The sequence below is a fragment of the Peromyscus leucopus genome, chromosome 1, assembly GCF_004664715.2.
Source record: "Peromyscus leucopus breed LL Stock chromosome 1, UCI_PerLeu_2.1, whole genome shotgun sequence".
NCBI lineage: Eukaryota > Metazoa > Chordata > Mammalia > Rodentia > Cricetidae > Peromyscus > Peromyscus leucopus.
The window spans coordinates 88,267,162-89,206,474 of record NC_051063.1 but is presented as its reverse complement, the minus strand read 5'-3'; the positions used below and the strand labels follow the sequence as shown (position 1 = coordinate 89,206,474).

At 42.1% G+C, this 939,313-nt stretch overlaps 4 protein-coding genes and 1 non-coding gene across 21 annotated transcripts; 2 read left to right on the top strand and 3 right to left on the bottom strand.

Annotated features, from left to right (window-relative positions):
• Window positions 1–85,447: 85,447 nt before the first annotated feature.
• On the bottom strand, window positions 85,448–645,944 carry Sox6 (SRY-box transcription factor 6). Of its 15 annotated transcripts, none has more exons than XM_028884562.2 (18): window positions 645,788–645,944; window positions 645,064–645,246; window positions 538,087–538,156; window positions 407,874–408,114; window positions 382,733–382,940; window positions 307,449–307,538; window positions 269,999–270,171; window positions 267,224–267,292; window positions 205,463–205,586; window positions 195,280–195,359; window positions 193,733–193,855; window positions 163,778–163,927; window positions 158,218–158,401; window positions 155,189–155,373; window positions 128,452–128,560; window positions 104,126–104,359; window positions 101,200–101,416; window positions 85,448–91,786 (listed from the first exon to the last, which is right to left on the bottom strand). In XM_028884562.2, exons 4-18 carry the CDS (start codon window positions 408,108–408,110, stop codon window positions 91,483–91,485), a joined length of 2,487 nt encoding a protein of 828 aa, XP_028740395.1. In that variant the 5' UTR covers window positions 408,111–408,114; window positions 538,087–538,156; window positions 645,064–645,246; window positions 645,788–645,944; the 3' UTR covers window positions 85,448–91,482. The 15 variants fall into 15 exon arrangements, with proteins under 15 accessions (XP_028740395.1, XP_037067128.1, XP_028740400.1 ...); XM_037211233.1 differs by lacking the exons at window positions 645,064–645,246; window positions 645,788–645,944 and adding exons at window positions 631,822–631,863; window positions 637,408–637,922; XM_028884567.2 differs by lacking the exons at window positions 645,064–645,246; window positions 645,788–645,944 and adding an exon at window positions 640,659–641,169.
• Window positions 645,945–645,980: 36 nt separating this feature from the next.
• On the top strand, window positions 645,981–705,103 carry C1H11orf58 (chromosome 1 C11orf58 homolog). Of its 3 annotated transcripts, none has more exons than XM_028884571.2 (5): window positions 645,981–646,163; window positions 699,665–699,748; window positions 701,867–701,927; window positions 703,151–703,260; window positions 704,055–705,103. In XM_028884571.2, exons 1-5 carry the CDS (start codon window positions 645,996–645,998, stop codon window positions 704,280–704,282), a joined length of 651 nt encoding a protein of 216 aa, XP_028740404.1. In that variant the 5' UTR covers window positions 645,981–645,995; the 3' UTR covers window positions 704,283–705,103. The 3 variants fall into 3 exon arrangements, with proteins under 3 accessions (XP_028740404.1, XP_028740405.1, XP_037067176.1); XM_028884572.2 differs by lacking the exon at window positions 645,981–646,163 and adding an exon at window positions 693,845–694,041; XM_037211281.1 differs by lacking the exon at window positions 645,981–646,163 and adding an exon at window positions 697,857–698,152.
• On the bottom strand, window positions 657,018–657,783 carry LOC114703704 (ferritin light chain 1-like). Its single transcript, XM_037211285.1, has one exon. It carries the CDS (start codon window positions 657,686–657,688, stop codon window positions 657,119–657,121), a length of 570 nt encoding a protein of 189 aa, XP_037067180.1. The 5' UTR covers window positions 657,689–657,783; the 3' UTR covers window positions 657,018–657,118.
• Window positions 705,104–729,994: 24,891 nt separating the features above from the next.
• On the bottom strand, window positions 729,995–917,923 carry Plekha7 (pleckstrin homology domain containing A7). The gene is given in 30 exon segments (XM_028884573.2): window positions 729,995–731,274; window positions 733,265–733,375; window positions 735,043–735,182; window positions 736,027–736,160; window positions 738,970–739,125; window positions 741,587–741,787; window positions 742,407–742,510; window positions 743,536–743,653; window positions 743,740–743,928; window positions 747,101–747,327; window positions 747,466–747,574; window positions 749,264–749,365; window positions 749,876–750,025; window positions 750,969–751,049; window positions 751,224–751,292; window positions 761,610–761,663; window positions 764,520–764,606; window positions 764,915–765,440; window positions 772,510–772,974; window positions 780,505–780,616; window positions 780,619–780,679; window positions 784,477–784,577; window positions 785,673–785,745; window positions 789,096–789,200; window positions 789,899–790,010; window positions 799,430–799,516; window positions 917,506–917,563; window positions 917,659–917,735; window positions 917,840–917,868; window positions 917,870–917,923. Coding segments are annotated over 29 exon segments (3,882 nt in total). The 3' UTR covers window positions 729,995–731,274; window positions 733,265–733,274.
• LOC114703720 lies at window positions 826,568–826,679 on the top strand. The gene has a single exon (XR_003736173.1). It is a non-coding gene; the product is annotated as a U6 spliceosomal RNA (small nuclear RNA).
• Window positions 917,924–939,313: the final 21,390 nt, after the last annotated feature.

Genomic DNA, 939,313 nt, shown 5'->3' with positions numbered 1-939,313 from the left:
TCTCCAGTGCACCTTGAGACTATCACTGCCCTAGTCTGCAGCCTCCAGGAGACGTGAAGCAAAAAGATACAGCTAAATCTCATTGCAGACAATGAGACAAATGCTTTATTGTATAGCCAAATATTGTCTACCAAACTTTAGCTATCATTAACTTTGATCATCAACTTCAAACTTTTTAATTTCCTCAACTACATACATTATCTATGTCTTTTAAAAATCTGTGCCTTGCTTTAAAAGACTTTTTTTTTTAAACTACAGAGTCACTTACATGGTAATTATGCACCCACTTCATTTGGCCTTATGGACTGAATTCTATGAGGATTGGGGGGGCATGCTCCGAGGCTTGTTTGTCTCTGGACTTAAGAGTCCCAGCCCTGAGCATAGAGAATGGTTCCTCATGCAGAGCTGGCATTCAGAGAAGGCATTCTGCAGACAGACTTTACAAGTCCACATTCCTCCCTCTGTATCTAATCTGTTACCTGAGTTTCAGGCTGAGCGGTATGTGTATCTCTGCTTCCTCTTTGCTAAGATAAAGAAAGATCCCCTCCAGCTCCTCCCAGCCCTTCCATCCCTGACCCTAGTCAAGCACATGAATGCTGTCTTTCTCTGTAACTGCCCAGTGGGACTCCTCAAATCGCTACAATGGCAAATACCTTACACTCTAAAAGAGAGAAAACAGACTAAAGTAACCTGAGGATTTCACTTCAAGTGCCAGAAAGGATTCACTGTCAAGGGATGTAAGAATTTACAGCGAGAATTAAATTGACCAGAAGATGCACTCGAGGAGAATGTGAACCTAACTGAGCCTGACTCTCTCCAGGCCTCGAAGACGAAGTTAGAGGCTAACAGGGACAACAGCCAGCACGGAGAGACTTCAAAGTCAGATGACTGAGGCCAGGCCAGGGGCTTTTGACATGTGCCACAGGACAAAGAGTTAAAGCTTGGGGATGAAAGAACCAGGCACATGGCTGTCATTTCATGCAGAGGAGGATGGCTAAGGATCACACACTGTACTGCACCATCAGTATGAAACCAAGTCCAGAGAAGTGAGCTGAACTGTCCACACAATCATTTCCGGTTGACATGGTCAGGGGCTTTTCCATGGAAATAGACACAGGATCCAGGAGGGGTCCAGACTCCAAGTAGAGGAGTGCCTGTCTCTCCATATGTCTAGTAGACTCAGTGTGAAAAATCCTTTTCCTGGGAAGCTGAGCAGCGAGCTAGCAGCTGACATTCCATCCCCACACTGTGCTGGGAGAAGGCAAGGTTTTGAGATCTTACAGCTGGGAATTTAACTTGGGCTGTTTGGCCTCCAGGGAGACAGTCATTGGCCAGGGACATAGAGGCCTGGTGGATCAAAGTCAGGCATTGCCTTTTGGGGAAGAGTGTTCACCCATCAGACTCAGAACTGGAGTACAGAATGGATTCCCTAGCTGGAGTTGAGAGGAAATGTCAAAAGCAGTTCCGGCAGCAGCCTCCAGGACTCTGATTCAGATAGAGAGAGGCCACTTTCACCAAGACAGCTAACCAGCTAGCTTGTTGGCTGTACATGATGGGAAAGTACAAATAGGGCTGGAAAGATGGCGGAAACAGTAAAGTGCTTGCTGTATAAAGACTTCAGTTCGTTCCTCAGGCCTCAATATAGTGGTACCTGCTGTGATCCCAGCAATGGGGTGAGATAGACAGAGTCCAGGGATTCACTGGCCAGTCAGTCTAGTTGAATTCATGAGCTCAGGCCAGTGAGAAATCATGTTTTAGAAATAAAATGGAGAGCAATTGAAGTAGACACTTGAGTTTTCTGATCTCCATGTACACATACATGCACACACATGCATGTGCATGTGCATACACATACAAATAGGGTGTACAGCAACACATAAGAATACCTCTAGCCTCCACACAAATGCACATTCACACACGTGTGTGTACACAGAAACACACACACATAAAAAACCAATCTACAATGAGAGGGTAATAATGGCACCTTGGTATAATATGGTAATAATGACCTTGGAGTCCCACAAGGCATATCCAGACTAATGATAAATCAGCCCAAGCCACCCGTATTCACCCTGACATAGCTGTGTGTTATTTCTGGAGCCAGACCAGTCAAAGCTACTCCAGTCCCAGGACAAGCTTCATGCTACTTCTGGCCTTAGGCTCCTCTCTGTACATGTACATTGTACTTCTTCATTGTTTTTCCTCTACTTTATCAAGTCCTATGCCAACATTCACTACATTACCACTCATGATAACTTGTTTAGACTTGAAAATATTCTTCTTTCAGATATTTATCAGGAAGAAAACAGAAGTAAAAGAAAATATTTCAATAATCTATAAACCAGAAAGTCACATTTAAAAAACAAAAAACAAAAACCCAACCCATAAGTTTGCTCATAAAAATTACTAAAATAAGACATCAGTGGTAGATGTTGCTGAGGATGCAGAGCAACTGGAATACCCAGGCTTTGCTGAGAGTGATGATGAGTTGGTACAAACACTTTGGAATATCAGAAGAATTGACCAAAGATAACCAAATCTATTCCCTGTGACCCAGAAATTATATGCTTGAGTTTATACCTAAGAGAAATGCATCCTCATGCCTTCCAAAAGACTTTATTAGTCATAGCCCCCAAATGCCTCAATAATAAGCACAGGGGAAATATCTAAACTTTTAAATGGGATGAAAACAGAATATATAAGCAACAGGATACAGCACCATCATGAGGAAGAATAGACTATTACATTACATGGAAGAATCTCACGCCTTAAAAAATATGCAAGAGAATCAGCACACAAACTACAACTACATTCTAATCAATAAACATTCAAGGAAAGCAAGCCACAAGTGATGGAGTACTAGGAAACCATTATAGTTGTTTGGTCAATTGGCAAGGAAAGGGAGCTTCTGAAGTGTTTGGCTGAGAGTGGTGCTTACATGTGTGTGTATACACATTGATTCAATCATGGATCTATATACACACTAAGTGAGCACCTGTTTAGACCTCAAAGCTCAAAGAGAAACTAAATGGTGCTAAGCAAGGATTCTTTTATAGTTTCCAGATTCACCAATTGGAATAATCAAAATTTCTGGAACTCCGTACTGACCTTTCTAAATGTAAAGAGGAGAGTCTAGAAGTCTTTTTTAGAGCCAGAGAGATTCCAAAGCATCTAAACTGTAAGGCAGCTCTGTCACAAAAGGAAGGTATTAAGATGAGGCCTTCTTACACATATATGGAAAAATAATATTCAATAGAGAGACAAAGTAATGGGTCCATGTATAATTTGAAGCATATCAAGCATATATATTCCTTATATCCTTTTAATCAACTTTTGTCATTCATCCCTGTGAGGACATGACTTACCCACACAGAGTATGATGGGAAACTCTTAATATGTCTATGTTTTCCATTCATGGGGAGAGGATGTCTAGGTCTGGTACTTGTGCTTCAGAACAAGACAGAGAGGTGAAAATTTAGTATCTATACTAGAGTCTTTGCCAAAGGAGAGAAGCACACTGAGAACCATCTCTTTCTTTCCCTACTACTGGCTCTGGCTGGAAGAGTTGCTGGAAGAGTGAAATAAGATGGAGAAAGTGATGGATGGAGCAGGAGGTTTTGAATCTAAGCTTAGAATGAACTTTGACATGGGACAAATGTCACTATGAACTGCCTCTTTTCCTCCCTCCTAGGAGCATGCTCAGGAAGGTGAGTGCCATGCCTTTCATTCACCAGTACATTACATACTACCCATGTTAGGCTTGGTTAGAGACTAAATCAAGATGTATTAAACCCATTGGGTTATTTCACTGGCTCTGTTTGTAATGCACCTCGTGGTGAAAGGGTGAGAGTTAAATCTGAAGACGATTAAATAGAGGCAATGAAGACTGGTCAGAAGATCCAGTCCTAGCCAAAGCAGCAGAGATCCAGGCTCTCTGTCCTGGAAGGGTGGAGAGGAAAACCACTCCACTGAGCTCTAGAGAATCTCAAATACTCAGTTGAGTGACAGCTGGCCAAGGCTCATAGCCTTGGAAGTCTTTCCTATATGGGGATAAAAGAGCCTGAATTAATAAGATGAGGGTCGATCGGAGATTATCTGACGCAAAGCTAGGAGGACTCAAAGAATAGTCTTTTCCATGAGTGAGCAGCCAGGTTGAGGCAGGCCATCAAGGCTGATGAATTCGAGTTTGATCCCCAGACCTACATTGTGAAGAAAGAGAACACGCAAGTTGTCCATGACCAGCATGCCCACAACAACACTGAATATTTATCAGTACACACACACCACACATACAACAAACAAATATCATAAAAAATAAGTAACGCCAAGGCTAAGAAAAATATCACAATATTGCCATTGTTATTAGATGTTGGAAGGTGCCCTGATTGGCATTCATGACCCTCACTGTGGTCACTGAGTTTGAACAAGTAGCACTGGCCCTATCAGTAAAACCAGGATCAACCATCTGACTGGGTGCTGAGTGCTATGATTCCTTGAGCGTTTACCATCAGACTCAGATTGAAGCACATGTCAGGGAGGAAGCGAGACAGAGTACCCCCCCAGCACATAAGATTTATGTCTAAGCTCATAGAGAACCCTGTGTTGATCGAATAGACAGACAAATTGTGAGGACCAAGAATGTTAAAGTTGTCTTCAAGGCTCTTATTAGTGGGACCATTAGTGGTGTAGGGGGAGGCACATCATTTCTCCACATTCTGAATATCTGATTCTATCTGTCGGGATATCACAACACAGCTAATGCAGCATTCAACTTTCATGTTCTGCTCACACGTTAATTATACACTGCCAGGCCATTCTGAACACAACACTGGCCAAAAGACCCGTAAACTCTGCTCAGTGTAAGAAGAAATAATTTTCCCACCAGGATGACCACGTACACTCTTGTAATTATACCATGGAAACTCTGTTTCCTTGACTTGTGCTTGCTAAAGAAATGACTTGTGGAGCTCAGACCTTGAAGGATCTCCAGATCCCCAAGTTGTTTCTTTCCGCGAGAATATCCTTGTCATGAATCTCAGAAGGTAGAAGTTCTAGGTGGGGAGGTTTTCCAAAGATATTGACTTCCAGTGATGTGTCAGGAGTTGCTGCAGAGCACTGAGTGGACCTCTCCATCGCAGTTTGCTTGGAGATACCAAAGAGGTGGACTTATGTCAGCTTAAATGGCTCGTGCTACATGGGAGTGTGTGAAACGTCAGGTCATGGAACTTGCTCCGTGAGGGATAACACACGGATTTTACACTGTGTTTCGGGGAGACTGAGCACCCAGCCAGAGCCAGCCCCGATGACTCTAGACATAATTCTGTTATTCAAATGGGAGAAGAGTTTGATGTGCTATGCTAATGACTTTTTATCTGTGAAAACATACTAATAGCTTGGTTTACATTTGCGTACATTTATGAGCATAATTTTAGCACAATAATTTTATTGCACAATAAAACATAATGCAGCATTAGTCTGCTTTGCCAAAAAAAAAAGAAAGAAAGAAAGAAAAAGAAAGACGATACCCCGAGTGATCTGAACGTAAACCTTCACATCGCAATTTGACAAGTATCATTTCAAAACATTGCTGTTTGAATTAATGAAGTTTCTGGTTAAAATTAGCTACAAAGGCCATTTTCTGCAGGCATAATATTGGAGGCAATGCTTATGATTTGTTACTAGTTCACATTACCACGCATCACAAATTTATACTGATTGAAAGTGGTTGGTTTCTCTGAGCACTCCTATAATAATTCTGAAGGCTAAATTGGAGTGTTGTATTGGAGGTGGAACATCCATGTGTCGACATCAAAGACAACTTCTCCTCAAGCATTAGGTTCGATGGTGGTTGCACAATTGAAGAGGAGAAAGATCAGCCAACTACAGATCAAAAGGTCTAGGTTTGAGGACACAAACTCTGGGGTGGGACCCCAGCAAAAGAGATGCAAATGATGGAATTACCAAAAACTGAGGTTCTGGGGGACAAGAAAGGATGAGCAAGCCTAGAACAGGTGAGGGACACAAATAGCCAAGGCCAACAAGGACACATGATGCTTAGGAGGTCATAAAGGAAGGACTCTATGTGATTCTTGGCTGAAGGGAGAGTCAGAAAGAAGCAAGGTTGGTGATGTTGGGGCAAGCACAAGCTGTCATTCCTAGGTGCCCTAAGGAGTGCCTGTTTCAGTGCTTCTCAACCTGTGGGTCATGACCAGGGTGGGGGGGGTGGGGTGGGGTGGTGGGGGGGTAAAAGCAACCCTTTCACAGGGGTCACCTAAGACCATCAGAAAATACAGATATTTATATTACAATTTTAAAAGTAGCAAAATTACAGTTATGAAGTATCAATGAAAAATAATTTTATAGTTGGAGTCACCATAACATGAGGAATTGTATTAAAGGGTCACACAGCATTAGGAAGGTTGAGAACCATTGTGCTAACTCTTGTTTGTGTGTATGCACATGTATGTCTGTATACATACGTGTACATGTGTGTAGGATGTATACTTGCATGTGGAAGCCACAGGTCAACCATGGGTATCGTTTCTCAGGACATTGTCCATTTTGGTTTTTGAGACCAATTTTCTCATTGGCCTAGAACTCAGGGAACTAGGCTGTTTCCTGAGCCCCAGGGGTCAGCCTGTCTCTGCCTTCCCAGCACTAGGACACGGGTGTGCACCACCATCCATGGGAGAGAAGGGTCGCTAAGAAGGGGCTCCATGAGAATCTGCCTCAAAACAACAACAAACAAGCAAATGGCCTGGAAGACTGGGTGAGAAGACAGACCTGAACAGGGAGAAGAACACCTTTCTGAGTGAGCAGGAATATTGATGAAATCATAGACCGAGAAGCAGCTGCCAAGGGCTTCAGGAACTAGGCTGTTTCCCTTCAAGTAGGACCACGGGTGTACACCACCATCCATGGGAGAGAAGGGTGCGCTAAGAAGGGGCTCCATGAGAATCTGCCTCAAAAACAAACCAACAAACAAGCAAATGGCCTGGAAGACTGGGTGAGACACAGACCTGAACAGGGAGAAGAACACCTTTCTGAGTGAAGCAGGAATATTGAAAGCAAGCAGCAGAGAGGATGGGGGAAATCAGGGCCTGTGGGAAGCAGCCCAGGTCCCTCTGCCAACTTCCTGTTGCTATTTAACAAGTGCTTTTTGGACCAAGTGGCTTTAAACACTGTGCTTTAATTTCTTTCTCTACAATATACACCAGGAGGCCAGAGGTAAAGAGGGACAGGACCACCTTCTCCTGGTCCCACCAAAAAGGGCTTCCTGCCTTTCTGGTCCTGATAGCCATGGGCATTCTGTGGCTGCATTGCCCAGATTCTGTCTCCCTGTCTCCCACAGGACATCTGTCATTGGAGTTTGGGTCCACCCAGGAAATCGAGAGTGTCTCATCTCCAGATTTTAACTTGGTGACACCTGCAAACACCCCTTTCTAAATAAAGTCATATTTGCAGATGACTTGCTGTACAACTCTAGCAAGAGAGGGAATTCTGACAGGTGTAGTCTTGTGGGAGGCTACCATATAACCGCTGCAACCAGCAATCAGTCAGGCTTGAAGGCATCACAGGTATCTCTCGTGATGGAAGAGAAGCTGACCTCAGGCAGAGCTGGCATCAATCTCAAGCCCCCAGTGAAGTTCATGATCTGCATCCAAGATGAGGGGAAAGAAAGTTGTATCTTTTGTGTATCTGGACACCTCTTAGGAAAAAGAGACAAAATTTCCCCAGTGGGCTGCAAACAAAATTTGAATCCTAGAGTTTATCTCTGAATGAATCTTGTTATGTAGATATCCATTTCCTTGTTTAGTAAATGACCCTAACGTGTCTGTTAGTATTTTAGATTTTTTCAAGAAATAAAGTGACCTACATTTATAAATAACAGACGCCAAGAAATCAATTGTCTAGCCAAGCCGTGAGACATCTCAAGATAGACACCCATCACAAAAACACTAATCAGTGAGCATGTGGATGGTCACATTCACTGGATGCTTGGAGGTGGGTGACTGCTCCAAGACATTGTGTTAATCAATCCACCCTGTCTGACAGCTGGCTCTGTCAAGTTCCCTGAAGTGTGACTTAACTTCCTGGGAGGCTAAAGCTGAGCATGTGGCCATGCTCCTGCTTACAGAGGACACTCTTAGCACCATCAGCAATGAGCTTCACCAGGAGGAGCACAGTGGAGCTCCTGAAGGCAGGAGCTGAAACAAGGTGCCCTTTCCTCCCGCTCCACTGTCTTCTGCTTGTCCCATTTTTGCAGAGGGGAAAATGGAGTGTCTTGGAGAGAAGGATGCACCCTCCGTCTCACAGATCTTAAGTGGCCAAGTTGACGTTTCAAATACAAGTTCCTTTAACTTTGATATTGTTTGGGGAACAGGATCTTCCTCACGTAGCCCAGGTTAGCCATCAACTGTTTCATCGTCCCAACTCTGCCTCTGTGAGAGTGTGGGCTTGCAAGTGTGTACTACTATGTCCAGCTAATAGGCTACTAATAATGGTACCTGACTTCACCTGTTGGCACAGCTCTTAGGCTGCTCTGTCCTGCTTGCCTGTTTGAAGTAATTGTTAAGACAAGTCCATATCACAAATGTCACATGTGACTAAGCCAGGAGAGGCAACACTGTTAGCGACTCTCCTTAAGTTGGCTGATTTTGAAGGATAAGAAAGTTACATTTTCCTTAAACGTAGGAGATAAAAGTGTGCAGGATATATGAAGAGAGCTTGGCACCGAAGTCCAGGGGAATCCCTTTCTTTCTCCGTCAGGCTCTGCAAGATTTAGAAGCAGTCATGGTTTGAAGATTCATATCTTAATGGTATTCTGAAAGCCTTTCCCTTTTATCTTTGCCTCCACAGTCGCAGAGGGAAACTGACTTGAGTTTCTTGTTTGAGGAATAGTCCTCTGGTCCCAACTCACTTTTTCTTTGCCTTTAAAAAAAAAATAACATTTTTCCCTTAGTTCCTTTGTCCAGCCAGCTCACCCTGGAGAAGGCAGTCACCCTTTACAAGCTCTAATGACACCTACTTGGTCCTTGAGGAGATAATGGTTTAGAAAGCTTTCTCTGTGGGACTGGAGGCCCGCCCAGCCATATGTCCCAACCCCAGCATGAGGCAAGTTTTGTGCAAGTGGAGACAACTCCATTTAGAAAAAGACAGAGAGACCTGGCTGGGCCTGTTGTATCTAAAAGACACAGGCCTTTGGAATGTTTTTTCTGTCTTTGAAACCAAATATCCAGCAAATTCTGGGATGTCTTTCTTAGAACCCCTGAGAAAAACAAGTCGACCCCATAAACAGACATGTCCAGGAAGGGGAGCACAAAGATTATAGGTAAATGGGCAATTCCAGCCTCCTGCTAGTTAACCAAAAGATAGGTCTTGGTTTTGCTTTCCCTACCTGACCATAGTTCCTAGTTCTCTTTGGGTGATCTGAGAAACCCAGCCATTCCCTCCTTAGCTGTTTTAGGAAGTTCAAGTGTCCCGGGACTCTCGGGCCCTGGGTTCAGTTCTGAGGGCACTTGGCTGAGGGTTACTCATGATTCTCAGTAAGCTCTATCTCTCTTGTCTCTGGCCCAGAGAATAGGAGGGCCAGCTATTCCCATTTGTTGAGGAAAAGAACAGCATTCAGGCCAGGATATTGCACCCCAAATTTTGTCTTCCCACTTACAAACAGCTGGGCAGTGGCAGAGAATGCACAGTGGGCGGGCAAGAGATGGGAAGGGCAACAACTTGGACTGGGCTCCAGAGATTGTGCCTGTGGAGAGGAGCAGTTCTAGAAGCTCCAGCAGAGTGCTCTCAGCTTCCCTTAAATGGGGAGTTAGCAGTAAATATTTGCTATGAAGTCTTTGCCACCTTTATTTATTACTTTAAGACAATGTTTCTAGATGTAGCCCAGGGTAGCCTGAAACTCTTGTTAATTCTCCTGCTCAGCCTCCCATCACGGGGATAAAGGTTTGAGCCACACATTTGCCCTCACCCCCACGTCCTAATGTTATCTGTAAAACTAATTACATAAATGGAGTGAACAATAGATACAAATAGATGTGGGGGGGAGGTTGCTAGGGTTGGAACTTGGTATTGTACAAAGGCCTGGGTTCAAATCTCAGTACTCTAAGAAATAGTTTAGATAAATACAATTTAACCAGGAAAGGTTAAACTTCTTAGAATAAAAACCTTCTCAGATGGCTGGTGATGCAAAAGGTTCATGGCACCCAACATTAAGGCACCTGGCAAACTGAAACAAATGTGATAGACAAATGTCATTCTCTGCCGTGGAATACAATATTTGTTTAACTAAGTAAAGATGTGATGCTTTTGTTCATGCTGCATTTGTTTAACTATGTAGAGATGTGTTGCTGTTTTACCTTGCCTGCATAAGGCACCTGACCGGTCTAATAAAAAGCTAAAAGAGGAGGGACAGGCAGGGCTGACAGGCAGAGAGAAAAGGGGAGCCAGCCAGCCAGCTGGCAGCCAGCCTGACACAGAGAAAGCAGGAAATCAGGATGGACAGTATGTAGATGAGTTAAACAAGCCTCAGGGAACACCTAAATGAACAGAAATGGGTTAATTTAAGTTAAAAAATAAAAAGCTAGCTAGAAACAAGCCTAAGCTAAGGCCGAGCATCCATATTTAATAATAAGTCTCCATGTCATGATTTGAGGGCTGGCAGTCCAAGGAAGCATGCTACATTATCCTCCTGTTTTCTCAAAGTCTTGTCTGAGCCTTTGTGTGGTAAAAGACTAGGCTCAATGCCCTGTGTCTCAAAATTGGTTGGGGGACAGAAATTTCCAAGATGCTGTACTATTAGGTTTTTTACCACTAGGCACAAACTAGAGGCACCTGGAAAGAGGCAACTGAGTAGGTGCCTCATCAGATCGGTCTGAGGAGCATTTTTTTTTTTTTTTGATTAATGATAGATGTTGGTGTGGGAGGGTCCAGCCCACTCTGAGCAGCATCAACCCTAGGCAAGTGGTAGTTCTGGGTGTATAAGAAAACAGGCTGGGCAAGGTACAGGGAGCAAGTAAACAGTATTCCCCATGGTCTCTGCTTCAGTTCCTGCCTCCGGGTTCTTTCCTCAGTTCCTGCCCTGACTTCCCTTAGCAATGGACTGTGACTAGAAGTATCACTTTCCTCTCCAGGTTGTTTTTGATCACGGTGTTTATCATAGAAGCAGAAAGCAACCTAGGCAGTTCCTGGACAGTCAGAGTGTCATCTGTCCTCAGCAGTACCCTCAAAGTACTGAGCGGCAGTAGAGGGAGAGTGAAGGCAGGAACTACAGGTGGCTGGAGGTGGACTGCGGCAACTGCCCTGATTTCCAGGAAGTTACAGCACGCAACGTATCTCCATCTCCCGAGGGACCCAGAAGATGAGGTGTGGAAGCTACTGCCTGGTAACAGCCTCAGCCATAAAAGTAACACTGTGAAAACTCCATTTGGTGGGTAACAATGAGAAGTTTAATGCAGGAGCCATTACCCTTTCGTTAGCACAAACTTTGGCAGCGACTTTTTCCAGCTCCAGACAAGCCTCTGGAGAGCAGCGGCATAACCAAAAGCACTCCATCACTTATATGAATGAAAATGAGTGCAAACAGATTGTCGAGATGTCTGCTCACATCACCTCTTTTTTCTTGCAAGGGATCCCCTCTGTAATTACATTTTGACTGTCAGTTCATAAATTTTTCTTATTACAACTGGCCATTATTGATTGCTTTTTAAAAGTACTAAACCGAGCCAAAGCTGTAGATCTCTCTGTAAATTCAAAACATGCTGTGTCAGGTCCCAGTCACTGGCCAGCGAGGAGAAGGGGAAAGTCTCTGAGCTCCTTTGTGGCCTCTGAGCAGAAGCATGGCCTCCTAGCACACATGCCTCACTTTACAGGCCGAGCTTCGAGGCCTTGGTGTTCTAAGCTGCAATGAAAATAATAAATAAAGATAAACCAGCTTGGCAAACACTGGCACTTTGTCAGCCAAGACCTCATTGTTCTTCCATTGGGTCTGACTGCTCAAAGGGTTCTATTTGGACTTTGGGATTTGTGAGCAGATGCCACCAGCCGAAGAAGAGAAAGACAGTGGGGTGGAAAGACAAGAAACACTTCCATCTGAAGCTTCTGGATGGGGCTTTCTCAAATGTTCCATCTTGTGTTTTCATCCTGTGGTGGTTGTATATTTAAGTCTATCTGTTTTGTTTTGTTTTTGTATTTTGTTTTGTTTAAAGTCTCAGGTGAAGTCTGTGTTCTGGGATAAGAATGGGGTTTAATCATTGTTCAAGATTGGAGGGAAGTTTCTGGAATCTTCACTAGTTAAAGGAAGGGAATATATCATCAAAAGACACTTCTGATTCCAACCCTCAGCTTTGGCTGAGAAGTTTGAGCAAGAGGAGGCCCCAGGGTAGGAACTCCCCGATGCCTCTAGCCCAGCCCCTTCATGCAGTCTCAGGAAACCCCAGGGCAGGCTGCCAGCTTCAGCTCTGTAACCACAACTATACAGCCTGCGCTAGGCAGAAAGGGGAGGGAAGAAGCTGCCTGTGGATGATGGTTTGCTGATTGGGACTGGATGGAGCCCAGCAACCTGAGGGCCCTGGAGTGGTTTGCATGGCCCCCTGTCTTAGGGAGCTGGCTCAGGCAGGCAGAGCTACCAAGCTGGCCTGGAAACAAAGACCCTTTCAGGTTTGAATCTGTCCTTATTATCAAGATACCAGCTGGGGTCTCCAGCAGGGAAAGCTAAGCCAGGCCAGGATGGCAATCACACCTGAGTCAACCAAGGGCACAGATGGGAGACAGAGTGTCTGAAAAGTGGAAATGCTTAGGGTCCTCGTAATTGTCTGAACAATGCACCAGCCACACTTGGGAGTAGGAAGCCATATCACTCAGAGGGTGGCTCTGGATAGGTCTCAGCCTCTACTGAATGTCAGAAATACAAGTTCACTGGTCCCCTTCTGGCCTCCAGGCTTCAACCATTCCGTGCGTTCTTGAGAACTTCTCAAGTGTAGAAGACTCCGAGTTGGAAGTCAGTCCTAAAATGCCTCCTGGGGATGACTGAGGGGCCAGCAAAGGCCACAAGGAAGCACAGAGCTCAGCATCATTATGCCTTTGCTACAGGACCAGCTCAGCCTGTGACTTCTCTCCATACTGCACAGAGTTTGATGACAGGTGGGAGGGAGTCACTGTCCTGCTTCCCACTTCTCTCAGAGCTGACTTCCCATTCCGGAGGAGACCAGCCTCCTCTTCCACCCCAGGTCAGGAAGGAGGTGGATAGGAACCACCTCCAAACCTTATTCCCAGACTTCAGTGTCGTCCCCTGCCCCTGACTACATCTGCGGTGGGATCCGGATGTGCCAGTAAAACAAGCCACACACATCAGGCCAATGGTACAGAGGGAACCACCAGACAAGCAGAAAAGCCTGAGCACAATCTTCTGCTCCTAACTGGAACTGGCAGCCCCAGAGCCTCTGTGCTTCATCATGCACACAGCATTAGAGGCCCATTGCCTATATTCAGGTCAGCACAGTGGGAAGGAACCATGGGAAACTGTAGGATCCCACTGAGCACAACCCTGCCTTCTGTCCCAGAACAAGTACCCCACAGAAGCATCCCATGTAGTACCCTCTGCCAGATCCAGAACAGGAAGCTGTGGCCTTCCGGGACAAGGACCCAGCCTCAGCCACTGCCTGAGTGCTGCATGGAGTGCTTCAGGCATTTTTGTAGTCCTTCCTACTTTGTCAGGAGCAGAAAGTTCCCAGGGTCTGCAGCCTAGCTCCCTCTTCATTCAGCTATGGGGATCACACTGATTTCATTGGGTATGACCTATGCGGAGGTAGGAAGGTCTGGCTCCTCCTTCACTCAGCAGGGTCTGCCTTATACTGAGACAACCTAGAAGGGCCCTCCAGGCTCCCTTCCTCCACTGCCATCAAGGACTAAGCTAATACTCCTAGGAGCATGTAAATGTTTTTGTTTTTTTCCACTGTCACCGTTTTCCAAGGGGACCAGAAATGGGCTTGCCAGCATTTAGACGGCACATCAGAGCAGCCTCTGGAATCTTCTCTGCCAATCCAGGCTGTCCCCACTGTTCTCCTTATGCCCTGAGCCCACACACTCCACGCTCCTCATTAACAGCAGAGTCAATAATTGCACTTCTTTGACAAGCAAGAGTCAGACCCATCCCCAGGCACCCCAGATGCCCCAGTCCTGTGTACTTTTCCAGAATTTATATTTAAGAAAATATGATAATGATGGCTTGCTCCAAATGGCAGCTTCCTCCTGACCTGTGGCTTTGGCTTTTGCTCCTGAGCTCAATTCTAAGGCCTGAAGCTCAGGGGCCTTCATGTGCAGGCAGAAGGGCCCCAGCAGGCCTTGGGGCACCCCTCTCCCCCCTCCCAGTAAGTGATGGAACGGTCTCCTTAATTAGACTTTCTCTTTAAGTTCTGTAGCCTGCTAATGAATGCCAGCACCAAGGCACTTGGGAGCCCTGAAGAAATTATTTGAGAGCAAACCAAGTGGCCTCCATAAAATCTCTCACTAGTTTAGTCAAAGGAGTGCCCCCCCCCACGCCACACACAGGACCACCTGACACAGCTCAGCTGGGGTATGGTGAGAAATTAGACACACTGGCTTTCCTAGGGAAACAGGCCTCTCTTTGTATTCCCCTGTCCTCTGTCCTAGGCAAATTGTTTCCCTATCAGCTGACCTCTGCTTGACCCTGATTGTCACTCACCAAGTCAGGAACCAGGCTCTCCTTTTGTTCTGCCAAGGCCCAGAGAGGGTTTATGAATTGTCTGAGGTTGCACAGTAAGGATACACGGGGCAATACTACCACTTCAGGCTACAGATTGAAGGTCATCCCGTTGAATAGCTAATAATTCTGAGTGTTCCTGAGTGGCAGGCATTGACTCCTATGTTTCTTTGTCAGATAATTATTCAATTATAGGTCTACTGGGCCAAATTCCCGGTGTCCTGGATCTTACATTTCCACCAGGATAGCAGCAGGATGCAAACATACAAGATAGTCCCCTACGGCCCACAGCATCACAAAGAAAAATGCACAAGATAAGCAAATAGAGAGGGGCTGGATACTTGAGAGGGAAGTCAGGATGGCCTACCCTGAGGACGGGCAGCTGAGCAGAGCTAAGTATAGGGGTTTCCTGTGTAGTTTTTGTGGGGAAAGCGTTCTAGACAGAAGAACAGTGGGGACAAAGGTCCTGAGGCAGGAGCCTGGTCAGCAATATATAATCAGGGGTCCAGCAAAGGTGAGAACAATGGGGTACCAAGGAGCAGATGATTTATGGTCTGTGTGTGTGTGTGTGTGTGTGTGTGTGTGTGTGTGTGTGTGTGTGTGTGTGAGAGAGAGAGAGAGAGAGAGAGAGAGAGAGAGAGAGAGAGAGAGAGAGAGAGAGAGAAGCTGGGCTTGAGGAAGGGCAGATGGGTGGTAAAATCATCAGCGACTGTATCGGGTGGGTCCAGTTACAGTAAAGTCACTGGAGCAGGAGAGATTAAGGAGCTGGCTCTATTCCAGTTACTGCAGTCAGGCTGTACACGAGTGGCCAAACCTGGAGCCCCCCAAAGACCAAAAGACACTAAAGGCTAAGGAAGGAGCCACCGCTTAAGAAGCTCTCCTCTTTCACTGGCTTCTGCCCAACCCTCAGCCCAGCCTCAGTTTACTTACAAGCCAGCATTTGGGGGCCTCCCTATGTCCAGCACCGGCAGCCAGGGCTTTGATGGTCAGGATCACGTCCTAATCCGCCCAGCAGCCCAGGGCTTGGTATATTATCCAGAGTTAGCATATGACAAGGATCCCATTCTCTCAGCAGAGAGAGCGAACACATTCCAAAGCCGATTTGGGTTTAACTCACAGAAACCTCAGCATTTAATCGACCAAACCAGAAAGTAATCCTCCTCTTGGCTGGCCTGGGAGCTTGGGTTTGCCTGCAGTCATGGGATCCATGACTTGAATTCACCCATGTGCCCACTGACACATATCCCAGGATCCAGTGCCCAGCAGGTCCCTGAGACACTCATCTCACTGAGTAGGGATCTCAGGGCTCCCTATGTAGCCGTGCTGTCCCTGGAGCCCCCCTGTCTCCTCTTCAGACACTGCGCTCTCCTCAGGCCATGTGGCCTGTGGACTATGCCGCTCACACTGACAGACAACAGCGGTGGCTTCTCACTGCCCTTGTCTGCCTTACTCTGGCACCAGATCCACCAGGTCTGTGCGGCTTGGTGCTGAATTCCCCTGTATGACTAGTGACAAATTGGGCTGGCTTACTTCTAAAGGCTTCCTGGTACTTACTGACACTAAGTCGCCTTCTGCCTTTCAAAAGAGGCCTTCTTAGACCTCTGACGGTTCCCCAGTGGCAAGGATAATTGACAGTGTCTTTGAAGGCAGGAAGAGGGCGAAGCCTCTTCTTTTCTAGGACCCTTGACAGACACTGGAGGGAAAGTCATTCTGACAATGGCTAAATTTTAAAGCACCTACTGTGTGCTAGCTCTGCCTTAGCTGTTCCAGGTAGGGAGTTAAGTAACATTCTAGTAACTCAATGTATAACTCGAGCATGGCATGCATGAAAGAGAAAAGGATGAAATCGATCCTGTAAGGTTCTTCACACTACCGATGAGAAGGGAAGAACTTTCTGGCAGACTGCACTGTGAGAAACAAAGGCCAGTAAAGTGGCATGGTGTAATGGACTGGCTTCTAAGTGGGAATAGGGAAAAATAAGATGTCTTTACCTCCTAATGTCTTATAGACTTATTTTCTTCCTGGACTCCTCAGCAAAACAAAACAAAACAATCAAAACTTCCATCCCAAGCATGCCCTGGGGTGAGTAAAATGTCCTACACTGGTTTTAGCAAGGGCGACAGCTTTGTATTAGTGTTCATAATCTCCCATCGATTTCCAGGACCTAAGGAACCAGGAGGACATAAACACACAAAGCCCAGGGGCTCCTGCTGAGTTCCACAGCCTCTCCCATTTCCACCCTCACCCCTAAGGGTATTCTCCTTCTCCAAAGTCCCAACCTGGAGCCTGGTTCCTGTCTTATGACACCATCATGGTCCACCCTGTGTCAGAGAGCTCCATGGGAGAGTAGGCTGATACTATTATGCCTGACTCCACCCTGTGGAGACAAGGAAGTTCTCGGGGCCTTCAAGACACACAGATGCTTTCCAGAGATGCAATGGATTAACCCCATAGGCTCTAAAGACAAGGGTCTCCACCCAGGCTGAACGCAGTTTTGGTTTCAGTATCCAATGATGCTTGACCTTACCTTCCCCCTTAGAGACTTTTAGCTAATTGATAGACAGTGTCATCAGGACACAGGGGTTTTCAAAAGCTCTACAGATGATGTTCACAGCAACCAAGGTCAAACCACTGATCTGAGAGCCTGACTGTAGAGTTCAATTCTCTGGGCCACCAGCATAGTTGGTTACCTCAGGTGGCCCAAACTCCAAGCTCCACGGCTTGAAGGGTAAAAAAGGATAAGGAAGTGCTGACTTCTGGGAAGGCCTGAAAGGGGCGAGCAGGTAACGAACACCAGGCTTTCAGCAAGAGGGGTACACATGCAGGCACATCCCCCAAGCTGCTGAAACATGGTGCATGTGCTATCCTTGTATTCCCAGAGGCTGGGTGTGCTAGACTAGGGTGTATGACTCTTGTAGTATGACTATTGTACTTGAAATCCTTTAGCTGAACCCCTTAGGTTCCTCCTGGAACTTCCCTGAGAACTTGGCCTCCTTCATCAGGTTGGTCATTTTGGCCCTCTCTGGGACCCTTTCCAAACCAGTTCTATGAAGCAACTGAAGGTTCAATGAAACATGGGCCCTGACATCTCCTACCTCCCTTCCATCTCCTCAGAGGTTTGGTTTCATGGTCCTCCTGCCCAATCCCAAAGGATTCCAGCCAAGGCCCTCAGCACTTCCATCCTCAGAACCTAGAGAATTTCATCACATGGGTTCATAAAGACCAGAGGCTCCTACCAAACTCTCAGCTGCCTCTCAGATTTCCCACACTCCCTTTCCCTCTCTTGCCTTTTCCTCTTCCCCTTGACTGTCTATGCAGCAAAGGCTAGATCCAACCAGGGAAGGCAGCATTCCTCATGCCTCTGGGGCATCTTGACAATCAAGAGCAAGATGCTGACCAGCTGAACACCTGGTCTTAGCCTGCTTCCTTAGCTTTCTCAGGCTCCCACCAGTCCCAAGCTTGCAGGCAGATATGCAGAAGTCCACAGCTCAGTTTTAGGGAAGGGTGTGGGTGCCTCGGATATGTGTGTGTGTGTGGGGGGGGGCTCTGCTGTTTCACGAATCAAGAGCTACTAACTCAGAAATAAGTGAGGATCATACTCCCCAGAGACGCCACTTGGAGTTGTGGCTAACCCTCCAGAGCCCAAGCAAGGAGACTTTCTGTGGGGAAAAGAGTTAACCTGAACTAGCTTTCTCCTCACAGAGAAAGCCATCCTCACCTGGCTGGTGAGGGGCTGGTGCTTGAGCTGCTGAGTCACCTTGTGGAATCCTAACCCCATGGCTCCCCTGCAGGCCCCAGGGCTACTTGGTATGAGGAGGTTGGTAGAGCATCAGTGTTGCCCTGCGTATTCACTACTTTTCATATTCCTGTGATCAAATACCCAACAAGAAGCAACTTGAGGGGAGGAGGCTCATGGTTTAAGAAGGGTAGAGTCCATTTTGGCAGAAAAGAATGGCATAGGAGCTTGAGGCTGTTTTGTCCAGTCAGAAAGCAGAGAAAGATGAATTCCTCTACTCAGCTCAATTTCTGCTTTATATTCAGTATGGGACTCTAGCCTGTGAGATGATGCCTCCCATATTCAGAGTGAGTCTTCCCTCCTTAAATACCATTTCCGAGGTAAAGTCTGAATCTAGTCAATTGACAAATGAAAAGTAACCATCACAGACTCCCAGTCGCCTCTCTTCACCTGACAGGCAGGCTACATCCATGCTGCTGACAGTGTGGTCCATGTCTCAGTCAGGCTGTGGGCTACTTAGTCCTGGCCTATGATAAGCAAAGAATTTGTACCAAAGTAGAAACTGTGCCACCATGCATACAGTTTGGCTCTGTTAACATTTTTTTTTTCTAGCAAAACTTTCTTGTTGAAAGACCTCATGACAATTATCCTGTAACAGTGGAATGGTAGGCTGTGGAAGGCTCATGTCAGATCTCTCTGTGCTCTGGCCCATCCTTCATACACACACACACCACACACACACACACACACACACACACACACACACACGCAATATATATATATATATATATATATATATATATATATATTATATATATATATATCACAACTTTCTGTTCCTAAAGCAATCGATGCTCCTCATCAGGTAGCCCATCCTGTACCATTTACAAGGGGCTGAGGAGAAAGTTACTGTGATAAGGAACCAAGCAGATCAGCCTGCTGACTCTAGCCACCTTGCCCAGGATTGGCCTTGGTGTCGGACACCAGGATGCTGTTAGTCTGTTTCTTGCCTTGACCTTTTGTCTGACTTCCCAGTTGATGCAGAATATGGGAGCAGACAGTAGTGTTTATCATGTTCTCTTGCACCCTCACACACAAGGTAGGTGCCTGTTGCCATACTGACATATAACATCACAGTATCACATGTGGAAGTGCACAGTGCAAGCCAGAGGAGGTCCAGCTATGCCTTTCTCATTTTCTTCTACCCGTAGCTGTCCCTCTAAGCCCTGCAAATCAGGATGGCACCACAGCTGGCATGGAAGCCACCTGGTTTCTGGGCCCCTGAGCCCATTGGATCCCAGAGCCAAATGCCCAAGCCTCAGCCACTGTCGGCTCCCAAGTGGGTGGTAATCAGAGATTCTAGCACAGGCTTTGATGCGGCAGCCGGCGAGGCAAGCCGGCACTGTTTGAAGTGCCTGCCTGTGTAATAAGGATTCCTAATTCGCTCGAACCAAAGCAACATTTGCAGTAAAGATCATTTTTGGAATGAAAAATAAATTGTGACTGGAGGGTCTGGGTTTGTTTCAAAAAAGGAGATCACCCACAAGCATCGCGTCTCAAGAAGCCACCCGCCCGTGTGCGCTCAGATGGAGAGCACACCACTTGGAATTTCAAAGTGCTGCTAATTAAGAGCAGTTTATTAAAATGTCAATCTTTTCAACCAAAACAACTCTCTTCCCCTGCTTGCTGAGTGGCTTTCCCTGCCACTTTTCCCACCTCAGATAATCCAGTGGGCAGCTTCACCTGGGAACCCTGAAGTAACTGTTGCCCCGACCAGCTGGAGGAGAGCTCCTAAGTATTGCCATTCTGCTAAGGAGATTCTCACAGAACCTGTCTTTCAAGAGTCAGGGAGGCCAGCCAGGCTTGCTGGCACAGGCCTGTAATTTTAGCACTCAGAAGGCTGAGACAGGAGAATTGAAGTGAGTTTGAGGCTATACCCTGGATGAGTTAGAAACCCAAATCAGAGACGTGGTGAGACTGTATCTCAAAATAACGCGTGAGCCTGAGCGTGGAGGCACATACCTATACTAGCACTCAGAAGGCAGAGACATGGGGATAAGGAGTTCAAACATGAAGAGTTTGAAGCCAGCCTGGGACTCATGAAACACTGTCTCAGGGGACAAGGGCAAAAACCAGGCACATGGACACTAAAGCTATGTGACAGTGAGCAAATAATAGTTAAGCTTTTTGTGTCCTAGTTGTTTCTCTGTAAGTGGAGTGACAGTGCTCCAGTCTACTGGAGGTGACGGTGAGGATCGGGAGCAACAATGTGTGGAAAGCTGCCAAATTCTAATGTCTGATGGGCGTTAACACTATTGTTTCCTGAATGTGCCATGAGAAGGCACTCTTACGTCTCACATCTTTCCAGATGTCTCTTGCAAGGTAGAAATGAGCTTTTTCAGTTTTTCCAGCTTCAGCAGTTGAGACCCAGTAAATGTTGGTTGATAAATGTCAATTAGTCTGCACACGAATGAACATGTGCAATGTGCAACCCATCCTTACATTCAGTAAACACAGCAATGCTAGCATGGGTCGGTGAGCTGATAGCTGTCCACACAGGATCAGGCTGTGAGGAGGGTGGCTCCCTGCCTGCTCACTGCTCCCTGGTGTCAGCACCTCCCTGCGTATACTCCAGACCTAGGGAATGGAATGTAGCAAAAGCAAAGGGAGGCAACAAAGAAACCCTGCCTCAAAAAAAGCCAAATAAACAAACAAATAAATGCAAAGGGAGGCAATTCCATGTAGCATGCTTAAGCCTCAGCGTCTGTCTCTTGGCACTCTCTCGCCTCTCAGCTTGCTGGCTTTGATAAAGCAGGCTGCCACACTAGGTAATCCTGTCAGATACCATGTAGTTAGTGACTAGATTGACCATTATCCCGTTGAGTTTGGACACGACAATGCCACCAGTTAGGACCCAACAACAGCCTGTATGTGACCTGAAGCTGAGGACCCAGTCAAACTGCATGAGAACCTCTTACCTACAGAAACCACGACATAAGACATGGGTCATTTCAAACCACCGAGTCTGGGGCTCCTTTGTTATTCAGCAGTACAGACTGTAAGGGAAAGGAACTCTCACTGGGAACAGGAATGCTGTCTTTCACCTATCTGGGTCACCCATCCTTCACCTTGCTCTACCTGCACACAAGAGTCATATTCCAGTCCAAGGGACCCTAGGAAGAAAGTGCATCTAACTATGGTGGGCTGAGTTTAGGTCCAATTCGTGTTACTCTCCACTTCTCTATGCTAGAGGGAGATTAGTCAGCTGACCACTGGTTGCATTGGAAGTTGCCATCATATATGAGAAACTGGTTGGCAAAATTCCAGAGCTTGTAGAGTGGAAGCGGCTAGGGAGATGTACACCCTCACTCACTTGGATGGCTGAATGAGACCCAGCTGTCTCTCACAGGAATCAGCACATAATTATGGGGCATTTATACTGTGTTCCAGGTATGGTGCCAAGCAGCAAGAACACAGCAGTAAACAGAAGTTCAGTCCCAAACACTCCCTACAGAGGCCTTCTCTTGTCGGGGCAGAGGCATTGAAAGAGTATGAAATGTAGTCATACAAGTCCGGGGGCCGTGGGAGGGAAGAAATGAGCAGCATGACTTAGTAGAGGTCTTTTAAAAGACATAGCCTTTGAGCTCCAACTGAAAGGGGCAGAGGAATTCCTTCGTTGAAAATGTGGATGGATCAAAGGCCCAGTGTACATTAATAACAGGACCAGTTCCCTCTGGACTGTGGATTCAGCACACCCAGTATGCCAGACACTATTCTAGGCAACTGGGTCACAGCACTGAGCAGAAGAGACCACTTCCTTCCTATGGAAGTGTATGCTCAGGTAGGGTTATCGTTCCCAAGGGAAATATAGAAAATAATATAGAGGAGACCTCCAGGGCTGCATTTGACCTGGAACCTTGGTCATGTGAATAAATGCAACTTCTGAAGGTACATTGGAGAGGAGGGACATATTTCCCATGGGGCAGGTGGAATGGTCCTATGGCAGGAATGACTTGATATTCAGAACCACAGGGCTGCCTGGGCAGATTTAAGCTCAGTGCTAGAGCCCTGGCACATAGAGCACTCACCTCTATCACTGTTGAGTGGCTACAGGATTAAAGAGCCCATCCCAAAGGCTGTGTTTATGTCTCTCTGATCACCAAGGCCTGACTTCCTCCTCCACAAGCTTCAAATCCCTGGTTAGAAAAACAAGTGACAGATGGTGTCTTGTTACTCCTAGCACAGCCACCCAATCAATCTTGACTTGATAGGTCCCATGGAACCCAAGGATTTCTTGCTGTGGTGATATTTTATTTGTGCTCTAACAAATAAAGCTTGCCTGGGGATCTGAGGACAAAGCCAGCCACTATATTAAACATAGAGGTCAGGCAGTGGTAGCACATACCTTTAATCCTAGCATTCAGGAGGCAGAGATTCACCTGATCTCTGTGAGTTCAAGGCCACACTGGGAAAAGAGGCAGACATGGTAGCACATGCCTTTAATCCCAGTGCTAGTTAACCATAGAGGTCTGGAGGTCTGGACAGACAAACAGGAAGTGATAAAGCTGGGCTGAAAGAGGAAATGATGAAGCTGGGTGGAGAGAGGAAGTAAGATGGCAGGGCACAGAAAGGCATATAAGGCATGAGTAAACAGGAAGTAGCTCTCTTTTTTGGGCTGAGCATTTCCTAGCAGTAAGAATGTGGCTGACTTCTTTCTGTTTCTCTGATCTTTCAGCTTTCACCTCAATATCTGGCTCTGGGGCTTTTTATTATTATTATTATTAATAAGACCATTTAGCAATTCATCTTACATCTTGCTAGTCTCTCCCTCCCTTAAATTGATATGCTCTCATAGGTAGCTCCACAGGTTACCCCCATAGTACCAAGGAGGTAACTGGCCAGGGATATCCTGGTCTAGCAGCTCTGAGTCTTGAAATCTCTCCTTGGTGTCTATTTTGTGGGGCAGGGTTTGAGGGGACAGAGGGCTGAGACAATCTTATCCATCATGGAATCATTCAACACCTACTTAGTGCTCAATAGTCATGCTATGAACAAACAAATGAATGGCAATTATGGGGAAAGACACACAAATGAATGGACAAATGAATACCTTTATAATATGTCAGCTATTTTGAGTCATTCATCCATCCATTGCATAGATATTTGTTGTGTGTAGCTCTTTCCCATCTGGGCCTCCAGGTTTTGCCAACCCCTCACCAGGAAGGTCCCTTCAGGGGTCATAGTACACAGGTGCCTAAGAGACCAGAGTGTAAGAAAAATAGGCTCTGCCCTGCTCCATCTGATGAACCTTGACTGCAGTCCAGCTCTGCCTACACACTAGGGGAACCCTCTCTATAGCCATTCCTGGAGGGTTTCCCTCCCCATGCACAGAGTGTATAAGCTAAAGCATTTTCTCTAAACATACCCTCTTCCACCCTTCCCTCATCTTGCAGTTGGGGCCATACATCCCTTGTTCTCACCTTACCCACTGGGCCTGGCCACTCTTGTAGGTATGGAAGGGAGCAAGGAAATCTCTACTGTTATGGAACATTACTTTAACTAGTCAAAGATGTGTTACATTTGTTTATGTTGAATTTGTTTTAACAATGTGAAAATGTGTTGCTTCGCCTGCCTAAGGTACCTAGTTGGTCTAATAAAATGCTGAATGGCCAATAGCTAAGCAGTAGAGGGATAGGTGGGGCTGGTGGGCAGAGAGAGTAAATAGGAGAAGAACTCTAGGCTCAGGAGAATGGAGATAGAATGAGAGAGAAAAAGAGGGAGACACCTGGGACCAGCCATCTAGGTAGCTGCCAGACAGACAGATGGAGTAGGACATACAGAATAAAAGAAAGGTAAAAAGCCCCAAAGCAAAACATAGATGAAGAGAAACAGGTTAAGTTATAAGAGCTAATGGGAAGAGCATAAGATAAGGCTGATCATTCATGACTAGTAAGTCTCTGTGTCATGATTTGGGAGCTGGTTGGTGGCCCAAAAGAAGACTGTTACAGTTGGTACCCAACATGGGTGCTGACCACACAGACAGAGAGATCATGCCAGCTTGGTCTGCTGCAGTTGCTATCTGAGACTCTCCACGTGAGCATCTACAGCAGGCAGCTGCCACTTGCTGAGACTCCAAAAAGCAGGCTCACATTTGGAAAGTATGGGAGGGGCTTGACTTTGCTGCTGACAATTTAGACAAACAGAGAAGTCAGCAGATTTGGTGAGATACCTGGGAAATCCTTTAGGAGTGTATTTCCCACAGTAAGAATGGGAATATCACAATGTAGGGTGTTAGGACCCTGTATAGTGCTACTATGGATAGTTTGATGGAAAATATAAATGAGAGGATAAATGACCTAGCTGGGATTGGCGTGATGTTGATTGTAATTACTATCAGTTTGGCAATTAATATATTCTCCTTAAAAAATGTTTTTATAACTGTGCTAAATATGGTAACTTGATTAATAAGATACACGCTTTAGAAAGATTTACTACTGATAAGACACAAGCCTTAGAAAGACCTACTAATGAAAATAAGAGAAATACTCACACATAACAGAAGAATTTGGAGTAGAACCCACTGCACCATTGCATTATGAAACTGAAGAGGAGAAGCATAAGGGTATTAGAACACCAACCTTAATTTGTCTAGTTACCATATAAGAACAACCACTGGATGATAGGAACCCCCAAGGTTTTCCAAACATTAACTAGAATCATGTAGAAGTGTTAGCTTTAAGAAGAATGGTATGAATTCACCCTTTGTAAAACAGATGTTAAATTCATGGGCAACTAGGAACAGAACTATTCCACAGAGTGGAAGGATTTAGTTACAATAGTATTGGAAGCTAGTCCTCAGTTACAATGGAAAACATGGTAGAGAGAGAAAGCTGGGGCCATGGAACAGCAAGGTAGGGCTAGAGGTCATGAGATTTCCTAAGACCCAGTTCTCAGTGAGGGTCAGTGTACTGATTTGCAAAGACAGGCTGTATTTGGTGATCATAGCTTGGTTCTATGCCATGTAGCAGCTTTGAATGCTTGGGATAGGGTTGAAGACTCAGAAAAGAGGACTGAGCCATTTACTGAAATTATATAAGGTCCAAAAGAAGCCTTCACTGACTAATCCTAACTCTAAACTTTTTACAAAGATTGACATTAGTTGTAAATAGAATATCAGATCTAGATGTTAGACAAATATTAATTGAATCTTTGACTTTTGAAAATGCTAATTCAGAATGCAAAATGGTCATTAGGCCTTTAAAGGCAAGAACAGCACCCATAGGAAAATGGATCTGAAAAACAGTTGATATTGAACCCCATACTTCTAATGATACTTGCATAGGAGCACTGCTTTCTGAAAATATTAAGAAAAATAAAAATGTTAAGATATTCTAATTTGGGTAGATAAAGTCATCTGAAAAAGGACTGTAGTCTAAGTGCTCCTAGAAACAATGTTTACTCTAGAAATAATCCAAACAGCAGCCCCAGGCTTCTGGAGTATGCAGGAGGTGTGGCAAAGGCCAACATTGGACTAATGAATGCAGATTAACAAGGGACAGACAAGGTAACCCTTTGCCATTGGGAAATGCCCTGAGGGGCCTACCATAGTCTTCAATATCAAATTTGATTTAATCATTCCTTAAAGAATTGGGGAAACCTCTTCACAGAGCAATTAAAAGATTTCATGTCTGTTGTTAAAAACCACACTGCTCTGGATGATAGAATAGCATCAGTAGATAAAACAAGATTTTCAGAAAAAACCATAAAGCAAGTATTTTGCCAAACTTCTATAAATGATCAAAACCAAAACTAAAAATATAAATAAATGGCATAGAAATTGAGGGTCAATAGACACAGGTGAAGATGTAGCATTAATTTCACCAAAATTGTGGCATCCAGATTGGCCTCTTCAGGAGGTAAATGTTCATCTTCTAGGGATTGGAACTTTATCTTAGATAAAACAAAGTGCAGGATGGGTCAAGTGTATAGAGCCAGAAGGATATATAGGAAAATTGAAAACCATGTGTGGCTAACATAGCAATGAATTTATGGGGATGTTATTTGTTGCAGTAATGGAAAATACAGATTAGCATTCCCCCAGTTTCAGAAACAAACTATAAAATAAGGAATGCTTCTGAGAGAAATATTAGGAGGTATTACCAATGACAGACATAGACCATTTAAGTTGTACATAAGCAGGGCACAATAGCTGTTGGTCTTTCAAAGGTACCAAGAGCCCTACTGACAAACCATATGGGTGGAACAATGGCCTTTGACATCAGAAAAATTATAGGCACTAGAACACTTGGTACAGGAGCAGTGAAATGCTCAACATATTGGAGAAGTCCTTGGAATTCTCCTATATTTGTTATTAAAAAGAAATCTGGAAAAAGGAGAATGTTAACAGATTTAAGAGCCATAAATACGGTAATTCAGCCAATGGTCTCTTTATGGCCTGGAATTCTTTTGCCTATTTTTTTTATTACCTAAGTGCTAGTATATTGTACTGATTGATTTAAAAGACTGCTTTATTACTATACCTTTACAAGAACAGGATACAGAAAAATTTGCCTTCAGAGTGTCTACTTATAATAATTCCTAGCATGTTAAAAGACACCATTGGAAGATTATTTCACAAGTAATGTTAAACAGCCCCACCTCATGTCACTATTTTGTACAACAGCCATTAGAACTAATTCATAATCAGTTTCTTCAATCTATAATTTACCATTACATGGATGATATCTTATTGAATGATTCAGACATGGATACTTTAGAAAAAAATGTTTGATGGAGTAAAGAGAATTTTGCCTTGTTGGAGATTACAAATTGCTCCTGAAAAAAAAAAAACCAAACACAAAGAGGAGATTCTATTGACTATTTAGGATATAAGACAGATTTACAGAAAATTCAACCACATAAAGTACAAATCAGGAGAGATCAATTATGAACTTTTCATAATTTTCAAAATTGCTGGGAGATGTTAACTGGCTATGGCCTATAATTAGGTTAATAACTCAAGAACTAAGTATTTTATTTCAAAACTTACTATGTGATAAGAACTTAAATAGTCCAAGAAAATTATCAGCTGAGACAGAGAATTGGCTCTAGTAGAAAAGAAATTACAGGATATACATATGAATCACTTGAATCCAAAGTTTGATTATATTCTGGTTATATTACCTTTTACTCATTCTCTCACAGGGATTCTTATGCAGAGAGAAGATAATATCTTAGAATGTGTATTTTTACCACAAAAGCAGAGTAAAAAATCAACGACCTATGTAGAAAAGGTTTCTGAGTTGATTCTAAAAGGAAAATTTGTCAATTAACAGGAATAGACCCAGCAGAAATTTTGGTCTCTTTGATTAACACTGAAATTGCATTGTTATGGGCAGAAAATGAACATTGGCAAAGAGCCTGCAGTAATTTTTAGGGGGAGGTTAGTAACAAATATCCCAAAAGCAAGAGACTTCATTTTATAAAAAGAGCTAATTGGATTCTCCCTCATATAATAAAAGATACCAATTTCTGGAGCCCCTATATTCTACACTGACGCAAATAAATCAGGAAAGGAAGTTATAAGTCAGGAAAAATAAGTAAAGTGGCTCAAAGCCCTTATGATTCATTTCAGAAATCAGAATTATATGCTATTCTCATGGTATTCAATTTTTCAGAAGCTCTTAATATAGTTACAGATTTTCAATACACAGAAAGTTGTTTTACATATTGAAACTGCTGAACTTATTCTTGATGATTCAGAATTAAATTTGATATTTATTAAAATACAACAAATAATCAGAAATAGTAATCATCCCTTGTACACAACACATATCAGATCCCATATGGGTCTACCAGGCCTTCTAGTACAAGGTAATGATGAAGTTGATCAGCTATTGGTAGGAAATGTGCTAGAAGCCTCATAAAAAACACCATGTTAACAAAGGTTTTAAGAAAGATTTTTCTACACTTGGCAACAAGCCAAGGAAATTATAAGAAAATGTCCTACTTTTTCTTTGTATAACCAGACTCTACTACCTGCAGGAAGTAAACCAAAAGGTACTCAAGAAAATGAAATTTGGCAAATGGATGTGCTTCATTTTGTAGAGTTTGGAAAATTAAAATATGTGCACCAAACAAGAATACATATTCATAATTTCAATCAAACACTGCTTTAAGTTCTGAAAAGTCTGATTCTGTAATTATGATTTATTAGAAGTCATAGACATTATAGAGATACTTGTACAAATTAAGACTGATAATGCTCCAGTATATGTCTCTGGTAAAATGAAACAGTTTTGTGCATATTACAATGAAAAACATTACAGTTATACCACACAATCCTACAGGACAAGCAGTTATAGAAAGATCTAATTATACTTTAAAATATATGCTTAATAAGCAGAAAGGGGTAATAAAGACCCCCCAGAGATAGATCATACAATGCTTTATTGACTTTAAATTTTTTAATTCTAATAAAAAGGAACAACAGCTGCAGAAAGACATTGGATAATAGAAAAAACTGCTAAATTAAATCAGCCTATATATTTTAAAGATATATTAATCTCAGAATGGAAATCAGGATATGTGTTACATTAGGGAAGAGGTTTTGATTTTCTTTCTACAGGAAAAGAAAAGCTATGGATACCATCAAGAATGATAAAGATTAGTTTTGAACAGGAGAGCTTTCCTGATGAGGAGAGGACATAGTTCATCAAACAGCTTGGTCATTCAATCTAAACTAATTTATAAGACTAACAAATGCTTTTCATTTGATCAGGTATAAAAAAGTCATAATTTTTATTAGTAAAAGATAATGCTTTTTCTGTTGCCACAAAATGTTTTATCTTGACAAAGATATAATCTGACAGAAAAAGAACTCCCCAAAGTTAGGGTTGGGGCAGGGATTGATTTTTGTCTTTCCAGGAGAATGAAAGCATCCATTTAAAGAATCTGAAGACCACTGGACAAATGAGACATATGAATAAGAAGGACAAATTATCTCAAGAAAAATGTCTGAAGAAAAAGAATAAAACTGACCTAATGTTATTGTACATTTCCTATAGGATAAAATTTCATAAATTTTCTCAAATTGTTGTTTCTGTTGCTCCTTACAAACATAAAAGGCAAATGGTCTTTTTGTGGTCCCAATTCAATTAAAAATCAAAGCTGACTTTGGAGTTGGATTGTGACTCTTTCCCTCTCTAAACTCAAGCATACTTGTTAAAGAAAAACCCAAAATCTCTGTCTCATGTCAGAAGAGTTACATGGTATAGGACAGAAGAAAACCAAAATTAGGGACTATTCTATTGTCACTGACCTCTAAGGTATAAATATTAGTTCTAAAATTATAATATATATACATATATATTAAACTTCCCTTTGTGATATTAATGGTCATTCTAATTAATTCTAGAAATGGGCTTCATCTAGCTTCTTGTATATCATTTTGAATTTGATTTTGAAGCAGGTAATGAGGAATTAGGTTTGAGTACCCTGGATACACTTAATAGATTGTGGTCCTTTAACCTCTCTGAGATCTGCTGCATATGACACTGACAATAAGTTTTCTGCAATGAACCATAGTCATTCCTAACAGTGATCTTTGAAGTCTCTAAAAAGGTGATGGGGCCCCACAAAGACATTTCCACCTAGATTGTAGTAATGTCATTAAGGTGACAAATACCACCCAAGATCATTTTCAGACTACAAACTGCTCAGAACAACTTCAAAGCTGCTAGCTGAGAGGGTCCAGCCTTACAAACTACTCTAGTCAGGACTTGAGGTAAGTCCTGCATTTTCCCTTTATACAGAAACTGAACAACAAATGTTGCAGCTAGTTTTCTCAGAACTTGACCATTATCACAATTTTCTTAGGGTTCCCTAGAGATATGTTGCCCCCAGACAACAGGAAGTAATTTTAAGAAGATGACACCCACATTTCCAAGAGATGGGTTGGGTGGTTTTTGGTTATTCAATGGGTTATGGATATTTGTCATCATTTAGGGAGGTTGGTTGCAAATTCTCATTGGTCATGGTAAGGGAAGAAAATAAGCAAGAGAGATTATATTCAAGGATCATTTCCTGCAAAGAAATAGGTGTATTTAGGAATGATAGGATAAAAGAGTAGATTATTGAATCTATTTTAACCAAAAGGCAACTATTAATCTCAAATATTTTAGTTTGGTAAGGATTTTTGAATATTGATGCAAATTTAAGGTTATTTTTGTTGTTCTGTGTATATGTTCTACTCTTATTTAAGGGATTTTTTTGTATATTGATACAAATTTAAGGTTATTTTTGTTACAACATATTGTACATATGTTTATACTCGTGTTTAAGGTATTGTCCCTAAACAGTTTATTTAAAAATGTATGGGAACATTCTGTCTTTATCTATTATTATAAACCTATTTAGGATAATTAAGAAACTCAGGTTAGTAGTTATCTATAACAATATAACTTATGCTAGGTATGTTTTCAAGATCATACAGAGATGTATTTTAGATAGATGGTCTTCAAACACTCCAAATACATACAGAATATGGTATTAAAATTTAATATAAAGCTTTTCATGACAGTGAGACACATCTGCTCCTGGCAGCACCAATTTACTTCAGAAAGGATGATGGGCCTTGAAGAACCTCCATATGGAGTTTGCTTTCAGTGTAGCAAAGCTAGCCATTTGGGCAAGAAACTGCTCTTGCCTTGAGTGTTAGTATGCTGTACAAACTGGACAAGCAGGACATAAAGGAAAAAGACTGATGAACTACTATGGAATAATCCTTTTGTACACTATGAATATGTATTATTGATTAACAAAGAAGCTAATTGACCTATAGCACAGCAGGATAAAGTTAGGCAGGACAATCAAACCACGGATACTGGGATGAAGAAGGATGGAGTCAGGGGAGATGCCAGCCAACTACCAAGGAAGCAAGACATGCAGCAAATGAGGTAACAAGCCATGAGCCACATAGTAAAGCATAGATAAGAAATTTGGGCTAATTTAAATGTAAGAGTTATCTAATAACAAGCCTGAGCTATTGACCAAGCATTTATATCTGCCATGAGACATCTCAGGGAACTGAGAGGGAGGAGCCAGCAACAGCATGCCATGATCTAAGTTACACAGCAGGTTTTTTTTGTTGTTGTTGTTGCTGTTGTTGTTTTTTGTTTTGTTTATATAGATACACTGTAAGGACAGATTCAGATGAAAAGAGACTCTAAGTAGGTTATAATGTTAAAAATATGCTTAGGCTTGGGAGAGAAAAGAGAAAGGATATATACAAATTCTGAGAAATAAATATATTAGAGAAAGAAAAAAGAGAAAAGAGAAAGAAAAAATGAAAGAATATATTAGATTAAAATACAGTTTTAAAATAAAATTAAGTCCTTAAAATAGAGTAATAAAAATATAATAAGCCACATAATGATGGAAAATACACAGAAAGTCTGGATGCTGTATGTTATTGTATTGTCTTTGAATTTTTTGTCTGCTGAAGGAGTGATAGCTGATAAGACATACTGTATTATAAATGCTGTTAGATTAAGCCCATATATATATATATATATATATATATATATATATATATATATGTCAGAATTTAAGTCAAAGAATATGTTACTTTGGAGTAATATGTTGCTTTGTTTTCACAAGAAATGAAAGGCTATGAATTTATTCTAGGTTAAAGAAAATTTGGTTTAATCAATGAAGTCCCCCTGAAATCCTGACTACAGACATAAAAATAAACCTAAAAGAACTACAAGACATATGATGCATATTTTACCTGCTCAAACACATACCAAAAAAAAATCTTTGGCTGACTTGTGTATAATGTACAGCATATACTTATATTAATACAAATATGTATGTTACATTTAAAAGTTTATGTATTTTCAGAGCAAGGGGACCAGACACTGATGGGAATGGATGGCTCAGGTGATCCAGCATCCAGAACAACTTCAAGGCTGCTGACTGAGATGATCCAGACTCACAAAATACTCTAGCCAAGACCTAATAATTATGCTTATTTTTTTCAAGCTTCCTCAAAGATTTCCAACACCCCCAGACAACAGGAAGCAGTCTAGAGAAAATGATATCCATATTCCCAAAATATTGGTTATGGATATTTGTTATCATTTAAAGGAGGTTGGTTACAAATTGTTATTGGTAATGTTCAGAAAAAGCTATGCAAATGAGATTAGATTTAGGGCTCTCATTCTAAAAAGAAAAGGGGGATATATAAATGATAGAAGGGTAAATTATTAAGTCTACTTTTAAACAAAAAAGCAACTACTGGTCTTTAATATTTTACATTGGTATGGATTTTTGTATATTGATACAAATTTGAGATTGTTTTTCTGTTATGCTGTAAATATGTTTCTACTCTTGTTTAAGATATTTTTGTGTATTGATACAAATTTAAGGTTTTTGTTACATTGTGTATGTGTTTCTACTTCTGTTTAACATATAAAAATATCTTAAATATTTTAATAATAAAATAAATAATATCTTAAATAATAAGATATAACATATCTTATTGTTACAAATTGGAGGTTATTGTCCTTATACTGCACATTTGTTTCTATTTTTGCTTAAGGTATTACCTATACAGCTTGTAGCTATACAGCTTATTTAATTACACAATATGAAATTTTAGTCCTTAAATGCTATTTAGGATAATGAAGAGGCTAGAAGTCACCCATAACTATCAAACTTATAGTCATGTTGATTAGGTTTTCTAGGTATACAGAGATATATTTAGATAGATACATGGTCTTCAAACTCTTTAGAGACCTACAGAATATGACATTTTAAATGTTTTAATAACTTAAGGCTTTTTATGACAGTGAGACACATCTGCTCCTGGCAACACTGATCTACTTCAAAGAAGATGTCGGGCATTGAAGAAACTCCATATGGAGTTTGCTCTCTTTATGGCAAAAGCTAGTCATACGGGCAAAGAAACTGCCCTTGCCTCAATTGCTGACAGTTACTGTCCAAACTTGACCAGCAGGATGCAAGAAAGGCAACTATCAAACTTTGCCAAGACAAGGTAAGATAGTTCTTAAAATTCTCTGCTTCACAGGAAAGTCTATCAGATATGCTAGGCCTGTAGGCCAGAGCTGGATACCCCAATGCTACAGAAAAACTTTGAGTGACTGTCTAGGCAGCCAGGTGTCCATATTTTTAGGTAATATTTCTCCTTTCTGAGGTCTTTGATATAGGTGAAGACTAGATAATTATAGGTATAATTTTCCTTGGCTATGATAAAAGGTAAATTAGATACAAAACTTTAAACTCACAAAGATAAGATAAATGGTAGAATATTTCTTTAATTTTGCCAAATACAAATGAACTAGATATTGTAACTGTAATTCTTTTGTTTGTTTGTTTTTTGAGACAGGGTTTCTCTGTGTAACTTTGTGCCTTTCCTGGAACTCGCTTTGTAGACCAGGCTGGCCTTGAACTCACAGAGATCTGCCTGCCTCTGCCTCCTGAGTGCTGGGATTAAAGGCATGCGCCACCACCACCTGGCATAACTGTAATTGTTACTTAATAACTGTTTTGTTACATATAGTTTTACTATGTTAAGGTTAAAAACTTCTTTTTTAATTAGACAAAAAGGGAGAATGCTGAGGAATAATTCTTCTGTACAATGTGAATATGTATTACTTTCATTGGTTAATAAAGAAGCTGATTGGCTGATAGCAAGGCCAATAAAAGTTAGGATAAAGTTAGGTGGGACAATCAAACTGAAGATGCTGGGATGAAGAAGGGTGGAGTCAGAGAGTCACCAGCCAGCCACCAAGAGAGCAGGGCATGTAGAAAATGAGGTAACAAGCCATGAGCCATGTGGCAAAGCATAGATAAAATTAATTTAAATGTAAGAGTTATCTAGTAACAAGCCTGACATATTGATCAAGCATTTATAAGTAATATTAACCCTCTGTCTTAGTTATTTGGGAGCAGGTGGTTGAGACAGGAAAACACCTACACTAAACTTTGCCAAGGCAAGGCAGAAAAGTCCTTCAAAATTCCTGCTTCATAGAAAAGTCTGCCAAATATTCTAGGCCTATAGGCCAAAGATGGGTGCCCCAGTATTGCAGAGGAAACTTGGGTTTTGAAAGTTGCTTGCTCTGTATTTTCTGTTTACTCAGGTAGTAGTATATTCTTCTAGGGTGTTTGATGGAGTTGAAGACTAGATAGTTATAGTTTTCCTTTGTTATGATAGAAGGTAAATTATGTACAAAACTTTAGACTCACTAAGATAAGATAAATAAATAATGGAATATTTTCTCTGAATTTGTTAAAAAACAAATGGGCTAGATATTATAATGTAACTCTTGATAACTGTTCTTTTTTTTCTCTTTTTTTCTTTTTTTGGTTTTTTTTACTTTCTTTTCTTTTGATAACTGTTCTTATTGTATATAATTTTACTAAAGTTAAAACTCTTCCTTTTTATTTATTCAAAAAGGGTGAAATGTTGTGGAATACTACCTTAACTATGCATAGATATGTTACATTGTGCTGAATTTGTTTAACGATGTGTAGAGATGTGTTGCTTTGCCTGCCCAATGTACCAGATTGAGCTAATAAAAAGCTGAAAGGCCAATAGCTAGACAGTAGATGGATTGTGGGGCTGGTGGACAAAGAGAATAAGTAGAAGGAGAACTCTAGGCTCAGGAGAATGGAGAGAAAACGAGGGAGAAAGAAAAGGAGACACCCGGGGACAGCCAACTAGGCAGCTGTCAGACAGAGAGACACAGCAGAGTAGGATGTACAGGATGAAAGAAAGGCAAAAAGCCCCAAGGCAAAACACAGATGAAGAGAAACAGGTTAAATTAAGTTATAAGAGCTAGTGGGACAAGCATAAGATAAGGTTGAGCATTCATAACTAGTAATAAGTCTCCATTTCATGATTTGGGAACTGGTTGGTGGCCCAAAAGAAATCCTACTATACCCTGCCCTTGGGAATCTTACCTTTTAGTAGAAAGGGGACCTACCAGAGTGTTTTAAGTTTTTAGAAAATAATCACCTGTTAAGGAGTAGTATAGACTTCTTTGACTTAGGATATTTTGATTGATTGGTTTTCTACTTTAAAGTGGTGCATGAAGCCAGATACAGGAAACCAAGCCAACAATCCCAACACTTGGAAAGTGGGGGCAGATGGTCAGAGGTCAGGGCTAGGCTAGGCTGCATGAAATCCTATCTTAATTAAAAAAAAATCTATGCATGGTAACACATGACTTTAATAGTCACTTTGAAGGCAGAGGCAGGTTGATCTCTATGAGTTTTATGTCAGTCTGGTCTACACAGCAAGTTCCAGACCACATAGCATTACACAGTGGAGCCATGTCTCAAATAAAAGTGTGTTCTTTTTTTTTTTTTTTTTCCAGAGCTGAGGATCAAACCCAGGGCCCTGTGCTTGCTAGGCAAGTACTCTACCACTGAGCTAAATCTCCAACCCCTAAAAGTTTGTTGTTAAACATGACACAGCCAGCAGAAACTATACTTTGGCTTTTGAATTTTGATCACCTCCCAAGCTAGTCCAAAGCTGAACAGGCAATAAGCCACAGCTTTAAACCAGCCCCATGCTCAGGACCCAAGACAGCTGAAGCTGCAGAGGGCGGGGCTAAGCTGCAATCTTAGTAGGTCCAGTGCGTGGTCTGCATGTAGGACTTCTGATATGTCCTCTTTGCGATGAGTTCCTGTGGACCTGGAGGCTTGCTAAGCGGAACAGCATCTGTCCATGCTAAAGGAGAAGAGAATGTGACAGGAAGTGACAGGAAGTAAACAAGGGGCACCCACAAAGGCTCTGAAGTTTGTCCTCCTTGACAAGGGACTGGAGAGAAGGCCCAGCCTGACCTGACCTCTCACAGGTGCCAAGTGGGCTTCAGAGACTGTCCACAAAGGGCAAGAGGAGGGAGGGCAGGAAGAAAGGGCAGGGACGCTGTAAGGGCGCGTGGGGTGTCCCACCCCACTAGCCAATGGAGCCACCCTCAAACCCTGACTGATGCAGTCTCAGGCTCTGCCTTGGATAGTTCACTCCTTAATTCAGGTTAAGGCTCAATCCCACTGCTCATTCATGTCCATGACAGCCCTGTCTTCTAAGGACTCCCCTTGGGAACTGACCACCACCCAGACTACAACTCACAGCCAGAACTAGTCCCCAAAGTTTCCCGTGACCCCAGCAGCCCTAGGCAGAGAAAAGCTCAGCACTAAGAAGGAGCTGCACCCACAATGTGACCTGCCTCCCTCCCCAGGCCCAGAGGCCACATCAGAGAAGCCATGGGGGGTAAGGGGTGGGGCATGAGGGAGGTAAGGGCCAGCAGAGGGCAGCCCTGCCTGTGCCAGGGCCTAGGACATCTGTCCCTGGGGACTCTCCCCCTTTGGTGATTGTTTCCCAGGCTCCCTGGAGCCAGAGGAGGATGGAATGTTCTTATCGCTTCCCAGAGGGAAGGCTTTCTTCTTCACAAAAATGTTAAGCTTCATAATCCGATGGAGAACCTGGACAGGCTGCAGCTGGCGGCCTGGGTCCTACTTCTGGGAACTGCAAGGAGAGGGAGAGACGTGGGGGTGGGCCTGGGTGAACTATTCCAGGGAAGAGGGACTATGGACGATCATGTTCTGTCTGTAGGGAGCTTTCATCTAGAAATGCGGTCCGCACTCAGGGATGGGAGCTGCCGGCCTGTGCTCCCAGTGCTGGAGAGGATGAGATAGGAGACCAGTTCAGGCTGCACAGTGAGACTCTGTCGGTAAATAAATCAACACACAAAGATTAAAATGTCCCTACTCACAGACTTGATATTGTCACTGCCACCATTGTGGGGGAGAGGCCTGTAGGGGAGAGAGTGAGACTGGTAGCCCAGTGAGGCCCCATTCCCCTGAGACTCCCTGAGTCCCGGAGACTCAGAAGTCCTGTTCGAGCACACGCTGATCATGTCACCGAGGTGACTTGGCATTGTTCAGTCAGCTGACCATTTTGTAAATGTTTGTTCAGTATGTCTGGGTAAAAGCCAGCTACAGAGCTACCAGGGTCTTGTGAATCCCTCTAGAACCCTCACTGCCATGGGGACCACAGCTCTGGGAGGCCTTCCATCATCACCAGGCCGTCAGTGTGAGGGAAGAGGCGTGCCAGGGCACCCAGGGCCGGACCTGGAAGAGCAGGCCAGCCTTCTCTCTCCTCTTTTATACTCTGTTCCGAAGGGGTGGCCTCGGCTAAGTGCTGAGCTCCAGTTTACAGCTATGTGTCTGACTGCTCAGGCTAGGCCAGCACCCCTCTTTTCTCAGAGCTTACTACCCACCGGGTGGCTTCTGTGTAAAATCCAGGGTGAGCATTCATGAGTGGAAACTGGCTTCTTAACGTCAACGTGATAGGGTGGACATCTTTCTCCAAATGGATTAATTGCATCTTTATATATGCAAGTACACATATACATGTAGATTAAGAAGTAGCACTGTGTCTAAGTGGGGTTCCATATAAAATGTATATGCTGCTTGAATTTTTATAAAGCATACATTACTTTATAATAAAAACAAGAACATTTATATTCTAAAATTACATTGTTTAGTTTTTAAAAAGCCCTTATTTTGGAGCACTAAGATAAATTACAGGAAAAAATGTTAACATTTAAGGAGTTGGGAAGATATGAAGGTAGAATTGATCAACTTGGTGCCCAAAGGCCACCCCTCCCCGTGACCCCTCCTCTGCCCAAACACCAGCATTTCTGAGATAAGTTTGGCCCAGGAAAGGACTCAGCCTGGTTCCAGAGCACTCCCAAGCCAACAAAATCTAAGTCCAGCCACCAGTCTAAGAGCTGTGCCCTGTAACACCAGGCCATCATCTTTGGGAAAGATGAATATTCCCCTGAGACCAGTGCACTGCTGTTCTGTGGACCAGAGACAGAACCAGCTGCAATATGGAAGGCTCTAAAAGGGTCACCTCTCCACTGCTCAGGGGACAGACTCCATCCCCTTCGAGTCTCAGCAGCTGCAGGCTGCACCTCTTCAAAGCTGGCCGCAGTCCATGATCTCAAATTGAAGAAAACCAGAAAAAATATTCCAAGAGAACTATAGTGAAAGATGGCACCTCCCTTCTCCTGGGGAGATGGCTTCCAAGGGACAGGAGATAGGCACAACTGCCGTTCTCTCCAGAGGACATGGTGAGAACACCAGGGGAAAGTTGAGACCAGAGGGACCTCTGGGCACCCCAGCTCATTCATCCTTACTCTTAGGAAATCAAAACCAAACTAAACTAAATTTGTGGGCTGCCCACCTGCGTAAACCTGAATTTGTGGATTCTGTCCACCTCTCTGCTAGTCCTTTGTCACCTATGAACAGTCCTCTGCATCAGAGGCTCTTTCCCAGAAGTCCTGTCTGTAGGCAACCCACCTTTTTCTTTTTTCTTTCTTTCTTCTTCTTCTTCTTCTTCTTCTTCTTTTTTTTTTTTTTTTTTTTTTTTTTTTTTTTTTTTTTTTTTTTTTACAGAGGCCAGAACTTAACCACCCACATTCTCTTATGGTGAAAACTCAGGCCCAGCCTATGGCCTCACTCAGGGTTGTTCCTCACCCAGGGGCTCCACTCACCCAGAGGCTCCTGTCACCCAGAAGTTCCCCTTACCCATAGGCTCCCCTCACCCAGGGGCTTCCCTCACCCAGAGGCTCCCCCCTAACTCCAGGTCCAGTGAAGGCAGCTACAACCACCACACTTGATTCCAGGAGACCCAGAGCTGAGTTTCTATACCATCTAACCACCAGGGTAACTGACTACAATGTCAGGCCCCACGGTGACAGCTGAGGCACTCTCCTGGGACTAGCCAGTTTTAGGAGGGGGTTTTGGATATCTCTTCAGAGATACCAACAGGTTCCGTACACATTTTAATAAAGCTTTTGGCCCACATTAGCCAGAATTAGTTGCTATGCTTGTGAGAGAAAGCCAGGCCTGTATCAGAGACCTGTGAGAACCAGGGGGAAAAAAGCACCATGGAAAGTATAAAGGTGAAGAAGAGACAGTAGCTGCTTCCAGCCCACCCTCCCCAGGGGCCCATGGTCCACGGAGAACTAAGCACTATCTCAATGGAGAAGGCTCACCCCTACCCACCTCCACCCACACCCTGAGACCCTCCACCCAGCCCTGGCCTGTTCCTAGCCCAGCACAAGAAGAAACAAACTCACTCCAGAGTTATGTCTGTGTCTGTCACAGATCTTAAGTGTAGAGGCCTAGGGGTGAGTTAAGGTCCCCTTTCCCAGAACCATGTGTCTGAACCACTCAATGCAATCAATACAGCCTTGCTCCATACCCAAAGTGATGCCCTCACCCTGTACCCCATGAGAGCAACACCTTCACTGGCAGCAGAGAGAAGTATTTGGGGGTGAGCCTCTGGTGAGCATGGGTTGGCAGAGTGGGGCATTGTTTGCCTCATCCAGCATTCCGGCCCTCACAGCTTCCCACTGAAGCATGCACTCTTAGGGCTGTGCAAGATGTCACAGTCCACCCCTTCTCTACTTCCCTTGGTCTAGATACACCCTCCTCTTGTGCCCCTTTTGATGACTTCACTACTGAGTGTCTGCCTGTGAGCCTCCCTTCAAGGCCAGTGCAGGAAGGACTCGGGGAGCAGCTATGAGGCCCTGCACTCGGAGATGGCCCGGCCCCATCGCTGGAGGCCCAAAACGCCAGTGGCAGCTCTTCACACTTGCTCTTCCGGATAACACAGCCAGAGCCGCAGCTCCATCTGGGTCTGTGTCCTATGCCATGCCCTGGAACCAGAAGCCAGGTATCTGGCTTTAGCTGGCCAAGCTCTCGGCAGCACCTGAGACCTGTGCTAGGCCAGCAGTTCAGCTAGCCCACTGGCCACCAGTCAGTGGCCTCTGAGCCTATCCCATTAACACCCAGCCATCACTCCCTCCCCTCAGCCCAGGCAGGCCTTGCAGAGGTGTAGAGTGAGTGAGCTGGATAGGATGCCCTGGCTCACTGAGCTCCCAGGACCTTTCCATGAAGCAAAGCGAAACCCAAGCTGGGGCCAGAAACAGAACATCTTGAATGACTTGAAGGAAAAAGTTACTCGGACCAATTTTAAGCCATCTGAGAGCTCAAAGGGAAACCCACAGCCCCCTCTTTGGAGGCTGGTGTGTGTTCTCGCCAAACCCAGGCAGCTTGGATGGAAGCAGCTTAAAGGTGGAGGACTGGCCTGACCCCTGGGCGCTGCTCTCAGGGCTACTGGGCACTTCCTCTCCGCTGAAGTCCACCCAGTCCCGTTTTCAGGACTCCTGTGCCAGGCCCAGGCTCAGTGGCATACTACCAGCCAGAGTCATCTCATTGTCCCTAAAGCCCAGCTCACATGGTTTCCCGGGCCCCTACAGGACACCTGGCCGTGTACATATTCCTGACTGAGTCCCACAAGCCCTAGGCTCTGTGCAGGGTGTTTCAGATGAGTCATCCTGTGTGGGAGGCGTGCCAAGCAGGGCAAGAGGGATCAGTCTAGAGTCTGTCCAGTCTTTGCCACCCTGCTGACCTGACCTACATAGCTACGCAGATACACACAATGCATACACATACACACAGTGGACAATAGACAGATGTTCTACACACATCCCATACAACACATACGCCATAGCATAACACTCATATAACAGAAAACAAATACATAAAACATGAGCATCCCACATATACACTATCCCCAACATACCATACAAACATATACCACAACACACACAATACATGCACCACACATCACACATACTACATAAACCACACACCACACTCCCGCATGCCACACCACATATATGCAGCCTACCAAACATATACCAGCCACACATTCCATACATGAACATTTCATACATATTAACTTATCACATCCCACACATACATACAACATGAACATATTATATACACATTACACATGCTACACATCAAAATACATTATATATACATACATACCAGATACATCACAACCAACATGCATCACACATGCAAATACCACACACTGCATATACGTACATGTACAACATCACACATACTATACATAATGTACAAACATATATACACCTCATACGCTGTACACCCCACACACCATACACATGTACTGCTCACCATATACCACACAAATACATATGCCACATGCACCACACATACCACAATTCATATATATACACAGTGTGCTCACATAGCACATGACACATAACATTAACACCTTTGCTACATGTGCTACACATGCATATACTACACAAACACATACACCACTCATTGCATCCAAACAATACATATAGATGCCATACATATCACATACACCACCATATCATATCTACATACATCACACACACCGCACAAATCACAGGCAATACAAACATATATGCCTTATTCATGACATACTACACAAACACACACTAAAGGAGTATATCCTCCACACATACAATTAAATACACCATGTACACCATACACATGAGCATACACACACACACACACACACACACACACACACACACACACACACACACGTATGCGCACACACCCCCACTCACACATAAACTTAGCTCTGTGAGTCCCATGGTGGGCACACCTGAGGGAGTGGAGGCATCAGACCTGACATGTGAGGCCTCTTTCCTAACCAGTCCCAGTGGGGCCTGCTCACAAGCAGCCTCAGGACAACCATGGTGCCATTGGAGGCTGTGGACCAGCAACAATAGAGGGACCACATCTGGGAGGTTTTCAGTCAGATAGCTTTAAAACAAAGTGTTGTCTACTCTCTGTGGCATTTGATCATATTTAATAACAAAAGTATTTTGTTTAGTTTTTATTTTACCCATTTAAAAAGTTATGGGTGCTTATAACAAATGGAATTTTAGCAGCTAGAGTCCAGACACCACAAAAGATTTGTCACCTTCCTTTTGCTCTTGCTCACTCTCCTTCCCAGAGATATTACTTCAACACACCTGACCCCTCCTCAGCTTGCTATTTGTGTGTGTGTGTGTGTGTGTGTGTGTGTGTGCGCGTGTGTGCGTGTGTGTGTGTGGGGGGGGGGGTAGTCAGAGTGATGCAGTGCAGGCCTAGGCTTTGAGAAGGAATACAGAGGCTTCTAGAACCCCAAAGAGGCAAGGAACTAACTTCCTAATAGCGTGCCCATGATTAATGAAACCCTGCTGACACTGTTTCGCCTTGTGAGACTATTATCAACTTTAGAACTATAGAATTACAAGATAGAAAAATGATGTTGGCTTAAGCCCCTACATCTTTATAGAGGTAAACAGAAGCTAACTCAGAGACTGAGAGGTCCTGGGGTGTGGACCAATGAGGTGATAAAGATAGGTCATAATGAGAAAGAGAGAACTCGAGAGAGGGTCATGGTGGGGGGTGGGGATCTATGGACTGCTGTTCTCCAGCAACAGGAGAGACTCCTGCATGGTGTTGGGATGGGGAAGACAGACAGGTGTACACTTTGCAAGCCCCATGAGGGCAGGGACCTTCTATCTTCCACTGCTGTGTCCCGGCATCCATCAGGATTCTGGGAACACAGCACATGCTCAGTAACTGCTTGCTAGATGCTTATCAATTAAATAAAAGAGAATCAGAAGCTCCAGTTTGAGAACGAAAGCCATGAGTTCAAAACTTGGTACCACTTCTTCCAAACTGCTAAGTATTCCCTCACACCATCAGACGTATCCTCAGACGGAACACCCTGCTGGGTAGAAAAGATGAGGTGCTGAAGAAGAGCCCCCAGCTATACTGACTCTCTGGGAGGGGAAGCTGAACTCAGTGTGGCTGGCCATCCTCCCAGCTAGAGGCAGCTTGGTGCTGACATTACCTACTAATAGAAGGTCCTTAGCACCTGGGATGGAGCCGGACGCTCCACTTAATTCAGGGGAAAGCTACTCTCTGGGAAACAGGTGCCAATTTGTAGCAATCACAATGAGAAACATCCTCTCTCTGGCTGATGCAAGCCAACAAGGTAATAGGGCATTGTGCAGTGGGAAGAGATCAAAAGGATCCCCCCCCACCAGCCCACAGTGCGCGCTTAATACATCTTTCGCTCTCTCTCTCCCTCCCTCCCTCCATTATGGCCTGTGGACACACTATTTATGGTACCTGCATTAGCAGAGCCACAAAACCACTTTGGAAGGAAAGTGAATTAGAAATGAATTTGAGATATACAGGGCGGCCCTCACCACTGCCTCCCTACCCTGGCCAACAGCACCTTCCTGTCCTATGAAGCCATAACTCCCAGCACCAGTGGCATCCATCCAGAGACTATGGACACAATGGCTACAACCCATGAGGCTGGTGTGGGGGGATGAACCATGGGTATACCATGGTTAGAGTGTGTCAACTGATCTGAGCCAGGAAGTACTAGTATGGGAAGAGAGACTGAAAGAAGTACTTCCAGAAATGGCTTTTGGAGAACAGGTCCCTTTGGACAGGGTCCCTTGTGTGAACCATCACAGCTCTGTACGGTCTCCTGTCAGGGCCAGAGGCCCAGCTTTCCTTAGGGCCTTTCTACTTTTAACTGAGGTAGCCTCATGATTGACAAGGAGCCTCCTCCATAGAAAGGCCAGGACCATGGCTAGTAGACAGCCACTGCTCAGCTCCCCGATCCCACCCTTCTCTCCTTGGCTCTCTCCCAGAATGCACCACTCTCCCCGATACATAGATACATTCCAGGTCTAAGATGATTCCATGAGGGCAGAAAGGCAGGGGTGAGAGTTTGCCCTCTCCTGAGCAGAACCCCAGGTCTGGGTCCTTCCTTGTGCATGAGAAAATTTGTGAATGAGGAGACTTGCCTGCAGTCCCTAAAACTGGGACAAGGGCCTGACTTTGCTGACCTACAGCCAATGCCTTTGTCTTCATTTGAGGAGTTTAAAATCTGAGGTCTACAACTGGGAAGAAACGTGGACTTTAGGGAAACCTCTGCTTTTGAATTGGAGCTAGAGAGGAAGAGATTCCATTCCAGCTCCATTTAAATTGTCCTATTTGGGGGCTGTCCCTTAAAAGTTTCAAAGTCAACAATTACCCAATGAGGGTAGAAATGAGGACACATGGTGCACACAGCTGCTGCCCCTGATGTCTCACTGGTGTGACATACTCAAGGGCGTTGGGTGACTGACTTCTAAGACTTAGGCTTGTGATTCCTTCTCTTGGAGCTAGCTGGGCCCAGAAACTGACTTGCACACATGATATACGACAAGAGGGTCTAGAGATCCGACTTCTGTCTTGCCCAATCAGATTCATGAGTCCACTCTCTGGTCCTGGCCCTGTGACAGCTGCCACAAGCCACATGGTAAGCTTTCCTTCAAGGAGACCTGCTTGACAAGCACATGGGGACCATGGCCCACCACCAGGGACACCCTACCAGGCCTAGTTCCTGAACTCAAGAATGAGAGTAAATGTTGAAGCAGGGTAACTTATCCTGGTACAGAACATAGCAGATGCAGGACACTTTCTGGAAGGTCCAAGCTGAGGAAGCAGGGGTTGCCATGGGAACGCCACATTATGGTGACCAGTGAGAAGACCCAGGCATCATTCCTGCCACTGTTCCACTCTGTGATCTTGGAACACAGCTCCTGACTATACAGCTTCCTCTGTTTTCGCCAGTGTTCTGCTGTGGGGGTGGGCGGGTGTCTGCTATGTCTTGTATGTGTCCCAGGACTGGGAAAGGGAGGCTAGCTGCTGGAGGCGACAGCTAAGGTCATGAGAAAGGAGATAAACTATCTATTCTGCTCTTCTCTCCAGACCTGACCCCCACGACACAAGACCTGGTCTCAGCCTTCAGTAACTCTGTGATCTCAGAAGGCTGGGAGGTCTCCAGAGCCTGTAGAGGAAGACTCTAAACACAGGGATTTCTTGGTGCTGTCTTCCTGTCCCATGCTCAACATGTACCCTGCTCAGTGTGGATCCACTTTCTGTCTCAGGGAATTCTAAGTTCTAGTCCTCTGTCCCCTCCAGTACTTACTGAAGACTCCTAGCTCAGTCCCTGGCCCCAGGTAGAAGACATCTTAGGGCCTTGGTGTTAAGAGGAGACCTTAGACACCACAAACACCACACCCTTTCTTTCCCCATCAGCAGTATAGGCCCCCAAGAAGGGACAAGCTTCCCCAGGCCTTCTCTTCTGTGCCCAGGAGGGGGATGGGTACCCTTCCCTCCACACCAGGCTGGCATGGTCCCCAAGGTCCCACTTCCCTCCCTGGAGTAGCAGGAAAGCCTGGGAAAATCCAAACAGCCTTACAGCTTCTGGGACAAAAACAAGCCCAAATAAGGGTCCATTTCTGAAACATTCCTGTAGTCTGAAGGGAATGCCAGGCCAGGGCAGGCTCCCATTGCTGCCAGCCCCATGGCAAGGCCAGGCCAGGCTTGCAGAACCCACTCTGGGAAGAGCTATCCTACAGTGGTCCTCTCTGCAGCCCAGGTGACAGGGTGGATGGGAACCAACTCTACCCTCCATCACAGCCCTGGGAGGCCAGGACTTGTCTGGGGCTCTTGCAGCCATAGTGGGGCAAGGCACAAGGTGCTCCGATTCCCCCCTCCCCCAGGGCTCCTGGAGCCTTCTAGGCTCTGGCCAACCCTCTCTCCCTCTGGTTTCTAGAGTCTAAAAGTCTAGAGACTAGAAGCTACTCAGTCCTCTTAAACTCAGGGCTTCTCGGCTATTCTACATTGCTATCAGGACTAGTTAGTTGTTGAGGTGGGGACCAGGAGACCTGGCTCTGACCACTTTAGAATGTTCATAAGCATCCCTGGTTTCTACCCACTAGATGTCAGCAGCACACCCCCACCCTGACAATTGTACCAGCCCAAAATATCTCCAGGCCTGCCAGCTAGCAGCCCCAGTGGAGAACCACTGTCCTAAATGGGTGGTGGGACATTTTTGCTGGCCACAGGCCATGTGCCCTGGCTGCAAGGCTTAGCGAGAAGGCAGGAAGGAGCAGAGGGGAAGGAAATCAGCTGGTTCCCTGTCTTCATTCCTCCACCACTCTTCTCTTTCCCAGTAGACGCACTGGGTCCAGAGCAGATTAATCCAATGCCCTTGATGTGTGAGGCTGGTACAACATTTGCATTGTTAATGACGTGTCTGAGGGTCAGGTGGCTCTTCCTAGGCCACACAGCTAAGCAGAAGCGGGGCTGGGACTGAAGTCAGGCCTGTAGCCCCGCCCTTTAACCCATGTATAATGCCAGGTTGACACGCAACCGTTCTACACTGACCACTGACAACCCTCAGCATCCTCAGGGCCCAAGAATAGAAGGCATTTCCTTCATGGTACTGCTGGGGGTACCACAGTGCGCTCACACATACACCCTGCTGTTCCCACCTCTGCCATATTCCTTAGGCTTCCTTGATTGACTGTGTCTTCCAGTTGCTCAGTTGTCCTGATGTCTGGTAATCGATTTGCATACCATATCGATCTCAAGGGCTGTGTAATATGTTTGATTTGTGGCACTTTGCATAATTTTCTGATTAAGTTACTTATTTAACCTATTGACCTTTTCTCTTAATTAGAGTACCTGGGTATGGCAAATGTTGAGTAGTAATTAAGTTGTATATTTCCATGAGTGAAATTCACGTCTTCCCCACCTCCCTGCTTCTTCAAGCTCTGCCTTCCTCTGGAGTGGGTTATGTTGAGCCAGCTGGCCCTCCACCTACCCAGGAGGAATGAGCAGGGTACAAAGGGGCCAGGCCTTCTCTGTCCCCTGCTGCAGAAGAGTGATTATGAACCGAGACAGGAAACAATGTTGGCCCAAGTAAGTGTTCACAGCTGAGTGGACATAGTGAGACTAGTGTGACTCAGAGCTTTGGACGCTATGTCAATTAGCTCTGTGTGCATCACCCAAATGTAGTTGCCTAAAACATCAATTCTTTGTAATAATAGCCATTGCTGTTTTTCAAGAGGCTCCTGGGTTGTCTAGACAGTCCTGACACTCTGGCATGACGTAGGTTGAGTTCAGTTTCTTTGCAGTCAGTTGGTACTGAGTGGGTTGCGGAAGGGCTGATCTAGTGTGGCTTCAACTAGGGTCATCATTTTCTTCTCTACTGTATCTCATAATGCCTCAGCGTACTGATTTTCTACCAGACAAGAAACCCATGTTCTCATGAAGCAAAGAAAAAGAATAAGTGACCAGAAGGAAGTAGTATGAATGATCAGAGAGCAATGCCTGGTGCATGAAGATCTATGGGCATCAAATTTATTCCCATCCTAAGGGCCAAAGCAAGCTGACCCAAGTTAAGGGCTTAGTCCACAATAGGAAGAGTTAAGAGTTGGAGCCCACAAGAGCTTCTTCTACTTCACAGGAAGATATGCACAACTTAATGATGGCAGTCTTCACAAATGTGTGAGACCAAGGTGGACCTCCTCTTCCTAACACACCTACCCCTGAGTACCCATTTCAAACTTAAAAGCTGCACGCCATAAACTTGGCGCTCAGGGAAGTGAGAATTCTAGGTGCACAGTCAACCCAATGTCTCTTGCTGGACACCTGCTTCTTGGAGGACTTGAATAAGCTCCTTTTATAATCCGTTTATCTCCTAGCCACACTGAAGATGAGAAAGGCTGTCACAACCCCTCTAGTCTCTCCTTCCACGAAGCCCTGTATTTTCCTCCAGTCAAACAAGGGACAGCTAGTTTCCAGCTCTCCAGACTTCCCAGGTTTGGGGTGGGGGGGCTTCCTTCTACTTGAAGCTCATCACACCTGCCTAAAATGGGAAAAGCTAGAGAGAGCACTAGACTAGAGAGACTGCCAGTGTGTCAAAGTCCACTCTCTGTTCCACCAACAAAGGGCTTGAATGAGCATGCTTAGCCCTTTTGACCTTCCACCACAGGAGGACAGTGTTCAACGCCTTCTGCCCTGGGAAAACCCAGCAAGAGGGATCATCTCTGAAGCAGGAAGCCTTTACCAAACACTGAATCTGCTTGTATGTTGGCCTTAAGGTTCCCGATCTCTAGAACTAGAAGCATTGTTCATCCAATGCTCAGTCTAGTGAAGTTTGTTGTAGCAGGTAGAATGAACTAAGACAGGATGGTTCCCGAGAAAGTTGTTACAGTTGTGTACAAGTCTACATGTTTTCATTCTCTTGTAGAATCTGTAGAAGTAGATTGTGTATGTTGTGTGAAAGATATGTTTACTCTTTTAAGAAACTGTCAGGCTGAGTTGGGTTTAATGACAATTTTTTTTTTTTTTTTTTTTTTTGCTTATGAGAAGATGTGTGTGTGTGTGTGTGTGTGTGTGCAGTGCCTACAGAGACCAGAAGAGGGCAACATATCAATTGGAACTTGAGTTACAGACATGAATTTGGAAAATCCTGTGGAAAAGCAGAAAGTATTCTTATTCACTGAGCCATCTATTCAGCCACAAGTTGAGCTGACTTTTTGTTTTGTTTTGCTTTAGAGACAGGGTTTCTTTGTATTTTCTTTCTTGGCTGTCCTGAAACTAGACTGACCTCAAACTCAGAGATCTGCCCACCTCTGCCCCACAAGTGCTGGGATTAAAGGTATATACCACCACCACCCAGCTGAGCTGATTTTTTAAAGTGGCAACACAAATATTGTATGAGAATTCTAGTTTCACATTCTTTCCAATGTGTTGTATGATCAACCTTTTAGCCACTCTAGTGGTAGTTTAAAAGGGTCTCATTGGTTTAATTTATCTTTCTTCAGTGACTAGTGAGTTTACATTAATTTGCTTATCTGCCATCCATTCTCCTTCTTTTAAATGGGGGAATTTGATTATCTAACTAGAAAATATTCTTTCCAGCCTCTCTTGCAGCTATGTGGACACACTCTTTTTTTTTAAATTAAGTGTCTACCTTTCATTTTTTTTTATTTAATTGCTTAAAAGATTGCTTGCCCTCAACTTGTGTGCTGCATCTGTCAGCTTTCTCTGATGTACAAGATGACTTCCAAATTCAGATGCAAATAAGTCTAAGTTTCTTGCTCACTTTGTAGGTTTCAAACCAGCTGATCTCTTCCAGGCCAGTGTAGAATCCAGGTCAGTTCCACATGTTTTAGTCTTGCACCAAGCTCTACAGGTGACAGCTACCTCATGCAAACCCCACACGTAGCCCAGGTCAAAAGCTGTCAGGAGCACATACTCATGTCACTTCTTACAGCTTTGATATGGTAGTAAGGCAGGAACCAAGTAAAACTGGGTCCAAAGAAACAGATTTGCTGAGCAACGTCTTTACCAGTGCATTCTTCCTTTTCTACCAGGTGGATGTGAGTGTGTCTGGAACCCATGCTTGATCCTGAAGCTGACAGTGGAACAGGTGGAGGTATCTAAATCCCTAATAGTCCTTGTGGTGCATGACTGCCACTGTGGCCTACTGCATGAGAACAAAGTATTTTCCTCCTTATTCATGACATTTATAACCCATTGCATGTGTATGATACATGTTTCATGTATGTCCAACGTATTGTCCATGTCAAACACCAAGGCCAGAAAAGGGATGCCATATGTCTTACGCTATTACTCTCTACCCTATTCCTTTGAGACAAGGTCTCTCACTTAACCTGGAGCTCTAGGCTGGCAGCCAACTAGCCCCCAGACGTTTTCCCATCTTTGTTCCTAACAGTGCTGGTGCTGTAGGTATCCATGCTAGGCTTTTTGCATAGGTAAGCTCATGCTTGCACAGCAGGCTGTTTAACTGACTAAGCCATCATCTCTCTAACCCCCTTGAACACACCTTATTTCAGCAGCCCAGACTTAAGTTCACGTTCCAGATTTTTCTTTTCAAGCACAGGGTAAGTTTCTGGTTTTGCTTTGCTTTAATCTCTTCTCAGGTAGGTGGGGGGAAATTCCACATATCCCACAGGCATTCTTTCATGTCTGTCAATCCAGATGAGGGGAGGTACAGAGATCAAAATGCAGATGTTATCGCCTCACATTTCCACCCACGACCTGAGCTTCTGTCCTGATATTTCCAAGCATCCCAGGAACCAATCTTGTCCTGGTGAGACTGTATCCTTCTGAGCACCTCCTTACTCTCAAAATAGGAACTCCTTCCCTCATACCCAGGGCCAGTCTAGCAAAGTCAGGTGTTAGCCCTGGCAGGGCCTTCAGGCAGCCTTGTGGCTCCACTCCACAAACACTAAATGACAGGCTGAGCATCACCTGAAGCTCTGTGCTCATTAGCACACTAGGAGGCGAGTGTAGGCAACTGGGGAGAATTTACCCTGCAGCAACAGGCTTCCCCAGTGGAGGCTAAACACACCCCAGCAGGTAGCAAGTGCAGAGATGGGGTACCTCAAAATGTGCATTTTTACCTCCCAAATCACCATTCCACTCGTGCCCACATCTCTTGTAGCTCTTGTCCATTCTCAGAGTTTCTTTAGCAACCATGGCTGACAGGCTTTTCTCCAGGGTTGTTTCCTGGGAGCCTGCATTGTTACAACTTCATCTGGTACCTCTCCTGCCTGGACACACTCTCTGTCCACCTCCAGTTCCACACCAGTCCCTTGAGCCCCAAACCCTACTGTCTACTCATGTCTGCCTGTCATATCCAAGCCTTCTTCTCACTTGGCAAACTGCCACCCTCCTGTCTCCAAGTCCTGATCAAATTGTACCTTCTTGAGGCCTCCCAAGCACAGTGGTTAATTTGTCTCCTGGCTTCACTCTGTATCCCTGTTCCAATGGCAAAGAAATACCTATTTCTCCCATGTACCAGCCCCTACAAACTCTGAGGACAAGGTCAAGATGGTCTGCATATTTGAGTCCCCAGTGCCTGGATTAGTGGCTAATGACAGCATTTGTGCCTGATCAGAGGGAAGGGCAATATACAAAAGCAGACAAATGAGTAAGCCAATGGCCGGATGGATGAACGGAAAGCTACTTGGATGCACTTTCCTGGTCTAACACTTGGAACCCATCTTAGGCATTTGTTTGGCATCTCCTCTCTTACCCTCTTGGCAGCTTTAGAAATTCATGGACCATGTCTGTTTTATTGACAGCTCTAGCCTCAGTAACCAGTTTGGCTGGGATCTCTTTCAGAGGGTGCACGATAAATATCCTCCATGTAAGTTAAGAAGGAAGAGCTTGCCAGATTGTGGGTGAGGGACTGGTACTTGAATAAAGCAAGATGGCTCCAGGTATTTTGTCATCTAGAGAGACTTGGAGCTTTCTCTTGGGGAAAGATAGCATTGTAACTGATCTCCTGTGTACGTTGTAAAGTCCAGGCTGTAGTATAGGAAGAAGCAGGGCTAATTACTTTTTAAAGAAAAATAATTCTTTCTGAGTCTTTTCTGTGTACAAGAGCAGGTAGCTGTACTTTCACATTTTTCTTTTTTAATTTAATTTAATTTTAGATATCAGCCATGGATTCCCTTGTTCTCCCCCCTCCCACCCCCTACCTTCCCTCCAACCCACCCCTCATTCCTATCTCCTTCAGGGCAAAGACTCCCCTGAGGATTGAGTTCAACCTGGTAGATTCAGTCCAGCACTTTTTTTTTTTTTAATGTTAAGAAAGATAGATTTCCACTGGGCTGTTTTGTTACTCCTGGTGAGGAGACAGACAGAGCATTCGTGGCTCTTTGTCCAGACAGAGAAAAGAAATAAGAGAAGCCCCTGGGCTGAGTGGACATAGCAATAGGCCTCCTTAGCTCCTGTAGCAGGCTGAAGAGAAAGTACCAGTGTCATGCTGGGCCATGCATGACAGGCCTTAGTGTATGAGGTTGAACTATTCCTCGTCTCTGTCATAATTCCCTTAGAATAGCCTCAGGACTACCTGGGACTCATGACAACTTATGTTCACGGGGCTCATGAGACCAAAGAAGACTGTTGCATTTGTGCTTGAACATGGTTGCCATAGCAGAAGAGTCCAGAGGAGCAAGAGCAGAGAAGCCAATGTGCAGCTCAGTGAGGGTCTAATGTGTCATAGCTTGTGCATGTAGACACTGCCCAAAAACCCTCAGAAAACTTCAGGTGGAGCCGAGACTTCTCCAGTTAGGCAGGATCAGGCTCAGAACTAATACCAAAGGGAAGAAAAATCACAGGCCCTGGAAAAGGGGAGGATACAGATGATGAGTGGATGGATGGATGGATGGATGGATGGACACATGATTAAGAGATGGATTGATGAATGGATGAATAGTTGGATGGATAGATGGATGGACACATGATTAAGAGATAGATTGATGAATGGGTGAATGAATAGAGATGGATGATAAATGGATGGATGGGTAGGTAATTGAAGGATGGATGAATGATAGATCGATGGGTGGATGCATACATTCGTAAGAGGTAGGTAAATAGATAAGCAGATGATAGAGGGGTGACAGATGTATGAATAGGATGGGTGATACATGGACAGACACACAATGGATGAATTGATTTATGGGCAAATAAATGGATAAATGGATATATAATGATAGATCAATGAATGGATGTGTACGCCCATGGGATGGTAGATAGATAGGTAAGCAGGGGATAAGTTCATGGAAAGATGGGTAAATTCATTGATAAAGAGGGACAAATTATGGGTAACTAGCTATAATTGCCACCTCTACCTTCAGGTTATTGGCCAAACATAGTGAGTGGCTCCCCAGATATAAGCATTATAAAGGAACTGAATGCCTATATGACTTATCTGGAAAGCACTTCCTTTTCTAGAGTTTACAGTGAAAACTTCACTGTCTCTTTTGTTTCCTAGCCCTCTGCCCTGGAAGCCCCTGTCACAGGCAGACAGTCCTTGCACCTCAGTCAGCCCAGGGGAAGAAAGTCCTAGTTAAACACATTCAGCTGAGCACCAAGTATGTGCCCCGCTTAGTGAAGGGCAACCTGCTTCCAGCAACTCCATGCAGCAGCAGGCTTTGCAGGCATAGGGGGCAGGCAGAGGGACCATCAGCCTCACCCCCAGCCACACACTGGCCTCTGAGAGTAAGACCTGCCCTCATCAGTTGCCAGGTTGGGTCACATTGCTAAGCATCCCATGTAATCAATAAATGACCGTGTTGGGAAAGAGCTTATTGCTCAGCCTAGGTTCAAGTTTCTTCAGTGTAAAAACAGTTTTGTGGCCCTTGTAACAAGACAGTGGAGAGCCTCCTCTAACTCACCGGAGAGCCACATTGGTACCACTGTGGGTTCTAGAATTTTCTATCATTTTACACTTAGTTGAACTGTTTCTGCTCATGTCCAGTCAGAGAACACAAGAAGAGAGCCAATGCCTGAAGCCCATGACATGGCTAGGAAAGCAGCTACCTCTGGACACCTAGCCATCCACAAGTCACTCAAGTATCTTGGGATCTGGGACCCTTCATCCATCAACCAACCCACAGGTGTGAGGCCAAGGTTGGAGAAGGACAAAGCATCTCTACAACCAGCACAGGGGTCCCTTGGTGAGTTCTCCTTCTGGGAATAATTAGAGACTGGTTTGATTCCGTTTTCGTGCGCAGCCCCTGACTGCCAGCAAGAGTGCCTCTGTGGAGCACTAGAGTTCTGTTGTGTTTCCTCAGGGACATGGTCAGAATGTCCTCAAAGACTTGTTATCAATATTCTAAGTATGTCTTTATCGTCATCTTATTTTTTCATAGATTCGGATGGAAATAATTTGGGGTGAAGCAGAATGTGAGATGGCATTATGTTACTCTGGTTTCTCTTTGTTCATCTCCCTCCTCGTCTTCCCTAGTTCCTCTTCCTTTCTCTTACCCCCCCCCCACACACACACACATTTTATTAAGTAGCACTGTACAATTTCTTCTTTGGTCCTTCCACCTAAGATCTAATAAAAACAACAATTTCAATTTATCCTCTAGCCCAGGAAATCTCCTTTTGCTACTTCGAAAGCTGAAAGTGTCTTTACAAAGATGTTCACCACAGTGCTTTGTATATTAACAAGATGTTGTGTACATAGAAGTAACATAGAACCTAAAATTGAAAAACAAGGAAAGGGTTAAACAATTCTAGTGCAATAGCCCCGTGAGATATGATATAGTCTAGAGCAGTGAGGTCCAGCACTGTGCAGGATGCCGAGCCTGAAGAAGAGCCCATTACTTCAGAACCCCGACTCATCCATTTGAGGCATACTAACCACCTGTAACATGCTGCTCCCTTCTTTCCCAACCATTTGCCCTGCCCCTCAGTACTGATCACATCAAGACTGTTCCTCTGTGCATTCAGATAAGATCATGCAAGAAGACTTCAGGATGTTACCCTGCCCTGCCCAGTGCCTAGCTAGAACTCTTAATGTCCTGGCAGCTTCATCCTGCTCAGAGCCCATGGTGGAGGCCCAACCAGAGCATGGAATCAGTTCTCTGCTTCTCTGCCTGGATAATCAGCTTCAATAACCTCTCAAAGTCCCACCACTGGACACCACACTGATTACAGCAAGTGGAATTCTAATAACTAGGCACAATCTTAAGACAGACCATCTCCCCCACAGATGAAGATAACTCAGAAAGAGCCCACAACAGACATGACCAGACTCATCTGGAATGAGTGAGGGTCAGAAGGTTGGCAAACATTTAACCCTCCAGACTTTTGCACATTGAAATTTTAATGTGTAGACTACAAATATAATCCTATGCTAAACAAGAGATGCCTAAAACATGGAGCTAAAAAGTATGCAAGGAACAGGAAACTATCAAAATTGGCCAAACAGATATGAAGATAAATAAGATGACTTTTTAAAAAATGAAATGACATTTTTTTAGACATTGACTTTGGGTGAATATGTTAAAACAGCAGATCAGACACAATTGAATGGAGGGTCAGTGATTCAGAAGACAGAGCTGAAGGAATGTTAAGACTGCCGGTCAGACAGGGAGATGGAAAACACACACGGGGTGGAGCAATGTGAAGAGGAAGAGATGAGCAGTGGCCAGTGGGCAGAAAAACAGCTAGTGGACCTGGGTGTGGTCACACACACTGGGGAGACTGAGGTATCCTAGACTACACAAGACTACTTCAAGGGGAAAGGAGGAGGGAATGGGGGAGGGAGAGGAAAGAGAAGGGACAGTATTAAAAGAGGATTGCTTACTAGGTTAAGGCACCTGCTACCAAGCCTAATAACCTGAGTTTGATTCCCAGAACCCCCAGGGAGGAAAAAGAGAACCAGTTTCAAAAGCTGTCCTCTGACCTCCACATACGTGGCTTGGCATGCATATATGCACACACATACAGTTAGGTTTTATTTAGATGTAATAAAAACTGTTAAAAAGAGGTAATGGTAGAGAATTTTTTTTTCAGAGCAAAAGATACGAATCTACAAATACAGAAGCACAAATGTGCCAAGCAAGGAGACTGAACAAACAAATAAATCCAGACTTATAATGAAATCAACACAAAGAAAAGGCCATGACAACAACCCGTATAAGCAGCCAGAGAACAAAAGCAGCTCATTAGCGAGGACCAGCAGCCGGAACCACAGCTCTGTGGGGAGAGTGGTGGAGGCCAGCCATGGTAGAACAAAGCTACCAGTCTACTGAGGAAAGCGCTAGCTCCAGAACTCCAGAAAGCCAAAGATGCCACAGGGTGGCTGACTGGGGACGTGGCTCAGTGCTTGCCTAGCGTGCACAAGGCCCTGGGTTCAACAGAAAACAAGCAAGGGTGACAACAACAAGCCAGGTGAGGAGAAGATAAAGTCACGTGACATAAACAAAAGCCAAGTTTACGATTTCTAAATAATCAACCTCAGAAGGGCAAAAGTTGATCTCACAAGTATCACAGTCAAAAACAAAGAAGTTGGGAAACACATAAACACAACCCAGGCCTTTGCTACGACTCATGATCGTGACATAGACTATGTAATGAATGCGTTAAAGCAAACTGACCCCAAACACTCAATGACAGTGTCACAGGAGAAAGTGACTGCAGTAGAAGGGACTAACTGAAGCCCTGGAACACTCTTGTGTTCCTTCTTGTGTTAAGAAGAGACATTTAGACATTATTTTTGGTGTCAAGTGTATAAGATGAAGATCAACACAGTAACTAAAACAATGGAAACTAAATTTGTAACTTATAAAATTGTAGAAGTGGAAAAAAAAAAGTTAAACCAATGAGCAAAAACCCACAAGGGAGAAACAGTACAGAAGGGGAAAAGCAAAGAGAAAGAACAGAGAGATGTCCAAGAAACAGAAACAAGTGTGTCAACAATCAGGACACAGACAACGAAAAGGACTAAAGCCACAAATTGATATGCAGAGCTTATTTGACTTGGCTTTTTTAATGTTTCAAATTTGTCGTGTGCGCATGTGTGCATGTGTGTGCAGTGCCCTTGGAGACCAAAAGAGGCACCAGATCCCCTGGAGCTGGAACCACAGGTAGTTGTGGGCAAACTGACATGGGAGCTGGGAGCTGAACTCGGGTCCCCTGGAAGAGCAGCCAGTGCTCTTAACTGCTGAGCCATCTCTCCAGCCCCCGACTTCTTTCTTTTTAAAACTATACACTGCTGAAAAGAGAAAGGTCTAAACCATAAGGACATAAAAGGGTTAGAAGTAAAATCATGGATGAAATATAGCCAGCTAAGTTTACTTAAGTAAATCCAGGTTGGCTGTATTGTTTTAAACATACACTTTAAAAAAACATGAGTGTCAACATGTTATAATAACTGTCCTACTCTCCAGAAAGTTGTAGAGCCTATTAGTTTACATTAAACTAATAAAATAACTTTAAAGATTGTTATAAATAGAGACATAATTGAAAAAGAAAAAAAACTTAACTCCATAGTTAAGGAAAACTCAACACAGTTCTCTAATTTTACAAGAAAAACAAATTAAACAACAGAACCAACTCCCTGAATTAATACTCCCTAACCCTCATTGCTGGACATGTCCTCCACATAGATGGGAAATTTATAAGTCACATTTTCGAAAGCAAGAAAAACTATCAATCAATCAATCAATCAATTGAAAAGCCTAAAAAACAATGGATCACACACTGGGCCCCCAAATAGTTTTCAAACAGTTCTGACCATGCTGACTAGTTACTAAAAGATCACTTTTAAACTTCTCCTCTTACTCATTTCAAGTGTCAAGATGGCCTTGGACATTTCACAGAACACCTGACATGCAGGATCTAAATCTTGGGAAATCCCAGTGAAGCAGGAGAGGTTATCACCACTATACAGATAAAAAAGCCCCAACTGGCCTCTTGGGTTAAAGTGCCCACGTCCACACACACAGAGCAGCCACTGATGGGCCCCTAAACATGTTCACTGTAAAACCGCACCACACATCTCTGTCAAAAGACTTCCCGTTCCAGAAAGCATCCCCAGGGCCCTGGGGCAGTTTGGTTCTGAGAAGCCCCAGAAGGCAAAGCTTCCATGCCAGAGGGCAAAGGGCAGCAGGCTGGGTTTAGCAAGCCGGATTCCTCCAGCTGTCCCTGGAAGGGGCCCCATGCCAACTTCTTTGATGTCTCCACTTGAGGATTGGGATGGGATTAGTGTTCCCCCCACACCCCACATACTTACAGATGGACAGGAAGCTCTGCAAAGGAAAGAAGGATGGATTAACATTCACACACTCGGAGTTCTGGCTTTGGGGCTGTCATGTGCCATGTGACCTGCAGAGCCTCATCTATAATGCACACATTGAGGCTTCTGGGAGCGGGAGTGGCTAGCTTTGGAGGGATGTGTTGGCAAGAGGGAAAGCCATGTTTCTGACAGCATTGCTATTCTTTGTCAGTCTGGCTATTGTGACCTAGTCTGTCGTGAGCAACAGTTCTCTGGGGGATGCTCAGGAGACCCACACATCCCACATGTGTCTAAGTAGTCCACTGCCGTCTCCAAACTCAAAGTGGCAGTGATCCAAGTAAGGTAGAGCTGCTTCCCTCTCACAGCATAGGCAGCCTGGGGTGGATGCTTGACTCCAGGAAGGCTATGGTGTAGGATTCTCACAGCTGCCACTGTGCTGCCCCTCTTACCATATGATCTAAATGCTGCTCAGCTTGTTTCTGTTTTGGGAAGCAGGTGGAAGGAATGAGAGCTGCCTTCCTGAGCCGTCCACAAAATCCCATTGGATGGAATTCAGTCATGTGGCCATCTCACTGCCCTGGAAGCTGGGTTATACAGCTGTTGGTTATGCTCTAGCCAGTTCTTTTTTTTACTAATAAAAAGGAGGCAAAGACACTAAAGGGGCAAAACTTAGCCTTTTCCATCCACGTGAAGGGAGAATAAAGAATTTCTAGGGTTGAAAATGAACGATCTAACAGTTTGGGGTTTGGCAAACATTTTCCATTAGCTGTGATTTATTGAGTTCTTATTCAGCAGTCAGTAACTCAGAAACCTCAGCAAATTAGCACCACTCCATCCAATCAATGCAGGAATACAATGAGGGAAGCCCCTGTGATGGTTAACCTTGATTGCCAGCTGTTTGGATCTGGAATCAGCTAGGATGCTCTGGGCCAGTCTGAGGTGCCTTTTCTAAGAGACATGAACTTGGGAGGAGACGCTCTCCAGAACGGGCAGCACTGTCCAGGTGGCCCAGATATAAAAGGGTCCACTGAAAGAGGGTGCTGCTTGATTACCCGTCTTTGCTTCCTGCTGCTAAATCCATCTACCCTGAGGCTATTGTTACCACCATCAGTCATCCTTCACTGCCATCAGAACCCAGCTGCTTCTGCTTTCCAGTGGTGGACAGATCCTAGAGGCTCTCTGGGAACCCTCCAGGAGCATCCTGCCTGGGCCAATGCAGGTTCTCAGACTCTCTGGTGTATAGCCAGCCATTGTACTACCCAGTCCAAATGAAGTAAACCAATCCAATACAACCCTTTTGTAATATATATAGTCATTCCATTGACTCTGTTTCTCTAAAGAATCTTAATATAGCTCCTTAACCCCCCCCCCTACTCTCAAGGGAGGATTCTGCCACAGTTGCTGAAACACAATATTAGAATGTTCCAGAAGAGGCTTCCTAATAATCAGAGTAGTGTTCACACACTAGGCCTCCCTCCAGCCCATGGAATGCCTGGAACCTGGTCACCACACTTCATATCCTCAGGGCAGAAATGAGTGACATGAGCATCCAGAGAGCCCATGCATCCATCACCTTGAGCTTGTCATCTGCAGAAAGCAGGGGTTGGGAGCAGAGCCCAAAGCTTGAAGCTGAAGCTCAGGGAACATCTTGCCTTTAGCTGAAAGGCTGTACCCTCACTGTCAGCAGCAGGCACCAGTTTGAGGCCACTAAGACTGGCAAGGTAGGTAACCAGGCAGATGTAGCTGGAAGCTCAGGTGTCCCTCACTGAGTTGTGGAGCCCGATTGTAGACTTAGAGCCAAAAGACAAGGGTTAACAGAACCTTGTGCACAGGGCAGGAAAGGTGATGACCACATTTCCCTGGAGCACAGCCCTGGAACATAGAAGAAAATCAGAATACCAGTGTTAATTCAGCAGTTTATAGAGGCTTGTTTGTGTAGCATGAATCTTAAAAAGTTTTATTAATAAAACAAACCTGGAGCCAGGTATTGGGGTGAATACTGGAAGATCAGAGAAGCAGAATAAGCAATAGCCACCTCACCTCACCAACTTCTCAACCGATTCGTGTTTCCTTGGACTGGAAGCCTCTGAGTCCTCATCCAAATAGATCTCAGCTGAACTGCTGCTCAAAAGCTTAAAAGCTTACCTAGCTCTAGTTCCTGGTTTTCACACCTTATATACCTTTTTGCTTTCTGCCATCACTTCCTGGGATTAAAGGCATGAATCACCATGCCTGGCTGTTTCCAGTGTGGCTTTGAACTCACAGAGATCCAGATGGATCTCTGCCTCCAGAATGCTAGGATTAAAGGCATGAGTGCCATCATTTTCTGGCCTCTATGTCTGCCTACTGGCTGTTCTGTTCTCTGACGCCAGATAAATTTATTAGGGTGCACGATATATTGGGGAACACAATATCACCACATGTTTGTGCCAGGCATCATGATATGGACTTCATGTGTATATTTTAATAGAGATAAATTATTTATTCTTCACTGAAAACTCTGTGGGGAATGAGGAAGGTGAAAGTTAAAGAGATCGTATAACTAGGGAAGAAGAAGGGCAGAATCTGAGGAGTTGCCTGCCATTGTAGAGAAAGCAGGACATGTAGAAAATGAAGTAACCAGATATCAGCTACATGGTAGAACTTATATAAGAAATATGTGTTAATTTAAGATATAAGAGCTAGTTAGTAATAAGCCTAAGCTATTTTTGGAGCACTTATAATTAATAAAAAGTCTCTGTGTAGTTATGTGGGAGTTGGAAAACTCTGCCTACAAATGCCCAAACATTCAGCACCTATATCCACATAAAATCTGAGAAAGCTTTAAAAAAAAAGTTTCCAAACAAACAAAAAAAATAAAAAAATTAAAAAAAAAATGAAGCCAAATGCAGCTTCCAAGTCTTGTGTCTCTCATGCTGGCTGTGGTACAGAGAAATATCTCCCAGCTGATGCCTGTGGGCTTGAGCCACCAGTGAGAGCCCCACCAACATGTCACGAGCTAAAAAGCTTGGCAGGTTCCCAGTCTCTCACTTGGGCCATGGTATGCAGAGGTGTCTCCTGAATGCTGCCTGTGGGATGGAGCCAACCACCAAACACCAGGCACTACTGTCATACACTAACTAAGCAGAACCAGCAGCTGACATAGCAATTTATGGTTCATCTCATGTAATCAGAGAACAATACAGATACTCAGTAAAGACAGATCCAGATGAAAGAAACCTCTAAATGGGTTACAATGTGATTAAAATATACATAGGCTAGGAGAGAAAAGTGCAAGAGTATATATAGTCATAGATAAAAATAGTTTAAAAAAATAATATGGTCCTTTAAAAGGGACTAAACTAATAAAAAATATAATAAGCCATGTAAAGTGGGAAATACACAGAGACTCTGGATCCTGTATGTTATTGTGTTGTCTTTGAATTTTTTTGACTGATGAAGGAGCAATAGCTGCTAAGAGACATTGGATTATGAAAGCTGCTAGATTAAATCAACCTATGTATCTTAAAAATTTCTTGACTTTAAAATGGAAGTCAAAAGGTGTGTTGCTTTGGGGAAGGTGTTATGCTTTTATTTTTATAGGAAATGAGAGGCTATGAATTTATTCCAAGTTGATATGGATCAGGTTTGATCAGGGAAGACACCCTGAAAATCCTGGCTACAGACATAAAAAAATAAACCTAGAAAAACTACAAAATATGTAATGTATATTTTACCTGCTCAAACATAAAACATAAATCATCTTTGGCTAACTTGTAATCAACACATAGTTTATACTTATATTAATCCAGATATGTATGTTACCTTTAAAAGTTTATGTATTTTTAGAGCAAGGGGACCATACACCAATGAATGGCTCAGCATCTCAAAATGCCTCTGTTGCAGTTTCCTCAGAGTTTTGCATCCCTAACAGCTTCAAGACCGCTGGCTGAAATGGTCCAGCCTCACAGACTACTCCAGGCAGAGGTTAACAGTTATCATGATTTTCTCAAGTTTTTCCCAAAGATGCCAGCACCCCAAGACAACAGGAAGCAATCTAGAAAAAAAGAATGCCCACATTCCCAAAAGATGGGTTATGGCTGTTTATTGTTATTTAAGGGAGGTTGGTTATAAGCTGTTATTGGTAATAGTCAGGAAAAAAGCTAAACAAAGGAGTTAAATTCAAAGATCTCTTTCTAAAGAAAAAATGTGGGGGGTTGTGATATAGGAATGACAGGAAAAAAGGGCAGATTATTGAATCTGTTTTAATAAAAAAAAACATTAATCTCAAAATATTTTGTTGGTATGAATCTTGGTTTATTGATACAAATTTAAAGTTATTTTTGCTATACTATATGTATGTTTCTATTCTTGTTTGAGGTATTGTGTTTATGCAGCTCATTTAAAAATGTAATGTATAATTAAAAAATACAGGTTAGTAGTTAGTCATCTATAATAATCAAACTTGTAGTCATATTAGTCATATGTTTTCAAGGTTAAACAGATATATTTAGATAGATAGATGGTCCTCAAACACTTCAAAGACTCACAGAATATGGTATTTAATATGTTTAATAGTCTAAGGCTTTTCATGACAGTGAGACATGTCTACTCCTGACAGCACCAATTTGCTTTAAAAGTGGATTATGGGCATCGAAGAAACTCTGTATGGAGTTTGCTTTCTTTATGGCAAAAGCTAGCCAATGTGCAAAGAAACTGCTCTTGCCTCAATTCCTGACAGTATATTGTCCAAATTAAACCAGCAGGATGCAAAAAAGAGACTGCCAAACTTTGCCAAGACAAGATAGGACAATTCTTCAAAATTCCCTGCTTCTAAGAAAAGTCTGTCAGATATACTAGGCCCGTAGGACAAAGATAGATGCCTATTTCAATGTTCAGAAGAACTTTGGGTGACTTTCCAGGCAGCCAGATGTCCTGTTGCTAAGGTAACATTATACCCTTCTGGAGTCTTTGATGAAGTTAAAGACTAATTAAATTTAAAGCTTTTGATTACAATAAAAGGTAAGTTAGGTATAAAACCTTAGACTCACAAAGATAAAATAAATAATAAAATATTTTCTCTAAATTTGCCAAATACAAATGGACTAGATATTGTAACTATAATTCTTACTTGATAACTCTTTTTGTTGTACATAATTTTACTATGTTAAAGCTAAAAACTTTCCTTTTTTAGGAAATGCTGTGAACAGACATTGTACACTGTAAATATGTATTACTCTCATTGATTAATGAAGAGCTGACTGGCTTATAGCTGGGCAGGAAGAGATTGGTTGGGAGAGCCAGACTAGGAGGATGCTGGGAAGCAGAAGGGCGGAGTCAGGGGAGTTGTGAGGAGACTCAGAGAGAAGCAAGATAAACGTGCTAGGCTGAAAGAAGGTACTGTCACATGGCAAAGCAAAGATAAGAAATATGGGTTAATTTAAACTGTAAGAGCTAGTTAGTAACAAGTCTAAGCTATCAGGCAAGCATTGATAATTAATAACATGACTCTGTGTGGTTATTTGGGAGCTGGCTGACAAGACAGAGCTGACAAAAAATTCCACCTATAGAGGGGTTCAAACAAATGAAATGGGGATAGGGTATTCACATTCAAATCAAATCACAGGTCTATTTTCATTGCTCCTTTACCCTTCTTAGCATATTTCATCCCCTGATGTATTGATTTTTTATTATTTGCCTGTGCTTGAGAATGTAGGCTTAATTAGGATAGAACGTTTTATTGTTTCTAGCTAACTTCTGTACCTTTAATGTCCAGGTAATAACAACAAGGTGTGCATACTAGTAACTTTTTGTTTTCTGTGTTTTATTGTGTGGGGAGAGCTTAAGAGCCTTTGCAGAGGACCCAGGTTTGATTCCCAGCCCCTACACAGGGTCTCACATTAGTCTATAACTTCAGTACTAGGTGATCCATTGCCCTCTTCTGGCCTACTATGCACACACATGGTGCATAGACAATATGCATGCAAAATACCTATACACATAAAGTAAAAAGTATTTTTATTTACATTTATATGGTGGGGGGTACCTGCAGAGGAGAGAAGAAGGTACTGGATCCTCTGGAGCTGGAGTCACAGGTGCTTGTGAGCTAGGTAGCAGGCTTTCTTTTGTGCCACCAACCAGCTCCCAAATAAAGACATGGAGACTTCTTAATAATCATGAACATTTATTTAGCCTTATCTTATGTTTGTCCCACTAGCTCTTATAATTTAATTTAAGCTGTTTCTCTTTATGTACATGTTTGCCTCGGGGCTTTTTACCTTTCTTTCATTCTGTATGTCCTACTTTCCTGTTTCCTCCATGTCTGGCTGGCTGGCTGGCTGGCCTCAGGCATCTCCTCTCTCTCTCTCTCTCTCTCTCTCTCTCTCTCTCTCTCTCTCTCTCTCTCTCTCTCTCTTTCTCTTCTTCTCTTCTCTTGAGCCTAGATTCTTCTTCCTACTTGTTCTCTCTACCTGCCAATCTTGCCTATCCCTCCTCTGCCTAGCTATTGGCCATTCAGCTTTTTATTAGACCAGTCAGGTGCCTTAGGCAGCAAGGTAAAACAGCAACAGAGCTTTACATAATTAAATGCAGCATGAACAAATGTAGCATGTCTTTACACAGCTAAAATACTATTCCACAACAGAGCTGCCCTCTGTAAAAGCAGCCAGTGAGCTTTACTGAGCTGTTACCCTGTGGGTTGTTAACTGCTCAGCCATCTCTCCAGTCAGGGGCACCAGTAACACTTAATAAATGGATCTCTCTACCCATCAGATAGACAATGGTGATTGGTTTCTACCTATCTTGGGACTAGAAACTTCCATAGAAGAACCCTTACCAAAGGAAGTTGATCACTTGGGGGTAGGGAGGATGGAGGTAGGGTGTAGTTGGTGGGGGATAGGTATGGTGTGATGGGTAAGGGGTTGGGGGTATAGGGTGTGAGGGATCATGGGTAGGCCTTGAGGTTTTATGGCCTTGCTTCACTTCCTTTCTGTTTGAAGGTACAGTGCAATCAGCCTCCTCACACCCATGCCCTTCCCTTCATGGTGGATGATCTCCTCAAACTGTATGACAAAATGAGCCAAAGTCTAATAGATTAAATAAATGCTAGTAGATTTAATACAAATGAATGAATGAACTTCTAACAGATTATACAAATGCCTTCATATATGGGTTAAAGAAAACTTGTGCCTAGGTGAGCACATGTGCACACACGCACATACATACACATACACACATGATGTAGGAGGTGAGAATGTTTAGGTCTTTAGGACTTTCAGACTAAGCCAGATAGGGTGGTACATGTCTGCAATCCCAGTACTCAGAAAGTTGAGGCAGGAGGATCTGAAATTGGAGGTGAATCTGAACTACATAGTGGGATCCTGCTTTGATCTAAAAATAAAATAATGACAAAAAAAAAAAAATCCCCATATTGCCGTGAGTTGGCTTATGCCCTCCTTGGGAAACGGAGACACGGCATAGCCCCAGGCCATCAGTTTCCCTGCCTAGACTCACTCCCTTCCAGCTGCCCACACAAGGCGATGAAGAGTTTCTTCCAGCAGCTTCTAAACCACCTTCCCCTCCCCCAATTGCCTTCCCTGAGGCCACAAGCCTCTTTAGAAGACAGCTTCTTTGGGTTCCCCAAAGCAGGACACCCTGTCACTTGGCATCCCAAACAAGCTACTATTTGCTTCCACCACACACAGAGGGTTCTGGAACGTCCTGAGGAATGGGCTTTTCTGGCCAGCAAAGTCAAACCCCAAGAATCAGATAAACGGCAGCAGCCGGGCCTCCACCCCTCTTGGGGCTGATTCATGAGGCACAGGCGTGCCCTTTAGCTGCCAGCTCAGGGCCCTGTGTGCTCAGAAAACTCCTGCCTAGGGTCTGGGGCGGCAGCGGCGGCTCCCGAGAAGAGCGCCGCCTTCATAAGCAGGCGTCCGCCTCTGCCCGGGAGCCCATCCGTTATTCTCCGCAGCACAAACACCTTCCACTTTGTACTAACATTTTGGCAGTTCCCTACAAACAAGCACTTAGCACCGCTCCATAACTCTGCGTTGTTGCTGGGCCCCGGCTGGCACAGGCAGCCGAGTGGGCAGTAAAAACAACAAAAAAGGTCGAAAAGCAAATGAACCATTTGTGCCTTTTTTTTTTCTTGGATAGGCTTCTGCAGCCCCCGCTGCTCCCCCTGCCCTGTGGCATATACACAAGTATGAGTTCAGACCTTGCACCACACATTTTTGGACAGGCCCTAAAGGATGCCAGCTCCACAGGTTTCAAAAGGATGGATTGCAAGGCCCCCGGGGTGCCACTTTGTGTCCTGGGCCAGTGACCTCCTGTATTGTTGTCCTGGACCTACAGATTCCATGCTCACCCACCACTCACTCACGGTTTGGACTTCACTTATCATCCGGGTACCCATGTCACAGGCTGTTCTGAAAGGGAGGATGGAGAGTCTTCAACGCTGTTGCTGGTTACCCAAAAGTCTGTCTCCACAGGCCTGTCCCAGACAGACCTTAGGCCTAACAGATCAAAAACTCCAAGCTTTGCCTGGCAGAGGTAGAGTGTCTCCACCACAAGAAACAGGTCCAGGAGCCTGCTGAGGGCCACCAAAGGGCTTGTCTAGCCAGGAACTAGCAATGGGACTCCAGGGCTAGGTAACAAACTGGCTGCCTCATGGCCCTCTCTGGACTCCCACATGCTGGTTCATCCACTTAGCTATTACCTCTTTGTATATTCCCTGACTCCTCCACAAGCTCAAAATATTTCCAGGTTACCTGGGAGGCCCTGTCAGATGCTATATGCTTCCCTGGACACTTGACCAGTCATTTCTCTATTAAATCCTGTTTCCAGAATTCTGGGAGGGAGTATTTCTTCCATTGGAAGGCAAAAATGCTTGGGCTCAAAGTGACCTGCCCCGGGTTATACAGGAATGAATGAGGAGTCTGGGATAGAAAGGAGGGCCAGGAGTACATCATTCTTAGGTACATCGTGAATTCAGGGCTAGCTTGAGCTACATGAGAACCTAATTAAGCTGGGTGTAGTGCTATATGTTTTTAAACCAAGCACTCATAGAGGTGGATCTCTATGAGTCTGAAGCCCAGCTTGGTCTGTGTAGTGAGTTCCTGGTCTCCCAGGGCTACATAAGAAAATGTCTAAAAACAAACAGTAAACAAAAACACCCTAAATTAATTAAATTAAATAATTACTTCTGTGCCATACCTTTACCACCAAACCATCTTGAACATTTTTGCCAACTTTTAGGGATAGGATCCTGTGGGCATGTGCTGTGCACACAAAGAACTGTGTCTGCTCCTTTCTGTCCTAGGACATCTGCACAGTGAAGGACCCAGGCCTGGTCTTCTGTCTATTATCATTAACTGTTGTAGGCTCTGGTCTTCAAACCTGCCCATCCTTCTACTCAGGAGCTCTTCTCTTTCCCGTCCATTCACAGTTGGGGCATTGGCCTCCAGCCGCCGCTTCCCCAACAGGAACCAACAGTGCACCAACAGGAACCGACAGTGCACCAACAGGAACCGACAGTGCACCAACAGGAACCGACAGTGCACCAACAGGAACCGACACTGCACCAACAGGAACCAACAGTGCACCAACAGGAACCGACAGTGCACCAACAGGAACCAACAGTGCACCAACAGGAACCGACATTGCACCAACAGGAACCAACAGTGCACCAACAGGAACCAACTGTGCACCAACAGGAACCAACAGTGCACCAACAGGAACTGACAGTGCACCAACAGGAACCGACAGTGCACCAACAGGAACCGACAGTGCACCAACAGGAACCGACAGTGCACCAACAGGAACCAACTGTGCACCAACAGGAACCGACATTGCACCAACAGGAACCAACAGTGCACCAACAGGAACCAACTGTGCACCAACAGGAACCAACAGTGCACCAACAGGAACCAACTGTGCACCAACAGGAACCAACAGTGATCCAAAAGGAACCAACAATGCACCAACAGGAACCAACATTGCACCAACAGGAACCAACAGTACACCAACAGGAACCAACTGTGCACCAACAGAAAACAACTGTGTACCAACAGGAACCAACAGTGCACCAACAGGAGCCCCTGTGGATAGTGCAATCAACTACAACAAAATGTGGGCACTCCAGCTCACTGGTCAAACTCTTAAGTTCTGGCATCTACACCCAGGGACAAAGCAAGTGGGAACAGCAGAGGGCTAGGGAAGAAGTGAGGTCCAGGTAGAGCAAGGAGATGTGGCTGACCTAGGTCCAACCCAGCTTGGCTGAGGATATAAGCACTGGAGTGGGTGGTATGAGTTTGGGTGGTTGGGGTGGGTGAAAGACCAGCCTCACATATAACTGGAGGCAGGGCACAGGTTAACCAGAGCTTGGTAAGTCAGCCGGCTGGAGAGATGGCTCAGAAGGAAAGCATGCACTGCACAAGTGTTCAGGACCAGAGCTCAGATCCCTAGCATCTAGATAAATGTCAGAAGGGTGTGGCAGCCTGCCTGTAATCTGGACTTGGGGCAGGCAGAGACAGGGAATACTCAAAGCAAGCTGGGTAGCTAGAGTAGCCAAATGTAGCTAGAGTTTTTCTGGTCCTTCCTGGCCTATGGTCAGGACAAATCTCTCTCACCCACCAGTCCCGTAGCTGCTCAGACCCAACCAAGTAAACACACAGAGACTTATATTGCTTACAAACTATATGGCCATGGCAGACTTTTTGTTATCTAGTTCTTTTATCTTAAATGAACCCATTTCTACTAATCTATAAGTTGCCACGTGACTTGTGGCTCACCAGTATCGTCACATCTTCTCATGGTGGTGGCTGGCAGTGTCTCCCTGACTCAGCCTTCCACCTCCCAGAATTCTTCTCCTCCTGCTCCCGCCTACCCTATCCTTCCTGTCTGGCGACTGGCCAATCAGAGTTTTATTTATCAGTCAATCATCCACAGCAGCCAAATGTGGGAATGCTGGGTTCAAATGACAGATCTTGCCTCAAAATAGAAGGTGGGGAAGTGATGAGCTCACCCACTCAACCTCTGAGCTCCACACACATGCACATGGGCATCCACACAGCCTCCCCACTTATGCATGAGCACACACACACACACACACACACACACACACACACACACACACAGACATTACACAAAAAGAGTAGGGGGAGGGGCCTACTGTCACTGCCTCAGCCTCTGGCAGATGAGCTGGTGCTAAGGGCTTTGTCCCAGGGTGACTGGGAGCCATGGGAAGTGTGGGCCATCTGATCAGAGGTCAGGCCTGGTAGAAAATCTCAAAACCCTGAACACCTCACTACCTTGGTGATGAGCCTTGCTATTACTTCAACGTGGAAGAGGGAGCCAGCCAGTAAGAGCTCTGCCCTCCTAGGCTCAGCCTTGCGTCCCACCAGAAAGGCTTAGACAGAGGGAGTCTCAGGGAGATCAGCCTGCCTAGTCATCTTTCCTAGGGGAAACCCCAGCCTCAGACTAGCCGCAGGGTTCTACCTGCCCTGCCATTCAGGCCTGGGAATTGACAGGCCAAGCCCACCCAAATCACCCTCTCTGGGCATCTGCCTTTGGTTAAAGGCACAGCTCTTCTCTGTAGCTCAGAACATCAACCATAAACAGTGCATCTGCATGGCGCATGGTGTCGTTTAAAAATAGCTCAGGCTTGGGAACCACATTTTCCTGCCCTGGGAGTTCTTGGAATAGAAGAAGAAGTCTCTTTGGCGGATTTAGCCCTTTAGCTCGCCTCTCCAGGAGGCCATCCTTGGTCTCAGGGCCCTGGACAAGAGTGGACTGCCATGCTTGCGCAGTTCCCAAAATAGCCACAAGATGGCGCCAGGGCTGCCTTCTGGGGTCCTATGGGCCCTGGGGCCCCAGCACTGCAGTCTTGGCTCGCCCACCCCTGGGCCAGGGAGCTGGCTGCGGGCAGCGGCTTGGCAGCCTAGAGCTGGGGGCGGAAGGCGGGTGGTGTGGGGTTTCAACCTCCCAGAGGGCCCTCACTGCTGTGTGCTGAGCAAACGTTCGGGCCTGATGTCGGTAACATGCGGAACCAATTTGCAAGGGAACTCAGCAGCCAAACCAGCCACCTTTGGGCAGGAGGCAGGATCCCTGTCGCCCCCAGGGGGCTCGGGGTCTCCTGTTTGGGAAACCAGAGGCCTCCTTATGCTGAGGCACAAGTCCAGCCCAGCTGAAAGTATGGAGCCCAGGGGTGGGGTGGGTGAGCCTACCTGCCCTGGGCAGGGCAATTTAATTCAGGGCTCAAGGGTCATGTTTCATAAACTACCTAGTATTCAGGCCATCATCCCGAGTCCCAATTTTAAGGAGTGCTAAGACATCGCTAAAATAAACTAGAAAGGCGACCTGGGGTCAGGGGTCAGGACACCCACACAAAGTAACCTGACTGCTCAGCTACTCCAGGGCACTTACACATAGAACCCTCAAAAGCAAGGCCATGGGGTGGACACTTGAGCTTCTCCTGGTGCGGGCAGCAAAAGCAAAGGGAGCTGAAAGAGTTTCTTTTGGCTCACAGTTCCAGGCTCCATCATTACAGAGTAGTCACGGCACCAGAAGCTTGAGGGATCTGGTCACTCGGTGTCCACAATCAAGAAGCAAAGAGCAGTGATCGAATGCTCACTTATCTCCATTTTCTACAATCTCCGAGCCTCACACAGGGAATAGCTCTGGCCGCAGTGGGTAAGTATGTGCATCTCAATGAACACAAGCAAAATAATTTCCCACAGGCCTGCCCAGAGGCCTGTCTTCCAGGTGATTCTAGGTTCTGTCAAGATGAGAACGCTAACCGCCATGCCCTGTGGTTGGTGGGTAGCTACGTTGACTTAACTACCAGCCCAAGTGCAACACCCTACTCTTCAAACTTCTAAAGAAGTCCATTTTCAACTTGCTAAAGACAAAGCCTAATCTCAACTTTCCAGGAGACGGGTGTAGAATGATTCCAAGTTCAAGGCCAGCTTGGACAACTTAAGCTCTTGTCTCAAAGAAGGAAATGAAAAGCAGTGGGGAGTGTAGCTCAGTGGTAGAGCACAAGGCCATGGATTCTACCTGCAGTTCCACAACAAAGCAAAACAAACCAACAAAAGACATTAAGTCCTCATTTCCTTCCAAGCCAGCCAGGTGGCAGTCCCACTGGTCCTTGTCCCAGAGCCAGCTAGACTCAACTTTCCCTTTCACTTGCTGCTGCCTGCTTTGGCCACCTCCCATGCCTGCTACCGCCTTCCCCGCTCCGCCCCCCCCCCCAACCCATTGCCTCCTTGGGCGACTTGATACAGGGAGTGGTGAGGCCTGCTCATCTGGCCCTAACCAGCAGGTGTGGCCAACATTGAGGACTGTTTACTCCTGGTACTGGGATAGATGAGCAAGGCAGGGGCTGCTGTCGGAGACACAGGCATATGGAGACTGGGAGAGCTGGGGACCAGTATCATTGGGATGGAAGTTCCAGCCCCCAAGGAGGCCAGAGGAAGAGAGGCAGCATGGCTGACTGGCTGCAGCAGGGAGTTCATTTGGACAAACCAGGATTAGTGCTGAATTGTGAGGCATGCGACCTTGAACAAGGCAAGGCCTGTCACCTCTTTTCCTCAGCTATAATACATGGGCAATAATTTGTCCTGTCAAGCAGATCATGGAGGTGGTGGCACTCCATAATGTGTAGACTGTAGGGAATGAGAGGCCTTAGTATTTTCCCACGGGGACTCTGAACTCAGGTCCAGGGTAACAATGTAGGAGCCTTCCCCAGAGCTCAGGAAGCAAGAGGCACTTGCCATTTCCTCCCTCCACACCAGGCTGTCCCTGGGTCCTGTAACAGATCTGACCCATGAGTGATGAGTTCCTGCATGCCCTCACCATCTGCCACCGGGGTTCAAATGTCTAGTGGAATTCGAGCAATGTCTGCACGGCTTTGCCCTCTTGTTTGTATGTCCTCCAAATGCTCTTCCTTTATTACTGTTCTTTTGTTGTGGGGGAGGAGGGTAAGCTAACCTTGGACTAGCTATGTAGCTGCAGATGACCTTGAACTTCTGACTTCCTGCCTCTACCTTACACATGCCCAGTTTTATGCACTGTGTGGACCACCAGAAGAAATAAAAGGATAGTATATTAAACTAACCTTGAATTCCTAAAATAAACCTCCCTTGGTCATAATTTTTCTTTTAATATATTATGGAATTTCATTTGCTAATGTCAAAATTCTTACATCTGTTGTTTGTTTTTTACTCTTTTGAGGGACCCACCACCCATCTCCCAAATAAATCACACACAGAGGCTTATTATTAATTATGAATGCCTGGCTTGGTATGTTTCTAGCCATCTTTCCTTAACTTTAAATTAGCCTGTCTGTCTTTTGCCTCTGGGCTTTTCCCTTTCTTACTTCTATATATCTTACTTTTGCTCTTACCCCATGGTTTGCTGTGTAGCTGGGTGGCTGGACCCTGGAGTCCTCTGTCTTCTCTGGCTATTTCTTCATTTTTCCTCTTTCTATTTATCCTCTGCCTGCCAACCCCACCTATTTCTTTCTCCTGCCTCACTATTGGCTGTTCAGTTCTTATTCAGGCCATTAGGTGTTTTAGACAAAGTAACACAGCTTCACAGAGTTAAACAAATGCAACATTTTCAAAAAAGGTAACACACCTTAAAATAATATTCTATAACATCCATCTGTGCACCAAAGATGCTGCTCAGGTTTCATTCTTTCCTTTGTCTGTCCATCCCTCCACCCCTCCCTCCCACCCATTCATCCCTCCCCCTCCTCCACCCATTCATCCCTCTGCCCCTTCCTTCCATCCATCCCTCCCACTCATCCACCCCCCCTCCTACACATCCCTCCACCCCTCCCTCCTACCCATTCATCCCTCCACTCCTCCTTCCCATCCATTCACCCCTCCCTCCCACCCATCCCTTCCATCTATCCATCCCTCCCTCCTACACATCCCTCCCATTCATCCATCCCTCCCATCCATCCATCCACCCCTCCTATTCCTCCTTTTCATCCACCTATCTTTCCTATCCACCTCTTTCCTTCCTTCCTTCCTTCCTTCCTTCCTTCCTTCCTTCCTTCCTTCCTCTCATTCTTTCTTCCTTCCTTCTTTCCTTTCTTCCTTCCTTCCTCTCATTCTTTCTTCCTTCCTTCTTTCCTCTCATTCTTTCTTCCTTCCTTCCTTCCTCCCTCCCTCCCTTCCCACCACCCTTCCTTGTGAAGTATCTGTTTAGTTCTAACATCGGAGCAATACTAAAATCAGAGAAGGAACTAGCTGAGCCTGGCATTGTTTGTTTCCTTAAATATTTGAGTTTACTAAAAACACCTCCAAACTTGGAATTTTCTTTGTGGGAAGAATTTTAACCACAAAACCTCAACTTATTTTAAAAACTAGGAAATTATTCATCTTTTGTACTGCTTTTGAATCTCCTTGCTAATTTTTAAATTGCCCTTCAAATTTATTGGCCAAAGCACAAGGAAATTTTCACAGGGTTCCCTATTATCTGATGTCCTCTCATTCCTGTTGTCCATGGGGTTTGTACTCCTTCTTTTCCTCTGGCTCACTGTCTGTAGAGGTTTATCCATTGTATTGACCTCCTAAAGGAAGCAGCTGATGGTTTCTTTGATTTTCCCATTGCTTTCTGTTTTCTAGCTCATTGATTTCTACTTTTTACTGTTTCCGCCTTCTGCATACTTTGAGCTAAAAGAGACTTTCAAGCACTTGGGTCCACCTTCCTAAGATGACAACTGCATTTGCAAATAGTAACTCTGCTCCCTCCCAACCTGCTCCCTACCCCACCTCCTCCGGGTCCATCAGTCAGTAACTTCCCCAGAGTCAGCCTGCCCTGTCAACTATCCAACAGCAAGTCATAAAAGCAGCTGCAAATGACATGTTTTTAGGCGAACATGGCTGTGCTGCAAACCTGTCTTCTCACACTGGGCAGGGGGCTGGAATTGCAGACCCTCCCCGGGTCTAATGGGTCAGGCCCCTTCCCTGTGCGGTCCAGACACACCTGCTCAGAGTAGCTTTCCAAACAAGTGTAACTCACACTGTAAGCTACACTTCACACTTCCACACTTCCGATGCTGCCAAGCACTTACAGTTATTCGTTGCGATCAGGTTCTACTTTTTTATTATCCACCCCCACCCCAAGCCACCACTTCAGCAAGTGGTCTGTTAAAACTGATGCTGGTTCTCCTTGCTAACTCGGGGCTCCCACCACCACTGCATCTCTCCCTAAACAAGCCTGTTGTCAGCTCTTGGCTTGGGCCTGCTGGACACTCAGCCCCCAAGTCCCCTAACCTCCAGCTGTGTCTCCCCAGTCCCCTTTCTGTACCTGATTGTTCTGGTTTTGCCTTCCGGGTTCACTTCCACTGGGCTCATTCCTTTGCATCCAGAAGGTGAGCCTCTTCTGGAGACCCCACGCTCCAGAGGATGGCCATCCCAAAGGAGCTGGACCATTCCAGCGTGGGCCTCTGCTTGTGTGGATAGCTGGAGGCCTTGATGGGAACGGTTCTTCCCAATGTCTCCTCCTTGCTCTCTGTATCACATGTTCTCTGGCATCCCAGCAAAGAGACTCAGACTGGATAGCTTCTTGTCCAACACCTTGAAGGAGCCCCATGTCACATTCATACCTAAGGACCCTCACCTCACACAGGCCCTTCCTGAACTATATGCCTCTGTAGGTCCCCAGGTTCCCACACAGCCAATAAAAAATAGAATTAAATTAAAAACAAAGAACATTACCCAGAATAATGTTTTAGGACATTTGTAGTCTATGGACCCAACTGAATCCTCATGGGACAGAACAGGTTCTTAGGGGAGACATTGAAAATATGACGCCTGATGAAAGAGTCCCTCATGTTCATACAGCCCCACTAGGGATCTCTGGGATTAACTATTGGGATCCAGCTTTCCATCAGTGGCTTTTCTCTCTCGGATTTAATTCAGACTGTTTCATGGATGTGGGGTAGATCCCTGAGCAGAACCCCCTTAAGGCTGTGGAGGTTTTAGCAAGACCTGTTTGAGGTTTCCCAAGCATGCTTTTGTATTTACTACTTCTTCCTAAATGACCGCTACAGTTCAAGATAGTCCATGGGGTCCATGATGGCCAATGTGTGCTGCTGGTCTCCTGATAGTTTATGCCTAGACTCTCAGCAGTTGGGAGCTAGAGGTAGGAGGATCAGGAATTTGAAGTCGTTCTATGCTACATGGTGAATTTGAGGCCAGTTTGGGATACATGAGACACTGCTCCTCCAAAAAGTCAAATTAAATGAAACAAAAAATTCAGTTCTCCGTATTTCTGGCCACATTGCATCAGCACGTGTGGCCAGAGGCCCCTCTGGGCCAATGCAGGTTTTTTTCTTCTTTTAGAAAGTCTTTCTAGACAGTGTTGTTCTGTCTGGATCATCTCTGATTCACTGTGTGAACATGAAGCTGGCTGTCTCCAGGGCACAATGGGGCTAGCAGCCTCCACCCTGCTTAGTGCTGGGTGGGGCATTGGCCTTCTGCATCTGCTTGGAGAAGAAGCAAACCTGTCTTTGGATTTGATGAACATCTGCACTGTGTCAGACCCTCTGCCAGGTGTTTCAAGAAAGAGATGAGGGCTGTGCCTTGGGAAGCTGATGTCCAAGGTGCAGGCAGATCGTGGAATCTTATTACAGCCCCCCCCCCCCGCCCCCTCCCCCCCCCCCCAGGCTTAGCACCCACTGGAAGATGAGCAACAGGGCTTGAGAAAACCATTCAACCTTCTGAGTGATTACTGGGGATTCCTCTGGTAGTCCCAGCCAAGAAGGGAGCTCCAAAAATGAGGAAGAGATGTGCTTGACTGAAGAGCAGGATGTGGCCCAAAGGGCTGGGTACTGTAGTGAAGTTGATTTATGTATAGACAGGTCAACCCAACGCTTCCCCCACATCCACACAAAACACCATATGGGTCAGCTGCTCAGTAAAAATGCAGACAACTGAACACTGGTTCTAAAACCCCAGTGTGCAAGAACTGTAAGTCTGCTATTCTAATCTTCAATTGAATTTCTCTTTGTAGTTCTCATCATGTCTGGATGCTAGGAACTCAGGTTAAGGATTACGGAAACTCTTGCTGTGAATGGTCTGTATGTCAAATTGCTCTGATTGGTCAATAAATAAAACACTGATTGGCCAGTGGCCAGGCAGGAAGTAGGTGGGACAAGGAGAGAGGAGAATTCTGGAAGTGGAAGGCTGAGCAGAGACATTGCCAGCGCACATGACAGCAGCATGTGAAGACGCCAGTAAGCACCAGCACGTGCAAGGTATAGATTTATGAAATGGATTAATTTAAGCTATAAGAACAGTTAGCAAGAAGCCTGCCATGGCCATACAGTTTGTAAGCAATATAAGTCTCTGTGTTTACTTGGTTGGGTCTGAGCGGCTGTGGGACTGGCGGGTGACAAAGATTTGTCCTGACTGTGGGCAAGGCAGGAAAACTCTAGCTACAAACTCTCTCTGGATAATGGATCAGATCTCTTCAGAAGGTTGATCTACTCTGGAATTTGCTTTATGATTTCCTCCCCCCCCCCTTGGTTTTTTGAGACAGGATTTCTCTCTGTAGCCCTGGCTGTCCTGGAACTTGCTCTGTAGACCAGGCTGGTCTCGAACTGGCTGGTCTTGAACTCAGAGATCCATCTGCCTCTGCCTCCTGAGTGCTGGGATTAGAGGCATGCACCACCATATGCAGCTAATTCTCGTGCTTTTAAGCTGCATAGGGTTCAGGTTTTCTATCATAAAGAGCTCATTTACAAGAAGGAAATTGGGACTTTTGAGAATTTGAGTGAGTAGATCGCATTCTTGAAAAAGTGAGAATCACCGGGAAGACATGCTAGAACAAGGATTTCCCAATCCCATCCTCAGATACAGAGTTGCAACCTTGAACTTGAATTTGCAACAATCCTTGGCTGCTGCTATGTAGCAGCTTCATTTTGACAGGTTCAGCCTCTACTCAATCAACCCAGAATCACTCTGTTGTCAGTAAGTGGCAAAGTGCAGTCTGCAATCTGTCCTCTTGGATTCCAAGCTCGGAACTTTCCCTACCCCTTTGTATTGGTAGAAAGTCTGACAAGGCATTTTAGCAGGAGAATGCCGTCATGACTACTTCTTGTCAGCTTGACACAAACTTAAACCTACTTGGGACAAGAGAATCTCAGCTCAGGCGCTGCCTCCTTCAGCTCGGCCTATGGGCATGTCCATGGGGGCCCTGTCTTGATCGCTGATCGGTGCAGAAGAGCCCAGCGTACTGGTGGCAGTGCCAGCCCTGAGCAGGTGGGCTTGGATTGTGTAAGAAAGGTAGCTGAGCAAGCCAGGGGAAACAAGCCAGTAAGTAGCACTCCTCCCTGGCCTCTGCTTCAGTTCCTGCCTCCAGGTCCCTGTCTTAAGTCTCTGCCCTGACTTCCCTCAGCGATGAAGTGTAACCTGGGAGATTGAATAAACCCTTTTCTCCTCACTTCAGTTTTGGTTAGTGTTTTATCATAACAACAGAAAACTAAACTAGATCAGATCCTATGCATTTGTTTTATCGACAACCCGAAAAAATGGTTTTATAAAGGGCTAGGGGTAGAGGGCTTGGGTAAGTCGTTTGTAGCTGCTCTTGTTTGAGGACTATGCTTTTAAACTGCCCGTCATGTTCCCTGTCTGGCTGTCTTTTACCCACAAAGACCTCTGCCTCTTTCTACACACAGTGCTTCATTATGTGGGCCACTTCATTACATGAACAAGGTGGAATGAAATTTCATATGTCCACGTGGAGCTGCACTAGGCGATATTTTCATGTTACTTCCAGTCACTGTGTGAAAGTCATAACCTCACCACCACCACGTCATTTCTTAGAAATTCACACCTAATACTGTACAAGTAATGCTAAAACCAAAGAAACTTGCTTCACACCCCCCCCCCCCACCCCCGTCCCTGGACCCTTCCCTCAAAAGACCAACTACTGCTGTAGGGAATGCTAAATGCATAGGAAACTCTGAAAGACTGAAGATTCTTAACATAAAACTGAACTGTGTCTCCAAAACTAAGAAGGCTGGGGACCTGGTGTCCTCTTTGGGCCAAGTAGTTGGGGTGTGTGTGTGCGTGTGAGGGGTGATGTGCCTTTCCCCCTGAATAATTTAGCTTAAAAATTAGGTTTTGCTTGACTCTGTAGATTGCAAACGAGAACAGGAGAATGCTAGTGGAGAAAGACCAGGAGGAAGGGGTGAGAACACACCTAGCAAACTCAAAGCCATGAGAAAGTAATGTCGTCTGGAGGCCTGGAATTACCCACATGTGGGTAGCGTTCTGGCGGATTGCAACCCGCTTACGTGGTGGAATGTAAGCCCGTGAGAGCTTGGGCTGTGTTTATTTAAGTCCAGTAAACATTTACTGCACTAAAGAGGAGGCTGGTCCTGTGCTAAGTGCTGGGGACCTGGAGATGAAGTGAGCACTTCCCCGTGTGTGAATGATGGCTGGGGATTTAGGTCAGACACTGGTGTGGGGAGGTGGCCTCAATCCCACAGAGATCTTCAGCAAGGACATGATTACAGTTACCATTTGGGGAAGGCCATTTTAGCCAGAGGCCATTGTTATCAGCCAGAGGCCATGTGTTTTTGTTTCTCTGTCACTGTAATAAAATAGTATGACTAAGGAAACTTACAGAAGAAGAATGCATCTACCAGGGCTTACCATCCCAAAGGGGTGAGAGTGCATCAAGGTGGGAAGGTATGACAGCGGCTGGAGTTGGGAGCCGAGACTCCTATTATCAGTCCCAAGCAGGGAGCAGAGACAGCAAATTTGAAGTAGAGCAAAGCTTTTATCTCAGATTCTGCCCCCCCAACCCCACCCCCGTGACGTACTTGCTCCAGCAGGGCCAGCCACCTAAACCTCCTCACTCGGCACCAGCAACTGGGCACCAAGTCTTCAAAGGCCCAAGAGTATGGGGGACACTTCCCACTGAAAGCAGCAAAGATGGAGTGCTGCACTTGGATGCAGAAGTCCAGGCAGTGGTACTACCACATGTTCAGGAAAGAACTCTTGAAGTCTGGAGATCCTGCAGAACTATCAGGAAAGCAGGCGAGTTGGGGAAGGCCAGGGAGGCTAGGCTGCACAAGCCTCAGGTTCAGATGACTGAGAGTTGACATCAACTTATTCAGAGGACAGTAGCTTAATCAACTACTTCCAAAACTGATTCAATTAGTCATCCTCAAACTCATTATCAGCCTTTGGAGATTTCAGGTAGTTACCTCTGCTTGGTAGGGAAGGATTTAAGCATCCTATGTGATTCTGAAACACTGCTTTGGCTGACAAGAGTTGATCTGAGGCTTCTCTAGAGGTGGAGCCAGCTTAGTTCAAGTGAGCCATGGGACTTTCTACCGTTCCCCAGGATTGCGCCTCCCCGTCCTGTGTATTTTGGTGTGTGGCCTGATTTCTCCCAGACCTGGCCCATTTCAGAATCTTCATACCCATTCACTTATCATACTTTGAAGACCAAGAGGGAGAGGGATTTTGTATATCCTGGGGAGACACTGGAGCCAGGGGCTGGCCCATTACCCACAGTGCTAGAGATGTGCTGTACCTGCAGCTCTGAGACAGATATGTCAGGTACCTTTTGGTTGCTGTGGCCAAAACACTTGAAAGAAGCAGCTGTCTGAGGCCGTTGAGCAGTTGGTCCCCAGTTGGTGGTGCTGTTTGGGGAAGTCTAAGAGGTGTGGTCTTGCTGGGGGAAGGATGTCACTGCGGATGGGCTTTGAAAGTTTAAGACCTGGCCCTACCTATCCTTAGTCATCTCTCTCAGTTTGTGACTGAAATTCAAACTGATTTTTTGGCATCAGTACTTGCTGCCATGACAGACTCTTCTCCCTCTGGAACTCGATAAACACTTTCTGCTCTAGGTTGCCTTGGTCATGGTGGTTTTCACAGCAACCTGACTCATACACGTGCTCTAGATGCAGATTTTAAGCTTCCCTCCAGAATGGGGCCTGTGGAAGCAAGTCCAGGCTCTAAAGGAATCATTTTTATGTAAGAACTCTCAAGGTCTAATTCTGTGAACTTTAGTCTTGGACTTAGCAGCAGAGGCTCTAGAACCATCCTTGCATGGCTGTTCAGAATCAGGCGTGTGTCCAAGTCCAGCCCTCTACTGCTGCCTTAGTGAGATGGGCAAGACCTTGCTCTCACATCTGCGTTTGCTCCCTCATGAGAAGACAGGAATGTGGGAGACAGCTAGTGCTGTGTGACAACTATCATGAGCCACACTGAAGACCAGCTGCTGCCAGAGACTGCACAGGTGGTGACAGCAGCATCAAGCTGCCAACAATGCAGGTGATCCGTGCTCACACGTCCATGCTCACACGTCCATGCTCACACGTCCATGCTCACACGTCCATGCTCACACGTCCATGCTCACACAGGATCATGGGGCCATTTCTGGGTCTCTTGAAAAGATTTCTGGAGGTTCCACCTGCTCTTCACAAAGCTCTGACTGTGCAAGGGACCAGGGACGTCCAGTACCTTCCTCTGGGCACCAACTTTCATCTACTCAGTCCATCTGATGATGGGAGGGGCTGCTTCTGTCTCTTCCTTTCCAGGGCCATGGTGACCAGCTCTGCCACAGTCCTGTGATGAAAGCCAGTCTAAGGAGACCAAATTCCAGAAAATGTGAAATTCCAGAAATTCTATATTGGAGAAAGAAAAGTTTTTCCTACTGTTGAGCTCAAAGCTGAGTTTATAGAAGTCTGGAACCAGGAAATACTGCCCCATGGGAAGAGAATTCTGAGAACATGCTCTCCTCAGTGGCAGTGAGAGATGGAGACAGCGTCTCCATGTGTGTATGTGTGTATATGTGTGGTATATGTGTGTGTTATATGTGCATATATCTGTGTCTGTATGTTTGTATATATGTGTGTATATATACTTGTATGTGTACATGTATGTATAAATATGTATATTTTGTGTATACATGTATGTATTTATGCATGCATATGTGTGTTTATGTGTAGGTATGTATGCATGTGTATGTGTATACATGTATGTGTGTGTGTTTGTGTTTGTGTGTATGTGTCTGTTTCAGTTATAAGTCACTGATTCTATTTCTTTCTTTAAACCACTTAAGCTGGTTTCTAGTCACTTGTAGTCAATAACTGACAACCCAAATATAAGTGATATTTGACTTCACCAATATTTTATGGTGTTTGTGTTCTTTTGTTTCTGAGGTCTCGGGTGCTTTAACTCTGAACCAAGCACTCCACAAATGGCTAATCAGAAGACTGACTGCAATTTACAAGTCTGATTTTTCAGATCTTAATATTGCAGAAATCAATCAATCAATCAGTCATCAATCAACCTTCAGCCTTGTCTAGCAAGTCCTCCCTTTAGTCTGTCAGCATTTAGGAGCTGAACCGACACACACAGGGTTCCATTTAAGCTCCAAGCAGCCTATTAAAATTTGCGAAGTTAATTTCAGCTCCAAGTTTTGATGGACCCATTTACCTCTTCTATTCGTCATTTCCCCAGATTTTCTTGTTTAAATTAACTGGACTTTTACCACCCCTTGCAGCAGAATTGCAAAAATAGAGAGCCCCAGATATCACACTCAGTTTGGCAGGCATTTGAAATTCAACAGCCCGCAAGCCGATTCAGTTTCTGGGCTGTATTTATAGCTGCAGATTTATCCCCCTTGGTGCGTCTTATCTGACACAGTTTAAGGTCCAAAGTCACTATGTTTTCCACAGCATTGTCCAGGGCAGGCGTGCTTGGCTCATACCCCCAGCACGTCCACAACCTGCCTTCCTGGGTTATAGACATGCAGTCCTGGTTACCTCTGCATGTAGAGACTCTGAGGTGCTAGGGCCTAGGCATAGGGAACTGTGACTGTGTGGGGATTTACTTACTTCTCCAGTGGCCCAAGTCCAGACATTCAGCAGGTGTTATTCTTTTCAACATTCACAAACAAGTATCTTTCCCAAGCGAATTAACTTCTGTAAGATGGACAGTAACTGCACGTGGTTTTATGAGGGTATTTATCCAAATGTAGAATATGATTACTTTTTGCCATTAAATGCATTCTAATTTCCCTGCGTGCCATGACAGCAGGACGGTGTATCATGGCTGAACAGCTGGCTTACTCTTGGCTCAGGATTCTGACTGTTCTTGGGTGATCATACAACTCTTTGGATGTTGTTTCTCTGTCTTAATTTTCCCACCTGTCTGTGTAATCCATTAATAATGACATCAGTACTTCTTTAATTTCCAGAGTACCTGCATTCGTCACTAGTTGGGATAGAAAGAATCTCAACTCACCATTTCCTATGATACTATGATACGATGTACATCTTCCTATCTCATCGTTTACAAAGGGAGTACTGAGGGATCACAAAAATTAATGTGTACTGTTACTTTAAATAGAACTATAAATAGGATTCAAAGAGACGAATGCACTAGCAACCATCCTTGCTTGAGTGTGCGTGACAATGCTGATTAGCCTACCAGCCTCGATCCAAGATCAGAAACTCTGAAGAGTTTGTTAAGATTGACAGTTTTCCTCAACCTAACCTTTTAAGTATAGTTGATGATACAGGTCTTTTAAGGACTGTTAGAACACAGCACTAGTATTTTCTGAGCCAGAAAACTATTAAATTATTTTTTATGACTCTGTGGCTTCTCTGCTGATTATTGCTAGTTTAAGGCATCTTTTGTTGTCGTGCTGACAGAAACATCAATACAGGCACTGTGTGGTCATTGGTATTTTGCTGAGTGACATTACTTTCCTTGATGGACTTGTATTGAAATGAATATTAGTCAAATTCTATTGCAAATACTCCAGGGAACTCACCCTAATATGCACACTGGCATAGACTGGTTTGAACATTTCTTTAAGTATCTGGACTGAGAGGGAGCCCAAATCCCTTCTCAGTAAGGCTGTAACTGTAATGCCCGTTACTCACGTTTGTTTGCGAGTGTTTGGTGCTCCATGAGCTACTTGCTTCTGGCTGTACTCTTCTGGGATCCTTGGGGCCTGTGAACTACATACTGGCTTTGGCAGGGTTGGACCACAGCTTGATTTAAGACATTGATGTCAGTTTCAGCCATTGGTGTCCACAATGGCCCCATGCAAGGCCCTGGGGAGATAAGCTGTAGTTGGGTGTGGGGTACCAGGGTCAGAGGCAACAGGCACCCAGGGTAGCACACTTATGCTTGCCAGAGTGTCAGGGCAATATCCAGACCCTACCATAACTCCCCCAACAGAGGTGGAGTTCGTTTCCTCTACTCTCAAACTGGGCGAGAATCCTGACATGCAGTTTGGGTTATAAAAAAAGACACAACTCGGCCTGTCCCCCTCTCTCTCACATGCTGCTCACTCTTTACACCACCACCCTGGTGTCAGGCAAATACGGCCACACTCTGGCCTGGGTGTGGGAGCAGTTAAGACAGGAGCGAGCACAGGAGGAGGGCGACTGGAGGGGGTGTCTGTGACAATTAGTCTTGTTGACTTGACTGCATCCGGAACCACCTAGAAGACACATTTCTGGTGAGGTGAGTTTCCAGAGATGTTTAACAGGAGGGAAGACCCACCCTAAATGTGGGAATCCCCATTGGATGGGCTAGGGGTCCTAAACTGAATAAAGGGAGAAAGCTGAACGCCAGCATTCACTCTCTGTTGCTTCCTGACTATGGGTTCAATGTGACTGGCTGGCTGTTAGGCTCCTGCAGACACTTTCTCCACCATGAGGGCTTGAACCCTCAAACTGTGAGCCAAGATAAAGCCTTCCTCCCATAAGAGACTTTTGTCAAGAATTAGTCAGATCTGTGGGGGGAAGTAATGCAATGTCTAAAAAGGTAGGGGTAATTAAAAACCAAAACAGGTGAAGAAACTCTGAACTAGAAAGTACTGGAAGAGTCAGAGGTAGCCTGTCCAAAGAAAGAGTCACACTCTGATTGGCCAGAAACCCTAGAAATGGACTTGACTTCTATAAATTTGATTCTCATCCTAAGAAAAATATGGAATAACAGTGGTCACAACATGGAAACTGAGGCACATATGTCCCAAGTTTTGTATGTGAGTCCAGAAACTGGGGCCTGAGGAAGCCCCCAGAAACTGGTGACAAAGGCAAGTGGGAATTTCCCAGAGAAGGAGGAGATTTCCCTCAGAAGAAGGGAAACTGCATGACTCAAGAGGAGTGTAAGAGATGCAGAAAGGAATTGTGGGTACATTAGACCTGGGCAAGGTGAGACTGTGAGCATGTGGAGGTTTGGCTGTCAAGGGAGAAAGTGAGTCTGACCTGCTCATCATGAACAGCCAAAGACTACAGGAAAGCATGGGAGGGAAGACCAGTGGCAGAGGATGTCCTGGGAGAGAGTGCAGCTTGGAAGAGGGAGAGAGGCCTCTGATAGGCCTTTTCCTTTACCCGCCTCATAGGTGACAGCTCCAACAGTCTCTCTGGCCCAGCCACCCGGCAGAGGTGGCCGGGAGTCTCCTGGGCAGGCTCTTTTTGCTGGCCCACTGCCGTGCACCTTACACCTGCCATCTATCTCCACGCCGCTCCCGCCACCAGCTCCCCCACACCGAGGAGTCGAGGCGCAGATCCCATTTAACAGAAGGGAACACTGACGCAGCTGGCAGAGCGAGGCTCCCATGATTCCAAAGTCCATTCTTTAATGCCAGGGCTTGTTTAAGATGTTCAAGCCCTATGGACAACTGGGAGTGGTGGTATACCAGTGCAAACCCAGCACTCGGGGACTCAAGGCTAGCCTTGGCTACATAGTAAGTTCCAGGTCACTCTGGCCTACATAAGACCCGAGCAAACAAAGAAACAAACAACAACTCATAAAAGCAGAAAACAAACCAACAAAAGCCTTTAGGGCTGGAGAGAGGCCTGGTGATGCAAGGTTCTAGATTGAAATCAGCTTGTGTCAACTTGCTTCAGATAAAGTCCCATAAATTCTTGTCTTCTCCCTAAAGAGGACATTCTATAGGGAACACCGAGAAAAGAAGTCACCCCACCTTCATCACTCTGGCCTGGCCTAGCTTTGATTTGACAAATCTACTTTAAGGGGACCCCACCCACTCTGTCCCCTCAGACTCTGAGCCCCATTGAATTGATCTGCAAACACATTAAAAGGCACCATTGCTGGGAGCAGAAGCTCCCTCTGCAGGGCCTGGACTGTAGAAGGAGCTGGGAGCTTCCTGCAGGAGGCAGAAGTCACACTTCCATGCACAGTAAGCTGCTATGCTTGGAAAGGCTGGGTAGAGGAGGAGAGAGGTGAGGGGGACTGGGGGGGAGGAGGTGCTGGGTGGGGGAGGGTCTTCACATTTACTCCAGATCATTCACTCTCAAAAAGAAGCCAGGAGAGGTAGTGACCTTCCCTCTCATCTTTGAAGAATCCATGTCTGCTCCTGCCTCCTATCAAAATCCACAAACACTTCTTGCTGCAGCAATGTGTGGCCATGAGCAGCAGTCTTGTCTTGCTGGGTGAAGGAAACTCTCAAGCCAGCCTCCCTCCACCTTGCAGTGGGTTCAGGCAGACACCACCATAGGAAGCTTGGGACCTCCAGGCTCTGGCAGCAGGTGTCTGTAAGTTTGGGTCTTACTGTTCTCTGTGAAGGAAGGGTTTGGGGGCATAGACTAAGCCAAACACAGATGTCATAAAACAAAATTTATCTTTAATTGGTAAGTGTCAACAGCAGTACAAAAGATGGAGTGATGACAGCTAGTTCAGGGTAGAGGACAGTCTTGAGGTAAATGAGCATAAATAGGCAGTTCCTATCGACACTCCCCCGCGGGCCTGAGCCCCATCGTGGCATATACATTATCACCCAAGGATGGCATGTCTAACACATATCAGGAAAGCACCTTGTGCAAAGAGGGGGAAAAGTAGCTCAGGTGCCAACATATTCCAGGATGGACAAAGACGGCACGCCTTTCTCTCTCATCTTTTCCCTTAACGGTGAGGCAGAGCAGGGAAGCCCTGGAGAAGTTCCACTGGAGGGTGTTCCATGCTGAGGTTGTCTCATGCCAATACTGTCCAGCAAGATCCAAGAGGTCTGTGTATGCGACAAAGCTAAGGGCAGTGAGCCGCTCCTTTCCATTCCGATTTCCCCTCTCTTTAAGTCCTTAGCCAACTTCTTTTTTTCACTATCCAGAGGAGAGTGTTCGAAAGCTGTGATGGTAACCCTTCAGGTCATTTAAAAACTTTACACTGGACTGTACAAGATTTTTTTTTGATAAACTATTTACATTTTCAGACTTTCAAACATATTCAAAGCAGCAATAGACACTAGTTTTTTAATGCTTGTTTGTTTTTCTAATTGCCCAAAATAGTTACCAGCCATGGGCCAAGTAGGTACCTGTGGTATTCATAGAATTTCAATAAAGAAAATCTGCACTTAAAATTTGCTGGAGGGTGTGCTGAATATCCCTAGAGTCTAAAGGGTCACACCCACAGTGTTGCTATGGGAACCAATGCACAGTACCTTGACAACAGAGTTGGAGTTGTCCGGACAGCCCTACACAAGCTTTACACTTCAAAACAGCAGCCAGCATGTCAGTCCAGCATGTCAGTGAGTTGTGCTGATTAAATTAACATAGAATACAATCTCACAATATACATCACAAACAAATTACAATGTAGGCAAAGAAAAGAGTTACAGAAAGATAAGTTATGCAGTAACAGCTTAGAGGCTTGTATAGGGTAATTCAAAATTGTACGTGGCAAATACAAGAATGAGCCAGAACAAGCCCTAAACATCCTGATGTCTACAAGCTGGAGGACACAATGAAGATCGCATTAGAGAGCTAGCTAGCAAGTGAGTGAGCGAGCAAGCGAGCGAGCAAGCACACATATGGCGAAGGAAGGAAGACAATGGAGGGTACTCACCAGCAGACCTGCCATGTGCAGCAATGACTGTAGCATTTGCACATTCCTCAGACTCCAAGGGTGCCCACACTGAAGCCCTGCTCTATGCCTGCACTTCCATGGAACTAAGACACCAGCAAGAAACATCCCCTACCGCCTGCCTCCAACTCCTTTGCCAATAGAAGGGAATCTGCAGGCAGGAAGCCTTACTTTTTCAGCCCTTCCCCAGTCACTCCATCTCTGCCCTCGGGCATCCCCAGTGCCAGGTTATAAGTGTTTGGAAATGATGGGATGGGGACAAAAAAGAACTTTGCTTACATATCATGATTTTCAATCTATTTTTGATGTGCATAGCCCTGATCAAGAGCATGTGGCATCAGAAGCAATGTGATTGGCAGGAGGAATAGCTGCTTACAAAGAAGCCGTGTCAGGGGTAGAGGACCTAAAAAAATGCAGTGCAAGTGAGACCAGTAAGGTCACCACTGTCATTCTACTTTCAGAATGAGCCAAGAGCCAGCCCAGTCCTTGGAGGAAATGTGGACAGCAGGTAAGGCTTTCTTAGGTAAGAGGCAGACCCTGCCATCATGTCAGTCTGTTCCTCTAGACACGTCTCTTTGCAGTTGTTGGCACTTGGTACAGAACTTCTATGGCTCAAAACGATGAAGGAATTCTCGTTTCCTTTCCCTAAGGAATTGGTAAAGTCAATTTACTGAAAATGAATGACGAGAGAACAGCAACCTCCTGGGTGGCATCAGTGTGGCCAGGCCATGTTTCAGCTGAGGAAGGTGCTCATCCCTAATTGCTGAGCTCCAGGCTCGGGAGGTTGTATACTAGAGATACAGCCTGGCTTTACTGAAGCCTGGTTTCAGCTCTAGAGGGATCAGCCCCTTCTTTAGCACTGCTGGCTCCCATAGAGCTACTGGCCAGAGGAGGCCAGCATTTGACGAGCAGAATAGCTCTGTGAGCCCACACCTGAATTTAGAACATGGCCTGGGAGTCTGTGTCAGGCCTTGGCGAAGGAATTCAGGCCCAGGACAGGCTAGAAGGTATCAAATACCAAATGAGGCAAACCCGAAAGGCTGAGAGAGTGTTTGTGAAAACAACAACATGGCCTGGAATTTGCCAGTGAGGAAGAGAAATTGCCAACCAGGCTTCACATGTCCATGGAAGGACCTTCTCTCTCTCTGTCCCCTTAGTCCTTCCTCTCTTCCTTCTCTCCTATTCCATAGGGCCCATTCACTAATAAGAGGACTGTCTAACAATAGCACTATTTCCAGTTGACAAAGAAAAGCCTGATCCTATGAGTTCTCTCATGGAGACAAACTTGGGTTTTGATTTAAAGCTAGTGTAAAAGAGGGAATGTTGCAGGAAGGTGACTTCAGAACCCCCTTGACTGTACTGTGAGGTTAACTAATCTTGTTGGCAGATCTTTACCTCTAAAATGAAACTCGCGCTTCTTGCCATTACAGGGCCACAGAACTATCTGGGGAGATGGATCTGGATTCACAAGCAAACTGACTTTCTCCTCGCTCTGCTGGAAACTGAGTGTGTGCAACTCCTCAGCTTTCTATAAGGAAAGAGGGGGGAGTCTGAGCTGGGGGACCAGTGGGTTCTGGACCACATGAGAACAGGTAGGAGTCCTGCTGTCTTGGCTGAGGATGAACACTGCCTCACTGGAGCTGATAGCTCTCTGTCCACACTAAATGTGACTGGTCAGCTTTTAGTGTGGAGCAACACATATGGATAGAGAACAGAAAGAAGACACATAACTTATATGTCACTAGGAATTCATGAACCAAAAATAAATTCTATTTCTATGTTATATTTACACAATTAGAAAACTCTAAAAATGAGATGGTGAAGTCATAAAAACTTTGTTTAAGCCCCACTGATGTAAGTGATCTCTGTGATTGTCATTCTCCATTCCCATGGATATTTAGAGCCAAATGTGGCTAATAAATAGAATAAACTGTGTATGCACAAAATTTAGATTAGAATACAGCATCACTGCCTGGAACCAATGAGAGGCATTCACACCGATCATTCCCAGACAGCCTTTGTGTTTGAGAACATGGCTAGAAGTTCCTGGACCCAGTGCCGAGGCAGAGCTGGAGCTGACAAGAAGTTCCTATACACGTGCATTTTGCATAAATAAATGAAATAACAAGACATAAAAATGACTCAGATCCGGCAACTGTGAGGCAAGCCCACACGAGTCGAAACAGATGACTTTTGTTCATGTAGTTTCCATACCAGTTTCACATTAGTCAGTGATAAAAATACCATTTATATCCAGTGCTTGTAACACTTACGAAACCAGCATCTGTGAGTGTGTGTGGTTTTTTTGTTTGTTTGTTTTTCTTTCTTATTTCTTTCTTTCTTTCTTTTTTTTTTTTTTACTACAAGCAAATCAAGTTTCAATCTTAAAGAACAGTCCTTTGTTCTCCACCAGCCCAGAATATTATTTTGGCATGGTCATAAAAACAAACAAAATTAACTACTATGCTAAATGTTTGCCTTTGTGCAAAATTAATTTACATACAATACAACACTAGCCATATAACGTTCTACCTATGCAGCACAATTTAAAAAAGCAAAACAAAACGAAAACGAACATACCAGTGAGAGCAGAAGCCAAAGAGGAGGGAGAAACATGAGGAGGAGTGGAGGAGGAGACAGAGAGTCCAAGCAATCAGTAAGACATAATAAATACTCATTTTGTTTTTGAAAAGTGACCTCCCCCTCATATGAAATCAATGTACAAGAACAAAGTTCCAATCCCCAAATCAATATTAATAACAAATATTCCTATCAGTACCTTAAACAGCTTCTGGAGAGCGCTCACAGCTAATGACACAGCCGGTCATCTCTTGGCTAGACCTAGTTATTGCCATTAGGTATGGCCTGGAGCACTCCTGAAATAAATATGAAGTTTTACTACTTTCTCTCAAGTGACAAAATGGCTCAAAAAATTTGATGGAGCTCTTCTTTGCCCTGATGCTCAGATTCTGGGCTGTCCTGTTCACTGACTTGCTCCCACTGAGGGGCTCTGGGTAAGGCTCCCTGTAAGCAACCAGGCCTGGGTTCAGGAAGGTTAAAGTTACAACATAGTAGAACTGCCTATAGTTAGGAGATGGCAGAGGAAGCCTCAATACATGCAGCCCTGTGGCATGTCTCCAGAGCTCCCCTTGAGAGACAAGAGCATATCACCCTACTTACAAGCAGCCACTGAGAAATGAAGTCGCCAGAGGAGCTGGTGGGCTGCCCCAGAAGCCATCTGTCTACTAGCTAGCAGCACCCTCATACTTCCCCTCCCTGTGGTTTCCTTTTAGCCTTGTCTTTGTGTTGAGGCTTCTAACATCCTGGAAATTTTGCAAAGATCTCCATGGATGGAGCCGGAACCAGGTTGCTCAGTAAAGGGGACAGCATGCCAGCTCCACTGTAGACCCCTCGTGTGGCCCATGGCTCTTGGGCTTCAGAGTGGCTGCCAGAGGCTCCTTGGCTGGCAGTGACCACTGCTGACCTTCACTGCTGAATGGAACTCAGGTCCTGCTGTTCGCTGAGAACGGAGTGAGGGAGAAACTGAGGTCACAGTGACTCACAGGGGCATACATGTTTCCATGTAAGACTCCTTGACCCAGATGCACAAGCCTGCAGCCAGATATGCACTCATATTTAAGAACAACAATATTTACTAGAATCACTTCAGAAATGTTTCCAGGGCTCTGGGGACATGAGATTGCTATGTACATCTTTTGTATCCAGCAGGAAAAGTAGGTGAAAGGGCAAGGAGGGCAAAAAGAAAAATTATTAAATTAATGCCACCAATAATTTTTAAAATAAATAGTAAGTGGACCCTTGACATTCTGGAATGAATAAATTATTTAAGAGAACAATGTGTTAAGATTGAATGTCAGGGTGAAAGGCAAGGGGAGAATGGATGTAGTGAAAGGTGGTCTCAGGCAGGGGAGACCACCGTGTCGGTGTCTGGTGTGGTGATCAATCTGGTGCATGTCATCCCACACCACACACTGATGGCACGTCAAGAGGCAAACACAATTGGGGTCATGCACTGTGGCAGCCTTGCTCATTCCTTACAATATCTTGTCTCCAGATTCCTGAGTACTTCACCATTTTCTGGAAAAAAAAAAATGTGGTTTGCTATTTTATTTTAAGATGCCAAAGATTGTCTAAGACTTTGCAGTGTCTCCTGTAAGACTTTCAAAATAGTTAAGATTCAAAAGTTATGAAAAAGGTTTGGCACATTCAAAGTTGAATTCTACACATGGAAAAAAAAAATGGAATTCCGAGGCCTTTTGAACATGTTCTATACGTAGCCGCACACGCCGTGGACTTGTCCGGTTTCACAATATGAAATCCTCAGTTGTTTTCTAAAGTAATTCAGAATAAAAACACATTCACAACCTGTAGCCGGCACAGCATACCTGAGTGAGAATGTTTAACCCCATCTAAAACAGTAACTTAAACCCTTTGTCAACATCCCAAAGAAAAATAGTAAGACAGAAATGTAAGACTTGAAAGACGGCGATGGGCGGAGATAAGTTTCCAAGTCCCGGTGTCTCATATTTAATACGTCTTCACCTAAATAAACAACAACAGTAACGGTAACGACAAAAACTCAAGTTTATGAAAACTCAGGAAAACGTAATTTTCTGTCTCACACGTTACGAAGCGATTAAGACCACTCTGCTGATGTACGGTGGAGCCACAAATGCATGCGGGCTCTTTAAGAACTTGGTTGTTGTTGTTGGGGAAAGGGAGTGAAATGTCAGAGTGTTTTAATTCAGCAAACAAAAGCTCCTCAGTTGGCACTGACAGGCTCTGGGGCCTCATTTTCGCTGCTATAGTCTGATTTGGGATCATCTTCGTAGTCGTCATAGGCTTCCATTTCATCCTCTCCATTAATCATGTCGTTCCCAGCCAGGCTTGCGCCGTCCATCTTCATACCATACGTGCTCTGGATGACAGGGAGGCTGGGCTCTGGGCTGGCAGAGGTGCTAGAGCAGTCAGATGTCATCTGAGGTGATGGTGTGGTCGTTGCCATAGTAATAGCACCAGGATACACAACACCTGTTCCTGTGGTGATGGGAATCTGAGGCTGTTGCCTGTATAGATTTAGAAACAAAATGAAAGAGAGGGGAGATCTCTATAGGTTCTCACATGAGACCCAGGACTTCCTAACCCACCTTTTCCAAACCAAGCCCTCTGTAACATGTTAAGTGTCCAGAAGTGACAAAAAACGTTCCTTGGAAGAATCCCTGGACTGTCCCTGATGCTGTGGCTGGTGGTTAAATAATACAACGCAGCAATTTGCTGACAGTTTCACAACATAAAGGCAGAACTTTCAACTTGGCAAATATCACTGAGCTCAGATCACACTTGGCATTGGGTTGGGCACAAATGCTGCAGTTAAGACCACAACGGTTCATGTGAGACCATTTTAAAAGAGACCAGAGAGCGGCTTTTATTTTTTTACTAGTCAAGAGGCATGGGCATATTGTAATGATACTCTTAAGTGGGTTGGTGTCATCTTCAACTAGGTTTGAGAATTTGAGAACTACGGATGAAAGAGGAAAATGGGAAAAGATCTGGCAAGTGGAAAATCATCAGATCTGGCAAAGGCTTCATCCCCCTCTGTACCAATGTGTGCTTGTTGCTGTAGCTGGACTTGCCAGGCTAGGATCCTTCCAGGATAGTCATCTTAGACGTCACTGCTCCTGAGGCTGAGGATGGAGCTGGGGCTGGAGGACTTGGTAATAAAAAGTAGGGAGCTTTGCACCCTAATAATAAGATACACCAGGCATGCTACTCCTGCTACATCCCAGAAGATGCCAAGTCAAGTCACACCAGATCACTTCTTCATACTGTGTTCCCAGTTCAAACAAAACAGCAGATCTCGTGAAGGTCGAGGTCTCCTGTGCAGGAAGAGCTACCACTGTGTGTCTCCTTTCACCCAGAACATAAGAATTAAAGCTCCAGCCAGCTCAGACACTGTGTCTGAGGTGACCTTTTCAACTATGTAACATTTATCAAGTGGTCCTCAGTGGTTATGGGCAGCAGATTATAGCCAACACACACCTCAGACTTCATTGTGATGGCTCTTGCAGAGCCTTGGTATTTGTGTTTGTAAAAATGGGGTCAGAGTGTTCTAGAAGGTCCTCCCACCTGTTGTAATCAAGGCTTCTAGTCAATTGTCATTTGAGTAATTCTTATTGGCCTTCTACATCAGTAAGACTTTCTGCCCACCTCATTCTCAGGAAAGACATGCATATTTATGAAGCAGCTTTGTTGTAGGCTGGTCAGAGATACCTCAGAATGGTCTCATTTCCTCACAGAGGCATCCAGCCCTGTTTGTAGAAGGAGAAAGGCCAAGATGCCTGGAGATGTGTGCTCACACTGCCTTTAGGGACCTTCAGTCACCACAGGACATTCCCCTGATTCTTTAGCCCTTTACTCACATAACACGTGTTTGTGTGATTATAACATGTAAATATAAATATATACATACAAAGACATAACAATGTTAACTGCATAAACAAACATAATCACCCCTTCATTCTTATTAGTCTTGAGATGACATAAGCTGAGGACTCAACAGTACCTAGCTGAGCTGGTACTGACACTGGATCTGAGACTAATCCAGTTCCGATGACTCCTTTGTTGAATCTGACCTCCTGAAGAAGCAAGTGACAAGAGAAGCTACTGTATCTGTAGATACACCCCATGAAATCCTGCTCCTCTCAAATTCTAAAATCATATGCTTCTAAAAATTGGGGTAAATTGGCACAAATTTAATTTCATGCTAACATTCTCAGGAGTTACTGCATTACATCTATAACTGATTTTGGATAATTACAGTAGAATTATTTTGCCTTAATTTACAAGTATTGATAGACCATTCTCCTGCAATATTGACCCATTTTACAGATTTCCTAATGTGACAGTTATTCTAAACTTCACAGACCAACAAAACTATCAAACGGTACATTTTCTTTAAATACAGAAAACATGTGCTTTTCATGAGAACAGAGGGTTGCTTTTTGAAATATTGTAATTAAAATATCTGTATGTTATGTATATCTGTTACTTTTATGTCTTAAATAAATGTAAGTTGAGTCCAAAGCCTAGCTTTTGGTTCGGTAGAGCCCTCTCCTAAGCTAACTTTCTTCCCATTCCTGGGATTCTTCCCTGGTTCATTGCTAAGCTCCCCTGCAGGCCTCAGCTCCACCTACCACCTTTCTAAAAGTTGCTTCACTAGTGGGTCTGGAGGTGGGGTCACTCCCTCCCTGCTCTGCCAGGCACTCAGATGAACTTGGGTGGAGGAAGTACACTGCCCTGCTTCTGCTCCTACATTGAAAATGTGAGCTTTGCAGCGGTCTCTGGTACTGTCTAGACAGCATACGGCACATTCTCCCAGCCCACTCTTTCTCTCTCCTAGACAGTCTGTAGTACTTTCAACACTCATCAGATATCTGACTCCTCACTCTAAGATGACAGCCTGGCTTTTCATTTCACGTGGCAACTAGACACAACTAGAAGAGACTTTCTGCAAGCCCACCACCACACGGACTCACTCGTGTCTCTGAGCCCAGCCCTCTGCTTGCATTGTGTGTTTAATGAGTTCAGAATCTGATGTAGAGGCCTCTTGCTTGTCCACAGAACCCATTTTCCATGGCATACTACCTTTCCTCTCCTCTCTAGCTACTGCTCTACTTCTCTGACGTTCTAAAACAGAACTCAGGAAGGTTGTCTCTCTCCATTTCTTCCTCTCAGTTCTTCCTTAGACTCATTTTAATTACTCCTAATATTGTACTGAAATGACTCAGGAGGAGATCACCAATAATTTCCAACATACTAAATCCAAAGTCAGCTTGGTCCACATCCAATATGCGGCTTTAAATAGTAGCTACGTGCTTATAACATCAAAGTTTGTATCTCTAACAAGTATCTTCCTCCTAAATTCTCTCACTGCCCACCCCCCTCCCCCAAACTCACACTAGTGTGTGCTTTTATTTGGATGCTAAAGACTATCTTAGTCTTACAGGTACAAAATCAAACTCCTAGTCACTCTGGATTTCCAGTCTTTAGTGGCCTTTCTGATCTTGGCTAGTGAGTACTTCTAATCTTTCCAGTTGCTCAAGCCAATCCTTTGTAAGAGTTCTTTCAATTACTGCAGTTAATCCATAAGCAAACCATGCTGGTTGTCCATCAGGGAAATCTCTAGAATCTACCTACTTCTTGGCTCCCCACTCTTCTACACCTGGTCCAACCACCATCAATTCAAGTGTGATTTATCCTAGGAGCCTCTTTCAAACAGGCTGTTCCTCCTCAGACAAGTTTCAACATAGTGACTCAGGTGATCCTCTCAAAGCCCAGCATCTTTTGTCTGGCTTTGTTTCCAATTCTTCAAAGCCTTTCCTCTGGGCCGAGTCAAACTCAACTTCCCAATGGCAAATATGGTCATTCACAGTTTGGCTCTCTGTCATCTCTTTGACATTTCTAATTCTTCCTACCTCTTGCTCTGGCCTCTGTCTTCTCGAAGGAGCCAGCATAGCTATGTCTGCAGCCATTGTGGAGTGTCTCCTCTGCCTGCCACCTGAACAGCTCGCCTCCTCACCCGCTCAGTTCTCATACTCTCAGGAAAATACTGGGGCTGCCCTAACCACTGGAGCAGCCTCCACAACACTCCACCACTGTCCCTTCCCTATTTACTTTCTCCGAAGGTGTTTGTAGCTATTTTACACTTGTTTATTCATTGATTGTCTGACTTCTTCCACAACTAGAATGCAAGCTTTATAAAAATAAGATTCTTCACTAATATAGCTCCAGAGTCCAGACAATGCCTGACCACCAATGCCTGACCACAGAGCACACTCAGTAAATACCAGTTGATTACAATGAGTTAGTGGATGAGGGAACAGAGTAGAAAATGGGAGGGAAAAAATGGAAAAATATAAGTGACATGTCAGACAAGAAAAGATATGAGATTAGAAATCTGGGAGGGACAATGACAAAGAAAAGATAAGGATGTGACAATCTTCAGAGGCTGAATGATTGTCCTCATAAACAAGAGACAAGCTGGAGGACCAGGACCAGCTTGCAAACCAACAGGCAGACTTGAGAGCAGTGAAGGAGAAATAACCTTCTGGTATTGGAGAGTTTTCCAAAGGAAACAGCTCCCTTAGGAGGTGGCAAGTCAGCCCTCACAGAGCCTTAGTGGAGGTGCTAAGGACCACAAGGGTGGCGGGTGACAGGAGGCACAGAAGATCTAAGAGCCCTCAGAGGCTACACCAGATTGTGGGGATGAAGTCCACAGTTATACACCATTCTGGTTCTGTCTTCTTATTAAAGTGAGCGCAGTCTCAGCTGAAGCATTGTGGCTCTCACTGTTGCTATAGCCAGCCTATCTTATCCTTTCATCACTACCTCCTTTGTATTTTTGAACATTTGACATTTTCTACCTCACACATCCACCCCCTCCTTTATTCTTAGTTAGGAATCTACTTTCTACTAGTCAGACCTTCTCAAACCTCAAGTGCCTCCCTCCAAGGTACCTGTGGCTGGTCTGGTCTTGCAGCATAGCAAACTTCCTTCCTGGGCTTCTATGTGTCTAGATAAGCACTTCATCATGCCATACTGTGAACACCATCTGTACTGTGGGTGGTGTACAAACCATTATCAGCTAACCCAGTGTGGTAGTTTGAATGCAATTGGCTCCCATAATCTCACAGGGAGTGGTACTATTAGGAGGTGTGGCTTTGTTAGAGTGGGTATGGCCTTGTTGGAGGAAGCGTGTCACTGTGGGGGTGGGCTTTGAGGATTCCTATGCTCAGGATACAGCCCAGTGTCACAGTTGACTTTCTGTTGCCTGCAAGATGTATCTCAGCTACCTCTCCAGTATCATGTCTGCCTGCATGCTGCCATACTCCCCACCATAATGATAATGGACTAAACCTCTGAAACTATAAGCAAACCCACTCGATGAAATGTTTTCCTTATAAGAGCTGCTATGGTCATGGTGTCTTTCACAGCAATAGGAACCCTAACTAAGACACCCAGTTGTGCATGTGTCTGTCTTATTTAACTACTGAATGCCCCGAAAACTCTTGTCTATAGGAACAATGCTTTGGTGATTTAGTACAGAACTGGGCATCTTGCTGGTTTCTAATAGGTTCTTAACAATTGACTGGTTGATCAATAAACAAACTGAAAAAAAAATCAGCCAGCAGCATCAAGGGTTGTCTATCAGGAATCACTTTCCTAGAAAGCACTTTTCCTTCCTTTACAGATCAATTTCAAAGTCAAAATTCAAACACTGCAGATTTCACAGACAGGAATAGCTGGCTTTACAAATAATGAATGTGCACACCAAAACAGAAGCTGAAGATGTCTTGGAAGTATTTGCATGCAGGGACAGGAACAGAGTTGGTCAAGAACAGAGTAGTACCTGGGCTGGATAGAGATCAGCACCAAGACATGGTTTTTAAATCATAAGAGTAGTTCTGGAACAGTCTGGCTTTGTCAAATATAAAAGGATTGCATGTTTATACTGGCGAACCCCTATGGCTTGCTCACCCTTAGACCCCATCAAGGTCTGTAAGTGGAGGCAGCAGGGTGACGTGAGTTGCATGGTTCTCTGGCTGATGCTGTAGAAAGGGGTGGAGTATGAGCAATCTTCTTGCATGATCTACTGGTGGTTCTAAGCTGCTTCCTTACTGGACAGTCAGTGTCCTACAGGTTTCACTTGACTCCTTTAGATTTAAATTAAAATGGCAGGGTCCCAGATCACCTAGGGCATGATTATCTAGGAAAATAATACTTCTAATATAGTAGGAAATAAATGTCTGACACATAGGTTTTTCTAACTGCGTGTTAGACAGTGTTCTTGGCACTTTCCATTTGCTAAGCCATTTCATCTTCTGAGGAATTCATGTTATTGGTGCCATGGTCATCCTTATTCTACACATAGGGCAAGTGGGGGCTTCTGAGGAAAAAAGATCCATACATGCCAGCACAGTGACAAAAACAGTTCAGCATCGGAGCCTGAACAGGCTGGCTCTGGAGTCAATGCCCTCACTACTGTCCTACATGGGCTCTAATTGTGAGATGCACACAACATTAAGGCAAACATACATTATACCCATAACAGCCTGACTTGAATCTCAGCAATGCGCCTGACTATGTGCTTTGTACAAGTGACGTCATGTCTGCCAACACAGCGCTTGTCAGTTCTCAAATAGTGATGGTGTCTATCTAATACATTTGATGTATTTTCAATAACCTACATTCTTCACTCAGCACAGCACATTGCACACTATGAGTATTCAATACTTTTCCACCATTGCTGCTTAAAAAGACATATCCCACTTGGATACTCGGCAGTATCTTTATAATTTCAGGGGTAAATTACTAAATGTGTTCCAAATGAAAAGCAGATTTAGCAATGATTCATGGGAAAAATATAACATTGTAGCTACATAGGCCTCAGCAAATATCAGTTCTATATTTATAGAATGCTCACAAAATCTTGATACTTAATCTGCCATTTGAAGGAGTTAAATCTCAGGTAAGAGAATACTCTATTACATATTATTGACAGAATTTTTTGGTAATAGCTAAGTTTTCTAACTCATCAGCTACAGTTGTATAGTCATTGAAATGTACAAAAATGTCAAGTAATGTATGTGGTATGACTGGCTGAAAGGGATGCATGTCTCTTCGAAATCAGCTATAAAAATCGATCTTGCCCCATCAAGATGTCAATAGTAATCTTTGAGTTTTTGTTTGTGTTGCTTTTTGCTCCTCTGGTTGTAACCTTACAGCTAATGAAGATCAATTTCCAAAGATGACCCTCGGGGAGTTACCACTCTATCAGGTCTAACTATTTAAAAGAAAATACAAATCTGTAATAAGTAGGGATACTACCTAGCTTTATGTAGCAGATATTCCTGGAACTGGGCAGAAGGAAGCAGTCAGCACTGGAGATTAAGAACAGGCCTGATGGTGGTGGCACATGCCTTTAGTCCCAGCACTCAGACAGCCAAGGCTACACAGAGAAACCCTATCTTAAAAAACAAACAAACAAAAACACACAAACAAAACAAAACAAAAACAAATCAAATACAAAAAAGAAAAAAGCCCAAAACCAGAATGGATGTTCTGGTCATTGCCTGCCCTTTGGCAGCACTGTTTGCTCCAGAGAGTGAAGCCACCCTTCCTGTAACAGGTCTTCCTGCAAGGTCAGGAGCAGCCCAGCCCCTGCAGCTCCCCTCAGCACATCCCACAGTTGCATACTGCACTGATCACAGGGTCTATGAGTCCTTCACAAACTGCACAGCTATATTCATGTCTGTTCCAGAAGAGTTTGTGAGGCACCTTGTGGGGAAACATGGTAAGGAGAGTTTCTTTGCTGTTTGGGATGACAGGTGAAGACCGGGATTGAGCTTTCCTGTCTCGTCACCATTGGGATCCATGGAGACTCTCGAAACCTTAGCTTCTGTATCTTATTTAGAGGATTATGGGTTGTGTGACTTGGGGATACAAAACACCTAGTGCCGTGTAGGTACCCAATAAACCAAAGATGTCACTAAGTCATCTGAGTTTCAGGGAATTATCAGTTTATTATGTTTCAAAGAAACTACCAGTCTGTACCAGTATGTGTTGGGGCATTTGGATACAGACTCATTTTAAAGTATGCTGTAGCAATGACTAAGTTAAATATCACGGGTACAACTCATCTATTCAAGTAAGTATCAGGAAACAAACAGTACTTCTGGTAACCCTTTAGATTGTGGTCAAAGAGACCCAGCAAGTATCACTCAATACACAGGGGCAGAAGAAGGCCAGGAATCACAAAAGCTCTCAAATTTAAACTTTTTCAAAGATAAACACAGTCTCATGGATGCAGTACCAGGTTAAACACACAAGATGTTTATCATGCAGTCTTAAATCCATATTGTGTTAAAATGACTAGCCTACTGAAAGGGCACTATGAACCTGCATTTTTCATAAATTGTCTCATTATCATGTGAATGATCCAATTATATTGCATTGTACTTTCTGTGTTAAAAGCATTATTTTAAAAAGTGCAAACACTCACAGCACAGAGGTAGTTGATAAGCCTATTTTGTCACATCTTCATTTGTTAACATGTTGGAATCGTCAATTAATAAGGAGGGACAATTCTCTTTATCCCTAACGGGTCCATTTGCCAGAGTCTAGAGAAACTCATAGGTGAACTAGGGCGATATATGGTTTTGCTGGGATAGTGGATACCTAGTAAGTCCAAACACTAATACTGGGTTTGCAGCTACTGTCCTAAGTACTGTCTTCTACAAGTTCTGCTTTCTTGAATTGTCTCAATAGCTATACAGGATGTCTGCAATCATTCCTCCCATTTCCCATGTGAGGAAATGGAAGCTGGGAAAAGGGAAGGCCCCTGCCTAAGTAGGTGACAGGGTCAGCATTTGTTGCTCAGTCATCAATCCCCAAAGCCCCGGTTCTCCCCAAGACCCTGGTGCACCACACATAGAAAGCTCTTTTACTGACTTCCCGGTTGTGCTCTGTTTGTTATTTGAATTCATTTCACCCTTTTAAATACATGCTTCTAAGACCAGCATGTCACATTGTGGTTTCCCCTGGAGCATCCTTAAACACAAAGAGTGCCCCGCTTCCCCATAAGGCCTCTCTCTCTGCACCTTTACTTGGCCAGGGCACAGCTACCCTTTCTCCTTCACATGTCCAGCTAATATGGCTTCCTTTCTGCTTCCTCCATTCCTCTTTCATCCCTCCCTGAGGATTCTCCCTCTGCCTGCAGCTGCAGCCTCTGTCTCCAGAGTGCCCCCCGCCCCCATAGGCTGCTAAGGTCTGTGTGCTGGAATCTCCAGGCATCTGCCCCACTTATCCTGACTACTGTGGTTAGGAGGGGCTGCTTTTGAATGCAGACAGCCCGTCAGCCAAGTCGAAATTTATACCAGAAATCTATTACCTAATTTTTAAACAAAATGACATGAAATCAGACTTGAAGATATCAAAAACATGCCCAGTTTCTGATTTAAGCAAGAAAATCCACATTGTTACTGCTTCCACCACAGAATAATTTACTGCAACAGGAGTTCTGGATATGATGCCAAAAATGAGGTCTTCTAACCACTGTCAAGGCCAATTATCTTGTGGTCGATCCCACAACAAAAGCAGACCATTGTGACTACAGTCAGAAGCACCACCAGAGAAGCCGGGAAGCTGTGGGGATTTCTAAGAGTCAGTTTTTACTTTTTCTCCCTGTGTGTCTGTCTAAATAAACTACCAAAATCTCTGTGTGTGGGCACTGGCTATATAGGGTGAGCACGGGAGACATGCAGAGTGGGGGCAGGAGACAAGCTGTAGGCTTGTGTTGAGGCGAAGTCCCGTGTTACCATGCCCTCCCTTCACTAATCTCTTTCCCAAACACACATGCCAGGAGCATCCTACGGTTCTTTCCTGGGAAGGGGAGGATGGGGCTCCATTCAGGATCACGTACCCCACAGTGAAGAACTGTCGCATCTCCTGCCTCCGGGAGCGCATCAGTTGCTTGTACTCCCCAATCCGGAGCTTCTTGCCATCCACGATGCATGTGCGCTTCGGCCGGGGTTTGTACTTGTAATTTGGGTACTTCTCTAGGTGGATTTTGCTTAGCCGGGCCTGTTCTTCATAGTAAGGTTGCTTCTCCTGGTTGGACATGGATTTCCAGCGAGATCCTAAACATGAAAGTAGCCTTAAGTATATAAGAGGTCATGACGATGGTGACATGTTCCAGATCTAAATGACTGGTCATATCTCCCATTACTTCACTGCCTTTGCTCAGGAGATCCTGTTACCACACACCACTGAGACTTGTCCTTTAAACCACAGAGCCAAACAACAACAATAACAAAAAACTACAATGTATTTATTGTATTTTTCTCTCAATATTTTATGGCTGATGATCTTATGGGTTTTTTTTTAAAATTATCATCATTATTGTGAGTGGACATGGGTGTTCAGGTGTGTCAGGGGACGTCTTTGGGAAATTCTCTCCTTCCACTTTTATATCAACTCTGAGGATTGAATTTATGTCGCCTCGCCAGGCTTGTGAGACAAGCATCTTCACCTTCTGAGCCAGGCCACTGTGCAACTGTAAAATGGTTTTGCTGCCATAACCAAGAGCTTCCCTACTTAGCTCTCTCTCAGCTTCCACCTCTCTTTCTCCTTCCATTCCCTCTTCTCTCTCTCTCCCCCAAGGGTTAACAACACAAACCTTCAAGGCATACTTCCGAGATGGGCAGGATTCTCAGGGAGCAGGAGCCTTTCTTGGTCTCTGAACTGGGAGTCTCTCCCACACTCCAAGCATCTTTAGGCAGATGCTAGCATTCTTACATACATAGAAAGCTGCCCTGTGCACTGTCACCTCTAGGATGACACACCTCTACTTAAGAGGTGGTAGCTATGGAAGGGGAGATGCAGCTGAAGTCATATGCACCATTCTCAAATTCTATAAATGATCATTCAAAGATGAACTAATAAAAGCACAGCATCTTTAAAAGTATGGTTTATACAGGAAGGAGAAGTATTCCCTTCTCTAATATTGTTTACAAAGAATTATCTAAACACTTGACGGAGAAGGGATGGTTTTTTTTTTTCACATGTATTGAATTGCATTTTTGTGTCTGGTGGATAAAGTGGTCACAGCTGTGCAGACTGGATGCTAGCAGTTCTTCAGTGGCGATTTTTCACACGTAAACAAATGGCAAAGTTGTACAAATAGTCTCAGTAGCCAGCAATACCCTGGTTTGCTCTCCCAGCATCCCTGTCCTTCCCTGGTGGTTGCATGAAATTGTGCAGATCCCTTGGCTGTGCCAATCAGCTTGTTATGCCGGCTGCCAGCAATGTAGGGCCCCAGGTTAGGATTCCTGGCACCCTTGAAATGGGAAATGCTCGTGCATAACAGTTTACATTTTAATGAATATACTTTTTATGTTCCTCATAATGTTTTTACAGGATGCATATCAATAATAGAGATTCTTCAAGGCTGCCAAGATGGAAACAGAGGGCGTCTGTGCCCATCTGAAAGCTTACAAATGCTGCTACCGAAATGGCAAGAAACAAACATGAAGTTATCAGCAGCTGTGAGGCTGGAGTAACACTGATTTCTTTTATATGTCTTTGAATTTAGACTATATATATATATATAATATATATATATTATATATATATTCTGCCCATTAGGAACATTTTTAGCTTGTATTTAAATTAAAAAGAATATCATCCCTCTGCCTATCTCTGAAACCCTAAAATTGAAATTTCTCTAAATGGAAGTGATATTTAGCATTTGCTTTAAAATTCAAAAGGAACAAACAAAAAGCAAAAAGCCTGTGTTTCCATGTTCTACCTCTATTTGGTCCAAAGTATGTTTTAAATTTTCTTAGAGACTCCTGCCTCGTAATGTCTCAGAATCAAGTTAAATCATTTATTTTGTGACAAAACATGTGTATTTGTGTGTGCCCAGACCACTGGTATTTACTCAGGTTAAATATTTATTGCTCTTGAAGAAAACATTTAAAGAATTAAAGCCACAGTTTAAGCCTGGTGCTTTCCAGCATCTTACGCAGCTCCTTTGGGTTCTGTTCTACAATGGCAGCTTAAACAGAACAGGGCCGTCTGTGTTTCTTCTCTCAGAAGAGGAAACATGTTGACTGTAATGCTGCATGTTGAATAAAATATGTTCAATATGTTGAGCACAACAGTTCCAAACTGTGTAATCTATGCTAGGCAAGCTTACCCTGATGGAATATGGCTTGAGTTTAAGCCTGGGAACCCGGAGGACAGTGCTGGCAAGGCAAGGCTCTGCCCTGAGTTGCAGCTCAGCTCACGGCTATGAAATTTGAACTAGGCATACAGTGTCAGATTAAATGTAGCTTTATTTTACAAGTCTTCAAGTTGTCATTAGAGACATTATTCTGCACCCCATGAATTTCACACCATTTGGGGTGTACCCCTAGTACTTGGTGAATTCTCCCAGTGGACCATGTGAACCTGGGCTGTCAGGTCTGTGTTTCAGGGCTGCCTGGCCCTGTGAGTCCTGTGACATCACTCAATAGTTGCTACATTTACAATGTAAGCACATTACTCTAAGAAGTTCAGCTCTAAATTAAAGTTTTTAGCCAGGCTTACCCTGATAATTCTGTCCAAGAAGAAAGTTTACAGGCCTTGTCTTAGTAGACGCAACAACATCCCTCCACCTGAACTATGGTGTGGTGGCACTCTGAGAGAAAATGTCCAAGGCTGCTGTGGGCACTTGCTTGAATTTCATTTGCCCCTGTCAATCGGTTTCCCTTAGGGAGTCACTTCCGCCCCTGCTTCCCGCCCTGCACCCACCCCACCCTCCTTGTAGGGTAAGATATCAGCGCCAGCTGGGCTGCAGCACTCGCCTAAGATTTTGCTAATGTTGGAGTTATGCATGTCAGGGAAAGCCTGAAGAATTTTCCTCCTTTCGTCCTTCGCCCAAACCATGAACGCATTCATTGGTCGCTTGATGTGAGGCTCGCTGCTGGCACGGCCGCGGGCATCCCTGTAGACGCGTGCTTCAGCCACAGTGGCGCCTCCTGTTGGCCAACAATAATACTGCTGTAGTTTAGCTGCAGAGCCATTCACTGCTTTGCTTCCTGTAATGTTAGGGCAGGAAGAACAAGATGGGGAAAGCATGATTACGAGGCCATTTCACGCTTTTCTGCCTGACTCCGCTGCTGCCCCCAGGCCTTCTGTTCTAAGAGACCTTTCGGAAGCAGACAGTTTTAGACGATGCTTCCATAAGCCTTCTTGACACAGGGTCAGAGACAGTAGGCCGAAGTGATTTTGCACGTTGTTCCGTCTCTACGCCACATACTACACTAAGTTGTAGGTGGTAAGAAAGTAAGATTTGGGCTGTGGTCTGGTGGACTCTCCTGATGTAATACCTTCCTTCAAAAGCAAACTCTTACCAGTCATTTCCCCAAATCTGCCACTTCAAACTATGTGTGCCCCCAAATGTCTGTCCCAGAGGCCTCTACTCTTCCATGCTAATACCACTATCTTTCAAGTCCTATTCAATTGCTGCTGTTTCAGGAATGAATTAATTCAATGAAATGTATTCACTGAGCAATCACTTATAAGGGAAGTTTTATGCACTAGGCACAGAAAGGTGAATAAAGCCTTCAAGAAGCTCATAGTCCAGGGAGGCACGACCAGATATGTGGAAAATTCTGCAAGACTGGAATTAGCAGGGCACCAAGAGACACACAAGGCAGGATAGTCAGTCAGCCCGTGCATCCTGGGAGACATGACATCTCAGCTGACTCTGGAAGGATGAACTGGAATCTGCCGGTAAGTGGGAAAGGGGATGAAAGGAAACCAGGAAGGGCATTCAGGCTACAAGATGATGATGAGGATCTCCACTTAGGATGCACTGGCTCCTCCAGCCTCCAGGCTCGTGGCCTGAAGTCATCACTGCTTATGGGACTGCCTCCTTCTGACAGTACCCCTCTATCCCTGGAATGGGAAATCCCTAAAGTTAGTAACTCTCCTATTCTCATACTCGTATATGAGTAACTCCCAAACAGCATAGTAAATATTCATTACATAAAAAGTAACTGGTCTTCAATTCAAAAATAGTAGACTAAGAAATACTGTCTCAAGGGTCCTGATATATATTTCTGTTGATTAAAAGGACTTCTTTATTGTTTATGAGACGCTGACACTTTCTGAAGACCTAACTTATTAGCACACAGGACGGATAACTCCTCCAGGCCAGGGTGGAGGCTGAGGCCCTCTTGCAGATTCCTGGGATCTGGTGATGTATCTGGCACACGTAATTCTAATTACTAAAGTGTGTTAAATGAATGAGTGAATGAGGCTCTCCCATTTTCATACACCCCACAAGTGTGACACACTGATGTATGCTTTGCCTTATCTTAACTACTGAGCATCTCTATGTAGATTGAGAAGTTCTATGGTAAAATGTGAAGTAGGTACAATTGGTGGCCTCAGCCAGTGTTTCTACTACACAAACTAGAAATCCTGCCCCCAAATTCAGTGTGTATTAAAACCACCTCCTCCTTTTTTTTTTTTTTTTTAAAGAAAAATTCATTCAGTGCAGGCAGTGGAGTTCTGCAGGAGCAACACGCCCCATCAATCTCTGGCCCTTCGGTCCTACTTCCAGATACCTTGCTTAAGGAGTAATTTGTTTGTGTCAAAGCCAGTAATAAATTAGGACATTAAGGGGTGCTATTATTTGGAAGATATGGTCATCATTTACTACAGACAAAAGACAGGATAAAAGGATAGAATTTGGGTAATGTTGTGAATTTTTCCCTCAACATGGGGGGGGGCAGTAAGACCACTTTCTGAAGATTATGAAAAAAATAGCACACATTTTATAAACAGCCCTTTCTCAAGCCCACTAGACAGAATGATGCGTTACTCAGAAAGGCTCAGATCCCAAGATGCATAACTAATATGCTACCTTTTTGCCACCATACCCACAGTACATTAATTTCATTTAAAATGCACTGACCATACAGGATAAATTGATTTCACTTTATGTGGATTTGACAGCCATGTTTATTGTGCAGTGAAATGCAGTGTAGCTTCCAGCTGACAATATCCATCAACATGGGGCAATATGCTGACTGCTGGGCCAGATGAAGGCATGCATTACTCTGGAAGCGAAACACTCATTCAGATACGACAGTGTCTTCTCCTGAGGATCACTGAGGTAATTTATGACACCCTTGGTGCCATTACTTTACAACTGACATGGATGCAGCAATTTATATACTGGCATGTGTACACATAAAAGGAGACAGGTTTGTGGAGAATGTCAGATGCGGAAGCATTTCAGTATTATTCTAAGTTAACTATTATGCCACAGGTGAATAACACTCAGGACCTGCCTCACTGCTGGAGTTTCCTCTCTACTAGCAAAGCCCAATAGCCAGTGTCTCACTTCTACCTTTGCGGTGTTATTTCATGGTGACATGGGATGCTTTACCCTACCACAGAATGAAAGAAATCATGGTGGGATTTTAGAATTTAGTCCAGAGACCTTCCATATATTCCACACCACACTACTGATACTGATATCGATTCTTCTAGAGTTGTGCCCAGTTCTCTCTCCTCTCTGTCTACCCTCCACCCCTCCCAACCCTCAACCCCACCCCACTTAAGGCTGCTACTCAGCCTTCATTTATTTCTCTCTTCAGGAGCTCCAGTGACACTCGGCATCCTGCAAGGGACATAGATCAGCTTCTTCCTCCACCCAAGGCTTCCCTTGTCTTCCCCAGTGTGCACCACCTACACCATCAGTCCCGGAGAGGAGCTTTAGGGCTCCAAGGATGAATCCAAACTGAAAAACTCAAGCACAGTGCACACCACTACACAATACAAAGTAAGAAGGAGACAGTCAGTACTTGAGGACACTGTGTCCCCCTCCCTATACGCTCCCCGCCTCCTTTCCTTGTCACCTCTTTTCTCTTCCAGAAGGAATGAGCTGAAAAATGGAGGGGACATCTTAAACTGGGAATACTACTAGGAAAAACCAAGATTTGGAAGAAGAGATTTATCCAAGGAGACCAAAGCTTAAAATCATCAACTGGACATGATACCTAACCAGCTATTACTGCAGTGTGACTTTGAATATGGTACAAATCTGCTGTGTCCAGGCCCCGCTGCAAACCACAGCTGGACATATGTGTTTGCCTGGCTTCCCTCCTCTTCCTCCTCCTTTTCCTTCCCCTCCTCATGTTCATATCCTTTCTCTCCTGTTTTCCACATCTAAGGTAGCTCATGACTATATAAATGGTATCTGAGGTGTCACTCTCCTTCTTAACTAGACAGTCAATCAATGACAAGCGACAACAAGCTTACAATTGCACATGACAGTTGGCCCCTCCCTCAGGACTCACTACAGCTAATATCCTAGAAAGGGGAAGTCCTTTCCCGGACCTTACAATACCCAGATTAGTGTTCAGGTTGGTAGGGAAAACGCAGTACTAAACTAGAGATGCTCCACAGGGATGTGCTGAGGGCATCTTCTATTTCCACATTGTACAGTGGCTGCACCTAACACAGCTCTATGAAGCTATCTAGAGTTCTCTATGCAGATGTTTTCTAACAAAGACTTCTTGGGTCAAACATTTTGATAGGAAACATCTCTTGGTATCACTTTCTTTTTTATTGAAAGATGGCAACTCATCTATCACCTGAGCTTTGGCTCTATATTTGAAAAAAGTAGGGAAAGAATTTCACAAAGATGTGAGAGGTAGGGGTGTTACTAAACTTTCCTAAAATCTCCTTTATGATACAAGAGGGTTGGGGACTACTGTAGCCCTAGAAATAAATACATACACTATACATGTATAAATTCAGAGATTAAAAATGGAAATTACATTTTAAAAATCTCTTTTAAAATATATATAATGTTTTACAGGACACTATACATTATTTTCAAAAGATATTCTATCAATCTATATACTAGAAATCCAAAATTGACCTCTGTTTTAAGTAACTTTTAAATTCTATATATCAGGTATGTCATGGCCTATTCATTTTTGAAAATATCAATAAGTGCATAAGGAAAAGTATTTTCTTCTTAAATAATCAATTCTTACATCAGAATCCAGCACCAGATTCTGATAGGGATCACTCAGTGTTAGATGAAGGACTTTTAACAGCAGAGGAAAGATTTGTGAAGTCAAGAGGATCTCATAGAAAATGGCTGGAAGGAGTTTAGACCCACAGCAATTCATCCAGGACCACAGCTTCCCTGCTGACCTTTGAGTCTTTACTGACCAGCATCAGCAGCCCCAAGGACAGCTACTGAAGGCCAGTTGGACAGCAGCACCTACCAGGAGGCTGAAGACCCTGTTTGCTAGGACCTCCTGCTCTGTACAGTGTCCCTGCACTGGGGCGGGGCAGCAGGGGGTGTCTTGTGTTGGTTAACTCATCCTTCATCTCCAGAGAAGGCTGTGTAAATACAAAATTTCAGGTAAACAAAGGAATCTGCAGGGAGAGGATGGAAGCTGCCAAGACAAAGATTTCTTTAGGAAGCTGTGAAGTGAGTGATTTAGAGAAGACAGAAAACTGAGTTTTTCCAGGTGGGTTGTTAAGAAGGCCCAGTTCCCCATCACAGCCTATGGCAATGGTCCTGAACTAATCTTACAACGGGGCCTTCCTGGGTAAATCCCAGGGGCTGTCTGGGTGAGTGAGTGTTCAGTGTGGGTTTGTGTATACACAAAGTTTTTCTCTAGGAAGACATTCTGGATATTTCTATACTATGCTTGATACTCAGCCTTACACACTAATTTAGCAAACTCATGACAAATTTTCAGTGTACTGGAAGCACCAGGATGGGTCTCCACAGAGGTAAATAGCACAGAATTTCTCAGGGGTTGTTTGGATGGGGAAGCACACCTAGTAGAAAGTTATATAGTAGTGCTAACAAAGGTGATTTCCGAACACTACTTTCAGCATCCTTAGGGTGGCCAGAGGTGCATCACCAGGAGACTTCAGAGACAAAGCACTGCTTGAACCCTTAAAGAAGGGCAGGATTCGGTGAGCATGGTGTCACAGTGCTCCAGGGAATCAGGAGGAAGAAAGACACAGACTTGCAGCTGGAGCACAGTAAGACACTGGCATTGGCTAGGGTTTGTGGTGAGGGGAGGGGAGCACTAACAGATGAAATTAGAAAAATAAACAGCACTGGATTGCTAAGCACCTTGAATGCCAACCTCAGAAGCCTTTAAGGTATTTAAGCTGAGGAGAACAAATGTATTCTAGAGCAGATCAAAGCAGAAGCTAAATGAGCGAATACCACCAAACAGTCTCAGTGATTAACTGTGAACTCACACAGGGAACAGAGAAGGAAGGTGCCTAAATACTTTCTAAAAGGCTTTTAAAACTTACATTTTGTCAGACTGAATGAAAAAGACTGGAGTAAAAAAAAAAAATCTACCTTGGCATCTAGTAGTAGCAGATAGCTTTTATCAGACCAAACCTGAAAGAGATAAACACTTGAAACTCTGGGCAGCAAGCTGAAGACACCAGAGAGTTATCAAAATCAAGCAGAAACTATAGAGGCCTTTATCCTAGAAGGAAGGGAAGTTCATGTAATGAAATGCTGTTTTTGCAAACTTTCCACATGAAGATGCTTCTTCCCAGGCTGCATTACAGAGTGGCTAGACGCAAACAGAAAGTCTATCACTGCTGCTTGTTGTGTCAGAAGGCAGACTGTGGCTTCCAGTTCTGAACCCTGAATCCCACAGGTAAAGGGGGCATAGCTTGGGTTTTCAACATATGAATGATAAAGAGATTAAATGTGGGTCAGCAATAGCACAGTGGCTCAGCAAACGGAACTAAGTCACTAAAGTGGCAAAAATTAAACTGTAAGAACAACTGAGGATTCGGACGCACCCCCAGAAAATCATTAGAAATACAGCTGACCAATCAGCAGAGAGCAGAGGGAGGCTTTCAACACAAGGGAGGCGGGCATGAAGAAGCAACATGGAAGCAGAGAGGATATTTTTAAAATGCAGATTGTACAACCTAAGCTCATTACATTCAAAGTCAGGTTAGATAAAAATGTGCTAAATAACTCAATTTTAATTCAGAGATTTTAATAGAAGACACAATAAAATAATTTTTAAAAAGCAAAGGCTTAGTAATTTGAAAAAAAATCAATAAAATTGGCATACCTATCAACAGACAGAAAGAAAAAAACAAAACATTAATATTTACATTGAAAGAGGGAATTTCACCATGGATCCAAATTAAAAAGACAATAAAGGGATATTATCAATGACTTAATTTTCCTAAATCTGACAACTTAGATGAAATGAGCAAATTGCTTGAAAGACACAGTTACTGAACTTTACTCAGTAAGTAGAAAGCATGAATTCTCTGAGAGCTGAGGAAGAAATTTGAATTTATAAGCCAGAAACCTCCCTGAAAAATCTAATCCTATTTTTTCCTAGTGCCATGGAATCACAAGGAAATTTCCAACATGTAAGAAGAGGATGATTACCATCATCACAAACAAGACTTCCCTTATTCTATTAGAACAAGGAGGAGAGCATGCCTAACACAGATTCTGAAATGGGCACAGACAAAACTCACTCTTCTTTCCTGATAAAGGGACTCAAGAAGGCAGGAGAGCAGAGAACTGTCCCATTCTGTTCAATGCATTTAAGAAACCTACAACTCACACCACACTGAACGGCTGCTCTTCACCATTGTTAGTCAACAGGCAGCAGAAACACAGTTTAGAGAAGAGCACATGCCAAAATCTGTTCAAAATAATTGTTTGCAAAGAAAATTGAAGGCATCTATAAAGACAATTACTAGAATAAGTGAATTTTTCAGTATTATGACATCAAATAACACAGAAATCAATCGTATTTCTATGCACTGACAGTAAACAATCAAAATCATTAAAAAAAATGAACTAGGCATGATGACACACATCTTTAATCCCAGAATTTAGGAGACAAAGGAAGGTGGATCTGTGATTTTGAGGCTAACTTGGTCTATATGGTGATTTCCAGGCTAGCTAGGGCTACACAGTGAGACCCTGTCAAAGACAATTTACATGTATAATAATATCTGACAGTAAAATACTAGATTCAACCAAAACGTGTTCAAGACATCTATACTGAAAACAAAACATGTGGACTATCAGAAGGCCTAAATAAATCAAGAATGCACCATAGTTGTGAAGCAGAGAAGTCAACATTATTAAGCTATCTGTACTTGCCAAATTTACTCATTCCTCAAAGAGTTTCTTGTAGATATTGACACATGATTTCAAAACTCACATAAAAAGGAAAGCAAGGAGAGGAGCAAGGCAGGCTTCAGCAAAGCTGGAAGACTTAGCAGACCTTAGTAGAGAGACCACGGCAGCCACAACAAGAACTAATAGTCTTCAACAACTAGCACTAAGCCAGGGAATAAATACAGTGAAAAGAGTGACCTTTGACCTCTCATCCCACACTCAACAATTCATTTGAGATGAATTATGACTTAAAATCAAAAGTAAAATTATAAGACTCCACAAAAAATAAAGAGCAATATTGTAGAGTGACTTTGAGTTAAAGGAAATCTTTCCATGGCACATATAGCTCTAAGCTTGTAAGAAAAGCAACCAATTGAACTGCGTCAAAATAAAAGCTCCTATATTTTTGGTTGTGAGCCTAGCCTTTAATGGCTGAGCCATCTCTCCAGCAGGGAGGAGGGTCTTGGACCTGCCTCAACTGAATGTACCAGGCTCTGCTGACGCCCCATGGGAGACCTTGCATTGGAGGAGGTGGGAAATGGGGCTGGGTTGTCGGGGAAGGCTGGGGGGTGGGAGGAGGGAGGACAGGAATCTGTGGTTGATATGTAAAATGAATAGAAAATCTCTTAATTAAAAAAAAAAGGGAAAAAAGCTCCATTTGTCAAGAGTCACCGTTGAATATGAGGCTAGCTATGTGTGAATGCCTGTCATCCTACTACTCTACTGGCTGAGGAAGGAGGGTCATCAGGAGTGCCAGGCCTGCATGGCCACAAAATGCATTCCATGTCAGTCTGGGCAACAGAGAGATCCTGTCTCAGAAGACAGAAAATAAACAGATAAATACCCAAATGTAAAGAGCAGGCTGGGGAAAATTATTCCATGCATTTGTCTGGTAAGACTTTCCATCTAGAACATACACACAACAGCCACAGAAACAACACACTGAGAGCAGCTGTCTCTCTCTGCTTCCTGACTGCAGACAGTGAGCAGCCACCTCACACCCTTGCCATGCCTTCCCCACCATCCACTCTACCCTCCGACTGTGAGCCAAGAGTAACCATCCATTCCTTAAAACAAATGGATAAATGCAAACATCTCATTTTAAAAAGGGCAAAAGACAGCAGTTCATAAGAGAATATAGAGCCGATGAAGGAGGGAAAGCTGTTCTGTATAATTAATCATCAAGAAAATGCAAATTAAAACCACAATGAGCTCTCATTCCACATTTGTTACAAAGGCTTAGAAACGAAACGTCAGCAAGCATAGGGCCAACTAGCAGAGGTGTGGAACAGTAAATAGTTTCCTGGCAGTTTGTCCTCTAATATAGCAGTTTCACTCCCAAGCGCCTCTCCAAACTAAACGAAATTTTCTGTCTAAAAATATCATAGAAGTTCTAGTAATAATAGACAAAATTGGAAATAATTGGAAAATGAGTAAAGTATATATACAATAGGACACTGCCCAAAGAAAAATGTTTTAAAATCTGTTTAATAAAAAATAAAAAGCAGCTGGGCGGTGGTGGCGCACGCCTTTAATCCCAGCACTCGGGAGGCAGAGTCAGGTGGATCTCTGTGAGTTTGAGGCCAGCCTGGGCTACCAAGTGAGTTCCAGGAAAGGCGCAAAGCTACACAGAGAAACCCTGTCTCGAAAAACCAAAAATAAATAGATAAATAAATAAATAAAAAATTAAAAAATAAAAAGCAATAAATTTGTAAAATGGAAAGCCAACCAACTCACAGAACCATTTTTTCTGAACATTTTTCCTAGGAGCCCTGAGAAATGTATGTTATTTTCAGGTCATGGTTAACTCAAAGACATTCTTGTTCACCGAAACAACGTCATTAGGAAGGGCCAAAAAGCTATCATTGGTTGCTTATGAGTAAATGGCAGTGGGACCAGCGTTAGGTGGCTCCATAGCACAGTGCACAATCACAGCATTTCAGACTGCTTCATTGTCAACAAAATGATGGTTTCTCTCTCTGGGATTTTTGAGTTACCTGATGCATGTGATAGCGTCTTATATGGTTAGTAGGGGTAATGTGGATGAGAAAGGAATTCTGGGGTAGGGAGGGGGGGAGATGGACTATTGGGAAGAGGGGTTAAAAATCACATTTGGTTTGTTCACCACACCTATCCCACCAAATCCAAATGGCTGTGGGAGAGATGCAGCTGTTGACAGTGCACTGTTGACAAGTGTCTGTCTCCAATCAGAAGAGCCCTTTGCTAACTTCTGTTCCTGCTGACCGCCAGAATGGTAACTTACTTTCATTACAAGAATGCTTATTAAAATGAAAATTTCACTTCTTCTTGTTTAAAAGAAAAGAAAGGAAGTAAAATTGGGGAAAGGAGTTGGCTATCCTAGTGATTAACTTAGTAGGAAACACATTCTGTGGCTGAGAAAGCCTTCATCATGAAGGAAGCAATTGCTTGTCATGTTTGAGAAATAGACTGCCAAGCCTGCAGGGCATGGCTTGTCCCTCTGTCTTAGAGATCATCGGCCAGGTGTGTTCGTTTGTTTATTTTGCTGGAGACCAACCCAGTGCCTTGCACATGCTAGGTAAGTGCCTCGCTGCTGAGCTACAGGCCAGGCCCTTGCTGGGCAGATGAATGACACTGGCCTGCTGTAGGGGAACTGACTTAAGGAAGACATATACAGTTGATAGATGATTGGTTCTTCTGAGCTAGAGACTGGTGAAAAACTAAAAGCCAACAGTGCAGGAGTGAAAGATGGGGTGCCTGTGGTCCTTTGACTAAGGCATTAATTCTTCACTTGCCAATGTAGGGTAGATCATAGATGCATTTTCATCCCAGGATTCTACAACTCTGTTATGACAAATACCCTACATTTTCTTCAACTATAGAACTTGTTTATACCAAGAAACTTAGTAGATAAACTATAAAGGTGGACAGATAGTCACATGCAGTATACAAATGAAGCAAAAGCCCCCTTGAATACAGAAATAATTAGTCAGTCTTCATTCCAAAATGGTCCTTTAGGAAGCAATTTAGCTTTTTGATAGACTAAGCAAGAAGTCACTTTCCAGGAGAGCATACTAGGTATGCTATGTAATTGTGCACAAAACAATATTTACACAGTGCTTTCATAAAATACACGACCTCAGTTCTCCTCATAATACTTTGAAATGGGTATGAAGGTAGACAGCATTTGGACCAAGGCTCCCAGATTATGGGACCATTCTCTGTTGTAATCAGTGTCCATCATACTAATAAGGAACAGCCATACCTAGAACTCAGGTCTGCCAGCTTTCAGTCTAGCACATCTCCTCTAGGGCAAAGTTCCCAAATCAGCATGGGGAGACTTGAGAAAACTGAATTGTAGAACCACATTCTCCAACTGGAATGTAAGTTTCTTCCTGCAACGATACTATTCCTTGCACAGCTAAGTTACACCCAAGAAGCCCGTGCAGGGTTTGAAGTTCACACCCTTAATTAAGGCATTCTGAAATGCTGCCCCAAAGATGCACAAACACTTGCAGAAAGCACTGAGGACTGAGATTATAGCAGGGATTGGAAGGGTGCTAAATGAAGGCATCCCCTGATTTCAGGGTTAGGGCAGCGTTACTGTAGACAGCGCTTCTCTGTTTTTCTATTAGAAACTCCCTTCTTTTTAAAAGATTAACAAGAAGAACCAAAAGGGAATTCCCTAAGGTCAGTTCTGAGGAAACATAGACTCTAATTCAATAACTCGGCTACTGCCCTGAAAAAGGCTTTATTATTGCAACATCCATATGGAGCCAATTGGACATTAATGGCTAATCAATCCCTCTGCTTTCTATTCTACTTAAAGTGTCACAAACCATGTTTAGATTAGCCCGTTTCCTGCTAAGGATTGCTCAAGATGTCTTTTGTTCTTTCAGGCCCAGCCTGATGGAGGCAGCTTAAACAAACACACGAGCAGAGTGGCGCAGGAGTTATAAAGTGCCATATGTGAATGAACAAAGGGGGCTATACTAAAGCCTTTTGTGGTATTTGTTAATGTTTTTCATCTGAGCTTAAAAAGGCTTAATGACTTTGTGGTGAGCTGGTGCATGTGGCCCGTGGCTTTGCAAAATGAAGGGAATTCTCACCAGTGGCTCAGCAGTCTCCTGCTCTAGGTTTTGGTTTAATTTTTCCTTAATTCTCAAGTTATATTTGCTTTATACAGATAGCTGAATGGAGTCCTTTAGCGTGTTTCAGCTACAGACCCCATGGCAGCCGGGATGACTTCTGAGCTTCTGTATTTTAATGACCTGAAAGAGGCACAGAGCACAGGATATTCCACTTATCTGTATGCCATGTGTAGCTCAGGAGGGCTTATATGCCAGTGAGCCCAGGTGAAAAGCAACATTCAGTTTGAACTAGAGATCACTGGGGATGAAATAAGACAATAGCCAGTTTGGGCTTCCTAGGACTTCAGGGCAACCAGGCTCTGGTAAAAGCAGAGGCCCATGGAGGACACAGAGGCTGCTGAAAGCTGGTGAACTAAATAATTCACACAGCTCAGCAGCTTCTGGCTTCACCCAGTCCTGTTCCTACCACAGACTATATGAAATGAAGCACGAACCAAGGCAAAGAAAAGCTTATAAACAAGACATTACTTGATCTATCTTCCCGATTCTCCCCTTGCTGATTGCCCCGCCCTCCAGGTCTCTGCCACACTACTTTAAAATCTAGCCTTCTGGTTCGTGTTCTTTCTTTTCAGGTTTGGATGTTTTAACCTCCACAGAAATACCATTTTCTGACTTCAGACAGAGAGGAACGTCACACATTCACTTCGGACCAGGCCACTCCTATATCTAAACCTCTCCAATGACCCACCCATCTCCATGCCCATAGATGAACCTCACCCCCCAGAGCAGCAGGTAAGTTTGTTTCTCTGTATGGCTCCAGTGCCATTTCTTGCTGCTCTACTCAAAGCACGTTTTTGTTTTTTAGTAGTGTACTTCTTCTAGTTCCTACACACTGTTTTCATGCTATGAATCCCAGCTCTCTATTTTCCTGCAATGGCATGTCCATCTTGCAATCACTCCCTGAAGACACATTTTAAGGACTGTCTGTCCTATGAAAGTCTGACATGTTTGCCAGGTTTGACTAAGCATTCTAGGTTCCAATAGGAGATGCCCGGTGCCTTATGCCTATCTCTAACCTGTGTTTACCCTAATTTATCCGTATCACCAGTAACATGTGCCTACCTTCTCCAAATGCAGTGAGTGCATGATGTCCTATCCATAGCTCACACCAGGGACTAGCAAATCAGCCATCAAGTAAATGCTGAAGCATACCGAGGCAGCTGGACACCGCAACTATCTGCCACAGTAGGGATTTTAGAGACATGTCTGTTGTTTCCTGGTATCTGGGAGTTTCTGCACTTGGACTGTAACTAAGTACCCATTTGATTTATGATATAAGAAATGTCAAGTGTCTGGTAAGAATAGCTGTGATGGAAAAACAAAACAAAACAAAACAAAAAGATATGCCTATGGTTTTTTGAGAGCCAAACAATGTCATTTCTCCTTTTGCTATTTCTGTTGACTTGCCACACTGAGCAGTTCTCATCTGCTACCTCACCACTTCCTGGACAACCCTGGCAAAACAGTAAGAGGGCCTGAACTTCTTGAGAGTCTTAAGTCTCAGTGCTGCTGCCAGTACCATAGGGTGTGTGTAAACATGTAAACGGATGCATGCATGAACTCATAAAACCACACAATGGAACCTTCCTTGAATAGCATAAAATTAGGGTAAGACAAGCTCATAAAATCGGAGAACTTGTACATAAAAGGGATAAAAGGAACACTTAATACACATCCATTGTTCCACGGGAAGTAATGAGAAGTCAAATGACGCCTGAGCCTCAGTTAGTAAATAACAAAGGCACACTGGCAGCTCTGATGTTACTGCCCCAAGATCACATGCTTTTCATCAGCAAAAGGTTGAAAATGGCACAGTGAATTGTCTCAGCCACCTCTATACTTAGCTCCACCAACTCCCAGCAATGAACTTCACGGGGCCCCTCTCTCTTCTGTGTTTCACTTTATTTCGTTTGTTCTAGGGAGTCTTTCTCTTTGACATTAGAATGGGAGAATGCCATGTATGGGTCCAGGAAAAACTAACTTTGTTTTCAAAGCTGGCATATGTAAAGGGTATGAGAAAGAGGTGGCCCAAGGCTCACAGTAGTGACTCCAACTACAAAAGCCAGCAAATATCTCTATCCTAAAACCTCAACAGAATAATTAATGGTATCTGATATCTGTATAGTTCAAAGTGTTAAAAAAAATAAAGCTTTCACACATGTTTTTCCCCCTTGATTTTTAATGGAAAGCATAGGAAAAGCTATTCCAACAAAGGTCATTGGTTCAATCAGCTCTTTTTGGAGAAAACTGGGAAACAGTATGGCTAAGATGCTATTGTGCATTTCTATAGATCTGACAGTGAATTATACAGTTAATCTTTCTTAGATAAGTGAATTATTTCTCCAGTCTATAATTTCATCTGCCTATATAAGAGGGTTAATAGTTTCTACTTTGCAGCATTTTAGTTGAGGGGGAATGGGAATGCTTGCAAATTCCCAGAACAGGGACTGGAACCCCAAGAACCTCCAGCCATGGTGTGTGTGTGTGTGTGTGTGTGTGTGTGTGTGTGTGTGTGTGTGTGTGTGTGTGTGTGTGTGTGTGTGTGTGTGTGTGTGTGTGTGTGTGTGTGTGTGTGTGTCAGAGCGTGGGGCTGTGTTCATTCTAGTCCTGCAAGGGCAGGATAGGTGACCTCAGTGGCATCTATCTTCTTTCTGGACTCTCTTCATATCTGCCTGATGCTTCCTAGATTTCATGTTCTGTTCTTTAGATGGTTAAAAATAAACACACAGGTTAGCTGGAGCGGGGTGGGCACAATTGACTCCTTCACAGAATAAAGTTCCAAAGCCAAATGTTTCCAAAGGGTCTGTGTGATGCAAACTAAAAGGAAGTAAATGTTCATAAAGTCCACCCAAGGTCATTCCATACCCCCTGCTTCCCTGACACCATGTTCCTAGTATGAGACCCACCACCAAACCTGGCTGCCGGGCCAAATAAAGAGAGACTTTTCCCCCCTCCCTCTCTTCCTTTGAGACAATGTCTCAGGTCATCTGGCTTTAAACAAATTAAGTAGCTGAGGATGGCCTTAAAGAGCCAATCCTCCTGCTTTTCCCTCCTAAGTCCTGGGGTCACAGGCATGTACCACCACCACCTACAGTGCATGAAGTTGGAGGGACTGGAGCCTGGGTTTCCATGTTCTAGGTGGGCACTCAACCAACTGAGCTCTGCCCCCAATGCTGGAAGACAGTGCTATCATATGAACTGAGACATCAGGGTTTTCATGAAGGACTCAATGGAGTGACAAAGGGTTGGGGTCATTGGCTATAAAACTAACAAACAGATGAGAAGGTCCTAGGGCTCCTTCAGGCTTGCTTTTCCACCTTATACTCTAAGTGGCTGTGACCACCAATGCAGAGCACTCTCACCCTGCTTTACTTCTCAAGCAGGACCCACCTTCCTGCAGAACGTGGGATGGACACTGTGATTTCTCTGCCATGAAAGTAAGCCTATATTATATTTCCTTGAGACACTACATTGTAGTTCAGTTACTTTTTATGAGCGAATCCTAAGTGTACCTGCAGACAACATAAGTACACACTGATGTGTTACTGTGCAATCTCTCTGGCACCATGGTCTAACATGAGGCAGCATATGTAGGATGTTTTAAGTGTATACTAGACAAAAGCAACTGGAACATTCACTCTTCTGAGTGAGGGGTCCAAGTCCAAAACTGACTTGTCACTCAGGCAGATAGGCTTGTCCACATCTCAGAAGAGAGAAGAACAATAGTTGTTTTCAGTAGATTCCCATGAAAACCCACCTACACCTGCTGGGCTTCCTCATGGCTCAGCACGGACAGAGGAGGAATTCAGGGGCTAGCTGAGTTCTAAGCCCCCTTGTTGCTTTCCCTTACTCTCTCTCAGCCTCTTAGATCTATGTTGTTCTTTAACAATGACAGGTTAATGCCTGTCTATTTGATGACAAAGTCCAAATGCCTCACCCTGGCACTCAAGGCCCTCTGCTACTTCTAGAAGGTATTCAAATCAGCAAATGTGAATGGAGTATAAATGTGAGGCTTAGCATTGGAACAGAGGAGGACATAGGTGAGAAGGATGACTGTTCTCCTGGAGCTTCCCACCTGCTTTATTGTCTGGGTCTGTTTTTATTACTATCTGCCAAGTGTCCCCACCCTTTCTGTCTGTCTACCCTAGGCTTATGTCCAGCAATACCCTCAGGTCTTCCAGAATTCGTGCTGTCCGCAAGCACGGCAGCTTCCTCCTCTAATGGGCACTTCCTCTCTTTCCCCAAGATATGCTTGAATATGAAATATGGTAGACTGCTTTGCCTCCTGTGTGTGCTAGCCATGGAACCCCCGCTCTATGAGTGACTCTTCGAAAAACAATGTGGCATATATTTTTAAATCCTTTCCTACACATGAGGAGTGGAGAAAGCCCCAAGTGAGTAAAATCCTGAATGAATGTGTATTCTATGGCATGGCATAGCCATGTCAAGGATCATAGTCTCAGATGATAGTAAAATATAGGATGAAGAAAAAAACGAGGAAGTCAATAACAGAAAAATGGTGAGGTCTTTATAGGTGCTAGTTCTTTAAAACAATGCCAAAACAAAACAGAGTTGCAACTTTGAAGGGAAGAAAAGAGCCAATTGGGCTAAAAGGTTAGTTTCAAGTTCAATCCTGATTGTAAGCAAAGAAAATCTCAAGAGCATTCAGAACTGGCCTCATGCATTTTGAATCCCACTAACCTAAGCTTGACCTGAATGTTACAAACTCATATAGAAAGCCAAATGGCTCTTGTTGCCAGAAGAGGAGGATTCTGGGATAGGGACCTAGACAAAGATCACAGCTTAGGAGCTCTGTAGTCCATGCATACATGCTAGATAGACCTCTGTGAGCATGCTCACTCTAGTAGACTGGTTTACATGAAGCTGACAGGCCCATGGCTGAGGAATCAGTCCCATGGGAGCTTGTGCTGGCTATTCTTGTCTTGGGTCTGATTTTCACAGTAGGAGGTATTAGTCCTTGTCATTTGTTTGCTGTACTATGCTATTTGCTACTCTGTGATGTAGCAATAGCATAGACAGGCATCTCCACCTTGGGATAAGAGCATTCTGTCTGAAGAGTATCAGTGTGTGTGTGTGTGTGTGTGTGTGTGTGTGTGTGTGTGTGTGTTGACTATACACATTGTCACTGATAGATCTTTGCAGTGCAGTCCACAGAGAAACCACCCATTGGGTGGGGCTCATGTCCTCACAGGTATTTGAGCTCTTCAAACCCAGCAGCTAAGGAAGCAGGCTGAGTTCCCCTTATGAAGTGTCGGGACGCAGCTACACAAAACCCTTGACATTTCACTCTCTTGCCCCACCAGGCCTATCTATCACTTGAAGAGTTCAATGGAAATTGTTTTCTCCCAACATTAAAAGTTATTTGGGAGCTTTTAAGACACAGCAAATATATGTCTGTAAGAGAAGTTTATTTGCTTGTTTAAGAGCCCTGCACTTTATATATAGAGCTGATATAAAGTGGTGCACAGGAACCTCTAAAACGGTTTATATCCACAGTAAAATACATTTTTGTGATACTCATACAACAGTTAGCCCGGAGCTGAGGGCTTTGTGAACTCTGCTGATCCCCTGCCTCTGCAGCTATTACTCATCTCTCCATATCTCAGGCCTCCCTCACTGCCCAGCCTGCCTCAGACACCTGCCTACTAGTTCCTCACAGTTCTTTTGCCTAGGGTCTCTAAGATGCCTCAACATGTTGCTTCAGGCAGCCATAGAGGGCCTGCCATATGATAGGCCTGAAGCACAGCCCTGGCTAATAAACCTGCTGATTCACTGAAGTCTTTTCTGCTTCTGGTATATTTCTTCACCCTTTACTCCTGGTACATGTTCTAGCAGCTGGATACCCTTCTGAGAAAAGACACACCAGCTCTGGCATATGCCCCCCCAAACACACACAAAAGAAATCACTGGGCTGGGGGTATAGCTCAGTGGTAGGTCACTTGCCTAGCATGGACAAGGCTCCATGTTCAATTCTCACTACTACAAAAACAGAGCAACAAACAAATGTCAAGATCACATGGTCCCTAATTGATACTTGCTATATTCTAGCTGTGTTAAGGGTAAATGAGTCCAATTACAAGGCAGTAAAATTAGAGAGTTAAAGAAACCAACAGCCCTGTCACTAGAAACCATCTAAATGATATCACTACTTCTTAATCTCTGAGTCACTACCCGCAGAGGACCATTTAGCCAAGCACAGAGCTTGTGAAGAGGGTGGTAACAGGAAAAGGCTCCTGAACACACAGTGACCTCAAACTAATTCAAATCCAAGCACATAATGGACCTGAAAGTGTTTCTGGAAGCATCCACCTGTGTTGTAGCGGGTAGGCTCACTGCAGCCTGCGCTCTGAACACGGGCTGTCTGCCTGACACTGTACTGGACATACGGCACCCACAGCTGAGAGCTGCCTTGCCTCCTCTGCTCAGGTCTGAGATCACAGCATGCTGTGAATCAGTGTTTTCACTGTACTCGTGGTTTTATGTTCTTACAGAGATATAATGGCTTTATCATAGAAAACAAAGATTTTTATTATCTTTCTATCATCATCTGTCAACATGTTAGCATCAAACACTGTGTCTATGGATTGTATTGCATTAGAATGCTCAGTTTTAAAAATTGCCAATTGAGATGCTGACTTGGGTTTCATAAAAATCACTAAATTAAATTTTAGCTTGGGATTAGGACAATTTCCAACAATTTCTGAAATGAGCCTAAACACACTTCTGCTATTTTGTACTGCCTATTTAGATAGAGGGGATTTCTCAACATTGATAATTATAAAATCAAAGTGTCAATCAACCCTGAAAAATGCTGAAGGTGCCCCGCCTCTTGTAGCATCAAATATACAGCCAAGATCTAATTCCTCCTGCACAAACAAATAAGCACAGCTATGTCAGTAGCTGCAAGTGTGCTTTTGTTTTTGATAAATTATAAAATTAGATTTATACCAAAGAATTGTTTTAAAGCATATTTATTATTTATTATGAGTAAATGTTTGATTCATATACCTCTTTTATATACCTATATGGGTATTTAAAACACACAAGGTCTTGTCAACTTTCTCAAGTGAAAGTGAGTAATGAGGAAAGTTTAGAGCCCTGCTCTTCATCAACCTCCTGACTCCGGGGTTAGAAAAACTGTGGAGAGAAAATGACTGCCTAGTAGGAAACAATGGGATACAAGTCCTCTAGCTCTTGAGCAGACATGTGATGGGTGGAGGGGAGGGTGGCATCTAGCATGGTTCCAAGTCTTATTCTGTCGGAGTCTAGAAATCAGGCTAGCCCCTTTGGGTAGAAGCTAAAGGGAGCAGACATACATTGATCTATAAATTATTAACAGAGAAGTAAGAACATTACAGTGAGCCTTTCAGGAACAAGCCAGTTCATCATTCTGGATCATCTGAACAAAGTGACCAGGGACCAGAGAAGGAACTGCTCAGCTGAAGCCGCAGGGCAGCAGGGGGCAGGGGTTCTCCCCTTTGTCCCAGATCTAAGGATCTGGTGTTGAAAGGTAAAGCAGAATACTCTGGTGTACTTGAACCAGTGACCCTCACACTCCAAGACACAAGTAGCGATAGCATTTGAATCCCACTTCAGATGAGGCCACAGTTTCTTCTGCTGCCTCCAATGAGTCCTGCCTGTATCATGGGTCTTTTCCCTGCAGGAAGAAGGATTCAGAGAGAGCAAGAGAAAGGAGAAAATGTCAGAGGCTTCAGAGTATGGGCCCAGGGGGAAGTGTGACCACCAAGAGAGGACAGGCACACAAGGTAACTGACACATTTTGAAGGAAAAGAAGGAAACACTACAGTCTTCTGATTCTACAAGCAGAGAGCTTTAAGCTGGGGATAATAAAACTGACCTAAGATATAAGACTCTGGAACAACCAGAGGTTCAAAGAAGAAGAGGAGGAGGAAGAGAAGGAGGATGGGGAGAAAGAGGGAGAAGAGGAGGGGGAGGAGGAGGAGGATGGAGAGGAAGAGGAGTTGCTTTAAGAAAGGCAACCTTTGTTGTGATCCATTTCACCACTTAGGAAGCTGAGGAGAACTTCTGAGAGCTATACACCTACACAGGGAGTCCCTGGAATGGAATATCTGTTCCCATCAAATCTACTTGAGAGGGTTGGGGATTTAACTCAGTGGTAGAGCACTTTCCTATCAGGCACAAGGCCCTGGGTTCGGTCCTCAGCTCTGGAAACAAAAACAAAAAACGAAAACAAAATAACAAATCTACCTGAGTGCCTAACACACAGAGGACAACACACTGGTCCAATTCCAATCCAGATTAGAAAACTCAGCCAAAGGCAATCATCTTCAGAGCTTGTCCTTAAATGATAGGAGCATATTCCATTGCTCCTCACATCAAAACGAGGGACAGATCCCTCCAAGGCTAGACAGCTAGTAGCTGAAGGTGAAGGTGAAAACGGGCGAAAGCAATGTTTTCTTACACAAAATGTGCTGCAAATAGTGTAAAACCACAGGTTCAGAAGGGGAACTGAGTGAGAAGGAAGGGAGAAAAGAGGAGAGAAACAGATGGGGAGGGAGAGAAGAAGGAAGGGAGGGGAGGGGAGGGAGGGAGGAAAGGGGAGAGAGAAGGATGGAGAGAGAGGGAAATGGGGAGAGAGCTTGTGCAGGGGAAGGTCCTCTGTGATAAGTAACAAATACTGCTGAAGTGCTGTTTTCATTAATAAACAGTAAAGCACAAAGAACATGAAAACTCACTTCAGCAAGTGGCAGAAATATATCCTCGAAGGCATTGTTCTCTTATTTCTCTGAAAATGAAAACCTAAATGGAACTGACTGAGCTTCCTGTGGATATATCATTTTCCTCACTAGAAACAGACTGTGTTTTCTGAAGACCCTTACAACAGCCATGGGATTGGAAGGAAAGGCCGAGATAATCAAATCCAACATGCCTCTTCTAAAAGAGAAAGGTACTTATGCTGGGGCATCAGTTGCTTGTCTCCAGCTACTGAGCAAAGGAGCTATTTTAGAAACCTCCCAATAACCAAGCCAGAGCCCTTTCCATTGTAAATTCAACTTTGAAATCACAGGATTAGGGTAGGAAGTGAACTCTTGTCTATGAAGAGCTGAGAGAGGGGAAACACCACACGCAAAGTCTGTGGACAGTTCAACAGCTGTTTGTCATTTTTAATACAAGGTCACAAACCCAACTAATCAACTCTTCCCATTCTTACAAATCCTAGAGGGAAGTTAAAATGTTGTGTGGACTCCATACAAGTTAAGTCTTCATCAGCTTCTAAACATAACAGGACCTTAACCATGCTTCCTAAGTCCCCAGCGCCAGTGAAGTCGTAGCTTTATAAATATCGCGGTGAACAAGAAATGCTGTCTTGTCACATTCAAGCCAAATAACAGCTGGACTTTAAAAATAAAATTTTGAAGACATTTGCCTTTTATATTTCTAATTTCTGTTTTCCTTGCTTATGGTTTTGTCATTTGATTTTGATGAGTGGTTAATACACGTGCACAGCTGCCTCTTTGGGTGACCTTTTCTCTGCCTCCATGCCCAGGGCTGTGAAGCAGGCCTTCAAGCTGCTTACTGAGAAATAGCATCCTTGGCATAGTGCCAGACACAGACCTGGGAAGGATGGCTGGGACAGGACCTGCCTTCTGGTTGACTTACTTTTGTACTTAAGAAGCTGCACAGGACAGACCAGAAGTGTAAGGAGGGCAGAGATGACTGTTGCAAGGATGGAAGGAATTTGGAGATGAAGACACATGGATGGAAAGAGGTGACCTCCCAAGCTGGAGGCATAGCTCACCTTTCAGCTCAGGCTCCCTAAAGAGCTTGCTTTCTGGGTGCTTCGTAGAGGATCACAAAATTTTACTCTTAGAGTTTTGTTCTCAGTGATGAGAAGGTACCATTCATGCACAGATTTCCCTTTGAATCTTATATCCTCCCCCCCCCTCATCAGACCATAAGCTCTGGCTACTGAAGGGCATCACTATTTTAACTTCACAGGGTTTACCCAAGGTCTAGTGCAGGGGATTGGCACACCATAGGCACTCAAGAAATGTTGGCCGAGTGTTTGTTCTGTTGGACCACACGGGCTTAGTAGGGAGTAAATATACTTGATTGTTGTTACCCTGACCCTCCAGCCCTTTTCCAATCTTCATGCTGAGGGGAAAATGAACAAGCAGAGTAGAAAGACTATTATGTGTACCTGCTAACTATCCTGACTTTAACATGAACTGTAACTCCAGCAGGATTTGCAATCAGCTCAGGCTTGAACAGATGCCAAGAACTAGCCTGGAGTCAGCAAAAGGCTGCTCCCCATCCCAGAAGTCCTCACAAAGGCACTGCACTGCTGTCCATATTAGTGCAGGTAACTCGACTCCATTCATGAACTCACAGTCCCCCAGAGGCACATGAGGTCTCAATGGCAACTTTGGGCAAGCTTCTGAAGGGAGGTTTTCACACGCTCCGTAAGCTCCTAGGCCACTACAGCCTGTCTACTGTTACACTCATCAGCATGCTGCTCTGTGTGATGGGGTAACATGAGAACTGATGTATGGCATGACTAGCTATATTTAGGGGAGAGGAAATGGGTCTTACTGAGGAAGGTCACAAGAAGTTTGTTCAAAAAAATAAAAATAAAGGCATTACAATTATCCAACTATACAGATACATAATATGGAAGCTAGGACCTGCATCTTCCATCTACTTTTAGCTCTATCATTACTGGCATTGTCAACTACACCATATTATTAATTTTTTTCAGCCTCAATCTTTTAACCTGTAAAATAGGGAAAAATAATACCAGCCAGGTGTTATGGAATATAGCTAGCATTTGGGAGACTGACGTAGGAGTATCAAGTGTTTAAGGTCAGCCTGGGCTACATAATAAGACCCTATATAATAATAATAATAATAATAATAATAATAATAATAATTTATTCAAAGAGTATTTAAATATTTATGAGAAGAGGCTGTAAAAATAACAGATTCTCTGGCAATATAAACACTAGATAGATGTTTGCTAAAAAAATGTAATTAGGAAACTGTATTTGAAGCTATACAATGTGGGTACTGAGTGGAATTTCTACAATCCTTCTGTAGATTTTTCTCTGCTGTTAAGGCTTTTATCTTTTTATAATGGCCAACAGTTCCATTCACACAATCTCATCAACTTGATTAGCAGCATTACTGGGAGGCAACTCATTATATTTATAGCTAATATATAGTTAAGAAATCAAACGAAAGTGCTGGCAGAGCAAGGGTCAGGTACAGAGCTCTGCAACTCCTGGTTCATGGCCAAATGAACAGACTGGATTCCCCCAAAGTGATAGAGACTGCTTGCCTCACTCTATCTAGCCAAAGATTTAGGCACTCCACAGTACAACTTTGCAAGGAGACTGAGACGGGCCTGATTTCAAACGCTCTTTTTGCAGATGGCCAGGCCACCTACTATGTCTGTGTCATAGTCAAACTATTAGCCATGTCAAGTATTTGGAATTCACAGCTGGCCAGACGGAAGACTCTCAACCCTTACCAGTGGAAGCCTGCTGGCAATGACAGTGTGCCTCTGACAGTGTCGCTGTGCCCCTGGCACACACTCTTCATGGAGGGGAGCAGGTAGAGTCCTGTTCTTAAATCCCTTGTCCCTCACTTCCACTCACCTTCCTTTTTCTCTCCCCTCCCCTTCTGTCTCTTTCTTTGCACTCTGCTGCATTCTCTCTTTCCATCACACAAGCACACAAAAATACATACCCACAGCATTCAGCATGTATCCTGACCCTTCACACCTTTGCAGGACTACCCTCAAGAATGAGCATCTCCAACTGACATGGGAGTCATGCCTTCTGGAGACTCGGAGGCCTTGCTGCCGTCCACCACCACCCAGCTCTCAGGGGTCAGACCAGGGATTTCCAAACTGTCTGGGGAGGCCCTGTTCAGATGCTGCTGAGAACTAACTATCTTTGTGTGTGTTTAAGGGTCCTGTAAGAAACTCTGCCAGTAAAAGGGTAACCAGCAAGATTCTCCCCTTCAAGCTAAATAGGACTTGCACTAGGATCTGAGATGGGTAAAGGATCCTGTTACTCTTAGGAGAGCAAATTAATCTTCCCTGACTGGTGGGATGGATTCTGCCAAAGAAACAGCTAACGGGAAAGCCAGTCCCCACTCTGTGATGACACAGTAAATAACCAGGCCACATTACTAGCAAAGTGCTGACCTAACCTATAAATTGTTCCCAGCCTCTGGGGAACAATTTCTGCTGACGGCTGCTTGGTGCATTTAAGACAAACAAACAAAAAGGAAGCAGGAGACAGGCATCGACACAGCTGCAGGTAGACATCCTGAGAGTGAGGCTGCTCTTTCCAGCAAACACTGAGCAGGCCTCAGCCACGGTTAGTGCGCAGGCCCAGAGCTGGGTCTTCCCTAAGCAACCAGGGGGCTTCTACTGAACCTGTCCGTTAGTTCCACCTGGTTTACTGTGCCTAGGAATTACTTAATCTAGATTTTTCAAAGAAGTCCTCGTTGTATGTGTCTTCTTTTTCTCAATCTAGTGAGGTAGGTGATACTCTGAGATCTGTTCATGGGAATGTAGGGGATTTTCCACTAAAACTTTTAAATAGTATTGTGAGGGACTTGGATTGCTGTGTGTTCAGTAATAGAGAATCCAGCAGTGTCTCAAAGTCCTCAACTACAATACATACTGAGTATCAACATTTCTTTTTTTTGCCTAGAGAATCCAGCTAGTGACTCCCAAGGATGGCCATGAGGATCCCATGTCTAACTCAGACTCACCTTCAGAAACTCAAGCCAGGGAAAAGGTACTCACCCTCTGCATCTTCAGGCCGAGTAAGATCGATGACGCCTGGGCCCAGTTTCCCATCTTCACCTGACTTCCCTGTTAACTGGGGTCCCAAGTTCTCAAAACGAGTTCTTTCCTAGGAGAGAGAATACGCAGAGGCTTACCCTAGCTTCACAGCAGCCGCTGGCTTCCTTCCTGTTTCAATTTTGCTTAATTGGCAAAGCATGGCCTTCTGAACATGTCTGACCCACTCTAGAGACTGACTGCTGCAGGCTGAGCATGTCACTAACAAAACCAGCAGTGTCTAAAAGGCCAAACCTGCAAGGAAGGGGAGGCCATGACAGGGACCTGCCAGCACTGCTCTGCCTGGTCGGTCCCTATGTGTCAGGTTTGCTTCTGGAATTTACACAAGGAAAGCAACGGAGAGAGAGGGACCAGATGTGCAAAACTGAAGAATGTTCTTACTAAAGCCTGCTGCTAAACTGAATGAGAGAACAACCTTCCCAGTTAGAGATCAGGCTTTTGGTCAGTATTTCTGAGAAAAGTACAGGGTAGAACTTTCTGTGCCAGCATTCCAAAGGCAAACGTGTCAACCATTGTGGGGTGGACATCAACATTGCTCTTTTCTTGGACCAAGTCTTTCAACTGTGAGTTCCTGGGAACTGAAGTGTGTATGACTCTCACCCTGTAAAGAAGCCAAAAAGGTTCAATACCCCTGCTGTTTTAGAAGGGAACCCCAAAGGTGTTTGCTTATTTACCAGTTCTTCTAAGAGCAGGAGTCTGAGGCAACACGATGGAATGAGCCCTGTGCCTCTCAGATCAGTGGCAAGGGCTCAATGGCCATTGTTAATATGGTGGTATGATCTGCATAAACCCAGCACTGGTACCCTATGCTCACTTCCCATCTCCATGCTTAGTCTCCAGACTCACACTTGGCTTTGTGTTATCCTTATGAATGAATGAAGCCTTGTTGTTCGTTACTATGAAACGATATTAAATGTCATGTCAGCTTGAATGTACAGACGTGAAATAGCAGCTTGCAGCTCCGGGAATGGTTTCTGCATGTTATACTAATGCATTATGCAGCAGTAGAGTGCTGATTGCTGCACAGTCTATTGTTCAATGACCTAGTTCTGCACCAAGCATGTTCGGCATCTGATGGAAACACGCCGAGCATTCTGTTCTGTAAAATGTTTAGAAACTTGGAAATATTCGGAAGGAGCAAACATACAATTACTTGATAGAGGATGTGCCTCATTTGTACAGCCTCACTGCGTTTGTGCTTTCTAATACGATTATTTTTGAATATCATTATATTTCTATAATTAATTCCCATCAGTCAAATTGTTGCAGTAAATCTTCCAGTTCCCCTTCATCAGAGACCACGTTGAAATCTTCATTGGAAGAAAACACAGCATAAGATGTGCTTTTTAATCTAGCACTGCTTCTAGGAAAGCTTTGCAACAAAACCGATTATCTAGTCATCATTGCTCCAACTAGGTAACACTAACTAACTAGTTTCAACAGCAGAGTGTAGGGAAACCTCTGTAATAGAACACATATACAAGACAGACTGATAATCAAAACTGAAGTGAATGTGGTTCCTAATACCTCCTCATGTGAAAACACGGCTGCACGGGAACAAATTAACCCAGATGCAGTACAGAACACAAAGCCACCACTGCCATGAACTGTGTGGGAGCTTCACACATGGTCAGGGAAGGACAGCTGCTTTCTATCAGTCCAGTTCTATTTTTGAGTAGCACTTCGGGTTGTGGTGATGTAAAGAGAGTCAAAGTGAAGCACACTGGAAAGCCATGTCCAACCTTTGTTTCTGGCACTGTTTCTCTGGCATATTTGCATGCGAATGCCTCTGTTATAGGCCAAGAGTCCTTCTCTCTCCTTGGAAGAACAACCTTTCACTGCATTTTCAGGGCACATGGGGGCGGGACAACTTTCTCTGAAAGACAACACTACGCAACCTATCAATATGCATATTCCAAGGATCTTCCTAGTCATTCATTCTCTTTGATTTTACTGAAAAATATTCTCAGTTAAAAAAAGACTTCCTGAAAGAATATCAGTATTTTTTACAGGGAAGGAGAAGAGGAAAGATTACATGCCATGCTTTGTAAGAACTCCAAGACAACAAAGCTTACATGATGATAATATTTTTTTCTTTTCTAAAAGTGAAGTGCGCTCACAATGCAGCAGTATCAGCTTGTTTTTAATCATAACAAAAAACATCAGGATGATCCACAACACATTCACAGTGTCTTTGAAGTCAGACAATTTTTCTGACTTCATTGAAAAAAAAAGATTCTTCTGGAAAGACACTTCCCCTGTAAAATATCAATATTTTGACAGCACAGGAGACAAGGAAGAGTATCCTATGAAATACTGGTTAAATAGGCAGAAAATAAATCAATGATAAAAAGTGTTGGGGACAGTGGGTTGCGTTTTCAATTTGATAATATTAAGCACTGTGTTTGAGATTAAAGCAGGACCCTGCAAAGCCAAGCCCTTTCATATAAATTTCCACCCAGTCTCCCAGAAGATTTCCTTCTTTTCTTCAAAGAATAGCTCAGAATATTTATTTGCCAGCCACAGAACCCTAAGACAGGAAGGCATGGGTGTCTACAAGTTAGGTCTGTGCAGCTGAGCTAGGCACAGCTTTACCAGTGCAGTGGACATGAGCCTCATAAACACAGGACGTGAATATGGGCACAGATAAAGTATGGAGATGCTTCAGTGTAAGGAGCTGAGTTAAACACCAATGGGTTTGTTACTGTAAGGAACATAGAGAGTGGAGAGAATGTCCTTAGGTCCCAAATAACCCATCCCCATCCCTTGAAACATCCCTCTCAATGTACACAGCTCCCAAGCAGGGTGACTTAGAGATAAGAGCAAAATTCCTCAGTGTGAACTTGACCCTGCCCTACTCTTGCAGTCTTCCCTGGTTTTCATGTTGATAGTGGAATGCACGTTCTCATTGCTGCCCCAATGACAGACTCTCACTTATGCATTGTCAGTCACAAACATGCAGGCAACATGAAAGTTACTGGAAAAAAATTAAAAGTCAGCTCTGCCGTGTTGTAGGGACTGTTGGCTCTCTAAGTGTTTTGAAATTATGATGTATGAGGTAGATGTTGCATATTAAATAAAGATATTTAAATGATAAAGCCCCCGTTAGTGAGAGCTGATGAATGTTAAATGTTACAAGCCACAAGATGGTAGTATCCATCATCTCCATGTGTTATCGGAATCAATGATAGGGTGGGCTCACTGCTGACAGACAGACTCCGATTATTATCCCTTATTTCCAGAGCCAGTGAACAAACCACTCAGATCCTCCGGCATTATTTTTAACTTTGCATTAAATTAGCAACTTTCCCCTCCCTACCGTGGCAAGATTGATCAGTTACATCTTGGTACCACTGGAGAGAAAATGAATTTGGGGGTAAATAAAAGACCAGGGGTTTGTTCTCATTTAAGCAAGGAAATCAGCTGCCTCTTCCCAGCAACAAATGTGAAACTGTGATCTGGGGAAGGAACAGTGATGAAACAGTAAGCACACAATAATGGCTTTTCTTTGCACTTAGATAAAAGCTGAATTTTTGATGTGCACGGTATATTTTAATAAAATTTTATATACTGTGTTTTATACACTTATTGGCTATTCCATAATAATGTGTGTGCTCACAGTAAAATTGCTCTTAAATTTATGTGTGTTATTTATACGTTCCCACGTAACAATGCTTTTTGTTGTAAAAAATATTCTGTTTATTAATGTAACTTTACAACCACTGCATCCAAGATCCGTGGTAAATTAATGACATTTTTATTATTTTATAGTGTCATTAAATTTTTACTGATCACTCCATCAAACAGAGGCAGTAAAGGCCATAATGTAAACTGGGACACTTAGATCAGGCAGCAGGAAGACATTCCATGGAGTCTGAAGAAAACTGCTGGCAATAAATGATATTTATACTATCTTTAAGCATGTGAGACTACTTGGATAAGTTTGGCAAAACCGTTTCAGTAGTAGAGTGGATGGTGTACTTAAATAACAGTTTGCTTGCCAGTGAGACAAGCCACTTTCAAACCATATGCAAGATGACGGATTGTAGCCGTCTCCAGAAAACTAACACACGAAATGTAATTCTGTTCCTCACTTTCCCTCTGGGTCACTGAGGGTAGCCAGCCTGTACTATGCCTCAAGTCCTTTCAAGGTGGTCCCATTACTACAGCTGGAAGAGGAAAGTGGCACATGCTAGAGGAGTCTTTGTTTGTTCCTTTACAATGGACATATTCCATTCTAGACCTGTCTAGATAATGGTACCATGTACTTTACTCTTGTGGTCTAAAAGAGAGGCACTTTACAACCTTTATTCAAAAGCCCCTTTGTACAGATTGTCTGAGTGTGGTGTCATTCATAGCAGCCACAAAGCAAACAGCTGGGCAGAGGGAGGGTTAACCTATATTGTAGTTTAAAAAGGTGAAAATTATCTTGGGTTATTTTACACGTAAAATACATTATAATTGGGATGTGCTCAACACCGACTTTCTTAAATAAACTTAAATGTGTGTTATTAACTAATTGCCAAATATTCTATTTATGTACATATGAGGTAGTAAATAGAAAATTCTGTGCCCATATAATTGTGAAATTAGTAGCACCAATCTCTCACATGGGGAATCTGACATGATTCTTTTTTATGTAAATAAGAATTTTGTTGTTACATAGCCAAATGAGCATTTAAATATTTAAAACATTTTAAAACCTTTCAGATTTGTAATAAAGGTTAACATCCCAGCTCATCAATCACGTGTTTGTGCCTTCCCAAAGCACAGGTATTGCAGAATTCTGAAATACTGTCTACCCTTGAAGTTCCAGCTACATCTAATTATTGAGCACTGCCTGGATGAAGTCTTTTTATCTTCATACCAGCTCTAAGCTTCAATCTTTTCAATCTTTTCTGGATATTTGATTTCACTTCTATATTGGACTGGTTCTTCAGTCCAGGAGAACACTGTCCTAAAATAAATAGAACAACCGCCCTTTACCCATTGGAGCAGCACCAATTGACTAATAGTTCTTGTCTCACTTCCTTCCTTCCCCTTGTCTATCCAACCACCTGGGATGGCTGATTTTCCATCCACAGAGCTTTCTGTCCTCCCCTCAGGACCTCCTGTCATCTTTAACCTGGCAGAAGCCTTGTGGCCTGTAGCCTTCACTGGATGCTATAGCCTCCTGGCTGGTGCTGGCACTGGTCACTGTCTCCTCTGGTCTATCTGTTCATACTGCTTCCTCAACTTGTGCAATTCCAAGTGTCTAGGTAAGAACGTTCTATCACTTCCTGTTTTCCAGTGCATTTTAGTCAAACCCTGGCTTGCTAGGCACTTCATTCACTGCTGCCTATACACCTTTTCACATCAAATGCTGCACAATTCTCTCATCAGACATCTTCTACTAGTTTTCCTAGAGGTGAACAATGGTTCATCTTCTGACAGCTCCACAATCCTGCCTTTCTCCTAGCCTCTGGGACATGCTTTCTTCTCTGTCTTGTCAGGTCCTATTCATATTAAAAAACCCACATTGTTTCTGAATTCTGTATCCTGTCTAATTGACCCACTTTCTAATAGGCCCAAATTCTAAGTCTTGACTGTATAACTAACCCCTGGTTTTCATGGTACTGTGTTAAACAATCAGGGTTTGGTTCAGGTACATTGCTAGATCTCTGGCATCAAGATTGAAAGATTTTATAAGTCAGGGATTATATCTTAGGCCTTGCTATAGATCTTACACAACAGCTCATGTCTGTGTCCACAAGGACCTATGGTCTCACAAGGCCACACAAGGGAGTGTCTAGAAGGAACAAGAACCACTAGCTTTGCAACATTCCATATTTGTGAATGAGATGCTTAGATTCAACACACTCCCCACTATATTGGTGCAAGTTCCTTGAACAAAAGAACCTAAACAAACAAAGCTGATAAGAACCTCAAATATCCCTACAGGAGGAAGAGAAACTATTTTTAAAGAAAAGAAAAGAAAAATTCATTTGATTATATAGCTTAATATAAATCTAACTTGGAATTTCTGCAGGTAAACTAGGCATTTTTGCAAAATCTTTGTCAAATTTTGACAAGAGAAGACATTCTCTACCAAAGATACTTGGCTTATAAAACAGTATACATTTTAAAATAAACAGTTTTATTTTGTTTCATTTTGTAAGTAAGACAAAGACAGCATAAAGTGATTCTCTGGCCCATTATGGCCTACTTTGGACATACCTTTCTATGATTTGATTCCAACAAGACATTCTCAACCATACAAACAGTCCTATTATTGAGTTGCCATACATATACTTTTATTTTATATCATGTAGTTTATAATCAGTAATTTAATGATCAAAAATGTTTCTTAATGATCAATAAACATGCTCAGTGAGTAAGAACATTCACTGCTCTTACAGAGGATTTGAATTTGGTTCCCAGCACCCACATAGAGCAGCTCACAACCATCTGTAACTCCAGTTCCAGGGGATCTGCCATCCTCTGGCCTCTGTGTGCACCTGCACTCATATAGTGCATATAAGCTCACACAGAAACTCATACATACATGCATATAAATAAAAGATAAATAAATAAAATAAAAGGGTGACTTTCTGGAGGAAGTTGCCCTAGAAGCATGGGTATTTCCAGACTCAGTATTGATGATAATAAAACTACTGGCTGGAAGAAATGAAGCTCATCATAGAACCATCTAGTCCAGTAATATTTTGTTAGCTAATATTCTTACTTTTTCTACTCCTAATTCATCCTTAACATCAATATTGTACTAGTTAGTATTCATGAATGAGTTAAGCCCTGAGTTTTCTGACTGTATTTGCCCCAGAACTATTGGAGGAGAAGAGGGAAGAGAGCTGCATGTTGTCTATCTTAATAGAACAGAGTCTTTCCAGTGAGACTTTTCACCAAGCTGGTCAGTATGTGGCCCTCTGTCCTCTCATTTCTAAAAAGAAATTAAACTGAGATTAAAATGGCTTTGCTTAAATGTTATTCTACTACCTTTCATCAGAAATGGACATTGTTTTGTTTTGTTTTTCCAGACAGGGTTTCTCTGTGTAGTCCTGGCTGTCTTGGAACTTGCTCTGTACCAGGCTGGCCTCAAATTCTGAAATCCACCTGCCTCTGCCTCCTCTCAGTGCTGGGATTAAGATGTGTGTGCCAAGCTACTTGGCAGAAATGGACATTTTTTTTTTAATCAAAGAGAATTGCTAATAGACTGCTAAGTAGTGTAAGAGGAATGTTTGGGGGAAGAGTTGAGGTTGTAAGGAAAACTGTTCACATAAAGTCCTGCCAGATAAATTAGAGTAAGGTGGATTTCCCATTTCCCAACAGGGGCCCAGACTGACTAGAAGGTCTTCTATTGCTCAACTGATTTACATACCTTAATTTTCATTTATTTGTCTTTTAATAATTAAATATATCTATATAAAAATAATTAAATTAGATTTCATTGCTTTTGTAAAAAATTGAAAAATAATTATTTTGTTTAATAGTAAAACTAAAATAGAAGGAGAAAGGGGGATTATTTTGGCAGGATTTAGCTACTGGAGTGTTTAATCTGTTATAAAGCCAATAAGACAGACATTGTATCTTTAGAGCAAGCTGGGGAGCCACATAAACAGACCCATGAGCCAATTATCATATGTATTCTCTATGGTCTCCGTGACAGGAAAAAAGGGAATGTGACAGATTCCACTTGGGACTGGTAAAAAGAAGTCAACAGCTGGGTGGTGGTGGTACACACCTTTAATCTCAGCACTTGGGAAGCAGAGCCAGGTGGATCTCTGTGAGTTCAAGGCCAGCCTGGTCTACAGAGCGAGTTCCAGGACAGGTTCCAAAGTTACACAGAGAAACCCTGTCTTGAAATGCCCCCCCCCCAAAAAAAAACCAAATAAACCAAAAAAGGAAGTCAACACAAGATTTTGCCAAGAAGAAATGCTTTAGTTGAGCTAATTAGAATGTCATCAGGAAAAGAATGGCATTTTAGGGAAAAGTATAATATATGAAAATCCAAAGGGCTTTGGAACTCTACATTCAGAAAACTCAAAAAAGTTGTATAGTATCTGAACAGAAAGTCTGAACTGAGCAGGACATGAAGCTAAGCAGAAGAGGGAGAATCGCTTCACAGAAAGCCAGGCAAGCCATGTAGTCACTTGCTCCTCACCATGCAAGCGGCAGGGAGCCTTTGAGTGCTTAGAAATGGACCTAAGACCTGACATGATTACTAGAACAAAGGCCTAAATTTAGTTAAAGCAAAAGGAATGCATCTCTGGTTACGTAGGTCAACAACTGGTGCAGGAGAATGGGTAGTTTTAGATCGGGATACTGTTAATGTTTAACTTGGAATATTTAGCAATAATGTCTTTAACTGTTATATTTTATTAATTTCTTTTCCCTTCTTTCTTCTTCCTTGCCTTTCTGCAAAGCATCCATACATATGGTCTCCCATTTAGTCATTTATCTGACAAGTTATTTGACTAATCTACTCCTTCCTCCATCTCTGTCTCTTTCTCTTTCTGGAAAGCACTCATACATATAACCTTTTATTTAATTACTGCAATCCCATAGCACCAGCATTTCCTTTCCAATTTAAGGATGGGGAAGAGACACACAATAACCAAATTTTAGTTTTAATGATCCTAAATTTACCTCAGCACAAATAGCTACCTAAATTGTAATTTAGTGGTTAAAAACATTTTAAAAATCTTATATCTCACCATTGTTTTTTAAGGATGGCCATAAATGTAACCTAGTCCAATGAGGCTGTTACAGTCAGTGCTACCACATTCTAACAAGGTATGTTAAGAGGGAGTTTGGACACAAATGTGTATACACTGAAGAGAGACCATGTAAGAACAAGAAGGGCAAATATAGAAGCCAATGACAGAGGCCTCAGAAGAAAACAACCCTGTTGGCATCTAGACTGAGGGCTTCTAGCTCCTAAGACCGAGAAAATAAATTTCAGTTGTTTGGGCCACCCAATCTGTGGTACTTTGTGATATATAAAAACTGTTACAATGACAACTTTTGCTTCTTACCTCACAGACGTTTTCTTGTCACTGCTCAAACTATATCACAAAGTCAAAAAGTAAAGTTTAGAGAGATCATTAGCTTCAGCAATGATCCTTCAAAAGCATTTGCAATCAGAACTGAGAAACAGTTCTGTGTTGATAGTTCTATTATCTGTCTGTCTGTCTGTCTGTCCATCCATCTGTCTGTCTGTCCACCCACCCATCCATCCATCCATCCATCCATCCATCCATCCATCTACCTACCTACCTATCTATCTATCATCTATCACCTAATTATCATCTACCTACCCTTTCTACCATCTAGCTATCTATGATATATCTATCAGTCACCTACCTATCACTTGTCAGCAATCTACCTACCTACTTACCTATTATCAATCACTTAACTATCATCTCTATCTATGAATAATTCTTCAAAGAAGAACATTTCCCCTTAAAGAGAAGAAAAGCTTAGAATCACTCATCAAAAGTTGCCAAAGACCAGAAGGGTGAATCTTGAAAAGAGTGTCATGAGCTGTTCGGATTTCTTCTTGAGTGTCGGGTTAGTGTTTTTTAACCCCTGGACTGTAGGCTCCTTGGGAAGGAAAAGTGTATCACGTCCCTCTCTCCCTCACTAGCACTGGGCCCTGTAAGCAGAGAAGTGCCATGCAACACATGCCTGCTGAAATGAACTACTGTCAGCAGAGTGTCTTGTGGATGTGTTTTATGGGGCTTTCAAAGACATTCTCAAATGATGTATGACAAGCTTTGCCCAGGATGTGAAGGGTGCACCAAGCCAGAAGAGTTCTGTTTCTACAATCCTGGCAACAACAGAGTCCCATGCTTCTCCTGCAACATGCTTAGACTCATGTCACCAACCATCACTTGACAAGTGACATGGCAGCATTAGTCCTGAAGACAGGAGACCATTTTAGCCTTGGGAGCCGCTGAATTCAATTATGTTTCTCTGGGTGATAGTGCTTACTGAAGCCCTGTAGTTAAACGCTTTCTGTTTTGCTCATATGGTTTTAATATGGTTTTAACCAATTGCAAGGTTATTTATAAGTTTGCAACTCCCAAGTAGACTTATAAAGCACCCAGATTTAAGCAGATCCAGTTGTGTGGCAGCCAGAGTCCTGCTTGCATGTGGTTTCAACTTTTCATTCCTACACAGAGGCATGTGGCAGATTTGTTCCTGAATATTCTCTGATTATTTGGTAACAAGTTCACAAAAGGTTCCATTGTAAAATTATAGAAGCTACTTTGAAGGCTAACACATGATTTAAGAAAGGAATTCTATCTCACTTAAACCACCAATAAGACTCTGTTAGTCTAACATTCCCCATATGAGCAATGGACTTCAAAACAAAACTAATGGTGAGCTAGCAAATATCTTTGTCCAAAACAGTATCTTGGGGATCATATGAATTTGATTTCAGATATCTATGTAATTTGCAGTGTGTATTTTCAACATTGTTTGTGGGAACACAGGTACAATTTATTCAAACTAAAGACATCAAAACTATGCAAACCAAGAGTGAATATTTTCTTCAAAATTATGCATTCTACTTCAGTTTTAGCAGGCCAACTGATAATTTTGAAGATGTTTCCCCCACAGAAATATAAACACACAAAAATGGAAAAGCATAAGATATTACCACAATGTATCTGTTTTAATTTATGAGCTGTATAAATACATCGTATCCCATAAGAGGTTTTCCTGTAATTTAAAGAAAATGTGTGTGCTGCAAAAATAGTATATATTCTTAAGAGAAAAATAGGGGTATGGAGAAGCTGTCACTTGGAGAGCACTGAGGCCAGAGAGGTCAGTAGGCTTGCTTGAAGCCTGCAGCCCCGACCAACACATCCAGAGTCCACCCCTGGACCTCCAGGCTCTCAGTCTCCCGCTCCCTCCACTCGGCCACTCCTCCAGTCATGCTAGTCTCTGCTTCCTTCACCTGCAGAATCAGGGAGGTAGCTCATCTCTGTGAATTCTTCCAGCTCTGAAACTTTCTGACCCAGCGATATCCACCTCCCTCGCTCTCCTAGCTCTCAGGCACACACTGAAATCACTTCACTGTGTCTCAAAAAGTTCTTAGCAATTACTCATATTCTCAAGAAAAGCACTCAAAATTAATCCCTTTGTCGAACAAGCCTACCAAGCTGTGGTCCTTTTGGTCCCAAAGTGCTGCTTGCTGCTTCAGAAACTCTTTGGCCTCCACAGGCAATGGAAGGGAGAGGGTGACAGAGGAAGGCAAAGAAAGGAGGTAGTGAAAGTCAGAGGGAAGCCTTTTTCATCTAATTGGCTTTAAATCTGCCTCTGTCTACAGGCTGCTGTCCACTGTGGGGGCATCGGGGTACCAGGTACAGCGCCTCCCTCCCACCTGCAAGCAAAGTTAAGCAGAACGGCTGCTACTCATTTTCAAAGATAGAGACTCCTCAATGTCAAGATTTTGTGAAAGGAAGCCCTGTAGAGCCAAAGGACACCTCCAATGAATCTGTAATAAAAATCATGTATAACTTGGAATTACATCTGATTAGAAAAGAAACTTCCTTGAGTAAAATTAGATTTAGGAACTGTTCTAGTTTAGTAGTAATCTTTAGAAGTAATTCTAAAAATCGATGATTTTTAATAGGCATTTAAAAGAAGAAGAAAATATTTAGGAACCCTGTTAAAATAATACTCAAAAATGACATGTCACAAAGGACAAAAGAAAGTGCCCAACTGTGGCAATATGTGTTAATTGTATGGCTTTCCAAGCTGTGGGAGAACTGGTGTCAATGACAGTATAATTACCATTACTTCCAACAGAGTTAACGTGTAGTTACTACAAAGTGGCGCACAATTAACTGGTGTCACTAAATAAGATACAAATTAAAAATTCCCAAATGGGATCACAATATTCTAAAAAATAAAAATAAACCTAAAAATAAAATTAAACAAGTTTTCCCTGGTAACGTCACACACAGCCTTTTCACATAATTACTTCAGATGGGGGGGTGTTCAAGAGATTTAAGTGAGCACACACTGTTTCTAGGTATTAAATAAAAAAAAATAAAAAAAAAAAAACAACCGGCACTAAGACATAAATGTACACATTAACAAAGACTTGAAATTTCTTAAGCTAAATCTATTGCAAATAAAATCAGAGTTTTCTCACTTCTTTCAATCCTTGAACACTGAACAACCCTTTTTGAAATCAAATTCAAGAGGGCTTTCAGTTTTTACTGATGGTCAATATATTTTGCTTTATTTAATCAACACTGGACCAGAGACTGCCTGAGTCGTGCTACAGAGGCACACAGAGATGAGTAAGGCTGAGTCCAGGGGCAGGGAAGGGAGCTTGTAGACTAACCGTAGATTATTTGCTATGTGTGTCAGTAAATTCTGTCAATTCTTTATCAGGAGGTGAAGGAAAGAGGAAGAATGCTACAGCTCAGTCCACAGGAGTCAAGTTCCTCGTTGGGATGTCTCAAGTCAGCAATAACAACACAGGAGACAAGGGGGGGTGTGGGAACATGAACAAGCTAAACACACATCTAGGTTTAATTGGAAGGGAACTGTGAAGTTGATGAGAGAACAAAGGGAAAGTAGCTGTCTTTAAAACACAGCTACACTGTGTCTGCTGTATCCTTTTCAAACATCTGGGCTTCTGATTGAATTCCTGTGTAAGCGTTCTTCAGAAATACTGCTCAGGACTAGAGAAAGCTGATGGCTTTGTAACAAACTTCCAGGATAGAACTCTTGCTACAGTCTTAAATAATCTGAGTGGAAACTGCTAGGGGATTGTCATCTTCTCGTTAGCATGCTAAGAATAAACTTTGTAAATAACATGTTAATTAGTGTAGCAGACAATATTTTATTAGCAACTTGTGTTTTGCATATTTTTGAACTTTTTTCTTTTAATTTCCCATGCCTGACTTTTCTTTCTTCCTTTTTTTTTTCCTTGTGGTATCCAATGTCTGCTTGAAATTAACTGCAGCTAGGCACATTTGTAAAAGGCTGTGCATCTCCTTTGAAAACGACATAAGCACATTACAGATCCACAAAGCTTTGGGGCCATTTGTTCTCCCTGAAGTCACTGTTTCCCTCTTTTTAGTGAATACGAATCCTAGGAATAGACATTTATTCTTGTTCCTGTTTCTGTAATTTATACTACTAGATTTCTGACTATTTGTCAGACACCAAGGGAAACCAAACTGGTTCAGAGGGGTGACAGGGAACAATGATGGGTGTGTGATGATGCCAGACCACTTCCTCTTGTTCCCAAGGTGCTGCTACATTCCTCTGATTATTGCAGTCCCAGAAAATGTGCTGATCACGGTGTGTGCCAGCAATTCCACCAAACCGGAGGAGCTAACATCCCAGCTAGAGTACATTATGCATGGGATGTAGATGAGCTAGGGGCGCTCCAGATATCTACAGTTTGTCATCAGAGAACCCACAGACAAAGAGAAGTATGTTAGTAATTACTGCCACCGTCCTCTGTGTGAGTAAACAATGAAACAGATAAAGATCAACTGATTTTGGAGTATTTTATTTATTGTCATTCTATGAGTGGGGAGGTTGTCATCTCCATATTCAGAAATGGGAGACTCAAATGCTTTGTATTATAGCTGAGACAATGAAGTTTGGAACTGCACCAACTATGTTTTTTGTTAAGTCAGAAGTCAGTCTTCAGATTTGTTGTTTTAACAATTTCAATGCCAAGATGATGGCAGCATTGGAACTGAATTTAATTTGTTCAAAACTTTGAGTTTCGGTTGATCAGTTTGGGCCAGGCACTAAATAGCAAGGTGTTTTAAAATGCTGGATTTTAATTCTTGTGTCCAAGTTTCTATATATTTGGACAGTCATTTCTTCAAAGTTAGAAATAATGCTTCATCCACATGAACTGTTTTCTAAGTGAAACAAGAGCAACCCCTCCAAGGGCTTGAGCCTCAATAAATAAGTATGTGTGGCCTATCTGCCCCTGCCTTCTCCAGGAGAGACCTGAAAAACCAGCAGGAGCAAAGAAATTGTTCACTCAGCCCTACGACTGGCTAAGGAGAGTTCCTTAAAATGGATCTACACAGTCTCAAGGAAAACAACAACAGTTATTCATAGAACAAATAACTTCCCATGTGGATATTATAATTAGCAGAGGTTTGAAATGTTTGCAGAAATTTTAATAGTAATTTCAGACCAATTAATGACTTAAGAAGACCATGAGAATAACAAGTACAAACAATTGAAGTTTTAAGAATATAGTTCCTTGTTTTTTTGTGGACAAGGGTTCTTCCCTTGCATTACCAACAACAGTGAGTCCCAGCAGGGCAGGAAGACATAGAGCACAGGAAAAGTGCCGGCTTTGAGTCCTCAGGGCCCCCTTGAAAGGGGACAGCAGAAAATAAGAGCTCTGACAGGGTTTCCTGAGAGGAGAGTAAGACTCCTGACCAGAGAACTTCTTAGTCACAAATGGCCGTGAACTAAGCTAATTACTTCAGTTTTTCATTTGTGTCTATAGCCCCACGTCCCTACCTTTGTCTTGCTTGGAGGGAATAACTTATTAGTTGCTATGTAACAAGTTCATTGTCAGGAAGTTTATCTGGGAAAATACTCTGTTTCCCTCAGCCACTACTCTCCCTTCTCCTCCTTCTTTCTTTCCTCCATCTCTCTCTGTTTCCTTCACACCTCCCTCTCTTAATCACAACCATTCACTCACTCTTTCTCCAGATATTCAAGACTCCTGTCACTGAAACCTTGCTACACTCTACCTTGGAGCACGGTGCTTATTACAGCCTCCATGAGAAGATGAATACCAGTGTGCCCGAAATATGCTTGCTTGGGGATCTCATCTGGATGTTTCTCAGCAGTCTTTCTATGGGGCACTGCTAGTGCTTCCTGTTGTCCAGACCCCCCAGCCCGCAGTCAGCAGGGCCTCCTCTATCTTCAAGTGCCTCAAGCCCCTTGCTAATGGGTGTCCCACAAGTGGAACATGGATCTGACCTAACTTGTCTCCTAGATGAGACTGGACTGCATTTTCCATTAGGGCAGAGAGTGACTGGCCAAGCCTATGCACAAACTTGCCCATCAGATCCTGCCCAGCTCTTTGCAATGCCCTAGTGCTGGAAACCATGAGGAAGCCAGATTTGCCCATATCTGCCTTACTTCACATATACTGCGTGATTGGCTCTTGCACACAGGCTTGTATATTTACCATTTCTACCTTTCCAGTGAGTAAACAAAGGCACTCAAAAGTAGCAGGCCACAGGTGTCACAGCTGTAAGGCCATGTGGTTAAAGTGAATGGAGCATTCATTAGACTGAAGCTGAAACTCTAAACTCACTGTGACTTATTTAAAAGAGTTTGTTCATTATTCCACTGATGATGTTTGCCTAAACCCAAGGATGTTATGTTATGGCAGCTACATCAGTGGTCTAGAATACAAAAGACTAAACCTGCTTCCGCTTCCTCTGCAGGGGTGTTACTAATTTAGGGAATGCATACTCTTAAAAGAACAAAAGGGTCCTGTCCCCTTCTTTCTATAATGGTAGGGATCAAAACCAGGGTCCAATGTATGGCAGGCAAGTCTGTACCATGGAGCTTCATCTCCAACCCTAGGAAGTTCTTGATATGCCAATGTGACTTTTTAAACTGTGAGTTCATGACATTATTTCTTTAAAATTGTTTCTGTTTTGGAGGTGGAAACACAGAAACTGATTTTAATGTTGAGAGCGTACTAGCAACATATATAAGAGGATCCCAAACTTAATGTTTCACTTTTTTTTATTAAAAACTACGTTGATTCTCCCTAATAGAACAAATTCAAATGGTCTTCTTGAGAGTTACTAGGGACTGGCAGCCAAGAAGATATAAGAATGAGGGCTAGTGGGCAATGCACGTCACAAGACACTCTTTGTGTTTCTTCAAAGCCAGTGCAGTTGACTTCATTTATAAAAAGACATAAAGGGCAAATCAGGGTTGTACCAAAAATAAAAGCAAGCATTTTTCTCCATAGCAGGAAGACAGTACTTTGGGAAATTCTAATCTTAGTTGCAAATGTCAAGATTACAAACTGGATCTTAGCTAAAAGTGAACCTCTGCCAGAATGCTCCTGAAGGTACATTTGGGACAAGCAGATTCAAGACAATGCTGAGGGGATCCAGGAAGGCAAGAAGGTCAGATCCATATACTCTAAAGAGGCAGAACTGAGACCTACCAACTGAAATTGAAAACAATCAAACATAGTAATAGTCACCACCATCAAGAGAGTAGAACAGAATCAGAGATAAACACAGAGAGACATAGGTATTCCATCATAAAGCAGCTATATATGCACATCCAGGTCAACACACAGACAGAGAGAGACAGAGACAGAGAGAGACAGAGAGACAGAGACAGAGACAGACAGAGAGAGTGAGCACCACTGTTTAGGGTTCCCTAGGACTCATGTCAGAGACTGACACTGTGGGAGAAGATGAAGTCTGCTACAGGGAAAAGATGTGGACTATGAAACCATGAGTGTGAAGAACTTCACTTCAGTGCTCCTGTATGCATGCCATCCAATGATTTGAACTCTTGGAACCTCACCTTTACCTGCAAAGGGGAATGATAGAAAAAGTCTATCTGTAAGGAGTGCTGTGAGGGCCAAATGTAATAGATAAACAAGAAAAAAAGTGTTTTGCAAAGAAAACACTGACATCCCCATTATTCTCAAAAGTACAACTGCTAGAGGAGTCTCCTGAGTAAGGAAAGAAGTTAGTGTTACTCACCTGACTATTGCTAGAAAGGCTTATGTAAACCTTTGACAAGTGTGAACTACTGAGAACTAAAATGTCATATAAAATGTATGCACAAAAATTCTGTTATTGGCATCAACTTAAATCATTTCATATGTTACCAAGTGCTTACTGTGTACTGAACATACCCAGAAAACAAATGTCTCCTTTGACCTTAACTCTAATAAGGCATTATATACCTATATATTATGTATGTGTGTGTACCATATATCATATATACATGGCTCACTATCGCAAGGATTATGCACTAAAGTGTAAACTTCTTACCTTAGGACATGGATGCTGTCCTGGAATCTGGAATGCACACTGGCCGAATGCCAGGGAGGTGGGGTCTTGTACGCTTCTCTAATACCTTGTATTTTACAGCAGGCAATTGCTCCAGTTGTCTCTGCCTCAGTTTCCTCATCTATAAAGTGAGAGTCTGTACTGTCTGGTCTGTTAAAGCTTTCATTGCCAAGTCAAGTATCCTTACAGAGTGATGGATTAAAGTGCCAGGTAGTGCTAGTTTGGTTAGGAGAATACAAAATGTGAATTTTTACTTCTGTAAAAAATGAAAAGGTTCTTAATTTAAACTGCTGCAGAGAAAAGCTGTCATCAGTGGGGGAATGAAAACATGGTGCACATCCAACTCTGTAGAGCTAGAAAATGATTAGGATATTTGTGAGAGGTCTCTAAAGACAAAGCAGACCCAAGGTCCCTAGTTCTCAGGGTGATGATCCCTGAAGAAGCCAGCATCATGAACTGAGACAGCTAGGTCTCAAGAAAGGCCCACAGCTTACAAACAGAGAGCCTTCCTCCTAGAGCTGAGAATGCAGGTTCCAGGGCCCAGAGGCACCTAGGCAAGAGCACAGTTATTTTAAGTGCTAGGTGGTGCTTCCCTGACAAGGCTGTGATCCTCAGGGGCCCTCTGTATTCCCCCCAGGTGCTTGGTTAAAACAGGGAAACGGGTTAGAGATTTGTCAGCATTCCTAAGGTTGTGTTTTAAACAGAATCTCACTTTATGTTTAAAGTGTTATTAAGTTTTTAAAAACATGACAATCATTTCTCCTGAGAAGCAATTTGACTTATATAGTAGACATACTGGGGATCTTATAACACATTTTCATGTTGCGTGTTTACCAGGAAGCTCACAATTAGGTTTCAACACCCATTAGCAATTTAGCAAATATGAACATCACAAATCACTGTGTACTTATTTTCCCACACTGTCATGTGACTTCATCTCACTTTACCTGTGAGTCTTAGTTTCTTACCAGTTGTTTCTTTTTCATACTATCTCCTTTCCCTGTAGTTCTTATTCCTTACTTTATAATATGTATCACTGAAAATCACTCCTAATGATTTTTATGCATTAAGCAAGGTATAAATACAAGTTACACAGTTCTTTTAATAGTCTTTGCCCCCTAACTCCAAGGGAATTAAACCTCAAAACTCTATTTCTAAACACTTACAATGTTTGAGTGGAAAATGTTGTAAAATTAAGATGCTTGCAATTCAAACATTAATGCAAATACGTATGAGGTGCTATCTAGAATCGCATATAACCCCTGCCCTGAAACTTTACAGGCCCTTTAGAGGGTCCAATAAGTCAAAATTCTTTCCACGGTAATACTATGACATTATTTGTCCATTTAAGTTCCTTCCTCTATTGTGCAAACAATGGCACTCAAAATATTACATGTCTAGGATAAAATTTTAATGACAAAGCAGAAAAGAGAGCCTGGCTATTTTCAAAAGGAATCAGGTACTACAGGAGTCTATACAAATTAAAACAAAGCCATCCATGTTATAATTTTACTTTAAAAAGTATGTGAACGCTCAAAATGTTGTTTACATTGATATCTAATTGATCTGTTATTATTTTAAGTAAATTAGTATCCTAATGTTTCAGTTTTATATGTAATATGACAGGTATTGGTTGTTATCATCCATGTAAGATAGCTCATACAAATTCGAAGTCTTTGAGGTCTTTAATAATTTTCAGAAGTGTAGAAGGGCCTTGAGACCTCAAGAGATGAAAATAGCTACTAGAAAGACTAGACCTAGAAGGATGAAGGCTTGGAAAGTGCCTGCTCTGGTGAGGTTCTTAATTAATAAGTGTGCTCTACACATTGTGCAGGTGATAGCTCTTCCAGAAAATGAGTACAAAGCTATGACCTGACTGCATGGAATCTTAACATGTTCACTGGGAGAAGTGGTAATTGAATTTGGCATTTTGACCTAAATACTTGTAAACAAAACTAAAAGCTTCATACCTGCTCCAAACCCTCACCTCTGTCCTTAAAAAGCACCTTGGTTCTTAAGTCCATACCAATTCTCACCAGTCTTCCCAGTGAGAGTACAGAGGAAACAAGAACCAGAACCAAGGAGTTGTTATTGGCTATTTCTCTTCTCTTCTTTCCTTCTTCTTTCTTTCTTCTTTCTTTCTTTCTTTCTTTCTTTCTTTCTTTCTTTCTTTCTTTCTTTCTTTCTTTCTTTCTTTCTTTCTTTCCTCTCTCTCTCTCTCTCTCTCTCTCTCTCTCTCTTCCTTTTCTTTTCTTTTCTTTCTTTTTTTTATGAATTAAGCTTTAAGCCAGTATCTAGGCAACCAATGAAGCAGCCCTGACAACAGGGAAGAAAGAAGGTAATGGTTGTATTCAGCCAGAGCCTACACACAGCACCTCGGACCTGCCCAGTGCTGCTGGTTCAAATGAAAAATGCAGCATTAACAAATCCTCACTGCTCTCTTCTAATTTTATACCACTTTTGATTTGTGCATATTCTTTTAGGAAAACACCAATGCAAGTATAACTATAGCTGTGCATATCAAAGAGACTGCAGGAACACATGTGTTTATGTAGCGGCCTGCAGCTAACAATAGTGGGGTGTTCATTAAAATGGATGTTTGAAACTAGGATATATACCTTGATTTAAAGTCTAAGTAAAATTGCTCCATCCATCTCTGGAGATATGGGGAACAAATGGGATGATGGAGAGAAAGCATGCTGGGGAAGAGTGGTCTTAGCTTCCTCACCTGTGAAACAGGAACAGCAAAGCCCATATCCTTGAACAGATAAAGAGAGACACAGCGTATAATAAATAGTATTTTTGGAGCATAAGGCACTATTTAAGCATTGTTTGTCATGTTGTGAAAAGTACTGTCTTTTGAACTGACTGCTGTTTTTCTTTGCAAACAATGATGATCACAGAATCTGTCCTTTCCTGTGAAATCTCCACTGTGCTCCACATTCCTCCATAGTATATTTTCTTGGGAGCAGATTGACAGAGGAAACATTGCAACTGAATGTGCCAGTCAACTGCAAAAACAATAATCCCAATTAACTGGTTCTGTGTACACTTGATTTGAAAACAGTAAGCACCCATTGGTCTGTGTAAGGAGTTCAGTCTTTCCACAGTTTGCCAAATAGCTTCCTCTCAGCCCCCTTCACTTATTGTACAGCTGTATTGATCTTCTGATTACATTTACCCTGTCATGCAGCAGTAAATATCTGAATCAGCCGTAGAAATAACAAGAAGCTGTGGCAATTGACCATGAGAAGCAGAGTCTCCATCACATATTCCTTTCCCAATTAGAGGGAGAGCTTTATATCACTGTAGTGAGGATGTTCTGAGTTTGCAAAGTCGGGTGAGGAGTAAGGATCCACACTTGTAAAAATGCAACAGTGGCTTTTAAGTAACTAGCAACACATTCACAATGTGCCTCAGTGAGGGGCTTATCATTGTCCTATCTTATTTGACTGGGAAAAAATACCATTTGGGCATGAGTAATGATTGTTACTATCATACCAGGCAGAGTATTTTTTAAAAAGAAAGTATTATTAAAATACATTAAATTGGAAAATAACAAAGCTCCCTACTAACAAAAAATCATATTTGAATGTTATCTTGTTGGCTACACCCAGATACTAGCAGGTAACTAGTACATGAAAGTTCCCTGAGGGTCAGAGAGATGGCTTTGAGGGTAAAGACACTTGGCAGCAAGCCTGAGATCTGAGCTCAATCTCCAGAACCCACATTAAGGGGGGGGAGAAGTGACTCCACAGAGTGTCCTCTGACCTCCACACATGACATACATGCCCACACTATCATGCACCCACATCAAATAGGAATAATAAATACAACTTAAAACTTTAAAGTTCCTTTGAAAACAAAAATGCAAAATGCACAGATGTCTTTGTGAGCAGCTGCCTGTTAGGGTCTTCCTAACCTTCACTCTGTTCTTAGACACTGTGGCCCCCAGGGCACAGTAGTCTCACCCTTGACCACTGGAGTATATCAAAGAAAGGAAACTAGAGGAGCACACAGTTGCCACATGGTGTCGAAGTGAGGAGGACGCCCATACCAATAGAGCATTCTCTATGTGAGATGACTGTTACACTCTTCCTCAAAGAACCCTTCAAGGAAAAGAGTGCATCGTCATCTCACAGCTCCAGTCACTGAGACTCAGAAAGGTAGTGACATACTTAGGTAAGCTCATCAGAAAACATCACAGGGAGAACCAAGACCCATGGTCAATCTACACCAAGACCCAGGCTCTCTCTCATTTATTTGTGGCCTCAAATTCTATTCTGCTCCTCACCTACCCTCTTCTGTATCTGTGTCTGCAGCACTCAGTCTTCTGTTAAGGTCTCAGAGCTAAAAAACAGAGTAGCAGGAACAAGGCACTATGGAGACAGAAAGGGTCATCTACACAGAGTTCATGCCTCTCTACACCGTAGCTTTCCTTTACTCCATCCTCAAAGGGTTGAGACAGGCAGTGTAAAGGTTCTTTTATATGCCCAAGGCTTGCACTACCATAGAAAGTTGCTAACTAACTCTAATGCTATTCTCTCTGTGGAAATAGTAACCTGGGTAAGGAACACCAAGCCTTTATTCCATTTTGCTGTAATGTCCAGCTGTTGGTAAGCGCCTTCCTTTCACTGGGTTTATTTCTCCTTTGTAACCAGTAGTCACTATACCAGATGGATGTAATGCTCCCTCCAATTCCCTCATGCCAGCAGGTTTTGAATAGTTTGGTTTGCTCTGATTTTGGCAAACCCAGGACTGTGAATAAATAGGCTGAGTAAGCTCTCTGGCACTAAGCTCCACCTGCCAGCACTATAGTTCCAGTTGCAGCCATGTACTCCAGACATAGGTAAGTGTGGTCCTTTGCCACTGTGCTGTTCATTTGGATATCTCTTGAGGGTCAGAATCTTTCTCAAGCAATTCCCAGAGGGAGTGACTCAGGCCACATGTGTATACCTGCCCATTTCTGAGGGTCACCCAGCATGATGCCTACACAAGAAAATTTTCTATCCAGTCACTGAGTACACACACACACACACACACACACACACACACACACACACACGTACGCACATCAAACATGCCACCACCCCACCTCACCTCTCTCTTAGCCAGATGCCCTGAGTTTAGCTCCAGGACATTTATAAGCAGTGTGACTGAAATTCTGCAGTGGATTGTCCTGACAAAAATACTTAGACTTGTCAGGACAATGAAATGTGTGTGGTAAAGAATTCACCATAATATGATTGTATGATTGAATTGCACTGGTGCTCCAGTAGAGATGAGCCGGCTGGGATTCTTGGTGGGAAAAGCTAACTTGGGGCCGAGACTCAGCCTTCTGCTGGCAGGATACTCACAGTGTGTGTGCAGAGGAGGTGATGGCGCAGAAGAGCTCCTGAGGTGCCGTTCCAGTCTACTGTCCCCACAATCTACGTATTTAGCAGACCCTGCACACCCTGCACCAGCCACCCAGAGTAACTCCACTGGTGCCGTTCTGGCCGATCAAGTCAGTGATGTTTCATACTAAAGTGGCAAAATAAAGATTTGCTCAGGAAAGTGAAACAGATCGTGGGTGACTATGTATTCATATGGACACACATATGAGCCTGTGTATGTGATAAAAACACAGCTTTCCTGTGCCTGGGCCATAAATGTTAGCGCACACTCGTTATACTACAGTCTGTTTAGTCACACCTAGTGTGATAGAATGTAACAGGCAACGGTTGGCACTGGGAGGTGCTGCCCCATCCCCTTCAGTACTGAAAGGTTCTGTCTATCCCATTCGGCCTTGTTTCAGCTAAAGACAGTCACCTCAGCCAAGATCAAGTCCTCTTCTCAGGGTAGCATTTATCCAGGGACCGATTGGCACAAGTATACAAAACTAATTTCCCTCTCTAAATTTGGAGCAATTCTCAATAACTTTGGGGTCCTGAAGCCTGTGGAGGAGTTGCTGGTGGAGGCACAGTGCAACCATTTCCTTACCCAGTCCTGCTTTGTTCCTGTCCCTCCTGCAGATGGCGGTTTGGAGAGTACCCCCCACCACACACACACACCTGCCACTAACATCCAGCTAATGGCCTGCTTCCCAGGGAACACAGGTGTGTGCTATGTTCTTTTGTAAAGAATGTTCAAGTAAAAGAGAGAAGTGTCCTTAATAAATGATAAGGTTTGGGACAGCCATGCTGTAAAACTTACCTAAAACTTAGACATGGGTCCAAGGAACAAATTATCAAGTCTAATTTACAGGTCTTTATATTTAAAGAAAACTGGCCAATAATTCAAAGCTGGGCAATTTTGAAGACAGATAGCAAACTGGATTTGTCCCAATCTCCTTCCTAGTCTTATTGTACATTATATGCTTAACCCCTTTGACGTAGGAAAAAAAGTGAAAAGAAATGGTGGTGTTCCTATGGAAGGAAAACCACAACTTTAGGATGGAGATCTGAATCATAAGAGAACTGAAGCTGCCTCCCTCACAGGGCTCTGGTGCTCCTGATGCATTCCTCTAACTCAACTAGCCTAATTAGTCTGGCAAGTACAGAAATCCCCAAATAAGGCCCATACACTCACACCAATCACCTTAAACCAGTGCTCTTTTTCAGAAGAGCCAATGCACACATAAAGCCTTTCTATGGGCTTTCCCAGTGTCCCAAATCAACCCCAGCGAAGTTGATGCAATGACTCCCTTCAACTAGGAAACCACAGCTTCCTGGTTCTGTAGAAACTGCTTTGCAGCTTATCTTTAGGTACTCAGTTCTCTCTTCAGCATGTTGTATATAATTAGGATATAATTTATTAGTGTGTTCAAAGTCAACCCCACTTCTCATTTTTGTCTCTCATGAAAAATAGAGTTGGGTTTTTTTTCCATTTTTCACTTCAGATTTCTTCCTCACAAATGAATTAAGAAAAGTCAATGGGAAGTAAAAATTAATCTTTGGAATTTAAAGTGTATAGTGTCCACATTTGACCTTCAGCTCCAACTGATCATGGTAAATAACTACATATGGTGCAAGGTATTAATTTTTTATTTATTATTTTATAGGTGTTTGTGTGTGCCTAAGTTTATATGTGATGTGCCAGTTTATATATGATGTGTCACAGTACAGGGGCACCTGAGGGAAAATCACATCTTTACTAGGCTTTGAGAAGTCAGCTCTCTCTGGAGCTAAGCTTCCTAGTCCATGTGAGGCTTGGAGTATCCCCTCCTATTACCAACCCCATCCTACCCTGCACCCAGATGTCTCCAAGTATGGCCCAAGAGTACAGCAGTAAGGGCCAGAGGTGGGAATGAGCTACACTTCTGCACACCTTATAATGGATCACATCGTTTCCTTAACAGAAAAGTTAACTTTATGCAAGTGTGAATGTGATCTTGTTAGGAAATAGAGGTTTTAATAGACGTCATCAAATGAGAGTAAGGTCACAATGGATTAGATGGGTTAGGTTGTAGATACACAGACAGAAGGCAAGCAGGCAAGTAGGAAAGACAGGAGGAAATTGGGATAATGCAGATGTAAGCCAGGGTTCTTACAACAATTAGAAGCCAGGAAGAGGAGGGGATGACACTCGTTGAGATCTGCAGAGAGCACAGCTGGGAACACCTTGCCTGGGAACTGGCCTCCAGAGCCACACACTCAAGTCCAGACTCTTTCTATAAGCCAGTGTGTGGTCCCTTAGGAAAGGATTGCACCTGTGCATCCACACAGTCTTCTCACACAGGAACACAAATAGCGCCACACACTTCCAGCTTCTTCAAGAGCAAACAGGAAAACACTTTGAGGAACTGGGGAAACCACAGGCTTTTATCTTACTGTGCAAATTCTGTCCTTAGTACAGTTAGCAAGGACTGAAACAAAGGGGAGACTCCTGGCCTGGGCCAGCAGCCTACAGTTCTAGTTCACAGAATAAACACATGTAACTGTTTTAACATTTCCTGAACAACTATGACTGTTGTCTATCACAGTAGTCATCTGTCCCTCTACAGTAGTCCCACATTTGAAAGTAAACAAATAAACATTTTCCCACAGTTTAATGCTGGGCAGTACTTGTGTATGAAAGGACTGAATGACTTGTCCTCCCAGGCACACTCCTCCCAGTCACCCATTTCCACTCTTGTTAATAAATAAAGTTGCCTGGGGGTCAGAGCTATTAGCAAGCCATAGGAAAGCAGGGCAGTGGTGGTGTACGCTTGTAATCCCATCACTTGGTAGGCAGAGCTAGGTAAGTCTCTGTGTGTTCAGGGATACAGCCAGCATTGGATACACATGCCTTTAATCTCAATACCAACCATAGAAAACCTGGAGGTCTATACAGACAGGCCGTGACGAGGCGGTCATATGGTTGGGTTTAAAACCAATGATAAGGCAGAACAGAAACTCTATATAAAGACTTTAACACAGGAAGTAGCTCTGGTTCGAAGAGGTAGGACCACCGCAGAAGGAAGGGTAAGGTTTTAGCTCTTAGCTCTGACCTCTTGGCTTTCTTCTTTGCATTGGTTCTGTGTTTCTTATTTAATAAGACAGTTGGTTACATCTACACACTCTTCTTCAGGAAGCCAAAGGTCTTTCTGTATGTCAGATCTCACTCACACACTGGACAGATCCAGTGTGGGATGAAATGAAGAAGTTTCCCAGAGCTCACCAGCTCGAACGTGCTTGGCCCAGGCTATGACTTCTAACTCACGTCCTCAGCTGTCCCCTCTCTTACGATCTGGCCACATTGGCCTGTACATACATAACTCTACCTGTCTGGAGTGCCTTCCATCCTGCTCCTCCTGTGGCCACACTATGGCTTCATTCAGGTCTCTATCCTGAGTCATATCCTCAGACAGTCCTTACTGCCACTTCTAAAATAATTGCCCTAAGCTGGCTTCTTACCTTTAACGTGCTTTTATTTCCCCTTGGTTCCCAGCCATGTAATCAAAAGAGCCTTCTTCACAGTCTCTGCCCCCTACTAGTGTGTACTCTGTTTAGTCCAGGCATTTACTCCACACTCCCTTACTTCTGTATGAGTCTATCCCAAAACAGGTACTGATTTGCTGAATCAAGATGACGAAAACTGAATGCAGTTTGAAATTTGCTTGTTTTGTTTTTTACTTTTTGGTAGGAAGCATAGCATTAAGTTTAAAGGTGAGCAACAATTCACTTAACCATTACTGTGAGCTCAGGTGTATCCACTCTTGTTAATAAATAAAGTTGCCCGGGGGTCAGAGCTATTAGCAAGCCATAGGAAAGCAGGGCAGTGGTGGTGTACGCTTGTAATCCCATGGTGTGTATCCTTGTATTAACAAGGGTGTATCCTTTGAAATAGTCTTGCACTCTATTCTCACTCTAATTACATAATTTATAGTCTTTATAAGAACGATCCTAAATATTGCAGGATGGGACAGAGAGACACCAATAGCAGGTAGGTTGAGTACCTGAGAGGCAACCTAAGTGCCAACCAGCAGTAATGTGGTTACACGGGGCAGATCTGAATAAGTGACTGGGCGGCTCTCAAGCTGGCAGCCCAGATCATTGGTAACAGGTAAGGACCTGGAAGCCTAAAGAAAGAGAGATGACAGAGTGAGCGATGGGCCTGTCATGCAGTAGAGAGGGATTCGGGGTTACCTTCTCATTCCTGCAGTTGCTCAGCCCCATGTTGTTCATGGAGGACAGTTTCCCATCAACCCCGTGTGGCTGCTGTTGCTGCTCCCGCTGGATCTGTTCTCGCATCTTCCGAGCCTCCTGAATGGCTTTCATCACTGTGTCCTGGTCCCCAAACAGGGCAGGAGAGTTGAGACTGGACAGGATATCTGCATACACAGGGTGGGTGCGTTATTAGATGCTTGTGGGGACACAGTCTCTCAAGCATTGGCTATGATCCACTCCCCAGGAAAACACTGTATTCTTTGAACAAGGAAGGGGCACATTTGTTATTAAGAAAACTACAAGACTAGTTTGAGCACAGAAAGCCAAGTCAAGCAAGCTGTACTGGGTCAGGGTTCAGTTAGGCTGTGGAGGATACCCTGGCATTCCAGGCTGGTAGGTTGTCCCTTACCCTCTCACAGATGATTGGTCCTAGGTTCTAATTTTGTATATACAGGAGGGATGTATTTGCTTTGTTTGTGCCTACAGTATCAATGCTCCTACATTCTATTCCTAGCTGTATTGGGAGAAAGTAACTGCTTTGCATGTGTCTATACTTTGTGTACAATTTTTCCTGATCAGTGGGGGAGGGACAAGGCTGGGGATAGGCAGAGAGGTGGCTAGAATTTCTGTCCAGGGACTCTGTTGTATTTGGTGTGTTATGTGTAGGAGAACAGTTTGAGGCTTAACAGGATGAGACCTGTGAGGGTACATGGCTACTACAGTGGCATCTGTATGTGGGTGTTTATGTATCCATTGCAGGAGCGAGGGGGTGGGAAGAACACACCACACTCTCCATTCTCCAAGAGCTTGCTGGTTAATGAAGCATTCTTCTTATCATGCTGCCTCAGTTATTTACCAAGAGAATGACAACCCTGCCCCATCCTCAGCTTGGACACCCACTGCTCCCAGCCCTCTCCCCACACCCCCGATCCTGATGTACAGTGAAACAGTATGTGTGGCAATGGCTTTCACACGAGCACAAATCCTCAAATCAAGTAAGAATAAACAGTTTTCTTCCATTATATTCCATGTAACCCAGAAGGGAAAAAAGAAATAGAAACTAATTTTCCTCTACACCTTGAATTTTACTAAGCTTAAATGAATACTTTGGATCATTTTTTCCATTTTTAGACAAAGAAGGGCAATTATTTGATTACTGATAGATTTTGTCTGTTGTTGTGTATTTGACATGATCTACTTGTGTAAGGTCCTTTGTATTTAATCACACATGTGTGTGAGAGGCATGTATGCATGTATGCATACTCCTGACACAGAGAAACAGGGAAACCAGACTATAATTAAGCTCATACTACACACCTTGTATGTACAACACATGTGCATATCCATGTGAGTTGTGGGATTCTGGAAACTGTCTATGGAAATGTTTTTTAAAGTCAGTTACTTTATAGAATATTAAACAATTGTTTTGTTTTGAAGTTTTTCTGATAAAAAGACGACTTTTGTGCAATATTTTAGATGACTTTTGTGCAATATTTTGTGTGTAAGATTGCTGTCTAGGAGCAGATACTTTGACTCTGGCCCATCTGACCCAGACCTAAGAAGCACACTCTGCTGCTGACAGGAGCAGAGCCTGTGACGTACCAGCTCTCTCCCCGTTCCTTTGGTTGAGCAGCCGAGGGAACAAGTGAGATGTGGAAGTGGGCTGCATAAGGGCCACTTCAAGAAGCAGGCTGCTTTCCTTACACTGCCTTTCTTTGTTCTCATCTCCTACTGCCAAACGCCAGCCCGAACAAACAGCTGACAGTGATGTTCCAGGTGGGTATCACTTCTCTCTTCCAACTGAGCACCCCTGACACAGAGTGAAAACTGTGGCTCCTATGAGACAAAGCTGACTGGGAATCAGAAGAGGCTGCTGTCCACATCCTTCCTACCCTAAGTCCCAAGTGTCAGCAAGGACACTGCATCTCACACTCAGCCCAGCTGAGCACACCTCTAACTGTGAGCTTCCGGAGAGCATCAGGTTATGGGTGAGGAACTGGGTATCAGCCTTGGTTCTGCTAGTTCACAGCACAGGTCTGGGGCTCAGTCGTTCTACCAGGAAGAACTGAACTTCCTAACTTGTAAAGTCAAGTGAAATTAAACAAAGCGGCAAAACTAGACCTAAAATTGTAATTAGTCTACCCACATGTTACCATATCCAATTATAATAAGCAATAGGCTCCACGACTCAATAACGCAAGGAAGGGAATGTGGCAAAGAAACGGCAGTCTAATTCCTAACCCCTTTGAATCTTACTGTCTTTATTTGGCAAGCAAGAGACAAGAAGAGTCCAGTAACAATATCCTTCATGCTTTTGGTTTGTCCCCGCTGACAAATGCTTCCTTGCCGATTGCTCCAGTCTACCCAAGAACATGAATGTGTTGGGATTCACCTATGATAGTCTTTCAAAATAGAGAGCTTTGATGTCCAGGACACTGTAAGACCCTTGTCAGGTGGACTATTCTCTTTTGGCCTCACAGCAGCCCATGAACTATACAATACTATTCCTCATTCAGGATTTAGGAAATACTAAAGTCCAGAGTCACAACATTAACCAGCGAAGGGTTTTGGTTTAGGCATGTCCCATTGTAAAGCCCATGCTTTTGCTCCTCCATACTTTCAAATAGGGGTGTGGAAATCCCTAGAGAGCCTTGAAACTGCACATCAGAAAGCAAGAAGGAAAGGGCATACTGTGGCATGGCTTCCTGAATGAAGCCAGTTCTTGATACCCTTACAGGATTATTTTAAGGCAAAATCTTGACAAAATCCAGACATCCATAAGTGTCTGATGGCCAGCTCCACTATCATCTAAAAATAGATTGTAGAGGATTAGAGACATTTTTCAAAAGTTCTAGTCACCTAAGATACTAAGTTGTGTTCTGTTTCAGTAGAAAGAGTATCACTATCCTTCCCAGAGAACACACAGGACCCAAGGCAAGCCATCACAAGCCCATTTTGTTTCTATTCTAGGTCACAGGTCTCTTCCTGAAGTGGACTTTTCCTTTTACCTAAAGAGGATCCTCTCCCCAGGCTTCCTCCAATGGGGCTGGGGATGCTGCTCTTGTTTGGCAGGTTGACAGGGCTGGTTTTGCTGGCTGGGAAGAGGCTCTGGGTGGGAGATGTTGGGGACTTCACAGGCTCTGCTGTCTTGGGCCTGGATGAGAGATTCAGCGGCTGGGCTGTTGTTTCATCCTACAAGAGTTTAACATAAATAATTATTTTAAAAAAGACAAATGAAGCACATTATCACTTAGTAAGCCACAGTTATTTTACACCTCCGAGACAATGCCATGTTCTCCTACAACAATAACAAAAGAAGCTAATTATCTACCTCCTTGAAGATTCATCGGAAGGAACCTCATTAATTTCCCTGTGTTATGCTTCTATTTACATTAACTGTGTAGTTGGATCATTCTTTTTGCCAAATTAAAATCTGAATTAGCTCACATTACAGCTTAATTTCCTAATGTGTTTTCAGGGATCTAAATTAACCTAGGGCATTTACAAAGAATTATTTAAAATTTCAGTAGCTCTGTAGTGCTTTTGTGTTAGTCTCTCAGAAAAGTTCCTGTGACTATAAATAGTCCCTGCAGCTAATTTTTTAATATATATTTTAAATCAAACAATCGCAAGTACTTTAGAATGGAAACATGGAGAGTCTTCTTCTGCTCTCCAGGGCCTCTGCCCTCAGAGTCCCATGCCACACCACAAGCTTCTATGTGGCTTTCTGGGTGTGGGTGCTCTTGTGGTTTATATTCTGGTCTCTATTCATGTTTAAAATTAATTTTTGTGAAGAGCAAGCATACATTATAATTATGTTTTACATGCTATACTATATGCAATTTATTTTTCATGTTTAAAGTGATGTCTTGTTACAATCTTTGCTACATATATTTATGGAATGTCTATTTTAAGACCATATCCCTCCACACTGAGCCCAGTATTTCCATCTCTGGCTTGGAACTCTAGGTTAGCCAGTGACTTGAAAGTTAAGCAACTTGTTTTCATTTTGTTTCATTTATCCTACTGTCAAAGAGCTGTAGACAATATTTTTATCATTTCAGAAATATAGATATGAGTATGTGATTTAAAGGTTCAGTGTTAAGATCTGCATTATTGCATTCTGAAGCAAAATCATCAGCAAATGTCAGATCCTGTTTCATCTCTGGGAGGGCCCAGAGAACTTGCTTTCAATGACATTATTGAAAACACACAACGGAATCTGGTAACAGAACATTCTCTCCTATGGTAAACATGTGATCTCACGGAGCCTTTATTTCTCCATCTATAAAAAGATGGCTATATACTACAGATGTCAATCAACAGACATTCCAGAAAACAACACTGGAGGAAGAAGGGCGAGAGGAAGAACAGGAGCCTGTGCAGGAGTGACCATGTACCAAGCACTACACTAGGCACCTGCAGTGTATTAGCCTACTCAACCACTGATGCCATTAGGAGGATGGGCCATACTACACAAACTTTACAAATGGGGCAATGAGCATCAAAATAATAAAAGGCACCTTCTCAAGGCCATCTAAGGAGGGAAGAATTTGAATCTAATTTACTGGATTACAAATCTCCACCTTCTTTTCTACCAAATGACTGGGGAAAAACCATTTGTATATTATGTAGTGATGTCCTACGTTTTGGTTTTTGTTGTTTGTTTGGTATTAGTAGGAAACAAGTGCTCTGCCCCATCTGTGTTGCGATGCACTTTATATTTAGAATAGGACATGTTCTGGGGAAACAAGATTACATTCACTATGAATGTCAAAATTATCTAATGTACTTAACTAAATTGCTTCTTTTTGCCCTTAATTCAAAGAATATTTAAACTAGTCACTTCCTTCACTCATGTTGGAATCATAGCACTTTATATGCTAACTATTTGGTTCATGTTCTCTACACTTCTTTCATTTGGGGTTTGCTGAACTTCTAAAATGTCTGAGTTTAGAGGTTTTGTCGAGTTAAAGAAATGTTCAGCCATTATTTTTTCAACCAAATTCCCTTCTTTTCTCTAGTTGTGTGTGTTAGACAGATCATTTGACAGTGCCCGGGACTGAAGGTCTTTCCTGTGTTCTAGTTTGCACAGTTTTCTTCTGTGTCTTCACTATCGCTGTTTTTTTTTTTTTCTTCTGCAGGTGTTGAAATTGCCATTAATCTCCTCCACTTACTGTTCATCTAAAGTATTGCACTTAGCACTTGTAGGCAACTAATTAGGTTTTCTGTGCCTTGCCTTATTATATTCATGTTTTTCTTTAATTTTCATGAAAATGCAGAGTTTATTACATCTTTTCCAGTTTTAATATTCCCTAACTTAGTATTTATAACTCACAATTAATGTCAAGATGCTCTCCATTGTAATCATGATAGAGGGACAGGATCAGGTTTACTTTTGAGATTAAGGACCCTCCCTCAGGACACAGGACATGACTATTAGACAGTGCTCTTCAGACATTGATGCTAAGAGCCTGAGATGGCAATTTCTGAAATAAGTGAATTCTAGACTGGTCCTTTACTATCTAGAAGGAGTTTTGGGGAAATGGCACAGGGAACTTAGCAGCCTCCCTAAGTAGAGAGTTCAGAGTTTTGAATGTTAATGTAGACAGAACTTTTGAGGCAGGGTACCAGCAAGGAGGGAGAGGGAGAGAGAGAGAGAGAGAGAGAGAGAGAGAGAGAGAGAGAGAGAGAGAGAGAGAGAGAGAGAGAGAGAGAAGCAGAGACAAGGGAGACAGAGACAAAAATAATGCCAAGGAGCTTCAAACGATTGGACTGTGTGTTTTGTTAGTTGAGTAGTGGTCAGAAAGTGCCTATAAGAAGGCAACTTGAGTCTGGGGAGAGGGAAGAAGGGAGCAGGCAAAATGAATGCATGTTCACCAAGGACTGGGAATGGCTTCCTCTCCCAGTAACACAGTGAAAGGTCCCTTGATGTCCATACAGGGCATTCAGTCTCCAGGAAGTTGCTGCCTCATAATGGGGCTAAACTCCCTGAGATTGTTGCCTGTTTTGAACCTGACTAACAAATATGAAAAGTATATCCAGAGAGGATCCAGGGGTGCTGTGTCTCAGAATAGATTTCAGATATTTAAAGAGATACAAACACTTTAACAGCCAACACTGTGAAATTCAAAATGTGTAGCATCTATTTAATAACTATGGGCTTATATAGAAACATGAAAATATGAATAAAGAAGAAAAATCCCACAGATTCTAAGCAAACCTCAGAATGACATAGATGGTAGAACCATCAGGTAAGATAAGGAAAAAAAACACAGGAGGCTCGGATGCAGGCAAATCCACTCTCTCAAAAGCTGGAAAAATTGACAATGACCATGTCACCAGTCTGGAATATATAATCTGAGATAACATTTATGTTATTTCTATGTAATAATTATGAAATTTTGAGACATTTTTGATAGGGCTAATTATATGCCCCCTCCACCCAGTCTAAGATAGCACAAGATGTTTGTCAGGGGACAGGCTGCAGGAACTTAGAGTGCCTTGCCAGGTTGAGAAGGCTTTTGCTGTATATAGAACTGATAGGTGATACTCATAGCCCAGCTCAATGATTCTGGATCTTTCTCAATATGGAACTCTGTAACCAGACACTTCCATCCCCATACTGAAACTACTTTCATCTCCTTCCTGACCACCATGAGCATCCTCAGTACTACCACCACCATTAACAGAATGCTTATTACATGCTAGAGAACACATGGCTTCATGGAAAGCCCATAATATCATCAACGCCCAGATTACAGTGGCAGACTTAACAGATGAAAACCCTGTGTTTATCTCAGCTACCTTCTGCAAACATTGCCCTGTCATATTTCACTATATAATGCACGATTGTGCTCTATAAAGGGAAAATGACTGTAGTGAGGACCACGAGGAAGCTGGGTGATCAAATCTCCTCAGTTAGAAGACTGAGCTTACTCTCAGAAGTTCTTCAGTAATAGGAACATTCAATTTAAATGCTCACTTTGTATCTTGGTTTATATATTTCTGCTCACATACATAATATATGATCTAAGAAGTATAAGAAATGGGTCCTTTGTTGCTAACATAAAATATAGGCAAGTCAAACCATACAGAACTCTTATGCCTAAGAATTTGCATGTGGTCAAATGAGTAATAAAATCTGTTGGCCCACAAAGTTGGAATGGTAAAAGCAGATAGAAACTTGAATTTAGCCAGGGAACATTTACTCATCCAGTAAAGGCTTGGTTTGGTACAGTTCCAGTTGGCCAACTTAAATTACAAAATGACTTTTTCATGTTAAAATATTTAATACCCAAATAACCCAAGTTGCTGGCGTTTCACAATACTCTTTCTCTAACAACTATGAAGAGACTTATTCCTTGGGTTGAGCTGCTGTGCTGATTCAGATTCACAAATAAGCTTTTGGAACTTAAAATAATCTATTTCCACAAACTTACAATTCCTGTGCTAACTGTTTTAGCTCAAGACCTCTAACAATTAAGTGTAATTTCGCTCTATTTCTCTAGAGAATCATTAAGTTAATATTTGGGAATGGAACTCAGACAGGCTGTCGTGAGGATGCTCATGTTTTGGTCTTCAATACTTGGAGTCCATTATTTTTGCAGACTTTCTGAAATCTCAACATTGCTATCTGAAAATTTACCAAAATAAGGTAGCTTCTGTGACTATAGAGCACCCAGTAGTGATGTTGGTTGCTCTCAACAGTTTGCTATGTGAAGATTCAATAATTGCCAAACTCCCTACATACAGTACTTCTGCCAAATTACAACCATGCATCCACACTTAGCACACCTCCCCAAGTTCATAGTCAATTACATACAACAACTGTTTCTCCAAACTGTGTGAATTTATTAATTCAATATAGGAAGTAGAAACAGTCCCCACAACCAACTTGTACTATGTAGGGACCAGATGCAGCACAGATTTGAAGCACCTGATCATTTCCCTTGTCACCAGGTACCCCCAGGTGACCAGTTTGAGGACACTGAAAATCAGTTAAGAAAACCATGTGTCAACACTCCACCCATAACTGTGAAAACCCAGTTATCCTCTCATAATGACATGGTATCAAAAGCACCATCAGCCATTGACACCCTATTCCTCAGCACCTCTTTGTAGCCAGTTTTGAAGGACAGAGCTCCACAAACTATGCCAAGTCCAGCATTAGATTCCCTTTGATCCTCTTCTAACACCGAGGATTCTAGGCCCTACTTTGGTACTCTGAGTGGGCTCCCCACCTGTTGGAGGAATGCGGAGAGAAGTGTTGCAAGTCTGTGACAAAGTCTGACAATAAAAGCACAGCCATTACTGCCAGAGAACATTAAAAAATGAAACCCAGACTCTGAAGGGAGAGATTTTTTTTTTTGAGGAGTGAGGTTTTGGAGTGAGGGAAGGATCTCACAATATAGCACTATTGTTATCAAAAGGGAAGCACCTGTTTCGCAATGCTCACTCATGACATTCCCCATAAAGAGGGCTGCTTATTCCCAGCATAGCCTGCTTCACCACCTTTCTTACAAAGCTATTTTCCAAACCATTTCCATGATCCTGCAAAGCAAGTACCTTAACTTGAGTTACAGGGCTGGTCCCTCTCTTTTCATTTTTTATCCCAGTAGGTGAGACCGTCCCTGCTGTGTTTGGTGGCTGTGGAGTTGATGGCATCTTTGCTCCAGGTGACACCTGCATGCTGGCCAGCTGAGCGGCATAGAGCTGCTGCAAAACAGAGAAGGCGAACGTCGGTCTCGTTAAATGCAGCTGAAACGGGTTCAAAAAACTTACCGTATTGTCAGATAACATCTCTCACTACCCTGCAATTTCTCTCACTTTCTTTTAAAAATAGGAAAATAAGAAAAATCAAGTGACTCAGAAAGGAAGAGGACTAGAAGGAGAAACATGGTGCTTTAGGTGTTCCAGCAATGACACCATAGGCTGGGCCAGCACTGGTCTCTCGAGACTAAGTTCCTTCAGTTGTACTAAAAGGAGTTTGGCGGAGCAGTCTCTTAGGTTCCTTCTAAGAGCCTGAAATCACTGTACAATGTTGTTTAGTGTCAGGCATGTCCACCTGTGGACTGAGAAACTAACCTGAACTTCCCTAGCAGACCTCGGTCTTCCCATACTTCTCTGGGGATGCAGACCCTTCTTGAAGATCAGTGCTGCCTCTGAGCCCCTAGAGTCTGCCAGTAGTCACTTCCCTCTCCACTCTTACCTCTAGGCACCATAGAACAACCTTTGGCAGGGTTAGCCAGATTGGTAGCCATAGAAACAAAAAGGCAAACTTCCTTTCCTGGCCCAAGTGCTGGAGGAGACAACCCAGTTTCCCCTTTATGGCCAGAACAGCTCTGCTGGTGTTTCCACAGGGTCCCCTTTGGCTTGGGACTCTAGGCTTATTTCCCTATATTCCCACTGCTGTCTCCTGGCCTTTTCTAAGTATTTGCTATCTTACTATCTTATTCATCCTCTGCTCCCTCTTACAAGCGCTCCTCTTCCTGAGACAAGGTAAACAGACAATCTGATCCCATTCATCTTAAAATGATTAACATTAAGTACATTGATTTAACTGAATGCAGACTCTAGATTGGGATATGGGCCAATCTCCCTTTTAGATAATTTTAACTTTTATCAAAATAATGTTATACATGGTTTCATAAATTCAATATTACTTTAAGGCTTTTAAATAAAAAGAAAATCATAACAACATAGCCACCTTAAATAAGGTAAAGCCCCTACAGCCACACGTGATGGCCTTGGCCTCCCCAACTGGCCTTCCACCTCACTCCTACTCTGTGGAGGCCATCCCTTTTCAACTTGGTTGATGGTTCTTACTTATCACCTCATTTGCATATTTTTCTATGCTGTCTGTCTTTATCTGCTGATCTCACACAGGAGGATGAAAGTGTAGCTTTCTCACATCACCAGCCACATGTGCCTTCATGTGTCCCTCCAATTGCTTCAGGCTAACATCACAGATTTTAAGTTAGTCTTACTGTTTCATTCTACTTTGGCACTCTTCATAGCTGAGCTATAGCGAGAGCTAAAGTTCATTCTCTCTCTTCTTCCCACCCACCTCTCTCTGGTACTAGGATTGAATCCAGGTCCTCAGGCTTGCTAGGTAAATACCACTCAGCTATATCCCCAGACTTCTTTAACTTTTTTTATTTTGAGACAGGCTATCACTAAGTTGTCCAGGCTAGACTTGAACTCACTCTGAAAGCCAGACATACCCTGGACTTACGTTCTGCCTGTCTCAGCCTCCCAAGTAGTTGGGACTACATGGATTAGATACAGCAGTAACTTTTCTCTTTAGCTTTTTTGTTAGATTTAATATTTGTATTGTTTATCATTTTATCTTTCATTTCGCTTTCTGGTTTCTGTAACTATCACTGGGTAATTCCCAGACTCTCCAAAAGATCAAGAAAACTCAACACAATACAGTTGAATATATGGCTAATCTCTGTATCCATTTTCCCCCTTAGAGATACTCTTTACAATTCTCTACCCTCTTGCTCCAGTTTTTCAATAGGCCAGTGTTACACAGAAGTCCCCTTTGTCTCTGCTATGTTGGATTCCATTTTCTGTCTCTCATGGCTTCCTGTCTCTTAGTTAATTGTCATATTTTCGATAGTACATACACTCCAGGAAATACTTCAGAAAAGTGCCTGTGAGGTTAGTTTTTTTAGGAACTAATGATTCAGGAAACTGTTATTATTATAATCCCTTGATACAGAATTCTAAGTTAAAAATGATTCCCAGAATTCCAAAGACAACGACTTACTGTCCTTTTACCTTTCTTGCCAAGTAAGTCTGATGTCATTCTGATTTCAGATTCTTTGCATGAAATCAGTTTTCACTTGAGAAAGCATTGACTTCTTCCCTTTATACCATGTGTAGATTTCCTCCTGAGGGCTGTCTGCCTACTGACTTTACACTCACTGGTCTGGAGCCTAGCCCTTCTAATGTATAAAACCATGTGCTTCAACTCTAAGAAACACTCTGAAGTTTTCCCATCAACCCACACTAGTAATGCTAAACATCCTCTTGAACCCTTTGGTTTTAGTTTTTCCTTCTGTCTCACACTCTTAAACATTTTATCTACTCTATAATAGATTATTTTCATCAACTTCTTCTAAGACTTCTATGAACTTTCCACTGTCACAATTTTAAGAATCCTTTTTTTCTCTGTTTGCTTCTTTTTAGAGCATCTTGATCACTATTCTGCTCAGTGATTAATGATGGTTTTGAATTTGTTTTTGTTTTCTGTTCTCTGCACTGTTCTCTCTCTTTTCTTTTAATCTTTTGAGCTCTTTCTCTTATATCTTTGGGTTGTGAGCCTAGCCTTTAATGGCTGAGCCATCTCTCCAGCCTTGAGCTCTTTCTCATTGGAGGATTTCTAAAGTCTCTGGTAAACATTGACTAACATAAGGGACATCACCAGAAGCTGACTGGGAAATCTAAGTGTAAGGGGAGAATTATTGAATGACAGGCTTCAGTATAAAATTATAATGCAGAAAGTAGATTTTTCCTTGGAGAATCCAAAGTGTCAACACTCATAAATTGTTTATCTTACACTGATCCATCTTCTTAGAGGGATACCCTAAAATTCTTGTCTTGGCTTGAATATTCACTTGAATGCCATTATTGGGTCTGTTGTTCCAAGATAAAAACCTATGAACACACAGCTTCTCAAGAGACCAAACTTTCAGTCTCTTGCTAGGCTGTGTGCTGCTCTTGAATGGTGGGAGGAGTCAGTAGCCATTACCATGCATCAGCCATCTTGTTGACCATTCTCCTCCTACCTCTGCCTTCTATGGCACATCACCTTTTTCTTTTCTGATGACAGCTATAACTCAACTATCCCTTCCTCATGCCCCCCAAACGTTTACCAGCTCTCTTTCTACTTGTACTCAAATGTTGCCACTTCTAATCCTTAACTGTCCCTGTATTGGGACTTGTGTGAAACTGGTAATAAATGAATGTGTTAGTTTGCCATGGTTGACCCACCATCAGATATCCCAGACTTAACACTGTTGGAGCTTAAAAATGTCATTCAAATATTATCTTTTCCTCTTAGAATCAAGAGTACCTTGGTGGTCAGATTTCTATCATAATAGAAAGTTTCCTAGTTCATCAACTATGAAGAAAATAGCTCAAACTGAGGCATATTAGTAGAGAAAGAAAAACAGGTGGTTTGTATATAATTTCCAGCATTACTATCATTCAGATGGACAAATAAAAAAAATTACAGTAATCAAAAACAGACCTTTCAGCACATATAATTAAATGAAAGCTTAATAAAGAATAATTTGCAAGAGCCAGATGTGCCTATGTCATGATTGTTGCTTTCTTTGGAACAATTTTTCTAATATAACAAGCCTCTAAAGAAATTAAAGTTTCTTAATTCTGCATGCAATGACTCAGTGGCAAGAAAAATGCACAAGTAAGAGTCAAACTGCTATAATTTAGGCAAAGGAAAGGCTGTGGTTTTGTTTCTTTTTTACTTTGATGAATCTTTTTCTTTTGAAATTTAGCAAGGCTGAGCATGCAGCTCAGTTGGTAGAGTGCTTGCCTCGCAAGCACAAAGCCTGGGGTTCCTATCCAACAAACACTGCCTGAACCAGGCGTGTTAGCACAATGTTTGTAATCCCAGGACTTGGGAAGTGGAAGCAGAAGGATCAGGAATTCAAGGTTCAAGATCCATATTCATCAAGTTTGAGGTCACTCTGGACTACATGAGACCTTAGCTCAAATTAAAATAAACAAAAAGTTGGTAAAACACAGGAAACATCTTCTCTGGAACTTCTGCTTGGACTAGGCCAGCAAAGCAAAGTTTGATAATGAATGACATGTATAGAGGAAGCTACAAATAGAAAATGCAGTGGCTAATTTTGGATATTAAAGAGTCATTAAGTCTTAGAGATATGAGTCCTTACAAATAATATATTTTCCATCAAAAGAAATTTCACTTTTTTTTACTCAATTTTGAATCTTTCAGAGAGCCGCAACTAATAATGCAAGGGAAAAAAAACCTTTAGAAATAAGTCTATACTTTAAATATCTGACTCAATTCAATGATGCTTCAGATTTACTGGACAACAGTTAATTTTTAGATACAAGGTAGTCTTAATTGTTTTCTCTAAAGTTCTAATAATCATTTCATACTCATATCCAATAAGTTCTACATAAACATGACAAGACCCCAGAAACTCATCATGCTCAGAACTGGTTCTTGTGAGTTGTGATTCCTGGGGCATTGGAGGCAGGGAGAAGAGCCATTGAGTGAAGTGGACAGTAGGACACAATATACAACTCAGTACAAGCTTTGAGATAAGAATCAGAAAACAGAATGCAACAAGAAGAAAGAGGGCACCCGTGAAAATCAATTTATCACATTCTACCTAATGAAGCATAGTCATTTAGCTGTAATTATCATCCTCAAATTGGAGATTTTAGATTTGATTTAGATAATAAGAATGCCATTCATCAAATAGGCATACATTTACAAAGCAATTTCATAGTTAACTTTCTAAGCTACTATCAGCTGAATGCATTCTATGTGCAAAGCTCTGCACCAGGAGTGGAGGAACCAAAGGCTTGGGCCAACAGTCAGCCCTAGAGGTGTAAACTGGAGATCTGCAGCCCTTGACTGGCAGCTCTCCTATGGTGTCCATCACTTTTGACCCTTGTGTTGGTCATGTATGTGTTGCTTCCTATCCTTGACAGACTGTAAACTGCATGAAGACACAGAAGACACAGGATTCTAATTTTTGTTGAATGCCTGCCACTAATGACAGCAGCTTAGGAGTAACAAGTACCCAAGGAGTATTTCTGAATTGATATACTACAGATCACTGCACAGTAGAAGAGGTTCTGCAAATGAGACAGTCACACTCAGCTATATTTATTATATGTCATGAGAAATTTCATTATGTTGAATTCTAAAAAAATTAAAACCAAATGAATATATACTCAGTCTTTGCTAAGTTACATTGTTTCATATGAGTAGTGAGGGAGGAGAGGACAAAGGAGGTAAACAAAGTGTAAGTCACATAGATACTAACAGGTCTCAAAGAGTCTTATTATTTTATATACTAACCTAAAAATTAATTAAAACATAAAATTTTAAAATTATTTTGTTTAACCAAAAAATGGATCTTTTAAAGTGGTTTGATGGAAAACAACAACAAAACAAACAAACAAACAAATAAATAAAAAAATAAAGTGATTTGATAACACATTTGCCAGGTGTTGAACTACTAGCTTTACTGATCTGCTGAAATTTGTCACACAAATAGCATTTGGAGCATAACTAAGGAATAGTGCCAGGCTTTTCTTTTTAGCGTATTTACAAAGAGCTCTAACAGTTTTCTGATATTGCATCTTTTTTGGGAGAATTAAAAATATTATTTATTCTAACGACATAGCTTTAGTTGGAAAATCTCTTAGCAGACTAGAGGGTTAGGAAGGAAAAGGGTCAAACTCTGATTATGTATCTCGTAAGGTTTATAAAAGCTTCATTCCATCGAGGATTCTTGGACCAAAGTTCACAGTCTAGGAATAATCACGAACAGCAATTCCTAACCACAGTTGAGGTCTGAGAAATTAGCAATATAGAAAAGTGGACAACAGGCGGAGTAAAGGTCCCATAAGTAGTTCAATTTGGTGAAAATTTTTGTAAACACAGATTTCTTTCCACTTCAATTTTGTAAAATGCATAGTGATTTTTTTTGGGGGGTATTGAACTGCTTTTTTTAAAAAATCCACAATATATACAAAAGACATGCACATAAAATTGAGCCTACTTGAATTTTTCAAAATTGTAAAAGCACTTATATTTTATATTTTATAGTGTATTAAGAAATTATTTTTTTAACTTCATTGCTAAAACTGCTCCATCCTTACTAGCAGAGGTTTAACAATGCACTTAGGACTGGAACTTGGGTATGTGGAGCAATGGCACACAGAACCGAGGGGCCCTAGCGTGTTGTTTAAGCTAGCCTGCCATCTTCATTGTGCTGGTAAACGTGTCCAGGACCATATTGTTTAGTACTGGAACTGGAGGAACCTTCTAGCTCACTTCATTACCAGATGCCACTGGAACTAGAAACTGGTTATTCGATCAGTCTTTGCACCTTCCAAACACATTTCCCGCAATGATTAATTGTTCATTGACTAAACTTTACTCCATACTTACTAAGCCTTGTACTAAACACCGGAAATGCATCAACAAGACCCTCAGAAACAACATCCTTTTGAAGGAGAAGCTGAAACTACATGGCAGCCTAGACAGTGCTTGTAAAATTACTCTTAGAAACCACTGAGAAGCACAAGCAGAGGATTCCAAGAAACTTCCTACCAGAGACATTTGATACTGTCTGGGGATCAGCACAGTCTCTCCGAGGAAGATATATTTTATGTCAGTAAAAAAGTTTTCCAGGTGAGAAGATTGACAGGAAGCCCTCTAGAATGAAAAACATTGAGCACTCTAGCTCTGAGTTGGAACCCAAGGCAAGGCTTTGAGGAACTTAAATGCCAGTGCATCAGGGCTGCCCAATACAGGTAGGGTGACAGATGAGGAGGCTGGTGGCAAGGTAGGGACAGGCCTGTCTCAGCCCATTTGTAACTGCCACCACCACCACAAAACATGAGTAGGGTGATGAAGGAACAAAGGAAATGTATTTCTCACTGCTCTGAAGGTGGGGGCGACCAAGGCCAAAGCACTGCAAGATTCCACAGATGGCAGGGACCTGCTTACTCCTAAAAGACTGTCTTCTCACTCTGCTTTCCATGGCAGAAAAAGTAAATGTCCTCTCTGGGGATCCTTTTATGAGAACTCCATACTCAGGGGCCAATCACCTCCTGTAGGCTTGTTTTCTGATATCATCATGTGAGGATTAAGGCTTTCAGCATACGACTTTTGGTGGGAACATAAATATCCAGTCCAATGCCAGGTTACATTAATAATCCTAGAATTTATCCCTAAAGACAGGTACTGAGAAAGAGAAGTTAGCTAAAATCAGGAAGCACTGCATCTTTTCCATGTTATTACTAACCATTCAACAACCTTTAAAATAAATGGATTAAGAAAATCCTCTGAGATGTGCACAGAGCTACAAATTACATGCCTCTAACAAAGCTCTCAGGAGTTCTGGATCTCGGGACCAGCCTGAATACAGCCTTTCTCATCTTTGTATCCTAGCGACACTCTCAGAAGCAGGTCTGCACAGACTCAGCACAAGGCACTGGGTTCTACCAGTCTAACTCAGTTTTAGGGCAAAATTCTTGCGAGTCTTCTGGGACACACACTGACTAATACAATATGTCACAGTCATGCCACACCCACCCTTGTATTTGGGAAGAGACCCATGCTTTGTGCCCAAACAGCTAAAGTGATGCCAAATTATAATGAGTGGCAACATGATGAGTCTACATTTATCATATTGTAAAGAACACATTTTATACTTGTATTCTCCAGCAGAGAATACCACTGAGAAAGGACACATGACTTTTTTCATTCATAGTCATATCATTTTCACATAACTATTCTGCTCATCACCTAGTTACCACTCCCATTCATTCACAATGTAATTCAACAACTACATACTGAATGTTAAACTAGGGTAAGGTGCTGCTGAATATTTGGATTTACTGTTTTATTTAATCTTCATCAAATTATATAGGAAAAATAGTTACCTACATTAGCAAGTCTCACCTTTAAACCCATTTCTTCTTTTAAAATCAAATTGTTTTAAGTAACTAAACAGTGACTCACAGTGAAACCCATATCTGGTTCCTAGCCAACAGACAAGGATCATTGTCTAAGGAGAAGAAAGATTCTGATGTGCCCACTGTTCTGAGTTCTCAAACATCAAACTATACCTCCAGATAACTGATACTACTCCTTTAAAAATGGCATTTCATAATGCACAAGTAGTGAAAGAAAAACAACAATACCACCAGCCATTATTTATTTACTCTAGACAAGTCCCTCTTCAACCAATCCAAGCCTCGGTAAAAGACCTAGACCACCCTTGTTCAACCATCCAACAGATGAGGGAGTAGAACCATGCAGAATGTGGTTAGAAACCAGGAGACTCAATAGACAGGGGTAAAAGACCCCCAAGTATGTTCCAGAAGATGGAAAATCAACACAAAAATCACAGCATAATTTTATATATTCTGGATTCTCTTTGGAATAGACTCTCCTTGCATGTTATTTCACCTAATAAGGACATGGAGTGGCCTGCGCACGTCTGTCTCAAAAGAAAAGGAAAATTCTCCTTCAAGCCTACTGGTAGCTTAAAAAAGGAAAGGACAGCAACATATTGTTCAACAAACCAGATGCCACCATTACTACCAACAGACTCAACTCTTACTTGTGTATTTATCCCCATTAGCACCTGAGAGGCCAGGCCTAGTGCAGTCCCACACTGCTTGAGAGATCAGCAGAAGTAGGAGGTAACAAGTGGGGTAGGAAAGGGAAGCATCCTGAAGGAAGTGACATTATTTACCTGGCTCATGCCCCAAGCCAAGCCTAGCTCAGTTCTCCAGGCATCCCCTGGGTTCCTCTGCCTACCCAAGAAGCCATGCTGTAAAACTGGACAAGTTCAGCTGTGAAGAGGTGGAAACAGAGGCAGGTAATTAAGAAGCCTGATTTAGTGCTTATTTAGCAGAGAGGAAAATATGTCAGTACCAGCCATTCCAGACTGAAGGAGAGGTGAGGGGAGAGTTTAAAAATAATTACTTGAAAGGTTTACAAATACTTTTACTTCTCATAAAGCTTCAATGTCAACAGAATGATCCAGGAAATACAGCTGTGGTTTTCTGGAAGGACAGAACTGAAGTCCTGTTTTCAACACAGAAGGTACTTGTGTGGCTAGTCCATTAATATTTGAGGCCAAAGAAGCCTGCCTGTGGGGATAAAAGGTGAGAGAAGGAATAGAGGAGGTTGGGCAGCTTTCATTCTATATACTGACTTCACTACCAAGTCAGTCTTGCCCTCCTGCATATTTTTATCCTACGCTCTTTCCCTCTCTTTTTTTTCCATTTTTTTTTTTTTATTAAACTACAGTTACATCATTTCCTCCCTTACTGCCTCCAACCCATTCCATGACCTCCTCTAGCTCCCTTTCAAATTCATGGCCTCTTTTTCTTTAATCATTATTGGTGTGTGTGTGTGTGTGTGTGTGTGTGTGTGTGTGTGTGTGTAAATGTAAACATACAACGGCTGAGTCTGTTTAGTGTTTTTTGTCTGTATATGTTTTTCAGGGCTGATCACTTGGTATTGAGTAATCATTTAAGGGGCTCATCCCTGTAGGGTGTGGCTAATTTTCCTTCTCTCAGTAGTCACTAACTGCCTGCAACTCTTCGTCAAGGAGTGGGGCCCATGAGATCTCCTCCATCTGCATTGATATTTCACATTCTACCTACCTTTGAATCTCAAACTAAGTGCAGTTCTCTGTGAAACCTTCCCTCCCCTCTGGCCTACCACAATCACCCCTCTAGCCTCGTGTACTTTATGGACTTCCCTTTATTCTCTCCATGTCTTTCTCTTCCACAAAATTTCCAGCTTATCAAGAAGTGAACAACTGGGTCTTCTTTAATCTACCTTCCGAGTATATAAGACAATGTCTAATATTTAATAGCAGTCCTGCTCACACTTGGCCATTAAACACCTTTCATTTCCATTTGATGTCATCTTCTTGGAACTGCTACCATTTCTGCCAAAAGCCTTTTCTCCATTTCATTTTTCCTTCATGTACCGGCTGGTTTTGTGTGTCAACTTGACACAAAGTCATCAGAGGAATGAGCCTCAGTTAAGGAAATGCCTCCTTCAAATCTACCTGTAAGGCATTTTCTCATTTAGTGATCAATGGGAGAGGGTCCAACCCATTGTGGGTGGTGCCATCCCTGGCCCGGTGGTCTCAGTTCTATAAAAAGGTAGGTTGAGCAAGCCATGGGGAGCAAGTCAATAAGCAGCACCCCTTCATGGCCTCTGTACCAACTCCTGCCTTCAGGATCCTGCCCTGTTTGAGTTCCTTTCCTGACTTCCTTCAGTGATGAACAGCAATGTTAAAGTATAATAAACCTTTCCATCCACAATTTGCTTTGGCAGTGGTGTTTTGTCACAGCAATAGAAACACCAAGACACTCCCCAAAAGGAACATCAAAGACAGAGGTCATCTTTGCTTCTGTCTTACTGAAGCTCTGGACATGCAGGTTCATTCTTACACAAAAATACTGGGCAGTGTGACATTAGCAGCATCACTGAGAATATCGTCCTCCAGTCTCTCCTCTGTATTCTTAGGAAACATCAAGTCCAGAGGATAACAGTGGTCTGCTTAAAAACATTAGTTGGCAAGCAGCAGGAAGAGTGAATCCAGCGCTCAGCTCTATGGCCTTCCCCAACCACCTTCGGAAGTACTTGTGCTTTCCTGTCCTCTCTTCCCTGAGGGAATGGGCTGCAAATAGAGTTTGTACATTTTATCAGAGATAAATTTATCCTAAAAATGCTTGAGAGCTAATCTGCTGGTACCCAAGAATGGTTTATTTTGGAGAACTTTTCTTAATATTTGTTTTTAAATGTACATATTTAAAAGTGCCACCACAGTAATTAGGTTAAGGTAATTATAATCATGTTGAGATATTCCCAGATTTTTAAAACTAAAGCTTATGCAATTATAGATAAAGGGGTGAAAATGTGTCTCTGGTAGGAGTAGACCTGAGAGTTTGCTTGGTCTCTCTATAGTAGTCCAAAGCAAACTAGAACAAGTAAGCCACTGTAAGCCACTGAACGCCAGGACTTGTTGCATTTGATTCACCACTTCTTGCAGCCAACTCAAGAAGGTCAACAAAGGTAAAAGAATGCAAAGGGTAGCCCCCTGGAGGTCTTCTTGCCTAGTTCTCAAGCATGCAGGAACTGGCTTCTGTGACTTCACTTGCTGCAAATAGGGCAGGCAATGTGTTGGGTGTGGAGGAGAGGAGGATACAAGAGAGGCTCAGGACACCTTTTTAAAAGCCAGAATCCATCGGATGTCAGAACTTCCAATCCTCTGCTATAAAAATAATCAATTGAGATTCATTCTCCCATTACACCGGTTACCTTGGGCTACATTTTAAAAAGAGTAATTTCTCACGTGACTATGCTGTGTGGTACAATTTGCTAAGAATAAGCAAAGCATCTCTCTCTTTGTTTCTACTCTTTTCTTTTATGATGCTAAAGAAAATACATCAATATATAATGCCTTTTTACAGAAAAAAGAAGCAGGCCCTGAAACAATTGGTGACTCCACTCATGAAGCAAGATATCCAAAGAGGTGATAAGGAGGACAGACAGAAAGCAGCATCACAGAAGCAAGCAGCTCCATGCCCATTTCCAAGAGCTGAGCAGGCGCTGCTGAGAGCTCCATTTCTCCGAATGCAGTGATGTTCCTGTGACTTTGTAATCACAAAGCCAGAGTTCATGAGCAAAACCCTAGACTAGTGCATCTCGACTCTATCAAGAGGATAGAAATACTCAGTTGTGAGTCCAGAGTTTGGGTTTGAAACTTAAGCATTAATTCTCTCACAGATCTGTATTTTTCAGCACATGTGTTCTTTTGTGAGTTTGTCAATATTTGAGAGTACGGTTTCTTTGCAGACGTACAATAAATTCATTCATCCTATCATCAATTCATTCAAAAAAATATCTGTTGTGTGTGTGGCTCTATGGGTACTAGTAGATTTTAGAAAAACACAAGTGAGGAGTGCTTTGGTAGGGAGGGATAGGGAATAGACAAATAAGCATCCATTTGCACAATTCTGTTGTGATGTTTACTATGAAATATGAAACAACTGGGTGTGTCAGCATGATTGGTGGTTATGGTATTGAGTAGAAAGGTCAGGAAAATTCAAGAGAAGAGGATTAAATGAAGTGAGGGGTGCTGGTGGCACAGAACTCAGTCAGAGACAATATGTGGATGGCAGTCCTGTGACAAAGTTACCCTTAGAAATCAAAGAACCTGTGTGTTAGGAGTAAGTTGCACCAGGCACCAGAGAAAGAATAATGTGTTGAACAGATAGAAGATCACATCCTGTAAGCCTTATATATTATGACATGGACTTTAGATCCCACACTGAATTTCTGGGTTTCTAGAAAATACCATGTTAAAACAACATGACTGACCTGGAAATTCTCAGCAGTACCAACATGGGAATCTGGAGACAGGCCAGGCTGCCTTGCCGGGGCCCAAAATGATTGCCAAGGAACCAGCTGTTGTTGCTTGAAAAATATTCTACAACTGCCTGGCTTCAATCCCTTTCAAATTCTGTCTATAATGAAGCTTCCAGGCCAGTACTGAATGAAGACAAATATGGGTTACTATGTAACTAAATAAAATATTTAAATTGTTAAAAATATATATGGGAAAACAAAAATTGCATGAAAATACAATATTTTCTAAGTGGTACCTTTCTGCTTTTGTTATTGAACAGAACAAATGTTGCTAATTGGAAACGAGTGTTTAGTATGTAAAACATCATGCTAGTTTCTTAACGAACTTGCTTTTTATTCCTCAGCAGACTTTGGAAGACTGAGCAGACTCATGCTACTAAACACAATTCACACCTATAATAAAATCCATAGATTTATTAAAAATCTACTTTATTTTAATACTAAAGTAAAATTTGCATTTTTAGAACTATTGAAGGAGAAAGGGATGTAGTCTGAACTCACCTGTAAGTAATCAGGTAAATGATAAGGAATAATGTAAAATATTCTCTTAATTTCCTCATATTTTCTTCTGTACTTTCTTCAAATTCGAGTGAATGTTTTGCCCTATTTCAGGGCCAATTCTGCTGTCACTGTTTAAACAGCAAATTATTACTATTGCTAACTGGAGAACTTCGTCATATTTTGTAGTATGTAAATATGCCATCTGCACCTTGCAGCGATACCCATGGTTTGCTCTCTAATTAGCAGAAAGGGAATACCTTGCATGTGGTGGACATAGTGAAAAACCATTCAAATGGTGGATAACAGCAAAGGGCATGCTTTATTGTCAGTAGATACTGATGGACAGCTCAACAATTTACCTTGAACATGGCTTACAGCAGACTAACCAGGGGATAACTACACAAAGGGCTGAATATGAAATTTAGACAAATAAGATTGCATAAGTTGCTCTAAGAAGCAGTATGGCATCATGACCAGAGTGCACCTCCTTCAGCCATAGCTGCACACTAACTGGGATCTTCACTAACTGGGATCTTCACTAAGCCATTTAGTCTCTCACAGGTGGGAAGTGGAGACAGGCAGGCACAACATTCTCCACAGATTATGTGTGCAGTAAACTGAACTCAAGCATTGGAACTTCTTGTTCTTATACCACACTCTCCTTAAGGGAAGGCCACTCTTAGAGCTGAGGCAGGGGCTTGACATGTAGGAAGCCAGAGGTGAGGGGGAGGGAGCAGGGTAGGAAAAAAGGGAGGGAGAGAGGAAGAGAGGGAAAGAGGACATTATTGGTTGGGGATGTAGCTCAGTGGTAGTAGAGTACTAACTAGCATGTGCAAAGACCTGGATTCAATCCCTAACACCCTAACACAGCAGGTGGGGTTGGGGGGTATATTAGAAATGAAAACAAGCAAACAACAAACCAGGACAACAAGGACTAGTCTAACTAGTCATTTACAAATGTCAGAAACACCACAGCTGCAAAGGCTTTGCTTCATGAAGCCCCAGAAATAGGCCCTTTGTTAGCTGAAAGGTAAAAAAATCACCATGAACAGAATGGGTCCAATCCCTGCACCACGCTTTGGCTGTGGTTAGCAATATCTCCTCCCTGCCCGTTCCTATGGGCCAGGATTGGGAGGCTGCACACTACAGAAATAAGATGTTCATGCTAAGGGTCAATGTGTCAAGTCTATAGCAGTTCCCCTCCCCTCTGGTGACAGGGGGAGCACCTTGCTATTCTCTGGAGAAAAGGAACTTTGTTCAGTGTTTGCTGTTACTGTTGATTCTTAGAAAGAGAGAAGACTTTAAACGTTCAGAACCCCAGGATTTTGGAGGGCTTTCTGACTCTCACCATCTCTTCTAAGCCTACTGTAATATGTCCAGAAAACTCTTACTCCTGATGTCAGATCACAGCTTTGGTTTGTTAAGAAGGCATCTTTCCAGTGGAATATTTATGTCTCTGCACAGCTCTTTGAAGGAATAAGCTTATGGTTTCGTGCCTGTCTTGGGTCAGGGGTTCAAATCAGCATTTCTTCCTGTCATTCCTTATATGCTGTGTGATAATCTACAGCACAGGAAGATGAGTCACAAAACAAAGTGACATTTGACTTCAGCAACTAGTTCTAGTTAATCAAAGATTTCCAGCCTCATCGCAGCATGAAATGCTGTGTGGAAAGTGGGAGAAGAACAAAGCGTTTTGTCAAGCAACACACCTCGTGACATAAACACATATGTCTCTTAAAGGGAATTTTATCGTTTCCACATTATCGGCACACAAAAGGCACATTCTTGTCACAGACCTGGTGTGACTGTGGAGTCATCGCTGTTGGAAACAAGAGCCTGATTAGGTTCCCACACAGATATGAATAGATTTTCCCTTTTTTTTTTTTGTGAAATAGATGCTTTTATTCCTTTTCAAACAGACGGCTAATTGTCACCCTAAAAACACTGAATTGTGCTCAGGCAACATTTGTTTCTGCTCTCTCTTCCTGTCTTTTTTAGAATCGGCCAATAACATGATTGTCCTTCTGGTTGGTCTTCTGGTGAGTCTGAGTTAATCCACAGCTGTGTGGATGTGGAAAAGGTACACAGCAGGCTGCGGCTGCTGGGTCTCTTGTCTGCTAATAAACTGTGCAGTCTGTGGGACAGATGTTAGGGGGATCTGTTAAATAAGTCAGTGACAGAGATCCTGACCTCTGCCAGCGAACATTTTATTATTCCAGAAAGGGGCATAATTACAGCATGTTAACAATAAGAAGAACCGTAGCCTTTCTTTACAGATTTAACTTCTTGTTATATATTCTGGGTGGAATAAAATTTTCCGGCCCCTTCACTGAGAAGCAGTTTGATTGGGTTGAGCACAAACTGCAGATTATGGGATTTCCCCAAATCCCCAGGAAATGGTTGGACCTTGGCTTTGTGTCAATCTTCCACAGTGTTGTTTATTCAGCGTGTATCGTTACACTATTTGTACAGTGTCACTTGCCACAGGGCACCATTGTTCTGAAGGGACTATCAATCTTACCCAACACAGTTCCCTAACTATTAAATCCAGTATAATGGGAAATGTAAACCAGAGATCAAATTAATAGAAGAATATCACACACTATACCTTATATTGCTTTACTATTTCTGGTGTGAGTAAAACCACGTCTACTACAGGCAGTGAAGATCCCCTCATGTTGAGTAAAAGGCCTGCTGCTCTCTGACCCCATGCTGACCTCTCCAGTCTCACCTCTGATTGCTCCTGCACACTTAGCCTGGACCAAGTACTTCTAAAGGTGCCACACTGCCTGCTGCTATTGTCTCTGTGTCTGCATGCTGCTCTGTCTGTCTGGGGATCTTCTCTAGGTCTCTGCCACTGTGCGTCCCTCCCATACTCTCTTTCCAGGAGCCAATATTGCCAGCATCTCACCCAGGAAGTTTGCTAGAACTCCCCCCAGAAAGAGCTAAGTACTTCTTCTTCCCACAGTGTTTTCAAACTGGGAACACATCTATTTTAACAATTATTATATTGTTAAAATATATTAAATTTATTTATGTTAAAATATATAAAATAAAAAATTGCTTGCTAGATCATAGGCCCTCAGAGGGCAAGAGGTGAGTCTTACTGATCTTACTATATCCCAAACAGAAAAAAGTACTTACTATGTAGTAGACATTTAATAAACAATTAGGAAATTAATGTATAAGTGAACTAAATAATCATTTGTCATGCCTACCAGCACTATAACAGGGTCTTTTTTTTTTTATTTTACAATACTATTCAGTTCTACATAACAGTCACAGATTCCCTTGTTCTCTCCCTTCCTGCCCCCTCCCCTTCCCCCCAGCCTACTCCCCATTCCCATCTCCTCCAGATCAAGGTCTCCCCCCGAGGACTGGGATCGACCTGATAGACTCAGTCCAGGCAGGTCAGTCCCCTCCTCCCAGACTGAGCCAAGCGTCCCTGCATACGTCCCAGGTTTCAAACAGCTAACTCATGCAATGAGCCCAGGACCTGGTACCACTGCCTAGATGCCTCCCAAACAGATCAAGCCAATCGACTGTCTCACCTATTCAGAGGGCCTGATCCAGTTGGGGGCCCCTCAGCCTTTGGTTCATAGTTCATGCGTTTCCATTCGTATAACAGGGTCTAATTTTGTTTTTGTTTTTTTTTTTTAATGGATAATCTTAATTAGGTTGTTACAACCAAATGCAAATTCTCCTCCACAACACACACACACACACACACACACACACACACCTAGTATTTATATCACCCCAAATAGGTAACAATACAATGCATACTGTCTTTTTGGCTATCTTTCTCAATTCAACCAACACTTGTTTACATGGAGCAATGGGATTTGCTCTTTGCAATGGTACCTGCACTTCTCTGTACCTACACCCAGACCACTGATCAGCACTGCAGCTTTAGGTAAGTTAATCTATCTCTTTGAACTTCAATTTCTTCAACTATAAAATCAAAGATTCATATAGCACTTGGCGATATGCAAGCAATTTCCACAGGAAATTTCTTATCCCCATTGGCATCATCCCTAAAGCCACTTAACAGAAGGATTTGGGGGTTGGGAAGGTTAATTTGCCCAAGTTCAAGTAACAGGCTAGAAGTAGGACTTGGCAATTGAGACTACTGGAGGCCTTTTTATCTTCCCAGCAATGGAAATCTGTGGCTTTCATGATCTTACTGTTGACTTGTAAATTTTTTTCTTTCTGTATGTTGGGTTTTTGTTTTTCTGTTTGTTTGTTTGTTTTATCAGCAGGAAATAAAAAATAAAGTACTCTAATTGTCAACTGGCTGTGATTCATACTAGAGTGCACTGTATGAAAACTTCATGATTTTTGAAGTCAAGAGCAGGAGCATCAGATACAGATATGAGGTCAAAATATTTCTCAGTGCCTAGATTCAAACAGTTTTGTAAATAAGTAAACACCCATAACAAATGAACACCCCTCTGCTATCTGTTCCCATCACTTTGAACCACTGTTCATTACTTGATTTCCTGTCTGGAGTATAAGAGGGCAGAAAATTGTTTAGTTTCCTTGTTTAATTAAAGGACATCGGACATGACTTAAAAATGTTTGGTAAATGAATAAATGGGTTAGAATATAAGCACAAAGATCCAGAGGCAAAGGATACTGAGCATCTAACCATGTGTTCTAACCTTGTGCTCCTATGGTTTTAATTCTCATAACTACCAATGGAGATGGGAGTCCCACTTCACAGGTGGGAAGATGAGATTTAGAAGATGTTAGGAAGTGGTAACTTGGTTCTTTTAGGGATCTTGTAGAACTAGACGTGCTGCTTTCACAAAACCTCCAAGCCACCCACTAAATTACAGATCAGAAAGGAAGAGAAGAGAGGGAGCCAGGGCTATCAAGTTGGCCGAGGGGTACAGCAACGGCTCCACAGGCCTGGCAGTCTGGGTCAGATCAATCTTCAGGAGCCACAGCGGAAGGGTGAAAAGAAAGAACTCTCCAAACCTTCCTATGAGCTTCGCGCATAGGACACAGCATGTGGATACGGCTCCTGCTTCATGCACTTTTGTGGACTACAAGTGAATGATTTTTTTTTTTTTAAGAGAGAGCAAGCCAGCTGCTACACAAAGGCTGACTTGCAATCTCAGTCACTGGTCTTCTCCTAGTGAGGTCAGGAAAACCCTGTAGACAGAGGTGCAGAAGTAGTAGGTTGTGGCTTCATGGAGGGAAATTCTAGAGGGCTGTTTTTTCTGGCAACTCCTAAATGTTGTTTTCTGAAGACCACGGGTAAATGGATGGGAAACTGAGGCCCCTACTTCAAAGGAGTCACATGTAGGTGTCTGAATAAAGCTTCTCTATTTTGTGTTCCCCCTCCTGCTCTGCTGCTATGTCTGAGCCCATCCCATAACTACACACTGTGTGGGACTGTTCCCTGGGGTGTGGAGGCAGTGCATTTTGTATGTAAGGAAGGTGTCTTAAGCAGGTGACCAGCATCCCCACCACAAGGGGTGTCTTCTTGTTCTGCGGTGTGGAGTTGAGCTCCTGAGAGTGGAATCAGTAAGAATGCCCTACACAGCATGTCTCCTTTATTTTAAAGTTTTATTTTTTATTTATTTGCTTTTCTCTTCAAGCAGACCAAGTGATAATCCGCTAGGGATGCCACGCTAAAGCACTTTTCCTACTGAGTTTTGAAATGGGGCCTCAGAGAAGGAGTTTGATACAATTCAATGACTGAAGCAATACCTCTGTCCATTTGAGCATTCAATGGCCCATTGCAATACAGCTTAGTTGGAGGGAAATTCCGGAAAGAGGACTTTGTATTTTTTTTTTTTTTAATTTCTTTCCCAGTTGACTAGAGTGGGGCTTGGAAAACGGAGCTCCCTCACTTCCCCAGCCTCTCACCAGTGTTAATTAAATACAAATCATTTAGAATGGGAGCGGTTAACCGAGAGCAACACAATGTTTCTCTCCAACTCATTCCTGTGAGCACAGATGTGGTGATCTGTTATAAGAAGGCTCTCAAGCCCAGAGGTCTCACTGATGAAAAATTATAAGAGGCAAAGCAACATAATGTGACAACTGTTCATAGAAAAACACATTTTAAACTACCCATTTCCATATCCATTGTGCTTAAGTAACACATATCATAAAGGAAATTGGCGTAACAGATGGTTTTGACGTTAGGGAGCCAATGCAGAGCCGTTTTCACATGGCTGCAGTAAAAGCTCCATGCAAGCCAGCTGGCTTCTTACCTACAAAGTCTACTTTCCCCTCAAGTTAGAGAAATTCCCCAGCACTACGAGGATCAGCGTATTTTTCCTTGTGTCAGACGCCGCCGCCGTGTCGTCTAACAGCGTCAACTGGACAAGTTGCCCAAACTCTAAAAATGGAGCTTGCTGAACCGGCGCTTCTGTCCCGGCCACTTTAAATTAGAAAACTCTTCAGCTGCTCCACTAATGGTTCTGGAAGTTTCATACACTGTCTGGGTCTATTTGTAAATTAAATCGTTTAAAATAAAGCTCTTTAATACTCCATAATCAGTCCTGTCTCTCGGAACATGACTTTACTGTGAATGCTCCTTCCTGACTCTCCTATTGTCCCGAGGTTCCCGGGAAGGAGGCACCCAAGCGATAATTCAGCATTATCACTGCTCCAGTGCACTCATCGCTTAAAGAGCAGCGGTGCTCTCTGCCCCTGGCTCCCGAGGCCCCCCGGCCCCAGGCAGGCATGGCGACCCAGCCACAGCCAGATGTCAGGAGGCATCTCAGCTCCACATGCAGCAGGCGCTCACTCCAGTATGGTCAAACATCTGCTTCCTCTGCAGGCGAGCAACCTGCTGAACACAATCTGAGGGCTGTGCGGTTGGGGGGGGGGCGATGCCCAAGGACACAGTCCCCAGCTCCTCTAGGAGTCTCATCAAAACTCTGAAACTGTAAGACAGCCCCAGAAACTCTCCAAAGGATAGAGCCGCACACAGCAGAAGCATTCAAAGCATTTCCTCAGAGGAAAGAAAGCTAAGGAGTAAGATGGGTTTCCTCACAGTCATTCTCAGTTTTGTTCAATTATTTTCGGCTTGAAGTTTCTTTTAGAGAGCTGGAAATTTGAAAAGTATATAAACTCCTTGGGGTGTGCAGAAGACCACACTGACTTTCAAAAATTCCCCCCTTTATGATTTAATTGGATCACCTTCCATCCACTTACATGCTACCGTAAGAGGGACTATGTTGTGTACAGAGTTCCTAAATGGCTGTCGCACCACCAGTCACCTGGGTTTAAAGCAAATAAGCCTCTCTGAGAAATGCATTCTAAAATACACTCAGCACTTACTAGAGCCCCACCTAGTCACATGGTAAGGAACCTGGTCCAAATCACTTAATTCACCTGAGCTTTCATTTCTTCTTTAAACCTATGGGGATAACATTAAAAACATTCCTTACAAAGGCTAAATATGAATTGCTTTTAAACCAGAAAATGGGTGCAATGTAAGTATATGTATGTATACATGTGTACACGTATACAATGTCACAATATTCTGTCAGTATACAATTAGCATGTGAGTGGTAGGTTTCATTTTGACATTTTTTTATGCACATACATCATTACACCTAGTTCTTATTTAATGATTCTCACAGTTAGCTTTTATTTTGCTTTGTATCAGAAAGGAATTCAGGTTTCCTTCGTATCACTTATTTAATACACCAGATACAGGCCCTCTGCCAAGAATGGCCTCATTCATACTATTGGTTCTAAGGAAAAGTGCACCCTATAAAAGCTAATGACCAGCTCCCATATCCTTACCAAATTTCACATTCATATCACTCTCATAGATTTGTATGCTGTTAAAGTAAAAATTAATACTCTCTTATTGAAAGCTAAGCACATACTGTGCTTAATTCCGTTGGGAGAGCTGTGGCTGCCCTCAGCAGAACTGGCTAGCTAGTATAAAACTTTCAGTTTTAATGATCAGAGAAAAGCAAACAGGACAGAACAATCAAATGGGTCTTGATTTGTAGCAATCTGCCCCTGTCTGGATGGACAGATAGGTTATTTCTGCCACGGTGAGTGGTTGCTAGGTCCTATTCTTCCCTATGTTTTCTCTTTCTCCCACCAGAATGCAAGCTCAGTGAGGGCAGGGCTTTGTGGCATCCACTGGTACCCCCTGGTATCTAGATGCTTTTTTTCAAGCTCAGCTGAAAAGGGTAGGCAGGGTGTGCCTCCATTGCCAATGGTTGTCTAATGTATTGATTGCAGTATCTTAAGGATTACCTGTCTGGTGATCTCTTCCTACCTGATGCCACAGTAATCTCATTGCCCTCTGTCAATCAAAGCAAAGTGTCTCCAGACACTGGCAATCAAGCCTTCAGGAGAAAACTGCCCTCAGTTCAAGACTGCTAAACTGCTATCTAAAACAACATGTGGTAAGCAACAGGTACGGAGTAAATGGTGGCAAATAACCAAATCACTAAATTTTTTATGTTTGGACTTCCTTACCATCTTTTTTTTTTTTTTTAAAGACATTAGCTTTATAGCAGTTTGAGTCTGACTGTGAAATTAAGAAGGTACAGAAATTTTCCACATCCCAGCCCTTATATAGACATAGTCTCCCCATTATCAATATCCCCACCAGACTGGAACAGGTGGTAGGGATGAGCCTATACAGGTTCATAGAGGACAAGTCTACATCAACTTGCACGCTCAGTTATAGGAAGCTCATTCAGTGTTCCACATTCTCTACAGTTCCACAAATCCTGAAATTACAATCTTGAGAGTATTTTCACAGTTTCTAAAATCTGTCCTATCTAGTTCTGGCCCTCTTTACCCTAAACCTTAGAAACCACTGCTTTGACACATACATTTCATATTTCAAATTTGTTAAGCATAAATCACTTATAAACTCTCTTAAAGATACATTTTGATACAATCCTAATAATACAATATGTGGGGTTTTATTTTTTATTTTTTAGATAGGGTTCATGCAGCCCTGGCAGGGCTAAAATTAGCTTTGTGGGCAAGGTTGGCCTTGAACTCCTATTCCTGCAAAGGGCTGAGATTGTAAGCATATGTCTCTGTGACAAGTTTAATAAGTATTGATTTTAATTGTCATATCCAAGCACATTTTAAAATTTTAATTCTTATTGGTTCTTTAAGACTTTTAGGTTGGGTGGTAGTGGCACATGTCTTTAATTCCAGCACTCAGAAGGCAGAGGCAGGTGGATCTCTGTGAGTTTGAGGCCAGACTGGTCTGTAGAGTGAGTTCCAGGACAGCCAGGGCTACACAAAGAAACTCTGTTGAATTTTATTCAACATGTTTTCATCATATTCACCCCTCCCCCAACTCCTCCCAGATCCATCTTTCCCTACTCACTAGTAAGATGCAGTAAGATGGATTTTTAAAATATGTATTATTTCGTTATTTAACTTAAATGGACAGGTAAATTAGCAGACAGTTGATAGATAACCCAGTAGGATTTCTAGACAACAAAGAGTTCTGTCTTGAACTGGATTGAAGAAAGTACACTACACTAGCACCTTGCAGGAGGTGAAATAGTCAATCACACCATGTGTCTTAAGCAATGTTCTCCATACACATCCTTTACTTTTGTTTTCCTTCATGCTGCTCAATGTCAGCACCTCCAGGAAAACACTGACAAGGTACCAATGGGCAAAGTCTAGGTTAAGTTACATGTCCCGATCATCAAGCGTTGGGACAAGGTATTATGGCTAGTGTAAAGGAAATAGAACAGTGGACTCTTCCACAGTCTACCAGAATTTGAGATTTCTAGCTTATAATGCTTGCCTCACCAATTGAGGATGATGGAAATCACGGAAAATGTATTTAGTTCTCGGCTTTCATTCTTTTTAGTCTAGTAAACAGGAATGCAATTCTTAGATATATCTGCATTTATTGCTTATTGATATAATGGAATTGTATCTGTTTATAAAACTAGGGGAAGGAAGTGTTTGTTCCTCTCAAAATTATGATTTAAAATAACTACTACTGTCACCAATTATGAAGATTAGAATATACAGTGGCTCTTTTTATACATGTATCATTCAGCACAGAATAGTTGTTTATAATAAACATAAAAATGAATACACTGTTAGTATCTATCTATCTATCTATCATATAACAGTATAACTCATTATCAAAATCCTTATAATCTAGAAGAGCCAAAAATTGAGACAGTCTCAAACAATCACATAGAGGGTGAACTATTACAAAACTTCCCTCAAGTGACAGTTGGGTAGACTCTTACCAACCTGCAGGCTAGTAGCATCTGAACGCTCCCATGAGCAAAATAGACAGATCTGGAAGGGCTAACCACAACATGCCAGCCCTCAGTGAGAAGTTTTTCAGTGCACTTGGGTTATGTCTAGGAGGGAAATCTCTGAGCCTCCTTCAGCTTCTCAGTCTCTTTTATTAAAATATCACTAAGAAATGTTTTAATCTTGATCAGTCTTATCTGTTACTTGACAGATAAGCTTGTGATACCATTTTCCAATACAAATTTCCTAACTACTGACTGTACTTACTCATCTTGAAAACTGAGGAAAGCCTCTTATGACACAGAATGTTTTGCTTTCAAACTTTCTGACACATTCTCAGCCATGTGGTATCTCTAACTCCAGTATAGACATATATAGATAATACCAATCCAAAATGCTACAAAGCTCATTTGGTGAAACAATGATAGCAATGCTATTATAGAAAATCTGTCACTGTCTATTTAAATGCAAGGACAATTGTCCTTAGGTATCAGTGGGAGATTTGTTCTCACTAACCCTTGATACCCAAATCTCTGGATGCTCAAGACCCTTACACTCAACCTTTATATATCTTTCTGTGTTCTTCGGCTCATCTCTAAATCTTGTATAATACATAATGCAATGTAAATGCTATGCAAACACTTGCTATACTGTATTATTTAGGGAGTCATGACAAAAATAGCCTGTACACATTCATTAGAGATACAGTTTTCACAACATTTTCTCCCCAAGGACAGCTGAATTCATGGATTGTAGAACCCACAAAAAATAAAGGCTGACCATAGTACGAGTTTCTTGACTGTGGAGTGACTGGTGGGGTTGGAGCTGAATGACTCCTGGTGGGGGTGGAGAGCTCTTCACCTTAGTGGAGATGAAAACTGCACAGGTTTTCACTTCCAATGTATTGGCTTCTACTAACTATAACTATAGTCCAACACCCCCAGAACCAAATAACAAACAAAAGATAACAGGGTCTATGAGAGAAGAGCCGACTCTCTCAACTTCAGGGCACGTATTAAAACTAAGTGAAAATCAATAATCCAAAGGAAAACTCTTTCATTCAATGTTTGATTACTCATCCATGGGGAAGAGTACAAATTCCAACTTTGCCAACCTCAGTAACCAGTTAGATTTCCAAGAACTGGGAATGCTTCTGCATTTAGCAACTTACTTTAACTTGTTTGTATTTCCTTCAGCCTCCATCAGGATTTCCCAAGAACATATATGTTTTCTAAAAGAGCCATCTGGAAATAAAGGCTTGTTTACATGCTCCCTACAGACAGAGCAAAAGACCAAACCTTTTAAGAAAAGTTTTAAAGAAGGTTAGACCTGACAGCCAACCAGAGACGAAATTCATTCATTCATTCATTCATTCATTCATTCATTCATTCATACATTTGTTTTATTAAATGCAAATGCCAGAAAATAGAAATAGTGCTGGGCAAACAGCAAATAAGCCATGGTAGGGACCAGAGCTCAGGGTCTGATTCCTTAGCTCAAGGCACATTGGATGCAGCTGCTATATTCTCTCAAGTTTTAGTACCTTCTGAAAGTCAAGAAAACAAGCTGAGGAGGTGAATGCAGGATGATTAATAAGAGGCAAGCATTGCTCCTCAAAGCATAACTCCTTGGTTGGTATCTTTAAAAGATCTTGAGTCAACAACTCCCCTTCTCCCCCTTCTCTCCACTGGGTGGGAGTTCTCTCTCTCCCTCTCCCTCTCTCTCTAATAACTATATTAATTTCCAAGCCCATGCAACAAAGCTAACTTGTTCTCCCACCCCCATCCCCAGCATGAGACATGTTTACAATTGTCAAAAAGAAGACAGGGTCCCAGCAGCTAGAGAGCCCCTAAACACAACAGCCAACAGACGAAGCTGGAGCTAAATTAGCAATGGAGCCTTTCCACACAAATGGACATTGCTTCTCTTTCCACATGAAGCATCGAATTTAACAGTGTTGTTTAAATAAAAAATATGCTCCTTTACATGTTAGCAAAACCTTCAATGTGCTCTTCCATCTTTCTAAACTTGGCAAGACTTTTCCTCTAAGCCATTTAGAGTAACCAACAAATGTGAAAACCTAATTCTATTGATATTTTTTGAATTTGCACACTCAATTCCTTCATTTAGGCTACTACCCATGCTACCACTATATGAACCAGTTTGTTAAAATGTGTTGCAACTAAAGCTTGGTGGGCTTTGAATGCTGGAAAATCTTTCTCGAGGGCTAATGAAGACAGAAACTCTGCCCGTTACAATATTAAGTTTGTTTCCTCTGGTGATTCAGAGAAGTGAGCAATCTGTCAGCAGTGCATTGAGGGAAATTACTTGTCTTGGAGGAATAACTGCTGACAGTCACTTTATCTCAGGGCTGACCCAAACATCTCCCCACTGACAAACAAATTACTGTCTAACTTTGCAAAGGTAGCTAGCTAGTTTTAATTTTGATTGCTCTTTCAGAATCTCTTATATAAATACCCACTCCCACCATTTATTGTATTTTTAAAGGGTAGCAGATGTATGCAGCAGTGTATGTGGGAGGGCGAGAAAAAAGGAAGACAAATGATAAGAAAAGGAACTGTGAGGCTTCAAGACTGTGCATGAGGAAGCTGGGGAGCGACTCGACATTAAGACTGGCAGCATTACCAGTGACTGACTGGGTGAGTGAACACATTACCCACACAGTACTGTAGGAATTAATTTTCTTCAATAAAATGATTTTTAAGGATCATATATTTCACAATCTAAACATATGTCACTGTTTCATAAACAAAATAAATGGATTAAAATAATACATTACCAATATGCTGACATGTGGAGATATTTTAATTAGAAATTCTTAAGCTGTGTGGTATTTAACTGCTGGATTTGCCAAAGAGAAGCACGCATCATTTAATAAGAAGGCAAGAGGCAGGTGTATCACTTTGCATATGGTACCAGATTGTGTTTAATATAAGCTACAACTACGAGACAACATTGCTCCCAATTAAAAACAAAACAAAGCAAAATTACCGTAGGATCTATCATAATGATAGTAACTACATGAAATGAATCAATACACTGAAAACACTTTTAAATAAAAAAAAATCCAGAAGTCAGGTTCTGAGACAGTATTTTCTTCAGACAGAATCTAACATAGTATCTATTTAAAGGCCATATTTACATGACCACCTCATTATTCTAGTCCCCTTTCTTGAACGTTCTTTTTGACTTACTTAAGGACCAATGCTAACACAGCTACAGAAAGCAAATGGCAAGTGGTCCAGAAATGTATACGGTGAGAGCCTCGGAGTAAGTAGCAATATAATATATTGTTTACTGTGGAAAGTGCCCTCTGTTCTGGAAAGGTCAAAAGCATTGTAACCTTAGAGTTACAGTTTCCGATTGTTCCCAGGGTTAAATACATTATCAAAATTAATGATTCGAGCCCCTCAGCCTTCAGATATATGAGTATTCGTCCCTCCATCTGCTCAACTGTTTAACTAAAAATAGCACCTTTGGCCTCCTCTCTCCTGATACTGTGCCCCTGAGGCAGGGACAACCAGGCCTTAGATCAGAACAGCTTTCAGTGTCTTCCTTAGTTTAAAGACAAACTGGAATATGCTAATGTCAGAAGGGTCATTCAATTTTTAATACCTTTTCTCCACTTGATGCAAACTTTCAGTCTTTAGGGTATAACTAATGCTGCTAAGGTTGCAGATTTATTTACATTAGAAGTGACACCTTCTGAGGAAAGAGGTAGAGAAAGTAAGTCCCGAGCAATGCATTGGATAAGGGCCAGTATGTTACAGAGTACTCCTCCTAGGAAGCTCTATTTGTAACGAAAGCCAGGCACTTTCACAGTTTATCCTGACCCCAATTATTAACAGAACCATGACATTTTAGCTTGCCAAAGAGAGGAAGAAAGCCCCAGCTTACAGAGGAGGTAATTTAATAGCAGTAAAGCAAGTTATTATTAAGTTTTTGCTCTAAATATTCTAATATTGTTCTAATATTCTAATATTGTTGCCCAGCAGTTTAGATCCAGGTCTCTACTGTGTTGTTTAAAGATGTCACAATAAATATGACATACTTAGGCCAGGAAGTCTGGAAACCTGCCTTTCACACAAGTGTAACCAGTGTAGCACAGAAATAAACATCAAAGGCTTGTTGACATGCAGGAAAATAATCTTTTTGATGCAAAGAAAAAAAAAAACACATATCCTTCCTCAGATACAGATCTAACCTATGAGCTCTACACCTCCTCTCTATGTAGACAGTTGTAAGAAAGGAAACTAAGAGAGAGAGAAAGAGAGAAAGAGAGAGAGAGAGAGAGAGAGAGGGAGAGAGAGAGAGAGAGAGAGAGAGAGAGAGAGAGAGAGAGATTAGGTAACAAGGAAAGACTGAATGTAGGCAAAAGGACACATGAGTTGTGAAAGAGAATAGAAAACTAGTTGTTTTTCTACTTTCAACTCTGTTGGCGTTTTTTTTTTTTTTTTTTTTTTCTTTTTTGTACAGTGAAAGTGTAAAACCCTAATCGAAGCTCCAATGGCCAATACAACTATGCAGAAGTTCACTGAGTTTCAGGGGGTTGGGAGTAGCTTCCTTAATCCAGCTGCTTGATGTTTTTATTTGTGAGTTCATTACAATAAAGAGGTTTCTTTATAATAAATTTTCTTTTTTTTTTTTTTTTTTGAGACAGGGTTTCTCTGTATAGCCCTGGCTGTCCTAGAATTCACTCTGTAGACCAGACTGTCCTCGAAATCAAGAGATCCACCTGCCTCTGCCTCCTGAGTGCTAGAATTAAAGGTGTACACCATCACCATCCAGCTTATAATGAAATTTTTTAATTAAATAATACAATTTTAAAATGGAGGCAAGAGAACATAGTACAAATAAACCCCAGGATGCTCTCAGACCAGATACACTTAGACTACAAAGCTAGAAAAGTTCTTGCTAGTATGGGTTTGTGATTTGGCCCAATTAAAGTGACAGACATGTGACATCTGCCTAGCTTCTAAGCCAGCACCTTTGTGACTCTGGGAAGCTATGGCACGTCTGTGGTGACACCTTGGGCTCCAGAAGCCAGGTCTGACACCGCAAGCACTCATGCCTATGAGGGAGGATGTCAGGGGTGAAGCATGAGGTCAAGAGAGAGGTCTGGTGGAAACCTAGCTAAAGGAGGGAGGAAGGGACAGAACATACATCCCTGTAGACAACCCAGACGAAGAGCTTGAGCCAAGGTCACCTGCTTTCCAGTCTCCTAGGCACATTGTAGCTCCTTGGGCTGCATGTCTTGAGTGGGTCAGCTTGCTACCTACCATCACACAGAAAGGCTACCCCCATCTCCACACACCTCTCTTTATTCCCTCTGGATCGAGCTGATTTTCACACTGCCCAGGAACATGGTGCATTTCTATAGCCAATAAAAGGCCTCTGAAAGAAATCTCCTCTGGCATTGTGTGGTCTGTGTCTAGTCATGTCAGAGGGGAAACCCCAGTTCCCCTTCCCCCATCACTGGAGAGTGACAGAGAGTACTGCAGACCATTCTCAGGCCATTTCAGGGTGGCCTTTTGTCTTGTCCTCCTCCTCCCTAGATGTGATCACCCCATCATTTACCATCATTTTCCAAACAAGTGGATTGAAAAGTGGCAGAGGAGAGCATTCAAAGGGTCAGAGGTTACTGATGTGTCCACATGGATAGGACCAAAGGGCTGAACATAGATACAATGAGAGTTTTGATAGGAGAGGAATGTGTAAAGTTTCCCATCTGGGTTAGAATATAAAGTTTGGTATATGGTCTCACCCAGAAAATGAATCTTTTGGTAAAATCAGTAGCCACCTGGCAACCATTCAATATTTGCCAGTCCCAGAGAGGGACGCTCATGGTTGACACAGGACAGGGATACAGCATGACACCACAGAGAAGGCTGAGTTCCTGTTGCAGAGAAGGACTTCATCTTCTAAAGGAACACATACAGAGAGGCATGAAGTCCCCATAACACAGAGGAGTGTTTTTCTGGGTGGTTAAATACTTTAAGGACACCCAAGAAACTTGTGGGTCCAGCCAGGCCTAGACACCCAACTTCAGCCAATGAAAATTGAGTTAGGAAAGCAGTTCAGACAGGGTTAGCAAGTATGGGTTGTCACCCCGACGCCTAGAGTATTTAGCAGTTGTGGCAGGCTCTCTGGACCTCTCTGCCCCTCAGCTGTAGAACTATACAGTATGAATCATAGGTAATCAAGCTTCCAGGGGAGGATAAGGTCAAACAGAAATGATCTTTAGTTTAAGTATTTGTTACACATAATACAAGATTCTACATGAGAATGGGTAAGAGAGTGTGGCAAAACAGCTTTGAAGCTACTCACAAGAACACAGCAGTATATAACCTAGTTTTATTCTTCAGGTTAGGTTTTGCTTTTTTCTCTGAAGGAAAAGGAAAAAGAGAAAAGCCTCCTTAGGACTGAGGAGAAAAAAGATAGGCTTTAGCATTCAGGCTGTTTGCCACTTTTCAAAAGGCCTAGAATATTCTGGAACCATCCAGTCCCCCACCCAAAGAAGCACCGATGGACAGAAGCATTCATACCTCAATCTGTTTGTGGTTGTAAGAGTGGCCACCACCATGTTCAAAGGTGTCCAAATTCCTGCCAAAACGGTCACTTATGCCCTTTAGCCTTGGGTTAATTTGTGGGTGGGAGACATGACCCTTCTGTTTAATGGCATATTCAGAAAAAAAAAAAGACAAAACATACTGTCAGAACTCATGAAACAACACGGAATTCAATGCAGGGTATAGACCACATCAAAGAACAGAATGCAGTCCTAGACCTGGCCTCTCTGTTTTACAGAAACTGGTCACAGGACCAACCAGTGAGTACTTGCTCCTGCCTCTAAGTCAAGAGAGCACCCACAGCACAGCCACATAGCTGGGCAAGAACTAGAGTAGGGTTACCAACAGGAGGGCTCCTTTTAGAGCTTCCTCTGATGCTTGGAGTCAGCCTAGTGTGGGGAGTGTATAAGGCAAGTGTCTGTGAAGAGAAGTAGCTGGCCATCCTGCTGCCAAGATGTCCCTGTTCCAGGTATGTCTAGTGGGGACAATTTTGTGCTGCCCAGGTGAGGCTTGTGATAGAAACTTCTCCAGTGTTGCAAACATTCTCCTTACTGACCCAACTGAAAATGTTTAATGTTGTGGGGTTTTGTTTGTTTATTTGTCATTGTTAAACAGTGGCACACTTTTTATGGTCAAGTCTCACAGGCAATTGCAACACAAAAATACTATCTATTCAGAAGCTCTTCCTAGATTCAAAAGGAAATCTCAAATAAAATCAAACAAAAACTGTCTTTAAGGAACTTTGAAGTGTATGGAAATTTAACTTATCATGTATTTCTAAGTAATCTAATGCTAAAACTTTGACTCTCTGTTTTTACCACTGAAATATATTCATATTTAAAGTTAATTTATGGCTTTTCTGGGGGGTGTTAGAAGTGTGTAAAGGCCACCCAGGCCTCTTCTAAATACCTCATTTTGCTATGAGGAACATAAAGTGCAAATACTTTTTCAGTCAGCCTCCAAGCATGATAAACAAGGGACACTGACCCTTGTCAGAACTGAGTTGGGTACCATGCCTAGACCTTTAACCCTGTGAGAACAAGGTCACACTACACACTTGGGAACAGGGTTTCTATACTTTGCTAAATAATCAAAGTAACTAGGAATAATGGCTCCTTGTTCCATGAGCTACAAGGAGGAAAAGGCCCAGCGTAGTCTCTGGTCTAAAGCTGATAGTAGAAAAGCTAATCTGTATATTTGTGTCTAATGGAAATGCAGATGAAATGTTGATAAGGAAAAGGGTAACACGTTCAACAACTAGCTTTAAACATTGTAAAACTGTTAACTTTCCAAAAGAGAGCACACAATTCCAAATTGTGACATCAGGTTTCCTTTTGAAAAAGCCGCAACTGGCATTTTTCTCTTCCATTTCCAGTATGCTAAGTACAGAAGGTGTTAATTCTCTGGACTATGATTAAAAAATGATTTACCATTCAGGCCATTATTTAGAATACAGCTGGCTTGCAGGTTTTCACTAAAGCACTGGCCCTTCTCCCACATTCTTTTTACCTCCTGGCACTTACCTGGAGCTGTAAAGGGCTGAGTCCAGAAGCAGCAGCAGCTGCCATTGTTGACGGAATGAACTGTACGGGGTAGTTATCACCTGTCGGGAAGAACAATGCGTACAGGTTTAGACAATGCACAGGGAATCGCAGCAGACAAGTATAAACATGGTCCTTGGCTCGCCCCAGCTTTACAACATTGCCCTAAGCCCAAACATCTGCAGAAACAAAAGGCTTAGCTGGGCACAGGCTTGCGCTGCTGCCTTGGAACTTTTTGTTAACAGATAGCTGGTAGGCAAACTGGCAAAACATGAATGTGATGTTGAAAAAAATTAAATGTGCAATTCAAGCATGTTCGCTCCTCTACGAATCTTGTAATACATCATTTTTTTTTAAGAGTCAGAAAAAAAATCTTAAAGCCAGGCTGATGCTCGGCACACTGTGAAAAGAGGTTTTGCTCTTAGAGAAACTAAGTTTGCGCTTGGTAGGTAAAGTGTAGTCTTAGAATCCAAAGAAGACTATTTACTAATGGCTGGACATAATGCTAGGTTTTATCTCATGAAAAGTTAACAACATGATAAAAAAAAATCCCCTTTAATATGGCTCATCTTACCTGCTGGCACCCTGAAATGCTGGCACTTTAGTGACTGTAGAAATCTGTCTCTTTTGGTTTTACCTCTAGTACTAGAGTAGTGGAGCTTAGTGCAGAATCACACACACACACACACACACACACACACACACACAAGGCACTGATTGAACCATTTTTGGTGATGATAAATAAATAACTACACATTTTGCATGGGCTGTCTGCACTGAAAACCTGGGCGTGAGTGCTCTCTATGCTGCTGTAAGGTATTTGAAGGCCAAGCCAACACCTACCCAGGAGATGGAAGAACACCTTCTATGACCTGAGACACAGGCCATGGCCAAAGACCCAAAGAGCCAAGAGAAGGGATGAGGACATAGTAGAGTGGCAGCAAGTGAACTAAAAATTAATATCTGTGGATGAATCACACAATATCAATGACTTAACGTAGTAGCACTCTGGCTCTAGCTACTTATTTAAAGTCAGTGTTATGTACTATCTCTAGGCTATATTTTAATAGGCTGTTCCCCCACACATTTTTGACATTTATAATAATCATGCTGTTTTGCATGAACTTTTCCACACTGAACACAGAATTTAATAATGAAGAGACGTTGCAGGAAGAATTCCAGGCACTGAGATTGTCAACTAGAAAACAAGAGAATGTCTTGTTTTTGTGTCTGCATGGGCGCTAACACCTGCAGCTTGCCTGGTACCCCTGCTTGCCATGTAAAGTGCTACTCAGCCAGCCCAATGTAAATGTTAAGTCGCTTTCACTTTTAACAAATTGTTAGCTTCTGATCTGCAGAGTCTCTTTGCGTCATATCCATAATACCTCATCAGACCATTGAGCACAGTGTGTGCCTGTACACAGTTCAGTAACAATTGGCTTCTGATTGCAAACGGGGTGCTGCTGCCGTGCATCACTCACGCCATATTGTGCCGGTCTCCTATGGAGTCATGTTCAGAATATCTGACCTTGTTTTTCCCCTTCCATGAGGTTGATTTGAGTCTGCCCTATGCTATGAGCTTTTTAAAAAAGATAATGAGGCAAAATTATTTTTATAGTAAATGACTATCACTTTATGCTTAAATAAGTCTACTGATCTTCTTGATATTTAAACTAAATTATCTGAAGAAAGACTATCTTGATCTAAGGCAAATGGTATTTTTTTCTTTTGGTGGATATCTTATCAGCTTTAAAAAAAACCCACAAATGATACTGAATTAATGATGTTTCAAAAATAGAGGGAAAAAATAACCATTCCACCCATCAACACAGACCTCCTCCCCAAACATTCTAAAGCTGTTCTTTCTTTAAATGTCATGCATTATTCATGCAACTCTACACCACAACCCCCTCCCTAGAAGTTTAATACCAGTGGCTTTATTTGTACTAAAACATTTTTCATGTCAAACATATTTTAAAAAATCAAACTCTGAAAGAATTCCCCAGGGCACTCCTTCTCCATAGCTGTCATGCCACTGTGCCGTGAAATAGTCGGCTTTTTACATGGTTTCTGGCTTGCCAGTTAATTTATGACTATCTCTACCACACCCTGTAGTACTCTCCAGCTCACCTGCTGGCTACAAACAGCTTTCTTTCCACTGTTGACAAGCATATTTTCAAAATATTTTTAACCTTTCTGCGGGTTTGAATCTGCATATCTGAATAGATCTTCAGAAAGCTATTTCTCCAGAACCCATCATTGTATCAGTACTAAAAGTCAAAATGAATACATTAGAGCAATGGAGTATATCACCAAGGATGGTTACAAGAAGGAGGGGAGTGGAAAGGCAGGGGAGGAGGGATAAGAGTTACCATAGGAAAAAATGTAAGACAGAGAGAGATTTCAGGGCAACATGAGTTTAGCTTATGGTAACAAAGTTACACACTTCCTTCTACCCACTCTAATTTTCTAATTTGTAACAGTTGATCAAGAAAAGTTTGCAGAAGCTGACTTGGCAGGGAATCAACCAACATGTCACAGCAGTTTTTTGTTTTTTGGTTTTTTTTTTTTTTTTTTTTCCGAATTTGTTTCTGGATGTGAAATGTTTGCATGAGGACCATTCTTTTTAAATTTGTACAAAGGAAGCAGCAGCCTGTTATAACAGGTTTGCTTTAGACATGACTGTAATCTGGCCCTTCTCAGACTAGAAGTCTGAGAAGAGAGTCCCCAAACATCAATCTGAGAAGCAATGGTCATTCTCTAAGTCCATCTTCTAACTATCTAGCTATTATTGTAGAGCGAGCACAAAACAGAATTGAGACCCACATAAATGTGGCTAACGCTGAAATCCATCAAAGCAGGCAACATTCCTTTGGCATCCCCTCCACATCAAGAGTCCCAAATGAAAGAGAAAGAATAAATGCTTAACTTTCCAGAGACACTGAGATAAACCCAAACCTTAGTGCATTTAATTAATCACTAGAGGTAGAGAACTTATCTACCTTATCAAGACCCTGGAACACACTAGACACCCCTCAGAATATTTTGAGTGGATGCATTTTATATATAAATCCTACTTTCTAAAAGGAATCATTTAAAAAATCAGAAAAACACACTCAAAATCTCATGGTAAAATTCTGATCAACTATTTTCATTCTTTAGAGAGGCAAGGGATTGGGAGAGTTGTAGATCCTAAGATTTTTTTAATTATAGATATTAATACACTGTAAAAGTCATTTTGAGAGTTGGGAAGAGTAGAAGGGAGAAAGAAAAATCAGAATTAGGAGTGAGGACTCAGATTCTTCAGTAATGGAATAAAGTCTCTCATTTCATTTTCCACCCTCCAAAATAAAAGACCAATATGTTACACATCCCTAACTTCACAAATTATTATGGTGGCACTATAGGAAGTTGACAAATCCAAGGGCCATACTTTCATGAGGTATCATTAGAATAATGTCACTATACAAAAGTTTTTAATTCAGAATTGAAGGTGTCACTTTTTCCCATTTTTTCTTGGTCCTCTGAGAAGATAAAGTAAGTTCAGACTTACCCCTGTAGTAAAGGTTTGCAGGTAATATGTGATATATTTAAAACTTTAACACACTACTTTCAATTTGCTCAGGGCACATAAAAAATAGAAAGCATTATGATATACATTTCTGAAACCAGCACACATTCTCATGTCTCCTTCTAAATTTGCCTTCTATTCATCAAATACTATTCAGGTGAAAAGATTTTAGCTTGGTTTTATTTATTTATTTAACTATCACATATATTGCTCTACATGCTTCTTAAAAAGCTAAAAATCATGGGCCATATTTATCCCTTCACTTATTTTGTGGATGCATCTTAGATTCTTGGCCAATCATCTGAAAATCATGGCATTTGCATGATGGTAATTAAGTAAGTGAATATGAATGAACAGATACAAACCGTCCTCATAAGAAATCAACACAAATGACAACTCAAAGCTCATGTCTAACTACAGCTCATTTGTGACAGAATCTCCACACATGAGAAGACACAGGAAATAAACCTTGATGTTCATAACAAAGGTTGGGTTACACCAATGAGGGTATCTTCTTGCTGGACCTCAGCACTCACACTGAAAATAGAGGCACTGATGGGAGCATTGCAGAAATGCTTCCATTCTAGATATGTGGATTGAATTAATCCCTGTTCCAATGTTGGTGATACACCTCTACTTTGAAATATTCTGAAAGAGCAATGGCTGGCTTTGTAAGATGTTGCTTGGATAAGCTCAAACAAAATTATTTTTTTAAACAAAAAGTTTAAGAATTCTTTAAGTTTATGCCCATCTCGACTATGTTCCCAAGAGTATAAAATATCCATATGGAGAACCTTAGCCTGAATTCTAAAACCATTGTTTTTGATATGTAAAGCCCCAGAAAACTTAACGCTTAAAAATTTTAGTTTATTCTTTTCATTTAATAGAATTCTTTTCATTTAAAATAGAATACCATTTATCCCTACTTATATCTTAGGGTTGTTATAAAAATTAATGAGATTACTCACACACATGGGGTTATCTTGGCAAACAAATGGTATGCAATAAAAGAAAAATCAGCTAACAACTGTAAGCATTGTATGCCAACCAATTAAACAACTCAGCAGAAACAGAAAACACAAAAATTACCTAACTACTCAAGCTCAAATAGGACATCTCAACAGACCTATAACAAACAGAGATTGAATTAGAGATCAAAACCCCCAACAAAGAAACAACTCTACTAGAAGGGTTTCCCAGCACTCTGTCAAATGCTGAAGCAGCATTTATGCCACCTTTACGAGCTCTTCCAAAAAACAGAACAGTTCTCTCTATTCTATGAGGTCTCAAATACCTTGACAACAGGTAAGTATGTCACAGGAAAAGAAAATTTAAAACCAATATTCTTCATAAATGTAAATGAAATATCTTTAATAAAACATGAGCAAATTCAATCCAACAGAATATTAGAAGCATTATTTGCCATAATAAGCAGGATTTATCCAGAAATTATAAGGTGGTTCCATCTAAGCAAATCAATTAAATGCATTACGTAATTTAAAAATAGAACAAAGGTGCATGGGGGATCTTGCATGATCATATCAAAATTATACAAAAAGCATATTCAATTATTCCATGAGAAGAACTCCCAGAACTATGAGTAAAAGAAAAACTCAGAATGACCAAGAGGTAAAGATTTCCAGTCAACATTGTACTCAATGGCAAAAATTAAAAGCATAGCCTCTAACATCAGGAACAAGATAACAATACTCATTTCACTGATGTCATTCATTGCTGTCTTGAAAGCTCCATCCAGTACTACTACACAAGAAAAAGATGGGAAAACATCCAAATTGGTAAGAAAAGTGAAAAAATAATCTATTTTGGAATACACACACACACACACACACACACACACACACACACACACATATATATTATATATATATGTATGTGTGTATTTATATATATGTGTGTGTATGTGTATATATATATCATATACACATATATTAACACACAAATGCTCAATTTAATTATTTGTGCCAAGAATAAATATAAATAACCCAAAAGGAAATTAAGAAAGAAATTCCATTTATAATCCTGCCTAAAAGAATTTAACACCTGGGAATAAATCAAACCAAAGATTACATGGAAAAAGTTACACCCTGAAAACTATAAAACACTGTTGAAATAAATAATGAAGCCATGAAATTGCCTAAGTGTCCACCAACTGAAAAAATGGGGGAAAATGTGGACACACACATGGAACACTATTTAACCATAAGAGGATCAAAGTGTGTCATCTGTGTCAACACGCATGAAACTGGCCATCATTGTGTTAAGTGAAACAAGCCAAAGCACAGAAGGACAAGTATTGCATGCTCCTGTTCATATTTAGAAATCTAAAGTCAGTAGTGCTCATAGAAATTGAAGGTAGAATAGCAATTGCCAGAGGTTTGGGGAAACTTGAAGGGGAGAAAGCATGAGACAGTTTGATCAATAGGTACTAAGATACAATTAGACCTGGCATCCCCACTGCCCAGCATGATGACTACAGGTCATGATAATGAGGTAGTATATATTTCAGGAATGAAGAAAAGATTTTAAGTGTTTTAGCATTAAAATATTACAAATGTTTGAGGATCTTGATAGGCTTACCTTGATTGAACATTATATCATCTATCTATGTATCAAAACATACACCATAAATATTAACAATCTTCATTTGTCAGTGGATATTTTTTAATTCAATAAAAGAAATAAAGACAGATACACAGATAAAGAAGTATCTGTATTGACAAGACGACAACATTATTATGATGTCAATACTATTCAAAGAATATACATATTCAAGAAAATACCTATCAACAATCCTTTACACAAAATGGAGAAGAGCTGTTCTTAAGCTCATATGTAATTGCAAGGGTCCCTCAAAACTGCAACAATCTTTAAAAAGATGAATAAAGTTAGAAGACTAACACCACCTCAAGACTGACTACAAAGCTACAGTCACTTACACAGTGTTGCACTGACATAGAGACAGGCTGGCCAGCACAGCAGAATGAACAGCCAGAAATAAACCCTCATGCATACATTCAATTTATTTTTGAGAAGGTATCACAACCATTAGAAGGAAGAGGGTGGTCTTTTCAACAAATGCTGTGAGAAAAACTGGATGCCCACTTGCAAAACACATGGATAACCAATTTGTATATTTTGTGTATGACTTTCTCTTGTACAGAAGCCATATATTAAGCTTTAGCTACTAGCATAGAATAAGGAGTACATTGAGGGTCCAGGTACAAGTATACATCCTGTTCTTAGAATCTCTGAGGAAAAGTCAAGGGTGTTGGTCAGGCATAATAGTTTTAAAATCCCAACTACATATGGCAGTGGTCAGTTGCCTCATCCTTGGAATACAAAGCAGGCTAGACATGGTTTTATTTTTCATGCAAGTCAACCCTGTTCTGATGTACACACACACCGGCAAGTGTGGAGGGGTTTTCTCCTTTGATTTCAAGCATCCATACTCAAGTGTGTTTACTATCTTCCTGACTGTTGCATTTAGGTCTCACAATGGGAGCAAGCAGAGCAACTAATATCTGGGACTTATGTTCTGGGCCCTCGTGGATCCCTATCTAGAAAGATGTCCTAATTATGGGACCAAATAAGAATTAAGATTGAGGGACTAGAACTTAGTAAAGTTACTTCTAGAAAAGCCAGCCTTGAGATGCCCCCTGAAGATGCCTTCTTTATAGGCATCTGGCAGCATCCTGGTAGCAAGCCTCCTCAGCTACTTAGAGGTGGAAAATCTCATATGGTGTGCACCATAGCTGGCACCCTACAATTTCCAGAGACACAAATCACACAAGTCAGATCACCTGGAAAGGAGTGAAGACTCAGAGCCCTAAATGTGTCTGTGATGCTATTCTAACATAGGATCCTAAACAGCCAACTTCAACAAGTAGTGAGTGACACCCCACAAAGGTCCTTGCTTCTGGCAACCAGGACAGTTGTTCAGTCAGCTGAATTGATTTACTTAGCTCACAAACACCAGGAAAATATGGCTGTTCTGGGAGAGGTGGAGGAAGCTAAAGGAAAGGAATTTATGTTCCATTTTATGAGGACCAAGGAAGCACTTGCTCCTCTTCTCACTCAGGGGACCCAGATATGGATATGTGCCACTGTCTTTCAGGCTTGTGTATCTCTCTCCTAATATAGTAGTTGCTCATGGACATTTCAAGAGAACTGATCATAATTCAGTTTGGGGCAAAGTGTTTGCTTGTCTGGATTCCAGTTCAATAGTGCTCTCCTCATCTCCTGTGATGGCCAAAGACTGCATGGTTCATTTTCATCAATGTGTAAATTCTCTACTCATAGCCTAATTGTGTTTAATCCATTTCAAACATAGCTTTACTTTATAATAAAGTTTAGATTAACCAAAGGACTTAAAATTCAGGTTAAATTATTTGATATAAGATTGGAGTTAATAGAAAATACCTTGAGATAGCAGCTTGCCTGTGATTGAGACTCTTCCTATAAGCCTGACCCCACTGTGCTGTTCTCAACAGGATTAGCCAGTCCAACCAAACACAGTTTTGCCACCCAAGGACACATCTCTGAGTTCACTGAAAGTCACTAAGTCCTATACAAAATTGTTCCTGTCCGTATCTTCTCACTTACATGGTACAACCTCATCAATGCCTGTGGAAAAGAAGCAACCTTAATTCACTGAACACATAGCCATATCTGCCCCCTGAGAAAGGACGCCATTGCTGTAATAAAATTAGGCAACATACAGTAAGATATCTATAGTAGCAGAGAATAAGGCCCATGTGTGGTTTTGAGCTGTAGAGAATATTGGTGGTAAGAATATTAAACCAACAGACAATATCTGTGCATAATTTACTGACTAGCTCAGCGATGCCAGCTCTGAATCAAGATGAAACAATAAACTTAGTTTACATCAATAGTCGAAATGAAGTTGGCATAAAGAACTAACTCAGAGTGAGAGTTATGGACATATGCTCCCTTATACTGAATGCAGAGGCCAACTTTATAGACAGGGGTAACTTGCTGTGAGAATTCTGTTGTAGGAAATTGAATGTTTAACAATTTGAATGATGTAATTTCTTCCACTAAGGTTTCTAGAAACCTCATGGGAATACAGGCCCAGGAGCCATAATCTAAGATGTGGAAAACAACAGTACCTCAGATTTTAGAATATTTACATAGACTTACTGATGAAGAAAAAAAATAATACAAAATGTTTTAAAAACCAAAACTTTTCAATATCATTGTACACCTACCATTTCCTATCTCAGAGCACTTTCTCCCTTTTTTGAACCTGAGATGCCCACCATTGACTTATTTATGTTTGAAGATTTTTTAATCAGCCCTCTATTAGATGGACCAGTCCCTCGGCACCAGTATCCTCCTCACAGATTCCTTCCTCACAGGAAAGGGAGTTCCCTACCAAACACAAGTAAGACATTCATGGTCAGAGCTCAGGGCTGTCTCATCAGCTCCTTTGGAATCTCAGGGAGGTGGTTTCTATCTGTGGCTTAAGCATATTCAAATGCCTTTGTTCACATGCGAAGGCACATATGCAAGAAACTGCTGCCCTCAGACTGGCTGGTTCGCATAATCAGGTTAATGTGTTAAAAAGAACTTGACACAGAAATTATTAATGAGCAGAACAAGGTCACTACTTCTGAGCTGGGGTCACTTACAAAGAACGCACAAATGAAATTGAGGTTGGCTTCTGTGTACTTGGCTATTTTCTGACACTGGATTCCTTTGGCAACCTATCTTTAAACATTTAATGCCATGTTTACAAGGAGGCTCTGAAAGGGCTTCAAACCATTATGCCCCTAATTGAATTCCCCAGGAGTCCAGTAAACTCAGAGGAAAAAAGAAAAATCATAACATTTGCTAAATCATCTCAAAGCATATTTCACTACAAGGTTATGTGACCTGCTTTTTTTTTTTTTTTTTTTTTTTTTGAGGTTCAAGGATGAATGAAGAATATTACTGAATGCTTCATTATTTAGACCAAAATCAAAAAGAACTTTACCCATTAGTGGTGAGCTAATTATATCAGCAGTTTTAACTTTTTTTTTTCTAAGAGAAATCTTACAAAAAAAAAAAAAAAAAAAAAAAAAAAAAAAAAAAAAAAAAAAACAGCAGCAGCATTTTCTACAGTGTGTGACCAGTTTCCTGGTGTGTGAAAGCTCAGTGGAGAAAGAAAAGACCTGTGGACAACCAAAGACACAGCTAACAGTAAAGGTGTGTGTGTGTGTGTGTGTGTGTGTGTATGTGTGTGTGTGTGTGTGTGTGAGAGAGAGAGAGAGAGAGAGAGAGAGAGAGAGAGAGAGAGAGAGAGAAGCAAGAACAGCGCAGGACTTCATCTGTGAGTTCAGAACAAAGTCAAACAGGAGACAAGAAAGTAAAAGTTCTAGAGACCAATTAGTTATTACAATGCCCTGCCTCACCAGCTCTGCTTTTACTTTAAAATAGACTTTTTTTTTTTTTTTTTTTTTTTTTTTTTTTTTAGCCATAGCTCCCTTGTCTGCTCCTGTGTTTGTTGTGACTACTGAGCAAAAACATATGGGCCTGAGCATTTCCAAAACTGTGTCGCGGCTCTCCACTTACCTGGCTTGTATGTTATTCCAGGGGGGAAGAGGAATCCCTGTTGGGCGGCAGCAGCTGCTGCCAGGGTCCGCTGGTCATGTGGAAAAATTGGGATCATGAGCGGAGGCATGTGCCCCTGAACCTGCTAAACAGAAGAGAGCCTGTGATCAGAGAGGGAGCAGATGTCGCCAAGACGCATTTGTTTTCCACTGCTGGAGGTGCTCTGGTACCCACACAGCCACCCACCTCTAACCTCTTTCCAGATCTGAAGCTGAGAAAATTCAGGCAAATTTCACCTAACCCCTCCTGGAATGCCATTAGGACCTCGGTGCCACCATTTCACCATAGACCGACCACATCCCTGCTTTGACTACAAAGTGGTTAATAGCCTTCTCTCTTGACTTGTTTTTCTCACCTTCTTTCTTAAAAGAAAGAAGAGGAAAACTAAATGTTCTTTTCTCTCCCCCTGTGGGTGAGTGGTTTTGCCCTCTCCCCTGCATTGCATTCTAAGCATCATTGTGAAAAAGTATTCCGTGTCCTTGTCCAGAAAATAATGTCTAATTGTTATATATTCCAGAAGCTGTGTCTCCCTCATTGAGGAGCTTCTTCCAAAGCTTCACTGCATTATATTAAACACACAGAGCTTCAGATTTAAGGCTACTATATCTTGGCGCCCAATTAAACTAATATCCTTTGCCATACACACCTCGATGTAACATATAAATTGCTTGTCAGCTTTATGCACTGCCATGTAGCTCAGTAATTATGGAGTTGTATCCACTGAGCAACTCATAATAAATCCTACTATATCAGATTTCATTTGACCTCAATAAACGTATCAAAGACCACAAAAATGCAAAAGAGAAAAATATTCACTCTACATCAGTATTTGTACTCCATATAAAGGAAATCAGAGCTATGACAGAATCATGCTCCTGAAAATCACATTTTAATTTCCTAGCTCCCTTCTTCACTAGCATGCTGCCCTGGTTCCAGCAGAGCAGAGCTGGAAGGCTTTGTCCTGGCTTTGGGGGCCTCATTCCATAGGCTAGCTATGGGAATTTCCTCATTTAAAGACCAGAACAGAAATGTGTCAAAAGGCATGGTCTTTTGGTTCAGACAGATCTATGACTTTTTACTAGCATGAAAGGGCTATGTGATATACTATTTAAGATATAAATGTTTGCCAGCAATTCTACAAACCCAAGCACTTCCTCTGTCTAAATTTCTAAATCTCTTCTTTAGGCAGAGTACCACATATGAGCTGATGCTCCTATCTAAAGGGTACCAGCTTGCCTTCTCTTGGTCCTGACCCTGCACAGCCAGAGACATCGTGCAAATGCTTCTGTATGGGTCTGAGAGGTTTCATTTGCCAATCGTCTTTCTCTGGGGAATGCCCTAAGATGTAGGTTAATAAAGGGCAAGCAAAAAATAAACACTTTACAGTATTTTTTCTGAATTCATTTCTCAGGAAAATCAACTTACAATAAAAAGGTCTTTGTGCAATTACTACCTTGCCAGTGGGGCGTGAAAGAAACTAGCTTTGAGCAGCTATTTCTTCTCTTTTAGCTGAGGTAAGCCCAAGCTTTGTACATGGGAGAACAAACTTTCCCTGCTTAAATTGGTACTGAACCTCTCTCTAGTGCCCGTGTCTCCCCTTTAGCCTGGGAGAAAGGCACCAGATTTGCTGTCCAACCCCAGTTTTCTGTGACCCTGTACACATGTGCAATGTTCAAGATGAAAGCGATGTATTACATGCCAGAAAACAAAGCACAATATCATTATGAGTGACCACTGCTCATCAAAGAACATCCTTTCATGGTCCTCCAGAAGTGTGGTACTCACATGTGCCTAGAGTACCATACAGATGCTTTACCCTAAAGAGGAGGCAACATGTTGTTTCTTCTTTTTCTTTTTTTCACCTAGCAGTGAAATAAATTGCTACTGTGTGTTAGGGATTTGAGAAGCAGCTGAAAAAAAATCACCCCACTCAGCTTGAGAGAGAGAGAGAGAGAGAGAGAGAGAGAGAGAGAGAGAGAGAGAGAGAGAGAGAGAGAGAATAACATGTGATGTGTCATGTATGGAAGATGATGCTGAGACTGAGCAGTTACAGGGACAGAACTAGTCTCAAAATGGCTTTTAGGGAAGCATTGTACAAAGATGAATTTTCTGATAAATTTTTCCAAAAATAGCTCTGAGATGTGACAGCACCTGCCCTTTCCCTAGAAGTGCTGTATATTTCTACATAAATGTGTGTGTGTGTGTGTGTGTGCATGTGTCTGTGTGTGTGTATGAAAATACATATACAAAACATATGAAGCCATTCCAACTTTATAATTCTATGATTACTAAAAAGCTGCCATTAAGAAGATAGCGGCAGAGGAGTGCCACAAATGGGACATCTACATCACCCCAGCTTCCCAAGGCTCAGAAACCATCACAGAAGAGGGAGCAGAAAGGTTCTAAGAGGTAGGGGTCAGTGAAGATGGGACAAAAATAGTGTGTTCAGATGTGACAGGATTGAGCCCTCAGGAGTTCACAGCAGCTGTGGCTGCCTGCACAAGATGAAGTCAGTCACCATTCTAGCATAGAAGGGGAAGTTCATGAGCCTCTACCTCTAACTGAGGAGCTCTAGACAGGTGATCGCTTCTGGGGCACAGAGAATCAGTTTTCTTTAAGGATCTGGTCCCTGTAGATTGACCGTGCTCCAGGTGATGGTCTCACACTCAGGAAGTATGGGCAGTACAAATTGTACTTGAAGAGTTATTTTTAAAGTGATGGGGTGGGAGAGGCTGTGGAGATGGCTCAGCAGTTAAGGGCACTTGCTGCTCTTGTGGAAGACAAAGTTTGGTTTCTAGCACCCACATGGAGTCTTGCAACCATCTGCTACCACAGATCCAGGGGACTCGATGCCTTCTTTTAGTCTCAGTGGGCACAAGGCATACATGTGGTACACATACGTATGTCCAGGCAAAATGTTCACATGCAGTAGGTATAGAGAAGTAGGGATAGATCTGGGGGGCTGAGAGAAGACTGGAAGAACAGGGTGAACATGACCAAAATTCATTGTGCTACAAGAATTAACAAAAATACTTTTAAAAGAAGATAGTGTGATACATTACCTTCATTTATTCAACATGTATTTATCGAAAACTTACAATGTCTTTGTTAGTGAACAAGCCCAAGTCTGTACCCTACATTTCCTGAGCTGTGTAGTCTTGAAAGACTTAGCTCTCCTGACCCTATTTGTCAAATCTGTGAATGCTGACTAGGAACTTGACACAGTCATTGTAAGGATATGACAGACAACCAAAGCCAAGACTGAGCACATTCTCTAACGTAATAGTGTGGTTATATTATAGTCAACATTAGCTCTTTGGATTTTTTGTATACTTACCAACAGGAAATTATCAAATGGATAAGCAGAAAAAAGTGGATCTTCCCATAACTCTACTTCAAGAAGGAAAACATGAACTAAGTCCTTCATTTGAGAGAGCAGAGACTTGTCATGCACTTAGCAGACAATGTGCCTCAATGAGTGTAACCCAGTCCTAAGCTTCTAGAAAACCATGAGAAAGAAGAGGTGGAATAACAAGGACTGTCTGGAGATGAGACATGGGGGTCTCTACTGTTCCTTGTTAAGTAGCATCTTAGAATGAAATCGAATTTAATTTTCCATTAGTCGGGTTCAGGGGAGCAGACAACACAAGGAACAGTTGGCAGGGGCCAGGCCTTAGCTCTTGACTGGGATTGTCCATCTGAAAGTACTGCTCTTGCAGTAAATGGATGTGGTTGTTTTCATTTTTGTTATGTATATGATGTATTTTTTATGGTGTCTGTAGTATGAATATGTATGTTCATGTATGTGAAGCCTGTGTGTCTGGATAAGTGCACCTATGAAGGTCAGAGGACAACCCTGGGTGCTAGTCCTCAACTTTCACCTTCTTTAAGACCATCTTTGTTGTTGAACACTGCAAATGCTGTAAACTTCCAGAGAGTCTCCTGTTTCTGCCTCCCAGCTCCTTCTGAGAGTACTGGGATGACAGATGTGTGCTATCACACCCAGCTTTATGTAAGTTCTGGGAATTCTAACTCAGATCCTCAGATTTGCACAACAAATGCTTTGCCCACTGAGTGATCCCTCCACTCCCTAGGATTGTTTTTAATACTAAATACGTAAGTGTAGGTGTTTCATTCTGTAAGAATTTGGGGTCATTCCTTTCTATTATACTCTACAAATTAAGAAGTTTAAAAAAACAAAACCCTCATTGACAACTATTATCCAGAGGTTGTTTCCTCAAAGAGGAGGGAATAGAGATAATTTGAGAGCAGTAGTGCTAACAGAACTAGAGTTGGACTGGAACGCAGAGAAGATCTAGGCTGGTAGTTGACAAAGTGAAGTGTCTGGCCAACAGCATCAGCAGTGTTTTCATAGAGCATTTCTCCAGACCCACAGCACATCTTCTGAGTCATATGCTATGAGGTGAGGTCCAATGATCCAAGAATTAAAACCAAAATTTCATGGAGAATAGTAATGTTTTGGTGTGCATCCAAACACACCAGAGGGTTCTTTAAAACAGACAATGCTCTACTCCAGGCTCATGGACTTGGGGATTCTTTGTATTGGAGTCAAAGCTGGAGAATGGACATTTCTGAGCAGCTCCCAAATAAAGCTGCTACTGCTGACCCAGGGACCAGTCCTTGAGAATCCACATTTTAGTCCAATCCTCAAATTCAACACACAAGGAAACAGACCACTAGAACACTTAAGATACAAGCATCTGACAGCTGAACCTAGAGTCCAGAACTGCCAATCACTCCACTCAGTATGTTTGTTATTACATGGTGACTTCAGTAATAGTAAAAAGAGAGATCAGTTTTAGTCAAGGGACCTAGAGGTCTCCCATTGATAGTAATTCTGCATGTCAGGACCATATTCTTGGAGACAGTTTTTGAGTTCGGATAATGTAAACATTGTCAAATTTTAAATAAAGTTTCCTCTGTTCTCTTGTTGTTACCTTGAATTTATTTGCTCTTGATATTTACTGTCATGAATTCCAATCACTGATTACAACACATTCATTAGCTATGATCATTTAGCTCCACAAAATGAAATTGTCCTTAACATTTTATTCCAAGTGATGGGGATCAAACACAGGTCTTTGTATTTGTAGGCAGGAGTTTTACCACTGAGCTACATCCACAGCACCTTGCCTTTCATTTATTTTAAATAAAGCAATAATGTGATGGGGCAAAGTGCCCTTTATTAAAGCCAGGATCGACACCCACTGGTGAGAATGTAGTCTGAGTGCAGACATGACATTTCCTCCTAGAGCTTTAATTAGCGAAGTGGTGACGCTATCTAATATCTCTCATTGTTCCCTTTATGTCTCCCTTGAAAAAGTGATGTGTTTACCCTATCTCATTTAATCCTCACAAGCCCACGAGACACTCATTTTATCTTCATTCATTTAATGAGAAAGACAAAGCTGGATGAAGTTAAATACCTCCATCAACTAAAGTGTGGTATGTCCAAGATCCAAGGTCAGATCAAGATCTAAGTTTGTGCTAGTCAGGTCTAGAGCTTCTATTATGAATTATCATGCTATATTAAGCATGAAGTTGTGTCTTGCAAAGCAGATCTAAATGGCATTAGGGATACAGTGCTCTGTAATAAGAAAGAACTGGCAGTTTTCCAGACAAAGTTGCAGGTTTCCATGCAGTTGTAGCAAACAATACAGGAGATCATAGGAAGCCTTTATCCAGTGTCTTTCAATGGGAAGATGCTAGAATTTATACTACAATAGCACAAGAAGACTGACAGCATCCCCACAACTTACTCAGATCTGCCCAGCATGTTGAAAACATTGTCTTAAAAGCTTAGCAAGGGTAATACAGTTCACTGATACTTCTACTGTCCTCTACAGCCTGCTCACCAGCAGTTTCTCCACGTGTACATTGTAGTCTGTTGAACATGGGAACGAAATGGAAAGAAGAGTTGAGTAATGAGTAAAGACTGGGGAAGAGGACTTGGTGGCCACACAAAAACCACATAGCAGACACAATACTTTCTTCTTCTACAGGCTGTGAACTAAGGTCACTGCTCTCAGTGTCACTGGTAGGGTAGATGAAGCATTATGAACACATAAAAGTTCTATGTATTCTGAAAAATTTGATCCATTCTGATTTTTCTCTCTCTCTCTCCCCATTCACGACTCACCCACTTGGTGACATGCTGGGAAGGATAGTCACATGGGAGAAGACAACTTTCCAAAGAATTTTACTAAAAAAATAAAAGTAATCAAATTCCCCACACTCCATCAAAGAGCAACTAGTCTCCACATGTCTTGTCATGTGGACATATCAAAATTTCAGATAGCATCTTTCTTTCTTGAAACTGTAACTTTCCTTGTATATATTGAGATATTGTTTAATTATTCTATAGATAAAGAGAAGAAAATGATTTTATTAATACAAGAATAAAGCTTGATGTAGCCAAAATAAATCTCAGCATGAAAATGTCATTATTTTTACTGCTTTGGAAGAAAGCACTAATTGGCAGGGTATTGAGTGAGTTAATGAGAAAGAAGGATCTCATCATGGGTCAAGCTTAGTGCATCCTGGAAAAACAAACGACCCCCAAGCACAACTGTGTCCCTATCCTACCGTTCTGCAACCCCTGACTAACGCATTTCCCTTTTAGAGAGGGTGGGGAAAACATTCTCCATCCAACAGTCTACATGCCTAGAAATTTTAATTGGTAGGGTGTTCCTTGCATCTTTCAGGAAGGAAGACAGCAGCAGATGCATGTGAAACACTTGGGTCCGCTCCCTTCCAAATTCATGAAATAGCATTGCTGTGTCAAGACTCATGCCTTTGTTTTCCCTGTGCTAAGTTGTTGACGATGCCATTTCTTGCCATCTGCCCCCAGCTTCATTAAAGATACATGAATGGGCTAACTCTTGCCTGATAGCTTGTGAGGGACAGGTGCTATTGTTTGTCCCTGAAGACTTGCACTAAAGATCTGACTCAGAATACTTGAGAAAGAGCATCTGTAGCAGTCAGTCAGAGAGCAACTTGGCAGAGACCTGGCTGTGTGCTAATATGCAAACAGAGTGACACTCAGGGGGCCTCATTTTCTCCTTCATGGAGATGATTTCACTTTTTTAGTGATATGCAATAAGTATTTGTATTGAAAAATCATGTGAAAATTAATGTCTATGTCTGAGCTAAAGACTGAGAAAGTGACATTTATTTTGTTTTGTTTTTTAATGATTTATTTCTAGAAAATAATTCCTGGTGTGGTTTAACTGGAGAAAGTTTTTTGAAATGTTGGAAAGAAAATCTCCAATGTATGTGTACACCATAAGAGAAAGAAAGAGAAAGATGAGAGAGAGAGAGAGAGAGAGAGAGAGAGAGAGAAGAACACAGACAGACACAGTGGAAAAGGGTCAGTGTCTCTAATTGCCTCACTTTCCACTGGAAAGAACAGCTGAGTCATTTGCATAATGTATTATCACCCCTGCAAAAACTATAGCATCTAGAACAATGAATAAAAGGCCCAGGGAACTTATATGAAGAGTTTTCAAATGTAGACAGGTGTCCCCTCTCTGCCAAAAACTGCATGTCAAACCATAGTGCTTGAGCAGTCCATTTTGGAGGATTATGAAGGGAAAGATCTCATTTGGTAGCATATATTCTTGCTTCAATAGAAACCTTTTTAGTGGAATATGTTCTGCTAAGAATGTGGAACACTAGAAGACTCTGTTCTGCTCTTTCTTAGAAGGTCCATACACTGAGTTATGTTGACCATAGTTTCCAGTATCCACTATGCTCTTCAATTCACTAGCCATGTCTTTGTAGGTACACACAAAGATGCTGAATGGCCAGTGTCATTTTTATTTTAATCTGCCCCACTGCGTTCAACATAGGGATAAGAGCATAACAGACATTGTGAAATGACTGACCCATGGTTCAGAACAAGACCAGGAATTTCCACATTGTGGTGACATTGTGCCTACAGCTGCAGAATAAGCACAGTATTCTTATTCCAGAAGAAAGTGTCAACACACATCTTCATATAACATTGTTTGCATTTGCTTGTCTTATCTAGCAAATGTCTAGCTGACTGCAGTTGAAGAATAATCAAAGGGAAATCCTGGCAGAAGCAAATCTGGAACAACACATCTCCTAGAGAATTTGCACTCAGAATCCTACCAATAGTCAATGCATGCACACTGGGTAGATGATGCAGTCCACCCACAAAAGGATGCTTGGTTTCTGTCTGTTGTTAGGAGAGATTTTAATCTCACCATCTCTTTTCCTTCTGGCCCTCTCTCCTTTTCATCTACTGTCTCTCTCCTTTATTCTCATCTTTCTTGGGTGCCAGTATGATAATAGACAAAACAGTCTGTTGTCATTGTTAATTATTCAATTTTAATATAATTTAGTGTCCTCCAGAATTTTTGAAATTCTTACTAATTGGTGCAGAAAATCCTCCAAAGGTAGTATAATTTAAAAGCGTCCTTCACAAAGCCTAGCCTCTTACTTCGGTCATCTTTGGTGGGCAAATTAACAAAGAGCTAGCATTATGGTGCACATATACCATTTGACCTAGTTTGATTCCTGATTCTGGGATAAGCACCATGACAAAAAGGAACCTGGGGAGGGATGGGCTTATTTGGCTTACTCTTCCCAATCATAGTCCAACAGTGAGGGATGTCAGGACAAGAACTCAAGCAGAAACCTAGAGGCAGGAACTGACGTGCTCCTTGCAACTCACTCCTCTTGCTTTCTTCTACCATCCAGGACCACCTGCTTAGGATGGCATCACCCACAGTGAGCTGGGCCCTCCTCTACCAATCAATAATCAAGAAAATCCCCCCCAGACTCACCTACAGGTCAGTCCAATGAAGGTAGTCCCTCCCTGGTTTTCTCTCTCTCCAGATGACCCTAGCTTGTGTCAAGGTGACAAACCAAGCCACACATGACTCTATGCACTCCATGCCAACAAGTTAATCTAAGAGAGCAGCTACAGCACTTGTTTCTCTTCACTAATCAGACCTTTCAGTAATGAAACATGAAATATTTACAGAAGAAATGAAAGAGACACAGCTTGTCCCCAGCTTCTCATTATGCCCACAACCTTGCCAAGAGTGAGTGAGTAGGCAAAATCAAATCAATTTGTTTGGTTGTCCTTACAACTGTTATTCACCCCTCTTCCAGCCTCGCTCTCTTTGCTTTCTTCTTTGGTTACTGAGGAGAGAAGTGGTCTGTGAGAGGACAAGCATAGCAGCTGTCAGTCAATGGGCACATGCCCTACAACACTTCTCCAGATACACCCCAAAGAGCAAGGCCAGTCCTGATGGAGACGTGCATCCTTCTCAATATCTCTTCATACCCACAGCATATGCTATGCACCAGCCCTATTTGCCTGACATCTTATTCATCTACCAGATCCCAATAATGAAGATTATTGCTTTAGTTCTCACTTATCTGTATATGTTTTATCTAGGCATGAAACTTTTCAGAGAAAAGAACATGGATTTGACATTAACCAACTTACTTTCTACCATTGTCTCTTCCTGTCTTGTCCCTTATTCCTTATTCCAGGAAATGAAGAGCTTGACACATAGCAACCTCTGACACTCTTGGGAGGCATGTTACCTCCTGAGGAAGGAGGCAGTGCCAATTTTAACTCTTCAAAAATATATATCACATGCTTATCACTGGATAGTTGGTAGCCCGGTATTAGAAATATAAAGATGTCCCTGGTCTCATTTCATCACAAAGTACTATTAAGTTAGTCCTCACTATACCCTATTATAGGTCCTCTTGTCCAACAGATTGTTTGAAATAATGTCAACTAAGCAAGGAAGAATTTGCTTAAGGAGAAAATCAAATTATGGCCAAAAAATTCCATTAAGTATTGCTCCATGGTATTTCCACGGTGCATACACCAGAAAAAATTCAAGAATATTTATGAGGACATAAGTCAGATCACTTTCTAAAAAAGATGATAAATGTTAATTAAATGTGCTTAAGTTTCCTTACTATGTTTTAAGAAACTCTCACCAGGAGGGAAATAGAATATCCCAGCCATAAAGAAATTAATAAAACATGTTATGCAAAAGTAAAATTTATGATTCATTTGGAATTAGATATCTACCACCTTTTCAATCCATACAAATGCATAATCTTGTCAATTAAATATTATTGTTAAGGTCTAGTAGTATGTTAAAATCACTTTAAAGTGCGACTAAGGAAAATTCATGTGTGTTTATTACTCCTTAAGGGTCTATTAGTGGGCATTTTATTCAGATCTGTGCTGTAAAATCTGCATAAACTCAGCATATTGTTATCCCCATGTGTGCATTTGTTTGGTTAAAGCAGAACAGCAAATCTCAATTTTTGCAACTTCTGGAAAAGTCAAGAGAACTAAAGCAGTCTTAATTTTAATCAGATACAAACAGTTATCACTACAGAAGTGAAGAGTTGACTATTATGCAAATAGTCACAGTTAGTGGTCACCGGGCCATCACAGAAGACCGAGCTAGTCAATTACTCTGGATATTTCCAAAGACTAGTGAAGATGAATGTCTTATGCTAGCCTGTCTTCTGTCCAGAGAAGTATGAAGCATTTTAGAGACTGATGATTGTTGTTCTTAAGTGGAAACCTCATTAAATACACAATGATCAAAGTATTTTGCCAAGATGAAAATGATTTCTTTTTCATATTTTGTACAAATGCTGTGTGAGTGCATTCCCATTTGTAAAGAATGTGTGTTCCCGCCTCTACAGCAGCCATATCCAGATATAAAGCTTTCATAAACTTTTGACCTGTAATGAAGGCAAACTGGCTTTGACTCATGAACTATTTTATACAAGCTTATTCTGTTAGTAATACCATAGTTCAATTATTAAATTCCTCATCTAGACATGCAGGTTTACATTTGAAACTGCAGGTCTTGTTAAAGTTCTGTTCCAGCAGCTACAAGGCATGGGCTTTGTACTCGCCAGGGCTCAGTGAGGGGCCTTGTACCAAGTAGGCTCGCAGGAATTTGTGACAGATGCATCCAAAACTTGTATTGACTGAAAAACCAAGCTGAGGCCATGATGAAGACGTTTATCTGCTTGATCAAGTTGAAGTCTGCAAGTCTCACATAAAGGTGACAGGAGTCGAAACCTCCAAGCACAGTTCACCATGGTGATCTTGCATCTGCCTATGTCAAAGTCTATCCTCTAGGGTTACTATTTAGTAAGAAAAATTTTAAATTGATTTCATTTGTTTATCAAGATTTTTTTCTAATTTTATCAGTTGACATTTCCCTTTACTATAATTTTAGATGATGCTAAGAGCCTTCACCCATTGCATCATTCCTGCCTAAAAGAATGAAATGTTCTCAACAGAACTAGGAGTATAATTTTCTAAAATAATGATTAAAAAAGTAAAGTTTGTTATTCCATCTTGGACTGATTATATGATACGTATTCTAGAAAAACATTTAAGCTCCAACTATCACAGAGAAAAAAAGCTGTTTCCTTTCAAGCAAGAAGGCCCAAGAAAGACACAGTGCAAGATATAAAGAGAAGACTCCCATGTTGTTAAGGGCTGGTGTGTAGACAGTCTTAGGAGGCATCATTGGGAGATGGCTCTGTAGAGTGTGTGGTTGGAGGACAAGCAGGTGATACTCAGAAAGGTACTGAGGACAGGCATAAACAGTGACTGTCACCACAAGACAGATGGCCTTCAGGTCCGTCATCTACATTACACATCAGGCCTTTGAACAAAAAAAAACCCATGCACTGTGATGTCATTCTGGAGCACTATGTCCCACCCCTACTCTACTTTTAGAATGTACACCACACACATATACATATTCACAACACATACAACATACACACAAAACACTCTCATACAACACACACAATACACACACAAAAGAGCCACACTCGAACAACTCATACTAAATACAAGCCATATGCATGCAAAACACACATATACAAACCCCACATACAACACACACATATACACATAGGCCACACACACAACACAATGTAACACACATATAAAAACTGCATATATATATGTACATATATATACTATACACTCACATACAACATACACATGTTCACCCACATGTCATATACACACTCAAAAACACACACAACATACTTTCATATACCACACACATACACACACAACATATACATGCTCATACACACGCAACACATACAATATATTCTCATATACCACACACAAACTCACACACAACATATACATGCTCACCCACACACTATATACACATAGGAAACATACATACAACATACTTTCATACACCACACACTCACACACACAACATGCATATGCTCACACATAAAGCACACATACAACATATTCTCATCTAGCATGCACATACACCGTACACACACTCACACATGCGCATACTCATAGAATATATACAAACTCACACATACAATCCTACACCTGCAACCCAAACTTGGTGAACAAGTCAGTCACTGGGTGACAGGAAGTTGGTGTGGGAGGCAGGAAGGACTGAGGACTTTTTGGATGTGGATGATCAAAAACGTCTCTAAAGGAAGACAGACAATAATGGTGGGAAAATATGCACTGAGGTTAGCTGAGAGGAGAGAGACTCTGGCAGTGGGCTGTGAGTGCAAAGATGCTAAGGCAGCAATGCTATCCCAGAGGGGCAGTGACACCAGGAGTGAGTGGAGAGTGGGAAGGAGGGACTAGAAAGTCAGAGGCACACCAGGTCCTCCAGGGCAGTAAGGAGCTCGGGAAATTGGGTTGTGTTCTGAGAGTGATGCAGAGTCACTGAGAGGGCTGAACAGAGTGGTGGCTTGAGACCTAATTCAAGCTTAGCACAGGGGAAATAAAAATAGAGAACAATTTAGACTTCCTCAGTGGTCCACAAGCAGAGGCAATGTGGGCGATGTCCCTCTTCCACATCTCCTTTGTTCAACAGAAGGAAACATGTGGCCAACACAATCACAAGAGGCTGCCAAGAGAGTGTCTGCAAATGCACCAGGAGAAGAGGGAATATGATATTGGTTGACCCGTGGTCTGCCAAGGGCCTCCTTGGAGATGAAAGCACACCCCTTCAACCCAGGTTCTCCTCCATGCTGCTAGTGGAAATGAGGAGGTCCTCCAAAATGCATGAAGTCTGCTGTGCCACCGCAATGTCCTCCTACCCACTATGTCCCTAAACGAAATTCCAGGCAGTGGAGAAAGTTACAGACAGAAACTAGACGCAAATTCTTAACTCAGTCTCTGTGTAAGAAATAAATATTCAAAACACAGGCTTGCACAACATGCCTAATGGGAAAATATCAATAATAAAGATCACAAAGCCAGAATTTAATAAATGCAAACTGGCCCAAATATTGGTTACATAAAACTTCTCTTTTATTTATTTATTTATTTTGGTAATTAAGGCTAATGCCTCATTTGCCAAATGAAGGCAGATTCTGCAGTATAGAATTAGATGTGACAGTCATTCACCTCTCACGACACCCTGCTGTTAAGATGACCAGCCAATAGTGTTGTTCAATGTAGATTGGCACTAACTCAATGCAGTCAATAACCCAACAATATAATCACAACTAAAAAAGCAGAAGCCAGTGGTGAAGAGAAAGGGAAGAGGCTGGTGAGCCACAAGGATAAAGGGGAAAACAGAGCTCATGGTGGTAAACAAAACCAGTGACTCTTCAGTATGATTGCACGAGCTACAACATCTTACTAAGAACTGGCAAGAAGGGGTGAAAACGCATGAGGGCACTTGGGAGACAGGGGCAAGAGGATTGCCACAGGACACGGCTTGTACTAGTTACATCATAAGACTGTCTAAAGAGGAAAAAAGAACAAAACAAGCTAAGTATGGTAATTCCGGTACCTCTGAGGCAGAAAGAGGATAGCCTACAAGTCTGAGGCCAACCTGGCTTACACAGCAAGTTCTAAACCAGCCATGGCTACTTAAAAAGACTTTACCTCTAAAAAAAAGAACACTGAGAGGAGAGAGAGTGAGAGACAGAGAAAGATAGACAGACAGACAGACAAAGACATAGAGACAGAGAGATGGATTTTAAGACTCCTTTCTCCTTTATTTTGATGCATTCATTTTTACCTTAGCACAATATTGCATTCCCTTTGATGACAATTCTTGAAGGAAACTAAGAATGCACATCTCAGATTTAAAAGTATGCCCATATAAAGTCATCCCTAAACTTCTGGACCAATAGAAGAAGAACATTGCGATCTGGGTTTGTTCTAATCATGAGATGTTAAAGAAAGGGCATGACTATAACAGGTATGGCAGGAGCACTGAGGGGAAGAGCAGAGGAGAGCAAAGGCACCATCTCTGCAGCAAAGGACATTGGGACATGTAGTTTGACCCCCTGCTGCCATTCTGTTCCCTGTTTCACAAAAGGAAACTCTAAAGCTGAAACTTCCTACCTTAGGAGTATTATGTCAAGATCAGAATGACAAAATGCTCCTTGCAAAATGAAATTTCTATAAAAACTTTCAAATTTTAATATACAAAAAAATGTGTGTGTGAATGTGTGCATCTCTGCATCTATATGTATTTCTTGGGCTTTTCTTTGGCTCTTCTGTTTCTTTGTTTTTTGGTGGGAGGGGAGGTGGGGAGGAGCTGGGTGGAGCTGAGGAAGGAAAGCCATAATCAGAAAATATTGTGTGAAAAATTTATTTTCAATACAAGAAACCTTTCCAAACATATATTCATTTTCATTCTTCTTTTGTGTAGATACATGTGTTCATGTGTATGGACATGTGTGAGAGTACATTTACATAAAGTGCATGCATGCATGTAGGAGTCAGAGGTCACCTTCAGGTGTCTTCCTATTACCCTTCACATATTTTTTGAGGCAAGTTCTCTCCCCAAACCTGGAGCTCACTAACTTGGCAAGAACAGCTGACTGGCAAGCACCCAGTGGCCCACCTATCTCTGCTCACAGTGCCCCAGGCCCTGAGCTAGAGTGACAGGCATATACTACACCTGGAATTTTTGGTGGATTCTGGGGATCTAAACTCAGGTTATTATGCTTTGAGTTATACATTCAGGCCCATATGTTCACTTGCATGAATTACTTTAAATTGAAATTTCAGGTGAACATTGAAAAGTTGTGTATTTAGATTGCTAACCAAGTCAGGATAAATACATGGGCTGATCCCCCAGTGTCCCAATCATCAGCAGCTACTCCTTGTGTAGGAGGTGGTGCCTATTGTACCATACAACCATTTAGAGAGAGGTTATTTCTGAATCAAGTCTTCCAGGCTTATACAAGTCATTTTAGGCCATATAAATGTCTATAGGTACAAAAGTGAAATGAAGAGAGAGCGAACCTTGCTCTCCTACTGCACCCCTTCATTCAACACATGGGCAGGAAAAAGAAAGCAAAGATGTTTATCTCTTATTTCCACTGCTCTCTGCCCACTGCTTCTCCAGTAACTAGAGGCAATCATGCTTTTTGTTAAAAATTGGAATACAGGAGAAGTGCACACAGACATGCCCATGTGGCTATTACAGATTTAACACAAGGATCCAGCAGATCCGTGTCTCCAGCTGCAGTGCTCATGATAAAGGAGTCACATGGCAAAGCCCCAATCCTCAGATTTAAGTTTTGACATTGCATAGTTTTTTGTTACTATTTGAACTCCTAAATATTTAGCTGTCAATTTGTGAGCAGACACTGCCCATAGTCTTATTACCAGGTCCACGATGATCTGGAAGCATGATCAAAGCCATGGGCAGTTTTTTTTGTTTTTTGTTTTTTTTAGATGCACATTAAAATTTCCCCAAATCAATGACACAAAGCCAAGCTTTGATTCTCTTTAGCTCTTTTTTATTTAAGTTTAAAAAATAAGCCCTTGTTAGGTCCTTCAATGCTACACTATGGCTGCAGTCTCCACAGTAGAATGAGGGTTGAATGTACATGGAAATTATCGGCCAATAACAATAGGTCTTTGTCCAGCTGTGACTACTTCCCTCCTCTACGACTAGTCCTTATCTGGCTCAGGAAATGCCTGCTTTAACTGACAGGTAGGAGATTAAATCCACAGCTGCTGCAGCACAATCTCAGCTCTGTTAGATGGGCTTTCACTGAAAAGCACTACAAACACGTAATTTGTTTATGTTGTACCAGCAATCTCTGACAAAGCAGACTGTCTAGCTGAGACAAATGTGGTTAAACCCATTTATTGTATTATTTCTGCTACACAGAACAAGCTCTTAAAACGCAGGAACTAGACAAGGCACAAGGCTCACGCTGTCTAAAGAAATCAGGAATAGACGACTTCTTGCTACACCGGCTTTTTACACAGAAAGCGCAGTCTCCCCTGAAAAGCTCCGATCCCAGTTTCTCTTTTAAGGGGGTGGCTCGATTATGTTTATGCTTTCAGTTTCTAAGTTACTTTTGTTCCTTACCCGCATAAACATGCATGGAATCCTGGATCCAAACATCTTTAAACTCAGGGACATGATGAATATTTACAGCGAGTACTGTGTCATGTCCTCCAAAAATACCCATAATGATAGATGCTGATGACAAATATTTATTGCAAATTCTGATCATGTTATTTGATTTCTTTATTTTGTTTAATGAAAAAGATAAGTTCATAACTCATAAAGGCTATGAATAGTATTTCTTACAAGTTAAATAGTCATGCAAAGAGATATCTAACTTTGTAAAATGTTAAAGGAGGATCTTCACAATAGTAGTGGAAAGGGGCAGTCATCGTCATACTGTGATTACTGCTCTCTATTACAAATGATTAGTAACTAGAGTAATAATAAAGCTTAAGTAGAAATGGAAAATAATTTTGCTTTCATATCTAAAGTTTCTACTCTATATTTTCACTTTTATATCTAAAGTATAGTTACTCAGCTCAATCTAGTACTCTGAATATTTTTATGTATAAACTGTAACATTAGTAATAGCTACAGGTTAAAACTTTACATACACATATACATACATGTGTGTGTGTCTTAGGGGTGATAATCAGTGTAACCAGATAGCAGATGGTATATGATTTAATTTTAAAACAGGAAAACAGATGTTATCATTCAAACTAGCTTAAAGAATTAGGGAGAGTAGTGTAAGAGACAGAAGGATTGTAGAACTGCACATGAAACAGTCAAGGGCCTCACACTTGAACACGTCATCACTCTTTAAAATCTTACTCTATTTTACCTTAATCATCACCATAAACCAGGAGAGTGAAAGAAGAATCTTCCAAGTTAGAATGCTCAGAACCCGGAGTTAGTCTTAAAATACAGCAAGTATGCAATAAACTAGCTGAATCCATGGGGTCTCCCTCAAATAGTATGGATAATGAGGGGAATCCATAACAGACATAAACAAACCCAGAAAGATGTCTAGACCCCGCATCATTACGTATGATATATGCCCAAGATAGATGGGCAGACATTTGAATGTTCAAGTTCAAACTTGGCTTCTATTAGACTGATTCAGTCACAGCATGGGGCTTTTTTAATAAACAAACCTCAGTGTTAGAAAATATTGGGGACTCAAATCATGTATTATGCCACAGCTAGTTAAAGGTACGGTGTTCTAATGCCTTGTATTCCTTGAAGCTTTCTTACAACAGACTATAAATAATAATAAAGGAAAACCATAGCATGTAAAACATACAGAAGTCTTAAGATTCTTATGTTGCCTGTTCAGAACAACATATGCAATGCTAGCAATTCAACACATGGGCAAGAGAGAATTTGTATAGCCCATTAAAATTAGAAATGGTCTTAACTATGTGGGCATTGGTTTTATTTTCCATTATTAAAGATGTGGAATACATCCACATAAAATATGTAACGGTAATTATTTATCTTACTTCAGTAAGTTACTTGCGAGGCTAACATACATAATATATATATATATATAAAGAATCACTAGAATCATATAATCTTAAAAAGCTAGAAAGGGTTTTAGAAAAACATTTTCCAATGTACTCATTTTAAACATAAAGACAATAAAGCCCAGAGGGAATTGATTTGCCAAAATCTCAAAACTCATGGACAAAGCCCAAACTGAAAGCCAGGTCTGTCTCTGTTACTACTCAAAACTTCATAAAATCCAATTTCTAGGGATGAAAAAGATTTACAAACTATAATCCAGTCATTCTCACATAGACAAGGTAGCTCTCCTGTGCTTTTCCAGAACTGCATTTGCTCCCACCTGCCTTCTCAATGACCGCAGGTGACAAAGAACCAGAAGCTCACAGGGAAGCTGTGACTTGTTGGTGGCATTACCAGGTAGAGAACATATGTGTTATTAAATATGGTGAAATCCTATTTCAGGGATTTTCATTTCTATTGGCAGTTTTCTTTTTGTCTTTTCACTTAGAACTTAAAAACATGCCCTCTTTTCTTCTCCCAATTTTACTCTAAATGAGTTACCACAAGTCCGCACCATTGGAAGAGAATGAAGACAAATCTCACTTTGTCTGAAGAGATGCTTGGCAAATGGCTATCAGGTAACACTGGTAACTGTCCCACCAATTTTTATGCCTGTGATATACATTCAAATTAGTCATGCAATATCTTTTTTAAAAAAATACATGAAACCATTAATTCTGCAAGCAGAATGATAACCTTTACCTTCACATTGCTGATAATATACAGAGCTTTCCAAAAACACCTTAGTAATATGTAATTGAGTGTATGTGTGTGTGTGTGTGCATGTGCGTGTGCGTGAGTGTGTGTGTGTGTGTGTGTGTGTGTGTGTGTATGTGTGTGTATGTTGTTCATAATCCTGAAATTAAGTTTTAAAAGCCTACACATGGGCAGGCTAAGTAGAATATAATATATGAAAAGAACAATATATCATACCGAAGTGGGGGTTGTTTGGAGAATAAAAACTTGGTTTAGCATTTGAAAACCAATCAATGTAATTAATTATAATAAAACTAAAAGAGCAACAATTATGTTAACAATACAAAAGAATTTTTAAAATTAAAATTAATTTATGATTTAATAAAGAAAAATTTCAACAAATTCAATTGGATGGGAAGTTCCCCACTACCAGTAAGGTTATTTGATTAACCAGTAGTTGCTGAAAATAAATGAAATTTACACAGTATGGAAAGAAAGAATAATTTTTATCTGTGGAAAACATGATCATGATCATAGATAACCAGAAAGAACCAAAATATTGTAAAAAGCAAAGAACTAACAAGTGAATTAACAATCAACTTGTTAATAACAAAAAATCAGTTTCCTTTCTATATATTGGCAATAAACAAGTAGAAAAGACATTTTGAAAATTCCACTTGTGCTAACACAAAAAGGACTAAGAAAACCTTAACCAAAATATAGAAGACTTCTGTGCTGAAAGAACATAGACACCGAAAGCACAGTATACAGCCTGAGAACCAGGCAAACAACACTGTGCTGCTATTCACCACTGGCGAAGAATGAGGACTTCTGACATTCTTACCGCTCAAAGGAAATACTTGTGTAAGATAATGGAGACACTGTGATCATTTCATTACAAGGAACACATAAAAGTAAGCATTATAAAGGAAAGATCTAACACCATAGTAAGAAAAATATATATTCATGGAATGGAAGAGTTATATTGTTAAGACAGCAGTTCTCTTCAAATTGATCCATAGAATACAGTATAAATAAAAATTCCAGCAGTGTGTGAGTATGTAGCTTAACAGTAGAGTGCTTGCCTAATGTGCCTTCAGTCCTAGATCAATCTCAGCACTGCAAAAACTGATAGACAGACAGACAGACAGACAAGACAGATGGAAAGAATAGGTACACAGAGATGATAGATACAAATAATTGATACATAGATGGTAGATGGTATGTGATAGCTAGATAAAATACCATTAAACAATGATGCCAAGGTATAAGGAGGAAAGGATAGTCTCTTAAAAAGATGTTTTGTTAGAAATAAGCACATCATGGAAAAGTAAGAATTTTTATTTATCTTACATTATACATAAAATTTAATTCAAATGGACCAATATATAACATAGGAAGAAGGCTTTGTGACATTATATTACACAAATAATTAAAATCTGAGTACATAATGAAGCTAAAAAGAGAAAAAAATGCACATCAACCAAATTATGAACTTTGCTCTCAAAAACACACAACTAAAAACACAAGTCACAAGCTGGGAGAAAAGATTGTGTGTGTGTGAATATATGTATGTACAAGTGGATCAGTGTTTGTGAGTATATTATACACTGTGTGTAGATGCTATGTTTGTGATGTGCATGCATGTTTAAGTATACATGTATGTGTGAGTGCATCTGTGTGTGTGTTCTATGGTGGGGAGGCAGATCTATGTGATTTGAGAATCACAGAAGCATGGTTTAAAGAGCAGCAGGAGGTCAGATCCCAAGGAAGCACACTGCATATATCCCAGCACCCTTTAAAGATTTCCTATGAGAATGAGCAGAGGAGGGATTCACGAAACCAAGACCAATGTTTTCAGCGAAATGTCTGCAGAAGGCTAGCAATAGAGATTCTAAATTACTTTATCAGATACAAAAGTAAGAGAGGCAAACTGAAGACGTAATGACAGATGCTAATCTGAATCTTACGACATTATAATGATATTATGGTGTTATTACCCTGCTTTAAGCCACTGTAGTAATTACATGGGTGATGATAATAACGCTAATGTAATAATAGTAATGAAGGCCACACCAAGCCAGCATCTGCAACACGTCAGGCACTTTTCTATGAGCTTCATATGAACTAACACATGTAATTCTCAAAACATGTAGGCGAGGTAGGTTCTGCTGTTTCCTCACTTTATAGATGAGCACTAAAAAGCTTACTAGCTCCCTTGAGGTCAGGCAGCTCACAGGTAGAGGGCTCAGGATTTGAATTCAGCTCTGGGGTCCTACTCTTAATTAGTGTGCCTTAAGGAGGTACATATGCTTCAAGGCTGGAGCTCTGGGCTACACTGTAGGGGTAGAGTGGGGAAGCAAGGAGAAAGTAGGGGGAGAAGGGGGTGCTGCACGGAGAGGATGTGTATGGTGCCCATCACATCATGGAAGTGTATAGGCACCTCATGTAAAAAATGAGGTCCAACACACAGCCACCATGCTGGCTTTGCCAAGGTTACATGGTTATAGGCATGTGTTAAGAGTAACTGGCTCTCTGCTCTCACCTCCCACTGTTTATGGAAAACTCACAAATATTGAAAAGCATGTATCTTGGAAGATAAAAAATAATTCTGTTGCCATTATTAAACTAAATTTAAACTTGAACTAAAATTTCTATAATATTAAAGGATTGAACAAGGTGTTTTTGCTTATCTGGGGACATGTGGCTCCGAGAAAGGTCAGCAAGAAATGGCTGTGAAGAGACCAATGTTCCCATCTGTAAAAGTTACTTTGCACTCCTGGATTTTCCTACCATCTTAGTTTTGAATGAGTATATCTTGGTTTCCTTAGAAATAAATGAGAAAATGATATTTTTGCTGACCTTGAGGGATCAGGGTAAAATTACCAAGGAGATGGGGGAACTCACATGAAAACGAAATCTCATGAAGCACTGCATAGTGTGCCAGACTCTGCACTAGTATTGACAGCACCCATCTGTCATGGATTTTCAACAGTGTTTCACCATTGTGCCACACACAGCAATGTCTAGGGAGAACAAAGCTCAGGAATTGAGATATTAATTCCTGAAGTCCCCAGACTCTCCAGGAAATGCACTCAATCTTCACACTTTATCTCCGCCAATCCACAGAACAGTATAATGCACTCAATCAACCTCAGAAGGGTAAAGAACAGAGTTATCAGATTGTCAAAGCCAGGATCCAAAACCAAGCAACCCTGATGCTCATCCACAGACACTAACAGTCCTGAAACATCCCCTACAGCCTGAGCTATGTCTCCATCTCTTCTGAACTAGAAGTGAGCCAGGTCCTTCTTGACCTTACAACCATAGCAACTTAGAGAACTCCAAGCCAGCTAATTTGTAGACTGTCCCTAAGTTGTTTTGTTTTTCACTGGGATATTCTTTATAGTTCAATTTGGATTATATGTTTTGGCAGGCATCTGAAGAAAAGGGGTGCCCTGTTTCCCTCAACACAAGCCATCAGTCACTGTATGACACTAGTTCTTCCTCCACTATTAGTCATCCGACAGTGTAGTGTTGGCCAGGCTTCCCCACCACACTGAAGACCTTTCCCTTTGGCTCCCTGTATGTGGTCTGGACAAAGCTTTAAGACTAGGTAGACACCCTTCTCTGGCCAACTCCCTCCAGCAGCTTCAGCATCCCTTCACATTCCTTTTCTGAATTCATCATGACTATCTAGGTTGGATGCCAAGTGGCTTCCCTAAGCTCTTGCCCATTTTGTAGTTGGCACTCTTCTACAGAAAAGTGCTGCCTCTACCTATTGTTTTCATTTTTAATATACATTCACACATACACATATAAAATAGTTTTGTCATGCCTCTATAATTCTTCAGGCACTTATTCACTTTCTAGAATATTCATTATTTTCTGTTTCCCAAAAAAGACTCAGGAGAAGGTATTTGAGGACATGATGTGCAGTGTGTAGACAACCACTAGGGGATACTTTATTCCAGTGGTCCTCAACCTGTAGGTGGGGATCCCTTTGGGTGTCAAATGGCCCTTTCACAGGAGTTGCCTACAGCCATCAGAAAACACAGATATTTGCATTATGCTTCACTAACAGCAGAAAAATAAGAAAAATTTATTATAGTTATAAAGTAGTAACAAAACTAATTTTATGGCTGGGGTCACCACAACATGAGGAACTATATTAAAGGGTTGCATCACAGCATTGGGAAGGCTAAGAACAACTGCTTTATTCCTAGGCCATTTCATTCACAGAACTGAGAAATGTAGCATGAATCTTAAAAGTTCTTATTAATAAGATCAAACCTGAGGCCAGTTATTGGGGTGAACACTGGAAGATCATAGAGCCAGAACAAGCCACAGCTACCTCACCTCACCGGATCCTCAGCTGGTCTTGCTTCCTCAGACTGGAGGCCTCTGAGTCCTCATCCAGAATGGGTCTCAGCTGAATTGCTGCTCAAAAGCCTGAATGCTTAACCAGGACAAATGCTTAACCAGCCAAATGCTTAACCAGCCAAATGCTTCTAGTTTCTGGTCCTCCCGCCTTATATACCTTTCTGCTTTCTACCACCACTCCCTGGGATTAAAGGCTTGCTTTCTGGGATTAAAGGCATGATGAGTCACCATGCCTGTCTGTATCCTTGAACTCATGGATTTCTGCCTCTGGAATGCTAGGATTAAAGGCGTGTGCTACCACTGCCTATCCTTTATGTTTAATATTGTGGCTGCTCTGTCTCTGACCCCAGATAAGTTTATCAGCATGCACAACATTTGGGGGAATACAATACCACAGAGAAATATTCTTATACATATATTATGTATGCACACATGTACTGACAACTATATTCATATATATAAATAAGTCTCCATATTACCATAGTTTTGATACATGAGATCATGAAATTATATTAGTATTTTGAATTCTAATATAGCACTTGAATTTATTCTTGTCTTGCTCCAATCCATACTTGGAACTCTATTTTTAAAGTAGTGAAAGGCCTGGAAATCATTACATAAAACCAATATGTATACATATATATGCTTATGCATAATACTTATCTATGTATTCTACACACACACATTTTGTGTATCTCTTCCACGTTGCTAACATATGTCCTCATCCTTGAGTCATTTCTGAATGCAATAGCTTTTATTTAGTGGGCCCTAAGTCTTACCATCACCATGCTAAGCCACTTGCCTTACAGGGCTGCTTACAGCCTAGCCACCTTCCTCAGAGGGTCCTAACCAACATTTTCAACTGAATAAGAAAAGGAAGGATGATAAGTAGGACATGCTCTAGCTTCTCATGTGGGTTCCCAATTCCTAGTCATTAACTGCTCTACCACCCCACCCTCTTCATTTTACTGGGAGTAGCATGGTATAGTAGAGTGAACGCAGGTTTTGGAACCAAATGAAACTAAGCTCAAGCCCTGGCTATCACAGTCAGGTAGTTACCTTAGTTTTCTCCTCTGCTAGTTAGTAAAAGTTAAAATTCATATGGTGGCATATTATTAAAATTAAAGAAAATGAACATGAAAAGAACTGGATTGATGCTTGGTAGATAGAACCACAAATGGTAACTACAATTCCCTTGTTAAACTTAGATGGTAAGCATTAACATGAAGGCCTGTGTGGTTTATCTGTCCTGGGTTTGGGGTGTAGCAACTTGAGAGGTCAGCAGAGCATTGACTTCTATACTGGGTTTTGACACACAAGGGCTTGGCTCCTGGGCCTCCACTGCTGCCTTCTGCCCAGGATAAGTGAGGAGTGTGTTGCATGAAGTATAATAATGAAGCAAGGAAAACAAACTTTAAGAAAGAACTCAATAGATGCTCTGTAAATAGAATCTTTCAGATGCCTCTTCATGCTCAGAGTACAAGATACAAGACAATGAGGACCACCCCACGCCCCCAGCAGCAGCTGGTTGGATTTCTCCATTAGGCCTCCTACGGAAGTGCCCTCATGAGGGTTAATATTTCCCTACTAAGATTGGAAATGAACCAGATTATTCTTACTCAGACACGAGATTCTAAGGAGGGGCTAAGTTGGGCCCAGCCTGGACAGCTTCATCTTTTCCAGTAAAAATATCAGCAAAGCCATTATGTCTTAGAGACAGAACACTTCATGTCACCTGGGTATCTTTAAAGAGCCTACAAGAAATCCTATCACAGCATATTTCCTCGAAAAGGAAAGGCCAGTAGATTTGATATTGTAAGCACAGCAGGACAAAGTTTGCTTTCTAAGTAGTTTCCTTCCCAGGGCTCTGTGCGATCCCTTCTCCCTCCAAAGCAAGGTGTGAAGGAAAAGAGGCGCCTCCTCATTCATTGTACTCACACTTATCTCCTGTTCTCCAGGTAGAATGCATGTGACTTTCCTGAGGACACAGGGAGGGTACTGCTTCCTGCACTCTAGGACAGATCTCAACTTTTCAGTCCCTCTCTTCTTCCCCAAACTCTGTTACTCACTGTGGGAGTTAAAGCCTGTTAGTGAATCACACCAGAAACCTGATGAAGCTGGGAATTGCTATGAGCCTCAAGTGAGTCTTCTACACACCTTTCAAAGAGTACTCTGTCCATCACTTCAGAACTACTTAGCTCAATGTCTTCTCATATAAACACGCTGCTTTTTAGCAGCTCAGAAGTAGCAAATGACCACTGAGACAGGCTTGGGTACATTTGCCTGATCGTGCTTGCTAGCAGTTAGCAAACACAGGAAAAGTAATGCCTAACATTTACCATTCTACAAAAATCCAAAGTATGTTCTGCCAATCAGTTACTGAGCTAGACCACCCATGGCCACCTTTTAATTCTTCCACGTTGGAATAATATGGGAGGAAATTTCGTGTGTGCTGTCTTCTCTCTGCATTTTCCAGCTAGATTAAGCTGTTGTCTACGCAATTGCCTCCCAGCTGCCGTGACTTATGAAAACAACAGACCCTGCTCTGTTGTCTGGAGAAAAGCGGGATTGTTATGAGTAACTTTATTGCAGGCACATGAGTGTGTTAAGACTTTAAAACACGCTCAAATGTCATGTGCACACCCAATGACGGGCAAGAATAATGATGAAAAAACAAGAGATCTATGTCTATGAAACCGTGTTGGACAAAATGGGCCATTCATTGTGTTCCCCTGGGAATGCCTAGACTCTGCAGTCAGAAAACAAAAAAGGCACTTTTTTCCTGCCGTAGGCTGAATGCTTAGCTTTGCCATCTGAGCCGTAAGAAAACACGGGCCCCTCTGCTGCTGGTGCACCCACACACGCTAAAAAATATTAATGCCTCTCTCTCCTGGTGGTTTTTTTTTTTTCCTTTCCAGGCAATCCCCTCTGTGTAGGCTGTAGCCAATATAATGTCAACACAAAGACAAAATAGTTTATCTAACAGCAGTCCCCAACAATTTCCCTCTTGTCCTCAGCTAATTTCCCTTCCCCCAACATTCAAAAGGAAAAGCAAATAAAAAGATAACCTTTACTCCAGTGGAGAGCCTGGTACTGGCACAGATTTCATACACAGCAATGTCCCCTTGTACTCCCTTGCCTGTGGCTACTGTGAACATTTTACTGTCTACAGAAGCAAGCTCCTTCCCTCGGGAAGCTTTCCTGAGGCTTTTTGTTAAGTTTGCCAGATTCTCGAAAGTACCCGTCCTCTCCACATCAACTACCAGGGATCCTTGCTGCCAATGTGGACACACATATTATAGGACAGAGTGACAAATGAACCTCCAGATCATTGTAGCCCCAACACATCTTAATGTGCTTGTTTCACTGGAAGTTCAAAGCATTTGTGCTTTATTGCAGTTTTCAAGCATAGTCATTTTATATAAACAGACAAGGTAAGTTATTCAGTGATTTTCCTAGATGGATACACTTGCACGTTGATGCTCCACTCTAGATGCTACAGTAATTTCCTTGGCAGCTGAATCAGCAGAAAGAATAAACAAATTTCCAAAAGAGTAAGCTTTAGCTCAGGATCTTCAATCTTGAACCCTTATGGCCCACCCAAGGAAAGCAATGGAGGATTCTTGTTCCACCACAAGGTGGGGAAGAAGGTGTCAGAGAGCCAGTGGAAGGCCATCAGTCCCCTTTCATCTTCCTTTCCAGAACTCAGCTCCTTGTTCTTATATTCCCACCCAGCAACCACTGACATCAGAGCCTGTTAATAAGCTGGGGGCAAACTGAGAAGATGAACCCTTTCATCAGCTGTTTCTAAGAGTTGAGCATAGCACACATATGCCAATCCAGTGACTGGAGGAAGTATTTGAAAACTCTTCAAGTTGAGGCAAGAGTTGAAGAAGTGAGATACAAATTTTGCCCAACAATAAAATGTGGTTGTCTTTTATTTAGCTCACTGGCGTTAATGTAGCAGGCAACCCAAAAGACAGGCAAATATGGGTGTGTGTATACACCCCAGAAGATACAGGGTATGTTTAACCAGCCTACTGATTGTTTGGAGTGTGTTCCCAAAGCAGTTGATTTCATGGACTAAGCAATTAAGTTTGAATCTATGAAATTCAAATTCATTTGAATCTATGACTGAATTAAAGAAGTCAGAAAGCATTTTAGAAACCATTTAGTTGCTTAATGTTGGGTCAGTTTACTCACTTTTTAATTTAAGTCTATTGGGGGCACCAACACTGACAGAAAAAACATTCAGGCCAAGGTCAAAGGCAAAGTATCAGAGAAGTTGGTGACGTCCAATAATCCTAATGAGAGAAGCTTACATCTCTGAATTGGGATGAACTATGTGACCAACAGTCACCCTCCAGTGGGAGGGAAATACACCTTCCCAAGGAAGGAATCATACCAGGCCCAAGTCCAGACCTAGAGTTCAGCTCCAATATTTTCCAGAAAAGGCCTAGTGCTAGTTCCGCCTGTGCCATTCTTCAGAGAGGCCTAGCCACCAGAGCACTGAGAGAAGACCTCATTGAGGCCACTAGATATGGCCATGAACAGTACTTCTGGAGCCACTCATGAAATGTGAGGTTCATCTCAGAAGTTTGCTAGCCTATAGATCCAAACCTACGTCCCAAATCAGCATATTAACCCAATACTAAAGTCACACTGACATGGGGCCTAGAATTAGTACTGTCTCCCTAGCTGAAAGATAACCACTTACAACCTTGCCAAGCCATCAGAGCAGCTCTGAATTTGTTTTAACAATTCAACAACATCACCATTCCTCATTCATCCACTTAGCTTAATTTTCCTAGCATCACTTGCAATGCTGAGGTTGTCTCTATTAAGCCATTTTTCTTGCATCATTAACTTTTAACCAGGCATCGATAGCTTTATTGTTTAAATTGCGTATGACTTTATTTAACGTCAGCATTTCTTCTAGCTCCTGACAAGAAGTCACATTTTATAACTAATTAAATTGATCCCTGGGAAGCAAAAGCCACTAAACGGAATTATTCGAACCCAAGTGTCAATATATTAAATCAAAGGGCTAATGAGTTGGGTCACTGCTTCTTTTATTGGGAGGCTACGGCAGAATAGGACTCATATTATCCTCTATTTTCTGCCTTAACAATCAATTTTATTTAAACCAAAGGCAGCTAATTAATACTTTTGGATCTTATAGTAAATAGTGCCTCTTTTCATAATACACAAATGGGGTGGGAACCTTCCTCTGATGGCACAAGCGAGGTGTTCTTTGCATCTTTTACAGATACAAGCAAGGTGATGCGTACGGTATTCAGCAGGCAGCTGATTTTAAGAAGTTCTAGGTTTCAATGCCTAGCATCCTGGGTAGAAATCACAATGAAAATTTGCCTTTTGGAGCTGACAATAGGGCCTAATGAATGTGATTAGGGAATAGCTACATTTGTCACATCTGTTTTTCCTCTTCTGCAGCCTCTGAGTAACTCTGCCGATGAGTTCATTACTTCTGTCTGGACATTACATTTCAATACATTGCCTTATCACTCACTCAGTTCAGTCTTTCTGACCTAACTTTGTATCTTCTGACAATAGTCCTGGTGTCACCTCTGCTCCTTGGCACAGATTCTGTGGGGAGCAATAGCCCCTTGTTTTCCCTGGCATTGGCTACTGTGAACATTCTCCCGTGTATTGAAGGAGTTCACAATACATTCTCCCGTGTTCACCTCTATGCTTCTGCTCCTCTCCTTAGGAAACTATTCAGTCACCTTGTTAAGTCTGCCCGCTTCTCAAGAGTGCCCTCCTCTTCTCTCCACTCCATGTGACTTCCCAGGCCTCCCTCCTTCCAGTGTGGGCACACATATTATAGGATGGAATGGCAAATGAACCTCCAAATGGTTTAAGCCCCAACACCTTCATGTGGTTATTTCTCTGGGATCTCCCAGGGTATTCAGAGATAAAATTCCCATTTAACATTTTATATTTTTACATTTTCTTTGGGACAATATCACCAAATTTATCATTTTTTTATATTTGGAAAAGAATAGAAAAAATCTAATATAAAATCAGCACAGAAATCTCTCACCATCTCCAAAACCATAAATGAAACAATCTTTAAATTACAACTACCATACAAGCACTTAACAAACATGGAAGTCAAGAAATTGAGTCCTACACAATCAGACCTTGTGGCAACCAACCTTACAGCAGTGTGTAGACCACCTCTAGGAAAGAAGGTGTGAAGGCCAAAGTAAAAAATGAGCACATAGTGAACACATACACAGCCAACTGCAGTTGCTAGATACAATTCAGGCAACACCTTTAATGTGGGTAAAAGAATTTCATTGTGTGTATCTGGCAAAGAGCCAGCATCACCACAATTTAAAGGTGGCCTTGAGATCCTTTGAGTTGAATGAATATTATTTATCACATAATAAGCTGTCAAAAGTCAATTCTGTCTCTAATACTCAACTTCATTGACTTACTACCAGGATCACATGCAGCATGGAGGGATGCCACCAATGTTTTTGACAAAAACATGTTCTTTCACCCACACATAGTTTGCTTTTGCAAATATTGAATTATGGTTGCCTACTCTGTAGACACAGTAGTTCTTTCTTGAAGCAACCTTCAATAGTCTCTTTTCTCCATTTACAGACGTGTACGCTTTAGAGGTCCAGCAAGTACTATTGCTGCTTGTCACAAATGTTTTGCTCTGTTTCCAATGGTCACAAGTCACAGGCATATTTGACCCCACCCACAGACAGCTCTGTTCCTTATCTGGAGAAGTAATGGCTGGCTTCAAAAAACAGATGGGAATCCTATCAGTAAGTTACAGAAACAAAACAAAATAATAATTGCTGCTTTCCATGGAGCAGATACATATTTAAAGCCAGAAAACACCCTTTGCCATTAGTACAGATTACTGACATAAGTGAAATACTAAGATATTCTTGATAAATACTTCATTCTGATTAAGAATTATATTTCCCTCAGCTTCCTAGCTTCATGTTAATTTATACACGTACACACACATGTATACACATGCATACCAAGGCTGGCAGATCTACTACTTTTAAGGGAAGAAAATAATAGCCTTAGAAAAGGGAAGATTTTGTGAACTGATGGGTTCACCTAATTTGTTTTGTGGTCTATGACCTTATAAAGCAGTTTTGCACAAAAACCCTACCCCAAACAGAACAAACAGCCTCTAATAGGACAAGTTATTCAAATAAATTAAATCTCTTATCCATTAACCCCATCTTCCCCACAATAGAATAATAGTAAGGGTTCATTTCACCATCACACAGTGAGCAACTGAATATACCCGGGACAGACACCCACTGAACCCATCCAAACTCCATCTGTTTCACTGTCTCAAGAGCTCTTTGGCTTCTGTAACTACTGGTCTCTGATCTCCCTGCACACAACACACTCGAATTTTCCAGTTGCTACTTCTCAAATGCCAGGAAAACTAAAGAGGCTAGAATAGTAATTGATCTCAACTTGAGGTTTCTAGCTCCTATACTACTGGCAAGATGTGGAGGATAACTGAGTTACTTTTAATGCTAGAAATGCAAAACCCCAAGTGGAGACATAATAAGCCATACTTTCCCCTCAGAGTGTCATGCTCATTGATCCTGACGAGCATCATTCTAAGAACAGACCACGGCATAACAAACATAGACTTGGCCATCCTGTCCAGTAACACAAAAGGAGTAAGTGAAGTATAAAAATAGCAATTCATTCTCCCTTGCTCAGCACATTCTCGCCCTTACTACAGGGGCTGGCCACCACCTGGATAACTTTGTGTTCTGGTTGGGAGTTTTTGTTTGTTTGCTGTGTGTGTGTGTGTGTGTGTGTGTGTGTGTGTGTGTGTGTGTACATGCACATGTGTGTTGATATTGGACAAATATGAGCCATAACAAAACTATATAATGAGCTCAAAATCACCCAGGGGCAGAACTATAAACCTTAATAGAGTTGAAGAACTGTTATGATCAGGATTCTAAGTTTGTCTTACAAACACACAAAAACAGTTGAAGATAATGCACCACTGAACAGTGTAAAGGGGATAGGAAGGGAGTATCGGCAGACAATTATCTCAATAGGCTAATTTGTACATGTACACAAGCACATGTGTACTTGTGCATACACACACACAAACATAATTTTTTAAATGTCTCTCATTTTGTGCAACTGTGAGTTCAGCCACACATCTCTGTTCACTACCCTTTCCACTCATACACAATAATCAACCCTTCCTCTATGGTGTGTGGGAGCTGAGAAATGCTACTGATGCTTCTTTCCACACACCAATGCTTCCGTGTTGTCTTAGTGACAACTTTACACAACTAAACCTGACCTTTCTACTCACCAGCTCTGGAATAAATCAAGTGCAACAGCCTTCTGAAACATTCTACCACAGCTTGAGTATTTTAAAGCCACTTAATATAAGTCCATGAGAGGTACGCAAGGTGGGTTTTTTAAAAGATAAAATAATAGAATTCTAGTAATACTCACAGCAATTTTTCCCATCTCCATTAACCCATCTTATGGACAGTCACAAAATAGTAAGCAGGATTTTGGCTACCTTGAAAATAAGTTACACCTTTAGTTTATAGCCAGGCATTGCTAGGGCAGCCAGTCCTCCAGGGAGTGTTCAAATATTTGTATGGGACAGTTTGGCTTGCACATATTTGACTTCTTACTCATGCATTCCTCATTTACAAGTTGTGAACCTGGTAAATTTCCCATTTTTGAAACTATATTGCTCCCTTCCTGATTTTTTCTGTACATGTTTCTTGAATTATACTCTTTGCTTGACCATAAAGTATAAGCAAAGCTAATTGTCAGAAGAAATAAATACATAAAAAAATTTCACATGTGAATTGCTTTATTCTAACTTAATTCTAATTTCCACTTTGAAAAAGGAATCTAAAGGTCTGTCAATCAAAGCCTCTGTGCAGGAAGACAGCACAAGTGTGGTTGTTATGGAGTAGTTGGCCCTGGAGACACAGACAGAGAAGGGAGAAGCGCTGGATGCGGCCATCAAGATGTGGATTCCAGGCTTGACTCTCAGCTCTGCTGCAGATTAACCTAGGACAGATTGCTTGGGTTCTCTATACCTCATTTTTCTCATCTGTGAATGGGGATAATATTTCATACCTTGTAAGGCTGTCTTAAAAGAATGAATGAGTTCATGTATCTAGAGCCTTAAAGCAGTGTCCAAACTATGAAATACTGTATGCCTGCTATTGTTTGTTAGAATTCTGATGAGGCCTCTTAACGTGATACTTGGCCTGAGTTCCTGACGTCTTACACCTCTGTAATGTGTGACCTCTCAATGGTCAATAAATAATTACTTTGTTAATCAAACATAAAACATATGGACATTTATTATGGTGCATGGGCACAGAGACCAGTAAACCAACATTAGCCATTATATTGACATATACATACAGCCTACCTTGTTTATCTACCTTTCTCTTCCATAGTGATTTCCTATTGTTTCCTCTCTGTCAAGCACTGTCCTTACTCTGACGGAGTTTCTGAGTGTACCTCCCTGTTCCCAAGGAGGAGCTGTACGAACCCAAGACAGGAAGGGCAGTTCCATATGTGTCACGATGACAAGCCCTCTCTTCCTTGCCTCAGTGTTCCCACTCATAGCCCCTCCTCTGTTAGTAACCCATTCCTACCTCCTTTGTAAGACAAAGTTATACAAAATTCTTTGTAGTTCTTCTCATCCAGTGTCCTTTCTGTTTCTCAGAGGAACAGAAACATAATGGGTCCAAAGGCTCAAATTCCAGATCTGTCATTGTCACTATCAAACTATATAGCCTGAGGGTGTCACTCTGTCTCTGGTCACAATTCTCTCAAAACAAAGTAAGCGGCTTTAAACAGGTGATTTCTTCTCTAAGCTAGTATGTATTAATTGTACAAAATAATGGGTTCTAATATGACACTTACATGTGTACATATGTTGATCACAGTCAACCTGCTATTGTCACTCTGCCATCCCCATTGATCAGTCCCTTCCCTTTCCCCAAAACTCCCTGTTCTAACTTCCTTTTCTATTGCTGTGACAAAAACATAGTGGGAAGATGGGTGTATTTCAGCCTACAGCCTACAGCCCATCACTAAGGGAAATCAAAACAGGAACTCAAGCAGGCACTTGAAGCAGGAACCATGGAGGATCACTCTCTGGCTCCCTCACAAGTCCATGCTTAGCTAGTTTACTTAGTTAAGGCAGGACCTAGACCTGGTGCTGCCCAGAGTGCGCTGTGCCTTCCTGTATCAATTAACAGTGAAGATCACCCCCCACACACACACACACATACCACAGGCCAACCTGATCTAGACAACTCCTTTAGAGGCTTTCCTCTCAGATGACTTTATCAAGTTGATAAAGCTGATCACTACATTTCCCTTTTTATTTTCACACTGTTCTTGGGGTTCTTTCGTTTGCTTGCTTTTTTTAAAAATCTAGGTTCAGCATATGAGAAAACATTTATTTGTTTTCTTGCTTTTTGTTTGTTTGTTTGGTTTGATTTGGTTTGGTTTGACAGGGCCTCACTCTGTAGCCCAGGCTGACCTTATATTCACATCAGTCCTCCTGCCTCAGTCTCCCAAGTGCTAGGCTTTGTCAAGCATGACCGAGTAAAGCATGAGTCACCATTCATATTTGGCTTTCCTAATCTGTCTTAACGCTAGCATGATGATTCCCATTTCCATGCATTTTCCTGAAAGTGATTTAAGTTTGCTAGTGTTTGTGACTAAATAAAACTTTCCATGTCCAAGTTTTGCATTTTTAATGAATCCATCTGCTTATAACCATTGGCCATTATGACTAGTACTATCAGTACAGAGACACTAGTGTCCTCCAGTACACTTAGAGTCCATGAGACATATATGTAGGACTAGTTTATCACTGGATCTCACCATAGCTCTATTTTTTTTTTTTTTAGGTTTTGAGGAGTGGCATTACATAGTGACCAGACTAGTTTACATTTATACCAGCAAATGTACAAGGGTTTCTTTTCCCCTGTGCCCTTACTAATATTTGATGTTTGTTTTCTTGATGACCAACATGGCTACTGGTGTGCTGGTGTAATAAAGAATCACAGAACAGCTTTGACTTACATATTCCTGATGATTAAGGATTTTAAAGACTTTCATCATTTAATGACTTTTTAAAAAAACTTTTTTTGAGGACCATTCAGTTCATTGCCTCTTTATTGGGCTAATTGTTCTTTTGGCATTTAATTTTTAGATTCCTTGTATATTGTTCATATTTATCTCTGGTCAGACATATGGATAGCAATGATCTTCTCCCATCCTGCAGGCTATCTCTTCACTGTGGTAATGGTTTCCTCTGTGGAGCATAAGGTTTTTAATTTGAGACAATATTCTTTGTTCTTTCTTGCTATTATTCCTGTGTTATTCAGAAGGTTGTTGCTTGTGCCTGTATCTTGAAATAGTTTTCCCCAGAATTTCAGATTTTTGGGTCTTACCTTCAGATCATTTATCCATTTTGAAATGATTTTTTGTGCAGGGTAAAAATTTTTATAGGACTGTCCAATTTTTCAGTGCCAATTATAGAAGAGGCTATAATTTCTTCAGTTTATGTTTTTGCCATCATCACAAAATCCAGATATCTGTAGTCATGTAGGTTTATTTATCAGCTTTATGTTTTTTTTTTTCACTGAGCCACATGTCTGTTTTATGCTCAGTGTGTTGTTTCTGTCTTTTGGTTGTACAGTGTAATTTGAAATCAGATGTGTTACATTCAGGATTATTTTTGAACACTTTGGGATTTTTTTGTGCTTCCATGTGAATTTTAGATTTTATTTTTAATTCTTATAAAGAATGGCATGGAAATTTTAATAGGATTTAATCCGTGGATAGTATTCAGCAATAATCTTTTTCTCAATATAAATTCTGCCAATCCATGAACATGGGATGCCTTTCTATCTCCTAGTGCATTTAATTTCTTTCTTCAGTTGTTTAAAGTTTCAATTGAAGAGGTCTGTGCTGGCTAGTTTTATGTTGACTTGATTGTTTAATCTCTTGTGACCCTATGGTTTGTCAACCTTTGTTTTCTATTATACTATCAATACTTAAAATGGCTCTTATCATACAGTAGGTACCTGGAAAACATTTGTGGAGTCACACAATATCCACCTTTTTTGGTGTCAACTCTGGAGACCCATGCAGAAATGTGAGGACTAGCTTAGATCTCTTCTTACACCCAGCCATTCGCTCATCCTAGATTTATTTCCTGAGCATCCTTCAAGTCAGTTTCCATCTCTAGACCCATTGTAGCTTGAATCCTGTATTTCTTCTCTTTTGGATTGCTTCAATGGGATATTAAATGCCCTCTGACTCTACTTGTCCTCTCTATTCTGTTCTCCACAATGTTTATCAAAATGGTCCTTCAGAATTGCAAATAACATCTCATTCTCTTCCTTCAATTCTTTAGAGAACTGGTTATAGTTTGTCATATGAGATTCACCAAATCAATCATTTCTGCTTCATTCTGTCACACCTGTACTTGTGTACTCATTTGCAGCTTTACTGAGACTAATTTAGTCACAGCTCATCAACTGTATTAGGTAGCAGTGGTTTTCTACCTGTGGGCCATGACCCCTTTGGGGCTGCATCTCAGATATCCTGCATATCAGATATTTACATATTTATTAATAACAGTAGCAAAATTAGTTATTAAGTAGCAATGAAATAATTTTATGATTGGGGGTCACCACAACATGAGGAACTGTATTAAAGGGTCACAGCATTAGGAAGGTTGAGAACCACTGCAAAGAAACAGAACTGTTAGACTGAATATATATGGGATTTATGATATTGGCTTACAAGATACATTCCAGAAAGACAAAAATTGACTGTCACATACTAGAGAATCTAAAAGCACAGAAAGTGTTCAGTCCATGATGCTGGATGTCTCAGCAGTTCTAATCTGACACTAGAGGCCTGAAGAGCTGCTGATCTTCAGTCTAAATTGGAAAGTCAAAGAAGCTGATTCTAATATTGGTGAAGAAATGCTTCAGCAACAGAATAGAGGGATTTTTAGTAGAAGTGAGAGCAACCAGGTAACAGCAAAGACTCCTTCTTCTGTATCCTTTTACCTAGGCTGTTACCAAAAGGTGCTGCCCGCATTTAGGGTTAGTTTCCTGCTTCAATAATCTGACCAAGAAAGCCCTCCACAGGAGTGCACAGCAGCTTGGGTTATAGTTGACTGCAAATGTTGGCCAGCTAACAAGTGAGATGAGCCATTCTATCAGCAAACACTTCTGCATCCCTGAGGCCCTTTGTCCAGAGTCCTCGTGTGTTCTAGTTTACATTCCAATTCTCACTTTAAACTTCAGATTTGGTTCAAATTGCACTCAGATCATCACTATGACTTGTCAATTGGGAATAAGTGTCACTCTCTGCCTTGTGGTGATAGCGGGTGAATGCATACAGCATGCTGTTTAGCATACCACAGTGTTGACCATAATGAATGGAACTTTCTTTTGTCTCAGTGCAGTACTCAAAGAGTAGTCCAAGTTAGTTTTAAGGAAAATGTGTTTTTCCTTAGAAATCATTTAGGCAAGGAATTAATCAAGGCTAGGTGAACATGTTCCAACATTAACTCAAAACTATATGTAAAACTATTCTTCTGCCCCTATTGTAAGAAAATGAGCATAATAGAAAGGAGATGGAGAGAACTGGAAAGATAGAAAAGAAAGAAAAGGAATTAAATATTCTGGATATTCTGGAAAAGGTTTCTTTAAATATTTAAATTTCTTTAAGTCAGTGTAACTGGTGTACTGGAACACAGGGTATCCTATGGTCTTTGTTGGGGCGGGGGGGTCGCTACATCTCACATCATCTGACTGAAAACCATTTTATATTGTGCATTTTAGAAAGTGAGCAGAATATAAAATAAATGTGTCATTTATAGGAAAAAGATAATGTCTATAATCCACAGAGGACTCCATGTCTAAATTGTACCTATCTATAACATCAAGGAAATAAAAACATACCATTCAAAGAACACCTTCATCAAACACATCATCAGTGCTTCTGGTGTTGGCTAGAAATCTGACATGAGTTCCTTGTCTAAAATCATTTCAGGTCAGCGGTGACTGGTGCCTGAACTCGCTCCTACTCCAGTTGAGAGAATGCACATCACCTCTCAGATGGGAATGAGTAACTTCATTAAATATTAACAACATCGGAGTGATTAGTGTTGCTCACATTTCTGGCATACCCATCTATTTTATTTCTCAACATTTTCCTTCAGCTCTCCAAAATTGTTATGTGAAGGAATTGCTGCTCATTAAAGAAAAGACATGGTTCCTGTTTTGAATTTTTTGATTTGGCCTCACAGGATCAAAAGGTAATTTGATAGAAAAAATATTAGGTGATGTGAACTTGTGAACCAATAGGGAAAAAAATGAGCACAAAAGACTGTTATGCAGTGCTCTGAGTAATATAAGATTTAAACTATAAACTCATGGATTTTAGTAACCAAGTAACTATATACACAACTGTGGAATCTTTTACATTTTTGACCAAGTGGAATTTTAGGTTAAATTTAAAATGTAATAAAGTTTGTAACATATACAGTTACTACTATTAAATAGTCTCCTTTCTATTGACTTTTACTGGCACACAGAACAATCAGACTTTTGATAAGTCTGTTTCTACCTATAAAACTCTAGTTAATGCAACAGAATGTTGGGCTAGGTGAAACTTCATTACCAAATGTGTACAAGTGGCAGGGGTGGAGAACAGGTACTGAGATGTGAGCTAAACCTCTTATGCACAGAGATTTTGTCTTGAGTTTCTCATGGAGTAGGGGTGGGACTCCGTAAAAGGACCACCTTACTAGGAGTTCAGGGCTCAACTGCACTGGGCAGACCTGACAAAACTGCCTTGGCATAATACTAGTGGCTGTGTTCAAGGCTGCAGCAGGGTAAGTTCTCTCTAAAAGCAGAAAGGGATACTTAATAAAGAACCACACTTGAAAGCTGAGGAGAAGGACCTAAGATAGGGCAGGGGGAAGGGAACGACCAGCGGGGCTTAACAAAAGGTCATCCAACAGGCAGAAAGCTCTGAATTCAATGCCTGTCTGGCTTCTGGGCAAAAACATGCCCGATCTCCAGATCTATATCCTCTTCCCATGGAGCATCCTGGGGAAGGGCAGGGTCTGAGCTGTGCAGCTCAGACATAGCTGAGACTGGTACTACATAACCGGACTCAATAGTCTGCCAGCTGTCTTCCTATGCTGGGCATTGAGGCTTCCTTAGGGAGTGCTTTGGATACCACTTGCCTATTTCTCCCAGTCACTTTTCTTAAACACCACTTGAGCCATCACACACAGTATGGCAAATTGCTTAACAGAGATAGAATGGTGTGGCTCCATTTTAGAAATCAGCATCATAAGAATACTCTTTGTGTTAAAGTAGATTGGTTCTGACAGACCACTGCAAGGTACTGATGATACACTGTTCAGAAAAATCATGGACTAAGGATAAAAATTAATTGTTGAATGTTTCATTTTCTTAGGCTATATTTTATTCGAATTTCTAAAATGTCCTTTTTCTAGAGTCTACAGAAGCAGCACAGTTAGCCCAGGGGCTAATTATTATTTCTGGCTGTGAATAACTTTAACATATTTTTAAATTAGTGAATGTTTGGAGCTGAGCTCTCTTAATTTTTTTTTTTATTAAATACAAATTCTTACCAAAGCTTTAAGAAGTATTCCAATCCCGATGCTATACTAGTGATTCTGGCTCCTCAAGTGGTATCAATGCACTTAGTTTAAAAGTCGATTAGTTTGTTGTTCTCTGTGATACTTCCCCCCAACGCATGCTGGTGAGCCAAATCTCAAAGAAAATGCTCTGCGTCACTTGTCAGTTCCCATTGGTGTACACAGATTCAATCAACCACATGATTTCACTGGACTGAAATTTGGTACTGATGTGACTGGTTCACATGAAGCACTGGGTTGGTGTGAACCAAGCTACACCACTTGTACCTTACAATGCATCTGTTAGAATTACCATATATTTCAAATATGGTAAACATAGGGATGATTTTACATAATAGCTATCCATCTAAATTAAAATATTATATTGATTTTATTTGTATTGTATGAAAGCTCCATGGTTGCAAACTGATGTCTTCTTCCAAAAGGAAAATGGTGAGAACTAAATGATGAAACACATGCAGGTGCATACTCCACACAGCTTCTCTAAGGGAGGAAAATTCCTGAGAAAGGAAAGAAGAACAGAAAGAAAATAGAGCCTTGGGTTCCTGTAGCACCACAAAACTCCTGGCACATAAAAGCTGCTGGGTGGACAGCAGACATAGCTCACACTGGTGGTACAGTCAGATCACTACCTGTAGCACTCATGGTACACAGGCTTCTCATTCAACCTTCCTGCCCCGCCAAGTGCCATAGTACCTGGCACATACTTCAAACACGACCTTCAGCCTCCTCCATATTATCACTGGCCTAAATTAGTATCTTTTTCTGGGATTCACTGTTCAAATATGCCAACCTCTGACAGGGACTACACTGAGGCCATTCTGTCAGAGTGGTTACTCATAATCTTCTCCCTCATCCCTCTCCTGAAACTAAAACAATAAATTAATAGATTCTTCTAATTTCTTCCATGTACATCATATGATGTAAGAATTCTGTATATTATATATGCTGGAGCTTTTGGCCCTCCATTTTCTATCCATAACTCTTATAATTCTCCCTTGCTGATAAACATGGCTTTAAATTCATCATGATGGAGACCAATTGTGTTAAATCAAAAAGCTGTGAGAATTTCCAAATTTTACATAGATATTCTGCTTAAAGTTTCAACTAGTTATATCCTGTATCCTTCAACACAGGAAGAATTGGGTTTAGAGTTTTACTAAGATGGCCATTTGGTTCTGGATGGATTGTCTTCTTTAAAGAGCCCCAGAAGCCTACATTCTCTATCAGCCTTGGCCTGAGTCCACAGTGATTGGTTTGACCTGGGTCAATATTTCCAAATCATTTTGGTTGTGACAAGTCAATGGGAACAGAAATGGTTTAAAACAAAGAACTGAAGAGACCAGAGCAGAGTAGAAGGGAATGTACCAGAATAGAGCAGGGGAAAGTGAGAGAAATTGAGATCTTAAGAAAATGAGTGAGGGAAAGAAGAGTTGGAGGATAAGAACAAGAAGAAAAAGGAAGACAGAAAAGATGAGTGAAGAATCAAAGAAGACATAGAAGGATAGCAGAAAGACTGGGAGGAAAATGTGGGGAGAGGAGAGAAAAGAGAAGAGGACCTGAAAGAGGAAAGCAAGGAAAAGAGCTCCACAGGGCAAGGCAGAGTCCATGTTGTGAAGGGAGTTGTCATTACAGCTCCTCTGCTTCTGCCTCACACATGCATAAACCTTCTCTGTGGCCAGCAGCATTCAAGTGAGTGATCCAGATCACCCACCAGCCAGGTTCCTTCCAGCCAAAATAAGCTAAGACCATGTATATATCTTGATTATATCTTCATAAAAGAAATAATTAAATGAGCAGGGCCATGATAAGAAAGAAAAATGATACAAAGATTCCTAATGACAGAACATGTGATCTTAACCTTACTGACCATTAAGTACCATTCATTGTTCATAAAACAAACAAAAAAAACAAAACAGCTAAAGCACAAGTCAGGAACAGCAAAATTGAAAAAAGAAAGAAACTTTCTACACATACTTTCCAGCTCCTTGTCTCTTCAAGATGGGAAAAAAAATGTGGCTAGAGAGATGGCTCAGGAGTTGAGTGCTTGTTGCTCTTCCAGAGGACCTGAGTTTGGTCCCCGGAACCCATACTGGTTTTTGTTTCTGTTTTTTCTTAATTCATTTACAACTACCATTTTCCCCATAGTTGATTACAAAATAATAGATAGTAAAATGGTGTTTGAAAAATCTACTTGTGGACAAAGAATTCTCAGTGTGTTTTCTTGGGAATTCCAAAAGTGCTATTGTTCCAGTTGGTGTGATAACTTTTATACCACAAATAGTTACCTCGCTTTTGAGGTTGCATTTTAATGAACACTGGGGTCCAACAAAACAGATTTGTACAATTATTTTTAATATACTAACTGTAGACTATTTCATCCATATTACTAACTTTATCAAGTTGATGTTAACAGCCAGTTAGCAAATTAATGGCCAAATTGAACAGACCTTACCCTGATGAAATCAGCACCAAGAGAACACAACGAATCCCTGCATGCCCACTCTCCTACTCATTGATGGAGCCATAAGCTAAATATTTTAGTGTAATTTGTTTCAAACATGTGCTTTTAAAATATTTGCTTCAGTAACTAATGGACATACAAAAGAGATAAACTGAGTAATTATGGGTGTTTTCTGATAAAATGATTGAAGATAACACTTATCCAACAATATCCACCAAACATTCATCGTATGCAATGAATGCACCAACCAGGCATGTTCAGACTGTGAAAATGCATTTACTTTGTCTTCAAGTGGACACTTATCTTCTAGGAGGGTAAGACATGTACAAGTAGCTAAAATCCAGTGCCCATAATAAGTAGTATGAAAAGTCTCAAGGGCTGTGGAAAGTCAGAAGAGAAAGAGAGAACTATGCTAAAAGGTGCAGATCACTGGTGATCAGTGAAGGCTTCATTGAACCAGCCCTTAATAGAATTCCAAGGCTTTAGGAGGTAAACACGAATGTGAGAACATGGATGAGTGTCTTAGTTCTTTCATATTGTTACTGTGATAAGACACATGACTAAGGAAACTTATAGAAGAGTTTATTTGGGGCTTACAGTTTTAGAGGATGAGTCCGTGACCATCATGGCAGGGAGCATTGTGGCAAGTAGGCAGGCATGGCACTGGAGCGGTAGCTAAGAGTTTATATCTTAAGACACACACAAACACCAGGTAGAGGCATCTAATGCAATGGTGTGGGTTCCTGAAACCTAAGTTTGCCCCCCAGTTGCACACCTCCTCCAACAAGGCTATAATTCCTAATCCTTCCCAAACAGTTCTACCAATTAGAGACCAAGTGTTCAAATATATGACCCTAAGGGGACCATTCTCATTCAAACAACTGCAATGGGTATTCCAAGTAAAAAAATAATGTGACAGCTGGATGGCACATTGGAAAGCACAAGCATGTTCAGGAGATTATACACAGGCAATTAGCAGTGTAAGAAAATATAAAGGAAGCGTTAGATAGTGAACCATTTAGAGAGCTTTAAACTTGAGGCTTAGACCTCTGAAAGGTCATCATATGCTGACACACTTTACATTTACACTCCCAGTCTCCTTTGAATCCCAAGTTGTATGTCTTCTTGCCTGCTCAGCACAACTACCTGTTGCTATAATGCTACTTCAACTTCTTAGCTCCACTCTTGAGTTTCAGATGCTCTGCTCTCCTTCCCTTTGCCCATCCTTGTTGCTTGTTCTTACTAGTTCCCAATGAACTACACAACCTTAGTGGCAGCTCCATTTGGCCACTTGTTTAGGTCCAAATCTTTGAAGTCACACCTGACTTGTCCCGCATTCTCTCATGTCTCTGTTTTCACCTTCTCATCATATATCTAGTCACTTTTCACTACTCCCATGGCTCTTTTCAAAGTAGACTGCAGGTTTTGCCAGATTAACTTTCTTGTAGTTTCCCTGCATTCACTTTTGACTCCTTTGCATCTTTTACAACACTCCAAATCTTGATCAAGCCAGAATATGTTTGTTTGACACAACTTGACACAAGCTAGAGTCATCAAAGAGAAAGGAGCTTCAGTTAAGAAAATGTCTCCATAAGACCCAGCTGTAAGGCATTTTTCCAAATATTGATCAATGAGGGAGGGACAAGTCCATTGTGGGTGGTGTCATCCCTAGGCTGGTGGTCCTGGGTTCTAGAAGAAAACAGGCTGAGCAAGCCATGTGAAGCAAGTCAGGAGGCAACACCCCTCATGAGCATCAGCTCACTGCCTCCAGGTTCTTGCCCTATTTGAGTTCCTGTCCTGACTTTCCTTTGATGATGAACAGGAATGTAGAAGTGTAAGCCAAATAAACCCTTTCCTCTCCCACTTGCTTTTTGGTCATGGTGTTTTGTCACAGCAATAGTAACCCTAACTAAGACAGTTTGTTAAAACCCCAGTCAGGGAGCTGGAGATATGGATTAGAGCTTAAGAGCACTAATTGATCTTTCAAGGGTCCTAAGTTTAATTCCCAGCAACCACATGGTGGCTCCCAACCATCTATAATGAGATCTGGTACCCCATGTCTGGCGTACATGCAGGCAGAACACTGCATATAGTTAATAAATAAATCTTAAAAAAAAAAAACAAGTCAGAATTCACATCCTTCTTTTCAATGGCTGCCAATCTCACTAAAACACCAGAGATACTGCTGTCTGTCAGTCACACCAGCTCCTGGTACTTCTTACCTACAGCTTGACTTGCTTTCTGAGTTCTGCATATGTTCTTCCCTCATCCTAAAAATGTCTTCCTCCATATCCACAGGACTAGCTCTCTCAATTCTTAGGGTCTCTGTACAGATACCTTTTTTGATCAGTGCTTGCTAATCCTATTTACAATTCCAGTTCCTCTTCCCACACTTCCTCCAGCTCCTGTCTGTCCACCATGCAGCTTGTTCTAGTGTGCTGTGCTACTCACCCTGTGTACTGTCTGCCTGTCCCAGGTGCAATGGAAACTTAATGGGGCAGAGGTTACTGCAGACCATCAAACCTCAAAGACTAGAATGATGTCAGAAGTACCAGCATACAATTAAAAACTGGTGACTGATTCAAAATCATAAGCTAGAAGTCCCACTGGATACATCTAAGCAGAGGAGGAACAAAGAGAAATGACTTTATGAAGACTACTTTTGAGCATACAAAGTGGAGCAGAGACAGAGGCCATAAGATGAGGAAGCAGTTTAAAACCATACCAGCAATTTGTTGATGAGGTATAGCCAAAGTACTGCTAATAACTGTAAGACTGAAAAAAAACAGAGAATAGACCAGGGATACTTGAGGTGAAATGGACTAGAAACAGTAATTCTATGATGTGCAAGAGAAAGCAATTAACACACATGACATGGGACTAGAATGGTGTTGTACATAAGAATAGGAGACCTAAGAATGGAGGTGGGCTTACCACTGACTATAGACTGTTAATTTGGTATACTCTCCTAAATAAAAATGGGGAGCAAGCTTAGCCTAATTGACTCATGCTAATAATAAGAGTGCTAGAATTTTTTGACTCATATCTGAACACAGTAATATTTTTTTCATCATCTTATGCATTCCAATTTCGAGCAAATGTAGCTTAAGCAGCTTAAGTGGCTTGCAGCATTTCACTTCTAGAGCATTCTTTGTGATGTAAACCATAGTACTTCTAGGTAGAAAGCAAGGTGCCTAAGGAAAAGCATGTGGTAAGAAAGGGCTTCATAAAATGAATTTGGTAATGTTCCTTCTGTTTCTATTTTGTGGAATAATTTGAGGAGTATTGGAATTAGCTCTTCTTTGAAAGTCTGGTAGAATTCTGCACTAAAACCATCTGGTCCTGGCCTTTATTGGTTAGGAGACTTTTAATGACTGCTTCTATTTAATTAGAGATTATAGGTCTATTTACATTGTTTATCTGATCTTGATTTAACTTCAGTAAGTGGTATTTATTGATAATATTGTCCATTCCTTTTAGAATTTTCCATTTTGTGGACTACAGGTATTTTATGATATTCTGCTTTACTCATAGACTAGAGCCTAACCCAATCATCATCAGAGAGGATTCATCAAGCAACTGACCAAGCAGATGCAGAGAGCCATAGCCAAATAGTAGGCAGCACTCAGGGAACCTACAGAAGAGAGGGAAGAATTGTAGGAGCCAGAGGGGTCAAGGACACCAGGAGAACATCACCCACAAAATCAACTAAGCAGGGCTCATAGATGCTCACAGAGACTAAAGCAACAATCAGAGAGCCTGTATGGGTCTACACTAGGTTGTCTGCATATATGTTATAGTTGTTGGCTTGGTGCTTTTGTTGAACTCCTAACAGTGGGAGTGAGGGTGTCTCTGACTCTTTTGCCTACTCCTAGGACTCTTTTCCTCTTACAGAGTTGCCTCGTCCAACCTTGATATGAGGGTTTGTGTCTAGTCTTATTGTAACTTGTTAATCCATGTTCAGTTAATATCTCTGGGAGGCCTGCTCCTTTCTGAAGGGAAATGGAGGAGGAGTGGATCTGGGGGAGAGGGGAGGAGTGGAGAGGGGAAATTGCAGTTGGGATATACTGTTAGAAGGAAGAATAAATAGATTTTAAAAACTAGTCATCTGAAAAAAAGAAAGAAAAGCTTCTACTTTTTTTCTTCCCTGAGTCAAAGTAGTCAACATTTTTCACACTCTTAGTAAGGTCATCTCCCCATTTCCGTTGGAGTTACCAATACTCTAGTTGAAATAGTCATGGGGTGAAATTGTAGTTTTCCTGTCACACCTGCTAATGATACATTCATGAAGACCACTTTACTAGTCAAATGCCATCAAATAAGTTGTCTGTCTGCTGTCCATCTCTACAACTGTAATGAATGGTTTCCACTTTCCTATTATGTTAGATAGAGTCTACCATGTGCAGTATAATACTGCTCCATGAAATTTGTTTGTGCCAAAACTCCACATATGAAGACTTTCTGATTTTATGTTAAACATCTTAAATGTAGACTTAATAGTATTTTGGGGAGACTTGTAAGCAAATCTATTGTGAGTACTCTGTAATTTATTTCTGTAATAAAATAAAGCCATACTTTATTCTTGAGACTTAAGTTCAGAGTTTGAAGAGATCTCCAGTTACAGTACAGTAACCTAAAGTTTACAGTTCACAATAACCAGAATAACAGCTATTTCCAATGATGAATCAGAAGATGCCATTTCCACTAAGTAGCCCTACCTTCATAATCTCCTATGTTCCCATACAAACACATTTAAACTAAACAGACACTGATGGTGTCTGCTGGAAGGTTCTGATCCTGAAAAGAACACTCTTCAGCATTAAGGATCAGTCATCAAAAAACAAGATGAAGGGCAAAAAAAAAAATGTATTTTTTCATCTTTTCCTATCTATTGAGGCACATGTAGAGTTTATCTATCCTTGCATAAAGCATCTGTCCCCATTGTACAACTGATATATAAGTAGGGGAACATAATATAACTCTAATGAAAATAAAAATGGCCTAGAGTAGAATCCTGATGATGACAAGAACAGTGCAAAGGGAAATACACATCTAACTTCCCACTTGCACCCTTTAGCAATATGAATTGCTTTGAGACAAATGAAAGATTCAAAGCCTGAACTCCCACAGAAAATGTTGCTATAAAGACCTCCCCACATTTGAGGGCAGTGCTGTCAAAAGAAAAGGTTCCCAGTGTTTCCAGGGGTGCCACTCAGTAAATAGTTTAAATTCCTTCCACTTGAGATAGAAATCCCAAGTATATTGGCCTCTCCCCTCCCCCCTCTATTGAATTAATATTCCATGATATACACCAGGACTGCTGAGGGGCACACCTCTCTTCAAACAGCAGAGATCAGCAAATGGCTACTTCACAGAGAATAAAAATATACCCTTGTAATTTTAATGTGTGTTTATGCTAAAAAAAAAAAAAAAAACTTGTGGCAGACCCATGTTAATAAACCTTGAGGAGTGAAAAAATATGAAATAGTGGCTAAGCAGAGAGAGTAATTAGCCTTTAGCATCCTCTTCCTTCGAGAATGCTTCCTCCTGTGTCAGTTCTTTTGAACAGCTCCAGCCCTGGCTGCCTTTGTTGGGCTTGGAAATTGTTCACATATGAGAGAAATTAAGCCCTCATTTAACAGAGGCACATGCCTGTCAAGACCAGAGGAACAAAGACTAGTCCCTGGGGTCTGTTCAGCTCCCAGAGGCTGCCACTCATTCTGTTAGCAATGCTAACCCTTTACAGAATGTGCATAAAACCCAATGAATCATTTCATCTGCTCTGCCTAGTGCATAAGAGCCTGACCAGTTTTCGGTGTTTTTCTTGTACAACTTCACAGCTAGTTGGAAAAAAAAAGCCTCCTATTGTTTGTTTTCAAAATGTAATAAGACTTTTTTTTGTAATGAAAATGTCCCAACATAAGTGGCCCACATTAGTGAAGAGGCGGTGTCTCCTCAGATTTCCTCCCACAGATCTTTCCCACGTGGATGGTTAATCTTGGCTCACTCATCCTGTAAAATGCCATTGCCTCTCACAGCTGGGTTTAAGCCCAGCTACAGGAGCCATTCCTGGCAACACTAAAATGGAAAGGCCTAGAACACCACAGACTTGCCATCCTATTCAAATTCAATACCTCACCCCTCTGGATACAAAGGCAATACATTCTCTCCAGGCAGAGATCGCAAGGACTGCTTACTGCCAGCTCTTTCCACAAGGAAAGCTCAACAGCCTTCTTAGAAACCCAAGCAAGTGCCCTTCCTGAATTCTCATTTCCAAGATACACAATGCTCCTCTGGGGAGATAGTGAGGAGGCAATCTTCAGAGGGTTGCCTCTCACCCCATCCCTACTTACTCCTTCCCTGAGGATAAACATGGAGGCTATGCAGAAAAAGTATCACCCGTGCTTTAAAGGTCTCCAGGTTACTGAGAGCAGTGAAGGGATGGGCTCTAGGAAAATGAAGGTGCGTCCATAATTACTAAAAGGACCACCACATTAAAAGTAAATCTCTCCTCTCACCTGTGTTGCCAAGGGGTCACTACAGTGGTGTTAATCTTTCCGGGGCTGTCAGCTTCAATCCTTAAGATTCCCAGAACTCTGGAAGCATAAGAATCTGGTAGCACAAGGACTTCACCCTAAGCAGCAGGGGACAAAAGCATGCCTGGATCTCTGATAAGTAAAACCAGATCTAGCCAATGGATATATGGCAAAGCTCTGCAATTAATGGGGACCATAAACAACCCATGGGGGCAGCGAGGCAGCAGTTTCCCAAGAATCTGCCTCATTCATATCTACTTAGATAGCAGCCAGTTGTACAACAGGCACACATGCCTTATGCAAGAACAGATAAACTCTAAATGTGCCACGGTAGAAAAGAAAGGATGAAGCAGAAGTGCATCAGACTCTTTCTCATTCATGTTTATGTATCCTCCCCAGATGGTTTATCAATTTTCAGATAACAAATTGGTTTCATGATTAAACCACAATCACATACTGCAGGCCTTGGAAGAGGCAGGCATCAGAATGTGGTATCACAACAAAAATTAAATAACCCTTGAAAAAAAGAAAACAAAGTTTATTTATTAAAAAAATAACATTAAGGTGAACTGCCTAATAAGAACTTGGATTTGCTTAAATAGAACATTATATGGTTCTGTTTTAGATTCATCCCTAAAGCCCTGAAATATATTAGAATTTTAGTGAGTAATTACCCTATTTACTTCAAACAAAATGGGAAGAAATCAGAAAACCATATTAAGCACTACCACACATCAGAAATGAAATTCTCTCATATTTTCATCATACAACCCAACAAATAAATTGTAGTTGGAAAATTCATTGGTACCAGAAGCTGAAACATAACTAGCTGCAAATGAAGAAATGGCTCCAAGGATCCTTATCCACATTATCTACACAGGAAACCTACTTCCAGGAAGCATGTTGGGAAATCTGCCCTTCACTGATTGACTGAAGCACACGCCACCCACCCCAAGGGTGAGATGAAGTTCCAATCACTTAACATCTTTCTCCAAATGAAAATGCAACTGAGGGTAAAAACAGGAGAGACTGAGAACTGCTGTTGTACATTCTGTAAGCCATTGACGTAACACTTTAGTGGGATGTGTTGTAATTTCCTGCAATTAATACCTTGGAAAGCTATGAATTTTTCCCAAAAATTGTAATATTTTACTTGTAACACTAAAATTAAGTTTGAGTCACCCTTTCCATTATGGATCCCTAGTGCCAGAAATTTGTCATTAGCTGCAAGATGTGTTTGCTGTCCCCTGAAAGGAGGCATTTATAGTCCTCTTCCTAAATGGAGTTTTCTAAAAATCCCAATAGACAGCATCTAGGCAGCAAGAATTACAAGCTATCACAATGTCCTACAAAGGGACCTCATGATTCCAAGCTCTTCCATGGTTTACAACAGAGGCATCCTCCTTGTGAACATGGCCAGTGCTATGGTCAACTGGCATGTGTCCTGAAGTTTTATTGGCAAGAATGCCCACGCCCTCTCCTTTTCCCCTAAGGACCCATGTCCATCCTTTCACCCAGAATCAAAGCTCCTCCTCAAAACTTCAGGGGCAGGGTTTGGCACCCTTTCTCTAACCATGGGAAAGCAGACCATCTGAAAGACATGCAGTGGTGCAGAGCAAAGACCAGACACCAAGGGGTGAGTCCAAGTCTGGGCTTCCTTCTGTCACTGAGCAAATCTTTTGTCTCTGCCCTGATTCTATTTTGTCTCCAACTTGGGTATACAATCCCCCCCCCCAAAAAAAAAAAAACCCACAGAGAGCAGCTCAGTCATTGTCATGAATCCTCTTCTATGGGCTAGAAAGTTATGTCTTCCCCAAGCCAATGAGAATATTCAAGTGAATAGAATGAATCCATTGTCACAGGCAAAGTTAGGGGAATTGGTCAGAAACAGGTGTAGGTAAAACAGGCTTCAAACACTGGGAAAACTTGACCTGCATATGTTTGCAAGCTACCTGGAGACTTAGGTGTTTGCAACTGAAAGTTCTGTGGAAGCAACCAGCAATCGCAGGCAGTTGTCCAGTCCTAAGAGTTGGGAATTACATATGATGAGGGCAGACACAAAATTACAAGATTGACAACCAGCCTTTCCTGACAAAGGAATAATGACATTAACCAGGCAAATACTGCATTCTCTTCCAGTCTCTCTCTCTCTTGAGCCTTATTTTTATGTAACCTTATAAGATCTTACAGTTTTTGCATTGTCGTATCTTTGGTTTCTTTCCATGTAATCTTATAAACATTACCTAAAATCATTAAAAACTAAATAGACAATCAATTTAATTTAATACTAAATATTTTTCAATATACACTTAAATGTTTAACTAACTTTTTTATATAAAATCACTTAGAAAAAAATTAATCCTAAACTTAAAAAAAGCTTAATTTTAAGTCTACTATTCAAACACATTTGCCTTACTGAGTGTATATAGGACTGGGTATACAGAGGACATCACAAATCAGGGTCCCTAGTTAGGGACTCATCTCACTATGAATAATGTCATCAATATGGAGGTCAAATCTTAGTCACAGAGTTCAGACTACCTGCTCTACAAACTACCACAATCTGAACTCTCTCCCACAAGAGATCATCCAGGGCTTATAAATTCCAAGGATATCTCCCATCCTAAAATGGGGTCTGTGTGAGGACCGCTCAGAACCTAGTGAATCTAACAATCCAATCAGAATTAAGTCAGAAAATCTCAGCAGAAACACAGCTGCGGTGTGGATGCCCCACTGCAGAGGCTACTTTCTGCTCTTGCATTACAGATGGTCAGCAAGGAGCTGGAACTTCTCACATGGTAAAGTGCATGCTAGAATACAGATTTTCCTTTTCTCAAGCCACCACTACTCACAAAGTAATCATCACAGAAAACCAAATGTTCTGTTCCTGGGCACTGGTACTCTGATACCTGCCACTACACTGTATTTACTCTTTTGAGTCCCAGCCCCCAATGTACAAGCTGCTGAGAGCTCACAGTTTGCAGTGAAGTGCAAGTCAGGAGAAGGGATGGCAGACAATGAATGAGGAAAGAAGGACCGACTGCCCTGGCAGCTGGGGTCCCTTCTCTCGTGGAAGTTCCCCATTTCCAACGGCCTCCCCAGGCTCCACTCAAGTATAATAACACCATAGTACCCTGTATTTAACTTATTCTTCAATGTTTACAAACAACTTTTGCCAAATCCAGTTTAAGAAACACCAGTATACTGGTAACAGTATATAAGAAATGTTTTGTTCACTTGGGACACTGTTTCCTGAAGTGACTACTGTTGGAAAAAGAAAACCGACATCAGTTTTAAATCTTTTTCCCCTGAAATGAATATATATTCACTTACATATTTATATATATAAAAGACATATCAATAAACATACTTATATGTTTCTATATACAAAGAAGATACATATAAAGAGTCAATGCATGAGACAATTCTAGCACATAATGGGCCTGGCCTGCTCCCCAGCAGCCCGTTCCAGCAGCATTCAAACCAGCCCGTGGCAAGCCTTCCACCACGTTCATCTCAGCTACTGCAGCAGACACTCAGAGGAAATCCTTTCACTGAAATACAGGTAGCAAAAGTCAAGGCTGCCAAAGAATCATTCTGATTTGAGAACTACTGAAATTTCCTCCTTGAAGGGTCCAACTTTGCATTTTCTTAAGGGATTGGGTGGTGGATAAAATGAACATAGTAACTGCCAGGAGACATTACAGGTTTTGCATCATTTATTTTCTTTTATTTTTGAATGGGTAAAAATATTGGACTCTGACCCTAAAAACTTTGAGTGGGAATTACTATATGTGAATTAAAAATGGTTACGTCAGGACATCTCTCAGATTTCAGAGGGTATTCCCTTGTGCTCCATCAAGTGCCACACAATATATCAATTTTTATTCCCCTCTCTCAAGCCTGGTATGCATACTGTTTAACTTCTTAAATTCTAAGTGTAGATATAACTCACAGAGTCAGGCAAGTGCTTGACTTATGGGAGATGGCACATGTAAGATTTAGATCAACAACTTTATGTTAGACAGGTCTTCTGTATTTGTGTAGTCGTACTGCACAACTTCATCTGTGTTTAAAAAGCTATAAAATAAATTGGAAAGGTTCATTTACTATCTTTCTAATTTCTCAAGCACTATCGAGCTAATAACAAGGCCTGTGTTAGTGTGAGAGCAGAGAATTGAACCCTGTTTTTCCAGAATAAAATGCCCTGCTCCCTCTTGATCATCTCCAGGCAGTACTGTCTAATTCTAAGTTGATTTCTACACGCCTGATAAGCCTTACTCCCTGACAATGGAAACTGCTCTCATTTGGCAGCCAGAGGAAGTAGTTGCTCTTTCTTTGAGTCTAGTTAATATGGAGATGATAACTGATTACAACATTACATAATGATTATCTTATATCCCCATCACCAATTTGTGGGCTCTGAACACACATGTGTATCTACATAGAATAACATATGTACACTGAGAAAATATGCCCACACCTGCTTCCCTAGGAGCTCTGAAAGTATTCCTGCACCCCATCATCCAGGAGCAGCACTAATGATAGTGTGGTAACAAACATTAGGCATGGGCTACTATGAGGTACCATAATCATCCATTTTAGGAATTAGGAAACACAGGCTCCGGGATCTAAAGTAACTCACTTCTCTGCTCGTAAATAGTAAAACAGACTACAAAGCTAGTTATTGGAATCTACATCCTGCTTTGCTCATCTCTAGCACCTGTGCCAGATGCCTGTGCACTAATATAGCATGCCTGATTGTTAGGTTTATGGACAGGAATCTAGATTTAAACATTTGTCCTGAATATTGAGGTGCAGTTGATTTTACAATTTTAAACACTTTAAGAAAACAACAGGTTATGAGTTGAGGATGTAGCACAGTTGATAATGTCCTTGCCTAGCATATATGAAGCCCTAGGTTGATTAGCAGTATCAAATAAACAAAGCATGGTGACTCGTGCCTGTAATCCCAGCACTCAGGAGATGAAAGCAAGAGAATCAGAACATCACTGGCATCCTCAGCTATATTGGGAGTTCTAGGGTAGCCTGGGATATGTGAGACCCCACCTCACAATCAATTAACTAATTAAATAGACAGAATTTGGAACAAGTATATATGTGAGTGTAGTATGTGTGGTACACAAGCATATGTGGGATGCATCTATCTGTGAATATATGTACCAGAGGGGGACAGTGTCCTGCTCCATCACTCTGTGTGACCTATTCCCTTGAGACAGGGCATCTCACTGAACCTAGTATTTAGCTGGTGACAAGCAAGCCCCAGCAATCTTCCTTCTCCACCACTTACAAAGCTAGGTTTCAGGCATGAGTATGAGTATGGCCACACTCAGCTTATAATGTAGGTGCTGGGATTCAAACTCAGATTCTTATGCTTGTCCAGCAAGCACTGTTATCTGCTAAGCCATCTATCCAGCCCAAAAAGAATATGTCAGGGTGAGGAATAGTTAATGTTGCTGGTTAAAAAAAAATCTGTTCAGAATAATACTGAAATTAAGTCAGATAGTTCCGAAATATCACTAAGTGTTTTTTGGTTTTTTTTTTTTTTTGTCTCTTTTTATAAAACCATATTTCATTTTTAAATGTTCCATCACCTAAAAACATACATCTAACACGATCACTTTTTTGTGTTCCTCATATACCCCTACAAAAATTAAAAGTCAAACTATTGTAAAAGCTAGCCACAGTTATTTGCTTCATATACAGTCCATTTGAGGTTGCTAGGAAGTTAAGTGTCTGTGACCAAAGATGAAAGTATACTTTAACTACTCATTTGGTTTTTAAGCTATGTCCCAATTCCCTGAACTAGTAGATGATGGATGGATGGATGGATGGATGATGGATGGATGGATGGATGGATGGATGGATGGATGGATGGACGAAAGAACCAGATGATGGGTGGGTCAGTAAGAGGGTGGACAGATGGCTGGATGGATAGGCAAAGCCAATCTAAACAACCTAGAATTCACATTCAAGTGTATATGTAAACCATGTTACCATGTAAAGGTCAACATTTCTCAATTCAAGAACTTTTAGCCTTGCCCATGCTTAGATTGTACACCAACTAATTAAATAATTAAATCAAGGTATTTGACATGGGCATTAGATGTCAGTACTTTTAGAAGTCTTCCATGTAATGACAAAGTGCAAACAAGGTTAAGAATCACTAATATGTAATCTATATTGAAATGAGCGGGAAACTGTCCCTGCTGGCTAGCTTCCATAGTGCCAGAGGGTACTACTCAGGCTCCTGCAAAAGCCACCAATCGTCTGACCCAGCACTGGACCCGCATGCTACAATACTGACCTGCTAGGCAAGATGCATTGACTAGTGAAATAGTGGCATGATTGTTATGGGGTAATAAACTTATATCTGATTGATTCTGGGACTGTTATTATAAAAGTGGTCAAAAGTCCTTGACAAGGAAGGTCATCAAACCTAGTGCAGGAACATAGTGTTGTTTTGTTAAATAGTCATGTTGTTAAACTGCCTTCTAAATACTTATTTATATTCATATATTTTTACTGCTCTCAACCTTGGCCAAAGAAGCTTCTTTTTACAGTATGAAGTCCCTCATAACTGGTCTAAGTATTGAATATCAAGGACTGAGTGCTCAGTATTAGTTTTTAAAGTATTTATTCTAGAAGAAAATAACCAAATAACCAGAGGCCACATGTGGTGGCCCATGTTTTTAATGGTAGCACTGAGAAGTGAGGCAGAAGAACCACTGCAAGTACAAGGCCAGTGTGGGCTATGTAGTGAAACTTCATCTCAAAAAGAAGAAAATGATGAAAAGAAAAAATACTATTCCATTGTTGTCATATTCCCCTCTCTCTGACACATACACACACACACACACACACACACACACACACACACCACACCACACGCACACGCACACACACACACACACACGCACACGCACACGCACACACACACGAAAGGGGGTGATGAGATTAACTCAAGACTTATACAAACCTGCACCCTCAGTGTAAAGAGGACCAAGAAACCAATGGGAGAAAGTAACTTTCTCTTTAGAGGACTGAGTCAGCCTTATGGGATGTTGCCTGCTGATACCACCAGGATTGTCTTGCCCACTGGGAAGCTTCGTGCCCTGCCTAGGAGGTGAGGAGACTTTCTACCACTTTATACCAAGCAAGAAGCAGAGCCTCTGGCTTCCAGGAATTTTCAGAATCTCTGACTTAGGAATCTGGGGATACCATCTGAGAGGTGAGCAGGTCTGATAAGCTAGGTAAGTGTAGACTAGACAGGGTAGAAGAGGAGAGGTTCACAGGCAGGAAAAGCACTGATCTACAATCACCAGTTTTCTCCTGCCTAGCATCTGCCCATAAGCCACATTTGAAAAGCAGGTAGCTAGTGGATTAACTCTGCAGAGCGTCTTAGAGGATCTTGTCTATGCTTTTCTTATTTTTAGACCCATTCCAAACTAAACAATCTAGAATGATTAATGTGCAGTGTTAAACCACTGTAAGAGTTTGTCATTTTAGCTTTTATGGCCCTTGCAATTCATAAATTACAGCAGCTTTACCTATTCTTTATAATCTAGAAACTTCATTATTAAAATGTTTGAAGCAGGCTATACAGCATCTATCATTACTTTAAAAGTTAATTATATTACAGAAAAGAAATAATTAGATTTGCATTTTTATCTTGGTTTTAAACTTCCAAAGAAGATCACCACAGCTTGCCTGTGGGCAACTGAAAACAGCACAGAGCAGAGAAATAGAGAGGAGAGAGGGTCTGTTTTTCTTGGCTAATTCATGATTGAAGATAGAATTACAAGATATTTGAAGGGCTTGCTGAAGCTGGGGACTAATCCTAGACTTCTAAGCTTTGTTTATTTCATTGCATGGCAAGAGACTACCAGACACATGTACAATGCCAATAGAAGTATCAAATTGCTTTCGAAGGATTTATTTGCTTCTTTCCAAGGCTTTTGCAAGGAGGTCCATTACGTGATCAATACCACACAGAACCAGACAGTTTGCTAGAGCCCAACCAGGAGCCATGTAATTGCCTTCTGTTTCTCAACCCTACCTGCAGTTAGGAAAGAGATGCAACCTAAGCTGGAGAGTGGAAGCCAGCTTTGACTGTGCACTGCTCTAGCCATCTTGGAAAGACAATAAATGGAAGGGCCAGCTCTTAAAATTAGAGGTCAATTAGATACTTAACGATGAAGCATATCCTCAAATATATATCTATTATTTTATGCTAGCAAAAAATTAATTAACCAGGTCAAGCAGGCCATGAAGGCTAATGTACAAAGTAATTATTTCTGATCTTTAGACAACTACTTCACATAAAAAGGTAGTCCTTTATTCTGCTCAGCAGATACCTGAAATATCTGTAGTTAATCATACTGAAGGAAGCCACAGGCAAAGCATAGCCGAAAGACAGAGGACATCTCAAACCATCCTGTTTGATTGTTTAAGATAATCATTTTCTTGCTTGGCATATTTGTGTATCTCTGATTTTCTCACAGGGGAAGGAAAACACACATTTATTGGTACTCAGCCACACAAGTAATGCAGACACACATGAAATACACCAGAAGTGTGTAGGAATATATCATAACTAAACTAGAAAATGCTACATATGAAAACATTCATATGCTCTTAAGAAAAGAAAAAATCTTCCACAAAATAAAACCGAAAAACAATTTGGGGGAAAGTCAATAAATAGCATGTCCTATAGCAATGAAAAGAGAGGAATTCCGGCAAGACACGGCCCTGTAAAGAAATAGCATGGCATTTGTTTCTGGCTCACTACAGACTGAGTTTCCCACCTAACATGTGTCTGAATGATGGACAGGGGCAAGGAATATCTGGATAGTAATCATAAAATAGTGAGATAATGATTCCAAGTTTCCCAGTTTTACTCAAGAAGATATGCTGCCTGAACTGACCACATCAGCTCTTGTCCCGAAAGCCAACTGCCTGTGGAAATCCCCAGTCGCCAGTTCATCTGTAGGAGACTATTCTTTAGTCAGTCCTGAAGACAGGCCACTTGAATGACTCTAAACCCTGGTCTGAGAAGACTTTGATAATTGGATCACTCCATTCATTTCTGAAAAAATAAGGTTTTTTTTTTTTTTCACAAAGATATTTTAATGAGCTGAATTCTCTTGTAAAGACTAAGTTGCAGCATGAGAAGCCATCATTAAATGTATTCCTAATGACAGGTTACAGGTGCCACAGTATGGGATATTGGATCAGGAATGGCTCATCTGATTCAAATCTATGATACAGCCAAATGAGAGTAGATAAAGAAATACATAAGAAAATCAAAGTATCTGGATTTATAAAATATTTTTCATCTAACATAGCCCTCCCTTGACTAGCTGATTAAAACACTGTAACAACTATCAGACACATCAAAAGTGGGTTTTGTATGTAAGTTCACATAACTCATGAATAAAGTGCCCAGAACCCTGGCTGAGGTACTACAGTGCATCTGGTCGGGAAGGTAGGTTGAAATGACTGAAGCCATTATCTTCCTTTGGAATTACAGCATTAAGAAGCAACATTGCCAAGTAGGAAGAGCCACATTCCTTGAGCTTGTAGTTTTACATTCCATGGTCTTACTGTCTCGGGATATAAATAATGCCTGATTTTTCCTGGGTTCCATTGAAAAGATTCATTTAATATGTAACAACTTAGAGGAATCACCATTTCCCCCCAAAACACAAACAGGGATTTGAGTTCACCAGGCAAACAGCATCTGTTAATATTAAACTGTGTTAATAATCATTTAAATTATTATCCTGATTTTTTAAAAATGGTAAACATTAGCTCATCAAAACCATTTAAAAAGTTCACAAAATCATTCATTATATTTTTCAACTCTACTTACACAGTCTTAGAAGAATTCCTTAGAAAGTATAGTTAGGATTCACCAAAGCAAAATTGTGTTTATATATACATAAATATAATATATATATATAATCCTCATGGGAACCTTTATAATACTATCTCAATCATGTCTTTTCCTAATTCTAATGAAAGACCATGGTTTTCATTTGGGCAAATCATCGAAGTTTATATTCATTGCTCTTAAAATAGATCCAGATGTGCTTGCATGCAGTTGTTAAGATAGTTTAGACACTTCCCCCTTTCTACTAAAGTTTGGAAAACTGGAAAACCAACCAGCATACTGAACTAGAATAACATCTTGAATATAGCTACGTAATACCTACAGCTGATTGTGAAGGTAATTCTTGCCGAACATATGTGCTAACAGGTTATAGGACTCAAGATGGGAGAAGGTTAAAAGTGCTAAACTTTTCAAATTGCCTTTGTAGTCATTGGGAACTTTAAGAAAAGCAGTTAAATTGGCCTTTAATCCCAGAGCTAGGGACGCAGAACAAACAGCAGGTCTCTCTGAGTTCCAGGCCAGCCTGGTCTACACAGTGAGACTCTGTCTCAGAAAAAAAAAAAAGTTAAGAGGCTAGATTTAATTTTTAATCATCCTGTTAGTTCTGTTTCAGATGGAAGCATGTTTTTCTTTGTGTGATTTAAAAAAAGCATTATTGAACTAGCCTTTAATCTCACATTTTTCCTCTAAAAGTACATTAAAATTAACTCAACTTTCTTATAAATTAGACTATGTTTATGGTTAGTGAGAAACTATCTTTAAAAATACAGCTAACTCTTTTGCCAATCTTTCCTATCACCTTGTCCTTAATGTTCATGATCATAGCTACACTCAGCAGGTAGAAAGCATTTGCCACACAGGCCTGAGGAGCTGAGCTTGAGCTCAGAGCAGAGTAGCAGGAGAGAAACAACTGCTCAGAGTTATCCTCTGATCTCCACACAGGCACCACGGCACACAAATGCTAAGGACTGAGGAATCTGGATGGAGACATCCACGGCTAGGCCCCTGGTGGAGCGCTGGGAGTCTAATTAGTGAGAAAGAGAAGGGTTTATATGAGCAAGAATTGTTGAAACCAAGGTTGGATAAAGCACAGGGACAAATAACCAAATGAATGGAAACACATGAACTATGAACCAAAGGCTGAGGGGCCCCCAACTGGATCAGGCCCTCTGAATAGGTGAGACAGTCGATTGACTTGATCTGTTTGGGAGGCATCTAGGCAGTGGTACCAGGTCCTGGGCTCGTTGCATGAGTTACCTGTTTGAAACCTGGGACTTATGCAGGGACGCTTGGCTCAATCTGGGAGGAGGGGACTGGCCTGCATGGACTGAGTCTATCAGGTCGATCCCAGTCCTTGGGGGAGACCTTGATCTGGAGGAGGTGGGAATGCTGGGGGGAAGGGGAGGGGGGCAGGAAGGGAGAGAACAAGGAAATCTGTGGCTATTATGTAGAACTGAATAGTATTGTAAAATAAATAAAAAAAAATACAGTTAACTCATATACTCTCCCAAAGAACTAACCAAAAGGCTGAACATAAAAACTTGCTTTGTAAGTGTCAGAGATAAATATGTTTTGTGTAAGGAGTATTTTCAGCATTTGAAATATTCTTAGAATGGTCTCCCACTGATAAGATAAGTGCTGACAAGACAGGTCATGAAGCAGGAGCCCAGGACAGAAGGAACAGTAAACAGAAGCCTTGCTGCTCTCTTATTTTGAAAAGCATAGATTCTTGTAGAAAAAAACCTAAATCTCTAAAGTGAGCCTAAAACTGGCATTGTGTACCTCTGTTGTTTTATAACTTTGATTTCTGAGTTCAATTGCTGATTAGCTAAATTTTAAAAAATTTAACCAATGAAAAATGTGCCAAAAATCAGGTAATTAAAAAATCTCTTAAAAAACAGTTTATATTCTCTCTCTCTCTCTCTCTCTCTCTCTCTCTCTCTCTGTGTGTGTGTGTATGTGTGTGTGCGTGTGCACATGCACATGAATGTTTGAGTAGACACACGCGGGGAGGCCTGCATATACATGTATGTATGTGCCTATGGAGGCCAGAAGTCAACCTTGCATGCTATTTCTCCTGTGCTGACTATCTTATTTTATTAAGACAGTGTCTCTCATTTGCCTGGAGCTTATCACTGAGGCTAATCTAGTTAACCAGCAAACCCCAGGAATACATTTGTCTCTGCTTCCCAAGTGCTGGGATTACAAGTAGGGTTCTGGGAATGGAACTTGGGGCTTCATGCTGCATGCCAAGCACTTTACCAGCTGAGCTATCCCCCAGGCCCATACTTATCTTCTCAAAGTGAGTATTCAGATTAATATTTTAAGGTTGTGTTCCACATTTACTTAAAACACATCAATTTCATGTTACAATGATAAAACCATATGTAATCAATAACTATAATATTTCATAAAAATACTATGAACTGACTGCTATTCATCTGAGATTTTCAATAGCAGGGGAGATGTCAATGAAGGCAGTCAGTTGATATAAATAGCATTGGAGGAGAAGCAGAATATATTAGAAATACATAAATACATACCCTTATAGGAGTGTCCACAAAGGGAACTAACTGATTGTGTTATTTAACACCCCTGAGTTCTTGGAGAAAACTAGAGAAACATGTAAGAAACCACAGACTAAAAATCTTACCCCCAGGAGTAGGAAACACACTGGAAACTTTAATAAGTGCAGACAAGGGGACACCTGGATAGCTATGTAATTAAGAACCTCAGCATGAGGCATGAAAGAGATATCAAGATGAGAAATTATTCCCAGATTGAATTGTGAGGTCTGACCATCAAAAATGCAAAAGACATTCTACCTTGATTTTGAAACATAGATTTGAATACAGAATACAAAATCAGAACAAACCAGACGACACATTCCAGCTAAATCCTCCCTCCCAGTGAAGTTGCCGAAACAAAAAACTAAATTGAGGAGAGGTACCTCTCTAGACACGATCGGAATTTTTAGTGTAGTCACAGTGCCCAGAACACTAAGAATGAGTAACAAAATGAAGCAAAGATCTAAGTTAAAATCACTGGGATTCATCAATACAGTTGAACATTAGAGGAAGCTATGAGTTTATGTTACTGGTGCTTTGGGGAGGGCGAGAAGGCAGGATATCAACCTCAGCAAAGGTGCTAAGAAACTCCAGAAGACACTGGCTCAGCTGTGGTGGGCTAGATCCCAACAGACTAGAAAATACAACAAGCAAGAGACAGAATTCTACGGTTGGCTAAGCATTGCTCTGGGATTAGTGTTCTGAAGGTAAATCTAGACAGCCAGTGTTTTATTCTAGCACTTTCTACAATTCACACACAGGTTTCTATTCAGAAATAGAAGCCATTCTCCCTATGTATCTGAAACAGCTGTCGAGTTAATCATCAGGTGTCTAAAGGAACAACATAAATCAGACCATGACCTTCCCTGTAATGAACTGCACATTTTTATACTGCTGCTAGAAAAATAAATAAGTAGAAATAATGACTTGACTTCTCTAAAATAGGTTACAATTATTCAGAACCATTTTTCTTGCTGCCTAGATTGTAAGCTCCTTGAAGACAGGCCACTGTCCATTGCTCTATCAGTTTTCCTTAGAGTCCAAAGACAATGCAGTTAGTACTTGCAAAGAAAGAAGTTAATTATTAAAAGGCTTTTCCCAGATTCTTCTCAGAATTGACCCAACCAGTCCTAAAGAGTAAATAAAAGTAATCTTCTCTCTGTGGCCCTATTACATAATAAAACACAAAGCAGAAAGCGGCTTTTAGCAGTGAAAACAGCATCTATGTATGCTGCCTTGGAAACCAGGAGCTTGGTGGCTTTAGGGCAAATGGAAGAAGGCAAGGCTGAGAAGGGTGTGTAGGTGTATTCTACTCACACGTCACACCATGCTATGACCACCACAGGGCTGTCTCCTAGGACAACAACTGTGTACAGCATCGATCGCCCTTGAGTAACAGCCACATTGGCACTGTTGATAAGACAGGCGTGCATTTACAATGCCTTAAATTCCATTTTCAAGGAGGAGCACATTGGGTAATCAGATGAGATAATAAAACACACTGACCTGGATCTGTTGCTGCAGGAGATTAATCTTGTGCTGCTGCTGAAGAAGTTGCTGCTGTTGTCTTGCGATCTATCAGAAATAAAGTTCCATTAGGTTAAAATGAAATGCTTGCACCTTTGCCATTATCTCCACATCTCTCCTGCTACTGCCCAAATGCTTTACTGGGCCTCAATGTGAAAGACTCCCTTTGAATGGAGTCAGTGGGACCAGCGAGGAAAGGAGAAGCATCTGAGCCAGCGGCATGTCTCTACTTTATCCAGAGATGCAAACTACAGTCTTGTGTTCTTGTATTCTAGCTGAGAGCAAACTCCTCAGTCTGCATTGACTGGTCCACTACAGAACTTTGGAAACTAGATCCTTGCAGAATAAACAGGAAAACTCTAGCCACATTTGTCCAAAGAGGCTTGTCTGGCTATGAAACGCAAAATCTGCAAGCAAAGGGCTTTCTAATGTGCCACAGATCTATTTCTGTCATTTACACTTACAAATATTATCAAGGAGACATAAAAACAAGGTAAACAGCAAAAATCTTTAGCTTTTTGGATGGCATTCTCTGATCTACAGAGCAGTTCTAAGATGGCAATGGACTTGTTCTATAGTACAGGATTTGCATACAGGTATTATAGTCCCTTTCTTTGCACAGCAATCGAACGAAGTATCTTAAAAAGTTATCTGGTCTATGAAAAGAAATACTAGCCATGAAATCCAAATCCTACTGGAGACCACCTCTGTCCCTTAGGAGGGCAAAAGACCTTTGTAAGAAGGTGGAGCTTGCTGCCTAACTAACCAGGGTCAGCATTCCCTATCTGCTCACTCACTGCCCACCTCACAGATGACCATAGCCTTAGGCTCTAAATAGGGTTCTTTCAGAGTATTCCATGTGAAACAAAGAAGCATGGAGAGCCCAAGAGCAACCAGGAGGACAAAATTCCATAGTGCTGTGTGATTAAGAGTCCTCCGTCTGCTTATTTCCAAAAGCCAAGGATTCTAGAATGAGCTGTGTGCGGAGTAAAAATGGGTGCAGATGACTCCAATCTACCTACATGCATCTTAGGTCTTCCTGTCACTTTCCCTTACCTAGAACCTGGTAAAAACCAATCATGTCATCCAGTTTATGACAACACAATGGGAGACTTCGATGCTGCTCCATAGTTTCTGCTGACAACTGGTTCATACTGGAAGTGTAATGCTGGGGCCTCTAAGTGACTCCAGTTTGAGAACTAGGATTGCTCTTTCCAAGAGCTTCCAGTCCACACAGAAACAGGATTTAATCAGGTTAGGACACTCTACTCTGCTTGCTGTCACTCAAATCAGAAATGAACCACTCACTCTGCAGCTCTAGGTGTGGACACTGGAACCTCTGCATATTTATTTCCTCTTAGTAAACTGGTGAAATACCACCAGGCATCTAATATTGATGGTCCCTCGTAAATGATAAAGTGCTGCCTGGAAATGCATCGGAAACACCACGGTGCAATTACCATCATCCACTCTACATACATGGGTTTGACACAGTGAAGTATGGTACATAAGCACCATGTGGCTCAAACTCTGAATTTTATTTGCCAATCGGTTGAGCTACATGCTCGCTTCATTGAGCATGACAACCTAGTTTTAAGTGTCATTTAATTTTCATTTTGAAATATAATTACAAAGTGTTCACTGTAAGATATCACTCGTCTGCAAATGTGTCAAGATTAATTTGTGCTAGCTTATTCACAAGTGTCAATAGTTAATTACTGTGTCATCTCTGGATGGCTAAATGACATTCTAACTTCTGATTTTTTACAGTGTTCCTTTATGTTATTTTCCATTAGAGGCTGAGTCCATATTCCTACATGTGGGCAAATACTCAAGCATATAAAATACCAGACGTCACAACTCATTAAAATCAACAGAGCATATACTTCTCTATATATCCCTGTAAAATACATTTAACTGAAAAGATAATTCCAGTAATAATGTCAGATTTCTAAAAACTGCACATTAATTTGGATCTGTCTGATCTAGGGTGTGAGAGACTATGCTATAGGATCATTGTTATATTAATGCACTCTGGGAGACAAGAAAATCATTTGTAAAAGTGCTTCATTTTCTAAAAGACACGCATTTAAATTCGGATATTTCTTCTGCATTCTCATTTCTGAGTCAATCACATCTAGTCCTTGAGGAGCCAGGTATTCATTTGCTCTCAATGACTTGTCTGCACTCAAGAAAGTGACTGTAACTCACCATCCAACCCAGCACAACCTTACATGGATGAGGGATGGAATATTAGGAATTACCTTCGAAAGTAATCATAAGCCAGGCAGGGCTATTTGGAGGGAACAAACTGCATGGGGTTCTCATTTTAAAGTCAAAGGGGAAAAAAATCACTGGGCCAGTGAGCTGAAGGGTCCCAAATTTTTTCTGGAAGATAATCCCTTCTTTCTAGAGAAGGCCTGGAGAGAAGGCCTACGGTCAGCACTGGGATTAGCTGGGCACCTCTGTAGATGGCTATACCAAAGTAATTCAAACCACATCTTCTAAAAGTCATGCCTGCCCTCAGTCTCGCTAGCTAGGATGCATTTCTTTGCCCTCAGTTTTCTTGAACCCTGGATTTCTAGAAGTCTCCCTCCTCCCTTCTTTCTTTTCCTCCTCTTCTTCTTTTGAATTTTCCTGATTCTATTTTCTGAAGAAAGCCTACAACAAATAGACCAATCAGTGTGATTGCCCGCTGCGCTTGGCGCCCACCCCACCACATCTCCATTCCCTGGCTCCTTTTGCAAGCCTCACCTGTTCTTGTTGTTGGCGAGCAAGGTCCATTTGCTGCCGCTGTTTCTCGATCTGTGAGGCTGCCAGCTTTTTCTGTTCATCGTGCGCTGCCAGGAGCTGCTCCCGCAAGCTGATGAGCTGGGTAATCATGGTGGAGAGTTGTCGTTCCTTCTCCGCTAGGCTCTCGGGTGTACCTAAGAGGGAAACGAGAAGAAATCTCACAAGCTTGAGGAATGTCTAAAGGAATCAGAGAAAGGCAGGCAGAGTTTAGAAAGAGAACCTCTTAGATAAGGGTCTAGGATAGTGACTATGCCACTGGGAACGCATGCGTGCTGTGATATAATTAGTGCTCCCCATGCCCAGAACCATATTGTCACCTAGAATCTCCTTCCACCACTAAAACCAAAACCAAACCAGAACAGTCTACTCCTTCTCACAAAATGCCTATCTTTTGATCAAACAAGGAATCTGAGGTTCTATAGGTATTTAATGGTACCTGTGTGAGGGAGAGAGATTTTCTTCAGTGGTGTAGCTATGAATAAGGAGCCCCAGCTCCTGTAAATGATGCCTTACCCATGTCCCTGTAAGTAACCCTAGTTAAACTCTTCGGATTACAAAAAAAAAAAATCAAACAAAAAACTAAATTCAAAACAAACAACAACAAAAGACAAGAAAGCACATGGGGGACTAGTTGAGAAGAGGAAGGACATCAACAAGAGTGAAAGGGGACAGCAGAGTGTAATGAGAGGTGAGTATCATCAAAATGCACTATATACATGTATGAAAATGTTGTGACAACCATACTATTATGTATAACTAATATGTGCTAATAAAAAACTTTTAAAAAGAAAGCAAAGTTCTATAGTTATGACCGAAGTTCAGAAACTTTTAGTATTTTAATATTTTATAACTTCCCTCCCCTCGATGACTCAGTATCAATAGCAAGGATACGGTGGGTGTTCACTAAACACTAGCTAAGGAGTTTCCTAGTTACTGTCTTCAAAGGCTTTCTATTGTCAAAGATCTGTCTGAAGTTCAGAGGTAAGAGGTCACTCTCTTGGCCATAGAACAAGTTTTTCCCAAGAGAATAAAAACTGCTTTAGGTAAGAAAGTATTGAGGTTTTGTTATTGTTTGTTTTGTTTTGTTTTGTTTTGTTTTGTTTTGTTTTGCTAGAAATCAAGGTTTTCACGTTCCTCAAAGGTAACAATGTTGCTTGGGGGCCCCTCACCCTTTTGCCGTTTGTCACTCTTCAAAGGAAGAAAACAGGCTCAGAGGCTGGGAAGGTTATGCATAAGGATGTGCAGTTTAATGAACGCAAAGACGCTGAGCACTTATGGTATGCGTTAATGGCACTGCACAGTCTTTTATGGACAAATTGCACAGCTCTCCTAAGTAAAGGGGACAGAATCCTTTTGTGAATCTAAATTAGAGCATTTTACCGCAGCGTAAGATAAGGATTGCAGCCACTGCATTGGAGCCTCACTGGTTTCATTATAAAGAGGAGACCTATGCTTTGAAAGCTTTTCAGGAAGATGCCAGCAGCTGTCAAGGGAATGAAGAGTGCTGATTTTTGTGAATGTGGAAGGGGAGACTTCCAGCCCTGTAAAGCCCTACCCACGCCTTCTAAGAAAGCATCAGAACAACCCAAGAAGCTAAAAATATCTTAATTATGTATGTCCCTATTTTCTCAGTGGCCCCTAGGAGAAAGGTGTCTCCAGAGGATGCTGGCTAGCCCTTGCTGGCATGTGATTCCTTCAGGGTAAGACATGTCTGCGAAAGAGCAACCCAACTAAAGCACCTTTGGATTTTAAATACCAACTCAGATCCTTAAAAAAAAAAAGACCTCCCTGTGTCCCTGAAAACATGACTGATCTGAAAGAGTATCTATAATCGAAATGAAAAGACAAGAGTGAGGCACAAGAAAGGAGAGACACTGATTATGATTTGAAATAGACAGCGAATCAGGAACAGCTCTTGGAAATCATTAAAGAAGAAAAATGGATTTTTATTTCATCAGTAGGATTTTAGATTTGGTTTAAAAAAGTTCTTAACCCAGAAATATTAAATAAGAAACCTATAAATGTAGGCTGCCAAAGGAGATCAAGCAGTATCTTTAAAAGCACAAAAAGATCCAGCTATGTTTTCATTACTATGAGAAGACATAGTAATGAAATTGATTTCATTCTTTTTTTTTAATTCAGTACATATCTTTTGGATGGGAACAATGTGCCAGGTACTATATCCAATAATCACCATGTGAATATAAACTATTGCTGACAAATTTGCAAGCAAATCAAGTATTTTAAGGAAGGTTGGCCCACATTTGGATCCAAGGAAGGAATCCTAGAAGAGCAACAATTGAACAAGAGGAACATGAATTAGCTAGGTAAAGAGTGGGAATGCCTTTTGATCAAAAAACTTTGTAGAAAATATGAAAAATTGTCATGGCAAAGGAACTATAGTTAAGGGGAGGGTTGTGAGTAGTGGGTAATCAAAAGCTTTCCAGAATGAAAAAAAAAAAAAAACAATATAGGCTTAGGCTCTGCACGTGTATGCTGGGGGTATATGGGCTTTGGTGTGTTTCAGAGATTAAATAAAGGTGATTAAATATGAACAAGGAAAATAAAGGAAAGAAGGGTACCAGATGAGGCTAAAGAGGCAGGAAAATGTCACTCCATTCAGCCTATGTAGACCATGTTTTATGAGTTCTCTCTTCATTCTGAGAATAATGCAACATTGCTAATATTTTAAGCATAGGTAGCTTTGGCTGTGTTGAAATCAATGGAGAGTGTGCACGCTTTATTGCCTATTGTTTCTGTCCTATCCTTAATTCACTAATTTTCTTCTTATACTTGACTAGATGAGGTGAGTGAATAGGCTTGCTGAAAACTGGGACAGCTGTCCTACTACTGTTCTTGACTAAAAAAGCACCCCTTGGTGTGTTTTGGGTAAGGACCACAGGCACACAAGTTTGATTCATGTTTTTATTTTTCAGTGAAGGTGAAATTTTCCTCTCTCTGGTTTTAAAGCCTTTTCAACAATCTTTCATTTATTTCCCTTTCTCTTCTGCTTGGTAAACAGAGAAGCTGAGTACAGTGTAAAAATGACAGCTTCTTGTTCAAGGAGAGGCCAACAGTGCTATCTCTAAATACTTTGGTGACTCCTGATGCAGACCTAAGTTTACAGAATAATACCACTTAGCTGAACCATTTTACAGAGCATGAAGATAGTGAAACTGATTGTAAACATTGTCTCCTAAAAACTCTTCCATTGGACTTAGACAGATGTTTAAGGAAAATAAAACAAGAGACAGTAGTATTTGTAATTTAAGGATTTAGGTACTCATATAATAATATCAATATTTTTTCCTTAAACTTAAATAAAATTTATCCAATAAACTGATGGATAGATGATAGATAATTCATAGATGATTGATATAAATGATAAAAAAGGTAGATTATAGACAGATAATAGGTGATTTATAGACAGATGTGGAAGATGGTAGATAATAAATGATACATAGCCAGATAGATATAGATGACAGGTAATAGATAGCTAGATAATAGATGATAGATGTGTGATAGGTGATTGATAGATGACAAATAGAAAATAGACAAATGTTTGTATAGCTATGAGCCACAACAAATGGCCCTAGGTGAAATGCATATTTCAATTTTAGCATAGCATATCTAAAATTCCTTTAGAATGAGATATCCTATGTATAGCCATGTTGCTAGCTCTTGAGTTCAGATCAGGGAGTAATGCTATGTTCTCTAAATGCATAGGTGTGGCAGGGGGAGTGACCTGTTTCATACCCATTGTATAAGTTTGGCATAATTAACTTAAAAATCACTATTTGAACCTATACTAATAGATAGTTCTGTTTTAACTGATGAAGTATTTATCTACCCTGCTATAATAAAAATAATATCAAGTGTGAATCATAGTGACCAAACCAACCTGAGAACACAAGTTATTTCATTCCTATAGTTGAACTGAGAGGCCACTATTACAGAGAAACTAGAATAGCCAAAGTGACTGAAAGAAGAGTCAGTCAATGGTGCATATGGAACTCCTAAATACAGTCAGGGTATGTTAGGGTAAGCAAAAAGGATTGTAAGATGCTTCTTCAATTAATGTAAGGATATGTGGAAGAATCTTATCCTAAATCATGTTTTAAGATTTGACAAAACCAACTTAGATAGATGATAGATAGATGATAGATAGATAGATAGATAGATAGATAGATAGATAGATAGATAGATAGATAGACAGACAACAGACAGACAGATAAATAGATAAATATCAGAGACGAAGGATGCACTGAGCCAGCAGAGGTCATGGGTAGCCTAACGCCATCTGTTTCACATCTTTAGACTATCTTAAAATAACTCTCTCAAACGCATTGCCAGAAAACAGCTTCTTCTGACTCCCACACAAAGCCAGAGGTGTTTCATAAACCACAAAAAGGGAGCCAGCAAAAAAGCTTCTGTACACAGATTTTTCTCCAAGTCGGTGTGCCTGCTTTTATTCTATGTCACACACAGGGTGTGCCTGACACTCCACCATAAACTGTATCTATTCTCCAACTGCAGAGACAGAGTTGCAAGCTGCGGGGCTGTTTTTTCTTTCTTCCCTTTTTTCTTCCATGGGGTCATCTTTATCCCCAAACCACATCTGTCTTGAGTTTCTTTCGGATTAGTAAGGTGGATCAGTGCTCCCCAGGGCCTGCTCCAGCTGAAGTATTTTAATTTGACTAAACACCTGATTTATTTTATCTCTCCGATGAGAAAGGCAGTTTGTCTTAATAGAGCCTGTCAGCCCACAGCCCCATTCACAGCAATTTACAGGCAGCCGGGGACGCGGTGAGAGAAGAGTGCTGTGGTTCTGTATTTTACCCTCCTCTGGAAAGCACCTAAAAGCAGCTATTCACTGCTACTGCATGTGGCATTTTAGAACTGAATTAGCTTTTTATTCAAGTAACTACACTTGTTGTGAATAGCTTATCTGTAAAATTGCTACATTCACTACTGATTTTATTAACCTTTGGCTCGATCACAAAATGGTCTTCAGTTAGGAAAGACCTTTAAAATTGACACATTTTTTTTTCTGAGGGCCTTTATTCCAGTGACTTCAGATTTACTGAATTTGATCTATTGAATTCTTTACCAGTTGTAGTTAAAATTTTGAGTCTCAATAGGAAGTCAATAGTGTGTAAATAAGGAAACACTTTTCAAAATGTAAATATGGTGGCAATTTCCCTTGTCAGAAGTTTTCAAATACCATCTTTTATTATAACAGTTTCAGAATCAGCCCTCTAGCCTTTTTTGGTGAGAATCTGAAGAACCTGGAAAAATTACCTAAAATAGGTAATTTATTTTTTAACTTTTACAAACCTGTCTTCAGGCTCAACATCAAAGGAAAAAACACAAAATTATATGAGAATTTACATGAAATGAAGAATTTCTTTCTTGGTATAAAATAAAAGATTAAAATATAAATCAGAAGTCACATTTAAGATTAATTTAAAGGCCTTATCCCCCACAAACATGAGTTCATAAAACTTAGCACCATAATCTGCTAGCTAATTTTGGCCACATGAAACTCATATCATTATAATTGGTGGCACTAGAAAAATGTTGGGCTCTGGAAGTGGCCTTGCCTCACTTCTTTTCAAATAATCCCATGCCTGTAACTTCAGGAGCACAGAGATGTTTCATAGGTCACCCCTCAATACTTGCTCTCTCAAAGCAGATCACTATTGTCCCGAGAGCTAAATTTTTGTAAGAAGAAAACACAGAAGACAGAAAGAGATAGAGATACTTAAAGAGAAGAGGGAGGGAGGGCAGAAGGGAGAAAAGGTGGGGGAAAGGTCAAAGGGGTGGCAGGAGAGGGAGGAAGGCAGGGAAAGAGAAAAGGGAGAACAGCTAAATTAAATTCTGTGTGTTCCCTGTATGCTTTTTATTTCTAATGAAATGAGGGGCTGTGTTGTCAAAGCAGAACTGACCAAGCCAAATACCACCAACAGCAAGCAGCAGTATCTGAAGCGTGTCCAAGGGGCTTCAATGAGAAACAGCACCTAACCAGCCTGCTTCATTGAATCCCTGTACAAGTTACTTCAACAGACTTGATAGAATGTTAGAATGAAATTACAAGAAAATGCCTGTGCTTGGACTGATGGAGAGGGCGGGCAGAGACGCTGGAGTGAGGTTCCGATGAGGATAGACTTTTCCACATCAGTCCTAGAAAGATTAAAGCACTTAACAGTAATTCCAAAGTGACATCAATCCAGGATCTCAGCCAACAATCCAGAAAGATTTTAAATTAAGTTGAAAAGAAAGGCTTTTACGAATCAATTCCCCCGGTCAGGACTGATTGTTTTTAACCGGACATTGTTTGAGAAAAAAGCTTAAAAAAAAAAAAAAAACAATGCCAATCATAAAAGAAAGCCACATTTGATCTTTCCTGCCCTCAAATAACCTGGTCAAACCGCGGCTTCTCCCCCTGCAGCCCTGCACACATCAGATGGGCTGTGATGTCGCTACTTCACAAGCCCAGGACATCATTTAGCCCTGGCCTTTTTTGATGGAATCTTCCTTTAAATGTCACAAAATAGGGCATCAAAAAGTCAGCAAAAAAAATAAACGGGGTGAGCTGAGGAGACCCACAGCACACCAGAAGGTTCCTTGATAAAAGTTACTTTGTGGTGACGGCCTGAGAAAGGAACCCTGTCACATGGTACCAGCAGATAATTGAGTCCTGAATCCAATAGCAATTTTAAAAGCTTTCTACTCTAAGGGCCCCAGTGCATCATAAAGATAAAGGATTTCAGAAAAGAAAAAAAAAACCCACAAAGCCCTCTATTATCTTATCAGGCTTTGGTTACAACAGCTGAACCAATAGGACCAAATCCTGAATGACTTTTTTCAAAACAGCAGAACACTGGAATTGCTTTGTTTTCTCCTCAGTCGGCTATTGTCATGGCTCCCATATGCTCCCATCCACTCCTCGGGAAATAAAAAGTTTAATAAAGGCAGCAGTTGTGCTCGTAGGAATGACGACTTCAGGAGTGCCACACAGGAAACTGGCCTCATGGATGAAGACAGAGGCTTTTTTTTTTTAACTAAATATATGAGAATTTCCTTTTCAAAATGTAAAGAAATCTCACTGAAAATGTCTTTCAAATTGTTAAACTGGAGACAAGAAGAACCCGGTCCTCCCTCAATGAAGAGCAGTCTCCTGTCTATGCCAGGCACACTCACCTCTCCTTAGCTTCCCTTCTTCCTAGCTGTAAAAGGAAGTGTGTTTCCTGGATCGACTGAGGTCTATTCATGTTGCAGATCCTAACTGAGCAAGAACAATCCATGGAACTCTGCCATCTGGGCTCCCAACCTCACAGCTGGGCATCAGCCCATTGTGCTTTATTATCCAATCATTTTAGGGTCCGGAAATGAAGGCATCCTGACACATCTCGTCTTCAGCAGGACACGGGCTACCATGACAGTACTGCTAGGTGTTTGTGATGGGCAGTAATGGCTATGTCTCCATAACACACACATAAAAAATAATAACTCTGCCTTTCAGAAACATGGAAGACTCTGCTCCTCTATGGAAAAGAACAATGACACATTTTGTTTCAATCACCAAGTTTTGCAGACTTGGCTTCTTTGGACAGTCCATCATATCTAGAGGCTGGGAACGGAGAAGACAGACAGACAGACCTTACTAAGGGTACTTTGTCTAACATGGCTTATGTGTTACATTACTAAGTCTGCACCCTAAACACGGCATTGCTGTGTCCAATTCACAGGTGAACAGCTACACCATAGCTAGATGAACAGCTAAGTAATGTGACCAACTCACAAAGCAGTTGACTGGATCTGAATCCAAGTCTTTTTATTTCTAATCCACATATTCCAGAGTACAGGCTATCATCCCTCAGCACAGACTGAGAATATAATCAGGGAATATGTAGAAGTGAGAAACAATGTTGTGAGGGACCCACCAGATATTTTTAATGCCAGGTAAGTGTTAGAAATAGACAACTGATGTGTTATATATTTTTTTATCTTTTTAAGATTTTTTTAAATTATGTATATGTGTTTGTATGTGTGCATGAGTACGAATGCTCACTCAAACACACACATATGCCCCACCCCTCACCCCCCATCCCCCACCCCCAGCACTGGAGCTGGAGTTATAGGCAGTTGTGAGACGCCCAACACGAATGTCAGGAACTAAACTCGGGTCCCCTGCAAGAGCAGTGTATATTCTTAACCACTGAGCTGTTTCTCTGGTCCCAAAGAAAAGAAATATGCAGTTTCTCTTTAAAGTTTTATTTACAAAATAAGTTTAAAAGCTGGACAAGGAAATCAAATAGCTAGAGGTCAGCAAACTGGACTTTGACAGGTTATAGATGTGAAAACAGATCTTGACATTGAGTGACAGGTCTAGAGTTCCTCAAGAATCTAGCAGCCTGGCTCACAGAGAAGACCCTCTATGTACTTATTTCCTAAGCCTACCCTCCTCTCCCCAAACAACATATGGCCTCCTGGTTCCAAGCCCAGACACAATGATTATGCAGGCCACGGCATTCTACGACATTCTCTAACATTCCAGATACAATATTTACAACACCCATGAAAGTCTGAGAACTCAAATATTTGCATGTGTCAAGTGTCAAGTGTGCTGCTGCCCTGAATGCAGTGCATCTGTAGACCAAGATAAGTGCTGGCCAAGAGGAAGTTACATGGGAAAACCTTGCAAAGTCATAGAAAACTCCTAGGTACCACTAAGGCTGGAATAATTTCTGTCAGCATACCACACAAACACACAGACACAGACACACACATACACACAAAATGTCCATTTCCCAGGTGTTTTCATTTATTCTTCTGAACAGTTCTTGGTAGAAGACTTTTATTTTTATTCTAGTTTATGTTTTGTTTACCTGATTCATTAACATATATATGTATATATATATTATATAAATTGTGTAGTTATTGCATATTGCATGCACATGAAAAAGAAAGTCTATGTTCTTATGTAACCATATGTTGTTGGTAGTTTACAGATTTACATGGCTGAGCACCTGACCAAGTAACAGGCCATTTGTGCATCCCACCCATTGCAAACTCAGATGATGGATCTGTAAAGGCTCATAAAGTTGTGAAAGTTTGCATTTTCTTCAATTGTTATTCACAGTTAAACACAGATGCATATGTTCTTTTCATTCTCAGCTTTGATACTGTCTGCTGGTTAAAACAAATGTTGTCAAATTTATCTCATCACATTTTATGGAGATACACTATGCTGAGAATGATGCTTTGAAGGCTTTCTATTAGTTTCCATTCATAGTTCACAATATTCAGAATAAAGGAATTAATAAATGTCAGAGGCAGAGAAAAAGACAATTAAGCCTGGGTCCAGAAATGATCAGGAGTCTTCTATCACAGGATGGTTTGTTCTACCTCTGTTTAGGATATTTTATATATTGATACATATTAAGGATATTGTTATTACATTACACTATACATTTCTATCTCTGATTGAGATGTTCTGTATATTGTCACAAATTCGAGGTCATTGTTTTTATAACATGCATCTGTTTACAGATTATTTATTTTTATAATGTGAAGCTTTAGTCTTTAGGCTATTTAGGTTGATAATAACTATAGGTTAATCAATAATCACCCATGCTTGTCATAGTTATAGTTATGTTAGTTAGGTTCCCTAGACATACAGAAACATATGTCAGATGGATGGATAATCTTCAAACACTTCATAGACCTGGAGAATATGGCATTTAAATGTTTTAATAAGTTAGAACTCTGTGGATGTGAGACATTATTGCTCCTGGCAGCACCGATCTAGTCCCGAGAGGATGTTGGGCATTGAAGACACTCTATATGGAATTTGTCATCTTCTTGGCAAATATGGCCTGTTGGGCACAGAACTGCCCTTGCCTTGACTGCTGACAGTAAGCACACTGTCCAATCTGGACGACTAGGACACAAGGGAAAATGACTGCTGAACCTTGCCACACAAGGTAGGACAGTCTTTCAAAATTTTCCTGCTTCTGAAAATAGTCTATCAGATGTTCTAGACCTTTATCCAATAGGGGATGCCCCAACATCGCAGAGAAACCTTGGGTGACTGTCCAGGCAGCCAACTGTCTCTGTCATTCCTTGTATTTTTTGGAAGTCGCTTGCTTGCACTTTCTGCTTACTCAGGTAATTATTTTCCTCTCAGGTCTTTGATGTGGTGGAAGACTAGACGGTCATAGTTACAATCCTCCCGTATCTTAGCTAAGAACATATCAGGTACTAGATTTAGATTCTTCAGGATGAGACAGCTATTAGAGTAATCTCTGTATTTTCCCATTTACATATATTCTGAACATCTAGTATGTGTTTCTTGCTTGATGTTGTTCTTGTTGGTTGTATTTCCATTTTTGTTTATGACATTACCCTTTCTTCCTCCTGGACAATACTTGATAATTATTCTTATTATATATAGTTTAATAATGGGTTTAGAACCTTCTTATTTAGACAAAATAGGGGAAGTATAGTGGGTGTTCACTCTGCCTATGACCTTGGGCTACCTGGCCTGATAGAGGTGGTGCTTCTTGTCTGCCTGCATGAACTCTTAAGAGGGGAGAGAGGGGATTGCAATCTCTTGGGTTGTGGAGACTGAGTCGGGTGTGTAAAGTGGCATGTGTCAATCCTCATCTTTCCTGGACATAGCAGAAGGACTTTGTGACTGGATCTACCTTATCCCATACCAGTGAGTGTGTAGACCCATAGCACCCATTAATAAATTCATATATATTCTTATATACACCTTTTGGCTCACAATTCAAATGAATGTCAAAGGCAGAAAAAAAGACAATCAAACCTGGACTCAGAAGTGATCAGGGGTTTTCTATCACAGAATTGTGTTGAACATGCTAAACTACAATATGAGGAAAATATCCAGAATATTCTCTAGCCTTTTCTTATAAAACTTAAATTAAAAGTTAATGTATGTTTGTTCAACTTATAAAAAATAATTTCTTTATACTCTCATAATAATACATCCATAAGTAAATAGAAAGAAAATTCAATTGAAGGTCTTCAAAGGATTATTTTATATGATTGTGGAGTCCAATGAAAACTTGGAAATAATTTCATAAACTCACTTTTAACTTTAAAATATTTCTGATTTTACAATTGTCCTATCAATTTAATATGAGAGATTTTTAACTAATATTTTAACATAATGGCAAAATCTGAGTATGCAATATAGAAGTGAGGTAGAACTACTTTAAACTTACAGAACAGAATAGAACAGCACAACTGACATAATGGGAGAGAAATACAACTCAGCGGTGATGGGCATCACAGTTTGAAGAGACAGAAGTCAGAAAGGTAAGATTATTTAAAGAAGTTGAATTTAAGTGTAAAACTTTTCTAAAGATGGCAATTTGAGGACATGTAAACTTCAGGCACAACCACAGACAGTCACAGACAGACCTTGATTCCAGGCCCAGATAAACGGCTCTGAATCCCAGGGATCCTTGTGACCTATGTGACTTTCTTCCAGTGTGGGGACAGCTATAACCAAAAGACCCTACTGGCCAGCTCCATCACTATGTATTTAGCAACAAATAAAATTCAGAAAAATGAGAGAGGTAATTTAAGGATGTTAAATATTAAAGAAGTTCATGTTTAGATTAATAAACATTTTCAAGCACTTATGATGATCTCAATCCCTACTACGTGCTAGGATTAGTCATATTTTTATCTGTATTTCAACAAACTTGGGAAAGTGAGGATGAGAAAGGTTAAAACTATGTCCAAGACCACATGGCTTGTAATTGATTGAGGCAAGACTCTAAACCAGTTGGTCTGATATCCAAGTCTCTATTCAGCAAATCACAGGTTTTTTTTTAAGAAAGAAAACCACAGATAAATCTAGTTACCAGCCACTTTATACATAGTTCTCAATAAGTACTCCTGAGTTTTTTAATTTTTAAATACCTTATTGGTAGCTACAATATTAATAGGTAAGGTATACTTAGGAAAATTATAATTTAATATTAAGATCTTGTAAACATAAATGGAGGGGACTGAATGTACATGAACTAATTTGAAAATACTCAAGAAAATGTTATAACTAGAAATTTAATTTCAAACTGTTTGAAATGTTTTGTCAAATAATTCTATGAATTTAAACTGTAAGTTAGAAGGAAGAATTAAGTGGAGGACTGTATGAATTAAGTAGTCTAAGCATTTAAGAGAAATATTTTAAAGAGGTTTATATTATTAAAGAAACCATTTCTAAAATCATTTCTTTCAATAAAATTGGCTTATGTACCATTACCCTACAGCTGGAGAATAGGTTATGAATCTTAATTGCTCAGAGGAAAAAATGTCAAAAGAGTTAAAGTTGAATGATAAGCTAAAATCACCAAAAACTTTTTTAGGAAGCTTTAAAAAAATATAGCTAACATGAGTAAATTATTTTTTTAATTTCAAAAACTGGAGAATGACCTTTATTGTGATTCAGATCTAACCAGACTTTGACAGTGATCCATAACTATGTTTCCTAACATTTTAAAATCAATGTATCTATTGCTTTATTAAACAAACTATAGAAGGTCAATCAGTTGAACAAAATTTCCTTGGCTAATGGAAGAATACAGAGCACAGGAAGAAAGCTGACACATTGAATAAGCTTTTATATGCTATTAGCAACCCCATTTGAGACTCCAACTCTACTAATCAAGAAGAATTTTAATTAATGGAGCATTGGCAGTTTGTTTCCAGTTCAAACAATCTCAAGCACTCTTTGACTTTATGAAGACAATGCAATTTTCCCTCACACTGATGCACACACAGAGCATCTGTGGATCTCCTTTAAAGTAGGTTCTTTCTATCTAAATAATGTGCTGGGATCCTAAAAGGACTAAGTTGTCATGCAGAGTTAATGTTTATTTTTTATGTTCCATGACAAAGAAAACTGTCCTAATCTCATTTTTGGCAACCATAATATATAAAACCTTGTTTGTCTCATAACTTGCTCACTCTTAGCTTCCTAACATCTACAACAGATCCAGGCACATAAGTGAGTAGACCTTTAACAACTATTTGAATTCTGTCATGTGAAGTCATTTGGACAATATATCATCCATGCTAGGCAATTCCTTCCATGAAAAGAGATGCTATTAATATTATATCAACAACATGAGTGTGACTTCCAGGACACCTGGTAAACCTGGACATCTAGGAACTCCGGTCATAACTTACCCTCAGTGCCAGTCTCTAAGTAACATCAAGACATAGAAGATAGAGCCCATGATTGATAAATAAATCTCCCAAGAGTCCTGTGACATAGGTCTACATAGTTTGTAAACCTGAGATATAGATGATGAAATTTTATAAAGTAAGTGGATCCAAATAGTTTAAATATGTAGAAATTTGCAACACAGATTGCAATACCAGAGCTATACAGAGAAATCCTGTCTCAAAAAAAAAATCGTTGAAAACAAATGGCTGAATCACTGCAACCCAATGTCACGAAATATAAGCTCACACCTTTGAAGTTTCTTTTCTTTTCCTTCCCTTTCTCTCTAGAACAAATTCAATTGTAATTATTACATCTGGAGAAAATTTGGTCTTCTGATGTCCTTTTTAAAGCTAAGAACTAGTCAAGTCAAAGTAGAAGAGGGCACAAACTGAAAATGAGCACTCATGTTTTCTGTGTGGCAGGGAGATAAACAGGACAAACACTGGCCCAAGAAACTCACAATGCAGAAGATTGGGGCCAAATATATTCTAGATGATAAAGTATACTTTGGATCCAGGCAAAAGCACTTCCAAGTTTTAATTATCTTTGCATCAAACCAAACATACGGGCAAGCAAAGTATCAGCCATGGTTATGGTCATGTGTAAGCATGCAAGCCCATTCCTGAGCTAAAAACAGCATCTGTGAAGCGGCTGACCTGAGTTTTTCATGCAAATGAGAGCACAGTGAGCAAGCTGAGCACCACTACCCCATACCACCATCCCTTCAAATCAGCTGGACAATTGCTGTAGCTTACAGCCCTTGGGAAAAATTAAGACAAGTTTTTCTTGATATCTCAGGAAATTTAAAGCAGAGGTCATCAGCAAGGTGAGGTAATACAGTCATTTATCTCACCTTTAAAAATCAAAGCCACAGCCGGGCGGTGGTGGTGCACGCCTTTAATCCCAGCACTCGGGAGGCAGAGCCAGGTGGATCTCTGTGAGTTCGAGGCCAGCCTGGTCTACAAAGCGAGTTCCAGGAAAGGTGCAAAGCTACATAGAGAAACCCTGTCTCGAAAAAAAAAAAAAAAAAAAAAAAAATCAAAGCCACAATAGTCTACCAGGATACTATCTCTTCCAATTAAAAAAAATACACAGCAATAATTTTGAGTATGAAGTGACTTATTTTAGCCTACTTTCCTGCTCTGTTAATAAAATGATAAAACAATCTATTAGCAAATGGACTTGCTAAACAGGTGTCAGATGAGATCATATGAAAACTTTAGCTTGCAATACAGTAAGATAGGAAGGATACACTGTCTTGGCTAATTTTTTTGTGAGAATCAACCAGACACAATAATAATCCAAAGACTGAAAAAGGCTGGGATGTGCTTTGAAAGCTCTTGGGCTATGAAATGCATCATAGATACAACAAAAATGGTAACATGTGTTATAATACTAGCTAAATGTAGTTAATCCATAATGCATATTATCACAAATATAAAATAATACACAATACTACATACAATTTTGACATTTAAAAAACTATCTTTAATAGTTGATACTGTCATCCCCACCAGTTTACCAATGATAGGCCACACAGGGAGTACATATGCAACACTCACAGAGCACATAGCCAGACCTTGAACTCTAATTCAAACCTATTTGCCTTTCTCATTCAAAACATGCAAGTTATATAGGCACACACACTGATAGTATATGCTGAAGAGGCAAAGGCAGAAAAGTTATGAATTCTAATTCAAAACACACTGTTCTTTCTTTTTTCCCCATACTTCATGTTAGTTTGTGGGTTCGCTTGTGTGGGGCACACATGTATGTGCAGGAGTGCACACTCCGTACAAAATAAATGGAGGTTTGAGTAGTATCGAGGGTCTTTCTCAATCGCTCTCTACCTCACTCATTGAGGCAGGTGTCTCAAATGAATCCAGAGCTCACAGATATCACTAGTCTGATGAGCCAGTTTGCTCAGGGGACCACCAGTCTCTGCCTTTCAAATGTTAGGATCACAAGATGGGCACCACACTGCCCAGCATTTATGTGGGCTCTGTGGATACAAACTCTAGTCCCAACTCTCATGCAATGAGCACTTAACCATTGAGGCATTTCTCTAGTCCCCAAACATATTCTTTTAGACTGGTATCTGAGAATATTTCCCTCATCTTGAAATTTTTGGAGTGCTCATTAGCATCAACACACCATCAGACTGATTTTTTTTTTCCCAAGTCCCAGATAGGCCCCATAGACAGCAGCGTGGAGAGCTGCAGAAGGAAGTGTGAGTGCGGCTGTGTGCATGGTAGCATGTGTCCGTGTGTCTCCACTGCAGCTCAGGCTATCAGATACCTGAGTGTACAGTACAGGGAAGGAACTTTATGCAAAGAAAAGTACTTCCCCCAACACTCCCTACTGCTCCTCAAACTAGTTCTATCACCAGATGGAGATAATTTTTAAAATCAATCTTATCTATTCAAAAGTAATTGCAAAGTCTTTTTTGAAAAGCATGCTTATCCAGTCAAAGACTCATAAAATCACTGTTGTAAAGAACCAAGGGATCATTAAACCCCACATTTTATAAGTAAGGAAGCTAAAAGCAAGAAAGGGAGGGAGGCATAGCTGACGTCATGTAGTTAATTAGCTAGTGGCAGAGTTAGGAATGGAACCAGAAGTCATGTGTGTGCTGCTGGGAATTGAACCCAGAGCCTTGTGCATGCCAGTAAACTTACACCAAGTTTGTTCCCAGCCCTAGGAATCAATCACCATGAGTCTCAGAACAGAATTTTCCCCACTGTAACATGTCTCTTAAGTTAAATAATTCACTTTAATTTCTCATTAGTTGACTTTGTTAACCATTTTCCTGTCTTAAGTAACATGGATTCTTTTATTATAAATACTTATACTTATTTTAGCAGATTTGAATTTCCCAAGGATACCATCGAATCTATCAATGAAATGCCAATCAAATGACGAAAGCAATCATGGGGAAAAATGTCAATGATACCCTGACTTTCCCTCTAGACTCCAGAGTCTAGAGCCAGCATGAAAGTCTTCCCATTATGCTGGTTTGGCGAGATCAATAATAGTTTGAGTGAAATGAATATAACAGAGTCAGATACCTACAATACATTCATAAAACTTTTTAAAATAAAATTAATGATTTCTTTTTTGTTTTTCACTGTATTGACATTTGCCTTGATGGTGAAGAAGTAATGACAGGTGAACGTGCTGTGGCCTTAACATGAATAAGGCAACAGCATGGCTCTCTGCTAGTGTCCACTGATGCCTGTGGGAGCATACACTCACATTCTATTAATAGTTGGCTTCACTCAAAACCTCTTGATGAAGCAGTAAAATAAGTAAATTTTTTAAAGTTCAATCTGGGGTAGACTTTATAAAATAATGTGCATAACCAAATGAGAAATAATAACTATTTCTGCTACATGCTAAAAATATAGCAGTTGTCTTGAGGAAAAGCACTTGTGTGATGCTGAGACCTGAACTGGGTGCTTTTTCTAGAGAAAACAACATTCTCTTGAGAAAATGAATGATAGACACAGGATGATTATTCAGATTTACATTTTTAACATAAATTTTGAAAAAATAAACTAAGTAAACTTTTGAAAAAAAAGGTTTTAAAAAATTAGCTCCACATTTCTTGGTCTTTGTGGTTTAGAACAGGTTATTTGTATGTTTCTAGACCCTTTGCTTTCCTACATATGAGATTTAGAATACCCACCAAGAGGAACTGCTGTGAAACAATGCTAGAGGTTTTCTATGTTCAATAAAAAATGAACATGCAGCTCTTCATCTAGGACTAGGAGGAGCTACAGGTGGTTGCTGGCTGCCAAGAGAGAGATATTCCATCTCCTCCAGGATGAGGTCCTGCACAGGTTGTCCAATCCCAAGTGGTCAGCCCTGGGCATGCATTCACATGAACACTAAGCAGACTCAAAGAGTTGTGTATATGTGTATACAGATGCAACAGTCATATTAAAGAAGAGGCCAAGACTTTGGGAGTAGAGAGACTTGGGAGGAGTTACAGAATAAAGAAAGTTACAGGAGTGATCTAGATGCAGTGCTCGGGTATTCTCCAAAAAATACTTTGAAAGCATGAGTGCGTGGAGAGCCTACAAGACATGCACACTGTTAGTAAGAAGGCAAAGTGGCAGCTATCAACTGACAGCTGGATGAATAAAATGTGGTCTATATCTGAATCACAAAACAGTATTTGAAGACCAAGAATAAAATGCAGTCACAGAAGGTTAAGTCAAAGAGGCAAAAGTATTCAGGACTTAGAGAGAACAACAGGGACAGCACTGAACTCTGAAGCTGGCTGCAGTGTAAACTGACCTGAAGGACAAGAAGATGGGCCCTGGAATGTAAGGTCATGAAAAGGTCAAAATCCGCCCCAGCAATCAAATAAGAGAGCTGAGAGAGGGAGTCCACACAACTCCCCGGACCTCTGCTTCTTCTCCTTGTCTCTCATTGCCCCAACCCGGAATCCAGTCACTACTGAAGTCCATACTGCCGGGACTTGCATTGCAAAACCAGGCTCAGAAGGGTTAGGGCAGAGGTGCTGGAGCTTCCGGGACAGCCTGGTAAATCTGGGAAACAATGTTAGCAGTACCTTTTAATCCATGCTGACTGTGACGTTTTCAGCACGAAATGGATGACAGAAAGCTGCCTCTGTGCTGTTGAAAAACTCAGAGACCAGGTCTGTGCTGGATAAATAAGAACTCTAGCTGTCTAGAGTTGGAGACACTGAAGAAGACATGATGGTGCTCTGCAAACCCAAGTGACTCTTTAATACACAATCCTTCTATTATCTTGAAGAAAAAATAAATCATCATTGGACCAATTCCTCTTTAACATCCTCCGAAGCATGAACTAAAATCAGTTGTCACCTGGATGTTACTGGAGATGGTGGGGGCTCTTACAGGAAGGCCTACTACATTTTAGCCATCCTTATATTCCTAACACCTAGCACATGAGGACTTCTTAATAAGTGTTTGTCATAGAACTGGAGAGATGGCATGGTGGGTAAGAACACTTGCTGTACATGCCTAAAAACTTGAATTGGGATCCCAGCACCCATGTAAAAGCCCAGGGCATGGCCAGGTTTATGCACCTGTAACCCCTCACGGTCAGAGACAGAAACAGGAGAATCACTGAGTCCCCAGCCTAGCTCCAGTTCAATTACATACCTTGTCTCAAGGAAAGAAAGTGGAGAGAAGGATAGCCAATAGCCTACTCTGGCCTCTACATGTGTACCCACACACACGTGCACACATACCCACTTACTCACACACACATGTGCACACATATACACACACACACACACACACACACACACACACATATGCATGCACACACTGAAAGGAATGTGGAGCAGATTAGTGGATCTGGTGAAAATATAAAGGGAGAAAACGGCACGGGGAATTGCAGGCAGTCCCTAAAGTGCTGTCTGCAATGCAGCACTAATGAGAATTGCTTGCTTCTACAAAAAGAACCTCCTCAACTGACAGGAGACTCCAGTGTCCTCACTCTTCCTGGGGCAGGAAGTCAGGGGAAGGACAATAGCCACACTTCTAAGGGACAGTGTGAGGAGGCTAGGCAACTCTCAGAGCTGCTATGAAGCGGACACCATGACAGTGGGTGGTGACAAATCACATTTCTCTGGTTGTTTTCTCTGCTCTGGAAGCACAGCCTCCTTCTATTTAAAACAACAACAAGAACTATTTAACGAACTCGGTGTATAGGAAATGTTTATCAATTCAACACATTTCATACTGTGGTCACATGAGTTTATATGAAAAATCTACAGGGTTGTTTTCTGTTTTCATTTTATATAAATTATATACTAGATATGTAATTTTGCAGTTTTCATTTAATGTTTCCAAACTTGTACCTGTTGGTTTCTGTAGCTCTTTCCTTGTGTCTGTGGTTTGATTAAAAGCTACACTAGAAGAACGTTCTCATGTGTATATGGGAGTTTCTTCAGCACAGAAATGTACCAGCACAGAAATCCCTCCTTGGTTTGGCTAGGTGCCCAGCAACTGGGCTGCAAGTAGCTTGCCGCCGGGTCTTACTTCCTACACTGACCACTAGCCTGAGATGGGATAGCGTATGTCTGTCACTTTCATTTGCCTTTGCCTTTTCTTCAGATAATTCTTTCCATGAAGTTATTTCATGTTGAACCAGTTTGGATCTAGCAAGAGATGTTGGTCACATTTATTCTGGTTCCATGATCTTAGTGTTCAGTTCTGTGAGGAATTTTCACCAAAGACAAAAAGCAGTACTCTGAGCAAAGGAATTTTGAGGGTTTCCTTGTAGAAATCAGAGTGTGCAGTGGTGGCTCTCTGGACATCCTCTGTTATAAATCTCCTCAGTGCAGTCCTGGGCTTCGGCAGCCTGCGCTCGTTTCGTTACTAGACCCAAATCTAGGATGAGCGACTGCATATCAGCATGGAAGAGGGGTAGGAAGAGGACCGTGTGTCAAAATGTCTCCATTCCGTGTCATGAAGGAAAGCTCACACATACAAATGCAAATGCTCTCTGCCTCCGAGTTTCATTCACTTTGAAGGGAAACACTAATACTCTGTGCACTTCCATTCCTCATCAGTGTTTTCCTTGGCCTTGTAATCTCTCTCTTTCACTATGGACATTTTCACATCTAACACATACTTAAACACACAAAGTTAGAATTAGATACAATCAACAATGCATGCATTAAAGCCACACCGGAAACTGGAAGCTGTCTAGTTGACACTTTGGTTTTTTTTAAAAATAAGATGCTAGAATGGACTTTCCCACCAGGTATTAGTAGAAATAACTTAGAATTGTAAAGTGTGTTACCACGTACACTCACACATGTGAAGAAAAGATGTTACTTCACGATCACAGCCTTGTGTCTGGTTATAATCCATTCTGATGGGAATGAAGTACATCTTCATCATGAACAAAACCAGTATTGTAATAATATGCAAATAGATAAATACAAATTAGAAATACCAATTTCAAAACTAGCCTCACATAATAGAACTCTTCTAGCAAAATTCTCTTCCAGAAACTTCACTAAATTAGACAGAATATTATTTATTGGCATCTTTAAAGTATATTATCACAGAGATGACTTGCTGAGGATATTTATACCTACATTTTGATAATACTAGAAGATCTTATGACTTTCATACCTTACAACAATACTGTCCAACAGAACTTTCTAGATAGAAAAGATTTGCTACCTCTTTGCTGGTTAATATAATAGCCACTAAACAGACATGATAATTAAGCAGTTGAAATGTGGCAAAGGAACTAAATTTTAATTCTGGTGACTTTCCATTAACTTGAATTTATTAAATAGCCACATACTGCTAGTAGTCCACATTGGGTAGCAGATCTAGAGTTATCTAGAAAACCTCTCCATTTATCCAGGCATAAACATTGGTTTCCAACTATACAAAATAGGTAGCCAGAACTGGAAAATCTCATCACAAGATCAGGGACCCACTACTCAAACACTATAAGCAATGAGTAATTTTTCTCCTTATAGTGTTGAAATTCTACACGTTTGTTGTACTGTAACCCTGTGTCTTGTGGTCTGGATCCCATTTTCACCCCTGTTATCCAACCTATAGCTTCCTAGGCAACTTAGCTCTGTGTTCTGAATTCTCCTGTCTTGTTTCCTCAGGCATCTCTGCTTGGTCATGCAGAATGACTCAGCTGCAATAAGCATGAGTCCAGGCTCCCAAGCTCTCTTTCTCCATAAGGAGATGCAGTTTCCACTTCCAGATCATGACTAGTCATGGAATCCATGGTTCTAAATTCATGCCTCATTCTGCTTTCTCATCTCCTCAAAGCTGGAACTCTTTTCATGGAAACTGTTGCAGACAATTTAATGATATGATCTTCAAAATAATACTGTTATATTTAAATACAACAATCTTCTGTAGCCTCTCAAATCCAAAACAATGGTCACTCCAAGAGTAGCAGCAATACTGTTGTTTTGGTGAATGAAAAAGGCTAAAACTGACTTCTAATATATCTTCACAGGTAGCAGAAAATTACATATGAATATGAAGAGTCAAAGAACCAAATGATTAGCAGCACCTGGTGTGATGGCGGATCTTTGAGCAGAACCACACAGGGTCGTTGTTGCAGAGAGATGGCAATCTTCTCTAACTGCTTCTCATAGTTTTAACTTAATAATTAACCATAGTACAATCTGTTATTAAAATTCTATTCATGGTTCATAGGGTTTTTCAGTAAACACAGAAGTCTGCATGCCATTGTGCTAGAAGTGTAAAAGGCCCGAAGCCAGAGTGTCTGTAGCTTGTGTTCTACTGTTTTTCAGGTGACATCCCTACATCTTTCATGGCAGAACTGTAGATCAGACATCCCATAAAGCCAGAGCATACTAGAGAACAACAGCAGGCAAGGAGACAGTGCAGGTCTACACTGCAGTTAATAGCGAACTAGAGAACCCAAGGTGCAGGTACACTAAAGGACAACTAAGAACCTCGAACCTGGAGAATTTAAACTAGCAGGAAAGAGGAGATTTGTACCCACAGGATTTTAAATGAAACATATTACAGATATAAAAGAACAGAAACAATGAGCAAATTCTCTAAACAAGAAAATGTACAGTTCCTATTGTGATGTCACAGCCAGGGTGGAAGTAATTGGTGCCTGTTGTTTTGCTTGCCCATCTCTGTTCTCATCTGTCCAACTGGTTCAAACACCAGTTTGCAAGAGTTGAGAAACACATGAAGTGTGGCCCAGTGGTATCTGGGTGGCCCAGTGAGTGCCAGACTGCAGCAGCTGCAATCCCAGCAGCCCAGGCAGAAAAGACAGCAGCTTAGCAGCATACAATCCTTGATTCAAATATTGGCACGGCCACTATTATCTTGGTGTCTGGAGAAAACTGTTCTTTCTTCCTGAACCCTTCTTCCTTTTTAGTAAATGAAGAATGATGATGCCCACCTCATAGCCTTAGCTTGAGGATTGTGTGAGATAAAATACACTAAACACTATGACACACAGCATTTCTCAAGCGTTATTTCTTTTTATTGTCATACTCTCTGTTCTTGGTTCTAAGAAAGTCTTTAAAATAAAAAATTCTTGGGACTGGAGAGGTGACTCAGCAGTTAAGAGCACTTGCTGCATTTGCAGAAGACCTGGTCTTATTCCCAGCACCCACCTAGCAGCTGACAGCCATCTGCCACTCCAGTTTCAGGGGATCCAGTACCCTCTTCTGGCCTCCTTGGGGACTGCACAAGTGTAATGCACAAACATATACATGCAGGTAAAGCATTCATACACATAAGTAATCTTCATGTTTGAGCGATGGGAAATATGAAATAATATAAACCCCACAATAAGCAGTCAAGATGGGTCTGTACGTTGACAGAAATTCTACAAACACATCCCTTCTTGAAAGACAGAAGAATGAGTGAGATGAATTCTAAAGATTTCATCTTGGCTCTGAGATTTATGTCCAATAGAAAAGTTTTGCTCTAGTTGGCAAGATGGCTCAGCAGATAAAGATGCTTGCCATCCAGCCTGACAATACAAGTTCAACCCCATGGACCCACATGGTAGAAGGACAAAACAGACTCTCACAAGTTGTCCTGTGCCCTGCTCAAGGGCAGCATGGTCAGTGCCCACACACATACACACCTCTAGTTTTCTTCATGGAACAGAATACATAATACAGAAGATCTCCTCAGAATCCTTCCTGATGTTTGACAAGAAAAAATGTGTTATTTCCTTGAGTATTTTATTTAAGCTCACCGGTCACTTCTTATGCATTAATTCTGATGCTATGTCAGATGAGAGTCTATAAAGAATGCCCCTACAGGTCACAGAGTTCTCTTCCCTGCTTTCCTGACATCCAAACTGAATGTACACAGATACCTGGGACAAGCAACAAGCTTGGAATAGAATGCATTTCCACATCCACCTGGGAGGGTACCTAAAACCTGATAGCCACAGCAGAGCGACACAGCACACAGTGAGGGCTAGACAACAGCCACCATGCTTCCAAGCTAAGGCCCACTGGCACAGATTGTGCCTGGAAAAATAAAATGGCTCCTTTCAGTAAGCAGGAGAAAAGAAACCCAGGGCTCTCGGTGGAGCCAAAAGCCTGTGTTTAAGCACAACCACAGCATGGCTGTGCCTATTTTGTTTTCTTTAGCTTTCTTAATAAACTTCTATTTATGCTCTCCTGATGTTACCGACTTCAACGCTGGCTCTCAGGAGGTTCCCTGTGTTCAGCCCTACAAACATGTAAAGCACTCTTTGTGAGCCTCACTGACTTGCACCCTCTGCACCAGGGTTGGAACAGTAGAGGTGGCCTCACTGACTGGGTCCAGATAAAACAAGATGCTTCGGAAAAAGAAGCTGAAAGTTACTGTAAATTCAAGTCAAAGTAGTAAACACCTACTTCTTCACATGACAGCCAAAAGTTTATCTCCATGCACTCCTGGACTAGAACATAAGCCACAATTTCTAGTCAAGACTGTTGATGAGCCAGTACTGAAAACATCCTAGGTTAATAACAATATGCAGGATTCTTTTATAATCTCTCTCCTATTGGTAACCACACTGCTTCTAACAGACCTTAAAATGAGTCTACTCCCAATAGAAAACTGAGATTTCTCTCCAATCATCTCAACTTATGACTTGATTTGAAAAATGTGGTCAAAGCCGGGAGCCATGCACACGTGTGGATTTGATTCCATCTGCACTCCTGCCCTAATTCTTGTGGCTTGGACCTGCTCCAGACGCTCTGCCTTACTCTGTGGTTTGTGTTTGAGATCCCTTCTCCTGATTCATTGCGTTCTCCTGATTGACAAACAGATTTAGATAGGAAAACAAACAGTTACCTGCCTGTAATTGGTTTCTAACAGCTGTGCTGTTGTAGTGCTTTGAAACCACAGTGAGGTTGCCACCCAGATACACTTCCTGCTCAGTTCAGGGATGGGGGGCGGGGCTGGGTTTTTACTTGTATTCTATTATTTAGGGCCGTTGACTGTTCACCAAGATAATCCATGACTTAGATGTATCTATGATCTATTTATTTTATAAACTGAAATATATGTATAATTTTATATTCCACAAATTAAATTTAAGTGGGCATACACTGGGTTTTAATTTTCTAGACTAGTGGGCCTTCTGACTAAATGCAGAATAATCTTCAAGGGGAAAGAGTTACCTGCTGTGATATGCACCACTTTACTGACAGGTTAAAATATTAGACCTAAATTATTATCTAATAATGGTTTGCCTTATAATACCAACTGAATTACACAAAACACATCAGACTAGTTTCAAGACAACTTACACACTACCAACAATTGTAACTCCCTCTGAATTCCAGAGTAAGAGAGTGGGGCTTAGCATTTTAAAATTCCTGTGGAAATCAAATGTATTTTAAGTATCAGCTTTGATTATTTAATCAGACAACTTGCATTTTGCCCTGGCTAATTTTGAAGGCTGATAATATTTTACTCATAAAAATAATTGTGCACCTGTTGTGATGGGAGCCTGGTTAAACAAATGTGAACAGGAATGCAACTCTTGCTTTAACTGCAAAAACACAAATCTCTTATTATTACATGAAGAAACCTATTTTTAAAAGCATGGAATGGATCTCATTTAGACCCGATCTCTTCTACAGAGAGATGTTTAAGAATATCATAAGAGCACACACAACAAATAGCTGAGAGAAAACACTGGATGAGTCCACTGAAGCAGATGTCTATGGAATCCCACCTCTTCATCAAAAACCTGCCTTCATCTGCCTCACTCCCTCTCCTGGCCAAACCATCTTAATGACGTTTTGAGCCATTTCTGTGAAATGTGTACTTTCCTTTCCAGTTTATGATCAAAGGAGAAAATAAAATGTGGGTCGACAGAAACTCTACCCCTCTCGCACTTTTCTTATTTTCAGACCCTTTCAGCATTAGAGGTCTTTTTCAGTACCCAAATTTTCTGAGCTTTAAAAAAAAAAAAGTCTGGGCAATCATGAAGAGAGTCAAACTTGGACCTTTTTCTGCGGTTTCTGTCATTTTGAACAAACTTCCTAAAAGCTACCAACTTGTGTCTATTTAGTCCGTTTCTGGGTGTAATCAATACCTAAGTGCTGGAAAGAGGCTCAAGGAAAAATAATTTACCTGAAGTTAAACTAGCTAAAATGTGCATTCAGTTATAGCGTCTCCCACTGACTCTGAAGACAGGTTGTGTGGCCGATGGTCCACCCTTTTGAAGGCTGTATTCAAAGAGGAGTGATTTTATGTCACCAAACTTGGAGACTATATTCTTTACAATGTAGAGCCTATGCTAATTTCATCCTGGTTAATGCAACATATGTTTACCACTAGGGTTCAGAAAGTGAGTGAATTTTTAAAAGTGACCTAAATTCTACAGAGTTTTCTTTTTCAATAGTTTAATGTAGACATTTGGATTGAAGGGGAATCACAAATAAATGAATAATTGCATCAAATTTCCACAGTGCATTAAATATGCACTCAGTGGTAATTACCAACATTGGTAACAAATTTAAAATGTAGAGAATAATGTACAATTTATGCTCGGTGCAAAGTCCTTATTCATAAGAACAGCATTTGGACAAAAATACACACATTTTATTAAGTGGTCTGCCTGTTCTTGCTTTTTTTTTTTTTCATTCAGATAAATGAGCTAAATACTAGGATTGTGGGAGGTCCAGAACCACGTGCCAGTTTTTATGGGATGTAACCATGACCCCCCTGAGAATGTGCTCAAGAGCTAACTCTAAACTAAGGCAATACCTAGGGTGCACCTAGTACTTACTTTGCTAAATACAGAGCATTGGTATGGCCCAACAGAACAAGAGACTAAATAATGTCCTATGAATTTTTCTTCCAAGAATTACTCATGTATAAATATTACCACAAATGTATATTTTAAATCCTTATAATTTACTCAAATGAAGAAGGCTGAGGTAAAATACAGCAAATGAATGCTAGTATATTTAAAAATGTTTTTCTCTAGTTTGTATTTACTAAAATCTCTGTATAAGTGCTAAGATCAATGTATACATAGTAAATTTCAACTACCACAGTTACTTTCGAAACAAATTAAGCCAAGCCAGGAGAGGTAGCTCAAACAATAATCTCAGCACTCAAGAGGCTGAGGCAGGAGGATTGCCATGAGTTCTAGGCTAGCCTGAACTACAGAATAATATTTTTCCCAAAAAAACCCAACCCCTCCCCAAACAAAACAAAACAAAAAAACTTACGTCAACTATGTGTCAGAAATGTTAAATGTAGACACCCTATTTTAACAAAAAAGAACCAGCTACATTGAAAATCACTTAAATTTTTGAGTATGACAATTTGACCTTGACCTCGTTCCTTAAACACAATAGTTTAATAATACTACAGAAGGCTTGAGAGGTCTGTGGTAGCTAACCACCTATTGTAACAAGACAGAAATAAAGCTGGACTAATATGTACCAGTCCTAACTTATCTGAAAATGTTTTAATTATCAACAACTTATTTTTGGTTGAGCAAACATTAACAACATACTCTGTGTTGTAAACTTGACAGATTTGTATGATAATGGCAGGTTTTTGGCCTATGAGATCTCTCAGACTTATACATGCTGGTTCATTTCCTATAAAATCATTTGTGATATGAAAGGTGGCTACCAAATACCCTTCTTCCTGTTCTCACTGGCAACCAACCAGAAACTTCTTTTTTTATACTACTATATGAACTAATGAATACATATACTTGCCTCTATGTCCCTGCCTCCACTAAAGGTTCCAGACATCCCAACCCACTTGAAGCCAACCAATCGTTTCAGATAAGCTGCAAATCTCTACATGGCTGATTCCACCTCCATGGAATCATCAAAACACAGAGTAAGTAAAACTTCAATTGATGTCTTGGAAAACATTTTATACTCAATTCTTCTCACTTTTATGGAGATGGAAAAATGAGACTGAATTTGTCACCCAGTGTTGTGAAATTATCATGCCAACCTCTGAGCGCAGTTTCTTTCTGCTTGGCTCAATGTGTCGTTCCACTTGCAGAAACAACAAAGGTGTCCCTCTTTTTACAATGATCCCGGTCAGTGAGTCCTATGTGCTACAGGTGTGAATTAAAGTATAGGTGAATGTATGAATGTTAATGGCTATGTTCTGGGTTTATATACTAATTTTGAAATTTAAAAAAAAAATGTTTCTGTTCCAAGAACATTACCTACTGTGGTAGGGAACTCCACCCCCTCCTGCCCCCCATCAGCCTACATCTGATACACATGATTAAAACTCCAGTGTGTTTTCACTAATTCTGCCAGGAGAACTACAGATGTCCTGCTAGCCACCATTTCCTGGTCAGCCATCTGAAGGGCTTCCAGGAAATTGCTAATGACCTTCATTTGACTTAAAATCTAGGCTGCCATTAGTAAAGGTTTTCTTCTCCATACTGGCTGTGATGTTTATTTTCATCATAGCAATCAGAAAGGAAAAAGGTAAGGTGTGCTGTTTTCATGTTATATCAAAATGTATCCCTTTTAATTTTGCTATATCCCCAATAGACTAATGCATATTAATGTAATCATAATTGCACAAGAATACTTTAGTTCTTTTTACTTCTACCCAATTTTGCCTTCTTTCTGACTCTGGTATATAGCTCTTGCTAAAATTAGCCTTTTAAAAATGGAATCACTGGGAATATTTTATAATTGGAGACTATTTTTACATTTAAGAATCTTTCATAATTAAAACTTTTGAAACCAGATATGATTTTAAAGTTTTGTGTTTTAATTATAATAATTAACTACAAGAAAGAAGTTCCCGATTCTTATTCATTGAATTTAAAATATGATTATGTGGTCAATGCAGTAACAATAAAGAACAATTTTAGCCAGTGTTATATTTATAAGCAGAACCTGCTATTAAACTTTAGTATTTTCTTTTATGTAAACATTGATTTCGCTAATTAGATTCAGCTGATCTCACCCCAACATATCGATTTCTTTTAATCCCAACAGTTAACAATGAGTCTAATGTATCATAATACTTTAGACCTTAATCATATAGTAGGAATTTTTGCCGGTAGCTTTTGTTAGAATTTTAATTAAGAAGACCTTGCATCTCCAACCTCCAGTGGAGGGGGGAGGTTTTAATTGCTTGCATGTATATCACACAGACTTCAAAAGAAGGAAAAGATGTCTATAGCAGAGAGTACAAAGGAAAGCTCTGAGATGTCTACACTCATGCAAAGCGGTGTAATTAGAAACCGTGGGTGCTGGTGGATTCAAATGCGTGTATGTGTTCAGAAGGGACTGCTTTGTGCATTTGGTGCTGGCTAAAAGAATCCAGGAGTTCTCCTGTAATTACTTGCTATTGATTACAAGACGACCAAAAGACTTTGTGAAATTGGCTAAACATGTTATTTGGAGCAGAATACTAAGTTTCTGCCTTAGTAATTTACCATGTGGTTTAGAGCAGTGACATTCTGGACTGCTCTGGAGAAAAGCAAGTCGGATTGTATAGCAGACAAAAAGCCTCCAGCCCTAATTTTTGGAGCGTCTGTGATTTTCAATGTGACTCTGAAGTTCTACACTACAGGGACATTTACAAAAGGCACTGGATTAATCAACTGTACCATCTCATAAGACCAGGAGGTAAGAAGATAGCATCCCTGAGTTCACAAGCTAGTATCTAAAACAACTTAGTGCATTAAAAAAATTCAATTTAGAAGTTTCAAATGCATTAAATCTAAACAAACCCAGGCACATTATTATTTGAACCAGTTTTTTTTTTTTTAAATCACCAGATGAATAAACTTTGCTGATTTTATTGGCAAGGTGGCACAAGATTCACCCTTAAGTGTTCTTGTTTTGTTTGTAGAATTTATTTATTTTTATATGTATATGTGAGAGCCTGCTTATATGTATGGGTACCATGTGCATGCCTGGTATCTGTAGAGGTCTGGAGAGGACATCAGGTGTCTTGGAGCAGGCAGTTGTAAGCCACCATCTAGGTGCTAGGAATTGAACCTGGGTCCCCTGCAAGAGTACCAAGTGTTTTTAGCTACTGAGCAGAACCCTGATTCTGACCTTGGAGATAATAACCCTGCCTAATCTACTTCTAGAACGCCCTGCTGTTTGATCTCTAAGACCCATTGTGCCCTGAAATTAAGCCTTGACTTAAGCCATACCTGCCCTTCCTTTGAGGGTTCCTCCTAGCAGTCAAACTGAAATGAACCAGGCCCTCAGAAGCACTTCACAGGGCTGTCAGAATGAAGTTCCCTTGTGGTCTCCACTGTGTGTTACTTGTGTGCTGTCTCTTTGGTTTTGGAGATAGTCTCACTGTGTAGTTCTGGCTCACCTTGAATTCACAATGTAATCTAAACTGGCCTCAAACCCACAATCATCCTGCCTCAGCCTCCTTAGTTCTAGGATTACAGTCTTGACCACCACACCCAGCTTATGTTTATGATTTTACTTCAGTATTTGCTACAAGCATAGTTGTGATAGCTTGGGTTATGTGATGTACAGTTCCTAACTTTAACTCTTCTTTTTTTTTATTTTTTGTTTTGTTTTGTTTGTTTGTTTTTCAAGACAGGGTTTCTCTGTGTAGTTTTGGTGCCTGTCCTGGATCTCGCTTTGTAGACCAGGCTGGCCTTGAACTCACAGAGATCTGCCTGGCTCTGCCTCCCGAGTGCTGGGATTAAAGGTGAGCACCACCACCACCCAGCTAACTTTCGCTCTCCTAGGAACGACCCTGACGGAAGAGTAGTGCAGCACTCTGCTCTTCAGGGTGAATGTTAAGAACTAAAGCTAAGGTCAAAGCCCTCAGACACAGTGGTGAATACTACACATGACTACTGTACTTCAGTAATAGCTTTGAAAAACACTAGGACCATTTGCAGAAATGCCACTGGAAAATGTATTTTCAGTCATTTTTCCATCAGAAAAAAAAAACTTCATTTTTCTAAGCTGTAGGAGGCCAGCCTCACCTTTACTGCATCTACCTTATACCTAAATATTAATTGTGAAACATTTGATCACAAATAACACTAGAAAGGAATCATTCTTTTCCTTATTTCCTTCATTGCACATCATCTTTTTGTGTCTCTCATCAGCTGAGTGTTTGACAAACACAAGTGAACTCAAACCAATGTCACTGTTTCCCTGGCACAGTGCCCAAAGAAGTGCCTTCACATGAAGCATGAGATGCCAGCCACCATATCCCAGGGAAGATATGCAAAGCAGGGAGACTGGCTCAAACCTTTCCTATAAACTGGAAAAGGTAAACCTCTGCACAGCATAGAGCACAAATCCTCATGTTGCAGGCATGGCTCAGGGTCACCTCTGCATTCAGAAATGTGTCAAACCATGGCTCTCCTGGAATTCCCCTCCACGTGGCACAACTCAAACCTGCCCACGCTTGGATCTTGTACTCTGTCTTCTTGCCACGTGTCTCCACCCTTCTCTCAGTTATTTAAGCACAGATGGCAACAAGTACTGTATAGTGAGGCCATGTTGTTGTGTCATTCCACGTGTCAAAACCAGTGTGTACCGTGGGAGAGGCTAGGAGCCTGGCCCAACTTCTCCCTCTGACAGTGTAAGGACTCAGAGAATTTAAAACCACTCTATTACATCGAGCAGAGACTTCTGAGACCAAGTTCAGACCCCACCTCTAAAACTTTCTGCATCATTCTGAACAGCTTATTTTCTGTTTTTTTTTTTTAACTGAGTTGTAAGAATCAACTATCATAAACAAAATATTTTAGATTTTTTTGTTATTTTCTGTTTGGTTGGTTGGCTAGTGTTTTGAGACAGTCTCATTATGCCCTGGCTGGCCTGGGAACTTGTAGCCTAGGCTAGCCTCAAACCCACAGAGATCAACTTGCCTCTGCCTCCCTAGTGCTAGGATTAAAGGAGAAAGTCAGCATACCTGGAATCTTTTGCTTTGTTTTGTTTTTTTGAAAGAGGGACTCATTATGCAGCCTTGGCTGCCCTGAAATTCACTATATAGACCAGGCTGGCCTCCAACACACAGAGATCTACCTGTCTCTGCTTCCAAGTGCTGGGATTAAAGGTTTATACCATCATGCCTGGATTCCTTTTTTTTTTTTTTTTTTAACTCATGGTAATCCTCCTGCCTTAGCCTTCCAAGTCTAGGATACAAGATGTAAGTCAGTACTCACAAGTTTAGGTACTTTTACATTTCTATTTTGTGAACAATAAAGAATCTCACAATATTTATTACCATGTTTTCTGTTGACATGGGATGAAAACAGATCTATGTTCCAGGCAACCTGAGTTAACACATACAAATCCAACTGTATCCATGTCAGATGCCCCAACTTCTTCAAATGGTTGTTTTGTGTTTTAAGAACAAGTTCCCTGTTATCCCAACTCCCTAAAACAGCACAAAACAGACATTTGCTCTTCTACCTAACACAACTTCAAGTCAGAGAGCATGTGTCAGGCTGATTGCCTCCTGCCTGTCACAATAAATATTCTGGGCTCTTCACCATAAGACTGCTGCTATTAAACTCATGAAAGTCACCATATTTTATCCCCAAGTAATATGGTGACTGAAAAGGAGATGACCTGCAGAAATATGGCAGTGCACAATGTTGTAGAGTTTTCTCCTGGTGCTAGGGGATATTTTAGGTGTTCTTATAATACTGAGAAAAACAGAATTCTTTGAGGTAATGTACCTATCAATTGGCCTGGGTGCAACCACCCATTCAGAATGTATGTGTAATACAAACACACTGTTTTCTGCCTTAAATATAAACATTAAAAAACAGTGGTTGGAGAGTTTTAAGAACACTTGCTGCTCTTCCAGAGGACTCAAGTGTGGTTCTCAGCATCCATGCCTAACAGCTCCCAAATCCCTGTAACTCCAGCCCAATGAGATCTGACCCCTCTAGCTTCCTCAGATACCTGCATTCCTATGAACTTATCCACACACAGGCAATTACATACACATAACTAAAAATAATAAAATACACTCTTAAAGAAGCAATACAAACACAAGTGAAGACAGACTCCATGACAACTCAGACTGACTCTTAAACTTCAGCTGTACTTTGGCCGCTATCCACTGGTCTCAGCAGTTTCGGTGTGCTTCCTTTGGATAGCATTACATGAAGCAGCTTTTAAAGTGAAATCTTTTAAAGACATTACTGCTTCTTAGTTGTGTGGGAATATTAAGGTCTCTGGATTGAAGGTTCATTTTTCAATATTCTCTTATCTATTCTATGGCCCCCACTTTTTTGCTCTGCTCTCTAGTTCTTGAATATCCCACTAGAATTGATGTGGCTATTCCTCCCTTTCAAAAACTTTGTTATACTGTATGACTTTAAAATAAAATATAAAGTTACAGAAAATATATAAATACAGATTAGTTAGCAAATCAGGTAATTATTAAATAGTCATAAAACGACAAAAATTCTAAAAGCACGCAGTGGGGGGGTACATAAAGGTATTTATAGAAACATACTCACAACCAAGTCCCTTTATTATTAAGTTTAAAAGTTTTTAAATGAAGCATTGAATTTGGGGAGTTAGAGTATATAAAAACAAACAAAAATATGACTAAAATAATGAAGAAACAGTGAAAACAGAATCAAGGCGATGTGAGTGGTGTGCTGAAAAGGGGTGGCATCAAGACACAAGCCCTGACGCCACGTCTTCAAGGGTCATGGGTAAATGTAGAAAACTACTGCCAGGGAACGGGAAAGACAAAAGGAAAAAACAAATTTGCAAAAGTGAAATTCAGATATGTAACAGAAAATACCCAGAAGACCTGAAATGACAGATGCTGAACAATAAATGAATGATAACACATTTGAAAATCTCACAATCAATATGATTTTAGAAAAAAAATATGACAAAACTGACCTTACAAAGTAGAAAAAGGTTTTAGGCTTTGGTGTTTTTCTGAATATATTATTCAGAATCTCAAGAAAGAAATAGTATATGTATAATTTACTTGCTATTTTATATTATCTTAAAAAGGGAAGAAAAGGCCCATTCTACTTTGAATTCCAGAAGTAATGTTATATAATATGTACATCTGTACATTATATATGCCATCTTACACACACACACACACACACACACACACACACACACACACACATATTATATTACAAATAAATAAGTCACAAATCAGCCCAATTTATGAGAAATACATCCTGCAGGACATTTGGAGGAGACTACTCCACAATTAAACTGAGTTTATTTCACAACAAATTCAAAACCCCCAAACCAGCAAGGTGTGCCATGAAGCATAACATAATTCCTCATAGTGAGTTCTAAGGAACTAGAAGTATATTGTTAATGGGAAAGATAACTGGTGTAGACGTGGTGGTACATGCTTGTCATTGGCATAAGGAAGGTAGAGGCAGGGGAGGCAAGGGTTCAGGGTCATCCTTGAGTATTATAAATTCAAGGTCAGTCTGGGCTACATGAGATGGTATATCAATAATAAATTAGGTTATCTCAATACAAAGGATGGAATACTAAAAACAACACTATAAATTAAAAATTATGTCAAAATATTTGCTACTGACTCCATTGCTCAATAATGTTCTTAGCAGCCTAGGTAATGTGATATAAAGTAATGAGACAAAGAGTCATTCTTATCATCTACAACATGATTAGACGTAGTAAGCCCAATAAAAAGGGAAACATACACTGAACCAGCAAAATTAATTTGTAAAACTTAGTATAATCTTTAAATATAGTAACAAAAAAATAAGATTAATTATATCTCAAATATGGATAAAACACAAAAGGAAATGTGCAGAATTTAAACCAAACCTTTCCTGAGGAACACACAAGAATTAATTAAGGAGATGGAGAGATAGCTCGGTGGCTAAGAGCATTATAGTAGATGATCTAAGTTCTGTTCCTAGCATCCTCATGGTGGACGGTAGTTCACAACTATCTGTAACTCTAGTTCCAGGGGAGTCTAGTGTTCTCTTTGGGCCACAATGTGCACTGCATGCACATACATGCAGGCAACACATGCACACGCACACACACACGCACACGCACACACACACTATAAATAATCTTCAAAAAAGAATTAAATAAATCGTTCTTAATGAAAATATACAATTTTATAAAGATTTCTGTTCACCCAAAATTTTATTTAAATATAATTTTAAAACATTTTGGAATGTTAATTAACACACTGATATAAAACAATCCAAAATAAACTTTAGAAAAGTATGAAAATACCTTTGATAAAAGTTATGGTAAATGTGAAATATACTATATTAATAATTATTAAAGTACTAGTCAAAGTTTATATAAATGGCTCTAAGTGCATAATTAAGGAAAGATACTATTCCCAGTCAAAAGAGATCTGTGAATTCAGTCATAGTGTATAATGTTATTTTTTAACTGCTTAAAAAAACTATAACTCTAGTTGACATAATACATCAAATATATTCAGAAGGGAAGAAAAGGTTAAACACTTCAACACAGAACCAACTAACTGGGAGAAAATATGGCAAAATAGTATCTAATCTCAAGAGTAGGAGAAGCCTGCACAACAAACTGCAACAGAGTCAAGCAGTTAAGGGAAAGAAAGACAGACTTGTGTGCGCCAAGATGTCGTGCTATTAAATACACCCAAGGGCTCTCTAGCTCTGACAGTCCGGCCAGCTCTGGACAAATCCTCTAGAAGGAAATGAGCAACTTGGTGTTGAATCAAAGACCTGGTTGACTCAAGGAAGCTTCACTTTATGCCACATGTTTGCCAATAATGATTTTTAAAGGTTGCCTATCCAGACGAAACCCACACTAAGGAGAAGCAGCTCACAGGGGATGTACTAACTTTATACAAAACTTAGGGTATAGATGAAAACTAAAACAGAAGACTGCACCACAGGATTTATGCAGAATTAAAGAAGGCTTCTGTTTTTATTGTGTGTTATACTCTGTTTCTTACAAATATGTACAAATTTTGGAATCAGGGGAAAATAGGACCTACTGAGACATAATGCTTGAGATAGGAAATATTGATAACCCACAACAGTATATAAGAGATATATTGTAGATAATCTTTAAATCCCAGAGAAATAGTACCAAGTGAAGGACTACAGCTGGCCAAGTCACACACAGAACAACAACAACAAAAAGGTGTGTTCTCTCAGCAACAGCTAAATCAAACCACTTTAGCTAAGATTTTTAATGTCTAAATTAATGTATAATTGCTATATTTTCTGTAGGTAATATGTATAGTGACAACATGGTAAAAATGTATGAAAATTTACATTTATAAAATGTACAACAAGTTAAATGGAAAATTCAGTAATAATATTATCATTTATGTCTATAAAATTCAAACTAGCTCACCATCGGAAGCTCACATAACCTACAAGACCTCCAGAGAAATGGGGTGCAAAGGCTTGATTCTGCGTGTTTCACTTTTGAGAATTACACATTTTGAGCATCTAAAACTTATGCTTTTTTTATTTTAAACTCATAATTAGAATTAAGTATAAGTAAAAGTGAAAGGTATGGGAAAACATACCCTGAAGTGTATAAAAAGCCAGGGTTTATTATCAAGGAGATAATAAAGTGTTAGCTTCCATGCTGCTAGGAGAAAGCAAGACCCCCATCACTCATGTTGGCAAACGCTTGCCTTTGCATAAGCCATTCCTGTCCTCACTGTTATAAAACCAATGGCTCTGGAAAGAGAAGAAAACACAAAATGACGTGTGAAGTCACACAGCCTGTGTTGTTGCAGCTGGATGGAGAATATGTCACTAATGACTTTTCTTTCTACCCATCAGTTATGTTGAGATTCCTTTTTTCCAAAATAGCAAATGGCCTTTATGAGTACAAAGCAGAAGCAGTAAAGTTCAAAATAACGTTCCATTTCCACTTGATTTTGACACTCTGTTAGTTAATGGAATGAATTATTAATTACTCATCATGAAAGGACAACTGTTCTCTGCATTCAAGTTGAATGGGACAGAGATCTACCAACTTTCTGTGATAAATTAAAAATAAATACCTACTACCAAATGGCTGTCTGAAGCTAAACAACCCAAATATGTTTGGTAAATCCAGAGAACTAGTGGGATTAAGTCCCTGAAGTGTTTGTACCTGAAAACTGAGTGTGGAAATCTGTGAGAGATGACTGGCAGCATTACTAGGTGGCCTGGCTTCCTCTCACAGCACAGAACTGAAAGACTGTAACACTTCTTCTCCAGGAGTCCACAAGAAGAGCTGGAGTAGGCCAGAAGCACAGATGTTTTTACTCACAGGCTAATGCAATGCTGAAATACACTGTACTCCTCCATGTCTTAATATTTTAGAAGAATGACATACAGGCAGGGGGTGAAGCTATAGGGCTTCCTAGCACCTTACCTAGTTCCTGTTTAGTTCAGTTCCTGGAACCACAACAATAAATAAATTAGAAAACAAAGATATTCTAGGAGTCCAAGAGCAAGAAGTGCCAAGTCCCAGAACTCTCTTTGCTCCGAATCGATTCCCAATCCTCTGGGCACATCAACAGTAACCATCACTGTAACCTGCACTCCCCAGTACTCTGCTGAGTGCTACAGGTGTGGGTCCTTCCCATGTGTCAACTCTCCCAAGGAGCTTAGGAGTAGATGCTCTTATCACCTCCGTAGGGACAGGGAGTACAAAACAGAAAAACCCAGTGCTTTGACAAAACTACTCATAATGATAGAGGTGGGATAGGAACCAAGGTAAATAGGTCTCAGAAATCAGCCATAAAATGTGATGCAGGGCATGCATATTCCATCTGCTTTTGTTGGTATTTCATGGATATCTTCTTTCCAGCAAGAGAAATTCACACAAATAACTTCAATCTATAAATTGAGGTACTATTAGGATTCTAAGAGAAAAGATGGGATATCTTTAAACTGCTCTGCACTGTTTACAAAACTTTGCCTCCATCATTTTTAATCAAGCAAATTCACAAGGTAATTTGTATAGTTATATGAGAGACCGCAAATGTCCATAGTGTACACCTTACAGAGAAGACATTCAGGAATGTGTCACACCTACTTTTCCAAGAATAACCTAGTTTAGAAGTAAGAGTTGAGAGTCCTGGCACAAAGAATAGCAGCTGCGTGGGGTATGTGAAATAACATCTGACACATATGATACTTTTTATATTTTACCTTTGATTTCTCCAAGAAGTTCACTGGTATTTAGTCTTTCCATTTTTTCCTTCCAATCTTTTGAAAGTAGTTTTTCCATGCAGGAGGAATCTATTAAAATATAAAAGTAAGTATTAAAAATGTATATTACAGAGCCAGAGAGCTAGATGATGGAGCAATTGGCCCTTGGGAAACAAACAAAAGCTGTTGTTTTAATTCTACCATTACTCTATTACAAAACACCTTGACTGAGGTAAACTACTGCTCCAGATGGTAGTGTTCCATAACCCACACTTAGCAGCTGAAATCTAGGGATATTTAATCAATGTTTATCACTATCAGACTGATCAGACAGAATAAAGGTTCTCCCCTACAGCTTTAAATTTATATGATAGTTCTTTTAGCCCAGGTTATATTTTAAAAGTCTAAGCAAATTTTATATGCCATACAAGGAACAATGATAAATTGTTAAGGGAGAAGAGGCCAATTGACCTCTAACCACTTGGCCCTTAAAAAAAGAAATACAACTTTCGAAAAACTAAATAATAGACAAGTAAATAAAATCAAGACGCTCTTTGTACCCTCATAGTGAAATCTACTAAAACTTTTATATAAAAACAACACACATGTTTATTAAGGAAAACACTTGTTTAAATAGCATCATCTGTCCTAGCATATGTTAAAATAATGTTCTAGACTACAGGGAGCAATTACATTTGTTTTATAAAGATTCATAAGATTACAGAAATATAAACATGAGAACACCATAATAATGATCTATTTTTTCCTACATGCACTGTTTTCTTCTCTGGCTTCAGATGGATTTGCAAGCAGGCCTCCTGCTTACAACTGTCTGCATGTACCTTTTCCAGAGTCAACTCTTAACAAATAGGCTATGTTTCCAGGGAATGCAGATTTTAAAACTCCCATTAAACTTTAGCATTCCAAGTGTCAAAGTTTTGATAATTTTCTTTTAAAATTATACCTAAAATGGTTTCTCCAGTTCCAAATGCTTTTTCTCCCCCATATCAGCACCTATCTCTTAAGCATTTTCTCTTTCTGTTTTTCTCCTCTAGCTTCCAAATCGGCCTTGAATTTTTCAGATTGACAGTTAGGTCAAGATGTCTCTAAAGGGCTTTAGAGGCTAAATAAGCTTTGGGAAAGCAGTGATCCTTGCTTAAGAGATGAGAAGACCTTCACATGATTAGAAAGTATTGCTGAAAACAATTAACATTTGTTTGTGACAAGATCAATCAATCAGAGAATGGATGGAAGCCAGATCCTAGTGTCCTGAATGGACTGACATTGTCACAGAACCCTGTGACATTTCTACATAGAAATTCCATTAAGTGAAAGCCATCTGCCTCTTTCCTGACTTCTTTCCACTTCACATTCATAAATGGGGTATGTAGTTTGCTCGATGCCTATATTTTTTCCAATATTAAAACTGAATTTATAGGGCTAAGGAGGCTTCAAATATTCAAAGGCATGTCTGTTAGACATTTTTGTTTCTCTAATCAGTTTGGGATTTCTGAGCAAGATGGTGCTAACATTAGATAACAGATGAGAAAGATCAATAAAAGATCTTAAATTTTATACTCTACTAAAGCTTACTATACTTTCACCCATTCTTGTATGTTCTATCATTGCACTATACTGATACCCACTGGCACAGATGCTGGAGTCCAAAATGTCTGGTTAAGCTGGAGTTGAGATGATATACCCATAAGACAAAACCCCAATACATCAAGGATGGCTATAAAGTCAGGTCAAGTGCACAAATATACACTAGATGTAAAGCACGTCTCTAATTTCTATAAATAGACTCAAAATACCCCAGAGATCCAAGGAAAGAATGCTGAAGCTCCATAAGAGACAAACATAGCTCTGTGGACAACAAGAATGTATGCTGCAGCATAAACACAGTCAGCTTCACACAGGAGCTACACATAGGCAGGCTCCAAGGCATTTGACATCTACTAAAACATCCATCCTTGCTAATGCTGAGATCCAGCTACACTAGCACCTGCTTCAGTAGAAAGAGCTGAAGGAAAAAAGAAAACAGATTTGTATGTCTACATTAATAGGCAAGAAGATATTTAATAACAACCACTGATAATATTTATCTAAGGTCACTAGCAGTCACTACATGCAACTTTATCATCCTTTGATCTTAATTATAGAGGCCTTTAAATTAACACAGTCTCTTGACTCCTCATCTGACTCTCAAGCCATCAAGGACCACATTGGTGCTGTAGAACAGAGCAAGTGAGATGAGTACAAAGGGTCAGAAGCTGGTTGTTACTGGAAGTTTCTGATCAGAGATACAGAAACACGTTAAAGGTCCAAAGCTGCATATGAAAAGTTGTGTTTTCAAAGGTCAAAATACTGGACCAGTGCACACTCAGTATTTTGGTAGGGATGCTGGTTTAATGTGAGGCTCCCTCCCCATTCTACTACAACCTTCCTACACATCAACAGGATGGTAGCTTTGAAGAGTCAGCTGGTCAGAGCAGACATTATCCCATTGTGATTTAGCACAACCTCAGAGATCAAAGAGGAAAAACTATACAAATGAGCCCTTATAATGTACATAGAAAGAACAAAACAGTGTCTCCATACAACAGTCACAGTGATTCTGATGGGATAAAAAACCCAAATGTCCCCTGGATAGTTTATGGTCTGTCACGGAACAAATATTTTTTTTTTTTGATTAATTTGAAAACAACTTTCCACTCAAGGAGACAATGACAATAAGTTTTATTATTTAAGTTTGACTGTTCCAACTTCTGTGATTAAACTGTCTGAAGCTACAGAACCAAATGACTCTTCAAGATTGAGAGAAAGAATCATAATACTACAGTACACATTATAGTATCCCTACAATATAGAAACACTAAAAATGGGCATAACTTACAGTGCCTCAAATTTGTGTAGCATGTCATCAGAGACTAGAGTTCACCCCTCTCACCCTGAGAGAGTTTAATTCCATCAGCTAATACCTGCTCAATGAAACACAGAGCCTCGGGTTATTTTGCCTATTACTTTATGAATGACGGGGTTTTTATTCTAGCTAGTTTCTATTTGAAGCAAAGATGTGACAGTTCCACAGCTCTAGACAAGTACTCAGGTATACAGTTTTGGGCAGGCTGGTTTTGGGGATGAGGGTAGGGGTTTTGTCTGTTTGCTTATTATTTCAAATTTAACTTTTTATCTTTCAGAAAACTTATTTTAAACTTTTTCTAACAAAAGAAAGATACATTTCAGGACTGTTTTTATTTAAAATGTGCTGTGCAATAGATTGCCAACATGGTTCTGCTTCTTAGAAATTGAGACTTTAGGCTAAGTAAAGGAAATGCTTACCATGGTGTGCTAATGCACTGGCTTATAACAAATTTTATGGAAGAAGAAATGCTCAAGGTGGGATTAACTCCTAATCTGTAGACTGATATTTTAGGAATGATTTTCAGCTTGGAGCATACATATGTACATATATATGTATTCAGGAGTTCTAACTATGGTAAAGGTGATAAAGGTATATCTTCTGTGTTAAAGAGAATAAATAAATAATCAAAGTCAAGGAAGAGGACAGAATAATGAGAAATGCTTCATAATACTTTGAAACAGTTTGTCTTTGAGTAAACACTTATTATTCCTTTCACTTCCATGTGATATTGAAAGTCAGAGGGCTAAAATGTCACAAACATGACACAAAAAATAACTTTCAAATATTTTAGTGAAGAAACAAATGCTTCAGTCCCTGTATACACATTTCTTCTTGCTTTAGTGGTGCTTAAGACAATAGTAAAGGCATCCCTTTATTTTACCATCAGAAACATAAGTTACAAATGCAGTCACTTTCTCTGTATTCACAAACACTGATAATTTATCTGAAGTGCTCATGGCTTTCGTTTCCAGCGAAACCTGACAATGTACATTTATTCACCCTTCAGCAGCCCCAAGCATTTTCATTAAGGACATACAGATACAGTTATCAGCTACTGTACAGTTTTTTTGCACAGTGGCAAGAGCTCCACAATACAGTGGGATAAAATTGGAGCTTGGAGAGCTTGAAGAGCACTCTTAAATTTTAATTAAAACCCTCCAAGCTCACTAAAAATAATTAGACACTAAAATGTGCCAGTTTTATTTTGAAGTCACTATAACATACAAAGCAATGCTCTATGATGACTGCCCCTACACACACACACACACACACACACACACACACACACAAAATGAAACAACTGACTTTCCAAATAAGAACAAGGGGTATAAATAGAGTCTGTTTTCAACCAAGCTCTTCATGCCGGGAGCTGACAGAAAAGCCCACAGAGTGTGTTTTTCAGACTGAACCAAACAAACCTAGAAATAACTTCCCTAGCCCAGTGTGCAGATCACCAACCAGCTCCACAGAAAATCCAGTGTGGAAAGAACAGTGCACACTATATCACTGAGCTTTTCTGATCCAAGAGCCAAACCTTTAACCTCTTAAATGTTTCTGCTAACTTAAAATATCTCATACAATGCTATACCCCGTCCTATTTTTAGGCAAGTAGCAAGAGAAAGCATGCCTTTCCCATACAGCAGGGCAGTGGTCTAAACATCAACACCGGTGCTCTGCCAGGAAGAACTGGACTTCTCAAGCACTTGATCATTAAGGAATGCACCAACTGTTTTGGATAATCTCGTGCCAGTCCCCTTGTGCTCCACACTCCCCTGTGGGAGTGGCCAATCTTGTCCTACTCCTAATTCTTCATTTTCCTCCTCCACAGCATGCCCTGTCTCCAAAAAGATGAGAAGTAAGGCATTTATGCCTAGCAATGAGAAAGCAGGCTCACTTCCCCAAACAGACCAAAACTTTAAAACAATTAACCCTCCCCTCTTCTTTCAGATAAATTGCTAAGTATAAAATGCAATCTGTTCCCTTTGTTTACTCAATAAGAACAATTTGTAAATGACTCAAGGATAAAATTCAGAAAATGTTGTGCTAAATTAGAACCATTATAAACATGCTAATGACTCAATACTCAAGTAAAACATGCATGATCGGTGTGAAGGGAGAGATTTCATTCCTGTAAAATTCTGTTGTGCTGCCTTAAAATGATTTGGTCATTAAATCAGATACAGCTCTTGCAGGAAAAATGTGAATTCCACAGCCACTTTACTGAACAATATGCTGTAAGTGTGGGGGTGTTTGCAGGAGGGGCATGTGGGGGAAGCCACTGAGGTGTCGGAAATGTTGTTAGAAATGTTAGATGTGAGACTCTGGGGTGTTCGGAAGGAAGCAGAGGCCCCACATCTAAAACCTGCCAGACACACAGGCAGGCGTTTTCATGTCGGGCAATCTTTTCTCCAGGTGCTATTTTTATCTACCAAACCTTTTCTTAGGCCACCCTAACAACTGGCATGAAGCATACATTCATGAAAGTCACACTGCTCTATATGAGCAGGCAAGAGGCATCTCTCTCATCTGCTTGCCTAGGCTCCTGCCACCAAAAACACGAACACAGGAATCATCAACAACCCAATTCCTCTCACCTGCTCATCAAAGCATAACCACTCAGGTGCCAATACAGGGAAGAAAGGACACACTCCACCGGTGACATCCGGCTCGCAGCCTGGTGCTAGAGCTAAAGCACTCTCATTTTGGAAATGAGGAGAAACGGAGTGGAGATGAGGGCTGGCATTGCGGACTTTAGATGGTGAGAGCTCCGGCGCGCTTCAGAGCTTGCTTTACTGAAGACTATTTAAATCACTGTTTAAACATCAGCTTTATGGTCTGTACAACACAGCAGCCAGTCATGGAAAGCGAACACTTTTATACTTCAGATGTGGACAGAAACACACTCTTTGGACAGGGGTATGAGCGATATAGGACAAAGCAGTGGTGTCTGTCCAGCAGCCCAGTCTCCTACACGTGTTGCTTGGCTAGTCTTTCAGACCCTCCATTTTGCTTTTTCCATAATGCTTCATATGGTTTGAACTAAAAGCTTTCCTTTCTTGAATCCCATCCATTAAGCACTCAGTACAAAGTTCATTAAAAACTGCCCTGAACTCAACAGGTCATTTCTTCTAAGACAGGTTTCGTTTTCCTGAGAAAGGCATGTGCAGCCTTGGGCCTTTGTTCTCCACTGTTTACCCTTGCACATGAGACCTTCAGATGTCCACAGATTCACCATGATAGAAGTGTTAGAAACTGTAGGCACCCATATTTACTAAGCTACAGCCTACCAATGGCATTTCACCTCAGCTCCTGCTGCCCCTGCTGCTTACAATTATCAACTACTTGTTTTACTAGGTCAGATTCAATAGAACTGATTTTAAAAAACAACATTGGATTATGGATATAATTTATTTTTGTATGTCTAGTGTGTCCTATATTCCATTTGTTTGTTTACTTTTTTTTTAACACAGGATCTGGTGGATCTCGGCCTGGCCTGGCCTAGAACTCCTGGTGTAGCCCAAAATGATCCTCCAGCTGTATATAAAATGCTAGGGGTCTAACCCAAGTACCTGCTAGCCAAGCACTCTACCAACTGAGTCACAACCCCAGAAGCCTATAGTCCTACTTCTAAGAAATGTTTTTTAATTCTATGATTCTGGGCATACATGTATCCCTGTGTATGGGGGTTCCATATAGAAGCCAAAGGGAGACAGCTGGCCTCCACATATTTTTAAGGCAGAGTCTCTCATTGAACTTAGAGCTCACAATTCCTTTAGAGTGGCTGGCACTGGAGTCCCAGGAATCCTCTTGCCTCGGCCTCTCTGCTATCTATGCTTTGCTCTGGATGGTTTTCATTGGGTTCTGAGGATCCAGCTGAGGTCCTCGCCTACGGAGCTATCTCTCTAGCACACTGAATGCTCCTGCTATCTTGGAGCTGCCAACTACAGACCTGTGTCCTCTGCTTTCTGCTTCTCCTCCTGACCACACAAAGAATTGGACTCACAGAATTTTCTGCTGGGACTATTGAAAGCCTTTCTCATGCTCAGGTCAGAAACTAGAAGTGTGTGGACCTGGGATTACTGTGGACAACACAGACAGACACCAATGGCTCTAAGAGAAAATACGAAGAACAGAAGCAAAGAGTAGAGAGAACAGATAGAGGATGAAGCCTTGCATCATTTTAGCTCACTTATACCCTCCAATAGAAACCAAACGTTATTCCTGGTCTTCTTGGTGAAATAAGACAATATATTATATTCGCTTAAGTGTCTGCAAATTGGAGCTTAAAATGCTAACCAATGTGAAAAACCATAACAAAAGAGTATGGAGTATATAATATATGTGCAAATATGTTATGTTCGAAGTTTGAGTCACATGGAAACCATCATCCATTTGCAATACTACATCAACTTGTAAACCTTGGAATGAGTTTCTAACTTGATTGAAAGCCCATAAGCAGCAGTGCTGACCACAGCTAGTCCTCTATAGAAGTCAGTATTTCTGAGTATGATGCCACCCACTGGAAACACAGCAGAAACAAAGTGAAAAATGGAGGCTCAGTATACAACAGAGTGGGAAACAAAAGACATATCTGAGCTCAACAGACTTCCAGTTTCTAAGTTTCATACAAACAACTTCTGGTGAACTATTATCAAGTTAAAGTGTAACATAACCTTCAATCAATGACACCCCTTTTGTCTATTTTATTGTGTATTGGCAACCCATGAAAGGACAACATAATAGGAGTATGTAATATCCAGTGGGTTTCAGGTCCCTTCATTATGGGCCCTAGTGATGCCTCCTATTTGGAATTCTTGGTTTTTCCATGTTTAGACAAGTCCTCAAAACATTGTCTCACTCTCTTCTGCATGCCTGGTGCTTTCTCAACCATCCTTTCATGTGTCCTCCTGACCAAAATGTCTCCCTCTTCTTGATAAACACACACACACACACACACACACACACACACACACACACACCTACTATTCTTGATGGCCTACATTAACTTACCACTTTAAATATCAAAGCTCACTCTCTAGACAGGAGAATAACACTTGTCAAGCTTCTATTATCTCATTAATCTCCCATTTAACTCTGAGCTTTACAATTCCTATATCTGTTGCTACTACTATTTATCAATTTCGCCATTGTATAGACTAATATATGGTCAAGTTCACTCTATTTTACATAACATTAAGTTGTTTGAGGACAAGAAATAACTCTAATACCACTTGGTATTTCTCCAAATTTGATTAACTCCAAACTCTGAAAATTCCTTGATGTGGTTGAAAAAATCATTTTTATTGCATAATTACAGAAATAGTTTTACTGGCCGGGCGGTGGTGGCGCACGCCTTTAATCCCAGCACTTGGGAGGCAGAGGCAGGTGGATCTCTGTGAGTTCGAGGCCAGCCTGGGCTACCAAGTGAGTCCCAGGAAAGGCGCAAAGCTACACAGAGAAACCCTGTCTCGAAAAACCAAAAAAAAAAGGAAGAAATAGTTTTACTGACATTTGTATTATTTTTCTTGGGTTTTTATGTTTCTATATGTTTATATTAACTGGTATCATATATTATACCTATATACTTAAGAACAATTTATACATGTCAAGTATTTCAGAATATATATCATAAACATTTTATCTTCTCTACAATGTGCCTAACTTACACTATAAAGTGCTTTTTGATGAGGTACAGATTCTATTATTAACTTTTCTCTTTATGATTAGTATTTCTAAGTCCAATGAAATGTTGTCTACACTAAGATCCGAAGGATTTTTCTCCTATTTTCTTGTAAAAGTTTTATAGTTCTGCTGACCTATATGCTTCTCCTTGAGGACTAGATTTCATGGTACTGGAGAACTCTGTGCAAACTTACAAAGGAAAGAAGCAACCAACAGTATTATTCAGCAATGACATCTATGAACCTCATCAATCACCAGCATGGTATGATAACCCTAAGGGTGCAGTAGTGGTACATATATCTTAGCAGTAACCAACAGCTCCTCTAATTGAACTTAAGACCTGCTCAACAAGAGGGAACTCATACTTGATACTGGCAACCTAGCCAGCTACCCAGAGATAGAAAAGTCACAGATTTTGGAGGAGAACCCACAATACCATGTTACTAAACCAGCATAATACCTAACATTATAATTATTGGTCCTTATACCCACAGATAAGTGTAGCCCACACCCCTCATCAAGGAAACTTTTCTTTTCAACAGACAGAGATCATTACATAAAACCACAACCAATCAAAATGCAGGGTTCTGGAGCCCAGTTCCAGTGAATATATCTCCAAAACAACTTCCATCCTAAGGTTCAGGGAACATTGCAGAAGAGGCAGCAGAAAGATAAGAGCTGGAGGATCAGGGAGTTTACAGTGTCTCCTGGTGCTGTCAAAAGCTACACCCATAAAGTCTCACCAACAGGACTGCCTAAACATGAGCTAAACAAGTATAACATTAGACATGCTGAGTGGATGGGGAAAAACCATTAGGCCTCAACCCTACACAAAGAACTATAGGCACCTAAGGAATGCTGAGAGTGGAAAAAACAGTCTTCTCCCAGGAAGAGCATACCAATCGATTATCCAATACCAAATGGTCAGCCCTGAAAATACACACGCACACACAGAGTGATATATATTGTGATATATATATATATGTATGTATGTATATATATATATATATATATAGAGAGAGAGAGAGAGAGAGAGAGAGAGAGATACATCACAATTAAAAGAAAAAAAGAAGCCATGGATTTTAAAAAGAACAATTTGGGTTATTTGGGAAGATGTAGAGGAAGGAAAGAGAAAGGGGAAATGATGTAATTATAATCTGGAAAATAAAAGAAATAAAAAAGGTTTACAGTTCTGGTTTTATATTTAGAATGAAGTTCATTTTGTTTTGTGTGTTCTGTGAGTGAAAAAACAAACAAAACTTTGTTTCATGTGTGTGTCCAGTTGTTTCAACATTACTTGTTTAACGATGTTTTTTCCTTCTTAACTGAGCTGAGCAGGGCTTTGAGAGTCTGTGGTGACTGCTGCTGGATTTCTGCCTGTTCTGCTGATGGTTCTAGCTCTGTGACACCTTGAACTCACGTAGAATGAGAGCATGCTCTTGGCTGTACTTGGTCCTTAGCAGTTTTAAATGTGTCTTGCCTTACTTACAGAACAAAAGGTTTGGTGGGATTTTTCTGAAATTTATATGGCCAATTTTAAATCGTACTTACTGCTTAACATGTGCACACAAAGTTTCAAATTTCTCTCCAGCATTCTTAGCTGGTCTGATACATTCTTGTTAGAGTAATTTTCCATTATCATCTAGTTAAATATATTTTGTAGCTGTATTTTTTTTTCTCTAATCCATGGTTGATTTAGAACATGTGGTTTAATTCCTATTTGGGAAATTTTTAATTGTCCTTTTGTTATCAATTTCTAATATTTTTCCATGTAACCAGAGAATCTACTCCTAATAAATTTACAGAGACTTGCTTACAGCACAACCTAAACTTTATGCGAAATGCTCCAAATTCACTTAAAATGAACAATTATGCAGAAGTTTGCATGTGCCATGTGCTGTCACCATCAGTGAAGTCCTGGGAATTCACAGTTTTGTTCAGATCCTCTGAATTCCCAGATTTTCCAACAATAAGTGAATTTTGGGTGTGCCTTTTGTTTCAACTCTTCTCTTTATTTTGAACCTACATTATTAGGAGCACACAGAGGTTGGAGCAGAAATACTAACTGACACTTGTTTCTGCTTCATGGGACTGGAGGCTAACGTTCTTAAACAAATTTAGATTTTCAGTAATTACTTCTTCAAAACTTCCTCAGCTGTGTCTTTCAGGCACTCTGCCACCTGCAGGGCTCAGCATCAGCTCCACTGGCTCTGCAGCGCTTTCATTGTCATGCTTTTTCCCCTTGTTCTTGTTCTCTGGTTTGGAGTTTCTACTGTAGAGTCTTCAGTTTTACTCCTTTCTTAACCTGCACTGACTGTTGCAGTTACATTCTCTAAGGACTGCTTTTCTCAGCTCTTGGGTAAGTAAATGTTCTGGTTACCTGTTTTCTACTTTCTCAAGACACTTGAAGGGGGTTCTGACTGCTTGTATCTTGTATCAGACGGGGTCAACCAAGGACCAGTTATTCCTGTGTAGTCCAAAGCAAGAGTAGAATATATTTTTTAAAATGGCATTGTAATACAGAAAGAAAACAAAATAATGTTGATAATGACAGATTAGTATAACAATTCATGGTTGATATAAAGAACTTCATGCTAATAAATTAAAATTTTTAGATAAAATACAAAATTTTCTGGAAAATGCATATACCAAGATAGAAAATTGATCACTGAAATGACCAGGCACAAATTCCCAGACTGGTGAATTTTTCTAAACAGTCAAGGAAGAAACGTTAATAATCTCATACAAACATTTCCCAAGCATGTAAAACCAAATACATACATACACACACATAATAAATATTTTATAGATAATTTATAAATAAGTAAAATGGTAATAAACATTTTAAGTTATTTATACCCACAAAAACATGTTGCCAAGTATAACTGCTGAAAAAAGAACAAGAAGAGTTTATTCTGGGACTGTAAAGTTCCATAAAGATTCAGATGCCATGCAGTTTAATGACTCTTATTGTAAGAAAGATAGAGAACCATTGGATCATTCTGTTGGGTATAGATAAAGCACTTTATATGCTAATCCCATTCACAGTGTAACAAATACTTAGCCATCTAAGAACAGGAGGGACTTCTAGCAGGTGTGATTATTAAAGGCAAAACATGGAATGTTGTCCTATGAAAGGAGGAATAAGACAGGAATATCTATACTTACTCTTCAGTTTTCTGTTATTCTGGGGATTCTAGTCAGAAAGATGGGGTGATACGGTATATGTAAATAATATGTATAGTCAACTTCCATCTTCCAATCCAGCTCAACAGAGCAAAAGTCAACAACTCTCCCTAGATACTTTAGAGAAATGGATCATGCAACAAATTGCTGTCCCTAAATGAGAGATGCAGAAGTCAGACACAAAGAATCACAGCTCACACACAGACAAACACACAGAACCACAACTCAAACACAGACAGCCACACCAAGAACCACAATTCACCACACAGACAGATATACACAGAAGCACAACTCACAACACAAGAGGAAACAAACACAGCTCACAACATAGATGGGCCCATAATGAACAACTCACAACACAGGTGAACATAAACAAAACTCACAAGAGATGCAAAGAACGCCTAGAAAGATTCATGTGTATTTGCCATTTTATGTTTTTACATGTATGCTTTAGTGTTTTCTGCATCTCCTCTTTCTATGGCTTGGTCTTTGACATTAAATTATCAATAATTACTGTTTGGATATTCTGTTTTTCAGTATTATTTCCCCCTTGCTATTCTGTTTTGGAGATTTCTGCCAATATGCCCTCAAGCTCAGAGATACTCCGGGTACCTATGTCATCTGCTAAAGAGTCACCAAATGCACTGCGCTCTACTGTCTTCATCTCTAGTCTTTTTTTCAATTCTTGGAATTTCTGTCTTCTTCCTTATCTTGCTGGTCTACTTCTGCATGCTGCTTACTTTCTCCATTAAAACTTTTAACACATTAAGCATACTTTAAAAACACATTGGTTTTCCAATTCTAAACAACTCTTTCTTTAAACTGCTCTTGGCCATGCTGTCTTAATCCAGCAACAGGAAGGAACTGGCATGTCATCCTGCCCCCATGGAGGAATCGCTCCTCCGTGCTCTAATCTCATGATAAAGACCCCACTTCACCACCACTGTACTGAAGCTAAAGCTGAGGAATACATTCAAACCACACCACCAAGTGAGCAAAAAATAAGAAAAATCATTTAAAATTCTATACCCTGTGAAGTTATCGTTCAAAAAAGAGGTGGAAAAGAAACATTTCCTCAGACAAAAGCTGCCTTACAAGAAAAGTGAAAGCCACTCTTCAGAAAGAAGCAAATGGGGCTGATCAGCATCTCAAATGTAGGAAAGAGATCAGTGCAGGACACTGGAAACAAAAGTGACACCTGTCCTGATCCAAGGCTCAGTTGACCCACTTAGTTCAAAACAGCCGCCAACAGTGAGTTCAACCACATGCATATAAATGATGTACGAACTTCAACACGCACTGCATCTCTAAGGGTGGTTGTGTCTGATTAAAAGGTGTGATGGCAACAGTAGGGAGCTTGGACAGAAAGACTTCAAGACAAAGGTTGCTATTATAAGGTTCTTGTCCTATGTGTGAACTCGGGCAGTTGCTTGAAAGTTGACATTGTAAATCCATTGCAAACTCCAGGCAATGATAGAGAACTGTTTTCTTAAGCAGCTGTAGCTGACAGGTTAAGAGAAAAGAGTAAATGGAATCATGTAAAGTTCTAGATTCAAACCACAAAAGGAGTAGGCAGAGAAATACACAAGAAGGCAGGGTAATGACACATATGTGTGAAGATGTCATGATAAAACCCATAACTGTGTTTGCAAACCTACAAAATTAATTCAAATAGACCCACAACTGGTAGAAAAATTATAGAAGACAAAACTAGGAATAAAAACAAAGGCAAAGTATAGACAATAGCACCATATAGATATATATCAATCCAACTATACAGAAACCATATACAATCAAGGGTCTAAATACAACAAGTTAAAAGGGTAGAGTGGCCATCACAGAATACCCAATTTATTTTATCTAAAAGAAATCACTATTGATACACAGATACACAGATCAAGTAATGAGGTAGAGGAAGCTTTGCCATACTAACACTGTGCAGAAGAAATGGGGGTAGCTGTAGCGAGTTCAGAATGATCACACTTGAGAGCAGAGGATGTTATCAGAGTTAAGGAGGTCACTGTCCCTAGCAACCCCACAAGACATGACAATCATTGATGTGCATACACCAGCAATAGAACATCCCAACACACTGAACAAGATTTGCTTGGAGAAATAGATGGATCCATTTCTCACAGCTGGAGACTTTAACATCCTTTTGTCATAAAGTGGACAGAGCCAACGAGCATAAAATCAGTAAGAACATGGGTGACCTTAACATCATCAATCAACTGGACATAATTGACACCTACACACTACCTCCCACACAGCAGAATAGTTTTTAAACTCACAGTAAATGCCCACAAAATCTGAGCATGCTGTGAGCTGTTAAAACACAGCAGGCAAGTTTAAAAGAAGAGAATTTGTACATTTCTCTTAGACAAAAGTGGAATTAAGACAGTAGTCAATAATAGGAAAATAGCAAATAAATAGATATTAAACAACATGCTTCTGAATACTACTGGGCCTAATGAAGAAATCTCAAGGGAAATGAAAATAAAAATACAGGTTATCAAAATTCTTCAGACGTAGCAAAAGCCATGCTTAGAGGGAAATGTATAGCATTTATCTAAAATTAGCAAGCCTAGCCTCTGCTTTATGACATTAAAAGGAAGACAAATTAATCTCCAAGTAGGTGAAGAAAATAAATAAGAATAATTAATATAAATGACACTGAAAACAGACATCTCAGGTGTGGTAACCGAACTCGTATTGTTGTCCCCAAATTTGGGATGCTGAGGCAGGAGAACTGCCATGAATTTAAGGAGTTTGAGACCAGTTTGGGCTACATAATATGATTCTTCTCAAAAACAAGAGAGGGGAGGGAAGGAGAGGGGAGAGGAAGAAAAGAAAAAATGAAGCTAAGGAAAGGAAACAGGAAATCAACAGACTGAAACTACTCCTTTGAAAATATTAGTTAAGTTTCTAGCCAGGCTGAGAGAGAGAGAGAGAGAAGAGAGAGAGAGAGAGAGAGAGAGAGAGAGAGAGAGAGAGAGAGAGAGACAGAGAGAGAGAGAAGAGAGAGAGAGAGAGAGAGAGAGACAGAGAGAGAGAGAGAGAGAGAGAGACAAAGAGTAAGAGAGAACTTACTAAATCACTAAGATCAGAAAGGAAGAAGAAAGACATTGTTGTAGATCCTGCAATGAATGAAGGGAGAATAGAGGAATGTCATTAAACTTCCTTAGCCACACATGTATTACCTGTCCTAGCTGAACCAGGACGCAATAAGTAAACAGACACAATCTGCTAAAACTTCAGAAAGCAATGAGAGGACTTGAAGGCCTATATCTATATCCATTGAAGAAACCGAACGGGATGCACCAGATGTGGGTGAATTCTACCACGGATTTCAGGAAGAAATGATACCAATTCTACATCATTCCTTTCAGAAGGTAGAAACAGAAAGTCTCCTAGCTCATTGTATAGGACAGCATTTCCCAAATGCCAAAACCAAACCAAGGTATTCTAAGAAAATTATAACCCCAAACGCTATCAATTCAAATCCAACAATGCTTGAAAGGAATCATATACAATAATCAAGTGAGATTTGTCCAAGGTAAGCAAAGGGTGATTCAAGATTCAGAAACAATCATTTAAAATCACATCAGCAAGTTAAAGCAGGAAAAGCCACCTGATCATATCAATAAACAAAGAAAAGTAACCTGAAAAAGAGTTACATACCAATTCCTGCTAAAATTGACAAGAATCAACTTCATAAAGAGCATCTAAAAAAGAAAGACAGCTAATACCATACTTAAGAGCTGTGGGACTCAAGTCTGTCCCAGGGAGACTAGGAACAAGTTACAGATGCCCCTTCTCATTGCTGCTCTTCAGTGCCAGACTGCAGGTCCCAGTCAATGAATGTGACAAAAAAGAAAATAAAAGATAGACAAGAGTTTGAATAATGAAATAAATTGATCATCTGTGTAGAAAATACCAAAATACTGACCAAAGCATAAAATCAGCATGAATTTTCATTAAGTGGCTACAGCAAAGCTGATACAAGATAAATACACAAAAAAATCAAGTATGTTCCTATCAGTAGCAAGTGGGATCTGACATTTAAAACACATTGCAGTTTGCATTAGTATCACCATAAAATGCAGTATCTAGGTATGAATCTAATAAAGTATGTCCAAAATTTATATAAGAAAAACTCTAAGACTCCAATAAAAGATATCAAAAAGTAATTAAATAAATTAGAATTAAATAAATTAAAATAAAAATTCCATTTTTAGAGACTGAAGGACTCAATATCACCAACATGTTGAGTTCTTCCAATCTGGTCTGTAGATTGAGTGCAGTCCCAATTAAAATTCCAACCAACTGTCTAAACAACATCAAGTTAAGTTTAAAGTTTGCATGGAGACAGAGAAGAGCCTATAACCAACTTGTAATTGAAGGAGAGCTCAGTCAGAGGTGTGATGGTATTGTGTTCCCCCAAATATTGTGCACCCTAATAAACTTAACTGGGGTCAGAGAACAGGACAGCCACAATATTAAACACAGAGGTTAGGCAGTGGTAGCACACACCTTTAATCGTAACATTCCAGAGGCAGAAATCCAGGTGTTCAAGGATACAGACAGGCATGGTGACTTTAATCCCAGGAAGCAAGCCTTTAATCCCAGGAGTGGTGGTAGAAAGCAGAAAGGTATATAAGGCATGAGGACCAGAAACTAGAAGCATTTGGCTGGTTAAGCATTTGGCCTGGTTAAGCATTCAGGCTTTTGAGCAGCAATTCAGCTGAGACCCATTCTGGATGAGGACTCAGAGGCCTCCAGTCTGAGGAAACAAGACCAGCTGAGGATCCGGCAAGATGAGGTAGCTGTGGATTGTTCTGGTTCTCTGATCTTCCAGTTCACCCCAATACCTGGCTCAGGTTTGATTTTATTAATAAGAACTTTTAAGATTCCTGCTACACAGAGGACTGACACTAAGTCAACTTCTGGTCTTATTAAATTACAGTAAACAGGCTGGGCGGTGGTGGCGCACGCCTTTAATCCCAGCACTTGGGAGGCAGAGGCAGGAGGATCTCTGTGAGTTCGAGGCCAGCCTGGGCTACCAAGTGAGTTCCAGGAAAGGCGCAAAGCTACATAGAGAAACCCTGTCTCGAAAAACCAAAAAAAAAAAAAATTACAGTAAACAAGACCATTTGATAGCAGAAAAAAATGTCCATGAATGGAGCAGAATAGAGAACAAAAATTGACCCATCTATTTTGTTGTTGTTGCTGTTGTTGTTGCTTGTTTTGAGACAGAGTTTCTTTGTGTAGCTTTGGAGCCTTTCCTGGAACTCACTCTGTAGCCCAGGCTGGCCTCAAACTCACAGAGATCAGCCTGCCTCTGCCTCCCAAGAGTTGGGATTGAAGGCATGCACCACCACTGCCTGGCTCGACCCTTCCAAATTTGACCACTGATCTTTGATAGAGTCATAATAGAAGGGAGGAAAGATAAAACTTCTCAATAAATGGAGCTGGAACTATTGGACATCTACACACAAATAAATCTAAACACAAACCTCACACCCATGATAAAACGTAACTAGGATTAGATGGCAGTCCTCAGTGCAACACACAAAACAACTAAGTTCACAGAAGCCAGCATGGGAACCGTAGGCCTAAATGACTGTGTTATGATGACTTTGTGGTCAGGATACCAAAGACACAATCCAAAGTCAATGACAAGTTGAACTTTGGAAAGCTCAATTTTCGTCTTCAAGACTGAAAGAATGCTGCTCCGTCAAAAGCACTTAAGAGAAACTGAGAATAAGTTACAGAGTGGGAGAAATATTTGCTAAATACTTTTGATACAGGAATGTTACTGGAAACACACAAAGAACTTTAAGGTGACAATAAGAAAACATACAATACAATTTCAAGTGCCAAAGTTAGTTACCTGAAAAGACCCCACAGAAAGACACAGATGGTAAGCATATGGAAGGATGTGCAGTATCTTTGCCACGGGGGCTTGAGATGGGCACTTCACACCTATCAGAACGGCCAAAACTGAGGCCATAACACCAAATGCCAGCAGGGTGTGGCACAGGATATATAGTAGTATAGCCAGTGTAGGTAACATGAGACAGTTTGTGCCCACACCAAACATTCTCTAATAACATGGTTTAGGTTTTTTCCCCCACAAACTGAAAACTTAGATATGCTACAAAACCTACACATAAATGTTTACAGCAGCATTATTCAAATGCCCAGACTGGGCACCAGTAAAGCTGTCATTTGACATGTGGATGGATAATCTGTGGTAGATCCAGACAGTGGAATATTATTGAACACTAAAAATAACTTTGTCATCAATTCACAAAGATACATAGAGGGAACTTAATTGTATACCATAATACCAAGTAAAAGAAGCCAACTGGAAAAGGTTGCACACTATTTCTTAATACAAGACATTCTAGAAAAGGGAAAACTGTGCTGATTAGTGGCTGCTAGGGGCTGCTTGAGAAGGGAGAATGAGTGAGCATGACTGAGGACTGTCAGGACAGTAAAATCAGCCACAGTGACAGAAACACCATCGAACCCCCAGAATGTACAGAAGGAACTTTTGTGGACTGTGGACTTTGGGGAGTCCATGATGTTGACAGGTCCACTAGCTATAATAGATACGTGGTAGGTTAACAGCTGAAAAAGCTGCATACATGACAGGAAAGAAGGCTAAATGAGCATGTCCCATCCTGCCCACCCAACTGCTGTGAAAAGTATTTATCAGCTTAAGAATGCACAGGAGAAAATAAGTAAAATATATTCCCATTTTATCCTCTACAAGGAAATAAATGTAAGCCTAAAATAAGCTATGAGAATCAATGAGTATATTAACAAGATCATTGACTATGTGGTTAATATAAAATACATTTCTACATATTTGAAAAATAAAAACAATGAATTTACAAAATATGCAGAATTTTTACTTATGCATATAGTAAAAACCCAATAAAATAAAATTCTTAAACTCCAAACAAATGGAAGGATGTGCTCAGATTTTGACAGTTATAATATGTTAAGATGTCCTGCCCAAACTGATCTAAAGATGCTAATTTAAATTCTAAAACCTTTTTCTAGAAATTGACAATTATAAAAAATTATATATTATCAGACGGGACTGCAAAGAATCAAGAATATTTTGAATAAGAAGAAAATTATCAGAGTGGACTATCACATTGGTATATCACAAATCTAATTATTAAATGTTGGGTTCCATCAATGATAACCAACACATATGGAATGTCAGTGAGAAAATGGAACAAGCTCCCTACAGCCAAGACTCATCACAGAGACATACTGTCCAGCGACAAGAAGATCCAGGGAGGCCAGCACCATCTGCATGGAGGCTAAGAACAGGCACATGCATCTATGGACCAACTGTCTGGCAGAGGTTATGGTGGGGAGGAAGAATGAGGGAACCTCTGGAATATTACAATGTTCCAGATATTGCTACAGGTAGTATGTGCATACATATGAGAGAATGCAGGTATGCAAAAGCTTATTGAAAGGCAAACTTAAGATGAAGCACATACATTTCTTTTTTTTGGGGGGGGGGTTTGAGACAGGGTTTCTCTGTGTAGCTGTGCGCCTTTCCTGGGACTCACATGGTAGCCCAGGCTGGCCTTGAACTCATAGAGATCCGCCTGCCTCTGCCTCCCAAGTGCTGGGATTAAAGGCGTGTGCCACCACCGCCCGGCGCACGTACATTTATTTAAACCAAGCAATTATTACTGTATTTGGGTAAATTCTTATGGAATGTGTGCTTATATTATGAATGGCAATAAATAGCATTTTGAAAAGTTACTTATGAGGTGAAATGTTTAACTTAGCAGTTGTCTGAGAATACCCAACAGCCAGATATGACTATTGTCCATTGCAAAAAGAGGTTTTCTGGCATCTGGCTATAGACAAATACAATTCCTCAGAATAAGATGAGAAAAATCATAGTGAGCTGGCAAAATGGCTCAGCTGGTAGATGCACTTGCCAACCTAACTACTGGAGTTTGGTCCCTGAAGAAATGCCCATAAGTAGTCTTCCACACATACAGTGGCACACGCACATATCTACACGCACGTATGCACACACATGCACATTCACATAGACACACATTAACTGTATAAATTAATAAATAAATGCTTTACATTTATATCAGAATAAACTTGTACTATAATAGGCCAGAGTACTTGAACAGAATGTATTCTTTCCTTGGTTTAGAGAGGGACTAGTGTCAAGCCACTGTGAGCTTATTCTGCTTCTAGGGGAGGGGAATGGAGCAATCCAGGGAAAGTACAAGCTTCTCCAGCCTTTGATTTCAAATCCTCAAACATTTACCTTGGAGTAAGGTCCAAAATCTTTAACATTGCTTCAGAGACTTCCATGTTCCAGAAGGCGTTCTTCTCTCCACCCATTCTCAGCACTCCCGGCTCCATCCATTCCACTATATAAGTCTCTCACACAAATGTTCTTTCAGCACCCCAAAGACCAGCTGCTACCAGCTGAGTGTCCTCTTGCCTTGGACTTCATGTTTATTCTCCTCAGCATACTCTTTCACCCAACTAGACTGCTGATTTAGTGACAATTTAACATTCATGTCTGAGCCAATGAGATGGCTCAGTGGCTCAAGGCACTTGCCACTAGCCTGATGACCATGCCCCAGATGATGAAACAGAGAACTGATTCCTGTAAGTTACCCTCTGACCAGATGCACACTGTGACATGCACATGCACACACACAATAAGTTTAATTTTTAAAAAATCAAAATCACTTCCTCAGGGGTGTCTGATATATTCCACTAGAGCATGCCTACATTATGACCTCCAATGCACTATTATAATTACTCATCATTAAGCTCCTCTGACAGTCAGTAACCTCTGTCAGACTAACAAGACCATCCAGCTGTTCTCAAGCATACCCTTACTGTTCAGCATAACAAATAGGAGATAACTAAAGCCTCACACCTAGAGTAGTGAAAATGAATGAATGACAGGGGGCTTTGGGGTCCAGATCTTCCAGGGGATCCACTGAATGGGCAGACAGTATTCCATAGACTTTAGTTTTGCTTGCTGTTGATGTCTTGAGCCAGACTCATGCTATGGAGCCCAGACTGAGCTTGTGACTTGCCTGCCTCTGTCTCCCTAGGGCTGGGATTACAGTCATGTACAACCATACCTAATTGTAGACTTTCTGAAATTGCTTGCCTTTTGCTCTCATAGACTTCAGTTGTTTGGTTCTACGTGGAAAGGGTGCCACAGATCCCAAATGCTCAGCCCCTGCAGGAGAGACCCAGGGAAGAACCTGGGATGGGGAGCCACAATCTGAGGAGCAAATGCATGACATTGCATCTCAGAAGGGATGCTTTCTACAACATACCCTCCAGCCTAAAGTTTTCTGCATTTTTTTTCTAAATAACCAAATGCACCCTATTTATATGAGAATGACCTACACATGAATGGAAACTTACAATTCATGGCAGGATGAAGCTGTCCATTAGTTCTTCAAAGAATCCCTTCCTCGGAGCTAAGACAATAAATTAAGTAATCATTGCGATTATAAAACTTCTATCTGAACATGATTTTTTTTTTCAATTTTAACCTGGCTTGGCTTTCAACGTTTACATTTTGAGTGAAAGGAGAATCCAAGCTAAAATTATGTTTTTGAAAAAGAAGAATGCTAAAGCCTCAGAAAGCCTGACTGAACACTAAATAAATCCCCCTCTCTCTTTCTTTGAGAGAGAACAGGAAGAAGGACAACAAATTCTCCACTGACTATTGTCCTGTAAGGATTCCAAACACTGACCAGTTCTCTTGATCACACAGAGCACAAAGGCTCTTTCAACAGTTCCCTGCACAGCTTGACGATGGACTACATGTGCCTCTTAATCCCCTATTCAAACTTGGCAACAGTTAGTGGTGTCAAAGGGAATCCAGCTACAGGCTAAGTTAGATGCTGGTAAATCTGTATGGCTGTGAATCTGGGTGTGCATGAGATAAAGTACTAAGCAATTTCTAACCACAGAAACCACACATCCAGCACATGAACAAATGAACCACTAAGTCACGCAACTGTCAAGATTCAAATGCTGGTCTAAATGTATATAAGAAAACACAGTAAAATATACAGGCTCAAGCTACATAGTCACCATCAGAATGGGGAGAGAACACTCTTCTGCTGTCAATGGTAGAAGCCTAGGCTAAAATGTGATATCACTGAAGAAACAAAACCCTGAAGAATAAGTCTCAACATGCACTCCAAAAGCAAAGAGGATGACTCAGAGTACAAGCTCTGTAAACTGTTGACCACAGCCACAAACTAGTGAAATGTGTACAGAACAGAACAGCAACCCATGGGCCACAGGACCCGTTCTGCCATGGATTTCACAGGCTCTGGTATCTATAGATGGACAGTCATTATAGCAGGTCTGTTAGCAGATAACACCATGCTTTTTACATATAAAGCCCTGTTCCATGTAAGTTCTTAGAGAAAAATATGCAGGCATTGCCTTAGCTGCAGTCAATGACCCTTGTCAATCAGCACAGGAAGAGAAACTGCAGTAGCTTCCCAGGATAGGAACAATGGTGCGTGAGGATCAAAGTACTGAGAGGAGTTCAGAGGTAGGAATCATAAATGACAGAATAATTAGCTGTGGACAAAGACATTTCTGGGGGCTGTGTGATGCTTCCATACCTGGAAAACTGCAAACCTCACTCACATCTCACCTGTACACACAAGTCCTGTCAATAGATCTGCTGAGAGGTGACTTTACTCCCTTGAAGTCACCTAACACACTCTTTGTAAAAAGTTCTCAGACTCCAAAGCTTATGCATTTGCAGGTAAACTGAGAATTCTATGATCAGGTTTTATTTCAAGTGGCTTCTGTGGAGAATAACAACAGTAAGAAAATATTAACAATAATAGTCAAGGTGATGACAAACTTCAAGGAGCCTTAGACAAGAGTTAAAAGACTGAATAACAGTCTTGATTTCACCTCAATTTATAGTTTCCAGAGAGCCCTAAGGTTCTTCTCAATATAACTTCTGTAGCACAATACTGAGTCCCAGTCACTCCTACTGCCTTCCTGACCAAAACAAAATTCCAGGAGTAATTGCACTCAGCTTATTATGGTTTCACTGTGCGAAGGAAAGAGGACACATTCTGTGCCTCTTATTCCAAACTTTCATGAGGGATGATTGGGAGACCTGAGCAGATGCTTGATATGCCTTCAAGTAAACCATTCATCAGATAGGGAAGAAGTAATGGTCCATGAGTGCCCGGTGGTTTATCAATTTGTGTTCTTAAAGTTCTCAGTTACCATCTCCTGGACACTTGGCCTTTCCAACAATTACTGGATATCAGAAGTACAGGTCTAAGTAACTGCCAACAGTCTTAAAATCTTTTTAACACTCATCAGGAAAACATGTTTTTCAATATCAAAACTATGGCCAAGGTTTCTTGGATGTTTGTTTGTTTGTTTGTTTACCTTGAACACACACATGCAGAAGGTGTTAAGGAGAGCCTCTATTCATCCTTTACCTAGACTCAAATGTTAAGCTGTCCATAGTTGCATTATAGTTGTGTGTCTCTTGAGAGTGTGTTCTTACATGGTTCTTCTCTTTAGATTTGGGCTCTCTAGTGCAAATGCTCACTAACCCATGGTTACTGAGGTCAGTTCAACCGCCCCACACTCCCACCATGCTTTCACTGCAGCTATGGCATTTGCAGCACAGTCACATTCTGTGCTGATAGTTTATTTGTGCTCTAACAAAGAAAGCTTGCTTGGGGATCAGAGGGAAAAGCCAGCCACTATATTAAACACAGAGATCAGGCAGTGGTAGCACATGCTTTAATCCTAGCATTCGGGAGGCAGATTCATCCAGATCTCTGTGAGTTCAAGGCCACACTGGGAACAGAGCCAGGCGTGGTGGCACATGCCTTTAATCCCAGCACTAGTCAACATGGAGGTCTGGAGGTCTGTACAAACAGACAGGAGGTGATAGAGCTGGGCAGAAAGAGGAAGTGATATAGCTGGGTGGAGAGAGAAAGTAAAAAGGCGGGGCACAGAAAGGTGTACAGGCGTGAGGATACAGGAAGTAGCTCTCTTGGGCTGAGGATTTCCTAGTGGTAAGAACTTGTGGCTGGCTTGTTCTATCCCTCTGATCTTTCAGCTTTCACCCCAATATCTGTCTCCGGGGTTTTTATTAATAAGACCTTTTAGGATTCATGCCACAACATTCTTCATTGTTCTTTCCATCCATTCAGCTTCTTCATGACTATTTGTGTTCCGAATGAGTAACATAGTTCCAGCAGGCACAGTGATACGAAACTGTGCTAAGCTACAGACAGAGAAGACACCCATAACTTGCCTTCCCAGTGGCCTCACCCCCTGCCCATCTCCTCTCACCTGTTCCACCATATCCACCTGTCCTATTCCACTTATACCTGTTGTCTCCATGAAACCACTCACAGCACTTTCTATCTTACATCCTCTGTTTCTCTCCATGTGATTGGGAGCTGATGTGTACAAACAGCTAACCCTTGTTTGTACACAATACAGTGTTTCTTAAATCTCCGTGTGTGTGTCAGGATATATTTATATTATGCTAGTAATAACTCCAAGTCAATTTAGTCTCTTCAACCTTTTATACAGCTGCATGGTATTCCATTCCATATAACATGGTTGTTGCCTCATATATCCAATCATTCTGATGTGTGAATATTTAGGCTTCTTTACTTGACATAATGTCACAGTGACTCACTTTATGTATATCCTTAAGTCATTTCAGGGGTATCTCTAGAGTCAGTTATATGGAGGGCACTGATAGATCACAAGAAAATGTATATGTAACATTGAGATACACTGTTGCTGGGTTGCTGGTTAGATATTAGCTGTCTTGAGTGTCTTTGGGGATGAAGTTCTCCCTCATAACCAGCAGCTTAGAAAAGCAGGAACTGGAACCATAGGATTCAGGTTACTGATTAGGACCAGATCTGAGGCTGTCTCTGGCTCTAGTTGAGGAGAAGACATTCTGAATTGCACCAAGGGTTCTAAAGCTGCTATATATCTGGAAGCTTTCTGGTAGAGAACAAAGATACACCACTGCCCCATCCTTTAAGAGTTGATCTAAACAGGCCTGTCAATCACCTGGTCAGGGAAGTATCCCTTAGAGAAAGTTGCCATTTCTAGGTTTTAGAGTCTGTGTGAGGTTCCCTTGGCTATTGCTGCTTTCAGCCTTGAGAGAGCTTCATATTACTCAATAGACTCTTGTCTCCTACACCATGCTCTCTGTCTCATCTGAACTCTCACAGGGACTAGGGAGCCAGGGGGAGGCCAGAGCCAGATGCTAGAAACACTGTGCATTTCAATTCCAAATAACTGTGCCAATTTTCATTCTCCTCAAAAGACATCCTTCTCTTCACTTTTCTTCATAGGCTTACCAAAAGAATGTGTTTCACGGTTTTAATTTTAAATAACTTGATACATTAGAGTAGCATTCCATTTTGTATGGGTGCCTCACCCACTTCACTTTTGAGTATGGTAGACACTGAAGTTACTTTGTTTCCTAAATTTTGTTCAAAGGGGAAAAACCTTTATGAATAAGATTTCACAGATAAACTACCTGATGACAAGAGAAAAGTATTCCCTAAGAGATGCAAAACAAACGAGTGAGCCCTAAAGTTGGTCTAACTCACTACCTAGCAGAGAAAAGAAGAGCCCAGGTGAAGGCTACCTACATTCCTGAGAGATAGTACTGCAGGTTCCTGGAGATTGAGGTGGCTGGAATTTGCAGGACAAAGAACGGGAGAAGGGGAACCATACAGAGAGAAAAAGCTAGCTACTAACCATCTGCAGTATTATACTGAATACAAACAGAAGCATGCACAAAGGAACATTAGAGAAGACAGAAAAAAACTACCTGAAAGGATGAGACGAAACAATCATAATTAATAAACTGGAATAGCCCTCAGTATCCAAAGTGGAAATCATCAGCACTTATAGACATCTTATAACGTACTTGAGGAGGTTTGCTGCTGTAGTGGGGTAAATCTATTCTAGGACAGATAAATGCTACCTAGTCCTATTGCAAAAACTTAAAAACAAAACCTAAAAGGAAAACAAGACATAAAAGGATCAAAGTGTTTCCAAGTGATTTAACAGCATACTGGAATGAGGCCTGAGAATATTGATAGTAATACCTGTAAGGCAAAATTATATCTAGATAAAAACCACATGATAATGCAGTGAGAATCCCAGTGAAATCCACATCTGATGAATAGAGGAATATTGTTCCCTTACTACACAAGATAACCCCTAATCACACTGCATATATCTTGAAAGGGAGAAGCCTGGCAAGCTAGCAGCACTCCCTGGAAACACATAGGAGTACCAATTCTCCACTGAAAATAAGGGAGGTCCAAAGACTAGCATGCAACATTTTTTACATTCTAAAAGAAAAAGATAAAACAACCTACCTAAAATCTTATACCCAGCAAAAATGTCTTATAGAAGCAAAAATGAAATAAGATGTTTTTGACCATACAAAACTGATAGAATTAGTCGCAGTAGATATCCAAGCCAAGAAATGTTCAAGAGAATTCTTCAAGTAGGAGAAAATTATACTGGGGGCTTTGGATCTACCCAGTGGAACTTACGATGCCAGGACTAGGAGTAACAGGGCTATGTGTGAATGCTCTCTTACTATTTAGTCATTATTTTAAGATAATTTACTACACACACACACACACACACACACACACACACACACACACACCAAAGAGTGATGGTTCATCTTGTGGGCCTAATTGGATGAAGAATCACCTAGAAAACACACTGTTGACACTAGGCACATCAGTGGTGTTATTTCCAGAAAGGTTCATCTGAGAAGGAGAAGTCCATCCAGCATGTGGGTAGGACCATCCCACAGGCTAGGAGACTAGACTGAATAAAGGCAGAGGAGGGAGGCCTGATGAGCAGCGGTACCTACTGCTCTTCACTTCTGATGTAAAGATGCCCCTCTCATCTTGATGGGCTGAATCCTCAAACTGGAGACACAATAAACCTTCTTCAAGTTTCTCCTCATCAGGCATTTCTTCACAGCAAGAAGAAAAGTAGTGAATACAACATGTATTGTAGGACTTCTACAATTGGCACAATTAAAATGTACAGTATAGCCGGGCGTTGGTGGTGCACGCCTTTAATCCCAGCACTCGGGAGGCAGAGCCAGGTGGATCTATGTGAGTTCGAGGCCAGCCTGGGCTACCAAGTGAGTTCCAGGAAAGGCGCAAAGCTACACAGAGAAACCCTGTCTCGAAAAAAAAAAAAAAAGTACAGTATCAGGGCAAACTCTAGAAAAGGAAATGGAAGGATGCTGTGTAGTTCCTGCACTAATGTGTGAATAGTTTGACAGCTTGGGGGTAACCTATGATTAAATTAAACACCTGCATGTTCATTACAACACAAAGACATAATTAATAATCCGACAAAGGAGAGAAATGGAATTATTTTTAAAGCCTGTTAAAAGAAATAGAAAAGGAAAGATAAAATAGTGAGTGTGCATTTAGAAAATAAATGTCAAAATGGGTGATTCCATCTGACCACAAACCTTCATACAACACCAACATTAAAAAGAGGGAAGGAGATGGCTCAGCAAGTAAATGTGCCTGCTGCACAAGCCTAAAGACCTGAGTTCTGTTCCAGAATCCATGTAAAAGAGCCAGATGTGGTGGTGTGATCACAGTACTCCTATAAAAGAAGAGAAATAGAATCACCCAGAATCTTGAGGACAGTAACCTGGAAGTCAGGATGGCAGAAGCAAGAGGTTCAATAAGGTGGAGAGAGAACTTGCTTAAAAAAAAAAAAGAAAGAAAAAGAAAGAAAGAGAGAAAGAAAGAAAGAAAGAAAGAAAGAAAGAAAGAAGAAAGAAAGAAAGAAAGAAAGAAAGAAAGAAAGAAAGAAAGAAAGAAAGAAGAAAGAAAGAAAACTGTCTGGACTTTTTGCTGGCCATAAGATATCCACATAAAAAATGTAAAAGACAAAAAATAGGTTAAAAGTAGGATTATGGAAATATCTACACATCTTTACAAAGACCAATTTATCAGATAAAGTCGAGTTTAGAGGAAAGGCTACTGGTAGATAAGGATAAGGACGGGCATTTCCTGACAAATGTATGAAAGATACAGGATATAACAAACAATGTGTCAATGATAGGATGGAGAACTGATACTTTTAAATGTTTGCACACCTAATAACACAGCCTCAACACATGCAGTATTAACTGAAAAATGCTGTGGGATGCCTTTCTGTATGCTGTGAATATGTGTTGCTCTGATTGGTTGATAAATAAAGCTGTATTGGCCTATGGCAAGGAAGCTTGGAGTCAGGCAGAAAATACAAGCAGATAGGAAGAAGAAAGGGGAAATAGAAGCAACACTGTGACCCACTGGAAGTAGAAGCAAGATGTGAAAATACTGGTAAGCCACAACCACGTGGAAACTTATAGATTAATAGAAATGGGCTGAGTTTAGTTGTAAGAGTTAGCTAGCAAGAAGCTTGAGCCATCAGTTCATAATTAATATAAGTCTCTGTATGTTTATTTGGGTCTGAGCAGCTGCAGGACCAGGCAGGACACAGGAAAATTTCCAGCTAAAGACCAATGTGTAAGAGGAAAGGAAAAACCCACAATTAAAAGTCAGAGATATCAGCCTTGTTTCTCAAGAACAGATAGTAGGAGCTCTTCACTGCCTTTGTTTTTACATTATATATGTATGTGCATGAAGATAGGACACATGTGTGCCATGGCTTGTGAAGGTGACAGGCTCAAGTCAACTTGCAGGAAGTTGTCACCTTCCACCATGTGGATCCCAGGGATCAAACTCAGACTTGGCAACAAGCATCTTTACACATTGAGCTATCTCATGGGCCTTCTGCATAGTTTTAAGAGGTATTTTTATATTTGTGTTTGAATAATATATCCTGTCTGTCTTGCTCTATCATATTGTTATACCTTTTTATTATCATGTTTTTCTTTAACAACAAAAAATGTTAGACACATATACTGCATTATATTCTCCTAACACAAAGAGGGTGGATTTATGATTACCAAGACATAGCAAAACTACATCACACACTCCAGTGGATGGTTCAACATACAGAAGTATAAGGGCAGCACAAATTGGAGTCAACAAGTTATTTTTAAAAAGATACAAAGTTAGGGAGCAGAGAGATAAGGGTGCATCTAGAAGTTAGAGGTAAATGTGATCAAAATACATTGTATGACATCCTCAAAGAATTAATAAAAAATATTTAACAAAAACTAGGTCACACATTTTGTTTCCCCAGTTACTAATTAAATAAACAAGGGTTTGGGGTTTTTTGTTTGTTTGTCTATTTTTTTTTGTTTTCCCACCAAGAATATGCAAACAAGCAAAGTAAAACAACTAAACATAACATGTTAAAAACTTACAGCCAAGAAAGAAACAGGAGTGATGTAGATGAATCAGTAAAATGTTAAGAACTATCGTTAATCATCACAAATCTGGAAAGCAAACAAGCGAGCTTTGGTGGCCTTTTCATCTTCAGCCCAAACTAAAGCATCAAGCAAACTAGCAGAGAACAGAGAAGAGAAAGCCAACAGATCTTTTGGCTTACAGACATGACCGTTTGGGTCTACAGAATAAATGTGGAAAAGGATACTAAGAATGTCCACCTCAAGGAATGGTGGACCCTGATCTGTTCTTCCTGGGACAGATGGAACTATGATGTTAGGCACAAAATCTCAGAGAAGACAACTCAGCCCAAATAAGAGCCAGGTTGCTTCAGCTGAGATCTCCTGACCTCACTCTGCTCTCACTCATGGGGAGTAATTTTTTTTCTGACTTCCAAGAAAGAAAAACAAAGAAACAGCAAAGAAGAAATATACACAGAAATCCAGGAAGAAAGCAACCCTGAGCAAGAATATAATGCTAAAGAGATGTGTCATTCATATATGAAGAGAGAAGGTAGACAGATGCAAATGTGAGTAAAAAAAAACCCAAGCTTTTTGTCGGGGGACAGTTCCCTTAAGCTTCTGCAAGGAAAATTAATTGTTCTCAATTCAGGCAATTAAAATGAAGCAAAGTCAGAAGAAATGAGGTGTGTTCAAAGGAGTAGTGATGGGTATTATAGCCGTGTAGCTATGGAATAACGCTAATGTGTGACCACCACAGGCGATAGTGTGAAAGGTGTCAGCACAGACAAGGCAGGAGTAGAGCAAACATAAAATGCAGCATGGAAAGTAGCAGGAAAGCCAGCTAGTTCTATCAAACACCTAATTGTTCACAATGCTCCCTCTTGGTTTTAAAGAGGAAGGGGAATCTGACCAAATATTATTTCTGGTGATTGAAATAAACATTTATTTAGAATTCAGCAACTCCTTTCACTCAAGTTTGCTTTCTTTTCTATGAAAGTTAAAGAAAAATATTTCTGTGCACAATCACATCTACAATATGACACCACATTTACAAGCCTTCCCATCTTACCTCAGTGTCTATCTACCCATACCTATTCTTTTATGAATGCATAAGAATCATGTCTACCTGGTATTGAATACAGTTTCTAAATGGTTCCTTTGACTCTTCTATCTTCAAAGTTTTCTATTTTGAATTTTTACTCCAAAAGATACATATATCTAATTAAATTATACTTATTTTTCTATCAAAATAAACTAAAACAAATATGCCTAAAGACTGACTATGTTTAATTCTGGGTGGGATGAACACAATTGACTATCCCTCTTCTTTGTATTTTTTAATTTGTTAAAGATAAACTAAAAATTGTAAGATTCAAGGGGCTACACTCATCATGTTGCCCCAAATCAAAAGCCAATCCCTAGAGACCTAATACAAAGCCCACAGCCATGCCTTTGTTCTCAAGTGCTTTTACACAGTTACCCAAGTTAGCTGAGTCTCTGCTGAGTCACTCATTACCTACAGAACATGCATGAGACTTCCAGCTCTTAGAAACAAATAAGCACCTAGCCTGGCATGAGAACACAATGGTACAAACGTCGTGTAAGGCAGGGGATTGGAAAGCTGAGGCTTACTTTTTAAACTTGCCTATTATTTTGTGGGAAAGAGGAAATAAGTGCTAAAATGAATATAGAGTGGCAAAATCTTTAAGTGTTTAGAACCTAAGTAACAGTCCATAAGAGTTTATTATAACATTTTCTATTTTGTATGATCAAGATTATTTTATTACACATTTTCTTGAATCCCCTTTATATGTTACACAAACTATAGATTCATCTCAGAAGAAAACCACCTCTTCCTTTGAAGAGTTAATGAACCAATTGGTCATTAACATCTTGTGAGTTATTTCAATCAAATATTTAATCAACTCTCTTTCTCCTCCTATCACCTCAGATCACTTATACAAAGTGTCAGTTTGAAAAATGGAAAGGAAGTGAGCGTGATTATAGAGAAGTGGGTGCTAAAGAACGCACAGCCAGGACAGGAAGAGACCAGGAGAAGGGTTGTTAACTACAAGGAAGCCAAGCATGCCTTCTGCTTTCTTTAAAACAGCCCAGTTTTTAAATCTTGCTCATGTACTGTCTAAAGTTTGCTTGGAATATTCAATATCGTCTTAGATCTTGTCCTTCAAACACTGATAAATATAAATGTATTCACGCTGTACTTCACAATTCTTGAACTCTGGGAAACTTCTTTCTGCTCATACTGTTAATTATTATTTACAGTTGTTAAATCCTTGTGTGATTGCACTTGCATTTACTACAGAGAAGTCAAGAAACTTCCTGGATAACAAACAGCTAATGTGTGGTAGAAACAACATTTAAGCCTGGTCTGAGTCCAGAACCTTTGTTCTCAGGCCCTCACTGAGGTTCACCAAGTGTGTTTCTGCTATTTTCCATAAATGTACCAAAATTCTTCCTGAAAACATACTAAAATACAACTGCTCATATTTTTTAAAAAATTATAAGTAATACCTGCTTCGGCAAAGCTTAAGACTTTGATAGAGAGCAAATGAAATCAAAGGACTGAACCTATGATTTCATCCTGTAAGAGACTTCTAGCCCATTCATAACCTCTTTCCTTCTCAACTGCCTCCCATTAGAAAAGCTGGACAAACAAGCCATTTGCTTTTGTCTCCTTCATAGCTGCGGTAATCGGCCATATTACCTAATTCTAGACTTAACAGGGGAAACGTCTGTGTGGTAGTATTCTAATTGTACTGAAATGTGATTTTGATTGTATGTTAATAAATAAAGTTGCTCGGGGGTCAGAGCTATTAGAGCCATAGAAAGAGCATGGCGGTGGTGGCACATGCCTTTAATCCCATAGATCTCTGTGTGTTCGGGGATACAGCTAGCATTGGAGACATACGCCTTTAAGACCTAGAGGGCTGTACATACAGACAGTGACGAGGCAGTCACGTGTTTGGGTTTACAACCAATGAGAAGGCAGAATGACTTTGAAACGACTGACACACAAGGAAATAGCTCTTTTTCGGGAAGCTGGGACACAGCAGGAGGAAGGGTGAGATTTTAGCTCTGAGCTCTGACCTCTTGGCTTTCTCTTTTACATTGTTTCTGTGTTTCTTATTTAATAAGATGGTTGGTTACATCAACACGTCTGCAATGAGGCTATTGAACAGGCTCCCTTGTCTTGATTCCCTCTACCCTTCCCTTGCAAAGAAAGAGGAACACATAGAATAATTCATTCATGCACTGTTTTCTGTTCCCACTCCTAGACTGTGGGGCTACTGGAGCTAACGGAAGGCTATAAGATTTGTAAGTATGCAGACCATGTCCCTACATTATTAGCCTCCCCTACTAACAGTAGTGTCTCTCCTCTCCAGACAGACTGTTATGTGAAAAAGTTAAATAGCCATTTGTTTTTAACAATGTTTTTATTTGTTCTTTGGGAGTTTCATATATTTATGCAGCATATTTTGACCATATCCATCTACCACCTCCTCCCTCCAATTCCCCCTCTGACCTACCCCTTGTCTCCTCTTGTTGTTGTTAATAATACCTCTGAGCTACAGTGTGTTGGAATTTGTATAGTTTGTTTTCTCTTCTTTTTTGGTTTATTCATACTTGTAGCCTAACACATTCCCAACACACACGTTTTATCACTTAATTATGCCATGTGAAATATGGCTAAGCCATATTTTCCTCAGGTGCCATTCAAATTAAATGAAATACATCTGAGGAACACTAAGGTCTTATATACCATGAACTGTATGGTTGAAAACAGTTTCATCTAAGAGATAAATGTCTTATCTGTCATTATACACTCTAGGAGGAAATGAAACTAAATACTGTTTTCACCAAACAATCCATGCTCAAGGACAGGAGGACTGTGAACTAGGACTGTTTGTGTCCCCAATACTGCACAGCTTAAAGCCTTGACACCCACATTCATGGAACACACAGAAGGATTTTGGGGAAGAGTTAGGTGAGGATGAGATCCTGAAGATGGGGCCCTCAAATGGGATGAGTGCCCACAAAAGAAGAGACACCAGTGACCTCTTCTTGTCCCCATCCCCCTATTCCTCTCACCCTTTGCCATATGAAGACTCAGGCGAGCATGAGCACCTGCCAGCCAGGAAGAACCTCACTAGGAACCTTAATCTTGGACATGTTAGTCTCTGGAACTAAAGAAAAAAAAAACACTTCTTATTGTTTAAGCCATCCAGACTATAGGATTTTGTGCTAGACAGTGACCCAAACTGACAGAAACTAGGGGATCGGCTCCTCTTAGAAGCAGACAAGGGGGCTGTAGAGATGGCTCGGCAGTGAAGAGCACTGATTGCTCTTCCAAAGGGCCTAGGTTCATTTCTCAGCACCTACATGGTGGCTTATAAAACCATCTATAACTCCAGCCCTAGAGGATCTGACACCCTCCTCTGTGGACACTGTACATACAAGGTACACAGTCATATAGGCAGGCAAAACATCCATACACATATAAATAAATATTTGAAAGAAAGAAAGAAAGAAAGAAAGAAAGAAAGAAAGAAAGAAAGAAAGAAAGAAAGAAAGAAAGAAAAAGAAAGAAGCAGACAAGCCAGGAATAGAGGTACACAGATTTAATCCCAGCACTAGGGAGGCAGAGGCAGGCAGATCATATGAATTTGGTCTACACAGTGAGTTCCAGGACAGCCAGAACAACAAGTGAGAACCTGCTTGGAAAAAAAAAAAAAAAAAAGAGGAGGAGAATCACATTGCTTAATGAAGTTTTCCTTCTCCCACAAGTATTTAACAAAAGATAAATCTTCTTAGTAGACTATCTACCTTCCATTTATCCTCAACCTGTAACTGCTCCAAAGGCTCCAACATTGCCTGGATCAGAGGTGGGGAAAAAAGAATGCTAGTTCATTTGTTTTCCTGTCCTCCCAGCTGGGAGAGGGAGCTGGAAAACTCCCTGGGCAGTCAGTTTCAGCAGTCGGTTTTACTACATAGCACACAGGGATTCACACTGGGTTTGCAAGGACTCATGTGGTTTGACACTTGAGTTCTACCAATGTCTAACTTTGTGGTCTTAATTAGGGCACACACACGGAGATCATCCGTGCTAAAAGCACATTAGCCCAGTTGTTGTGTCTGGCATTGTGAACTTGTTTGATAAGTATCACAAAACACCAAAGTATCAGTGAAAGAATTAATTTATGAGCCGCCCAGAAAACTCTCTCCCCAAATCTGATTAAATGTTTAGGCACCCCACCTCAGGCATTAACAAAGATAGATTTCTCTGTGTCTGATACTGCTTAAGCTAGCTTATTTCCAAAATGTCAAAAGATTTTTTAAAAAAATGTTTTAAGCAAAGAAAATGTGCAGTTTACTCCAAGTACTTTTCATTTAAATAAAATATCCCAAATGGGATCTAATTATTACCTACCAGAAAGCTTTCAAGTTAAAAACAAATATGTTTCAAATATCTCAACAAGATATAATTGCCTAATGAGTGTGTCCTATAAACACTAATAATTATGACCTACAGTACAACTCAGAATAATACAATCTACTTTCCCCACAACTGAACTCTCCATCTGATCAACACTGTATGTATGGTAGAATCGGTTCCTCAGAGCCCAGAGCTGGGATGCCAAGGTTTCCAGCAGGCTTTAACTTGCACCTGCAAAAGGATTGGTTAATGTTCTTCTTCCAGGTAAAACTCAAACGAACTTGGAGATCTGAGGATCTGAGGCCTTGGAGCCTCAATATCAAGTTTAGAGAATGAAGTGAGAAGGAAAACAAAGGAGATGAAAGAGGAGGAGGGGAAGGGATCATGGTGAAGGGGAAGGAAGGTGAGGAAAAAGAGAGAAAAAGACTAGAAAATAAAAACAATATTCACCCATTTGAGCTTGGATAAAGATAAAAATTACAAACAACCTTATCAATAAAGAGCTAAGACCTAAATGATAACATTTTTACAGATGAACAACTGAGGGTGTAATACAGGTTTAGAATTAACAGGAAAGGGAAGTTCAGAGGTCTCCAAAGATGGAAACCTAGACAGAAAATCCTAGTGATCTAAGATTTCACATTCCTGGTCTTAGGCATGAGATCAAGTTTGAATGGTAAATGATGAGTCAGTACCAGGAGGGAAAGAAAGGCAGCTGTGAGCTAAACCCAAGCTTACAGAACTTTTCACCCATTGGTTCTGTAGATGATGCAATGTAGGATTCCGGAACTAGATTGCTACAGTGGCTACACCCGCTCCTTTCACTGTGGAAGAATTCATTTCAGTCACAATGCAAGGTCACTACCGAAATACTAGAGATGGCACACCCTAAACCATACAAAGCAACTTGGAGAGTAACAAGTCCGAAGGATAGAGGCTTGCTACTGTAAAACTGAAAACTGAAAGAATTTAAATTCTTAAGAAATTTATTTGGGATTATGTCAGTTCTATAGAATGCTAATTAGCCTCTCTGAAGTATGATAATATACCTTAGGAAATTTGGGGTAAATGAATGATAACTCTTCCCTTTTTTACCATGACCTTTGGAAATTGTAGTGTTCAAGCCTTACTTGTATTCTGATTTTGTGACAAGGTTAATTAATTAATTATTCTGCTATGTTCACTCAAATGGTAAATACTGCATTTAGTGAAATTTCATCAGTGTTGCTTTCTTAACATTCTTAATAGAGACTCCTTCTTAACCTCAAGAAGATCATGCTTTGAGCTTCTCAGAGAATCAAATCGAAACTTACTTTCTTCAAAATAAGTAACAAATTTCACAATTTAAGTATTTAAAAAAAAACCTGTATCTCAACTTAATTTTATATTTTTACTTGACTTAGTTTTTGAAAATCCATCAACTTTTTCTTAATCCGTGGGGGAAATAACTGCTGATTTAATTGGTACATATTTTAAACATAGTATCACTGAGTAATAGAACTCCATACCAATAAGTATATTAACTCTAGAAAAATCTACACTAGAAGCCATATTCAGATTTGACTTAAGATAATAAAATCAAAAAAGAGTGGAGATGATCAGAATGATCCAAAAATTGGTTTTCCCACATCATTTGAACACAGTATCTTCAATGAAATACAAATAGCAAAACTTATTGAAAAGTTAGTTGGTCTAAAGAGGCAACTTCTTTTTAAATGCTAGACTCAAAAGTCTTATGGAGCACACCAAGGAACATATATGCATTTTAAAAGTGTATGTGAGAGGTAAAGATTTCCTTGGACATGTCAGTTTTGTTAAAAGTGCAGATAAAGTATTCCTGGTGCCAAAAAAGGTATCAAATTCTTTTCCACCCGCGTGTGCGCGCGTGTGTGTGTGTGTGCGCGCGCGCACACACACACACACACACACACACACACACACACACACACAAATTGGATTTCATCCTTGCTTTATCAAAAACAGAGACTTCTGTGGAAGAAGGAATGTGCAAATTGGTTAGCCCACCAAAATGCTAAAACAAAATAGAAAGTTACCATACTTTATTTGAGCTGATTTTTATAGGAACCGTATGTATGACTTTCACTCTCTAGAAAGTGGTTTTCTCTTGAACACACATCAGAACCATTCATCATAACATAATTGCAAGCTGTCAGTCAGGGCCGCACCCTTAGCTTGTGGCAAACCGCCAACACATCTGTCAGAAGCCCGCATAAGCTTCCGTGTGTCACTGTAATCCTTTACAAAGGGAACAAGCCCAGTCACCGATTTTACATTCTCCAAATGAAACAATGACTCGCTTAAAACCACAAATGAAATTGTCCTGCTTCTCTAGAGACCATGAGCTACTTTCTCACCAAGTGACTGACTGCACCAGTACTTCAAGGGGATCGTGGATCTGTACTATAGTAGAATTCTTTATGTATTTGATATGCTTCTCTAAAAACAAAAAGATGTGCACATTTTATCTGGCTATATGTAGGAACATTCAAATGCCGTTCTTAACTGGCTGGAAGACCAGTCGGTCTTAATATTCTGTTTTAATATCATCATTCTCTGGTCCAAAGGCAATGCATGAAGAGAAATCAAACCCGTTTCAGAAAGAACAAAATTCATTCTAGAGTTAACAGTAGTTAGTTCAATTATAATTTATTTAAATCATCCTTACAGTCTGAAAAATTAGCTCCTAAAGAGTAGCAAAGAAGAAAGAGTACAAGATTCCTCGTAGCCACCATCAAACAAGAGTTAAGTGATGGCCCTTTCATTCATTCTGAAGAAGTTTCAGTGTCAGACACATAAATGCTGTAATGAGACTACAGAACTATTGATAAAAATCTGGATCTGAGGTGTCAAATCCTTATAGGGCCTAACTTTTCCTTTGGTTTTGGCTGTGTACATATACAAGCAAGAGGGGAGGGAGGAGGAACAATGCGAGGAGGCGGAGGGAGAGAGAAGGAGGATTGCCACATCACAGGGCCACTTTTCCTGAATCTATCTCTCCTCTCTCTCTCTCTCTCTCTCTCCTCTCTCTCTCTCTCTCTTTCTCCTCTCTCTCTCTCTCTCTCTCTCTCTCTTCTCTCTCTCTCCTCTCTCTCTCTCTCTCTCCATGTAACTGCTCCATGTAACTGCTACATCAGAAAGGGTTTTTTTGTATCTATTATTTGAATGATCTATGTGAGTGCTGTATCAAAGAAATGAGAATCTACATGTGATATAGAAATCCTCACATATCCATGTGTTTTTTTACATTATCAACACAAATATACATAGTTTGCCTAGTAGGTTTCTCCAGTGATACTAAACCTTACCAGAATTATATGGACAAAATCTCTAAATACAGTAAAACTTTATTGGTTCTCAACCGTTAATAACATACATATTTTTACTAGATCTTTTGATGATCACACCAAATACAGACTCCATGCTAATACCTGTAACAGAGTATTTAGGTGTGATAATGCTCATCTGTAATCTCGAGTTCAAGGCTGGACCGGGGTACATAGGGAATTCCAGTCCAGCCTGGCCTACAGAAAGAGACTCTTAAAACAATTAACAACAAAAATATCAACAATAATACATGAGTCAGATTTCAGTGTATTATACTATTAAACTTTGTTAAATAGTACTTAAATGTATCAATTACATAATAATATCCCAATGTTACAAGAAGATTCAGAGATTAAGTAGCTTTCCCAATTACACACAGCAACCACAAATACCTGCTCCAGATCCTAAGAAATCCATGTGTGTCTCCACTGAGTTATATTCGAATATAAAAATAAACATTAACACTCAAGCAAGTTACACTATCTGAAATGCAAGCATGTCATATGTACTGTTACTACCTGTATAAGCTGCACATATTACAACACACAGTGTACTTTAAAATACACAACATATATTAACTTCTACACACAGCTTATCTATATGTCATATATGAACTTCCATTTATATCAATGTTTATATATTGACTCATAAAACATGCATGTACCTTCATATTGAAAATGAAACTATTGATTTGAGCAATGCAGGTATATAATAATTGCACAATAATTACAAGAAAAAAATTTAAGTGGCAGTATCTCATAATTCAACTAATACTTTAGCTGCAATATACCAATAGACGTCTTTCACAATAAAATACAGGCACGAAGCACAGAACTACTCATATCCATTTCTTCTATGAAGCTGAGGAGACAATTTATACCTCATTGAATTCTCTAAAAGTTGTGCTGCGAGTCTTTACTGAAGAAAAAAAAAAAAAAGGACAGCTAGCTACTCATGGGCTTTACTTGTTCAATAAACTGGTAAAATTCTAGAATAACAGTGAAGTTTGTTTAAATACATTTACAAGTTTAACTCTTGGGAAATTGCCAGTGGAGTAGCCATTATCCAGGGTTAGTAGGAGATTCTCATGCATATAGCAGCTAGCTATATCAGACTGACTGACTACCCCTACTTTTTGATGCTCTTATTTTAAACCGGCTCCCTCCCAACAGATTAGTTTCTCAGGACACAAATTACCTGTTCATATATAAACACAAAATCTTTCTTTTGTCCAAGTCAATCCCAATGCAGTCATTTTCTTAGAGACTGCTCTGGATCAATTGCTTCCCACAATGAAATTTTAAGAAAGTCAGTGCAGCAATGCGAACCATCCCAAACCCAATCAACGCTAATTAGTGTTTGCGGTTGAAATATTATGGAGCACAGACTGTGTTAAAGATGATTATAACAGTTATTGGTTTTAGTATAAAATTCAATTCTGAAAATAAAATGTGTATAATTACTCCAATTTCCTCACATAAAGTCCAAAATAAAATATATAAAGTATTTTAGCTAAAATGACCACATACCTTTTTCCTTTTTAAAAAAACAGATATGGAAAAAGTATATTTCCATAATAAGAATCTTTGAGTTTGAGCAGTTTTTTAAGTCTATTTTTAATTTTAAAGATATATAATTTATTATTGTTGAAACATTAATTTTTATTTTTAGTTATCCTAAAAATGTAAATTTTGAATGTATAGAAATTATGGAATTTATGGAAATTACAAGATAAATAAAAATGCAAATATATTTATACAACTAAGAAACTATACATTTAACAATTAAAATCTACTTTGTCAGATATGAAAATTATAGGTATTTTAAGCCCACTTTATTAAAATTAATACTTTCAATACTTGAAATCTGATTATGCATGTGTGTGTATATATGTGTGTATGTGTGTGTGTGTGGTATTTTGGTATAATATCAAATATAAATCTATCAATTATGACAGAATTAGTAGGGTGTGCTGTTCTAAGTCTATAATCTCAAAACTCAGAAGGCTGAGGCAGGAGGAACCTGAGCTACATAGGGAATTATGTCTAACCTAGGCTACAAAGTAAGATCTTGTCTCAAAAAAAAATAAATAAATAAAAATAAGCAAGACCTAGGCTACAAAGTAAGATCTTGTCTCAAAAAATAAATAAATAAATAAAAATAAGCAAGACAAAACAAAGAGGTAGAATTAAAATGTATTTAATGTTTACATACAAGAATGAGAATCATGAAATAATGACAAAGAGGAGACACACACACAAAGGCCTGCATGGCCACTTGAGTTTCAGGTCAAGATATCAGGTAGTAGGTAATTAAAACAGAACCCTTGCAAGTAATCAGCAATGTGATTATGTATAAACAATCATAAACAAGAAAATATGCCAACTTTTTTTTTTTTTTTCCGAGACAGGGTTTCTCTGTGTAGCTTTGCGCCTTTCCTGGAACTCGCTTTGTAGCTCAGGCTGGCCTCAAACTCACGGAGATCCGCCTGCCTCTGCCTCCCGAGTGCTGGGATTAAAGGTGTGTGCCACCACCGCCCGGCTCTGCGCCACCACTGCCCGGCTCAAAAATATGCCAACTTTTAAAGGTAAGTTTGATTCAAAATTTTAAAACAGAAATATAACACCAAAGTCATTGCATGAAATCCTTAAGGTGTTTTGCAACAACAACAAATGAGTTTGTATTACAAAATAGAAATGCCCAACATATCATCATACTTTAAAAAAAAATTGTTATAGTGTACTTATAGAGAGTTTAGTAGTGAATTGTTATCTTTTTCTTAGTTAAGGAATTTTTTATTCATTTTACATACCAACCACAGATCCCCTCTCTTCCCCTCCTCCCACACAAGGTAAGGCCTCCCAGGAGGAATAAGAAGAGCCTGGTACTTTCAGTAGAGGCAGATCCAAGCCCCTCCCCTTATATCAAGGCTGTACAAGGTATCATCACCATAGGCACTGGGCTCCAAAAAGCCTGTTCATGTACCAGGGATGGATCCTGATCCTACTGTCAGGGGTTATCTTTAACCATAGCTTATAAAGGAGAACAGAAACATACGTACACACACACCAGCATGGGACCTTCCTAAAAACACTAAAAACTGATTGGTTTTGATTTTATTTTCATTGAAGCTAATAAAACTTGCTTAAAATCTTTGAAAATGTTGGCTATATTGTGATTGTGCACAAAGCAACAGGACATTCAGTCTCTCAAATAATGGTAAGAACCAATAAAGGAACAAATAAATGGAAATAAACCACAAACGAACCTACAACAAGAATAACTGTATTTGCCTAATGTTCTTGTTTTGCAAAAAGGAAACACAATTCAATGGCAATGTGCAGAATCTCCATTTTTTTTTACAAAGTCCCCTAGGTCCATGACATCCTTTTAAATGGCTATAATTTAAAGTCACTAAAAGTAGCCCTGATGCAATAAAAGAAAAATCTACTGCAAAATGCAACTATGGCCAAGTTTAGATCACAATCACAATTTATAATGCTGGTATGTAAACACTGAGCTCATATTTAATAGGATGAAATGTTCTTGTTTTATGCTAATGTTTAACAATAAGAGGTATTATTTCCCACCCTAAAATGTTAAATCCAAATACCTTTAAAAAACACCTCTCTATCAAGTGTACCAATTTGTATCTGGTATCTACTGAAATCAAAACTGGGATGTTCTTATTAACCCAACAATCTAATTAAGCAGCTACTATATTTACAGCATTTAGACCACTATTTTTCATAGAATTTCGATGATCTGCTACATAACTTAGTAACTTATAAAAACATAACTTAGTTTTTATTGCTTTAGGAATTACTTCATAATTTGAATATACCATTTTCATTTGTCAGTAGGCCAAAATGTCTACTGAAAGAGAATCCTCACAGAATACAAACTAAATGAGTTTTAACTGCATCCAGGTATAATATTTCCAAACTTACTCATTTCAAAGAAATGGCTTTGAGGACTGAAGGGTTTGAGGCTGGGTTGGAAACAAGGCCTTCCAAATAGAGCAAGCCTGACACACATATGAACTCAGAGACTGTGGCAACATGCACAGGGCCTGCACAGATCAGGATCAGATGGGATACCAGTGTTGAGAGGGGAAGTAGGAAAAAGCCTCAATTCCTAAGCCCCAGGGTATCTCCAATTGACAAGTGCTCACAAATAGAAAAAGCAGTTTTCTCCAATGGAGTCTCACTAGGTACATAAACGACTTTTATTTTTGTTTTTGTTTTGTTTGTTTGTTTGGTTGGTTGGTCTGTTGGTTTTTTGAGACAAGGTTTCTCTTTCTGTGTAACAACCCATGCTGTAATTGATTTTGTAGACCAGACTGGCCTCTAATTCACACACATCCACCAGCCTCTGCCTCCCAAGTCTTGGGATTAAAAACATGTGCCACCACTGTCCAGCTTACAAATCACTCTTAAAGACACACTCTATGCCCAGAAGTAGAAGGCTGATACAAAATAAATTTAATTGCAGTTTTAAAGATTCTTTGTCTCATATGCTTTGTCTGGGCATTGCCTTAATTTTTTTTCTTTAATTTTTTTCCTCCTCCTCTCCCTTATTTGTCTTTTGGGTAAGTATTATAGTTTCCAGTGTTGTGTTTCATGGGATTTCTGTGTGGGAACATGTGTCCCTGTGTCTATATATGTTTCTGATTCTTTTTCTTTGGATCTTTTTCTTCTGTCAGTTTGTTTCTTTCATCTTACTTTGGTTTATTAGCATTTTATCATTATGTTTTAGATGCCTGTTTGTATTCTAATGAAAGATAGAAAGGAGGTGTGTGGACTTGAGGAGAGGGGGAGGATCTGGAAGGAGTTGGGGGAGAGAAAATCATAATTAGAAGGTATTGTATGAAAAATCTCTTTTCAGCTGGAAAAGAAGGTGACAGCTTTCCTCTCCTGTGCTCTTTAGTCCGCATCATCGTCCCTTTACCAATGCCTCTTCCTTTAAATCCGTCCTATGACTCAGGTACTAAACCAGGTTATGGGAAGAAAAGGGCAAATTTTAAAAGTGGGGTGTTGTCTGGTTGAGCTTCAGTCTTGAAGGAAACACTAGACACATAACCAGCAAATTTCAAAAGCCCATGGAAGTGCTATGGTAGGGTGGTAGTGTAGCTATAGAAACCAGGTGACACAGTCTGGCCTACCTCCTCCCATGAATCCCACCCCCACTACTACTTTCCTTCCTCTTAGAAAAGTTACGTTTTGCCCAAACTTTTGTCACATGTACCTATATCTATGGTCATTTGAATTTTTAAATTTTCTGAATTACTTTTTAAAAAATGACAAAATATGTTGTAAACTCTAAACACTCTTATCTCTTGTTATTTATAATCATTAATAATAGCACTTATAACTAAAAAAGCATATAGCATATACTGTAACTACAAATTAGATAATAAGTTATACATTGTTGATGTTTTTAAAAGGTATTTTCTACCTTTAAGAAATATGAAATCTCTACATTTTGACATAAGTATATTCAAATAATGTCTAATGTAATTGTTTATTAAACTGTCTTTTCTCTTACACCAATTCCTTCTCTTTTTTCTTATAAAGTTAAAACAACCTACAAAAGAGTTGATAGGATTACTATTTTAGAATTTTATCATATTAGTCAATCAAAGGGTAACCTTATAAAAGATTATAACGTATGCTTTGTTAATAATAATAATAATAAGCAGGTTATTACTAGGTTTATTTGGTGAAGTTGTGCAGGCAAGTAATGTTGACTGTCAGATACACCTGCCAGTCCACTTTTAGTGAATACCAGAATCAAAGGAAATCACATTAAATTTCAGTTAATAGATTACAACAAACATAATGCTAACTTGCTAACTAGACTTTTATACTGAACTGATAGAGAAGAATAATTGTTTTAACAGAGAGGGATAGAGTGTGCTGGTTAGGAACTGGGTTAGGTCCCCAAATCCATGTAACAAAGCTAAGTGTAGAGCAGATTTGTAATCCCAACACTGAGGGGCAGAGCCATGCCACTCCCTGGCAGCCACACTAGCCACTAGGTGAGAACCAGACCAGTGAGAGATCCTGATTCAAAGAACAAGAAAAGAGTGGCACCTGACGAATGACAGCCAAGCTGCCCTTTCTACAAATATGTGTGCACACATGTGAGCACATATTCTCACATACAAGCACCTGCATGCATATGCATGAAGGAGCACATGTAAAGTGTGGGCACACATATACATAGTCACAAATCATAAGAAGAAAAAAATTAGTGTTAGAATAGTTTTAATGGCTGCCACTGTGCTGTGGCATACATCAGGAGCTCAGCAAGTGTTTCTGAACAAATGAATAATTCCATGTTCTATATTTCTGTCACTCAAAGACTCATTGTTATCCCTGTGATATTGCCTGAGCCTAAATCAATAAAAACTTACTCAAATTATGTTACCTATAATGAACTGCTAGGGGAAGAAACCTACCAAAAGCTTTTATAAATATTTTCAATAAGTGTGGGAAAAAAATGATTTGTCTAATGAATCCTTAAAAATTATCTCATAGATTTTTAAAAATTAAGTAACACAATGCCAGTCATTGCTGCAATTAGTATGTCTAGAGAAGATTTCTCCAACAAAAGTGTGCTCTAGACTTAAGGGCTGAAGATGATTCTCAGAAGGTGCGAGATGGAGGTAGCTCAGTGGAACTGCGATCAACTCAGCAGTACCTGACGCCAGAGCAGAGACACAGCAATCTAAGGGAGCTGGAACAGATGGTGGTGACTTCCCAATGGGCGCACCTAACAGCAAGAAACTGTGAGTATACACCAAGGCAGACAGAGTGCTCCAGCAACACCTATGATCCAACAGCAGACCCAAGTGCCATTAAAGTACTGTCACCTAACATATGACTGTCACTGTGTTCAGGAAGGCATTTAGGAGTCACACCAATTGTTATGCAGAATTCTATTTTTAAAGACATGATAGCAGGCATATTCTGGTAAATTACAAAATGCTCTTATTACACCCTTCTTAGTTTGTGTGCTCTGTGTCTATTTTCAATCTTTCAATTATTGCAGCTCATTATCATGTTTAACACACAAAAATAATGTATGCTGACTAATAGTGTCAGAAATTTAAGTGCATGTACTATTATTTTCTAGATGCCTGGCATATTTTGTAATTTACATTTTAAATTAAACTTTAATCAAATAAAAATAGTAAGTTAGGTGAAATATTGATAATGTTTAAGCTAGATAAAGGGTTCATAAGGAATCATACCATCCTCTGATTTTTTTTATTTTCCTGAAATTTTTCTTAAGAAAATTGGGGGCGCTATTTTGTTTAAAAACAGATTATGATTATTGTGAAAATTTCAAGAAAAAAAAACCCATAAAACTTACAGTTCTTTAAGCAACGTGAAAACACACATGTCCTCTCCTTTTTATTGTAGTTCATGCAGTTGTGCAGGTGGATCACTGAGGTGTAAACATGTTCTGATGGAACCAATCATTCATTCAAGAAAGGACAATAGTGGGAGGCTGAGGGCAAAGAGACACACTTTTCTGTCCATGCCACTCTTTCAGCTCTCCTCCCCCTTCTCTCTCTCCTCTCTCTCTCTCTCTCTCTCTCTCTCTCTCTCTCTCTCTTCTCTCTCTCTCTCTCTCTCTCTCTCTCTCCCTCTCTCTTCTCTCTCTCTCCTCTCTCTCTCTCTCTCTCTCTCTCTCTCTCTCTCCCCTCTCTTTCTCTCTCTCTCCTTCTCTCTCTCTCTCTCTCTCTCTCTCTCTCTCTCTCTCTCTCTCTCTCTCTCTCACACACACACACACACACACACACACTCTTTACAAACTGACTATCCCTGCAGGAACCACCTCCTCCGCTGAAGGCAAATCAACTGCACAGAGAGGCTCCTAAGCAGCTGAGCCTGTTGCTCCTTACCTGGGGTTTCATCACATCTAGCTCCTCCATGTGACACCATGCTTATCATGTGTAACATAACACAGGAGACTAAAAAGGGTCCTGAAGCCACAAGTGACCTGAATTTTTATACCAGCTCCTTGTTTCCTGGGTAATCTATATGTTAATCATTAATCCCCTCCTTCTAGAACAGCATAAGAATAATATCCTGTCCATCTTCCCACTCCAAACTTGTATGGGATTCAAATGATGCACAAGAAAGATCTTTGCAAACTCTAAAGACCTATATACAATTAAAGCATTATCAACCTAACAACCTAGAACACAGAGATTTCCTGACACACCCAGTTATGCAAAGTAAGGTTTCTATCTGAGCCTACACATGGAAGTGTGTAGGGATCCCAAGTACCAATACTGGGTTCCTAAGTTTCTCACAAACTTTAAAATAGTGGGTAAGAAAGAAACCATATTTTCTGAGTTGAATTTAGAACATCTTTAAGCTTTCATACATTGATTCTGCAGAGCCTGCCTCCTAGCACTTTGTTATCCACACTCTGGCTTCAGGCTGCCATTCATTCTTTATGGGAACACTGACTATTCATTAACCAGATTTTACTTGAACAGAAATAAATAAGTAAATAAAAAGGCTTGGTCAAGGGACTGAGGTAGGAGTACAGTATGATTTCCCAATTGTCCAATATCTTTAGAAAAAGTCCGTGGATGCAGAAGCAAGCCTTCAAATCACAACCAATTTCTTCAAGTCTTTGTTCAAGTACTGATCATGCCAAAGTATTTGAATTTTTAATGTTCTTACTGTAATAGCCACCTAAACAGCTTGCTCAGTTTCTACTCATGTGACCTCATGCATCTATTCTGTTGTTTGTTTGATGGTTGGTTTTTTAAATCTTCCTTCAACCTCATTCTTATCATTTGCAACTTTACAACATAATAGCTCATAAGCTTTTTGTTCATTTACTTGAACATTAGATATATTAAGTACAAAGGAAAGCAGGTATCAGTGTAGAGAAAGCATAGACATTTGAAAACCAGAGTTTACTTAAAATAATTCCCTCATTTAAAAGCACCCCAAACAACTCTTATGGATGCCTGGGATATGAAAGCCTACATGGGTTTGTCAATGGTATGGCAGGCAGGGAACTTCATAATGACATATTGGTCAACAGGTGCACCCTAGTTTCCTCAGTATCACTGTGTGATGGCTTCATAGAGAAACTTAGCATATGACAAAGGGAAGGTATTGTGTGGAAGGCCTTGTTTTCCAGAACAAATCCAAAGATCTATGGTTCTATTGTATCACGTTTCTCATTTCTATTAAACAATTCATATTTGACATAAATACATTTAGTGAATAATTTCTTACAAATTAAAATTAAACCATTTTTGACCATTGCTAATAAATATTCCAATCAATAAACTGATGGGTATAAAATTCAGATAAAGTACTATAAAGAATTCTTTCTCTTTTTACAAAGAATTCTGAGTGCTAAATATCTTCATTTGGTGGACTTAACTGAGGGGGGAAAAACTTTAAGTAATAGTATCAAAATGAACTACAAAAATAATGACCAATAAATTTCTATCAACTATACAGCTAAAAGCAATGATTTGTCTCACTAAAATCAGGCAAATAAAGCTAGGTAAAGATTGCTCTTGCTGGGCTGTGATGGTCCACGCCTTTAATCACAGCACTCAAGAGGCAGAGACAGGTGGATCTCTGTCAAGACCAGCCTGGTCCCAAAGCAAGTTCCAACAGCCAAGGATGTCACACAGAAAAACCCTATCTCAAAAAACCAAAAAATAAAAAGATTGTTCTCAACCTTTTTAAACAAGGTCACCTAACAATTATTGGAATACAAAATAATTTAATTACAAAGAACTAGGGTTGTGTGAATAAAAACTGAGGCTCAGAGCATGTGTCTAAACCTGCATTTTGAAGTACCTGAAGAGTTTGACCTGTGGAGGAATCTGACTTCTATTCTTAAGACCAGCATGGGGTAGGTGCTTCTATTTTCTGTTTTTGAGTTTAGGGGTATCTATCTTCTATTTGTTAGTTTTAGTGTGGAGATCTTTTATTTTGTACTTCTTGAGCAAAGCTACATTGGAATTTTCATCATCCAAATAGCTAAGTTTTCAACAGTACAGTAAATAATGTGTTTGAAAAGAACTGGGGTATCTCACTTTTATCATTTTAATCAAGAGTCAGATTGCAATGCCTAAAGACATTTTCCCTCTTCAACTTAAAGAAATGAACATGTCAGATTAGATAAATCACTAGACAGCTGTTAACAAAAACCCTAGGTGTGCCTCTTAACTTCCTTGGGCCCTAGATGCAGCCAAATCAAAGAATGAAAGAGCCCATAAATGACAAGCACAGAAAACTTTCTGGATACAGTGGGACTTTATTCAGAACCTATCAATTCTCTGTCTGACAAACTAGTATTATATTAAATTCATGTAAGAAATAAAGGCAAGAATTTGATTGTCCCAAAAGGAAAATGGATTTATCAGAAACCTGAAGTCCAGCTGAATATGCTATGATGTCTATGTCCCAAAGAACACCATCTTCAAGGAAAGAATACAATGATTGAAATGGACTTCATACACTGCCACAGTGGTACTTCTGTGAGCTGAAGTCTAATTAGGGTGATTGGATATAAAGTCTTTTAACAAGCATCATTTTAATAAAGCATAAAACCTGAAATTTTCTCCACCTGCAATGATTTTCTGGGTTCCAGCTTCAGTTGCCACACGTACTGGGCTTGTCTCAGCTACTACCTGCAGAATGCAGTGAGTCAACCTGGAAGTACTGCCTCTTACAGTGGCAGGAAGACCTCCCCTAGGCCATGAATCTCCCCTCCTGACAAACACAAGCCAAGTGCAAGATCTCTCAAAATTGGCATGAAAATAAACAGCCCAGAGTCGAAGAGAAAATAAAATTGCTTTCAAGTTTCCTCAGTGGGTGAACTATCTGCATCTGAAACTTGGGAAATCATCCATTTTTATGACACTTTTAATAGTAATATTTGGAATTATTAGCATGATAAACTTCTCACCTATTCATCTTTTACTTTAAAAATCCGCTCATCTTATGACTAACACCTTGGCATTCAAACAAATGTGATGCTGAGACAGAAAAAAAATAAAACCTGTATAAATGACAGAGTGTTCAACCATGAACACATTGTCTTTTATGAATATTATAATCACAGAATCAATAAGCCTACAAAGAAAAAACAGGACACAAAACGTGTTTTGTCATTTCTGACGAAGTTATAAAAACAACAGACATTCAATATGCCAAGTGTTCTTCAATCCCTCATAATCATAGCCTTATTGAAGTGAGGACAAAAAGGGTCTAATTGCATAGGAGCAATCTCAATGTAATAGGTTATACACCCAGGCACTGCTGCACAATACAACAAAAACAGCGTTCCCTGTGTATAGCAGAATGTCATCTCTCATTTTCAGGCAATTACCTTCTTTCTTGTCAACAGTTTTAATAACCTCCATCATCTCTAAAAGACTTTTGCTTCAGTTAAATAATTTTCAGCTTTTTAATATGCAAATGTGCTTGTTCATATGCATGGGTGAAGTGGCACTGCTACTTGAAATGTGTCAGTACATTGTGGAGCACCTGCACCTCGGGGAAGCTTGATTTAATTGACACCTAATACTATTCATTATTCCACTTAGTGAGCAACTCCTATTAGTCACCTGTAGGTTTGCCTATAAGCACTGCTTTGGCCACCAATAAAAATATGATATTTCTATAAATAGAATGTCCATATTTAGCAAATGGGGTTCACTACTGTTGAAGCTTTGGGGGGACATAGAGAGATGGTATGGAATCAATAGGTTTTTCAGTGGACAGTTTATAAACTCATTTCTCTGTAGATTTCTATACATGTGAAGACTTCCACTGCTTTGGTAGACACAAAATGCTATGTTTTCTTTTACATGGTTCAATAAGTAGCATCTTGCTCTATGGAATGAATGACTGGCTGGAGGGATGGATAGATAGATAGATGAATATATGGATGATGGATAGACAAATGAAAGAATAAATAAATAAAACTACCCTCCAAAACATACTCCTATTTTGTTGGTTTGTTTGTTTGTTTGTTTTAATCTGAAGTGTGTTCTTAATTCTAATGGTCTCAGCTTATGGTGTTTTTTAGATTGAATTATTTACCATAGTTAACAGCCTCAATGTGTCACAAAGTTAAAAGACAAAAGTAGAATTTTTAGATAAAGAGCCATTTGTTGGTAGCTTTTCTGAAGTACATTCATGGTGAAAAGAGTGCTACTGTGAGGCATGTGGAGTATTTTAAACAACTTCCAAATATCAGCTCACAGAATTATAACACATATGGGATTTTGTGTATTTGTTGGTATTAATGTAATAAACATGTACTGTAAATGATTACAACGTAAGTCTATTAATCTTCTTGCCTTTATGGAAATGGAAGGATTAGTGCTGAAAAGAATGTGCGGACCTAGTAATATTGGGGATGCTGCCTTGCCACATGGTCTGTGACCTTATTGTCCAGGCTACTTTTCTTTCTGGCATTAATGCATTTGTTAGTCCCAGAGGCTTAAACTACAGATGTTTAACATCCTGCTTATGGACAGATCATCTGGAATACAAAGTGAGAAATCTATACTACTTATTAGTATATATTATGAGTGTAACAGAGATTTAATAGCCCATTCAAATAAGATTAGTGGAACCATAGCTCAGGAAAAAAGGGGGGATCATCTCAACCAGACACTCTCAAACCTCAGATGGGGGAGAGAAAGAAAGAATGAAAAGCATATTTTCATCTGGAATATGTTTTAGAACACCAAAGAAATTGTCACTAATTAATGTTGTTTATATAGTAGCATAAGAAACATTAATTATATCCTTCAATGTAAACTTAAAACCTTTTTATGGAAGGGATTTATAAATAAGGTGGTAACCTGCACTGTGGAAGCTTATCTGTGGCACGCTCTGAGTGATCATAAATCATGTTTATGTCTAGAAGCCAAAAAAAAAAAAAAAAAAAAAAAAACAGTGAGGTCACAGTGGGAAAATACTGAATCCTCCTTCCCCCAGGTCCAGTCATTTCTAAGGAATACAGGAGAAAAAGGGAAAGAGAAAGCAGTGGTCAGCCAGACCTTTGTTGGTATCCTCCAAAATGTAATCTCCAAACTGAAGAATGGCAGCTGGCAGAACAGCTGGTGAATAGGATTAATGTCAGAAGAAAGAAATAAAACTCAACATATGTCCAAGCCTGCGGTGCTGGGACCAAGCATGATTATACCCCGACGGATAGGCTGAGTACAGCTGGAAAGGGCCACTGTGCCATGCTTCTCTAGCCCACAAGGTCATTGCTGAGAAGCACGGGAACGTCTGAGCTAAACTCAACTTTGCCTGAAGAATTCTGTAACTGGGAAGGAGAGGGCGGGATTTTTAACAGTGCCGGTGTGCTGGGCACTTCAACCCTTGTGCCTGCTTCGCTGTAAAGCAAACCAAATGGCAGATTACCACTGAATCTAACAGATTGCACTAAAGTAAATATAATTTTTAAATCATTTAAACCCCTTAATCTCATCTCAATCATATCAAATATTTAGAGCAAACATATTTCCATCTTTCATTTAGAGTTTAAATAGGTACCAAGGGGGGAAAATCTAATTAAACAGATGACAGTAGGTAGGGGTTTTGTAAATTGTCAATGTTTTCAAAATGAACTTTTTTTCTTTTTTACAGTTATGGCAGCACAATTGGCAAAAGAATAATGTGAATAATATGTGGGCTGTTTTTCATTGTGAGATTCTTGTGTTCTCATATCATGTAACATCAGCAAGTGCCATCTCCCTGTGCTACTCCCTGCTGGACTGGGCCGATTTTAGCTTTCTGTAATAGTAGATGAAAGACGACTTCGGACGTAAGCATCCTCGCTGCAGCACAAAACAGCAACCACGTGGATATGATGGATGGATGAGAAAGGGCTTTGTTATTTATGGAAACTTAGGCAGAGCTCAAACTATCCAATTGTCTCTCTCCTCTTAAGAGAGCGGTAAGCACTGCTGTGGTTCCTGTGTCCTTCTTGTCCCATGATGACTGTTCCCATCAGAAACTCAGCTAGCTTGAGCCCAACATGCAGATTATCGGAGGCCAGAGACTACTTGCTCATGTCAAAGCAGCTAGCATGCCCACTGTCTTTCTTAAGTAAGGGTGGCCATGTTGGAGTCCACAGAGAATTGTGGCATGGAGAAGGGAGAGGCCGTTCTTGAGAGCCCAAAGGTATGCTCCCAGACCTCAAAAGAAACCCACACAGAATCCACCCAACCAACAGAAGCCTAACTAAGCAGCCACACCCCTAAGAAGTTACATTTCACTGCTCATATTCAGGATTGGTCACAGGGGTCCTCAAGATGAGAAAAAGCCAGCCATACAGCATGGCGTTGCTCTGAGGCTGTGGAAACCCCAGTAAACCCACACTCTGAACTCAAAGGTAAACTAAGTCCTCTCCAATTCACTTGCTGATTTTTACCCCTTTACACATAAACTAGTGACCAGCGACATGAATCACAACAGCCTCAGTTAAAAAAATAAAGACAGAAAGAAAGTTTAGAAACTAGCAAACACAACCTCAGGTGTTTTAAAGTATAGCCATAGTTTAAAATTCAAAGGGCCGATCTAATTCTTAAAGGGATTTCAAATAAGCAAGGCCATGTTTGTAAACCCAGGCTCAGTCCCAGATGGAAATACCCAGTGGGCTTTTCAAGTGATATTTTGAGAAATATATCAGGATAGAAAAATGGCCTATGATATTGCTGGTTTTGCACAGGAATTATTTGTAAGTATCTGATCATTTTGTGGACATGTTAGGCTCTACCGACATCTGGGGGCAGCAGCCTTCAATGCCTGCAGACATTCAAACATCCTCATTTTATATGTGGATTTTACTAATTCACATTTTAAGAGCCTCCTTAGTATTTGGTGTTTTTTAAATGTTAATGTGGTACTGTCTATAACTCCATGAAAACTCAAATTTTCATATGTTAAATGTTTAAAAGTAAGATAATAGTCATTTCTGCAAAATACAAATGTTAGAAAAGTCTAAATCAAGTCCAAATAAGGATTTAAATAGTTACCAAGTTCGATGCTCTTATAATGACTGCTACCATTTTATAAAATCCCAAAATTGCAAGTTGAAGCGGCATGCAACATTTCCTAGAATCTTTACATGTTGAAAAAAAATGTTTCTATTTGTCATTGTAGAGTATGGAGAGAAACCCACATAGCTTATTAATGTCTTCTGAATTGTTTAAGAGGATTTTAAGATATGAGTTAAAAGAATTTCATAATCTTAATTTCAATTTCTCCTTTTCATTTAATAGTAGACATTCATTAGGACCCACACACTGTAATAAATTATAATAATTTCAAACAAGAATTAAATTACTAGGTACCTAGTGAAAGAGCCATTTTTTCTTAGGTACCCTGTAATCTAACTGTCAGATTTAAAATCTATTCCCAATCAACTCTTCACAACACTCACATTTATTCATCTATGTTAAATTAATAAAAGGTGTGAATAATACTGACAAAATTGATCATTATTGTTCATGTAGATTTAGAAAATTATAAGGTAATCTAAAATGTAAAAGGAATTGAGAGAAACTATTAAGGTTCTTATAAATAAATTCATCCTATGCTATTTTTTCAAATCAAGACTGAAACTTCTATGAGACTTATTTAAATTGACTACACATGCTATTTGATAAATTGTACATTTTTAGAGCATAAACCATTTTCATTATTTTTGACAAATACCAGTACTAAGAATCTACTATAACCTTAGAGTGTAACAAATACTTTAGGAGCATATGCCAAGAGGATTCCAAAAGTAACAACCTAATAGGCAGGGACAATGTAGCTTGCTAAAGAAAAGATACACTCTCGGGGAAGATCAGAGAGCCTTCCAGAAATAAGTATCACCCTTTTTCTTTTTCTCTAGGTGTAGCAATGTATGTGAGTTCTTACACAGCCACCAAAGACAAGGACAAATCTGCGCACTAACATGCCGGATAGGACTCCCTGTGTAGACCCTGTTTGCACACTCCGGTGTGCCTCCCACCCTCTAGCCTCGCTGACCCTCTCCTTTCTAATGGGCATCCCTGAAGACAGTGGGAATCATGGCGACATCTGTTCCCATTCACACCGATTTTAATTTACCAAAAGAGTTCCGCTATTTTCAGAGCAGACTGCAGAGCACAATGACAGATTTAGGGCCTTGGCTGAGGTTGCATTTCCAGTGTGTCAGCATTTCCTCCTCACTGAGAGTAAATTCCAGGGGGTCACAACAGAGGAATTGCTGAAATCCTAGCTTCAGTGGAGACACGTTTCCCACCCTTACTTATTTCATCATAACTGGAACCGCCACCATGCTGTCCTATCTGGTGGCACCAGTGGTGCACGGCACAGTAACTGGACGGAAGTTACTTCATCTTAAGCAAAAGTGGAGGTCCTTTGGTCCCTTCCTGTGAGGTTCTCCACACAAATACCTCTTCCAGAGGTGGTTAAAATTTAGTAGCTATAATATGACAATTTTATAACTACATATTTGTAAAGCACTCATTTTTTAAAACATATCCACACACCCTGTTTCACAATTTGATCATGAGAACAGTGTTAAGTTACAAATATTCTTCCTAACCTAAGAGTTCCAGTTACATGATTTTTTTTTTATGGTGTACTTTTTTTGCAGACAATTTAAATACAAGCAAGGAAAGTCACTCTCACCCACACCACGGCAGTTTCCCTGGATAATTCAGAGTTTTCAAGGCACAATATGAACAGCAACTTGGGAGAAACAATGCCCAAGTTGTGTTGTGATTACTCAGATCTGAGCAGCTGAGCAGGGAAGCCGGGCACTGGAATGCTGTGCAGCAATCAGCACTGTTGACTAATCAGAATCTGAGACACTGGAAGGTAATAAGGGTATTATAAAGAATGGCTTATTGAAGGAGCAGCTGTTTATGTGCCGCTCACTAGACTGCCATGGTATGTTTTGGTGAAAATGTTTAACTCCTTTTAAAATGATCATTAGAGAAGAGGCGACAGCAAGTACCAAGTGGCAAGTTTGGAGGAATCAAAACACCGAGATCTAACAGCTTTGGGATGGTTATCTGGGTGCTTGGAAATGGTCAGAATGCCTATTCCAAGGAGCTTTTTAAATGAAAAGTACTTATTCATTCTTGTTTTTAAAAGCTTAGCAGTTAGGCCATCATCATTAGTAGGTTGGTAGGGGTGCCAAGTGAGGCAGCAATGTAGTGGGAAAATCCTCAGGGCAGGACAAGAAGAAAGAGGCAGCTGAAAACAGCCACGGGGCAAACACAGACCAGAGTCTGCCTTGGAATTCAGAAATGGGCCCATCGTCTCAATAAACAGAAAGAAGGAGATGCCCATGTCAGTCACAACTTCAAGTTTCTAATGCTATTTTTGCTCAAGATATAACTACTAACACCCTCTCCTATTTTGGCATCAGAGAAGTAAACGATTTTTAAGACGTGAGGGGCGAATGTAAAACAATATTTCATTCACTAATGTTATTTCCACAAAATGACAACCGCCCCAGCTGAACTGCCAGTCATAGCGTGTGTTAGCTTCATACTCAGGGCTGATTCACTGTTTATCTTCTTAACTTTCACCCCAGAAGCAACTGTCTGCTCTTTTTTCTGCCCCAACCACAATAGGAAAAACAACAAAAATCCATAAAGTATACTATAAAGATAACAAGCATTTAATTTGTTTATTACAATATAGCATTATAAATATTTCATTCTGACAAGCGTTCAGTAATATTTGAAAGCAGTCAGCAAGTGGTCAAAACTCTGCTATCTTTTGTAACAGTTCACACGTCAAACTGGCAAAGTGCCCACAGTGTAAGGCTGGAAAAAAATCTATTTAATGTCTGCCCCACAAGGCGACATGAGGTTTGATTGGCAGAAAGCAGAGAGTGGCTTTTGATCATGTGTCCTAACAAGCAGTTCCAGCTTCTGTCTTCTCAGCTGATGGGCTCCGCATTACCCATTCAAACAGAAGTGACAGACCACTGTACCACTCCCTAGCTGCAGTCACACGCAGTGGGAGCTAGGCTGGGGACAGCGCCACTGATTAAATATATCACTTTTTCAAGACAAGCAGGTTGTCTGAATCAAAGTTGGACAGAATAGACTCAACATTATTAAAAGGGGATATAAAACCAGGACTGAGTGATGTGCAGCCAGTTTGCACAGCCTCGGGGATTCCCGGGCTGACAGAGGGAATAAGGAAGAGCAGAACTCATAAAACAGGGCCAGAAATTAGCTGTGACACCTTGCCTATTTTCCCATCACTTCAGAACCAGTGAGTTTCAAAATCCTGGAGTCTCCTTTCCCTCTTTAACTTTCATTTAAAAAAAAATGAATTCAGTAGAGGAAGAAAAACACACAAGAGCATGATGCCTGCAGTTTGTCAATTACTGTCTTAACCGGAATAAAATCCAGATGCAGGCTTCTGCATCTCATTTCAAAATACACTAATACAGGTTCTTCTAACGAGGATCCTTATTTTAGAATTTTATTGCATTTATTCACTTGGCATTATAATGTAACTTTCAAATCTAGAAATATTAATCCTAGAAATCTTGCAGTTTAAGATTTTACAAGTTCTCTGACTACTAGAGGGCTATGGGAGTGCTAGTTATCATATTTAGCCCTCCTATCTTCTCTGTTATAGTATATACGGTAGTTAAACATTTTCCTAAAATGTGTTTATATACATAAACATCCAAAATGAGGACATACTCAATACAAAATTTTATTGTCTCCATTTTATGTTTTTTTTTTAAATTACTGAATGTAGCTTCTTATAATCTGCAGAGCATTAACAGCTACCTATGGAATGTGAAGAAATAAAATCTAAAGTCATTTTCTATTTGGTAAAGTAAAAATAAATGTCCAAAGAAATAAAAATTATAACCAGCTATCTGGCAATAGGAACTAAAGAAATAGACTAAAATATAAACAATTGCATGAAACAAATTACTTGAAATCAAAATACATGGGCCAGTAAATGGTCAGTCCAGGTGTGATTTTAAAGCACTCAGGAGAGTTTCATTTCTTCACATCTCTGCTCTGAGGACCAGCTTTTATTTATTTACTGCTGTTAGTGGCACACGCCAGCTATTTCTTGGAACACCTATGCTCTTGTTATTCACTTTGGCATCACTGTGCGTATTTAACAGCAACCTGCTTGTTAGATATTTAAGATATCATTAAAGGATTATCTATTCCTACCAAGGTGAAGACAGCTTTAATAGAGGAGGGTAAGGTGCTCAGGAGCACCCTCAAACAAGATACAGAAGTAATTGAGGGTGGACAGGACCAGCAGAAGCAACTACTGACAATGAAAAATTAAAGAGAAAAAATGCTGGGGTTGAATTTATAGAGTCACATGTTGCTTATTGTATAATTCAGCTAAATTAGTTTAAATTTCAAAGTTAATTTAATGCTTGCTGGTATATATTGGTGAAGTCATGTACTATTTCTCAGAATAATCTTAAGACAGTCAGTGTTTAATTTATGGTCCATCTACCATAGAATGTACTACTTATAATTGATAAATTACTCCATATTAATCAAATATACATTCTATTGAATGAGAAATAAGTTACATGTTGTGTGGCATCTGTACTTTGTGTAGTGAAAGGTCTTTGAGGATGATGAAAACGATGATGACAAATTTTATCCAAGTCCTCAAAGGTGCAACCAAGCAATCACGTTGAAATCTGGGGGTTTGATGTTAGAAAATTACCATGAAGAGGATAATTTGACTTCCTGTGTGAACCCAGATTTTTCTTGAAAAGGGAGGGGTGGGGAAGTCTTCATAGGCAAATGCTTCTGAAAACCTGAAGTGCAGCAAAATCGTACTCTCTTTTCTCCTCCCATTTATAGATTCTATTACCCCCTTCCACCACCGCCACGTGCACTCTCTAAAGCCTAGGGGAAGGAGAGGACATCACTATGATGAGCTGTCACCTGGACCAGGTCCGAGGAAACTAGACTGGCCACAGTACTGCCAATGAAAACACATTAGGCCAAGTAAACCTGAAGCTCTCCAAAGCACACTCAAGCTGTTCTATAATCCAATTGTGAAAGAAGGAAAGAAAATCCATTGTTCAGAATAAAATTTTATATTACTCCTGCTTTTCCAGTTGAGTCTTTCCTATCCTATGCCAGGAAATCCAAAGAAAGAGAGAATAAATCCACAAAATGTTTTGCAACAACATTATAAAAATAGAGAAGGAATTCTTTCTTTTTAAAAAAAATCAAAATAATTAATTATTTTAGCCACTATATTATTGCTTACAGTAATACACGGCAATAACATTTACATTGATTGAATTCTGTTTCCTTAATGTGAAATTTGTTTGGGGTTAATTAGCACGGCTGAGGAATAAGCTTAATAATTTTATCTTGTTTACACTGGAGGCAGTTCTCCGAGAGCTCTGCTCAGGGAGGAAGTGACATCTAATTCCAGACAAAACATGGCGGTGAGGGCGGCTGCTCACTGTGGGGTGGCAAGCCAGACCTTCCTCCTTGAGTAAGACCCCCACTACTTGGGGAGTCTAATGGGAGCCGCAGAAAGTTGTCAAATTATTTCTCAGACATGGCAAGTTTTTAAAACAAATATGGAGCTGAAAAGGGAAGAAAGAAAAGGACATATACAAATGGAGAAAGTCTACGATATTAGACATTTTTACTGTCCCTTTCTAAAGAAAAAGCAGGCCTAATTAGTTGTCTTCCTAAAATGCGTACCTAGCATTTTTATTATGTATTATAACATTTTGCTCAGAGCTGACATTTTTATTCTGACAAGCACTGTCTGGAGAGCTCTCAATAAATAATACATTGACAATTTTCAGTAAATAAGCAGTGGACACAAATCGTTATCCTTACTTACAGCTGCCCTACTCTAATAGTGCTTTTACAAGTGAGGTGACTATTCAGTCTAATGCAATCCTCTCAGTGCTAGAAAGACATTTTCATTCATTACCACGGTCACAAGCACTTAAAGCACTTTTAAACCCTGTTGCAAAACAGCAGGGATGGCAGAGCAAGTGGGGCTGACGAAAACTCAAGTTCATCACCAAAGAAACCTGAGGTTGTTCACCTAAACACTGCGAAATTCACTTCTGCCCAGGCCACCTCCACACCTCTAGAGCTGCATGTCTAAGAATACAGGATTTCCTTTAGTAATTAAATGTCTGTCTTCTTAATGCTCAGTTCTGTGGTGGTGGGCTTTGTTTTCTGTAGTAAGAATAGTTTCATCAATCAGTGCTGTTTTTTAAGCACCATAGAGGTCGTGTTGCAAACTGTGGTTATGTCTTCGAGGAAGATACAGAAACTTCAATAAAACTGGAATCCAGATGAATATATTTGAAATCACACAGCTTTTCTTCTTTGCTTTGTCAGTGTGTTTTCACTGACAAGCCTCTGACACCAGTACCCTAACCAGTCATTAGACCATTGAGGCAGACTTAGATTCCATTGTCTTGAAGCAATGACATCATCACTTTGACTGTTAAGCTATGTAAAAATGCAAACCCACAGAATAAGTAATCAAATTGGAAATTCATGTCTATACATCTTGACCTAGCTCCCCCACAGCTACTATTTTCACCCAACTACTTAAATCTTTGAGCAATTATTTGAAGATTTTGATCCCGGAATTGTATTACCCTGTTTGAAGGTAGTTCTATAGTGTGTCACTGTCATAGGCTATGTCATGATGTTTTGGTCAAATCCAGAATACATACCACAGAGGTACAAGATGATAATGAAATTAAAACTCAAATCACTATACTGACCAGGCCATAATAATGTAGCTCCCTTATCAGGCACTGTAGTGATCCTGGCATAAACAAACCCACTGTCCCACAAGTTCCCAAGAGTCTGTCATTGCCACGTGCAGTTGTAACACTTGGAAGTGATAGTAAGCCACTGTGTCATTAGTATACTGGGTTTTTCCTCAAGAGTGTATTTTGACTTATAAAAAGCTTAATATAAAGCAGCTTGCCAGCTACACAGGCAGCACCCATGTTCATCTTGTGTCTACTGCATCTTTTGATGTCACTAAAGGGCTAGGTGTAGTGATTGCCCTGTATCATCAAGGACTGTGACCCATCCAAATGGGTACACTATGAAAAAAGGGGTTCTGTCCATGGCAATGAGAGGCAAGGGACTCCAGAGGGTATTCTTCTTTTAATTTCTTAGATAGTCCCTTGTACATCTGCATGCTGGCTGCATTTTCTGTCCACAGAGAGAATACTCAAACTCAGAACATCTAAAGCCAAACCTTTCTATGAAACTTCTCATCCATAGTAGATGGATCATCTCACTAGCCTCACATCTCCTTTCCAGTTGTCTCTCTAACCTCAAACACCACAGCCAATTAGCAACTTCAACAGTATCTGTAAAAGCTAGTTCCCGTATGTCCTCTGCTGGTGCTTTAGTGTTATCAGTACATGACGAGGCCATTACAACAGCTTGCGACAGACCGCGCCTCACTGCCCACTGCCTTTTTGCAATGGATGTCATCATGAAAACAAATCCTCTTACTTAAAAGTTCTCATCTGCTTTCCATCACTAAATGACCGAATTCAATCTTTTTAGCATGACTTCAACCTATTTTTTCTTACATTCATATCACCTGAATTAGCTACAACAAACTTCTTGAGAAGCTCATGCATACCACTGACATTTTATGTACATTTTTCCTCTACCTTGGGTCCCAATCTGTCTCTTGTTCAAGATAATGATCTCATGGTTACTCAAAATACAGCTCAAATCATGTAAGTCCTTTACTAGCCTGAGACAAAACAACTGTTTCCTTCTGTCCGGCCAGGCAGTGATAGCACCCTTTTATCGCAGCATATACAGCCTTTAGCACCCTCCTATTACAGCACACACAGCCTTTACTCCCTTCATGTTTTCCCTCCAAACTACAAGCTACTTAAAATATCTGTCCTTATATTTGTTTTCTTTTCCTCCTTTCCTGCTTTTCCTCCCCCACCTCAATCCACTACAATGTCATTCGAAAGAACTTAATAAATGCCTTATAGAATTACATGATCATAGCCCCATGCAGTCAAAGATAGCTATGTATTTGGTCCAACACAAAATCATAAATTTCCTTTTAAAATTATAAGATTTTAATGATCTATTTCATAACTTGATTGCACAGTTCTCAAGAAGGAACCTTAAGAATATTGCAATGTTGAAAGGTTGGATGTGCCTGCAAGTCTGTCTATAAAAAATTCAAATATGATTATGTACTATTACTTACTAGATCTTACCAGATTTTAATAGGAACTATATTTAATATGTAGGTCATTTGAGGGAGAACTGACATCTTCAACACAGTAAATTTTCAAGTATATGAATATCATGGTCTGCTTTTAAATTTATGTTGTTGGTTTTTTATGAACATTTTGCAATTTCCACATCCAGATTCTGCACAATGTGATAAGTGCATACCAAAAATCTTCACTTTATTGGGAGAAATTGTAATAATATTGTTTTTAATTTGAGTTCTAGTGTTTCTGCAGTCCAAATATTTCTGTCCTCCCAACCCCACATGCTAAAATTGAATCCCCAGTGTAGGGTGTTAAGAGATAAGGATTTGGTGAGTGGGTCATGAGTGAAGTTAGTGCCCTATTAAAGAGGCTCATGAGTGCTTACTTGTCCCTAATGATATATGAAGACACAGCAATAAGGCATCAAACTAAGAAGAAGGGAGCATCTGAGACACCAGTTCACCTAGCACCTTGGTCTTGGGATTCCTGGACTCTGGGCATGTGAGCAATGGGTCTCTGGTTTTTGTAAGTTTCCTAGTTTGCAACACTTTGCTATAGCAGCCTCTATGAACTAAGACATGTCCCTACTGCTATGGAGAATTGTGGTTGATTTCTGTTGATCTTATCCTGTAACTGGTGAGTCATCAGCTCCAGATGACTTCTGTCCTAGCCATCCCTACAGCTGCTGTTGTTTTACTGTGTTCTTTTGTTCATGACTCCTACGGGCTTCCTATGTAGCCAATCCTGTCATTCACAGTATGAATCAATACAGGCAGACAAGCCTTATCAGCAGAGGCAGTTTAACTATCCATTAGCTAAAAACATAAAAATGAATTCTGACTTAAATTTCACACACCTTATACAAAAGTTACCTCCAAATTATATGTGGACTTAAATGTACAGTGTGCTCTATACATCCTTTAGGGAAAAAAGTAGGAGACAATGCTTAAAGTCCAGGACTTGGCAAGTTGTTCTAACAATTTATATCAAAAGTATGATTCAAAAAACAAAGAATTGTTCATATAGACCTCATTAAGACTTGCAGCTATGTGGGCACATGGAGAGACAAGCTAAAGACTGGGAGAATATACTTCTAACTCATATCTCTAAATGTAGGCCTGCTACTTAGAACAACAAAGAACAGCCAAATATAAGAGAAAAGGAATATCTGATTTTGTACAAATGGGCCAAAGGTCTGGAAAAACGTTTCACCAACAAAGAAGTTTCACAACAACAGATGGCAAACAGCATGTACAATGAGTGTCACTAGCCATAAAAGAAATGCACATTAACTCACCATGAAATGTAACAACATGTCCATTAGAATGGCTAAAAGGAAAGCGAGGAGGCTGACTATTTTGACTAAGATGCAGAGAAACTGAGTCACTCTACTGTGACTAGTGGGAAAGCAAAGTGGCACTGTGATTCTAAGCACAGCACAGCACAGCAACTTTTTGTCAAACTAAACCTAAGACCCCTATCTAGCTCAGCAATCATTCCGGGTATTGATGCTAGAGAAATAGAAACTTCTTTTCAGCCAAAATGTGATGTTTTATAAGAGTTAATAAAATTTATTTGTGATATCACCACACTGAAACCTATGCAGACTTACTTGATCTGGGAAATGTGTTGTGGATTCATACTATGGAATAAAGGAAATAGGAACTACTCATATTCACAGCAACATTGAGGAAGTATTAGAAAAAAAATCTAGTTTGGAAAACAATATCACCGAAGCTATTTCTACCAGGTAAAAAGAGCACACCTTATCCCTGGTGCCACAGCAGACAAAGGGTGGAACACCCACAATTAGGGAGCTAGTGAATTCAGATGTTGTCATGATGTGACTGCATGCAAAGACATGTGAATTCATACACCTGTGGTGAACTTAACTCTGCACAAGGCTGAACTGAGTACTAATGGGCTATGGATTCAGAACAAAGAGTGCATCTCCAATCCAATGGATGATGGAAAATGACATCATACCAAAATCACATTCCCATTGACATGTGACCTTTAAACATGTCTTCTAGACCTAAAAAGAAGGGGAAATAATGTCATTAACAAAGAAAATGATTGGTTTTTTTCTCTACTGAGCTGCATGCAGTAACATTAATGTTATACATAGAAACCTAATTGTAAGGGTGGGATAAATGCAAAAGTAGGGGAGGCAGAAGTAAAAACTAAAAGCAATATTCAAGATAATTTAACAAGTGTCACTTGCTTTTTTCAATTAATAAACATTTATTAAGAGTTGCAAGTACTAGGAAACAACCTTGGACCAGCCCTGGTTGACTCTCCACCTAAATGAAATGAGAGACAATACAGAAGAAAATAAGGAAGTCACAAGGCAGTAAAGCTTTGAAAATGAAGTACATAAATACGTCCAAGAGAGATTGTGGGGCTGGGAATGGAGCCCAGCTGGCAGAGTTTTTACATGGCACCCATGAAGCCTGCATCCAGAGACCCACCAACACACACACAACATAAAGCCAGATGTTATGGTAGACAACTTTAATCCTAGTACTTGGGAAGTGAAGGCAGAAGAATCAGAAGTTCAAGGTAAGTTTGAGGCCAGCCTGGGCTAAATGAGACCCTATCCCCACCCCACCCCACCATAAATGAAAGAAAAGAAAGGAAAAGCAGTGTGATGCAATCTCCTTTAGACATGGATGCTGTGGGATGTTCTGTATGTCCTGTGGGAGCCCGTTCTCGGGTTCCTCATGGCTTTACCCAGCAGGTCCACATAGAGGATGATTAGGACTATGGGCCTGAGTGCAGGTGTCTGAGATGGTCTGCACTTGACTGTGCTGTGGGATGGTCTGTATGTCAAGTTGCTCTGATTGGTCAATAAATAAAACACTGATTGGCCCGTGGCTAGGCAGGAAGTATAGGCGGGACTAACAGAGAGGAGAAATAAAAGAACAGGAAGGCAGAAGGAGTCACTGCCAGCCGCCACCCTGACAAGCAGCATGAAAATATGCTGGTAAGCCACGAACTGCATGGCAAGGTATAGATTTATGGAAATGGATTAATTTAAGATATAAGAACAGTTAGCAAGAAGCCTGCCACGGCCATACAGTTTGTAAGCAATATAAGTCTCTGTGTTTACTTGGTTGGGTCTGAGCGACTGTGGGACTGGCAGGTGACAAAGATTTGTCCTGACTGTGGGCAAGGCAGGAAAACTCTAGCTACATCTGGATATTAGGATTACAGGCATATAAGAATTCTCCAAGGAAGTGGCATTTTTTTTTGTTTTGGTATTTCCTGTTCTATTTATTTAGTTGTGTGTGGGTATGGGTAGCACACATGCCATAATGTACGTGGAGGTTAAGGGACACTCCCCAGGAGTCAGTTCTCTCCCTCTACCACATTGGTCCTGGGGATTGAACTCAGATCATCAGGTTTGGCAGTGGGCTCCTTTATCACAAGCCATCCAGGCCTGCCTGGAATTGAAGTCTGATAAATAGGAGCCAGACACAGGGATCTATAGGATCATCCTTTAAAGAGGCCAGAGTGAGAGAGATGACTCAAGCGTAAAAGTGTTTGCTGGACACACTTGATGAAGTGAGACCCACATAAAAAGCCAGATGTGGATATGGTGGCATGCATCTGTAATCCTAGCACTCCTAGAGAGATGGAAGGCAGAGACAGCAGAACCAGCTGGAAGCCTGCTAGCCACTTAGTCTGGAATATGCTGTGCAGAAACAAAAGGAGAAACCAGCGCCTCAGAAATAAGGTGGAAGGAGAGATAGGACTCCTGAAAGAAGTTGTCCTCTGACTTTCACACATACACTAACACACACACACACACACACACACACACACACACACACAAACTAATTAATTCATTAACCAGAAATAAATGAATAAATAAAAGCATTTAAATGAATTCCAGTTAGCCCAGTGATTGCAATCTGGAGTGTGATGGAATTTCAGTACACACAGTTTATTGGGCCTCTCTTAAAACTTCCCTTGACTCGTGTTTGCATTCATTAAAAAACATAAACTGGCCGGGCGGTGGTGGCGCATGCCTTTAATCCCAGCACTCGGGAGGCAGAGGCAGGCGGATCTCTGTGAGTTCGAGGCCAGCCTGGGCTACCAAGTGAGTTCCAGGAAAGGCGCAAAGCTACACAGAGAAACCCTGTCTCGAAAAACCAAAAAAAAAAAAAAAAATACAAACTGGTGTGACTGACTTTGCTGTTGCTGATGCTATGGCATTTCTCAGCACAATTCAATGCTTTGTCATAGTTTCATAACTATTCAGTATACCTTCATCATTTTTTATAACCATCTATCTGTATTTACTTGTTTTTAACATATTTATTATCTGTGAGCAGTTGTGTAAATCCACAAGCCACTTTGGCACTCTTGGTGGTAGTGGACAGTCTGCATCCTCTGACTTCATTGTGGAGGTCTTGTCTGGACTTGTGTGGGGCCCCTCACACATAAACTCTCAAGACATCAACTGAGAAAGTGCATTCATCTCGGTGCCACAGATAATTCAGCGCTAAGCTAGGGCCTTGAAGCCATGGCTTTGTAAGTACTTCATTGGACAATGTCTTCTTCAGACATCAAAACTGCATAGCTGCTTTTATCTCTCACTTCATAAATATTCCAGGATCAAAAAGAAGAGATAATAATGAACACTTTCAAGAATAAAGGAAAAGGAGTCATGAGATTGGTTGAAATGAGTGATTTATTCCAAAAACAATTTGGGAGAGAGGCACCCTGATTAGTGGACTCTGAAGTTTAGATATGAAATTTAAAAAAAAAATCAAAATAGCATAGAATTTTAGAATTTATTCTTCAGTAAATATCTAAGCCAACATCATTTTATAAATTTGAAAAATAGAATTTAAATCAATTAGTCAATTACTTGATAGCATGAAGTAAATTACCAGGGATCATGAAAGAATGCATATCAAGTCCAGGCCAACATCTGAAAGAATTTCTCTTTTTTATTTTTACCAGAGGTTTGTGTGCATGCCTAGTAAGTACATACTCACATGTATGAGTAGGTATATGGACTTGTGGTGATCAGAGGTTAACTCCAAGTCTCTTTCTCTGTCAGTCTCCATCATAAATATTGAAGAAAAGTCTTACTTGAGCCCAAAGTTCATAGATTTTGTTAGTCTAGCTAACCAGTATGCTCCACGGAACCTGTCTCCACCTCCAGAGTGCTAGGAGTATAGGCAGACCTCCAACCCATCTGGTGCTGAATCACTGAGCCACCTTCCCAACCTCCTGGAAGGATTCTCAAACCTTCTTAAACTGATGTGGAAGGAACCTAGACTCTGCATGCATGCAGTGCAAGCACACAAATGCTGAGTTATATGCCTGGCTCTCTTCTTCCTTTGCTTATTTTGAGACAGGGTTGTCCAGGGTGGTTTTGAACTTACTATGTAGCTCAGAATGGCCTTGTACTTGTGACCTTCCTGCCTCAGCCTCATGAGTTGCTGGAATTACAGGCCTATGACATTCTAAGAGAGAGGCAAAGATTTCCATTGAACAAGTCAATTGGCTAGAAAAATGTCTATGTCAATAGAAATGATAGGATAGAACAATAATCAAAAGGCTTGTAATTTTGAATTTAAAGTATTTCAGAAAAATATGAAGATTGTGAACCCAAGATAATTAGAGGTCAGGAATTACTCTAATCCTAAAACCACATCACAAGATGGAAACATCAATAAAGAAGATCAAAAGGGGAACAGTGTGTTTCCTAAAAAATCCAGTAGTCCCAGTCCAGCAGGAGAACAAGGCACCTGTGTTTGGCCATTGTTGAAAGGGCTGAAGACATTCTATTATGATACAACAAAAAGAACATTGCAGCAAAGGACCCACTGGCGACTCTGAAAATGTTAGTGATTAAGGGAAAACATGAAAAAAAAAAAAAACTGAACATTTGAGGAAGACAGACCAAAGAGTTCTAGACAGTTAAAGCTTTCAGAGAACACATGCATGAGGCAGGGGAGAGAGAGAAAAAGAGAGACAGAGACAGAGAAAGCAAATTCTTCTTTGAAAGCAAGGGGGAAAACAGTACACATATTTGTCACTATCAATACTTCCCCTGAAGGGAATCCCAGGGAAGATATGTGCATCATGTCAAGCACAGGAACCTCCCTGACATTACTGTCTGCACTACTGAAAACTATGAAAAAGTCAAGTATCTAGAGACAGAAAACAGTAGAACAGACTGTTACATGCCACACCACAGAGTAGTGTGTGGAATATTACATATACAAAAGCAAAAATGCACTATACTACACAGCACAATAGTCATATAGTACCATCATGAGTATACACAGCAGGTCTCAGAAAACTAAACGGGGGCATCATTTATATAAAATCATAAAGCAAACAAAATTAAACACATTATTTAGAAACCAATTCAAAATTATTTGAGAAGAAAACCAGAAGATAGCCGAGCAAAGTCCTAGCATGTCTAAAGCAAAGACTGCACGGGTGAAGAGCACACGGGAGTCTCGAAGACTGCTGTTTACAGCAAGCTAGACCCACGAGCTCTGTCCCCTGTTCATGGGCTAAGCAGCAGCTGCCATGTCGAAATGACCCACAGTCTTATCTGTTCATTTCCCTTTTCAAGTATAAAGAAAATACTAAAGATCCAAACTGTCCCCTACTTATGTCTTGAAACTTGCAGAATAAATTCTGAAGAAATTGTAATGGATTTTCAAGGGAAAATTCAAAGGGGAGAGGAAGGAGACTAGCTCCAATAAGCCATTAGGAAGCTGCCTCTTTCCAAACAACAAAATGCCTAAAGCACCGTCAACACCCTTTCACTTAGCAACAAACCTGAAACAATTGCCTATGTCTGCTAACATTATTAGTGAAAAGAGCCAGGAAAAAAAAAAAAAACTTTTAAATTTGAGGGGCTAGAAACAGGCCAAGAAATCTATAGCATCTTTTCAAAGCAGAGGCCGAGCAAAGAGAAGTTAAGGAGAGGACTCAACTGGATAGTAAGTTACCTGAACAGTAAAGGGGCCACAAAAGAGCTGCAGATAGAGCTAGCCACCATTTGTCCCAAAGGCCTGAGACCTCAGAACACTTGCTCATTCTGTGAGCCCTAGAGTTACATGAGAGGATGACCAGTTTCCAAACACTGGAAAGCAAATACACCTAACTCACAAATACACTAAGCATGATTCCCAAAAGCAGCAGCAAGAACACAAACATTATCTGGGGAGAATATATTATAGAAGAAGAAAAACTGAATTTAAATGCAGTTCTGACTACCCAACTCCTTCCTCACCAAATGGTGAGCAGCTAGTGGAACCTTAATGTTCACTTGAGATGTTAGAGATGATATCCTGCAAGGGCTGGAGTGAATAATCAAAGCATTTCTGTGTGCATGTGTTCATATGTATGTGTGTAATATGTATGTATGTATACATGTTTGTGTGGGGGTGCACACATATATATGCGAGGAGGTCTGAGGTCTGGGAGTGTCTTCCTCAATCACTCTCCACTTATTTTTGAGATTGTACCTGGAGCTCAGCAATTTTGCAAGCCCCCAGGATCCTCCTGTGCCTACCTCCCCAGTACTGGAGAGGTCTTTTAAGTGGGTTCTGGGAATCAAACCCATGCCCTCATGCTCAAGAGGCAAGCACTTCCTGACGAAGCCGTATCTCTCAGTCTTCTTAATTTGTTTTTATGCATAAATCTCACAAATGAAAACCAGAAAAGGTTTAGAGATGCTAAGACTTCAACAACCAATCAAAATAATGGTAAAACCCTAATCTTCATACATTCTGCCTTAAAATTGTTTTGATGCTACAGCATGGGCTGAATGTCAAGGTGTTCTTTCTTATTATTACGCCACAGGATTTCATTGCAACAGGAACACATTGTTCCTGACAGGAGTCTGAAACCTCATCCAAGGCTCCAGCAACCTCGGTGGCTGACAACACTGCATTCCACATTTCACAGCAGGGAAGACTGGCTTCCAGTGGGGAAACTTTAGTATCAGCTTTTCCAGAAGGCCTGAAAGGCCAGCAAAACTGAATTGCTCTTCCAGAACACAAGAACACCATTGCCGCCAAATATTAAATCCCTTAACACCCTGGGACATTTCCTACAGTCTGCGGCATGCAACGAGATTTTTATAATATTTCCCTTCGAAAGTTTTTTCAAATAACAACCACTGTAATAGTAGTTACAATAACAATAGCAATAATAGATGTAATGAGAAAAGTGATATCCAGTCCTCACAATCCAGCTTCACAGATGAAGGAACTGAAGAATGGAAGGGTTAAGTCACATACACACAAGTTCTCATGGTGAGGAGATAACTTTGGCTCCATTTGAATGCTATCCTGTGTACCCACAGTGTTCCATGTGCCTTAGTGACTCACTAATGCTTGATTTTCACAGCAACACTATAATTTTGGAGGTTTGAAAGAGGATGATCCCCATAGGCTCATATATTTGAATACTTGCCCCCCAGGCGGTGGAACTGTTTAGGAAGGATTAGGAGGTGTGGCTTTGTTGGAGGAGGTGTGTCACTGGGGGCAGGCTAATGCTCTCTCTCTCTCTGCCTCCTGGTTGTAGATCAAGACTTAAGCTCTCAACTGCTCCCTCACTTCACTATCATTGACTCTAATCATCTGAAACTGCAAAATAAATTAAATGCTTGCTTTTATCACATTGGTCATGGTGTTTTATCACAGCAATGGAAAAGTAACTAAGACAATAATGATGCACATTTAGTGTTTTAAAAAAAAAGCACAGAGAAATTCAGTAATGTGTGCTTTGGAGTTCATGTGATAAATGCCGAGTGACCATAAACTCCAGCACCCTGCTTTAGCTCCAGCTCTATCTCTGCATGGCAGTTTGTAGTGCTTTTGTTAGTATTGAAACTTGGGCTCAAATCCATATCTACCTCAATCTAACATATGACTTTCAAAAATGAGTTTTCACATCTTTTTAACTACACTAGACAACGCCTTTAGTACACTGAAACACACCACATACACCCTATACCTCAGTTGGAACACAGGCCAGATGACTGTTTAGAGATGTAAATAATGATACCAGTGTACCTGCTATACACAGAAACACACAGTCATTCTGGTACTCCCAACAGCTACAGCATCCTTTGAGAAGCTTGCCTTGCCAGAAAACCAAGCTTACCGCCTTTTGTGTGTGAGCACAATAAAATGTATCTGTATGTTCGCATCACCCTGATGGCCTAAGGTACACTGTTCAGTGGGGAAAATTCATACTCTTGTCTCTGACCCAGGCACGTCTCCACAACCCTGCCTAAGCTGTGTACTCTCCATGCTCTCCAAAAAGACTTCATCTACTCTGATATTTCTGCCTAATTCCAAGCAACATTGCTTTCTCATGATGACAGTAATTATTACCCAAAGGAGAGTCTTGAAAAGTGCAGGGAGTCGGGAAGTCTTGTCAGACACTTGATGGTTTTCCTGTTGTGTCCCTGTCCCTCACATGACTCCCAATCCTGACTGCAACCCATCCCAGCGGCCTGGGATCATACACTTAGTAGTATGATACACAAGCCATGACAGTGGCTGGAGCACTATTATTAAAGAGAGATTAAAACAGCTGTACATTATGCTGAAGCACTCGCTCTTCCCTCCACAAACAGACGGTCCTGGATTACAAGCAGCACTTGACCGTTTAAATCACGACAGCCACCACATTTAACCAGCTGGGCCATATTCTCCTAGCGCTGCCTGTTGACCTCCTCAGTCGCAGCTGCTCAAATGAAATTCTCATTAGACAACTTATTTTCAGAAGCCAAAGGACTCTCTGATTAAATATATGTATTTAGATATAGAAGTCCTTTTTAAAGTCTTCATTTTCTGACAACTTATGTTAGGACCCAGCTATGCTGGCAACAAGCTGGGTAACACAGGGATAACTGGAAGTCATCATCAATCGCAGCTGAAGGATTCTTACCCTGGAAGCATTCTAACCTGACTCTATGAATCAATGCCTTTCTAAGTGCTCTACCCACCAGTATCAACTGGGTTTTAGAAAGAAGATTCTGAGATGCTGTCATTCACTCCACCCCTGTGTCTATCTATTTACCCATCACTTCCCTACCTGCCATCTACCTATTCATCTACTGAGGACACAAAATCAAAGTCAAAATTCACAGACGCAGAACCCCCGTTCATCTTCCCACAAGCTTCACTGTTAGAGGAGGGGTGCTTCTGATAGAATGCTGTTGTTCACCAGCTTCACTGTTAGAGGAGGGTGCTTCTGATAGAATGCTGTTGTTCACCAGCTTCTCAGCAAGCTAGTCAGAGCAATGTTCAGGAAAACAGCAATACAATGGACTGAGGCATCTGCCTGGAACGTTGCTGTTTTATCATGTAAGCAACACTTTAAAATGGACAGTGATAAACTTCATATAAATAAGTTTCTGCACTAAGAGGAATGAGAAAGAAGGTGTTCTTAATTGGATAAAGAGTGGAAACATTCTCTAGGAATAACTACAAAAAGGTCTTCATTTATCGTGTAATCCATACAGGCTTATCAATCAACTAATCCTAAAATATGACCCTCAAACCATGAAGTAGAAGTTAAGGAGGGATGATATATGTGAAAAGCTCTTACATGCACCATGAGTTGGCATGGCCCACCTGAGGGGCCAGACCAGAGTCTTTAAGGCGCCAAAGCCAAGCAGGTGCTGGAGAACTGTTTGACCTCCTGAGACCTACACTATAATCATTTTAGAATCAGAAATCTACCCTAAACTTTAATGATCTTTCTATATTTCTTTGTTCTCCCACTATATTGTTCTATTCTATTACCAGAAGATGATTGAAATCAGTGTTCAGGGCTGAGAAGTGATGGAGTGGGTATAGCACTGGCTGTAAGAGTGCCAAGACCTGAGTTCACGATCCTAGGACTCATGTAATGCTGGACACACGATGAACATCTGTAATCCCGGCATGCCTATGTAGCCAGAGAGGACTCCATAGGAGGAGATGGGACAGTCCTTTCAAGTTTGTAGGGCAGTTAGACTGATATACACAGTGACAAGCAACAAGAAACACTATCTGCAACAGGGTGCAGAGTGAGGGTTAACACCTGAATTTGTCCTCTGAACTTCACACAGTCACTAAGGTGGGTGTGCTGTGTACACACACACACACACACACACACACACACACACTTAAAATGGGATTCAAAATTAAAATATTATAAAAGTCAGAATGAAAATTAGAAACCACATCTTGCTCCCATTTGCAAACCATATTTGTTAATTTTCTTTTTTTACGGACTGTATTACCACCGAGTTACATCCTCTTGGATGTTGGACATCCTTTTGATTTCCACACTCATGTATCATCTTCTGAATGCCTCTCCTAATTCCATCTCCATTCCCATTTCTAATAATAAGTTCAGGCACTTATTATCTCTAGCCTAGAACAATGTCCTTAATGTTTGTCCCGGCTCCCATCCACCCTACACCAAACTGCCAGATTCACATTCTTGGAAAAAAGTTCCAATCCATTGCCTTATTGGGGTAAGACAGTCAGCACCACCTCCATCCCTTTCAATACAGCATTAGAATTCCTTAGCTGAAACTGCAAGGCCTGTCACGATCTGAACACAGCCTGTCTTTTCATCTTTATGTCCCATATGCAACTTCACCTCAACTTAGAACCTGAAGGTTGGCTGTTTTAAGTGCAATGCCTGTTCTTCAGCCTGAAATGCCTCTCCCCTACATTCTACCTATAGAAACCCTTTCATTCTCCATGACTAGTTAGAACTTATTCCCCACAACCTTATAAGCACCCCAAACATTTTATCTGTACTGCTTTCATGGAACCTGCCACTGTTAGACTTCAAACTACATTTCATTCAATCTATGTCTTATACCTTTTACTAGAATATGAATTGCTGAAAGTTAGAGATTACTGTCTTATGTATTATGAGCACAGCATATCACTAGCATCAGAGACCTCAACCTTGAGTCCATAGACTCCAAGAGATATGGGTAGACAGAACTCAGATGGAAAAGCAACCTTTCCCCAACTAAGCTCAGATGGAAATTTTGCATTTCCTTAAGCGATGGGTGAAAGCAGTCGTCTATTGTGGCTATAATGTCATCACACTAACCACAGGCAGCAACTCTCTATCCCACTGTACTCGTTAGAACTGCACATGTCAGGTACAGCACCACTAAACTAGAATGGCATTGCGGAGGCCTACCTTAAGCTTTATTTTACTGCACTAGTAAAGGATCACATTCTGCCTTATCACATTTTAAAAATTATTTGGTAGTTTAATATAACTCATTTCTCTGTAAGTCTATGTATTTTATTTTCTGAGTTTACCATACCTCTAAGAAAGGAGATATAGGTTTCAGTAGACTGTTGAAGGGAGTCATAGAGAAAATAAAACTCTGAAAGAGCAGAAGGGTCAGCATAGAGTTCACACACTAATGATCACATGTGTTCCCCTCTAGAGCATATTTGTTCATGTTTTAAATATAGACCAGAATGTACCAATCATCTTATTTCGCAATCTAAAGACAAATGGGAGAAACAGATTACAAACTACTGACAACTGGGAAAGAAACAAACAGCTTGCAACCCAATATTGAAGAAGTAATCAATATGTACATGAGCACACATCCACACACACACACACACACACACACACACACACACAGGTGACAAAAAGACACACTCGTACATGGATGTGTAAAAAGATGCATATGGATGTAGGCATCAAGCAAACACAAAAACTCTAAAGGTCTGTATCTGAAGAGAAATAACTGTAAAGTTGAACATCCTGATGACCTCAGTGGTCTCCAGAGGCATCATTACATTAAAGCATAGTGGAACAATGGACATTTATAATGTGATTAATTATAAGGAACATCTCAAATCCACATAGTTTGCAGCTTATAAGAGACTTTTATATTCACTGTTTGAGTTAATTCTCAAAATGTTTGAGTTACCATGTCAAACACAAGGACCACAGCAACATTTGAATTCTGTGGCTTAGAGACACTGAAGAACTTGGGGTCCAGTGGGTGTTAGATAGGGCTGCAGTTCATAAGCTATTGCATGGTAACTCCGGGTTGTCAAAAGCATCTATGTACATGCCAAAATCTGACTGGCATGACAAGGATGTGAGAAAGACCTTTTAGAAAGAGTTCCACAAAAATCAATTAAAAGCAAACTTTAAGTCTTCACAAGAATAAAATTAAGTTAGGTGGGTACTACCTGTTTGTCAAATCCTAGTTACCCTATAGTGCCATGGAGGTCTAAATTTCACTTACAAGTGATGAATCCAGGGCTATGTTAGGCCTGGAGCACACAGATAAGAACACATGTACACACCCATCGTGATAACCACACAGAGCATTTTGTTTAAACACGTAGTCCACTGGGGATTCCTGCAGAGAAACTGAGTGCAGGACATCCATGGCAGGTGCACTTCAAAGCTCCCACCCTTGGAGGTCATTAGCAGCTTTCCATTCTATTCCAACACTCAGGGCTGAACGTAAAATTTGAAATGTATAACAGTCATAAAATGGAAGAAAAAACACATTAGAAAAAAGTTTTCTTGGATTTTAAATGGGACATATGATCATAAAAGCTATCTGCCAAAAGGAAATAGGAGAAAAAGCACTAAAATTGTTGTTAGGAAAAAAATTCCCTTGCTGTCTTTTTCCAGGGTGATGGGTAAGGTTAGTTCAAATCCAGGAGGAGGGTAGGGGGGCTGTTGTAAGAAATAAACAAAATGTACAGGTAGGTTTTGAGAAACCCGGGGCTATCTGCTTAGCACTCCTAATGGACTTCAGTCAGCTGTCACCATAGTAACCTCTGAATGACTGTTCCTAGCTTGTGGCACTTAGGCATTTCGGACCCTTGGGATTCTGGTCATTTTGCTATGGCCGGAAGAAGCCCAGAGGGGAATCCACATACCCTCTTGTTCGGACCGAGTCATCTCCTCTAGCTTCTTCTGCTTCAGCGTATCCACCACATCCGCAAGGCTCCCTTTGCGGCGTTCCGGGGTTCCAAAAGTAACACTGTTCATTATCTCGCGCTCCCGACTCCCTTCGTCAGGCTTATGTGGTGAGGTAGACGTATTTCGGAAGGAATATAGGGAACATAACTTATTATTCTCTGACTCCTAGAAAAATGAAATGAGAGTGTAAGAAAAAAAAGTCATTAGTGTATAGGTTTCTTTCAAAACTACTCAAAAAAAAAAAAAACCCTCACTAAAGGATAACATGTGATGGTCACTAGATCAAATAAATTATATTAGTAAAATAAAGTGACCCACTCAGCAAAGCAAACAAACCTGCCTTTCTGATAAGCAGTGCTGAACTCTAAAGTAGTTAATTACCAAAGGAACTCAACTCAAATCCCAGACTCAAATTGTTTCGTTTTTGAGGTAATAAACAACAAAACTGGAATTAGGCTTTTCATTCACTCATGCTTTGAATTTATGAATGTTCAGGTTCAATGAACCAGTAATAGAACTAGTAAAGTTTTTCTCCCCAACTGGGTATTTTTATCAGCAATACTCTTCCCACAGACCAAAATATGTATATAACACAGAAATGTTTTTCTCTCATTTTGAAAGATTGGAAGTTGGTTTCAGTGCCCAGCATTCACTGCTCAGTAGAAATTACATAAAATGTCTAAACTTCTGCCAGAGAGTCAGCAATCTGAATATTTTGCCATGCTGGGTTTTGTAGGAATTGCTTGTTTTAAGCTACACATGTGTCCATAGTCACTGAAGCTCCCGTCCACTCCTCAGCCTTGCTCCTGATGCTCCAGCATGCTGTAGCATGCTTCCCATGTGATGTTTTAGAGCTGTGTCTAACAATAAAATGCTCATTGCTCATTGCATAAATGTTTGCACAGGAGTTACTTCACAGTATACTAAAGTTTGCTAACGGCTAGTTGGTTCCATCTATCAGCTGCAGGGGAGGGAGCAAATTTTAGGTTAAAAAATAAACACCGCATGGAAGATTTTTGAAAAGGAAATAGTTTTGTCGCTCTGAATCAGAACTGAGAACTCCAGGATAGAGAGATGGTTAGCAGCTATTAAGAGTGCATGCTGCTTTTGCAGAGGACCAGTGTTCAGTTCCCAGCACTCACATGGCTCATTTCACAATCCTATAATTCCAGCTCCAGGGTACTCAATGTCTCTGGCCTCTGTGTGCAACTGTATTTACAAAGTCAAATATTCACATTCACAAACCCACACATACACATAATTTAAAATAAAAATTTTAAGAACCAAGGATTAGAGGTAACTGTTACATGGCTATAGTCCTCCAGTAGTCCTCCATACACCTTATCTGAACAAAAATATTCTTTTCCTGATTAAAAACAATAACATCTGTGAGTGTCTGTTCTTTAGAAGCTGCAAAATCCTAATGGCTCCCAACTTCTTTCCTTCCAAAGCAGCCCAGCCAGCTTGAGTGAAGGAGGGCTGGGGCTGGGTCAGAAGCAGAGCACTGGGCTGGTTTGCAGAGTGACAGGTTTGTTCTCCAAGAACAAGTAATGGAACTAAACTAGCTCAGGAAAAAATCAGAGGCTAATGCGACAGAGTCCATGCAAAGTGGTGGGTCTCTATGTGCATTAAATGGGACAATAGCTATGCATCCCAGAGGCTGGGATTTGGGTACTCCTGATCATAGGGTGGAAAGGGCTCTGTTTTCAAGGTTGTTGGGACCATAGGATAAGGTAGCATTTTAAAAGCCTCTGGGCATGGTGCTGAGCCCCCTGAGCTGAGGTGATGTCCTGAAGGAAGGGATAGATATAGGACTGGAATTAGAGAGATTGTGAAGTAAAGGCATTGATATGACCTTGAAATTAACTTAAATACCATGAGTCCCTGAAAATCTACTAAACTGTCTGTGTTAAATGGATAAAGTGCATGGTATGCATTTCAATAAAGCTATTTAAAATACTGTGAGATGAGTCTTCAGCTCCCTGCCTTCATGTTATTGCAAGCACAATGCCAGAGGGGATGTGTGCAATGGCTTCAATCTGAAACAACTTGGAAAGGACAAAGTAAATAGGTGAGGCCTGAGCTTTATCTTGCACCTAGACCACCTCAGTCACCCACGAAAGACTCACTATCTCAGCTAACACATACAAACATTCTGTGGAGGGAGGCAGAGAAGCCCTCTTTGAGATGCCTGCTGTGCTTAGGTCTTGACTCCTTAGGATGGTCTGTTCATTCTCCACATTATGCAAACAAAACCCCAACAGACATAATTGTTGGTGCCACTGTGACTGTGGTATTGATGGATCAATAATCATCGCTAGATTGTTTATCCTTCACTTTTCTTCAGATGCAAAGTATGCTCATATAGCCTGAAAATAAAAACTTAAGCCCTGGCACAAGCTAAGAAAGAGCTGAATGACAAAACAGTGGTAGAGTCCTGCTCACCTACAGGTGGTCCCATGACCAGAATGAAGGTCTTCCCATTGGTGTCAGAGGGAGGCTGAAAGGCTCTGAAGAGGCACTCCAGACTAGCACTCCATGCATTGGGTGCCATTTGTCCCTCCGGCTCAAGTTCAATCAGCCCTATGAGCTGGATGTCACTTCCCTGTTAGACTGTGTTCTTTCTTTTCTGGTCATGGGAATGCAGTTATAGCCATCCTATACCAAAGACTATAACCATGGGCTCTTTTGTTTCAGTGATGACCCATGCTGTCCTCTGTCCCATAATCTGGTCAAGGTGCCTCTATACTACCAAGGACAGAATGTGACGCTGTGAAGTCATGATCTCTCCCATGAAAGCCACAAGAACTATTTGTAATACGTTGCCAAGGCATCAACATGGGGAGTAAGTAATGTCATCAGAGGCTGAAGTTGTATACATTTATAGTGGCCTTTGGACACATGGGGAGGGAGTGTGCCTATCACTTCTAAACTTTATGAAACAGTAAACACTGGGTTTTTCATGAACTCCTAATTCATTTGAGTAAAACTGACAAGTAAGTCAATATAGCTTTAAAAATTTGTCCAAATGAGAGAGGAACAAAGAGGGGAGCAGGAGCCCTTCCCACAAAGACTCAAAAAACATCATGGAAGAGAGGATAGAAGGATTCTAAGAGCCAGAGGCTGGGGAGGACTGCTTCAAAATAGTGCTTTCTAGATAGGACAGGGCCATTGTACTCATGAACTCACATCAGCTGTGGCACCTGCACAGGGTCTGTTCAAGATCAAGATCATGTACTCTCACATGGATAGGGGAGGGGCTCATGTAACTTCACCTGTAGTGGAGAGCTCTTGACAAGTGATCAGGGCTGAAGGAAGGAGGGTCAACTTTCTTCGGCAGCATGGACTGCCAAGTAAAATAAACATTAAAAAATTTTGAAATATCAGATATGAATTTGGAAGGAGGATGGTCAAGGGAGGCATTTGGGGAGTAGGATGCTACAATCTAAAAACATTGTATCTTTGTGTGAACTTACCAAAGAAAATATCATTAAAATGGATGGGAAATGTATACTTAGAGTAGCAAACACACTTTGACAAAGCATTTCTAACCATCCCAGAGAGTTACATTATTTTGTGGAATTTTTCTTAAGGAATTAGTTTATTTTGTAATTTTCTAGGGCCAGACAGGTCCTATGCCAGACCAACTGAGGTAAGTGTGCAAAGACTCTTGCATTCCCGGCATGAGCTCAAGAACATGAATATAGCAGCTCAGAGACATAGGTATGGACTTGCCGGCAGGAAATATTGCTCCCTAAGAAGAAGGTAAAATAGATGTAGGTGGGAACTGGAGAGCTGGCCCCATCTGTAAAGTGCTTGCTATGCAAGCATGAAGACCTGAGTTCAGATCCTCAACCCTGATGCAAAGCTGGGCATGGTTTCATACACTTACAAATCAACTGCTAGGAAAACAGACAAGTCGACTCCTGAAACTGATTAGCCAGCCACTTTACACAAATGGGTGAACTATAGATCCAAGGAGGGACCCTATCTGGAAATAAAGGTGGAGAGAGAAGACACCCAGTATCAACTCTGGCATTCAAAAGGACGGACACACACACACACACACACACACACACACACACACACACACTACAAAAGCAGTTTTGTAAAGTTTTAAATTGTGTTTGGCCTTAACATTGCAATGTGAACATAAAAAAGACAAAAATCAATAACTCTAGTGAGATGTGACTTTTTGTAAATAACAAGACAGGAGATGACTCCCCTTCTTTTGATCTTTCTTTGGAAAACAATTACTAAGTCACAGAGTGATCACAGGAACATCACAAAAGCCAGAAACGAGGAACTCAGTGAGTTCCTGAGCTACTGTTGCATTCAATAGAAATTTACAATAGACTTGTTTCCTCTTGTCCCCTCAATGGTTCCACCAAAAGTAGCTGTGAAGAAAAATCTTAATATCTTTTAAAAGAATTCCTGTGCCAATACAAGACTAAGATGATGCAGATTCAGATTGTGTTAAAAAAAAAAAAACACATCAGTGTGTGTGAATCAATTAAACACATGAAATGTATGCAGATGACTGAGCTAGCCAGAGCAGTGCAAAACCATCAGTAGTTCCAGAAAAGAAAAAGCCGTTTTCACAAATCAAGAATTTCAATGAAAATGTTTCCCAGTGGCTGAGGGGACAGATAAGTAAATATTTTTAAACACAGATTTTTTTCAATCGCTCAGATTTTCCATAATTCTTACCAAAAGTGAGTGCTGAGCAGTAGTATTCAGAGGAATTTGAATTACCCCAGTCTACGCCTCTGCATGCTTATCACCTCTCATAGAATGGCCTGCATCCTCCTTGACTGGGAAAGCCATGTGTCAAGTTCAGAGCAAACTGCACTTCATCCCTGAAGCCCTCCCTTCCTGATAGCACAGATCTCACCAGTCAGCTGCTGCCCAGATAACACAGCGAAGAACTTAACGCATGTAATCTAGCAGTTATTAGCATGCTATAGTAGATGGTTCTTTATTATTTTGGATGCCATGGAAACATTTACAACTGAATTTACAATTTTAACTCTTGAAGTTACATACTAGAAACTATGGACTGAAGAACTTCCAACAAAGCTCTCCAAATATATCCAAAGAACTAAAAATTAAAGCCAAGGGAAGATTTCTTTAACCATGTGAATGTATAAACAAAATCCTTAGAATGTATATATTTAAAAATAAGTGATTGATGATATAGATAGAACATAGAGTACCACAAAACCACCAAAATTCTTCTAACATAGTCAAGTATAGTATTTATAACGGTGAATGCTTAAAAGCCATCTCTCTGCCCAATTGTAGTAACTGTTTGAGAGCACTGTGACTGTATACACATAATGGAGTATTTGAAAGCCATAGTTTGGAAGAATGTTTAATCACATGCAAATATGCACAATGTACTATGAATGAGAAAATAGGTTGGTAAAAATCTTTAATATACCTATTTTGAGAAAAATATACACATTTAGCAACCAAAATATCTAACAAACAAAATACTGATGGTGCCAATTGTTGTAATATTATTTTCTTTTTGAAGTTCTTTATTGAAAATATTTAATATAAATAGTATTTTTAATCAAAACAAATATTTTAAAAGTTGAATGCGGCCATTTAAAAAGTTGTAGGAAAAAAAAACCCTATTCATAAGGAAGGTACTAATCAATAGAAAAAGAATATATATCATAGCATCTAAAATATATAAATGATTCCTTCTACTTATGCATAAAGGTTAGTGTCTGCCCCTCCATCCTTCCACTAGGAAAATATATTCGAAAAAAACATTTAGGATGAGTTCTAAATGATGGTAAGATTATTGGGAGTCTTATTTTTATATTTTTGCTCATTTGGTCTTCTAATTTTTCATCAATGAAGAGATTACTTTTGTAATACAGAAAGACAAAAGTTATTTTGTAGTTGAACACTCAGGAGAAATTGAAAAAATTAATTGATGAGCCTAAGCCTAAAAGCCTGGCCTGCTTGAGGACCTTCAGAGCTCCTTTGCATGGCTGGTCTCCCTGAACTAAGCCAGAGAGCAGCTGCTTCCACCTGCAATTGAAGGATTTCAAGTAGTATCTACCACTAAATGTAATTATTTACAAGAGAATCCTTATGAGCTAAAAATCTAGATCCTCACTTCTGTGGTTTAAATATATATCCCCTCCTTTGGAGAGAGAGAGAGACAGAGAGAGAGAGAGAGAGAGAGAAGAGAGAGAGAGATAGGACTCCCACCAGACTGAGACCACTAGTTCCTTGATGTTAAGACTTTCTGACCACCTTAGTTTTCTATTACTGTACAAATACCTGAGATAAATGAACTTATAAGGAAGAAAGCTTCATTTTTGCCTTATAGCTTCAGTGATTGTGATCTCTGACCTATGTACCCCAATCCTCCTTTGGGATGGTGGTACAAATCATGATGAAAATATATTAAGGGGAAAAGTTTAATCATGGAGAGAATGAGAATGACCAGTATTAGCACCCCACAATCCCCTTCAAGGATACAATTCCAATAGCTAAAATCTCCCACTAGGTTCTACTTCCCAACACCTCACAATATCACCCTGTGCTAAAAGCCAAACCTTAAAACATGCACATTGGGTACACTCATCCAAACCATGGCACTTGCCTTCAGAAGAACTGTGTGGTATTAACAAATTTCTGTTTATGAGTTATTTAGTCAGGGGATATTTTGTAGCAGCAAAAAGTACTAAGACTCTATTACATCATTTCCTGTTCACCCTCCAAAAGTATGCAACATCAGTCTAAATCCTCTTCAGTATTAAATCTGTTGAAATAGCTTAAGAGATCAAATTAATAGTCATTATCTAAGTGAGACCTTTTTACCTTTCCCCTCTCATTTCTCATTTAACATAATTCCCAGGCCCCTTATACACTCCATTCTCTATATATCTTTAAAAATACTCCACCAGCATTAAATACTGAATTCCCAATCTTCATTTTGAGTGGGAAACAAGCCAGCCCTCAGCAAGGGCTCCACCATGCCAGTTGGGTGGAGCTGGAAGGCTAATATCTAAATGTGGGTTTTCTGATTCTGAATCCAAAGTTCTTCCTACTCCACGTACCTGTAAAATATTCACCTCAACAGTTAGATGCTGTAATTATAAATAAGCCCACCTTGTAAATTTTTCTGTTCCCATACATCTATCTCCAGGAAGATTTCCTTACTAAAAGGCTGAAATTGTATTTTTGTTATTAATATAACCTGAGAACTAGCCAAAGAAAGTTGTAGTACTTGAGTGCTGTCATGAAACAAATCCTTCCAAACTTAAGTACATATAACAACAATCAGAACTGCCCAGGTTCTGTCTCAAAATCTCCTGTGAAGTCTGTGCAATGGCTGAATCACACCAAAGACTTTCCTACTCTTAGAAATTTGGTACCTGACTAGGAACACTTCAAGGGCTCTAGGTTGGAATGGCTAGGTTTTCATGGATGCCTTCCTCTATTTCTGTGGGACTGCTCTCTATCATGACCACTCAGGAAGAGTCAGATGAAGGCTATTGTCGCCACTGTTTAAGTTAGTCACAGCTTTCTATTCAATACTTGCTTGAGTCATTGGAGCTTGCCCACAGTCCAGAAGATGGAAATTAGACTCTACCTTTCTATAGGATGGAGTTATAATTATATCCTCAAATAGTTGTTATGAGAAATGAATCACTTAGAAAGCATTTCATAAGGTACCCACTATTAACTATTCAGGAACTCTTATTACTGACTCCGTATGTCCTTTGTCCTTGTGCTTTGTGCCACTTGTCACTTCTGCATACTGTCATGATAGCCACTGACACATTTTTAGGGTTTCGTTCATACTAATTCATCTGCATGGAGTAGCGAGCCTAAACTACATTATGCCCTTTGTTCCCAAGCTGAATCCACTAAGTACTGGCTCCTCACAAAACTCCAGAAACCTTAGCAATTAGATTTTTTTTTCTAGGAATGTTATCAGTGAGCACTTATCCTACGTGCAAGTGAGCTATCTCCTCCCTTATACAATGCTCTGAGTCAGCTGGGCTGCCACCACACCTAGGTGAGGAATGTAGATGGGCAGCCATCATAGGCAAGTGGAGGAGTGAAGTAGACTCATGTTGCAAACATCAGAAATGTGCTCAGAGCTGGGAGCTGGAGAGCATAGGTTAGGAATGGGATTTTGCCTATATACTGGAGTTGGGACCCATAGACATGTGGAAGTCATTGCTGCTGAGAGAAAGGCTTGAGAAATGATCTAAATAGCTGTATGAATCCACTCTGTGACTAGCTGCCCAATCTGACCATTGAGACAAAGTATTGGCCTCTCTTACCCTTCCTTGAGCCCATAAGCAAAACTGAATGAAATGCATCCATTTTTGCTGCATTGCATATTGTCAATTTGATGTGCTTTCCTGTTTATTTTTTTATTTTGAAATATTGCTGTATGGATTCAAGACTGTCCTGTAACTTACTAAGTAGTCAAAGATGACCTTGATCTTCTGATTCTCCTGCTTACCTCCTGAGTGCTGATGTGCATCACCATGCCTGGTTTATGTGGTACTGGACCCAGGCTCTGTGCACTTTAGACAAGCACTCCACCACCAAAGTGACATCCCCAGACCCTGATGCCCATGTTAGGCCCAGCTTTTCTAGTCACAGCTTTATCCTCACTCTAGCCCACCCTCCTTAAGGATAGGATTATTTAAATGAAAAATGTGTGTTTATTCATCATCAATGATATAATTTAGAATTACATAGTGAAAAAAGCTAAACAAGTTTCTCAATGTTTTCAGATTCATAGAGTGTTATTCTTTGAGATTCAACAAAAATAAATCAGAATTCCAGGGTACTCTCAGAGTTTTTAAACTTCAGATATTTTAAACTTATTTCTAACAATCTTCACACTCTATAATTTGAATAGTAGAAACTCTTGTTGAAAGAGTAAAAGACACTAGTTTAGTTCCATGGAGAACAAGAGCCTATAGGAGTCAATGAAAACAGTTCAGGTCTCACAATAAGGTAACTCTCCTCACAGGATCACAGGTACATACTGTCCATTCCAGGGCTGCCCATTACTTTGCACTGAAAATGTGATGTATATAGAGAGATAATTAAAAGGATTTATAGGAACTATACTATATATATATGAACTCTCTGGTGAGCATTTTGTCTTTTTTCATTATCCTTCTTGTTCTCCTTTCTAAATGTTATACTATATCACACATACATTTGTTTACTTGTATATATGCATGTACTATAGGCTGAGATCCACATATGAGGGAGAACATGCATTTTTTTCCTTATGAGATTGGGTGGTCTCACTTAATGTTATATATTCTAAGTCCATCTTTTTTCCTGAAAATTTTTTGATTTCATTTTTTAAAGTTGAATAACATTCTGTTTTATATATGTACCAGATTTCATTATCTGTTCATCTATGGATAGACAACTAGATTGGTTCCAATACCCTACTATAGAGTGAAGAGACCTGCAGTAAATATGGAGGTGCGAATATCTCTATCACAAGCACAGAGTTCTTTGGGTGCATGTTCAGAAGTGAGATATTGTGGTCATATGGTAGTTCTAGTTTTAGTTTTTTGAGTAGCCTCCAAAACTGATTCCCACAATGGTTGTAACAATTTGCAATCCCAGCAACAGTGAGTCCTCTTTTTCAGCATCCTCTGTAACATTTGTTGTTAGATTTGTTGAAGCCATTATCACTGGGTGAGTGCTACCCCATTAAATATAATGTTTTCTGAGATTCTAAATCACAGATTCGTTCTTGAGTTCTGATACCACTCAATATATAGTGACTATCCTCAGCCAATACCCAGAGTCATTTGAAGAAGTCCCAAATCAATAACCAATCCAACTTATTCAATTACAGTATGTTCTTAAAAATTCTAGAGAAAATTACAGAGGTGCAGTATCTACAAAGATGTTAAAAGCAATAACATATAAACAATACTTGATATAATAAAAGTAAACTAAAAGTTGTGTTTGCCTAAAACAAAACATGTCAAATGGTTAATTTCCTCTGCCAAGGTGGAGAGTTCCCACTATGACTGCAAGCCTCTTTGTGGACACTGCTTGTATCTATGTTAGCTCAAGTTGTATTAGATAAGTTGCATGTATCTTCATTTCCCATATGCCTTTAGTGGCATTATGTACATACTATATATGCACCATGTTTAGTTGCAGCTTTTCCAGTCACAGCTTTATCCTCACTGTAGCCCACCCTCACTAAAGATGAAGTTAACATAAAAAATGTTTATTCATCAATGATACAGTGTAGAATTATAACACACAGTGGGTGGGAAAAAAGTTTATCATTGTTTTCAGATTATCACTTTAAAATGTTTTCTGATGAACCAAAACTCACCTGCTGGTTGCCCTGTGGCCTTCTACTGTCTTGGTGTCAGGAAAGAGCTACCTGCTCTAGGTTCTAATATCTTCTGGCTACAAGGAAATTTAACTTCTTTAACATGTGGAAGACTAAATGTCTAATACACAAATTGAAAACTGAAAAGTTTTTTAAATTGTCTCATTATCATGATATGTAACAAATGGAAGTTAGTATATTGACCAAATTATACACAGAAATAGAAGGGAGGAGGGAGGGTGGAAGGAGGGAGGGAGGGAGGGAGGAAGGGAGGGAAGGAGGGCCTTAAAGCCCAAACTGTGGAGACAAGTTCGTAAGAGCACCTTGTGTTGTCGCCGTACAATCACACTTTCATGCTAATGTCAGTAAAATCATAGTTCTCCAGTCACAGCCAGTGCTTGGATCCCTGTGCAGAACACGGAATGATAAACTCCTTAACTAGGGACAGGCAGTAGGGCCTGGTTTTCCTAGTCTAACCCCAGCTTTTCCATCTGTCATCCATTTAAGCTTAGACAACTTAATTAAACTCTTTTAGCTTTAATTTCCTTCCCTTTAAAATGGAAGCAACAGCACCACCAATAAAGAACAGACCTCACTGGGTTGTTCTGAAGTGCATGACTAAACAGACGGCTCTCAGACCTGTGCCAATTATATAAGCAGTAACTGAGTGATGGTGGTACCAGTGGTGGAAAGAATCAGCTGTGGGGCTTCTCTGCAAATACCTCCCCCTTCATGGAGGATTCACTACCTCCCAAAGCAGTCTAGTCTATCTTTGGGAAGTTGGCAAAAATTCCTCTTTATACGAATATAAAATCTATTTCAATCTATAAATCTGTCCCATGGAAACATTCAGATTGAAGCACTTTCCTTCAGTACAAACACACGGCTACTGTAGCACCTTTGTACCTTATTTTTCTCAAACTGGGATAACATTCCAGTTTCCCTCATTTCTTCTCCATAAAGATATGGTTTAGAGGCAGATATGAGGAGGCACACACCTTTACTCCAGCACTCAGGAGGCAGAGGCAGGTGGATCTCCATTAGTTTAAAGCCAGACTGATTTACATAGTTAGTTACAAGCCAGCTAGGGCTACAAAGTAAGACCCTCTCTCAAAAAAATAAAAATAAATACATTTAAATTTTAAAAAGACAGTTCAATTATTCTGATCAGTCTCCCTGAAGTATGTGCCAGCTTGCTTTCTCTCTCCCCTGAAGAATAATGAGCTGAGCAAACTCATTATTGACTGTACAAGAATCAAGTCACCCTATCAACGCTGCCTTAGAGGTACTGTTGTAGCCAGGAAGCCTCAGAGATGGAAACACTCAGTAGCGCTGTAGTGTTTGTTTTTTGTTTTTGTTGTTGTTTGGTTTTTTGTTTTTGTTTTAGAGGGTGGTGAATTTGTTTATTTGTTTGGTTTGATATTCTCTTTGTTGTTGTTGTTGTTTTGGTAGTGGACCATAAGTATTTTTAGTCAGGAAGGCCTAATGTTGAATTCCTCAGAGGCCAAGCCAACAGCTTATATATAATTCCAAGGTTCAGCTCTTGGCATACTCATGGCCTACCATCACAGGCAGTCACTCACCTGGAACATTACTGGATGCTAACAATGCTGCTGGTTGAACCAGCTCAAACAGCTTTAACTCTAAAACAGGGAAGTTACAAGTAGTTTGAGATCTGGCAATTACAGTTCAAAACTTTCCTTTCTAAGATGAGGAAATTCAAGTCAGGAGTTAAGAGTGGCTTTCCTGAGGTCACATGATGAATCAGTGGTAGAGATGAGCATAGGCTTTTTGTAAGGTAACAAACTTCTTCTGACATGTCCCCTCACAGTCACCAGGGAAAACAACTCCACTGAAAAGAAAGGAATCCCTTGTTCCCTTTCTTGACAGTCTGAGGCAATGGGTGTGGGGGATTATGCAGAAGTTGGAGATGCTGCCCTCATTCTTACAGACCAAAGATCCTCTGTGTGAAGAGGCCCAAGATTCCACAGTTTTTATCAAAGCTGTTTGTTCTAATGTCAACTCCATTGCCTCCTGCTATGTTCTATGCAGATGTTTTCCTCTCTTCTTATCTGAGAGACACTGGGGTGCTTACAAAAAAACAACCATGTGTTATCATTATTGTTGTTATAACCAGCAAGGGAACTGTTGTGGTTGAAATTAGACAAACCACTCAGGCCATGTTCTTCAGACTTTACCCCTCTTGACATTAAAAAGTACCAGATCCCAATTAGGGCTTGTCAGATCCATTTGTGCCTTAGTAGAGATGCTTCTCTACAGGCAGTGAAGTCCTTTCAAGGCTAAGCTAGTCTAGGGAAGAGAGACAGGACAGATTACACACTGAGTCAGCCTTCAAGGCCTCTCTCAGCCCTAAAATCTTTCCTCATTGGATTCTGTCCAGTACATGTTCCAATCTGAGGACTTCACTGCAAAAGTCTTCAAATGTCTTTCTAAAATCAAATACTTAAGATGGGCTTAACAGGCAACTCATGGTAATCTAGGGAACGTATGTAACTTTGCTAGCATTCTGATTTCAGTTTCTACAATTAGAACCAATTATGAGCAGACTAAAAATTATTTCCAGATGCTATAGTGTTGCAAAACTACCATCCATCCATCCATCCATCCATCCATCAATTCATCCATCCATCCATCCATGTGTCTACCTACTTATCTCTACATTTGCAGAAAAGGGAAAAACTAGGCCCTTAATGTCCCAACATTGACACAAAGCAGCAGGAAGTCTAACCTACCATCAGGTCCCCTAGTGCCTAAGTGCTGCCTTTCCCCATCTCAGGCAATAAACCTTCAACTGATGTTACTGGACAATCACATGACCAGCCAGCCAGTGCTTTCCCTCTGAGATGGAACTTTCAAATGCCAAAAACTAAGATGCATTCCTTAACCTATTTTGTCATTTCAAAAAGAACAAAAATCAAAACCATTATATTCAAATTATAAACAAAATACAATAGTGTTTGTGCAAAGATGTGTTATCAAAAACTAAAACTAAAGTTAAAACAACTGAAGGTCAAACATTACGATAAATTCAAGTGCAAAGTTCTCTCAATTTCTTAATGGAGATAAGAACTAATTACCTGAAGAATTCTGTACAAGAAAATATGCATAAATCCAAACCTGTGGACTGAAAGCATGCCTGTAGAGTTCTTCATTAAGCAGAAAAGTACTGGTGTCCTCAATTTGTTTAATCCTAGCTACTTCCCAGTAATTACAGAGACACAGACAAACCAACAGACAGACAACACACACACACACACACTCCAAAATAAAAATGATTGTCATCTAAGTGTTGTAATTCTTCCTTTTCCATTTCATCTGTGTTTAAAAGGGCACAATTTCTATTAGAAATCTGATGGACTTAAGAATATTGTATTCAAGGTACTCTCAGCATACTGTTGGTGGAAATAACTTAGAGTAAAATTATAATGAAAGCAAAAGTTTATGAAATAATTTCAAAACATTTTGTTAAACAAGGCTTTCCATTTTCTAGAGTGCTAATGAAATATAAAGAAGATAAATGAAATGCATAAATATTAACTTCTAATTTCAACATAATTGTAAAATTTTATTAGTGAAAGTTTGTAATTTATACTTTGAATTTAAGAATGCAGTTTACACAAAGATACATTATTGAACTCAATTTGCATCACCTAGAAAAAATAATGCCTAGGGGTCATGGGAATGTAGTAGCACCAAAATAATAGTTAGAAGGTTAATATTACAAAAAATAAATGTTATCTCATGGAAAGCTATGTTAACAAAAGGGATAGTAGCTTAGTGTCGTTCTTTTAAAAGGTTACATTTCTCTTGGGAAGCAATGAAAACTTTTAATAGAAGGACAATCAAACAGTGGGATAATTAACATATTAAAGTGCTTGAGGCACATTGATTGGAGATGTGTTTGTAGAGAGAACAGGGTGGGGCCTCTCCTGTTTGATGCAAGAGGTTGGAGTCCTCATCAGAGCCTTTCAGTCTCTCCTCTGACAGTGCAGGTGGGATTCAATTGCCTTTTTGGAAAACAGCTTCCTTGGAATTAGAGATGACAGACCCTCAGGAGAGCAAACAGCCCATGCAGAGTGCTACCACCACTGTCCTCTCCATCTCATCCCATCAGTCTAGAGGGCCTGGAGAGTGAGTTCCTGCTCCCCTAAAAGTCCAAAGGAGTCCTGAAAACCACTACATGTCACTCAATCTACAACCCCTCTATAGAATGTTGTGTAGACCACCACAAATGAGCAGGCTTCATTATTCCAGTTACTGTTTTCATGCTGGTGATGTACCCAAATGTACCCTGAGGTACCCAGGCAAGAAGGAATGACATGAAATATTTTGAAGAAATGCATTCATGGCCACAAACCACCTGTAGACTTAAAGCAACCTGTGGAGTTCTACTTTAAGCAGAAAATCATTGTTGTCCTGAAGTAATCTTCCACTGATTAATGATGACAAATCCTTTTTTTTTCCTTAAGAAAATATTTTTATTCATTTTACATACCAATCACAGATGCCCCTCTTCCCACCTCCTGCCCCTCCAGCCTCCCCTCCCCCAATTCACCCCCTATTCCCTCCTACAACAAGGCAAGGTCTCCCATGGGGCATCAGCAAAGCCTGATACTTTCAGTAGAGGCAGGTCCAAGCCCCTTCCCCTGCCTCAAGGCTGTGCAAGGTGTCCCACCATAGGCTCCAAAAAGCCTGCCCATGCACCAGGGATGGATTCTGATCCTACGGCCAGGGGGCCCCGAATGATGACAAATTCTAATAGGATTGTTTTAAAAGTAAAAGTCTTCTTCATTCATATATGTTAATCCATCAGAAAAAAAATAAAACCTGAGAATCATTCTTTTCAAGCTGTTTGTTCTGTGCCAAATTACACCAGAGTTTCTGCTGCAATCAAATCTTCCTTTAAATCATTATCATAGTACAATGTCTGCTCTCTAGAAATGCTGTGGACCCCAAGATACACTCTACAGTAGACCAGCAACACAGGGAAGAGCAGCATGTATACTTTTGTCATTCAGGAAAAGAAAGGAAAATTATTCATGGGAAAAAATCGATAAAACTGAAGAAAATTAGGAAAAGATGGCTGAATCCCCCACAAGACAATACTCATAATTGGGCAGAAATGTGTAAATGAAAAGTGACATTAGTGATGGAGTTGAGATGAGATTCAAGCTCTAGTCAGTGTTCTGTATACACAGTCACTGGAGGTTTACACAGCCTAGAAGAGCAAAGTGAGTTGAGCATGGCATAGCCTAGTTCCTTGAAGATACTCTGTACATTGTTTTATTATATTGGCAGAAAAGATGTCAGGGTCTGATTTTCCTCAAACTGTCAAATTACAGAAGAAATGCAAGTCTTTGCATGGATAGAGCAAAGTATAGTATTCTTAGATTTTGGCAGGTGTTCAATATGCAGCCCACATAATCACATGTTAATGACTGGATTGTGCTAATCAGCATGCATACCTGATCCCTTCGTGCCCAAGGGGAAGTCAACCATTGCAGAGCAGTTAGTGTTTCTGCTTCTGATAAAGATTTGATGATATGCCAGGTAAGAAGAAAAACTTTTCCAGAAAGTGTCTTTACAAAGACCTATGACATCACTACTAGGACAAAGTAAGACAAGGCCACTCAGACTTCTATAAGCATCAAACCTTTCCTAAGGAACATTTCAGCAACCCTTTTCTTTTTTATTTAAACAGTCTAGGTTTGAGAAACTCTTTCAGAGTACACTGGGAGAAAAATAACAGAAAAGAAACACAGGACATGATCCAGGCATGAAAGTTATAGCAGAGTATCAGTATGTTAAACATACAGAGAAGTTTCCTATTTCACTGCCACAGCAAGGTTTAACAAATTACACACAGTGAACATGCTTTTACTCTGTAGCATGAATTGTAAATAACTTTGTGATTAAATTTCTGAGATAGTTTTTTTTTTTAAGAAACAGTACTGTGTGCTAATTTCAAAGTTATGAGACAAGGGAACCTTTCCTAGAGAATACTGTTTGGTGGCTTCTGGGTCACAGTTGGACATCTTCATTTAATCAACACCTAAGTTTGAACTCAAAGTTGAATGAATTTCCAAAATCAGCAAACAAGAATAGTAGTATGGTAGTTTGAAAAAGAATGACCCCTAGGCTCATATGTTTGAATGTTTGGTCCCCAGTTGGTAGAACTGTTTGGGAAAGAATATGAAGTGTAGCTTTGTTGGAAGAGGTGTGTCACTTGGGGTGGGTGTCTAAGTAATCTATTGCTATGAAGAGACCTTATGACCAAGGCAACTCTTGTGAAAATATTTAATTGGGGCTTGCTTATAGTTTCAAAGGCTTAGTCCATCATCATCATGGCAGTAGGCCTGGCAGCATGCAGGCAGGCATGGTACTGGAGAATTAGCTGAGAGCTTTACATCCAGATCTTCAGGTAACAGACAAAGAGTGACACTGAGCCTAGTGAGGGCTTTTGAAACCTCCTACAACAAAGCCAACCTCCAACAAGGCCTCAACTACTCCAGCAAGGCCACACCTCCTAATCCTTCCAAACCTGGGAACTATATATTCAAATATATGAGCTTATGGGGGCCATTCAACATTCAAACCACCACAGAGGGCATCGAGATTTTAAAAGCCTATGCCATTCCTAGTTATCTCTCTCTCTCTCTGCCTTGTGCTTATGGATCAGATGTAAGCTCTCACTGCTGCTCTCTCTCTCTCTCTGCCTTGTGCTTATGTCGATTCTTACTGTCTCTCTCTCTGCCTTGTGCTTATGGATCAGATGTAAGCTCTCACTGCTGCTCGAGCACCATGTCTTCCTGCCTGCTGCTATGGTTTTTACCATGATGGTCATGGACCCACCCTTTGAAACTCCCATTAAACTCTTCTATAAGTTGCTTTGGTCATGGTGATTTGTCACAGCAGAAGAAAAGCAATTAAGACAAGTAGTGACCAGCTTTCTCAAGAAGCCTAAATCTTGCCAGTTTCTGAATTTTTTTTCCAAGGGGCTCAGAGATTGGTCAGGTACCACACAGTAGACATAGAGCAACTTGACCCTTGGGCATGAGGACTACATGATAGTCAGACCAGGAGAGCCACACTTTCTGAATTATAGTCCCAACAAAAGTATTGAAATTAAATTCATCTGCGTGGTGTCTACTATCTTAAATTACTAAATCTCTTTCTCTCACACATACATACAAAAAACCTTGGCAACAACTCAACGTTCTTAAATCTTTCAAAAAGAAGCAAGAGGGGAAATCTTCTAAAGGTCTGTCACAACATGAAGTGTGGCTGAAGATTAAATCCCCAGTAAGAATTCCTGGACTATGCTATCACACAGAGACAACAGCCCTGTTCCCAGAAATGGTACAAAGTCCACACCAGAAATTTTATGACTCCAAGTGAACTACATAAAGCACTCCAGAGCTGACTAGCAACTTCTCTGAGCTGAAGCAGGAAAGTCAAAGAGGAGCAACAGCTTGCAAACAAGGAAGCATTGTTCCTGGTCACTGTTGATTAAGTGGTCCGACGTGACTACTGTTATTTTCTTTTGATTATAACAAATCTTTTATTGATGTGGACCTTACTTTAAAACTTTTCAAAAAGAATGAAAATTGGCATCTAAATCTTGCTCATTTCTGTATTTTTTGAGGGTTTCATAGATTGATCAGGTACTACATCAGTCCTAGTGTAGGCTGCATGTAATCAGCACCAGACATACTACACTTACTCATCTATAGTCCTAATACAAGCAAGGAAAGCTATCTCATTTGCATTTCTAAAATAACGGATTTAGACATTCTGGGCTGAGGTTATAACACAGTTCTTTCTACTTAATTAAATAGGGTAGTTCAAATTCAGATATAGATAAAAAAAACGTTTTGCCTAAAATAAATATCAATATAATTGTGAATATAAATACACAAGGGCATATGTACATGCATTATACTTTAAATCTTATTGTAACATTTTGCATTTTTTTAAGAAAAACCTTTTGTGGACTGGGGATAATGCTCAGTGGATAAAGCACTTCCCAGCAAGCCAAGTTTTAATCCCTAGGACTCACATAAAATCCAGGCAGCTAAGGTGGCCAGCTTGTAATCACAGAATTCCGGAGTTAGAGACCAAAACTCTGGGGAAAGTTAGCCAGAGTAGGCAAATTAGCAAGCCCTTGGTTCAACAAGAGACCCTATCTCAGTAAATAAAATGAGAAGTAATCAAGGAAGACAACCAGTGCCATCCTCTATCCTCCATAAACACATATGCACATGTGTACTCCCAAACATATAGCTGCATACATTGATCCCACACACATGCATATGCACATGCACTCTACACATAAATTCAGAAAGAGAGACAGAGGCAGACCATTGGTGCTTCACCCACATTTTCATGTTCTACCACAGAAGTCACCATAGTTTGATCAGGAGTATGCCTGTTTCCTTGTCACTTTTTTCACTCAATTTTGACTAAGCTCATGCCTTCATGTTCTCCATGGATAACCTCCCTAATTGGCCACTCTTCTAGCCCCATCCCAATCACACTTACACACAGATCAATGTGATCTATCAGAAAGCTAAATAAAGCATTATTACTGTCTTGCTTAAAATCTCCCAACGGCTTCTTCTTGCACTTGAAATAAAGTCCAAACATTTCATTAGAGGCTTTGCGTCTCTATAATATCTATCATCTGTCTGCCTCCTTGATTTCATTCCAGATCATTCTTTCCTCCCCAGCCACTCTTACTGTGTTCTGTTGTTCAAATACACTAATCAAAAGATATTTGTACTAACTGCTAAAGACGCTACCCACTTTGATTGCAAGACATTAAGAAATCACAAACTGACCAGGAAAGTCTCTCCCTGATGGCTAGCATTTGAAATGACAGAAGGTGATATTCAGGCTACTAGAGCAGGAAAGACATTTCCCAGTACTAGACCCTGCATGCTGCAACATCACTCTGCCAAGAAAGATGTTTCCACTGGTGTAATCATGCTATGACTATTATGATAGTAACCAATTATTTCTGATTAGGTTTGAGTCTTTCTCTATAAGAGGCTGATACTAGCATAAAAGTCCATGACTTAGAAGATCATAGGCACTATTGGGGGATAGACTGAGGCTGTTTCACTAAATGGACAATTGTCAAAACTCTCCTAATATTTATTTTTATGCCTGTATCATTGTGCTGTTCTCAACATTGGTCAGAGGAGCTTCTTATTGCATTTGATAGTAGTTAACACAGAGACTCATAACTTGTCAAAGTGTTGACTTTAGGTACTTAGCAATAGATGAGTCATTTCTATTAACCTCTCCATATCCAGGGTTCAGGGACCATCATGAAAGTGTGGGAATAAAGGCTATCAGAGCTGGAATATGGGGAGGTGTAGCTAGAGTTTTCCTGCCTTGCCCACAGTCAGGACAAATCTTTGTCACCCACCAGTCCTACAGCCGCTCAGACCCAACCAAGTAAACACAGAGGCTTATATTGCTTACAAACTGTATGGCCGTGACAGGCTTCTTGCTAACTGTTCTTATATCTTAAATTAACCCATTTCCATAAATCTATACCTTGCCACGTAGCTCATGGCTTACCAGCATCTTCACATGCGGCTTGTCCTGGCAGCGGCTGGCTGGCAGTGACTCCTTCTGCCTTCCTGTTCTTTCTTTTCTTCTCTCTGTTAGTCCCACCTATACTTCTTGCCTAGCTACTGGCCAATCGGTATTTTATATATTGACCAATCGGAGCAACACATTTGCCATACAGAATATCCCACAGCAGGGAGGAGAGATGTGAAATGCTGCCTTCTGGACATGGCATAGCTGGTGCACACATCAACTCACAGGGTGGCAACTGCATGAGTCCTGAACAAGATCAAACCAGTAAAAACTCCAGCACGGATGAGGAGGGAATGCTTAGGCTCCATCCCTACCAAAGGATGTGCCTACTGGAAAGTTGTCTGTGCCCCAGTGGATGACCTTACATCCTTTTACATGTGTTTAGCACTAATTGGACTCAGGAAACTATTAATATAACGTATTGATATAATAACAAATTTTTAAGAGGATATGAAGTCAGGAAGGAGTTGGATTGGTAGTTCCCAGAGAAAGTTGAAGAGAGGTGGTAGTCAGGAAGTGGATAAATATAAATATATCCTATATATGTATGAAATTTACAAAGAATAAAAACATGTTTTAAATTCAAAAATATAAAAAATAATAAATTTTAAGAAGACTTTTATACTTATTACACACTTGCTAGGTACCCACCCACAAATCTCTGCACAGTTGACTTGTTCCAGATTCCAACTCAAGCTTCTCATCTCCAGTAAGCTCTCCCTTCTGCTCTGCTCTTCTCCCTTACTGGATTTCTCCCACTATATGAATTATCTTACTCTGAGACTGTGTGCTGTGCAAATTCCATTAGAACAGAGGTTTGATATTATCACAAGGCAGTCTTGGTATCTGGAACCGAGCTGTCATTCCATACTTCTGTAGCCAGTGATGATGATGATGATGATGATGATGATAGCTCTTAAAATTATACTTTAAAGAAAAAAAAAAAAACCCTTGCCAGGCGGTGGTGGCGCACGCCTTTAATCCCAGCACTCAGGAGGCAGAGGCAGGCGGATCTCTGTGAGTTCGAGGCCAGCCTGGGCTACCAAGTGAGTTCCAGGAAAGGCGCAAAGCTACACTGAGAAACCCTGTCTCAAAAGAACAAAAAAAAGAAAAAAAGAAAGAAAAACCCAGATTGTATTGAAAGGAGAACTCATGCACCTCTCAATTCATTCATTTGATACAAGTAGTTACATATAAATACCTTCACAACATCCCCCCCCAAAAAAAATCTGTGTATTTGCAGAGAAATTTATTAGCAATACCTAGCCTCATATGTCCTTTCTACACTTGGAACGTTCATGGAAAGTAACTACATATAAGAACAGATACAGGTCACTGCAAACTATCACAGTGATGTTCCTTTACTGACATAAGAAAGAATGATGCCCTGTACATTTTCACATGAAGAAATTATGTGGGTACATTCCTTACTGATGGCACAAGGCCAGTGAGAACAATAATACATGTCACTGGACAGTGCCAATGTTCCTGTGCCAAAAATGTATTGGTACCCTGAAGCCATGAAAATAACAGAGTGGTTGTACACAGAAGCAGAGAGCGATTTTTATGTGTACTAACATTTCAACCATCAAAAAAAAGTCACCAATTTATATAAGATACAAAATTTAAAGATGGATGTTCTGGTTTCTATAATTGTGTAAAATGTGTCTAAATGTTTTATATTGCATTGGTCTGTGAATTCCCTTCCCTAAAATCTTGATATTCCTTCTGTGCTTAGAATACTACACATTGTCCTACTTGTTGGAAACTGTGTGTAGCATCTTATTTTGTTGAATTTCTACTTCAAAATAACCAGAATTCTAACATGTAACTTTTTTTCTAGTCAAGTCATGGAGATTGGCAGAATTTCATGCTTTTTCTGCCTTTGCCTAGAGAAAGCCACCTCTCAGGTCTTCCCATTGAAACCCTTCTGAACTCAGTAGACAAAATGCTGTCAGGGAGATAAGGACCATCGTGGAAACTAAATGACAGAAATGGAAGAGGTCCTAACAATGTTGTGGTCTGTAGACTCATTCTTAGCTTTTACTTCTCCACAGTAGTTTATGGGACTCAGCTGACTAAATGGGAAAACTACAAACAACAAAAGAAGCACTCGAGATCCAGTGAAGAGAAGTACAAACTTCAGGTCTCTTCATCAGTGCTCCTTTGGATTCATAGTTAACGAAATAATTTGAATTTTACTTCAGTCACAGTCTTCCTACTCAAACACACACACACACACACACACACACACACACACACACACACACACACACACACACACTTGCAGGTCTGGTAGGAACCTAAAATCCTTCCGTTGTTTTTTCTTTACAAAAAACAGAACCTGATTGGTGACCTGATCTGCATCCTAGGTCATTGCAGGTCCAAGGTTACAGTTGCCACATTGTTGAATCTATCTGGTGAAGAGGGAACACAAAGAGAGTTTCCACATGCAGCTGCTATTTCCCATTTGTTAAATCCTTTTATTGCACCATATAAGCACACAGCTGGGAAATGCTATAGAGTGGGAGTTAAACAAATATTTTGGCTTCCCAGCATTCAGAGAACAAAAGCTCTAGCAAAAGTTTGGAAACATTTCTATGAGAATGGTCCCTCTCACACTAATCTATAACATGTTTGCAACCTTAAGCTATTTTATACTACCATGAATCGTATGTAACATAAGTTATTACATACACATTAGCATCTATTTTTTGACAAATTCTGCATAACGAAAGTTTCAGACTAACTCAGAAAAGGAACTTGCCAAAAATAAAGTTTTTCTGGGAAAAACAAGAAAGTGCCCTCTGAAGAAACAGAACTTGAACTGTATTGTCCCTGCCTCTACCCATACATTTTCCATTCCAGTTACTTTAGTTGGTCAGGCCTGCACATGGCATCAAAGGAAGACTATCGTGAACCAATCCCTCTCTGCATGCCTTCTTTGTCTACACTAATCCACGCCACTGCAATCTTCCATCTACATTTCTGACACAGAAATCCCCGTGGCTCCTTCCTTTCACTCTTGCCGCATGCCCATCCATTCACCGAACCACAGCTGGACTTATCTGTGAGAAACGTTCTTCCGCCCTTCAAAGGCTGTTCGTTCCCACTGCACTCAGATGAAATCTCACCTCCACAATGCCATCTCCGAGGCCTCTATGATATGGCCTCTATCTGTTCTTCCAACCACATCTGATGTATCTTCATTCATTATCCTCTGACCACAAAGACCATCTTTCATTTCCTTAAATTCATTAATTTATGGTTTTATCACCTCAGATACTCCACACACACTGCTCTCTCAATGGATTTCCTCTGCCCTACCCTGACTACTTCTTGTCACCCTTAACTTGGAGATGGCATCCTAACCATCTATTCAAAGTTAGACTCACTTCATTGTGCTTTCAGACAACATTCTGATCTTCACAGCACATGTCACAACTTTAACTATATATGTTATTTGCATTTCTATCCCCTGTCCAACAATACAAACTCCAGGATGGCATAGATCACATCTGCTTCACCATAATAGAAATGTATTAGTAGAATGCCTGGTATCCAGGAGGTGCCCAATAAATATTTGTTTAAATAAAGACCAAGCAGAGTCTTGTTATCCTGCTGATAAGTAAGGAGCAGAGCCTGGCTACCCATCTTAGCCATGCCACCTTGGAGACAAGGAATGAACGAGTTGAATTCAATCAGAAAATGCACTTCTTCCTTCCCTCACTATATACTTGCCTTCACTCCTATCTGGAGAGATAAATCTCCAGCCAGAAAACTATACATCGTTGATTCCCCACATATAGAAGAACAAAATGACACCATGGGGAAGAAAATCTGGAGATCACCATGTTAAGTGAAATAAATCGAATGCACAAAAACAAATATCCTCCCATATACGCAATTTAAGTCAAGTATGGTGGGAGAGGGGAACATTGACCTGAAAGGACTATTAGGAATGTAGAATAGAAAAGGAAAGAAAGAGGGTGCTTGAGAAATGGTAGTAGAGCAGGAAACCATAATAAAAATACTTTATGCATGTATGGAAATGTCATAATGAAATTTGTTAATCTGTATAATTAAGATGTATGAAAAATAAATAAAAGTCTTTGGATCCTGGAGTAAAGCTAAAATTATTCAAGACATGCTTCATTCATCTTTTGATTCCCCACCCCCTTCCCACCTATTTCAACAAAATCATTTGAAAACTTTCTCCCTATTCAAGTTATTCATCTCCACATGTGCTTTTGTTAGTAAAGGCATTTTGAATGATATTTTTGTTTTTGTTAAGGAAGAAAACTCTCATTGTCTACTTAAGATTTTTTCCATTAACTTAATTTTTGGTTATGTACAAGTTAAGAAATACAAGCCAAAGTTGAAACTTCTAATTTCATAAGACATATTAAGGTTCTGGTTTCTTCCATATGATAAAAATAAATAAAGATTTTTGTTTGGACTAGATAATTAAGTCACTCCTAAGGTTTATGTTTTGATGGTTAGAAGATAGAATTTACCATTGGAAAGCTGCCTACTCTCCTGTATCACCTGACATGTCATTTCTGCTTGTAGTGAAAACCATGCAGTCTGATTGGAGCCTTGTATGTTCCTTTGAAATTAACATATAGGAAAGTCTTTATTATAAATCAAAACTTGTCATTAAAAATGGTAGATACTGACATTTTGTTATTTGAAGATGTAGTCACACTATGATCTCATTCACATGGACATATTTGCTTAATTTCTCAACATTAATACACAACTGCATTTCATTTTACTACCTATTTATGACATTACTAAATTCATCACATTAAATTGGAATAGAAAAAAATAAAATAACTGACTTCCTCTTGTTTAAGAAGCAAATCAATATTCTTTTGTCAAGTGGATCTGATGATGGACATAGCCTAGATCACAAACTGCTTTCCAAGTTTTCCCAGTTACTAAAATAATGCAAATGTATGTCCCATGTTTGCTTTATGACCTGGCCAGGAATAACACTGAAGCCGCGTATTTTAGCTTTCCTTAAAGCATCTACTGGTAATGAGGATAGAGACACAGTTGGTAGCCATCACCAGGCTTTCAGTGCTCACCATTCTTTGCTGAGATGACAGAACGCTGTCCCAGTCAGCATCTTGTTGAATGGTATTGACAAGCGTTGGTAGCTCCTCGGAGTGAGGTTTGTTGTGCATTATGGGGTGCAGAGGCAGATGGGAGGCCGCATGTTGATCACTGCCCTCTTCCTTTTCCCTTGAGGTCAAATCCTGGGTCATTGTTTCCTCTCCATCGGCTGTACAGGCAAATGGAGAGGTGGCTTGCTTGGAAGACATTCTTCTGCAGAAGAAGGAAAACACCATGGATTAAAGGGGACTCTCAACAACAAAATTAGATGCCATCCATTGTATTTGACTAATTTGAGCATAAAATAAAATAAAAATCCTTGAAATTGAGAGATTTTAACAGTCTAAACTGCAGACAAAGAACTGATGGCCTATCTGTTCATTCCCCTCTTGTTTTCACTCTCTAAACATCTTCCCACTAACTGCTGCCTACTTTCTCTTACATAATTCCCAAATATGATCTTTATAAGTTTTCGTGATGTACAATATTTGTATTTGTACATCCTTCCTCCTAGCCTTCCCAACCAGATTATGAGTTTGGGGAGAGTAATTAGGTTGGTGGTTGGCAATGAAAGGAACGGGTGAATGAACTGACTGATGAGCCAGTTTGAAGAATGACTTCAGAGCAAAAATATCTAACTTTCTCCCATAGCACTGAAGGAAAGGAATAAACATATGTAAAAAATAGAAACTGAGTAAGCAATTTGTCCTTAATATGCTAAATAAATTGGTTATGACTTCCTCGCTTACACCTTGATTGTGAATGTCAGACCTCACACCAAGGGCCAATGTGAAGCTTTTCTGAAGACCTCCAAGATGCTAAAATGCTTTAAGTATTGCTTTTTAATTTTTTAAGTGATAAGTTGACTGAGTAGCTTCTAGAGTTAGATAAATCTTATAACAACTTTGTGGCATTTGAGTTGAGTTTCTGAAGTAATTATGCCTCTATTTCATGACAGAAAGTATGTACATGATTTATAGCATTTACTATGAAAAAATTAAATGCTTATTGTGCATACCAAAAGTTCTAAAACAATATCATTTGTTGAAGTCTCTACAAACAATCAAGAGACTGTGTGATGAGGTCTTCATTTTGTGTTTCATACGAGATCAGAAATCACAATGTTATACAAAATTACAAAACTTTGAAAACATCACTTTAGAAAGATGAATTTCTTAGGAAAGTGGTTAGTGACAAAACCAATAAAAGTTTACGAATTAAGAGAATAAACCATTTTTTTTTTTTACTAAAACTTCAGGTTGATTTTCATTTATTGTATTTCCTTTGAAACTGCTATGTAATGAATGGAATACAATCGCCACCTTAATTGCTCTTTAACATTAATTGATTTCATACCATTTTTTAAATGCACAAATCAGTTAACATAGGGAACCACATGAGCATTTTTCAAATTAGCAAATCATTAACTTGCCTGTACTGTTTCTACAGACAAATAAATACTGATTAAAGGGTCTAGAAATCTGAGATTAACAGTTAAATTTACAAATCTGTCACATGCTTTCATGAATATTGCAGTGAAGGAAATATCAAGTGCAAGGAAAAATAATTAAGTTAATTCCAATTTAAACAGTAGTTTTTATGTAGCAGCCCATGTTTCACATAGGATTTAACAGCTAATGCTAAATTTCTCACAATTAATGAGGGGGCTCAGAGTTAGTATCCTACAGTGAAAAACATTAATAGAAGATCAGCTAATCTAATTATGCACAGTTCTAAATAAAAGTATTACAGGCTTTTGAAGTGCTTTGAAACATATTAAAATGCTGATACCTATTTATAATAATCATTGTACAAATACTAAAACTTTCATCTATTTAGATGAGAATGGAGGATAAAATAGGGGAAGTGTACAGAAGAACAGTTCTATTTCCCTAGAAAGAGAGAAACTGAATGTTCTAAAGAGTACTATTTCAAAGACTCAGACACATTCATGAGTGACTTATTTTGATACTAACAAATGTACAACTACATGCACACATGGAAAATCATAACCAAAGGATGAGTCTCCGTATTCAAAGTCACTACAGAACCTACTACTAGCCCCACAAATACTATAGCAAAACCAGGCAATTCTAATTGTCCTGCAAGTTATCAAGGGGTGGTAACAGACAGCAAGAGTGTTTACATTGTTCAGATAATGGGCAGTTAGCTCTAATGTAATCACACACATTAGAAATGAATGAATGAGTAGACTGTCACCTTTTAGAAACAGTTAAATACAAGTGAAAGTCATAATCCAAAACTCAAAGTGACTTTGGTCCTCCCAACAAACAGCCTCTTATTACAAAGTTGTCTGGTGCCTTCTAACAGCAGTATCTGTGATTATTGCTTTAGTAAAAATTAATCATGATACAAAACCCAAAAATGCAAACCATCTCTTAAAGAATCATTTTGACGACAGACTATACTGGTTAACAATAGTGTATGATCCTCATTAAACAACCCTGCAGCTGTAAAAATAGACTCAATCGGTCCAAAGCTATGAGTTTTTAAAGGCTGGCTGGTGAGAGTGTTTTTCTTAAGGAAGGCTGGGTCCTCAGTCTTAATCAGCCAATAAATTATTTCCTGCAATTACATTAAATAGAAAATTATCTTCAAATGGGGAGTGTTAATTGAAAATCAAAATTCAGAGGGAAGTTTAGAAATTACACGCTGAATACAATTAGTGGGGAAGGCTTCACCTCTCCTTCATCGGCAGTCTTCTGGTGAGCCCTCCAGTGACCCATCAGAGCCGATTGACAGTGGCACACAAGCTGTCTTTTATTTTACACCCACAAACACAAATGTGTATCAAGGTTGCAAATACCAGATAGGCTGCAATATATTAAAGCCAACTGTTCATCCTCAGCTCACACCACAACTGAGACAGAGAAGTAGGTGAGGTGGGAGAACCAGGGAAGAAGGCATGCCTGGCTCCCCAGTCCATCCCTTCATCAAGAGGTCAACATGCTGTGTCCCAAGAGCACTTTTCAGGTCATACTTTACTTACTCCTCTATGCTTATTGTATTAGCATTGTTAACTATGCTGTCCACAGAGGAAAAGAAGACTCTTGTTCTCTCACCAAGGTATTTCCTTTTGATAAAAATGTTGGGCTGTTTCAGTTTGTTCTCAACAGTAGCTTTGATACTGTATTGTATTATTCTAGGCCAGTGGTTCTCAGCCTTCCTAATGCTGCAACCCTTTAACACAGTTCCTCACGTTGGTAACTCCCAACCATAAAATTATGTTGTATCTATTTCATAACTGTAATTCTGTTACTGTTATGAATCATAATGTAAATATCTAATATGCAGGATATCTGATTGATATGTGAGCCTCATAGGTGTTACAACCCACAGGCTGAGAACCACTGTTCTAAGTGGTGGTTTTGTTTGTTTTATAGGAAAACGCACACAACGTATTTTTAATACATATTTTTTAATATTATATTCATTGTGTGCATGTGCACATGCATAGGCTGCATGTGTGGAGGCCAGACAGCAACTTGCAAGAATGGGTTCTCTCCTTCCACTATATAGGTCCTAGGGATTGAACTCAGTTTGTCACTGCCTTTAGCTGCAAGCACCTTTATCTGCTGAGCCATCTTCCTATCATATAATTTAGAAAATAAATCATAGATTTACTGCTACTGGATCTGGTTCCCTAATTTTTACACGTAAATTGTTATACAATCTTTCAATTTAACTGATTACATCCTCATTCATTTCCTCTCTTTAGTATTACCCCTTTTCTGTTGTTTTTAATATTTGGGTGTGGAGGATAAAGGAGGAGGTGTAAACATGCACTTGCCAAGTAGTGCACGTAGGGCTCAGAGGACAACTTTCAGGAGCGGGTTCTGGGAATTAAACTCACACCAGCCGTGCACCTCAAGCACTCGTAAGTAACCTCACCTTGGCACTCTAGAATTTCCCCTTTCACACATTTTCCTCGAGCAACTGAATTATACTCCAGAAAGCACAGACACTAGAGACTTTGGTGATACCCTTACTCCCACCACCATACCCAGTCAACTGCTTTATGAATCCATGAATCAATGCACCTAGTTAATTAAGATTCTTCAGCTTTGTGTGGAATTCTTGCACTTATTTTGAATGCACTCATGGTTGATACTATCCATCACAAAAATAGTCCCACCACCCCCCTCTGTATGTTGGCTAGTAGTACCTTACCTAGCTATGCCCCACACAACTAATGAGCAAAGAAAAATTAAAATCCTTGTGAAAATGGTCAATTTCTATGTGACTTTACTTTGTTTTATTTTTGCTCTATTATAACTTAAAATCATTCAAATGAATTGTTTTTTTAATTTGTATTAAAAAAAAAATCTTCCTAGTTAGAGCCCCTGAAAACAGGGGTTTATAATGGAAGTGCTGACACAACCCTACTAAAGCAGCGCAAATGTTGCCGCTATAATACACAAAATCAAGTTCTATTATTCTCAACTCTCCTCGCTCATGGGATTTTTCTTTGCTGTGCTCCCAGCCAAACTGCTGAAGCATGAAAAATTTAAATGCAATCAAATGTGCCCAATTCTACTTTACTAGAACAAGTGTCTACAGTGGTACAATCTTAAAAGGAAATGCAACAGATTTGTTTGGTGTTTTTTTTAACTGTTTATTTATAATACAGTGCATTGGAGATCAAATAAAAGAGGAAATTACACTCACATGGTACCAGTGTATTGACTACACAGAGCACATTATAATCAGAGAGGAAAACTACATTGTCAACTTATCACACTGGTTAAACAAGATGGTTTTCTGGGGCATAGCTATTATCAAGGAAAACCTCCAAAAAGATTTTTATTATATGTCTTTGGGACATGTAAAACTCAGTTCCCGTCATGTGTTCCCTACACTAGAACTGTCTCTGCCCAACAGATCAAGTGAATTTCCCTGAATGCTAGATCATTGGGAATAACTTCCAGCTTAAGATTTGGGGGAATGAGGTGGATGGAGATAATGCCCCCATAATTAATAATATTCTCCAGAATGCCAACAGGAACAGCTCCATCTCTACAAAAGTGACCTCCACCTCAAGCCCTGGAGTAAGGTATGAATGTTTAAGTCACTACAAAGTAACTCACATGGTAAGGGTACTTCCTGCTCTTAAACAAGAAAAGTGAAGTAGTCTGAGCTACATGGAAGAATGAGGATGGTGAGCATTCATACATACATTAAGTCGTCTGCTTCAGAAGTTTGTTATGCATAACCATTCCAATATTATGGCATAGAATTATTTTCTAATATTTCATTACTTTTTTATTATTATCAAATAACACTCACTTTAGGGGTATGTTACACTTATTCAGAAGAATTCTGTGCATATACATACATGTGTGTGACAACAATAAAAAAGAGGCCATTTGAAAGAGCGCAAGGAGGGGTATATGGGAGGGTTCAGAGTGAGGAAAGGGAAGAGGAAATGATGTAATTATATTATAATCTCAAGAATAAAAGAAGCAATAAAACTAAAAATAAAAAAGACATGCTGTTCTAACATAAAGCAGCACTTTAATAGTTCATTTACTTATAAGATACATTTTAAAGTTCAGTCCAACACTTACATTTTTTTTCTGAAGATCAGTTCTGGACAACCCATGTGGACTCATCCCAGTTAGATAATTCATTACTACTAGAACACAACACTTGATCTGATACTGAGAAATAAACTGGTTTTCCAAAAATATAACATAGTGCCTCTCACTCTAAGGATCATGAGTAACAGTTATGTTCAGCTGCCAAAATGCACAATACCCAGGAACCTCACAAAGGATTCCAGTCCACCCAGCCCAGAGCAAAGAATGACTTCCAAACCTCTTCCTGTGCCTCTAATTCCCACGTTCAAGGACTTAAGAGGGTTACAAAGAAAAGCCTAACTCTAAAGTAAAGAATGTGCTGGGGGGCTGGAGAGATGGCCCATTTGGTGAAGAACACCTGTTGCTTTTGCAGAGGACTTGGGTTCGATTCCCACCACCCACATGGTAGCTAACAACTCTCTGTAACTCTAGTTCCAGGGGATCCAATGTCCCCTTCTGACATCTGAGATCACCAGGCACCTGTGTGGTACTCAGATGTACATGTAGGCAGAACACCCATTCACATAAAATAAATAGATCTTTAAATGTTTAATTAAAAAATAATAATAAATGAAGACACTCCTGTAGGACCTTCCCCTGGCGAGGTCACAGCTGCTGCTGGGTCTCAGTGTTCTTTGAAGCCACAATCCCATGTCCTCTCTAATCCACCTCCAAATGCCTGTGGGCTTTTACAAGTTTTTTCTTCCTTGTCCAAGTTTAATAAGCAACTGAGAGAATGCAAGAGTAGTGCTCTCAGGGCTACTGGAAAACTTACAGTCCTGTCTTCCTTCTAGCATTTCAGCCCCTCTTTCAGAGTTTCTTTAGAGCCACCAAGAGCTGATACCTGTTAGGAAACTCACTGATCTGAACAAGCTGTCAAGTTGACAGAGATGAGGCAAATGAAATACACTTGACATGTGAATAAGAAGGGGCTTAAATTAATGGGACTTGAATTTCCCAAGGCCTCTAATTTTCCATACCAATGCACCAAAATTGTCACCAAAGGCCCTCTGAGGTTCTTACAGAACAGGAACTACCTGGAACAGATTCCTCTCAAGTCATCAAAGTTTGTCTCTGGAGTCTATATTTAGCTGACAATGTTGCTGTCACTTTATATAGCTTAAGACTGTTCTTTGGACTAGAGCTCATATGTCTTGGAATGCTTTGACTCATGAATTGTTTCTCCTGATAGTGTTACATCACGTAACCACCTCTGTCTGTCTAATTGGTCAGTGTCTGCTAGAAGGCACAGGCAACCTGCCCAGCGGCTGGCCTCTGATTGACTGCCTATGGAAAACCTACAGTTATCACATTTTCCCCTTCATATACAGTTCCTTACTAAAATCAAAACAACTTGATATCATGGAGCCACTACACTTTTTGCTTGATAGAAATAAAACTGAATTTTCTCACAGTTTATCTACCAGTAGCTGTTGGGAATTTTGCTTTGGAAAGCCACTACCAGAGAGTATAAATAAAATCAGTGGCTTGACAGTCAGATCAAAACCAAACAATGGCTACTATAAATACACACTCTAACTCAGAGGGTTTTAATCAAGCTCAGCCACTGTACAGCTCAACTGAAAGACCTCTTCGTGGCTTGCGTGAAAGAAGGCTGTCTAAAATAACAGCATAATGAATTAATTTCCACATGCTCACTTAGAATATCCTCTTCACATAGGATGAGAACCCTAATTTTTCAAGGGGAGTCCCCACTAAGCTGAAATTGATCCACTAATAGAGATGTCCAATTTTGGGACATCTCATCTGCTTATTAAGAAAAGTCACAGACCAGAGCCACATCTCAGACAGAAAGTATAGGAAGCTATCCCTGGGTCCCCCACTCTTCCTCCATTGTCACTCATTGACTAATATTTTCAGAAAAGAAGAGAGAGAAAGAAAGATGAAAACTTGATATCTCAAGCATGGCAATGCTGGACAAAAATTATGTAAAGAGGCTGATTTTCTAGGTTCTCTTCAGTTACATAAAGCTATGGGGCAATTCTCTCTGGTAAGGAAACATCAGACACATTTCAGATTCCTATCTAAGAAGGATGGGAAAGAGAAGGTGGGGAGAAGGAAGGGAGAGGGGAAAGAAAGGAAGAAGGAAGTGGCAGAAGAAAGGAGGGGAACAGAAGCCTGGCCTTGCAGTTCATTTTCAGTCTGTCTACTTAATGAAAACCTCATTGCACAGTCCTGAAAACCGTCTCTGAAGCATTTCTGATTCAGCAGAGGTTACACAAGCATCAAAGCAGTTAAATATAGGTGCCAAACCACATTGCCAGGAGCTCTCAGTACTGTGAGTTAGTGTTACCTGACAGCTTGGTGAATATAAAATTACTTGTTTCTCCAATTGAAGACAATCAAATTGTCACCTTCCATTGTAATAATGCACAAGTAGTGATCAGCAAAGTGCAAACATAATTACCACAAAGAAAACAAAAAATCAAATCTAACCCTCTCTACAGAGTAAACACATCTATCGGGCTCCCCAAGAAGGAGTGTGTTTTCATCCTGAGTGTGCGATATGAGCTCCATGTTATGTAACAGTATGCTTTATTAGTCTGACATCAAATAAAAATGGAAAACAACAAGAAAGGCCAATCTATGGAAAATGAAAACAAATATGAACAGGATCCCTGCACCCTTGCTGACAGGATAAAAGGCCTACGGGTGACATCACAGCGGCTTACACCCATTACACTCAGCAGCATGTCCATCACAAAAGATTCTCACCTCTAGAAATTTCCTTCTAGCCTAGAATCCTTCCTGAGAGTGGAAAAGCAAGCAGAATTCAACCTCACTAGATTTTACTTAACTTTTCCTTAAAAGAGAAAGAAACTGTATGTTTTATCTTGGTCTTCTAAATTGGCCTAAATTTTTGAATTTGGAAATTTATCTTCAAACTTGATTATTTCTATCCAAATTTAGAAAAATGACCATGAATAAGATACATTTCTACAATTATTTTTGAGACTTTCAGCATCTCAAATACTTGCCCAAATCTGGTGACCAAATTGATTCACTCTCCTGAGGACCCCAATAAATCCAAACTGGTTTGGTTTGAAAGCTCTAAAAAAAAAACTTGACCTGGTTGTCCCACATGCTGAAGATACTATGGTCCAGGTAAAAACTATTATTAGTTTTTATTATTATTAACTATCATTAGTAATCTGACACATCAAAAGGAAACCTACTTCGTAAAGCTCTTTCATATCTAACTCAAAATGTAAAATACTCAGAGTCAGCTCAGTCCCTCCAATATGGAAAAACAAAGACCCTTCCCTTTCCCCAAACACTCCCACTTTAGAGGACTTTCCCTTTCTTCCATCAATACTGTCTTTCCTTTACTAGGAAGGTGTGTAAGGTTGCTGAAGTCTGGTACTCCACTTCTGCCTCTCACCTCTGCTCTACAAAGTACCAGTTCTAATCATTCACCCCCCGGGAGCAAGTCTAGCAGAGGAACAGAGAGACCCGCACCAGGTGAAGGAACAAACTGGGCACCACCAACAGCTCAGGACTGCCTGAGCCAGAATCTGAGAATTCAAATCAGAAGGTGACAATCTGGTATCTCACTCCCTGTCTGGACATTTCCTTGAGACCAGTCTGAACTGGACATTCAGTCTCCTTGTCTTCCACTTTCTCCATTTTCCTGTGTCATAAGGGAAGGGCAAAAGATGCTCTCACACACAGACTGCTCACACAGTGCACAGTCAGAATCTTTAAGTGGGGAGAACCATGAGAGAAGTCAGGTCTCTGGAGCAAGTTTTGACTATATGTGATCATTCCCTGTCATCCAGTGAAACGTTTGAATGAGGAAAAAAATAAAAAGACTTTTAGGAAAACATTTTTCTCAATCTTAAAATTTTCAAGTAATATAACAATTTTTTTCTTCTAGAAGATCCTACACATGACCTTACACAGTAAAACCTCCTAGCTGAGGAGATGTGATCAGGAGTTTTGAACTTCAGAGAAGGCTATTTTAAGAAATTCCTTGAAGTAATGCACCCACATGGTATTCCTTACAATAGAGAGATAATAAAGAATACCCACAAGAAAAGGCACACCTTGTCAGAGAAATATTTCCAGGGTTCCAGCAGACATTGTCACAAGCTTCCATTAAGTGGAAGAAAAGAGTAATCATTCAAAGGTTTTTATCCCGTGTGGCCCACAGACAGGCTCACACCTGTCCCGTTCATTACTGGATCTTAGTGCTTGGCAGCATGCACCACACCTTACAGCTACTCAATGGTACTAGAAAGAAAGGCAGAAGGGAGGGCAGAGAGGGGTGATGAGCAAACAGATCATTCTCTTTCACTTAAGTGAACAGTTACTGACACACGACTCCAGGGCTGAGGCTGCCCCCCTCACCTCTATTCTGCCCCTGTACTCTCGGTCAAGCATCTCCCTGTTTTATTTCTAAACGCCATGACTATTTTTCTAGTTCCAATATTGAGAGCTCTCTTTCTTCCAGAAAGGCCCCAAACAACCACAAGTTATTAATAGCAAGATAAACTCCACAATGCCATAGCAAGGAAACTTAAAACCTACTTCATCAGAATTTCCCACAGCACCTTCCCTTGTTCACTTGGGTCCAGAAGAGCATAATTCTCAGAAGGGTCAAGGCTCCTTACTGCCAGCCTACCTCAGCTGCATCAAACTCCCCTGGTGATGTCTCTCAGGCCCTCCTTGCTCACCATACTTATAATTACCTCAGGAGAGGGTTTGCTGTGCATCAGGCTCAAACTCCAGTAGCCTAAACTAGCTTATCTCTTTCATTGCCTTCCTCTTTCAAGTGAACTGCGGCCATTCCAACTGCCTCCATTTTCCTAATCAAAACACATCAGTAGCTCTCCCCTGGAGACACAATGAAATCGAAACTCCTGGCCCAGGCATTCAGGCCCTGCACCCAGATCCACCCAACTTTTCTAAACCCGCCTTCCCCAGGCTACACCTTCACTTTCTGCTCTGTGTGCACTGGTACTCTTAAGCTTTGCTCACTTTGGCTGCCTCTGTTCTACCTGCCCCTGTCATTTCCCTCACCTCTTGGGAAGTCATTCTTGAAACATTTATTCAATATCTGATGCACACACCCTACACAACCTTTTTTTAATGAAAAATGATAAATATAAACAATTGTGTAAATTATTCCAACAGGCTATAGAGTTTCCAAGAAAGAGAACAATATTCATGTTTCTCTGCATCCCGTGGTGTCAACCTAGTACAATATTTAGTGCAAGGACAACATCAGTAAGTATTACCCAATTGTTTAAATGCTATTAAATGAGTAAGGAGAAACAGGTAGGGTATTAAACTAAGCAGAAACACAGCTGTGACAGAGGTTCAAAATGAAGCTTCTATACCTCCATACATGATTGTCTTCTCTTTCCACATGCTCTGACCCATTAAATACATTTCAAATTTTAAACATATCTGCAATTAAAAGGTCAAACCAATCATTAATTTATGTTTCCAGGAACGTTAAAAAGATGAACAAATAGGGTAATAAATGGATAGGTGATGGTTAGACAGATGGACATTGGAGAAATCACTGAAAAATGCATGGTTTCCACTAGAAGCTTAGAAAAGCCCTGCCCTGTGCTCTGTGCTACTACATACAATGTAAGCTCATGTTCTCAGGCAACTGTAGGAGTTAAGTGATGTCACTGCCATGTTTAATGATGAGGAAATAAAGAAAAAATGCTTATTAAAAAAATAAAACCTAAGGCCAAGTGAGATGACACATTCCTATAATCCTAGCACTCAGGAGGCAGAGACAGGAGGATAGCTTCAGCTACAAGGCTTTCTCTGTCTACATAGTAACTCTGAGGCCAGCCAGGACCACACAGCAAAAACCCTGTCTCCTAAAGACAAAGAGAAAATAAAACAGCACTCACACATGGCCATACCAAGCAAACAGAGGGCAGAGTGGGAACGCTGATGATCTAACTCCTAGGTTAAAGATTTGTGAAAAAGTTATTAACCATTTCTAATTATCACATGAATCCTTCATTACTAATATATTCCCTTCATATAATATTTTATTATGAATGTTCTCTCTCTCTCTCTCTCTGTGTGTGTGTGTGTGTGTGTGTGTGTGTGTGTGTGTGTGTGTTCTAAATTGCTCACTTAATTAAGCTTTAGTGAAAAGATCCCTTCTCTTTTGTTTTCTTTTAGGCCTGAGGTATAGCTCCATGGCAGAGTGCTTTCCTAGCACTGGATTTGATCCCTAGTACTTCAAAAATAAAAGATAATTCCTAATCCTGGAGTTGGAGGTATCAGATTACTAGATAACACCTGGGAGTAGGGAGGGGTAAAGACAGGCAAAGAGAGATGAGAAAGGAGAAGGAGAAAGAAGAGATGGGAGAGAGCAGGGAAAGAAGAGGAGCAGTGTGGGAGTTGAATGAGAATGGCCCCCACAGGCTCCTATATTTGGATGTTTGGGCAGTTAGTGGTATTGTTTGGGAAGAATTAGGGTCTTGTTGGAGATATGTCACCAGGGGTGGGCTGAAGTCATTCCCAGTTAACTTTCTCTCTGTGCCTCATGTTGTTGTCTCACATGTAAGCCCTTAGCTGCTGCTCTGGCATCAATGCCTACTGCCTGTTGCCATGCTCCCTACCATGATGGTCATGAACTCTAACTCTCTGGAACTGTGATCTCCCAAATTAAAAGCTTTCTTTTATAAGTTGCCTTAGTCATAGTGTTTTTGTCATGGCAATAAAAAAGTAAGACAAGCAGGAAGAAGAGGAGGAGAAAAAGAAGGAAGAAGAGGAGGTTGTTGAACAGGCCACCTGACTCTCATTCCAGACACTTTGACAGCAAAATCAATTGAGTAAGTAACTACAGCTTCTAGTACAGGAGACTGAGAGGTGCGCTGTAGTTTCTAAGAACTGTTTCTTAACGTAAAACATGCTTTTCTAGCTTACATTTTTGGTCAGCATTGATTACCCACATACAACTATATCCTTAAATGGTCAATAGTGAAATCCGAAGATATCACTGTTCATTCATTTCAAGGCCTAGAGGATGGGACCACAGAAGCTACCCTGGCACAGGTCAGATCTGGAACCACTTCAAGAGGTATGACTCCTACTGCTACACCAGCTATAAAAGAAGGTGTTGGAGCCAGGTGGTGGTAGTGCATGCCTTTTATCCCAGCACTCAGGAGGCAGAAGCAGGTGGATCTCTGTGAGTTCAAGGCCAGCCTGGTCTACAAAGCAAGATCCAGGACAGGCACAAAGCTACACAGAGAAACTCTGTCTCGAAAAACCAAAAAAAAAAAAAAAAAAAAAAAGGTGTTGGGAGAGCCCTGATGAAAGGGAAATGGAAGCTCTAGCAATATTCATTTAGATACAACTGTCTCTTCTGATCCCAGTAAGGGCACAGGACTCAAATAGTCTCTTAAAACCTGACTGCATAGGATATTAAATATACCCTAACTTCTAGGGAAAGAGGCAGAAAAGCTTCATACACAAGGGCATGAATTGTTCTAAACTATCAATGTCTGTAAAAGCTGAAGAAAGGTTTTCATCAGCAATACAGACTTCTGCATTTTTTTAATATACACAAAACACTCTGTTTCCACAGATAGCTAAAGTACCACTACCTTGTGTTTTTCTCTCCACACCTCTGTACCTCTTTACCTTCCTTATAGCTATTTGCTTTAAATTTCTCACTTGCAGTTGCTGGTAACGTATTATCATAAACAGCTCCAAGGAGAACATGAGAATCCAATTGTCTCCATGAATCACTGCACAGAATTATTTAGCTTATCATTATGAAAGTCAAATGTGGCTGCCCACAGCCTTGCATATTAAGAGACTCTTTACTGAGTATCTAACTGCATCTATCAAGCTAAGAACCCCTGGCTTTCTCCAGCTCTGGTGTTTGCTGTAGGAAAGAACTGGATGGTATTCATAGTCATGGGCCCAGATCATCAAAGTATGCCTTTCAACTTCCCAAAACTGACTGAGACAGTTCTCTGGATAACTTTTAGTACTGCCATGCCTAGTCTATTATCTACTTAGATTTCTTTAAAAATAAATATTTATTTGTATCTATGGTGCCTAAAACTGGGAAAACTCTACTTGTCTTAACAGAATCTATTGCCAGATAGACTGTGGTATGGCAGGAAGGTTTTGAAAGGGGATTTAAATCTTGGATCTCTAACTTCATAGACCTGTGGACTTGAGAAATCACTCAACTCTCTGAGCCTCCATATCGCCATCCGTACAACTGAGTCAACTCATGTACCTTTATGCTGACGTGAAGATTAAACTAATGACTGTGAAAGTACCTAGCATTTAGTAGAAATAGAAAGAATGCTAAATTACTTCAAATAAAACTTAAAGGAAAAGTATTTTGGTCCAAACAAAACCAATAAAAATCCTTAAAGAAAGAAATTCTGAATTTTTAGAAATCACATTTAAAGTTCCATTCAATGAAAGTTTCCTAGTCTCAGTCTGCCTGTGACCCAATGATAAGTGGACCAGTGACAAAGGACATTTTATACATAGAGACTCATACATACCATCCCTACAAAGAGCTACAAAAAAAGACACTCTTTACACTGGAAAGACCAGATCCTACTACCCACACTACTGAGAGCCATTTCCCAAGGCTAGAGGAGAGGACAGGCTGAGACTCTGGTTATCCATTTGTGCCTCCCTCTGTTCATCTCTTTCCTTGATTTTCAATAGCAAAAAAAAAAAGAAAAACAACAGTTCAGGAATTTGGATACAGTAAGCCATTTGTTTTGAATTGATTTTTAAACAAGAGCAACCTTATTGTAAACCATACTTATATCAGTACTTACATTAACTTGACAGTGCAACGTCTAAGCCACCCATGTTCCCTGAAATGCATGAATGCTTTTCAGAGTACACACTCAATTTTCTTTCGGAGAAACCAATGTCCTGAGCACCAGTGATCCCTGGGCCCCACATGAGAGGCTCCAAAATGTTTCTCGTTTGACACCAGTTTCTCTGTTTCTAAATCAAGTCGAGGATCCAGTTCCTATCAATGTGCTAAAGAACCACAATGCAGCTTCAGGGGCTGATTGAAGACACATGACATTTATCCTTCACCGCCATTTACTTTAAAGAAGTAAAGTGGCCTGTTTGGCGTTTTAGTGACTTCATTATTGCAAAATAGATGTTCTTCGCTGAGGCTCAGTCAAAAACACTATTCACTGCAGCTTGGGGTGCCTATTTGCATTACTTGAAGCTGAATGTCCCAACAGGATAAACTCGCCTGAGGACGGAGCTCATAAACAGTGAGGTTTCTAGGGCAGCTGGATGAGAAAAGAAACAAATAAATATTTTGAACTTTGCCAAGCACTACAGGGAACAAACTCAGGGTGTGTGCTGCCCAGAAAAATATGTAGAAGAAACAAATGACAGAATAAAGAGGGTTGAAGTGAGGAATTAATGAAGCACTCTTGTAACGCATTTCTCAGAAGTCAATTCAATTCACTAGTTTCATAGAAAAATACCTTTATCGAATATAGGGATGATGTTCAACACTGTAAATCCTGGTAGGATAGCAGTTTTTCTCAGCTAGAATTATGTGTGAGCATTGACCACTTTAAGTTCTTTAGTTAAAACACATCAGTAATTACCCAGTGGCCTGCTTCTCAGTTGTGCCTATTTGAAATGTTTGTTATGATGAAATATTTTCATTAGAGAAGGTATCTTTACCACAGGACATAAGGTACATAATGTACATAAGTACATAAGGTCAGATGCAGCATGCCTTAGAAAACAGCAAGGAATGGGAGACAGGCTAAGCTTGCGAAAGAGTTCATGTATGAAGTCTGAGAGTCTTCCTACATAGTAATATACCAGGACCTTACACTACACAGGAAAAAAAGGAAGTGCATGTTTTAAAAATCTAATAAATATTACTCAAAAAAGTGTGTGTGTATTAAACACACAGGAAAATCAAATCTTTTTTTAAAAATCCATTACAATTCCCTAGCAGAATTACAAATGTCATACAAAAACGTCTTTCAAGTTATTAGTTCATTACTGTGACATCAGCGACTCCTCACACACCATCACCCCACCCAATCAGGTAGGCTTTGAAGTTTAGAAAATTAGAAGGGAAAGTAACACAGTTAAGACCTGTGACAGCTGAAAGAGGCACAAATCACTCACACAAAGTGGCTGCTCCTCCACTCTTCAATCCGGCTCTCTCTTGCCACATCAGCCAGAACTTCAGAACTCGAGGGCATAGCCCCTTTGACACCTTCCCAAATCACAAAAAAACACTAACTGCCAACCAAAAAAAATTACTAAAAAAAAAAAGCGCTAATCATTCTCTCCTGAGTCCCAGGCTACCAACTGGGCCATGGCTTCAAACAGCATCTAGTCTGCTTAAACAAAGCAGTGTCGGTTCTGTTCGACAATTAAAGGAGTTCAAAGCATAAAAGTCGATGGAAGAAGTGAAGACTCCTGGCCTGTGGGGAGATACAGTACCCACATGCCTTCTGCCACTGCTGCTACAGTTAAGCAAACTTTACAAGCTAGTCAAGCCATCATGCAATAGAGCCTATTTGCTGAGCAACAGTGGAGCTTTGTGGTCGGCCTCACAGTTGACAGTAAGTTATGAGCCCTTTGTGAGCACAGGGGAAGGAAAACAGAGATCGGAATTTGGCAGGAAAATATAATACAGAATTCTCCTGTCTGTGGAACCTGAATTTTTGTGAAAACAATCAAGCATTGTTGAAAGAAAGAAAAGCAACTTTGACAGATGAAATATAGAGGGGCCCCTTTTAGGAAAACAGTAAACAAAGCGCCATTCAGGCCAGGTCCATTCTGTCATTTATAAAGATAGCTCCTTCTGTGTGTGAGAGTTTACAGCAAAGAGTTCAGATTCAACAAATCAAGTGTAAAATCTCCCACAGTCCCCACTCAAAAAGGCTGCTAGGAAAAGACAGGAATGCCAAAGAGAAAAATATCACAGTTTTTTCTGTGTGGTAGAGAGGACACAATGAGGAGATGGGGTGAAAGGGACTCTAAGAGAAGTCTGAGAGACAAGCCAAAACTCTAACAATTGTTCATTATAAAGGGCTAATTTTGTCAGAGACAGGAAAAGAGAAGGACACTGGAGATCACTCAATAGAAATATGAAAGGAAGAAGCCATTCTTCATCATTGTTGGAGAACTATGTCTCTCTTTCTCCAGGCTGGACCTCATGAGGTCATCATTGGCACGAAAGCCTTCAAACCCTGGGCTTGGTCCTACTCTAGCTTGGCCATCTGGGATGCCAGCGCACAGAGCAGTACTTTCTCCAAAGTATCTTAATTCCTCTTTCCAAAAATAGGCACCCTGGCCAGCTTTAGTCACCCAAACTGGAAAATGTACAGCAGAGAATGAAATGAAAAGCATTTTTGTTTCCTCACCCTCCTCAACTAGAACTGAGATTTCAGGGTGGGGGAGTCAGGAAAAGGAGCTCAAAACACTGAAGCTCTCACTAACAGAGCCTGTTTCTGCTAAGCACATGGACACAAATTGTCTGGCAAGTATTACCAACCTGAGTTTGAGACATCCAAGAGATTCTTAAACACACGTCTTTGCCGCCAACACAGTTATTGTTTAGGCTTTAAGGAATTTTTTAAGAGCAGAAGCCAATAAAGTCACAGTTAGAATCAAATGACACACGACTTGCACATCATTTGGAAAACATGTATAAAACTTCTTGGTTTTTGCTACACCCAGCTGAAGTGACAGCCTCTGCTGTGTGCTAATCTGGAATCAAACCAAGCCACACCTAAGCAAACAATGCTTAGGAGATGCAAAATAATACAGATTCCTTTATTTAGACTACCCAAACAGTTTATTTCACCAATGAAATCCCATAATAACTAGCTACATTTTAAACATTCCTTTTAAAACAAAGCCCACAAAATGCTCAAGTGTGCCCATAGGTCAAGAATAATAAAAGCAAGCATGCATATGGATTCAATGCTGCAGATTTATTCAGCATTGGTTAATGGTTTCTATAGAGATTGATGTCAATCTCCCTGGCCTTTCTTGTGTCAACAGTAAGTTACAACAAGAAAGACCGTGGCTTTTGCCTCTGATTAGAAGAGGTGTCTTTCTCTGGTTGGCTGAAGGTCACCGCGCTGCAGTGTGCACTCACTTATTACAGCGCCCAAGCAGAGTGTATACAGAAAAAAGCTTATTTCCTCCCCAAAATGGCCAGAGCCAAAGGGAACAAAAGATGTCTCTGACCACATTAGCCAGCTTTCTTCTCAAAGAAATTTGATCCTGATAAACCATTAAATACAACACAGAGCTAATAAACCATGAGTGGGAGACCAACATCCCTGCCATTTTCTTTCCATCCATCACTTTCAAATCATACATTATCGGGTGAATTGTTATCCTATTTTATTGTAAAAAGCATATGCCACAGGAAAATTCAGTTTGATTGTGAACATGCAGACGACTCTGCCCCTAGGGAATTCCCTTGACACACAGTGCTGAAGAACAAAGGGTGGTCCAGGTTAACCTGTCTCCAAGCTGGAGGAGAACCAGAGATGAGGCACTGCTGATATATAACCTAGACTAGATGATCTGGGAAACAGTCCATCAGAGGAAAGACAACTAGCGGACTTTAAATTAAGTTTCTTTTTTAATGTTGGAGAATTTGCCAGGAAAAGACTGTGTTCTGAAGGAAAGGGACCATTGTTTGACCCGATGGAGGAAAAAAAATAAGGTTTTCCTTGTTGTTCTAAATTCTTCATCTACAAAATGAGACCTATGAGGCAGTGACTTTGTGATAATCTTCAAATTTTGGCTAGCAAGACTTAGAACTCATCAGACCTGAGCCCACTACCTCTTTAATTTAGCACGGAAATATTTACTACCTGCTCCATATCACGTACTGTCATGACTACCAAACTCATAGAGGTAGACAATACTGTGACATCTGACACACATGTGCCTTATCTCATGACAGGGTTTAACCTGATGAAACCATGACTTGAAAACTTACAAGTCAAAACTGCATTTCACACACCTCACCTACCAAGTAGCAGAGCTTAGCAACTGAGTACCCTGTGCAGTACTGGCTGCTGAACCTCATGACCAGGTAACTGAGGAGGAGCTGTGGCCTGCTGCTTTGCCAGCAATGGCTGAGTAAGCCACACCTCAGGCTGCTAGCCTGGGATAAGAAGAACTGCATGCAACAGTTGACGTACAGCTTCTACTAAGAGTGTATCACTTTTGTAATAACGGCATCAAACTGTAAGTCGAACAAATGTAAGTTGGGGACCATTTGCTTTACACTATAGCAAGACATACAAATAGAGCATAAATCATTGTAAGACAATATACATAGGCAGGTACTCTCTAGATACATTTCGGAAACCCCAAAGTGCAAATAACTCATTCTGGAGAGATCAGAGGAGGCACAAAAGTCCCATTCAGTGGGTTCCTGAAGGATGAGTAGAAATTTGTCTGGTGGGAAGAGGAGATTCCATAATGTGTAAAGGCACCCTGAGAATAAGAACTTCAAAGCAGCAGAGATACGGAGTACCTTGGGAAAGTATCAGGGAAAAGTCTGGAAAGACAGGCAGCCAGCAAAGCAGAAAGGATTTCAAGCAGTTAGGATTTATCCTCTAGAAGATAAAATGTTGATGAAGAAATTTAACCAAGGGAGCAGTATGGTCGAAATTCCTCTTAAGCAGAAAATCCCTCAGTGGCCTTAATAAGGCTGACTCGGTCAAAGGGGTGCATGTGTGTTTATGCTCCGGCCCGTACTTCTGTGTGCTTAGCTGCCCTCTCCTTATCTGCTCCATGCTGTTCTGCTGGGCATGTGGTGCCGACCAGTTACTCTACCTCCACATTCTTCCAAGCCTCTCTTTTCAGTCTCTGCAGCCGCAGCTGATAAATGCTGTTGAAAGAAGACAGATGAAGAGAAGAACATAGGGAAGCGAGACTAGACTAACTGCCATGACAGTATCTTCGAGAAAACAGAGCTGCAGAACAAACAGTGCAATGACTGGGCTTTGAGAGCATTCTATGTGCTAAGCTCCCTAGTTATCCTTCACAGTACCTCACTGTCTCAAAACAACTCTGCAAGAAACCTACTAATCAATCCCCATTTTCAGGTCCATTGAGGTAGTGCACATCTTTCATCCCAGAACTTAGAAGGCTAGGCAGGAGGTTCCAGAATCCAAGACCAGCCTGAGCTATATAGTCTCAAAACAACAATAAAGACAAAATTGATCTCATTTTCAAATGATCCACCTTAAGCGCTGAAGTAGTTCAGTAGCTTGGCTGTGGTTATGTGGCTCAGTTCCTACTCCCGTGCTTTGGGCTGTTACAGTGTATATCAAATGATGCTGTTTCCCAAATATTAACTGTATCAAAGCCACACTAACTGCTTTACATGGGCAAATATCCCTATCCCCACTTTACAGAAGAGAAAACTGAAGTTTGGGAACTTAAGTAACTTCACTCCGACAACACAGGAAGTGAGTGACGTGCAGCACCCTATCCTTGCTTTGTTTGGCAGCAGCTGTCTGTACATTTAGGTATTTTCATTCCCAACTCCCTCATCTTTTCACCCACCTCCCTGTTCCCAGATCCAACCAACTTCCAGGCTCAGCTAGTAGCTCAACTCCTTCAGAAGCTTTTCAGGAAAGCATCAATTTTTCATGACTTTCCTATTGCAACTATTTATACAGTATTCATTTAACTTGATCAAGATAGACTTGTATTTATTTCCTCTTCTGTTTATGTGCTGTGTTCACCCCAGACAGCTAACATGAGACATATCCCTTGCAGGTTACTTGGGCAGTCTATACCATCCAAACACACTTCACACTCAGCTTTCAGGATGGCATAGGAATTGTACCTCGATGCTGTGTGACCCCCAAGACAACCGGCAGGCTCCCAGCTACATAAACAAGGTGTGGAATGACTTCAGCATTTTAATAGTAGGAAGATTTTCAGAATGATAGCAGGAGAGCTCACTTTCTATATATGAATATATGTATATCTACAAATTCAACTGTCATATAACACAGTGATATAGGTTCTCCAATCCTATTTTACAAAGGAAACTGAAGGAAATTAAAAAAAAAAATTACAGTTAAGTGATCTGTCCAAGTTCCGCACCAACAAACCCACACATCTCACTCCGGAGTCAGCATGTCCTTAACTACTTTTCAACACTATCTCCTTGTATTGTAGCTCCATGTCACTGGAACATATTGTTCCAACATTAAGCAATTCTTCTACCTTAGAAGAGAATGGTAAAAACATTCTTTACTCCTGCTGCAAACAGTGTGGAGATGCAAAGGGAAGAGAAAGATCTCCCGATCTGAACAGCAGCCATCAAAAGGAACTGCTAGGAAAATAAGACTAAAGAAAATCGAGGTGTATTTCTCTTTAAAAAAAAAAAAAAGACTAGTGTGCCCAGTATATCATTTTTTACACGTTTCTGTTAATTATAAAGCATCCACGTCATGCCCTCAGTAATACACCAAATTACATAGCATACCTCAGGATGAGCAGCCATTGTTCACTAAGAACTGAAATTCTATACCAGATTCTGCAATCCTAAACCAGCACAAGGCACCCTCTTCAGAACTGACACACGACAGCTGTGAGGGGTCAGAGCAGTGGCTGGTGAAGACACCAAGGAAAGCCTGGAGCAGTGCTGAGCACCGTGCAGATTCAGCTTGAGGAGGCTGTCAAAAGTCAGGAGAAAGCTCTCTTTCCCTCGACCCTCACCAGAGCTTGGGGGAGCAGGAGATCCCAGCTGGATCAAGAACAGAGAGGGAGAACAAGGAATAGGAAGGAGGCCATGGTAAATGAAGACCACATGAGAATAGGAAGAAGCAAAGTGCTAGAGAGGCCCACAGAAATCCACCAAGATACCCCCACAATAGACTGCTGGCAATGGTCAAGAGACAGCCTGAACTGACCACCTACTCTGGTGATGGGATGGCCAAACACCCTAATTGTCATGCTAGAAACCCCATCCAAGGACTGAGGAATCTGAATGCAGAGATGCACGGCTAGGCCCCGGGTGGAGCTCCAGGAGTCTAATTAGCGAGAAAGAGGAGGGTTTATATGAGCAAGAATTGTTAAGACCAAGGTTGAATAAAGCACAGGGACAAATAGCCAAACGAATGGAAACACATGAACTATGAACCAATGGCTGAGGGGCCCCCAACTGGATCAGGCTCTCTGAATGGGTAAGACAGTTAATTTGCTTGATCTGTTTGGGAGGCATCCAGGCAGTGGTACCAGGTCCTGTGCTCATTGCATGAGTTGGCTGTTTGTAACCTGGGGCTTATGCAGGATCTCTTGGCTCGGCCTGGGAGGAGAGGACTGGACCTGCCTGGACTGAGTCTACCAGGTTGATCTCAGTCCTCGGGAAAGGCTTTGCCCTGGAGGAGGAGGGAATGGGGGGTGGCTGGGGGAAGGGAGAGGGGTGGGGGGGAGGGAGAACAAGGGAACCCGTGGCTGATATGTAGAACTGAATTGTATTGTAAAATAAAATAAAATAAAATAAAATAAAATAAAATAAAAAGTCAGGAGAAAACCACAGTTACAGTCTCACTCCAGCCAAAACCCCCTAAGAATTCAGATGTTGGAAAACAAAATACGACTGTTATTTGCTTTTAGATAAATTTATAATTGATAATTCTCCAAGCCTACACATGATTTCCTCTGTTTCACACAGTAATTTGGTGAGAGGGACAGTCTTCTATCTATGCAATCATCCTCTACAAAGTTCAGAAAAGATAACATCCCACATCTATCCAGCTTGAAGGGTGACACTGAGAGGGAAACCCAGGCTCCCTTTTAAAAACGGAAAACAACAAAATTACACAGCCCTCCCCTTTACTGTGGCTTCCTTTTGAAAAGAGAAATGCAAGCCCTGTGCTGCTTATGGAGGGGAAAGTAAAAGGGACTGGAAAAATACATAGTGACCCAACCATGAGGACAGTACTCCTCTGTCTCCACTCTTTCAAGCAAAGTCCACACCTTCTACTTTGAAAGAAGGATAGCAAGTAATGAACAACACCCTCCTGGCTTTGTACCCCCACTATTCCCAACACTCACTCCTCCCATCCCTTCACCTTATGGAACAGCAGGGCAACATGACCATAGCAGTGTCCCACACAAGTCCCACCACTCTGCTCGGAGAAAACTAGAATAGTGAAAATACAGCAACTTCCCAGTGTGGAACCACATGCTAATTCTCCAGAAGAATGAAAACTATAGCAAGAGTGTACAGAAACACTGTGAGGAGGGTCTAATGTCTACTTAAGGAAAGGGGAGGTCTAAAGTCCGAGAGTACAGGCAGAGAAAGGTACCCAGAGCTGAGGAATTGTATACCACAGAAGTTCTCTGTCAAACAGAGATCAATAGACACATTGACTCTTTCTCAGAACACGGAACATTTTCACATTCATGTAAGGAGTAACTCATCATCTATCTTATTCACAAGTTGCCAAAGTGATAATGGCCACACAGAACACCTCTCTGGTCATAGAGCTGTCCATAAGCCTGGGAGCCATGCTCAACTAACATGTAAGCACATGGTTCTAGATAAGAAAAGTGCCACCTAAATCCAATTATCCTCTCTTTCACTATCCCCCCCTTATTAATTAGTGGGTAACTATGGATACATATGTACATGGCACAATTCTAGAGTCTAGAGATAAAGCAGTGAACAAGATAAAGTCCCTTCCTTAACAAGCTTTCTAAGTCTAAGTGACACCATCTCCCAGATTTCCTCCAACTCTGTGGTCCTACAGGTTCACTGTCAATGGAAAGAGAGCTTATGAACTACACAGGTCCACAGCTGAGAGGCACCCTCCACAGCTGAGGAAGGAGTTCCTTCTAGCCTCTGGACCTGACGTACTACCTAGTGATCAAAAAAAGTGTTTAAGCAAATAGAGATAAACTTTGTTTGGGATGTAGAGACAGATTCTCATTGTTAAATAAATGACCTAAACAGATGGTGAATAAAAGAGCTAAGGTCTGAAGACTGGCCTAGTATTTTTTTTACAAGCTAATAATCTGTGGGGGCGGGGATTGTCTTAAAAACATGTTAAGATCTTATTTTTAAGGAATTCTGTTAATAGAAATTATTTTTAATAGCAAGTCTCTTTATCTCTGCTTATTCTTATCAGAAACATGGTTTAACATTTACTGTTTCAATAATTGGCACCAAGAGATAATATTTGCAAGAGTTGGATGATAAAAGTACACATAAAATTTACCAAAAACACCCTGGAGACATAGGTAGAAGGAAGAATCCAGCCTCAGCTACACAGCCAACTTGTGGCCAATCTCCTTGAGTCCCTGTCTCAAAAAAAACAACAACAAAACAAGTCATCTAGCTCTACCATCTTGCTTGTCGAGTAAGGGCTGATCAGAGAAGGGAAGCAGGTTGTGCCAAGTCTACAGCTACTTCATGGCCAACCCATCACCAACAGCCAAGAGTTCCCAGACCTAGCTAGTACAGCACCAGGCTTCAGGAAGTATTCATAGATGGTTGAATTGTTTTCCTTACTCCACAGTTTGAGAGAATATAATGCTACTACCATACAATATTCATAATCTATTACCTATAAGAAAAGTTTCATTTTCAAACCTAATTCTTCTTTATCCCCAAACTTCTCTATTCAATTAAGCTCAAGAATTTTTTTTAATTTTTTTATTTATTTTACATGCCAACCACAGATCGCCCTCTCATCCCTCCTCCCATCCCCCTGCACCCCCTCCCCCATCTTCCCCTACCTCCCAGTTCTCCCATGGGGGGACAGCTAAGTCTAGTACATTCAGTTGAGGCAGGACCAAGCCCCTCCCCATTGCATCAAAGATGTAAGCTCATAAATTTTTTAAAAAGCTCCTAAACCAAGGCCCCAGCCTAACAGACCCATCAGGAACCTGCTATGCTTAATTCATAACAATAATAACCCTATCAGAATATCCTTTCCCTGGATACAGCATCAGGACTCGAAGGATAAGCCCCAACCCTACTCCCAAGGGAATTTTCCAGAAAATGAGTGGCCAAAGATTTGAATTTTCAGGGAAAGAAAGACCCTCCTTCTTAGACTGGATAATGGAATATTCTGGCACTTGTACAATCACCGTTCTCTGTGCTGAATCAGCCTCCCTGGGTACACACCACAGAGGTTGGACAGTATTGCCAAACTAAGGACAAAATGTTTGTAGCTTTATCGCTGAGAACTGTCTGACATGGAAAATTAACGTGCTCTCTGGGCTTGTTTCACTCATCAGTAAACAGGGAGAACAGTTTTATGGCAGTCAGGTAGAGCCCACCGCTTTGCAGACATAAGATCAGTGTGGAAGATATCATATACACACATGAAAGCAGTGAAATTGTCATGAGTATTATCTCAGAACTATTATGAAGTTTAGAGACCAGGAAGTCATCTTGCAGAGAAACTTAGGAAAGACTTAAGCAGTGAGGCACAAAAGAATATCAACACACAGACATTAGATAACCCTAGTAAGAAAGCAGTCTTTTTCAGCCTTAAAAGTTTATTTAAATTCCTTAAGCCTCAGGCTCCTTGTCTATAGAATGGGGATGGTTTTGTTTGAGAACTGCTATAAAGAATAAGCAATAAATACAGACAGACACCTTGTATCATCTAGAATGCCAATTGAAATTTTCATAAATAAAATTTTCCTTCTAGAGAACTTCAAATCCCAAGGCTTCCTTTAGCATTCCCATTACATAAACATTTGAAACATCTGTAATGTAAAATAGTATCAGCACAAACACCATTCTAGGGCTTGAAGAGAAGGCTCAGTGGGTAAAGTGTTGGCTGTACAAGCTTAAGAATCTGAGTTAGAGTTCTCAGAACACACATAGAGCCAGACATGGCAATGCATGCATCAGTGATCCCAGGCCTCCTGTGGTGAAATGGGAGATGGAGACAATTGAATCCCCAGGAGCTGGTAAGCTAGCGAGCTAGCTTAGTGCATGCAGCAGCTGAATATACTAGATCCTGTCTTAAACAATACAGAAGCTATAGTGCTGATACTCAAGCTTGTCACTACCCAGCACACACAGATGCAAACATATGCACAAACAATAGCATTCCTGATCAATTCAGAACAACAAAAATTAGAACACAATTAATCAACATACTAACAACTGGGCCAAAGTTTAGGAATCAGTACTGAAGATGGGTGTTTTCTGTCACTCATCCCAGTGCTGTGCACATTTCAGATCCTGGGCTCTGCAGCCTTCTTTATGGCCATGGACTACAAGGATATTGTCTTCTGAGAAAATGCCAGATGTACAGATGCCTCAGTCCTGAGGTAAAATGTTAGTCCTAGCATATATCATCTGTTTGGTGTCATGTTGACACCTATTGGTGATGTTCATGACTTTTTATGCCTCTATTTCATTGTTTGTTTTCAATAAAAACATGAGCAAAAAGCCCTCAGGCTAATGAATTCAGACATTTTCAGACACAGCCTTACTTCCCTTCCATGAGACCAGGAGCAGGGACATTTCTGGTTGCAGACATATGTGGCACAGACATGAGATCACCCTCTGGACTTAATAGGAGAACATAACAATCTACTCATTGTTTACACTTTAACCCACAGGGCAGCTGGGAATCACATCCAGCCATATGCAGTGCTGAACAAGTGGTCATGACTTCATTAAAGCCAAGCCTTAATGCATACAGCTTGGACGGTGTGCTGAGGGGCAGGACTCTTGCCCTGGGCTGCTCTGAGTCTAGCCAAAGGGCCTAGGCAGTTGTTACAAATGTCCTCTGGGATTAGACTGTTCTCTTTGCCAGGATTTCATCTGCCATCCTTCCCTCTTCCCAGTTCTCCCACACAGTGTTTAATCAGCTGCTAGGGTGGCTAGAGAGGTCTCTCCATTCTTACCTCCTGACATCCTGAAAAGGCAACCAATTATAAAATGATCTACATACAATTGCATCAACCTACACATATATTAGTGCTTTTTGTGTCATAAAGAATGAATTCAAGTAGAGAAAGAAATGAAAGGGATTTCTTACTTAATCTTTCCAAGTCTATGACAGGTATAGGGAATATTATATCCAATTTACAGACAAGAGACTGATATTGAGAAAGAACACTGCAGGCAAATTGCAAGATGGAGATTTATATGTGGGTCTAAATTTGCTGTTTTTATTATTCAGTGGCTCAGAGAACAAATTACTTCATAAGCTGTGGCCTATCACAGTCCCTTTCTACATGGGGCTCGGTACAAATTGACCGGGAAAATGTGCTCCTCCAGATGAATCACTGTTTAACAGGGCAGGGGTTCTTTTGTACAACAAGTTCTCCATCTGGGTTTTGTTGCTATTGCTTTGGTTTGGGTGTTCATTAGTTTGCAATGCTAGGGCTTAAACACAGGTAAGTGCTCTGCCTCTGAGCTGCATCCACAGCCCTGCTTCTCCCATTTCTTTTTCACACCTAACCCACTATCAAGATAAAATATAACAAAAGTAAAAAATTTTCAGGACAAGTATGAGAGAACAGACCATGAAAGCACTTCCAATCCTTCATCAAAGTGAATGAGCCTTCTTAGACCTTCTTAGAGCCTTGGGCAGTAATAAAACATTCAAGCAGGTCATGGTGGTACATGTCTATAATCCCAGCAAAATTGGAAGGCTGAGGCAGGAAGATTACCACAAATCAAGGCTACCTGAATTACATAGTGAGGCTTTGTCTCAAAATAAGTAAATGAATAAACAAACAAATAAATAAATAAATAAATAAATAAATGTTCTTAGTAGGATGCCTACCATCAGATGGCTGCTAGAATAAATCAACTTTCACAGTGAGGTTTATCAGGTGTGAGAGAAGGGAACTCTAGATTTGTGATCCACTTCCTCAGGAATTAGCCCACACTATGGACCCTCTGAGGAACACTTTAAACCCATGCGTTCTGCTTGGGGTTTTGCTTTTTAATTTTGTTTCTGAAACAGGAGTAAAACTTATTGCAACCGCATTTTTGTTGGAATTTTCACTATCAGGATAATTAAACCTTTGGGTCTCCATTGGACACAAGATAGAACTAGGAAAAGAAAGCAAAGGAAAGCATCATGTTCCGAATGTGCTCACTCTTGCACCGTGTCAGGCTTGTGCTTCTTCTCAGAAACCTTGTGATGTCACTGGTGCCCAAGTCGTCCACAAATTTATAATATGGGATGCAGCCATACTTTTCCCTTGAGGCTTCCAGGGAGGAGGGGCAAGACAGGCAGAGTGTGCTTGCTCTCACAGATGGAATCCAGATATGACTATGTGTATATGCATACATAGCAAATGTATCCATGTGTGTGTATATGTGTTCATGTATGTTCCTGAGATATGTCTACAAAAGCAGAGAACAGAAGAGGAACTATCCGGAGGGTGAGGGAACCAACAGGAAGGGAAGAGGAGAACAGAGGGCAAAGTACAGTGATACGCATATCTGAATGTATCACAGTGAAATCCAATATAAGGTATGCTAAATTAAAAAATAACTTAAAATTCCTCATGGCGTGTTACAATTTCTACTTCTTCTGGTTCCTGTTACTTCACTTATTGGGCTCCAGTCACTCTGGCCCTCACTCCTGTTCTGGAATATGCTGGGTTCCCTTCCTCCCCTCCTGAGATAGGGGTCTTTGCACCGACAGCTCCCTCTACCTGGAATCCTGTTCCCCAGATACCTAAACACTTCCTTTCTCTGACTCCAGTTCTTGTTTTTATTCTGCCCCAAAAAATTCACTTCTAACTTAGAAGGTATTACTTTACTTGCTGGGGTTGCCTTTCTGTTACTGTCTGTTTCTCTCTGCTAGAGGGTAAGCTCCTGAGGACTGGGTTTTCTCTTTTGCTCACAGATGTGTCACAGTAGACACCTAGTATGTGTTCAGTGAACACCTGTTAAGAAACCCTAACTTCCAAAGAATGAGTGGATATATGCACAGATGGAAATATTGTACAACACACATCATAAATTCATCTACATATGGTCTTGACTTCATTCTGAAGAGTGAAGCTTTATTATAAACTCTGCTATGGACCAGCATTACACATCCTTTCCTACCAAAATCTCAACATTTACAATCTGACATGATTGAGCCTCTCTAGTATCACGTTCAAAACAGGCTGCCTGCCATGACTCATTCTTATGCTATTAGTTTTGTGGTCCCAGGCAAGTTACTTGACCTCTGTACTTCATATTCTTTATCATAATATCAACATAATAAAGCATAGCCCATGTAAATTACATAAGAGATTAAACTATGCAACATACCTACAAGTCTTCAGCACAGTATCTTGCCCATAGATAATCATGGATCTCAACTATCATTATTATAAAAGTATTTGTTAAAAGACATGAAACTCCAAATTCAGTATTTTATACTACTTTAACAGGTTTATACTGCTTCCTTGATTGGTCTATCTATATTAAAAACTTACTAAAGATAAGAATCTCTTTAATTCAATAACATTTGATTGAATAGTTGATTGACCTATGTTATTTGTGTGGTGTATATGTGTGTGTATATAAATGTGTGTACCTGTTCTTCTGTGCAGGTGCATGAGGAGGTCAGAGGATAACCTCTGCTGTGATTCCTCAGGCATTATTGACCTTCTTTTAACATTCTATCTGTTTAGTGTGTGTGTTCAGATGCATTTACCATGGCACAAATACAGTGGAGGAGGACAACACCAATGTGGATCAATCTCAGGTCATCAGGCTTGGTAACATCTAACTATCTCATCTAACTACCTGACTTTTGCTTTTTAAAACAGGCTTTCTGACCAACCTAGAACTGTCAAATAGGCCAGACTGTCCAACCAGCCCAGAGATCCACCTGTCTCAATCTTTCCAACCTAGGATTGCAAATAGGTGGCATCATGCCTGACTTTGTTTTGCTTTGTTTTTTGTTGGTTTTTTTTTTTTTTTTTTGGACTTTGTTTGATTTTTTAACATGGGTTCTGAAAATTAATCAGGTTCTCATGCTAACACAGCAAGCATTTTGTCAACAGATCTATCCCTCAGCCTCCAATCTATATTATTAAATCTAGTAAAGATACAGATTGTAAATTCCAGACTACTCAAAATGACCATAATAAATAACACAGGACTTAAGAAAAAGCAAGTATATATCCAGCTACCTTATCTAATTATACCATGTGGGGCACTAAACTATACCAAAGTATATTAAAGATTTTTTTAATTATATAATAGTGTGTGTTTTCTAGAAGAGAAGAAATAACCATACAGGAGTGGCACAGGAAGAAAGAAGCAAAAAGAATGGGAAAGTGGAGTCAGAAGGCAGGCTTTGCAACTGAAGAACCAATCAGCACTGTACGGAAGAAGAAAGCACTATCAAAGACGGGCTGACAGCTAAGAGTAAACTCTGTTGGAAAGACTACTTCTCCAAGATCACTGAACAATGCGCCTGGTGCAGAGAGACAGTAGCTGGCTCCAAGGAAGCAACAGTGAGTCCTGGTCCCAGAGAGCTGGGCACTGCACTTTCAATGAAGGACAAGTGCAGAGGACAATGACAGGAGAGTTAAATATTCCTCAGTTGCTTTGAAATGGCAATTTCAATTTTTAAAAAGGACTGTTCAGCTTAGATTAGTAGTAGCAAATAGGGTATCACCTGCCAAAAACCTAGATAGAATAATTCAGATTCTAACATTCCCTTACCATGAACCCTGTCCATAACTCTGAAGATATTACATTGTATACTTCATTTGATGCTATAAAAACTCCCATTACTATTGTGAATGACATTTGGAATTTGCCATGCTGGTATATATGACATAAACACTTTCTTAAAACTCTTCACAGATGTAGTTCATAATGGGGGTGATAGGATGACAGTAGGCAGAATGCTGTTAATAGCAATGTGACAACAGGTGTGCCATCTACAGGCACCAGTACACAAAAATATAATCTCACCACAAAACATTAGCAATGACACCAAACATTTGAACCACATGGCTATCCAGTCTCTGTATTCAGTGACAGTCACTAAGGACAAGTTGTGATGCTCATTTCCATATACAAAAAATGGATTTTAGACATGAGTCCAAAACAGAGACAGCCTACTCTTCCTCTCATGCTTTGTTCTTACCCCTTGGGTCTAACTTCCTCCTCTGTATTATTCTCTCAGTCCCAAATAAATTAAGAATCCACTTAAGTAACTCTTGTCATCTGTAAATTTCTCTTCCTGCTAGGGAACAGTGAACCTTACAAGTAATTATGCATCTTTGCACCTTTAATTGATGAGTTTCTACCATTTCCAGAGGCACAATGCCATCCAGTAACTAACCAATTTTTACCTCAAGAGTTTGTGGTTGTATGGTTTAAATATGCTTAATTCTGAAATTTTTAAGTCCAATGGTATACAATAAATATAGTAAATAAGCACATACGTACCAATAGGGAGATGACTCAGCAGATTAAGGCACTTCCTCCCAAGCCTGACTACATGGGTTCTATCCCAGGAACCAACATAGTGGAAAGAGAGAACTGATAACTTCTGTAAGTTGTTCTCTGACTACACACACACACACACACACACACACACACACACACACACACACTTACTTTTCAAAATATGTAACATCCTAGGTGCTATAATAATTGTGCTGGAAAGAAGGAAGGGGAAGGGGAACAGGGGAGGAAAAAGAAGAAGAGACAAAATGAAAAGAGGGTAAGGAGAGGTAGAGGGAAAGTGGAAGAGAGAAGAAAGGGAAGGAAAATACAGGAATAAAGAAGGGGTAAGAAGGGAAAGAAAAGAAAAGGAAGAAAGAAAGCAAAGAATGGAGGGGGAAGGCAGGGGAGGAATGGAGGGAGAGAGAAACAGGGGAGAAGAGGGATGAGTCGGGGAGAAAAGGGAATAGCAGGAGCAGAAAAGGGAGGGTAGAGAGAGAAGAGGAAGGTACTCACCTTGACAACTAATGTAGAAACCATGCCTTTGGTCCATGTTTAACTCAATCAACTCCCCAAGCATCTATTCCCAAATTCTCTCACAACACCAGACTGTCATACTAGCTTAAACGACAGAAGGCAGTTCTTTTTCTCTGAGCTCTTCATGGGCCTCTTCATCCTTCAGTGTCTTAAGAAGGCTATGCAAACATCTGGGACCTAACACTTATGAAACGTTGAAATCCCATAGAAGTCTACCAAGAACATAAGAAACCTATTCAACAGCTGCATCACCAGGGACTTGGTCTGACTTCTCATTCTTTAGCATCTTTACTCCTAACAGCAGGAACTCTGTCTTACACTGTCACCTATTCCCAGGTCTGCAGCTTTCCTTTTTAAAACTTTTTCAGTCTTAGTGATTTGTCAGATAAAATTATGACTATGCAAGTCAAACTAATTTTAAAAATTAACTTTATAGCAGCTCAATATATGGTACCTCAAATAACATGTGGGATACATTTTTAAAAAAGAAAAATTATAATTCAGTATTAATGATCTTATGTTTTTCATACCCAGCACTTTGACTTATTTCTCAGCCTTTGCTTAAATGTGTCACAACGTGATTCAAATACTTTACATAGTTATAATGTGGGGACCAAGAAAAAAACCGGCTCAGCAGTTAAGAGCACTTGCTGCTCCTGCAGAGGACCTGGGTTCAGGTCCCAGGACCCACATAGTGGCTCACAACAGCCTGTAACTCCAATCTCAAGGGATCTGACACCCTTTCCTGGCATCTACAGGCAATGCAGACACATGGTACACATACATACATACATGTAGCCAAACATTCAGACACATTAAATACAAAAAAAATCAACCTTTTAAAATTCAATTTAAAGACAGATTGGAAGATGATATTTGTGTAATATGAAACAAACAAACTCTAATGTGGCAAAAACAATTATTTAATTTCAAAATTTAAGAAACAGCAGACTAAAATTGTGTTCGGGGGTGAACAGAGAAGTATGGAGAAAGAGGAAAGAGGAACCATCTGTACTGTAATTTCTCTGATCACACCTCTCCCCTTTCCTTCTCCACATTTCTCTCAGCTCTCTATTTCTGTAATGACTGCTATTGCCACTTGTGTATCATTGGTTTTAGAAAGGGAGACAATCATGGTCAAACATATGGGATGAGTGTGGCATGCTAACGCACATCTACAATCCCAGGACCTGAGAAGATGAGGCAGGAGGATCACAAGTTCAAGGCAGCCTATGCTACATCAATTAAAAAAAAATATTATAGGCTAAAAGCCAGTCAGTGCAACATCATGACTACATGAGATTTTAAGAGTGAAGTTTGAAAACATAATTGGAACTTCAAACAATTACTGCTATCATTAGCTTCAATGAGAAAAAATTCTATCAATTTATTTGAAAAAGAAACCTCAAATTTATATGAAAAAGAAACCTATTAGTAACAAACAACTTTCAAAACCTCTTCAAGTTTGCTAGTTCACATCAATGAATACTCTAGCTCCCCACACATGCAGAACTTATGCAAGTCACCAGACAGGGTAATGGCGCTCTGTTTTCATCAAAACTTATCTCATGAAAGTAGAAAGGACACTCTAAAAGGGGAGAAGGAACTCAGAAAAAGGGGGAGGAGGCTTCAGAACAGATGTGTCATAAAAGCAGACAGCCAAAGTATTTGGGGAAAAGGGATACACTAGAGGGAGGAGAGAAACTCCATAAGCAAGCAACATCTGTTCTTATCAAAAGATCACAAGCATCTTCACAAGTATAAAGCAACTTAAGATAGGGAAAAATGCCCCTAGAAGACCTGATCCTAAAATAACAATTGTTGGGGTTCTTGATTACTGTCCTTATCTGCTGTAGTGCACACGTGACTCCACCCAAGTGCACAGGCACCCGGTTCTACTGGCTCTTTCAGGGCTGGAGCAAGGGAGTCAGGGTTTCACTGTCCATGTGGCACGTTCGACATGCTGTTTATCTCCTCCACACTAAGAAAGTATTAGCACACTCTAAAAGTAAAAATATTTCTCTTCCACAAAACATCCATTCCAAACTCATTAGAGTGACTTGCAGCTTAGGAGAGACAGAGAAGAAGCTGACTGAAGCCCCTTGGTTTCCAGCTGTTGGTAAGAGTCTAACTCTACACACCCGCTCAGGGAATCAGCTCCATAGTCCATATCAAAATCCAGGCCTTGTCTAGAAATCTAGAACTAATGCCCTCAAGAGACCCTTTACCCCATCCTACAGGAGGGAACTAGATCTGAGATGTCAAAGAATTCGTTTTATTTAAATTAAAAGATTACCATCAGCATGCTTTATAAATGAAATACAATTAATTAAAATTGAAATCTAAGCAAATTTTTAAAGGGAACCAGAAGAAGAGATATAATAAAATGACCCAGACACAGATGCAGGAATGTAGCCCAGTGGTTTAGTGGCTTCTTAGTACACACGAAGCCCTAGGTTGAGTCTCCAGTACTGAAAAACTATAAATAATAGTAATTCAGTTCAAATAATATGAAAGCTCATTAATTAAAGTTTGTCAAAATAATAGGCATATTAATCAAAATAAATTGAAAACCAGATCCCAAATGTCTCTAAGAACTTTATAGTAATTGTAACATTAAAAGATGGATAATGCTAGCAATGGTGGTACATGCTTTTAATCCCAGCACTCAGGAGGATCTCCATGAGTTCAAGGTCAGCCTGGCCCACATAGTGAGTTTCAAGCCAGACAGGGTATATAGAGAGACCTTGTCTCAAAAAGGGGAGCAGGGAATTGTAGTAATATTATGGTTGGAACAGTTAGTTCTAGCTTGGCAAAGATGTATGCACTACAGTCCATCTATTCAGAAGGCTGTCATGGGAGCATCATCCCTTTAGCCCAGGGATCCCAGGCTGTCTGGGAATGCAGTGAGCCCTGCCTTTAAAAGAAAGACATCAAAGCAGAAAAGTCCTCACCATCTATGACAAAGGATTAAGATTTTTAACATATAAATAAATATTTCTTAAAAAATATCCAATATCAAATATCCATTTGAATAACATATACTTCTTTGTGTTCAGCTGTTCAAAAATATTTATATACATATATATATATATATTTATTCATTTGATACCTGCAACAATCTGATGACATAGTTATGAGCAAGAAATGTATTCTTTAAAAGAAAGACATGCAGACAGTCCAAAAAAATGAAGAAGTACTCCATTTAACTACTAATCAAATAAATGTAAATTATACTAAAAACAAGCTGTCATTTTCTATATGTCACACTGACAGTGGTTAAAAACAATGACAATTTGTTGGTAGAGACGTGGTAAAGTGATCTCATATGCTAGGGTTAAGAATGAACTAAATGAGCCTTTCTGTAGGGCATTTTGGCAATATGTACCAAACATCTTTAAAGAGAATCAGCCCGCAATGCATTTCTGAGAATTTAAACTTCAGAAATAGTTGCAGAAGATGGGCAAAGACTGAGCTGTAGTGGGGCTTAACAAGATGTTGCTAATAACAACAGAAAATTGGAAGTAACCATAACTATAGCTATCAGCCAACCTGTGCATTGTCCACAATAGGACAGTATGGAATTTAGAAAAACAATCAAGTAGGGCTGGTGAGAAGGCTCAGCTGGGAAAGGCACTTGCCTCTGAGCCTGAGGACCTGAGCTCAATTCCCTGAACCCACAAGGTGGAAGGAGAGAACCAGTTTCCTGCAGGTTGTTCTCTAACCTCCACACATGTACACACACACACACACACACACACACACACACACACACACACAAAATGATGCTTTTCTCAAGGTATAATTTTATTTAATAAAAGGAAAATTATCATGCTAATGAACATGTAGCAATATGGAAACCATAGATTGTTAAACAAAAAAGAAAATGAAATATTTGCTACTATTTGATCCCATTATTATTTTAAAAGCAAACATATACACTATATAGGTTATAGATAAATGTAAATGATTGATATATGGTCAATAGACCAAGGATAAATAGATGGGTTTTATAGGTGGACAAACAGTAGGACATTTTCCTAATGGAGATGGTTAGAGCAGAAGAAAGGAAGCAGGCTGTTCAACTTGACTATCTATGTCTTCTCCGAACTTCTCAGACGCAGTACCTGTTACTCTTATCAGATGATGCAGTCATTTTAAAAAGAAAACATTGGTAAGAATGAGTATTTAGTAATATGTGGGGAAGTGCTAATGAGATGCTAATATTCAAAAAGTAGCTCACACCTGGGGGCCATACGTGCTGCTGCCAACATTCTATTCCTTGGACATGGTAGTGGGCTTGTGGATGCATTCTTATTTACAAAGATAAATTAGAAAGTAATTAACAAAAAAGAACCATGACTTGGCTAGTTATAAAATAGTGTCAATGCATTCATGTGGACTTATGATAAAGTCATATAAATTTTATAATGTAAATTTTGCAAGGGGAAGAAATAAAGCATGATAACCATTAACAACTCTGGGTAGTTAAGATAAGATTTCAAAACTGTTTTCATTTTTGCTATATTTTATAATTCCTTCACAGTAACTACATATAACAATGTTTTTAATTTTTTCAAATTGAAGAAACTTACAAAATAGCATATTCAATAGTATTTCATTTTCTTCTAGAAATAGGAACACCTAAGGTATAAAATCTTTTGAAACATATTCTATTAAACACTTTGCACTATTTCTCAGCACCACCCTAGGAGTTTCCTCATTTTCAGTTTCCTTTTTATATTTTCTGATTTTCTCCAGTAATTGTAGAGTGTTTTTAAGTAGAAAAAAATCAATGGAAAAGATTGTATTTTATCCTTTTCTTCAAATCCATTTTATCAACTAACTTTTAAAAGCCCATAATAATGCTTATTAATAAAAATAAATAATAGACTGACTTATTACCAAAATGATACCAACAAAATGACAGTTCTTCTAAGCAAAGCAAATCTCAGAAATGTATTAGTGTATTCTGTTGGGGAAGGAGATCCATGGTAACAAAATGTGCATGCAAGTGTCATAGTGAAGCACATTAGTTTGTATGGTAATGAAAAACACAAAGAAAAAAAGAAATTTTCAAAAGCATCGCATTTCAAGTGTGGCACACCTGCTTACACATTGTGAGTGAGGCCTGAAGTCAGGGCAGACAACCTCACCCTTGTCAACTGCCTGCAGCAAGGCAGAGACAAGTACCACTCTGGTGCAACAGATGACAGAGCAAGCTGACAAAAGGTCCTGCCCGGTACAGAGAGACAGGAAGCAAACCAAGGCCAGGGTCAGTTATTTGACAGGAAGGCCTTGCTTTGTAAAGTCCTGGCCCGACCCCTATGCATGCCTTCCTGAACACCAGGTAGGTCCTCCGGGTCTTAGATCCTTGGCTTGAAACCGAAAGTAACACGTTAGATGGTTCAGTTTTTAAATTACTGCACAAATTTGTACAAATACGAAACATTTTTATATGGCAAGGCTATTTGTGACCCTGGAGTGTCTTTGAAAGTAATATTAATTTAATCAACCATACATGAAGATGTCCATGATGGCAAAACCACCAAAGACTTGGAAGTAAATGAGGAAAAAAAGCAGCTTCTGCTCTGGCTATCAGAATCTCTTCTGCAGGGAGGGAAGGTCCAGCAATGGCAACTCTCTCCTATTTCAGAAAGCCTGGGACGCAGGGTTTCTCTTCTGGCTGCCAGCCCCAAGCCTAAGTAATCATCCGAGAGCATTCTCCACATGGAGAAATTGATACGGCATCAACAAATTCTTTATCAACATCAACACTTTGTAACCCTGACAAAACTAAAAGTGCTGTCATCTATAAATGGCCCAGCCTGTTCGGTTAAAACTTTGTCCCAGCTGGACAGTATGCTTCAAATTAGGTTCAAAAGTGTTTTCTTCACCCCTGCCTCATTTTTTTTCAGTAAATATTTTTCTTCCATTTCTAGAAAGTTTGCTTGCTCTTATAATTTCCACATTATATTCATAAACATTCTTCATGGAAATATATATCATTCAGTCAGTTCTTTTTTTTTTTTTTTTTTTTTTTTGGTTTTTCGAGACAGGGTTTCTCTGTGTAGCTTTGCGCCTTTCCTGAAACTCACTTAGTAGCCCAGGCTGGCCTTGAACTCACAGAGATCCACCTGTCTCTGCCTCCAGAGTGCTGGGATTAAAGGCATGTGCCACCACCGCCCGGCTTTTTTTTTTTTTTTTTTTTTTTTTCCAGTCAGTTCATTTTTCTCACTAAGGGAGAAAACATTCAAAACCTTTTATTTTTCAGTTTAAATTTCCAGTCCTCTGCATCAAATATCACTGACTTTTCATTCCCTTAAAATTTCACTCTCTCCACTCCTCCCCCAGTCCAAACATACACCCACACAGGTGCACACAGGCACACTCACAGGCATGTACACACTGTGTCAAACTCCTGGAAATATATGTTTAAACACCACCCAAAGGTGACAGTAAGATTGAACACTGCTTCATAGCAGGGGGGTGGGGGGGAGTTGGTTCGGGTCCTAAAACAGTACTGTACATGTTCATGAGCATCTGGTAACTTTTCCTCTGAGTTGATGTTACTAGTCAAAAATGATAAGTCACTATGATAATAAGCCACTCTCACAATTAATTGGTATAACAGAGAAGCAACAGACCTAAGAAGCGAAAGTCTTTGTCTATCAAAACATTGGAATTTTACACTGCTAATTACAGGTGTCCTGGATACCTCAGGCTGCTCCTCTCCAAGCCACATCACCAAAACATGCAGACAGCATCTCTGTCAAACAGTCACATCAGTTCATTGACAGCAGCGTCCCAGGCACCTACACATACAAGACAGTCTAAATGTTGAATCAAATACCTCTCTTTCAGGAATGACCTCCTTTCCTTCTTCCTTTGGTGGCCACGGTGTCCTCATTGGAAGCCTCAATTGCTGTCATTATTTCTATTTGAGTTGCCATCTACCTCCACACCCTTCCACGAAGGAAACATAGCTTTTATCTTTGTTTTGCACATGCATGCCACAGAGGAGGGAGTAGTTCAGTGCTCTTTGCTATTTTCTTCCAATAGTAAAGCAGCAGATGAACAAGCGATGCTGGTCCCATACTCAAGTCGGCTCTGAACAGAACTGCACTGTCACCCAATTTGTCCAATGGACACTCACACTTTCAAACAGCACAGGAAATGCTCACACTGTGTGGGATAGTATCCCAAGGTGAAGGGATGCCCTTTATGACCTTTCATCTGGAACTTGGGTCCATTCTAAACAAAACCTTGCAACTTTAGGTTGTTCTGTGTTTAGGTCCAAGAAATAAGCCCAAAAGCAATTACAGAGTTCACAATGAGGTCACTCTCAACTTGAGAGTAGACTTTAAGAAAACAGAAATAATGAGACATGGCATTAGTTATTTGTGAGATAAAAAATTAAATAGGTTGATTGGTGAAGGCTTCTACTTTTCAGACTGTTAACAGTTTTCACAAACATGGAATTTTAAAAAAAATGTTTAAAATTCAAATTAGAACCGTAATAGCTAACATTTGTAACTCAATTATTATACAAGTTTTATGCTAATTTTTTACATACATTATCTTCTTTGGTTCTAAAGACAAATCATGTAAAAGTAGGTCCTATGAGCAGGTGTATTGTCACAATCTCCATTATTCATTCATAAGGGAAACCAGATGCATTCCTGAACTTGCCTGGGTATACCATTCACAGTGAGTTAGGATTTGAAAGAGGAACTTTAAAGGCTACACTCTGTACCCGTCTCATTTAGATGCATACAAAGAGGTTAACATCTGCTTCCCGGAGAAGCATAATCGTTAGGATCACTGCCATGCTGGTAGAGGTTATCTGCTTCATCCTAAATCATGAATCATATGACCTCATAGAAGAAACATAGTAAAAAGGGCACTCAGGATTCTGCAAGTCCTAAAAAGCATCCCGCTGTAGGAGAAGGATTACCCGCTCCTGGCTGAGGGCTTTGAAGGTCCTTTCAGTATCTGTTTGTCCTGAACACCAAGCTTCTTAGACCTTTCCACACTTATACCCTTCCACAGTGTTCCAGCAGCAATGCTGTAGTGATGGTGAAAATCAGAATGGATGCAGATCCCAAAGAAATGTCTCAAGGTCATGTGTTAGAGCTTCTTAAAGGAGAGTCCTCAGTACAGAATCTACTTACTGTACTTAAATGTCACTGTATTCTTTCTAATTCCTTGAGAACCACACCTGCGTTCAAATTCTGCTTCTAACATTTAACAGTAATACAGTCAGGTTATTCAGCCTCTATGAGTCTATGCACTTTTATCTGTACAAATGGTATGCCTTGCTGGACTATTTCAGGAATAAGCCCAATGGGCAGATATAAGGGTCTTGGCACAATGCTGAGTGCTTAATTCTACTTCTTTGATACCTGAACAAAAAAAAAAAAAAAAAAGGAGTAACTGTTTAAGAATTAAAAAATAGGGCTGCAGAGATGGTCGAGGAGTTAAGAGCACTTGTTTTTTCCCAGAAGATCACAGTTCAATTCTCAGTGGTCATGTCATGTGGCTCACAACAGTCTGTAACTCCAGCTCCAGGAGCCAGGGTATCTGACACCTTTGGCCTGTGCAGGCACCTGCATTCACATAGACATATCCACATGCAAACATACACACATAATTAAGAATAATGAAAGTAAATTTTTTTAAGTATTGAAAAATAAATGGTAAATTTCTGTGCAAGAATCTATGTCATGTTTGACAATAGAAGAAGCTCATTTAAATGTTATTTTCCCATTTTACCTAATTTAGCAGTTCACAGACAAATGTAAGAAGCAGCTTAAAGTGTAAGAGAACTGATCTTGCTAAAGGCCAAAATACTAGTTGAAGAGAAATAACAGTCTCAAGTGTGGAGACAAAGGTAAAGACAGGAAGCCCGACTACAGATACAGAAGTTCAGAAGGCACAGCAGTCTTACAGAGGTAAGAGATCAACCGACCCTCCTCAGCTCAGGGGACAGCTCAGGATTAGATGTTCATAGTGACTTTTCTGAGCCATCATGATAAACTAGCAAGAAATGAAACTGAAAAAAAAAGCAGAAAATAAAACTATGATATGACATCAGCTACACACACATCACACCAAAACAGTAACAGGACTGCTTACTCTTAAACATTATGTATTGCCATTATTGTGTAAGTAAGTGCACTCCCGTGTATGCACCACAGTGTATGCCTGAGCCAACTTTCAGGAGTTGATTCTCTCTTTCCATTGTGAGTTCTAGGATCTGAACTCAAGTGCACAGGCATGTGCAGTGAGAGCTCTTACCTGCTGAGCCATCTCACCCAGCCAGGAGCTGTATTTAATACTAGAGTTGCAGATCACTGCAATTACCTTCATTAACTTTCTGTATTTACTAACTTCTGCATTTACTGCTTAGGAAATCAGCATGCATAGTTAAACTGTAAAAAAAAAAAAAAAAACCAGAGCTGACTCTCAAAGAGGAAGCCTAGAACTCGAGGAGTACACACATATATGACAGAGAGTACTCACTGCCTTTTAGAATCCTTCTCACATAAGCTGCACTGTTCCTAGAAGAACAAAGGTTAACCAAAGTGTAACATAAAAAAAGAAAGAACTGTTATCCAACAAAGTCACCTGAAAAGAATGGTAAAAGAGCAGTTCACATAGGCGTAGAGCTTTAAATTATGGCCCATGTGTGAGTGCCTCTGTCTTTGCATAAGACAGTTCTGACACACCCTCATTCTAAGAGTTAAAAAAAAAAAATATTTAAACAACCCTGGGGAAAGAACAAAACACATGGATAAGATGGAGGAAGTTCAGAATGCATCATCATAAAAGACATGTTTTTTACCTTCTATAAGAATCTATACTGCTTTAGCAAATTTCAGGATTACCATTACTTGCTGATTGCACAGATGACAGAGAAAGGAGCAGATCAAAAAGCAAACTGGACCATAAGAAGAGAACCCCTGGCAACAGTACTCATTTCTGCCCTACGGCAGCTCTCTTTTGGAATTGTCCCACCACAGAGATCATGCCAGAGGAACACATAGCAGACACCAGAGGATGATTCCATTCCAAAATGTGAATCTTCTGGAAGTCCAAAACATTTTTCCACTTCTTCATGAATCAGAGCTTTTACTTAAGAAGAATGAAAAGATACAAAGCCCTGGGACACTGTACAATCTCAATTATTTTAAATACTGACATATTACCAGCATTGTGGTATATATAGTACTGATACAGACTAGAGATGGACTGAAGGAAACACCCATCATGAGACTGACCTCTGGTAGAATCAGGACTAGAATTTAGAATGTATATATCCCATTCCAATTAATATTCAATTCATTCTTTTATAAGTTTCCTAAAATTTGACATTCCCAGATATGATGCTTTGGCTGACTCAGCGAACATGGACAGATATTTCTTTTTTTCCTCTGCTGGGGATTAAAGGTAATGGTACTATCTCTGAACACATTTTATAGTGCAAAGAGGATGACCCCAATCTATCCTATAAGGTATATTCAGAGGTGCTCTACCCTTGGCAGGGTTACTATTTTCAAGTCTTATTTCTGTCACTTAAAGGAAAAAAAGTTTCCATTAAAATAATAGTTTAAAAAAATTAATGAAAACAAATATCTTCCCTTACTATTATGTCTGGGAGAATATTTTAATCCATTTTAAATTGGATATACCCAAGTCTTAGAAATGCAAACTTCTGTGATCACAGGAGACCCTGAGAATTTTGAGATCTTAAAGGAAAGAAGGGCATAATAAATAAATTTCTGGTTCTGATTCATTTTTTCCCTTGTTTGAATTAATTAATGCTGTGGAAATCCCAGGCAACTGCTATTTCATTTGTGACTGAATTGAGTCCAAAGGAGAAAAATATGTAAAACATTATTTAATTAAATTTTCGCAGTTTTTTTCCTTTCCCACTTCCTCTCCTACCAGCTAATATACATTCAAACTCAGAGGAGAGTTTCATGTTGGCAGCTGTGGAGTTGCCTTGGGCAGCTTTCCTGTGTTCAGAGCTCTGTGGTATCTGGAGTCATATTGTTCTTCAGCTCAAACCCTTGAGTGCGAGTCTCATGCTCCTGGCCTAACTTCAAAGCTGACTTTAGCAAAATTCAAATCTCATAGGAAGATTGCATGTATTGGCATGTGTAAAACTCTTGAGGGGTGACGTGGTTTTCTTACTTTTTATTATTATTTTTATTTATTTATTTGGTCCTCATATATATGGATTTGCCTTTACCTTGGGAAGTTGCATAATAATGAGAACTGAAGAAATCTGTAAGTCCATTCATCTTTAATAATTTTTATTGCAAAGAAAAATACAAAATGAAAATTTCCTTTTCCAAGTTGAGAATTCTTGGAGGGGTGGTGTTGGGAGGTAGAAGAGGTGGTAGGCTGGGAACATTTTTTTCTATATCCACAGTGTGACCTCCCCCAAACAATATTTAAGTATGTTAATCTACTGCTTTAAGAGCTTTGTTATCCCCCATCACCTACCATACATGGACTTCTTGGTATATCTATGTCTCAAGTATGATCTGATTGTGTGCTGTCTTTCTGTTCTCACTTCCTGGCACCTGTGCTCATATTAAGCAATGTCTTTGTATCTTAGATCATCACTACTCAGTGATTTCAAATGTGGGTGCATCTTAAAATAAGATAAAGACCTTGAAAAAATATTGATACCTGTATCTCATTTCCAAATATTGATTTCCTTGGTTAATGGATAGCCTAATTGTGAGGCTACTTTTTTAAAAATTCCAAGTATTTGGAGTCATGGAACATTATTTGCCTACCATGTGTGCTCTCCACCTTATTTTTTCAGGAAAGATCTCTTATTGAACCAGGAGCTCATCAATTCAGATTTTCAGACCAACAATCAAAACTAACCATTCCTCCCAGGAAGGGATAACTAAAACTACAGGCCTTTTGAAAATCCATGTGGAAACCTACTACTCTAGAAGCTCCCTAAAAATATATACATAAATAAAAGGAATTTAAATGGAGTTACTATATAATGTGGGAGACAATGTCTCAACTAGATCTACATCATATGCTACCAAGTAAAGCTTCTAGTCACAGGAATGGGTTATATCTTGTTGAGTTGTTGGTCAAAGGAGTCCCATAGACTCCACAGACATTACACACAATTGCCAATTGGCTATACTATTGAATGCTATTGCTATTGCTATTGCTATTGCTATTGCTATTGCTATTGCTATTGCTATTGCTATTGATTACACTCCACAATAAGATATAGTAAGGCACTATTGATGAAGACACCACTTACTAATGCCATCAAACATTAAGAAATTTAGCTGGTGACAAACTAGAAGTTTCACCCCTACTAACTAGTGTTCATAATGGTGGAAGTCTCTACACACACAACCAGAGGTGAAAAGTAATCATCAGACCCACCCAATTACAAACTCTGTGCCCTGTAACAGCCACCTACCCACAGTATAACTGGTGCAATAGTGGCACAAATTTTATGCAAGTACCCAACCACTTTTGGCTAGGATGTAAGGCTCACTTTAAGAGCTGGGACCCACACATGATACTCATGAGGCCAAGAACCTGAGACTACATAAGTCCCTAAGGGAAAACCTATTTTCTAAATGAACACAGCAATAAAATAATTCCCAATGACATATTGCTATATTTTTAGATCACTCCATCACTCAGCCTTCACCCAAGAAGCTTCTTCTTTCAGTCAACAGTAATTAACATATTGACCCACAATTGGACAATGAGCAGACAGTGAGGGATCTTGAAGCACTCATCCTTTAATAGAATGTCTATATCAAATCCTTCCACTCAAAGCTTAGGGATCTACGTAGAAGAAGAGGTGGAAAGATTGTTAAGGACCAGAGGCAGTAAATGATTCCAAGGAAACAGCATTCTCCAGACACAACAGGGCTAATGCACACATGAACTCACAGATACTGTAAAAGAATACACAAGACCTGAACAAATTTAAGCCAGACAAAAGTCTGGCACAGAGAATGTGAAATGGACACCAAATCTCACCCCTAGCCAAGAAGCTCTTTGCCATTGATACTTTCCGGAGGAAGGAAAATGAGTTTCCTCCAACAGAGTGATGCTGGAGAAATATATCAACCACACTTCAGAGCAGGTCTCATGCTCAGGAGTACTTGGCAATACAAACAAACTCCATGGTTTGTGTGTGTGTGTATGTGTGTGTGTGTGTGTGTGTGTGTGTAGTCCTCTGTAATGGTTTGTTGTTGTTTGTTTTTTGCCTTTTTAGGTTTTGGTTTGCTTTTCTTGGGCATTTTTGTTGTTTTGTTCATTTGGTTGTTTTTGTTTTAGAGAGAGGGGACATAAACATGTGGGGGGAGGGGCTAGGAGTACTTAAGGAAGAAGAATACAATCAAAGTATACTGTATGAAATTTTTTAAATGAAAAAAAAAATTAACATTCAGAATTGACCTCACAAAATAAATTAAGAATTGTGCCCTTTCTACTTTTTGAAATATTTTTTGTAAGGCCGGAGGGGTTTTTTTTCCTTAAATATTTTATAGAATTTACACAGTGAAGCCATTGGGTCTGAAGTTTTCTTTGTAGAATCTTTTAGTTTGAATTAACATTAAAATTTCTTTAACACCCAAATTTTAATTAACATTCAAATTTCTTTCATAAAAGTACTATTTAGATTTTCTGATTTATCTTTTATTACTTCTGGTAAGCTGCATTTCATGCAATTTATTTACTTCATCTAAGTTGTACAATTTTTTTTTATCTAAAGATGCTCATAAGCCAAGGAAGTAGCTATGTTGCCTAGGCTGGAGCTGGTGATCCTCCTGCCTCTGCCTCCCAATTGAACTTGTTATAACTGTGAACCATCATGAAAAAAAAATTGTTTAACTTTAATTGTTCTTGTTTCTATCACCTGTGATGTACATAAATATGCTTTTCCTTGTACTTATGTGGCTTTCTTAAATCTGGACATTGGGATCATCACGTCTTCAGAAACTTTCCCTCTGGGTTCTATGAGCAACAACACAGACTGAAGACTGGCCTCACATCTGAAATCTTAAAACAACAAACTTGCTCAGCCTCTTTGCTTCTTCTAAATGTCTTCCAAGATTTAGCTTGCTTTAAATGGCCTCTCAGCCCTTTAAATAGTTACTTTTTGTGCTTTTTTTTTTTTTTTTTTTTTTTTTTTTTTTTTTTTTTTTTTTTTTTTGTGCATGTGTATGCCTATACAAGTAGAGGCTAGGAGCTTTCCTCACATGTCCCTTTGGTATATATATATATATATATATATATATATATATATATATATATATATATATATGCATTAGTGTCTGTATACACATGTATGCCTTTATATGTAGAGGCTAGGAGCTTTCTTCAAGTGGTTTTCTCTATGTCTCTGCATTTTGAGACAGGCACCTACTGAACCCAGAGCTTACCAATTTTGCTGGATTGACTTGTAGTAAGCTCCAAGGAATCTTCCTATCTCTGCTCTCCTCCCCCCACACTCAGCTCTGCTGGGGTTACAGAAGCACTCTGCAACTAGCTTTTTAATGAGCAATGGGGATCTGAACTCTGGTCTTCATGGTTTCACAGCAAGCACTTTACCCACTGAGCCATCTCCTAACCCTCTTAACCAATTTTCACTGGACTCAAGTGGCCTTTTCTCACTCCAACCACTCTCTATAAAGTTACATAAAGACATCTTATATTTTCTCAGTGACAAATTAAAGGGCACCTTGCTTTGCTCACTTCTCCAAGCCCCTATTGTACCTTCATTCCTGCCTGCCATGTCCTTTGTATTGTCTGCTCAATGAAATGATAGCAAATCTTTAATCTCTACCACAACTGTCCCCTACCCTGTAAAAGCCTTCCTTGACTACCTCATCCTTGATTTATCAGTCTTCTATCACACTGCTCTGCATAGTTTACTAGTTCATGTGTCTGTCTTGCCCACAGAGGTGTGAGAGTCTTATAAACTAAAGACATCTAGACCCTGCATGTGTGTATAAGGACGTGGATTTCTTTCTCCTAGAATGAAAGACAAAGACAAAAGAGAGAGAGAGAGAAAGTTTTGATAGTCTCCTTGACGCCTAAAGTAGAGTAACTACAAACTGATGTCTAGTCAGTGAGTAAATGAATGGATTCATGAGACAAGGACAACCTGAGTCATCACCTTAAACAACTGTTAGACCAAGGATCAAACATTCAATAAGACACACAAATAAACCGATATCGTATTGGAAAAGACATAAACGAGACTGTGAGCAATGGCATATCCATAGTCTTCCTATGTAGATGATTTAAGGAAAGATGGGTGGGAGAGAAAGATTGATCTTTGCTGTGTATATAAGTACCAGGTGCCCTTATCTACCCATAGGATTGTCTTATTTTTTCCAACTGCCTTACTTACATATATATTAAAAATAACTTATGTTTTACCATTTCCCAACTTTTAAACATCTAAAATTTCACTTGAGGATCTTTAAGCTGGATAACTCAGAAGTCTATGATGTAGCAAAGCTCTGTAAACCAACACAGCATAATTTTAAATGAAAAAAAAAGAATAGGTAAAGAATAAACCAATAGGTTTGAAAAAGGGAGTGTTGCCTAACCACAAATAAAACTGCATATTTCTAAACAATTATATATATTTACATATGACTATATAGGAAGAAGTCTGGAGGGAAAAGATAAATTGAAAAGAGCAGTTAGGAGAAAGTAGTTGATTTTGGAAGTAGAAATAGAATTTAAGCTGAAGAAAGACATTAAGGAAATTTTGCTTACTTTTTTCAATAATTATTCATTTGAGAAGTGTTTGATGGTTCTTTGGGAAGTATCCAATGCTATTCTATGACAGAACTCACTGGACTATGTTTAGTTTCATATTTAAATGTTTTTTACTTTGTCAATAGTCCCTCAGTGAAGGGAATCTAGAATAACAGAATAACGTAAGGACTTAAAAATGTGATCCAAAGTCTTCTTAACACACCAAACAGAGACCTTGAAAGAGGGATAAGTGGGTCTGTTTTTGAATCTTCTCTTGCTAACTCAGATTGAAACACACTCTTCTTTGTTTTCAGCCCCGTGCTGAGGCCTGAGCTCCAGACCTTGCACCTTCATTGTACACCACTGAGCTACAGCCCAGCCCCGAAATCCCTACCCTCCTGTTTCCCCTCTTCAAACGACACTTCTCTGACATCCATTCTTTTGTGGTTTGGAGACAGTTGATGGATTCTAAAATCCTCACTTGGGCTAATGGCAGATATCACTTGCCTAACTGCATGTAAAAATGCACACCACATTTTTATTCCTAGTTTGAACAACACAGAAAGCAAACTTGGACTTCATGAAGTTCATATACTAGAGGAATACATAAATGTATGTTCCTTGGGTCAAGTCATTTTTCTTCTTGAACTAAGAGAGTTGTAGAAGACAGTTTCTTTTAAGAATTAACATGAACTCATTTGACACAGCTCAGCATTTTAACCATTGTCTGCCTAGTGGCAAGGCCTTCACTAAGAAGCCTCCTGTATTTTCAGCAACTTTGGCTTACAAACATCCTTATGCATGCTTTGACCATGGTTCATTGTGACTCAAACACTGGTGCACCGTGGTATAAATTCTTTCTCATATGGCCACATCCTTGCTGTCTAGGGATTGTATTCCCACTTTCTCTCTGAGTATGGACTAGGGACTGAACCTGGACTTCATGTATGCTAGGCATATTTGCTGGGCAAGTGCTCTATCACTGAACTTCATCCTCATCCCTCTTTTCTGCTTTTATTTTGCATCAGAGTCTGGCTAGGTTTACCTAAGCTGGCCCTGAACACAGGATCATGCTGCAGCTTCCGGAGTAGCTGTGGTTAAAGGCCTGTAGCATCAGGCCTGAGCAGACTCTTACATTCTCTTAAATTCTCTTTTTGAGGGTTAGCATTAATGGTTCTTTAAACATCAAGAAGTGTCTGCCACCTAGCCCAAGCAAGCATGAACAGACATATTCTCAGCCTTTGTCCAACTGAAACAAAGAAGTTTGTCCCTCTTTATGCACAACAGCTTTCTCAAGTAATCATTACAAATATCTTCTGGAATTCATCTCAAAATAAAAAAAAAAAAAAAAATCCCTCTACTTGCTACTTGCCACTTCTCTGACCATGTGTGTATATGTAACATAAACACATATACCCTTCACTTCCTCTTTAAGATAATCTAAATGGACAGCTTCCTTTGAACAATTAAATATGCACCCAAGAGTCCTAAGCCAGCTGCTATTACATGGTTTCATTGTCTCATTCTTTTCCACACTTGTGCCTTATTTTGAATCTCTAAGATATCAGGCAAGGACCTAGCTCATTAAAGTTCACTTAGTAATCCTTAGCAGACAGTGAGTTCAGTAGTGTATCTCTATTGATTACAAGCATCTAGACAATTTGGTTCCATTTGTTGGAAATCACTAACCACTTTGCATTTTCAAGAAATGAGGGGAGGGAAAGAAATTTTCAAGTCAAAACAACATCTAGAGGACATCTTCCAGAGCCACTAAACACATTCTTTGCCTTTGACTTGAGCCTTCAGAGTGGTCAGGGTGAGTGAATATTCATTTTTCCTGGAAAGCTATATCTAGTAATTTCTTTTAAAATAGGTTTTAGTCCTGGCTCCCATTTGAGCTCATGTGAAGCAATGATAGCAAAAAGCCTTGTTGTCATTATTTTACAGGTTCCCATAAGAATTGTATAAGAGCAGCTGGTGAGACAGCTATGTAGATAAAGGTGCTTGCTGCCAAACCCGACAACCTAAGGAGGAAGAGTCCAGGGAACCAAAGGATGGAAGGTAAGAACCAACATCCGGAAGCTATCCTCTGACCTCCAAGTGCTTGCTGTGGCAGAAGCACACACACAAAGTAAGTAAATAAATAATCATAAGGGGAGGATCTTGGAGGAGTTAGGGGAAGGGAAATCATAATCAGAATACACTGTATGGAAATATACATATTTTAATAAAGGAAAATAATAAGTAAATAGTAAATGGAATAAAAAATTTAAGTATATAAAATGATATGTAAAACTTTACTTAAAAGTATGAACTAAATTTTTCTTATCATCTTCTTCATTTTATCTTTTTTCCCTGCCACCACCACCACCAAAAACATTTGAGTATAATCTCATAGCCTTAGACTTTAACATAAATGTCAGCAAAGACATTTGATAAGTTCCACCTACTTCACAGACTGACTTCCTTTTCTTTATTCAAAACCAAAAAAACAAAAGCAAAAACCCTTACCTCCCATTCTCCTGAAAACAAAGCTGTGTAACAGTATCATGATAACTGTCTGCACCATAGAATCTGTAACTCTTGTTACCTGCTGCAAAACTCCTGCAAGTGATCTCATGACTTTTTAGTTCCTCAGTTAAGTGTTAAGGACTTCCAGATTTTAGGAGTCCCTTGGAGCACTCCTACAATAGTATTATAGTCACTGGGCTACGCTATAGACCTGTAATGTGGAAGCTGAGTCCCTGTGTCTCTACAAAAGAGCTGCTGAGAATCCTAAAGTCAGGCAGAGCCAAGGGGGTCCCTACCACCTCCTCATCTCATTCTTTGCTGACATCAAAATGCAGAATTCTGTCTACATTGCATATCCAAACAGAACAATAGACTACAGACCTCATTTTCAGAGATTTGTCTTCCTTCATATCAATCTCCCCTTTTTCTTTCTTCTTGCTCACTACTTCCTCTCTCCCATAGTAACAGATGCTTATTAAATGCCTGTGATGTGAAAGACCACATGTGCTACATCCTAAGAAAAATCCAATAACAAAATAGGCCATTCCAAAGTAAAGAGATGCTATCAAGCAAAAAGTTATGCCTATCAATAGATCATTTAAAAATGGCAAGATCTGCTATGAGATAAATTAAATGGGGTGGCAGGCAAGATTTTTGTAGGCAAACAGTTTTTTAATTGTAAAGATCAAGGAAGTTTTCTCTGAAGAAATTACTCTGAAATAAGGACCTGGGCTGATGAGATGGCTCAGCAGCTAAGAATACTTGCCTCATATGCCCACAACTTGAGCCCCATTCCTGGAACCAACAGGAAGAAAGGACAGAACTCTGAAAAGTGTCCTCTGACCTCCAGATGTACACTGTGGCACATATAGGCCCATATCTACTCCCTCTCTGCAAAAATGAATCAATAATCAATTAATGAGTTAAATTAAAACCTGAAATAGAAACATGAAGGACTAGTCAAAACTGTGCTGTTAAAGACTGGAAAGACACTAGCCTTCTGTGAAGATCTTGGGACAGGAAATAAGTTGGAGGATGCAAGAAACTAATGGGAAACTGGCCCAGCAGCTGGGTCAGAAAAGATGAAGACAAAAGCAAGATTGGCTGCCAAGTGGAAAGTAAGATCCTGTGTGAGGGGGCCTTGACCCTTGGTGGTAGTTGTTTAGTCTGTTTTAATCAAAGTATTGTGGGAAGCCAAGGACCCAAAGAGTGGTAAGTAGGGGTCTTCCTACTATACATGAATGTGAAATTTGAATCGTTAGATGGAAAACAAAAGAAATGAAACACCAACTCAAGAAAGTCATTGCCTCTGGCGAGAAGAGGGGAGGGTAAAAGACTGAGTGAGGCTTGGACTTCGTGGTGACATTTTACTTCTTATAAATGTGTACATATTTAATATGCTATGCTATATGGTTGATCTCATTTGTGTAACTGAAATTCCACAGTAACATTTGTTAAAGAATTAATGAATACAAAGAATCCGCTGCTTCATTCCCTACCTTTCCATCCTAGTCTTACGTCAAAGTCTCTGAATTTTAAGACAAGCATACCAAATTCAGGTATTTTCCCTCTTACACATTCTGGTTCCTGAGCCTTGACTCTGTAGACTTTTAATATCAGATGCTAAAGGATCTTTAATTAGCCTAACTTTTGTTGTAGCATATACCTTAATCCTCACAGGTTTCCAAGAGCCAGAGAGCTAATGTGAGGATTAAATGAGCTAAGACACACACTTAGCTCTAAGAGCTACATAAATTTAACTAATATTCTCATTATTTCATTTACTATGCTCTGCTGTTTCCAGTCCTAAATACAGGCCAGGACATGAGAAATAAAACAGGAGCTAAGTATGTAGGCCCTGATGTCCTGGTGCTCTGAAAATACACTTCTTATCTACATTCAAATACACACACACACACACACACACACACACACACACACACACAGCATATTCTTCCAATTTTGGATTCATTGTTTTTAAAAAAGACATCTGCACTCATTTAAGCATTAACTAATAAACTATTAATTTGAAGTGACATTATCTCTAAAAACATATATTTTCAAAAGTGTTCATTTGTTGTACACAACTGCAACTTGAGGAAAGTATCACTGACTTCTAAGAATAATAGCATCATATTCAAATTATTTATTAACAAGGTTTTGCTGGTACTCATTATGCTCCACGTTACATTTTAAAGGCTTATTTCTGTACTATTGGGCAAAATTTCAACCTTACAGAATTGAATATTGACATCATTTTTTTTTCAATAGGAGTAGTCTTTGGTGGGAGAACATTATTAAAATCCTACCTTTTCACTTAATTTTCGTTGTACAAATAGCACAGATCTTCTCATTTCTCTTCCTTTCCAATTCACAAATACAATAAAAGCTGTCTTTAGAAAAGGACTTTAAATTAAACAAGACAAGGAAATGAGTCCTGGGACCCTGAAAATATCAAAACCTATGACAGTTTTTGTTGCCTCAATGTCTGGAAAGAATCTCAGCGAATCTTTATATGAATGTTACACTTCAAATTACATTTAATACCAAAAATTCCAGCATGTGCTCTTGTGGAGGGGGGCATGAAGCCAGGGCAGAGAGAGAGAGAGAGAGAGAGAGAGAGAGAGAGAGAGAGAGAGAGAGAGAGAGAGAGAGAGAGAGAAACAGAAAAAGAGAGAGCAAGAGACAGAAAAGAAAGTAAGTTTGTCACTGGAGATTCTTCAGTTTATATTACTTGAGGTTTGGACTTAGATTATCTTACTAATCACTCCTCCATGCCCACTTCCGTGTTCTTAATCAGCAATCTAATCCTGTGTTTTCAAAATTAAATACATTTATCCACTCATGCAAACACGTTCTGTGAACTTGTACCGATAGAGTGTACAGGGATCTCATCAACAAGAACATTTGAAACTTTTTAGAATGTTCTAGCAGCTCGTGAATTCATATTAGATTTAATTATTTACATACATCAACATTTTACTCATTCAAAAGTGAATATAAAATACTAATGCCAAGTTTTGTTTTACTTACCAAGCTCTGCCATTCCACCCCACCGCCTGAGCAATATTATCCACTCTTTGGATACTCATTCTTGCTAAGTAAAAGGATATTTCTTCTCTAGCTGGATTAATAATCAACTTTCTAGATAGTTCATTTGTAATTCTCTTCTGGTTAACCCTTAGCACGACAGCAGTATGCCTAGCTCAAGCTAATCAACTTATGAAGTGGGAAGGAAAAGAGAGAAATTAATCATGCAGATGACAAATGGGAAGTAAAATAAAAAACTGGGTTAGGCTAAAAGAACCATCTGCCTCACAGTTTTACACAAAAGGTATAAATGTTTGTTAGACATTACAAAGCACTTGGGTCATAAACACAGGAAGCAAGAGACATGAGGAGAAAACCCAGCAGGTTTACAGCACCCTGGGCCAGTGCATACCAGTCCATGTTTACTGCTTTCTTGCATGCAGAGAAACACAACTGGACTCTGAGCATAAGAGATCTGTTTCTTTCAGCAGAAAGGTCTGACTTTCAAATTCTAAATGCCTCCTTCCTCTCCCAACAGCAGTAGCCACTAGGTCCCCTATCCCACAATAAGTGCTTCCTGACAATTTAGGGCAATTTTCTCCAAATGTGGTCTGCAAACACTTGAATCTGAATGATCTGGCATGCTCATGGAAATGTAGAGACCTGGCTGGCCCCCATGTCACCAGTCCTACGCACCCAAGGCAGTTCTCCTCTGCTTTTAAAAGACCCTTCTAGAATAATCATTTCTGACCTCCTACCAGAGACTCCAGTATAAATTCTGGGGATTAAGAATGAAATTATTTACTCTTGCTGCTGGTAGTTTGACCTTGACCTTTTCAAGGTTTATTTTTATGTTTTTTTAATTACATGCATGTTGGTGCCATGGGAGCCAAAGGCATAGGATGGTCACTTAAACCAGAGTTACAAGCAGTTGTGAGCTGCTGGGAACCAATTCTGGTCATCTACAAGAACAGTACAGACACTTAGCCACTGAGCCAGCTCTTCAGCCGTATGACCTTGACTTTTTGCCTTGATTTTAGACCCTAAGATACTGCCTTGCATTTTACTATGTGCAAATGGGCTGGTCCGTGGAAGACTGTGGCCCTTCCTTCTAGGGTGCTGCTAATCCTCCATATGCAGACCACCCAGTCTATCCTCTAACTCTGTTTGGTGCTGGGGTCAGACTGTAGGCTAAGCTCCAGAGAGGCTTTTTTCTTAGTCTGCTTTGTGGGAGACTTTAGCTCCTCTTTTGTGCCTCATTTCCATATGGTCCACACACCTGCTAATATCTAATGGCCAATCTCTTAGCTGACACACTGTGTTTACTGTTAACTTAAAGACTGTTCTCAGCCTAGTTTGTCCTTCCCAGTGTTCTGTACCTGCTCTGATGTATAGTCATACTCGGAGACTAACAACCAGTGCTCTCAGGTGCCACATGAAAGCCCCTGTGTGCAGTAAGAATGATGAAAAATAGATGACAGTCAAGAACAGCTGAAGTCCTTGAGAAATGAAGTAGCAGCCCAGGACTGTGATCTTGGCTAGAATAGAAGCTGAGGCAGCAAGATTGAGGGTTCAAAGCCAGTTCAAATGAATGACATAGCAAGATCATGTCTCAGAAAAAAAAAAAAAAAAGCAAATAAGATTTTAAACTTGCTTCATTCTAAGCATTTATTTTTATTTTCATGGAGTCCATTAAGGATGGTCAACAAAAAGATGATAATTTAATCCAGAGAAAAGGTTATAAAGTATCTCAAACCATGCCAGTATCTTCACCTGTGGGAGCATGCCTAAGTGTATATGGCAGTCAGAGGTCCATGTCAGGTGTCTTTATCATTCTTTCTCTACCTTTATTTTTTAAGACAGTGTCTCTCATTGAACCTGAAATTCACCTGTTAGGGTAGGTTGTCTGGCAAATGAGCTTCAGGAGTCTACCTATTTCTGCCCACTCCCCTGGAGTTGAGACTACAGATGCCACCACATCTGGTTTGGGATGTGGGTCTGAGGCTCTGACCTCAGGCCCTCTTGCTTGTGCAGCAGGCACTTTACCAACTGAACCATCTTCCCCGCTGCTGTACATCATTTTAAGGAAATGTATAAAATTAACCCAATGATATTAATCAATATCACTTGGGAGCAGGATATGGTAAAATCATGCCAAATTTTAATCAGATAATCTGAGATTGCAAATCAGACCAAAACCTTAGGAGTCTTATCAGAAGAACTTGAGGATGAAAAAAAGGGATGAACTGCTGTGACAGTGGTGACATTTGAGGTATAGAAACATCTACCTAAAGCCAGAGTTCAGATGACTTCATATAGAAAACCTCAGGAAAACCCAATTAGCAACACCGCTGAATATTATGACTTTACCCAAATAAACAATAAGGATATACCAAAACTGGAAAAGTGGGGTCTGGAGCGATGGTTCAGCAGTTAAGAGTGCTTGCTATCCTTGTAAAGAACTGGGGTTAGGATCCCAGCCCCACACAGCAGCTTACAACTGTCTGTGACTCTAGCTCATGAGGAAGTCCTGCATACATATGGTACACATACACTCACACAGACAGGTTCACATGCATACATACACATAAATTTGAAAATATGCCTAAAAACTAGGAAAATGGAAGTCCTTGGCAATTGTACTAATTGGTTAATAAGTTTTCCTCATATATGTAAAAATCCTTGACTTGAAATTCTTAAAATAAGCATTTCTATTTTCCAGTATCAGTTCATTTATTCAGTATTACTGTGGAGACACTGAAATGGTGTGAACGTTGTTCTAAGCATGAGGAGTGGACAACCACAGCTACCCATAACTCTCTGTCACCACAGAGCTGGTATTCTGATAGGAGAGAATACCAATGTCAGAAGATTTTGAAAACTGGTAAAATGAGAGAGGTCAGGGATACAATGCAAACAGTTGGACCTCCTAGGGAGGTGATAGCTAAATAAAGACATGAAAAAGTGATGGCATTGCATGGGCTAATGCAATCAAGAGGGGCTTGTTTTTATTAATAAAAAAGCACTAGTTTAGTAATAAATAGACAATACTTTACTAAATTAACTTATGTGTACCAATGAAAATTACAGAATGATTAATTAAATGGTAAAACACAGTATGGTGGATCATGTGCAGGCACATGATACAGTCATTTTAAAATGTTCTTTAAAAAATGAGCAAATATAATAAATGATTCCAAAATAAAAATGTGCCTTTGGGGGCCTGGAGAGATGGCTCAGTGGTTAAGAGCACTTGACTCCTCTTGCAGAGGTCCTGAGTTCAATTCTCAGCAACCACATGGTGGCTCACAGCCTCTGCAATGGGTGGGATCTGATTCCTTCTTCTGGTGTATATGTAAAATACATTAATAAATAAGTCTTTTAAAAAATGTGCCTATGCTATCATCCATGTGCTGTGGGATGATCTGTATGTCCTGTGGGAGCCCTTCTTGGGTTCTTTGTGGCGTTACCCAGCAGGTCCGTATAGAGGATGATTAGGACCATGGGCCTGAGTGCAGGTGTTTGAGATGGTCTGCACTTGGCTGTGCTGGGAGATGGTCTGTATGTCAAGTTGTTCTGATTGGTCAATCAATAAAACCTGATCGGCTGTGGCTAGGCAGGAAGGATAGGCGGGACTAACAGAGAGGAGAAATAAAAGGACAGGAAGGCAGAAGGACTGGCTGCAGCCGCCGCCATGACCAGCAGCATGTGAAGACGCCGATAAGCCATCAGCCACGTGGCGAGGTATAGATTTGTAGAAATGCGTTACTTTAAGATATAAGAATAGTTAACAAGAAGCCTGCCATGGCCACACAGTTTGTAAGCAATATAAGTCTCTGTGTTTACTTGGTTGGGTCTGAGCGGCTGTGGGACTGGCGGGTGACAGAGATTTGTCCTGACTGTGGGCAAGGCAGGAAAACTCAAGCTACATCCATGTGTATGAATTTGTTTCCACATACTCAGTAACTATTTGTTAAGTGCCTAGTATAAGACAAACACCATCCTGGGCATAGAGAGAGAACATAAACAAATTAGCCACATTCTTTCTTCTCACACACAGATGAAAGAAAGGCTGAAATAAAGTATACTGAGTGTCAGGGAGGGGCAAATTTTCTTTAATATGAAATAATAAGGTAAGAGCATGGGTCATTCCCTTTGGTGTCTAAACAGTCTAAAATTTCTAAATACTTTCTAAGTGATTCAAAACTTAAACTATGGCATTTATATTGATCTTATTAAATATCATGATCTATATTTGTTTTTGAGTGTCTGTTTGAATATAGCAAAAATTTATGGTCTAACCATAGTCTCCCAACTGTAAATTGCATTTTCAAATCATGTAACAAATCTAATGTCCCAAAACATCCAATAAAATTGAATAACCTCAGTTCCCTTTCTACAGACAGAAAAACAAGAAACAAAGTAACAAATCTGCCACTATTAAAAGAAAGTGTTAAAACCATCAATTTTAATAATATACTTGAAAGCATATCAGAAAAAGGCAAGATGCAGAAAGTCTGAGGACTCTGGTCACCAGGCTTCCTACCCAAAGCTCATCCTTCCAGGGTTATCCAGATGCAATCTTAAACTGTACTGCCATATTTGTTTTGTTCCTGGTATGAGAAGTTCCATTTATGTAAAACAGAGCTTCAATTGTTATCAAAAATGTTTATCTGAATCCCATTGCCATTATCAGATATTAGCTTTATCCTACCTCTCCTAGCCACTTAGAGAACCAGTGAGCAAGTTATCCGTGTGGAGAATGCTTTCTCATTCTAATCAATATAGCAAATAGAAGCTGTTTAGCTCTAATGAGCAGGATTTCCTTGGGCAAGTCATTTCCATGTAATCTCTTCATTTTTCAAATTTAGGAATGTGACTAGCTGCTGACAAAAGTCCTGCAGCTTTGAACTTTCAGGACTGCTATGTCAAGTCTATGAGATCCTACAGTGAACTAAAGGAACACAGCTTCTCCAAAGAACAAAGGTAACCACAATGAGGATGGTTTGCTGGTTGGCGGGAGACCTGGGATAAAAAAAATCTGAAATCTCCCCAACCTCTGGACCAAGTTCAGCTTCAACCACAGAATCATGGTGGGACAGCAGAGAAGAAAGACCATGAAGGTTTCTGAGATCATCAAAGACAGTCTTTTTTGTTTATAAAATGCAACAGTCCCTTCCTTCATTTCTTTTAGCTCTATACACACACACACACACACACACACACACACACACACACACACACACAGGGTGGGGGAGTAAAACTAAATGTTTTAATATTGATATGGAGGGAAAGAAAAGTCTGTCATTTTGCTGAACTAAAAGTATTTTAAACCTGGGGAGGGTGATTTGGTTTTGAGGATTTTAAAGAAATGGCTCTGTATTCAGTCTTTTTCTATCACCATCCCCATATACAAAGCCCCTAGTAGATCCTAAAATTGTAGCATTTTCTTACGTACATAAAAAAATTGTGCTGTTATTGCAGCAACATCTAAACAGTTTCCTGTAAACTTTCTGTGATGGAAGTCATAGAATTTATGGTAAAACCCTCTGGAGTGCTGAGACAAATTTCTTTCATATTTATCATTCATTTTATTCCATGTGCATTTTAAGGAAAACCTTTTAAGGGTACCAATAATGGGAGAAAGCGACAACAACTAAATTTATTGTTAAGTATCACATCACTGATCCTCTGGGGAGCCCGAAGAGAAAGCTTAAATCAGGTTTCTCACATGCTGGAGAGGTTCCCAGAGATGTGCTGACCAGAGGCAAGCCATCCAGAGCACACTGGAATCTCGGATGGTGACAAAGAAATACCACTCTAACAGAAGCAGATTGGAGTCACCCGCTTCTTTCTTCTTCTTCTTCTTTTTTTTAAAGCATAGTACAGATTCTTCCCCCACACTTCCCCCCACCCCGCCCCCACCTCCTGTTTCACCTGACTAAACTGTAGGTATTTGTCCCATCACCTGACTTAGGGGCTGGCTTGAAATATTAGAGAGGGGGAAAAAAAAAAAAGACCCACAATCTACCATTGTCTCACCAGACAGCGACCTTTCGTGTCCTTGAGGCTCACCGTGACCTTTTCATCTTTCCTATCCCAATGGTCTTTCCTAACAACTACACTGCACTCAGTTGGGCTAAATTCCAGACTGTCATAAAAAGAACCCTGTCCTTTCAAAACAAAACCAATTTTTACACCAAGGTGGGGGAGAAACACAAGTCCATTGTTCCCTCCCAGATGGAAGTTGGAGTTACTAAGGCAACTGCCCTAATCCTCCTTTTTACCACCTTTTTCACATCGCTGGCCTATCAAGTACGCTACCTTTTAACTCATAAGCTCAAAAGCTGGTAGTCTAACTGGCTGCCCTAATTAGCTACGATTTTCACACTACAGACAACATGATGAGCTAATCGAAATTTGCAAAATAATGACGTACCTCCAGCAAATATTCCTCCTCCTGAGGCCCAGTCTTAGAATAACAATAATGAGACCATTATTAGAGAAGGGCATTAAAATGCTGCACTGCTGCTAAACAGAGAACTTAATTGTTCTGGTCTTGTCCATTGAATCAACAACCTATTGTTGTGGACTTGAAAAATAAAGGACTTGAGAATGGGTGCCATGATGATTGGTCTGTGGCCATACCGGCACTCTGTAGAATTGTTTTCTTTTCAAACTCTTGATGGACTAGTAGTTTTGTTTAAAAGTAACATAAAAGGCGATTGTCTGGATTTGAAAAAAAAAAAAGTCCTATTTATTGAAATCCTTAGAAGCAGTTGCATGGATTCGTTCCTGACCCCTGAGATAAAAACACAGTGATCATAATAGCACCATTTGTGGAGCCTGTCACCACTGCCTACAGTAACACGAGATAAGAGACTGTCTTTTCTAGCTACAGGAGGAAGGAAGGAAGTACTTCTGAGCAGAAAGCAAGAATGATGAAAGGTCAAATGCTGGAGAAAGCTCATTAATCTCTGAAAGGGAGACTTTAAAAATAATGCTAATTTAAGAATTCTGTGTAATTGCATGTAAAAAGCACGCAGCTTTTCCTCTCTGCCCACCCCACCCCCAGCCCTTGAGATTCCTTCCTTTGGTGAAAGACAATTAAAATAAAATGATTATTAAATAACCTAGGCAACATGTCTCAGGCAACCTGGAGAACAAGAAACCTAAAAGCTTTCAGGTCGCTATTCTTGTGGTCACCTCTTGTCTGTGGCAGGAATAATAAAACACTGAAGTTAAAGGTTAACTACTGTAGGATTCTTACAGGAGAAAAGCCCTGTTTACACATTGGTGAAGTGTCTTCCATATGGAGCCATGGATTGTTTTCTGTGAGGTCAGGCCAGGAGCTCCATGTGGAAATGTTGGCTGGGGGATGTATTTTGTTGTTAGTATTTGGGTCTGTTTGTTTTTTAAACCAAGTGAAATCTGTATTATAAAAAAAATGTATTAAATTGTAAATAAGACCTCTTGCTTCATTCAGTCTGTGTGTTGCTTCATTCATCTTCATCTTGTTAGGCTAAATTAATTAACAATCTCACTGCTGCACACTTTCTCTTTTCATTACATCAAATAATGGCGGGCATGTGGAGAATGCCCTCACCACGGGAATTCTGCAACTGCAGGGCCAGGAAGAGTTTCTAGGTATCAGTGCAGGAAGATTTTCTGGTAAGTATTTATTCAGTGTGCCTTTCACAGTTAACAATCAATTAAGCACCTAATTCCTGAATGTATTATCATAATAAAAAAATTTTCAAATAAAAGAAAAACTAAACTAAAAGTTGCAAGATACTTTAAACACACACACACACACACACACACACACACACACACACGCACATGCACATGCACACACACACGCACACGCACACATATTCCACAACCAAGTCTCACTGTCCATTTCAGCTAAAATAAACTTTCCAAATTTGGCAGGTGTGTTTTCACAACCGCAACATGAGGCTGCATGGAAGGCTGAAAAGACACACCCCACACTGTTCCGCCCCTTGCTTTGGAATGTCTAGCATGTGATAAATTGCATGATTAGAATCGAACTGGTCAGTCCCATTATTTTAAATCTATGAGTGCAACGTGATCAGGACTTTTGTAAGTTTCCTTTTCATCCTGAAACCCTGTGGCATCTGGGGCTATGCAAATGGACAAAAAAACGTAAAGCCCTTTTTAATCTTTTCCCTCATCAACCGGTGCTTCTTTCTCCAATCACAGCTTTGTGCGTGATATCTTTCTGCTAGCATTTCTTATTTAATTAAAACAGACACTGACAGAAGGACATGGATTAGTACTGTAATGATGCATTTACTCAGATTAATCGGAGGCTCCTTTTAGAGTAATGGCTTAAACAAAGAACAAAAGGAAATTGTTATGAAACAGCCTTTTATCCCAGGCAAAGGTCGCATTATGAGGTTTTTAATTTTGTCAGCTTCTGTTATGCTCTGCCTTGATAGTGGAACATGAGAAGTGCTTTTACCCCCAATAAAGCCAGTTATTATAAAAACAGCCATTAAAGCTGCAAATTAAAATGTCTGATTTTAAAACAGGTTACTTAGCTTTCAGAACCCTCTAATTAGCATGTTGTGCATTGTTGTGAGGAAAAGAAGACTAAAAATGCTAATGACCTACCGCCAGGTGACCGCACTGCTGCACAAAGTAACAAGGACCTTCCCAAGGAACTGAATGAGTTAACCTAGGACAAAATATAAGGCCCTTCCCAAGGAACTAGATAAGTTAACCAAGGGCAGGAGCTGGACAATGCCCCTCAAGTACAGCTCCAGAAACAGAAGGCCACAGCTTCCCGGAAGCAATCTGCAAGGCTCTGCCAATGTTCAGAGGACTCTCAACCAGCTCCTTTTTATATCAGCACTAAAATGAAAGCAGACTTCTTTCTCCCACAAAAGGAAAGGAAAGGAAATAGCAGTGCTTTACAAAACACTTACATTAGGAAAAACAACAGTCTTCTGACTTCCAAGGTCAAAGTGCAAAGCAAAGAATCATGCACCCAATAAAACTTGCTTTGCCTCTTGTCAACCAACCTTACCTCTCTTGGGTAAAGCTAGACCTGTCATGTCTGGAGTTAAGTTTTAATAGCTCAGTCTATATTCATAGCGTTCATCTATACTGTTCTACCTTTAAATGGCCTGGAGGTAAAGTAGGTTTTACTTCTCTGAGCCTCAATTTTCCTCATGTTATTGACTCTACTCAAGACAGGTTCTTGGTTAAAAGTTGCTTTTGACTAAAAATACTCAGTCATGTGTCACACAATGATAGGGATATGGATTTCTATAGCTGTGAATCATAGATGGAAACACTCAGCAAAATAATCTTATGGAATTACATACCACACTATCATACACAGGGTCTCCCACTAACCAAACTGCCATTGTAAGCCTATAACTCTTGTCATGTTTCCTACTCAATGACTTGCCTGTATCATTCTTTATAGACTATATGACTCCACATTCTAGAAGGCTACTATACACTGGGTCAATGCATAGACTGGGGAAGCAGTACTTTTAAAGTTCCACAAAAAGAATTCCTACTTTACCCACACAAGTACCACTGAATGCTTTGCTCTCTGAACTTCCTGAGGCCAGCAGTGGTCAAGGTTCCCTCTTTCCTCATCCCAGCCAATGTGAAACAAACTGTGAGTGGGACAGCAAGAAATGAGTAACTCAGGATCATTAATGACCTTAGTTGAGTTATATCCTTGGGAGGTGGGATTATCTGGGATTATATGAAATATTTATGACTACAAGAACACTGGAAAGCTTGACCACTGCAAAACTTAATGGCTTAACACAATTTATTCACTCACATGTTTGCAAGTCATTTGATTTTAGGTGAGTTCATGAACTTACCTTGAATGGCTGGCTTTTTGGTGATCTAGGATGGCATGGTAGGGACAGATGGTGTCACAAAACCTCCTACATCTATACTAAACTATACCTTGCACATCTTGTCCTTCATTAGGAGAGCTCAATCTGAACAGAAGATGGAAGCCTTGTCTGTGACACATTTGCTCAATGACTACTACTTCTCAGGAGGGATAGGACACTGAAATTTCATGGCAAAGGCTATGAATATGAAGAAGAATGGAGAATAATCAGGTCTTTAAAATGTCATCCCTAGCAAAGAAGCCAAGATTATTTAGATGATGACCAAGTCTCTGCAGAAGTTTCCAACTCCTTCCATGTAACTAATGTTGTCTAAACAACTACTCAGAGTTGATAGAATTCTCATTTTGATAGTGAGAAAAGTTCTTCACAAACAATGAACAAACAGCCCTCTCACCTTTTCTCCCCACTGACCCCCAGTGAGAAAACTCAAGTTTGAAGGCAGTCTTCAAATGTGGCCAATACAAATTCAATGTGTATTTTATGTTCTGATGTATGTGAGCTAGCTATACATTAATAAAAGAAGATTTCAAAACTTCAAACTTCTGTGAACCAGTCTCCCATGCCACACATAGGATCGGCTAAGTTTGAGGAAACATCAAGTGGTTCTTAATCTGAGGGTTGTATTCCTTTGTGGGACCTAACAACCCTTTCACAGGGGTCACCTAAGACCATCAGAAAACACAGATATTTACATTAGGACTCCTAACAGTAACAGAATTAATTATGAAGTAGCAAAAAAAAAAATAATTTTATGGTTGGGGGTCACCACAACATGAGGAACCGTATCAAAGGGTCACAGCATTAGGAAGGTTGAGAACCACTGATCTAAGGGATGAAGAACCTATATTTTCTCTGTATCTCAGGAAATGTACTTCCCTTCCATAAAAAGACAGGAAAAACCAAATTGTAGCCCTTTACTATAACAGTGTTTCAATACTATAAGAGCAAAATTATATAGTATTTCTTTAAAATTATTTTTAAAATCCTCAGTCCATAGCACTCCCAAAATTACTGTTCCACTTGCATCTTCAACTATGATAAAGGAGAGCAAAGGAAACTGACCTGAAGGTATTCCACAAGAAAGCATACTTGAAGACAATTAAGAAGCTAATTTAGCACTCTATAAATTCTGTGTTTGATCTTAGAGGTGAAATAACACTGTGAAAGCCATCCACAGTGACTGTACCTACTTCCTCAAGTTGATCTGGCAGAGACACTACATAACTCTAGGGGTTTAGCTAAAGCGATCACCAGTCAGTCTACTCACAAATGCCTACCCAGTAAAAGTAGGGACTGTAACTGTGCAAGATTACTAAACCCTGTGGCAAGGGAAATCCAATCCTATAGCATTACTGATCATTTTCTCCTGTGAGCAACTAAAATAGACAGCAGAGTGAGTCTCCAGCATCTTCAGACACTGATCCCTCTGAGCCAACACAAATAAAGGCTGCCAAAGCCAGCGATGATACTCAAGGAACAAAAACACAAAAGCCAATTGGAAAGAAGAGTAGAGATAAGAATACAGAGGTGGGATAACTATTGCTTAAGGCATTTTGAAAAATCTATATGGAAACCTATACCAGTAGAAGGTTCCTCAAGAGTATACATATATAAAAAAGTATAAATGAAGTTACCCTAAAGTGGGAGAGCAAAGCCCCAACTAGACACCACACACTACCAAGTAAAAGTACCAATACCAGAAATAGATTATCTCTTTGAGCTGTTGGCCCATGGGGTCCCAGAGTCCTCCAAACATTACAGGCTATTGCCAGTGCTTTTGATTACCCTCCAGATGTTAACAGTAAGATTCTATTGCTGAAGACACCACATATTTGAGTCATAAATATGGAACAATAAAGTGGGTAATGTCCAGTAAGCTTCATCACTACTAGCTAGCCTTCACAGTGCTAGGAGGAACTAAGAACACTACTAAAGGATAAAAGTTATCATCAGTCTCACCCAGCTATGAACCCTGTGACCTGTCTGGCAAGATATGGCTACTGGTGTAATAGTAGCATAAATCTTATGGAGGTAGCCAACCATTTTCTGCATAGATTTAAAGCCTTCTCCATAATATGGAACCCATAGCTCACACTGATAAAAGGGAAACAAAACAAAAACAAAATCCTGTGGCCAGATAAGTCATAGGCTTTAGGGGAGATGTACTATTACTCTGCTAAGGAAACATAGCATTAAAATGACTCCTAATGACTTGTTGTTAAATCCAGAGATCAATACATTATTCAATCCACATCAGCAAAGCTTCTTCTTTAAGTAGAACTACAAAGAACCAAAATTGGAGAACATGTAGAGAATAAAAGACTTTAGAATCTTGGCCCTAAATGGGACATCTGTATCACTCTCCTCTCCTCAAAACTCAAGACATTTACAGAAAAGGGGGCAGAAAGATTTTAAGAGCCAGATTCAACAGACACTTCAAGGAAACTGCATTTTCCAGACACAACAGGCAGATGCACATTTGAACTCACAGAAATTGTACCAGCATGCACAAGACTTCCACAAGCTCAAGCCAGGCAAAATCCTAGCATAGGTTCAGGGAGAGGTGGACAAGTGGGCCCATCTTTACCTGAGGAGCATTACATTTTGACAGCTTCTGCGCAGGACAGGGAGGTGGTCTGAATGAAAATGGTCCCCATAGGCTCATATGTTTAAACACTCAGTTGGTAGAACTATTTGGGAAGGATTAGGAGGTGTGGGCTTGCTGGAGGAGATGTGTCATGGAGTAAAGTTTGAGGCCCAGCTCAAGAGGTTTTAGAGGAGAACAATACTAGTAACTGGGCTAGAGGCAATTCTTGTGATGCAGTGGCAAATAATGGGGCTGTCTTCTGCCCCTTATCCTAAGGATTTTCCAGAGGCTAAATTGAAAAGCAACAAACTAATTTCTTTGGTGGAGATTTCAAGACAGTTTAATATTGACTTTGTTGTATGGTTATTAGTAATCATTCTCACCCAGGCTTACAATTAAAAAGAACTAGCAGGGCAAAAAGAAATACAAAATGTACAAAAAAAAATACAAAGAAAAAGAGCACCAAGAAAATTTGATGATGGAGCCAAGGCTTGTGCTAAACAAGATAAGGAGATTAAGGACAGACCTGATTGCCTCTGAATAGAGGTAGGGGCACCTTCAGGGCAAGACCTCATCCAGCCAAGCTTCCAACTTGTGAAAAGAAGAAGCTTAAAGAGTTGTCTGCTCCAGAAAGCAGGGACAAACAAAAGCTGCTGCAAACATGATTTAAGGGGTGTAGGCTCATCACCCCAAGTGGGAAGCCGAACTTGACAATGCTGTCCATGTGGTTCTGGCTTTGGAGTCATGAGGACACATGAGTAATGGGGTTGTGGACTCTTTCTCTGAAGTTAAGGAAAGCTGCTGAGGCCAGGAATGTGGCAAAGGAGTTGCTGCATGGAGGCCTTAAGAGACCATTTTGTGAAACAGTGAAAGTGAAACCTGGATTGTGTTGGAGATTCTAAGATGTTAGAGGTGACAGAGCTATGGGATGTCTGTCAAAGACAGCTACAGGCAGGAAATGAAACCAGACCAAGAGAGAGAAGTGTGTTGCAGGCAGCAAAACTGAAGGGCAGAGCCACCTAAGCCCTCTGACATCAGACATGGAGCTATAGGATGTGGAGTTTGCCTTGCTGGGTTTGATCTTGGATTGATCACATATTTCCACGCTATGCTCTGTTGTGTTAACAGTTTCCTCTGAGATTAAAACATTCCATACTTCAGGGAAGCTACTTAAGTAGGAAGGTAAACTACCCAAAATAGCTTCAGGAAGTTCCTGAAACTGACCAGATTCACTAAGTCCGTTCCTATCAGAATAAGCAATAAAAGCTTAGAGTACCTCTGAGCTTAGCCCAAAAAAAGAGCTGCAAAGAAGATTCAGAGACCAGACCAGCTGCCTGGAAGCAGCAGAAATCAGCCAAACTGCCTGGAAGAGAATTAGATCAACTGAGCGACCTTGAAAGGACATTCTCCAACCTGTTGAGCTGCCTGCAGAGTGTGCTTCAAGTTCCTGCCCTGTAAGCTGTCACCCATGCTGGGATAGGATTTGGTGAAACAGCTGTCTTTTAGCCATTTCTGCTCACATAAGTAACCCCTTACTCATATTCCTGTAAGGAACCCCAATAAAACAAGCTGTACTTTGGTAGTATCTGTACTTTGGTCTGTCATGGGCTCCCTATCTGGAATGAGTAGAAATGTGTTGTGTCTCCCCAGGAAAAGTTTTATCCACAACATACCCCAATCCATCCCTTTTGGAATGACAATTCATAGTCTGTGCCATTGTATGTTGAAATTATATAATTTGCCTTTTGATTTTTCAGGAAGTTACAATTAAGAGATTGTCTTGAGTCTTGGAAGAGACACTGGACTTTTAAACAGTGTTAAAATGATAAACGACTATGAGGAATTTTGAAGTTGATCTAAGTGCATTTTGCACGATATTGGCCATGAGCCTATGGGGGCCATTGAGTGGAATGTGATAGTGTGAATGAGAATGGCCCACATAGGCTCATATGTTTGAATATTTAGTGCCTGGTTGGTAGAACTATTTAGAAAAGATTAGAAGGTGTGGCCTTGTCGGAGATGTGTCAGTGGGAAGAGTTTACAGCTTCAAAAGCCTGGCACCATGCCCAGTGCACTTTTTGTTTCCTGTTTGTGGATGGAATGTGAGCTCTCAGCTGCTGCCTGCCTGCTGCTAAGCTCCCACCATGATGGTCATATACTACTATTCCTCTAGAACAATAAGCCCCAAATAAACCCCTTCTTTTATAAACTGCCTTGGTCATAATGTCTTATCACAGCAATAGAAAAGTAACTAACCCAAGCAGATTCAGTTTTGTTTAGTGGTTGACTACACTCCAGGATAAGACTCATTCCTAAGAGAAGCTGGCCACCACAAACTATACTTGATAGGGAGTAGGAGAGGGAAGGGAAAAGGAAGGAGGTAGGGAAAGAGAGGTTCCACAACTTCTCTGGGTATGGAGGCAGGGGTAGATCTGGGAGGAGTAGGGGAAGGGAAGGTGAATATGATCAAAATACATTGTATAAAATTCTCAAATAAATAATTAAAATACTGTTTTAAAAACAGACCATCAAAGTCCACCACTGCATCTAAAAACTTAAAAGGGAAGTGCTTGGAGAATGCTATCTTGAAATTTACCTAACTGGAGAAAAAAAATAGCATAATAAAGTCCATTTAAGTGTCTCTTACTCTTACAAGATTTATAACTTATCTTAATAATGATTTTGTTTTAAATCAAAGCCCTAAATTATGGTTTGCATTTTGTCAACAAGCACAGCATCAGGCAAGCATGCAGTTTGCACTGGCTCTCCATGGTCTGATCCTCTATCCTCTCACCTTCATGGAGTCTCTGTCATTTGGGCAGCAATCCAAGAGCACAGAACAGAAGAAAGGAACAAGTCTCTGCGAGAGTCAGTTTAGCATTGTGCCTTCACTGACACTGGGTTCTAAACAAACAAGTAAGCCACATTCACAGAACTGGGTCAATTGTTCTCAGGAAGGAACTTGATTTTAACTTGAAATTTCCATTTAAAGGCTTTTTGCTTTGACAGAGAGGCAAAGTGAAAGAGAAACATGTGGGTATCATAAAGGGAGAGCACCACAGAGGAAAAGATAGAAAATGGAAGAACAATTGCCTGAGAATCCAGTACCTGGCATGTAACACAAGCCCAAACACTGATTAAAACTGTCACACATTTAGAACAAACAAGGATTCAAGACAATGAGCTCATTTGTAAGAAACCACCTCACCGGCCACAGCACACATTCAAGAAGCCCAAACCTGAGCGTTCCTAACATTGCCATATGTCTGCCTTTTCACAGGAGCAGAAGAACCACAGCTACTTCTCCAGATGTAGAAGACCATTTCAGCCCCAAGAAGAGACTTGGAGAGATACTGGCTCAACATGACCAGGAGCTGGGAGGGGAGGGCCTGAAAAAAGGAGCTCTACCATTTCCCAGGTGTATGGGGCTTGAATGGGCTTGGAGCTTGGGAAGAGCTGAAGTCTCAGGTTAACTCTCATTGGGTGCATGAACCTTCTTTTTAGTTAATGCCTTTGCTGATATTCTCCCTGAGCCTGCTGTTCTCTTACTCCCAAATGACTGTTTCAAAAGCCACTCAAGAAATAATCAAGGACAGAAGCAAAATAGTCACTCTGCTACTGCAGAGCCAATGGAGCCATCCAGACTTCTCCATCTTCTCTATCTCAACTTCTCCCATACCTGTGTCCCCCAACAATAACAACAACATTGACTATCTTAAGTCAATGTTTCCAAATTCTTTAAGGATAAAATAATCTCTCTCCTAGTTACAGTGTATATTTAAATTGCCTCCAAGTAAAGGCAATGTCAGGAGTTCTTTGCAGACTGACAGGTATATCATCCTCAACTCAGTTTACAAGGCTAGAGTGTTTTTAATTCCAAAGCAAAATGCAGACACCATAAGAAGAGAAAAATAAGATTAATCTCATTTATGAACACTGATGCAAAACGTTTTTCAACTTTAACCAATTCTAAAACTGAAAGAGGGTAGGTTCTATGCCATTTCGCCTACATGGTTCAGAAAATATGCCAATAATAGCATATTTACAAATAAAAAAAAAAATTCTAAGAAAAAAGAAAAAGTCTTCATAAAAGTTCATAGCTATCAGAAAAATGTCAGCATGCATCCCACAGAAGACAGGAACTATGTCTTCCCTCGGGAAAAGAAACCTTCAGACTCATGTGGGAAGGAATACCACAAGGCCTTTGGGAAGATGAAGGCCTAATTGCAAAGTCAAAATCCACATGTTCTCCCTTGTAGGAAATCTAAAACAATCATAGTCAAAGAAACAGGATAGTATGTGTACGGACTAGGGAGGGAACCCAGAAGTAGCTCTGGGTCAAAAGACAAAGTTGCACTTAGGTAGAAGTTATAGGTGACAAGAATGGAAGGGGGCAGTTAATTAGCTTATGTCTAGCATTTCATTTAATATACATTAATATACACTGTATCCCCCCATTACAAACAATTATTAACTTGTCAAACTAAATGAATTTTAAAAAATAAACTATAAACTTTAACTAGTTTTTAAATAGAAAATAAAGTAGTACCCTCATCCAAAGCAGGTAGGATCCACTTGGGGTCCCATGTACATCTGTATGACATGCTGAGCAATGTGGTAGACAATGCTTAGTGTACAGCATTAAGCAAAAAATCACTTGGAACTGGATGATTTGTATAAAAACACAAACTGGAGCAAGGAATAGTGGCTCACATCTGTAATCCCAGCACTTGAAAGCTGAGGGGGGAAGATTGCCAAGAACCTGAGAGCAGTCTGGGTGAGGAGCATGAGACAGTGTCTCAAGAAACAAAACAACAGCAACAAGGACATGAAGGCAGGCTGGACACTTGTGGCATGGCATGTGAGGGCTCTCCTTTTCCCTCATTCTTGCAATGCAAATGCTTAAACAGAAACAATAGGAAAGTTGTGAGGTCCGTTCTGAGTCTCTCCTGTCAGCAATGGGAATGAGAAAGAGATAGTGAGATGAATAAGGAAGACAATAATAGAAGACTTCAAGAACTTCTGTCAGAGCAGGCCAGGCCTCAGAATTATGTCCATTTTGAGTGTGATTTACCCTTGGTTAAAATTCTGGGTCTGTTGAGGAAAGGGTAAAGTCTTCTTAATGACTAGAAATAAAACTTCAAACACTATCTCTAAGAAATTCTACCATATGGCTCAGAGACAATGTCTTCCAAACATGCTATTAGAGGAGGTGGAGGGTGAACAGGTTTGGCTTAATCCTAAATGGCTCCAAGGTGAATGCTATTCTTCTAAACTAGTAGTCAGCACCCCAAATATGAGCAAGAGCTTTTCCTAGTGAAAGTCCCCACATCTGAGAAGGTCCTGTCTGAGACTGTCAGGTCTGAATGCTTGTGCCTTTCAGGACCAGGAGAAAATGGCCAACTTAGAGCAGTGGCACTCAAGGCTTGCAAGTTTAAAAAAAAAAAAAAAAAAAAAAGAGCAAATTTGATTAAGAATGTACTCATGAAAAAAAAAAAAAAAAAAAAACGCATGAAAACCAGGATGTCATTTCTGATGATGTTTTTAACTTTTAAGCAATAAAATCCTACAACACAAAGGTCCAGTATATGTTTAAGAGAAGCACAATTAGCCTAGTCTTTTCATGTTTATTTCAGATCATATTAAAACAGGCAAATGGAGGACTCCTATATGGCTATGTACATGCCCTTTAAATGTAATTTATAAGAAACAAATAGATTCCCCATTGCTACATTTGGAGAGTAATTTTCCTATCAAATGCAGATTATTTTTTCAAGGCAACAACAAAATCTGTACTATAGCACTATTCCTATTTTGTTTTGTAAACTAGTGAGAAAATCTCCAATTTGAAGCAAATCCATTACAGTTGATCTTAAGTAGAATTATATACTAATGAATAGGATTAGCATCTGAAAATGTCACACATAGGCAGATGAAGTAAGGGAAGGCAGACATCTAACAAAAATGTCAAACTGAAACAGAGAGAAGTTAATATTAAAAACATAAGCAAATTTCAACTTCTTTTATTTAAAGAAAGGGAAAACTATACTTTTAACTCAAGAGGAAAAGAAATCTATAAACTTTTCTATTTTCAAAATAACATAAACTGAAAGTCTGAAATTTATCTAGCTATATCACCTTGTTTGCATTCTATTCTTTGACAGTGCTAATAAAATCATCTGGTAGTGGCTGTTTAAACAGTAATGACTTTCATTACATCACCCACACTCCTTCATGCTCCTGGAAAATGAAGCATAGTGAATAAACCACACTATTGGGTGCGTCCGTGGACACCAAAACACTGTTCCATGTGGTCACCCCACACCAGGAGTGCCAGCTCTGGGTACATTTATTACAACACTTTTAGTTGTAAGTGATAAGAACCAATTCAAAATGGCTTTAATAAAAGTAATCTATATGTTCATAGATATGAGAAATCCTGGCTTCTGACAGTGGGACTCCATCCCAAGATGATTTACATAGGAACCAGTCTTCTTCCCTCCTTCTCTCAAGCTCATTCCCCCTTATGAAAGGGGCAATGACCACCTGCAACTCCATTAGTAAACTCAGTAGAAAGATGATGTTTCATTTCCACTAATGGGAGAAAATACCCCAATATTGAGTCCTCTGTCATGACTTAGACAACAAGTTTATTTCTGTGCCAATTTCTGTGTCTAGGCACATGGAATGTCTGCTCACTAGAATTTGGGTGGGTCAGGACCTCTCTACCTTAGCACCTGAAACACATGAAAATCTTTTTCCTAGGAGAAAGCTGGAGAATGCTGAATATGAAAATCAGAAGACAACATAATGCATAGGGTTTGTTTTTCTAATAATTATTATAATCCAGAAATAGGGTAGAAGTGAAATTCCAAACTATTTATCATATGGAAGCTGCAGATCAAAGGTTTCTTTGGGTTGTTTCTAGAAGTCCTTAGGATAAAAACTATGAATGAGCAATTCTTATTTTGATAACCTCAGTTCTATGCCATAGATTCAAAGATGGACACTCCAAAACACTACTTCTGTCCTCCTAAATTTAAATTCATATAATGCAGAGATCTACAGAGGCCCATTCATCATTTGGGGGGTTTGGGGGAGGTTGGGTTTTGTTTTGGTTTTTTGTTTGTTTGTTTTTCTGTGTGTGTGTGTGTGTGTGTGTGTGTGTGTGTGTGTGTGTGTGTGTGTGTGTTTGAGATAGTCTATAGCTTAGTCTGGCATTGAAATCCTGATCATCCTCCCTCAGCTAGAATTACAGCCTTGGACCACCACACCACACTGGCATCTTGAAATGTTTGTATTCAAAACCTCTCTCTGATGGCAAGCAAACCTTTGTGAATGAAGAGTCCATGCAACTTAACCATTTATCTTAATTTTTTGTTGCTGGTGGTGTTGTGGTGGTGATGGTTGTTCTTTGAGACAGGGTTTCACTATGTAGCTTTGGCTGACCTGGAACTCACTATATAAACCAGGCTGGCCTCAAACTCTTACCTTAATTTTAACTGAATATATATGCCACAAAAGAACAGTATACCAAGTTAGAATGTAGGGCCAGTGAGGTGGCTCAACAAATAAAGGTACTTGCCTCCAAGCCAGGCCACCTAAGTTCAATCCCCAGGACTCACATGGTAGAAGGAGAGAACTGACTCCAGCAAGTTGTCCTCTGGCATACACAAAAAATAAAAATGTAATTTAAAATGCTAAACTACTATTGACTATTTATACCTTGAGTTGGAGCAGTCATCCAGTCCATACATAAGGATGCTGTGTTATGGAATGGCACAATGCAAGAAATTCGAAGGAGAGTAGAAAGTCATTGAAGGATGGAATTGCTAAGAGACCAGAGATGATTTTCATTAACATCACCATGGTTCACACATTTATTTTATGCATGTATTTAAAGCACTATGTGCAAACTGTGGTGTTAAGAGGATATGAACAACATGACCTATGGTGCAGCCCCTGATCCTGTAGTAAGATAAAAAGAGTGTAATGATGATAGTGAGGCTGGCATGACAATTCTTTCTCCTTCCCCACTCCATCACAAGCCCCAGATTTTCCTCAGCATCTCATGGCATATAAAGCACTTTACATTTTTAAATGTTTTGTTCAATTCATCTGCAAATGATTTCTTTGCTTCTTCCTAATTCCCAGGATAACATGGAAAAGCAAGCAGTGCAAATAAGCAAAACTGAATGTAAGAAGACCAATGTAAATTTGGTGCATTAGGGAAAGGATTATGATGAGTATAGTTATTTTAGAATAATGCTTAATTAATTTGATCAATAATTCTAAACTGTGTGCTTATTGGATAGTAGGAATTATATAACTATGTTATTTAAGGTGGATTAGACACCTGCCTGATAGAAAAAAAAAATTCCAATTAGAAACTAAAAGAAAGGACTGTTTGCAAAAACCACTAAAAAGACCCATTCTGACAAGCACAATAAGAGAGATAGAAAACACAATGGGAGTTCAGGTAAAGTGAGATCACCAGACTACCAGGAACTGGCCTCTGATGACACAGGCCAGGATCCTACAAGTGAACATGTTTGTCAGAAACAGGCAAGAAGAGCTGGTGTGACACACACTGCAAACATAGAAGAGGGGTCCTTATACTAGTGGGTTCTATATATCAAGATAATTTTGGATGAAGATACCATATATGTAAAAGCTATTTAATGCCCTAAATTTTTAATACATTGTATTATTCAAAACTAGAATATTTTGAGAGCTATAAATGATATATGCTAGAATACTGTGGCAGGCAAAATATTTGCAATGTATAAAGAATGGGACTTTTCATATACAATCTGTGGCCAGCATTACATGCCAAAGATACTCAAGATATATGTTCTTCTTTATTATTTACATTTTAGCAAATGAATAATAAAATATGAGAAAAGCCTCCCACATATAAATGGGAAGTACTTTTAATATTTGAGAGGCCATATAAATTATCTGCTTAACTGGGCAGGTAAAATCTATATCGCTTCACTATAAAAATAACTGGGCATCCAGGAAGATTTCTGTTCCCCTGTGGCCAGTAAATAAAACATCTACCATTTGCACAAATACACCATGGACTATGTAAGCAGAATAAATGATCAATCATGAGGGACTTCAGCAAAACTCGAAGTTTTCTGGTGGACTAAATGGTATTGCGCTGAGCAAAATAATAGGAAAAGAATCTAAAAAGAAAAGCTGCCTCTTAAGTACACCAGTTGTTGCATTAAAACAGTTGAGACATGAGGAACACTGAAGAGATTGGATTTGGGGCAGTTATTTGATTTTTAAATATTCAAAGGAAAGCTTAGCAGGCACCTTCACTGTGTATTTGTCCTAACATGTGGCTCTATGAATAAAATGGAAAATGGCTTCCTTTCCATGTGCAATGGACAAGGTCACAGAACTTACCCATGAGCATTGGAAATAGGTCAATGTAATGATGGCACTCTGGCTGACCCATTACATTGTTTAGCCTGCATAAAACCCACCTGTCTGTTTAGAGTTACATGTAGACAAGTAATTAACTCACCACCAAACTTCTGCTAAGCTTCCTGTAAAGTCACAGGAATGGTGACTTTCTTACTGGACAATATCATGTCTCTAACACTTCTTAAAAAGCAAAGTAGCAGATACAGAATTTTCCAAAATGTCTCTGGTACTGCCTATGACATCCTAGAGGATCCCACTGATTCTAAAACAGACTTGTAAAACTGAATGCCACCTGAAAAACACTTGGGGACAACAGGTGGCTAATTTGTGCTATCTAGAAAAGTCTAAAAATTTGTTCAAATTACAGAAATCTACAACTGGTCAAAATGCAGAAATATCTCTATACTAGAACCCCTATACCTAAAACTCAAGGAACAGCATGAAAGAAGAGGTGGAAAAACTGTAAAAGCCAGAAGACCAGGAATTCCACTATGAGATTGTGCCTGTGAACGAGAAACTACACCCATGAAATATCAACAACATGGCTGCCTAAACAAGACTGGAACCATGACAACACCAATTGACTTCACATTGTGGATGGGGAAAATCTCACAGGGCCTCACCACTAGATGACGAGCAATTAATGACTGCTAAGAGAGGGAGAAACAGTCTTCCTCAGTGATGAACCCTCTAATTGATTATTTAATACCAAGTAGTCAACCCTAAAAACATATACACACAAGCAATACTAAATGGGCTCAGCAGGATATATTTACATATGTATAAATACATATTTGTGTATGTGTATATAACAATAACAAATAAAAAGAAGTCTGAATTTCAGAGGGAGTATGGTGGGACAGAGATAGAAGAGAGGTAGGGCAGTGATATAAATATAGTACATATATATGAAATTTTAAAAATAAAATAATTTAAGATATGAAAAAAGAAAGGGCTGCCTCATTTCAATGAGTGACAGTTAATTGTGGAATCTAGGCTTCAAGTAAGAATAGCACTAGATGCTTCTGTAACTTGCCACTCCTCTCATGTCAACATTTCCCACACTTTACTCATTCATTGGACAAGTATTTATTGAATGCTTACTATAGCAGTCCAAGCCATGAAGAGTCAGAGGCTTGGGGTTTGTTCTGGATTGTTACTCTCTTTGAGGGGCTATGTAATCTGCAACAGAAAATGATAATAATGCAAAGACACTGCCAAATAACCGAACACTTTCTATCTCAGTTAGGAGTGAGGTGTGCAGGATAGAGGACAAGGAGACTAGAAGAATATAGGAACAACACTGTCTGCCTTAACCTGAACCATAGAGTAAAGAGTTGAAACTCCCCCATGTAATTTTGGTAACTCTTCATAATGAACAAACTCACCTACACCAGTGTAGGACTTGCTCAAGAATTCTCCTGTTTGAAGAGAAAAGGTGAGCTGATCTGTCTGTCTGTCTACCTATCCATCTACCCATCTATCATCTATCTATCCATGTGGTCCTGGGGAATCAAGGCCAGACATGTGCTTGATCACTAAGCTACATCCCCCATTCATAGCTGCTTCTGATGACAAGGAGCTAGGCAAAACACAGAACACAGAATATCATAGTGATGCAAAGACATCACCAAAAAAGCAAACACTTTAAATCCAAAGGTACTTGAAAAAAATCTGGGTATTGGCACTCTAAGACTAACTTTGATGATGTAATTAACAGGAAAGGTGATGGCAAAATGTTTACTTGGCTTTGCATCCAGACTATACCTGCATTACCTCCCAGACATCTACATCCTGCCCTATCCCATCAAAGGGCAATATATTATGTTTTCTATCTGAAAGGCTCAGACACAGGGCTAGAATACTTTTTCAGCAAAATTACACCTCCCCTGAGGAGGTAGGGTAAACAGTTCAGTTCAGGCTCTTGACTGGTCTTCAGGGATCTCTAAGAGGATCAATACAAAAACAAAGAGTAGGACCAGCAGTGATGGTGCACGCCCTTAATCCCAGCACTCCGGAGACAGAGGCAGAAGGATCTTTGTGAGTTCAAGGACAGCCTGGTCTGAAGAGAAAGTTCCAAGACAGCCAGGGCTATTACACAAAGAAGCCCTGTCTCAAAAAAGAGAGAAAAAAGAGTAATAGAATGAGATAAGATCAGGATGCACTTGAGGGGAAAAAGATCAGGAACAGATTTTACTGAAAATTTGCAATAACGTAATTTGGAAAAGGGAAAATTAGAATAAGCTAATTCTCACATCTGAATATATTTTTCTTTAAAATGTTAAGCATCTCAACGACTTTCATAAAAGAAATGCTAATATAGTAGTGGAGCACAACACCCTAAACCTTGTATAGATATAGATATTAGTTCACAGAAATTGCCAACAATGTGAATTTATTTTCCATTTCTTCAGGCAGAGATCTTCACTTAACTCTCTGGGCATGCAATTTTAAAGTGCCTTGCCCATTACAAATTGCTCCTCATAGTTTATTCTGCATCCAGCCTATTCTCATTTTACTCACAAAAGGGTGAAGTATCTTAAAGGCTCTTTAAACAAACTCTAATGTTCCTGATGCCACGTTAAAAGGCTGGTTTAATTAAAGGAGAAAATCATGCATTTCACAGACTGCTGGTCTAGGTGGTCCTTGTACTTTACTCTAGCTTTTGATGCCTAGAGTCTTCAATCCCTACATCACAGACACTGACCTTTCAAATGTCCTCCTCTCATTCCTCCATGTCCTGATGGAGCCACTGATGGGGAATATACACAGATGATCATCGTGCCCCACAGGATATACACGGTCCTTCATCTCAGCACACCTGAGGCAGAGCACACAGCTTTGCCTAGTTTAAGTCAAAATGTGTAAAGCAGATCATGTTAATGAGTCACGGTGTCCTCACTGTGTCAGTTCTGTTCTCCTGAAGAAGGAGAGGGAAAGAAAGGGGCCTGAGAGCCGAACGCATTGTGACAGACAGGCGAGTTAAAGGTCAGATTTGGGAACGTGGGACTCAGGCAAAGGTAGCCCCCACAGGGTGCTTGTCATCTTAAAGCAGATGCCTCCAATGTCTCCACTGTCAAGCAGAACATAGCAAGGAGCCCTAAGAAGAGGGCATCAAGGACAAGAGAATTGGGAAGAAGAGGGAAGTGTGTGACTCAAGCCTGACCTCTAACTGACAAACATCTCCACATATTCTTAGCAGAGGTTAGTGGGCCAGCTATCCTTGGTTTCATTTCCTTTTATTTCTGTGAATTTTATAAAAAAAAAAAAAAAATGGTGGATAAAATTGTGAGAGGGGCCAAGAGAAGACTCAGGGAGAAATGGAAGCTGGACATGCAGCTTTGGGCAGTTTAACTAAGTACATACACCTTCAACTAATATGGAAAGTTCGACAGAATTCTTTTTACAAGCTGGCACCCACCTCCATAATGAGAGGCATTGTCAGTCCTCACTAAGTGAACTATTTGTGTTGCCATGCAGCTAAACAAATGCCCTTTTACACTTTCACTTAACACAGCCTCCCACTCCAATGTCTCTAAACAGCAGAGGCAAGCCTGGCCCATAACACGTGTAGTCTAAGAGCGTGCTTCCCACCCTACAAAAGGAGTATTTATATTAACATTCCAGATTCACAGGAAATTCTAGAAACTCCATGCATTAAGACAACATAAATCTCTGCTATTTTAATATCTTCACTTATCAACCAGTGCAACTTCACATGAAGTGAAACCATCCAGTGTGTTAACTCACCAAATGTTCCAGAGTAGGGCTGCTTTCTACTAGGTCATTTGCATATTACCATGTGTGAGACTGTGGCTTTTCCCTGCATAAAATGTGATGAACTCACAAGGATGATTATCCAATTCATAGCATGTGCTCACCACACCACACATTATGGGTTTGTAGCTTGTTTGCCCTAAAGTAACAAAGATTTGCATAGCATCCAAATGAGTGGTCTACACACACCATACTTAAGATATTATTGTACTTCTATGTGTTTCCATATAAACCAGTAAAAACAAAACATATTTCTTTCTTCTCTAGGGCAGCATTTTATTACAATTAAATGAAAAGCTGAGCTCGGCTACTTCTCTGAAGACAAAATCAAGATCAAAAAAGAATAGTTGAAGAATTAGAGCCAATTATAGCACAGAGTTTTAAAAAAACAAACACTTTTCAACCCAAAGGTTAACCAAATAGCTTGTTTTATGTCTAAAACGAAAGTATTATTCCCTTGAAAATAAGAGAGCCCTGAAAACCCTCCGAGTCATCTGACATGCAGGTATCATGAGGAAAAGCTGGGCCTCTCTAGTCTTTGCCCTGTGTTTGGGCAAGACGGCATCTCAGCACCCTGCCCCATTACTACTGCGCCATGCATGATGTGGCTGATTTTCCAAGCTGCCCAACTCAGTGGAGGCTTCCTGGACCTGGGAAGTTATTTTTCACAGACTTCAAAGTTAGAAAACATTCCAGTGAGCAATTCCCTTTGAATTTAAGAAATATTCCTCCACAGGGGCAAAAGAAAAGGGGAGGGGCAGAATGGGTCTTGAAAACATTTCTGGGATTTCTCAAGGTGAATCTAACTCAAAAGTACCTCTCCATCTCTGCTTTAACCATTATTGGGGAATGCACCGTATGCGGCATGAGACTTGGCTATCTGACAGCTGTCACGGGCAACTGTTCTTCTGTCACTGTGACTTCTCAAGCTCTAGAGCCAGCAAAAGTTAAACCATGTTTGAAACCAACAAGAGAAGAAAGAAGAGTAGAGGAAATCCTTCAGAGTAAATATAAATTTAGGGAAAGGTAAAAAGCAAAATGACTAAGATTGTTGAGCTACTGTTAAGATGTTAAAAGGGAGAAGTCTACAGCTTTACCTTGTCTAGTTTGGGATGGCATTTGCTTTCCATGAGCAATGAAAGAAAACTTAGCAAAATCTTCCAACTCGAGACAATGGTGACAGACTATATTTTTCAAAGGGAAGTCTTTATTAAAAAAAAAAGTGAAAATGTACATTCCTTTCCATTCTCATAAAATTTCAACATTGACTCTGACATTTATTTAAGGTGACAGTTTCTGTGGTAATGGGGCGTGCTCGGCACAGCTCCCCACACACACTCATTGGACTTCAGAGCAGACACTATCTGGCCTGTCTAGAGAAAGGCAGCTGAGGGGAAGAGGTAGATGAAAGTCAAGAGTATGACTCTAGAATATTTCTGACACACTTGTTTCTTGGGGGTGGCATATTTTCTAACAGATTTCTCTTCAGTGTCCAGATCCTCTGTACAAGATAAGCAAGTTAAGCAAGAAATTACTTTAAATTTGTATTGCACCTCAATCTCTTTGTTAATATAAGCGGTTATTTCTGATTAAGACTTATCCTTTGGGCTATATACTGATTAAAACATAGTAATCCTTGGCCTATTCCATGCCTACATCAGGGCTATTTACCAAGGGTATCCATAAGAAGAGACAACAGACCAAGGACATCATGACTTTCAAGCTCAGTGGCACTTAACAGATTCCAGGGCCTCCAAGGCCTAACAGATTCAACGAAGACTTTTCACACAATCAGGTAAAGAGGCCCTGCTGGTCAGCAGATGTCTAATTCAGATAACAAAGAGAATATCTTAGTGACAATGTGAGAAAAAGAAAAAAGAAAAGAAAAAAACAGCAAAAATGGATGTAAACCCATTGGACCATGTCTTCCCTTTTGCTCTGCAGAATCAGCCTCAAGTCTGACAAGGGCATTATCTATATTCTTGAGTAAATATGAAGATAATTGTGCACTTTTAGTTATAAGCAACCCAAAATAAAATACTCAGAGAATACCAGCTTATCAGTGTTAAGCAAAATAACACATCTTAACTCCCTCTAATACAAACATAGTAACTACATATTGATATTCTTGTCTTTAAAAAAAGAAAGAAAAAGATTTTTGTAGTATTGCTGGGCAGTTTATCCTTAATTTCATCTCTGACTTAATATTAGCATTCAATAAGTCTATTTTTATTGCATAAGATATCGAAAATGTACAGTAGCTAGAGAGATGTCTCAGTGGTTAAGAGCACTGACTGCTCTTCCAGAGGACTGGGATTCAATTCCCAGCACCCAAGTGGCAATTAACAATTGTCTGTAACTCCAATTCCAGGAGAACCAATGTTCTCTTCTGGTCTCCATGGACATCAGGCATACAGGTGGTATGAAGACATATACAAAAAATACACATAAAATAATATACATAAAAGTAAATAATATTTTTAAAAGAAAATGTATAATTGTTGTTTATAACCTACACTTGCTCTGCTTTATAAAAAAATGTAGCTGTAAAAAAAATGTAGCTGTGTTTTCATGTGAACAACACTAATTGCCACATTTGTTACTGTTGTTTCCATGCCTGCAGGTAATCTTTTTGTTGTTGTTGGTTTGTTTTTAAGGTAGTGTCTAAACTATGTAACCCTGGCTGGTCTTTACTCTCCATGTAGACCAGACTGGCCTTGAACTCATAGAGATCTGCCTGACTCTGCCTCCCAAGTGCTGGGATTAAAGATGTGCATTAGCATATCCAGCATGTGTGGATAATCTTTTAAAATGCCTATCACCTCAACTAAGCATAACTTGAAAAAAACCATAATAATGATGCAGAGACCCCACGGAACAAAATAACTTTAGTTGAAGTACATTTTTGGCCTAGAATAAGGAGGAATATGATTATCCTTTTAGAAACCAAACTTAAATAAAGAAGAAATTTTTTGGTTAACTTGGGCCACATTTCAACTTTTAAAAAGAAGCTGTGAATGAAGACACTTTACAGAGGCATTTGGTGCTGGGGTGGAAGCATGGTAGGGATCAGTCAGAGCAGTTTAGACATCGCCCGGCTTCCTTTCCAACCATCTGTATCAAATATGCTTCATTAAAACAGAACCATATGGAAAACAAGCTGGCAATTAGCACAGCTTCTGCATGTGCTCATAGCACAGTGGACTGCAGACTGTGAGCGGAACTCGTGACCTCCTACCTCCATACTGCTGCTGTGGAGGACCTGGCAGCAGTCCCTCAATCCACAGCACTACACCATTTCAAGATATCACTGGGGTATTGAAAGAAGCACAAATGAAATAGTAAAGGTTTGTTAAGTTTTCCTTGTAGTCAGGTTAGCTACTCAAGCACAGGCATATTGCAGCAGTTGGCCTTTCAGATGACACTAATACTGTACAAAGTCCCCCAAATCCACTTTCAAGTTATGTAAATCACTCAGTGGCTTTACATTCATTAGCTCAGGTCTCCTAACCATAGAGATAAGTTGCAATGACTAGGTCTTGTTGGCATGATGAACTGTTAGGCCTCAGGAATTTAATATAATGGCATGTGTAAAAAGATTGCCATGAAATAATCTAGTCTTTGTCTCCATCAAGAAGTACCAAATGACAGGTGTATCAAGTCAGACACTACTGAAGCAAAGGAGAAGTCATCCTGGTCTAAAAATGTAGCTAGAGATACTCAACATGTATGAAGAGATAAGGGCCTGGATGAGAATAATGATTATAGAAAATCAATTGAATTGGGGTATGGTGTAGATTGAGACAGGTAAGTAGGGAGAATGTTTGCCAAGTAAGCATAAGGACATGAGTTCAGTCCAGAACCCATGTCAAAAGCCAGTTATGATGGTATAAACTTACAATCTCAGAGCTGAGGAGGTAGAAACAGGTGGATCCTGGGGCTCACTGGGCAGCAAGACCTCAGTGAGAGACTCCCCCTCAAAAATCAAGGTGTATACCACCTTAGGAAGGACACATAGGTCATCTTCTGCCCTACACACACACACACACACACACACACACACACACACACACACACACACTTTTTTTTATGTGAGTGTCTTATCACTCACTTTCCTCCTATTCAGGATGGCTACACATCATAATTTCACTTAACTACTATACCAGGATGTTCCAATAAAGAAGGGAGTAGGCTGCAAATCTAGCCAGCACCCTGCTCCCTAAACAATGAGCACTGGACTGTAGCTACTAAAGGAGAAGACACTTGGAAGGGAAGAATTTGCCAACTCACTAAGCCCCACGAGGAGAAGACTGTATACCAGCAGAAGGGTTTCTCTTCCCCTGGTCTATGCACACACAGCACACTCTGTTTCCTATTACTTCTGTTCTAATCCAAGTCTGGTGTTTCATCTAAACACTGTGTATCTGCCTGCTGGCTGAGTCCAGGGTTATACTTACTTTTCTGTAGCCTATTCTTCCTATAGAAGAACAATTCTTTTTAAAAATATAAATCACATCTGTTTCTCTCCTGGCTCCCCCAGTGACTTCCCAGGTCACTTAAAATAAAACCCAGTTTTAGTCATGCTTTGAGGGCACTCCTTGAGAAGGAGCAGCAGTTCTCTCTTGGATATTACTTCCAACTTCCCTTTTACTATCTCCTCTCTTTGACTTTCTCACTTGGCAGGCAGAACTAAAGCTTAGGATGGAGCTGGAGGAGGAGGTGTGAGATTCATTCATGTAGCATTAAAAGGCACAGTAACAAACCCGAGATCCAAGAAAGACCATAGAAAAAACAGCAGAGAAAAAAAAGCTGAACTTGGAAAATCTATATTTAACAAGAAATGAATTCATCTAAAACAACAAACGGCAGCCCCATTTACTTACTAAAACCTTTGAGTATCTAACTACATGTTAAGGACTATGCTGAGCCACTTTTAGTCAATGATATCAAGGAACACTGAGTAAAAAGGATGAGAACTGGGAAAAAACAATAAATATGGAATTTAGGAATATTCAGTAGTCTCAAAGTCAGCAGATTCACTAGAATTGGACTTTGATGGACAGAGATTAAGGAAATCAGATAGAATGTAAAGATGGTTTCTAAGAGTTTCTAGTCATGGACAAAAGAAAAACACTCTGAAGGTTGGCATGGGTAAGGATAATGTCTTAAAAATATTAATGATTTGTTCATATAGGTTTTAGTGATCACATCTAAATAGGAATGTTTGCCCTGCTTATAAATTCTACTCATGAACACTGTTATAACTTATTTACTACAAAAGTAAGTTAAGCAGGAAAATTGTACGTTAAAGGGCCAGCAGGATGGCTCAGGAGACACAGGTACTTTCAGCCAAGACTGATGACCTGAGCTTGATTCCCAGAACCCACATGACAGACAGTAAGAACTGACTCCTGCAAGTTGTCTTCTGACCTCTATACTTACCAAGACAAGAGCAGCAAGAAGCAGATAGGGAGAGAGAGGGGGAGAGGGAGAGAGACTTTTAAAAATAAAATAATAAAATAAATGTTTATTTATGAAAGGAAATTGTCCAGAGGACCAGGAAGTGTGCTGTCAAGTTTTATCTTCTTGATATGACAGACAAGCTAAACTCATGAAATCTCACTACATGTTGCCTAAAGGAGACCTGAACAATTCCAACACCAGTTGACATCCCAATGTGGATGGGGAAATCTCGCCCCACAACCTAGATGAAAATCTACAAGCAATTAATAACTGCAAGGAGAGGAAAAAGTAGTCTTCCCAAAGGATGAGCCCCTAATTGGTTATCTAATACCAAGTAGTCAGTCCTATAAACATATACACAGCAACACTGAGTGAACTCAGCAGGTCACACTTATATATTAGTCATATATACATAACAATAATAATTAAAGAAAAAGAAGCCATGGATTTGAAAGAAAGTGAGGGAATTGGGAGGGGTTGGAGGAAGGGAAGGGAGGGAGAAATGATGTAATTATATTTTAATTAAAAAAGAAAAAAAAGAAATCAAGACTTTAAAAAGACAAATAACTTGACCAAAGCCAAAAAAAAAAAAAAAAAAAAAAAGGCAAAACAGGGATTTTGGAATTACAGACACACACACACACACACACACACACACACACACACACAAGACAGCAACTCTGGTGGGGATGGAATTTTTAAAAAGTGTACAGGTATCTCCTCATAAAAAACAGAGGTTACAGTTTTTCTTTTGAGAGAAAAGGTAAAAGAAAATGGTTGAGACAGTGAAAGGACTGTGCTGTGTGAGATTAAGTGAAGGAGATTAGAAGGCTTGCAGCCTGAATCCCAAGAGTAGGATATTTGGCAGTGCTGAGAAAAGCTTGTGTTGGGCAGAAGTAAAGCCCACACTTCGGTTGCAGGCTCAGAACCACATGTCAAAAGTTCTGTGCATCTCAAGATATCAGAGAACCGGATGGAAAAAAGTATTTGGGAGAGAGGAGAAGAACCAACAGAAACCCATGAGAAAATCCACACAGAACATGGGACAGACTGTGAAAGCATGGGTGGCTGTTCCGCAGTGCAGCAGAAAGTTCCCCAGGAAGCCCTCTTGAGCTGAACCTTCTCACCCTCTACCTCTGCCCTAGCTCCTAGGAAGCTGCTGTGCAAGTGCTCATCCCTCAGAGCACTTACCCCCCTTTACCCTCCTCCAACAAGGTCTTTGTTTCACCCTGTTGGACTGTGCTGGCCTCAGGCACTGGCCCCTTTCAAAACAGACAGAAGAGACAGCCTGCAGCTCAGCTTTATACCTGTACTTACAGGTCTGCACCAGACATGGTTAGCTCGGACCCTGACCGTGGACTTCGGAGGGAATACACCTTGATTCCAATTTATTCTCTCACAATTCATCTAGAAAATATTGAGCACCTGTCAAAAGTTCTTGTTTCTAAGGACATGGCATCAAATGAAAAAGGTCTCTGCTCCCATTTAATTGGCACTCTGACCAAGAGAGCAAGGGTTTGGCTCTTCTAATTCTTAGCCATCAGACCCTGAGCAACATTCTTTATTCCTGAAAACTTCAATTCCTTCAAGTTTGAAATTGAAAATAAACAGGAACTAACTCCCTCAAACTACATAGTAGGGAAAAAAGGAGCATGGCAAGTAATTAGTATTTAGATGTCAGCACTCTGAGCTTTGTCTCACCAGAAATCTGCCTGCTCTCAAAACACAACTTATGCTCTCTCACCACAGGACCTTTGTATATGCCATTTCTTTTGTGTAAAGTAGCGTGTACCTCTGCTACCCCTACCCTAACTCTTTTATCTTATTTCTTTCCTATTCTTGGGATCACAGCTTAATCATTACTTCTTCAGGGAAGACTTACCTAATTCAATCAATTCATGTTCAGTTTGTTCACAATGAGAGATGAACTACTGTCTTTTTTTAGTGGTTCATTCATTCAGGGATATAAGACACCACTGTTATCTGGGTTACTCACAAGTCCTCCCTTATCCCTAGGATGATTGTATTCAGGGACGGGCATCTCTGGGAGGTGATTCAGTCCTAAGGACAGAGTTGTTATTAGAGGTCTGGAGAGAGATCCCTTACATTTTGCGCTGTGTAAGGCGGGGGTAACAAGACAACTGTGTGTGAGAAAGCAGGCTCTCGCTACACATGGCATTGGCTGGGCCTGGGTTTGGTCTCCCCAGGTTACAGAACTATGAGATGTAAGTTCTTCTCGTTTATAAGCCCTTTGGGCTATGGCATTTTCTTGTCTCCATTATGGAGTCCACACTCAGCACAGCAGACATGCACACTTTTTGAAACAGAAGATCACTTTCTGCTGAAAACCATCCTTCTCTGGTTTCCCTTCATCCTTGGGGCACACCATTCTTCATAATGGCTCAAGTCATGTGCATCCTTGCCTTTCACAATACACAACAATGCTGGCCTCCTCGACTCTGCTCCAGTACCTCTTGAGTTCACATCTGCATCTTCCTGACCATCTCCCCTCAGAGACCTCAATATAAACCTCACCCTCTCTGTGAGGCAGTATTGTTTCCATGTACTAAACTAGGAAGGGCTGCACTTGGCCTCCTGACCTCTTTCATCCATTTGGTGTTTCCTTTTAGCACTCACCTCTTTTGCAGACTGCAATTCCATTTTTGTTATTTGGAATGCCTTTCCTTCCTCAACCACTAGAACATAAAAAGTGAGAGCAAAGACTGTTTCATTTGCTGATGCAGGGAGCCTGCTTCAAACAGTACCTCGCACACCATAGACCCTACACCTACCATGATAATGTCTGTGGAATAAACCTGGTAAATCCCAAAAATAAATAATTTATACATGGGGGGGGCATTCAGTTATTTCATAATAGCTAGGCAAAATTCCAATACCCTTCAAGAATTTCATTTCACAAAAGAATTAAGATACGTGTCCTAAAAAAGAAAGAAATCCACATATATGAACTAGATAAAAAAGAAACCCAAGGAAGAACAATATGGAGCAAGAGGTTATAAATGAAAAGGAGAGTGTGCTTTGGGTGTGTCTGAGGCTAGCTCAAGGCCTTGCGTGAGCTGAGCAAGCACGCTGCCACTAAGCTATAGCTACAGCTCTGTGCATGCGCCTTTTCCACGACTGTGAAACATGTTGATGCTAACAGCTGTTAGTTGCTTAAATTTACTAAAGTTCCTACTGTTTTAATTGCCTCATTATGACTCATATTTTATGTTTAAGTATTCATCAGAGACAACTTTTCAATTTCTACTTTCTTTTTTGATTATAGAAGGAATTCTCAATTCTTTGCCATTTTTACTATTACAAATGTAACGGTCCCATCCAGATACCATCAAACAGTTCCCACAGTATAGTAGTCAAAGAATACTTCACAGAGAATAATTCGGGACAAGAAAGAAGAGGAAAGCTTTGAACAGTGGTTCATGCCTGCAATCTCAGCACTCAGAGGCTGAGGCAGGAGGATCATGAATTTGATGCTAAGGTGGGCTACATAGTGAGACCTTAAGGAGAGAGGAAGTGAGGCAGGGATAGGAGGGAAAGGAAGGAAGAGACAAGAAAGTAAAGACAAACATATTTAGAAACTAGGAAATAGTGCTGTTTAGGAATTTTTCCCTAAGTGCCTTTAACAAACCAGGTATCACTGAGACTGTGCGTTACTCAACTGGCATTAATTTCACAGAGTTTCTGAACGTCTTCTCCACTTCTGATCCTTCCACTCCTAACAACGTAAAATCCTATCTTAACTGAAGGAGATGAACATTTAATTAATACCACTTTATTTGGGACAAATATCTGACCTCACCCAATGATATAAGGACAATGAAAACAATCAGCACCACTTGCAAAGCTCTTGGAGAGTTCAGAACTCCTGCTCTTAGTGAAAAGGCATATGCCAAGGTTATAAAATTATAGTCAAAGGTGGAATGGATTTGTGGGAACTGTCAAGTCAAAAGGTTCAAAAGCAATACAAATTAGCTGTTGCTGTTGTTTTAGTGCTGGGAACTGAACCTTCAGCTTCACTGGGGTCCACAGCACCACTGACCACCATCCATCCCACTCTTAAGAAGCTGACATTTAAAATGAGTAGTTAAAGAGGTGAAACTTCACTGTCATAGCTACGGCAAGTGCATTTGACCATAAAACTGCCTAAACCCAAAACCTAGTCTTACATTTGTTTCATTTTCCTAAGGTCTCAGATTAACCAGTCTTTTTCTAGGACAGTGGGGGCTTGGGGGTCTCCATCTTTGTGGTGAAGTTAATCACCCAACAATACTTTTGATGTAATAATTCCAGTTCTTGAAATATTCCCAGGCCATAGACTACTCAGAGCATGGTGTGTAAATCATTGTGCAAGAAGGGTTAGGCTCACAGATGCACCCCACAATTTGGGAGGCATTAAAGGACCTCCCTTGGTACACCAGGTTTAGAACATGACCTATAAAAATACAGTCAGCATTCAGTCACCCACCAAGGTGTCCTCTCTTGTCACATCTAGTTACATTTCTAGTCGACATATTCATCCTATAAATAACAGCTATCCAATATGATTATTTTATTATTTCTCCCCATACCAAAAAAAATATTTCTTGCTATGTACTATCCAACATACCCTTAGCCTCCAAAGAGAGAAGGTCCATGTTTAATCATGGCAGTAAGTGTCTGCAGTCTGTTCCTTGCTGTGGGATGTCTTTCTGTATGCTGTGAATATGTGTGGCTCCCATTGGATAATAAATAAAGCTGTTTTGGCCTATGGCAAGAAAGCTTACAGACAGGCAGGAAAACCAAGCAGAGATACAGAGAGAAGAATGCCAGAGTTGAGAGAGATGTCAGCCATCACCCAAGGAGCAAAAATATGTCAACAGACTGGTGAAGCCACGGCCATGTGGCAATATATAGATTTAGAGAAATGGGTTAATTTAAAATGAAAGAGTTAGCTAGCAAGAAGCTAAAGCCATAGGCCATACCATTTGTAATTAATATAAGCCTCTGTGTGTTTATTTGGGACCTAGCGGTGCAGGACAGGCAGGACACAGGAAAACTTCCAGCTATAGCTCCCCATCTGGAGGGAACAACCAAGTAACTGAGCAGTATGAACAGAATGGGAATGGCAAGCTTGTGCAACAGAGGATCATGAAAAGGATAAATTCTACTTTGTAAGTGGTGATAACATTCATGAGCTAACCAATACTTATCAGCTCCTAATCACACACAGGACAGTTCAGACTCCAATTATGCAAGGTCCTTCAGCATTTTAACCATTTGAATCCTTCTAGTCACATACCTATCACATTCTCAAAAAGAAAGTAATGACTTAATGATTTATGTTTTTCAATGAGTGAACATGTTATCAGGCAGTTCATGTGGTCATATTATATAAACAAATTATTATGAAATATTTTTGAAATGGGGTATCATGTGTCTGAAGTAGTCCATAAACTTATTATATAGTAAAGGGCAATCTTTCTGTCTCTACCTGTGGAGTGCTGGGATTACAGGCATATGCCTAGTTATGAGGGTATGGGGAATCAAATCCAGGGCCTCATGCTTGCTAGGTAAGCCCTCTACCAATGAGCTACTTCCTCAGCCTTTTTACTAGATGCATTTATTTTATTTATTAGTGTGTGTGTGTGTGTGTCTGTCTGTCTGTCTGTCTGTCTGTGTCTGTGTGTGTGCATGTGTCTGTCTGTGTCTGTGTGTGTGCGTGTGTGGGGGTATGTCTGTGTGTCTATGTGTTTTCTGTGTCCATGCACACATGTATACCATGGTCAGTGCATATATGGAGGTCAAAGAACAACTGATGGGCATCAGTTCTCTCCTTCAACCTTGTGGGTTCTAGGAATTGAACTCAAAGTCATCAGACTTAGCACCAAATGAATTTATCCAACCATTAAGTCATCTTGACAGCCCCACTGGCTGTACATTAAAGTGGGAAAACACTCAGCTTTGACCCTTGATCACCAAAAGTAATCTAAGATGAAGACAAGATTCAAAGTCTAAGCCTAAGGATGTAGCTCAAAGGCAGAGAACTTGCCTAGCTGACATCTCTGGATACTGAAAAATATTTTTCTTAAAGAACCAATTGTAGCCGGGCAGTGGTGGCACATGCCTTTAATCCCAGCACTAGGGAGGCAGAGCCAGGTGGATCTCTGTGAGTTCAAGGCCAGCCTGGGCTACCAAGTGAGTTCCAGGAAAGGTGCAAAGCTACACAGAGAAACCCTGTCTCGGGGGAAAAAAAAAAAATCAATTGTAAAGTTCCTGCTCACATTTGTAGTATTTGTAGCCTTCCTCGTACGTCCCACTCCAGTCACAGAAATGAGCTTGTGCCTACATGTCATGATGTTCAGTGTCTGAGTTGTCACTGACGTCCCTGCTCCTGGGAACAAGCTTATTTGATCACGTCCCCCACGGAATGGTTGCCAAAACGTTGATTATGTGTCTGACATAATTCTAGGCAAAAGCATGCAAACATTTGGTATCATAGACCTTGCTTTCTAAGATTAGTTCCAGGTTCCAGTGATGGCTGTTTTAATGAAATTTTCATGTAAATATGCTTTGTTAATCTCTTTCACAGTACTTTATACAGACCCTTACTGCACTGCACCATAATCATTTACGTATCTAGATCATCTTCCCTATAAATCATCAACTCCGACACAAGGAGCCCTTTCTTAGTTAGATCTAGCCCAGGAGAAAACCTGATTCATCAGTACTCACTAAGCATTTTGTTAACCCATAGAAAACCACATCAAATATTCATCTGAGGTGGTGTATTTATGGTCCATATGAGTTAAACATTAAAATATCTAAGAAAAAAATCATATGCTTTAATTCATAAAATCAGTACAGAAAAAAAGTGATAGCCATGAAGATGTAAAGATATATTTACATTTTTCCTGGGTATTTTTCAGTGTTTGAGTCTATATTAGATGTCATGCTAGATATTAAACAGTAAACCTGTCTTACATATTGAACCAGCTGCTAAAAGTGCATAACTATTCTGCCTCCCAGTTCATCATGTAGGATTAAAGAATAGCATTCACCACAGTCAAAGCTTGGTATTATTTATAACTGAGAGCTCATCTGCCCTGCCATTTGAATTGTATATATTAATTCTATAGTGTTCTGCTGCTGGCTTATTAATAGTCATAATTCAAACTAAGTATTAATTAAAAGTGACACAAATATCAATGATTGTATGGATTATAAACAATTTTATATCTATTTATTACTGTTAGATCACAGAAATTAGAATGTAATCAAATTTCTTGAAAGGTAGTAGTTTCAAGAACTGAAAAATTGGGGTTAGAATTTTTATTTTTTGTCTCTTTATTTTATTGTGTCATTGTGGGTTTGTTTGTTTGTTTGTTTGTTTGTTTGTTTAGACAGGCCCTGGCTGTGTAGCCAGGCTGGCCTTAAACTTGAGAGCTTCCTGCCTCACCCCGAGTATTGGGTGTATATTGCCATGCCCAACTTATTAGAATATAATTTATACTTGTTTTAATTGTTTGCATTTATATGTTTCCCAAATTCCAAATTATCTTTAAAACTGTTTTCACATGAAACACAAAACACTTGCTAGCAGGCTTAACAGACAAACATGAAATCTGACACATATCTCCCCACAAGAACATGAACTCTAGATTCTAGATCTGGGACCAGTGATGCCACCAAATTGTAAGAAGCTAGAAACAGACAATGAGAGTCTCAAGAGGAGTGAGCCTCCAGCCCCTTGGTTTTGAAGTCTAGTTTCTAGTAGTATAAAACAATAAATGTCTATCTTTTTAAGCCACACAACTTACAGTGCTTTGTTATAGCAGCTGCAGGAAACCCACACACCTAGCAAAAGTCTTCAAGTAAAACTATTTCAAGAACAGGGTTGTTATTTTCTCTCTTTCCAGTGTCTTCTTTCAGCCTTCTCCCTCCCCTCTCCTTCTTTCCCGATTGTTTCACATCTATTTATAAACATGTTTGTGTTTTCCCTATCAGAAAAAGAGGAGGTGGTGAGATGGCTCAGTTCATAAACATGAACGCTGCACAAGCCAGATGACCTGAGTTCACTGTGGAAGGAGGGAAACAACTCCCAAAAGTTGTCCTCTGGCCTCCAAATGCACCCACTGTAGGATGCTGGGACATACCCAGAGTGATAACTAGTAAAAAAAATTTAAAGGGCAATCACTCTCCACTAAGGGACTGCCCACTCCTCACCACTTGTTTTAGAGCAAATTCCATCTCTCACGATTCCTTTGTCATCTTTATACAACTATCCTTGGCCATCCAAGGCCTTAGCAACAAGCTGCTGTTGACTAATTTCATTGGTGTAGCAGATGATCTCTCAGCTCTAGGTGATGTTGAGTTGCAGCTGTGATGGATGCGCTCTCCTTTAGCTCACATTCTTCCAAGGCTCTCAGTAAGACTCATGCTTCCTCAGGTCAACAACTGCAGTGTGGTCACTCTCCTGGAGGTCTCGTCTTTTGTGTTCCATGGCATTAAAAAGTTCCGCTTTAGTTTCAGTAAAGCCTCTTCTTCCCTTTCACCATCTCCCCACTGATTCCATCTTGGGCTTCTTCCTCCCTCCTTCCTCCTGCTCTCCCTTCTCTCATCTGTCTCCTCTTCTCCCTAGCTCCTTTTATCTTTCCCTCTCTCTTTCTCTCCCTCCCTCTCTGTCTCTTCTTGCCCCTCTCTCCTCTCTGTTCTCTTCTCCCCCCACCCCAATGTGTGTCTCTGTAGAGACAGGAAATACCTTCTGATTAGATGTGTAACTATAAATCCTTTGTAAATAACTTCCAAATCTATATCCCTACCAGCCACACTTTCACACAGTGCAGTGTTAGCAAGCACTGTATTTTGGACTTAAATGCCCCCTCCCCAGACCTCCATGTTTAAAGACTTGGCCTTATTTGGAGGTGATAACACTGTAAGAGGTAGAGCCTAGTGGGAGGTTTTAGAGCTCTGCAGGTGTGCCCTCAGAGGAGACACTGAAATCCCAGCCCTCTTCCTTCCTGTCTGTCTTTCACATCACAGCCAATGAGCCAAGGGCCTTTGCCCCATAGTCCACTCCCTCTACTGCTATACTGCCTCCACATGCACAGGCCAGAACAACAGTGCCAGTCAACCATGGGCTGAAACCTCTAAAACTCTGAGCCAAAACCCATCTTTCCTCTATATGTGTTGACCAATCCAGCTCAGGTATTGGTTGGTTTTATCCTGTCTCAGCTTCCTCACTCACAACAGACATTACTATTATCTATTTCTAGATGGTTGGAAAATCAAGTGAAGAAACATATTCTGAGCAATGAGTAGCTCCTCAGGCCCTTCCATGGGAAGTTTTCAGTAAACGCAGCCTCGATACAGTGTCACTTGCCCGATGCCTCTTCCTATGGTTCAAGTAGAATCTTAAGTATGAAATCATGCCACTGTGCTCTGTCTTTTAAACACTGGGGGCAGAATGCCAACAAAGCATGAACTCTGGTCAAAGGCCATAGCAATTATCTCCTAAACTATTCTAAAATATAAAATTGATCATGTTCTACCCAGGATTACCCTCATTATTCCCTCATACCCGCGCTCCCACCTCCACTAGACTGAAAGCAGCACAGTAGCAAAAGCACTTTCTGATCTCCTAGCACCCAAAGCGAGCTTCACTTCAGCATTCAGAGAACTCTTTACACAAGTTAAGATTCAAACTCTCCAAGCATGAGGTTCACAGGCTGGGTTTCCAGGACAGCTAATCCCGTTTCTCCACCTCCAGAGTAATTGCCATCATCACAATAATGAAGAGAGTCAGCAAGTATTGGTGCAAACTCAGGACAACAATAGCAACTGTGCTGGCTGGTTTTTACCAACTTGACACAAACTAGAGCCACTAGAAGTAGAAACCTCAATTAAGGGACTGCTTCCATCAGATGGGCCTGGAGGCATGTTTGTGGAACATTTTTTGTAACTAATGATGAATGTTCGAGGGCCCAGCCCAGCCTACTGTGGGTGGTACCATGCCTGGACAGATAGTCCTGAGAGGTGTAAAACAGGCCTTGGAACTTAAGCCTGAGAGAGAGCAAGCCAGTAAGCAGAATTCCCTCCGGTAGTCTACTTCAGTTCCTGCCTCCAGGTCCCTGCTTTGTGCTTACTGTCCTGGGTTTCCTTGATGATGGACTCTCTGTATGATGAAATAACCTTTTCCTTCTCAAGTTGCTTTAGGTCATGGAGTTTATCACAGCAACAGAAGTCTAACTAGGTCAGAAATCAGTATGAAATAGTTGACCTTCCATATACCAGGCACTGTTCTAGGCACTTGATATCCTAACACAGACATACCTTGCAGTATAACAAAATTAGTTTACCAGTTTGTGCTCAGTTTCTTCATCATAAAAGTAGAATGTACACACACACACACACACACACACACACACACACACACACACAACAGCAACCTCAAAGGGTTTTTTTTTCTAGTTTCACATGAGAACATCCATATAAAATGATCACCACAATGTCTGGTATTGTGGCACACTCAATAAATGTTAGCTGTTGAGACTGCTCCAGAAACATGAGCAGATACAAGCAAAGGAAAGATCATGTTCATAACTCCAGACAGCAGTGAAGCACTCAGATATACCTAAAAAACAACTGGATTTGACTCAGGAAACAAACATACTGCTGTAAAGAAGGCACTGATGAGATTATCCAGGAAATACAAATTAAATCTTGGCCTTGTGGAAATGTGTGTGTGTGTGTGTGTGTGTGTGTGTGTGTGTGTATACATATATACACACACATATGCAGAATAAATAATGGACTATCACTTATTTGTTTTTAAATAAAATTTAACATATGATTCAAGTTACTTTGATTCCAGTAAAGAGTACAGAGAAACAAACTTAGCATATTTCCTAGACATTAGCTTTTAATTATATTAAGAGAATTTAGAGATTAAAACGATCAAAAACAGTCTAAGTGACTTTATGAAAGAAAAACTATTGCAATTGGGGGAATATTTGCCTCTTTGTTTATTTTTCCAGCACACTGATGGAAGCACAGGAAACATTTCAAGTGTCTTTCCTAGAAAGAGATTGGAGCTGGGCAGACACAGAATCACATGATGACAAGCTTCCTGTGCCCAAGTCGGGAACTTGTGGTAGATTCACTATTAGTAAGAGAGCAACTGTCAGTTCTTAAAATTCACAGAAGTGGTACAGCAGACTCTGACCAGAACCGGTGAGAGGCCTTGAGTGCTAATCCTTTGCAATTTCAATGGAGAACAAAATAAGATAAGGAAGGGCCAAGGGGAGAAGGATACCCTTCCTTTTCTAAGGCACAGAAGTCCATGATGAGGAAGTTCCAGAAGGCCTGCAGCCTCTGGGTGCAGAGTGCAGGGGTCTGTCCCCTCCTTACTCACTGTCACCTCCTGGAAGATTCTCCAGGTACAAAGCCACAGACAAAACTTCAGAATAGCCTTGCCCTGACAAGAATAGTGCAGAGGGGCGTGAGCTGGATGAGAAGAGTGTCTGTTTGCCCCAGTCTCCAGTCAACGGGAGCCCACTCCTCCATCAGTTGAGCAGAAAGGAAAGCTTAAAGAACCTAAACCTCAGAGTCACCTCCAGTGATTGATGGAGAGACTCAAACTAAGTATCTAACAACTGAATGGGCAGCAGAAAAAGTATTGGCAATACTAATGCTATTTTTCAGGGTAATTATACTCCCATCTCCAATTCTGCTAAGTTAAAACTTGGAGGAAATGCTCTATGGAGATACAAAAACAGATAGGCTTTATTAAAACATCCAGACACAATTCTGCTTCTTTTATTTAAGTTTAATTGTATTTCCAGCTTCTGTCTTAAGTAGTATCTTGTGTATTCATTTTTCTTGTTAATGATAACAATAAATGGCCACATGTGATAGCATTTATCAGCTGCTCACTAAAACAAAGGAACCTAGCAGCCAGTTTACAATGAAGACCACAGATAAAGAAAATCCTGTAAAGAACACTGCACAGGACTTTCAATATCCAGCTGAAGACTGTCCCACTCTGACAACAGCAACAAAATGCCTCTTGTCCCTTATTTTCCAAGGTACCCCTGCTTCCTTTGTGGCAGGGATGAGATCTTCAGATGCCTAATTCACAAATCTTAGAATAAACTATCCATAGTATCAGTACTCATATAGAACTCTGGATTTTCACAACTGAAACTTATGGTAGGGCAACAGTATCTTTCCCCAGCAAGGCTGTCCTGATTACTCCTACACCTTGTGGCTTCCATTTAAAGCTGCTAACCACAGACTGTAATTAAGCTTAGCACCGAGACCTTGCTGCACCTCTCTGGAAAGTGCAAACATGATTTGGCACACAACTGGTATCTCTGAAGGATTGGGGATTCCTTCATTCACACAGCTGAGCTACCTCAATGCACACGGTAAGTTCTAGGCGGAGCCGCAGTGCTAAAGGGACTGGGAGACACTATGCTAACATGGCTTCAGTACTGATGAATAAAAAAACATAACCCCAAGGCTAAGCTGCCAAATAAGTAGTGAATTAATTCCTGTAAAGTACTCCAATATTACAAAGGTGTGTTGAAAGGTGTCTGCTCATGTTTCAAATTAAACGCACTGCTGGTCAGCGTTAGCACTTCGGCTTTGAACACCAGCCATTTGCCTATAACACTTCAGGGGCTAGGAAAAACGGATTTGCCGTTCACACTGGAATAATTAGAACATGTCAGGAAGAATTAATTTCCTCATTTTTCAAAAGGATACACAGAAATTACCATGTTATTATATGACAGGGTCCCTTGGAGAATTATATTAAATTTAATTTCTAGCGCAGCCCACACAACAAATTAAAGTCATAAATAAGATGGAAAGAAGCGGGACGCGGAGCATATGTTTATGGCAATGAGTGAAGCCAAGGGACCAGAAACAACTATCTTCATTTCATTTTATTTAAATCAGCCAGACACTGTGTAGCTGAATGACAGCACTTGTTAATGGTGCTGAGATTACAGGCTCCCTGATTCTACAAAACAGAAGCAGCCAGTCAGGGTCTAAAATAGTGCATTTCCTACAGTGTGAAAATTAGTAGGAATTTACTCCCCTTTCAAGTCCATTTCCTTTTTTGCCCTGCAGCAAGTTCAATAAAGATAAACTTATTGTTTATAGCACTCTTTCTCTATTTGTCTTCTTTCTGGGCAATTTTCTGGGGTCAAGAAAATGAAAGAAGTGAAGAGTGACCGGGACAAGGGATGCTATGAACAGTCTATCAGAACAGGCTTCCTGCTCCATCCTGTAAAGGCCACTGAGCACTGGGAGGTAGGTTTCTCCAGAGGAAAACTTGGTTTTCACAAGAAATAAAAAATACCTTTTATAATGCTTATCAAATTGAAGCAAAACTGAGAAGGATACTGTTCAGCCAACCAGAAGTCACATTACTTTTCAACTATTTAAGTCCAATTGTGTGTGGAACAAGAGGAGTCCTGTGCCTACTATCCATAAAGCTGCCACTTATGTCCAGGGACCTTCTGACCAAGAATCTCATCCTCAATCTGGTCAGTTCTGGGCCCTCAAAAAGGAATCTCTCCTAAGGCCTGCTTATCCACGCTGAGATCAGCCCAAGCCAGCATAAAAACGTAATAAAACTTTAATAAATGTACTATAAAATATTGATGGTATTGATTCTCCCCTTCTGCTTGTACATATGTATACTTTTATTTGTTATTTAAGTTATGGGTGAAATAACCAGACTGGAAGCAAGTGTTTACGGTGCTTTTAATTTGTTCTTATATGCTATTTTTTAAAAGCCTCAAGGTGTCTTCTACAAACTGACTGCATTGGCAAGGCAGCACTCTCTCCAGAACTTACGGCTGGCATCGTAGACTCCCCAGGAGCCCAAATGCTTCAAACAGCAATTATCAAAACAATTCATGTTGTGTTATCGCCCATTCAAGGCTTTTAGAGGATGCATACTTACATTGTCTTTCGATGTGATATACATTTAACATTTAGCACATCCAAAAATTAAAAGGCCGATGTCTAGAAAACTCTTGCAGATTATTAAAGCAAGAACCATGACAAATGGCCTCAGGAGAGAACCCTAAGGTTTGGTGGGCTTTTCCCCTCTCCTAGGAGACAGAATCTCTACATACTCACCTATGAATTCTGACTCCTAGGGTCTAGAAACATGTTGGTATTTTGTCAGTCTTAATCACCCAAGACATTCTTAAGGTGAAAAAAGGAGTTTGTGCACTTTAAGGAATGACTATCATGAAACGGAGCACTCCCTTGGGTGCAACAAACTTTAAATAATTTGTGAATCAATTAACTGGTGACTCTCTTCCTAACACAGATTTCACACTCCCAGGTCACTGCATTATCAGTCTGATACGAATCATAACATTTTGAAGAAAAGTTCATAATTGAAATCATTAATTAATTTAACAGGACTTTTAGTTATGCATTGCATTAAGCAGCTGTAAAGGAGCAGAGATTAATTAGTTGTTTCTCTGACAATTTTCTCCACTGCTGTGACTTGGTGGAAAACTTTCTGACTTGTGGAACGCATCCTGCTCTCTGTGTTCTGGCGGTGACCTGCCCAAACCATTTCAAGTCCGAGGGACTGTGATGCTAGTGACATGAAGCTGGGAGCTTCTGAAGAGTCTCTCTGGAGGAAAACAAAGTAATAATGAGGACTACAAAGCCTGATCTTCCCTTCCAAATGAAAACCTGCATTAGAGGAAAATCTTAGATGTGTAAGTCACATGTAGCTCACAGAAAGGAAGACACCAAAGCCACAAGTGACCAAGATAATATGCATTTTTATATTTTCTATATTCATGTTTTCTTTAAGACAGTAATAAAAACTATGACTCCTAAGTACTATGCTGAAACCCACTGTCTGTACATCTTAGAATTTAGACTGTCTGACCTACAAGTTGTCTATAAAGTGAGTTGGTGCCAAACTATAGGCAAGTCCAAAGATTAACTTGAGAAAAATAACTGGAGGAAAAATGACCAGCAGTTTTTCTACTACTACATTTCAAAGTGCTTTCATACTCTGTTCCTCTCTGTAACACTTGTTCATTTGAATGGGCTAGCAGCTCGCCTACTTTAGAAATGGCACTAAGAGGCAAATATCATAGAGGTGTAATAAAAACAGGTAAATCACTACCAAAATGCATGTCGTGGGCCAGCAGTGGTGGGACACACCAGAAATCTTTGCACACCTGTAGCTAGAGTTTTTCTCAGGGTTCCACTAAACCCAGGCAGTCCCGTAGCCCACTTATAAATACAGCTACACATGCCAGAGGCTGAGGCAAACAGATAAAATCCTTGGCCAGCCTGGGCTACACAACAAGAACCTATATTAAAAAAGAAAAATATACTTTTACCAAAAAGCTGAAATTAAACATTTTCCAAGTTCACATAAGGAAAAAGCCAAGCCCAGCGGCGGTGGTGGCACACGCCTTTAACCCCAGCACTCAGGAGGCAGAGGCAGGCAGATCTCTGTGAGTTCGAGGCCAGCCTGGTCTACAAAGCGAATTCCAGGAAAGGTGCAAAGCTACACAGAGAAACCCTGTCTCAGAAAAAAAAAAAAGGAAAAAACCATACCAACAAAATCTCAAGTATGCTTTTCAGCCTTGTCCTTTTCTCCACTCCTTTTACCTAATTTGTGGCAATCATGGTGAGCTTCCAGTTTCTAAGCACACTAGCTCTCTTTGTACATACATACTTTTACAAATACTATACCTCAACTTAGAATGCCCTACTAACTTCCACGTGGTCTCCAGACACAGGATACCACTCCTACAAGAAGCCATTTGAATGGAAACTACTCAATGCAGACTTGCCCTAGTTCTCCCTATGAGATTTCGAATTTCTCACTTCATTCATATCTTGATTCCAATACTAAAATGCCATTATAATTTCTCTCTTCCCCTGTCTCTGTTAGTGTTTTAAGATACTTCAAATTGGCTTTAGTATGTTAACATGTAAATCTTAAAGATGGCCCGTTGATGTAAATTGGAGTCTAAGTAAATGAGCCTGTATAACTTCTTCCCATGCTCACCTGGGTGCGGGCACACAGTGAGTACCAGCTACAGATCAATTATGAGGCTAGTGTTAGACAAAAACTCTACACCGATTTTCACTTAAGCATGAAAGCAGGCATGGTGGTGTATGCCTGGGATCCTGGTAACTCAAAATGAGGCAGGAGGATTGCTTGAGCCCAGCAGTTAAAATCTAGCCTGGACAATGCAATCATACAAAAATAAAACAAACAAAAAAGTCCTCTGTGATTTTTAAAAACACAAAACTCTATTTTGTTTTTTTCCATATTTTGTTTAAACACTGGTAATTTAACTAGTGAGATCTGGGATAAGACAATAAGGAGTAGAAAGTATTTTAAAAAGTTAGTCATTTTATAATTTTTAAAATCAAAGTCTCTCTACCATCAAAAGATATATTTCCTGAGAATCAAATTAAATGCACAAGTTAAAACTCTGTTTATGTTTGTGGCTCTCCTGAGATTCTTTTGCCTACTTGAGCAGAAGAGTAAGTCATCCCTCACCTTTTCTGAAACAATGCTATAAAGTAACATTCATTGCAGTATTATATGCCTAGTAAATACACTATTTCTGGGAACTCACTGCCGAGGTGAGGCAGGAAGTAAGTGCTTCCTGATCTCTCCCATTTGGCCAGGCATATCTATTCTATCTTCCTTATTTCTCACTTGGTCCCTATAATATAAAATCCTTCCCATAAGAACTTATGGCAAGCTCACTCTTTTTATAGTAATGTCCCCTGATTCCAAATATTCTCTGTAAATGTAAAGGTCAGATCATGGAGCTCATGTAAAAAGTAAATGATGCAGTATGTGTAGGCACTCCATGAATGTGAGTTCCCTTTTTCCTCTGTGCCAGCCTGAAACACACACACACACATACACGCACACGCACATGCACATGCGCGCGCGCACACACACACACACCTAGAAACCCTGTCTTCAGACAGGACACTCCTGTCAAATCATTCTCACATGACAGTGTACACCCTGGCTTGCATTCTGCATTCATTGACAAAACTATTTAACACAAGTTCAAAGAGAAGGAGAGTCCTATGGGTCTCTGTTAGTAGTATCTGGATATGTAAACAGAATAAGAATGATGGTTGCCAATATTTAAATGAAGTAGTATGAAAAACTAATAAAACCAACCATTTTTAAAAAATAAAGAGGAAGGCTGTGTTGCTTGTTTTGAATAGTTTTGAAGTATCTATAAGTAGAAATACAGGTTATTGGAAATGTTCTCATTTTCTCTGCCAATTTTTCTTATTGCCAAGAATTTTTTCTTATTGCTGACCATAGTTAGACTGATGGCCAAACTCATAAAACAACAAAGCAAGTTAATAGCTGTATAGTAACCACATGCAACATATTGCTGCCATTGCCCATCATAAAAGTATCCTAAATAATTACTACAATCTCAGGTGCTATAGGAAGGGGATATCTTAATGATCTAAGAACAGAAGAATTTTGAATCAATAATGGAATCCATATCTTAAAATGTATAGACTTAGGTTCTACATAAAGACGCATTAAAATATTTGAACTAAGCCAGGCGGTGGTGGCACACGCCTTTAATCCCAGCACTTGGGAGGCAGAGCCAGGCGGATCTCTGTGAGTTCGAGGCCAGCTTGGGCTACCAAGTGAGCTCCAGGAAAGGCGCAAAGCTACACAGAGAAACCCTGTCTCGAAAAACCAAAAAAAAAAAAAAAAAAAAAAAAAAAAAAAAAAAAAAAAAAAATTGAACTAATTAATAGCAGGGCAACATTAGTTCAATAAATCAGAGATTCACAAAATCCCTTTAACTCATGGCCTATCAGCTCCATGAGTGCTTTACCTGATTGCTTCTTCACCCCAACATTGTTGAAGATGTTTCTGACTGGGCTATTGTTCTGAATTTACTCAAATCACTCCATGACTTGCAGTTTTGTCCATTGTGGTACAGTCATAGTTCCGTAGGTGTTTTCACATCCTTATTCATGAATCAAAACTGTCTAACCATAGAACTACTGGGGAGCTTTATCACTATATCCTCCATGTGCCTCTCATTGACTGTAGTCTGACTATGCTCTACCATTGCTGAAAGTACTTCTCACCATCTGGCCCCCAGAGTGTGTTTATATAACAGTTCTTCTCACCCAAGTTCATCACTATATCTTGTCTGAATACCCTTGAAAAGACTGGTTTCAGAACCCCAACTTGACTTCAACAAGGCCTAGATCCTACTCTCAGCTAGAAAGCTGAGGTAGGGATCCCTCTGCGATTACCTACTGAACAAGTCCATCTCTTGTGTGTTTCAGTGGTTTCATTAGAGAAACTCAGAACTAACTATCTGAGTCAATCCAGTTCTAGGGTGAATTTTTGCTTTCCTTTCTAACGGGCACACATTATCCCCTGGACAAATCTCATTCATGAGAAGATAGGCAGTGGAAGACAGCATCTCAACATCTGCAGAAACAGGACAGTATTTCTTTCTGAAACTGTGCTGATATGGGAAAAAAAGAGCAAACTATAAGAAGGCAAAGAGAGTAATGTTCTTCTAGATGACCCTTTTAATGTCAAACACAAAGACCCTTAACACTTCTCTTAAAAGACACAAGAGAACAAAGGTCATAATGGCAGTTGTGGAGACTTCACTGAAGAAATCAGAATGATATAAGGGACAAAGGGATGATGAAACAGAGGAGAAAGTAGTGGAGAAAGAAGGGGAAGAAAGAAGACACAGGACAGAAAGCAACAGGGGAGAGAGAGAAAAAAGAGAGGAGGAGGTAAATGGGAATGTAGTGGGAGTGGGGAGAGGGAAACAGAAATTATGAAAGCCAGCCACATCCAGTATTTTCTTTTTGAACTATTTTCTCTTTTACAAAGAGGAACTAGGAAAAGAGGTAAGTAACTTTCTTCCACAGATAGTCATTCTTCATGACCCAACAGCCCCACACGTTGCCTAGAACTTTGGTGGACACATTTCTGCAAAGTCAAAGCAGTCCCAAATAATTTCTCCAATGTCTTATACACACAAACAAGTTGTTCTTCAAAACTAGGCATTATGCTCATTTTTTCCTCTGTTTTCTCTTCAACAAACATAGTTATTATAGAAAATGAAAGGAAAATTCCACACTTCATTCAGGTCTGACTTCCTTTGGCTTGTTCAACTGTCCTGGCCTGTGAAATAAGATGGTATTCCTTGTCTATCTACTTCTTTTTCCATTAAAAAGAAATGTCTTACAAAATTCAATTATGCAATACTTAAATACAGCAGTAACTTTCTGTCTGCTATTGAAAGATTTCTTTCCTTTCTTTCCTTCCTTCCCCCTTCTTTATTTTCTTCTTTTTGTTTTTCAAAAAGAAAATTATCGCAAATTTCAATTTACATCTTAATGCAGCAATCATTATTACAAGTCTGTTTTTCTTTGCTTTGTGACATATACTCTTCACAGTTAAGAAATTATTAAAACTGAGGGAAAGAAAATGAACATTAATTAAAATGATCCCAAACTGAAGACTGGCTCTACCAGTATGTGCTTTTTGAAGGGAACAATAATCCTTAATTCTACCTGCCTAGGTAGTTATATAAAGTAAATGAAGCACTCTTTTGCGCTCTCACTCTCTCTCCCTCCCTCCCTCCATCCATATATATATATATACACACAGTAGAGACACATATATACATTTGTAATTTAATACATAAGGTGCAGCTATACATGGTGCCATGAATAAATTACATGATCCCAGTAGAAAGTAAGTTTATCCTCCTCATGATTTTAGCAAAACAGGAAATGTAGCTAATACATTGTGGAAGAGACTTAGTTCTTGGAAAACAACTGTAAACTAAAGAACATGAAGTATAGTACTTTATGGAAAAGAAAAGGTCTTACTTTGATGGAATATTTTTCAAACTGAATCAACTGGCGTTTTTAATTCAAAAAGGATAAAGAACAAGGAGACGAGGCTAAGGAAGATTCAGAGACATCTGTGGTGGTGGGGGACAATAATTCTTAATTCTACCTGCCAAAGCAGTTATATAAAATAAATGAAGCACTCTTTTGCTTGCTCTCTCTCTGTCTCTGTCTCTCTCTGTCTCTGTCTCTCTCTCTCTGTCTCTCTCTCTCTCTCTTACACACACACACACACACACACACACACACACACACACACACACACAGCAGGTTCTAAAAATAAATGCCAAAAGTAAGTGCTAGGGGCTGGAGGAAAGTTCAGCAGTTAAGAGTGCTTGCTGCTCTTTCCGTTCCCAGCACCCACGTCAGGCAGCTTACAACCGCCTTTAACTACAGGTCCTGGAAATCTGATGCCCTCTCCTGGCCTCCACAAGCACCAGAACATATCTGACATACACAAACTCACATAGACAGAAGCACATAAATAAAAAATAATACAAATAAATGCCATTAACCACATTTTCATTTCAATTATACTGTGCATTACAGGGTCAGTAGGTAACTGTATTTCTTATTCTGGATGATGGTCCAACAGTCGGAAAGCCTCTTGACTCTGTGGGAACTAGAACATACGAAGCTGTGAGCTTCAGAAACAGCCACCTTTGTCTCCCTTATTGCAGGACTCTTGAATCCATAGAATTCTGGATATCTACTGACTTGCAAGACTGTGAGACCAAAGTATTTGCCTATCAGAGTTCATCTAAGGACAAGAGAAAGGCTAGGTGGATCTAAGTAAATTTTCAAGTTCTAGGATCATAAAACCCAGCAGTGATTTAAAACAAAGAAAAATTTGTGCAATTAGAAGAGTTAAACACTGTCATTCTTTTCATATTCAAAAAAATAACTTACAAATGAGAGGCCAAGGAAATATCTCTCCTGGTGTGAATGGATGTAGAATAAATGAAAGCTAAGTACCACCCAGTGGCTAAGCTTTGCTTGAAGAAAGTTCTCATCCTGTTCCTTTTCTGAGATGTATAGTAAATATGTGTGCATAGGACGGTAGGGAAATAGACAAGAGGATGGTGTACAAGTGCATATGTTCACTTTGGTCTCATTTAGCCAAACAAGTCCTGGAGGCAGCTGTCAAGAGGGGCGCCAATCAAGCTGAGTTAATAACCCAGTCATTGCACAGAAATCTATGCAGCTCTACTTGCTGGCTGTACAGTGCAGCTGGCAGCCCCAGAGCAGTAACTGGGGTATTCTACATGGTGCTTATGAGTTTGTCTTCACCATTGGCTTCTTGCCAGGGAGTGCAGCGCACACACCAGACAGCTCTGCCTATGAGAAGCCCAGCTATGTGCCCATACGATAGAGTTCAGTTTTCACAGGTAACATGAAGTCATCTGAGTTTTTAGTTTCTGTGTTTCTCCCTCTTTTTCTAAATGCCCCAGGTTAAGAATAATACATGGTCTATACCATCACGCACTTTGCCCTGCCCTGAATTTTGAGCTGATGTGTATCCTTTGGAATCTAAATCTTTCTGTTTTATCCATAGCTTATCAAAAACTGTTTTTCCTACACTGATAAATCCATTGAGTCTCTAAATACCATCCCTTTGTCCCCTCTTCTCCTTCCTTCATAGTTCTCCCACTTGACAATACAAGTAAATATAATTTTCCAGATCGAAAATGAAAGGAATAAACATGATTCAAAACTGCTGAAATTCAGATATGTTTTAGCATGTCACCAAAGCCTCCTCGTACTGTTCAGAATACACTACAGTTAAACAGTAATGAACTACTATTCTGTTTGTCATCTATTAAGGAATATTTAATTCCTAGTCAACTTCAGCTACTTCCTATGTGTATATTCACTTTATCTCTTGGTAGACGTCATAAAAAATGTTTCCAAGACTGTTCAAAACTTCACTCTCACGCTCACCAGTGCTGCTGGATTAAAAACAATGAGCCCAAGATGAGTGGGGAACAGACGAAGTACAGACATGCTGTACAATGTGTGGATTCTGTGGGCTGCACGCAAGAGCAGTACTGCAGCTCCCCATCTTTGAGTCGTTAGTGTGAACTTCAGCACAGCTCTCTCTTCATTCTCACACTACACAACCCTCCAATTAGATGACCACTGTGGTTAAACAGACATCTGTCCCCCCACCAGGGTCCCCAGGCCACACATTCCTGCCTACCTCACCTAGGGTACCCAGTTACTCTTTCTACAGAAGGGTTATGATGAAGTCCTGGTCTCCCAATTCCATCTCAAAGGGGTTTTATCTCCACTGCTTCACACTAATGGAATGAAGTAGCCTCAGTCAGTTCTTCTATCAGACATTACCAGAACATTATGAAAGTTAGACTTTAAAATAAGCATTTAGCAGTAATTGGCTATTAGAGTTATAAATAATATGATATGAACCTCCTTAGGGACTCAGGAGGTTCCCTAAGAAACTATCTATCACAAAGTTCCTATGAAAAAACTACTCCAGAGAGCAAATTCTCAGGATGTTGCCTACTGGTACTTTAGGAACTACCTACAAAGATACTCTTGTGCAAACAGGGCAAATCTTCTTGAAATGTAGATAATACTAAAAATAAAAACAGGAAATTATTAACCTTTAAGTATATCATATGTTTCACCAAAAGAGAAGTACAATAGAGAAATACATAGCAATAACTCAGTGTGAACATTATAAATAATTTTTATTGACTATTTATGAACTCTGGGGTTTTAAAATACAGAATTGGAAGTGTACAAAAACAAAGATTTGGGGGATTGTAACACAATCGCTGATAATAAGTGAAAACCATATGCCCATATTATGAACTAGAGGTGAGGGGGAAATACAAACAGCTTCTAAAACTATTGCTGTTTTCTTCTGATCCTAAGTAACTCAGATAGTGCCTTTGAAAACACCGATCCAAGCTTCAAGGCTGGCAGCACTGGAGAAGTCAGCACAGCTACAAGTCAACCCATCCTTGTGTGAAGGATGATATTCCAGATATAGAACTAATGTACATTCAAACTTTTGCATTCCTACATGAGCAAGGTTGCATGGTCCCTAAGAACATCACCTGGGCAGAACTTTGTACATCTGTCATCAATACTTCTCAAATGTCTTACATACTATGAAGCCTAAATCATTACCAAACAAAAGCAGCTTTCAGTGGTTATGAAACTAGATCGTAATAGAAGGCAAAAAAACATCCACTGGCAAAGCTGAAGCCCAGAGCACAGATGGAGGAACATGAATTATAAAGGTGTTTAAAAAAATACATAGACTTTTATTTAAAATAAAAACAGAATTCAGGCTATGTAGCTCAGGTGGGGAGGTAGCTCAGTCAGTGCTTGCCTTGTAAGCATGAAGACCTGAGTTCACATAAAAATGCCAGGTACAGTTGCCCACCTTCGTTATCCCAGCACAGGGAAGGTAAAAGTAGATCAATCTCTGGGGCTCACTAGCCAGCCAGTCTAGCCCAATTGGTGAGCTCTAGGCCAAGAAGAGACCCTGTCTCAAAGGAGGTGGATAGTATTCCTGAAGATGACACCCGAGATTGTCTTCTGGCCTAATTTTAAACACACACACACACACACACACACACACACACACACACACACCGAAAATATAAAACATTATTTACCTTTTTTAGGAAACTGGTGTGGGAAATTTAGCCTTCTCCTTAAATACCACAAGGGATTAACGGAATGTCAGATGGTTGTCTTAGTTTTTAATAAGTAAGAGATTTGACATGTACAGTCTGAAACAAAGTGAAGCCATTGCCAGTTACCTGGTCAACCTGACATTCCACAATAGTTGAAAACTCTGGATATCCACTCAGACTTCCACAAAGCTCCCCTAGAGCACATGATCTAGCACACACCACATCATAAACACCCTTACTTGTTCTAGGACTTCTTTGTCCACTATCACTGATCTTCTCCCACCAGCCACAGAAGTCATGCATGGAAATGAAGATCTGCTCAGCATCTCTGCCAGTGTATAAAGACTGGAGGCCACTCATTCATTCCCTTTCATCCACTGAAATGGTTCCTCATCTGAATGTTATTTATTCTGTTTAACTATAAAGCCCTCATTAATGAGGTACATTTAAATGATATGCCCTTATTTGACTGCACAAAGGTATCTAAGGATATACGGAGACAAAAGGAATGTTAGGGTCAAAAAATCAAGTTCAAAGAAATGTTCCTTTGCAAAGCTGATCAAGATGAAATCCCAGTTTCTATTGTGCTCCAAGAAATACTGTGTGTCATGGCTCACAAAACAGGGGTGAATGGTGTGTCCCTATACTGTGCAGCTGTGGCCTGTCAGGTCTAAATGGCACAAATGAGATGTCATAGGATTTTATTTTTCCTTAGAAAGGAAGCTAGGAAGAAAAACATTTTCCAAATCGTGAGGCACAGGGCAAGAGACAGACACTCAAATAGCAGCTAGCTTGGCATGAAGGGACCCCAAGGAACAGGGAGCCCAGGAAGGGTACACATCAAATAAAATGGGCAAAATGGCTTTATTTTAGCTCAAACTGTCTTCCCTTTGCAGGACTCCTTCCCTCTGGCTCACTACTGACAATCCACAGAAAGCCTATGAGTGAGACAAGTTCCTGAGTAAGATGAACAGGGCCACTCCAAGTCAGGTAAATAAATTTGTTTCCACTGAGATAATTATTCTTCCCGTGTGTCACCAATCTTGTGGCATAAACAGGACAGGTAATGACATCCTATGAAATGCAATTTTTATTCCCCTACTCCTGACACTGAAATACATAACTCATTCCATTCTTCATGATTTTTTTTTTTTTTTTTGCTCTGAAGATGAGTGGGGTTTTGTTACTGTTGTTGTTTTGTCTTTTTTTTTTTAAGTTATCACTGATTGATACTGTTAGCAATGGGGTAGGGTTGCTAAGTGGTTAGGAGCACTTGCTCTGTAAACATAAGGGCCTGAGTTCAAATCTGAGCACTCACATAAAAGCTAGGCATGACATTGAGAGACAGAGACAAAGGATCAAGAGCTCTCTTGGCTAGGAAATCCAGCCTAGCTTAAATGGCAACCCTCTGGTCAAGTAAGAGACACTGTCTCAAGAAAATAAGAGGACAGCAACAGAGGAAGAATCCCCATGTCCTGTCCTGACTTCTAGATGTATACGGACATGCATACCCATTCATATACAACATGCACAGGAGAGACAGAGGAAGGGAGGAAGGGAGGGAAGGGAGGGAGGGAGGGAGGGAGATAGGTAGGTGGGTGGATAGATGGATAGATGATAGATAGATAGATAGATAGATAGATAGATAGATAGATAGATAGATAGATAGAATGATAGATAGATAGGAGAAACTTAGGCAAAATAAGATTGTCATTATTTAATGTTTCTTGGCAGCCTATCAGGATTTTTAATGTTATTATATGAGACAGCAAATGTGGCTGTTAGATTTAGTATTAGCCTTTGTATCATATAACTCTGTGTGGTACCTGCATCCTCAAATCAGTGCCCTCTCCGAAAAGTTACTGCCCTTTATTCCTTACCTTGGAAAAAACCAAGGAATTACCAGTCTTTGTACCAACAAATAGTTTTTGCAACTATAATTCATTGCTACCTTATTCCAAAGGCATATGAATACTTACAAGATGGTTAATCCTCATTAAAAACTAAGATTACATGACATAATTACATGTAAATAAGAAAAGTGAATTAAACTCTTACCCTTTTCTATGCTGGGCACTAGGTCTGAATCATATATACAATTATAGTTATATTGCTAAGCTAAAAATATTGGTAAAGATCTAAAAATGACAAACAGTGCCTTTTAAATTAATGTCTTATTAGTTGAGTGAAGTACGCTGACAAAGAATAATTTATGCTCATTCAAACCGCACTCGACATCTTCAGGTGTTTCCAAATGAGCTCACAGAAGAGTGATTAAATGCATCTGATAACAAGCCACACATTGCTGAAATTACTTACCGCCTCATTTTATGATTAATTAAACATGTAGATTAAAGTTGCAAAAGAATTTAGATTAATGAGCAAGTTAAGTCTTGCTGATATAAGTGAATTGGGAATTGGATGCTCTGTGGAACTTTATAAACATGCATTTTATAATGAATAAGACAAGGCTACATGCAGAAGCGTGGCCACTAGGGCCTTCTGACGATGCAGTCTTTTTTAACATGGTTTGACAGCTTTCAAATAACATTCTTCTGTAAGCTTTAAACTTTGTGCTTTCCTGTAAAACACAAGACTGCATAACTCGTGTACCAGGAGTATGATTATTTCCCAGCTCTCTAAGGTAATGACCCCCTGTAGCAGCAGCTGTTCAGAAAGAATTACAAGCTCAATTGTTATTTTAATCAGAGCTAGTTTAGTCGTTAAATGCAGTTATGCAACTTGTAAAATTATATGACACCTCATCAGTAGCTTCTCTCCAACACTCCTTCTTCCCAAAAGGAAACCATGCCCCACATCCCAGCTTCTAGAGGACTTAGCAAAGCAGGGTGTATGACCGTTCATAAATATCCAAAGCCTTTTATTAATGGGGCTTCTCTTCCAGCAAAAGTAATATTTAAATTTGTGGCAACTCCTGTCAGCTCTAAGAGTTTCTGTGCGGCCCCGCTGAGCATCCAGTTTTTCTCTTTTAAGATCAGCTTTACCTAATCCCAGCAGCTCAGACTGTGTCAGAAGCCAAGTTGGACTTTACGATTTTCCACAGCAAGAGAAAAAAGCAGGTTGTTCCCAGAGATGTAGTGTGCTCTCCTTTTCAAAAGGCCCAGGGGAGGAAAGAAATTGAACCAAAGTCACTAAGCTAGTCTTTGGTTTAAAATCTCATTTTTATTACTAACAGTGCAGCACAATGCTATTTGTTAGCACCACAGCACAGGACAACACTCCTGGACAGCTTTTATGGGGGATGGCTCTGCTACTGAAAATACACTTCTCATCCTTTTCAACTCAAGTGCACAAGTAACACTTTTATATGCTGTTAAATCTTTTTCTTCTTTAATTCAGTTTTTTTTTATCTAAATACTTACCAAGAAAACTATGGAAATTTCTAAGTGGGAATCAGGAGGCGCTTCCCGACACAGGTGGCAAATTACCATCATTATCTCCACGTATGTGTCATGTGGACATAATTGCCCACTGGATGATTTATGTTAATGAGCATATAGTATCAAGATATATCTCTGGCTATTTGATTTATTCAAAGTTAAAATCAACTTCATAAACAGTTAAAACAATCACCATCTTATTTTATCATTTCCTTTTAGTTTTATTGTCAATGCCTTTCACCAAGTAATAGACCATATTTCACTAATGTGGCTATTTTAAATGTATTCCTTTACTCCCTGGGTGTCTGCCCTGAATGTTGTAGTAGAGATTTCTAGGAACTAGTACAGATATTTAAATGCTTCAAGGAGCACACAAGCATACTTTTTCTCTAAGCAAAAGTTGAAATCTTTCACTTCTAACCTTTGGTATCCTGAAGTCACAGCAGCCATAGCAGCCTGGCGCACTGCCTGGAACAATGCTTTAGCTTAGTTCTTCTGAAGTCACAAGTGATTTTGTCAACTCCAGGAGGACACAGCTCCATAAGCCACCACATCTCAGGAAGTCAGGTCTTTCAAGCCAGCCACTGAATATTGTTCCTAGTCACCACAAACTATGACTATGACAAGTGTGTGCTAGAGTCACTAATGTTTATTAGAGATTGTATCATCTCTATGGTATTTTAATACGAGAAGGTATATTTATCTTGGCCTGAAAATAATTTTGTAAAATGACCTTCAAGTCCTAAGCACTGAGCTATCATGTGAGTCTATTATTATTAACATGTCATAAGTTCCCCAACTTTCTTATACTTTACATGCATAAAATATATAAATTTACTGGTGTAAGGCTTATGTGTTTACCTGAAATATAAAAATGTGCATTTTACCTGATATTTTAACTAAAAAACAATTTAAAATAGCCAAAATCAACCGTAATATGATATAAAAGTCTTCAGCATTATTCTCACTAAATCAAGATGGGAATTTATGTAATGCTCACTTTTGTTTCACATTTCACACTCCTGTAAGCTACAGACCTGTATTTCTAAGGTAGGTTCTGCATCTCTTCTATAAGTTGAAGTATTCAAGTGTTCACCACAGACCAGAACAAGAGGACTACACTTATTTTCTCTCTTGACTATATCACCTTTGTCCAGAGGAACTGTGAATGCTGGGTTTCAACAGCATTATCAAACACTCATACCAAACTTGGCTGTGCCTTGCTTTGGGTTCTGAATATTAAATTGCCCTATAAAGAAATTTTGAGAGATTCACAAAAACACTGTGTTGCAAGATGTTTACAAGTATCCTGGTGGCATATCTGAAACTAAAAATAAGGAGGATCTTACCAAAGAACCCACCATCAGGCCAGACCGAGGGTTGGAAATGTAAAGACCAGGCTGAAGTGATGCAACCTTAGGAAGGTGGGTACTTGCCAGCTCAACAGACTGCAGCTGACAAGCAGATGTCTACAGGAAGGTCTGCACTGGGCAGATGAGCGGCAGTAATTTGATACCTGTTTCCTGTAGTCCATGCAAAGATTCAGGAGAAATGGTAAGACAATAGCCCCAAGTGCTATGCCAATCATATATCCTACTAGCTGTAGATTCTTTAGTTCTCTCAGACAAACACTGATCATTTCAAATGGAGGAATGCTGAACCTTTCCTGTGTTGAAGAAACTAGGATGTCTCTGTTTTCTAGATTAGTTATGCTAGAACCACCTTCCAAGTTCCCAGAGATCCATAATAGTTCATGGGCAAGTGCACATTGGCCACAGAATTTATAAAACTGATTGGGGATTAAAAGATAATTGCTTTGGAATGTCAGAGTTTCTAAATATTATTTTCTGCCTAATATCATATCATTTCAATGATAAAAATTAAAAGCAAAACTGATTTCATTCAGAAAATAATTAAGTTAAATGAATAAAAATGAGCTCATTGCTTGGGAAAATTTAAGATGTCAGAGCTTCATATTTCCTATCCTCCATTCAATAGGCAGGATCCTCTATTTTTAAAATTCCTGAAAATACTGAGTTGTGGTAATAAATTGTGTACAAGGTTTAATTAACAATTCTAATAACTCTAAACACAAGTTAAAACTAGAATATGTGACAAATTCTGATATACACACTACCTAGTATATTGTACAAAACAGTGTAATGTTATCCTAATTTGCTATGGAGATAAGCAATATTAATAAATGGGAACATCAGTTACAAAACACATATTATACTTCAGCTGATTATAGATTTTTTTCTCAGGCTGACCTTGAATTCACTATAAGGATGGTCTTGAACTTTTCATCCTCCAGCCTCTTCTTCCCAAGTACTGGGGTTACAAAGATATGCCACCATATTCAATTTATGCAGCACTGAAGACTGAACCAAGGCTTTGTGCATATAGGCAATTGCTCTACCAAGTGAGCAACATCCCCACTGGGCTCTTTATAAGTTAATGAAAGACCACTAAGTTCTGGAAACATTTTCCTCACCTCATCAGAAGTTAAAGAATGTCTGAAAAAAAAATGGTAGTTATTGGGCCCATTAGCTACCAGATGCAGAATAAATGTCTATTATCATATCAACCTTCCCTGCAACCATATCCATTCACAGATGAGGGAACTGACACTCTCCAGTAGAAGGATATTAATAATATCTAGACATTTGGAATGCGAGAGTGAAAAGTAGTCAATCAACCTGATTATTCTTTGCTATTCTTTTAGGAGCTAACCTCTACCTGAAACTCCCCCCCCCGCCCCCGCCCTTCCCAGTATCCTGTGAATTGTTCAGGTACTAATCATGCAGTGAATAGAACACATCCCTATGAAAGAGACCCCAGGTACTTTGCATCCTCCACCAATAGAATCTATACTTATGCTTATCACAGATGTTTCCTCTAGGCCTAACCCTGAGCTCTGTTTATTAGCTAATAGAATTCATTCTTATTGTAAAGGTCACAGGTCATAGGTTCTACTGTGTTTAAATATGTAAGAAAAGTAAATCACAAGGTCAATCTCTGGGAGATTTTTGACCCAGTGCCTGCAAAAATGGTACTGTTTCATTCTTCATCTCTCCTGGAAAGTTCCCCTACGGTCTAGGGGGCTTGCAAGGGGTGGAGGGAGGGGTCCCTGACATAGTCTCATCCAAAGCAGAGCAGGAATGAAGTCCTTATGTAGCCTAACTCCAAGGTCCAACTGTTCTAATATAGCATACTCAGTTATGGTTCATGATATGGTTCTGCTTTTCTATCTAGAATTCCTTTCTGCTTCTTAATCTACCCTATAACTCCCTTCTAAGGTTCATCTACTCCAAAAATAAGTCCCCTAGCACATCTTCTAGAATCTCCTATAGTTAACAGTCAAAGTTACACTAATTAGCATGATACACATTGACAAAATGTGACTAATGCTATGATATAAGTGGCTACCATTTACATCAATAGCACCATGCTGATGACAACATAGATTTTGTTCCATTGACATACTGCAATATAATGCTCCCATCTTCTATTTTAAATTTCTCTGTACTCTTAACCATTACAGGACCTTTCGTTACTATTACTATTATCCTCATCCTCATTATCAAGTATCCAATTATTCAAGTCAATCAACCATTTTTTTCTCTCATAGATCTCTCTAGATCTCCCAAATCTTTTTTTTTTTCTGAGACAGGGTTTCTCTGCGTTGCTTTGCGCCTTTCCTGGAGCTCACTTGGTAGCCCAGGCTGGCCTCGAACTCACAGAGATCTGCCTGGCTCTGCCTCCCGAGTGCTGGGATTAAAGGCGTGCGCTACCACCACCCGGCTAGATCTCCCAAATCTTATGTCCCCTCTCAGGTTTTACTTTACTTAAATGCCCTCATACTCTCCAAACCTTCCTCTTCCCTTACTAGTCAACAATCTAGTCCTGAAGATTTTGTAAGAAATTTAGCATTCCTGGCTATTCATCTGTACAACAAATAGCAAAGCAAGTTCTATATGCTGGAAACTAGAGGTAGATATGCAAGATAGATCTTGCTTGTTTAAAAGCCTGATCAACTTAATGCAAGAGACACAAAGAAACTCAAACTTACAACATGGATTTTTGTCATAATAAAAGAAGATAAGAAAAGTGATGTGTATGTGAAGAAGAAAAAATGGGAATTATCTGGGGAAACATAGCCAGAAAGACTTCAAGGAGGGGTAATATATAAGATAAAGCCTCATTGATGAACAAGACACAGCAGACAAACAGCAGTAGTAACTATCTTTTATTGAATGCTCTCTAGTGTGGCACATGCTTAACAAAATGCATGGGGTACTTAGGTTATTTTCCTTATATAGATGATGACTTCTGCTTCTAGCCAAGATGGCCTAACAGCAACCAGAAAAAACATGAAAACAGCAGTTTCAGAGCAGATATCAGGCAACAAGGAATAGTGGCTCCTGAGAAAGGAAAGTAAATGTGATCACCTCTACAGCTGCCCTGTGTCATTGCAAGGGGCAGTGACAACTCTGCTACTCAGAGAAGGAACAAATAGTTTAGGTGAGCTACAGTGATGGAGTTGGAATCAAAGGGAGACCATGATATCTGCAGGTTATAGGACAGGATAACAGGGGAAAGAGACCCTAATATAACAAGTTCCAGAGTTCTCTAGGGAGTCTCTCAAAAGGATTTAGCCAGTCCCTAATGGCCCTGATCAAATTGGATGACCACATGTAGAAGAATGCAAATAGATCCACACTTATCACCTTCCATAAAACTCAAGTTCAAGTAGATCAAAGACCTCAACTTAAAACCAGATACACTGAACTTGAAGGAAGAGAAAGTAGTGAATAGGCTTGAACATATTGGCACTGGAGATGACTTTCTGAACAGAACACCCATAGAACAGGCACTAAGATCAACAATCAATAAGTGGAACCTCATGAAACTGAAAAGCTTCTGTAAGGCCAAGGATACCATCCATCAGACAAAGCAGCAGCTCACAGAATGGGAAAAGATTTTCACCAACTCCACATGTGATAGAGGACTAATATCCATAATATATAAAGAACTCAAGAAACTAGATATCAAAAAACAAATGACACAATTAAAAATGGAGTACAGATCTAAACAGAGAATTCTCAATAGAGCAAACTCAAATGGCTGAGAAACACTTAAATGTTCAATATCCTTAGCCATCATGGAAATGCAAATCAAAACTACTTAGAGATTCCATCTTACATCTGTCAGAATGACTAAGATCAATAACACAAGTGACAGTTCATGCTAGCAAGGATGTGGAGCAAGGGGAACACTCCATTGCTGGTGGGAGTGCAAATTTGTACAGTCACTATGGAAACCAATATGGTGGTTCCTCAGAAAGTTGGGAATCAATCTATCTCAAGATACAGCTGTATCTCAAGATACAGCTTATATATAGCTTATATATAAGCTCCATCTTACCACAAGGACACTTGCTCAACCATGTTCATTGTGGCTTTATTCAAAACAGCCAGACACTGGAAATGACTTAAATATCTCTCAACAGAAAAACAGATAAAGAAAATGTGGTACAATTAAACAATGGGATATTACTCCATTATTTAAAAAATGGCATCATGAAATTTGCAGGCAAATGAATGGAACTAGAAAAGATCATCCTGAGTGAGGTAAACCCCGACCCAGCAATATAAACATGGTATGTATTCACTTATAAGTGGACATTAGCCATTAAGTAAATGATAACCAAGCTATAATCCATAGACCCAGAGAAGTTAGGTAAAGAGAAGGTGTCTTCTGGGGACACCTGGATCTCCCTGGGAGGGGAAAATAGAATAGATTTTACAGGTGGCCTGGGGGTGAATCTGAAGAGGAGTAGGGTGATCAGGTTGGGGGGATGGGTTCAGAGGGAGAGTGTGAGGAGAGATAGCTGGAACTGGGGAGCCCTTGAAGGGTGATGTGGAAACTTATTGCAGTAGAAACTTCTTGGAATGTATCAAGTTGATCCTAATGAGGACTCTGAGTAGCAGGGGGATACAGAATCTCAGCTGGCCATCTCTTGTCACCAGGTGAGTCTTCTAGTGGAAGGACTGGATTACATTCAGCTGAGTTGTTGGCCAAAGGGATCCCATGAAAATCCCCAAATAACCCAGGCTATTGCTAAGATAAAGGGTTGTTCTCTGCAGACTGACAGCAGGGTCCCCATTACTGAGGACAATGCCCACACAACTCATTGAATATGGAGAGGTCAAGCTGGTGCCTTCATGGAGCTTTCACTCCTGGTTTCTGGTTTCTTTGGTGCCTGAGGGTACTCTGCAGGCTGCCAGAGGAGAGGCATGGACATCAACCCAACCCAAAAACCTTTGACCTATGATCTGTCCTATCTGCAGAATATGCTGAGGCAGTAGTAGTAGTACAGAACTTGTTGAAGTGGCCAACCAGTATCTTATTTGACTTAAGGCCCGCTTCACACGAGGGAGCTGGACACTGCTTGAGTGACCAAGAACAAGAGACTAGATACCCCGGGGACCTAGAGTAAGACCAAATACTACTGGTCTAAAAAAAAGTATCAATAAAATTACTACTAATGATATTTTGCTGTACTCATAGATCAGTATCCAGTAATCACTGGAAAGGTTTCCTTGGCAGCAGATGGGAACAGATGCAGAAACCCACAGGCAGACATTACTGGGAGAACGTCTAAATAGGAAGTCTCCATCAGCCCCTTCCCTTGGAGCTCGGGGAATCCCGAGGAAGAGGAAGTAGAGGGATTGTGGGATTCAGAGTGGATGGCGGACACCTGGAGAACAAGACCCTCTAAATCAACTAAGCAAGGTATATATAAGCTCACAAAGACTGGGGCAGCAAGCACAGAGCCTACATGGGTCTGCACCAGGTCCTCTGAGTACTGTGGCTTTTAGCTTAGTGTTTTTACGGGACTCATGACTGTGAGAACAAGTGGGTCTCTGACTCTTGTGCCTGATCTTGGGACTTCTTTCCTCCTGTTGAGCTGCCGTGTCCAACTTCAATATGGTAGTTTTTGTTTCATCTTATTATATTTTATTTGTCATATTAGGGTGTTATCTCTTAGAGACCCTGTTCATTTCTAATGAAAGACAGAAGGGGAGTGGATCTGGAGGGAAGGAGTGGTGGGGAAGAACTGGAAGGAGTAGAGGGAGGAGAAATTATAATTGGCATGTATTGTATGAGAGGAGAATCTATGTAAAATAAGAGGTAAAATTGGAAAAAGATAAAATAGTAGAGTGATGAGGATAGGAAAATAAAAAGTCAGTAGAAGGGCTAACATTAGTGTTTTTTCATTAAACTGCATTTTTGTGAGAAACAAAATAAAACAAAACAACACCCCCCCCCGAAAAAAAATTAAAATATTCAAGAGCAGGTATTTCTTGAAGAAGGAGGTGGAGGGGAAGAAGGAGGGGAAGGAGGAGAAGGTGTTGTGAGGAAACTAATGTCAAATGATACATTTAAAAGAGCAGAAAAAAAATGGTCCCCAGAGCACATCCAAATCAAGGAGTAGGTCATTTTTCTATCATCAGATCCACAAATTTCATAATACAGAAAGCACTGGCCAGAGTACTCAATTCTATGCCTCAGTATTGAAGAGAATTGACCCTATGCTAGATCTATCAGCTCCAACTGACATAACTCAAATGCAGGCACTGGAAATTGTTTTCTGGCCGCAACTGTCTACCAGAGAAAAGTGTAAAATATCATTAGGAATACAGAAACACTGAGCCTTCAATGTAGTAAAAATACATTGTTTCTGATATTCCATAAAAGATTACTGCCCAGGGCTGGGGAGCTGGCTCCTCAGTTAAAAGCACTGGCTGCTCTTCTAGAGGACAGGGACCCAGCATCCCACACAGCAGTTAAGGAGCATCTATAACTCCAGTTCCAGGGTACCTGACACCTTCTCCTGGCCTCTGTGAGCACTGCATTCAACTGATGCACAGACATACATGCAGGAAAAATACTCATACACATAAAATAAAGTAAAATTTTCCTGACCATGCCTAGAACTGACAAACTACAATCTCTAATGAGGAAATTCAATCAACTGAAGCAGAAAAGGATGAAGAAATGAGTGGAGGGGCAAAGTGGGTGTGACAACTGCTTCTATTATTTGTTCAATCATATTAACTGAAAAAGGAAAACATTTCAAAAGACTCATAGTGAGCTTTTTATGATAAAAAACACAGTAACATGAGAAAACACTGGGAATTAAATGCAAGACATGATAAATGAACATGAAGACATATCAACAGCAGCAATCCAAAACAAAACAAAGCATAGCAAGAAAGAGGAGGATGTAAACCACAGAACTTCAAGATGTGTATTTTGGAACCTCCAGAGGAGGGGCATGAGAAAACAAAACTTCAGAAGAAATAATGGCTGAAATTGTTTCTCATGTGATGAAAGGCATAAACCTACAAGTATGAAAATCTCAAAGATCCAAAGCTTGAGAAATAGTTAAGAAAACCTCTGTGAGGCACATGACAACTAGACTGTATAAAATCAGTGATAGAATCTCCAAAGCAGCCAGCCAAAGAAGCCACACTACATACAGAACAACACGTATAACAGTGGTTCTCAACCTGTGGGTCACAATCCCTTCAGGGAGTCCAATAACCCTTTCACAGAACTCACATATCAGATATCCTGCATATCAGATACTTACATTACAAGTCATAACAGCAGCAAAATTACAGTTATGAAATAGCAAAGAAAATAATTTTATGGTGGGAGTCACCGCAACATGAGGAACTGTATTAAAGAGTCTCAGCACTAGGAAGGCTGAGAATCACTGATGTATAAGAACTACAGCAGAGTGGTTTTTTGCAAGCCATAATAGGACTTGCAAATCAATAAAAGAACAGTCAAAGAAAAGTTCATCTGAAATACATACAAGAAAAAAAGCTTTCTGTAGATGTTGGGCTTGGAGTAATGGAGTGTTTGCCTAGCATATGCAAAGCCCTGGATCCAAATTCCAGCTCTAAAATAATGAAAATAATAGTGATATCATAGCAGTAAACATGTACTACAGGAAACATGAAAGAAGTACTTCAGGCAGAAGGCAATGTGAGGTAACATAATTGAAAGAAAATCAGAACCTATACAAAGGAATAAATCACAACCAAAACAGTAAGCATGTTAGTAAATTTAAAAGAATTTGTATTTTTCATCCTCTCTTTTTAAAATATCTTCCTAAGCCTTATTGAAAATTCAAAGCAAAAATAAAATGTATTCTGAGGATCATAACATGTGTGAAGTAACGTGACAGGGAGAGAAGTGAGGCCGCACCACTCTAAGGCTTTACACCATGGGAAATGTATGTGAAGTCACTAGTGCTAACTCTATAGAACAGAGCTGCTATAAGCCCTAAAGCAGTCACAAAGGTTAACAAAACAAACAGGGTCATGCAGAATGCAGGCCAGCCTGAGCGACAGTGTGAAAATCCTATTTTTTAAAAAAAAGTCAACAAGGATAACAAAAGGCCTGACCAACTGTGTCAATCAACTTTACCAAAACATGCCATCCAACAACAGAACAGTCACTCTTTCTTGCACACATGGCATATTCTAAAATGGAGCATTTTTCTCACTCATTATACAAGGCTCAACATGTTAAAAGGGAAACATTAACATTAGAGCAGAAATAGGCAAAATTAGAAAACAGAAAATCAATATTAAATTCTAAGATGTTGTATTTACATTCTCAGATCAAAAATCAGAGAAATGGTTTCACTAAATAGCTTACATACATTAAAAATATAATGAGTGGATATTATGAATAAATCCATGCCAATAAAACCAACAATTTAAGCCAGGCGGTGGTGGTGCACACCTTTAATCCCAGCACTTGGGAGGCAGAGGCAGGTGGATCTCTGTGAGTTCGAGGCCAACCTGGTCTACAGAGTGAGATCCAGGACAGGCACCAAAACTACCCAGAGAAACCCTGTCTTGAAAAGACAAAAAGAAAAATTTTAAATTAAATGCACCAAAAAATATAACTTAGAATATGTAAAAAAATTATTACAGCTCAATGAGAAAAACAACCACAACTCAAAAAGCCAGCAAAAGACTGAAAGATATTTTGGCCAAGTAGATAAACAAGCAAGATAGTCAACATCATCAATCATCAGGGAAAGACAAATGCACAAGGCAGTCCAGTGAGATGGCTCAGCTTGCACCACGCCTGATCACCTGACTTCAATCCCCAGAACACACACTGTGCAAGGAGAGAACTGATGTCCACAAACTGTCTTCTGACCTACACATGCACACACACACACACACACACACACACATATTATTCAATTAATTATAAATTTTTAAAAAACATACACTAGGAAATGCTGTTATAAGTTATAAATGAGAATAGGTAAAAGTGAGTCTAAATGTAACAATTGTTGCTAAGAATATGGAGTGCCTCAACTACTCATTCACTGTAGCAGGAACATAGGAATGTAAAGTTGTACTTTGGAAAAGTTCAGCAGCCTTATAAAGTTAATCATACATTTGTCCTCTAAACGCCCCGTCTCCTCTCATGTGCCTATCTAGGAGACAGAATAGCACAGGCCACACAAAGATGAATGTTCACAGCATCCTCACTTGTAATAATTCAAAAAATAGGAAAAGACTAAATGGACAATCAAAAGCATGGCATAGTGACACAATAAGACACTATTCCAAAATTTTAAAAATAAGGTATTGGCATGCACATGACTCAATCCCAAAATAAATATATCCAGTGAAAGAAATTCTAAAACACAGAACATATACTGTATGATTCCACTAATGCAAAGTTCTTTAAAGTGAAAAGTGCACTATAATAACATATCAGTGACAGCCTGGGGCCTGGGTCAAGCAAAGGAGCAAGAATGAGAAACTAGGGAGGATGATGAAGACCCACAGGGAATAATGAAATGTTACCTTGCTGTGGAAATGGCTTTATTACTGCATCCCGCCTCAAAATTTACCTAGTGAAGAGCTTCAATTCATACAATTTATTATATATCAATTACAGTTACAGTTCAATAAAGCTATCAAAACCAGCATGCACAGGTGGCAGTCTATGTTTTTTCTAACATCACTGCTAGCGCAAGCAAAGCCCAGGGTGTCAGGAATCCCACAGGTCTTACTTCAAAACTGTTATAACACTTTCACAGGTCTTCCCATAGTCAGTGGGGCTGGGACTTGATGGCTGATACTGAGAAAAAAAAAACTTCAGTACATTGTACCCTGGTACTGTGCTAGTGGCAGCTGTCACTCAGAGAAGTGGAGGGGAGAAAAGGCACATGGACACCTAAATACACTTTGATCCACAGAGGAATTTTAAAAGTTACATTCATTGTTTTGTTTATTCTTAAAGTACAGAGGCATAACAAGAATCTAAGATGTGAAATATCAATAAATGGTAATTTTCTCATAGGATATTCAAATTTTTAGGATTTTTAGCACACAAAAATCTTAATTGATAGAATGTATATGTGAGATATAGAGTTTATGCAATTCATGTGAAAAGCATTTTGGTGTTATGTACACACACACACACACACACACACACACACACACACACAATGTATATATTTGACATTCATGTTCATTAGTTCCAGGAAAAAGTAAGACAGGTTTTTCAATCACACAAAGGTTTTGAAAGAGCATTAACTGTGTCCAGAGCTGAGACAGATGTATTTAAATAAAATACAATATGAATGTAACCAGCCTGTTCAATCTATGAAGGAGCAACAAACAGCTTCTCAGGGAGAAAATGCTAGATATTCTGTCAGTTTCTTTGGCACTTTTCAGATGTGTATTTTTTTCATTTCTTCTCACAGACTGTAAACTCCTGGTCTATTTTAAATCTATCCTTTTTCTCTTTTAAATTCTGCCTCATGTTAAAGATTCTTGAATTCAAATTCTTATGAAGGACTGGAGAGATGGATCACCAGTTAAGTACATTGGCTGCCCTTGCATAGGACCTGGGTTTAGCTCCCAGCACCTATATGGCAGCTTACAACTGCCTATAACTCCAGATCCAGGGAATCCAATACCCTCTTCTGGACTCCTCAGGTCCCAGGCACACATGTGGTACAGATACTTACTTAGATACACATAAATAAAGTAAATCTTTTTTAAAATTCTCATGGAGAGAATTCAAGTTCATACTGAGTAGATGATGGTTGGTTGGCTGGCTGGATGGATGGATGGATGGACAAATGAACAGATGGATAGATGATGAATGGATAGATAGCAGATGATGGGTAGACAGACAAATGTATATATGGATAATTGAATAGTGGATGGATAGATGGATGGATAGGTAGACAGATGGATAGAAGGATGGATAGACAGATGGATTAATAGGCAGATAGATGGGCAGATAGGTAGATGAATGAACAGATATATGAGTGGATAGAAGGTGGAAGAATGAATGGGTGGGTGGGTGGGTGGGTGGGTGGTGGGTGGATGGATGGATGGATGGATGGATGGATGGATAAATAGGTAGATGGACAGACAGACACCTGGGTGAATGATTGGATAGATGAATGGATGGAAGGATTATGGATGGATAATAGGTGAACAGATGGTGTTTATACAGCTGAATGGATAGATAGATGGATATCAATGTTTTTCTGAATGATAATATAACAAAAATAGTCAAGATCCTCAAGGAAGCTGTGTGGCTATATGTAATTTCATGAAGTACCTATTTTCTGTTTCACTTCTGTTTCCTGTACTCTCTTAGCAGTTTATATAGAACACTGTAAGCAGATTGAAAGATTTAAACACAAATCTATGGCATGAGACAAATCTTGCATTTATTCTCTCATATTCATTTCCTCCTTGGTTGGGAAGCAGAAGAAAAAGATGCCATAAGACCATTTTTAAAAGTGGCAACACAAATAAAAAAAAATGATCAACAGAATTTTTCAAAAGCAAAAAATTTCAGACAAAAGATTTCTTGACCATCATATATACTATTAGCAAGGAAAAGGGCCAAACAACAAAAATAAGACCACTACTAGAAGACCAAAACAAGCACTTCCATGCTAAGGACTACCTAAGTTGAGTCTGCACACCCCCATGGTGGCTTGCCTCTCCAGGAGAAAATTCAGCTGGTCATACAACAATCACTGACCATGACCCAAACTCAAATTAGCAGCACAAAGACCTAAACTATGGGTCAATCTCAGAGAATAAAGACTAGAAAAGTACTCTCTGTGGATGAGGAAGAGAATACTGAAAGTCCAGGGTATGACATCTGTGCTCCTGGAGGAAACTATTAGTGTAAGACAGCTGAATTGCAATGGGATGGAAAAAGTAAGATTATTCTCATTAGTTTCACTACAGAATCTACACTTCTTGGAATGTCTTAAGATGTACTTTTAAAAGCATCAAGTTAAAAAAATACATTTGCAATAAATCAGGAGAAAATGTAGAAGGTCTTTTAAATAACTTGCCCAATCCCAACAAGTATGTCTACATCTTGGAAAACAATCCTAAAATCCATTTTGTGATCTGCAAAAAGCCTCCTATTTGAGTTGTCTCTTGTCCACACATCTCTCAGTGTCTCTGTTCTTCCTAGTTACTCATGATATTGGAGGTACAAAGGTTGCTCCATCTCTTCAGCCTTATCTCCTTCTCAAAGGACCTGGATTCTTTAACACTTGTCTTGTCTGTCCCATATCATACTTAAGTTTCTCAGTGTACCCAGATGTTTCCCTTTAACTGTCTGCCCTGCAACTGTAGGTTCATGGAAAAATCCACTCAATTAGTCAGAATCAACACAGTCAGAGGTTCATGCAATGCCATTACTAAGAGAAATTCCAGAATGTTCCCTTCCCTTAAAGCTGTCAGTCTTCAGTGAATATGAATTTAAGCACATATTTTATCAGTCATCTGTTCTAACTTGTGATGTAGTGATATACATAATAACAAAAAAATAGTATTCCCATGAGGAATAATATATCTAATTTTCTTTATTAGTTTCAGGAAACTCAAACATTAGTGGAAAACATTAAAACCAAGCATGAGCTTCTTAACAGCCTGCCCCAGTTGAAAAAAAAAAAAAAGTTCAGTCCAGGTAGCTACAAGGGCAGAGACTGGATTCCATTAATGCTGCTGCTTAATTGTTTGTAATGCCAGGCACAAACAGGGAAAATAACAATTAACTGGCAAACAGGCCTTGTGCTTGTGAATTCCAAAGCTCTGGAAAAGCCAGAAAGGAGATGAGATGGAAAGTCTCAGCTGCCAGTGGGTCCATTCACTTCTGCCCATAGGAAACTGAGCTGAAGGGGGGCAGCAGCCACTCTGTCCAGAGAAAACTCCACCCTTAGAAACTCTCTAGTACCAGTTCAAGCTTTCAGCCCTCAACTGAAACCACCTCCCTTCTCTTCTAAGTACTGTGCTAATCTCTTAGTGCTCAGCAAATAATAACAACAACAAGCATACATCATGAGGATCAACTTTTTGACTGATAAACATTAAAGGTAAGTCTCTTTTACCAGTCATTTGGGCAAAGTGAGGTTTAAAAATGTATCTTTTTCACTATAATTAATTCATGTTTTTGAAAACTCCCAGCAAGAAATATGTAAGTAATACACCAAAAAAGAGAGCAAATATACACCATGTACATTTGCTGATACTCCCTCACCTTATAGTTGAGAACAACACCCAGCTGAGGTAATGACTGTATTTACCCTTCTCTATATGCATGCATTTGGTCCTTGCATTGAGAATAAGTGTAAGAATATAGGGAAATAAGTAAGTCTCTCTTTTTTGATTAAAACAGGCTCAGAAAGCAACTTGGAGCAGTTATCTCCAGTCCCCACTGTTTCCTTTCTCCAGTGGGCACTGACCAAGGCAGCATTGACCTTTGTGTGGTTCCACCACACCTTCAAATGCAGCCAGTAAATGCAGCTTTAGCACAGTCCTATAAAAACATGAAAGGACCACTATAGCATCTAAAACTGAAGCTGTTGGTGCAATGTTGGTTTAGAGAAAACCTTATGAATGCTAAAGCAAAAATATAATGATACTTTGCTTAGTTGCCAAAAACATTACAATAATTCAGTTGTTGTAATGTGTGAGTTATCTTGGAGGCATCAGAGTATTGCCAGGTAGGATTCAATGAGTCCTCAAAGTCACTGCTCTTGGGGACATGTTTCATCATCAACTGATAATGAGCACACGTGTCATTGTCCCTTTGTCCTTCTATTACAGCTTCCCCACATGGTACATGACCACCAAGACATTATTCCATACCCTTCATAAGCTTCCTGTACAGCACCAAGGTAGGCCCACCTTGAACCAAGTCCACTCACTTCATAGGGAGTATGTGATGTGTGAGAAATCTGTGCAGTTCTACTTCCCTTTTCTTCTATAAACCGCCCCAAATCGTTGGCGTTGAAAAGTAAACCAAGATCAAATTTAGAGAAGTTGTTTGAAATCAGTGAAGATGAAACACTTTGGTGCCAGACAAAAGCCCTGATTTTAAGAGTGAGTTTTGGCCTTTTCTGAAACGACTAGCTCAGGCTGTGTATTTTATGTCTGCATATATTGGCATGCCTCACATTTAAGATTATGACACACCAACTTATTTTGAAATTTTAAAAATCTTCCACTGCGTGTGTTTCAAGTCCTCTGTGACTATCATTGATAATTGAGCAATTAACTTGAAATTACCAAGTGAGCTGTGATGGCACAATGTGTAGCAAGCCACATGAAAGAGGAAAGACCAGAGGAGTGCTGCGAGGGAGAGAAGTCATAAGGAGGGAAAAAAGGCCATAATGACAGTAACAGTTCTGAGGACGTTTTAATGGTCCCAGGTCTTGGGTCTGAGTGTGCTCATAGAATAAGTTAATGGAACAAGTCCTGAGTCTTGAGAACCCTTTGGAGCAGTGTGTTCTAGTGCTACAAAAAGAAACTTTCTAACTAGTCTTGTGTAATACTCAGGGATTGCTCCAAACACTAAGTGAGGGAGTTTCATTAGACAACAAAACAATTAGGTTCAAAACCTTGACAAACAGATCTTAAGAAATACACGCTCATAAAAAAGTAGTTGGAAGGTCTCACTTTACATGTAAGCCAGACAAGCAAAACCTCTAAAGTCTGAGTTCAAGAAGGCATTGAGCTACAAACCAGAAATGAAGAGGCGAGGTGTGGCATGGAGACTGTGAAACCTCAGCTCTACCGAAAACTCAGAATTCTCTGAGCTGCTCATTGGATCAGGGTCTGCAAAATCGGACTTTTTCTCTAAAACTGCAGAGTTAGTCTGATGAGGAACATAGTGTGAGCTTCCACACAGGCAGTGGAGCAAGTTCTATAAACCTAAGACCTACCTGACTCCAGTGAAGGTCATTCTAAAGGCTTATAAGGAAAACCAAAAATTTAGGAAGTCAGAGAAAAGAAACACTATTAATCACAGTTTTTTTCTGAAAATCCCATGGATATTACTCCAAAACATGGTCTGATTTTGTAAAAGTAGAGCGGGCTTTCAGGAATCAATTAGAAAGACAGCAGAGCACATATAAAGAGCAAGAGTGCATGGACACCAGTATATAAAACTTAAAAGCTGTGATGTCATGGATATGCAGTCAGATTAGCAGCTCCTTTCAATTAAAGTAGATTTCTGGCCTTGGTTCACAAATGTATAGTAGGTCTGTGCATTGATGTAGATACTTCAAATGTCAGTATATCTCTAATTAACATGAGCACACAACTGTAAAACTGAGAAGGCACAATTCTAAATTCCTTACATTCCCAGCATTAATGCTTTCGTGGGGCAGCTCCCGTTGTCATGGAAAATGGCATTCAAGCCCTATTTGTGGATTTTCACAGCTCATCTTTTTTATTTACCTGCTCTATGTCAAGATTAGACTGGAATAATATTTTTTAAAGATAATGCACTTAGACCTACTTTCCCTTAAATTCACAGATGTTCTCCCTGAGGGAGCCTTGGTCAGGGCTATGCTGTTTGCCACAGATTTCTTTTCATTAAATACACACACACACACACACACACACACACACACACACACACACAAAGATGTGAATTAATGATTCCTTGTCTCTTCCCTCCCCCTCAAAGAAATCTATGTAATTCAAAAAATTCCAGCTAAAGTATGACATGTAGTATTTGGAACAAAAGTGCAGGAAAACACTTAGAAAGGTGGAGAATGGGTGGGGACAGGGGGCTCAGCACTGGTCCCCGGCCCTGGTATACAGCAAGGCCCTACAGTCAGAGAGAATGACAAGAACAAGCAATAGAAAATGGAAATTGTCTCTCTGAAGACAGCACTGATTGCACACCCCCGAGTTCAGGCAGGAGTCCTGCTGCGCTGCTACATCAAGGTAACTCGTGCTCATCGTGCACACACTTTAATGTCTATAAAGTCAGGTGTTATGCTATTATTCCTGCCTCCAGCCTTCGGTTAATCAATATTCTCTGTCTCTCTCTGTCTCTGTCTCTGTGTCTCTCTCTGTCTCTCTCTCTCTGTCGTGTGTGTGTGTGTGTGTGTGTGTGTGTGTGTGTGTTTGTGTGTGTGTGTGTTTGCACCAGACCATAAAATACTTAGTGGTCTTAGAGAAAGATTTACTGCTATTAAGACCATGAGGAAGCAGCATTTCTATGTGGGAATTCATTTCAAATTGTTGGAGTGGTCTGGGTAGATTAGAAAAACTAAGTATCTACTGAACCATCTTTGAATTTTGTTGTTTGTTAGTTCTATTTAATCATTCATTATCTTGATAAAATTTGATAGAAAGGATTACATAATAATTTTTATCAAAAATAAAAAATTAAAAGTGATATACTGCATACAGAACAAGATCATTTTGCCAATGCTTACTGTGGAAAAATATGTCATTTTATTCCTTAACAAAGAAGAAAGAGAAAGGTAGAGAGAGTTCTAGAATCAGACATGGTGTCAGAAACCACAATCAATCTGCTTCACAGTGCTTCCTCCTCTGACCAGGGTGGCAGATGTGAGCAGATAGATTCCAATTAGCCCTCACACACCCTCAGTGTGGTCTATTCATTATGGATGTGCAAAATGATATCCCACCTTCCTTATCTCCCAGACTTCCACCGAGGTGTGAGGTATAACTTTCCGCCTTCAGTTATGCAGTGAACAGGCAGTTCCAGGGAATCCGGCTCACAAAGCCTCTATCGCTGACCCCATCCATTGCCCTGTTTGATGGCCTGACTAGGTGAGGGTGTCTACCCCTGAAGCTGCTACTCAGTGTACCTGGGGACTAGCTCCACAGCAACTGAAAGAGACAGCGGATCAGTCACAGCATTGTCACATCTTTCCCACAGTCCTGCAGCATAAGACACCCTTACCAAAGCTTGAATCACTGGCCATGCCCTACACTAGCGTTTTCTCAAGACTGGCTACTTCCTTATAACAAATGTATATCAATTAAAGCATTTCAATTAATTAATTTAATTAATCTTTGGTAGTATTAATCTTTGGTAGTATTGAATTTTTCCCTTAAAATTTATCTTCTCTCTTGAGAAAGGGTTCATTCTTCTCCAAAATATGGTTTAAAAGTATAAAGCTATTTGGAAGATGGGAGAAAGAGGGAAATGCCACCATTTTGATGTACAATATATAGTCACCAAATGAGTCTGGTTCCATGGCACACAATCTCCCTGCACTGACTGCTCTTTGGATCTGTCTTATCTCACTCTTCTCTGAGCACAGTCACATGACGCTTTTCAAGCCCAGATAACCAGAAGATGTACAATGTCATCAGGGCAAATCACTCATCTATATGTACAGGAGAATTTTTAAGGTAACCCGTTCCTACAGTGGGGCTCTATTTCCCAAAATAACAAGTTTTTTGTTTAGGCTTTTGGTGATGGGGCTGCAACGTGTTACTGCACAGGAAGTTACAACAAACAGGCTTTTATAGCAGCTGACATTTTCTTCCCTGCTCTTGATCCCAAAATAATCACTTATGAAAAAACTAATAATATTTACTAAACAGTTGTTTTAAAACTAACCAGAATTTACATACAAGTTGATTTGTTTGTAAACCGTGACTTTTCCTTTATATAATGAGAAAGGTAAAGACTGAATCAATACTCACAATTACACACGAGGATCACCCCAGCACCCAGAAGTCACTGGTAAATCGCCTTTGAATTCATGAAAGTGACCTAAAAAATTGGATAAAAATGAAATGAAAAAGCATAAGTAAAGTGCATTTGTATGCTTTGTTGAAGAATTGCACATTCTGGCAATGAGCATCAACATTCAGAGTCAGCATCCTCACCTTCTCTAAGAACTCTGCCAAGACTTTGATGTTGAAAGCAACAATTATGTCAATGTTCTATATCAAAAAATACAACACCTCCATCCACGACAGCTTTTTCTAAAAAACATCAGCAATAACGGGGGTGTTTAAAAGTCCGAGTGAAAACTAAAGGAATTTTTTTTTCAGAAGGGGGAAATAAAACTTACAAGCTACATTTGAAAAACAGGCTTTACTTATCCTGAAGGTTAAAAAGAATTCATTTCATTAGGACTATCCTGAGCATGTTCAACAGAAATGTCACATAGGTAGAATTAATAAGAAAAGCTGCAGGTTTTGCTCTATGCTAAGGGGTGAACTGCTGGCTGCTGAAGCTGTACACAGTGCCTCCTGAATGGGCCACAGTTCTCCCCAGCATTCTTGTGCTGCACACACTTTAGTATACACTGAAGTAGCAGATGTAGTTCAAACATGCAGAGCCGGCTTTATAAAAACTACACTAGCACAATGAGTCACTTATGCCTCTAAATATCTACGGTTTCCTCCCTCTAGAGCCACCATGCATTGGAAAGTAGTTAGGTCGTTTGTTTTTATTGTTTGGCCTAAATAAAGCACATTTGGGTTCCATGAAAACAAAGGAACTCTGTTACAGAAGCTGTATTCTTTCCAGAATGTGAGGACGAGGACGCTGATGAGTAGTGTTCAAATGAAAGTAATGATGGAACTTGAGTTACTAATTTAGCTCAGAAACTTTCCTGGATTCTAGGGATGAGTTTGACTCATTCTGCAACTTTAAAATATAGATGGCAAACACACAAGTTAGAACAAACTAGGTCTAAATAAAATTCATTCTGGAAAACAAAGAAAAATGTGGTCAATATTGTTGCAGGAACCACCACAATCACCACAAATATCATAATAGATTAAAGTAAAAGTGAGCATCTGAAAATGAGTGGTGTGGCAAACAAAGGAAATATCTAATTCTGCCCTTCCACAGCACCTAAAATACACTTTGACCTAAGGGATCATGATAAATTATTAAGGATAGATGGATGGTGGAGGCCTGGCATTTGAGCAGAGGAGGGTTTGGTTAGAGCAGTGTTTCTCAACTTGGGGGTCATATATCAGATATTCTGCGTATTAGATACTTATGATTCATAACGGTAGCAAAATGACAGTTATGAAGTAATGATGAAAATAATTGTATGGTTGGGAGGAACTGTATTAAAGGGTCGCAGCATTAGGAAGGTTGAGAACTAGGCTTAGAGCATCACTGGGTTTCTTCATGACATGCTTTTGAAGAAACTTGTGCCTCAGGTCATCCTTACTGTGTTCACCACTGTTCAGCAACTATGTGATGTGACTTCCAGGGAGGGAAGAAATATACGAGTCTGTCCAGGGAGACAGCATTATCACTCATGCTTGGTAGTTTACCCTTCCCTGCTTTGAGACATCAGACATTTTAGGAACTAGGAGTGCAATGTTACCTGGAATACAATGACCCTATCTAGACATTCAACATGAATTACCCCAAAGCAGCAGAGTATTTGGCTCTTGGTTGGTTGGGGGGGGGGGAGCACGAACTTACTTTCTTTTTGTAGGGATCCCCTCACTTCTTTATGAAGATAGCACTTAGATTCAACTCCAGTGGCACAGGTCTGGATCCCAGTCACTGGGACAGCTGAGACAGGAGTGCTGCAACCTCAAAGCCAGCCTGGCCTACAGAGTGAGTTCAAATGAGACCCTGCCTCAGCAGGGTCAGTAAAAAGAGGGCTTGAAAATGCACCTCAGCGAAAGAGCATTTGCTTAGCATGTCTGAGGCCCTGGGTTCAATCAGTTCTTGAGGGAAAGAAATTAAGGTTCCCAAGAAAGAATCTGCAGCAAAATGCTAGAAACCCCAAAAAAAAAAAAACCCTATGCAGTTTTTAAAAAAATCATACCTTGTTTCTCTGGTGACTATTTTTTAAAGGCATGAACTGCAATTATGAGAGAAGCATAATTCACTGCCATGTTAACAATATGGAGGCATACAAAGGAACTAGAAAATATTGTGGCTAATAAGGATGAAACTTTTCAATCATTGAGCTGTTTACAAGTTAATATCTCTAACTCTGAAATATTTTAAAACTTGGAACAAACCAGATTCCAGACATTTGAGGCAAAAATATATTCTAATATACATATACATTAAAGGAAATTCTCTATATTTCATCTGTGAAATCATTGCAGTCTTGCTACATGTGGAGAGAGGTATCTCCTGGTCAAACTGCTGATTGACTTACACTATTGGTAAATTCCAGAGCAAACAGTTGGAAGAGAGTATATATTCCTAACATCACATAATTCATTGTCATAAACAACAACAACAAACAAAATGCTGCAATTTCCTCAAACATAGAAAGCCGGCATAAAGAAGTAACATGTTAGAACAGGCCCAGCGTGACAACCAGCACACACTGCATGTTCTATAAGCTATCCTTTTGAAATCTAGGAGAGATTAGGCTAAAGAAGACATTTCCAAAAGTAAAAGTAGCTGCTTTGGTCCTAAGGGCAGCACAGAAGTGAGAAAATCTAGAGGAAACGCCCAAGAAAACCACAAACTGTTTAGTCAAGGGAATCCCCAGAACACCTAGTCCCCACAGACTAGCCAAGTCTCTGCCTAGTCACTCACTCGGCAAATAGTGTGATGGGTCAGGGATCACACTGGAGTGTAAAACACAGAAATGAATTTTAAAAAGTCTTCCCCTTCAAAACTTCTATCATAGAATTTTACATTTTACACAGTGGTAACCTGCTCCCTACCTTATATTTGTCAACCCTTCACACATTCTTAGCTAAATTTTAAATTTTATTAGTATACTTCAATATAAAAGGATCATGAAAAATCTGAAGGAAAAGGTACAGTGAAGAAATACCAATATTCAATAATACAAAAATGTTAATATTAAAATATTAAAGTATTAATCTTATAACCAGAGAGCTATAAGTAAAACATTTACCCATAATACTAGAAAAATGCTTTATAAACTGGATCAAATAGTACTGGTGAAGGAGTAGATAAATAGGAACATTCATGTATCATGAATTGGACAATAAATTGGGATAACTTTCAGAACAGAAATTTAGCAGTGTTAAAGTACAAATGTCTGTGTCCTTTAAATTGCCTAACAATTATCCTAAAAGAACCAATCACAAACACATGAAAAGATACAGCTCATGTAATATGTATGCTCACTGTAACAATTTTATAATAGTGAAAAATAAAAAAGAAAGTACTGGTTGGAAAAGTTAATTATGACACAGAAACATTACTTTGTAACCATTTAAAATTAGGATATAAATCTTATATTTACTGACATAATGTTGCCACAATATATTTTTGAATAAAAACAATATATACTAAAAACAAATTCATAGTAAACCAAATGCCTATTTGCATATATGTGAAAATCAAATATATGTCCATGTATTCAAATTTTACAAAGTACAATTTCACAGAAATTTTTATGTTAAGTAATGGTCACCAAGTTCATATTTATTGTTATCGTTACTATTGCAGATTGGGGGTTTTATATGTAACATGTTTGACAGATGCAAAAACAGCAAAACTACTTCTAAAACCCAGTTTGTTATTTACACATTCAAAAGAAATCAGATACATGGTAACTTGTTATTAGTCTAGGAACAAAAGTCAAGTGTTAATATTAGGGGTTTTTAGAAAAAATAGAAACTCAGAGTTACCAAGCAACTTCAGACAGTATCTGAACATCAAATAAAGAAACCATGAACACTCAAAAAAGCCTGTCCCATTCTGCCAAAAATAGCTGACAGATCAAAGGTAAACAGCAAATAAAAACACAGGGCACCTCCCCATATAATTACAACTTTAAAAGCTCTCAGGCTAAATTTTTTAATCCTACATAAAGTTCTGTCTCTAGGCCACACCCATTTCTTTTTTAACACTCCTTTATTTTTTCTTTATTGTTTGATTTAGCAAGAAGGTTCAAACATCAACTAGGCAGTTACATTAAATGGCCTTCCAATCCTAAGAGACAGTAAAGAGCTTTTAAAAAAAAACTTGTAAACAAAATTTTGTTCACCTTTACATTAAATTATAGCAAATTGATGAAGAAGTAAAGAATTTTACTTTGTAGATTTGTCACTGATTTGACAGTGTTATATGTAGTGAATCACTGAGTTAAACCAAATGCCTTCAAAACATTTCTTTCCTCAGTGCTTATCTTTTACATTTCAAAATAAAAGCTGAGATATTAAGATATCTGCAATAATCTGTGTGTAAATCTAAAGCATTTCCTGGAGATATGAATTTACATTAAAACCTTTACTATCCTGTTACACATGCACACTTCAACTACATGGAGTTAAAACAAAACAAAACAAAAAAAAACCTTTTTCTTCATAGTTTTATGAGGCTGAACTCATCTTTCCTGAACTCTACAAGGCTTAGCTTTATGCACTTAATGTTTTTTAATAATCATAAAAAGTCCTGCAGAATTTAGCTATACAAATACACTGTGATTTCTTTTTTTTTTTTTTTTCAAAAGAATTAATACCCAAGTGTGGTATCGTGAGTGTTCATGTGTGTACAGGTACACGTGAACCTGTGCACACATGTGTGGAGGCTAGAGGTCAACTTCAGGTGCTGTTCTAAGGAGCTGCACACCTTGTTTTCTGCTGGTACAGCACCCTTTCCTAGAGGAGCCTTCTTCTCTAGTGAAATGGGATTTCTACTCTTAAAGAGTTCCAAAGACGTTATTAATGAAGCCAGATCAATTAGCTACTCAGTCTACTGTGCTGCTCAGTCTACATAGTCAATAGTATTTCAGTACCTGTCCCACCTCAAAAGGGATGTTAGAAAAGCAATCAGAGGAGATAACTGAGCAGCACAGAAACAGACAACATTAAGATGTTCTCATATTCTAAAGACATTGGCTACTCCATTGGCAGTCAAATCCCTGGATGTCAGGACTCCTTCATAGTCCTTAAATTTTACTATAAGTCCCCAAAGGCTAGTGCTATATTTTGAAGTATTCATTATGATAGAAACTGAAGTTTAGTTTTTAAAGTATTTTATTTAAAATAGCAACGATAAATCTACTATGCAGCAGTATAACAGTTAATGAAAATCATTGTTTCTCTTTTTTGTAAGTTTCTTAAATGCTTTCTTCCCTAAAAGACAGCTATGTTCTCCTGGGTGCCACTAATGTCAATCTGTTGACAGGCTGGTTGGCGACAACAGTGAAAAGTAGCCCTTTTTACAAAGATACATACTTGGAAAGAGGCACAGTGTTTTGTAGCCTTTCCAGATAATTGTGACTATTTTTCTTTGATCTATATCAAAAACTGACAAGTAACAATTTCTCAAAGGTCAAGGGCAACACAGAATCTGAAGCCTGAAAACCAATATACTTTTTGTACCCTCTGACTTCAAGCCCTCTGGTCCTCACCTGGGTCTTTTGGACGTTCATGACTGTAAATTCATTCACTCATTTGAAAAGTAGTGGCTCATTCACTGAGTTACACAGACGTCCCAAACACTGACATTTTTGTGGTGATATATTGTGCCCCCCAAAATATTGTGCACCCTAATAAGCTTATCTGGGGTCAGAGAATAGAACAGCCGCTAGATAGACATAGAGGCCAGAAAATGATGGCACACACACCTTTAATCCTAGCATTCTGGAGGCAGAGATCCATCCAGATCTCTGTGAGTTCAAAGCCACAGCCAGGCATGGTGACACACACACCTTTAATCCCAGGAAGTGATGGCAGGAAGCAGAAAGGTATAAAAGGCATGAAAACCAGGAACTAGAGCTGGTTAAGCTTTTAGGCTTTTGAGCAACAGTTCAGCTGAGATCCATTCGGATGAGGACACAGAGGCTTCCAGTTTGAGGAAACGAGATCAGCTGAGGAATTGGCAAGGCGAGGTTAGCTGTGGCTGTTTCTGTTTCTCTGATCTTTCAGCGTTCACTCCAATACCTGGCTCCAGGTTTGTTTTTTATTAATAAGACCTTTTAAGATTCGTGTTACACATATTTTACTATATAACAGTTTTAAAATGACATTTCCTAATATTTCTACCAATTCTACCGGAAATGTTTTTAAACCTATTGGAAAGCTTTCAAGTTCAATGTGGTAGATACAGGTTTTCCAAACTATTAATTTTCTCCTGAAAGACTGAATTTTTCTAACAAAGAATAGTGTCAGTTGGCTTTCTTTCCTTCTTCTTTCCTTTCTTTTTTTTCTTTTTTAAGTTGCATTTCCAATAATGAATAAGCTCACTGCTCATTTTTTGAAGCTATGTCTGCCAAGGGCCAGACATACCATTGTGTCTTGTTAGCTGTGCTTTCGAGTGAAGACTATACTCCACCAAAACATGCTCATGCACACGATGACTTTCCTCATGATGTCCATAACCCTGGGTTTGCAGTGTGAGCACTCTATGCATACTTCCAACTTCAGAGTATTAAAACAATACTAAATAATTAATAAAATCAATAATTTTTACTCAGGTGTAAAATTAAACAACTTTGTCCTTTTTATTTTTTTATTTTTATCATTAGTGATTAGAAATGAGTTCTGTATTGTGTCTCTAAGACACCTCCTAAGATCCTCTGATAAAGGATGTAACTTCATCAGGCTCACGTTCAGGTACTGCTTCCATACAGGCCTGTCTAGGGAACACAGAAAACACAACCATGCAATAAGATGAAGGTGGTTTTGACTTGGAAGACAAGGGCACTTAAGAGTTTCTACTGTGCAGGCCCCTTTGTGATAACTGATCATGTACTCTAAAACTCCACTCTGCTCTAAGGGAAAAATAACTAGTTTAACATTTTCAAGTCAACAAAGAAAAGGGAAGGAAATTGAGAACAGCAATTATGATATTGTAAGTACTAATTAAGAGGTATTTTTTCTTTTCTCTTTCCAAAAGAATAATGCTATTAGGTAGAAATCACAAAGTGGTCAATTTTAGTTGTCCATGAAAAATATTTTTTAAAACAATGGAATAATTTGTTCATAAAATTAAAGGTGGTCAGTCTGCCTGGTGGTGGTGGCCTGGTCTTTAATCCTAGCACTCTAGAGGCAGAGCCAGGCAGATCTCTGTGAGTTCCAGGCCAGCCTGGTCTACAGAGCTATTTCCACGACAGCCAGCCCTGTCTCAAAACAACAACAACAAAAAGTGTGTCCAGTCTAAGCTGAATGCTTGTTAAGGGGATTATCGAAAGAATTCTTATGCCACACTAGAAGTTGAAAGTTGTGGGATCGATTGGTGGGTAGTGTTGCCATGAGTTCAGGTCCTAGAACCCAGGTGGAAACTACCACAGTGGCTCATATCTGTACTCCCAGTGCTGGGGTGTGGGAAAAAGACAGGAAAATCCTGAAGGCTCGATGGCCAGCTAGTCTGACTGAATCGGTGAGCTTCCTCGGGACAAAAGGAACTGATATTGCACAATGTAGGCCCATGGTTCACCTCTGCCAAGCTGTGCAGCTGAATTGTACACCAGAACTAAGATTGCCTAAGTGTGACATGTTTATACAGCCAACAGCACTGTATTGCTCTTTAAGTTATTGTGGACAAGCACAGTGGGCACAAATCAGTACTCACAGGAAGAACAAGGAGGTTGTTTAGAAGAAGAAAGCATGTCTTTTAAAGGGCATCTTACAAAGGCAGATTATCACTACAATCCAAGATCAAAATACAGACCACAAGCTTTCAAGAGCTGTTTCTAGATTCACCATGTGACTTTGTCCCTAAATCGTTTACACTGACTACAGAAAAATTCCCCATACTTTATGACTGCAACATAAAAGACCAAGGCCAGCTGAGCAAAACCAAGCATTGTTAATGGGTTAAAAAGAACCCTGGATATATTTCATAATTTCTTTATTCAATAAACATGTACACTTTTTATCTTTACCTCCCTTTACTTTTCTTATCGAATATACTTCTTTGAAATACTTATTGTGACAGAGTTTTCCATTCGTTTTGTATTTGAGCTGGGGACGGAACTTAGAACTTTGTGCTTGCTAAGCAAGTGCTCTAGCACTGAGCTATCCTCAACCTCAACCTTATAAAGGTGTCTATAAAGTATCACCTTTCTCCTTATCTCCTCAGCATCTATGTGGTTTCGGGCATATGTGTGCCACTTAAAAACAAAAGGCAGTGAAGAAGGTCTTGTGTGAGTAGAACTGGTAAAACAAAAGCCAAAGTGTTTCTTAAAATAAGATTTAAAAAAAAAAAAGATTAGGCCCATCCAGATGTACCAACTGTGTGTGTATGTGTGGTTCTACATCATGGTTTGCCCAGGAACCTATTTTTATGAATTATCCCTAGGTACTTTCTACCATGCTAAAATTCAAGCATGAAAAGCCAGTGTATTGCACATGGGTAAGATCACAAAAACTTGAATAAATTTTCAAAATTTTTATCTTATTGAAGACACTTAGTGATTTGGGTCTTTTTATTTTATTTATTTATTTATTTATTTACTTATTTGTTGGTTTTTGTTTTTTGGGTTTTTTGTTTTTTTTTTGGGGGGGGGGTTGGGGGAGGGGAGGTTTCAAGATAGGGTTTCTCCATGTAGTTTTAGTGCCTGTTCTCGATCTTGTTCTGTAGACCAGGCTGGCCTTGAACTCATAGAGATCGCCTGGGATCCATACTGGGATTAAAAACGTGTGCCACCACCACCCAGAGAGTCTTTTTATTTTTAAGCTATGAGGTATTTCCCTGATGGTAAACTGGAATTGGAAACTAGACCTAGGCTTTACTTAGAGATCTTAGCTATTACTAGGTGGGCTGTTTTTTCTTCAAATATGAGGTAAAGATACAGGAATTTGGGTAGCATATCTGAGAACCTATGGGTATGTGGCATAGACAAGGATCTCTGAGGTTTCATAACAATAAAGCTCAATTCCAGAGCTCCTGCAACTGAGATCTGGGTTCTTCCTCTTACAATAAAATCTGTAGCTAAAAGTCTCACATTGGTGGAGAGGATTTCTTCCCCTACTCAGCTTTCCCTTCCTGAATTATACTCATTAGTAAGAATGGAGAGGCAAAAGAAAAGAAAAAAGAATGGAGAGGCAGAACACTAAAAATAACAATAATGTACAAAATCTTGCAAATAAATACCGGATACCTGAGATGTGCAGACATCACTTCATTCAGCCTGTTGTTTCTAAACAGTACACTGGTGAAAACAAGTAAGCCAGGGCTGTTCTTTGCACCAAGGCAGTTAAACCAAGATACATTTAAAGACATCTTAAAAGGGTCAGTTTGATCCTTGTTTTAAGAAACTTCTTGTTGCCGCTCTCAGAACCACTCCCTCTTAACCACAAATAATGACTTGGGTAATGGAGCTTGGTAATTGAAAAGTATCAGGCAAATAACACCAAGATGAGTTGACACCGCCTGTTGTGCAAATATGTACTTAGGATGATTATAAAAATAACAGCTGCATTATCAACTGGACACCAACCAGAACAACTTACAGGAGTACAGAGGGCCAATGTGGTCTGAACTTGCTGTGTAGCATGGATGTGGCACTTTATATGTTTTAAGCATTTCTAAATTCATGGCAGAAATTTAAAAGGGGAGAGATTAGAAAAAGCAAAGATTTAGTAACTTGGGTTATTAAGAGCCCAATTTCTTGAGTGTGTCAGTTACTCATTGGGCAGTGTATGCTTTTTCTGCTGGGCACCATGCTAAGCCCTGGAGAAGCACAAGTAACTCAAGTAGAACTGATGACATCAAGGTACTCATAGCGGGGGAAAGAAGTTGCTACAGCAGTGTAGAAACATCCAGTAAGGAAGGCGGAATAAAAACTGTAGAGCCTCGTGTTCTCTGATAAAGAACGTGTATTCTAGAACGTGAATATTGCTGTCCTTTTCCCAGTTTTTGTGACAGTCACAGGTAAAAATCTGACTTCTGCATGGGGCACAGCTTTCACATATGCATCTCTTCTCTGCCCTTACTCTGAGATTCAGCTAAAATGTGTCCAAGTCACAAATTATACAGATGACATGCTGGCTGGTAAAGCCACCAACCTGAGTGTGCTTAGGTGCCTGTGTTAGGCCAGACGTCAAGGTTTGGTCTCTCACTGAACCTGGAGCTCAATGCCTAGGCTAGAACTGCTAATTAGTGTAGGGCCCTCATGTCTCCAACTCCCAGTGCTGGGATCACAAGTATGTAGTACCATGCCTGGATTTCATACAGGTGCTAAGGATCTAAACTCAGGTCCTCATGCTTACTCAGTAATCACTTTACCCATGGAGCCATTTCCTCAGCCCTACAGATAATACTTTTTAAAGAAGAATGACTTAAGGGCAACAGGACCCCAGAGCTGAGGCCCCTGGAAATGCTTTCATAGCAGTAATGTGCTGAGTGACTGACCACTGCAGACCCACTGGAGGTTAGCTGCACACTGTGAGCCAGTCCTCCCCAATCTAAACAGGTCATTTGCCCACTCTCAAAACACAGCAACAAGCATCATGGAGAGATCCACTCACCCCTTCACTATAGTTTCAAAATAGCTTAAGGGTCTCATTGTGAAGTACAGAGGAAACCCAACCTGGCATCTCACAGGATTGCCCCACCTCTGAGGTGCAAATCATGGTCAAGGAAGCAGACACGTGGCTTAAAGAAGGCCCTGCAAGAGGTTGGTGGCAGGGCTTGCATGCTAAGTCCAAGTTTACAATTGCTAGGCTATGTCCACTCCAAGGTGAAAAGAAATGTCTCCTGTTGTTTCATCTGTAAAATGGGATGGTGAGCATTGAGTTTCAGTCCTTTACCTTTACACTTAACTCACTTGACAAAAGGTATTTTGTACTTAGTTCAAATGGGAGCAGGAACAGCTTGGGCTTAAACACATTTTTCCAGTGCTAGCACCCTCCCACCTCCCCAGCCGCCAAAACTGCCAATTCCTTTTTCCTGTCCAGAAATTTTCCTTGTTTCACTTTGTCTTGCTGACTCCCTCTGCAAACGAGATTTGATGGAACAGTGGTGTGTGTGTGTGTGTGTGTGTGTGTGTGTGTACACAAGAAAAATGCCCTGACTACTCTACATCATTCTGTCTCTGATGTTACTATGCTAAGACTAGAAATTGGCAAAAACTTTTTTAAATTGAAAAGATGGATTTTTCCTAAGCTCTCCAATGTCCTAGCCTAGATCTAATGTCATCCCCATCATTCCTTATTCTGGGGAATTGATGGTAAGAAAGAAAGACAACTAGGGCCAGCAAGATAGCTCAGTGAGTAAAGGTGCTTGCCACCAAGTCTAGGGACCCAAGTTCAATCCTGGGAATCCACACAGTGGAAGAAGAGGACTAGCTCCCACAAATTGTCCCCTGAAACACACACACACACACACACACACACACACACACACACACACCACAGATGATAGATGATAGATAGATAGATAGATAGATAGATAGATAGATAGATAGATAGATAAACAAACATGTTTTATAAAGGAGGACAAATATGAAACAAATTCTATCACCCACACATAGTTCAGCTGATGTCCTATTTCTGAGCGAATCTCCACAATGACCTGTAAGAAGGGATAACTATCCCACTGTATAAATAAAAGACCTGGGATATCAACAAGATTAAACATTCACTTCTCAGCAGGTGCTGTGGTCAGTGCTGAAACTCAGCTAAGTCTCATTTCAAACCTCCTGCTCACTTCCTGTCCCATAAACAATGCTGTTCAGGGTCTATGACCCCAGCCCCTTCAAAGCTTGTTGGTTCTTATGCCAAGAACACCTTTTAAGATATTCTAAATGCTGTCATCTGTGTCCACTGACCCCAGCCCTGCTTTTCAGCTCCCATAATTCCTCAAGACAGATACTCTATCAAGCACATGTGTCAGCCCACCCAAGCCTTCTCCATGCTGCTTCCGTTTCTGAGTAACTTCTGGGATAGACCTGGAACTTTGTACATGCTAAGCAAGCACTCTACCACCTAGCTACAGCCACAGCCTCCAGTCATTCTTCTTTTAAAAAAATCAAAAGTAAAATTTTAAACCGTATGTGTGACACACATAATATGAAAACTTAAAGAAACTAAAGCAGAATATCCTCTGGTCATGGATGTTATATTTGTGCTCAAATAAACGGCTTAAATCTTAGGTGATTTTTAAAAAATATTAAAAGATATTAAAATGAAGTTTAATATCTTCCCAAGAACAAAATAATATGCATGAGCCTTAGGTTTAAAACCTCTAGTGTAAATACTACTAGAGTACAACTGAAGAAGGTATTACTGGTACAGAAATTCACTAGCAGACCAATGAACAACAGAGTGGCTTTTGAAAGATGAATATGTAGAAGAACTTAGCATGCTGACACTTCAAGTTAGTAAAGGAAAATAAACTATTCAACAAATGATCCTGAGAAAGTATCTATTCAAGAAAAAAACAACAGTATTGAATCCCTACTTCACATGTCACACTAAAGTAAATTCCATATGGGTTTTTTATAATGTAAAAATGAAAACCATAAAAAATCTATCAGAAAAACGTAGATGATGATTTGTATAATCTTACAGAGTGATAATCCAAGCATGCTATTAAAATAAATAAATATTAATACAAATTATAACTTTATTGTTTAATTTCTATATAAATATAATAAAGGGACAAACCACAGTTTTTTAAATATGTATGTTTGGAACAGTATGACAAAGAGGAATGGTAAAAGCTCCAAAAGTCATTAAGAAAATGGGAAAAAATATGTTACAGAGGTAAGTATTTACAAATGACAAAACAAAATAGCAAGTAAGCTTTAAAAAATGTCCAACATCACACTAATTTTCAAAATGTGACATTCATGAACATAAGGAAAACTGGTCCCTCTTGATGACTGGTGAGAACAACGGTGCCTTCCAGAAGACAACTTGACAGATTTACATTCACTATACATATCACCAATGGCAAAAATTCAAATGTGGAAACATATAAAAAGCAAAAGATCCTGGTTCTAATACACATAAATTTTAAATGGAGATGTCCTTTGCTATAAAGAATCTTGTTTGTCTCTTTCCTAAGTAAAGTGTTGAACTAGAGGGTAAAGATAAAAATGTATAACACTCACAGTGTTGCTCCTAACAGTAAGTAGCTGGGAGCCAGCAACAGCTTGTTGGAGCAGACCTGAGTAAGATCTGTGCTCAGAACAGAGTACAGTGCAGGCATTAAAGCCGGGACACACATTTAAACATTATAGTTATCAGAGAGAAAGACAGCCATAGCTATAGAAATGGAAGGAGACTGAAGAAGCCAAGCCATAATGTGTTCAATTAACATAAAAACAAACTATCTGGTGTATATAAATGCACATTCATATAAAAAGGATACACAGGAAACCAATCCTGAGTAGTGATATATGTTTGAGTGTGGAAATATATGCATAAATAAAAACAAAGGACTATTCAGTAAAAGCTTTTGATAAGTGTTGGCAGCATGACTTCTGCTCCTCTTCCTCTCTCTCTTCCCATACTGCACAAATTATTTACATGCATGGGTACTCATTTCTCATAGAATCAGAGAAAATGGCTCTTTCATTTTTAAATATATTAAAAATTGGGTAAAGATTAAATTAAGACTCAAGCACAAGTTATTTTTAGGACAAATCATAAGTTCAAAATGACACTAGAAAAGATAAATGATAGGTTGAAATAGTGCTATTAAATTATTAAATTTACCTTATTAAGTAAATTCAATGCTTATGTATGTATATAAATATGATACACCTACAACATACATTTATCTACTTACATTATAAATGATTAACCCTTTACAAAAAGGCTGAAGGAAATTGGAAAACTATGTTTCCAGGAAGTCTGTTTTGATGTGAGCACGATTAGTCTTATGATTTAAAATGCAAGAAGAAAAGGAGATGAAATGGCAAGGAGAGGAATTTGAAGCCACCTGTGATCACATATTTAAGTAAAACATAGTCTATTCACAATGCATAAAATTATTTAGTTATTAAAATTTTTGTTTAGACTCCTAGGCAATAACTCAACAATATGCTAGTGTCACACACAGCAAAAACAAGGATACAGATTATGTTTACATACCTTTAAGAAAAATATAACCTGTGCTTAAACAAGAGGCTAAAAGGAACTATTGAGCTGTTAACTAAGGCTGCTACTGGCTTTGGAAAAGGGGTAAGGTTCATTCTTTTCTTCCTAGTTTTTAGTTTTTGAAATTTTCAGTGCTGAATATTTTTCATTTAAAAAAAAAAAGACCCTGAAAAGGTATAAAGTTCCAAATAGAGTTCACATTTGCAAAGTTCACAATCCTGACCAAAATTCTGGACTTTGTCCGGACTGTATTAACATGCAAGCGGCAGCGGTGGCGGCCGCGCATGCCTTTAATCCCAGCTCTCAGGAGGCAGAGGCAGGCGGATCTGTGAGTTTGAGGCCAACCTGGGCTACAGAGTAAGTTCCAGGCAAGGCGCAAAGCTACCAGAGAAAGCCAATGGGTTGGAGAGATGGCTCAGTGGTTAAGAGCACTGACTGCTCTTCCAGAAGACCTGGGTCCAATTCCCAGCACCCACATGACAGGTCACAGACAGCTGTCTAATTCCAGGTTACCTGACACCCTCGTGCAGGCAAAACACCATTGTTGCTTAAGAAAAAAATCTTATCCACCTGATGGTGGTGGTACATGCCTTTAATTTTAGCACTCAGGAGATAGAGGCAGGCAGATCTCTATGAGTTTGAAGCCAGCCTGGTCTACAGACCAAGTTCCAGAACAACCAGGGCTACATAGAAAAACCTGGTCTCAAAGGGAAGAAAAAAAAAAAAAGATTATCTACATAAAAGAGCCTACAAAATAGTGTTTAACAATTTTATGCAACTATTGTCAGCAAACTTTCTATAAGATACCAGACAATAAGTAATCACATTTCTGTGACACACACAGATCCCATCACACACACTTGATCTTCCCTGAAGGAACAAGAGTAGCCATGAGGACTCTATAAGGGAATGCACCAGCTGTATTCTAACAAAGTTTTGTTTATATAAATTGGGGGGTAAATTTGGTGATCTGCACATCTTTCCTGCTCCCCAGAACACTGGACTCCCATGCTAATCTAGCAATACCTTAATTATACGATCTAGGCCAGTGCTTTTCCCAGAGTGTTTCCTATGAAACACTAGTTTCCTAGTATACAAGGGAACTCAGAATGGTTCTGTGATAACATACGTTCAGGAAACCCCAGACTAAACAGATTTGGCTCTAATGAACTTCTGTGTACATTACTGCCTATGAAAATCTCAAAACAAATAGGTAAAGAGAAATTTGCAACTAACTAATTGTTTTGTCATAATTTTAAAATGTTATAATCAGTGATACATAGATCATAAACAAACCAGGTGAAAGTCTACTGTTTACCTTCTTTTTTTTAAGTATTTCTTTTAAAAACAATCTGTTTTTTACAAGAAAATTAAAATTATTTTATGAAAATTAATGATTTACTTTAAATGATGATGATATAAATTTTAAACATGGTACAGGTGTGTTCCACACATTCTTAAGCTCAGAACATTCAAGGAAGTTGTTAGATATCTGTAAGTTCAAAATATCATGATCTTCATAGAAGTTTCTAGGAAAATACACATACATAGTGAAGTCCTATACACAATGGAAAGGCAAAGAAGACACAAAGCAATGAAGTGGCATGAACTGTATTTCAGACAAGAGCAAGTAATGAGAAGAAACATGAAAACATGAAGCCATGAGTGCAGAGCACAGTAGAGCTGGAGTATGGGACCTCAGATGCCCAGAAATAAAGTACTACAATTAAAAAAAAAGTGTCATCCTATATAGTTTACAAAGAATATTTCTAACCAAAAAAAAAAAAAATGAATTGTCAAACCAGCACACACACACTAGCCGAAAGCAAACACTAAGAACATCAGACAAGAGTAGATTGAAGTAAAACACAATCACTGGAGAAAGAGAATAGTAATAATGATAATCATAATAGTAACAATAAAAAGGCAATTCACCAATATAATGTAGCAGGGCTGTTTGTATGAATCTAATGACATAGTCCCAAACTACTAGTTAAATTTAGTAAAAATATAAGGAAGATTAAACAAATACATAATCAAAGTTTTTTTTTAATTTCTCTTATTTTTTTTAATTAAAAAAGGGAGTTCTGTTGAGATAGGTCAATGGATAAGGACACTTACCACCAAGGCTGGTGACCTGAGTTCAATCCCCACATTCCAAGTGGAAAGAGAGGAAAGACTCCCACAGGTTGTCCTCTGACCTCCATGTGCACACTGTGATGTGCATTCATCCCTGTGCACACAAATGCATTCATACACCACACACATACACACACACACACAAATAATAAATTAAAATTTAATTTAATTTTATATACATTTACATAATTTTATATATTAAATAATTCTCTGGGTAGCTGTTACAATATAGAGACTAGGAAAAAAAGATATAACCAGTATTATCAACAAATCTGAACTAATTGACTTCTTTGCACCCAACAAGAATAACCATGGTCACCTCTTCTGTTCTCAGTATGGCACTGAATAATACAGCAAGACAAAAGTAAATAAATAAATGTAAAATGTAAGTACTGACAGAAGCAAAAATAAATAAATAAACAGATAATGTAAGCATTGAAAAGAAGACACTAAATCGAATTAACCCTATGGTGGTTAATCTTGCCTGTCAACTTGACAAGATTTACAACCCCTAGAGGACACACCTCTGGGTGTGTCTGTGAGGGAGTTTCCAGGGTGGTTTAGCTGAGCAGGGAAGGTCCACCCTGAACGTGGATCACACCATCCCAGGAGCTGAGGTTCTGAGTGAACAAAAAGGGACAGAATGAGCTGAACACCAGCATTTGTCTCTCTCTGCTTCCTGACTGCAGACACAATGTCACCATTCCCCTGGGGTCCCGCTGCCATGTCTTCCCACCATAGTGCATTATGCCCTCAAACTGAGGGCCAAAATAGACTTCCCTCTGAAATTGTTCTTGTCAGGTATTTCATGACAGCCAGGAGAAAAGCAACACATATAAACTATAAAAGAATCCATAACGGAAGAATTGTATCAAAACTATTTCAAGAGTACATTTATATAAATACCAGTACAGACATCAAATATCTAAGTAAATTTTTAATGAAAGCCATATAAAATCTCCTTATAATAAACTGTGAAATTCTTTAAGAGTAAGTTTGAAGTCTGGCTATGGGACCTATAGTTGTTGTGGAGTAGATGATTTAAAGTTCTATATGAGTCATTCTCTCCAAATTAACCTACAGTTTCAATGCAATGTCCAATAAAGTTCCAGCAGTCTATGAATGTATAGTTTCTTAAGTTGAGTGCACATAAGCACACACACACACACACACACACACACACACACACACACACACACACACATAAAGGGGGGTGGGGGTAGCAGGCTTCCTAGGACAGACAGCCAGACTTAGAGAGCAGCAGTAGTGGCCAGACCTGCCCACGGGAAGACAGAGGCAGCACAGACTCCTGGCAGGCTACACAGTTGCTTAGTAATGTGGGCACCATGAGTGATGAGGAGAGATGGGAGTCCCACTGGACATCTTTACAGAAAACAGCAACCAGACCTGGCCTAGTTCTCATACTCCCAAGTCCATTCTGGATGCTTCAAGAGTGGAAACTTTCAAAGGGAGACAGTAGAACAGAGGTACTCGTAAGTGTTTCAAGAGTCCATTACCACTTTCAAATTATTCAAACGCTGCATTTTTTCTAGAGAAACAAATGGCAGATGTCCCAGTGTCAGAGTTCCTTAGCCCAGTGCAGTCTGCAGACCGCAGTGTTTCCTCTCACCTGGCTGCTCACTCGCCACCTTCTTCAGGCCTTCTCTGAAGGTGCCTGGAGGGTTAGCCCAGCACAGGCTCAGCAGGAGCCAGGGGTATAAATGCCCCTGAAGGAAAATCTCAGCCTCTATAGAGCAAGCGTTTTAGGCTCTTCCTTCAGGAAGGCACTAGTGACCCAGTCAAGGCTCTTCCATCTTCCCAGCCTCCCAGTCAATACTCCTGCACTCTGAAGGTGACCACCTGAAGGCTGCCTGCCCCAGCTGTTGCCACAGCCTCCACTGCTGTTGGAAAGCACCTATCATGAACTGGTTTTCCTCAGAGCACATCTGGAGTTCCAAGTCAGAAAGGTGAGGCAAATGACTGAATAAGACAGAGGTTAGAAAATAAGTAAGATTCATAAAGGAGGACTTGTAAATGGCCTACAAATAGTAAAAATCTATTAAAATTCAGTCCGACTTTGAGACCCAGAAGTTGAAACCATAAGAAGAGTCCCACGATGCCCCCAGAATGCTGCAGCCACAAAAACTGACAGCAGCAATGATGGGATCTGGAGATGGCAAGAGGAGCCCTCCTGTCCCACCAGTAGGAGTAGGGAAGGACTCGTGTCTAAGTAAAGAACACACCTCGTCCTAGGATCCAGAAACTCCACCTCTCAGATTCTCCCAACGAAGGTGCATGCACCTGTGCACATGTGAGAGAAAGCTTTACTTTTTACTGGAAATGTTGGCTAACACAAGAATGGATAAATTGCCACCAGTACCCAGTGAAATACTATACAATGATGAAAAAGCATACTATCATCAGAACAATCAGAGTGGATCTCTCACAAACAATGTGGATTGAAAAGATCTAGACAAAAGGACAGAAATCTACAATTCTATTTATATTCAAGTACAGAAAATAAGCAAAGCAAAATTGTCTTGATTAGGCATGTCTGATCTAGGGTGAGGCTATAAAGAAAATAAAAGACACGTTGCTTCAAAAGAAAGGTAATGTCAACTTTATCTTTGGATGGAGTGGGGCTTTAAGGTGCTGAAAACACTGGGCCTCTTCTCCTAGGCAGTGGATGTAGATGTTTTCCCCACGATAAAACACCTTTTTTAAATCCAGGTGTGGTAGCACACTCCTGAATTCCCAGTTCCTGGGGGATAGAGAAAAGGGGCTAAGAGTTCAAGCTCGGCCTCAGCTACATAGTAATTTCTAGGTCAGCCTTTGATACATGAGACTTAGCTCAAAAAAAAATTTCTAAGAAAAGAAAAACCTTCTTGTTTTGTGTACATTTCTATATATGTAATATATTTTATAATAAAAATTTAAGAACAAGTATGAGCGTCTGACATTTAAACATAATACAAACAATCTAATTGAAAATAAAAATATAAACTAAAACAATGGGGTCTGTTTTTGACCGGGTGGTGAAGGGTGTGGAGAAAGAGGCATTGATGGTAATGTTAGGGTTAAAAACTGACAGACCAACTATGGAAAAACATTTGGCCACATCCATTTAAAATGTCAAGTCCTGGCCAGGCCTAGTGGTACATCCTTGAAGCCCAGAACCTAGGAAGTAGATGAGGAAGATCAGAGTTTAAGGCCAACCTCAACTATATAGAGTTCAAGGCCAGCCCTGGATACATAAGACCCCATCCCCACCCCACCAAAAAATAAAATAAAATAAAATCTCACTCTATATATAACTTTTAGCCCACAATTCAATGTCTAGAAACTTCCCATATATCATTTGTTATCATTTGTGCATAATCACATATTCCTCAGGGATATTTGCTACAATATTGTTAATACCGAAATACTAGAACCAGTAAAGTGTCCATTAAAGGGGATAAAATTAGTGCTAGTATACACATATATTTGAATATAATGTAGCATGTAAAAAATAAGAAAATTATATAAAAATATTCTCAATGCATTGTGAAATTTTCAAAACAACATACAAACAAATATGCTTAATACAGGACCATTTATACTGAGGAGATAAATCCACTTTACAGGTTTTCTCTGGTGAGTTTATAAGAAAATAGTAATTACCATGGCACTGGGGAACAGAACTTATGATCCTGAGGGACTTGAAGTAAATAAGTGATCTAGCTGGGCAGTGGTGGCACACGCCTTTAATCTCAGCACTCGGGAGGCATGAACCAGGCGGATCTCTATGAGTTCGAGGCCAGCCTGGTCTACAGAGCAAGATCCAGGACAGGCACCAAAACTACACAGAGAAACCCTGTCTCGAAAAAAAAAAAAAAGAAAAGAAAAGAAATAAGTGATCTACTTTTTAAACTATATATCTTTTGTAGCTTTATAAATTTTTACTATATATGTATGATCTTTTCAGATAAGTAAGTTTATTTTGGAATTTAATTTCACAGAAGTCCTCACAGACCTTGACACATAATAAATGTTACTCAAGGGAAGGTTACTGAAGCCGGGCCTTATTTTTAACACACACTAACCTAAGCACAATTGGTACATTGGGTAGCAACATTTCTGAGATGCCCTGGAGGGAGCGCAATTGACAAAGCCTAAAAATGAAGTTTGGAGACCTGTGGTCCTGGCATGATGGTCTCACTGTAATGGAGGTGCCTTTAAGGTGGCATATCTATAAAAATACACTACTAAATACTGTTGAACAGAGCAAAGATGAGAGACATTTTAGCCTTGTGCTAATAAACGCAGAGTAAACATCACAAGCTCACATACATGAAGGGAGAACAAGCCGTACCTGTGCCCAAACAGGCCCATAGAACATACACGCCCAGTATGAAATTTTTAATAAATTTCATTTCTCTTTACCTAGGCATACTTGAGCAATAAATGATTCTTTCTTCCAGTTGATTTTGCCTATCTGCTGGTCCTCATGCCCTCGGGGATATGGTGAGGCTTAACAATTTATGCAGAAGTAAAACGGTGACTGTGGGTTGAATCAAATAGATTGTTTCAGCTTGACTCCCTTCCTTGCAAAGGCAGCTCAATGAACGCAGCAGTGCTGTGGCCACAGCATTAGCCCACATTCCATGACCACTCTGGAGTCTAACTTTGTCATGGTGTCTATGAAAACCTCATTCAGTTGCTCTCGTGTCTGCTTTCTAAGCTAGTTCAGTCATCTACAGGCCGTGTTTGTGTACAGTTGTGAATGATGTGCAAATCATCGACCTGAGTCCCATCAGAACAGGAGTGAATTACACCTGGATGAGGCGTACACTGCCATTCTGCAAACTTGGAAGCTGGTCACTCACGAGTTGGTAGGTGGTGGTGTGACTCCCTCCTTATTCACAGACTACAGACTCCTGAGTTAACATTTAGCCTACAGGGAGTTTTATCTACCTACTTGCTTGTTACAATCTACATAAGAGCTATCATTCTGACCAAGCCAACATCAATAGTTTTATCCCATTTTTTTTTCCTTTCCACAGATACTGAGTACCTGGTCTTAGACTACAGGGACAGTACACCTAATTTTTTTTTTCAGTTCTACCCAGTGTCAGACCTTTTATTGATTGATTAATTTTTCGATTTTCAAAATAATGAGTTTCATTATGACATTGTCTATCACTGTACTTCCCTCATGTCTCCCCCCCCCTTTAGTCCCCCTCATAATGAACCTATTGAGAGAATTGTCTGGTCTTTCCTTTTATACTGTACCTTAGTATACAGGGTTCAGTAAACATTTTATTAAGCCACAAAGTTCAATTTAGTTAGTACAATTTTATAAATTGAGAGATTATATAATCAAAGTACATTTTTAAGGCATCCATTTTCTGTGGTAAATTGTGATTATTAACATCCTGGCTTTTGCTTTCTGTAAAATATCTCATAGGGTACGTTATCTGAACTCGTGTGTGTCACAGCTTTTGTTGTGTGCTGGTAGTGTCTTGGAGCTGCCAAATTGCTTTCAATTTCAGGTCCATTACAGAGACATCCAGTATAGAAACTGATTTTTATCCCCCCATTCTTCAAAATAGGGAAACTGATCAGGAGCATGGGAGGTAGTGGAAAGCAGTGAAAATCCTCTTGCTAGCTGATTGCAGAAAAATAATAAAAACTCTCGGGTTTTTATCTTAGTGAGAATCTTCACTGAATAAAAAGAAAGCTAAGAATTCAAGATCATTGTCCAGAAAAGAGGGAAGTAGAGTAAGAAGAAAAGGATATGGACTGCTTACAAGCATCCTGAACTTTCTTTGGAGCTGGGCTGGGAGCATTTTTACTTTTAAAATATTGTTTCATTGTTCATCTCAGTGTCGCAGCAGCATATGGATGTGTTGCTATGGAAGATGATGGCTACAGAACCACAAAGTGTACCACAGCATCAGTCACCAGGGCTCCCCCATATTGAGTGTCACCCTTACACACCATCTGGTGCTCCTTCTGCATAATGAGCAAAATATTGACTTAGCACTTAACACTCTAGGGAGGCTTAAACCAATTTTTTAAAGCAAGAAAAATTCTTGCCAATTCAAAACAGAATTGCACTGTATAAATCTTTTCTAACAGAGACTATATGGCCAGGGTTACCTGTTGTTATAGAATTGTTATTGTCACAGTTGAACTCTGCAAATAGTGTGACCCATGAGGACAGTGGCCACAGAGCAGATGTTACCCAGACATCCACCCACTAAATTCCTGTTCCTGGTGTAGTCAGTCCATTTCAGGGGTGAATCACAGCAAGGTGACTCAGCTTGGGAAGGGACCTCGGAATCTCTCCACCTTAAAAAAGAAAGATTAAACTACTAAAACCTAAAAGCACAGGTTTCAAAATAACGTTCCCAGACAAGCATGGCTTCTCTATCCCTCTGTTTTTCTCAGAACAGCTGTCTAAAATGAGTTCCTCACATTAAAGACAAAAGGGAGGATATTAAGGTTCTGAACTGTGCCTCTGACAAGCCCATCTGAGTGTCTCACCATCGTCAGAATGCATTCGAGGGGAAAGCAAGCAAGGCAAATCGGAACTCAGCAAAGCATCACACTGAGAAATGTCTCATTTCAGAACAGCAGATTGCACATATGTTCTTTTTTTGTCCCAACTTCTGTGAACCAAATGCTTACCTAAGGACAACAAAACCAACCATCATCCTCTAAATGATGTGTGCTAGGGAAACATGTTGTCATGGAAGATGAGAGATGCGCATAAAGCTGTAGCTTGCAAACCATGTATCAAAGCACTCAAATACACCCACTCATGATAGAAAATTCACGTGAGCACTGTGGGATAGTTTAACTTTGCAAGAAAAACAGCAGTGCACAACATCTTTTTATCAGCAGCCAGCTACAAATGGATTGCTTCGGAGTCAGTATTACATCACACTGTGTTCATGCCTATGACTCCTCTTTGAAAGACTGGATTTTCAGCAGTTACTATGATAAGCAGCTGTGCTACAATGAATGTGAATCAGGAAACTAGGGTGACAATGTGCAGTCTGTTTGCATAGTTTAAAAAGTGGCAAATATACATCATCAGCACCAATGGCTTAAGAATGAGATCAGTTATGGTGCACACCTTTAATCCCAGCAATCAGGAGTCAGAGGCAGGCAGGTCTCTGTGAGTTCAAGTTGGACCGGGCTACAGAGTGAGACTTTGTCATACAAAAAATAGAAAGGAATGAGATTAAACTAATGGTTTTTCTCACAGTTTATCTGTATTATCTTTTTCAAAGAGCTACAAAGTTAAGAGCACATAAATACCTAAACTGAGTGATTCAGCCATGTAATGAAGTGAACTGTGGCTATTTCTTTTGGGCAAGAATCACTGTAATAAAATCACTGATACTCTAAGTACATAACAAACCAAGTAACGACTTCTGGGATGAACCCTTTAGATCTGCACAGTCCCAAATGTATAAAACTCAAGGAAGCCAAGGTACTGCTTATAAATAAAGAAAAATTATTGAAATGGATCACCTACTTCCCAAGCAAAGCAGTTATCTGCATGCAGAGGAGCAGGGCTGCCCTGGAGACACTGGAAACAAATCACCTAGGTGTTAGTACCTTGCAAAGCAAACATACTCTGAAAGAAGCCCCTGAGAGGGGTGTGGGGAGACAGACTACACCAAGGATGAAGCCCCTGGAAACACCAAAACCCGGCTTAGGGAGTGACTGCCACATAAATGTTTGTGAGACTTCACATTCCATGTGCTGACTGTATCTAGCAATACTGATGCCAGACCAAATGTAACCAGGAAAATTGTACAAGACCTGTGGGTGAAATAGATAACTAAAAATGAAAAACAAAATACACAAAATGAGAGACTCTAGCCACCATCCCATCCCACACCCAAGAGACACGTGAGACGGTAAAGCTGGGAAGAAGCAAGGAGAAAGATCTTCACAAAATAAAATAAAAAGAACCAGGAACCTATAACTACCAACAAATGATCTCAAAGGCAGAACACAGATGAGGTTGGGCAGTGTCCACAGCTGTGATCCCAAAATCCTGCAAAACACCACATCTAGTGCAGCCTCAGCAGCCAATTAAAAGAGAGAGAGAGAGAGAGAGAGAGAGAGAGAGAGAGAGAGAGAGAGAAGACTCAAATTTGAGAAGTTCACATATTCTTATAGTGAAAAATCAATTTTTCATGTAAATATATGACTACAAAGTATCAATAAAAACATTTGGTAGTTTTCTTTAATGCCAAGAACCACACTATTATTGTTCTGCTCTTATGTTCTTTAGTGAACTCAACACAATGGACTGATTATATGGACTTATCTGTGCAATTATTTTACGAAAACTAGGTCAGACCAAAGGAAAACTTTGGTACAAGCAGAGTAACTTGATACATAATAGTCAAAAGTCCCTCGTTTTCCTCCCTGCTAAGAGCTAACTGTGCCTGTAACTTACTGTTTCCAAGAGTCCTCAGATTTATAAAACATACATTTTTAAAAAAGATATGTTGGACAAGGAGTGCTATAAATGAGTTAGGGTGACAGAATGAAAATAATTCAAATACAGGAAGCTCTACACAACCATGTTGTTAACAAACATGAAACACAGACTTTCACTTTCACTCTCACGTGAGCTGCAGGAGTAGCAGGCATGCTGCTCTCAATACCCAGATACACAACATCTCACCTGCACAGACACACCTCCAATCCTATGACTTAAACTCAAGGCCACATCACATAACCTGGCCATTAATAACGGCCAAAGAAAACAACTGCCATCGGGACTGGGTATTTAAAACTGGACATGAAAACTGTTTCTGAGGGTTGCAGGTGGAACTCGGCAATTGAGTCCTTGTTGGTGTGTGCCAGGCCCTTAGTTAAATCTTCAGTATCAAGTAATAATAATGGATACATTAACAAATAAAATGATCCTGAATAAGTAACTGGTCACCAGACAGGAAATAAAAACAGTCTGTAATTATCTCCTTTTCTACTAAGAACGTGTGTTAACATTGGTTATTTCTAAGGTGATTCTCAGCCTACCCTCTACCACTCCCTTTCACCAACTTGAATAGCCCCTTCTTGCCTCTCACCTTAATTTCTATATAGCCTGATACCTAAGCTCCAACTTCTCCTCTTATCAGGTGACTGCTTGCTCCATCCACAAGCTTCCAGGTATTTTTCTAAAATGCAGAGGTGAGCATGTCACTGTCAAGCTCATAATTGGCATGGCTCCCCAGCACCCCTTGATATAACACTAAAATCTTTACTACATTCAAGATTTTTGTAAATATGGCCTCGAAATAAATTATACATTCCTTTCATTAGGACTTTGTTCCTGTTCTTTCTCCAAAGCCATTGAAATGTATTCCTCTCCACCTCCAGCTGTCACATACAAATGCTACTTCCTGCTATTTCCTCCTTGATAGTCATCTCTCTTTAACATTTATTCACTGTGTGTGTGTGTGTGTGTGTGTGTGTGCGCGCGTGCATGTGTGCTTGTGGAGGTCAGAGAACAACTTGCAGGAACTGGTTCCACAGATGGAAGTCAGGCTGCCAGGCTTGGTGGCAAGCACCTTTATCTCCTGAACCACCATGGCAATGTCCCCTGACAAGCACTCTTGAGAGTTAAAGCCTGCAGACAAGAATGCATCCCTCATGCCTTGAGGATTGAGAACATGACCTTTATGTCTCTCCTGGATATGTAAATTTGCTCTGTATATAATGGTTTTTGTCCTCTTCACTAGGCTGTCTTCCCATGGAGAGAAGACTTACCTTGCTCATTTTAACTTCCATAGTAAAGTCTACACAAGTTCTCAGACTATCAGGAACTTAGTAACATTCTGTGAAATTTAAATACGAAGCAATTTATGCAAACAAAACTTCTAGAGAAATCACAGCTAAGAAATTAATAAGAGGACACTCCCATAGAGGAAAGATAAAAGTACTTGCTATTGGCATGCTATACCTTATTATATACATCTTATCCATTTCATTCAACAACTGTTTAAAAAAAAACAAATTATAAAAGCAATGTGTGTATCCATCAACATGTTTTCAAAAGCACAGAGTAATGTCTTCAGTGACATTGTTTCTCAGCAAAGCAAGTGTGTCTGCCTTTTCAAAAACCTTTATTTCCTGAATTTGATTCTTGAATATAAATAATTATCTCTTAAAGGCTAGATAAAAAAAAAAGTAGAATATTATCTAAAATATATTTTATTCACATCTCATTAGATTTCCCCTTTATATTTGGAGCACTAACAGAATTTCGGTTATAGCACTTTTCCCAGTAAGAAAGGCAGAGCTTGCTGGTGTTTTTATTCACTGCTAGATTCTGAGAAAATGAAAATCAAAGGAGAAAAATAAGATAAATGAACCTTCATTTTCAGCAGCTAGGATAAAAATCCAACGTATTATTAACCATGTATTCCAGGTTCTATTCAATAAGCTAATCTTGAAGAAAATTTATTTTCCAAATTTCATGGTGTGATATTAAGTTTTAAAAGTATTAGTTTTGGCTAGAGAGATGGTGCAGCAGTTAAGAGCACTAGTTCCTCTTCCAGAGGTTCAATTCTTAGCACCTACACAGTAGCTCACAACTATCTGCCACTCCAGTTCCAGGGGATCCAATGCTCTCTTCTGGCTTCTATAAGCACCAGGCACTACAAGCACATGGTACACATACATACATGTAAGCAAAAAATAAAAATAAAATATAAAAAAGTACTGGCCTACCTGAACGTTAGTATTCCTTCTTCCTATATCAAGTTTACTTAATATAAGATCAAGATGTATTTTGGGTAAGAAGAAATAGATATATAAAACACAGAAGAGAAATCAAGGACTCATAATGAATTTCAATGTAGCATGGGAAGAAGTTCTTAATTCTACCAAATTTTCTCGCAGTCACCTTCTGAGGTACTCTGAGCCACATTACAGTTATAAATGTAGGAAGGATAGGGCTGGCAAGATGGTGCAGCAAGCAAAGCTATCATTGTATAAGCCTGACAATCTGCATTTGGTCCTTAGAAAGTTATCCTGTGACCACAACAAGGGCACTGTGGTGCACATGTACCCCAGTTTACACACAATATACATACATGTATACCCACATAATTAATAACAATGGTGATGGTGAACATTAATAATCAATCTATGGAAGGAGCTTTTGCAGACTATATGATGGACAAAGGCTTTCTAAATGGACCTTCATGCCTGAGACCCGAATGCCAATCCAGAGAAGTGGGTCAGGTGTCCAAAGCTCAGCAACCAGACTGCAAATATCACCTGTCTGCTGCAAGCATCCTGATCAGAATCTCAGTTACTTTAAAGAGGCCCATAAAAATCCCTAGAGTCCTGAAGAAAGGAAAGAAGAAGGAGGAAAAAAACAGGCAATGAGTCAAACAGAAAGGCCCACTGCTACAGCCATTTCATTTTCGAGTCCTGGAAACGTGACAACATCAAGAATTGTGTTTCCAAAGTGAAAAGTTTCCTGACCCTAGAAAGCATCTGCATGGATCAAGCCCCTTCTGAGAGCTAATTTTTCTCTACACTCTTTCTTCTAACCTTTGAAGCCTCAGCTGCAACCTGTGCTCAGAGAAATGTTTTAAAAGTCTACAATGAGTAAAACGAAGCTAATTTCACCTGTCACTCTCAAGCTTTTTAGTACTTTATACCTACTCGGTCATCCTGGAATGGAGAGAGAAATGCTACAGACAGAAGGATTCTATGAGTGCAAGTCTACTGTGGCTACCCTGTGGCTACACTGCACTGCTTCCAACTGTCTGTTACCACCTTTGCCTAGCACTCCCAGGGCTCTCCATAGACAAAGCAGATATCCCTGACCCATCACCAGGCTTTGAAAGATGGTAGAATATGAGAATATGTGACATAGCCCTACATTTATGGAAGCTTTAAGTGCACTTGTGTGGGTTTGATGAAGCCTCTTTTACTCCTGGATCTGTTATGGGAACAGCATGTCCCCAACAGAAGCTGTTCCTTCAACTTAGGTCACAGACTAAGAAGACATTTGGCCAAGCAAAGCAAAACACAGCCACAGCCAGCCTGTAGATCCAGGACTGAGAAATAAATGTTTTTGCTTGTAAGCTGACTTGGGGTTCTTTGTGACTGCAGCAAAGTTGACACATTCAGAAACTGGTAAACAAGGTGGTATTGTGTTACATAACAACCTCAAAGCCTCTGTGACTTACAGCAACAAGTATTCATTTCCCAGCTTGTGTTACATATCAGTGGGAACAGGTCATCCTCCATGCCTGTGTTCCAGGTCTGTTCTGTTGTCTTCTCATTCTGAATCTCAGGTTGAGGATGATATATCTCATGGTTGAACTATGCCCTTCTCATAACAGAGGACATGGCAAGAAGAGGCTTGATACGAGCCTATAATGCTTCTAGAAGAGCCTGGTGGACCTGCAATGCTTTTAGAAGAGCCTAATGGACACCTGCAATGCTTTTAAAAGAGCCTGGTGGAAGAGCGCAGTGCTTCTAAAAGAGCCTGTTGAGCCTGCAATGCTTCTAGAAGAGCCTGTGAAAGTCTGCAGTGCTTCTAGAAGAGCCTGGGAAAACCTGCAACATTTCTAGAAGAGTCTGGGAAGTCCTGCAGTGCTTCTAGAAGAGTCTGTTGAACCTACAATGCTTCTAGAAGAGCCTGTGAAAGCCTGCAATGCTTCTAGAGAGTCTGGTGGACCTACAATGCTTCTGGAAGAGCCTGGTAGAAAACTGCAATGCTTCTAGAGGAGCCTGATGTAAGCCTGCAGACTTCTAAAAGCTTCTGCCCAGAAATCACATGATTAAGACCCAAGTCAGTAAGAAGGATAAAACGGCCTTCATCTTTATGAAACAGAGAACAACTAATTCTCTGGTGGATAACAGTAGAGCGCACCCTGTGTATGGTGTCTCCTGGTTATACCAGCTGAGCAGTTAAGTCTCCCTCATACCTGGTCCCCATTCTGTAAGGAAGGCACTAGATTTTGTAAAACTCAAGTTCAGGGAAGTTAGCACTTGTTGAAAGCCATTTGAGGAGAGCTGGGGGCACCAGAGTGCGTGAGAGGAGAGCTGGGGCCCCAGTCCATGATGGCAGGACTCTGAAGCATTTCCCTTATCCCCACCCAGACTTGTGTGTTGGCTTCCTTGGAGAGGGTTAAATATTAACTCAACAGGTGGACTCCTTTCTATGGAAGCCAGCATCTGCCTAAAAAGAGCTTCAGTAAGCAACTGTTCTAAGTGAAAATAGGAAATGTGAGGGTAACAGAGAAAGTGGGAGAGGCCTATGAACACAGACTCAAGGAAAGACTGGCAGGAATGAGCCTAACAATGAGAAGGAGGACACAGGGGACTAGAAAACAAATGGAGAGACTATAGTACTTCTGTACAGGAGCACATATAAAATAGCCTGCCTAGGGGGAAACTTTTACTCTCTGATTCACAAACCATAAGCAAAGCACTAGGGTGTCTCCCTCGTCTATAAGAGGTGCACACTCAGGTTTTCTTTAAGCTGCCTGAATACTACCACATCTGCACAGTGGTGCCTTTTTTGCAGTCTCCTGACGTAAACATCAACTGCTTTTTAAAACCACCCCATTTCCAGTGCCCCTTCTCAACACAATGCAGGAGTCCTTGTTCATCTGAGCCACTACAGTCTGTTCTGCCTCCCGCTTTCCACAGTTTTAATTCCATTTAAAATATTAACATGCTATAACAATAATGTCAGGTCTAAGCTGGTATTGCTGGTTATTTAATTCAAAATTTTAAAACATTAAATACCTAATTACACCAGGAGAAAGTATTCTAGCCATCAGGTAAGTGATGACAACTGTGGAATCTCAGTGGGACAATACTTGTGACAAAAAGCAGGAAAATTGTCATAGCTGGTCTCTAGCCTATGTGGCCAGACTAGCACTAGAGCATAGTACTATGAATTGAGTCTTATACAAGTGTCTAGTGCTATTGTGTTTGGGAGCACTCATCTTTCTCCTTACACATAATGGGAGAAAAAAATGAAAAAGAAAAGCAGGCAAATATTCTATCAGGTAGAAGCAGCAACAACCCAATGCCATACAACCCAGGACTAACCGGTCACCCCATTCATTTCCCTATAGATGCCCCCAAATGTTGCCTTCTAGTTAACTATGCACAATCTTCCAGAAATATGACTAATTGTGTTGCACAAGCACAGCCTTGGATATTTTCTTACAATTAAAAAATGTTCAATAAACCACAAAGGGGCTAGAGACACGGTTCATCTTTAAAAGCACTTACTGCTCTTACAGAGACCCTGCACCTACATGGCAGCCCACAACCATCTGTAACTCCAGTTCCAGAGGATCTAATCCCTCTTCTGGCCTCTACAAGAACAGGAACACATACAGCACACATACATACATGTAGGCCTCTACAGGAACAGGAACACATACAGCACACATACATACATGTAGGCAAACATACATATAAAATAAATAAATCTTTAAATTACAAGGTAGACTAAATCAATATGCATTTACTTGATACATTGCTAATGCATCTTAGAACATCCTCTTGTTCATTCTCAGGCATCAATCAATGGTTCTGGTTGATGATACCGTCCAAGAGTCTACTCTGATCCCTGTCATAGATATCCCAAGTGCAGAAATTGTACTCATGCAGTATGTGACTCTTCATGACAAGATATGATCATGAATGACATAATGACAATTCATATCATAGATGAATGACAGATACATTTATTAAATTTAAATGAGCCAAAAGGTGACAATAGAAGATCTAATTATAATAGATGGCATAATATATCATTTGTTCAAAAATTGTAATTTTACAAACAGGGACCATATGGCAGAAAAATTATACTATTGAAGTCAGAAAGATATGGATTCTAATTTCAACTCTATTACAGTGTGACACAGGCAATCAACTTAATCTGAATCTCAAGTGGCTAATCTTTAAATAAGAGTATTGAAAACATACTGCATTTTTAAAGATTCAGAGTGATAATAGTTACTTACAGTTCATTGAACAAAACTTAATACATGATAGGCAATAAAGTTTAGGAAATGTTTGACCAGAAAAGTGTAGTGAACACATTTATAAATCCCTTGTTATTATTTTGTTTTGTTTTGAGACAAGGTTCTGGCTTCCCTGGAACTCACTATGTAGATCAGGTTGTCCTCAAACTCACAAAGATCTGCCTGCCTCTTGCTCCCAAATGCTGGGACTAAAAGTGTGCACCACCATGCCTGGCTTATAAATCCTTTTACAGTGACAAGTCAGAATAGTAGCTAAAGATGGCACTTGAGTTTGGATTTGAAAAACTGACCAAGCTGGGTGTCCAGGGTGGTGCTATTGGGTCACTAGGGCAGCTCTGAGAAGTAAGTGGGACTCCAGCCACTTCTCCTCTTCTGCTCTCTGACTTGATGAAGCCAACAGTGTGCCCACCACACACTCATGCCATGTGAGTTACCACTACAGCCATGGAGTCCAGATCACAGACTAGAACTTCCAAACTGAGCCAAAACTGCCTTCCCTCTTCATAATTTACTCCAGTGACAGAAAACTCCAAGACAGATGGAATAAATCATTTTTCTCTACTCGTTCCTCTTAAAAGCAACCAAAAGAATGAAAATAAAAAATGATTTAATAAAATTATAAAGAAAAACCTACAATATCAAAGAAAAAATTATCTTCCAAATGCATTCAAACCAGAATAAGGTTTCAATGATACATTCTGACACAACTTCACACTCAAAATAAGATTTTATTTCTCTCAAAATAAAAGATGCATAAAATGATCCTTTGATGAAAGTGGTATGCATTAGCAACATGGGAAGCAACTAGTAAGGAATAGTCGCAGAGCATCTTGTCTATGATCTAATATCTTCAGATACTGTCGGAGTAGAGAAAAGTAAGCAGAGACCAGCATATCACAACACAGATAGCCTGACTTACAGAGCTTCAGTGTAAGCCATACCAAAGCTCTAGTGCCACAAACTGGGGAGACCAACAGGCATAGACTATGACAGGTGAGGAGGGGGTGACACCAAGTGCTAGCAAAGGCACTTGAAACTAATGAAAAAGAAAATAAAAAGACTTAAAAATCTTCTGAGGAACTTTGATCAGTGGGTAGGAGTTAAGGCACAAACTTGGAATGGATTAAGGCACAAAGAGTATCTGTGGAGAACTCAGCCACCAGTGGGTTATCTACAGCATATCTCAGGGAACATCACTGAAGAAGAGGCAGAAAGATTGTGAGATCCCATGGTCAGGGAAGACTGGGATGAAACAGTCTCCCAGACATGACAGGGCTGATGCACTCATGAACTCAGAAAATGTGGGTACCCCTACAAGACCTGCACAAGATCAAACCAGTCAACACTCCTGCATGGAAAGGGTAAGGATTCATGGGAAGTTGATGGCTTCTAGGAAAGGAAGAGCCAGTTTTCTTTAGAAGTACAGTCCCTGGTAGGTCACTCACACTTCAGAAGATGGACACATATACACAGCATAACACAACACAAATTGGACTCGGTGTGGTACTTTTTTTTTTTAAATAATATGAAGTTGGAAGCTGTGTGACTGAAGACACAATAACAAAATCTGACTTTCCAGTCTGGTTTTTGTTGTTTGTTCTTGCTTAAGGACAGGATTCTGCTGTACATTGTTTTTATTATTTTTCCTCATAATATCCATGGTTCCTTTTAATTTGGGGTCACAATACAAAAGCCCCTAAAGTAATTCTACCTATTCTAAGTAAAAAGCCAAAGTTAAGTTTTATTGTCTGGGAGCTAGAAGAACTCAAATAACAAAAAACTCCCTTTGACGTAAGTGAAAATTATTCCCAGTGTCCTTTCTATTTACATATCTTTGATAATTTTGTATATTAGCCATTCTTATTTTTAGGACCTTTTATTATTACTATATATCAACTGTATGTAATAATGGGTTTCATTGTGATACTTAGCCATTCTTTATTGATGTTTACCACCTGAAGAGCTTAAAACAGGCTTCTTTTCCATTGAAAAAGGAGATGCATATTCAGGCTAACATGGAAGGGGAAAAATCTCATGGGGCTCCACCCCTAGACAAAGAACGACAGACAATTAATGATTGCTGAGAGAGGGAGGATTAGTCTTCCCCAGAGATGAGCTCCTAATTGGTTATCTAATACAAAGTGCTCAGCCCCCCTGAAATCATGTACTTAAAAGCAACACTAAATGAACTCAGCAGGTTGTATTTATCCGTGTGTGCATGTGTGTGTGTGTGTGTGTGTGTGTGTGTGTGTGTGTGTGTGTGTGTAACAATAATAATCAAAGAAAAGAGGCCATGAATCTGAGAAGGAGTAAGGGAGATTACATGAAGGTTAGATGAAGAAGATGTGAGAGAGATTGGAGGGAAAGGACACAGTAGGGTTGGAAAGAGGAAAGGGAGTGGAGAAATTATATAATTACATTTTTACCCAAATCTTAAAAATTTTAGACACTAGGCTGGGATTCAGATTAGAGCATTGCTCAACCCTTATCAGAGAAGTTTCTTCTTATGTTAGACAGCAACTTAACCAAAAGACTCAGCACTGGACAATGTGCAGACAGGGAGAGACACTGGAGTACTCAGCCCCAAATGGAATGTATCAAACAAACCTCTCCCCTCAAGGCTCTGAGGCCTTTGTGGAATAGAGGGTAGAAAGACTGTAAGAGCCAGGGGTGGTGGATAACTCTAAGGAAATGGTGGGTAACTCCAAGGAAACAGACTCTTGTAGACACAACAGGACAGATGGCCACATAGGAACTCACAGAGACTCTAAAGCATGCACAGGACCTACACAGGTTCAGAATAGACAAGATCCCAGCTCTGAGAAGGGAAAGTAGACACAAAGTCCCACCCCTAACCAAGAAGCCGTTTGCCATTGATATCTGCTAGAAGTAGGAAAAATCAGTTTTCTCCAATGAAGTGTCACTGGGTATATCAACCACACTCCAAGGCAGGCCCCATGCCCATGGCCAACACAAAATGGTCTCCACGGTTTTTGTGTACTTTTTGATTTGGTACTTTTTAAGTCTTGTTGTGGTTTTTTAAGTTAGTTTGGTTTGCTTTTTTGTTTTAGGGTTTTTTGTTTGAGGTTTTTATTTTTAGAGAGAGAGAAAGGACATCAAGTTGGGTTGGTAGGAAGGGGGGCTGCTGGGGGGAGTTGGAGGAGGAGAAAGAATATGATCAAAATATATTGCATGAAAAATTTTAATTAAAAAATAAAATAAGAGTTTATATAAATATGTTTAAAAATACATAACCTTTTAAGTCACTGGTCTTTGGACAGATCTCTAAACATTCTTTTAACATTGCTCGTCTTGTGGATCTATTTACTACTAATTCTAGAAACAAGGCAGGGTGATGTGTGCCTTCATTCTGGGCACTTGGGAGCTAAATGCAGCAGGATTCTCAGTTCAAGGCCAGCCTGGCTACCAAGGGAGAGCCTGTCAAAAAAGAAGGGGAAGAGGAAGAGGAGGAAGTTGAGGAGAAGGTGGAGGGGGGACAAAAGGAAAGAAGGAGGGAAGGAGGGAGACACATGTCTAGCTGGTTCACAAACATACAACTTTATACTTATCTGCCCTGGGCTCTACATCCAAAGCTCTAAAATCATAGAACTTTGCTCAGTTCTATAATAGTATTGTATTAATTAAATTTGTTCTTTGACATGTGTACACAGTCCATTCGGACTGTTCTAGGTCCCTGCTCTCATCCTCTTCCCACCCTGGTCATGTTTCTCTCCCCTTGCAGGCCCCTTCCCATGTTCATGTCTTTATATAACAAATGTTCAATCCTAGTGACCATATGTGATTATATCTAACTTATTTAATTAACCAATACTAATCTATTTAATTAACCAAATTAAACTACTTAATCCTACTTAGAATATGTTACTATATCGTGCTTTAAATAGCATAAATTGTTTAAATAGCATATTCCTAAGAAACTGGAGAAAACTGTTCCATGAAAACAGACTGAGGAGGGTGATACTGTAGCCCAGTGGTAGAGTACTTGTGTGACATGCATGACACCCTCAGTTTGCTCTCCAATACTGCCAGGAAAAACCATACCTAGAGTTCTTTCTGCTCCCTGGCCAGTGAGAGGTGAGCAGCTTTGCTCTGCTCAGGTTTCCTATAATGATATTCTGCCTCACCACTCCAGACCTATGAAAGCATGAGTCAAAATCAACTGTTTCTCCCTAAGTAGATTTTCTCTGATATCTTACCATAGTAACAAAACACTCACTAATACAGTCACCCTGGAGGCATGCCAGCCTTTAAGCACACTGCAGTTTCAATGACTTCTAGACAACAGCTTTGGAATCATCAAATCCTTTGATATTTCTCTAGTTTTAAAAAAAGGCATACTTTCCAAACATTTTCCTAGAGAAAAAGAGAAATAGAGTAGGACACTTACCTATCATGCCTGAAGCTCTAGAGTTTGGTCCCCATGCTTAAATATAAATATATATCAGACCTAGCCATAATATCAATATAAACACAAAATAAAATGTAGTGTCAATGTGAGTCAAAGGACAAGATTGTATCAGTGAGACCATGGACAACAGTCCAAGCATCTTTGGAAGCACATGACAGAGCTCCAGACAATGGGCACTCAGAGCTATGATGTGAACTGCAGAGCTCCAGACACTGGGCACTCAGAGCCATGGTATGAACTGCAGAGCTCCAGGCACTGGGTGTGAACTGCAAAGGTCCTATGACTTATGAAGTTTAATCATCTTTCACCGGTGATGTATTCTGTGCATTCCATGGAGGAACACTTCAATTTAAATTAAACTTTTGGATGTTTAGTGATTTCTGGGAAGAGAAAAGCATGTGGCATCATGTTCAGCATAATACAAGTAGAATATGAATTTCTGATAGAAATATTTTCAAGAAAATGAAATCACTGAATTAAATTTTCATTTAATATTGATGCCCTGTATCATCAAAAAATACTTAAGACACAAAATTACAGATTGGCATCTGTTTAAAACATAATACTTAGCATACTGATTATATTCATTCAGGAAAAAAATCACAAAAATGTTCAACATAAATCAAGAGTATATAACACCACTATCTTGTGATAGAAACATAATATTTAAACATAAGTGAACATATCTTTAATATTTTGTGGATAATTTAGTCTGTGAGTAAGATAGCAGATGACTGGTGGCTGAAAACTGTTTATCTCTTAAAAATTGGGTATGATGGAGAACTAATAGAAGGTTCCATAAAGAGGATTAACGCTTTTAAAAAAACTTGCACCTTGAGATTTTAAAACTCATACTAGACTATTGTTCAGTGAGAAAAGTGCTTGCTGCATGAGCATGAAGACCTTGGTTCAAACCCAATATCGTGTAGAAACCCAGAAACACAGCAGGCACTGTGACCCCCTACAGTGGGTAGAGGTGTTACAGAAGGGGAAATAGGCAGAATACAAGCTTGGTGGCCAGCAAGTCTGGCTACAGTGAGAGATCCTGTCTCAAAAATAGGGTGGAAAGTAATAGAGAAAGACACCAAACCTTGACCTCTGGCCTCCTTGTGTACAAACACACACACACACACACACACACACACACACACACACACACACACACACCCCATACTCTAAAATTTTAATTCTGAAGAAATCAAAGATGAAAAACAAATTTGAAATCCACCTATTGATTGCTCCTTGCCACCCCTTTTCATGAAGCATCGAATAGTTGCTATGCTTTTTTGTCCTCAAGTAAAGATGTTTAAAATGAGGAGTTTTGATGATAGTGGTATGTATGCCTTTGTTGGAAAATGAAATTCTGTCTTAAGTGTATCAATAACATCTCTAACTTTTTATTTTATCTTATTACAGGATATGTTTGGATAATAAGTAATAAGAAAACTGTCAATATTGCAAGGAAATTACCTATATGCTAAAATAACCACATTTGCCATTTGGTAACAATAAATTTGCTTCAAATGTCACTTTAAAAACAAATATAATTCTTCCTAAATATTTATTTATATTCAATATAATATAATGTCTGACCCCAGAATTGCATAACTCAAACACATGTTTTTGTCCTGCCTGCCTTTCCATAGCTTGCCCACCTGTGTATTAGTACACTACTAGGTACTACCGAGGGCACATGCGGATTTAAAGAGACACACACTAAACTTTAAAGTTCATCACTTCAGGACCAATAACCATCTAAAATAATTCTGTGCCTGTCACATCATGTTTTCAACATGATACTAAATATACCTAATAAGACAACGTATCAGCAGAAGCAAGTGAGTTTAATGAAACATACTGTCTCACTCAGCTTTCACCTGCAGCTTGCATAACATTGGTTTGAGATGCAGAAATCCTCCCAGAAATGCCCAGAAAATTCTCAAAGGATGAGTTCTTGGGCCTTCACATCACAGAACTATGAATAATTTTAAAAACTAAGAGTCTTGGACGCACAAGGAAGTAAAGCTATAGATTACACTAGGTTTTCTCAATGCTCTAAAGATACAATCCCATGAGATCACTTTTCCAGTCAAACTGGACTGGTGTTTCTTTTAGAATTCTGGCCTATCTATATAATAAATTGGAAATGGATGACCTCCAAGTTTCCTTCAACTCTAAAATAATGCTGTTCTCTAAACTGTAGAGTATCAGAAATCCCCAAGTAGAAATGGATTAGTCCCAGAAGTTCTTAACATTTGAAATGTTGCACTTTCACATAAAAATATCAATACTTAGAGCAGCCAGAATTCTATGCCAGTCCACTCATAGCATGGTGGAGTGCTGGACTGTAACACTCTCATTTCTATGAAAAAATAGGAGTTGAGCATGGTTATGTCTCAGGAGACTGATGGAGGTGCGCCATACTTTGAGGCCAGTCTGAGCAACAGAGAGTTCAAGAGCAACCTGAGTTACATAATATGAGATCCTGTCTCAAAAAGAGAAAAGAGGAGAATAGAGATGAAGGGAAAGAGATCTGAAGAAACAGTCTACCCACAATTCAACCTGAAAGGAGGGAAGGAACAAAGCAGTAGAGAGTTGAAGGGGAGGGGAGGGGAGAGAAGGGGAGGGGAGGGGAGAGGAGGGGAGGGGAGGGGAGGGGAGGGGAGGGGAGGCTTATTGAATTCCACCTGGGAATTCCCAGAATAAACTGTACTCCTGACCCTCACATGTGTACCATCCTTTAAAGACTCCACTGGTGCTGGCAGCAATAGTATCAAGAGCATGAGACATTAACAAAACTTCACCCATAAACTTTCAACTGGAGCTCTAACTCCACCATGACTTTTCGTCCTACAGGCAGAACCTAAACAAAGCCACAGTCAAGCACTAGTGATCATGTAATTCCCAGAGAGAATGAGGTTTTTGAAGGAGCTTTAGGCTAAACGGTGCTCAGTAAGGAACTATCTTTACCTGAGCCCAAGCAGAGATGTGTTCATGTTTTATAGCCCAGAGTTCCATGATAATGGAATCTTACCTCTATAGTTGTGGGGTTTTTTTAAATTTTGAAACACTGATAATAACTCACTGCAATCAGTATAAGGATCTCTCTAAGAATGGATACACTTTTTTTAAATGAAGAAAGAAAGAAAGAGAGAGAGAGAGAGAGAGAGAGAGAGAGAGAGAGAGAGAGAAAGAAGAAAGAAAGAAAGAAAGAAAGAAAGAAAGAAAGAAAGAAAGAAAGAAAGAAAGAAAGAAAGAAAGAAAGAAAGAAAGAAAGAAAGAAAGAAAGAAAGAGAGAAAGAAGAAAGAAGGAAGGAAGGAAGAAAGGAGGGGCTGGAGAGATGGCTCAGAGGTTAAGAGCTGACTGCTCTTCCAGAGGTCCTGAGTTCAATTCCCAGCAACCACATGGTGGCTCACAACCATCCGTAATCAGATCTGGTGCCCTCTTCTGGCCTGCAGTCATACATGCTGTATACATAATAAAAAAATAAATCTTTAAAAAAAAAAAAAGAAAAAAAGAAAGAAGAAAGGAAAATTTGTAAGCTAGTGAAAATGACTAAAGGTAATGGCATTTTTAAAATATATTTGCATAACTGATGTAATTCTTTTTTAAATATTTATTTTATTTTGGGTATGTGTATGTATGTGCTTGAATGTATGTATTACATCAAATTGTGCAGGAGCTCAAGGAAATCAGAACAGATGTAGGATCCCCCGAAAGTGAAGTTACAGAGTCAGGAGCCACCATGTGATGTTGGGAACCAAACCTAGGTCCTTTGCAAGAGCAACAACTACTCTTAATTGTCAAGCCTTCTCTCCTGCACAGAGTCAATATCATTCTTTAGCTGACAAACCACTTTCCGCAAAACTACAGAGCATAAAGGTCTAACCTATGCTTTAAAAGCAAATGATAAATCTGCTTATATTTCCTTTTGAAGGATAATCAATAATTTCCAAGTTAATCCTAAATGATAAATAATTTTAGTTTTCCATAAAAGCAGCAGTAGTAAAATCCAGGCATTAGTTATCAAGCCTTTATAGTTGCAAAAACTGCCCATTTCTGACTTAGGAAGTCATTTATTTATCTAACCAGGCAGGAGGATAGTATACACACTCACAACCAAGGTACAAATCTTCCTGACAAAGGAGCTATGAGCCAATCAGCTGCTAATACTTTCTTTTCTCAAAATATTTGGTTAGATAACTTTGGGAAGTTTGGGTTGGTTTTTGTTTGTTTGTTTGTTTGTTTGTTTGTTGTTTTTGGTTTTGGTTTGTTTTTTTTTTTTTTTTTTTACTTTTGTACAGGACATTTATCTCAGCTTCTGGGACTTAATTCTGTAAGCATTACTTTCCATCTTGGCAGCATGTTACTCTCCCTCACATGAGAGGACCATCATCGATTGTGAAGGCACAACAGGTGGGTCATATCAAAGGTCACAGTCGTTTTGTTCATGGGCCCAGACATAAAGTTTTCATTATCCATAATAGAAACAGGAGCAAGCAATAAAAGCCTATCATTGAAATAACATCTCTCTCCATCCATTCACATGCAATAATTCACACAGAACATTCCAAATTCTGCTGCTGGCTATCAGGACAAGTTTATTCTGTGGTGTTAGTTAATTTTTTTTTAAGTATAAATCTGATAACCCTTCCTGAAGAAGTAGAAAAGCTGATTATATTATAAATGTTTATGAAATTGCTAATGGCCCTGAGTAACCAAAACGATCTTGGAAAGGGTCTGCACTAGAATACTAAACACTTCCTAATCTCCAAATTTACCAGACAGGCACAGTATTCAAATGTGGTGCTGGCCTAAGAATGAACAAAACTAATGAAACAGAAGAACATGCAAATCCTCACTTCACACCATGCGCAAGAAAAGTTATTGTAAATGTATCAAAGACCTAAACCTATGAATTAAGGTACAGAGTCCTTGGGTGAAAGCCCAGGGTATATCTTAATAATCTTGGACTTGGCAATTACTTCTTAGCTATAACAGGAAAGGGGCTGGTGAGAGAGCTCAGCAGAAAAACACTTTTCATGCAAGTAAGTCTGCTGATCTGAATTCAATTTCTAGAACTAAGGTAAAGGTGGAAACAGAGAACTGACACAGCTAAGTTGTTTTCTGACCTTCACAAGCATATGGTGGTACATGAGCATACACACACACACATGCAAACATATATACATACACATATAATAGACATACAGATACACACAGACATACATATAAATATACACATTATAATAAAGATAAGGTTAAAGATAACACCCAAACACAAGTAACTAAAGAAAATAGATGTATTAGAATTCTTCAAATTTCAGAACATTTATATTTTATTATTTTTTAATTATGTGTCTGTGTAAGTGTGTGCCCATGAGTGCAGATGCACAGGGAAGCCACAAGCCTTGGGTCCCTTGGTCCTAGAGTTATGGACAGTTGTGAAATACTAGGCAAGGATACTAGAAATTGAACTCAAGTCCTCTACAAGAGTAACAAGTACTCTTGTGTCATCTCTCTGCAACAGTGATTAAAAACCATCCAGCACCCAAATTTTGGAACTTTTCTGTATCAAAAGTTACTTCTGAACTTGGAAAGGAAACACACAGAATGTAGAAAAATCTTAGCAAAACACAGTACTAGTGAATATCTAATATCCCAAATACAAATGAGCTCTTCACAACTCAACACTAAAAATAATTTCTGTAATTACTGAAGGCTCAGTTATTTCCCAAAGAAAATAAACAAATAGCCAAGAAGCACATCAAGATATGTTCCACGGCACTGTACATTAGGAAAATATAAGTCAGAACCACAACAAGGTACCACTGAGTACCCACTATGATGGACATTGAAAGCTTCTGTGCATTGCTTGTGGGAATCTTAAAAGCACATCCACTATGGAAAACAATTTCACACTTCCCCAAAAAGTTAAACACAAAACCACCAGATCCTACAAATCAAAAACAGGTGCTAGGAAAAACTTCCATGTGGACACTCATCACAACTTTGTTCATAGCAACCAAAAGGTAGCCACAGCCAATATTCATCAACAGGAGACTCGACAACCAAAACTGAGGAATTGCTGTATAATGGAACACTATTCACCCATAAAAATAAAACTTCATACATGGTACAACATGAATGAGCCAAGAAGACACACAGAAAGGTAAGCTAGAAACAAAAGAAGCACGTTTGCATGATGCCAATTATATAATGTATTCAAAATTAGCAAGTCCAGAGGAATTACAAGATTGGTTATTGCTTTTGAGGATCAGAAACCTCCTTTCTTTTTGGCATATTAATTTTGCATTCTATGAGCTTGCTAAGGTCATTTATTGATTGCAAGAATTTGCAGGTTCTGTGTATGTGTGTGTGTGTGTGTGTGTGAGAGAGAGAGAGAGAGAGAGAGAGAGAGAGAGAAGAGAGAGAGAGAGAGAGAGAGAGAGAGAGAGAGAGGGAGATTATATCTATACCTGTGTACACATATATATGCATGTAGAGGCCACAGACCAACATCAGGTGTCCTTGAGTTTTAAAACTTGTTACTTGTGAGGGTGTGGATGCCACAGTGTGTGTGTGTGTGTGTGTGTGTGTGTGTTTCAGAAGACAACTGTGGGACTGAACTCAAGTCACTGGGCTTGAACAGCAGTTGTTTTACCTCCTGACCATCTCACCAGCCCTCCACCTTTGCTTTGGGGACAGGTCTCTCACTAAACCTAATGCTCACTGAGATAGTTAGGCTGGCTGGCCAACACAGCCCAGGGATCCTTCTTCTTCCCACCTCTCCAGTGCTGGGCTTACAGCTGTGTACTGCTATACCCAACTTTTTGCATGGTTACTAGGGATTCAAACTCAGGATCTCAAAATATGTGGTAAGTACTTTATTGACTGAGCCATCTCTCCATCCCAAAAAATACACTTTTATTGGGCAATTCTTCTATCTTGGCAAGATAGGAAGTATTGGGCTAAATGGGAATCTAGAACTTGCCTCTAAAAGAAATAGTCATTTTTACTATGTTTTCTTAATCCAAGAAAGTATGATCATGTTGATAATGTACATGTAAATAATTTTACTATGAATTTCAAATATGAATTAGATGTATAGAAGAAAATAAAAACAATTTGAAATTATCTTTTGCATTTTGTGATGCTGAAATTAGGACTAGCATTTAATTCTTTGATTTATGGCCCTTAAAACATTTTATTACATTTATATATTTATTTATTTATTCATGTGTATATGAGGGGTATGGTGTGCTAAAACACTCTTATAAAGATCACAGGACAACTTGAAAGAGTCATTTCTCTCCTTCATTGTGTGGGTCCTGGGGAGGGAACACAAGGAGCTGGGCTTGGCAGCAGACACCTCTACCAACTGAGCCACTTCACTGGACCTGACGCATGACTTTTAAAGAAGTGAGCTAGCTGGACAGTGGAGGCGCACGCCTTTAATCCCAGCACTCAGGAGGCAGAGTCAGGCAGATCTCTGTGAGTTCAAGGCCAGACTGGTCTACAGAGCGAGATCCAGGACAGGCACCAAAACTACACAGAGAAACCCTATCTTGAAAAACAAACAAATTTATAGAAGTGAGCTACCAAGAAGATCATCAAAATTTGAGTTGTGCATTCTTATTAAAGTTCCTTTTTAAATATGTTTATAAATGAGGAAAAGTTAGCTATTTGTTTGAAAAATAGAAATCTGGTATAAAGTGCAAATTTATATTACCAGGTGTTTCCTACATCTTTGGGAGTTCTGACTTTGAAACAAGACTCCAGTTTGTTATCAGATTAGAAGTTCTAGGGACACATATACAGTCAGTCTGGAGAGTCAGCTGGAGTGTCACACTGTGACCACCTATCTAGTGGACATTTAAAATAGAATGACTGTAAAAGCAGACAAACAAAGCTGTCCATCTGCAGGAGGAAGTGAGAGAATCATCCTTTTTAGTAAAGCCATTTCCCTCGACTTTGAGTCTCACAGTTTGGAGAAGAAAATGACTGGTTGTGCCTTTTGTTGTTTTCCTGTTCTCTGATCTCTCTTCATTTTTATAATTTAACTTCAAGATTTATTAGATTATTTTTGTAGATTTCCAGATAAGACAACAAAAATTATATGAAAAAAATTATTCCAAGAATGGGTTTGTATAGAAGCTTATCAATTTAAAAATGAATAGGGTTGTAGTCTAAGAATTATAAAAACAGAGGAATTGATGATTCCTATATAAATTTTAAGGCTAGTGTTGCACTAATTAGTCAAATGTTGGTTTAAAAAAACAAACAAAAAGCAGAGCAGTGAATACCAGTGGTTCCTATGCATAGTCCTACTGGTATTCAGAGCCTCCATTCTCACACATGCTGGCCTCTGGCACTCTTTGTCTCTAACACAAACACAACTTTAAAAACTACTTAATAATTTTTCCTGTCCTGGCCCTTGGCTTTAAATTTGCTAGTCCACTTCACTTTTGCTCTATAGTACCCTATCTAAACATAGCTTTTTCCTAAAGAAATAAGATTGTTTCCAAAGCTCTAATCACCACTGACAAATGACATTAGCCACCTTTGTGCTTCTTTTCATTCATCCAAAAACTGTAAAACCTCTTGGACCATCTCTTTCTTAGTCCAGTTCTAAGCTCTAACGCTGTGGGAGCCATATACTGATAATGATCTCAACCAGCCAGGTGACACCATCCTAGCTTGGAACTCTACCCATCTACTTTTGGACAGAACTGCCCTCACTCTCTGAAGTCAATTGGAAGTTGCCTGTGGTAAATTCAGGTAAATTCAGCTCCTCCACCAATACCAGCCTAGAGCCAACAGCACTTACTGACAGAGGCTGGATAAGCCTGGGTAGATGCTTTGCATGGGCTCAGATAAGGCCATTCCATCCTCTAGATTCCCAGTGCATTTATAGCACTTAACGGATTCAGACAAGAAAATATGTGCTGTCCCTAGGAGGGTGAAACCTTTCTCTTCTGTCCAATTTTCCAATTAGATGGCTTTTCCAGAATTTATGGCATCATGTCACTTGAGAAAGGATTCATCTTAAAGTCTTGTTCAGGCTGAAAATGTCCATGCTGGTTGTTTCCTTGCTAAGATCAGTTGATCCAGCAGGGAGCTGATGAAGAAGTCCTGCACTTCAGAGGCAGCAAGAAAAGTTACTAAGTTCTACTGCTGAGCTGATGGAGCCATTTTGCCCCCACAGATGAAGACAATGTCTTCAGTTTTTGTGGGATAGAGCCCCTTGTGCTACTTATGCAAAAAGTACCAGTGTCTTACATCTGAATACATCTGCAATTCTAGAATCTCACCTGTTCTGAGGAGCTAAGTCCTCCAATTCAGCATCCCTGAGTCTTCTTTGATGTAAACACCAAAGAGGAACAAGTTGATTCATGTGGATTAGAATTGTTTTGTATATATTATTCCCAAAAGTGCAAAAGAAATTTTGTTTTATATAGCAGAAAAGGACATTGGATCACAACTGGGTAACCTCTCCATTTGAAAATATGCCATTTCCATTGAATTATTAAGAAATGCATGTTTTGGGGGAGAAACTCTTCAAATTAGAACAGGATAGGTGGAGGAAGTATTTATGCACATTCAAGAGGGTTTGTCAAGGATAGCCAGTGCAGAACACAATACACTTGGTTCTCAGCTCTTAGCTAGTCACTCCTCATTTGGATAAGAAACATGCTGATTCATACCATAAAGATACATGCTCAGCTATGTTCATAGCAGCACTATTTGTAATAGCCAGAACCTGGAAACAACCTAGATGCCCATCAACGGAAGAATGGATGAAAAAAATGTGGTACATATACACAATGGAGTACTACTCAGCAGAGAAAAACAATGAAAGCATGAAATTTGCAGGCAAATGGATGGAACTAGAAAAAATCATCCTGAGTGAGGTAACCCAAACCCAGAAAGACAGTCATGGTATGTACTCACTCATAGGTGGATTCTAGATATAAAATAAAGAACAATCAGACCACAACCCATAGAACCATGGAGGCTATATATATAGCATGGAGGTCCCTAGGACGACTGTGGCTTATAATAAATTTCAGTTTTACTCAATTATTGAAAAAAATAGCCAAATGAATGGAAACACATGAACTATGAACCAAAGGCTGAGGGGTCCCCAGCTGGATCAGGCCCTCTGAATAAGTGAGACAGTTGATTGGCTTGATCAGTTTGGGAGGCAACTAGGCAGTGGGACCAAGTCCTGTGCTCATTGCGTGAGTTGGCTGTTTGAAACCTGGAGCTTATGCAGGGACATTTGGCTCAGTCTGGGAGGAAGGGACTGGACCTGCCTGGACTGAGTCTACCAGGTTGATCGAAGTCCTCGGGGAGGACTTGTCCTGGAGGAGGTGGGAATGGGGGGTGGGCTGGGGATAAGGGGAGGGGGTGGGAGGGAGGAGAATAGGGGAACCCGTGGTTGATATGTAGAACTGAATGGTATTGTAAAATTTTATATATATATATATATATATATATATATATATATATATATATATATAAAGAAACATGTTTGGGAATGAAATTAAAATAACAGGCACGGCAAGGACACCAGAACATACAGAAGTAAACAGTGAAAAATCGACCACATTGTCCAGTATTGAAAATTGTGGAGAATTAAAAGAAAGTAGTGATTGAGAAACATTCCCAAAAGATATAAATATAGATAAAAATTATCAAAATATTTATAAAACATTGGAAATATCTGTTCAAATCTAAGAAATGGACAATGGGTATAAAATATACAAAGGCTTCAGACACACAAGCAGTGCAAAGGTTCCAGAGAAAGCAGACATACCCAGGCTACTGTAACCTTGAGCTGTGTACTGAAGGCTGGCACCTGCACACCTAACAAAGAGTAACAGACAGTTGTTGTGGGGATTCTTGAAATGCACCCATGATGCACCAAAGCACTGGACCACCAGAAAGACTCATGGAGTATGATCAAGTATTAGCTGATGTTAAGAACACTCGGGAGACAGAAGATAAACTGCGGGCAGCACCGCTGAAAGGCAAACAGGATAAAGGCACAGAAAGAAAAGGAGAATGCAAAATGTTTGTTCCTCCCAACACGCCCACACCTCGGAGGATAAACAGTTCTGGGAACAAACAATGGAATAACCTAGAAACACCATGAACGTGCTAAACACTGCTGAATTATGCACTTGGAAATTGATGAAATGAACCAATGTTACGTGAATAGTAAAATATTACAACAGATTGTTTAAAAAAAAACAGAAAGTATAGGCTTACACTTACAAATAAGCAGAAAAACATGACCTATGGCCAGGAGAAAAGTAAGTCAATAGAAACAGAGCCAGAAATGAAAAATAACAGATTTAAAGGTAAGTATGCCAAATAGCTATGTAAAGTGCCAATGTGTTCAAAAATACAAACTTGTTAAAAAGAAAAATGGAAGGTACAAAACGACAGAACTTATAAAGCAAGAAAGACACTGACAGCAAGAATGGAAGCGCATCAGATTGGATGAACAATAGAACTTAATGAGGTAGCAACACAAACTACTCAAGATGAAGCACGGAGAGGAGAGAAGAAAATTAAAAGGGCATCAAGCAATCTAACATACATGGAGTCCCGAGAGAAAAGAGAAATCAGATGAAGAATCTAACCAAAGCTTTACAACTGTGAATAAAACTATCAACTCACAGATCTGGGAACCTCTAAAAAGGCACAAAAAGAATTAACAAACATAATCACTTGAAGAAAACACAAGTACATCACAATCAAGCTACTGCCCAAAAGAAGGGCAAGAAATGCCTTAGAATTAACCACAAGCAAAGCTAATTAATATATATAACACACTACAGATAGAGCAATGGAAATTATGACAGTAGACCTTGCATTAGAAGCTTTGTGAGACCAAAGACCATGACATAACAGCATTAATATACAAAAAAGATGACCGACTTAAAATTCTAAGCCTATAGAAAATAGCTTTCTAAGACCAAGGTAAAACCAAGATTCTTTTTCACACAGATAAAAGTTAACAGATAATTCTTTATCAGCAAACCTACACTACAAGAAATGTTAAAGTTAAATAAACTGATCATTGATATTCCAAACAACACCTAGAGCCAGCCATAAATTTAAAAAAAAAAAATTGTTCTAAACATTTATCCACAAAGTATTGCTACCCCTGTTTAGCTTACTTAGCATAACAGAGGTTTGGGTTTTGTGTGTGTGTGTGTGTGTGTGTGTGTGTGTGTGTGTGTGTGTGTGCGTGTATGCGCGCGCGCACGCGCACGCATCTAAATGCTTTATATAACATTTCTGAAAGTTATAAATGAAGATCTGAAAGGTTACAATGAGACCCCCTGTGCCATAAGTAATCACAGCCTTTCTCTGGGCTGACATTTGTAAGTCAGGATTTGGTAAATATCACAGGTCTCTGACACAGTTTGAGAACCAGGAAAATTAAAACAGCATTGCATAATACCTATCTTAATGGGAATGAAAATTTCCAATTCTGAGAAACAATACTATATGAGCACATGGACCATTTTCATACAATGGTGATTACTTCATAATAAATATAATAATTATTAAATATTAGTATCACTAAAAGGATTGAACTCTAAACCTGAAGCCTGGGAATTTATCATCCTCAAAAATATTTTCTTTGTTTGCATCTCTCCTACTATTGACTAATCTAATCTACCTGACACAACAGCACTTCATAACTACCCAACATCCACCTCTTCCTGCTGAGATCAGATTATTTTTTAAAGAGGTACAGACCCCAGGACCATCGAGCAAAGACTTGCCCCTGGTATGATCTGGCTCTTAAATGTCCCCTGAAGTCCATATGTTAAGCACTTGGCAGGGAGATTGTGCTGCTACTGTGAGTCAGAAAACCTTTAAGAGGTGGGGCCTATTGAAACAAGTTAGGTCACCAGGGACACACTTTTGGAGGAGGGTTAGGCTGCCGGCTGCCATGAGGCTAGCAGCTTTGCTTTCCCGAGTGCTCAATTTCATGACTGGTCTGCTTTGCCACAGACCAAAAGCAATGGGGCCAAGTGACCACGGACTGAACTCTCTAAAACTGTGAACCAAATTAATCCTTTTTTCATCATAAGTTGGTTCTTTCAGATATTTCTGTCACAGCAACAGAAATCTGACTAATACATACCCAGGGAAAAGCATTAAAATAAAAATAAATTCATAATGACAAGATAGATTAGTTTAATTTTGATTACGAACTTCTTTATTCAAGTCCTTTGCCAGTCTTAAATTCTAACACTATCATCAAAAACCTTACCTACAAGATAAACAATGTATTACTTTCAGTCAGTAGACTGGTAAATATCTTTTGGCTTTAAAAATGTTCATAGTTGTCATCAAAGTTTTCCTTGAAAGTTCTATGTAACTCTCTCTTCTTGTTGTTTCCAACACAAACCAGTAGAAATACACACATGGAAAAGAATAAAGCAAAGTGCTTACAACCCTCTGGGAAGGGGTTTCTCAAACTTCTGTCATGTTCATGCTCAGAGTAAAAATGGTTCGCCTGTTGTGTTGCAGTCTAGGGGAACAGCAATTAGATGAAAATCACCACAAGTGGATGGCCTGGAATTTAGGACTGAGTCTCTCTTCCCTCCCGTTGATCCCCCTTCTCTTTCAGTCACCACTGAATATCTACTACTCACCAGTCCACATACTGAGACAGAGCAGTTTAGAAGGCAGCATCCCTGCCTTCACATGCATATGTTTGATTTTTACCCTAGATGCACTAACTGTGACAGCTAATTATATGTTATCTGGCCCAACTCTTGATAACAATTTCCCTCAAATTACCTAAAACTGTCCTTATTCCCTTAACAATCTAACTATACCATAAATGTTGACAATTTCAGAAAACATAAAATAATAATTTCCTGTAAGCTACTAGAATTAAAATGAAATTTTTCAAGAGAGAGGTCAGTCTGAACTCCTCCAATAAGCCCTACATGCAATGAAAACACAAATGCAGAGGGAGAGGAGAGAAGAAAAGAAACATCTGTACCTGCCAAAACTCAGCAGTTGAGTTCTCACTTAAAAAAATCAGTTGTTCTGCACGGAGCGATATAATGATGGGGGGGTAATTATAATTAGGTGGCTATTTTGATTTCTCTTGCCATAGTATCTGTATTGAATGTCACTTGATTTGTGCAAAAAATAAGGTCATTGACTGCCTAAAATATATACAGGATTACTCCTGTGAGTACTTCATGGAGAGATGTCAAAAAATGGGGAATATCTCCATTTTAATCACATACTAACCAATTGGACAATTTGCAAAATTCACAACCAAAACTAAATAGTCAAAAACACAAACAAATAAGCAAGTGGAATTTATAGTCTCAATAGCAAAATTCAACAATCTGAAAGAAAAGAATGTTTTAACTTGCACCTTAAAAACTTGACAATGCTATGAAAACTTACTAGCGCTTTCAGTGTGTGAATTTAATTTAAATTACTACTAATTAGTTGATCATCTACCAAGATAGCTATAATTATTTCTTCTTTAAATCATTTTTCTCAGGTGTGATATGTAATTTAAGCATGTGCTTTTCAAAATATACTGTCATCATTATTACATATAAAGTTTTAAGAACATAAAAATTTTTACCAAAGAATTTTGTCCACCAGAATATTAAATCACTTTTAAAAATAGAAATATTATTAAACAGAAATGCTTTAACAATGTACCTTTGATTACTTAGGTAAAATTGTGAATATATTCATATTTAACAATGTGACACTCCAGTAATTTTACATCCAGATGTGTTTAATATAAACACTTCCCAAGATTCTGATCTAGATAAGCTGATTGAGAAGCTGACATAGCACTTCTGGATTTCTTACATCTCTATTATTTATGTAATAAAAGCTTTCCTGCATTTGATTCAAAATGGGATGTACAAGAAATCACAGCTCTAATTTACATTCTATTATTTTCTACCTCATTCATCTAACAAAAGGCTCCTAACTGAACATATAGAAACTGGTCCCTTACTGACAGTTCAAATAGTCAGAATGACTGGGAACATTACTCAGATAATTATGATAATTATCAAAAATTCGTTATGGCCTGAAAGCAAGGAAGAAAACAAATCAAAACCACTGATAGCACAGGTCCCCAAATGAACACTCAATGAAGACTGTCGCTGTGTGGTAGCTTACCCGTTGTCTCTAAGCCACCACAATTCTTACACTTTAACTCAAAACAAAATTACCCACTGGATCTTGTTTGTTTTGTTGTCTGTCTGTTTTGAGACAAGGTCTCACGTTTCCCAGGCTGGTCTCAAACTCATTGTGTAGCTGAGGATGACCTTCAACTCCTGATCCTCCTGCTTCCACCTCCCAATTGCTGGGATGACAGGCATGTGTGACCATGCCTGACTCCACTGAGCCTGGCATCCCAATATTCAAATGCAATTAAAGAACAATATTTGTAATAAAGAAAAAATATTAAGAGCTGCAAAGGAAAAGGACCAAGTAACATATAAAGGCAAACCCATCAGAATAACACCAGACTACTCAGTAGAGACTATGAAAGCTAGAAGATCATGGACAAACCTCATGCAGACACTAAGAGACCACGGATGCCAACCCAGACTATTATACCCAGCAAAACTCTCAATCACCATAGGCGGAGTAAACAAAATATTCCAGGATAAAACCAGATTTAATCAATACCTGTCCACAAACCCAGCCCTACAGAAAGCACTAGAAGGGAAAATTCAACCCAAAGAAGCTAAACACATCCATGAAAAATCAAGCAATAGATAATCCTACACCAACATACACCACAGAAGGACAACACAACACAACCAAAAAAATAACAGGAATTAACAATCACTGGTCATTAATATCCATCAATATCAATGGTCTCAACTCACCTATAAAAAGACACAGGCTAACAGAATGGATAAGAAAACAGGACCCATCCATATGCTGCATACAAGAAACACACCTTAACTCCAAAGACAGACACTACCTCCGAGTAAAGGGCTGGGAAAAGGTTTTCCAAGCAAATGGACCTAAGAAACAAGCTGGGGTAGCTATCCTAATATCTAATAAAATAGACTTCAAACTAAAATCAATCAAAAGAGACCAGGATGGACATTACATATTCATCACGGGAAAAATCCACCAAGATGAAGTCTCAATTCTAAACATTTATGCTCCAAATACAAAAGCACCCACATTCATAAAAGAAACACTACTAAAGTTTAAAACGCACATCAAACCCCACACATTAGTAGTGGGAGATTTTAACACACCACTCTCGCCAAAAGATAGATCTACCAGACTGAAACTTAACAAAGAAATAAAGGACCTAACAGATGTTATGACTCAAATGGACCTAATAGATATCTACAGAATATTCCATCCTAACACAAAAGAATATACCTTCTTCTCAGCACCCCATGGAACCTTCTCAAAAATTGACCACATGCTTGGACACAAAACAAATCTCAACAGATACAAAAAAATTGGAATAACCTCCTGTATCTTATCAGACCACCATGCCTTAAAGTTAGAACTCAATAACAACAAAAATTATAGAAAACCCACAAACTCCTGGAAACTGAACAATGCCCACCTGAAACATCAATGGGTCAAGGAAGAAATAATGACAGAAATTAAAGAGTTCCTAGAATTCAATGAAAATGAAAGTACAACATACCCAAACTTATGGGACACTATGAAAGCAGTGCTAAGAGGAAAATTCATAGCTCTAAATGCACACATAAAGAAGATGGAGCAATCCCATACCAATGAATTAACAGCACAACTGAAAGCTCTAGAACAAAAAGAAACAAACTCACCCAGGAGAAATAGACGCCAGGAAATAATCAAATTGAGGGCTGAAATCAACGAAATAGAAAACAAGAGAACAATACAAAAAATCAATGAAACAAAGAGTTGGTTCTTTGAAAAAATCAACAAGATAGACAAACCACTAGCCAAATTAACCAAAAGGCAAAGAGAGAGCACCCAAATTCACAAAATCAGAAATGAAAAGGGAGACATAACAACAGACAATGAGGAAATCCAGAGAATCATCAGATCATACTTCAAAAACCTGTACTCCACAAAAATGGAAAACCAGGAAGAAATGGACAATTTTCTGGATAAATACCAAATACCAAAATTAAATCAAGACCAGATAAACCATTTAAATAGACCAATAACCCCTAAAGAAATAGAAACAGTCATCAAAAGTCTCCCAACTAAAAAAAAGCCCAGGACCAGATGGTTTCAGTGCAGAATTCTACCAGACTTTCAAAGTAGAACTAATACCAATCCTCTTCAAAGTGTTCCACACAATAGAAACAGAAGGAACACTACCAAACTCTTTTTATGAGGCTACAATTACCCTGATACCCAAACCACACAAAGATGCAACAAAGAAAGAGAACTACAGACCAATCTCCCTCATGAACATTGATGCAAAAATACTCAACAAAATATTGGCAAACCGAATCCAAGAATACATCAAAACAATCATCCATCACGACCAAGTAGGATTCATCCCAGGGATGCAAGGATGGTTCAACATACGGAAATCAGTCAATGTAATACACCATATAAACAAACTGAAAGAAAAAAAACCACATGATCATCTCCCTAGATGCTGAAAAAGCCTTTGACAAAATCCAACACCCCTTCATGATAAAGGTCTTAGAAAGAATAGGAATACAAGGAACATTTCTAAACATAATAAAAGCAATTTATAGCAAGCCAACAGCAAACATCAAATTAAATGGAGAGAAACTCAAAGTGATACCACTAAATTCAGGAACAAGACAAGGCTGTCCACTCTCCCCATATTTATTCAATATAGTACTAGAAGTTCTAGCTAGAGCAATAAGACAAGAAAAGGAGATCAAAGGGATACAAATTGGCAAGGAAGAAGTCAAACTTTCACTATTTGCAGATGATATGATAGTATACATAAGTGACCCCAAAAACTCTACCAGGGAACTTCTACAGCTGATAAACTCCTTCAGTAAAGTGGCAGGATACAAGATCAACTCAAAAAAATCAGTAGCCCTCCTATACACAAATGATAAAAGGGCTGAGAAAGAAGTCAGAGAAACATCACCCTTTACAATAGCCACAAATAATGTAAAATACCTAGGGATAACACTAACTAAACAAGTGAAAGACCTTTTTGATAAGAACTTTAAATCTCTAAAGAAAGAAATTGAAGAAGATATCAGAAAATGGAAGGATCTCCCATGCTCATGGGTAGGTAGGATTAACATAGTAAAAATGGCAATCTTACCAAAAGCAATCTACAGATTCAATGCAATCCCCATCAAAATCCCAACACAATTCTTCACAGACTTGGAAAGAAAAATACTCAACTTTATATGGAAAAACAAAAGACCCAGGATAGCTAAAAGAATCCTATATGATAAAGCAACCCTTGGAGGCATCACCATCCCGGACCTCAAACTCTACTATAGAGCTATAGTAATAAAAACAGCTTGGTACTGGTATAAAAACAGACATACGGACCAATGGAATCGAATTGAAGACCCTGACATTAATCCATGCACATATGAACACCTGATTTTTGACAAAGGAGCCAAAACTATACAATGGAACAAAGAAAGTATCTTCAACAAATGGTGCTGGCATAACTGGATGTCAATATGTAAAAGATTACAAATAGATCCATATCTGTCACCATGCACAAAACTCAAGTCCAAGTGGATCAAAGACCTAAACATAAATCCAGTTACACTAAACTTAATAGAAAAGAAAATAGGAAGCACTCTTGAACGCATTGGCACTGGAGACCATTTCCTAAATAAAACGCCGACAGCACAGACACTGAGCACAACCATTAATAAATGGGACCTCTCAAAACTGAGAAGCTTTTGCAGGGCAAAAGACACAGTCAATAAGACAAAAAGACAGCCAACAGATTGGGAAAAGATCTTCACCAATCCCACATCTGACAGAGGATTGATCTCCACAATATATAAAGAACTCAAGAAACTAGACATCAAAGCACTGAACAGTCCAATTAAAAAATGGGCTAAAGAGCTAAACAGAGAATTCACAAAACAAGAACTACAAATGGCTGAAAGACATTTAAAGAAATGCTCAACATCCTTAATCATCAGAGAAATGCAAATCAAAACGACTCTGAGATACCACCTTACACCTGTTAGAATGGCTAAGATCAAAAACACCAATGACAACCAATGTTGGAGAGGATGTGGAGCAAAGGGAACACTCCTCCACTGTTGGTGGGAATGTAAACTTGTACAACCACTGTGGAAATCAGTATGGCGGTTTCTCCGAAAATTAGGAATCGAACTACCTCAAGACCCAGCCATACCACTCTTGGGCATATACCCAAAGAATGCTGATACATACCATAAAGATACATGCTCATCTATGTTCATAGCAGCACTATTTGTAATAGCCAGAACCTGGAAACAGCCTAGATGCCCATCAACGGAAGAATGGATGAAAAAAATGTGGTACATATACACAATGGAGTACTACTCAGCAGAGAAAAACAATGAAAGCATGAAATTTGCAGGTAAATGGATGGAACTAGAAAAAATCATCCTGAGTGAGGTAACCCAAACCCAGAAAGACAGTTATGGTATGTACTCACTCATTGGTGGATTCTAGATATAAAATGAACAATCAGACCACAACCCATAGAACCATAAAGGCTATATATATATATATAGCATGGAGGTCCCTAGGACGACTGTGGCATATAATAAATTTCAGTTTTACTCAATTATTGAAAAAAAATAGCCAAATGAATAGAAATACATGAACTATGAACCAAAGGCTGAGGGGCTCCCAGCTGGACCAGGCCCTCTGAATAGGTGAGACAGTTGATTGGCTTGATCAGTTTGGGAGGCATCTAAGCAGTGGGACCAAGTCCTGTGCTCAATGCATGAATTGGCTGTTTGAAACCAGGAACTTATGCAGGGACACTTGGCTTAGTCTGGGAGGAAGGGACTGGACCTCCCTGGACTGAGTCTACCAAGTTGATCACAGTCCTCGGGGGAGGACTTGTCCTGGAGGAGGTGGGAATAGAGGGTGGGCTGGGGGTAAGGGGAGGGCGTGGGAGGGGGGAGAATAGGGGAACCCATGGCTGATATGTAGAACTGAATGGTATTGTAAAATAAAAAATATATATCACAAAAAAAAAAAAAAAAAGAAAACAGAAAAAAAAAAAAAAAAAAAACAGAAAAAAAAAAAAAAAAAAAAGAACAATATTTGTGTAGCTTGGTCTTCTTGTGGACTCCTAACAGTGGAAGCAGGGGCTGTCTCTGACTCTTTGGCTGGCTTTTTGGACCTTATTCCTTCTACTGGGTTGCCTTGCCCAGCCTTAATATAAGAGGAGGTGCTTCGGGAGACCATTTCCTAAATAAAACACCAACAGCACAGACCCTGAGCACAACAATTAATAAATGAGACCTCTCAAAATTGAGAAGTTTTGCAGGGCAAAAGACACAGTCAATAAGACAAAAAGACAGCCAACAGAATGGGAAAAGATCTTCACTAACCCCACATCTGACAGAGGATTGATCTCCACAGTATATAAAGAACTCAAGAAACTAGACATCAAAATACTGAACAGTCCAATTAAAAAATGGGCTAAAGAGCTAAACAGAGAATTCACAAAACAAGAATCACAAATGGCTGAAAGACATTTAAAGAAGTGCTCAACTTCCTTAATCATCAGAGAAATGCAAATCAAAACAACTCTGAGATACCACCTTACACCTATCAGAATGGCTACGATCAAAAACACCAATGACAACAATGTTGGAGAGGATGTGGAGCAAAGGGAACACTCCTCCACTGTTGGTGGGAATGTAAACTTGTACAACCACTGTGGAAATCAGTATGGCGGTTTCTCAGAAAATTAGGAATCGAACTACTTCAAGACCCAGCCATCCCACTCTTGGGCATATACCCAAGGAATGCTGATTCATACCATAAAGATACATGCTCAGCTATGTTCATAGCAGCACTATTTGTAATAGCCAGAACCTGGAAACAACCTAGATGCTCATCAACGGAAGAATGGATGAAAAAAATGTGGTACATATACACAATGGAGTACTACTCAGCAGAGAAAAACAATGAAAGCATGAAATTTGCAGGCAAATGGATGGAACTAGAAAAAATCATCCTGAGTGAGGTAACCCAAACCCAGAAAGACAGTCATGGTATGTACTCACTCATAGGTGGATTCTAGATATAAAATAAAGAACAATCAGACCACAACCCATAGAACCATGGAGGCTATATATATAGCATGGAGGTCCCTAGGACGACTGTGGCTTATAATAAATTTCAGTTTTACTCAATTATTGAAAAAAATAGCCAAATGAATGGAAACACATGAACTATGAACTAAAGGCTGAGGGGCCCCCAGCTGGATCAGGCCCTCTGAATAGGTGAGACAGTTGATTGGCTTGATCAGTTTGGGAGGCAACTAGGCAGTGGGACCAAGTCCTGTGCTCATTGCATGAATTGGCTGTTTGAAACCTGGAGCTTATGCAGGGACACTTGGCTCAGTCTGGGAGGAAGGGACTGGACCTGCCTGGACTGAGTCTACCAGGTTGATCGAAGTCCTCGGGGGAGGACTTGTCCTGGAGGAGGTGGGAATGGGGGATGGGCTGGGGATAAGGGGAGGGGGTGGGAGGGAGGAGAATAGGGGAACCTGTGGCTGATATGTAGAACTGAATGGTATTGTAAAATAAAATAAATTTAATTTAAAAAAGAAAGAAAAAAAAAAGAGGAGGTGCTTGATATGCCCTGTTTTGTTGATATTCATGGGAGGCCTGCCCTTTTCTGAGTAGAAGTGGAGGAGTGGATGGGGATGGGAAGAGCCAGAGGGAAGTTTGGAGAGAGGGAGTTGGGGGAGAGGAAGTGGGAGAAGAGGAAGGAGTGGAAACTGCAGTCAGGATGTAAATGAATGAATGAATGAATAATTTTTTTAAAGAAAAGCACAACTTTAAACCTTTCTTTATAGGGATTATTCAAACATAGTCACAGAATTACACAGAGAATCTGCCTTAAAAACAAATATTTTTAACCTATACAATTCTCTATAACCTTCTCTTTGTAGATTAAAATATTTAATGTTCCAGTCAGATAAAGTACCCAGAATGAAGCCATGTAAAATGGTTTTTCTTTCAGCAGAAAACATTTTATTCTAATCATAAATTTACCTTTAAACACATCGATGTAACACTTAAAAACTGTTCTTTAACTTTATTTTTAATCTAAAAAACATGGAAATTTCACTGATAAAACATAGAATGCAAACAAATTTGATTTTGTGGGCCAATAACAGCATAACCCATAGGTCTCAGCTAAGATTACTGAGGTGATGGTAAGTAGATTCACAACAATAATTCTGGCTTTACTCTCTGGTTGTTCATTATTTTGACACATTTTCAATGTCAATGTGTTCCAAGTGTGGTGCTTCTCTTTAGCCATATTAAATGCCTTGATCAGAACTTGTAAATACATCTGTCTTTTACATATAATTTCAAATCTCCATCACAACTACCCTTATATACTAGCAAATGTTACTGAAGATGTCCAAGTGCCCTGAACATAATCAGTTTGTGTGTGCCCATGTGAAGAGTGAGGACAGGCCAAGTAGGGCTAGGAAATTTTCAATGGGGCATATGAAATGCAAGTGACAGATTTCTTAACCTTCATCCCTCTCCATTTCAACTCTATAACTTTTTCTGCCTACTTTATAACCTATATCTCCCCTGTAAATGTATTCTTCATTAAAGGTCTCCAGTAAACCCATTTCACATCCAAATCCCTTCTTAACTATATACTACTGCCCCTTGGAATGTTCTTGCTAGTTCCACCTTAACAATTTCCACTGTGTAGCTTTGTTCAACTGACAGAGATCTGACAATCTCCACATGGAAGCTAATCTAAACAAAATTCCACCCCTTATCATTCTATAATTACCCTTTGCTTATATATGATTTTTTTTAGGTGACTAACACAAATATCCTCATTTCTCACCTAAAAATCTTACCTTTATAATTTCAAACTATAACACTGGCAAGAGCCTTATTTATTAGGTATAAACAATAATACCAGTAATATTACCATAATTAGCTCTCACAAGTCCATGGAAGTCTTTCCTGTCTCACGAAGCACAAGAATTGCCCCTTTTTCAGACCAAAGTATCATCATTGTATTTGAGGTAACAAAGAGACCCCACAGCCCTTTTGTTACAGAGCTACATCACAATGACTTACAAAGGCCAGCTTGGTGACAAGATGAGCTCCATCAACTAAAGACTCCTGCACATTTCACATGCTGGATCTGCCCTTAACAACTCAAAGCGCGGTTTCAAAAAACAGCCAATATCTTAAATATTGGTCCACACCGGCTTTCCAATTATCAAGAATATGTGAGTCCTCTTCACTTCACCAGATGCTTGGGAAGAAATTAAGTTGATGACCTCGGGAACTGAAGAAGTATCTAGAAGACTTCCCCGGGTTGTGAAATACAGCACAGAAAGTTCTATAAACTAACATTGCTGGCCAAAAAAAAAAAAAAAGAAGCTATCAAGTCGTTTACTCTCAACTCTCTAACCCCTGCCCTCATAACCAACTGTCCTAGGCTTTACCTGGAAAAGTTGTTTTCTAGAACATGAAAATGTTTTGATCTTTCATCTGCTCAACACTCTCCAGAAAGACATCCAGGCTGTTTGCCCTGTCTTCAGGAGATTCGAAAATTGCTCTCATGCCTTTCAAATCCTACTGAGCAGAAAGGATCAGTTCCTTTAATGAAGTTGTTCGCTGGGGACTGTAGTCAGTGCTCACAGCTAGGAATTTCTCACATGTCCCTTTGGAGATTTTTGTCTACAGAAGAAGCTCCAGATTTCCAACCTTCTAAGGGTGAAGGGCTGCACTCTGCTCAACTGAGAAAGCAAGGCCCTTGCATTTCCACTGCGATTCTACAAAGATTCGAGTCCAGGACTGATGGAAAATGTGAAAGCTAACCCTGGGAGGAAACCAGCCTGTAGCAATGTGTGCCTGCTCTTGTTTTAACACCAAGAGTTCTCAGCTAAATAGCAGCCTTTCTTTCAGAGTGAAAAACAAAGCCTTCTCACAGTGATTTGTGATACATCTGTAAAAAGTGGCTTTTTTAGCATCAGAAAGCATTTTAATTGTAGTAAACTGAACAATGCTGAAATTGTTTGAAGAGGAGATTAAATTTAATGAAATTCACAAACAACCTCTTTTAGAAAGTAACAACAATTTTTGAACATTAAAGAGGAGCTCATTATATCAAGACAGCTCTACTGTGAAAAGCGGTCTGACTTCAATCACTGCATATCCACATGTTAATGAACTTCTGTGTAAAAGCAGGCAGTGAGAGGGAAGGAAAAGGAACACTGGCTCCATGCGTGTTTGCAAGAGGAAAACCTCCTTTAATCAATAAAACACCTTCTCACATGCACCTCAATACTATCTGAGACTCTTTCAAAGGACACAAAAGGAAGATGCTGCTTGAAAGTTTCCTTAAGACATTATACAGCTTGCTTTTTCTTCAGGGTTCACATACTGTCAGTAACCTGGCTCCAAAGACTTTCAAGTTTTAACAGACACAGCCTAGCACAGACTCGGTTGCCATCGTTGCTGCCCCGATCAAAAAGACAAATCTGAAACTGAAGAATGAGAGGCAACTGGTGACCTCTGATTAGGACCATGAGCCTCTAGTGTAATAAAATGCCTCATTCATTGCTCTCTGGGACCAACAAGGAAGCATATTACTGACTGAAAGGATGTTGCAAGCAGACTTATACCCTCACAATGATTTCCATCATTAACCGTTAAAAATTTCATCTGCAGCAAGTGGCACCAGGTGTTTTTAAAATAACCAAACCAGAGAAAAGCAGTTTTCTACCTTGCAAATAAATGAATCATTTTACCCCCAGTTCTCGTCTATTTGCTACTGATTTTCAGGCCTTATTGTACTAATCTTGTTGCTATTACTTAGAGTCTAAGGAATGCTGGTAATATTTCCTTTTGAGACTCTGACTTTTCTAGGTGCACCAGTCATATGTATGCCCATAAAGTTTATTTAATTAAAGCAAAGTTTTGAATTTTAAGTTTATTTTGCCTTGCCTTTACAATGTTCTCTGCCAAGAAGAAAGTTGAGGGAGGATTTTCAGACTACAGCCATAGTTAGGTGTTTTGATGGCAAGTATTAGGCTGCCCTTAAGAGCAACCACTGAAGAGAGTAAAAACCAAGTTCAAGTATGATTTAGGTACTCAATGTAGTGACAGAGTGGGAAACTTTTCAAAGCAAACCCATCATAAATGTGGTGGAACCTCACAAAGGAACTGTTAAAGTGAGTTAAAATGGAAAGCTGTAATGAGTAGAAATATATGGCTCTGTAGCACATACACCTCACAGACACTTCAACACACCACAACATTAAAACATTCCAGTTCCAGCTGGGTGAAGGCACACATCTTTAATCCTAGCACATGGGAGGCAGAGGCAGGGAGAGTTCTGTGAGTCTGAGGTTAGCCTGGTCTACAGAGCAAGTTACAGGACAGCCAGGGCTATTACACAGAGAAACCCTGTCTCAAAACAAACAAACACAAAACAAAAAAATGATTCCAATTCCTACTCTAAACCTTCAAGCTTCCCATGTAATGGCCAGTGTTGTCATCTTTTAGTGAACCCCAAACATAGCAAGTACTCAGCATTCCACAAATATACATTGACATATGAATGAATTCTAGAGATATGCATAGACTGGGTAAAATATATACAAATTGGAAGGTAAGAATTAGAAAAGTAGTCTCTGTAGTTCAAACTGAAAGAAGGAAAGAGAATGGAAGGAAAGAAAGGGAAGGGGAGGAGAGAAAGGAAAGGGAGAAGAAGTCAGAAGAAGGAAAGACAGAGGGAAGGAAGGTCTACTGTATCATTCTGTCTTGTCAGCAACTGTGTAGTGCCACTCACCTGATGACATCATTCTACTGTTTTTGAATATTCCTCCTGTCAACACCTATGGCTGTAATGCTTCGCCTAAGATAAACAAAGACACCAAACTGAGACAAATCCTGAAAAATGAATGCAAGAACTTGGCCTAGGGTAATAGAAAACTTACAACTTCAATCAGTTGCCAAGTCAACTGAGTCAAAAAACTGAAGCTCATGAGGGCCAGGCCCTTGTTGATACGCTGCTGTATCTCAGCACTAGAATAATAGGCACTTAACAAAAATTGTTTTAAAATACATATTGTCAGAGGCTGGAGAGATGGTCCAGTGGTTAAGAACACTTGTTGCTCTTTCAGAAGACCAGAGCAGTGTTGCCAGCACCCACACAAAATGGCTCCAAGAGATCCCATGCTTTCTCCTGGCCTCTATAGGCATCTGCACACACATGTGCATACACACACATACAAATAAAAATAAATCTTAAGATAAGAAAAATGTTGAAAATGTTTCATATTGTCAACATGAATGCTTTCTGATCCAGGGCGGTAGTTCCTAAGACACGGTCATGGGATCCTTCCAGGGGGGTTCAAGGTAAATTTTTTTGTATTAAGGCTAAGATGCCATTTTCCTATTTCACTTCTTTTCTCTGTATGCAGAGGTTGCTTAATGACATCATTCCTCTGGAGATAACTGTGCTCTTATGTTGTATATCTCTAGACCTCCTTCCCCGCTACAAAAAGATCTGGCTAATACAGAGGTTTTTCATAAGATATTACCAAAATGCCCAGGTTTAAATCAAAATGTACTGTCAACAAAACAGAAAGCTCTCCAATCAGATGAATAAGTCAACCAGTAGATACTAACACCAAAATGTTACACTATCTGGCAATCATGTGAAAACAGCTGTGATTTAAGAAAGAGTTAAAATGTCCTGCACAGAAAGCAGCCATGGGCCAACATGGAATGACAGGATCCTGTAGCGCCATGTCCAAAAGGACTGGCAGCAGTAAGTGAACATTTAATTCAATCAGCCAGACCAAAAGACCTACAGACCAAGTCCCAGCTGGCAAAAGCATGCCATGTTGGCCCATACCTTGCATCTGGCCCACAGTGAGGAGCTCCACAGTGAGAAAACACACTAAGGAGCAAAACCACAGGAGGCTTCAGCCTAGAAGGATCAGGACAGCCAGTATTCACAGGAAAACACCCAGACCATGGCATTTCTGTGAAACCATTGAGACGGTCCTGAAGGCTGATACACAGCAACGAAGGACTCATCCACGCACATCCTCTTCCCCTCAAAACTCTCTATCTTAAGAAGTGAGACAGATCTGCTAAGTGGAAACCTAGCTAACATCCCAGAAGTCTACAGAACGGGAAATCCAGCATCATTGTGACCAAGAGAAGAGTTTTATGGCTTTTGCCAGTCTCCATATGGTCCATGCCAAGGCATCCCAATAAACAGGGCCAAGGAAGCTGCAAAGCAAAATATTGAATAGAAAAAGTAATGGTCTGTTTGGACACGCTAATAAATTTTCAGTAAAACAGAAAAAATGAAGACTTTTAGAATAGGAAAGTACTGTAATTGAAATAAAACATTCAATAGAGGATTTGATCAGGATGAGAAAGACTGAGAGATCAGTACCTCTTACAGAAAACAGTAGAACATATCCAGTCTAAGCAACAGTGACAAATTAGGCTTCAAAAAGATAAACCAAGGCTCAGGAACCTTTGGGACTACAGCAAAAAAAAATGTAACATTCATGTCATCAGAGTCCTGGGGGACAAGAGAAGGATGAGCTAGAAAGATACCCAAAGTAATGATGGTTCATCCAAAATCTAGCCAGACATAAACAGACCTATAGAGACAAGAAACTGAGGACAGCCCATGCAGGATACTCTCAAAGAAATCTATCCCAAGATACATCATAATTAAACTTCTGAAAAAGTTTAAAAGCACCCAAAGAAAAATACCATCTCAAGTTATGGGGAAACAATTCACATGGGAGTAGATTTTTCATCAAAAAACATCAGAGCCAGAAGGAAGTGGCATGATATTTTTCAAGTGTTGAAAGACAGCCAAAATCCTACACAGTGAAAACATTCTTCAGGAATGTGGGTGAAATCTAAACATTTCTCAGAAGAAAAAATGAAGAGTTTATCCAAAGCAAAATCACACACAAAGAATGTAGAAGGAAGTTCTTCGAGCAGAAAGGACACTAAACACTGAAAGATCAGGAAGAGGGGACCAGGGCAGGTAGCTTAATGGCAAAGTATTTGACTAGCACGCATGAGGCCTTGAGTTCAATCCTGGGAGGGAGCAGGAGAGGGAAATAAGGAAAACATGAGTAAACCAATCAGCTTTCCTTTCTTTGAGTTTCCTAGGTTATATAAGCTCACTGGCCATGGTTCTAAAAGTAAGTAGAGGAAATATTTAAGCCAAGTGTATTACAAACAAGCACAGTAATGAGACATATGGTCCCCATTCTCTTTGGACTAGTACAACCACTATCCTAGCAGTAATAGATGTTAGAACTGCACCAGAAACACAGAAAGGGCACTGAACTCAACTAATGATCAACAGAAAATAATCAAAGTTTACAGAATGCTCCATCCAGCCATGCAATACCCATTCTTTGTAAGTGTCCCCAGATCATATACCAAGATACACTACAAATTGCTATAAAATGAGCCCAGGGAAGATGACTGAGTCAGTTCACAGGGATCCTAGTTAAATCTCTAGCATCCACATTTAAAAAAAAGAAAGAAAAGAAAAAGTCAAATGACCATGATGAATTTGAGAAGGAGCAGGAAAAGGGGTACATGGAAGGGATCAGAGAAAGAGATTATGATATAATTATATTTTAATTAAATAAAAAACTTAAAGGGAGCTGGGCAGTGATGGCATGCACCTTTGATCCCAGCACTCGGGAGACAGAGGCAGGTAGATCTCTGAGTTCAAGGCCAGTCTGCTCTACAGTGAGTTCCAGGACAGCCAGGGCTACACAGAGAAACTCTGTCTCAAAAAAGAAAAAAAAATGAAGGAAAAAAAGCCAGATAAGGTGTTGAACACTTATAATCTCAGTCCTAGGAAGGCAGAAACAGGCATATCCCTGGTGCTCCCTGGCCAGCCAGCCTAACCTGACTGGCAAGTTCCAGGCCAATGAGAGATCATTTCTCAAGAACAGGGTGTGCAGCTCCTGAGCAACGATAGCTAAAGTTGTCCTCTCTGGCCTACACACACACACACACACACACACACACACACACACACACACACACACACAAACTAATTTTGAAGAACCAGTACACAGCATGTCCTCTAACCAACATGAAATCAAACCAGAAATCATAACAGAAGAACAAATCCTTAGAAACTATGCAATGTTTAGGTCAAAGGTGAAATCTCAAAAATAGCAAAAAATTGAATGAAGTAAAAGAAAATGAGAATATATCAAAGCATAGATAATAGAGGGCCGAGCAGGACAGCTACAGCACTGAATGACACATAAAGCAAGAAGTTTCACATCAGTAATTGTCACCTCATGAACCCAGAGAAAAGGGACAAGATTAACTCAAAGGAAACAGAAGAGAAAAAGAAAAGTAAAATTAAAAAGAGAAAAATAATATTTGGGAAAAAACTCATGGAACAAGACTTGGGGTGAGCTTAATGGTAAGATACTTGAAGAACATGCAAGAGACTGATACCCAACATGCAATAATAATAATAATAATAATTATAATAATGAAGCAACTGTTTTTTAATTGTCAATAAAATTAACAAACCTTTATCAAAACTGATAGAGAGAGAGGAGATGTAAAGCCTGATGTCAGGAATGACACCAGAGACATCCTCAACACACTGAGATGAAGGGGGGAGCTCTCTAAGAACAGCTTTGGCCCCTTGGGTAAATCAATCACAGCGCTCCCTGCACTGCAATACAACTCATCTAAAGTGGAGCAGTGTCAACAGCTTTGGAACTTTTAAGGAAGGTGAATTCACAAATTTAAATGCTTCCCAAAAGAAACCCCTAGGCCCAAATATCTGTCCAAACAAACAATGACAGAACTCTAGATAATCTCACCCATAAAACAGAAGAGGAAGAAATATAGCCTAGTACATTCATGGTGCTTATATTATCCTGACAGTAAAACAAACACCAAAGACTCACAGAAAAATCAGCACAAAAAAAAAAAAAAAAAAAAAAAACTTAAAAATGTTCCAGCCAATATCTCTCAATAATCCTTGTCTTTGCATTAGAAAGCCCTAACTACAAACCCTAACAACCTGAGTTCATGAATTCAGACCCCAGAACCCATGTAAAAGTCTAGTGCGGTAATGCAAGTGTCTGCCATGCCAGATTACCCCAATTAGAAGATTTGAGACCAGAGAATCATGAAGGGAAGCTTGTAGGCCAGTGAGGCTAGTCCTCACAGCAATTAGCAAGGGGGTCCCTGCCTCACACAATGTGGAAGACACAAGCTAACAGTACACTGTGGCACGTGTATACATCCCCCGACACACACATACACACACACAAACACACACACAAACTCATCATATGCACCATTTTTCATGTTTTAATCATTAAACAAGCATCAGTCATAAAGTACTACACACTCTCTTCTTCATGGATGAAAACAATTCTAAAGTAAATGAAATAATCAGCAGGGAAAAATCATCCCAATACAGTAAATACCAATTAAAATAGCCCATGTGAACAAAAGCTTTTTTAAGTGTGCAAAGAGGCACCAACAGTAAGAAGCATAAGAGCCTCTGATTAATAGTTCTGGCTCTTCAGATTGTTCAGAGTAGCCTAAGACAAACATCAGAAGCTTGAAATACAGGCAACATCTCATTTGGCTCATTTTCAAAGTCCTGTAAGACTGAAAAGAACATTACTAGTTTCTAAAATAAGTTTAATTTTCATATGTCCTAGGAGAGTTAGAATCCTGCTATTATGACAGCAAACCCTGAAGAATGAACCATCCACATAGCTTTGAGGTATATTCAGCTAGAGGTATCTTTAGGAAACAAGATCATTCCTGCTGAGGGAAAAAAGTAGACTGAGTCTTTAAGCCTAGTATATTTCCCCATATCCAGAGTTCAACCAAACTCCTATTATGCTATTGTTTTAGGGGCTCTCCAGCACTTTCCCTTCAAGAAATAAACATCACAGAGGAGAGAAGGGAATGTGGGGGAGGACAAGTAATACTAAAGATTTTTCTAAAAGTCATATGGAAACCTATACCTGTAGAAGCTTTCATATACATACATATATACATATATATATATATGAATTAAAATTAAAAGGACCAATAATGCCTCTACCTATTAGGTAAAACAGTGTCCGTACCTTTTAGATAAAAAACCAGTGACAGGAGTAGGTTTCCTTTTTGGAATTGTTGCCCAGTAAGGCCCCATAAACCATCAAAACATTACAGGCTATTGTCAATGCTCTTGGTTACCCTCCAGAACTTGATGCTAAGAACCTATCACCACATACTTGAGCTACTGAACATGGACAAATAAGAAGATAATGATCTATATAATATGAAAATTGTCTATAAGCTTCATTCCTACTTTTTAGCTTTCATAGTGCTGGAATGTGCCATGCAGGCTACCAGATTTAAAAAGTTATCAGCAACAATACCTAGCTGTGAACCCTGGCTTGGCAAGATGTACCCATTAGTGCAATAGTGGCATGAACATTGTGGGAGTAGCCAACCACTTTCCCTTTTTGTCGTTAATAAGAAATTTTTTATTCATTTTACATACCAATCACAGATTCCCCTCTTCCTTTCTCCTGCCCCTCCAGCCTTCCCCCACGACCTATGCCCCTGCCAACCACTTTCTGATTGAATGTAAGTCTCATTCCACAAGATGAAACCCATACTTGGCACCATAATTGGGCCAAGAATCTATGCTAGACAGGTCATAGGCCCTAAGAGAAAACCTACTACTACTACTCTGCTAAGATACAGTATTAAACTTTCAATGACTTGACATTTTACCCATAGAGTTAATGTATCTCTTAACTCTCACCAGAGAAGCTTCTGTTTGCAGTAGATAGTTATTAACACAGAGATCCACAGCTGGCCAAGGGACAAAGAATAAGAGACTTCAGAATGCTCAGCCCTGAAGAGAACACATATACTGCACTTCCTCCTTCCAAGACTCAAGGGATTATTATGGGAGAAGGGGAAGAAAGAGTGTAAGGAGCAGAGATGGGGGATGGCTACAAGGAAACTACCTTCTAAACACAGCTGCATATATGAATTCACAGTATTTATGACAGAATGCACAAAATACATGCAAACCCAAGCCAGAACAAATCCCAGCATGGAGATGGCATTAGATGTGAAGTCCCACCCCAGCCAAGAAGCTTTTGGGAGAACGAGAATCTTTTTTCTAAGAGTACAGCCTCTGGTAAGCCAATCATCCTTTAGTGGAAAGCCACATATCCAAGAATATTTGGGCAGCACAATTTGGTTCCAATGGTTTGATTTTTTTTAAAGACTATAAAGTTGAATGGATAGATAAGGGGGCAGATGTAGGAAGAATTAGGGGAAGAATCATTATGTGAATATGATCAAAAGACATAAATTCTCAAAGGACTAATAAAAATAGTTCTAAATAATAATAATGTAAGTTCAGAAAATAGAAATAAGACATCAAATGCATTTAATACACTCACTTAGGTGGCAATAGCTATTTTAATAGAAAGTAAGTTAATTAGCATGTAGAGAAGTTGGAACTTCATACACTGTTGATGGGAATGCAAGAAAGGTATAGTCACTGTAGAAAATAGTACAGCAATTCCTCAGGAAGTTAAACAGAACTGTCACCTGACCTAAAAGCTCTGTTGCTATGAATATATCCACAACACTGAAAGTGGGTGTCCAACAAAAAACTTGCACATGGATATTCATAGCTTCACTACATGCAAAAGTCAGTAGGCAGAAACAACCCACATGTCCACATGTGCAATGGAATATTACTCAGTCTTTAAAAGAAGTATTGACAGGTGCTGCAACATTCAAAGACCTAAAAAACACTGTGCTAAGTAAAAACAGCCATGAACGAAAGGTTATCAATTCAATGACTGCATTTCTTATGAAATTATAGACAGTAAATCCATAGAGTCAGAAAGCAGCTTAGTGGCTACCAAGTACTAGGGAGGAAAGAGAAATAGTTTATTGGCAGGTTTCCTTTTCAGGTGATGCAATGGTCTAGGACCATATGGGCATGGCAGCTGCACAACATGTGAGCAGAGTAAATATCACTGGATCAGACAGTTCTATGCTGGGTAAATTTGACCCACCAAGTTTTTCACAGTGAAATTAAGGATGTATTGACCTAGTGCCACTTAAGACAATGTACTGAACAATGAAAATTCATATTATATGCATAAAAATAATACTGGAGAGCCCTCCACTTAGTCAGAATTAATGTTCTCTCTTAAGTGCCCCCACAATCCTTTGTCCACTATTCTATAGAAATGCCCACAGCATAACAGATAGTATGTTGATGGCTTTCACACTGCTCACCGCCTTCCCCACTCATCTGTCTTTTCCCACTCCTTTATGCTCGTGTTCACGTCCTGGCAGTGCAGATGCCCACTAAGTCCACCAAGTGAAGGGAGGAGCAACAAGTCCATAAGTGTAAAGAGAGCAGCCTGTGAGCATCAGACAGGAAAGTGGACACTATCAAGTCTCCCTTCATTTTGAGGTGGGGTTTGTTACACGAAATTGACTCTAATCCTGAGAATTTGGCCGTTTATTTGTTTAACATGCCAACTGATTGTAAATTTTTAAAACTTTCACCACTTTGTGAAATTCTCAGAGCAATCTGAAATTTAAGTTAATACCAATCCTTTTAATTTTTAAATAAATTCATCTTAGCACCCTTTTGAAAGAACTAAAAAAAAAAAAAAACAGCAGTAAAACTGGACAGATTTCACTTTACCCACCTTTGTCCCCTTAAAAGGCAAGGAAGTGTGATTACCAGCCAGAATAAGTACCTTTTACATTTTCTATCAAATTACATGTTAAGAAAAAATACTTTAAACATGAGTATTATCAAAAATGATAATATGGTCATTCTTTTAACTGAATATTCATATAATTTTTTTAAAAAAATGATAAATTTTGTTTCTTACATATGGCAATGTACCAGTTTCTTAATGAGACTACTTAAATGATATTGTTTATTTTACTTTGTATGATATGCAAAATAAAGTGTAGTTTGGGTGTTTGTTCTGCACAAAAAGAAAACATGACTTACTAAAAATAAACTTAAACTAAAGACAATGAGGGGTTTTTTAATTTACATATATATAATGTGTGTGAATGTATATCATGTGCATGTGCACATCTCAGATCCTAAAACTGGAGTTACAGATGGCCATGACCCATCTGATGTTGGTGCTAAGATCCAAACTCGGGTCCTCTACAAGAGCAGCAAGTACTCTTAATCATTAACCACTCTCTAGTCAAGTACTGGTTTGTTTTTGGGTTTTTTTGGGTTTTTTTGTTTGTTTGTTTTTCGTTTGGGGGGGGGTTGGTTTTTTTGTTTTGTTTTGGTTTTTGGTTTTTCGAGACAGGGTTTCTCTGTGTAGTTTTGGTGCCTGTCCTGGATCTTGCTCTGTTGACCAGGCTGGCCTCAAACTCACAGAGTTCTGCCTGGCTCTGCCTCCCAAATGCTGGAATTAAAGGCATGCGCCATCACTGCCCAGCTTAGTCAAGTACTCTTAAGCTATCTCTCCAGTCCCCAATGTTGAGATTTTTAACTCACACCTCAGTAACTCTGTAACATTTTATTTTAGGTTTTAGATAATCTGTCCACTTTTAGATTTCCTGTAATTTATCAGAAATATTTTCTACAATGCTATTGGAGTGTTGAACAATAGTAATCTCTGGTCCAGAGATTTGTAAAAAATTTGCCAAGAAAAACATAATTATGAGACTTACTTAATACTATCTTTTGGTTTTTCGAGACAGGGTTTCTCTGTGTAGCTTTGCGCCTTTCCTGGGACTCACTTGGTAGCCCAGGCTGGCCTAGAACTCACAGAGATCTGCCTGGTTCTGTCTCCGGAGTGCTGGGATTAAAGGCGTGCGCCACCACCGCCCGGCTTAATACTATCTCTTAAATGCATTATATTTTCAGCTGAAAGGCAAGAACTTTCCATCTTTTTAGAACTCCCTCCTTCATGCCACTTACCAAATAGCATGGAAAACTTGGTCTCTATCACATGACATGTTTTCTAGTGAAATTTTTAAGTCATTTTTCCTTCTGACCATTAAAAGGAAACAAAGATTCTTTGTTGATTTAAAAAGCTGTACTAGATAGAAAACTAGGTTTCTTGATTTTTAATGGAGGAAAACCCTGAATTCCTTTCCTTTACTAAGTTTGACCACTCACTGTGAAACACTCAAACAATACAAATATGAAAACAAAACAGAGGCAGAAACAAGCCATCCACCCTGAGAAGGCACAGTCCAAATTCAGCCAGGCCTTTTAAGTGCTTGTTTTCGTTCGATGTGGTTTGGGTTTTGAGATAGTATCACCTGTCCTGGGCTAGCCTCAAACTCACTAACAGCCAAGAAGTTCCTTTAACTTCTAATCCTCCTGCTGCCTCCTCCCTCCCAAGTGCTGGGGTTACAAGTGTGTCCATTCCAGGGTTCTGCCGTGCTGACCTTGTGCATGGCTGGTAAGCACTCTACTGATTTGATACACCCCCAACCCAAGACCTTGAGGGTTTTATCCAGAAGTTTCTTTGCTGAATTCCTGCAGCTGAATTTATTCTCTCTCATCTCAGAAGATGTACACTCACCCACTGTCTAACAATTGAGTAGATGCCTTCCTCTATCTTACTGTTAAGTTCTGTGTGTTCAGAGAGACACATTATTTACTGTCCCCATAACAGCTGGCAATAGTCAGGACCTGATAAGTACTTGATGATTGGAAGGATCACTTAAGACATATTTAAAGTGAACATTGGTGGATTCAGTAGGGATTTCTTGCTCCTGGAGGGATTTGGTAGACAGATCCTTTTTTCTAAAATGACAACTATACCTCCTCAACTATAAACCTGTCCAATAGGTCTCTAAATGTATATCATGAAAGCCTTTATTTTAACACATGCTCTTCCTTCTGATACACCTCTGCAGCCCCTCTCAGAAAGGGCTGACTCCACCCACAAATAGTGTCCTTGGAACACTACTATTCTCTTTCTGGCAGACATTCCTCAAAGTTTATTTCCAAAGACATTTTTTAAAAATAAATATAAAGCTTCAAGACATAATCCTACCACATCAGGTCAAATATTATTTTCCCTTCTCCTCTCTGAAAGCACAGCTCCATTTCTTCCAGCACCTTCTGTTCACTGACAACACTGTTGGGTTTGTTCTTTTGTATCTGACACTGTTTTCTTTCTAGAATGTGTTTCCCTACTGTTTGGTGTTCTGTTTGGTGTCCTAGGACTTTGCCTTGTAAGCAGCACTTTGAAATTCATACACTAGACAGTTAAAACAACCTTTCTATCTGATGATGTACAGTTGGAACAACTCTTCCATCTGCTGGGGCCAGTTTTACAGCATTATAACTCATGAGACTTTAATGTACTTTTTAAACCATTCACATAAGCTAAAGTATCTATACTTCAGTGCCCTATGATACAGAACCAACTCTTCAGCCCCTCAGTCTGTCAGTTAGTGGAAATATTAGAAACATCCAACACACCTATGTTACATCTAGTCAGCTCATGAAACCTTGCCAATCCATATGAACTCTGGAGCTGTGATCCTTGAAAGCATTGTGAATGAGGATGTCCCTAACTAGTAAAAGCAAAAGAATTAAGACAGGGTCTGGAGAGATGGCTCAGAGGTTAAGAGCACTGACTGCTCGTCCAGAGGTCCTGAGTTCAATTCCCTGCACCCACATGGTGGCTCATAACCATTTGTAATGAGATCTGGTACCCTCTTCTGTATATATAATAAATAAATAATTCTTTAAAAAAAAAGAATTGAGACAGTACTGAATACACTAATTTTTCTACATGATTGACTACTGCTTATAAATGAGTAAGCATTCATCTCAATAGTCTACCTTTTTCCTACCAAATACTGTAATTTTAAATTATAGCACTTTTAAAAGAAAAATATTGAGTATCCTTAAACAATTCTGAGACAAGAGATCTTTGGTGCTTTAAGAGCTGTTAAAACATTTTTCTGTGAACAAACTAATACTTCTTTCTGGTTTTTTTGTTATGCCAAAAATAAAATCAAACTAAAACATTGAAAGCATAAAAGCATTTAGATAATGAAATCCACTTCAAACTGTAGTTCAAGTTAGCACATCCCACAAGTGACAGACACACACACAGCTCCTGGAGCATCAGCCTTTAATCATTCAAATGACATGAGAGGATGGAGCAGTGAAGCACAGGCCAGGACAGGACCTTTATATTCCGCTTCATGACTGTTTTCATGGCTATATTATGCATTAGTCTGAAATGGAAGAAAACTATCTTAAAGCACAATCAAAAGCATAGGATCTATAAAAATTTAGGGAGGTTCTGTTCCAGATACTTTTCAAATAACAGCATCAGAATTTTAATATTTAGAATAAATGTATTATGACATATCTAATTTACAGGTACCAAAAGTTGTGCTTACTATGTAACAAAAAGGTAAGTATAATTCTTCAGCTGTGTTCACTTTAATATTTAGCTCTCTTGTTTGGCTTCTAAAATCAATTTCATAATCTCAGTATTCATGAAAATAATATAATAATGTTACAGTAACTGAAACTCAGATTTCACCACAAAAAAAAAGAAAGAAAAACACTTAAAATCACAATGCCTCATTTACTTTTCTTAACTACAAGGCCTATCCAGACAGAAGTGAGGAATAATGATCCTCAGCATCTCAGTCAGCTTTTCCGGAAGACAGCACAGCGATCTGATCAGACTCCGAGTCACTTCCAGGTGTACAGCTGTAGCAACCGAGGCTCTGCAGCTGCAGGTGTGACTATGTTCACTGGCATCTGAAGCCTGCGAGTCTGTGGCTCTACCCAGGTGTGGGGGCTGGTCTTTTAACTAACTTCTTCATTGGCAAGAAGGGAGTCAGGCCACCGCAATCCCTGTCCACATAGTCATGCACACTAATGCTCTGTGGAGAAAACCATCTACTTTTATTTCACAAAAGGCTATTTCTTCCTTATTCCACAATGTCTTTCTGCAAATGATCAACTACTCTGGCACTAACACAATGGTCATTTGTACTAGTTGTAGAAGTAAAAAGACATACAATTTGGCTTAAACAAGGAAAGACTAAGTGGACAGTCCATGGATTGATCATTTCTTCAACTTTCCTTGCACCATTCTAATTCTGTCTCTATCTCTTACATTAAAGTCTAACCATATATATTTAATTCAGTTCTTTAAAATTTCAGCAGACAACCTCAGTGCTAACCCACCACTGCCCTGTCTGAAAATCTTTGATGTCACAGCATAATAGCTCCTGAAAGAACAGTGCTAATACCTAATGTAACATGAAACCAGGGCTCTGCACTGGGGCTGTCTGCTGTCAGAAGCAAGCAATCTCACTGCTGCTCCCCAGAAGTGACAAGGTTAGGACCTATCTGTACAAGCAGCCCTGACTACCAATAAAGACTTCTGGTTATCACAAATCTGAACAACCTGTTTCATTATCACTTTTTTTAAAACAAAAAATTAATTAATTACATGTTAAGTCAGATGATGCATTTGGCTTAATTTTGCCCTGGAGCCTACAAATTGCAAAACAAAAGAAAGCCTCTGGTGATTTCAGAAAGTGAATAGAAGCAAAATGGAAATGACTAGACTTCCTACTAAGAAGCAACTCAGGAGAGGCATCATTTCGTGACTTTAGAACTTACAATAAGCACATGTTTCAAAGATTATATAACATATTTAAATTGGAAACCACTATGCAAACCTTTCCCAAAACATCTACTTAAGACTAGGTACTTTAGGCAAAGGGTCTATCCACACAGAAAAGGAAACAGTAAGACAGTGCCTGCACAGGTAGCCAATAAAACAACCAGGACACTGATTTTCTCTTTTACTTATTGACTAAATGAAAATACGGTAATTCCATACTTTTTCCATTTTACAAAATACCTATGAAGGGACAAATATAACACTGTTTAATTATCTCCTTCAGTGACTCGTTAGGAGACACTTAGTGTCTCTGCTCCTGTCGCAACAATTTACACTACTTGAATCATTCTTTAAGCAGACGACCCTTTGTTTCTATTTTCTTAAAATGCTTTCTATTTCTCTTAATGTCCATGTTGCATAAGACCTATAAGGAAAAATTAAAACTATGTTGGGATACTTTAAAAAATAGTAAAATAAATAGAGAATACAATGTGTTCATGGGGTTGGAAACTGAACATTTCTCCCCTAAAAATTTTTTTAAAGATTAAATATAAACAAACTACATCAAAAATCCTTTGTGTGTGTGTGTAACTTAACTCTAAATTTATACAAAAACACAACAGGGCAAGAAGTATCAAGATACTCTTGAAAAATAAGAATCAGGCTGGGCAGTGGTGGCACATGCCTTTAATCACAGTACTTAGGAGGCAGAGTCAGGAGGATCTCTGTGAGTCTGAGGCCAGCCTGCTCTACAAAGTGAGCTCCAGGACAACCAAAGCTACAACACAGAGAAACCCTGTCTTGAAAGAAAAGAAAAGAAAGAGAGAGAGAGAGAGAGAGAGAGAGAGAGAGAGAAACAGAAAAGAAAAGGAAAGGAAAGGAAAGGAAAGGAAAGGAAAGGAAAGGAAAGGAAAGGAAAGGAAAGGAAAGGAAAGGAAAGGAAAGGAAAGGAAAGGAAAGGAAAGGAAACGAAAGGAAAGGAAACGAAAGGAAAGGAAAGGAAACGAAAGGAAAGGAAACGAAAGGAAAGGAAAGGAAAGGAAACGAAAGGAAAGGAAACGAAAGGAAAGGAAACGAAAGGAAAGGAAACGAAAGGAAAGGAAACGAAAGGAAAGGAAACGAAAGGAAACGAAAGGAAAGGAAAGGAAAGGAAAGAAAAAAGAACCAGGTAACAAGATTTAATCTATGAGGTAGTGAGATTCACTGCAATGCAAATATGAGGAAGACAGAGGTATGAACACAAGCACAAAAAGGAGCATCAGAGGACATGAATTCAAGGACAGGATGTCAGAGAGCACAAATGAGAGGACAGAGAGGTGCATGAAAAGACATGAATGCAGGCACAGACAGGCACATAAAAGGACACTAATGTAGGCACGGACACATCAGAGGACACTAATGCAGGCACAGACACATCAGAGGACACTAATGCAAGCACAGACACATCAGAGGACACTAATGCAAGCACAGACACATCAGAGGACACTAATGCAGGCACAGACACATCAGAGGACACTAATGCAAGCACAGACACATCAGAGGACACTAATGCAAGCACAGACACATCAGAGGACACTAATGCAAGCACAGACACATCAGAGGACACTAATGCAAGCACAAACACATCAGAGGACACTAATGCAAGCACAAACACATCAGAGGACACTAATGCAGGCACAGACACATCAGAGGACACTAATGCAAGAACAGACACATCAGAGGACAGGAATGCAAGAACAGACTTATCAAAAGACATAAGTGCAAGCATAGGTGCATCAGAGGACACTAATGCAGGCACAGACACATCAGAGGACACTAATGCAAGCACAGATAGGCACAACAGAGGATACGAATGCAAGCACAGACAGGCTTATGAAAGGGTACTAAGGCAAGGACCGATAGTTGCAACAGAGAACACAATAAAGATTTTTTTTAAATTCTGAGGAGCAGCTGATAGAAGACAAAGGTAATTTGCAGAACAATGAGGGAGAGATGAGTTTTTAATAAATTGTCTGGAACAGATGGACATCCATTAGAGGAGAGCCTGTAGTACACTTGTATGTCAAATAATATGCCAAAACAAAACCCGGTTCAGTGTAGAACTCTCTAGAGATTATTTTGTGGCCCCAGATAGAGAAATTTTTTCTGGTCAGCACAGAAAAGCACTAACCATAAAGAAAAAATATCAATAAATTTTCAACTACAAAAAAAAAACAACTAAAAACATCTTCCCATCAGAAGATTCTCCACATTAGAAAACAAACCAAGTGCTGGAGAGATGGCTCAGTGGTTAAGAGCAGTTGATGTTCTCGCAGAGGACTTGGGTTCTGTTCCCATGCACACGTGGCAACTTATACCTACCTACACTCCAGTTCAAGTGGATCCAACACATTCTTTGGGCTTTCTTTGGCACTAGGTACATACACGGGGCATATACATACTTGCAGGCAAAATACTCATACGAATCAAAAATATAAATAAGTAAATTTAAAGATTTCACTAGATGAAATGCTATAACACATGTGAAAAGTTCCTTTTCAAAATCACAAACAAGTATGTGCATGCTCATTTTTTAGGTTGGTTAAGTATTAGAATCAACCTCACTCATAATCACCAAGCAGGAAAAAGCCTACATTATACAACCCCCCTACCTCACAAACGTGTTCTGTCACCTTAAAGCACTGGGTCACATCCTCTGTAATACTTTTTGTTTGTTTGTTTGGTTGGTTGGTTGGTTGGTTGGTTGGTTGATTGGTTGGTTGATTGGTTGGTTTTTTTTTTTGAGACAGGATTTCACTGTGTAACCCTGGCTGTCCTGGAACTCACTCTGTAGACCAAACTGGCCTCAAACTCACAGAGATCCACCTGCCTCTGCCTCCTGAGTGCTGGCATTAAAAGTGTGTGCCACCACTGCCTGGCATGTAATACCATTTTTAAAAGAGATTTTAAAAACACCAGTTTTAAAGAGATTCCCTCCTCTGAATTGAAATATAATCTTTTTAACTTTAAATTCCTCCAGAGAAAATGCATTAACAGAGAACTAAGATTGTAAGGAATGTCTGAAGAATTACAATATGAAGCCTCAGGGAATCTTAGAAAAAGTATTTTGTGTCTTCTAATAATATTTTTGTACCAGAGGTCTTTATCCCATCTAATGGTCTCCCTAAGATATTGTAGATTAGATAGTTTTTAAAATGAAGAAAAAGATTTCTCAAAGTGTTTAGTAACTAATGTAAATAAACATTTAAATTAAACAAAAGAAGGGAAGGAATGAGAGGAGGAAGAGGGAAGCTGTTTTCACAAATTCATATTTTTAAAAACAAATCAGATACACTCAAATTCCATGTCCAAATATATACACGTGGATGTATATGATCTCACTTCTTTGATTGGCAAATTAAATGGGCATGAATCAAAAAGTACTTAGCCATATTATGCCTTCTAAAATAATAAACATGCATTGTTTTTTCACTGTACTGTTCTTATATTGTTTCTCGTTGCTCTTTCTAGCAAAGCTTTCTTCTTCATGGTCCTAGTTCTGGAGAGTCTGAATGTCTCAGCAAGTAGGAATGGGACAATTGGGGCTCACAGCAACTGCATGCTTAGCTTTTAAAAACAGACTAACTGCTTTCTAAGTTGGCAGTACCATGTAATACACCCATAAGCAATGAATGGGCATTCCAGTTTCTCCACAAGCTCATCCACTTTTGTTGGTTTCTGCTTACAAAGTGACCATGGAATGTGTGCAGTTGTGAAACAGCATCTCAGTGTGACTTTGATTAACATTCCCTAATGTTTGATGGCATTGAGCATTTTCTGTCTGTGTGCATATTGGCTAGCTATCTATATTACTTGGGAAAATTAATTATTTTAATTAAATATTATTGGTTGACTCTTTTGCCCTTTATTGACTTGGAGTCGCCTTCTCTTTTTTTTTCTAAGAATTTTCTTAATAAAGGGGGGTACAACACTATGTAGTTGTCTTTTCATTGCTAAGAGCTCTTAGGATATTTATTTACACAATCTCCTTTCTACATAGTATCATTAACTTTCTAGTAGTTTCCTTCTAAGCACAAAATTCTTAATGTTGATGAAATCCAATTTCTCTTCTTTTTCACAGCATATCCAAGAAACCATTCCCTAATCCAAGCTCATAGAAATGTATCCCCTTTTACTTCTGTGATTTTAATCTCTTACATTTAAGTCTTGGCACATTTGAAGTTAATTCTTGTATATAGTGTAAGGTAATGTTCAGCATTTTTTTTTTTTTTTTTTTTTTTGGTTTTTTGAGATAGGGTTTCTCTGTGTAGTTTTGCACCTTTCCTGGAACTCACTTTGTAGACCAGGCTGGCCTTGAACTCACAGAGATCCGCTTGCCTCTGCCTCCCAAGTGCTGGGATTAAAGGCGTGCACCACCACCGCCCGGATCAGCTTCATTTTTATAGGGACATTTTATCATCTCAGCTGCATGTGTTGAAGACTATTTTCTCGTTATGGGAGCTGAGGCAAGACTCAGTGGTGAAGCACTTGCAGAGCAAGCACGACAGTCTGATTCAGGCTCCATCACTGATGTGGTCACTAAAACTAGGGATTCCTACTTGTGGAGCTTCTTGTCAATGAACACAGTCTGGAATGTGGAGCTTGATCAATCAGTATACAAATCATTCAATTGAATGCAGAGATCTTTTAAATCTTATCTTCCCACATTTTAACTTTATTGTCTAGCAACTGAAACTAATTTTAGATGGCCTAACAATACTAGTAGCCAAGACATCCCCGTATGCTTCTGTTTCCTTGCCTGTAAAGTGACAACATTAGGCTATGTTGCGTTTAGTCAGTTCCCAAAAAGAGTGCACCTCTGTCCATTCACAGGAGTGAATGGACTAAGAGGGATGAGCTGAAAGTCAACCAAAGAAGAAGTCAAAGTTTTGCCATCTTTGTAAGATTTTCATGAATCAGACAACTGGAAAACTGAGTTCTCTTACTTACAAAAGGCCTAAAAGTTATAAAATCCTAGGACCACTGATAAGAAAGAGTGTTGGACAAAATATTACATATCTAAGCAGAGATAAAGATAGACTAGGTTCAGGATGTGTCCTTAACAATACACAGTGAGGTCTCCTAGGCAGTGAGGAGTGACAGTGTGGGGAATCAGGCACCCGAATAAGCAGCAGGAAATTACAAGGAGAAAGGGAAGGCAGCAGAATACAAAGACCTCCAGTTAATGTTTGTTTTGTATCTCCAACAGGGCTGAAGAAAGCTTCTTTTCTTCAGATTTTCTCCTCTTTCCTTATAATAAAAAGATGAAAATATTTGTTTATTTAAGCAGTGTCTCTTTTATTCTAAAACCCAATGGCAACTATACTAGTAACTTAGGAGCCACCTAGCTGCATCAACTCATTCCTTTTAATTATGTTTTCCATTCTTCCATGCTGTAGGTCAATATAAACGTGAGCACTCCCTTGGAAATCAGCTCCACTGTGAATAGAGCAAGAGAGATGGTCCCTTTAGGACCCAGAAAGTCTTTTCTCTTCTGTTGAGTCCTCTGCATTTATGAAAATGAACATTTTCAGTATCTTGTATGTAGATAAGGTTCACTACTCTCAAGTTCAGGTAATAAATGGGAATGTGAATATAGTATTTTTCCATGTTTCCATCACCCAGACCAAAACACAAAACATTCTCCAAATCCAAAAGTCTCTTAAACTTCCTTTCCTAATGAGAAGTCATCCCCAAATGTAAGCACTTCATCACTGCATGCTTCCTCTGCAAGTGAATGGGCAGCATCACAGTACACACTACATGTCCTCTCTTCAATCTTTTCCTATCTCTGGTCTATCTCTTTAATCTACTTCTCTATGCTCACAGAAAGGCTGTGAATGTCATTCATGTTGTGAATATCAGAAGATTTTTCATTTACTGCTACATAGTACTTCACTGGGCATCTGGCTTGTTTAGTACCTGGTTATTAGAAACAAAGATCTACACTCACACTATGAATGTGTTTTGGTTGCAAAGGCCCCTTTTCTTCTGAGTTATATCCAGAGCTGTATCCACTACCGTAGAAGATGCATAAACCTTACTTCAGTAAATATTATCAAATATTTTTAATTAGTTATAACAACGGATACTTTCAACAACAGTATATGAGCTCCAGTTGCTGTAAAACCTCACCAAGATGAAGCATGACTGTTAGCCTTTTTAATTTTAGCCGAGTGACCTGTTTAATACTTTTATAAAATGTGTCCTTTTATTACTTACAGAACAAGAGACACCGCATCTTTCTACCCTTTACCTTTCAACTACTTCAAGTGTGGTCCCAGTCAGCAACACTGAGGAAAAGCAGCAGAGACATGGCCTAGGGGGATGGACTTGTTGGGAATGTACTGAATCTTAAGCCCCACTCCAAACAGAATCAGAATCTGAATTTTACTAAAGACCTCCAGGTGACATACATGCCTGCTTAAATGTAAGGAGCAATTTTCTGGTTGATAAAATTTACAAAGTTCTGGAATGATTAAAACATCCCCTAGAAGTCTTCCTAACAGACTATGAATTTAAGTACCAATATAAGATGCCCAGATCTATACAACTAACTGCCAGTGAGGAAAGAAATATCATGTGGACCAAGCATTCAGCAGGAAAAAAAAAAAAAAAATGGGTCCTATCTTATTACTGTTTTTCTGGATGGAAAGATATGTTAGAAACAGAATGTCAGAACCCCAGCATGGTGTTTCTAATCAGCCTAAAACATCCTTACTACACTGTAAGGTTCTTAAGGCAGGATCCTGTTATAATCACCCTTGAGTCTTCAGCATCTCTCTGGAATATAGACGGAACTTACTGTATTTGTTGAATTGTATTCAATTAAGCCTTGTAATTATATAATGAATGCAAACTGTGTGCCAGCACACTCAACCATTTCTAATAACTAATGTGTTAAATGATACAATCAGATCCAAAAAGATCACAAAAAAATTTAAAACAAAAGGAAAAATATAGAATATAACCCATAGGTACAAAAAAGCAGAAAACAATTTTAAAAGCATGTTAATTAATGCCAATATTTTTAGAGGGTTCTTTGGCACCTATTTATTTTGTGTGTGTATGATACTGGACTGTGTGGAGGTCAGAGGACAGCTTTTGGGAATCAGTTCTCTCATTCCATCATGTGGGTTCTGGAGATCAAACTCAGGTCTTCAGCCTTGGCCAAATGAGGTATCTCCCTGACCTCAATATATTTTTAAATCAAGAGAAAAAGAGGTTTCCATAACAAAATACAAATTACAAAGACTGACTCAAGGAAGAATAGGAAATATAAATAGATCAATAAAATATAATCAAGTATCTCCTTAAAATGTATAGTGATAAAATAGTTCTATGATTAGGATTTGGTTTTTTTCTTAACAATTAAAGAACTGACAAATTCCTATGCTTTCCTGGTGATTCCAGAACATTCCTATTCCTAACTCTATAATTATAGCATTAAAACACATTAATTATAAATATAAATTCAGATATATATAAAATTTAAATTCAGTAATATGCATGTATACACAATATAACCAGCTAGTTTAGTAGATGGATATAAGGAAGTTTAAGCTCTACCAAAATGTTTTACACTATATTAATAATATTAAGAAGTAAAAATTTTTTGATAAGTAAATGCCCAAAAAAAATTGTTTGAGGAAACAATAAGGCCATATAACCCAAAATAACTCAAGAGAGAAAGCTCAGGTGAATGTAGCCAGAGAATGACTATATGAAATGAAAACAAGGTCTTGCACTGGGGCCCGAGGCAGCCCGCACAGGGCAAATCACAGTAAATAAAAGGCTTATGAGTTTGAGTTGGCAGCAAGATTAATGAGTCAACAGTAAGAGGTGGCTTCCATTAAAGAAAAAAGGTTCTATTAATAGATGATTATCTAGGACAAGAAAGGTGATAATTCCTAGTACTCTATAACAGTTGTACTTAAAGTTTCAAATCCCGGCCACTATGTCTTAACAATGTCACCTCGAGTAAATTCTTTAATTCTTAAGTGCCCTTCGTCTGTAAACCATAAATAATAACACATAGTTCACAAGGTTAAGGAAAACTTATATGAGATAATACTTGAAACATATCATCATTGAACACATCAAACAAAAAATGGGACTTATTTTTTTTTCTTATATTCACTTATTTTTAGGTGTATATGTGTGTGGGTGCACATGCCATGCAGCATAGTTGGAATTCAGAGGATAATGTTCAGGATTCAGTTCTCTCCTTTTACTATGTGGGTTGCAGGGACTGTACTCAGGTTATCAGGCAATGGTGACAAAGAACCTTTACCCTCTATGTCTTAGAGCCATCTTGCCAACCCAAATCCAATCAAGTAGTCCAGGTATTCTTCATTGAACAGTATCTGCCAAGCGCCTCTTAGGTGCCAAACACAAAATTAACTATTGAACAGACATACAAATATCAAGTCCACATGGGGGTTATAGCCTGGTGTACAGGAGGTCACATCCATCATTGCTCCCCTGTCAGCAATGGATAATCACAGCAAATCACATCATGAAAGGGTTACTGGTGCAGTCCTTCAGCTCTGAGTGTGCTTCATAATACAAAGGCTGGCTTTATAATCTGAAGAGCACATACCCAGAATGCATCCCATGGCTTTCACATGCCCACAGGTGGCTATAGGGACTCCTGTAAACTGCAGCACAAACCTCACAGCATTCCAGCACATTGGGAGCTCCTGTGGTTTCACAGATGCCTTCTCCACTACCACCTCACCATCGGTGTAGATGCCAAACCCATAGATGCCTCCAGTGATGCTTCTGTCTTTCTCCCAGTATGCTCTTCTCCGGGTGCCATCAGACAAACTCAGGTTCAGATTCTAGATCTAACAGCCTGTCTGCAGCCTCTGCTAGGATCCTGCTGGGACCTAAGGATTCCTGCCACTGTTGGAGTGAGGTTAAGCCCCTCTGGAGGGATGCCATCAGGGAAAGGGGTCACCTGAAGTCCATGTGAATAAAAAGCTTAAGAGAAATAGAGGATTACCAATGCTGCAATCCAATCTCAGCCAGACACCTCCACTCAAATCTTCTGGGCCTAAAAAGCAAGGTACAGTCAGTGGCCCAGCCAGGTTGCATCTGGGCCCTCCTTGGGAGAGAGCTACTAGGTCCAAGCTGAGTGCACTAAAGCTCAGTGGGCATCTGTTGCCTTCAGAAAGCTCCTGAACCTACTACCCTTGCCACTTCGGATACAGGTCTGAGCCCGAGAAATCTCATACCCAGACTCACTAAGTACCTATATCAGCTCCTCCCCACAAATCATGACACTGAAGAGGAATGAGGCTGACCTTGTGATAAAAGAATTTTAGCTCCAAGAGGTTTATTGGTTTGTGGTTGAACTGATTCTCAAAGTACGAGTTGCTATAGATCAGTTTGGCTTCTCTCAAAGGTCCTATGGATCTGTGTGGTAGAATATAGAATGCTTTTGCATTACATCTAGTGGTGTTCATTTTCACCCCTTCAATGAAGTATGTTGAATACAGTATTCTTTAGTTTTGAATCAGATTGCTCTTTTACAGGCACTCACTGTAATGATAGTTAATAATGTATCATGGACTATCTTATGTACTAATATTTACTCCTTTGCATCTTAAAACATCCCTAAGAAGTAAATACAATTTAAAGATAAGGAGATGGAACTCTGAGGAGACTGACAATGTTCACACCACTGAGTTTCCTTACCCCCAAGCTAACTCTCCAGCACTGTACAGGTCAGAAAGCAAAAGTGTGCCTGCCCATTGCTCTGGCCTTCGGAACACTTGACTCAGAACTGGTTTTCCACATCATCTTGCCATAGAGTGCAATAGAGACTCGAGGAAGAGTATTTTAAGCTTTAGGGTCAAGAAGAGATTCAGAGCTTCAGTATTTTCATTACCTCACTCTAAAATGAATATCTACACAATAGCCTTCAAGTTGAAATGATTACTGTCCTTAAAAAGCACTTAAATGTCTATATCTGAAGTAAGTTAAATAGACCCAGTGCTGCTTAAAGGTTACATGTCACTCTCCATGTAATAAAACACCAACTGAGAGATAACTGACCACACTGGCCTTGGACCTAGCTAACACACACAGAAAGAAGGGCATCCACTTAGAAAGACATTAAAGCACATAATGAGAGATGGGGAGACATTAAAAGTGAAGGGAGGCAGGTGTTTCTATCTAGATCAGTGAAGTTCCACCACTAAACACAATAAATGTCAGAGACAGCAGCCTTCAAGGAATGGTCTTAGCAGGAGCAGAATCCTAACAGGTATACAAGAGACCATCAATTGAAAGGAACCATCCAACTGGCCCAAAGGGAAAGTCATTGGAGATTTCTGCATGTGGAAGCGACACTGAGAGAAATGCAGATCGTTCCTCGTGTTAGCTGAACTAGTTCACACTGGACCCATGGCCTCACTTTGTAAAGACTTTATTACAACTGACATCAAATCCCACAATAGAAACCATACAAAGCTGAGACTGTGGCTCTCCATATGAGCACTGCAGTCAATACCAACCAGGTCATGTTCAGGGAAGACTGCTTGAATAACCACACCGGTGAGATTCCACAACACATACAGCTCCTGAGTACCCTGATTATCCCACCTGTTTACTTAATCACCTTGGCTCACGTATGTGCCTTTTAGAACAGCTTTGTTAGAAGCAGACACACCACAAAGATCTCAAGCTAGGACATCTATGCCTACCATGGTTTTGTTACTCAATGACTGCTTGATCATGAGGAGGGCATTTTTCCTCTTCAATTTTAATTTATTTTTATATAAAACAAATATTATAACATCTGCTTCTAAAGTAATTGTTAACTTTAAATGATAAAATAATGACAAATGTCTAATGAGAACTTAAAACTCTTGTTATCTCTTGTGGTGATATATTGTGTGCCCTAATAGAGTTTGCCTGAAGATCAAAGAACAGAACAAGCCACTAGATTAAACATAGAGGCCAGGCAGTGGTGACACACACTTTTAATCCTAGCACTTGGGAACAGAGATCATTCTGGTTCTCTGTGAGTTCAAAGCCACCGTGGACTACATGAGATTGACTCAGTCTAGGAGAGAAACAGAGCCAGACAGTGGTGGCACACACCTTTAACCCCAGTACTTGGGAAGCACACATGCCTTTAATGGCTGAGCGGAGAAAGGTATATAAGGCACGAGAAGACAGGAACTAGAAGCCTTTTTGGCTGAGGAAGCTCATTTGGCTAGAGGCCTATCGGCTGAGGCTTTTTCAGGCTGAGGAGTTGGTGAGGTGAGAGGTGGTGGCTGTGACTTGTTCCTTTGTCTTTCTGATCCTCAGGCAAGCCTTATTAGTGTACACAATATATCACCATAATATCTGTTTCTTCAAGTATATCTGTTCATTCAAAGTTCCCAGGAACTATGATATTAGTCCTATTGTGACCTCTGTCCTTGAAGGGACCCAGAAATACACATGGTGCATAGCAACTCCTGGCAGTAATACTTGATACTCGTCCACTCCTTTACTCAATACTGCATCCATGGCAATAAGTAGGTCCTGAAGAGAAAAAGGAAAAAGACTGAAGTCTGTTAATCTACAATAAGTTCAAAAAAAAAAAAAAACTAGTAGAAGAAAAGTAAACTTTTCATGAAAATAGTAGTTTTCTGTTCCTAGAGATCCTTTATCCTTCTCCTCTTGAGTGCAGGTTGCACTTAAGATTCTAGAAGAGGCTAACTAACACACTTCAAAGACAGCCAACTCTCTTGGTGACAGAAACCATACTCAAAGAGCCTGGCAGTGGCCACTGCTGCCTGCCTAGCCAAGCACATGCAATGAATTGATGGCTGTATCCCAACACCCTTCCTGTCTCATCCAGCCCAAGCTCCTTCACAGACACAAGCCTTCATATGCTAAGTCTCCATTCCCAGGGTACTCCCTAGATACTGAGCTAGAAAGCAAGAGCCCTCCCTCCCAGAGCACATCATAGAAATGCATTCTGTCAGAAGCTGTCTGGAGGAGTAGAGTTCTGCCGTATTTGTTCATGAGGCCAATAGCCTGAGAATCATATACTCATTCCTAGTATGTGTGGCTTTAAACAGCACTGTGGACACGGTGGTCTAAGACTGGTATGCAGAACAGGAGACCCCACTAAAAGCTTTATATAAACGACACTGTCCCAGGAGGGGTAGAACCTCCTTTGAGATCACTTACTTCCCAGTCTGACAATGAAAGAATTTATCACCAGAGAGAAATGATACAGCCATCATCACCCAGAGTTTGTTTGCTGAGCTGACATTTCCCAACTGTGCTTTTGTTATGCTAGTAAACCACCTAGAAAGTATACCATTGAGTTAGGTGGGACAGGAGGCAAGGAGCAAATGCTGGTGATGATGTTTGCCAAGTAGCCATTCCTGGGTGCCGCCTTTCTCATCTTTTCTAACTTCTACTCTGACTCTAGCTAAACCTAAAGGAGGCTGAGGAAAGAAGCAACAAAGGTCCCCAGACATTCACACTGGTAACCCTCACTCAGACCACCCCCCCAAAGCGCTTAACTCTAAAATTCCAAAACCTTCCTTGTCCCTTCACATCAAAAAGGTTGAAATTGTTATAAAAAAAAAAAAGGTGTCTATTTGCTTCCTCTCTTATATCAGAGCCCCCAAAAGTGCCATACTACTTCTTCTTGAACTTCAACACAGGTGAATCAGCAACTGCACTTCCTGCTGCTGCCCTGGGTTTCCAAAGGCAGCTGCATTCTCCCCAGAGATGCTGTCACAAGAAGACACCTTGGGACCCCTTATTTTCCTTTCAGTCACTGCACTCCCCCATCACTCTCACCTACTTTTCCACCTGAGTGGTCTCCTAAGTGGATGTATCATCCTAGGAAAATATGATGTAAAAAACAGGGTTTATATATTTATTTAAAACCTTCATAATGCTTCTTCAAGTGAATGGAAAGCACTAGGGAGAATTATTTGCACTGTCCACAGGTCCATCTGCTTAACTCACAGCAAAGTTTGCAGACTTAAGGAAAAGGAACAGAATCAAAATATTTAACATCTTCAATGTGCTGAACTTTCCTGTAATAATAAGAAGCTATGTGTGTCACTAGGTACATAAGTCAGGGAGGGAGATACATGATAGATAGATAGATAGATAGATAGATAGATAGATAGATAGATAGATAGATAGATAGATACATACATACATACATACATACATGCATACATACATACATATCCACACAGGTAATTAAATAAATAGGATAGAAAATAGATAAACTGATGATAAGGAATACAGAAAGATATTCAGGTAAGTAATTAGAAACATACATACAAACAATATCTCTTCAAGGTAAAGGTCATGTTTTATCAACAAAGTAAATAAGTGCCATTTACACATTAATTTGAAAACAGACTTATTGTGTGGTTTGGTCACCAAAATTCTATGACTATTACTTTCAAAAACTCTCATCTGTTTTCAGTTTTAAAGCTGACAATGGAATGATGTTCAAAGAGTTTTGATGGATTTTTAGTCTTTATTAAAATACTAAAATGCTATACTTTCATTCCCCATGGCAAAAATAATCAATTGAAAGATGGTGATTTAGCAGTCAAATTTTTTTTAAAAAAAAAAAAAAAGGAGCCTTTGCATGCTTTTTGCGTAGTATTAAAAAAATTAATATCACAATTTAGAAAGTCTACTTGGTGATGTAACTCTTCCACTGTGTGCATGTGCTTTTCTTGTGTAGAATCACTACTTAAGTGTGACAGCACACACAGAGCACACAGCAGAGTAAAGGAAGCTGAGAACCAGATGCTGAATTACTTCATCATAGTGTGCAGCCAAGACATTTACAAATAGCAAAACATGTCCTGGGTTAGAGTATGGGAAACCACAGTTAATCTTAGAATATTTACTCCATCTATAGCTTTCCTTCAAACATCTATATAGGGATGTTTTGTAGCATACATTACCACAACATGACATGTCTACAATTTCAAATATATATGCACATGTACTAAGGAACATGCTCCAAGCATGATTCTGTCAGTTCTCCTGAACCTTACCACTGTCTTGTTGGATTCTCTAGTTGTGCTTAGATTCCTACACTTCCTTGGATCTCTGTTTCAATCTCTCCTTGAACATCCTAAGTTCTGTCTCTTTGACCTAAACTGCAGGAAGTTTTTCCTCTGCTTACCCCAACCAAGAAGTATGGGTGCCAGCTATGGTGCTCCCATCCTCTTACACTGGAATGAACATTTTGTTAGTTATCAAGGTTATTTTAAAATACACCAGCAATAGCCTTCGCTGAACAGAGGACCCATCTGGGAAATTTTCAGATGACCACATAATTTAATGCACTTCTTACTACATTTGATAATTGTACTTCTTTTTTAAATTATCTTAATATAAACTTGATAGGCAAGCAAAACTAACATATTATTTCAGCTTCTTAAAATATAAAAGACATTGACACAAATATCCTATTATATTGGTATTTAATAACAGGGACTAGCTTATGTCCACATCAAAAAGCAAAAAGAATAAGAACACAGACAAGTAAAAGCTGAGATAAAATGCAAAGCAACCCTAACACACAATATGAAGGTCAGTTCACACATCTGATAGCACTGATGACCTCTCTGCATAGCTCTGATGAAGACATGAACGCAAATTTCACAGCTTACATTTAGCTAAGAACAGACAGTGATTTGGAAAATATGTCATAATCACAACTATTTTTCATTCCTCCCTTGTCACATCACACATAAGAATTTGAGTCCCCCCAAGTCCTGTGCTCATTGCATGAGTTGGCTGTTTGAAACCTGGAGCTTATGCAGGGACACTTGGCTCAGTCTGGGAGGAAGGACTGGACCTGCCTGGACTGAATCTACCAGGTTGATTGCAGTCCTCGGGGGAGGATTTGCCCTGGAGGAGGTGGGAATGGGGGGTAGGCTGGGGGTAAGGGGAGGGGGTGGGAGGGGGGAGAATAGGCGAACCCGTGGCTGATATGTAGAACTGAGTGGTATTGTAAAATAAAATAAAATTAAAAAAAATAAAATAAAAAGAATTTGAGTCCCCAAGTTCACTTATCTATCCAATTTAATCTGGTTATTTACATGCATGTACACACACACACACACACACACACACACACACACACACACACACTGAAGAAAAGAAGCCTATTCCAAAATACCACAAAATTTAAAATACAAAACTATTCTGTAAAATGAACATCCCATAAACCATATAAACCTATACAAATATACAGCTCAAAGCACCCTTTGGGAATGTTGTCTATGAAACTTGAAAGGTTCTAACCTCAGAGAGGCTACTAATTTCTGTTAGTAATGCCTTAGAATATTGTAGTAGAGTGCCTCCTGAGCACATACAAGGCTCTGGTATGACGAAAAAATAGAAATTAACTATTGTTGTACAAGTTTAGGGATGCCAAGATTTAAATTATTTTTAAATCTCAATACATCTAATCTCAACAAAAACTTTAATAGTAAGAAAGAACTACAGCCAGGTGTGGTGACACATGCCTTTAATCCCAGCACTTGGGAGAAGAGGCAAGTGGATCTCTGTGAGTTCAAGGCCAGTTTGGTCAACATAATGAGTTCCAGGACAACCAGGACTATGTAGAAAGACCCTGTCCCAAAAGAATACACACACACACACACACACACACACACACACACACACACACACACGCGTGTGTGTGTGTGTGTGTGTGTGTGTGTGTGTATATATGTACATACATACATACATACAGGAGAAAGAACTATAGCTAAGAAATTTTAAGTAGTCAAATTTTCTTTCAGCATATATTTGGGTTTTCCAACTCAAGAGCACATTTATATATATTCATTCCTGCGACTCAGTTAGCTAATACTTTATGCTGAATTACTTAAACTTTCTTCAGCCTCCATATTATTTTAATTTATTTTCTTTTTGTTTGAGTTGTTGCTTCTTCAAAAGCAACACAACTAATTTTATATAACTTAGGATGTGTTAAGACTGTCTTCTATAGGTTTCACATCCCTCCTACCCTTGGCTCAGCTTCAGAACATTTCTTTATAACATAGAGGTGGCATCATTTTTTTCATGTTGCTGTTAATAAACAATGCAAGCGTCCATAAGCCAAAGAAGTGTCAAAGACAAGAGCAGGTAAAGGCCACTAGAAGCTGGGGACACTGCTTCTGCAGCCTGTGTGACCACCAGTTCTTTCTCAGTCAGCCACTATGTCACAGCCATCTGAGCTGTGAGATCTCCGTAAGCATGTATCATTTGGAGAAATGAGTTGTTAAACACTGAAGAAACTCCAGATCAAAACCAGATGAGAAGCCTACTACTCTAGAAAAGGCCTTTAAGAACCAAGAAAACATGAGTTTGCAGATTACAAAACTAACAAAAATGAGTTCAGCAGCAGTTTAAATATTCTCAGGAGTAGGAAGATGATGCTGCTCCTACCACAGTCGCTGTTCATTATCGCTGTATAATAATTCCTACTTCTTTACTCTGAGGAAGAATTTATTTTCATGCTACCCTGCAATTCAAAGTTATGGAGGGTCTAGGGAAATGGCTCAGTTAGCAAAGTTCTTGCCATACAACAAGGATGAAAAACTGAGTTCAACCTCTAGAACACACATCGAGAGCTTGGCATGGTGGTGGGCACTTGAACTCCCTAAACAAGGGAGACAGGCAGACAGATCCCTGGGGCTTTCCAGCCAGCCATGCCAAACAACTGTGCAAGTCCCAGGCTAGTGAGAGACCCTGTCTCAAAACACAAAGCAGACAGCATCTCAGAAAAGACATTAAGGTTGACCTCTGGCCTACACACACACACATATACACACACACACACATACACACACACACATACACATACACACACACACACACACACACACACACACACACCTGAATACAAGTGCAGACATGCACACACAAACACAACAAAAATATGAAATATGCTAACTTTATTCTTATTAAAGTTAAAACTATTAATATGTATCACCAGAAACAAAAAAATTCAGAAGTAATAAACTAATACCCAGATCTGAAACTTTACAAATAACATTTTCTCTGAAACTATGCTTGTCAAATGAATAAAAGGAGCATGTGACAATACAAGATACAAGATTGAATTAATTCATAATCTTGAATCAGTAGGTCACTTACTTTGACGGTGTTTTTTTCTTGGGTGGGGGTTGCTGGGAGTTGAACTGAATTGGCCTTGTACATGCTAGACAAGCACTCTACTTCTGAGTTATATTCCCAACCCCAAGTACATTTATTAATAAACCACTTCTTTTAATTTTCATATCTAGCTGACAAAACTGAAGAAAAATCTGAAAGGTTTCTTTGTATCTTCAAATATACTCATGATGTTACTGACCACAAAATCCAGCTAAGAAAAAAAGTGCAATGATTAAGCTAATGGTCTATGGCCATATCACATTTGTGACAGATACGGCCTTTCTAGAAGTCACAAAGATACAGTGAGACTTTCACTGTCAGACTCACCCAACAGTAAGTAATGATAGCAAATGTTGCGCAGTGCTCCCTGAGTACTTCCTCACTCCTATCCCCAACCATCCTTTATATCACATACCAAAGGCCACCTTGTACTAGAAGCTTTACTCATCATAGGAACTTCTTCTCATATGCATATTTCTACAGTAGTAATTACCACACTGCTCAGAATTACCCATATTCATAGCTCCTCAAGGACTATGCATTTTCAGCTTTGAAATCATGTAATCAAGTGATTCCCAACCTTTCCACCATCAAGGACACTTGCATATATTACCCTTCATGAACCCCATATTTCAAACCAGTCACCTATATTATGCAATTGTCAAGTCATTTTCTACTTTTCAATCATTGAGGACATACAGAGCAAATGTGCAATGCTCCTAACTCATCAGGACATTGCTCATTTATGTTGGCCATGGGAAACACAGCAATGGTATCTCTGGAAGTAAACACAAAGATAAAGCAAGTGAGCACTGAGATGGCAAGACAAGAAGGTTAAATAGCCACTCCTGACTGACAGCATGCAAACTTTGCTTGGAATAAATAATATCCTGAAACAAAACCCAAAGAAACATGCATTCACATCACGAAGGCAGGGAGGCAGTGTGACAGTAAGTCTATCTGTCCTACATAACCTTTATTGAAAAAGACAGTGGATATGAATGCAGTTTAAAAACTGGAGAAATGTATAAAATATTAGAGAATAAAGGCCACTTCTCATGTCAAGGGTCTAGTACTGATCACACAACCACTGTCCATCTATCCTAATGCAGCTATCCAGAAGTAGTCTACACACTTTTGTATTGAGTATCTTAACATTTGATCTTCTCAGCAATTCTATATAATAGATTCTATCACTGTTCCATCTTTTAAATTAGTAAATGGTCAGACTCAAAAAGGTTGTGTAACCTTTGCAAGGTCATACAACTAACTAGAGTAAGACATAAAAGGAAAGATTCAAGAAATAAAACTAAAGGTCTGATTCTGGTCTTTTCAGATCTATTATTTAAATGAAGAAAAACATTTGTTTCTATTTATCTTTAAAATATAAGAGAAAGAAAAAGACTGAAATGTGTATATTGGACAAAAGAACTCTCCAGTGTTGTGAACCATTTATATACATAACCAAATGCAGTTATAAAATATCTTTCATTGCAGGCATACAAAATGTAGAGAGATACTTAATTGATTAGAATAGAGTAAGGATCATCAGTATTAAATGGATAGTGACAGATGAAATTACTTTCACAATCTCTTCCAAAATTTAGGATTGGAATTTCATCAAATGTAAGAGGTTACGAATCAAGACACTACATTTACTCACTTGGGACTCTCCCAAGTCTTCTAGAATCCAGGTGAGTTCTTTCTAGGAAAGAAAAATATATACATGGATATTTCTATTTTACAGAAGAGGGGAAAAAGCAAGTTGTGCAACTGTCCAAATGCTACATTTGGTAGTAAACAGTGGGTAGAGCTGGAATGGAAAGCTTAAGCTTCCTGGAACGAATATCAATGTCCTCAGCAGAAGGAAAAGATATTTGAAAAGGAAGGCTTCTGCCTTCAAAGCTGTTCTTTGGGTGCTGAGAACTGAGTACCCAATCACATTTCCCAGTGGTATATCTGCAGTACGAAAGGAAGTCTTCACAGCCACATGCCAGAATGGGTTTCTTTTTAAACCTATGCTCTTCATTTAAATTAAAAAAAAAAAAAAAAGTTGCATTTCTTCTTACACACATTGAGCTTCTTTAGACTTGGCAAGTGAAGCATTTTCAATTTTTTTGTCCAATTTTAAAGAACTACTTTCTTCAAAGAAGCAGAGACTATATTTAGAAGGTGAAATCAAAAACAGCACTGAAGTCCCTTTTTGCATTCGGATGAATATATTAAAGACAGACAATTCAATATATCTCTTTACTCTGACTAGAAACAATGAGCTGACAAAGGGGATAGGAATGAAATATCATGTAAGGGGTTATCTTGTAATATTTTTGGAGAAAAACAATTAAGAGAACATGAGATAACATGAAAAGTCTGCATATCATAATATGCACAACAGACGATGCATTTATCTTATTCTTATTGTGCCGATTTACATGTGACATCTCTGAAAAGCATCAAATCAATATATGTAAGTAATTTGATCCAAAACAATGAAAACATGGGGAATTCTTACAGGATTCATATCATATCAGGCCTCCACACCCAGCAATACGTCTGTACAGAGAAAGCATTAAGAGGCTGCATTGACCCTGAGCTTTCTGATGAAATCCGCCAAGTGAGGCATTGCCACAAGAGCCACAGCGGCATGGTCAGAGAGAGAACACACAGAAATACAAATCCAGAAAAATCACAGCGCACATTCAAGCTGCTCCCCAGAGATGCAAAACGCCTAAAATAGACACAGCAGTAGAGTACCAATTGTTAGATCCTCCTACTTCACCGTTCCATTCATGACAGGTTTCACTGTATCACAGTCCTGTCCCCAAAAGGTTAAGACATTAATTCAGTTCCTTATAAATAAGATCAAACATCTCCCTGTAAATGCAAAGAAATAACTCTTTAGATAAATAGTAAGATTTCTACAGTTTCAAAGTATTGCTTTTCACTTGGAGTATGAAGGAGAATATCACCTCACATTTTTATGCTACAAAAAAGTGAAACAGAAGATTTCTGAATACTTCTCTAAACATTTTGAAAAGAAATTTCCCCAACATTATATACTATGCAAGTTACTGAGAAGTACTAAATATATTAGCATTGTAAAGCACAAATAACTAGGCAGTTGACTTTTAATGTGGCTTATTAGTTTATAGTGGATTGCAGCATCTCCAATTAACCTCAGAAAATAACTCACATCCTTCCTAAAGATGAAAGTTTTTTGAGTGAATGGTAAAATGAGTGATATATTAGGGGTCTTAGAGGAGCAAGAAGAGATTCTGAATATAAACAAGCCATCATTCTGGTAAAAAGAAATACAAACAACTAGAGTAAAAATAGTTGATGCACAAAAGCCATAATGAGGGGGTAGCTCGAAAAATAACTTCGACTTTGAATGGTTTGGATGAAATACAAATTATCCACAGAAAAGTGTGGACTGGCATAAATGTTTGTACAAAATCATAAGTGTATTTCAAGAAGTATGCAGAGGCACCCGCCTGCATGCTGCACAAGGCCCGGCGATGCTCTAAGTGCCAGTGCAGAGCCCAAACCACTGCATCTTAATTACCATGCAGCCTCAGATATATTGCCTTTGATATGGAAATGTTCTTGTTCTCTCATCTTCACATATGGTCTCATGCACAGAAATCTTTATCTGATTCATAAAAAATAAAGTAGAATCCAATCTCAACACCTGACCTCAGTGCTTAGAAGTTTTTACTAAGCGTGGTGTCACTATAAAAAGAATGGCTAATATTGGTGCAAAGTTAGATATTTTGAGCAATGATATGAAGGATTTGCAGTTAAGAATTGAATCAATACTGCTTCTCTGAGATTTTAGGGTTTCATGTTCCCTTTTTTTAGACTATCACAGATTTGAAGAAAAATATCAGCACCCTGTTTTGGAGGTGAGAGCCTGGAGGAGAATTAAATGATATTCCATTTCTCAGTCTATCCACAGTCTCCAATTGATATTTATATCCAAACTATGACAATCAGATACTAAATACTTGAAAAGCTCCATCCATACCATAATGCAAATTTTGAACTATTTCCAGTTTAACTAAATGTCTAAACAAAATAATTAGCTGAAAGCTTTACCCTCTTCCACAGAACAAGGAAAATAAAAACATCCTTCCTAAGAATGAATAATGAATATATAATGAGAGGACGGTGAGAATCTCTGATACTTCTCACCAAACAATTAGTGCTCAGCTAACAATTGAAGAAATTAAGCAACAAGACCATATCATCCATTTAAAAAGGGCATGTGTCTAGTAAAAATTGTTTTCATATACTCCCAAGCACTGTTTTGTTTTGTTTTTAACTAGACTATTTTCACATTTGGGACATAATCACAAGGAAATGCAGAATCAGGTTGAGGACATGATATGCAGCTTTTATCTAGCATCTTACATCTCCCTGTTCAAAAAAAGAAAGAAAGAAAGAAAGAAAGAAAGAAAGAAAGAAAGAAAGAAAGAAAGAAAGAAAGAAAGAAAGAAAGAAAGAAAGAAAGAAATTCTTAAGCAAGTTTCACTCCAAACCCAGAGGCAGTCCATTTCTTCTTCTGAAAAGGCAGTGAGTGCTTATTTTGTTCAATATAGCAAGTTTCTATAGTAATACCTGCCCTCATTAAACCTCATATATCCACATAACTTGGTCAATCTGAAATGGCCTAGATTTATTTTTAAAAGTATATATAGTAACGTGACCCATCTAACCTCATGACAGCAGATAATACATCCCATCTGCAAATCATCTTACATTAAGTTATCTGTGTTTTATCATTTCTAGTACCTGTCTGTGCCTGATATGGTACACTCAGACACATTAGCTTGGGAATGTTTTACTTGACTTCAAACACATCAATTTATATATATACATATGTATATATATATATATATATATGTGTGTGTGTGTGTGTATATATATATATATATCCCAAACTATGTTTAAGCAAATAGTTCTCATTTAAAACCAAATTACAATTTCATAAAAGGCTGGTTTTAAGTAGTATAGATATATATATATGATATACATATAGTTATATTGATTATCTCACTAGTAAAGAAATTATTTTTAAAATTTGGAGATAAGCAAACTAACCAATCTGAAAAGATAGAAAAATACTAAAAGCATTAAAGCCAGTGTATCATCTTATTCACAAGAAACACCATTCCTTCTAATACCTACTGTATTAATTGAAAGAAAATTATATAAAACATTACAGATTTATGATATTTAAGATAGATATGTGTAGCAATTTGATCAGTGACTTAAAACCCATTATCTCCTAAAATAGAACAAATAGAAACTGATATAAAACCTCAATAATGCCACCAAAATTTATCATTTATGTGTTTAAAGTTATGTACTTTAAAGCTTTATAAAAAAGGAAGATTTGCTGGCATGTTGACATGTTGTAAATCTTTGCTTTTCCCTTATAAAGAAAAATATCTGTTGTTTTCTGCCGCTACTGAGAAGATGCTTGATAAACAATATTCTCACTATATATCACTCCATCTAAGACTAATGCTGAATGCATTACAGAGTCAGTTTAAGGCATAGACACATGATAACTTCTTGATAAGTAGTCTTTCAACATTTGTTGTTACAATATATTGTTGAGTGTTGTAGTTATGTAATATATTACAGAATATATCATACCTCATAATTCTAAAAAAGCTCAAATTTTTGCATTTTTAAAAACCACATATCCACTAAGAGAACATTTCTTTTTATCACTTCAAACATAACAAATAAAAGCAACAATGAAGCAGATAAACAATAAACAAAAAGCTCCTCATCCTGCCTTGATAATAAATGTGGAAGGGCAAGAGGGTAAGGTGTTAGCAGCTTGCCTGAGGAGCGCATAGTCTCTTCCTGGTGGCCAGGTCCTGGTTACTAGCTGTCTTTGGCCATAATCTAGATCCAATGACTGTAGTGCACATTTGCTTTCAAAATGTGAAACAGTGTCTGGTGGCTTGTTCCCTTTTCTTAAGAACAGTAGCAATATCTCCTTATGAGGTCTCTCAAATATTTAGAAGAAATCTACATGTCTTTTTGCCTATGCACATGCTCACATGTGTATGTGTATTCAATAAAGACACTCTGGAAAGTGCGTAGAGAATACATTCATGGGCTGAGAGAACTAAAAATTCAGTTATAACCTTGTTTCTACTATTAGAAAATACTGCAGTGGTTCAATCAAAAGCAAATGAAACTTAATAAGCCATGGCCCTACTTCCCATCATGGAAAGAACTTTTGATGCTGAGAAAGCTAACTCTGTCCCACTAACTTCTGGAAGGTTTAGGGAAATGTTTTGTTCATTTGTTTTGAAATAAAGAGAATCTTCCCAGTAGCATGTCTAAGAGGCCTAGAAACAAGGGAGGAGGCAGACTGATGCCAGTGCCTAATGCTGAGTGCTGAAATCCACAGCGACTGCACAGGGTGACCGAGGGATGGCAGAGGGAAGGTCATGTTGGAGACTGCACAGTCTGGTCTGCACCAAATAGCAACCTTAGAGCTGACCTCAGGCTAGGATGGGGAAGCTGAGCAAGAAACTCCAGCACCTATCTGAGCAGACAGAAGGGAAGAGGCAGTGCTCCAAAACCCCAGGAATGAACAGGAATAAGGAGGGAGCCAACAGATCTTCCTAGCTCCCCAACAGGTTCACCAGCAGCCCCAAGAAGCTAGGCGTGGATGGAGAAGCAGAAGCTACAATCAGGGCACCGACACTAAATTATTGTAAGAGACCTGTGAGAGTGGAGGAAGCAGGTAGACAAGTGAGCAGTTCTGAAGTCCCTTCCCAAGCCAGGACACACAGTGCCAAGTCTGGCTGTTCCCAATAGATGAGTGCACACAGAGGGGTCCTTGCAGACTCCCCAGTGCAGCAAGTCGAGAAGGGTATGGCCAGATTGTCTCTGCATTCCCCTTCCCCATCTAGCCTGCAACCTGCTGTCGATATTGAGTATCCTCTCCTAACCAGTATTTCTCCCTCAGCCGAAAACTTGTAGAAGCAGAAAAGGCAAAAATCAAAAGCGAGGCTTCATGGTCAGTCTTCCCTGCCAGGGCCTCCCCGGGCTGTCTTGGCCGATCCGGCTTCCCTCGGGAATCCTGTAATCCAGAACTGAACTGAGCTGTTCAAGACAGCCAAGCCCGTGCCTATGGGCCTTGGGGATGAGGTGCTGAGTGCGCAGGCTAATTATACATGTGGCATTTGGGCAGCCGACTGTCCAGTTGACACCTTACCTTATGAGGAAGCGTCCACCCCAGCAACTGTTCAAAACAAAATGCCATCTCGGGATCAGCTTCGCCTGCTCTGGGCCGGTTCAGGGTTGCCTTTCCTACGGCCTCTTGCACTTAGCACAAGAATGTGGCCTAGGGAGGCCAGTCGCAGGCAGTCAGGCCCGCCAGGGTTGGGGGGACAGGCGGGGCGGGCCTTGCCAGGTGTCCGTCCTGTCCCCCCTCACTGTGGCCCAGCTCGGGAACCTAACTACTTGACCTTTTCATTCACCAAACCCACCTTCTAGAAATAGACTGGGCGGGGCTGTGTCTGTTCTCGGGACCAGGGGGAAAACCCGGACATGTGACTACAAAGGACAGAAGAGAGGAGACCCTGGTGGGCGGGGGAAGGGGCACTCTATCCACTGGGTTTCTGGCTGGGCGGTTCCGCCAGGGCCAAAAGCCAAGCCACTGGAGTGTGCGCTGGAGCCCAGAGTCCAGGACAGAGTAGTCACCCGTACTCCTTCACCGACAGTGAGGCTGGAGGTCGGGAGCCTAATCCAGTGTGCCGCCGGGACAGCTTCGGACTATCCTGAGACTAAGACTTGCAATGCGGCCCTTACAGGAGGCGACACACAGAAGCAGCCCAGAAGAGCCCATCTTGCTAACTGCTAGCCCTGCCAGCCCTGTAAGATGAGTTATTTTAGACCCCAAATAGGAGCGGAAGTCAATAACTGGTCATTCACACAAACAAGCATATTCAAACTTGGTCAGAATCAGACAAGCTTAAATAAAACTCAAAATACGCCGGCAACGACCACCTTTTATCTGTCCGAACACACCAATTCTCTCTTTTTATCTTAAAGCTGCGCGGACCCGGAGCTAATCTGTCCTCCGCAGAGCCCGGCCGTTCCTTTGCCGCAGTTCAACCCCAGCAGCCTTTGCACAAGCCCGGGTCCTTCTACGCACTGCCCTTTAAGGGAGAAAGCCGAAAGCAGCTCCCTCGGGGCAGGCGGGCCTCTGCAGCACCGCCTCCCACCCAGGGCCCAGCCGGTGCTACGGACCTCGCCGGCCGGCAGCAGACAGGGCAGCGGGCGGCAGACCGGGCAGAGAGCCTAGAGGGACGAAGGTGGCGGGCTAGCCTCTGAGACGCGGGTGCCGGCAGAAGCGCCGAGGACCTGGAGGCCGAACCCGCGCGAGCCTTACAGAGCTGCCCCTCGCCCACGCCGCCAGCGGTCCAGCCTGCGCAGCCTTAGTGCTGAGCAAAGAGGACCACCGTTGGGTTGCTGACTGCCTTGGAGCTCGGTTTGTTTATTGCTGAGAAGATCATAAAAAGTAAAGTGCAATAATGGAGGGAGCGAGGGGAACTGGAACTCGAGCGTCCTGGGAAAGTCGTGGGCAGCCGCGGTGGGCGAGGGCTAGGAGGGAGCGCGCGGCTTCTGGCCACCCGGGTTTTCTTTAGGCGCTCCTTCGGGTAAACTTCACCACCGCACGAAGCGCTGGGGAGATCCTGCAGTCCCGCCCGACCTAGGCCAGCGTCAACCCCACAACTAGCCAACCGTCCCAAACCGAAATGGGGCGGGGGGGGGGGGCAAGAAGCCCAGCGGGACCTCCCGTCCCCTGCGCCCCAGCTTGGCTGACACTGACGCCTCTTAGAACTGCCGCGGCTCAGTCACACGGCAAATCAACCCGACACTTTTCAAGAAAACAAAATACTCATTCGCTAAGAAAACTTACTTCGCATTTAGTCTCTATTTGGGGGGGTGCGGTTTAGGTCTGCTCTAAAGGAAGCCCGTTTTGTCCAGGTTGGATATTGTCTACTTATGGATCAGCCCTTGGGTAAGAGTTTAATTTATGGCTTATGCATTCTTTTAAGGTCGATTTACATGACCTCCGGCTACAACTGAGACTGCCGAGGAGGGCACTCTAGTCGTCAGTCGGCCAAACCCACAATTACAACAGCCCTCCCCCGTCTCCTGTGGCTCTAACTCCCCTGGCAAACTGACTGTTCTCTCTCTCTCTCTCTCTCTCTCTCTCTCTCTCTCTCTCTCTCTCTCTCTCTCTCTCTCTCTCTCTCTCTCTCTCTCTCTCTCTCGTTTCTTCTTTCTTTTTTATGACTTTACTTTTTAATATTATGAATAAGATTAGATATCACTTTGAAAGTTTCGTTAAAACTTTCTCAAAACCCAAACAAGCATGCCGCGATGAGAAATCCAGTGTTCACAAAGCCCTCAAGATGTTGCCCTCTTGTGGGCACCAAGAGCATTACCACCCAAGAGCCCCATCTGAACCTTAAACTAGAAGATTGAGAGGAAGAGCAAGAGAAAGAGGAGGTGGGGGTAGGAAGAGAGAGAGAGGAAAGGGGAGAGCGAGGGAGGGGGAGAGAGGAGAGAGAGGAGAGAGAGGAGAGAGAGAAAGAGAGAGAGAGAGAGAGAGAGAGAGAGAGAGAGAGAGAGAGAGAGAGAGAGAGAGAGAGAGGGAGAGAGAGGAGCTAAACAACACAGGCAGGCACACCAACTTCTTACATCCCACACTTGTGCGAACTTCCATGAAATACCTACCTCAAACTTTACGGAGACTTAACAATTCATTCTCTAAGCCACCTGACTTCTTTTTCATTTCATTCCCACTTCTATAAATTAGAGTATCTACTTGGGGAAACGAGGGTGGAAGAATTAGGTGGGCCAAGAGGGCAGACAGATTTCCGGACGAATACTTGCGATGGCGATAACAGTTCTGCTGTCAAAGGTGGCTTTGGCTGTCTCTCCCTGCCCTTTTGCCTCAGTGTCCTACGCACAGTTATCTGAGGCTACAACATGTGTTTTCTTGGAGTGATTTGGGGAAGGGGGGCAAGAAAACCAGAAACCCGCCTCGAAGATCTGTCACCGACTCTGGAGTAGGACACAAGTCTCCGAGAGAGGCAGGCATCCTGAGGATCGGCGTGTCCACCGCAGGCGAGCAGCGCCGGGCCCCTTTCTCTACCTCGGCTCGCCAGCCCGCCCGCCCTCCCGCGAGCGCCCTCCTCCTAGTCCCCTCCCGGCAAGCCAAGGCTCTGCCAAGGGCTCCGCTCGCCTGCCTCGCGTCCCTCCACTGTCCCACCCCAGCCGCCGTCCCCACTCGGAGAAACTAACCCCAGAGGTGCCGGGAAAGGCAGGAGTGGGAGGCGCTGGGGGCTTCGGTCCCCTGCCCCCTCCGGCGCCCCAACAGGTAGCTCTCACTGCTGCTCTCCTCACACTGCCTCCCTCGCTCTCTTAAGTCGCTCGCTCCGTCCCGGTTACCTGGGCGGGCTCCAGGATGGTACCTCACGGGAGGGCTCCTTGTGCGCTGCGCCGCGGGAGTAAAAGGCATTAAAGAAAAAGGGAAAGATACAAATTTTAAAAATTAAAGAAAGGGGAGTCGTTGCTAGGTCAATTAGCTGAGCCTGCGGAGCAAGGGAGCAGGTCCCCAGCGCTGCTGCCCGGCCCGCCGCCCGTTAACTCAAGTCTGCGGGGGTGTCCTGCCCCGGGCCAGGGGGGAGCGCTGAGCGCACAAGTTTGCTGCCGGGGTGCCAGGAGGTGCACGCGGAGCCGGGTGACAGGGGGCTTCCCCCCTTGAAACAAGTGAAGGCGATGGTTAGTGCTGTCAATCTTGGCAATCAGTGTGAGCGGCCATGTCGTAAGTATTCAAAGCATTTCCCGTCGTGCAACATCAGAAAGTGAGTGGCCAGGGCATTGATCTGAGCGAGGGAGAGGAGGCAGGGCTCCCCTCCCAGACAACACAGGCAAGATGAGACAAGAGGCGAAGGAGGCAGCAAGCCAGGCGGGGCGGCTGGGAGGGAGGGGGAAGGGCTGGAGAAGAAGGAGGGGAGAGCAGGAGGCAGAGGCAAGAGCAAGCCTCCCAGAGAGGAGGGCAGAGAGACGGCGCGAGCAGAGACTGGAACTGGACGCAGAGTGGAGCACCCACTGCAAGGGGAAAGCAGAGGGCGATTCCGGCCAAGAGGGGACAAGGGACAAGAACTAGATAGAGGAGAGGGCAATTCTGGGGCTGCTAGTGAAGGAACCAAGAAAAAGGTCAAATGAAGCCGGAGAAAGGTAGGCAGCTCTCGAGAAAAAAAGCAGAGCAAAGGGGAAGTGAGGAAGTCAAACGGGAGGAAAGCAAAGAAAATCACTTGAGTTTCGGAAAAGTTAAGCGACCGGAGGTTAAAAAATACCGTGAGACTGAACTAGACGGTAACAGTGAGAAGTGGGAGAAACACAGGAGGAGAACAGGGTTGAAGTGGGCCAGGGAGCAGAAAAGTGACTTTGGAGGTAAATTCTAGAGGTGAGAGAGAAGTAGTCAGCAGAATGGAGAGGAAAAGACTCAGGAAGCAGAGATTATGAAACCTTCAATTAGCAGAACCTCGGTAAATGAGAAGAAAAATTAAAGAATGTAAGAGAATTTGAAAGAAAAAGAAATTGGCATTCAAATCCCTAACGTTGTTGGGTAGCCTTGTCCTAGAGGCCATATGATTGATGGAGTTCACGGAATAAATTTTCTATAAAAAGATATGTACAAACACCACAGACAGCTTTTTACCATATAACAATATGGTAAAAACAATATGGTATAACAATAAATGAAATGGCCGAACATCTATCCTATGGATGAGCCTTGTTTCATGGAACTGAGTGGGTGATACATGTTCATTACCTTAACCTTGCAAAGACAGACTTGGAATCTCAAGTGACTGAGCTGGAGCTTGGAGAAGATGAAGCGTTCCAAGTCAACCAGAATAGTATATAAAATTGCATAGTCAGATATAGACAATTCTCTAATAAAAGGCACCTCTCCTCAATAAAAGCCCTACACATGTTCAAGATCCCCTTTGAGCCATGTGTAGGGTAGGGTAATGGTGTGAAGGATACAGAATGGCCTAACTGAGTAGAACTTTATCTCAAGTTAGAGACAGCTGGGGGTCCAGAAAAGGAGGAAACATTGTTGGTGCCCATACCATAGTTGAGACGGAAAAAGAAAAAGAGGTAAGTAAGAAAACTATCTGTGACCTCATTGTGGAGCTGACAAGAGGCAGTGTGTAAAAAGTGAGGTTGGCTTGCCTCAAACCAGGTCCAGAAAAAAACCTGAGGTCAGTGGAGACCTACATGAGGAATAAAAGCCAGGAGAGAGGCTCTGGCTAACCAGCATACCTGCAGAGACTTGAAAGGCTTCTACTTTGTAGAAACTGACAAAAGAGAGCTCCTCTGGGGTGCCTCCTAAAGAGAGATGCTGAAATAAGGCAGAGAAGGAACAGGAATGATAACCAACATAGGGAAGACCTCCCATAGACAGAAGCAAAGAGAAAGGGGGAAGAGCCTCATCTTTGTTAACCAGGCAATAGAAGGAACTGGCTCCTTACTGTACACTTCATGTTAGTTAGCTTCCATATGAACTCCAGACAAGAGAGAAAGGATGGGATAAAGGTACAGATCACACCTAGGATGAGCCTGGAAGAAGGCAGAGACCGGCTGCTTCTGCTCTATGGGAAACACAATGTTTGAGGGTTTGGAGTTTAGGACTATATGTTAAAATGACTTGAAGGTGGGTTGGAAGGAAAATAGTCCTAGGCAAGAAATTTGGAGATTTCCATTGCTCACAACTGCCTCCAGGCACTGGAACTGGAGACCCCATGAGGAGCAATCTCCAGTGCCTAGCAGGCCAGATTCTTATTTGACCGGCTTCCCCAAAGCTGGACCATCTTAGACCTGACACACAGGAAGAAAGGCCAAACCTGCACCCCCATTTGTGTCTGAGCTAGGTTCCACCTAGCCTACCTCTGAATTCCTGAGCCTGGAACTCTTCAGCTGGGGGGGGGGGGGTACAGAGATCCTCTCCAAATCCTACGGGTCAAACTAAATGACCTGCCCTAAAAACCTACAAAGAAAAGAAGCGCCAAGTTAGGTCTCAAAGACCCATTCTCAGGGAAGAGCCACCAAACAGATGAGCCTTCGCATAAGCAAACATGGGAGCCACTGGGTTCCTCCAAAACGCTGAGACAGGTTTGACTTTCTCAACACCAGCGCACTAATCTTTTTAAAACACAGAGTACTCAGCACTCTGGGAGACAGACTCAGCCGACCAGAAAGCAGGCCGCTAGGTCGGCGGGAGGCAAGAAGAAAAAGGAAATGTTACCAAGATTTCTGTGATCCAAGACCCTAGTGCCTTCTGAAAAAGCGCTCAGGAGTTCTCTTTAGATTTCAGTTCATAAACTAGTACCAAAGTAGATGGCTGAGGGATAGGCAACTGGAGCAGATGACAATATTGGGCCCCAAAAGAAGGAAACTAAACTTTGGGGTCTGAGTGTCACAATGCAGACTGCTCTGAGTGACATGTGGCCCGGGGGAAGTAGGGGTGTGTGCTTGCTAAAGGTTTCCTCCAAAGCCTGGGGTACCAGCTGTACTACGCAAGTGGGTGAGGCAGAGAGCCAGGCATCCGCTGATGTGGTGGGCTTTCCACCTGGTCCGCACCGCCTGCGGATTCCAAGAAGTCTATGAAGGGCACCCGACATCGCATTCAGATCCTGGAACACACTCGCTCACTTCCCCTGGGGGCCGGAGCCAGCTCGACACGAACCCAGGTGGTAAAATGCGGGAACTGAGGGAGGGAAGAAGAGGCCAGCGGGTGAGGCTGACTTACCTGCCTGCTGGGGTTGCTGCCTGGGCGCCCGCTGTGTTTGTGTCCCTGTGCACCTCGACCAACCAAAGACAACTCGGCTTTGCTAAGTTTGGCCTCGCACCTCCAAGAGAAGAGGCAGAACTGGCCGAGACAAGACGCGCACGGTTCCTGGAGAGAGGTTCCCCCTGAACTTGGGAAGGGCAACGCAATTAATCCTGCTTCCGAAGTTAATATTTAAAACACCCACGCAAAAAAACATAACAGCCGTTAAAACCTCGAATTCCCCCTTTGAAAAGCTCCCTTCCACCAGCCAGGAGGACCATTCACCTACATGACTTCATCTTAAGGTGGCCAACTTCTCGAAGGAAAGGCTTCATAGCTACTGTGTAAACAGGACAGATATGTCACTCCAAAACATCAAGGAGAACTTTTAACAAAACGAAGAATACGTGAACGAGTGTAAAAGGCAAGAGGGAAGAAGTTGAAAAACTTTAATTACAGCGTGGAGAAAACTTTTCGCCATTGGTTTCCTTAAACCGGGATAACAAACACCCCAATGCTCCAGCAGCCCGTGGCACTTCATTTAAGTTTGGGAGAAGCAGATAACATCAACTCCCAAATAACAGTGCCCTTGGGACAGTACCTCAAAGAGATCGGAACTCCTGTTTCAACAACAAAAGCAACTGTGAATAATACTCTTCATCCTTTAAGATGTCATTTTGCAGAAGGACAAGGCACTGCCCCGGACTTTAAACGATGGAGTGTAACATTACATTTCATTTGAACCTGAGAGTCATCCAGTTGGGAAAAGCACAGCCATAGTTACAGTAGCAGCAGAGCACGTCACAAAGAAGGTAGGGAAAGTGGTAAAAATGCATGAACTTCTGTTGTCAGAGAAAAATAAAGATAAATAAAAAGTAACTTTTATAGACATGCCTTTCCTAGCTCAGGAAAGTTAATTTCCCAGTGTGCTTTGGCTGTCAAAGGTGCAAAGCCAAGGCGAGGGAGTGCGTGGCTGGAATCTGCATGCTGATAAGAGAAGGGTGATGTACTTACAGTGACAGAGGGCAGGCTGCGGGAGAAAAGCTGTTTGTGTTAGCCTGCGAGTTACCCAGGGCTGCAGTGAGAGCCGAAGGGAGGAGGCGTGGGAGTGCCCGTCTGCGTACACCTTCACCGCGTCTCATTACATCTGCCAGCCTCTCTCTCCCTCTCTCTTTCATTTCCACATTCCCTTTGTTCCTGAAAAAAAAATCTACACGTCACATCAGAGTCCCCAGATGCAGTCTACACCAAAGAAAAAAATGAATAATTCAATCAAACTGTGCATAGTCTCTAAGGCAATAAATCTATCGCACTTAAAGAAACGAAGGGTAATTACTACCACAGAATTAGAATAAGGCCAAAGACCAGCGATGTCGTTGAGTCTCTGGATTAACTCCACAGTCAAATAAAGTTTTATTTATTTAATCATTTTTTTACATCTTGAACGGAAAGTCAGACAAAGATTTTTTTAAACTTATTTCAGAGCTATTCGCGTCTTTTGAAACACGTTCTAGAAGGTGGGGGAGGGTACTGGATGGTCTACCTTGTTCAAACGCTCCCAAAGACATCAGCTGCGCACCGGCACTGACACCAACCAAGACAATGCGTGCCGGGGAGCCTGTCCAGAGCCGGTTTCTCCCACTCCACCCTCCTCTGCTCTCCTTTCAATAGTGGAGCGTCCTCCGCTAGCCCACCACTGCGACTCTGCAGCAGGGCAGCTGCAATCTGAGAGCCTTACCTGCGGCAGTGCGAAGACCCAAAAGAAACCGTCTTTCGCTGCCACCAACACCCCGTGCCATTCCTACGCACCCCTCCAAAGTCCTGTAACCATCTACTTCTTCCATCTGCCCACGAGAAACTGTAAACCGGATTTCCCCCCCGCCACGACTGAATGGAAGCTCTATACGGAACTGACTTCTGGATATGCCCTAGGTTGAGTTAAAGCGATGTCTGGAAAGAAAAAGAAGGGGAGGAAAGTAGGAGGGGGCAGCTCAAGCCCTGTCCAAGTTAGTCAGAAGGCGGTGTTAGGCGGGAAGCGCCTACTGAAGAAACAGCTGGGCTACACACTGGCCATACAGATCGCAGTTCTAGGAACCGTGTCCTTCGTCCCAGAGGTAAGACTGTATGACTGTCGCATGCTTATTCTTTTCACTGTCTGTGTCTCTCTTCCCCACCCACAACTACTCCTACCCCTCGGTTCGGCCTGCGTGCATCCTGGAGAAGGACTCCAGCGCTGTGAAGAGCTGTGTTTTCCGGACCCACTCATAAATTGTGGTTGTCACTGAACAGAGATCTGCAAATCTGCTGTATGCGACAGCGACCAAACCCTCTGTCCTGCCAGTTGCTCACTGACCCAGAACACAGGCACAGTGGACGGGAGCCCCAGCCTCCTGGGTCGCAGAGCCTGAGGGCCTTGAGGACCCAGGTGATGCTAGGAAGTCTCAAGCGTCCCAAACGGGTTGGAGCTAGAGTTTCCATCCCAGAAGCGCTTCTGCCTGCTTCGGGCACACATGTGCACGCAACACACACACACACACACTCACGCACGCACGCACGCACGCACGGCTGACATTTCGGCCCAACGACCCATCTTCAAGAGTCCCTTAAACAGTCATTTCGGCCCTCTGGGGAGCAGCTGGGAAACTGAAATTCGTGGATGAGCCCCTGGGTGCCAACCGCCAGTGCAGTCGGGCTTTGTTTATGTGCCTCGGTCGCCACCTTGAGGTGGGAGCGCAAGAGTGCGCTGGGCTCAGAGCCTCGAGGACCCACCGTGCAGATGTCGCTAACAGCTAGGGCAACCTCCGGGACAGTTTAAAAGAAAAGCCCAAGAAAGACCCCCTGGAGCAGAGGAGCCCGGGGACAGTACTGTCTTGGAAAACCCGGGCCAAGAGATGGCAGGGCAACACCTGCATAATAGCTAATGCCATTCTCAGCAGAATACAAAATTGGGGTTAGAGAACAGATCCGAGGCAGGGACTGTGGTTCGGGAACTTTGGGCACTAACTACCCAGGCTAGCTTGAGATGCAGTCTTGGCTCCCGTAGGGCGATGGACCCTATGCTCTTCTGCAAGGACCTGGCTCAAGGTCTGCAATCTTAGGTTGCTTTGCTTTCCATCTCCAGGAAGGGAGACAAAGGTCTTAGAGATGCAAACATTCCCCAAGGTCATAAGGAGAGGTCTGTAGGTGAGAACTGAGGACAGAAGAGAAACATTCAGACAGCACAGCTATCTGCTGAAAAAGCTGGGTCTAGGGTGGCCCAATTTCCAAGAAATCGGTGCTTCCAAGTGTGTTAAGAATGGGTTTGGTAAAACTAAGTAATGTGTTATTAATTGTATCACCTGCTTTCCATCTCCTGTCCTGCCATCTTCTGAAGCCCGTTTTCACTCGCTGTTCTGCAGATATTTTTGCTATCTGGATACTAAGATTTAAAGAGCCCTCTTGCTGACTCCTGCAACAACCTACTGCGGTTGTTCTTTGTTGTTCCTGGAAAACTGCCTTCAAGGCTTGGAGGCATCTTACAAGGCCATCCCAAAGGGCCTCCTCAGAGAAGTGCCCCTAGGGCACTCCTGAGATTTTTTTCACTGCTACTTGGGTACATAAATGTTATTTAAATATGATGTTTTACAAAAGAAGAATTGTTTAAGAAAAAGGACACTTGGGAACTATTTTGAGTTATATGAAAGCTTAAACCAGAGCTGGCTGACACCAACTGGGGCCTGACAGTATTTGGCCAGCAATAAATAAATAATGAAATAAAATTTGTAAATAGGTCCACAGCAATCTGATCCTAATGGCCAACAGGAAATGTTTTCTCTGAAAGGAGAAGCAACAGGCCTCTAAGGCAGACCCTTCTCTTCTGATTCATGCCACAGCCCAGCAAATCAACAGTGCCTTCACTCGTGTGGCAAGCTCAGTGTTATTGAATACAGTACTGAATTTTCCTGGGGAATCCCAATTATAGAAACACCTGTGCTAAGTAATGTTATTCTAATCCACTATGAAAACTGTAAGTATGTAATAGCCCTCAAATCATCTCATTTCTCAGTCACAGTGGGGTGGGCCAACTTCATGGAAGAACATTAGACTTGTACAATGCCCCAGAGCCTTACCTCAAAGGAAGCTTGCCTTTGCTATACATAATTCTGGCCATTCATTTTCTCTTAAATGGAAGGGGTATACACTGGGGCCAACATAACTGGCAGAAAGCAAGCTTAGGTAGAAACATCAGTTAAAGAAACTGGGGCACACATTGAATAGGCAGTCAGAGACCGATTCCATGACTTTTAAACAAAACCCTTGCAGTATAATTTGACATTATTCAATGGACACACTTCACTTTATTGTAAATAGAACATTAATGGAAAATGTAATGAAATTAAACTATCATAAATAAAGGTATGGTAGGGAACCATTGAAGCCCTCTACTAGCACTCCAAAACCCATATAAATTAGCTATACTTTAAAAAATATCAAGCTAACCTTTCTGAAATGCTCCGTGAAAGAAGGCATCAGGACAACAGCTGATTTACCACTGAAGGCTACTGAAGCTAATGCTGCTGAAATGGCCACATGAAAAGAGAAAGGCTAATCACTCATCCAAATGTTTCTCTGACATTCTACATGGAATTGTGGGATTTTTTTAACCAAAATAAAAATGATCCAGGTAATTAGCACATGTATCACAGAGAGAGAGAGAGAGAGAGAGAGAGAGAGAGAGAGAGAGAGAGAGAGAGAGAGAATACAATGAAAGGTTATATTTCAACCACAGAAGTAAACTTTCCTCACTAAAATTCCAAGTACCCCTCACAATAACTGTGATACTGTGTTATCTTTTCACCATCAAGTGAAAAGCATTCACACTACCTCATAGGTGCTGCTAACTGACTAAAGAGACTGAAGTTTGCTATTCGCTAACATGACTGTCATTCCATTTAGTATACACTCGAGTCACACCAGAAACACTGAATAAATCAACATGACACAGATTGTAATGCCTCATAAAAGACAGACAAGGGCCCACTCCCCAGTAGGTGCCAGGAGAGTGGCTTACTGACATTACCTTTCTGAAGAAGTCTGAGTATTTGCCTCAGAAATTTGATGGTTTATGCATTGTATTTTTAAGACTGAATTTGGTATCCCATAATTTTAAAATTTGGTCCTTAACAATCTTTCTTCTCAAACTATGGATCACTTTTTAAAATGCCTAAATATAGGATTTCTGTTGCATATGTGTTATTTCATTAAGTGCCTAATATGTGAAAAGAAAATAATTAAAAGCATGTTAACCAAGAACTTATTTTTTGTATTTTTATAATTCAATAAACATTAATAAAAAATGATTTTTATAAAATATGCCAGCAAAGTATTATGTTTGGCGTTTGATAATTCCATATGATGTTATATTATCTTATTCAGTATATACTATTTAAATTAAATTACCCAGTTATTTTTATCAACCAACAAATTATACATATTTCTAAAATACAAATTCTTAAATTATATATTTCTAATTTACCAAGTAATATATCTAAAAACATCTTAACAAGAGAGTTTATGGTTATATGCAATTCTAATAGCATTGTTTATTATAAAATCAGTTCTAAAAAATTCAAACTGTATTTCAAATCAAAATGTTTAATATAATTGCCAGGCAAAATGTCTTTAACCTCATACATGTCTTTATCACATATCATAATCATACATATATGATAGAGATGTTGGCTTCTTGAACTCAAACAATACAGGTTGAAGGAATAAGCCAATGTTCCCAAGGATCTGAATATTCACTATTATTTAAATAGCTCATTGGATGTTACTGACTTTCTAGTTTTTATTAGAATTTGTTATATTGGGTTTGAGTATATTCTTTCCAATAGGGGTGGAGAGGGAAACAGCCATGTTGAAAGTCTGCAGCATGTGTTCACCCCACGTTCATTTCTATCTCTTCAAGAAAAAAGAGAATGAAAAGCTTCTCTCGTGCATGCTTAAAAGTTCATGAATTGTAGGCTCTGGGGAAAACGTTCAAACTCAAGAGTTCATACAAAAACCTCTTTTAATTGTATGTAGCATGTTACCATCAGACTTTCAAAGTTGATGAAGCTCAGTACTAAAATGAATATTAAGCAAACAAGTGCTGACTACACTCACAAGAATTAGCATACTTCAGATTATAGTTTATAAATTTTTAAGGACATGAGCATCATGATATGGTTGTCATAGAAACTGCAACAATATGTCACTTAAATTAATTTTCTATGCAGTATAAGGCCTAGGCCTACATCACTCCAATACAAGTTTGAAAAGCAAAAGAAATTCAGTAAGGGTCCAACTTCTACCGACTTAGAAAATGGTAAAGAACAAGTTTTTAAAAAAAAAAACAATACTTTTTAATTACATAGTAAGATGGAAATTTAATAAAGGTTATAAAATGCTTCTAAATGAGTACATTGTGAAAAAAGTTTTTATTAATAATCAGCTACTTCTCTTAGTATTCCTTCCTCTTGTTACATGGTCCTATTTATAGGTAACAAAAATTATTGGTTATTATGTGTTACTTAATTATTAAATTATGGATGCTCTTTATGTTCTTGAGAGATGGGTGCAGTTTCTTTCACATTATAAATTCAGAACAACTAGACCAGAATTTTAATATTTTTAGTGATTATTTCAACAGTCCCTCTGATTTAGAAGGAAGTGTCACTGCATTACTACAAAAACCTTCATAGTATATCACTGCCAGGGATGCTCTGGTGACATTAATGGCTCAATTATTGGAACAGAAAAAGCTTATGAAAATAAAGCATATTTCCCAAAGAATAGTTATAGCAGAAGATTTGAAGTCCTAAATTAATCTGTCTTTTGGGCTACCAAATATCTTTTCCTTATATTTTCTATCATTGAACATTTCAATATGTAACATACCCATGAAAAATTTGAATATACACATTATATATTTAAACTCTTATTTATCTTGCATATTTTGTATGTAATTTAGTCTTTGTTAGTAATAATTTCAATTAATTACAGAAAGAAATTTCATAAAACTATCAATAAAAATATTGTACTTCTAAAATTAATTTTTGAAAAGTGAATGAAGGATAGCACGTTTTTTAAAGTCTGAAAAATAATCTGAAAGGGAAAAGATAAACGTATATAACATATTCTTCTTGATAAGATTAAGAGGATTCCAAAGCTTTTAAATGCAAGTTTTCCTGACAATTAACAATGAAAAGCAGATGTTTACAAAGCTGTTTCCTATGCTGTCTTAAAAGATGATAAAGGATGGTTTGTGGATAGTAGGAACGACAAGCCAGATAACTGCTTGCCGGGTGTGTATTTAAAAAGCATTTTCATTGGCTCACTTATTGTTAATAGAGAAAGAAAACACTTTGTGCTGCACACACTGTGTGACTGTGACTATAGAAACTGCCATCGTAAAGTCCTCAAAAACTCTTCAGATGTAATTTACAAAGATAATAATAACACAGAATTATTTCACTTCTCTGAATGCCACACATTTGCATACCAGGACTTCGTACAATGTAGTCATAATGCACATTCATAATGGCAAGGGCTCCATAGCACTTTAGCTGCAGCACACGATCTGTGCATTACACAATCTGTCTCACCAAATTCTACTCACTGTTATCTAAATGTCCATCTTAGTAAGCCAGGTGTTCAATGCATACAGAACTGAGGGACCCCATTAACCACTGTAGAACCATTGTAAGAAAGTGCCAGGAAGCTGAAAACCATGTGACCTTGAAAATAGTAACAGGCTATTACATGGGAAAGTTTCAAGTGAATATTTTTTTAAAGTTATATGTGATAACCACAGACCTTTATTACCAGAAATAAACTTCAAAACTTGCTGATGTTCAGTGTCTAGATGGTTTTGATATTATTATCTATTGAACCAAGTATGTGCTAGCTGATTTTAATGTTTAATTTTTTAATATTCATTTTGGGGTTTTTGTGGGGGTTATTTTTTTGTTTTTGTTTTTGTTTTAGCTTTTTGTTGGTGGTAGTGGGTTTGGGTTTAGTTTGGTTTGGTTTGGTTTGGTTTTTCAAGACAGGGTCTCTCTGTGTAACTCTGACTGTTCTAGAACTTGCTCTGTAGATCAGACTGACCTCGATCTTACAGAGATCCACTTGCCTCTCTCTCCCAAGTGCTGGGGTTAAAGGCTGTACCACCACTGCCTGGCCACTTCTGATGCTTTTTATATTTGTCAAAATGGAAAATATATTTTTGAAGCACAGTGAGGAGAAAAATAAAGCAAGAAACACAACTTGTAACATTACCTGGATGAAATAAACTGAGCATAAATACCTAATTAGGAAAATTTTTGAATACACTAAAATATTTATGTTAAAATTAAATTTTTATTTATATGGAAAAATATGACAGGTAATTTTTGTCCCTACAGCTTAATAAATATCACTAACCGGTAGGCATTTATTCTTGTGAATACTATTGCTGAAATTAAATATATTTCACCATGAACTTTCAATTCATCCTCAAATTATGGTAACATATAAAGTACATTCACATACTTGGCTTCATTCAATTAAAAAGGGTGTTTTGAAATGTAAGTTTAACATTACATGAACATTGCAATGTATATTAAGACCATGATACTGAACCATAAGGAAAAAGGAAACTCTTTTAGCCAACAATATTTTAGTCCTTGGTGTTATTTTGTTAGCTAAAAGATCACTAAAATCTCCAACAGTCTCTCTATGACCCTATCTTCATATAATGTGTAATATACAACAGGGAAAAGCTTGTAAAACTGCCTTAGTTTGTAAAAAGTCAAATTAATGAAAATCTAAATTTTACAGATGGAATTCCAAAGTTTTTACTCTCATTCTCATTTTCAAATAGCTCTTTAGGATAACATTTACCCGCTAATGTTTAAGAAATAGTTTGCAAAGTCAGTAAGATATTTGCTTTTATCCCCGCCTTCTCTCTCTCTCCAGGGCCTTACTGTATCTCAGGATATCCTAGATGGAACTCAGCATGTAACCCAGTCCAGGCTTGCCTTGAGCTTTCAGTCATCCTTCCTCAGCCTTTCAAATATCACTGGTGTTTTCTTGTGAGGGTGAATTATGTATATGGATTTTTTTTAAGTCAGAAGAGCTTCCAGAATGACAGGAAGTGAAACACACTGTTAACATCAGCAATGAAAAACTTTTTTAGGTACCAGACTGCTCTAGTTAGCTTTCTGTTGCTGTGAAAAACACCACGACCAAAAGCAACTTAGGGAGGAAAGGGTTTATCTAGATTATATTTCCAGGTCACAATCACTCAATGAGGTAGTCAGGGCAGGAATTGAAGCACAAACTAAGAAAGCTGGTGCATTATCTATCTATCTATCTATCTATCTATCTATCTATCTATCTATCTATCTATCTTCTATCTTCTATCTTCTATCTATCTATCTATATGTCTCTCCAATGTCTGTCTCTGTCTCTTTGAGTAAAAGATCATGATTTTATTGTCTTCATAACAAAATTAGCTTAGAACTGGATACTTGGTCCTTTCTCTCCTTATAGCCTCTAAGTTCAAAATGCTCACACATCTTACTAGCCAGAATTCTCTTAGAATCACAGTTAGGCTCAACAAACTCAAGTCTCAAAGCAATCTTCTTTGTAGTTTTAGTTGTTTTTTTTTGTTTTATTTTTTGTTTTTTGTTTTTACTGGAAAATAGGCTTAGTCTGCCCACCACAGCCACTCTGTTTCCTGTCATCCGGCCACTTTCCCTGGGCAGACAAAAAACTCTTGCCCTTCTAATCTGTCACTTTGGTGGGGCTGGTGCTTGCCACATTTCTTGCAGAAAATCTGGCGGGTCTTAGGAATATTCAACATTTGCAGGAATGATATTGGTATACAAAGCTGCTCTCTCTTACATTCAGTACCTTTCTTATACAGCTCAGGCCCACCTGTCCGATGATGGACCCTCCCACAATGGACTAGGCCCTCCCACATCAATTGGCAATCAAGAAAATGCCTCACAGACGTGCCCACAGGCAAATCCGAAAAGAGGTTTTAAGACTGGATTGTGAGCCGGGCAGTGGTGGCACACGCCTTTAATCCCAGCACTCAGGAGGCAGAGACAGGCGGATCTCTGTGAGTTCGAGGCCAGCCTGGTCTACCAAGTGAGTTCCAGGAAAGGCGCAAAGCTACACAGAGAAACCCTGTCTTGAAAAACCAAAAAAAAAAAAAAAAAAAAAAAAGACTGGATTGTGTCACACTAATTTGTTCTTATGTTTAATCTATTTCCTACTATTGCACAAATTCTTCTCTAACAGTTATTAGAAGTACTATTCTTTTATTCTTTGACAAATCTGAGCACACAAAATGTAAACTTCAGCATCCTGCTTTCATTTTTATCCCTACATCTGGAAAAGCATCAAAATATAAATGTTTTTTGCCAAATGACTAATATTTATAAACATACAGAAGAGGTATCTTGCAATGAGCAGATGTCTTTTGGTCTGTAATTACAGGTTCTCTCCAGCTTATAATGGCCTGACTTAAAATTCTTCAACTTTGCAATGGTAGAAAGTGATACATAGCCTTGAATACTCATCTTCTTCTGGGGATTGTTAAGACCCTCTACTGAGATGCTGGATAGCCACAATGAACTTCTAGTCAGCCATATGAACATGAAGGACATAAGAGACCAGCACTCCATATTACTAGCCCAAATGGCTGGTAGGTCAGGTTATTACATGCATTTTTAACTAGTGATACTTTCAGCCTGTAACTAATTATGTTTTCAACTTGTCATGGGTTTATCTGGATGTAATTCCTTACATAGAAGACATCTGCACTACTTCATAAGCAGTTAAAAATTCAGTAGCTAATAGTCTACTGCATTTCCATACAAGTGCTCAAGTACTACTGCAAATTATTTTATGAAAAATTCAGGAGTACTAAGAAAATCAGGCCCTATCTAGATTATGAGATAAGGTTGCTAAGATCCAAGAAGAGTAAGAAAAAGAATCATAGTATCTGGATCTCACTGGTACAGGGCAAACAACCCTCAAAAATCATTGCAATAGATTCACTGCATGCTGCATCAGATACATGGAAAGAAATGGTCATTCAACTGTCCCAAGAGGCAGAGTCTACCCAGAAGTGGGAATACAGCATCATCTTTGCTGAGCATATATGGGTGTACATAAAGACAAGCTAAAATACTAGAATGACACTGTACTAGACAAGATGCTAACATACAATCTAATCAACAAACTTTGAAAATACCTTATACAGATCATCCAAATGTAGGATTTTTTCCACTGCAATGTCCTAGAGTACATATATTGACAACTCTCCATTTACATCATCCCTGCTTCCTGAGTACCATTGCTTTTCTAATTTTTTTAAGATGTTTTTATTTTATGAGCATGTTTTTTTTTCCCCAAATGTATATCTGTACACCACATATATGCAGTGCCTATGGAGGCCAGAAGAGGGCGTTGGACCCCCTTGGAAATGGAGTCACAGATGGTAGTTAGCAACCATGTAGGTGCAGGGTATCTCTCCAGCCCCGTAAGTACCACTTCCTCACTTACTGTTGAGAAAACAAAAGCACCTCTCATAGCAGGTGTCCTAAAAATTCCTGTACATGAAGACTCCACAAAACTCAATCAGAATCAAGAACCTTAAAATTTCTTTTGTTCATAATCCAAATGTATCTGGTCAAACTATTTTTCTGCCTAGTCCTGATTTCTCATCTTTGAAATACACATATTTTTTTACTTCGTTACAGAAAATCAATGAAAAGGGTGTTTCCAGGCCAACTCATAAAGAATTTCCTTTTTTTATTCTTAATTGATTTTCTTAAAGCAATGCTTGCAGAAGATAAAAGCTAACATTTCACTAAAAAGCTTATGCAATACTAGGTCCCTGCCACACCCTCCTCCCTCCCATGTGTGTGACCCCCAGCAATCACAGCCAAATCCTCTGGCTTTCTTTTGATATTTAGCTCCACATTTTTTTTTTCCGAGACAGGGTTTCTCTTGTGTAGCTTTGCGCCTTTCCTGGAACTCACTTGGTAGCCCAGGCTGGCCTCGAACTCACAGAGATCCGCCTGGCTCTGCCTCCCGAGTGCTGGGATTAAAGGCGTGTGCCACCACCGCCCGGGCCAGCTCCACATTTTTTAAATGCCACGCTTTTAAATGTACCATAAGGTTTTGCACATGTGCTGATTTCTTTAGTCACTACCCAAGGTCTTCTTGTTTTGACAGATGGAATATTTAGTTCTCTCATATCTTCTCCCCATATTCTCTGTATAATAATGCAATAACCTGAGGCTGAATAAATGATTCAGCAGTTAACAGCACATACTGCTCTTTATAGAGGACCACAGTTCAATTTCCAACACACATATCAGACAGCTCACAACTCCCTGTGAAGTCAGTTCCAGGATCTGACACCTCTAACTTGTGAGGGCACTTGCATTCACATACACATAATTAAAAATAAAAACAATAATATAACTTTAATCTAATTCAAGCCAGTTCTTCCATCATCATACAAAATAAATTTGTTTACAGAAGAATCAATTATCATACTACAAGTACATATCACTTTTTATACCTTTTTTTTTTTTTTAGTTTTCCTGTTGAAAACTCTGTTTATAAAATTTACTTTCTCCCTCTTGACCTATCATCACTTTCTCCATATTTGTCTATCAACATTATTTCCCCAATAGTCAAATATATTAGTTAATGTATGCTTTGGTAACTATCTGTGTCAATTTTGCTGGATCACAATTTCCGAGGTATTTAGTCCAATATTATTCTTAGAATTTCTGTGAGGGTGTGATAGGTGGGTGTCTTAGTCAGTTATTGCTGTGAAGAGACACCATGACCATGACAACTCTTTTTTTTTTTTTTTTTTTTTTTTTTTTTGCTATTTCAAAATGCTTTATTTTCACTTGGTCCCGAGACTTGGGAGGGGCTCCAGAGCGGTTAACAAAGCTGCCTAGAGGTTGGGGTGAAGGTCCTGAGACTGGCTGGTGCAGAGCAGAGGAGGGAGCCCCATGGAAGGTGAGGCCTCCTAGTCATGCTTGAGAGTGAGCCTCTCGAAGAGGTACTCGGCCAGAGATGGCCGGGGCACACCAGTCTGTGCTGGCACACCGGTCTGTCCCGGCTGCGGCCCAGCCACCCTGCGGAGGTTGGTCAGGTAGTTGCCCATCTTCTTGATGAGCTTCACCTCCTCATCCAGGAAATGGTTTTCCAGGAAGTCACAGAGGTGAGGATCTGTGTGAGCAGAAGCCAGGGCATGAAGATCCAAGAGGGCCTGGTTCAGGCTCTTCTCCAGGACCAAGGCAACTTCCATGGCCTCCAGGGATTTACCCCACTCATCTTGAGAAGGCTTCTGCACATCCTGGAAGAGCGCGCGGCCTCCGCGTTCGTTCTGCATCTTGAGCAGCCGCTCGGCGGCCTCACGCTTCTTCTCGGCCAGTTCGCGGAAGAAGTGGCTGACACCCTCCAGAGCCAGGTCATCCCGGTCGAAATAGTAGCCCAGAGAGAGGTAGGTGTAGGAGGCCCGCAGGTGCAAGTTGACCAGGCGGTTCACGGCAGCCTCCACTTCGGTGGAATAGTTCTGACGGACCTGGGAGCTCATGGCTGATGCGCAGGATGGAGCTGACCGCGGAGAGACGGTGCTGGCGGGTCCTGGGGGCCGATGGCAGCGCGGAGATGGTCCCGGAGGCTGCGACTGGAGACACTGAGAGGCGGCTGGGCGCTAACAAAGGGAGGCCCGGGGTCTGCTCTGTCCAAACACTGTTGAAGCAAGACACAGACTCAGGATCTCCGGGCGCTCGACAACTCTTATAAAGGAAAACATTTAATTATGGCGGTTTGCTTACAGTTCAGAGATTTAGTCCATTATCATCATGGCAGGAAGCAAGGCAGTATGCAGGCAGACATGGTGCTTGAAAAGGAGCTGAGAGTTCTTACATCTTGACTCACAGGCAACAGGAAGTGGTCTGAGATACTGGGTGTGGCTTGAGCATATATGAGATCTCAAAGCCTGCCCCTACAGTGACACATTTCCTCCAACAAGGCCACACTCACTTCCACAAAGCCACACCTCCTATAGTGCCACTCCCTTTGGGGACCATTATCTTTCAAACCACCACAGTGGACTTCATCAACTTGGTTGAAGATATCAATAGAACTAAGCACTGAGCCTCCCCCAGGGGACAGTCCTTGGACTATAACTGGGACATTGTCCTTCTCAGTCTCCAGGCTGACTGTCATCTACTGTATTCTAGACTTCAGTGTGACACTGAGACAGCTGATTTCTGGTTCTATGTGACTTACTATTTTCTCTTTCTGGATGCCTTCAGTTCCTGACACTTTTTTAATTTTTATTTCTTTTTCTTCACAATTCGGTTTTCTATTCTCTTTGCCTGGAATGCGTTGGACTTCTAAAATGATTGTCTGAAATGTGAGCCTCTTCTTTGCATCCCATCATCTCCTTATCTTTACCCTAGACTCCAGGTGCTTCTGGGAAGGCTTTCTTACTCTTACAGAAGAACACAGGTCCATAAAGACCCTTTACCACCACATCTCTAAACTTCCTCCTTTTAAAGGTGGCCGTCATTCCTTGAATGGCAAGAACCAGGAACCATTTAAGTACAAGGATGAAAAAGGTAATTACAAAAATTCAAAAATATATAAAACTGTTCCCAGTAACAACAATAATGCTACAAATTTGTAAAATGAGATTTTAACTGAATAACGATAGCTAAAGGATGGAATCTAAGACTTCAGTGACAGTACTGCACTGTTAACCAGCCTAAACTTCAAAACTCCAGTCTTACAAAATACATTCATTGCTTAAGACATTGTAGTCAAAAGCTTTCCTTGATGTTATGTGATGTGAACATGATAACCACCACACTATAGAGGACTCTCACTATTATGGACTCACCATAAGTATTCAGATAATGCTAATCTCAGCTCTATTCAGGATGCCAATGTCTATGTATATTATTAGCAATATGGTTTCCCTCCACCCCAAAGTTTCATGCATGGAAAACTTGCATGACTGCAGTGTGGCGTGGTGGAACTTTCCAGAGGTAGGACCAAATGGAAAGTATTTAGGGCCTGGGGGCTCCAGCCTCTCAGTGCATTAATGCTGTCCTGAGAGACTAGGGAAAATATGGTAAAAGTGAATTCGTTCCCATGACTGTAGGTAGCAAGATGAGGAAGACAAGGAAGAGGAGGAACAGCAGCAGCAGGCCTAGCTCCTTCCTGGTTTCTTCCTTCCTTGAACACAAAAATCTGCCCCTTTGCACTTAACCAGTTACCATTGTGCTTTTCCACCACACTGTGAGACAAGTAGTGCTCACCAGAAAGCTGGCAACCACGATGTTTGGACCTTCTAGTCACCAGACTTGTGAGACAAATAAACCTATTCCTCTTCTACATTACCCAGTATCCAGTATTTTGTGATAATACAAAATGGATTAAGACAATTACTTTTTTCTGTATGTCCAATCAAAATTCCAGTAACACTTGATGTTCTGCCCATTGGGTTCTCTACACCCCTTTAAAACTGTGGGTCCTGGAGTCATGCACTACTCACTGAAAACAATTGACATGTGTTCTCACAAAATGTCACAGCAAGAGGACAGGGCATTGATTTTTTTGTCATATAATACTTTTATTTATCCTTAATCACACTTGGTGTTTTTGATCATTTGCTTAATAAAGCCAAGCTCTGTGCTTCGTTCCTCTTATCTAACAGCTGGGAGGCTCAGAAAAGAGGATCAAGAGTCCAAGGCCAGCCTTGGGTACACAGTAAGATCCTGTCTCAAACAAACAAATAAAAAACTACAGCAACCACAAAAGTCCTTAGATGATTCTGATCAATGATACAGTGTCTCCCCTAAAAAACAGCATTCCTACAAGCTTCCAGATAATCTTGCTTGACCATGCGCAGTTATCTTTTGGTACAACCTGTCTCACCTTGGATGGGCAACTTCCAGGAGAAAGGAACTACAAGAGGGAAACACAAGCCCTGTGCTGTGATTATTCCCGTCCCTATATAGGGTGGAAGCCATCTTTCTTCTCTGGTGTCCCTTCAACCACCCAAGTGGGAGAGAGGCTGCCCCTCGCTGTGTGTGCCAACACAGTCCTGTCTGCTGAAAGATCAGGCTTTGTCTCTTTTTCAGCCTTCAGTCTCTTTACACAGTCCCCAAAATCTAACAACCAACATGTTGCATTCTGAAAACTGTATTATATTCCTTTTTAAACTTTCTAAAAGAATAAGCATAATACTAACTGTAACTAGAGAAATAATTTTAAGGTTATTGGAAAAAGGTTTTTTTAAAGACTCCCACACCCTGCCCCAGACAAGGAAATTGAATAGCCTCAATGTAGTTTTCAACTTTTTTTGTATTTATTACAATGGATATGCATATATACAAAGAAGCATAAGGAGAAAAAGCCAGAAAGACACACAATAAATTCAGGTTTCAACACTAAGTAAGATAGAAACTCATTGCTGGGCTTACTGCAGAGAAATTACATGACATTGTGTTTTTACATTGTTCTAATACAAATCCTAAAGCGGTAAAAAGCAAGGAAATCAGAGAGAAGTTTGGTGAAATAATCCCAGGAGAGAAAGATAATCACCTCAATGGGGTCAAACTCGAGATGGCTTTTGAAGAAGGAGCTATGGGATTTACCGAGGACTCTCAGAACTACATGAAAGAGTCCAGTCTGTTTGCCTATTCTTTGGCTTGATTGCCTGGGAGGGGCTTTCTATTTGAGGTTTATATAATATAGACAAGATATAATCCTCTGTCAGATTAGTAGATGGCAAAGATCTTCTATAGGCCAGTACTTCACTCTGGTGATTATTTCTTTTGCTGCATAGAGCTTTTTTATTTCATGTAATTCCATTTGTTAACTCTTGCTATTGTCTCTTAGGCTATTAGAGTCCTATTTGGAAAATCCTCACTATGATTTATATCCTGTAGTGCTTACCCTACTTTTTCCATGGTAACTTCAAACTTTCAAGTCTTGTTTGTTTGTTTGTTTGTTTGTTTTTGTTTTTTGAGAGAGGGTTTCTGTCTCAAAAAATGTATGTATGTCCCACATAGCTCTGGCTGTCCTGGAACTTGCTCATAGACAAGGCTAGCTTTGAATTCAGAGAGATCACCTACCTCTGCCTCCTTTTAAAGGCATGCACCCCCACCACCTGGCAAACTTTCAAGTCTTACATTAAGACACTTAATTGATTTTGACTTGGTTTTTGCTCAGAAAGGGAGTGGGGGTCACATTTCATCCATCTGCATGTAAGTATCCATTTTCCCACAGCATTTGTTGACAAGGCCAACATATCTCTAATAGTTGACTTGGTCCATTTGCCCCAGAGCAGATGGCTATAGCTGCATGGGTTTATTTCTGGGCCCCCATTCTGTTCCAAGATCACTGTGTCTGCTTTGAGTCAGTGGCTGGAGATGTCATCACTATGACATACATGGTGTACTTGGACATCATCTACTATGGATGACACTCTCAGCATTGCTCTTTCTACTAAGATTTCTTTGACTATTCAGGGTCTTTTGTGATTCCATATGAGTTTGGGACTTTTTTCTGTTTCTGTGACGAATATTGGAGTTTTGGTGGGACTGCGGGGACTCTACATGTAGATCACTTTTGGAAATGGGAGCCAGTTTCACAATATCAGTTCTCCTCATCCATTAACATGGGATATCTTTCCACATTCTAGTGTACTCTTCAGTTTCCTTCTTTGTTTCATGGGGTGTTGTTTTTTCAGAAGTCTTCCCCCAACATTAATATTCCTCAATGCATTTTATGACTGTTGTGAATGGACTATTTTTCTTGATTAGTCTTGCTAGGCAAATTCATTACTGATCTTGTATGCTGATTTTGTATCTCACAACTTGGCTAAAAGTGTTCATTAAATCTAAGAGTTTTATGATGGGATCTTTGGGGACCTTTAGGTATCAGATCATGTCATCTGCAAACATGAATAATTTGAATTCATTCCTTTTTTTTTTTTTTTTTTTTTTGGTTTTTTCGAGACAGGGTTTCTCTGCGTAGCTTTGCGCCTTTCCTGGAGCTCACTTGGTAGCCCAGGCTGGCCTCGAACTCACAGAGATCCGCCTAGCTCTGCCTCCCAAGTGCTGGGATTAAAGGCGTGCGCCACCACCGCCCGGCATTTGAATTCATTCTTTACTATTTATATCATTTCTTTATCTTGACTTACTATTCTGATTAAGGACTCAAGCACTATACTGAAGTATGGGTCGTCAAAGTGCACACCCCTGTCTCATTTCTGATTTTAGAAGAAAGGCTTTAAGGTTTTCCCTAGTTAGTATTAGTTTGCCTTAGGTTTGCCTTACAGCCTTCATAATACTGAGGAATGTTCTTCCTATTCCTAGTTTCCTCAGAGAGTTCTTCATAAATGGTATTGGATTTTGCCAAAAGTCTTTCTATACCTATTGACATGACTGTGTGATTCCTATTCCTGAGTTTATGTGCTGTATTACATTTATGGATTTGCCTATGTTGAACTATCCTTGCATCTCTATACAACCAACTTGATTGTGTTTATAAACTTTTTGATAAGGGAAGGGGTGGTGATCTCATTTCATCCATCTACATGTAAGTATCCATTTTCCCACGGCATTTGTTGAAATGGCCATTGTTTCTCAAATAGTTGATTTAGGCCTCTTTGCTTGACAGCAGAGCTCTTCTGTAGCTGAGTGGGTTTATATCTAGGTCTTCTATTCGGCTCCAATCTTTCTAAGCAATTTGGTATATATGTAATTTACTGAGAATTTTTACATCTATGTTCATCTGGGAAATTGGCCTATAGTTTTCTTCTCTGCTGGATCCTTGCTCAGTTTTAGTATCTGGATAATGTTCATAGAGTGAATCTGATGGAATTCCTTCCCTTTCTACTTTATGGAATAGTTTCAGGAGCATCTGTGTTAATTCTTTTTTAAGATAATGGTAGGATCTAGCAGCAAATTCATCTAGTCCTAGGCTATTCTTGATTGGAATTTATTATTGCTTCAGTCTTGCTACTTATTATGAATCTATTTAACTTATCTATTTCTCCTGATTTGATTTTGATAGGTTACATGTTTCTGTGAATTTATCCATTTCTTCTAAAATTTCACGATATTCCTTAAAGACCTTTAATACTTATTGTAATGTCTTTTTCATCTCTAAAAAGAGTCTTTTTAGAGGCTTTATTTGAGTCCTCTCTCTCTCTTTTTTTTGTTAATTTGGCTATAAATTTGTTGGCATGCTTATCTTTTCAAAAAACAAACTCTGTTTTATTGGCTCTTTTTATTGTTTTCCATCTCCATTATATTAATTTATAATCTGCTCTTTATTATTTTTCTCCACTTATTAATGTGGGCATAAGTTTACTCTTATTTTCCTAAGTCCTTTAGTGCATCACTGAATTATTCTACTTATCCTTGGTTTTTGTTTGTTTGTTTGTTTGTTTGTTTTTTGAGACAGGGTTTCTCTGTGTAGCCCTGGTCATCCTGGAACTGGCTCTGTAGACCAGTTCAATACTGGTCTCAAACTCAGAGATCTGCCTGCCTCTGCCTCTGGAGTGCTGGGATCGAAGGCATGAGCCACCACTGCCTGGCTAATCCCTGGGGTTTTTTTTGGGGGGGGGGTTAATATATACACATTCATAGCTACAAACTTCCCTCTTAGAATTACCAAAGATTCAGGTAAGTTGTTTTTGTACCATTTGATTCCAGGAATATTTTAATTCCCTCCTGAGTTTTTTAGTGGCCCACTGTTAATGCAAGCATGTTCAGTCTCCATGTGTTATTACAGTTTTTGGATTTTCCTATTGATTTCTAGTTTTATTCCATTATCATCTGAGATTACTTTGAATTTTTGCATATGGAAGATTCTATAAACATCTGTTATGATCATTTTTCTCTATGATGCTATGTAACTCTAAAACCTGTTGACAGGGTGGGAGGTCTGGATTATCTATTGATGACAATAGGGTTGAAGTCACCTAGTATTACTATATCTGGAACCTTCAGAGCCATCTGATGCTGTGGTGTCTGTTAGTGTTTGTTTTATGAAACTGGGTACATTCATGCATATTTACAATCATTATATCTTGTTGATAGACCATTTACTTCTATAATATTAATTATTCTCTTCAAATATATTAATATTCTTCTCTGACTTTGACTTAAAATATGCATTGTTTAGTAGGATGTCTATTGCTGCTTGGTATGTGAGAATTTCATTTCATCTGCAATTGTTTTTGGCCAAGATGGGAATATTATACATTTCCTCCTGACAAGGACACTGGTGGCCATATGCTGGCCAAAGAGCATGGGGAAAATATCTGTGGCATTTCTGGGCATAAGCTTTAGCAGCCTGTAAAGAATGTGTTATTTACTCCTTTTCTTCTACCATGACAACTAGGAATGTTTTAAGTACAGATTGGCCTATCTGCCTAAATCCAGGTATGAAGAATACAAATGCAGAAATCACTGGTCAATCTGATCAATACAGAACATATAAAATTAGTAGAAAATACAGCTTTGTAATTGTACACTAATGATCCTATAGGATCACCTGTAATTCAACTTAGTGGTTTGTACTTAACTTAGTTAATCCAGAGTGAAACAGACACTTTTGTAACTTTCTTCTAACTTATTCTCTTTTTTTTAATGTGCACATTTGTCTAAGTGAGGGTGTCAATTCCCCTGGAATTGGAGTTACAGACAGTTGTGAGCTGCCATGTAGGTGATGGGAATTGAACCCAGGTCATCTGGAACAGCAGCCAGTGCTCTTAACCACTGAGCCATTTCTCCAGCCCTGGATTTATTCTTACTTATGGATTCCATTGTGTGCTCTTCAAATTCACATGTTGAAACCCTTAACTCCCAATGTGACTGACTATATTTGGAATTGAGGCCTATATTGAAGTATGCTGGTGAGCTTTCTGTCACTGTAACAAAATATCTGAGATAATTAGAAAGAAAAAAAAACTTTATTGTGGCCCAGAATTTTGAAGGTCCTCAACTATTACTGTCTTCTTTGCTGTAGACCTGCAGAAACACAGCACTGAATCAGGAGTGTGTAGTTAAACAAAACCATTCACATCAGAATCCAGGGAACAAGAAAAAAAGAATCCATTTTCCCATAATCCCCTTTGAGCATACACTTAGAATGACCTAGAGACTACCTACAAAGTCTTATCTCCCAAAGGTTCCATCATCTTTGAAGAGTATCACCCCGAGGACCAAACCTTGAGTGCATGAACCTCTGCAGGACATCTGACATTCAAACTCTTGCAAGCCATAAGGGTGGGCCTGGCCCTGCAAGAATTGTGTTCATATTTGAAGAGACAAGGGAGAACCCAGACTTTCTCTCTGCCCACCATGGCAGACATAGTAGTAAGACTTTCATTAGCAAACCAGGAAGACAGAACAGAGCTCTTCTAGCCTTGAGTTGGGACCTCTAGCTTCCAGAAAAATGAGCAATGCACTTCTGCTGGTATTATGCCTGCATCTTTTCCTGTAGTGTTCTATTATGGCAGCCTGAGCAAACCCAGGCAATTCTTTTGTTCTCTTCTCTAACTTCTTCTGCTGAGCTTTTCAAATGTATTGATCGATTTGATGCTTTTCCTCTTTTCTAATAAAAATACTTTAAACTATAAAATGTCTGGGCCAGGGTACAAGTTAGTGCAAGAATATTTGCCTGTATGTACAAGGCCATGATTCAATGTCCAATAATGAAAAATAAAATAATTAAAAGTATAAATAAATTAAAAAGTAAATTTTAAAATAAATGTCTGATAAACACTTTGTGTGCTATTTCATAACTATTAAATTCTCAACACTACATTTTAATGCTTTCTACAATATTGACCAGTTATTTCATGTTTTAAAATTTCTGAATATGTGGGGGGTTTTTTTGGTTTTTGGCTTTTTTGTTTTGTTTTGTTTTTTGTTTTTTGTTTTTTTGAGACAAGGTTTCTCTGTGGGTTTTTTTTTTGGTTTTTTGTTTGTTTGTTTGTTTTTTGTTTTTTTGTTTGTTTGTTTGTTTGTTTGTTTGAGACAGGGTAGCCCTGGCTGTCCTGGAACTCGCTCTCTAGAACAGACTGGCCTTGAACTCATAGAGATTCGCCTGCCTCTGCCTCCCAAGTGCTGGGATCACAGGTGTGTGCCACCACCGAGGGGCTTAGTTTTACCTATCCTATTGATGCAAGAGTTAATGACATTTAGACTAGAGGATTCAGTATGATTTTGAATCTGTTAAGATTATTTTGAGGTCTAGTATATGCTCAATTTTTAAATATATTCCATGTGTAACTAAAAGGAATAAATGTCACCTAATTGTTGGAAAAATGCATATTGAAATCATGTTGTTTTCAAATCTCCTGTATCATTACTATATTATATCTGCTTGACAAATACTGGGAGAGATGTGTTAACATTATTTGCCAATTTCTCCTTTCAGAGCTAGAAACTTTACAATGATATACACTGAAGTCAAATTCAGTTAGAAGAGTACATGCTTAAAAGTTTAACATGGCAGCCGGGCAACGTTGGCACACGCCTTTAATCCCAGCACTCAGGAGGCAGAGACAGGCAGATCTCTGTGAGTTAGAGGCTAGCCTGGTCTACAGAGGGAGTTCCAGGACAGGCACCAAAACAACACAGAGAAACCCTGCCTTGAAAAATAAAAAAATAAAAATTAAAAAATTAAAAAAAAAAAAAAAAAAAAAACAAGAAAAGTTTAACATGGCAAAGAGAAACCCTATTTCAAAAAAGCCAGAAAAAAAAAGTTTAACATGGACCGGAGAGATGGCTCAGTGGTCAGGACAGCTTGCTGCTCCTCCAAAGAACCTGAATTTATTTCTCAGCACCCACATTAGTTGGCTCACAAGTGCCTGCCATACAGCTCCAGGGGATTTGATGCCTTTTTCTGGTCCTGAGCACCTATACAAGTACACATAAATAAAAATAAAATCCTTTTAAAGTGAAAGTTTAATATTTTGAGTTACAAATGATAACATGCACCTATAATCCCAGCATTCAAGAAGTTGAGGCAGGAGGATCCCTAATTTTAGGCCAATATGGGCAACATAGTGAGAACATGTTTCATAAATAAATTAAATTTGGATCTACTGTTGTTTCATAACTTTCATTTACTTTTCCTTTTCTTCCATATATAGTTCTTTTAGTTATTTGCATAATTGTTTCCATTCTTACTTTGTAACAACATATTTTATTGCTACTTTTTAAATAAAAAACATTATTTGAATTTGAGGAGGAAAATTAATTTATTTATTTTTTTTATTTTTTTATTTTTTTATATTTTTTTTTTTTTGGTTTTTCGAGACAGGGTTTCTCTGTGTAGTTTTGGTGCCTTTCCTGGATCTCACTCTGTAGACCAGGCTGGCCTTGAACTCACAGAGATCCACCTGGCTCTGCCTCACTAGTGCTGGAATTAAAGATGTGCTCCACTGCCACCCAGCAAACTAATTATCTTAAATAGTCAAAAATGTAATATATTATTAGTAGTCAGTTCTTTTATTATCATACAATTACTTTATCTCTGATGATTTTTATTTCTATAGTTTACAACCTCTATGAATTTAGTTACAATGTCTTTCTAATTCTATTTGACTGATATATTTTTAACATACTCTGTGTTTTTACACTGTCTTTATGTTTCATAAATATCTCCATAAGTCCCACACAGATATATGACATTCTCAGATAATATGTAATAAGTAACATTATATCTGCATTTTGCAACATTATATCTACATAATCATTCTGTTTTGTGTGTTCTGATGAGCTGCTTCTTTTTTTAATCTTTTTATTGATTGTTTGTGGTGCTGTTTCTCTTGCTCATTCACTCTTTCCTTTGGGTTCACTGGGCTACTGTGTGTTTTAATTTTGGTTTTCTGACTGGTACTTCTAAGACAAAGTTGAAGGAATGTGGTAAAAATGGGCATCCTGCTCTTTTTTCAGATCTTAGGGAGAAGATGTTGGTGGTTCACATCTGGTACCATGTCAGCTGTGGGCTTGTTTATGGCCTCTCTCTACCATCAACCTATACTTAATTTGTTCAGAGTTTTTCTCATAAAAACTGTTGAATTCTAAGGAATGTCTTTCTACATCTATTGAGATGACCACATGGTTTTTATGCATCATTCTGCTAATGTGAGGTATCACAATTATGGATTTATATTGAACCTTCCTTGTACCATGTGATTAATAGATCATGACATCTTATCCTCCTGTGCCCTATTGGTTGGGGATTGCTAGGGTTCTGTTTAGATTTTCTTTTTTTTTTTATCCAAGAATACTTGTCCACAGCTTTCATTTTGGGGGTGTTATCTGATTTTGTTGCCAGATAATTTTGTCTTTTTAGAATATGTTTGGAGGAAAGAATTTCTTCCACTTTGATAAGAACTGGCATCAAAAAAAAGAAGAATTGGCATCAATTCTGAAAAGTCGAATAAAAATTTAGCAATGTGTCTGTCTGGTCCTGGGCTTTTCCATGTTGAGAGATCTTTTATTACCCATTCAGTGTTGTTTGGGGGGAAAGTCTCTCTTCTCTCTCAATCTTCTTCTTCTTCTTCTTCTTCTTCTTCTTCTTCTTCTTCTTCTTCTTCTTCTTCTTCTTCTTCTTCTCCTTCTTCTTCTTCTTCTTCTTCTTCTTCTTCTTCTTCTCTCTCTCTCTCTCTCTCTCTCTCTCTCTCTCTCTCTCTCTCTCTCTCTCTCCTCCCCCATGCCTGTCTCTGTGTGTGTGTGTGTATGTGTGTGTGTGTGTGTGTGTGTGTGTGTGTTCATGTCATAGCATGCTTGTGGAGGTCAGAGGACAACTTGTGGAAATCAGTTCTGTCTTCCATCATGAGGTTCTGTGGGAGAAACCTTGGGTCATCAGGCTTGGTTGCAATCATCTTTATCTACTGAGCCATCTCATAGACCCCGAGCCCTCCATTTCTGAAGGATGTCTTTACTGCATATGGTAGTTTTCCCCACATAGGCACTGTATATAACCCTGCTATCTCCCCCATCTATACTGTGGCTTCCACAGAGAAATTGCTGCTAAGTACAAACACCCTTATGTGTTCCTTTCCTCTTGCTACTTTGGGGTTCCTGTCCTTGCCTTAAACTTTGAGAACTTTATTATGATAGGTCCAAGGGTAGATTTGGTTGAATTATATCTGACTGGTGCCCTTTTATCTTCCTCTACCTGGGTATTTACATCTTTCTCTACGTCTGGGGAACTTTCTGTTATCTGTTTTGAACATGTTTACTATCCCTTTGGTATGGTCAAGATCACTTGAAACCTAACAACCTGAATACTACTCAGTATGATCTACACATGTAGTTCTCTTCAAAATTTTTGGTCTTTTAATGCTGTGCCAAACTTCCTGTGTGTTTCCTTCAATCCTCCTCATTCTTGCTTTGTTTGGTTTTGTTTTTCTCCCTCAACTGTGTATTTTCAAATAGCCCATCCTGGATCTCATTGACTATTTCTCCTGTTTAATGTATTCTGCCATGAGTGCCTTTCATTGTGTTTATCATTTTATTGAGTGAACTTTTTAGTTCAAGGATTATTGTTTGATTTTTTATTACCTCAATCTTTCTGCTGTTTCTCTGATAAAGCACTGAATTGTTTCTCTAAGATTCCTTGAAGTTTATTGGGTTCCCTTAAAACAACTCTTTGGAAAAAATGTTTCCCCAAGTTCATACACGTTGACAGCTTTATGGCCAGTTTTTGCTGCTTTATTCTAGTACATTAGATAGGATGCTCCTGAAATCATGTTAGTATATGAAGAGATCTGCACTTTGAATCAATAGCTATTTATTATCTATTTGTAATCTGGCTTTGTGGCTATCCTCCCAGAAATTCTAAGCAGGATGCTTCCTTTCACAATAAGCCATTGCAACTATTTCTTCCTAAGGCAAGGTTTACTGTGGCTACAATCAGTGTACTGCTACTATTTCAGCACTAGAGGGATCTCCAAGGCCACATTTGCCAAAAATCCAGCTCATGTGTTGTTTAGGATGCTCTGAGGGAGTGCTTTTAAAAGGTTAGTGTATTCTTGCATGCCTCCTCCACTTGGAAGATTCAACACATGCAAATCAACAAACGTGGTATCACACCAACAGAATCAAAGATTAACCACCTTATGACCATCACAATAGACGTAGAAACGGCCTTCCTTAAAATTAGCCATCCATCCAAGAGAAAACCAGTCAATTTATGTACTTTAACAACATAAGGGCCATTTAGAAGCCCACATATAGCATAATACTAATTGTAGAAATACTGAAAACTTTCTAAAGTAGGACAAGATAAAGATGCAGACTTCCATCACTTTTTGTACATGCTAAATCCCCAACCCCCAATTCAAATGCTTTCCCCACTTTTATTCAGCATGTTCCTGAAGTCCTCACCAACACTATCAGACAGCAGAAATAAATAGAGGGTATCAAAACCAGAAAGAGGGTGTTAAGCTGTCTCTGTCCAGAAAACATGATATGGGAATCCCTAGGAGCCTACCAAACACCTGTCAAAATGATAAAAGTTACAATGCTGCAGGATACAAAACCCAATATACAAAAATCAATAGTGTTTCTATAAACTAATACTTTTTTGAAAAGGGAAATCAGGAAAACAATCTTGCTCAAAATAACTAATAAGTACACTAATAACCTAGGAATAAATGTAACCAAGGAAGTCAGAGATGTGTACAACAAACATGATGAAGAGCTAGGGAAGAACTCAGTCTATAACGGCATTCTTGGCAAGCATGAGGACCTGAGTTTGATCAACAGAACCCATATTTTTTTTAAAAAGAGAAAGTGAGGAGCTAGAGCAGTGACTCAGCAGTTAAAAGCTCTTGCTGACTCTGAAAGAACAGAGGACCTTGGTTTGGTTCCTGCACCCATGTCAGGCAGCTCACAACTGCCTGTACTCCAGTTCCAGGGGCTTCAATGCCAATTTCTGGTCTCTGTAGGTATCTGCACATATGCAGCATATACCTCACAGACAGACAGACAGACAGACAGATAAACAGACAGACACAAACACACACACACACACACACAAGTTAAAAATAAAAACACAGTGTTGGGAGCTGGAGAAATGGCTCAGTGGTTAAGATTGCTTGCTGCTTTTCTAGAGGATCTAAGCTGAGTTCCCAATACTCATGACCAGCAGTTTACAGCTTTCTGTTACTTCCTTTACAAGTGATCTGATGCATTTCTGGCCATCACAGGCATCCAAACACATATCATCTACACTCAGACACATACACATAAATAAAAATTAATATAAACAAGTAAATAAATAAATCTCTTTTTAAAAATATAAAGATGGTTGGCACCTGAGGAATGATATCTAAGGTTGACCTTTGGTCTCCATGTGCACATGCACAGACAAGCATGAGCACCCATACACGAGCATACTCACATACAAAGTGACAAAAACACCAACGAGAGCCACAAAAGAGGGATCAGAGTGTAGCTCAGTGATGGAATTCTTTCTGAGCATGTGAGGCTTGGGTTCAATCTCAAGAACTGAGAGCAAAGAGGGATGCTGAAAATAACACACAAAACATGGAAAAGAGATGTCATATTCACAGATTGGAATAACCAATATTCTTAAAATGACCATATGACCCACTATGATCTTTAGATTTGATGTAATCCTTTTCAACACATCAGTGACATTCTTTACATAGAAAATATAATCCTCAAATGCAAATCAAAACTACACTGAGATTCCATCTCAGCTCAGTCAAAGTGGTTATCTTCAAGAAATCAAACAAGCTTTATATGATGGCACTTTATATGCCATTAGTAAGAATATAAATCAGTGCAACCACTCTGGAGGTTATCATGGAGGTTCCTCAAAAAATTAAAAATAGAAAGTATGACCCAGCTATATCCTTCCTAGGGAATTACTCCAAGGATTTCAAGTCAGTGTCCCACAGTGACACAAACACATTTATATTTATTGCTTTACTATTCACAGTACCCTAGGTGTCCATCAACAGATGGAAGGATTAAAAACTACGGTACATATGCAATGTGGAATTTTGGTACCCTACAAAGAATACTGAAATCATGGCATTCACAGGAAAATAAATAAAGCGGAAAATCATGTGGTGCGCAAAATAAACCAAACTCATAAAAACAAATATCACATTTTCTCTCATATGTAGAACCTAGACTGAATTATGTGTGTGTGCATATCTATGACATGAAAATGGGAAGGTGTCATTCAAAGGAGAGGAAGAGGTCTCAGGGAATGGGAGGAAAACAGGAAAGAGCAATGCAGTCTGTGTTATGAAGGCAGGAGCAGCGACTGGGAAGAGGAAGGGGCCAGAAAGAAGAATGGAGCAGGGACAGAAAAGGACAAGGTGGCAAATAAGAACAAGGCATGATTTTAGATGTATGCATGAGAATGGCACAATGAAAGCCATTTCTTTGTATGCTAAACTGAAAGTTAGCTTTAAAAAAAAAACCTGGAAACAGCCAGAATGCCCTTGAGCAGCAAGTGGGATCACTATACAATGGAACACTACTCAACAGAGATGGGACCCACACATACATACAGGACACAGGTGGCTATCAAAGGCATTATGCTGAGTAAAATCATTCCCCTCATAGGATTGTCTCCATGAGGCAAAACCTAATGTTAGGGAACATGTGTTAGTTAAGCACTGAGAAGGGAGCAGGCTTGGTGCAGGAAATTAACTTGCATACATTGTTTTGTACCCTGATTGTGGTGGTGGGTATATGGAACTGTACATACACTAGGAACTAGAAATACACTAAGTCATTGACATGTTCATTGTATGTCATGCTAGAGTTTCATAATAGAAATAAAATTTAAATGAAGACAAATATGCACAAGGCTTTGGTCAGATGCCCTAGAAAGCATATAACAGCATCCAAGTAGTCGCCCTCCTTTGCTTCCCACTTTCATTCTCTGAATATTCATTCTCTCAGAAGCATGGCTATACATTTAAATACCTTTATCCATAAATGGAATATAAAGGATTTTGTATAAGATTATTATAAAAGAAGAACAAAGTCTTCCTGACTACTTATGTATACATATAAGTGCATAGTTATTATAAGGGGATCTGAAGAATGGGCCCTGTTCTGTTGTGAACCTCTATAACTTTACTTCTCACCAAGTGGCTACCAAGGCATAAGAATTCTTCCCAAGTTAAATGTGGACTTGATAAAAACACAGTTCAACTTTTCTGGATAATCTAAGTTACAACATTATATGGAATGTTTTTTGGGATATGAAGACAACTTAAGGACATTCAGATATTTTCTTGGCAGCTTTTAAATGTATTATTTAACAGAAAAAAAAAAAATTCTCTTTTCCACAAAGCAAACAGAGACTGAGATCATCTAGCTTTCAGCCCTGCTCATTACTCTCATGGAAGTTGGAATCTGCCAATCACAAAAAGGTTCTTCTCTTCTGCCTCTTAAACAACAATATGAAACTTGCCCATCAGATGCCCACATCCATCATCTCCATCCCTGTGTCAAGCACTGCCTTCTCCTTATGATCCTCTTTCTAATTAAAATGAAAGATCATGGAGCTGGAGAGATGGCTCAGCAGTTAGTACTGGTAGCTCTTCCAGAGGACTGAGGTTCAATTCCCAGCACCCGTAAGGTGGCTCACAACCATCTGTAACTCCAGTTCCAGGGAATCTGACGCCCTCTTCTGGCCTCTGCAGGTGCCTGCATGTGGTACACAGACATACATGCAGGCAAAATACCCATATACATAAAACAAATAAATCTTTAAAAAAAATAAAAAGATCTGGGCTGGAGAGATGGCTCAGAAGTTAAGAGCACTGGCTGCTCTTCCAGAGGACCCGGGTTCAATTCCCAGCACCCACATGGCAACTCACAACTGTCTGTAACTCCAATTCCAGGGGACCCAACACCCATGGCAAAACACCAATGCACATAAAAAAATAAAGTTAATAAATAAATAAATAAATAAATAAATAAATAAATAAATAAAATAGATAGATGAATTAATGAATGAATAAATAAATAAATAAATAGATCATGAAGGGTGACAAATACCCTGCCCAAGCTCTTCCTAGCCTCCTAGAATTAAATAAGACCACATCAAATGAAGGTGCAGGCTATCTGACAGGGTGAAGTCAATGAGGGAGGAAATGGAACCAGAAAAGTAAACAGGAATACCTGAGCAAGTAAGGACAAAACAGGTTATTGGCACTACCTGCTTCCTCAGAGTAATCTAGAGAGTAATCTAGGTCCTGTTCTCTAGCTGTTAACTCAGATTTCATTTCTTTTGTCACTCAGCTAACTATATTTAACACTGGCATACTTATCTACTCGCTAGTTTTTTGAGAATTTTCTAGGGAAGGAAGCTTTATCACCTGAGGTACTAAGAATGAACCTGAGGCCTAATGCACGCTAGACTCTCCTGTATGGCTGAGGTACATCCCCAACCCTTTCAACTCCTTTTCAAGCCTCCCTCCTTTCTTTCATTCATCTACTCAGTAGAATATCTCTAAAGAGAAGTAAACCATTGGGTTCGTTCATTTGTTTGCTTGCTTGCTTGTTTAAGAGAAATGGCCTGGCTATATTGCTCAACTTGGCCTCAAACTCCTGTGCTCAAGCAACCCTATCTTAGCCTGTGACACACCTGGCACTACAGACTCACACCACCACATCACTTGTTGTCAGCAGGGATAGTGGAGGACACCTTTAATCCTAGCACTCAGGAGGCAAGGGCACGTGGATTTCTGTGAGTTTAAGACTAGCTTAGTCTACATAGAGGGTTCTAGGCCAGCCAGGGCTACATAGCAAAACCCTGTCTCAAACAAATGAACAACAAAATACTTATTGCAGATCCTAGAAACTTCTCTCTCCTATTCCCAGAAATTTCCAGTTCTCAAAAGTAAGAGGATTATTCTCCATCAATACACCCAACCACTCCTCTATCTGTCTGCCTCTTGACAACCCAGTCTCTTCATCTCACTTTACTATCTTCAACATCTCTAGCATCCCTTCTCCAGCCCTCCTACATACATCTTATACGACAGTCTAATGAAGATGCAAGATATATATGTACTGTTCTTCTATTTAAAGTGTTCAGTGGAGCTTAGTGCATCTGCAGAATTGTACCCACCCCCCAAATAAATGCAAATGACCTTCAGAAGCAACTCCTCACTTCCTAATTCCACCTCACCAGTAAGATTTCATTTTGCAGATTCACTTATTCTGGCCATTTCATTAATCATATACCATGTAATATCTTGTGACTACTTTCAATGGTATAAATTTTGTCTTATGATGCTCATTTTTACTAATGTACACACCTCATTTGCCCTCTAGGTTTAAGCTCACTGAAAGAAGTAGTATGTTAGGAGCACCTTCAATGCCCTTCATAAAGCACTTGAAAAAAATCTACTAAAAATTAGTAAATAGATTTCTTTCACTATAGTTCTTTTTTATTTTTTTAATCTCATTGGTCTACTCCCTGCATATTAACATATTGCTTTTTACTAGAAACCTTTTTTTCTATATAGGAAGTTAAAAATCCTCCAAGATTAAGGGAATATCAAAAAAGAGGGAGCAGAAAGAATTTTAAGAGCAGAAGAATAAGGAAGAGTGTTATGAAACCCATCTTCTAGACATGGCCATTGCAAACTCAAACTCATGAACTCACAGCAGACATAAGCACCTGTACAAGATGTGGCTTATGTACATTCCATCATAGATGATGGAGAGGCTTAGAAGGATGTACCTCTGAGGAACTATTGGCATTTAATCATTGCTAGGAAAAGAGAGTCATTTTTTCAGTCACTGTTAAGCTGCCCACACTTCAGCAAATAGCACCCACTTATGGTTGAGCAAGCAACTTGGTTAAACTCAGTGGCTCACACAAAACAAAACAAAGCAAAGCATAAGGACTTGGAAGGGAGATTTGCTGAGGAGAGATTTAGCAGGAGTGGGAGGGGAGTGAGAGAATAATTGGGGTGAAAGTGACCAAAATGTAGTGTGAATGTGTGTGAGCGTGTGTGTGTGTGTGTGTGTGTGTGTGTGTGTGTGTGTGTGTGTGTGAAACTACAGATAATGTTCAAAATTTTCAGTAAAAAACTGACAGAATAGCTGGGCAATGGTGGTGCACACCAGAGGCAGGCAGATCTCTGAGTTCAAGGCCAGCCTGGTCTACAGAGCAAGCTCCAGGACAGCCAGAGCTACACAAAGAAACCCTGTCTCGAAAAAGCAAAATGAAACCAAAAACAAACAAAAAGACAGAAAGAGTATGTGTCTTCTCTTCAATAATCAGATCCTCTTTTTTATTGCTGTTTTGTTTTAACAGTTATTTTGAGAGGGGGAGCATGTGGAGGTCACAGGATAACTTGAAGGAGTCAGTTTTTCCCTTTCCAGGTGAATCTAGGGTATAGAACTTAGGTCAGTGGGTCTGGTGGCCAATGCCCTGAGCCATCTAAGTGCCTTCTTTTATTTATTTGGATTCTCCTGTCTAGGTTAATTTCTTTTTGGTTTACTAATTCACCATTAGACCTGATTTCACTTACCTTTCTCAACCTGTACTCATAGCAAGGGCAGACAAAAATTGAACTAGTTTGCTTATTTAAAGTGTTCATCCTTTCATCCTACAAATATTTACTAAGAATATGCTATGCATAGTACATACTTGTGAAGGCAATGAGAATATAATATTTAACAAAATAAGCCAAGCCCTTGCTCCATGGAGCTCTTGTTGTTAGAACACAAAATAAACAAGGCACACAATAAATAAAATAGTTATAGATTATGAATGGAAGGAATAAAACAGGTTGTAATACTAGAGAACATGGCGATGGACCATCCCAGGATCCCAGAGAACTTTTAAGTAATATTCATCCTTGTGTGTCTGTGTGTGTATCTGCTCTCTCTCTCTCTCTCTCTCTCTCTCTCTCTCTCTCTCTCTCTCTCTCTCTCTCTCTCTCACACACACACACACACACACACACACACACATACACACACACACACACATACACACACACACACACACACGATTCCAACCCCAGGCTCACGTGTTTTGAGTCTTGCTGGCCAGCTGGTAGCTCAGCAACTGGGCCTAGCAGAAGGACGTAGATTACTTGGGTAGGCCCCTGGGAGTATATTACTCCTGGCTCCTTCCTGTCACCCCCTCTGCTCCACAGCCATGAACTAAGCAGCTTCTGCTACAATGTCTTCCCAACACAATGGACTGAAATCAGTGCACAAATAAACTTTTCTTCTCTGTTGGGTATTTTTTCACAGCAACAAGAAAAGTAACTAGTGAAATGCTTAGGTAATGAAAAATACACTGCAAGTCTATCTAACTCTAGGGCTAGGGCCTACCTCAGGGGTATAGTGAATGCCTACCATGTATAAAGCCCAGAATTATATCCCCAGAACTGCCATTTTTTCAAACCTAACTATAATACCACTAATGTCCATAATTTCACAAAGATTGATAATTTTTAGATAATTATACTTAAAAGTACAATTCTTTGATAAAAAGTGATCAGATAACCTAATCAATTTAAATTCAACCTATGTTTTCTGTTGACAAGCTTTAAGGATATTTTGCTTTGATTTTTCTAAATACAGTAAACATTAAATTATCTTGCATTGAATCAGTAAAACTTTTATACTTTATGATAAATTGTTTTACTTTATGATAAGTTGTTTTAAAATACTTTATATCTCTTTTTCTACAACATCTGATAAATACTTATTCTGGGCACAAATTTCCCCATTTGATTTTCTTATTTTTATTTGTTTTTTTAGATAGGATCTCACTGGCAGGCCTGGAACTCACTCTGTAGACCAGGCTAGACTCAGAGATCCACCTGCCTCTGCCTCCACTCCCGCCCGTCTGACTCTTTGGTAAGCAGACTGTCACTCCTTCCCCACTTCCCCACTTCACTTTTGGGTGTGGGTATCTCAACTTTCAGAAGAACTAAAATAGGCATTTGTGAACAAATGTATCTTTCTATAACACTATTATTCCTTTAAATAAGTAAACTAGTTCAAATGAGGCAGAGTCTCTCTCATTATGTGTCTCAGGCCAGCCTCGAACTCACAGTTCTCCCGGCCCAATGTCTTAAGTGCTGGGATTCTAGGCTAATCCCAGCTGCCATACCCAGTCAAGGCTGGAGCTAAAGTGTGCTCTTCTTTCCACTGTCCTTCCTCTTTTTCAGGATTACTTCAAAATGATGCCAAATAAAATCCTTCACACAGAATTCTAGTTCATATGTCACAAATTAAGTAAGACTTTATTTTATTTAAAATAAATTAGCAATTCTTTCTAATTTTTTGTTTAACTCTAAGAAAAGCAATACAGTTTGTTTTAAATGTGAAACTTAATATATTATTCAAATCATGTCTAGGTGTCAAAGGAAAATAACAAATTTAATGAGGAATGTGAAAAATAAAATAAAAAACAAGGAGAAGCCATTAGTTTAAAGACACAAGGAGCAGCCAAAGATGACAAACATGTCTGAAATTCAAAACATGCTGGGAGAGGCAGTAGCACTGAAACACATAAATCGGTGTTTTGAGTTCTCTTTCTCTGTGGGGATAATTGTACCTTATTTTCTTATAATGATTTATTGAGGTAAATATTCTGTATGGTTTAACAGCTACAGCTTCAAAGTGTCAGGCACAAGCTCTCCTTTATTCATGAGGCGGCTGAGTATTGGGATGTGAATTCACTTCTGTATTCTGGGACTTGGCAAAGTTTGTTTTAAGGTCCTTATAAAGAATTCATGTTGATGTAGTCTATTCAAATGTGAAAAACACTGTGCTGTAATGAGTGAAATAGAAAACCTTTACAGTAATTCTGCAGAAAAAAAGTAAATAAATTGAAGTAAGACACACAGAATTACTTTCAGCAAAGTACAGAATGCCCCTGAGTTCATCTCAGTGTACTTTTTCAGGTTTAGGAGAGGGCTACAAGCCCATAAGTGGGTGGCAGCTAAACTGGGGACTGAATTTGATATCAAGACAAAAAGAAAATGATCAGAATTAGAATAAACCTCAGTAACAGTCACCTGAAAGTCTTCTGGGCTGGTTTTCAATATGCACAGACTGCTTCTCTGGGACCAAAGTCTATCCAACAGTAACTAGTAAAAACAACCACATGCCAGATAAAAACTTCATAGTTTTGAAAGGGGATATAAGTAATTTACCAGATACGTTTGCTTTAAAAGTATCATGCCCATAGAAGTTAGACACAGACACCTAAGGCATAGAGAGACTTTAGTAACTTATCACTCTACTATCTAAGCCAAGTGTTTATGTAGGAAATTCATAGTTTTGCCAGAAAATACATGCACCTTATATTTATAATCTCTACAGAAAGTGGACACTCAACCTATATGCACAATAACTCCCTGGTGCATCTATATTCCTACCCATAGGCCATAGGAGCATTGCAATTCTAGGACCTGAGTGCAACTACTAGCACCCAGCAACTCACAAATGCCTTTAACTCCAACTCCAGGGGATCTGATACCTTCTTCTGGTCTCAGAGGTCACATGTACATACACCCACACACATACACATACACAGTTAAAAACTAAAAATAAAAATTTAAAAACCCTACAGGTTTAATCTGGTTCTTTCTTGTCTATAATAGATATATTATGCTTTGTTCTATTGAAGGAGAGAGGGAGAGAATAAATGGTTTTTTTTTCTAATTCTGCCTAAACCTTACCAACACACTTATTTCTATGTCCATAGTATTTGACAATAACCTACCATTAGAAGCAGACATTACTAGATAAGGGATCAAAGGGTTATCAGGAAACTGGGCATTCTCACTTTTCAGAAATGCTGATAGAAAATCTGTGTTCAGCAGAAGCAACTCCCATCACTGTTAAATAGGTTCTGCAAGTTTCTAGTCTGACCTAGCCATGGGTTTCTTCCACTAGCCTCAAGAAGTGCCCCACTGTGTTTTGTTCTTATGTTAATAAATGGCTTTTTTTATATTCTTTAAAGTTAAGAATTACCTAATTGCCTGCTAGGTACTATGCATTAATTTATAATTTAATTTAGAACAGTCTAGTATAGTTATGTATGGAGCATATGATCAGTACATTAGAGATTAAATTAGATAACAACTTACTAACTTAAAATGGCCCTGCAGAAGTTTTTATCATTGTTCAGATGATCTCATCCCTTCCAGAATAATAGCTATTTTGCAAACAACACACACACACACACACACACACACACACAAATATATATGTGTATATATATGTATGTATATATATATATATATATATATATATATATATATATAGCCTAATGTTTTGACATCACTTTCAGCCAAAACACACACCAATAGTCTTAACACAGTTTCTAGCAAGAGATTCTCATATGAAAAACAGTCATGTCGTATTTCATGTTGAAATTACTCCCAAATGTTTTCCATTGTTGATAGGAAATGAAGAGACAACACCTTGACAAAATCTAAAATCAGTTTTCTGGACTAGATTTTAAGTTCAAATGAAGGCAAGACAATAATGAGTCTCCAAGCCAGACAGTGATGTCGCTTGCCTTTAATCCCAGAACTCAGGAGGCAAAGGCAGGTGGATTTCTATGAGTTCTAGGCCAGCCTGGTCTACAGAGCGAGTTCCAGGACAGCAAGGGCAACACAGAGAAACCCTGTCTCTAAAAACCAAAATAATAATAAAAACAACAACAATAATACTAATGAGTCTCCAAAAGGAGGAAGAATAAGTCAGAAGACAATAGTACAGGAAGAAGAATGTGCTCTCCAAAACCAGAACACATTATACTCCTCCTCCATGTGCCATCACTCACTGTCATCTGTTTCCTCTGGAGAGTGCAATCAAAACCTCAGTTGCTGTAGAGTTCACTTACAATCTACATTTAATTTACTTGCAAATGATATTTTACTTATGTAAGTTTGTGGTCATCATTCATCAAGTATATGTATAAGCATGTGCATTCACGCCCAGACACATGTGCCACCCTGCATGTGTGGAGTCAGAGAACAACTTTCAGGAGTCAGTTCTCTCCTTCTACCTTGTAAATCCCAGGGATCATACTGAACTTGTCACACTTGGTGGCACATACCTTTACCTGCTGAGCTATCTTGCTGGTCTCCCAAGTTTTTCATCTGTCTGGTTTTGTTTTGTTGAGGTAGGGTCTCACTATATAATTCAGACTGACCTTGGACTCAGGATCCTCCTGACTCTGCCTCCCAATCACATGTGGGCAAATGCAACCGTACTCAGTCCAAATGCTGTATTTTTCTCCTATAAAAATTCTTTGAAGCCAGGTGGTGGTAGTGCACACCTTAACCCCCAGCACTCAGGAGGCAGAGCCAGGCATATCTCTGTTAGTTCGAGGCCAGCCTGGTCTATAGAGTGAGTTCCAGGACAGGCACCAAAACTACACAGATTAACCCTGTCTCAAAAAGACAAAACAAAAAACTGTTTGAATACTGTGGGGGGGGTACTTATCACTTGGCATGCTAATTTTAAAATTAACTTAAGAAGAATTTATAAATGTAGTTTAGTTCTGGACTTTTTGCATATTTTTTTGTTGTGGTATAAAGCTGCTAGTTAAGGGGTCCCTTGAGCTACATGCTTTGCTCCAGCATTTTCTATCTCATAGCTTTCCACAAAGTGGAATTTTCAGAAACAATTTAATATCTTCGACTGTTGGCTATGCACAATCAGTTCAGTTTCAAAGAGCATCACAAAGCTAGAATAGAAAGGAACTAGTATCAACCAAGCATCCTACATTTGTCAGACAGTTCCAGTGAACAGCTCATTAATCCTCACAAGAATGTGTGGGAAGTAGTTATCCCTTTTGCTGAAGATGAGAAAACCAGGGCACAGTGACTTAAAATGAAGTGTTGCCTGTTATACAACTAGTAAACAGCAGAGAGTCAGAATTCAAACCAGATGCTGCCAAATCCAATGGCCAAGTCTCTACTGTCTAGCGACTTAGCAGCATTCGGTGTCAGCACAATTGCTTGCTTCTTGACTGCTGACCTCTCTTAGGCTCCAAAGACTGCACTCCCTTGGCTTACTCCATCCTCACCTGGAGCTGTTGCCTCTCAGCCGCACTGAACCTGTCTCTTCTCTCTAACTATAAGTCCTAATGCTCCCGCAAGGCAGGCCAGGGCCTTCTGAGACAGCTCTTGTTTCCTGGGTAATTTCATCCACTCTCTCAGCTTTAATACACTCTTGCTTAGACTACTCACTCCCTTGCCCCTAAGAATAACAACACTTTTGGAAAAAATATAAAAGTAAATATCCTATAAGATAAAGTGTTGTTATCTGATTGAAGTACTGATTTGCTGATTATCTATTCCATGTGTTAACTAATATGAACTTCAAGTTTGACTAATTGTCTATTCTGTCTATTGTTCAAACCAAACTCAAGAGCCATCTCATTGTTTCATTTCCATTATCTCCAATATCCTTAAAGTAAACTTCTTGAGGAAATCGCATTTTGTCCCTAATAATGAACCTATGTTTTCCTGATAGGCAGTTTAACTCTCTAAAATGGAAACAAAATGTAAAATGTGTACAACTTTTAAAGTAAGCAATGATAACTGATGCTTGTAATTTCAGTACTCAAGATGCTGAGGCACAAGGATTGCCCAGAGTTTGAGATCAGGCTATGCTACGGACAGCACAGTGGAGGAAGAGGGGAGGAAAAAGGAAGGATGGAAGGGAGGAAGGAAGGAAGAATAAAATAGGAGTTGCTCATGTAGAGGACCAAGTTTGACTCCCAGCACCCCCATGGCAGCTCACTACTGTCTGTAACTCTAGAATCAAGGAATCTGATAGCCTCTCCTGATCTCAGTGGACACTACGCATACATGTAATGCTTAATACATGTATGCAAGCAAAACACTCATACACATAAAACAATATTTTTTTTTGTTTTTTGAGAATAAAGTAAACTTTTAAAAAGCAATAAGAATATAAACTATTTTATTTTTAGCACTGGAATAGTATTAATTTCTAAAAACAGTAACTTTCATCTATACTATAGTTCTAACAAGTTTATGTAGGTTTTCTAAGTGAACAAGAAAGTTAATTGTATACAGTTGCTCTAGAAAAAAAATTGCTTCCATGAACCTTTGTATTTGACTGATTTCCCAATTATCCCATGATTACTAAATTTCCAAGTCCTTTTTGTCAAGTCCATTGTTTTCCCCCATAAAATATTTATGGTTTTCTATATGTTTTCATGGTTTACTTACCAGCAGCTCTGCATGTTATATCTCTTAATTTTCTTTTGGTATTTCTGCCTGCCAGACATGGATCTTGCTATTGCTCATTCCAATACACAGATTCCTTTGAAATATTCTGGACTTCTTGAAAGCTCTAAGTTGAAAGTTGTCATTCAGAATCTGTCATGATAGCCCTGTTGGAAAATTTTCAAAACATTAAATTTAGTTGTAGAGTCCAGAGCACTTTCATGCTCATTCTAGAAATTCAAAATCCTATGTAAAACTAACCATCCATTGTTAGAGTTCTCTTTGATGGAATGTTGCTAAAAGCATGCTTAGCAGTAAGTCACAGCTACCTTGTACAGCGAGGAGCACTCCCTGTTCTACCATGGGAAGCCCAAATCTCTGCTGTCAAATATGGTAACCAACAGCCACCGGAAACTTTTGGTTACTGGAAATGTGATTACCACTGACTGAGATGTGCTTTAATATTAAAATACACACCAGATTGCTGAAGAAAAGAGGATATCTCACTAGCTATATTTATTATGATTATGTGTGATTATGATTATTATATTCACTTCTACTATTTTAGGAATATTGGGTCTTCTAAAAACACATTAACATTAATTTTACCTGTTTCTTTTTGTTTTACTTCTTAAAAAGATTTGCTTTTATATTTCTTTATTTATATGAATATGTATCTCTTTGCTGAAAGTAGAAAATACTATACATTCAAGAAAGCTCTAACAGTTAAGGGAAATAATATATTATTCTGAGCCAGGCAGTGGTGGCACTTGCTTTTAATCTCAGCACTCAGAAGGCAGAAGCAGTTGGATCTCTGTGAGTTTGAGGGTAGCCTGGTCTACAGAGTGAGTTCCATGAAGCTAAGGCTGTTACACAGTGAAACCCTGTCTCAGAAAACAAAAATTATTCTGCCAAGAAAGTAAATAATATCAAAACAATAGTTTATGATTTTGAAGTCTTACTTTTTTTCTAATAACTCAGTTCTCTGAGAGAACAAATTAGCAATAAATTAGCTCCTTCCCTACTTATCAAATTATATTTGCAAGGGATTCCAAAGATCTAGTTAGCCAAAAAGAACATTACAACATTTTCAAAAACAGGATGCTGGAGAGATGGAGCAGTTAAGAGCATATACTGCTTTTGCAGAAGACACAAGTTCAATTTCCAGCACCCAGATCAGGTGGTTCACAACCATCTTGTAACTCCAGCTCCAGGGGATCCACCGATACCTGCATTCATGTGCACATACCCACACATACACCAAAATACACATAATTAAAAGTGTTTTTTTTAAAAAAAATGGGTATTATGAAACTAATGTATCTATATATTCATTTCTTCTTCAAATGATTTACATTGGAAGTCATTTCACTGTAACAGACATAAAGAGTATGATCTAATTATACTATCTAAGCAAAAGAGAGGATAAAGTGATTCAGATGCTCTGGAAAATCTATTAGGATTATTTTCTATTCCTAAGCATAATCCCAGTGCATATATGTAAAATATACAAAATTCTTTGTAGCTGGATAGTTCATAATAGTGAGAAAACTGGAAACAGTCCATCATACACTGTATGGTTGTACTGAAATCATACAGCAGACTATGACTCAAACAGGTTGAAGCAGATGCTATTATGTATGAACAGTGATGGTCCTCATAAAGATCAATGTTAAAGAAGACACAGAGTGGAAAATAATACACACTGTACTAGTTAAGTGAAGCTCAAACAATGAGAAAATTAATTTATGACCTTCACAAAAGGTAGCACTAGCAGAGAAGACTTCAGGGCATTGAAAATATTTTATTATTTGACAAGGCGGCAGCAGTATGTTCACTTGGTGGCAAAGGAGCATCTGAGACTTATGCATATCTCTGTATGCTACTGTAAGAAAAAATTTATTCACAAAGTACAAATATGTGGTTATACTAAAATCTGTGTTTTATATTGCTAATTCAGTAGAATTTGAAATTTAAGAATTTTAAAATTATATATTTTTTAATTATCTTACATAACAATCCGTTTCTGTGTCTTTTTCATGCATCCTTGGTTTTGGTTAATGCACCCGCTACTCCTGGGAATTTTTTTCAATTGTTATTTGGGTTTGGGGATGTTGGAGTTTCCTCCAAGACAAGGTCTTGCTGTGTATATGCAGCTGGACTCAAACTCCTATGCTGGGATGAAGTGAGCATTCTGCCTTAGCGTTTAAAGGGCTAGAATTATAGGCATTAGCCACTGTGAGATTTTTTTTCTTAAAGATTTTGTTTAAATTATTTTCATACTTATTCAATTAAAAGAATTAGAGTTTAGAGACAGAAAACCTTAGAATAAATTTAATTTAGTTCTGAAAAAAAGTTAAGCCATTTAGCCAAGGTCACATCAACAGATTAAAAAAAGAGAGAAAACTAAAATTTAGCACTTTAACATTACACTGCAGGATTTTTAAAGTTTTAAATTTAAGTACAGTTAGAGTCCAGAGGTAGACTTGGGTTTCCTCTGAAATCTTGATGGTTCATGGTGCTGAAAAGAGAAGAAAAGAAAAACCTATAAAAATCACCTCATGTTTTCAAATGTTAGAATTTTGGTTGTTTTTTAAGACTTTTATTTTTTTATTTTTTTTATTTTTATTATTATTATTTTTTTGTTTTGTTTTTTGAGACAGGGTTTCTCTGTGTAGCTTTGCGCCTTTCCTGGCACTCACTTTGGAGACCAGGCTGGCCTCGAACTCACAGAGATCCGCCTGACTTTAATCCCGAGTGCTGGGGTTAAAGGCGTGCGCCACCACTGCCCGGCTAAAACTTTTATTTTTAATTCAGTGTGTGTGCGTGTGTGCGTGCGTGTGTGCGTGCGTGCGTGCGTGCGTGTGTGTGTGTGTGTGTGTGTGTGTGTGTGTGTTTTGCACCTTTAAATGCAGATAGGTCCTCTGGAAGAGCAAGCAAGCAAGTGCTCCTAACCATTGAGCCATCTCTCCAGCCCTTGGTTTTTGTCCTTTCTTTTGGGGTAGGGGGTTGAGATATGGTTTCTCAGTGTAGTCTGAGCTGTCCTGGAACTCACTCTGTAGACCAGGCTGGCCTAGAACTCAGAGATCTACCTGCTTTGGAGTGCTGGAATTAAAGGATTACACCACCATGTTTTTTGGCTTTATTTTTCGTGTTTGTCTTTCATGTAGTGGACATTGAACCCAGGACTTTGAACATTCTGAGCAAGGACCTACCAATGAACTTTATCTCTGCCTCAATAACCAGTTCTCCTATCAGTGTTTAAAAAAAAAAAAAGAGTAGCAGCTTAGCAGTTGAGAGTATTGACTACTCTTCCAGAGGACCCAGGTTCAATTCTCATTGCCCACGTGGTGGCTCACAACTGTCTAATTCATGAATGTGATACATGGGAATATATGCAGGTAAAACATCAATACACATAAAATAAATAAAATTAAAAAATGAATAAATCATAAAACAAGGGAGGAAAGTCATAGTCTTTTTGTAGTCTTGTAATACAAGAATGAGTATTTCCAGCCCTTTGATCAGTTTCTAAAAACTTACTGTTCATAAAGACAAGCATGGAGCATCGTTCTTTAACTAAATACAGAATCAGTAAAGACTGTCAATATAGAGGCTGTGTTTGCAGCTTGTTCACAAACACATTTAGAAGCCGCAACCAGGAGGAGCCGCCGGTTCCTGCTGGAAATGCGCCTTTGGAGCCCCTAGCAACTGACAGCGCTCTGCCAAAGGCATGTCACTCTTCTTTCCCTCACTTTCAAACACAGCAACTCTTCCTCTTCTGTTCTTTCCCCCATTTATTATAGTTCAGAAATTTAAAATAAGATATGAGTAACATCCTTTATGCCTGGTCTTTTCAGTTCAATTCCCCCCCCACACACACACACACACACACCTTCCAAGTATTTTGTTTGGGGGGGGGATAAAACAGAGTTCTAAGAAAAGCTTTTATAACAGCTTCAAAAGTATAAAAGCCATTTCAAGCTTCAGACATTTGTAGCCTTTATTTCCTTAGTCCCTGAAAGGGCTTTTTAAATGTTAACAGCCCGATAAGGCTGCTCTCCTACACTGACATTCCCAGCTTTATTTCCTTTGTAGTCTTGAGTTCTTCCCTACCCTCAACCCCCAATAACCTCTATGCCAGCCGTTAAAACAAAACAAAATAACAATTTAACAGCTACAGCAACAACAACAAAGGATTTCATTCACCATTATAAACACACAGAGGCAATTTCTAAGAGCCCATATGTGTGTTTCCTATAAATCATGAAACTAAGATATTCTAATTCTATACTTGGGGATTTAGTATGTCAGTTTTACATGCTTCTTTTCGAACTGGGAAGTTATTACAGCCTAATGTTGTTGGCCTTTTCTCCTCAGAAATGCTGAAATACAATCATTATCATAAAAAAAAATCATCAAAAACATGCTCATCTCTATACTCTTAAACTTCAGAAAGTGGGGGTCCATGAATATGTGATATGTCAGCCTAGTTTACGAGAGAATTACTTATGAGTAAAATATCAAATCTGAAAGACTGAGATTATAAGTGCATTTATTGACTTATTATTTTGAGACACAGCCTTTCTAGAGAGCCCAGACTGGCCTCCAACTCATTATCCTCCTGCCTCAGCCTACTCAGCCACCACACCTGGATCATGTCTTTTATTTTTATTTTTTTAAATATTTTAACTTATTTTCAAAGCACATTTATTATTTGCAACAAGGGAAATAGTACTTTTTTTTGTTTGTTTTGTTTTTTCGAGACAGGGTTTCTCTGTGTAGCTTTGCGCCTTTCCTGGAGCTCACTTGGTAGCCCAGGCTGGCCTCGAACTCATAGAGATCCGCCTGCCTCTGCCTCCCGAGTGCTGGGATTAAAGGCGTGCGCCACCACCGCCCGGCCTACATATACAACATAAACACATACACAGTACTGTACTGTTTTATTATTTTTCAAGACATCATGACTGAAGAGGTCTTGAGAAAATTTTTTAATAAAGAGGGCAATAGAATATCTATGATAGAAGAGCAGAGGGGAGAGGCTGGAGAGCTGGCTCAGCAATTAAGAGCACACACTGCTTTGCAGAGGACCCAAGTTTGGTTCCCAGCACTCAGATGGCTCAACCACCTCTGGCCTCAGAAGGAACCTGCACTCACATACATAAACCCACACAGACAGACACACCCAGAAATGCATAATGAAAAAATAAAATAAATCTTTAAGACTTGTTTTAAAAGCAGAAGGGGTCTACTAGGGAGAGGAAGGGGACTAGCTGGAGTGGGGAGAGAGCAAGGATGGGAATGTGGGAAGAAGACCACCCAAAACAAGGTGTGTACAAAAATGCCACAATGAAACTCATTATATATATATGTTGATTTTGTGTTTTTTGTGTTTATTTTTAAGACAGGGTCTCACTACATAGCTCAGGTAGTTCAGGCTGTCCTGGAACTCACTGTGTAGACCAGGCTGGCTTCAAACTCACAGAGATCCACCTGCCTCTGCCTTTCAGGTGCTGGGATTAAAGGTGTGTGCCACTATGTCTAGCACGTGTGTTGATTTTTTCAAACTAAAATGAAATAAAGCACATTCATGACCCCTGCCTCGCTAACTTTATAGTATTAGAATTAAGATGAGACTGGAGAGATGGCTCAGCTGCTAAGAGTCCATGCTGCTCTTGCAGAGGATCCAAGTTCAATTCCTAGCACCTGCATCAGGCAGCTCACAACCAACTGTAACTCCAGCTCTAGGGGGAACCTCACACCTTAGGCTTCTTTCAGCAATTGCAACATACACATACCCCCATATACACACATAGATAATTAAAGATAATAATAATAATAATAATAATAATAATAATAAATTCTTCTTAAAATTTAAAGGTACAATGCCCATCAGTAACTGGAAGAGGAATAGTGGGGGATGGTGGAATAACTGGCATATTTTTCTGAGAGCTTCACTTTAAAATTGAACTTGAATGCTTGGCTCGGTCTGGGAGGGGGGGACTGGACCTGCCTGGACTGAGTCTATCAGGTCGATCCCGGTCCTCGGGGAGACCTTGATCTGGAGGAGGTGGGAATGGGGGGTAGGCTGGGGGAGGGGGAGGGATGGGGGGGGAGAGAAGGGGAATCTGTGGCTATTATGTGGAACTGAATGGTGTTGTAAAATAAAATAAATAAAGTAATTAATTAATTAATTAATTTTAAAAAATTGAACTTGAATTAGGCATGGTGGTAGACTCCTGTAATACTACACTTTATAAACCCCAGACAAGAGGATTAGGAGTTTGAGGCCAACCTGAGCTCCAGACCATGTCTCAAAACATATAAATTATTAATTTTAAAAATCAAACTGATCCTTTTCAGAGGTGTGGTAAAGTCTAACAGAGTGTACAAACATTTCTCAAAAGAGACACACAGCCAACACATAGATGAGAAAATACTCACTATTGCTAACCAGTAGAGAGGAACAAACAAAATCATAGTGTGACTGCCTCAATCCAGAAAGAACTAGTATATATGTACACACACATACACACAGAAAGAGAGAGAGAGAGAGAGAGAGAGAGAGAGAGAGAGAGAGAGAGGATGCCGAGAAAAGATGAAGTTCGCACACTACTAATGGATGAATGTTGCTACAGCCATTATAGAAAACAGCATGGAGGTTTCTCAGAAAATTAAAAATAGAGCTATCATATGGTGCACAGCAATCATCCAACTGGTATGTATACAAAGGAAATGAAGGCACTATGTTGAAGAGACATCTGTGCTCCCATTTTTATCGCAGCATTATTTATATAATAGCCAAGAAATGGAAGCAAGCTAAGCATCAATCAATAGATGAATAGACGACATAGTATATGTACACAACAGAGCACCATTCAGCCTTACAAAGGAATGGAATCCTGTCATGCGTGCCATTATGCATGGAACTGGAGAGCACTGAATGAAACAAACAAGAAACAGAAAGACAAGTCCTGAGTGATTTATTCACGCATAGATTATTTAAAAGTTGACCTCATGGAAGTTGAGAGTGTTTACCAAAGAAAGAACTGAGATAAGAGAAGACTAGGGACAAGCTGGTGAACAGGTAATAAGTTAAAGTTAGATAAGTAGTAGAAGTTCTGGTGTACTATTGCATAGTAGAGTGGTTACTGATCATGATAGTGCAGATAATGTGCTATATATCTTTAAAAACTAAAAGCTAGATAAGGCTACACACACTTGGGAGGCTGAGATAGGAAAATTGTGAGTTCGAGAACACACTGGGCTACGTAGAATTTCAGGCCAACCTGAGCTAGTGAGATCTTGTTTCCAAACATCAGCAAAAGATAAAAAAAGATACAAGAAAAAATTATTAATGTTTTCACTATTAAAAATGTATCTGAAGAGCTAGCTATTTCTAAACAATAAAAGTGCACACTCATTTAGAATAAAATAATCCTTAGAGGTTCAGTCCCTAGACATTCAGCACTCCCCAGAATGTAATTCAGTAATCATTTTTGCTCACCTCTGTCTTTGGCAAATAGTCCTGATGTACTTGATAAATTGCTAAACTGAAACTTGAACTGTTACAGTGAAAATTTAAATTCCTTGAATGGAGAAAATATGTCCCTTATGTACCACTAAAAGTGTTTGGCAAAATTTCCTTAGTGTGTAGACACTCAAGGATTATCAGAGAATATTTGAGATAGTACAAACTTAAGACATTCACTAACCACCACTCTGTGGCATTGTGCTAGAAAGCACACACACAGAGAGAGAGAGAGAGAGAGAGAGAGAGAGAGAGAGAGAGAGAGAGAGAGAGAGAGAGAGAGAGAGAGAGAGAGAGATATGGAGCTGGAATAGTCTAGTGCTAAAGAAGGTGTTTATAGCTTCATTGCTGACTGAGTCTCTTCTTGTTAACAAGGAAGAATATTGCTGAGTCTCTGTGTCATATATCTCTACTACTATATAATTTCATCTTTCCATCTACCTTTCTGAACATGAACTGAGTCAAGTTTGTTTTAATGATACAATCTTTATGCGATTCTGAGGTTTGACTTGCTGTGATGATGTTTTATAACATGAAGACATAGCCATCCAGATGTGCCACAAATCTGGTAAATAAAGGTATATTATTAACTCATTAAATTTTTCTGGACTTCTATCTATTAGTAAAGTTAAAATTATTTAGTAGCTACTAACCTTATTAATAATCTTTTCTTTTTTTTAAAAGGATTTATTTATTTATTATGTATAGTGTCCTGTCTTTGTGTACTCATACACACCAGATCTCACTACAGATAGTTGTCAGCTGCCATGTGGTTGCTGGGAATTGAACTCAGGACCTCTGGAAGAGCTGCCAGTGCTCTTAACCTCTGAGCCATCTCTCCAGACCTAATAATCTTCTTTATCCTGCTGTCTTTAAGTAGCTATTGAGCCATCTTATTTTGTCAGTAACATGACTAAGAGTTCTAAATTGTGTTTATTTCAATTTGTCAAATCTTTTTGAAGTGAATTATAATCATCCTACTTTGTAACTTAAATGTGATTCCAGTATAATTGCATTTATAAAAACTAAGTTATGAAGTTAGTAAGTAAAATATTTTAATTCTAGTGACTAAGAAACCACTTCTAAAAATGTTTTTGCTCCTCATAGGTTTGTTCCTTTATTGTGGTTTATTTTAACATAGAAATAACAGACTAATCTGTGTTTTGCTTGGTTATGCTTATTAAATATAGCTCCAAATGTATTTCTATATAATTTACTTAAAAGCTATTCTATTTCAAAAATAAAGGAACAGAATTTGGATCTATGGCTGCAGAAATTAAGATACTGTCTTTCAGTGTGCACACTTCCAAGTTTTGGGTTTGGTGGTGATAGGGGTTGTTGCTTTGTTTATTTAGGTTTTTTGAGAGGAGGTCTCAACTGTAGCCTAGGTTGACCTGTCCAACACACTTCTAAACTTCCTTTATCAGATAACTCCCAGGTACTATGTTTACAGGCATGTCATGCCTCACTTTGGGCAAAATTCTATCAATGGTTCAGCTTCATTTAAAATTTAGGAAAGTGGTATTTGTATACAAGCAATTAAACTGGAATAACAGGAGCTGACAGTTAAGTTTGTTTCACACACCACCAGTATGGAGATTTATACTAAACATTTGTTTTTACTTTAAATATCCATTTTTTGCTAGGCAGTATTAGTGCTTGCCTTTAATCCAATCACTCAGCAGGTAGAGGCAGGCAGATCTCTGTGAGCTCAAGGTCAGCCTGGTCTACAGAGAGAGTTCTAGGACAGCCAAGGCTACACAGAGAAACTCTGTCTTAAAAAAAAAAAATCAAAAAAACAAAAAACTCACTTTTTTTTTTTTTTGAAATCAAGGTCAGAAAGTTTCAGAATAAGAGTAAGTAAGGGAAAGTCATTCTGACATAATGTTAGGTTCAGATGTGTATGAAAATTCAGATGCCCTAACACGTAGAAGTTCATTTTCAGTATCTGAACACTGGACTACAAGGTTTTAGGAGAACAGTCATTGCTGGGGCTGGGAAGAGAGAAGGGATATGGGGAAGCAGGAATTGGTAATGGGCTTGCAAATAGGGGAAACAGTGAAGTATCTATACTAGGGGGTGGTGTTTTGGAACTAGACTGAGGTGACAGTTGAAAGTGTGTTATGTTCCTAAATGCCACTGTGTTGGAACTTTAAAGGGGTTTATTTTAACGTGAAATTCACCCCCCAAGGGGGATAAAAGTGATACAGGGTTTTCTGGCAGAGGCAGACGCCAATCGGTGAAGTCTCAAATACTCTGTTTGGGAAGAACGGGTCAGAGAGGGTCACTCCTACCTACTTCACACTACGTCCCGTGAAACCCGTGAAAAGTGTTCCACACCTTCCTCAGGTGGACCTCGGTTTCAAACACAGCCAATTAGCTAGCCATCAGCATCATACTAAACTCATTTCAGTGAATACTAGAAAACAGCAAGAAATTAATCAGAATCGTCTAGACATCCCGAGCGAGCAAGAAAGACCACATTTTAGGGAGGAGAAAGAAGCCATTTTTTAAAAGGTTTTTGTCTCGGACCGAAGAACTCGTATTCAGTAAGTCTCAAACACTACATTTAAATTTATGTGTTTAACTACGACAGATGTGTTTGCCAACAGGGCAAGAATCTCACAGAAAAAGGGCGAAAACCCACTCTAGGCCTTTCTGTGGCAACGAAGTTGTTCACCAATGATCACCACCATACCCATCCGCGGGAAAGCTCCCTCTACACGCCGCCGAAGAAAGCGTAGCCTCCGTGGGCACTCCCGCCACGCCGCGCGAGAGGTGTCGCTAGACCTCCTGGGAATTGTAGTTTAAGCCACGAAAGACGGCCTAGTCAGGCTAGTAAAGAGCGAGTCCGAAAAACTACAACTCCCGGAGTGCTCCGGGGCGACGAGCGGCCGCAGCAGTGACGACTGTGGCGGAGAAGGCCCGGAGGGGCTCTGCGTTCTGGAGTGGCGCTGCTTGGGCCGGTGGCTGAGTGAGGGCTGCTGGTGTCGCGTTTGAGAACTGCGAGTGTGTTCGGCATATCCCGGTCGGGATCCCAGCCACGATGAGTGCTGCCCGGGAGTCTCACCCGCACGGGGTGAAGCGTTCAGCCTCCCCCGACGACGATGTAAATAACAATGGATGAGGGTTGAGGCCTACTAGAGGCTGGGGGTAGGCCGGGAAGGGTGGATGGTGTAGGAAGCGCCCGAAGTGGCTGGAGGGGAGCGGGGCGCAAACGAGGAAATGTCTCCCTTTTCTTACTAGAATCTGAGGGTTTGAAGAGGCCCGGAACTGAGATCCAGAGACTAACGTAAGAAAGGGAGATTGAGGAAGGAAACCCTGAGAAGGCTCAGAAAAGAGCTTAATCCAGATGTCTCTTGCGTTTTGGGGGTGCTGGTGAAGCTCCTTCTTGGGCATTTCAGGATAGATATGTCATACCCCTGTTTTAGGTTCAAAATGTTTCTCTGACAATGGCGAAATGTTCCATCACATTTGGACAAATTTACCGGCCTGAGTAATTTTTTGCAGTATACTGGTAATTGCTACCCTTCCTTATCTGCACCAGTCGTAATACACAGAGAGCAGTACTAAGCCAAAGATTGTGGTGGACAATTTGCTAATGGAATAATGGCGAGGTCAGAGGCAGTAAGACCCAGAAGCCCATTTTGATGTCAAATACCTTTCTGCCTTTCCTCGAATGCCTTCAGCTTATCAGTTTAAATAATCAACTGCCCCTAAAACCTGTTAAATACTGATTGCAGTGCCAGATACTGGGAGTTGAGAGATTAATAAATATAATGCTTATGTTATATTTCTCTTAGCTCTAGCATAGTGTGGAAACTTCAGGTAACTTGTACACTTAAAACTAGGTCCTTCTATAATAAAATGCTTTGGGAACATTGATGGGGAAATTAGTGGGAAGGAGACATGAGGAAGTCATCTTTGAGATAGATTAAACCTGGTCTCACTTAACTTATTAATACACTGTCAGCTTCAGAATTGTACTTTTTAGTGCTGTTTGGTGTCTTTCATACATCCTTTGTGAGCCATAAAAGGTTCCCTGAATGATTTTGTAGTTAATGAGAGAATACTCAGAGCCACCCTTCTTTGGCTGGAAGATGAGGTGGGACCAGAATAGTAAGACCATTTAAATAAATTTTAACCCTGTAAGGAAGATTAGTAATCAATTAAAATAAAAAACGGGGGAATGATTGGTTTTACTAAATCTACTGAGAGTTATTCATGCCCCCTGTCCTCCCTGCTACTAGAATTTAGGTCTTACAATGTTAATACAATCCTTCTGCATTTGTTAGGAATTTTCTAGGTTTTTTAGCGACCTAGACTTTAAAATATATCTAAAAGAGCTTTTTCGTTATTTTCCTCCTGATACTATCTGGATTGCTGAGATGTCACATGCCTGCTTTGAGAGACTCAGAAATAAAACAACTTTTAGCTGAATTGAAAAGTCTAGTTGACATTAGAAATTTAACAGAAGGCCTTTGATAATATCAATTTAAAGTAGATGAGCTTTGATACATTTCCAATCCTGTAAGCATTGTCTTAAAAGGTGATTATAGTTGCATTTCAAGATTGGGACCTGGCACTTTCCCTATACTATCATAAAAATGATTGTGTTGTTAATGTATAGTATTATACATTAACTTGTCCCTTAACAGTGGTTTTCTTAAGTCAGTCCCTTTGTATATGCTTATTATTTTTACTGATAATTGGATGTTATCTTCCTTGGGTTTTGTTTGTTTTTTGTTTTTAATCTCATCTGTATTTTCAAAATACATCTGGAAACTGTAGAAAATCAACTAACAGTGATGTGTTAGTATCCACTGTATGTAAAAGATTTAAGTTTTTTGGTTCAATAATTTCACATATAATTGAGGGCAACAAAACACTTTGAAAAGCTACTGGAAGTAGCTATCACAGAATACAATGCTAGAAAAAGATGACATAGAAGTAATCTCAAGTATATAGTCAGTGGATATGTATATGAGGGGCAAAGTTGATTGCAGCCTATATAAAGAATAATGAAGAGTTTATTGGGGTTTCATTTGGTTTGGTTGAAGTGGAAAATGAAGACTGTTTCATCAGAGTGAGAGATAAAGAATCACAAATAGTTGTCAGGCAGTGTGTTTCAGAGTGTAGCAATTTTGAAATGTGGTTGCTTTCTTGGAAAGGAAGACCCCACCCCACCCCCCAAGAAAAACTACTCTAAAAACAATTAAGATTAGAGATTGTAGAAGATAGGGTAACTTAGGTAAAAACATTGTTAGGATGTTGGCTGCTATGTTCTTGTGGATATGTGTGCTGGTTGTTGAAACCTGGGCCTTATGTATAAGCTACAACCCCAGCCTGAGGGTATTCTTGTAATAGAAGGGGAAATTGAAAAAGTTGGGTTTTAGACAGTTGTGTTTTTCACTTTTTACAGTTTTGCAACTGTGACACATAGAACAGTAGCTGATTTGGTCCCGTGCAGCATGCCGTGAAACAGGCAGAAGGGTGACCAGAGCATGGCATCAGCTCCCTTGGTTTCGGTGCCTTGGTGTCCTTACTATCTGTCCGTTGGTTTGTTTGTTGAACTGCTCTGAGAAGCTCTAGAGGAAATGAGTGGAAGTGCAAGGTTATTTGTAGGTTAAAGAACATTGCATGTTGAGTAACACACAGGCTGAGAACCAAGAGGGTTTTGGGGTTCAGAATTTGTTGGACTTGGGAATATTTGCATATTCATAAGCTATCTTAAAGATGAGGTCTCAGTATAGATAGGTGATTCGCCTATTTCATACATACTTACACAAACATGACTGAAAGGTAACTGCTCAGTAGTTTGAGTGCACCTATTGCTGACTGTGAGTTACCTTGTGAGGTCAGAAGAATAATTGGTTCCATGTTGGCATTCAGAAGAACTTTGAAGTCAGAGCTTTTCAGGTTTTCAGATTAGATTCTTAACATGTATGCAACTCTTAGTGTATTCTTGACACTGTTGGTAGTGGTGGTTTGGTTTTTGGTGCTGGGAATCAAACCCAGGACCTCATATGTGCTGAGCAAGTGCTCTGCCACTGAGCTGTGTCCCCAGCCCTTGGGATTTTGACTCAGAGCTACTATGTAGCTGAGGCTGGTACTAAATTTTCTGGGTAGCACCAAGATAATTAGGCTTAGGACACTGCTGCCTTCATCTCTCATGATTATAAGCATTCACCATCACACCAGGCATAAAATATACTTCTGAAAAGTCTTGGTGAAAAAGGAATTAAAACTAAGTTAAATGTCAGTATTGGCTCACAAAGCAAGTGGTTTCATGAGAATAAGAATTGAGGTAGTATTGGTACTTTGTTGTCATATTGAGCTAGAAATAGTTAAGACTAATTGACCTATAAAAAGATCTGTGCAGTCATATGGAAAGAAATAGAGATTTATAACTTAGGCAGCCAAGATTATGAGAACATATAATCTCCACCAAATATAATTTAGAACAAGTGGGGCAGGTATGGTACAAATGCTTTAACTCTCATATGCCAAGGAAGAAGAGTTCTCACTTTTTTTAAAAAAAGTCTTTATATTTTTATTTTAAATAAAATTTTATTTAGAATTTTAAAAAATTCTTTATATGTGTGTAATTTTCAGAGAAATAAAAGGGGAATATCAATGACTACTAGGAATTTTAATATAAATTTAACAATAACAAATCCAAAGTTTACTCTATAGGTTTCTGATTTTTGACAGTCTATAAACCCAGAGGGCTAGTATCTTGTGGATACAGCTGGTTGCTCATTGGCGTCATGTGTGGACTAGAACATAATGGTTAAAGATTGCTTATTCATTTCTAATAGGTTTTAGCTTTATCATTACCTCTACTTGCATTTTCATAGTCAAAATGTAATACTTAGATACTTTGAAAACTGAGTACTTACCATTTTGTGTTGGAGGTTTTTCACCTTTGCTCTATAATTGTAAAACATTTTCATTCTTATTATAAAATTAGTTAGAATGATCAATCCAATGAATGTCTTCATTTCTATATCATCTTTTTCTTTTAGTCACCTTTGTATGCACACCTGCCTTCAGCCTTTGCCCATTACAAATCAAGTAAATGTTGCACACATATAATAAAAGATGAAGTAAAAGTCAAGCAGCCTTTTAGAAAAATGAGATGGCCCCAGCTCTTCTTGCAAAATGAAACTCTTACTGCAAAATGGAGCCCTTCCTGTTGAATGGCTTTCTGGATAAGGGTACCATATTCTTTTATTCTTGTTTTTGTCTCACATTGATTCATTGGTTGGAAAAGAATTCATCTAGTACTTCATAATACAAAGAATCAGTCAGAGTTATTCACACGTAACTTCTTTATTTTTAGCATATAATTCTGTACTACATGCTATTTTGCAATCTTTTCTCATTGTTTGTTAATTTTTGTGTGGGAGTGCCTTTTGCCTGCATATGTGTCTGTGCACCACACGTGTTTCTGGTGCCCATTCAGACCAGAAGAGGGTGTAGATTTACTGGAACTGGAGTTAACAGACAGTTGTGAACTGCCATGTGAGTGCTGGGAATCCAACCCAGGTTCCCTAGAAGATTATCCATTGCTTTTAACCACTGAGCAAACTCAGGCTATCTTCTTTTAAATCTTGATTCTGAAGTGCTTCTGTCAGTTTTCTTTTTGGGTGGAAAATTAATTCTGTACAACAGAGCCATGATGACTTGACCTTTTGACACAATATAGTGCAGTAAGTTTTTCACCATTTCCTTTTTAGTCATATTTAGTATGGCTGGAGGTGATTGGTAGAATATAAGTCTTACATTTGTTTCAAAACATAGAGAAAACCACAGTTTTCTGTAGTACTTAAATTGACAAAACAGTCTAGTGGACCCATTGTTACTTGAAAGAGACAATGATTTTTGAAAGATACAATGATTTTTAGTCTTTTTGTCTGCTTTTTATTTTCTCAAGACAGGGTTTCTCTGTGTAGCCCTGGCTATCATGGAACTCACTCTGTAGAACAGGCTGGCCTCGAATCCAGATATCTGCCTACCTTTTTAAAAGTAAATTTTCTTCTTGTTCTTTGGAGGATCTCTAAAAAAGAATAAAAACTATAATATTTTGGTTCTAATAAATTGGAATTTCTCCCCTCTCCCCCCCCCCAAAAAAAAAAAACCCTGGAAGATTATGATGCCATACTGTCTCTTAGAATATCAGCAAAGTAGATTTTTTTATTACATTTTATTTGTGTGTGTATGTGTGTACATACACACTCAGCATCATTCCATGCCACACATGTGAGGTCAGAGGACAGCTTGTGGGAGTCAGTTCCCTCCTTCCACCTTGTGAGTCCCAGGGACCAAGCCTAGTGCTGGCAGCCTTCTGGTACTAGGTGCTGTAGTCTCCTTCAAGGCTTAATCTAGGGCAGTGAGTGTCACAGATTTGCATCCTGGATCCCAGGACCCAAAGATTTTGAAATAGGAGTGTGTACACAGATTTATATGAGCACTCCATGTCATTCTGGCGTTTGCAGGCTTTAGAGATGGAGCTGTGGCTGTAACCAGAGTAAAGTGTTCTGCTGTGAGGTGAGAGAAGGGAGGGAGCCTGGCTGAACTCAGATGTGCCATGTTGGTTAACTTCCTAAGAACCACGGGTCCCAGTTAGTTCAAACTGACAGAAGAAAAGTTGGAGTTACAGATGGATTTTAAATATTTTAATATTTGTAAATGCAAAAACAAAAAACGAGGTAAATAATCTCTTGCAGCTTGGATCTAGCAATTGGGAAGCAGCAGACTTAGGCAATGAAGAGAGAAAACAAAAGTTCTTGAGACTTATGGGTGCAGGAAAGGTAAGCATTATATGTTTATATTTTTATCTTTTTAAAAACAATGCTGTGTTTGTGTGGGTTAAATGAGGAGGATGGGGCACCTTGGGTTATGTTTTCTTCTGCTTGGTTTATTTTTGGCTTTGGGAAATAAACCTAGCCTAACCAGACACTTTGAGTTTATACTATTTCTGAACCAGTTCTGGGCTTTTCTGCACCTTTGGCGGTGTGGTTAGAGACTGTATGGAGAAAATTGGATTTGTGTAGACTCAACTAATTGCTTGCTACCTAATGGTTTTCATAGAAGGCATTTCTAAGCATGTTATTTTATAAAAACCTCTGCCCAAAGTCAGACGTCTGTATTTCATGGCCCTTAAAGTAGCAGCCAAGGAAATATCCCTTATCAGAGGCTTAATTTTAAAAATGTTGCATGTATTTTGTAGTATGTCCCAGTTTAATTAAAGGTGTAGTTACAGGTGCTAAGAAAACTCTCTTTGAAAACCTTTCTTTTCCTAGCAGTCTTGTTATACAAACTACATTTGAAAGCATGAAGAGAGCATTTTCTTTTCAGCACTCAGGATGAAATCCCACCCCTTGTTTTTGTGTATGCGGAAGCCCTAGCGCATTTCACCAGCAGTTACCAATTACCTATGACATGCTAGCACTACTCTGGGTTCTGGGTGTCACCAATGGTCAGGTCATGTGTGGAGAGCTGTTGTGTACTTGAAGAAACTAAAACTAATACAGACTCATCACTGTGAGAGAACATATAGTGATGGCCAGTTCTCTCTGGCTTTGCTGCTCAATAAAGTTTCCCAGAAATAGATGTGGGTAAATCTGCAAGCTGAGTTCCCCAGATCCCAGCAGAAGGTTCAGGGAACATTTGTGTAGTGAATACATAATCCTTGCTTCCTAATGATTTTCAGTTTTTCAGAGTACACATTTTCTCTTGGCCTTTACAAATAAAATTTGTTGAAAGGTATATAAAGTAATAATTTAGTGTACATGTTCAACTACTAGAATAAAAACTCTGAAAGTAAAACATCCTAACAAAAATCTGTAAAATTTGGTGAACAGTAAATGGGCTCTCTACCATCATATAAATCTTTGCCTAAAGGGCTGGAGGTAGAGCTCAGACATAGGATGTGTCCTTAGGTGGGAGACACAAGTGTCTGCACATGTGCTTTTTAACAGTGCTTTGGAATCACATTTAATCTTTCCCTCTTTTCATGGATCCTTTCTTTACTTTTGGAAATGAAATAGGAACTATAAAGAGTGGACTGAACTAACAAAATGAAACTAGCTGTATAGTTACTTTGAATCAAATTATTTGTATGTTTTGTATTAAATTATTGTTAAGGTCTGTTTTTGACAAGTTGAAGTTGAGGGTTTATTGTAACCTGATGAACTAGCTAGTTAATATATTATAAAGAGTAATGGTCATGTTCATTTTCTATTACTTGGTACATTATAAGTATTATTTTGCTTTAGTCTACATAAATAATTTCTTTGCTTTCTTTCTAAGATATTCTTGAGGCATCACAAAGAGATGGTAGAAAGGTTTTTAAAGAAAATCAGGAGGGCTAGGCATGATGGCACACACTTTTTAATCCCAGCATTCAGGAAGCAGACATTTTGAGTTATAGGCCAGCCTGGTGTACAGAGCAAGTTCCAGGACAGTCCAGATTCAGCAGCCATTATCTATCTCATTTAAAATTCTAGTCTGGGCTGGGCATGGTGGTGCTTTCCTTTAATCCTAGCACTTGGTAGGCAGAAGCAGGCAGATCCCTTAGGAGTTCAAGGCCATCCTGGTCTACAAAGTCAGACTTTGTCTCAAAAAAAAAAAAAAAAAAAATCCAGCCTGTTCTAGCCTTTGAGTTTTCTGTCTCCTTAGTCCCTGTTTTGTTTTGATGGCACTACCTTCTTGCATCATATGATTTCATATGGATTATGTTTGTGTACCACTTTCTAATTCTTCCCTTGCTAGGATGTAATTCCATAAAGACAGGGATCTTGATTGATGCCTTGGTCTTGAGAATATTCCAGAAGCCTGAGATAGTTTCTGCTACATAGTAGTAGATATCCAGTAATTACATTGAATGAGCAATTTCAAGTTTTAATACATTCTTCACCTTCTTACAGAAAGAACACACTGGTCGTCTTGTTATAGGAGATCACAAATCAACATCTCACTTCCGAACAGGTAAGAAAGTAAAAAATTAAAATAGAAAAACTAAATCTGTATTTTACGCTTTTCTGTGCATAGTTCTGTTAATTAAAAGCATTTCAAGGGAGATTGGAAATATATCCTATTGGTATAAAGAGTTGCCTAGCATGTACAAGGCCTTGGCTTCCCAGCACCAGAAAAGGAAAAAAAAAATCCCCCCCCCCCTTTTTTTTTTTTATAAAAACTGCAAATGAATTTGAGTTGAATTCAGTCTGCTGGAAAGTAATTAATTAATTACTATTAATTACTATTAATAATTAACAGCATAATCTAAATTAAATGAATTAACTAAATCATTTAACTTTATACTGATCTATTTTATGTAGTATTTTTCAGAAATCAGTTGATCTCTCATTTTTCTGACATTAGCTATTTCAGAATGATTTGCATTGTTCCATAAGGGCAGAACATCAGCTTTGCAAAAATGGAAATGCATTTTAGCATTTAACACTTCCTCTTTTAAAATTGAGAATTGTAGCAAAATGAAATGATATATATGCATGGAAATGCCATAACAAAATTCAACACATGGTATGCTCGCTGAATAATAAATGCTAAAAACATTGAGAGATCTATGAAGAAAAAACCCAAACACAGATATTTGTGATTGGAACCTAAAATTGCTTTTATGTTTATACACCAAGCACTGCACCCAGAGTCTTGAGTGGACACTGTTGGGGACCATCAGTTTTAAGTGGGGTTCATTAGGCTGTTAGTGTTCTCTTTCATAGTGTGAAGTAAGTACAAACACAAAAATGTTGCACCATTAAATAACTTGGACTTTTTTAGTTTGTTTCTATTAGCTGGTAAGCAAAGACAGGCATAAAGAACCATTACCAGGCCACTTTGAGATGACCTTGAATTCTCTAAGTAGAATACTCACAGTTTTATTCTCTTTTCAAAAACAGGTGCTCTTGTTTACCAGAGGTTTTTAGCTGATTTGGAGAGAGCCTTCAGAGTGGCTGTTAGACGCTTAATTCAGAACATTGGCTCCTAAAAGTCACTGTAAATATGTCTGTCAGCTACTGTGTTTATTAGGTGGCCACTGTGCTATAGAAACTGTCAACAGAACACAGAAGTTAGTCACAGTTAGAGAACTCAGGCCTGACTAGAATAGCATCTGTGTTGTGAGTCTTTCGTGTAATCAAATATTTTTGTTAATTTGACTGAAACATAACCAAAGTACAATGGACACGCAGGGGAAGAAGACAAGAAAATTAATGAAGAGCTGGAGTCTCAGTACCAGCAGAGCATGGACAGTAAACTATCAGGCCGATACCGGCGGCACTGTGGACTTGGCTTCAGTGAGGTAGGAACTTTGTTTTCATTGACTTGGACAGAATCAGTTTCACTTTGATATTTGGATGGCTAGAGCAGCCAAGAATGCTGCTAATAGAGAAAAGAAAAAACCAAGAATGGACTAACAGACAAGAAAGCGCTTATCAAATACTTAAAATATTCTTATAGCACATCTGTGTTACTACATAATCAGAATGATGTTCTTAAGGATTTAAAATGAGTTTTATAATGTTGGCTTAGTGTAAATTCTGCTTAACCTCTAAGCACACCTTTAATGGGTATGAATAAATGTTTATAAGATAAAATAATTTTATATAAGTTTAAAATCCTGGCTTAGGTTTCTTTGCTGTTTCCTGGGTGGTCTCTGTGATGACTGGTACAGTGTTAATTTGCTAATAGATGCTGTTTCAGGAAGAGAGAACACAGTGCTTCTCAAGCTAGGGGAGGGAGACGGATTGCTCTGGGAAGCTTTCCTTAAAGCCTAATGTGGTTGTCCTCAGTCTCTCCTCAGCAGCCAAGAATTTTAATTTGTTTATAAAATATTGACCTGATGCTATCAAATGGACTGGTTTTTTGTGTTGCTTTGTTTGTTTGAGACAGGATTTCAATATGTAGCCCATGCTGGAACTTAAACTCATAGAGACCACCTGCCTCTGCCTCCCAAGTGCTGGCATTAAAGGCATGCACTACTATGCCCAGCTAAGTGGGCTGTTTCTAAGACAGACTAAAATAGGATTGGTCCTAGTTTCTACATTGGCCAGAGGTGCTTGGTTTTCCTTAACAGGCCTTCGTTTGGTGTTTTAGGTAGAAGATCATGATGGGGAAGGTGATGTGGCTGGAGATGATGATGACGATGACTCGCCTGATGCTGAGAGTCCAGATGACTCGGACAGTGACTCTGAGTCTGAGAAGGAGGAGTCTGCAGAAGAACTCCATGCTGCTGAGCATCCTGATGACGCAGAAGACCCGAAGAGCAAAAAAGATGCGAAGAGCAATTATAAGATGATGTTTGTCAAGTCCAGCGGCTCATAACTATTAAACACTTAGTCTTTGTATTAAAAGTAAGCCTTATTGTTATAATGCACAGTGGAGGACTGCTTATAGAGCACAGACCTTTGTATTATAATTTTTAAAAAGGCCCTTTTAAATAACTACAAAGAGTGTTTGCTTTCAAATGCCATGGGTTACATTTTTCCGGGCATGACTATAACCATTTTTGTAAAGAGTCAGAGTTGTATAAAATGAGAAATAAATACTGTACTCAGCTTCCTTTCATATTAGCTTCGTCAGCCCTCTTACCACCTTTTCACCCCTGCAGATGCATTATGGGGGACACTTACTTTGTTTGTGGTAGCTCTTTCATCTTTGTGTTTTAGGTTTGTTCCTATTTTTCTCTTATATAATTCATTTGATACTGTGACGTGTTCATGAGAAATGTTCCCTTGATTACACTTTGTTAAAGTAGACCTGTCCCTGTCCATCATGGATGTTTCTGCTGCCGGCCACGCTTCCATACTGCAGACCATTGTTGACAGTCCATGCTTGTTAAGTCTCTGCTTTCAGACCAGAGCAGCACAGGAGCCAGCACAGGACACTAGTGGGTAGAGGTGCAGCCGTCACATCGTTCAGAAGGTTGTGAACCCAAAATGTCTTTCTATAATTTAATTTCAATGTGTGGTAAAGTTTTGATAAAATTTGGCCAGTTTTTATGGAAGAAATTATTTCTCTGCTCATTTAGTCCTGTGTATTTAGAAATATGTAAAACTGGATTTTTTTTTTTTTTTAAGGTACTATGTGACCAAAGTTCATTTTTTTCTTCTAAGGTCTAAATAAAGAGAAAGCAGTTTCCCATATTTGGTTGTGATGCCTTTATCCTCATTGTCTGTAAATGGGGAACAGGCTTATTGAGTAAGAAGCTGGAAAACATGTTCATCTTACACTCTTCTCTAGACTGATGGCTGAACAGAAGCGTTACCAGGTAATTGTGCTGCTGCTTGATAAGACAGGATTCATCTGGCTGCTGTCTACTGGATTTGTATAGCAGATTAACACAAGTGCATTATGGGTTAGTAGATGGAGCTTTGAATAACTGTCAAAATTTTAACAGGCTTACAGGTGAGAATCCAACCTGTATGAGAACTGATCTGTTACATGTGTGGACTACACTTTGTGCCTGATGGGCTAGACTTTGTAAAACTACCCTTTTGATAATTCAGATATGGGAGATGGAGCACAGAGCAGGTGATTTCTGGTTTATAGACTATATTTTGTATTTTCACCCAAATAGTCTTTTTGTTTGGTTTTTAATTCCTTATACTATACAAGTAGACACTGCCCATATGTTTAAAATACCCTCTGGATGATAGACAATGTGTATAAAACACTTGGAAGAAGTTTGGTTTTAGTTTGAACACTTTTAAATCCAGCTTCCAGGATTGCATATTACAATTAATTTAAGTACAAACTAATTCATGTTTAAGAATAGATGAGGGTCTGGAGAGATAGCTCTGTGGTTAAGAGCACTGTACTTCAGAGGATCAGGGTTCTATTTCAGCACCTACATGGTAGCTCAACTCTTAATTCCAGTTCCAGGGAATTCAACACTCCCTTCTCTTTTCTGCAGGCATCAGGCACACAATTGATGCACAAAAATGCAGGCAAAACACACATACACAGAAATTTTTAAAATTGAAGAAATGTGAGGGTACTGGCCTATAATCCTAGTGTTAGGGAGGCTGAGACAAGGATTACCTTGAGTTCATGGAAAGCTTGGGCTGCATAGAGGGACTATTAAAATAAGGGAAGCTGGAACACCAGCTGCCTGGGAGAGGGCTGTGCTAGCATATGTAAGGCCTTAGACTCCATCCTCAAGACCACAGAAGAGCAGAAGGTTTTTAAAGCGTTCCCATCAATTCATTATTAAATATGCAGGGCTATTCATAAGGTTTTCAGAGTTTTAATAGGTTTTTGGAGTATTGGTCCATGAAGCACTGTAGCCTATAGTCCCTAAACCACATTAAACACCCTGTATATCTTATATGAGTGAATGTCAAGGAACTTTAACAAAAATGAAAGAAAAATAAAAGGCTTGTGGGCCATGTTATAGTGGGTAACAGCACTGGCTGGCGGTCCTGACCTTGACCTGAATTTGATCTCCAGTACCCGCGTGGTATACGTCAAGAACCAACCTCTTTAAACTGCCCTCTGAACCTGCGCATGCTGTGGCACCTGAATGCACACTAATTAAATGTAATAGGAAAATCAGAGAATACAAATTATTTTTGTACAGTTAGACACTAGGTGGAAAGGTTACAACTTTCCGTCCTGGTGACTTCATCCAGAAATGTCCTAGTCCCAAGACTGCACCCAGAGGTTCACCCTTAGCAGGGTTCCAGCCACCCTTGACTAAAATTCATGTCATTTGTAGTAGGTTAAAAACCTTCCAGCTATTTCACATCTGGGAGAATTGAAGGTGCAGAAATGTCAGGCATGACAAAAAACACTTGAAAACAAAGTTGGGCCATCCTTCAAGTTGTGGGGAAATAAATTCCAGCTGCCAGTGAGCACATGGAGATGCATCTCCACGCTTTGTCACCACTGCAGCCACACCCCCAGGGTTTTGAGCCCTGTCCACTGAGGCCGGTAACTTGCTCCTGAGCAGTGCAAGTCTCAGTTGCTCTGTCAGTTTAGTGTCCTGGACACTTGTCTTCTTGACAGCAGGCTCCAGCCAACATCATGCCTTCCTACCAAGTACCTACCACCTCTGGATGTAGTCCTGGCCTGAAGCCAAAGTTTTTCTATGTCCCGCCTGGTCCACAGCCGCTCAGACCCAACTAAACACACAGAGGCTTATATTAATTAAAACTGCTTAGCCATTAGCTCAGGGCTACTACTGACTAGTTCTTACACTTAAACTCAGCCCGTTTTCATTAATCTATATGTTGCCATGTGTTCCGTGCCATTACATGTGCTCCCTGAATGGTGAGATGGTGTCTCCTCCTCAGCCTTCTTCTTCCCACAGTTCTCCTTGTCTGCTTATCCCGCCTATACTTCCTGCCTGGTTACTGGCCAATCAGCGTTTTATTAAACCAGTGTACAAAAGCATTATCCCACAGCACCTGGCCTGCAGGTTATTTCTGGAAAAAGATCAACAACCCACCAAAAACTTGGAGGACCTCACCGTGCCTCTGACCCTTACTTTGTCTAGTCAACTCTTTTTGTTCATTTGTGGGGTTTTGTTTTTCTGTTTAGTTTGCTTGCTTGCTTTTTATGGTATCTCTTGTATCTCTGACTGTCCTGGAACTCAGAGATTCTCCCTCCTTCTGAGTGTTGATTAAAGGTGTGTGACATTATACCTGATGTGTGTGTGTGAAGGACATAAGTATTTTTGTAGTTGGAATTTTCTTTGGGCTGCCAACTAACTCCCAAATGAAAACACTGAGAGATGTAGCTAGAGTTTTCCTGCCTTGCCCACAGTCAGGACAAATCTTTTCACCCTCCAGTCCCACAGCCGTTCAGACCCAACCAAGTAAACACAGAGACTTATATTGCTTACAAACTGTATGGCCATGGCAGGCTTCTTGCTAACTGTTCTTACAGCGTAAATTAATCCATTTCCATAAATCTATACCTTGCCACATGGCTCATGGCTTAACGGTGTCTTCACATGCTTCTTGTTATGGCGGCGTCTGGCAGTGTCTCCTGCCTTCCTGTTCTTTCTTTTCTCCTCTCTGTTAGTTCCGCCTATACTTCCTGCCTAGCCACTGGCCAATCAGTGTTTTATTTATTGACCAATCAGAGCAATTAGACATACAGACCATCCCACAGCAGAGAGACTTGATTATGAATGCTCAGCCTTAGTTTAGGCTTGTCCCACTAGCTCTTTTTAACTTAATTTAACCTGTTTCCATTCATTACATTTTGCCTCAGTGCTTTTTACCTTTCTTTCATTCTGTATGTCCTGCTTTCCTGCTTTCTCCATGCCTGGGTGGCTGGCCCCAAGCATCTCTGTTGTCTCCTTTTCTTTCCTCTTGAGGAATTTTCTAAATTCCTCTTCCTACTTAATCTCCCTTCCAGGAAGTTCCACCTATACCTCCTACCTCACTATTGGCTGTTTATTAGACCAATCAGGTGCCCTAGGCAGACAAGGTAAAATAGCAACACATTTTTATATAATTGAACAAATGAAACCTTTTCTCCCTTTTTATCTAAATTAAGAGAGGTTTTAGTTTTAACATAGTAAGACTAGATACAATAAGAAAAATTATCAAGTAAGAATTACATTTACAATGTCTAGTCCATTTGCATTTGGCAAATTCAGAGAAAATATTTCATTATCTATCTTATCTTGGTGAGTCCAAAGTTGCGTACCTAATACTAACATTACCAACCCAAAATTATCTTTTTAGACCTCAAAACATTTTCTTAGATCAACAGTTTAAGCCTTTATGTTTCTTAACCTTATAAGCTTTTTATCTCTTATGTGAGTTTCTTTTCTGGATTTGATAACAAGGGAAATTATAACTATCTCATCTTCAACTCCATTAGAGATCCAAGAAGGCTATAATATTACCTGAGTAAACAGGAAGTGCAGAGCAAGCAACTTCCAAAACTATAGAAATGACAGAAGCAGCTGGCTGCCTGGACAGTCACCCAAGGTTCCTCTGCACTATTGGGGCATCCATCTTCAGCCTACAAGCCTAGAATATCTGACAGACTTCTGTGAAGCAAAAATTTTAAAGGACTGTCCCACATTGTCTTGACAGAGTTCAGCAGTCTTTTTCCTTTGTGTCCTGCTTGTCCAGTCTGTACAGCATACTGTCAGCAGTCAAGGCAAGGGCAGTTTCTTGCCCAAATGGCTAGCTTTGCCACAATCAAAGCAAACTCCATATGGAAGTTCTTTGACACCCATCATCCTTTTTGAAATAGATTGGTGCTGACAGGAGTAGATGTATCTCACTGTCATGAAAAGAGTTATATTATTAAACATCTTAAATGCCATATTCTGTAGGTCTCTGAAGTGTTTGAAAATCACCTATCTAAAATATATTTTTAACCTTGAAAACATACATAACATGACTACAAGTTTGATAGTTATAGATGACTGCTAACCTGTATTTTTTAATTATCCTAAACAATTTATAATAATAGCTTTCAAGAACTAGAACTTTATATTACATTTTTAAATGAGCCACGTGGGTACAATACCTTAAAGAAGGGTAGAAACATATTTATAGTATAGCAAAAATAACCTTAAATTTGTATCAATATACAAAAATCCATACCAAAGTAAAATATTTGAAATTAATAGTTGTCTCTTTATCCTATATTCCTATATACCCATTAAATAATGACAAACACCCATAACCCACTGAATGACCAAAAAACCACCCACCCCACCCCTTGGGAATGTAGGTGTTGTGTTCTCTAGACTGCTTCCTGCTGTCTGGAGATGACAGCATCCCCATGGGACCCTGAGAAAATTGAGAATGGTCAAGTCAACACGAAAACTAGCTATAACATTTGTTGTCTAGTCTTTGTGTAATTGGAAAGTACAAGGCTTATCTGAAGTCCTGGCTAGAATAGTCTATGAGGCTGGACCATCATCTTAGCTAACAGCCTTGAAATTGTTTTGAATATAGAACTCTGAGGAAACTGAAATAGAGGCATCTGAAAGGCTGGATCACCTGGGCCACCCATTTTCAGTAGTGTCTGGTCCACTTGCTCTGGAAACACACAAACTTTTAAAAGTAGCATACATATCTGCATTAACACAAGTATAGAATGTGCAGTGTGCACAAGTCAGCTAAAGATGGGTTTTTTGTTCTATGTTTGGGCAGGTAAAAGACATATGTCAACTTTCTAAGTTTGTTTGAACTGTAAAACCAAACCTCTATTCATGCCATATGAAAGGATGGATGCAACAATAAATCATGAGGACTCTGTGACCAACAAGATTTATCATGTCTCATCCAGTCTCAGAGCCATTCCCATGTAAAGGGATAAGCATATATGTCACCTGCCTTGTAGTTTTTTTAGGTTTATTTCTTTATGTCTGTAGCCAAGATTTTTAGGGGGTCTCCCCCAGTCAAATCTGGTCTCTATTAATTTTAAAAGGATCCACAGCCTTTCATTTCCTATGGACCAAAGCATAACCTCTCCCCCAAAACGATACATTTTCTGAATTCCATTTTAAAGTTAAGACATCCCTAAAATATCAAGGCTAGTTTAATTCAGCAGTTCCTTTTACAATCTTGTATCTCTCAGCAGCTGTTGTTTGCTCATCAGCATTTAAAAAAAAAAGAAATTCAAAGTCACAAAACATCATACAAGATCCAGACTCCTTGTGCATTTTCAATCTTTACGTGACTTTTTAAAATATTGCTTTACTCTTTCTTTAAAGAATTTACTTAATTATTTTTTATACTATTTTATTTTTTCCTATGACTGTCTATACCCATTTTCTTTTCTTTCTTAAGCACCTACACACACCATAACCTGTTTAAAGTTTTTATTTTTGTTTTTGTTTGTTGTTTTTTTTTTTTTTTTTTTGTTTTGTTCTGGGCCTGTTTTACTGTGTACCTGTAGTATTTTCTGACCACATAAGCCAAACCTAAACTGCTAAGCAACTCTGCCCCCTCCTTGAGTTCATGAGAGCTAAGCCTTACACCCAGGGGCCTGTCCAAGAGGTGTGTTTAACTGGGAGCTGTGTTTAACCAAGAGTGCATTTAATCATCCCAGCTCTAGGAAGCTGGTGTCCACATTGAGGCAGTCCTTTTTACTTAGCTTGCTGTTTCTACTTAGCATGCTGGCTGCTCAAGTGCTCTGCTGCACAGCAGTGCCTCCTAAAGGAGTTGTATATGTTTTTGTTGTTGTTATTATTTTGTTTTCCAGCTTTCTCAGGCCCTATGTGGAAATTTGGGCACCATGTTGGGTGCCATATTTTTGTTTCTTTAATTTAATAATGCAAAATGCATGTGTTGATTGACTAATACATATTCACATACAACTTTTTTCTCATATCCACAACTCAATAATGGGTGAATCCAAAGGAGTGACTATGATCATCATATGAGGACTATATTAATATTTTCAAGGTTTGTTCCAATTCATTTCTTTTATACTCCAAAACATCTTCATTATGTTGTTTGATGAGATAAAGTCACAGGAAAAAACATGGTCCCCAAGGTCAGCCCGACTTTCAGCCAGTTAGGTTTGACCCTGGGCTGCTCTGAGAGGTGAAACTTTGACCATGTTGAAGAGCAGCTCGGGAGTAGAGTGGGGGGACCACTAGCCACAAACTCACAGAACCAAGGACAGTGCCATCTTGTCCTGTCTGACTTCTTATTCTTTTTTTTTTTTTTTTTTTTTTTTTTTTTTTTTTGGTTTTTCGAGACAGGGTTTCTCTGTGTAGCTTTGCGCCTTTCCTGGAGCTCACTTGGTAGCCCAGGCTGGCCTCGAACTCACAGAGATCCGCCTGGCTCTGCCTCCCGAGTGCTGGGATTAAAGGCGTGCGCCACCACGCCCGGCTGACTTCTTATTCTTAACATATAAAAACATTCTCCAAGTTGTGACCCTCTTTTATCTTCCGACGTCTGTAACATCTTTTCCTCCTATCTTCCATGAACTGAGCTGCCTAGATGGCTTCCCAAGTACAGATACTTCCCACTAAGCCAAGGATCCTGAGGTCAGTCTCCAGATCTGATATAGTGGAAGTTGAGAGACAACTCTTACAAGTTGGCCCCCGAGCTCCACACATCAGGCACTATGCTATACATCCCCCCATTTATATACATAAATATATATATATTTGGTTGTGAGCATAGCCTTCAACAGCTAAGCCAGGCTGGGCGTTGGTGGCGCACACCTTTAATCCCAGCACTCGGGAGGCAGAGGCAGGCAGATCTCTGAGTTGGAGGCCAGCCTGGGCTACAGAGTGAGTTCCAGGAAAGGCACCAAAGCTACACGGAGAAACCCTGTCTCGAAAAACCAAAAACAAACAAACAAACAAACAGCAAACAGCTAAGACATGAACTTCTGGCTATTAAAGCCACAGCATGGACAGCTGTTCCACAACCCAGCTCTCCATTACTGATGATAAACTAAGCAACTTGAGCCAAGTGCTGAGTGGCCTTTCCTTGCATCAGTAAAATGACAGCAGGGTGACTACCTTGATTAGTCATTGTGAGAGAGTCAAAAGCTCTAGTTCCAGAGAGGCAGCGAGGGGCTAAGAAATGCCAGCACTGTAAGAACAAGTGCCCGGCTGGAGAATGGCCCAGCATTTAAAGTCACTTGTTGCTCTTATAGAGGATCAAGTTTTATCCCTAGCTCCCACATGGTGGTTTGAAACCACCTGGGACCTGAGTGGTTTTAGATGATTGTGAGCCGACATGTGGATGTTAGGAACCAAACCCAGGTCCTCCACAAGAACAAGTGCTCTTAACTACTGAACAAACTTTGCAGCCCCTCCTATAATGAGTTCCAGGAAAGGCACCAAAGCTACACGGAGAAACCCTGTCTGGGGGGGGGGGGGGGAGTCTTCCATTCCCTCCTGCAATCCACTCCAATATGGTTTCTACCAACCCTTGACACTACAGTGCAAAACTTGGATTATACCAGATTCCTATTTTCCTAAACCTTGTCTTAGCTCGTTTCTTTCTTTACTTATTAGCAGTATCTGTCATTATGGCCCAATGAACATCACATGGGGAAGTGCATGCCCCTATGTTGAAGAGGCTCTGCTGAGAATCTTCCATGCCTGAGCACATAGAGGTACTTCTTTCTAACTCCATCTCCCTAGAAGATCCCACTGGAGGAAAAGACATTGTTCTTCAGCCACCTCACAGCCTGCTTGTTTAATAGTCTCCAGGAATACAGTCTTTCAAGGCTCCTAACGAAAGTAAAGTTGGAAGCTTGTGTTGGCTCCTTGCAATTCAGATGGTATGTGCTTAAAATGTTCTCTCTGGAGCAGATGGCCAGAAGGGTCTAGTTTTCTGAGATGCTGGAGATGCAGTCTGGGGTCTTACAATGGGAAGCAAGCACTCTACCCCTTACCCACATCCACAGCCCTTCATGCTGAGATGGATCAGGTCCTGAGGGCACTGGCCTGGTGAGCTAGTTACTGTAAGAGCAGACAGGTAGAAAGCAGACAGAGAGCACCACGTGTTTGTCCACAAACTTTTCTTGCCCTCTGCTCTTCTGCCATGGATGACACAACACAGAACCCTCAACACTTGTGGGTCCCAATCTCAGAAATAGAAGAAAATTGTTTTTTCTTTTTGAGTTGAGGCTGGTAGAACCCAGGGCCTAAATATAATAGGTATATGCATCACCACTGAATTATATATAGCCCAGCCCCTAATATTTTGTTTTTGTTTGTTTGTTTTTGTAGACAGGGTTTCTCTGTGTAACAGCTCTGGCTTTCCTAGAACTCATTCTGTAGACCAGGCTGGCCTCGAACCACCTGCCTCTGCCTCCAAAGTGCTGGGATTAAATGTGTGCACCATCATCGCCCAGCAATTTTGTTTTTTAAGATGGGGGGTCTTACTTTGTTGCCCAGGCTGTTCTTGAACTCCTGGCTAAAGTAACTATATGTATGGCCCACCACCCTCAGCTAAAAGCCATGTGTGTGTGTGTGTGTGTGTGTGTGTGTGTGTGTGTGTGTGTGTGTGTGTGTGTGTGTGTGTGTGTTGCTAGAGACTGCACCAGGGTTTTACATTTACTAGATGAGCACTCCATCACTTAGCTGCATTCCAATCTTCTTTTCTTTATAAATTAACCAGTTTGCGATATCCTGTCATGGTAAATAAAACAGGCTAGCAGAGCCAGTTACATGTCCTCAGCCAAAATGGTAGAGAACATGAGGCTAGAGAGATGGCTCAGTGGTTAAGAGCACTGGCTGTTCTTGCAGAGGACCCGGACTTCAATTCTTAGCACACATGTTGGTTCACAACCATTTCTAACTCTAGTTCCAGGGGGATCAGATGCCCCCTCTTCTGACCTCTGTGTCACCAGGCACACACATGGTGGACATACATACATGCAGGTGAAGTAAAAGCAAATCTTAAAAAAAAAAAAAAATTGGACAAGAACTGTCAGCTGATTGGTTTATTCAAAATAATTTTGGTGAACAATGATTAGAGGTTTAAACTTCCTAAGAGTTAAGGGGATTAAGTGCAGTTTCTGAAGCTTACTGCACACTATTCGGTGCTGTCATCTCTAAATACAAGCCTTTTGAGCATGCTGCCTCAGTTGCCTCCATGCCATTTCCATTTCTGTCATTCCTGTCTCCCATTCCCCCTCCTGTGATTCCAGCAGTGTCTGTCATTGTGAACAGACATTTCCTCTCCCAACTGCCCTGTCCCAAATAAACATACAGAGGCTTATATGAATTATAAATGCTTGGCCAATAGCTCAGGCTTATTATTAACTAGCTCTTACATTTTAAGTTAACCTATATTCCTTATTTACACTCTACTATGTAGCAGTACCTTTATTAGCATGTCACATTCATCTCCTGCTGTCTCTGTATCTGGCTGGCAATTCCAGGCTCTGCCCTTCTCCTTCCTATCATTCTTAGTTTGGTTGCCCAGCCTTTACTTCCTGCCTGGCTCTGGCCAAGCAGCATTTTATTAAACCAATTTGAGTGACAAATCTTTATAGTACAAGAGCATGTCATTCCACAGCATGTCACTCAAGTTTGCATTGTATGATTATCAGGCTAGAGAGATGGTTCAGCAGTTAAGAATGCTTCCTGCAGCTGGGTGGTGATGGCACACACCTTTAATCTCAGCACTCAGGAGGTGGAGACATATGGATTTCTATAAGTTCGAGGCCAGCCTGGTCTACAGACCGAGTTCCAAGACAGCCAGAGACAAACAGAAAAACCCTGTTTCAAAAAAACCCAAATATGCCAGGCGGTGGTGGCGCATGCCTTTAATCCCAGCACTCGGGAGGCAGAGGTAGGTGGATCTCTGTGAGTTCGAGGCCAGCCTGGTCTCCAAAGTGAGTTCCAGGAAAGGTGCAAAGCTACACAGAGAAACCCTGTTTCAAAAAAACCCAAATACACATACACACACACACACACACACACACACACACACACACACACACACACAAGAATGCTTCCTGCTCTTACAGAGGACCCAGGTTCAATTCCCAGCACCTACATGGTGACTCACAACCATCTGTAACTCCAGTTCCAGGGATCTGATGCCCTCTTCTGGCCTCAGTGGGCACCAAGCACGCACATGGTGTACAGACGTATGTAGGAAAAAAAAAGAAATCTTAAAATAAATATAAAAAATCTATATAAAAATGTAAAACTCCTTCATTCTTCCAGCTCACACTCATTCTTCACTCTTTTGTCCCATCTTCTTGTATTTGTGCCATTGTTTCTCTAAGAGTTAATCACTCTGGAGAGTGTGTTCTTGCCCTCTGCATTGGAGTTTCCTCACCCAAGCTTGAGTGCTGCTCTTGCTGTTCTTCTTCTTCCTCCTCCTTCTCCTCCTCCTCTTCCCACTCCTTCCCCCTTCCCTCCTCCTCTCCTTCTTTTATTTTGATCAGTTACAAATCTTTACTGAGAACCTGCTGTGTACCAGACACTCTTGCAGAGCACCTGAGTTTATCTCCCAGCACCCACACCAGACAGCTAACAACCCCTGTAACAACAACCCTAGGGGATCCACACACACACACACACACACACACACACACACACACACACACACACACACACACATTTACAGATAAGATGTGTGGCAATAAAACAGAGAAGCAGATGCTGTACACGCTGCGCTGCCCCTGTCACTTGACGGCTGGCTCTGGCAAACAGTCTCACCTTAGGCAGACACCGGCCATCTGACCTATATCCTGCACAAGCAGACATCCTTCTGTGCTCAGTTGATATTATCCACTCCCTTTTCAGCTCTTCTATGCGTTTTCAAGTTTGTTTCAATGCCTCTGAGTTCCGCGGAAGCCAGCGTCTGAACTTCGGTTTCCCCTTCCTCTCGCTGCTTTGAGTGATTGCCACAAGAAGAGAGAGATGACTTCACTAATGTCTCCAAACTGGAAGTGCACATTACCTTGAACCAAACTGCTACTGCATGAGCTTGTGCTGGCTTGATTTCTGAATGTCAGACCCCATCTTACACTCATAAACCACCCCTCAATGACTTCAGGAAAAACCAAGGGATACCTGCTGTGTGTTTCTCACAAACCATGCCCCCCTTACCAAACAGAGCCTTCCCTATTCTCCCTGCTGCTCACTATCAGGAGGAGCTGCTTCAGAGATCCTAACTCAAACTCAGAGCGGGATCCCACCATTGCCAGGGCGTTACCTCCAAGACTGAATTCCACACTGTCATTTTGCCTGCCAATCTGCAAACTACACGAAGCCATTTCCAAAAGAATTGCTATATTAGAAACAAAATATCAGGCCTGAAAATTGAGTTCACATAACTAAAGTGGAACACATGGAACTTAGCCACACAGCCCAAACCAAAGACAGAAAGCTCACAACCCACAGCTCCGGTTCCACCAGCGATCAGCCTCTTTTATTACACAGACTCCTTCTTAGTATTACTAACACTGTGAGGCTTTCTTGTCTGGAATGTTGTTCTTGGACCATTGCTTCTCAACCAGGAGTGGCTTTGGCTCCTTCCCCTGGGTACATTTGGCAATGTCTGGAGACATTTGTGGTTGGTCATGGTTGAGAGGTACTGTTGGAATATAGTGGGCAGAGGCAGAGGCCACTGATGAACACCATCCCACACCTAAGAGACTCACAACAGAGTGATCTGATCCTAGATGTCAGTCCTGTGCAGCCTGAGAAGCCAGCCATAGGCCTAGGGAAGATGAGAGCCTGTCCTAGGAGCCCTGAATGTTACCAATACATATTTATCACAGAGTGTGTAGGTACCTCTATCATTCAGAATCTGGCACTAAGGCCTAGCTTGAAGATGTGCTGCTGTGACCAGAGAAGTCCCCCATCTTTTGCTCTATGTCCTTGAAATAGTCAGTCTGAATAAGTGTCATGAAGATCTGTGGGATGTGCCACCACCTGTGTTAGAGAGATTCCAGGGGAGGGTGGCAAAGGCTTCCCATTCTGCGTAGCCTCTCTCACCAGATGGGTCATGGATTCCAGTGTAATGGACTAAAAGGCCAGCATTCATACAGAGGAGTGCCCAAAAAGGACGACTGGGAGAGAACAGAGAAGACCAGTTTTTAAAAGGTCATACCAGGCTGCAGAGATGCTCAGTGGTTCAGGGCACTTGCCAGTCTTGCGCAGGACATCAGTTCAGTTCTCAGCACCCACATTAGATGGCTCATAACTTTTTGTAACTCCAGCTCCAGGGCATCTGATGCCCTCTTCTGGCCTCCTCGGGCACTTGTGCTCATGTGCCCATACTTCCATGGCGTACCCATATACACATAGTTTAAAAACGAGAGAGAATAGATAGGACATAATTTAAAAAACAGAGAGACTGGATAGGCTCTTCTCAAATGGACTGACGACATGTACCCACAGGTTGAAAAATCACTGCAAATCCCAATTAGAATAAAAACAAAAAATCACACTGAAGCCAGGTAAGGTGTTTCCATCCCAGCACTCAGGAGCAGACTCTTCAGAAGTGGCACCCCATCATCTTGTCATAGCCTTCGCTAGGGTGAATTACTACCTCCAGCCCCTATTTAAGAAGAAGAGTCTGTAGGGTGTGAACACCAAGAGGGAAGAGTTGGGAGTGGTCTCAGAGACTGCCTACCACAGGGAAGCTGGTTAGTAACCAGAGATGTCAGCGGGAACACAAAGTAACACTACTACTGTGGGCAACACTTGGGAATTTTTCTTGCTTGCTTGCTTGGTATTTTTAGAGATCTCTGTAATTTGGGATAGACTTAGATTTACCATCCTCCTGCCTCAGCCTCCTGAGTGCTGTAATTACAGGCATGTGCCACGAGGCCCAACTTCAATTTGGTGCTTTCTAAGTTGAAGATATACCTATGACCTGGGTGTTTGCAATATTATCTGCAGCAGCTCTGAGCATGAAGCATCCAGTGCCCTTCAGTCACGCAGAAGAAAAGGGTTAGGTGTCCGTACAGTACGTATGATCTTAGAGCAGAAGTGAGAGGAATTACATGCAACATGACCGTCATAAGCATGATCTTCAGTGGGAAAGAAACAAATACATCCTATGGTTGACCTCCACTGTCAAGTAGCCTTGGGACTGTCTAGGAGATGCTCCTGGGGCACTTCTAGGAGGGCACTTCCAGAGAACTTTAACTAAGGAACAAACCCTTGTCCCAAGTGTGGGTCCCCACAGGCTGCAGTCCTAGACTGACTGAAAAAGAGAAAGTGAGCTGTGAGCCAGCATTACTCTTTTCTGCTCTCCTCCGGTCTCTGTGGTCACCTACGCATGCGTGGCACACATACAAACAAGCAGGCATACACATACACACATAAGAGCAATTTTTCATTAAAAATCAAGCAAACAAAAAAGATGTGTTGCATAATAATGGACATCATTTCTGCTGACATTTTCTTTACTCCTGTAATTTTGTCTTTGTTTTATCAAGGAAGAGATAATTCTTCAAACTCAAAGTTAAAGAATTATACATATACGTATTATATGTATACTATATAATTACGTATACATGCATATTTTTAAGACAGTCCTATTATATATCTAATGATACATAGTGGCCTTAATCTCATTAGATAGCCTAGGCTGACTTTTAACTCCAGGTAGTTCTCCTGCTTTAGTCTCCCAAGTACTGAGATCAGATGTGTGCCACCATACCCAGCTGGACATCCCCCACTCCCACAACTGAAAATTAAGCCCAGAACTTCCCAGGCTTATGCTCCAGTCCGACTTGAGAACTTTTGGTGGGAGTCATATTCTTTCAGGATTGACCAAGTGAATGGAAAACCATATTTATTAAAATGTCTGAGGCAGGCATGACAGTACATATATAATCCCAACATTCAGGAACAGACTTGAGGTCGTTCTGGACTACGCAGTGAGTGGCTGTGGGTGCTACCTCACCGCCCTACTGTCCTGTCCTTCCTGTCAGGACAGTATCCCTCCTTAAACCATACACCAAGACAAACCCTCCCACATCGGGCTGTTTATATGAAGTATTTGTCATAGCAGTGAGAAAAATAACTTCACAAAGCATGTCAACCTAATGTATGTATGGTCTTTGAGCTGGACATGGTGGCACATGCCTTCAATCCCAGCACTTGGGAGGCAGAGTTAGGAAGATCTCTGTGAGTTTGAGGCCAGCTGGGTCTACATATTGCATTCCAGACCAGCCAGAGCTACATAGCGAGACACTATCTCAAACAAACAAACAAACAAACAAACAAACAAAACCCCCTAAACAACAACAACAACAAAGATATAGTCTTTCTCAGTACTCCATTAGGTTAGTTAAACCATAAAGAAAAGCTGCTGTGTGACTAGCACTGAGGTGGAGAAGGTGACTGCCAGGGCAGTGACCTCCTGAGCAGTCCAGTTGGGGACAGCTGGGGTCCTGGCACATATCTGGTTCTGACATGAGTGTGGTATTCTGTGTACCGTCTATATGTGCACCATGCTTTGTCTGCCTAACACACGAGGACGCACAAAGCAGATGCAGTGTGTTCTGGCCAGTGTCTGTGTCTGGGCCTCCTTCGGGTGGGATATTCACAGCGTCCTCTTGCCGACCTCAGCCCTGGACACTGTCAGACAGTGGATGGAAAATATGGCAAAGGGAATCACAAACGCCACCATTTCCAGCAGGGTTTGCCTTGAGGGGCTGAGGCCTCTCTCCCTGTAAGAGACTCAGCCTCTCACTGATCACACATGGCAGAGCAGGGAGAGGTGGGGTAGGGGTGGGCTGAGTGGCTGGTGTCAAGAGTGCTTGTTTGCAGGGTAGTTACTGGGACTCATTCTCAGAAACCACCAGCCTTCCCCATGTGGCTTTCCTGAGAAGACACGAGAACCCTCTCCAACACCCCCACCCCCGACTTCAATGAAAAGGTCAAGGGAATTTTCCTTCTCTTTAAATGCAACGACTCTTTCTTGGGCCCAGAAAGAATTATTTATCAGGGGCTCACAGTACTCCGAGTGCCTTTACAGGGCCCAGCTGGTTGCTCTGAGGCACAACAGACAACTTTCTTCCTGAAAGCTCAATTTATAGGCCAACTTCAAAGCCTGGGTCCTCAGAGCAGGGCGCCAGCCTCCAGTTTGGGGACTGACATCAAAGGGACTACACAGGTTGATGTGATGTCAGGTGGACAGCCGCAGGGCTGCAGGAGCAGTCCTCCAAGGAGCCTCCCTGTCCTCGGCACCTGGACGGCTCAGGGAGGAAGCTCCATTGTGGCCAGGTTCCTTGAATCCTAGCTTCAAAAGCCTTGGGCTGCTGGAGGTGAGTGCCTGAGATGGCAGAGGGTGAGAGCAGACCAGGGTAGAGGGGTAGCAGAGGACCCCAAAATCTGTGCTTCTTGGCCAGCCTTTAAGAGGGACAGAGTTTAAATATGGGTGAACCACCTCAAGCCTGCCGCTCACAGAAAGGATCAGACACAAGGGCAAAAGTGGCTGGTGATGTGCTGAAAGCTCTCCAGCTAGGGACCATGCATCCCGGTGACCTCATGTGGGCTCCGGAATGACCCAGGTGGAGCAGACATTGCTAGTTCCATTTTTCAAATGAGGGAACTGAAGGGAGGAAGGAGTGGCTTGCTGATTCCATACTTGCTGCTTTTACCACTGCTCAGGGAATTAGGGCTGCTTCCTGGGAGCTCAGACACACACCAGACAAGTGTCCCTGGCAATGGGACGTCATCATTCAGTCACGGAACAATGATTTTTGTGTGTGTGTGATTGTTGTGGACACTAGGATAATAAGGAAATAAGTCAATGTCCCAACTCTCATACAGCTTATGGATTTTAAATTTTATTACTATTGTTTTTGTGTGTACATGGACATGCATATGCATGCCACAGTGACCATGTGGAGGACAGGGTACATCTTTGTGGAATTGGTTCTCTCCTCCCCTCTTTATGAAATCCAGGGATTGAACTCAGGATTGTGTGGCAAGTGACTGTTCCTGCTGACCCATCTCACTGGCCCCCTGGCTTATGTTCTTACAAAGAAAAAGATGTTTGATACATGGTATATTCCTATAACTTAGGTGTAGAGAGACAATTGTAAACATGTATGTATACATACACATATATTTAAGGTTTTGAGTTTTTATTTACTTTTATTTATGTGTATGGTTTTTGCCTAGTGTATATGTATGGGATTCAGTGCCCATGAAGGCCAGAAGAGGGCACCAGATCCTCCAGAATATGAGTTATAGATCCAGCCCTGTGGATGCTGGAGACTGAACTCTGGTCCTCTGGAAGAAAAACCAATGATCTTAACCACTGCACCATCTCTCCAGCCCCATTTACATTTTTTCTTAGTGTTTCCTATGGGATCAAGAACCATTTTCAAGCTGCTGGTGGCGGTGGCGCACGCCTTTAATCCCAGCACTCGGGAGGCAGAGCCAGGCGGATCTCTGTGAGTTCGAGGCCAGCCTGGACTACCAAGTGAGTCCCAGGAAAGGCGCAAAGCTACACAGAGAAACCCTGTCTCAAAAAAAAAAAAAAAAAAAAAAAAAAAAAACAACAACAACAAAACACCCCACACTGCTCCCTCCCCCCACCCATACACACAAAAAAGCCATTTTCAGCTAGGTGTAGTGGTACACCCCTTTAATTCTAGCACTCTGGAGACAGAGGCAAGTGTTCTTTAAGTTTGAGGCCAGCCTGGTCTACATAGCAAGCTCCTGGCCAGCTAAGGCTACATATTAACACATTATCTCAGGGCTGGGGAGATGGCTCAGTGGTTAAGAGCACTGGCTACTCTTGAAGAAAACTCCCAGCATCCACATGGCAGCTCACAACTGTGTATAACTCCAGGGAATTCAGCACCCTCAAACAGACACCTATGCAGGTAAAACACCAATTCACAGAAATAAAATTAAATACATTTAAAAAAAAAAGATGCTTTCAAACCAACCAAGAGCCTTTTGTTGTTGTTTGTTTTTGTTTTTCAAGACAGGGTTTCTCTGTATAGCCTTGGCTGTCCTGGAACTCACTCTGTAGTCCATCCAGGCTGGCCTTGAACTCACAGAGGTCCGCCTGCCTCTGCCTTCCGAGTGCTGGGGTTAAAGGTGTGTGCCGCCATGCCTGGAGGTCCTAGAACCATTTGCAATGCACTCTCATTTCATCCTTACAATAACTTGACTGTGGGGCAAACCGGCAGGCACCTTACTTTATAAGCAGATGGGGAGTAACAGGCTCCACGAGACAGGGCTGGCAAGGCAGAACTGGGTTCTGGGTAGGCTGTCTCCCACATGGGCCTTCCACCTTACATGAGAGTTGACCAACCATGGCCCAAGTGTGGCCAGCAGGTGAGGCGGTGTGATCCTACTTGGAGACAATGCCTCTGCTTGATGTAGCTCAGACAGCCAGACACCCCAAGGCTTCCTGGTCCCAGGAATGTCTGTCAGAGAAGCCAGTATTGCAAGACATTTGATCACACTGTGACCCCCAAGATTGTGTTATTTACTAGAAAAACCTGTTTCTAGTTGTAGGGTGGCTCAGCCCTAGCACACACCTTTAATCCAAGAGCTTTCTGCTTGAATATTGTAAACAGGATTACATAAAGTCAACCATAGGTCAAGAAGCGGGAGTAAGCAAGCAGCTGACAGGAAGTGAATATAGGATTGTTAAGGAAAAAACCATAGAGAGTAAGGGGGAGTCAGGAGGACCGAGAGAGATGCACACATAGTAAGGAGAAGGGAGGGACATTCAGTCTGAGGAGGCTGGTTAGGAGGAGGAGAAGGTTTCTGGGTGCTTTCTCTGCCTCTCTGAGCTAGCAAGTTTTCACCCCAACATCTGGCACCTGAGTCTCTATTGGTAAAATAGAATGATGGAGATTTTGTTAAAAACAACAGGCCTGTAGCGGGTTTGTTAAAAACCATCAGCCTGCGCTGGGCCAAGTCTTGGTGATTAGAATTGGAGGAATGCCTTGCTATAATTTTTTTCATTAAAAGTTTTATTTAGGGGGGTTGGAGAGATGGCTCAGAGGTTAAGAGCACTGACTGCTCTTCCGATCCTGAGTTCAATTCCCAGCAACCACATGGTGGCTCACAACCATTTACAGTGAGATCCGGCGCCCTCTTCTGGCCTGCAGGCACACATGCATGTAGAACACTGTATACATAATAAATAAATTAATCTTAAAAAAAAAAGCTTTATTTAGGGACTGAAGAAGTGGCTTAATGGTTAAGAGCATTTGCTTAACAGAACCTAGGTTCAGATCCTAGCACTCACCCCAGTTCCCAGGGAGCTGTTGCCCTCTACAAGCACCAGGCATGCACATGGTTTGTATACGTACATGTAGGCTCATACATATACATACAAAATAAATCTTGTAAGAAGTGTGTGTGGGTACATGTGAGTGGAGGTTGGCGAACAGCTTAGGGGAATCAGACTACGTGGGTCTGGGTCAGTAGTCAGGCTTGGCTAGAAACCCCTTTAACTTCTGAGCCAGTTGCCCTGATTGTCTGTCAAGTGTAACAAAGTATCTGACACATCAGGAATGGTAACAGGTAGAGATGGCTCAGCAGCTTCCCACCAAGCACAACCAACTCGGTTTGATCCCTGGGACCCACATAATAGGAGGAGAGAAGTAACATCTAAAGGTGTCCTCTGACATCTACGCACATGCTAGGGCATGAGTGCCTCCCTGCCCCCACCCCAAATAAATTAATGAATATATTTTTTAAATGGTAACAAGCATCATGAGTAATAAAAATCTAGCAAAAGAGTCTAACTGGATGCTAGTGGAATGAAGTTTGACCTCGGAGCATCAGAAGTAGGCAAGTTTCTGGGAGGCGGGGAGAGGTGCTGGAGGCTAACCATGACTGGTCATTCTCAGGCCCCCTCTGACATGTCCTCCTCCCAAGTGAAAGCTCCATAAGTGAAGAAGCCCTTTATAGCCTTGCTTCACTTCCCAGCTCCCCAGGGGCTCACCCTGACCCTTCTCAGTCTCTGAAAGGAGTCCCAGGACCAGCCCTCCTGGAATAGTGAGATGTGGGCAAGCAGGAGGCAGAGCAGACACGGTCACCTGCCTGTTTCCCTCTTGCCTTAGGAGCAGTCAGCAAGCATCTGTGGCAAGCGAGGAACCGTCTTCCAGACCCCCACGGGCTGGCGAGTGAGACAGGCGGCATGGGGAGAGATGGGAGCATACTCAGCGGAAGTTCTCCGGTGGGCAGGTGCGCACTAGTCCTTTGTGTCACCGTGACCAAATAGCCGAGGAAGACAACTAAAGAGTCGAGGGATTGCTTTTGGCTCACTGTTTCAAAGGTTTTAGTCTATTGCTTTTGGCTCCACAGATTCTGAGATTGCGGGCATTGGAGCAGAACATTTGGTAGTGGAAGAAGCATGTGGTAGAGGCCACTCAGCTCGCGCCAGCCAGGAAACAGAGAGGAAGGGACTCGGAACCAGTTATAATCCAAAGGCACATCAGTGGCCTGCTTCCAGCTGGGCTCTACCTCCTAAGGCATCCAACAACTCTCTAAACAGCGCCACCTGCTGGTAAACAAGCACTCAACACAGGCGCCCGCAGGACACACTTCCTATGCAAATCACGGAACACATGTTTCCAGACCACCTCTCATGTCCCCTGAGACAGTTTCACTATATAGCCCAGTCTGGTCTCAGACTCACAATCCTCCTGCCTCAGCCTCTCAAGTGCTGGGATACAGGTACATGCTACCATGCCTGGCTCAGGCCTGAATTTTAAAGGCCTGGCAGTCTAGATTCCCTAGGGAACCAGCTCAGGTGAGAAGCCCATCTCTCCCAAGACCTCCATGTTGTAAGAAAGTGTAAGGAGTCACGTGAGGAGTCTTGGGTAGAGGTGGACGCACCATCCCATTTTATCCAGACATCCCCATTGCAATGCCACCAAAGTGAAAAAGATACCTCAGACAATCTACTGCCTGTCTCTACTATGTGGAGCTGAAAATCTGCCCAGCTGATGAGCCTGGACAATTGCACAATCACGACAGATAATTAACTATGGTGTTGAGTCACTAAGTTTCAGATACTTGACCACACAGCAGTAGCTACTTGAAAGGGAGTGCGATCCCTGAGCACGGAGAGATACTGAGGCAGTTGCCAAGCTCAAAGAGAAAGGACCCGGGCAGTGCTGAGGAAGTTGTCTGCAGCTTCTCAGCCTTGCTTTGGGGCCAAGAGACAGAACCAGAGCAGCAGCAAAACTTCTCCCGTATGTGTGCACCATGGGCTTGGCTGGGATGGGGATAACGATTTAGAAAGAAAACGATGCTCTGGTCCCTCCAGGGGCTGCAGCTTGGGGAGATAACCACAGCCAGGAAGGGATGAGAGGCCATCCTGGAGCACTTTCCCAGCCAGCCGAAGTTGCCAGTTGGGGAACTCAAGCTGGACTGGACTGCAGTGCACTCAGGGAGGGATACCCATGGACTCCCAGTAAGGACTAGGGGGTGCTGGCAAGGCTCCCCCTGGGGAGCAGACCAATGGAGACACAAGGACTTGTTACTGTTGCTCTCACTGGCTACTGATCACAGCAGGAAGCCTGAACGTGAAAGCCAAGAAAACAAGTGTGTGGATAAACTGAGGTGTTAGAGGCTAGCTAGCAGGACAAGGCATTTGGGGACAGGCACTGGACTGAAGTGTGCATGGCTCCTGCCTTCGTAGGTAGAGACAGGAACAAAGGGCCAAGCTTTGCAGGGATTTGGACCTTACAGCGACTCCCCATGGCCACTGTCTTTGAAGTAGTAATTTTGCCCAGATGCTGGCCCCCCACATTCTTTAAGTGTAGGGAGGGCTGGTCTTATCGGCTCGTCTGGGGTGATTCTGCCTCTGAGCCTCAACACTGGGTCTAGGAAGAAAATACTTTTGAGAGTCAAAAGCCTCCAGAGTCAAACAGAAACTCAGACCAACAAGGAGCCAGGAACTTGGTCAGAAGGAGCCATGAAGGGGGTGGGGTGGGGGCTGGAGAGGTGGTACAGTGTAAGAGCGTTGGCTGTTCTCCAAAGGAGCTGGGTTTGACTCCCGGTACCCACACAACAGCTCCCGACTGTAACTCCTATTCCAGGGGATCCAATGTCCTCTTCTGGCCTCTTCCAGCACTGCACACATGTGGTACATACCCACACATGCGAGACAACCATACACATAACAATAGTATTATTATTATTAATTTAAAATGGAAGGCATGAGTCTGAAGTGGACCAAGAGTCTCTTAACTATATTTGAGAAGAATGAGGCCACTAGATGGTTCTGGGGACCAGGGCTGGAATGACACAAGACATTCACACAAATAGCAAAAACGCCCAAGACCCTAATCCATGAAGGATTAAGATGTAATTCAGAGCTCAGGAGAGCCCCTGAAGAGGTCTGCCTAGGGCTGGGGGACATTGGCAAGGTGTGGTCACTCAAACTAGTACCTCAGCTAAGGGACTTTGCCTGCCTAGTTCCTTCTCAGCTTCCTAAGAATGTGGGACAGTGAGCAGCTGAGCAGCACACAGGCCTCCTCCATGGAAGAGCTGAGATCGCTCTCCTGGGGCTAAGCTGGACTCGTACTCAGAAAGGTCCCATCTAGGGTCTATACTGTCCCCCAACCTGAGTTTACCCTCTCTGCAAAGCCTGGCTGTCCCACGCAGCAGGGTTGGTCCACACCCTGCACCCCCGGCTCTGCCTCCTCCTCCAGGCTCATCTGCATTTAGCATGCCTTGTTGGGCTGTGGCAAAGAATACTCAACAGATTCATATTAAAAATGCCCTTTAAAATTCAAAAGCTTTGAACTAAAGAAATACCGCGAGAAGTTCTCGTGGAAAGTTCAGTCCCGTTGATTCAATTCACTACACTTAGATGCACCTTTTCAAATAATAGGGAAAAAATGTAACAGGGTCAGGCCCAATCAATATGCTTGTTCAAACAGAATTGCGGGGACTCTGATGTGCGTACATTTTGTGCTCTGCCTTTGTACACCGCCACGCGCTCTGAAGAAAGGTTTCCTTTGCTTGGGGAGCAATGAAAGTGGTCGCCTTTTGAGCGCAGGCGGCAAAGTGATGGCATGTTTGCCGCGCTGGGAGGGGCTGCCATTTTTTCATGTCTTCCCTCGCCTAGTCCCTTTGTTCTTTTCAGAACAACCTGAAGTCCCTCGCAAAGCCCCCATGTGATAGACACCGATCCTGAAGCAGAGGGCTCCCAGCATCAGCCCACCATGTCTCAGAAATGTGATTTTATAGATTAGACAAATAATTTGCTGTTTCATTCCCACCCTTGGTGAGAACACAAAAGGACTTAGCATCAGGTACTTTGCTGCTACTGTGGGGAACTCCTGGAGCCCACAACAGGCTCCTGGCTGGCTGGGCCAGAGTCTGTATCCTCTACTGTCATCCTCCTTCTCACACCCTGACCGGAGGATCTGCAGGGCCCTGGAGAACAGGCGGGAAGACACTCTGACCTTCAGCTACCACCTAAAGTAGCCAGGAAAACTCTGCAAGAACCCTGTCCATGTGAAGGCAACCAAGGCCTTCTCCCTCAGTCCAGCATACCTACTTCACAAACCGTATATAAAGTGTTTTTATTTAGATGGCACCTTGGATATGGTAAAAATGCAGGCAGTTCTGGAAGTCAAGTGAGGATTAGCAGATTTTATATCCAGTTTCTATTTGACAGTCCATCTTAACATTTCCTTGTTGGTTCCGGCCATGATTAGACAAGATAGCCCGGGCCTCTGCTGGGGCCCAAGTTACAGTCAGAGTTAAGAGGTGAGCAAGGCTGGTGGCTTAGTATTTAAAGGCTCTTACTGCCAAGCCTGATGACCTGAGTTGGATTCCCTGGGACCCATATAGTAGGAGTGTTAAATCTCATAAATTATCCTCTGACTTCCACATGCAAGTCACAGAACATGTGCACCTACATTCACACACATAAGATAAATGAATGCAGAAGAAAGGTAATTAGTGAATAGACACAAGAACACGTTCACATCCCCCACTATTTACCACTCTGCTAAGGCCCTGGGGCCTGTAAGGATATACATTTTGAAATGCTGAGCCACTCAGTTCTTAATCATGGGGTGCATGTACCTAGTCAGTCAGTCTACAAATAGCTCCATCTTTACATTTTTACATTTGCACAAGTACTGTTTGTATGTACTTGTGTGTAGGTGCACATGCATGTGTGGAAGGTAGAGGATAATGTCCAGTTTCTTCCTCAATTGCTTAGATTTACTTATGAGTACATATGTGCTCTGCTTGTGTGTTTAGTGTCCATGGAGGTCAGAAAAGGGCATCAGATACCCTGGAATTAGAGTTGCAGAGGTTTGTGAGCCACACAGGGGTCTGGGAAGCAAACCGGGTCCTCTGCAAGAGTCAGTGTTCTTGACCCTACACCATCTCTCTAGCTCCTTCTGCCTTACTGTTGGAGACAGCATCCCTCACTGAATCTGGAGCGAGGCTGGTTAGTCAGTGAGCTCAGGGATCCTCCTGGCTCCGTCTTCCAGGGCTGGGATTAACAGGTGCATGCCACCAAGCCTGCTTTTTCAAACTTGGCTTATAGCAACTGAACTCAGCTCCTCATTCTTCTGTAGAAAATACTCTCCTGACCCAGCCATCTCCCCAGCCCCAAGATGATCTCACCTTACTTCAGGCAGTCAGCCCTCTCAAAGGGTTGAGAGGCATCAGGCCACACCGCCACCTACACAGACACTGCCATCCTGGGACTTTTTTTTTTTTTTGAGTGCTTTGCACTGAGTTTGACTGAAGCCATAACTCTCCTAGAACAGTGTATACCTTCCTCCCTGATGGAAGCTTAGGAACAGCAGCCATATTCCCTCACACACAGGGCTATAGCAGTGAAACACAAACCAAGACCAACAGTCCGAACCTGCTGATGTGGTTCTGCTAAGAAACCACCTACAGATGGCTTCCCTGTGGGGTGGGCATCGACTGTGGGGTTTTTGTCCTTTTCAGACGACTGCATTCAGTCACAGAATCGTCCCCTCCCTGCTTTAATCTGTTATGTGACATTTCCAGCTAATGTTTAAAACTAGAAGAGTATTTTTTATTTTTAAATTCAAAATGATCAGTGGCTAAAATAGCAGTTCTCCCCTCTGCCCATCCAGAATGCCTCGGAATCCACTTTTCCCAGTTTAAATACTTGGAAGGCTTCTCCAAACCTCCAACACACTCCTTGGCCATGCAGAGACTTGCAAACCGCACACATCCCTAAACCAAACTGGCCCCTAGCCTTCTGCCTTAAGTATGAATCACAAGTCAAGATGAATTTAAATGCAAATCCAGTTTGCAATGGTCCATCACTAACAGGCCTAATTGGAACAGGCAGTGTACGGGTTGGATGGGGGCCCACTGTACCCCTTGTGCTATCTTGGGTTAGACTGGAGCTGGCCAGCCCAAACCAGTCCCACATGGGGGTCCATAGCCCTGAGGCTCCTTGCCTGCTGGTGGGACAGGGATCCTCACACCTCAGGCCTCCAAAGTCACTCAAATATCAAGGAGCGGTCCGTGAGAGAGATGTTTCGTACGTGAACATAGTAAGTAGGAGTCAGAGAGCTGACACGGTAAGAATGCACACAGGCCATGGTGGATGAACACAGCCAGCCACAAAGAGGACATGGATGATGTTAATATTTTAATCTGTACATCACTTTTTTTTTTTTTGCAAACCATTACACTTTTATTTAAATTAACTTTTTCTTGCAAAATATTCATTTCACTTTTTTCCAACAAAATCTTATAAAGGCAAAAATAAAATCTTATTTTGGCAAATGTCATGAAGTTGATACTGGCAGCATATGGAGTTAGTTAAAAATAGACAGCAACTTCTAAATATATTCAAGGATTTTTTTTTTCTTTTAAGCATAAAGACAAATTTTCATTTAAAATGTGGCTCCAACAACGGAGGTGTTTTTGTTTGTTTTTTTCTTCTAATCATTGCTTCCTGTATGTAGACTATCAGGAGACAAGGTAAATAAGGGGCCAAGAACACTGTATCTGGCATGGCCACCTCCTCAGCTGGGCTGGATCAGGTCACAGGCCTGTGTCCTGGCCCTGCCTGCCCCTCTCACCAGTCCTGGGGAAGCTGTCCTAGGCTTCCCCACAGGCGGGCAGCAGAGGTCCTTCAGCCCTGCCTGGCTGGAGGGATGGCGTCAGGTTAGGCCTTCGCGTGTAGATACCACCCAATGGGGAATTTATTGCTACAGCACATTTCCCATCCCCACAGCGGCTTTTGTTTTTCTTCTGAGAAGAACTGTTTTTTTGCTGAGGGAACTTCACTGCTTCACCAACAGGCTGAAGAAGCCACTGCTCTTGAACACACACAGTTGCTCCTCAGTCAGAACCAAGGCACAGACAGGCTCCGTGAGCCATCCAGGTGGAGTTTCCAGGGCTGGGCATCGGCGTGGGATGCTGATTTCTGCAGTCAACTGCCTCCCGTTTCCTGGGGAGCATGATAACAAGCCTCATGCTGGAACCCACTGGTAGTCACTCTCTGGGTTCGTGGGCGGTGGAAATGGCCCCCGCCTGTCCTGCTCTTCTCCCCAGCCACCCCATAGTACCTGAATCCCTGTGTGTGGCTACAAAACCCTGCAGGCTCACCTTTCCAGCCACTCGGCCCTTGAGGTGAGCATTACAAAATATATTCTGATTCTAAAATACAGTATGTTTCACACCGTGTATCAAAAGTGCTTCTATCATCTGTAAAAAGGAATCTGGACTGAAACAGATGGGCAGGGGTTAGGATGCTGTGCCCACCAGGCTGGGTGGGCTGCTCTCTCCTCCAGCCAGAGCCCCCGTTCAGCTAGAAGGATTTCCCCTGGGGCAGAGAAGACATTGTTTCAGGAAGATGCTGGTTGAGCTGGGTCCCCGGCTCCAGGCTTCTCCTCTGCACACTGGGTCATGGGTCTGTTGCTGCCTGGGCTGGCAAAAAGCACAGGAGACAGTGAGGGGCTGGAAAACCTTTGGTCCTGTCCTCAGAGTGGGCATGTTTGTGCATACGCATGACAGGCTGGCAGACAGAGTAGGGGAGCAGGGGGCATGGGCAAAGCGGCCGCTGTCATGGGACCTTGGCTTCTAGGACCCAGTGCACTGGGTTTGATTTTCCTTCCACCTCTAGGAAGCATACTGCATTCATGCTAGTTCATGAACTTGTCCTCTGCAGTAGGCCAAGACCTGGGCAATCCACTGGGCTAGTTCATGGCTCTGCCCTTCATTCTCTGGAAGATTAGATAGCCCAACATCTGTGACCTTGCTTGCTTGCTTGATTTCTTTGTTTGTTTGTTTATTTTTATTCTTCTTTCATATTTCTAACCTAAGAACAGTGGTTCTAACCTGCCTCTGGTGCTGTGAGAGGAAGAGGCATGGCTGAGCTCTGGAGAGAACATCCAAGTCTGGGCACAAGGCCACCAGGGCTTGAAAAACTACGGTAAATGGAGCCTATCCCTGGCATCTCTGCCCGCTCAGATTTCTAAGAAGAAAACATACATATAACTGTGGCCCTGGCAAGTCCTGTAGGACTTTACAAAGGACATGGCTGGAGCTTTCCGTGGAGTTCTGCAGCTCCAGCCCTCGGCTCTACCCCTCCTGAGGGCCAGGCTATGCCCAAGTCACCAAGTCAGCTGACCTCCTCCTGCTCCCAGACTGGCTGGGGCCTGCTGGTTCTGAAGCAGGGCAGTCCAAAGTTAGAAGGCTCAGTGTAAAGTGATGTCCCCTTCACCCTCCTCTGCAGACCCCTGGAGCTTCTGGGGGTGGCCCAGATGAACCCATTAGCCGGATGTCATGGAGAATGAAAGTTGTGGGCTCACACTAAAAGGCCTTGCATCCTGACACCCACTTCAACTCCTTAGGGACAAGGAGATACTCAGCACAATGTCTAGCATGCAGTAGTCTCTCAACAAGGTTAACCACATCCCCGTTAAGGAAAGAGAAGTGAACTCTGCAAAGTGACAGTGAGAGACGGCTGGGGACCTCTAGTGTGACCTCTGGGGTCCAGGTAAGGACACAGACGGGGGCAGCTGATGCAGGCCATGAATTCACTCACAGCTGGTCAGGTGCTGGGTCTGCTGGCTCCTGGGGGCTCCTTCCTTTACCCCCTGCCTGTCCGGCCGGGTCAGCCACTCACTCAGTGGAGTCCTACCAAGCATCGTGATGGACTGTGGACCTGGACTTACTCTGGGTCTTCCCTAAGGCTCTCAGTGACTGATACAGTCTCAGGCCTTGCTGTGTGGCGAACCCTGGGGTCTCAGCTTGTCTTCCGTAACTTCTGTAACTTAACAGTTCCTTAATCCCTTTGGGAAGGTCTCGAAAGGGTGAGATCTGACTCCTGTTTTCCCCGGAGACTGGCAGTGTGGCCTATGCTGGTCTTTGGGACATCAAGCTGCCTTGAGAAAGAGAAATGGTCAGGTGCAGCTAGGACCCTAGAAGACATGCCCAATCCATGGGCCATAGACTACATGTGAGCCAGGAGGCTGTGGCTGCAGCCCAACACAAAATCCTAAACTTACTTAAAACACGAGGAGGTTTTTTTTTTTTTTTTTTTTTTTGCAGTTTTTTTTTTCTTTTACCTCAACAGCACAGTTCTGCAGCATGAACTCTATAAATGGCGACATCATTTGTAAAGTCAAGGGTTGGAAACTCCCCCGAGGTACTTCAGTACAACAGCACCTTTGATGGCAGCCTCTGGTGAGGCCTGAGGTCAGAGTTCCTAAAAAGCCAATCACCTCCACCGACCCACCATCTAGGCAGGTCCCCCAGCGGCCGCGGTGCCTGCCGATGGCAGGGAGCAACAGCAGGTGGCATTGCAGTCAGCTCAGCAGCAGCAGCAGCAGCAGCAGCAGCAGCAGGAAGGCAGCGGGGACATGCTCAGACTATGGGGTGCACAGCAGCAGGACAGCCAGGCAGGGGCTCTTACTTGGAAGGTGTTAGACAAAGGTGTAGTGCAGTCCGTTGCTTAAGGGGGGGTAAGGTGGCACCGTCCTGGAGGACAGGGGGGCTTTAGGCGGGAGGAGGGCCAGCTGCTGCACTGGACAGAGCACACAGGAGTCAAGCGGTGTGTTAGAGCCTCTGTCCACCCACACCGCACCATATGCCCTGCCGGCCAGGACTGTGTGGCCTGGCCCCTACCCCCAGAGGATGGCCTGATGCCGGGGGCAGACCCACGGGGCCTAGCTTGCCTGTAGTTTCTGATTCAGGGGAGAGAACGTGAGGGAAGAAAGGTAGACTGGGAAGGAGGACAGAGGGCGTCAGGTCAGGGGTCATCAGCTCTGTGGGAGGAAGCTAAGGGGACTAATCAGAGTGAGAGCAAGCTGGGAATGTAGCTCAGTGACTGGTGGATGGGCCTAGCGTACCAGAGGCCCTGGGTTCAAGCCCCATCACCACCTAAGACGTGGTGGAGGCAGAGAGAGAGCAAGCACAGCTGTGGGGAGGGTGCTTGGAGAGCGGGGGCAGCCTCCCAGGGAGGGGCTCGGAGGCTGCTGAGATGAGCTCTGGGGTCTTCAGGGAGAGGGGCTGCCTGAGTCCCTTCTACACAGACCACTTTTAGACCCCTCTACATGTCTCAAACAGAGCAAGGACAGCAGACATTCCAGAGACTGGTTTAGTCTGGTTTTGTTTTGAGACAGGGCCCAGTGTAGCCCATGCTGGGCTTGAACTTGCTGTATAGTCAAGAATGACTTTGAAACCCTGATCCTCCCACCTGGACCTCCCTAGTTGGGATTGTGGATGTAAACCAACACACAAGGCTGGATTTCTAGGAACTCTGGAGGATCAGGGTACGGGGACAGAACAGGTCTGTCCTCAGGTCTGGCATCTGTCCTAGTCATTAGTCACTCCCAGGGCCTCCTAAAGTGAAGTCAAAGCTGCTCCCCACACCAGACTCCCTAGGGCCAGCAGCCACATGGCCTGCAGGCCTCATCCTTGGCCAACTGGATTAGAGAACCAAGAGAGAGGATGGCACCACGTTGGGTCCTCTGCCCGTCCATCCCTGAGGGACACCTGCCAGGGGCACCACATACATACACAAGAGCCTCTCCTCAGGGCACAGACTACACAGCGTGGACTGTGAGGCTGCCACAGGGAGGGAGATGTGGGCGGAGGTAGGAGCCCAGAGTCCTTTTTCTGACAGAGAGTCTCCTTTACTGTTTTCTTTGTGACCGGGTCTCACTCTGCAGTCCAGGCTAGCCTAGCCTATAGCATGCATGCAGCAATTCTCCTGTCTCAGCTTCCTGACAGCTGGGATTACAGGCACGTGCTTAAAGCAGCTTTCAGACACAGCACAGCCATGGGCTGCTTCTACACCAGTGGCAGTCTTTTGGCTAGGCTGGCAAAGCCTGGATTCTCCATTCCTACTTTCTGCCACAGGGTCACTGACAAGGTGAGCGGCTTTGGCCTGAGGGCCCAGGGAGGGTTTCCAGGCAGAGATCAGGAGCCCCTCCGCTCCGACCCACCGAGAAGTCGCTGCTGCAGCATCACTTCTGCCCCCTCTTCCTAAGGAAAGAAACCTGAGCCCTGTCCCCTTGCTCAGCGCTGGCCAATGTGGAGCTGAGTGGCAGCTCTTCTCCTTCCTGGGTCAGGCAGGACAGAGAACACACCCTTAACTGACGACGTCTGCTAACTTCCTGGCTCTAGGACAAGTCATACTGGAGCAGCAGGCAGGAACTGGTCCCTGGAGCTTGGCACCCACGGCCTTACCTGCTACCTGCTTGCTGCGCTGAGAGGCCTCTGAGGCCAGAGCATAGGAAATGTTGATGATGCGCTCCTGCTCCTGCAGCTGCGAGTCCAGGTCTGCCAGGCTGTTGCGGTCCTGGCCTGTGGGCTGCAGGTTGCACATGCTGTGGGGACCAGAGAGAAGGCCGTGAGTCTCGCCACCCTGGCCTTCAGCCTCACATGTGGAGCCTCCCCAGCTGTGGGGACCAGAGAGAAGGCCATGAGTCTCGCCACCCTGGCCTTCAGCCTCACATGTGGAGCCTCCCTGGCTGTGGGGAGGGCGAGTCGCAACACTTTGGGGGCATCAGATGTGCACTGTCTGTTTTCTTCCAAGACAAGAATGTCTCCTTTTCCCCAGACCTACAGTGAACATAGCTCTATTCCTCCTGTAGACCTCAAGTTAAGGGCTCCAACCGGAGACTCCTGATAAATCCAGACATAAAATGGGTAAGGTAACTGAAAGAGAAGCTCACAGGCCAGGAAATCCACTTCCCTGGGTCCAAGCTCAGGGTTCAGGAAGTAAGCAAAGGCCCTAGAGCCTTCGGGACAAAACTGAGCCCCATCTGTGGAGTCTGTGTGAGGACACAGGCCTAAAGCCTCGTCTAGCACCTCCTGATCGGCCTGGGCCCATCCATGGATCTGTAATGGAGTATGGGCACAAATGTTAAGAGGACCATCAGTGGAGGTGACTTCAACGGAGTCTTCTTCACTAACATCTGGCTTGGGGGCCCACACTTGCCAATCACTGGGGACAGATCTGAGGGCATAGACCTTGGGCAAGGACCCTTTACAAGTTCTCCAGAGCCTTTTAGCTGACTGGGGCAACCTTTCTCACCTGAGTAACTGCCTAACCCAGGCAGTCATTTGAAATAAAGCCTAGCAGAATATTGACCATTCAGGTTGAGCTGGGTCTCCCATGGCTGAGATAGGGTTTGTGAGACTTCTAGACTTGAGCAAGCAAGGGCTGACCTTGACCGGGTGAGGATGTTTCGTATCTTCTCAGCCTTTCGGTACCGGGCCTGCAGCTCTTCAAGGCTGGGTGGCTCCTCAGGATCCATTTCCACATACCGCTCGGGGATGGCGACCTTCTCTGGTTTAGACAGCTGGGGAGAGGATCGGGTGGTAGGATGCAGGGTAAGCTCAGATGCTTTGATTTGAGACCTGTTTTTTCTACCCTTTCCACCCTGTGAGGAGCCAACCAGAGCCCACAGAGGTGAAGAAACTCGTTAAGATCATCAAATGAGGCAGTGGGGGACCAACAAGGTGGACCTGGGTCTCATAAAGCACGTGCTCTCCCACTTACACTAGACAGCTTTCTAGATGCCAAGGGCAACAGCAAGGCAAGCAACACAGAGAGGATGCCACAGGAAGCACATAATCCTTGATGCTACACTCACGGCCCCAGCGGCCTGACTCCAGCTACACCCACTCAGTGGGAGCTCCAGTGTCCTACACCTAAGGGCCTTTCTTCTGCCCTATCCAATTTAAGGAACCAGGCAATGAGTAGCCCTTCAGAAAATCCTCCGTAATGGGTGAATGATGGATCAATGGATGGAGGGAGGAAGGGAGAGTCCTCTCTGTCCCACAAAAGTGCTTCAGGCCTGAGATGTAGCATATGTATTTAATTCTAGCACTTGGGAGGCTGAGACAAGTGGATCTCTAGTCTACATAGTGAGTTCCAGGCCAGCCAGGGCTACTTAGAAAGATCCTGTCTCAAAACAGAAAACAAAAAAAACCAACCAACCAACCAACCAAATAAACAAACAACAAGACGAACCACAGCCTGGCAGCTTAGAGACCACCCAAAGCTGATGAGCAAACTAAGGACATAATCATAGTGAAACACACTTCTGAGTCTGGGGGCATACAGATCAGACTAGATGATGGAAAAGTTGAGGCCAGTAATAACAGCATGCAAAGGGTTAATAACCAAGGCGGCTTTCACACTTCTGAGCAGAAGCAGATTTTACACACATGTCAATAAAAGCCTCCGTGGAGGAAGACTGGTGACCCTCTCTTTAGGTCTCTACCTCCCCCCACCCCCCCAGCCTGACGCTGCAAGGTAGATCTCTGTCACCTTACTAAAAGCTCTCTCATCCTTTCCTCTAGTGGAACCTCATCCCTAACAGGGGCATCACCCAAGGACAGACAAGGACAGACGTGATTCTCTAGTCCCAGGTGACGAGAGCCCTCCCCTCATACTACCTACAGACTCAGCTCACATAGCCCCCTTTCCTACAGAGATGCTTCGTTTGGGCCAGAGAGATGGCTCAGCAGGTAGGGTGCTTGCTGCCAGGCCTGATGACCCAAGCTTCATCTCGAGGACACCATGGTGGCAGAGAACCAACTTCATAGGTTATTCTCTGTCCTCTACGCTTAAGGGTAGACGGTGCACAAGCACAGGTGTGCACACACATGACTAAATTTTAAATTAAAAAAATTAAACAACAACAAAAAAAATGAAAAAGTCACCTTGCCAGCACCAACCAGTCAGAGTCCCTGTTTTAAACCAGCAGCCTAAAGCTCTGAAAATCTCTGATCACACTTTCAGGACCATTTAAGCCCTTGCTTTTAAAAAATGTAATCTAATTTGCCTCAAAGTAGTTTCCTTTGTTCTTGCCTGGATTGATTTCAGTCTCAGTCACAGAACTAAGCCCATGTGGCCCCTCGTATTGTTGGAAGGTGGTAAGAAGTAGCAGTTATCTCCAACCAGGACAGCTCTAGAGGAAGGAAGTGGATCACACTGCAGCAGGATTTAGGTTGGTGATAAAGAAGGACATTTTCCCCGGGCTGCTGGGCCAATTAGGACAGCAGAGCGCATCCTCGCATTGATTGCCGAGGGAGCACATGGAGGTTCTTTGTGAAGGAGAAAGCCCAGACTGCTGTCAGAGAAAAGGCCTTGTTGGCTGCTGGAGCAAGCATCAAGAACGCAGTAAGTCAAGCATCGACTTACCTACATTGTTCTTTGTTCTCAGAGCCCCTCTCCCTCATGAAACCCTAACCATTGGACAACCAGCTTGCCTCTTCCAAACAGGAGGGCTAGTTATGTAGTTCTGTGTGCTTGGCATGTGTGAGATCTAAGTTTTAACACACACACACACACACACACACACACACACACCCTACAAGAGTGGCAACCCCTTCTGAGGTGGGCATTTGAGGCTCTGTCTCATGTCAAATAGACCTGTGGAAGACTTACAGCCCCACCCAAACTCATCCTACCCTTGGGGAAAATGCAGTAGGCCAAGCCCCTGCATAAAGGTTTGGGGACAGTGACAATTCATGCAGCAGTCTTCCATCTGCAAACATTTACAGCACGCCTACTGTGTGCCATCTCAGAGCTAGGGATGCAAAGGACCAGAGCAGCTGCAGACACTGCCCACAGACCAAAGGTGCTCCAACAGGGATGTTAGAGACTGACTGGCACTCAGGCACTTGCCCCTTTCCTTCTCTCTCACTTCTTTTCCTGGGCTTGCCCTGTCATGAGGCAAGTGAGCCACCAGAGGGCACCAGAAGAATTCAAACCGAAATCGGCTCCAGTCCTGGCTGGAAATGTCTTCTGTGGGTTTTCAGACCTGTCCTGTATTTCACACCACATATGATGACTAGTCTGCCTCACAGGCCATTTGCAAAGGCCACCACTAATGATCCAGGGAACATTTTCTAAACCTCTTGGGAACATCCTGAGTCACTTAATCCTCCCCACATCAACATTAAGGGAAGAGGGGCACAGTTTGCTCCCAATTACAGAAATGGGCTTAAACATTGATAGAAACACTGACGACTATGGTCTCAAGCCACTGTTCACTTGGTCTGCAGGGATGCTGAACCCTGACTGGGTGAGACTGCACGTCAGCCTAGGAACCTTAAGTCCACAGCTTCTGGGAAGCATGAAAGAAGCCCCATCCTCACCTCTCTGTTGATGTCCAAGTCATAGTCTTGAGGCTCTAGGTCCAACTCCATGACGGGTGTGGCTTGCACTTTCAGCCAGCCGTCTTCTCTGTCTTTTCTGTCCCCCTGAGCAGCCCGCTCCAGCAGCTGCAGGTCAAAATCTTGTTCTCGCTTCCACTGGCAACAGAGGAAAGAGTTAACCTAACTCCCCGACCCATCAACGAGCCACACAGGGCCCTGAGGCCTGGTGTCCATGAGAAGATGGATCTTTGAGACATTAAGCAAGTGTTGGAGCTGTGTGTGCGTGTGTGACTGAAAACCAGGCCTCTGCTCTGTCCTGCAGCCTCTTCCACACTGCTGGCTGTGTTCTGATCTAAGACCTCAGAGTATTCAAATGTGCATCCTTAGGGTACTGGTGGAAGACCCATGACTTTATGCTCACAGTGGTCCACAGGTTGTAAAACATCCCCAGTTATAAAATGGTGACCCCAGGATGACCTACCCCATCCAAATTCCCCTCCCTAAGGCCTTCTGGTTTAGGGGCCATACACTCCAAGAGAACAAACAATGGGGAAAAAATAAGTCCTTCACAGCCTTCAAGCTCCTGTGGATGATTCGGAGTCAGGGAACCTGCACCCCAACAGGGCGAGAATTCCAATCAGTTTCAAGGAGTTGGCTGGTGGCCAGTGCAGCAAACAGCTGTGGGAAATGGTAACCATTTGAGATCAGACATTTTCCTTAAACTAGAAAACAAACGAAAACTGAAACCTAATGTGGGATCGGATGCAATTGCTCCAAGGCTATTTCACAGTGGCAACTTTGTATCAACGGTCTCTTCGGAGGAGGGGGAAAAATCTACCCAAGCACGTCTGCCCAGCTCCAAAATGGCTTCCGGTTCATGCCAGGCCTCTGACCTTAAGAGAACAAGGCTGTTCTTATGAGGATGAAAGGACACTTGGGCATCGAGTCACAGCCTCTGTCTCACTCCATTCACTTCACAATGCCCTGGCCGCCATAGATGTTTCACACCCCACCCCAACCATAAGCCTGTCGCCACATCAGCACGCTCCACACGTTCATGCACAAGCTCAAGTTCAAGTCAAACCAATAGAATTGTGTTTGCTGATGGTTTTCCAATTAGAGTTGGGAAGAATTGGGCAATTAAAGTTCAGGGAAAATTTGAATGGTTCACAAAGAAAACACACATTTTCTTACACGCTCACAAGTGCTCAAATAGAGACAAGTCCTCATTTAAACCCAGCCTGATTGTTTCCACAAACAGCAAAAGTTCACCACACTCTGCGAAGTGTCCTGGGGAAGAACCACGCCAATCCATCATAGGAAGCAATATGTTTATTGGCGCTGATGAGACTTACACAAGCCTTTTTTTTTTTCCCAAAGAAACATTACAAGGTATTGGAGTTATGGTTCTGAGATACTCTCTGCATTTCAGACAGCATGTTATCGAAAGTCAGGGTTATCCCATATGACACTTACTTATAAAGTTTAAAGGTTAATGGGTTAATAGCTTTTAAAGACATTATTCCAGTCCTTTGGTGACAAACAGCTGCAGAGAGGCCCTCTGAATACAGTTTATTTTCTATCCATTCAAGTTACTAAATCTGAATTGCAAAAGCTTTTCCGTAAGAAATTATGTGATGGGATCAGAGGAATTTTAAAACCAAATGGCCTTAGTCTTTGTAGAAGTTACATGTGCACTCTAATGTTGATGTCTGCTGTCCAGAATAAGGCATGGAATCTGATAACTTCCCACTGCCCAGACTCTGCTAATGATGACGGCCCTCGCAGAGCAGCTTTTGAGATGAATGCATTATCAGTCAGTTGGCCTACACAAAGCGGGCAGTGGGAAGGTAAGCCACCCCTAGGGATGCCTGCTAGGCTCTGGAGACAGCGGCTAAGACAAGCCTGGTCAGAGACAGCACTGGCGGGTTAGGGAAGGCCCAGCGCCAACGAGCGCGTCTGTAAAGACAATCAGGCAGGATTAGAGGCAATGAGCACGCGGCGATACTAGAAGCGAAAGAGCTTGTGCAATGAATAGGGAGAGCGGTCAGGCTAGAGGGCTGGGGAACTAGGGGCTCCAAACCCAAAAGCCCAAAGGAATGTCCCCACAATGGGCCTAAGGCAACCGTGGGCAGGTGCAGCACCAGCCAGCAGGGGGCAGCACCGATTTCCCCAGCCCTCCTGAGTACCTGAGGCCTCAGCACCGCAGGCTGTGGGAGACCGCCAGCACCTCAGGGTTGGGGGTACCAACCCTTTCTTATTCAGTTGCCTCCCCTGGCTCCTGCTTGGGGGTTGGGAGGCTGTGTGGTTGACTTGTACATCATCTCTTTCCTCACCATCTTCTCCTCCATCAACCCTACATTCTCAAGTCCTTAATTCAGCGGAGAGGCCCCTCCCACTTAGCTTGGAGAATGGGGGCGGCTTCTGCTGCTAGATCCTCCCTATTACTCTGTTTCCGGGTCATCCTCTGGCCAGCTCACACGTGCAGCTGGGGTTGTGGACAAACAGCCCCTCAGGATGTTCTCTCGACCATGTAGGTCACCCTGGGAGGTGACATGTGTACGCTTGGGGGACTTGGGGGAAACTCCGGCCTCTGTCCCAGCCCCATCTAACATACTGAGCCAAGATCTCCAGGCAGTGGCTGGCTGAGATATCGGGCTGAGAGCAGGCCCGTTCTCTCTCCTTGGCTCAGATTCCTCTTGCGCTCCCGGACCAGGGCCTTCTGGTGTCGCTTCATCCGCTCCAGCTGTTCCTCCGCACTCATCTTGCCCCGCTGGTGGTCCCCTGAATACAGGCGCTCCAAGGCACTCTTGGGTCTCTGAGGAGGAGGCGAGACACAGAGTGGATGGGGCTAGAAGCACGGCTGCTTCCTGCTTTTAGCACAGGGTCTCAGGTAGCCCAGGCTGGCCTTAAATTCACTATGGAGCTGAGGCTGATCTGAACTCCTGATCCTCCCACCTGTACCTCACAAGTGCTGGGATTACAGACGTTGGCAATCAAACCTGATTTATGCAGTGCTGGGGACTGGTCAAACCCAGGACCTTGTACATACGAGGCAAGACCCCTACCAAGTGAACTCCCCCTGCCCTCTCCCTGCTTAGTCTCTTTATAACATGCTATATGGGCTCATTTTGGCCACAGAAAATCATTTCCTCTCAGTACCCAGTACCCCTCTCCCTAATGAGTTTTCCGGGCAGAGGCAGACACTGAGGCTGGGCCTATCCAGACGAGCCAACAATCCAGGGTGGACCCCTAGGGTACAGGCTTCTTGGACTTCTCACGACCCTGACAGGCTTGGAAGTCATCAGAAAACAGAGATGGCCTTCTTGGTGAGCATGGGGTGACAGGACCCTAAATTCCCTAAGGTTCACCGGTCACTGCCCATCCCTGGGCCCCCCTACTGAGTGTGAGTCCCTCCACATCCCAAGACCACTTACAGAGAAGGTCACACTGCTGTTTTCGGCATTCAGACCCCTCCGGAGTGTGACGTAGGGAGCAATGGTGGACGATTGCTGGAGCCTGGATGTGGAGCCCGAGAGCCCTTAGCAAGGAAGGAAGAACCGGTGTTCTGTGGTGTGACTGGACATTCCCCGAGTCCTCCCTAATCACCCCCACTCTCTCTCTCGAGGGGCCAGCAGGGCTCCACTAACAACCTACTTGTCTTGCTCTTTTCTCCTCGAGCCTAGATAAAGCAGGCCCCAGGAAGAGAGAAAGGTTGGCCTGGGGGTGGCCTTTGTCCCTGCAGAGCTGTGTGAAGCTCTGCTTCCAAGCAGAAGTGCTGGGCAGGGGCAGGTGGAAAGGGATACAGAGCCTTCATCCTCTGCCTCATAGGGAATCCAGCTAGGGATAAGCAAGGAGCACAGGGAAGGAGACCATGGGCTTAAGAAAGGACTCCCGTCTCGGGCTGACACAGATCCGATGGCCTCCTCAGTGCTGGCAGTTCCTAGCACCCCAGCCTGCAGGCCACAGTCATCTGCAGCCAGAGCTCTGGGATTGTTGGCTTGCTCTGTGATCAGCTAACTGGCACTTGTTTAATTCCTCTTACCCTGTTTCTTTCTTTTTTATTTATTTTATGTTTATTGGTGTTTTGCCTGCATATATATCTGTATGCCACATGCATGAGTTATGGACAGTTGTGAACCACCACATGGATACTGGGAATTGAACTGGAGTCCTCTGGAAAAGTAATCAGCACTCTTAACCACTATGCCGTCTCTCTAGCCCCTGACTCAGTTTCTTGATCTCTAAAATGGGAGTCATAACAGCACCTGCCTACCAGCACTGTTGAATATAAGATTCATATAAAACACTTCAACGGTGTCAGACTTTAGGGCAATCACCGTTTGCTCCTGGAGACAGAAAAGAGAGGAAAAACAGACTACTCGAAGAAAAAAGAGGGAGGGAATTAGGCTGTGGGTGGGAGGAAGTCAGGCCAGTCCTCTCTTTCAGCAGTCACAGCTAGCTAGACCCAAGCTGCAGACCAGGATCTGAGGCCCAGGTGGAGGCTGTGAGTGCTGTAGTGGAGTGTGGGAACCCTGAAGGACTCCACAGAGGGTCTTGCCTTACCTCTGCCTGGCAGTGTCTGGTACCTGCTCTCAGAGCCCACGAGGCCCAGGGAGGGCTGAGGCACGTCCCCACTGAGGCTGGCCAGCTCTGGCTCACTCACATAGGACCGGAGCTCCACCTGTGGACAGAGTCTGAGGCTATGAAGTCACTCATGCCACACCACCCTTCCCACACTCAGTGGGCATGCTCAGTCTTTCGGCTCACCTTTGAGTCGCCGTTCACACACTGGCCCTGTTCCCGGTCCCTCTTCCTTTCATCCGACTGTCGTTTGAGGCCCCGCACGGATGTGTGCCGTATGACGGTGGCCTCTCTCGGCAGAGGTGGCACAGCTGGAGGCTGGTCCTCTGGGCTGTAGAGTTCAGGAAGTGGTGGCCTGGGAGGTGCCTCGTCTTCCTGTTCAGAGAGAGAACCAGACCCTGTGTCCAGCGGGATGGAATTGAAGTGGGGAGGAGGGCCAGGACTGCCACAGGGCCGACCACTTCAGAGCACAGAACCACCCAGCCAAGGAAGCTGTGAGGGGCCACCTCCATTCCAACTCTTCTTTTTGATCCAATATGCCTTCCAGTTTCAAAGTGTTACCGGGGACAGTGTGTCCCCAGCTCCAGCACTTGGTGTCCTGGATCTACATTCCTGGCGGTGTCAAATGACACCCTGCTTCCTCGCATGTACCACAGGGGAGGTAGGAGCCTGGCTGTCTCTTCTGAGATGACGATAGCACCCACCCTGGGAAGAGACATCTACAGTCCCACCATGTTCGGCCTGAGCAGACTCAGTGACTCAGCTCATGGACCTGGGTCCTGTGTGGGGATCTGCTCACCCGTCTGCACCCTCCTGCTCTTTCTCTTGGGAATGAACATTCTTACAGAGTCTCTCCTTCTTCCCAGCTCTGACAGGAGAGAGGAGAGGTGGCTGAAGTGCCGCTCACTCCTGGGAGGCAGGGAACCAGACCAGTCTCCTTGTACTCAATGTGCTTGGCTGGTTCTTAGGGGCTGTGGTTCCTTCGTGCTATGAAGTTTTCATGCCAGGAAAACTCATTCAGAGGACAGCTGTACCTCCTCCTTCCTCTTTTTCCCCTCCCTTTTGGTTTTTGGAGATAGGCTCCGTGTAGCCCTGACTGTCCTGGAATTCACTCTGTAGACCAGGTTGGCCTCAAACTCAGGGATCCGCCTGCCTCTGCCTCCGAATGCGGAGATGAAAGGCGTGCGCCACCACCGCCACCACTGCCACCACCGCCACCACCGCCCGCCTTCCTCTTGACTCCCTCCATTTCTCCAGTTCGACCTTATATTTCAGGATTTCACAGAACTTAGGAAAGAGTCCAAGCTGGTTTTGCAAGCAGTCACCAGCATTCTTTGAAAAAAAATTTTGTCACATTTTATTTAGTGTGTTTGAATGTGTGTGTCTGTGTATACATTTGTGTGGGCACATACATGCCTTGGTGTGCAAATGTAGGTTAGAGGCAACCTATGGGAACTGATGCTCTGCTTCTACCCTGGGAGTCCTGGGGAATGTAACTCACATCAGGCTTGGCAGTGAGCACCTTTACCCGCAGGGCCCCTATGGGCAGTCTTTGAAAGCAACATACTTCACTGTTGGGCAAAAGGCAAGCCACCTGCCTAAGTCTGGCCCAGCTTCCTAGAATCAGCACTTCCCAACCCTGACAAGACATCAGAATCACCAGTGTCTTCTTTAGAAAGCTCTCCCGAAAGGTAAATCCAAATACCCACTCTTTGTGACGGAAGAAGTGGAGAGAGACAGGGTGGGAGGGCACACTTACTTTGTGGCTCTTGTTTCTGTGTTCTTTGAAATTACCCAATCCTAGTTTTTATTTATTTATTTAGGTATTTTGAGCACATGCCTCTGCCAGCATTAAAGGTTATGTGCCACCATGCCAGAACCATTACTAGTTTTTAAATGATAGTAAATTAAAGAAATAAGCCAAGCAGCCGTGTGGGGTCCCTGTAGGCAACAGGACGAAGTGCACAGTGTGGGACACACAGAAGAACTGTGGTTCTATCCTGGCAGAATCCAAGTGCTCAGGGATGCAAACAGGGAGTCAAGGGAAGAAAAGGATGAGGGAATTATATGGAAGCCAAGACCAGAGGGGAAAGGGAGGGGGTGCGAGATTGGAGGCCTTCCATGGTTGCCACGCTCCGCTCACTGGCCTGAGCACATTGGATGTGCCCTGATTATTGTTCACTGACATATTTTTTGCTTTGTTTTTCAAGACAGGGTTTCTCTGTGTAGTCCTGGCTGGCCTCAAACTCACAGAGATCTGCCTGACTCTGCCTCCCAAGTACTGGGATTAAAGGCATGTGCCACCACCACCCAGCTCACCAACACTTTTTTTTTTTTTTTTTGGTTTTTCGAGACAGGGTTTCTCTGTGTAGCTTTGCGCCTTTTTCCTGGAACTCACTTGGTAGTCCAGGCTGGCCTCGAACTCCCAGAGATCCGCCTGGCTCTGCCTCCCGAGTGCTGGGATTAAAGGCGTGCGCCACCACTGCCCAGCTCACCAACACTTTTTAATGCCATTTTCAAAATGGATATTTTAAATAAAAATCTTCCATTATATGTGGGTGCATGTATCGGCATGTGAGTATATGTAAATGGGTGCAAATGGCCTTGGAAGCCAGAGGGCTTGGATCTCCAGGAGCTGGAGTTAAAGGTGGTTGTGAACTACCTGATGCTGGTGCTGGGAACAAACTTCCATCCTCTGGAGGAGCAGCAAGTGCTCTCAATCACTGAGCTTTCTCCAGTTCCTACATCCTTCTTTAAAATTTTTCTTTGTTTATTTTTATTTTACGTGTATAGGTATTTTGTCTGCATGAATGTCTGTCTGCCTGCGCACAAGTGCTTGGTGCCCATAGAGGCCAGAAGAGAACATCGGATCCCCTGGAACGGGGTTACAGTTAGTGCTAGCTGCCGTATGGGCGCTCTTAACTGCTGAGCCATCTTTCTAGCCCCAGAATAGATACTTCTGTTACACAAATATAAATGTCTAAAACAAGCAAACAACCACACAAAATGGTAAAATCGGGGCTGTCAACAGTTAAAAGCACTGACTGCTCTTCCAGAGAATGCAGGTTCCATCATGTGCCCAGGAGGAAACTGAAGTGGCTCGGACTTGCCCAAAGACCCAGTGAAACATTGAGGACAGGCTAGTGCCTTCACCTCTGTGCCCAACGCTGGCTGCCAGGCACCTCGCAGTCATCGGCAGCCTCCTGCCCAGCAGGCCGTGCCCTGGTCTGTACCTCACATTGGAGTTGGGGAAGGAGATCTCAGGGTGGATCACACACAGTGATTCTGCCAGTGCAGCTTCTGTGAGTTGTTACCAGGCTGGGGTGCACCTGCCACTCTGCCGGTGCTGGGGCACCACTCATGTCGCTGTAAGTCACACCTCACCCCTGCTTAAGGAAGCCCAATAAGCTCATTGGTCACCAGGTACTTGGGTGGAGTCATTTCTTTGGTCTGCTGTCTGTGCCTCACGTGAGGTGAACAGACTTTTGCTCATCTCTCTGCAGGAGGTCACACAGCATGCCCTCAGCTCCCAGCTACCACAGCTTACCACCTGAGGCTTTGCCTTGGTTGGTGACTGAAGGGGGGACATCACTTTCCTCAGCTGGGGCGGGTGAGGTCGGTATGGCACGTAGGTCTGCAGCTGTGGGAAGAGTCGGACCTCCAGAGGTGTCCGCACAGGGCTGGTGGGAGGACTAGGCTGCAGGGCCGGCTTGCTCTCAGTTGGCGAGAGTGAAGGCACAGGCGGGTGAGGGAACAAAGGCACCGTTTTTCTTTCTGGAACAACACAAGGGTGGAGTCAAGACCCTGTTCCGGGGCTCAGGTGAGGTCACTACCACGGAGACCCAGCCCCTCCGAGAGCCATCCACCTGCCTCACCCTGCGCCCACATTCAGGAAGATGGTTGCTCTCTTACCTGGATTTTTGACAGACCCCACCAGGACTCTGTAGTTCTCTTTATTCGCACTCAAGCCTGCCATGACATCTTCAATTCTCCACAGGTCCTTCTGTATCTGTGACTTCTCCTGGGGAAGACAGGGAGCTGGTTCAGGATCTTCTTGGCTCCTCACTAGAACTTTCTTCTGAGGATTTGTGATACCTCTTCAGTCAGAGTCCCTCATCATAGGGGTGGTGAACACCTTTGAAAACCTGCCAGGGCAAGCTCCAAGCCTACTCAAAGTCTCCTTGAGAAGCAGGACCAGTGAGGAATTCTGGGGGCAGTGTTCACCAGCTCAACTAGCCTGCTCTACCTCACTTAAGATAGACTGCCTTGAACAGCATAGGACTCAAATGATGTATACAACACCCAGTCAATCTCACAGACACAGGGAAGGGAACAGGGGAAGCCAGGACCAGGGCAGGAGGGGAAGACAAGAGATTTTCAGTTTCACAAGGTGGAAAATTCTGGAATATGGCTACACAACATGTGAATGGGCTTAACACTGCTCAAGAGAACTCTTAAAAACAGTTGGGATGCCTGGTGTGATGGCGCACACCCTTACTGCCAGCACTCGAGAGGCAGAGGCAGTCCTGGTCTACATAGTTGGAAGCCAGCCTGGGCTATATGATGACTCTAGCTTAAAAAAAAAAAAAAAAAAAAAGAGTTACGATTAGCATTTCAAGTTCAAGGCCAGTCTGGGTTATATAGTGAGACCTGTCTCAAAAACCATGGGCAACAGATATACCTCAGCAACAACTAGAAACAATGTTGGGAAGATTTTATCAATAGCAGTCACTTAGTACTGCGGAATGTCCCCAGTGAAGGGAATTGTAGGGGGAAATAACAGTAGGAGAAAGGAATATTCTGGGGATGCTCTAAGGTCACCCCTGAGCCAGAGGCAAGAGTCTCCAGTGTCCTGGGCTAGTCTCCCAGAACCACCTGAATGGAGGACATTAGGCCCATGGGGCGGGGGGATCCCCAGAACCATCTGAGTGAGTGAAGAACATCAGGCCTGTGGGAGGGGGGTCCCCAAAGAAGTTCCTTGGTTTCCTAGGGTTAGCACAATGAACTCCATCTTCGTTGAGCAAACCCAGCTCCCAAAGTGGCACAGCATGCTGCCCTGTGTACAAGAAGCCTCCAGGAACACTTGCTGATTCAAATACACTGAATCGATGTCAGAGTCCCAAGAAAAAGAGATAGACCTGAAGCAGAGCTGGAAAGCAGGCCACTTTCCATTTTTAAAAATTTGAGGAAGGGATAGAAGCCAAGAGGAGAACACGGGCCAGCTAGAATGGCCTGACTTTTGAGCTAAAACCACCTTTTCCACATTGGCCAGGGATCACAGAGATGGGGATCACCCAGTCTGGCCTCCAGAAAGGCAAATGAGCATAAACGAGAGAAGAGGAGCCTCCAGGGGCCGAATTCACACTCTCTCCTCAGGCCAAGGAGTGACTGCCAGAAGCAAGACAGAGACTGGACTTCCTACTATTGTCCAGGGAATCTAGGAGAAACTCGCCCTGGCCCTCCAAAGTGCCCTCCAGGTGGGTACGGGTACTGGACTGGGTTCCTCGTGGCTCTGATCTTTTAATAGACCAGCTCTTCCCAAACACTGAGGGCTAGGCATTGAGAGCAAAGAAGCGGGGAACTGAAGCGAGGCTTCTCATCACGGCGGAAGGAATCCCTGAGGGAGAGCCCGGCGTAGCTGCTTGGCAGAGCTCACAGACCTAACAGGGGGCAAGGGAGTCGAGGGAGGTGACAACCCTCTCTTGGTCACCTGGAAGAAGAAGGCTCTTCTGTGTTGCTCCTGCAGGGTCTGCTTCAGCTGTTCCACGTCCCTCTCCAACTTCAGGTACTCATTCCAGGCATTTTCCATCTCCTATTGGCCAAGGAAACACTTCTGGTCCCCAGATGCCACCTCACGCTGCTCCCCGCCCCCCCCAGCCCAGTCCCCTCGAGAACACCCACCCCTAACCTGCTGCCCGCTAGGTGAACGAGAAGGGGAGGCTTAGGCAGCCTGGTGGAAAGGAGATGAGAGCATGTGACCACTCCCCACCTCAAGATGACTCCCCCCTGCCCTGGTGGGAATGTCAGCACCACACTGGACTGACAGCTGCAATGGTGGAAATTCTGGCATCTCAGAGCGCACTGTGCACGGACTAGAATACAGCCTGAAGACTTTCTGCTCGAAACTGGGTCTCCCTCAACTATCCTGATGGAAAGAAGCCTAAGGTGAGGAGAGTCAGCCATGTCACCCCGGATAACCTGCCCCCAGGAGGCAGCGACAAGTTCTCACCCCTGGCCCCCAACTCAACAGCAGGGCTGATGGGAACACAGCCACGGCCAGCCCCCAGGGAAGGTGCCTGCCACCTCTTCACCCTCTACACACCGTGGACTCCCTGCAGAGCTCTGCCCGGATGTGGACCAGGTCCTCCTGCAGGAGCCTCTGCTGGCAGGTGATCTTGTCCAGGTGCTGTGGCTGGTCTCGGTATTGCTCGGTCTGTCTGTGCAGCACCTCCAGCACAGATTCTAGCTGGTCCTGTGCCAGAGAGGGCCAAGAGTGACAGGATGGGAGGGCTGTCCCCAGAGAATGCAAACAACTGAGGCCAAAGAGGCCAGTCTGAGCTGGAGCAAAGACACAGGGCTTCAGACAGCAGCTCAGACTGCCCAGGAGGCAAGTCTCCAAAGCTCTCCATGCCTGTTTTCTTATCTACAAGGTGGGTGCAGAACCTTCCGTTTCCTTATAGAGTATATGGCAACAAATGAAAGAAATGGCAGAAGAACTTAGTAGGTTCTTATGGAAAAAAGGCATGCCACAGATCTTCAACACCATGAAAAGAAAAAAGTCGCTCTGGGATTACTACTGTGGCCTTCCCATCTAGACTTGCTGCCTTCACAGCCCAGCTCCCAGGGGAAAGGAACCTGAGGAAGTGAAAGGCTTTGTCACTGTGACAAAGGCCACTCTCTCCAAGGCAGCCCTTTGGGTTTCACATGTCAAGCCATCAGACCTCCAGACTGGGACATGGGCCCGAACAGAATGAGGGGGGCTTGAGTCATGCAGGTGGGGTTCTCCCTGAAAGGAGGGGAGGCTCAGATACGAGTCTTTGAGGAACACCCTTAGACAAAAGAGACTGAATAAACTAACACCTGTTTATGTATTTTTTTGTGGTTTTTAAAGAGGACCAAACACTGCGTAGCTGAGGATGACCTTAAAATTCCGAATCCCCCTGGAGTTCACCTTCCAAGGGCTAGAGTTACAGGTGTGTGCTAACCATACCTGCTTTATATGTGATGCTGAGGATGGAAGCTGGGGCTTCGCGCACGTTAGGCGAGCACTCTGTAACCTGAGCTATACCCCGGCCCCTCCTGTTGATGAATGCTAACACGAGAGTGCAAACGTGGTTTCAGCACAGACGAGAGTAACGCACGTCCCTCCACCCACCCCACGACGACGACAATGAAGACGCAAAGGCGATGCATACTTTATTCTCCTTGAGAGCTCGGATCTTGTCTTCCAAGTCCTGGAGGATCCTGTCTTGTTCACAGAACACACTCAGCTTGACCTATAAGCAAGAACGAGTTGGAGAGGGTGGGGTGGGGTGGGGGGTGAGCACAGGGCATGGTCTCAGGAACAAGAGCAGAAAGCCTCTGACCAGAGCACCAACCAAACCCTTCGGGAAGCTGCCCAGGTCCAGTCAGGAGGTGGCCGAGGAGCCAGCCTGTCACTGGTAACTCACATCAATGTCACTCTCAGCGATCTTCATCGGCTTCAGACTTCGATCCTTAAGAAGATCTCGGCCTGTCATCTGGGAGGTGAACAATTTAATGATTAACTTGGTGTGTGGAGCCGAAACTCAGGAAGGAAGGTTAGTCCTATGGTGGATGGAGGTGGAAGTCTCAGCGGAGGCAGAGGCTCATGGCACAAATTGGGCAAAAACTTGAGGACTATCTACACTGTTTTTTTAATGCCTACTTCACTTTATGGAAAAACCAAAACCTTTTGGTGATCCTAATACTATTAAATTTCTCAAATTAAAGAAAATGCAGATACTCAAGTTACAGGGTTATCAATTTTAAAGGTTTAAAAAAAATGCTGTTTGCCCAAAGAGCATGACACATTTCTGTGGGTCTTTGGAGATTTGCCAAGGATAACAGAGGCCTGCTACGGCACCTAGGGATAAATACAGGTCTACACCCCATGCCCAGCCTGTTTCAGGTCTCTGGGAAGCTCCCTTCCCCATGGACAAGGCCAGTCTTCCTCACCCTACGCTGTTAAAAGATCCAGCCAGAGGGAGAAGGAACCCAGGTCAGGCCCAGCTAGTGTTTTTAGAGTCACACCCAGACAACAAGGCTTGGTTGTACTCATGTGACTTATCACCTGTCTTCGCATCTCAACAAAACAATGAACAAGTCTCCCACGCTTCCAGGCCAGTGGAGCATCCCATTTCACATCCTCAGTCAACTGTAAACAGGCAGCTTGCTGCCTTCCTGCTCCCATTGACACCCAGGCAGCTGATTCCAACTCTCTAGCCCATGCTTCCACTTCCCTGAGGCACCTTCTGTCATAGGCTGTGTAGATGTGGGTGGGCTCTCCCATGGCCAAGACAAGGTCAGCTTTAATGCATCTCAAATCGTGAGCCCATCTCTGTTCTGTTTTGAAGTTCTGACCAGTGAACATGGAGAACAGGGTAATCATAGCAGAGGCAGGTAATGTGTATGTGTTAGGCAGAAGGCCCTAGGATGGACAGACAGGCAGTTGCTGGAAAGATAGCCTGTGTTTTCTCCCCACTCCATTTGGAAGGCTCAAGAAGTTTGCTAGAGTAAACCAGAAGTCAAAATTCATTGTCAATCATTCCCTTCAAATTAACCACATCCACGTGCTCAAATGACCTACACTCTACCTCAGCAAGTCCAAGCCAGTATCAAATGACTTCTTTTAAAAATATTATCTATTTTATATGTATGGGTGTTTTGCTGCATGTATGTCTGTGTATCATATGCATGAGTCTGTGTACTCATGGAGGCCAGAGAGGGTGTTGGATCTCCTGTAATTGGAGTTACAGATAGTTGTGAGGTGCCATGTGGGTGCTGGGAATGAAAACCGTGCCTTCTGGAAGAGTAGCCAGTGCTCTTAACTGCTGGGCCATCTCACTACCCCATGAAATGACTTCTTGCTTTGAGCTGAGGATTGATTCCATTTGGCCATACAGCAAGGGGCAGGGACCCTGGCCTTGTTTATTTTGTGGTAAAGCCTGAGTATAAGGCCTGGCATAAGGGAAGACACTCAGCAAGCATTCATGGGGTCTGTGTCAGAGTATGTGTACATACCTGTATGTACACACAGTTTGAACATATGGAGCCCTGCAACGATCCCTCCCAAGGGGAGGGCATGAGTGGGTAGCTTCTCTGAAGAAGCTGGCCTAGGCTCGTTAAGCAGCTAGAAATCACTTTCAAATTGAGGTGCACTCTGGGGATCTCCCCCAGCAAACTCTTCCCCCTTTTCCCCTGAAGCTTTTTATTGAGGAAGTCTCTGATGCTTAAATAAGGCAGAGGATCTAACTGAGCAACGCCTCATTTATCCAGCACCATCAGGAAAGAAATGAGGTGTCTACACACAAAGGCATTCTGAGAAAGTAAAATCTAAATTAAGCTTTCTGGTGGCATCCTCCGGAATGTGCCCTTCACTGCTGTCCTTAGCGACTCTGAATCCAACTCTCTCTCTCTCTCTCTGGGGATAGTCACATTCTCTCTTTTCTAAGAAACAGGCCTCTCTTGTCCTCTTTAATATGCTGTTTATAGGGTGTTGGGAGCTAGGAATTCAAAGTGTTTGCCTTTCTTTCTTCCCTTTGAGTGGGTCTGGTGCCCTACAAGGTGTCCCTCTCATGGGGTGCCTGTCACATCTGTGGTGCTCAGAGTATCGGATTACAGTGAGGTTTGCCCAGTTCTCTCCAGATACATTAACCACATTAGGGGTCATTGTGGAGACAGTGATGTTTTTCTAGTCTTGAAGCCCAGCCAGGACCTGGCATATTGAAGAGATACGGAGAAGGTTTGCTGAGTGAGTTCATGAACATGTTAAAATCAGACTGGCTGGTTTGGCTTCCAATGAAGTAAAGGTGGCCATAGGACACCATAGGGCCATAGGACACCAGCTTCCTGAAAGCTCTTATACAGCTCAGAGGTCCTTCAGCTTAGCTCTGTTCCAGAGAATGGATGCTCTAATGAATAGTTATAGCCACAAGTAGTATGTGGCAGTTAAGTTTCCCTCTTTAAATTGTGCTCAGTGATTACAGTATTTATATCCACTTAAAATGTCAACAAGTGTCCCCGCTATCTGTCACCAGAAAAATCAAAGGTCTTGGGTCCTCACTCATCTTAAAGAATCTCTACAAGATCAGGGCCATCTCACTTCTCCTCTACCACATCAGGACATGACATCTGCCCCCCCCCCCCCGCATCTGTAGCCTCCCTCAGAATGTCCCGAGAGCTGGCTACATTGCAAAAGAGACCATCCAAAGGGTGGCCATCCAGTTCCAGAGGGGACCTGCCTGTCAACACCCTGCCCCCGAGAAGGCAGAGACAGTGGCATCTAAGGCTTCTCTAAAGTGGTTAGGAACGGCTGCTCCCTCCCAAGAAACTCATGCCCAGCCCTATCTATGTGGAGGCAGACAAGTGAGGATGGAGACACACACAAGCTGATGGCAGCCAGGCAAGCTCCCCATCCCTCTGCAACACAAAAGATGGAGCCACAGGACACCACAGATGAGCAGCTCAGCCCAATGTATTGGCCACAATGCTGGAGAGAGCTTTGGGTTAGAGAAAATCAACCGAAATGACTTGCAGGAAGCGTGGGGCGTCAGGAGAGCAACTGCTTAAGCAAGCGATGATGCCGGCCCTGAGCCAGAAGCAATGGAATGGCCCCGCCTGGAGACACGGATCCGATCATCTTACGCTTCTCCCGGGCCGACAGCCCCGTGCTGACTTCTTCAGCACTTTGTAAAGCACGTTGATCAAAGGTTCATTATTTTTAATCTGTTCCGAACAGAAAGGCAAATACAACAAAACGTAACAGGTGAGACATCCAACGACACTTGAAGCAGCCACAGTCTGGGGGTTGGTGAAGGGGAACCTCAGAGGCGAGGTGTGCAGACAGTCAAGACAGCCTTGGTGCGGGAACTCCCGGCTGGTCCCAGTCGCCTGCCTCTGAAGAACAGGCCTAATCAGCTTTGCTTACTTTGCGGGGCAGGGGGCTGTGTCGACTGACCACGCACAAGGGCCACTTCCTGGCTCACTTCCTTCCTACTTCTTCTGCAGAAGGCGAGGGGAAGCCTGACACTTCTTCCTGCCTTCCTCACCACGTTCTGTGACATCTGGAAGCCTGGCTTAGAGAGGATCCATGCCCTCATCTCATTTCTAACAATTATTTTACACAAAAAGTCCTTGAATTTCACCTCCACATGTGCAGTGCAGCTAAACGTCCATGTCTAACTAATGGTCCCAGATTCTTATAACTGGAGCTGGAAATAGTCTCCCAGGCCTTCGAGATGGCTCAGTAGGCAATGCTGCCCCTGAACCTGAGGACCTGAGCTCAATCCCGGGATCCACATGGTGGAAGGAGAATCAGCTCCTGCAGGTTGTCCTCTGACCTCCACACGCATGCCTTAATACACACACACACACACACACACACACACACACACACACACACACACACACACACCTCCAGCCTTACCATATGCACATAGACAGATGAAGGAATGCAAAGAAAGAAAGAAAACACTGTCCCCACCCTCCGGGTAGGTAGATCCCAGGCCAACAGAAGTTTTATCTTTTATTAGAGGGTTGGAAATTGAACCAGGGCCTCATGCATACTAGACAACCGTTTTATCCAAGTTATACCCTAGTCTGATATAAGGATTCCTACGCTGGCTCTCCAACTTCAGTGTGCAGAATCACCTGGAAGGCTCAGGCTCCACACCAGAGGCAGGCCTGGAGTAGGACTCAAGATTTTCCATTCCTAACAGATTCTCAGGTGTTGCTGCTGGAGCTGGTCGGAGACCACACTTTGAGAACCACCACTTCTGAGGGAGGTGTAGCTCAGTCCGTACAGTGCTTATCTAGTGTTCGCGAAGCCCTGGGCTCCATCTAGTACCACACAAACCAGGCATGGACGCACCTATAATCCCAGACTCAGGAACAGAGGCAGGAAGATACAAGTTCAAGGTCATTGAGCATCCAAGAACAACCTGGGATAGACGAGACCTTGTCTCAAAACAAAAACAAAAAAATACAAACAAATCACTTTGAGGCAATCTTTCTCAACCCTGGCTGCACTTTAAAAAACACAAACAAATTGTTTGCTTGGTCTGGTTTTTAAAGAGTAATGCTTGAATATTATCAATTAAGTCAGAGTCTCTCAGCATGGCACTCAAGTATTTGTGTGCATTTTCGAAGTTCCCCAGGGGTTTGCTTAGCTCACAGCCTGGGAGAGTAATCTCTGTCCTTGAATGGCAGACCTCAACATTTAGTGTGCACAAGAATCACACTAGAGCTTTTGAGATCAAGAGTGCTAACTCAGTAGAGACCTCCAGATTTGCCTTAAAAACAAAACAAAACATATTTACCTACTTATCTGTGTGTGCATCCTATAGTGAGTGAGTGTGTGTGTGTGTGTGTGTGTGTGTGTGTGTGTGTAGGTCAGAGAGAGGTCAGCTTGGAGTCAGTTCTCTCCTTCCACTACATGAGTCCTGAGGATCAAAATCAGGTCATGGGGCTTAGCAGCAAGCACCTTTACCTGCTTTACCTCCAAGCGCTGTTTTTAATTTTTAATTAATTATTTATTTATTTTTGAATCAGGGTCTATGTATCCTTGGTTGGCCTGGAACTATGTTGCCCAGGTTGGCTTTGAACTTGAGGCAATCCTTCTGCCTCTGTCCTACTGAGTGCTGAAACTATAGGCATGGCTCACGCCGGCTCTGAAGTTTGTTGACTTGTTCTTTGAGACAAAGTCTCTATGGGAAGCTTTGGTGGCTGTCCTGGAACTCCCTATATAAACCAGGCTGGCCTCAAGCTCACAGATATCCACCCACCTCTGCCTCTCAGTCCTGGGATCCAAGGCATGAGCCACCATGCCCAGCCTAAAAATTTTTGGTGTTATTTTATTTTGTTTTTCAAGACAGAGTTTCTCTGTGTAGTCCTACCTGTCCTGGAACTCACTCTGTAGACCAGGCTGGCCTCGAACCCAGAGATCCACCTGCCTCTGTTTCCCAAGTGCTGGAATTAAAGGTATGCACCACTACCTGTAGCATGAATCTTAAAAGTTCTTATTAATAAAATCAAACCTGAGGCCAGTTATTGGGGTGAACACTGGAAGATCAGAGAGCCAGAACAAGCCACAGCTACCTCACCTCGCCAGATCCTCAGCTGGTCTTGCTTCCTCAGACTGGAGGCCTCTGAAGTCCTCATCCAGAATGGGTCTCAGCTGAACTGCTGCTCAAAAGCCTGAATGCTTAACCAGCCAAATGCTTCTAGTTTTGGTCCTCACGCCTTATATACCTTTCTGCTTTCTACCACCACTCCCTGGGATTAAAGGCGTGAGTCACCATGCTTGGCTGCATCCTTGAACACATGGATTTCTGCCTCTGGAATGCTAGAATTAAAGGTGTGTGCTACCACTGCCTATCCTCTATGTTTAATATTGTGGCTGTTCTGTCTCTGACCCCAGATAAGTTTATTAGGGTGCACAATATTTCTGGGAACACAATACCACCACAACGACCACCTTGAATTTTTTTTAAAGGGAGGAAGTCATTATGTTCTGTGAGCTGGCTTGTAATTTACAGGCTCAAATGATCCTCCTGTCTCAGTCCCCTAAGAAGCAAGAACCACAGGTGTGTATCATCATACCTGGTTCAGATCTATATTTTTAAAAATCAAGTTCCTAGGTGTTCTAGATATAGCTGATGCCCCAGATAACAACCTAAAAAACTCTGCCCCAGAAGCTGACTTTGGAAACAGACAAGCCCTGATCTCAGGCTCAAACTGTCAGAGAGAGCTCACAGGGCTACACTCCTCCCGAGACAAGGGACTTCCTGGGGTTGAAGGCAACCTTCTGTATCTACAAAGACATTGTCTGAGCAGCTGAAGAGACCCCACTCAACCGTGTGTGAATGTGTTTCCCAGCTGTCTACAAATAACTCGGAGCCAGGAGTACAGGCACACATCCAGGAGCATCACTTGAGCCCAGGTATCTGAGAACAAATGGGGCAACACTATTAGACTCCGTCTGAAGGAGTAATTTTTTTAAATGCTATGGACAACAGCGACCCCACCACAGCCCACTCTTGGAAGCCAATCAATGCAGTACAGGTTCTAGGAAGCAGAATTTCCATGATGGAAGCACAGCCCAAAGACGACAAACTCAGGGCTGAAGTCAGTTACCCTCATGGAACTTTGCAGAAGTCCCTTAAGTCTCTGAGACACGGGTTCTTGGCTAACAGGGTAGGGACAGTAATTCCTATCACCAGTGCACCAAGTGTCCACACTGCCAGGCAGAAGAGGAGCTTCACCACTGCCCCGTCCTTTCTGCCCTGGCACCAACAAGAGACAGGCCAGAGGAGCAAGCACTCCCCAAACACGCTAGCTACGAGCATCTTCTAAGAGGTGACTTCATCTAATCCTCTGGCCCCACTGCAGCAACATTCATAAGGGAGGAAAACCGAGAAAGGTGCTTGTGAGAAAACACCACCACCAAACTCGGGAAACTGGTGTCAGCTGGTCAGAGGGGTGGATGGGCCCTGGATCCTTGGCTCTTGGGACAAGAAGATAAAAGAGCCTAAGTCAACACAGCAGAGTGAGGAAACCAGATCAGATGTGGGAAGGAAAATCTCTAGAGAAGCTTGTTCAAGGACTGGGGATAGAGCAGTGGTAGTGCACCTGCCCAGCAAGCACAAGGCCCTGGTTGTACAGATACACACACACACACACACACACACACACACACACACACACACACACACACACACACTTGACTTTAGTGACACAGGCAGTATCCCATCTACCCGAGTGGCTAGTGCAAGTTCAAAGCCATCCTAGGCTACAAAATGAATTCAATGCTAGTCTGGGAATTTATTAATAGTAAGACCTTGCCTTAAAACAAAAAGTAAAAAGAGGGTTGGTGACATAGTTGAGTATGGCTCAGTGGTAGGGTGTTTGCCCCACACGCATGAGGCTGGAGGTTCAATCCACCCCACCATGGGAAGAGGAAGTTGGTCCTAGAGAGGCTGAGCTTGTTTCCCACACCCGGAATGGCCTTCGGGGCTTACTCAGGTGCATCTCCTTTCCTAGTGTGTGACCTCTTCCTGTTCTGTCCACTCTGCAGTGCCACATTCACACCGCCTTATTCCAAGGACATTCTGCCCAGCATGTCAAGGATCCATGAACCAACAGGTCTTGGAGTCCCAATCTGCGTAGCCCAGTGACAGGACATTCGCCGCTATAGAGAAGGCCCTTCCAGGAAAGCAGTTCTACCAACTGAACCCTGTCGGCCCGTAGCTGCCTTCTGCTCGGCTCAATCCTCTTTAGAGCCACAGAAAACGCACTGTGACACGGCAGAGCGTTACAGCCTGTCTCCTTCTCTCCCACGCTGTCCCTGACTCCCTGCCACAGCACTGCAGCTGTGAGTCTCCTCACGGGCACATTTCCCACTCTGCAGATCTTTCCTGGCTCCCTAGATGCTGGGGGAGAAGAGAACCTGAGTCCGCAGGTGAAGGGGACATCAGCAAATCAAGGTAAGCAGAGCACGGATGTGGTCAAACCCCTGGACCACTACCCCAGACAATGGAAAATGAACGACCCTTTTAGTCTTAGCAGGCTGATTTTGAACATCTGTAAACATGTTCATCTGGAGACCCTTAACCCTGGGCTCTGGGTCCTGCAGTTGGCCACTCCTCTGAGAATCCAGTATTCCAGCTGGGTCTGTGCAGGGCAGAGCAGGTCCCTGCCCTCTGGTGGCAGCCATGGAGGTACACTAGCCTTTCTGATCAACACTGCACACACAGTCTAGGATCTTTTCTCACACGGGCAGTGGGAGAGTCAAGCCTCTCTCAGCTGCAAGAGAGGTTCATCTGGGGACTAGCTCTCTGAGAAGAGCTTAGTAATCACAGCAGCAGACACACAACCAGGAAAATCTGGCTACGAGCCTAGCTGTTCTCATGACAAACAACGTCAGCAGCCAGAAGACCTCCTCAGGTGACACAGCTCCTAGTTAGGAAAGCACCCCCTGGATGCAACTTGCCTCTCCAGCCTATCAAATCCATTCCCAGCCATCGGAAACCCAAGCTTGGCTCCCCAAAAGTTTAATGCCTTTTGGACCATAGCAGCACACATGACATGTTATGAAGGGCTAGTAGCAAGGTGAATGTAAGCTTTAGAATAAGCACTGGACCCAAATTTATCTCTGTCTCCAGTGTGGCCTTGAGAAAGTAATTTACTTCCCTTGTGGAGCTACTATGCAAGCTAATGCAACAAAGTAAAACACATTACATGGCCATCACTACTCAGCTTCTGTTGGAGTCTGGACAAACAGAACTTTTGCTCTGAAGTCTGTGCCTCAGTTTCTTCTCCTTTAATCTCTGTGCCCACTGAGATTTTCTTCCTAAGGCCTAGGACAGAATCAGGAGTCAGCATGATTTGTTTCTACCTCACCCCATGGCTCTGATCTCACCATCGTACCCCAGCTCTCTGTGGCTCACTTTGGTCCTGTTCCCACCTACTTCCTAACAACTACTCCGCCATGATTCCTCAAAGCTCTGTTCACATGCTCCCTACTTCCTCCGAAGCCTTTCTCATGGCCCATAGGAATTCACATGATTCCAGCTCAGAACTGAGCCAAATAGATCTTTGCATGATCACTGTATATAATATCATTTGGGGATATTTCTTTGCCCAGTCCATACTATTTGGAAATTTCTTATGACTAGGGCCTGAGTTTTCCTTTTGCACCTGACTTTGTCTTCTGTAGAGCTGGGCATACAGCAAGTGCTTAACAGATGCATAAGTGAACTGGGAGATATCAAACCAAAATCCTTGGTGGGCTGTCAGCATGGGAAAAGCCCCACCTGCTGCCTTAGGTGTTAGTATCTACAGCTGAGCCCCATGAGGCTGGAAGGTCCCTGCGTTAGAAATGGCTTGAGCCAGATACACAGTGCAGTAGAGATAAGCATGGTCCATAGGCTCCTTCCCTCCCTGGGCTGACTAAGGTTTCTCCCCTCCAGTCTGTTCCACAGCCCCAGCACGAGAAGGGCTGGCCTCAGAAGGAATGTGCAGGGCTGTGGCAAGTCGGCAGCAGCTTTCTCCAGGAAAGAATGCATCCCATTTCCCCAGGAGCCCTTCAGGTCTGTTGTGAAGGCTGAGTCAGAGCCTGAGCTTTAAGTCTGCACAGGCTCCTAGTGCTCAGCTCTAAAGGGAGAGGCTATGGGTGGGCCTCAAGGCCCCATGACTCCACGTAGAACTTGCAACCTCATCAACAACCCAAAGGACCCACCAAGCCACTTGTGGCTGAAAACACACATCAGCCAACCACTATGAACCCAACACACTCCCACCAGCAAAAGAGGCTCTGACGAAGCCAATGGCTATTTTCCAGGAACCCCTGGATCTAACTAAGGGAAGGAAAAAGATCGAAATCATGACTCCCATTCCCTAATCCAGAGTCCTCTCAACAGGGCTCACAAGCAACTTTTTACAAGAATCAGACTGTAAGCAATGAAGTTCTTCTGATTCAGACAACAGTTTTCACTTAGGGTGTAGAGCGTTAGTTAGTGTTAGGCTCCAGAAGGTAATACTCTCAGAAAGATGAGTGTCCGTGGGAGGTGGGATCCTGATGCCACTCACCTTCAAAGATGTATTATCTTTATTTAGGAGTAGTGTGTGTACTTATGTTAGCTTATTCCCCCTTTTGCATGTAGGTGCTGGTGGAGGCCAGAGGGAATTGAATATTCTAGAACATAGTAATAGGTGATAGTGAACTGCCTGAGGTGGGTGCCGGGAACTGAACCTGGGTCTTCTGCAAGAGCAGCAAGCACATCTGAACACCGAGCCAACTCTCCAGCCATACCACCCACCTTTAGATCCAGGTACTCCAGGTCCTTCTTCAGCTGGAGGTAGGTGTCATCAGCCTTCCCAGGAAACAGAAAGAAACAAAACAGTTACAAACACTAGGGGTTAAAAGAATGGGGTCTTCTCAGGTAGATCATTCACATTACACAACTCTGGAGACACGGGACCACAGCAGACTGACACACCGGGCCATGGAGGAAGCACAGATGTCTTGCTGCAACTCGGAGCCCTCTTTCAGCATGGCAGAGCTTGGGGGTCACTATGGGGAAAGCCAGCTTAGCTTATCCCCGCACCCACTGTGGATGGATGGGGAGGAGCCAACAGGACTAGGCAGTAGAGCAGATGAGGCGGATGACGGGCTCCTGAGGCAGAACCAGGAGATCTGCCTGGAAGAGCTCTTGCCACACTCAAGCTAGGATCCCATTGATGCCACTGCTCTCATTCTTGGCATCAAATCTTTGGGCTGGGCTGGCTCACGTGCATGAAGTAACATGACCCCCAGTGATGTGGACGGATGGCTGGAGAAGGCAGAGAGACAACTTGGTGATCCAGCAGGTCTCAGTATGACCTTGACTCCAGGAGGATAAGTAGCAGCTGCTACAAGTTTGCTGGAAGATTTTTGTTCAGTAAGAAGCCAAAGCAGCCACACCAGGAACCAGGGAAGGGTTCCTGGGTAAGACTGTCTGTGGTGTCTCTCGTGGCCTATCAAGCTCTTCAGTGTGATTATTGACAATAAGGCTCCTCACAAGCCACACCCCCCTTCAATAGGTCACAGAAGCTAACTGAGGCAGAAGAGTTGCACGAGCTTAAGAGTGGTCCAGTTACCATGTTCTTAGTGGACTGAGGCCTCCAGCCGAGCAAGCCAAGGATGGGAAAGGTAGACAGTTCTGGTGCAAGACCATCACATACAACACATGAGAAGTTCACAGAGTGCTGAAGCAGGGACGCCCTGTCTGTGAGGGATGCTGTGGCTTGCACAGGCTTTCCCTGTACTGCCTCCTTCCCCACCCGCTTCCCCAGGTCACTGTCTCACACACTCTCAACAGGAGGAGAGAAGACAGCTGGAGCATGTTATTCAAAATCAAATTCACGACTTAGGATTTTTTCCTTTTCCTTTTTTTTTTTTTTTTTGTGTGTGTGTGTGTGTGTGTGTTTGTGGTATGCATGTGTGTGTGCATGTTCTTGCATGTGTGGGACACATACATATGTGTGAACACTCCATTGCTCTTCCACCTTATTTGTAAGGCAGGGTCTCTCAATTACCCAGAACTCACTGAGACAGCTAGTCTTACTAGGCAGCTTGCTCTGGGGCTGGCATCACAGGAGGACAGCCACACCCACCCAGCATTTACAGGTCTCACACACTTTGATGGTGAGCTCTTGAACCACTGAGTCGGTCTATTCGGTCTCACAACTTACGTTGGTTTGTTTTTAACCTGGCCTCTCTTAACGCCTGTCTTCCTAATTACATTTCCTGAGTCCTTCGGGGCTTGCTATAGGGTCAGGGAAGGAAAGGGACAATCCTAGCACCCGCATCTGTCCTCTGCCTGGCTCTGTGCTCATGGGGGGCAGGCTTAGGTGGCTGAACACTGCTGCCCCAGGACAGCTCTCCAGACAGGAAGGAGTCCGTTTCCTTTAGCTGCTCCAGGAGCCCAGGAGAGCCACTCCCTGGGCAGTCTCAGGAAGCCCGAGTGCCAAGCCCAAGCCCTGGCGCTATTTACCATTCTACAAGAGGGATTCTGACTCTAGCCTGCAAGCTCCTGGGGGCACAGCAGTGAGTCGCTGCCCCTTCAGGGTCCTCTTGTCCCATAATGACAACCTGGTCCCACCTTACCTATGCAGGTTCCTACCAGGCTAAACAGGACAAACGGTAAGAGCTGTTCCACAAGTGGAGGTGCCCTGCACTTCCCTCTAGACTGACCCACATGTCTTCAATGAATGACAAGGCTGAGTGACATGAGTGACAGGGCACAGCTCTTAGACAAGATGACCATGTGCCAGCCTGGCAACCACTCTGCATAGCTCAAGAAGCAAGGTTCAGGTCTGTCCCACCCCATGCAGCCCCTCCCCTGCACCAGAGCGGGTGGGGGTGGGGGGGCGCTCCACCGTTGCCCACAGTGACTGGCTGTAGCACCCAGAAGCAAACAGGCAAGGGACGAGGGGAGAGCCAGCCAGCAGGACAGACCAGCGCACACACGGCACAGGGGAACATGGGCGGCAGGCCATCCCTGCCGGGGCCCAGGAGAGCCCACCGGCGCTGACCTGGCAGGCAGGAAAGGTCAGGTAGTGGTGCAGTAACTGGCCCACGGCGAAACTTGCGCACGCTGGCCAACTTGGCCTGGTGCCGCTGCAACCGGGTGAGCAGCAGCGAGAGCTCTTCTAGCTGCGGGCGTGTAGACACATCGGGAGGGAGTCAGCCACCGCAGGGCACACGGCTGCAGTTACACTCTTCACCCCGTGCCGGCACCACACTGCTGTGACACCACTAGGCAATGACCGCACTGGCTCTGTCATTGGGGCAAATAAAGGCACCGCCAGCACAGGGCACAGGAAGCTGTTTTCCCGGAAGCCACCAGCTCAGCTTCACCAGAAGGATGAGTGCTTTGGAGGGAGAGTTAACCAATCACAGTGAAAGCCAGGGAAGAAAGGAGGGATGCTAAAGGAGAAAGCGGGGAGCTAGAATATCCAAAGAGGGGACCAGCCCAACATTCTCCTCCACTCTCCTCAGTCTTTGGAGAGCCTGCTACAAAGCCTGGCGAGCCACTGGGCCTCTCTGTCTCCTCATCACTAAGGAAGGGTTAAAGCTACCCTGTGGGCTGCAACTGATTGGCTCTGAGGGAGGAAATATGATGGGCTAGGGTCTCATATGCGACGGTATGTCAATCACCTGGAGAGGGAAATGAGGGGCCACTTACAGATTTCCCGTGTAAGCTGGGAGCGCTGACAGTGTGAGTCATGTAGCCCATGGACGGCATGGAACGTCGGTCCACATGAGTGGAGTTCTGTAACAGGAGGGGAGAAGGCAGACTGAGGCCAGGCCAGGACACCTCAGTCACTCACCGCCAGGCCCACCTACCATGTGCCCTACTACCTGCCTGAGCCCAAAATGAATACACCGTGGTCCTCACTGGGCACAGCCCAGCACACTGAAAGGTGCCTGGAGAGTTAGACCTCAGTTGGGTTGTCATGGATGAATGAACTGTCTGAACACCAACACCTTTTCTTGCTTGTAGGCTGCCAGGAAGCCACTGAGTGACTCTGTCTCTCAATGCCAGACCCCAGTCACCTGGCAGAGGTTCCCAGGCCTCACCTTGACAGCATGACCCCGTGCCTTCCTGGGCGAACCTCCCAGAGAGATGTCCACACTCCTCCTGTGCTCAGGTGGCTTCACTGTGACCCTTTCTGCTGGTGTATGTGGCCGCCGGGGTGGGAAGGGCCTGGGAGGCCCTGGAGGAGGGATGTCAGAAGGAGATGGAGGCACGGAGATGGAGCGGGGCACCTCCAGCAGGCTCCGGCTGCGGCCCTGCTCCATGAACTCTGGGGAGCCAGCTCCTATGGGAGCCGTGGGGCTGCCGTGCCGGAACTGCTGTCTCTGCTGCCACTCGTACAGCTGCCACACGGTACCATCCCTGTGTGCCCGGCGCTCCTCACTGGACATCTTCAGGTGGCTGGCTCGGTCCTGTGCGTACTTGTAGTCACTGGGCAGGTTCCGGGGAGGGGGTGACGAGCTCCCAGAAGGATGTCGAGTGTTCTTGGGAAGAGTCTGGTAGTTTTCCGGGTAGGAGAGGGGCTGACTAGGACCCTGGCGAGGAAGTGTCGTCTGGTCTAAGGGCAAGCTGAGAGAGAGAGAGAGAGAGAGAGAGAGAATGAGAATGAGAAGCTTACTGGGGAGACTGTGAGGACCCCAAACAGTGACTGAAGAAGACACATAGGGCTTCTCACTGAAGAAGACCCCAGAGGCAATTTTCTCTGACAGCCAGGACACCATGGGTTCCCTTGCCCATCACTCCTGGTACAGCGTCATTCAACTGTCTCTTCTCTCCTGCCAGCTGTCGATGGCAAGCAATGCGTGTGGATCTGGGAAGGTCTCAGTTCTCTCCTGATGCTGGGGAGCCTAGCACCAACCCTCACCGCTCACAAAGAAAAGGGCTGGAGCGGGAGTCTTCCCTCTGCCACCCTCTAACCCAGAGTCTGGTTCCTCCCGCTCCAGACAACTCTGAGAGCCTCCCAATGTGTTTCCTGTACACGGTCACCTGATCTGACCACCCCAGCATGCCCCAACCCTCCCCAGCTCCTGCTGCCTACGTAATGCTTAAATCCTTGGCCTGGTGCTCATAACTTTCTAACATCTGACGACAACCTACTTGGAAATCCTGCTGTTTTCTCCCTGCTCCTCCAGGGCCAATAGCCTGGAGGGCAACTGATGTAGGAGCACCCCCACTGCCCCATCAACACCCCATACCTGTTGTCTGGCAGGGAGCTCCCCCACCCCAGTACCTTCTCACTACAAAAAGCAAAAGGAGGGTGTAGCCTGCCCTAGGTTCGAATCTGAATTCTACCATACACAGGTTATGTGACCTTGGAAGGCTTACTGAATGCTCTGAGCCTCGGTTTCCCTACCTGTATGTGAGATAGTATTACTGCTTCATCTAGGGTTTCTGAGAACTAATGAGGCCAGTAAGGGAAATGCATCCTCTGTGGCCGACAGCCAAGAAGGTCCTTCACCAATGTCTGCTTCCCTCTGGTCCTCACAACACTGCTCTTCCATCTGTATTCAGGCTCCCCAAGCCCTGTTTATCCAAGTCTTACTCATTCTCCAGGAAAATGGCCCACATTTCTCCCAGGCCCACAGCCTGCAGTATGTCTACTATTCAGGTTGTTGTTTTAGTATGGGACTTTTTAAAGGTCCTGGACTGATGTGATTTTAACATTCCCAAGACATCTCTTCCCCAGCCAAGCTGAACATTCTTAAAGGACAGAAAATGTGTCTCACACTCCATGATCTCAGAAAATCCTGATGCAACAACCAGGTAGGAAAGCTATCCCATTTCCTGAGACAGAAGAAAAATAGTAGCAAGGGACAAAATATGAAATTTAAAAAAAAAAAATTAAAACCCAAGCCAGATGTAGAAGCATGTACTTATAATCCCAGCAATAGGGAGGTGGAGGTAGGAGGATCAGAAGTTCGAGATCATCCTCAGCTACATAGTAAGTTCTAGCCCATCCTAGGATACCAGAGACCTTATCTTAAGGGGAAAAAAAAAGTTTAGGGGTTGGAGAGATGACTCAGCAGTCAGAGTATTTGCTGCTTTTCCAGAGGACCCAAGTTCAAACCCAGCATCCACAAAGGGCTCATAATTATCTGTAACTCTAGTTCCAAGAGATCTAACGCCCTCTTTCTGACTTCCATAGGCACCAAGCATGTGTGGTGATGCACAGACACACATGCAGGCAAAACATCCTTAACATAAATTTAAAAATATTAAAGCTATGGCCAGTGAGATGGCTTCCTAGGTAAAAGTGCTTGCCATGCAGGCCTGACAGTCTGAACTCACCGGAACCCACAGTGGCCGGAGAGAACTGACTCTCAAAAGTTTTCCTGACTGCTATGTGTGCACTGTGGCATTCTCATGTGCCATGTGCCTGCTCATGTGCATGCTCTCTCTCTCTCTCTCTCTCTCTCTCTCTCTCTCTCTCTCACACACACACACACACACACACACACACACACACACACACACACTCATTTTTTTTTTTGTTTGCTTTTTTAGTTTAATCTGCAAGGTAGTGTAGTGTTTTAAAGAGAATAGGCTCTGGGATTACAGAAGCCAGAGTTCACATCCTGGTTCTGTCTTATCAACGTCACATAGCAAACTTGCACACAGTGCATTACTGTGTGTCAGACTTTGCTCTGGGCCGATGCTAACTCCAAGCATGGTCAGTGGAGGCAGTGCAGCAGCAGCACCCAAGGCCTTGTTCAAAAGGCAGGCTCCCGACTTAAGCCAGACACTGTACACTCTCACTTCTACGTGGGACGCAGAGAAGGAATGAGTAAAGAAAGCTGTCATTACCAGAGTTGGGGTTGGCAGGATAAAGAGGGAGATGTTGGTCAGTGTGTGCACACCTTCAACCAGATCAAGGGAGCATGTATTAGAGCCCCACTGCACAACATGTTGACCACAGCTACTAATGATATATACTTCAAGACTGAGTATTCTCACCACATACACACATAAAGGATATGTGGGTGAGGTGATGAGTGTTAATTAGCTTGTTTCAACCACTTCACAATGTATGCACATACTAGGATGTCCCATCTATTCCATCAATATATAATTATTACTTTTTTTAAATGCATGATGCATGTATTTGTGTGTGTGCGCACATGTATTCGGGTGTGGATGCCCATGTACATGTGTGTATCCAGAGGAGGACATCAAGTATCCTGCTCTAACACTCTGCCTCTTCCCTTCAGACAGTGTCTCTCACTGGCCTGGAACTTCTTGTTCAGACTCAGCTGGCTGGCCAGTGAGCTCCCAGATCCATCTGTCTGTCCCCTAACACTGGAATTGCCTGGCATAGGTGAAACACCTGGCATTTATATGGACTGAACCTGAACTCAGGTTCTCAAGTTTACCAACTGCCATCTCTCTAACTCCATAATTATTCCTTTTTGGTTAAAAGTAAAAGAGGAGGGAAGCCTTAGCATTGGCTGCTCCTGCAAAGGACCCGGTTCAATTCCCAGCACCTATGTGGTGGCTCACAACCGTCTGTAACTCCAGTTCCAGGAACTCGGACTCTTTTTTCTGACCTCTGCAGACAGCAGAAACACACATACATGCAGGCAAAACATTCATACATAGAAAATAAATCTAAAAAGTCTTTTGAATACAGGGCTAGGATATAGCTCAGTTGCTAAGAATCCTTGCAAAGAATGCACAAAGCCCTGGGTTCAAGACCATATCTAAAATATAGTTTTGAGGGCCAGGCGGTGGTGCCGCACACCTTTAATCCCAGCACTCGGGAGGAAGAGGCAGGCAGATCTCTGTGAGTTCGAAGCCAGCCTGGTCTACAGAGTGAGTTCCAGGATAGCCAGGGCTGTTTCACAGAGAAATCTTGTCTCAAAAAAAAAAAAAAACTAAATAAATTAACAAACAAATAAAATCACTTGTATCTGTCTGACATCAGGTCTATGTCTTTTCTGAGTCTCACTTCCCTTTCTATAAAATGTGAGTAATAAGAACCTCTGACTAGATCATTGTGAGGAGTAGAAATGGGTGCCATCAAATATGGTAGCTTCCCTTTAACAGTTTCTTTTCATCCAGTCAGGGTAATTTTAAGATCTCTTCAGCCAAAACCTGCCTAGCATGCAAGTGTGCCTGCTTGCCACTAGGTGGCAGAGTTTTCATTCATTTTCCCAAAGCCTATGTCTGATGTGGTAGCAGCACCCAAATCCTCAGAGGTGGCGGCTGGAATAAAAACGTGGGGCTTCCCCTGGAGGCCAGGACTTTGTAACCATTGTTCATTCTGCCTCAAGTAAAACCTGAAGTATGCAAAGTATGTCCCCACCAAGCTCCTTCTGTCTCTCCAGCCCACATGCGGCTCTGCCTACCATGTTTAGATGGTCGCAGCACCCCTCCACCCCCACCCGACAGTGCCTCAAATGCCGAGCCCATCCTCCAGTCCATGCCTTCCATTTACACACTGTCTGCCATTTAGGGTGACCTCAGATACTAGGATGATGGTGGGCATTGGCTCCTGAGGCCAAACTGTAATAATGAACTGGCTGATGGAGGGAGGGCCACCACAGGTCCCAGGAGCAGGAGCAGGTGGTGCTCCTGGGAAGCTCTGCCCTGACAACAGGCATGTGTCCAGCCTGGCCTTCCACAGATGGGATCAGGAGCTCCTGGTCTCTTACCTGCTCTGTGACTCCAAGAACAGAAAAGTTAAACAGGCTATCCCGAGAAAGTCGCTCCAGATACCGTCCCGTCAAAGCCTAAGATCAACTTGGTGACCACTCATGTGTGCTGCAGGAATTCCTCACCCTAGCTTCCACATCAGTCATGCAGGCCTTTCATTTCCTATTGTGTTCCCTCAAATCCACTTCTAATCCCCGGCCCCACCCCACCTTTTTAGTTGACAAGTGCACTTTACTTTAAACACTGGGTGCGGGTGCAGATAGCAGGCTCGAGTTTCACAAACAAGCTCACAGGACATGTTAGGACGCAGGGCGTGCGAGACTCTTGCTATCCCCATTCCGACAGAGCTAAGTGACAGGGAATGCAGAGAGATGTATCTCAAAATACGGGGGTAAGTTAGAAACAGGCCCCACGCGGACCAAAGCAGTCTAACAACAGTCTTCCTTCCAACGCCACCATGTGCTCTGTCCAGTGACACTGAGGGCAGCACCGTCTTAACTATACACAAAGTAGACATAGCCAGCTTCTTTCTCTGCATTTTCAAATGGAAACTGGATCGAGTTCCTTCATTAAGCAGCCAGAGCCATTTGTCACTCACTAATGGACATTACAATTACATATATGAGAGAGAGAGTGTGTGTGGAGAACAGACTGGCCCGGAACTGACAGCTGCCCTCTGATGACTGCAGATACGTGTAATGAGGCCCAGCTCATACATCTTTAAGGATAAATATCTGGGAGTGTAGGATGCAGTCCTTTTGAGACATGGTGCAACCTCGGGCTGATGGACATTCTCCTCTATACTCTGCTTTCGGGACTCACTTCAGGACTGATTCACTGTGACCCGCTTTCAATTCCACTAAGATCAGTTTCCACCACTGGGCTCTGCAGTGACCTCGAAGGCCAGTGAACTGCAGTCTCTCTACAGACGGATGACCGCCCCTCCCCCTGCCCTTTAGGTAAGAAGGGCACCATCAGCCCTCAGTGCCCCGCCTCTCATTCCCGTGCTGACCACTCACCCTTTCGGCTCCCTGACACATGCCGCCCCCGTGCCTCCTGCAGGACAGGCCATTGTGTGTAGTGGAGTAAGGGAGGTCTGTGGGCTGTCAGAAAGGCTTATGGAGACACATTTCATCAGTAACCAGTTAGAACCTCAGTTGTCTGCTTTTTTGCAAATATTTTTGTCCTATGAAAGGTTCTCACTGGCCAGGCATCCCAGTGACTCCTTCATCCCTACAGGCAACTGCCTTCAGACTTGAACTTTGAAACTAGCTCTGCCTGGGTGTGGTGTGGGCATCTTTCATCACGGCACTTGGGAGGTAAAGGCAGGTGGAGCTCTGTGAGTTTGAGGCCAGCCTGGGCTACATAGTGAGATCCTGTCTAAAAAAAGAAAGAAAGAAAAGGGTATAGAGACAGCTTGGCTGTGAAGAGCACTTGCTGTTCCTGTAGAGGACTCAGGTTTGGGTCCTAGCATCCACATGGAACCGTTTCTAAGTCCAGTTCTAGAGGACCCAGTGTTCTCTTCCGGCCTCTGTAGGCACTGGCCACACATCTAGCACACAAACATATATGCAGGCAAGACAGCTATACACACAAATTTAAATTTTTTCAAGTGAAAAAAGTTGTTAGCTCTATCAAGACGGGCAATACAAGATGTCCCTACCTAAGTCAAAGACACTCGTTGGAAGAAAAGACCTTCCTCAGCCTTCCTCATCTCAGCTGCTACTCACTTGCTCAAGACCAAATTCTAGGGCTTATTCTCGACGCTCCCTCCCCTCCACCATGCATATCTAAAGCATGGACATACACACCACCTTTTCTTTTTTCATTTTTTTTTTTTTTTCCGAGACAGGGTTTCTCTGTGTAGCTTTGCGCCTTTCCTGGAACTCGCTTGGAACCAGATCACAGAATCCCCTGCTCGCCTCCCGATGCTGATTAAGGCGTGCACCACCACCGCCCGGCTACACACCACCTTTTCTAACCTCATCTGTTTGTTTCCATATGTGGCATTAGCGTCCCGGGCTGCTGCAGCCGCCACCTCCGCCCAGCTCTGCAGCAGTAACATCATCGGAGCCAATCACTCGCGGTATAAAACCTTCCCGTCACTCTCCTGTCGCTCTCTTTGTTAATTTAAACGCCTGACCTTCAACTATGAGGCTCTGTGAAATAACCCTACCGGCTTTGCAACTTCAGTCAGCCACGGGTCACCTCACAACCACCGGCTCAGCACCGAGGACAACAGTGCCACTCCCCTCTGTTCTGGGGCCACCGCTTTTTGTTTTCAGTAAAACGCAACATTTAAATCAATAGAGCTGACACCTGCTCTTTCCTAAGGAGAAGGGCAAGTCTCTTCGTTACAACACAGAAGGCTTCCCCTCTGGTCAGTCCCACAGCCACGTCGCTAAATGAAGTTCTTTAGTTTGTTCACAGCCATGTGGGCCAGACACACCTGGACACCATGCCCACCTCTGACGACAGGCCGCAGCTCTTCTCCCCAGAGCAATGCCAGCTTCCAGAGCCACATGTGGACAGCCTGTGCTCCCTGCCAGGACGGACGAGTGTCTGTCTTCCCTGGACTCCTCCAGGCATCTGGGGTGACAGCTGGGTCTCAGTGCCTTCAAGAGTCTATAGGGACTCCTCAGAAGCAGAGGGCAGGCAGCAGTGTAAGAGTTGACGGTTAGTGACACCGCTGGCCACGTCTGTGTCCCCAGACCACACTTTAAACTCTGGCCTTGCCACTAATCTGTGTGTCCTAGGCAGGCTGCTTCCCTTCTCCAAGCCCATCCCTCTGGTCTATAAATTAGAGCTATCATCCCTCCTTGGAGGGCTACTAAGGGTATTCTCATAGAGGTAGGGAGGTTAATCAGCTGACCAGGTACTGGGGAAATGACAGCTGTTCTCACTCTCTCTCTCTTCACACACACACACACACACACACACACACCGTTACCATGCTCATTAGCCACACATCAACACCATGACTGACCTCCTTCCATCCCCCTTCTGAGCCTTTGCCCAGTGTTCCGCCTGGGCCATCTTCCTCTGGCTGTGTTTCTCCGGGTTGGCCCTGGGAGGAGCCGCACGCTGGTACCCACTGGTCCCATTTTGTTCTCCTGGGCCATAAGAGACAGGTGGCACGCCATTCTTCTCGGCCCGCTGTGGCTGTGCTTGCTGGCCTCGGGGACCACCGGGTAGATCCACAAACAAGGCATCCTCCTCAGCTGGCAAGTACGGGGACCTGGCCTTGCTCCTGTCCCGCCTGCCCTCCAGTAGGTCTCTTTGAGAACGGAAGCGCTCCTCCTCCGGCTCCCTCCTGTCGAAGCCATAGGAGTCTTCGTAGCCTCGATGAGGACAGTCTCTCGAGTGCCCAGGTCCCACATGGCCACATTCTTGACAGGTGTCGGTGTGGTTGGCCTGCGGCATGGCCTGCCGCTCCACCTTGTCCGTGTCCCTGTAACGGCAGCAGCATATTCAGCCCACACCACAGTCAGGACTCCCCAGTGGCATTCTGTACTCATCTCTGGAACCTGCCCCCACGCCCAGTCCTTTCTACTGAGAGGGAACCTGGTTTAAGTACCACCTCCTCCAGAAAGCCACCCTTGACACACTCCCTCGGTGCAATAATCACCACACTGAAACTGCCACCCCAGACCACACACTTCAGCTTCTGCCTCGCACCACTGCCTTCCCACCCTCACCCCGCCACCTTCACCTCCACTCCACATACACACAAACCTGGCAAGTGTCAGGAGAGGTACTGGGTGACGACTAAAGGTGTGAGCTGAGGCTAGACGAGGGGCTCTGTGACACTGGGCAGGGCTCACCTGTCCAGGCTTGCCCATGCTGGAAGCCTCCAAGGGACAGGTCCGAGTTCTGTATGCAGTACCACCACTCAAGACAGAACAACGGCTCACTGCAGTCAGATGGACTCACTCCAGCACAGATGGAAAAATGAGCTCAGGAACTCAGATGGGGCACAGTCTAGCTGTGCTCCACGGTGAAAAGGTCCTGCCCTTCAGATACATGGCTCTATGGTGGCTTAGCCATGACTGTCTCCACTTTGATCTGGGAGCACACAGCAGAACCTCGCTGTACTTGTAACATGGTGATCAGAGCCCTGTGACCACCCAGAAGCTCACTTTCCAGGATGAGTGCAGATTCACGCTAGTCCAGGGGACAGAAGAATGCGGTTCCCAGCACAGGGGCTGCTCTTGTGCACAGGTCTAAGTGTGGGCTGCAGAGTCCAGCCAGCACTCTCACTCGCCACTATCAATGTTCGAATGCCTTCTCCACAGAAATCCCAAGCTATGTGGACCTAAAGTTTATCTGCACTTTTCTACAATTTTTTGTTTTGTTTTTCTAAGACAGGGTTTCTCTGTGTAGCCCTGGCTGTTCTAGAACTTGCTGTGTAGCCCAGGCTGGCCTTGAACTTAGAGATCCACCTGCCTCTGCCTCATGAGTGCTGGGATTCAAGGTGTGTGCCACCATTGCCTGGCTTCCCTACAATTCTTTATTATTTATTTGTCTGCCTATTATTTTGTGTGTGCACATGTGCCATGGTGCGTGTGTGGAGGTGATTGGTTGTCTACCTATTATTTTGTGTGTGCACATGTGCCATGGTGCGTGTGTGGAGGTGAGAACACAACTCCCAACAGTCGGATCTCTCCTTTCACCATGTAGCTCCTGGAGACAGAATTCAGGCTGCCAGCCTTGGTGGCAAGTACTTTCACCTGCTGAGCCGCCTTGCCGACTCTATGCAGCAAGGAGGAATCCAGGCTGACCTTGAACCTGCTATATAACTGAGAATTACTTTGAACTCTGGATCCTCTTGCCTTTACAGGATTATACCACCACTAACACTGACAACCTGATTTCCGTCCCCAGAAACCACATGGCAGAGGGAAAGAATCAACTGAATGGAAGTTGTCATATGAATGCCACATGCATACCTGCATTCGTACACACACACACACACACACACACACACACACACACACACACACACAAATACTTTAAAATCAATTCTCACTGTAAGCTCACGGAGAAATTCTGTTCCATAGGATAGCTGAGCAGTTTGATTGGCCTCTCTTCCTCTTCTTTGTCAGTGGACCCCAGCAGCAGCCTTTGAGGTGCTGCCCTTGGCCTCTGTCCTCAACACTGTCTCTCATCCTTACAGGCTGTGCTCTACAGCTGCCTTCTGGCTCATCCCTGGGAGCATCACAGTGGTTCTGTGCTTTCATGTATTCCCACACTGCCAAGTGGTCACTCCGGCTTGGAAACCCAAAGAGCTGTATCTTTTTGAGGGGGATGGAGGAAGGAGTCTCATGAATTCCAGGCTATCCTCAAGCTCTTATGTAGCTGAGGAAGCCTGCCTCTACCTCCCCAGTTCTGGGATGCCAGGCCTGGTACATGCTATGGTAGGGCCAGAACCCATGGCTTATGCCTGTTAGACAAGCATTCTACCGACTGGGCTTTATCTCCATCTCCAAGTAGCTCTGTCTTCTTGTTCCACGCCCTGGAGATAAGCAGTCAGACAAGCACTCCACTATCATGTACTCGTCATCAGAACGGAGGAAATGCTGCAGACCCCAAAGTCATGGAGTTGGCTGGTCTCCTCTCTTCTCAGAGCTAACTTTAGAACAATAAATCTTGGTTTTTATTGTACATCTGAAGTAGGATACACCCTCCCACACAAGCTAATACTTCCTGGAAATCAATTTGATGGGGGACAATTACATCTATATTTGGGTTAACACCAGAATTTCCTACAGAATAAACCTCTAGGGTTGAGAGAGCAGTGTCTGCTCCCTACCTGGTACAGTTCTCAGCCCTAATTTTTTGGGGTTACAAAGCTCCTTATCCTTATGGCTTCCAGGACTTAAAGAGACACCTTTATGCCCCAAATGTTCAGTCTGTGGCTCAGGTAGATAGGCAGCGTTTCCTGCTCCCTAACCTTGCCTGACTTCAATATTAAACAACTTACTAAGTCAGGGGCTTTAAAAACCCACGCCCCCCAAAATTTGTTTTCTCCTGGTTTCTCTACATTCTCAATAATTTACCACATGACTTCTCAAATCAGAAGACCTGTCACAAAAGAAATCTGCACTGCTCAATTTAGCACGAGGGCAGGAACGGGTGAAGTAGCCCCCCCCCCCCCCCAATGCTGACGACTGTACCATTCAGAGGGCTGGCCACCAGTAACACACATGGGACTCCAACCCCATCAGATCTGACTCCAAAATCTGCAGACACGAGGCTGGAAATGTGTTTATCAAGTACTTCTGCTGTGGCTTGTCTAGCCATACATCACCCAGGGTGAACAGATTCTGGAAGGCCAGAGAAAATACAGAGAACTTGAATGTGGGGCCATTTCTGAGAAGGCTGGTTCCTTACACAGAATCCCAGAGCAGTGTCCACGTTGTACCCTGCCATTCCAACCTTTGGAAACACTTTTCTTTGGGGACGTTGGGGAGCAGTGTATCACTGTGCAGGTGTGGAGGACAAAGAACCACTTATTGGAGCTGGTTCTCATCTTCAACCTTGTGGGTCCTAGGGAATCGAACTTGGGCTGTCAGGCTTGGAGGGCAATGCCTCAACCTGCTGAAGCATCTTGCCAGCCAGCCAAGTCTATCTGAGAAATTTACAGGTAGAAATGTTTCACAGCTGTTTAGTTCATCAAGTCATGCCCTCACCCAGCCAAACAGCCATGCATTTAAGTGAACACCTACTCTGTGCCAGGTACTCAATGGGCTGCTTTCAAGACTCTGATGATGAGGTGTGGACACATGCCACAGCATCTGGCTACCCCATCCGCCTTTGATGTGGGTTTTGGGGATCAAACTCCAGTCAGGCTTGCTCACCAAGTCATTCACTTGGTGCTTTTCCTCAGTTGTGGGCATCTGACTTCCTTGTATTAGGAGGCCTCCTCTCCACAGCCTTTCCAGATGACTCAAACAGAAGTGGCTGCTCTTCACCCACTGCCCCACCCTTTTCCTCTCTCTGTCTCACTGCCTCCACACTTAAATCATGGTAAAAGTCATCTTACTGACTTAAGTGTGCTTCCCCCCACTCCCAAATGCAGGGTGATTAGACACTACCTCTCCTACTGCTACGATTTCAGTATCAAATGCCCTTCGTGAATATTTGCAGAATAAAAGATGAACAGATGACCAAACGTGCAGGTCTAAGTTCAGGGAGATCCAGGTGGTTGGGGCACAGAAAACGGGGAAGGCAAGAGGTAAGTTTGCAGGGACCAGGCATGCGTGCCAGCTTCAAAAGCCCTGACAAGGACATGGGAATTTATTCCAAAGGCGACTAGAATGTGAGTTCCTTCAGTCCCAAGACGGGATTGGACACAACGCTTAGAAGCTGAGGGGACTTTGGGGTATCCTCTGATAAGCCCTCACCTGTCCATTTTGTGAGCTGCAAATGCAAACGGGCCTCCTTGCTCAGTGCTTTGGCTCTCTGGGAAAGATGACGCAACATCCTTGGACAAGCTGGGAAGATGGGTGTCAAGACAGCCCCAGGGAATCAAACGAGGTCCAGATGTGATGGTGAGAATATAGAAATGGAGAGAGGGGGGCGGGGATGGGACCTCATCCCCCTCGCATCCCAGGAAGTGGGGTGGGGTGTGTATCACAGGGATCTGACACTTGTGTAGGAAACAAGATGATGAAAATCAGGTGCAGCCAAGGAGGTGTAAAAAGGAATTCCCTGGGAGAAGGCTAGAGGAAGAGGGAGGGCTTCCGGGAGCTGAGGCTGAGCTAAGCGCACTGCTAGGAGACACACTGGCAAAGAAGAGAGTGTGATTCTCTCAGACACTCACAGTTGAAACTGGAAGGGTGCATAGAACAAAAAGGGCGGATGGTGTTACTATGCCAGGAGCTACAGAAGCCAGCGTATCTGACACCGAGTACTGACTGCATCTCAGACTCCTCGCTGAGTAACTGTGTTTAATCCTTGGGAGGGTCTCAAGAACTGTGAGAAACTGCCATGTGAAAAATACAAGTAATTCTCACACAGTGACGGGGGTGGGTAGGGAAGGGAGCTAGAATCTGAACCCACATCTGACAGGCTGCAGAGACCAAGTCCTGGGAGGAGGTGGTCAAGACAATAGGAATGGAGGGTGGGCTGGGCAGGGCTCTGGAGAGATGGCTCAGAAGTTAGGGGCACTGGCTGCTCTTCCAGAGGACCCGGATTCGATGCCCAGCACCCACAAGGCAGCTCACAACCATCTATAGCTCCAGTTCCAGGGAATCCAACATCTTCTGCTAATTCCAGTGGGCGCCAGGCATACACAGACATACATACATACATACAGGCAAATATCCATACACACAAAATAAAATAAAAAAAAAAAAGATAAAACTACATACAGCGAGGGGTGCATTGGCCAGTCTAGGTGATGGCTACTGGTATTCTGCTACTCATCCCAAACAGCCACTTCCAGGGCCTCAGCCTGATACCTTCAGCCTTCCCATGGGACAAACCCTCTGCTTTCAGTCCCTGTGGCCCACAGGACTCCACTTTTGTCCTGAGAGTGAGGCGTGTGTTTTGAAGGGCCAATGGCATCATCGAGTGCCTTCTCTGGCCACCATAGATGGTGGAGAGCCTCGGTGTGGCTGAGGTCAGCCTGAGGGTGCATCTTAGTGCTTCTCGGGCAAGACCCTGGCTCTGCTGCTGGGCTTCAAACAGGATGGCCAGAGCTGAAGAGTGCTACAAGCCCCTCACCCTCAGATCCAGATGTTCCCAGGACCTGCCCAGCCCAGAGCCTGAGAGAATGACAGTCTCTGAGCCCCAAACCAGCTGCTCTAGGGCTAGGTGTATCTTGAACTCTTGAGGGACCTGAGGCAATGATCCCCATCCCCTCAGAGGCACCTGCAATCAACAGTACTGAGAGATGCCACCATTCCTAAACACAGTACAGGACAGGAGATCTGGGTGAGAACTATGAGACAGGAGGCTGCTGCAGGGGTGGGGGGCATAACCACTAACGGGAGGGAGGGTGTCAGTGGACCACCAGACTGGAGGAGAGAGGAGACTCTGTCCTACCCGACAAAACACTGTCACTAAAGCCAACATCTGAGCATCTATTCTAGAAACCCAGAACAGTACATTTCATCTCCCAGGTGGTTAAGGGAAAAAACGGTACCATGTCTTTATTCTGACTCAGAAGGCAAGAGTTTTTCCAACTTTTGAAAGGGAAGGAAACTTAAGCAAATATGACAGAATTTTATGAGTTTGTTGGGAGCAAAAAAGGGTGTAATTTTCAGAGAAAATGCTTAAGACAAGAATCCCTTGCAAAACCAGGTATCAACTGTAATTCACCGGTAGAATAGAGATGTCCAAATCTTGAAGTAATTAATCTCCAAAAGTTCTGGGCATGTGGCGCTTTCTGTCAGAGCGCTCTTCTGTTACAGCCAATAGCATTCTCTGCTTGTCTGTACTCACCATGGGGACACAGCATTAACATAACCAGACACTACTGAGTCCAGTGGCTCATGTCTGTGATCTCTGTATTTTGGAGTCTGAGGCAGGAGGACTACTGTGACTTCAAACAGTCTGGGTTATAAAATGAGATGCTGTGTTTAAAAAAACAAACAAACAAACAAAAGATAACCTGACTCTACACAGCAGATCAGTAAACTCCAAAGACTGATAAGATCAACCACTAGTGAAGATGTTGTGGGCCAATGCTCACGAGTGGAACACACTTTGCTGCTTAAGAAACAATTTGGTGGGGTCACATAAAATAAAAAGGGGTGATATTTTGACCCAGCAATCTGAAGAGCTCAAGGGTGAAGAGCTGGCAGAGGAGTTTTGATACAGGACTATTTCTAAGAATAGCATTCGGAAACATGCTTCAGAGCCGGCACATGTCTGAAGACACAACAGCACAGCCACATGATGGACAACACACAGTGGACGCCACACTGGTGACAAATTAAACAGTTACCAGAGTTTGGATGAGGTCTTCATCCCAGAAGTTCACGGATTGGAAGTCTGGTCTCAAGTGTGATTGGAGTAAAGGGTGGGGCTTAGTGCCAGGTCAAGGCAATTAGGCCATTGCAGATGCTGCAGCAAAAGTGACTGATACTGGTCTCCCTCTCCAGGAACTCCCATCATGGTGGCACTTCCTTTGATACAGTATAAGTGGTGTGTGTAAGGGTGCCCATGGCAGATTCCAAACCACGTCACTTACACGTCAGCCTCCAAAACTGTGAGTAAAACTCTTTTCTTTATATATTACTCAGACTTGGGCATTTTGTTATAACAGCAGAATAAAGACTGATATAGTGATCTATGCCTACTGGTATTAAATAATATGGATGTTCTTGTTTATGCTTTAAAATGACAAGAAAGATGGTCCAATGGGTACGGTGCTTGCTACCAATCCTGACAACCTGAGTTCAATTCCTGGAATGCTCATCATGGAAGAGAGAACAAACTTCCAAAAGTTGTCCTCTGACCTCCAAAGTGGTGCCATGGCATCAGTACACACACACACACACACACACACACACACACACACACACTAAATAAATCAATCAATAAACAAACAAATAAAATGATTTTTTAAAGGTAAGAAAGAAACCTGCATATATCTGTATATATCTATGCCATAAACAGAAAGTTATTTTAAAGGATATCAGTTAACCTAACAGAGATTACCTGGGAATGTGATTTGGAATATCTCTATCCCTTCTACCACAAATATGAAAATCTGAGAACACACATACGCCGGGTTCCATGGATGTGTATCCTAAGCAGCCATGGCACAGGCACCAAGGCATTAGAGGCTGGCTAGAGGAGCTTCCAGCCTGGCAAGCTACATGTGCTAGCATTTGCACATTCTCCTAGGAGCACTTGTTCTAGAATGCACTTGAGAGAGCTGGCCATCCTGAACACAGCACGAAGAGCGGAACTGGAGCTCTATGGAAGTTTTCTAGCCCCGCCCTGGGCACGCTCCACCAGGACTGACCTCTTCAGTGACGACCGAGACAGCACCTGCGCAGCCTGGTTCATGGCCCTGACCCAGGCGTTCATGTCCTCCAGGGTGTCAGCGCTGAAGTAGTAGGTTCTCATGCCGAGAGCTCAGTCTGGGAGCCCGCTGTGGTGGTGCCGTAGATGAGCGCCCTCATTCCTGTGTGCACAGCCTGTAGCAGGAGGACAGACAGGTTAGCACGCCTCCTCTCTGGGAGCAAGAAAGAGGGGGAGCTTCGGCTGTGTTCCCGCTATCTGAACCCAGTGGCGGCCAGTTTGTCTTCACATCTGAAGGCTGTCACAGCCCAGATGCCACGTTCTTAAATTGCCAGACTCCGAGACAGAAGTGGCTCAGTTTCCTGGACTTCGACTGGCATGAAATGTGCTGTGTTCCTAAAGCAGCAGCTACTGTCTTTTAAAGACACCGTGGATCTGGGCAGAGCTGACCACCATCTGACTGGAATTCTGCAGTGCTGGTGCATTTGGCCCCTCAAGGCTATACATTGTGGGAAGCCTAGAAAGAGCAGTGACTCTGAGGGCTTCCAGTTGGAAACACCACCATATCCTGAGCCTGAAAAAGCAGTGGCCTGCCTCTTAACCTAACAGTTAAAACCTCACCCCATCTACACAGGAAGATGCTGTAGAAAAGGGAAAATCGTGAAAGTACCCATGCTGTGGCTCCTGCCCACAATTTTAGTCTCTTTTTAATCCCAGCAGCCTGGAGAGGCTAGGACAGACCTGTTTTGCAGATGAGGCAAATGGATCTGAAAGGCTCAGTAACTCTCCCACACACCACATCTGGAAGAGGTTCTTAGAGCACTTACCATCACCAGATGCTGTTTCTTTTACAAACTTCACATGAAAAGGAAACTTCCTGTTTTGCTCACCACCACATACCCAGCCCGGCATATGGTACGTGCTCACTATTGGCTGAATGAATGAATGTGAGGGTTGGAACCTCGGTCTAACTCCCAGCCCAGGCTTCTCTGTGTAATGCTCACAGGCTCTATAGAAAAATGCAGGTAATTTTGTAATGGGATCTAGGCAGACCCTTCCAGTGACCAGTCAGAGGAAGCACTTATAAGCTGGGGAGTGGCATGCTTTCAGTATGGATGGACAAATCCTCCCCGAGAAACCTTCAGCATTTACTTCTCTCCACACTCGACATCCAAGTCCCACAGTGCACATGAACTATGGGCCTATTTATCCCATTGATATGTCTGAGTCTACCTAACCGTGCCTAGGGACACTGGGCAGACTTTGCCTGCAGCCAAGGTCTCCACAGTGGCAGAAGAAACCTCATATCCCCACTTGGAATGTCTTAGGTGTCCTTTCGGTCCCCTCTGTTTGAGCAAGCAGGAGCTACAGCAATAAGAACAAGAAGAGACTCGTGCATGCCCTCCCATGTACCAGCAGAATTCCTTAGACAGGTTCTCCTGGACCATGAGGCCAAGATTCTCTGCACGCCACAGAGGGTTCTGGGGTAGTCACTAGCCCATCAGATGCAAATGCAGGAAGGTCTCCAGTGCAGCCTTCAAAAGGGCAAGTCCCTCGCTACAAACATCCTGAGAGGCAGCCTTGTCCAGCAATTAGCCTAGGACACACTTGAAGCATGCAGCCACCACAGGAGTCATGCACCAGCACAGAACCTTGTTCTCTAGTCACCGCCAGCAGGCTTGTGCCTAGCTGCTCACCTGAAGACCAGGTTCCCAGCTGTGCTCTGCCTGTGCTGAGGCAATCAGATGCTCTGACTGTAAAGGGAATGAAGATACAAGTTCCTCTGAATCTGGCCCGAGACCTAAACTCAAAGTGCTCTGGGCCTGAGGAGGTATCCATGGTCCAGCAAGAGGCCCTGGGGATGGTCCCTTCCTCTCAGCTCCTCAGCTAGCGCAACCCTATAAGGCAACTTTGCGTGACTGAACAGAACCCAGACTACACCGGAAGGAAACTAGGATGAGAGTGAGGGAGCATCTACCTCAGAAACAACCTGCCCCAGAACACGGCTGTGCTAACACGATACTAAGAAGGAAGCCCAGATCCTCCCTCCTCAAACCCCAAGATCAGATTTCAGGGCAGCAAGAATCTATGTAGGTAATAAAGGAGCATGCAAAGGCCACCAACTGACTGACAGATTCTCAAGTGTACTCCCCCCGCCACAATAATTCACCATCTATTGAGTGTTTACCGTGTGGGAAGCACTGTACTAGAAGGCAGAGGGACAGCCTTACACGAGGCCACGGCCACTCACAAACACCACTCACAAACGCCCGTGGATGAGTGCTGCAGTGTAACCACCACTGTCACAGGTGCTATCAAGAGGTTCAGGGGCTGCAGGGATGGCTCGGTGGGCAAAACACTTGTTCTGCAGGCGTGAGGACCGGAATGCCTAGAACCCACAGAAAGCCACACATGGCTCTATCTATAACCCCACTGTCGGGCATTGGGGGCAGAGACAAGTGGATCCCCAGAGCTCACTAGACACTACCCTGGTCAAAATGGTGCACTTCTGGTTCAGTGAGAGACCCCGTCTCAAACAATATGGAGAAAGAAAGACACCTGTGGTCCTGCTCTGGCCTCTGGATGTGGACACGTGCATACTTATGTAGCTACCACACACACACACACACACACACACACACACACACGACCCTGTCTCAGACAATAAGGAGGACAGTGAGAAAGGAGGACACCTGTGGTCCTGTGCTGGCCCCTGAATGTGGACACATGCATACTTACTGTAGCCACCACATACACACGCACGCACCGCATGCACGGTTTGGGGCGCTGTGAAAGAGGGGAAAGGGGAACACCACCTGACGGACTCATTCTGAGAATAGACATTCAAGCTGCCTTCCTCCTGACAGGCAACTCCTGGATAAGAGGAAAAGACTCTCAGACGCCGAGAAGCAAAATCACTTAGTGCACATCTTCACAGGTGAGGCCAGCATGGCTGCCTCGGGGAAGTAAAGGGAAGTGTGGTACATGTTGCCAGGGCGGGGTCCTCGGACCTTGCAGGTCACATTAGGGGTTTGTGTTCAGCTAAAAATCAATGAAAAGCTACTGAGGGAGCCAAGCTGGGGCTGCAAAAGGATGTGATCAGATCTTGGAAAGACCACTGGCTGAAGTACAGAGGAGGTATGAGGACACATGGGCATCTATCTCACCCTACCATGAAGTGTGAAGGTAAACTGCACACAGCCACTCCACAGGCTGCCTCTCCTGGTCCCCAGTGATTTACCCGGTGATACTCAACCCCAATGTGGCAGTTTGAATGAAAAGCATGCCCCATGGGTTCCGGTATTTGAACACTTAGCTCCAAAGTGCTGCTGTCTGATGAGGTTCAGGTGGTGTAGCCTTGCTGGAGGAAGAAAGCTCCTGGGGGCGGGCTTTGAGATTAAAAACCTGGGGCTACCGCCAGTTCCCCGTCTCTGGTTTGTGCTCACAGTTTAAATGTGAGCTCTCGGCTTCCACTTCTGCTGCCCTGCCTGCCACACCTCCCTGCCCCGAAGAACTCATCCCTCTGGAACTGTAACCCGAAACAAACCCCTCCCTCCATAACGTGTTTCTGGTCATGGTGTCTATCACAGCAACAGAAAAGGGAAGACTTAGAAGCCACTGAACAAAATGATTTCAGAGCAGTTCCTGGGCTATGGATTAGAAGAGCTGAACTTCATGACTGGGGTGATGACCTTTTTTTTTTTTTTAAAGAAAAATTAAAAAAAAAAAAAAAAAGATAGTGGCTACAGTACATCATTAGGCTATGTAGACCAGACCAGGCTGAGATGACAGATGTGGGCCCACCATGCCTGGCCATGATTTTGTTCTTTAGTTATTTACACCTTGTTAGCCTGAGTCTGAGACTCTAGCCTCCTAACTTCCTTTCCCACTCCCCCAAGGCAGCTGCGTCCATGAAGGTGTTCCTGAGAACACTGTTTCTTAAGATGACTGACTGACTGAAGAAGGACAATACCTTAAAGGAGTACTTGCGGCTTATCCGATCCTCCGGAGCCACAGGGGAGATGACGTAGCTGGGCAGAGGGATGCTCCCGAGAACTGCTTCTTCTCGGCTGTCTTTGGATGGAAAAACACATGAGAACAAATCTGGGAATCCTGTCCAGGCCGCATCTCCGCAGCCTGCACTGTCTCCTTCCCTCGTACCAAATGCTTACCAGCACCTCTGCACTAACGGGGCCACAGAAGTGAGGCCCGTGGGCACTTTCCCCGAGAGCAGAGAGCGCACGAGAGCACTGCCAGCCCACCCTGCCACGTGCTGTGGAGCAGAGACAAGAGCTGCACTTCTGTTCTACCCTTCCCCCCCCTTCACTCACCAGCCACCCATCACTGCAGAGTGAAGAATTAGCCCTGCTGCTCTTCCACTGAGACACACATGCCTCTCCACCAGCCACGACACCAAGCCCCACGTGCCCGTGCTTTTGTGACAGCCCTTGCATCTGCCCCCCCCAACACCTCTTCAGTCTCATCTCCTAGGATAATCCCTATGCAAGCTTCATCCAGCCCGCACAGATGTGTCTGTCCTTCCACCTCCTTCTGCATCTAGAACTTTCCTCAAGTGTGTCTTCTGCTCCCATGAAGACAAAGCACTATCCACCCTTAAAAGTCAAATGCAAATCCTAAGTCTTCTGAAACAACTTCCCAGAATTCCCAGACAAGCACTTGCTATCTCCCCTGAAGAACCCATGGACTTCGGTGTCTTCAAAAGCACTCAGCAGAGTCTACACTTGTCCTTCTCTTCTGTAGTCTGAGATTCCACACTGCCTAGTCCCTGGCTTTATACAGAGCTCCATAAATGCTCAAGTGCCCTGTCCAGTGCCACAGGAGACACCCAGACACGGTGATTCCACTGCCTCCAGCTCCCCAGGGGCCTCCAAGGTAACCTACGTCCAAGTGGGGCAAAACCCATGTGACTCTGGGTCTCGAGACCATAACTGACTCTTACTTGGATTCAACAGCTTGAACTTCTGGGGCCTGGATGGGTAAAGCTGAAGTCACCAGCCATACACACCAGAGAATATTCTTGCAAGGCAACAGGCAACAGTTAGCTCAGGCCACTGCTCTAGCAACAAGATTTGAGAAAGCTCCCATTTGGACTCCCTCACCAGTCTCTCTAGCACAAAGAACTCTTGGTGCTCTGAGACTCCAGCTCACCTTTATAATAAAACAAACAGTAATCAGCGAGCACAAACCACCGTCTTTTCCACAGCCTCATCCCGGAGCTGTCCTGCAAAGCACAGACAATCAGTCAGGACAGCCTATTCCACTCCACCTTCCACTCATGTAAAACTGCTCCCGGAGCCACGACTGCCCACAGCCACTCTTTTACATTGTTATTTTTTTAAGATGGATTTTGGGGGGTAGAGAGATGGCTCAGCAGTTAAGAGTATCATTTACTCTTCCAGAGGACCTAGGCTCAATTTCTAGAACCCAGATGGCAACTCACAACCACCTGTAATTAGAGTCTCAGGGGATCTAACATCCTTTTCTCGTCTCCAGACGTACCAGGCATGCACATGGTGCACAAATATACATTCAGGAAAGATGCCCATGCATTTAAAATAAATTTACACATTTAAATGTATTTAACACCCCCATCTATATGTGCATGTGTATGTATGTGTCCATCCACAGGGGCCAGAAGAGGGTATCAGAGCCCCTGGAGTTAGAGTTATAGGCCATTGTGAGTCACTGATATGGATGCTAAGAACTGACCTCAGATCCTCTGCAAGAGTAGTATGTGCTCTTACCCAGTGAGCCAACTTTTCAGCTCTCTCTCTCTCTCTCTCTCTCTCTCTCTCTCTCTCTCTCTCTCTGTAGGGTTTCCCTGTGTAATCCTGGTTGTCCATGAACTCATTCTGTAGATCAAGCTGGCCTCAGACTCAGATCCACTTGCTTCTGCTTCCTGAGTGCTGGGATTAAAGACATGTGCCACCACGCCTCTTTCATTTTCTTTTGCTCTCTTTTATTTTGTAATGAGATGGTCTCGTGTAGCCCAGGTTGGCCTCAAATGCTGGTGTTGAACTTCTAATCCTTCACTTCCACCTGCCGAGTGTTGGGATTATCGGTGTGCTGTTCACACCACACGTGGTTTACGTGCTCCTGTGATCCGGTCCAGGACTTGTGCTTGGCCTGCATGCACTCCACCAACTGAGCCGCATATCTGGCCCCCATAGTCTCTCCTCTTCAATAAACCAATGAACATCTTATTGAATAGCTATTCTTTAACCAGGACATTAAACTTAGACTAACTGATGGCTTAGATTTCCTCCCTCTTTCAATGAGTATCTTACTGAATAGCTACTCTTTAAATAGACATTAACTTCAACTCACTGATGGTTTAAAGCAGGAAGTAAGGTTTTCTGGTCTCCTAGGAACAAATTATTATAACCCATTTACTTCTAGAAAGGAAAGTACAAAAATAGAAGTTAACTACTGATAACTATTAAAAATGAAGTGTTTTGGTTTTGTTTTAGGATCTAGGCCATAAAATATCTTCACTCATTCTGATTAGAAAGTGAAATTACATAGTATTGAATAATTTTAAGTTAGGTAATTGAAATAAAGCTCTCAGCTAACCAATTCCATTCTCTACCACAGGACTGGATTTGTTATTTTCTTTCCAGACGATGTAAAGGTGTGAATTCTCTTTGCAATCAAATTTTGTCATAATCGAAGTTGAAAACAAACCAAACCAAACAAACAAAAAAAAAAAAACTTGGTCACAAGGAAAATAGCAACATTAGATGCCAGTTTCTCCAACGCCTAGGAGACTCTCAGAGGTTGGGTTTAGCTGGTTAAACACCTTTCCTTGAAGCTGGAGAGATAGCTTAGTGGTCAAGAGCACTTGCTGCTCCTGCAGGGGACCTGAGTTCAGGCCTCAGAATCACGTGATAGCTCATAACTGTCTGTAACTCCAGTTTCAAGGGATGAGATGCCCTTTTCTGGCTTCCATGGACACCATGAGCATGGTACACATACATACATGCAAGCAAAATATTCATACACATAAAAATAAAGTCTTTTCCTACTCAGAAGCTTTTGATAGGCTTGAAATAAAACAGAAGAACAGTTTCCAACCCTAAACATGACATGAGGCTGGTTTGTCATGCATTCCCATCCCCCAACACATACTAAAGTACCAAAACCAAATTGACTTTATGTTGTCATCTGACGGTCAGTTCTATAACGTGCAAACTGGCAAATGATTTCTACAGTCTAGATAGGATTTGCTTCCTTTTTCCTGGTAGGCCTTTAGCTATCCTCCATATATGGTTCAAATGCCACTTTCTGGGGGAAGCTTCCTGGGCTGTGCGAGCACAGCTCTTCCTTCTGCTAGGAGTCTGCAATGCTCTTGAACAGACCCATCATGGAAGCAGAGCAGCAAAAGGGTGGGAGGTGGGAAGAATTATTCACAGTCCTTTCCCTCTCCTGCCACATTTCCAACCAGTGTCCTTATTTAACGGGGCAAGCCAGATTGGAGAATTACTCAGATAGAGAGAGACATGCAAGTAAAAAGACCAGAGCTGTGAAAAGAGACATGTGACCAGAGGCAGAGGACGGGGTCTGGGACTTCTCTTCCACAGGAAGGGGCCTCTAGAACCCTCTACACAGTGTACAATGCACAGCCCTCCTCACAAATGCTCTCCTCAAGTGGGTTTCATTCCTCCTGGAGTTTGACTAGCTTTTGTAGATGGTGGTAGGGGACAGACAGTGTGATGTGAAAGATGCTTTCTTTGTTTCCCTCTGCATGTGATGAGTTCCTGAGGGAACCTATTTACCTCTTCACACATGCTGTGTGAGCCCCACAAAACATGGCACAGACATGGGGAGCAAATGAATGAAGAAACGGCAAGGAGAAAAGGAAGGGGCCCAGGAGACATAGTTCTGGACTTAGGAGCTCGGAGCTGGCTGGAGACCAGAGACAAAGCAATGAGGGTGGTGTGGGGGTAATGAAGATGAAGGACAGCCTCAAGGATGGGCTAAACAGATGTGGGAACAGCAGGAGTAGGTGATGGTGCTGAGGTCTCTTCCCCTCACACCTGAGAGGTAAGTGATGACTCCTTATTACTAACATCCAGGAAAAGTGGCTGGAGAGAGGGTGGAGCAAGGAGCAAGTGGTGAACTTGGCAGATTTGGATTTCCACACACTAGGGAGCTAGCCATACACCCCAGGTGAGGAAAAGATACCATTTGTAGCCAAACGATAACAAAGGCCCTAGCACTAGGAAGACAGGTGCTGGCTGACTCTTCCACCCCCACTGTGGCCTGGGCTCTAAAACACAGCCCTCTCTCCTTCTTCTCCATCACCCCACACCCCACTGACCAACCCCGGCCACCAAGAGCACCAGGGGCCAAAGTGGTGAAGTGGTTTTGGGAGAGAAGCTGCAACCCTTGAGCAAACGGCTCACTCATAAACAATGAACAGGTCACTGGGCACAGTGGGCAGAGCCCACCTGCCCCAAACAAATTCGGGAACAAGAAGTTTCTCTAGCTATTCACAGCCTCCCCGGGCCGAAGGAGAGAGAAGCAAGCAAGATCCATTCTCCCACCTCACTCCCACCTCAGCCTCCTCACCTGCTTGTGCAGCCAGCCCCTCACCACCACCGGGACATTGAGGTTCCTCCGAATGGCCTGGTCTCTCTTCCCAAAGCTGTGCACTTTACTGCTGGACTTGACGATCTAGGAGAAGCAGACCTCGGTTCTAGCAGCAGGGACTTAGAGGGGCACACACATGCTTGTGCGTTAGGAGGGCTGTTGGTGGTCTCTGGCATCCTTTAAGTGACAGCACCTTCTCTCACTGCGGGCCCTTGGTCACAGCGTCCCTCCCAGTCAAACAGCAAGCCCCGGATACAGCAAACTTCTCAACTGGTTCACACAGAGAGAAGTTAAGGGATTTTCCCATTAACGTTAAGACCTGCTGCCTTGGCATTCAGGAATGAAGCCACTTTTCAGTCCCTGACTTTGTCAGTATCCAATATTTGGTCCATCAATCTAGTTTACCTGTCTAAGTCGGAGATCCTACATTTTGAACAAAAACTTCTGGGCATTTCCCTTCCTCAAGCCTGTCTGTCACGGAAACCTGCCAGGATCTAACACCATGCCCACGTGAACAGAAGTGTTACTTTCTGAGTACACACCAGGACAGTGAAGATTGCACTCCAGGAGCTAGACACCAGTCTTGGTCCATCAGCAACCACCTGTTTCCTTGGACAAGGGCCACAACCTCTCTTGGGCCCCATTTCCTGATCTGTAATTTTGGGGGGGGGCATTTCTTATGGGTATACCCCACAAAGCTGTGATAATCAAATAGACTTCTGGTTACAAAAGGCTTGGAAAAATATAGAAGGGAAGGAAGAACCCAGTGACCAGGGGCTCACCTTGGGTCCAGGCTTGGCCTCCAGGGTGGACGTGGTCCCAGCCGTGGATGTCTCACTGACCATGCTGGACGGTCTTTGGTTTCTCTCTTGCTTCGACATGTGTGGGTGTGGTCTGCAGGGAGGTGCAGGGGAATCCAGTGAGTATGTGCCCAGCTGCAGAGTGGGAAGTCCAATCTATGACCTGTCCCAAGCTGGAGCTGGTTGCTTGGCCTCAGAACAGCTCAGGTCCCATTTTTTTGGAGGCTGTCTGCTCCCAGACTGTAAACAGAGGCCACAAAATCCACCTGTCCCTGTGCTTCAGGGAACCAAGAGATGGCAGATGGACACACCAGCACAGCCAGACATTCCAGAAAAGGGTGCGCACCGCATTCACTGTCTGTGGTCCTAAGGTGCCCACACTCATTCTCCTACTAGGGTGTCCCTGGCAACTGCTCAAGGCACATAATACTCTTAACAGAAGGAGGGAGTCATCCTACCCTACACACATACACCTCCACTTCCCTGACTCCCAAAAGAAGCTGTTTATAATTAGTAACAAGAAATCACTTGCGCACACATCCACACCCCCAGATATACACAGAGAATGCTTACATAAACGCCAGTGGGGCTTGCCTCCCAAAATAGACTACTCAACAAAGAGTCCTATTCTGGGAACACTCCATTTGCCCCAAAATAGAGCCATTGGAGATATTAACCCCCAGTACCGTGACTGGATAGCAGGGAGTCATGAAGTATATGTGAGACCACTGTAAGGAACCCTAGTGCTTCCCCCATCAGCATCCCAGCCACATGGACTTCCTGCCGAGAGGCTCTGGGAGGACCAGAGCTTGGCGTACTACTCCAAAGAGATGTGGAAGAACATCCTTCTCACCTGCCTTCCGAGGAGCCCATATCTGTACCAGTCTTTCCTACATAGAAGTGTAAATGACTTCACCCAAGCTCAGTACCCATCCTTGAACAGCATGATGCATGATGGCAAGACCCTGCCAGCTCCACAGTCTATAGGCTATCCCTGAGCAGGAAGCAGAAACCACGGCGTTCCTTGGCTGAATTTTGTTTGCTGCTCCAATACGCAGCAGGATCCAGGCAGGTGATTAGCATGCAGACTACATACAATATATTGAGGCTTCCTGCTTCAGGAGTTGAGAAAATTACTTCAGAGGCCTTAGCTAGGACCCTAAAAAGATGGAGTTGGAAGATTCAGGCCAGACGAAGCTGAAAAGAAAAGTGCTCAAAATTTCTCACATCACTTACTTTTACAGGGTGTGACGGAAAAATTCTAGTCTTCACCTAGAGATACCATGCTCCCTTCAGGTACCACCATTGCTCAAAGGACATGGATCCTTGTAGTGCTCTGGGTCACCACACCAAGACTGCCCCAGGAGGGGACTTCTCTGCAGAAGTGTGTGGCTGTTATGCCTCCTCTGTAGCAGGCATCAGCTTCCCAGTGGTCAGCCCCATGAGATGCTCAGCAGTGGCAGACACACTGCCCACCAGGCAAGCTGGCTGACTCCATATCAGCCAGGCTCATCCAGAAGCCCTGCCCACGGCTTCCATCCCAGCCAAAATGTTGTTACTGCTCCCTGCTCAGATGGGGAATGTCACCAGGCTTGGCTTCGCCCTTGGCAGAGGCTATGGCAGCAAAATCACAGTTTGGGGGTGGGAAGAGGCTCTATGAGGCTGTCTTGTCCTATCTTGCCTCTAAGCAGGACAATCAACTATTTTCCAAAACCTGCTCCTGCCCAGCTTTCCAGAGAGAGGGACAAGGAAGGAAAACTCTTGGGTTGCCTGTTAGGATGGTTATACCTCTCCACTGAAATCTAAGACCCAATGGGTAGGTGAGACAGGATAAAGGTGCTTGTTTCCAAGTCTGAGGACCTGAGTTCAATACCTGGGACACACAGGGTAAAAGAGAGAACCAATTCCTACTAGCTGTCCTCTGACCTGCACAGACACACACAGACACAGACACAGACACAGACACACACAGAGACACACAGACACAGACACAGACACAGACACAGACACACACATAGACACACAGACACAGACACACACAGACACACACACACACACACACACACACACACACAAATTCAAGATATAAGCGCCAGCCTCACAAAAGGTTTATCTGTGACTTAAGTTCAATTATTTTCCTTTGAGATACTAATAGAAACATTAAAGGATATTAAAGAAAATACAAGAAAAAGCTGAATGATGAAGGGAGAAGGGGGACCCCCCATAGTCCTGCTACCTAGAGCAAAAATATTTTAACATTTATTTATGCCTGTCCTTCTGATATGATTGCTTTGATTTGGGGGGGCATTGTTTTGTTTGTTTGCTTGTTTTGTTTTTCTCTGTAACTGTGATGTGTTCATGATCTTATTTATACCCAATGTTTTAAACTATTTTAACATGCAAGATACAGTGACACATGCCTTTAATCCCAGCACTCAAGAGGCAGAGGTAGATGGATCTCTGTGAGTTCAAAGCCGGCAGGGTCTACATGGTGAGTTCCAGGACAGCTAGAGCCACATAGTGAAACCTTGTCTCAAGAAAAAACAAAAACAAAAAACATGTGCACACACTCATACACTTTAATATAAACATTTTCCCCATCACTTTTTTTGGATTTGTGGCTGGCCCAGGAAACCTAAATGAGTGAGTGCTTTGTGGTGATATTGTGTTCCCCAAAATATTGTGCACCCTAATAAACTTATCTTTGGTCAGAGAACAGAACAGCCACTAGATATAGAGGCCAGAAAATGGTGGCACACACGCCTTTAATCCTAGCATTCTAGAGGCAGAGATCTGTCTGGATCTCTGTGAGTTCAAAGACACACTGGAAACAACCAGGCATGGTGACTCAGGCCTTTAATATCAGGAAGTGATGGCAGGAAGAAGAAAGGTATTTAAGGCGTGAGGACCAGGAACTAGCCTGGTTAAACTTTCAGGCTTTCGAGAAGCAGTTCAGCTGAGATCCATTTGGATAAGGACATAGAGGCTTCCAGTCTGAGAAAACAGGATCAGCTGAGGAATTGGCGAGGTGAGGAAGCTGTGGCTTGTTCTGCTTCTCTGATCTTCCAGCGTTGACCCCAGTACCTGGCTCCAGGTTTGGTTTTTTATTAATAAGACCTTTTAAGATTCCTGCTACAGCGCTTTGCCATTTCTTAGCCTTAGTCTGGCCATCTTACCTTTACCCCTGGCTATGGGTGCTAGCTGGCTGGGAGTTCTCTCAGCCAATAGCATGAGGAGAAAGACAAAACTTGGTCACAGGTTTGGTGAGAAGAGGACAGAGCTCCTGCTGAAGGAGTCAGCTATAAAGAGATCTTGTTTGGAGAAAGACTGGTTATAGACACAACGCTGACCTCTAAGAAACAGTGAGAGGCAGGGGAGGAAAGGAAAACCCCAAAGCTGCCCTAGAGAGGTGACTATGTTGACTACTAACACCGCAGGAAAGATCCGCACTCAATCAACAGCCTTCAGTGTTACATGCAGCCTGACCCAGCTCTCTGAAAGAACAAGACACACACATCCAAGACAAGGCTGGCCTTCAGAGGATGTTTGCTAGATCCCCTCACCATGGGTCATACTAAACGATGACTATGAAAATGACCACAAGTTATTTACTAGAATCACAACTAGTAACCCATTTCATATCAGAAATAGACATGAGAATGTATAAAAACAATTTTCTCGGGCTGGAGAGATGGCTCAGAGGTTAAGAGCACCGACTGCTCTTCCAGAGGTCCTGAGTTCAATTCCCAGCACCCACATGGTGGCTCACAACCATCTGAAATGAGATCTGGCACCCTCTTCTGTGTTTATAATAAATAAATAAATAAATAAATAAATAAATAAATAAATAAATAAATAAATCTTTTTAAAACAAACAATTTTCTCAGTTGGATGAAAAATTGGCACTCCTGAAAGCTTCTAGAGTGGTTTAACCCCATTGATTTAAGCATAGGAGCACCCATGATGTATTAATGAAGTCTCCTGAATAGAAAAGCCAGAAAACCCAGAATGAGTGAACAGAGCGTCATTCAACAGAGGAGTTCTGGTCCATTTGCTTCAGCTAGGCTCACTGGACAGGCATGCTCCCCACTGAAGCATGCCAGTAAGGCTGGGCAGACATACTGATCTGTCCTCAAGTCCTCAGCCTGGATATACTCCACTAGTAAGTTTTACCCAAGAAATATCCCCAGAAGACATACAGTTCCCCATCAGCATGCCCTCTGGCACATGGCATCCTACAAAGGAGACCACAGAACCTGCATGCTCAGACTCTTACTGTCCTTAAATAAGACCTATTCACTCTAAGCCTGCTTGTTGGGTTTCTATGCTGTCTGGATTCCCAGTACAGTGGGATGGTTGAAACAAAGACCTCTCTTTCCCTCACTTAAGCTACATGAATGCAGATTATTTTGCTGCAGGGGTGTGGGCTGAAGTTCAAAACAGTGAGCTGCCTCCTGTCAGAAGCAAACAAAAGAAATGAAGAGTAGACAGAATCAGCCAGGAGAAGCCCCGTTGGGAAAGGGCTGGATTCTACCCTGAAGAAGTGACCTCCTCTGCCTCCAGACAAAGTGCACATACCCTGACGGGCAGAGCAAGAACCCTCATAAATATGGAAGCCATTTTCTCTGAGCACTGGCATATCATCACAGCAGGACCCCGTCCTTCTGCAAGTCACTACAGACATGTCAACCAAGCCCGAGGGACAGCTACACTAAGTACAGCAAGCAGGGGAACAAGGCAGAGCATCAGGAACAGCTAAGTGCCAGGAGCTTTCCTCGAATTCTCTCGGCTACGCAGTCAGTTTTATCACTCGTGCTTTGAAGATATGAACATTCAGCCCCAGAGAAATTAATGACTTGCGGAAAACAGCAGCTATGTTCTAAAACCTGGGCTTACTCGGGAGTCTGAGGCAGGGGAATTGAAAGTTCAAAGCTGTAGGGTGAGTTCCTGGCAAGCCTGGGCAACTTAGTGAGAGTCCATCTTTAACAGTTAAAGGGGACTTGATGTAGTTCGGTGGTGGGGTGCTTGCCCACACATGAAAACCTGGGTTCAATCCCTAGTACTGTAAAAATGAAAATTAAACTGGGTGGTGGTGGCACACACCTTTAATCCCAGCACTCAGGAGGCAGAGGCAGGCAGATCTCTGTGAGTTCAAGGCTAGCTTGGTCTACAAAGTGATTTCCTGGACAGCCAGGGCTATACAGAGAAACCCTGTCCCAGAAACAAAACCAAACAAAACAAAATTAAAATTAAGTTAAAAGCAATGAACTGGATGGGGTCTGCCATAAAGAGATCCCAAGTGCCAAGTCCCAAGGTCAGTGAGACATAGACCTTGGCTATAACAGCCCCGAGGCCAACCCCCAAACCAGGGGACCTGGGGTGGCAGAAAGTGCAAGAGCAGAGATGACTAGGTTTCAGGTGAGCTTCGATGTGTTTTGACTCTTCCACAAGTCAGCTCTCTGGGCCTCAGTTTCCATTTTAAATGGGGTGAAAACCACCTCTCTTCATAAGGCAGCTTGTGCATTGAGACGACCTTCTGAGAACCAGGAGATGCTGTAAGATCGGCACAATTCCTGTGTCAGCACTGGAGACCCGGAACCTAAATCCCACCTACAGTTTATTTTTACTTCCAAGCCACTTCTCTCCAGAAAGCTCAGGATGCCAAATGATTAGCTCAGACCACAATGGTTTCTTAGCAACGCATCACCTGCGACTGTTTTTAGTCAAAGTATAGAAACTATGACAGGCTTCCCTTCTAGTGGTCAAGGCAATGGCTGGATGTCAGCCGGTTAGGGAAAAACAGAACTCTATTGGGCTGGGGATATGGCTGGGTGATTGTGTACTTGTCTAATGTGGACAAGACCCTCAATTTGATCCCCAGCACTGAAACAAAACAAAACAAAACAAAACAAAAACACCTCATTTCATGTTATTCCATGAATTTCTAGATAAATGGAACCCCAACTTCAGACTCTGTTCTCAAGGATTTCAAAGACAAGGGAACTCAGCTGAGTGACGGCTGTGAATGGGGGACTGCATGCAAGAGTGGGTACACTTGTAAACACAAGCACACATTTGAGGAGCACAATCTACAATGAGGATGATGGGGGGCAGGGGAGGAAAGGAGGGGGGCAGGGAGGGAGAGAAAATGAGTTGTTGCCTGCCCCAAGCAGGCAGACAGACACACCTTCATAAGGCACTTCCCAGATGAAGAGACACCACCAACGCTTACTGTCAACTCCCATCACCCGGGGGAGGCTGTCTGACACGGGATTTCATGCAGCAACTGCAGCCTCATTCCACTACAGCTCACTATGCGCTTTCCCCGTCCCCCTCAATTCCTTAAACACAGGCTGGAAAAGAGCCCAAACAGCACCCCCTCACCTGGCATGAAGACAGCTCTGACAGTTGTGCCCTCACCCCTCAATCAGAGCATTGTCCTGAACTTGGCATCAGAGTCCCCAAGCGGGACTGCCTTGGGCTAGTCTCTTCCCCTCTCCAGACTGTCTGTGCAGGATGAGAGGCAGACATGGACCTCTGAGATGCTCCCATTCTAATCTGCCCCCTTCCAAACTGCCTGCTGCTCCTGCCTGATCTACCAAGCAGCTACCCTTCTCATCCGACTACATCGTTTGTTAAATGGCAATCAGAGCAATTCCCGGGGTGTAGAGAGGGGAAAGGAAGGGACTAGAGAAGTCACAGGAAGAAACGAGACTTCTGTATTTGAGCAACAGCCTCCCTTCCACACAGCAAAGCCACATGACTGCATATTTGGCCAGCAGAGAAGAGCCGCAGACGTGGGCAGTAACTGCATTCCCAATTGACAATGCCCTTCAAAACATCCACACCAAAAACTGCCACCAGACCCTGAGCGAACTAAGGGCCCCATTCCCATGGGCCCCATTCCCATGTCTCTCCCCTTACCTGTGACTGTCACAAATGCTGTCTGAAAATCCAGAGAGGAAAACCAGTCAAGTTTCTGCATCTGCTTGCCAGGTGTTCGCATTTCTCCTCATCTTTTCTGCTGCCATGGCAACCAAATGCAACAGGCAAAGCTAGCCCAAGACTATCAGTGTCTGGAGACAAGGTGCTGGTTCTACCAGCAACTGATGGCAACATATGAGACTCTGACAGCCCAGAACCCCGAGGATGAGTGCAGGCTGGCCTCCTGAAGGGGGAGTGCCTTCTCCCCATGTTCACTCGCTCTTATCTCTGGCTGCCAGCTTTTACCAACATGTAGCTGCAGGAAGAGCAGGAGACAGAATTGCCTAGCAGCAGGAGATTCCCACCTAAGCCCACAATCCTCACCGGCTTCAGCAGAGTTTTGTCCTGAAACACGTTAAATAAAGCCTCTTCTGCAAAGGGGTCGAAGTTCAGTAAGAGACAGCCTACCTTCAGCAAGCTCAGATCTCTCTTAGAGCTGTCTTCAAACACCTCTCACAACATTACCGGCAATTCCAACCAGTGTTTGCTTTCCAAATACACAAGTGGGAATGGGAGGACAGATGAAACTCACTGGGCACAGGGAAGGGCAGGCCAAGTAAGGGTCCCCTGGGTAAGGACCCCCAAGGTAGCCCACATGCCTTGCAGTTGGTTGCTCAGTACAATAGTGGGTTTCTGAACTTCCAAAGCAAGTGCACTCTCTCTTAACCCAGGCCCCACCTCCACATGAAATGCTTAGCGGAGTCTGGGGATTGGTGTACAGTCAGCTGCCGTCACTGCTCAGGAATGCTTCTCTCTTACCCAAAGCTGTAGAGGCACCCGCACTGGGGAGAAGAAAGCATGTGCCTGTGCTTGAAGATCAGATATGGAAATCACATTCCTGGGTCTTCCAAGTCCCTTGTGTGTAGGTAGACCTTTTAGCTACTGTGATGGTTAGCTTTAATGGTCAACTTGACACAACTCACCTGCCAGGAGAGTCTAGATGTGGAGTTGTTTACATTGGGTTAGCCTGCGGGTGTGTCTATTGGGGACTGTCTTTATTAAGTTAACTACTATAAGAAGACCCAGACCACTGTGGGCAGCACCATCCTCTAGGCAGGAGGTCCTGAATCATATTAAGGGGGGGAAATCAAGCTGAGCATAAGCAAGCAAGCAAACAATCATGCATACATTATGTTATCTCTGCTCTTGAATGTATGTGCTATGACTAGCTGCTTGGCTTGATTTCCCCATAGCGACAGACTGTAACCTGGAATTATAAACTGAAAAAAACCCTTTCCCCACTAGGTTGCTTTTCTGTCAGGATATTTTATCACGGCAACAGAAATAAAAGTAGGACAGCCACAAAGGGCCAGACACCCACTGATGTTAAAGTCATTCAGTGAGCATCAGAAAGAGGCTTCAGAAGGGCGGCCAGCTGATCGGTCATGAGCGATGAGGCCCTATAACACAGTGCTGGAGAAGGGTTCCTACAGAAAGACAGCAGAGGAAGCTTGGCGTCTTCGAAGCAAGTCTAACGTTACTACAGGTCAACTCCAGCTAGAATCTCTACGCAACAGCGATGTAGCCCGCTCAGTTAGCACAAGGAGTACAGACTAGAGTTTCCTCCCTGAAAATCACTGAGCTGGGCAAAGATCTGCTTCCTCTCCTGTAGACTCCAGCTTTGTATTCCTACTAGATGCCTTTAGAGGTTAGGTTTACAAGCAACTGTAGCAAGAGAGTAGGATGGAAATTAGTCAAAATTAGCATATGAAAGAAAGACTGGAAATCCTCTCCATCAAGGTTGACATGCAAAACAACAACAACACAACAACAACAAACAAAGTGAGCTATCCATCGACCCAAAGCCTACCATACTGAAATACACTAGTCCCAATCCTCTGCACGGCATCTGCCATGGAGCCTTTGATCTGTTTCCAGCTCTGGCCTGTTTCCACACTTGGAAAAGCTTTTCTCCCTTAGTAAACTTTTTTGTTATTATCTACTATCTCTACCCAAATACTTGTTCATGGACAAAAACCTGGTTATTCCTGAAGGTAGCCTTGGCACCCAATCTCACCTCTAACACCTTCCCACCGGATGAGAAGTCCATTCAGAGCACAGCTAGTGTGCAAGGTGATGATGTCAGAAGAAAGGAGTTTTTTTTTTTTTTTTTTTTTTTTTTTTTTTTTTCGAGACAGGGTTTCTCTGTGTAGCTTTGCCTTTCTGAGCTCATTGTAGCCCAGGCTGCTCGAACTCACAGAGATCACCTGCTCTGCCTCCCAAGTGCTGGGATTAAAGGCGTGCGCCACCACCGCCCGGCAAGAAAGGAGATTTTTAAGAGGCTATGATTACCACCACAGCACATCCCGCAGCATCTCTCCATACCCACATCCTCTCACCAGACATGTGAAGATGGAAAAATAAAACTCCTCTCACTTTGAATCAACCAATCCACTCCAACACCCTCTACCTGACCACAAAACAAACAAACAAACCACAACAGCAGAAACAGCCCAGCAAGTTGTGTTTTGAGTTCATGTCTCCAAGCTCCCAAACTCTGCCTAAGTAAAAACATAAAGAGATACTTACTCCTCCTCCTGAAGAATGAATTCACTGTTTTCTGGAGAAAAGTGCCCAGTCACAGGATGCCTGAAGGTTGTGGTCTGCTGGTTGTGGCTAGGGAGACAGAGAGATGAGAAGTCATGTGAATGAGGGGACACCAAGGACACCAAGAGATCAATGTGCCTAGGGAGGGACCTAAGTCATCAACATTCCTCAGGGAGGAGGAACATGGCTGGCCTGGAACTCACTACACATGTAGCCCAGGCTGCCTCAAACTCATACAGATCCTCAGCCTCTGACTCCTAAGTGTCCAATGGTTTTTTGTTTGTTGTTGTTTTTTTTTTTGAAACAGGGTATAGCTACATATCTTTGGCTGCCCTAGAATTTTTGTGTAGACTAGGCTGACCTCAAACTTTGGACAATTCTATCTCTGCCTTGCACATAGTGGAATTACAGTTATGTGTTACCACGCCCAGAAAAATACACTATCTTAAAGACACAAAGTTCCAATACACTGAAACACTAAGGAGAAAAAGTATCTTTAAGATAGCACAAGCTGATACAAGAAGGAAGGCAAAGAGGCGACACTCTCAACAGCTTCCGCACACTGATGCCAGGGAAAGAATCCCAAGAATTCACCACCCACCCAGCAAATCCTATCTTCTTAAAATTCTCCTCGCTGCACCAAATGTCTTCAGTTCACTGAAGGGCTGATAAACGTATGGGCATGTCTCTGCAATTGAACACGCCCTGCCCGGTTCCAACACCCAAGCCTTCTACCACCCTTTTGAAGTCAGGAGGGGCTGCTTCCCAGCCAAGCTGACAGACTCGGTGGTGTGTAGGTGTTTTGTGTGTTGACAAAGACTGCCCGGAGCTTCAAAAGATGCGGAGCTGGCTCTGGAGGCTGCTGGGTTGTTTCACAAATAAGCAAATAAATGAATTTCCTTTTTCAAAAGAGAGTATGATGGATTTAAAAAGAATTTCCCAAGCACAAAATCATACTTGCTTTCAGATTTTTATAAAATCTAAAAACAAACTAACAAAAAGCACCTGTGGCATCATTATGTGTGGAAATCTCTTTCCAAGGTAGTTTAGGGTTTATTTTTTGCCTTCTATTAAAAAAAAAAATAGTATTTTTTAAAAAAGGATTTTTGTTACCACATTTGTTTGTTTGTAGGTGGGTGGGTGGGTGGGAGCACATGTGTGTGCCAGGGCACACAAGTGCAGGTCAGAGTGCAACTTTCGGGAGTCAGTTCTCTCTACCTTGTGGATGGGTCCTAGAGACTGAACTGAGGTCATCAGGAGTAGTGGCAAGTGCCCTTAACTGCTGAGCCCATGTTGGCAGAGACTTTCTACATATAAAAATATGTTGCAGGTTGGAGAGATAGCTCAGCAGTTAAGAGCAATGGCTGTTCTTCTAGAGATTCTGAGTTCAATTCCCAGCAACCACATGATGGCTCACAACCATCTATGGTGGGATCTGATGCCCTCTTCTGGCATAAAGGCGCACATGCAGACAGAACACTAATATGTATAAAATAAATAAATCTTTTAAAACAAAAACAAAAAATGTTGCTCTTTCAGTTTTTATATTTGATATTAACTTTCTTTTTTTTTTTAAAAAAAGATCTTCAAGTCAATGTACAAAGTAAAGGTTTCCATCATGGTTTTTTACTACATCTAACTCCCGTAGGAGAAACACTCTGATGCAGATGCCTTCCTTCATCTGAATTACTGAGTAAGTCATAATCTTTTTCATACAACTTCAAAATACACTGCCTGTGTGTGAGGCGTTGCTGTGGATGCAGGGGCTCAGGGCAACAAAAGCATTCCTACTCCCTGACTCCGTGGTACTTCTGTTTAGACTCTGATACTCTTTTAATGCTGGATATTTTAGGGGTCCCCTCCCACTATAATCAGCAACTTTGAGCATAGATGCCCCCTCGTCCCAGTTCAAATTATTTCCCTGAGTTAAAGCCTCTGAAGTAAAATTACTAAATCCAAGGGTCTGGGGCCCTTTTTAAAAGCTCTTAACACAGGCAGTGAAGAGACTTTTTGCTGTCACAGCCAATAGGTCATCTCAGTTTAGTGATGTTAAGATGTTAGCTTCACCCCCTAATTGAGCACTGAGCCTCTCTGGAGATTAGCGTATCAACATCAGCACAGCACACAGGTTAGGAAGACAATCACTAAAAGCCCAAGACTTTCTTTACTCTGTCCTGGTGCCCGATGATGTAACCTTAGCACCGGTAGCTAGAGCGGCCCAGGTCCTAACAAGCCATCAGACCAGGCTGCTTGCTAATTGACCCAGCCACAGAGAACCACCCCTAACAAACCTTCAGTCATCCCAGGGAGCACAGCTGGCCTCTCAATTCCCATTCCTATTCTTGGACTAGCCCACAGGATCCTATGACCTCATCTGGCAGGCAGCAGCCTGGGCTTCCCAAAAAGGCAGCTTTCCAGTTGGGATGGGAGCAGCCCCCTGCAACACCTGTTTCAGACAGCCTTGCATCACATTCAAGGGTTGGGCCTTATTTGCACCTAGCTTTTTAGAGTCATCTCCAGGAAGCTTGAGAATGTAAACTCTGGGTCGGTCCCATTTGCAATCTGGTGGGAAAATGCCCTGCTCGAGAGAACAATCAAGCAGCAGCGCCTCTAGAATTCAGAAGCACTTTACAGTCTACAAAACATTTGCTCACACACATTCAGCTATCAGCACACCAGCTCCACATTCTGTAAGAGAGAAAACTGGGCTGAGAAGGTGAGGGGTGTGCACAAGCCAACTTCAGGGAAGAACGTGGAGACAGGGCCTGAATCTAGGTTGTTTGTGACTCCCATGCCTTCTACATGATCAGAGCCTAGTGGCTTCCTGATTATGGTTAGAAAGCCCTGCAGGCAGGGCATCGGAAACACAGTGCCACCTCTATCTACTCCTTCATCTCCCTGTGCCCAGGGCCAAAGTTCTGAATGACACTTGTATGGCAATCAGTATCCCCCAAGCAGCCTCTGCTCCTATCATAAGGTCATCTGATGGACCCTCTGGTAGACCAGAGCACAGGGCAAATCTTTTATGTGCCTGGAACAGATCCAGCAGCCAGTGGTCACCTTTTCTACACACAATGTCAACCCCAAGGGCAACTGCTCTGCTCCCTATCCCAACTCATGTCATCACAATAAACCCAGAGTCCCAGGCTCATGAATCCGGAGCTACAAGGTGCTGGCGCTTAATTCAAAAGTGCAAGTGCTCTAACACTAGAAGGAAGATGAGTTAATCGGACGAAAAATAATTGTTGCCTGGTCACACCTAGAGCAGCCCTCCAAACTCCCTCCCCTAATATGCATGCTGCCCTCGATGCCAACACTGCCATCCTCAGCATCAGCCTTACCAGTTTCCAGCTGCTCACTTTTATCATCCAACACTCTCAGGTAACCAAGGAGGTCAGAGACACAGATCATGTTATTTCCATGATAGAAATAAAAGAAATAAGGCTCCAGATTATGAGATATTATCAGAATTTAAAAAACAAAACAAAACAAAAAAAAAAAAAAGAAGAAGACATAACCATTGGGAGAGGAGATGGACCCACAGGGATGAACACAGCCTGAACACTGGGGTCCTGAAATGTCACCACTTTTGACTGGATGTACCCAGCTTGCTCCTGGCAAAATTTCCAGCTCAGCACTCTTTGAACAGAAAGACATGAGTAAGGTCCCTAGGCTACACCATTCAACCTTAATACCAGTAGGGTAAGTACCTGTTGTCACCAGGCCATTAGGGAGAAAAGCGAGCCCACAAGAGGTAGACAACTTGTCTACAGACACAGTCAGCTACTGTCCTCCCTTACAGCTCCAGGCCACCACTGCCCAACGGAGGCTGCCTGGTACAGAAGCTTGGAGACTGCAAGTCCAGTCATGCTGCAGTCATTGTCCGCTTTGGCCCTGAAACTCCAGTCTATTTCCTGATCCTAAAACCCACAAAGAGTCGCATGTCCCATCACCCTGACTCAAGAAGCATTTTGCAGGCCTGTACTGACACATCCCTGAAAGACCTGTCCTGAAACCTGACTTCCCACCTCGCTCCTCAGTATGGCAGACACCGCCAGGCTGGGAGCCAGGCGGCTGGGTTCAATGGAATAGAAACTCTCCTCACACAGGAGTTTCTGCTTCTCTTCAGGCTACTGAAAATAATCTGCCAAGTGATTTAAAACACAGTCTAGTCTTCTTTTTCAAATCCCACTCTTTTCCCCAGAAGCGGCCTCTCAGAAAGACCCAGCAGCCAGTGCGACCTGGAAAGGACCAAGCATGAAGGGAAGGAAGGCAGCAGGAATAGTAAGCACCCAGGTAAACAAGCACACCTTCACAAAAGCCCTGGGCTGGGAAGGACCCCAGCTGCCCCAGAGGGCTGGTAGCAAACACAAGAGCCTTGATAACAGAATACAGAGGACCATGGAGAAGAGGTTGCTGCTCACCTGCACCACAACACACGGGGCTGGTCAGAACACAAGGGCCTGACAGCTTCTTGCAAAGTTTTGGGAAGGTGAATTTTTCATTCCTATAAAATGAGCATAGACTGGTGTGGTGGCAAAGCCTTTAATCCCAGCACTCAGGAGGCAGAGACTGGAGGATCCCTTAACTGGAGGCCAGCCTGGTCTGCAGGAGCAAGTTCTAGGGCAGCCAGGACTACACAGACAATCCCTGGCTTGAAAAATTAAAACCAAAACAGGGGTGGGGTGGGGCAGTGACTTTGATTAGTTAAACATAAGAGTTCCAGCTATTTATCTAGCAAATTGATTTTTTATTGATTTTTTTTAATGCAGGGAGCTCTGGGAAAGCTGTGACAGACACTTGACAGGAGGTCAGAGCCCACGGCTGAGTGTGGCTCTCCGAGGGCTGTGGCACTGGTATGTGGAGTGTGACAGATGTGCTGGCAGCCCCAGCTCTTATCTGGTCCTAGCTATAAAAAGAAGAAACAACTTAAAAACGTAAGGAAAGTATCCGGCCAAAGTCAGAGGAGGGTCTCATCAAGCATACTGAGCAGTACCTGTCAGTCTCCTGTCCCCAAGCTTCCAACCTTCGTGTGCTTCCCAGAACACTGGAGAAAGCAGTCGCCCTCAGGCTAAGGCCACCTTCAGCATCGCCTCCAGCCTTCTTAAGGCACATTTTATCTTTGTGCTCTTTGTGTTTCAGCAGAACTAAGGATTGTGGGTCACCTAATAGTGCCCCAGAAAACGCTCAAAACTGAAAAGTGAAACTCCACAAATGAGAAGAATTTGCCTTAACTACATCAGCTCTCATCTGGGCTCCTCAACAGAGAGGTTGTAATCAAGAGTAGAAACCATCTTCAAGGGCTAGGGATGCCTCTCCAGTGACAGTGCTTGTCAAGCATGCACAAGGCTGTAGATTTAGTCCCCAATGCCATGAACAGGCTACGGTGGCCCACACCCAGCATCCCAGCACCAAGGAGGTGGAGACAAGGTCAGCAGTTCAAAGAGATCCTCAGTCACATATCATAAGTTCCAGGCCAGCCTGGGCTAGATGAGACTGTATCAAAAGAACAAACAGTATCTTCGACTTGCCAACATTTCCTAAGCTCCTTTTGTTTTATTTTATTTAGCACTTTTACTAATTTGTTCACTTAACAGAAAGTGTCACCTTAATGTGGCACTTCTTAGGAGGCTGACAATCTTATGAGAATGGTCTTTCAAGTTTGCAGATATTTCAACATTGACAACAGCTCTCACCACACGGCCACTCCCCTGCCAGCCCTTCTTCCTGTAGCCTGGGAATCAGGCCTGGATGGTCCAGCCTGCCTATGGTCCCATCCTGTCTTATCCACTCAATACTAAACTATCTCTTTCAACATGTGCCCTGAGCGACCAGTCAGCCCAGAACTTTGGAGCTGGGGCTGGTTCAACTAAAGCAAGCTCCCTCACATCTCTAAGCCATGGCTCCGCCATTACAAATGCAACTTTATTTATTTATTTATTTAGGTTTTTTTGAGACAGGGTTTGAGACAAGGTTTCACTTGGTAGCCCAGGCTGGCCTCGAACTCACAGAGATCCACCTGGCTCTGCCTCCCGAGTGCTGGGATTAAAGGCGTGCGCCACCACTGCCCGGCACAAATGTGATTTTAAAAGGTTCCTAAGAAATTTAAAGAGGGGCTAAAAAAGGGGCATGCACACTTAAGCACATAGATGGCGTTCAATGTTTGTTTAACCCGACTGAGCCTTGACTATGGCAACAACAAACAGACACCTAAGATTTAACAAAGGGAGAGAATAAGCCGTCTTTGCCCCAAACCAAACTTGTCCGGCACCAATGTCCTCAAACACTGGAGGCATTCTCTGTTCCTTCTCTACCTTAACTTCCTCTTGTGATAAGCATGTGAGCTCTCCTGGCTTCTTCTCAGAGATGCTCTGCATTCACCCTCAGCACTCCACCATCTCCACCCGCTTGCCTCTGGCCCACATACCACCCCACCCTCCCCACTCCCATACTAGGGACTGAACCTAGGGCCCTGGAAAGTGAGGCAAGTGCTCCATCACACAACTACATCTCCAGCTGCCTTTTGACTTTTTACTTTGAGCCAGGGTCTCACTAAATTGGCCTCGAACTCACTTTGTGGTCTGGGCAGACTTCGCAGTTGCAATCCTCCTGCCTCAGCTTCTAAAGCAGCTGAGATTACAGCCTTGCAATCACCAGGCTTAGCTTTTATCTCCTAAGCACATCCTTGGCTTTTACACCTCAGCTTTTGTTGAGTTCCCTGGAAGTTCTCATGGGTTCATGACAAGCCCCTCCATTAAATACTGGAAGCACGACACCATCCAGAGTGAAAATAAGCTCCTTGCCTTGGCTTAGAAAACCCTAGAAGAGGGGCTAGGGCTTGAGCTCAGGTGGCACAGTGCTTGCCCAGCACACACAAAGCCCTGGCTTCCATCTCCAGTGCCACATACACTGGCATTGTGGCACACACTAGGAGAAGCAGGAGGCGCACGCAGAAGCTCAAGGTCATCCTCGACTACAAAGTGAGTTCCAGGCTACCCTGGGCTACACTAGAATCTATCTCCTAACAAACAAAACCTCAGATGACACGAGCCCTACCTAGCAGCCGCCTCTTCATATACTACTCTGTCCCTGCCCTCCTCATTTCCTGAACACCCAGTCTTTCCTACTTGGCAGCCTCTGTCCTCTCAGGCGGCACGCTCCTTGCCTGTGTCCATGGAGCTGGCACCTTGTCCTTTAGACCTGGGCAGGGCTATCACCCCCTCAGCCCTTCCCACCGTCACCTCACACAGCATCAGCCTATTTTAGTTATTAACAGCTGTAATGTTTCTCACTTACGTGCACGTGCGATTACTGTGGGTTTCTTTGACTAGCATGCAGTCTGGCCTGTCTCTTTACTGCTGTATCAGTTTGGAGAGGTGTCTGGCACCGGGGAGGTGCTCAGAAGTCCCTTCTGACTCAATGAATGAAAAAAAACTAAGGAGGTTCTGACCTTCAAGTGAGCCTTCCAATGAGCTTCCAAAGCCTGCAGAAACCAGAACTCAGGCCACGGAGACAAGAACCTATCACTGGCCATCAAGATGTAGCTGTCTTCTCCTGGCACGCCAGAAGCCTCTTCAAGCCCACAAGAGAAGGTTAATACCCTCAGTGCAGAAAGCAATGGATCAAATGCCCGAGAGGAAACTGCTGAGTGGTTAAGAACACACAGGATGGGGGTGGAAGTATAAACACACATCACCTGTCTCCCTTTTATGCACTAGACAGAAGGTGGGGTTAAGCTCATAGTTCAGGGATAGCTATGAAGGCTCTTGCATTGTTCTCTGCCCCCCACAACTAGTACTTAACCTCCAGTCTTCACCACCTGCCAATCCACGGTTCCTTGGGGGCTGGCTCCTGTAATTCTAGTGTTTTACCTAGAGCATGGCAACAGGGATGCTCATGTGGGAGGCACCCAAACTGTTACCTTGGGAATGAGTATCAGCCACCTTCAGCAAGAGATTGTGCAAAGCCTATCAACCCATCACAAAGTCCCAAAGACGGGTGAGTGGGCCAGGGCTCCCAGGCCCTGACAAAGGATCTTATGCCAGTGCTGGAAGTACCCACTATCCCTGGGGAGCCAGAAATATAGCAGTGCCGGGCTACGAGCACCCACACTACTCACACTACAGACATCTGGCTTACACTCACCCCAAACTAGGCAGCAACTTGAGTCCAGCCAAACCCTGGGGTCGCCACCTAAGGGATGCTCAGGTACTGCCTTTCCTGTATAAAAGGCACAGAGAGAGTGGAGTCTGAGAGGGTCACAGCACGACTGCCCACCTTGAAAGGAGGTAGCTCTGTCCTCCTTGTCCCCTGGATAGAGCAAACTGATAACTTCCAGCATGATCTAGAAAGCTCTCTCTCACACAGGCTACAGGCTTTACAGATCCACTCAGTGGCCACTCCATTTGTAAAATACCTCTTCCAAGCAAGTAACCTGACCGAAGGAAGCCTGCCTGCATCCCAGATCCCACAAGGGGTTGCATACCTAGAATTCCACCTGCTGAATAGGGAGTTGTAATTTTGGCTTCCTGTGATCATGAATGAAAAGATTAAAGGCAAACTCCTACTAGAATGAGGAAATCAAATGCAGACAGCCCTTCCCCTTTTTGAAGGAAGTTTTCAGAGAAACAAGGTAATAGAAGCCAGTATCAGCCTTGTTAGCAGTGACTCCTCAACCTCTCAGGGCTCTGATTTCCTCATCCTGGGCTCCCCATCGCAGAGGCCACCCAGGCAGATCAGATTGGACACAGCCTGGAGTTTAAACCTCAGCTCTGTCCATGCATGCATGGCCTTGAAGGAGTGGGTGAGTGCTGGGCTTATCTGTAAATGGAGGAGATATTCCAACTCTTCAAGCTTCTGAGGAGGCTGTAATGCCAGGGCCCGGGCAACACTTCCACATGCGGGGCCTACTGGGCTTTTCCTTTGTTAGCTCTAGAACTGCTCTTAGGTGTCCTGCCTTGCTCTGCTTTACAACTCCAGCAGGAGGAGCCTGCAAAGACAGAGACTCAAGCACATACTTTCCTCCCTTTGAGTTAAGGTACACAAAAACCCCAGATCCCTGTTAACATCTATTTAAAGAACTCGCCTGCCAGGCAAAGCGGTTTCAGTTCAGCAGGCACAGTCCCTCAACCACACCCTTGTCCCTCAGAGGGTCTGTCTCCATGGTGCAGAAAGTACAGACCAAGAAAATCCACCTCCCCCACAGGCTGGGCTCGGCCAGGGACACACAGCCTACAGGAGTACTGAAATTACAGGGGAGACATTTTCAACCTCAGAATGCCCGTTTATAATTCCATTCAGTGCTTTCTTCCCTAAACCGGTGCCTCGGCAGTCACTTGAGAACACAGGGCCAGGTGCCACAGGACTCGCCCAGGGAGTAAGAACGTTTTAGGTGACTGAGGATCTTCTCAAACTCCTACCATCCAGCCAACCCCAGTCGGAAGTTCAGCAACAACACCACAGGTAACTTAAAACATCATCTGCCAACAGGATACTGTTCGTAAGAATATGAGGGAGATAAGAGTTCAGGGAACTTTTGTCCTACTTTTTCCTAATTAAATGGCATTCTTGCTGAGTAATGGCACTCCTGGCCATCTGAAACTTCAGGAACCAAAATATATCACACACTGACTCCTGACAGACCCATCCAAGACTCACCTGCTCACTGCTTGCAGACAGGCCCACACTCGCTTTGAGCCCCATGTTCAGAACTGCGTCTTTCCTGGTGGTAGTCTGATGAAATCTGCACTCGGCTCACGGCAGACAGAGAGGAAGGCTCCCATCTGCCTGCTCTCTCTTTCTCAATTTCAGTTCTCCACAACTGCTCCCAGGTGTTACAATCCAGCAGCCACGCCGTTCCTGCTCATTCATTCTCCTTCCTCTCCACACCCCAAGCAAAATCAGGCACCAGGCAGGAACACAGTTCCAGCTCTGAGTCACCACCCACTGTGGCCCAAGGGAATGAGGATGGCTGGCTGTCCACATGCAGGCAAGCACTATAGGCTATAGGTCCCAATGTGGTGTTGTTCTTGGAGCCTGTGAGGTTGGCTCCCTCTAGCATCTGGACACAGCCTAACGTCTAGTCCTGATGTCAGAAAGAATCATCCAATTAGTTTCTTCCATCCTGCACTGGGTTAAAATCAGCCCTGAAACCAAGCCTATTCCCAGTGGAGAAACACCGCTACCATATCCACCTACCTCGAGGTAAAACTCCAGGATTCTTTCAGAACTACCTGGGAATGGCTAAGGCTCTTTCTGGACAAATTTTAACCAGGAATCTTTCACTGCCAAAAGAGGTAGGAGGAAACAGAAAGGGAAACTAAGATCCTGAGGTCACAGACCAACAGTGGCTTTTTCACTGTCACCTACACGGGTCTCCCCATCACAAGGTGGGTGACACAGCTCCTCGAGGTTGAAGGGGAGAGGGAGCTGCAGGCTGTTACACAGCTGCATTCTAGGTTTTACCACAGTGCCGGCACACAGTAGGAGCTCAAGAAATATATACTGAGAAAAAAAAATAAAGGGGATTTTTGTTCTCAGTCTATTTAGGATGGCAGTTGGGTAATTTTTCTAAACTTTGTATCTGTTACATCTGTTACAAAGTATTTTCAACACTTTGGTAGTGAAACCTGAGTTGTTGCCTTTAAAAAAAAGTGTCGTAAAAGCCTTCCAAATTGTAACACAATGTGAGTCTGCCACAGCAAAATGAGAGTGAGTGACCAGCTGAAGGAGTGTCAGGTCCAAAGGAAACTCCAGTTCCCCAAACCCCAAAAAGCAGTCCAGATATCCAGAGATGGGTTCAGTCTGGACTACAGGAGGATTTCTGGAGGTCAGATAAGAGCCAGCATTCCTCAAGAACTTGTGAAGCCGGTTCCAATCTGCCAAAAGGAAGTCATTTCCCTTCCTACTGGCAGAAGGGACAAATGGCTACCTATGGTACCTACTAGCATACCAAAAAATGCACGCTGGCCTCCAGGCTCCCTCTTTATCACAAGTACCTAGATCTCACCTCTTCCAGTTAACTGGCTTCCCTCCCACCAGCTATGCATTCTCCTTATAACCCTGCTATTCCGCTATGCATGCTTGTGAGTGTGAGTGTGTGTGTGTGTGTGTGTGTGTTCTCTCTCTCTCTCTCACTCTGCTCCTGCTTGTCTGTGTTTTCTCTATTCTCTATCCCCTGCTGTTCTCCCCTCTCTCACAGACAGCCCTGGGCCATGTCCAGTCTACTTCTTTCTCTCTCTGCTCTGGACTCTGCTAAATGCCTCTGTCTGTTCTCTCTCTTATATCTACAATACAACTTTCCCCTTAACATGGAGTGGTCATGTCATCAGTTTATACAAGGATCTACTGCTGGCTGCTAGTGGAGGAAGAACATTCTCTTTGAGGAGGTATGATGATATTTTATTTGTGCTGAAATATGATTTTATTTGTATGTTAATAAATAAAGTTACTTGGGGATCAGAGGTCATAGCCATTAAGCATAAGTCTGGCAGTGGTAGCACATGCCCTTAATCCAATCCCATGGCAGGCAGAGTCTGTGTGTTCAAGGACACAGCCAGCATGGTGACAGCATGGTAATCCAAGTACTAAGCATAGAGACTTGGAGGTCTGTATAGACAGGCAGTGACGAGAAAGTCATGTGGTTGGGTTTAGAGCCAATGAGAAGGCAGAACAGAAAGGCAATAATAATACAGACACACACAGGAAGAAGGTCTCTCTCAGGGGAAGGATGGGAGCTGCAGCGAGTGGTAAGATAAGTTGGTCTTAGCTCTTGGCTACTGCTCTCTGATCTCTGGGCTTTTAACTCTGCATTTGACTCTGTGTTTCTTATTTAATAAGACCATTCAGAATTACTTCTATAAGGGGGCTCCAGTGGACAGCCCAGACCCATCCACAGACAGGCAGTGCTAACGGGACTAAGTGGGGCACCGAAACAAACAACAACAAAGACATTAAGTTGGAGGGTACATAATGGAGGGAATAAAAGGAGAGTTGGAAGACAGGAATAGGAAGCGGATATGATCATATTTCATTGTATACATGTATGGAATTCTCAAAAATAAAGAAAAAAAAAAAAAAGAATGAGTGACCAGGAGCCATTCTCGCAATTGTCTTTCCTAACAAATTAGTTTTAACTACAAAAGAGATTGTAATTAATCACAAATCAACTGTTATAAAGACTGAATTAGCTGGGGGGCAGGGGGCGGAGGGGGTGCACACCTTTAATCCCAGCACTCAGGAGGCAGAGGCCAACTCACTCACATAGTGAGTTTCAGGACAACCAGGACTACACAGAGAAACCTTGTCTTGAAAAACAAAAACAAAAACAAATAAACCTGAATTAGGCTTACAAGCACAAACCCCATATAGTTAATACTTATTTGGTCCTACCATGTGCTTAGCACTGTGTTCTTTGGGGGAAAGACAATGATTACTACATAACCTGCCGCTTGGTACAGGCACTCACCCCCAACGGGTCAGATAGATGTCATCTGTGCCATGCATCCAGGTTGCAGCAAGTGTCCAATGTAAGCACAAAGTATGACTACATCTAGAAATCATGTTGTAAGGACAACAGCCTTTGAAGGTAGTACTCTTTCTATTTCACAAATGAAGAAATCAGAGCAGACAGCAGCCAAGAGCCTTTCTACACCCACGGGACCAAATTTCAAGTTCAAATTAGTGCCAAGTGGGGCTTAGTCTTCCTGCTTACTCTTCAGGCAAAGGCTACCTCTGACCCCAGTGGGCCTGATGCCAAGGAGCCAGGGAGGAACAGGAAGTGTCCTGGGCTTAGTCATCAGGTACCAGACTTAACCCTCCATCACCAGCAACAGCCTAGCAGAGACCAGCGACAGGTATGGAGAGCCGGAAGGGCCACAAAGACTGCCCGCAGCTCCGCAATGGCCCACTGTCCTTGCTGTCAGAGCACTTGTGCCTGGACCCAGGTTTCTTCTGCTACCACTCCCTTTAGCCCTGCTTTTGTATCTCATCACTCCATACCCCCCAAGTCCTGCAGATTAACTGTCCACCACCCAATCACTGTGTTGTTGCCACCCTGAGTGTGCCTCCCACTGTTATCTTCCCTGATAAATTCTGTGCAACCTTCAAGGTCTCTTTTCTCCCAAGTGGTCCTTCCTGGTCACCTCCAGCCCCTTTGACTCCTGAAGGCTTAGACTAGAGTGGTATACTTCCCAATTCCTATTTGCTTTTCAAAACTTCCTCAAGAGCTACACATTCTAGAAGGATTATGAACCAAAACACAGCTTCTTTTTCTTTTCCTGCCTCCAACCCAGTGTTGAATCCTGGTGGCAAATACTTGTGCCAGATAGACAAACCCCTGTGTCATCATTGTTGTTTGCATTTATGGATTAGTTAGTTCTTTACAATTGTAGGTGGCCGTGGGACAGCTCAACAGGTAAAGGCTGTCACCACTGAGCCTCATGACCTGAGTCCAATCCCTAGAACCCACATGAAAGAAGATAAATAAATGACATAGCTGTCCTCTCTCTCTCTCTCTCTCTCTCTCTCTCTCTCTCTCTTCTCTCTCTCTCACACACACACACACACACACACACAACACACGGAGGACGAGGACGGACGGATGGACGGACGGACGGACGGACGGGGTGGTTAGAAATATTTCTAAAAACTTTAAGGGTCAGCAAGATGGCTCACTGGGTAAGGGCACTTGCTGCCAAGCCTGAAAACCTGAGTTTAATTGCTAGAACCCACATGGTGGAAGGAGAGACCCAAGTCCCTTGTTTTGTCCTCTGACCTCCACATGTGTGTTGTGGTACACGCGATACACAGGATACTACACATGATCTCCAAGTTGCTTTCTACTTTACATAGCACGGACTCCTCCATGTCCACAACAAGGATGGCCATAGCACCTGCCTCCACATACAGCTCCCAGGGCCCGCAGCACCCCTATGCACAGACAACCCTGGAACCCATCCCATATGTTAACCTACCCAGACACATAGCAGGCATTGCAAACTGATGACTGTGAACTAATATGTGCCCAAGACAAGTTTTATTTGAATTCCAATGAGGTTAAAAATCCAGTGGAATTTTAAAAGTCAAAACTTTCAGATACACATTTTTCAAAAAATGCAATCCACCTTGGAAATACATATACTTTTGCAAGTCTGGGAAATAGACCCACCTGTCAGTTCACTGTGGTCACTGTGGTTGCCACCACACCCTCTGTTCCCAGGGTTGACCTGGGAGCCCATCTGTCATCACACACACACACACACTTCTTTATATCCAAAGCTCAGCCAGAATGTGGAAAACAAAGAAGTCAGCCCTGGTATGCGCGCTTAAGAAACAAACCGGAGCGCACAGACACACGGGCTCTACTGCTCGGCGAGCCCCACCCTCTGACCTTGCAACACAGGCTGTCCCCTACAAAGCTCACAATGGAGTCTCTGAAAATAATCTAGTCATGTTTTAAATAATTTTACAAGCCTGTGTTGGGCCAACTTCATAGCTGAGCTTGGCCATATGCCTTGGACCTCAGGCTGGACGCACCAGCCGGAGCAGATACTCTCCCTTATACCAACACTGGCAACTAGAAAGGACCTTCCTTCAGCAAGATATGTTTAGAAGAACCTAACATGAGAGTAAGAACCAAAGGAAGATGGCAAACACTGGTTAGTAAGTTTCCTTCTTATCAAATAAATAAATATTGTAAATATATATATATCTATCATATCTCCCAGTGGCTGATGGGAACTTGCCCTTACACCTTCCTGCCTAGGCTACAACACTGCTAAACACAGACCACCAGACTCTTCCCCACCGAGGAACACCCAAAAAAGTGCCACCGGCATCAACCCTGAAGAACCTAAGAAGAGGTAGTAGTGAATGCTGCTCTGATGACAGACACCAAAAGTGATCCCAGAAGGCAGGCAGGGGCTCTGGGGACAGAAAACATCTCTGAGACCAGGTGCTGCCCTGCAGAAGACCACACACTTCCCCTAACACTGACTACGGCATTTGGACTCCAGGCCAGAATGTAGCCCTTAACAGCTTGCCCCAGATCCAGCAACTTCTCCAGAAAGCTCCAGAAGAACAGTCGCCACTGTCTAATCGAGCATTCAGGAGGAGTTTTTAAAGACTCTTATTAGGTGACACCATCTGAAAGATGCTGCCTCATCTGTCCCCAACAATGACTGTGAATTCAGCATATTCACTATTTCACTCACTCACTTACTCAATACAGAAATATCTGAAAAGACCTCGTTTCCAGCCCCATAGTGTCCCCGACCTGAATAGCGAGTAATGGAGACGAGGAAGTATGGCCAGCTCAAACCCTGGACTCCACCGACGGGCCACGCAAACTATCTGTACCAGTCACCATTTCTTGCATGCTGACCATTGTGACTGGAGATAACTGTATGCTCATCCCTAGTGGTCACTATGAGGTCTCATCATTTTAGGAATAACCCACAAGAGGGGAGAAATCACTGGCTCAAGGCTACACACTGCAGGACGCGAAGTCCAGCGCCAACTGCCTCTTCTGAGTCATGTGGTCTCCTCTGCACCCTTCTGTAGGGTGAAGGCCACCAAGTGGGAGGTGCTCTCGCACACACCATGCTGCTGCCCTGTAAGGGGATGTTTTCTAGATTCTTCTTCTCTTGGAGCTGTAGAGAGGGTTCAGCAGTCGAGAGCACATGCTGTTCTTCCAGAGGATCTGGGTTCAATTCCCAGCCTGCAAGGTGGTTCATATTTGTCTCCAACTTTGGTGCCAGAGGAGCCAGTGCCCTCTTCTGGCCTCTCTGGGGACCAGAGGTGCATATGGTATACACACATATGCAGGCGAAACATTCATACACTTAAAAAAAAAAAAAAAAAGGTAAGTAAATGTAAAGATTTATTCCGTTTTTTCCTAGAGTTACCTCCACATTGTTGGGGATGAAAATTTCCAGCAGGAGAGGTGGTGCCTCCCTAGGACCCAGGAGACAGCCCACACCTTGCAAGCAGGAGTGGGACAGTAACGAGGAAAGCAGCAGGAGGCAGAGTGGGCACAGGCGCTCACTCAGTGACCTACTGAACCCTGACCTCCTGCCCCTCGTTCTATCAACCCCAGGCTGTACTTGGGAAAATCAGCACATAGATCACATGGTTCGCAACCTTCCTTTTTTTTTTTTTTTTAAGATTTATCACATATACGGTGTCCTGCGTGCCACCATGTGGGTGCTGGGAATTGAACTCAGGACCTCTGGAAGAGCAAGAAGCACTCTTAACCCCTGAGCCATCTCTTCAGCCCTGTTCTCAACCTTCTTAATGCTACGACCCTTTAGTATAGTTCCTCATGTTGTGGTGACCCCAACTGTAAAATTTTCATTGCTACTTCATAACTGAACTATTGCTACTGCTACGAATCGTAATGTAATGTGTTCTCCGATGATCTTAGGCAACCCGTTGCCTAAGGTCATTCAACGCCTCCTCAAAAGGGCTGTGACCCACAGACTGAGAACCACTCTGAGGGCTCAGGGTGCCCAGAGCCCAGCGACATTCCCAGGAATTAAAGCACAGGGTCATTGTTTATCAGGGTGTAGGAGACAAAGTGGCCCGGCCACATTCCAATGGGTGGAGCCGGTGTTGTTCAAGCCTAGATGGTCCCCATGATCAGATTACCCAACCTCCCTGGCCAGGACCTGGGAAACCTGCTGTTTCCTAAGTATCCACTCAAAGAACTTCTAGCAATAGAATCAACAGTCTAGGGACTCCAGGGGGAACCTGAGGGACAGTGCCCTTGCAGGACCCAGGGAAGAAGAACCCTACTCTACCTCGAAGCTGAGGAAACAAATTCCAGACATCCAAGCAGGGAGAGGCTCCCTGCCTATCTTACCTTTAGAAGAGGGTGGGGAAGGATGACTCCAGAAACCCCCCACCTAAACAGTTTCCTGTTCTATTTCCGAGTTGTGCCATTCAGGAAGGGAGTCCTGTTTGAGGAACACAGCAGGAAGAAGGGGTCTGACCCATAGGGACCCCACATACCCAGAGTTTCCACTGTATACACCATGAGCACGCAGACAATGCCCTGGCAGAACTTTCTATTTTGACTAGTATTTTTCTTTTTCCTTTTGATTTTTCAAGATATTAAATGGGATAGGAGAGAGGAGGGAGCAAAAGAGAGACATCAAGTCAGCAGAAAGAGTGAGCTTGAAGCCAGAGCTGGGCCCTTGGCTCTACCCGCCAGGACTCCCGCTTATAATATCATAACGCCCAGTTCCCCCAGCAGTGTGTGCACTTCACAGAAAACTTTTCTGTGATGCCTGGCAGCAAGAAGGTAAACCAGATGTTTTCTTATTGGGGTCTACTGCCCCACCCTAAAGAAAACCTGCAGATTCTCCACATCCTCAGCGGAGGGCCCACACCATGCTGCTGTATCAAGACTTCTCCTACAGGCAGCCAGAACTGGAGATTGCTGGTAGACAATGCAAGATGGACATAAAGAACAATAACTCTAGTGAGTATACTCTTTTATTATTTCTAATTATGTATATTTCTACGTCTCTGCATGTGCTCATATGCACCTGAGTGCAGGCGTTCATGGAAGCCAAGAGGTTTTTAGGTCTCCCTGGAGTTGGAATTACAAGTGTTATGATACTGTGCAAGGGGACCCCAGCCAGCCAGGGTATCCTACTGTGAGGGAAAAGATGCCTGGCAGATGCAGCGGCAGCTGCGGCGCATGGACAGTTACTGATACCCCAGGCACTGTATCCACATGGAAATAAGTTTATTAAAATAGAGAGATGAAGAGAAAGATAGGAAAAGAGGGAAAAAGAAAGAAGAAAGAGGGGGAGGAGTGGAGTCGAGGGTGCACACCTTGTGGGAATGGAGAGAAAGGGGAAGAGAGAGAAGGGAGGTTTTTTCCTTAATGAGGCTTTTACATAGGATACAGGGCAGCCCCAAGGGGCGGGTCAGAATACTAGAAACAGGTAGTTGTGGGTGCTAGAAACTGTACCCAGGTCCTCTGGAAGAGCACTAAGTGCTCTTAAGCATTGAGCCCTCTCCCCAGCTCCCATATCACATTCTGTATCACCTTCTATTTCAGGCACCTCCCACCTGAATATAACCCTAGGAGCAGGTACTGTTCTCTTCATTTCACAGAGGAAACTGAGGATAAGAACCACTAGGAGAGCCAGATGGTGGTGGCTCACACCTTTAATCTCAGCACTCGGGAGGCAGAGACAAGTGGATCTCTGTGAGTTCAAGGCCAGCCTGGTCTACAAATCAAGTTCCAGGATAGCCAGGGCTACACAGATAAACCCTGTTTCAAAAAATCAAATCAAAACAAACCAAACCAAAAAAATCACTAGAGATCTGTAGAAATTGATACAGCTAGAGAGGGCTGGAACCAAGGTTCAACCCAGGCCCTCTGACCTAAAAGATTTGGGGGGAGGTCAAAGGTTGGACTACTCTCCATCAGACAATAACCCAAGGGCTGAGGATGTGGCTCTGTTTGCAGAGTGCCTGTCTATCATGCCCAAGGCCCTGGGCTCCATCCCTGGTATATCTTGTAATTTCAGCACCCAACCCATAATCCTAGCACTCAGAAGGTAGAAGCAGAAGGATCAAGAATTCAAAGTCATACACAGCAACATACCAAGTTTGAGACTAGTGTGAACTACATGAGATCTTGTCCCCACAAAAAGACAACAAGGCAAAAATCAGTTTTGTTTTTTTTTTTTTTTATATTGTCAAGGAAGAGGAAAGGATAAGTTGCTCTTACTAGATTCTCCATCTCCTGGACACAATCCCCAGGCCTCTCTGTCCCCATGGAAGCCCCAGCACTTGGGGTGGGTGGGTGCAGATAAAAGTCCAGAATTTGATGATGGTTTTTACTGATAAGATTCCTGCCTTTTTTTAAAAAAATGATTTATTTTTATTTTCTGTGCACTAGTGTTTTATCTGCACATATGTCTGTGTGACAGTGTCAAACTGCCTGGAGCTGGAGCTCCAGACAGTTGTGAGCTGCCCTGTGGGTTCTAGGAATTGAACCCAGGTCCTCTGGAAAAGCTGGCTGTGCTCCTAACTGCTGAGCCATCTCTCCAACTCCAGCATTCCTGCTTTTGAAGAGGATTGTGTAAAGAAATGAGCCTGGCCATGGTGGTGCACACCTTTAATCTCAGCACTTGGGAGGCAGAGGCAGGTGGATCTCTGTGAGTTCGAGGCCAGCCTGGTCTACAGAGTGAATTCCAGGACAGCTAGGACTGTTACACAAAGAAACCCTGTTCGAGAGAGAGAGAGAGAGAGAGAGAGAGAGAGAGAGAGAGAGAGAGAGAGAGAGAGAGAGAGAGAAATGAGTGCACACAGCATCCTTCTTAGCACCTCCCACTCTATAGCTGCACATCACTGCTTCTGAATCACACATTGAAATCAAGCCTTTCCCAATCCAAGTTCCATTCCCCAGTGTCAAACTGTGTGGGCAGCGAAGGACATAGACAGCAGAGAGCTTGCTCAGTGAACAGCTTTCTCTGCTGAGTGATGGTATCTGATGCATGTTAAACGCCTCCCTGCAATCTCTCAAGTGACTATTAATCAATGAACCAAGAACAAAGGGCTCCAAGGGAAAATCTGCCACTGCAGAAGAAAGCAAATCGTGAGTGGCATCCTAGCTGATGCATAGGGGGCAGATGGCCATGGTCAGTACAGTCACTTTGAGGAGTTGGGCCTACCAGTCACAAGGTAAGACAACAAAAGAGCCATCTACAAACAGGCAAAAACCTGCCTTTTCCCAGCCTTATCTGGGCACTGGCCAAGCCAAGAAGAGAACTTACCACAACTGCCTAAAGAAGAAACGTGGATCAGTGCAATAGCACATAGCTACAGTCCCAGCTGCTTGGGCCCAGGAGTTTGAGGTCGGTCTGAACAATATTGTGAGATCTCATTTTAAAGATAGATAGATGGGGCGGAGGAACTATTGGGGAAAATTATAAAGGCCACTCCACGTAGTTAAAAGGAAGATTTATTTAGTGGGATGACTTACAAATGAAGGAATGGATAGGTCGCGGGGGTCTGGGGAAAGTGTATCGCAATCCAGCGGTGTTCTCTGGAGCTCTGCACAATCAATCTCCACTATCCAGGGTCCAGGCGCAGAGAGCGCGCCCAGAGCGAGCGCTTGCCCATCCAGCTCTCAGGTTTCCAGCACCTCCCCTCGCCCCGCCTCGTAGGCGTGACAGTTGCCAGAGTCTCAATGGGGGTTGGAGCTTCCAGATCCAACCTGGAATGGCTACCCACTACAAGGAACTGCCAGGGGTCAGTAAAGTATTTCCTACACAGGCAACAGGTCCAGGACCTCATGGCCAGCGTCTATGTAAAAGCCGGGTGTGGCAGTGCTCTTGTAATCAGAGTCAGAGAAGGGAAGGCAGGGGGATCCCTGGAGCTCACTGGCTGGCTGTCCATCAGGCCAGCCTGGGCAAATCAGTGAGCCTCGGGTCCCAGTGTGAAAGCCTGCCTCAAAACGCAAAGAGGACAGCATCTGAGGAATAACAGCCAAGGCTGTCCTCCCTGGACTCGGTTTCCCTCCCACTGGAAAAGTCATCTCAAGACGGAGGCATGCACCATGCTCCACCATTCCCCTTCTTCCACCACAGTCAGACAGTCAGGGAGGCCAGCAGGCTGCATGGTGGCTGCAGAGCTCCCAGTGCTGAGGGACGGCAGAGGCAGGGTGGCAGCTCTCAGAGTCGTCATGCCGCATCTCCTCATTCCGAGTTCCTGAAAGGGAAGGGCTGTGGGGATGGAGCACCTCTGCCCTCAGTGGCCCAGAAAGGCTGCTGGTTGCTAATCACTTTCTGTGAGTTCTCACGAGCAACTTGCGTGTGCTGTTTTTGCTTTGGGAACAGAGCGATTAGAACGGGATTCGGCCTTCATGACTGCAACGGAGGCTGTCGTGGGAGGGCCTGCCCCACAGGCACACGTGTGGCTCAAATGTGAACTTGAAAGTCGATTAAGGAAATATGCAGTTTGGTACTGAAGGCCTCTCAGGGAGTGAGGAAAATGGCAAATGCTCATTTCAGGGCTCTGGGTAGCAATCACTACCCACTCCCGGTGTATTCAGTCATCACCATGACAACCACCCAAAGTCTTCCTTCCTTTGTGGCAAAGACAATAGAAATTTTAATTAAGGCCATTTTTTTTTTTCTTTGATCAGTTGGAAGAAAACATTCAGATAATGTCATTCAGAAGTACATGACCAGGAACAGTTTAGGAATTAAAAAATATTTTCATCAAGTCACATGACCCTACCCCTACATCCCCAAAGCCTAGTCTCCGGCCTTCTCAAGAACTCAGATTTTACAGAGCTCATAAATTTAGATTTGTCTGGATATTTGATCCAACATCATAAAGCTGTGTAAACATTCCAATGTAATTTTCTGGCTCTGACTGAGAACAGGGTTCTAGCTATTTTTATTTCAGTCATAAATTCAAAAGGTCTGATCCATTTTACACAGGCTTGATGCACAATGGCCTTTGGACAGAACAGATCTGGATCCCTGTGGTGTACCCTGTGTGATCAGGGCTGGCCTTTGACCTTCTCTAGATCCTTCCTACCTGGAAGACAGAAGTAGGAAGGCCACTGTAAAAAACATGTCAGTGAGAAGCAATAATGATCATTTTATATATATATGCATATGAGCTGTCAATAACAACAATGAAACAAAGCAATTATTATTTTGCCCCAAGTAACAAAAGAGGTCTGGTCCTCTCTTCCTATGAAATATCTGACACATACTGGCTCCTCTCCCTCCTCCATCCTAAACCCAGGCTCTTGTATCTCTTACTTGGATTATCCTGCATAATCTCTTAACTTCTAGAACCTTCTGTACAACTCATGGTCCTCAGGACCACCAACCCATGTAGATTGCTCACTCTGCTCTATGTGAACTTCCTGTAGGATTTTCGGGGTGGAGGAATGACACTGGATTTTACCGGAAACCATTTTTATTTTAAAGGCCTTTGACATAAATGGAGGGCTAGAAAATACCAGTGTTGCCAGTGACAAGGCTTGGCTGAGAGGTGCTTGCTGGCAAGCCTGACCCCCCCAGAACTCACATGGGGGAGATGACTAACTCCTGGAAGTGGCCCTCTCACCTCCACATGGCACAGTAATAACGCATGTTTGAATACACACACACACACACACACACACACACACTGTTCTTAATGGGATGGGGAAAATCTCAGGAAGGGTGACTTGTCAAAGGCAAAGAGCCTTTGTAAGCCTAACGGCAGGGCCAGAAGCTTGCTCTGGGGTCTTGGGAGGAACAGGGAGCCACAGGGCTATGGGCAGGCAGGGAAGTGTTCAGCAGATGAGGCTCCAGGAGTAGGCACTCAGCGGAGCTGCCCTCCGTTTCCTCCACCATGGCACAGAGACCTCACGTGCAGACAGACACCCCTGCACAAACTGAGCAGGAAGGCTTTGAAGCCCCAGATATTCTACCCATGACCCCAAGAAACACAGGTCATACTCTATGCTGCCCGCGTTCTATGTGTTAGGAAGGAACTGTGCATATTTCAGCTCTCACAGCTGTGAACCTTCAGCTGGATTCTGACTGTGTGACTACACAATCTGCTCCCAAACATGCAGTGTGTGCACGGTTGGCCTAACAAGCGTGTTTGGACGATGCAGCGAAACAGTCTTAGGAGCATAGACACCGCGACAGTTCTTTCCTGGACTCCAGTGTAGCTTGTTACATCTCCTCCTCTTGACCTGACCACTCAGCTCCACCACCATCTAGATCATCTCCTCCTTGTCACAGAGTCCACACAAATTTATACAAATCCAAGTGATGGGAAGAACTGGTCAAGGTCCGTAGTGGTCAGGCAGGGCAGGGAGAAAGGAGATGATAAAAGGCAGGAGGCTCCGAACTAGGCCCTCTTTGTGTCTGTCAGGCCAGTTTGTGGACAACCACCTATGAGATCTGTCACTTTTTTTTCCCCTAAGAAAACTATTTTCCTAGAACAGAAATTCTAAATTTAATCTTTAAGCTGCTCATCATGCGGAAGCCGTGCATAACCCAACAGAATATATATTGCATGAAAGTTTATTTTTTGCTTGTTATTTACAAAAAGTAATATGCAGCCCTTAGGAAAAAAACCTAGAAATGGAGAAAAGCTGAGGGGGGAATATCACTTCTAGGTCTACTGACACAATTATCTGAGAGCTAAATATTTAATTTTGTGCTAAAGCAAGCCCTTGTCCCTAGTAGATTTTGTTGAAGATGAACTAATAAAAATAAAAAGTTTAAAAAAAAAATTGTGTGGGACTTAACCACTGTCTTCTCAATTCTACCTCTAGCAGCTCATCCTTTAGGTGAGCAAGGTCCTTTCCAGCATGTTTGCTTTGGTGGAGAGAGCAGAGAGGACAGCTTTATTGAGATTCAGTTCACAAGTCATTCAAGTCTCCATTTTGTAAGTTCATTGCAACAGCTTTGAGTACATTCAGAGTGGTACAGCCATCACGTCAATCAGTTACCCCCCAACACGCTCCTATCCCGCACAGGTACCTTGCCTTGTATCTGTAGACGCAGTCATAGTGGTACAGCCATCCCGTCAATCAGTTTGACCTCCCTAAGAACATGCTCCTATCCCACAGTAGTACCTTGACTTGTGTTTGTAGACACAGCTAAGGAGGACCAAGACAAAGGGCCGCTTGAATACAAGACCAGCCTGGGTAACAGCAAGACCTTATCTTAAAAATATAAAGTTAAAAAGGCTGTCTACCCAATCTTCTAACCATCACCCCCTCACTCTATCCCTGGGCAACAATGAATCTACTTTCTATCTTCATAAACTTTTCTTGTGAATATTAGCAGGATCATATGTTATCACCTCTCATGACCGGTTTCCTCCACTTAGAATAAACCTTTTAAGGCTCATCCTTATAACATTCTCAATATTTTGCTCCTTTTCATTGTCAAGTAATATTCCATTGTACAGAGCTATACTGCATTTTTTTTTTTCACTTCGCTGGTAGACATCTAGGTTAGACTACATTCACTTTTAGGATGTCATGGATAATGCTGCAGTGGACAATGAAAGTTTCTGTGGGCACTTTCATTCTCATTTCTCCTGGGAGTGGAATTCATCAGTTTTGGGGGGAACTCTACACTTAAACTTTTGTGAAGCATCATACTGGCTTTCTCAGTGGCTCCCCCACATGAATCATTCATCTTTAAAATGTAGAACGTGGGTGGCACATGCCTTTAGTCCCAGCACTTGGGAGGCAGAGGCAAGTGGATCTCTATGAATTCGAGGCCAACCTGGTCTACAAAGTGAGTTTCAGGACAGTTAGGATCATTACACAAGATAAACCCTGTCTTGAAAACCAAAAACCAAACAACAAACAAACAAAACAAAAATAAGTAAATAAGATGTAGAATGCCCCGATCTGAGTTTTCACCCTCCATGTTTTCAGGCCCTCACTCTCAACTATGACCCCAAAATGTCAAATGGAAACATTTTTTAAATAAGCGATTCCTAAGTTTGAAGTTGTTTGCTGTTCTAAGTCACACAACAAAATCTTGCACTGTTTGCTTCATGCCCCCATTTGACACCTGGTATCATCTCAGTTATCAAATTAGCTATCTCAGTGCCACAACACTTTATGTTCAAGTAACTCGTATTTTACTTAGTAACAGCCACAAGCAGCAAGGAAAGTGAGGCAAAGTTGGACGTAGTGGTGCACATCCAAGATCCCCAGCTCCCTGGGAGGCTGAGATGGGAGAGTCACTAGCTCCAGGTCAGCCCCGGCTACAGAGAGAGACCCTGTCCTGGAAAGAAACAAGAGTAGTGATGATGGGAAGGAGGCAGCAGGGTGTGGGGGCAGACAGCTCTACTCTGGTGCTATGTGGTGGCACTGCAGGGCACAAGTGGAGAAGCACAGGACTGCTGGGTCCACCATCCCTCTGGGGTGATGGTGGTGGTGAGTACCATCTGTGATTTAAGGTAGCATTGGAGTCTTGAGACACATACCAGCAGATAGCAGGACTACCACGGAGACATCATGCTTTCCTCAACAGCTAATGGCACTCATTGAGCATCTTCCCATGTGCTCAGTGGATAGTTATAGATCTTATTTAGCCCAACTAAGCTTTAAAAAAAAAAAAGGCTATCCTAGGGGCTGGAGAGATAGCTCAGCAGTCAAGAGCACTGGCCATTCTTCCAGAGGACCCAGATTCCCAACAACCATGCAGTGTCTCACAACCAGCTGTTAACTCTAGTCCCAGGAGATCCAACACCCTCTTTCGGCTCTGAGGGCACTACACACACATGCTGTACAAATAACACATGTAGGCAAAATACCCAAACACAAAAATAAAAATGAGTAAGTCTTAAAATTTTAATTGCAAGTCCTCTGGACAGGGACAGTATCTGAATTCAAATGTCTTTTATAGTTGAACTGTCCTGGGCAAGTCACTTTTTATGAGCTTTAGATTTTGGATTTCCATGCAGATAGCAATCTAACTACCAGAGAGGGAGCACTGGAATACAGTGTGTCTAACACACAGCTGGGCACACGTGCCTAGCACATAACAGTTACTAACAATGGACTTGATGTTAACACTTTGTAACCCACAAATCCTTTGAAACAGCTCAACACACAGAGAGATGCTAAGACTGACAGAAGAGAATTAAGAACTCAGGGCAGGGGGAGGTAGGGGAGGGACAGAGGAATAGACCTGCAGTTAGAATAGTCCATTTTCAGTCTTCTTTTGGCTATCACTGTGAAATTAGTTTTGAACTTGCTCCTCCCCATTCAGTACTGATTCAAGCACCAAACCCACTGAATTAAGCTCTGAATTTCTGTTTGGAATAGCTTGAGTAGGCTGGCAAGACAGCTCAGTGATGACCTGAGCTCAATCCCTGGAATCCACATGGTAAAATGAGAGAACTGACTCCCGCAAGTGGTTCACTGACCTCCTCATGCATGCTGTGGCACCCCCACATACATATGTACAAATACATACATGTAATAAAAGTGATTTTGGAATCGTGTGTGTTAAGCCTCTTACCCCACTGAATTCTTACTGAACAGGAAGGAAGCAGGTTACTTGCTGGATCTCAGGACAGCCAGACACTGCATGGCAACACAAACATCAAGTCACAAGGACGAGTGGACAGAATGTGTTTGGGATCTATCTCATGTGGGGGGAGGAGGAACTCCTTCCCAGAGGCTCCTGGGAAAGGTGAGAACCGCAGAGGGCTGGTAGCTAAGCTTCCCACAACCCTCCGAATCCTCTGCACGGCACAGACATCCCTGTTAGGATTTTTTCTCTCTTTGTGACGGGTCCTAAGGACACTGCTTTCCTCTTCAGGCTGTGGGTGAGGAAGGGAAAGGCCTCCTCTATGCAAGCCTCCTGGCCTAGAAACAGCTCAGAGCAGAAAGGAGAGCAGTGGCTCCAAACTCAGAGGAAAGACAGGTTGTCCTTGACAAGGCTCACACCACAGAGCACCACAGGTCAGAGTAACACAAGCCACTTCACAGAGAAAGTCTGTTTGCCATTCAACACCCAAGGAAGAGTCGAGCCGGGAGAGCGGCTGGCCTCCCACAGACTGACACGGCTCCAGAAGCCATTTATCTGGACAGTGCACAGTCAGAGAGCAATCAGCCCTTCTGGCATTTGTTCTTCGTAGTAGGTCCCCTGCTTTGGAGACCCAGAATTGTATTGCTGCCACTTGACTGGTGAGCAAGTCCAAAGCTAGAGCAAGCTCTACATCCCTGCTGCACCACGGTGCACATCACTCTTTACCCTGGTGTTTTTAACAGATGAAACGGCAGACCCTTCCCCAAGCCCTTGAAGCTGTCAATGTGTGACACACTTGCATTTTTCAATTTCTTCTGAGGTCCTCTGAACAGTCTGTCACTGCCTTAAAATAATTCCCTTGTTCCTGGGCTGGAGAGATAGCTCAGTCGTTAAGAATACTTGTTCTTGCAGAAGACCTGGGTTCATTTCCCAGCACCCACAAAGTTGCTAACAAATATCTGGAACTCTAGTTCTGGGAATGTAATGCCCTCTTCTGGCCTCCATGGGCATTGCACTCACTTGGCTAACTTGGATGCATGCAAAACATCAATCACACAAAAAAAATAAAGTCACTATTTTTTTTTAAATATAGCAGCATATATACTAAAATTGGAAGAATACAAAGACAATTAGCATGGCTGCTGCACAAGGATAACATGCAAATTTGTGAAGTGTCCCATATTTTTAAAAGATCCTCATTTTTTTCCTGTTAACATTTATTAAAGTTACCTACAATTCTGTAGGAATACATTGCTTTACTTATGTCCCTCACTCACTAGACACAAGCAAGAGCTGGTGCCTACAATATCCCCATTCATCAGAATATAAAACCTCAAATTCCACCATAATTTTTTTCCAGATCAACATTTCTATAGTCAGTATGGTTTTACACTGTTTTTACAGTGAGAGAATAGAAATTATCCACGTGTCTGACCCTCAGAAGAGGGCTATGCCAAACATGGTGTTTGTATTTGATTGTCTAATCTACAGATCCCAAGCTTAGATGTTTATGTAATGAAAACCAGGCAATATCTGTATTGTATCTTAAACATTACTCCTAGATGCCAAGACCCTGTTGCTGAAGACACTGCATACTTTGGCTGCAGGACACAGAAAAATCAAACTATAACTGAGATGGAAACTCCCTCCCTGTGGTCAAGCCTCCACAGTGCTGGAATGTGCCAGCAGGCTGCTGAATGGGGAGAAGCCATCAATGCATTAGGATCAGTGGATCCTGCATACCACAAACCCCAACCTGGCAGGTAGGATCTGTCCACTCCCGCAACAGTGTCATGATTGCTATGGGGGTAACCAACCACTTTCTGATTAGATTTGAGACCTGCTTCATTGACAGGAATTCGTGCCTGGTTCTGTAAACCATAACTGCTAGAGGGCAACCTCCCACTATTTTCTAAAGGGCCATTTATTAAATTGCCTTCTAAATGTTTATGTTTATTCCTTAAGATTAGTCCAGCTTTTCAACTTTGGTCAAAGAAGCTTCTTTTTATAGAGACTCATAACTAGACAAAGCAGGGAGACTAAGTGACTGCTGAGTGATCAGCCCTAAACAGGACACCTCCCTCTTTCACACACTTATATACCAAGGCCTGGGGACATCCTGGAAGAGGTGATGAAAAGATTTTAAGAGCTGGAGGCTGGGGAGGAGCTCTGTGAAACACTGCCTGGACTGGACATGGCCATTACACTATGAACTTACAGCAGCTGCGGCTACCTGCACAAGATCAAGCCTATCAACACTCCAGCAAGATGGGAGAGGAAAGATCCAAGGCCTTGTCCCTAACTGAGGAGCTATTGGCAGCTGGCTGATGGCAGAGGGGGAATCATTTTTCTCAGTGTTATAGCCACTAGTGAGTTGCCCATGCTCACACAAGCAGCACTAATTAAACTCCAGGAATCATAAGGAATAAAATAAAATACATGGCAGTAGTGGGAAAGGTTGATGGGAAGAAGAGGTCCAGAGGGAGTGAGGGGACCAGAGAGGGAAATGGGGTGTGAGAATAGAATCAAAATGCGTTATGTACATCATGAAGTTGTCAAATAAATAAAAATACACATGCATACACACGCATGCACTCACACACACACCAATTATGTTTATGACAGTGGTGGCGCATGCCTTTAATCCCAGCACTCGGGAGGCAGAGCCAGGCAGATCTCTGTGAGTTCCAGGCCAGCCTGGGCTACCAAGTGAGTTCCAGGAAAGACGCAAAGCTACACAGAGAAACCCTTTCTTGAAAAACCAAAAAAGAAAAGAAAAGAGGAGAAAAGAGAAGAAATGAATGGATAAAAGCAGATCAAGAATATTAATTCTAAAATTCTGAAATTATGGATACTATCTCTTCTGCCTGCTTCTGTGAAGATCCTGCTCATTGTAGAAAAATTCATAAAATAAAGCAGACCGGAGGTGTGGTTCAGTTAGCAGAGGGCTTGCCTAGCATATACACGGCCATGGGCTTGACCCTCAGTGCACATAAACCAGGAGTGCTGTGCACACCTGTAATCCCATCATCTGGAAAACAGAGGCAGGAGAATCATCAGCTACATAGGGGCTTGAGGCCAGCCTGGGACACTGGGGGTCCTGAAGAAGAAGGGACAGAAATAAGAAAAGAAGGGAAAGGAATGGAACAAGGAGGGAGGGGAACCATAAAGATGTAAATTACCCATAACCACCACTAGTCATACTAATTTGGTGTTCTGCCACCTGTTATTTATGTAAGAATTAAAATTCATAAATACATTTTGCACGTATTGCTTGCAAAGGTTTTTGGCCTTTCAGATGGGGGGGTATATGAAATGTTTAGACAAGTGTGGGAGACACAGCAAGGGAAAGCATGGGGACTGTGTGCACAGGGTGGCTGAAGGCAGCCTGCCCGCTGTGCCCTGCAGCACCTGGCCACACTACACCATATTGGTAAACCTACTCTAAACAGGGGTGCCTTCCCAGCCTTTTCCTGAAGCTCCAGAAGGCACATACAGTGAAATGAACATGGGTGCTTCACCTCCTTATTTACTTAATTGTTTTATTATTTTATATTTTTGGTTGTGAGCCTAGCCTTTAACGGCTGAGACATCTCTCCAGCCCTGTTTTATTATTTTAAGCTTTTGAGGCAGGGTCTTGCTATGTAGTACTGGGTGACCTACTATTCATAACAATTCTCCTGCCTCAGCCTCCTAAGTGCTAAGAGTATGTTGTGTATCCCCAAGTCTGTTTTCCTTCTTTGAAACAAACAAAAAACAAACAAACAAAACCCAAGATTTTCTTTAATGGTGTATATTGAGTGCAGGTACACAGAGTCAAGAAGAAGGCATGGTATCCCTTAGAGCTTTAGTTAAAGATGGCTGTGAGCCACCTGATACAGGTCTTCTGTAAGAAAGAACATTTCTCACTCTTAATCACTATGTTATCTCTCTGCATATGAATAGTGTGCCTGCAGAGGTCAGAAGAGTAAGAGTATAACTCCCCTGGAAGTGGAGTTACAGATAGCTGTGAGCTGCCATGTGGTGCTAGGAACTGAACCTGGGTCCTCTGTAAAAAGCATTCTTGACCATTGAACCATCGCACCAGCCCCCAATTTCTTTATTCTCCTACATCTTCTACACTGAAGTCAAACTTCTATCCTAGTGAAAATGAGTTTAAACGACTTTCCTCAAGGTCACCAGGACCCAAAGCATCTGTTAGGCAGTTTCCCTTTGGGACTCTCAGCCTCCCTCCCACTCCCACCCCTAGTGGGCTGCTTGGAGGGATAACAGGACACAGTCCACTGCATCTGCAAGAAATAGTCGCCAGCAACTCTTTTGAGCATGTCCCCCAAGTGGAGAGAGAAGCGGAAATACCCCTGGAGAATCAGGCTGAGAGGGTCAGTTCTCAGTGGTGCGCTTTACCCAGTTCTATATTACTCCCCAGGCCCCTGGGGGCCATGGATCAAGCACTGGGTGTAAGTCAGACCCCTGAGATCAGAGCTTACTGTTCATCTTCTTCCCCCTGTTCTCCAAAACAGGGTCTCACTGCTATGTAGCCCTGGCTGTCCAAGAACTCACTCTGTAGACCAAGTTGGCCTTGAACTCACAGAGATCAGCCAGCCTCTGCCTCCCAAGTGCTGGATGACAGGAGTGTCCTCTGGCCTCAGCACTTCCCATAGGAAGCATTTCATCTATCCAAGGCAGGCCTGACCTCCACTCCACAATAGGGAAGGTTACAGGTTTTGTTCAGGCAGATGCAGACCCTGTGGACAGCATTCCTGACAGCAGGTAGCCCTGAGGCTCCTGGGGTCAGCAGCAGCCCTTCTCTCAGGCTCTCAGCACTGCCAGGGTCAAAGAGCAGCTTAGCAAGCTGGGTGACACCCATCAAAATGGCTACCTGACAAACAGGACTGCTGTGGGTGGACCCATGTCCCCGACAAAATTCATGTTTGAAGTGCCCCCCCATCCCCCAGGACTTTAGAATGTAGTCATACATTCAGAGGACAGATCTGAATGTTCAAAAGGTCACTGAATCCTGCACTAGGCATGACAATGGCACCTGAAGACCCAGCTGCTCACAGACTAGAGCAAGGGGAAAGGTCGAGACCAGCATGGACAGCACAGTGAGACCATGTCTCAAAACAAACAGGTCTTAATGCATATGACATGACTCTGAGGAGATGAAGAGCTGACAACTAGACACTGGGTGGCCGCAGTCTGCAAGCCAAGGACACAGGTCTCCGAGGACAAACATACCAACACCTTGACTATTAGCCTCCAGGCTGAAAACACACATTTATGTTGCTTAAGCCACCCAGCATTTTGCGATAGCAACCCAGGCACACTAACATAGGAACCTATAAGCATCTATGGGCTTATAGGTGGGTGGAACTGCAGGTGGGGCACTGTTAATTGCAGGGAAGGAATGAGGCCACTTAGGCTTCATGAACTGACAGGATCCTGATTCTCATTTCTCCCACTGGGTGACTTTGAGTATGCCATCAACCTGTTTCCTCACTTCTAAAATGGAGAAAGCATGGTGCCTTCTCTGTGAGGTGTCTAGGTGGATGAAATGAGGTGTGCAATAATGGCTGACCACACATGCATTGGTACAAACACTCAACAATAAGTATCATTCAGACTACTCATTAATATGATAGCCACATTATCAGAGCAACTCTCAGTAGAAGAAACTGGCCAAATGTGCTGGCTAGTTTTTATGTCAACTTGACACAAGCTAGAGTCACCTGAGGGGGGAACCTCAGCTGAGAAAATGCCTCCAGAAGACTGGGCATATGGCAAGCCTGCAGGGCATGTTTTAAATTAGTGATTGATGCTAGAGGGCCCAGTCCATTGTGAGTAGTGCCACCCCTGAGCTTGTGGTCTTGGGTTTGATTAGAAAGCAGGCTGAGCAAGCCATGAGGAACAAGCCAGTAAGTAGCACTCCTCTATGCCTCCAGGTTCCTGCCAGGTTTGAGTTCCTACCTTGGCTTCCCCCAGTGGACTAGGATTCAAGATATGTAAGCCGAATAAAGCTTTTTCTCCCAACACTGCCTTTGGTCATGCTGTTTCATCACAGCAATAGTAACCCTAACAAAGACACAAAGGGACAAGGTTAAAGGTATGGGAAAAATGAAAAGAAGATTTCAGCTCCTCTGGCCATTATTTTTGCCAGGCATCCTCACAGGAATTGGAACCCTTTTGTGTTTTTGCCTTTCCTTCTTGAGATGTTCTAAGAATCAAAGACAATCATGCATGTGTTATGTGTATTTTGATAAAACTCCATCCATAAGTTACTGGGAGCAAGACTGGTTCACAAGACCTACAGAGCAACATTTGAAGGGGTTGAAAGCAGCGACAGCAGCCTGCATGTCCTTCCCGACCCACCCCACCATCTGATGCAGCAGCTAGAATGTGCAGATGTCAACCAGAGCCTTAGAACCTGCAGCACCTGGGCCTTTGTCCCACCCTGCCCTGTGACAATTCAGATGTTTCTACCTCTCTGCTGCTTTCTCTGCTCCGAGTTCACCTAGGAGCATCTCTGCAGACTCCTGCTGGCTTCTCATCTGACCCTCTGTGAGTGCCAGTAATACCAAAGGAAAAGGTGTCAGTGGCTTGGTTTTCATAAAACATTTGACAGCCCTTCAGAAACTCACCACAAAAGAGAAAAATAAATAAATAAAAATAAAAAACAAAAACTGGCTTCTGTTAGTCAAAGGAAAAACCAACTGGCCAGTCTTGCAAGACAATGGGTCCCAGAGGCTTTCAATAGTCACCTGGGAGGAGGGGAAGATTAAAATCCCATGGGCAGAAGATGAAGGGTAATAGACTTGGCCAATTCACAACTAGAATCACTATGCTGAGATCTGCACTTTTCACTAAGAAATCTCAAGTGCTGGTAATTAGACCTGAATTTTATCATTGCCACTTAATAGATGAGTAATGTTTTATAAACATTTCCACATACAAGGTGTCACTTCATTCTCATTGACAAACATTTTTTTTCATCATAATCAGCTAAGACAAGGCACCATAGAAGGTTAAGCGACTTGCTCAAGATCGCACAGCTGGGAAGCACAGGGCTGGCAGAGAAGCCACAGACTAGAAGCCAAAGCAAGAGGTCTTTCCAAATTGATTTATGCCTTCCTCCATGGGCCAAGATACAGGCGAGAGGAGAGCTCATATGCAGTGTGACTTCTATTTATATGTGTAACCCTGCACATTAGCCAAGCTGGAAAGAAGCCAATTATGCAAATTATAAAAGTAAAATCCCCAAACATAAAGCTGTCAGGGAGCAGCTCGAGCCACAGCTTCTCCCATGAAACTAGTGGTCTTGACTGGGATGATTCTGCACCCAGAGGATGTTTGGCAACACTGGAGACATTTTTCATACTTACAAGTAGGAGGGGCTACTAGAGAGTGTGAGTGTGTGTGTGTGTGTGTGTGTGTGTGTGTGTGTGTGTGTGTGTGCGTCACAAGCCGGTGACGCTTCTCAAAGGTATGAACACTATGCAAATTTATGCAAATTTGATGTGATGGTGTTAGCCTTCCAGGTTCTTGGGCAAGTTAACCACATTGCATCTCTTTACTATAAAACAAGATGGGGGGAGCAATGTGACATAGTAATTCTCAATCGTTCTTATGCCCAGGCAATGGCCTTGGAGTCTCACTAAAATATAAAATCAATTCCTAGAAATTCTGTAGCTGTCACCATCACCTGGGACATCAGTTGAATACTACAGTCCTGCCAATGGCACAGGTGCAGGTGACTCCTAATCTTTCTAAGCAAGATTTGCAAGTCTGGGGAACACTGGCTAGCCTAGAGGTGACAAGGGCTTTCTCTAGGGAGTACTAGCTTCTGCAAGGCTGAGAGGGCTGAAGGCAGCCCAGCAGATGAAAGGAGCAGCTGCCCCACCAAAACGGCCCTCACAGAGCAAAGCTCCAGCCACAAGCACCCAGAGAGGCTGAGGGAGGATGCTCCAGCCATGGAGAACAGCCATGAGCTAGTCACAGAAAGACACTGTGGACACACCCAAGTATGGCAAAGGGTCTTTTTTCCACCCCAGCAGTGATTTGCCCCCATTAACTCCTTTGGGGAAAGGTACCCACAACATTCTCCAGGAAGCTGGCTGACCTGAGCCTCAGGGTAGAAGAGTGCCATGCCGCAGGCACCCAATCCTTTGACTGATCTTTTCTCTAAGGCACAGATCAAACACTTATGGTCTGGTAGTACAGTTTTATCCTAACATCCAAAGAGCTAAACAAGAAAGAAAAGAAAAATAGAGGGAGGAGATTTCAGGCCCTGGCTGAAGAACCACACAGAGGCAAATGTATATCCTACTTCTTCCTTTTCAGCTTTTGACGTGAGCTAAGCATCCTCATCCTGCCCACATCACCTGCTCAGTTACCAGGTAGAGGGACACAGCTGGATCACAGCCTGCACAGGATCTCCACAAAGGCATCAGGAATGTCTGGGTATGTGCTCATCTATCATTCTCCCTTCTGCTTCCCGGGGCGATATGAAACAAACTTCTGCGGCAGGCATCTTGGTTTTCAGATGCTCGTCTTCCCATAAAGACAGTGCTGATACGATGTGCCAGGCATGCCTTACTCCTAACATTAGGAGAATTGGAGGGCATTAGGACTACCTGTACAATTTTTTTTTTGTTTTTAATGATACTCCCATCCAAAACAGAGCCTCCACACCAGGCCCCGGGCATCTAACTCAGGAATTCTAAGTATAGCCAGAGATATAGCATTTGTGGGCACACATAGCACAAGTGGGGATCTTGGGCTCCAACTTGGAGCTAAGCACCAGGGACATTCATCATCAAAGTGAATCCAGGCTAGCAATGAAAGGAGAAAGAAAGGCATGCTCTTGAAAGGAGGAGAAACAGTCTGGTGTGGCTGGTTAAGGTGGGAGCACACAGGGCACTGGTTTGCCTCTGCGGTGCTGGTTTTATTTCAGCCCAGCATTATACTGTGCCCGGCACCAAGGGAGGGAACAGCACATTGTAAGAGGTAAGCATCTCCTTTTAGGACTATTCAGTCACCCAGGCTTCGGTGTGTTCACAAGGAAGTGGATCTGCTGGTGCTGAGGAAGGGCAGGGCAGCATGCAGCTAGAGGAAGCCAGCTGGCCTGGGCCAGGTCCCTGAGGACCTTGGTTCCACCTCCTACAGCAGGTAATCCCCCGACCCCAGGGGCTGGGGGCCTCCAGTCCTGGACTCTATCCTCAGACACTGGCTCCACCCTGATGGGGCTGTCGCCAGTCAATTCTAAAATGCACAAGTGGGCAACAAAGGGTGCTCTGGCTGCCCTCGAAGCTGCAGCTTCCTGCATGTCATCTCCCTTCCAAATTAGCATGCTCCTCTCTGGATAGAAAGCCGGTGTCTTCTGATAAAGGACACTGGCTAAGAAAGGTGGCCCTGCTATTTGGCAAGGGTGGATAGCCCAGACCAGACCCAGCCTCTTGTATTTGCAAAAGCTGTCCCGAGACCAAAATGAACCTGATGACCCTCCCTTTAGAGGTCATCCCTCTTCAATGTATACCAATAGCTTAGTCAACTAGCTCTGGAGACAATCCCATCAGTGGCCCCAATCACATCTTTTCCCAGAGAATGAATCTGATGGACCTGCTGCGTCATGCGCCGCTCTGCATGATAACTGCCCCACAAACCTGTAGAGAGCAGGGAGGTCTGGGCGATGGCCTCTACAGGATGGCCTCTCTGGGATGCAGAAACCCTACCTGGTGTTATCAGTGGCAACTTGATGCGGAGAGCGCCCTCCCAGTCGTGACAGCATTAGCCAGAGCCCCTCGAGTTTCCTCCAGGGTAACATAAGGCTGGTGGCTGGAGCTAAGCTGGACTGCTGGAAGATGGTGTGCAGTTTACTCCGCTCCACTTCACTGAGAGGAACCAGCAGCAGGTGAGGATTTAAAATGCAGCAGATGAGATTTAGGTTAGATTCACGGGAGAACTTCCTGACTAAGAGGGAAGCACTGGAAAGGCTGACCCATTACTTAAATTTCACTGGCAAGCCACAAGAGGCTGATTGTCCTGTCCGCCAGGACTGGGGGGTAAGTAACACAGAGGCAGCATCAGTGCACAATGGTCAGAGGCAGGGGCCTCACCCTGACTGCCAAGAGCCGCTTCACCGCTGACATGCACCTGAATTTACTTATCTTTGAACTAGAAAATCAAGTTCAAAGGACTGAAGGAAAGAGAAGAAAAAAAGTCAAATGTTCTATGCACTTCAGGAGAAAAGGTCTACTGAACAGGGGGCACCAACCACCACGACAAAGCAGATGAAATGCTTCAAGGCTTCGATGACCCGGCTGTGAGTGTGACAAGTGTGTGAGACTCATTAAAAGCTGTGCTCTGCCAAAATACGTACCTGTGCATTTCAGAAAAGAACAGAGGTGCTGCGGTGCAGGCCTGTGGCCGAGCGTCCAGCTAGCATGCAAGAGTTCGATCTCCAGCACTGGGGGGAGGGGAGGACTGGACCTATCGTGCACGCCCTCAACCCCAGCACTCAGCCCAGGAAGACCAGCCACACCACGGGAAAGAGGGGGGCAAGGAAAAAACATAGCTGCGTGATTGGCAGTAACTATCTGTGGGCGTGGAGGTATACATTCTTACTTTCTTCTTTTTTGGGTATTTCTAAAATATTGTAAAGTAAGAATAATCAGAAAGCATTCCCAAGGTGGGACAAAGCAGAGAAAGAGGAGAGCTGGTCTCTGACAAAGCTCTACGAGTGAGTCCACCTCATCCACACAGCCATTATTCCCAGAAAGCAAAACGCTGACACTCGATCCCGTACTTGGCAAGACAAACACAATCTGCCTTCCAGAACGGCCTGGCGTGCCCACGAAGCACCTGGAAACCGCACATAACCATTCCACTGGGAGGCACAGGACTCCTCAAGAGAGTCCGGGGTTCTCAATTCTTGTCCAGCCCTTTCTGCTCATCTCACCCAGTGTGAGGGTGAATAGCAGGGGAGGGAAAAGGGGTCTGCTGAGTGGGGCCTCCTGGAGCAACCCTAAGAACATTCCAGAGTCAGAGTCAGTCCCTGCCAACTGCTTGCCCAGTGTAGGCAGGGGCACCGCAGGCCTCATCCACAGTCTGCAAAGTAGAAACTGTTGGCGTAGTTCCATTAAAAAAAGGCTATTTGCCACAAGTCACACCAAGGAAATTAGGTGGCAGGGCTGGGACAAAATTCTGCCCACGCTCCCTAAGTCAGGAAGTGTTGTCTTCAGCCACTTCTAGCAAGGGCACCCATGCAGAGCATGCTGTGGATCACACCTCTCTTCTAAACTTTCCTACTTGACTCTCTCAGACAGGCTGCCTCACTCTCTCTTGCTACTGTCCATGGATACAGATCAGCAGCTCTCAATGGCACCTCAATGGCTGACTATGGCCAAGTCCCTCAACCCTCCTCAAGGACACTGAAGGATGCTGAGCCATCAAGAAGAGGTGGGGCTCCCTGTAAGCATCCTCTCTGGAGGGATATGAGCAGCTTGTGTCCTGGAGTTCACAGATCCTGTGAACAAGATCCCCTTCCCACTCAAGGCACATCTGAAGCAGGCAGACCCCTCAGTCTTCCTACAGATGGGGAAACTGAGGCTGAAGAGGTTGACCTTCTCTGAATCTATGAAGAGGCAAACCTAGGACCAGAACTGAAGTATCGCTGGAACTTGTCCTGAAAAGTTGCAAACAAGTGTCTGCCCCTCTCTATAGGACCCCAACTGTGCCAAAAGACAAGTCTAGCAAGTCCACCTTAGGAGGCAATGAGTTCACTGGGCTGACTTACAGGACAAAGTGACCCCAAAGCATCGGTACCTCACATAAGTGCCACCCCAGCATGGATGATGCTCCCCACAGCTGTAAAGACAGAGGCCCCTTCAGCTAACCTACTGTCTTGCTCTAAGCTCCTCCCGAGAACACAAGGCTACAATTTGAGCAGAATCACATACAGCTGGCCAGGAGGTAGAAGAGGGAAGGTCTGGACTCTGAGCTGAGTGGCCAGTGGTGCTTCTCACCCCCTTCTTCTAAGGGCACATGTCAACATCAGCAGGTCTGACCTCTTGGAGAGCTCTACACATAATCACAGCTGCTTTTTTTTTTTTTTTTTTTTTTTTTTTAGAGATTTATTTATTTATTTATTATGTATACAGTGTTCTGCCTTCATGTGTCCCTGCAGGCCGGAAGAGGGCATCAGATCTTATTACAGATGGTTGTGAGCCATCATGTAGTTGCTGGGAATTGAACTCTGGTCCTCTGGAAGAGCAGCCAGTGCTCTTAACCCCTGAGCTACCTCTCCAGCCTCCCACAGCTGCTCTTGATGAAGCTGAGTGCTGTTCTGCTCCAAGGGTCACACTCTACGAGATGAAGTCTATTACGTTGGGCTCCATGATCTTTTCACAGAGGCATACAGAGAACTTGGGCTCCGGGCCTGGGTTCAGATCTCAGCCCCACTGTCTCCTACAGATGTAGGAGCACAGGTTTTGTCTGGAAACGGGACCAAGAAGTTGAGGGATGGGCTACATCAGCCCGGGAAGAGGCAGCTTTGTCCGTGTGGAACGGCCAGTAGACCCCGCCTTGCTTTCAGATCTTACTTAGAGGACACTGAACACACACTTCCTGTTGTAGTAAAGATCTTTCTGCCTCCTTTTCGCAACCCATCCTTCAGGGTCCTAAGACCCCAGATGTACAGTCCAACCAGGGCCTCACAACGATCAGACTGGCTGTTAGACAGCAGGGGGCCGACTGTGCTATTTCACTGTTGAGTCGGCAGTATCCGTCTACTGTCTCATGTCATGCTACTACAAACTACCTGAAGACCACACAAATGGCACAATCCAGTGAGAAGGAGCCTTACAAAACTAAACCAGGCTGGGTACCGCGGCACACACCCATTATCCCAGCGCTCGGGGGCTGAAGCAGGTAGACCGCAGACATTTCAAGACCAGCCTGGGCAATATAGCTAGTACCAGGCCAGCCACGGGTATGGAACACAATCCTGTCAAAACAAACCAAAACAAACCCACAAACATAAGTCAAACAGATGAATCTCTTATAAATTGTGTTAAATGTCACAGAAGGACAGGAATCTGCAATATATAAATAAAGGGCTAGGCTGGGGAGACAGTTCAGCAAGCAAAGGCACTTGCCACCAATCCCAACCCCGAGTTCCATACCCAGAGCCTACATGGTGGGACAATGGATCCAACTGACACAAGATGTCCTCTGACCTCTACATATCGCCATGTCAGGTGGAGGCCCATACGCCTCTACACACACACACACACACACACACACACACACACACACACACCAAACAATTTTTTTTTCAGTTGGGAAGGATACTTACCAGAATTTAGAAATCAATGTGACAAAAATTATTTCCAAGGCTGGAGAGATGGCTCTGAGGTTAATGGCCAGCACTGCTTTTACAGAGGACATTGAGTGGCTGGCTCCCAGGCACCTAGAACCCCAGCTCCATGAGGATCCAATTCTTCTAGTCTCCACAGTTGCACTCACATGCACGTGTACAGACACACACAGATAATTAATTTAAAAATTTAAGTGTTTATCACAAGAATTTGATTGTGGCTGGTGTACATCTGTGATTCCAGCACTCAGGAAGCTGAGAAGGGAAGCGCCATGAGTTCAAAGCCCACCCAGGCTAAAGTGTGAGTATGAGATTTTTTTTTTAAGAAGAAGAGAAATTCATGGCTTCTTTTTAGTGGTTTAGAAAAAAAAAAAAAGGAAAACAACTTAGATGTCTGTAAATAGGAGAACTGATAAATAAATAAACTAAATAAACTGATAAATAAATAAACTAAATAAATTAGACATCTATACATTGACATTAAAGGCTGGCTGGAGAGGAGGTACAGTGGGTAAAGGCACTCGACCCCAAGCATGACAACATGAATTCTGGGACCTCTAGGGTCACAGGAGATCATCAGGTGGTCTTCCGGCTTACACATGAGCACTGTTGCACAGGTGTGCACAGACATACAATAAACAAACAACAAAGAAGTCAGTATTTAAACTGAGCATGAAGTACACACTTGTAATTATAGTACTTGGGAAATAGAGGCTGGAGCAGTGAATCTCAACCTTCCTAATGCTACAACCTTTAATACAGTTCCTCATGTTGTAGTGACCCCAATCATAGAATTATTTTTGTTGCTACTTTTTTTTTTTTTTTTTTTTTTTTTTTTTTTGGTTTTTCGAGACAGGGTTTCTCTGTGTAGCTTTGCGCCTTTCCTGGAACTCACTTGGTAGCCCAGGCTGGCCTCGAACTCACAGAGATCCGCCTGGCTCTGCCTCCCGAGTGCTGGGATTAAAGGCGTGCGCCACCACCGCCAGGCTTTGTTGCTACTTTATAACTGCAATTTTGCTACTGTTATAAATCACAATATAAGTATCTGATATGCAGGATATCTGATATGTGACCCCTATGAAAGGGTCATTTGACTCCTCCCCAAAAGTGGTCATGACCCACAGGATTGTGAATTTCGGGCCAACCTGGGCCACATACTAAGACTCTATCTCAAAATAATAAAAAAATAATAATAAATTAAAATTTTAATTTTATTAAATTTACATTTTTTAAAAGGTAATTTACTATATGCCTTACTTTTCTCATAAACAAACCTGAATTCCTCTATGGACAAAGTACAGACAAAGGTCTACTGATGGGAGAGTAACTAAAACACCTTCACCCATACACACCCAACACACTTACACTCGTGCATAGAAAGCTCTAGTGATCACAAATACAAAATCTGCTTCACTGGGCATCAACAAGCTATCAGAAGGGCAAGGGCAAAACCCACCTCTGACCTCTGTCAGCCTCCAGGGGCTACCTATGGCCCCAGACTCAGAGCCCATGTTCCTCCAGCCTCCACCATCAGCCAGGCCTCCTTCTCTCCGATCTGACTGTCTAGGCACCCGGTAATCCAAAGTCCTTCCCTTCCTCACACCTGTAACTCTCTTTACCAAGAGAGGCAGCACCTCCATGGGCTCTGGGATTAGAACCCAGACATCTTGGGGCCACTTGGTCCAGCTGTCACAGCATCTATGTGTGTGCAGCACCCAGTCAGTGACTGCCTGTTTAAGACGATGAAATCAGGGTGGCAGGCACTATGGAAACGCCCAGTGAAAGCTCTTTAATCAGTGCTGGTGCTATGAACTAGCCACTGTAAGAAGGTACTCTATTCACTGGGACACGGCACCAGTAAATGGCCACACTTTCTTGGCTGGGCTAGGAGGAGAACAAAACTTAAACCTCTAGCCTCTATCCCCAAAGCAGACCGTGAACGTTGCTCCCCTCAACAGCCTGCAGCTCTGGGTTTCTTCGGCTATGGAGGCAACAGCTCGCACCTCCTCCTACCTTCTACCTCTGCTCTAGGTGCATGGGCTCTGGTTGATTCTCTGAATGCTGAAAACAGACATATGACTCTCAAAAACTCATGTAACAAATGCCCTTTAGAGAAACTGACAGGCACAGACCACATCTTCCTGGAGCCATGTGGCATCACCACAATGGGAACACAAGCCAAATGGCAGCAGGATAAGTGCTCTATCGCTTAAATGCATGAGTCAGACTTGATAAATTCCAGTCTTTGAAATTCTATCAAAATGAAGCTTTAAATTAACGGGCTATGACGGCAACCTAGCAACCCAGCCTCATTCACTGCCACCTGAGCCTGGTACTAAAGAAGTCAGATCCTAACAGGCATCAGAGCTCAGACAAGAGGATGGCTGGGTCCTCAGCACACAACCTGTGGGAAACTAAATGCTAAAATGAGTAACTGGAGCAGGCTGAGAGCTGAACCCTAACTCCATTTTCCCCCTCCTCTCTGACCTTGGGCTTTATGGACCTTAGGAGCTTTCTGGATACCAATAAGCCTGTTCTCACTGACTCACAGGTAAGACACCCAGCAAGTAGAATGTGTTCACTAAGGGCCGGTTCCTTCTTCTGGTCCCTTAAGTTACTAAAGCCAGCTGGGCAAGTCCCTCTGTCACTGGAAGAGTGCTTACCACACCCCACCCACACACTGCCTCTGAAATCTCAGCCAAGGCCCCGTCCAACCTGAACTTCCACTTTTTTCTTTAAATAGACAGCACAGATTCTAGCCACATCCAAAGTAATAATAACTGCCAAATAAGGAGTTTAAAGTTTTAGCTGTATTGTTTTTCAAATCCATGCAAAAAAAAAATCCCTAATATATGCAACTGTTAAAATTAAAAGTATGCACCCCTGTATTACCCCATTGCACTGAACCTCGAAACATGGGTGAGTGGAGGGAGCCTGAGTTCTGGATGTCTTGGATCAACTAGAAATGCTCTGTATTGTCTAGTCAGGTCTGAGACTCAGTTTCCCCTATTAATAAAGGAAATAGTCAAAGCGTTTCCATCCCTTCCAGTTTCAAGTCTGACATGAATTATCAAGTGGCCCCCAAAGAAGCAAAGTAATCCAAGCAGAGAAATTCTTTAGACTCAGCCCTGAATGTCTTGCTCATCTTTCTCTCCACCCACGGTGCAGAGACAGTCAGGGTGACCTGACTCGTCAGGAGACAAGGCTTATAGAAAGAGTGCCTGCTCCAAGGCACAAAATCAGATCTGCCCAGAGATAATAATGACCTAATCTCCCCTGACAAAAAACAAATGCCCCACTTCCTTAAGAGCAAAAGTTTTTAAAAACTCCACCAAGATGCAAAGTGCTTATCTCCAGACTCATCCACAGTTCTTCCCTTTTATCTTCTCTTGTAATATTTAAGTTTTATAATACATAATTGAAAAGAAGAATTATTAAAACTGTTAAGCAAGACTGCCTGCCGCTGAGCCAGGACAGAGTACCATATGTCAGCAGCACACATGTGGGCACCTGGCCTCAGGCGAGTCGCTGCATTCTGTTGTAAAATGAAGGGAATGCCACCTGCTCTGATGAAAGACATCATCAGGCTGCTGTGGGGCAGCAGCTGCAGGACACACTGGAACCTCTGTGCCTGCTAGAGCTCTTCACTTCCCGACTCCTGGAGTCCTACCATTGCTTTCACTTTTCCTTCCAAACCAGAACTGATTGCTTCATGCCACACCTTCCTAATGTTGCTTTAACCATTAAAAGAGAGAATGGCCCACAAGGCTGCAGCCTTTGCTTACAAGCAAGCTACCAAACTAACAAAAACAAATTGGAGGCTGAGCATAACTCTAATAATGAGCAATTCTGAGTTGAAAACACCACCAGCTGTGAGCCCTTGTTTTCCCAGGGTGTTCTGTTCCTTTCTTCTTTTGACATTTTTTTCCTCTAATATTTTGGGAACTTCAAACCTCAGTGCATACTGGCAGATCGAGGGAAGCAAAGGCGAAATGAGGCAGAAGCAGTCATTGAAGAGTTAGAGAGCTGGGACCTTTGGAAGTGCTGGGCCAAGGACTGGCTCTGACCAGACTCGTCCTGCCCAACACCAAACCAAAGAGATAGATAACCTTTATTTTTTTTAATCTCTCTCTCTCTCTCTCTCTCTCTCCTCCCCCCCGCTCTCGCTCTGTGTGTGTGTGTTATGTATATGCTACATATGTACACATGTGTGTGTTAAGATGCACTCACGTGTACATATGGCTATATAGGCTAGAGGTCAACATCTTCATCAAAGACTTTCCACCTTATCTTTTGAGACAGGATCTCTCACTGAACCCAGGGCTGGCTGCTTTCAAGGAGAAGCTGGCCAGAGAGCCCCAGTACCAGCCTGTCTCCTTCCTCTGAGTTGAAGAAACACCCAACTTTTAAGTAGGTGCTGGGATCTGAACTCAGGTCCTCAGGCTTGAGCAGCAGGCACTCTACCACCACGCCATCTCCCCAGCCAATGACAACTTCCTAAAAGTGAGGGCCAGAGGCAAGACTCCCACACAAGAGACATTCAAAAGTCACAGGCAAGCGCGTGTTGTGCCCATTAGCTCCAGAGCTTGTGGGATGATGGGAAGTGAGAGGTTCCCAAAAGAACGAGGGGCCAATAGGAACATCCCACTTATTTTACAACTTATGCCTGATTTTGCCTACAGCAGCAAGACAGGTCAGTGAAGAAAGGTACACAAACATATTTGAGGAAACTTGAATTCAGAAACTCTCAAGTGATGGTTTCTAAGAAGCAATCAAGTAATTCCTAACAGCTCAACTTCCTCATCAATACAATGTGAACAATAGCATCTGCCTCTAAAATTGTTGAGAATTCAATGACACAACACAGGAAGGCGAGTCCAACAGCACCAGGTGCACAGCCCCATGTAACATGGAATGGCATGCCACTTTCACACACAGGATCCCATTAGATCACAAAAGCTGGGTCTTCCTGAGTCGGGTTTCCTTACCCCTATTTCACAGGTGAAGAAACTGACTCAGCCTCAAGGACACAGAGCAGAGACTGAGTTCAAACCCAACTCCACTAAGAACACACACACACACACACACACACACACACACACACACACTCCCTGTTTCTGCATGCCCACAGCACACAGGCCTGGAATAGGGGTCCTTTGCCCTCATAAGAGACAGTGCAATCCCCAGAGGATCTTTATAACTTTCCCTATCACCTGGTTCAGAACAAACCTTCAGAGCACTCCTCTCTTGCCCTCAGAGGCTCCTGGAGTCAGTGTCCAGCAGCGGCCTCAGCTGCTGCTGGACTCAAGTCTATCTGTTCCACTCAGAGTAGAGACGAGGAGCAAGATGGGGGAAGGTGGGGCACACAACGAGTGGACACGTCCAAATAGTCATATCCTCTGACCCCACAACCCATCCCACAATCCCAAAGCCTCCCTGAAAACGGCTTTGCTTTCCCTGAAACCCTCCAATCCCTGGTCCCTTCCCATTCAACTCACAGTGCCTAGGGGATACTACTATTCACTGTCTCTTTACGGAATCCCCTTGGATGGCTTCACCAGGCAGAGATGGGGCCATTATCAATGAATATTGAGACAGACAGTGTATTGGGGTCAACTTCCTAAACAGGAAAAACGGCTCACAATCAGAGGTGCCTCCAACCCCTCTACACAGCACCAATGCCTGGGTCACCACTGGAGAAGACAACACTCCTGGGTGCTGGCAGTGGTACCCAGAGTGTACAGACCAGCAGGCCCTGCTGAAGAAACCCATGGTACAGTTCCCTCAATTATCCCGGATATTAGGGAAGCAGTTTCCTTACAGACAAGCCCTCTATTTCTGCCTGAAAGACTGGGGTGAGATAGCTCTGTCTCAGCAGCCAGTGGCCTGGCCAGCACACAGAGTGGAGGGGAAGAGGAACCCAATGAGTCAAGTTCCTGAGGAAGTCTTCAGAAAACTGGAGTGTAGAGGGTACTAGGCCTGCTCCAGAGCCTCTCACCTGATAGACAGCCTGTAGGCAGAGTTAAAACTGGCCTCCTTGCCCTCCACTCCCCCCCCCCCCCCCCGTAAGTCCTCCTCCTTCCACTTCCAACAGTCTTTCTTCTTCTCATCACACGCACTACCCCGGTTCTTGGGCCCTTCATTAACCAGACCAAGCACTCTCTCCTAAGCTGGAAAAGCAGTCCATCACAGCTTCCCAGGTCTCAAGACTCAAAACTGCGAGGAAGGCTGAAGGTGTCAACTCTCCTTACGCTTACTTCCATGTATCCCCAGAGTTCGTTCACACCCACAGCCTCCACCGGCAGCAGCCTGCCTCTTCCCAGCCTGCCTCTTCCCCTTCCGTTCCTTGGGGCCCAAGCAGAAATACCCTAAGCTGCACTGCACACCTAGTGCTGGGTGACAGAACCCATGCTCTCCTGCCGGGGCCAAAAGGAAACTGAAACTGCCTGAGGGCGAGGGCTTCACTCCACCCCTCCCCCACAGTTCCACACCTAGGCTTGTCTTCTTGTCTACTGGGGGCCCAGGCTGGGTACCCGCTGTCAGGGTCCTGCCAGAGGTCCTCCCACAGACCCACGTTCTCAAAGCGGCACCAGAGGCACTTGTAGAGTGCAGGCATTGCACGCAGCATTTGCAGCTCAAACTCCAGGTGCACACTCAAAGAGCTCAGTCTGGTGTTAGAGTGCAGTTGGTTTCCAAAGGCAGAGGAAAGGTGAATACTGTTAATTAAAAAAAAAAAAAAAGATAAAAATGAAGGAATATTGGCTTGCTGTCCTCCCCAGGGAGTCTGGTTGTCCCACAGACAGGAAAAAGGTTTCCCTCCCGAATACTGGTTTCCTGGGAGAATGCCCACATTCTCCTTGGAAATACACTGCAGTATTATGGACTAAAACGGCAAGCGGGGGTGGGGGTGGGGGTGGGGGCGAACCACCAATCTCATTTCCAGAGTCTCTGTCGCCAGCCGATACATATTAATAATTAACCTGCCTACCAGGAGGTGCTGATGCCAAGAAAGATGAGTGACAGCACCGGAGCCCTAGCCCTAGAACCCCAGGCTTCAGGGCTTGGGGTGCAAAGGGAGCCTGGAACAAAGCCCTGCCTTCTTTCAGGAAGAAGTGTCTGACACCTGAGATGTCACTCTTGAGGAGCTGACCCCTGACCTTTCCACAGCCAGCTTCAGGCTTTCACTCTCCAGAAAGTGTACAAGGAAAGGCTCTGGGAGGGCGGGGAGGTGGGATCAGCCCACCCGGTGCAAAACCACTAGCCACCTCCCGCCTCCTTCAGAGCCTGCCTCGGACCTGCAGCTCCCACACCTCTGGGGCCTCTCAGTTCCCACGCACCACCGGCGATTTTGGAAAGCCGTACTGTCTGCAGAGAGAGAATCCTATTACCATGAACATAGGCGGGACTTGGAGACGCGATTCTTAACCCTGCTGGGCAGCTACCGGCGCGCCCTTCCCAAGACGAGAGAAGCTAGGGGCCCGCTGAATTCTCTCTTAACCCACCGCACCCAGACACAAAGCACAGACCGCAGCCCACGATCCCCGCGTCCTGCCCGAGAAAGTTCGTGCGTGCACACACCTGCAGGCTGCCCGCGGCTCTCCCCAGCACTCCAGGGTGGCGGGGCGTGCATCCCGGGGCGGGCAGCGCCAAGGCTCCATGCGCCCGCTCCGGCCCCAGTGGTCCACCGGTCAACAGCTTTGGGCCACGGAACGTGGCTGGGCCTCCAAGCGCCCACCGCACATCGTGCGCCCTCCTCGTCCTCGCCGGGGCCTTTGCGAAGAGCCCACACCCACTTGACATCAGCACCGACCCAAGCGCGCCGCGCAGAGCCAGACGCCGGCCCCTGGCAGTCCAGAGGGCGCCCTAGGTGCTGCTGCGCGGCCAGGACGGCGCGTCCCAGACTGGCACATTCCTTCCCTTGCAGAGGATGCTGCAAGCTGGAGAAGGCTGAGATGGAGGAGGGGGAGGGAAGCAAGCGCGCGGGGAGGGCAGGACCTACGGCCTCACCACTGCGGCGCTCTGGCGCCCAGCCAGCCACCAATAGCCCTGCCAAACCCTTGCACCAAGCACCCATCAACTATGAGAACCAGGCTGTAGGTTACGTGGTATGATGTCCAAGCGCCGCCAAAAACCCTGAGAGCCCTGACCTTGAATTCTTCTTCCGCACAATGTTTCTGGAAGCTCGGCTTTAACAACCAACCCCTAGGGGATTGCCCAGCGGATTCCGGTAAGCCAGGAAAGAATGCTTGGTTGGAGGTGGCTGCTGACCCCCATACCCTAGGGGTCCAGTGACAGGCACCAGCGAAGTACACCATACCCATTGGCTTTGGCAGCCCCAACTGTGTTTTTCTTCTCTCAATGCCCTTGGTAATAAGGGACTTCTCTTCTGCTTCTGCACGCAGTCGGAAATAGAACCGCCCAGCAACCCACACACACTTCTAATTCATTCATTAGCATCTAAATATTCAAATAAAAATAAGGCTTAGAATGTGCCTTCAGCCACACCGAGAAGATAAAGTTCCTGCACTCACAGCCAGGATAGTCTGGTCTGGATGAGAGCTAAAATGCAGAACAAACTCGTTACAGTGGTCGGGCAAAAGTACAGGGGCACGCAGGCCGCTAGGCAAGAGACCCCAAACTGACTCAGCAATCAAGAAAGCCTTCCCTGAGGAGGTGCCCCAGCTGCAGGGGCTTGAGGAGGAAGTACACTGGTAATCAACAGGTGGAGATGACCGGGCAGAAAGTGGGCGTCCATGCCTGAGAATCTTGTCCAGTGGGTGTGTGGGGCAGGCAGCCCCCAGGCCCTGGAAAACAGTCTACCTATGGGTCCTGGGACCTTCATGTGCTTTCTCATCTCTGCCTGACCACGGCTGTCTTACCTCAATGAGCAAACACTGAGCAGATTTGGGAACCTTCACATACGGCTCCAGGTCCTTCAGAAACACCATTGCTCTCTAGTCTCTACAGTGCAGGGATGGGATAGGACAATGCTTCTCCCAAGAGCTGTTTAACTCCTATCTCCTTTGGATAAATATACAAATGCTGTTTTCCGTCGCCTCTATGATACAAGACAGTCAACTATTTTCCAAATCACAAATCATACCGAAGAGCTGGCTCAGTGGGAGCTAAGTTCCAACGCCCAGCACCCATGTAATACTGGGTGGGTGTCATGGCCTGCCTATAATCCCAGGGCTCGGGAGGTGAAGCCAAGGTTCTGGAGGCAAGCTGGCTAGCTAGACTAGCTGAATCAGGAACCTCCCAGTTCAGTGTGGTTATACGTAAGGTACCTCAATATATGTGGTGGAGAACAAACAGGAAAGACAGCGTCAACCTCCAGCCTCCACATTGTAGGGAGCCATCACTCACCCCACATTTCCCCAGAGCACTCTTGAGTGGAAGCAGCAGGAAATATAAGTTAGAAGGAGAGAGAAAGATAGAAAATACAGAATAGCCTCGAGAGGGCCCAGATCCTAATTCCATCGGGCCTTGACTGTCTCTGCCCTAGGGTATTTAAAGGAATGCCAAGGGGTGGAGCAAAAGACCTCCCCCCAGCACAGCCAAGTGCAGACCATCTCAGACACCTACACTCAGGCCCGTGGTCTAATTAATCATCCTCTCTATGCAGACCTGCTGGGTAAAACCCCTAGGAAACCTAGAAATGGGCTCCAACACCACACGAGCACACACACACACATGCATACAAAACTAAATGAAGTCAGCGGGGCTGCAAAGATGGCGAAGAGCACCAACTGTGCCAGGCGGTGGCGCATGCCCTTAATCCTGGCACCCTAGAGGCAGAGGCAGGCAGATCTCTGAGCTTGTGGTCAGCCAGGACTACACAGAAAACCCCTGTCCTGGGGGGAAAAAAGAGCACCAATTACTTCCCCAAAGGGCTTGGGTTCAAGTCCTAAAACCACATCTGCCTCCAACTCCAGTTCTAGGAAATCTGATGCCCTCTTTCAGCCTTCTCTGGCATCAGGCATGCCTGTAGTATACATACATGCAGGCAAAATACCTATACACATACAAAAATTAAAAAGAAATTTAAAAAGAAAAAAAAAGAAACCTTAAAAATCATACCAAATTCACTTGTTAAAACTGTATGTGCCCTTTAAGTATTACTATACTGTCTTTAGATGTCTATCAAGGACAGTTTGAAAAAAATGGATAGCAAGCTCAGCCTGCCACAAAAAGTCACCAGTATTCACGTATCTCTAGCCTCACTTAAAATTCTTCACCCAGACAAATTGGCCAAGCAATGAACAGAAACCCTGGGCCGTCCAAAAATAAAGAACAGGAATGCTGTGGAAGATTCTTTTGAATAATTTCTAGTTCAGTGCAGGGAAATAGACAGACCTATTGTAGGATGTGTACAATGTTCCTGAGGACAATTTGGCAATATGAAATAAAAGCCTTAAAAACACTCAGCTTCTGTGAGCCATCAGCTCCACAGTTAGTTATTTATCCACAAAATGCACTCACTGATGTCACCATTTGCATAACAGTACATAATTACAATGACCTAAACACATAAGAGACTAGCTAATACAATGTGATACATCCTTACAGTAAAACACGTCTAAGTTTAAAAATGATCCACTTGGGGCCGGGCACAGTAGGGCACGCCTTTAAAATCCCAGCACTCAGGAAGCAGAGGCAGGCCGAGCTCTGTGAGCCTGAGGCCAGCCTGGGCTATGTAGTGAAATACACATAGACTATTTACTGCAGAATAAACAAAAGATTCTAAAGCAGATGATCTTGACTGTGCATGTGTTGAGGTGGGGGGGGGGGGAAGCACTTGCCATGGAGCTGCTTGGTGCTCCTTTTTCTTAATAACTGACTTCATCCACGCCCTGCGGCAAGCATATGGCGGCTATGGCACAAGAATCTCACAAGTAAATCTATTAGCCCATATTAGAGCTGTAAAACCCTAATACGAAAGCAGAATGGAACAAACCTTCAGGGCAAACAGGAACACAGCTCGTCTTCACCCGCACACACTGGCCACTGGGGATTGGATCTTGTCTTAAAGGGGAATCATTTTGCCCTCAGCCTTCTTGTAGAGATTTGTCAGTTATCCTTCTAGCCCACAGGTATTCAAACTTTAGTATGCGCAAATTACTGTCCATGGTGGTACAGGGTATGTCTGATTTCAGCATATGGTTCAGTAAAGCAGACAAGCAGGCGTTGAGCCAATATGTCAGAACCACGGTGGGCTTTTTATCCTCTTCCTTGAGATTTTCTGGTGTTGCTAACTTGTCTGACAATAAACATATATTACTTTGATGATCAGTTCATAAAATGACTGCTTAAAAATAACCAAAATTAGGAAACCTTTAAAAATACAGACGTGTGTAGTGCGTGCCCGTAATCACAAAGCTTAGGAGACTGAAGCAGGAGGATTGCTATGAGTTCAAGATCAGCAGGGGCTACAGGATGAGGCTCAGTGAGTGCTCTTAGCCACTGAGTGATCTCTCCAGCCCCTACATTGATTTTTGAAAGGTCAACTCTGATTGTGCCCTTCACATCCCTCCTTTCGGTCCGTGCCGACACTGTCCTAGCCAGTGCCCCAACATCCAAGGACAGCCAGACCATCGTCGCTAGGATACCACACAGAAAAAACTGGCAAGAAAATTATTTTTACATTTACCTCCTGGGCTGTGCTTATAACAATGCCCAGAAACTTAGTAAAGGTTCCAAAATGAAGCAGCCATGACCAGGGGCAAAAGGTTCTGTCCCTGCTCCCAAATATTACCACTGTATGCTAATTACTATATTATTCAAATACTAGGTGTGATATTCTGGGTTCCTAGTGAGCTCAGGGAACATAAAGCCTACATCTTTGATCCAAAAGAAGAAACAAAACCCCTGCTTTTCCAAGGCCTTTTGGGGCTACCACACACACACACAAGTCACACATTAATCAGGTCTGGCTGATAAGTAGGCAGGTGCTCTGTGCCTCGGCTTCCATTTAGCAGAGATGAAAAAGCACTTAGATGGAGTAGCTAGCACCCCAGCGTGGGGTTTTGCTACTTAAGAAAAGCATACATGAGGACTTGCAGGGAAAGAAGGGAGCTACTAGCTGTGGTGGTGGTGCACACCTTTAATCCCTGCACTCAGGAGACAGATGGATCTCTGTGAGTTCGAGGCCAGCCTGGTCTACAGAGCTAGTTTTAGGACAGCCAGGGCTACACAGAGAAACCCAGTCTCAACCAATAAATAAATAAATTTACACTTATTTATTCGAGAGAAGGGCATGTGTGCCATGATGTGCATGAGGAAGCTAGGACAACTGCCCGCCTGAGTTCTCTCCTACCACCACAGGGGTCCTGGGGATTGAACTCTGGTTGCCAGACTTGGCAGAGGGCATCTTTGCCTGCTAAGCCATCTCAGAGGCCCTTCCTCCCATTCTGAGCTCTCCAAGAACCATGAAGGTTCCCAGAGGAGTGAGTAGAGGCGGAGGGTGACTGCTAATACTTGCGGTATAACCACATCAAGGACAGAGGGCAGGTGGACGGGCTCCCAACTGCGGGACCAGGCTTCTCCAGTTTTAATAGGCTGAAAACCATGAGGCAGGATCTAAAGATGGCCACTTTAATTCAATCATCCTTCCACACCCCAGTCACTGTGACATTCACATCCTGTGCACAAAATAAAACGCATGACTTCCAAGCCAGGCAGATATGCCATTAGGTTACATTTTAAATCCACCTGGAGCCTAATCAAGCTAATTTTACTGTTATTGTGCCTATTAAAACACGAAGTCTTTGTTTAGAGAGAGAACAGAGGGGAGGAAAGCAGAGCCATTAATGCTGGGAACTCTGATTAGTCCAGAGCTGTTTCTGGGAAGGAAGTTAACAAAAACAAACTCGACATCAGGCTGATGATCCGAAGCCAGTGATCGGGGCATGCTGGGAGGAAAAGCAGGGCAATCAGGAGCTGCTCCGGATCAGCCTGGACTGCAATACAGAGAGACTCTGTATTAAAACAAAAACCAATCCTGAATTTTAAAAGTAGCTTCAGGTGGGCCAGAAAGCTGGCCCCAGGACAGGCAAGAAGACACACTAAACACATGACCAAGGAAGCCAACATGCATGAGATGTGGGATCCGGGGTGAAACGTCTTCCTGCTCCATAGTCAGAGACCAAAAGCCACCCAAATAAAGAATTCTGATAAAAAAATTTAAATATTTAATTCTTTTTTTTATATTTATTTATTATGTATACAGTGTTCTGCCTATATGTGTCCTTGCAGGCCAGAAGAGGGCACCAGATCTCATTATGGATGGTTATGAGCCACCATGTGGTTGCTGGGAATTGAACTCAGGACCTCTGGAGGAGCAGTCAGTGCTCTTAACCACTGAGCCATTTCTCCAGCCTGAGTTCTGATAAAATTAATAATTAAGGGTGCTGGGAAGATGTTTCAATGCTTAAGAACACTTACTGCTCTTGCAGGAGACTCAAGGTTGGTTCCCAGGGACTTACTCTAAGAGAATCTAAAATAAAAAGTCTAGAGTGAACCCAGAAACAAGCCCTTGTTCTATTTATTTGTCTGAGTGTTTATGTGGTGGTGACGGGCTCAAATTGCCCAGGACCTTGTGGGAGCTGCTCTCTAGCACTTAGTTCTATTCCCAGCTGGAGTCTGCAGTAGGATAGCTCCACCACCACTCCCCCTCCCCCGATTTGGCAGCCTGCAGTTTGGAGCCCAACTAAGAGACTTTCTAAGCTTAAAAAAATTAGTTTAACACACGGACCACCCAGGTAGTCTCAGATTAATTCACAATCAAAACTAAACAAAATCTAGCGGGTACCTCTTATGAGTTCTCACCCCACACAAGACTATATAGCATGATGGATGCTCAAAAAACACAGGAATGGAAGACTATTCACTTTCAAATGGGGATGGTCCCAGCTGACGCCCATAACCAGGGAAGAACTCTCTTATCTCACAGTAGTTATCTAAAAAGTCCACAGACTTGGACCTGAATAAAATCTAGGCTCATTCTCTTCACAGTTGTGTGACCTGGTATCAATTGTTCTTCCTTCTTAGATTCCCATTTCTTCAACTTCAAAACAAGATTTAAACAGTTACTCCTACTGTGGGGTAATAAGGATTTAATAACAGAACTGGGCAAGTGTATGGGACGCAGGAAATAAGAAGTGATGGCATCACTGGGCATTGGCTGTGATGGACACTGGAGAACTGGCTCAGTTAAGAGCACTTGTTTTTGCAAAGGACCCAAGTTCAATTCCCTACATGGAAGCTCACCGCTTCCTCAGGCACCAGACACACATGTGGTACACAGACATATACAGGCAAAACACAAAATAAGGGGTTGGGGATTTAGATCTATGGTAGAGTGCTTGCCTAGCAATCACAAGGCCCTGGGTTGGGTCCTCAGCTCTGACAAAAATAATAATTAATAATAATAATAATAATAAAAAATAAAATCTAGAGAAAGAAGTGGTGGGGTCATTATTCAGTCATTGGTAAGGACTAATTAGGGCTTCTCCAAGGAAGGCCCAGAAAGCACCCAAGATACAGCAGTGTCAGAATAGAGAAGGGCAGGTAAAGACTATAAAGCAGCCACACATGGGGTCAGGGGAGCATCAGCCAAGCTCGAAAGAAGGTTGGTCCAAGCATGAAAAGAGGAGGGAAGAAACTAAGGGTGTCAATGAAAAGGAAAAAGCATGAGCAGGGGAACCTGGTGGCCTGTGGACAAGGCCATAAAATACAAGGCTGGGGAGGCACATTAGCGAGAGATGCTTATGGCCATGTAATACCTAGTGGGAATTCAATTCTCTTCCAAACCAGGGGATGGGCTATAAGAGACAAGATCAAAGTTGTTTCTTACAAAAGTTTCTGTAGCTTCTATACAGAGGATGGCCTAGAAATCATTGGCAACCAGTAAAAATCCACTATTTATCCAGGGCTTAGCTGTGTGCTCTAGGCTGCTCTAAGAACTCTGTGTATGTGAAGGACTTTAATCCTCCTGAAAGCATTTTGGTATGAGCCCTATTGCTGCCCTGATTTCACAGACAACAAAACCAAGGCATAGTGAAATAAGGGAACTAACCCACCCCTGTTAGTCTTCGAGGGCAGCCTGAGTGCAGTGTCAGGGACAACACACAGTGGGGAAAAGCAGGCAGAGGCCATGAGGCTCCTGCAGTGTGCTGTGGGAAAGGCTGGGAACTGGCCCAGCAGCCTGAAACTAGAACCAATGGCATTTACTACAGGAACACGGTAAAGGAGAATCAAGGCTACTTCCAGGTTTCTGGCTGAGAAATGGAGGCCAGCATTATGAGCTGAGAGGATGGGGGCAAAGGCTTTATGAGCTGGACATGTCTAGTGGATGTGGGGTGGAGGTCACAGAGGCAGGGAGTGGCAGCAGGAGATGGCTAACAGTGAGCAGGTGAAGAGAGGGACTCTCCTGGCTATGGACCTGTGGTTGACTCCGACAAGCAAGGACGCCCTTGGAGGCTCACAGTACCAGCTCAGCCTACCCTTTGTGACCCAGCAAGATCTGCATCTCAGCTGGATGCTCTGGGCCAGCTTCCCAGGAGCCTGGGCAGCAGCATGCTTCCTGATGACCTCCAGAAGGCAGCAGCGTTCACCCAGCATCCCTTCCACATCAACACTCCCTTTTTTGGTTCCCTTATCACTGCAGCCCACCAAAGTGTGAGGTCCTGGAGCCACTTGCAAGGCTTGAGTGTCACGATAATAAAACGTTTCTTAAAATAAGCTCCCCGCAACGGCCCCTTCCAAATGCCTGAAGTCACCCAGGCCACAGCACGAGAGGACAGATAAAGCAATTTCGTCTTGGCGCCTCCTGGGCTCTCCGGAAGAGAGAGTGTGCTAGAGGTAGGGAAGGGGTAGTGGGGAGCACAATTTCTGGGATCCAGCTGGACTGGCAGGCACATCATGTTTTCACACAGCCTTCCAGAACTGAGCATGTTTCAGCCTACGGTACTACTCCCACCCTCCTGCGGTCCCCACCCCCACCCCAGGACCCAGGGTTTCATCTCCTAAGTGGACGTACATTCTTGTGTAATTCTTTAAAGTCATTTTTACCCCTTCCCACAAGCTGCTTAGAATCCATGGTGGAACAGGATGAAGAAATAAATGAACAAAGAGTGCTCAGTTGCTACAGTCCAGGATGTCATGCTGTCAGAACCATTTCATCAATGAAAGCTGGTTATGCAGAGAGTAATTAGAGATTAGAAGGAGGAAATACCCTAATTAATAAGTAAGATATGCTAATACTTTGATCTCTTTATGTTTGAAAAGAAAAAACAGGTCCAAAACAGGGTGTGGAGGCAGACACCTTTAACCCTAGCTCTGTTCAGATCTGTGTGAGCTGGAAGGCCAGCCTGGTCTACACAGGGAGACTATATCTCAAACCAATAAACAAACAAACAAAAAGATGAGTTTATATTTAGCACCTCTGTTTTTATCTCTTCCCTCTCTTAGCTACCTCAACAGTCATCTAGTGGGAAGAGAGTAGACACTGATCACTACATGTGTGTGGTGACTGTGGTTGTTGCCATTCACACAAGGTCACCAGGTCACAGTCTACTTCATCTTCCAGTGGGACCTGTCAAAGCCACTGCAGGGAGGCAAGCAGACTCAATCCGAATCTACCCTCGGATGAATCTGGGCTCTGCCCGTCCTCTTCTGGAGCCTGCTGCTCTTCCCAAGAATCTTTCTGAGCGCAGACACAAGCTGGCAAATGTGAAGCAAACAGCGGCTGGCAGCACAACTTTGCAGACATAAAAATTATGACATTTTCTCAATACGGTCTTGAGCCAAAACCCTTCCTGAGCCTAGCAAACCAAAGATAGAAACAAACACCTCGTCTTATGTACAAACACCACCAGGGCCCTTCTTCCTCAGGGACTCGTCTTCTCTAACAAACCCAAAGGCAGCAATTATTCCAGTCCCATGTGCAGGCCACACGTGTTTGTGACGAGGCTCACTCTCCAGGGAAGAAAGGAAAAGGATGGATTTTGCCTGGCATTTGTGAATCACTAGAAGTCACTGGAACCAGTGTCTTGGCACTCCTTGAGCACACAGTGATGACAGATGCTTATGTTTGTCCTGAGTCCTGGCATCCTTGTAGAAGCATTAACTGACACTTGATGGAATTTAAAATGTTTTTTTTTTAAATGTATTTTTATTGCCTGGTATTTCTGAACCCTGACAATCCATGCAGCACACACTGGGGGGCAGCACTGAGCAACAGGCGGCTCATTTGCCAACTCTGCTGAATAATGTTTAATTAAATAATGAACCCCATTCTCAAAATTAGGTCTCTATTAAAATAATGACAACAGAGACAAGGTAATTAAAAACACATGCCTGACAAATCCAGACCCACAAGCACCATCAAATGCACTTCTTGGCATGTTGTCACTTCTCACAATGACTGGATAAATCCAATTATTCCTTCAGATACCCAAACTCTGTCTTTCCTTCCCCTTTCTCCCCAGTGGCTTTTATGAAAATAATATCCATCCTTAATGTGCCCACACTTCAGGAGACGGTGTGACAAGAGCAATAAACACATTCACCACGTGCAGAGACCAGGGAGAATGAATTCTGAGGACTCTGCCAGCCCCAGGTGTGGGCTTTCCTCTCCCCAGACCGGAGAAGGGCTGGAATGAAGCAGCTGTCAGAAGCAGCCATGGAAAACCGGCTCTGAGCTGCTGCGGTAGCCCCGAGATAAGAAGCAGTGACTGAGGCTCAGAAGGAGCAGGCGGCAAGGAGAGAAGCAGGCTACAGCCAGTCTTCAGAGCAGTTCCAGTCGGTGCTGTGACCTTCAGCCAGCTGGTTCCCCCTCTGTGCCTCAGTCTCCCCACCTGTGGCAACCGGTGGTAGTGTGCACAGCATGCCACCCCAGGACCAGGCCATCTACAGGCACATCGCCACCCCTGGAGTTGTTATTGCTATTAGTACTCTAGGAAGGGCACATGGGGGGGGGGGGGAGTTAAGTGAGCTGAGAGACAGAGATAGAGTTCTCTGAGCTAGTGGGAGTGTGTACTCTTGAAAGGGCCTTGCTTTTCTGAGAAGACAGGACCAGAATCAGTCACCAAAGACTTACAGTCACATGGGGTCACATAAAGCAAAGAACAAAGGGCAGGCTCTACCCTAGGAAACCAGAGGGGTGAAGGTGCTGCCCAGAAAGCGAACTGACTGTGGTGAAGACCAGCTGCACTACACACGCACCCAGATCTGCTGTGACCCAGGTAAGGCAGAAGAAGAAACCAGGAGACTACAGACAGACAGGCCCCAGTGGACCAAGCCACACAGGCTGGGCAGGAAGAACTAAGGACAGGACCACCAGGAAAATGGCCTGTATGGGTCTGTCTCCTTCCTAAAGCCCCAGAGCTTAGAGTTTTCCTCTGTGGGGCTGAGCATTCGCCCTGCTGGCTCCACCCGGTGTCTTTGGTTCCTTAGCATGGCACACAGGAGGGGACAGGTGCTTTGGACAGAAGAATCTCCTCTCTCCTGCCCCCTGCTGGCTGTCAGAGAGAGGGTTTGTATCTGCAAATGCTCTTTCACAAGCAAATAAACAGCCTGGCATAATTGTGTTTAAAAATAAGATAATTATCATTGCTAAGATAGCATGGGCCAGGGATACAGCTCCATGGTAGAGTGCTTACTTAGGGTACACTAGGCCCCAAGATTGGTTCCTAGCAGTGAAGAAGGAAAAAAAAAAAAAAGAGGGAGAGAGAGAACACAAAGGAATCCAGTATTTTTCACTTTCCATTGGCAAGTTCAAGGTGGTCAACTTGACTGAAGCAGAATTAAAAGCCCCCTGTGACTTTCCAGAGCTGTAAACACTTGCTGGCTCCTCCAGGAGCCCCTGGGATCTCTTCAGGAAAAAGAGTTAACCCTCAGAGGCTCCAGCAGCCAGTTGCACCCTGGGTAAAGCATTCCACCAAGAAGTGGCATATCTCTCTCCAACTCTACCTACTGCCTGGCTCCAAGAAGCAACTCCACTAAGGCTGGGCACCTGTAATCCCGACACTCAGGAGGCTGAAACTGGAAGACCAAGAGCTCAAAATCAGCCCTCCAAATGCATCGGGAGACTCTCTCAAAAACAAAATGGAAGGAGCCCAGAGAGTGTAATAGTGGATGTGAGCAAGGATGTAGTGAACAAGTAAAAATGGTGTAAAAAAAAAAAAAACTATTATTTTGTAAACTAACTAAAAATGAAACAATTAGTTTTAAAAAAAAATACACCCAGAAAAGAAGTGTCTGAAGAGCAAGGCCAAAGTGACACACACACACCCCTGAGACCGCAGATGCCTTTCAGAAATGGGCACCTGATCTATTATCGGTATATGGTGAACACACGTGGTCCCATCAGAAACTGGTACCCCCCACAGTGTGTCTTTACACAGCTGGGTTAAATGTTAATATCCATAAAATCAGAGATGATGCAGCCTTCAGAACCACAGGCCAATGCTCATCCTCTTCAGGACACCCAGAGTGAGATCCAGCTGGGACACTCTCCGCTGATGACCCTCAGGAAAGCCCAGGTCTCCTGACAGCCCGAGCCTTGTATTCCTCCAAAGGAGACTGTTTCCAAGGCCCTCTGGAACCACAAGACCACAGAGAGGAGACGGCATGGTTTCCCTTACAGAAACCAGTGGAGCTTCCAATTTGAGCCACTGACTCAGAAGCCCTGGAACCAGAGGTGCTGCAAGCAGCTAGTATTTAAGAGCACATGCTATGACTCCAGCACATGCCAAGGGCGGATGGGTGTCAACTCATTTAACACAGCATCTCGCTCTCAGATCTCCTTTGTACAGTATTATTGGCTGCCTTTTTATGCATGAAGAAAGAAGGCCTCTGAGATCTGGGGAACCTGCTTGGTACAGGAAAGGTGAGGGGTAAAGTATGTATGAAACCCAGGCTTGGGGCTATGCCAGCATGAGTACCTGAGCTTGAATCCCCACTACCCATGTGAAAGGCTGGACTCCACAGTGTATACCTGTAACCCCATGCTGGGGGCTGGGGTGGGGAGACCGGGGATCACAGAGTTTGCTAGCCAACCAGTCTAACCAGTCAGTGAGAGACCCTGACTCAGAAGAATAAGGCAGCTACTGTTCACCGTTTGTGGCAGTGCATTCCTTTAATCCCAGCACTCGGAGGCAGAGCCATGTGCATCTCTGTGAGTTCTAGGCCAGCCTGGTCTACAGAGCAAGTTCAAGTTCCAAGATAGGACTACATAGAGAAACCCTGTCTGGGGTTTCGGGGAGAATAAGGCAGAGATCAACAAGGAAGACATTCACCACACACACACACACACACACACACACACACACACACGCACATGCACGCACGCAAAACTACATTTGATTTTAAAAAAATAAATAGGTTTCTATTCTGTTCTGTTTAACAGTACAATCTTACAAAAACAAAACAAACAAAAAAACCTCATATCAAAGCCTAACATACAGAAAACAAAGCCACCATGGTGAAAGGCCAAAAGGAGTACCCACAGTTCCTCTGTGGAACTCTCTCTCTCTCTCTCTCTTCTCTCTCTCTCTCTCCTCCCTCCTCTCTCTCTCTCTCTCTCTCTCTCTCTCTCTCTCTCTCTCTCTCTCTCAGTGGCTCTCAACCTTCCTAATGCTGTGACCCTTTAATACAGTTCCTTGTGTTGTGGTGACCCCCAACCATAAAATTACTTTGTTGTTACTTCATAGCTGTAATTTTGCTACTGTCATGGATCATCATGTAAATATCTGATATGCAGGATGGCCGACCCTGAAGGGTCTCGACCCACAGGTTGAGAACTGCTAATGGACTCTGCAGCTTTCTTCACTGCTGCACTGAGGGCAGCTTTCAAAGAGGACCTGTGGGAAACTGCAGTCGCTGAATGAACCAGTCTACATAGGTTTTCTGCCCTCTAGGAGCTCACTCCTTCAGGGACCTCACATAGCTCAGGGGCTAGGGATGTGGCTCAGCTGGTGGAGTGCTTGCCGGCCATGCTGGAGGCCCTAGGTTCAAGGCCAAGTACCGCACAAATCAGGCATGGTAGTCCATGCCTATAAACTCAGTCCTTAGGAGGCAGAAGCATATGGATTAGTGCAAGGTCATCCTTGGCTAGAGAGAGAAGTAGAGGTCAGCCTGGGCTACATGAGATCCATTCTCAAAAACAAAAACAAGCCAGATGTGGTGGTGCAAACTTTTAGTTCCAGCACTTGAGAGGCAGAGGCAGGCAAATCTCTACGAGTTCAAGACCAGTCTGGTCTCCAGAGCGAGTTCCAGGACAGCCTAGGCTATGTAAAGACCCTGTCTCAACAAAACAAACAACTAAAAACATAGAACAAAATCATGTATGAGCTCAATTAACCCTCCTTATCCCCATTCTATAGATAAGAAAATTGAGGCATTGTGCTTAAGTGGCTTTCCCAAAGTCACATGGATGAATTAAAATTCAAACTCCAGGGTTTAGACTCTCCTTCATTGAAAATACGAACTGATCCTTAGCCAGATCTCAGAAGGAGGACCTGAGGCTACAGGACTCATTTAAGGACATATGAACAGCTAATGGCAGAGGCCCTGATCTCTGGCCTAGCTTCTACTGGCAATACTTTCTCTACTTCTGGGATCCTTTTATTTCTTCTTCCCATCCTGCCTAGAGCACATAACAGATGGCCACTGTGGAGGAGAATGCTCGGAGTACTAGGGCACCTGACAGGAAGACAGAAAGGTGGTCCCCACTCACAGCTGCCACGTAAGCACTGAATGACTGTTCCTCGTCCTACTGGAGGGAGTGCTCGGGTGGCATTCCCACTGTAATCCCAAAACAGGTTAAGAGAGGGCAACTGAACGCCAGACTGAGTGAAGAAAGATGGGGCATCAGAAACACACGGCGTTTTACCCCGAGCCGCAGTTTTAAAATGAGCCTGGGACCTGAAGAGAACTCTTCAGACAAGAAGAGCACTGACTGCTCCAGCAGAAGCCCCAGGTTCACAGCACACACGGGGTAGCTCACAACTGGCTGCAATTCCAGTCCCAAGGTTTCTTGTGTCCTTTTCTGACCTCTGAGGGCACCAGGCACACACATGGTGCACATACTCATACATGCAGGCAAAATGCTCATACATGACACAAAACCAAATTCTGAAAAGGCTCTAGAGCACTGTGCTAAGGCTTCCATCTGAGCAAAGCTGTTTCTCCACCGAGGCAATCTTCCTGTTGCTCCCAGAGATGGTAGAAGACTCTGAAAGTCCTTTAAAATAGTAGAAACTAATAACTCCCCTTTAAATCAGACTTCATAAAATCCCCACTTCAAAGAAAGTGCCAGTGAGAATAGCACCGCAGATGCTCAAGGTCAAGTTGAATGACTCAGAATAGCTGCTCTGGATGCCTGCCTCAAATTAAAAACCTGCCTTTCCAAAGCAGTCCTAGAGACCAAGACCCTGCGGACCAAGCATTACTCAGTAGCACCAGGGGCACAGCAAACACGATCAGCTGCCAGTCATAGTGGTATACCTTTAATCCCAGCACTACACTCAGGAGGCAGAGGCAGGAGGATTTCTGTGAGTTGGAGGTTTGTCTGATCTACATAGAGAGTTCCAGGACAGGCAGGACTACACAAAGAGACCCTGCCATCTCAAAAAAAAAAAAAAAAAAAAAAAAAAAAAAATTCTTTTTTTAGCTTTATCAGTATACATGTGTGTAGTCAAATATTATTTTAAGGTGTGTTACTTTTGTTTATGTTGCATTTGTTTAACTCTGTGAAGCTGTGTTACTGTGCCTGTCTAAAACACCTGATGATCTAATGAAGAACTGAATGGCCAAAAGCAAGGCAGGAGAAAGGATAGGTGGGGCTGGCAGGCAGAGAGAATATATAGAAAGAGAAATCTGGGAGAAAGGATCTAGGAGCCAGAGAAGGAGGAGGACTCCAAGGGTCAGCCACCCAGCTTCACAGCAAGCCATAGAGTAAAGATATGATTTACAGAAGTTAGAGAACAGGAAAATCCCAGAGGCAAAAAGCAGATGTGTTAATTTAAGGAAAACTGGCTAGAAACTAGGCCAAGCTAAGGCCAGGCATTCATAATTAAGAATAAAACTCCATGTGTGATTTATTAGGGAGCTGGGTGGCGGGCCCCTCAGAAGAGCAAAGAGCAAAAACAACCAACAACAGGCTGCCTTTTGTTCTTAAGATTTATTTTATTATTTATTATTTATGTGTATGTGCATTTCTCTATTTCATGTGTGCACACGCACATGTGCATATGTGTGTACATATATACACACACGCACTCGAGTACAGAGGTGCCTAGAAGCCACAAGAGGGCATGGAATTCCTTGAAGCTGAAGTTACAGGTGATTGTGAGCCACCCAATGAGGGTCCTGGGAACCAACCCCTTGTCCTCTGCAAACGCAATAAATACTCTTCATTGATGAGCTGTTTCTCCAGGCCCCTCCTCCCACTTCTTTTTCTTTAAAGGTAGGGTCTCTTGTAGCCCAGGCTGGCTTGAACTGCTGAGTCTCCTACTTCCACTTCTTGAGTACTAGGATTAGAGGTGTGGGCTTGTTCTCATGCATACCAAGCAAGCACTCTACCAACTGAGCCACATTCCCAAAGTTAGGGGATTTGTGAACATCAAGAATTTGCTGCTGAGCCAAACCCCTAATTTTACAACATTAAATCCTGTCAGATCAACTGCAAGCTTAAATGATAAAAGCTCTGCTGTGGTCCTGATTAAGTTCTGGGCAGGAGCAAGACTGAGAAGATGGGTTTTTATACCAAGTAGAAAAACTGGTAACCCCTCATGTTCAGAGGCCACATGGGGGAGTTGCTTGCACACCAGTTCTCATCAGATACCCACGCCCAGTGGCCCTTAAGTGATCCTTAAACAGCAAGGGCCAGTGACCAGATCACCCAGGAGCACCAGCAGAAGGGAAGCCCAGCAGCTCAGAGTCCAGGGATTCCAAACAGCCAGAAAAGCACAATTACCTGAGACATTTCAAATACAGACTGCTAAGCTAGAGGAGGTGGCATGAGCCACCTGTCATCCCAGAACTTGGGAGGTGCAGGCCAGGGAGGGTCTGAAGGGTCAAGGTCATCCTTCCACTCTCACTGGAGGCGGGACTTTCTGTCCTGTACACCAAATTATATCCGGCAGCCGCTTCCCAAATTACCAGAGGCTTATATTAATTATAAATGTTTGGCTGATGGCTCAGGCTTATTACTAGCTACCTCTTACATCTAAATTAAGCCATATTTCTTATCTATGCTTTGCCACGTGGTTCATGGCTTGCTACCTCATTTTCTACATGTCTTGCTTCCTCAGCGGGTGGCTGGCATCTGCCTCAACTCCTTCCTTCATCTCTGTCCTCGGTTTGATTGTACTGCCTAGACTTATCTTGCCTTGCCATTGGCCAAAACTGCTTTATTATCAACCAATGAGAGCAACACACATTCACAGCATACAGAAGGCCATCCCACAGCATCCACAACATAAGGGTCACAACATTAGGAAGGCTGAGAACCTCTGGTCTACAAGAAGAAATAGGAAGAAGGGGCAGGGTACCTGATGTATTTGTATGAAAATGCCTTTATGAAACCCATCACTATGTGCAGTGAATATGTGACAATAAAAGATAATTTAAAAAACACTTAAAATGCAATGTGCCTTATCTCGTAAGAGTTCTCCCACCTAGGACTCCATTCAATAAACTGATATAACTCTTTGCTCATACTGAGGTATGATACGATAGATAGGATTGTAAAACTCTGAATACATGCTGAGCAAAGTGTTGAAGACATTTTACTACACAGCTACAGTATCTCCTCCAAGGATCCTGGAGAAAATATCTCCTCCTTTGATAATAATTGCCACAATCAATAGCCAGTACTAGCTGAGCACCGACTCTCTTCCACAGATAGTCTTAGATACTCCATTTCATCTTCCATCCTTGGAGGCTGGTGTTGTCAAAGGACTCTGGGTGTCATACATGACTTTAGTCCCAGTACTGAGGAGGCAGAGGCAGACAAATCTCTGTGAGTTGAAGGCAAGCCTAGTCTACATAGGAGTTTCTGGCCAGCCTCGGCTACATATTGAGACTCTGCTTTCCCTGCACCTCCCAAAAGAAATGAGGCCTCTGGGGCTGCTTCTGCCTCCAAGTGTTGGGATTAAAGGAGTGCACTACCATACCCAACCAGTTAATACTTTTCAGTTGATCCATCAAACATAACATGAAATAGGTCTCCATAATACAAAAATCATCATTACTCCTCCTAATACAGAGATTCACTAGTTTTTGTTTTTTTGTTTTTTTCTGGCATCCATAGCAGACCCCCTGCCTTTACACAGACACCCCTTCTCTGGTATCACAGCACACACACCTGACTATTGTCCACTTTCCCCAACAGTCTCAAGAGTCCCTGGAGAATGGCAAATCTTTCACATGTACCCCTATACTCTAGAACTTGGTTTCTAAGTGGGGAGGAAGGAAGGGAGAGATGAGATGCATGGCAGATGGATGGATTTGGGGGGAATTTCCCAGGTGATTCTGATGTTGTCTCAGTTACCAATGGGCTACACAATGGATGCCCGCTGGGAGAAAGGGGCTAGACAGTCAGGCATTATCAGCTTTGCAAATGGAGGCTCCAACATATTTCTGAGCAGGGAGCAGACTAACAACCTTTATTCATGGGTGTCTGGAACTCTCTGGGCATGAAGGACTGCAAGGGGACATGGGGGAGAGGCAGCAGATTTGGGAAGAGACTCTGCACCCAAGTGCAGCATCAGCCACACTGGGCAGTTTGAATGGACTCAGGAGAAGGTTGGATGCGGCTCCGGAGGGACCTGAACAGGATTAGCAGTCCTGGGAAGTTGGTTCCTTATTACTCTGGCCTTGTAGGATGTCTACTGCTTCGTCCACTTATCCAGGCACCTGATGACACTGGCGTTGTTGTCGGGGAGCACAACTTGCTCTAGGCCCCCAGCTTGATCACAGCAGACAGATACAACCTCCCTCCCCGACTGCAATCTGTCCTCTCTCAGTGGGGAAGTCACTCCCTTCAAACATGTCCTCATGGGGGCAGCAGGAACCCACAGTGGTGGCCACAGCTCTTCCCTATGAGGGCAGCTGGCTTCCCGGACTGTAGAGGTTAAAGGACAGGCCACAGCAGCCTGGGAAGCCATGCATGTCGAGCCAGCCCAAGGTTGACCCTTCTGGGCTTCCTTCCAGTTCCTTCTTCCAGACAATCCAGTCATGCATACCCAGTCCAAAAGAGGAATGGATGTGTCTCCTGCCAAAGACCCCTATGTGTGAGCTCTCCTGATGGTATGAAGCCTTCTTTCCTTACCTTGAATCATATAGTAGGATAATACAAGTCTTAAAGCAAAGGCTAAAAGAACTTCGGCCCTGGGCTTGGCTGCATTTAGGGTTTGGAAAGCACAGGATGTGAATTGTTTGTGGCACCTGTTCTGATGTATTGAAGGACTTACACTCAAAGGGCCTCCCACAGGCTCCTAGAATCTGGAACTTAGGGATGCCACGAACCTGCCCACAAAGTCTCCTCACTGCTCTTTGGAAATGGCAAGTCAGGGAGTATGAAGGCTCCAGGCTTTGAAGTGAGGTTTCTGTAGAAAACAGCATTAGAGAACTCAGTGTTGACAGGTCCTGACTTGCTGTGCGTGGGCTGCAGAATACACAGTGCCACACAGAGGAGACAGGGTCACAAGCACTTCCTACACTGCCATTGTGCTTTCTAAGGGTTAAAACCCTACCCCAAATGAGGACCTGAGTTTGATCGCTGGCACTCATGTAGAAAGGGGGAAGCATGCATCTATGATCCAGTGCACAGAAGGTGGAGATAGGCAGATCCCTGGAGCTGGCTGGCAGGCCAGCCTAGCTGAACTGGTGAGCTCCAGGTTCAATAAGAGACTATTTCAAAAAAGATGAAGGAGGCTGAAGAGTTAGCTCTGCAGTTAAAAGCACTTGTTGCTCTTGAAGAGGACCCAGGTTTCATTCCCAGCATCCACATGGAAGCTAACAACCATCTCTTAACTCCAGATCCAGAGGATATATAGAGAGCCCTCTTCTGTCTCTTAAAGCACCAGGTTCCCACATGCTGCACAGACACACACGCAGACAAAACACCCAGACACACAAAATAATAAAATAAATCTTTAAAAAAAAAAGAAAGAACAAGATTGAGCGCAAAGTAGAGAAGATGACACCAAATGTCAACTTCTGGCTCCATATTCACATGTGCTCCTGCACACACATGTACACACCCACAAACACACAAAGAAAGAAAGAGGTGCAAGGAAGGGAAATATGTTGGTGTAGAAGAGTCCTGGTCCCTAAGCATGGTCCACAGGACCCTTCACAATGAGATGTTCCAGTGCACTGGACTTTCATCACAGTCTCTCAGACACCTTAGGTGATGCCTGTCCTCACCCCATAACCTGGCATCAGACCCACATGCCTACCCTTACCCTTAGATTTCTTTTGTCTCTGTGATTGAAAACATTTTCTGCTCTTCCAGAAGATCTGGGTTTGGTTCCCAGAACCCACATAGCAGTTCACAACCATCCATAGTTCCAGTTGCAGGAGATCCAGTGCCTCTTCTGACCTCCAGGGCACTAGGCATGCAGGTGGTGCACACACATACATGCAGGCAAAAGCGCTCATACAGGTAAATGAAGATATATATATATATTTCTTCCCTTTCAGCTCCATGCTCACTTCTTCCCAGCTACCCCCTGCCTCTTCGTTCTCACAACACTTGGTGAATCCTTCTTGGCACTCAGCACACATGGAGAAATCACCCCTTCATGCCTGCCTCCCACACACAACTGTCAGCTCCCGAAGAGCTGGAAAGCATTCTGTTTCTATCCCCAGTATCCCTTCGCTATTTTAAATAACATCTCCTGGGTACTCGCTATTTGCCACATGCAACACTGGGAATTCTGTACCACTTCTTTAACCCTTCCCACCTCACAGAGGTCATGATGGTTTTGATAAACGAAGCCTAGAAGCATTAGGTCACACACCTGAGGTCACTCAGCTGGAGCAGGGTCTGAGGACAGGAACCCAGGCAGCCTCACTGCTCAGGTTGGCCTCCCCAACAGCATGGGAGAGGTGAGATGACCAGTTAACCTTTGCTGAGTAAAGAGGGCCAGCCACCACCACACATGCCCTTCAGGGAAAGTCTGGCAACCTGAGGTTGATTTCTAGAACCCACATACAGTGGAATGAGAGCAGGAACTCCACAAAGCTGTCCTCTGACCTCCATGCATGCTATGCCCATGTCTGCACGTTATGCACACACAATAATACAATTTTAAAAATTGAAAGCAATGAAACTTCTCCCTGGGATACCTCTCTCTCTCTCTCTCTCTCTCTCTCTCTCTCTCTCTCTCACACACACACACACACACACACACACACACACACACACACCCTGATATGAAGCTGTCATCTTATGCTCCATCTATTTTTGCATCAATAGCCTTCACACTGACAATGTTCACACCAAGTGCGCTGGGCTCATTAAATGCTAACATGTGGGTAACTAGCACTTCATTTAGGGCTCAACACAAACTCTTTGCTAATGGGATTAAACTCACCCGGTTGTCTGCAAAGGAACATGTTGTTCTACTTTTATTTTCTGTTCAAGTATACAAAAGTCCTGCTTACTTCTGCAGGAAAATGTAAAGCAAGCTAGTCTGTGTCCTTCCCCTTCCAGCTCCAGGAAGCTGAGTTAAGGACTGTAATGAGTTTATAAAATAGTAAGATGTACTTGATTACAAAACTGATTCAATCCGAGAGTCTTGGACAAGGTTCAGAAATTGACCCCTCCGACACAGAGGCATCTACACCATCAAGAGTCAGAGTGGAAGTTCTGGGCTGTGCCAGCTAAAAAGCACACTTTAACACAAGCATGGAGAGAACATAGCAGGCTGAAAGGGGCTTGCAGAACGCCTGGGCTTACACAGTTTAATAGTAACAGGAGTTATTGAATAAAAACATAATCATAATTGAATAATTATTTAATATTGAGTTATTGAATAAAAACATAATCATAAGTCTCCTTACTTGACACTACTGGAGAATACAGAATCAGCACCATGAGGGCTGGAGACAGAGTTCATGGTAGGTGCTTATCTAGCCCAGTGAAGTCCTGTGTTCCATTCCCAACACCACATAAACTATGAACAGGCACAGTGAAGCACACTGTAATCCCAGCCCTCAGGAGGCAGGAGCAGGAGGATCAGAAGTTCAAGGTCATCTCTGGCTACTGTGAATGTTTAAGGCCAGCCTGGGCTATGTCAGCCCTGTCTCAAAAGAAAACAAAACAAAAAGAATTAATGAAATTCTAAGATTATTTGAAAAGTCACAGAAACAGAAATGACTCAGAACATTATTTGGAAATGGAATAAAACAATGTAACTTATATAAACAAAACAAAACAAACAAACAAAAAACAATATATGAACCACCCACCCTATCCCTGGCTTCTGCTTATTTATTTATTTTGGTGTTTTGTTGTTTTTCCCTTTTTTTTTTTTTTTTTTTTTTTTTGAGACAGGGTTTCTCTGTGTAACAGCTCTCACTGTCCTAGAATACACTTTGCAGATGAGGCTGACCTTGAACTCACTGAGATCCACCTGCCTCTGCCTCCTGAGTTCTGGGATTAAAGGCAAGCGACACCACTGCCCAGCTTCTGTTTAGTTTTTATAAAAATCATTTCTACATGTGTACCTCCCTAACTGCATGGATAGAGTTTGAAAACTTACTCAAATATTTCTCAAAACTGTTGCAGACAAAAACATTATGCTAGGCACTTGTGGTGGTTTGAATAAGTATGTCCCTACCCAGACTCATGTATTTGAGTGTTTGGCCCATAGGGAGTGGCACTACTAGGAGGCGTGGCCTTGTTGGAGTAGGTGTGGTCTTGTTGGAGGAAGTGTGTCACTGTAGAGGTGGGCTTTGAGGTCTCCTATCTGCTCAAGCCATGCCCAGTGTGGCCCACAGTTGCTTTTGTTTCCTGCGGATCAAGATGTAGAACTCTTAGCTCCTTCTCCAGCACCATGTCTGCCTGCACACCAGCACAAAGACAATGGACTAAACCTGAAACCATAAACCAGCCAATTAAATGTTTTCTCTTCACAGCAATAGAAACCCTAACCAAGACATCACCCTACAAAAAGGAAAATCTAAACTCGCAGTGAGCCATGAGGTGTAGGCTGTAACAGACCCTTAGGAGAGAGGATAGGGGGGAAGGAGAAAGGGAGGGAGGAGCACCCTTCGGCTACCCTCCCCATGGCACCTTTCTAGCCACCCTTGGGGCCCATTCAACTGCTGGCTCTGTCCCGCTCAGCATTCCCTCTTCCTTCCCCCATGGGGCACACCCCCCACTTCTCATCCCATTCTATACAAATCTTCATGGGGACAATGGCTGTCTTATGGTTGTTTCCACTTTTTATCATAGGTGTATCTTGAGGAGCCGTGAAGTCATTTTTATTCCTCGGCATCTACCACAGGGCCTGGCATACAGAAGCAGTTTGGTTGGACATTGAATTAAGTCAGTTGCTTCAGCATATCAGGAAAAACAATGATACACTTGAACTCAGAGTCAATGAAACAAAGAAAATCCTGGCAGGAGTTTGTGATTTTAGGTTTCAGATCATATCACGCATGAGCTAGGTAATGACAAGATAGTAGAGATAACTTCAGAAAGTTCTAGAATGGGGTAAAGGGAGGAAGGGCTAAGGGATGTTCCTGGCTATGTAAGATGAAGGTCACCTCAGTGAGATTATAGGAGAGATGGTTAGAGGCTGTGGTCCTTTGAATGAGACTGTCCCCCATAGTCTCAGGCACTTGAAAACTGGTCTCACTGGTGGTGCTGCTGTTTGGGGAGGTTTCGGTGGTGTGGCCTTGCTGGAGGGAGACACTGGGGTAGGATTTGAGAGTAAATAGTCTTGCCTGCTTCCAGTTTGCTCTGTTTCCAACTTGGGGTTCAAACCGTGAGCTCTCAGCGTCCCGCCCCTGTTGTCAGGCCTGCGGCTTGCTGCCACGGTTTCCAGCCATGGTGGACTCTCATCCATCTCAAACTCTCAAGTCCAAATAAGGTCACGGTGTTTTACTGGAGCAACACAAAGACTCCAGCACCTGGATGCACGGAGAGTCCAGAGAACTACACAGCCGCTCAAAAAGCAGTCTGGGGTTTTAGGAAATGGCTTCGCTCACGGAAGTCTGGTTACTGTTTGTCCTAGCAATGTGTTGACCACATTCACCCCCCTCCCTCAGGTACACACACACACACACACACACACACACACACACACACACACACACACACTGGACGCTCACCCTGCACCAGCACTGTGCTAGGCTTGTAGGGAAGAGGTATCAGGCATGGCCCCACATGCAGTTCTTCAGAGAGCTGCAATCCTCCAGGACAAGTCACCGCCCACTGATAGTGTGGACTCCCAGAGGAAATGAATGTCTTGGTCAAGTTACACAACAAACATCAGACCCATAGCTCATCACTCTCCCATCAGCCACCTCAGTGGCTCCCTCTACTGACCCACAGGACAGTGCCTCGGTGAGGTTCAGAGATGGCTCTATTTTAATTACATATAAGCCAGGTCTGTGACGTGGAAAAGGGAAATCTTTTTGTGGGAGATCCATAGTCACCTCCTGGCTGTACCCCTAACGCCCAGTCTGTCCGCACAGGACACCACAGCCAGCCTAACTCTAGCCTTGACTTGACCCAGGCGAGAGACAGGAAGCAGTGCGACCACCCAGTCTCTGGAACATATACTGTCACCTATCTACGCAAAAGCTATGCTGCACTTAAAGGACATGACGAGCCACCAGACAGTCCACACACCCCCAAAACACTGGAAGTGGAAGGTAAGTGCTACCTTTGTGCAAAGTGGCCATTGTCACCTTGCTGGTTCCAGCCAGCATTAGTCACCCTTGCTAAGGAAATGCTTTGACAAAGGAGATAAGACTTTCCACATCACAACAAGGAGTGAAAGGTTAGAGATGGGGAGGGAGTTGAGGTGGGGGTGGGGGAGGAAGAATGAGACAGGAAGGGACAGAGTGAGTGAGCACACGTGCATTTGCGCAAGAGTCTGCAACCATCATTTTCAAACTGAAACACATGTGGGATACATAAGCTGAGATATAAAAATGTATTTGGCAACAAATGTGTTAAGCACATTATAACTTACAGGCATTAACAAAAAACTAAAGCCAGGTGATGGGGAGCATGCCTTTAATCCTGGAACTCAGGAGGAGAGGCGGGTGGACCTCTGAGTTCAAGGCCAGCCTGGGCTACAGAGTGAGTTCCAGAGCAGCCAGGACTACACAGAGAAACTGCCTGGGAAAAAAGCAAAACAAACAAACAAATTAATTAATTAATTAAATATAGGCTGGAAATGGCTCAGCAGTTAAAAGCATTGACTACTCTTGCAGAGGACCCAGCTTTGATTCCCAGAACCCACATGGTGGCTCACAACCATTTGTAACTCCAGCTCCAGGGGATCCAAATACCCTTTTCTTGTCTCCGTGGGCAAAGGCATACACTCAGGCAAAACACAAATATACATAAAATAGATGGTTGTTAATTTTTTAATTAAAAAATAAAATGAGACTATTATACTACAAAAATTTCATCTCAATGAAGACTTCAAAAAAAATTGTGTGTTGGGGAGAACCACAGGGTCTATGTCCTGGAACTCACTATGTAGACAAGGCTGGCCTTGAACTCACAAAGCTCCACCTGCCTCTGCTGGGATTAAAGGTGTGTGCTACACCATGCCTGGTGATTTTGAAGCAAGAGTTCCAGGCAATAGTGAGCTGTCCCATGTGGGTGCAAGGAACTAAACTCAGGTCCTCTGCAAGCGCACTATGCACTCTTTACTAGTGAACTATCTCTCCAGCACCTCAGTAGATTATTTTTAGTTATTTACTTACTATTTATTTGAGTGTTTTATTTTGTTTTTTGAAACAAGGCCTCACTATGTATGTAGCCCCAACTGGTCTGGAAGTTTCTGGCCTTAAACTCACAGAGATCCACCTGCCTCTGCTTCCTAAGTGCTAGATTAGAGGTGTGTGCCCCTCTGCTGGCTTATGTATTTTGTACATGTGTGTGTACACGCATGTGTATGCTACAGTGCACACAGGAAGGCTGGAGGACAACTTACAGAAGTAGTTCTCTCCTTGTGCCATGTGGGGCCCAAAGACTGAACTCGGGTCAGGCTCGGTAGCGAGTGCTTTTACCTAACGAGACATCTTGCTGGTCCTCAATTTAGCATCTTCATGGTTGTCAGCATTGTCAACATCACCATCATTTAGGGGTTTTGCCTGCATGTATAACTATACAGCATGTGCCAGTCAGAAGAGTGTGCCGAATCACCTAGAACTAACTGGAGTTACAGACCTCTGTGAACTGCCATGAACATGCTGGGAATTGAACCTGGGTCCTCTGGAAGAGCATCCAGGGTTCTTAACCACTGAGCCATCTCTCCAGCTTCAGTAAATTATTTTTTTAAAGCTCATGTCTCAGAAGAGAATTTCATGCCTTGACACATTTATCAGATAATAAGAGGAGGGGAAGGGTGAACAGGCGTGGCCCCGGCAGAGGAGAGGAACTATGCTCATCTGTGAGTGTGTGGACGGCCGAGGGCTTGTCCCCGGGGGACACAGCAGAACTGTGCTTCCGCTTCTGTGCTCCTCCCTCCTGGTTTCCACGCTCACATATGTATTAGTTCTTTCGTTTTGTTCACGTAGGTCTTGCTGTGCAGCCCAGTCTAGCCTCAAACTTGCCATCCTCTAGTCTCAGCCTCCTAAGATTATAAATGTACAACATCAATGCCTAACTCAAATGTGCATTATTTCTATTTCTATTATTTCATTATTTCTATAATAAGAAAAAGAATTGGGCTGGAGAGATGGCTCAGAGGTTAAGAGCACTGACTGCTCTTCCAGAGGTCCTGAGTTCAATTTCCAGCAACCACATGGTGGCTCACAACCATCTGTAATGAGATCTGGTGCCCTCTTCTGGCCTGCAGTCATACATGCTGTATACATAATAAATAAATAAATCTAAAAAAAAAAATGTTTAAAAAAAAGAAAAAGAATTAACTATTCTCTAATATTTTTATATGGAAAACATGAAGACCTCAATTCTACTTTAAATGCCTGGGGGGGGGGGTTCTAGAAGGAAAAACACAAAATTTTGGTTCTCATGATCTTGGGTAGTTGGATGATGATGGATGGTTTGTTGTTCCCTCTGAACTTGCTAGAATTTCTCAGGAATAACCACAGAGAAGTTGTGAAAAGGCCCAAGCAGCAGTGGAAGAGTCAAGGCTTGGTGATAGGGTCCAGCCCAGCCAGTCAGCTCTTTCCTTTGCTCTCAGTGACAGGCCACCAGCCACTGTCCCCTTTCCCACTTCAGTCTGCCATCCTCAGTACCACTTCTAATGACTTTCCACTTTCTCTCCACACAGTGGGAGCTGGTGGAATTATTAATAAACATGACTAGAGGAAGAGAATCCAAATCCCATCGTGTTTGTGCCAGATTATGTCAGGAATTTGCAGAAAACATGTTTGTAAATGTTTAATGAAATCTCACAGCCAAGCAGTGTGACTACATGCCTGAGTTGCCTTATTCCGGGCCCAGCATCTTTCCTGGGTGTAGATATCTGAGGGAGACGTCAGCCCACGAGAAAACCAAGCTTGAAAAACTGACCATAAGTAATAACATCGGGTCTGAATGCCCAGGGCAGTAACAGACCAAGGTAATGAACCTGAATTGACTCTGAGAAACCACAGAAGTACCGAAACCATCTTGATTAGAAAGGCTTCTGCAACAAAAGGCCCACTCAGCTGAAATCTAATCTGTGTTAATTAACGCCCCCAGAATGAAAAACATCTTTATCAGCCTGTGGTTTCTGGCTCAAGCTCTCCCACAAACCTGGCTCCTGGAGGGAGCTGTGGTCCTTTCTGGGAGGTGGGGATGCCCAGGTGCAGTGGGGCGGAACCTGACACTGAGCAAAGCCAGGGAAGGAGCCGCCTGAGCTCCATTCTGCTCTCCCCAGGACCCTCCCGGACCAGAGGATTAGTAGTGACAAGGCCCCTCCACTGTCCCACAAGGGTAGAATCCACACTCCTCACTCCAGATCTCCTCCATGCCCTCCTGTTCTCTCGGCTTCCCACTTCCTTGAGCCACACCCTTTCAGTCCCTTCCTCAAGGTCTGAAACTTGTTTCCTTCTGACCGGAACACACAGGCTTGCTTCTGTCACCAGCTCACAGCCTCAAGTCCCACCAGCCCAAGGAAGCCTGCTGCTGTCGCCAAGCATTAGGCACCAGTGCAAGAAGCACAGGCACCCAGGAAACAGGAATGAGCCAAGAAGTTACCAACAACACACTAGATTCCAAATGTCCCAGTCCTTATTTCCTGAGAGCTGAGTGCCTGGCACCATGAGAGTTCGAGTGAGGGCCACCTAGGCCCTCAAGGTGAGTGAAGGGTTGGAGTCGGGGAGACATGCACCCCAAAATGAAAGAAATGGTGCTACAATCAGTCACAAGATGAGGGAAGAATTTCCTAGCAAATTCTGGGAAAGCTGTTCAGTCACATGAAGCTAACTCATGTGAGGAATGGAGCCATGTCCCCCAGCAAAGGCAGGTGCAACCTACAAACTCAGAAAAGCAGGGTGCAAAGGGAGCCCACAGCTCAAGAGATACTCCACCCTCCACCAGGAGGCTGCTCAGTCACAGGAGAGGCGCGTAAATAATAAATATCAACAACAATGGCTGTGTAACAGCTACACCCAAGGCTGAGGTCTCCCAAAGCCTGGAGCCAACTTAACCCCCAACATCCAGATGGGGACAGTGAGGAACCCAGGGCCTGGCCAAGGATAGAGAAGCATCTCTTCCTCCAGAACCTGCCAGTTCCGTGAACCCACACCTGTTCTCAAACTTCCGGCTTCCCCTCACCACTCCAGCCCCCATGGCCTTGGACTGACCTCCAGATGACAGACCCAGAAAGTAGCTGCCCTCCATCCCTCCAGGCATACTGTCCCTGTGCCCTCAGGGTCTTAGGCTGAAGAAGTTCATTCTCTGAACTGCCCCTTCTCATTTTCTGGGTACAGCTTCCCCCATCCCCAAACACAAAGCTCTCAAGTTTTAGGAAAACTGAGTCATTCAGAAAACCTTTCTCATTGAGGTCCCCAAACCACCCAATTCCCAAGTCATCTCTCAGCCACTCACTATGACTACCGAGGATCCAGATAAAAGGGCAGAATACAGCAGCTTGGCCGGAAAGGCTGTAGAAGGCACCCCAGCTTCTTAAGGAGGTCCCTGCGTTGTGAGGGGCTCATCCGAGGCTGAGTCTCAGGGGAGAAGCACACCTGCGTCTCACACCTGCGCTGGCCCCGCAAAGGCACTGAGCCTCAGCTTCCCACCAGGCAGCCAGCGCTCCGGGGTGGTTACAGTTACAGCTGCACGCAACCGGAGAACAGAGAGGTGGCCCAGAAAAGCGGCCCCACACCCACGTCTGGCCACACCCGAAGGGGACATCCACAGCTGTTATTCTGCCCAGCACAGCATCTTCCCTGGAAGAGGTCAGGTGCCGCTTCAGCCTTGGTCCTCCAACCCTCCTTGGCATCATCACAGAAGACCAGCTGTTAGCAGAGCCAGGACTAAAAGGTCCATGGCCTCCCTGCTGCACCCTCCTGGGCCAGGGTGGCAAGACCACAGGTTTCTCAGCCAGCCCTGACATCCAAATAAGATTCTGCCATTATGAGCTATTTAACTCGGGCAGCCTAACTTATTCACCTCTCAGAGTCTCAGCCCCCCGCCCCCCACCACCACCACCACGATGTTGGGAACAGCAACATCCTCCTCACTGCCTCGGTGTTATAGGAGGAAAGGCTGCCGGGAGGTCTACCATAGGGCAGGTGCTCATGAGTGTGTTCTGGTTGGCCAAAGGTACCAGGCAGAAAGTGTGCACCACACAAAGCCTGCCTGACACCAGCCCCACCACACAAGGGAATAAGGGAGGGGGGGGCAAGTGAGTTAACCTTTACTCTGCCTCCTTTCCCAACAGGAGCAGTGGAATTGAGGGCCACTCTGCATTCGTACCTAAGCTGCATAGGCCTGGAAACAATGTCGGGCCTGCATCCCAGCCTGACCCCCTTTTGCAGGGTGTGGCTTCGGGCAGGAGTGAGCCACTGTGGATTTTGCTTTGTTACTCTTAAGTGGACACTGCCACAGGGTCCAGTTACGGGGCTGTTGGGAGGCTGTTTGCTGAAAGACCCCTGGAGATGGACAGGGAGGGCAGGAAGTGCCTTCCATCTTTCACGTGTGGTTACCGCTTTCACACAGCATTCCCAAAATACCCACAGAGCCTCTCTCTCCCTGCAGACTCAGTTCTGCCAGGCACCTTGCTGTGGCCTAGCAATTGTGTTGGTGAGGATGTTTCTGGCATTCTAGCCTGCCTAACATCCAGGAGCAATAAAAGCCAAACAACCACAAGACCAAAACTGTGGCAGCCATGGGCACCGTGGAAACTGAGTAGCACTAGGTAAAGAGAAATGGCTGTGCTTGCTCCTCCCACCCTGGACAATCAGTGAATGTTCAGCCCGTGAAGGGGGTGAGGAGAGGCAGGGGAAACCACTGTGGCCTTTGGAGACACCTGGAGGCAGTGTTCCCACCCCCACCCTCCCCTGCCTACCCAGGTCCAAAGGCCTTGTTCCCAGCCCAGCCTCCCAGGAGGGGGCTGAGGCATCATCAGCTTCCTCTTGTGTGCCAAGAACGGCAACAAGAGGTGGCAGGCACGGGAAATCGAGGAGCAAGCGCCTGACCAAACAGCCATTTTTTGTATTTCCCAGAGTTCAGCACCTTTTATTTTTAGAGGTATGTGTTCCAGTTTGGTGAGGTACCTGTAGATACCTCATACGGTGTTTAATTTAGGACTTTTTCTTTCATCTTTGATGGTGGAGGTAAAGTGAGGGTTTTTCTTACCCACCATATGCTAAGCACTAAATTTAACTCCACAGATACTTTTCTGTCCTCCTTCAGGATTGCAGAGACCCCAGCACGTGTTTCTGAATATCAGAGCTCTGACATGGAGCATCGGGAAAGCGTCCCTGACCACAGGGCACTGAGTTACAGTGCCGATGCTGCAATCCTCTGCAAGGGGAAAGAGGACAAGAAGGGGGACAAATGGTGGTACTTAGTGGCCTAAATCCTGGCCATCTCCCCTTGGGGAGACAGGAGAGCTGTTGGTACAGCCAACCAGAATGTCCAGGGTGTGGCCACAGGTGTCAGATTCTAGCAGCCCTGGTGTCTGGCAGAAAATGTCCGCAGGAATAGGGACATTGTGGCATCTGATTGGCAGCTGTTCCACATCTGAACAAAAGAATTAATGACATGGCCTTCCGCTACAGCCCAGACCCCTCGATGCTCTGCTTCATCAGTTACAAGGCTCTGTAACTGATGTTACAGAGTTTTTTTGAGACAGGGTTTCTCTGTATAGCCTTGGCTGTCCTGGAACACACTTTGTAGACCAGGCTAGCTTTGAACCCAGAGATCCACCTATCTCTGCCTTCCAAGTGCTGGAATTAAAGGTGTGCGCCACCATCACCTGGCATTTGTTTTTTGAGACATGCTCTTATGTAGACTAGACTGTCTCTGGACTTTCTATGTAGCTAAGGATGGTCCTAAACTTCTGACCCTCCTGCCTCCCAAGTACAGGCCTGCAACAGCACACTCAGTTTACATAGTCCAGGACTGAAGCCAAGACATTGTAAACACAAGCAAGCATTTGGCCCACTGAGGCACCTCCCCAGATTTATTTATTCTTATGTATGTGCATGTACCTGTATGAGTCGAGGGAACCCTGCGTGTGCAGGGAAGCGAACCTAGGCCCTGTTGGAAGCAGCCAATGCTCTTACCACAGAGCCATTACTCCAGCCCCAGCCCAGCACTATTTCTACGTTTCCGTTAGACAAGACAGGTGCTGTTGCCATTAGTAAGCACCAGCTCTCCATTTCTGCCTCAACCAACTCTGGGAACCTCTAAAACACTCTGTCTCTACATATTTTACTGTCCTACGTGACTCGGATACATGGAGCCGTCTGCTCTTTGTGTTTTTGTAACTGGCTTATTCCACTTAGCATGTCTTTGCATTCATGCATGCTGTGGCATATGTGACATATTTCCTCCTTGTGTGAGGGGGCAGGTAACATTCAGTTGTATGTAGATGTCACATTTGGTTTATCTGTTCATCTGCCGGGGTACACTTGGACCCTTTTCATCTCTGGGCTACAGCAACTACTGCAAGAGAACCAGTGGACAGCTCACTGCCTGGGCCCTGCTCCCAATTCCTCTGCGTCTATACCTAGAGGTGGAATTGCTGGATCACATGATGAGTCAGTTTAGATGTCTGACGAGCCCCAAACTGTTTTCTATAGCAGCTGCCCTAGTTTACACTCCCACAGTAATACACGAGAACCCATTTCTTCTCCACACCCCGAGTTGTACTTAAGTCCCAGGAAACAGTCTTTCTCTCACATCCAGGATATCCACAAACTGTTGTGGCCTCAAACTCCACTATGTAGCCTAGGTTAGCCTCAATTTACAGCAATACTTCTGCCTGAGTTCCAGAGTGCTGGGAATGCACGTACAAGCCACAGCATCTTTAGTTCTTTTTCTACCTCTTTTTTTTTTATCTGAAAAACAATGACATTATGGTAACAGCATTTACTTCACAGAGCAGTTGTGAAAAAGTCCACACAAAAGCACTGCCTGCTTGTGACATGCTAGTCTTCAAACACATAGGAGTGAAGGTATCCAGAAAGGCTGAAGGAAAATCTGAAGCTGGTGAAGATCAACTCATGGCAGGACAGAGGTGTGTGTGTGCGCATGTGCACATATGTATGAATATGCATATGTGTAGAAGCATGAGTATGTGTGTACATGTGTATGCATGCATGTATGAGTATGAGTGTGTAGAAGCATGAGTGAGTGCATGTGTGTTCCATATATATGTAAGCATCTATGCATGTGTCGATGCATGAGGGTGTATGCATGTGTGTATGTGAATATATACGTGTATGAGTATGTATGTATAGATGCATAAGTGAGTGTATACATGTGTGTGTGCTCATGCTGCACAGTACTAAGTCACTACTAACGTATATATCTTGAGAGATAAAGACACAAGTCAGAGTCCAACCTTGGGACCTCACACTATAAACCACAAGGCCGCCGGGCGGTGGTGGCGCACGCCTTTAATCCCAGCACTTGAGAGGCAGAGCCAGGTGGATCTCTGTGAGTTCAAGGCCAGCCTGGGGCTACCAAGTGAGTTCCAGGAAAGGTGCAAAGCTACACAGAGAAACCCTGTCTCGAAAAAACAAACAAACAAACAAACAAAAAAACACAAGGCCATCAGGGTCCCAGGAAGACTGAGCAAGACTTAGAGGCACCTGGGGTCACTAACCCGAGTGTGAAGCGAGACCTAGAGTATAATCTGGAGTGGCCTAGACCTTTCCCACTGGCGCGTCTCCGGCAGTGACACACACAGCTCAGAATCCAAGGGGAGCCTTTGTTTCAGTTCCCTTAAATTTTCCATTCAGTTTTTTTTTTTTTTTATTTTAGTCTTTTCTCTTCTACAGCAGACTCCTCAGAAGGACTTTGTCATCTCAGATATCTGAGCAGTAACTCCACTCCCTGCTTTATTCATGGGGCCAGCCACACCCTGCTTGGGACATCCTAAGCTTTGGCCCCAGGATTGTACTGCTGCCCATGCCTGCCACAGCAGGGACATCATGGATCCTGGCCCCTTCTCCACCAAAGTCTCCTTCCCTGGACTGCCCCCCTCTGGGAAGAGCTGCAGCAATCGGCTTCACCAAGTCCTGAAACAGCTCCTTGGTTTATCTGTGCTTGGGTTGAACACTGTTACTTTTCAGATACAAGGAGTCGGAATAACCACCTCCCAGAGAAGAAGAGCCAGCAAAACCCCCAGTCAGCACAAAGTCAGAGACGGAAATCACTCCAGGACACAGTGCTCTCTCCGTGCCCTATTTGTTAAATTCCCTACCTTGTGTTTTTAAACCGGCTGTTAAATTTCAGCTCAGCAACTCGCCGAGTACATTATTAACTGCAAATGCTTCAGTGGCTTTGCTAGTTAAAGTTTAGGAAAGAGCATTCTCATTAAAGCATAATTTCTCCAACGACCCTCTAAACAGCAGTCTGTCAGGGCAAGCCTCAGCCAGCCCCCCAAGTCCACCCCAGCTGAAATCAGGCTTTCCCAAGCATGCTTCTGTTTTTCTGTAGCAAAGACAACAAACAAACAACAACTTGAGTGATTCAAAAATCCTAAGTTGGGTGGCCAAGACCTGGCAGGTACTGGTCATCCTGAATCTTGGCCAGGTGGGAAGGGAGGGGACAATGAAGCTCTGCTAGGGCCACAGGCCCTCCAGCCCTTAAAGCTGCAGTACAGCATCCATCAATCTTGCTAGGGAGCACCCCAAGCCCCAGGGAGTACTGTCCCCACATCACCCCAAGTCCTAGAGAAAAGAACCCCAAAGCCTAAACCTTCTGTCCACTTCCCACCACTCATACCTGTTCCCCAACACACAGGCACTCTCCAAATCAGGTCCTTGAATGGATGGATAAGCCCACAGCTCAGAGTAGCCAAGACAAACAGTTGTACCAGGATGGTTTGGACACTGCCATCTGATACTCAGATGTGCCACTTCCTGCCTCTCCCTCCGCACACAACCAACCTTAGTGTCAACTCTCCATCTTTGGGTCTACTGCCCAGGAAAGGTGTCATCCGAAGATGAGGAAGTCAATACCTGTCTAACCAGCACTCAGCCTCTCTTAGGGCCTCCGAGGCATACTGGACAGAGGCAAAAAGGAGAGGAAGGGATGGCGAAAGGGAGGGAAGGGAGTGAACAGAATGCTATTTAGTCCAAGCTAACCCAAAACTCCAACCATGACCTGGTGTAGGCAGAGGAAGGAGAGCTACTAGGCTCCACTGAAAAGCCATCGTCTGGGTGCTAAAGGAAGGGGGGGTTAGAATACCAAGGGGCTTCCCAAGCCTCCCTTGGGGTGAGGTGGCCTCCTTCCTGCAACACTCATTAGACAGAGATCTACCTGCCTCTCCCTCCTCCAGACACAAGGAGAGAGAGGAACTGCTCTAGGCAGATCTAGACAGCCTACAGCATTCAAGGTGTTCCAGCAGACCCATGGGCTATAGGTAAAAGGCTGCTCAAGCTTCAGCCCAGCAAGCCAGGGACTGAAGCAGCCCTCCTTCCTCCTGGCCATCTGTGGACTCACAGCCTTCCAGGGAAGGGCTCCTATCACTGCCCTCTGACCCCCAGGAGACCTCTGGGTACTGCTGTCCAACTCTGCTTCTGCCAGGCAGCCCTGGGGTTGCATCATATTAATTCGACACAGGGCCAGAAGTTCCTGCCCACCCCTTTCTGAAGGGCTGCTTTGTGTTTCTTGCTTACCAAGAAAGAAAACTGTTTTAGCAGCTGAATGACACTGCTCCCAGTCTTTAAAAGAACCACAAAGCCCAAAGCCACCCGGCACACCCATGCCCCTCCATCATGAATGAGTGCCTGTGTGCATGAGCAGCAGGATTGACCTGCAAACTCTAAGCTCAGAGACTTCCAATCCTTTGCTGGACACCTCACACAACTCATGCTATGTCTCAGAAGCATGTGTGCCAGCTCCTGGCTATGTCTAGCTGTGCAGTTACTATGGCTTGCTACTATAGACCTCCCACAGCCTCCTATGCCTGGAGATTTGTAATGTCTAGTGAATCTTTCCTACTTGTCCATTTGGGGCCTCAGTAGGCAAGTTGACTGTGACCAGACACAGTGGCACACATCTATAATCAACTCTAAATGCTGACGCAGGAGGATAATAAATTTGAAGCCAGCCTGAGCTATATGGCAAGACCCTGTTGAGAAAAGAGAAAGGAGAGGAAAGAAGAGAAGGAGAGAGAGGAAGAGGGAGAGAGGAAGAGAGAAACAAAAAAAGAATTAAGAAGACATATCCTTGTTGGTGGCCTCTGATATACCAGAAACCCAGCATGCTGCACCCATGGGCCAAGGGAAGAAAACTACAGGGGTTTGGTGGGGGTGAGGGTGGCAGGTGATGGGAGGAGATTCACTCTTTTGAAGCAGCTGACCACCTGGAGCAGTCTCCCCCATCTCCCACCCCATCCCCTCAAGGTCATTGGCAACCTATCACCAGATTACAGAAGCCCGGGACTCGGTGGGGTCAGTAGGAAGCAGAGCACAGACTAGGGCTCAAGACACAAGGTGTGGTGTGGCCGCTTGTCTATGCTCCCAGCACTTGGGAACTAGAGGCAAGAGGATCAGGAATTTGAGGTCATACTCAACTATAGCTGGAGGCCACCCTGGGCTACACAATGAGACCAAACTGAAAAGAGAGAATAATAAAGAGAGGGGAAGCACCTCCACAGGCTGACTCAAAACAGCCACATGAAGTCTAGGTTGAAGTCAGGGGTCTCCCAGCACATGTAGCAGGTGGGCAAAGTATTCATCACGATTCGATAGTAATGGGGGCTTCAATCGATTTCAAGCTTCACTAATGAAATTATAATGCTGCCAGGCATGTTGCATGTATCTGTAGTGCCAGTTATGTGAGGAGCTGAGGGAAAAAAAATGCCTTGTAATCTGCTAATCTGTTAAGTCAGAAACAGTCACTGTGGATTTGGATATTTTTTCTTTTGAGGCAGCATCCTACTCTGTAGCCCAGGCTTGCCTGTAGCTCACTACGTAGCTCAAGCTGGCCTCAAACGTGTGATACTTCTACCTCAGCCTACCAGATGCCAGCATTATAGATGTGAGTACCATGGCTGGGTTGCTATTGACATTTTGTTAGGGCTTGATCTGTGTGTCAGTGGGCATGTGTCAACAAAAAATGGGATAACACAGTATCTTGTTTTATTTTTTCTCCTTATTGCTTATCTACATTGCCTAAATTCACCAGGAACATGAATAACCTTGTTTAAAAAAAAAAAAAAAAACAACAAAAAAAAAAAAAAAACAACAACACTCTTTTAAAAAAAAATTTGAGTAAAGATACAATTTCTCTACCTTCCCAGCTTCCAGGCAGAATCTTCCAGCTGGTAAGTGCTGTTAGGTCTCCCCTCTGGGACCTATTTCATTCAAGGCTCAACCCAGCAGATACAAATGGCCACTGCTCGCCTCGCTGATACCCTTGAAAACCCAAGCATGGACCTGAACCTGCAGCCACACCATGGACTGCTTAGCCAGAGCTAGGGGACCCAAAGGAAAGCCTTCAAAAGTAGCAACATCTTGCCCCTCATAAACTGAGTCTTCAGAAATAAGAACTATGAGAAAGTTACCACCATTGAGGAACTGATGAAGGCTTGAGGCCAGTCAAAGCTGCCTTGAGCCCCTAATGTGGGATCTTTGCCAGGTGCCTCCATGTGGCTTGTTACTCATCCATCTACACCCCACCCCCACCCCCACCCCCACAGCCCTTTGAAACAAGATCTGATGCAACCCAGACTGACTTCAAACTCCTTATGTAGTCAAAAATGACCATGCCTTCACCTTCTGAGTGCTAGGATCAGTCATCCAACGCTCTGTGTGTGCTCGGCAAGAACTTTCCAGCTAAGCTCCATCCCTGCTTGTTGAGTCCCCTTTCACCCACCGTTCTCCTACCCAAGATAGCAGGCAGTCTGGAAAGGCTGGCTCAGCCACACAAGCAAAGCCAGCATGGCATGGGACAAGAGTGCTGGAAGCATGGAGACCTCAGAGAACATGACAAACAGCTGGAAGGAATGTCCCAACTTGTCTAACACCCATTTCCCTTGCCTCTAAATTAAGTGGGTTGGAGTAGATGTCTAAACTCCATGCCTCTGGCCAGCTCATCTGTCCAGAGCATCCTCTAAGATACTGTCTTAAGAAACAGAGCTAACAGCCGGGCGGTGGTGGCACACACCTTTAGTCCCAGCACTCGGGAGGCAGAGCCAGATGAATCTCTGTGAGTTTGAGGCCAGTCTGTTCTACAGAGCGAGATCCAGGACAGGCACCAAAACAACACAAAGAAACCCTGTCTCCAAAAAAAACAAAAAAATGGAAAAAAGAAAAGAAAAAAGAAACAGAGTTAACATTACACTTGGAGGTAGCAAACTGCTTTCTCTGAGGACCATTGCTTACCGGGGCAACACTTATGGTTCTACAGTCCAACTCAGCCAGTGTGTCCCCATCTTCCCATCCCCAATATCACAGCTGAGTAAATGTCCTAGATCACCTCCTCCCTTCCCCTTCCAGATACACTGCCTGGAGACTGTTTGCTGATGGGTCAACCCGTCAAAAACAACCAACAGCTTCCTGTCTCCCAGAGAACTTGGTGGAACTCGTCAGTCAGTACCCAAACCTCACCTTCAAGAACCCTGTGTTAACATAGGCTTCCTATCTCTAACCACTGCTTACTCGCCACCTTGATGAAGCCTTCCCAACACTCCTTGGTTCCACCAGCTGTCCCACTGATGTCCTCCACCTCCTATTTTCTGAGCTTCTATTTATACCACCCCACCCCCTGCCCTATCACTCCAGATAAAACAAGTGGCTTCAACCAGATGGCTGAGCACACAAATACGATGTCATCCTGGCTTCTTTTCTGTATCCCCTCAGGACCTGCTATCTACACACACAGATATGAAGGGATATCTGACTGCCCATCGTGCCCAGACCACACCCTCACTGCAGGAGTACTCACCTCCCTGGATGTGGCCCAGTCCCTGACCTACGATGACTGGCAGCTAGTGTAAAGCACACAGATCTGAGGGCAGATCTTGGCTCCACCACTTAGAGCAACATATTCCTTCATCTCCCAAAGATGAATGGAGATAAGGCAAGGTGTCCAGCCTCTAGCACACATGAAGGAAAACCTTCCACTCCCTTCTGCCATCCACCAAAGCCCCTAGGCTTGAGTGTTGCACACACACACACACACACACACACACACACACACACACACACACACACACAGAAAACCGGTTGGACAGCAGGCACACCTCATCCCCTGGCTGCCAGTTGGCTCCTAATGCAGAAGAAAACAAAGCCTGACTTTACTCCTGCCCACTCAAGCAAGGTTTAGAAGAAGTCTTTGTTAACACTGGGGCTTAAAGGCCTCTTTATGGGCCAGACACTGACTGTGTTTACAAGAGGGAGGCGAAGTCAACCTAGAGTTCAGCATAAGCTAGTGCTGAACTGGGCCTTCCCTCCATAGTTCTCAATTAAATTTGGCACTAGTTAGCAGCCACCAATCCCTGTTCCTTGAGGAAAATGAGGGGTGGTGCATGGAGGCCCCAACACTCCATAGAAATCAGACATAAAACAGTCAGCACCAGTGACACAGAAGTTACACAGGCTGAAGAAACACTCACTCGGTGAAGCACTTGTCTTGGAAGCAGGAGACCTGAGTTTGATCCACAAAACTCACATTAAAAACAAGACAGGCAGGTGGCATGCAACGTACCCAGCATTAAAGAGCTAGAGACAGGCAGATCCCTGGGTTCACTGGCCAACCAGTCTAGCCTATTGGACAAGTCCCAAGGCAATAGGGGACCCTGTCTCAAAATAAACAAATAATAAAAATTTAAAAATAAGGTGAACTGCACCTGAAGAAGAATGATGCCTGAGATTCTTCTCTGGCCTCCATACACACGTGCACACACTCGCATACATCTGTGCCCACCTGTCTTCTTCTGTGCATTCCCTGTTCTCACTTCAGGCCAGAATGCGTTTAATTTAGATAGTCACATGTGGTGTCAAAACCCTGTAATCCCAGCATTTGAGAAACTGAGGCAGAGATATTGCACATTCTGGGCCAGCATAGACGAGCAAAATCCTGTCTCAAAACAAAACCAAAACCCATGGGATTAGAAAGATAGATTGATAGTTAAAAGCACAGGCTGCTCTTGCAGGGGATCTGGGTTGAGTTCCCAGCACCCACATATCAGCTCACAACTGCCTGTAACTACAGTTCCAGGGGATCTGAGACCTCTTCTGACCTCTGCAGGCACCAGGATTCCTCACGGTACACATCCATCCATCCATCCATCCATCCATCCATCCATCCATCCATCCAACCAACCAACCAACCATACATACATACATAGAAGCAAAATACTCATACACATAAAATAAACACACACACACACACACACACACACACACACCAGCCTAGCAGTTGTCTAGCAGGTCTCCCTGCCATTGTGTGGCCATCAGAATAAGATTTTCAATGTATCACCATGTGCTACATGGGCCTTGGTCATTCTGTTCCACCCATAGACTGGTCCCAGGGCAGCCCATTCCCCACATGCCCCACAACCTCCACCCCTCTTTCCACAGCCTGTTTGCTGTGAGCATCCCCCTCCATTTATGACTTACTTGAGAGTCTCCTCCAGGATGCCGCACTGACCTCTCAGAGCTAAGTACCACAGCCCCCTCTTCATGCCTCTATCAAAGCACTCAGCAAACTGTAGTGTGTTTCCGTCCACTTACACTACCCTCTCCCATTGTCATCTCTGGGCTTCAAGACAGAAGAGACCATATTCTAGTCATCCTTAGGTTCATAGCTGTTGCACCCAGTGTGACTGACCCAGATAAAGACAAATCTTCCAGAATGCATGATCCTTAACTCCTGAAGCCACCTGTGGGAGGCAGGCACAGCTATACGAGTCCTCCATTTCATGGGTACAGAAGTGGAGGCCCAACTGCTCAAGGTCAGTGTTAGTCGCTAACAACACGGATGATGCCCGGCTCTCCTATAATCAGAACCCAGGTGGCGGGAACTATGCCCATGGTCACAGCTCCCTGGCCACTCACCCACACTCCCCTCTTACCTTCCTCGGGCCCCTCACCACGGCTGTTGTTTCCAATAGGAGCCGCTTTCAAGATAATCTTTGAGAATTTGGCCCCATAAAGCCAGCAATCTAGAAGAGTCACTTCCTAACCCTGAGCAGAGACTTCCCCTGGCTGTTTGGCGTGAAGTGTTTCCCCTCATTTGGCTACTTGGCAGCCCATTCACAGCAGACAGACCTCCAGCAGCACACAGGTATGTGCACACAGGCCAGATCCCCACATCTGAGGCCACCCTGTGTCTGTCACTGTAAGAGGTGTACCCAGAGGCTGAGAAACAAGAGGTTCTGCCATAAACAGTGGAAGGAGGTAAAGGTGGCTATGAAATATAGTAACACCAATCACCACAGGAACGGCAGGACCACGGCCTGTGTGAGACCTCACTCACACCCTGAACATTCTCAACTACTGGTTCCCCTAAAGAAACTCAGTCTAGTTAAGCCTAAGAGAGAATAAAATCCAAACAGAAACTTCCAAACTTGGTCTTTGGAAGAACCAGGGTGGCAAGAGGCTTGTATCTGCGGGGCTCTCCTTGCAGCTAGACACGGGTTGCCATTCTCTGAACACAGGAGCTTAACTTGGGGCCCACTGTTGTTAAGCATGTCTAGGGGCCACAGGGCACAGTGGAGACAGGATGCAAAGATTTCATTCCACAGACAGAGCCTGGCAAGTGGGCTTTTGTACAGATGAGTCCGATGGGGATGATGGTAAGGGGACAAGCCTGGCAGATGGCAGGTTGAGCATGCGTCTGGAAAAAAGCTGTTCTTTGAGACATGTGTGTTCTTATTTGGTTTGCGCTTAGGATAACAAGGATGAAAAATGAGCAAAATAGAGCCACATGACAAAGGGTCTCAGTCTCTAAATGAGAGTCTTGAGCGTGAAGTAGGTCTTCAATAAATATGTTTGGAGTACTCAGCATGCAGTAGGTCTTCAATAAATGCAAGTTTCATGTACTCAGTATGCAGTAGGTCTTCAATAAATGCAAGTTTCATGTACTCAGCATGCAGTAAGTCTTCAATAAATGCAAGTTTCATGTACTCAGCATGCAGTAGGTCTTCAATAAATGCAAGTTTCGTGTACTTGGCATGCAGTGGGCCTTTAACAAAAGGAGTTCTTATGCAGAGAGGTCAATGAGACACCCTGAAACAGTCTGAGTCAAGGAAACAATGAAATCAAATTTGCATTCTGGTAGGAATGTTGTGCTTGTCCTCGGTGCTCTGGAGCTCCTGAGGTAAATGAAATGTTGGCAACACTAAAATGGCATAGGGAGAAAAGAAATGCAGCTATAGAGTTTACTGGAGTCCAGGAATTATCCTCAGAATTTTCTGTTAAACTTCTTTAATCCTCATAATAATCCTGCGGTATGCATGGGGGGATGACACATATTTGTGTGCGCATGTACATGTAAAGGCTAGGAGCTAGGACAGAATGTCAAGTGTCTTCAATCACTCTCTACCTTTTTTTTTTTTTTTTTAATTTCTTTTGTGTGTGTGTTTGTTTTTTGTTTTGGCATTTTGAGACAGGGTTTCTCTGTGTAACAGCTCTGACTGTCCTGGAACTTGCTTTGTAGACCAGGCTGGCCTCAAACTCACAGAGATCCATCTGCCTCTGCCTCCTGAGTGCCGGGATTAAAGGCATGCACCACCACCGCCTGGCTCCACCTTATTTTTTGAGGCAAGGTCTCTCGCTGAACCTGAAGTTCACCAGTTCTGCTAGATTGACAACTAGCTAGCAAACTGAGATTCACCTGCCCTACATGCTCAGTGTTGGGACTACAAGCATACAACCCAGGGCACCCTGCTTTTTCAAAGAGTTCTAGGGGATCGAACTCAGGCCCTCATGCTTGCACGGCATGCACTTCAATGAGCATCTCCCCAGCCCATGGGAGACATGTCCTTCTACATAATTTACAAATGAGGAGGAAACTGAGGCATAGGGTTTAGCTGAGAAATGTTGGCACCAGGATTCCAACCTAGTCCATTTAACTTTCAAGCCAGCCAGGGCACAGGGATGTCACTAGTACCCCTTGGCCCTCGGACCTTAGCCTTTCTCTTACCGCTCTGGAACACAAGCCAGCCCGGGCTGGGAAGGGAACGAGGGGGCTGCAATAACTTGGCTCTGAAGCTGCAAAGACAAAATGAATGGGCGAGGAGTGGGCCACCAGATCCCCACAGATCTCAGGGTGGAAAGTGCTCAATTAAAATGCATTTGTTCAGAGCCCAGCCTCAGCCGTTCAACAGAGCCACCATTGTCCATCTCAACTGCCGCTGCCCACAGCCTGTCGTCATGGAGCCGGAATGTGGGGTCTTGGCCCTCTCCGACGGCACCAGAAATGCTGCTCTGTTTACCCACGTTGCCCTTATTTAAAAACAAAACAAAAGGCCCTACTCCACCCTCGGCCCTTCAGCGTCATGGCACCGGGGAAGGACAGGCGCTGCTAGGCAGACACTCCATACGACAGTGGGGTGAGGCCAGGCTGAGAGAAGAGTCTCAGTGACCCAACCAGGCCTCCCTCGTGATATTGGGAAAGGGCTCTGAGGAACCAAACAGAAATCTGTGAAGCCTTGGAAAGGCCCCAAGCCCCTTTAGAAAATCTTTATGTCCAAAGAATTTGGAATGTTTGGCCAAGGGCTCAAGTCCAGGCTCCTATTAATGCAAACTCTCTGCCTACATCAAAGAACCTGCAGAGCAGACGGGCTTGTGTGTCCAGCCAAGTAAGGGGCAGAAGGCCGGCCAGCCAGGGCCACAGAACCCAGGAAAAGGTTGCTCCAGAGGCAAGGGTCTCGAGTCCTGCTCACTCACACCGAGTACAGAAACAGAATGTCCACATCCAACATGCTGGCCTGTCCTGACTTTATGTGTACAGGTTCCAAGGACAGGTTTAATCAGTAACGCCATCCGGAGTAGGAAGAAAAGAGGGGGCCCTTGGAAACCCAGAGCCCTTTATGGGTGAGACCCATGGCGGTGGTGCCCAAACAAAGGGCTCTAAAACCTACTCTCCCAGGCAGGCTGCTGACTTCAGGCCCACAGGGCAGAAGAGGGAGCCCATGCGCTCTGGGCCACCTGTTACCTCTCAGCCTCACCCCTCCCTGCCCCAACACTCACACACAGGCACGAGCATAAGCTCGACAGCACCAGTGATGCTCAACCACCTTGAACTGCAGGATTCTGCATCCCTGAAAGATGTGGTATTGCCTCTTGGCCCCCCATGCTTCAAGAAGATTCCCTTGCCTCCCACCCAGGGTGTTGCTCCAAGTAACACAGCAAGAAGCGAACAAAGCTTCTTGGGAAAGTCTCCCCTAAAGGAGCTGGGGGTAAGTAAAGAAGATGGAGAGAGACTGTTTAAGAACTAAAAGCAAGGGATGCTGGGGAGATTGCTCAGTGGTTAAGAGCACTGGCTGTTCTTCCACAAGACCTAGATTCTATTCCCCACACCCAGATGCATGCCATCTCCTTAGAGGCCTCCCTCAAGTCCTCTCTCCCAAGCGCCGCCCTCCTGGCTCCCCAACCCCCACCTCACACACCTGCACTCCTCCAACCATACATTGTAACCATTTGATTTATCCTCTTTCTCTCCACTACAATGAGCAGAGTTGGTGGATTACTACACTGTCCCAGCCCGACCTCTGCAACAATGCCTGGCAGCCCCAGGAAGTCAATAAAGCTGTCAGTGGACCAATGACCTGTACGGAAGGCATTCTTCCTAGATGCTGATTCCAAATGGAAACTGAAACTCAGAAAGGGCCAGGGACACAAAGAATGAGGACCTGTTTGTATGAAAACACCGAGGTGGGCTTGCCTAGTATGCATGACACCCTGGGTTTGAGTCCTAGCACCATGTGAACTGGTATATTGGTATGCACCTGTAACCCTAACCATCCAAGAGGTAGAAAGAAGTTCAAGGTTAAGGCTAGTCTGGGATACATGGAACCTTGCTCTTCCCCTCAAAAAGGCCACAGTGAAACCTACTTACTTATATTTTAAAGAAAAAATAATTCTAGCTAGACGAATGGTGCACACCTTTAATCCCAGCACTTATGAGACAGAGGCAGGCAGATCTCTGTGAGTTTGAGACTAGCATGGTCTATATAGCCAAGATCCAGACCAGCCAGGGTTACATAATAAGACTCTCTCTCAGATATATACATATATCCATATCTATATATAGGTATCTATATCTACATAGATATAGATATATATGGAGAGAGAGATTAATTCTAAGAAGAAATAGGCTCCTCAGGCAGATGCCTCATCCATCATGGAAAGCCAGTCCTTGCCCAAAGCTGGTTGGCACACAGCAGGAGCTTTGAATAAGCCAGCCAGCCACCCCTAGGCACCTGCTATGTCCTTATACTGTGATTTCTTTACACCCTGCTTATGTAGTACCTTTCACGCTTACTGACATGTGGGAGAAGAGCAGAAATCTTAACATACAAAATGGAGAAAAACCAACAGAAGGAGAAATGCAGCTACAAAGTCATCCTACAAAGCAAGCCAGTTCTCAGACACCACTGCAGTGCCCAGGAGGAGCAGGAGGGTGGGGGTAGGGGTGCGACAAAGTGTAGCCCTCGGCGCCCTTGTAGGATGCTGCCAAACCAGCAAGGGGAGATGCTGACAGGGATCCCCAAGACAAGCAGGGGCCAGGAGGAAGTCAGGAAAACCCTCAGGAGTCCTTCACTGTGTACATCACTTTCCCTCTGAACACACTAGGCAAGTGCAGTGGAGGAACCTGGCTAGAGGCCCAGCTGTCACCAGCGACATGAGTAACCTTGGGCAGGTGAGCTCACTGCCCAGGCTTAGTTGTACCTATAAACACCGGGAGATCCCCCAGGTAATACTTCCTAGAAAGGCTCCAATCAGGTACTCAAGGCTTTCAGAAAGTACCTACTGTGTGCTCAGATTTGAACCAAGTAGAACTCCCCAGCAGGTACCACAGGAGCTGGGGGAGAGGAGAGCACTATCACATACACCACTAGCCAGTCGCTCTGCCAGGGAGGATCGGGAGGAAGGAGGAGCTGGTGTGCAATCCATCAAATTAATTGCCTCAAATGGGAAACTTAGTGGCCTCCTCCACCCTCCTCTGTATGCTCTAATCTCTCCAGGCCCTACTGTCCAGGAAAAGAATATGAGAGCTGGAAACTGCTCAGCCTTCTGTGTTCAGGGTCCATTCTTTGGAAAAACCTCAGGCACCACCAGGCAGTCACCCAAGCAAAAAAGTTTCCTAGTTGGTGGCTGGCTCAGGCCTGCCTCCACCCGCCTCCACCTACCCACCACCAGAAACCAGCAGAGAAACCTTGGTCTCCCCTTTGGCCTTTAACCTTGCAAAGTAGACCTGTCCAACCAGCCCTTTGGTAAACAAGACTGTTGCTTCCTCTACCCTTTCCGCCCAAGACTGAATGGCCTGGTGGGGTGGACCAGGAAAGGCTGGGGCTGACCAGGCCGGGACAGGGGTTACCTTATAGATAGATGGGTGTGGTGCAAACAGCCCAGGCTGAAGACAGGTTCTAACTGGAGCAGATCCAGCCCTTCTGGGAAGCCACCTGCCCCTCTCTGGCCCTCAGGCTCATATAAAGAATGAAGAGAATGTGAAACCGCCTCCAGGAACCTCTCTGCTGTTTATGACCAGGTTTGACCAGAGCACTCTAGTAAATCTGACCTTTAGACACCCGAGGGATGCAAACACTGGGTGGGAAGCAGAAGGGGCCCTCTCCCACACCTTGGGAGGTTCCATGCCAGCTCCAGTGTCTTCTCTTTCCCAGATTATTCTACCCTGTGACCCCTTGACTTCCCAGATCTTTGATTCTGTGATAACCTTTGCCCCTTCCCTGCATGACAAAGTTCTGAGACACATTCACACAGAACTTCCTGGGTAAAGGCTTCCTGGTTTTCCCTCCCAACCTAACCCCAGTCTCTCCTGCCTCCTACCCTCAGCTGACTTCGGGAGCAGATTCCCTCACCTACTGAAAAGTCACAAGTGAGTAATCCCAGGGGGCCATTGAGGAAGAAGGATCAAGGGTCCAAACCCAAAGTCAGCTAGTGAGTGTGAGGCCAGCCTGAGCTGTATGAGATTAAGTCTACAAAGACAGAACAAAACCAAATAACAATAAAGGTCATCACAATACATCTCTAAGGTCTTTGACCAAGCCCTGAGGTAATGGGCATGAGCTAAACTTATAGAGGACCTGGGACCACTTATCTGGGGCCTGTGTCTGTCTGTGCCTGCTCACCTTGGCAAAGTCTTTCCCAGTCACTATGGGCTTTCCTAAGAGTTCACACAGCTCCAGGAGACAATGCCAAGGCTCAAAGCCAAGACTTCTGACTCTGGCTCTAGCCCAGCATGTTCCCTCACACGTAATCTGGCTACTCTAGGAAGCTATGAGATCTGAGCTTGAAGAAATGCTCTAAATCCTCTCCTGAGGACCCTAAAGAAGCCACAGCCCAAGCAGAAGTGGGACAGTGACACTCAGGGACTCTGAACAGAACAGCAGCAGAGGGCATTTACAACCTGTAGCCTCCACCCCATCCTTGATAAGCTCTGCTGACAGCAAATTCATGCATGGCCCTGGCAGGCCCAGAACTCAGCATGTTGAAAGAGAAAAATAGAAACAAACCACCCAAACTACATCCATAGTAACCAAACTCTTTCTTCCTCTAGACCCCATAAAAGAAGGCCCAGGCTTCTGACTCCACAGCCAGCTGCTCTTTGATGGCACATTCCTCCCTGACCTGTACAATTCACTGAAAAGTACTCTTGTTACTTATAAAGTCCACATGCATCCTCTGTCTCTTATGCCCTAGATGCTCAATCATATCACCTAGACACAGCACAGCCACTTACAGGAACACACAAAAGCACAGTTGGGACCATCTGTGACCTCAAGAATGTATAGGGCCCTAGAACTCACTGGGTACAGAACACTAGTTAGTAGGCCACCCTGCCTTACTCCCCTGTGGTTGGTCATTTGTGCACAAGCAAAACAGCAACGTCTGTTTGCAGAAAGTACTCCCAACGCACACACACACACACACACAGACACACAGACACACACACACACAGACACACACACACACACACACACACACACACACACACACACACACGGGATGACTAGAAGTCGGCACAGATCTCAACAAGGGTTCTGTATGACGCCCAGACTACAGAGGCCTCTCTAGGGACTCAATCCATTCCTCTGCCGAGTGCTAGGAGGAGGGAAGGGCAGGAGGTGGCAGAGGAAGTGCAGAGGAAGGTACTGGCCTGTGAGTGAAGGTGAGGACAGCTGTTATGTTGCCAGGAGTCAGGCTTTAACTAGGCCACCCCTAGGACAAGCACACTACCCCTCTCTATCTCTGTCCTTTCTATTTTTAAGACAGAAGTGCTGCCAAGCAAGGTATATGTTACCAGCTTTCTGCTTCCGAGGCCTCACCTGCCAGGCACAGCCTCACACACACACCACCTACTTCCACTAGCCCCACCCTGTGGGTGTCAGCATGAGCTGTCTTAGAATGACAACCACCTTCCACACTCCCTACATCCCTCATAGTCCATGTTCCTCCAGGGGCAGGCCTGGTCACACCCCTGCTAGAGCCCTTCCAGGGAGCCTCACGATGCACAGGATGCAGCTACAACTCCTCTAAGTGACCAACTTTGCAGTCTCCACTCTCCCGTGTCACCAGTATGACATGCTTCATGTGGCTCAACCCAACCTTCATCCCCTTCCTCCAACATCCAAGATCCCAAAAAGCCCCTACATACTTAAGATCAATCTGGAGGCTTGACCAGCATCCCAAGCCTTCCCTAACCTGCCCTCTGCCACCAAAGTCCCCAGGTTCCCCTTATGAAATCACTTGCATGGTGTCCTCTAGTTGGTGACACAGCTGTGTCCCATCTAGCCCAGGGTTGGGGCTCCTTGGGCACACCAGTGGTGCTGTGAATCATTAACCCGGTGCTTGCTATGTATGTTCCAGAAGTTTCTGGGAGCACTCATATAGCAGTGAACAACCCACACATAACATCTACCTTGAACTGACCTTCTAGTACTAATAAAGAGCCAGAACACACAAATAGTTTCTATACTCAAGATGCTCCTGAGTATGCCACATTAGCTCATTTAAACCCCACCACATTTATCATTATTGCTATTTCACACAGGAGGAAGCCGAGGCCCCAGAATATATACCTGATCACACCAAAAGCCAGGAAGTAGCAGGGCCGGGCCTCACACACAGACAACCCTGCATCAGAACCTGTGTTCCTAACCTCTGTCCAATGATGCTTACTCTTCTCATTTAGATGCTCACAGTGCCCGGGCCTGAGCCTTACACACATCAAGGGCTCAGTGAAAGTGTATCTCATGAAGAGACCTGTAATGACAAATGCTGGATCAGTCCTCACTGCCACCTCTGCTGGAGACCCAAAGCTTCCCCGACTAGTCAGCCTGTTCCTTCCTAGACACTTCCCTCCATGCAGCACCCACACTTTTTACCCTGGGACCTCACCACACACCTTCTGTCCATCCCTTCACCTGAAGCTGAATGAATACCTTGCTACCTTACCAGCTACCTGGACACTTAGTAGAGGCACAGCAAAGGTGGATAAAGAAATGCTAAACCGAGTTCAAACCTCCCCTCTAACCTCCCCCATTACCCCTGCCATGGGAAGGAAGGCAGGGCTCAGGTAAGACATGACTTGTGCTACAAATTATGCTCAGATTGCCTCTACAAGTGGTAACAGCCAAGGTCACAACTAGGATGCAGCCCTGGACACAGGACCTTTTTATCTGCTTGGTTAAACCTGACAGGACAACTGATGCTCTTGTCTAGAAAATGCCCATCACTAAGACGCTGAACTGGCTGGACAAGACATCCAGGTAATCTCTGGATATCAGAGGATAGGAGGCCTGTGGGATCCAAGCCAAGCAACTGAGGAATCTCCCACATACATCTGGGGCAGCACAATTACTAGGGGATAAACCACCTGTGTATACAAATAAGTGCCAAGTGTACTAAACAATACTGCTGTGTTCTGGGCATTAATACCCCACATTCTTTTGTTGTTGCCTTTGGGGGCCATATTTTGTTTAATTTTCTTGAGACAAGGTGTTACTATGTTTCCCAAGGAAGTCTTAAACTCACAATCCTTCTGATTCAGCCTTCCAAGAGAACATTAACACCCTTGGCCATATCATCCTTATTTTTTGTTTTGTTTTTAAGATTTACTTATTTACTATGTATAAAGTGTTCTGCCTGCACACCAGAAGAGGGCACCAGATCTCATTACAGATGGTTGTGAGCCACCATGTGGTTACTGGGAATTGAACTCAGGACCTCTGGAAGAACAGAAATAAGAACAAGGATCTGCTTATTTCTGCTTCCCCAGTACTAGGTTTAGGTTTGTTCCACCATACTCAACCTTTTCTGTGGGCGCTGGGTATAGAACTCAGATCTAAATGCCTGCATAGCACATACTTACTGCCTTAGCTCTGTCCCCAGAGCCATCTTGTGTGTGTGTTTTGACAGGGTCTTACTGTGTAGCCCTGGAACTCATATGTAGACAGGCTGGCCCCGAACTCTCAGAGATCTGCCACAGCTGGGATTAAAGGGGTGCACCAGTATGCTGGCCTTTTTAAAAAGACAGGTTTTCACTCCATAGTCCAGGAGCTATAGTCAAGCTGTCTTGGAACTCATGGCAGTCCACCTGCTTCAGCTACTGAATGCTGGGATTCTAGGTGTGAGCCACGATGCCAGGCTCATTTTCATTCATTCATATTCATACTCCCCACAGCCCTCCTGTCTTAGGTAGAGCTGCTCATGCTGAGGCAAGCCACCATGACCGGAGAGCAAGCTGGGGAGGAAAACGTTATTGGCTTACACTTTGAAGCACTGTTCATCATCGAAGGAAGTCAGGACAGCAACTCAAACAGGGCAGGATCCTGGAGGAGGCAGGAGCTGATGCAGAGGCCATGGAGGCGTGCTGCTTACTAGCTTGCTTCCCATGACCTGTTCAGCCTGTTTTCTTTCTTTCATTTTCTATTTTATTTTATTATTATTTTATTTATTTATTTGGTTTTTTGAGACAGAGTTTCTTTGTGTAGCCCTGGCTGCCCTGGAACTTGCTTTGTAGACCAGGCTGGCCTTGAACTCGGAGATCCACCTGCCTCTACTTCCCAAGTGTTGGGATTAAAGGTGTGCTCCCCCACTGCCCAGCTCAGCATGCTTGCTTATAGAACGCAGGACCACCAGCCCAAGGGTGGCATCACCCACAATGGGCTGGGCCCTCTCCATCAATCACTAATTAAGAAAAAGCCTTACAGTTGGATCTTATGGAGGCATTTCCTCAATCGAGGTTCTCTCCATTCAGATAACTCTAGCTTGTGTCAAGCTGACATAAGACCAGCCAACATACCTGCTTCCTCCCTTTCTCTTATATGTAGCGCTGGCTAGCCTGGAACTGTCTATGGAGACCAGGCTGTCCTTGAACTCATAAAGGTTTGCCGGCTTCTTCTGTCTCTGAGGTTAAAAGCTTATGTCACCACGACTGGTTTGCCTCAAGTTCTTGACTTTCTTCTTCCTGGTGGGTGCCTCAGTCTCCCTTTCCTGTCTCTCTGAGCTGATGTGGTGCCCTGGGCTTCTGTTGTTTGCTTCACTGTAGCACTCCTTCCCAGTGGAAAGTCTGCTGGGCCTGGTGTGTGCTCAGATGGGAGAGGAGGGACCAGAGTGCCTGCTCAGAGTGCCTGCTCCCCTGTACCAGGGGCCGCAGCCCGACATGGCCTTACACCAGCTTCAGCCTGCCTACTCTAGACTTCAGGTAGCGTGGCTGCGGGGTCAGGAGAGAGCACCTGGGCTCTGGAACTTGGGTGAGTTATTAAGCCTCTGTAAAATGGGGTGAATGGTGGTATCTTTCACAAGAATCGTTTGCCTTGATTAAACAAGGATAATATGGGGCTGGAGAGATAGCTCAGAGGTTGAGATCAGCATAAGCAGCAGGCCAAGTCCAATGAAATTCTATCTCAAAATAAAACAGTGGATGACCTGAGAAACAACACCCAAGGTTGGCCTCTAACCTCCACACCCAAGTGCACACACAAGCATGCATAACCTCCCATATGTATACCCCCACCCATGCATGCCCACCTACCCACAGATTCCAGGCCCTGCAGATGCCAACCTCAAGCTCAGCTAGGCCTCTGCCTGCTAAGCCTCTTCCCCATAAGAGGCGCATCAGAACCTGGGGGGGGCCCTGAGTTCCACCCCTGAGGCAGGACATTTCTGCTTTGACCCCATCACCAGCCCTTTGTCTATAGGTGTTAGGACAGGAAAGTCACCACCTTCTCCCTGCCTCACCCCACAGCCTTCCTCCCACAAGAAGTGTCCTTGGACAAGCTGCTGAGCAATGACCTCTGAAGTGACTCCCAAAGCCCAGTCACAGGTAGCAGGAAAGCTCTACATGAGGGCAGACCCTCCTCCTGGGGACACACTTTAGCTTTATTTTCTGTGTGTGTGTGTGTGTGTGTGTGTGTGTGTGTGTGTACATGTATGTATACACATGCAGAGGTCAGAGGACAACTTTGTAGAGAACGTTCTCTCCTTCCACCCTTCCGTGGGTTCCAGGAATCAGGCCTGGCTCATCAGGCCTGCATAGCAAGCAGCTTTACCCACCGAGTCATCTCGTGGGCCCATTATTTTTGAAATCCTATCCCCACTTCAGGTGGAGTTGGGGAAAGAGACTCCATCTCTACAGATAGCCAAAGCAACACACACGAACTAGGAAGGCTGTCTCCTCTTCCAGACCTTGTTCTTCTTGTGAGGACCTTCAGCCTGCCAGATATGGGAGAGGTGACCTAAACAGCTGGCAGCTTTCCGTACCCTTCACACCTGGCACTTGGCACATGACAGGCAGAAGGCAGCATGGCCAAGACCCCAGGCCTGCCTGGCCAGGCTCTGGCCCCCAGGGTAGCATAGTTCATGCCCTCTACAAAGCCAGCCATCTCTCCACACTCCCACAAAGCCCAGGAACTCATCCACTGCCCACCTGTCACGGGGAGAGGTGGCTCTGCCGCCGGAGTGGGGCTCTGCCCGGAAGCTCCCTCAACTAAAGGGCCCCAGTTTGTTCCTGAGTGGTATTCACCTCTGTCACCTTTTCCTTCTCTGCCAGGCCCTGTCCTCTCTAAGTGAACCTGTACAGTCTGAGAGTTTTCTCTGAAACAAATCGCCCCGGCCTCTGCAGTCCCGACTGTCAGGGCTTGGCGGAGGCAGGCCATGCAGGGAAAGGGCCGAGATGACACGAATAAAAGGCACCAATCCCTTGGCCTCCTTGTGCCGCCACGTGGGTCTGGAAACAGCAGTCAATCAGATAGTGATTAAAAGAGCTGTTTCTGTTAAGTCTGGTGTGCATGTCAGCGCAGAAAACATAGGTAAAATAAACCAATGCGTAGATATGTGCTGCAAGCCTGTAATCTCAACACCCAAGAGGTAGAGGCAGGAGGATTGCCCACAAGTCCCAAGCCAGATCAATCTACATAGAGAGTTCCAAGCCAGCCACACTACATAGTAAGACTTTGTCTCAAAATAAAATAAGACAGGAACAAAACCCCACACAAAGACAAAACAAGTAAATTAGGACTTAAGAAAACCGACTGGCTTCTTGGGGTACCAGCCCTTCTACCCATCGTATAGCTCACTTTTAAGAACAAACTCTGAAAACTTCCTGCTTGTTCTAGGAGGCAGCCAGTACCAACAGCCCTCTCTTAAGATGCCAAGATCATCCTCAACACAGCATCACCTTCCAGCCTTGAGCACGTCCCACCCATGGTGCTTTCAGAGTAAAGGGTACACTGTGGGTTCTAATTTAAATATCTATTCTCAGAACTTGAAGCTAATTACTTTCCTCTCTCCCAAAGAATTAATGTCCTCTACATTTCAGAACCCATCTGGTGCCAAACACAGAAACACATCTACAGTCTCAGGTGAGGAGGGCTGGAAAAACCAAAGGCAGCCAGCCCAGAGAGGCCAGCTGAGCTCTCTCCAGCTCCTGCTCACACCTCAAAGAGAAAAAAAAATGTAATTATTCAAAGCTTACATAAATGGATGCAATTTTAGGTGCCACCAGTTCCATTTAAAAATGCATCCATGGGTACAGTGATTATAGATATTTAGCTCACAGCAGCCGTCTGTCTATTATTTTCTAAATCCCAGCTCAAAACGTGCTAAGAAAAACACTTTTCTGAGCATTCCCCTAGCCAGGCTAGGTAGGCGTTTCTCCTCCCTTTGAACCCTGACCATGGGCTCTGATCCTTCTTCCCATCTCAGCTCACAACGCCTTACTTACTCCCAACTCTAAGCCCACTCTCCTCCTTGGAAATAGCCTGTTTCTGGAGAGACAGGCCAAAGGTTAAATCAGCAAACCTACATATCTATTTGGCTGAACATTGACCCTGTACCTGACACTGTCCACGGGGAGCTGCTGCGGAGCTATTTGGGACACAGAGTCACAACCCTATTCCTGCCAGGATCCCCCAGGACCAGCTAAGAGATGACGAGAGCAGTATGGTACTGTCACTTACCATCACCACCATCTGCTGGCACACTTAGACTGCCACACAAGACAGTCATCCCTGGTTCTGAGTTGCAGTCTGCTTGCCCCTAGCCAGGCCTCCTCTGCCCTCAGAGAATCTTTAAGTACTTGTGGCTTCTGAGGTGAGAGACTACCACCTTCAGGAAGACATAGTCCCCACTTTATGGTCACCCTTAAGATCAACCAGATCGTTATGAGACCGGCAGCCTCATCTGGGCCGAGGTGAGAGTGGTAGAGTCCACCTCCGTGGAGGAAACAAGACCAGACTCCTGCTCCCAGAACTTCCTCTGAGGAAAAGCGTGGGCACTGACAGACAGCTGTACCCCACTGCCCCTCTAAGACCTTTCACCCAGCTCTGTCTGACTGATTGGGATGGATGAACTTCTGTCATGAAAGACACATGCCCTCAGGTCTACAATGTGCAGAGTACTGGGCATGGACCTGCAGCTAAGCTATCACTTTCCTTCTCAAATGACACCAGGAGGAACAGAGCATCACTGCCTGCAGATGCAGAAGCTGAAGCTAGATGTGGTTTTGCTTTCAGCACCATGAGAATCAGCTGCAGCACCTGGGCGGGTTCCCAGCTCTGCCCCCAGAGACTTAGAGCCACATTTTAGACTGAGGCTCTCGCTTGAGCACATCATTAAGTATGTCTAACACAGACACTAAAGTCACTGCCTACCCCCAAATGAGCAAGATGCTCTGCCCAATAGTCCAAGCAGGAACCCCAAGGAAGCCTTCCACGAGGGTAGCACAGAGAGCAGGGAGTGAAAAGCACATACCAACCCCGAGCCCAGGAAACCTGTTCATGCTCCCACTGGATAGACACGGCCACACAGCTCTTCCCAGATCAATAACTGCTCTTTGGTATTCAGCACCAATCATTTAGTGCTCAGCTTCCAATTACAGACAAGTCTCAATACAGAAGCACAGTTCTCAGTGAGGCATGCTGGCAAGCCTGCAGTCCCAGTACTTGGGAGGCTGAGATAGGAGGACTGCCATGAGTTCAAGGCTAGTCAGAACTACAAAATGAGATCCTGTCTAAACAACAAGAACGAAGAATGAAAAGAAAAAGCAAATAGGCACAAATCTTCCTCCCTAGCCAGGCCCCAGGAGACTTCCCCAAGAACAGAACACCAGCCCCTTCACCAACGCCACTGCACCTCTCCTAGCAAGGCACTTCCTCCACAGAACTAACAAAGCAGCAATGATAAGGTTAATTCTCAGCATGCACACTGCTCCAGCTAGTCCACGAAGCCACTACCCCCACTTTCTAGCTAAAGAAACGTGGACACAGGGACTGACGTGGCCCAAGCTAGAGACAGAATCAGGGTTTTGAGCCAGCACTCAGACTATAGCATCGCTGATTTGTTCTTTTTGAAACAGTGTTTCATGTAGCCCAGGCTAGCCTTGACCTTACTGTGTAACCAAGGATAACCTTGAACTTCTGGTCCTCCTGCCTTCACCTCCACAGTGCTAGGATTACAGATGTGTGCCACCCATGCCAGGTTTATGCAGCGCTTGGGGTCAAGCCCAAGGCTGCATTCGAACTGTGCAAGCACTGCACTAATCAAGCTGCATCCCCAGGCCAGCATCCTTGTTCTACAACCACTCAGACTCAGACCCAGCAAGGGGAGCCCCTTGGGCAATCCCCCCTCACCCCCGTTAGCCCTCTTTCCTGGAGCCAAGTTACCACTGGAGGCTTTGATCCAGGGCCCACCCAACACCTCCACTTCTCACACAGGTGCTGTGACCCACACCACCTGCTCCCCAGAACATGTCACCACTGGCCTGCTCCACAGCTGCCTGCCTTCCTCAGTCTTCCCCTGAAGGTCCCTCTTCTCAGGGTCCCACCCCCAACACCCAGACTGGAACCGGTCAGGGTCCTCTCTGCTCTTGCACTGGGCATTGCTGGAAGGGGGTATAATGTCCTCCATCTCTGTCCATAAGGCTCAGTGTGAAGAAAGACCCTCCAGCTTCACACCAGGTGACTGAATAGATGACTCCTTCACCAAAACCACCCAGCCTCTGGTTAAATTCTCTAATGAGGCACTCACCTCTTCACAGCTCAGAACAACTATGACCAACTCAGTTTACAAAAGGAGACAACACAAACATGGCAGTTTTGAGACCTTGTCTGGTCCTGGCCCACAGGAAGGCCAGGCAGCAATGGAATGGCCCTGGACACAGGATGGAAGAGTCCTCTACCTGCACTACATTCCTACGCGGTAGAGTGGGTTCCTGGGAGGCACGGGAGAGTGCATGTTAGCTCCAAGCTGTCAGGTCTAGATAGGAAATGCAGGAGAGCCCCTGAGACTGGCTGGGACTGGCTGGGGTGTGGACATGCTCTCTGGCAGGCCCTGAAAGACAGCCTGGCTCTTTAAGCAGGTTTAAGAGGCTCATCAGTTCCTAAGCTGGGTCAGTTGACATCTGGAGAGGAGGGAAAAGGAGAGGAAGAAAGGATTAAGGAGGGGGTGATAGTCCAGATGAAGAGAGCCACACACCCACACACTCACACATCCACACACTTCCTGAGCACCAGGGATCTACTCACAGCCTCACCTGCCTGAGGACCACAGCTCCACTCACTTTTTCCCCAGCGGAGTCTTTCTGAGGGAAGCCCAGGATGCTTCTGCTTTGAGATCCTCCGGAAAAGTGCAGAGAAGGAGTGGTGGAGACTGGAGCCAGGAGGTACCATGGGCCAGGGTAGAAACAACACTAAATTTGGAGCCAGGATGACTCAGGTTTAAGTCCCAACTGATGTTCTGGTCTCTTTAGCTCCCCACCTGTGCCTCAAATGCCCGAGCTGTACAAATGACAGCTGAAATGCCTGCCTCTTGAAGGAATGTGTGGCTAGCTGCAAAGCGTCAGACGTTGACACCTATGATCTGAAAAACACCAGACAATTTGTCTGTTCTCCAGGGGCCAAGGCTGATACCAGGTGGCTGCCCAGCTAAGGAGCAGCATTCATACAGCCTCCAAGAGTCTAGGAAGGAGACAGACCCCAGCCTTTCCACACCACCCTGGGCACTTGCAGCCTAGACCCCTGTGCCTAGGCAAGTACCTGTAACCTCAGGCAGCCTGGCCCTTTACAGACAAAAGGGCTGTTGAGGGTTTTTGCTTTAGGGTTCTTTGTGTGCTTGTTATTTAGTTAGATTGATTGTTTTGAGACAGGGTTTTGCTATGTAGGCCAGACTGAGCTCAAACTCACAGCGTTGATGCCCCTGCCTCAGCCTCCTGGGTGCTGGAAGTCCAGGCATGCACCAAAATGTCTGTCGTAATTAACTCTTTACTTGAAATAACTGCACGTGTATGTAAAAGCTGCAAGAGTAAAGGGGCTAGAAAGATGGTTTGCAGCTGAAGAACACCTGTTCTCCCAGAGGACCTAGGCTGGGTTCCTAGCACCCACAACCACCTGGAACTCCAGTTCCAGGGGATCCAACTCTCTTCTGACCTGCAGACAACAACATGTTGCACAATATAAAAAAAAATATTCACACACATTAAATAAATAAATAAATAAATAAAAGGGTTTTTTTTAGATTTATTTATTTATTTATTTATTTATTTATTTATTTATTTATTTATTTATTTTTTAAGACAGGTTTCTCTATGTCCCTCTATCTGAACTCACACTGTGACAGGCTGCTCAACTCACAATCTGCTGCTCTGCTCTGATGCTGATAAAGGTATGTGCCACCATATCTAGCTAAAAAAGATATTTTTTTAAGTTGCAAAATAACAATATAAAGTGTCCCCGGGTACCCCCACCCAGACTCAGCCACTGTTAACACTGTGTCCCATACTGTCATCATCCCTCCCTACCCCGTACACACAAACACACTTTCCCCCATAACCACTTAAGAGCAAACATTTCAGTATGCATTTCCCAGAACTAAAGACATCCTTTTAGTACTAAATGGCTTTCTAATTTTATCCATCCAAATGAATTTTGAGTTGAATTCTGCAGCTGACATGCTACTAACTCAGGCAGCCCGGTACCAGGCACATCAAGCTTCCCCTGGATTAGCCGGAGGCAGCCAGGACTCAGCACTCCTGCTCTCACCCCATCTCTGAGCTGTGTGAACGGCTGTACAAAAGCTCAAGCTGACCGGCCTTTATTCTGCAACAGACATGGGCCCTTTCCATTAAGCAATTCATGCAGGGCTGGAGGGATGGCTCAACGGTTAAGAGCATTGACTGCTCTTCCAGAGGACCCATGTACACCTGCACCCACATGACAGCTCACAACTGTCTGTAACTCGTTTCAGGGGACCTGACATCCATGGCAAAATACCAATGCATATAAAATAAAATAAATTCATTTAAAAAAAGTAATTCATGTAATCCTCACACTAACAACACTGAACCTTTGGGGAAGTAAGCTTCAAGAGAGTCAGCAATTTCCCAAGGTCAGAGAGCATCAGGTGCCCAGCTGGGATGGCATCCAGGTGGTAAGGCTGCCTCTTCCCACAGCTGTCACCACATCCACACATCTAGCCACTGTCTACAGGATGCAGGGCCTGGCTCTGCTTTGGGCTTCCCAGATGGCAAGTAGCTGTGAGCAAGCTGGATGAGAGGTAGTCTAGTACAACTCAGGCCAAGCAAATTCAGTCCAGACGAAAACCCAAGCCTGGCAAAGTGACACATGCTTTTAATCCCAGCACTCAAGAGGCAAAGGCAGAAAACTCTGTGAGTTCAAGACCAGTGTAGTCAACCTAGAGAGTTTCAAGACAATCACAGCTACATAGGAAGGCCCTGAGAAAGAGAGAGAGAGAAGAAGAAGAAGAAGAAGAAGGAGAAGAGAAGGAGAAGAGAAGAAGAGAAGAAAAGAGAGAGAGAGAGGAGAGAGAAGAGAGAGGAGAGAGGGAGGAAGAGAGAGAAGGGAGGGAGGGAAGGGTGGGAAGGTTGACCCGAGGCCTCAGCAGCTGCTGGTGTGGCTTTCCTCCAGACACTTACAGTGTTTTGGGGACTAAGACCCAGAGAGAACAGAAAACCAATGATTGGTCTCCCCATACTTGTACCTAGGACTCTGGAGAGAAGCTGGCACCTCCTGGGGCAGATGTTTCTATCTGGGAAAATGCAAAGCCACACAGTAGACCCGATACAGCTTACCAAAGCGGTGATCCCAAGGTAGGTAAGGGAGAGGATGAATCAACTGTAAAGTCTACAGAAGCCAGGTGTGGTGGTGCAGGCCTGTAATTCCAGTACCACCACACCTGGGGAGTGGGGGAGATCAGGAGTGAGGCCAGCTTGGGACTCACAGTAAGACCCTGTTTTGACAACCAAAGGCTGGGAAGTCATTCAGTGGTAGAGAGCTTACCCAGCAATCCCAAAGTCCTGAGTTCCCTCCCTAGCATAGCAAAAATGAAATCTGCATGCATGACATTTTCTGTACCCTAGTCTCCTAGAAAAGCAGACCTTCTCCTTCTGTCCTTAAGTTTGTGGCCACATGTCCCCTTCTGTCATTAAGTCTGTGGTCCCTATGTCTGAGAAGCCCACACTAGGGTACCTCCAGGCCTCTCCCCCTAGCCCAGAAAGGTTGAACTAATAGGTAACTATAGGAAAATCACTTTACCCTAAGTCAAATTTCAACAGCCAAAATAAAATAATGGTAAGAATTGAACCAGATCATGTTCATGAAACACTCTATTTATCAAAAGGCTTCTCTTTCCCAGAAGTCAAAAAGCAAATGTTTTGACAGCCATGTGACAAGAAGCAAACACCACCATATTCCTCCAGACTCTTCCCTCTGCCAATATTTACTCACAACGCCATGCCAGTCCAAGATGCTGACTCCTTATGTTGAACTGGAGTGGGCATCACAATAAGTCACCCACTATCCCACATCCTAGCCGGTCCCCCCAACTGCCCACCCTCCAAAACTGTGACCTGACCTAGAGTCTTGCACATGCCATTCAATGATCTACCACTGAGCAGGAACCCCCAATTCTTTTCTTTTTACTTTGACATTTGAATCACAGTCTCACGAAATAGCACAAACTGGCTTTGGACTCGCTTGCTCTGTAGCCCAGAAGATCTGAGATTTGCCACCCTCCTGCTTCCTGCTCATAATCTTCTTTCCAAAACCCCAAGAAGTTCGAAATGTGTCCCCTTAATATGTGAAGAGAAGGGAGGGAAGGACTGTCATGAGGCACAGCAGGTGGTGGTTATTATTTTCTCTTTTGTAGTGTTGGGGACGGAAGCCAGGTCTCATTGGCATGCTAGGCAAGCATTCTCCCTCTGAGTTACCGGTCCTCCAGCGCTCATCAACGCAGAAGAGACTCACACCCACCCTCTTCATGCACAGACCTACCTGCTGCAGGGCCAACTGGCTCCACCATGGGTCAAGAGCCGTAAGCAGCTTTAATCATTTTTCTTAGAGGTTTCTCCAACTCTTTGGAGGGCCTGTTTTGAGAGTGTGATACAAACCACAGCTTTAAATCCTTCCTCCAGCTTTCTACAGAACACTCAGTGTTAGTGCTTTCCCACAGACTCAGTGCTAACTAAATCCATGATCTGGCTTTCCCCTTTGATAAAGCCACCAGGAAGTGCAAGGTAAAGTGTGGGATTATACCCAAACCAGCCAAGCGGGAGAACCTGCTTGCCCTTCAACAATGAGGCTTCAGGATTTCCATTTCAAATACATGTATGCCATTAGCACCCATAATTCATTGTGAGACTCTCAATTTCTGGTTTGAAATAAAGTTCTGGAAATACTGTGTCCAAGTTTCAATAGTTTTCCTAAAAGGTCTTCCCCCTTGACATCTGTCACATCTGCCTCTTTAAATTGATTGAGAAATAAGGTGTTGCAGGTAAAAGGAGCATCCTGAAAACTGAGTATGGTCTGCAGCAGGGTGTCTCTGGAGGAGTCTAGAAGCCACTCTCTCCCCTAGCCCAGCTCTCCCTGCTTCTCCCTGTGCACCACTTGGCCTCTCTTCACCTCACCCTGTCCAGAGGGCCCTGAGCCTGCACACTCCTATACTATGCTTTACAGTAGGGCATGGTGCTGATGAGTCATCCAGCATCAGAGCTGAATGAATGACCTGATATCTACATTTAAACCAATATATACATTTCATATAAATAGAAATGAATTATAAAACATATAATATATACTTTAAATTCGTCTTTACTTAGAATGATACTAAACAAACCAGGAAACAGTGATGTATACCTTTAATACCAGCACTCTGGAGGTGAAGGCAGACAGACCTCTGTGAGTTGAAAGGTCAGCCTGATCTACGTAGCAAATTCTAGGCCAGCCAGGGCTATGCAGTAAGACTGTCTCAAAAAAAAAAAAAAAAGACATGAAATAGCGTATTTTAAAAACTATGACAAGTCTAGGGGGGAAATGGAAAAGGAACACGTTTTATAATGTAGGTTTGTTGATTTGTCTCCTTTTGTTTGACAAAGGGGCTCAAATAACCCAGGCTGGCTTCTTACAATTCAATATATATCTGAAGATGGCCTTGAACTCTTGGACTCTCCTGCCTCCACCTCCAGAATGCTGGAATTGCTGGCTGAACACACTGTCTTACACTGCAGTTTTGTTTTGTCGTTGTGTTTTGGAGACAGAGACGCCAATAGCCCAGAGTCTCATGTAGGTCCAAACAGGGCTCTCACTCAATGTGTCACCAAGGAAGACCTTGAACTCTTGACAGCCTTACCTCCTACTCCCAAGTGCTAAGATTAATGTGCCGCCACACCCATGTCACTACAGCACTTTCAATGGCACCTCCCTCTTTCCATTTTGCATGGGGGACTGCAAGCTTTGTTACTGGCTCTGCCCCGAGGATGTCCCAGCCCACAGCGCTGGGGAAACAATGAAAAATCAGCTCACTCCAAGCCTTCAGTGTGTCTTTCCCAAGTCCTACTACCTAGGGAATGGCACCTGCACAGGATGGCCCCACAAGTCCCCCAAGATAAGGCTGGAGGGCCTGAAGCTAGGTGGCACCTTGTGTAATCAGCTGGCCCCTGTCAGGACGTTGGAGCAAAGTCAGAAGATGCCAAGGGAAGCCAAGGAAAGAGGGGGTCTAGTCCAATGGCCAATACGTGAGGAAAAAAATCCCCAGATGTGAAGAGCTGAGCTCAAGAGACCAAGCAGGCAGAAAAGGCTGCCTGAGCCTCTACTGGCCAGGTTCCTGCTTTGAGTGTTGCTGCTGACAATGAGTAACTACATCCAAGATGTCTGGGTCCGAACACCAGCCCCAACAGGCCCACTCCTGGCTTCCCTGCTTCTGTTCCATACACAAGTCTCCTCTCTAGCCAGGAATTTTAAAAGCCTGGACTACTTAATGATCACCCAAGGTTTCTTGGGGACATAGCCTCTTCCATAAATAAGGACAGATGGATTGGGTGCCAAGCCTCAGAAGCAGTGAACAGGTCTGCCCTCAAGGAGCAGCCTTTAAGCAGGGTGTGTGGTGTCCCTGTCCCCCCACCCTCCAGCCCCCATCACATAAGTGCCTCAGGCAGGAGGATCATTCATAGAGCGGCCCTAGAGCTGGGCCTATGGCTCAGACCTGTAAAATCCCAACTATTTGGAAACTAAGGCAAGATTGCAAGTTCAAGGCTAGCCTAGGCAACTCAGTGAGAGAGTATTTGCCTAACATGCTTGAGCACCTAGGTTCATTACATGAGGCTATGTCTCAAAATGAAACAAAAAGCTAGGTACAGTGATATGTGCCTATAATCCTACACTAGCAAAGCTGAGGCAGGGGAAATATTATGTATTCCGAGCCAGCTGGGCTACAGCTGTAAATAAACCAGACAACAACTATGAATAGCAATAGCAGTTCCTGGATTTTCCCAAGAACTCAAAAAGATGAAATTAGCATCATGTGGTGCTTAACTAGCTCTTAGGGAGCTACAAAGTTCAAGGTCAGCCTGGGCTACACTGCAAGGCCTGTCTTAAAAAAAAAAAAAAAGATTAAGGCCAAGCACACATCTTTAATCCTAGTACTAAGGAAGCAGAGGCAGGTGGATCTCTGTGAGTTTCAAGATTACAAAGTGAATTCCAGGACAGTCAGAGCTATACAGTGAGACCTTGTGTCAATAAGACCAGGAGCTGGAAAGGTGGCTCAATGGTTGAGAGCCCTGGCTGCTCTTCCAGAAGACCCAAGTTCAATTCCCAGCACCCACATGGTAGCTCACAACTCCAGCTCCAGGAGATCCAATACACTCACAAAGCCTATGCAGGCAAAACACCAATTCATATAAATTGAAAATAAATGAATCATAGAAGAAGAAGAAGAAGAAGAAGAAGAAGAAGAAGAAGAAGAAGAAGAAGAAGAAGAAGAAGAAGAAGACGACGACGAAAGGGGGCTGGAGAGGTAGCTCAGCAGTTAGGGGCGCTGACTACTGCTCTTTCAGAGAACCCAGGTTCAATTCCCAGCACCCACATGGCAGCTGAGCTACCTGTAATTCCAAGATCTGACACCCTCACACAGACATACATTTGCAAGCAAAATACCAATGTGTTGTAGAATATTATTTTAAGATGTGTTACATTTGTTTATGCTGTGGAGTATTTGTTTAATGATGCAAAGATGTGTTGCATTCTTTTATGTTGCACTTGTTTAACTCTATGAAGCTGTGTTACTTTGTCTGTCTAAAACACCTAATGGTCTAATAGTGAAGCAGGAGAAAGTATAGGCAGGGCTGGCAGGCAGAGAGAAATCTGAGAGGAGAAAAAGAAGAGCAAGAGGGATCAAGGAGCCACCCATCTACACAGCCAGCCATGGATTAAGAGTGAAAGTAAGATACACAAAAATAAGAAAAGGAAAGAGCCCAGAGGCAAAAGGTAGATGGGCTAATTTAGGTTAAGAAAAGGTGGCAAGAAACAAGCCAAGCTGAGCACGGAAGGAGGTGCTATGTGGGGTTTAGAGCACTGCCTCGTTCCTAGTAAGTACCCCACAAACACTAGCACTGATTGTCAGCACCGGCAGCTCAGAATCCATGGCTTTTATTTAAAAGGTAACTGGAACAAGCGTGTGAGCACTGGTTTCTAACAGCAGTGAGCTCTGTGACATTTCACCTCTGAATCTCTCTTTAAAATGGAAGGACTTGCCTTTACAGTGTGCTCCAGGCATAAACTACAAAAGAGCCTGCCATCATACATGGTCACACACAACAGTACTCTCTCCATCTCCTTCATGTTTTCTCTTCCACATTCTTTATTTATTTATTTCATTATAAGAAGAAGCACAGATCTGATTACAGATTTGTGACCATGTTGTTTAACTCTGACACACAGAGGCTCTAATCAGAATTCAATAGTGTCAACTTCTTACATGATTTGTTTTTAAAGATGTTATAATGACTAATAGTTTAAACGGGTTTAAATTTTTAAAACTTCTTTTTTAAGATTATCAAAATAATTAGTGTTTTCTTGGATCTCTGGATATAAATTATGAAAATCATGGTATCAGAGTCTTCTTACTGCCACATGTTTTGCCTCAAAACTAAATAATTGATTAAGAGAAAAAAAAAAAAGAAACAAGCCAAGCTAAGGCTGGGCATTTAATAAGCCTTCATGTGTGATTTATTTGGGAGCTGGGTGGAGGGCCCCCAAAGAGCTAAGAGCAAAAACAGCCAACAACATTTTGGCATCCCAATGTGGGCCTGTAGAAAGCTGAACACCACCAACGCACATAGGTGCTGGGATTAAAGGCATACGCCATCACCACCTGGCCACAAAATCTTTTCTTAAAGGGGATGTCTGGACTACTTTACCTGCAGTTGGGAGAATCATTAATGCAAAATGTAGCCAAAAGTGCAGAAATAAACTAAAATCCCCATTTCATAGTTCAGGGTTTTCTGCCTCAAGAAACAGACTCTAGATCAAAATCTCTGCTACACAGGACACAGTGGCACACACCTGTGATCCCAGGCCTCGGGAGATGGAGACAGGAGGATTCTGAATTCAAGACCAGTCTAAGGATCACAGCAAGATCTTGTCTCAGAAAACTGGGGGCAAGGCTTGGAAGGAACACACTTGTCTAGTATGTGCTATCCCCTGGGGTCATGCCTCCATATTCCAAAGAAATTAAAAAACAAACAAAAACCAAACCATGAAAGGAGGAGGGGACTTGTGAGGAAGAAGGGATCCAGAGGGAATGGGAGTGGGTAGGAAGAATAATGGGGGACGAATATGCTCAGAACACATTATACAACTTGACAGGATCTGGAATCATCTGGGAAACATGCTTCCAGGAAGATCTGTGATTTATTTATTCATTCAAATTGCATTAGTTTCTGACCATGCCTGTGAGTGATTACTGGGATTAAGTAAACTGAAGCAGAAAGAGCCCCCCAAAAGTCAGAAGCACTATTCCTGGGCTGGAAAGGCAGAAAGCCAGTGGGGCAAGCGCTTTCCTCCTGACTGTTAGTGCAGTGTGAACAGCTCCTTCAATTCCTGCCATGCTGACTCCCAGCCTTGAAAGACTGTAACCTTGAACTGTGAGCCAAAATAAGCCCTTCTGTGGCGATATGAATGGGAATGGCCCCCACAGGCTCACATTTCTGCATGCTTAGTCACCAGGGAGTGGAACTGTTTGAAAGGATTAGAAGGATTAGGAGTTGTGGCCTTCCTGGAGGAAATGTGTGGGAGTAAAGAGCCCATGCCAGGCCCAGGCTCTCTCCCTATGGATCAGGATGTAGCTCTCAGCTATTGCTCCAGCGCCATGCTTGCCCCATGCTCCCTGCCATGAAAATAATGGACTGACCCTCTGAAACTGTAAGCAAGTCCTCAATTAAATGCTCTCCTTTAGAAGAGTTGCTCATGGTCACGGTGTCTCTTCACAAAAGAGAACAGTGACTAAGACACCTTCCTTCAATAAATTATTCCTGTCCAGGCATTTGATCACAGCGACAGGAAAGAAACTAACTAAGGCAAACATGTACGGCTTTGTCAAAAATTAAAAGAAAAACAAAATACCTCTGTTAAGTACCAGGAACAATCGTTGTATCCTGAAAATACCACACACTTTTCCTGTCCACTGGGGAAACATTCAGCCATGACTCGGTTCTATCTCTCAGACTTTATTGACAAATCCAGAAATTCTCAGTCTAAGAAAGCATGCAGGGCCAGGCAGACGGCTCAGCAAGCAGAAGGTACTCACTACCAACCCTGACAATGACCTGAGTTTGATCTCCCTTCTCTAGGAACCACATGATGAAATGAGAGAACAGACTCCCCAGGATTGTCCTCTAACCTCTACACACCCCATAGTACACTACTGCTGTAAACAATCCTTCTCTACACTATGAATATGGATTACTCTCATTTGCTAATAAAAAGCTGATTGGCTGATAGCTGGGCAGAAAGAGATTGAGCTTGAAAGCCAGACTAGGAGAATGCTGGGAAGAAGGGCAGAGTCAGAGAATCACCAGCAAATGCAGAAAAGCAAGATGAGAATGTCATATTGAGAAAAGGTACAAAGCCACCTGTCTAAACATAGATAAGAATTACAGGTTGCTGGGCAGTGGTGGTGTACCACTCAGGAGGCAGAGGCAGGCAGATCTCTGTGAGTTTAAGGGCAGCCTGGGCTACAGAGCGAGTTCCAGGAAAAGCACCAAAGCTTCACAGAGAAACCCTGTCTTGAAAAAAAAAAAAAAAAATTACAGGTTAATTTAAGTGTAAGAGCTAGTCAGTAATAAGCCTGAGCTATCAGCCGAACGTTTATAATTAATATAAGCCTCTGTGTGGTAATTTGGGAAGTGGCTGGTGGGTATTTGTGAACAAGTGGTTGAGACAGGAAATGTCCAATTACACACTATGGCACACCAACACACATACACACACACACACACACACACACACACACACACACACACATACACAAAAAAACCCACACACTCTTAGAATGTAATAACTTGTTTAAAAAAACACAAATTTTTTAGAAAGCATATAAATGCAAAACTTCATGGGTTGTGGGGCAAGGAGGAAGATAATGAGTCCCAAATCTGGAGGCCTCTTCAGAAATTATCATGTAGAAAACACAGCAGCTACCACAGGATCCCAGCATGTAGACACCAGCAGCCTCTGATGGTAGGAGCCATTATCAATGTTGCTGTGGGTAGGCCTTCCAGAAAGTATGGGAGGATTCAGATGGGGGGACAGAATTACCAAAGAAGAGTTACAACAGGGATGAAAGCCGGATGCTGGGGACAACAGCCTGGAGTCTTACAGACTGCACAAATCCCAGCTCAAGATGTACTGCACACTGCTCACAACCTCTCCTCATTACCCCAATAGGTGACCTTGTGATACAGACCTGGACCTCTCCCTCTCACCTCCACAGAAACTCTGCTCCAGCAACTGCCCAGTCTCTTACCTACACCATCTATTTCTCCTTCTCCCACCAGAACAAAAGATGTTGTACAATCTTCCCCTGAAAAGAGAAAACCCCTCCCTCAACCCACACACTCCGAGCTGTTAGCCAATGTCTAGACGCCTCTTTGCAACAAAACTCCCAGGAAGATGTGATGTCCTTCCTGGACAGGTATTTCTTACCTACTTTCTCTGCCATGGGCTCCAGTCAGCTATGTACTAGAGGTTCCTATGACTATACATCTGCTGTGGAATAATTCTTTTGTACATTGTAAAGATTTGTCACTCAAATTGGTTTAATAAAATGCCGATTGGCCAGTAGCCAGGCAGGAAGTATAGGTGGGCAACCAAACTAAGGATGATGGGAAGGAGAAGGGCAGAGTCAGGAGTCACCAGCGAGAAGCAGAGGGAACAGGAAATGAACATGCCATGCTAATAAAGGTACCACCACATGGCAGAACATAAATAAGGGATATGGGTTAACTTAAAATGTAAGAGTTAGCTAGTAACAAGCCTGAGCTATTGGCTGAGCATGTATAATTCATATTTAGCTTCTGAGTCAGTTATTTGGGACCTGGCCTTTGGGACAGGAAACGTGCAATTACAACACATCTTCTTACCTTCTCAGTCTCTCCTCTTAAGTTTACCTCTTTCCCAACCTCAAACATTGCACGTCCCCAGGCTAAGAGCATTGTACTGGTTAGTTTCTATAATCAACTTGACACAAACCAGAGTAACCTGGGAAAAAAAGAACCTCAATTGAAGAATTGCCTCTAGTGGGCATGTCTGTGGGAAATTGTCTTGATTGGTGATTGATGTGGGAGGGCCCAGCCTGCTGTGGACCATACTATCCTTGACAGGTGAGCATAAGAAAACTGGGCTGGCAAGCCAGAGTGAGTCAATAAGCAGCCTTCCTCCAGGCTTCTGCTTCAGTTCCTGCTCTGACTTCCTTCACTGATGAACTGACCCGAAGTATAAACTGAAATAAACTCTTTTCTTCCCCAATTTCCTTCACCATGCTCTTGGTTGTGGTGTTTATCACAGCAACAGAAAGCAAACCAGGACAGAATTTCTTGGTCTGAACTTGTCCTTGATGACATCATCTACTCCTCATGGCATCATACAACTGTTATCTACAAATGGGGTATCTGCAAACCTCTCTCACTCTCAACCCCAAGCTTCAGATTCATACATCTATATCAACCTTCCAAACGCTGAGACCCTTTAATATAATTCCTCATGTTGTGGTGACACCAACCACAAAACTATTTTCATTGCTATTTTCTAACTGTAATTTTGCTACTGTTATGAACTGTAGTGTAAACATCCATGTTTTCCTACTAGGAGTTGTAATGTAAATATTCATGGTCTTAGGGTGACCCCTGTGAAAGGGTTGTTACACACCCCCCCGGGGTCATGACCCACAGGTTGAGAACCACTGATCTATATGCTATATTCCTATCTTAAATGTAAAACAGCAAAATAAGATCTTTTTGTGTGTTATTATTTTTCAAGACAGGGTTCTCTGCTGTCCTGGAACTTGTTCTGTAGACCAGGCTGGCCTCATACTCACAGAGATCCGCCTGCCTCTCCCTCCCGAGTGCTGGGATCAAAGGTGTGTGCCACCACCACCTGGCATACATCTTTTTTTTTAATCATCTATTCAAGATTGTTTCTCCCCCAGCATTCCCATCTTAAAGATATGGGCACCACCTGTCAGGTACTCTCACCTCTAGGAGTCATCTGTGTGCATGTGTGAGTGTGTACATGTGTACTTATGTGTTCTTGTGTGTACAGGCGCACATGTGCATGTATGCGTGTGTGTGTGTATATATATATATATATATATGTGTGTGTGTGTGTGTGTGTGTACATGTGAATATAAAAGCCAGAAGCCAAGTCAACCTCATGTGTTGTTTTTCAGATGTCCACCTTGTTTTTTGAGACAGCGCCTCTCACTGGGACCTGGGGTTTACAGATTAGGCTAGGATGACTGGCCAGCAAGCCCTAGATTTTCCTGTCTCCACCTCTCCAGAGCTAGGATTACAACTGCATGTGACTACACTGGATTTTTATGGGATCTAACACGAAGTCCTCATGCTTGTGTGACAAACACTTTATGAACTATGTCCCTACGAGTCATCTTTGAATGTTCTTTTTCTCAGACAGCATCTGATCCATTAGAAAGGTCTGTAAACACTACATCCAAAGCACAGCCTGAATCTAACGACTGTTCTCCATCTCTGTGCTCCACTCTCCACTAGCCACAGCCTCCTACTGCTCCCCTGCCTCCCTGGCACAGCTGTCCACGCAGACCCCATTCTTCCTAAAATTGCAAAGCATAGCATGCCACTTTCCCGTTTAAAAACCTCTGAGTTCTCCTTGGGCTCAGAATATAGCTTATCAGCCATTTACCTCAGTCCAGCTTCATCATTTACCTCCCTACCTGTGACCCCCTTTACTGACACTCTCCCTTGGTCACCTTCAAGTCACACGAGCCTCTTTGCTCACTGAACTTGAAGAGTTTTGTGTCTTAAAACATTTTTTTTCTGAAATGTTTTGCCCCTAGTGGTCATCACAGCAAGGATCCTTTTCGTCATTCAAACTTCAAATGTCACCTGCTCAGAAAAAGTCATCATGACCTTCCAATCCAACAAGTCATCCAATCATTCCAAATCGCATCCTCTCATGTTAATTTTCTGCACAGCAGTCGCTGCTACCCACTATTATTATTGCTCACTCTTTGTTTCCTTTCCTCCTGCCGGCTTCAAATCAGCGAGCAGGAACAGTGAACACCTCCCCTCCATAAATCTCATCCATCAGTCTCAGCCACTACACAAGAGTCCCAAGCGGGGAAGGAGGCTCGAGGACTTTCTTCACATATTCTGATCCAGGTCTAAACAGTGTTTCCAAGTTGGTGTAGAAATGAATTCTGAATCACGGCCCCCCACAGTACACCTAGTGCCAGTCAAACCACCGGCCGGAAGACCTTTGGCTAGTTCATTCATTCGATAAACAAACATTTACCAAGCTCCTACTCTATGCCAGTGGGGCAAAGGATCAAAGGCAAGTTCTGACTCCCAAGAACCACAGGTAGCAGAGCGAGGAACGCGGCAACACAGGCGCCTTCCCCGAGCGGGAAAGATTAAGACTGTACGCGTGTCCCTTATGGCTTCGAGAGCAGATCCACAGGGCCCAACAGACCCAGAGTAACTGGTGGAGCAGCACCCCGCGGCTCGGGCGCCAAAGCTCCCATTCTACTAGCCCAGGCAGAGCCGGCAGTCCGCGTTCATCTGCGTTGGGCGCCCGCCGAAGACTCGCGGTTAGAGTTCCAGGAATCTCATTGGCTGGCCGGGAGCCCCACCCCCATCCCATCCCTGAGGAGCAAGGATGCAGCCACCGGGGTCGCGCTCCAACTCTCCTTGGCGATCCCAGCCAGCGCGGCCAGACACCACCTTCCACTAGCGTCGCGGCCCCTCTTCCCCCTCCCCCACGCCCAAGCCCTGAGGCCACACTCCCGAGCCACACGAGCCCTACTCCCTGACACCCGCCACTGTGCCCAACGCTTGCCCCGAGGGTAGGCGTGTCCCGGGAGCCGTGGAGTTTGCTGGCGCTGGCTCGGCCGCTGGCGGGCGGGCGGGCGGGCGGGACCGGGCCAGGCCCCCTGCGGCGCTGCGAACCCCGGTGCCCAGCCGTCCCCGAGCCCGCCACCTTCGGGCACACAACCCTGAGCGCCCAGCCCGCCAAGGCTGCGGAGGAGCGAGTCAGGTGCGGCCGCGATGCGGGCTTACTCACTCGATGAAGAAGCTGGCGCCCTCCTCCGTGAAGCCCTCCTCCCAGCCGCGCGGCAAGTCTGCGGGAAGGCGAGAAAAGTCGGTCAAACTCGCGCGGCCGTGGCGCCCCCCGCCCCCGTCACCCCACCCACCCCTCCGCTGTCCCCGGGCCCACCTGAGCGGATCATGTGACCCGAGTTGACGGGCTCGCCGGTACGCGGGTGCAGCCAAGTCGTGCAGCGGAGCTGGTCACTGCGGGAGACGTGCACCTGTTAGCGCCACCGCCCCCCCCCCCCGCCCCGGGCCCCGGCCCCCCAGCGCACGCCCCGACCCGAGTGCTGCCGCCCCTCGCGCACTTAATAAAGAAGACGCGGCCGTCCCGACATAACGCCGTACGACCAGTGCTCAGGTAGGGTGTCCCGCCCGACCGCAGCCGCCATGTTCGCCCAGCACCAGAGCCCCAGGCCGGGGGGGGGGGGGGGGGGAGGGTGAAGGGGCGGGCAAGGGGCGGGGCGAGCGGGAGATAGGGGTGCGTGAAGTTGGACAGAGAGTGGGAGGGACAAGAAACGGGAGCTGGAGTAGCAAAGAGTGGGGGGCAAGGAGTTCGATGGGGATAGGGAGGTGAGGGACAAAACGTGGGGAGGGGGTCCAAGAAGTTGGAAAGAGCGAGGCGGCGAGGCAAAGAGTGGGAAGGGGCTGGGACACGAGCGACTTCGATGCACCCCACTGTGTTCTTCTGTGCTGGCTGCAGCGTGGGCTCCCAGCCTTGGTGACTCGCGGTCTGGTGCCTGAGCCCGAGGTTGCAGCCGGTAGCTCCAAAGTTCACTGGGGCAGGGGCCGGCTGGAGCGCTGGGCCCCTCAGCCTTTGTCCCCGAGACCCGCGGGCGATGGAGCAGACTGCCTCTCCCCCCCCCCCCCCCGCCCTTGCTTCAAGAAAACCAGCCGACCTGCACGCCGAAACTTCTTTTCCCCGGAAGTGTGCGTCTTTCTTAGCCTAGAACACCGAACAGGTTTCTTGCAGGACTCCGGAGCAGCCTCCAAGGCTTCTGGAAAAAAAGTGAAAAGCTTGCCTGTGATTCTAGCTCTGGTAGACTGAAGCAGGAAGATTGATGCGAGTCGGGAGACAGCCAAAGCTGCTTAAGAGAGTTTCAGGACAGCATGGGCTACTATGAGACACTGTCTCAAAAAAACGAAAAGTAAAGAATGAGGTCTAGGAGGGGCTGTGTGTAGAGTAGGTGGAGTAGCTTCCTTGGAACCTGGCGCACAATGGGTGCTCTAGTAACCGCTAGGGCAATCTTGCATTCATTTTTCCCAGCCCACAGCAGGAACATGGGCCAGGACCAAACTGGTCCTCTCCATGCCCCCACTCATCTGAAGCTGCAGAGATCACAGGCTGCTTCTGCCTTCAGTTTTCACAAGTGACAAAAAAGACAGGATTTCCCTGCTCTCACTTTGGAAGAGCTGTCAGCCCGCAGTCTGTAACACCTTTTTTAAGTATTCAACTCTTGGGGGAGCTCCCCTGAGCCCCCAGAGCAAAGGAGACCCTTCTGCTCCCTTAACTCACTTGTTTGCACCTAATTGACATTTGTGTGTTTACTCTTTTGTTCTCCCAAAAAAACTAAATGTGTCAACTGGAAAGAGAAGGGGCCTTGGTCTGCCCCAAACTACAGGGGCCTGGGTGCCTGAACAATTCTGGAGCATGCTTTCAGTCACTCCTCGACGGGAGAATGGGAAACACTCAAGACACCCTGTCCTGTCACACAGCAAGTGGGTGGAGCAGGAAGCTAGGCTCCTGGGCAAGGGTCAGGCCAGCCTTGCAGGGACACAAGCTGCAGGTCTGAAGAGGCTGACCTGAGAGTGTGACTCAGAGTGCGCACCGGAATGAGAGAGGTGGGAGTAGGATGGACCCTGAAGGAGGCACAGCTGGAGCAGGCCAGATGAACCTAACGGAGTGCAGGGCGACCTGTGGGAGGGGTGTGGGGTGCTAGGAAGAGCATAAAGGGATCCTTCCTCTGCAGCAGTTAATTCGGAGAGAGTTGCTGTGTGATTGGGAGTGCAGGGCCTTCTGTCTCTGACCCAGGTCTTGACCAAATGAACATAGAAAAACAGCATCTTTGTTATTAAACACTGATTTAAAAACAATATATTAAATGGGCAAGGATATGAACACACAGTTAATAGAAATGAAACACAAGTGGCTTTTAAGTAAATGGGAAGATAATTGACCATTGCATAATATCAAGTATACAAATGAAAATTACGGTGGAATTCTATTTTGTAGATGTTGGATTGGATTTAAAAAAACAAAAACAAAAACGTTCTTGTTCATTGCTGCTGGGACTATAAAATGATTCTGCCTCCTTGAAGGCAATTTGGCAGCAGCTGTTACAAGTAAATACACATTGCTTTGACCAGGCAACTCCACCACCAGGAGATACCCTGCAGGAAATGTTGTATCCCTTCAGTGTGGCTCAACGGTTAAGAATGCATACTACTGGCCGGGCGGCGGCGGCGGGCGGCGGCGGCGGCGGCGGCGGCGGCGGCGGCGGCGCACGCCTTTAATCCCAGCACTCGGGAGGCAGAGCCAGGCGGATCTCTGTGAGTTCGAGGCCAGCCTGGGCTACCAAGCGAGATCCAGGAAAGGCGCAAAGCTACACAGAGAAACCCTGTCTCAAAAAACCAAAAAAAAAAAAAAAAAAAAAAAAAAAGAATGCATACTACTGCTGAAAAGGACCTGGGTTCAGTTCCCAGTACCTATTTGGTGGGTCACAACCTTTTTGCACTCCTGTTCCAAGGGATCTTATGCCTTCTTCTGAACTTTGAGCACACTGTACACATGTGGTGCACAGGAATGCATGCAGGCAAAATGTATATACATAAAAATAAAAAATTCTTTAAAAAATATTTTAATCATGTGCTACCATATGTCTCTGAAAGTGTACTCATGAGGAGTTACTCCAGAAAATTAGATGTTTTTATTTCCTTATAAAAATGTGTGTATGATCATTTACAGCAGCTTCATCTATAAAGGCAAAAACTAAAAATGGCCTCCTAAGGGTGGGTGGTTAAATAACCAGTCCATCTTTTATACCACAGAATTTGGCTTCACAACAAAAACTTGACACGCAACCATGTGGGTGGATCTCAAGATGTTAATAACAGGGGCTGGAGAGATGATTCAGCAGTTAAGAGCACTGGCTGCTCTTCCAGAGGACCTAGGTTCAATTCCCAGCACCCACATGTCAGTTCACAACTGTCTGTAACCCCAGTTCCAGGGGATCCGACACCCTCACATAGACATGCAGGCAGGCAAAACACCAATGCATATAAAATAAAAAGAAAATCATTTTTAAATATTAAAAAAAGAAAGCCAAAGTGCTAGTTTAAAAAAAAAAAAAAAGTTCACCGGGGGGTGGTGGCGCACGCCTTTAATCCCAGCACTCGGGAGGCAGAGGCAGGCGGATCTCTGTGAGTTCGAGGCCAGCCTGGTCTCCAAAGCGAGTTCCAGGAAAGGCGCAAAGCTACACAGAGAAACCCTGTCTCGAAAAACCAAAAAAAAAAAAAAAAAAAAAAAAAGTTCATACCAGCTGGGTGGTGGTGGTGGTGCCTGCCTTTGATCCCAGCATCAAGAGGCAGAGGCAGGTGGATCTCTGAATTTGAGGCTAGTCTGGTCTACACAGCTAGTTCCAGGACAGCCAGGGCTACACAGAAACCCTGTCTCGAAAAACAAAAGCAAACAGAAAAGATCTTAGTACCAAGTTTGCAAAGAGCAAAGCCAGCCTTAAAATATCACATTTGATTTTACAGCATTCTCAAAATCCAATACCCAATATTGATTTTAAAAATTCATTAGTGCTGAGCATGGTGGCACATGCCTTTAATCCCCAGCACTAGAGAGGCAGAGGCAGGTGGATCTCTGAGTTCAAAGCCAGCCTAGTCTACAGAGTGAGCTCCAGGACAGTCAGGAGTACATAGAGAAACCCTGTTTCACAAAACAAAAAACGGGGAGCAAGAGAGATGGCTAGATGAAGACCCCAAGTTTGATTCAGGTCTGTTATAAAAACAACAGTAAAGTCTATACATATATTCTGTAAAATTTAGGATTTCTTTTATTTTTGGTGTTGTTTTTTGTTTTGTTTTTGTGTATTTGTTTGTTTGTTTCGAGACAGGGTTTCTCCATGTAGCCCTGACTGTCCTGGAATTAGCTGTGTAGACCAGGCTGGCCCTGAACTCAAAGATCCACCTGCCTTTGCCTCCTGAGTGCTGGGACTAGAGGTGTGTGCCACCACCGCCCGGCCCTTCTTCTTTTTAAAATATGTGGGTGTGAGTGTCTATGGAGGCCATGGATGTTCAGATTCCAACTCAGGTCCTCTGAAAGAGTAGGGAGTTGCTCTTAACCACTGGGCTATCACTCTGGAGGTAGAAACTCTTGCAAGTACTAGTAACATAACCCAGCAAATTGTTGACAAAAAAATTTATGCTGTATATTCTAACTCTGCTTACCCTAGATGGTAGCTGTTGACACATGAGTTACAGATGATCTACACTCTGAGGTGAAATGCCCTCTCTATGTGAAATGCATACCAGGTCCAGCATGGTGTTCCACATCAATAATCCAAGCACTTAGAAAGTGGAGCCAGGAAGATGGAGAGTTCAAAGCCAGACTACCTAAGGAGCTTGAAGCCACTCTGGGCTATATAGACCCTGTATTATACTGCACCCCGCCCCCTAAAAAGAGTGTAGGAACTGAGGAGCTAGCTCAGTGATAAAGTATTTGTCTAGCCATTACTGCTGCCGTTGTTGCTGTTATAACAGAGGCGGCCACCACTGCTACTGTTTCTGGGATTACCATTTCATAATTGCTTACCACAGCTAGCACAGTGGAGACCCTGGCAGCAAAAGTAGCTACCATAGTTAATTAATCTTTCATTCTATTGGGCATGATAAATTTAATTCAATAGTTATATACATTTCAATTAGCTTTGAAAATTATAAATTTATAAACTCAAGTTCCATTTGCTTTTGGGATACCATCTTACAAGAACTACAGTTTGCAGTAAGGCTCGTTAAGGAAGGGAATGGCTCAATTGCCTTTAGCCTACTGGCTATGGGTGGGTTAGGACTTCTGTTGGTCTTTTCTGTGTTGAACACACAGATTGCAAGCCCAGCACCACTTTGAGATCTTTGGCAGTAGTTAACTCTGCAGCTCACACATGATTGAGCCTGTATGATAATGAGGGTAATGCCTGGGGGGCGCTCATCAACCTAAGACAGAACTCCTGTGTGGCCTGGGCAGGCGTCTCCATGACAGGTAAGGTGACCTGCTGACATCCCATGCAACCTAAGTCAGAAGCTCATTTATTAGTAAAAGGGGGACCTGTAGGGCCCTGGCCCCCGCCTTGGATAACTGTTGCCTTGCTTGCTGACCTTGACCTTGATATCCTCCCTATTCTAATTCCCTCCTGGGTTTCACCCTCCTGAATGCTTAATGGAAGTTCCTTGTCTTTGTATCCTGCACAGTGGGCATTAACAGCTTAGATGCAAGATTGTAAAACATCTGTAGCGAACTTCTGCCCTCCAGGGTTCTCCCATTGTACTGTAAGCCTGTATTTAAGACCTCCTCCCTCCTTCAGTAAACAGCATTTCGGCATTAAAAAAAAAAAGTATTTGTCTAGCATATGTGGGTCCCTGATCCATCCCCAATACAATGAGAGAGACAGACAGACAGAAAACATAGCCTTTGTGGATCATTTCTTTGTATAGATACAGACCTTACTGCCCCTTAGAATTACCTGGGAGTTTTAGAAAAAACAAAAACAAAAAACTGCCTGGACCTCACCGTTGGTGTTGAGTGACCATGGTGTTATTGAACCCTCCCCAGGTATTTCTAATGTACAGCTAGTTAAGAACCACTACACACTTTTTCACATTTCCCTCCCTGTGATTAAGGAGAGGCCCTTTAGAGGCTGAGAATTGACATTTAACTCTGGATTCAGAGAGGCCATGTCATTCCATCCTAGACTGATGGGATTAATCCAAATAAAAAGCGATGTTTCCCCGGCCCATGTCTGGTCATGGAAATCTGAGTAAGAAAAACAAATAATGAACATTTAATATTTTTATATGTTCTTCACCTGAGTTCATTTAACAGTACTTGAGCTGGTCCTGTGGGGATGCGGTTTAAGAGAGCTCGAACACATAGAAGTTTGAGTGTTTTGAGGTGGACAAAATAAGAGCTTGTGTCTCCATTTTTAGAAGAGGATACTGAAGTCCTCAGAGAAGGTAAGTAGATTGTCCAAAGCCACATGGCTTAGTATGTAAAGAAGTCCAGTCCAGGACTTCTTAAACTTTTATACTTGCAACCCCTTTTGCCTGAATATTTTTTTTGTCTGTTTTTGTTTTTGTTTTGTTTTTCTGAGACAAGGTTTCTCTATATAACAGTCCTGGTTGTTCTGCAACTCGCTCTGTAGACCAGGCTGGCCTCGGCCTCCCAAGTGCTGGGATTAAAGGTGTGCACCACCACCGCCGCCTGGCTTTGCCTGAGTCATTTTTATGCAGCACCAAAAACATAGATATATAAGGTAGATATACAATAAAAATGGTACTGGTAATAAGTCAAAAACTTATTTTATTTATTGATTTATTTTGCTTTTTTGAGACAAAGTTTCTCTGTGTAACTAATGGCCCTAGCTGACCTGGAACTTGCTCTACAGATCAGACTGGCCTCAAACTCACGGAGATCCTCCTGCCTCTGACTCTAGAGTGCTGGGATTAAAGTTATGTGCCACCACTGCCTGGCCATAAACTTATTTTAAAGTGATTATTTGGTATACTTATAATTTTAGTATTTATTAAATACAAAGATGAATTTGCATACTAATGAGATTAGTGTGCTTGTTTATTTTTATATAAAAATTCAATCTTGGCTGAGCATCTACAATGTTTTAAAGGATAGTGTGAATTTATAGTTGTAGCTGCCGCTTTACATGAATTCATAATGCAAACTGAGAGAAGGATATTTAAGACCTTTTCAGAAGTTGTAAATTCTGTCCCAATCCCAAGCCAAATTCATTTGATGATTTTGTTATGAAACCTAAGTCAGAACTCAAATAGCAGTTTTTAAAACCAGAAATTCCAGGGCTAAAGAGATGGCTAAGTGGTTAAAAGCACTGGCTGAACTTCTAGGGGACTCAGGTTCAATTCTCTCTCTCTACACACACACACACACACACACACACACACTCACACACTCACACACTCACACACTCACACACTCACACACTCACACACTCACACACTCACACACTCACACACTCACACACTCACACACTCACACTTCAACACTTCTCTGCCCTACTTTGGACAATTATGTGTTACATTTTCAGGGTCTGACCCCCCCCCTTTTTTTTTAAAGATTTATTTATTTATTATGTATATAGTGTTTTGCCTGCATGTATGCCTGCAGGCCAGAAGAGGGCACCAGATCTCATTATAGATGGTTGTGAGCCACCATGTGGTTGGTGGGAATTGAACTCAGGACCTTTGGAAGAGCAGCCCGTGCTCTTAACCGCTGAGCCATCTCTCCAGCGCCCTGACCCATTCTTAAAACACATGATAAGTCACACAGTGTCTCTCAGGCTTGGTAGGTCACATTGACTGGCCAGTGAGTAATGCTTGGCCGTGCACATAGCTCTTTCACAGACGGAAAGTAACACTGAAATTCAGGACTTAACAATAACAGTTAGTTGGCTGAATCTTGAGCCTGTAACATAAACTGAGGTTGGGAGTATGTACAGAATGCCAACTATTACAGGGTGTTATGTCTACCAACGTTGCTTCAAGCCTGACCTTGATTTAACAATAAACGCCAGGGATCTTGTCTTTGTGTATTTTCTGCAGGGGCAGCTTAGTCTATTTAATTTGTTCTGAAATCTAAAATTAGCTGTCTTTGTGACTGAGAATACTGTTACTTTCCTGTGTCAATTAAGAAAAATATTCTGGTATTATTTCTGTTCATCAGAATAATACAGCTTAAGCAGAAATCATCTTCCTGACCATCCACAGCTATAAGTGTGCCCAAAGGATGGCATATTTTCATGGGATGAATACACAAGCAGTGGGGAGAATACTCATAGCTGTTTTTAGGGAAGAAATGCAGTGGCACATGAGAGAAATTACGGACAGGAGCAACCGGTCATTTACAGTCAGTAACTCCACAGCTTTGCTAAGTGGGGCTCCCCTACAGAGAATTATTCATCTGTTAGGTCCACCTGTTGAACACTAGTTGTCACCTGCTGTATACTCTCACAGCCTCTGGTAAAGTCATTGCTACCAGAAGCTCTCGGCAATCTGTAACTTTCTTTGCTGGCCTTTGTGAGCACATACCTGTTCAGTTGGAACCTCCAGCTTGCCTCTGCATGATCCAGAAAGCCCCATTCCTGTCTCTGTCTCTCTCCAAACTAGCTACTCAGAAAAATCTCTGAACAAAGGGAAGGCACCAAAAAGCCCAGTTCTGCGCTCTTGGCGGCTTCTGCAGCTTCCTCCCCTGAAGTTGCCAGCTGCCCAAGTCCCCACCTAAAGTGGTCAGCTTTTGACCTTACTTGGGCATAAACCCAGATTGTGGCAGACATGTCATCACCCCTTGCTTACAACCTAGATAAGCTCTTTGCTTTAGTTTGGGCATATGGCTTCTCCAGCCTTGATCTGAAGGACTGGAGAACCTGCCCAGGAGTTGCCTTGCTGAAATAAACCTGTTGTTATACTTCTTCAATTTTGTTTGATATGGCTTACTGCATTGGCAGAGAAACCTATTATCAGGGTACAGGAAACCTATTAATACATGCAGGCAAAACACATTTACATGTAAAATAAAATTTTTTTTAGATTTCTTTATGTGTATGAATGTTTTGTGCACATGTATGTCTGTGTACCACATGCATGCCTGGTGCCCATGGAAGTCAGAACAGGGGGCATCAGATCCCCTGCAACTGGAGTTATGGATGGTTGTAATTCCCTAAAATAAAATTTTATATCAAATATTCTAACATGATACAACCCAAAGATATGCTATTTTGACACTTGCATCTTGAGGGATGAATCCTAGGAAAATATTAAAGTCTTTGTTTCCCATGGTTACATTTCTCTCAGAGCAGAGAACAGTATGTACAGTAGCAACACTGCAGTTCATAACAGAGTAGCCTTGGCTCTGAACCAAGTGTTTCAGGCAGTGTTGGCTGGCATTGCATGGCATGATGGCACACACAGTTCAAAGTGCTCATGATGTGTGTTCAGAACCATGTAGGCAGAAGTTTCTCTGCTGCTTGCCTGTTCCCAAATACCCAGCAGCCACCTTCTTAAATAATTCACTCTGAGGCTTAATATTACTTATGAATGCTCAGCCAGTAGCTCAGGCTTATTAGTAACTAGCTCTTACACTTAAATTAACCCATAATTCTTATCTATGTATAACCACATAGCTTGATACCTTTTCTCAGAGCAGCATTCTCGTCTTGCTTCCCTGTGTCTGGCTGGTGACTCCTGACTCCACCCTTCCTCTTCCCAGAATTCTCCTAGTCCAGTCACCCTGCCTATACTTCCTGCCTGGCTACTGGCCAGTCAGTGTTTTATTAAACCAATTCAAGTGATAAATCTTTACAGTGTACAAGAGCATTATCCCACAACATTTCCGCTTTATTGTCTAATTAAAAAGGAAAGTTTTCAGCCAGGTGGTGGTGAGTTAGAGGCCAACCTGGGCTGCCAAGTGAGTTCCAGGAAAGGTGCAATGCTACACAGAGAAACCCTGTCTTGAAAAACCAAAAAAAAAAAAAAAAAAAAAAAAGGGAAGGTTTTCACCTTAATATAGTAAATATAGTAAAAAAAACAGTTATTAAGTAAGTAATTCATTTGCACTTGACAAAATTAGAGAAAATACTTAATTAAGTTTTATATCTAATTTACTTTCTATTATAACTAAGGAAAACTATAATTATAACTATTTAGTCTTCAACTCCTTCAAAGACTCCAGAAAGATGTAATGTTACCTAATGACAGGGACATCAGGCTGCATGGACAGTCACCCAAAGTTCCTCTGCAACATTGGGGCATCCATCTTCACCCTACAGGACTACCATATATGACAGACTTATCTGTGAAGCAGGATTTTTGCCACCTTGTCTTGGCAAAGTTATGCAGTCACTTTCTTTTGTGTCCTGCTTGTCTAATTTGTACAGCATACTGTCAGCAGTTGAGGCAAGGGCACTTTCTTTGCCCACATGGCTAGCTTTTGCCATAAAGAAAACAAACTACATATGGAGTTTTTTCAATGCCCATCATCCTCCTTGAAGTAATTGGTGCTGCCAGACATGTCTCACTGTTGAGAAAAGTCTAAGTTCTTAAAACATTTTAAATGCCATATTCTGTGGGCCTTTGAAGTGTTTGAAGATTGCCTATCCATCTGATATATAGCTCTGTATGACCTTGAAAACATACCTAACGACTATAAGTATGCTATTATAAAGGACTATTAATCTGTATTTCTTAATTATATATTACATTTTAAATGAGCTACATAAACATTATAACCTAAACAAGAGTAGAAATATACATATAGTTTAACAAAATTAACTTTAAATTTGTATCAATAAACTAAAATCCATACTGTATAAAATATGTAAGATTAACAGTTGTTTTTTGGATTAAAGTAGATTTAATAATCTACCATTTCCCCCCATCATTTCTGTATCATATCCCCCATTCTTCTTTTAGAAAGAGACTGAAGCTGGGTGGTGGTGGCACACGCCTTTAATCCCAGCACTTGGAAGGCAGAGCCAGGCGGATCTCTGTGAGTTTGAGGCCAGCCTGGGCTATAGAGTGAGTTCCAGGAAAGGAGCAAAGCTACACAGAGAAACCCTGTCTCGGGGGGAGGGAGGAGATTGACTATGACCAATAACAATTTGTAACCAAAAACAAACATCCATAATCCATTTTTTTTTTTTTTTTTTGGAATGTGGGCATAGTTTTCTAGGCTACTTCCTGCTGATTGGGGGCACTGTTAATCTTATGGGGACCTTGAGAAAATTTAGGATTATGGTCAAGTCCTGACTGGAGTAGTCTGTAAGACTGGATCATCTCAGCCAGCAGCCTTGAAGCCTTTCTGGATGTAGAACTCAGAGGAAACTGCAACAGAGGTGCTCTGAAATGTTGGATCATCTGGGTCTTCCATTCCCACTGGAGATTTTTCAGGGAGTCTTCCTCAAACAAACGTGACTTTTCTTAACCCAGAATGAATCTAGAGCCTCTCATTTCCTGTGGGAACAAAAGTATAACCTCTTCTCCAAAGTAACATATCTTTTGACTTAAATTTTGAAATCAAGACATTTTAAAAATATATAGGTTGGATTAATCCAGCAACACTTACAATCAAATGTCTCTTAGCAGCTGTTGCTCCTTCCTCAGCTGTCAAACAATTCAAATCAACACAATAACATAAAGTATCCAGACTCTCTGTGTATTTTCCATCTTTTTGTGACTTTTTTATATTACTTTACTCCCTTTTTAAGGACTTTGTTATTTTAAAACTATACAAAAAACTATATATTTCTTTTTTATGACTGTACCTTCTCTTTAGTCTCCCAAGCCTACATATTTTTTTAACACACGTAACCCATTTAGAGGGTTTTTTTTTCTGTTTTTTGTTTTTTAATCTGTCTTTACTGCATATCTCTATCCTTTTCTGACCACATGAGCATTTAAGCTGCTATGTGGGCATGGCTAGGACTAAAGCTATGGCTTTAGTGGTTGGCTCTGCCCCAATCCTTGGTTCCTTGAGAAGCTAGTCTCATGGCGGATTTACCGCCAGCTCTTAAAGCTATGTTTACCATTCCAACTCTGAGAAGTTTTTAGTTCCATGCTGCCACCAAGTAGTGTGCCATCCACTGTTCATAAACTCCATTTAAGTTTTTGGTAGCAGGGCCTCTTAAAAGAGCCATGTGGTTTTTAACCACTAATGCTGAGTCAGGAAGCCATCTCTTAAAGGAGCCCGTGTCTCTGCTCACTGCCAGCAAACAGAGCCTACCAGAGAAAGGACCATTACCAAGAAGTTGACTCCATTTTTTGTGTGTTTAGAATCCTCTTTTTTTTTAAGCTTTTTTTAGGCTTTATGTGGATGTATATACCCCACGTTGGGCGCCAAATATAGGCAGAAATTTCTCTCTCACCTGCTTGTTCCCAAATACCCGGCAGCTGCTTCTTAAATAATTAACTCTGAGGCTTAATATGAATGCTCAGCCAGTAGCTCAGGCTTATTGCTAACTAGCTCTTACACTTAAAGTAACCCATAATTCTTCTCTATGTTTAGCACGTGGCTTGGTACCTTTTCTCAGTTCAGCATTCTCATCTTGCTTCCTTTGTGTCTGGTTGACAACTCCTGACTCCTCTTCCCAGAATTCTCTTAATCTGGTCACTCTACCTATACTTTCTGCCTGGCTACTGGCCAATCAGTGTTTTATTAAACCAATTCAAGTGACAAATCTTTACAGTGTACCAGAGCGTTGTCCCACAGCGGAACCAAGGCTGTGGTGAGGTCCCATGATGCCACATGGGCAAGAGCTTGCAGACACACCTCAGAATTACAACACACTTGGTTTTAAATTAATTTTTGGTGGCTCTGTACTCAGAAACCTTTTACTGTTTCCACCCTTTTATGACATTCATACTGAGTTATTCAACTCCACATGAGGTCATGACCCACAATTTGAGAAGCTAGGGTCTAGGCTTGGACCCCTCAAGATAGCTTCCGTGAGCCCTTGCCTGCATAACTGTCTCAGGGCAAATCACCAACTATGGTAAATGGAGTTTTCTTCCCAAAGGCTCTTTCCCTTGACTGGCCCTGGTGCTGCACTCTGTTACTGAGGCCAGCACTGTCCCATCATCTTAAGTGCACAGTAATCCATGTCCAAATGTGACTTGGAGCTGACATGGTGGCTCAAAGCTGTGATTCCAGCTGTAATTTCAGGAGACTGAGACAGGAGGATCTTGAGTTCCATGTCAGTGTGAGCTGCAATACTGAGACCCTGTCTCAAATAAACAACAAAAACATGATTGGGTCAACCAAATATATGTGAGAGAATTTTCTACTTCCAGGTAAGCAATAATCCATCACTACTGTATGTGAAAGGTATGCTTTCTATCTAGAGGCAGCACAGCCTGGTGGCTTTAGAGTCAGCCCAGCCCTGTGACTCCACATACTGCTCTCCTCGCCAAACTGTGGGGCATGGTAGCAGACTGCAAAATCCTAGAGGTTTGTTGGCCCATGCATCCTGATTCCCACATCTGGAGCTCTCACTATGGGAACAAGGACTTAGGAATGAGTCTTTTCAACATGGGAAGACAGGAGGATACATTCACTGTGGAAGCCTCAAGATAGGACACAGATAGAGCTCTCCCTTGCCAGGTGCCCAATAAGTCCCCCACCTTTCCCACCTGCTGTGAAGCTCTCCTAGAAGACTTCAAGGTTCCCACTGTTGTGAATCAGTCCCACCAGGCTATTGAAGGTCTCCTCAGCTCTCAACCCAGGCAGTGTGCTATTCTTCACTGCTCCGATGTGATCAGCTGTATTTCTGTTGCCATTTTTTCATTGAAAATCCCTTTCTATGGCTCAGTTGGGAGAGTGCTTGCCTGGTTTGCACGAAGCCTTGGTTTCAATTCATGGCACCACAAAAAAAAAAAAAAAAAAAAAAAAAACCTAGGCATGGCAGCACATACCTAATTCCAGTACTTAAGAGGTTGAGGCAGAAGGATCCAAAGTTCAAGGTCTTCCTTGACTACACAAGAGTTCAAGGCCAGGCCAAGACACATGAGATCCTATCTAGAAAAATACACAATCCTACCCTTTCCTAAGAAACTGTTGTGTTAGTCCAATAGTCAGAGACACATAAGGGAGGAAAGAGTAAGAAAATAAACATCTTAGTCAGGGTTCTCTGGGGAACTAGAAAGAGAAAAAGGATACAGGAGGGGAGGGTGTGGGGGATGATTTCTCCTTAATCCTAGCTATACGGGAGGCTGAGGCAGGAAGATTGCTTAAGCCAAGGAGGTTAAGGTCTGGCAGAGCTGCATGGTGACTTCTATCTCCAAAAATTAATTAGCTAAGGTGAAGATTGTGTGTCATCATGTCTTCCTGCAGCTCCTCCAGTCTCAGCTTTCCTGCCCTTCTGCATTCATTTTCCATTTAGGTTCAGCAAAAAGCTCAAATCTCTCTCTCTCTCTCTCTCTCTCTCTCTCTCTCTCTCTCTCTCTCTCTCTCTCTGTGTGTGTGTGTGTGTGTGTGTGTGTGTGTGTGTGTGTGTGTGTTTCTCTCTTTCAATTAAATAAAGTATAAAGAAAACCTTTTTCTCATTTTTTTTACACATACATTGCCCACATAATATCCTGGGACCACCTAACTCACCCCATCCCCAATACTGTATATATTTCCATGGCTGGGGATGAGTTGAGGTAGGGAGCTTGACTAGCTCGTGTTAGGACCTGGGTTCAATCCCCAGACCACAAAACAAAACAAAAAGATGGATTTCCTGTGAACAAGAGCATCCTCCCATATGAGCAGTATAAGCCTCAAAGATTAAAACCAGGCTTTTTTTTTTAAAAAAAAAAAAAAAAAGGATGCTCTTTCTCATGGTACCTCTTTAGCTGCATACTTCCTTCCAGCCAATAGCAGTCAATAGCTCCCTGAAGCCAACAGTGAACACAAACTTCCTAACTTCTATGAGAAGCCACCTTGAGAACAATCACAAGGATTACTACCCTCCAACCCGTTGGTTTGACTGACACAGGCTCTCACTATGTAGTCTTGGATGGCCTGTAACTCACAGAGATCCTCCTGCCTCTGCTTCCTGAGTGCTGGGATTAAAGGTGTCCTCCACCAGGCTGGCTTTCCTCTGATCTTAAAGTTGCCTCATGTATCCAATGTTGTCAGCAAAAGCATTCTGGAGAAACCTCTTCTCACGAGGCCCTGTCCTTTTCCAACCATGCTCTTCCTCCCTGGAGCCATCACTCAAGAGACATCCTCCGTACCCTGCTTTGCTTCTTTGGTGCCCTGTTCTTCTTGACCAAGGAGGTTCCCCTCCCTTCCTTCCCCTACTCCTCCGCAGGTACACATCCAGCACGCACTACCTTTCCAGACCCTCCTAACGTCTTCTAGACCCGTCTTTGTTAAGAGGAAAAGAGAAAGCTGAGAGCCCCGGACACCTCTTAGCAGGCTGGTATACTCTGTTGTCACTTCTCTGCTTATGAGTCAGGCAGCTTTCCAGATTCACAGGGAACTACAAAACCGTAAGTGTGACACATTGTACAGGAGAGTGGAGTGACCCTGGAGTTCTCCGAGCTGTGATCCTGTGCAGTATGTGCTGTCTGTCACACTGTTTCAGTGACTACAGATTCCAGAGCACTGGGCAATACCCTAGCCCCATGCCCAGAGCATCTGCAAACATCACCAAGGCACAGTCTACAAAGTCCAATGACTGTTTTGGAAGCACTTTACATTAGACAAAACAGAAGTCCCTAATGCCTTTTCATATAAAAGGTCCTGCTTTGCAACTGCTCTCTCATGGGAGTCAATGGAACACAATAGAAAGTCTTAGCCATGCCTTGCTAGACACTGGAGACAGATCCTAAGAAAGGTGACCTTGGAACCAGGTGTGTAGGTGGTTGTCTGTCTCCCAGCACTACAGAGACTCAGACAGGAAGATTACAAGTTTAAGGCAGCCTGGACTACCTAAAAGGATGCTATCTGCAGACATTTTTTTGAGTGATTTCATTTCATCCTGTACAAACATCTTTTTTTTTGAGCTGAGGATCAAACCCAGGGCCTTGCACTTACTAGGCAAGTGCTCTACCACTGAGCTAAATCCCCAAACCCCTGTACAAACATCTTAGAGTGACTTCTACAAAATAAGATGACTATAGTGTCACTAGATGGTATTTTATGGTACCATCACCATCTCTTCAGTCTGTTAAAGAATGGAAATCAGCAATGTGTGAACATTCTTGTTTTATGTTTTTAAGATTTATGTGCTGGTGTGTGTGTGTGTGTGTGTGTGTGTGTGTGTGTGTGTGTCTGTCTGTCTGTGTCTGTCTATGTGTGTGTGTATGGGTGTGTGCACATGAGCGTGGTGCCTGTGGAGGCCAGAAAGGGCTGTCAGATTCCTGGAGCCCCCACCTAATGTGGGTGATAGCCTAACCTGGGTCTTTTGGAGGAGAGCAAGCACTCTTCACTACCCTCAGTTGTTTTTATTTTTAATTATGTGCATGTAAGTACTGGCTTCCTCTTGGAGACTGTTGGATCCTCTGGAGCAGCTGAAGTTTTGAGTCACCTAATAATATGGGTGCTGAGAGCCAAACTCGGGTCCTCTGCAAGAGCAGTTCATACTCCTAAGTGCTGAACCATCTCTACAGCCCCCAGTAACTGTTCTTAAAACAAATCCTGCTGTGGTATTTGCTGGACATTTTCTGTTTGTGCACTGTCTAGTGTGGTCATAAGTGTCACGGATGAAGAATCACGTGGTAGCCTGGAAAGATGGATCACTGGCTGTTTTTGTAGACAACTTAGGTTCACATACTGGTATCCACATGATAGGTCACAACTGTCAGTAAATTCAGTTTCAGGGATTCTGACACCATTTATACACATAAATAAATAAATTGTGGGGGACTAGCCCCACTTTTCCCCAGGGTACTCTTGAGTAGGGAGAAGTGAGAAATATAGAGGGAGAGAGACAGATAGAAACACAGGATAGCCTCAGGATGGCCTGGATCAAAACTCACCAGCCCCTTCTGTCTCTTTCGAAAGGGCTATTTATAGAAATGCCAAGGGGTGGGGCTGGAGAGATGACTCAGAGGTTAAGAGCATTGGCTGCTCTTCCAAAGGTCCTGAGTTCAATTCCCAGCAACTACATGGTGGCTCACAACCATCAGTAATGAGATCTGGTGCCCTCTTCTGGCCTGCAGGGATATGTGCAGACAGAATACTGTATACATAATAAATAAATTTAAAAAAAAATCTTTACAAAAAAAAAAAAAAGAAAAGAAATGTCAAGGGGTAGAGCAAAAGCACTCCCCTTAGCACAGCCAAGTGCAGACCCTTCCAAACACCTGGTAACCATGCATGTGGTCAGTCCATTCCCTTATGCAGCCCTGCTGGGTAAAGCCAGCTCAGATCTCACTAGGAAACCTCTGTGGGCTCCCACAATAAATCTTTTTCCTAAAGGTCATTTTTTAAACAAGTCATATGGACACTGTATTAGTTACTTTGCCACTGCTGTGATAAAACATCATGACCAGGCTGGAGAGATTGCTCAGTGGTTAAGAGTGCTGGCTGCTCTTCCAAAGGACCTGCATTCAATTCCTAGCACCCACATGGCAGCTCACAACTGTCTATAACTCCAGTTCCAGGGCATCTTACACCTTCACACAAATGCACATAAAATAAATTTAAATAAATTATATAAAACAAAACATTATGAGCATTTTAATAAAGGAAGGCTTTATTTTGGGCTTATGGTTTAATTACCAGCACTGGGAGGCTCATGCCTTTAATCCATGCACACTTGGGAGGTAGAGACAGGTATATAAGGTGATGGAGACAGGATCTCAGCCCCACTTTAGATCTGAGGATCCGGAGAGATAAGAAATCACTAGTGGGGCAGGGCAGTGGTGGTGGCACATGTCTTTAATCCCAGCACTCGGGAGGCAGAGCCAAGCAGATCTCTATGAGTTTGAGGCCAGCCTGGTCTGCGGAGATAGATCCAGGACAGGCACCAAAGGTACACAGAGAAACCCTGTCTCAACCCCTCCTCCCCAACCAAAAACAAGAAATCACTAGTGGCTGCTTGTTTGCTTCTCTGATCTTTCAGGTTATTACCCCAATATTTGACTCCTGATTTTTATTGATAGGATTAATTAGGATCGCACCACATATGGCACCCAAAATGGGGCAAGAATTTCCACATAAAGCCTGAAAAGGCTTTAAAAAGGATTCTAAACACACAAAACAAAGTCAAAACTTGGCTTCTTGGTAACTGCTTTTTCTTGGGTAGGTTCTGTTTGCTAGCTGCAAGCAGAGGTGTAGCTCCTTTAAGAGACAGCTTCCTGACTCAGTGCTCGGGGCAAAAATGTTGCAGCTCTTTTAAGAGGCCCTGCTACTACCCAGGCAGTGGTGGTGCACACCTTTAATCCCAGCACTTTGGGAGGCAGAGGCAGGCAGATCTCTGTGAGTTCGAGGCCAGCCTGGGCTACAGAGTGAGTTCCAGGAAAGGCACAGAGCTACACAGAGAAACCCTGTCTCAAAAAAACAAAACAAAACAAAAAAAAAAGGCCCTGCTACCAAACACTTAAATGGGGTTTATGAGCAGCATGCAGTGTACTGCTCAATAGCAGCATGGACCCAGAAGCTTCCCAGAGTTGGGGAGGTGAACATAGCTCTTGCCAGTGTCTCTACCGTGAAGCTGGGCTCTTAGGGAACCAGGCAGGGCAGAGCCAATCCCCAGGGCAGAGGTGGAGGTTCTATCCACACCACTTAGCAGTTTAAAGATTCATGTGTTCAGAAAAAGAAAGAGATATGCAATAAAGACAGTTTCAGACAAAAAAAAAACTGTAAATGGTTCACAGCATGTTTGAAAAATGTGCATAGGCTTGGGAGAGAGAAGAGAAAGGGTAGAAACAGTCATAGATTTAAAGAATGATTTAAAAATAATAGTAAAGTCCTTAAAATGGAATAGAGTAATAAAAATCTGCTAAGTCACATAAAGATGGAAAATACAGAGTCTGGACTCACATTTTATTGTGTTGTCTTTGGATTTTTTTGACTGTTAATGGGCAAATGATAACTGCTGAGAGACATTTGATTGTGAAAGCTACTAAATCAAACCAACTTATATATTTTAAAAATATCTTGACTTCAAAATTTAAGTAAAAAAATATGTTACTTTGGGAAAGAGGTTCTGCTTTTATTTCCATAGGAAATGAGAGGCTCTGGATTCATTCTGGAAAAATCAGGTTTGATTGAAGAAGACCCCCTGAAAAATCTCTGATGAGAGCGGATGGCCCAGATGATCCAACATTTCAGAGCACCTCTGTTGTGGTTTTCTCTGAGTTCTACATCCAGGACGCTTCAAGGTGGCTGGCTGAGATGATCCTCATAGAATTCTCCAGTCAGGATTTGACCATAATCCTGAATTTTCTCAGAGTCCCCCAAAGATTACCAATGCCCTCAATCAGCAGAAAGTAGTCTAGAGAACTGTACCCACATTCCCAAAAGACGAGTCATGGATATTTATCATTTAAGGGAGATTGGGTGCAAGTTGTTATTGGTAATGGTCAAGAAAAATGCTCAACAGAGGAGATTAGATTCAGGGATCTTATTGTAAAAAGAAAAGGGGGGATATAGAAATGTGGTAATGCAATTTAGGATAGAAAGTGAATTAGGTATAACACTTTGGACTCACCAAAACAGGATAGATAATGGAGTATTTTCTCTGAATTTGTCAAATGCAATTGGACTAGACATTGTTAATATAATTCTTGCCTATAGTTATTGTACTTACTGTATTTAGACAAAAAGGGGGAAATATTGTTTGATATTTTGTTTGTGTTCTGACAAATAAAGCTTACCTGGAGATCAGAGAGCAGAGCTAGCCACTAGTTAACCATAGAGGCCAGGCAGTGGTGGCTCACACCTTTGATCCAAGCACTGGGGAGGCTCACGCCTTTAATCCCAGCATTCAGGAGGTGGAGACAGGAACATAAAGTGGGGTGGAAACAGGATCTTGGCCTTGCTTTCAGTCTGAGGATCTGGAGAGGTAAGACATCACTAGTGGCTGCTCCTTTGCTTCTCTGATCTTTCAGTTTTTTACCCCAGTATTAGACTCCTGGTTTTTATTGGTAAGACTAATTAGGATTGTGCTTCAGTAACTGGAGCAGCAGCTGAGAGCTCACATCTTAAACCTTAAGCAGGAAGCAGAGGGAACAAACTGGAAATTGCCCAAGGCTTTTAAACCTCAAAGCTTGCCCCTGGGGACATACTTCCTCCAGCAAGTCCACACCTCCTAAACCTACTCAAACCAGCCCACCAACTGAGGACCAAGTATTCACATGCCCTAGATATGGGGGACATCTCATTCAAACCACCACAGGCACACATTCTCAAGTCTCCATCCCTAGTATGGAGAAAGAAAAGAGGATTAAATAATATGTCTGGGAGCCCAATGGAGCTAACACTCTTTACTAAGGAAGGATGGTTTTACCCCTATGGGCTGGATATTTTCTTTCCATCTGTGAGCCTAGGCATATTTTAGATTTTGATCTTGAGCTGGGGAACTCAGGGACAGAACACGTGCCTGGATTCAATTCTAGCATAGAGCACAGATAAGGGTAGAGAGGGCGGTGGAGGGGAAGAAGGAAGGAAGGAGGGAGCTAGGAAAGAGAAAAGGACACGAAGAGGATGAGGCAGCAGGAGAGGAAAGAAAAAGGAGTTTCCATCTAAAACTCTGCTGTTCAGTTTGGAGGAGTAGCAGCCGCTAGAGAGAGTTCCCTAAACTGTGGACACATGCAGCCCGAGCCACTGGGAAGTCTGGGCTCCCTGCTGCTCCCCACAGCTCAAGTGGGGAGCATTCAACTGAAACAGCAATTAAAAAAAAAAAAAAGATCACTTTTAAAAGGAGCAAGGGGCTGGAGAGATGGTTCAATGGTTAAGAGCACTGGCTGCTCTTCTAGAGGACCCGAGTTCAATTCCCAGCACCCACATGGCAGCTCACAGTCATCTGTAACTCCATTTCCCTGGGATCTGATACATTCATACCAATGCACATAAAATAAAGTTAAATTTTTAAGAGGCCATTAGCTTTAAAAAAAAAAAGGGGGGGGGAAGGTGGCGGGGGAGGGAGGGTGCTGGAGAGATGACTCAGAGGTTAAGAGCACTGGCTACTCTTCAAGGACCAGGGTTCTACTCCCAGCAACCACATGGCAGCTCAGAATTGTCTGAGACTCCAGTTCCAAAGGACCCAACACCCATGGCAAAATGCATATAAAATAAAAATAAAAATTTGCCAGGTAGTGGTGGTGCACACCTTTAATCCCAACACTCGGGAGGCAGAGCCAGGCAGATCTCTGTGAGTTCGAGGCCAGCCTGGTCTACAGAGCAAGATCCAGGACAGGCACCAAAACTACACAGAGAAGCCCTGTCTCAAAAAACCAAAAAAAAAAAAAAGAAAGAAAGAAAGAAAAAGAAAAGGAAAAAAGTACAAATGTGGATTTATCTGACAAACAATACAGAATGTACAATGAACTCTTACAGTCTGAGTGTGATGGCTTATAACTGCAATCCCAGCACTCAAAAGGCTGAGGGACAAGACCAGCCTGAGCTATGGAGTAAGTTAAGGGCTACCCTGGGCTAGAGACTAAGCAACAAGAAAGTAACTAACCCACTATGCCAATATGTCTCATACGTTTTTTTTTTTTTTCCCCAAGACAGGGTTTCTCTGTGTAGCTCTGGCTGTCCTGGAACTTGCTTGGTAGACCAGGCTGGCCTCAAACTCACAGAGATCTGCTGACCTCTGCCTCCCAAGTGCTGGTATTAAAGGTGTGCACCACCACCAACTACCTACCTCTCAGACTTTTAACTGGTATGAGAATTCTAGGACACTTAGTTAAAATACAGATTCTCTTTCTCTGTTTTTGGGGATCAGTGTGAGGCCTGAGATTCTGCCTTGTTAGTAATAAGGTGACTGTTGAAGGTGGTCACAGATCACAGTTTGAACAATGCTGCTAAAGACTGGAGAAGCAGG

Excerpts from the sequence above, each read along its gene's own strand:
- Sox6 (XM_028884556.2), bottom strand. The coding sequence starts at position 423,736 with ATGCCCTCGAGTTCTGAAGTTCTGGCTGATGTGGCAAGAGAGAGCCGG. Across the intron at positions 270,172-307,448 it reads ACTTCTTGGAGAAATCAAAG|GTACACCCGAGAGCCTAGCG; the intron begins GTAAAATATAAA and ends TTTCCCTCTTAG. Across the intron at positions 91,787-101,199 it reads CGACAGTTCTTCACTGTGGG|GCAACAGCCTCAGATTCCCA; the intron begins GTACGTGATCCT and ends AAATCTATACAG.
- C1H11orf58 (XM_028884571.2), top strand. The coding sequence starts at position 645,996 with ATGTCTGGAAAGAAAAAGAAGGGGAGGAAAGTAGGAGGGGGCAGCTCA. Across the intron at positions 699,749-701,866 it reads GACTTATGGGTGCAGGAAAG|AAAGAACACACTGGTCGTCT; the intron begins GTAAGCATTATA and ends ACCTTCTTACAG. Across the intron at positions 703,261-704,054 it reads GTGGACTTGGCTTCAGTGAG|GTAGAAGATCATGATGGGGA; the intron begins GTAGGAACTTTG and ends TTGGTGTTTTAG.
- LOC114703704 (XM_037211285.1), bottom strand. The coding sequence starts at position 657,688 with ATGAGCTCCCAGGTCCGTCAGAACTATTCCACCGAAGTGGAGGCTGCC.